The sequence below is a fragment of the Vanellus vanellus genome (assembly GCF_965231255.1).
Source record: "Vanellus vanellus genome assembly, chromosome: 12".
Lineage (NCBI taxonomy): Eukaryota > Metazoa > Chordata > Aves > Charadriiformes > Charadriidae > Vanellus > Vanellus vanellus.
In genome coordinates, this window is record NC_138917.1 from 6,903,013 (window position 1) to 8,056,445 (window position 1,153,433).

Genomic DNA, 1,153,433 nt, shown 5'->3' on the forward strand with positions numbered 1-1,153,433 from the left:
GCGTGGCTTGGCCAGATCGGACTGGTTCTGTGTCGTTTTTTTCCCCCGTGATTCAGGTTAAAAGCCTGTGAGTGCCATCAGCATTGGGGAGCACCGCTCCAAGGAGAATCAGGCGAAATCATGGGATGAAGCAAAAGTGTTTATCCCCCGCCCCAACACACACACTTTCCCCTCCGTTCAGCAGCACAAATGAGAAACTCCTCCTGTTTGGTTATTCCCTCGTAACCCACTGCCTTCAGACGAGAGCAGTCATTAGTCACCAGGATGAACCCATGGGCTAATGTGCAGTGATTGAAGTGAAGAAAAATATTTGGCAAGAGGTTTTGGTCTGAACAAAGCCCGGATTTGAGTGCCGTGCTCAGCTGAAGCCGTGCCGTAGCCTGGCCAAGCGCGAGCATCCTGACCGGTGCTCCCCCGGCTCCCCCCGCAGCTCTGCCAGCCCAAGAAGACCCCCATGTCTCTCCGGCATCATGGGCGGCTGTTCGGCGGCTGCTGGCCGAGGGGTTCTGCCCTGCCGAGAATTCACCTCCAGTGAGATAGTATAATGCAAAGCCCACCTAAGTTGATGGAAAAGGTTCTTTTCTAATGTATTTTTTAAAGCAGGTCTGAGCGGTCATTAAGCAGTCTGGGGGTTTTTGTTTGTTTTTGTTTTTTAAGTGGGTATTGAGTACAGACTTAGAAGTTTCAGTGATTTATCGTGGCAAACGATGCCACTGCATCCCTCCAAATGCGGCAATGGCCAGTGCTGTGCAACCCCAGCGGAGACCCTCCGGTTGCTTGTCTGCACACTGAGGTACTGCTCCGGCTTTTCTTTTAGAAATTGGGTTTTGGATCTTGGTCTAGCTGTTGTTATGTCAGAAAAAGAAAAAAAAAAAAAAAAGAAAAAAAAGAACCAATCCGTCTAAAAGAGAAACATCTGCTGGCACGCGAGAGACTGCTGGCTTTCAGGCTCCGGGGTCTGCGATTAATCAGGCTCCGAGTCGTGCCGCTGCTGAGAGCGTGGCCCAGCTGAGCCGGTTGCTGGAAAGGAAAGGAAAGGAAAAGCTCGGCAGCGGCACGGCACGGCAGAGCTGCCAAATCCCGGACGGCACGCGGGAGCCGGCCTGCCGGCGGGGGGGGTGACCCCCACCAAGGGCTCACTGCAACAAGCATCGCTTCGCCCCCGTTTTATTTTGGGGGGAAAAAGACATAATTTACTAGGAGGCAGAACTATGATTCAAGGAGAGCCCGAGCCGCTGATTGAACTCTAAAAGATGCTTTAAAAAATCTAACAGTTCTGCAGTAAAATTATTCCGTTTCATTATGCAGCTGTGGCAGAAGCAAAGGCGATTTACTAATAGCAAATCTCTGGAGAAAATGAAGTGGTTTTTTTAGGCCTGAATTTTCGAGACTAATTATCGAATTATTGATATCCTTTCAAAATAATTATGAATTTTACACGGTGCCAGATCTCCACTACCTGATTTCTGGTCACAAGAGAGGAGTGTAGTCAAGGGGAAGTGACTCACAGCCGCCTGTGGTTGAAATTAATGAGATATTTATCTGGAAATGTTAGTGGCTTTTCTTTGTCGTCCGAGTTGGGACAATAGCGTGGCAATCATCGTTGCGGACAGCGGTTCCCTCGCTGGGACGGTTGCGGGGACTGGAGGATCAGCTCTGGCAAATGTAGGTTCAGCTGAGTGATGGGGTTTAAGGCCAAAAAACCCCATTCTGAATGTTCAGGCGGGCTTGCTGCAGATCACAGCCTGTTTTGCTCCCCGATTCCTGCGATAACCCCACAAGCGGTATTTACCGGGGAGAGGATGGAGAAAGGAGATAATGAGGGATAATCAGCTGTGGGACTTTGGGATGTGACTTTTTTTTTTTTTTAATAATATTTTTTTGCACATACCAGAGGAAGCCCTTTCACATCCCGCACTATCTTCCTTGTAAGCAAGAGCTCTTACAGGAGAGCCTGGCTTTAAATACACGTGGAAGAGCAATCCCTCCCCTGCGCCTGGAGTTACCCAGCCTGTCACCTTCCCGGAGAGAAACAGCAGCGCCTGTGCAAGCAGAAAGCTGTGTTTTCTGGACCGCTTCAAAGCCCTGCCCTGCCAGCCAGATTATCGATCAAGAGGAAACGCCGGCGTTTCAGAAGCTTCCCCGAAAAGGCACGGAGGCTGCTCGGCTCCCGTGCGTCACCGGGGCTGTTTTTATCTGCGGATTTTCCGGCGCATTTAGCAGAGCCGGGTCGCCCAGGAGGGACCCTGGCAGAATCTCCCCGCTGAGTGACTCACGCTCGCACATCATGGGAATACGGGCTGGCTTCAACATACTGCACTTTTCAACTCTGATTCATGCCGCCCCGCCGGAGTAAATAAGGCAACTCCACACACATCGCGGCTGTGACGAGCTGCCTTCCCACTGAAAAGGTGTCGGGAGAAATGACACTGCCAGCGAAGAGTGTCACCTGTAACTTAGCAGCAATTTCCTAACTAGGGCAAAATATCTTTTTGCATATGTGCCGGGAGTCTCGTTGCGGCGCAGGATACCTGAGGTCTTGCACGTTGCAGGAGGCCTTTACTAAACCAAAGATGCTGGGCCCATTTCAGCGAGCTTCGTAGCAGGGCTGCTAAAGCCTGGGGACATTCGTTAGCAATCTGGGGTTGTCACTTTTCAGGCACATCGCTTCTCCACAGATCGCTTCAGAAGAGTGATTCAAAAAAGCAGAGCGCCTCATTTGTCTGGATGATTCCCAAAAGCAGGGTAAGCCAGGTCGCTGCTGCAGAAGGCGTTACTTGGTATTGATGTGTTTAGCACCATAGAGACAAAAATCAGGAGCAGATTTTTTTTCAACGGGATCTAAACGAATTTCGTAGCTGAAATCAGTTGTTTGGGGGAAAAACTCCAGCTGTCATTACTGGTAGCTGAATGGTGGTGAGTCACCAAATCACATCCTTGGGTTGGGGAAATGGGTAGCCGGGTAACTAGATGTCCAGTTGCCTGTGAAGCCAGTGAAGCAATTCAGCTAAAAAGCCTCGTGTACAGGTCAGATGATTTCTTCGGTACAATTTCACTCCGATCCTGGCTTGCAGCTTTGGCCAAGAAAAGCCCGAGGAAAGCGGCCGGGTGCTCCGCACATCTCCCGCTCAGCCTCCGCGGCCGGCGCTGGCGGCAGCAGCAGCGGGCAACCCCTGCCCCGGGTGAGCTCTCGCAGCTCCCGCTAGCACACCACGCTGCAAACCCAGTGACTCAGCAGGAATATCTCTGCAGAAATCATCAAAATGAAGGAAGCCTCAGATGTTTCCTGATAGCAGATCGTGAATTTGTGCTTTTCATTTAGCCTGATCTGTCATTAAGAAGACCGTGTAGATATCGGTCTGTTCCTGGAGGAAGCTGGATTACAGGTGATGTTTCTGGTTGCAGGATGCTGATGGGAGAGAGCTGAGCGTGTTCTCGCGCAGGTTAGCCAAACGGGGGGCCAAAAGCTATTGAATAAACATTAAATGAATTGGGTGCCTAATTCCCAACAAATGCCAGCTCCCCCAGTTCTCTGCTCCCTTGGGCTTCAATAAAAATCTCAGTCTAATCCTCAAACCAGCAAGAGAGAAATATCCACGGCAGCGTAATTAGCGCGTGCTATGCCACCTCTTATATTGCCGTAATGTTGTCTTTCTTTCAAAATAAAGAAAGAAAGAACCCCCCCCCCCATCTGATTACATGTTCTGTTCTTTCCTTCAGGCTTGTCAACATGAGGCACAGAGATTGCCTAATCTGTTCTTGTTATTTAATTACGTGACTATGGTACGCCGCTCTGGCTTCTGTCCATAACCCATCACAACTGGCACCGCATTCCTGCCCAGCCTCCACGTACTTCAAACACCGGTGGGTAAGGGCAGTGAGTCCTCGCATCTCTGCTTAGCGGGTGCTGCGAGTGGTTGGCGAACACCGGAGTAAGGACAAGACTCGAATCCAGTGGAGGGCTTGGTGAGCGAAGACCTGAGTCCCCAGCATCCAGGCCTGTGGCCCCAGGGGAACTTCAGCCTGCCGCCTCCTCGAGGGCTTGGTGGAGGCGTTGGGTGTCCACACCCTCCTCGGCATGCCCGCTCCCCGGGCGCGCAAGCTGGGATTTGCGTGTTGGCATCCTCATTGTGCTCCCGGTAATCCTCCCGGCCCCGGGGTGCGGGAAGACCAGGCTGCACGGTGCGCTGGGGCTGGGTCCCTCTGCAGGGTGCTGGCAGCTCCTGGTGGGAGCCGCGCTCCAGACCTCGCACAAGTCCTTCCCTGACCAGCCAACGCCTGCTGCCAGCAGGGGAGAGCCGCAGCCTGTGTGGGTTTGGGGGCGGCATCTTAATCTGGATGCTTAAAAAAAAAAATTAAAAAGTCCTTCTTCTGCGAAGATGCTGTTCAAGGAAGGACAGAGAAGCCCAGCTGTATGGCTCAACGACACAGATGAGAGTTGAGCTTCAGTGATGTTATATCAGTAGAATTTATCCTCTCAGCCTTAGTCAAACTGTCTGCATACCCGGTCCCTAAATCGTTGTCTACGTTGCTCACAGAGCTATTAAAGCCCTGGACTTAAGAACACAAAAGGTGTCTCTAAGACAGAGTCCGTGCCCTCTGCTGTTGGCAGTTTCCCCACGTGTGGCCCTCAGCAGCGTCGCTGTGTATGCCAGAGAAGGAAATAACAAGAACTTGCAACAAAATGGATTGCCAGCAAAAGGCAAACAGCCTAAAAGCAAAGTCTTCTGCATGAGGCTGGTGTAGCTCTCAGAAATGGTCCCTAGCAGCGGGACGGAGGTGTGACAGGGGGCTTAGAAAGACCCACTTGGATCAATAGCTTTGCACATGCACTTCGGTCCTTTACAATTTTCATTAGGTGAACACCCGCAGAGGCACAGAGCGTTGTATTTCCCACCGAGTCAGTCCCATTTGCCTGTATCCGAGCAGCTTTGCATTGGGGGTAGCGTGGACCTTGTGAGGCTTCTGCATTGAGGCTGAATTCATCCAGCACCAGGACCATAACAGATGTGGGAGACCTTTGAAAAAGAAGGGAACTGGAATTTGGTGCTTGTGTTTCTTAGGATTTGGGCATCCCCACCTAAATTCTCGGGGTGGTGAAGGATGAAGAGCCTGTTTTTCTCTGCTTTCATTTCATTTCGCTTGCTTCATTTGGGTCCCATCATAGCGGTTCTTGGGCCCGGGCCCAGCACTTAGCAGCAGTAGCACAGGAATTGATATCAGCAGAAGCAGACAATTCCCTGAATTATTAATGTTAATAGTGGACAAACCACAGGACACAAGCAAAAATATACGGAAGAAAGAGCTATAGAAAAGCAAGAGGATGGTTGCTGGAAGCATCAGGGTGATGAGAGACAGAACTGGGATAGAGAGAGATGTCCTGGCTGACTGGGACCGAGACAGGGAACAAGCAAAGGAGGTTTTGGGCAGATCCAAAAGCAAAGAAGTTCACCCCTTGGAGATGTTCCCAAATGCTACGGGTGGGTACGTGTGATGTTACCTTCAGGTTTTTATAACCGGCAGCAAGCAGCTCACATGCAGAAAATCCTACCTGCCGAAAGACATGTGCCCCATGCCTGTATTAAAAACCTGCTGGGGGGGCAGGGGACATTACCGTGTTACCCCCATCCCCTGCGTGGAGGTGGCCCTCGAGGTTGCCCGGTCCATACGGCCCTGGGTGGCTTGTTGGCAGCCTGCCTGGCGCGCCCTAGTTGTGTTTCTCAGAACCCCTCCGTGTTTTCAGCTGATTTGCTTTGACATCAGCAGCCGGCAAGAAGTTCTCTGTGTCGGGGTGCGTGGGAGTGCTATGTGACACCTTAATCATGCTAAACAGGAACACACATTCAGATTTCCTCGGCGTTTCAAAGAAATGTGATTTCCTTTGTGCTGCAAAGAAAGAGTTGACTTGATTGTGACTCTCTGCGGAGATCAGCTCCAGTGCCTGTGAATTAAGGCACCAGGATCTCATTCTGGGAGAAAAAGGGAGAAAAATCATACCAGGTTTTTGAGCTGCAACCATCAGGGTCAAGTTTCTTGCTGGTACCTGGGGGTCATTTTGATGAGAGCTGTTTAATTTATTTGGCCAATGTATCAAGAAATAAGATTTTGTTCAAAAATTAAAATCTGTATAGAGTTAAAGCATCCGCAAATATACTAAATCCCAACTTCTGAAACAGTTGTTACTCATTTAGCGCAGGCATTAGAAACTAATTCAAAGTCCAAAAGAGTGATGAATTGTTAATTTATTTCTCCTCCCCATATGGGTGATGATGTTTAAAATCTCAGTAAAAACTCAACGAGTGATGGTTCAGTATGGATTTAGCTGAGCATTCCCTAGCTCAGACGAGATGAATTGATGGTGGGGAAGAGTCATGAGAGACCTGCTAGCACAGGGCCAGGCAAAGAGTGATACGTGACGTAGGGTGGGATTTTACAGCTGGTGTGATACGTGATATGTGGCAAGGATGTTGGAAAAGCTGGATTTGCCGGTGTGCTCAGCATGCTGACAGCCTCACTGGCTCAGCCTTGCTCATCCAGAGGCACAGGACTGCTTGGATGCTCAGCACGAAACTGCCTTCCTTTTTTTTTTTTTTTTTTTGTGATTTATGAGATAAGTTTAAAAACTCTACATTTGGTAAACTGCCGTGCATAGTAATAAGGAAAACTCCTGTTGGATCTGATAAACAAATTTGAATGATTATGCTCAATTTAGCAAATGGCTGCGTTCCTGCTAGATGTGTACCAAAAACATAGGTCTGAAATGGGAAATTGTCCAGTAACCGCTGTCATGGGGCAGTAAGGTTTTCCATGGGGTCCATCAGACGTGAGGTAATTGTTGCTGCCCAGCAGTTTTAGTTTTCAGCACTGATTTATCTATTGCCAAACCCTGTTCAGATAGCGTGCAAAAAAGTAGGTCACGCAAGACAGCAGGTATTGCTCGGGTTGGAAATCCACTTCTGGGTGTTCACAGTTCAGCAGCTCCTCTAGAGGAGGGATCACATCCAGTGCCACCAGGTTCCTACTCAAGCCACCTCTTCAAAAGAGCAGCGACCCGTGTTCTTCTCCCCGGTGCAATGTGAGAGTGCTTTTCCTTTTCCGAGTGGACTGCTCTGAGTCAGGGGATGTCCCCTTCCAGCTTCAGTGGCAACAATTTTCCTGTTTTAACTGAGAGCTAATAATAAGCTCTCCTCGCTCTCTGAATTGGGGTCTGGACTTCCAGTCTCAGAGTGGGAAACGACCTCTCTGCTGGAAAGGCAAGCTGAACAGAGGATGAATTTCTCCTCCCATGCCTTGGTCCTCTGCAATGTCTCAAAAGCCAGAAAGGCCCTGCTCCCTGCAGTTGCTGAGGGCCACCGGGGTGCATGGTATTGTCCAGGGCTCAGGGGCAACAGGATAATCCCCATGGAGATGGCCCAGGAGCTGGCTGCTGGTAGAGCAGCCCTGGCCTGGAAAGCCAGACAGTATGGCCCGGCACAAGCCGGGTGGGCTTGTCCTCTGAGCCGTGGAAGAGAAGTTCAGCATTAGATTGACAACGTTGGATGTTTGTCCACGACAAGCTGCTCTTTCCCACGGTGCTCAGGCGTTCTCCTTTGCCTTGCTCAGGGGGATTAAGGCAGTTCACACGATCAGTTCTTGGCACCCAACCTACCGGCTCTGATATTTTGTGCTCTGCATCTTGTCTGCGGGGCTGGGGTTAACTACCCTGGTCATCTGCAGGAAAGCAGACCCGGTTAGGAGCTTTCCACAGCTCCTCGCAGCTGCCTTGCTACCCAGTCCCACACCCAAACGGGCTTTCTGTCCCCTTCTGCTCTTGCCTTATTTAAGCTCTCCAAGTGCGTGCCCGGCTGCTGGCCTGTATGGCAGGAGGCAGACCCAGGATGGCACGTTCCTGTGCAGTTGCAAATGGCAAAGTGGTTTTGTTTTTTTTCTTTTTACTCCGTCAGCTAAAATACATCTACTTGCATCTTTATATGGATTGAAGAGCAGTGCTGGCATCGGGCCAGCGTCCATCACTGCTCTTTCTCCCTGGGCAGGGCAAGGTGCTCTCCCGCTATACATTTGTCAGAGCTTGGGGATCGATGTCGTTTTCGAGCTGTGGTTAAGCAGTCACACAGAAATTACCTGTGTAAAAATGCAGTGCAGGGAATGTTAGCTAAGCTTCGCTTAGATCACTGCAGATGTGTTATTTTGGGAGAGCATTCATAATGTGCAGTCCTTATTCAGACAAAACTACAATTGACGTAATTTTTTCCATAATGTTGCTTTTATTTGAAATCATATCTATACATCTTGTACAAATCAAACTAATAATAAGCATTTCCATGACAGACTCTACTTATGGATTAATTTTGGAATTTAGTTTATAGGCATGATTTGACTTTGGTGGGATTTATGTCCCTAAAAGGACTGCAGCAACAGGGGACAAATGCTAGAAAGTGGTTTTTTGTCTATAATTCAACATATTTGTTTGTGGAACCCCGAACAATGTTCTAATCTTCCATCTGAAAACTGCCTTGTCACCTTTTGATTTACAGCATTTTCCTTTGCCTTTCCTCTCTGCGACTCAGTTGGTATTTCTCACAAGGCAGGTATTGTCAAATCTCTTTCTTCAAACATATAATAACCACCTTTTGTATTGAACAGGCATATAAATTACTCAGCTTATATGACAGAACAGAAAATAAAGAGCTGAGTATCTGGCAGAGATGCCAAAGAGTGATGTTATTATAACCTTACTGTGAAAGACTTGCCAACAGAGAGTTACATATCAGTGAGGTAACCGACGACAATATTTCCTTTATTACACTAAATATTAGAGAACATTATTGTATGATGTATTTCCAGACAAATCATGCTTCTCTTATCGGGATGTTCAGTAGCCATCCTTGTGCATAACAGATGGGATTTACAGCTTAAATAGACCCCAGGCATTGAAAGACATACAATGACAGGGTTTACGCCTGTCAGTATTACAGCCTTATTATTCAAACCTTCTCGGGAATTTTTCCAAGAGGTTTGTTTTTAAGTGGAAAATAGCGTTCCTGCACAATTAAAATCTTGCAGGTTTTCAATTTTCCTTCAAGAAAATTATACCAGGAACAGAGTAGCTCTTTCAAGGTGGAGGGGTCCAAACGAAACCAAATCACAGTGCTTGGCTTGGAGCAGTTTGAAATTTTCCCCCTTCCTTGCCTGTGCTGCCGTCAGACATATGGGATTTATGTTCAGATGCTTTGTCCCACCGGTTTCTGAGAACAGGCTTGGCTTCCCAAGGCACCTGCAGTCATCTTCTGGGTGGAGCAATGCAATCCACCCTGGCAGCCAGCTAAAACAGTGTCCCTTGGGCAGAGAGGTAAAAGGGAGCACACTCCAGTCTTGTAGGAAAAGCTGAAGATTTCTGTTTATAGAGGAAAAGAAGATTACAGGGTCGAGAGGCAGCTTAGAGAAAAGCACCTGTAGTTGCCTCTCCATGTTGGTGTTTATCCACTCAAACTTGTACGGCCCTCTTTAAGCCCCAGAATAAAGTGGCCTTTCCAACGGTAATCAGGACAGCACAACACAGCAACTGAACCAGAAACCCAAAACATCAGCTCCATTCTCAGTGGCTGACTGCATCCCGAGGCAACCCCGTTTCCTAGAGACTGGTGGGAATGGCTAACCTGCCCCTGAATATCACCTATAGCACCCGATCAATAACGAGCAGCATTATCATCAGCACTTTCTGCTTGATTTATTGGTGCTTGTCAGCAATCAGCTGACCTTGGATGGAGGCTTAGGCTCAACCTGGCTGAAGCGGGGAAGCTAAAAGCTCTTGGTAGTGTTCACTGGCGGTTGGGTTTCGGTGGATGGCTCCACCTCATGGCAACTGCACAAATACGCAAGGAAAGAATCGGAGCTGCGGTTTGGCTTCATGGGGTGATGAACGACACCGTTTCCTTCTTGGTAAAATAATCGCCGAGAGTCACCAAGTCAAACAGAGCCTCTGGAACTCAGGGTCAGGTACAGCCAAAATCTCGGTGTTGAGCTTTTTCTACTCAAGCCATGAAAGTTGCGCTCAGGCTTTGGCTGCTCTCCATTGTTTCCCCTCTCTGCGTTACCAGTGGGGTGAGTACTGCTGCCCACCATAAAGACCACCCAATCCTTCCCATTGTCATATTCTGTTTTCATGTGTTTATAGATGTTTGTTTACAAAATTTTGGGGAGGTTGAAAATTTGCAGGCCCAGTGTCTGCTTTGGAGCAACTTGCTGCTAAAGTGAACTAGTTCTTTGTGGACACAGGATGAAAGGGATGTGAACGTGCATCTGTCCTAAAACAGACTTTCAAACATTATTCTTATCCTTTTCAACCACTTTTGTGCTGATGTTTCAGCTCGGGAACGTGACATTTGCCAGCTTGAGGCAGAGCTCACTTTGTGCATGCTTCCTGCTGTTCCCATCAGAACTAAATCAAAAACATTAAAAGTTCAAAATGGTGTGGCCTCAGTTGAGGCTTAACGTCTGATTCTCCAGACACCGGCTCCGGTTCCTCATGGCCTCCACATACCGTGAGATGTCCAGCACCGATGGCAGGAGTCCCTGCAGCTTGTCCCCTGCAGCCCGGAAGGCAGGAGCCGGGGTGGCCGCGGACACCCTCCCCGTCAGGGCCACCCCTGTCCCCGCAGCGCCCCGTTTCTCAATCTCTGCTGCCCTCGCATGGCATGTCTAGGAAAGAAAATGAGCCTGTTTTAGGCAAATTCAAAGGCATGGTTTGAACATGACAGCTTTCATTTATGAATGCTAACACAGGCTGGCAGGCAGGTTTGCAAGCGCGGACGTAACCCTTTCCGCAGTAATAATACTGAAAATTGATCACCGCTGGACTTCAGCACATGCAAAGCCGTGTTCAGTAATAAACCTGAGCTTCTGTAAGAAAGCTCTTGTACTATATACCTAACAAATCAACCTATCAATCTGAGCTTGTCCAGGCAGCGAGTCCTTGTCTGCTCTTTGGTAAAGGGATTTTTTTCTTTATAATGTCATTTTGCTCTTCACTAATGCTTTCCATCCAAGGTTATCAGGCAGCTAATCAGCTAGACCTCCCAAGAGCAAATCATTACCTAGGAAAATATTACTCATCCTGAAGACCAAACACCGCCTCCAGCCCTTCTTTGAATAGACAGAAAATAAGGGTGTTCCAACCTGATGGTAACAGTAAAAATTTTGTTTGCATTAGGGTCGTCTTCTTGCTGTTGCTAGTAAACATTGTATTTTATAAAAGCATCAAATTATAGATCTATCTACCTATCAAGAAAGTCAGTCTGAATTCAGTGTGCTTCTCAGCTACAAGAAACTCTGGTATTCTGAATGTGGTCAGCAGAGTATCCTGCATCTATTTCTAGTTACAACTTAGTAGACCTTTGCTTTCATTTTATTTAAGCTTAATTTTAGTACAAGGTTGTTCTTGCTGTTCACCTCCCTGTTGTTAAATCCCAAGATAACATTTGCAATATGATGCACAACTGCGTGCACACTCTTGTAGCAGTTACCAAAACCAAAGAAAGCTCGTTGTGCAACGGCTAGTAACGTACAGTGTGAAAGGACTAAAATCACTGTATCATGGGATATGTGCCATATTCAAACATAGGTCACACGTGCAAGAGCAGATTTGAGAAGATAAGCTGCTAAACTGGCCTATCTCTGGGAGAAAGTCAAGCTGGCAGACTAAAACAGCTGAGCTAATAGCTAAGTTGATCTTTAATCCATCTTTGTTGTAAACTACCTAGAAAGAGCTCATGAGGCACTAAGTAACCTGTGTGGACGAGTTAAATGATAAAACCTGAGAGAAATCACTGAGAAACTGAGAAAGTCAAGATTTTGAAGCTGAAAAAGTACTGTAATGGCATAATTGTATAAAGTGCAAGGCAGAAGAAAGGCACCACTCTTTCTTGGTGCCAGGCAAACACCAGATGGCTGGTGTTACTCTGGATTAGTTCCTTGATCTGGTTTACCAGGTGTCTGTGCAAACGCAGCACCCTTGGGAAGAGCAGAGGTAACTGGTGAAGCTGGGATGAAAGCGTGTGGTGGTGGTGTGCAATTCAATGTCTATGGATGAAAGAAGGGCAGGGGCACAGGCAGAAAGAGACAGTCTTTTCTGATTGTTGTAAGATTTTATAGCTGCCAGAGGGCTGGAGTAGACCTTGTGCTGGTGGCTGTTGGGGTGTGTGGAGGTGACTTTGCTGATGCAGTTAGATTTAGCTGCTCAATTATGTTTCCCCCTTGAAGAAGACCAGTCAAAAAGATCCAGTGGGTGCACAGCATGAAGAAAGGCACTTAGGAGCCAAGCCAGAAACCTGTACGCTTCTGCTGAGGTAGCAACATTTCTGCTAATGAATTCCGAGCAGAAAGTCTGCTAATACTGGATGTAGGCAGTGAGTGGCATCGTGGTATCACAGAAGAAGCAGCAGAGTGAAAAACCGAGATGATTAGACACAGCAGAGAGACAGATGAGAGGTTGAGGAGGGGCTATTCTTGGGATGGAGATCCTACCTGTATTTCAGTGTCCTGTTCACATGCCCAAGCATGACAAGCTGCATACACCGCAGCCTATGGAAATAAAGTCATTTGCCAGTGGAACCTGTCTTGCTCCTTCCTCTCTGCCCTGCAGTCCCCAGCAATAAGAGAAGCAGTCCTGTCTCTCCTCTCCCCCTGTGAACTGATGTGCCTTCATCGTGGCTCGTAGAAATGCACAGCATAAGTAGCAGATCTTGACGATGGAAACACCTAGCACGTTTGGACTCACTGAACCATTATTAGTTTATCATTAAAAGGGAGGATGGCATAGCTCGTACTAGAAGAAAGGGCACGAATCCTGGTGCGTGTAACAAAACAAGTGTCAGAGTGCTCACAGATAGCATAGATGAGATTTTAACCTCCTGGGAGAGGAGAACTTTAGGGATGTGAATAATGCAAAGAGGCTCACTGCTGTTTCTGGGTCACTGGTTTGAAAGCCCGTCAGCCAGGAGCTCCTGGAAGGCTTGCTGATTTATCATAACTGAGCTCTAGGCAGCAGGAGTGGAACTGGAGCTGGAGCCAGTCTGCTGGCTGAGACTTGCAGTCCACACACCATAGCCTTCCAGCTTGAGGAAAGGCAACAGAAGGGACATATAAATGTAATGTGACATATATGAATAGGAATATTACTTCGGCAGTCTCCTCCTGTGTTATAGTGTCCGTGGCAACACCTATAAATCATCTGCTCTGTTATGTTTGATTATCTGTAAGTGCACGATAGGGCCAGTATTGTTGTTAAATTCAATTTATCACGCTAATTTCAAACCTCAGTGCTGTAATATTGGCTTTCTTTTTATTACATGATCCTTTGCCTTTTGGAAACCAGTATAGAAGATGTTAAAGTCGCCATAAACAACTGATGTTTTTAAATATATTTATTTTTTTTGCCAACATGATTCTATCATATGGTGGCTAGAAAACAGAAACATCTATAGATAAGTATAGTTGGCATATTGGCCTCAGAATTACAAATTATTTTTTCAGTGCTACACTCATGCAGATTTGGTTTCTAAATACAGCAACCTAATTTTTGCTAGCATAGATTCCATTCCAGTAGTAAAATGACAGCATTGTTAATTGCAATGACTACACTAGCATTACCAGTGTTGTCTTGCTGATAAATACTGTCTTCATGAATACTGCCTCCTGTACTCCTGAAGCAAGAAGGTCTCAGCAAAGAGAAGTATCCTCTCCTCCATTTTACAGTTGGGGAAACTGAGGCAGAGAATGGCTTGCCCAAGGTCACGCAGGAGCTGTGGTAGGGCTGGGGGGAGAAGAGCGCAGGCTGTGGCTACCATCCCCAGAGGAAGCCTGCCCTGACGTGCAAACCCATGCTGTGCAGCCCGTCTGCACCCATGCAGGGGCTCTAGCGAAGGGACTGGGAAGGCCATGTTGCAATAAGACATTTTGAGTCCCTTGGAAAAGGCTCACAGTCTTAGAGTGCTGCTGTTGTCTTAGGACGCTTATGCAGCGCTTTCTGCAGAAAGCTGTCCCTGTCCTCTCCGCTGTATCGACCTCCATCATATTTGCTGTCCCACCAATTTGAGGTCAAATAGAGAAAGAAAATGAACGGCCATCTGCTTTGCGTAGAGTTGACTGGTTTCTCCTGGATGCTTTGCAAGAGTTTTGTTTAGCCCTACTCTGACTTCCGCCCATAGCGGTATGAACAAGCAAATGAGCCACCACCATTCTTGTGTGAATTTAAATTGCCCGACCGTAGTCACACAACGGCAGCACATCAGATGGTGGCGTTTGAAATGTGACCTGATGCTGCAAAACCACAGCACGGCCTCAGTTATGTCCTTTGCTTTATTGCTCTGCTCTTTGTTCTCGAGGCCTGTGGCCAGCCCGGCAGAAATAGCGAGCGCCTGTGTTTGGGATTTTAGGGTACTTTTTGAACAAGTTGTTGCAAATCAGCTGCTAAAAATATGCCTGTAATTTTTTAAAAAAGACATTTCCTGTAAAATCAACTCGGATTGTCACCCTACTGGGGCTTTCTTCTCCTTCGGTGGAGCTTTCTTCTCCTTCGGCAGTAACCCAGCACTTCTGTACAAGAAGCACAGCCATTTTTCCTTGTCGTTTCTCAACTAAAACATACCCAGAAAGACTGCTGGTCTTCTCCGTTTTGAGAGAAGACTAATTAGAAAACATCTTCATTATGCGGGTAGAACCAGCCTATCCCCAAAACATTAATCTTTCCTTTGAACAGTGAAAATGAAAAGAAGGCAGAGTTAAACTAGCGTGATGCAGGAGCTCCACGCACACTGAGGAGCGATTGCAGCTTGTTTTATCTTCAGCTGATCCAAATTTTTCTGCAGAGCCTGATTTTTGATTGAATGATTAAACACCCTTTTTGTACAGGCCTGGGAAGGCAGCAAATTTGTTCTCAGCACACACATAAACAAACCCATGATGTTTGAAGGGCTAAAAAAATTTGTAAAAGGTATATCAGCAAGAAATAGCATTTCCAACGCAGCTCTACTCTCAACATTTCTGCTTCAGTATTTCAAAGGAAATTATTAGTGTGGATTATTTTTTTTTTTTTTCATAAAACTTGGGATTCTTTTTCTGTTTGCAAAATGCTCCTTTTTATTTAGTGTATCATTGACAAATTGCTTATTCTTTTTTTTTTTTGTAAATCAACTGTGATTTGTCTTAATGCATTTTAAGGTATGCACAGATGTCTTAGTGCAATGGATTTTTTCCTTTTCTTTTTGTCTTCACAAGAATCAGTTGTTTCCTGGCTGGGTGGATTTTTCATTAACAGATTTCAAAATACACAATGACACGATGCTTTGCTTAATGACAGAGTCACTTTTTTCATCTTCCTCATCAGAAAATAGATGTAAGTGTGTAACATGCCGATCGAATGCCAGGTATTTCAGCCAACTATGCTGTTCAAGGACTATTGTTGTGAGCTTCTGAGTGGTTTTGTTGCATTAATTTTTCATGAACATGTACAGCAGTAAAGATTATCAACTAGTTTACTGCTAATAAGTAATGATCATGAAAAGCCAAATTAAAAGCTGTTTTGTAATTTAAAGAGACATAGCTCTAACTTTTCTATTACTTGCAATATTCATGATGTCAGTGTTGGATTCGTGTTTTCACATGCCTTAGCCACCTTCTTATCTACATGGGCCCACCCTGAATTGCTTCCTTTTTTGTGTCTTGCTTTTGTTTTTGGTGGATCAATACGGGTTTGTTCTCTGATGGGGCTCACCGGGCAGCTGCACGAACACTTGTGCCAGTTGGGGCAGAAACAGCCAGAGGCAGGCAAGGACAGCAGAAGCAGGGACTCCCTTTTTTCCTTATAAGTGTTGGGTGAAGATGTACATGAAACTTCAGCTTTAAACAAATTATGCCTCAGCTCTTCACCTGTGGGATTAGAGTTAATAATCTCCCATCGTTTTCCTGTCCCGTCCTCTGTTATTATCTGTGCTACGATGCAAAGGAGCACTGGTTTTAGCTATAATAATTGCATTTCTATAATAATTGCAGCCGCAGATGCAAAGTATTCCACTTGAAGTGGCATTAATCACTGCAAAATACAAAGTCCACTCAGCTAAGTATAGGTGAACTCAAACTTTGCATTTTTTAGCTAAAAAAAGTTTTCTTGTATGCTTTTGTTCTCTGAGAGAAACATGAAATAAAAATATCTGTCTTTTAAATACCCAGCCCCACATTTCCTGACTGACCCAGTATGAACCACTGCTGCTCTGCAGACATTATTTCCTCTCTTTGAAAAAAAAAAAATTAGCCACAGTCTGGCAATACCTTGCTTTCCCATTGACCTTATCTCTCATCTTCTGGGGGCAGCGAGCTGCTCTTCTCAAAAAGGTAAGCTAAAGACAGAGCAGAGCACATGCATGATGTATGATGAGAAGGGTTTGAGACATCCGCTTCTCCAGCCCTGGTCTTTTCTGATTCTGTTGACTGGCCTCCTCCCTGACATCAAAGTACCTTGCTGATGTCCACTGTAGGAGGAGGCTGAAAACCTTTTGATTTTCTCTTTCTGTATTAGCAAAGATTTTCTTTTGCTGCTTTTTCAGTTCAGACATTTTCTTAGCAAAATATATCCTGTCTGCAACAACACTGCTATTGCAATGCCAACAGCTAAAGTCTGGCTATTGTTACACTACAGAAATCATCAAAAACCAGGGTTAGCTCTTGTCTTTGCTTTGTAATGGAGGCTTTCCTTCCATGGGAGTAGCCAAGGTCTCCTGGTCCCACTGACGACTTCTGTCATCAAGTCTGCAGCCCTGTGTGTGAGCTCCATCTGTGCCGCCAGACCAGTGGAAGCTGGTGCCTGTCACATACAGGGAGCAAGTTTTTCTTACTTTTCTTTAGAGGTCCTATAAGGAACCACGTCTCCAGTTATATTTCTGCATGATATTTTTTTTATTTTAGTTTTGTATGTTTTCTTTTTAGTCAAATAGTGGCATGTTTTATTTTATTTTCATAAAATACCTTGAAAAATGAACTCTGGCCATATTTGAACACTGTTTTGATAAAAATATTTGGATTTTGTTTTAATATGTTAAAAATTATATTTATTTACAAATAGATATATCTATAGATATATTTATAAATTATGATTATTATTTGAGTATAAATCAAGAGAAAACTGTCAGTATGCAGCTTCAGCATTTTAATTATTTTTAAAATCAAAAATAAATTGGAGCAAGTTATCAGTTGTTGACAAAGGGAACCTTCTTTTAATCTATTTCCCTCTGCGGTAATAAACCAGGAGTTGTCTTCTGGTGTAAATTTTAAATCATTGGTTCCACATGCAAGCCATTTTTGTCCTGATAGCCCATGGCTGAACACAGGCTGCATATATATATATATTATAAATGCATATCTCAAAACAGAAAGGAGTGCTTTCAATTCTCATGTTTTTCTTTTTCTTTTTTTTTTTTTTTCCTAAGAATTAAAGATATTGGATGTTTTCCTTAAAACCCAGCTGCTGGAATTGGCAGAGTCCATGAGACTCTTAGTGTTTGTGGAAAAATGTAAATGATGAACTCCCTTGGTTACAAAGAAAACTTAAAAACAGGAAGACAGGGTATCCCAAAGGTTTAGAAATCAGAAAGCAAAGAATTCAAAATTTGCCAAAGACAAACCAGAAACTGTAACAATTGTTGCGTTGATCTCAGGTGGGGGCATTATTAGTGTGTTACTGCATTATTAATGCGTGATGCAAGTGACACAGCATGAAAACAGTTTAGCCCATGAAGACGGCAGAAGAGGAGAGAGTCTCGCTGGCTGGAAGTGACATACTTCAGAATTAGTGTTCCACTTTCTTTCTTATTACTTCCTTTTTTAATTTTTTTTTTCCCTGTTAGCAAAAGCCGTAACAAAATCCATCCTTGTGAAGAAGAGCATGTCATCAAAGGTGACAGCTTTTTTTTTTTATTTTTAATTTTAAATTAACTAAAAGGCCCAGGCTGCTGAAAACTTGATTAGAGATTTTGTATGCTTAAGGGGTCTTACCAGTGTGCTTTTACTCAGGTGGAAACAGAGTACAAAGAGGAAGAAACCTCCGTTTGACACTGACTCGCTAATCTCAGCAGTATATCATGCATTATTCTGAACAGGATTAAAGGTAAGCTCTGTATTACTGCCTTTGAGACTCAGCAGGGCAGCTATCCTTTGCAGAAATGGGGTTAAATAATTCCTGATGTGTGGGAGAAGGGTTCTGGAGGGAAGACAGTTGGGTTTAAATTACCTGGCAGAGCCTTCTGTGCTCTAGCTTTTGTCTTCTTTCCTGTAAAATAAAGTATTCTGTAGTTTAGGTCCTGAATAAAAGGACCTCATAATCATAAAGCAAATGTAACAATAATTTTCTTTGAATGGTATCTTAAAATTACTAGTCCAGTCTAAAAAAAAAAAAAAGTGGAGGAAGCAATTTTTGTGTGTGTGAAGTTTTTAATGTCGTTAGGAAAACATAAATAAGGCCTGGATGCTCAGCTGAAGATAACTGAGATATTTTTGATTTGTTCCAATTTGGACATCAGGCTAAATAAACATTTGCAAATTCACATTACTAGTTCTTTCTTCATTCTAGACCTTGTCTCCAGTTAAATGAGAGAAATGTTAGAATTTTTAGTTTGAAAGCAAGTTGGTTGTTTTTTATGTTTTTATCTCTGTTGGTAAAGTTCAGCTTTAACATTTGATTTTAAAACAGCTCATGCAGGGTATAAGTCCAGATTTTCAATCAGTTATTACTGATGGAGAAGTTGTTGGTAGCTGGTACTTACAAACATATTACAAAGTTTCTGAATGTTGTGGCACAAATAAAATATGTTGGGAGCTGCAAAAGGCTTCTAATGTATCTTTTTTAATATGTAAGTGAAATAATATGACTCTGCCTGCATATGACAACGTTATTTGAGAAATAAAGCATGTCATGTGGTGGTTGGTACCTCCTTGAATTTCTGAAAAATGGTCCTTTGCCAACAGAGGTTCTGCTGAAGCTGCAAAGTTAAATTTGCTCCCCACGATACTCAGAAGGCTTATTACAGACCACGGGCCCCAGCAAATTTGCACAGGTTGCAATATCAAGTCTTCTCCACCCGCCAACACCAGAGCACGGTACCCAGCAGGCTCTAATACAGCTACTCTGATTTGTTCTGCAACCCAGAAGGCAGTTTTAGAGGCTAGAAAACTTAAGCAGCCTATCCCAAATATCTAATTTATTCAGGATTTTAGCCATTAGTAGATATATTATCTAAATCCCTCCCCCCCCTTCATTTCTTCCCTCTTTCTAATTGTTAACAAATATGTTAATAGTTTGGGTCCCTATGCCACGGTCTGTCATGCTTCACCCAATACCAACTCCTACCTTGATCTGTTGACGCACAGGGTCTCTAACACTGTATGTTAAAAAGATGCTTATCATAAAAAGTAGAACATAAGGTTTTGACCCTTTTATGTGACTCATTCAGTTATGACTACAGTGCATAAAGATAACAGCAGTTGCAGTAATGATTTGCATTCTATACAAATACGCTGATCCTGGAGATACACCAGATGGACGCTCTTCCAAGGCAAATGCGTAGTGCAGAAGAGTGTCTCTCATTCTATCCCTATTCAGAGAATATCACTCAAGTACGTCATTAATTTCTCAATCATATTTTGATGTTAGTGAGATTTTTGACATGTGTTTTTACATGATTACATGCTTATCTGTATTAGGACTAGTGTGCTCTCTCCATCCCCAGCTAATTCTAGTGCTTTGATTAGCTAGAGGGCTTTTCTAAATATTTCTGATGTAGCATGTGACAGATTAAAGCTGATATTTGCATGAATGAGAACAGATGCAAGGAACTTCTCCTCCCTTCCTGTGCACCCTGAGGGAAGGCCTTAGACAATAATAAATCCCTGTGTTCAGCCATGTATAAAGGAGAGAAAGACCAGGGCTATGTCTGTTTAGTGGTCCCAGAAGATCTTCCACCAGCGGTAGCAAAGTCAATGTTAAGATGACTTCAGCAGAATGGGAGGAAACTGGGAAAGGACCAGCAAGAGAGCAGGTTGCAGCAGCGCTCAGTGTGTTCTTCCTGTCAGTGCCACACAGCATAAGATCCCAGTACTGCTCCCCGTGTGACGAGTTCAGAGCAGTGGCTAAACGCTCCAGTCCAGCCTTGCTTGTCACCATGCCCAGCCTGCCTTCAGTTATCCTTCTTTATGCCTCTCAGAGCTTACAGGGATAATGAGTGAGAGCGGGAGGCTAAAGCAGATGATATCAGAGTGCTTTTCTCTCCTAAACTCACCCCTGGTGCTACTCTCCAGTGGGAAAGAGATGGAAGGCTGAAAGGTAACTAGAATGAAAAAACGGACTTCTTGCTGAGTTGCAACTCACTTCATTCAAAACTATTATCAAATGCTGCATTTTTTCAGTGCTTCCCACTTGCAATCACATTGTTTTTCTAAGAGATTTTCATTTTATTTGTTTAAAAAGCACAGGAGACAAGTTTTCCTGGTTCCCTGCAGAGCCTCCCGCAGTTTTCCTGTTCTGCTGAGGCCTTGGTAACGTTGAATTTCTCACTGTTGATAGTACTGGTAACGAGCTGCTGGCATTTCACCACTGTGGATGCAGTGTTTGTAGCGTTTTACATTTCATCTGAAGGTGTGATTGCAGGCCCTTTAAATATACTAGTGTTTTGTGCAGCCAGCAAAACCAGCCCAAGATGCTGTGTAAATAGCTAGTGTGTGTATAAAAAACACACTTTGACACTTAGTTCAAATGTCCTTGCATGTATTTTTAGGTTTTCATTCATCATCACAAGTCACACAGCAGAGTTTCTGCTCAAGTGAAACTTCAAAAAAACATTCTGACAAATGAAAGTTTTCTTCTGGCATAGCTAGCTTTGCTATGAGAAAATACCATTCCTAAGTCAGGACAGTAGTATAAAACCTGGAAGACATGTCCTGCCCAAGGCATGCTACTGCTGTGAGATCTCTGGCAAACCTCACTCTCTGGGCCCGATGCCTTTGAAAATGTGAAATAATGATTTCCATTCTTTTTTAAATTGTTTTGACATCTACAAATGAAAATTGTTACAGATATTGTAAGGGATAGTACTGTATTTTGTGTATGAGGACAGAACACAGTAACTCCTTGGAAGTTTTTTTAAAGATAGTGCTTGCAAATAACAGGGGACAGGTGATTGAACTGAGGAGAAGCTGAACGTTTTAGGACTCAGACAAACATTGCAGCAGGCAACAGGCCAGCCAGTTAAAAGTACAACTGCCCTTCCTTCATGTCAGCTTTTCTGCTAGTGACTTAAGTAGTTTACTTTGAATCAATATTTACTTTAAATATTATGATTAAGTGACAATAATTTACCAAGATTAAAATGAAACTCTGATAAGAATGGAGCCAAGTATACACTAGAACATTTTTTACAAGAAATACACTTTGCGAGGAGTCTGAACTCTGTTATGCTGAGATGTACTGATGGCATTGAACCTGTGACATGGTATGGTTGTGTTTGAAGGCGGGTCCCCTGTAAAGTTCTTGACTTGAGTTGTGCTGCTACAGCTCGACAATACTCTCAAAGGTCAGCTTCGTGCTACAAAGGCCGTTTGAAACACTAAAGATGATCATTAAAACCCGACCAAGGCTTCCCAACACAGCTGAAGCTACTGCCATGAGGAGCTGGGATGGTGTAGGACTGCTCTGCCAGTGACAACAGTCGCTGGAAGCAACATTCTTCCCCCTTCTCTCTCCAGACCGCAGCCATTACTGCCACCGCAACTCTGGAATAGGGCAGCCTCAAGTCTTGGGCCAGCCTTGATTACTATGTCCTGTACATAAACAATTTCATTTTCTTTGGCAAGGGAAAAACTTTGACAAACTAAATGAGTTTTTGAATAAAAGCTATAAAAAAGCAAGATGTCCATTGCTTTCACTGGCCTCTAGAATCCCAGCAGCCAAACAGTTCATGTGGAAGTCTGTGTGAGTGCTGTCTCATAAATCCATCCGAGAAGCAGTAAACAGTTCTGCAGAGGTAATACTCAACTTTACAGGAACTGTCTTCAGCTAGTCCTGAATGATCACAGACTTCTCCCTGACAAATTGGCACTTGCTTTCTCATAAGAAACTGGATTGACACCTAATCCTGAGATGGTGATATGCAAGTTCTCTTGACATGTGTAAAAGCTGCTTGAGAGTCCTGCAGATGAAAAGATCATAAAAGCAAAGCTTAAAAATTAAGTTTTCTCTGTGAAACTTCTGCTTATAGGTTTTGCAGCTCTAACCAGAAAATTTAGCTGACCTAATGTACATCCTGCTAAGGAGTGCAAATGCTGTAATGGTGCAGTAAATACTTAGGCTAGATAGTCTTTCAGAGACAGTCTCAAAAATATTTGTTCCTCCTGCATAATGACTCTTTAACATTTCTTACAATTGATGGGATAAAGCTATTCTACTTCCATCTTCTACACAAAAGCTGTATTTTCTTTGTAGCTCCTGTGAGGAAGTGGCACACCAGTTTTGTGACCTTTATTTGTTGTATCCATGGGGGCGACTAGCCAGTCCTGTGATTCTCTTTCATGCCTTGCTTTATTCTTCAAACACTTCATTACCAAATACAACAATAAGACAGGGTTGAAGTTTCCAATGCTGTAATTAAGAAAGTGTCAGTGTCAACACTATAAATTCCCTTTTGAGGGATTTATGACTGAAATGTAAAAATGTACTCCCAGGTGAAAAACTCTCTTTTCAGATCTTATAGTATGAATTGTGATTATGTTTTTTAACAATTCAAAGAGCCTTTTAAAATCATATGAAGAAAGTTAAACTGAAAAAAAAAAAGAAAAAAGAAAAAAGGAAGGAAGATTTTTATTCTAGTGGCTAACCTTTTTCGCCTCTTTAAATGCACAGGCTTTGCTGGGGGCAGATTCTTCAACTCAGAGAACTGATTTTCCCACACCTCTCCTCAGCACACATATACGGGCTTTTTTGCTCCTTTGAAGGTTGGATCGATGAATTGCTGATTCTGACAGTAACTTGAATCTTCTGTTGTGATTGTGAGGCTGTCTGAGTACTCTTACTTCTGGTGTAGCGGATGTGCTGAGTAACAGCTGGTTACTCTAAGAGTTACTATTTTATTGGTTTGCTTTTAAGGATTGCTTATTCCATCTATATGGCTGAGATTTTATTACATCCAGCTATTTATGGAATTCAATGGCACGATCTGTACTGCAGCTATGATTTTCTCCACATACATATTTTCTTTCACTATATAATGACTTTTGATCTTTAAGAGAGAGAGTTTTATCAGGTAAGCCTAAGGTTGTACAAGAAATATTGGGAGCTGGCAGGTTTTAGTCTTCCTTCCAGGACACAACTGAGGCACAACCACACTGAAGTATGTCTAGACCATAGTTTGGTATACTTTGCAGCAGTGCTTAACTTCTACAGCAAAGTCTCTGAGTATCGTGAAGATGGTCAGCTCTGTGCCTGTGCAGCTTGCGGGCTGTTCAAGGGTGGTTCCTGTGCTGAAGCTCTGCCTTATGACTGGTGAGGAGACTGTTGGTACGTGGCCAAGTGAAGCAGAACAAGGAGGGGCTGCTGAGGCTGATATTTGCTGGAACTTAGATTCACTGTCAACTTACCCAAATGAATCCTGGATCTGACAGCTGGGATTCAGAGAATACTGTTATCTCCTGCTTGTAAAATGTCCGGGATCACCTGCACCCTTCAGCTCTCTGAGGTGCATGGTGTGTACCTTGTGGCTTCGACTGTATGAATTTTTAGTATTAGCTTCTGCAGCTGGGGAAGTTGGCCTCTTGGTGCTAGCATTCTGTCCCCGTTCATGTAATTTCAAAGGCAGCTTCGAAGGCTTTAAAGATGCAGAGCTAAAAGTCAAGTGTGGGAGAGCCACCTTAGTGTGATCGATACATATTCTGCTATTCTGTTCTTTTAGTACCACGTCTCCTGTAAGATGTTGTTCTGTGAATTTCTACTTGTGTCACTCATCAAAGAGGGAAACTTTTCCCAGGTTTGGCATCTGGAAAAATGTGAGGAGTCTTTAGCAAGACAGTTCATGAAATAGTGAACAATGATGAGATTGTAATGGTCATCTGTTTATTTTGCATTTAAAATGATCCACACCTTTCACAGGTATTGGGTTTTAGGTGGTTTTCCTTTTGTGGTGATGTACTTTGAATGCACTCTTCAGTTCTGTTCTTGATAAATCATACTTATTTGAAATTCCTTGGAGTTCTGCTCTTGATAAGTCATACTCATTTGAAATCCTTTGGTGCTTTTAACGATGTAAAGTTAGTTTGCTTTTGGGAAGCGTTTCCCAAATTGCTCCTACAGCTTTTGCTGGATACAATGGACATTTTCTTCTCTTTCTGACCTAAGCATGTAGGTAGTATTGCTGGTGGTATTTCTTGCAGTACTTGTTGCTACCCCACTCCAGGTATCATTTTGACTCCAGGTATCATTTTGTTTCAGTAGTTTCGGCATGTATAGGGTGAAAATATTAATTAAAAAAATGTTTGACTATGGTTCAACCATTTATAAAGCTGGCTGAAATGATGGAAAACTTTTTTCCTCTCAGTAGAGCAGATAAGATTCTAGTCTGTTAAAAGGCACGTCCTTTTCACTCCTTTGTGCCAGCTACCAGCGTTGGAAGGAGGGGAGATGAAGAGCTATCTCCGCCGGACATAACCTCAGCATGTTTGGGAAGCAGCACGTGGAACACGGGTTCTGCCGTTGTAACGTGGCGCAGTCCTTGCAGAAATGGCCAAGACCTTCCTCTGCACAGGGAATTCTGTTCCTTGCAGACACTGTACCATCCCTGGCTTTGGTTTCCAGGCATGTGTTTTGTAGTCTTCTGAACTGGTGTGACTTCTGAACTGTGATGACTTTGATATTCTGCCCACAGTTGTAAGAATTTTCCGCAGCTTTATCAAGTAGGTCTGGGACAATACTGATACCTCAAATTTCATGGCAGTATCTGGGCTTGACCTGAAAACAGCATGTCACGCCCTGTCACTACTCTCTTGAATACCAAACTGGGAAATATTTTTAGTATTGCTGATAGTAAGCTGAAGTGGTTGTGATATAGTGCACTTCCTAGCAAATCCCGAGTCAATTTTAACTTGACAACGTAACTCCGGCGGCAGTGAAGTTTTAAGGGCTTTTCCAAAACTCGCTCTCCTCAGGTACCTTTCCATCATTTCGCGATTCTCAGCCAAATTAGTGAAATTTCCACTTCGGATGAGCAGGAGAACATACAAACGCCCAACGGCTGGACAGCAGCCGAACCGCCCGCGCTGAGGCGAGGGGGGACACGGCGCCTCTCCCCCGCGCCTCGGGGGATGCCTGAGGGGGGACGCGGGAAGGTGGAGGCTCCCGGGGCCCTGAGGGGACAGGGGCAGCTGGGAGCTCTCCTCGAACCATCCCCGGGAGAGGCGGAGGGACGGGGGAGAGGAGCCCCCGGCCCGGCTTCCCCGCTGAGGGAGGGCAGAGCCCTGCGGCGGGCGGGCGGCCTCAGGCACCAACCGCCGCCCCGGCCCGTCCGGCCCCGCGCGCCAGGAGGTGGCCGCGAAGCGGAGGGGGGGTGTCACGTGATCCCGCCCCTTCCCGGTTCGGGCAGAAGCAGAAGTGGGAGCCCCGGAGAGGCGCGGCGGGACGCGGGGGCTGAGGCACCGCCAGCGGCACCGACACCCGCCGGTACGGCGTCGCCGCGGGAGGCAGCTTCCCCGCCGCTGCGTAGGTGAGAGTGTCCCCGAGGTGTCCTGGTAGCGGGATGGTGAGGGGGAGGTGGCGGTGGCCGCGGCCAGCCGGCTCTGCTCGGGCCCCGGCGGCACCTGCTGCCGCCGGGCCGGGGCGGCGCAGCCGTGTTCCGCGCGGTTGTGACCTGGCGGGGACGGGTGGGCGTGAGGGAGGGTCTTGTGAGGGGAGGCGAGGGCTGTCGGCGTGAGGGGGCTCGGTGACAGACAGGGCTGGGAGCCGGCGAGGGGCTGTGAGGGAGGGCCGTGCCGGGGGGCGCCTGGCCTTGCAGGGGAGGAGGGAGCCTGGGGTCTCCCTGAGCAGGGGCCCTGCCACCCCGCACCTTCCCCGCCGCAGGCCGGCCGGCCGAAGAAGAAGGAAGGAACCCTTCGCGGTGTCGGAGTGTGCCTGACAGCCGCCCCGCGCCCTGCACGGCCCTGCCCAGGGGTGAGGGCCCCAGCCTGGGGCCGGGGCTTCGGTCCCCGCCAGGCCGTGGCAGGTGGGCAACCGTCCCGCTGCGGTTCCTCTCGCCAGACCGCAGGACTCCGAGGGCAGCAGCTGTGTTGCAGAGCTCTGCGCAAGGAGCCTTGTGTTGGTTGTTATTATTAGCGTTGTGGTAATGAACTGGCGTTGCTGGTAGTGCTGTGCTGAGGCAGCGCTGGCTGGGGTGAGGTGATGTCCTAAGTGCATCCGAAGGCAGAGCTAGGGGAAGAGGATTCAACAACCCTTTTGCATAAATGGAGGCTTCAGTGCCTACAGCACATGGGAAAACACAGAAATTGACTGGAGTCAAACTTTGCATTGCACTTCTTGGTTGGACCTTGTGTGCCTGGAAAGCACCTGCTGTGTCATAAAGAAGTTATAACACAGTATGGATTCAGCAGTGCTTATCTGAGATGTTCTTTGCTAGCCTGTACCTTTATAGTTTGCCTTTACTACAGTTTTTCCTCTCTTTGTTTTATCATAAAGAGAGTTAAGAGCTGTAGACCGAACTTCAGATAACAAGGGTTTGTTTTTGAAACTGTGAAGTACTGAAATGAAGTAAAACAATATACACAGGTTATTGGATAGACCAAGTAATTTTTTTTCCATGTCCACGTTCACTTGGTTACTTGCAGTGAGTCTTTCTGACTCTTTAGTCCAAGTTAGTCATACTCAATAAAAAACAATATAGAATCTACTCTTACACAAAGAGTAACAGATGGTCCCAATTCTGCATGTGGTACAGGAAACCATCAAAATTTTGTTCCTGTAGTGCCTACAGTCAAGGGGAAATAGTCATGTATTGGTGTCTGTGTCTAAACTAGAGCTTATGATATGTTTTTGTGACTTGCAGCTCTCTTGTTGAATCATATAAGTGATGCTGGAGGTTTTTACTTTAGGCTGCAATAACTGTGGTTGAAGAGCAATAATGCTTCTATTGCATGTAAGGGTGTCTTGTAGCTCATGCTCTGCTGCTTTAGAGGTATCCGGAAAATGGGGTAATGAGGGTTGTTACGGAGTTCTGCTGCATGAATGGGTAGAAATATTGTTGATTGGAATACTTGTGCAGTGATGGGTGTTAGAAGGCTGAGAGACACCTGCGGGTGCGTGTAAGGAGACTCTTAGTATTGAAAAGATTAGGTCTAATATCAAGGGCTTCCATTAGTTCTTTTGGGAGATGTAACGTGTTTTACTGTTAGGAAGCACTCTGTGATGTTTTTCTTAAACTAGAGCAGGTAGCCAAAACAGGAACAGTCAGTTAGATTGCTCAAATATTATGATAGTCTTTCCACCTTTTACTGATGAAGTAGATATCCTCAGCTACAGTATTGTTTCATAGTAAGTTAAAACCCTGCCTTATGACTTAGGATTTAAGTTAGACTAAAAATATTGTTTGCTCTGTTTTTGGAAGAAGGAGCTACTTTAAAAGGGGAAGTCCAGTATGTTATATTCAGCGGAAACTGTTTAAGAAGCCACCTCTGAGAGGCAGTTCCTTTGTACTAAGGGACTAATCTCTCAAAAAAAATGCTACATTGCCTTTTATTAATTAGCTATATCTAGAAACTCCTTGTCATGTTGTTCTAAGTCATATTTCATTTTACAGCTACATCTTGTACTGTAAAAGGCAGAGCAGATACATATTTTGTTATAGTCTTCTGAAAAACTCTACTCATTTAAAAGTTGAGGTTTTTATTATTACTGTGAAGTGTTACTAGAATAGTTAAACCTTGTTCCAAATCATGGCATGTTCATTTTATTACAATTCTTAATGAAAAGAGCAAAGTGAGAAGACAAGGTTTCTTTTTTTTTTTGTCGGAAAACCAGACACTGTACAAAGATTTTAATTTAATTTTTTATTTTCTCCTCCTTTCATTTCTGTTATTACAAGTCATAGTAGCAAGACAAGACGACTATGGCTGTCTTGTCAGATGCAAGCCTGTGATTATTTAAATGGTTATCTGATTAGTTCCAGGGAGTCAAAAAGGATCAGTTACATTCGTGCTAAAATCCACTGTTGCTTACTACCCTTAAAAAGTTGTCTGTTCCCTCTCAGTTGTAGGATTGGGGTACATATGTTCTTCAGTATTGTAATACATATGTTCTTCAGTATTATGAAGAAAGGGTATTCCATTTTTTATTACAATAACAAGCTTATAGATATTAAACACAACATAACCTGTATAATGTTTTGCAAAACATGGAGTGAGACATGGTTCCTGCTGTAGAGCACTTTAGGTTCATGGTGGGCAATGTTTCTTACCCTGCAGGTAAGAAGGGACTGTTGTTTGTTTCTCTCTTAGCTTACAAAAAAAAAGTGTTTATTGAAGTGGTAGAATTTAAAAAGGGGTTGGAAAGATTCACCGGACAGCTTCAAAGTCAGACAGATTGCACCAAAAGCAGTTAATGACATGATGGTGAAAGACAGTTTTGTGGTGTTAATGAGAGCGCGCAGAAAAGAGCTCTCTTTAGTGAAGAGCAGGTCAGGAGATAGTGACACGGGGTGAGGGGGAGGAGGGTTGGAAGAAGTTACGAAGGGGAAGCGAGAAGTGGCACGGTCGAATTAGCTATCAACACGGAAACTGAAACTGCTTGTGATGGAGAGCAGTGGACTGAGGAGAGAGGAAGGCAACCAGAGGAGATGCTGTGGCTGGTGGCTGCATATGCCCAGAGATTCTTCAAACCTGTCCTGCTCAGGGATGTGGTTAAGGGGGATGGTTGGGAACTGTGTAGAAGCAGCTCTTGCTACTTGTGTGAAAATGATACACTTCCTTCTTTGTGCGTGGATGAAAGAGCAGGTTCCAGGGCATCCTATTTGTAAATAATCTTGCTAAGGAGTAATCATGCTTGTAATTAGCTGTTTGATGCAGTGGTGCGTGGGAGACCAAAGCACAGAAACTTGCTAATGTTTGAGAGCTGCTGTTTAGGCATCTCTATTTAGGCTGTTTTGTGCCAACATGTGTCCTGAGTGTATGCACACAAATACCTGCCAGCTGACCTGTACATAAGGAAAAATAGACTGTGTAGGAGAAACACAGACATGAAGTTTTAAAAGTGCAATAACTGAGACTTTTGAGACAGAGCCAGCATTTGTTTCAGTATTTGTATTTACTCCTATTTTCCTCTCATTTTCTTTACAGTTCACAGAAAGACAGCTGGTTTAAATTCTCATATAGAGTTTAGGCAAGCTGATGTCATTATTTCTTGTGTTATCTTGTGATTGGATTGCTAGGCTTCAATCATCAACACTTCTTAGCTCCCCTAATGTTATCTCCTTGATGTAATATCAAGAAGACAGCAACACTGGCTGCAGAGCTTTTGATGCTTCTCAGATTTCAGAGGTCTCCTCAGGCAGAAAATTGATGCTTCTTTAGTAATACAGGGCAAGAAGAACAACCCTGCTGTAGTTCACCATAGGGACAGCATTTTGATTATCTGGAGATAGTATTGGGAATATCAAAAAATCCTGGGACAGTAGAATGATTTTGAATAATATTCAAATCTGTTGCAAATATCTCTTTTCTTGTATTGATATCTAGACTGTCAATACTTAGGACAAAATGGATTTCCAGATATTTCTTACAGTAGTGGAAATTAAATCATCCTGAGTTTCAAGAATGAAAGGTTTAACTTGCAGCTTGCATAGAACCTATGAGGTTTTTATAGAACATAATTCTATAAATACCCTAAAACAATTACGAAGAATGGTGATTTCTGATAAGAGCTACTTCTGTCTCTCTGTCAGTTAGAGAAAATCTCCGTAAGCAAAGGTATCTTACTTTGTATAAAAGAAATAAAAGCAGATCTGATGCTTGAAAGGAATTTGGTAGGGTCGAAGTGCACATTATTTGATGTCTGAGGAAACTCCTGAAGTCATCAAATCGAGATAAATATAGTCAGTGTTTGAACTTTAAATAAAGAAGTCTATCTTACTTTGGACCTACCAGTAATGGTTGCCGTTTTCTCAGAAAAGAAAACAGTATTGCTACTTGAAGGCTTCAGAGGTGCGTTCTTACTTCTTAGTGCTATGAGGTGCTGTTCTGGTAAAAGTACGTTTGGACAGAATATGTGGTGTATTATGCTTACATTTTACATTTGATATGCATGTATAATTTGTGATATATTTACTGCAGAAAACCTGCTAGATATTACAAAAGAGGATTCTATTAATAATTGTACTAGATACCATTTTTGCCTATCTAATCAAGAGTTGCTTGTGTAATCATCCCAGGGAGCAATCTTTCCTTGGCCCCTACTTATACTGGCAAAAAAGTTGGAGGCTTGGTTAAGTGAAATAAACTGCCATGGTCAAAGTAATTTGTGCAGTATAATTGCATTTACACTATTTTTTGGCTAGGAGAGAGTGTAGAAAATAGATCAGAAAATGCTACGGAGATACCAAATATTGCTCCTTTAGAAGAGGTTTATAATATAGGTTTTTTTTTTATTTTGAACACATTTTTTTTTCCATGTTTCTGATGTGTTCTTTAGTTTTATTTAGACTTAAATGCTTTTTTTGTTATCACCTAGGTATTATTTTCTCTGGCATTTCAGTGCCTTGCACTATTTGTATTTTGCTCTTTTGCCGTTATTACTTATGTATACTTATATTCCATTTTTCTTCCAGGTCTTCTTTCTTGCTTTTTTTCCTGTTATAATGCTGAGACTTTAGAGCTGTAAATCTGTATTTGTAGTGATGGGGGTGTACGTGCAGTTAAAAATGCGCATGCATAAAAAGCACACAGGCAGTTATGCCTCTTAATGTGATTTTTATGTATTTGGGCTAAACAGACCTTGGCTTACTTTATTTTGGTCTGGAACACTGCGTACTACTGTGTCAGAAGACTGAGGAAGCAGTTACTGGTATGGTGCAGCCAGAAGAGAGGCATTGGTCTTCCTGAGAAATTTAGATTACAATTCATTGCATGCAGTGGCTGCTCCACCCAGCTCTTTGTTTTTAATAGATTTTGCAGCAGCATGGCACCAAAGTGTCACTGGTACCGCCCTCTGTGAAGTCCGTTCGTACGTTCTTTCACGATAAAACAGCAAGGATGCTGTTAACGTTAGCCATGTATCTGCCTTGTGTTTGAATGGGCAGGAGTCTCTATTAGGCAGCTTTAACTTGCACAAATGTGATTTTTAAAGAAATAAAAATGCTGTTTTAAATACTGACTTTTCTTCCTTGTCTTTAATTTTTCTTTTCAGGACACTGAAAACCATAAAAGTTTTATTTTTTTTTATTTATTTTTTTTTAGAAAAAAGAAAAAATGCCCAGAAAGAGTATAGACTATGGAGTGCTGCCGGAGTATGAGAAAAGCCAGATCAAAAGGACCTTGGAGTTGGGAACTGTTATGACAGTATTCAGTCTTAAGAGGAGTAGTCCAGAAAGGAGAACTATTCAAGTCATAATGGAAACCAGGCAGGTAGCATGGAGCAAGACAGCTGACAAGATTGAAGGTTTCTGTGAGTATTTGCAAAGTCTACCTGAGTTACTAATAATTTGATGAAGTTGTCAAATATTGATTTGATGAGCCTTTGTTAACATAATGAAATTTTTGGCTGAAAGAGTTTGGTAATTTGCTGAGAATGTTCTGGATTGTTGCAATGTAGGTGAAGAATCTTCTGCAGCTCGTTATTTAGGTATCTAACACTACTTAAATATGATTAACATGCTTTTATCCTATGCCCTGTTCTCAAAGTTTTCATCTCTTAATATGATGGTGCTTCTGTTCTTTGAATTGAGTTACTGAGTGATAACTGTTTTCCATCATTAAGCATCAGGATGTCTTAAAAATTCAAGTAGGACTTCTTTACCCCTTCTCTCTCCAAAAAGAAAAAAACTGCAACTACAAGGAAACTTGATTCAAATTCTGTTTGCTTAAGGAATTTGCTCTTTCAGGATAGACATCATTATTTAAGACCGTTATTGGAAACGTGCCAGTAACTTAGGAGGATGAAGCTGTGAGATGTAAGAGATGGTTCCCAGGTCCTGAGTTGATACTGTCTCTTTAGCTGGTGTCTGAACTGACTAAACCTGCTACTTATAACAAGGTCAGGAAATAGAAGGAGAGTGTAAAGCTACATAGTACTGCAAAAGCTATAGTAGAAGAATAAAGTGAGACTTATCTTCAGTTCTTACTGAACATGGCTGATGTCAACCAAGCTCAGTTTGTGCTTTTTGGGATTTGTAGAGCTCCTGTTAGTATAATGTAATTACAGTGCTTGCATATGATTACATGTAACTTTAAAAAAATTATTATGGGCATGATTTTACTGTGCAACTACTAAATGGTGTTTGTCTTCAATAAATGAATTGAATTGTTTGCCTGAATTGCCAGAATGATTTATTGGTCAGCCTCAGCTAATATGAGAAGCTTGGAGTTGAGGAACCAGGGCTATTTGGGAAAAGAAATAGTGATATGAAGTTGGAGTTTGGAGTTGGAGAGGTGGGAAGGCTGAGCAGGTATATATTGTACTGTTTCAGTGCAACCCCATACATGGAGCAGCTGTGACTGGCACCAGGTATTGCAGTAGTGCGACAGACGGGAGCCATGCTCCTGGTGTTCTCCCTGGGTGTAAGTACACACTAATGTGAGAGAAACCAGGAAGAAGGAGAGTGGAATTTGTCTGTTGAGTTGTGGGCTTTTAGAATTTTTTTTTTTTATAAATACATAGTAAGTTTAAAATGCATCGATCTGTAAGGTTGCAAAGACAGGCCCTGAGAAGTTGCGTGGTTTTTGGATTGTCTGTGCAGCTTCCTTCATGCTCCTTACTTACAAGTATTAAATATCTGTTTGCTACTGTTTCCATTGGTTCCTGTCTTATTCCTTGCGCAGGCTGGACCTGCAATTGGAAATGTAATGCAGTGGAATGAAAGACCGGTTGTCTGGAGGATGTTTGTATCATTGATGGTGAAAATGTGGTCATATGCAGTGATCTGGGAAAAAGCAAACAGGTCTGGACACCTTAATTAACAGGTACTCTGGATCATAATCTTACAGTGCCCCAGTTTCTTGTGTGAAAAATGAGGGTCCCTTCCTATAATGGTGTGTGTGAATGCAAGTACATCGCTGGTTCTGGTATGCTCAGATCCCAAAGTGAGGTGTGCCAAAAAAAAAGGTCTTGAGCGGAGATGAATAATTATGAGTGCGTGGCTTGAATATGCTTAGCAAATAAAGCCTGGGGTTACACACAGAGCAATAAGATTAAAACAAAATAGAAAATGATCACTTAGTGCATGAATGAGGCATTAGAGTACTCTGGCAAAATCAATATGTGATCATGTAGTTGAAGACTTACTGTAGCCATTTGCACAGAGGGGCCAAATTTAAAGCTGTATAGACGATGCGTTTCAGATTTTGGGGTCAGCTTTTTCAGTGTTTGACTTGTAACTTTCTTTTATCAGACCTTCTAGGGGTGGTGTGTGTTTGTGGTAATACATCCTGATAATTAAATAGTTTGCTCTATGCATAGATTTTAACACTTCTTTTAAAAGAAGGTGAACATTGTAATTTGACTCTTACACCTGGATAATCGGGCAGGGTAATGAGTTGCTTCCAGTTACACAGGCAGTCACTACCAAAACAGGGAATATAGCTACAGACCTGTGACTTATCCGAAGGCCATCTGCCTCTCTCCCTGAATATTGCAGTACTGTAGCAGTTTTTTTTAATTGAGCAACATTTAAGTGACCTTTGTAACGATGGAAACTTTAGGTCTGAGAATATGTCATGCCATAAAGTGCAAATATGCAAAATATTGTTTGGTTGTTTTTAAAAAGCAACAGGTCTGCCCAAAACGAAGACTTACTTTGTAAGCATTGTTTCAGAATATGATATGAATAGTTGTTACAATTTACCATGAACTATATCTGCTGTACTTGGAATGAAAGTCCCTGCAGCTTTAACTTGCTGACAGTGTTTTTGCTGAAGAGGAAGAAAATATTTTATTTAGTTAGTTATTTAAATGTTGCTATTGCTTCTTTTGACTGAGACTTCCTTTTTGCTTGAAAAGTGAAAAATTATAGATTTGAAGCTTTCATATTTGAATTGGATGGGCTTCTTGAATACCGATGACAGCAGAATTAAAATTTTTATTTCCCTGAAGCTATATGAGGTATAGTTTGTGGTAGGAGAAAAGTTGTTTTGGCTTCTATATATAAATGTATTTATGAATGACTGCAAGTATTCACTGGTGGATTGTGTTGACTTTGTGAAAAATAAAAATTACTTTTTTCATTTTTCTTTTTTTTTTTTAGTGGATGAGGGTATAGAATTATTATCTCAAGTATCATATTGTTTAATATGCTTGTGCTGTGCAAGAAATAATATTTGTGATGTGATCTTAGTGGTTGTTATTTGTGTGTGCTAAAGTCCAAATAAGAATTAATATTGAATATGGGTGGGAAAGTTAAGATGGCTTCCTGTTCTGTGTGTGCCTTTCAACTCAAGTTTGGCAACTGCTTTTTACAGAAGGCTGAAAATGGAATGTTTGCATCTGCTATGGGGTTTGTGTTTCTAAATCAGATAGTGAGGAGAGTTCTTAAGCTTTGGGACACACAAATAGCCTGCTAATAGATAGAGTGGAGGGAGACTAACTTTTATACTTTATTTTAATACTCTTCCTTTGCAAATTAAAAAAAAGGTTTGTTGTGTTTTTTTTTTTTGTCTCTCTAACTGTCCTGTATAGTCTTGGGAATTTTGGATGTCACAGTGCTGATTTTCTTGCTGGTGAACTGTAAATGTCTGAAGGACGCTCAAATTCCTCGAAGCGAGAATTGCTCATAATTATTACAAGGGTCTTTTTCAAGTTTGGTTAATACTATTTTGGAAGTGATTTAAGTTAAGCCTCACAATAACAAAAAGGCAGCTACTCTTATTCTAGAATAAATTGACCCGTGTAAGGGAGATGCAGGGTTAGCTGTACTGGTATAAATGTTTAGATGACCCAATGGCCCTGAAAGTGGCAGTACTGTGTATTTTAAATTGCATTACTCTTGAAAGGGTCCCTTTTGTTAAAAACCTGTCAGCGTTTCTGTTTAGAATAGAGTGAAAGAGTTGGTAAAATTATGGCTATTTCCAGCTCAGTGCAGATGTATTTCTCTGGAATAGTAAGTAAAATGGAGATACTTTTATTTAAAAAATTCTTTCTAGACCCAGGACTTTGCTGTGGTGACAAGTGAGGATATACTAAGGCTAGGGAATCTGCTTTAAACAGTCTCTGTCTTCATTGTGCGGCTCAAACAACACAATATCTAAATACTGGAGATTTTATGTTGACCTTCTGAAAGACTTGAGTCACCATATACGAAAAGAATTTTCTAACAAAAATGAACTGGGAAGAAACCTCTATATTTTCCTGTAAATGAAAGAATACAGGTTGTTTGTGTCCTTTAGGGAAGGATATGCTATTTCAACAGTAGAGCAAAAGGGCAAATTTTAAGCTGATACGTATCAGGTAAGTCCCCTCACTTTAATAGAGCAACTGAGGTTTTTGATCACTCTTTTTAGCTTGAGAGTTACTGTGGTGCTGAGAATGGTGCTGCACAATTATTTAATTCTTTAATACAGGGTTTTATTTTAGCTTCTGGTAAGGTCTAGCTGTATAAATCAGAGAGGGAGCATTATGTACCAGCTCTTCTACTAGTGCAGTCTTTCCTGCCCACCTGCAGGAGAGGGGAAGGAGCAACCCATCAGTGTCTGCTCACACCCTTCCTAGGTTGTCCTAATGGTGTTGGTAACCTGTGCACGAACAGTCTTTCTTTCCTGTAGAGCTGTGCAGCCAAGAGTTGTTCAAGTCAAGTGAGTTCTTGGATGGTATTTCAATTTTCATGAGGTCAAGCTAGCTGTTGAGCTTGTCCAAGATAATCAGACTTCCTGAAGACAGTAGATTTTGCTGTATGTAAGGAAACTCTGATCCTTTTGTACAATCTGCATTTCTTAGGTTTATGGTGATTCTGCTCTTGAAAAATGTAATGCTTTGTAGGCCCAAACAATGACTAGGTGACTGTGGGGTGTCTTGAGCCTGTAAAATTAGGAGAGACTGGTAAACGAGTACCTTTCAAAAAAAGTTAAATAAAATTTGTCCATGTTTTCCATTTTGTGGGAGCTTCAAGTTTCCTTCTAGATGAAAGGGGGAAGATTAGCAATGGAAAGAGAGGGGCTGCCTGTCCTGGAGTGCTTTTCAGGTTTAGTGGAGGCCAGGAAGGTTTTTAGTGCTGCTGCACTTTTAGTCACCTGCTAAGACTGCAGAGTACCTTACATATGCATTTTCTACATTGGCTGGGTCCAACACAACCCATTGTCAAAACTGAAATGGATAGAAGGGAGCAATGCGTCTTTGAGAAGTGTTTTTATTGTGGACATTTGGCACGTAGGGTTTCACTAGTATATTAAAATGAATGCCAGCAACGTGTGCTTCCGTATTTGGGCCTGCAGAGATCTATGCAAATAGCTGAAGGAAGCAGGTCTGAGCTAGATGCGACTGTGTTCACCCATGCTTGGGCTTCTTTTAGTCAGCTTGCTATTGTTTTATACATAGAGACGTTTTAGATGCCCTAATAGCTCTAAGATCATCTGAGGGAAATACTTGTAGATGCTGGTTACAAAATGTCAGAGCTTTTTGTTCTGTCTCTTACTTAGTAATGGCATTTCTTTGTATTCTGCATTGTCATCATTTTAAACTGTTACAGATAACCTAAAGTTTACTAGGTGGGCTATGGGACTGCTTGTGAGGCTCAGAATCTCAGCGCTGTTCATCCTAAGTTACCGAAGTCATCACTGCCAAAAGAGTGGTTTAACTTAGGATGACAAATGTTTTTTCCCTTGAGGTGTTGTGTGGGTTTGTTTGTTTGGTTGTGCTTTGTATGTTGCAGTGTAGTATTAATACTTCGTCGGATCACCCATGCTGTGAAGCCATTGGGTGTTTCTTTCCCTGATTCGTATTTCCTAGTATGCACACTAAGTCTGATTTCAGTGGAGCCTCTGTCATTGATTTCAGTAGGAGAAATTTGCTCCGTTTCTTGGATGAGAAGTAAATTTTAGTGAGTGTTGCCCCATGGATAGACTGACCCGGCGAAAGGTTAGCGACTCTGATGCAGATTGCATGGGGTCTTGGGCGGTGAGGGCTATAAATAGGAATGGTATTTCTGACTGTGTGTGAAATAACTTTGAGGTGATATTTTCACAGCCTAATGTTAAGCAGGTAACTTACAAGTCTAGTCTCACCTGTCTGCCCAGATAGTCAGTTGAGAGAATGAAAGGCTGCTCCAGAGCAAAGTTTAGTTCCTGCTCTGAATTACTGTCTGCTGGAGTCTCTTGCTCTGGCCATCGAATATATAAACACCATAATAACACCAGCTTCCTAACTCTGAGGCAGTGTGGGTTTTTTTGTGCTTGTTTCTTTCATCTATACAGTTGGTTTAAGTATTGGAGTTCTGTTGCAAAGCATTGTAAATGTAAAAATGTAATTTGAACTTTGAGAGGAATTTTGAGCATAAAAACCAGCACAGAAATAAAGGAGCGCTTTTTGCAAGGTCATGGGTCTGAAACCCATGGCACTAGGTCTGCAGCTGGTGTCAGGTACTATTGCCAGGCAAATTAAGCAAATCTCTTAGAAGTCTAGGGTGGACCACGGTCTTCCCCCACTGCTTTTCCTTGTTGTAGCACAGCCTGATTTAGAAGCTGCCTGGTGCTAGGGAAGGCATTTGGCAACTTGGATTATGTAGCAGGGGAAAGTGTGTGGTGTGGGAATGCATTTTTCATTAAGTGATACCATAGTACAAGTTGGACCCAGTATGACTTTGCTGTGGATCGTTTACCCATAGGTTTTATTGACTGCTGTACATTCATGGGTTTGCCATTTAAGAAGTACAGATCTTGGTAACTTACAGTAGACGTAAACTAACTTTTGCTTTATCAACACATGAGAGAAGGAAGCTTCAGTTTCCTTGTATGGAGGGAATTGATTCGCTTGCTTAATTTGTAATGGGCCCTTTTCTTGCAGAAACTAAGTTATGCATACTAGGTGCATGACTGTGAAGCTCTGATTTACCAGCATGATTTATAGCAGTGTGTTGCTCAGCGTGTCACTTCCTCGTGGTTCTGCTGTGTATTTCTATTGTATGTTTACCCTTTACAGCTGTGCGTGGGTCCGTGTGGTGGTCCTTGGGTCACACACACCCTGTGTTGTTTCTTCCCACTTCAAACTTTCACAGGCTGGCCACGCAATGGATGTGTGTTGTACATCCCTGTGGTATGTGGGAATTACTTCTGCCTCCACATAAGCTACTCTGCTGTGCTGTTTTTTTGCTAGGATACCAAATGGCCTGCAAACAAGTGTACTGTCATAGCTGAGAGTGGTGGAGGGAACTACTGGACAGCAGTGAAAGGCAGAGGGGAAGGAAGGGGTGGCCAAGAGTGAGAAGTGCTTGTCAGTACTCTGTGTGACTGGCACCTGGGGTTTGCTGACTGAGAGTACATTTCAGTACTACCAAGTAAGGCCTCCCAAATTTCCTCGTATTGAGGTATAGATACCTATATGCACATGAATAAGTGAAGGCGCAAACAGGTTATGGTATTAAAGCTTGGAGAGCAAGTAGGTGGCAAGGTGTAAATCTCCGTGAGGCTGATCTGTAATGGATATTTCATTCTTTATCAGATGCAAAGTGCTTTAAGGACAATTATTAAGGGAAAGTTTGTGGCGACTAGAGTTTGGTTAGTCACTGGAAAATACGTGAATTTCTGCATACTCTTCCATGAATCCTTGTGTTAAGTGATGATTCACAGCCAGGAGAATTTATGCTCTGAGAAATCTGTGGTGCCTTCTATGAATGTGCAAGTGTGCGTTTCTCTGTAATACAAGCGTGTATGTTTCAAGGAAGATTCTGTTGAGGACATAAGATGACTTCTCTTTTTTTGATTACCTAGGACTTTTTTTTATTCATGTGAAGAGGTGACCTGCTTTTGTAAAAGGATTTAAACCATATTTTAATCCCTTAATCTTTCAAAAAGAAAGATCACCTATCTTTTTTGATGTTGATGTTTTTGATTTATTGCAAAATACTGAAGAAAAAAATATGTAGTGACCATTTAGTTGTCCGAGCAGACAACAAGAAGTGGGTTTAAAGCATTGGAGGGCCATGTTTAGGAAAACGTCATATAATACATCAGTTGTTAAAATGCTCTTTCTGTAGGTAGACCAAGAGGTTAGGGTATAGGTAAGGTTGAAAGAGAAAAGGGAATAGATGTGTTAGTATTAGTTTATTCTGAAAACTTTCTGTTTCTCAGAGGATGAAATACCTGTGTTTGGGAATGGCAGAGATGCATACAGCATACCTCTTGTCAGTATAATTGCAAAATTATGAAGCAGAGAAATAAAGGCTACTTAAATTGAGGCTTTTGATGCAATAATATGTCTCAGTATAACGCATAGTAACCATTTTTTTTTCTTCAGTGAAGACCTTTATTAATGCATAGGAGTATCTTTTTTTCATTTTTAATAGAAAGGTATGACCAACAATGCATAACACTTTATTGTAGGATCAACGTGGACTGATAATTTCACATTGTGTCTCTCTCCTGTTTTTCTGTAATACTTTTCCGGAGTTTGTAGAACAAAATGACTGTGGCCCACTTTTTAAATATGTTTGCTATGTCAAATTTTTTTTTTTGTTACTAATCTTTCATCTAACCTATGAAAAAGAATTATCAAAGACTGTTAAATTCACTTGAGATTATCCTCATGCTGAAAAGAGATTTCACAGAATTTGTCATCTAGAAGATGATTTAAAAAAACCCCATAATACTACGTTGAATTTTCATGTTTCACAGGTATGTCAGGAAAGGGAGTGAAAAGAAACAAAGAACTAACTTAAGTTCACAATATGTGTAGAATTTGAATCTGTAGGAGCGGCTCTGTTTCTTCTCGATCTGCGAGGTTGCACTGTGTTTGTGTTTTCAGACTGTGTTATTAATTTCTGCAAAAAGTTGCACCTGGTTATTTAATGATCAAAGCTCATTGGAGAAGCAGTGCATCTATAATACAGTCATGTAGATAACAGGACCAGATCACGCCATGTACAATTTACAGGGTGAGGTGACATGCAGGGATGTATAATTTAATGTAATGGCAATCTTATGTTGCTACAGGTAGTGCTGTTCTAGATAACAAGGGTTGTTTTTTTAGTCTTTATTGTTGTATTTTGTGAATTTTATCCTGCAGCATATTTTCCCTGATATTAAATTTTGCTTTTAAAATCTTTACTAAAATGACCTGCCAAAAAGAGCAAATTTTGGTTCTGTGCATCATTTTGGCTGTCAGATACACTGAGAATCTTAAACTGACACATAAGATATTATTTATGTAAGTGGCTTACATTCTTAAACATGGATGGGGGGATTTTTTTTTTTTTTGCATAGACTAAACAGCTAAGTCATTTTATTAGTAGAATTGTTAATGCCAATGTGAACTTGTGCTGTGGTGGAAAACTTATTTTTTGCCCTTTGGAGAAGATGGTATAAACTTTTACAACATCTCTACCTTTCTGGGTGAAGTGATAAGTATCTACATATTCTTCTGAGGAGTGTGAAATGAGTGCTTCCTTTGGCTTGAATGTTAGACTTGCCCTTGCTAGTTTCTAGTAATTACTTTTTTACTGCTAGCAGAATTTCTTTCTATCTGTATTTCCTTACTGCTTCAGACATAAAATAATAAATAAACTTAACTCATACTGAAAACCCTAAGTCTGTCATCTTCTGTCATTTTCTTTCTGTATTTTGAATACTGTTAAAAAACAGTATGTCATTGCAAAAGTGAATGTACTTCTTGTTCTTTGTGGAGAATCTTTTCAAAGAAACATTAAAATTCACCTTCTTTCTGTTTTGAAATTGCTGTGTTTCAGTTGTCACTTAGGGGATCTTTGTGTAAGTCTTCAGCTGAGTATTTAGACCTTGGTTTCTGTGGTCAAATGAAAAAATGAAGGTGTGTAGCCTTTAGCTGGTTTAAAATCATTTCTTCCCTTTAGCAGCTCAGTTCTGCAATGTTTAACACTAACTTACAACGACCGGACTTCCTGTCATGGCCAGGCAGCGAAACGGGGATGGAATGAACCTCATAGGCCTGAGCACCCCTAATGTGATTGATCAAAGTGAGTGAGAGTTGTAGGTACTCCAGTACCCTTTCCCCAAAATGAAAGCTTTACATGGCAACATTTTTGGTTTGTTTTGTTGCATGGAGTAGAATGTAAACTTTTATGGGGCCATATGTAAATTTCACCCTATTCTTATCTCATTTTGTGAAAGTGCCTTTCAGTTTTTAATATGAAACCAATAGCCATTTGCATGTATGGCCCCTTGAATTCAGAGCTCAAACTGGGAAGAGCTGTAATATAACATTGCTCTACTGAACAGTCCAGTGAGAAGTTATTAATTTAATGGTAATTTGTTGTTACTGTACATGGCAGCTTTACGTGACCTGATTACTTAAAAACCTCTGGGTTTAAAAGGTGCACTTCTCTAAAGTTTACGTCAGTCACACAGCTAAATCCCCAGAGGACCCCTCGGAGAAGTAGTCATGTGTGCTTTCTCAAGATGCACCGCACCGTTTCTCATGTTCCATCCTTGTATCTGTGATTTCATATAATTTTGTGGCTTACCTGTAACAACACTGAATGTCTCACTAAATTTCATTGTTTGTATGAGGTGAATTACTTTCCATGTCACATCTGTACTGTCATGCTGCAGATTTCTGCTGTCATGTGACTTTGTCCTTGTCTGAGAGAAGCCTCACCTTCTTCCTTTTGGAGTTGCACAGATCCATGTTTCATTGCTGCTCTGAATAGAACAGGCTGCTAAGACACACCTTAAGTACAGTTAATCTGTAATTCTGCAGAAGTGAGAACAAAGCCATTGTCCTCACTAACCACCGTGAAGTATATTTGCAAAAGGATACTAAAGGCTTTCTTCATTCCCTGGTCGCTCATTTGCACATAGCCAGTGTTGCAGGGGGCAGTTTCTGCCTTTCCAAAATGAAACCTTCTTTGGAATATTTTGTAATGCAAATTGTTGGGGGAAAAAAAAAAAGTGGATTCTGAAAACTGGTTATCTGATCTTAAGTGCAGAATATTGCTATATGTATATATACATACATGAAAATATGAATGTATTCATATGGAGAATGCCCACCCCTTGTCTTGGTCCACAGCACTTAGGTGATCAGAGTCCCATAGTCTCTGAAACATTGCCAGTAGTTTCCCTTTAGGCTTCTTGAGGCCTATTGAAAATACCTGCTGAAGTAAATAATGCTCATGGCCTGATTTCTGACTCTGTAAGCCTCCTTTGAATCTCTCTCTAGGCTTTTTCTTCTACTGCATTAAGTACGTAACTTGAGCTCTGATCAAACATTGTTTGTGGCCAGACACTGAAAGACTCCCAGGGACTTTGGACTTTGAATCAGGAGCCCTATATTACAAGACTCTGTAGCCCATAATGCCAGTCTCAGCTGCACTTTTACACTGTTTATAAACCTTTCTGTCAAGGATACCTTGTTACGTTGACAGCCTCTAAGGTTTTCTGACTTATCCCATTTATATATAATCTGCCTGACTTTCCAGCCTAAAATTACCTGACTTGACTGAAGCTGATCTATGCAAACATGCCTTCTTACAGTGAGCTTACATGGGCATTTCCAGCCAACGTAAGATGTTCTGCTGTTGGCTATAGCTGGTTTTAAGCAGGGTCCGTTCCCTTACTCGCTTGTCTGTTCTGGGTGCTGAAGGGTTGCGCTCCTAGCCAGAGGTGGGTGTTGTGTGAGCAGGGGGGAGGACGGAGGCAGAACTTCTCCCTTTGAATGGCAATGCTGGTTTGCTCTCTTCTGGAATGAGGAGCACAGTGGTGTTCTGTACAACAATATGATTTCATTTGCAGTTCTCCTGTTCACGGCGTTCTCTACCTGTGCTTACCTTATGTCTTGTCTTCTGCTCAGCTTGCACAGCGCCTGCTGTAGTGGAATGCAAGTTCTGTTTTACCATCTGCCTCTAAGTGTAACTGAAGGAAAGGTAACAGCAATTCGTACTTGTAAGTGTGTGACTAAATATGATCGCTGCTGCCAGGTTATTTGAATGGAGATCAGTGGAGTTGTCGAGGATCAAAAGTTTATTGTTAAGTTTATGGCAGTAAAGAGCTCTAGCAGACACTTTGGAAGGCACTGAGCAATTAATCTGTGCAGTCTTTGGAAAGTAGCTATGTGGTAGTGTAATGATCCATTCAATTAACTGATTTGCTGAACAACACACAACAGCAGGAGCTGAAGTTCAGCAGCTTCAGGCTCTGAACTGCCACCAATACTGCACATCCAGATCAGAGCCTGAAACAGGATGGTAATTGAAGGTGCCTTGGAGTCCGGTCTCGTTAAAGAGCCACTTGCGGGAGTTGTCAGAATCAATAGGTGACTGATGAGGCTGCCGAGGAGATCCTTTTAACCCATGGAAATAACCACATGGAAGAACAGATGAAATGTAAACTAGTATTGTAGGGTTTTTAGAGTGGCAGTAGACTTCTAAACTGTTTGGCTGGGGACTGAATGTATTCGGAATGTCCTCCTTGTCTTGCTGGGTGTGAGTCAACTTCTCTTCAGGGCATACTTTGATTTTATGATGCCTTGGGAAATGCATTAATCTTCTTGCACTATTTTATGGAAATTCCTCCTGCAAGCGCATTGGATTTGATCTGACACTACAAGCTGCATATGTCCAGGTCTGTGGGTTTTTTTGGGTATATCAGGCCCCAGGAATATCTGTGAAGCCAGGCCACGATACGGCTCTGCAATTTGCACATGGGATTGTGAAGGAGGAAGGCTCCAGTACTTAGGCAGTAAGAAGACAGAGTGTCTGAGGTGCTGTGTAGTTCTGGCACAGGCATGAAGTTACATTTTAATTGTTCAGTGACAGACTGTGCTATAAAAAGTTCACAGTAACTGTGTAACAGCTAAGTTGGTACAGTTGATTTACTAATCTGAGTCTGAAACATGTTGCAGCTTTTCCTGGCCTGTTCCTTTCTCCCTTCAATTGGGATCAGCCATTCTGGACTTGGTGGGCATCACGTGGAGGGTGCTGGGCAACGCCAGCCTACCTGGGGAGACAGCAGAGCTTAGTGCGAGACCAATATTTATACTTGCTGTGCATGTCTCTTCTCCCCCTCTGATTTTCTGCCTGGCTTTTCTTTCAGTGATATAGAATAATACATCCCAAACGACACTATAAAATGTCATTAAAATATATGCAGGTAGTTTCGATTCATTTTCTGAAACTATAACATGTATTATATCTTTCTTTCTGTAAACATCTAAGGAATGTGTAATAAAACTTGTTTTGTACATCTGTTTCATATATTATTTACGTAAATGTAATGATACTGTCCTGGTTTGCCAGAATTTTGTAGGACATACATAGTGTGTTGCCTGAAAAGTACAGGAATGTAAAATTCTGAATTTGAGGGGTTTTTATATAAATATCCCCCCTCTCCCCAATTTTGTTCTCTTGCTGAGCCATTCCTCTGTTTACTGAATGTTTAGCAATTAAGGTATAGCGATGTCTTCTTCAAAGACCAGTCAGAGAAACAATAATGTGGTTACCAGTGTGAGACCTTTGCATGCAAAAGTCTGTGTGCCTGTATGTACATACATGTACGTTCATGCAGGAGAATGGGAAGGTAGGTTGAAAGGTTGTAATACAAGGAAAAGAAGTGTAGTGAGAACATGTAACTAAGGGGAGACATTGAGTAAGTTGGTGTGTTTGTTTCAGAGGTCAGTATGAGGTAAGAGCCACTTGAAATGGCAACAGCAGTGCAGGTTGTGAAATCTGTTTTATCGCTGCTTATAGTTTATACTTTGAGGGGGTCTTTGTGGTGTGGTGTTTATATATGTGGATTTGTAGGAGTCTGAAACGGAAGGTGTGCTTCACTGAAGTTAAAACTGTGTTTTTCAGCAGGGATTTGTTGGGTGAGGGGAAAGCAGAAGAGGTGACTGGTGTTGCTCTTGCCCATGTTTAGAATGAGTCAACATGGTGCACAGTCCCATGCTATTTATTGCAGCCATGCCACCTCGTTCCCTCTCCATTTGGGTACTTTCTGTCTCTGCATCCTGATTCTTCTCTGCTGATTTAATGTGAATTGGTGGGTTTAGATAATTTTTTTCAGATGGTGGCATTTTGGGATAGATATTTGGATACACTGCTAGGAATCTAAGTAAGACTCTGGATGGTAAGGGGATCAGAGTCATCAGTAGGAGCCTTTGTTTGCTGGTCATTTATGGTCATGTCATGAATTTATTTTGGAAGTTTGCATCTAAATTTAGAGGCCTTGGCCCATCAGATATGCAGATCTTAGGAAGTGTTTTCATGGTTTGAGAGGGTGGCTGAGATGCAGAGGTGGAGACATTAAAAACCCTATCTTGAAGATAATTACACTTGGAGAAATAGTTTAAGAAGGATGCTTGTATCCTACGATTAGTTCAGGTTAATCTTTGAGGTCCCATTTTCCCAAGTTAAGTTGTTTAATGACTGGTAGAAAGGAGTGTCTGATGGAAAGTTTGTACTGAGATACTTTGCAGAGAATAAGGAATTCCAAGATGAATTAATGTTTCATTATCAGGATTTTATTGATAAACTTCCTTGCTTGCCTCTCCCTCCTTTCCATGTTGGCATCATAGAAACCCAGCGTTACGCAGGCCGAAGCTTTAAGCAGTGTTCAGCATCCCCTCCGCTGGCAGCAGAGTTACTTTTTCATTAGGTTATTAACAGTGTTCTGTTACTGATGAGGTGCTCGTTTAAAACAGAGTTTTTATATTGTGATGTTCTTAAATGCGTGGACAGAAGCCATCAGCTGTTTTCCTTGGATCTTGCTAGGTCTGATAAACATATTTCAAGAGCAGCCATGAAATGTTTTTCTTCACTCCTCATCATGTAGCTCATAAGTCAAGACTGTCCAGAAGAGGGAAGAACTGTTTATTTGTCTGGTCCACAGGCAGAACAAACCCACTTCCTCAGTTTTCTAATAAGTATCTTATCTTGAGAGTGCACATATTTCTATTTCAGTGCTGTCTCACTACTGTTATGCAGGCCATGTAGCAAGGGTTTGATAAAGAGGGAGCTGACTTGAGAAAATGTGTGCTTGTGCAGTGTTCCCGTTCTGCTATGCTCTATAATACATACGTGTGTTCTGTAAAAAATGGCCAGTTAAAAGTGATACAAGAGGTTATGTTAAACGACCGAGCTCTCTGTGGAGTTGACCAGGAAAAAGCTCAGAAACATTTTAATTATTAGGCTGGATTTTCTCTTTATATTCCTACTTTAAATAATTTTCTTCCAAGTGCCAGTAACGACACTAGCTGACTAGCTGACAAGGTTAGCTGACTCTCTAAGATCTGATGCATATTTTTTTAGGTGGGTAAGTTAGAAGTTGTGTTATTTTTCTTCTTCTTTTGGTCCTTCTCTACTGTTGTCTGTTAGTCTAATATATTTAGTTGTGGATTTGTGGATTGCAATTTTCAATTCTTGCCCAATAAAGATCTGTAAGTTTATATATATATATTTTATATATGTATGCATGCTTGGAATTGTTCATCTTATTGTTTCAGGCTCTGCTGGAACATAAGTGTAGCTGTACTGACTGAATGTTGTTTTCTTTCAGTGGATCTGATGGAAATAAAAGAAATTCGCCCAGGAAAGAATTCAAAGGACTTTGAGCGTTGCAAAGCAAAGCAAAGAGAAGAACACTGCTTTACTATTTTTTACGGTACCCAGTTTGTCCTCAACACCTTAAGCGTAGCAGGTACTTTTTTCTTCTTTAAACCAATGGATTGAACAAATTGAATACATCGATAGAACAGTAATGCATAGAATACTGACGTTTTGACTTCTGCAGTTCAGGAGTGCACCAGATGTTTAAAATCTGGAGATAGACCTTTTACTCGGCCCCTCATGTCTGTGAACTGCTGCATTTGTAATGTTTTGCTTTCCAATAGTGTATTGTGTGAGTGTGGTTTCCAATTTGCTCAATCATTTCTAGCAAGGTTTTTGCTTGTTAAATATCTGTAGTAAGCTTTTCAATACTGAAGACCAGAGGTAACATTGTCCTCTTTAAAGTCAGTGAAGGATTTACTGTTGTCTTCAGTGTGGCCAGAATATTGCCCTGGCTTTTAGTTTGGCCAAAATGATTCTGGAAACAATAGCCATAAAGGATTAGACTACAGTTGTATCACAAAAACTTTCCTATCCCCTATGCACAATTGCAGATTAAATTGGAAAAATGAAGTTCTAGTTTAGTTTATGTGTGTGTGTCACCTGATAATACTAAACCTCTTCTAAAGAAGTGCTACAGGACCATAAATAAAATTGAAAGGTAATAAATTGGAAATTAAGAGATCCGTGTGAAACAGGGGGAAGTTTTATCCTGTATTTTTGGTAAGGTTTGGGGCACTTCTTATTTCAGGTGAGATTATCCAGGGTTGCAAACCCAAAAATTTTGAAATTAAAAAGGATATAAATTCTTATAGTGCAGCCTGAATACAGTTTCAAACTAGTGGAGTTTACAAAGAGATTTCTCTTCTAAAAAGTTTGTGATGGATCTTTGGTTTAGAATCATACAGACGACTTATTTGGAGTGTTAGTTCTCTCTGTCCTGTGCAGGAACACACTTGTCCATTTAAATCATTAAATTCATTGCAAAATCATAATGGGAGTAAAGAGGAGTGCTTTGTAAGCATTTTAACGCTAACAGTAGCTTTTTAAAAAAATTCAATTAATTGCTTATAGGTTGCAGTACTAGAAGACTATTTTCAGTCTGATGCACTGGAAATGAAAGACTGTGACTAACCCATTGTTATAGGCTTTTAACTTTAAATAAATTTTACAGTTGTTGGCTGAAGTCTGTGAAAATTTTGAGTAAGTGGCTGTGCTTAAGTGCAGCTGTGCCAGGTCCTTCAGACTTATTTCCTCTTAACAACCCCCCTGTCCCTTCTCCATGGCAGTTCCCAAAACCAGGCCTCTGCCAGCACTTTGAAAATACTCGGTACCATGAGATCTGTTGCCGTAATGCTGAACTGCAGAACAACTTGATATAACTTTCAGTTAAGGGGGAAATCCTTTTCCTTGTAAAAGTGCTTTGTTGTGGTTTCTTAAAACAATATAAAATAATTGTTACTTAAAGGGAATGATTGCTGTCATAAAGGGCAGAACGGTCTTGGGGGAAGAATTGGTTTGGCAGTGGTAGTGGGTGTTCTTTCTGAAATTGTAACTAATTGAAAAACTTTTCTGTGGGGAGCTGAGGCTGGGCTCTAGCTTCATCCTTGGGGGATAAAGCATTGTTTGAAAGTATGTTTAAATAAAATGTAATCTTCATCTTTTGAGAAACTGTTTTGCTTTGAAGGCAGTTAAGAATTTGTGCAGATTACAGCTCCTGTGTGAAAATAATTTTTCAGAACTGGTTTAATTGAAGAATGCCTTCATGAAATTTCAGAACCGGTATGCTAAAGCAAATGGACTTTGCCCAGATGAAAGCTGTAATGATAGCATCTCATCCAAGGCCCAAAAAATTTGCTTCAGCTTACTTGGTATTCCCTAGGGAAGGCTATACCCAGCATACAGTTCATCTTACTTCTGGTGGGTTGAAGCATTAACAAATGCAATCATGTTAAATGACGTGGCAGACTCTTCTGGTTTGAGAAATGGAAAGGCAAACTACATTTAAAACAAAACAAGACAGTGATAAACTGATTTGTAAGGTTGCGAGGAAGATGTACCTGGCTTTTAGTGTTAAGTTGTGTAAGGAATTTTAGACATTTTTTTTTATCTTAACTTGTATTAAAATGTGTTCTACACCAGTTTTGTACATTGCTCCCTTCCTGTTCCTCTTGCCTAAGTCTAGTCTGGAACAATCCGTGTTTAGAGGCATGGTTAGGACAGACAGGAGGTGATTATGTTGTCAGAAGCTGGTACTTTACAATTTTCTTGTGGGTTGCTTGGAATATAATGAACACACTGATTCTTTTGTCTGTGCATTTCAAGTTGCTCTAGATCTAGGTCCCTGGGCTTTTGCCACTTTGGAAATAGACGATAAGAAAATGAATTTTGATTTGTTACTACAAAAGCTCAGCAGTAGTTTCGTATTCTTTCTGCTGAGATATAAGCAGACTTCTAAAAGGAGGTATTTCTTGACAGAGCTTCCAGAGTTAACCGTCCCACTGCCAAATTTACGCTGTTTTTTATTAGTTTTATTATTAGCAACATGAAGCTAGGCAATGAGATTTATCAAAGAGAAAGGTTAATCAGCAGTTTTGTATACTAGGGTTTATCTAAACATCACAAGTTATGTCTTGGTTTTGTGTTGATTTTGTTTCAATGTTTCTCATAGTATATTATCTTCTTCAGCTGACTCTAAAGATGATGCTGATAAATGGTTGTGTGGCTTGAATATCTTGTATCAAGAGGTCATGAGTGCTCCCACACCTGCGATCACAGAGAGGTATGTGGACATATTTTAACTTTGTGGAACTGAACATTTCTTTGGAATTGAAAGTGGAAAATCTGAAAGAAATTTTTAAGGTGCAGCAAGCAGTGCCTGATAGTTACCTTAAGAACAATTACACTCCAGTTAGTGTATGGTACAGAAAGCTCATCTGGAAATTCTCCATGTCTGTTTTGCTATATATATGTTCTGGAGTTATGCTCTGCTGCATCCACTAATGTGGACTTGCAATTTACCTTGTTTTGTATACCAAAACCAAACCAAACCAAAAATCTCTTAATGAGATCACAACAACATCTGGTGTAAGTGTGTGTTGACTTCTTGGAAAACTAAAGTGTCTTATTCAATCACAGTAGGCTTGCTCTAGTAGGTGTCCATGTGTCTTGTGTCCCAATAATTCCGAGGAGAGCTTTTGCGGTTTGTCCTTTTTATTGGACTCATTGCATTGTATGACAGTGTGATCAGCTGACTCAGAGCCAGATGATGGTGAAACTGTGCCCTTAACGCTTCTGAGGATGTTACATGTGAAACTACTCATGCTCGGAATGCCAGCTTTGTTGACAAGCTTTCAACGCTGTCTCTGTACCTGATTGCTTTTCATCACTGCTGACATTTTTTTTATGGTCACTGCTGTTACTTGTTGTGAGGATATACCCCGTCCTCGCTTGCTACCTGAGCAAATTGTGGCTTTGACATTGATGTTGTCTTTACTTACTTGCCGTTCCAGTTGGGGACAAAGTATTCTTATCTATTGTATGGTATTGCAGCGAGCTGCTACACAACGTGCTACTGGGTTCCAGGCTATGTTTGTGCAGCAGAGTGATTCCTGCAGAGACTGAGGATAACCTTCATAATGACATACTGTGTTCATCATTTTAATCAAAGTCATGTGTGTGTATATTTACTATTAATGCTGCTAATAGTATTTTGCTACGCACCTAAAACTGACGTGCACCCTAATGGGGATTTTCTTTGAAATTCTCTAAACTCCTCTCCCTCCCCCCTAATTTTTAATTTTTATGCAACTAATAGATCTTTGAGCCAGCAGCCTCAGCTGGCATAAATCATTGACTCAATGGAGTTACTGTAGTTTATATTAGCTGAAGTTTTGGCTCGCTTTATCTACTTATATTTTTACAGCTTCTGGTTGCTCATTCTTTTCTGTCCTGCCCACCCTTCCCCTTCCTGTGTTGTTTATGTAGCTTTAAAATGCAGTATTAAGCAGCAGAAAAGCATATATTTACAAATATGGTTATAAAACTGGCTGAATCCTTAGATGCTGCATTGGAAATGTTTTTGCTTTATTAAAAGAGATGTATATTTGTTAACTTATGACTTTTAAATATTTGTATTGAGTTTCATCTATGGATTTTGATATTTCATTGCCTCTTTTCTTTATAATTCTTGGATTAAAACTTTTTTTCTTTTTTCTCTCTGCAAGCTGGCTGAGAAAGCAGATCTATTCTGTAGATCAAACTAGAAGAAATAGGTAAGAAGCTTTCCCTTTGTTTGGTTTGTTTTTAGTGAACTTTTATTGCAGATTCAAACATGGAATGAAAAGAAATAAATAATTCTTTGTCCAAGATGTGAAATATGAGACCCCTGAAAATAGTATTTGCTCTTGCTTTAACAACTTGAGTTTTACCTTTTGCTAAACACAATTTGTTCATAGCACATACTCATGTTCATGTATGTGGTATAATGAGGAAGCAATTGATGAAAAATAAGTAGTTTTGCTTTTAGTCTAAAATTACCCTGCCAGAATGAGGAAAGTTGTCTTCTTCCAGTCTTACTGTAGAGATTCAGCTCAGCTGTGCAGGTATGTTAGGTTGCTAGCTTTATAGAGGTCTTTGCCCTCTCATAGCCAAGTTGGAGCTCAGCAGTTTGGACTGTAAAACCTGCTGTGAGCTTTCCTGCACAGCTATGCCACCAGTTCTTCCTTTGTTGCTGAAGCATGTTTGCATTGGAGAGACTACACTGTAATGTACACAGACCAGAACCAGCTTTTGAAAGCTTATTTGGGCATTTGTAACAATGAAGCTGCATAAGCAGAGTTCAACATGGGCTGCTGAAGATCCATGTTTAAGGGATTAGCCTTCCCGTGTTTCAGTCCTGATGGGGTCTGAACACGGCTAGTATGTGTGGTATGTAGTCTGAAACTAGTCACAGCAGCAGTGTCAGATGTATCCAGAGGTAGGGTTGTCCCAGCAATAACATGAATTCTTTCCTGCAGGACTCAGAGCTATGAGGAGAACAGAACAGAATATTACGAGGAATAGGAGATGACAGAAATACTTGAGGATATTAAGGGAGAGGAGAAGGAGGACTTCTGGTATGACAGGGTAGTACTGTGTGAAAGAAGTACTTTAACAGTGGGAAACAAAAGATACTTTTGAGGACAGATACAGAAGGAGGCCAAGTTAATGGTTTGGAACAAGGGCAATTTTTTTAGCAAATAGCCTGGCTACATAGACTTGTCTCTGCCACATATTTGAATAGATGAAAGCCAAATAATGACCTTTGACCTGGTGCCTCTCATGTGAAAGAATTCTCATGGGTTGTAGCTCCCAGTGTGCTGTGTAGCTTCGTATGTTTGAGTTTCAGTAGTTCATTTCAGGTCCACTGTGATGTGGGTTTGTAGCTTTTGCACAGCAAAGGAGACTTTTTTTTTTTTTTAAATGAATTCAGCTGCATACCTCTCAGACTTGCCAGAAATCATGCGACACTGAGAAGAATGTTAACCCCTCCTCCCCTGTGTCTATTACTTTACCATGATTTTGCTCTTTGTCTGGAACACGCATTTTATTCTAAGGTGTAATTCAATGTAGAAAAGTACATGTGTTTCCTCTCATTTAGGCCTTTTCCTAAAAGCAAAATAAAGTCTGGTGTTTCATTGTGTGAATGAGACTCTATTATTGCAGGAAATAACACCATTCTGCAGACACCCTGTGGCATTGTGCAGCTGGCTTCAGGGTGAGCTGAGATGCCGCTTCAAAACAGTGTTTCCTAAGCTGGCCTGAGTGGTGAAGGGGAAAGTACCATCCTATACTGGATATTGGCTTATAGCTCTTGATGTATTTTGAAAAACTAGCCCTGCAGTTGGGATATGGTGGTGGGGATCGTGAAGCAAAAGCAAATGTTAGGGTAGAGAAGCTGTTGCTGATACTGTGTGTCTGCTGAAGAGGTTTCACTTGTTGCTTTAGGGTAGTTTCATCACTACAAGGCAGTCTGGTTAGGATCAAGGGGACTTGCACTGTGGAGGGAGCAGTTTTCCTTCTCTTGATTGATGATTCATGCTTTTAGAAAAATTCAGGAAAGGAGTTTGGGCTGAGTTTCATTGTGTTTAGTATTGCAGTTTCTAGGGAGGTTAATTGTAAAGGTTAGGTTTCCAGGCAAGTCCTGTTTCACAGGCTGAGTTTTTTCCAGTGGTAATGAAGTCCCAGCTCTTTGTTTTGGCTTGCACTTGTCTGGCCAGAGGAAATTGCTTGTGCTTGGTGTTTAGGGTACAAACGGAGTGCTCATTCTTGCTCCTAAAAGTAGTGGTTTTTTTCCAGAGGTCTGGCGACAAGGCGGAAAGCCAGGAATTTCCTGAGTTCTAATCTGGCTTTGGCATGGACTTTGGCTAAGTTCCTTCTTGCTTTGCCTCTTTCCCTCTCTACACGGTGGAGATGAGAATATCTCCCAGGATAGCTGATTGTATGGACACTGTAGAAGAGACATGTTACTTGCGTCCGGGTGCTGGTTGGTGGTGTTGCTCTCAAGTGACTCTGTTCTGATCCTGTGTTTGCAGAGAGTTTAATCTTATGAATTGCACTGTAGGTCAAGACAAGAGCACCTTAACCTTGTTTGCTCAGGTACTGTTGGTATTGCATTAATGTTTTGTGGGCATTGGCAGTAGGACCTGCGGATGTTGTGCCTGTGTTCTCTTGACTCTTCCCTGCTTCCTCTTGCTGCCATGGATTCCCCTCATCTTCCACTCTAGGACTTGTCCCTGTGCCCTTCACATGTCCCGCTGTAATGCTGTGTCTTTCTTGTTGAGACCTTGCATCACTGCCTGCCCAGAATACCCAGAGTTTGAGACTGTCCTAGAACATGCGACCTAATTTCCGTTCTTTTCTAGTGTCCTGGTTCCGGCAAGGATGGGGTTAATTTCCCCAAGGAGCCGGCAGGGGAGGCAAGTATTCCATCCCACGTGACCCATGCCCGGCTATAAGAGGCGCTAGCCGGGGAGGGGGAGGCAGTCGCCACTCGGGGGCGGGCTGCGGTGGTGCGGGTCCGGTCGGTGCGCTGCGCGGCGGTACTGTAATCGCGTTCCTGTATTCCTTTATCGGTGTTATTGTTTTTTCTTTCTTTTTCCCTTTGTCTGTTCTGTTAAATTACACCATTTCAACCCACGAGTTTTGCCCTTTTCTGCCGATTTTTCCCACGGCTGTGGGAGTCGAGCGAGCGGCTGCGTGGGTCTTTGTTGCTGGCTGAGGCCAAACCACGACAGCTATCCAAGGACAAGTTGAATAGCAGGTGACTGAAGTGGGGCTACAGGAGACGGCTGAGTTGGTGTACCAGCTTGGTGCTGCTGAATGGATGAAGTTTCACTCTTTCCTGTTCCTCTGCCTTCTCTACATGCTACTAATCGGGCACTCCAGACCCTTTTTTTATTCTGGCTGTGATGTCGATCTGGGCATGAGGTGGGCTGGGTGACATCATGAAGCCAGTGGAAAGCTTGTTCTAGCTCTCTCTTGGCCACATAGTTTTCTGCTCACTTAGCGAGTTGAATCAGGTTAATAGAAGGTTTGATGAGCATCACAGCTGTCCTGTGGAAGCAACAGAAGAATGGAGTGGGGCACAAGGAGAGGAGTTGGGTTTGCTTCTTGTAACAGCAGTGAGCTGTTAGATTGGATCACCTGTACCTATGGCACACTTAAAGCATTTGGACACCCAGCTCCTTTAGAAATCACCTCTCTCTCTGTTCATACAGAAGTTATAACAGCATTCCCCTACCTCCTCTTTCCATTTTGATGATAAGTGTAGTAAATATTGTGAGCTGCTCTGAGCTTGCAGTGAAGGGTGCTATGGGAGCAGCCCCTAGGACACTGGAATAAAGTCTGAGCCTGAGAAAACTGGAAGAGGTAAAGAAAATTGAGTTTTTCGAAATAAGCTATTCCCAGACTTGTTTCTAATACAAAGTCTTCCTTTGACAAAAAGAAGTTTTATGTATACATCATACATGATTTGATGTATGGCTAGAGAGTATGTGGCCAGAAAGTGTTGAAACGATTAATAAATTCAGCTTTGTATATAAGTATTGCTTAAATACTTGGTGTATGTGAGCACTGTGTCACTTAAAATCTGAAATAAGTATGTCTTATTTGAAAGGTCTTGCTGTTATCTAGAAAACTTTGTGTTTTGAAGTGTTGCTGTTATATCACTGGACATTCTGAAACACTGTAAAAGGGTTCAGCAGGTCTGTGTAAATGGACCTGGAAGGCAATCCTCTGGGAAGACTTGGTTGTGAGAGGAGGATGAGGTCATGTTCAGATGTTGCAGGAGGGGAGAGTCTTGCTGCTGTGAATCAATTTTACCATCCAAGAAAAGGGTTATAATGGTAATTAAAACTGGAGCTTTTTGTTTTCTGTTTCTGTTCATCCATTTTGTAAATCCTTTGTATAATGTTTTCCGTGTCCGGTTTCAGTGGGACTGGAACAATGGAAGAAAGGCTGCAGTTCATCTGACCATGTGTAAACATCTACATTTGAGCTGATCATCTAGATCTGATTAATTGTTGATGAAGAGAAATGGGTGTCTCTGCAGCATGGTTCTTTTCATCCTAATACGAATACCCAAATTAATTGAAATGCTGATTTCTCCCTATTAACTAGAAAACATGTCTAGCTTGCTCATGTGTAGGTGTTACGTTTATAGAAGTTTACAGCTATGTGAAATGAGCCCTACCGAGAATGTCTCAGTAGTCACATTTTTGTGTTGATAGAAAATGTATTAGTAGCTGACTAAATGCAACAGAACTGTGGAGTTTTTGCTATCTTAATATTTTTTTTTCTTCTCCCTCCCCCCCCCCAGTATCAGTCTTAGAGAGCTGAAAACTGTCCTTCCCCAAGTAAACTTCAAAGTGAGCAGCATGAAGTTCTTGAAGGATAAATTTGCGGTAATTAATTACCTAATAACTTACATCTGTTTGGTATTATCTGATATTTCTGTTCAGGTTACGCTCTATATTTTTGCTTCTTACCATGTACAGTTAAATAGATTGTATCAGTTAATTTCTCAGCTTGGCTTTGCCTATAGCTATGGCTCTAAGAAAATATAGACATAAAAGTTCCTTCTTTTCATTGTACAGTTGACCAAAGCCAACATTGGCTTTTGAGCTCCAGTGCTGATACTGTGCAAGTGCATAGGAAACTGTTTTATGTTTGAGATAAAATTCATATATAAGAAAAAGATTTTTTTTCCAATATGATCAATTAATAACCTCTTCACTCCAACTTGTGCTAATATTAATAACTTCAGAAGGTCATTTCCATTCCTACAGGAATTTTAAATATCTCCACCTTTTCCTGCTTTCCAGCTCTCCACCCTTAAACCATACATACTTTCTTCTGTTGCTTCAGCTAACAATGGCTAAATGAGGCACTACTTCATTCTCAGTAACATAGTGGAAATGGAGTCAGCATACAAAATGCAAGGCCAAAGATGTGGGCTAGGAGCATTGTGTCACGAACCAAGAATCTGTTTACTTGTTTGTAATCTTAAAAAAAATAAATTAAATCCTAAGTAGTTAAAACTAATGAAGTTGGAGTAGAAGAGAATGTTTGAGAGGGTGGTAGCTGGAGTAAGAGTAACTTGTTTGCTGTGCAAATGCTGTTCAGAGAATTCTAAATTCACTGCATGCTACTTTCTATTGTAGGAAATAGGCGCTTACAAGGAAGAGCTTAGTTTTGAACAATTTCATTTGTTCTACAAGAAAATCATGTTTGAACAACAGAAATCGGTAAGCTTTTTCATAAGTAGTCTTCATTCTGTTAAATTGGTTGCTCAGAATATAGAGTGAATGGTGATTTTTTTATTTGTTTGTTTCAGTTTGTTACTAATTTTCTTTTTTCCCCATTCTTGTAACAGAAAAATGGTATAGTACTGTGTTTGATGTGTAGATAACAGTCACCATCAGGAATTGGCTTAAGAAGATAAGTCATTCATGTTGCTGCTTGTGTGTTGGTAGTAGAGATATGCACAGATATAATGGGTTTTCTAGGAAGAACTTTTATTGTGTGTTTGTTCAGGACGTAGAATGCCTTTTCATTAGGCTTCGCTGGTCTGTTTAATGACAGGAGCAAGGTTTTTCCATACTCATGTTAACCTTTTATTGCTAGGAACATTCTGTAAATCATGAGGATGTATCCTGAGCATCAAATAACAGCTAATGTTCTCATTGTCTCTCATGCTTGGAGGTTACTGGGGGCGAGTCCATTACAAGACGGGCACCAGACAGTCCTTGGGAGGCACAAATGCAGTGGAAATACACTTTAACTAATTTATATGGGCAACTACCTGACTGCTGTTTCCATGTATTCGTTGCATAGATTCATGAAGTTGGTGACAACTTACAGACATTTAGTGACTCCAGAAGTTAGGAACCTTTTAAAACTAATAATTTTAAAAACATAATTTGAGATTACTTGCATAAAGGTCTTTGTTGCTGATATGCTTATTGTTGATTCAACTTACAGTTGCTAAAATAGAAGGTTTGATAGTGAAAATCAGTGCTGTGTCTTTTATAGAATCATAGAATCATAGAATTAGTGAGGTTGGAAGGGACCTTTAAGATCATCAAGTCCAACCATTAACCTACCCTGATAAAAACACCACCACTTCTAAACCATGTCCCTAAGCACCTCATCTACCCTTTTCTTAAACACCTCCGGGGATGGTGAATCCACCACCTCTCTGGGCAGCCTATTCCAATGTTTAATAACCCTTTCAGTGAAAAAATGCTTCCTAATATCCAATCTAAACCTGCCCTGACATAACTTGAACCCGTTTCCTCTTGTCCTATCACTTGTCACCAGGGAGAAGAGGTCAGCTCCCATCTCTCTAAAACCTCCTTTCAGGTAGTTGTAGAGGGTGATAAGGTCTACCCTCAGCCTCCTCTTCTCCAGGCTAAACAACCCCAGATTCCTCAGTCGTTCCTCATAAGGTTTGTCCTCCAGACCCTTCACCAGCTTTGTAGCCCTTCTCTGGACATGCTCCAACACCTCAATGTCCTTCTTGTAGTGAGGGGCCCAAAACTGAACACAGTACTCAAGGTGAGGCCTCACCAGTGCCGAGTACAGGGGGATGATTACTTCCCTAGTCCGGCTCACCACACTATTCCTGATGCAGGCCAGGATGGTGTTGGCCTTCTTGGCTGCCTGGGCACACTGCTGGCTCATGCTCAGCCGGCTGTCCACCAACACCCCCAGGTCCTTTTCTGCCAGGCAGCTTTCGAGCCACTCCGCCCCCAGTCTGTAGCGCTGCATGGGGTTGTTGTGACCCAAGTGCAGGACCCGACACTTGGCCTTGTTGAACCTCATACCATTGGCCTCAGCCCATCTGTCCAGCCTGTCCAGATCCCTCTGCAGAGCCAATCTACCCTCAAGCAGATCAACACGCCCCCCTAGTTTAGTGTCGTCTGCGAACCTACTGAGGGTGCATTCGATCCCCTCATCCAGATCATTGATAAAGATATTAAAGAGAACGGGCCCCAGCACCGAGCCCTGGGGGACACCACTTGTAACTGGACACCGATTTAACTCCATTTACCACCATGGTAGTAGAACTTCTTGTGCTGTTTAAAAGTGATGCTGAAATTATTGTGAAGTAATAAAGAATCTCTGTTTACTGACAGGGTTTTAGTTTTGGCCATGAAAGTCGAGTTAATTAGCTTGAGCAGAAAGTTGAAGAGTGAAACACAGAATAAGGAGGCTATCTGACTTCCTTAAACTCTTGTTATCGCCCCTTGTGGATCATTTCAAAGAAACTCCTCAGTTTGCTCAACAGCTGCTTTGGGTCAGTTGATAAGTTTCCTGTGATCTGTAACTGCTGCTTCAAGCTGGAAACAATTTAGGTTTTTTATTCACTTGAATAAATGTGATGGACGATATGTAATTCCAGTTTTTCTGGGATACCAAACAATAAAAGCTCTCCAGAAACTTGAGTGATTGTGTATATAAGGTGCCTTATCAATAACAAGGTTTTTGCCTGAGAATTATCTGTGTTCACACTGAAAAGCCTAAAGTACAGTTGCCAGCCTTGGCAGTATGGTTTTTTTTTTTTAATGTGTTTAATTAAAAATGTGTCTTGCCACCTTGTATGCAGGTTCTCTAAAGCAAAAATGCATATAGTTCCCCTTCCCAAACCTATGGACATTATTAGATGGAATTAGATAGAAATTTGCTTATTCTTTTGTTATTTATCTTCCCCCTTTTTTTCTGTGGTGTTTTTTTTTTGTTTGTTTGTTTTAAGATTCTTGATGAATTCAAAAAGGATTCCTCTGTGTTCATTCTTGGGTAAGACTCTTCATTTGTATTATTTTTCCGCATTTCCATATGGTTGCAGTGTGGCAGGATTGTTTTTGAATTACAACGCTGTTATTTTTGTTCTGATACTTTAGTAAGTGAAAAGAAATGATTCATCTTTTTTGCACTCAGAAAGGTGAATTTATCACGGAAACAAGTCCTGATTATAATTTGATAAATGTTTTTTACCTTCTGACTACCAAAATGGTATGGACTTGAACAAGCAAATATGCCTAATTGCAAATTTGTGATTTTACCAAGAGCTGAACAAAACTGCTGAAGGACAATGTGATGGAAAAATTTTAACTTCAGTCTGGAGAGTGGTGTGGTGCACAGGCTTTGCCTAGACTTGAGCAGAATGCCGATAGTAACAGTTTCTGCATCTTTCACTTGGACTTGAAAATCTAAGAAAGCTGTGTACAGCAGGAAAAGGAGATCAGGGGCATTGCTAACACTTTGACTGTGAATTAAACCAGTTTATCTTGGTTTCGAGTATTACACTAGCAGATTAAAGAAGTTACTTAAAAAGTTTGCTCTGAGTGTATTGCATATTTTCTTAGCCTTTAGTCATGTCATATGAATTAAACTTTGAGACTGCTTAAAAAGCACAGATTTATCAAGGATGGGTAGGTTATAAATACCTTATTGGTCCCAAATAATGTGGCGTTTGTGTCCTACAGAAGAGAAACCATTTGTGCTGCTTTTTCTTGGTGCAGCTGCGTCTTGCCTCCTTTTTTGTTCTATATCAGTAAATCATCTGAATAATACATGGTAGGAGTTATTTGTGGAAGTATGGCTCTATGATGATTTAAAAGAACAGTGTCTCCGTATGCCTCAACTCAGCTTAGCAACACCCCTGTCAAGTGAATGCTGCTCATTTGCTGTAAAGCAATGAGCAGAGATTTGGTACTTTTTCCAGTGAATCACTATCAGACATCACATCAGGAATCCAAGAGGCTTTATTTAAAGGCTCAAAATAAAGTAATTAGATAATACAGTATTAAAAACCTAATCTACGTTCCATTAAAGTTATAAAAAGTTTCTTTGTGGTGGCAGCACATTTATACTGTAAATGCAAGATACGAATCCATGTCATTTTCTGCTATAACATCTGATGACACTTGCTCTGTTAATTCTTTAGCTTCACTTTCCTTTTTTTTTTTATTTTTTTTTTTTTTAAGAAATACTGACCGTCCAGATGCTTCAGCAGTTCATCTCCATGACTTTCAGAGATTCCTCCTACATGAGCAGCAGGTGCGAAGGTTGCAGAAATTTCGAGTTCTTTTTCTTGACGCTGTCTCACAGATTTCTATGCTCATTAAAAAGAAATGTGATGTGTCGTAGAATATGACTGATGTCAGCTGTGATAGTAGGCTTTGGAAAGATTTCTCCGTATTTATTGCCATTGAATGTTCACAAGAACTATTATTTTTCATCAATATAAAGACTCTGAAGGTGCACCAGAGGACGAGAGGGTGGACGAAGTAAAGAAGGTTTTAATAGGTCTCCATTTAGTCATTTAGATAAATAGACAAGGTTAGAAATAAACACTGGATGTATGTCAAAGATGATAGCCTGGCCTAGTTACAGCTGTTACAGCTTAGGTACATCTGGGGTAGTGCCTTCACCATGGCCCCATTTTAGCAGCTCTTACATAAAGTACTGAGCTGACTGTCTGCATTTGAGTGAAAGGTAATTTTCTGTTGAATAGAGCCAGTTTAATGTCCCATACCAGCAAGCAGATAAGGATGGAGACGGGGATTGGAACTGCATCTTCATGTTTTTCTATAATGTTATTTAGTGCAGACACCATGGGGAAAAATTGTGTGATATTTCCTAGGCACTGCTAAACTCCAACTTAGCAAATATGGTTGAAATGTGAGGTCTACACTTCCTGTATAAGCTTGCTACTTTCTTTTTCTCTCTATTTCACTGTGTTAAAAGGACACTCAGATTTCACTTAGAAATGAGAGAGATTATAGCTAAGGCATATCCTTCAAGGAGGCTAGCTTTTTTCTGTGTGTGTGCACGCATATGTGTACATATGTAGTATGTATCTTGTGGGCCCCCAATCTATATAAAGGTACTTAAATGGAGATCTTATTTTTTGCCCTTAGACATCATAGAGAAAACTCTTATGTGGGTACAATAAAATATATTGGCAGTAAACTAGCCGGTTGAGAGAGAAGTAAATCACATATCTGGTCTCTCTGTTCCTTATTTGATTTTGTATAGCATAATACCACTTCTAAAAGTTTTTTTTTTTTTTCTACTGTATTATTATTATCTAAAGGAATCTTGGGCACAAGATCTCAGTAAAGTCCGAGAACGAATGACAAAATTTATTGATGACACTATGAGAGAAACTGCTGAACCCTTCCTCTTTGTTGATGAGGTAAGATAATGATACTTTCAAATAGTTCCTCGTGGACTTCTTTTCTTTCACTGCTAGTTGCTAGTTTGTTAATTGGATGGCAGATCCCCATGGCTTCTCTTGCTACATTGCTAGGTTTCTTTTAGTCATGTATGGTAAAAACATTTAAAGTCAGTCTCTCTCTTTGTATTGTAGTTCCTCACTTACCTTTTTGCAAAAGAAAACAGCATTTGGGATGAGAAATATGATTCAATAGATGTGCAGGACATGAACAATCCCTTGTCCCACTACTGGATTTCTTCCTCTCATAACACGTAAGTCACTAAAACTCCATTGTCTATCCCTGTTCAAACAGACCTAGCATGTGTTAGAAGAAAGTAATACTTTGTGCCAGAATTATACTGCATGGATGTGTGAAACCTTTCTAAAGTGTGATGTAAATGTGGAAAATGCAGTTTGTGGGACTCCTTTTTCCCCTTCTCTTAAGATCCTAGAGGGTTTGACATATAACCAAGCTCAGCTGCCAGAAAAGCCAAACCCTGAATCCTGTTGCAAAAAGAAAAAGTCTTAGGTTGAAACAGTTCCAGCCTCTCTGCTTTCAGAAATTAAAGTTATTGAGGGAACTTCATTTTTTTCAAAGCACCAACAGCCTCATTGAGTCAGCATTAATTGTACCTGAACATAAGAATGCCATAAGGACCCTACTTGTACTGTGGGAAAATTCCATACTCTTTGGGTGATCTGAAGGGCAGTGGATTTGTTGCCTTGGGAAAGGAGGTAGTGATGTGCACTATTGATAGATACTCTGACGGTTTACAGTGTCACAAAGTGGAAAAGATTTGGTCCTGAGCAGGAAAGGAATATGGAGACCTTAAATTAGCACATCTGATGATCAGGACTTCAGCTATTCGTGGTTTTTGCCTGGATGACAAGGATTAGAGTAGATAGAGGTGCTTGAGACAGAGGAGGAGTGCAGTTTGGTATTGATACTCTTTATTATTTTGAGTTTATTTTACAGCCAGACCTTTGAAGGCCCAGAGACTGTATTTTTGTTGTTACTGTTTTGGGAATTTTATGCTTAGTAAGTTAGCTGCTGATTTCTCTATTTTGTGTCTAAGGTATCCAGCCCTTTTGCTTGACAATCTGTGGTATGCAAGCTCTTTAGCCCAAGTACAAACCTATTGGTGGTGATGAGTTTGAACTGTCTTCAGATGAAAGTGATTTGCTCATCTAGTATTGTGATGAAAAAAACCAGTGTGTAAAGAGAGGGAGGAGAGATGAACAAATAAAATATTGCAGGGAATGAAATAAAGTGCACATAGATATATCTTATAGGTATATTTTGAAGTATAGGGTGTGGTATTGCTCTAAATACCCTCCATGCCCCTCCAACATGATTATGCCTCAGCATGATGAGGTTTAGGTATGTTTCAAAGCTCATGATTTGCTCTCCAGAAACATGTCAGTTACAGGTGGCTGATGTTTAGATTGAGCCTTTAATCTCCTATAATTTGATCCGTTCAAAAATCTGATAGCATTGTGTTCAGCAGAGTCCAGTTCTTCCATTGCAAGTAAAAAAATAAAATAAAATCAACATACATTCTCCATGACAGAAGAAAAAATGTCACCCAGTGAGCGAGTGGGAGATGGTTGAAATTGACTGTTTGTCTTTCACAATTTCTTTACTCCTTAGATATCTGACAGGAGACCAACTTCGAAGTGAATCCTCCACAGAAGCTTACATCAGGTGCCTTAGAATGGGATGTCGATGTATTGAGTGTGAGTAAAGAGTTTCTGGAGTGGTTTGTAACATGCTTTCCATATAAATAGAGTTTCCCCTGTTTACCAAGAAAGAAAAAAAAAAAAGAACCGAAATCAAGAACTAGTTTGTTTTGTGAGGTTGAAGTTAGTCATATAAAAAACACTGATTCCCTAAATTGTTTTTCTTATCCCTCAATATTGCCCTGTTCATTTACTCTGATTCTTGTTCCCCTGGAATTTTAAGGTGGTCTTTCTAAAACTCATCTCACTGTACACCAAAAAGTCAATCTTGGATCTACTATATGAAAGCATAGGATTTAAACTGAAATTACTTCTGTGGCGTAGATAGATAGTTTATTTGCCTTCATTGTAATACACAAAGCCTAAGGTACAGAGATTGTTGTAATTTGGTGCCATTTGTCATCCGGTCTAGCTTGCTTGTGAGTTGATGTCTTTGTGCATTTGTTCTCCGCTAACTGTGTATGTGTCTTCATCACTGTGCTTGTGTACCTTATTGAAAAGTTTGAATTTATTTTCATGTTATTTTACCAGTTACTTCATAAAACTAGTTGCTACTGCCCGTTCAATTTGGCTGATGAAAAATGTATCTCAAATTAGGGTTTCAGGGTTAAAATCAGAAAAATAGATAAGCTGTCAGCTTGCCACCTATTGGAGTGTATTTATTCCTGGAAAATGATTGTAAACTAGTAGACTGAAAATATAGCTGCCTGAATTCCTTATTTCCAGATTCCCACATGATAATGATTTGGGAAAATTTTACATTGTATTTTATTTGTATTGCTCTTAGTTAAGTGAACTTAATTTCCTCTGTGAGAGATATAACTTAATTTAATAGAATATTTTATTAAAACACTGAAGTCTATGACTCAATGTGTGTGACACTGAAGGTTTGAATGTATTCTTTATATAAAAGTTACTTAAGTAACTCTTGGTCTCTTCCTTTTTCCACTGCTTGTCTTTCCTAGTGGATTGCTGGGATGGTCCTGATGGGAAACCCATCATTTACCATGGATGGACACGGACAACGAAGATCAAGTTTGATGACGTAGTACAGGCAATCAAAGATCATGCCTTTGTTGCTTCTGAGTAAGCTTTGATTTATTTTCCTTAAGCCTGTTTTCATATGCTTAGACCTTCCTGAACTTCTTTTCTCTGTAATCTAGACATAATAATGACACTGTAGTAGTTTTATTGATGTTCTAGTAGTCTTAATTATTGCTGAATGTAGGTCTTTAATAGATTCAGTTTTGAGGAAAAGTCCCATTACGTAACTCTGTTTTCAGTATTGGGGCTGAAGCACATGATATCCAAGGGATAAACAAACTAAGTTTGTTTAGCTTCGAGAAGAGATTAATGAAGGAGTCTGGTTGCTGACTTCCACTACCTAGTGGATGATTAATAGAGAAGATGGAGCCAGACTCTTCTCAGAGTGCATGTGAAGGAAAACGGAGACAATTTTGAGGAGAGGAAAAACAAATTTTCACATAATGGTGCTTTAGCACTGAAACTGTGCCAAAGAGCTTGTAAGGAATCTTTGTCCTTGCAGATACTCAGACCTTGGCTGGACAAAGCTCTGAGCGACCTGATCAAACCTAGGAATTGGGCCTTCCCAAAGAAGGATTTTGGACTAGATGGCCTCCAGAAGTCCCTTCTGACCTTAATGTTTCTCTGATTGCACATCTGTTATTATCTGTTGTGTGTCTATCTCTATTCCTTTTGTCTTCTTGTTGGCTTTAAATATGTTCTTTGATCTTTAGGGTGACAGAAGGCCCTGTTTTCCCTGCCTTACCAGTTATAGTAAAAAGAAATTGTCTACATTCACCTTTGTTTTCTCCCTCAAAGATACCCAGTCATTCTGTCAATTGAAGAGCACTGTAGTGTGGAGCAGCAGCGACACATGGCCAAAGTGTTCAAGGAGGTATTTGGGGATCAGCTTTTAATGAAGCCTGTTGAAGCCAGTGCAGATCAGCTACCATCACCAACCCAGCTGAAAGAAAAAATCATCATCAAGGTGGGCATGCTTTGTGTGCTGGTGGATAAAATATGAAAATGAGAGGAGGAGCCAGAAATACTACTTCTGGCTTCACAGCTTAGCTGTTAGTCTCTGTTGAGAGACAAGAAACCCCATGCCTGAAGTGTGTACTAGTAACATTTTGCAGTATTGTACAGGGTTCTGTAAAACTACATGTTAAAGTGCTTGCTATTGGTTTTCTTTGCAATAAGTGTTGCTAGTTCAAGTGCCAGATCGAATGTCAGCTCTTTCCTAAAGGTCTTCCAGCTCCTGAAATGTCGCTGCTAAATTTCAGCAAGGGTTCACTGCTGCAAATGCTCGTCATAGACTTCTTACACAATGTGGCCTGCTTAAAAATGATAGAAGTATGTTCTTGTATAGGAAGTTAGATTAGTGTTGTTATTTTTTTTTTTTTTTCTCTAAAGAACGCCTCTCATTCAAGTGAAACCCAAAGCACTTGCAGGCTGCATACTTAAGTTGTCAAGATTGCTTGCAAACTGCAAAAATTGATGGGTGTTTACTAACTCATGTGATCTACATATGCAATTTAGTAAGCCACTTGTGAAACGTGATGGTGCTGCTATTAGAAGACAGTCACTGTTAGTGTGTCTTACTTTCTGGGCAATACAGATGCTTTACTCAGTACTGTTGTGCAACAACATGAGGCAGATAGCTGAAAGAAGACTTCTCGGATTGAAACTGCAGTAGAGCTTTTTGAAAGGCAAAATTAGGTGGAGAATCTAAGGGCTGCTCGTGATCTCTTTGGTAAAATAATAATTACTTTTGTCCATGCTTCAGTTTTCCAGCTCTTGTAACAGTACTGCATCCTATGTATTAAACTTATGAACAGAAGAAATAAGGGTAGATAGATATAAGCACACAGCTCTTGAATGTAAGACTGGAAATAATAGCACCCTACTATAAGGTGCAAAAGTTCTGTGCTTAAGTTTTTGGGTTTCTTTTCCCTCCAAATGTGTTACCTTGCAGAGCATAAAGGGGAGTTGCATAGGCATGTGAATAATAACATGACAGATCTGATTTAAAGGAAATTACAAACTTCTATGAGTCTGCAGGAGAGAACATCCATATCACCCTGTCCTGGCTTAAAAGAGCATGAAAGAGTCTTTAAATACATCAGCACCTGCCAGTGAGCTAGTTGTGTTATTTGGCATCTGTTTGGAAAATGTTGTCAGTAAACAGTCAGAGGCAACTCCTACTTAGGGGCCTGTGGGATTTTTCAGATAAGCCTGTCAAATTGAAATCTACCTACAGTAGACTATGCAGAACTGAATGTAGTTCAAAACTACTAGATATGAGATGATTAATCACCCGTAGCCCCTTGAGCCACTGTTTTTTGTGGGTACTCTCAAGAAAGTAGAACTTACCCCTTGTCTTGTAAAAGATTTCCCTTTTGCTCATATTTCTTGTAGAAGAGTGAATTCACCATTCCTTTTAATTCCTTATCTTTTTTTTGTTTGTTTTGTTTTTGTTTCTTATGTCCTGCTCTCTGCAGAAGGATTCTTGTTTTATCCTTATTTCTTGGTATGTGTCACTTCATGTTTTCTGTCCTCTAAAGATGGTCAGCTCTTATCAAACTAGTTATTCCTTTATTGCTTGAATGGTGCCTCTACTACATTTTTAACCTTTATTATGAGATTTGCATTTTAAAGAAAAAAATTCGGTCCTGTTGCATAAAGCCTTGTGGAACAGGTGTTGTTATGGTAAAGACAGAAGGTGGCTGTGCAATGGAGGGCAATACTTCCAGTAATACGGAGTATGCTGAAATATTATGACCAATTTTATATATGATTCTATGTGAATGTATGAATGTGTGGGTTTTTGTTGTTGTTTTTAAGCACAAAAAACTGGGGCCAAAAGGAGACATTGATGTGAATTTGGAAGACAAGAAAGAAGAAAAAAAGCAACAAGGAGAACTTTACATGTGGGACACAATAGAACAGGTATTATTTATGTGACATTTACTACAGTTTGTTACTAGGTTGTGTAATACTGGAAATTTACATGAATTTTCTCAGTATTTGTGTAAGTAATATTGCCAGTTGAACAGATGTGAAGGAGGGGAAGGTTATTTTGTTTATTATTACACCTTGTTTTGAAATTGTGGTTAGTGAGTTTCCCTCTCTCTTGTTAATGGTTTTAATATCTCTCAACTTTTAGAAATGGACTCGGCACTACTGTGCTATTGCTGATGAAAAGCTTTCATTCAGCGATGATATAGAACAGAATGCTGATGAAGATTCGTCAAAGGTGATGGCTACGTTTTGTTGTTTAAGCATGTTCTTTTTATTCTCTCCAATTATTTCAGTGTCTACAGATGTGTAATTTTTATGCCAATGTTGAAATTGTAGAGGATCCATGTCAGATAACAAATGTATCTGGAGATAAAATATTTTAAAAATGGTCTTTGCCAAGGTACTCTAGTTAACCATATTTTTAATAAAGTAACTTTTTCCCTTGGCTAAGTGAGGAGTTGCAAAGAGGAGTAAAAAGACAATGAAATAGAATTTTGGTACTTAAATGCCAATGCTGATGAGTGCACTGACAATCAAAGTCTTTATATGCCTTTGGCTAGGTATTATTGTTATTCTCAAACTAGATAGTATGATGAACTAAGGCTTATTTTGTTAGTAATACAACATATCTCTTACATAGTGCATGTTGTTCATTTCACATTTGCAGGGCGTTTCCCACAGGCGAGCATGTATTACTTGGCTGTCGTGCATGGTAAAGCAGAAACATGAGGCTCAGTAAGGGTTGCAATAGCAGTGATGTTCAGCATGATTTCTTGTTTGGACTTTTCGGGTCTCCATGCACACTCTTTTGTTGCTAACATGTATGTGCATGGTTCAGAGATCTATCTGCTTATGCAGAATATTTTGCCCATTTGCCTAGACGTTAATGTCAGTAAAACGATTAATGTGTAGGGAAGAAAACAGATGAATCCTGGAAAAAGCTGATTAGAAACTCTGTGAATTAGCAGGAGGGTGTTTTGCCTTGAAAATATAAATCGGTGTTTGCATTGCTGCATTCTTTCACTTTCTGTTGATTAAATATTTGAATAAGGCTGAAGTTGATCCCTACTCCAAAGAAATGGCTTGACTGGGAAGGAGAGTCAAGGGTGACTATAAAGGTGATTGGCTCTTTTGTGGAAGGCGAGTTCAGGACTAGGAAGAGCTGAAATCCTGAAATAGTAGATTGTTATATCAATAACAAGTATTTTGTTTCAAAATCATAAGATTAGAAATGTGCTATAAAAATTCTTATTTTCTGGTCTAGGAGGTGAAACGTACTGAACTGCACTTAAAAGAGAAATGGTTCCATGGGAAAATGAAAGAGGGGAGAACAACTGCTGAGAAACTGCTCCAGGAATATTGTGCTGAAATGGGTGGCAAGGATGGGACATTCCTGGTTAGGGAAAGTGGGGCTTTCCCTAATGATTGCACCTTGTCGTTCTGGTATGGTGACTGTCTTAAAAAAATTTATCTGGGTTTTGTTTGTTTTATGGCATTGCACAAAAAAGTGTGTGTTTTTCAAGTATGCACTTATAGCTTGGGAGGAAATAGGAATAAGGAGTTGCTATAATGACTAGAATGTTATTAATGAGATTGTGAAAGTCTACTTTCTAAATAAAACTTTGGTGTAGCATAGTATATTTTGGCAGAGCAGACTCTATTTGAAGTGTTATAGTTGTCAAGACAGGACTGACTGGTTTGATCTCCCCCCCCCTTTCCTAGTGCTGTGGCAGGATATAGAATTTGTTACCTCCTCAATGAGTGGTCAAAATCTGATCTCTTAGTTTTGGGATAAATTACTGGTTTCCACACTGGAAAGGTAATCTCATGGGTTTACCTTTATTAGCAGAGATTGGCCTTTTCAATGAAAGGATCCTCTATAGGGAAAATAATAAAGAATTTTGAGGGGTTGTTTGGTTTTGGTAGTTTAGTTTTTTTTTTTTTCTTCTGCTTAGGACATTATAAGAAATAGTGTATCAGATGGATTTCTGACCCGGAGAGCTGTCAGAGCAAATTTTTCAGGGAGTATGTGTATGCTAGATTTTAAACCATTGTGGGTTGAAAATTACTATTACTAGTCGGGATTTTTGCTGCTTCTCTTACTTTGATTGCATTATGAGATGGTACAGATTTCTTGCCTCTTTGCAAGCTAACTAAGTAGCTGACCAGGAACGGGTGAGGAAATGCTTTAAAAGGAGAAAAACTGTTATAAAACCTTTCTTATCCTTGTGCATCTCTTCATTTCTTCAGGAGGTCAGGTAGAGTGCAGCACTGCCGGATCCGTTCTTCAAGTGATGGGGACACTGTGAAATACTACCTGACGGACCACCTCACTTTTGATAGCATTTACGATCTCATTCAACACTACAAGGAGGCCCACTTGCGATGTGCTGAATTTGAGCTGCGTCTGACTGATGCTGTGCCTAATCCCAGCCCTCATGAGACTAAAGAGTATGTACAGGAGAAGGCGAGCACCAGGGTTGTTATGTCGGTGTCCTTTGCATTGTTTTAGGCGGGCTTGGATTTTTGCATAGACAATTCCCTGGATTCAGCAGCATGCCCGAGCATTGCTTGTCCATGGATGTCATGGGAATAGGCTTCCCAGGAAGATTCTGAGTAAGATCACTGACTTTGTGAGAACCTGGTACAACAGAGAGAGTCATTGGGAAAGCAATTTACTAGCAGCGACTAGGAAAATCAGTGAGAACTGTAATGCTGTGGAAGTGTGCCAATTCTTTCTTTCTCTGCTCAGTGTTTTACAACACCCAGTGGGCTGGATTAGATATTTAGTAGTAGGCTGTGGTCTGTCGACTAAGTGGTCATGGTCTGTGCCATCTGGAAGCTCTATTACTGGGGCAGTGAGCCCAAACAGTTTTTTCCTAATCCCACCATCTACCTCACCCCTGTCAGAGTTGGTTAGGCTGACTTTGCCCCGTGCCGATGGGAAGTAGTATAGCTTGGTGTTTATTTCCAGCTGGTATTTGCCTGATGTAGATCCTGGGCAGAGCTTGCTCTTGTTTGCTGGCAGAACACTGCAGTCGCTGCCCTTTGTTCTGTTTTCTTTGCAGAGGGAAAAAGTAAATCTCCTTTGCATGTGACATATTGATCTGTGACTAAAACTTCTTGTTCTGCCCTGACACCCCCCCACCCCTACCCCCACCCGCCCTGGGGTCTGGGATTCACTGACTACCTATAGATGACACTGGAAGCCAGTGAGAGGGGAGGGTAGAGTTTAAGGGTTAGGCTTTCCTGCCTTTCTGTATAAGGTGGCAACGTACTGCCATTATAAGTGGCCACAGCTTCACTGGAGGCACATTAAATCCAAGATAGGTCCATCCATACAGTGACAGATAAAATCGAGTTCTGAATAAAATAATTCAAATGCCTGGTGTTTTTCTTTTGTCTGTGTTTGGGTTTTTCCTTAAATCTGCTACATCAAAACTGAATAAACTACTGAAAACTGAATGGCAGACTAAAAGCAGGATCTGTTGCCTTTGTTTCAGGAAGAAATGCAGATTTATGTTTTATTGTGTCAAGACAGACAAGGTGTTCTGATATATTCTTGATGCTTTCATCCAAAATAAGCTGCTGTGTTACAATGTTTTGTAATAAGCTGCTGTCATAGGTGGTGAGATGGTGAAAATCTAATGCATAATTTTTCTTGTAATGTTTGAAACTATTGTTAATAACGCTGCCTGTTACTGGTACAGAATGACATTTAACAAGCTTTGCAATCCTTTGTCCATTTTGATTTTTTGACTGTTGTAGTTGGTACTATAGCAACTTGAGTCGAGGAGAGGCAGAAGACATGCTGATGAGAATTCCTCGAGATGGAGCCTTTCTGATTAGAAAGAGAGATGAGCCTGATTCATTTGCCATGACTTTCAGGTAAGAAAAGACAGATATGACTACATTACCTAGTAGCCCAACAATGTTCTGTTTTTTCTTATTTAAAAAAATACTGTGGTCTTTTTAGACTCATGAAATTGTTGCTTTCAAGCTTTGAATAATTAGCATGGTTGATTTGTGCAGCTGGTCTATGTATGAGAATGTGTACAAGAGTTAATTTGTGACTGGAATAAATCTTTATGCTTTTATAAAGAGTGCTGGTGCACCAACTGTCCCTTTCTTCCCATACATAACTATGCATGGCCCTTCTTCACTTCCTTGACGCTCTTTACTACAGGGTGTTATTTTGAAGTTTTCTTTGGTGCTGGTTGAGCAGGGATTTCTAGGTCCTTATCCCCTGCAAATCCTGCCCTCTCATATAACTGACAAAAATGAAATGTCAAAATGAGATAGTCAGCTTTTCTTGTCAGGGAAAATATTTTCAAAACTGTGGTTCTTGCAACAACATTAATAAAATACATAGTATTGTGGTGTTCTCTGTTGTGCCTTCAAATCAAATTGTTATTCTTTGAAAATGTGTATTTCTGCAACATATAAAATTGCTTTAGAAAAACAAATACTTGTTTTCCTCTTATTTACATGCCTTACTGTGTACTGATGATGTCCAGAATTCCCCAGTCCCCTTTGTGCTTTGGTTTTAAGCTTTCTGCTGTTACCAAGGTGGATATTGAAGTAACTTGAGCTGCAGCATCTCAATAAAACCATTTCACAGTGGGGAAAACAAGAAGTACCAAAATGGCAGAAACTTCAAAAGGATGCAGGGGTCTTCTGTGGGTGCGATGTGGTTGTCAGTGGATGGTTTTACTGTTATCAGTGCAAGCACAAACCTTGTGTTCAAGCACAAGAGGGTTCTTCTTTTGAAATTGATTCCCGTAGTTATCAAAATGAGTATAGGGAAGAGACAGCTACTTGTTTTGAGGGGAGTGTCTCTATCGCTTAGGGACAGCACCAGATCATCAGCAGCAGATTCCAGAGGGACTCTCAGTCTGGTTGAACACGTTTGGGTTAGTATGAAGATGACAGAATATCTATCTGTAGAGGAAAAAAATAGGGAGATTTAATCTATGCAAAACCATGGATTTATCCCAAGGCCCTGTACATTGTAGAAAAGTGAGAATGTCTTTTTGTGAATTTATCAGGCAACTGGATAAAAGAGGGTTTGGAAGAGGGAGAAATTATTTTACGTGATTAAGATGTACAAAGCAGTTTTGGTCCAGTTTGCAGCACTGATGCTCTCACTGCAAGTACCAGTACTTTTTACAGCACCTGCACTTGTTTCACAGAGCGGAGGGGAAGGTGAAGCACTTCCGAATTCAGCAAGAAGGTCGCCATTTTGTGCTTGGAACCTCAGCCTATTTTGAGAGTTTAGTGGAGCTGGTAACGTATTATGAGAAGCATCCGCTGTACAGGAAAATGAAATTGCGTTACCCGGTGACTGAGGAGCTGCTGGAGCGCTACAGCACGGTAAGTGGTGGTCTCTATATGAGTACCAGTTGCTGTCATGGATGGAGTCCCAGATCTACACCTGGTGATGCTGGGTTTGGTTCTGGCTGTGGTAGGTGACCGTTGGGGGAGGTTAAGCAGGCAGTTTTCTTACCTGTGAAGTTGAGATGGTTATACTGACTTCTCTCACAAAGGTTTTGAGATATGTGAAGGAAAGAGGGAGCTTCATCTTTGATTACACTGTTAGAGAGCAGTGTAGAGGAAAGGGACCTGGGGGTCCTGGTGGACAGCAGGATGACCATGAGCCAGCACTGTGCCCTTGTGGCCAAGAAGGCCAATGGCATCCTGGGCTGTATTAGAAGGGGGGTGGTTAGCAGATCGAGAGAGGTCCTCCTTCCCCTCTACTCTGCCCTGGTGAGACCGCATCTGGAATATTGTGTCCAGTTCTGGGCCCCTCAGTTCAAGAAGGACAGAGAGCTGCTGGAGAGAGTCCAGCGTAGGGCAACTAAGATGATTAAGGGAGTGGAGCATCTCCCTTATGAGGAAAGACTGAGGGAGCTGGGTCTCTTTAGTTTGGAGAAGAGGAGACTGAGGGGTGATCTTATTAGCGTTTATAAATATATAAAGGGGGAATGTCATGAGGATGGAGCCAGGCTCTTCTCAGTGGCGACCAGTGATAGGACAAGGGGTAATGGATTCAAGCTGGAACACAAGAGGTTCCACTTAAATTTGAGAAGAAACTTCTTCTCAGTGAGGGTGACAGAGCACTGGAACAGGCTGCCCAGGGAGGTTGTGGAGTCTCCTTCTCTGGAGACATTCAAAACTCGCCTGGACACCTTCCTGTGCAATCTCGTCTAGGTGTTCCTGCTCCGACAGGGGGATTGGACTAGATGATCTTTTGAGGTCCCTTCCAATCCCTAGCATACTGTGATACTTTGATACTGTGATACAGGTCAACTCCTGCCTTCCTCATGTTTTGATTAGAAAAGATGCTCTGTGAAGTGGGGGATCGTTGCTCTGCTAAAATGAGTTTTTGATAATAGCCTTGCCTGCAGTTGGCCCTGTCTTCTATTGCTGGAGTAGGCAGATATCTTAAAATGATGATGCAGATGCCAATTGTTAAGCATTTCAGAAAAAATGGGAACATGAGGAGAGAATAAAGTGAAAAATATGACTGTGTATATTGTTTTAGAATTTTTATGTAGTAGTGAAACCAGTACTGGATCTGAAGTACTGTAACACAGAAATCATAAGTGTAGGTATTGTCTTCCCTGGTTGCACATAAAAGCGTACTCACAATCTCAAAGCTATTTGACTGATTATACCTTTGTGCGGTATTGCTGTTTCATTGTGTTTTACTGTTCATTAAACTGAGGCATAGACAGGTTAAATTACAAACTCGTGTTCAGCTATAGAAATGAGCATAACATAGGTGTCTAGCTTCCCTTCTCTTCTGTTTGCCTATGTATTGTCAGAAAGGTGGTTTCAACAATGAATGTTCTATTAACATTACGTACTTCCAGAATTTTTGATTCCTGTAACTTCATTATTTTCTTTCATTCTTCCTGTTTTTAGGAAAAAGATATAAACTCCCTCTATGATGTCAAGATGTATGTGGAACCCAGTGAAATCACCCCTACAGTGGTATGCTTAAAGAGGGATATTCATACATACAGTAGACTTCTGAAAATTATGAGACTTGTTTGTTGATTTCCTGTTAGCAGTAATGAAAAAGATAATTGAAAGCATTAGGCAGCTTGATTTATGGGGAACTGGACAGCAGAAATTTAAAGGGTGTGACATTTTTTCTAGCATCTCTTTAAAATTTGTACCCACATGTTTTCTTGTATGCAAATCCTGTATTGATTCATCCATACTGGGAATTTGGGCATTTTTTACTTTTGAGTCTGTGGAGTCGATTTGATTTGGCATGCATGCTTATGCGGGTATGCACCCAAATTAAATAACCTATGAGAAGATTCAATTTGAGAAGGTCAAATCTTCATGGAAAGAAATTACAACACGTAAACCCCAGGAGAGTATGTGTGTGTTTGAGCACTGTTACTTGTCTGTGCAAAAAATTATCGCAGTTCCAAGAGCAAACATGGCCTGCATGCACAAATAGGTGCAGGGTTTATTTATGTGCTTTCTATATAAAAATAGTGTCTTTGGTTTATTAATGAGTTATTGAAGTTTATAGTCTTTTAAGATATTTATAATGTTTTAAAAACAAGTGGCACAGCAAACATCTACTTATCTCCAGTTCTTGTTAGGGCTTGCCTACTTGTAAATTCTCATAGAAGTTCACCTGCTTGTAAATTTTGTGGCTGTAATTCTTTTTAGTGTTTTTGGCCAATGAATTTGCATTGCTGCTGAAGAATTTGTGTAGTATTAAATTGAAGATAAAGAAATGCTTTTCCTGCTGAAACTGGGAGTCTTCCTAAAGTAAATGTGACCAGCAGGATAGCTAATGTGGTTTTGAAGTGGAAGCTTTGTAGGCATCTAAGCCTACAAACTCCAACTGCGTATGGATAAATGTAACAAAGATAGAGGACTGATATTTCACATTTTCACATTGTGGTTTTCATTCTCCCCCCCCCCCCCCCCCCCCCCCCCCCCCCGTAATTATGTTGCAGCACCCATGAAAGAAATACTATTTTAATACTATTTTTTTTTTTCTTTTTTCTAAGCTGATACTTGAATGATAGCAGTTAAGTAGCATTACTTGCTTCTACCAATAGATGTCACTCTGGAACTTTAGTATTATGTTTTCTAAGCTTCATAACATAAAAAGGGATCCAATCCCCCTCCTTTTATTTATTTATTTTTTTTAAAGATTGCATTATTGATCATTTTATGACGTGTCCCCCTAGATGACCCCTTTGCTCTGTTTCTCTTAAAGCCTCAAAGGACAGTGAAAGCCTTGTATGACTACAGAGCCAAAAGAAGTGATGAATTGAGCTTCTCTCGAGGAGCTTTAATTCATAATGTCACAAAGGAAACTGGAGGCTGGTAAGGACAAAGATTCCTCATAGGAGAACTTCTGGTGACTTACTAGATGGAGAAAAATATTGAGCTTTAGGTAGTAGTTTTTAAAAACTTTGCCTGTTGTCTGATTGCTGTTTATTAACTCTGGTGTTATAAATCTTAATGCCAGTGTATAAAAAAAAAAAAAAAAAAAAAAAACAAGAAAAACAAAACAACAAAAAACAAACCCACAAAAAACCCCACCACAACCAAAAACAACCCCAAAGCCCCTCACCCTCGAGTCTCCTTTCATGTCTTTTCCATTTTTCTATCCTACACCAATATCTCAGCCTGCAGAACTTCCATAGCGCAGCATATCCAGTATTTTTCCATAACTACGTTCATCCTTCCCGAACACTTCTGTGTTCTGGGAAGTGACACATCTATTACCATTGCTGTCATTGCTCTGTTTCTTTCCTTGCTCTACTAAGTATTTCTCAGGAATCAAGCGCACCTTTTTTAGTTATCTGTGCAGTCTCCTTTCATAAGAGGTTTTCTTTCTTAGACGGCTTGTAAATTGCCTGGAAAGCTTGGGAATCTAATGTTTCCCTGTAGCTTCTGCAGGGTAATCAACCACATAATAGTATTTTTAGTACTGGAGGGGGAAAAAGCCTCTTAAGTCATTAATTGCAGTTTACAGTAACTGTAATCCCTCTGAAGTCATCTATTACTACAGTTAATGATCACTTTATTAGAGCTTTTAGCTTCTTCATCACTTATATTTTGGTGATAGCCAGCTCAACAAGCTAGTATGGGGTATTAATGACCAATTTCTTGAGGACTATTGCTTCATTAATGGCCTCTTGAAGCTCTTTAAGTATCTTTTTCTCTATATATACTTTTCTTTTTAAATTCAGGTGGAAGGGGGATTATGGAGAAAAAGTCCAACACTATTTTCCATCTAATTATGTTGAAGACCTGTCATCTGATAACTCTGCTGAGCTTGAAAGCCAGGTGAGCGTTAAGGTTTGTCTGCTATGTTTCCCTCGAAGATGCTACCTCCTGGAAGTGAAAGTCTGGTTTATAGAATTATGACTCTGCATGCTGTGTTTGAGAGAACACAGAACTAGAGTAATTAGTGTATTCTTCACTGTTCTCTGCTGCTGAAAGTTTTTGTCAGGACATCCCTCATAGAAAACTAGTTAGGAAGACAGCTGATTTGGTGGGGTTTTAGGAGATTATAATGGTTTCCTGCTAATGAAAATCATATCAGTTCAGATTTTTCAGATAGTTTGGCTAAACAATAATGGGCCTGAAACTTTTAACTAGTTTGCCTATATAATTACGGCCTTAATACTTGCAAATAAGAAAACTGTGTGTCCAAACACATCTTTCTAGGCATTTCACACTACATTATTAAGTTTTTATGCATAACTAACCCTATACTGTTTGTCAAAAGTATCTAAAAATCTAGTCCAGAGTCTTGGACAAAGATCTCTTCAACAGAAGAAAACAAAACTCCATAGTAAGCAGTTTTGACATTTTGGAGTTTTAAAAATGAAATGTTGAATCCTTTTGTTGTTCTGAAGCACTTCCAGTGATTTGCCAGGAGTCTTTGGAGGAAAACACATGTATTAGATTTCCCACCCCAGTCATTGCAGCTTTAAGCAGACTTGAAAAATGAGCAGTTTTGTCAGGACAGAAGCTGCACTCCTCATCTTGACTACTCTCACTATAGAGATTCTCATGGGTTTCTCAAAATGAGAAATTCTTTATATGGAAGTAGGCTTTTAAATGTTATAGTGGGCATGCTTTCAGTGAAACTGAGGTTAGATTTAATGGTGTGTGCTTATTATTTGTTAATGTTCTGTGCATATTCACTCAAGAGAACATTTAGGGTCAGATTTAACTCATGTTTTTCAGATTATCGAGGACAATCCATTAGGCTCTCTGTGTCGTGGCATACTGGTACTCAATACGTACAATGTTGGTATGTATGTTTTGATGCTTACACATGGACTCCTGGGCTTTCTGTGTTGAGTAGACTTATGTTTAGCAGGAAAGGTATTTTTTTAAAACAAAACAAACCACCAACTTGTATTAATATAGCTAATACAAGTAATATGATGAAACTTTATGATACTAACATAATAAATAATCATTTATGATTAATCAAAATTATTTACATCAACAATAAATCAACAATGACAGCTTAGAAGAAGAACCGTTGGATTTTAGTATAAATTTCTTGCTGCTGTGTTGCCTAACAGTGAAAATGCCACAAGGGAAACACAAAAAGCCTTTTGTTTTCATTCTGGAACCTAAGAATGCAGAAGATCCGTGTGTTGAGTTTGCAACTGATAAAGTAGAAGAACTCTTTGAATGGTATCAAAGTATCCGTGAAATCACTTGGAAAACTACAGAAGAGGTATTGATAAAAATCTATCTGTTGTTTTTTATAATGTACTGTTATAAATTTACACTAGGATTTGTCTTTAGCTGCCTTACACTGCTAAACCTTGCTAACACCTGGTCCTCCACTCTCTTGTGTACTGCTGTTTGTCTGTTCATCTTATTGATGCTGTGAATCTTGTTCCCTAAACTCTTTTGGGAATGCTATGTAAATTAACATTTTATGTAAAGTTATGTCAACAGGAGTGTTTCAGCAGAGTACTGTCTGTGTTGCACCCTGCATCTCAGTGGAGAAGTGTGCTTAGTAGTGCAAAGTAGATACCATTACCATTTTACATCTGGTTAAACTGGTTCAATCCTAGTGTTAAGCAGAAGAAACTCAAATATCAGACTGTTCTGTTCAGAGTTGCGAATCCACTAGTGAGTATACATGAAATCTGAGCTGCCTTTGCCTAAACTCTTCTTTAATCCTATTTGCTAACTCTGCTTTCCAGTGAATGCAGTGGCACTGATATAGAATTGTTTGGCTAATACTTTATTTGTAATTAATAGGCACATTCTAGATTTACCAGACCGTCAATAGTAGTATTTCAAATCCTTGCCTAAAGATGAAAGGATTTTGCCTAAGTTTAGCTTTTACGTCCCTCTGCGAGTACTGCCGCTTAAAGACATTCTTCAGGACTTGCTTTTCCTGTTCCGATGTATTAATTTACCTCCCTGTAATCTTTTCTAGTATTTAAGAAGTTTTTTACATGACCAAAAAGCCCTTACAATGACTATGTTTAAGTATACTCTTTCCTTTGTTGCTTTTATTCACTTTTTATTGTTAAGTGGGTGATATGAGTGATGGAAAATGTGTTTCAGTATCATGTTGGCTTGTGCTGTTTGTCTGTTGTCTGGAGTGGTAATGCTCTGAGGGTCATCATAATCCTATTTATAGCAGGCAAGTTGGTGTCTCAAGCAGAGGACTGCAAATTAAGCAAGGGAAGAAGCAACAGGAGCTGTTGACCTGTTGTTGGGGGAGGAGAGATACAGTTCTTAGGCCAGGCTTTCATTTAGAAATAAAAATGAGAAAAGGAGAAACGTGACCTAGAAGAAGTGTCTCTAAATGGAATGTTTTTTATGGTACATCAATGGCTCTTCAGGAGCTTGGCAGCTTTTTCTCCCTCTGTACAGTTAGAGAAGTATTAAACAGTCTGTGTTCAAAGATGCTTTAAAACTCATTTCTGTCAGTCAGGAGGCTTTTCTCACAGTGTGGCCTCTAGGAAGTTCACATGATAAACTGCTGCGTGGGGAGGGAAAAAGATGAGGAACATCTAGGACGGTTGCTAGTAGTTAACAGGCTGAATTTTGGGGAAGTAAAAGCATAATGAGTCAACACTATACTACAATATGATACAGGTGTCTTATGAGTTTATTTTTAGGCTGTTTCCATTATACACAAAAAGTAAACCTAAGCTTCACCTATCTTGTCTTGTGTTTAATACTGACCCTTGCCATGCTCCTAGGAATGGTTGTTCATTGCTAACTCTCCTGCTTGGTTATCACTAGAAGGTTATGACTAAAGATGTGCATATGGCATCTAGAAGTGGTCATTTGCTATTTGGAGCTCTGATTACTGTTGAGTAATGTCTGGGAAAATGTGGTGGATCACTAAGGACCATGAAGTTTGTACAGCTTTTTCCCAAAGTTGTTTCCAAGTCTAAACACTGTATTCCTCTTTGCTTTTCTTAGATTTCAATGTATAATCTCTGGTTCAGTGAAACATTCTGGAACTGCATGGCTCCCTAGCTCTGACTGTCATTCCTCTTCAGTTCGTCTTGTTGAGGGAATTCTTTTGGAAGACTTCCTAATTGCTGCTGCTTCATAACCTCTTATACCAAAGCTAATCGCTGTTCAGTATGGGACTCTGCTAACATGTTTTATCCTGTAATTGCTCCTTATGCCTGAAAAGCCTCTAGCCCAAATGTCTCCACTCAGGCCAAGTCTTGCTGCTTTCAGTAATTCCCAGTCTCTCTTGCAGGGACTGTTGCTCACCTTCCACAGAGCAGGTGCTTGCAAACATGGAAGTGGATAGTTGGTTTATTACTGATGATGACAACGAGATTGCACATGATTTTCCATACATAACATTATTGGTTTGATGTGCAAATTGAAAACTACAGGAATGATACTCATAGGGTTTGAATTTAGCTGTTTGGGAGTTACTAACAAGACTTAAGTTCCTGCTCAGGATTGTAAATAAACAGGGACACATTTCACTACCCTCTGCATTTTTTCTGCATACATTTGCATTTATATGAGGTATAGAGTTGAGAATGTAACTATAATTGAGTAGAGCCACAATAAATGAGGAAAAAAAAAAAAGTTACCAGGATTCTGAGTAGGACTGATCAGGGAAGCACTGAAGCACTTGCTTAAAAAACCAAACCAACACAACAACCCCCCCTAAAATGCACTCCCAACTAAAACCCAAAAGCACTTCATTAGCCTGTTTTCTGAATTGGGTCTTAAAGTACATTACAGCTATGTAAGTGTCTAAAGTATCAGATAGGAATCTGGGCAAAAAAGAACATTCAAATTTGTAATTTCATTACAGTATACCCTGGAGGTACTGTACCATAATACTTGGTGTATCCGTTATCTAAAACTTTTTTATGTTTTACAGGAGAACAGGAGGAAATACTGGGAAAAGAATCAATTGATTGCTATTGAATTATCTGATCTGGTAATCTATTGCAAACCAACAAGTAAAACCAAGGACAATTTAGGTATTTCCTTTAATATTACATCTGAATGTCACCCTTTCAACTATCTTTGTAGATGTTAGTTGAAATTTTAGAACTGAAGATAACATCTATCCTTTATCTACTGGAAAACAAAGTTCTTCCTCACCCGTGCAGTTTTCAGTGGCACTTTGAAATTGTACACTAGGGACTTGATGCTATTCATCTGTCACAAAAAAACTGTCACAAATTCCTAACTAGTTAACTAGATACACCCTCTCATAGGTGTCTTTCATGGGGAAGCTCACTAGTTATGTGTCAATTGACTTTTTTGAGATGAAAAGCTCTGGCTGAACACTTATGCTTTTTTTGTGAAACCCTTCAAAATGGATTTACTCTATGTTATATAATTTCTCTGGAAGAACATGTTTGCCACTTATGTAAGCTTTTGGAGTGGTATATGGTTTCATAATATAAATGAGAACTGGGGTCTGTGTAAGTGCGGGTGTGGAATCTGACACTGAAATATGTACTTCTTATTCCAGTTTTTGTCATTGCTGCTGGAGAAGCCAAAAAATGTGTCCTTCTTCCTTAAGTTTCTTTGCAAACGTTTTTTAATAAGCTGTCAGTGTGGTTAGGACATTATAATTATAGTCATTGTTTGAGGCATTGTCTAACCCTGGCTCACCCTTTCTTCTCCCTATTTAAATTCAGGAAAAAATGTCTCATTTGAATATGTGTTATAGTGGTCAGAAGTGCATTATTAGCAATGATGAGATGAGAACATGACTATAGACTCTTATCTGCCCTGCTGTAAAGCATGTGGCAGGCGAGCAATTTTAACTTTCAGACTTGATGCTCAACTAGTTTGCCGTGTCTGCGTGAAAACTGTGCCAATTATTGCATTAAAGGACAAAGCAAAACAAAGTAAAACAAAGTGTTAGCTGAAACGCAGTATAAACGTTGACTTCTTTCTTCCTTTAGTAACCACTCTTTTTCCTCCCTACGCTGGGTAGAAAATCCTGATTTCAAAGAAATCCGTTCTTTTGTGGAAACCAAGGCAGAGAACATTGTTAAGCAAAAGCCAGTTGAGTTGTTGAAATACAACCTGAAGGGACTGACACGTGTCTATCCTAAAGGACAGAGGGTTGATTCATCCAACTACGACCCATTTCGCCTCTGGCTTTGCGGCTCCCAGATGGTGGCTCTTAACTTCCAAACTCCAGGTAATATTCTCTTTAAAGAAGGATCTAATCCACCTTCCATTTCACCATAAGCAAGCCCCTTTCTGGCCCCTCTGCTATTCTAGTCACCGTGGCTGTCCTATTTATTTGTACTTCTGAGCAAAAAAGGATGTGCAAGAACTAAAGTTTGGTTTTGAATGTGTGGATCGCCTGATAGAGCTGGTACCCAAAAATCAGTTTCCAAAAGCTTTGTCTCTGAGCCTAACTAGCCCCAAACTCTAAAAGGTGTTTTTCACCTTGATCTCTTTGTGAGAGGCAAGCAGAGATATTTACAGTAAGTTTCAGGTGGATGAACAGTCGTTCAGCCACAGGAAGGCTGTACTGCTTTTTCTGCTAGGGCCCAGCAAGCTTATGACATACTGATAGGAAACTAATTGTGAATGGAGATGGTTTTATCAGGATTAAAATTGGTGATAAATGGCCTGTCAGGTTCCGTTACTGAAAGGAACCAAGTCTTCCAACTTACCTTTCCAGCTCTTTCTGATAAAAGTGGTGACCAGAAAGAATTACAGAGAGGAGCTATTACTCTGGTACTTCCTTAGCTTAATTCAAACGGGGATCTTCTGTTATGACTGTTTAACTCTCTCCCTAGATAAATACATGCAATTCAACCATGCCTTGTTTTCACTTAATGGACGCACTGGCTATGTTCTGCAGCCAGAAAGCATGCGAAATGAAGACTATGACCCAATGCCAAATGACTCGAAGAGGAAATTGCAGATGATTATGACAGTGAGGGTAAATCTCTTTTGTAAATTATTTTTTTTACAAGTCATAAATATCTAGAAAACTAAAAATAAAGCTATTATGTTTCAGAGCAAGATCTGACAGATTGTCAAAATACTGTTTTTAAATGTCAGTGTGTTTGAGAATAAAACTAATTCCACTGGTTCCTGAAAAGAAATATATATCTTTATCATGCTAATGAAGCACATGCTGTAGGACTGAAAACACAATCCTGAGATAATTTTATATAATTGCTAATAAAAATTCAAAATGAGCTACCTTGTGTTTCCAATCTAATGACTTCTCAATAGAAGGATCCTTTTGTAGGTTAGTTAGCAGCAGACTAACTAGTTCAGAGATTTCTAGTGTGGAAGAAAGATATTTATAATAAAATATAGAAACTCAGCAGAAAAAATAATAAGCTGACCTCCCCCTTCATCATATTTAGTATACTGTGACTTGATCAGAATGTCATTCTCATTTTTCATGGAGAAATGGGTTTATCATATGATAATTATGCCATGTTGTCTTCTGGTGCCAAACAGGAACTGAACTCGTTTCTGTTCTCAGTTGCTATACAGTAATAGGTGTCCTTTAAAAATATGTTTTCTGAGAAAGAAGAAACACATAACTGCTTTTCACTACGTTTTAGAGAAGAGGTAAACTGGGGCTGTGAAAGCAAAGCAGGAATGTCTTAAAATAGATATGCGATAAAGACTGAGGAAAGATAACAAAACTTAGGTTACAGGCCTGGTCTGGAACTGCATACTGTGTGTAATGAATGTCAGCTACAGGGATTCCCTCCCCCCCCCCCCCAAGTTGTGTAGGCTACTTACCGTACAGAAATAACGGTGCCAAGTTTCCTTTGGAGGTGGTTATAATGTACAGTTGCTTTTGCAGGTTTTAGGTGCTCGTCATCTCCCTAAACTTGGTAGAAGCATCGCTTGTCCCTTTGTAGAGGTAGAAATTTGTGGGGCTGAATATGATAACAACAAATTCAAGACAACAGTTGTGAGTGAGTATCTGCGGTTTTCTGTGTTGTAGGGATATGGTTATACTTCCAGTGCGCTTAAATAAAGTGAGTAGAGGATGACCATGAATTTATGTTGTCTGTAATTGGCCAGCAGTCTGTATAGGGAGGAATAAGTTAACTGTTGCTCTGGACTGGCGAGTCATACAATATTATTCTTTTGCTTGCCTCAGGGTCAGTTAATTTGGGAAACTTCAATGTATATAAAATTTAGGAAAAAAAAAGCACTGTTGTAGTTTGTTATAAAAAAAAAAAAAGTCACAATTCTGTTATGGTTTTGCCCATGCATAAATTTGTGTATTTGCATATTTTAAAAAATTGCTGTCTTGAAAGTGCCTCCAACAGCGCTAGTCAGTTCCCAAAAGTCTGGCCCAAATAGGAAGTTACTACTGTGCGATCCAGACTGTGTTTATTTAAACTTGGGTTATAAGACTGGCATCCCCTCAGGGACAGCTTGGGTATGTATGGCTGTAAAGTAGTATAACTTGCAGTGCAATAGAAGTTTGGTCAAAGCTCACTCCTGGTGAGTTCTGGATAAAGGATGTGTGTTTGTGTGCATGTGTGTTTGTGTGTACAATGAGCTTAATTTAAGTGCACTGAAATGGGGCAATATCTCAGCCACTGAATATTTCGTCATTTAATATTTCTGGATGCAGCAGTGTTCCTTTAGTAGAGAAGAGGCTTTAGTTCTAATTATCCAAACCACTGATACCAGTGGAAGATAAACACAGAATCAGGAGCAGAACGTGCATTGTGGCTCTTCAGTACTTCAGAGCAGAGGATTATGATTTTAACATTTTGTGGGAAGTGACCAAGAGTTTAGAGAACAAACTTCCTGGCTGTGACACACACACCAAATTACTTGGTCTTCCATAAATGACTGTAAGAACTGGGCCATTGTACATTAGTCTTCCCAGTGCTTTTCAGGCTTTTACTCTGAAGTGGACCATGAGGCTCATGAATATGAGCAATAAATTAGCTTTTTTTTTTTTTTTTTTTTTTTTTTACAAATACATGTCCAAGTAGGTTTTATCTGTTTAAATACAAATAATAGGTTTTCTTCATGGATTTCCATCCCTGCCAAGTTTCCTCCTATTTCCCCCCACAAATAAACAAATACAAACCTTTTGAAGCAAAGTTGCAGCAGGAGACAGATGGTAAATAGGATTTTGGGGCCTTTGTATCCTCAGAAAATGTCCTGGGACACATATGTGAATGAAGTGAAATAATTGTTTCATACTGCAAATGTATCCTTTTCATTACAGATGACAATGGCCTTAATCCAGTTTGGACACCCTGTCCAGAGCAAGTGAAATTTGAAATTTATGATCCAAATCTAGCGTTTCTGCGCTTTGTTGTTTATGAGGAGGATATGTTCAGTGATCCGAATTTCTTAGCACATGCCACTTTCCCCATCAAAGGAATCAAATCAGGTAAGATCAGTGGGTGTAATAAGGGGCTAAGTCAGAAAGATGCTGTTCAGCATTGTTGTATTGTGACTTTGCTGTCAGTAGCAGCTACAACATGCCAAAGGACAAGTGCTCTTTTGATCTGAGTTCCTTGAATCCATTGTTTGTTATGATACTGGGTGTGTAGTGTATAAGTATTTAAAATAATCCTCTCACCTTCTTGAATTTTTTTTTTTTTTAACTGAGATAGGAAAGCATTACGTAGAATAATTTCTGCTGCCTTTACTACGTAATCCATTTCAGCAACAGGGTTATGAGCTCTGAGTAAAATCTGGGAAGATTCTTTTTCTGTTTTGGTGTCAGTGCATTTGTTTTGTTAATTACCTTAGATGTGGATGTACGTAGAGTAAGCTTTCTGCTTTCCTCTGCTTCTTGCTTCAGTTTTCAAGTGCACATGAAGTTGTGTGTTTATCAAATTTGCCATTCTTGCTTTTTGCTTCCCTGTAACTCTCATAGCAAAGCCTGCTCTCAGCAGTGGAGCATTTGAGCAATGAAGGATCTGTTAGCTCTCAGCACTGTATGCACCGTTTTTGTGACTGCAGATAACCCTTTGCCTTGACTCTAACTGTCCTGTGTATACGTTCCTCACCACCAGGTTTTAGATCAGTTCCTCTCAAGAATGGCTATAGCGAAGATATAGAGCTGGCCGCACTTCTGGTTCACTGTGAAATGCAACAAGTTCTGGTGAGAACCACTGGGTTTTTTTTGTGCACTTAGAATATATGTTACCAGTTCTTTGTAGAAACCAGGAAATGAGGATTTAGCTTTCTGTTCTGTGTCTGATGTGCTACTGTCAGGCATAACTTCTGTAGGTACTGGGGAAGACAAATAACACAAATTGAGTTACTCTCCCTCTGGGTGGACAGATTATGCAGTTGTTTAAAAGAAATAATGCACTCTCAAAGCCTCATTACCTCCACTAGTTTTTGCTGTAACAGCATGGTCATTGTCTTCCCTTGTTAACTGACTGATGCCATGCAAAGCTAGCTAAATTCAGCTTTAACTTTGTAGAATAATCTTTTTTTTAAAGGTCCTACATAAAAAAAAAAAAAAAAAAACACCACAAACTAACACTTTAGGAAGAGAAGAGAGTCATTTCTCCCAGTATTCATTAAAATAAACAGCCTGTCAGGTGGAAGACATATTCTGGTTCCTACAGAAGTGTTAATCTTCTCTTAAGCCTCTCTAAAACACCTAATTGAAGTACTAGTATTTTTAAACATATAGGGGTAAACATAATGATGCATCCTTGCATATGAAGCCAGGCATTGAAGTGGCTGATCTGTGAACAGCACCTGTTGGTGTTCCAGAGGTGCTGCTGTATATGTTGATTTGAAGCAGGATTATTCTCAGATTCTCTCTTTGTCTCAATAATATTTTATGTAATTTAAATACAGTGGTGTAGAGGCCATGTGATGAAAGTTTAAAGATGCTTCTGGGAAGTGGGTATTTCGGGGTGCTTTCCACTACCCTTCAGATTCAGAGAAAAAAAATAATTCCAACTTCTTATTTATAGTTTTTCACAATCATTCAGGCCTATGCTGCAGTTCACAGCAATGTACATTATTTTTCCTGATTAAAACACCAACTTCTGCTAACTGTAAGTCATTGTGTCTCTGGAGGGATTTGCGCCTGCAGTTGCATACACTGAAATGGAAATTACTGAATTCGGTCACATTCTTCCTCACAAAGGAGTGGCAGCCTTTTTCGAACATCCTTTGTCAAATTTTTACAAAGCCACCTCAGAACACATGATGTAAAATGACTGTGTATAATGACAGTGTTCGGCAGCCATGGTAGCTTCCTTCTATTGGCTAGCAAAGAGTCATGAAAGCAGGGGAGGGCTAGACGCTGAGACCAAGAGCATGTCTGCCTGTGTGTGTGTAAACAAAAGAGACCTATGTCCTTTGAAGATAATGTTTAAAATGTTTGTGTTTCATGGACCCAAGTCTGATAGAGGAGGACTGATAAAATGCTATTTTTTGGCTTGCTGCCTTTGAGGAAACTGGCAGCAACTTACTATTGCCTAATATGTTGAGCATGGACATCCTTTGTTAGATATATTGTGAATTCCTCCTGCCGTGGTTTCTCTTCAGAAATTCAGATCATTATTTGCCTGGGGCAGGAGTAGCTCTTAAAGTGTTGTTCATAGCAGCAGTATGTCTCCCAATCTGTCATCATCGAGTCCTTTGGCAGTAGCGCATTTCGCACTCTTGAAGCCCCTTCTGCTTGTTAAACCAAATGAAGATGCAGCACAGCTCTGTGTTTTTTAGTGTCTGATGTCTCTGGGTGGTAATGCAGTAGCAGGAGAACTTTCAAAAATTTTCCCTTTTGTTTGTCAGTCTGCGACAAACCAAGACTTGCCATAGTTAATCAACTTCTAGAACTTTTGCCAGATCATTCAAGAAGCATCAGAAAAGATCAAGGCTGTCTCCATCTGTTCTTCTGCCCCCTTTTTTTAAATGATGACCCTCCATAAAATGATAGAATTTAATAACAGGCCTGTTTATATACAGAGCCCATCTGCATGCTCTTGGAGATGAGATACAAAATTATAAAGGGGAATTACAGATGGCTGTGGAATTTCTCAGGAATAGCGAAGCAAAAATATCGTAGACGTAAGCATGCACATTTATGAATTATTATGTAGGGCCTCATGTAGTTTCTATTGAAATTAACAGGTTTTCTTGATATTGTAGAAACTGTACTTTACTGAGGCTGTCATTACATTTAGAAGCATCTTATTTGCTTGAAAATTGATTTACACTTTACTTCAGAAAGTATGTATATCTATTCAGCATTTTCTGATTACAATCAGCCTCAATGGTGTATATATTTTTAACATAAACATTGAAGTGGACATTCTTAAGTGGGGTTTTAAAGTCTAGTTTTGTGGATACATTTATTTACAAGAACAAATAGTAGTTCATAGGTGTCTTGATGACTGCTCCTGCAAGTTGGTAATTGTCAATCTGCTTTTCCTTTTGTGATTTGGGAATGCAAAGTTTCCTTCCCCTTTAAAAGAAAAAAAGTAAATAAATAAAAAAAAAATTACTTTTTAAATCTTAATAGCACTGAGGCTGTTTCAGTTGCTTCAGCCCATATCTGCGAGCTGTAGGAATTTGTTTCAGGAGGAAAATGAAGGTTTAGAAAAGGATCTTGTTGCTCTAACTGAAACCCCTTGGGTATGTTGCTAACCTGTCAGTTTTCCTAGATCTGCACTGAGTGCAGAACGAGGCATTCTTATTAGTATGCTGCCTCTGAAAATGTTTAGATTTATTACATTTATTGATTGCATGTCATTCCTTGTAGGATGAGTATCTTGTTTTGCTGCTGATGTGAAAATTAAGACTTCAGTCCTGCCAGTACTATACCCCACTAGTAACTCTATAAAGGAGACAGTTTTTGCATCTGAAGTTTTGAAGTATTAAAATAATTTGAACTCATCATGATAATTTTATACTTGTGGAGTATTTTGGGAATTTCTACTCTGGGCCACATACAACAACAGAAACTCAGACTGCTGCAAATTAGTCTTCAAATACTTAGTCAGTTTGTCTGCAAGTATTGAGTTGCCATAGGTCTACAGAAACACAGGATCTGTCCTTTCTCGATCATCTGAGTACCTGCTGCTATTAGGGGTCCTATTTACTAGGCAGTATTTCCACTTTTAGTCTCGATTTCAATAGGAAAGCACACAAATATGAAAATATGATGGAACAGTCAAAAATTAAACTTTTTAAAAAAGTGTTTTAAAAACTATTGTAATCTCATATCTGACTATAATAAACCATTTGCTGTCCTTTCCCCAACAGACTCACATGCTTTATTAGGGAAAAATATTCCAATAGAAGTTTTTGGATATACACATTGTGCTGGAATGTCCCTGATGCCCCTGTTGGAGGTTATGGCTTTCTTTGCTAGTTTGTTTCATTCTAAACATTCCAAAAACATAAACCTAATTTTATAAAACATTCTGTATAAAACTAATGGAATGTGTTTAAGAAAACAAAATAATCCCCCAAACTATGTTGATTCTGTGTCACATTGGGTATGTGTCTTACAAGTTACATTGATTTCTGATATTCTTTTGAAGGAGAGTGAAGAAGAGCTTTATTCCTCATGTCGGCAACTTCGGAAGCGGCAGGAGGAGCTTAATAACCAGCTGTTCCTTTATGACACCCATATGAATTTAAGGAATCCTAACAGAGATGCTATATTAAAAGAATTCAATGTGAATGAGCACAAACTACAGATATATCAAGAGACGTGCAACCGCAGGTGGGTTGATAATCATTCTCCTTTCCAAGGCAGCTCTATCTAGACATGATTTATGGTAAGAGAATCTCAGATTTATCAAAATGAGCATCTAAAGAGTGAGTGTATCTGAAGCAAGGCTGGGCTGCAAGCCACTAGAGGCCAGCAGATGCTGTGAAATGTCTGCTCAGTGACATCTCTGTTCCAGTGATCACAGTGAAACGTGTAATCCTGTGAGTTTGTATTCCCCTCTTCTCCTGCTTTCCAGGAGGAAAGCCTGGAAGTATATACAGCCAAATAAATAAACCGCCTCACTCCTTCTACGCCATCAAAGTTATGACCCTGGAAATGTTGTTAGCATATTAGATATGTGGAAACAGAATATGCTTCCAGAGACACAAACCACAAAAGATAAAAACAGTATCGAGTTGTAGCAGCATAGAATTGTCAGTAAAGTGTCAGTACATTATCCAAAGCTTAGGGAAGGATCTTTCTCCTTTGTCGCCACCTTTGGGCCAGATGTGAGGGAGACAGACAGAGGCTTCATGTACCAGGAGAAAGTGAGTAGATCTCAAGATGGGATAGGAGGAAGGCTTTTCTTTAAATGTTTTTACCTTTTTTTATGAATTACTGGCTTACTCCGATTTATTGAGGGGAAAAAAATGCAATGCCTGCTGCTGATACATTACTGTTTGTATCTAAGTACATTGAACTAGGTAGACTGTTTTCCTGTGAGGAATTCCTAGTAGACTTGACTTTTTCCTTTTCTTTTCCCTTAAGATTAAAGGAGAAGAAAGTCAGTAACAGCAAATTCTACTCTTAAAGCAGTCATTCTTTGATGTGTGCTTTATGGTGCAATTCAGGAAGAGATACTAATTAGTCCTGGTCGTCCTACTCAATGACAGTCTCATCAGATTGAATGACTGGAAGAAGAGGAAGAAGAGGAAAGATGGGTTTCCTTAATAATTTCTTGTTAAAAGAAAACTCTTTTAATTCCTAATAATTTATATTCTGTACAAAGCATACCCTCTGTGCAGGCCAGACCTTCTGTGTATTCCAAGATTTTTAAAATTTGAGGGTGTGTAGTTGGATAGACCTCACTTCTTATTATCAATAGCTGAAGTACAAGTATCAGTCATCTACTGTATTTGTGTACGCAGGATATAAGGTAAGACATTCACAACAATTTGCATGCATGGAATCACACCACTTTAACAACCTGGCTCCTTAAGATTAACTGGTAGTGAGTTTTTAATTTATTAAATGCTATAAAAGCACTTCTATACCAGCATTGTCATGTCATGTATGTCACAGTGCCCAAGGCAGCAGATTGTACTTCTGATACTGTATAAAATATTTTGGGCAGCTGATAGCTCATGCCCTATTGTCTCTTGTTAAAAGTTTTCTGTTGCATTTTTGAGAACTAGATAATATGTTAATTTTGTTGAAACCAAATATCCTCTGTGACTGTAGTTGTGTTTCTCCTCTTGCACTCTCTGTAAATGTTTGAGAGGAACGATGTGTGAACCTGTATTCATAGCCCCTGTGAACCTATGTTCACAGCCTCAAGGCACCAGAAGGAAAAGTTTTAAGATATGCAGTAGGAAATACCTGGTTGTTTGTGGAAAGGAAAGGTATTTCAAATTCTGAAAAGCATTTACTTTGGTATAGTATCATTTTGCAAATCCTTTCAGTTGCTGATGTGCTTAGAAATGAATTTTTTAATGAACTGTCCATTTTTAATCTTGCAATCCTACTTAGATGATAGTCTCAAATGTTAGTGTTGAATAAATGTAGATGTTTTCCCAAAATGTATCTAATTCAAGAGAGATACTATTCACAAATATAGAGGTACATCGTTCTTACGGCTTTAATCAAATGAAGAACATGGAGCTACAGATGAGAAAACTGGTTAGATCAGCAAGTGTGTTTTCCTGCTAGAGCAGAACCAAAGTCCTTCGACAGCATATTTGACACCGGTTGTCATGATTTGTGTGTGTGTGTTGGTTCTTTGTGCTAGCACTATGTTATTACTCTCAAATTCCTAGTTGCTTTATCTCTACATGGGTGGAGTTTTGCTATCTGTATGCTCGACTTTAACTTTCAAATGTGTGCAGAGGAGTTTTCCTGCCTAAGTGACTGCTTGAGGCATAAAATACTGCATACATAGTGCTGTATTTCTGATCACAGAAAACTTGCATGGATTTGGGATTCATGGCCTGATGAAGCTGCCTCAGCAATTTTCAGTTTCTCTCGCTCCCCACGCTATGACTTCTGTTGTTTCAAGAGGCACTTAATTGATGCCATTGTGCATTCACAGATGATGGTTTGAGGAACCCCCTTGAGGTTTTAGTTATTCTGTAAAGACAGTCTTGTCTCAAAGATGAAAGTGCTATAATAGTGTGTCCCACAATGGGGTGGCTTCTGTAAATTTTTTTATTATAAAGAAATTAATTACTAATCACCCAAGTGAAAAAGAGAAGAGAGCAAAGTTAAAGGCAATTCTCTGCTTTTCTTCCTCCTGCCTGAAATCTCTTCAGTTGTGACTGACCTGTTCAAGGATTTAGATGGGTGCAAACCTCCCTCAAACAAAGACGAAAATCACATCAGCTGTGAATTTGGGAGGTGGAGCTGTAGCCTGGACTGCTGTATAGAGCTGGGCTTCTCTGCAGTACCCAGGTGTAGTGAGATGATCCAGTTCTGTTCCTTGAGTTGGGGGGACACCTTTGGTGAACACGCATTTTGTAGCATGTTCCAGGACACGGTTAGTTTGTCATATGATCAGTCCCTCTGCTATATATTTCGTTCAACAGTCCCTGTGATTCCCGTCTACTGTTGTGTGCACACTGTGTTGGTCAGACAAGGTGGCCCAAAGCCTTGTCTGGAAGTTCCTGAGGTTATTGCTACAGGTGGGACAGGATTTATCAGCAGCTGAATACCAGCTAGCTTTGGACTGATCACAAAAACCAGCAGAATATGAGATGCTAGGGCTTAGGGTGATCAACCCCTAGAGCTTGAGGCTGTTGCTGTGGTGGATTTTTTGTTTCATTTTGTGGGTGTGTGACATAACCAAATTGTCCATTTGTCCTGGCTTCTTTCCTTGGTATGTACGTTCCTGACACAGAACAGCCATTGTGTGATGAACACGGGTGTTCCTTGTGCTGCTGCTCTGCAAATATTTAAGAATTAGGATGTTTTATAGTCCTTTGAAAAGTCCTGTGCACGTTCTGCATGCATACGTGATGTCAAAAGTCATAAGAGGCACTCCCTCTGTACTTATGAAAATGCATTCCATTTTACGGTAAGACTTTTCCCCAGAGTATAATGCTACACTGTATTCAGGAGAAAAATACTGTATTGACTGTGTTGTCGACTTGCACGCGATGGGCAAGGCTGTGTACTGACTCTTCTCTTGTCTCTTGCATTCTGTGTTTCAACTCCAAGACCTCACCTCTCAATTCTTTGTCAGGGCAGACTCTGTAGCAAGTTTTTCACAGTTGCAACTGTTTTAATATGAAAGTAGGTTTGGATGCATGTGCTGATTTTGTAATCTCAGAGGAAAAACATTTACAAATTTTTTGAAGTTAACAATATCTTTTAAATTGTTGTATTCTTATAGAAACTGTTTTAAAGCCTTAAAATAACTTATTTTTAATAAATAATTTTTGATATCTCAGCAGTGGTGTGAATGATGCCAGATGCTTCTTTGTTTAAGCATTGCTCATTGAATTTCATGAATTTTGCCGGTCCTTTGAAGCTGTATGAGTGAGTTCTTACTGAAAAGTGGTCTGCTGGCATGTTATGGTGTGTTCTGCTAGAGGTTGGAACAAGGGCATTTCTGTGTTTTTGAGATGAAGTGACTTATTGATTGTTTCCATAGACATGGTTATTGTTGCACTACATCTGGCTGCAAAGAAAACAGGGCAGAAGGAAAAGGTCAAAGATCATGTTTAACTTGCAACTTCTAACCGACCTTTCTCAGTGATAGGTAGATATAACCTTCAGGCCCCGTGAGCGTCGAACTTGGGTCAGCTCAAACAATAAAGTCTGAACAAGTCAAAGATGAGTTTGTAGTAATTTGGAAGCACAGTAATCTTGATGTTCACTGTAAAATTATTTCTGCCCATAAGGTGCCCTTAATTGCATGGGCAGGAGCGCTGCTGGGTGAACACGTGCTTGTCTTTATGTTGGGGTTTTTCATTGTTGAAAGTCTTGGGAATAAATTTTTTCTCAGTCTTTTGATAAAAATTATATACACGTTGAGCAGGAATCAAAATGAGGTATCTGCGGCCTAGGTCTTCTACAGGTCATTAGATGAGCCAAATGGCCTTTATCATCTTTTAGTTTCTGAATATTAGTACACACACGTTCTGAAGCCCCCAAAATTGCTTCATTCAGGTGTTTTGTTGCCAGTGTTCTCACTTTTTTTTCCACCCTGATACACCAACTTGAACATAGGAAGTTCCATCTGAACATGAGGAGGGACTTCTTTCCTTTGAGGGTGGCAGAGCACTGGCACAGGCTGCCCAGAGAGGTGGTGGAGTCTCCCACTCTGGAGACATTCCAAACCCGCCTGGATGCCGTCCTGTGCAACCTGCTGTAAGTGACCCTGCTTGGGCAGGTGAGTTGGACTGGATGATCTCCAGAGGTCCCTTCCAACCCTGACCATTCTGTGATTCATTTAGTGAAGCACCTGTCAATTGTTAAATGATTTTGAGGACTAGGAAAAATTGAAGCTGTGCTATATTTTCAGTTCTGCTTTTTCAGTTTTTAGATGCATTTCTGGTAATTCACTTTCAGGAAAACGGGTAATAGATTAAAATTTGAAAACAGACACAACACTTGAATTAATTACTTTAATTTACTCAGCTATTCGTGCAAGAGTAGTAATAACAAGTAAAAAACCAGGAAGGAGGAGAGAGGATTCTCATTGTAAAATACTTAAAATAGAGCAGCTATGACTGGCTTTATACATATGTAATTTCCAAGTAATTTTAAAGCATCTCCTTAAGCCACAGATTTCCTGTTTTCATTTTGGAAAGAGGATACATATCCTTCACTTCTTCTGCAGTCAGGACTTTGCTTTTTTTACTAGATGGAGCTGAAGACAGGGAATTAATGAATATACCGACACACTGTGGATGTGGTCTGGGATGGCCGTTGCCAAGCTGCTGCTTTTTCTCCTGACAAGTACCTGATTTAGCATCCTGTGCTCAAGCAGAAGTCATGGGCAGTTAGGACAAAATAATGCCTCCTATTCTGTTATCAGTGACAAGTTCTGTCCTTGACTCCAGGCAAATGAAAAGGTTCACGTGTTGAGCTGAGCTTCTGCAGGAGTTCTGGTATTCATGGGGTTTTTTGTCTCCTAAGGAGCTTCTTCTGTTGTACCTAAAAAGCTCTTCAGGGCTGTAACCTTAGCCAGCATTAACGGCCTGGGTTTGGGCTTCCTGAGTTTAGGACCCTTTCGTAGATTTTCTTCCACCAACTCCACCATTGATATAATTATGATGGCAGTGGCTGAATTTTGCTAATAAAAAGATCACAAATAGCAGCAGAAATTCCTCTGGGGCACAGGAGTCATGTTCCATATCTTAAAAAGATCTTTCTACAAGACTTAGCATGAAATACTGATGCTATGGTTCTGTGCAACAGGCTTGTGCAACTTCACGTACATTTTGGTTTTGTCTGTTGCTTCTGCTGGCGTTAAAATGTCTTAATCTATTTCTGGTAACATTGTGTCAAAACCAGAGAACTTACTGGGGTAAATAACCAAGTGGTTTTCACTTGAGAAACAGGGCCTGTTGGAAAGAGAGCAGCTGTCCACTGCTTTCATGAGGTCATGTTTTCTGTTTGCAGAAAGAATAAACTTTCTTTTTAATAAGACTATGATGTTGTATATTAATGGCTTCTGGAAAGTGGCCCTTCTGCTGTCAGCACTCTGTTGGAGGCACATAAGCTCTTTATAAAGGAATGCAACACTCCTGCTACACAAGCACGCTGCCCCAGGCCCCCTCGATTTATTTGCTATGATGGGGGGGGGGGGAAAGTTGAGTTCTCTCTTGAGCTGTCCCCTGAGCACAGGTGGCAGTGGACTTTTAGCTTGGTTTCTCTATTTGGGCATTTTTTGTTCTCTGAGAATCCTTTAACAGCACTGTCTGTCCCTTCCTCTTCAAATCTCCATTTCTATTGCAGTAGAGTTTAATGGAACTGAACTCACTGGAACTTACACAAAATTAATTTAAGATCAGCATAGTCTCAGCTGTTAAAATGGAAAGACAGTCTCAGCTGTTAAAATGGAAAGACTAAAGTTTAAAGAGAAGTGTGAACTTCTTGAAGGACTGTCCTTTTATCAAGAAGTACTGAAACTGTACTGCTGATGGGTTATGGGAAAACAACTTTGTGATTTCACATTTTGATGTGAAGTTTCTCAGTATCTCTTCCTATATTAAACTGACAGAGATGAAGGAGTTGCGAGAGACAGTAGTGACCTGTACTTAACAGAGTCTTGTTTTCTGTTCTTAAAACTCCACAAAATTATGAGCTTCATTGTGTCAAGTGTTTATCATCCTACTACAAAGGTGAAGTTCTATTCAAATGGTGTCGGCTGTTAAAGAAAAATTATAAAAGGCTAAAAATGTTTTATAAACCATGAAACGTGAATGTAATCACTTACCAAATGTCTTTGATGGATTATTTGTTTAACCATTCAACAATGCTGGGAGAATCATAGGTCTTATTCATGAATGCACTTTAGCTAGCTCATTCATTTTAAACAGGCATATTTTACTGTTGGAAAAATCTACAAATCTGTGCTGCTTCAAGCACTTTGCTATAACCTAGATTAACCATTGTGCATTTTTCAGAAATGTCATTAGATCCCAGTTAACTCAGAAAAGCACACCAGAACGTATTAAATTTTTTTTTTAAAGGCATTTATTTATTGTCTAGCAGTTTATCAGTTAATCTTGGTTAGGCGTATATACATCCAAGCTGGGAAGCAGAACTTGGGTTTGGAATGTGATCAAAGAATCAGCTGCTCTGGATCATGTATCACAAACTTTTGAGGAACAGAGGGCAGGGATGAACAGTATGTCCATCAGGGAGAAGAAGGGTCAGGCGTAAGGACACTTGTTCCATTCACTGTAGTGTGCTGTTGTACCCCAAAATAAAATGCTGTTTGCAGTAATATCATGCTTCATCTTGTTAGTGATTTGGTCAATTTTACTCTGAAGAGGAAATATGTCTGAAAATTACACCTTTTTACTCAGCATTTATGTTCCTTGGGGATAAAACTGTTGAAGATATTTACACAAATGTGTATTTTCTTGTTTGTGTTTTGGGGTTTTTTTTGTTACCTGTCTGTCAAAAGCAAGAGTGCTCAGAGAACATAACTAAACTCTGTCCTCTGTACTGAGCGCTTCATCTTTCAGAGTGAAAATGTAACTGCAGATGGAAACCATGAGACCATCACAGCAATCAGCAGCAACAGTAATGCTCCATCCCTCACAAGATGCATAATGGTATACTTTCTTGGCTTTGCCCCACATCCCTGAGATTTAAACCACTCAACCACTTCATTCAGGCTATATTGCTGAGGCTCATACCCCAGCTCCTTTCTGGCCTTCTCCATGCTAAAATAGTGCGTGACACCAGTTTTGTAAACCTCTGTGCGAGTGAGGAGAGGCTGAAAGTTATAAACATGACCTACAAGAAAATGAACTATTTCAGTAAGGAATGCAAAAAAATAGACAAGGGAGAGAGGAAGACGACAGGTTGGGAACTTGTAACCCAAACCTTCCACTAACGGTCGGAAAAATTCAAAGTTATTTACAGGCCTGCCATCTGAAATAAAATAGGCTTGGCCTGCAGCTATGTGCTTGTTGTTGGCTTTGAGGGCCTCAGAGGCAAGGATATGAGCCTGAACTAGATTGTCTACATGTACAAATTCTACTAAACTAAGAGGATCTCCATATACAAACTTAAACAGTCCCCTTTCAATGTAACTAACTATTCTTGGAAGATGTCTTTGTTCTCCAGGCCCATAGATGCCTGCTGGTCGGAGAGCACAAGTCCTTAAAACACCTTTCCCATTTCTAAGCTCAGCACCATTTGCCTCCAGCACCTTCATTTCAGCTAAAGATTTGGTCCGGGAGTAGTGATCTGGATGAAGGTGAAGAGGTAGATAAGGCAGAGATTCATCCCCATTTTCTATAATCTGGCCTCCAAATATCACGTTATATGTACTTGTATAAACCAGACTTGACACTCCTGTGCTCTTGCAGGCTTGGATGACATTTTCTGTTCCTTTCACATTGACATCTTCTATAAGTTTTCGGTTCAGCTGCTCCCTGCCAGACATTCCATAGGAAGCAATATGGAATACGCAGATTACATCTTTAAGAGCATTTTCCACTTCAGACAGGCAACAGACATCCCCTTGCCTAAACTTTATTCCTTCTGGCACGGTTTGAAGTGGCTTCGCGACATCAAAGAGAATCACATCAACTCCCTTTTGGTATATGGAACAACCTAAACTAAACCATGACAGAAACCGTATGTTAGTATACATAGCATAATGATGCATGAAACATTTCACCTAGAGGTAGGAGAAGACTATTAACTATTTTAATACTGATTTTTTTTTTCCTTCCTTTTCTGATGGGAGTCTTTTAATTATTCAGCCATCTACTACGTGGAAGATTTGATACTTTAGGTACTGAACTAATTTAGTGCTCCATCAATACTTTGGAGAAAAAAAAAAAAAAAAAAAGAGGTGTAACTGCTGTAAAGGAAAACTCAGAACAGATATAACCAAAGTGCTTTCAGCAGTCTCTTGGAAGAACCCAGCTATTACTCTGCTTCTGTCCACAACAGATCAGCAACAGCAAACCTCTCAGATGTAAACCTGTAGCCAAATATTTAAAAAAAAAAAAAAATTGGTTTTATCTTATTGCTTTTCTGCCATCCCAATTCTGTCATAACAATAGCTTGGTCTTTGCCATTGTGTTTGAAATTTATGGAGAAGAGGAATGAGCGAGATGCTTCTAAGCTGGTACGAATACATTTCACTCCAAGTCACAGGTATAAACACAGGTATTGACACAAACTATAAATCTGGTATTCCTCTCCCCCTTTCCTACAACTGTTATATTTCTATAGTGCTTAAAGGGCAAGACAGTGGAGGAAAAAGCCAAGCAGAAGTCAGAGAGGTATCTTCTGAGATTTATTTTTTCCCCTGCTTGAAATTTACTTTTTAGTCATGACTGCAATCTCTCACCTATGTAAGCAGTTATAACTCTGAAGGTACTTTAGGGGATAGTGTAGGGCTCAAAATAGGATTTTTTTTTTCTTTACATGGCCAGCAGAGCCATCTAGAGTAAGGGGAATTGAATTCACTGAAATAAGCACCCTATTAACAACTCAAATCCTAAAACACTACTGCCCATAAAAATAAATATATTTTTGAGAGTAGAGAGCAGCTGGAGTATTTAATTGATATAGCTAAGCATGTGTGTAACTATTTGCAAGCCATGGCCTACTGTCAAAAGAAAGATCTGTATACAAGCGTAGGCTTGCTCTTCAGGCTGAAAGATAATGATCTAAATCCCCCTTACAAAGGTGACCAGACAGGTAAACATCTGCAAGTCAGCTGATGCTTGACATTTAGAAACAGGATACCATATTTACTTAAAACACGTGGAAACGGAATAGTATGTTTGTTTAAAACTGAGGCCAAGATGAATCAGATGGGGCGAACTGGATCAGGCATCTGAGGCCCATGGTTTTCCCTTTTACACACAGAGTTTGTTGCCTCACCAGCAGCAATCTATTAAATTTATTCTTGTATGTAGTAAGTATTTAATGCACTAACCGGAAGCCAAAATAACCACCTCCTCCAGTAATGAGGACTGTTTCCTTAGCAGTATTTTCTCGGTCCATCCTCTTTCCTTGGGCAGTATTTAAGGAAATTGACCTATAAAACACATTGTAAAAATACACATTAAAACCAATCTGAGTTTTAATATCCCTACACATTCAGTTATTCACAGACCTATTTCATGTTTTAATTGAAGCCCTTCGTTTCACCATCTGCTAGGCGAGGCACAACCACCTTCTGCCCTGCTATTCCTCACAGGATAAGTTACTCTTGGAGAAAAGATGGCTGTTGTGAAAAAAGCAAATACACATCTGCTGTTATGAAGACTTAGTCCTCAACTTCTCTCCCCGGCCTTGTCCGGCGGCTGCTCCGTGCACACCGACTGCAGGCGGAGCAGCAGGGGCGGGACCGGCTCCCTCAGAGGCAAGGCCGCCGCGGCCCTCTCCGAACTGACCCGCAGGCCGCGCTGAGGAGCCCCCGCGGCAGGAAGGGCTCTCGGCTGAGCTGCCACCCCGCGGCTCGGCGGGCTCCCGCCCGTACCTGCTCTGCCGACCGCCGCCTTCCCGGAACGCCGCGCTGCCGCCGCCATTGCCGCTGGGCTGCACGGGAAATGGAGTTTGGCGGGGGCGGGGGGGCGGGAGCCGGGCGGCAGGATGGCGGCGGGGCGGTTTGGGCGGGAAGCGCGGGGAGGGCGGTCCGGCGAGAGGTCCCTCCGTAAATATTGGATTTTTTTGGCCCGCTGAACGTCGGTTAGTTGGAGTTTGGCGTGTTGCGTCAATTTGTGTGCTTGGAAGATGCTGCTTTCCCCCTTCCCCAGTGACGCTCGACCAGAGCTTGGCTCTCAGCCTGAGGTGCTTTAAAATGGGAAATCACCCCTTGTCTTTGAGGTCTGAGCCGTTCCCAGCTGTCTCACGTCCTGATGCTTATATTTTTCCCTCAGTGTGTGCCTGCAAGCATCGACCCAGGGCCGTGAGGCTTTGCAGAGGTCTGGGACGTTTGAGAGGGGCCCTGGTGGCTAAGGAGCCCTTCCATCCCAGCTGTTTTGGGTGGACAGGGGAATTTCTGGCCGCGCTCCTGAACATGCTGATACGAAGATAGCACGGCCACCTTCGAATAACCCACCATGTCCGGGAGAGCTGTGCCCACGCAGCGTCTCGGGGCCGTGAACATGGCTGTCCTGCACCCTGGTGCATCCGTTGCAGGCCTGTACCACATAACACGCCAAGAGCAGTCTGCTGCACTCGGGCAGAGGCTGAAATGCTCTCGGCAGTGGGAACACAAAGCACAGCGCTGACTGACTGCAGCGGAATTGCTCCCGAGTTAAGCGTCAGCAATCCACTGCAAGCTGTCTGCGAGAGAGAGCCGAGCAGGAAAACGATGAAGAATTACAATAGCAGTCTGCTTTGTGGTAGTTTGTCTTTTTCTTTAGCAGAAGTGCGAGTCACTCGGGGGATGTTGGAGCTCAGAAAGTGGATTCAGCGTCAAAACTACTTAAAACACACAAGTTTCTGTTGTGCAAAACCTTGATAGAAGTAGACTCAGTATGCTCTGATTTTATTTTGATTGATGGCTGGCAAGAATTAAAACTAAGCAGAGTCTAAAAAGAAGCCTGGGAGGATTAAATAATTTTTTTAGCAATTATTTCTTGCTGGTGAACCTCTGTGACTCTTAAATAGCAATCTTAAGCGTTGAGCTTGTGCTGTACAACATGGCTATGCAGAGCTGCTGCATCTAGGAAGACATGCGGGGTGTCTGGTTTGGGGGACATCCTTCAATCATAGCTGATTTCCCTGTCTGCTGTCTGTATGGGCAGAGAGTGGGTTTGAGGCAGCCTTGAAGCATCCCCTAAAATGCCATACAGACATATAGTCAGTGGTGTGTTCACAGGGGTATGAGAATGCTAGCTCAGAAGCAGAAAAATCACTTATGTATCCCTAAATACTGTGCATATACCTTCTGGATTTATGTATAGTACATCAATCTACTTGATGCAGATTTTAAGAAAATTTTCCCAAGTGTTTAATCACCTGGAAAGTACAAGAGTCCTGAATTGTCCCCGAGGTCTGCTAAAACAAAGTGCTTTATCTTTGAGGAGTATCACAGTAGCTTATGACAGTTGATGTCTGCCTTCTGATCAAACATTGTGTTTGAATGGAATATCACAAAATTGCAGAATAGTTGAGGTTGGAAGGAAAAGGCAGAGATTGTCCAGTTGAACCCCTCACACAAAGCAGGTTCAGCCAGAGCAGGTTACTCAGTGTTGGTATTGAATATCTTCAAGAATGGAAACTTCACGTGTTCAGCCACTTTCTCCCGATAGCTTATAGATCTTTGTACTATTGAACGGTGTCTCTGACCTTGCACTCCATGTTGTGAGGGTAAATCCTTGTATTTGACTTGGCAGCTGTTAACCTCAGGATGACATTTTGTCCTCTGGGCTTTGTGATACGTCTGTGCAGGACAGTTTGCAGGATTGAGACCTCTCTCTCTTTCTACATTCTGCCTTTTCTTGCTTTCTGCCTGGTATATTATCTACAGTAAGTGAATTGTGTCAGATCATCTTGTAATTAGAGTAAATATTATGAATATACTGAAGCGGTACTTAAGATACTGTAAAGCTTCTGCTCTTACACCACTATCAGTTTTATTTCTCACTATAGTGAGATAGTCCTTTTTGGCTTCAAAGAATAGTAAGGAACATTCATTCCTTCAAAATGGTGACATCTGTGAAAGCTGTGGGTAAATATTGTCCTCATTTCACATTGACAGACTTGACACTCTGATCTCATAGTTTTGCACAACCCATTTGTTCATGCTCTTGCGTTTCCTCTGAGATCCTGCTTTTCGTAAGACCTTATGGACTGTCTGAATGTATCATAAAACCTGTATTGCCATCAAATAAATGGACTTCCAGTTTTACTTTATATATAATGGAATGTTTGTCCTGGGATTGTTTTCTTTTTATTTCCGAGCGTGTAAACCTGGTCTCTGCTACCAATTTTCACTTTAAAGAACCAGGCATTTGAGAGCCTGTGCCATGCTGTGGCATGCCTTGCATGTATCCCAGCATGCAGTCAGTCAGACTGTTACAGTCACTTGAAGAGATAGCATTAATATGTGGAATTGTAAGATGTGTCAGCATAGAAGCATTTGCAGTGTAAATGGGGTGTTATTGGCCACAACCTGAGTTGAAATGAACCTGAAATAGACTGCAAAGAAATTGCTAAGTCAGCACCTAAACAGAGCTAAATAAGCAGCAGTAGTGAACAATGCAAGTTAAAAAGAATAAGCAGTGAAATCATTAATTATTCTTCCATAGTATGTTAGTTCATCTGGTTCCCTTTGCAATTTAAAATACTTAGCTTGTAAAATCATTTTTGTCATAAAAATACAAAGCGTGCCAACAGTGGTGTCTCAGGAAGCATGGCAATATTTCATCTGGATAAATAAACCTTAGTCTATTGGTTTTGTATTATTTGATTGATTTTTTTGGGGGGGGGTATTACTTAATTGTGGGCTTTTTTTCATTGAACAGTGGGATGAGAGAAGAGAACAAGACTTAAAACTATGTCAGAACCAACCACATTAACGGTCTCACTAAAACATATAAAAACAATTGGTTAGAGTAGTACTAAAAAGGTGAAAAGGGCATCTACATTGTGAAGGGAAATAGAGATAATGGTAATGTTCAAAATTAGAATCAAACATTCAATCTAGATGAGACTGGAATGTTTTTACAGGACAGAGTTAGGGATAAAAATGCCAGTCTGAGTTTTATTCTTGGCTCTGACAGAGGTTTCCTGAGTGACCTTCAGAAAATTGATTTCTGTTCTGTAACAAAGGTGGCATTGCACATCTTCGCTGCCCAAGGTTGTGGTGGTGCTTGTTTCACTTGTGTTTCTAAAGCTCAAATCAGAGGTGCAAATATTAATAAGGCACGAAATTTATTGTATGGGGCTTAAAGACTAGACAAGTACTCAAGTTATACCCTCCAAAAATGTTAACATTGACTTATTAGGACACTTGTTCTCTGTCCAGTATTGCTTGTGGAAAGTATCATACATTTGGTGATGTGGAGGTGACAAACCAAAGTACTTATATTTTGTTTTTCCTGTGAGTTCTAGTAATGGAAAAACTTATCCTATCTCTCCTACCTTGAGAAAAGAAAAGGATTTCAACATTAATGGTATTCACTGTTTAGTGAACTAAGGCTGATTAAAATTGTTCATCCGAACAGTTGCTTTATATCATTTTCCTAATCTAATTCTTCTGTGTTCTTTCATTTTAGAAGATATGACTTTATAAATATTTCTACTCCTGACTAGAAGGAGGTGTGGGGAGTAGTGGATTCCTTATCAAAATAGGAATTCACAAAATGGAACGCAGTTTCTACTCAAGAGAGCTCTTTGCAAAGGGTCAGACTTTATAGAGTATTTTGAGATCTTTGGGTGAAGGAAGAGGTTGGGTTTATGTTGCAATGAAGATGCATGCCTTTGTTATATGATTCTTCCTAATACTGTGAAACAGTGGCTAAATTCCATCTTTTTCTAGTTCTGGGATCCTCTTGAATGTGGATGCAGATTTTGGCATGGATATTAAGCCGTAGCTCACGAGTTTCTTTTCATACATGACCAGAAGGAAGATCCAACAAAGACCCCTTAGAGGGACTCAGACGTGATGTTGGCAGCAGCAGTGCAGGTTTCAGTCCCACCTCGTTCGGTCCAGGCAGCTCTGCTCAAAGCTGTGCGCAGCCAGGAGCCTTCCGTAGCCTCCGCTCACCAGGCGATGGCAGCAGCTCTGCCCTGCGATGTTGGGTGCAGAAGGGTGCAGTCAGCTTTTCAGAAGGTACAAACTGATCAAACTTTGGCTTTTTTCACCCCAAAAGATGGGGTTGGGTGGAAATATCGAGCAGTTGCTAGTTGAACCAGCTGCTTCAGATCAGATTGAGTGGAAATACTGAGCAGTTGCCGGTTGAACCAGCTTCTTAAAGCGTCTGGACGATTCCTTTTGCAGTTACGTATTCTTCAGTGTGACCTGAGAGAGGGTGCTGTTGTACCATAGTGCTGGTGTAGCATAGATATCTGACATCATAATATCAGCGTTATATTTGGTGTCATGGTACCAGACTTCGTATTTCATGCAGCGTATGTGCACTGTATCTTGTAAACAACAGGATTACACCAGTCAGCTTTCTTTCCAGGGAGCTGTTCGCAGGTCAGAACAACCTAGGCTTGGTAGTCATGCCTTGACTATCTTGAATTTTCTGAGTGGGTTTCCCCGTGGTTATCTTTAGTGCATTAGTTATGAAAATTCATTACTATAAAAGACACTGAGAATGCTTTGAATTATTTTTGCAAGGATTCTTAAAAAACAAGGTTGATTCTGAGGTGTCTATTCAGCCATATGAAGTGAAGCATGCATTCTGTGAAGTCATCAGAAATGAACTTCTTCTCTGTTTGGTAATGCTTCAAAAATGCAGATTATCATATTTTCAAAAGTAACCTTTAGTTATTTATCCTAAGAGGAAGGGAAGAAAGAAAGTTTACATTTTTTAGGGTAAGTGAATAGTTAGAGCACAGGATTGAGCATAACCTGTGTTCTCCCTTTTTACTTTGATAACAAATAGCTGTTCCTGGTCTGTACGTCTCTTTGGATACTCTGCAGGGCACATCGATAACCCAGTTTTCAGAATGAGTGGATGTTAATCTTCATAACCTCTGTGGAGCTAAACAGAGTCTCAAAGGACTCTTAACAGCCACTCCTAAGCATTTCAGTCTAGGTGTCTGAAGTAAGTGGTTTCTCCAACAATATTGATCTTAGGCTTCCTTAAGCCTAGGGTTTGTTTTTTTTTTTTTAAGCTGTAATTTGACCCGATGTATTACCTGATGTTCTGAGGTGCTTATATCTGTTTGCAAAATATATTGCCAATGTATTAGTACTTAACAGTATAAAAGGATGTTATCCAATATAATTGTGGCACCTTAGAGGGAAAAAGCCCATCCTGTAACTGCATGAGTAATTTCAGTCCTGCAGAGGAGGTACACAGGAGTCTAAGGGCTAAAGGATTGAGCCTCTTTGTACCTGAAAGGATTATATGCTTTAAAAGTAAGTACATTAAGAAACGTCTTATGAAAAGACTAGCGAAATATTCTTGAAAAGACTTTGGGAGGACAGGTTTTGGAATGCAATGCTGAATGTCTTTGATTCAGTTACTTAAAGCGAACCTTCTCGTATGTTTAAATAGGCAACTATTTCAGAAGGTAATTATATACTTATGTTTCAGTAATTGTCTGATTCAGTTTCAGGTGTGATTGATGTGCATCCAGCTGTCCTTATTTACCACACTGATACCAAGGAATGGATCCCTGTTGTAGAAATTTATAATTTAATTCAGCTATCTGTAGGTTTACGGAAATCTTACCCTCTTAGCTTGCAAAAACAAGATGAGGTTGGTCTGCTATGAATCATTGACACTGATAATTGTATATCCAGTTGATGGTTGGAGATGTACTATTTTGATCTTTCGGAAGGATTTAAAGGATCTTTCAGCTTTACAGGCAGCTAACCATGTGCTATACCATATGTAGAACAAACTTGAGGCAAGATGTGTTCTTTAATCTGTATTTTGTACTGTGTTAATTTTCTGCCTGTGAATAAGAAGTCTGCAGGTGCTGATGGTGAGGATGAGAAGAGATGTGTCAGCAAGAACACCAAAGCCTGAATTTGTTGTAGCATTTCTGTGGATTGCTCAGTGGAAGCTGTATTTGCTGCGGGGGAAAGGAAATATATTTGCTGAGGAAATGTTATCCATCTTCAAACTTACTTCTGGTGCTTTCATATTCATGATATTGTGTTCAAGGCCTAGGCAGTGGTCTCCCATTTTCAGGCACTTAGAACAGCAAGAAAGCAGAACAGACACTGGCTTAAAAATGGTGCTACTCATTTTAGTTCTGTAGTTACCTTGCAAACATTACAAAAATTACATAATTTTGCAGAGGAAGGATTAGGTAAGAGTTTGAACATGTAAGCAGAGGAAAAGAACTTCAAAAAAAGGATGCAATCTCTTTCTTGCCTCAGCTGTGTTTAAATTAGATAACCTCTACAAGGCTTACTTAATGGCATCTTGGTATTTACAACAGCACAGCATTCTCATGAATCTGTGATGCTGTTTGTTCTGTTCCACGAAACTAATGATTGCAGAACTCAGAATTCTTAAGCATTTTATCGTGGCCTGATGTGTGACTTAATTCTGAGTTATTTCAAATCAAGTGATTCTGGCACAAAACTGAGTTTTCCTCTGAAATGGATTTGTTCAGAACCAAAAATTTTGAAGGTTGAAGGCACGTGGTCAAAACAAAACAAATCCCTGAACTCTACAATGGGGCAAAGCTACTAAAGTTACAAAGATGAGATAGTTATAACATGCATTTATCTTCTGTTCAGAAGCTTTATGTGGGCAGGGTTTGTCCTGGAATGGTAACACGAAGAACATGTTCAAAGTGGGAGCTATTCAACTGGGAGGGTGAGCGTGCTGTAACTTAATTTACTGCAAGGCGTTCTTGCTCTTAATTGTCACTCCACTTAACAGAAGTTGTAGGCGCAGCATCTGGTTGTAACTAATGTTGAATTTTTGCTACTTTTGAGGGAGAAGCAAGATCTGAATAACCAGGGGATTCAAATATATGATTTTTTTTGTTGTTGTTTGGTTCTTGCAGTGAAAGAATTCTGACTGAGCTTTGCATTTAAAGTGCTGCTTCTTTATGTTTCAGAGAGCATCCAGCCCATTGAAACAGAATTTGTGCCAGTTGAAAATGCTGGATTAATTCCAAGTTGTACATGAGCTTAATTCTTTGTTCATCCTGGGAATGGGGAAGAATCAAGCATCAAACGCATTATGGACAAGCTGTATAAACTGAAATGTTCTTCTAGATGACTTAGAAGAACAACATGTTCTTGTAACTAGATTTCTTGTATAATGAAAGTTCCTCAAGTCTAATAGGTAATCTTCAAGTTAAAAAAAAATAGTTACTGAGGGAAGTCTTTATGCACTAGCTGGATAAAATGATATAGGGGAAAATTACATGCTTAATCAATTTGGATATTCAGCTTTAATTAAGAATTTAGAATTGTTATCATTATTATCACAGGAATGCCTGTTTTAGCAGTTGTCTTTTTAGCACTTTCCAAGAGAAGGCATTATCTAGCATAATGCTTTCCCCAGTTTGTCACTGATGTTGCCTGAGCTCCTTTGCCCTTTTGAAAAATAATCTGGGAAAGGCTGGGAAAGCAGTTTGAACGGCCAGTGGGAATCTCTTGAGTGCCATATTGTTAATAATACAGCCAAACAAACTTCACTATTTGTGTTTCTCATGTAGTTTTGGTCCTGGCTCTTTTCCCTACTGTCATAAATAAAGGTAATCTCTGCTAGGAACAGGCATCAACTAAAGCAGGCAATTAATCACACTTGAGCAACAATGCACATTATTAGCTTATCGGGCAGAATCATCCCACCTCCCATGATGTTTTATCTGTTTATGAAGAAAATGCCTTCCATAATTGTAATTAGTAAACCAAAATGACTCACAGTTTGTAAGCGTTAATGAGAATGTATTATGCAGCCACTCTGCTTGTGTCTTGTTTGCAAAGGGGTCACGCTGCGTTTGCCTTTTCAGTAAGCTTTTTGTCAGTGATGGACTTTTCATCATGTCCTGAAGTTTATTAACTTGAAGAGACTTTAAAAGTTGGAATGACCCTTGTGAGAACAAGCTACAAGCATTCCTCCCATTTAGGTAGTTTCCCCTTATTATGTCTGGTAAGAAGTGAAGCAGTCCAGCCAGGACTGAATAAGGAGGCAGGCTTCCAGTTCCTGTAGATTATGCTTTAAGAAGGGGTCTCGGTTAAAATCTGCTGCCACTGAATCCAGCTTTTATAGGTAATCTTGGTGCAATATTACATCATTAATGTGCTCCATACTTTAGACTTCTTAAAATTAGAATTATTAGATTATTTGACTTATTAAATTTCTTTAACAAGTTGACCACTGGGTGTTTCTGGCCATAATAACGGAAGTTAATGTCATGGCCTGATACTTTGGGATGAAGGTGCTGTGGATTATGAACTTTTAATTTACTTTCTCCTTTTATGGAATGAAAAGAGGAAGATTTAGTACAAAAATAAAGGGTAAACTAAACATCTGTATGTAAATACTGCAGAATATATGTCACGCATAGTGGCTATAGCTTGTTTAGTGCAACATGCTGGAGGTCTGCACAACAGAACTTGTTGAAGTAATTTTTTTCCCCTGGTGCATGTGCTTTCTGGCTGCATTTGTAGCCTTTGAGTTATGACTGTCATATTTCAGTTGCACTTTTTGAAATCTCTGGGTGACTGAGCTGTCTGATTTTGATTATTTTAGTAGTTGAACTGTACTCTTGCAGGTGATGTACCAAATGTAAACTTTTAATACTATTCAGATAAGTCTTCATGTTCCTTTAGTATAAGCATTGATTTTATAAAAGCTTTATGTGTTCTCTGGCATTTTAGAGACTTTAGAAGTTAGAAAGAGACTTCTTTATAACAATACAACACAGAAGTATATAGTGGCATTCAAAAGAATGGATGAAAATAATTGTGGCCATTTCTCACCTTTTCATTAAAAGTCTTTGTATTTTTCTCTTAATATTCTTGAACTTTCATTTTAATGGGTATGTGAGATTCTTCCTCTCTGACCTCTGTTGGTTAAATCCAAAGAGTTTTGCGTGGAGCATCCTTTCTCAAAAGGGACACAGGGGGTGGCAAGAGTCCCACTCAGCTTCTTCAAACTGGGTTCAAGGAAGATGTATGAAAGATGAATAGAAAAGATAAAAGCAGGGTGCAAACAGTTCCTGCCAGAATTGTGAAACTGAGGCAGTGCTCAGGACTGAACCTGTAGCAGTTCTGCAAAACAGCATCCTGTAAAGAACCTCACCTGGCATAGCGTCTCACTGATACTTTTTCCACAAATTCTAGCTGAACACGGCTCTGCTGCCATGTGGATACAGTTTGTGCCCGAGTGAATATCTGGGATTTGACTCTTGTTTTGCTGGCAAGTTGGTTCAAGTCTGAACACTCTGTGCCTTCAAAACCAAAAGAGTAAGTAGGAAGAGCGTCACATTTAGAATTTTTATACTCCTGCCATTTTTTAATTTTAATTTATTTATTTTGAGTAATTATGCTTGGGTTTAGCAATACTGATATTTAATTTATGATAACAGACGTGAAGGAAGTGGGGATGATTATGGAATCATGGAATCATGGAATCATGGAATCACGGAGTTTCAGAGTTGGAAGGGACCTCTAGAGATCATCCAGCCCAACTCCCCTGCTAAAGCAGGGTTGCCCAGAGCACATTACTCAGGACTGCATCCAGGCGGGTCTTGAAAATCTCCAGAGAAGGGGACTCCACAACCTCCCTGGGCAGTCTGTGCCAGTGCTCTGTCACTCTCAAAGTAAAGAAGTTTTTATGCGTATTTGAATGGAACTTCCTACGTTCCAGCTAGTGCCCATTGCCCCTCGTCCTGTCGCTGGGAACCACTGAAAAGAGCCTGGCTCCATCCTCCTTCAACCCACCCTTTAGATACTTGTAAGCATTAATAAGGTCTCTCTGATTACATCAGAAAAAGTAAATAGGAGGAGTATCTTGTGTGTAGAAAACCCTTCTGTGAATCACACCAGTGAGGCCAGGTGTGTCATAATTAGCAATTACCCATGGGCAATATCTTCATAAAATTATATTTTTTATTCTGGCTTTTGGCATAATTCCCTTGGATTACTAATATCTTTTTTTCCTTGGCCTTTTTTGTAAAAGCAATTTTTTTTTTCATTTGTGTCTGTGCCATTATGTATGTATGTCTTTATCTTCTACACGTATCTGATTCAGCAGAGCGATGCTAACACCCTCTTTTGATGAGCCCGCAATTCCAGTCCCCACTGCCCACTTCTTTTTTTTTTTCAGGTAGGCTTCTTCCTACTTTTTCTCCTGTTTTTCTCAATCTCCGGAGGAATTCTGTATAAGCATCTACAGCATGATTCTCTGCTGACCTTTCAACTCTGTTATGATGTCTATAAAACATTATTTGATGGTCTTTAGGTTACTGGTACTCAAAGAGCACTTCCTGTCAAGTCGATCACTGCCAACAGCGTATTCAAGCAGCAGGATCCAGGACTGAGCGCCATGATATGGGAGTTTTCATCTATGATTTTTTGACTAATTAGAAGATGACCTCTCTTTGCTTCAGTTCATGCATGTGTACTGTGGGAGCAGTAATTCTGCCTTGCCTCTTAGAGCATTTATGGTAGCTAAGTGCTTAAATATTCCTGAGGGAAAGAGTGCCATTTAAAGAGAGATCGTGACAGCATAGTTTTTCTTCAAAATACCTTTTTCCTCTCTATTTTCTCCTGTAGAGTCCAGTATCTAGAGGTACTAAGGATACTTAATTCTTGCCCACTTTTCCCGGTATATTTGGGTGCCTCATTTCCATTTGCCATTTTGAATGTGTCTGTGTGGGCAGAAGACTGATAGATGAACCAGATATCAGCAATTAAACATATGGAGGCAAAATTACACTTCTAAGTACACAAACAGATTCCATGTTTTAGACTCCTGTAATTTTTAAAATTTCATCTGAATTCAGCTTGTGAAGTTTGTCCAGTACCTGCTGATTTCTATCAGTACTGCCTGTGGTCCAGTTTTCGTGACTATTTTGAAAGCCTGTCTCTTTTCTAGAGTCATTGAATAGCTTTCTCTGGGAAAGTATCTCCATATTTTGCACAACTCAATTTCAAACTGCATTGTTTAATTGAAAGTAATAGTAATCAGCTCTTCTCTGTAACCAGTTATAAAGGTGAGAACTTTTAAACTTTTATATGACATTGCAATTTTAATTTTAACAGCACAAAGATGTATTTGACACGAGCTTTTACTTTATTTAAAAATAAAATAAAACCCCAGTTTATAGGAAGCAAAAATTGCTCCTAGGCTGGTACTTTTAAATCCTAGTTTCAGTCCATAAATTTGATTGTAGAGTTAAATTGAAAAACCAGAATATTTTAAAAGTAACATAAAATCCTTAAGAATTGGAGATGCTCTCTGCTTTAAAATGTTAGAACTTAGAAAAAGGGAAATGGAAAACACATATGAGCTCATTACTAATAGTAATTGAGATCTAAAAGCCACCTTGGATACTTGTGCATATCCTTTTAAAGTTAATAGAAATGATATCATATATCTGAGAACTTTCCTAAAAACACACATCTGGAATAGTTGTTATGCACGAACTATCGAATTAAATTCCAGCCTGTTAGAATATAACTCCTGTAATGTGGAATGCCTTTAGGTTGATTCAGATTGCTGTCAATGAGTTTACAAAAATTTTTCCCCTTCAGTTACTAGTAAAAATGTGGTTCAGCAGAGAGTAAAAGTAGCTGCCTTCTGGTGGCCGTTTGCATCCCGTGTCTCAGTTCTGTTCCCAGAGACATTTTTCATTGTGGAGGTGATATCCTGACTTGCATCCCTAACAGAGAGAGAAAAAATATACCGTATCATAGAGAATGGGTTCTCTTTACACTGCTGTCATTGTGATAGGTTAAGAGCATGGGCTATAGATAGCTGTTAATGTTAATAATTGTGTCCTGAATCTGCCCATATATATATATAAATATATAAATAAATATAAAAATCCCCGAAATCCCAGGGACAAGACACAGAACCTGTATGCCATCTGACATTTTTGAAAAGCTCCCCAGTATTAATCTGTCTAGGAGATACTATGCTCAGCTTAATTACGGAAAGGATGCATCTGTGTTCAAAGCTGGTGAGAGAGAAAGAAGAAAGTAAAAATGTCCACTAGGTTTGATTAAATGCTTTCAGCCTGATGAATAAAGACAGATGGTTACTAGTTATTTTTCCTTAATGGATTTTGGAGATCCATTTGGTGGATGAATTAAAGTTATAGGTCCCAAATCTGCCTTTGAAGCTACGCCTGCACAGCCCTTAGTGATTCTAGCAAAGTTTGCATTCATCGGGGAGAGGTTTGCCCTACGGCTATCGTATATGTTGTTAAGAAGCAGTCTTGAAATGAAAACTAAAAGTCAAGCGATTGATAGTTTACAGTATTAATAAAACAAGTTACAAACTATGCACGGCTCAGGAAGGAATCCCCTGCAAGGGATGATTAGTGTGAAGTGCCTGTGCAGGTTTATCCCCGTAGAATCTGTGCCTGTTTCAGGTATGACCTCCACCTGGGGCTTGACTATATTTTAATACTGACTTTAATACTTGGAGAAGTTTATTAATGTTGCTCTTGATAGTTTTGTCACCTGGAAAGCGGAAGAGATAGTTTTGTCTTTAAAACACGATCTAATTCTGCAGGTGTGCACGGGTTTAAATACATGGGCATGAATATTTCTGTCCTTTACTTGTATATGAATATCTGTTTATTTTTAAGAATGTACTTAAGTGTCTGTGGGTTTGGGCTCTCGAGGAACACTTAGAGCTAATGGGTATTGGGACCACCATTCAGCAACCTATTAAATCATCTGTCTAGTTTGATGTGAGGATAGTCATAATAATTTTAATGGGATTAGAAGTGCTTACATCTAAACAAATTTTGAGTCAGGGGATAAGGTTACAGCATGATATAAAATGTCTAAGATGGACAATATAATAAAGGGAAGCAAACCAACAAGAAATGACACTGAGTATACAGATTTTTCCATAGTTGGTGGATTGCCTAAAAAAAATAACATTTAACTAAAGTGCTACCTGCCACAGACCCATCAAAAGCCCCCAGAGATCCTGAAAGGGACCTGGAGAGGTCATCTAGTTTGACCCCTGCTCCACGGAAGGATCATCTATCACGAAGTCATTCCTGACAGAGAGCTGGCAACATTCGAACGCCATTGTGGCAGTTTACGAGCGGCACAAACATCGCTGAAAAGCGGCGGGAATGCCCTTCAGATCAGCAGCATTAAAGGAGAAATCGGTGACATTCAGTATGCAGCAAACACACATTCCATCAAAATAATAATGTAAGCCATTGACTACACACAGAGTGAGGTCACGATTCCTCAACAGGAAAAATACATGGCTTCACCATTCGGAAGCGAGGGACTTGTCCTTCAAGTGACAGAAAACAGAACGCGTTTAGGGCAGGTGACGCTTTGTCATGGTTGATCACTTAATGCTTTTTGAATCATCGCTCATTTTTCATCTCATTTTGCTTTGGCTTTCATTTCAAAGACTAGCTGATGTAACTGTGAGGAAAATCTAAAAATAAGTGAATTCTGTTTATGAGAGGCAGAGATGTTTTTAAGAGTTTGCAGATGGAAGGGGAAGCATGTCGCAGATGTGCATAGTTAATAACCAAGTGACGATGAGGAGATGCTACCACTCATTTTCTTTCTTCCCCTTTGCAAAACCCATGCTTACAGCTCTGGGGCTCCAAGTTATATGCGATTTATTTTTAATGTTGTCACTACCTACCGTGAATGACAAGTCATGTTGGTGATGTAGTAAATCCCCCCACTTTGAAGGGGCTCTTTTCTGGGGGCAAAAGAGAAGTGCAGCTAGACCTGGAGTTGAGTTTTTTTTTTTGTCAAAATTTTGCTTTGGACAATATTGGTCCATGTCTAGATCACACTTAAGTGATTAAAGGTATGTGTTTATGCTAGCTAAAAGTTAGCACTATTTGGTTAAATTTTATAAGGGTAATATAGGGCCCAGATTTCAGTGGGAACTAATAATCTCCTGCGTGTACCTGGAGATCCTGGTGAGCTGGGATTGCTGACGTTGGCATCTCCACCACTACTGTCACAGGTCTTAGCTGCTCAGTTTGTCCACCTATGCTTTAATCAGACTTTTGATTGCCACGTATGCCTAATTTTCTGTGTGCCTCCATATTCACATTGCTATTTATTAATTTAACTACAGTTAAAAATATGTGACTTTTGCATGGATAGTACCTAAATATTTGAAAACATTTTTGTGGTCTACTACTAACATGCATGGAAAAGGTTGGATGTAAAACAGATGTTACTCCCAATCTGCCATTGTTTGGAGACATGCAGGGGGAAAAGTTACAGAAGGAAGATGCAGCAGAGTATTTCTTTCTGATGCAGATACGGTCTGTATGACTTGTGTTTAGGAGAACCACCTAGCAGTAAGGCAGGGAAAGTTGCAGTTGCATTTCAGGAGGCGTCTGCAAAGAAACAGGCAGACTGTGGGTTAGGAAAATGCAGAAATCCTTCGTGTTCTGGGCACATAGCTGCTACCATTCACTTCAGAGAGGCAAAGCTGTAAGAAAGGGAACAGAGGGATATAATAAAAATCTAGTTTGAAAAATAAACTAATCTTCCAGTCCGGAGTATAGCTTACATCTTTATTTCTCATATATTGAGGCACCACTGTGCTGTGCTGTGTCCTAGGCAGGGCTGGGATTTCACTCTGAATGTACCAAAGGAAATTTTAAGGAAGAGTCTGTTGCTGTCAGAGAAGGGGACTAAGATAAACTGGTATCTTTTTGTCTCTAACACTGATGGTTCTGTGAAAGCTGTTTCATGTTGTCGGATGACAGAAGAGAGGCAGGCAAGTGTAATTTCTCATGAGGATAACCTAGAGATGATTCCTGGTTAAGTTCCTAAAGAGTACCTAATTGCCTTTAGGTTTTTTGATCTAGTCTAGTTTTGGAAAATAATGACAATTGCGTGGATAAAAATGACTTATTTTGGAAAGAGTGCAATCTACTTTTAGCTGTTCTTGAAAGCCTACATATCTATAGATGTCTGGAGAGTTTGAGAAGAAAACCTCCCCTGCAAATAGAGAGCTCATAATCTTAGTGATTCCTCTGATTTAATATGTTTTGTCTATCGCAGAAAATTTACAAAGGGTGATTAGAGTTCACGTAAATACCAAGGCAGGACTTACAGCTCATGGCTTCCCTTCATATGGCACATTATTGTGAGACCTACTGCTTCGAAGGAAAGAGAGAGCTGCTGCAGGCATTGGATTCACATGGGAAATACAGGCTGCAATTATTTCTTTTGAAGCTTGTATAATGCTAAGGTGTGTGTTGCATGGGCACCTGCCAAAAAGATTTACAAGTCTAGTTTGGCCATCAGTACAGAAGTTTCTCACTCTGAGGTTCTTACGCTTGAGAAGGTAACGGGAGATTTATCTGAGGAAGTTGTTATTATTATTATTATGCTTTTGTTAGAATTGAATATTGAGAAATGGTGAGCTACAGCTGTTTCTTCACTGCCAAGTGATCTTCAGGAATTACTGTCTATCTCTGAATTTACAACCTTTACAATTACTATATTTCTAAAAACAAAGTCTCCAGTAACTTAGAGGTAAAATATATTTCTTACTTTTCTTTAATGGATACATACTTTATTTGACAGGAATTATTTTCCCTAAGGATCTATTAAAGAAATAGTTTGAAGACAAAGGAGAGGTTACACAGCCTTATTTTCAGTTGTACATAATCTTTTTTTTGGCCTTATTCAGTACATGCCTGTGAGTTCAGAGATCTTAATTCACAAAGGTACTTGGCTACATTCCTAGCTTTAGGCAGACGAATGGTTTTGTTGTCTTTACTGGGACGATTCATGTGCTTCAAGTTGAGTGCATGAATAGATAACTGGCTGAAGGCAGAGGATTATCTCAGCCTTTATATAGGAGAGTCAAGCAGTATTTCTAAGAGCAAAGTCTGTTTGCCCAAATGAGTTTTGTGTATGCAAGTTCAATAGCTTCTGCATCCAGGACTTACAGCCTGACAAGTGCTTGTGTAGCCATTAAGTCCACCAAAATCCAAATGTAGGTGCGTATGTACTCTCAGAAGCTGTAGTAAATCAAAAAGTAAATAATTTAATATTTTTTCTGCTCATATATGTATTTACTCATGAGAGTACATTTTTCTGTCTTGGTTAATGACTCATTTGGTGAAACAGATTCCAACCTAATTTCTGCTGACATTAGTTTCCAAGAAAAGCCTCGTAGCCAAGACCCTCCCTACACAACTTCAAATGCAGATCCCCTACCCAAGCCACAAAAGCAGACGAAGCACATGGGGCAGGGGCCCTCAGGAGGACAGTCATTGCATCACACAGCTGAAGAAGCCTGAATCAGCAAACAAACAGAGCAAAATGGAAAACCGGAGAGTTCTGTGCGAAATTCTAGCCTGAACTGAAAAACAAATCTGTGACTGGCAGAGGAAGCTGAGATAGAGATTGGACATGTGGAAAAATGGTTTGTGCTTCTAGACAACGTAATTTATGTCGCAGCTGGGACAGAAGAGTATCAGAAGAGAGCAACTATTGGATATGGTACAACGTACCTCTGGACAAAGGGAAAGTGCTGAAAGGAAAAATGTTGTCTAGTAACTTACTGGGAAGTGCAAAGAAAGCACATGAGAAACATGGCCAAAGAAGTGAAAAACAATGCAGAGAAGGGTAACAGGGACATGCTGAAGGCCTCATGGTTGAGCTGGAAGCTTCTACTATGCTAGAAAGTCACAGAGGCTTTAAAAAAATAAATAGCAGAAAAACTTCTGGACCAGAAATGGAGCCATGAAAAGCGAAGACAAAAGAGTGCTCATTACCAAGGTAGAACAGAAAAAGTGCTTGGTGGTGTATTTCAAAGAAGTCGTGGACAGGCTCAGCTTCAACACATTTCAAAGGAACAGGGGAACCTGAACATTTTGCTCTTTTTTGTGTTAAGAACAGAAATTGAAAGCACAGGCTGCAGCCGTCATGCTGAAAAATATAGAGCCAGCAAAGCATGACAAGAGAAAAGCTTAAAGAAATGGGAAGGAGGTAAATTAAAATCTGGGAAGAAGTTACTGCGTCTAAAGAATGAGAAAGTGAAGTCAATGAATGGGTGCCAATGGTAAAGAACCTGCACGCTGGAGAGGTGTCCTTGCTTTGTCCTGGGGAAAGTCTTCTGCAGTGATACGACACAGGATGAAAGATGCTGCGACTGTAGAGTTTGGAGAAAAACAAGCTGGATTTGGACTCAAAAGATCCTGTAGAGAATGGCCATTCATGTAGCAGACAACCGTGGAAGGATTGTTCTCCATGAAAGGCTTTTGCCATTGCTTTGATTGACCTTCGAAAGTTATCGCAGCATGAAGAGACTTAGAGGGTGGGACACGCTTGAGATCTGCAAAGTCCCAGTTAGAAACAGCAGAAACACGCACAGAGATCAAAGTGGTCAGTGAGGGAAAGTAATCGCCAGGACCAGGAAGCTGGTCTGAATCGTTTCTCTGCTGCCATTTGGCATTGGCATGGGCTGACTATGGAAGCAGTGTTCAGGCTTCGGTATGGAACATGTAGGTTGCCAGGGCATGGAGGGACAGGGCATTGACTTATTGTGTGCTGGCTCTGAAAAGCTGGGAAGAAAGACAGAAGTCCTTGCAAAGGTAGAAGGTCAAGCTTAGCTCAAAATCAAGTACTCCAAATCCGTCCTCCTTGTAACTCAGATGTCATTCTGATAATTTGAAGGAGCCACAACTTTGCCATCAAAACTGTCAAGAAAGAGGTGAGATAAGGGTGTCTATTCAGAGTGTGAGTAGGCGTGGTGTAGAGAAATAGGAAATAATGCAAACTCAATTGTAAACTTGTGTTACTGTACAGCTGTGAGAACTGGAGACGCACCAAAGTGGTAGAGAGGAAAGTAGATGCTTTCTTAAGATGGATAGTGGGCGTGAGACGATAAAACCCATCTCATTGCAAAATTGTGCTGAAAAATCCTCAAGCAGCAATCTGTCTCTGCTGGCATTGGAGAACGTGCCGAGCGTTCATGACGTGGGTACTCCAAGTTAACATTTCTTAGCCAGTTTTAGATCATACCCTCCTTTCTGATAGCAACCTATCTCCCGGTACGTATGACCTATGCACTTACATACCACTTTATTCATGCACCACGGTGAACACATGGTCAGCTTACCATTAAAAGCCTTTATTGGTTATATTTTGTATTCAAAATAGAAATTCAGCATTAATTCAGACAGAGATCAGTCCAGACCAGCCATTCCTCCAGTTGTTCTGCAGTGTTGTGAACGCAGGTGGGTGTTGTGCCAGCGGGCACGTGTACAACACATGCATGTGGTGGCCCCAGCGTCCCCATCCTCCAGTTCGGTGTGTGAGGGAGAGGATGTCCACATGCACATATGCGTGTCACTGGGGGACCTGGCAGGGCTGCGTGGAGCAGAGGGGAAGGCTCAAATGGAGATTGTTCTGCAGGGACCAGGCATGGTGGCCACCACAGCTTGTCCCCTTGCCTACCTCGGTCCCCTCCCCGCAGGCTGAGGGGAGCTAGGACAGACATTGGGCTGGAGGTGGTGACTGCTGCCCCTCTTCCCACTATGCAAAAACTCCAGCTTCTGCTTCTTGCGGATGCAAGCTCCACTTGTATCATCAAGCGTGAGAGACGATGTTTTAAATGCCACCACATTTGTGATCATCTAAATCACACGATAAAGACCAATCAGGGAGAGAAAGCAAAATTCTCCAAGGAAATCTTTAAGAAGATGCCTTAACGAAGGACAGGGTATAATTGACCTCAAGACCACCAAGCTAATAAAAGCAGAAGCAGCAAATGGCAAAGAGAAGTGAAAATAGTTTACACTTTGTGCACTAGTGGAGGATGGATGAATGAGTGTTTGCAACAGTAGTGAATGACAAGCAGACCTCGAGGGTAATGTTCCTTTAAGAAAGTGACCGCATCTCAAATGTAAACTACATAGAGAGGTATGTAAACTTTTTCACTGGCTGTGAAAATTTCTATTCAACAGATTTGTCATCCCATAAAACCCCAAAGGAATAATGGAATGGAAGCGTGCCTGCGTCTCATGTTAGGTTTGCACCCTGCACTTCAGTCTTCCGGTGCCTGTCTGAAATAAAATAGTTCAGCTCTGCATTTTCTTTCAGAAAATCACCAGCGTCGTGTTAGCTGGTTGTCTGACAACTTAGGCTCCTCTCTCAAAAGCAGGGATTTTTTAAATGGGGTTTAGTATGCCTAAACTGTATTTCAATCCTTCTAGCGGGATGGATTTAAAAATTTTCTTATTGTTTAAATAGCTTTCAGAGTACGCCACAGTAGGTGTTAAAACTCTCAACCATATTTAATTAATTACACCCCACCCCCCCACCCCCCCCAACTTGCTGTGAGTATTGAACCAGTGATTCCTGTCAAAACTAAGGTGAATGTTGTCACTGGAGGTCAACTGAAGACTCAATCTCAGGTGTGTTACATGTGTTCACTAAATGAAGTGCCCTTAATGGCAAACCAGCAATCACCTCTTCCCATCCTCCCTTGCGTGTCAATTAATGGTAGCTATTTGCTAAATCAGGAGGAGGTAAATAACCAAAGCCGTGCACTAAAGCAGGGAGGGTTGCTTTGGGCTTTCTGTTGAAAGAGGAGGCTGGTCCGTGTGTGATAAAGCCCGACGCTAACCTGACAGTTTGCACTACCGAGAGTAAATAACCCTGTCCTGACTCATTTTTGCCACTGCCTATCAAAGATCAGTTGCACTGAAACTACACCCTAAGTTTTTTGGCAGGAAATTCCAACTAATTCCCATAAAGGCAACTGTTTGCTTTTCACTATCTAGGAAAACGTACTTTAAACATATAAAACATATAGCAGTTAATTTTTTCCTGAAGCCACCGCCTGCTACATCATGTCCATTCCCAGTGCTGTCAATCATTATCCAGCCAGCATATTGTTCAGAAGGTGGAGCTGTCAGGCAGAAGGAATAAAAGGTAAGAAAAGGAAGGCTTCTGCTTCTTGCTGATGCCAAAGGTAAGTGAGATTGTGTCAAACCTTTAAACGGAGTCCCCTTTCTCTGCCCCACCCCCTGCTCCTATATAACACGTGCTGCGGTTAGCAACACCTGCTTTTGCCCAGCCGGCGGTGGGCTGCCTGCGCCTGCCTCTCACCGCTGCCGATGGATGCTCTTGCTGGCAGCCCCCTTGGCTGGCTCTGCCTGGCTGTCACCGTGCTTTTTGGGGTGACTGTGCTCTGCATGGCCAAGAGGAGCCCGGTGGAGAAAGCAAAGGTGCTGGTCTGGAGCCTCCTGCCCGCCTTACTGGGGCTGCTGTGCGTGGCCACGCTGGGCGCCGGCGGGGGGCTGGTGGTGTTCTGCGCCGTGAGCCTCGTCTCCTCCGCGTACCTGGGCGGCAGGGCGCTGCTGCCCGTGGGCGACAAAGCCGTGCTCATCACAGGTAAGGTGCCGCAGACGTGGTCCGGGAGGCAAAAATACTGGCTTTTCTCACAAGTGGGCTGGAAAACTTTGTGTCCTTGGGTTAGGTATCTATGAAGTACGTGCTCCTAAGGTTTCCTTTTCTTTTTTTTTTTTTTTTTCTTTTTCTTTTTGCTCATTTTATATGCTTTGCCAGAGATGGTTTTTTCCAGGTAAAGAAGTGTTCTGAAATTAGGTAGAAAAGCATCTTAATAGATGCTATTATTTTTTAGTGTTTCATTTAATCTTTACAAGTAGCTTTTTAGACATACTTGTGAAATTAACTGGTGCAAAAGGCATAAGAATACTTACAATGGTCTAATGTTTTAGGAGAGACATTAATTTCTGGAAGCCCTCTCAGAACACTGCATTCTTACATTACTTGTGTTTACTTGAATTCATTGCACTGGATATACGGTTATCTTTCGCTGTGCGCATTTACACAGTGCACACTGTGTATGTCATGCAAATATTTCGAGACACTGGCTGGTGCCATCTCTTTGAAACGATGTACGAAGTCATTCGGGAGTAATTTCCTTCACTAGCAGTGAAAGTTCAGAGCTAATGAATTCAGTCTCTATTAACACTCCGATCTACTCCAACCCCGCTTTTAGAGTGCAGGGATGGCGTTTGTGTAGTTTTATGGCTTTTTCTCCTGTTTCTTCTAAAACTTTAAATGCTGCTTATTTGTGTTAATCAAACCTTCAAACAGGAGTGCCTGCCAACTGCTTCTTGCACTGTTAACTTGCTCTTTTTTGTTTTATTTCCTATTTTTCCCCTCTGGAAAGTGGAATTAAGTTGCTTTGGTTTATATAGCTATTTCTTGCAGAATTTCATTTTGTTTTATAGGGACACCTGGAAATAATTTAGATTTGCCTAGCAAGCGTTAATACAGGGATTAAATACAAAAGTTGAGAGGATAAGACGAGCAGCATGTTCTCCCCTGATGGTTTATCTGCTAGTTGGGTTTCTCCCTGCAGGTGTATCAGCCGAAGAGGGGTATCGGGCAGGGGGGAATAGGGAGTACTCCTTTTCCCACCCCTGCAGGCGCAGGGATTGCGCTTGCACTTGGGCATCGTGTTGCTTTTTCTAAGAGTGCAGATTTTCAGGAAAGAGCACTCTCTCAGAGCTTATCATCTGCTCTAGAGCATTTGAATCGGAGTAATATAGGGGAGTGAAGAACACTTGAGTATATTCCAGCAGGGGAATGTGCTTTCATTGTACCTGTGCTGCAGCTGTCCTGAAGAATGCAAGTTTGGACACCTCTGATAGCGAACGCGTCTGAGAAGGCTCTTGGTCTTTACTTGAATCCAGACCGGTAGGCAATCCATCAACCCCTCCATCAACTGAAACCAAAGTTTTACTCGACACACTTCTTGGTTAAATTGCTCTGATTGTAGTACTCTTCCCCATACCAACTGTAGGATGTGTGTCTGTAGGCACGTGCAGGTGCAAGGTGCCTTTAAATCAGTGTTGGTGTCGTTTTCTCCAATTTAGACAAGACCTGAGGCAGGCACTTAATGGAAAATGGTGATTTTTTTTTTTTTTTTTTTTTTTTTTTTTCCCTCTTTCTTTCCTCCCCCTTTCAGCCCCGCGGGGTTGAGGAATGCTGCTGTGCTGTGGGCAGCTGCCACATATCACTCGTGAGATGGCAGCCTTTGGCCAGAGGATGGAGTCATCTCTGTGCTTCTCTCCCTGGCTTTCGTCAAATATTGTTCTGGTCCTCTTTGGATGCCCCTTGTATGGGTGCTGCTGTGCATTATTTATTTAAGCTGGCAGTTCACTGGAGTACCATGATAAGGGGAAAAACTGTGTCCAGTTGTCAAAATGCTTTTTCACATGAGTAACTGTGGGCATGTGAGCAGCCTTAAAGTCGTTGGTGAAACGCTCGTATTGATCGGCTTGCTGGGAGTGAGTGCTTTGGTGTCCTTAAACTGAAGCTCCTGGGCATGCGAACACTTTAGTGGAGTTTGGTAGACTCAGTAGCCAGCTTCCCTAAAAATTAAACTGCCATGAAGATCCGAAGCAGCAGGAATTGTAAAATTCTTGCCTCGGTTATTCTGAATTTCTCCAGTTAATTTGGTCTTTTCGTTCTTGATGTGTGACTTAGTGTTTCTGATGCTCGGTGCGAGTTGATGGTAAATTCTCCGTAATGATTCAGTTACAGTCACTAATGACTGCCTTTCTTATAATAAATCTTCTAATCATTCACAAATTGTTATTTTTGACATAGAAGCAAAGGGGGGGGGGGGGGGGGGAATTCTCTTTTTATTCCCTATAGAGACCTAACTACTATTTGAATTTTGAGTTGAAGCGTAAAGTTTCTCTGGACTTCAGTAACAGATCTGAAACTCGGATCAGGCTTGTTTTGATTAAAAACTAGGAACAAACCCAGCGCAAGCACAGATAAATGCTGCTTTTTATTTCCTTCTCAAGGTTGCTACATCCATCCCTAGTTGTTGAGCCCTCTGCACCTTCCCAAGTTAAAGCTGTGTTGTAAAACTTGAGTAATATGTAGCTCTGTGGCTGTGTACTTGCTGGGAAGGACGGAAGGGGAAGGATTTGATCCAGAAATAGGGTTTTGCACTAAAAGAAAAAGAAGGAAAGACACCCCGCCCCCAAACCCAGAAATCTGTCATGCCTCTGGCATATTTGCAAGCTTCTTCATGTGTCCTTAGGGAATTCTAAGAATGCAGGTTTGTTCTTCTCTTCTCATTTGGGTCAGGACTATGAGAAGTTAAGTGTGATATATGCGGTGTTCTGGTGCATCTTCAACAAACTGCAGACTTCAAAAATGCCCCAAAGTGTTTATTTTTTCAAAAGAATTAAGTAGAGTGTGAGTAATTCTTTCCAACATCTTGCACTGATTGATCCAGGCGTTTAGTATGTGTTTCTTTTGAGTCACCTGAAATGAATTTTTTTCACCTTTCAGGACTAAAGCCCCAGTTAAGACAGGACCCAGAAATGAAGTTCTGGCATGATTAAGATTAATCTCTTTGGCTCTCAAATCCTATTGTCTATGGATTTTGAGTGCAGGAGCAGGCCTGTGAATAACTATGCTAATATCCATCTTGCTGTGCTGAAATCACAGATTAACCTTTCTAAGTTTCTGATAGGCTTAAGCAGGGAGTATTGCAGCTCTTTCACAAATGAGGAAGTAGTAAAAAAAACTGGCGGGAGTGCCAGCCCGATGTCCCACGTTCAGGTTTCCAGCCTTGCAGGTGGGTTTGGAAGCTGAGCGTTTCTGTAATTAGCGGCTGCTGCAGGAGACAGCCAAGCCCTGGGATAGCTCCACGGATCGCGGTGCCCACCAGCATCCAGGAGCTTTCTGTGGCGCGCTTACAGTGGAGAGTGCACTGCCTGGATCAATCAGGCTCCTGTATCTCTGCTTTACAGTGTAAAAACGGTGAAGTTTCTTAAACTCCTTGTTTTCCTCCTGATATTGTCTTTTGCAAACCTCCTGCCACACCATCCCTATGAACTCCTTCCCCGTCCCTAGCAGAGCCCTAGTCGCTTCGTTGGGAGTCTTGGTGGGCAGGTGAGTGAGAGGTTTCCTTCCTCACTAAGAAGTGTCTCTGTAGATGGGAGGCATGGAAACAGGAATTAAAAAAGACACCAGGAAAGAAAGCACTTCAAAGTATCTTAAGATAGTGACAGCAAAATGCTGTGTCAAAGGGGGGGACTTGTGAATCAATCAAACTATTTGTTAACTATTCATCGTTGTTGCCTGGTGGGAGGAATTGCACAATCAAGATCACAAAGATCATTGTTGTGTATTTGCTCTAATAGTGCTTCCTGCATTTGGTAGTTCACTGCTTTATACGGACAAAGTTTGGGAATGAGTTTGGAAGAGGATAGAGAGGACAACAGAAATTCTAATGCAAGTTTCCATGAATTAAACAGCTGGTGCTATTTGGCTTAGCCAAAAAATGCTATTCTGAGGCTTTTTTAGGGTTTGAAAGCACCGAACTCCTTTACATGTAATCAAACAGTTGCTTAGCTTTGGCTTGGTTGTAGTTTGTGACAAAAAAGTATTTATCAGAAGTATCTGGATGGTAGACATTTGAATGAAATAATGCTACTTTGAATTAAGAAATAGAACCCAACAATTTATTTGAACTCCGATGCCTTATAATCGCTTTGTCTACATGAAATTTCAAATCAAAATATTTCTGTTTTTTTTTTTCTTGGTGGTTTTTTTTTTTTTTCCTATATAGTCTTGTTATCAGGTTTCAGTCTGAATATTTGTATAAACCAAATCTGGTGTTTAATTTCCTCTGCGTGTATAAAGTAAATATTAGAATCTGTTAATGGCATCAGCTCATGCTCTACCACTAGCTCTGAGCATAGAGGCTGTGGTCTGTCAGTCTTTGTGGAGCATCCAAAGGTCCAGCTCCTCAGACCTTCAGATCTGAGCCTTTCTTCCTACTGTCATATGTATTTCAGTGACTTTATTTCATCATCTTTTTGGTTATATTTGCATGTGTTTCCTATTTTATTATATTTTTTCAGATGATGGTCTAGGACAGACCTAATCTTCAAATGTCTTTTTGATGCTTTCAGGAAGCGACACCGGGATTGGACATGCACTGGCTAAATACCTGGATAACTTAGGTTTTGTTGTGTTTGCTGGGGTTTTGAATAAGGATGGACCTGGAGCTGAGGAACTGAGACGGACCTGCTCTCAGAGACTCTCTCTCCTGCAGCTGGATATAACCAATGCCACTCAAGTCAAGGAAGCCTATCTAAAAGTCTCACAGAAGGTGCAAAATACAGGTATGGGTTTTTTTGCCATTGTGATGGGTGTACTAGCATAGCTGCTTACAAGGCGCATCTCTTACCTGTTGGCTGCATCATGGCTCCTGCGTGTAGGTCACTTCCATGCTGCAGTCTGTGGGCAGTCAGGGTACTTGTATTCACGGTTCCTGCTTTCTGGGACATATTTAAAAATGGTGATGACTGCTCAAGGAGGGTGTACTGTTTATCTGTATCTGCCTTGGTCTGGAGGCACCATCCAGGTCATCGATTTAATCTTTATGGAGTTGATTTCCTGCTGTATAACATCCCGGTGCTTTTTCCTCTTCCCAGGGCTCTGGGGAGTCGTGAACAACGCGGGCATCCTGGGCTTCCCCGCTGATGGTGAGCTGCTCCCCATGAGCACGTACAGGCAATGCATGGAGGTGAATTTCTTCGGAGCTGTAGAGGTGTCCAAGACCTTCTTACCGTTACTTCGGAAATCGCAGGGGAGGCTGGTTAACATGTCCAGCATGGCAGGTGAGCTGAACTAAAGCATCAAATAAGTTTCTGGTGCAGCAGAAAAAAAACAATTAACTTCCTTGGCAAAAACGCTGAAGAAGGTGTCAATACACCTAGGGAACTGGTATCTAGGTAATAAGTGCAGGTTTTTCTTTTGTTTGGGAGACTATTCTCAGAAACCAGCCCTTAAAGCAGAGGAGTTTAATAATGCTAAAAATATGCTATTATATAAACGAAAGTAAAATTCAGATCTTGTGTTATAGATGCTATGAGCTTTGTGCGCTACCAGAAAGATGGATGGTAAATCACAGACGTTTCTATAACATGTTCCAGCAGAAGTCTCAGTTTGTGTGTCATTGAACCACATTGTGGAGATGCCCAAAAGCTGTTTGTCTTTTCAGAGAGAGGCTCTTTTCCATTTGGGCTGGTTACAGCTAAAGTTTTGGCCTTTTTTAAAATACCTTGGGTTAAAATTGAAGCGTAAATATATTTTGGGTATGTTTGTGATATTTGCCATCTGTAACAGCCTATAATAAATGTTAGATATTTCAGTTGAGCAGCTCCACCTCTGCACCCTTGTAGGGCTCAAGTACTCTAAAGTGAGAAAGCACGATTATAAAATACCTGCTGAAGAGAAACATTTGGTTTTCAAAAGGAGAAGGCAGTTTTATTTTTTGCTGCATCCTATGGCTCTTTCCAGAGTGCGCAGTTGTAGAACATGGTCTGGGGCCTGAAGAGACTGTGTGTTTATATTTCTGTAAAAATCTTTTGGATACCTTCTTAAAGATACTTTAGCTAAACTAATTAGCAAAGTGGTATTTTTCTCAAGAATAAAAACTTTAAAAAAAATTACTAACAGCATATAATATGCTTTCCGGTTTTGTCCCTTAAATTGGATCCTGTGCTTACTATATATATACGCCTTTATAACGTGACCTTCTATTCTAGGAGGACAGCTGAGATGCTAAGATGTAGGAACTGAAGTAATACAGTATCTGGTAGCCAACAGCTGAGGAGCAAGAATGCTCCTTTGAAAGTGAGACCTGCTAGAAGCAGGATGTCATTATGCTGGAAAGTATTTTGGTGTAAGCCCTCTTAAGGATTTACCATATCCTCTGCTTCCCAAACTTTCCTTTGTCTTGTCTTCCCGGACCCTTATTTCTGCGTGGTTTGTGTCCACTCGAATCCTGGTGTATTGTCGCGGTGGCTTGTGCAAGCAATAGCTCGTGTTCATGGCTTGCGTTGAGGCTGTGGCCTCGGCCTAGCTTTGACACTGCTGCCTTCTGTGTTCTTTTTATTATCCCGAGTATGTTTTGGGTCTGCATGCCCCTGTTTACGGTTTGTTGCTGACAAAGAAGTCGGGACTGAATTATCAGGACCTTTCTGGCGCTTCTCTGCCCACCAGCCCTTGCGAGGACAGACCTCTGTTTTCTCTGAGCACCCAAGTGAAGCTCATGCTCTTGGAGTTTTGGGGCAGACGTCTTAATTTTTGGCGTGAATCCCCAGCTGCCTTGCAGCTTCCCTGTGCTGAATAATTTGCCCTTACAGCAGCTGATAACGAGCCTGCTTAAACTGTAGCTGTTCGCACAGATGTTCGCGCACAGGGCCCGGGTTGGGTAAATAGCCTCCTCTAACGTGGGGTCTGAGGGTCCTCTGGTAAAACATTAGCAGAAAGGTTAGCGAGGTCTCCTTGTGCCGAATCTATTCCTGCCTGCGTAGAGCTAATTTAACTGGTCTCGAGGTTAGCCTGACCTCACGGGGAAAGAGTATGCGATTCAATTGGCTTAAACCAATTGAAACTCAAACTTATTCAGATGCATACAGAAGAATAATTAACATATAATTGGCCTGAGTTCTTCAAAGGGATGACTCTCTGTAAGAAGCTCCTGTGATACCTTGTCATGGTGGTACAAAACCCAATCAATGGCACCAGTGGCTTACCTGAAAATTGCCCTGTATCAAAGTACTTTCTTTTAAAAGATTCAAATACATGGAGATGAATGGGTAATATTTGGAAGGGATGTGCCCAACTGCCTATGCGGGCAGAGGAAGCGATATGCCTCAAGGAGAAGGGTTGCCCCTTCTGTTCCCTCCTCCCCGCTGTGCCAGCGCAGCCCGTGGTGGCTGTGATGACCCCTAAATCTGTCAGTGGTACTCTGTGCAGCGACAACACCAACCTTGTGGAGAAAGGGAAGATGCTCAGATTGAAGTGCCTTTGGATTTTTCTACGGAAGTGACAGTCTGCTGGTTTGGGGAACAGAGGAAATCTCTGTATTTGGAAGATAGTATTTTCTGGAAGCTTTTGTTTTGTAAACATATGGATTTATTTTAAATTTGCCTAAAATGCTGGCTGTTTTCTATCTTTCCCATCTGAACAAATGCTGCTGGGATTGGAGAAGAGGGACTATAACTGTAGGCAGGGGATCTACTTCCATGATGGGTCTCGGCGTGTCCTGTCACTGGAAGGGCACGATTCCAACTTTGGTCCACAGAGGTTTTCCCCACTCTTGCACTGTTGTCTCTGGTCATTCTGAAACTATCTGGAAAAGACTGGAAGATAAGGTGGCTTTATAATGCTAGAATTGAGATTACTTACCCTATTGTAACTGTGGTTTATAGTAAGAGCTTGAAATTTGTGTTACAGTGACAGAACAGCAGCATTAAGCTGTTGCTTCACTATTTATATGAACTAAAACATTATCTGTGTTTCTGAAACCGACAGTCATAATTTTCAGCAGTTTTTACCCTTAAATGCAATACAGTTTATTTTTTTTCTGCCATACAAGGTGTCTTATCAGGTGTTACTGACTGTAACTGCTATAAGCAACTGCTAATTTACAACTTTCACTTTTTTTTAACCTCTAGAAAGAAATGATTCCCTCACTGACTTGTCTTTAACCTCAGTGAGAGCTGCATAATTTTGGTTGCACTATAATCTTCCTTCTAAATCACGAAAATAAAGGCTGGAAAGAGCCGCTGTTGAGCTTTATCATGTTTATATTGCTCCTGCAGGAGGCATTCCACTGCCGAGGTATGCTGCATATGGTGCATCAAAAGCAGCTCTGTCCATGTTTTCTGGAGTAATGAGGCAAGAGCTTTCCAAATGGGGAATTAAAGTTGCTGCAATTCATCCGTCAGGCTTCCGAACAGGTTGGTATTTGACATTTTGGGTAGTCCTTTCTGCCTCGCCTCTCTCCCTGTAGAGCAGCATCCTCAAACAGAGCCCTGAGTGATTCTCAGTAGTCGCACTTTTTTCCCGTTCTTCACGTTGGTTATGGAAATTAAGATCTGCACTTCTTGTGAGAGATGTTCCCTCCAGTTCTGCGCGACGCCTGCCACTGCCTCGCGAGTGTAGCCTTCCTCCTGGGCAGAGCTCTCTTCGCTTTGGAACAGGACAGGATTTGGGCAATTGGTGCTTTCCCTTTGCTCTAGCTTTGAAGTTAACAAACTGAGCATCGCGGTGTGTTGATTTGAGTGTTACGGCTTGCTTGGCCTGCATGAGAGCTTCAGGAGTCCCTGTCAGTCCTACCTTCTTCAATATCTCTTTACTTCGATGCAAGACTGAGCAGCTCAATATCTGCAGCAAAACCTGTCATCCTGCTTACTTGCTGTCAATATTACTCTGTATCGTCTCTGATCTTTCCTCTGCTGCACTGCTGCTGCTTTCCGTTCCAAATCCTCCTCCTCCTCCTCTTCCCACCGCTCTGAGCGCTTTCTGCAGACCCCGTCTGGGTTGCAGACTCATCTCCTGCTGCAGGCACCCTGGCTGCACCATGCCTGGCAGCTACCTGGGGACAACATCAGCAAGTCCTGATGACTTCACGGAGACAATTTTTGTGTTGATGAAAAGCAAAATGGTCTTTTTTAATCAAACCTGGCTCCTTTGAATGCTTCTCCTCCACGGGAGGAGCTCTGCAGGGTGGTGGGCTCTGACAGTATCTGCATGGTCAGTGGTACCTGCCCGAGGTTTTACCTTCAGGGCCCTGCTTGGCTCTTGTCAGACTTCTGGGTGAAAACTTCATGCATCAAAACAAGTCCTGGTATTTTAGACTTAAAGAAAAATCTTTAAGTAAATATTATTTGAAATGCTTAATTTGAGATAGTTAGGCAATAAAGGCACTGGAAAAGCCACTGCTTTTGTTCTTACATGATGCAGATGGGGAGGAAAAACAGATATTGATGTTTGTGGTGTTTTTTTTTTTATTTTTAAACTGGCCTAATACAAGCCTTATCCTTCATGAAACTAGTTACTGGACTACCGATGTCACTTGTGAAAGAAGAGCTTAGTACTTGGCCAACCCGAGTGAATCCTGTTCATCTTAGTTTTCCTGTCTTTCCTCAGTCCTTCGCACAATAAATCATTAATAAATACTGATTAGAAACACCCACAAAAGGAATAAGGACAGAATGGCAAGGGGGGGGGGGGAGGGTTTAAAAGAAAAAATGCTAACTTGGCTGTGAGAGCACCTTTTTAGGTAGAGCTGGTGGTAACCAGGTGGTGTGTAAGCCTCATGCTTTTTGTGTAGTCTGTGCTTCATCCTTTCCCTTCTCTGCCAGGTAGAAGCACTCGCACCAAACCAGCTCTTTCATCGGTTCTTCACTCACCCAGTTTAGAACAACTGCGAATCGTGGTGGTGGTGGAGAACAACTTACTATTACTTTTTTTTTTTTTTTTAATTCAGCCCCAAACCCACTTGCTATCCTATGATGTTGCTACTGCAGGTATACAAGGCACATCCTACCTGTGGGATAAGCAAGAAAAGGAGCTGATGGAGAACCTTCCAGCAGACACAAGGCAAGACTATGGTGATGACTACCTCCTGGGGCTGAAGACCTACCTCCTACAAATGCCCACATACTGCGATGCCGACCTCTCCCCCGTGCTGAGGGCTGTCTTGCACGCTTTGCTGGCCAAAAGACCACAGGGGTTGTACACCCCTGGCAAAGGGGCTTATGTGCCCCTCTGCATCTTCTGCTACTTTCCTCTCTGGTTCTATGACTTTTTCATTAGTAAGATGCTGAGTACTGAGCCTGTCCCAAAGGCACTGAGAAGGTCAGAACCTGAAAGCAAGAATCTCTAAGGTATCAGTGTTTGTCATACTTGATGAGATAACTGGGGCAAAACTCTGTTTTAAAGACACTGCTATTTATTGTACTGTCTTTGTTACATTGCCTTTACGCTGCCTTGCAAACGGAGGTAAATCTTTGTGTTAAGAGTAATGTTCAGGAAGAACAGTGGATGAACAGGAATAGAAAACTATCCCCAGATGGGGTGTTTTTGGAGGAATTTCAGAGATTTCCTGATGTCTTTGTATCCTGCCTTCTGTGTAAGGTATCTCATGAGGTTATATAGTTTCTGTCTGCACCATCAACACACAGACAGATGTATAACCTGTTTTTTAAAACACAAAAATCCTTAAGAGTCAATAGCTGCCTTAAACATTACAAGGAGTTGCGTATATTGCTATCGTTGGAGAGAGTTAGAAATGTGTAATGCAAATCTTTCTCACTGCAGCTTCAGCCCAATACGTTTGGGGCTTTTTTTTTTGGTTCTGTTACTGTTGGACCTGAGAAACGATGGACCTTTTTCCCCCCAAATTTTGTGTAGTTGTGATGTTTATCATGTCCTCTTTGCTAGACTAAGCAACATAAATTAGTTGGGGTGGAAAAAATGGACAGAGACAGATCAAGACCTTCATGAAGAAGCAAACAATCTCCTTCCCTGCAGTATTAGAACAAGTAATAGTAAGTGTATTCGCTGCTAATTTGATATGACTGTGCATTGCCTGCATATCCCTGTGCTTCTTTAATTATTAGTAAACTCGGATCTCAGTTCTGCTTTTTGTACAATTCCTTACTTGGTTCTGGGCTTATGAAGAACTTGCATTTTTGCCCATATCTCCTGATACTTGTGTCTCCCGCTGCTTTGGGGAGAGTTTGTTCTCACTCCTCTAAGATCAGTCAGTCTTCAGGTTGGCTTTACTGGAGTCCAGTATCCATCTCCTGATAGATTTTGGTCACTCCCTTTCCGTAAATTCATTCTAAGAACATCAGGTGCCCTCCCTGCTGCTGGTTGTCCCTGTGCCCTATACCATAAAACCTTCAGCAATGCCAAGAGGTTGGGCAGCTCGCTTATATTTTTTCCTGCCCCGCTCCCTTTTTGCATTGCCCATCACGTCCTCAGGCTTGGAAAGGCTGTGATATTTTGAGAGCGCCTCATCCCTCCGAGTTCCCTGGTTTGGCCGTCTGTTCCGTGCCTTTCTTTGACAAGAGGCATTTCTTATCCGATGATTAGAAAATAAAAGTCATTACATTCTGGGCTTTAAATGTAGATGCGTTTTTTTTCCTTTCCTTTCTGAGCAACTTCTTGTTTTCTGTCATAACTGTACTCATGTGATGTACTCTTGCAGTCAACTGAACAAAATCACAATTTAATTTGCTACTGAGGCTTATTTCCCTGTGAGTTTACGTCAGTTCCCTGATTACAGACTTTTGCTTTCCTTCCAGCAAGTGTGACCAAAAATGGTTTTTACTCAGAAAATCTGGGACTATTTCTATCTCTCTGCCCATTTCTTCCTTTATCTACTTCCCAATATTTTATTTGTCAGCCAAAGCGCATAATAAAAAGAAATACTATTTAGTAACTGGATTGTTGTGACACTTCTTCTGTCTCATCTGACCCTCTGTGCTTTTTGGGGACTGGTGCTATGTCCCTCCCTGCCCAGGCTGCCCTTGTTCCCACAGTGGGAGAGCACCGAGGAGGAGGGTGGTGGTGGGGGACCCCCTTCAGGGAAAGGGGACAAGATGGCAGTTGGTGCCTTGTTTCGGGCAGGACGTGAACCCATATGCAGCTTGTGAGCTGAAAGGAAAGGTGGGTGCAACAGGGAGCAGAGCCAGGGGTGTGCTGGGAGGCAGCCTCTGAATTTTGGCTACCTTCAGGGTGAGGGAACTTGCTGCCAGTCAGCCTATCTCCGTCTCCATCTTGGACGGAGGTGGTTGTTTTTCGCTTAACACCCAATTTAGGTGTAACTTAGGTGGGCTGGAATTTTGCCCTTAGGCGCATTATACATTATACAACCAAAATTCCTCGTAGCAGCCAGTTAGCTGTTTTGTGTAGCAATGTTAATAACAATCTTTAATTGTTGCTTTGTTATTTGGCTGTGGTTATGAAATGTAAATTTTTTTTTTTTCTCCCCTTCACTTTATTAATAGGAATATTGTCTTGCACATTGCAGACATATTAAACTGACATAATAAACTAGGGGTTTGCACAGATTTGATTTTAATTTTAACTTTTTTACTTTCATTTCCCAGGAAATTTGTGTTCTAAATAGTCATTTTACATCTCTTTACCTAGCTACAGAGATACTTTAGCAAGTCTCAATTAATTGCAGTATCAAAGACTGTTATTGTTTTGTTCCTACAGGGATCTCACTTTGTGTTTTAAAGATAATTCTGTTGTAACATATGATTGAATTATGTGGCATTTATTGGACTATAGTATTGAAGGTAAATTTCTTTGCCTAATGGCGTGCACCGCAAATAATCCAAACGGTGAGGCTGGGAGACTTGCAGAATAAATCGTGGGTGTTTTTGGCCAACATGCCCATGTGGATGTTACCGCTGATGCTAGCTCCTGCTCTCAAGGACCAATGTCCTCTGGTTACTAAAAAGGCTGATCTAATACAAAGCTATTTTAGGGGTGGGAAGAGAGGATGTTTAGTTCTAGCAGTGGAAACTGCTGTATTAAAAAAAAAAAAAAAAAAAAACACAGCATGATTTGGGCCTATTTTCAAAGACAACATTTGTAACAAAAAGCATATGGCACGAAGAAGAGCATCTGAGAAATTGAAGAAATCAGCTGTAGCCCTAGAAAAGGGCTAATAAATATACTCTAAAATGTCACTTAATGCCCCACACTAGTCAAGTGTGTATACATTAAAAACACGTGTGTATAGTTTAAAAGGGGTTGTATGCTGCAGAAATCATGATTAAAGAGTAGGTTTTATACACATCCCTCTGATCCAGCCTCTGGAATGCAGGTTGTGACCAAGAAGTGAATGCTGTCGGATGCTTTTTTACCAAGCATTTACCCCCTGGCTGCTGTCCTGGGGCTCCCGCTCTCCTCCTTTGCGTTTATTATTCTGGCTGACATCTGTTCTTACTTCATGTGAACAAACGATTTTAAGATATTTAGCTTTGGTGAGACAAAAGGTGAGTTATGAAGTCATTTGTTTTTATAACTTTTCTTATTTTTGCCCTCTTTATGGGGCTTCTGATGGCAACCACATCCAAGGCATGCTTCTAGCACTGCGAGCTGGGGGGGAAAGGTAAAAATATCAGGTGTTTTTGTGGCTACGTCACTGGCTGGCCATGGCAGAAAGTGGGTGAGTTTTGGTGGCCACCTGCCAAAGGACCATCTCTGCACTTCAAGAAGAGTTCACTTGTGGGACTGTCCATGTAGCTGGACATAAGGAAAAGGGCTGTGAAAGTTTAAATTGCGTTCAAAGGAGAGCTCTGACAGTGAGTTTTGGGTTGGATAAAACTGGAGGTGTAGGAGAGCGGGGACCCCGGGTCACTGAGGGTTACGGACTCATGTGGGGACAGGGATTAATCCTAAAATGGCTTTCAAGCTCTGTAGGAGGTTCGGCAGCTCCTCCTGCCTCAGGCTGTTTTATGCTGGCTGCCTTGGTAAGGTTTCGGCACAGCTTTGCTGTTCAAGCTAAAGCCATCGATATAACATCAAATACAGTAATCTTACAGCCCGTTTTTCACTAGTAGAGGCCCAAACCAGGGATGGGGAGAAAGGGAATAGTCCCTTTTTCTAATTTAAGGAGCACGTACAGAAGCTTAATTATTTCTAAACTAAAGTATTTAAAAATTTGACTATGTGACCGTTAATACGACTTCTTACTCTTAAGATACATATGAATGTTAGAGACTCTCCCGATTTTGCCAGTTTGAGTTTGTGCTATGCTGAGAAGAGAGGGAATAACGTTCCTACGAGTGCATGCCCTAGTGTGTAGGAAGGGGTTTTTTTTATAGTTATGTAAGAAAAGTCGTTACGATTTTTGTATGGATTCTTTGTCTCGATGCTTCCAGGGAACTTTCAGATCTTGGTGATGTCAAAACACACTGGTTTTGCTGTAAATTAACCTGTCTGGGCACAGCATTGCACAGATACACAGCTAAAATGGGTCACATTTAATTTGCTTGAATCAGAGCCACATCTGGCCATCGGCACCCACCTGTGCACCAATAATATTCAGAGCAAGTGTGGGACAAATATGTGAGTTCAGTGATTTTTTTTTTTTTTTTTTTTTTTTTTTTCCCCTAAAGAAAATGGTTCTGGGATCCTTTCTGGGACAAAACATTGCCTGGTTTAGCCTTTTTATGGCTATGTTTTGGAAGCCAGCTGGATTCCCGAAGTGATGCAACACCCAAATGTATTGTGCATTGTGGAGTCATCATATTTCTAGGAACGCTCAAAGAAAATTCCTTTGAAATAAAATTCATGCAGGCTTCAAAGGAAAAGCGTTCAAACGAAAGATCTTGGCTCTTGCAAGGAAATTAACAGGAGGGTGTTGGTTTGCTGTTTTGTGTGTTGTTTATTTTTTTTTTTTTCCTCTCCTTCCTGTGTCTTAAAATCGTTAGGATACACAAACGGAAAGTATTGCCACTGCCAGGAAATGCCCAGCACACTGGATCCTGAGGTGCAGTCGTTCCTGCTGAAACTTGTCAGCCGCTGTAGCGCTCCCTGGAATGCAGCCGCCGTCGTAGGCAGTATTTCAATAGCCGGTGCTTTTGTCATCCAAGCTGAAGATTAGAGCTGTTGCTGTTCAATTATAAATGCATTGTGGCAACCTTGAGGCAGTGGGCTTTTACTATAGTAAGAGAGGTAATTGCTTTTATTTTTAAAGCATGACCAAATCATAAATCAACAATCACTGACATCTCATGAAAGGAGGTGAGTTTTAAATCTCTCTAATAGGATAAATGGGTTTTAAGGATGTTGTATAGGTCATTGTAACCTAAGCTAATGAATCTGGCTTTAACAACCTATATGAAAGTAATCACAGCGATAGAAACAGTCTCCACAGGTTTAACTCCTGGAATATGTAGGTTAAACCATCCGACTTTTATATCCCTGTTCATCTTGTTGCCTTTAGCTTTGGAAAAAGCACAGAACCAGCTGGAAACTAATCCTGTGAGCTAAGAATTTGGATCTTGCCAACTGCCCTGAGCGAGAAAAGTAAGGATGGCTCAGTGGTCAAAGGACGCCTCTCAAATCCTAGTGGGGCCAGCTCAGCCTTTGCTACTAGTCTGGTAATTCAGGAGAGCTCTGGGAGGTGTGGAGTGCGTAGCTCTTTCTACAGAACCTTTCAGAAGTGACCTCTTAATTCGACTATTTTTCTTCCGAGAATTTCACGTTCCGGCTATGTTTCCACCCAGCCCACCTGGATTTGGGACTTTCCCCTTGTGGTGTAAAAGGACATGTTTCAAACTTCAAAATAAGAGCTGAAAAATGAAGCGAAGCTCATCAGAAGGGTGTGAGAATGAAGGAACTAAAGAAAGTAAAATGGCAGCAGCTGGTATAATTGGCAGACAGCGAAGGCGGCAGAGGAAGGAAGGAAGGAAGGAAGCATGGAGATGCTCAGGAGAAGGGTTTGCACAGGTTCAGCCCCGTTGGCATGTCACACTTGTGTCATGTTAACCTATCCCTTATCTTCCACACCTCCTCCACCACCCCCTTTGACACCTGACTTTTTAAAGTGCTGTTTAAAAGACTGTGAACTGTGATAAAGTTAATTACTTTGAAGCCTTACTATGTTACTTGGTTTCCTAGCATCCCATCCCACCCCACAAACCCCTGGGATGGGGGTGATCTACTCCTACGTGAGGGGCTGCAGCCAGAACAGGATGGATGCTCCAAGCATGACCTGTGCTCAGTGGCTTTGGGTGGTAGTGGGAGAAGCTGGTCTTTTATTTTTGCATCCCTGGGAGCGAGGAGGAGATGCTGGCAGTGGGACGACGCGCATTAATGCTCCCACGCGAAGCCTGCACAAGGCTGGCAGTGCTTACTTCTTTGCTCTCTTTCTTTGGGGGAAAGAATATCACACCGTACTTTGTTTCATAATGGAAAAAAGTAAAAAATATTAGCCTTCAGCCATAGTAATTTCCACAGCAGCAATCTGTGCAAGTAGGTGTCGTGTCTGTCCCGGGTTTCCTGTGGGCATGCACTGTCAGCAACAAGCGCTGACACCAATCCACCGGCGTATGTGGAAATCTCTGATGCGTGTATGACACCCAGAACAAAGCAAACAAGAAGAAGACGCGCATCTGAGAGCGGCCCGAGGGTGATTTATTCCCCTGCTGTGTAGGCGAATCCTACCTTTTCAGAAAAAGGGTTAGAAATCACTGTTATGGCTTCTGCATATCTCAGAAAGCATCTTAATGCCTTTTATTTCTCAAACAAACTCAATTTGCTGCCTGAAGGACAAAATCCTAAAGGTCTAATTTAATTAAAAAGATGAATGGGGGAAGACAGAGCAAACACGATACAACTATTGTGTTTTAATACACGTACAGCAATGTAATCATGTTGCATGCTTGGCATAGATGAATTGAGGGAATAAGAGGCTTAAAAACTTAGCATTTTTGAATATGTTTTATCATGAAGAATTGTGTTAAAAGTTCACGTTGGGAGTTGGCTGTTCCATAGTCTCATTTGAACTGCATGTTCATGCAATAATAGAGTTATTTGTATCCCTTCGCCTCAAATGTTGCCACTATGACTGCAGATGCGTTGCCTTAGATGTTAGAGCGGGAAGCACCATTCTTAAAAGAATAAACAAAACAAAAATATCCCCTGAAAGGCACCTGCTCACCAGCAGCGACCGAAAACCATGACTTTGGGCCGTGCCATTGCTCCCTTCGCATTTTTCAAGCATTCCCAAGGATAGGAAAAGTCTAATAGTAATAATAAGAAAGGATGGAAGTTAAAAACAGGAAAATAAGTGACTCTGCTCAGCCTACTGGTTTAACATATGGTGTGGAGAAGCAAGAGGGACGTGGTGACAGACCCACGTGTACCGTAATGGATGGCCGTGTCCATGGGGTAGCGGCACAGCAGCCCTCCTCCGGTGGTGTCAACTGGATTTGAGCATCGGGCAGCAAAGGGGGCCTAAGCGTGAAGGAGGGCAAGGTGATGGATGGGCCGTGTAGCAGGTAGAGCTTAAAGCTAAAATATAGCAAACTGGCTTTGTGAAATGGAGATAAAGGGAGCTCCTGGCTGGGGAGAGGTTGTGTCCTCACCACTGCTGGGGTGCAGCAGTGGGGAGTGCCGTGTTGAGGGGCAGGGGGCTGCCTGAAGTGGATTTTTGGGGTGGGTTGGTCGGTTGGTTTGATTGTTTTGAAGTCTCTCAAAAGCATTGATAAGCAACAGAGATCTCCTCTGTGAGGCGGGGAGGAAATGTGGACTTTCACCCTAATGTTATCTGAGACTTTTAGTTGCGATATGCAGTGTCTGCACCCCGCTGTCTGTCTTTTAGGGGATTAATGACTCGAGGTGATTTTTTTCTGTCTATGAGGAAAGGCTTATAGGGATGTTTCCTGACTGTGTGAGCCGAGAGGCAGCTCTTGTGACCTTCTGTGTATCTTACTGCAATAAAAAATACCCAGTGCCTGCAGAAAATATTCAGTCCGACCATTTTGAGAGAAGTGGCTTGGAAATGCCAGATGCCTCTGGAAGAGGTCGTCTTCCATGTAAACTTCTGCACGACCTCCTGGTATCTACTGAAAGTAGGCACTGCTTTTGGTGCTTTTTGCTCTTACTCCTTAGTCCTTGATCAGCTCAAGAGGATGCTCTGTTTTGGCCGCGTGTGTGTCCAGGTAAGGAGGGAAATGGGGCTGATGACATAGCCTGTGGTTGCCCCTCTGTTGAGGTTTGATGGTCTCGTGTTCCTGGGGCCATACATGCCACCATGGAATCTGCTTCCCCAGAGCCTCTGCTTGGTCTTGATCTGAGCTGGTCTTGAAAGGTCCTCTCTCCTTTGCTATTTGGAGCGCAGCAATTCATCTGGTGGAAGCAGTATTGATATGGCTGTCGTGGAGGGACAACCCCTGTACGGCTGATCCTGGCTCTGCTGCGGTTTACGGCAGCTGTGAGGGACCTTGCAAAGTCCTCCCGGACTGTGTGATGTACCTACACAGGCCTTTTTCTTTCCAGAGGGACATTACTACTGGTTGCTCAGGCGGGACACCACTTACACATCACGGCTGCATTGCAGCTCCTGAGTGTTCTTCTCTCTGGGAGTGGGGTCACCGGGACTGAGAGTAAACGTTGGCTCTGCTGCGGGGAATGGGCAGTTAGGTTCCGTCCATCAGTATGCCACTGGCACGCGCGCAGCTTGGCAGGGACACTGCCAGAGCACCAGCGAGGCCTGCTGGGTCCCCGGGCATCTGCCCCAGGCCGGCCGGGGGCAGCGTCCAACACATGGCGGTGGCGCAGGAGCCCCTGGGGGTAAAGCAAATAAAGCCGGAAAGCTTTTCGGGCTTGTTTTCTTTAACTTTTTGAAGTCCTGTTGTAACCTGAGTTGTTCCTGGATCTTAGTGAATGTTTCTACATGTAACAAATTCCTGGTGCAGTAATTAAGTTTTCAATACTCAAGCAGTTGTCAAGTGTCTTAATTTTTACACTAATGAACGGGGATTCCCTGTGGGTTGTCACACAAGCTGTTTCAGCATCATGGAAATCTCTCTGTGCCAAATATCGCTGGTATCTTGTGGGAAGTGGTAGTGACAGCAGTTTGTTTCTCCTGTGACCCCTCCATGCCATCGAGCTCTTTGCTCTCCGCTTGTGTCAAGGTTGACCTGGACAACCCAATGCCCTTTAGGCGGCGGCGCCGGTTGTTAATTTTTCCCATGAGCAGCTTTCTACCCGCTTCCAACCTAAATCAGCCGAAGCTCTTCTTGCTCCCTGATCTGGTTTATTCGGAGACTGCAGTACGACTTGGGACCAGCGGTAAAAAGTGAAAAGTAGGTGTTGCTGGGACACAACAAGATGTTGCTGGCATCTTGGTGCTGGTGTTCACGGGGACCTGGGGGTAGGACCTTTCTGGCCAACAATCATCAGTAAAAATCCCCTTTCGGAGGGCAAAACATGCTGCTGCTGCCCGCTCGGCTGCGACTGCTTAGATAACTGTGTTTGGAGAGCAATCAGAGCCAGCAGCTCTTTGCCGGCATATTAACTAGGCAATTTACTACACTTTGCTAAATATTTACACCTGAATTTTAGCAACAAATCCTCTCGCGTACAGAGATGCTTCGGGCTGTGAGGAAAGATGCAACGCACTGAAAAAAAATAATCCCAAGGATGCCTAAAAGTCACGCTAGTTTTACCCAACATAAGCACCTCCTCTGCAGTGCTGCTATGGTCTCTTTAACTCTGATAATCTAATTGTTGTGGGATTTAACGGGGAGAAAAGCAGATGATTTAGCTGTTTTTCTGTTGTAGTGGTAGATGAAGAGGCAAATCAGGCTGGAGTGGAGTGGAGAGGAGTGGAGGTAACCGCCCGGAGATTAAGAAGAAAAGCAGGGATTTCCGTGGCTGAGCTGCATCTGGGCAGACCGGTGTTTTGGGGACACGTCACCCCGACGTGCACTGCCAAGAGGGAGAGGCGAAACGGATCTTGTCTCCAAATTGTAGAGGTGAAAATGATGAGAAGCAAAGGAACGCGTCCCGGCATGTTGCGAGGAGCCGGCAGGAGGGAGCTAATGAGGCATCCTCGAACGCCAGGCGCAGTAAATTCAGAGTTAGCTGCAGGACATCTCCCATCAAACCTAACGCCGCCTTTCCAAGGTGCCAGGAGATGGCCTTGGCCTGGTGAGCACGACCCGCATGGGCAGGGGGGTACCAAAGGCTTAACTTGGTAATCCTGAACTGTACCCAGCCCCAGACCAGACTGGTTCTTACTGGTGCAATAATCTTACAGCTCTAGAAAGCAGAGGAAGGTCTTTGATTTGGCAGCTTTGAGGTCACGTGCTTTGTAGAAAGATTGTGCTGTTTTTATAAAAACAGCATGGTTTTGTAAAAACATTGTTGCCCTCATGCATTTTTGGGACTGGACATGTGTCCAGCTGCCTCTATTACAGGGTCAGACCTGCAGCAGGTAATTCTCACTGTCTGCATGGGATTATAGGTTTGCGATGAGCAAGTCCGGGCTTCTTTTTCTTTTCCAAAAAATTTATGTTTGTGCACTCCATGAACGTAAACCTAGCGATAAAACTCGCAAGAGCCAACCTAAATGAACCATGGAGGTGGTTTGCAATCAGGAGTGCAGAACGCACTGTCCCAACTTAAAGCCTTAATTGGTTTAGAACAGAAATTAACTCTGCAAATTTTTTTTTTTCTGGGCTAAGGAAAGTGAGAAGTGCCAACCGTTCAACCTCCTCGCAGTCACACAGCCTCCCCTCCTTTAGCTAAACTCGCTGAGCTGAGGCAACCGGTACTCTCATCCTGAGTAAAAGTTTACTGCCAGAAATACTTAGAATGGGATTCACAGGCTGTTCTGATAAAAATCTGGATCCTTGCAAACAACAAAGGCCAAGGGGGGCGGGGGAAAAAAAGCAGCAAAACAAAACTCAGGGCTTGAATTTGCAAATGAAATCACATTTCATGCACAATTGAGAAGAAATTGTGAAATCTTCCCAGGCATGAGAACCGCTGCAGTTTCATGTGCATGCAGCTGGCTGGCCAGAGTCTTGCCAGGGCTCCTCGTTTGTTTATTCTGATCAAAGAGCGCATTTTAAGGGGAAGAAGCCAAGTCCCAACACCAGCAGCCTCTTATCTTCTGGTCGTCTAATGGTCACCTGGGAAGCACAAAACGTCTGAAGCCCATCAGCCACTTGGCAGGACGTAATTCTTTGTTCAAATGTCTGAATAGATAACATAGGTATGAATTAAACAAAACCAAAGCAAACACGAAGAAATGACAAAAACTGCCTCGGCTTATTGACACTAAGGTTAAACTGGAGACAGCTCTCTCCTCCTTCTCACATAACCCTTTCCTGACTGCGGGCTCTCGGTTTCTCTCTTTGTGCCCATAACACCCCACAGGCTATATCTGGTGTAGAGACCCCCATCGGAGAGCATTAATTAAAGCGCATCTCTCTCTTCGGACCTCTTACACCCCTCTTTTAAGTCCATCTAGACAGATTCAGTTTTTCACCTTGAAACTTCTTTTGCTACTTCTTTATCTAGGTGACTGTCTGGCCGTGCTTCTTAATTAGATGACTGACTTTTAGTCTTTTAAATCTTATTCAGAAATACATTTTTTACCAATTCTGCAGAGATTCAGAGAAATAACCTTAATATTCCATGATTTCGCAGCAGCTGCCACTGAGGGCTTGTACGATGATGGAGTTTATGCAGCCAGAAGGGCAAGTTGTTCGGCAGTTAAGCAGGAGATGCTATTGTTGTGTCGCAATCTGCCATCTGTCATGAAAATACAGCTGAAAAGGCAGAAAGGGTGGAATTTACAGTATGATCACATCCTTGCAGCGCCTGGCGTCCTCTTCGTCCTGCAGAAATACCACGCGGCTTCAATGAGGCAACATTGCGGTTGGCCAAAAGTGATGGATGTCTGTGAAGATGGCCATATGGTAGTCAGCGATGGATGGTTGGCCATCTGCGTGCTAATGAATGATACGGTCTCTTCCTGAAGTTATTCCTGAGATGGCAACGGGAGATGCTCAGCCTTTCTCTGTCTGGATGTAGACGATCCTGTTGTGGATTGACAGGACAGGGCGCGAAGGGAAGGGAGAACTGAAGAAAGCACCAAGATGATCTCATCAGCCGTAGTAATTCCTGCAAAGCCAGCCAGGCCACTAGTTTGAGGAAGCATCTTGGACTTCAGAGCAAAGCAATCTTTGCTTTATCTCATACAAAGACCCTCAGCTGCATCAGGAGAGAGAATTAGGTGTAAATTTTGGCTGCCAATAGACACCGCTGAAACACCCACTTCGAAAAACCAGGAATAGGAAAGCTCCTCGAAGTCCTGGCAGAGATAAGCTATTTTCCCTACGCTGGCTGTGAGATTCAGAAAAGTGAACGGCAGCTCCAGCGTTTCCCTGCAAGGGGCCGAGAGTGCGATTTATTTTCTTCAAATCCCAGCGAGCTGAAGGAATGATCTGACCTTGCCACAGACATTAAGGCTTCATGGTGTGCACCAGGGCCCACACGGCTCTTTCTACCAGATTTCTAAAGTAGTCTTCTAATTAAATTTAAGATCAAATTAACTTAAAGGTCTGCGCGTGCCAAAATTTTGAAATACATTAATGAGACTTGGGAACCTGCAATTCAGTGCCTCTGAGAGGTAAATGCCCAGTCCCTGCCCCCGAGTCCCACGGGGTGCTGATGGGCATCGTCAGGCGCGTGACCGCTTCTGAAGGTTGGGCTGTACGAGATGTACCTGAGCTGGTGTGGTAGGTCTGCCGTGCGGGCTGCGACCCGGTGCGCTTCTTCAAAGCGCCGTGCTGATGTCTCTACCACCAGACTGTTCTCACCTCCAGCACAGCAGTAACGCTGTTCTTTTTGCCGGCATTTTCAAGCACGAAGCCAGAAGAAAGCTGGATAATGCAGTCGATTTAAACGGACTGGTTCACTTAAAAAAACCCTCTGCTAATTCCTGCTGTTTTCCAAGCTGCTAAAAAAAATTAAAAAGGCAATAACTTATGCCATTGTAGACAAGTAAAACAGCACGATTAATTGCTTTTTACATATTTTTAACCTCTTTCATCTTGCAAAATTACAAGAAGGTTTAAAACTAGATGAAAGGATGTGAATGAGAATAAGTAATAAGAGGTAGGATTTGCCTCAGAACACAGTTATTGTTTTAGTGGGACGTATCAGACATCTCCGTGTAGGAACATATGTACCATTTTCTTTTCGCTTTTTCTGGATCTGTAGAAAGGGAATGCCACTCAGTACAGGGGGGGTAAGAAAATGAAGTTATTCTCAGCTGTTCAGTTTATTCTGCTCAGGGCTGTTACAGCTTTTGCCAGCTGGGAATGGAATCTGCTATCCCGGGAGGGCATAAGGAGTTCTTCCTGCTCCTGCAAACCATGACATGAGCTCCAGGAAACGAGACGGCACCTTCTCAAAGGGGAGCGCTTGCCATCCCCATCCCTTCAATATGGTGTTCTTCAAAGGAATAGCGTTGCCTGCTTTTGGCCCTGTGGGCTGCAGCTCCAGCGGAGCACAGCTGGAGAAGAGGGCTGTAACCTGTTTCCTGTGTTTGCACTCTTTCTTACCGCCAGCTGCACCCTCGTTTGCATAAAATGCAAATGATCCTTACTCAGAAGGACAGGGGCGCTTACAGGGAGCGAGCCGGCCCCACACAAATGCATTTTGCTGCTGGGCTTGGGATGCCTGTGGGGCAGGGGAGACGCTGATGGTCTTTGGGACTGGGTTTGTACAAGAGCGCATTCAGCCAAATGTCTCTCCGGTACACTCCAGCGCTGCATTTATACCAGACGTGAACGAGTCGCTTAAATTCTGTCACTCTCTGTAATTTTCTATAAATCCATAGATACTTAAGTTTGCTACACATCACTAGTGCAATGTGTCCTGCTGGCAGTGGCGTTCATCAGTTCTTTTTTTGTTGAGCCAAACGAACTTGCGTGTGACTAAAACGTATTCACCGCTCCTGATGCGAAGGCACCCAGAGACGGAGCACACGCTGCTGCGAGCCACAGCCCGAGCTGTCCCCCAGCCTGTGTCCCCCCCCTCGAGCCTTCGCCTCCGGGCACAGCGCCGGGGCAGTACCTGTGTTTTGTAGAAGCCGGCTCCAGCCGTGAGGGGCAGGGAAAAGGAAAATATTGTTTCACCTGGCCGTGGCTGCCCCAGCAAATCTGTCTACGGGATGTAACAGGAAATCTGATGATGCCCTATAGTTATTCAGCTAATTGGGAGATGAGTTAATTTTCGTGTCAGGCTGTGCAAACTAGTCAATGGGTTTGCAATCATCCCAGCCCAATTCCCTTCTGTTTGACATGCTTCTGATAGCTTTTTTTTCTTTTCGTTTTTCCTCTACACTAACAGAGAGGTTAACATTATTTATTCTTTCCAGAAAGAAAAAACAATATCAAGTGTTCTAAAAGCTGTGACCTGGAGGCTTTCATTGTGTTGTCAAGGGCAAGGCTTGTATTCAGAATTGCGGCAAGGTAGACAACAACGTGGATCAACACAACAAAAATGATTCAGCTGAAAGAAAAAAGGAAAAAAAAAAAAAAACCTGCACCAAAAACCTGGAGACCAAATATTTGCTGGTAAATGCAGTGAAACAGGTATAAAGAGATGGTTGTGTTCAGAGTTGTAAAGACCAAATTACCTTCCCAGCAAAAGGGCCGCTAAGTGAGGTTTCCATCCCGCCAGCAGCTGCTTCCTGCTGACGTCGCTGGCTTTTCTGTGAAATAATGGGGCAATTACGCCTTGTTGACCTCAGGAGTGCTTGCAGGGAACAAGAGGAGAAGCACAAGTCGGTCAGGGCGCACCACCACGGTGGCAGAGCATCACCCGCCGCCAGCGTGTCTCTAGGACAAGAAACCTGAGTTTTATTTTTATTTTTTCCTTGCAAATCATGTCCCTGGCTGCACTGACTCTGGCTGTCAAAGCATGCTCGGTCCCACGGAACAGCTTCAACCCCTGCAAAAATGCGTGAGTAGGTCCTCGGGCTGACCTGGGCTGGATGGCGGCTGCGGGGCCGGGGGCTGCCGGCTCTCCCTTTCCCGGCCGCGAAGGGCAGCGGAGTGCCGGAGCGCTGCAGCGGCGCAGATGGGCTGAGCTGCAGAAGGTAACAGAGCGCTTCCCCAAATTTTCTCTCCAGTGCCTTAGCTTCTGAGGCTAATGAAGCTTTGAGGGATAATGCGAATTGCTGCATAAATTGATATCCTTTGCTAATTGCATCAGCATTTTGCCTTGATGAAAGCCTGGTATGAGGTGCCAAGAAACTAATAACATACAACATCAATAGCGACTTTACAAAAAACAGAAGTCGATGATTGATTGAACGTCTGATGATTCATGGAGCCATGAGTCAGCTCACCAGGAGATGTTTTTTAAGGGTTCAGTGGAAGACTATTTCAACATGGTAGAGGATCAAAATCCTCTGAAACGTTGGAGAGGATCAAAACCCTCTGAAACCCTCTGAACGTTGTCAGAACATCATTCAAGCTACTAAGATGAAGGTCACCTTCTTCTGCTCGCTGAGACTCGTCACCACCCACAAGTTCGGTCCTCTCTAGCTTTTTCCCCTCTTTGACCACCAGCCGGTCATCTTACCCTGGTTGCAGAAAATCAGGTGGCCAGAAACACTATTGAAGGTCTTCAGAGCCAAATCGCTCGCAGGCCAGGGCTGCTGTCAGTGCCTCACAAGCATTTTTGTGGCCAAATCGGATTGAGGCAGATCATCTCTTTTTAGCTTGTCTGACAGAAGGAGAAGCCCTGGTATTCTTGTACGGCGCTGCCAAGCACCTCTGTGTCAGATGGCTGGTAGTAAACAAATTGTTATTACCTGGCAGTTGGTTGGAAATGGAAACTCATTCACTCAACTTTTCTAAGGGCATAAAAAAAGCCCTGTGAAGCGGTGCCATTCACAGAGAGCCGGGGGACGCGTCCCGCATGGCTGCGACTGTTCCTGCCGGCTGCAGCGGGCTCCCTTGCTGCTGGCTGCCAGCTTGGCACGCCTAGTTTGGACATTTTTGTCTTGACCTTGTGGCAACCTCCTGTTACTGCTGCGGTGTTGACAAATGCGTTTCATATCTACAACTTCTGCGCTCCGGTGAGACCCCTCTCCGTCACCGCTACGCGAACCAGAGGTGTTTGCCACGGGCAGCAGGGTCACGCAGTGTCGCAACGGAGACGGGAAAGCCAAGGGCTGATTTTGCTTCCCCGCTGAGGGGAAGCCCAATAAGGATTCAACATCCTTATTTTCTTAGGCGTAATTTGCTATAAAAGCTCTTTGTGGGGGCTGTGAGGACAGGGCTGGTTCTCCACCGGCGCGGGAGGCAGCGTGGGCGCTCGCTCAGCCAGCGGCGCAGGAACAAAAACAAACACCCTGACAGATGCTGCAAAGGCGTAACTCCCTGTTAACCGCAGCCAAAATCACTGCTGCCTCGTGTAAATATTTAGCGATGCCAATGAAGCGTGAGAAAGTTTGAACGAGCAGAGAGTAGAAATGAGCCCAAAGGTGGAGCGTCGCAGGACGGTGTTATGGGGATGTGCGCGCACCCACCTGCCTGTTGGAGCCAAAGGTTAAAACACGTCAGTGCTCTAGAAAACGAGACCCAAGGAACATAAAAGCGTTGCTCGTGTCTGAATGAAGCAAGAACTGAAGAACGCCATTGAAAGCACATAGGGAACCACGGCGGGTTGTCCACCATGGTTTTTCTCACCCTTCAGCTCCTGGCTCCACTGGCTCGCCTGCATGGCTTTTATTCCCATATATTCCTTCTTTCTCTCTCATCGGTACCAAGCATGTTACTGGAAAGCCTTACTGAACAATATATAAACACCTACAGGAAAATGTATTGCTAAATAGATTTCTGAGAAGAAATAATTTCAAGCCAATCTAATTTATTTCTAAGGTGGAGGTGCAGTATGCGTTGGTCTGTCTTTATCTTCACAGGACTTTTGATGCTGTCATTGTCATTGTCATTGTCATTCCTTTAAACCAGTAGAGGAAATACAGGCTAAAAAAATTTGCAATAAGGTGGGTGTATTAAAACTGAAAGACTGTTTTCAAAGAGCAGTGAGTAGCAGCCCAAGCACTGCAGTGATTTAGAGGTGCAGGCGAGTCCAGTTCTGTTGCACATCACGAAGGAGGGGGTACACTGAAGGGGAGAAAGAACACCAGAGGAAAAACAACAAAAATAATTTAAGCTTTCTTAAAAAAAAAAATCTCTTATCAGCAACTGTGGCTAGAACAGGGTTTGTTTAGTCCATGAGGGAGACCGCCGAGGAGGGATAACAAACTTTTATGTCTGAGGCGAGTGGTGAGCTGACGGGGAGCAGGCGGCAGCTGGGGCTGACAGGGTGGGAGGTATGGGGGTGAGGCAGCTCACCGGCTCCTCGTGCCAAAGCTGGGATTTGGCGTTGCAATGCGATGGGTTTCTTTAGTTCTTCCCCTGCACGGTGCAGGCGTGTTCTGCTTGAATCTGCCCTGGTGCAGGGGGTGGTACCCCAGCAGCTCTTGCTGTCCCTTCGCATCCTGCAGCCCTGGGACTCTCAGCATCTCGGGTCTGAAGCTCTGAAAACCATCCGAGGCAAACTTCTGGGTGTTTTGTCCAGCTGCTCAGGCCGTGATTGCACTGGAAGAAGTCAGTTCTCACTTGCATAAAGTATAAACTGATTAAACTAAGTGTATTTGCAGTTTCTGTGATCCTGGGCAGTAGTGGCTAAAACACACTGAGAATCACCTCTAAGTCCTGTCAACATGAAGAATCTGCACTTGCTTAACCTTTTCACATTCTTTTAGTTAAATGAATGCAAGTTGCGGTGTATAGAAAGTGTGGCTTATTCAAATTAATCTTAAACCAGTTCCAGATCAAATGCAATAACTAGGAGCGAATCACCAAAACTGATGTAAGTGTGTCTGCATCGGGATTTCCCTGTTTAACTAAATGGGTTTCAGGACACACTTTTATTTAAAATGTTGCAACTTTTATGTGAAAGGGCTTGGATCGTTTAAGCAATCTTAAAAAATTGACCCTAAAACCTTACAAATGAAAAAAAATAATCATAGAAGCCGGCAGGAAAAAAGCGTATTGAGACAGGTCCGTGACGGTCTTTTCTTTATTCAGTTGGTTTAGTCACTGGGCTTCCCTGTCCCTGTCAGCCCTGCAAGCTGGGGCACTGCGCGCTTGCGCAAGGGAGGTGCAGAGGAGCTGAAATCTGGTCTTCAGCCTCTCTTTTCCTCCACGTGTCTGAAACAGGTTCCTTCTTGCTTTTTAAAACAGCGTGATGAATGCAGTGGCACTGCACGCACTTGTACAGTCTGAATTTGGTCCAGCTGGGGGGATGATACTGATGTCAGTACGTGACATGGAGATGCCACTTGCTGATACACTGTGGGGGCTTTGTGCCACAAGGGTGCAATTCCCAAATGCGTGCATCCCAGCCCTTCTCCCCCTCCCCCCCCCCCCCCCCCCAGCTAATTATACAGCTCTTATCAATTTTATGTGTGGGTTTTTTTTTAAATCTGACCCAAAGGAAGTGTGTAAGTATGGTTGATAATGGATAACAGCGTATTTCATAACTCTTCTACAGCCTCCTTCATCTTCCAGTTTATGCCCAACACTTGGTGTTACCCATTATGCAGAGATCAATGTGTCAATACAAGGTAGATTTATAGTGAAGACAATTCTGCTTCTGAGTTTGGGAGAAAAAAAAAAAAAAAGTGAGATATTTTCCCTGAGTTAATCAAAGGAATTCAAAGGGAGTTTCAATCTTTCAATTTTCTTTGGCTCATGGAGAAGATGAAAAGTGTTTGACCTCCAGTAAACCAACTAAATTCATACGGTAGCTCTGTAGATAAATACAATGTCCACCCAGACAGAATATTGATTACTTAGGTACTATTTGCTGAATCACAAATAGGACCATCAAAAGCACCAGCAAGAAAGTATCATAAAATACATCAGGGCATCCAAAGTGTTTGGCTTAATGCAAATAGACAGGTTAAATAAGTGGTATTAAAGCAACAAGGCTGAGAAATACCAAGGTGCCATTGCTCCATTGCATTATTCATGGCAGCGGTAGGTGCTCTACACCTCCTACCTCCTCAGCATCCATCACTCCTCCTAAGCATCCATCCAGCACTTGCTTAAGGGGGAGGGGGGGGCAAACTGTTAAAGGGACTGCGGCTGCCATGAAAAGTTTGGCTTTTGCCATGTAGCTGGTACTGAGACAGTAGGCTTTTGACCGGGGGATGTACTAGAGAAGGAATTATCCTTCTGTGCCCGTTGCAGTTGTATTTTTTTGAAGTGTTGGTTGTGACTTGGAGCTCGTAGCAGATGGCTGAGATGACCATCTCCCGGGGCTTCTGATGATGCTGGCAGTGCTTGAGGCCACTCTCAGCTGGTGGTGTGATCAACGTATAGGGAGGATCCACCACCTCTTGTTAGAGATAAGGAATAAAATGATAGTTTTTTTCACCTCTTAAGAAACCATAGCCCTGGAAGAATATATGTGCCTGGATTAAAAAAAAAAAAAAAAAAAAAAAAAAAAGAAGCAAATCTCAGTGCCCTAATCTGGGGATTTTGAGCAACATCTGATTTCTGAGCAGACCTGTGACCCTGTTTCTGTGAGGGGTTGCCGCAGGTGGGAGCTGTGGCTCTGGGTGGGCAGGCACAGGGTACAGGGTCGCCGTCCCTGCCTGCCCGGTGATTCTTTCCTGTGTTGAGCAGGGTGGCGTGGGAAGCAAGAAAAGAGAAGAGGACTACGGGAAACTAAGCATGAAAGATAGATGTGCGCTCCTTTTTGTCTTTCTTATGGGAAGCAAGATCTGCCCGGTCCTGCTGGGTGTTATACACATCTTACTACCAGACCAAACTGAAGACATTTTGACAAAAAAGGTAATTTGAAATTTAAATTAATTAATCCTAAAAGAGGAAATGTGTGAAATGAAAGATAACCTGTGTCAACTTTGTAGCAGGCTACAAAGTGACAAAGTTGCAGATATACTTGCATGAAAGAAATTAAAAGAAGCCACCTTCGCTCTTTTTGTATTTGTGCAAGAAGTAGCGATAAAACGCATACTCTGTTTCCCCTTCCGTACAGAAAGTACACAAGCTGCAATTAATTCCAAGTGTAGCAGCACTGCTGGAAGAAGCGATCATAAACCAAACCTAAGACTAATAACCCGGGTAGTAATATTTCTAAGTTGAGATAATTTTGGAGGTGTCACCTTTAGCTGAAGCTCTGAGCCAGGCGTATTTTCTTTTGTATTAAATATATTATGTGTTTTGAAGCAAAAATGAAGATAAGCCCGGACTTCACTTAAAAAGCTGTCTTCAGACAGAGCTGTAAAGTCTGCTTTGTTTGACTTCTCTTGGAAGGCAGCGGACTGCAGATTGAAAGGGTATGTGCTGTAGGAGACTCGGAACGGTCCTTTAAGCGGACAGGAGCATCTCCAGTAGTTATTGCTGTGGGGTATATACCTTTAGAGCTGAGCAGAGAAATGGGATGCAACTGGTGCCAACGGGGGGACCGACACTTTCATCCTAAGGGTTGACTATGGAAGTCTAGGAGGAAATGTATTCAGAATGGGACCCCTATTTAGAGTGATTTATGTCACTCAGGGCTTATCCACAGCCAAACAGTCTCACAGGGATCTGCTGAATTACTGCGTGATTTAGGAAATGAGGTATCGACCTCCGTTCCTCTTGAAGGACTTCTGTGTTGCTGTGCTTTTGTGTAAGTGATGAACTTGCACAAAGGTCTTCATGGACCCAAAGACGCAGAACAACAGGACAAGGGTGGTCTGATGACCAAGAGATGAGCCGGATGGAGCGTTTAACGGCCAGAGAGGAGCAGGCAGGTGTCAGGGCTTGTGCTAGTATTAGGCCAGAGGGGCAGGACTATGAAAATATCTGTGTTAACCCCCCCCCAAGAGTTGGAGATGAGGGATTTTAAGAAAAAGCAAAGAATTCTGCTCAATTCAGTGTCTAAATACCTTAAAAGCCAGACCTTAAGTTCAATGTTTAATGGACAGACACGTGACCTAGCATCAGTTCTGTAGTGTTAGAGAGAGAGGGAATCACCAAAAGCAAAGATCGATTTTTAGGCTTCGGCATGGGCTGTGCCACCACCACGGGAGGCGTCAGCGCGTACCCGGTAGGATTGGCACATACAACTTGCTCTGTGCATCCTGTGTTTGAGCACACATCTGGGGAGGTTTCTTGCATTTTACACTGGCACAGGTGCAGAATTTGGGATGCTGCGATTGGGCTCCAGCGCTCTCCGAGCCTGCGGGGTGGGGGGTGGGGGTGGGGGGCTGCCAAAATCCCACCTCTGCCTGGGGCTGCGTTTATGTGATTTTGTGCCTGTGAGGTGAGAGGTAAAGTGGAGCCTCTTGATTTTATGAACTCAATTTCTAATCTTTATCCTCCAGATGACGAATAGAATGGTTACAGGCTAATAATTAACCAGTGAAGGTTAATGAAAATGAACGTGTCAGCTGCACTGGTCACTGGAGCCCTTTGTTTTCCTATGGCTTCACACATTTTGGAGACAGAGGTGTTCCCAGAAATGGCTTTGCGGGTTTGTTTGCACGTGGAGCCATTTGGTTCATCTCATCCCCAAATCTTTCCTTGTCCACTTTCCTGCCCGGGTGACGCTGCTCTCCATTAGCTGCTTCTCTCCAGGCGGGATTACCAGCTGGGAGGGGAGACCTTTAAAGCTAGCAAGGTTGGAGAATTAAATATGGCTCTGGTAAAGGCATTAACAAAAGCCTTAACCTGATGCTAGCTGGAGAAACTTGATCATTAAGATATCATACTATCCTCCTGCCATCAAAGGCAAATTAAATGTTGTATCCACACGTAGAGGTGCTCTGTCTAAATGCTCTCAGAGATGGCAGGCACAAAAGCAGGAGCCTGGGCCACTTTTCCCCCTTCTCCGAGCTCTGTGTTCGTTGTAATTGGTGAATAATTTTTTATTATTAATGATTAATTATTTTCCTGTGTTCTTATGGTCCCTGGTTGAGTACAGCCTAGAAAGCAAATGAAATCGTGGTGACATCTAGTGGCTGCTGGGAATTCGCAGGGATAGGAGAGGTGAGAATACCTTCGCTCTGGACGTTTAATCACGCTGTGCACAAAACAGGGATGGAAATATTGAGCCTTTCAAGACCAACAGACTTACACAATCTGAATTTAGAGACCTCCCCATCTTGCTCGAGGACTATATTGCTGGAATTTCTTTGCAAAGTGCAGCTGTCCACGCAGTCCAGCTACGCTCTCCTTTTGTCCCCATGTTCCTGGTCATCCCCAGCGCCTGGGATGCTTTGGAGAGACCAAAAATAGGTAATGTCGCCAAAGCGGCCTTTTGACTCACAGATGCCGCTCTCCTTTAGGACAGCCTGCCGTGTCCCACCGCCCCGCGCGCGGCGGGCGATGCGCTCACCAGCACCCATGGACTGGCTGTTTGCTCAAATGTAATGCAGCAAGATTTGTTTGCAGATGTCTAGTGAGAGAAATTTAGGCCAATTACAGAAATATTTTGAAAAGCCAGTTGCAAGAAAAGTAGCATGGCATTATGTGTTAATTAGAAAATACAAAAGGAAATATTCTGTGAAGCTGGAAGCTTTGGGGGGGGTGTGTGTGTGCTAGAATATAGACCCATTTCGTGCCAAGTAGAACTGGTGCTTAGACGAGAAACGTTGAATCATAGAATGATAGAATGTGCTTGATGTGATTTGAATTCAAACACAGAGGTTGCGCAGCCCGCAAGAACAGGCTACTGCCAATAGAGATCAGAGGTACGTAGATAAGTATGGCTGAGGAAATGTTTGAAAACAAAAAAAAAAAGAAAAAACAAATGCAGAAAGGCAGCAACATCTGTGTGTTGGAGGGCTCTTGGCGGCTGTTTCCCCCAGGGCAGGCTGAGGGAAGGGTTACCCACACGGCAGGACTGAGCGCAGGCGCCAGGCTGGTCTCTTCCCACTGCTCTCCTCCGCTCTGTGCCTCGGATGGGGAAACGTCCTTTGGTTTTTGTAGTGGTGAACGAGCGAAACGGTACTTGGGTTCTGTTCAAACAAATCAGCGATAATTTCAGAGTGACTCATCTGGGGACAGGGCTGGCGCGCGTGGCAGCACTGTATTTCTGACGGTGTGCTCTCCGTCCTTCAGCAGGCAACCACAGCCTTCCGTTAACTGGGCGCTGCCTCAGCCAGCCGGCATTTCTCAGAGTAAAACGTAGAATAAGCACACGCACACAGACAAAAAGAGCTAGCAGCAATTAAATGTGGTGAGATAAACAGATATCAGAGGGGTATCTACAGGCAGGTCGTTCCTCCCCAAGCACCATCTGCCTCCGCAGCCACGCATCCCCACGCGCTCCTGCCGCCCTCCGGCCGGCGTGGCTGCGGTTCGCCGGCAGCTGGGCAGGGGCTCGCACGCATCCTGCGCTCACGATCTGCTGGGGCAGTTTGAAAGCGAGAACATTTGGGAAATTGTAAGGGGAACTGAGGCTTGTGTGGTTGGCAGGTTTCAGCGTGGCCAGTCAACGCAATATGCGATCCAGCCAGCGACGTGGGTGGCCCGTTACGCGTAACTCATAAGGAAACGAGAGCTGCATTTGTTATGTGCTTGCATGGCAGTATGGCTGTAATTACTGGTTATATTTACACCCATTACAGCTCAGAACAGAGAGAAGTGAACCCCTTCCACTTTTCCGTCTGGGGCACAGAGCTCACAGCCGCTGTGCGCATCTTCCAGCAAGTCGGGAGTCAGACCACCGGCACCTTTCTAGAAGGAAAAAGCAAGCTTTGATCTTTTTAACAAGAACCCGGGTTAAAAGCGATGATTAGGTTCCACGCAGGTAGCAGCTAGGCTGTGTGGGAATGCAAGAAGCCCACAAATCGAGAGGAGGAAAGAAACCCCCTGAAGGGGGGCGGGCTGCAGAGGTGGGAATGCGGCACATCCAAGGCAGCAGCAGCAGATGCAGCTGGAGAAGGCTCTCACCTGCCTTTCCCCGGCTCCGCACCGCATGGCAAGGATGGAACCTCCCGGTGGGAAGTCGTCTCCTTCATCTGCTGCAAAGCGTGTGGAAATGGCAACTGCTGGAGGTGAGCGGTATGCCCTCCTGCACCCAGCATTAGCCTGCTCCGTGCAAAACGCTCTGCTGAGACGCTGTTTATGGAAAGCATCGTTTCATTCAGGGGCGCTTGCATGAAGTGCTAGTCAGAGTGAATTAAGGAGGCAAGATCTGACCATGAATAAAGTTTTTAAGACTGGGGATTCGCTTTCATTTATAAGCACCTAATGTTATTTTTGCATTTAAGCCCAATTTTCGAAAGAGAGTTAAGAGCAAGGAAACCAGCAGCTCCCCGAAAGCCCTAACCTCAGGGCTTGTCTGCACGGGGAACTTTACCAGCATTTCTCCTGTAGTCAAAGTATAAGTGAATTAAAATAAATCCAATTATGGCCACATTTTCTCTGACAGAGAGCATCCACACAGGCTCTCCATCTGCTTTAACTAATCTGTGCTCTGAATTCATAGCCCCGTATTGTTCAAGTGAGTCTTCTGGGGTATTTCTGGATAAACAAAGATTAAATCTGTTTAAAAATATGATTTACGGCAATGTTTATGTAAGGGTGTTCCACATAACCTGAGTCTCATTTTGAACTGTTTTCCATGTAATACTAATTTGTTTTTCAGACGATGAAATGAAATGTGTGCTAGCTTTTAATATGCAAACCCTCACTTTGGATTGACAATGGTTTATGTTGGGTTTTGTTGAAAGGGTTCCTGATTGAGTCGAATTACATTGAAATATGTCAATGACTTGGAGAGACATTTTATGTACAGGGAGTTGCCCATGTTTAAATGGGGCTTAAGGTTGTCACACCTGTAACTGAACTATTTCGACACTTTTTAGATATGCACAATCAGGCTCCTAGGTAATTTGTAGCCCTTCAAAACAAATAAGAAAATTCATGGAAACCCTTAAGAAGAGTCTTCTGTATATACACCAGCACAGATAGGGGATGTCATTTTCAGTAGTTAGTCGCTTCAGTCCTTTGGTTTCTCTGTCCCTCCTTACCTTTTTTACCAGTTATCTTGATGAAAGACCTTTCAGCGCTGTTCCTGGCAGAGGAACCCCATGAAAGAGCTGGTGTGATTGCAATTGTCCATCACGGAAATCAGCCCTCGGGGCCCTGATTTTGACAAGTGGGTGCATGCAAAGCTGGGGTGCTGCACCCCACACCCCAAACCCACTCCTCTGGCCCCGGGCAAAGCACCGGTGACTCCGTATCGGCTTTAACCCAGCACTCCTGGGTCTCCAATTAACAAGGTGATCCTTCTGTCTACTGGCCACTAATCTAACATAGACGCGGTTGTGCTAACAAGCTTCCCAGTCATTTCTTAGGATTAGCAGTTTAGCCCTAACATTTGTCTAAATTCAGTGGCAAACCATTTAACAGTCTCTTTATCTTCTGATTTGTGTGTTGCAGTTGCTCATTAGGCAAAACGCAGCATGTCCTGGTGGGAGAGACGTGGAGGAGAGTTTCTACAGAGGGGACTGTGTCGCTTCAACTAATCAACAGAATTCAAAGGAAATGCAGGACTTTTTAGGCCGTGGCTGGCACAGAAGATGAAAGGTGTTTGACCTCATGGGAACCAACAAAGCTCCTCTAGTGGCTCCACAGAAAAAGAAAATGCTTGTCCAGAAGCAGTATTGCTCATTTAGGCTCTTTTTAATGAATCCTGAATAGAAAGGCTCATCGAAAGTGAGGTGGTGTCGGCACCAGAATGTAATGTATTAGAGCAGCAGAGATATTGAGATTAATAGAGGTGGGCAGCCGTATAATTTGGGTGAAAGTAGCAAGCCAGAAGGTGCCTTTCGTTTGTGGCGTTAGCCCCTGCCCAGTCAGCCCACCTCCTGCTACCGCTCGCAGGAGCGGCAGGCACCCATGAGCCCATAAAAACCTGCTGCCACCAGACCAGACCTCTACAAAGTCAATATGTGGACTAGTTCAAAGGGAAATACGTCGCTGCAGACATTGCAATTAGCTTCTACCCAGCGCACATCACCACAGCATCCCTCGTCCTGTCATGGCTCCCCGTAACTGCTTCACGGCAGATCTTATCTTCCCCGGCTGCGGAGGTCTCTTGGACGCGGCCAGGCTCTGCCATCCATCCCTTGCCACTGCAGGGACGTGGAGACGGCAGTGGCCCTCGGTCCTTTTTCCCCGCTCACCAAAAGATGCCAGCAAAGAGCTTTGGTTCCGCTGGCTCAGCTGTCAGCGCTGCGTTCGGAGCCTCTGCGCTGCACACCACATAACTGATTTTTTCTTGAAAGACCTGCTTTTGGCATATTCCCCAGTGGGACCCGGCGTACAGAGTGAAGACATATTCTGCTGATCTGGATAATATCGTCAGATGGAGACAAATTATTTTTAAGCAGGTGTTTCCACTAATTTCAGTGGTGAATTTTTTCTAATTAACAAAACAAAACAAAAAATCCCATGTGTGCCTATGCAGGAGTGTGGTCCGTAATATTTAAATTGTCGTGTCCCAAAGGCTGAGTCCAACGGAGAAATCAACAACTGAGGAAACAGGGAGTGTGGATTTGAGTTGGTCTTGAAGAAATATATTCTGTAAAATCTTTTAAGGTGAGTGAAACAGGCAAGATGCTTCTACAGAGATTTCTGAGTCCCAAAACCTGTGTGCTTAACTGAAGTTACGGTAGAAATAGGATGATTGGGCTAAAAGAAAGGCGACGGGAGTGCTCAGATGATGGTGAAGGGATTTGGGCTGCGTGTTTGGCAGAGAAGCGGGAGCATTATTAAAGAACAACAACAAAATCTTAAGGGCATTTGGCCATTAAAGCTGCAGGAGGATCTGCAGAGGAACAGTGGCCCTGGAGCTGTGCCAGCCCTGGGCAGTGCATGTTGGCACATATATTTTGCCGCACGCGTGCACTGGAGGGATTTAATAACTCAGCATAAAATTAACATTTTCATGAGCTGAGCAGAAACCAGTGTGTGCAGCCACGCATGGTATGTACACACACACACCCCCCCCCACACGTGTGCGTGCTTGGCTCCAAAGTTGCGTGTTTTTGCGTTACTCACACCGCTGCAGGCTGACAACTGCCCATAAAAACTCAGCCAAAGCCCCGAGCGAGGCTGCTTCTCCCTTCCCAGCCCAGGAAACCCTCCATCAGGGTAGCAGCTGGGTATTTTTCTGATCACTAATAAATTCTTCAAAAGGATTTTAAAGCGAGCTCGCTAGAGCCCGGGAACCACACTGGTTCAGTAGGGCTGGAGACAGAGTAAAATTACAGTGACATCTAGTGATCATAAATATTTCACAAAGGTGCTACCAGCGAGAAAATAAAACACTTACTGCCAGACCGCTTTTTAAACACAGAACGCACAAAATCAGATCATTAACCGAGGCCAGGGAATGAGGTGGGTTACAAATGAGGGTAGATTATGCGAATTAAAGTGCTGCGGAGCTGATACGGAGCACAGTGCCGGCGCTGGGGAAGGGCTGCGGGTGGGTTTCCGCAGGGATCTTTGCAAGGTCTGTATTTCTCACCGTTTCAGCAGAGTTTGCTGATGGTACTAAATTGCAGCACATTCATATAAAAGCAGCTCGGCGTTTTGGAGGCTGGGAATAGAACTAATAAAATGATGTGCGGCTTCGAAAAGTACATGCTAGTCCCCAGGGAGAGAAAAGCAAAATGAACCCTATCCTGTGGTAGGAATAAGCGGTGCTGCAGCAGCTCTGCCTCAGCGCCGGACCGACACCGAAGGAAAAAACAAATAAAGGAAGAATGTCAATCGGGCATCAAAGCTACAATTCAGGTTTGCATCTCGAATGAAAGCAGGATTTGGGTTTGCATTTGGCAGCAGTAGGAACTGACAGGTTTTGTTATGTTTAGATGGAGTGTTTTCTACTCCAGGTTAATGATTTCTACTCCAGGTTACTGATTGACCATTGACATAGTTTTTTTTTTTTTTTAAAAAAAAAGGCTTTTTCTTCTGGTTTTGAATATCAGATGGGCACTCTGACCACAGTCATGCCCCCTTGGTCAGGCTGGGCTTAAATTCTGCTGTCCTGCGAAAGCACCCCGCTGGGGCTCAAGCCTTCGGTAGGTAAAGTGTTACTGAGCAAATGATTAAGAGAAACACTGAACCGTTTGACGAGGATGGGGCAAAGCATTGGCTATTCACGTCTTCGCTATGCAAAGCGATGAAAACCAAGTCAGTCGGGTTAGCTGGAGTAACAACAGAGAGCGATAACTGATGCAGTTGCTGCATTGATTTTGAGGTTTTAAGCCGGGTATCTCTCTGGCCGTATGAACATGCAGTCAAATTTTCTTATGACGAAACGTTCAGGAGCTTTTGACGAAAGTTGAGAAGGAAGCTGCCAGCCAATTTCCGAGCCCTTCCCTTGAGTCCCTCGCAGCCAGGCAGGTTTAGTCTCTCAATTATTAGCTGGAAAGCAGAATATACATTCACACCGTCTGATTTCAGATGCCGCCGGAGAATATGCCTGAGATATACATGCATAACGATTCGGGCACATCGGATGCTATGGCTGCCTCTGCCTGTTGCGAGAAATAACAACACAAGGGGAGCTTATTAAAAATGGTAGCCCAAATTAACTACCGGGTTTCTATGATTAGGTAAGTGATTTTCTAGAAGGAAGAAATATGTGGTGGGACTTCAGGTTCTGTATTTCAGTAAAGCTTTCGGTACAACACTATTTTGAAAATTATTAGCTACACCGGCATAGGCAGGAATTGGAAGAATGATTGCAAAGTGGGTAAGGACCTGCCAAAAGACAGCTGAGAGAGGACCAGCATTGCTTCTGGTGAGGTTACTTAGTGCTGTCAGGGACGGTGAAGGGGACAGTGTTCGCTCGGTGAAGGGCTAACAGACCTGCTCACCCCGTCTTCCCTGCGGGGCTGAGGAGCACCTGGTGCGTCTCATGAAAGCTGGAAATTGGAGGAAAAAGGGCATTGCAGCCACTTTGCTCACCCAGCGGGCGGCTCAGTCCTGCTACGTCTTGGAAATTTCCCAAAGGGTTTGCACAGCGCTGATAGTTTAGCAGAACACTATCCTGAGTTGAAAGCACTTTCCTCCACCGCCCGCCAGGGTTCGGGGTCCCCGTCTCCAGCCCCAGTGACAACGCTATATTTGTCAATGTTGTATTTGTCTCCTTTTGCTCTGGCCCCGGGGGGGTGGCGAGCTGCGCGGTGCGGGAGCTGCGATGACACGCCACACGCTGCGCCCGGCGCTAGGTGGGCTCTGAGCACGACCGCCGAGAAAGCAATTAAAAATAACATTAGCGCAAATCGACAAAGTTAGCGTTGGGTTTGGTCTCAGTGGGACTTCACGGTGTGCGGCTGCACCGTAGGCTTTTCTCCGTGATGGGTCTATTTGTTTTAAATAGGGGAGCAGCAAAGATGTGCCTCCAGCCGCTTAAAAAGCAGGCGGTTACTTGTCAAGGACTATTTCACCAGAATTTCATACCACAGCTCCTATTACATAAAGGTTTGGAAAGGCGGAAGACAATCTTTCAGCATGACGGCATGTTCGGCATCCGCCTGAGAGGAAACGCTGACCTGGATGTAGCATCAATTTGCAACGGTGTGACGAGGCAAAGCAAGTGCCATTGCTGTTGCGCAGAAATTCGTTGCCTTCTACCTTATGGGATGAAAATGCACAGGGTCGATGTCACTGTCGTCAGGTTCATCATCCCACAGCAAAGGCCGTTCACCAGTTCAGATGATCAAACTGGTCCTTGCTGGAGAAAAATTATAATACCGTGGATATGGGCACTGGGGCAGCACAGCAGGCATGGAGCTGTTATTTGGGAAAGGGCTGCTGCTTGGCATAGCTTGATTCCTGCAAGATTATTAGCTGCAGTAACTTGATTTTATTTTTTTTTATAAGATTCACTCAGTTCCCAGCTGAGCAATACAGAAGCGGATGTGATTTTAGATCCCACCAGCTACGACAATTTACCTCGTCAATAGTGCATTTCTTTCCCCACTCTGCTCTCCAGAGCGTGACTCCCTGCACTGACCGTATTGAAAATCAGCTTCCCAGCTCTTATTCCCCCCCCAGCCCCTGGAGGGCTGTCTTCCCCCTCCATCCCTCCTCGGGCACGGCAGCGCCCAGGGTGCCAGCCTGCAAAACCGCGGGCCATTTCTCCCGGCGCCATTTGCTCCCCTCCTGCTCCAGGTGTGAATTCTTGGTCTCATTTTCCATACACCTCAAGGTGGTGCGTGTTACCCTGTGCTGTATATGGCAGCTGTGGGTGCATGGGGAGGTGGAGAAAACACGTGCAAAGGGTCTTTCTGCGTCCATGAGTCCCTGCAGTGCCACTTAGAAGTCACACCGGTGTCCCCCGCGAGTGCGTAGCAGGGAGGAAAGCCAAGAGCTCCGGAGTCCGGGTTGCCACAGTAACCCTTGCTCTACCGCCTTTGGCTTTTACACTGGGAAAAACCTTTCCCTCTGTAAACACCCAGCTCCATGGACATGCCTGACACTGGCAACATTTGTGGTGGGGCTATTTATTGTCAAGAATCAATGAAGAGCCCCGCAGGACCACCTTCCGGCTTCTGAATCTTCCCAAAACTTCCAGCCGCTCCTCCAACGCCGCCAAAAACCCCAACAAAGGTAAGTCTGGGGAAGCATTTTGAATCCGGAGCATCTCTCCTTTCTTTTTCCCCAATTGCATTCCTGATTCAGCAATGGGGTGGAGGGAATACGTTGTCATCGCAAACATATATTTTTTCTGTGATGTGTGTTAGTGCATTGTAATGACTATGTGTTTTCCGAAGGCGCAGTTGTTTTTTTTTTTTTTTCCTTTGCTGTCACTGTAACTCTCTGTTTCCTACTCTTCACTGAGATAAAAGGTTTCCCTCCCACCTGCCTCCAAAAAAAAGAAAAATAAAATAAATCTGAGTATTGGGAATGACAGAACTAGTGTAATTGTTCCTGCTTTGCGTGTTTCGAGGCTGATTGCCTGAATTAGGGCTGATCCAAATTCCCACTGAAGTCAGTGAGAGCCTTTTCACGGAAATAACAGCTTTGTTTTGGAGGAGCTTTTTGGAGGAGCAGGCTCAAAGCCGGGTGAGTGCAAGTAGCATTGCTCCTTGGCTTTGGTGGAATAAGGACAATTTAACCCTGCTGAGGATGGGGAACCGCGGTAAGTTCGTTGCAAGAATAATTGCGCACATATGGTAACTGCTGCTGCTGCATTTAGGCACATGTACAGAGATTGTTTTTTCAGAGCTAATATATATGTGTATATATAGAGATATATAAATTGTCCAGTAATATAAATCAGGTCACTATATGGAGAACGTATGAATTATAAAGCCAAGATATTTTCCATTCAGGAAAATTAAGGAATATGTCCCTTTGAGCTGCTCTCTCCGTTGCTTCATATCCCAGTGGCAGAAATATTGCAAGAGTTTTGTCAGTACCTCTCTGCTCTCCCAAACGTGAGCTCCCCAAAGGACTTTCAGAGGGCTGAGTGAACTTTCATTTTTCCCCACTGCATTCGTACACATATATAACTCTCCTTTCATCAGTGCACCTGTTGATTAGCTGGAAATATTTTCCTCTTGAAATATCTCGCAGCAATAGTCTTTGCATATGGTACACAGTGAATACCCAGGCATTTGTGTGCCTGATAATGATAGAGACTGTTGACTTGTGAATCCTCTTCGTACGGGCAGGTCATACCTGAGTGGGTGGAATTACGTGTGCCCGGGTCACAGGCTATTTTATGGATTGGTTCAGCAACTGTACAGAATTTTTGCAGGTGAACAGCTAATTAATTTTAACAGGGTGCCTTATGTTCACTTTTGGACTAGACCAACACAACAACTTTATTTTTAAATGAGGCCTTTCTGTCCCCGCACAGGAAAATGCATTGCCTTGCAATTACCGAGCAGCTACTGGTAATGGCAAAAAAGTGGTGAAATTAAAGACAATTATAAAGTGGTCTTTAGCAACTGAGTATTTCCCCATAGAACGTCTGCTTTGTTTGCGGGCTCTGCTGTGGATGCCCATTTTGCCTGGCTGCACCTCTGTAATATTCAGCCCCCAATTTTTCCAAACTTTGGGCATTTGGAAAATGCCCAAGGTAGGCTTTTGACAGCATGACCCCGTCTCAGGCTCCAGTCAGCAATGCCGATGCCCCATTACATATTACAGTGTCGTACTTCCCTTCGGCAATGAGAGCGTAAAACGATGGCAATTATTAACTGGTTAATCATGGGAGCATTTGTCTGCGCAAAAAGACAGTAAAACAGAATATATCCAATTTCTAGATAGGACATTGAAATCAAGAGAGAAAGAGTAATGTCCTGGGTCTCCAAAGGTGCTCTGGGTGCATACTGGTCTGGGAAGCACTGGCGTACTTCTGAGGCAGTGTGTGCACTGGTCAGATGCTGAGAGAGGGAAGGAATTCGTGTACTTCTTGCAAAGTTAAGTTGCAAAAGTAAAATCTCAGGCACCTCCAGTGCTGGGTGTCCAAGCTCCCTGGGAGGCTGCCGAGAGGCAATCCCTACCACCTCCCCGATGATTTCGGGAGGGAGCCGAAGCCCCGTTCCCCATGGCGGGATGGACCCGCTCTGCCCAGCCTGGCAGGAAGCAGCGGTGCTGTGTGATAACGCGGTGGTTGGAACTTTCAGGAAGGGGGGAAAAAACAACCAACCCCACCATTTGCTGTCATTCACGGTGGGAATGAATGACGAACCACCTCCTGCTCACCAGGAGGGTGCCCTGACTGGGGGCAGCCCCACGGCTGCTGGAGGGCGGCTGTGGCTGGAGGTACCCCAGGCTGAGGAGGGGGCGGCTGGCTCTGCGCCCGGGTCCTGGGGAGGAGAGCTGGTTTCTGATCCTGTTCCGGCTGAGCCACGTTTCTTGTTTGAAACCACTGACCTGTGACTCCGCTGGTCCTGTCTTACCTCCGGTTTGGTAAGGAGCATTTGGGGCGGCACTTGTGGGAGCTGTGGAGGGGGAAAATCTGACACAGAAGAAAGGAGTGCAGACTGCAGCTGCCTCTTGCAGACGTGCACGGCTCCAAACACTCAGCATGGAAAGGGACGGGGTCTCCTGACCTTTTGCAGGAGCTCCCTTCCCTGCCCGGGGCCGGGGCTGCCCTCCTTGTCTGCCCGTACAAGTTGACCACCCGGTGCTGCTTTATCGGCATGTCCGAGTGCTGCATGAGGAAAACGTGTCTGAGTGTGGCAGAGTGAGTTTTGGTTTATTTTGCTTCCAGGATCAGTTACCTTCATACCCCAGACCCCGGAGGAGACCACAGCTAACTGTTGATCAGCTTGTCTCGAACCGGAGCCTTCAGAAGGAAAAACCAGAGGAGTCTGTGGCCATGGGGATGGTGGACATACCAGGCGGGCAAGCTGAAAAGCATGTGAGCCCAGGTAGGACAGCATTTCTCTCATGAAGGACCTAGTGGGGACGGGGCAAAGCTGGCCAAAGAGCTGCTGTGACAGCCTCAGTTACCCAAAATATTTGGTAAAGTGTTCACTGGCCGCTGCAGCCCTGGGCAAGGTGGGAAATTGGATATGGAAAGGTCCCAGGCTGCCAGCTTCTCCTCCAGCCCCTTCTCCAGCTCCCAGGACAAGCAGCGGATGCATATGCACCATCTCGCTCTCCTCGTCTTCTTCACCCTCCTCCTCAGTGTTCTCCGCCACTCCTGGTCTCCAGATGCAGCAAAGCTGCTGATACCGTGGCTCGGAGCCTCCTCAGCTGCCCTCGCAGATCCAGCTACCAGCACATTTAGAGAAACCAGCATGACTCTTTGCTTTCCAATCTTCAGGACTTTCTCCTCAACATTTTCATAGTTTGACAACACTGCTGGCACCTCCAGGAGAGGTGGCCCACGAGATGGAGACAGTAACAGCATGTTAAGGGTGTTAAGGGTGTGATTATTGCCTGTGAAATGGAACACAACTTCTCCTTCCCAATACACACCCCGGAGCCTCACAGCGGGGTGGCAGAAGCAGCTATAAGGGTGTCCCCATGGCGTTGTGACCACGCTTCAATGAGGATCCCACCCCGACATATCCCACTGCAGCTGTCACGATAATAACAGCCAGACGCATGGGCAGGTTTTTCATCAAAGCAGTTACTTAAAATGTTTTTTTTTGCTTCAAACCCTCTATGAGATAAAGCCATTCATGTAGAAAAGCCGATTGTGCCCCTTGTAATGGAATTTAACTGAATTACGACCACTTACATGTGGGAGATTTATGCTGAAAACCTCAGGACAGGAAGGCCCTACAGACCAGCGTGGTCTCCTTGGTCTGCATTAACACCCTTGGAGTTGGCTTGTGTGAAAAACCTCATATTGGCAGGGTAAAGACAAGCAAGGGAGATCATTTTTGACACTCACCAGCCCTCAGAAAGAGGCCTCAGATAGTGGAAACACTAGAATTGCGATTTGGTCTCTTCCTCACAGAGAAAAAGCCAAGCAAAGGCCAGCACAGCTACTCCCTTCTGTAATCCCACGGGCAAAAGGTGCTGCCGTAGTTGTGGGCTCATCCTTCGGCTGGTGGGGTGGACACCACCAAAACTGCACGTGATGGATGCTGTGGATACAAATCCAGAAAGATATGCAGCCAAAGCTATTTGATATCTATAATTGCATAAGGAAGGTAATGAATATAAAGCGCGAGGGCGTTCTGACATTATGCATATGTTTATAGGCCGTTAATATTATTTACCAGTCTTGTATTAGGGCAGCCTACTTCTATTAAATTCCCTTGGAAATGAAAGGCTAGAGCCAGCCACGTGGCTCAGGGTGTGCAGCGGTCCCTTTTCTGGTGACTCAGAGCTCCGAAGGATGGCAGAATCTGACCTTGTATAAGAATTTAAGCTTTTATCCTAACTCCATTTAAAACACTTCTATTGTTTTATTACTTTAGAAGTCTCTCTTCTCTCGTCCCCACCAAAACCAGATAGTTAAGTAGAATACCATATAATTTATATTATATTATCTGGATGCTTAATATACAATATAACATAACATAATATAACATAATATAATATAACATAACATAATATAATATAACATAACATAGCATACCATGCCATACCATACCTTGCTTGGTTATACAGCCCGTCATAGAGGTCATTATACTGGGGAGCTGTTTAACAGCGAGCAGACACTTGACTATTACCCCCAAAACAGGGCACCTTATGCTTTTATTTCCCCAGGAAAATATTGCAGCATATAATACTCTTATAAAGTGGGCAGGGAGGGATATTTGATGCAGCCTCTCAGGAGAGGTAGGATGAGAGAAGGATTTCAGTAATAAATGAAATGCTGTCAGCAGTTTAAATTTATAAATAAATAAATAAAAGCGAGTGCAATGACATTGAGGGTCTGCTGGAAAAGGCTCAACCAGCTTCAGCTCCTGCCAATGTTGGGAAACTGCATTAGAGTGCCCAGGTGGATAGCAATGTCCTTTCCAAGGCCATTCCCGTTTGCACCTTCACCCCGAAGTCACGCTCCCCGCAACCCAGCCGGCCCGAGCTGGGCTTTGCTCTTTGCTGCTTTTGGGGATGGGTGCAGGCACATCGCGGCCACCTCACCCAGCAGCCGGGATCGCAGTTTATTGCCCCGCCAAGCCTGAAATGAGCCCCAATGATCTGGCATGGAGCTGAAACGCAAACAGGCTCCAGCAAGGCTCCTGGGTCAAGATCAGCCTTTTCTTACCTTTAGCACCCATTGACTGAGCTTTGCCCTCTGACGGCCCCGGGCACGCCTGGGGAGAATGACAGCGAGTGGTTTTCATGGCTTGAGGAGCAAATGTGCAGGATGGGGGAATGATGCAGGAATGATGGCACGGGATAGTGAGTTGGGATGAGAATTTGAAAGACATGGGAAGAAAATGCCCAATATCAAAGCTACATTATAGGGAGAGGAGTTGAGAAAATCTGAGTATCAAAGTAGCTGGAGAAATGGGTTTTGCTTCTACTTGGTTAGAATACACTTGTGTCTTAACGGGACTCCAGAGTTAGCTGGAACAGATCATAGAATCATAGAATGGTTTAGGTTGGAACGGACCTTGAAGATCATCGAGTTCCAGCCCCCCTGTCATAGGCAGGGACACCTCCCACTAGACCAGGTTGCTCAAACCCCCATCCACCCTGGCCTTGAACACCTACGGGGATGGAGTTTCCACAACTTCCCCAACCGCTTCACACATTTGCCTGAGGGAGCATGGCAAGTGTCCACTTCTGGTATCATCTGTGGTCACAAATGACCCTGGGCAAGGAGCACAGCTGGGTCTGCTTGCACACCACACGGCGATGGGTCCATGGGCTTCTTTTCGGTACTGTTCCTACCAGGATTACGGGTCTGCCTGCTCAGCTTTTGGCTTCTCTTTGTCAAATGAGGGGCGCTCAGCCTGTGGGAAGAGAAGGTATTTTCCATGTACAGCAAGATCCACCCAGGAATATGAACTTTCTCTTTGTACCAAATGGGATGTGCCCAGAGGAGCCCGGCGAGGACAGGCAATCCATTCCCCTCGGCGCCTCTCCGCTTGGGCATCAGTTCTCGCTTGCAGGGTTGATCACCAGCCACTGATTGGAAGATAAAGAGCCGAATTTTGATACGGGAGTAGAGCTGTGCAATAGGTTACCACAGACGTCTCTGGTCTGATTTATTAGCTCTGCTAATTATTCCAATAAATCAGTGTTTGAATGAAACGTGTCATTGATACTAAATGTGAAGGGTTGGAAGTGCTGTTGGGGAACTAAGAATCCAGCTCTATGAGAGAATTTATAAGACTTAGCTTGGCAAAATGCAAGCAAAATTTGGAAGTAAAAAATCAGTATGAAATGCACCGAAAGGATGGAGCTCCCTAAGTGTCAGCACTCCATAGCCCTCACGTTGCCAATACCTTTGTCACTGCCGCGACATCCTCAGGTGCTACTGGTGGGCAAAGACCAAAGAAGACCTGTCCTGGTGCTTTCTTACATTGTCTGAAACTTATTGTAGTAAAAAAATGCACGTAAATGACGGAGAGCAAATTAAGCAAAGGCAGCGCCGGCGTTCTTGTGCGTGCTGCTTGGAGCCAGGGGGCCGCAGGGGTGAATTACAGGGCCAAAATCTTGCTGCCTTTCAGAGACCTTCTCGGATTGAATGCATGCAAGATTCCTGCCCAAACAAATAGTAACCTAATACCTGGGGAAAAAAAAAAAAAAAATATATATATATATATAACCTGAGTGCATTCAGCTGGCTGCGGAAACCGAAAACCCAAACCCTTTTCGTCACAGCCCAATCTAGCCCCTGCAGAAAGCATGAAACGGGCGAAGCAGCCTCTGCTCTAATGACAACCGGGTTTTGTGCGCCTGTTGAGTCAGTGCTGCTGGTTTTGCTTGCTCGCTCCAGCTCTTGTGCTCCACCCTTCTGCTTTTTTTTTTTTTTTTTTTTTTCAGCTTTTGCAATCTGACAGAGGCGGGTGAAAGCAAGTTGCGGGAAAAGACATTCCCCTGAAGAGGAGCAGGAGAACAGCCCTCGAGCCCTGTCTGCGCTAGGCAGAGGACAGCAGCCACACCACTTTAGCTTAAAACCATCTCCCCCCCAAGCCCCGGAGATATACTGGAGGTTGAACTGATTTTGCAGGTAAGCCTTATTTTTTTAAACCCCGAATCTTGTTATCTGAGCGCTCCCTAACCAGGAAGTTAAATCTGTTTGAAGACAAAACACAGCAGAAAACGGTGTCATGGCAGAGCGGGGAGTGCTCAGCCACTTGGTGTAAGAGATACGCTGGTTTATTTACACAGTTATCGCCTCAAGAGGATCGGGCACTCATGCCATCTGACTTACTTCAGATACCACAGTTGGAAGGGCCTTACAAACACCCGCAAGAGATGGACAGACAGACGAGAAAGCCCCATACCACCCTTTTCCCTTAAAGCAGAAGTTACTATATGTGTTTTGCCTGCTGTGGCAAAGCGAAAGAAAGGGAGAAAGAACGGGAAGAACAGCTCATTGCCGGTAATGCTGGTTTAAAGTTCACATGGCAAGAACTGAGTTTCTGCCAAGTATTCAAAAACGAACAGAGTTGTAGTTCTGGGGGTTTGGGGAAAAGCTTGGGAAGGAGCCAAAAGCTGAACAACGAGAACCCCCTGAATGATCATCCGATGCCCTTAACCCGATGGTGGATCATCCAGGCCCGCTTGTTGGATGTCAGAGACGTGGCATTGGCCGTGATGCAATAGTTACGCGTTTCTGTAACACTTCTATCCTAAAGGTATCCTAAAAACATGGGAAGCCAAACCGGGGCACCCTCTGCTTCTGCCAGGATACTCCGCCAAATGGAAATTTTTCAAATTCATTGCTTTGCTTATACACTCAAAGTATCTTTCAAAAATTCCCATACAATTTGGGGTGTGCCATTTTGCATCAGATTGAGAACTTAATCCCATTGGAACAGTTGGACTTTTTCTCACAATCTTTCCTTAAGAACTGTACACAGCAACTTGAGAACATTTTGGCACCTCTCGGGTCAATAATTTGAACAATGCTGCTCAGTACTTGGAAATTTAGCAGTGCCTGGGGAGGAGTAACGAAAGTACTTGGCTACATCAAAATCGCTTTCCTGTTTCCTCACCACGGAGGGTTGGGAGGGCTCGGGCTGCTTTCCACCCCCGCGCTCGTGAAACCGCCTCCCGCGGAGCCCTTCCGCCACGGCTGGGACGGGGATGGTGATGCCCGGTCCCTTACCCAGGGGCTGCCACCCGCCGCTGGGGAGACTCTGCGTTGGAGGAGCAAATGCATCCCAAAATAATGATGTCAGAAAATGTGAGCCCCCCCTGAAAACTTATAGTTTTGGCCCAAACCTTGGTTTCCTCCCGCTGCTGGCGTGGGGCTGTGATGAGCAGAGCTGGGGAGTTAAGCTGGGCGGCAGAGAGGCGGCTCACAGCAGATGCAGCAAAAAACCTCCCGTGGCCTTTTCTACCCTAAAAAAAAACCAAACCCTTTCTGCACTCCAGGTCACGTCTGCTGCCGCCAGCACGGAGAGCAGGAGCAGGTGAGACCGGCTCGTGCCAGGCTGCCCGAATAATGAAGGAAATACCGCAGCAGGGCAGATTTATTTCAGATTTGGTTGCGGAGGCGGCTCTGGATTGTTCTGCAAGAGTGGGAGGGTGGTTTTTTTTTTTTTTTCTGTTTCTCCTTTGCTGAGTCAAACCATGAGTAAAGCAGTTCGGATCTGGCGAGTCTCGGTTCCTATAATTTCTAGCGGGGAAACAGTGCTGCTACTGGTTTTGTTCCTTCCTACGGAGATTTGTAGCTTTGCTGGGCAGGAACTCTCTGCTGAAATGTGCTTAGCACAGCTGGAGCCTCTCATCACAGCTGTAAAAGAAACAATTAAAAATAACATTTGTGCTCATCAGCAGTGTCCCATTGGCTTCCCTCAGCGCTAATACTCCCACTCAGCTGCCTTTGATAGGGCCATTAGTCAAATCCCGCTCCTCTTCCGAGCAGGCTGCCCATACTGATGAGCCCCCCGTTATAAGGAACGGGGAAGATCCTTCTGTCACTTCTGACACAACCTATTGTGTTTTTTTCACTCTTCTCTCAGAGGCAGCATGGACATCAAGGAGTATTTTGCCAGAATTTCTTACCGGGGCTCCTATGACAAGCCGGACCTGGCTACCTTGACAGACATATTCCAGCACCACATCCAAGCGGTCCCTTTTGAAAACCTCAGCATCCACTGCGGGGAAAGCATTGAGCTGGACCTGGAAGCCACTTACAACAAGATAGTGAGGAAGAAACGCGGGGGCTGGTGCATGGAAAACAACTACCTTTTATCTTGGGTCCTGAAAACCCTCGGCTACGATGTCACCCTCCTGGGATCAAATGTTTATGTCCCGGAGTATGACGCCTATGCAGATGAAATCGATCATCTGCTGCTAAAAGTGGTGCTTGACGGCAAATCCTACATCGTGGATGGTGGGTTTGGGATGACCTACCAGATATGGCAGCCGATGGAGCTGGTTTCGGGGACAGACCAGCCGCAGACCCCTGGGGTCTTCCGCTTCCTGGAGGAGAGCGGGGTCTGGTACCTCGAGAAGGTGAAACGGAAGCAGTGGGTTCCCAACCAAAGCGTCTCCACTTCCCATAACGTGGAAAAAGAAGTTTGCCGTCGGGTTTATCTCTTTACCCTTCAGCCGCGAGACATCGAAGAGTTCAGAGCCAGCAACACCCACCTGCAGACAGCGCCGGACTCGCTGTTCGTGACAAAGTCTATGTGCAGCCTGCAGACCCCCGAAGGCGTCCGGGCTCTGGTGGGCTGGAAACTCACTGAGATAAAGTACAATTATAAGGATAATATGGATCTGGTGGAAATCAGAATCCTTACAGATGAAGAAATGGAGAAAACGCTGAAAGAGAAATTCAATGTAACACTAGACAAGAAATTTGTACCCGTCAATACAAGCAGGTTGTCTCTGTTTTAACTCACTGCCTGAATTATAATTCAATCCAGTGGCATTACATGCAATCCTTCCCCCTATTTCTGACAAGCATCTAAAGGTTAAGCTTTCTCTTTCCATCTACACCAGTGTAAAGCAGAACATATTAGCATGAATCTGGAAAAGAAATTGATTTTCACAACTGCTCCTGCATCTCTTTTTGGTTTAGGTACAAATAATTTCTTCCTATCTCAATCAAATCACCGCCCTCTGTTTGTGCTTAGCTGGAAGCAGACTCTGCCCGTTCCTTACTCCTTTCATCTCTTAAAAGCTTTTCCAAATGAACCCAGAGTAGCAGGGCAGAGCGATGGAGCTGTATGTCTCTTTCTTTATTACTTTGTGCTGCCACCTGGGGAAAATCATACCCACCTCTTAAATGAACACCATATTCTTTTTGGAATTTAATAGCCAGAAAAACAAAGACATCCAGTGCCGAGTTTGCTACAGTTACGCCATGAGACTGTCCCTTTTGCTCTTGCAGTCACAACACCCTCTCAGGCGGCAGTCGGACAGCCCCATGCCTGTGCCGCACTGAGCCAATACTTACAGACGGGCTATTTATGGCCTCAAACTGATGATGAGAAATATTAGCGGACAATTCTCTCTTGTTTCAGACTTTACATGACTCCTCTTCTCTCAGCAACGTAACCAAACATCAGTGTTTCTCTGAACTGAGAGCATCTCCCATCCATTTTGTTTGCTCCCACCCAGCAGCGGACCGCTGGGAATACACGTTCCTCTTGCAAGACTCGACCCCAAGTGTTATCGCACATTAATTATCACGGCAGAACTCAAACACGTGCACAGCATTATTCTTCTGAAACATATCTGTTCTACTGAGGGTGTGTTTGCAGTGATACTAATTACATTGATATAAGGAGAAACGATGAATCTTAATCAGATACCTAAAGGCTAAGATTTTTAGTATAAGAAATTACTCAAATGTAATCACTTTACCCTTTGAGATGATGCTTGATGCTCCTTTATGTACAAATCATGGAAGCATTACAACTATGCACTTATAATTAAGTAAATTATATGTGACTTACAGTTAAATAAAAAAAATCAAGAACTGTGGAGTAATATTCAGCTGTTTTTTTTTCCCCAAATTACAGCATGTATCCCCAAAGTAACAGAATTTCATTAATCACTGCAGTTGTTCTGATTATTTGCATGTGCTAATATTTTGCAGCTAAGGCTTTTAGAAATGCAGTACCTCACTGACCCTTTTTTATTTGTTATGCGCTATGTGCAGCTTTCTATAAGTAACAATCTATAGTTAATAAAAATCTATTCTGCAGGTTCACAACGTATTTCATAGAGACCCAGTGAGTTTCCCAAAGCCCTGTTTTCCCAGAGTCAAACACATCTGTATGTGTTTGGCCGCAGGTGTGCAATAATCCCTTATAGCGCATGAGGCTCCCCCATCCTATAGGGAAATACAGTGTTACCTGCTGCCCCTCTAGTGGCTTGCAGAAGGAAAAGGGGCTTCTCACAGTGTGGACCAGCAGTTTGGAACACAGATGGTCAGAAGCAACTGCCCCAGCATCTGGCTCGCTTGCAAGCTGTATCCTTCCTTGGTCCCCACGTCAGTGGAAGAGCAGAAGGAGCTCAACTGGGTGGGTTTAGCCTTGCAGCAGCCTGCTGACTGGGGCAGAGCATCGGGAGGGAGGTAAAAGCCCAGTCAGGCCCCCCAGAGGTCTGGGGTGGGAGAAGGGCCGTGGCAGAGCCAACAAGCTCCATCATTTTTGGGAACAAACACGGGAGACACCTAGAAAGGGCTGTGCCTCTTCCCCTCTCCGTGCCTGGGTGCTTCTTGGGCTTTGGGCTGTTCCGTAGGCTCCGGGAAAGGAGTAGGGTGTAATGTCCGTTGCCCCAGAGATTCAGCATGTGAAGGGCAAACAGTAATAAGAAAAAAACACTTTTCTTGCAGCTGACTCACCTCCTCGAGCGTGTGCCCCGGCCGCTGCTCTGGCTGCCGCCCGCTTCGTGGCACAGCTCAGCGCTCCCGGCCCTCCTGCTCAGCACACCCACGGAAGCAGATTTTATTGCTGAGCAATGGAATGCAGGTCTCTGCTGGAAGGGGATAAAAAAGAGGCTCTTCATCTCAGATTGCACTACTCTGCTTTTTCCTTATCACTAACTTTGGAGGCACGTCCTTGAAGGCGTAGCAGGCTCTGGGAGCGCAGCGCTCTCCGGGAGCAGCACCCTCGCTGCCCAGGACGGGGCTTCCCTCTGAACTGGAGGCGATTCGGACAGCTAAATGACTTTGCGAAGCTGACCTTGCTGCTTTGGGGGTCTGGTATCAGCCATGAAGAATAGCTCGGTCCGCTGTGATTAATTCAACAGTTGTCACCCCCCACCAATAAATCAGTGACTTCTAGGCTTGGATTACTCTCTTTCCACCATAAGTCGCTTCCTACAGGGATCCAGGCCACATGAGTGTCAAAATTTGCACTATTGCTTTGCTGCTTCAGCATGGGCTCAACCATCAGGGTGCCCCAGAGACTGATGCACCCGGGTGTCCTCCGGGGTTGGGAATGGGGTTATAACCACTTGCACAGGTTGCTGGCGCTCCCCGTACTGTATTTCTCCTCTGCGTTCCTGGAGGACCTCAGTTCTCAATCAGTAAAATGGGAGGTTTAAATCTACTCCATAATGTAAGCAATCTGGGGACTGGATCATTTCCAGGCTCCCTGTACAGCACCTAATACAACGCATTGCGCGACAGCGCTTTCTACACATTTGTCAATACAAATGAACAAATAAAACCATCAGAATATAAAAAATACTCTAAAAGAAGAAATCCATTCCCATCTTTTCCTGCTCTGCTGGAGGATAACACCGTCCCCGCCAGGCAGTGAAGGCAGCCTGGACCTTTAAGAGCAGCAGTTCCCAGTCCAACCCTTCCTGGGAACTTTAGAGCAAACCCGAGCGGAAAGCCCGAGCCCGCTGGCTGGGAGGTAAGTGCCTGAGGGTCCCATCTTTAACTTCGTCCTGCGGCTGTGGGTCAGCCCGTTTGGAAAAGCCCCCCCCCAGCGTGTCTGCGTACCACGTGCTTTGCGCTATAGGCAGATTAGCGAAGTATAAATTCCAGCAAGCCCGGGGCATTGCAGGGGCGTTGCGTTGCCCAAGTACAAAGATCAAGTGCTCGAGATTTAAACTAACCCCTTGTTGAGCCGGTGTGTATGCAAACCCCACCTCCCGACTTGCAACACGGCTTAAAAATCAAACAAATGGTGTAGGCGTGTGCAAGAGGATCCAACCTCGGAAGCCCCTCACGCATTTTAGCAAAGAACTATTCAGCCTAATTACGAAAGGGCACAGTGATCCCCAGGGACGCTTGCAGACAGGCAGGACTGACGTCTGAATCTCGCTACCCACCGCGCTGCTCCTGCGGACGCGCGTGAATGCTGAACGAAGCGCGGCCGCTGCGGGGGAAAAGCAAACAAGGCTGAGGTCTGGACCGCGGCTGAAGATATTTGGCACCCCGGTTTCGGAACGCAAAGCGTCCCCTGGGCGAGGGTTTGCTCACTGCCGCGGCCCCATCGCTAGCGCGGTGGGAACGGCTGTGCCAGGAAGGAAAGCTGCCCCCGGGACGGCGAGGGAGTGACCTCTGGGGTACGTGAAGGCTCCCGAACGCCGCTGATTCTGTACTGCAGCTTTAGTATACTTAAACCTCTCTCGGTATCCTTTGAGATCGGAGCCCGTTTTCTCAGCCCCCACGAGGCTGTCTCTGCTATACAGGCTTTAAACTGATGAGGCCAGAGAAGGGGCAGCTGGGGAAACTGAGGCACGGCTGCAAATTTCCCCAAATAATGTTTTCCCAAAGCCTCACTGCCAGCACCCCGTGGAGGCTGCTCGTGGCTGGACGAGCGGAGCTGGCTACACGCTGCACTCTTGCTGGGGTGACGGGGACACCCAGACCCAGGAGACAGGTTATAGGGAGGGCATCAGGTCTTCTGCTGCTGGCCCAGAGCAGGCACTGATTGGTTTTTGCTTGAAACCAAATTTCAAGCGTGTCAGACTCACCAGGCTAAGGGACTCGCTGGGGCCCCTCCCGGTCACAGAGGTTCAGCTCGACACCGTCACAGGGAAAAGGCTTCTGTCTGGCCACGCAAAATGGCTCAGAGTGGGAATAGAAGGAAAAACGAGGCAGAGGACCACAGGATGAGCTGGCCAGTGTACACGTGCACTGTCTGTTGGGGAGGGAATGGCTTTCTACGACCAGCGTTTCCAAGGAGATCCTGCCAGAGATGAGTGCCCTTGTCCTAAAAAAGGGACGGAAAAAACCTATAAAATGCAGTATCAAAGACACATTACTGTTTTTTCATGTAGCCTCTTTGGGACCTTTTGAAGTGAAAATGTTTTTGTCTTATTCCCTTATTGGGATAGTCCTCTATTTTATTACATTTTCCTGTGTTTTCGCATCGACCAGTCTGAATCCTGGTACCCGCGCAAATCAGGAGCAATACAGCTAAGTCAAGTGAGTTGTGCTGCTGGCATCAAAATTGGGGTTAAAGTCGAGAGATTAGGTCATCTGATGCGCTCCCCCGCTGGGGCTGGGGTATTGCCACCTATGTGCTTGAGGTGGGATTTTCAAAAGCCTTCAATGTATTCTTAGTAACTATCAATTCCTCTGACACTTGGGTTAGAAAAATTAACAGTTCCTTCCTTTCAACAGCCAGGGTCAAAGCTGCGTCTGAACTCCTCTGGGAAGCTAAAGAGATTAAGAAAACAACAATCTGCTTCACACGGAAGCCTGTCTAAAATGGTGACACGCTGAGATGTTAATCCCAGTTAGCTGAAGCCGTGAATGTAAAACCCTCCAGTTAAATTACCTGTGGGATAAATAAAGAATTGCTTACCTGTTGTGGTAAGAGAAACAGTAAGAAATTGCTGTGACTTTTCCACCGGTATGGCCCAGCAACTTTTCCGTAAACCTGTTGTTTGTCAGTTTTATAATTTTTTTGTCACATGGGACCCTCATCCCGAGCCAGAAATTCTGTTGTGCCACGTGCTGTGTCTTCCCACAGGAAAGACATCCACCTGGCTGGAAGGCAACATCTGAGACAGAGAAAGCATTAGTGTCACCTGCTGCTATCCTCATCTCCGTTGTAAGAAACACAGATGACACGGGCAGGTCTAGCCTGCAGTCATCTGCTGTCAAGGGCACGGGTTTCTTTCAAATCCTCAATAAAACGGTCTAGGCTACATTTGCAGGCTGGTTAACCTGTGCTGCAGAAGTAGGAGCGAACCCCTTGACAGCCGCACAACAGTAACCGGCTATTTTTCTGCTCACACAGGCAAAATGAACATTCAGGAGTATTTCACAAGAATTTCTTACAATGAGTCCCGTAAGGATGCAGACTTGCAAACCTTAACAGTCATCTTCCAGCACCACATCCAGGCAATTCCTTTTGAAAACCTCAGCATGCATTGCGGGGAGACCATCGAACTGGATTTACAGTCTACTTACAATAAGATTGTGAGAAAGAAACGTGGCGGATGGTGCCTGGAAAGCAACCACCTTTTATTTTGGGCCTTGCAGGAATTAGGGTATGATGTCTGTATTCTTGGAGGAAATAGTTATAAACCGGCAGAGAGGGCATACACTGCTGAGATAAATCACATCCTACTGAAGGTGGTGATCAAGGGAAATTCCTACATAGTAGATGCCGGTTTTGGTGGTGCCTACCAGGCGTGGCAGCCTTTGATGCTGATTTCTGGGAAGGATCAACCCCAGATCCCTGGCATCTTCCGCTTCACGGAAGACAATGGCACTTGGTACTTCGAGAAAGTCAAAAGGAAGCATTATATTCCCGAGCAAAGCGTCCCTTTCACTGATACTCCAGAACTGGGGAATATCAGAAAAATATATACATTCACTCTCAAACCACGACATATAAACGACTTTCAGGAGCTAAACACGTACCTACAAGTGTCTCCAGACAACATACTTCAGAAGAAGTCAATCTGCAGTCTCCAGACCACTGAAGGGCTTTATGCCTTAGTTGGATGGACCTTCACTAAGGTGAAGTACAACTACATGGAGGACACGGACCTGGTGCAGATCACAACTCTCACAGATGAAGAGGTTGAGAATACACTGAAAGACAAATTCAATATAGTGCTGGAGAACAAACTCGTGCCAGTAAATGTTCGTGGCTTGCCGCCTAATTTAGTGGACACAATCTAATTCTAACGCTGCGCTAGATGGGTCTTTAAATACCCAATATAAAAACTTCTAAAATTAACATTAACAGTGATTCTTAAGTCGAGCTAGTGAGATGAACACAAAGCTTGGTAAATTCAAGTACATTGCTAATTAATTGCATATACTGATTGCATGTTTTTCCGTGAGCTTCTCCTTCTTTAGAAACTGAGACATCTTACTACCTCTAATTTGCTCATATGGAAATTGCTTTTTGACTCCATGACATTTTGTTCCACCTCTCTGGATCTCATTTTATTTCAGATATATTTTGTGGCAAAGGAGACCAAGACGATACAGAAGGAGAAGCTGTGTTACCATTTTACACAAAAGACCTCTAACCTTTTTAGGTACTACTTCCAATCTTCTTCTCAACAGAGTTCTACAAATTATTCACTTCCTTTAACAGTCTGAAATAGAAAGTTGAGCTGAATTTGGCTTCCAAAGACCTCATAAAAAAAAAGAAAGGTTAAGACTTCCTCAAAACAAGCCGCTATTAGGTGCCGATTAGCTTATGGTGGAATAAGTTGAAAGACGTGAGTCCTGTTCCCTTACCAGAAATTGTCTTAAAGAGAGCTATTTATGTAAGGGCACTTAAAAAAAATCCCCAAAGCTCTCTAATTTTGAGTGTCCAGTTTTTCTGAGTCTGATTCTTCTGTGTCTCTGACATTGAAACAAAATCAATAGAAGCTGAGATGATTCAAGGGTTTTTAAAAATGAGGCTTTTGGTGCCAAAAATGGAAACAATTAAAGTTAGATCAACCTTTGCAAACTATAATCTAAATTTTGGGACCTAACCTTCCAGTGATGTCAAGCGGGCACGGCAGTATAATGGAGAAAACTCTTCATGTTTATTACAAACAGTAGTCTGCACAAAAGTAGAAAAAATAAGTAATACTGCAGATGCACAAGAAACCACTGGGAAGTTAGGACATGCCACCGGTGTGGTTTCACAGCATGTTCTACGTAACACAAAAGCCTTTTACCTTTATGATACCTGTGGTAGCTGCTGTACAGGATGCGTCATGAGAGAGGGCGACAGAAGAGCATCAGTCCTCAGCCAAGGAAAAGACTTTGATGCTGATATTAGTCAACCACGCAGAGTTGTGGGGCACCTGATGTGCCTAAAACTCAGGTGCTTTCCCAGATGCAGTCTAACGGCTCTTTGACTTCCCAAAAGGGACCTCTGACTTTCCAACTCCATCAAATCACGAGGATACATCCTTGACAAGGAGAGAAGACACTTCGAAGACGCAGAAGGCCAAGTTTTAGAGAGGAAACGCATTACTTTGTGCACATAAATATTTGTCATGGTATTTGCTACTTGTGGCAGCTCCAAAACAACCGCCTGCTGCAGTGGAAGGTTTGAACAGATTGAAAAAGTTCCTTTGTGGGCAAAGAAGGGTCATTTTGTGCATTCATGGAGCCTGGGAAAACGCAGCCTGCAATGCCTTGACAATTCAGTCCACCCACAAAGAACAGATGAATATCGTCCACCACAAAATAATAATTTTATACTATTTAATTTTAATACTGCAAAATAATATTTTAATTTAAAAAAATTACAGAGCCCTTTGCGACTGTCTACTCTAATTATTTTACATGGAAAACAAGTTCAGTCTGGTCTTAACCAGGGGAAAAGAGAAACATCTACTAATAGAGAAGAAACAAAGTTTAATTTGCTCATGGATCAGTGAAGTCCAAAAATGTGCATTCATCTTGGGTGGACTCTGCCCCTTCCCCGCATTTAAGATCCAAGAGTGAGGGCCAGCAGACCTTAAAGAGGAAGCCAACCCTTGCAATTCGTATCCACTCCTGGCTTTACTGACTGCTGCCCCAGGAATAAACAACCCAGAAGCTGAATACATCAATAAATAAATAAAGCTATTTTAAGAGGTAAGTTGATTTTCTTAAAAAACCTCCAAAACCCCCAAACAACAAACTCGGTTTATTTATGATGGTAAAGGTCATGGGCAATAACAAAAGCAGTATTGTCTTTAGGAAAAATATTATAAAAATGTGTGGATATAGAGCTAAAATATCGCCTACTAAACACGGGCTTTTAAAGAGGGCAAAACAATGATACTGCAATTTCAATTCTTCTGTCTTTCTCCTCCTCAGGAGGAGATTCCCTTGACTACGAGAGAGATGATTTTGTTTAGATACAATGGCAGATACAAATTTAGAACGACAACCTCTTGTTGGAAGTTATTCTTTTAGATTTTTAACTTTATTTAAAAATATTGCAAAGGCAAAAAAGCAATCTAATAGTCGATAGATTCTGCTTTATGGGAATAACAATATAGTCCTTTAAAACCAACTTAAAACAACGAAATTGAAAACTGTCCCAAAAGTCCATACGCTGACAAATTAGAACAAAAGTGGACAGATAATATATTTTAACAGTGGATTTGCTGATAGGGTGTATAGTCCTGGTAAGGAATATTTTTGCATGAACACCTTCATTTGCACGTTTGGAAATAGTTGTTCTGCTGACGTTTTTTCTCTGCATAAGTCATAGCCACATTTGTGGGACTACCTTTCCACATCTATCTTTTCATCTGACCTGCTCACAATTCAGAAGAACTGTAGCTTTAATCTCCTACAGTCAAGATCTAACGCTGATCAATCATATTATGCAGCTGCAGAGAGAAATTACAAATAATATAAACCTGAGAACCAGCTTTCTGCTGGTGTGAGCTATTTCGCATTCACAATTTGAGCCGGTATGATTGGATAGACTCGGATTCAACAAATCAAAAGAAAAAAGTGCCAGTAGTCTTATGTTCTACTTAACAAATATTACATTGAGAATGTCCCCCAACAATACACTTGAATATCACTGGAAGCTAAATTCCTTTCTGTAGAAGATAACATGCTGGTTTTGATGGGGCTCTTTGGACAGCTGCTTCTATACCATGCCTATGCGCGTCACGAATCCGTCACTGAAAACTGTCTTGAGAAATTCTAGTTTGCAGTAAACATTCAACGGTTCACTGCTGAGTTTATCTGAATACAATAGTCTCCCTGAGTCACTAATATTAACTGTCTAAACTGCAGCTTACTGTATGCACAAAAGATTTCCAAGTAGCTTTGTGGGTTGTCAAGAAGCTAAATATTTGCAGTAACTCTGGACTGCTGAAAGGCTTAGTGCTTTCTTTGCAAGGGTTCAAGCCTTCAAAGCATTTTGTGCCCACCTCCACGCCCAAGCAGATCACAGAATCACAGAACCACAGAATTTTCAGAGTTGGAAGGGACCTCTAGAGATCATCTAGTCCAACTCCCCTGCTAAAGCAGGATTGCCCAGAGCACATTACTCAGGACTGCATCCAGGCGGGTCTTGAAAATCTCCAGAGAAGGGGACTCCACAACCTCCCTGGGCAGCCTGTGCCAGTGCTCTGTCACCCTCACCGTAAAGAAGTGTTTCCGTGTATTTGAACGGAACTTCCTGTGTTCTAACTTGTGCCCATTACCCCTCATCCTGTCACTTGGAACTATCGAAAAGAGCCTGGCTCCATCCTCCTTCAACCCACCCTTTTAGATACTTGTATGCCATAATAAGGTCTCCCCTCGGCCTTCTCTTCTCCAGGCTAAAGAGTCCCAGCTCTCTCGGCCTTTCCTCATAAGGGAGATGCTCCAAGCCCTTAATCATCTTAGTTGCCCTTCGCTGGACTCGCTCCAGCAGTTCCCTGTCCCTCTTGAACTGGGGAGCCCAAAACTGGACACAGTATTCCAGTTGTGGCCTCACCAATGCAGAGTAGAGGGGGAGAATGACCTCCCTCCACCTACCGGCCACACTCTTCCCTATGCAGCCCAGGATTCCATTGGCCTTTTTGGCGACAAGGGCACATTGCTGGGCCATGGATAATGATGATCTACAGTGTCTTGTTACAAACAGTATCTATCAGATACCTACAGAGCATCCAGCTCGTAACGGTGGCCAGCAGACCGTGATGGGCCGTTGCCAAGGTCAGATGACTGTGCGTGACTTTCCACAGTATTAGGAGGTAGAAAATAAGCTGAGTAGTTCCTCATCCAGTAGTCTTGCTCATGAGGAGTCCCTCTAAGGCAGGCCAGGAGGTGGGCACTGCTGGAGGCGGGACAGACCAGGGATGCGCTCCACGAGGCTTCGGCAATTCTCAGTTACGTCTCCTCTGGAAGGAATAAAGTGAGTTTTGAGAAAGGCCGGGACTAGAGAGCCGTCACGCAGCCCCTGTCCATTTTCAGGGCACCCTGCGAAGCATGGGGAATAGAGATGAGCTCGGTGTATTATAGGTCACTCGTCTCCATTCAGATTCATTATTCCAACACCAAAATGATTTTGTGCAACACTCAGAGCAGATAAGAGACTCAGCGGTCTGCGACTCTTGCAAAGGTCAGAGGTTTTTTTCAGTTATAATTATCTGAATAAAACTTGACACTTTACAAAATGTGCAGGGAGTATCATTTTCACTTTTTATAAGTGGTGAAAGAGCAATCTATACCGAATGAGCAATTCATTTACCGTCACGTAGATCAGTGGCAGCCTCATGAAAAGAGCATGTGAATCCTGGCTCAGATTACCCTCCCTCCAACTGGCAGACAATACTGCTTCCCCCTCTGACACTCCTTTCGCTCAACAGTGGATTTAGACCAGTTTTCATGAACCCTCCCAAACACTCCCTAGCGTGATCTCACATTTCTTCTTAACCCCGCTGTTACAATGCAAATACAGCAAATCCCCATTTCGCAGCCACAGCATATCAAGCTGAAATTGCATCGGCTGTTTGCCATCGGGATGACTTTAAGACGAAAAGCAAACCCTCACATGCACTGCTCTTCTTTGCTCCGGGAACCGTTTGATACGAATACTTGTTACCTTTAAAAACTGCTCTGATGAGGTTCCGTAGATTAAAGCATCTTTGCTGGCAGCAGCCTGGGCAGTTTTTCACAGCATCGTAAATCACTGATATAAAGAAACAAAACCAAATCGCAAATTCCTTCCTTTACAGGTGACATGAACCTTGAAGAATACTTTGCGAGAACTGGCTATAAAGGTTCCCTTGAAAAACAAGATTTGGAAACACTAACTGATATATTCCAGCACCACATCCGTGCCATTCCTTTCGAAAACCTCAGCATCCATTGCGGGGAGAAAATTACTTTGGAGTTGGAGCACGTTTATAACAAGATCGTGCGGAGGAAGCGGGGTGGCTGGTGCATGGAAAACAACCAGCTGTTGGGCTGGGTGCTGAAACGCCTGGGGTACGACGCCAGCTTTCTGGGAGCGTACGTGTTCAATCCACATCAAAACGCATACGCCACCATCATGACCCATCTCCTCGTAAAGGTAGTTATCGATGGCAAAGCCTATATTGTTGATGGAGGCTTTGGTGTATCCTATCAGATGTGGCAACCGATGGAGCTTGTGTCGGGGAAAGACCAGCCCCAGGCTCCCGGCGTCTTTCGCTTCACAGAAAAAAATGCCATCTGGTACCTCGAGAAAATGAGACGGAAACAATATATCCCCAATCAGAATTTCTCTAATTCTGATCTGCTGGAGAAAAAAGAGTGTCGGAAAGTTTACATGTTCAGCCTTGAGCCACGGACAGTGGAAGATTTCCGTTCCCAGTGCACGTACCTTCAGACATCTCCCGATTCCCTCTTTACAAAGAAGTCCATCTGCACCCTCCAGACCACCGATGGCTTTCGAGCGCTGATTGGGTGGACGCTCACTGAGACCACATACAACTACAAGGAAAATATGGATCTGGTGGAATTCGTAACTCTTGAAGATGAAGAGGTGGAAAAAACCCTCAAAGAGAAATTCAACATAACCCTAGAGAGAAAACTTGTCCCAATTAACGTCAAAGGATTTTACACAATCTAGATGACCAGAAAAACCTACAATAACGCTACGTATGTACAGTACCTTCCACGGTCTGCGCAATCACCGCTGTAAGATTGTGGTACTCTTTCGCAGGCGATCGAAGGAAAAATACATTAATACCAGATTAAAGTGAATTTCACTCTGGGAAGAATCAGGAATTTAAGACTCTTCTGTCAGGTAGATAGAATTATTTGCTGTGAAATGACTGCAGTTCAATTTTTGGCACAAATGTAGGATCTGATTTGAATCTGGTTATAAACTTGGGTAATAAATACGTCTGGGGAATTTTGGAGTGCCTATAGCACATAAATAGGAGTATGGATTATTAATTGCGATATGCTGCCAACACATTTTCTACAGTTATTATAGGGAGAAAAGTCACCTGTGAGCATTTAGACAATGAAGTACACACTTACAACTCCATTTTTCACAAGATCTAACCACTCGCAGCTCATCTTTAATATAAGTAAAACAATGTCATCTTTGAAAGAGGCATTAGGAGGCATAACTCTTTCACCATCACCCTTAGACAAAACAGTACAAAACAAAAATTGTCATCATGTGCATCCCTTTTGCCATTACTGCAGTAAACTGCCAAAGTAATTTTTGGTATGTATGTATTTTTCCGGTGATGAAAATTGTATGTATTGCAGCATGATTGTGGCTGATGGGCTCTAAGGAGAGACCTACAAGCTTTGCTTCTGACAAGTAATCATCCTATAAAGGGTGAAGGGTGCTTAAATATCACAACTGGCTTAGATTTACTTCTGTCCCAAAAGGGCTGGAAATTTTGTAGTTTTAGCATTGCAAGTTATTTGTATAACAAAGGTAGAACAATGAAGCTAACCCCACTATACCCTTAAGTTTGCCCCCTTTGTGTATAGCAAATATGGGAGTCCATACAGCTATCCCGAATGAGTACCACTTAGCACAGGGGCTTTAGCGTCACAAGTGAGTTCATCTGTATCAAAGTGCAAAAAAATCAAGGAGCCAACCAAATCTAAAGGAATCCCTTTCTTTAGAATTATTTCACAATCACATTTCCCCATTTCCAATTTTTTTTTCCAAAAGCCCAAACAAAGAAACCACCGAGAAAGGGGAAACATTCTCAAATGCAGCAAAAAAATAGCAGTAACACCGAAAAACACCCTTTCTCCCCAATCTATGATAATGCTGAGTATTGGCCAAATGTTGATTCCTCCCACTGATAGTTCATCTTTTTGCTCAAAGACATCATCTGATCATAAATCTCACAAACGCTGTAAGTGTATACCTGAAAATAAATAAAGGAAAATAAAAAACCATAGAGAGTTCCTGTAAATACAGCCTCCCCCACCAACTGCACGACTCCCGCACACACCATTTGGAAGTAAACGAGGTCTGTTCCAGCACGCTATCGATCGGCCGGCCAACCCTCCCTACCACAAACTTTTTGAACCGAACAGACCAATATTGAACAAATTTGACAGCAGTGTTGGAGATGGTAAGTTCCTACAGGTTCCTGGAAAAAGAGCTTGTAGGCTGAGGAAGAAGACGATCACTGAAGAGGATGCCCAGCAGTCCCTTCCTCTGCTGAGCTCAGCAGCCAACAGCTCCAGGCTGGCCACGGTGTGTGCCGGCTCTTCCCTGCCGACTGGCCGTGGTGGCATCTGATGGCCTGGGTGCACATACTTGCACGGGGACGAGGAACCAAGGGCCAAGCAGGAGGCGATAGGGGACACTGAAAGACCTTAATGAGGTGGGAACTCATTTTTTCTATAAATAATGGAACTAAGGACTTTGTTCTTTAATTGGTGTTCATATTATTCTCTCATACTAAGGTCCCATTAAGGGTTTTTGCCGCTTTCTAAATGATTGATCAAACCGAGGTGTTCCCCGAGACCTCAGGGAACATTATGAGCTTCAAAACACTCACCACCTCCATTCTAGCTGACAGAAATTCCCATCTGCATTCACCCAGGTCACCAAACCATATTTCTCCATGCAGTGAACTACAGTTGTTTTCTGGTGCTGCTGGCTCTTGTCTTGAGGACAGCCACGGTTATTTTGCCTCCATACTTCTCTAAGAGACGTTCCTACTGTTGCTCTCAGGTAATTGCTCAGGTGATGGTGTGCAAGGGTTTCTTGGGTAGAGGTCTATGGACTCATATCAGCATTTTTAAGTGGGCCTGTAATGTTGGGACTCAACCCAGATACCCCCTTCTACTATTTAGTTACTAAAAATCTACGAGGCTGCCCACGACTGAAGCTTCAACCATCTCCCTGACTCCATCTGTTGATAACGGCTCTCTGAGAGGGATTTTTCCTCTTGATGTGACAGCTATAACCAGGTCCTCACTATGCAACATCACATCACATGAAGAAGTGTCAACACGTACAGCTGAACAACAATTTCACAGTTTAACTAAAGCTCCCCAAAAGCTGACGAAAGCAGGTTGTTGAGGTGTAAATGCCAGACCCAGAAAGCCTCAAGGGTCTGAGATGAGAACAGTGTAAAAACAAACAAAACCAAACAAACCCAGAGGCCTCAAGCTGGGGTTCCACTAGCAAGGCATTAGTGTAGAAGGGAGATCCTCTCCCAGACTGAAAAGAAAAGAAACAACCAAGTCCTTAAAGCATGAGCGCTCAGAGAAACTTGTGTTCGCATGCAGAAGGGAAACACAGGATGTTTGACATCCTTCACCGCCACTATGCTTTATGAACACTCTGAGAAAGGTTTAACGAGAACCTAAGCTATTGTGGCTTTAGTTGTTGGCTGTTGTTGAAATGAAGCAGAACAAACGCTTATAACCCCCCAACCAGGACCTGTCTAATTCCAAATACAATTTAAAAGTACGGTATTCCAATTAACAGAAAGCTGAGACAATTTCTTTCTAAGTCTGAATGCTGGATGAAGTCCCAGAATCCCAGCCCAGCTGCCCATTACACACACGCGCAATGCCCAATGGCAAGGACAGCCATCCCTGATTGTAGAATTGTATAATGGAGTGTCTTATTACAGAGCAAGACACTTAACACAAGAAACAGTTCAAACTCCATGGCACCACTGAACATCCTCCCCTCTCCCCAAAGAATCAAAGTTTAATCAGCTCATGCATTACTAAAGGGAGGACACCGGATGGCTTGCTTCAGTTGGACTCTGGTCCTGGACTTTTTACGATCCAACACTAAGCAGAATAAAAGCAACAAAACAAGAAACATAAGCAAGAAAGAGGAAGTTGTTCGATACTTCCATGTTTCCAACATCAGCAGTTATTACAGAAATAAACACTGTCAGCCTGTCAAAGGGAGGGACAACACTTCACCTGACAAGAGACACGCTTAAACTTAACGCTGCGAGCTGTCAGCGAGCACGAACTGCAACGCACACTTTGCTTTGTTCGCTTTAATGAGTACCTTAGTGTAACAGGCACAAACGCTCCCGGTGCCTGATAACGCTTTACCCATTAAATTTTGCAGGTAGCCATTTTCTTTAACAAAAATGCTTACTACTTGCCCAACTTGCTTTTGTTCTCAAAGAAGAAATGCTTTTCATAACCACGTGGGAAAGTTCTCCAGCTTAGGCAGCTGCACATGAAAATGCATCTGCATTTGAGATTGTGTCAGAGCCAAGAAAGCTTGAATTAATGCAGGTTATGAATATTTTACTGCTACACTTACATCTCTGTCAAGAGTAGTTCAAGCACAGATTTTATACAGCAGAATGTTTCTACCCTGGCTAGGAAGCTAGAGCTAGACTTAAAATACATACATATATATAAGTATTTATAAGGCTGGAAATACAGACGGGTATTTCAGAAGATCCCATCATAAAATGCCTTCTTGTAACTCTGGGCACTTAAAGTACATTTAAAAAGTCATGTAGGGGTGATTTTCAGTTTTGTCTTGCTGACAACAACACCCTATGAACGGTGCTTTTAAAAGTGCATTTTACAAACTCCCCATGAATAAGACATCGTGCTAAAAATTAGGAGTAGGTCTTACTGCAGCTTTTCAATAGCTCACCTAGCCACCAGCTAAAAGAGAAGAGCAGAGCACCCACACTCGAAAACAATAAATCAAAAACTATCTTTTCTTCACAGCTGGTGTTGGGCATGTTTAGGAAAGAGAGGAACAACCCTTCCCTCTCTCAAATTCCAAAATCATGCATCTTCTAGTAAGGTGTTTAGCGTTCACTCACGCCCTTACACCATGCCACTCACATGTCCAGCCATTCCTCGGGAAATGACAAGAAATTAAGGACCACGGTATGGCAGAACGCCCTTTAACTGCACAAAATTACCCCCCGTTGGACTGAACAGAACTCTGCAATGCAAAAGAGCTCTCCGCATAGAGCCTTGGCAAAGAAAGACTTCACACAGAATTCATCTGCGCCACTAATCGTCACCAAAATTACCTATAAGCTCCTTTACATGACACCACTGGAACCTTCTCCAATCTGCTGTCTCTCAGGGTGTGCAATTGCAGTGACATCTCCTGGTTGCTGGTGGTTGACTAGACTACACTTTCCCCCCAGCTATCCAGCACAGCTATGCAGAAATTCTCTCTCCATTGAACAAATGTGTTCAGATAGAGGGGAATCATCTTCCTACTAATAAGCAAAAAAGAATAATGGGATATATTCTGAGTTTTTCTTGTGATGACCAACAATAAATCATTTTTTAGCTCAGGTCACGTCTTCCATGGGAAGAAAAATGTCTTGCCATCATTAACTTCTTTTCAGCTAGCAATAATATATGATCAGGTTTTAAGTAATTGAACCAGTAGCATTTAATTAGCTCTGAAAAACTCTCTCAGATCATGAATCACAGACTTTCCACCTGTATGAGGTCCCCTTACTAGGTTAAAAGTATATTTCTCTTTCCATGTGTGATCCATCTTGAATATCTAATGAGGTGCTCTTGATATATGGATTATAGTTCATGTATCACATGCAAAATACAGCAGACACACAGTCTCTTTCTTTATATAATGGAGTTTCCTGTCTTGCTTCACTGAGGTATTAAAAAAAGGAAAAAAAAAAAAAGAGCCTCTTATGTCCTTGACAGAATGGCTGCTACTTGCTTCAATTAACAAATTCCTCTTTCTTCAGAGAGTCAGCATTAAGGATGAGTAACTTGAACATCCAGCTGGGGGAATGAAGTAATAAAAAGAAATATTTCTTGTTGAAAGGCAGGATACAGCGAACTGCTATGATTTTAGACAAGACCACATTGACACTTTTCAATAGGTCCAGAACACTGACTGACCAAAGGGCATCATGTTTCCGTCCTAACATTTCTTCAGATGGCTTCATAGCACGCTAAACAGAAAAAGTCAGTGCAGTCAACTAATATTTGGGGACATCTGTGGCCAGCACAAAACAGGATCACTTCTTGTATCAGGTTGTATTAAGCATCACGTTTTACATTAAACTAGCTAAACCACAATCATTAACCACAAATAAAACAGTTTTTATTCAGCTTTCAAATATGTTTCTGGAGCCGTTATTACGCCTTTATGACAAGACCTAGATAATTATAAGATTGGACTTCTTTTTACTGAAAAAGACAAGATTAGCAAACTTCTTTTGGAAGCCAGAAATTAAGACTCACAATCTGCTCAAGTGTCAAACTGTAAACATTGCCCAATATTTGGCTTGCTCTATTAAAAAAAAGTTTTACTACAAACCCCTCTGTTTTTAAATAAGCTTTATAAAAAATAAAATGCAACAAAACTGATTTTATCTCTCTCTTCCCATCTACTTTTAGAACAGTAAAGAGATACATGTTTCTGCTGACTTTTTTCAATTTAAAGATAGCAAAGGTTTTCCATTTTCATAATTAAAAAAACAGTGAAAGCTGAATTGCCTTACTGTATTGGACAAAGCTCATCTTTACTCCAAATACTTCCTTCGGTTGTTATCATAAATTGTAAATAAAGTTGCTCTCAATTGCATGTGACACTTGATCTAGTTATGCATAACATTTAAAAAGCCTGATGGGATTAGTGCCCCACACATTAAAAGCTGCTGAGCGAGGAAAGGATGTATGACATCCATTATATACACATCCACTTTGAAAAATGTTTGTCCTGTGGATGGTAGAAATTTCAATGAGAACAGACTCAGATTTACAAATCTATCCTATATATTAAACAACAAAAACTCCAGTTCGTGGTACTCTATTTGGTAGATAACATTTCTATTAGCTCCAGTTGTCCAGCTGACATTAATCCTGAGGTTTTAAGAACTTTTTCTTAGCTTTTTTGCTAGGTCTTGTGTTACTACTCCCATCTTCATCTTCATCCTGGAGTACACGCTGGTCTCTTTTTCTCAAGAATTTCTTTCCTATTGTTCCCACTAATGTTTCATATCTGTAAAGACAATAAAAAAATTCCACCTTTTACTAAAATCAGAGAAAACTTCAATGGAGCAAATCATAAATCTAATCAACAATTTAAGTGGTATAAAAAAAGCTGGTCATCAGAAGCTTAAAAAGCACAAGTACTACATGATTGCTTATTACATTACTATTCATTCTGATAGTTTGGGTTTGTTAGCAATCTGGAACAAGGAGGGAATTAGCATGCAATACCTGGATATCAAATGGCAGAAATCCTTGTAAGATATTTTACCCCCAAAAGTGATGGAGATTCCACTGAATACACACCAAAATTCCTGGAAAATCGGTTCTGTAAAGTACCATATCTGTTGGCTTTTTTTGTTTGTTTGTTTTATTTTGTTTGCTTGCTTTTTGGGTTTATTTTCCCACACGCAATGCGGTAACATATCATATTCCTAGCCAATATTGATTATGTCATAAAATATAACTTACCTTCTGGCCATTTCTTCATCTGACACATCAGCCTCCATTTTATCATCCACTTCAACTTCTTCTTCCTTGCACCTAGAGTTCATTTGGATCATTAACTTCTGAAAAATGAAGTAAGAAATAGCTTAATCATGTAACCCTGACACAATGGCAACGATGCTGAAATTCACTGGTAGGAGAAACGCATAAAAGGTAAGAATCACATTTAAAAATTACTTGCTGTTCCTGGTCGGGCAAGAGCATAGTGTTACGAAAACTCATGAGGAAAAGGCAACATGCTGGCCTGTTGCTGAGCTGAGTTTGCCTTTGGGTAAAGAGGCAACACAGAGACAGGGTTTTCAGTGAATTGTGCTACTCAAACACCCTCAAGGGCACGCCAGATATCTTCAGGAGATCAGAGAATTAGATCATAATTAATTTTTCATTGTGATGTTAGCACATAGTCCTTGAAATGGTTTTGTTAAGAAGGAAAAATATCTGCAAGGATTTACAATAAACTACTAGTAAAAACCCTGAAGCAATAATATGCCCAGTCACAGGGACAGCAAGTTCAAAATAACTGAAAGAATCCCCCAGTAAATGACCTTGCAGAGCCTTTTGCATACCTCTTAGTCTTTACACCTTCACCCTCTTACTTCAGTTCTGTTATAACATTTTTATTACTATCTCAGTGTAGTTCTATCAGCATGAATCATGCCAAAAAGAAATTAAAGACTCTCTTGCCCAGAATTTTTATTTCGGAACTTTAAGCCCTTACTTACACAATAAGTGGTGAATATCAATAGGGTTCAATGTTTGTGGGACTGGACTTTAAATTAAATGGCAAGAGGAAAAGTGAGCTATTGTTTTGGTGAGCCGCATGTGGGACAATTTTCCTCACTCGGGGGAGGGAAAATCTGCAGGAGTCATGCAATTACTGACCATCAACACAAGGAGATAAAAAGCTTCTATTTACTAGATGCTGCATTGATCAACATTTTGGTTTGAATCAGGAATTTCCCATATGTTGGAGGATTTATGGAAGGTGATGCAAAGGCCAAACAGCATGCAGTGTGAACACTCAAATCCCCATGCCCCGGGGCTTCAATCCTAATGTGAGACCATCTCAAAACAGAACATTTAAATGGTACCTCAATTTCTGGATTGAATCCTTTGAAGGACATCCTGCCATAAAGTAGATCCTCACATGGCATAAAGCTCCTCTCTTCTATTATAAAGCTCCTGCAGGAAACCCCAAACCCAGCATTTGTCAAATGGTATGCTTTAAAATAATCAAATTAAACAAATACAAAAAGCATTTGTTGTCTTCCCCCCACACAAATAAACAAAAACACAGCGGATTTTAAAACAACTACTTTCTGAAGTGTAATTGCTCTGATAAATCTTTCAATACAAGGAGCTTGGAGTGCAAAGGAATATTTTTTGCCAGTAAAGCTGCGCCAGTTCCACAAGCAAAATTAACTCTCCTGACAAAAAGCACTCTTTGCTGGTATGATTCCACCTACGTTAATGCTTTTGCCAGAATAAAAATACCACATAAATATCACTCTCCAGGTGGCATTACTATACCAGCAAAAGCTTCTAATTAATTTTTCATTGTGATGTTAGACCTGGCATTAGTCGAGTCTGTCAGAATATAAAACACTGTGTCATTCTCTGTTCAGCAGAGAAAGATTTCCCCTTTCTCCCTCCTTTTTTCCTCTTTTAATGAGCATGGAGCGAGAAAAGAAACATGACCCGGAGGCGTTCATAATACACGCATTAGATAAAAGTACTTCTGTGAATTGTTCCATCCTTCTTTTCCTTGCACACATATGCAGCTCTTCCCTCATCCTGTTCATCTCCCACGTAAAACAAACTCCTACGATCATAGGAAGTTAGGCTGAAGAGATCAACCTCATCCTCTCTCCTACCTCAAGGTAGGATCAGTCAAACGTGTACCATGAACAGCAGAGGTCCATCTAACCTGTCCTCAAAAGACTTCCAATGATGAAGAATCCAGTGTCTCTTTAGGCAATCTATTCCAATGCTTCAGTAGACCCATTGTTAGAAAAATTATCCCAATGTCCAGCTGGAACTTTCCTTGCCGCAACTGAAGCTCAAATACCTTTTTGTCATACCCACCAACAGTCATGGAAAATAGTTTATCAGTGACCTTATTCAACTACAGTTAATTCCCTGGACCCCAGCTTTTAAAAAATTATGTATGCTCTCCCTCAATGGAATTTTTGTCCTCTTTGGAAAGGACAAAAATCAAGCAATGTTAAAAGGAGTTCTCTTGCTATTTAAAGCACCTTTCTAAATAGCAGGAATGGACATTTTCTTCCTTATTAGCTAAGCCTTCCTTTATTTTTGCCATTATCTCTCCTATTTCAAAAACAGGATTTGAAGTGAGCTGGACTCAAGAAGACAGCACTGTCCTGAAAGGACCTGACTGTGTGACTGGAGCTGAATTTACTAACAAGAAGTTTCAAACTTCTTTTTTCAAATGAAGGGGAAAAGCAGTAATGAATGAATTGGTCCCTGCCTGAAAGAAACTAATTACATGCATCTAGAAGAATGTGTGAGTGAAAGAAAACAACACACACAAGAAATGAAAGTAGGTCAAACTGAACTAGGAAACCTTGAGAACGTCCCTGAAAATAAATAAATAAAAAAGCTGAAATGCCAGCCTGTCACTATTTTTGCTTCTGTTAATTAGTTATTAATATTACTTCTTTTATAGAAAAAAAAATGTATATTCTATTCCCACCCCACAACAATCCAATGATGATAAGAAGTATAAAAGGGTACAAGCTTACTCTTTCTCCTTTAGATCTGGTAAATCAAGATACCAGTGTTCTTCACTGATTATCTTCTTTTCTTCCTCTTCTAGTAGTTTCTTAGTTTGTGAATCCAAACCCCTTTGCATGAACTAAAAAGGAAGACACATGACACACAGCTTCAGGTTTTTGCATCATTAATATGTGCTGAACATGCAATAATTACATGACAACAATTATCCATTACATAATATTTAACAGTTGATACAAAAAGTAAATGCTTTTTGTGATTTTTCTATGGCTTTAAGTTTGGGCAAACAGGCAATGGAAAAGTAGGTGGTTGTGATCAGCAGTTGTTTACTAGAAGTCAACAGTCAGTCACATCTGTACTTCACACAAAGAATTGGACCTTTCCTGGTTAGTTTTGATGGATCCCAGTTGTTACAACGCTGTAACTTTACTAAGATTTTTCTAATGTTTCAGCAAAGGCCGGAGAACGTAATGGTGTTGAAGTTATTGCTGCATATCAGAAACCAACGTCACCCATACAAACCGCACTGGAGCTCAGAGCTACAGCTAAGTCATACCAGGCTGGCCACTGTTTGAAACATCTATACTTTCAACCACCCTCTTCTTTCCTCAGATTTCATTTAATGAACTGGCTTGCGTTTGTAGCTCTGAAGGCTAGAACCTGCCTTTGGAAGTGGAAAAAAGTAACTGAGGCTACAAAAAGAAGTCTTCTGTATCCAGCTGTGCTAAAGGAAGATGTTACCAGCTCTTAACTCCTCATCGATGAGCCACCAAAGTACCAGTCAAGCAGTATGTGTACGCACCTGTTAACTCACTGCAGGAACAGTCTGCCAAGTTAGTTGAGACCAATAATTTAGTTTAGGTAAGGCTGCTAATTTTGCCTAATACAAGAACATTCTTGTAAATTGCTTCCTCAGAGATAACCTCTGGCAGAGGATGGGAACAGGCAGATAGGAACAGTAATGTCTCTCACAGCTCTGAGTAAAAGAGGACACCTGTCATGGCCTATGAAAAACAGCTGACAGTGCAAAACTACAGACCTGATATACGTGAAACATCCCTTTTCTTTCCATTTGTCTCAAGTCAGGTGCCCGAATTGAGTGGGGCAATTTAAGTATCAACAACGTTAACCAAAGATGCCGGAAAAAACAGACCTCTTCATGACTTTACAGCAGTAATCCTTATATTCTTGCATCCCTAGGAGCTGAGACCTCCCTCATGGCCTACAGAAAGTGTTTGAATAACTGTATCTGTCAGATGTGTACATTTATACCAATGCAATTCCCAGCTAGAGGCCAGTCTACCAGTACAGTTCAGACATGCTCCTGTACAAAAATTGCTTTGCGGCTATCGAAGCATACCTGTACGTGCAACACTGCTGGAGAACTTAGTATGAACTAATTTTACCCCTCTCATTAAATGCAACATCAATTCTGTCTTTAGATAAGCCTGCAGGCTGATAGATAACGTGCCAGTGGGGCTCATCTGTCCCTTGAACACTGGCAGAGACATTTTTAGGTACTAGTTAAATGGGCTTGGTTGCGGATAAAGCCCAAGAAGGCATCACAAAACACTTCCCTCCCACAAAAATCCTGCACTACTGAGCTTATTTAAAATACACAGGTAATGTATGTGTAATATATATTATATACACCCCCCCACACACCTTTTCAGTATTTACAAAATACCCAAGCAAAACAAACCAAACCCTAAAGTAAAAGCCAATATAGTGCTAGCATCCTATTTTCCATTTGTATTTCTATTTGCATCCATTTGTACAAGATCTTTAATGAAAGAAAAATTGACTTTTGTTTTCTGAGTCAATCCAAAATATGTCAAAGCTTTCCAATTAAAATTACAGTATCTTCTTGAGGAAAATAAGGGAATCTATCATGTGGAAAACCATACTGCTCAAGGAAATTGGTTAGCGAGTCAGAAATCTCAACAGGAAAAATCCTGCTACAAGCACCCAATTAAATAATCATTTCACATTACATTTTAAAGATTATGTTTCTAAAGATTACTATGGAAATAACTAGGTAAAAAATATGTGATCACATTTGTGTAAAACGTAAGCACACATGGATGAATTAAAAACATACCCATTGTGGTAGACACAGAGTATGTCAGTCAGTAAACTGAGTGGTTATTTGGATTAGTTTCCCCAAGCAATGTGATCTGGATCAAATGGTGCAAGATCTAAAAGCAGGAGCCATCCTTCGACATCCAGGTGAGTACACGTGGTCCAGTGCTTAGCACAAATGGTCTTCACAACACTGACCACATGTCACCTTTGGGTGCCACTTTACCTGCCCGTTGAATTGTGATAATACATCTTATCAGTACCTACAGAAGCAGCTGCTAAAGGATTAATTAAAACATTTGTAAACAAGAAGATCTGCAGAAGGGAAGTGCTAAATACAAGATGTGTGTATGACCTTTTCAAAACCTACTCATCTCTTCAAAGCTGGTTACTACTGCCCGGACTGTAAACCTGCAAATGCCATGGCAGCACTTTCACAGGCTGGTTCTCCACAGCCTTCAAAGGAAAACAAAACAAAAAAATCTAAAAACTGGCTTTTGAAATCTCCAGGGGGTTAATAACGTGGCAAAAAGCAGGAGCAGAAATTTCACTTTAAAAGAGAGTATTATATAAAAATAAGAAAAAATAGCAATGCTGCAATCAGGTTATGGGAGTCATATGCTGCTGGCTAACTAAACTCAACATCTACTCCTTTATGAGAGTGAGGCAAGATGCATTCCATTCCCTCTGTGCATGAGTTTTGGTCTTTCATTAGCAGCATCTGTTAATTGGGGTAAACATTCCACCATCTTACTGTATCAGAGGACAGTTTATGTCAAAGATTGAACTGAAGTTACCTAACTCTTTTCAACCAGTGTCTGAAATATAGTCCCGTATAAATATATGGGAAAAATAAAAAAGGATAAATAAAACACCACAAGCAAGAAGCCACAAAGGCTCCTTCATATTCAGTTATAAAAATTTAATGGATACTAACATTTTTAAAAAAATTAATGGCAACTCAACTTGTACTGGTTGTTTTTCAGCAATAAAGATCCATCAATCACAGGAGAATGTACTCTACTGAATTAGGTGTTGTAGTACACAACGTGAAGCAGAATCCATTAGCCAGTAAGCAGAGACTAATTTCACATCGGTCTTGACATGAGATTCACAATTCCAAGGGCAACGGGCATGTCATGATGTTGCTAACAGCCCTTGCATTTATGAGTTGGGAAAGGTGGTTAACACTGCCATTCAGGTTGGATATTCTATTAGCCATCAATGTAAACAGACAAAAAAATGGACACGATAAAAAAAACCAAACTTTTTTTTCCCTCCAAGACTAAAGGCCCCCAAAGTTAAGGCACGCAACATTAATATTTTAATTTTGACGTATGTGGTGGGGGAAGAAGTCTTACCATTTTTATTCACGATAAGCAACCTAACTGCACAGAAACCAGGTGGAAAGAAAAAGGTTCTCAAATGGTGCCCAGAAGTCGGCTCTTGCTGCGGTGAGACTTCTGCTCCAACCATGAAGTTGCTTTCCTGGACCAAACCCTCCAGCACCCCAGTTTACACCATCCCCTCCCCGAGACCTCTCGGTATTCGGCAACACCGCTCTGCAATCGGCCTCTTGCCGGCCAAGCTGCCAGGGAGCAGCCCACAGAGCTGCAGCCCTGACTGGAAGGGCGAGCAAAGATGAAGATAAACACATTTATATTTTAAAACCTGCGTTATGGGAGGCAGGAGATAGCCATGCCCGCCTGCCAGACCGGGACAGACGCTGCGTGGCCAGGCGTGCACACGGAAAAGGCCGCAAACCGGGGAAGGCCCACCCGAGAAGGCCTCGTTTACCCGGAGACCCCCCCCCGCTTCACAGCGCGGCTCGGCTCCTCACGGCCCCGCCACACGCCCCCGGCGGCGGCTTCATCCTCCCACCCCCGGGGCCGCCTCACGCCTCCGGGCCGCGGCGGGGGCGGCTGCCGGCGCCCCCCGCGCCGCCGTCGCCGGGCCCGGCCGCCCTCTTCTCACCCCACCGCGGACCAGGCCTCAGGCTCCCCCCTCCTCTACATCCCTCCCCGCTCCCTGGTTCCCCCCCCGCCGCCTCCCGCCTCACCTTCATGCGCAGCAGGTTCTTGGACAGCTTCGTCTTCACCTCCCCGGCCATGGCGGCCGGCGCTGCCCGCAGGCCGCACTGGATCCCCGCGCTCGCGTAGCGCTCAAGCCGCGCGCGACGGGGGAGGAGCGGGGGGAGGCGGCGGCGCGGCTCCACCCTCCGGGGCCGGGGCGCGGCTGCGGGGACGGGCCGCTGCCCACAGCCCCAGCCGGGGCTGGGGCGGATGCCGTCGGTGCAAACCAACGTTAAAAAAAGCAACTTTCCTGTACAGGGCCGGTTATGTGGGGGGAGAGGGGGGGTGGGGTGTGCGAGCAGGAGATAAATCGGACTCGGTTTGAAACGGTAAATTAGAAGGGGAACCTGAGATCTCTTATCAACGCTTGTGCGTTCTGTAGTGCTGCCGGCTTACAGTTTCATCTGTAGCTTTCTGATATTTCAAAGAGAGAAGGAAAGGGTATAAAATCTATCACATACTGGCATTTGCAGACTGCTTGACTTGTCGAGCTTTCATTTTTTAAAATCAGCACTGACTTTTACTTGCAAAAGAAAAAAAAACCAAACCCAACCAAGCACAAAATGGTCTAATGTGATTAAAACTGGAAAGTGCATAAATTCAAAATATATTACAAAAAGCTTCAAAGCTTTGTTAGCCCTGAGTCACAATCTTTGAATTCCACCTTGGCAGGGCTGTCTTTGGGCTGCCAGCCTGGGCCCTGGTAGCTGAGGAGGAAATCTTGATAGGAGATTGCCAGCTGACTCCCAGTCACAAGCAGGTACCACAATTTCTCTATATATCCTCATAAATCAGGTTTCTGATGCCTGTTTTGACACTCGGCACATAAGCCAGGCGATAAAGCAATAAGAGTGAGGGTTCAGCGTTCAACACTTTAATGAACTGGTGTGCTCCAAAAGACAATCTCGGGAGAAAAGTTCCCCTATATGCAAGATGTAGGTCAAAGCTTGAAGAACTCTGTAAAGATTTATGCTCTAATAGAGTGCACAAAAATGCATAATGAAGGGCAAAACCTGATTGCAGTGGGAAAGGAGGAGGAAGAATTATCCACATCCAGGCACCCTTATTACACAGTTAAGCTCAGTGGGTTGAAATGACCACAAACGTGAATGAAACATGGAGCCACAACCGCTTCAAGGCAAAGTCATAACACTGCATGGAAGTATTTAATTTTCATACAGGCAAGGCTCCTTCATTTCCAGGCTCTGTAAATGAGTTGAAGCTGCTCTGAAATTCAAGGCCCTGGCGAGAAAGTCTCTTTGTGAAAGTGGGAGCTATCCTGCTTCCTTTGGCCCTATCCTCTTTAGCTCCTTCTCTGTTCACTTTCTCATTAACAGCTATCAACCCTTCCCAACAAAAGAAGGCTGGGAAGAAATTCACAGTTTTGTGAATACAAATGTTCATCAAAGAATGAATGTGTTTGAATCTTAGTGAACAAACCAATAGGGGAAAGCTGTTAATTAGTATAATGGAACAGTACAGCCATAATCTGACCATTTTTTGTGTTATTTTCTATTTGCCGTGCATTCTAATAAGGTATTTGCTTTTTGTTGATCATTGCAAATCAGAGCCCTGCATTTAATTGCATGGCCTTCAGTGTCACTCAGGGCTTTTCCTGAGCAGTTTCAGTTAATTTACAGTCCGGAAACGTACTTGAAATGATTCCTTCTAAATACATTACCAGGCACCCGTCAGCACTTCTCCAGCCACTGAGCTATGGCAGTGCCCAGCTTTGCTCGGTGCCCTTGGCGAGAGCTGTTCCCGTCCCCCCTGCCCTGCCCGTGGAGCAACCCGGCTCATCAATTCCTGCAGCCCCTGGCTTCAGCAGGCTCTGCTTATGGCCTTTTTTGCATGCAGACACCGCACACATCAGCTGCCTAGCACCTTTGATGTAAAGGCACATGATACCACCAACCCTTTAATCTTTGTGAGCTGAGTCTAATAATTTACAACACCATGCAGTGTCTAACTAGGAGGAGGTCAGTGCAAAGGGTTTTCAACTCGTCTAACCACAGGCATTATTCCCAGTGCTCCCTGGTGAGTGAGAGCACGGGATCCACAGCCTGAGCCCCGTTGCACCCCACGTCTTGGTGCCGCACCACGAGCTTGCGTGGAGATGCTGCCACTGTTTGTATCGCATGTCGGCACATCAGCTAACAACCTGCCTCAATACAGGCAGGGAGAAGTGTTTTGCAGTAAAGGCAGTACAGGCTGTGTGAAGTTTATTTAGAAAAGTGGGGATTGTAAAAAGGCTGCCACAGAATTTGATCTATTTTGGCAGTAAAAAAGTCCGAAGGAAATTTTTGGATTACATCTCCCATCGCTTGAATTGGATGGGGAGGTTGTAGATAACAATCAGCTGTCTCGTGGACCAGATTATACTGTCTGGTAAATGTGAAGACACTCCATTGATTATAGGAGAAATTTTTATGATTTACTGGTGGTGGTGGAGGTAGCTCAGAGAAGAATCCAGCCCTGTAAATACTCCTGCTTGTGAGGCGGAGCGAGGGTGAGGAGACAAGGTAGGAGAGATCTATTTAGAGAAGAATCGAGGGTCATTGTAAATGACAATTAGACACCTCTCCCACAGCTCTGACAGCTGCATGGCAGCTCTGCTTTCAACCTGGAAATCCATTTCTTTTTCAAAACAAAAATGCTCAGGGAAATAACTCAGGGGAAAGGAGCTCCATCTCATCAAAGATTGTACATTAAACAAGCAGATAAAAGATTTTTCTTCCTAGGCAATGTGGTCCCTTCTGCCTCTAGTAATTACAGAAGTCGAATCAAAGTTGTCATTAACATTATTTAAGAAGTAATCTCTCTTGGAGCAACACAAGTGACAGCTGTGAACTAATTTCACACCAGTGGGATCTAATTTGAGGGAACTCGTGGGTTACTTTTTCCGTAACCTTTTATTTATTCATATTCGCACAGCATTGTGATTTTAGCGCAAAATGGGTATCTCAAAACTTACACCAACCTATCCATTGACTTGCCTTTTTTTAAGCTGTCTTTGAATTCTGAAGCAGCTTTTTACGTCTCTAAGAATACTTGAAGCCTCCCTCCCGCCCCCCCCCCCCCCCCCCCGCAAATATAAAAATCCTTATGGTATGACAGGTGAGTCATTAATTTGTGTCAAACTCCTCCACAATGTTTTAAGTAAGGATATTATGTGTTTTTCTCTATGAATGAGGAAAAGAAAATGAGAAGCAGAGCTGCTGGAGGCCTGTTTGCAAACCTGGAAGGGAGGTGTGAAGTGAGTGCCGTGTATGACTGGGTGGAATCAGAAAAGCACTTTTGTACCCTGTGCTCCGTACAGAAATGGTGTGAAAAATTCTCCAAGTGGTCGAGAGGTGCGGTTTTGAAATGGAGGACTCCTTTTATATCTCTCTTGCTCCCATCAAGCTCTGAGCCGCTAACGCATGCGGCGTATCTACAACTGCTCGGGTCCTAGGTGACGGGGGATTCGTTACAATGTTCATTACCCTTTGATGCACGCGTATTTAACCCGCTGGCCCGCACGCATGGCTCAGCCCGCTTTGTACCTCATCCATGGTTAGCTACAGCTCTCGGCTTCAGCATGCGGCGTGTCGGCTCAGACGGCACTGACTCATCCTCTGAGCTTTTGAAGTCCCCTTTTCTGGCGTTGGCGCCAGTTTAGGTGGCAGCTCACACGCGCAGAGTGTTTTAAATCCCTGCCCCGTGTTCCTCGGCTGACCTCAAGCGTTCCTGCAGATGAGGAACGATACGGAAAGAGTGAAGCAGAAGCCAAACTCCTGTAATTTGGGTAACACAAATCCGTACGCACCGTTCATGTTGTTGATGCTTTCCTTTTAATAGCCTTATGTGGTTCACAATTTATGCAGCGTGAAAAGGTGCGCCTTAAAAATGTGCTTGTAGCAAAACAGAGTTACAAAGTCTCAAGAAGAACCAAGACGTGTCTTTGTCTGGAGAAAGTGCCCGTTGTCAGTTTGGGAGAAGACAATTCATTCGGAGTGCTTCTGGCTGTCCCGGTGGCAGGGTGACCTTTATGTGAATAAGTACAGTAATTCCTTCTTGATTACAGAAAGAAGCAGCTTCATAATGGTAGCTCCCTATCTTCTGCCATCACCTCAAGTGGTGGGGGGAACACACACCGGTCTGTCATTCTGCTGGCACACGGATAAGCCTAAAATTTTGATCCTGTGTTGCAATGGTTTGCTGTATCCCGGCGCTGGGAGTCAGAGCAGAGAGAATGACTGAAGAACGGTGTGGAGCGTCCTTCTCTTTGCTTTCCTTTAAAAACCAAGAGGCTTTTAACTTTTTGGATTTGATGGAATCACAATTAAAAAGAGAAAAGGATAATACCGCCTTGTGTTTGTTAACTATAAAAATGCAATCCAGCAGGGCTGCTGGTGCTTTGCTATTTCCCAGGTCAATAAATGCTTCCCCTGACTTTAATAAACATTGATGCTGCAGGCTTGTTCTACAGTGATTGAACCTTTTTATAGTTTCAGCCATTCACATTGCATGAAAGCTTGACGTTTTTTTTTTTTTTTCCTTTTTTTTTTTTTTTAGGAGGGTTGGTTCTGATTGATTAAATTGTCATTTTCTGAGTTAGTTGCTGAATTATAACGTGGCATTTTTAACTGTGTGATTTGTTTAAAGAGACAGCTTTTTGATATAGCAAACCAGCTGAGAATTTTTAAGCAGTAAAAGGAAATTTTACTCACTTTGTTCTCAGCCTTTCATCACTGCCTGACAAAAAATGCTCCTGAAAACAATGTAGAGGCTATGATATGGGGAGAAGGTTTTTAGATTCACGCTCACTTCTTCTTTATTCCATCGTGGAGCTGATCTGTGCAGTATTATAGTGCTTTCGATTAGTTGTTGGACACCTCGTTGTTGTTAAAATGTTTATCTTTCCAAGGAGAAGGAAAGGGAAGGGAAGTTAGAGAGATAAATGTGAGTGCTACCCAAGGTGATATTAAGAGTAAGTGGCAGAACTGTACTTTGGACCAACTGATTTACCCCTTAATACCCACAATGGGTTTCTTTGCACCAAAATGATGGGCTCCGGACCCACCTAAGTCAAATAACTCCAAGGTTTTCACCTAAATCCAGACTGGGCCAGTTTCAAAGGGGCAAAGACTTTGTAATGCTTTAGCAACTGAGAAAATCACATACATGTGATGATGCATTAATTTTTTTATTTAACCAGTTGCAACATTCCTTCTCTGTGGCTAGCTGCTTGGTTTCAAGGTCCGATTTTTTTTTTCTTTCCTTCTCTCCCCCCAGTATTTGAGACAGTAAAGCTGAAGTGAATGAGACTCATATAAAAAACATGTGTGTTCAGAATGTGTTTGGAAAGAAAGGCCAACAAAACTGTCTTGTAGCACATAACAAGGTGTCTTTTGCTTTTGATTTACAGTGCCTGCAGGGGAAACTGAATAATCTAATGGTCTGAATATGGGAGATCTTACGTTTGTTCACTGCAGTGTTACCCTGTTTGGACTCTGAAACAGTGCTTAGCAGTGGAAATCTCAGGGTATCAATATGAAATACTGAAGTCCAATTATACTTCAGCTTGTACACTTTCCCCTCTCTGGCCATTTCAGCTTCTGCTCTGAAATAATAACTTACGACAGCGCAAAGCTGAATTTCAGCAGTGAATTATAACCTTGGCCTCTAAATCTAATTGCATGAGTCTGCAACTAACCCACTATCCATCTTGGTCCCTCAAATTCTTTTTGCCTCTTTTGCTCTATTTCTACACCGTTCATTCAAAACCTGAAAAAAAAGGTGAAAAAAAAAAAAAAAAGTGCCTGGGAAGAAGAAGGCGAATTGTGAAATGAGCATTTAAACTTCTTACCTGCCACTGATTCCTGAAGGTCTTTCACTAAACAGACGGGGGTAGAGTTCACCAACACTGGGGGTGAGGATGAAGTGCTACAGGCTCTGGCTGTTTTCTTGCAGTGCTGTTAGTGCTGGGTACCCGAAAGAGGGGTGGGGAGGACCCTTGGCAAGTGCCAGTTTGGATACAATCCAGCCGGCCAGGTACTTCACGGGATGTCCATTTCTGCCCCCCGTAGTGCCAAATGAAAGGCGACTGCTGGAAACGAAGCCGGGGTAGATGACAGATTAGTGCTGTGATTCCGCATGGCAAATCTGGCGTTCCTGACACCTTTGTTTTAATCGGCTGAAGGTTTCACAGCAAGATGTTGATGCATGAGCAAACTTCTAATGACAAAAGCAAAAAAGTAAGGTATTTTTCTGCAATTATTAGTAGACACAATATGAGAAGATTTTTAGGAGAGTCGGTCATGTTCATTTCAAAATCATCTTGAGGCCATTTTATAGAGTGGGAAATAAGCTGTAACATGAAAAAGAGTAAAATATTCATTAAAGCTGTAATGATTTATATCATAACATTATGAGGTAGCACACTTTACCTCAGTACAGTTCCTCAATGAATGTTTTTCTAATTTCCATAAGTAATTGACCTCTCATTAGCAACTCATTAGAAAAATTGAGGTGATGTGACAAACGCAAACCCACTGCGACAGAAACTCTGCATGTGAATAAATTATTGAAAACTCTAATGGATTCAAAATGAAGGACCATAGGAACCTTGCTTTCTCTGACTGAAAAAGACAAATGTTTCATTTACGCCCGTAAAGTGAAACACTTTTCTCTAAATATATATAGCTGCACACTCAACAGTCCTTCAATCCATACGTTGACTCATGGTCCATTTTCAAACACAGTGAACACTCACATCTTCGTCTTGCAAGTACCTGCACAGGAAAAGGAATTAGCAGAATAGTGAGACCCTGGTATGACCATAGACACCATAGTTGGGAAAACCGAGCACAAATTTTGGAACATGGGCTAAGCGTGGCCTAATTTTTGAAGGAACTAACCATCGACTGACACCTCTCAGTGACTCCAGCCTAGATGTGCATACTTACCAAAAAAGACATAATGCTGAATTCTTGTCCGTGAGCAATTGTTTCAGGAGGGAGGTGTCTGCCTTGTCCTTTTTATAGCCACTGCTACCCAACGCGCGAATGTTAACAAGCTCAAATAATAGATTTTGCACATATTGAAGTGTTAACTTTAATAACCTTATCTATCTGTCTTTTTAGGGATGAATAAATCAATTTCAAGCTAGTTCTTCATCACCGCAATATTGTGAAAAGTGAGGCTGATATTTAACGTAAAGTTTTATGAGTTCTGGATGCTCCTGGACAAACCCAGAAAAAAAATAATTCTTTTTTAATATGTCCCTTCAAGTCCTGATGCCTATCTGAAACTTATTTCAAAGTAACTGGATTTATGGGTTCCAAGTTAGCGTTTCATTGCAAAGCTACATGAAGATGAGACGGGGAAAAAAAATCCCTGTCTGAAAGTCTTGTACAACAGAGAAAAGATGAACTGATGAACCTCCCTGACCTTTTGCAATACCAGCTAAGAAAGTGCAGGGACTAAAAGGAGGATAAAAGCAATGGAGTAATAATGTAAAACAATGGGAAAAGCTGCTGGCTTAGGGCTGCCCTGGGAAAAAGGCCGGGAGAATCTCACTTATCCTCAATTGGGAAGTGTATCTGGTTACTCTTCGTACAAGTTGAGGATTTTCTTTCTTTTCTTCCTGAATTCTCCTGCAATGGGCCATTGCATAGCACTGATTCAATATAGGTAGGTATCTTTTTGCTTTGCCAACTCAACTGTAGAAGAAAGGTGGCACAGAAGTGATCACGAGGAATTTTTTGTTATGGAAGGAAAATGTATTTTTAAAAGCTCACTCAGAAAAATCAGGCTGCTTAGCTTTCCATGACATTTTAAGAGAAAAGAGATGATAGGTAAACAATGATGTTTCATGGTATATGGATTGCATCATGCCATGGGACTATACCAAGTGACTACTTTTGTGACTTTGTTCCTGTCTTTTTTTTCTGCATGGTTGTAGAAACCATGGTTGCATGGTTAAGCCCTGATGGTTAAAGTTGAAATTTAGAGCAAAACCTGCTCGCTAATGGCTTCTAGCACCAGAGAGCACCTCTTCCTAGAGCCATGACTGAACTGCGTCGCAGGGCTGGTTAGGAAACCAAACATGGTACAAAACCAGAAAACTGAGGCAATGTTGCCCAAACATCTGTCTTATATTCAACATCTCCTCTAGGATTTTCAGGATGACTATGGAAACTAAGCTTTTTAAAGCCCTGGACAACCATTAGATTGGTGTAAACCATCATAATCAAGTTTATTACCGAGTCTGTCTGTATACTGCTATGTGCTCTCTGTTAGAGCCCACCTTCCCCACACAGTTACACGCTCCTACACTGCACTACCGGCATGACTCACAGGCAGAATTTCTTTAGGATTTGGGAATACATTTGGATTTCAGCCAGTTGTGGAAAATATACATACTTGTTATACCCACACACATACTCAATATATTCCTTTACATATGGGATCTGAATCAGTAATACTAAAAGCCTCAAGTTGAAGGAAGAACAAAATGCATCTATAACCATGTGCCTCAATAAGGGTTGTTTTTTTTTTTTTTTTTTTTTTTTTTTTAAATAATTTATTCAATCATTTTGTGGGAGTGAAATACCTGATACATTGCAATGTGGAAATAACACATCCAAAAAGAGATAATTATTCTTGTTTAGGTTGACTTTAAAGAAGTCATAGTGCTAAGCATAAAATTAATAATTTAACTGAAATAATTAAAAACACTTCCCCTCCTTCCCTCAAAATGGAAGGAAAAAGCTCACATGTGGCAAATGTGCATTTTTGGAAGACTTTGGAGGTACACCTGTACTGCTCTTTGGTGACCCTAAGACTGGCTATGTCTCGCTTCTTTATGCCGAAAACTGCTAAAGGGAGAACCACACCATTATGATTATGGGTCCAAACACAATTTCCATGCCTGCAACATCATATCAGTATCCCCCGGGACGAGCAAAAGGGTACTTATTCAGGAACCCACCAAAATAGCTAGAAAGGGCATCGTTAATGACACCTACAAAATAAAACAGCTGGTTTTTTTTGTTGCAGCATGCTTTTAGTTGTTGTATGCAAAATGGTTTAATATCACCTTAATCCCAGCTTGCCATGTGAAAAATGACCCCGTCAATTCGATACATAAGTAGAATATTGAGAAGTGGAACATTTTGTCTAATAGGGAAGCGCTGACAAAGACAGACTGAATAGTGCTTAATTGGATAAAACTGACCTGATCGTGAATTCCAAACGAAATTAAAAATATTGCACTAAGATTTATAGGCTTTGCTTTCTGTCTTTTTTTTTTTTTTTTTTGTGGTCTGTGTGTGCTGGGCTTTGCTTGTGTCATCAATATTTCAGTTTAGCAGCAGCATTATTTTCTTTATTGATAAAAGCCAAAGGCTAAATATTGTGAGACATTTGGCAATGCCAATATAAATGGGAACTCTCCATCATATGCAGTCCAGTTATTGATGTTTTTATTAGCAGTCCTTATAAGGGCATATTTTGTCTTCCTTCTCACTGCCTTAATGTAGAAATGAGGAAAATGGTAAAACGCCTGTTGCACTTAACTAACTGTAAGACAGTTTTGACTGAGCGCACCCCTGTCCTGCGACTAGCCCCAAGCATAATGTAAATATGTTTGAGCGCGGTGGCAGGGTGTCTCAGCAACGGGACTTTCTGCATCTTTGCCCATCGACGCCTCGTCTCCTGTCCTGGCTAGGGACAGGAGCAGACTAATCTTCATTGAAGCAGCCTCAATGAACACAATTCGATGTAGGAACCCCCATCCCATATTTCTCCAGCTGCTTAAAATAGCTCTCCAGTTCTCCGTGAGCCACGAACCCGCCGAGTTCCTGCAATATGTGTTATCATATCTATTCAGGGCAAGGCTTGTGCGTGAGGACACTATAGGGAAATTCTAAGAAAAGAATTTTCTCAAAGAATTTTCAGTAGCCCCTATAAAGTGTCTCAACTTTTATCTGTGTTATTTTTTTGTCCCGCTCTGCTTTATAAACAAACATGACACTTTATTCTACAAAGTGATTTCTTTCTGAGTTATAGACCCACAGAAAAAGCATATAAAACCCACAAACCTTATTATTTTTGGATTCTCGAAACTCAAAATTGATTTAAACCAAGTTCAGCCAGCAATATTTCCTCCCTGTCTGAGAAACTATATCCTGGGTTTCAGACTAAAGTAAATTTTTATAGGCATGTTGTAATTATAAACCCTCGAGAAACGGATTTTGTAACGGGGACACTGGCACAAACACAGCTTTGCTGTAGTTACTCTGCCGAGCGCTGATGCGAAGAGGCTGAAAATCCATTCTCCCAAGAAGGAGCTTATTAAAAGGCTGCAGTAGTTTTAATGACATTTCTTGTGACATGAAAATTATTTCATTTGGAATCGCAGAGCATCTCTGCTTATGCATTTTTGAAGGTCCGAGGAGAAAATACTGCTGCAGCCTCACAGCTATGAGCAGTGACTGAGGGATGCAATCCAGAGAGATAAATCTGCGCTGGTACTCACTTCCTCTCATGATGAGAGATGTAAATTAATCTGTGTAATTAGAGCAGCATATAATAATCATCACCAGGAAGGCAGGGGAAGGGTTTGGAAATACCATACAGGTTTTGCAAACGATCTGGGTTCAGCTTTTCCTCCTAAATTGATGAATAATAGCCGAAATGTGAGTGATAACTGAACTCAAGATAAGGAGGCTTGGCTCACATCACATGTGTTTGGTGACTTATGTCCTTATTCAGTTCTGTAGAGATCCTGGGTTGATTTTCTTGCAATATTTCAGGCCAAATGGGTATTTTCAAGCAATATCCATTTCTGATTGGGCTGATCTTTGTACTATTTATCTCACGTCATTTGCACACGTGAATTCAAATTAAATGATGGCAAGGTGCTTGGCACAGATATATCACACCATAAGAGATTAAGCCCTGCTCGCTTGATCAATCTTAAATTACACTTCTCAGCTATATAGGTATGCAGATACTTTACAAAGATGGATAAATAGCTTTATCCTCATTTTAGAGGTGTTCAGTGACCACAGTTAGCCCCAAAGCACTTACTAGCTCAGAGGCAGAGGTCCGAACTGCAGCCTTCCTCCACCGCAGTGCGTAGCCTCATCCTACATCCCCTAAAGCCAACAGCAAAATTTTCATCTACATCAAAGCAGCGTATCCAGCCTCTGGCAGCAAGTTTGCTTGGCTTTATTCTGATCTCCCTGGGTTTACTCGCAGGAGGAAGGGGCTAAAGTCTTACACGGTCTCAAACGAGATGTGTAAGACAACAAGCGGTGGCAACAGCATACAGGGAAGGGAGGAGAGTTTGGTAAAGCAGACAGACTGCTGCAGGCTGTTGAATGCGAAACAGCACAGTTTGTATTACAGCCTTTGATTTTTTTTTTAGGGAGTTTTGGCATTGGTTATTTAATCAGTCAGACAATGGAGTGGGAAATGGAAAACCACAGAAAACTCAACCTCTCCCGCAGGGCACACAGGCAGCCAAAAATAGCTGCGCGAGTTGAATAGAGGGGCTGGGGAAGTTTTCCAAAGTTTTTCAGAATCTCCGAGGAATTTTTGGCCCATATTCTGAGAGAAAAATCATGTCGGTCTCCCTTTCTCTGAGCCAGCTCACTCGTACGTGCACAGCAAATGCAGGCACCGGGGACTGAACCCAGCTCCTGCTAAAGTCAACGGCAGAGCTCCTGCTGGCTTCAGCGGAGGCAGGATTCGTCCCTTTGTGAGGCGATCATATTTATATTCAATACCCTGCAACTTAAATTGAGGATTAGCAGAATTAAACTCTCCTAATTTGTATATCTCAGCCCGCCAAACTGCAATTAACTTCTGTGCATTTGAATTAACAGGGAAAATTATTAACCACCCTGTCCTCGTGCAATTATCATTTTACACTTCTGGAGGATTTCTCCTAAATGTGAGAAGTAGCCCACGCCCCTGTGAACCTATCCCTCTTAATATCCTTTAGTTATTAGAGCAGGAAACAATTTTTCACCCCATCGCCTCCATACGCAAGCGATGCTTGCCCAACACCGCTGCCCTGCTGCGCGCCCCGCCGGCCGCTTCCCACGGGGGGACGGGACTTGAAGCTTTAAATTCACCCAAGGGGAACAGCCGGGCGCAGAGCGCTTGGCAAATATTACAACCAGCTGCTGTTTCGTGACGTTTTTAAGCCATGCAACCCACGAGCTCGAAATTCCCCCCTTTCCCTCTCTGGCACTGGGGTTTTCCCGGGGCACGCAGCTACAGGTTGGCACAGCAGAATAAAGGCAGCAGAAAGCAACCAGAGTTTTCCGCCTTATTTTCTGCTCTTCTTTTCTCGAATGTGCCCAGCCAGACTCTGCCCTCGCGTAGGGCTAGCGAGGGTCCAGTGCATGACAAAAACTTGCAGAGCATCCGTTTTCCCATGGCAGTTTTCCCTGTGCTGTAGCGTACCCTCTCCACTACGTGAGGAGTGATGGTCATTTTTTCTTAAAACTTTACTTTCCTGGGAAAAGTAGAATCTTAAGCCTTTTTTTTTTTTTAATTGGAGGCAGGGGGAGATATGTTAAGAACGGATAGCTTTTGATTTATGTATCACCCTTTTGTAATAAATACATTTGTAACAACATAATGAAATTGTTGAACAAAAGTTCTTTTCCAGAAGAATAATCTTTAACTGGTGCGAAATGCCTCACTGGGATTTTGTCAGGTTTTAATTTCAGTTTGAATAAATAGTGTGAGACACCAGGCTGGGGAAGATAAAGGTGAATTTCATCTGCTTCCAGCTTGTCATAATGGAAATAATAACTACTTTAGCCAAAAACAAGTTTCCAATTAGCTTCTCTAAAATAATATTATCCCCTTTTTTAATAGATACTGCAGCTCATTCTGGAACTTAATTTCGATAATATACAAACATTTCTAAAACAGCTATTCCCACCGAAAGAATGACAAGTACAGACTTTGGCAGCACATGTTGGGAGCCTGTCTGTACTGAAAAGCAGTCTGTGCTTTTCTTGAACTGAATCTTAAACAATGAAAAATAGAAATAGCAATTTAAAAAATCTTCTTTAGGATGAAAACATCTTTCCTGAAAGACTTTGTTTTAAATGGCTGGATGATGATCATTAAAGAAGACATTCTGAAATTATAAAATACATTTCTTCTGGAAAACATAGGCTATTTTTTTATTTTAAGTAAAATTAGTGTGCTTTATGGGGGGCTTCAAGACACAGGAACAGTGAAATAGTGCTGGCTTTTAAATGCAGCTGAAATTGGCTGATTTATATATATCACATTAAATTCAGAAACCAACACTAATGTGGCTCAGAAAAAAATAATCTCTAGACTAGGTTAATGTGTTTGAAAGGATCCCTTGAAGGGATGTAACAGGACTATATTCCGTTCAGTCCCACCCACTGATTTCTTCTGCGACGACTGTCATCTCACATTCCTCTACGGTGTTAAAAAAAAAAAAATGGACTTTTACTATTTAGGAAGATGCTTTTTTACACAAAAAGAAAAAGCCAAGCTCTAGTATCCTATGCAATATACTATACTCACTGAAGTAATGCTCATGCAGCGGCACCCTTTGTTTCAGGTCGGATGCAGTACCTTCTCCAGAGCCTCTCCAGAGCCTCCAGCTGGTGAGGTAATGGCCAGACACGGCCCTGCAAAGACCAAGTCGGTGCCGAGCGAAGCTCCAGGGTTTGTCCTGGATCTTACCTGGCTGCACATTTCCCCCAGACATCCCGCACCTCCCACTGCCGCCCTCTGCACTGCAACTGCATTGGAGCCAAGCTGCCCCAAGACAAGATTTTAAAGGCCCCGGAGAAAAGAGTAATTTGGCCAAAAGCACAGCAGCTGTGGGGCTCCCCAGGGGCTTTCAGCTGCTTAAAGCCATGGGGCCTGAGGCATGTACCATGGCATTAGCTATTGAAATGAGCAGCGCAGCACAGCACGGCACGGCACGGCACGGCACGGCATTGCTTCCTTAGCGGTCCTGAGTAATGCAAAGTCAGTGCGGTTGTTTCTGCCCCCGCAGTGGTTAATAGCAGCAGCACTTAGGGCACCACGAGCGGGGCTTGAGCTCGGACCCTGTGCCCAGGAAGCCGAGATGTGTGGCCCTGTTGCTTTATCCATCCCTGCCTGAGCAAAGAAAAAAGGGATATTACACAGAATTTCAAAGACTCAGCGCAACGAGACAGTATGAAGGAAAACAGATGTGTTAAAACCCCCACATTTAATTTAAAAATTATGTTTCATAATGTATAAACCTCTCATCATCACACACACACGTGTGAGTGCAAAACTACGGGGGAACGGATCTTCTGGGAGACGCTGATAGTTCCAGTGATGTTTTTCTAAATTTTGTCATTTTACAGTGCGCTCTAGCTGTAATTATGGAGCTACATGTAGAGAATAACGGAAAATTATCTCATGACAAAAGACTGAACAAATAGCTAATATCTGTTTTTTTTCTGAATGTGGACCATGTTGTCTATCATACTGGCTTGGATGTGAGGTCCTTCTATCCCAGTACGTTGTCTCTGCCAGCAGCCAACACGAAGCACTGCGCACGACGTAAAGATCGTGCAGGAAGCAATAATAAAATAATTCACCCTGCACGGGAGGTCTCAGCCTTCCTTTGCTTTGTAAATCCTTGCTACCCAATTTTTCTAGGAGTAAACGATTACAGCAAGTAAACCTCAGGCTCCTGGTGTGACACAGTGTTAACAACAGGCTCTTTCAACTTTGGTGGTGATACAAAAAAAGTCTGTCATAAACTGCCACAAAAGAGCTGCTTGTCACCAACCAGGCTGGCGTTTGCCTGTGAAGCCGTTCAAACAGTTCTGAAATAAAACATTTGCAAACAACACGGGCTGTTTGGAGATGTAGATCTCTGGCAAGAACCGCACCACCACACAGATTACAATAGATAATTAGACCAGCGCAGGTAGTTCTTCATGAAAAGAGAATAAGAGACCAACAGCAAAGCAGGGCAGAAGTTGGAAGTAGCAGCTGCTCTTTGTATAATATGCAAAGTGTACCGGTGAACCTAGAGCAACCCCCACATTTGCATTTGCTTCATCCTCTGTTGTAAAAGGAAAAGATGTTGTATGTGTGATTTACTGAAGAATGGTTTTGCACAAATGAAAATATGGCACTAATTTGGCAAACCCCAGCACGGTAATTTTTGCAATAAAGGAGAAAAGGTGGAGCAGACAATACTTACAGTGTGTAAGATTTTGTGAAACCTCCTCTGCGATGCCCAGTCGTTCATAATTAAGCCAGACGGTGACCTCATTGTAGCTGCTTTCATTTTTACTACCCGAGTAAATGGACATAACCGGGGAACTCTGTAATGCAGTTAGAAGCTGATGTAAAGCGGTGTTGCAAGGGACATGCAGGTGGACTGTATGGAGGCTTTTGGTACCTACCTGTGGCCAGCAGGTCAAAGGAGGTGATTCTGCCCCTCTGCTCCACTCTCGTGAGACCCCACCTGGAGTACTGCATCCAGCTCTGGAGTCCCCAACATAAGAAGGACATGGACCTGCTGGAGCGTGTCCAGAGGAGAGCCACGAGGATGATCTGAGGGCTGGAGCACCTCTCCTATGAGGAGAGGCTGAAAGAGTTGGGGCTGTTCAGCCTGGAGAAGAGAAGGCTCCGGGGAGATCTTATTGCGGCCTTCCAGTACCTAAAGGGGCTAAAGGAGAGCGGGGGAAAGACTTTGCCCTAGGGTATGTAGCGATAGGATGAGGGGGAATGGCTTTAAACTGGAAGAGAGCAGGTTCAGATTGAACATTAGGAAGTTTTTCACTGTGAGGGTGGTGAGGCACTGGAACAGGTTGCCCAGAGAGGTTGTTGAGGCCCCATCCCTGGAGGTGTTCAAGGCCAGGCTCAACGTGGCCTTGGGCAACCTGGGCTGGTGGGAGGTGTCCCTGCCTATGGCAGGGGGATTGGAGCTCGATGATCTTCCAGGTCCCTTCCAACCTTAACCATTCTATGATTCTATGATTCTACTCAGCTCTTTAATCACAGACCTGAACTTCTTCCCTGGAAATGCAATGGGACCAAAATCAGCACGAGCAGCAGCATCATTCCTCAGATGGGATTAGCTCATAGGTGTGGTATGTTGAAATGTCACCTTGCCCAGCAGTAAAAGAAGGTATTCTTTACAGACCTGTGTATTACTCAGTGGAAGGTAAAAGGAATCCTTTACTCGAGAGCTGGAATGTGAAGTTTATATTCCATGAAAACTGTCTCATGAAACTGTGCATTAAATGGGTTCTTAGAAATGTGCAACCCAATAAATAAAAGTGGTAATTCTACCCGTACAATAAGGAAATGAGCAAGTCATGGTGTGAAAAAATAAAGGAATGACTGGGAAAGCTTCATCACGCGCGTGCTGAGGGTCTTCCCCTCTTTGGGCAGGGAAGGGGGCCTGTCATTCTGTCAAGCTGGCAAGCAGAAATCATTGGCTGAAGAAGCAGTAAAACTTATGCTTGGTGAAATGGAAACCTAAAACCAGCATAAACAGAGCCACTCAAAAATAATGAAATGAAGTTTTAAAAGGCTTTATCGCGTTCCAGGTTCAGCACCAGCAGCTGAATTTACATACTGCAGAAAAGCAGCTGCAGAGGTGGAAACTCAGAAAATGCTGTTAGACGGGAGTGCAGATCCAAAGGGGTCCCAGGAGAGTGATAGCAAATTCAGAGTTGCTGAATGTTTCAGGGTAATCCTTGAGGACTCCGAGTTTCTCTCAATCCCTTCCATTCAGAAAGAAAAGAGTTAATAATTATTGTTAGTGCCTGGGGAATTGTTCACAGGGGATCTTTTTGGAAGAGTAATCTTCTTATTTAGAAGTATTTTCTCATTATGGGTAATAGGATGATGAACTGAGAAATGATCTCAGCCACTTATGATTCTAAAAGCCCCTAGCCTGAATAATCTATGCTGATTTAGAGATAATGGCATCAAAGACATAACTCATTTAACACAATGTCCATTTACTTACTCTGAAGACTTTTACTATCTTGCACCTATTTTATAGACGCTTATAAAAAGTTGATAATGATATAAAAAGAATAACGTAATAAAAAAAAATGACAAGTGTGCAGTGAGAACTACTCTGTCCAGGACTGAACTACAGACGTACCAAACCTGCTCCTAATGAAGTGCAATACAAATGCTAAGAGAGAGAAAAAACAGATAGCACTCCTGTTCTGCGCTCGTTAAAGTAAAACAAACTGACAGAGAGGATGGTTTTCTGTGCAAGGTGTTGCAGCAGCACTTAGAAGCTGAGTGGCACACTCCCTGTGCCAATGAGAGCACTTGCTGCTTCCATGCTGGGTTTCTCTTTGGTAAAGAAGCGATGCTAAGCCTTGATTTCACCGCTGCACCTGCTTAGACTCTACGCTTTTGGAGGCAGAAGTCATCTTTTATCACATCTCTGTGCATGGTCCAGAAGAACTGCGTCTCTGCTGTGGGCTCTGCATTCTCCTACGACACACGTGCTAGCTCACTAGCAGAGGCAGCTGTCCCTAATTGCTCAGGATCACAGCCAACACTTTCCCCCTTTTGCTTCCAAGTCCTCATGACTGTAACATCTTATTTTCAGCAAAAGTGTTTGCCGATGCATGGGACAACAAACATCAGGCTGACCTGAAGAGCACTCTTTTCCTACATTTCCCTTGGGTTCTCTCCTCTCAAAAGGTTACAATGAGCTCTTTCAAATGCCCATTAGATCATCATAAATCATCTTTCACTTTTTTTTTCATATCATAGAAATTGTGCTTCTATGGGTCCCATTGGTTTTAGGCAGTTTTGGTACCTCCTGAGATGATCACTGCAGGGGTTACTTATAAACTGTGTCATCCGGGGTGCCTTGGGTTCAGGCATATGGACAATGGAGTCGACACTTGTGGCATTGCAGTAACCAGGGACAAGTGTTTGACTTATGAAAGGAGAGACATAAAGAAAGGAGACTGTGGTTTAACCTTGTCTCTCTGCATTTTTAGGACAGAGCTGGTGATACAGCGAAGCCAATACAATGCTGGTTGCCTCTCAAAAGAGGCAATCTTTATCCCTTCCTCCTCCGCTCCCAAATGCACATTCCTAGAGGAAATACTACATTTCCACATTGCGCTTGAAGAATGCCGGTCTCCCTTCTAACTGATTCTTTCAATGTGGGTTTTTGACATATTCTTTTCTCTTACCCTCGCAGATCAGAGGTGAGGAGCAGGCGGGTGATGCCACGTGTGCCCGAGCGGCTGTCGATCGCCCCCTCGCTTAATACCTTGTGGTTTTACATTCTTCCACTTCATTTTTTCCTGTGCTGTTTCCTCCCGCGCTGAGGCCTTCTGCAGTTAGATTCCTGTTTGATTATGTAATAAACCCATGAATTATTAACAGTATATAAAATATTGACAAACTGTTCGCTGAGACAGAACAGCTTTAAAGTATTGATTATGAATCCAGAGAATTATAATTAGTTTCTGCGTAAGAGATAATTAAGTTATTATTGTTTTTCTTTCTTGTAGTATGGTGATGGATAGGAGGTACTTATAGCAAACTCTAGGAAATCTTATTAAAATTAAGGCAATAGGTTTATGAGCACTCAAGATAATGGGAAAATAAAGCATGATGGGGAAGTGTTTGTATTTTCAAAGAGCTTAGCTGGCAACGTCCCCTCGTTGTAGAAAGAAATAATTTCAGGTTTGCTCTGAGGAAACTCCTGGGCAGAGAGAGGTGATTGACTTCAGCAGAGGCAGAGTCTCGTTTCAGTTTTTCTAGTTTGGTTTTACCAGAAATGAAAACAACACCACTGTGCTTTGTGTACATGTGCACATTTTGAACCTAGGGGCTGACTTCAGTCAAATTTGGCTGGGGCTGATGGTCTTAGAGATATTTAGTTTCTACAGGTTTTATACAAGCTTGCTGGCAAAACCATTGCACTGTTAGTTTAGCTCTCATTAGGCGCCAGGAAATTCAGGCCAGAGCTCAATTTCGAGACAGCATGACACTGATAACTAGTTTTTATGGGTTCTGCTGCTCCACGGTGATTTGTGCATCCTTAAAGTTAGATGTTTTCGCCACGAGGCTGTGCCTTATGAAAACTTAATTGTATTTAGTGGAACTTACCATCCAGGCAGAGCATTCCCAGGCAGAACTGGGCAGCAGGGACTCATTCTGCCTGACTTAGTGTGTCTTCCAGTGCTGTACCATGGAGCCCTTGGCTATACTCCCTCCACAGTAAACAAGGAGAAGGGTTTTCTGCTAAGGTATAATTCGTCTGAGCAACTTTGGGGAGCGACAAACCGCTGTAGGCATTTAAAGTTAGGCAAGGTGAATCCCACCCTCGGAGTGCCGTGTTGCAGTGGAGCTGATATAAATGTTGGGTATGAGGAGCAGCGGGCTCTGCCGGCGGAGCGTCTGCCTCCCAGTTGATCCAGTTCTGCTCACCCGCCTGCTGCTGCTCTCCCTGCCTTTTCCTCTGCTGTCCGTAAGGAAAGAACAAGCTCCAATGCCGTGCAGTAGGTCAAATCCAAGAACTGGATGAGAACAATTATAACAGTTCCTGGGACACGTTCTCTTTACTGAGGATCTCCTGGTGCTTTTCAAATGCATATTACCTGTTCCTGGGAAGGCCCCTCTCAGGCTGGTGCACGGTTGGCCACTGAGAGAAAACAGGGCAAAAAGAGAACTCAAGAAGATGACTCCTCCACCCCTGTGCACCGGGGCAGGATCAGTGATGCCAAAACCCTTCCTCATTAGACCATTTGTTCCCGAGACCCTCAGAGATGGAGGTTCCCCAACCTCCCCTAAATCACGAATTTCGTGAGGTACCCTTATGATTACATTTCCTAATGTATACCCTTTAACAGCCAGGAACCTGAAGCAAAGAGAAATTAAGGGCAAGTGAAATTCATAGGGTGAGTTAGTGCTACAGTTTATCTTGTGAGGAAGCACGGAGGATCGTATAACCTACTGGGATACCTGCCGCTTCACTTGGGACAACACTTGCAAATTTGGGAACTCTTGTACCTTTTCAGTTGGTTTTCATCATTTGAGGTTATGAGCTACTTTCTATATTTTGCATAGCACAGTTGGACCGTTCCCATCACCCAAGAAGGCCTAAATGCGGAGCTGAAGTGACTTCCTTCAAGGCACAGCTTTTTCTCCAGAAAAAAGAAAGAAATCTCAGACAGCAAGAGGCTGAGAGCAGTGCCCTGACCCGGCCCGGCGCTGGGTGCAGAGACTGGAACTGGGGCTTGGTTTGGCTGAACGGCCACTTTCCAGGTGCCTCTCACCAGCCCTTCCAGCTCCTTCCAGCAGCTGCCTGACCTTCCCCCCTGCTGGGTTGGAGCTGCTTTTAACAGTTCCTTGTCTTCAAGCCTTTCCTCGTGGCATCTGGTGGGGGTAAATTGCCTTATTAGACTTCTGTGACCCAGAAGGGCGTGCACCGCCAAAGTGATGTGATTGACAAAGTCCATAGTATATCCCAGGAAACTGTTCGAACCCAGTGTCCATGCACATCCTGTGGTAAAAAATTAATCCAGAGAAATACTTCATTAAAGAAACTGTGGATAGAAGCGCATAAGTAATACATTTGCAGGTGTCAAGAGCTGTCTTCAACGGATACATGAAGTCTATGGGGGAACATGCTATTAGGATTTCCCCCAAGTTTGTAAGAACAGACTCTTAAATCCCACCCTCTACGCCAAATCCACTCTAAGTCTCTGAAAACTGCCTGCTAATGGCAAACAAGCCTCGGATCCAGGTCGTGCTAATGTAAGAGGAGTCCGGGGGAACGGCTGAGCCACGCACACGATGAACATCTCCCATATTGTGAAACAAAGTTGAAAGTGTGGGTATCTGTCAGTAAAGTGGATGCGACGGTGCTCTGTCAGCCATTAATAGACATGCGTGGCTGCTTTCATTATTTAACATTTGTTTGAAAGTACCTCGCTCTTACGCTTCCGTGCAGAGATATGAGCATCCTCACAGAGGGCACTGGTCCTGCGCAATCACCGTCTGCCTACAAAACAGGTTAGATTGAAATGTCTCCCCACGCCTGCGAACAAAATAGGGCATCTAATTGAAAGCCACGCTACAAATCCTGCTCTGTCCCCTCCCTCCCCAGCACTACATCTTCATCGCATCTTTTGTCGGCTCTACATCAGATGCGCCTTTCTTTCTTGCTCTGAAGAAAAACAATCGCTGCTTCCCCGCAGCGAGCGTGAAAACCTCTCCACAGAGCATGAGCACTAAATGAGAGCTGTGCTCGCTCTCTGTACTTTGGAAGGCAGGAATATTTCGAGGGACTAAGCTAGTCCCTCACGTTTTCAGAGTGCATGGCACAGATTCGAACTTCAGCTCCCGCAGCGGTTAAAGCAAAGGAGAGGAGATGGGGTCCCCCAGGCTGAATTCCCACCGCTCCCTGGCGCGGTGCGCGGCACAGCTCAGCTCTGCCGTGTTCAGTGCCGCGGGCAGGGGCTGGCAGACGGCCATCCCGCGGGATCCATCCTCCTGCTGTCGCCTTGGGGAAAGCTTTTTTCCAATCCCCCAACTAGAAACATCCGAGCTGTTGGGAAAAAGAGTTACAGGGTAAAAAAAAATAATAAATAATTGTGCGATGTGATGTTTTGGGAGTACGCACTGCCTCTCGCTGCTCCAAAATGTGTCGTGTGGGCAAAGGGTGCAGCTGTGCTGGGTGGAAAATTGCCTCTCGGTGCTCTTGCCTTGGAGCCAGCGGCGTTTATGGGCTCGAAGGAGCCAAGAGGCAGGGTCTGCCGTGGCTCTGGGAGAGCGGCGGCCAAGAGATAGAGGCACGACTGCAAAAAGCAGCTGCGTCCCGGCTTTGCCAGGCGGTAGGTGCCCTTGCGGAGGATGGGAGGGAGCTGGAAAGCCACCGCTTCAGCGCGGCAGGGCTTGCCAGCCTGCCTCTTACCCGGGCGCCCTTTGCAGGTGTGCCAGCCTGGCTCCCACCCTCCGGGCCGCGAGCAGAGCCAGCAGCCCTCGCCCACGGTTCGGTGCCACCCGAGTCTGCCTGGCCACCGATTGCGGTGCCCAGCTTGAAGGCGCAGCCCCGAGGAGAACCCGTGTTTAGGGTGTCTCCTCGGTTTTGCTTTCTCCGGCAACTTTTACTTAAATGATATTCCCTGCCCCTTACTTTCGCAGCAGAGAAATGTCAAACCTCTGGCCACGTAATTAGACTGAGAAATTCCAGCTCCCCACTCCCAAACAGGTTGAGGGTAATGAATCCATTGAAAATCAATGCCCCCTATCAGCAGCAAAATTGTTGTTGCAGGAAGAAAGTCACTCACAGCTGCTGGGTTTGATGAGTCCCTCTTTCCTGGCCGTTCACCTGCGGGGCTCAGCCTCTCACTAAGGGGGAACGGTTTTATCCGAAACGGAGGTGAGAGCACAAAGTGACTGTTCAGTAGAAGGTTACCTTGAAAAAGAGAGGGAGAACCTTCTTCTCCAAAGACAAAGAGGGAGTTTTTGATCCGGCGCAGACTTCTCCCTGGGCTGTCACAACAAGCTGCTTCTAATCGAGGTTGCCCTCGCCGAGTGCAGTGTGTCTCGATAGCAAAAAGGCAGAGAGATGTGCTGCTTCAGAACAGCTGTTGTTTGAACAAGTGACTACACGTCTTGCTGCATTTTTCCCAGTTTGGATGCAACTACAGTGTCTTTGGCATCTATAGGCAGAGGACACACTTGAACAGAACACCTTGTGTCCCACAGTGCTGCATGGTACACTTTACACCATCATTAAGCCCCCCAGCTCTCATACTAATTCCAGTTGTCTGTCTGGGTGATGAAGATGGGATCAGCAAACATACACATCAGTAGTATTTTGGAAGGCTACGATGTACAAGTAGGGGGGTATGTGTTCTCACTTCCGTTTCAGAATTGAAATCCTGGTGTGGCGCTCGCACTTTGGTCCAGAAAAAAATTGTGGAGAGGGTGAGATTTGCTGCATTGGTATAAACAAGGTTTTGGCCACGCTTCTTTCAGACACATTATGGATATTAATTTTATTCCGATCTTCCCCTTCCTTCTCGAAGATACACAGAGGCATTTGTCTTGATGCCGCAAAGCCAAAGCTCAGATAACCATTGTGCCTAACGTATCATGCATTTTTGATGGGCTGATTTTCAGTAGATTACTCACCTTGTAGAGCCTCATCATGTTTAAATTCTTAAAAAATCCCTCCTGTACTGTTCCTTAAAGCAGGATTCAACAGCAACAGTTGCCACCTGCTTTTTACCACCCGGTCCCTTTCCTCTCTTCTTTTCAAACACTTGACACAACTGGGCAGAGTCGACTTCCCATTTTCTCCATGTGTGACATTGCTCAGTGGCAGCTGCTAAAAGAAAAGCCCCATCATAATCAGTGTGTTTTGCCTGTAGCATAAGGCATTTCAGAAACATTGAAAAGCTGAAAGGAAATAGAAGATAAGTTGGAAATCATGAGCTGAAATGTGCACTTCCATTTTAGAGATTAAATTAGAAAAATATATTATCGTGAATTTAAAACAGTATCATCAGCCAGCTTGACAGCTCATCTGGGCTCACGCTGGGCTGTTACCGAGGGAACTTGGGCTAGCGTCCAGCCTTAGGATCCTCATATCTCTGAGATTCAAAGGCCGGATCGAGCTTTGGGGCGGTGCTGCTCGGTGGGGAGCAGAAGTTTCTGCTGGAGCAATGCTGACTGCAGCACTTTGTAAACTCTGCGACAGACCAGCGTTACCACGTTAAAGTGCGGCCGACCCATCAAGAGCGAGGAGGAAAAGGAAGATAGTGGTGAAAAATTTGCACAGCTGGGAAAACTGAGATCCAATGAAACAGTCCCATGGAGAATATAATGGGCGGGTAGGTGTAAAGGGGCAACCGTTTCCCGGTGAGCAGGAGGGCTTTGGTCCCATTGCATTGGTGACACAGCTGCAGTTTCGTGGGTTTAGATGACGTTCAGACAATCCCCAAGTGACAGCATTCAGGAAGCAAACTGGCGGGTATCTTAGATATCTCAGCTGATGTATCCTCAGAATTGAACCAGGGATCAAACCCAAGACTTCCTGGGGAACACAGTCCCCTGCAGTGGGTTTGGACCTCTCTGATCTGTGTCTTCTAGCTTTGTTCCTTCAGTGACCCCATGGAAGGCAGGGACTCTCAAAACTGCTTTGCAGAAAAGATAATAAAATTCAGGACACTTTCTGTATTCCCTCTTGCTAGTGGTAAAGATGAGGAGTGAATCTGTTTCTTGTTGTCCCTGTAGGCTGGTCCACTGCCCGTGCTAGAGCAGGAGTCCCTCCATGGGTTATCTTTTCTATATTTTCCCCCTTTTGACCATTTTCTCCATGTAGCCGATGGAATAAGTAAATAGACTGCTGTATGATACCAAGCTCAACCCCTCTTTTTGGTGAAAGGAGGAGAAAATGGAAGCAGAACATCTCTTTTATGAGCCAGATTAGGGAGATGTCTTCATTTCATCGTCTCTAAAATGTGGAAAAGGGCCTGGCCTTCACTGATAGGGTGTCTCGTCTATGCATAGCTGTTTCACTGGACCTTTCCAGATGCCCAGTGTTCATGTGGAAAGCTGCAAGTTCTCAGGAAAAGTTCGCTTACACATTGATGAAACAAACAAGCTGCAAGGCTATGCAAGGAAGGAAGACTGCACCGTCAACGGTGGCTGAAACACCAGGCTGAGAGGTTAGAAACACAATTAATTTACCGTGGATCAACAGGTTGCTACTGTGCACCAGCAGAAAGTGCTGGGCCAACCATACTCTTTGGTTGCTATATGTGTAAGGTAAAATAAGTAAGCTTAAACCTCTTCATTTCTCTGAATCTTTTCCTCTGAGTAGAGAATTAGCGCATGCAGGATATGAAAATAACTTCTAGAAGTTCAGACAGACCAGAGAAGTGTTACCCAGCGAAGAGGCTGCTTTACAGCTTTCTTAGAATGAGACAGATGCTGTTCAAGATGGTTTAATGAAGAGAAAAAAAAGAGAGATGTCAGCAGGCTGTGCATATGGAATAGGGTTAGCTGTTGTGAGAAAAATTAAAAATAGGTACCTTATTGTGCCAAATTTTCCAGGCTTCTGTCATAAATGGTCTCAATATCCAGCTAGGAAATCACTGGGAAGATAATCAAACTGAAGGAGTAAAGCAGCACAAAATGTACAAACAGGATCACTGAGTAAAAGCTATATCAAAGATCTGAACCTCCAGCTACTGGTGGGGACCAGAGCCTGGTCAGAGAACAGCCAGGGCTCAGACTTTATTTCTTTCTTCAAATGTAGCTGAAGGAAATCCTCTTCCTCCTTGAGCAGTTGCAGTAGTATGGCTTTCAGCACTGGCTCCGTGCTACGATGCTGCGAGAGAGGTGTTGTCCCCATCCCAGCAGGACGGCGGGGGTGGTGGTACCCAGGGCCAAGCATTCTTGGGGACGGTGGCGTATCATGGGGAGCTCGACATCTGCACAGTGCACAATGCTGAAACAGGTGCCAATGCTGAAGTGGGGTGTCTGCATGCAGAATGTGGGCCGAGATACCAGCTCCCGGGCTGAGCTTCAGCTCTCACAGGAGCAGCAAGCGAGAAAGGGAGATTCATGTGTCGTGTGAAGAAAGAGATGCTTCTGCCTGAATGGCAATCTGCAGTGCTATAGGGTCATTGCCATAGCCAGAGAGGGAAATACATTCCTACAGACTTACCCTTCAACAGTTCACTCTATTTTTATTTTTACTGAGCCCACCAAAACCAGTGTCAAGGCTTTCTATGATGACAGTTGCAAAAGAAGTTGTGATGCTATATTAGCACAAACAATTGAATTTTGGCTTTTCACAACCAGTAGGAAAAGTTGCTGAAGGCCTTTCCTCATCAAGAAAAAACATGGAAAGTCCAGAGAACATTCAATCAGTAGCCAGACTCTCAGAAAGAAACCCCTAGGAGAAGTCTGAGCTTGCGAGCCCTTCAGTCAAGAGCCTGTATTGACCGGCTCCATCACTAAAGGTGATGACAGAGTGCTGAGTATCGTAAGTTTACATCTGTTTACAAATATCACCAGTTCTTGCCCGTTTGTAGTCTGTCCGGGACATGTGCTTTTGGGCACAGTTAGAATCAAGATGACGGGGGAGGTGGAGCTTAGATGAACTTTACTCCTATGTCAGAATAAAGACGCAGTTTGCACTAATATGGGCTGATCTCTGCATGTCTCCATTATATGGTTGTATACATCTGTAATGATTTCCTATAAAAATGAATGACGGGACATTGATTTCAGAATTGCATATGGCTTGCCATCAAGACGAGCTCAGCTGGAGCCACCCACAGAGCCCAGAAACGAAGCGCTTTCTCCCATTGGCTGTCTCCTAAGTAAAACCAAAACAAAGTCTTTGGATGTACTGATCCAAATTGGGGGTCTGTCGTTCAAAAGAGAGAAGATTAAAGTGAGGGATTGGCTATAGGCTTGATTTCACCAATTCTGTTCTTCTAGGACGAGGAAGCCTGTCCCTGTGGTCCTCTCTGATGGGCTGCCAAGCGAGGCGGCACGGGGAGGGCGAGCAGAGCTGGCACCGGCTCAGTACTATATACACCAAGAGTACAGCACGGTCCTTCTTGCAAGGAGCTCCCACGGACTAATGACAGCTTTCATCTGATTGATTTTTTCTTTGTCCATATCATATTTTTCCAGTAGTGCTTTTAATATTATAAAGCCCCCTGGCTCTTCGACATTGCCATTTCAGATGAATCCTGGGCTCCATTCAAAATTGCGATACAATCCCCAAACCTTGAACGTAAGCCAGGCTCTCCCTTTCCCAAACTGGCAGGCTGCATGGGAAGCAATGAACATATTTTTCACAGTTATGCATCTTGCATCTGACTCAGGTTGTTGTTATTATGCAGTAAGTGTTTCAGTCTGAACATTAAAGAAAAGAAAAAATGTTCAGGTCCTAAGGGGGGAATAAAATCCACTAATCCAACATAGGCTTTATTTGCTTGTTGACTACCAACCAGTGTTGAGAACGGTGGGACTCCCAGAGCTTCAAACAAGATTAGAGAGTAGGAAATAGGACATTTATTTCAACTCAGATTCTTATTTAAGTCTTCATTCTAGCTACACAGCTAGGTGTTTGGACACCTGGCGAAAACTCTTGGCTGTACGCAAGCTCTGAAAATGTTGTTACTCTTTAAAATCAGTATTGCATTTAGGAAATTGCTCACCTACCTGTATGTTTGTGACTGCTAATTCATCCATACGCCGTTTCATGAGTCATTAGTTACGTAGGAGAAGGCATTACTTTATCACTCTTGGACAGCTTATACCACCCCTATATTCATTAGTGTGTAAAATACATTGTTACTATTTACTCATATCAACAGGAAGGTTTAAAAAAAAGTTTTGCAAGTAAGTGATTTCCATAGCTGGGACCCAAGTACTGCTTAAAAAGTACTTGAACACACCTACCCTTGCATGAGCGTGTGCTGGCTTTGACAAGTTGCAGTGTAGTCCCCCTGACCTCAGAAGCCCGGTTGTCCTGCGCGTCATCGATGCTCTGAATCTCATCCTGGTAAAATACTAAGCTGAATCTTGCTTTGCTTAAGAATCAGAAGGCTTGAAATAGAGATTGTGGAAGCCGAACAATGGGGCGGTTGCTGTAATTTCCTAAAGCTGCTGTATTTGATTTGCCTTTAACTCAGTTAAGTGTCTTGGCAAACCTTTAATTTGAAATCTGTAGAGGCTGAGCATCGCACCCTGCTAGGCCTATCAACAGATGGAGGAATTACTGGAGGCAAAATGTATATCTTTATGCTATTTTCCCCCTCCCCCATCACTATACTAATTATGCATTGAAATTATTAGTAACCTCGGAGACCGACAGATATATCTGCAGCGGAGGGTGCCCCTGGAACAGCGTGGGACGAACAGACACAGGTGGTAGGGGCTTTCCCGGCGTGGGCTGACTTTCATTGCGAGAGACTTAAAAGCTAATGGTAAGCAAGGAAATCAGGTTTGCGTCCCAGAGAGCAGAGAGTTTGGAAAAATATGAAGGTGTCTGGATTGCAAACAAGCAGTTGTGCACGCAGCATGGGATGCGACCTGAGTTCATCCCTGTCTCTAGAGTTCAGGCGAGAGCAGTCGGTCCCACGTGCTGGGTGTGGAGGACCTGGCATGGAAGCTGCAGGGCTGTCGTGCACAGTCCTGGACGTGCACGTGCCCTGGCTGGAGGAGATGAAGCTGTCCTTATCCTCGTGATGCTGTGACACTGAGCCCTGCAGGCCCGGACCACTGTGGCAGCCCTTCTCCTTCACACTATTGCATTTAGTTCCTAAAGGACATCCTGAATACACCAGGTTCAATTCAAGGTCTGGCAAAAACAAAGGAAAAAAAACCCACTTAAGTTCAATCTGCTTCCCTCCAGTGTGCATGTACTGCCCAAATGAACTGGAAGGAACTTAAATAATGAAGTGCATTCATTTTCTCTTTACTTAGCTTGCTAACCTTTTCTTCATTAATCATTAATCTTGGAGCTAACCAAGTTACTATGGGAGTGAGCTAGTATTATTTATTACCCCCAAATAATGCTGTTTTATGCAGATGCCCATCCGTTGCTGGAGTATGCAGTGATGGCACCAGCTGAGGTTCACTCCTGCACCCTCAGGTGAGCTGTCAGGATTGCAGACCACTTACATCCCACAGCAAACTTCTCTGGCTTCCCTCCCACACGGTGCATTTCATCCATCCTCCCGAAAAGGAAGATTTTCTTTACAAGCAAATCGTTCTAACAGGAGGAACGTCCCAGAGAACTATTTGCTCCATTTGCCCTCTGTACTGGTACTGTTTTATTTAAAAATAAAAAACTTTCCAAAATAGCCTGTGGACTAAAAAAACGTACAAGCGCATTTAAGGTGAACCTTAATGTACAACATAGATGTGAAATGAAATTCAATCATGCAGAAAGTCCCAATGACTTATTATAAAGTAACAGGATGGGAAGTACATTTTGTCTAATCCCAAGGCATTTTAAAATAACTATTCAGCATCTTCTCACCTGAAATGTATCATCTTATTGATTTTGAGCTGACTTTTGCAGATTGACTCCGTCTGCCTATTTGGCTGTCATGCTTTGGAGTTCTCAACTGCCCAGAAAACAGTGCCACTGCCATTCTCAAAGATGCTTTTCGTGTAACTGGTTTAAGGTGAACTAGAACAATGGGAACAGCTGAATAATAACACCAGCCAGCTGGGAATAATGAGCGCATAGCTACAGCTGAGCTCTTCTGCTATGGGATGGAAAATCTGAGTCTTTTTAAGGATTAGCCAGCTACACAACCAGGAGAAAATATTTTCAATTGGAACAGGATTTTGTCAATTTTCACGGTGCAACATGGTCAAACACGAAAGAAATGTCAGGTCACTTATTACAACGATTTATCTGCTAGCTAAATTGTTCCTCCTCAGGCCTTCTGGCGACATTCAAGACTTCCTAAGGTATCTTTCAGACTGCCCCCAGATTTTCTTTTATCAAGTATATAATTCTCTGCAATGAAGAAAAAGCCCCATCAGGGCAAAACACCAGGGCAGATAAAAACCAAACAAACAAACACCAAAAACCCCAAACAAGTAAAACTCTGCGGATATGGGAATAAAATGAGAGCATCTCTCACTTTCAGGTCCAGAATTGCATTCCAGGGTTGGTTCACTGAATCATGAACTTGGGCTGGAACGGTCCCTTGTATGTGCACTTCGCAAGTCTGTCCCAGTGCGCATGGGGGAGGGAGGGCTGGCTGCGTGATTCCCCTGCGCCAGTTTATGTTTAATATAATCTGCAGTCCTGACAAATTTATGCAGAGTGAGAACATTTCAAACATAGCAAACTCGAATGCTATCCAGATACCTCGCTGTTCGACAAACGTCACGGACGGAGTTCAAATATATCTTGGAGAAACATAGAAGTTCGAGCATCGCAGACACCTGGGGTGCCTGGTGCCCGCCTGCACCAGCGTGGGAAGCTTTGGGGCAAGGCTTATTCTGTGACTGCTTGGAGTGTCCAAGTGCCGTGAAAATGTGGTTGAAGAGCAGGATGCAAAAGCTCACGCTCCTCCCAGCAGCCCCGCTTTGGTGAGGCACGTACTGGGGTGCCTGCGGGAACGCGCTCTCAGCGAAAGGCCAGATTGCACTTTCAGTCTGAAAGGTGCAAATTCAGCCCAAATGCCTGCTGACCTGGAAATACGCGGAGCAGGATTTAACACTCCTAAAGCCAGGTTAGGGCACGGTCTCTACCAAATTTGGTGTAGCTGGGATTAGAATTGATATTCCAGCCTTGTTGGCCAAACGTGGAAGGGGTTCAGATTTATGACTCCGATGGGCTGCAAATGCTTGGGCATAAAGGCACAAGAAATGGCAGCTGAGATTTGTAAACAAGTGCTGACAGTGTGTGTGTGTTTCCCACCCCCCCAATTGTTTTTTTTTTTAGATTTTTATTTTTCTAATTAGGAAGAAAAACACCCAGAAATCTTTACATTTTTTCCTCCGCTCGGTAAACAATTTCTGAATTTCCCGCGGGGGCATTGCAACCCGCAGGCACGTGGGCTGCAAGGATGACATTTCTCAGCACAGCCGATTGGAGGGGTTTCAAAGCTGAGTGAAGGTCTCGACATCCCGCTACTATGGTTTGGGGCGGTTTTAGTTATTTCTTCTACTCTTTTTCTGGAAGTCATTACAGCAGTGGAAATTCACATCTGCCCATCCAGCACAAGGATGCCTTCCTCCTGCCTCTGTGCTATTGCACTCGTCTATTTCTGCGGCGCGTGCTCGTGATCTGCACGCGGGATCGAAATCTCAAGCACAGATTCCCCAATTCGAGCTCGCCTGGTACCTCCTTTCATCTCCGTTGGAGACGATCCAGTGCTGCCCAGCAGCTCCTGCAGCTCAGCAAAACGAGCAGAGCGGCACGCCAGTAATTCTGACATAACAAGAATGACACATTAATCTCACAGCTGGGCATAACTAGCGATGGCCAAAACGCTGCGCAGGCAGAAATCAAAGGAGCGTTGCGCCGTTTATAGGTCGTGCCGTTCAAGGGAACCCAGGGTACCAGTCCCCCCAAAGGGGACCGGCGGTTTTGAACACAACGTGGTTCATGTGATGCAGAGATGAAAAACGCAGCATTACTTTACTCTAAATTGTAGCTTTGGTTTTTTTTTTGAAAATTAATCACAGCAGGTTAGAGGGCTCAACACATTTTTAGAAAGATACAAAAGCGTGGTAATCTTTCTAAAAAAAAGAAAATAGCGTGTGGTAACAGTAACACTGCCAGCACTACGTCTAATGTGGAACAACAGGGGCTCTGCTAAGCAGGCATCACTTCACCTTAAGTATTAAGCTAATTCCCCCGTACCATCAGGAGACAGCTTTCCTGTCAATCACGTCTGGGTGCATGACAGCTTATGGCTTAACTGCTCCTATCTTGTATCATTTAACCAGATAGTATCTGTTTTGACATTCATGACTGAGATACTTGCCTTGTAATTGGGAATGAGTACAACAGAGCAGAACAGAGTGATTTCCTTTCCCGAGGATGGTTGTTAGGGTGATGTGGCACTCCGGTGCTTAACTCGCTGCACGATAGAAACCCTCCAAGTAACGCTGCAGAATAGGGCCAGCAAAGACTCATGCGTGACTGTAAACTCCTGGAAGAAAGGGACATGCCCTGGGGGTACACGAGCCAGGCAACGCTGACCGGGTGCCAGCGGCCTCATCCACACTCGTGCGTTGGGCTCTGCATCAGCAGGGTCCAGAAATCTGCACAAAACCGGGGAACACACGGCTGCTGTATGGGCAGGCACGGTGCCGCGCTGCGGAGATAAGGTCCTAAGCACCAGCACGCCACGGGCCTGAGCTGCATCCTCTGCTCACACAGTATGTTGTTTGTTTGTTTGTTTTTTTAATAATATTTTAGGAGAATTTCTGCACTACGGAAGTATGTTATCTCCTGCCTTGGTTGTTATGTGACCTCGTCCATTTACTTAATGGAGGGTAACACGCAGACACCGTGACCTGCTGCAGTAGTTTCTGCTTTCAGCTGGACGGGAAATGTGGCTGGTGTCCGAACAAAGTGAGCCAACAGCGCCCTATTTCCCACCCACCAGACCTCTGGCTTTTTCCGTAATTCAAATAAACCAACACAAAACCTGAAGCTGAATATTTGATTATCACTTAGATCAGAACCAAGATGGAGAAAGGCTCACGTGTCAGAGCAACGCTATTATTCTTCCTGAATATGTATGACATAAGAAAATTGACAAAGCTATTGACAGCACAAACCAGGCAGAATTATGAGATCAGAGGAGGAGATTGAGTTCCTTGTGCTGCATGATGTAACTATTACTGTCAGGTGAGCATCCTAATTAACGCAGGTATCTCATTCTAATTGCATGGATCAGGCCGCTTTGTCTTTTCAATAATCTATAGAGCTGTGCCTGGCATTAATCTTATTAATGGAACTATTACACTGCCTACAAATTAACTTCCAGCATGAGATTATCTACTGGATGTGCTCACGTGCAGAAGAATTTCTTTCCTCCGAACTGTAAGAATCCCCCCCAAGTTCTCCAGATTTGAAGATTTACACTTTCAGACTTGACTCCTGATGTTGAGGCTTCGGATGTAGGTTTTGAATGTCCAGGTACAGGAATCGTAGTCTTTCACTTCTGCTCTTTAGAACAGTGGTGCTGCTTGTGTCACACGGCGTGTCGCACTGGGAGTAATCCTGTTGATTACAGTGTGATTATATCAGATTAAATGAAATAGTGCTGCTTGGTGGAAAGGTTTTGTAGCCTGGTGTCTCTGAGAAGGGGAAAACAGCCTGTGGGACCATTCACTGAAGCCAGAAAGGGGGTTTGGTGTTTAGTCCAAGAAAAGGGAGTCCAAATGGGAGCGAAAATTTAGGCTTCCAACCCCGATTTAGTCACCTCTGTAAATGGGCTGCTCTACAGGTCTCCCTGAAGTCCCCAGCTGTCAAAACTGGTGCCCCTTGATGAAGTTTCCCCCCTGTCTCAAAAGGAGATTCTTGCAGTGTAAGTTATAAGTGACTCTGCCAGGGTGCCAGGAAGCAGGAGGAGGAACAGCTCTGGAGCTGAATGTCACAGTCAGGAAGAAGTGGATATGTGAGAATGAAATGAAGAATGGGAAGGAAAACTCAGTTAAATGACCGATGATACCTCCTTACCCTGTTTGGATGTATGTACCCAGTTAATCCTCTTTTAAAAAACAAACAAAAGGAGTAAACTGAGTTCTACTATGCATTTATTATTGAAAAAGAGAAAAACCTAGCAGCCGTCATGTCCATTCCCATATTTTTGCCAACGTGTTTAGATAGGCCATATCTTTTTTCAGGATTTATTAAAAATTTTCCATATGAATGTCACGTGGAAGAAAATGACTGTTGCGGAGGTGATTACACTTCAGAAGCTGTTTTTCTCTGTAGATACATGTGTGTCGTGCACACTTGGTGGCCCCCTGTTCCTGCAGGAGCGAAGCGACCCAGGCAAACGCAGGGTTCTCCGCCTCTGTCTCCTCACTGCCTGGAAATAAAGACTGCGATGGGCTCTCCTCCGTGTAACTTGGGGGGATAAGTTTAAGCCCCTTTTCTTATAAATTCTCTACTCACAAGCCTGTGAGATGAATAACAAAGCAGGCATCAGGGTGTAGACTTGCTCAGAGGCTTAGCTTAGCTTTGCCGAGAGCAATGGTCTCGGCTGGGCTGCGCAAGGGCACACAGCTACAGTGCTGCCACAAGCCAAGTATCGACCCCTAAACAGAACGATAAACCATCCTTCCCTCTCTGGAGGAAATCTGCCCAGTGAATGGGAGGCCCCTCTCACCCAGGAGAGACAAATGAAGTTGTATAACCCAACAGTCGAAAGAAAATCCCCTCTCGAAAAACGCCATTTCCAGACTGCTAGACCTTAATATAGGCAGTTGTGGTTTTTTCTGCCGTGCATTGATGGAGCAGGAGAGTTAAACACCTAATCATTTACATTTCTATTAGAAACACAAGCAAAAATTGAAGTGACAATAATATAATAGTACTATGTTTCAGCCACCGTTGCCACCGATGTCTGAAGCTTGGAGCTGTCAGGAAGTCTAATAGAATGAAATTGAAGTGACAAAAAGAAACAATTCCTTGTTAAAGCTTTAATTTCTGTACACCTCCGCGGCTGTAGCTGCTGTATGTCAAAATGAGCTGGGAGATGGGAAAGGCACCATCCCGGCTGTGCTGAGCCCGCGGCGCTGGGGGCAGCTCACGCCTCCACTTGAGCAAGAGCCGTCGAGCCTGGCTGCAGCACAACCCTCAGAGCAAACCCATATGTCCCCGTGCCGCGAAGCGGAGGTGGACACAACCTGAGTCAGTGACGGCACTTAATTTCAGCCTGAAAGTCGCTGTGCGTTTAAGACGCGTATTGATTTCCGTACCGGGCTGGTACTTTATGAGTGATTTCTTATGTAAGTGTCAGGTAAGAGACATGAATGGAGACCTAATTAAAGTGTATACAAAGTACGCGCAGTAAATCTCTTTGGCAATGTCAGCCCGCGTTAGAGCAGCCCAGGAGAGCAAACAAGATGGCATAAATGAAAGATAAAGAAACGCTAATAGCCTGCGACGTTCCCAGCACAACAGCTTAGCTTGTGAGACACTGACGTGAAGCGGCGAGGGATACCCAAGGAGAAAAAGTGCGATTCCTGGGACGCATTCCACAGCCTTAAAACACAAAACAATGGGAATATTGCTCTTAACTTAAATAACAGCCCCATGTTTCTCCCCTGTGTCGTAGCCATTATTCCATCATTGTTTTAAATTAATGCTGTCTCTCTGCCTGCGATCCATCCCAGCAGATTTTTATACCCACAAGAACATCGCAGAGACAAAGAGAGTGCAGAAAATACTAGGGAAAGGAAAAAATAATTATTATTTTAGTATTAGCGATCCGTCAGTATTAGGACAATGAGCTATTGTTTGTTTTATGACAGTCCCCAGCAAAGCCAGTGCTACCGTCCTTTGAGGAGGACCGGACCCTGCTCACAAAGAGCTGGGTAAGATACCGGGATCCTCACATTCAGCTTTCGGATGGGCTACAATGAATTAACAGCTTTATGGCAACATTTTCAAAAGCAAAATGATTTTGGACGTGTCTATCAGGATGGGTGAAAACAGATGCAAGTTTTCACTGCCTTCAGCCCCAGCTAGTTGGAAATTCTGGTCTGGAAGTTATACACAGCTGCTTTCTGCTTTTGGGAAATACCACGGCCAAGGTAATAAATACTGCTGGAAATAAATACCAGGGTATATTGGCTTGGGCATAGCACTGCACTAACTTATCTCTACAGCTTTTTGGACTGGAGCCGGCTTGTGTTTCTGCGCAAAGGAGCTAAGGTCCAGGTCAAGGTATTAAACGCCCGACTCCCCCAAGTGACTATCCCGAGCTGAATTCCAGCAGGTTTGAGGTTGCTGTTTTCCTTAGCTTCTCCTGAAGGTGGGACTCGGGAGTTTTTCAAAATGTTACCGCTTCTCTTTTATAAAAGACCGGTCCAGAATCCATACTGTAATCTCTCTAAACTCCTGCAGTGGTCCTTGCACAAGTAGAAAGCTATTCCCAACCTTTTATCTTGGCTGTGTGGCCGGGGACCTATTTAAATTTTATTCATCCATTCTCTTCATTAAGTCTGCATTGGGTTGAACGTCTTCCCTTTTAACCTCTGGGTTTCCTTACATTGTGCCTGTGCCCCTCCTGGATAACGTGATGGAGCAGTGCACACTAAGAAAATCTGCTCATTTGTAAAGCCAGTCATTAATAAGAAGCAAGATGGCTTTACCACAGGGATGCCAGCATTACTTGGCTGACAATGTCCCTTACGTTCCTGGAGAGATTTTAATGGATTGAACAGGTTGATGTTGTCATTTTCAATTTGCTGAACCATCTGACAGTGTTCCCAACAATTAGCACGTACAAAATATGGAAATATGTTACCTTTTACATTAAAAACAGAATATGGGAAGCTGCCTGGTCTCTGGAGTTGTATAACAACTTGTTATTCTGAAGTGCTTGCTTCGACTTTAAATAGATTTCAGTACAACAGAGTCACCCTAACCTTGGGATAAATTTAGCTGTCGCCTGAGTCAGTAGAGGGGTTTGGGATCATTAAAAGCCGATCAGGAATTAGCACGTGCCTCCTGCGGTCGGGGCTGCGGGATGCGACGGTTGTGCTCACGCAGCCCGGTGGCAGGCGGCGCTGGCAGACACGAGGGGATGGGGGACATGGGGGGATCGCTGCTGAGACCCCTGTGCACTGTGCCCATCACTTCACCCCCTCCACCTCAGCGATTCCCACCCCACTGTTACACAGCACAGCACGAGAGGGAGCAAAGTGACTCACCCAAGGTCACGCAGAGGGATGGACCCAAGCTCTGGTCGCCTTCTCCTCCGGCTCCTGCAGTGTAGGAGAGAGAGAAGAGGGAAGCCAGGACAAAATAACGCTCATGAATCAGGAGGTGCTGCAAGAGAGGTCATTCACTCCAGCTTGCTGGGATTAAAAGGTTGCTTTTGTTTCTGGAGTGGACATGAGACCATGAAATCCAGCTGTCAGCTAAGGAGAGACTGAAAGGAACATCTAATGTCAAAAACCCGGAGGCAGCAGACATACATTTTTTAATGCAATGGCAGCCGCAGTCATTTTAGACCCTCCGCATCTTATACTAAAAAGAAATACATCTTCTGGTCCCTGAGAGTGGGGCTGTTGCTTGAACCGCCTGTGACATGGGGTGACCTTCTCTGAGAGCGGGGCGGGTTGAGGAGCCATCTGAGCTCTCCGACAAGCCGAGGGTTTCGCATTGAATTTCTTGTGCAAAGGGACAGGAGGACGGGCTTAGGAGAAGCAGGGTTCAGCCCCAGGTTTTTTCCTTCCTGACCTTCAGCAGTGTGTTGGGATGCAGCTGTGATTTCCTTCCACCTTCCTTTTTTCTTTGCCCAACCAGCAGAGGAGGAGAAGGCATTTGGGGAGCAACAGGAGACTCGTTCAGAGTGCGTGTGGCTTTTGTGGGAACTACAGACAGAAATCTTCCTTTAAATAAAGCAGCCAGGCTGGGCTGGGTGACGTGTCCCCACCTAGGAGGAGGGCAGGAGCAAGGCCTGCTCTGGCAAACCCCTGTCAGCGGGGAAGTGACCCCTATTTTTCACTGTATAGCAACAGATGATGAATAACGGCTCAGGTTTGCTACCTGTGGTAAGGCAGGTCCTGTAACCCGGGAGGTGGGAGCTGTGCTTGGCAGGCTGCGTCCATCTCGGCGCTGAGAGCAGCTCTCAGAAACCACCGGCCAAATACCTCTGCCCGTGGCTATGCGTAGCCAGCCTGGCTCGCAACCAGGAGACAGGGACAGAAGGGGCAGAGGGGAGCCCCAAAACTGGTACCTGACCTCCGTGGGCAGATCAAGCGATGCTCTGGTGGCTGCAGCTTTCCGTGCTTTGGATTTCTGTATTTTTAACCTCTGGGGACTCCTCCAGGGCTTTGGTGTGACCAGCCATTGCTCGCGGGGAAAGACAAGCAGAGCCAGAAGGGCTGCGTGGCGGCAGCCAAACATTTGAGCCTTCGAGCATCAGCCTCCTGTGCATTTAGGAAATAAAAGTCGTCTCCCCGAGCATCCAAACCCCGAGCCAGAAGTGTAGGAAGCTTTTTGTTTCTTTGCAGGTTTTCATGCTGCTTTTCCTAGAGACAGTTTTGAGAAAGACTGTCAGAATGTCTTCAACAAAATACTGAAGAAACACACTGGGAACTGTGAAAGCTCAGATTTGAATATAAATATGAACTGACAAGCTGCTTCGTGTGGTATCATTAAACTTCACAGTTAGACTTTTTTTGAAAACCAAATTATCATATAAAAATACGCCTGTAATGTTAAACTTCAGATGAAAACTGCTTATTTTTGTGTTTAGGGTAATAACTAGTAGAAGGAAAAGTTTCTGTGATTTAATGTTTAATAGGGTTTTGATTTATTTTTACATTTATAGCAGCTTAATTATGAATAATGTTCATGATGCTGCAAACAACGGGGGGGGTTATAAAACTGAGGGAAACCAGGATGATTTTAAGATTATTTTATACTCTGGGGTTTAAAACAAAAGCTGAAGGCACACTCGAGTGTCGCAGTCAGTCGGGAGGCAGCTGAGATTGCATTAGGGCATCCCGAGCTGGAGGGAGCATCTCCCACCCAGCTCAGCTCCTGCCGAGGCACATCGCCGATAAGAAAAAGCACTTTGCGAGTTTTCCCGGGCAGGCCGATGTCAGAGGGACCTCGGTGACCGCTGGATGTCACTGTTAAGTCACACAAAGGCAGCCCCGAGCGGTGCCCTGTGGCCGGGCTCCCCGCGCCCCTCGCCCCCGGCTGCCGGGGCTCCGCAGCAGCAAGGGATGCTGCTGGCTCGGGGGCAAGAAAACCGCTCTTTTTCTGTTGTTTTCGCGTTATTTTGAAGAGTTACGCGAAGTTCAGAGTGCTGAGGCAAAGCTATTCAAAAGGCAGGGTGGAATTCAGGACAGCAGGAAAACAAAGCGAGATTTGTCTTGGTCCTTTCTTTCAAACGAATCTCCGTACCCCAATCACCGTAGCAGAGCAATGCCTGGGACACCAGTTTGTTTGGCTATACAAGGTGTGGGGATTTGTAGGCGACTTGGTTTTGCTGCTATTAATGCCGCAGGAGTGAAAAAGAAAAGCGCCTTAATTCATTGGCACAAACAAACGGGCTTAATACTAAATCAGAGCAGTGAATCCTGCTGTGACCTGGGTGTAGTCCTCAGGATTTTTCTTCCCTGGTGCATGGATATGTGGATAAGTTCCTTCTGTATCTTAAACACAGCCTCAATATTAAGCAGATGTTGAGGTAGTGTTCTCCTAAAGGAGGATAGAAAGGCCTTTTCCCAGGTCTCTCCTGTTTCTCTTCATTCACAGCCTTGACAACAGGTCTATTTTCTGTGCAAACTTGGGACCGAGTGCACTTCTCCATGTTTTTAATGCCAAAGCCATGGAAAATGGGCTCATATTATCAAAGCCTCACTCTCGAGCAGGCCTGCTGCCTGGCCATTTTTACAAGAAAGTGGCCTGTTTTTTCTTAATATGCCATCACAAAAATTTCCTTTGAAAGAAGGCCTGTTCTTGAATTCGCAATGGGCTGTGACAAACTGTGAATTTCAAACAGGTCCACATTTTGTTGCAAAAATCTCTTGCCTTTTTTTCACATGAGCAAGTCGGTGTAGATGTTTGCCCCAGCCCCATTATACCTCCCTGTCGGTGCTGTGGGACCGGTTCCTGTGCCGGTGCCACCGACACTGTCCCAGGGGACGTCCCCGATGGCAGGGGCTTCGCTCCCATATAACTCAGTTCAACCTCCAACCCATCACATCTTGCTTTAAAATTCTACTGCCTGGTGACACCTCGATGGCTGAGGACTGGTGTGTTACGACCCCCTTCTGGCTGTCCATCGAGGTCAATCACTGATGCCTTGTAATGTTTTCCTCTTGCTTAATGCCCCACGAGGATATTTAGAGGGAATTCAGAGCGGTGAGGGCTGGGACTGGAGCCACTGAAAGGACAGGGGGTTCTCTCACCTTTGGATAACATCTTTGTGACAGCTCTCTGTCACTGTTTACTAGTTAGTACAGGGGGGTAATGACTTGTTGTGGACCACAGATGCCACCTCAGAACAAACATACAATAATCTAATCCTTTTGGGACCAGACTCATAAACGTTCAATCTTCTATGATGGACAAGGTCACAGTTTCTTTTTCTTTTTTTCCCCCTAACACCAGTTTCCCATGGCCGTGGCTGTGTCACAGAGTCCCAGGAACAGAGATGGTACCAAGCACTCATGCTGCCACAAGGGATTTTGCAGAGGCTGCAGAATCCCTTGTAAAACAACCCATTCCTCCCAAAGCACAAGGTGTTGATAAGACAAACCTTTTTCTGGGGCTTACTTACCCCTTCCTTTGAACTGTGAGTCCAAATTCGCTTCGTTTCATAGATTCCAAATCAAAATTCTCACTTTTGTCTATTTGCTTTGATTGGTGTCAGCTGTAATAAAACATCACTGTGCTTCAACCTAAGGAGAACTTAGCAAGGTGTTTGAGGCTAACCAAAGTGTTTCATTCTCCCCAACGGCTGTCAGCTGAAGTAATGACAGAATAGATCTCCTGAAAGGAGGAAACACTCTCAAGCCCTGAAATATGTTGTGAGTGTATGTATAGAAACACAAGGTATAAGGCGGGCTTAGATCGCAGCTCATCTTGCTGTCATCTCACCAATTTCTTTTATCACCAAGCCTCCTTCCCACTGCCCTGGCTCTGCTCCCCTGGTCGTTTCAGCCTTCTCCTTCTCCCTCTGATCTCTGACATTGCCATGAACAGTTCAGTCCATTACACCAAGGAAAAAAAGATAAAATCATCTCGTGCTATTCAGGCATTGAAAGCAGCAGAGTTACTAACGTACTGAGAAACGGCTCATTTTAAGTGTAGGATACGAGTGTCTGATCTGGTATGTTTTCCGGATTTGTGTGAGAAACTGGGGAGACGTCAGCTGCAGTAATTGTCTCTGACTTCATCCGAATTTTGTTCCATTAAACCAAACTGAACGTGTGATGAACTGGGGAGTGAGCTGAGTTAATTGCACTGACTGGCCTGCCCTGAAAACCGGGATGAGGTGGGAAAGCAGGGCAGTTCGCTTGGGAGACAGCAGGCAGGGAGCAGGCAGAGCCCTGCGCTCCACGGGGACAGAGGAGCGGGCAGTCCCACCAGGAGAGCCAAGTGGAAGGAGCAGTTTGGTGTTAAAAGAGCAGGCGGACATGGTAAGCAAGGGTGTCAAAGCTTCCCAACAGATGAAGAGGAGATGGAGAACAGAAGTAGCGCTGTGTTTGTAAATAACTGGAAGCTGCATCGTGATGAGAAGGGAGAAGACATAGGTGGTCATGGTCACTAGCAGGGGAAGGCCAGGTCTCCCCATACAGAGAAAATAATGGAAGAACAGAAAAGCACCATCAATAGGAACCAGGCGCAGAGCAAAAGATGTTCAGAGTAGCCCAGTGATGGTGAAACATAGGTGAATCAAACTGAGAAAGGGCAAAACACAAGAGTAGGAGAGGTCAGAGCGTTCATCCAGTCCAGCTTGCCACCGCTGCAGATGATTGTGGGCTCAACATTTGCTTCAGGGGAGTCCGTGCAACGTATACCCTGTACCTCCAGCTGTGAGTCCCCCCTTACCATCTAACAAATGCAGACTTGCAGTGAAAGATGAAAAGACTCAACTGTGAGGTACCGCAGACGGGGCAGGAAAGATCACTTGTCTGGATGCCAAGACCGCGCACCATCAGAAAGAGATTGCACTGCTTTCTTAAGGAGTAGGCAAGAAAATAAACCAAAACAAAATCCTGCCACGCTGGTCTGGGGGGCAACTTTCCTAACGCGCAACTTGCTCCTGAGTGCCCAAAGACACGTCAACCGGGGACTAGCTCGCCCGTCACCTCTACTGAGTGCAAACATTAAGAAAGATAAAGGTATTCTTCAAGGGAGGATTTTGTAGACTTGTATATTTCAAAGTAAAGGGGCTGACTCTGGGGTGCCAAGATGAAAGTTGCTGAGAGTGCTCGAAGCATTCAGCATGGGAATAACATAGTGAAGGACAACCATTAGGTCGTAATTTTTATGAAGATCACAGATTAACAGTGGAGTGGAAATCAGATGTGGGAGTCTGCGTAGATGAAGACTATTCAGAGGTCACGTTGCTGCTGTAAAGGTTTGGGGGGGACCTGCTGCCAGGTAGGTTTGTGTGTGTTACCCCTGGGGAGCGGGGAGAAAAGCTGTGGATCCTTTAAGCACTCGAACGCTTTCAGCCATATAATGTTTGGATTAGGATCCACTTGAAGGTGCAGAGTGCACACTTGCTGAGTTCAAAACCGGCAGAGATTTGCTGGTGCTTATTATAAGGTAAGAAGGAAAGAGGGAACGTGCTTATCGCTCAATCAGTTGCGCGCAGGTAGAAGAAAAGAGGAGATTCTGAATGGGGACATGAAAATTATTATTATCTGGACAAAGCTGTTCCTCCCCAAATGATAGTAATGGGGGTAAGACACGGAGGGCTGACAGCAGGAGGAAAACAGGCCTCAATTTTGCATTAGGATGTGGCAGGGGTCAAGTGGGGGCAGCAACTGGAAAACATGACACCCCGGGGTCGGGTGTTAAGGATCCCTCCTGGCACGATGCTGCGCCCGGTGCTCGGTTCTGCTCGTTAGCGGCGCACGGACTGCGGGGAGCTCCCAGCAGAGCTGCTGCGCTGCGCTGATTAGGGGGCAGGAGAGATTGATTTATGATGAATGAATAAATAGGTAAGATAAAAGCATGGCTAAATGGCAAGGAAGGGGGAAGAGGCTAGAAGTATTTGAAGGGTGTTAACAGAGAGAAGGGATAAATTAAGGTGGAAACAAGGGGTTTCAGCTATAAGCAACAAGATGAAATTAAAAGGCAATACTCGGATTTTATACACGTGGGCTTACCTAAATAAGGGGGCGGCCCAGAATAGCTGCTCCTCACTCGCTTCCCGGAGGATACCTTGCTCGGCGCAGAGATGGCTTTGAGCGCTCTGGATGTGATGCTCGCCATGTGAAATAAGAGGCGTTTCTGCAGAATTGACAGTGCCCTTCACGCTCACTTCAGCTTATTCCTCACTAGCCTCCCTGCGTAGACAACAAGTATTTGTCAATGTAACTTTCTTTCTGGAGTAGTGAGATTTAAGCCTGTGAAATAATCCCCTCATTGGATATGCAGAGGGAGCCGCAACACTTGGCAGATGTGAAAACAAATCGGATGACAGAGAAAGGGATTTAAGCAAGAGATCCTAAGGAAGGTTGGCTCCTGGGGTGGCAGCCCCAGATTTACCACCCCGGAGGAGACCATCCCCCAAAGCAGCCTCATGCCCGCACATGTATGGGCACTGCCTACACAACTGCCCACCAGGCCGGCCAGCTGCCCCAGGAGAAGTTTGGGGCATTTCCCTCGACATTCTTCCACCCCGGTGAGGTCTTCCCGTGAGAGGACAAAACACTTTTACAGGAGTCGCAGAGAACAATCTTGTTATGAATACATGGACTTAACTCCAACTCATCCATCTTAATAGGACTTATATCATTTTCCTTGATGGTTCTGATTTTCTATCCCATTAATAATAAAAAATCTTCTCTGCTTATATATAATGCAATTCAACAGTAAGTCTCAAAGGAGGATCAAGATCACTTTGGCTTTCCATCAATTTGATACTGATGCCTCTCCAGTTAAATAACTCGAGTGTGAGAACAGTGAAAGGGACCGGAGGTTCATCCCGGTGCACACAGCTTTGAGCCTGAATTTCTCTGAAGACGGCAGGAATTTTCCAGCCAATATTGGTACACTTCGCATCACCTCTCCAAGGGCGTATTGGGGCAATTAAAGCCTCTGTTTTCACCTGGTGTGAATCAGTTTGCCGCACTGACTTCGGTGGAGTGAGGCTGATCTCGACTACCTGAGAATTGGGCCCAGAAGATACCACGTGAAGGGTCTGCGATCACTTTTCTGACGCACGCATTTCAAATTGGTGTCTGGAAAAGGGCTTGTTAGTCAGTGTTTGCTGAACGGAATACTTCATGACGGGGCTAATTAAAATAAATGAAACTTGACTTTTCAAGATGACATTTTTTTATAGCAAAGTACAGTAGTTTGGAAACATCTTTAATTTAATTGCAAAATACTTTCTCTGGTTATTTACTTAAAATTGTCTCCCATTGCAGAGCTGCACCAGTATTTCTAGATGCATGCTCTTGATTTCAACATTTTACATTACATTATCAAGTTAATCTACCCAAATCGTTAACCCCCAGCAGGAAAGATTTTTAATTATGTAGATTCACCAAGTGTTTTTCAAGAACTGTTTTATTTCTATGAGTTCAACCGTAATGTACTGTGGGGAGAGGGAGGGCACTGTCCTACACTTGAATTCATTGAACCAGCGTCTTGTAAGTGGCCTCCGAACACGCAAGATTCAGCAAATATATCTTATCCGCAACAGAAAACAGCTAATGCCCTGGAGAATCCCTGCCCTCCTGGGAAAGAGTACTGATGGGTGCTTCAGCAAGTAGGAGGGTAATTTAGACCAAACTGAGCCCGTTTTTCCCCTCGAACATAAGCCAGTTTTATTTCAGTGTATCTCAGTTCTGATTTACATCTCAGGATGTGGTACGTGAAACAGGCTGAAGCCAACAAAAAAGTGGTCATGAGCTTATAGCCGTGGTTAGTTCCGCTTTTACGTAGGTTAGGAACCACATCAAAATTGAAAACAACATCAAATCCCATTTCTTAACATCATGGGGAAACCAAATCTTTGGGAAGAGGATGGAGGGAGGGCACTGCATTAGCTTTTAATAATTAGCACTATTAGTAAGTGTTGGATTGAGCCCTTACCCCGCTCCTTACCTTTCTCGTATGGTCCCCCCCAGTGGACGGGGCTGGGTGGGGAGCCTTGCTTGGGGTGCCAGCAGGGGCTCAGCTGCTCTCTCCAGGCTTGGAGTGGTGCTGGGAAAGGCTTCTTGCTGGGGTCCAAAAACACTGGTATCATAAGTGCTGGAAAAATCAGTGAGTCACAGCTGGCAGAACTCCATAAAATTGTGCTGATTTACTCATCCGAATCACTATCAAAAGCTGAGCAGCAGTTGAGAGGAAACAATTGCACAAAAGTGTGGTGTTCTCTCTATTAATGTCATTGGTGGGGTCAGGAGCAAGGATTCATGCCATCAAATGTGCTGCATATACAGGATGATAAATGATGACAATAAACCTACAGGAAGGGAAACATTTGAAGTGCCAGGGTTTGTCCTCCAAAAAAGATGATACCAAATTCTTCTGACTTGTGCGGCCAAGCCCCAAACGCAAAACAGAAATGAAGTGCTTCAGAAAGCTGAGTGCATTTTCATTGAATCTGGGAGAAGTGTCCCGTTCCCGGAGGCTCAGAACGACGAAGACATCAAAGCACAATCGGGAGAAGCGAAGCATTTTGTGGGCAACTGACTTCACAACTTTGAGAGTGCCAGAGTACTGAAGTGATTCCCTCTACGGGAGGTCATTATGTGGAAGTCCCAAAAATGTATTGGCAGGTGTCATAGTATTTTATACGGTGTAATAAGTCACGAAAGCTTATGCAAACTCTCCTCCAGTTTTCTGGTACCTGCCTCACCCTGTCTCTCCCCCTTCTGTCCTTGCAGGGAGGCACTCCTTGGGAAGGGAGATGGGGAAGGACTAAACAACTGATAGGTCAGAACTGAATGAACAAGTCTGACTCTTTTTGCAGCCATGTATGGCCAGTACGGTACAGTATAGACTGCAAGTTATGTCTCTGAATACAGTGACTCAGTGCAAAACCAGCAATTAGGCACTTTCCCTTTGAAAAAGCTTGCATGCTCTATATTCTGTAGTGTTCCGCATCCATAAACCCCAAGTTTATAAAAAATTTATCGAAGAACTACAGCTCAGTTGCTACAGTTCATATTTCTACATTGAAGTACTGGGTGCAGTCACCAGTGGGAACCACATAGTAGTTTTGCAGGTGTTTGGAAGCCTCCTCCATGGCTACTTTTATCAAAGAAAGTTCATTTCAAGTTTTATTTTCTTTATTCTTGTACCTGAAGCCTATGAAATCTCTAATCTGTCAGCCCGTGTGATGTTTCACCCAGTGTTTCACATTGCTGTATCGAAGTCAGTAACAGCATCTCTATCTACTGCTACAGACATCATTATTTATTTGCCCTGTGCTGCACTCAGAAGTCCCAGGTGCAATCAGAGTTATCGTCGAGTCTGCACCTAATTTAAACGTCAGTCTAATATCAGACAAGCCACTGTACTGCCAGTATAAATATGTGCTCTCTGATCATGGGGATGGACCTGCAACCAGCAGCCCTTCAACACATTTCTTTCTTGGTTCACGTATTTCTTGCATTTCAGATTGGCCAGGATCTTACCAAAGACAAATTTGACACCGCCGAGAAGAAACACGCTGTCTCTGTCCTCTTCACTTTGGTTACCTGCCTGTCGCTATCCCCAGAGCCGTGGATGCTGGCTACTGCCAGCAGGCATCTGACTACTGAACACGGGATTGAAAGAAGGGAGAGAGAAGAACGAAACACAACTACTTCATTGCAGGACCCACTAAGCGCAATGGCCGAGGACACATTGTCCTTTTGGTTGTGGCAGAGACGTGCTGAAGCATCCATGGGCTTTCTCCTGGGAGATCTCCAGAGACAGCATAGCCGAGCCACGGCAATATGTCATCGTATGTCTGCATATGGGAAGACAACACCGAATTTAGAGAAGACACAAAAATGCAATGTGTGTAGTGGTACGAGGCAACTATCCCTGCCAGTTTGGCTTGACCCTCCTGAGGGCCTTTAGGGAGATCGGTGGATGCTTTCAGGAGCTGCTGGGTGTATCAGCTTTACACAGGGTCAGCAAGAGTGGAGCGGGATCAAGACCTCAAGAAACGAGCGGTTGCTTGGATGTACTTTGTGTATTGCTTGACATAAATGAGGTAGAGAGTGTGGATGTAATGGCAAAACAAGAAAAAAGGGAAAAAAAGCTTGAACCCATTATCCTTTTGAACTGGCATAAATCAGGAATAGCTTGGAAATCAACAGCCCAAATCTTCAGCTATTAACAATCTTCCTGGGGTTTAAATGAAGTTGAAAGAGCTCTGCCAGTTTACAGGAGCTGAGGATACGGCCTGATGGAATTACACAAGCATGAATATACTGTAAGCCAAAAGAGAATTAGACCCATTATTTTTAAAAAAGCAAAGCTTGATTAAGGATGTTCAGTATAGGTTTAGAAAAAAGAGCACTGTCACGCCTCACTAACTTGGCTGTTCTGTTGAAACATAACTACCAGGGAGATATTACACCGCACTGGGATTTTCTAAAAAAACCAATCAAGGAAGTGCGATTTCAGGGAGTGGGGGGAACAGCACTTTCGTCAGTGCTAATTGCAGGCGTTAATGGGCGCCCTAGCACAGCTAACTGTCTGGTACTCTGCGGAAGTTGGAAGCACGAGTGTACTTCACTTTACGGGTGCAGCCACACAGAGATAATTTCACTTGCCGAATGGAGAGGCAGCGTCTGAGCTCGAGAGGAGACGTGCTGATCACTCCTGACATGATCAGTCAGAGGTTCAAGAGCTGCAATGAATGGAGGGGGGAGGTCCGAAAGCGTTTCTTAAGATTTAAACATAATTAACGTGGATGCCTTCAAGGCTTGGTTCTAATATTTGAGAAATAGAGAGCAAGAGCTTTATTATTTTCAAACGTATTGGATAACCCACGAAGACTAAGTTCTCAGCAGAGGTGCATCAGTAGGTGTTTAACAGTAAACCCTAATGTTGGCATTGCAAATTGGGCATGTGTTGGGAAAAAAGTTGGGTTTGGCCCCATACAAAAACACATTAAGAACTATGGAAAATGGCAGCCTGCTAAGACTTGGGTCTGGACCCGCCAGCAGCCACCACCACCACGTGCATGCAGGGACTCTTAAAGGAGAGTCACTGGGATGGGCCAGATCAGATAAATTCAGTGAAGACTCACTGTTAGTGCTCATGTCACTACCAGAGAGGAGGTACCAAACACGTCCTACGTCAGCCCTTTACTTCAAAAGTCTTTGAGTTATTTTCTTAGTCATATCCCGCATCGGAGATCCCCTTCACACCATCCCAAACACCGTTGTTTTATCAGAGATATTTAACCAGTTCAAGTGGATTAATATTTTGGGGTTTTTTGAATGTTTTTGTCTTTTGCTTCAGTGACAGTTCCCATGTGAAATATCAGGCAAATGAGGCCAACGTAGTATTTGACCACTGACATTAGCAGGACCTCTATTTCAATTCCCTTCTTTTAGCAGCATAACGTGAACAGATCAAACAGTCTTTTAGAGATGGTATTTTACGTTACTTACCGCATCTCCTCTTATTCTTGTTTCTACCAAATCGTCTTTAATATTGAAAGATTCTCCTACGATGGAAAAGTTCATTAGAGGCCAATGCCTCATTGCACCTTTGCGTCCACCATCCCCTCCGCTGACGCAGCTCCTCCGGGTACTACGTGCTCTGTCTCCCTTCATCATTTCTGGATACAGAAAACACAGTCAGAATATCACAGGTCCCCGTCTCGGGGAAGTCAAGCGCTGCAGCTGCCAGGGATTTCAGCTAACACCGCAGAGCTCCTGAAAAGTCAAGTGTCTTCAGGAGGGGCAGACATCTTCTGCCGTCCCTGCTGCAACGCACCCGTATTTTTTTTCCCCTCTGTTCAGATTTAACTGTCTCTGTCCCTCTGCACAACTTGTTTGCTAGAAAGAAAGCCAGAACTTAAAGGTGTTTGTACTTTGCTACGCTTTCAAAGGGGGGAAAAAAAAGAGGCTTAATATAGCCTGAGAAACAAAGCCAACAGCATGGGTAAGTAAGAAAGCACAGGTGTAATTTCTGGGCACAGTAAGAAGTCTTTTAAAAGCTCTTAAATGAGTAGTGTGTACATGTTTACCACTACTGCAGCTGACATATAACCACAGGAACCCTGCACTACAGGGATAAAATGAGAACTTGTGGAGGGCTATTGAACACCGGGAATTTTCACAGTGAGGCAGAACAAAATTATTTAGCACTAGGGGGTTCTCTAATTTTGGTACACTGGGAAAATAAAGCGGTGCCTTTGTCCAGGACTAATATTTGCTCACCAATGGCCAAACCCATCTGCTGCCTTTCTCAGATGTGACCTGGGATGTGAAGGCTAGCGTTTCTCATGTGGGCTGTTCAAGAAAATATGCAGAGATATCCACCCAAGGTTTACTAAAGGCCTTTTTGGATTCTATTTGGGTTGCTTTGCCTACCTAACTTCTCATAATTGTCCCAGGGCTTATGCTTTGGCATATATTTAAAAATGTAAACATATTTTCAAGGCTAGCTTTGAGCCTCTGGGAGCCTCCAGTATTATAAACAACTGAGCTGGTGGAACACTCAAAACGTTTACTGTGAGAGGAGATGAAACCCCCCCTGAGATGCAAGCAGCTTCAGCCATGACAGCAAGGTCATCATGCCTTGCAGCCGGGTTTCACTGCACTGTCTTATAAAAGGTGGTCATGCAATGGCTTCGCAGCCAAGCACAGGTTTTGGGAAGGACAAAGCGCCCGTCACTCATCCAAGTTGTCCATCTGGTGGAAAGTTACAGACCCACCACGTGCGTTTTGCAGCGGGTGAGGACTTTTGCCCAACACCTTGTAGGGCTTCACCCTGCCACCGCTGAGGCTGCTGCCAGCGGTACCATTGATTTGAACGGCCGCAGCAAGATGCCTCACAAGACGATCCCATTTTTATGGCTGAAATTACACTATCTACAGCCATTAAGTACCTTTTTCTCCTCATTAAATTTTGATCATTTTCTCCGATAAAATATGGCTTTGGAAAATTGCTGTTCCAGGTTCCAGCTTTTGCCTTGCTCCCGAGGCTACGGCTTTAAAGGTGCGATCCTGCAAATTACTCCCCGAGTAAGGATTTTTATGCAAATAGTCCTGTTAACTTTACACAAGAAAGAGTTTGCTGGATCATGCCATTATCCCTAGGCTTACAATGGAAACACAACTGACCTTTAGCTGTAATGAGCACCAGTAAAAAAATAAGTGTGACAAAATTGCCTGGATCTTTGCAAGCTGATACAAGCTGTGCGGTGTGCTGGTAGGGGACAGATCTCCGAACAGGCTGAAGGAGTTAAGTCATTTCACGGTGTTAGATAACAGCTAATTGACAGCAGATATAATGCATGTTGATAACCAAATGTAATTCGGGAGCTAAGAATGAAAGAGCCCAAATATCTGCTAAACCAAGCTGTATAGGAGTTATTATAGGAATGTTCCCAAAGCTTTTGCAGCTGCAGCAAAAAAAAAAAAAAGAAAAAAAAAAAAAAGGAAAGGCGACGCTGCGATGTAATACAAAAGAAAGAGGAATCAAAACAGATGGTGCAGTTGGTATGTACGGCGCCAGTGCGATTGCACCTCAAGTGTGGCATGTTGAGTGCTGCGATGGCTGCGCAATGTAAATCTGCAGCAGGCTATGAGAAATGCAGCTGGGCACAAGCGCTATGACACTGATGAGATTATAGGCAGGATGAACTACCTGGGTGAACCTGTGTATGAAAACAGGGTGGAAAGATCCCTGATACCGCGTCAAATTAAACGCAGCTACTGGGAGTGAAGGGCAGTGTGCCAAATGGCCTCCGGCGGGTGGGCAGGGTACCGCACCAAAGGAAAAAGTGCAGTCTATAGGTGGGTTGTCAGACCAATGGGTCTTAGCCCAAACCTTGGCGTTGTTTACCTCTCGGTGCCTTCCCTCCCCTTTTAGTCCAAGGTGGCTGCGAAAAAGGCTCAGCATCGCTCAACCCATAGCGCTGGCCAAACGGCGTCCCTGACGCCAGCTAGCCACGGCTCCCTCTCCCCTCGGGTAACCAAACATTAGCCTTATTAATGCAAACACTTGCCATCCCTCTGCAGCTAAAAGAAAACCAGGTCAGCAGCATCACCGCCACTCCACGCTTCCCTTTGCTTCATTTCCACTCCATTTCTCCTCCCCGCTCGTGCCTGCCCGTGACCCCGCTCCGTCATTCACCCGGTGCCTCTTCTTCATTTTCCTTGCACTGCTCTCGCTGTACCTTCCCTTCATCTCCTCTTTGTCCTTTGCCACCCCATTATACAAGTGGCTTTTTTTCTTCATTTCCTTGCTTTTAGCTTTTCTCCCTATCTTCTTGCTTCCCTTTCCCCTCTCTGACAGTATTTCTGATGCCTTCCCCTTGCCTCTCTTTTTATTGCCCAGCTGCATTGTCTATTATATTACTTGCCATTATCTCCAAATATATTTTGATATATTTCCCCCCTTTTTTCACTCCAGCGTTTTGTTCCCTTTAAGGCACCAGAAAGCACTAAAGGTTAGAAGGGGAAACTGAAAAGCATTCCAGTAGTTTTCCATCAGCCTGTGTATAAAGCACTTCTTTTTCCACTTGATGAGAAAGCAGTAATCAGTTTCCCCCTGCATCAAGCTCTTTTACACAAAGAGGTTGCTGCAAAAAGAAACCAAATAGATTTCTAACTGGCCTCCCCCTTATCTCTGCCTCGGAACCCGGTGAACCCGCAGCCTTTTCGTTGGCCGCGGCTGCTGCTGCCATGTGAAGCAGACACAAGGTCAAGGGGGCTGAGCAGCATCACGGCTCGTCGGCGCGGGTGCCCAGCTGATCTCAGCAGGTCTGGCGGGTCGGGCACGGCGACTTATTTGCCGCGTGGAAAACTTATAGCCTCGGTATGGCACGGAAAGGAGAGCTCTAACTTCGCAACACCTGAAATGGTGGTAAAATGGAAGGTAAAGGAGGACATGCTTCAGTATTAAAATTGAGCTTTGATCTTCAGACTAAACATCACCCCATTACTTAGGTACCCACCGTCCTACCTGTAACCATGGGGGTCCAAAAATGGCAATTTGAGTGCAGAGAAGGGGTCCACTTTGAGGCGGTATGGACTGAAATGGAGCTTCCAATCTGTTAAATACAACGTGCTCCCCTCCTCAGCGTTGCCTTTACCAGAAGAAACCAGAGCACCATCTGGACACCACTTGCTGCTCCTACCAGGCGTGCTATCAGCTCCCTTCCCCTTCTGCATCAGCAGCCATGGGCCCAGCTGGGCCAAACTGCCCGCAGCAGAGCCTGTCCCTGCACCACGGGGCCCCCGATTTGGTTGGGCTGGGCCTGTCACAGCCCACCGGATTTGTCCCAGACCAGCGTGTCCCACAGGTGAGGGGCCAGCGCCAGAGACTGCCCTGATACGGGTCTCCCCAGCCCCTATAATCGATGGGTCAGAGCCCCAGGGCTGGCCAGTCGCATCTTTCCCCTTCACCACGAGCCATCCCACACGGGGAGGTGGTGCGTGGGCTGCAGTGGCCCCCAGCGAGCCGGGCACTGCATCAGTGCCGTAAGCATTTCTGCCAGTTTAGGAGGAGATGAAACAAAACGCAATCCTGAAATTATGCCTAATAAGGCAAAGGGAAAATGAGAACCTACAGCCAGAAGGTGAAAGTCCCATTATGAAAAATTTGGTCTCCTGTTTTTCTTTAAAATATAATTTCAGTCAAATGGATCTTATTTGCACAGTTGCATTTGTCATTCTGTCTCTTTTCTGCAACCACACAATACTTTTATCTCTGATGAGGAGATACTGTAACTGCTTTTGTCTCATTCTCTACCTTTGCTACGGTTTTCTGCTTTCTTCCCCATCACCAAAAAAAAAAAGAAAAAAAATATGAGTCCCTCATCTAAGGCACAGTACCAGAGGTTTAATGTTGACAGTGTGCTTTGTCACTTTGGCTCTGGAAAAGGCTTACAAAAGCTTTATTAACAGGCTCATTAGCACGGCCTGATTTACTTCTGCAGACTTTACTCTTTTACTAGTTTCCAGGAGCATCAGCATCAGTTGCAGGGCTAATGAATTCACTCAGATTTGCATGCTAATGAAGCTCCCATGACTCTCTGTGCTCTCTACTTCAAATCGATCTTTGCTGTTGCTTGAGGAATATTAATAGAAATAAAAGTAAAAGGGAGCACCAGACATTTCAGTTGGACTTGCTGTAATCCAAGGTTTCTGTGCAATTCATATTTCATACATTACACTGTTTCAGATCTTACTTCTTTCATGCCTTATTGACTCTAACTGTACAGGAGACATCACCTTTAGGAAATTCCTAGTGTAGCGGTTGGCCAGAGACTCGAGGGACTACTTACCTAAAATCGTACTTGAGCTCTCAATAAATAGGTCAGTCACCTAAAAGTGCTTCCATGCAGCAAAGCAGTCCCAGGTATTTCCCCCCAAATATATGAATTTCATTTCCCTTTGACGGAAACAGAAAACTTTTCAACTTCAGTTGAAAGTGGTGCATCGCACAAAAATGGGGTGAGGAAGCTCTGCTTACCTAGACCTTAAACTCAGCCGGGGTGGGGGACGTGATGCAGGGGGGCTCTCTGGCTCCAGACGGGGGCTGCAGCCATGCAGGGAGCAGACAGCTCCGGGGACGTGACAGCAGGCTGCCCCGCTTGAGGCCCCCGGGGTGCCAGCACAAAGCTTATTCCTCAGCTCCTGGAAACCACTGGAAACCGTCTTCCCTGAGCTATCAATTCATTGCACTGCAGCTGCCAATATAGAAATTAATATATTTATTTTATCCTGGAGCATAACGTTTGCCATTTCATAGGCTGAAAAGTCAGTTTGTCCCTGAATGCCTTTTTAACAGGTACTGCTTTGTTTTGGGCTGTTGTAAGAAACGCAAAAGGAATTTGGAAGTGCAAGGAAGGATTCAGAGCCCCAAATTCTCTGCTCTGGTAGCTCTGTAAGCTACCTACCCCATAGGATCAAACTAACAGACCCAACCAAAACAAACAGATAAGCGATGCGTCTCTGTTAATTGGAGATGTTACTCTTTCAGCCCCTCTTTAATTTTAGCAATGATGAACGCTGGTTGATGACTGAAGCCCTAGAAAGAAATCCCATTGCACAATCTTGTTTTTACAAGAATATTTTTGGCTTCTGAAAGTGCACTTAACACATCCAAATTAATGGAAAAGAGGATTCTTCACTGAGCAGCCTCCCGTGCCTGCTCTTCTTAATTTGATACAATAGCAGAGCATACATTGAGATTAAAATGCTCTTTTGGATGCTCAACTGCAAGAAATCATTCAGCAAAAACCGGGGCACCATTTTCACGATATCTCTTGTGAATGAGGATAAATCAAACAGCCCCATTTTGCTTGCTGCAAAAATAACACAATCCCTACGTACTTTTTGTTTTTTCTTTTTTTTTTTTTTTCAAACAGAAGTAAAGAAAATCAAATAAAATGAAAAGCAAGCTGTGGACTAATTATCCTTTTCTAAATGACTTCATATTGTAAAATAGCCTATTGAATGCATAATGAACATCATTACCACCAACTGCTTGCAAGTGGAGGAAAGCGAAGCGGTCATCCCATCATTATCAGCACTTGTTTCGTGAGTGATGCAGAGTGCCAAGGTGAAGCGAGCGCTTCAAGCCATGGCCGCTGAAAAAGCGAGCCAAGCTGACAGCCTCAAACTTTCATTTATATTCAGTAGCACCTCACCCTGCCTCCAACTCCCTCGCAGTTCTCTAACGAGCTTTGAGGGCTTCCAGATGCTGGCTGCAGCAAAGACATGTGTTTTGGGGGTTGGCGGCTCTTCCACCAACTTCCCAGCAGCGGGAAAGAAACGAAGGGCTGGGCTGTGTCTTCTGCTGTGGGAGGTTTGAAGGGGAAATGTGTGTTAGGGCACTCGCTGGGGTGGAGGTGAGGATTCCCGCCCATGACCCGGTGAGCATTTTTTAATATTTATAGCAGCATTCCCTGCAAAGTGGAATGTTTTCCCTGGAGATGCTGGAGGAGCCCAGCCTAAAGCCCCTTCTCCTCCCAAGCCCCGACCAGGCGGCTTCCACTGGCTCTGAGTGACTGTCCTCACTTTCAGCGAGACCCCCCTCTGCCCGACACACACACACGCTGCTGCCCCTGACCTCCCTGCAGACAAAATTCCCGTTGCCTCTCCCTTCCCATCTTTCCAGCCAAGCGGAAGCAAACGCCAAGTACGAAGCGCATGGATTACGCTTTCACAGAGATGAAAATACTCAAAGAGATTAAAATACTCCTCCTAAATTAGGAATGTTCCTAAATGGTACGCACTGGATAGCTTCCCTGCTTTCAAGTGTTTGCAAGTCCCGGTTGCTCTGCCCTTGTGGGTGCTGCGCAGCAGAGGTGCGTGGCCATGAGAGACGGCCGCTCCCGTTGTCTTCCTTCCAGTCTCACCCTCCATTTAGCAAATCTGTTTTGTGCTCTAAGGCGAAGAGGTCATTTGTAACAGTTTGGCCTGGAGCACCCTGAATGAAAACATCCAATCAAGCCCTAATTGTGACAAATTATATTAGTCTGTATTTGTGCAACTTGCATTGCAGCAACTTAATTCCGGCTGTGCTTAGGTCGTGGAAATCAGGCGAGGCTAAAGAGTTCCCTTCCATGCGCGGGGAGGTGTGTGTAGGAGACCTGAGCTTCCCTGCTGGCTCCATCCTGCTCCACCTCCCTGGCTCGACCATGAGCATCCTCTCATCCCAAAGCGCTTATGTGCTGTCATCCAGCACTGCCTAAGGCTTTGATAAATTAAGCAGGTTAGTCCCACTCTGTGTTCAATGCTGGCTAAAAGTCCTGAGGAGAAAGAACATCTGGCCTGTGATACAGAAAAACATTAAAATGGGGTGCAAGAATGAGGAACGTGATGGGATTGCGTATCATTGCCCCATTATTGCCCGTCCCTACTGGACCTTCAAATGCTTCTCTCCAGCCCAAGATGTGACAGTGAAGCTTAAAAAAAAAAAGGAAAGAAATCCTAAAATTAATTTTCCTACATGACATATTTTAAAGGGCACTGTCAATTGGCTTTATAATTACATTTCTAAATCACTGGAAGATTACACTGAAGGGTGAACTTTACAAAACCTGAATATTTTTAATTTTTTTAAAATTGAAAACCTTTTTGGGGATTTAAATACAATCTTTTGGTGCTGTAACCCCATGTAACAGCAACAGCAAGGAAATGGCGAGAATACGCTACCCTCGTTCCTGCTCATTTGTACCTCTCATTTCCCACTGAGGTGACGAAACCTTGTGGGATTCAGCGGCTCCTTCTCTAGGGATGAGCAGTACGGTTAATCACAAGCGCTCAGGTCTCCCCAAAATTATGGCACCGCCCTCATTCCTCAGGATCGTGGGAAAAGGCTTGAAGTGTTAATATTTGAGGGAAGAGATTTATTCTGCTATCTGGCTTCTGAGCCTCCCAGATATCCCCACTTCATGCCTTCAGGCTTTTCTCTGCAATGAGGAAAGCTCGAAGTATCTTAACTGAGAGCTGAGCTTCTCACCTTATCAAATTGCTCCAGGTCTGAGAGAGAAACTGGGCGTCAAGAGACTGAGCAGAGATATCTCCAGGTCTGCCTTTGGGGAAAAATTTGTTCTGGAAACATTGAAATGAGCCAAAGGGATGAGATCCTGCACAGGTGGGACCCCTCCCAGTGCCCCCAGCCTAAATTCCACCTCGTTTTCCATGCCCTGTGAAAATACAGCAAATCTTGCTGAAGTTTGTGCCCCAGCTATCCAGGGGACACTCAGGAAAGGCATGTGGGTTAAACAGAGATGTGATTTAAAAGCGCCCTGCCTAAACCACATTCAGTTTTAACATCACTGCTCTACATTGAAATCAGGCTGCTTTCACTTGAACTCCCATCGCTGCGAGGTGAAATCCGGTTTGACTAGTTAACTTTCCCATGTGAGCAAACTCACTGCCACGTCTTAACGAGGCAGAAGAATAAAAGCAGAAAGCAGCTTGACTTTGCGGTGGTCGGCCTTGCCAAATGCACGTAGGAAATGATGGAGCTCCCCGTGCTCATCCACTGCAGGAATCTATATTAGGTTTTACAAAGTCTTACAAGCACAATAAGCTAATGCAGTCTCTCAGCGCAGGTAAGATTTATTTCTCTCTTTCTCTAATGTATACGGACCCCGACTCTCTGCTTGTATAATCCATTGGCTTACACGGATTTGCACCAGATATTGGTGTTTGATCTATGACTGGTCTTGGTCTTTTGGCTCTAGTTTGAGTGAAGGAATAAAGTTCAGGGGACAATTAATAGAGAAAAACCAGTCTTACGTGTATTGAAGACAACAAAATTGAAGTCTGCTGTCAAACACTTGTCTAAATAAATAACCTTGAGAAAACCAATTACTGACATAGGCGGAAGCTATTGGTAGAGGTGTGAGTATGCTCCTGCCGTGTCAGACCAAAAAGCCAATATTTATGTATAAAACGGATACCTCGTTACTGAAACAGTATTGCAATTCGCCGACTGTAATTAGAAAAATAACAATCAAAACTCCGGATAATCCTTGAGGTAATCAAAAGCCGCATCAGTAGCAAGTGCTAGTAACGAACTGTGGCTTTGCTGGATGGCTACCGAAGGTAACACAAAGCTCTGACCGCTGAAGACAGGGGGTGACGGTGTGATGGCTAACAGGGTAGTTTGGCCTCAAGGAGCATGAGGAGGACTTGGGGGCAGAGAGGGGGACGCAACCCTCCACCTACAACAGAGCACCTCACATAAACTGTATGTGTACACAATACTTTTAAATGAATTTATAGGTTACGTTGAAAATGTAGGTTTCATGGCTCTGATCAGAAAAAAAGCATCAAATGATTTTGCTTCTAACGTGAGCACGTTGGTGATTTTAACAGCATTTGGTCTACTGAAACAAGATACAGCCTGGAATAATAAGCAGCAGTTCAAAGATTTATCTAATATGTTTGGCAGTTCCCCCACCCTTTGCCTCGCAATGGCTATATACCACAATTGAGACTATCCCCTGTAAATTGCCACCCTCCGTGGGGTCCTCATGTTAAATTATTTCAAATAAGCAAGGCCAAATGCTCTCAACTTAGCCAGAGATAATCAACTAATGTAAAGTAATTTCCAACAGTTATATTTCTCTGCTTCAGGCTCTTAAAAAAAAAAAAAAAACAAAACAAAACACACACACACACAGAAAATTGGGGTGGAAAGAAATAAGAAATGTCATCTATTGCTTGCTGGTACTGGACCAGCTATGATGTGCGTTCCTAAATAATGAAGTTAACAGTGCTGGATACCGAGCCCAAGTCATCCTCTGTGATTCAACAGCAGCAAGATGGGGCTGAAAGCCCCCCTGTGCTTGACATCGCTATGGAGACTATGTGGATGAGATCTTCCTCATTAATCAGGCGATCCATCTCCTGGTATAAAGCTGCAGGAATTAGTTTCACTTCCAGGGCTTTTTAATTACGCTCAAATACAAGTGCACCAGTCAGACAAAGAAGTTGCATTACCTCTGAAATTTCAGATCATGACACTCTCTCCTTAAGGCATTGTATTTGCTCTTTGCATTTACAGTAGCCATTTCTTCTTGTAGCATAACCCAACAAATTTCACTGTATATTCAGAAACTCAGTGCAACAGAGATGAAATTTCATCGTTTACATAATCAGGTTCTGAGCTGAAAGTTCTGATTTTAGACATACCCCTGAAATGGAATGGGGTTTTTTTTTTCTTTGTGGTTTGTAAGATACAACCCATCATTTTTTAAATAATTGTGTAATTCTGCCTTGCTATTGCCAGTATGCCCCATTATCAGTCAAACTAATAGGTCTGGAGAATGAAACCCCCCAAAGAAATCCTCCAAATTAGTGAAATAAATACAGTTAATGATGATAATTAAGTCACTGGGGATAATTGAGAGATTATCCAATTACTATCTATAATTCTTTGGTTTGCAAATAAGATAAGAGTGTTGAGCTAATCCATTCTAATAATAATAAAAAAGTAGGGGGAAAAAGCACAAAAAGCCCCCAACCCAGGAATTATTAGACTTCTTCAGGACTGGAGGTATTTTGCCAGTTTAATTGCCTAATTGGAGGTTTTTCTAGTCTGGAATAATTTTTTTAGGCGGCTGTTGCAACACTGGGCTCTTGAGGAGGTGGAGATATCCTGGGTCAGGACTGAATTCCCTGCCACAGGTCCCGAGGAAACCCTGCTGGCCCCTGGGCCCAGGCTAAGACGGGTGCATGTACCCCTAGAAAAGGTCTTAGAGTAACTGCAGGTGGACTACTTTAAAATAAGAAGAGATGGGTTGAAGCTAGACTTCCCGAATTCTGATAATAAATTTAGGGCAAGATTTTAACAGCGTACCAGACGGAAGCATTACGCCGGCAGGCTCCACTGTAAAAAAAGGCCTCAAATCCCTCTGAATCCCCCAGTGACACTTTTTTTGTGGTTGATTTTTCAGAGGTTCACTGCCATGCGCTTACATTGTCACGGTGCTAAGGAGAGGTGGTTCACCTCCCGTGACCAGGTCAGATGCTGAGGGGTGGTTTTGGTCCCAAATATTTCTCAATCTGAGGCAGCCTGTGTCCCGGTGGCTAGAGATTTCTAATTTAGCAAGTGGATTAGGGACATGAGCCAAACCCCAGGAAGACACAATGATGCATTGAGTAAGTTTATATGTTCGGGGATAGGCACCTTTTTTTGGGAGGTCACTACATTTTTGTTCTCTCTTTTGTTATAAGCATTTGTAGGGCCCTGTTTGGCGCAGGTGATTTAAGGAGATCTAAATATGGCTCCCAGCAAGTCAATTAAGGATGTGTTTAATTTTAACATGTGCATAGTTCCTTTGGATCTCATCCATGGAAATCAATGGCAAGGCTGCTGATGGTTTGATTGGCTTCGGATCAGAGCCAGCAATTTTGATTGTAGAGATCAAATGCTTAAAATTAAGCATATGACTAATGCTTCACTGGATTAGGGAATCAATTAATGGAAGTGGGGTGCTTGTTATAAGATTTCCATTAACTTTCATGCAGTTGTTGTTTTTTTTTTCCTAAACACGAACTGCATATTCATTGCCCTTGAATGCATCCAGGTAACTTGGAATAAAAAGACGGTTGATATAACCAGAATCTGCTAATGAAACTATTGCAAGGGGTATGTGATTCTGTACAGGAAATTAAATCCTTGCGTTGAAAGCCCTCATGCCAAGACCTCATACCAACAAGGCAAGTACCAGAAAGCTGTTCCAATGCTTTTTATGCCAAAAGCTCTTCAGAACGATCTGGGGTTGACGGAGCTGGAAGGCGATCACCTTCACAAGCAAATCTAAAGGATCAGAAACGATGTAGCAGAGCGCAACCCCCTCTCCGCACATCTTTTTTCATCTTTGAGCAGCTGCTGGAAGTAAAGCATCCTTCAGCAGTTCAGCTCCTCCTTAATACAGGCCTCTACAAGAGCATCGCTGTTCCCACCCCTCTTCAGTCCCACCAACCCAGTAAAACTCCATTTCAGGCTCCAGGCTCCCTATGCACTCAGAAAAAAAATCCCCGAAATCAGGTGCTGGCAGGGTTAAACACGCTCTGCCGAGGCCCAGAAGCTGCCGGAGGAAGGGGTGGCTCCTAGGGAAGGCCTCAGCGTCGGCACGCAGCACAGGCTTTGATGGGTTGCACTTTATAGTGGTCTGTTTTTATTCCTTGGCCACAAAGGGAGCCCCGGGCAGCCAGCTCAGCTCTGGAGAAACTCCACTCCTAATATTCCCCAGACACCAGGCTGGAGCCGTGGACGGAGAGCCGCCTTTGGCCAACAGAGCCGGCGTGCATGTCGGTGCCCGTGCCGACGCTGTAACGTCAGAGCAGCATATTAAGCCACAAAATGTTTCTGTAAATATTGTTTCACGCTTGGGGGAGCAAAGCGCGCTTTTATCTGAGAGACAGCGCAGGGTGTAAATTACATTTTAATTGAGAAATTGCAAATGCCAGCTTTTGCTTTTTATTGTTTTTATTTTGTTACTAAAAAGGCCTGATTGTTAGTGGGAATAGCTCAGGGCGAAGCTCCCTGCAACGAGCCCACTTTTATTTTCGCAAACTTTCCCTCCTTCCTTCTGGCTTTGCTTGCCTGGATTCTCCTCCTCCTTCCTAATAAAGATGTCTCCAGGCCCGCGAGCATTCCAGAGCCTTGCTCGCTCGCAGCTTGGCAATCTTCCCCTGCAACATTTGCCGGCTGAGAGCGGGTGGTCTGGCTCTCCCTTTGCCCTGCCGCCCCTTCCCTCCTCACCTAACGGCGAGTGCCAGTGGGGCTGACAGTCTGTGGAGACCCAGCCTTGTCGCCCGGGGGTGGAAATCAGAAAAAAAAAGGCTCCGTTGAGAGCCTTGGCATGAAGTGGTTTTCACTGTGCAATCTGTGAGCATGATTTCCCCCTCCCCAGAGCAGCTTGCAGTGTTGCAACCGTCGAGGGGCTTGCAGGAACATCTCTCAGGTTCGACACCCAACCGCGGCCATCCATCTGGGCCATGGCATGGTGCAGATGTTCTTTCTCCCCCACCCTAAAATACCATTCCTGGAAAGTTACAGTTGCAGCTGGGTGCAGAAGGAACATCTTAAGACTTTGTGCATCTTCGAAGGTCTTCGCGTTATCCTCATTTCTTATGTGCCCCAAAGGACCACCATTTATCTAAGACTGGGCAGAAGTGTGAGATCCTGTAGGATCTCTCTTTTTCCTGCTGATGGAAAAAGCCAATAATTTGTAGCCGGAGCAGAAAGCATCCTGTTTTCTGGAGTCTCAGATGTCCTGGCTTGCTGGGAAGCTTCCCTTTAGAAAGGGGAGTGGAGCACAACCTCATTCCTCAGGGCAGTGGATGGGCCGTCAAGCACAGGAGTTGGACGTGGCCAGACAGGAGGTGAGGGCAGGAAAGGGAGCGGAGGATGGAGCCAGCTGTACTAAACCACTGCTCCTCCTGGGCAGCTTTTGCTGGCAGGGCTCCGAGAGAGCCAGGGCTGGAGGAGCAGCGCTGTGCCCCCCCGCTGGGAGATGCAATGGGAGCATGAAGCACTTCCAGCTGGGAACTCAAACCTGCAATTGCAAATTGCACCCTCGGTGCTCAGGGGGGTGAGTCAAGCCCATTAGCCAGCTAATCCTCACAACAGGCTTTTGTGAGGCTACTATTTTGTTCTGGGGAAATGTATGATCTACTGATTACACAGTATCCCAACATGCCAAATGTATGCTTGAAACCAGTAAACAATAAATATTTAATTAGCCGGTCATTTTGACAATAACAACAGGCAACAATTAAACTGGCTTTTCATTTCCCGTTCATTTAGTTGTCAGTCTTGTATAGTTACAGTTAAAAGCCAGCTCCTGCCTTGACCGCAACCTTTATTAAGATTGTGAAGAGAATATTTAGGTTTGATCTGAGCTTTTGATCTATGTCTCTGATTTCTCCTGCCATTGCGCAGGCTGTGGGCATGACTCAAATAACCATTAATATGATGCGGGTTGAATTTGAAACTTAGAAGCTTATTCCTTTTAGTCTAACAATGCCAACCAAGATTTCAGGGAGCAGTCACGCTTGGCAATGCAGTTATGATTGAACCTGAAACTGCTGATCTACTCCATTCCCATCAGGACTTTGCTCACCTCATCTGTCCGTGTATGGTCCACTTTTCCACATCGAGCCCTTCTTCCATCCTTATCCCTCTGTGTATTCCTCTTTACTCCGCCACTCCTGTTTGTCCACAGCCCTTCTGCTGAATCCCAAAGTTGCGCACCAACGGGATGTCAAATTTCTAAATGGAAAAGGGAAGAAGAATGCCATTTTCAAGCACCAAATTGAATTTCTGTGCCACCCATGTTTGCATCTACAGCCTCTATATCCCAACTCATCTCTCAGTTCTTTGTGTGAATCACCAAACTTTGCAGGCAGACTGCTTTCTCGGCAGGTTTACCGGAGAAGCCTAGGGCTGGAAATCAAACTCATCTTACACATCAAACCTCCCCCCCCCCCATGTTACGCACCCGGCTCCAGAGCAGACGCTTAGTGGCGTGGGAGCAGGATTAGGCGGGACCTTCTCTCCCTGCAGATGAAGCCCCTCCTGCCGCCAACAACGATGCATCTACTCTTACAAATTAAGCAGTGCTTCTCTTACACAGCTGTCAGTCAGGGTGCGCAGGTATGATAAGGAAAAGAATGGGGATTTCAGCTGGTTGAATTCAGAGCACCAGACTGTAAATGAGGAGACCTGGTTGTAATCACAGTTCTCCTGCTGAATGGCTGTCTGACTGCAGACAAGTCGTTTCGCATCTGTTTCCCTTTCCGTCCTTTTCTGTGTTGTCTATATGAATGTGAGATCTTTACAGCATATTAATGTCTCCCTGATGTACCCAAATGGCATTTAGCACTGTGCAGCCATGACACTGTTTGAGAAGTGTAAGCTCTATTGTAATGGATGGCATATATACCAGACATGCATTCGCTTATAAATAATGTCCCGTTTACATATTTTTACACTTTCACTACCACAATGCCACGTCCTGCCCAAAGCCTTCATACAATGGCAAACTTTTAATTCAACAGTTTTACCAAGTCTTGTGAGATTTCAGTGAATGTCAAAGCTGTTTCAAATTTAATTTTGCCTTTGATGAGAAATGAGAACGGAGCCCTGAGTCCCCCCTTACAATAGAGGTAACGTCCTGCAAAATGAATGGAATTGATTGTAAAAGTCAGCTTTGAATGAAGTCTGCTGTGTTTAGACCTACTAATCAGAAAGCATTTACAGAGTCACGAGGAGCTGATAAAATGTGTACACAGTTTTAAATATCCCATTGTAATGCATTGTAAACCTTAATTTAAAACAAGACAGCTTAAAAGCTTTATGGATTTGATTGATGATATACCCTCTATATTGATGGCTGAACCCAGCATACTGTTATTTCGGCTTTGTCTTGCTAACAACAAAGTTCAGAATGATAATATATTTTATAAAAAGCTTTACTATTACGCTGCTGCAAAAGTGACATTAAATAATGATAATAGGCCTGAGCCACAACTTCACGTACACTGATAGTTCTGGAGATGACAAATTTACATACCGCAGGCACAGAGGCTGCTGGCAGCACAGGGATAATGCTCCAGCACTCCAAAATGTTAGCATGAGAACATCCCACAAAGCAAAGGATGAAAGAAGGGCAAATTTTGGAAGCTGAGCAGTTCAAACCCTCCTGCTCCAGCAGTGCTGGCTGGGAGCTCAGCGGTCCGCAGCTCTCCAGCTGGGCTGGCAGAGGTCACATCTCAAGAGACCTCCAAAAACCCTGCTGGAAATGCTGAGTCTTCTCCCCGTGAAGAATTCCAGTTCTACAGGGGGAAGAGCAAACCCAGCAGTTTGCTTTAATATCGCAGCATTAGTAGTTCATTTTCCTGCGCTGATCCCGGCTTTGTACCGCGGATATAAGAGAGCCAACACCTGGCAGAGCAGAGCAGCAGCTTATCCACAGGAGCTGCACGAGGTGCTGCACTGCCCGTCCATGTGGAGGGAGCACGGGCCTGATAAAGCACCTCCGGAGCCTTTGGTACCTCTTCTCAGACTCGTACTTGTGGCATCAGGCAAGTGTGATTTGGCTGAACTTAAAGCTGATGACAGCAGTGCCTGCGTGGAGAGGAGGAGCCGCACTTTGCCACCACGGTGCATTAATTCCTGCGTAGCTGAGGGCATCGAAACTGCTTTGAGATCATCTGAAGAAAGGCTATCTAAAATAGGAAAAACTTCGGTTTCTAGCAACAAACTCTGGTTGACTCCCACAAATATATGAAATATGCACAAAGAAGAGCAGGGAACTCACAGCTTTGAAAGGCAACAGCTTTCCCAGCTCCCAGGGATGGGCTCACAGGTCTCACTCCCACAGTGGTGAAGACCAGGTAGGACAGTCATCTTCACACCTCTGAGCGGGATCGCATTTGTGTTGCTGCATGATTCAGGGCTGCGCAAATCCTCACACCTCTGTTGCACTGATATGTCAAATGCGGTCTCACCATGCAGATCACCAATGGAAAATTTAAAAGTTGTACTGATGGGCAGCCACTCCTGTGCAAAACACAGTGGCAGCTAATCACATTCAATTAGAAATAATTATGGCAGGAGAAAAAATCCACCCTGAGAAATAACCAGGTTAAGCAAGAAGTTGCAATGGAGTGTTGGCAGCAAAAAGCGTTGTTACGTTTAAAAATCTGTATGATTTATTCAAGCACAGCTGAATGGTGAATTGCAAATTTGGAAATGACACAGGTTTACAGTTTGTATAAATTCAAATTATGATTCCACAAGGCAATATAGTTCAAAAGTCGACGATGATTCTTGAAATACTGGTCAAAGACTTAAATTAAACAAAAGAAGCATCTACAGTCAAAAAGACTTGTTCTAAGCTTTATGTGAAATACTGTCCAACAATAAAACAATGTGTGCAGCCGCCTGAACAGCCAACAATTTTAAATTCTATCTTCAGTCTTACATTTACAGTGGATCAAATTTATGCCTATTGTGTTACCACCAGAAAACACAATATGCAGCAAAAAACACATGACGTCAACAGTAGCTCAAATTGTTAGGCAGCCTCAAAAGTGGCACTTCCAAATCTACCTCTTGAGTTTGTAACTTAAGAAATTAATTGGTTATCTTTAAAGATTATGTAATTAACATTTACATGTCCTTACATTTAAAATGTAAGCAAGCATTCATGTTCAAATTTACCCTACAAAGCCCATAATTATTATACTTGCATGTGTGAAGGGAGTAGTTGGTAGTTTCACTGTCTGGCACAATTTTAGAAGTCAGATTTTATGATCTCATGAACTTCCACATCGTAGCCTGGTTTCCCTGCTTGAAATGAAGTCAAAACAATTCAGCACTCTAAAATTATGCAGTTTTATATCTGCTATTAGGGGTGTGTTTTGTGGAACTAATAACGAGATTGAAGTTGAAAGGAATCTACATTTCCTATTTCATATACACACAAAGAAATGCAGATTTTTTTTTTCAATAGATATACACACATACATGCATGTATAAACAGCTGGAAGACTACCAATTCCAAAAACGTATTTGTGTGCAATGATGTAGAAGGCTTCCATTGCATGGACAAAGGGCTGATGGAGACCTCACTCTTCCCTCGAAAATAGAAGATTTGGGGTTCAGACAGAGGGGAGCTAAAATCTTACCTCTTTCATCCAGGAGGGGTCCTGTATTCTAGAAAAGCATGCAGAAATGTGGTGAAGGGAAGCAATAACAGAGGCTGGCGTGTGTTTGGACCCAAAAGGGGAGGTTCTGAGGACATTTTCTAGGTTGCGTCTCAGCACAAAAATGCCAAGTTTCTGGGTCCTGATGTGGGTTTGGCGTGGGTTAAGTTTTGAGTGTTCGAGCACCTCTAAGGTTGAAAACTACCCCCGGGCTTCTTGTAGGGGCTTCAAGATCTAAAGTGTGGATTGAAGCAGCTAAGACCTACTTTAGGCACCAAAGTAATTTTATGCCTGGAGAACTTATTTCAGAAGTGTGATTATTATCATTACTGTGCTAAAAATGTGCTAGGCAGTTCATGGAAGAGCAGACATGCCTCCTGTCCCAACGAGCTTGCAATCAAAGGTGCCAATCTCGCGGTTTTGTGTACAGAGGCAGACCGCAGGGAGAGCACAGCGGTGCCGCCGGACGGCGCGGTGGGCTGCGAGACCCCAGAAAAATGTAAAATCCAAGTGTGGGGAGAAAACCGTAGGGATGGGAAAGGCACAGCAGGACCCTTGTATGGAAATAAGCTCCCTTCAGATACTGCTCCAAGTCAGAAAAAATGATCGTAATAGTCTCTTCTGGTATTAAAACCTATGAATTTGGGAGAGAGGAAAGATGAGGGAGATAAGAATTTACGATTCAGGCTTTTGATTTTACACATGCATGCAGACTCCAGGAAAGCTGTACTGCTGCTTTTTAACTCTTCCTCAAATGGACATTAAATATTTCAATCCCAGTAGTTCGTCATTATTTTCCATCGTAAGAGAAATGCTATTACCACCTTTTGCATAAATGTTCTTTACTGAGCCATGCAGCTAAGGGAAGATTTTCCTTTTTTTCTTTCTCTCCTCTGGTTCTTTCATTTATGAATCCTGACAGTTTTGGGTTTTGATCCATTCCCCGAGTGTCCCTTCAGTTCGAGTGCATCTGTTGTCCCAGGTGAGACACCGCATTTAGAGAACTGACCGTTAGCAAGTGGGTTTTTTCCTCCTTTCCTTGTGGAGAATAGAAAGTCATTTTTCGGGTAGCAGCTGACAGATCTGTAGGCATCTCCAGATAGCTCCATTTTGCTAGATTCAATGAACCACTTGACAAAAGTTAATTAGAGTACTGCTGTCTGGGATGGGAAGGCCCACTGAGAGATGGTGGAAGCATCCCGTCTCTCACAGCAGTTCAGCCCGAAAGCTGCCCGCCATGGCTTTTATTATTAATAAACACACCATACAATAATAATACCTTTTACAAGCAGCGCGGATCCCGATCCCATGTTGTTAAGCCTCCTGCATTGTTCTGAAAACAAGTTGCACCGTGCCCCAAATGCTCAGTCAGGAGGTGTCATATACATAAAACTACCACCGGTGTCAATAATAAGGCCAGCAAGAGAGATGCGAGTCCACTGCAAAACCCCCCTCGTGCTGGGACAACCTAGCGTGCTGCTGCACAGCTTCATAACACATCACTTGCTTAATCTGGTAAGCAGAGAGGACTGTGAGGAGAAGCAGGACTGGTTCCCCATCTCACACATTTCGTGGGTTTGCTGATATTTACTCTTTTCCTACCCACTGTTCAAATTGCTCTAGAAGCCGACTGATCAGAAGAAAAGCAAAATAAAATTCAGCTTAAAAATCTTAACAAAACCGGTATATAAATGACTCAGAACTGCCTAAATAAATAAAACCCTAATTCTGGTACATGTTGGGTGGTCACTTTCCCTGGGCAGTTGCTTTCAGGCAATGGGAGACAGATCCATCTCCCAGGCTGGCCCAGAGGGTCATGAAAAAAAGCAAAAGCAATCCGGACACCAGGTTCCTGGTAAACAGCTGATATAGATGCATCATATTAAGGATGCTTAGTAATTCACTCAGAGAAGGAACCACAGGTTGGATTACGGTGTCTCCCGACGACGGGTTAGATTTTATGAATATCACTGCTCTGACTTTATTAAAGCTGCAAGTTTTTGCCCTGACTTTTAACAGACGGTCACTAGACCACCCAATTTTTCCCACGCTGCAGAAACCTGTTTGCAGCTCCCACGTGCTACCAAAGGCTCGATGAGGATTTGCAGTCTCGGGGCTTTGCCATACACGCGGGAAGGACGGGGTACAGCTGCACAGTTGGAATGTCATGGGTGCAAATGATCTTCACCCTTATTCTGCCCTGCCTCCAGCTCTCTGCTTCTTGACCATGCAAGAGGGCTCCATGCTGCCTCCTGGACTTTTATATGATACCGAGGAAGGCTGCCTCATTGTCATCTTGCACAGATAAAATCTGGGCCCTTCACTAAGCCCTTTCTTTTGGAGGAACAGTATTTAGCTCCCCAAGCAAGCAGTTTGATTAGCTGTAGAGCTCAGAACAGCAGGAACAGAAATAGGGCCTCAGTCCAGAGGAGAATATTTTGCAGAGGCAGCGAACGATAGGATCTGGCCCTGAGAGTGCGTTTGCAGACATCTGGATATGACGCACAGCAGCAATGCTTCTGTGGATCAGCAGCAGAATCGCAATAAATAATTCAAGAAAGAGCAAATGATGCTAAAAGTGAACCCTCCAACTTTGCGAAACAGCCGATCGCGCTCTCGCCTGCAGCGGGCATGCCTGCCAGGGTGGGCAGCGGGCACTGGGGAGCACAGCGCGTCCCCACAGGACTGACCGCGATCAAATGGGGCTGCAGATGGACAGCCAGTCCCTCTGACAGCCTGGCTTGAGCCCATAGATATGCAATTGTCGTGTTTAGGTCCCAGATGGGCTCTCCAATTCCCTGAAAACCTACAATTTCCCCCAAACTGAGGAACATCTAGAAATCTAGAGTTGCTCCTGCACCACCCCTGCCTTCAGCCCCTTCCTGGTAAGTCCCACGATAGGTGGTCCCTAAAATACCACCGATCATAACTCCCAGCACCATTCCAGGCTGGTGAAGATGAGCTGTGAGATCAGATGTTAAACGTAACTTAGCAGGATGGGAGGGTGTTGGTCCCCTTTCATTTGCTTTTCTGGTTCCTCCCAACCATTTCTGGGTCTGCTCCAGCAACATTTCACGGCAAACAACACCTTGCAGGTGCCTATAACCAGCTCTGGTCTACCTTCTCACATTTTACACAATTGGGCATTTGATATTACACAATATTAAGTGAAAATACAGAACTATTATGTAAACCAGCAGCGAGGTTGCTACACTGGCCATCAGCAGGTTTCAAGTTTTGCCACTACTGAGTTGTGCAACCTTGGTGAATCACATCCCCTTTCCCATTATACTAGATCTGTCTCATTTATAGAAGTCTTCAGGGCATGAGCTGCCCATGACGGGTGTCTGCGGCATGGAGCCCCCGATCTCAGAGGGGCTGTTAGGTCCGGCTGTGACACAAGTGACAGCAGTGGTAACCACTGGGGAGAGGGTTGGAAAGAGTAAGGTGCCTTTATGGCTTTGCAGAATTGCGCCATATGGGATTAAGAGGTGAATTTATGTAGTGAATTAAGCCCTATGCTCAGTTCTCTCATGCACAGCCTGGGTGGATGTTTTGAAACAGCCACCTTCCACATTCCAGGGTGAAGCCAGACGGGAATTTTCCCTTATGCCCATTAGTCTTTTCTTGGGCAATCAAGACCTTGGCCAGGAAAATATGCAATAACTCACAGATACAAGGTATAAATACAGAGGGAGTGGAGAGGAGAATTTCTCTCTGTACAGGTGACACTCTGCTATACATCACAAACCTCAACACTTCGGCACTGGCAGCTTCTGATCTAGCAGAGGAATTCGGCTTTGCTTCTGGTTATAAAATAAGTCTGAACACAGGGCTGTGAGGAAGAGACTCCTTCCTCTGGGAATGCAAGACCTTTAGTCATGTAAGTGGAGCGGCAACGTCTCTTGCTTTCTTAGAATGCAAACAAGCAGAAAGTTCTTTATTTAAATTGTTTAATCAACTAAGAAAAAAAAAAGAATATATAAGCAGGTCAGATGGCACTACCTCCAATCATAGCAGGTAGAGATGCCCAAACCACAACACACTACCTCCTCTGTGAGTGCAGAGGAGGGCAATGAAGCTGGTGAAGGACCTAGCAAACAAATCATATGACGAGCGGTTGAAGGAGCTGAGACTGTTTAGTTTGAGGAGGAGGAGGCTGAGAGGAGACCTCATCACTCTCTACAACTATTTGAAAGAACACTGTAGAGAGGTTGGTGCTGGTCTCTTCTCACAGGTAATTAATGACAGAACAAGAAGGAATGACTTCAAGCTCCAACAGGGTAGATTTAGACTGAACATTAAGAAAGAATTTTTCACAGAAAGAGTGGTCGGGCATTGGAATAGACTGCCCAGGGAGGTGGTTGAGTCACCATCCCTGGATGTGTTTAAGAGAGGTTTAGATGTGGTGTTGGGGGATATGGCGTAGGGGAGAACTTTGTAGAGTAGGGTAGATGGTTGGACTCGATGATCCCAAGGGTCTCTTCCAACCTAGACAATTCTATGATTCTATGATTCTAAACATCCACCAAACCTCATCTGACCTCCCTCCCCTGCAACACAGTCACCTCCCATCTGGGTGGGCTTAGAAAAAACTGGGTCTCAGTGACTCCCCTTTTCCGTTTCCTTACCTGTGTCAGAGCAGAGCAGAGCACATCTTTGTAGCAAGGCGTGAGCTGAATCCATCACCCCAAACTCTGCCTTTTTTAAATGAAAACAGATTAACATGAAGTCCTCTGTCCCACTGATGCATTACAATCTTAGTTTCATAAAAGTCAGTAATTGTGGTTCATTCCTTGGAGCACTCAAAATTCTGACTCACTTTTGAATTACAGTTTTGCAAAGACTCCTGATATATATAATGGGCAAAACCAAATCTGTCTCACTCCTCCGCCGCCTCACAACCTAGATGATTAAAAATCTATATACAAAATGTGGCAGGTGAAGCACATTTGCAGTGAAGTGTAATTACATCCAGAATAATGAACATATGCAAAAGATTCCTTCTTGATCCAGCGCCTACCTTTTGTGAGTCTCTGAGTCATGCTGGCCCCACATTCTTCACAGCATTTTTTTTTTTTTAATTACTACTATTGCTGTTAGGCAACATAAGTGTGGAAAGAAGGTTAGGTTTTACTTTGCATCCCCTGTTATCACCAGCCACATCATCAGCTAATCTGCTCTTGGCAATGACCTACTTCAAGAAGCGGAAGGAACGCTAGGTGTTCTCAGATCTCGAGTTGCATTTGTTATGATTCGCTCTTGGAAATATTGTATTTGCCTTGTAAAAGGATATAATTTCATCCACAAACTATTGAGAGACACTAGAAATGGGGGCTTTGAGTTGGTAGAATTCTTTCCTCATGCCTTGAAGAAAAAGGCAGCAGAGACAGCTCAAAAGACCAGAAATTGGGTTTAAATGTAATTTTTTTTTTCCTATCTAGAAAAAATATTGTAGTACACATATGTAAAACATCCAATAAATTTACTGTTACTGGCCCTAACCTTTCTCCTCAAAGTCTATGCTCATTCTAACAACTGTGATCTTCTCTTGAAGCGCTACCCACGTTATGACACTTCCTCCATGAAAACACAGAGGCGATATAGTGGCAATTTCAGCAAAAGAATCACAGAGAAGCAGCAGACAAGAATATTACTGATCAATGGCAAAAAAAGATTAAAGGTAGCAACATCCTTATGGCACTCTGCCGAGCAATGAATGAAGAAGATCAAAGGGATTATCAAGCGCAAAGAGAGAGCTTGTGGCTATTAAGCTGACCAAAAAAAAAAAAAAATCCTATGGGAAATAGGAACAAAACTCTTAGCAAAAAGTAAGAATCAGATTTCCTTGTTTCACAAAAATGAAGATGTTCGAGGGACAGGTATCAGGAACCACAGTCTTCTAACAGTACTTTAAGGGCAGGGAGTTAGTCCTTAAAGAGCAAGGAGAACAAGATGTAAATCATGGAGGAGACATCACAGGGAATGGACAGAAGAGCTTCTGCAAACACTGGAATGCAAAGGCCTCCACCAGTTCGGGTCCAGCAAAGGAGGAGGAGAACAACCAAGATGCGGACAGGTTTTAATGTTGAAATTGTATTTTATGCATTTAGATCTGACCTGGCTAAGAATGGGCATAACAGCAGCTACCTAAGTTTAAGGTCTTTTTGCTGAAGAGGATTTAGCAGGTTTAAAGTTCAACATATTTTAAGTGTTTTTGTGGATAACTTGAAGCAGGAAGAAAGGGTGAGCTGGATTATGAATCTTCTTATACCCTTTTACAGCATTTATAATTAACTCTAAGTCTATTTTTTTTTTTTTTTGCTACTGAGAAGCAGTCTTGCTGTAATCTTCTAATTAATAAATGGCTCGATAAATCACGAGATCTTTTGTCCATGGAGAAACTTACACATACTGTCAGAAATATTACACTCTAAAATTGGTAGTAGACAACCAACCATTTTTTTCCTCCTTCTTCACCCTTTTTTTTTTTTTAAATATACTTAATTTGAGAATGTTAGATGACTAAATTAGTCAAAGAAATCGTCCGGTGAGGATGGATATAGCACCAGTTAAAATCTATGTGAAAACTCTCATTGGCACCAAAGGGCTTTGGTGATCCAAAGTGCTACGAAATGTTCAGCAGCCGGGATGATGCAGTAACACATCTGTGTCAATGGCAGACACCCTCCCCTGGTGGCTGGTGGACCAGGAGGCTGTGGGAGGGTATTCCCACAGCACACACCTGTGCAGGTGCTTCTCAGGCTGCATTCCCAACAGAAATCCAAGAAAAAATCCTTTGATTAAAAATCCAAGCCTTGCAGTAGGGTTTTGCTACACGCTGTTGCATGTAGTTGCCCATTTTATGCATCACCCTCAATGCACTGACAAGGGCCACCCCACCCCACGTGTCTCTGGCCATCGCCTCATTCACATAACGTGTTTTGGGGGAAGATCCTGGTCCAACGCACAGAGCAGTGAGGAAAAGTGCAGGAGATGTGGGCTTTGCCCCTCACCTTGGGCTGCGGGCATCCAGCTCCACCTGGGCCAGGCTCTGCCTTCTTTTTCTCCTTGGCTTTTTCATCTCTGGCTCAGTTAAACTGAAAGCTCTCTCAGACACGGGCCATCTCTTAATCAGTCCTTGCAACGCTCAGATTACTGGAACGTGAAATAAAAGAGCAATAAAATTTCCCGTGGAGCAGCAGTGACTGACAGGGACCTGGACTTTGTCATTCATTAGCCAGGCTTTCCTCTTGTCACCGCCTTAAGACCATTCCCTTCCTCCAGCGCAACATTAAAATAAACATTTGAAATTCTGTGTTTCCTGGTGCTGGACACATATAAATAACCACCTTTCACTGTTCTCTCAGGAGGGAATTGAGGATCCTTATCTTCATTTTCTGAGTGGGGATGTGAAAGCCAAGACAGACCGGGCAAGACTTTTCTGCTAAAGACATGCGTCCCGTATTTATCTAGGCAATGGCTGTGATTTGACAGCCCAGGGGTGCATCAGTGCATGTAAAGTAGTGCAGTGTTTAGTAGCTGACGTGGAGGCTAAGCTGCTCGCAGCCCTTTCTCCTGCATTTCTACTCTCGTGGCACAAGACACGGGGAACCACGGCACGATGCACAGCTTGGTGGTTTGAACCAGCTCAAAAGGATCATAACTGTGGTAAGACCCCGAGGACGACAGGAAAGAGCAGCGTCTTGGAGGAGATGTGCTACAGGAGCTCATATCCGGAGGGCTCCAAGCTTCATCTGGTGATGGCCACTGCCAGAGCAGTTTCGATGGACCCCCGAGCTGTCACCATGTGTTGTTTCCTTGTTTTACCATCCACAAAAAAGAGAATTCTTTATTATGAACTCTGTAGATTGAGTACTCTGCCAGAGCTGTGTCTGAGAGCTGCAGCCGGCTGTCACTCCTGGGGGAAGGTGGTCACAGTGCCTGTGGAGATGGCAAGGTGCGCAAGGCAAAGCAAAAAACCCTCCATTTTTGTTGTGTAAAATAACAAGGCTCTCTGAAATGTTGCTATATTGAGAAAACTAGAGCACTGCATTTAAGACGACCCCTAAATGCCAAGGGAGCATCCATTATGTTCTTTGGTTACATTAGCAAAATCCGTAGCCTCCTAGATACCTGTTGATAAAAATAAAGGGGGATGTGCAACTGTTTTTGTTTGAAATCTTAATTATTCCAGAAATCTTTCAAATGCATCTCATCAGCTGGATAGAAACACTATCCTAGCTACAAGTACAGGTGTGAAAAGGGAAGAATTGCTATTATCAAAGTAATCTGCAGCTCTGAAGGCTGCCGTTTCCTACACCAGCAAATTTCTAACTGTTCCTCATGATCGGTGCTAGCAGTAGTTTAGGGAAGTGAATGAGTTCCTAACGCAGGATGTAAGGTATTCATTAAAGACCAGGTAGAGGAATATTAATTTACCTTTTAAAATGTATCAGGAGACAAATAAGGCAATGAATTCATTAGTATGCATGCATTGCCTCTGCTGGATCAAGTCAGGCAAGCTCAGCTGTGCCTCCTAATGCTTGCACTGCAAAACACTGCTTGATAGTCTTAACATTTTTAATAATAATAATAACAACGATAATAACAATATTTACTGATAGGCAAAGGCAGGATGTGATTTACTGTAAGCAGAATTCCTGGGTTTTCTATCTGGCTTGCACACAGGTTCACATCGCCTCTACGAATAAAGCACTTAACTCCTTTTGCCTACTATGGCCGGCAGCAAAACAGGTAAACCAACAACCACCTGCCTAAAACCAGCCTAAAAATATCCCAGGGAGTCTTAACAAGTCAATATTGCAAATATCCTGTGCTAACCAGGAAAGCAGCAGAACAGAGATGAATGAAAAAAAGGGGACAAACTCTTTTGTTTGGTATATGCAAGAAGTAAATAAACTCTCTTCTGCCCCAAATGAAAATGAGTACATTTGCTATCATTTATATTTTAATGCAATTCTCCTCCTAAGCTTCAGCCCCTTCAGCTGAGATTCCTGTAGGGAGACCCTTCCCTCGGCCACGCAGTCACCCATGGGCAGTGATAAATCACTGCTTCACATACCGAATTATGCTCTGTTTTGGGGTCTCCAAACACGGGGTGAGTTCTTCCTTCACACGTTGGCCCGATGCAGTATTAGTGCAAAAGATAAAACAATACTTGAGCGCTCTTTGATCTGGGTATTGTCATGTGGGAAGCCGTGTCCGATGTCAGAAAAGCTGCTGTGGGAAGGGCTGGGTAGTAATTACCTGAAGATACTTTAAAGTGAAGTTGCCTGCTGAGATTAAGCAAGGAAATGCAACAATATCTGCATATATTTATTCTGAAAAGAATAATCGGGAGATGTGAGACGTTTAAGAAGTGTGATCCTAGTCCACTGAGTCTAAGCACACAGAATATGAGTTTTCAAAGAAGCTACTTCAAAGGTAAAATTCTGGGGAACGGAAGGTAGAGACATCGGTGTGAACCAGACTATATAGAGGAACCAGACTTTAACAGCTAATTAATTAGGTGCATTTCTTCACAATATTTCCAATATAGCAGCTGACAACGACCCAGGGCAGCCCGCTGCAAGCCAGAAGATGGAGTCATCTCCGTGGCTGGCTGCTGTCAAGCCTCTCCGCAATCCAGCAGCCACTCTTACACATCATTAAGAGCCAAGCTCCCCACGGGGAACACCACCGGTCTCATCAACATGGATAGCAGCCCTCTTGCTTTGCATCACTGAAGTCTTGAATATTCCCACATAGCCTCTATCTGAAACACCACAGCTTTTTAAGGCAGCTCTGGGATTTTCACGACCAAAATAATACATCCAGAAAGGGTCAAATCAAGGAGTTTCCTGATGTTCAGGGCAGCCTGGAATCCAGGTGAAAGCCCAGTCGGGTCCATTCAGTGCTGGTTCATCAAGGATTTATCACAAATGGTTGTGGGGTGCTCAGAGGGAGTTTTAATTGAAAAGGGATTGCAGGGGATATAAACCAGCATAAATGTCAGGGCACTGTTGCTTCCCCTAAAGGTCAGAACAAGCATACTGAGACTGTGCCTGAAAATGATACCTCTGACAGTGCTGTTCCAGCCATCACTGGTTACGTAGCGATGTTCATCTATTCCATCCTGGAAACTGGCAGGGAAGGATGGGAAAACAGCCTCACAGAGGGCTGGGGACTGGGGAGGCCTTTTTGGATACAGCTGCAATAAAAGAGTATTCTGATGCCTTCCAAAGGCACAGCCCAAGTTATTACAGCAGCATTAATTTGCCGTTAGGGCTTGCCAGAATCAGAGGGGAAGATCTGGATTTTTAAAAACAGAGTCAAAGGAAGGCATAAGTGAAAAAAATATATTCAGTCCTTTTAAAGTCTGACCTAAAAAACCTTGCAGTGTAAAATATGCACTCAAATATTTATGTCAGGTTTCTATGGTTATATGTGTGTACGGATGTGATACAGAGCAAACTCAACCCTGCTCCTACTGGCCTTACACGCCGTGGAACTCAAAGAGCTCTTCCCAGTGGAAGGGCAAAGCCCGACCGCGGCCAGCAGAGGCGGCTGCATTAGCTGTGCAGATGAGCCGAACGGGACAGTACAGCTACCGATCGTTGCCCCCTGCCTCGGCAAGATTTTGCTAGCGTGGAGAAGAGAGCTCAGGGCATCTCTTTTGCTCTCCAGCACGCTCTGGGGATGTTGGGAAGCTCCACCGCGGGCTGCCCGAGCACCTGAGCTGCAGAGGCACTGCACACCAGCACCTCGCAGGATGAACCTGGTGATAGGGGCTTAACTTCACAACAGACGTACAGGCTACTGGTTCAGTGTTAACGGATCTCCCCCAAATCCCGATGGAAGCAGTGCCACAGACCTCCGTGAGCAGCCCCTTATTCCTGCACTGCGTGTGAAGGGCCCTGTGCACAGCGCGTCAAACCAGAACAGTGTCAGCATGAAAAGGGCGGATCTGTTGGGCGAAACTTTAACAGAGGCAAGAAAGTTTCTTTGCTTTCTACCAGGAGAAAGTACCAGCCCCCCCGACACAGAGAAAAGAGTCAAGTCTCCAGAGAAAACCTAAATGCTTAGTTCTACGTGGAAACAAAGGGCCAGATTCAGACCTTATCCGTGGAAAAAAAAAGCCAGAGTGAAGCTTCAATGTTAATGAGTCGATTCACATTTCAAGCAGCGTAACGGAGCTGAGCCTCTATATGAGTGTGCCTCTTGGTTTCTAAGGAGCCGGCTGTTATTTATGCAGTCTATTTACGCGTTCTCTTGGCTCTTTACGCAGAGGAAATTTTATAGTGTAAGCTCCCTCTCTTTTCCCCCCCCTTCCATATACACACACGCACGCACTACAAACAGAGAAGGTAGGACAAAGACGTTTAAAAGAACCACAAGTAGGGATGTTTTAAAGAAAGAAGATATTTCAGGTTGTCAGTATGAAATTGTCATAGAACGTAAATTATTATTGTCTGTGCATTTCTCCCTCCTAAGAGGATTGCACTAATTAAACAAGAGGAGATTATCAAACTTTGTCTACAGCTGATAAAATCCAACTACAAATTAAAATGCATGTTAAAGCTAATCCATCACAAACTGAAAAACTAAGCTAGTGCATTTGTAATGTTTTTAACATACTTTGTCCTTCAGACAGTGCCCAAATACTAGAATTTGGTTGAGTTTAATATTTTGCACTTTCGTAGAGATTTAGAATTGTACATTCCATACAGTTTCTAAAAGCTCATCTTCTTTCCATGTTTAAGATTATGTCAGTAATTTGCATTCCCTTTTACAAATAGAATTGTAAAAGAGAGAGGAAAATGTAAGCAAGCTGGATTAAAATAAACATTTGCTTCCTTCCAGTGCCAATAAGTTTTGAAAAGTTTCCTCTCGTTGTTACATACCTCTTGATGATTCACAGCAGAAGAAATGCCAAAGTGCCACCAAAGAAAGGCTTTTCCTTTTTTGTTATTGGAACAAGCAAGAACAAGAAGTTCTAGAAATTCAGAGGGAGACACATTCTCCTTGGGTCCCAGCCCTGCTTGCACGTATGTGCCTGACTCATTTTAGCCGTGATTAATCAAATCAAAATGATGAGGGAGTTGGTCCAACGTGGCACACCCAGACCCAGGCTCTGCCGAAATAAGAGTTTAAAGCTTGGGGGCGCTAAACCAAAGCACCCAGTCTTCAGATATCCATCTGATGCTTGATAACTAAAGGGCACTTTCCTACTGGCGCAGGTCCACTGCAGTCCAAAATGGTGCTGGGTTTGAGTGTGACAATAGCTAAAGGGTGAAGAAACAGATCTGAGTAGAGAAGATAACCGAGAGGCCATGTAATCTGGAAGAAAAATCACAGCTATCAGCCACAGGACCCGAGGTCTGTTCCTCGGTCTGCTGCCTGCTCGCTGTGTAACCCTGGATAAGTCACGTCACCTTTTTCCTTTAATTCTTTTCTCATTCTCATCACTTGGCATTTGAGACCCCTTTTGAGCAGGGTCTTTTGTTTCACTAGAGTTTGGTGGTACTGAATACTAATCTTGCTAGTGACCTTTAGGACCGACGATGATTCAAATAATAATAGTACAGTGAAGAAAAAATAAAATATATGTGGTGGTTTTCAACATAGCAATCTCGTACCTTTTAAAGTAACTGTTTAAACGGCTTACTCATTGCTAAATTATTCATTATGTTAGGTTTTGTTCTGGCTTTGAAGGATATCATGACTCTGATGCCGTCAAAATTATGAAAAGCACAGGCTCCCCCGCCTAAGCAGAGGACACACAAAGCAAACTCCTTGCAAAATCCAACTGTGAGAGAAAAAAAGAGGACACGAGTGAAATATTTTTGCCCACGTCACCCTCTTCATTTGCCAGGTGACATTTGAGCACTGCTTTTATATTTGCCCACTTTTCATCTCCTTGACTGAACACATATGCTCTGACCGCATCCTCCCCAGCAGGTGAGAAACCAGCCCGAGAGGTGCCTTCATTCTCCAGCTTGGCTCCTGGAGTTGGCTCCTCACCTCTGCCTCCGAGACCTCGGACACTCCTGCGGCTTCCCAAAAGCACCAGCAAATCCGTGGATGTGACAAACCTGCCTGTGGCCTGAGAGCTTGGGCTGGGTTTAAGCTGCTCTTACACAGAACCCTTTCTAAACCACCGCTGTGCGTCCAACATGGTGGGGAATTCTCCAATTAGCGAGCCAACCCCTCCACGCTAGTTGTGTGCTCACCCGGAGCCTGTGGTGACCCAGCACCAAGGCCAAGTTACGGGTTAGTGCTAGCTGGCAGATATCTTCTCTCAAAAACTCACGTCTTCAGTTATTTTAATTTTTTATTATTCAGTTGATTTGTTAAGACCTGCTCCAGCTTCTCGCATCGTGTCCCTCCAGGCAGAGGTTAAGATCCTGCTCTATGTGGAAAAGAATGGTTGCAGGTCTCTGGCTTTTCTCCAGTTTAAAGCGGAGTTAATTCCCATAGTTCTAGGAATCAGAGTAACAAATTCCACGTGTCCCTGCAATTGCTTTGACCTTGCACTATGATTTGTGCTGGAGTAAGGTCCATTTAGACTACAAAACACAAGGGTAGTATTTATTTAACTGATTATGCTGCATTCTTGTCTTATGAATCACTCTCCACAGATGGTACTTATGCCATGTCCTACTTTCTCGTTTGACAAACGACTGCTCTAAGATTCTCTTATATTGGCTCTCGCATGAATGTAACTGCATCGAATGCAACAGATTTATTTTTTATTTATATTGGTGTCAACGAAGTTGGACATGGGGCCTGTAAAAGTAAAAAAGTGCCCCAAATACCTGTAGAATTCAACACGGCACATTCATTATTTACAAAATGATTGTTTCTGTTGAAGAACATTATTGATATTGTTATTTTGTGAGCTTTCCACATGTACAACTAGTACATACAACTGTACATAGTCAATACTGCTTGAGATTAATAAGACTGGTAGAAGGTTTTTCAATCAATATATTCTCTCCAAAGAATATGCAACAGTGTGTATGAGGGAATTGACTCTGTTTTCACAGAGGTGTAAATAAAAAACAATTCTTAGAAGTGAAAGGAATTGTAAAAGCAGGAAACAAGAAGTCTATATGTGACGTAAAGATTAACATACATTTTAAATACAACTTTGCGGCACTTTGGAGACCGTTTCGGGATTACATTAATTTTATATTCAGTAAAAAGCAGCTTTCAGATATAGAGCCACAAATTACTGCTAGTGAAAAAGAAATAAAAGAATTTCTTTTTTTCCCCATGAAAGTGTTTCTCAATTTACTCTTGCAAACCCTTACTCTCTTTAAGAGAGTCTTACACAAATAATACCACCAGAAGCAGAAATCAGTGAGAAGGAGTTGTCTAAAGACTATATACATGAAAACCAGCCTACAAAGTTCAAGGAATAATTTCCACTTGCAGAAGCCCTTCCACGGGACAAAAATAAGCGCAACTGCCCTGTGATCCAGGGAGAGATGAGGAGGGCTTTGGACCTACTGTAGGTTACCCCTGAGGCTTTTGTATGATGAACAGAACGTGCAATGGCTGTAAAAACCTGAAATTTACTAACTGCCTTTTTTTCCCCCCTCCCCTTTCATGATTTCCTTCACTTACCCTGCTCTGATTACAGTTCATGGCTTCAGGACTGGTTCTTTGACTAAAGATGAGTTCCCAAACAGATGAGTTCCTCTGTCCCAGCATGGCTGGGGGGAGACAAAAGCCTAAGCGCAGCCCTCGAGGCTCTTCTTAAAATTAGTGAGTGCACATCACTACCACTCACCTCTTCTGCCTAATCCATCCAAGGAGCGTGTTTCCGTCTCATGGAACAAGCGAGAATTTAAAACCCCTATGTGTCACACGAGTTTAAGAACGTCATGGATCCCTGCAGCCACACTGTTTTGGGCAGCTTTTCCAAGCTAATAGGTTTGGGTTTAGGCAGCTTTGGAAAAGGAGGCTGTTAAGCAAGACAGAAAAAATTGCATGAAACGGGCCGAGCAATTGAGTTGATTATACTTGTCCTTCGATGGAGAATTAGCCGTGGTGGGAGATGCCACCTCTCAAGGAGCTGTTAGATACATGTCCTGGACACTGAAAGGAGTCGGCAACGTGGTAGCATTTTGTACTCGATATTTTTGGTGTCCTGGCCAAACTACAATTTGAATAATTACATGCTGCTCACCTCTGCTGCTGTTATACTTTCGATCAGATTTAATATTCTTCATAACCTGTCCAAAACAACCGTGTGCTGTAAAAATAGCTATTTCATTATTTCACAGAAGTGACTGGTTTTCAGCTGTGGCTTAGGGCTTCCTGCAGATGTAAAAAATAAATAAATAGGACTTCTGGATAGAAATAGTCAGTGCAGGCCGTATTCTCTTTTCACATCACCTGTAATACCTGATCTTCATGCATTAACCCCTGACCTTATTAGTTATTTTCTACCAAGCTCTCAGAAATGCAGAATCACTCAGGACCTTTCCTGCTTGGCACCGTGCGAATCCACAGTGACAGTCCCAGCTGGGAAGAGTTTGCAGCCTGAATACCTAAGACAGTCCAGGTGAAACATCAACCCAGCGAAAGCAAAGAGTTTTGGCCAAGGTCACCCATGTCTCTCCGTCTCGGTGGCAGCCTGGGGACCTCGCCTGCCGTTCGGCTTCCCGCAACTTTTGAACAAAGTCTCTGTTCAAGGTCTCTGCTCAGTTACCTTTCCCCCTCGATTGGCTTATATCTTTATAAGCTGAATTTGGTTTTGCCTTTTAATGATTTTTAATTGCTTTTCGCCGTCCTCAGACAGAAGCATGAAGTCACTGCGGTTTATTTTTTACCTATTTGATGCATTTTTAAAGTGCACGTTTCCTGAGTTGAGGCACAGAGCGGCTGCTTTAACAGCGTTGCCATTTAAAGTTGGATTGCTCTGCGTCTTCTCCCAGCGCCTGTCTGGAACGAGCCCCTTTGCTAGGGGTTAGGGCTGCAGCTTGTTTAGCAGCAAAGCAGAAAGCCTTGGAAGCCCCTCTGGAGGCAGGGTGTCATCTGGAATTCGTACTGCTCCTTGCAGCAAGTATGCCCGGTGGGATGGACCGGGGAGGGAGACGGAGTCCCTGCCCAAAGCGCCTTCAGCACAAGGAGGCAAACAACACAAACCAGAGGCAAAATGCCCCAGGGCTCCCAAAGATGACACGATATATAGCTCTGCCTTGCCTTTTTTCCTTTTTCCCTCTCTTTTTTCCCCTCAATCTGAAGGGGTGGGTTAAAGCTGGTGAGCTTCCCAACAGCAGTGTGAGCCGAGAAGGGATTGTGAAGATGGGGTGGATGGTGAGAACACTGGGACGGCGCGTTATGGTGGGCAGAGGAGCGGGAGAGAAAAGGGAAATCCGTATGAGCACGATCCTGAAGTTTTGACAAAGCTCCAGCAGAGCTCAGGGAGAGCTTTGCCTGACTCAAGACTAGTCAAGAAACCTAAGATCTGACTCATTAAGAGTCCTAAACTGTTAAGATTAAGTTTATGGCTCCATTAAAGCCTTTTGCTGTATGCCTCAGGCACCAGCATTCCGGTTGGGATCAGCTATGGCAATAACGCATAACTTCACTTTTAAGTCTGAAAGTAGTTTTTAAAAAATCTATTATTATTATTTTTGTTATATTTCAGTGGAAATAATCACATGGTTGAATGGAAATACATGCTATTATCTTGCTGAATCAAAACCTGTAAAAACAAAGGAGAGAAACCTGATGGACAGTCAGGGTTAACAATTCAACACTGAACAGGTTCCAGTTAGCAAACAGGAGAGCACAGCATGTGTAACCCACAGCTCCAGATGGGAACGCTGCTGGGTTGGAGGGAAGGTATTAGAGGCTGGAGGACCTGTCTCAGAAACTGTCCTGAGACCATTTTTTGATATAGATGCATTTCACAAAGCTACAGACAACCCCTAGGCAGGCAGAGGGGCAAAACTGCCACTCTAAACCCCACTGAGTGCAGCACAGCCACAGACCAGTCCCAACTCTGCTCCAACCGTGCTGCAACGACTGGTGTTCAAAATAAATTGTCATCTCCTTTCTCCAGCCGCTATTACCATTTCTGGGCATGAAAAGCAAATGGGTGTTTCATTTCATCTGCTGCTCGTGGAAGTGAAGTGCTCTTGTACGTGCCATGCTCCCAGTCTGAGGAGTATATGGTAAAATACAACCTGCACTCTTAAGCTTGGGCTATATTTGAATTTTTGCTAGCCCAGCTCTGACACACAGGAGCGTGAAGGAAAAAAAAAATTTTAAAAAAATCACACCCTCTAACAGATAAAAGAGAAATGTACAAAAAATCCTCATATATCTTTTGCCAAAATCACTTGGAAATCTAGTTTAATTTATCAGTGAAGAATTTTTTTTTTTGTACCATCTATTTCTTGCTAGGGAAGATTTCTAGGTCGGCTCTGGCTCCGTCAATATTGCTGTGAAGACAAACTTAAATTCTGAAGTAGTCAGCAGCTCTTAGAGTTTTGGGACCCAACATCTGCTCAATGACGGACTGGTTTTCACCTGCGTTCAGCCGGCACAGGCCAATGTCACACAACAGCAGCTGCCACCCAAGCGAGATGAGGACACAGCATTTCAGCACAGCTAACACCCGTCTTTCCTTGCTACAGAAAAGGTGGAAGCTGAGTCATCGGCTTCTATTAGACCGGATGCTACAGTGGGAAGGAACCGATCCTGTACGGACACACACACTCTTTGATGTTTCTTTTTATTCTCCAGAGCTGCTTCTGAGTTTGGTGACTGTCATGCTGCCAGGCATTACGGAAACCCACGAACCACGCTCCTAGCTTTGCTACCTCCTTCTTCCTATTGCTTTCCCCAAAATCCCAACTCGCCTCCCCTAGCTTCATCCCAGCTGCAGAACCCAAAATGATGGTTTGTACCATTTCTATATGGACCTCTGAATACAAGCTGAGCTAAGCGCACGGGGAGGTGCTGTGGCACGGGTTCCCCCTGCACTGCTGCTGTGGCTTGTTGGGCTGTCCATGCCTTTGGAAAAATTCAGCTTGCTCCATCTGGGCTGTGCTGAGAGAGGCATCACGTCACCCTCCGTGTCCCTGTCCCTGTCCCTGGGGCAGCGCTGTGCCTGTGCCTGGCACTGCTGCTCAGGGAATGCTGGTGAGCATTGAGTCAAAAAACAATGCAAACGGAAAAACTGGTGCGATCGCCAGACAGGATAACATCCCCATATGTTTTCTTCAGAAAGCCCACAGGTTCTTTAAACACCATACACGATTTGTAAGCAGAACGGAGCTGCTCGTTGCTGCCTGACTCCAGCTGCGGAGGCTTTGGCTGAGCACAGAGGTTCAGCAAAGACACATTCATCTGCGCTTACCACCGAAAGGGCTTTCCAAAGTACACAGTCAGTCCGCTAGCGCACCGCTGTGCTGCTAAAGTTTGCACTTTCTGGGTAAAACTTCTAAAAATAGACTCCTCTTTAATATTAAACTCAGAGCGTGGATAGAGCTTTTGGCAATTTTTTTTTTGCTGTGTTACAGCTGGAAGAATACTACCAAGAAGAAGTTTCCCACGGTCTGTTCTTCCGATTTGCTTTACACATAACACAACAGTAACAACATAGCACTCTAAAACAAGTGACAGGAAAACATTTCAGTTCTGCAGCTCTTTTCTTAGCTGATGCTATTGTACTTAGATATTACACTTCATGTGGTACCTCATGTGAGACAGACTCTTCTTAGAGAGGATCACAACAACCACAATAGCTACCAGGAAGGAGAGAGGGAAGGCTGCAATGAAAGATCTGGCTGTATGTTATAGATGGAAGCTAAGCATTGAAGCTAGAAGCAGGGTTTGCCTTGAGTTCTTGTTTCAGGCCGGACTATAGCACGTAGACGTCAATGCCAGAGAGTCTCAGATGCAGACGTAGTGATTCTAAGTAGGAAAACGGAAAAACTGGAAGAATCTGCCCTTATTTTAAAAAGCTGCAGCTCTCCAAGGCCGCACAATTTGAACCTTGGATACAATCGGTAATACCCAGCAGAAGACACCAATGATTAATGAATCTCTGCAGGTGGAGGTGGATGGGCCACAGTTATCATTCCTTATGAGAAATGAAGCAAACACTTTTAGTCATTCATTTATGGCTGCTACGATGAAATGACACAGCATGGACCATGGATCTGGTCTACCCTTGTAGTTTAACCACCCTCAGTGTCCATCCACTTCCACCCATTGCAGACACTCACTTCTTCCCAGAGGTGTACCCTGCAGCGCGTCAGTTGGGTTGCACGAGGAAGGGTGACACACGCAGAGGCAAGGCTGGAGGGGGCGAGAATTGATGCCCACCCCCAGCTCTCGCAGAAGAAGAAACAGAAAAAAAGCCTGTTCCTTTCCATGATTTTATTTAAGTTTAACTAAAGTTCAGCTGTCTAGAGGGGAAATCTCCTGCTCTTCCTTTCTCTGGACCAATTATCTTAATAAATAAATTCTCTGGCACAGGTTGCTAAAAATAGGTAAAACAATTTGTTCGGTGAGTAGATAAAATCACAGTCATAGTAAGGAAACAACAACAAGAGAGCCACACAAGAGCAACACAAACATTATCAGGGAGAAAATGATCAAACAAGCCTCCCAAGGGATTTTAAATGCCATGGTCTGCTTTGAATGCACACGTTTCACCAATAAAATGCTAACACACTCCTTTTTCACAGCATGAAGAAGGCAAAGGTCTAGTTAAATCTCTACTCAAATAGGAATTTTAAAGATAAAGACCTACCCCTATTAAATACCCACATAAATACACACACTTGCATGCACACACTAAATACTCTCCAGCCTTCCTAGTTTTCCATTATTTTTAGGATAACAAAACACTAATTGAAGACTTGACTTATAACTAGACTCTGATGAATTTTGGTTCCCTCACCACCAAAAATGTGACTTGAAACCAGACAAATCTGTCTCAGCAAATAGTTTCTAGCTTCTTATATGTAAAAAAAGAGATGAGCTTATTTGAACTGTCGTATTTCACAATGCATTTTATTTAAAGATGCTTTTAAGATCTTGAGACACTTTCCATGTGGATGGGGGAAGGACACTTTTGTGGGTTTTTCTGAGCTGAAATGATTGTTTTTTTCTGTTCACAAAACAAAACAAATATTATCATTTTTGATTGGCCTATTTGAGAATACTCAACTGCCAGAAAATTGATAAGAAATAGGTTTTTATTTTATTAATGACATGTGTCATCTTTAAGATCACTTCTGAGCAAGATACTAGGTATTCTTCCCTGCCAAGTTTCCTTTTGACCCTTTCCCTCCAGCATATAAATAAAGAAACTAGCTTATCCCACTGCTCTGATGAATTATTTCTCTGTCCTACCCAATGTGTGATCACATACAGGACGGTACCAGTGAGGATATTAATTACAGGTGTCAGATTTGTCAGATTAGCGGTGGTGTTTGCTGGTGGACTGCGATGCACAACATAAAATTACCTTCAAGAGGAAGAACACAAAGGCAAAACTCGAACTCTATAACATCCAGGTTTCAGTGTAGTCAACAATAAAATTGAATTTTCCACTTTGGCAAACCGTCCTCGCCCTGCCTCATTTACTGGAAACGTTCTGGGTGGTGATGTCACAAGCCTCAGAAGTGTCACAGACATTGGTGCCATCACCTCACTGAGGGAGGTATTTTGCGATATCGCCCACGAAGCAAGAAGGGTGAGGGTTGGGAGAAGAGAGTAGAAAGACAGTATAAACTCCAGGTAGCTAGGATTTATTTTCTGTACGAAATGCTTTCACACCTGAGGCACAACGTGAGGAATTTGCCCAGGACTGATTTTCCATACCTTACTCAATACAGGACAGGGCAAAGCCACAACTTAATCTGGAGCATCTTCTGCTACCTTGGCTTTGGCCAGCTGCTAAAACTAGCACCATTGTTCCTCGTTACTTCCTTCTGCTCATTTTTATGCCAGGCCATTCATTTGAGCCTGAAAAAAAAAAAAAAAAAATCAAGGCAATTGTAACTTGCCTTGGCTCCAGATCTGCCAGGCTGTGGGAGTGAGCCAAGAAGGCTCATGAAGACTTTCCTGGTGAGAAAGATCCCCTCCCCTGCAGCCTGGCATTTCCTTGCAGAGAGAACTGCAGAGCTGAAGGCAGAGGGAGCCTTTGCTACAACGATTAAGGTTGAGAGATTCCCTTTTTTTCGGGCTGCCAAAGATGAAATGACCACTGGTCTGTCCCAGTCCCGCAGAATGGTGTGCATTGCACCAGGCAGTGGAGTGACCTCTGGCATCTGCTCACTTGGCCATCATAGAACATTGTAAAGACAAGGGATACGTTGCAGTAAAGAGCTTTTGTAGCAGCTGGACAGAAAGAGAAATACTACAATCACTGAGAAACTGTCCGTCCTGATGAAGTTACAATATATGTGCAAGTCAGAGAGGGTCTATTTAAATTTGTGCCTGTGGGAAGGGACTGGACCTGCAGTCCCGACATTGCCTGTTTATCCAGAACAGGTCCAGCGCGGGCAGTGGGGGTGGCCTGCTTTGATTATTCAAACTTTCAACAAGAATGGCTTTTTTGGTCAAAAAACCCCCAAACTTCAATAGAAGAGTTTTGTATGAGCATTGCTGGAGGTTCAAAGGTGGGAGCCCAAAGCTGAGCGCATGGAGAACATAGGAAATGTGCTGCCTCCACAGCTGCCAGCTGGCAGGTCCATCCATGCCTGCAGGATGACAAGGAGTGCCTCCAGTGGGGACCGGGCCAGGTTAGCCCTGCCTAGAGGCTGCTATGAGAGCCACCACTCATCCTCACCTCCGTCCACAGGGAGCATCTAAAGGGGTGTGGGAAGAAGTGCAGAAAACCCCACTAAAAGCTAGTTCACGATGCCACTGACGGCGGGGTAACGCTCCATGCCTCGCCAGCTGCTCAGCTTCAGGTCACAGCACACCTTCGTGTCTTTGCTTTGCTGCTGACATTAAGGGTATAACCAATCCAGCACACAGCCATTCCAGATTCCTCCCGATTTCTAATGCATTAAGCACTTGGGTTTTCTTTAAGTATACTTTAAAAGACACACACTGCGTGGAGATTGATGCCAAGCCACTCTATGTGTTTAAAAGCCAGACCAAGTGCTTGGAACAATTTTTTCCCTTGGTCAGTTGATAATCCATGAGTGCGCATCAAACGTCACAACCGTTTAAAAATAATAAAAACTAAACCCAAGCCTGTGTAAAAAAAAAAAAAAAACAACAACAAAAAACTTGAAAAAAAATATTTTCAACAGTACTTATTAAAAATGAAACGGTGTTTCTAATTATATCTAACTTTATATTTTTTGAAGCCCCAAAATAACAAAACCAGCCAAAGCCTAAACAAATAGAAGAATTTTTGTTTTCATATGAGTGAGAAAGTGTATGTTCTCCAAAATGATTTTTGATCACTCTTTTTGGCAAAAAATAGCATAATCTTTGCCTGTGTAGCATGACCCCCCCTCCACAGTTTTAGTCTTTACGTGAAGCTGCAAATCAAAATAAGAAAAAAAAAAATCAATTGTCCAATTTTTTGCACTTCTCTAACAAGGACCAGTCTTACCTGATGAAATACCTACAAAACGTAACTGTAAATTTTATCGTGTACCACACACACTTGGTCGATTGAGTCACAGCTACGAGCTCTTAAAAATCAATCTATATTTATCACATAACCTAACCATTCTGAACAAAAAACGGGACATATTTTCTAAATGTGTTACGATCTGGGATGTGTCTGAGAGTGTGTGTGTGTGTGTGTGTGTGTGTGTGTATGCCGGAGAACATTTTGACCACAAACGGAGCTGATTATCGATATAATTATGCTGCAATCACACTAGAGGAGAGTATCCAGTAAATCAAATCCAACTGTCCGCCCACTTGCAGTGAAGAGACTAAAACCTGTCAAATGAGGGAAGGAGGAACAGGTGGCCTCATTTGCAAAAAAAAAAGGCTGCTCCTCGCACCACCGAGTGCCGTACATCAATACTCACACGCACACACATTTATTAAATACAGAATTTCTCCGCTTTGTGTGCAGCACATTAAATATGCTTCTGGTGCACGCACCGATATAAAATCTGACACACAGGTCTCTTAATACACCGAGCAAATAACCTGGGACTTACTAAGCGCTGCCATAAGTTTTCACCTTTTTAATTTTTTTTTAATCGCTGCTGACAGCAGTGGGCAGCCTTCTGCGGCAGCTCTGCCCAGTCTGCGTCTCTTCGACTGCAGCAGGTCCATCAGCGGCATGGAGGAGGCTCCTGCCACGCTGACACGGGACATCCTCAGTTTCCACCACAGGGAATAGCTCCCATTTTTGGACACTGCTGTCTATCCAGGGCTCGCACATGCTGGATCTCAAGAAGTCCCTGGTGTCCCACTCGAGTGGTAATTGCTGCTTCTCTGGATTTTGGAAATTTTGAATACTGACAGCAGAAGTTTCGGTCATCCTCTCTGATCTTTTGACATGGTGGGCATCAGCAGCCGGGGGGTGTGCGGGAAGAAATACCATACTTCTTTGAGCAGGGTGTTAAGCAGAAAAGTTAGAGAGTGTATTTTTGTACAGCGCTGTGGCTCGCTCTGCGGAGGGAGCTGGAGGGGCACTGTGTGGTCTAACCATGGCTCGGAATTTGCCCCCGGCCACAGCACAGCCAACACCCAAGGAAAGACCGAAAGACCAGCCAGTGTCACAAAACAGACCTCACTAAGAAACCCCAAATCTCATGAAAGTTACCCTCGATTCATTCCTTACATTGTAAGGAAAAGGCAAATGGGGCACACGTCAATCAGCCTATTTTGGCAGTCAGTGGCAACAGGTAGAGGAAAACACTGTCATGTATTGGGATGCAAACAGCTGCGTTCACCCGCTCACAGGAGACTGATCTCTAAGCTGTGGATATTGTAATGACCGGACTATGAATCTTCAAACTCAGGGTTAATTCCCATTTTCAGTAATGGATGGGAAAAGCTGAAAATCCATCAAAACTACAAATAGGAGGAAAACGCCTCTGAAAGCAAATGTCTCGAGAAAGTACTGGATATTAAATGAAATGCAGGTATGAAAAATGCTGTGGGCTCTCAGGATTCAAGTACGCTTTCTTTCCAGAGTTACCCAGAGGAAAAGATGAAAATAGCTGAGATGTGTGAGTGCGGTTATGGCAGCTGCTCTCTAACAGGAGCTTCTAAAAGGCTCCAGGCTCAGGGATGCCTCTGTCGCATTATATCTAAAGGGAGAAAACTTACAGGATTTAACAGTACGGAGCACACAAGACTGTCTGGGATAGACAGGAATTGCAGTTATGAGCCCAAGTACTAAATAATAAGACAGAATGGTGATCTGTGGAGTCATTAAGTCCTTATTTTCCTAGTTGCAGATGATCTTGTCTTACGATTCCTTTCACAAGCACAAAACAGCTGTGTTCTAGGTACTAAGGTTGTAACCCCAGAGATCTATAGAAACATGACAAATCCGGTATGTATGTATATCCATCGTGCCCAGGGCTAAGAGAATACTTTTCCTCTGAAGGTAGAAAACTCCAGGAGAAAAAGCTCTATAAAGAGTTTTAAAGACCCATCTGAAGGGGAAAGAAGGCATTTGCCTTGATAATGATTCAGTTTTAATTGTCTTGTGTGATTTTAGTGGACGCAAACTGATTTAGGAGAGACAATTTGCAAAGTACTCATGGTTAGTAGCAGCGTACGCTTTACAATTTCATCTGTAAACTGCTTCTCATAATATCCTGTAATGGTTTTCCGCTCTCAGCAGCATAGCGGGCAGTTGCCCACTTAAATCCCACACGAGATAGGTGACCCCTTTACGACCCAGCACATACAGTAGATGAGAGAGATCCTGCTTCGCTCATAAAACCAATCATTGTTCCCTAATAGTCTACAATTTGTAGCTATCATAAAAACACCCTAACCATATTTAGCAGGCAGGGGCGCGATTCTGAGCTTGAAGGTTAAAGACCCGCACACGTCCATCCCCATGGCTGGACTGCTAACAGGAGTCAGTAATTCACAGCAAACTACCACCAAATGGCACTGAAAAATAAGAAGCCTTAATACAAGAGCAAAGGACCCTCCTGGAAGTTGCAAAGTTGCAGAGCTATGTGCCACTGGCCTGTACGGCATCGGGGGATGTTGATATACTTTGCAGCCAATACACCCAGGAGTACCAGTGTGACCATTTTCTTTCCACAATAGCCACTGAAGTCTTTAACGCAGAATAGAATGTTTTCAGCCAACTCAATGTCTCGCCGCCTTCCTCTGCAAGGCAAGCCATACTGATGACATCTTCCTTATCATCAATAAAGATGATGTACAGCAGACTGCGGAGTTATTCAACAAACAATTTCCGAAGATCACCTTTACTACAGCGTATAAAACAGATCTAGGACTCCCTTTCCAGGATGTCAGAATTTTATGAAGCGTCAACTCTACACTTGCAGCTACCTGGTATGAAAAGAATGGCGCTTCGGGTAGATATACAGTGTTTTGCTTGCCTCAGCACATTCCCATGACCGCGCGCAAAGGTTGCCTGTGATGAGGCTTGTTATTAAAAGCACCACGGACGTGATGCAAGAGATGGAAGACCATTTGCAAAATACACCTAAAAAGAGCTGAGCAGGTAGAAAGCAACACCCGCTCATCTGGCCTGAGCCTAAAGACCGCCTCGTATGCAAAGGGCCCCACCAAGCTTCATGAACACAGATAAGCTCTACTATTGATGTGCTTCTTCCTAATTAATGTTGTTCAAACTGAAAAGACGGCCCTAGGAACTGATTATGTAAATCCCCCAGTCAGGTAGAAGTGTTTTTCCAACAAAGCTGAGCATCTCCGAATGTTTATTTATTTCTGCCATCAGTCAAAAACACTTAAGAAGGTGGCTTGCCATGATCTCAGCAGCAGTGAGGGCAAGCTTGGAGCTAAGCACGCGCTTAGAGTTAAGCACAGACTGTTAAAGGCATTTCTGAATCAAGGGCTGAATCTCTTCTTGAGGATGCAGTGTTTATTTCTAATTGTAGAGATTAGTCATGACGAGTCAAAAGACAGACCAGAAACACATCTGTTACTCTGCTAGTCTAAAGAAGAAATATTTTTCCCACCTCAATATTTCACACCCATCTCCTCTTTTTCCTATCAGCACCTCCTCTCCCATAGCTATGTTTTCAAATCCAGGAACATCACCATTATTCAGGAATAGGCAAAGATGAAATGAAAGTAGAATAACCAGCACAGCACTGACCAAGCTGCGTTAAATCCTACTCTACCTGGAATAAACAACGGCCTTTGGGTGATTTCCGTATCCTGCGATTTACATCTTATTTTGAAACAGTAAATATAAAAAAGTCAGTGACAAAGAGTCAATGTTGGATTAAAAAATAGAGCAACATGACAGTTATCTTCTGCATTTCAGAAGGGAGGTAGTAGAACGCACTGCATGGGAGAAAAGGTAAATGGATTTGCATTAAAGTTTCATCACTTTTAAGGTTCCCGATATCCAAGCCTCCCTTTAAAAGAGCCCTAGTGGACAATAAACTCTTTCAGAAATTATACGGCAAAGCAGCAGTGCCTGATAAACAGACATAAAATTAGACTGCTGTAATGTTTCAGCTGTTCACTTCCTTTGATACAGGCAGCTGGCAGCGAGACATCTGAAAAGACAGAACAAGTAACTTCTAATGGATAAATACATATTTTTTTTCCATACCATATATATTTTAAACATACATAAATGCACACTCACACACGTATCCTAATAGGATAAATTTACAGGGCAAACAGCAGTGAATAGTCACCAATATAGATACTGAGATACCATTAAGCATTTAAAGTAATTACAGCTTTTAAACCATGGAAACAAGAATTTTAAAAGAATATTTTTGCTATCTTTTCCTCTAGAGTGAAAATTTCTCAGCCATTTCTGCCTGAGTGAAATTAGAATTTCACCCATGCCATTATTTTATAAAAGCAAAAGCTTTCTGCCAAAGATTTGTGTCAAAAGATTAACCGCCCCAGATATGGCCCAAGAAAGTGATTTCTGCTACTATCTCAGTAGACAACTAGACTTTTTATTTTTTATTAATAAATGGATGCTTTGCCCTGTACTATTTTCATGTGAAGCCTTGGCAAGGCATTTCTTCTGCAGACAGACAACGTTGACTCGCAGAAGGGGGAGATGGCAGCTGCCCCCTCTCTCCGCACACCCTATTTCTTATGCAGAAATGTGCTTCTGGGCCTACGTCCCCATAAAAATTCACTCACTTTAAAGTGAAATAATTGGATGTACAGCTCTTCACAGGGAATTTCTCAGGAAGATACTCGCGCAGGAATCAAAGGACAGTCATTCTCCAGGAAAGCCAATTTCCCATTGTAAGCATTCCATCCAGCAGAGTAACCTGACCTGTCTTTATGCAGCAGTGCTCAACCAGTGAATTGCTAAAGAATAAAAAAGACCTACAAAAAGCTAAATTGAAAAAGAAATCATGAACTTATTTGCTTAACAACCCCCCCCCCCCCCCCCCCCAGTATTCACCATGAGAAGCCAAGAACTGTTACGCTTTATTCAATAGGTCTTTGGCTTCACTTTCCTCCTCCTCCTCACCTCAGCCCTAGTGCATCGCTCAAGAGGGACCTGGGAGGTCCATGCAGCCTGGGCCACCCCAGCTTGCATCACCAACATGACCAGGTGCTGCAGGGTGGAAGAGTTTTTGGATAGTCCCCAGGAGCCCATCTCCTCCGGGCCTTCCTGCAGAAGCAGGGGAAGGTTTTCTGTTTCCAGTTACTCAGCTCTGATGTGATCTTCTCTCTTTCTGGATTTTAGGTAGTTATTTTCCTAAGCGTTTGCAGAACCTCTCTGCTTTGCGGCAACCTGCCTTGCGTGCCGGGCAGAAATATCAATATGTTATTAGGTACTACGTGTGCCAGTCCTTAACCTGTATTCGGGTGCAAGCCAGTTCTAGATCAACTGCAACAAATAATCTTTTCTAGAAGGAAAAACCCCATCATCTATATTTGGCTTGAAGGCACAATCAAAGGGTTTTGTGGTTCTTTTGGCACCTGGACATATACAATAGGAAAAAATCCTACTTTCTCATGGATATGCATTCTTCCCCCCTCTGAAACAATATATTTTCAGCAGATGTATGCCATAAAGGTACAAGTCCTTGAGGTCTTTCCTCATTGACAGCATGTATTCAGCTCTCATTTTAGTACTTGTGCAATGAAAATAAAGAGAAAAAAAATTTTGCACCTTTAATATGAACAGGTACATATTCAGAAGGATGGGAAGGCACTAAGCACCATGTGCTGCTGTCCCGCTGCAGCTCTGCAGGGCAGGAGGAGTTCGTCCCGGTGCTTCGATGAGCGAGCCCTGCCCTGACACCTCCTGTTCCATGGAGCTGCTGTGAGGCTGGAGAGCACCTCAGAGGCTTTGAGCAGTGATCATTATTGGATTAATTGATCCTGGTTAAGAGAGGTACAATACAATACTGAAATTCCATATTGAATGTCCTCATTCTAAGGTACTATGTGCCTCAGTAGCCTTCAACAGTAGGGCAAGCCTGAGGCATGAACTGACTACACACAAGCACACAAAATATCTGCAACTGATGTTATCAGCAAGAATCACAAAGTATGGAAAAGCATCTGATACAAAAATTATAAAAACAACCAAAGTAAAAGAACAAGCTCTCCACGTAGCTTCTTAACCTTTTCCCATTGATTTCTGTTTGAAAAAATGTTCCCTTTATAGTGTTTAATAACTTATGGTTTTGTATTAACATGAACTATGGTTCAGAAGAATGAAACACTGAGGGGACCACGTTGCCCTGGCGCAGACCAACGCCTTTGATGGTTTTGATGATGATGTGAGAGACCAGGCAGCTCCACGGGGGGTGGGGGAGGACTTCCCACACGTGACCCACAGTAGCATGAAGAGGAGACTTCAGGACATTTCAGGTAGACCTGGGAGTCAGCCAAGACACCAGATGCTCTTTCACATGGTTTGAAAAGGCGCAGGGCAGCACTGCTGCTTCCTACAAGGAATCCGCAATACTTTGTACATTCCTCGGGTGCGGCTGTAATTATTACTGCTCTCTTAATCATGTTATGCAAATAGGCTGAGAGGGAAGGAGGGAGAAGAGGCAGACAGAAAAACTGAGGAGTGAAAGGTAATACATTCAAGTGGTTACAACTTTGCTCCCCGATTGAAATTCCTGGGATTCTCAATTGTTTCTTATCAAAAGGCTTAAAAAGAAAGATTTTTCTTTTAACAAAAATAAATGAAGAAAAATGGATCTCCCATTTCCAAGGGATACAACAGAGATCACCTTGTAGTCTGGCAGCAGAATTGATATGATTTGCATTACCAAGGATGACTAAATGGAGTGTTAAATTATCTCAAAAAAAAAAAAAAAAGATGTAAATTGATATTCATGACATCAACAAGGTTAGAAAGAAAAAAAAAAGGATAGCGAATCTTTACATGTATTCTTGTTCTATACAAGCATTAATCTTAACATTCCATGGGCACTACACTACTCCAAAAGGCATCTTCTGCTTTCTGCTTTTGCATGACACCTCTAGGAAATGATTTGCAATTATATACAGTGCTGAAATGTGATGCCGCAGCAATCAACGTCAGCTATAAAAACATTAATTATTTCTGATAAATTCATTCTCCGAGTGCATTCTGAACACACAAAAAAAGTTTAGCAAGCTGTAAATTTGATTTTGGAATAGATGCGTTGCATTTTAAAGGTTGCTGGTGGGAAAGGGGTAGGGGAGGAGATGGGGGTATTGCCTCATACACCAGCACTGGAATTGTGCAAAAATTATTTTTGAGCAATATCTAAACTGTTTTATAATTTTAAAATGTTTTAATGACTGCATATATACATTCCACCATCATTCATGTGTTTATCTATACATATATGTACATACATGGAATACTGCAGGAATACATAGTGTTCTGCTTTGACCATGCAGCACATACAGGACATGTCCTATACAAGATATATGCAATTCCACGAGTATAAATCCGTATTTGACCCCCACACAAGTATTACTAGCTTGGGTTGGTGCTAGCCTAGTGCTATCTCCTAACGTCAGCCTGGAGCATGGCGAATGGAGCCTGCGTGCACCGAGGGACCGGGCCACTGCTCGCAAATTTACGGGGGATCACACTTTAAAAATTTAGGGCGAGTTTAATTGAAAAGAAAAGATTATTACCTGTAATTAGTGTTGCCCAACCTCCTCTTTCAGCTTTTGAGACTTTATTTCGAGTCTTGAGACTGTTGAAGCTTTTTTATGAAGTCTTTGCTCTTGGGATTATAGCTTAAATTTGCCAGATTATGATTTTATGACTACATAGAAATGCATGATTTCAAATAGTTCAGAGAAAACTGTTTAGAATTATATTAATTTTAAAAGTTAAAATTTTAAAATCTACTCTATATTAGGTTTAACTAGTTTCCAAACGCTTAGGACTTATAATAAAGTAAAACTTTTGCACATAAAAGTCAGTGCTAAACATCCCTCAATGACTGCAAAGAAGGTATGGAAACCTCTTGTGGTATTTAGACACCAGTTCTTACCTATAAGAACCCCTCATTCTTACCTATGGCTATCGGGCTGTGCTGAAAGCCTTGCAAAATCATTGTCTATTTGCCATTCACCTTCTAGACCAACGCACGGTGATGACAGTGTCGGCACTGTAGCTCTAGTCCTCTGTGGCCGAGATGCAGTAGGGATTTCACCCGGAGCCCATAAATCCCTCCCTTCCCAAACAGCCCAAACCAGTCCCTGGGGCAAGTATCTCCCCGGCCTGTGGTCTGCCCCTGCTCTATCTTTCATGGTTCGTGAATGATTATTCCCTAGTTGCAATTTTCACATTTTCCTATTAAGTCTTCCATTTTGTCAGCTTTCTGGCAATAGCATATATCCGACAATATCTAAGCTTTTTTCCTCTCGAGTGTCCAATATTGAAAACAATTAGGAAAACCATTAGCATTAGGAAATGATATCTGCATTTATTTAATAACATCGAAAGATGATAAGTAGTGCTGAATGCAACCCCGAAGTGTCAGACCCCATTAGGTAAATAACATTGTCTAACTCTTTTTATTCTTTTTTTTTTTTTAAGAGAGAGAAGTCATTTTTATTTATTTATTTGTTTTTGGAGTGGAACCAAAATCCTCAAGTGTTTGAGCATGGCAATACTGAATCTTTTGGTCAGATTACCTCTTCCTCATCCCCAAACTTGCTGCATCTCCATTAAAATACATCAAGCCCATTAAATTTGTTGCTTACCTCACTGCCAAGAAATTCATTTATTAGAGCCGATTGAGAAATGTTTTTTTTTTTTAATTCAGAATATCAGTGAAAAGATTTATTTCACCTCTTTATCCTCCAATATTTTTTTATAGCTGTTTATTATTATATTTTATGTAGATGCTACCTTTAGATTTGCAGATACATATTTATGAATAAAATATTTTGCAGACGAGACCATAGATTAAGGCTAACAAATGCAGTAGCGATTTTTTCATTTGTAGTAACACAGTGACCTTTTTTGCATTGCAAATTTCACTATATCTGGCTTGGGGTGAGGATATGAAATATGTAACATCAAATAAGGATATGTAATAAACCAAAAGTAGATATCTGAGGAGCAAGACATCTGAATACTTGGATTTAAATTTTCAATGTCTTAGTGGCAAAGACCCTGGTTTGGTTCCTAAAGAAGTCCAGGAATTTACCCTCTGATGTCCTCAGATAACCTCTATGTGATGGGCTTGATGGAAGCAATATCTGATACAGTTTTACATCATTCATCTCATGTCAGGAAGAGCATAATTTTCTGCAGAGCCCTTTCATACTGGTGGGCATTAATGACAATCAGCCCTGAAAAGTTTTCAGCAGTGTGGTGCGGTTCGCAGCGAAATGTAAAATGCCATATTTAACAACGTGTCCATTAGTGGACCCCAAATGAAAGCTAAATTAAACACCTGCATTCAGATTCTCCTAAACAGCATTTCAGCTGTACTGACAAACCATACCTAGTTATTTTCCATGAGGGATATTATCTCTTTAGAGGAAATCTGTCAGAGATCAGTCCAATATTCTCCACCCGTGAACGGTAACACGGAGCTGCCAACCGAGTGCTCTTCACAGATTTGGGGGTGTCTTTGCCTATTCTTGTCCCCAAGTGTCGCCACTTCATGAAAGAATCTGAGCCTCTAATGTCTTCTTGCACCCCTATTATTGCAGAATAACAGCAGGGTAAACCCTCAGAACGACGCAAGAACAAGTGAAATTATTCCTTTGCATCTGGGATGAGAAATATTTGTTGTCAGTCAACCAAAATACATTCTAACTCCTGTTCACAAATATAGATCCAATTAATTTCTATGGAATAATTGAGACCAGAAAAGAAAAAGTCCACTTAGACACCGCTATATTATAATCCCGTGTGCTGTGTTCACCGTATTTTAAAACCTAGCACTTCTATTGGAACAGTGGCCCTCAGCTGACCTTCATTCCGGGAAAGGACTTTGAATTTCAACCATTATTTCGCTTAGTTTTTTTTTTCACTTCAGATGTTCCCCCCCTTTAGACCTTCCCAATCCATGTTTAACACCGCAGTTTTTGGTGCTACCCGCAGATAACTGATGCTTAAGCAATTATCTAGCCAAACATCCGTGCAGCCAACATGTAGTCAATTATTTTAATATTGCCTTTTAAATGAATCACTCTAATCATCCTGGCTGCCTACCTTTGAGGCCAAATTAACTTGTCAGCGTCTTTTGTGTTTTATGGGTCAATTTTAGAAAGGTCTCAGCAACGGCCCAAACCTACTCCCATTGAAATCAATGGCAAAACTCCCAGGATCCTCGCTGGAAGCAGGTTTTGGCAAGTACAAAGCATTTCTGAAAATTCCAGCTTTCAGGACAAAATGTCCTCAATATTTTAATGGTGCCCTCCTCTGTGGCATTAAAGAGGCATCTGCCTGGGACACTTACACATAGAGCACTAAGCCGGGTTGCCTTTTCTGCGCTCTTGCTCTGCACGGCAACATTATACTCATTTTGCTTTCCACAATTGCCTGAAGGCATTATTGCTTCCTAAATCCCTTTTCCTCCCCCAGCTGATTACCTACCTCCTGGATTATTTCTTTTGCAGTTGTTTTAACTGCATATTGTGACAACCTGAATTTTACCATGTTGGCCAGGCTTCTCTCTCCTTCCCCCCCCCCTCCCCCCAATATTTTTTTTCTCCATTTATTCTTTTTTTACAAAGCGATACAACCCTTCACAACTTAGAAAAACGTTGCATTAATCTTCTGTTTACCCCATATTTCAGTTCATTAAATAAACTGAGGCTTAATACCAATCCCCAAAGTACTCCTAATGACTGTTTCTTTCCAAATTCATACACCACTGTTTGTCCTTCAGCCAGTACGGGCTCGGTGTGATCATGCTCACAGCCAGCTTCCCTTGCACTTCTTTTCCAAGTAGGATTTTGTGAGGCTCTGGAGTTGGCCTGTTATAAAATGTAGATGGATTATAAGTACCGCCTTTCCTCCAATGACCAGTTTTGTAATTTTAATAAAGAGGCAATCAAGCTAACAATGGTTTGGCAAACCTCCTCTCTGAGGGATCCAAATTTCAACCTTGGGTGCACAAGGCTGGAAGAACAGATCTATATGCAGAAAGCTAAGTGTTCATTTCAGCCACCTATTACCTATTATGTATTTTGTCGCAGCAGTTAGGATCCCCAGACTGGAATATTGTGCTATGTGCTAGGACCAAGAAGGGAGATCTTGTCCAATGGTAATTTTAATAAATTACTTAAAAGTCTAAGTTAAATACAAGGATACACAAACTAAAGGCAAGATCAAGGTTTATCTATAAAGGAAAAAAACCCTGGAATACTTATCCCACAATATTACTTAATACAGGAACTCTTTTAAGAAGCAGTGCTTGTTTACATGGGACACTAAATTCAGATTATGGACGGATGTGAAGTCAAAGCAGAAAAGCTGTTCCTGAGCAAATACTCAGCTGTGGGCATTCCAAGTTTTGATTTTTAATTTTTTTTCCCCCTGAATTAGCTTCTGACTTTCTTAGTTCACTCAGGAAACAGATACATTTAAATGAAAAGGTGCTCAGCGCAGAAGAACTGTCCACACAAAGTTACTGCAAAACGTTAGAAAGTCAAATGGTACCTGTGGCGTTGGTAAGATGAGTTATTTTGCAGTTGCCCTACCAGGCAGTCAAGCCAAAAGGCAGCAAAAATTAGAAATTCAGGCTCTGAATCTGAGACTTGTAAAAACTATCCCAAATATGAGAGTTTAGGTCTTCTACCCTTTGAATGAGTTTCAAGGTACTTACAGATTTTATCATCTCAATATTTCCTATGTTACTTTGGCAGGGACTGAAGTTTCAGGATTACTGGTAACTGTTATCTACTTGTTCAAAACATTATTACCTCATTTGTTCTCATATTTCCCCATTCTTCATGAACTAAAATCACAGCCAGGGGTGGGCAAGTTGGCCTTCAGGGAGCTGTTGGAGCAGCTGCCACCTCAAGCTGCACGTGCCACTCTGTGTCTATGGGATCAGTGGTGTCCAGCAGCATCCTCGCTACCTCCCACCACTTCTGATGGGGCCGTCTGAGCTGGCAAACCTTGCCCAAGGCAGCCCTGTGCCCTATGCCATGGTCATCTCTGTTACAGAGAGCAAAGGCAGCAGCTGACTCTTCCCCAGCTTTGGCTGGGGACCTGCACCCCATGGTTCTCCACCTGCTCTTTGCTGTGGTTACAGCTCTGGAAGACCTGGATATGGATCCTCACCCAATTAGCACCTTCAGGATGGCTTCTTGGTTTTCCCCAGTAAGAAGCTACCATTCATAACATGTGGGCAATCGCACTCATCTCCTGGCAGATATCTGAGCTGGGAAATCCCCCTCCTGCCCTCAAGAGCACGGTGTCCCCTGGTTTCCAGTTTCTCCATAGTGGCTCCACGAATATCTCACTCTCGCGCTGCCGTAATTACTGGGAAACCTATGGGGCTGTGCTGCAAAATGCAGCTGACGACATCTAAATCAATGTGTCGAGCAAGCCAGAAGCATTTCGCCTTCACCAAGAGCTGGAACAGCCAGGTAGCAAACAGTAGAAATATCACATTGATTAAAAATAGATAGATAAATTTTCCCATCATTTTTCATTTTCGTTATATTTATTCCAGGTACGGTAATCATCCGTTTAATTTCTTTTTCTTTACAAAAAAAGACCACCGCACCACCACCACACACAGAGAGAAAAGGCAGGCAATTTATTCTTTAACATATTTTTCCTGAACTGACCATGACCTCACTAGGTGTATATTTCTCTCCACTTGACATTATCACAGAGTGAAAGAGTAGTTTTACCTTGCACATAAGACTTAAAAAGAGTAAGTCATTGATCTTGGTTTTCATTTCTGCCACAAAGGAATGCACAGGCATTTTTTTCTTCCACAAATGTGGATTTGGGTAAAAGCCAGCTTTACTTCCCTGGTAATATACGCCACTGGTTTGTGTGTGACTGGCAACTGATGCTCTTGCCTCTGAAACAGGAGAGCAGTGGCATTTGTCATGGCATGCCTTTGACATTTTCCACAGCAAGGGGCAGATAATATCAAACTCTTGCTCATCCATTCAACTTCCCGGGGAGAAAGACTTCAAAAAACAAACCCAAGGAAAAATAGACTGTTAGACACTTGTCCTAAATGCTGCAAGAAGAGAGAGAGGAAAAAAAAAAAGTGTTTATATATGTATCAAACTACAGGAAGAGAGTCTATCTTTGATTTGCCCTTGTCAGGTCTTGTCTGTGCAATTACACACCACCCTCTGCTAGGGCAAGGCTTGGCCCCGGGGTCCTGGTGGAACAACGGGAGATTTGGGTTTAGTCCTCCAACAGACACCCCCAACAAAATCTCCCCACTGAGAACTAGATACAATTTTTGAAAGCTTTAATATGTCACCTATTGGCAATGAAAAGAAGCCTCAGCAAAAGCAAGGCTGCGCATCCCACGTGGTCCATCCATTACTAACTCTCCACGCACCAAGTCCCCTGGGCAACCGGAAGAGCCAAAGGCTTCACCGTCACTTTTTTAAGCGTCCCCAAATCCATGGGACAGCCCAACGACTGCAAGCTGTGCTACAGACAGCCCCTGCTGGGCAACATATCGTGAAACAGTACTGAAGTTTAATTCCTAAAAACACATCAGTTCCTCACAAGACTGACCTTTCAGCCTAATACCCCGTACTTAGGACATCCACGTGGACAAGTAGCATTTTGCGTTAAACATTTGCAATGTCAGTCTGTTTAACTAAGCAGGGGCTGGATTGCAAATTCATCCTAGAGCTGCAGCTCCCGCCGCAGAGGGAAGCGAGCCAAAGGCCGGGGATGCCAGCAGCAGCGCCTGGCGTGCCTTGGGTCGGGTCCACCGACACAGCAGGATCTGTCCGGTTCTCTCTTGATCATTCAAATCATCAGCATTTCTTTCCTTTTCCAAAAACATGACATGTTAAAGCAATTATATAGTACCAACGAGCAAGAGAGAAGTCTTTTATAGCTAAGGCACCATTATTTTTATTAAATCTCCTACAGTTCATTTTCTAATAAACTGCATTTTACTCTGGGTTGTTTCAGTGAATTTGTATGCTTACTTGACAATTCACAACAGTTGCAACCTGAAGCCATAATTCAGCGATATAAACTCATACTAAAATGATAAATCCCAAGTCTCTTAATCTTTCCCCTAACCCTCTGTGAGTTCAGGATGTATTTTTTTATTCTCTCATTACGATCACCTCCTTCTTTCATTTAGTGCATTTAGACTCTCGGATGCAGACCCATAAAGGTTTCTACCCACGCTGACCTTCACACGCCGGAAAAGGTTTCGCTGAAGTCTACAGTGTGCAAAGTTAAACGTGTGTAGCCTTAGTTTGTAAACTCTTTGCAGTGGAAATTAATTTTCTGTGTATTTGGATACTGTACTGTATATGCAGTTGTTGAAGTGAGCATGTAAAATCATTAAACTCTAAAAATATGATTATCAAATACTAATAATCCCACATATCTGCATGTGTAGAGCATGTTCAAATATAGAACATGCATGTATAATTTAGTTGCCGTTTCTAAAGTAGAGAATCCAAGACTTAGACAGGAATCTAACACAAAATTTAGCTGTCAAGAAAAGGGAGAAGCAGAAAATGACCCCGAGCTGAACCTCAACGACCTCCCATCTATCAATATATATCTTAGAAGACCCGATGCCAGAATTTCTGCATAACAAGCACACCAAAATGTCACAATAACAGGAAAATAATAAAGTGCTAACCTATGGTAAATCCAATTAAGACTTCACCACTTGAATGTGTTTGAAGGAATGTGTGTTTTGCAGGTAGTTACTTTACCTAGCATTACAAATTTAAGTTAGAGTATGTTGCATATAAGCACATCCATATTTCATGAACCTCCATGTAGCTTCAAAGGATTATCATATAAGTGGTATAGATTCCTTTCTTGGCTGTAATGGCAGAATGTTTTCATTTTAATGATCCTCAATACCATGCAGACTACAGGAATTCACAAGATCATCAGGCCTCATACCTTAGAAATTTCCTCACTGTAATTTTTTGCCTTGATTTGTCACACGGGGCCGTATTCCCCAGCTAAACTTTAACTCTGACACGGGCCCACTCCGTAGCACCTTTGTAGCACTGAAGGATCGTGCACTGTAGGTGGGTGGGATGTCACAGGGCAGAGCGCTGGGTTTTGCCTAGGCTATAGCTGGTGGCCTTCAGATAGTCAGTGCTGCGTGATTTACCCCTCTCTGGTTTTCAGATGTCTGAGTTTTCTGAGAGAGACTAAAAGGAACCTTGATTGAATGTAAATGATGTTTTTATATGGTAATATATTACTTGGCTTGGACCGAGTGTACAGTGTCACGAGGTGCATTTGAGACATAAAAGAAAACAAAAATCCTTGCACTGAAGAATTTATAGCCTAAAAGAATGAGCCCTGGACTCTCTCCAAGAAAAAAAAACCCTCTTGGGAATATATCCCAAGATATATTTGCGAGAGAGATGTCTTACAACACTAATGTCTAGGAAACTCTCGAGCTCCCACCGCATCGTCTGGGTGCAGAGTGATGCTGCTCCTGGTCCTCACCTTGCGACAGCCCCGCAGCAGAGGCTGCGTGGGTCAGATCACGCGTGGGGGAAGCGTACAGCTTACTTTAAAACACTGTTGAAGCTTAGGAAAATGTTGTATGGGAAAGCCAGTGCCCAAGTTTTTGGGCTTTCTTCTCTATATCATCCCAGTGGGAGATGGGTCAAGGAGGGGGACCCTGAAACATGCCACACACTGAGTCACACCTATTACTCAGTAGGGATGCTTATATTGCTCCTAAAAGGGAAAAAATACCCCAAACAACAACAAAAAAAACCCCTCACTCTGCTTTTGTTTCCAGGTCCTCTAAATCAATGCAGCATTTGGCCTTTGTACTGCAGTCTCTTGGGTGCAAACCTGTCTGCATCCATGTTCCTGAAGTTATTTGCTTCATGCTGGGCATTTGTTTTGCTCAAACGTAAAAAGTGGTTTTGCTTGGAGCCGTTACCACGCTGCTATTTTGTGCGGCATTGATGGGTCAAACTGCCTACAGCAGGGTGGCCGCTGCGGGGTTCACACATCATCTGGGCATTGACGTGCCTTCACGTCCCAATTCCACATACGGGATCTGGCAGAGTCCATCTCTGTGTTAAAATGGTAGGACCAAGGAACGATTTGGCCACAATATCTGTAGCTGTATATAATGTGCGTGGAAAATGAATCCAGCTCAGTGGAGCGTGCATTATTAGCTAATGGGATATTACATCCCACCTATTTGCTTTTACCATATTTTAAAACGACGCGCTTATGCCAAATGCATAGTTAGGGTGGGATTTACAGGAACGTTCAGCCTAATGTCTCCCTGCGAGCAAAATCCCTGCCTGCAAGATCTCAGTGGAAACAGCAATACACAAAAATAAGGATTGCTGAAGCAGACAAGCTGTTGAAAGGATGCCCTCTTTATTACCACCATGTTGAGCATGTGCTGTCAGTGTTTTATATGTGACTGGATTGGCTTAAACAAACCAGAGTCTGGTGTAGAGCAAAAAAGCTGACGGAAAGAATGATTTAAGACGAACCATCCTTCAGCAACCACTTAAGGGCTGTTTGGAGACAAGGCCGGGGTAATTGGATCGCAGACTCCACCTCGAGCCCCCGCCGAGCAGCAGAAGTAGCTCTGGCCAAGCTCGCAGCCGGGGAACTCCAAGACAAAAAAATATCAGCAAGGCTTAGCAGGAGACAGGTGGTATTAGATGAGTTGCATCTGAACACAAGTGACTTATCAGAGACAGAGAGGAGGTTTTAGGTGAGACGGATGCGTGTGGACTGTGGCTTGTTTTAAAAGCACTTTTCTAAGCTTTGTTCCTGCTGCAAAACATAGAGGGTGCTTGTGTGTTACTGTTTTATTGCAGATCGGCGGTGCAGTGTTGGACGACACCTCTCGATCATCCCACTGCTTTGGCTCACATCACAGAGCGGTCCCTGAGGATGTAAACGTTAGGATGAAACGACCCTGGAAGATATGCTCCAGGGGCATGCAGTGTACTCCCAGCACCAAGAGACGTGCACTCAACAGGGCCAGATTAAAGCTCTCCAGGAGCAAAATCCCTTGAGATTACTGCTGTGTGGATGGTGGGTCCTCAGCAGCAACTGCTTTGCTCTAAGGCTACTCTGTTCGAGCTGCACTGTTTCCTGAGGCAACCACGCCATACTGATGTTACAAGAGTCCATTTGGTAGTCACAAGTGTCCCCAAAATGAACTTTTGAAGGGAAGCAGCTCGCTTGCCCGGTCCCAGTTAGACTCTACGTAAAGCTGGTGCATTCAGAGTAATATAGCCCCCTCCCTAGTCTGAAGCAGGAGTGAATAATCAGAGAGAGGATACAAGTGGCACTTCTTCAACCCTCTTAGGTGCAGTTTACCCAACATCAGGATTACCCCCGCTTACCTTCTGTGGAAGAAACTCAGTCCCACAAAACCCCGCTGCATTCAGCACACGAGCAGCAGCGGTGGAAACCATGGGGTGGGCTCAACTGTAGCTTTCTAGAAGGGCTACTGAGAGGCTACAAAGCCCTTTGAAGCCCAGGATCTTTTCAGCAATCTGAAGTTCTATGTCTCCACCATGACAGTTACTTGGATTTCACAGTAAGAATGCCCTTGTGATATAATCCAGCATATTGTTTGGTCAACAGTGAAATTGTTTGGTGGAAAGCTACCAACTCCGGTAAATGAATGCTGCCAACTCTGCCTGCTCTGTAGCACAGAAGCCAAAAAAGGTTATCTAGTGCAAAGAAGGAACTCTAAAGGTAAAATATATGTCTCTTGTGAGCGTAAGAATTATAAAAAGGAGGTACTCATAAATAACTAAAAATTGTTCTCATGAACTTCCTGGTAGGTCTGCACCAATCTCTCACTCATTAGATTTAATTAATAATAATGCTACGTTAACTGATTTTACTATCCAGGAGTGTACCTCTAAAGCAGAAGTAAAAGTTCTGTTAAATAAATTGCAGGACATTTGTTCTTGATTAAAGCTACCTTAATTAAACAGCTGTCCTTTAATAATAAACCAGAGCCAAACATGTAGCATTACAGATGTAAAAATCATTTAGATCCAAAAATGCACTCTGGATTCAAGGAGACTCTGAGCAACACCAATAATGTCCTGATTTAAACAAATGGGGGGAAAAAAAAAAAGAAAAAAAAAAAAAAAAAAAGAGAACTTTCCAATGGCCAAGCCAGTAATTTGTCATCTCTCTTCATTTTCATCTTCCCTTTATTCTCCTAAGAGCTGAGTCATATGGCACACGGCACTAGAACAGGAATCACTGAGTTGCTGAAGCACCACGAGTGGACTCCATCCCTCCTTGGCCCACGGGCAGGAACCCAGTGCCCACCTCCGGGGACACCTTTCCCAGCCTGGTACAGCCACCTGAGCCCAAAGCAACAATGAACATGTGGCCAAATGCGCTGTAAAACTTCCTCAAAGCCACCAGACACCATAAAGAGGAACAAATGTCAAATGACAAAACCTCTGATGACACCCAGACATACCACCGTGTTTAACCATGGCACCAGAAAGGTAATATTTGAAGTTTATGGAAAGCAAATTCAAGTAAACTCCAAGTCAATCAGAAGTGACTGAAAACTGCTTTGGCCCAAATACGTGTTCAAAAAGGTCACAGCTGGTGTAATTATCCTTGCTAGACTTAGCATGCATTCAGCTGTATGCTTAAGGCTGCCAAGAGCTGAAGTACACTCGGCATGCCTAAGTAACTGCCACCCTATTAAAAAAATAATAAAAAAGAGAGTCATTAAAAAAATAATATTATAATTTAATGATACTTCAAGCTAGCGTGCAGGAAATAATTTCTTTGGGAAAGTAGTTGCAAGATTTTCAAAATTAAACTCTTTCCCCCACAGAATTTCCTGTCTGCAGAGACAATCCCAGTAAGAAATACAAATGAGAATTCACATTGAAAGTGATCACGTGTGAACGACAATATGATGGAAAGGGAATAAGAAAACAAAGCGTCCAAAATGTTAATTATATCTCAAAGGGAGAGCAAAATCAATAAATATTATTTCTAAAAAATGTAGTATCCAGCAGCAAAGATATCTGATATAAAATAAATGAGCAAAAATACCGTGTTATAAGAATGGTAATTTCAGAGTAGTTTTGCTACTGTTACGGGAATGGGTTCCTTTTATTTATTGTCGTCACCACGGCAGTCTTGATATATCTCATTGCAAATAATACACGTTATGATAGTCTCCCCCAGCTAGATCCTGTGCTAAGGACAGGCAGCCCCAGCAAACTGCAGCGCCGTGACAGCGCACGGCTCTAAAGGCAAAATCATAAAGATTTTAATGGCGACCTCCAGTACTCCTAAAACAGGCGGTAATGAACTCAGAATCTATAGGGGTAGAGATTACTTTGGACAGAGTAAAAGGCAAGGGGAGAGGTTAGTCTGAAATGTCAGAAATATTAGCTGCAGAGAAATATAGTAAGGGAATCAATGAGAACAGAGCTACTGGGTAAAAGGATTAAATGGCTAATAAAAGGGATACACTACTGACCTCCAACATAGGAAGGAGTTGATAATGAGATAAGTAAAGCTTATGAAGATAATAAGGGTGTAATTATGGTCGAGTTCAAACTACTAAGTGTATATTAGGAAACCCCCAAGATATATATAGATATAAAATTTTGGATAGCCAGTAGTAAATGATTACCTTTTGGTCCAAAGTGCAAGAGGCTCAAACGCTATGAAAAATATTACTGGATTTGAGTTTGACCTATAACCCAACAGTGGGACTACATAAAACATTCCACTCTGCTTTTTTAAGAAGCGCACAAGGCAGCACAGAGATTATGCAGCAATTTACCACTACAATATCTGTCGCCACCTGGACGCATTGAGATGGGGACCATAAATGTATGGAGATGTCACAGGTGACAGCCTTTGCCTGGGGAACATGTATTCCAGATACCCAAGCATGATGAGGAAAGGAAAGGGAATGGGACAGGGTGAGTTTCTTGCCCACTTCGTGTCTTAGAACCTGTGAGCTAACTTTCATAGCTGATATTTGTTGTAGGGCAACAGGATATACAGGGCTGAACGCTATAAAATCACCCCTTAGCTTCCTGCTAGCAACTTCTCTGTACCCTCACAGCCTTATGTTTTGTTTCCCCATTTTTTTTATTTTTTTTTTTTTTAAATATGAAGCAACGGATAGATACCATCCACTGCTGAAGAAGGCAAATCAGACAGATTAGCCAACGGTGCGTGACAAATCCTGTGTTTATTGGAAAAGCACAAAGAATCCTCAAGGGTCACATTTTTAGAGGGACTTCATCTCAGCTCCCACATCAATCCTGCAATCAACTGACACTGCGAATAGTAGGATTTGATTTCATATCGTCTAATTTGTGGGTGCAAACAACAGCCTTGCACCGAGAAGCTCTGAACACTTACAGTTCACATCGACTTCATTTATACTTGCTATTTGTGCTTACAAATCAGGGAGATGCTTGATCTTTAAGTTCTATAATTTCCTCCTGCAATTGGTTGTACTCACAAAATTGCACCTGCAGTTGATTGCTGGAGCAGATTTAAGGGCTGGTTCTGAAGATGCAGTCTACGTTTTCAGAAAAGCTAACTTTCAGGGGATGTTGGAAGAGAAAAAAAAAAGAGAGCCCACATAAAAATGGGAGTAAGGTTTTAGCGAAAGAGACAGGTACATAATTGAATAAAATGAAAGTGACAGACAACACAAGGTCTTAAAACGTACAGTGTACACTTCCACCCCAAAAATACAAACATAGCCCAGAGAAACACTTTTCTGAAGAGCTGTCAGTCAGAAAGCGGCAATAAAAAAAAAGTAAAAGAAATAAGTGCAGATCTCAAATATTAACATCTAAACTCTATTTTTCATAGCCAGAGCATAAACAACTGTGTATTGTTTCACACATGTGCCGCTGTGCACGCAAGTGAGGACCTTGTACGGACAAATGGCTATTTAATTGCATAAGCTGTAATTGTGTCATTTGTGTGCAGTCTCCAACATTCCATGACCAAATCAGGTGTATCACTGAGCAGATAATTCTGCACTTATACTGCTAAAAGAATATCCATCCTTCCATTGTTTGATGTGGCTATAAAACACTGGCACATGCATAACTAAAAGATCAAGCAAGATTTTTTTTCCGAAGGACTTCTTAGGTCACAAAATATACAGAAAGAGTAGGAGACGGTTGGTGGTAAAATGACTTAACAAATGTAACGTCATTTATTAATACAAGTGCGTGCTGTGAAAGGGACAGGTGGAAGCTTACTGGGAACACAGGGCTGTGAATTATTGAAGAGAAGTATATTTTAGGACCATGAAAACCACAGCTGAAAAAAGCTATTAGGCCACTTTGTCCATACTCTGCCTCGAACCCAACAAAACCCTGTAGTACTGAGCCAGATCATTCATTTTTAATACTCTCTTCGCTGTTCTTAAGTGTTCAAAATGATGGAGCTTTTCCCACTTTAGGAGGAAATTCTGTTCTCCAGAAAAAATAAAAAAAATGCCTAAAGAAGGAACTTAAACGAACCAAATCTCTTCTCCTGCCAGCATCCCGCGGCAGCTCTTCTATTCCTTTTGAAATGTCACGCTGCAGAGATGCCTTCAAAGGGGCACAGTGAGGAGCTACAACAAACTGTAAGAAAACCTTATACCCAAGAACAATCCTTCAGCTTATCTTCCACATCACTTATTTTTCCAGGCAAGAAATGAAAGCTTGAAGGGAAAGAAACTTTAGGGAAGGTGAACTCTAAGTTAGTATGAAACACAAAGAGAGAAGTGATGCACAGGAGGCCAGTATTAATGCTCTCAAGCCTCAGTATCAGCTTCCAACTCAAAAGCATCTTTGTGTGCCACATCTGCAGACTCTGCTTTGGATCTGAAGCTCACATTGCTTTCGTCTCCCACTTGTTCTGTCCTCACACTTACTCAGAAACAGTAAAGGAATTTTAAGTTGAATTGGGCTCCTAATTCACCATTTTTTAGCAGACTCTTGCAAATGTAACTCGTTTGAGCTTGTGTGTGCAAGAAAGAGAGAGCGCGCATGCCCCTAAAGCTAAGGGCCAACACTTACCCTGTACTCATGCCTGGTTTCCATCACTGATTGAGCAATAAGAAGGGAAAATACATTTTGTTGCTGACATGGATGGACAGAGGCCAGAGCACAAAGAGAGGCTGACCTTTTGTCAAGAAGAGTTTGACTTTTCAGAGGAAGACTGTGCCTTAGATAAGAATCAATGAGAAAAAATTTTCACCATGCAATGCCCTTTTGGGTCAGTAATCAAGAATGGGCTCAACTTCCACAGTCTATGCCATGCGGGAAGTCAGAGAAGCTGACACAGTGGTCCATTTGGTTTTAGAAATCTAATGAATTGCTTTGGCCCGGATTTTGTACTTGAGTGCAAGGCACTGTCTTGTTTCCCCCATGAGAGAGGGCCTCAGTGGAAACTCGTTTCCTCCCCACTCAGGTCTGTGTGGGACAAACTTTGCAAGCTGGGTCCCAACTAGATTTGGTTAGGAAACAGAGTATTCTTTTGGAAAAAAAAAAAAAACAAACCAACAAAACAACCAAACAAAACCCCACAACCATGAAAAGAGACTAAACAAACATTAAAATTATCCCAGAACATTTTTATGTTTGTGATTTCAAGAAATGAATAATTAAAAGTAGCTGGAAGAACTCAGATGAGAACTGTGGTTTTATTTTATATGTGAAATCAGCTGCAATGCTGAGGTAGCTCATCAAATAACACCAGGGAGAGGAGCACAGCCAAGGCTTTTCTGGGCCTTCATGCCATTTACACAGCTTAGCCTGTTTATTTCAAGAGGGAAGCAAGCCAGCAAGCAAAGCTCTTGACCCTGTAAGTGCCTGGCCCCGAGGTGGAGAGCAAGTTGGGCTCTTCATCACCTGGTTACAAGCAGCTGGGTTCAAAGTCTTAACTTAAACAGTCAGGCTGAGCAGCTCTTTATTTTACCTTATCAATTAAAAAAACCCCAAACAAGAAAACAGGGATGTGGATTAAACGACTTAAAGATGCTGTTCTTTGCATCTGTTTACAGGCACGGAAGGAGAAACAAGCTTCTTTGTCTTTCCTCGTCTCCATATTTTGCCTTGCACTTTTGAACACTGCACACTAAACCCCCAGGGTTGAATTTCCTTTCCTCTGCATGATGGATCATCAGACATACAATTCCCATTATTGTTAATGGCAGTTGTGTGTCAAATTACTACACATGGCATTTAGATGCTAGTCCTCTGAGCTACCTACTTTCCTCTCGCGGTACAAGCACATAGAAAAACACACTGGGATATCGCTCCTTTTGAAGGTTGTTAGCTGAGAAAGTTTGTGAAATAAAAAATTTGCTGAAAGTTGTCATTACCTTAATACCAAAAAACTACACGCAATTTTCACTTTTTACTGTAGAGCCACCAGTACTTTATACCGTGAAGAAGTCCAGAAAATGCCAGGAAACAAAATTTAAAGTTGATCCATAGGCCACCATCAATGATAATTTGGGGAACTCCGCTAGAGGTTAACACCGGTACAGGAGACATAAAACACTATTGAGAAATATTTCAGATTATTTTTTTTATTTTATTCTAGTAATATCTTCCAAAGAAAAAGCCTGGCCTTGAAGCTGCTGATTAAACGAAACGGCGAGAGTCACAGAAAGGGCAGTCGCTGTTAGAGGCACGTGTGTTACCTTTGCCTTTGACGTGGTGGAATCAAAGCCACTTGTTTGCGTACCGTGAACGGCACAGGAGGGCAGCTCCTCTCCTCCCGCATCACACAGCGGTGCTGCATCCTGCAGCGGGACGTCACAGGACCAGTCCCAGTGCTGCAGTGAGCGCGCCCCGGGTGCAAGGCATGGGCAGCAGATGAGGCTTGTTAGTTTTTTTGATTATGCACTTTTCTCTCTTTTGTGAGGAGTACAAGAAAATTGCTGTTAAACCCTCAAGGTCTGTTTTCCTCCCTTTTTCCTCTGCGCTGTACAGTGTTTTCACACTCTGCCCGTGCAATTTCAGTCAACTTACTGATGTACAAAGGAAAATTTAAACAAATGTACATCTGCTTATAGCTACACTCTGTGGTTTGTTTAAAGCATAAGTAGGCATCTGTAAGGGGAATAGACAGGTTACTACTCCAAGCTATGAAATATTCATAAAAACACCAGTGTGATGCCTCACCTTTGCTCCTTCAAATAGACGATGCTTTGACTGCCTCCCCAGAGCCAAGTTCCAGTGTCAAAGAGGATAGTAAGTAGCTTATTGTGTCGTTAATATATGATTATGTCATCACTCTCAGCTCTCTCCCATTAAAGAGACTGAAACCTACATGTATGAAAATCCCTAACTTGAAACGAAGCTGGGGGATTTCTTTCCCCCTTTGTAAAGAAGCTCAACTGTAAGATGAGCTGAAAGAAGATTCACAGGGAAAATGTTCTGCGGCTCTTTTGCAGGAATCCTACTTAAAAGGCTTCAGAACAGGAATTCTTCAGCATGTAATTTATCTTCATGCATGCAGAAGAAGGGAAGAGACCCCACTGCCACCAGTGCTCTCCTCATGGTCTGCAGAAAGGCAGTGGTTTAGGCAATATTTGTTTCTAAGCTCATCGCTTTCTTCATTGGAGCCTCACTGACAATCGTACCTGAATAAGCCTGGAAACCTACCCTGCAACACCCCAAACCCACAAACTTTTTGGCCTCTTCCCTTTTGAAATGGGAGAAACGGATCTTTTTCTTCCACAACACACTAATAAAACCTTTGCAGAGACCGTCTCTGCTGGTTACTAATTCCTGTTACTACCAAGCCAAATTCCTGTCTGCAAGGATTACATCAGATGCAAATCCCCTCCCACCTGGTTGCACAGCTAGAAATTACAGGTCGTAAGAATCCAGGCCAAACTCCAGTCAGTGTTTGAGATCCATACCTGGTCAAACACACAGGTCTTGAAAGATCTCCTGGCAGCAATAAATAGTGAGATACAGAGCCTCCAGAGGCTGTAGATCACGCTGGCTTCTGAAGAGCATGGCTAAACCCATTGTTCACAGTGCAAAAGTCCTTGAGAGTTTATGTTCCTATGTTAAAATCTAAATCTTTTCATTTGAAGAGATACTTCATGATGGATAGTGTAAATTAGTCTAAAGTAACTTTTTGTCAGCCAGAATTCATGATATAGATAAATTTAAGCAATGCCTTTTTAAGTGCCTCTATGAATTAGCATTTTCATAGTTCCCTCCCGGAACCTGGGGGAAATAAAGGTCTACTAGTGATTATTTTCCTACTTTTCATTGTCCCAAGTGGACTTTATTATTATTATTATTAAGATTCAGGGTAGAAGACATCTGATTTATCTAGCTGACACGTTAATGGCCACTAACCTGAGACCATTTTTCTTTCTTATTTTACAAAATAGATGTTCTGAAACCTGTCAACTCTAGCTTTAGGAACAGACAAAAAAGCCTTCAAGAAGCTTTTTTCAGATTTAAGGAACTGTGGATTTGAGGAAGAAAAGAGCAAAGTCACTTCTGTTTCAAAATTTTGACCTAAAAATGGCTTTTGCATGAAACCATCAAGTCTCTGGCTCTCGGGTGCTTCACACAGATTTTCTTGGATGATACTTCTCATAAGAAAAATATCCAACATCAAACATCAGCAAATTACTACTCAAATTATTGGCCACTGTTAATCTCTATTTCAGATGAGTCACTTCTGACTTTTATTAGGAGGTGGGAAAATATCTTTCATTTAATTCCCAGCAACTTCATTCATGCATGACAACTTGTCTCCATTCCCCGCCTCTGCAGTATGTGTGAAACAAGATGTCTCAAAGTCTAATTCTAGAATTTAAGTACTGAGCTGAAAAAATTGCTGAAGTTTCTCGTATATTTTTGTAGCACCGGCTAGAATTATTAATAGTCATAAAACACAGGGCCTTTTGCCCACAGCTGCTCTGCAGGTGGAGATACAGTGAACTTTACAAGAAATTGGCTCCCAACTATTCTATTTGAAGTGCTAGAGAAGAATAAGGGGTCTAATCCTTCAAGGACATACATAACTTAGCCTTGTGCCTGCCAGCAGACTTCAATAGGACAAGTTAGGATGATAGATTTAATTGTATGCCTGGGATGTTACAGACTCAAGGCCTAGACTCCAGTGGTTGATAGATGATCTAAATTGCACGAGTTCATGGAACTGGCTAAACAGCTCTTCCCAAATGCAGCCTGACTTCTGCCTCGTACGATGATAATGGCAGTGTCAGTTAGCATTCATGTGTCCGCAAAAGAGAATTGGAAAGGAAAAGGAACACAGGGCTGAGCAGAAAAGAAAATTCACCGAATTGCAAAGCGGCGGAGGATCCGTTTCCCTACCAGGACTGGCTGCCTTGACATTGCTCACTGCCCGGGTCAACCTGAGACATCTCTCTGGGCCAGTCCTTGCAGTTTTGGGGAAGAAAGGGCAGTGCGTAAGGACAGACCAGAGGTGCTCGGGAAGTTTAAGGGTGTAGATCTGTTCCATTAGGTGCTCACTAAAGCTGGCTGAGGATTTTTGGTGGAGCATCTTTGTGTTTAGAAACATTAGCATGGCAGAAAAGAAAACACCTTTTACAGCACATTAATCAAAATATTGTTTGGGAAGGCTTCTAACCTCCAAGATGAAGCACCTTGAAAGAAAGAGGCAGACAGCTAACTGGACTGCTCACCCGAGAAGTGGGAAATACACACCCCTATGATCTTAGAAACAGAAAGTTGTTCTCAGAGGCATTTCCCTGCCCCAGAGCGGAGCTTCTCCAGGCTCTCTGCTGGGACTGCTCCATGTGGCGAGGCAGCTGGGTGAGCACACAGTAGCTCAGCCCAAGCCTGGCTTCAACTCTGATCTCCCACATCCTGGATGAGTGCCTACCATCACAGAAATGCTCATTCTACAGTCACATTCTTTCAGCTCTTATTTTGGGGAAAAACTCAGGAATAGGCTACAGCAGTTCTCAGGAATAGGCTACTGTAGTTCCACTAATGAATTAATCCTTAAACTCCTGACAGACTACAGAAATTATTTCTCACCCCATCCACTGTACATACAGCTGTTACCTGAACATCTGCCCTTGCACTTATGTTCAACATCTCCTGCAGAGGCCATTTTTCCTCTGCAGAGGTCTGCCCTCTGTATTCAAATTACCATCTTCTCAAGGGAGTTTCCTCTTACTGCCTGTATGGGTGTCAGCCCACCCCGAATGCACTACAACCTCACCAGTTACTGCTGGATCTACCCTACACACGTGCTCTGGTCACTTATTTGGCAAGCGGTTATTTCAAAAAACTTCTCTTATTGCAAAGAAGGTAAATCAGAATGTAGTAAAAAAAAAAAAAAAAAAATCCTCTCCTCATTTTTGCTTTCAAATAGTTTTGTCTGGAGGAACTGGAGGAAGAGGGACGTGCTAAAAGGCTGGCTTAGTTGTGCAGCTGAAAAATAAGCAAGCCAAAATTCCTTTTTGGCGTGTTTAATTGATTTCAGTCAAGCCACATATTAGAAATGAATCTGGCTTCACTTTCTCTCTCTCTCACACGTGGTTTTAGTTAGAAAATTTACTTAAGTTCTGGAAAACCTCTGAAGTTTTGGTAAATCCCCAATTGTTCTCCAGAGGGAAGTTTCTGTTAAACGATGTATCTTTTTTCACCTCAGTTAGAGTTTCTAAGAATAGGATTAATTAGTTTTAGACATCCCACTACCAAAAAGGTTAAGTTCTTCTTCATTAGAAACGACCTCATCTTGTCTCCAATCTCACACTGCTATCATCTCTAACGACACACCAGAGAGGCATCAGTCGTACTATGACTGAGAAGGCTGCTGGATGACTTGTTTATAACCAAAGCTTTAATTCATTAAATAATGGAGAAAACAACTTTTTAATGCGAGTTGTGTTACTGCTTTGCAGACTGAGTGCTTGTCTCATTGCTGCTGTCACATTTGGGGCTAATTTAATGAATAATTAAATAATTTAGCTTTTAACTAAATTAATCATTTAGTTAATTCATTAATAATAATCCATTGCACTTCTATGGTGCCTTCCAGGCTAAGATATCAAAGCGTTTCGTGAGCATTACGGGGAAGTTCACCCTTCTTCCTCCCGCATATAGCCTGAGTAAATGGGTTTTATATGATAAACTACATTAGTCAGCTTCAAAGAGAGAAGGAATCCAGCTCTGATTACATGGGTGGGGGCAAGGAATGGCTCAACCAACCATAGAATCATAGAATCGTAGGGTTGGAAAGGACCTCTGGAGTTCATCTAGTCCACCCCCCCTGCCAGAGCAGAGTCACTTACAGCAAGTTGCACAGGAACACGTCCAGGCAGGTTTTGAATGTCTCCAGAGATGAAGACTCCACCACCTCCCTGGGCAGCCTGTTCCAGTGCTCTACCACCCTCAAGGTAAAGAAGTTCCTCTTCATGTTTAGGTGGAACTTCCTATACTCAAGTTTGTGCCTGTTACCTCTTGTCCTGTTACTGGGCACCACCGAAAAGAGCCTGGCCCCATCCTCCTGGTACCCACCCTTTAAGTATTTATAAGCATGGATCAGGTCCTCCCTCAACCGTCTTTTTTCCAGACTAAAGAGACCCAATTCCCTCAGTCTTTCTTCATAAGAGAGGTGTTCCAGTCCCCTAATCATCTTGGTAGCCCTTTGCTGGACCCTCTCCAGCAGTTCCCTGTCCTTGAGCTGGGGAGCCCAGAACTGGACACAGTACTCCAGGTGCGGCCTCACCAAGGCAGAGTAGAGGGGGAGGATGACCTCCCTCGACCTGCTGGCCACACTCTTTTTGATGCACCCCAGGATGCCATTGGCCTTCTTGGCCACAAGGGCACATTGCTGGCTCATGGTCATCCTGTTGTCCACCAGGACTCCCAGGTCTCTTTCTACAGAGCTGCTCTCCAGCAGGTCAGCCCCCAACCTGTACTGCTGCATGGGGTTATTCCTCCCCAGGTGCAGCACCCTACACTTGCCCTTGTTGAATTTCATAGTCTGTCGTTTTCAGCAGATGCAGACTTTCCTCTCCAAACCCCTTTTCCCTTGCTAAAAGGGCACACGTGATGGGAGGCAGGATGGTATAGTACTGGGACGTGTTGTGATACAGGTTTGGTTCCTTGCTCTGCTGAAAATTTGTTGGGTGATCCAGTCCCCAAGTGCCTTCGCTGTCCGCCAACACAGCAAGGTGGGTGCAAACAGCTCCTCATTTCAAGAGAAACTCACTTAAGGCTGTGAGGATTTTGCACACCACGGTAAAGCAACCGAGCTGCAAATGTGCCAATGGCAGCTCAAAGTGATGGAGCCTCATCCCCATGAACCCCGGGCTCTGCGTCTCTTCTCCTTGCACCAGGGAAAAATAAGGCAAAGGGGCTGCTAAACGCAGACAGCAGGTTGGTGGCAGAAGTTGGCACAAAACCAGCACTTCCAGTCCTTTGTGTGCCCAGTCGATCCATGCTCAACTCACATCTGAGCCAGGTATCGACACTTCCCTATTTCAAGCCAAGCTCTACCTGGGGACCGTTAAATTTTCAAGCCATTAGTAATAATTTCTTCATCAATACTCCATTGTTCCTCTTATTTTTCTCTCCTTGGTACCTGAATAGCCTGTGAAGGTGGTTTCCATACATTTAATATCATCTTTCCATTTATGGTAATTTTACTGTCTCAATTTGGTTCAATGAGGTGCTATTTTTAAGACAGAATGGAAATTAATTTTTTCGTACATATTGAAAGAGGCTGATTACGTAGAACGTTGTGGCCTGTTGTGCGGGAGCACAATCATGAATCACTTTGCGCTCATTTTTATTTATTTTTTTAGGCTTAAGCAATGCCAAAATTCTTAATGATGCTCCATAGCGACTATCTATCTAAAGGGGGAAAAAAAAATAATAAAATCAGTATTCAGGGAGAGTAAACTGACAAGAAGCCAAATGGATTTAACTGTGCAATTCTGAAGGAGAGAGAAACAGAACAGCTTAAAAGAGCTATTATGTTCTTAAGTGAAGATGTGGTGATGCAGTGTTTAACGAGGGAAGAGTGGAGGCAGAGCTGATATGAACAGGGGGAGGTAACGTGATGCCCCAGAAAGCCTCGTGAGAGACGCACCGAGTAAGAAGCCTGTTCCCACCTTCCCCAGCAATGTGATGGTCAATGACACAATTCAAGATCTCTAAGGGGACAGTGCTGCAGAGCAAACGCAACAAAGCACTTCTGACACCTCCTTGAGAAGAGGGCAAAGAGTGAGAGCACCTCTGAGAAGAGGGCAGTGGCAGTGTTTTTCAACAGCTGTAGCGCTTATGAAGATAAGAGTAGCACAAACACTTCTGATGCTACAAAATCTAACTTTGAGAGTGTTTGCAACACCCTGAGGATTTTGGTGATTGAAATTTTCTTATGCATACTAGAAATATTAATCTGGGGATGCTCAAGGGTGGATGGAAGTGTCATACAAAGAACTGGAGAAACAAGAAAAATACCCCCAAGTGCCCTGAGCAGCCTGATTAAGGAGGAAACAGCTCAGAGGTAGATAATGCCGATCCAGTGGGAACCATTACCTACTGCTTCAGGAATGGTAAAAGCTGCAAGTGCTAAACACGCTGGAAACAGAAGCCTTTTGCCTCACCTCGCACAATCCTCACGTTCGACTCCAGACCCACATGGGGAACCACCTCTAGCCCATTTTTTTCCAAGGAAGTCTCATGGGAAGGGCAGGAAGGGTATAAATCTTTGAGGATCTTGGAAAAGGTTGAAACAGTACTGATCCTGATTGCGAGGGAAGGGCAGGAGGAGTTGGGTGATCTGCAACTACTAGCTAAGGCAATATTGACAAAGAAGAATATTGGCTTGTCCCTTTAAAGGCAAGCATCTCCTTAAGGCAAGGCTACTGTTACCCTGAAATTTAAGCATTTGCTTAGGTGCTCAGGAATGTCATTATCCTCAGGCTTAAAGCTGAGCATACGTTGAAGTGCTTTTGCTGAAAAGAAGCAGGGCTTACAGAAAGCTTCAACCGTAGCAAGCATCCAGTCTACTTATACAGGAGCCCCAACGTATCAGCCCAGGTGTTTCCCTGAGCTAAAACTGTCAGTCATAAGAGCTCTATATAAATAGCCAGATTTTGGAAAAAGGTGATTACGCACAGTCAGTCCTTGCAATCAGTGGACAAATCCATTGCTGGTGTAAGTTTCCATAGGCCAAGGTGGCCAGCGGTCCCGTGACAACTTGCATCAGAAGATCTATTTTCCAGACATTCGTTTAGGATTCTCACCATACTGTTGTATTTTTTCTGACTGTTGCAAATACAGATATTTACTAATTTTGACAGCTAATGCTATTCACCCAGCCACAGTCAGTGAATTGCTCCTGCCCTGATAATAAGAGAATTGGAAACACAGTGAAAGAAAAGGAATTTAAGAAAACCTTTTTGAAGCCATGCCACTGTCCTGTCTTGCCCAAAAGCTGAGTTTGTCCTTAATTAGGCCAGGAGAAAGGAAAAGGTTTCTGTGGCATATTAGCATGCTTTTATTACTGCACTCAGAGGAACAAATAATTGACAAAGCTAACCTCATGGAAGTCTGGCTGGTCCTCTGAAACATCCCTTGTTAGTTGTCTCCAACAACTGCCACATGGGCCTGTCAAATTTTTGCTAATGTGCATATTAATGGATTTTTAGGAGCACCATTTGTGACTTCAAAGATCATATATGTTGTCTGTTTAACCTTGAAAAGCCCACTGGCTAAATGTATTTAGGAATATGAGGTGTTTTTCTGCCTAATTTGTTCTGTAAGCATTAAATGGAAGATGTGTCATTTGGAAATGCAATTTAGCATGGCAGCTAGCGTGCCAGTCCAGCACCGCCCTTTTCTAACAATTGTTTACTTATCAGCTATCATATTTATCAACCATCCAATCCAGAAATTAAAAAGAAAGTAAATGCAATTCTTTATTTTGAAATACTTTAAGGTCTTGTATTACTGCCGTAACTTACGAAACTCCAAGTTTAAAAGGTAAGTGAATGCACAAGCCCGTTTAGCTGCTCAATTAATTTTACACCAACATTATTCGGAAAAAAATCTTTAGTTGTGGAAGCCAAATCAAAATATAAAGTGAGGCTTGTATTTGCACTGTTTACACGTTAATGTACATCACTTATTAAATTATTAAACGACTAATGTTTGTTAAGCTCTTTGAAGATTAAAACCACTCAGAGTGTTAAATACTATTCTTCTCACCATCGTGTATTCTAATTTCCAATGTTTTACCGCACAAAATATGATTTGCTCCGATCTAGAGGATGCTTAAAATTAGCTTGTTTATACATTTTGAGGATGCAGTTAATTTACGTAGGTTAATTATTCCTGTGGCATATTGAGGATGCTGCACAGCGAATAAATAAGAGTTTGCAAGCTGACTCACATCAAATAAATTGAGACTTCAGGATTCTGTCAGTTCTCAGGGACAGCAAAAAATCTCAGATGAAATCCTACTCCTGGGGGGGGATAGCAAACCTGCCTTGGTTGCACAAGTACCAGAATTCCAGCCCTTTTCAGGTTGGACATACGTCCATTTCTCAGAGGAACCAGCGTTGCCAAAGCGATGCTCTTCTCAGACACGGAAGCCCTCTCCCAGCGAGGGGAGCACCATGATCTCCCGACCTCCGCAGCCACTGCTCCACTCCACCAGGGTTGATTCTACCTGATATTTGTGTCCCAAAGGTGGCCCAGAGAACGCTTCCACCCACCCCAGCCTCGGAGATTTCTTGGATGAGATGATACACAGAGGGGATACGCACAGGACCCTGTCTGCTAATTTATGTGGAGGACGGGGAAAAACAAATCACGATTGAAGAAAGAGGTTGCTCTCCTCCCCAGAGGTTAAGAACTAGTAGGAAACTCCTTGGAAAGAGTGGTAAAAAGATATTTGTAAGGACAACTAATTGCTTCAATTCCCTTTGATGGAGAAGAATCAATGTTTAAGTAGGTTTGCTGGGATCGACACAGACATTTCCATTTGTTCACGCACTAAGGTGAAATAAGTCTGGAACACGCAAATAAACATCCTTAAATTAGAGCTCGGTAAAAGCGTGACCTTTTTGGGTCAGGAAGGACAAGCAGCCACTCGGCTGCTGAAAGCAGGGTAGCAGCTGCCCTTTGCCCAGGGTAGCTCATGGCCTGCTGCAGTGGGAGCTTTCTGACGCGGACTGGAGCTTCTCCAAGGCTGAGGAAGATACAAAATTTTAATTTCCTTCCTAGTACTCAAATATTTAGGATGCTACCAGCTGGGGTAAATCCATCACATTGGTTACATTTGTTAGTTTGTTGGTAAATTTGCAACTATGCCTGTGCTAAGTAAATAACACATTTTCTGCATCAAGAAAGCTTGGGGTTTGCTACAGCAGCCCTGCCCCCCCAGCTCGGATGCCAACGGATATTAGTGAGGAAAGGCTGGTGGGGAGATCTCTCCTTAATTAGACCATTATTTTGGTAACTCAGATTTGCTGCAGAGCGGTTGATCTTTCACACGTACCGTGTTTCTCCTTGAGAACATTCTAGATAAAATACTACCTTTTCTAGCCCTACATTTCCACACTTCCATAATATTTCCTTAAGCTTCAGCCATGCATAACATGCTGACAAACTTAATTAAAAGTACAATTCATATCCAGTATGCACTCTATGCAGCTTAAAATTAAATTTTGTTTCTCCTTCACTTTTTTTTTTGTAGCAATGGAAACCTCCATTTTCCTCACTTTTTTGCTACCTTGGCTAACTGAAAGATAAACTTTTGTTAACATAAGTGCATGTGCATCTGTGCTTCCGTATCTTTCAAAAGCACGTTCCTGGCAGCAGGGAAAACATTACCAGGTTGTATGAAGGATGTATATAGCACTTAGAAAAGTTTTAACCAGTTGAAAAAAAAAAAAAAAAAAAAAAAAAAAAAAAAAGAATGGAAAAATAATCCTTTTAAAGCCATGTCTGGAAAAGACTGTGAATACAATTAACCTCTGAAATTCTATGCTTGTTGGCTTGCCTAGTACAGCACTTCCAAGGGACCGTTTATCTCAACAAGAGAGCATAAATACTGTGTAGCGCTGACTTTATCGGTGCAACTTTAACTGAACAGTGTCCCTAGAGTCACTTAAGGGTTAATCCTTTGCATCTCACGATAGGTAATGGGTTTTGATTAAAGAGAGCATATTAGCAGCTTGCAAGCCTAAAGCAGATGCACACATCCCAGCTCTATATTTAATTTAAAACCAGAACCCTCAAAGAGGAACATAAGCCATTTATACCACCAGCAACTAATCCTAAAAATGTAACGCAACTGACCTCAGTGAAATGGAAATTACAACCACGGCTTAGCTGTAATAATTATTTGCATAAGGTTTTAGTGGCAAGTACACTTAGAGAATAGTGCATGGATTCTTAAAAACGAGCCCAACTTCTGGGAGAACACCACAGTGTGCCTTTTCCAGGTGTGTTTTGAGATACCAGCCCCTCCCCAACAGCCAGAAGCGTGCCTGCATACCTGGAGGGAGCAGGCAGGCTGCCAACCCAGCTTTCCATGGGCAAAGCAGGTTGTGGAGCTACAACCGTTTTGCTGTCAACTTTGTCTACAGCCTTGGATCTAAGGCCAGTTCAAACTGTAACAAATTTAGTCTTTACTCACTAGCTGGTTGGTGGGAATAGGATTCCTCAGCTCCTCTGCCCAGTGAGTGTCCAGATCACAGGAAAGAAATTCAGGTTATTCCCATGCGATAGCCAACTCCCAGCACAACACACAGAGACCTCCTGCACAACCGGTGGTCACTCATAGCTACAGGAGATCAACCACAGAGGGATGAGAGAAGTGTGTCGGGACAACCTTGCTGGAACATGTCCAGTTTTAGACAGAGCGACAAGCGAGTTCGCAGAGCTTTTCACACCAGGGTACTCCTGGGGGAATTCCTGCGTCAAAAATCTCAATTACATGTGATAGCAACTTGTATTGCACTGGCCTGAAAAACAAGAGTGGATTGCCTCCGCGCAGACAGAGAGGATTTTCATCCACAGCTCATTTGGCCCTTTCGTTGAAGTTCTTCCAAAGTTCAGAGAAATTATTGAAGGTCATCCATTAACAATAGCTTGAGGAGGAGAAAAAAAACCCAACCCAAACCCCAACCCTAGACCACATCTGAAACAAAACACAACCACAAGAGAAGAAAATAAAGCAATTGTGAAATATGTGGTTGGCAAGCAAAAGACCACCCTTGTTTTAGATTTTTAATTACGAAAATCTTTCTCTTCTGACAAGTGAAATGAATTTAGTCACTCGTGCATGGTGTGAAAGTTGAATTGTCTGAAAATTAAATCAAAATAAAAAATGAAAACTACAAATGGGCCTTTCACTGCTACCAACAAGGGAGCCATCCTTTAGAGGTGACATTTCACAGCAGTCCCTGAGAAATGCGATTGTTCAGAGCATTAAGTAAATTATGGTCCCTGAACAGTGTAGAAATAATTGAAAATGTTTGCTGTTTTTAAGTAAATGCTATAAATCCCTGAAGGCTCTTTGAGTCTCGAAGCAGAAGAGAATAAAAGGTTTCAAGCAGAAACGCATATGGGTAACACACCTTACGGTTTGGCTGACAATCGTGAAACTTCACCCTAAATATCAGCTGGTAGTAGTTTTCCCTTTTCTGCTAACAGGTTCACTTTTAGTAAGTTTTCCTTTTCTCCCTCCTCTCCAGCCAGCACTCACACGTGAAATGGCAATACTTAACTAGATGTGCCTTTCGCCAAAACAAAAATGTCAGTGCATAAGCCCAAATATAACGCAAATAAAGGCCACACACCATGTAATGCCACTTGTGTCAAAGCAGCAGAACGTATGATTCCCCGGTTGCTGCCCGGTGGCCTCCACCGCCTCTCTGTCACTCCAGGAGCCAGGGCTGCGCTAGGTCTCCTGATGCTTTGTTTGTAAAGAGCTTACACCTTCGGCTACGGGATTCTGCTGCAATCCTGAGGCAGCTTTTTCTGTTTGTACATAACCTGCCACCTTTCATTGCTAATCAGTATCTTCTGATACGCCTCTCCAAATGCTTTTTCACCCTCATTAGACTATATCTGCCACTTCTTCTTCCAAGTCCCTGATTATTGTGAAGAAAAAAAAAAAAAGCTTTTACATTTTTGTTGAAAATATGCAAGATCGTTGCTTAGAGTACACTTGTCATTTTGTCTTATCACAACAGTGTGAGACTCCAGCCCCAACACAGATATATTTAATACACCCAGACTGTGACACATTCTTTCTGTAACACATCCACCCAGCACTTCTGACGCAGCCCCGCGCTAACCAAGCTGGCTAGGAACATCCACCACGCTCCGCAAGCGTGTCTTTAATGAACCGTTCTTAGAAACCCGGGCTACTATTCCCTGGTGCCGAACGCAGGTGTGCTCCAGCGCACGTTCTCCTTCCCTCTGTAGGCACAACGCACTTTTGGACTTTTTCCAAGCAGCAGCAACAGGAGAAGGCGAATTAGCTCACTTGGCTCAACACCAGCCGTGACCCCACCTGCACGGAGGAGCAGCTGCAAGACACAGCGTTAGCTCCTGACAAGTGGATTACTCACAGCAAGAAGACAATTCTATTACTCAGAGGAAGGAACAAAATATGTCACCGAAAGGTTTAGGGACCACGGAGCAAACATATAAACATTGTTTAGGCACCTATTTATGCATATATGAGCCTAGTGGGATTCACAAAAGCACCTGCATAAGTTAGTCACCTAATTTGTACCAGTCGTAAAAGTATTCGGAGCTTAATTGCTTAAGTGTTTTTGAAACTCCCAGTAGACATCAAAAGACCTTTGTAAATCTGCTCCCCTGTGCAACCAGATTTTTATGGACACGGCCTATAAACACCAAAGTACAAACGCCTGTTCATGCAGCCACACAGTTTTGAGCAATTTTTGGACTATTTGCATTGTTAGAGGTTTACACGGTCCTTGCCACGTGTGGGTTCAAACGAGTCCAGTCCAGTTACATATTAGTTACTAATCTGCATGTAAAACTTAGCTGGGTGTTGTCCCATTGCATGCACAGTTATGGTTTAAGCAGAACTTTGCCAGAATAGAAACATTACTCCATCTTTCAACTAGAAACACAGAGAGTTTCACTAAGACAGTGTGACTGCTCCCAGTGTACTTATGTTTCAGTTTTGATTTAAAAAGCAGGCTTTCCTCTTCACTGGTTACAGCTTTTTATCCCTTACGCAAACTAAATTCCTTTACAAACAACATACATCTTGTACGCAACTCACTGAAGAAAAAAGTGTTTCTCCTTTTTCGTTGCAAAGATTTGTGTGGATAGCCTGACTCCATTAATTTCAACTGGATTGACTCTGCACCATCTGTTTTCTGTGCAGCTGCTTTATTGTGGGGAGAGAGGAAGACAAAAAAGCACCCTTCTAAGCTCTACCGATGACATCCAGAAATAAGACTATAATTGGTGGAAAACCTTCTGAAGTCTGCTGTAATCATAACAGTCTAAGGGATTAGAGTGGGATCTAAAAGAAGAGATGCAGATTAGGTTTTTTTTCCAAAGTGTTTGAAACCTGCCTATCAGACCCTCATCCCTTAGAAATAAAATAAAATAAACCCACCGGCATGAGAAACAATTAAACCCAAATTTATACAAACTTGTGTTTCTCACTCTTTTGCAGTGTATAGTAGACAGGTAATAATCCATCAAACAGTGATCACAGTGCATGTAACAGGGAGGCGATATGCTGACATACGCCCACTGCATACAGTCATTAGAAGGAGAGTACATTAATTTTAGAACAATCCTGGTTTTGAGTAATCTTAATCTCCGCTCTTATACCAATGATCTTATACCAATGATATGCATGCACAGAAGCAAACCAGACTTAGTTCAGTGCAGCCATCTACAGAAGGGAACACAAACTCCCAGTTTCAAGAGGGTGAGTCATTTCCAAACAGGAGCTGGGAAAACAGCCCCCCGAAGCAGGAAAGCAGTTGCACAACTGCAGTGCAAAAGATGCCTTCAACTCATTGCATATAATGTGTCACTACCAAGATGCATTCGCTTCATTTTGTGTTTTATTCATGCCGTTGTGTTAAACCTGCGCCACGCTACCTCCGTTAAGCATACTTAGCACTAATAATAATAGTGTCTATTTCAGGACTATCCTCACTATCACTCACTTCATGACCTAAACCCCACTGCGTCTTCATCTTAATACTGCCGGTTGCTGCAGTCACATTTGTAAATGTGTTCTTGGTCCCAGAAACAATTTATTTGTGGTTGAACTTTTTGTGATAAGCGCACTGCCTTTGCAGGATAAACCAATGTTACCCATGTATTTATGACTTGGGTAACTTGCTTTTCCCAGCTTTAATAAATAATGAAGCCTGGATGGTTTTGCAATTCGGTTCTCGCCCTCCTGGAGCCACGACGTGAGCCGGAACAGAGCACTGCTGCCAGTCGGAGGCAGAAGCTCATTCCTCCACCAAAGTAATTCTCAGCAGAATGCAACAACCACATAATTCAGACGGCTGCTATAAATACAGCAGCAGCCCGGTAAGGAGCGGTATGGGAAACGCGGGCTGTGGTTCAGCATCTCCCACCACACTGAGTGCCCCTTTGGAGGATGCCGTTGAGCACCCTCTGTTCCTGCCTACGTCAAACTCTGCCTAAAAGGCAAACCGGGCCTCTTAAGTGAAGCGAAGCTTGATGTATAGACAAGGCTTTAATAATCCAAAGAGCAACAATTAACTAAGGATGCGCCCCTCCCATACAGGACTCTCAGGTGTGCTGCATGTGGTGAAGTTGAGGATGGATTTTGCTGTTGTAAGGGAGTGATGATTACAATCTTTATCAAATACACGTTCTGAGGGAAGCAATCTTTTTCTTCTAAACAGGACGGTCATTGTGACTTACATCAACAGATCGATAGAGAGGTGGGAAACATCCTCTGAGAACCTACATGTTCACAAAGACACTTTCCAAAGGTTTTTCAGTTTCATACTTAAATTTTCTGTGCTTATTGTCTACACAACTTTGTGGTCAATAAGCTTACACTGGTGATGGTCTAACAACCACCCTGCTCCCCCAGGACTGCCTTCTGTATGGCACTGTTGGAGCTCTTTAAACAATTTTATTTGAATTTCAGCTGTAGAGACTGTTGATAAAAAAGCAAAACTCTTTTCTGAAACTTTGTCCCTGAGGTGTGTGAAGTCCTGCGTGACCCTGTCACACTCATTCAGCATAAAGCCTCCCTCCCCTCCGCAGCCTTCAGCAGCAAACGATTAGCAGAACAGAATACACCTCTGCCGACACAGTCCTGCTACCTCCTATTTCAGACTTTCACAGTTTTCAGTGCATTTATCTCAGCTTTCATCAGGAATGGTGAAGCCCTTTCGGCTGAACGGAGGCACACAGAGAATTAAAGCGGATTGTAGCAGAGCAAAGAATTCGAGCCGAGTCTCCTGAGCCTCTTCGCTCACACCATGCCCAGTAAATGCGCACCACAGCTAAGCGGCACAGCACCTGAACACAGCCCACCCGGGCATTCACGCAGTCTGGACGGACTTGAGCTGCTGCCTTGGGAGAAGAGAATTTTTACTTCCCCGTGTTCATTTACGCAGCCATTTTATATTTAATCCTGATCTGCCCGTATGGAAAGCAGCACATGTTTGGGGGAATGGGACTTCAACTTTAAAATGCTTATACTGTAGATATTTACATGTTGTACGTGGCAGAGTAATACTATATTTACCTCAAACATGAAAAACCCAAAGTGTTTCAGGTACTTAAATATGTGCCTTAAAGCAAACACTGTAAACACCTTGTAAAAGCAAAATTCCCAAGTGTTGGCAAATAAACAAGCTGCAGGGAGGAAACAAAGAAAACACAAAAAAGAATCATTGCAAGATAACAGCAAATGAATAAAACACAGCTGAAATTGCACAGAAGAAATTCATGGGCCTCCTATAATGGGTCATGTCTTCCTAACCTGCTTACCGCAGCGGACCATGTACCATTCTTAATTACACCAGTATAAATCCAGAGAAACTTCATCAAAAGCCTGAGCTCACAAAACCACATCTGAGAGCCAGCATAACTGCTCTTCCCATCTATCTCCTCCTTTTTCTGGTTACATATAGCACGGATATTGATAGTTCAGGCTCAAGCTTTCAAAACCTCGGGGACTGCATGACTCCAGAAGGAGTATAAAATTAAAGCAGCAGCACGAGGAATGAAAGGGCTATGTATTCACCGCAGAAAACGGACCAAAGCACAGTCACCGCCATCAAGAAAGGAGAAAAGCCAGACCCTTGTGCCACTCCCCATCCCAATACCACCGCATAGCCGTCATTACCTGTGACTGGGAATTGCAAATTTTGCTCCGATATGAAGATGTGACTATTTGGAGAGTTGAAGGCCGCACGTCCTGCCCCAGGTAGAGGAAGGAGAACTGCTTCCTACTGAGAGCAACAATATGTGCTGGGGCAGGGGAAGCAGTGGGCATGGGAGGTGATCAGAGCCAACGAGGGGCTGAGGCACAGCTGGGGACAAAGCTGAAGACACCGCTGAGAGCAGCCGCACAGGCTTCAGCAATCACACACCCGCAGAGGCTTTTCCTAAGTGTAAGATCTGATCCAGCCCCAATGGCACCAAAACTGGCTGCAGTGAGAGAAACCTGGAGGAGAAGTCCCACCTTTGGAGGATGCAGTGGGCAGAGAGGAGATGGGTTTACAAACCTCTCTCATTTCCATGCTGGATCCTTCTGAAATTTTTGCTCCAACAGCTGAGAATCTTTTAGCGTCTGCAGCACGCTCATGAGCAGACAGATACCTTCACGCTTGTGACCACCTTAGAGAGCCCCTCACAGCTTATAAATGTGAATTATTGGCATTGAAAACTAACTGAAATATGTGTGTGTGTATATATATGTATTTATATATGTAAACATATACATACATGCATTATGTGCCTATGTAGGCTAATAATTTCTTATATTTGCCCTAAAGCCTTGATCCAACAGAGCAGCCAAGCAGAGGGAAAAAATCACGTAGCCCTGTGCTGTGTATATACAGAGCCTGACAGTTTGCAAACCACCATTTTAAGTTAGAGAAAAATACTTGTTGCAGCATGGAGAGGAAGGACACCACGGAAGCGTTTTCCCAGGGTTACAAGGCTCCTCTGCGTTACGCCATATGGCAGCATGTACGTCTAATTTCCTAACTCCTGGGAGCTCCTGCAGGAGAGATGTTTCCATTTGGAATCGTCAATGTTTGTTCTACACCAAGCTGACTTGATCCAAAACGTTTGCTTAATACGTAGAGCTTTGGCGGTCCTACTGTGTGCATTAAAACGCTAGCTTTATTATTACAGTCGCAATAAAAGCAAGGAAGAGACTTTACAAGCAAGAAGAAATACATAAAGACTGGGAGCATCTGGACATTGAATAATGTATGAAATCCAAATTTTAAGGCTGGCTTGTAAGATAAATGCAGTCCCCAAAAGCAACTGGAATTGTCTGATCACTCTGGCTCATTGATCTTCAAGGGGTTTAGTGCAAATACTCTAGTCTAAGATACTGCCTTTCTCTGTCAAACCTCCTCTGAAAGAGTCAATATTTAGATGAATTTCAAGCTACAGTGAGACTATCACAGGCTACTCAGGCAGCTCTAAATCCTTCTACACAGCTTTCAGGGAGTGAAACATAAGAAAAAGTGAGAAGCCACTTTTTGGTCATGCAGCTAAGGAGCAAACCTACAATTCTCTCCCCCTCCTCCAGGCTGCCAGACTCCTGCTCCTGCCTCAGAGGCAGCTCCTTATTCCTGCTGAGTTCATTTGAAATGTAGAAATATTCTCAGATTGGGACATCTCACCCTCTTACCCATCTTCAACCCTGAATGCCAGTGAGGGAGGAAGATGGATCCCCGGTTTCCAGCAGGGTGCTCCAGCTCAAGGCTATTGCACAGAAAGGGGCGATGCTGCCTTTCATCCCCTGGTTACTCTTCTGGGGACAGCAGGGGTCCCTGCTTTTACCATTTGGCTGTGGGCAGCTCTGGCAATCCTGGAGCAGAACAAGGCAGAGCTGTGGCTTGAAGTTGGGGCTCCACAAATAAGTGGAGCTATGCTGTTGGCACTGCTTTGTTGGGGTGCCAAACCAAATCCTCTCCCACAGTTGATAAATGGATGCACCTCTATAGCAGTGGTGAAAGGCTAGAAGAAAAGGTGGGTATAGCAAGAGGTAAAAAGCTAAAATACAGTGCTTGGGGTCTTCCCTGCAGCTGCCATTACATCATACATGAAGGGTACGATCTGTGCTGCGAGCTTACCCCTTTCACTGGGCATTGGCAAACCTTTCAAATCATAAGCCTTTCTGTACTGCTGAAGCCTCTATGTCAGCTTTTCAGATCCGTGACTCTACAATTTGCTCACCACCATGCCTGGAGGGTACAACAGCAGCATTTTTCTGGCACAGGTACTAAGAAGCTGCCTAACTTGCATTTGCAGATACAACTCTTACGCTGTGAATTGCATGTTTACTAGGATTAGTCATCCATTCATATTCATTCCTTGAGCTTTCATAAGCGATATTCTAAATGTTTAGATCCACATCTAAAAATGAAAAATAGTAATTAATGGAAAAAATCTGTAGAACTCTTATTTGTGGTGGCAAAAGAATGAAGATTATAAATTCACTTTAGAATCAAGTATTTAATGTGGAGAAACTTCACAACCGGTAAATGCCAAAAGCAATCTCTTCATCCTCCAACCTATGCTGCTCACTGAATACAAATAACAAAGTGATTGCCTCAGTAATGGGCAGTCAAGCCATGGTCAGGCACTAAAAACAAAACAGCAATGGACTTTAAACAGTTGGTCATAAATATAAAAATCAGAGCCCCATGGATTACCAGGGATGTAAATGGAGTTGATGTACTGGAGGGTTTTAACTCCTAGAAGATTTTGCTTCTAATAAGGAAGTAAAGGGAGCGTAGTAAAGCAGGGCACGGGACCGACAGTACTGCTTCACTCACTTTTTCCAGATCACCGGGATGAAAACAGTCATCAGTTACCTTGCCCTCCGTTACCAGCCTGTTACCAGCTGGAACTTGCACATCTTGGGCAGCACCTTTCTGGCAGACACACGGCTTCATCTGTGTGCTCCATTCAGCTGATATCAAGCTTCTCCCAGACATCAGGAGAAGCATCTGTGAAAAGGTTTGTTTTCAATTCCGGCTCCTGAGCAAAGGGCTGTCATCGTGCTCATCAGGCTGGTGATGGGAGGTGACTGTTGAGAGAGGGAGGGTAGTGGGAGGGCAGCCCATGGCCAGCCTGATGCTATAGGGCTGGCGGGATAAAGAAAGCAGAGACGTTAGTAGGATGCAAAGAGGACTCACTTAGCAGGGGGGCTCTGGGGGCTTCCTGGATGCTCTGTGTGCTTATATGGTACCCTCACAGTATTTCTAAGCAACCACATGGTGCTCCGAGTGGTCATGGGACAGCCTGAGAGGCACTGAGGACTACACCAAGGTGCTGCACACTGTGACACCGGTGTCTGGGCTTTTGGGGAGAAAGGGGTGGAGATGTACAGAAGTGGTGAGATTGCTTTATAAATTATTGCCTGTGTTCAGCTGACACATTTCAAGCTTCAAAAGAGGCATAAGCACTACTCATGGGTTTAAACTGTAAATCCTTAAAAAAAAAATCCTTGAAAAACAAAGACAACGCCAAAAACAAAACTTCCCTCACTTCATTTATATTTTACAATGGTTCAGCTTGTCAGTAGGATGTAATTTGTGATCCCTGCTCAGAAGATGCTCAGAACTGCCACAAAACTGCCAAAAGACACCAACTTTTGTTTTATTTTGTCCTTGCTGCTCTATACCTTTAGAATGGGCCAACAATAAACTATATTTAATGTAAAGTATTAAAAGTAAAGTTCTCCCCAGGCTGAAACCCAGTGCATGGACTTTCAGGTCTCCGTGATCATGTTATAAATCAACTGTGAATTAAAATTCTCTCAAAACATAGTATAAAATGGCTCTTCTGGTTGCTGCTATTGTTATAGATTGTCTAATCTACTGTGACTGGTTTCAGAATTGAATTTCCTGCATTGCTAACAAGTGTGTTTCCCATTTGAGAATGATGCCCATTAACAGAGATGCTTTTATATAACAGCTCACGCAAACAGCTGCCCAGTGCTGAGTTTTTTATTGTTTGCAGTTTAATAGATTTACAGATTTTAGGTTCATTAGATCATCATAGCTGATTTCCTCTGTACCACACATCTTAGAGTCACTGTACAGAATAGCTGCTTTGTAGCTGTGCAGTTGTGAATGCTCTCTAAATTTTATGTCTATTACATTTATAAAAAAAAAAAAGAAATAAAAAATATAATTGGCTAGGGGTTCAAAGAAAGTGTTGGAGGAAGATCACAGTTTATCTGCTGCTAAGTGTTAAGGCCCCAGGACTGTGGGAACACTAGATGTGTGATAAGTTGCTATGTGTCTGCACGTACACACTTAAGAGATGTGCTTCCTTCTAGCCACTGGTTGCTTACGCTTTGGCTGAAAATATCTGGGGCCAAATTTCCACTATAAAATTTCAAAAATCCAAGAGAAAACTTTGAGGAAAACTACATTTTTATATGGAAATAATGTTTATTTTAATAACTACTGCTATCTCCTCTATACATCAAAGGTTACATTTTGCAAGATGGATGTTTAACTTCTACCTGAAAAATATGCATATGCAGATAAGTACAAATAGATTTAATTACCCAGCTGCAAATATTCTCTATTCACAAGCCAAAATGCTGAGCAAAATGCAGGTGGCCAGATTTGGCTCAGGAACTGCATATGAAAACGGCAGTCCAGCGTATTGCTCTCTACCTAGGTTCTGTACTTCTCCCTTTGCTGTTTCTTGACATGCTGTGATGTGCTTCAGAAGGCAGGACATCCAGGACATCAAAATTAAACCCCAGGGAAGGAAAAAGAGCTTTTTGATATGTTTGCTGGCAATGGGGCTGAGCGCATAACCTCAACTCATATTGGTGAGTACTCAGCCAGTGAGTACTTCCACCGATATCAATAGAGAAATCATCAAAGCTGCCCATAGCACGGATGTGATAAACTGAATTACAGCTGTAATTTGTTAGTTTTTTGGAGAATTTTACTCAAATGTCTTGCATGTGAATAGTGACTACTTGCACATGGATATCAAAGACCATGCACAGGCATTTGCTTATGCAGATGGAGAGGCAAATTAAGCTCCCATCTTTGACAACTGCCTCTTTAGAATAATAAAATTCTTCCACATCACAGGTGCACACAGCTTACTAAGGTTAGGTAGGGAGGACTGAGGTGTCTGAGTCTTGGATTTGCAATAAACTAATTCTCTACCACTGGATGTGTTGAGCTTAAAAGTTCACGAAATTTAGGCCATTATCTTTTCATGGCATAAATGCAGTTCAACAATTGTCATGGTCTGGAGACAGTGAGGAGCAGCATCCCATATCACCCCCTTTCTCATATTCCTGTTTTCTGCTGCACTGGTCAGAAGAAAATAAAATAGGACAAGTGAAGATTTTGGTCGGAAATTAATCAGAATTTTTTTTTCCCCATCAGAAAATGTCCATTTGCCAAAATTAACTAGGTTTCATACATATGCATGGAGGTTTGGTTCCTTTCTGCCAGAGTTTGGCTGACCGCTGAGGTGCCAAAGTGCCCAGTTTGGCAACGTGGAAGAAGCTCCCCAGCTGCAAAAAGTCCTGTCCAGCCATACTGGCTCACCCGGCAACCTGGAGGCCTCGTCTCCAGAGGACAGCTGAAACACAGGTCTTGCAGAGCCTGAAATTTCAAGTGTCCAAATGCTGGGTGCCTTGACTCAGTCCAGGGTTATCAGACTTCAGGGTCCATCCCTCCCCTGCCAGTCCACATTGCTTCCTACGGCCCGGCAGCTCACTGCTCCCTATTGCGCTGGATCATCAAGCTAATATTTGGACTAGATGATCTTTTGAGGTCCCTTCCAATCCCTAGCATACTGTAATACAGTTCGATTTATCCAAATTATTTTTTCTAGGATTTTCAAGGAATCCTCATACGGTCATTGGTTTTGTTCTGATTTTGAATACAACTTTTTCGAATTACCAGAGTGGCGGGAGGAAGGGCCTTTCCAAGCTTACAGCACCTCTGCCCTTTGGTTTTTAAAAGAACTTGTCTCTTCACGTTTCGCCTGGTCAGTCTTTTGTTATATTCTCATTGCCTGCTTTTCCCCATTGCATCCTGCTTCCAATTATCATTTAAATTAAGCTCAAAACTCTATCCCAAACACAAAGGCTTTTCTTGCCCTCTACACTGCTCTCATTTCCCTCCACCCCCTTTCTTTCCCCCCGCCCCCAGATTTTCTTTTGTTTCTTTAGCTGCAAAATAGGAGAAATCAGTCCGCTGCTGAAATTCAGTTCTTTTGGATGTGTCTCCTCTTCTGATCTGGGGACTCTTGGATCCCCTGCCTCCCTCTTGCTCCTAGTGTCAAATCTCCAAACTTTCTCGTAAGCATTTCTTTCTTATGGTGGGAAAGAAAAGAAAGTCAGGCACAGGAACATGTTCTTGAATAGGTCATTCTGTTAGCAGAAACTGATGGCAAGAATAAAAATAAATCACATAGCTCTGACACTTACTCATTTTAAAAGGACTGTTGGGAGACAAGCATAAAAAAAAAAAAGCCCCAAAGCAGATTTGAACAAGAGGGCGAGCAGCATAGATCTAAAAACCTAATAAAGCCTCAGCCAAAACAATTTTAGAGAGGAGAGAGTTCCAGCAGAAGGGAGCATATGCTTGACTCAGCCTGATTAGGAGAAATAAATAGAGGCACAGCCATCCTGTGAAAGGAAAACTTCCTGAGTCAGCGTACGCACACCAACCCAGGGGCGAGACTATGAAAAAGAAACACAAGACTCTCAGTAACCTTGTCTATTCTGTTGCTTAATTTGAGCATTCTTGTTTTGAAAAAAGAAACTGCAAAAATAGACAGAATCCAGGGAAATTCCAAAGGAAAAAAAAAAAAAAAAGGAAAAAGATGAAAATAGGTGGCGCTTCAGTAAAAGGAGTCATTCAAGATTTATACATTTTTGTAACAGGGAAAGAAAAACAAGAGGAGGTTATCTTATCAAATAAAATCAAATAAAAGATGTTACAATGTAGGCCAGTCAGATGATCCTATTCACCATTTCCCATAACAAGATGATACTGAAAATAATGAAAAAGAATATGATCCTTTGTATAATGTGTAATTAATCTCTGTAACATATTCTAACTGGGTTTAAGGGGAAATGCACATTGGTATGAACCAGCACCATTACCAGCAGTTACAAGCACACGTTGATTTCAGTCTTACAAAATGAGCATTCTTGTAAGTTTTCAATCCCTTTTTTTTTTTTTCTTGTTTGCAAACAAGACCTGGATGACCCTTAAAATGTTAAGGAATTGCAAAGTGAAGCAATGAATTAGTCCAGAGGAAAGGTTACTAAAACACAATCTCTTCCAGTGCATGCTCCAGACACTAGCAAAACCAGAGTTTGAAACAGGCACATCTCCAAGAACTGAACCGGTGGTCATTGAGGCTGGAAGAAAGATTTTCGTTGTCTTGATGGATATTGGATCAGGCCTTCAGGAGGAAGTATAATGATCCCTATTCATGCCAAGCACCAACCACCAAGCAAGTCCCAAGTTCGGGAGCACTCCGCTGGGGTATGCCGGCAAAGTCCAGTGGCCCTCCCTGCGCCGCCTTCCCTGGGATCCCCAAGTGCTTACCAGAGCTGTACTTTTCACTGCATTTAAGCCCATCAGAAGCTGTCAAGCCCTAGGACAAGCTGATATTATTTCACTGTAAAAAGAAATAAAAGATAAATCAGTTGTTTTGCAGGTGGCTTTTTTTGTGTACACGAACAATGGCTTGAGGACATCCAGTAATGGCTCTATAAACTCTATGGCTCCCTAAAACTACTTTTTTGCCCCTGTGAATATTTTGGGCTTCCCAGCTGTATACTCAGAGCAACCCTAATTTCTGACTTAAATCCATGAAAAATAGAATCGATTGATGCGAGCATCAATTTACACTGATGTAAAATTGATATAAGCGGAAGGGCAGATTGTTCCTAACAAATTGCATGGGAGCAGCAGAGAATGATGAGTTCAACACCGGTTCTGTCTCAAGTCTTATAGAATTGACCTCCATGGTTTAGATGTGTCTCCATAAATTATAAATCATATAGATGAACAATTATAAATCATACACATCTCTGTCTTTCCAGAGTATCGTGTTGGGATTCTTTCTCAATTTTTGCTGTGGTTTAGTTAAAAATCAATTTTAGGTAGCATATAAATTTTTACATGTATATATGTATATATGATATTTAAACAAAGAATGAAGATTCAGTCAAAATAAAAATCGCCCAAAAAGAAATCTCTAAAGAGTATATCCCAGGTATACAATTGGATAAACAAAGTATCTAAAAACTGTAGGAGACTCATCTGCAGCTAAAGCACCACCTAAAGATGTAATTCTCTATTCTTTTTAAAGTCGGCTTCAGCTGGCCCTTAAAGTTGCTATAAAGCACGATTCACAATTCAGGGTTTTGCTGAGATGTTAAATTATACTTTCAAAATATTTAAGATTCATTTCCTACTAAGTGCCAAACTACATTTCAGGAAAAAAAGATGTAAATTCATAGTGAGAATTTAAGTAATGTATTCTGTGAGAGAACAGCAGAGTGCCACATTTCTTTTATAGTGACACATTAACCTCCTCATATCAGTACGTTGAAAGGAAAAAAATCCCTTCACTCAAGAAGACCAAAAAGCTTTATTTTTACCCATTACTGTTTGTTTGCATTTTTAAGATTCCTTTAAAGAAAAAAGCTTAATGCATCCATGGGAGGGGGACTAGATAATTTCCATCCCAGACTTCTGAGGGAACTGGCAAAACAAACCGCAGGTCCGGCAGTAAACTGCTCAAACCGATACGAGACCCGTGTGACTGAAGAATAGCAAATAAAATATCGCGGAGGCAACAGTAGGCATTTTTATTTAACCCAGGATGGCAAACCATTGGTCGTTCAGTCAAGTTTGGCATGCGGAATGATTTGGGATGCCACCAGGGAGAAAGAATAACTATGCTTAAAAAAATATATGTATTCATCACAGCAGACCAAAAAGGTTCCCCATTATTGGTACAGCCGCTGCGTGAGGTTCAGAGCTAATCGTGGTGGAAAAACATTTTAGTGAGTGAAAAACAGAAAATGCAACTAAGATTTACTAAAAATAGCTCATGCCAAACTATCCTGATGTTTTGTTTGAAAACAAAATGCCAAAAGCAATAGATCAAGTAAGGAGAGGAAATGCAGCTGATGTTATTTATCTCAGTGTCTTTGAAGCAGCAGGTATAAGGTGTTCTGGATGCTGGAGAAAGAGGGGAGCTTTGAAGTGGCACTGATTTGCCTGACTAAAGGCAGTCATGAGAGGCGGTGAGAGACTAAAAATCGTGCCTGCCATGGGTCCTGCTGAATTTTCCCATTAATGATACAGACACAAGGAGAAATGCGTGGATTATATTCCCTAAAGATACATGCTGGGAAGCGCTGCCAACACAGAATATAGGGAGAGGGCTGGAGGACACTGGGGCTGAAGGACACTGGGGCTGAAGGAGACAGATAGAAAGAAATTCAACCTTCTGCAAGGGCACATACATGGAAATTAATAAAATCTTCAGCTAATAGCTAGAGGCTGCTGTTTTAAGTGTTTTATCCAAAGGCTTTCCTGGTGCAAAATGAGAGCTGGGTAATGAGAGCACATTCACGGTGCCTGCAGCTGCCATGTCTGGCTCCTCTCCACCACCTTCTCCCTCTCGCCCCATAGCCTCTCTCCTCTCACGTGGCCTAAAATAAATCTTGTTCATGATCAAAGCACAGTTTCCTCTTACCATTGGACCTGCTGTATCCCTCCTTACATGACAGAGGTAAGTGAAGCATATAGCTACATGTCCTTAGAAGCAGCTAAGGCTCCTCACTTTTCAGGTCACTGAAGAAGGGATCGCTGTGCTCATTTGTATTTGCTACCCCTTGCCTTGTTTCCCTTATCCATCTCTGGCCCCTCGAATCTTTGCTGTACTGTTACTCCAAAAGGAGAAAGGGAAAGTGGCCCTTGAGGTTCATGTGTATGCTCCCGGAAAGGGAAAGATGTGGGTTTGCCTCTTCAAACCCAAGGAGGAACTGAGAGACAGGTTTCCAGCTTCGCAGGCACGCTGTAGCTACTAAGCTACTATAAAATGTGGCTGCGGTTACTGCCTCCATGTCCCGCTCCATCTGGCTTCTGACTCTGGCACCAACAGCGAGCAGAAGTCTTTTACACAAAGTGACAAATTAATTCTGGAAAGGGGTTACGGGCTCTGAATCCCATTTTCACAGCATCTCCTGTCTCATGGATGTGGGTCAATGCTAAACCCAGGATATATGGAGGATTTCAAATACACCCCTCTCTTTAGTATTTCCTAAGGCAGGCTTAAGTGTTCCCTGCTTTACTCGCTGCCTGCTTTGAATCTCATTCTGAGGCACTTAATCCTCTCCATTCACCCCAGAGGGAATTCAGGCATCTCGCTCAGCTCTGCGAACTCCACTCCTGGAAGAAGGCCTGCAACTGCCAGGCATTGCTCCGCTCGGAAATGACGGTTTCTATTTGTGAGGCCGAGTTTTGGGTTCTAATGGCAGTAATCATTCGACGGGGCATGTATCAACCACTTGCATGACAAAGCTCAACTGTTGCCTCGGAACCTCATATTCAGCTCTTGATGCAAAACTGTGGGATAGGTACTTTTCTCTGTCAGAAGCTGCTCATCAAACCATTTAACCCAAGGGAAGTTCCTAAAAGAAGCAACATCCTTACAGGTGGAAGAGGAACAGGAGAGTTTATCTGTGCTAGAAATAGGTTTTGGAGCCCTGAAATGATGTGAATTTTTTTCCCCTGAGGAGAATTTCAAGTCTAAATACTGCATAAACATGCGCTCCCTTATAAATAAAGTTAAGGAGTGGGTAGTGATTCTGCAGATGTCTGAGAGAGAATTGTCCCTAAACAGGAAAAGGAGGTTATTCCCCTTCAGATCATTTGGTTTGTGAATTCAGGCAGTCACATCACAGCGACATGAAATGCAAGCAGACAAGACAGCAGTCTTAGCAATACTTAAACCAGTTCCTCCCCACAGGAAGGCAAGCATGTACTTTTCAAAAAGTATAAAATTTCAAGTGGAGTCCCATCATCAGCCTTGGAGAGGAGTCTCAGATGAGCTCACAGCATCACCCTATTCTGTTGAAATGCCGTTTAACATATATGGGCCACTATAGCCTGAAGTCCGTGTTTTCCATGTCTGAGACCTGGTAGCAAGGCTACCAAGTGCTCTTGCCTGCTCCCCCATCTTCCCCACAGTAGGTCTTAGGACAAAGTAGGGAACTCTGAATGGCAGTCAAGTTCAAGCAGATAGGAAATATTGCAAAAATATAAATAGTCATATGATATAAATTATCACCAGTAACACCACTGTTCTTTTAAAGTCAGCATAAAGTGCCCAGCCACAGTGACTAGCTACTGCCTTTGCCCTTTGCTTCGGTTATTCTGACGCTTTCCCTTGTTGCGTCTCCGGGCATCTGCCTCCCCTACCCAGGGGATGATGCCTAGGCAGTTTCAGACTCAGGAGTGTTTCACACTTCCAGAAGAAAGACACAAATACTCATCAAGCTCTGAAAGGTTTTAGTTGTTCATGGTAATAAATACTACAAACAGACTAAATTAGACCTGCTTAGCATTACGGGTGGGACTGTACAAAGTGGCTGGGGTTTCTTGGGTTCTCAACATTTTCACTGCTGGTAAGGAAGCCTTCCTCTTCACATCCCTTTTACTGCGTTTTTTAAAAGATTTTTTTATTATTACTGTTTTCTCTTCTGGTATCTTCCACCTGTCATGAAAGTTTTACTGCTTAAACATTTCCAGAGCTGCTACTTAACAAGTACCTGGATTCACGTGGCACTGGTGCTCTGCCAAGAGAGGAGTGGGAGCATCGCCCTTCCCTGGTGCTCCCTTCCCATTGCACTGGCTTTGGGTCACAGCTGCACACCAGTTCTCTGGCAGTGCACTTGACTGTATCTGTCATCTCATAAGCCCTAAGAATCATCCCATTTTCAAGGCTTCTAAATGTTTTATAATTAGTTCTCCACCTTCCATAACGTCTCCTTGTCCCTTAGTTAAATGGGCTAAGTGTAAGTGCCAAGAACCCAGCTGGGTGAATAGAGCAGGACTGAGATTGAACGGAGAAAATGCTGGGAGTTATTGATCCAGTTGATTTCCCAACATATTTCACAGTGCAGACCAGCCTTTTAACATGACCCAGAAACATGAGGCCTGACTCTGATGGCCACTGAAATTCAACACTGAAATTTTGAAAGGGTTTATTTAAATGATTTTTCCTTGGCATTTTCTTTACAAGTTATAAAAAGCCTCTCTCTTGCTTCAGTAGTTATAATGCATATATTCTTTTGGACCTACAAACTCATTCTGTCTTGTTTGGATGCCAAACAAATTTATCTCCAGCTTTCATCTACTTCAAAAAGGGTTTTTTGTTTGCTGCTGTTATGTCTGCTGTACATACCAATATTGTAAAGGCTTATCAAGTGTTAACAGTGTTTATCTCTAAATTTTGCAATTGTTTTCAGATATATTGTAATGTGTTTTTCTCATGTTCAGCTGTATTTCATTAAGAGAATGTTATGGCTTTTATAATCTTTGAGTGCTAGTTTTAAGATAGATGTATGCGAATATCTGTCACATTTAATTATCTCCTCCATCAAATTCAGTAAGTGGCCTATTAAGAGTGAAATGACTGGTTCATATACTCATTAGAAAAGGGAGATTTCATGGTACAACAAAGAGGAAACTAATTTTTTATTTCTGATTCTACAAGAAAGAAAGAAGGAATCACAATGCTTAAAGAGGAATGTTTAATCTCTGTATGAGCTAAAACAATCCAGAATATTTGTTAGTATGAGTTATAGATTCTTTGATCACTGGTTCAAATCCAGATCTGTACGTGGAGAGTAAAAGTTATTATAATTAAATAGATAATTGGTGGCCTACATAAACGAGTTTTTTTCAGTTTAGTTTTCAACGGATAGGCCCCAAAAATCCACTTGGGCTCACTCCTCACTACCAAACCAGGCATGATTTTACACTGTGATTACTTATTGGAATGGCTGAACTCTCTGACAAGGCACCAAAGTAATTTTTCCTTTGCAGTATAGTCAAGGGCAGCATTATACTCCTTATCTGGACTTGACCTTGAGCAGCTGAGGAAGCTAGCTGGCTCTCTCTCCACTAAGAAGCGATTCTATGATGGATATCTTTGCATCAGAAACATAGCTCACTCTCGCCACAGAGGCACAGCATCACTGGTCATGTTGCCGTTGATCCTGACATGTCTTCAGTTCATAGATGCTGAACTTTCCTGTCTGTGCTTGCTCTGCCTCACCTCGGAATCTGTCCATGCAATATGAAAAGAGAGGAGAAAATCTCCTGGTTCATTTTACAGAAGCCACGACTGAAATCATTAGTATTTGCCACTCCAGGTAACCTTATCTTCAGCACACAGCTTCTCACGACTGACCCCAAAGAAGAACACTTCATTATTTCTATAATCTGTCATTTTTCCAGGATGCTAAACTATACTTTCTCTTCTGCTTTCCTTCCCTCTGGAATACTTCTGGGAATACCCTAGGTTCCTCTGAACTCCTCTCTTGCCTCTGCTGAATGGGATTGAATTGAAAGACAGAGCAGGGACCCAGTGGGCCATGGAAATGATTTGAGAATAGAAGTATGGTGTGATATGCAGTTCTGAGGGGGGGGTGGGGGTGGGGAACTAGCCATCTTTAGCTGTATTTCTTGCAACAATGCTCCTCACTTCTACCCTTTTCTTTACTTTTAAGACCTCTGGAAATTTAGATGTAAAACTTCCATTATGGACTGTCTGGCACCCAACCTCACCAAATAGTCTTTTCTTATTTGTAATGGTTTTGTATACTACATGGTGAGACCTTCCCATCACTTATCCCCATGCCATAAACTGTCACAAAAATACAGCTAAAGATGTCCATTTCCACCCATATCCTGCTTTTATACTCTAGTTTTCTTCTCTTCCTCCTGATCTCCATGGCCCAGTAATCCCCATCTGTCCTCTGTTTAGTCCTTCAGCATCATACTGCAGGTTTTTCTGCAGGCAAGTAAACTCACTTTACAATTTAAGCATCTAGGGAAAGTGGATCAAGCAGCAGCTCTGCTGCTGAAACCCGTGAATACTATTTTTCATCATCATCAACAGTAAAGTGTGTTTTCAAGTACTAGGTTTGCTGCTGTGCTTTGGAGCACTGGATTTATAACCTTAGAAAATCAGGATCTGAGGATGTACATATATTATCTACAAAGAGCATAGCTATCTGTAGGAATAGGGAGATTTTCCTACAGATAGCTTGTAGTGGGAGACTAATAAAGGTTTCATATAACAAAGCTACGCAAGGCTTTAGAGCCAGATTTCAACACAAGTCCTAATTTGTATTCCACGTTTAAATAAACGGCCAGATTTTCAGAAGCGTTAATGAAAAAGTTTGCCTCTTTTGGGCTCACGAGCCAGGTTCACAAGTAAGAATACGAAAGAGATGCACGTTGCCTGGGATGAAGAGCTTGCTTGCGAGTGGAGCCCCACAGGGTCTGCAACAGGCAAGAGCACCCCAGCAACTTCCCATTTCCCGTTGCAACTCCTGTGTATAGAAAAACCCCAGAGCTTGGTTGGTGCACAGAAAAAAGTAGGTGAAAAGGTTTTAAGAAATCTGTTCCACTGTCTCCCTTATCATTTTTAGGAAAAAAAAAAAATAAATTGCAAGCTGCCTGACGTCTTTATTTTTTTTTTCTAAATACAATTCTAACTGTTTAAAAGAAATTAGACATAATTCTTTACATAGAAAAACTACCTGCTGCTTATCCTGATACAACAATACCTATGTGCTTGCAGGTGTTCCACAATCTGCTTGGAAAATCTGTAAAACAAGCATCACGTGCTATATTTAGCTAATAAGAGAGGAAGAAACTGCTACATTCTTTCATTTCTTTATTGTTTGATCATTTGATTGTTTTGCAAGCCTTACACCATATGTTGCTAATTGACATACAAAGGAAGTGTGCTCTGTTGTCCTCATTAATTTGTAGAAACTAAATATTTTGTCTTCCACTTAAACTCGCTAAGATCCAGTCTGAAAAAATCTATAATTAGGCTCATACTGTTTGTGAAGTGCAGCAAGGGTGTCCTGGCTCTGTCAGCTGGGGAGGAGGAGGAGAAGGAAGAGAAAAATGGAACCGTGTGAATGAAATCTGCAGGCAAAAAAGATATTGGCACGAGCAATTATATTTTGCAGTGTCCCTCAGCTAACAGTGTGTTGGAAAAGGGAAAATCAAATAAACTGTTAATGTACCTTCCTGTAATGAAGATGCTGAAAACCAATCATCCCAGCTCCAGGAATGCAAAGGACTGGAGCTATCAGGAGGGCTGGGTGGGAGCTGCAGCCTACAATGACTCCGTGCCTTTTGGCATTGCTTTTGTACCAGAAGGACCTCACACAGCCTCACGCCAACCAGCCCAGCACTTGTTTCTGGAATGCATTAATTCTGGTAACTGTCGCGGATGGTGCTGACCACTCTTGAGGTACCACGGAGCACAGACCCTAAAACAGGTACAGCCCCAGCTTCTGAGCCCCTTCAGAAGATTCATTTGAGTAAGGTTAAACAGATGTGGTCCCTTCCTCACTTTGGCTGATTTTGCATAATCCTCACTGCCGAGGGGGGGCTGGCACGCACAGCAATGCCACAGAGCCTCAGGAGGCGGCTCTTTTTCCTCCTTTAAATCAAGATGATTTAATGGCTAGTTTAAAAGACCACAACTCTGGACTGCCAAACTGTTACCCAAGCTGTGCTTTTGCCCTCAGCACTACGATTTTATGCCACACATCTCTGGAAAGCCTGAATTCATCCTCCATAAGAAATTCAATATCACTATTATGTTACAAGGCCTCATTAACATGAGTAAAATTCTCTCGTGAAAGGCACCATAGAGCGACAGAATTTTATCTTTTCCCTTTCTTGCAGTGATTACCTTTCCATTCCTGTCATTCAGTGGAATGAACTTCATATTTATTTAGAACCTGAAAATTCAGATTTACTATGCAGAAAACTCTGCAGAGTTGGCAGCCCACTTTGCTTCTAGGTGAGCTCAAACAGATGCATAGAGGCTCTCCACCACCTTCTCCTGTACAAATTCTGGGCAGAGTCCAATGTCTTTATACATTATCATCAACTTTTTATGCCTTAAGAGCAGGAAGTAATCAGTGCTGTAAGAAAAAGGGAAAAATTGACCGCCTATTTCACTGACTATGTATATCCAGAAAAAGAATTGAATGCAGCAAAGCAATTCTGTGGCACTCACAGATGTATCCTCCCAAAGATGAATTTTCTGTCACAAGTCCAAACCACTAAAGCATGAGGAATAGCAGTAGCAGACACCACTGATTATAAGAAGCAGAAGTCTCTAATAGTTATCTAAGTATCTCCTCAAAAATTATTATTTTCTGTCTCTAGGCTTGCATTCCAGGTAGAAATGGAATATTGCCTCTAAACTTTATTAAGGAACAGGTGGGTCTCTACTCTGGATTAGCTTTCCTTCCAATAGCAGCAATGTGCTTCGTCATTGAAACACTGAACATTTGCCTGAAACTCATGAATTACTAACCAGTGCTCTGCTCAGGAAAGGGCTTTGTCAGTAGATGTCCAAGAAATAAACCAACACCTCCCCCCCCCCCCCCCCCCAATAATGGCTCTGAAAGCCACCCAGCCAATTTTTTTGATAGTAGCATGAAAATACAGTTAGAGAGCATACTTATTTCTCTAAAGGAGAGCCAAAGCAGCTCAAGTTTGTGACAGCTGAAGGACACTGACCTAGCAGCAATACCATACAAACAAGAGCAACAACTGTTGTAGTTGGCACTTTTGTAGAAGTTTCAGCTGTGGCTCCACAGCACGACTGGCACGTCTCTCAGATGTGCTCGCCCTGGCAGAGAAGGCAAAGGCTGGTTTTGCTTTGCATTGCCTACAGCTGGTTACATGTGGCACACTGAAGGAGGAAAGCGTGTAGCCAGGTATCCCAGACCACCATTGTTGTGCTGATGCAGCAGAACTTAAAGCAGTGCTGAAGCTACAATAGGCTGTGTTGCATCATTATTAACCAACACTGAAATCAGATAAAAGGCACAGGTTTTCCACGTTCTCCTAGATGTTGGTTATCAAAAAAAAATTAATCTTTTGGCTTAAAAAAATGACTAAAGTCTTTGCAATGTAATATGGCAAATTATATCCTTGGAGATAGATGGCTTTATACCTGCTTCAGAGAGGACTATGCAGAAGCACGCTTAGCTCCTGATCCAAAGCTTGTGGAGATTAATGGAGAAAGTCCAACTGGAATAAGTAAGTGTCACTTAACAAGGAGCACCTTTTCCTCATTTTATGATTTTTCCATTAGCCCACTCTAAATTTGTAAATTGCTGAATCAGGTTTTTATCAATTCATGTAATGACTGTAGCTGCTCTGTCATTAAACATATCAGGTCAGTTATCAGACACTTCTGTCAGATGATGAAGAAAAGAGTTTGGTCTGTTGCAACAAAGTGCTGCATCTTTGGATGATGTCCCCACCTGTATTTTAACATTGGTGTTTTGTTTCATGACAGCTTCTCTGACATTCTTTCCCATTCTCTGTATAAGCACCAGTTTATTTTCTTTGGAGTAGTGTACAGTAGAACCCAAAAAATTTCCTGGTTTTTGAAGAAGAAAGAAACTTATTTCTCAGTACTAGCTGTGCACCCTAGTTTTGTTCAGAAGGAAACCCTACTAGACGTGTCTTTGGGCAGGCAGTTTATGGTTTTTCAAGATGTCCATTAATTAAAAAGTTGTGCATTTAAAAAAAATATTAATATAATTCCCTTTATAAATATTCCTGAAATCAAAAGTTACATTATCCCCCATGTTTTGAAATTCTATTTTGAAATGAATGGGACAATTGATTTAAAGTTCAAATTGAAAGCAAAGTCTTGAAACTACTCAAAAGCCTGGCAATATTTCAGCCTGAGCCATGATGGTTTAAGGGCCACATTCATCCCATGGACATTTCGTGCTGGGCAATCCATTAAGATTTTTGCTGTTCTGTTCTTCTCATAAAAACATCAGGGCTTCCTCCTTCTGTCTATCTTTTTTAAAAAAAAAGAAGAAAAAATCCAATTCCTCCAGTTAAGTCATTCTTTGGCACTGGGAACACAGGAAGTAATTTCTCACTGCCAGCTGGGAAACCGTAAAGTTTGACTAGGTCAAGCCCTTAATCCCTCTTCAGCATCACTGATCACATTACCACCATTATAGCAGTACTATATATAGGAAGAGGACAGGAAAGATGGTTCTAACATAGTCTTTCTCTCCTGACAAGTGGCCTTCGAGCTTGTCTAAGGCCTCTTAGAGCTGAAGGCAAGAATACGCCTTTTTGTCCCTTCACAGTTAAGAAATACCTGGTAAGAAGAGCCTGGGAGAAAAAATACAATTTTGAAGTCTGAAGACCAAATGTTGCTCACTCAAGTACAGTGACAGGTAAATAAATGACCTGCACACTATGCAGCATAGACAAATAATGTCGAAGAGTTGCAAGAAATAAACATTTTGACTTGTGGGGTCCATTTCAGATCCAGTAATTTCTGTAGTTCCTTCTCCAGTAACTCAGATCCCACCAGCTGAGACTGACAGTCAGTGTTTTACACACCACAGATTTTAAATATCAAAATGACAGTTTCTCACATGTTGTTGTCCATCAGTAGGAGCCATGATTGCTGTTTGGAGAAGATGTGATTGCCAACCTGTGGCTGGCGTGATTGCTCTTTGCAATCTGCTGTTCCTGAATGCTTTTTTTGGGGAGTGTGGGGGAGGTAAGTGGCTGGGCTGGAGTGCGCTTCCCATATTAATGCTCCTGTCCTGGTTTCTCACTGTAATGCTTATACAATTACCTTCTGTGTACATTTTGATCTATTGGTCCCTTTCAAATATTTTTATATCCATTTTATACCCATTGGCTAATCTGACAGTGTTACGGTCTTGTAAGCTTTCTATAGGTAAACAGGGAGAATAGAGAGACTCCAGTAACATTCCCATTGAGATAAGGGTTACCGTGTGTGACCAGTGCCCAAGAATATTTTTCCTGGGATGTTTAGCTTTTTGGAGAAGCAGAAGGAACAAATCCTTTTGCACTTGATGAGAAAAGTGGTATTAAAAGAGAATTCACACAGCAGCTCTGATTTAAGAGAGTTGCACGAAGCTTCATTGGTTCCACTGGGCACAGAGCTATTTGTTTCCAGACATTGTCTTGTATATTGAGTATATATGCAAACCTTGTTCCACCCTCCAACATAACTATATATCTACAGTGAAAAGCACGGCTGTAATTGTTGGAAGAACACAGGAGTTATTGGCTCTTTAGTCTGCCTAGTCCAGAGGAAAATGATCCTAGGGAAAATTCTTCTAAACCTTATTAGTGGCACTTGACTTATGACCTATATCACAGTAATTTTTACTTGATATGAATAAAATCAATTGTGTTTCTCTGTGGTGTAACTATCCACTCTCACATTATTTGCATATCTAATCTGGTTTTGGATTGAATTTAGTTTTTGTCCTCAATGATATTTCATTTTGGTTAGTGCTGCTATGGATCATGCTGTGTTTTCTTTTATTTTTTATCAGCTTTTAATTTGTTGCCTTTCAGATCAATTGATTGTGACTTCATTAAGTGAGAGGGTAAATATTAGTAACAGATGTGTTTTTTCCTATCCCACTGAATTTACTTGTCTCCCTCCGTCCCTTCCATGGAGTTTCCCTTGCCTCCAGATTAAACCATCCGTTCTTTTTCTGTCTCCCTTTAAATGAAAGCCTCTCCAGACTGCTAATCACTTTTATTGCCTATATCTGCACGTTGCGCCTTCACTGAGATAGGGTGGTCGAGTTCATAAAATTTTGCAGAGGAGAGCAGGAAAGGATGTTGTTGAACTGACGTTAATGAAGAATCTCATACGCCAGTGGTTCCAGTTCAAGCTACAATGTTACGGCTGAAACAATGTCAGGACCCATTTCACAACCTATTACAAAGAAAAACCACACAACAACAGAAGCTCATAACCCTTTGGATGTTGCCCTGAGACCCATTCACACAGACAGGTTCCGCAGGATATTGGATGTTCTCATCTCACTGAACAGAAATCATTTGGTGTTTTGCAGGGAGGTTGGGCTTGTCGGAAGTTTGAGCCCCTTTCTGCTGCTGTAAAAACAATTTGAAGAGAAGGTCCAGAGTCTCGGGTAAATGCCAGGTAAATAGAATGGAAAAAGAAGAAGGAAATATAAATCCAAGAAGTGGATTTGAGCCCATGCCAGGGAAAGAATGTCAATATGCATGTATGGAAAGGAATGTATGCTATCTTTTATAGCAATTTAATCATTTATCAGATGTTTTGTTTTACCACTGAAAAGCAATAGATATGTGAATAGCAAAGACCTTCCTCTTTCAAGACAGTGAAGAAGATTCTTAATTGTATTGAGCTGCCACATTTGGTGGCAGATCACTTGTCCAAGAAGCTAACAGGCAGGGCTGTAATGCCACCAGTTCCTTTTCCATGCACATTCATATATTGATTAATGTCCATCTTGATTTATTTTCAGAAGGCATAGGCAATGTCCTATAACACACACTTGCACTAAGTAACTGTTGATTCATTTTGGACATATGATCAAAACTGTTTGGAAGCTTCAAAGCACTTTCTCTTACATTTCTATGCTTTTTTTCCCCTCATTTCGTCCTTGGGGGAAAAAAAAAAGGCAGCAAAGGCATGCAAATGCAATCACGCTAGCCTCGGATGATGAATATTAAAACTTTGATAGGTTGCAGCTTTTTTCTGCTTTATGTTGATGTATATTTGTTGCCATGGGTATATGTGGGCAATGTGTAGGTGGCTTTATTAATGCTTTGCCGCTCATCAAAAAGTTTATCTGTTTGAAGCCAACAATGATTATTGTGCTTGTCCATGTGATATTTACTCTCATGTCTTATGTTGTACACTAATTAAACTGATGTAAGAGTGAATAGGTCAACACTGTAAAAGTTAATGGCCCACTACTTTAGAACTCCAGACATTTTTAGGGTCATGTTTATAGTATTAATTTTGAATGTCAGGCTGTTTGAACTCTGCTGAGTGCACTATTCAGGAATTTGTCAAAGCCAACATCTTAACTGTGAATTTAGTACTAGAATACTTCTCCTCTTGTCTTCAGAGAAAATCCACCACATAAAGCAGGGTAAGTTAGGACAGAGTTAATTCTTGAGATGCTCCCTATGACTCTGACATTCTAAATTGAAATCAGTATCTGTACAATGTTAATGCTGTAATTAAATTTCATTAGATTTAAAGCTCAACCTTTTCATGGTGAGTTAAAGAACACTCCTATATTGTTTTACTGATCATCGCAGTAAATTGCTTGAGAAACTAAGGTTTGAAGGCCCAGATCCTCTAAAGGATACTGAGACCTAAAAGGTACTCTGTGGAACTAAGGTCTTTGGGTTGAAGACTGCAGCTCCCCATCCTCCTACCTCTCTCCTTAGGTGCACTAGTGCAGATGCACAGGAGGAGACAGTGAAGAGGGCTGTATCTGCCCCTCAGCATTGCCTCATGAGTGTGACCTGGAGTCACTCTGACTCCACAGTCCCCCTCCTCAAAAAGAGTCTTTTGTGGTTGGGCTGATGGCATGGTCTCTCAAGGGCTCGGAGTGCAGTTCAGGACCCTCCCATCAAATCTAGGATGATAGGAAATATTGCTGCATTAGTACAGAGCTGCACGTAGGCTAACCTGCTCTTATTACTGGCAGCCTCTGACCTGACAGAAGGCTGTGTGGATTCCTGAGGGTCCCCAAAAGCCAGGTTTTGTGTTAGCGTTGCAATGCCTACATCCTTTTGTCTCTCTTGTGCTTAGTTAACTGCTATTTAGACCCTAACTGAAGAAGCTTTCTGTTGACGCTTATTGCCTCACCGGCTATTAGCCTGTCTCTAACCTTTGTGTTTATTGGAAAAGTTATTGAGACAAAGGTAGCAAGGCAATTTGGGCATCCTCTGACACGTTCTGACTTCCATCAGCTCTTCTGGGCAAAGCTGGCGTAACCCAGGTGGTGAGCAGAGGTGAGGAGCCCATGCTCATTCAATTATCATGAACTGTACTGCTCTCAAAGGTTTGAGGTAACTTGCAGATCAGAAAGAAAGATGAACTCGTAACCAGCCCAGTCCAAAGGCTTCTGAAGTCGAGACAAATCTTTTCATTGAATTCATTGAGTTGTGGATCAGGGCCATTAAGAGAGCTTTGACAAGTGGGCATACAGAGACATTAGAGATATTTTTTCTCACCATGTATTAAATAGAGATGGAGGTGGGGAACTAAACGCAGATTAATCTCACCAGTATAGCACGTGCTGTATTTCTACCTAAAGAAAACTAGTATATATTCTGTATATAGTCTGTTGGCCTCATAAACTAAATCCTGCAGCTTTCCCTTGCACTCTCTAATACCCTACTGTACTTTGTAGGTGAATTCTCAGAAAGAAAATATTGTAATTGCAATTAATCAATCGCACTGTGTTGTAATTAAATGACTATATCAAAGAGGAAGAAATTAAACCTGGGTCCCTTAAAACAACTATTCAGTGATATAATTACAGCATACCCTATGAGCAAATTAGCTTCTGCCTATGTGAGATCTGACAAACTAATAAACACCTTGCTGTGTAAATTGAGACCAGGTATATTTTCAGACTCTTAATCACTGAAGCTTACAAAAAAGTGAAATGGCAAATCATTTTTTTTCCCTCTTTATGAGTGAAACACTTATTCAGTGTTAGTCTTACTTCTTCATATATCTTTGGCTAGCCTTTTCCATATGTCTTCCTAATATTATCCATTTTTTCTTTTTGTCATCAGGTTATTTGCCCCCAGAAGGAAATGTCTAGTTCACTTATTTCACTGCTTCTTCGCAGCAGAATTCATCAATATAGGAGACAGCATTTGGCAATAGCAAGGCTTATGAACCTCTTGGCCTGTATAATCAATCCCCTTATCAGTGCTGTTTAGAAAAGAAACACATTCAAGTTTCTGTGAATGCAACAGAAATCTTGTTACTGATTAACAATATGCACAAAGCAAAGAATGTTCAACAGGTAACCTTACATTTCTCTCTTAATATAATTTCAAAGATCTTACTATATGTGAATCATCCTAGTACATAAAAAAGGTCAATAAAATGTTGGAAAGTAATTATGTTAGGAATTGAAAGCAAAAAGAGAAAATCAGGGTTCAACAGATCATTTTAATTTACTGTCACAAGAGACATAAAGCTAACAAATGAGAACATACCATATTTGTGTTGAAATGTGCAGTAAATATGACAATACATCATAAGAAGTGTTCTGATATAATTCACTTAAAGCTTGTTCAAATTAATACACTACTTGTTGAAAATGTGTAAGACCTGTTAAGTTTATTTTAAGAAAATATATTGGCTTTAAGGTAGGAACAATCACCGTGACAGATATTAAAACACTTGAGTGAATTAAGGAACATTATACTGAATGTATAGCAAATGAAGGCATGATATCTCTGGAAGGGTTTTACAGTTTGAGAATTATTTAATGAGGCATTTGAACTGCATGGGAGAACAGCTCTCATAGCCTTTGGAACATGACTACAGAGAAGATATTGATCTGTAGATGTTATCCGATCGTATTCCAGATTAAAAGATGACAAAATCTTCAGGAGGTAACTGAGAAGATTAACCTGTCAAGGAGATACCCCATAATGAGATTATCCCAAAGTGAGGCTTTTCACAAAGGAGCGAGATTATTAAGAGGGAGAACAAGTGTTTAAAGGGCTTTTGGTGTGAGCTGTTTTTTGTGTATGTGTGTGTGCACATCGGTGCCTGTGTTCATGCTTCAGTTTGACAGCTAGGGTTGAAATGCACAGAGGGAAAACACTGATCTGTGTGTCAGGATGTAAAAAGATGAAGCTCTGAGAACACTTCTCTTTTTAAGGTGCATTACAAAGCCCACTATTCACTCTCCCCATGACCCCAAGCTCCACCATTGCTGTATTAAGCAAAATATATTTTACAACCAAAGAGAGCATTTCTGAGAAATAATCAGCTCTGTGCTTTTGTGAGTAGCTGCAGGGGCTACAGGTCAGTAGACTACAATTACCCCTCATACTTGACTACTCTTCCAGATTTATAGGAACTAAATCAAACATTTAATGCATTCTTTATATATATCTATATAGCTGTATAGCTATTTAGTTATATTTATACACATATCATTTTTTATATAGAGGTGATTGGTGAGCCTGTCCACTTGGTGACTAATCTATGAGAATGTTTGTGTCATTTGTGATTTACATTTTCTACACATGCAAATTTTGCTATGATCTTGCAAACTTTTGTGCAGGTATTTACCTTGTATTAGCTTTTAGAGATTTTCACACTGCTGTCAGATACAACAGAATAGCTCCCATCCTGCCTCCCCTATTGTTCCAGGCAGGAACAACTACCCCTAGCCAGTTGCACTTTAATGGTTTCCATTAAAAAGTTATCAGTCCCTAAATTCAGACCAAATATTGCCTTCTGTGTTATGGTCTAGCACCATATCAGTTTATTAATAAAGGGCGATGAACTGATTAGGTAAGTGCATTTTCCTAGTGTGTCAGAACATTTTGTCATCTTGACTCATCGCTTTCTAAGGATGAGCTTATAATATAGATCGCTCGGCTTTCCTGATGTCCGTGTGCTGCCGTGGCTGTTCAAATGCTTATTGTTGAAACAGCATGAAGGTGCTAGAGAAAGACAGTATGTTTTAACAATGAGGGCATGTCAAGGAAGTTACATCAAGGATTAATCAGATCTCCTTGCTGATTTGCTGCACTGTAATGAAGCAATATAGTACTGAGTTAACTTTGAAGTTGGAATGATTACCCCTCTGCATCTGCCCTCTTGTTCCTGACCATCATTTATACGCTCAAGGCTGAAGTCTATAATTCACACACTGAACGATCTTGTGCTGTCTGGGGACTTCTGACTGCTCGTAGATGGCAGTGCTTCCAAAGACACTGCTGCAAAGCTGGACCTGGAGCAAGTCCAGGAGAGTTTATTAATTGATTCTTTCTTTTTGAAAGATTACCACCTATCTTTGTTCCAGTTTCCCCCTGTGAAAACTCCGTATTTCTACTGGAAGAAGCTCAGAAGGCCAGACCTGATAGCACCAAAGAATAAAGATGCTCCGGCTTAATTATATGGATGCAAAAAAGGCCTGTTGATCTCAAGAGCTACCCGAGATGATGCGCTCGTGAGATATCAAGCCTTTTTGGTTCAGATCTAAGACAGCATGGGAAGGTCAGCCTGCTGTGGCATCTTGACAAATGTGCAGCTAGTGCAACAATGAAATGCCTCTCAAATTATCTTTAAAATACTCCATTTGAAAGCCTGCTCAGCTTTGGAGCATGGTTTGTGCCATGTCTTGCTTTCCTTCATTTAATCCATCACAGCACGGTTAATCCCCCCTTTGCCTTTCCCTCTGAGAACAAAGGAAAGCAAACCCTTCCCTAAATATTTGGTATCCCTATTCTGGATTTTTTTTTGCTTTCTCTATTAACGAGGTGCAGTGATGTTCTTACCATTTGCTATCTCCAGGTAGAATTAAGGGCTGCCCCACAGGACAATGATGGGGATGCACAGCTGAATTCGGTGTGCACAGCAATTCTCCCCACGTGCTCCTGTGAGGGATGTGTGTGACATTGCTGAGTACGTTAGTGAATTAGCAGACAAAGGTGAAGTAGATGATATAAATTATGCAAATTTAAAAGCCCTACCACACAAAAGGTTAATCTACAAAGTCAGTGTACCTGGTAAGTGGGGAAAACTCTATTCGCTTGGCTCCAAAAAAGGCTGCCGAGTGACAAGAAATAAGTCATAGGCAATGTTTCAAAAGGGTAAGTGAGGCAATAGGATTGGTCTCATCAAGGATGATTTAGGGACTACTTTTTATATTACATATGTAAACTTGGCAGCAGGCGTATTTTGAAAAGAGAATAAATTTATTGCTTTCAGGGAAGAAGGGCAACAAATGTGATGGAACAAAGCCAACAAATTAAAATAATTTGATTTAATTAATTGGGCTTATGTGCAAGCAAATGTGGGATACACTTTCCAGTAGGGAATTATAAGGTAAGGCAGCAGGGGACAGAAAATAATTATAAGGCTATAGTCTTAGCAGACATTGATCATGGTGGGAGCTTAAAGATGATTGTAGATGATATAGTAAAATACTGCGTTATTTATAAGTAGAGAAAGTCCAGCAATAATTTCAAGAGCATATTGACTGAAACATGTGAAATTAAAAGGTGAAAAGGAAACTAGGTTGATGCTCATTTATTAATATTGATTTGCATTATAGTAGCAACTCTATATACCAGCCAAGTTCAGGATCCCATTCTGCTAGGCACTGTATCAACACACATGCCAGTATGAGGCATTTTGTAATCCAAATGGACGGGAGAAACAAAAAGATAGAAAAGAATTATAATCCCAAATGACAGACAGAGAACTGAGGCAGAGCAATGGTAAAGCTTGAGCTGTTCGGAAAATGTGACCTTTTAATTAAAATACAGCTGAAAATGAAAAATATTTTAATTTTGTCACAATTCTCATGGGAAATTTTAAGTAGTAGCTAAAACCCTCAGTGTTTTGGGTAACAACAAAAAACAATGAAAATATTCCTGCATGTCTTTTCCTTTACTGCCCTCCCAAGAAAAGCCTTTTCAAAGGAAGCAGAAGCATGAATTCATTAATATGCACATTAGTTCTCTGCAAACCAAGCTTCTAAAGAAACACTAATTTGAAAGAAAATTTTCAGTTTATATTAAATTATTTGGTGTCTACCCAACAGGAGGTGCACGGAGTACTTGAACACAACTTTCTTCCACACTACTATAACCACAAGAAAATCCTTCTTAGAGACAGAGAAGAAACCTCTTAAGAATATAGGACTGCTCTACTACAGGAGGTAGAGAGCCGTTATGGATTTTCTCTGCCCTAGTTACTCCTTTCTAAAGCCCCATGCACATTTAAGTTCACGGTGGCTTACTCCACATTTAACAGTGGAAGAAGTCATCCGCTACTCAGTGTACCCTCAAAACGTCTATGTGAGAAGTGAAGAGCTATAAATTCAAACCTTGCTTTACTGTGCACTAGTTTCTTGGGGCAGACAAGCCCACAGAACATTACAGTTATTTTAGCATTAAGAGGAAATATGATAGACACCATTAACATTTTATGAGCAATTTTGGTCCTTGAAATAGAAGACACTCAGCAGAGATTGAACTGGTAGAGTTGCAGCAACAACAAAAAAACAAGTATTCAAAGGTTCATGGAACGTGAGTCAAAAGGAAAGATTAGCTAGTCATGGGAGATTACCGTGGAAAAGAGGTAGGTAAACTCTTGACAAAGGTGACAGAGTCATGCCAATAAGTTATCTGCACTACTAAATAATTCAAGAGAAAGAGGGCAGGGATTGAAGCTAGGGGAAATACTCATGCAAAAGTAGTTTTAGAACAGTTTCATACAAAACTTTAGCTGCTCAAAGCCATCAGCAGAACTGAGAGTTAGAAAATGATGCTACACAAAGGAAAAAGAGAGACCAAATTTTTTAATTAATAGCTTTTCATGAGTAAGAGACAGTTTAAACTCAGCTAGGGATTTCCTCAAGAACCAACTGGCAAATTTTCCTGTTTATATGAGGAAAGTAACGCATGTCATGGCACTGGGTATTTCAGGCAGAGCCCATCCATTATTTTTGCCCTATTGTGTCTTAGGTATTAATTATCTCATTGCCTCCCAGTGCAGTGACTTTTTCCTTCTTGCAAGCTCTTCATCAATGAGAAAATACTGCAGGAAATATTTTGCTTCTCTTTTTCAGATAGAGCACTCTATTCTGGAAAAAATCCATCAAAGGGATATTAATTTTATGAGGGGATATATCAGAAAGCAAAATCAGTGGAACTATTGGCTGAATTATTCCTTTGCCTTTCAAAGATGTTTTAGTAACATCTATCAGTGTCTGTCAAATGCTAATAACACTTTAGAGGAAACAACTTTAAATTGCAGCTACCCTTCAATAAACTTTTGCCTTTCAGTGAATGGCTTATAAGCCTGAGAAACTCAGTGCGTGATATGTTTCTACCTCTGGACACAGTGAAACCCTCATTTTTAAGGGTTTAGGACATGACAAGAAAACTACAGGAAGAATAAATTGATCTCTGCTCCTTCACTTTTTTCCCCAACATTTAAAATTCTGTTCTTTAAAAAACACATAGTAAAAACAATTTACAATTTGAAGATTGCAAAACTAAAATGAGCTGGAACATATATTAATTGAGGGCCCTATTTTTAACTGTAACAGGCTGAATTCCTAAGCAGTCCTCTCCCCATACAAACAGTAATTTCCCTAACTCCCAACCAAGTCACTAGGTGCAGAAGGTGGGATATAAACAAAGAACATCTGAAAAGCAGGTCTGAATTGATTAGAAGAGTTATACTGAAACATTAAGAACTGCTCCGGAGTTAAGTGATTATAGAAATCTAAGGGGTTACATTAGCACTCACTGCAAGATGCAGTAGATGTTAACACCTTTCATGAATCATTGGAACAAGGCATTGACATGCCTGTGCACATTTGAGGGCACTGCACTGTCCATGCAGCAGAACAGATACATGTGGATGAAGGAACTTTAATTAAAGTTCTCCAAATGAGCACCTTACAGGGCACAGCTTTCTGTCCTGATGTTCAAAGCAGTAATACCTGTGAGGTTACTCCTCCTTCCAATCACAAGCGTGGTTAGGATTTCCGAGGACATCAATATGCTACTTTAAAATGACAGAAAATACAATGAAGTTCATAAATGGAGGGAACAAAACCCTCTTGGGAACTGTATCCTGTGTCTGTTTAAATATTTAAGTATCTAAAGATGCAAGCTGATTCAGGAGGAGATTTTCAAGAGAGTTCTAACAGAAAAAAGATAAAAATGGCAGCGGAAATAGCTACTGCAGCACTGCCAGGCCCGTCTTGTGCTCTGTATGTGAGGAGCAGTAATTTGCTGTCTGTGCATCTCTATTCCAACATCCGAACGCTCTGGGTTCTAACGTGAAATTGTGAATGTGTCTTGGGGGAGGCAGGCAATATGAGGGGCTGGTGCTTTGTATTCACAAGTACTTGCTGTATTTTCTCCTAAAATCTTACCATTTATTAAAGAGAACTAAATAATGCTTATTCTGGCATTGCATGCATTCCCTACAGTAAGATGTGGGAAATGCTGCAAAACATCTATGTGTCAGACCTCACTCTCAGCTTAACAAATAAATAATACATATTTACACCTACATACTTATTCCCCTGTGTATTCAGCAAAGGAACATGAGGGATAGGAGCACACATGGGACCAGGAAAAAGTGGTAACCATAATACATTCCTCTGTTTGTGCTGATTGTTTTGATGCAATAAATCATCCTGAAATGGCTCTCTGTATTCAAAATGATGTTTCATGGGTCCCAGACAAGAAGTCAAGAGCTCAACAGAGGATGACATTACAAAACAAAAACAAAGTTCTGTCTCCTTGAAGAAATCTTCTCCATCTGCACAAACATTTTCCGTCTGTTTTTCTCTGCAAAAGAGGGAACTTGCACAGCCCAAAAGATTTGGATGGCTCAAACCCTCAGAGGATGTAATGATGTGCAAAGCTTCTTTCACACATACACACACATCCATCAGTTGTACAGAGCACACTAAGCCACAGTCAGTCTCTGGAATTCATATTTCAGATGACAAACAACATGGAAGAAGCTCTGTTGCCCAAGAAATGGAAAAAGCAGCAGGAGTGGCCAATCACAAGTATAGCATTATAAGTTCCATAGTGTGCTACAGCCAATTTGTGAAACAGCTTGTTTATTTTTATCATCATATCATTAACTTGGCTACAGCTGACAAGCACAACAAGGATTATTAGTTCTTATTTATTTTGATTTGGAAAGATGTTTGGCATTCAGTCAATAGTTTCCTATCCCATGCTCTGGACATTTCCAGGTTATATCCTCATTAAAAAAATATACATATACATATAGTAGGAGAACGGATTGTTCACTCTTCATAAATATATAAAAGTGGTGCATGTTATGTTATAGAAAAATTCTCAGCTCCTGCAGGCTGCAGGTCATTGAAATACTAGGTACATATATAATAAATCAAAAGGACAATAATTTATTCTTAAGCACAGAAGACAGCTCAAAATGGTTTCTTTACAGTTTTGAGACATCCCTAAATGGAAAATCTTCTGCAGCAAGATTGTCCCTTCGTATGTGTCCTTCAAGATGACTGAATACAGAAAAGAGGACCTGAAGAGACCGTTTCTAGGCAAGGTAAAATCATCCAATGTTGTCACTGAAGAATTCAAGGCACAGCACCAAACTCACATCCAAGCTGACCCGAGTGGAAAAATGGAAATTTTTTGGGATCCATGTGCAGCAGAAAAATGCATTAAGGGTATCATTCGGACCCATGAGACATACAATGACCCTGTAATTACTGGCTTCACTCTCCAGTGACTTCTCATCAGCTCCAGGGCAGCTACTTAAATTCCCAAGCCTTCTCCTTTGGCTTTGGCTTTGCAGAAATTTTTATTGTGCTCAACTATTCCAGATTTTTGTTAGAAAAAGATAAACACAGCTGTGGTCACAGCAAGTTGAACCTTTTTTCTTCAATATTTCTCCCACAGCTCTTTTTTAAATGATAACCAACCACATAACTATGCAAAGAAGCTCCTTGACTTTTTCATGCTTCTCCTGTGCTCTACAGAAAACTTTTCAGCTCTTCCTGTTTCAGAAGACAGGTTGTTAACCAAGCATCAACTTATTGCCTAGATATTGTCTCTAATCACATCCAGCCTCCATTCATAGCAGAAAACTGGGAATTGGGCGCAGTGTTTACAGTGTTTAAAAGCTCATAGATTGGGCTAGACCAGCAAGGAAATAAATGAAAGTAAAGAATTTGGAAGATCTATTAAGCCCATTAAGGATATATTTCCTGGTCATGCTCAGAAGGAAATAGTTCTGCAATTATTTCACCAGTATTTATGATTGTGTCATTGCCTCCCAGAGACCCCACAAAACAATATTCCCAGATCTGCCCCTTCCACCCAGAGGTTACAGATTCATCTACAGGAAACAACCTTCAGCTCAAATAAGTTATAATGAAAACATAAACACGATCCAATTCATTTGAATTGCTTAGGTGCAGAGTACTTCATTATTAAATACTAGCCAAGCATGTTTTTCTTGGGGCTTGGGTCGATTTTTGAATATTTTGTTAAATGTTGGAATCTGCTAGAACAGGGTTGGAAAATCACACAGTATTTAAATAAAAAAACAGACTCCCCAAATTCTTTGTGAACCATCTCCTTTGCTGTCACCACTTCATGCAATATGAAAATTTCACACATATGGAAGTGACTGGCTCTTTAACTTAAATAATTTTTGCTCCTTTTTACAAATATTCTTATTTTTCTTTCTTTTTGTAATGGATCCTGTCTTTGGGATTTGGGGCAACACTGAGATTATTGGGAGTCACCAGATGGTGCTATTGTACGTTTTCTGTCTGGTTCTGTTTATCTGGCTATCAAGGGAATCTCCTCTCATGAAATGCAAAGCATCAACTGTGGTGCAGTTCCTACCAAAATCACTAGTAAAGCTTGTCTCTTGCCTGAACTTCCCTGATGAAGAGTTATGTTCATAGGTATGAAATCCACGAGCCCTTTTTGTTTCTGTGTATAAGGAAACAAAATATCCTGTGAAACCAGGTCGTCTCCATTACTCACATGAGTAATGGTCAATGCTATGAATTAACCATTTATGCCAGTTATGAATTGCCTAAAGCAAAGAAAGTAAGAAAGAATGTCTGTAGAGGATGTAACTGTAGACAAATAGCACCTGCTCGAGTTCTCTGGTGGGGAATAAAAATATTTTTGCCTGCTAGTCCAGGATGGAGATAAAGATGCGATGTTTAGATGCTTTATAATACTTGGATAGTTCTGTCAACTGAAGCAGCTGCGTACATATTGTAAAAGGCCTGAAAAATGTATCAGCCTAAATGTGTTTTCATGCTGCTTGTTTCATAGCAAAGAGTAAGGAACGAGGCAACCTGTCGTCTCTGACAGCATCTTACTTGCTGACTAAGGTTAATGTATTTCTTGGCGTGGAAGAAATGGTTTGGGATAAATTCCCTACAAACTGGAAGAGCAAGGAGCTAAGCTTGACTGAACTCACCGCTGCTAAAACCCTTGAAACCACGTGAAGTCAGGCAAAATTCGTGTTCAGCAGTGGGTGTTTGAAGCAGCAATGTCTCACCAGGCTTTTGTGCAACCACAGAACCGTAAAATAAGAGGTATGCCAAGAAACAAAATCTGGCATAAATACGTGACAGCATTGATTTCTTTAATCAATGCCCTCAGGATGTATTAGCGCTCTGCCTCCTTACTTCTCTGTGGTTAATCAATAGGAAGGCAGTTTCCAGTTAGGGCAAGTGTCACCAGCAGGCATAGTTAGACCTCCAGGGCTTTTTCCTCAGTGTACACGTCAGGTTTGTCTATTCTTGTTATGAGGTTTATGGTCTGCAAGTGATTTGCATAAAAGCAGCAGCAGATCATCCGAAGCCAGTTTGGTTTCTGCTGCAGGTTTGGATTATGCTGGGAAAGGATGATTGAAGGAGGTAGTAGTTCTGGACACTGTCACATCAGCTCGCACAGAATTGGTAGTTTACTCCAATACTCCATTATAAAATTGACTCCCCAAACCCCAGTATTTTAAATCCAATACGCCAGCAATATTAGGTCAGAACGGAAGGCTTTGGTTGAAAGAGAACAATATCACACATTTTCCTGTTTCTGTTCTTGCATCATCATCAGAGTAATGACACTGTGCAAAAGAGTTCATAGTGAGGCAGAGTTTGTAGGGAGAAATACTACTTTTTTTTTTTTTTTTAACTAGTTGGAAAAACAAGCTCTAAGGAGCGTGGGTTCAGTTTTACTTTCACTACAGCCTTGGTCAGTGCATATCTTATTCTCTTCCACTTCCGCTCAAAGCTACAAAACCCCAGATCAAATCCCATTTTAGCTTGCTGCATACCTGCACAAAGACAAAGTTGTTGAAAATTACTGATCAACAAATGCCTCTCTATTCACTCCTGTTTATTAAGCAGAAAATATTGCTGGTATTTTCTTTTTCTGTATTAGTGATCCAATATCCTGTCATGGTAGAATAGGGTTCCTAATTTATGTCCTGACATCTTTTGAATAAAGTATAAAGCTGAAACCTTGTCTGCAGCTATTCTTTGCAACATTTTTTAAATGTTGAAACAGCATTCCGTCTACATCGGAATTTTTCAGGAAGTTTTTCAACAACTATTGTTTTCTACTTTAAGGCTGACGGTACCCTGGCAACATTATAACGACATGCCTTGAAATAGGGTTATATAGATATATAATGACGTTTCCCAAAGAGCATACGATCTGATTGCTTACTTCAGAGACTAGCTTTTATCACTTTTCAGACAACTTACGTATTTAGTAAACTCCATTAGAATTTGACATAAGTAGATATCCTGAAGATTTTTTCTGCTGAGTTTACTAGCTCCTTTTGCATCTGTTTTGACTGTTTTGACTCGGATCTAATCATAAGTAAATTTTATTTCTTATTATTGGAGCTTGATTGTATATGATTATCTGTTAAGACACTTGGCATGTTTAATAACATTTGATTGCTATTAGTTTATATCTCTGGCTTTCAGGGTTCAATAGACCGAAAGAGTTAATTACCTTAATTGCTTCCATTGAACTGCCTTTCTTATCCCAGGTGCACCTCTTACCCACTGGCTAGCAAACTCATCTGTGCCCCTTCATTGCAGTGTGTCTCACTTAACTACTTAAATTCTGGTCTCAAAGCAAGGGAAACCACAGAAGCGCTGATTCTAGTAGCCGAGTCAGCATTCCCACAATCTCTCTTCCAAAAATAAAGCAGTATTTTAGTTTGTACGTTCTGGTCTGGAGTTATATTTTAGTCCCTCTTTACTTAAAGGAAAGAAATACAAATAAGATATAAAAAGACACAAAAAGCTTGAAAAAACAATTTCTCCTTTGCCACAGCACAAAATCTTAGCATCCCTCTTGAGCAGGCTGGGTCTCAGGCATTGAGTCAATATTTTAAGCTATATGGTTTATTATGGAATGTCCCTGCAGCACCCTGCACATTCTAGGATTTCAGGAAAAGTGGGATAGACTTGACAAAGAGCTCACTCCCTTTGGTCCCAAAGCAGTTGAGACCTCAGGAAGAGACCCAGGGACTGTCCCCATGCTCTGCTACCCAGGCCATCCCTGGACATGTACTTGAGACACTTTCACCTGAGCTTTCTAATATGAGCTCTTGTTGCCCTGATACTGTTGAATCTTTTTGAGACGTGCTGGAAAGTGGAAAACTGGCACCTCTCAGCACCTGAATACCTTTGCTACATCCCCAAACTGTGGCGCATAGAAGCTGCTTTCCCTCGGGCTGAAGCAGCACAGTCTTGCACACAGGATGTGGTACATGGTTTTCAGGAGCTTATTTTGGCCATTTTTGGGGACCAGACATTGATCACTGTGAGGAATCTCTCAGAAAACGGTTTTGCCTTCACCAGATTCAAACTGCCGTAAGAAAAAAAAAAAAAGTTTCTTTTATTCTCTAAATGAGAAAAAAAAATTGCTTCTTAGAAAATACCTCTATTTCTATAGAATACTTGTAGTACTGCAGAACAATTATTTCTTGTGGTTCCCCCTCCTCCCCCGCCCCCCCAATATCTGTTCAGTACCTAGCACGGAACAGCTGTACTGGTCCATCCATCTCACCTTCTCAGCCGCATTACTTGGGCTAACAGCATGCTGACAGGAGCATGACTTTCCGTTGGCAAGGCACAGTCCCTGCCCTGCAGCTATGTAGACCCTTTTATTTCCCCCCTGTGCAGCAAGCTGCTTGTGCTAGCTGCACTGAGGGGGAGGACAAAAGGACCCTTTCCCTCGATTAAAAAAAAAAAGAAAAAGCAAATTGATGACCACCAGCAGAGTGAGAAGGGTCAGCCTACCCACCTCCTGCTCTTCTGTGGGCTCTGCTGTCTGCAAGAGCCAATCCTGCCTTCTTATTCGAGATGACATCTGCCACCACCATCACTGCTATACAGGTACCACTACACCTATATCTCCACCACCTTACTTCCTTTTACTCTGTCCTCTCACCTTCTTAGGCATTCTTTTAAAGTTTTTCAGGAATGCATTTACGCTTGCATCTCAGAGGAGACCAACAGCAACAGTGGCCATAAACAGATGGCTAAGAGCAGGAACAAGCCATTCTCATATGATCTTTCCCCTGAGTGCATTTCCAGCTTCCAACTATTTGCAGCTCAGGGGATTTCCTGATCTGATGTTGTTAACTGCAGTGTAAGGAAAAAGGTATTGTGGAGCTGACTGTGGCTTCTTTGATCTACTGGCGTGTCTGTGCTGGATTCAGCTTAAAGTAGAACATGCCCAAAGCTGCTCTAATATATGCCACTTGATTGCAGCTCCCAGGAGACTGACAACCTGCTGATAGTGGCTGGATGGCATGCACAAGAATATGCAGTACTAGTTTTTATCAAGCATGGCCAGTAGGATTTCCTAGATTTACTGAAGTCCTATTTTGATTTACAACATAGGAGAAAATAGGGAATTAAATACCCGGATGTGGGTCATTCTTGCAGGATTCCATTCCCCCATGTTAAGTGTTTTCTTCCTGCATCAATGAAAGTAAATTTCCCACCCATGCTCTGTCACACGAGCAGCTGACAAGGGACCTCGGTACAAGAGCAATGTGATGCCTCAGAGCCCCATGACCCACTGCAATCTGTTTTTACCTCCTCTGAGAGTCCTACTCAGCAAAAAGCAGGTAATTTTATGGTCACAACCTGACCAAGGCAAGATAATATGAGAATATTTTGTTGTAGTGCTAGAGGATCCAATCCCATCACTTCAAAAGAAATTATTTGTTTCCCTTTGAGGCTGAGCCTAGTAAAATACCCTAGACTGCCTCTTTCTTGGAGTACTGCATGTGTTAAAAACTAAGCCCAAGAGAGATATTAAAGCCGAGTATGAGGCAAGGTAACCTTCTAGAATCCCAAGGGAGAAAACAAAAGGAACAGGTTTTTTCCACATATTTACAAAGGCTTAATGAATTTTACATAAGAAAAATACAAAATTGAAGACAAACAATGAAATACAAAGAGATCTCAAGATACATGATGAACCAAGGATTCATGCACAGTTTTTCAAAAGCAGAGTAAAAATCAAATGGTTTTGGTGTATACAGAGTAGCTTGTTTGAAAACTATTCCTCCTTAAGGAGACTAAATTTTAAGATCAGGCACAATGCACCTTCTGGATGCAGAAGGGCAGATCCTGTGGTTTAGACTGATTTCTGTATGGACATACATTTTTGAGGATCATTTCAATAGGCTCACGAATAATTGTCTCTAGAAATACTTGCATACATAATTACAACATAATACTCAGCTAATTTAAAGGTAATTAATGACCTATTAAAACTGAACCTAGCTGGTTTTAGCTGTTCTTTGAGATGCCACTAGCTTAGGTCTGAAGTAATTGCATAGTAGTATAGTGCTACTTTTTATCCAACCTTATTATCAGGCCTTTTTGGGTTGATTAAAATACCAGGCTCTTTTCAGACTTAAAAAACCAAACAAAACAGCTTTCTGGTTATTTAAAGAACATTAAATTTTCAAACATTATTTTTTTCCCCTGCATCACAAGGACTTCTTTTCTTAAGTCATGTCTAGATCTGCAGAGACAAATTTCCTCTAAGGCTACATAATATCAGACAGCTTTGTCACAAATGGTTTGATAGGTATAGAAAATTCCATGAGAAAGGGAAATCCAGAAAAATTCTCAATGTAATTCCTATTTTTCAAGACTGAGAAAACTTATCATTGAAGAGGATATTATTATTTTGAGTTGGCAAATCTGCCAATGATAAGGAGATGTATCCCCAAATCAATTTTTGAAGTCAAACATGTAAGACTAATCACTTTATTTCCATGCTTAACAGGTGCTGATACCAGAGGGAAAATACTAAATAGCGTATGACACCCTTGAGAAGCATGTAAGATATTTATCTGCCTAAAAGCCATGACAGTTGCATAGAGAAAAGGTTGTGAATATAAATGGAGAAGAAAGAGTTTAAGGATGGAGGGTGAAATCTTCACGCAGCTGAAATCTATGGGATTTTGAGTTCAGCAGGACAAGGATACCCCTTAGCTCACCCTAAGCTTGCCCCGTTACAGAGCTCAGCCTGTTCTTCCAGGTCAGGTTGTAAATGTCCCTTTTCATTTTATAAGGGAGGTTTTGCTCAGGTCTCTTCTCCTGCAACAGTGTCTTCCTGCTGGAGCAGGGGTTAGGACACAAACCCCTAGTATCTGACCCCATTTTTAACCCAAGACAGTTTGGTTGCTGCAGGTACAATTGTGATTCTGACGGAGCGACTTTGCAACCATGTCTTTATGATAATGGTATGTGAAATACAGAGCTGCACTGGTCAGTGTAAACACAGTAGCTGAAAACAACACGAAGCAGAGCAGTGCACCACCCTCTTACCACATACAGCACAAGCAGCTATGCCCAAAGTCAGGAGGTTTAACAGCTCTGGGCCTGTGTGTCAGCTGAAGTCCTGTGCACAGAGATATTCGAAGACTGACACATTCTCCCTCTCTCTCTCTCAACTATTCTATTCCCCCTAAAATATACTTATGCATCTGCTATTCCTCTGTGAAAAGATGAAAGATTAATCTGGCTTCTGGCTGGATAAGAATGGTGAAATGTGCTACCCATAAGTAAGCTGTATATTCATGGTAGAATATTTTAAATGACCCTTATATCATAAGAAAGGATTTTAAAAAAAATCCATAACTGTGGGAATTAAGAGCGTATCCCTCACATTTGAATTTCCTAGCTGATATTTGGTTGGGCTTTAGAAACTGTCACACAATAAAGTCATTAAAATTCTGTGGTTAATTTATTCCTGCAGTATTAACTTTCCCATAACTCATGATGAATATCTTGAGTTTGGATATGTCTTAGAAGACCCTCTGACAGTGATAACTTGCTTTTTCTCCCATTTCCTGTGGAAATGTTATTTTTTTAATGTATAAAAGAGTAACTTTTCTAATAAACTTGCACTGTGAATTTTTAAATAATGACTTTGACTGTGTATAGTTGCTACCAAAATAGGGAACGATAAGTTCTTTTGTGCGTTTATTTGATTAATTATTCTGATTTGTATTTCTGGGCAGAATTCAGTACAACAGAGCCTTGGAAAATACAGATCCCGTTGCCAAAACAAATTTTCTCACTCCTAGATCCATTCATTTCCTAGACAATAGGTGAGGTCAAAAGGGAAACAAGGAGTCATTCCCTTAATACGGGCAAACCACTAATGAGCTACCATGCGTCATATTCTGCTCCAACAGAGCTGTAATTGCTTCCAGAACACCTGTATTTAGGCCAGATACAATCATACATATGGGGGGAGGCCAAAGGAGCAGTGGTGTTAAAATGAGGCAGGAGAGGCACATGTAGGGAGTGGAAACAGATAGCCCAGCCAATGAAGACTTTTTAAATTAAACTGCATTTCAGCTTTGGTTTTGCACAAAAACAGAGGAAGCTCTCAGGTCCCCCAGGAAGGGCCAGTGCCCAAGGCATTTAGCAAGCAGCCCAATTTTTAGCTCTGTTTTTGATCACCTTTATGATCTTAATCATGTCCCTTTGCATCCTGTGCCTCAGTTTTCCTTCTTTTATACCATTCCAGGAATATTTTGTTATATTCCTATGCTTTGGGGAGGACAAATATGCTAATACATGCAAGGTAACTTCGTATTACTGAAAAATGGATAAATAGAAGGCCAGAATTCAACTACCTTTGTTATGGGTGTAGGGTTGCAAATGATTGAATTACTGTGGACAACAACTAAAGCAAAGCGCCTGGGAGCCTCGCAATCAGGAGAAACTCACAGTGCAAGCTCAATTGCTATGATTCAGCCAAAAGGCACAAGTCCATAACAGATATGGGAAATACCTGCCACTACTCCAGAAAACAGTTAGATGCTGGAGGTCAGTTGAGAAGCAGGGGCTACTGGGAGAAGGGGATATAAACAAACTCGTTTCAGTGAAGCAGATGCTGTGGAGCACCCCACCCACCACATACCTAAGGCTCTTCTCACTCCTTCCTCAGCCTAGCTCAGATGAAGGGTGAATTAAGGAATAGTTTGCTTCTGGTTCAAGTGAGATTAGAAGATTAGATGTACAGCACTGCAAATTGTCACTCTAGAATGCTTTACAATAGCTCAATTTTAGAAGCTGACCACATATTTTGTTTATGCTTCAAGGGCCCAGGGATGCAAAATGAAAAAGTAAGAGTCTTTTTTTTTTGCTTTAAGAATTGAAGAAATGGCTCCTGTGGTCATGATAAACAGGGATTATTATTATTTGGAGAGAAAAAGGTGTGATGGTCTCTTAAGAGTTTTTCTAAAAAGTAAGATTCCTGTTTGACTCACCAACTGTTTTTTGTCCTCTTCTTACAGTGAAACACATCCTATTTTTTTTTCACCGAAGTATCATTTTGTTCTCGTTGCCTGTGATTTGCCTGTTAGCAAGTAAGAAAACAAAACCCATTTACTATCCTAGAGCTTGGTCTGAGATGTAGGGAAACAGTAGACAAAGCATTCAGCATTCCCACATGTTTTAGAGAAAGCTGCACTAATGCCAAACTTTCTGTTGCCAATAAACCCCTAGTGTAAGAAATACTGGTAGAAATTTGAGGTATTATGGAGGTACTGGGTTGGGTATATAATGAAAAGTTGTGGGCTTACTTTCAAACTGCAAAACTCTCAGTGTTTTTGTGAATTTTCTTAAAGAAACTTCAGCTGCACTAAGACTGAAAATCCGTACCCAAACCTATTTTGGCAGAAATGCCAAGCAGAAAACCAGAGTGCGTGGAAACATATTCCTTAACTCTTTACTAAATCAACTCTATTGCAATCCTCCGAATCTCCATTCTCCAGAACAGAACATTATTGCAGCCAGTTGCTTCATTTCTTCCTGCTGGAGAACCTCAGGCAGGAAGATGGGATTTCACTCCTGCTACAGATTCTAGCTCTAGCCAGGTACATTTACTACAACTTCTTATCCTCAGGAAGTGGTGGTGGCTTTGCAGGCATAGCAGGAGGGTGACATGCCAAATCTGACAGACACAGCAGGTCAGGTTCGCTTTCTTCTGTTCTCCGGCCGTTCTTGGAGTGAACCCAGAAGGATTTCAGAAAGCCTTAACCAGCTAATTTTTTTCCTAATAACAAGGGCAATGTCAAATATGCTGCAGCTAAACTTACTCTTTGAATTAGTTTGCTTCACTGAATTTCTGTTCTACTACATACTTGGCCCATCTGCCCTAAAAAAAATTCAACTATACCTGTCCTTTAGGGGTAGATGCTGGTCTGATGGTTTAAGTTGTCTTAGACCATATTATGCTCCCATATTGAGGGTGCATCCTTTCTGTTCCTTCTGCCCTAGAGACATGCCACTCAAGCTCACTCATCCCACTGCTGCCCAGTGCTAAAACATTTTTCCAAGCTTTAAAGAGTCAGAAACTGCAGTGTGGTGTAGCAGCCAGAACTATATAGCTTGCCAGTACTATGGCAGGGGAAATTAGTCCCTCTCTCTTGCATCCAGGTTTCTTATGTGACTCACCTTAATGTGAAATTGAACTTCCCTTATTCTGACAGATTCATAGCAGTTAATCCTCAGCTTTTACAAACTAGTCAGGGCAAATCTTCCGAAGGTCAAAAGGCATTTCTGGCAGCATACAGTCACTCCCTCCTCTGCTAATGGGTCTATCTCTCACAACACCTTACGCGTTGCAGGCAATTAATGCTCTTCATATTAGCCTCAGCTCAGCATTGGCCTCTATTGCCAGAGTATGTTATGGAGAGAGAGCCAGCTGAGGTGCCAAGTTGCCCAAGATTTTATAAGTGAAAATGATGGCATCTTCCATCTAAAGACTGCAGAGCATGTTACATTCATCAGTTAACGTAGGCTTGGATCTAGAAAAGGTCTCAGCAGGAGCTTTCGTTGCTCACAAACCAAAGCCCCTCTCAGTCACTGCCTGCGCTTACTGCACGTGTTACATCAGGAGGCAGTGGGTAAGAGGAGCGCAGCTTTGCCCTACAAGGGAAGGCCTGAACCCTGGAGCCTCTCCTCTCACTATGCTCCACACCTGGGTTTGTTATTTCTGCTGCTGTCGCTCCATGGCCCCACAACTTCATGTTTCATTTGTGCAGCAAAATTGCTTCAAGGGGAGGATTAGAGAGCAACCATCCTCCATCACCTGGAGCCTTGCCTCCTGAGCTGCTCCTCAGAGATGTCTTATAGAGTTTAAACCTCCTCCTGTCACCTAAGGCTGAGAAGGACTGAGGAACCAACTCTTAATTTCTAATTAATAACCTACCAGCTTTTCATTAATAACCTAATTATCAGATAAGACTCTGCTCCCGACCCCTGAAGACACAGCCCCGCCGGGAGCCCACCTGCAAAGGGCCAAACCCTCCTCCTGGGCCTCAGAGGCTGATTTGCAGCAGCTGCCCACCTCCCTCTGCTGGAGGCCCCAGTTAAACCCAGTTAACCCCCTCCCCCCCCCCGCCCAGCATCCAGGGCTGCTGTGTGCTGGATTTTACCTCAGGGGAGCACTGCCAAAAAGGCTATTTCCCAAAGGTGGCCAGGCCCTGCGTGGGTGAGCACTGGGGAAGGACGTGGCTGTCTCACTCTGGTGTGCCATGCGGGACCTGCGCTTGGCAGCAGCCTGTGAAGGGTTAACCCCTGGGTGCTGTTAATTACCCCTCCAGGAGTGGTTAATTACTCCTCCAGGAGACAAATAGGAGCACCTGAGAGCAGGGAGCCAATGCAAGAGATAGGGCTGCAGAGGGAGGGACAAGCGGTGTGGGACTGGAAATAAAAGGTTAGTGATTTAGGTTTCTCTAAACAATGGGTGATTTTTTTATTATTATTATTATTAGAGGGTAGTTGCTGTTTCTGGAGACTAAAGGGCTGTGGTGTGTGGCTCCCTGTGGCTGTGAAGGGCTGGAGCCCTGAGTGGGGCCATCAGGGAGGCAGGCCCTGCCCTGGGCCCTGCTGTGGTGCCTGGCCCCTCTGTGGGGAGGAGGAAGGCCATGGCAGCAGGTCCAGCCCTGCTCCTTGTGGCTGTGGGGGCACAGGGAAGGGCTCAAACTCCTTGTTCCCTTCTCTACCTCCTTGGCTGTGCTGTATCTTGTGCAGAAATTAACTGCTCATATTGGCTCAAATCTAATGTTGCTGCAAGCATTATCTTGGAGTGAATCATCTACCTCATGACTTGATTTTTTTTTTTTTTTTTTTTTAATTTAAACGGGTCCCTTTCCTGTGAAACAGGATGCAGATATGCCTTTGTTTCTCTCAGTCACCACCTACTTCTGGTTGGTCTGGTAACTCGCTCAGCTGTTTGGCCCCTGTTTGTGGGGTTTAAGAGCCTGTCCAAATCCCAGTGCTCCCATACAAAGGCTGTGTGTACTGTGCCTGCGGGCTATGCCCTATGAAAACCCCACTGCCTTGGCTGTGAACCTCTGAGGTGCTTCTCTTGAGGCTGGGGCTTGCACATGGTGAAAAGCTGGGACCCTGAAGGAGCAATGGGAGATGGTCACTCACTTATTTTTAATCATGAAGAGTTCTAAGATTGTTTTTACGCTGCTAAGCTGGCCTCTTGCCTGGAAAAAGGGATGAAAAACAAAGCAACCTCCCTGCTTTTTTTTATGTTTAAGTGGTGAACTTTTTGCTGTTATATAGAGCATTATAATTGCTACTGGTAGTTCCTGCTGGGTTTGCTTTGAATTCTGATCCATCTTCAGTGTTAATTTATACATGTGTGATTAAGGTACTGTTGCTGCATGTGAGGGCTTAGACTTGAAGGACAGTGTTTTCCTTCAGTTGCGGTCCGGTCTGTGAGTAAAGGAAGATACGAGCAGTAGACTAACTGCTTGGGGAAGCTATCAAACAACATTATTCACAGCAGGAAGCTCCTGCTGATGCTGAGGAACTCCAAAGTCGTTGGCAGCTTCTTTGGATGTGTATCCCTTTCCATCTGCTTACCTGCCTTCTGCTCCCCATGTCTCTGCTCCTCAGCACTGGTGCAGCACCCATGTGGGGTAGAGCAGAAAGTGGTGGCAGCTGGCTCTGCTGGATGAGCAAGCAAGGGAGAAGCATCAGTCATGAGAGCTGTGGAGACTTTTGACCCTACTTAAAATGGAGGAATGGTATTGTTAGATAACCCTGGCAACTGCAAGTAGACAAGTCAAAAAAGGACTGGACTGCTGTAATAATGGGGAGTGGCAAGAGAGGTGGAGCTGGAAAGGCAGACAGGGGAATTTGTTTGTAATCTTTGGTCCATCTGCCTGGTATTGCTTGCTGGGTTGCAGCATAACCAATCCAGAGAAAGCAGGTTCTTGAAACATCAGGGGTCTCCTCTTCCAAACAGGAAAAGTTTTTGTAATTGAAGGGCATGCAGGTTTGAAACTTTGTCCTAGATTCAAGTTCATAGAATCAAAAGCTGGCTCTGCCATTACCTGAGCAGTTAATAAAATCTATTGCCTTATGATGGATTTTTTCTGCAGGCTAGAATTGATCTGTCTTCGTTGTGATTTGTGAGATTGAGGGGGAAACACAAAATATAATCTGTATTTCTGCTGCACTGAGAAATTTCACTGTGTTCTCAGGCTTGGAAGTAACTAAAGCTGCAGTGGTCATTTTTTTGATTTATTGAAAATAAAGCATACCTTATTAACATTTTAATAAAGAGAATCTCTTTGCAGCGGTGCTCAGAGTTGCTCTTATTTCTCTCTGTGCAATTCCATTCTCTAAAAGGGAAAATACTATTGAGATCTGTAAGGCATGATTTGTTAGACTGAAACTAAACACACAAATACACCAAAGCAAAATGCTTTCTAAAGGTGCTGTGCTTGTGAGAGGTGCTTGCCCAATATGTGTGATGCAAAATGGGGATGCTTTGTGAAGAAATCATCCTTGTAAAGCCATTGGTTCTGGTCATCAGACTCTATCCAATGCTTTAGTGATGATGCTGCTGATCTATTTGGGAAGTTGGCTGGCTCTCAAGGCAGAGTCTCTTCTCAAAGGCTGTTTCACAGTGAAAATATGCTCAGTGCAGCCGAGTGCATGAATGAAAAAGCCTCTGGTACCTTCTAGTCTGGCAAAATGCAGCACAAAACTCAACTTGCTCTGTCCTTTCTGCTGTCCCAGGTAAGAAATGTGTGTTTTTTCCTTGCTTGCTTTCTTCTTCCTTCTCTAGGGCATTTGGATTTGAAAGTATTTGTAATTCTGGTCTGATTTCTGAGTAATTATACATTGATTGAATTACTGCTGAAAGATGTAAGATCTCTGCTATAAGCCAGTTGCTAGGAACATAGAATCTCATAGTTCCTTGATTTACAGTTACAACAAATTTGCCGTGTGATATATAGCATTTTTTGTTCCCCTTCAGGAAGGGTGGTGGGGAGAATCTTTCAAGTGTCTCGGTAGCAGCTGCAGCAGCTATATTTTCTGTCATATCAAATGCTGCAACTTTGATTTGCCTCTTTCCTCTGTGGCTTTTGCCGGGTAGTAGGCTTATATGCTGTTATAGGCAGCTCACATTATTTATTGCTTTTTTTCTTTAAAAAAAAAAAAAAAAGAGGAGGGGGGGAATATGGAGGAAAAATAAAATCAGACCTTGCAAAAGGTTCCCTTCCTCGTACTCTCTTGATAGATGTGTAATACTCTGTTAGTGACTTGCTATGTAGCCTTTCTCTTATTAAACGTAATAGATCCCCCTCTGCCAGAAAGCGGAGGAAAAAACACCCAGCCTTAAAAACACGGAGCTGCTAAAGCGCTGCTGCTGCTGTCTGTCAAAACCAAGGGACTGGCTGGGCTTTGACTTCTTGGTACCTTCTGGTTGCTCTTTTTGCCTCTCGCTGCTGTTACAGGGCTCACTTTTTGGAAGCTCTGGGGAGGTTTGAAAATCCTTTGTTGTCCAGCTTAAATGCATCCTTCCTTCTTTTGTCTTTGGAGCTCTGTAAACTCTTGCATTTAGTGACAGTGGCATCCTGTGCACTGAGTAGACAGAAAAGTTAATTCCTTTTAGACTGGCAATCGAGCGGTTTTGTTAACCCTTAGGGGGTTGGTGGGTTTTAGAGCGTCAAACTAGTGCTCGGGACGCCGAGTCTGTGCGCTTGTGTTTGTGTAACTGCAATCTCCAGCAGGCATTTAGTCTGCTTTTTCAAAACAGAATGATAAGGAGAGAAATGGTGAGGGATCACTGTTGGGAGAGCTTTATTGCTGAGAGAAGATACATCAAGAGTGTGTAAGTAGGAAACAGTAGGGTGAACTGAATGCACATATGCTGTGGATCAAGGCTAGGGTATTTTGGTCCTGGCTTACCCTGATAAGGAGTAAAAGCGTTGGTGTGGGTGGCTGGAGTTATGGGACAGTAGGAGACTCGGTGACTGTGAGCAAGCACATAGGCATTTGGGTGGGTTCAGGATAATAATCCTGCTCCAGGGAGTGTAACAACTGAAAGCAGCTGCTTTGGGCCATAGGTATGGTGCCTGAATGATCTGGTGAAGGATGAGTTTGAGGAGCTGGAGCAGCATGTGCTGGGGATACGTGCAGAGTTTCTTGCAGGGCCTCCCTAAGTGCTGGGGCTGAGGCTGTGTGTACCCTGTAGGAGGGCTGGCCAGCGGGCAGCTCGCCAGCCTTGCTGGGACTGGCTGCAGTGAGTGGGCAAGCTGCTGTGCCTGCAGAAGGCTGAATGGCTCTCGGGTGGGCTGGGGATGCCCAAAGGTCTCCTGGGGAGAAGTTGGCAAGGTGGGCTGAGATGCAGCCTGGACAGGCAGCTGAGCTGGTGAAGCTGCCAGTGGGAGGCAATGCTCAGGGAGCAGAGGCGCGGAGGGTAGAGGGCACAGACAGTGTAAAGGTAACATCTGGATATAGTGAGCTGGTGCTCCCTCACCTTGGACTTTAGATTTGCCATCTGGACTGCAGTTTGCTTGGCTTTCTCTGTGTTTTCAGTCCTCTTTTGTCCATCTTTAGCACACTAATGAATAATCAGCTTTGAGTTTGGATTTTCTTTAGACGTCCCTTGTAGGAAAAGCAATATGTATGCGATAGGGGAGGACAGCATTCTAAGGCCTATTAAACCACATAGCTGGCATGTGTTTAACATCAGTAACTACTTAAAATCTGACAAGGTGCAGAACACCTGATTCTGAAAACAACTGTGCACTTTACTGATAACTTTCAGCAATACTTCAGAGTTTCTTCTCTTGCTGGGCTGAGCTTGTGGTGCTTTAGCATTGCTTTGCATTTAAGTGCTTAAACTGCACCCCACCTTCTTTATTAGCATATGTAGCTTTATCTGGCAATGCCTTTACCTTGTGATCTAACACATCTCCAAGTTTACTTTATAGATCACGTCTAAGAGTTAATGAATTAGACTATAATAAGGAAGTGTACCTAAATCTGTCTTCAGGTATAAGGTTGTTGAGTATTGGCAGGTTAAAGTATGAACTGAAGGTGATGGCATACTAGGAAAGAAAAAGGAATTAATGAAATGCTGTTTGGCTTTTCTCTTTGACACACCACATGTACAACTTTCATGTGACAGGAAAAGTAAATAGAAGTATGTGAGAAACAACATATTAAACAAATGCAGCCATCTGGCTATGTAGTGGTTGTAACACATTTTGGAATTTTTTTCATAAGTGTTTTTTTTTTTTTTCCTCCATTAGTAGTAGCAATAATGCCTCGTATAATGCAATGCTAGTGGAACCTGCAAAGCTCAATTTTGATAAAATGATTTCTAAGCGTTGGCGATCTAGTAATGCAGTACTTTCTGTGGAAGTAGAAGATGGGAATAACTTCATTTCAAAGTAATGATAGCAAAGTACTGATAGCAAAGTTTACAGTGTAGAAAAAGGTTTGAAATTCTCATATTCGTAAGAACATGAACTGAAAAAAGGTTTATTTTTAATTAAAACATCATTTCCAAAAGTATTAACTTTGGTTTTGTGTTTTCTTGGTCTGCATCTAATTCAACTACATTTGTTAAGTATAGATATAAAACTGCTTTTTGAGGCATTTAAAGGTTGAGGATGGGGAATTGCTGCCTTTCTTTTCAGCCCATTAAGTATGTTTGTAAAAGTTGTGGTAAACAGGCAGACAATAAATGAATTTTTTCTTTTGCAAAGATTTAGTCTACACTACTACCGTTTGTCCTGTTTTCACCAAGAAGAAAACTGAACATTGACTGGAATAGCTGAGAAAGATACGTTTCAAGTAATTCTTTAATTCAGGATCACCTTTAAAACTACAAAACATATCTATACTATACAGCTTTATTGATCTGAAGCTGACAATAAAAACTAAGTGTACTCTAGTAGCTTGTGCAGCTCACTATAGAGTACAGTAAGCAGTAATTACAGATTTTTAAATCTCTCGTATCGGAGTGGGTTTTACCTTTATCCCAAAGGATGTTTTCTAAGGCCTACGTAAAAAAATATTTGTTTTAAACCAAGAGTTGTTCGCAGGCTTGCTGTCGTATGTTACGCATTTCACACAGATAGGTGAATCAACATAAAATTAGTAAAACTTGCAAGAAGAGGGGAAAAAAAAAAATTCATGGCTTTAACAATAACTATCATGTTCCACTGGCTTGCAACTAAGTCAATTGGAAAGAAGTATAGATTTCACAAGCTTGTCATTACAGCGAATAGAGAAAATTAGTGCTAGAACTCTTTCTCCAAATGCATAGTCCACACTACTGTGTTCTTAAGCTTTTATTTTTTCAAATATCTCCAGAAGAGGGCTCCATGCACAGCTTGAAAGTCGGCACCCATGTATTAAAAGAAAAAGAAATTTATCAGCTTCAGGAAAAAAGAAAAACCTTGCTCACACAGCTGCTGCTATAACATTAAAGATTATGTTCAAATTCTGACCAAGTGTTTCCCTGTTGTATCTTCTTGTTGTAGGTTTTATTTTGTTTAAGACTGCTTATTGTTTGAGAATTCTAGAGGAAAAAGTCCTATATCTCTTCTGCTATTATCCAAGTTGTAAGAATGCTTTAAAACTGTTAGCAAAACTCAATTGCCAACTATTATGTATAATTATTTGTACTGATGAGCATTTTGTGAGCAGGCTGTCACTTACTCCTGACAGTTTCAGGCCATCATTTTTGGTTATGTAGTCAAAAAGACCTTCCACTTGCATATCCCATTCAAAAGTCGGTGTCTCCCAAAACACAGAGCCATTCCAACAGTCATGCTGTGCTATTTATCAAATGTTGCCTTGGAGGGAAGGTTGGCCCCTGGTGAATTAATATGACTTTAGGCAACAGCTCTAACCTTCTAAAGGTATTCTTACACAGGACCTGACCAGACTCCTTACTGCCAAGCAGGGAGGGGTTGTTACAATAGATGAGTGGAAACAGGTCATGACAATGCTGCTAGAATTACGGCATTACAATTAAACCCACTTTGTTGTGTACCATTTGAGGTACACATCTTTCAATTTAAGGTGTAGCTCAGGCAATATGTTGGGATCTGGTTTCTGTTTCGGATGATCAAAACCTGAAAAAGGTTATTCTACCACATGTAATGTCTTTGTGCCATGATCCTTTGGGGGTTATTGACTTATCAGCTAGGAAACAAGTATTGCGAAAAGGTGACTCAACAGACCAGTGGAACAGGAACTATTAGAACTAAGTAGATAGCAACAGTGGTGCCTGTTCAAGACAATGTGAAGTTCTGCCTTTCATTTTCTTCCTGTTTGTTGTTAGATAAGTAGGCTCTTCCCTTTCTATTAATAAGTAAGGGCAGGCTAGATAACAGAGCTGCTACTGTTGTACTCTTCCTGTAGGACTGCTGGAGTCAAATCTCTTATATTCAGCTGCTGGGTTGTACCCATGCGCTGTGTGCCAGGATTTTGGCCTCGGGTTTCAGAGTTCCTATGCCAACATAAGCTTTTTGGGAGGAGGGGGACTTCATCTGGGACTTGAGGCAGAAATGTGAGGTTAATGAGTTTTTAATTGTTTCATGGAAATAATTTTGTCATTCTGCCATTGACAGGTACAAACACCAAATTCACTTTTTTTGTGTATTGCTAGTATTCTAACCAGCAAAGCTTTATCTGTGCAGGCAAAAAGACAAATCTACCATGTCCACTGGGGAGGAGAGACAGAATGAGAGGGATTTATCATCCTTAGGAGCCTAAGTGGGCTATAGCTCTTCCCAGTTAAGTCTGGATGATATTAGTGGGTTCTTGATTATGGCCATATGGTTGCACTGTGCCCTGCCCCAGTCACCAGATGGATGGGACCAGCCCAGATGGGAGGCTGTGTTTTTCTGTCACTTCATGTGTCCTGCAGCTAGTACAATGTTAGTGTACACAAATCAGTAGGATATTAAATTTCAGAGGAGTGAAAAATAAGACTTGCTTTATTAACCACTGTTTCATTATTCAAAGATCTTGGAAATTTGCCCACTGCTTTTTTTGTGTGTGTGTTGCAATGTGGACTGTGTTCTTTGTCAAACAGAAGAATCTAATTCTTTGAAAGCCTCACTGTTTTGTCTGAAGGGAACTTACTCCGCTACTAACTTATCCAATATTCTACTGTTTTGGACCATTAGTTTTCTTGGCTGAAGAAAAAAAGGAGGAATTTAAGATTTGGTTTGATGGAGCTGGTTAAAGCTGTTCTGAGAACAGACTAAAACAAATACAAGCTATTAAGAGAGGGGTGGGGTGAACCTTTTCAGCTCACAGCAGTTTATCAGTATCTCTAACCACTTGGAAAAAGCTGATTAAGGTGTTTAAATAACTTCTGATATCTATGAATGTCCATGTATGGATGTCTAATTTGCTATCTGTATGGACCTTGTTTTTAGGGAGCTGAACATCTGCCTTCAAGCTTTGGAAGTGCCTCAAAATTGGGCACTGATATGTAGCTGTCTGGAATGAATAAGATTTTATTGTTTAAGGTTCCTCAGACTCCATTTGATAACGGTTCTACTCCACAAACTATTGGGTTTTTTAAAATTAGTAATAGCTATCTCTTTCAGTCTAAACTTTTTGTTCTCTTGCTGTGAACAACGAATGTTTAATTCCTTATTGGTAATAGCCATGTATATATTTCTAATATTAAATTCCCAAGGACTTTGCAGTCTGGTATGTAATGAAGAGCAAATAATTCTTCTGTGTATGAAAGCTGCATTAATAGGAATACACGCAGAAAGTGGGTTTCTAAAAGTTTGAAGAAGTTTTTGTCAAATGACTTATCGTGGCATATGGACCTTGTGGCACTTGTGTGTAACAAGGACTCAAAATGCTGAGTGATAGGCCATTAAGCTGTCACAGCACTGTTAATATGGCTGCATGCAAAGAAATACGTATACCTACAACTTGAATTTAGGATATTAGAGATACTCCCTTGCAAATAACCTGTAAGCTTTTCTCAGCTATTATTAATTGTGTGCTGAAGACTACTGTTGAAGGTTACTCCCTTTTCCTCCCCTGAGCAATGTTAAGTGTGTGCGCTCCTTACCTGCTCCAGGGCAAAGTTGGCAAGCTTGGCTGGAAACACAGCGGGGGGAGTACTGATTCTATATATTAATGGCTGTCTGCCACATGGACAGTAACACGTCTGTGGCAGAGGTAGAAAGAGGATGAATAATTTCTCATATGGCTTCAAATCAATCCATAAAACTGTTAGCACACTGAGTTTTGTTTGAATTGCTATGGAGCAAAAAAGCATGTTACAACATACTTACCACGCTGATAATTGGCTCATCTACTTTATAGACACTTAATCTATTTCTTTTCAGTATCTTGGCATAACTTGGAATTGTAAGAAGGGTTTCTGTGCAAACTGTCTTTAAAGAAGAATCTCAGAGTCAAACATAGTGGATTTTGAACCTGTAAGAGTAAAATAAAACCTGGCAGCTGTCCATGGAGTCACTGTACAAAGGCAGAAATTCTAAGCTGCTGTAAACTCATCTGGATCCACTAGGAAGCTATCCCAGCATGCACGAATTAGGAATATGATCCATAGCTCTATAGACAGCATACAAGGACGGGGGGTGTGTGGTGAGATCGTGTAAAGTTGCCCCTTCCCTAGCCTATTATAGTTTTCTTGATGCAAGATGAACTTTGAAGTCTGTCTGTTACATTTTAACTTTGAGCCAACTGTTGGTAACAGTTTGGGAACAGTGTTCCCAAGATCGTGTGTTTTCCATAGACAAACTTGCTGGCTTTGAGTTCCCATACTGCCAAATAAGGTGCATTTATACATTTCTCTAGAGACAACCCTTTGGTTTCCCTGAGGAACCACGTTTTCTCAGACAACAAACAGCTATATCAAATGTGAGAGCTGAACATAGCACTGCTCTATAGTTGACAAAGCAGGAAATCCAGAGCATCTGGTACTCTGCTCTCTAAGTGAAAGGAGATGGAATTAGCCATTAGAATCAGATGGGCATTTCCCTCCCTATTAAATCCATTGTTTCAGAGCTCTGTCAGAGGAAGCTGAGTAATTCCAACTGCTATGAAGCAGGAATAGATATCTCAGCTGCAGGTTTGAGCTGTTTGGTACAGTTAGATAACTGGTCAAATTAAAAGGTGTTCAGTTTGACCTTCTGCCAAGACAAGATAACCAGTCTTGCAAGTGCCATGAAGTCATGGATACTATCTAGCATCCTTACTCAGGTGAAATGCAAAACGAAAAACCTGTGGGTAAAGATAAATGAGAATTAAATTAAAATAGAACAATACATAAAAATCAATTTTGATTTCTAGGCATTTGTATTAGCTTGCTGCCTGAAGGTTATCTTGTGTGTCAGCTAAGTGGTTTTATTCTTTTCCAAAATGTCTTTTGTTTTCCTAATTCATTATCTAATTGAACTAATTGGACTCTGAACTCTATAAATATTGATTTATGGATATCAATAATCCTATCAATTTACTGATATACAGCTTTGACCTGAAGGCTAAAATAGTTGGGCCCAGATTTGATCACCTTTCCTTAATATGTAGCCATATCATTGCAGGAGACGTTATTCAGTGGGCTGAAGATGTAAGGATGGCCATTAAATCCTAGCAGTAATGGGAAGTATGCCTTGCACCCATTTATACTTCTGTTCAGAGATAGATAAGGATCTTACATTTGCTTCTTTTTTTTTTTAATCATTATTTTCTTCTAATGCTTTTAATTAAAAGATCTAACTTTAAAAACCAAACATTGTATTCCTCTTTATCATTTTTATGTCATCAATAGTTTTTCCTAATTGTTGGATCTATGCAGTTTACTTATCAATACAGAAGAGTGGCATTCTGTGCAGTGACGATATTGATTATTGCAATCTGACAAAACAGCAGCTCTTTAGATGACAATTTTGGATACAGTGTGTTACCAGGAAATAAGGTAAGGATTCAGGGAATAAATCGTGAAGCTTCTGTATCTTGTCGAAATGATTTCTGGTGTTGCACATCTCTCAACTTTAGTTTTTTGAGTTTGCAATAGCAAAACACTGTTGCTCACACTAATGTGGGAACAGGCCTCCAGTGGACATGGATTGATTGCATTGCCCTGCTTTGCGTTATCTAGGTGAAGGATGGTTAGTATCAATGCCATGTGCGTTTCCACTGTGTACATATTGGGAGGCTTACATGGCTTCTATTACTGTTATATCTGAGCACCCTGCAAATGGTAATGAATTTATCCTTGCTTCCCTAAAATAAATGCTGAGTTACGACAGGAACATTATTCTGAAATGGGAGACAGCCTCCAACATCTGCCTGTTTCAATGACTTCAGTTCTATTATCTTAGTTGAGTAATGATGTAGGCTGCTGTCACTTCTGCTGCTGGTGTTGATTCAGTAGTGACAGTTCATTGTACTATAGAAAGATTAATTTTGATTGGAGGGAGCCCAGAATAAATTCAGTCTTTAGGCCAATCAGAAAATGGTGTATGTAGTACTAGCTTAATAATGCTGCTCAACTTTCAAGAATATAATTAGTGATGATTTTCCAAAGAGCTGCCTATATCTATACAGCTAGTATTTTTGTATGTAGAGGAAACTAAGAAGAGAAAATGTTTACCTAATCATAACTGCTCAGAGTTCTTTTAGGCATAAGGAAAATGGAGAGTACTTGCTTACAACTGGTGTGTATGTGACTGCTGCTGGCAAAATGATCAGTTGGAGCAGAGGAGGAGGATGAGGCTGGCAGTACTATACATACAGCATTTGAGATCAAAACAATTTGTGTTAGAAGACAGGGGCAGATAATAACCAACTATCTTTCCAGTGCTTGAGTAGGGGAGAGGTGCTGGATATTTCCCCTGCAGTGTGAGACATAATCTCAGTGGCAGAATATTTCCCTCACCATCTGTTCACTAATAAAGGTTCCCATCTTCCTTCCTTTATTCAGGTTGGAGGAAGCAGAACTACCAAAAACTTAGGCTCCTCTGGCAGGAGGTGAGCTGCCTGGTCATGGCTGTTCCACTCCTATGTCTAGCTTCTGGAAGCCTGATGTTGCTGTCCTAAAGTGTCGTTGTTACTGAGATGCACCTAAATGTTTGAATTTCTAGGGGGACAATGACACATGAATGGACCATTTGTTACAAGCCCAAAACATGAGAATCTGTAGGCTTGTATGGACTATGGAAAGCTAATCTCTGACTTTGTGGAACAGCTTCCTCTTCCTGCATGGTTACATCTCTCTGAAATGAGGATTCAATTTTTTTGCACTAGCTTCCCAAGAATACAATTTTCAAAGCTTTTGTTTCTTCATGAGTCAAAGGCACACAAGCACAGAACCTGTTTCCTACTGTGCATTGGAACTAAAAATTGATTATGGGTGGCTGAAGGAGTCTGGCTAAAATAGAAACAGACTTGGTTGTCTGCCATAACTCATGTTGAACGTGAACAAAATCGTTTTCCCAACTTGTTCCTGACTTCGGATTTCTGCATGCTCTGTGTTTATGGGGTCTATCTGGGACTTGAAGGAAGAAAAAGCAATCATGCACAGCATGAGTGGTTCTCCCTTCTTTACCTCCAGGCTGACTGGAAGCATCAGCATTCCTGTAATTTTCTTGTTCAAATTACTTTTTTTTCTGTTCCACTTCATGTGCTCAAAAAAAAATAATTCAGATGGTCTGAGTGCCTTTAGTTTTTCTACTCCAAACTTTCTTCCAGAACTTCCTAGATATAAGGAAGACCTCTTTTACAATGAGGGTGATGAAACACTGACACAGGTTGCCCAGAGAGGTGGTTGATGCCCCATCCCTGTAAACATTTAAACTCAGGCTGGATGGGGATCTGAGCAACCTAATCTATTTGAAGATGGCCCTGCTCATTGCAGGGGGGTTGGACTGGATGGCCTTAAAAGGTCCCTTCAACCCAAAATATTCTATGATTCTAACTTCTTGGGGAATGGATGAATACTTTTTACTAACTTCTCTTGGAGGAGCTTCAACACGCCCTTTTGGAAAGTCTATCCCTGTTCTTGGTGTTTATAGTTGGTTTTCTTTTGGTGATAGATGAGAAGATGGGGATTTTTCCTGCAGCATGAGGAAAAGCAGACACCTAGAGTCACATTCCTTTAGCATTTGACATAGGTCCTAGTTATTTTCACTGAGTAATCTCCAGATTGCCTAGAGTTAGTGCGATGTTAAACTGTAACCTGTAGCTAGTGGTAGGCAACTACAAGCATTGCACTGTTAGTACTTGTGTATCTAGCACAAATATTGTGTGTTTCTCGGTATGTTCATGTTACTCTATTCCTTTCTCCCTTAGTCCTCTAAGGCAGTCTAGTTCTATCTGCACATGTGGAAAGGAGAATTTAATCTGGCTGCCCCATTAATGGTTTTAAGTTGGTGATCTCTTCAAGACAGAAGTGCTGGGATAGTAATTTAACAATAAACATGCCAACATAGCTGCTGAATTTCTTGTCCCTTTCCTTGGCTGACTGAGGAATACAAGAAAAAAGGTCAAACATTAATACAAAAATGGAAGGGAAAACAAAACAAAGGGGGAAAAGAAAAACAAAATTATATTCAATGCCCTGTAAATTTTTGCAGCTGTTGAGATTTGGAAAGCAGGCTTTTATATTTGTGATACGGCTAACAGGTGTATACAGGAATGGAGTGCAACATCCAGTCTGAATCTGCTTGATTTTTGCATCTTCATTTCCATGCAATCTTACCTGAGAGTTTAGGCTGACACCCACACACAGAGCTCTTGCTCACATCTGGATCTGAAGTTGTTGGCATCAGGAAACAGCAGTACTTTACTCTGTTTCATGCACATTTGTGTGTGTATCAGCATGCTGGTTTATGAGAGGCACGAAATTTAATCCTTTGTAAACTCTGTATCTGTTTCCAGCATTCATTAGCTACCCAGCCACAGAACTCTCCTTTCTTCTACATTTTATGTTTTGGAGGGACTTTATTATCATTTGCTGTATGTCTTAATGGACAATATTTATCTATGCTGCTTTGACGTTGTTGTGTTTCGTGATTGTTAAATCCATTTTACTGATGCTTTGGGAAACTTGTTACCGCACAGACGAAATAGAACTTAGGAGATACCTTCCCCTAACTGAGTAGTTGGCTCAGGAGGGAATGGAAAGGAGACAAGAGAGGACAAACTGGGTGTAAGGTGTGAGGCCAAACCGGCCTTCATTGGAGGAAAGCACATTGCAGTTTCTTTTGAAACTGTTCACATGTCACTTCATTAACTGAAATGATTTTATATATGTTAGAAAAGTTGTTTCCCACAGATCCTCTGTGTAACACAAGCATACTTTTTAACTGCACACTGGTGGAAATAAGTATGTCCCAGAGAAAATGGAAAGGTAGGAGAGGGCCAGAGAACCTGGGAGGGGAGGGATAACTGTTACGGCTTTCCAGCAATAAATATGAAGCGAGCCAGATACCAGGAAAAGCTAGGCAATGTCTTGTTCAAATGAGCCTTATGGGCCATCTGTTGGAGAGAAATGCTCCAAAGTCTTGTCATATATTATGTGATTTCCCTTCCCCTACCATTTTTGCTAATATATAATCTCAGAGTCATTCCCTTTCTCTTATTTTCCGGCATCTCTTAGAGGCTGGCTGAAGTGCAAAGATTAAAGGGAAGAGAACCTGACTTCAGGTGCGCTTGCAAACTAGCTGTTAGTTTTCTGCAGGTTCTTCTGTGCTTAAAACTGAAAGAACCTTCCCCTGATGACTGAGCATACAACTCATGTACAGTGGATCTACTTCTGACACTGTCTTTCTGGGGTGTTTACGTGACTCATGACTTATCTGGCAGTGTTTGAGTCTAAGCACTGATAAAGAGAACAGCAGAGTGCAAATGTGTTTGACCTTTCAAAACGTTGAAAAGAAAACAAAAATAGAAAAATAGTTACTTTGCATTTTTTTCCTTGTACATGTGTAATTTCCTTGTACGTTTGCTGCAAGCAAACCAACATTCTTATTTCTGCTGTGGGAGCCTGGGTAGCACAGAGGCTTCTAGGCCTGAGATCTACTGTTTTATACCTGCTGTTCCCAGGACTGTGTGTGTGAGTTAGCCTGACACTGGAGTAGAGGTTCAAGTCAACTTTGATTTCTCCAGTTCAGGCTTTGGCCTGTAGTTCAGGTCTGCTGCAAACCCAAAATCTTTAGTGTTTGATAAGCTACGCTTGTATAATTGGCATGCTGGTCTTGGTTCACTTGCCTGATGGGCAGGAGTCTGTATTTCAAGTATAAAGTATCGCTGCAACTGTCACTTTAAAACAGTAGTACCAACACAGAAGTAAGGCTCAGGTTCCCATGGAAAGTTTCTGCTGATGTCCTCAGCTAGCTTCAGCCTTGGTTAGCTTGGATGCAGCCACCTCTTAATACTGCGCCGAGCAGCTTTAAAAAAGTAATTCCATGGGTCCTCTATGGTGTAAATACCCCTGTTGAGTGAGCGCTGCAGTGGGCTCGCTGCAGGGTTCAGCCCTGCCCTGGGTCACCTCCTCCTAGAAGGGCTGGGGCTTTGAAATAGCAGCGTGGCTGACTCAGGGGCATGCCAGGCCTGTTACGCCGCTGCTCCCCATGTCATGACTGCTCCTGGGGAATATGTGTAGTTCTGAATGTGGCTCCAAATATGATGGGAACTGAAGATCCTCCCTCCTTTTCCTCGTAAAACTGTTGTTGATTTGTGAGCACATTCCTTTGCTTTAAAAGCAGAGGAAGTACACACAGTACATCTCTCCCAGCCTGCAAGCTAGAGATGTACACAGTGTGCAGAATTTCGTGCCAAGCTCTGGGGGTAGGTTTTGACTGAAGTGATCAGGGTAAATTTTTCACTTAAGCCCCTTTGGGGAAGGGAGGGAAGGCTATGCAGCACCTGGGGTAGGGCTCTGATCTGGTATTGCTACAATTGTTTTTGGTATTTCTAAAACTACCTTGCAGTTGGTGCACTGGAATTTGGGTGGGTTTTGGGATTTTGGGTCTGAAGGTGCTAAACCATAAATGATAGCCCCTCCTTGATTTATTCATACTACCTCACTGCCTGTCATATGCTGGTCAAGTCCAGTGCAGCAGGGAGAAACATCTTTCCCTTCTCATCCCCCTTTCTTATTTCCTGGTTCACTGTGTAGTCGCCTTCTGTGGCTGTGGTTACATGAATTTCATTAATAGTAAATCTTGAGCAATCCGCTTAAACAATAATCAGCATGTCTTTTAATTTGCCCTTCTTCCATGCATAGCTGTGAATTGGTGAACTATGTGATCAGGTAGCTACCCTAGCACCTGTAAAAAAAAAAAAAATATCTGGTTTTGTTCAGTGCTATTGGCAAGGTTTCCTGCTGAAGCAGGCTGCTGGACTGGAAGGTGTGTAGTCCTTCTGGAGCCTAAGAAGGGAGGGAGACTAGAAAGCGTGACTGCGGTTTAATAGGTAGATGGCATCCTTCAAGGAAGGGATTCCTTGCTATTCTGTCTTATTTAGTAAGTCTCTGCTGTCAAATATGTAATTAATCCCTGGATAAGCAGCACTAGTACATCAAACTTCCCGTCTTTCCTAGAGAAGCTTTTAACTGTTCCTTTTAAAGTTACGCTCCTTTTTGCTTATTCTGCCTCTGGCCTAAGGCATCTTATTTGTGTAACAGCCTAGCTTTGGCTGGGGAAAAGGAGGGGGGGGAGCTTTCTCAAGCAAGAGCTGTGGCTTTGAGTGTCCTTAGGTTGAGGGGGGTTTTGAGCTTTGGCCTTCCCCTTGCCCAGCAAACTCTTTGTGGACTTTGATTTTGTTTTATTTTTTAGCCTTTATCTTCAGACTGTGCTGATTCATTAAGAATCGGAACCATAAAGCAGTGCCTTTTCCCACCAGCCACATGCATAATGCTGACCCTTGGCTTGAATACAAAGTTTGGTGTCAACCTTGTCCCATTAGCAAATACAGTGTAAATCTTCCTGACAAGGTTTCCAGGCAGCTGTGGCTGGGGGGATGTCGGCAGTGAATGCGCCTGAATGACAGAAGTAATTCTGATCTCTGCACTTGACACTGAAGCACGTGCACCATGCAGGCCCAAGAGAAGAGGGTTGTTTCTTGCTCTGTCCCTTGCCCGGTTTCCATGTGGGCACCCTCCCTTGAGCTGTGGCTTGCCTTGCAGTGCTCGGCTAACACCCCGGCACCAGGGAATGGCTGCTGGCCCTGGTTGGGAAGAATGCACACACAGCACTTGGAGCTTTGCTTCTTTCTCAACAGCCTCATCCTTCTTGAGCATCTTGATTTCAAGTGTCTGTTGAAGCACTGTAAACAGATTTCCTTCAGTTCTGCGGCACTACATGCTGTGTTGCAATACATTTTGTCTACTTTAAAGCTGTTAGTGATTCATTAGTTTACAGTTCCAAAAACCAATTCCAAAGGGATCACTCATCTCCCTAGAGCAGTGAAGATATTTTCAGGCTGGCTACACAGTGCTGTAGCAGTGTTTTTGAGACTTGCCTGGTTCAAATCATGTGGCAGTGATACTGCCAAAGGCTGCCAATTCAATGGAGGATTGCACACAGATTCCATGGGTGGGAACTTGCAATATTATTAGACGCAGCTAATAATAGTTCCTCTTGACTTCTGAAATGTCAGAATGGTCTTGTGAGTAACTGCACTTTGGAAAGCATTAACTTTTTGTTTGCCATAAAGAGCAGTCCCTGACATGTTCAATGCTGTATTATGCTTGTAATAAATAAAGTGTATTGGAAACCAGGATTCTTAATATCTACGTCTGCGGATTGACTAGTGTCAAGATCTGAGTTGCAGCATCAGTTCAGGGACCCATGACTGCGTTCTGTGTGTGTACAATGACCAGAAAGATCAGCTTCTGCTATCCAGAGTTTCTGAAGATCTAATGAGCATACCTCTGCCTCAGTTTCCCCATCTGCAAGGGGCTTTGAAACCTAATAATGAGAAAACTCTATGTTAGCATGCCTTTTTTTTTTTTTTTTTTTTTTTTTTAAATAGTGCACTAAAGAAGCAACTCTGTTTTCTTTGAAAGGGGTCAGTTACTGTCTGACAGACTGTCCCAGAGTCGCGTCTCCAGAGTTTCTGGAGTTTCTCTAAGTATATCTCCCAGATGAATTGCTCTAGAGCTGAATCTTATGGCAGGGAACAATAACTCTGCTTTGCAGAGAACTTCAAAAGTTTTCAATTGCTTTATGAACCAAGTGAAGCCAAGAGTAAAAAAATCTCTAAATGCTCTGTGGAACTAAGTTAATACTCTTTCTTACACTAGCCGTTTATTTCTTTTTGCTGTTTAGTGCATCCAGCAAGGTACCAGCAGTATGTCTCCAACTGCAGGATTTACTGTAAGATTTTCATGGACTGCTGGAGGCCAATCAGGAAGGGATTTTGATATGTTGGCTCCAGAGTGACAGAAACTGATAAATGAAAATTCTACAAAACAAGTTATTATTCAAAAGATGCTGGCATTTAGAAGAGGGAGAAATTAAGCCATGAGCTTTTGTGTCCTTTTGAGGATATAACTAAAAGCATAGCTCTGAGGCAGATGAGCTGAGTTGCAAGAGATGCTGGACACTTTTCTTGTGATTTGAGTAAAATTGGGGCACTTGCCTCTTGCAAATGCAGAGCTGCATGGAATTGCATGAAGCCAAGCCCTTAGTTGGAGGGCAATGCAAATACAGGGGAAAGACAGATGACCTATATTCAGAGTGCCTCTCCTCAACTGCCTTTTACAGCTCTTTATTATAGCTAAGAACACCTGGTGGATGCGTCTTTCAAGGCAGAATTGCATCCCTGGGGGCTACGAATAACCTCATATAATGAAGGGGCCTCGCTTTCTGTATGCCACTATACCTCTAATTTTTTATTTTCCTGACTTCTGTGAGAAGTTAGATGATAATAAGAGCAAGGAAAACTAAAGTATAAACCAAGAAAGTAGCTTCTGCAAAGTCCTATAGGAAGTCTTTAACAAGTAGGATGAAGCCACAGCTCAGGAGCCCCAAATCAACCATCAGTATGCATTGTCCCCAGTACTGGCAACCTAGAGCAACATGCCTTTTTGGGGGGGGGAAATCTTGGAGACAATCTTGCACTCTTTCTATTTATTAGAACTAAAATCTTAATTACAGTAACTAGTTTGTATCTTAATGAAAAATCCATCCTGTTTCTGCAGTGCATGTAACTGCCAGCATTTAATCCTTGTCTTAAAGATATGTTACAGTCTTGTGACAATAAAAATGTATTTTTAGTGTACTTGGAGAATTGTGGTTAACAGAATTACTCCACCTGAAGGGTGACTGTTGTCATTTTGTTCTTGTTCAATAATCCTAAATACATTGTTTACATCAATGCTTTACTAAAAGTAAAATAAGATTGGATCAATGGGTTTTTAAGAATATTTTCCTTTTTCCTGAGTTTTTTTTTTTCTTCAGGAGCACTCTGTCATTTTCTTTGCTTGGCAATTCAAATTAAATCTTGCTTGTGAGCCTTTAAAGCAAGTTGTGTGCTTACAAATCTAAGAATAAAAGCAGAAAAGATTTCTTTTGTAATAAGTTCTCTTATTCCTCATATATTTACTATACCTCATCCCCTTTGCCCTCTAAATCATAACAAATAGATGCTGAAAAACATATTTTATATGAGGATCCATGTGAGTCTTGGCAGATGGAGAAAGGAGTGCTCTCTCACCTGCTCTTCACCATTGCTGGATAAGTCCTGTCTTGCACAGACTCACAGAAATCGTCCGGCTGTCCTTTATTTCAACTTCATCCTCCTTTGTCACCCTGAGAGACATTAATGTGCAAAGGCATTTGTGGAAATAAAATCATAGATATTCTTAAAGATGCGATGTCAAACAACTCAGTAGCACGTGACAGTTGCTGGATCCATGTTTCTGTCATGCTTTAAACTTGTTGAAAGAATTAGGTTCCTATTCTCTCTGTGTGCCTGTCTGCAGTTAGCTGTGATCAAAGAAAAGAGTGGAGGTGGTCTACTAGAAATACTTTTCTACTTCTGCATGAAAGAACAAATTACTACAGTTTTCTCCTTCATTGGAACAATGTGTTCATCTACCTCCTTTTGAGCTCAGTCAACAACTCTTTAGCAAAGTATTGGTGCATACACTAAATTCTTCTCAGGTGGCTCAAACTGACGCATAACTCACTCTGTTTGCACTTACTCTGAGATGGTCTTAGGGAGGAAACAGTGAGATTTTATCTGTCCAAACTCTACCACATGACCAAGTTGGTGGTCTCCTTCTTCTGTGTAGTATCCTGTGCAGCCCAGAAATACCATATAACAATCTTTAGTTTTCTCAGTGAAATATTAGCTAGAAGTCTTACTTCAAATAACTTGCAGCTGACTACTGCAAATGGATTTTTTTGGTTTATAGCGTGATTCAGACTGGAGATTAAACCTAATAGCTAAGAATTAGTTATTTGAATAATATTTAATCAGATTCCTGTATGTGAAACACTTTGTAAGAAACAAAGTAATATTGGCCAGTGTGAGTGATACAATTTGAATATGAATTTGCAGTTATGGCAGTCATATGTGTGTATTAGTTCAATGGTGGCACTTTTTTCTTAGATTTTTAGGAGGCGTTCAGCATTTGAATTACAAGACCTCCAAAAGAAATGCTTGATTTTTAAACTTTGTAATCATTGTAGCGTAATACTTGAGAGTAATGATTGTGGTGTTATTTCTAAAAATCCAGGATGTATATCTGTCAAGTATCAGTAACAGTTAAGCATTTTGGGTTTTATTCTGCTTTTAATATTTATGGTGTTAGCAGAAGATAAAAATCAGTTGGTTTTTTTTTTTTTTCTCTGAGGAGTCCTTACAGTACAATTAAGATAGGATTTTGTAAACAAAACGGATTTGAAAGACGGTAAACTGTCCTGAGGTTTTAGGAAACATGCATATGTCTGAATGGCCTTGCTATTCTTGTAACTGTTATCATTGTAAGCTGTAAAACCATTCAAAATATTATCTAAGCACTGACAACATCCTCAGTGTTAGTACAATGCATTCAAAAAAAAAAAAAAATAATCGTTTGTGCAATCTCTGCTTTCGAGGACAAACCACCTAATTAGCTGACCTGCCTGAAACACAGTGTCGTGTTTCTGCTTATTAAGGCACAACAAATTGCAGAATTCAAACTTGGTTTTTGGAATCCGAGAGAGCTCGGGAGAGAAACATTTCATGGTAGAGAGGGGAGATGAAATGTCAAGGCATTAGGGACCCCAATCAAGAGAATATGATGTGTATGCATATACGTGTGTGGGTGTGTATATATGCATATGTGAAAGTATGTATGAATATATGTAGGATTATACACCCAACATAAGTCAGGCAATAGCAAAGGTAAGCTTTGTGGATTTTGTTGTGCTACTAAGAGCTTTTTGGTAACGCTTGGTTTGTAACTCATTATTCTCTTAACTTATAATCACATTTTAAGATTGAAGCTCCTGAACTTTTTTTTAAAAAAAAAACTGGGCTCAATTGGGGCTTCACTTCAAGTTCCTCTAAACTGAGTCTGAGATATTCATATAAAATCCAGCCAGGAGACAGTCATGACTTTTGCTCTTACATTTTTGAACCTGTGTATATTTTTGAACACACTCAAACTCTCTTAACTGGTACAAAAGCAAGTGCTCAAATAAGCTGTTTTGAAGAGCAAGGATTGAGTGTCTGTATCTTCAAAGTAACCTCATCCAGCTGCATAGTAGACCTATGGGTTTATGCTTGCTAAATTCTTACAATGAAAGCAGTGATAAAGAAACAGCAACTGTGAACCGGAAACGTGCATGGAATAGTTTGAAGGAATGTCTTATTAGAAGTACAAATAAAGACTTGCCAGGCTTGATAGCCTTTAAAATGTCTGGTCGTTATCCTAAAGAGGATTGGTCCAGGACCATGTGGATCCTTTCCTTCCTGTAGGGTTTTAGCAGGCTGGATCTGATCATTTTTAATCACAAGTGGTCCCTGCCTAAATATGCAGCCTCACTTTTTTTTTTTTTTTTTTTTTATTTAGACAAGCATAACTCATGTGAATTATAGCCGAAGGGATTTGGGCCTGTATAAGCCATAGGAGTTATTACTTCAAGAATCTGGAAATACTTCTTCCCAAGAGAATACTGCTGTAATGTTTAAAAAGAGCCTGAAAGCAAAGTGTTAAAATATGTGCAGACCTTAGACATGCATGAGGTATAACCATATACAAACCAACATAGAGCAGACTGCAAAACGGTGTTTTTATTTTCCCCTGTGGTGTAATGTTGTAGCAGAGAATTGTGTATAAAGGGGGAAATGGAATGCGTTTCCTTTTTTCTCCTTCTTTTGAATACAGTGACATGTCCTAATTTAGACCTAATTTTCATTCCTGTAACATTACTTGTAATAACGTCCTAAGTCCTCAGAATTAATTTGACTGGAAAAATTCCAGAAGGACTTTCAATTTTTCTCATTAAAAACATTATAGATGTCTTAATTAGGCACTGTTATTAATGGTAATATTACTCAATTTAGAACTACACACTTAAGATGTGGTTACCTCTAGCGTGATTAGTCAGAGAAGCTCTGCTACGCAAGGATGCACACCAGAATTTTGAACAGTTAAATATTTAGAGCCAGATGCTCAGCTGTGTAAATTGTGTGGCTACTGCAACCTCAGTGGAGCTAGGGTAGTATATGTTAACTGAGGGTTTGATATCTAAAGTTATAAATAATTTCTGGCTGATCTCCCTCACTATTTCTCCTTTTCTCTTCCTTTCTGGCATTTGCTCTATTTTCTCTAAATTATGTACTTATGGTAGACTAAGTTTTTATGAAGTAATACATGTATATTCTTGTCTTCAGTATAAGCTGTTTAACTACGGAAATTAGGCTGGAGCCACTTTGCACTTGTATTTCTTTTCCCTGTGTTATCCCAGGGGAATTTCACTGACTTAAGCGAACTTGCTCCTGATTTAGAACACAGTTCACGGACATTTTCACAATGCCTTCAACTCTAATGGGCTCTGTTATAAGCTTTGAGTTGTGGTGACTTGCTTTATTTGGTGAGGACCTGCTGCTGCTGCTACATGTGAGGGTGGAGGATTAGGTGGAATATCATATTTGCTTGCCTAGTCACAGATTTATACAAGCTTTAAAAAAGTACCCCGTGGACCAGTTAATGTGTGTATTTTCCTGTTAGAAGATTGAAAGGAGCTATTTAGATTTACTATATTTGTGCCTGGCTTCATTAGCACGTAAGAATCCATGACAGTTTTCAGTTCTATAATTACTGACTCTCACTCCTGTTTGATGTTACTTATGTTTATTGTGATCGTGGCTAGGAAAGGCTGTTAGCTACATCAGCTATTGTGTGCTGCTCTGTGACTTTAATTGAGGAGCTTGTACAAAATAAAGCCTGTACTTTGCTTATCATGAGGGTATAAGACTTCATTTAACACCCCCCCCACCCTCCCAAATCCCACAACAAATGTTCCAGCCTTTTAAATTATTTGGAAAGTGAGGTGGCTAAATGAAACTGAATGTGGTATAGCAAACTTTTGTATGTTGTGTTACTCAATAATCCCAGTTTAGTTTTGAAGTGTTTTCAATGTGTAAAATGTTGCCTTAGCTGTGTACGAGCTCATTTGTGTGGCAGAAAAAGATGATTCTTGGGTGAACTGTGTGAAACCCAGACTTTCATCATCTTGCAGGTAGCTTAACCATGAAATGAACAGTCATCATGTGTTCAGGTTGAGGTGGACAGATGTGCATGAGGCTGTGAAAGCAAAAGGCATCTGTATATATAATTGGTATATGGGATGGTACTGAAATCTCAAAATGGTACAGACATTTGCATCTGTTCACTGATGTATGTAATGACGAGTTATTTGGGGTAGTAGGGTGTGAAGCTTAAAAGGAACTTAATGGCTTTTCCTTTAATAAATCATTTGACTACAGCAGTGTCATCTTTTATTAGCTTGTAATTTTGTAAAAGTTAAAATTGAGCATAATGTTGCATATAATTCTAGAACATCTGGTAGCAATATCTGGTAGCAGCTGTTTAGTACCTGAAATATAAACAAAACATGATTTTATCCATAGTTGTCACAGTTAATTTTCCTGGAAGTACTGGTTTTGGAGTAGGTGCACTAGGAAATAGGTCTGGCCAGAAGAAAGAACAGGTGGAAATCAAGATATTCCTCAAAATTTGAGCAAATAGAACAGAGGATTGCATAAAGTCTGGACTAGGAATTGTGGTGTGTTTAAAATATTTTTTTGGTACTAAAGTGCATCATATTAACACAATTTTAACAGATCACAAACTCTTCATATAGTGTTTTTTTTTTTTTTTTCATTTCCTAGTCCTATAGGGGAAACTATACAGTCCTTTGACTGTGATGTACATATAATTGCATTACTGTCCTTTGAGTACTAGAAGAAAACGCACATCCCCCACCCCCGACAAAACTGAAAACATGGTAAAAATGGGGTGACAGCTGTGTTTTTTCCCTTCTGCAGTTCACTTGCTGCTTTTACTGTCTTGTTCTAACTTGAGATTCAAAGGAAATTGTCACATGGACCGGAGAGCAGACAGAGAAAATGTGCCTTTGGGCTGCTGCAATTTGTGTTGCGACCTGTAATACCACCCAGACGCCTGTTGTGAAGTTTCATGTTTCAGATTTTCTCTTTCTGTCCCGGGGGCATCAGATACAATTGTCCATTGAGGGTGGGAAGATGAGGTAGCACCAGTTGCACCTGCTGAGGCTCCCCTTGGCATGGGGAATGCAACTTTTTACACTGGACAGGCAATACCCCTGTGAATTTCCGACACCCCTAGCAATAGGAATGTGGTGGTGGGTTGGAACTGAATGTGCACAATCGAGTAGCGGTTCAGGTGGCATGTCTCTATAAACTGTTCCTTTTAAATTTTGCCACTGTAAGAAGCAGAGACATTAGCCAAATAATCTGACTTTAGTGTTACTTGTAGCAGATTCGGGTCATTCTGGAGTCAATAGTGGGATTTGCACAGAAGCAAATTGAGATCTCAGAATATTGCGGAGAACCAAAAAAAGTACACGTGGCACTAGGATCTCTTCCTTATCTTTTGGTGGCCCTTTCCCGATTCCTCTAGGGTGTGAATTCTGTTTAGGGCACCAATATTCTAGCAATCCTTTTATCTAGTCACGTTTAAACTGCCTATGCAGAGTAATATCACTTCAAGGATAGAATAATGTTGATATTTGACACATGAATAGATTTTCTCACTCTGTATTTATGATAAGGATCCCTGATGAGGGCAAACGGTTAACTGTGTTACTGGCTGTCTGTTTTTGCTTTCCACTTCCTAGTAAGGACACAAGAGGACTCTTTAAGAACATGAACACAATGAAGTTTATTTCTGTCTGGGGCATTGGTTTTCTTTTGATGTTTGTTTATTTCCAGCAGTGATTAAAAGTCACCCTTCCGGCATCTTGATCTGTGCCTACCGTAAGTCTGAATATACGTGTTGCAGAACAAGTAGATCTGTGGCTGTGTAGGCACAATTTGATTCATTCTAAGCACATTTAACTAGAAAAATTCCTTATTATTTTCTGCTACAGTGAAGTGACGCTTTTAATGGATGATTCAGGTGGTTTTAAAGTTGGTTTTAAAAACATTATGCAGTATGGATATTCAAGTGCAAATAATTTATAATCATAGCCTTATGCTGGAGGATGCTAAATATCAGTAATTTTGTATTATAACTCATTATGGATGGCATTCTGGCTCCTGGTGGGCTGATTGTAAAGCTCCCTTGGCCTTGGTAATGTCAGGATTTCACCATAAGTGTGTTACCTTAAAAAAAAAAAAAAAAAAAAAAAGACACTTCAATTCTTACTTAATCTAATTAATATTAATCTAATTAATTGCACAATAATTTTGTAGTCATCTTATTTTAAAGGCTTGGAAGTGCACCACAAGCTGTGACCTAAATCCTTCAGTTTTTAACTCGTCTGTGAAATATAAGTTCTTGTATGTGCATATGTAGGGTACTTTTATTCATCTCTTAGTGCTTACAGGATCTTGCCTTGATTGTGTGTCCAGTGTATTCCCTCTCAACCAAACCTTAGGTGTTGCTGTCTAGAACATGCTGCTCTTTCAAACAGCAAACGCAACAAATCATCACTAGGTTACAGCTACTGCAGCTTTAACAGGAGAGTTTCCAGTCTGTATTAACAAATTAGATTCTTCTCCTGGGAAAGAGGAGGATCTTTGGATGGAGGATGAAACAGAGTGTGAGTGAATGCTCTTGGCGTTAGACAAGAAAATAGACGATACAAAACCATTATCTTGTCTTCTGTCACTTGAAAAGACTGATTCCCTGAATGAGGAGTAGGTTACAATGAAAGGACAAAATTAAGTCTTCAGTATCTCAATTAGAAGGACCTTCATCCTGCAGCCCTTGAGGTGATGTTAGCTGTTATCATGCGTGCTTAGGACTGATCTAGCACTATCCAACTATCTTGCTGTTGTCTGCGTCTGTACTATTAAATTGTCTGCTTTGCATGTGGAATGCCTATTAGAAATAGTTTCTGCCCTGTGTTAATTCCCAAATGTGCCAGGGTGCTGCTAGTGGGAGCTTGCTGGGATAGCCTGAGAGCTTTTTCATAGCACAAGCTGCTTGTAAACATTTGCACACTATGCAGACATTTTATTTCCCGTTCTTTGTGCTGGGTCTTCTGGACCATGGTTGTGCCTGACCCTCCCCATGTAGGGAATAGAGACCATGGACATCTCTGGGGCTCCTGGGTTCTGGGTTGTGAATCTGAAAGTTAATAGGACTGAGTTTTTCAGTTCCACGTAGCTAGTAAGTCCATAAAAGGCAACAGTTGCTTCACCCTAGGTTATTTAATCTCAAACCAGCAAGAGAAGCTGGTTAAGATGGCAAAGATTTATTTTGTGTAGAGCATGCACGCCAAGTATCATCATGTTGAGAACTTTTTTTATGGCTGTTCTGAGTCTATTCTAGCCAAAGCAAGCAAAAGTCTCCTTCTAAGATTTTAATTCGCTTCATTCAGAAGAGCTTTGGCGAAGGTATTGCAGTACTTCTCCATCAGAGAGAGAGGGAGATTTTTTGAGCCTTCAAAACTCAACCGGAGGAGGCCCTGAGCAATGTGGTCTGACTTTGAAGCTTTGAGCAGGAGGTTGGACTAGCTGACTTACAGAGGCCTCTTCCAACCTCGAGTATTCTGTGACTCTATAGTGATCTCGTTATTTGTAATACTCTTCTTGCAAAATGCTCTTTGTTATACTTATGGACATATTTATCTTACAAACTGAAATTGGCTTGTGGTCTTATTGTACCTTTTAAAAATGGGAAGAATAAAACCTATATATTGCAAGGGAAATGACTCCCTAGTACAACTGCAAACTGAAAGTAGGTTTTTGATATCTGATAAACAGGAGGGAAAAACTTCTAATACTATCAGCGTTTCTGCTTATGTCTTTCATTCCCTATAATTCATTCTGGCCTTTTGATGACAAATTTTATCAACTGCAACTTCAACAGTTTCCCAAGTGCTGTTGGTAGCTTGTGTATTTCGTTGTAATAGCAACTCGCAGTTGACAGGGTTTGAGTTTGACTTTCTCTTCCTAGCAAGCTAATGCAGGCTTTCTGTTTTGCTGTGTCTGTGCTCTAGTAAATGGGTTGGTATTGTGGAGGACGTTCTACTGTGCGGATACTTGTCATGATATTTATTTTCTGAAAGAAGAGAGTCAGTTCTTTCAGTGTTTAAGTGTAACAGGGCAGGGACCTGTTTGCTTTCATCATTAAACAAATTCCAGACTTCTTGAAGTTGGCTGTAGCAAGTGAGTTGGGCTTGGATTGTGCCTGCCTGCTCTAAAGAGGTTTAATGACTTAGTGGTATTAAAACTTTGATTTAACAAAGTCAGGTGTAGAGATATTTATAATTCCAGCAGTTGGTTATCTGTTTTTCTTGCATTGCAGCAGAATCTAGAGATTCTCTATCAGAGACCAAATATATTGCTTATCTTTTTAAAACAGTTCTTGTATTTCTTATTGAGAGAAAAATGCAAGATATCGATGGGGAGAGCACAATGCAAGTACTGTTATGAGTGTAACGCTGTCTTTTCAGCTTCTTAGCAGCCCTTGATAAGGTAGTGACTTTGTACACATTTATTTTCAGATTATATTTTAGGAGGGGTAGTATCAGTCCTCATTGAATATGGGCATGTTTATGGCCCTTAACAGTCTCTGCTGTTATTATTAAAGGAAGAAGCCATCTACAAGTATTTGTAAGATCACTTTATAGTCCTCATTCAACTGTTCTTTAAGATTCTTCTCTGTTGTAATTACTTGGTAAGTGCTCTGTGGGGTCATTGGCAAGTAACACTAATCAGTATTATCTTTTACTCCTCTCTGTATTATTTGTTGTGTCCTAGGCTGGATGCCTGGGGCACGTGATTTGCTTCTGAATTTGTGAGGACAGGCCCTGACCCAGGGAACCCTACCACTACATGCATAAATAACAAACGTTAATGAAAATCCCAAAGAGCTTGTTGAGGCATTAGATCAATCTGAGTAAGCTTAGTATGAAACATTCATGATATTGACTCTGCACCCGAATCTCTTGAACATGCTCATGACACTTCTTGTATTAATTCACAAGCAGATTTGCTAATGGTGTTTCTTCTGTTTTGCTCCCTTCTGGCACTTGCCAATTAGTGAATAAAAGGCAGCTTTGAGAGCAAGATAGGAGAAAGAGATGTATTCATACCATCCAGGTTTAAGAGCCTAAGCTAGGTACCTAGGCTCTCTGATGGTAATGGAGCCTTTAGTAGGCAAATAGAAGCAGGCTCCTAATTTAGATGCTTTCTTCTTCTGACAATGTCATGAAGCTGTGTGCCTAATTTTGACAAGTTCTGTAGTAGGAATAGTTTAAGCTACAGTCTCACTTATTTTTCAAGGCTCTATGAGCATGAAAAGGGAAGATGGAGCTGTGGAAACAGACCTCTGAACTCATTCACTTTGGGGGCTTTAGAGTGCCCCTGTCTGCATGCAAGTTGTGAAAGAGAGGGGATTACTCTCTAACGCAAGACCCAAGAGACTGGTTATGCTGGATGAGAATGTTGCTAGAAGCTCTCTATGCTCTCTGTTTCCCTTTGTGTGAGAACTAGGAAGATACCGAACTGGAATGATAAAGTTAATGAATAGAAGAGAAGTAAGAGTCTAGCTAATTGTTTTACAATGTTTTGTAGGCATCTGAACTCTCTGAGAAGAGACCAAGCAAGTATCATTAAACTGTCTTCTCCTTGTTGTAATCATCACAAAAATATCCTATGCATTTTCATGATTTCACTACGTATACTTCCCTAATGTTTTTCTTGTCAGACCTTGTGTCATCTCTTATGGCTCAGATAAACAGGCTTTTGCTATAACGTTTTAAATCTGGTGTAAACATGTGGTGTATGAGGGGTTTCTGCCACTTGTGTGTTACACTGTGGCACATAAAGGCATGACCCTTTATTCTGTTTTATGACATGGAATGCACCTCTGGCTGATATACTCGAGGTCAGACTGCTTTAGTGCTGTCAGCCTCCATTAGCTTGTAACTTAAATGAATATAGGCCAAGTAGAGACGTCATATAAATGACTCTTTCAAGTGGCAAAATGACATAGAATTCCACAGCTTGTCTGCTACAAGCTGCAGTTATTTATTAACAATTAGATCCAAATTTCTTATTCAGAAGCAACAATATGCTTTGTGAACAAGCAAAGTGGAGACAACGGCTGTTTTATTCTTTGCTGGAGAGCTTTTCTTACAAAACAAAAGTTTGTATCTTTGTAAGGATAACTTCTATGGGAACTCCTGTGAAATATTTCAGCGTTCAGATGGTTTGCTCTTGGAAAGAACTGCTGAAATAAGCAAATGAAATGCAATCTATGGGTGGGCTTACAGAGGTCTGAAATTGTGGCAGCAGCCTTACTGCCATGGTTGGCATGGGTCACCATCTTAGAACTTTGTAACCAGCACCAAGACCTGGCAGCTTCTAGTGCTTAGGTGAGTTGCTATATTCATGCAGAAACCTGTTAAGCAAAATGTGATTACCCCCATCCTTAGTGCAGTTGCATCCAACATACTTTCCTCAGTGAAAGAATGCGCCAACAGTATGCTTTAGAACCTACCTTATGAAAGGGTCGTGTTTTCTCAGAACAGTCCTTATTTAGACTTAATTAAATTTGATGTCTGTTTCTCACCATACAAAGCACAAGATTTTACTATAAGTCCAAAAAGCCTCTTCTATCTTAAGTCTTTATTGGTCCGTGTTCCTCTAGTGAGATGTCTGTTATATCGGCAGGAAGAAAACTAATGCTACCACCTGAAAAATAATGGCTTGGGTCAAAGGTACAGGACCCTTGGGATGGTGGGTGGCGGCAGATGCTGTAGGGAGCTTTGATATTAGATGCAAAGCTATATCAGAGGGTGCGTGCGAAAGGATGGAAAACAAAGCATTTAGGGAATAGTGCAATGTATCATAATATTCATATGGTTGGGACAGGTTCTATATTGCTCTTGCCACAGTGCTAAGAGGGTTCTAAGTTGATTCAATATGTGTGAATGAATGTGACCACTTAGTATGATTTGGCATGTGATCTACTCCTTGGTTTTCCATCTGTTAACTGAGATTTTCCAAAAGACAAAGGCTTGCTATGACCACTTTGGTACAGCAGAAATGCCACAGCTTTTGCCCATTTAAGGCAGTAGTTAGGCAAGCGTTGTAGGCTGCAATGCAGTTTGTTCTTATAGAGCATGATAACAACAGTGTATTCGGGCATGCACACAATAATGGTGAGACATCGCGAGAAACAGCACCTGGAGCTAAGAAAACACTGAAATTGCCAAGTAAAAAGGTGGTTCTAGTCATCCCATGTTTGTGAAAACAACTAAATATGCTGTGTATATGATCTGCAGAAACAAATTGGACTAGGCTTCAGCCTTTAGCAGTGGTGATGGTGGAGTCTCCTTTACTGCACAGCCAGGTGCTAGATGAAAAAAAAAAATCAGTGATCATACAGTGTGTAGACTGACTTATTTTATTGAGCCTTTAGAGTGTTCTGCAATACTCAGAGACCTATCTGTCATGGCCCTGTTACCTCAAGTACTCTGGGTCTTGCATTCTTTGGAACATCTTCTCTTCATTACTTGTTTAGAAGAGGTTCTTCAGGAAAGGTGCTTCTCAAAACTTGTCCCACTATAAAGTGCATCCTTTTTCCCTTGTTATTCCTAGTGTCAAGCTTGAAGTACAATTGAACAAAAGTCTGAATGCTCAGGAACTGATGTGAAAGAAATAAACATAGGAAAGAGGAATAGGGAGAGGAGGGCATCTATGCAATAAAAATCATTGATATTTGTGAAAAAGAAAAATGATACAGTAAAAAGGGGCTAATGCTAGAATGAATACAAATTCAGAGGCCTCTCTCAGTCAAGGATTTCTTTCAGTGCTTCCTTACGATAGAGAGACTAATACCGTGTAGCTGACCTCGTCCGTATCTACTTGGTTGGCTAGCTGACACAGTGCAGATAGAGGAAAGAGCCGTCTCTGCTTTTACGCCACCCGCTTACTGTAGCAGAAGCAGTGGCTGCAGCTCCCCAGGACAAGCTCCTGGGCATCTGAGGTACAGGTGAATTCTGGTACTGAGTGCAGGGTGTAAACTGATCACAGCATAGCCGTGAGTGTGTGCCTCTGCGTGTGGTTTGCCTAGCTCTAGTGGTAACAGTATGGCATCTATTAACAAATGTTGACAAACCACATGCTTTGCAAATCCTTTTACAGGCTTGCTTCTGATGCTCACGCTAGGAATACTCAGCTCTGCTGTGCTCTCACCAGCAAGATCTTTAATAGGCTTTTTTCCCCTGTCTAACTGCTCGTTTGACAATTTATCTCGATGGTTTCTTGGCATTTTTGCTCAGTATTTGTTCACATGCCAAATCAACTAATACCTGCTCAAATTTGGCTTTTGACCTTGCTGCCACAAATTCAGCATCTGTGAATGAGTAATTGAATGTTGGGTACCAGGTGTGAATGTCAGTGCATGCTACAGTGAGTCTATGGCAGTCAAGCTGGTGTAATTTTGCTTGTCATGGATGGAAAGTAAGGGGGCATGGCAGCTAGGGAGGATAGGTTGCTGTTTTCTGTTTTGCTTGCTTGACTGAGATGGAGCAAGATGTTGCTGATATAAGTATCAGCTAGTTTAAAATCTGAAGTCTGAATCAAAAAAAAAAAAGGCATTGTTCCCTGCTGTTAGAGTTTTGAGATGTTTTCTTCAAAAGCTTTAAAAGGAAATAGCATTATTGTACTTGCTTTTAATTAGTAGTTTCATTAAACTGCATTTAGAAGTTGATATAACCTGGTATAGGGTTTGCCCTAGGAGTTAGGGGTGACTGACTGGTGTTTGCTTGCAGGCTCTGTTACCTCATATTCCACATCTCAAGATGTGGGAAATGATTCTGAGATCTCTTATAAATCACTCTAAGCTCTAGCAATGCACTATTAAAGCTCTATATAAGAGCTAGCTATTACTGTTTTATAACCTTAACTGTAAAAACAAAACATCTGGGATGTTGCTGTTACTAGATTGGGTGACAGGGTAATAGTTGCTCTCAAATTGACTATTTAAAGTGGTTTATAGTAAAAGGCTTCTACATATGGAGCTACCTGGAAATATCCAGCTATGAAAATTCTAAATAAAAAAACTAAAAATCCATTAGCTTTGGGGCTATGTCCACAGGAGATTTATTTCTGAAGGAACTTGAATATCTGTTCTTTTTCCTGGGTTTTACATGCAGTGTTACACATAAATGATTAATTTTGATATAGGTTCTAACAGATGTGACCAGCTGGAATCAGCATAGTAAAACATTAGTCCTTATTTTTGTCATTTAATTTTGTGAAATTTTTCACTGTAACAAGTTTCTTTCTGTTTCTTCATTGTCTCTGTCCGTGACACTGATCACTTGCTGCACGTTCTCTGCAGTTTTGCCTTCTGAAAAATGTTTCTTTCTCTCATTAAAAGAATTCTTAAAGGGAGTCTGAAGGATAGAAGAAGATCAGTAGTCGTTCTCAGAGTAACATGACTGTTGAAAGCATTGACAGAAGCATTCTTTGATCTAGTTATCTGAGAAGTTTTCTTTAGTGCTGAGCATGTTAGTCTGACTTGTCTGTTCCACGCTCAAGCAGTTTGTAGTCCATCCCATTATCTAATAGTACTCTTAATAACTTCATGCTTTATAGAAACCATAATTTATTTCTTCTTAAAACTTTGTATACTTATTGCCAAACTTTTCTACAGCTTGGAAAGATGTCTGTCAGACTTCTTAACTTTTTTAGTCTTAAATCTGTACAATTCATTTGAAGACGCTGTTAGATTTCTTCTTGCCGTAATCATCTGTAGTTTTAAGTTGTGAACCTTTCTCCAGGAATCCATGAAGTGTGCCACGTCAAATCTGGAAATGTAAAATTTGAAGCTTGTAGGGAGAAGGGAACAGCAAGAGATGTTGAGCTCCTAACTTTGCAGTGAGCTCTAGGAGTCAACTCCCAGTAGTAACATAGAGAATAGAGTATGGGAGGACCTGAGACATCCTCTTTTCATCTAGCTGCTTACTCTGGGAAGGTCAGGACTTTCCTATTTGCCAACTTCCTTTAACATCATAATGAAATGTTGGGCAAGTTGACCCTTCCCTGTCATGGGCATACTTGTGTTGGTAAGGGAAAGCTGGAAGTAAGAACGGGAGACTCTTGTCATTCTTACTCCCTGTAGTAGTTGTGATGCTAGTCCCAGGAGTTTATGGTAGTTTGTATGAACTGACCAGGAAAGGTTTGACTATCAGTTTGCATAATATGGAGTACAAACTTAGATGAGAAAATGAAGAAATTGATCTGGATCTGATGTTTCATGTAGGAAGAGTGTATAAACCCAGAGATGAATGTACATGACTTTCCCTAAATCCTGGTCCTCTTGTGTGGGCAGCTTCAGGTGATAATGTTCAAGAATCGGTGAAAACAGGGAAATGCATATGTGCAGTATCATTCCTCTGTTCTTCATGATGTAGCAGCTACTGTGAAGAAAAAACAAAACAAAAAATAACCAGGCAACCAAAAAAAACAAACAAAAAAGCACAACAACAAAACCACCCAAAAACTAACCCGCAGCCCCCCCCGCCCAAACTACCCAATCAAAACAACAAAAAAACACCCTGATGCAGAGTTACCTAGGGGGTGTTTAAATTTTGCGTGACTGATGGATCCCCTGTTTCAATCCTTTTTTTTTTTTTTTTTTTTTAAGCAGCTGTTAGGAAGCTCTCTGTATATTCACAAGAGGTTTATCCTATCCCAGAATCCAGTATGATGTCTCACAAATGTCTTACTAGCTGTAGGTTAATATTTTCCCGGCATATTGAAAGGAGATGGTCAGAATGTTCTTGGATAAACTAAGCAAGTAATGAAAATATATGGAATGTGCTAAAGGATTATTCAAAAAATAATTAAGAAGCTAAATATGAATCAAGTAAAGAAACTCTCTAGCAAATAATTCCTTACCAAACAGTCCATAAGAGATCTTACAAACAGAAAAATCAAATTCCCTTGCTCTGTGCAAGCAGATGGGAGAGGCAGCTGGGGAGTTCTGAAATAGCAATTCAAGGAGGAGAATTCTAGGATTTTAGATCTGTCTTAATTAGATAAGTGAAGTGTTTAGGGAATATTGGACCATGTTGTTTCTTTGCATAAGTTACTAGTTCCATTGATGCTGGTGGGACTTGCTGATTTTTATGTGAGAAGAGGTAAAATGGATAGTTTATGGTATTTGGAAACATTTTGATTAAGACTGCCCAATTTTAGCTGCTTTAAGAATTTAGTAGGACCTGTGAAGAGTAAGTATAAAGCAATTGAATCTGATATTTAAAAAAAAAATCACAGTGAAGAAATTGAGGAAACCTGTAATATTTTTGTTGAAAGACAATCAAAAGTTGAAAGCTGTCTCTTTGCTTTCTCTTTTTCTGTTCTAATTTTCTGTTTTCAGAGAGGATAAGTCTGGTTTTGCCTTTTTTCTTTCCTTGCTTACTCTCATCACCCTTATTTCAATCCTACTATGCTATATGCAGGTCACCTGGTTGTATATTGAAAAAAGGCTTCACAGTCTTTGGCATGAAAATGAAATTTCAACTGCTGCTACTATAAAATGCAAGTATTGTTCCTACATCTGAATTCAATACCAATGTAACTGAAGTGAAGAAGCACCATTCGTATGAAATGATAGGAAGTTCTTCAGTTGCAATTTACTCAGACCATTGAATGGAATTAATTAAAGTACTGGTTTCATCCTTACTCCCAAAAATAAGGTTGTGTCGGCCGTGCAGTGCTTTTGTATTTCTTACAGAATTTGAGGCAGGATGAGATAGTCACGTAGCTGCTTAAAAATAAGACACATTAACAGCTTTAAAGAGTTCAGCAATACTATGAAATGAAGTTTTTCAGAAGCAGCAGGGAAATGTTCAGCTTCTTTTGCAGCAGGGGCTGACGGACCATGTCAAACCTTGCTCTGTGACAGTTTCTGATTTGAAGCAGAGGAGTCACTCAGGATACACACACTATGAGTCAATTTGGTATAGACTTTATAAAAAGACTGAATCGCTTATAGTCCTTCTGTTGTCTTCAGAGTTATGTGCATAGTATTCTGTGCATAGTGGTTATATTTGCACTAGGTAGTTATGAAAGAGTTTGGTCAGGTGTAACCTCAGCTGAACAGTTTTTATTTCAGCTGCAATCCCATAAATCATCCACCATGGTAAACTAACATCAATTTTTTGTTATTTAAAAAAAAAAAGTTTCAAAAGGAAAACTTGTCATATAAAAACTTTGAAATAATTTAAAGTACGAGAGATGATTTGGAAGGGCTTTTCTGTTCATTTAATTAAAGCCCACCTTCCTCATGGAAGAAGACTTTATTAAAGCAAGCTTGATTTAGCCAAGTATAACTTCAGGGTAATACCACTTAAAACTTTTGAAGTGGTGTGATTTATATCTTTTAATAGGTTGGGTAATACGTTTGTATGTATATACACAAAACTGGCCGGGATTAGCCTTTTTAATACTTGCTTATAACTGAAGTAGCTGACTGATTCCTCTACTGCTGCATGGGATGATTGCAATTGAAATGTTTTGTCTAACTGCTTGTAAAACATGACAGGCTTCGCAACTCCCAAGTTAAGAACAGCAGTGTTTCAGCTATGGGTAAGTCTTATGGATGCCATTCTGAAGCTCCAGGAAAATTGAGTAGAGTTGAAATAAATGAATGCCGAGTGGGTTACAAGATGAGTAAAAAGACAGGATTGTTGGGCACTAGAGTACAAATCATACAGCCATATGTCATGCTTTATTGTAGTCTATGCAAAGAAAAGTTTGAGATTTATTATGCAAATAAAATGTCATAAGTGTAGGCACTTCAAAGGCCTGTGCGTGCATTTGCCATATAATTGCCTGAAGATATAGGCTGTTTTGGATGTCGAGCCTTTATTTGCATTTGGAGGATTAGCAGACTGTTTATTTTACTACCCTTAGCCTTTAAGTGCACTTAAGCTGTTTTTCCAACAGAGCTGAATTTATTCAGTGTTAACTTCTTGATTGACATAGCGAGAAGAGCATTTCAACAAAATGTGCAGGACCTTGCAGCAAACAGCCTGTCTTATTTGCGACCTTGTAGTGTGTAATGGGAACCAGTGGATTTGAATAAAAAAATATACAGATTGTAACTAGCATTAGAGATTTCCCAAGGAAAAACGTACACAGATGAGGATAAAGATTAGAGCTGACAGAATAACATTTTTCCCTGTTAATTTTATCATATCTTAAAAATATTCAGTGCACGTAACTTATTTTCATTATCCTTTCAGCTTCGGTGGCAGGCCCAGCTTCCAGAGAAGTTGATGGAAATCTCTGTATTGACTTTAGATCAGGCTCTAAATGGCAAAGAGTGAGCCCCAAATATTTATGCATATTTATGAACTGAATGAAAATTTGTTAATGAAATGTTCATACACGATTCATTCCTGGCTGGCCGTGCATTCATCTAAAAAAGCCCATAAGTACCTTTCTTCTAGTATTCTGTTAAATGCTGACCAAAAAGTCAATGGGATTTTGCTGGAATGAAGCATTTAGGATTTGGTCAGTATTCATGTACATTAATCTTTAATATTTATTGCTAAGGATTGTTGCTTACATGGTGAGCAGGCACTTTATGTGTGGAAGAAGGATGTAACTTAAAGCTTGATCAAAGCAGTGCGCTCCGTTTCCAGTGTCATAAACCCTGACCAGCCCTGACTTCTGCCCTCGACAGGAACTCAAGGATGCCCTTATTGCTTCCAACCTGCCAATATTTCCTGTGAAACTTAAGTAAAAAGGAGGCACTTGACTCTGTCAGTATAACAACAGATTCGCTTATTTACACTAATTCAAGACCTAGTATATAAGAATCAAGCATTTGGCAGCTAGTAAGAATGCTAAATCCTTGCACTCTAGGAGACCAGATCTTCCAGGTGAGCTGCTGTGGTCAGGATATATCAATCATTGTGCCAAAATACCTTGACAGTGCCCTCTTGACTGTCTTCAGCAGCAAAAATTAGATTAGATATGATAAGTAGATCTTTTATTTGAAAAGACTAGTGTGCTTTAGCCCATGCAAGTACAGTTTCTTTATCTGTATGATACTTAGTCTGATGAGTACAGATTGTTGTGGTTGGTTCCCCCCCCCCCCCCCCCCCCCCTTCATCTAATGTGGAAACAAATAAACTTTTCCCCTTTCTTGTCCTTCTAGAGTTACTCGCTGAACATTTAAGCGAAGTACTTTTACTTGCATCTTTCTACTTTCTGACTCTGAGGCTCTGTTTTGAATTGTCCCTTGGCATCAGGACTTTATTCCACCCTCCCCTCTGGTTTTACAGCGAACACTGCAAAAATGAAAGTATCCTTATTTCAGCAGATGAGAAGGTATCTTCACAGAATACCTGACTGGGGTTGACTGGGATGAGGGAGGTCAATTCTCAGCCTTCCTATATCCTGAGGTAGATTATGTCCAAATTATCAATACCTAGCTGTGGCATTCACTACAGCATTACCAAATTACTCTTTAAAAATAGAGTTAAGCAGTTGCTCTCAAACACTGTAGTTTAGTTTTCTCTGTGCGCATATTTCATTATACCTGGACAACAGTGCTGCTGGGCTAATTTGGGCCCTGTTTAAAAGCCACGAAACATCTGTGCAATTTTGCTGAGGATTAGACTGCTGTGGTAAAGTTTCCAGTACCATTTTGGCTTCGTAGCAGGGCACCCACCTGAGAGATGGTGACTTTTAACTTTTCTCTTTCTAATATGAATTTTTATTATATTAACCTGGTTAATTAGTTGTACGTGATTCTTTGTCCTAGAGACTTCTCTCTGCCAATCTTCAGTTAAAGGCATTCTTGCTAAAACTTACAATATTCCTTGCTATTGACCTGAGGGAAAAGCCCCTTGGATTCAGCTGGTGAGACAGAACCCTTCTGTTGGACTGCCATTACTGAAATATGGCCAAAATTGTTCTATTCGTAACCTCTTGATATTTCTTGTGTGTGAACATTGGTGGTACTGTTAGTTTATACCTGTAGTTTTGTGCTTTCCGCGTAAGGATTGACAGGCAGATGACTTCTCTGATAGCTACTGAGCTAATTTAATGGGTTCCAAATAGATGAAGCAGCTGCTTGTTTATGCATCAAATCTGTATTTTTACCAGTCATTAAGTGTCCAGTTAAGAACATGTTTTTGGAAAGGCTGCTGATGTATATTTGCCTGTGCCTTTGGTAGGCCCTGAGCACCTCACAGCAGATGCCTATTACCTAACAGGAGTAGATGTTTTGTTTAAATAAACTGAAGGTGTTGCAAGTGGAACAGACTTGAGAAATGAAAACAGTATCCTGAAGTCTCAATCAAGCTTTTTATTGTCCTGTGGTCAAGGAGGAAAGAGCTCGTGAGAAGGGCGAGAGGTGTATAACCTGTTGCACTGGGCAGATTCCCCCAACTCAGAAAGCAAGTCGTTTCTTTGGGCCCAGGCAGCTATGTGCTTTTACTGGACAGCTATTGAGTTTTATGCATGCAGAATACTGGTCCTTTTCCCATTAGCAAGTACAGACTTCTGGAAAGCCTTCTGACATCCTGCATAAAGATGTGGCACAAAGCCAGAGGAAATACGCCGAAAGGGGTAAACCTAAAGCCATTTCTGTTATGGTTATAGAGTCTAGCTAGTGCATGTGAAGTTCTTTCTGACCTTGGGAAGTGACCCTTGAGTAGGTTTCTCTTCAAAGCTTGAGTATCTCACTTGAACTGAAATACCAGAGTCCAGTAGCAACTGCAACAGCTGTATCATCAAGTTCTAACTGGGATCCACCTCTCTCTGGAAGGTGATAGAGCATCCTGACTACCATTCCTGAAGGCTGAATGCAAAAATTATTTTCAGATTTCCAACAAGCTAGGAATTGCTTTTGATCTGGCCACTGTTACCATCTATCATCTGCTTTGGGCACTTTAATAAAGCATATATTCAGCAGTTATCGTACCACAACCAACAGTACATAGAGCAAAATGCTTGTTGCTTTGGCAGTCTACCGAATCTCTAACAAACAGAGCTGTAGTCATCTTCAGAAGGTTATTCCTGCCATTACAACAGGCAAAGTGGGACACTAGGGCATGTTCTCTGAAATGATTAATAGATATATGAATAGTGCCATATGATTTATTATGGCATCTACATTATCTTGCTTGAAAATTGTCTTTTGCTGATGTAGAAGGGCAGTGTTTTCCCCATGTAGTTTATAGCTATTATAAACAACTTCTACCAGCATCTTTGCTATCGTGTCCTGTCTGTCACCTTCTGTTTGTCCCTGTTTGTAATAAGTAATGTGAAACTGTTTCTGTAAGGCCTCAATATGGACTAACTTGCAAAATCCCAGGGCTCTGCTGTGAAAGTATAGATCATCTGCTGAGTCATCAATAATGACAGATACTGGGGTTTTACAGACAGAGTCACTTTTGCTGACTTACTCTAATTTGAACTGAGCTGAGTTTTATTTGTTCTGGTCACTGTTATTCAAGGTGCTAATATATCTTGGGCGTGAAGGGAAATAAGAGCAAGAGCAGCTCTCCAGGCTTGGCCTTATTAAAAATTACAAAGGTGAACTTCAGAGAAATTTATAGCTTTGACCTGCCCGTGCCTGTACTCAGTTTAGAGCAATTGGGAATTTCACATGTTTATGACTGTGGTGCTTTTGAAAAACAAAACATACATCCACAGTCCTTTCTGTTTGGAGTATGTGAATAGATTGGAAATGATCAGATGCCTCTCAAAAAAGATAACATAGCAACGTTTTCTCTCATTGGCTACCTTTTCATTGATTCTCATGTTTGTAGTTGTCCAGCCTATTTCAAAGTTTGTTAAACAGTTGAGTTGGAAAAAGGTAGTTGATATTATGTGTTGACATGAAATTTCTGTTTGTACCCCTTTTTGTTCTCATTATCTGCTTTTGTTCAGCAGATGCATTTGGAGTTGAGACAGGCTTTGAGTTTTCTCACGGTCACCTCTGCCTCAAGTTTTCTTTCTGCTCTCCACTTCACAGGGTCCACTTGCCTGCCAGTGTCAGGGGATGACTTGTACTAATGCTAAATGGAGTTGGAATGTGTAAATTCAATTAGTGCTAATGGGAGTTAGTCCTACGAGTTTCCTATGCATCAGTACACTTTTTAGACCCCTATGCATTGTGGCTCCCCTTTAGCTAGATTGCCTAATTTCCCTTTTCATGGTGTGTTGCTAGTTCCTATGTACTCCTTCAGCAGTTAAGCAAAACTCTGAAGGTACTATGACTGGAAGAGCACATTCTGACAATAGAAAACTTGTTTTGTTTAATTTATTTGGTCACTTGAAGCTAGCAACGTGTGCCTCGATCCCACATGAACTATGGGGTATATGACACAAAATGCCCTAAGCCTTTGGGCGAAGGACAGGAATGCAATAGGTTAGTTTTATAATATAGTAAACTTATCTGGGATTGCAACTGACTAAAACCTATAACTACCTGGAATGTGTTCCTTTCCTGTCATTCCAGAATTTTTTTTCAGTTTCATTCTTTGTAGTCAGAACTGGTCAAACTGAATTTTATTTTGAAAGAATTTTTGTGTAATATTCTTTGTGTCATGTATTCTTACCAGAGATGCTGTTTTGTCTAGTCTCATTTTGGCAACACTTTCTACAGTATGTCTGAATGCCAATTCAAAGCTAATTTTTTGAGTTGCCTTTTACAATACAGGTAACCATGTTGATTCCAAAGAGCTTTTTTACACTATTGTAAAAATCAATCTGTGGGGCACAGAAAAATCTCGTTTTATAGAGCTGCAAAAATTGATGACCATTGCTGCTCTAAGTTAAAAGATGCATCGCTGACTACTAAATAGTTCTGAAGAGTGAGAAATGTCTTTAATGAAAAGGATAAACAACAATATCTTTTCCAAACACTTTGTCTCTGGTTTGGATAGTTTCTTTTCAGTCCTTCCTGCATAAGTTGTGACCCTTGTAAAACTCAAGTTCAAAATACCTTTAACATGGCTTTTAATGGGAAATAAGTTTCTCATGAAAATGTTTGACTTTAATGGTTTTCTTTTGGCATACTGTTACAGCCCCAAGTTCTTCTAAAGCTTTTTGGATTTGTTTCGTAAACAATCAATATAGGCACTCTCGAATAGCCAGTAGGAAAAGAAAACTAGAAGAGCTTTAACTGATTTGCGCTAACTATTGATTTGTTGGCTGCCTGGGAGAGTGCCTATCTGTACCTGGCTAAGTTGTACAGCTAAGAAATGTTTTTCTGACAAAACCTTAGTCAAATCAGCATATTCCCACAGAAAGCTTGAGTCTTAACAACTGTAAATGCTTCAAAAGGAAATGAAAACCTTCTAGCAATTCTAATTGCATGTTATGTGATAAACGCGAATGGTTGCTCAGATGGGTATAGCATAGATGGAGAATGCCTGTGGGTTCACTCAAAATGTATACTCCAATACACTTCTCTGAATTTAGATGCCATAGAAAAATGCTAATATTGCTTGGTTCACTGAGGAATCAGAGCCAACTTGATCCAAACTTGGTCCATCGTTTTTCATGTTGTGAGCCAATCATTAAGCACCAGTAGAAACACTAATATACTTTTATTCCAGAAACCTAGTGAATTATCTCCCGAAGAAAGATTTAAATGAAGAAAATACGAACATTAAATTTCTATCCCAATTATTTATTTTAACCCATATACTGTCAGGTTCTCTATAGATTTCAGTGTTTTACTGAATGTGAATACATGCAAATGTTATGCTGTCAAATGACAGAACAATGCATTTAAATATCTCATGGGAATGGGTTAAAACCTAAAATAAAATTCCTATACTTGGTGTCCAGTTAATATCAGTGTGATGGCATTAGCACGTAATACCTGCTATTAATTCAATTTCAATTTTATCCTACTGCTCTTCTTTGAAGAGAGGAACAGAGTGACTGCCTGTAGTGAAAAATCAAGTGGAGAATCTGTTTTGAATAGTTCAACTTCTGTCTTTTGTTAACATCAGCTTCAAATGGAGACAATACCTCCAGGATTCATTTAACCATTACAAAATCTAGGTCCTGATTCAAAGGACATTGAAATTAGTATTGTGTTAAAACTGGTTTTGCTGAAGCTTTCATATTGGTCAATAGGAAACTCTTCAAGTGGAATTTGAGTCCAGGTGATGTATGACACCTCATTGTTGCAAAGCCTCAGGTCAAGGCTGAGACTGCATGACAGGAATTCTGATATTTCTAGACAAGGGCACTTTTTTTTTTTGTTCATATGGCTGCTTAGTCCAGTTCTCTGCCACGGCTGTTGTGTGGGAGAAATTTGTGGCTTGTTCCCTTTTTTCTGTGAACCCGGCTGCAGTAGAGTGTCCAGAAGAGTGAGGGGAAGTTAATTAAAATTTCAAGACTCCCTTTTCACTGATATTGTTTTGAAGTTACAGGTTGTATTTTTGGTATAGACTGCATCTAACATGAACAAAAATAAATAAATAATGTAGCATTAGTGGTGAACAACCTTAAATAGAAAACTAAAGTATCTTTCTGTGTTTCCCGATTTTATACTTTATGAAACTTTGATTAATATGTCTTTGTAACATCTAAGCAAATTCTCTGTATTTTGCAGAAGGGCGAGCGTGGCTGTGGAAACCTCAGGCAATTAGGTGTTTTTCTTCTACAGGAGTTACTTCAGTTGCCCTTCAAACCTGGTATATCAAAAAGCCCAACGCCCCTCACGAATCTTCGAAGAATCTCCTTGCATTGCAGTGAGGAAATCCTAACGGTGAATTACGTATGCAATTTGAATCAATTAGGGTGATAGTGTCCTGTAGGTGTCTCATGAAAGAGTGACCTTCATCTGCTCTTCTCTATGGATCCATGGAGGGATCATAATCTTAATGCTTCCTTTGATCTCCTGAATGTATGCTTGTGGGAATAGAACAGCTGATCGCTGCCCTGTGATATAATCTGTTCTATGTGCCAGCACTTTCAAAGGCTTTTTTGTCATATCTCTTGTAATAAGACGGTTATGAACATTTTGGAACATGAGTGAGACCTAGTGAAAGGGGAGAAAAAGGAATATTAGACTATACAGTTTATAATTAAAATCCTAGAGAGCGGTAGCTGTGAAGTGAGTAAAGAAACATATAATAAAAGCAAGCAAACAAAAAACCTCTACTTGATCCTAGAAAGCACAAAGGCAGCTGCTTCATTTGCAAGACTTTCTATTTCAAGTCACCTTATCATTGAGACAGCTTTCAGTTTAAGATGACCAACAGAAAGCCCAAAGGAATTCTTTTCCCATTCTGGGGAAGAGACAAGCCTTCCGTGCAGATGCTTGGCACGTTTGAGCTCTGTCCCATACTGAGCAGTTCTGCAGTTTTATACCTCACTGCTATTTTATGATACTTCCAAGGGATTAACTTGACAGAGTGAAAAACAGCAAGATGTATATTTGAATAGAGATTAAAAATACAACACAGATCATTCTATTCTCCTGTCAACAATTTCAAGGTGAAAAGCCCAACAACATATCAAGTAATAAAAAACACTTTGCAGAGGTTAGCATAATGTAACCAAAAAAAAAAAAGAAGAGAATGAGGAAAAGAGCAAAACATCTTTGGTATGCTTCAAGCATTAGCACTTAGCCGTGGTCTGAAGATCAATAAGGCAGAACATTCTATTCATTATATATTAATACCGTGTGAGCAGAAAACATAGTAACTCCTAGGATCATGTGACTGTCACATATACATATTTTTCCCCTTTGTCAAGATAAGTGCAGTTAATTTCACTTCATCAGTTTGCATATTGCTAAAACTTTCAGGTCAATGATGAGATTTAGAAACCTTTTTTGCACAACAGCCTAGAAGACCGCAAAGAGGGGCTTGTTGCATCTTTCTATTGTCCAAGCAGCCATTTGAAACACTTTCTAATGTACACCCCTCACCATCAGTCTCCCACAAGTGTATCTAAGGAATTACTTACTCTTACAAGTGTATCTGAGGAATTACTCAGAACAATTGCATGGAGACAAACTTCTGAAGTTAAATGATCCCGAGAGTTCCATATTTTCACCTTGATGCGTCAAGGTGCTGTCTCGTCTAGAACTTTTTATAAAGACATTGAGCCCTCATTTAAAGACCTCAAGGGATGAGGTAGAATCTATCACATCTGCCCACACGCACCAGCGGACTGAGGATGCTTGAAAACTCACTGGGATCTGTTTTCCTTTAGAATTATGTTGTGCTGCAAGCTTTGAAGTAGATTAGAGCAGGCTATTAAATTTGTATGCTTCTCTCCTTTTCAGATGCGCCTTTTCTGCTTATTATATAAAGTGGAGGTTTACGCCTCCTATTATTCGTTATCAACAACAAAAGCAATTAAGATACACATTTTCGGTAGAAATGAAAACTTCACCTTTTTAAAAAGGTATAAATTCATGCTTTAGTGCAGATATTCAAAAGTAGTTTAGTAGTAAGAATACACCAATAAGAATATTATCTGTGGGGTTATTGAAAGCTAAGATTGTGTAGATTTTTATTTATTCTCTTACTAGCAGTTAAAATTGCTATGCTGGCTGAGTGGATCCCATCTGTAACTTAAACTGTGTAGTTTCATCGCACTAATCATGCTTGTTTGAATTGCACTTCAAGACCTTGTCTACAACTGTGTGCAGCACTGCTTCTGTTACAAAAACTCTTAAAAGCTAAAACATTACCAATTAAATGTCTGACATACACTTTTGCAAATGCGTACTAAGATGATTCTGTGTATGGAAAAGGTTTATGGGCTTGATGGCGGCACCAAAGCTAAAACTTGTTTGCTAAGCGTACACATCAAAAAATATTCTTGCTGCTCACACTAGAGCCATGAAACTAAAAATTCATCACATAGTTAAGTAGATCACTCACTCTACTGAAATTAGTTTAAAGTTATACTGTTGTATGGGTATTTTGAAATGATAATAAAACTAGCGACCAGAGAATGAGAATTTTCATACAGCATTTTATGACGAACTTGAGGAAAAGGCTGAGGGTGACACTGCAGAAAGTGTGCACTACTGATCTTCCCGTGCAACTGCATAAGCCTGTAACGAAGCTCCTAAATGGTTCTGTTGTAGCAGAATTAGGCTGATAATAAATACAAGATACAGGCTAATGCAGAATGACCTCTTAAATGGCATCCTTTAATGTGGCATTCCTTAATTTCTTGTAGTCTATCACAAAGCTCTTCCTTCAAACATGGGACAATATAGCGTTACATTAGCTGCTTATGACTGCATGTACTGTAGAAGTCATAACTCTTTTATCTTGTTTCCCCTGTCTGTAAAACAGTCGAGGCCATCTTTTTGTGCTCTGAGTGATTTAAGAACTGATTAATTCATGTTTGCCATGCACTTGAAGATTATCAAAGGGAAAGTGCCACAGAAGAAATAATTTTATTTCTCTTCTAGACTGTTGGCATAGCTTCTAAGGTATCACTGTGATGGAGCTTTGGTGCTGTTTGTTTTAAGCATAACACTTCAGGTGTCATCCTGCGTGCATGCTACTAGTACCCGCCCACTGGTTTCATGCAGATCTTCCCCTTGCAAATGAGAGATCCATCTGTGCTCCCTTAGAAGAACAGTGACAACACCAAACACCCAAGGACAATGCTGGTTTAATTTCTTTTTTTATTTTCCTTTTTTTTTCTGTGCTACAAACAGTCAATTTAATCAACACTTTTAGTTGTGGCCCCAAGTTCTGGCTGAAATAAAGCTTGTCTTTAAATCAATATTCAGTGTCTCTCTAAAGACTGCACTGATGGTCTAGCCGCTATATATCTTGCAAAGCTGGGGAGCAACTAACTTAAACTGTGATCCCATTTCCAGTCAGGCATTTCTAGTTTGAAATTCTAGCTTGTAGATCTTGTGGAGATTACAGATTAAGGTCTTGCACCCAAGCATAGTGGAGTTCAGGGGAGTATTTCTATTGAGTTTGACAGGCATAAAATCAGACCTGTTCAGAACATGACAAATCATACTTGTAAATCTTTGTAGTTCAGTATCAGTCATTCCTTATCTCTTGTGAATGTCTCCTCATTATTTCCATTGTCAAAACTTGAAGTTTTTCAATTTCAACCACCTTCTCTTGGGTTGTATTTTGATAAAACGTATGTAAATTTATTAAATCCATGTCTGTCCTATTTCAGATAGTGGAAATAGAGACGGGGGGGCGGGGGGGGGAAGAGATGTTGTGCTACACAGTATGTAGTGTCAGAGTGAAGATCCTTGTAAACTCTTGTTTTTTTGAATGTTGCACTTTTGTTTGCAAGTGTAGCAAATTCTCAGTATGATAGATCTCAAATCTCTGTATTTGTGGGTTAAAAGATGCATGTATTCTGAAGCATCACTTCTCTTAAAGATGAAAAGCTGTAAATGATCTGTAAGTGCCACTAATGCATTTGAAAAGCCACTACTGTACTGATTATAACCAAAGAAAACTTCTGTTACTCTCCAGTGACATCTGTTACCTGTTTGCAGCTGTCATGGGAAAGTATACCAGGCAGACTTACGGCAGGTTCCGCTTTTTAGGTGCGAGTGAATGCAAAATAAACTCCCTGAGTCAGCAAAGAAGTGAACTGCTGGCATGATGGGCTGAGAGCACACACATCTTAAACTTCTTGGAATGCACAGTTGCATCCTAGGTGTTGTTCCCATGTGTTTGCAATTATTCCTTCTTAGTGTCTTCAGCCAAAACTCTCATCTAGAATTAACGGGCACTCCTCAATTTTATGGACTAATATCTTCTTTTATCACCTCTCTTTACTTCTTTCAAATTCAGATCTGCTGTTTCACTACTGAATCACTTTCTGCTCCCACCCTCTCTGTCAAAAGATCAACAGATTTAGCCTAGTGGTAAAACAAGAGCAGAAGCCTGGCCTCTGGGAGGGCCCCTCCTTCTACTGTCCCTCCTCGCTTTCTCTGGATTTCTGGATGCTTCCTATGCAGTTTGGGCTAATTTTGTAATCTCCAAAGTTTCCTGTTTTAACAGATGATGAAGTAGAAGCAGTGGATAAAATTGATTAAATACATCTTAATGCCGCTGGTGGTTATGTGGCATATTACGTTGTTGTTTTAGTCCTTGGTAATGGCATTGCACTCACAGTACTGCCCAGTCAACCTGTTTGTGCGAGGGCATTGTTAAAGTCCTCTATTTGAATAAAAAAAATCACAAATGCATGTCTGTCATCTGGCAGCCTGATAGAGCTCACCTGATGGTATAGGTTTAACTTTTTAATACTGTTGCTGACCTTAACATTTGGACTTGGTTCCTTAGAAATAGCAAGTGTGTTATTCGCTGTAAGTGCCCAAAAGTCCTGCAGAGACAACTCATGCTGAAGTAAAATGATTGCTAGAGCAGCACTCAAACATCTTAGTAGGACAGTACTGGCAACCTTCACGCTGGCTAGGAGTATTCAAACGAGAATAGAGTTAAAAATTCATACCACAATGTTGTTCAGTTACCGAAACCTTTCTGAGAAGAGAAGAAAAGCAATCGGTTGCCTCACTTCTGAAATAAGGATGGAGCTGGTTAAGATCTTGTTTTCTGTGTTGTGTGAAGTATTTTAGATGACTTTCAGCCTGGCTTGGAATGGAAATAAATCCATCTATTAATACATAAACTACTTGTATGAAATGCTGGAGTTTCATGAATGCTTCTATTGGTATGCAGCTAACTTTTTCAGCTTTATTTCTTTTTTTCATTTATTGTTGGAAATTAATGCGTTGAGACACTGAAATGATGGAGATGCTTGTGAATTAATGCAGAAATTGCTACAAAAAGTAAGAAGTATTCCCTCCTAAATCCTGTTTGACAAAGCTGTTTAACTTTTTTCTTTTTGGTGTGTGCGTGTAAATTTTCTTAGTGATGCTTTCTTAAAATACAGGTGAAGTGTGTGGGTTTTCTGAAAATAAAGAAACCCTCAACAGTATCGATTGAACTGTTACCAGTTTCATCACTGTTTGGCACACAACAGAGAAGATACATTAGCTCTTGAACTTAAATACTTTAACCTTTCATAACTTCTGCATTTCTAAGTCTCTGGCTAAGTGAAGGGAAAAAGCTAGTTTATTTGGACTAAATGTCTTTCAAAGATGAAACACTGACAGGCTCTAGCTGTAGCTAAGTGGCTGCTCGTAATTTGTGATGTATTAGAGGGATAAGCAGCTGTTGTATGGAATGTGTGCAGCCTGGCGGACTCGTGTGACTTCCAGTCCTCGGGCATATTTGTCCTGAGGAACACTGCCAGGGATGTGACTGTGGCTCTCCTGACCCGCCGCAGTGCCAAAGAGACGGATCTGTCAAAAAGCACTGCTTAGTCTCTGTAAGAGTGTCACTACAGGGGGGGTTGCTATGTTGTACTGCTGTTGTTGGGTGATATTATCACTGGATTAAGCTCTGGTTTTAGTTTCTGATGTTACCATGGACTGAGCACTTTACTTGACATCAAGCGTGACAAATTAGGATGTGCAGAAACTCCCGAGACCTGTACTGTTGTGGCTTGTTTCATCGTTTCCTACACTAATTTGTACTGATATATTGTAGTGAGCTGAGCTAAATAGATTATTTTAAATTTAAACTGTCTTTAAGTCATATTTTTATCAAGGCGAGTATAGAATTAATTGTGCTTTCCTTAGCTGCTTGCTAATAACCCCAGATACCTCTGTGTCTTAAGCTTAATTTTCTCATTTCAGATATGCAACCCTACTTAACCTCAAGCTCTTTTCACAGTATATATGTCAGGTTCACAGCTGGTGTAAATTGATATAGCTGTCCTACTGATGCTGTAGACATATTTGTTTGCAACAGCTTTTCATTTTGTCTCACAATTTCAAACATTGCAGAATAGAGTTAAAACGGGGGGGGGGGGCGGATCAACTTTAATAGGCATCCTCCTAGGTAACTACATACTTTAAAATAAATTTTTAAGAACCTGAAACGTCTGAGGGAATGGTGTGGAAGGCTCTTGGTTTTAAGAATATATACAAGAGGATGGAGTGGGGTTTTGGAGGTTTATTTTGCGGGGGAGGGAAGGTAACTACTTGAACTTTCATTGTTCAACACATGAAAATATGTCTAGCACATAGCCTCTACCTCTTCAGAAATTCAAAACTAATTACATCTTAATTTGCATATCAAAGCAAATTACAACCTAATGAAACATTTGCCTGCCAAACATTTCTTTATCTTAATGAACAGAATAAGAATACCTATTACATCCTGATTAAAATGTCTTTGTACTTGTCCAACAGGTTACACTCTGTATATATAAAAATGTTTTTTCACTGTCTTACTGGCAATGGGAACAAAGCAGATTGTAATTTACAGCATAACTTTTTATTGTTTATGTCCGTAGATACAATAACTGATGGGGGGAAATGCTTTGGATTTACACTGGAAGCATGAGAGAAACAGTTTAATTCTGAGCAGTTACTAATTATGCTATTTGGAGTCCTATGTTATACTATGACAGTGCCTAAAATCTGAGGAACTTGGCACTCTTAATTCTTATATTACTACATGCATATACCATGACGGTGTTTTTCCCCAACAAAATTCAGCTTGTGAAACTCTCCTCAGTGAAACATGAGCGAATTCAGACATAAAGCAAACTAATACTAAAAGCTAAGCCTTTAGGGAAAATTTTCTTTAACCTATGTTACAATTAATTTATGTAATACACGAAGGTTACTGTAACTTTGCCTATAAATATGCTGCCATAAATCTGTTTTACTATGAGTACATGTATTGGGGGAAATATGTTTTATTTACTTAATTAAAAAGTCTACATACTGTAGCTGTTTGAGCTTATTCTCACTGTTCTTTAGTAATTAACCAAAAGCTAAAATAAATTTGCTGAATAGGACTGTTCTTAATATAAACGTTAAATCATTTTCCTGCAATGTAATTGTACCTGAATGGATGCAACTGTAACGTGAGCCATAAAAGGAGATAAAGCAGCAACGTAATGTACAATTTCCTACTGCATAATGGTAACTCTGAATAACACATGCTTCGGGAAGAAAAGTAATTTAAGCTATATTACAACAAATGTCATATTTCAAAATGGAAACTATCCATCATATGTTGAAAGAAAGTGTTGGTGAACTACAATGAGTCTAAGGAATGTACTTAAAAATTCTTTCAGGAGTCCATTAAAAATAAATTGATCCACTTAATTTCAGGACATTGTAATAAACTGTAAGTGACGGTTACATGCATGTCCCCTCCCCACCACGTGTAAAGCTAATAATTGCAAACTTAGTGGACAGCAATTGTACAGAATAATCAAAAGTGGCTTCCATTCTACACAGGATAAGGCCTTTATTTTAGGAAATGATTAGTGCATTTATAAATCATGCTAGTAAAATGTCTATATTTAAATTAAATTTTTATTCCTGTGGATGTCAGATTTATAGCAGCATAATAAGTTTTAACAGGGAAAGCCAAAGTGTGGAAAGTGGTAGCAGGAAACTTATATGTACTTGGGCTTTGGAGTGGCTTTCTAAAAACAGAAATCAGAAAGTACACTTATGAAATGCTTTTTCACTCATAGATAATTCCAAAATATATATGTACATTTTATGGCTTTAAATGAAGACCTCCTGAAGGTTAGAAAAACTTTTTTTGTAGTGCTTTTTTATATAAAATTGTGAAATCAGAGAGGAAGGGTGGTTGGCATCCTGCTGACATTAACTTGGACTGATGCACATCACTGGAGGAGGTGAGCATTTTGGAGATCCGCAGTGTGCCCTGCGGAGATGATATCTCACAGCAGAAGTGCTAAAACTCAAAGAAATAAAGGGTCTGTCCCCATCTAAATGTTATTTCTCCACTGAGGGGCCTTCTGGTTTCACGCTACAATTCTTTGAAATAGTTGAAAAATTGCAGAGGTTTCTGCGCCTTATGGAAGGGAGTACTGGGGAGATGAATAGTGGCATCCTGGAGTTTACAGGAGCTTTAGTTCTGTGGCACATAACTGAGATGTTTTGGGGTTTGGTTAGATTATTATTTTTCTTACCTGTTTGCCATGACTGATGAAGAATTCGATTTGGTACTGTTGGATTCTTCTCCTTATTCATAAATGGTAGTTTGTTGTCCTTCCTTATCTATGGATGTGCTTGAATATAAAAATATGGGGAAACTTTGTGTATTGGGTGCCTCACCCTCGCAGCAGAAGGCTGTAATATGGCAAGTCGTGCTTTCAACAAGCTCGCTCTGAGTGTTTTATCAGGAATCCTTGCTCCCTTACTCCACGTGTGCCTGGATATCTAGAATGTAGCCTATAACTTTGAACTAAGATTTGTATGTTTAAAAAAACAAACAAACAAACAAAAAAACACTTGGAAGAAAGGGGGCAAAACATTATGAAAACTGTTCTAGTAAGGAAGCAGAAGGACTTCTTTTTTTCTTTCAGAGCTTGCTAAGAGAGTAAATAGTTAAATGTTTTGTGTTTTGGGCCTGTGATTATGTCTACTTCTGCATGATATATAAACAAGGGATGTTTGGAATAACTGACGCTCCTGAAACTAAGAACTGGGATTACGTGGAAGGTGGGGGAGTGGAGGAAAAGGTAAAAATACTCTGGCGATTTCTGCTCTTGTACCCTTCTTAACAAAAAGCATTTTATAAAAACTGAAGTACTGCAGAACTGTGTGCTTCAGTCCAGAGAAGAATTTAAGGAGAAATTATTTCACCTTAAGCTGTCAGCAGTATTTTGGCTGAAAGAATGCAGGCTGTAATATTGCAGTGGGGTGTGAAATATTTTTTTAATCTTCAATCCCTGAAAAGAGGGAAACTGAAACCTACTGTCCCCCAAAGTTTGTGGCTTAAAAACAAAGCTCCAAGGGCACGCCTTATACAAATGCAGACTTTTTGTTCTTGAAAGTTGGAAGACAACTTTACTTTACATGTCCCACAAGGAGTTTACTAAGATTCCTGGAACTGCAGCTGACTTAAGTATTTTTATTCAAAAAGCTGGAGAGTGTAGCTATAACCTTCAGAGATACCCAGCCCTACCATGGGCTGAAACTTGCTGTATCCCTGCTGTGCCTTAGCTTTACCAAACAGTAAAGAAAGTTATTTGCTCAAATGGTTATTAGTAACACTAATGAAATGTATCAATTTACCATGACTCAATAGGAAAAAACTTGTGTTTAAGACAAAGCTAAACAAAACCTGAGTAATGCAAGATACAAGGAGAAACCACAGTTTGGATGAGATGATTTCAAGTCTATGGCATCTTGGTTGAAATTTTTTTTTCCTGTGGGAAGTCTTGAGTAAGAAACCCGTTTTGTTTAGAATTGAATACCATGTCTTTGACTGAGTAGCCCATATTTTTTGGCAGATGAGTGTCAGAGCCGGAAACTTGGTTCTTCAACTACCTCTGTGTAATACATAAGGAATAAAGATAGAATTATGTCTCACATGAGATTATACTATATGGCTCTATAAAATTATTTTAAAATTCATACACTGTGTAACATCTTTATACTTGCTTAAATCTGTCAGTGTCTATTAATTGCTTATTGAGTGTAGAAAAGAAGTGGAAAGTGTAGTTTATGCCCAACAGTATTGAGGAAATCTAAGTTTCATCCTTCTTTCCTCAATGTGTTGACAATTTGCATTACTAAGAGTGAATTAGCAATTACAGCCTTCATATATCTGACCTCACTAAGCTTATCAATTAGCATCTATTATCTGCCTCTCATGTTCTCCTGGAAAGCGTATGCGGAAGGGAGTGCAGCTTTGCTATTATAATTTTGGTGGTAAGCAGCATTAATGTAACGTGAATGATTTAGGAGAGATGTAACCAAGCGAGAGGAAGACTAGTTTTGTGAAGACAGCCTTTGTATCACTTGCTGCCGACTGAAGGGCTTTTTTAGGCAATAGTCTACTTTAAGGTTATTGGGTTGACAACCTGAGTTTATTTGGACTGTTACTTGTTACAGAAATGAAATGTATTGCATCTGATATGAACTTCTCTGCCTGAACAGGCTGTGAAGATCTGTTACTGTTTTCCTTTCTTACTTCTCTCTTACACAAAGTGTCAAATTTACTTCCCAGCTCCATTGAAGTATTATGAGAATAAATTCATAAATTGAGAAGACTTCCACATTCCACAGTGATTTAGCATATGTGGAAAAGAAAGATCTGAATAAACAACTAGATGATGTTCATAATTTCAGACATTATTAACAGCATGTTACAGAAGCAGGTGCTCTGGTTGAAATTAACTTCAGAATGTGGCTCGTTTCCAGCATTGTTTCTTGCCCTACCTGTACTGATACTTGAAATGTATTTTTCTAGATAAATTCAATCCTTTTATTGGAAAGTCATTTATTATTGAAGATGAGTAAGAAATAAAGGAAACTGATCCAAATGTAGGGATGGATACTAAAAATCTGTAGAAAAAAATTCAGAGCTTGAATTTTGGGAGAGGAAGATAAATTTTCATCTTGGCAAGGCAAAGTAATTGGGTATGAGAATATCTACATGGAGCATGACATAGTCCAGAAAGTCCAGGAAATTCAGTACTTGCACTTCCAGTATGGTGGAAGTCAGCATTTAATGCTCCATCAGGCAGTATTATTTTTCTTTTTTTTTTTTTTTTTTAGTGATGTGACAAAACACAGAGCTCTTCTTACACAGGGCTCTGAATCTGATAAAGCAGAAGCACAGAGCGTGGAGATGGACAAAAGTATCCACTCCCTACATCTGATATGAAAGCTACATTTGCCAAAAATGGCTCTGCTGCTGTAATCCTTCTGCTTTAAAAAGTGGGGAACTATCTTCTTCACACCATGCTCCCAAGGCTGAGCATCTTCCTATGCTGATAGATTTTCTTTTTTTTTTTTTTTCCCATATTTGTCTTTCAATAAATTGAAATGGGAAGGCTTACTGTTTTTCTAAGCAGGGAAGATGACTGTTTCATGAAAAAGAAAGTGTGACTTTTAATAAAGACAGGATGGTGTAATCTCCAGGGTGCTTCTATCCAGTCATATTTTTGTATTTGAGGAAATAAAGCGCATCATATAGTATAGATGAATGCAAGATGAACTGTTTCAATGAGAATTTGGGGCAGGTTTAAAAAACTGTTGAGGTGCTTGACAGGTTATGTTTTTAAACTAACACCATCAAATAAACCAATGTGTGTCTCATAAATCTTTCTAATACTCAGAGAGTGAGTGTTTGTACAATTCCTATTGGATATATTAATGGAATACAGGAACATTTTGTGACACGTAAGGGAAGAAGACCGAAGCTTACTATGACTCATGGTTACTACCTTAAATCTGTGTTTAGGTAACTATAGTTTTTTTTTCCCCTAACAAACTTGACAAATTCTCACGTGCAACATGCCCAAAGCCATATTTGTATATTCTGTTCTCAGGTGTATATACATGACTTAATTGTGGATGACTAATAAAGAGAAGTTTTGTTACTTATTACTACCTGCAGGGGAAGAATCTCCAAACACGACTCTTAATTTTGCATGACTGTAAGGTGGTCCCTGAGTATTGCTTTAAGGTTGCTTTCCAGATACTGACATCAGAAATAATCACTGGAGTATATTTGTTAATCTAGTTTGGAATACTGATCAATAGTGCTTTCACTTACTCTGAAGATTCTTCATATCTTTCTCGAGTTGCAAACTTTGCTGAAGTGGGAGATCAAGCTCTACTTGTTTAGTCTCCAGCGTAATTGACATCCTCCAAACCAGATAACTTTAGCAAACTAGGGTAACTTCACTTCTGTGGTATTCCTGAGTGCTTCTTTGTTGCTTTGGCCTCTTGTATTTGTTTTACCTGGAGACCAGTGGATGAAATTTCATAGAACTGCAAAGGAATAAATATACTTGCTTTCATTATCAATGAATGTTCAGCATCCAGGGTGGCTGCAAGTGATATGGTAGAGATCTACCTCTACCTACTGTGACAAGTGACTTGCTTTGAAGTTCTGTCTACGTTGCATTACTCTGTTTTCCAATGCTTGACCATGCTTACATGAAGTTGGGAGAAGCTTCTTCGGTACGAAATTCAGGGTACCTCTGCTGTTTCATGCGTCAGCAGAAATGACATCAAGTACTCTGACTGATTAGGAAGGACTGAAAACCAGTGCAAAGTGCTTTGTTTACCAAATGAGTCTTTTTCTGCTCATATTTGCATGCACATAACTATAAAATGTCATAATTCAAGTGGCAATTAAGGCAACATGTGCAAATTGGGTGATTCTGCATGCAGCTGGCCAGTTGTGCATGCACAATTACCCAAATTACAAATGCAATCACAGTTATTCCGTGCACAAATAAGGCATATAAATGTGCCCCAGCAGTGTAAAAATTGTCTCCGTTTTGCATCACAGGATGGCTTCTGGATAAAGCTGTAATAAACCTGAGGTTGTGGATCTTTTGTCATGGTCAGGAAGTTACTCGGTAGAGGGGATGTCATTTAAAATTGTAAGCTACTGATTTGTCTTGTGGGTTTTTGAACAGGCTGAGAGATGGTTATAGATCAAAGCTATTGTTTTACAGGGCAGTGTATTTTATCTGTTCACATACGGTAATCCCTTTTATTTAAATATTGATGGTGAAGGTGGGATATGTATTAAACAATTGAGTTATGTACCGAATTGATCTTTAACCTGTTCTGTACTGATTCTGAATAGGTACGTGTGTCACTTTCTCTGCCTTCTGTTATTAATCTGGGAAAGGCTCTAACTGTCAGCATCTTGTGTGTCTTGTTGAATTGCTGCCTCAAAGTAGCTGAGCAGTTGTATTAAGTTTGAGATGACTGAAGTTGAACAAGGCTCTGGAACAGGACTTTTGCAACAGCCACCGTATTAAAAAAAAGTCTATCACTTATGTTTTGTTTTATATTTCAGAGACAGGACAAATGTAATCATTTTGACTACCACTTCATAAGTCAATATAGCATTTCTATTTTTCTGTATCAGTCTTAGAAGTATAAAAATATATGCATCCCAAAATGCTCCAAGTCAGTAATAAAATATAAGAAGGCTGGAAAAAGCGCCTTTGGGAATCACAGAATCGATTAGGTTGGAAAAGACCTTTAGATTGTCAAGTCCAACGGTTAACCTAACGCTGCCAAGTCCACTACTAAACCATGTCCCTGAGCACCACATCTACACATCTTTTCAATACTTCCAGTGGTGGTGATGATTCAGCCACTTCCCTGAGCAGCCTATTTTTCCCAATATTCATCCTAAACCTCCCCTGGTGCAACTTGAGGCCATTTCCTCTTGTCCTATCGCTTGTTATTAGGGAGAAGAGATAGACCCCCACCTCACTACCACCTCCTTTCAAGTAGTTGTAGAGAGCGATAAGGTCTTCCCTCAGCCCCCTTTTCTCCAGGCTAAACAACCCCAGTTCCCTCAGCCGCCTCCTCATAAAACTTGTGCTCTAGACCTCTTTGTGGGAGGTGTTACTTTCTATATTCTAGTAAAGCTGGAGATTCTCCAAGCCAAAAGGTGGCTAGAAGGGAGCCTTATAGAACTAGTGTTTGTAGTAAGTGTAACTTACAGCCTGACAACACTGTCAGAAAAGTACTTCCTTTGGAAGCAGTTGCTTAGCTTGCTCTTCCAACAAATAATTGGGTTGAGCTTTGTAGTATTGGAAGATATGTTTCCTTTTGGTAGTGACTGGCCACAATTCAACAATTTTCAGTTACGTAGACCTGAAATTTATACCCAACTTTAATGTTACAAATTACTTATGTCTATCCCTAGTTCCCTTAAAGGAACAATGGTAAAATACATAGAACAGTAATGTATACAACTCTGCATGAATAAGAACCATCTCTCTTCCATCAAAACTCAATTTGCCGATTGAAGAGTTTCACGTGGATAAGTAAAACACAAAATAATGAATGAGGTTTTAAATTATCCCATCTAAGCAGGCTGATCTTCAGCTGAAAAAACGTCCTTGTTGATGCAGAATGGCTGCAGGCATGCTGTTGATAGGTTTGGTAAGGAGGTGGGAGTTGCTGCATTGCAAGGGATTACCCATGAGAACTTAACTATGGGTCTAGCAATGGGTGACACGATACCTTAACACCCTAAGACTCTTATCGGTACTAGTGGAGGAGGGCAACAAACTAATGGAACAAACTAACTCTTTGGGGCAAGCCTTCCCAGAATAAGTGAAGCTCTGCTGGGGAAGCCCATCCCAATTCGCAGATGCACAACTTCAGAAATTGTCAGCTTGAGCATCTCAGCTAAAATTAATTAGCTGAAATGATCATTGCTATGTGCACTAACATAGTCCCCTCTGACTATCTGGAGAGGATCACATTGCTAATGAAGAGAGAATGCCTTGCAGTCTGTAGTCAGTAGTGCATGCCTTCATGAGCTATTCTGGAATGCTAAATGTAATCTCAAAGATCTGAGACAGAGGCAAAATGTCCCCCAAGGATACAGTACCCGCTTTGCTGGACACATTCATATATAGGTCATCCTAACATTCAGGAAAAGGAAATAAAGATGACAAAATACTTATTTCTTCTCACAATTCTTATAACTGGTTCATGTTTAGAGAAATTCTCCTTCAGCTCTATCTCAGATGTCAGTCTTAATTCTTCTTCTGTACCTGGACACAGTCTAACAGTATTGCTACTTCAAAGCATTTAGAATCCAAATAGTCCTGACTTGTATAGTAGATTTTATGTTTGAAATAAATGAATAAAAAAAAAAAAAAAAAAAAAAAACCAACCAAAAAAAACCAACTTTGGGAGACTGGTGGATGGGACAATGTGATATCTTGGCCTTAGGCTATGTAAGCAACTATAGGGACACTGGCCATCAACTCTGCCTCCTTTCAAATTTTTCTTTCTCTAGTACTTCAGCTGCACACATTATCCTTTTCTAATCATTCAACTCTGTTACCTAAAGCCCTTTTATATATTATTCTGACATTAAGTACTTTTGACAAAGCCCTGGTGTCATTAGTGTAAACAAAATCAGGACAACTAAAGGGCTTTTGGGGAAAAAGTCCTTATGAGAAAGTCAGGAAGATGAATTCTGATTAGCTTCAAGCCCAAACAGTGGGGGAAAAAAAGTGGAATGAACACCAATAAAAAAAAATCTGATAGCCAAAGAGATTAGTTTATTCATCAGAAGGCTGATTTGAACCCATCAGCCTGATGTGCAGAAGGACACTTCCTATCCCAACCATGGTTACTCGAACAAGATTTTGAGGGCTCAGTAGAGTTAAATTGATTGCCTCTAAATGTTATCTACTGTTTGTAAAAGGGAAATTGCTCTTTTTCCATCTCTTTTGGCACCAGATTTAACTTTGTTTCACCTAAAATATGATTGCTTAATGCATGCCCTTTTTAAATAGTTGGGCTAACTATGAAGGCTGAAATTGTATATCAGTGGTAAATGTGATTATGAGAGGTTCTTTAATAGACTTCATATGAGAATTTGTAATGGCCCAAAACCTATTCCAGCTCAGGAGTTTGGGGCTGGAACCATTCAGCTCTTATTCCTGACTCTCCTGCAGTGATGCCATGCCCTGAGTTGTAAGCCCCCCCGGTAACTCTGCTGTCCCTGAAAGTCACAGAACCTGCCCATGCTTATTTCATCCACCCAGTTAATCTCTTCCAGGCTTATTGAAATGATGGTAGTGCAGGCAGCGGCCTGGATCCTAGTAAAAGAGTTCACCTGGCTCTACGCTTTCCACTATTGGAAATAGCGGCTATGAGAGGGAGGTAGTGTGACCGATAAAGCAATCGGTCTGACTCATGCAGTATTGGTATGTCTGCTATAGCCCTTCTCAATTAACTTGTCAGGTTAAACAGCAAGCAGAGATGTTCTGCCTTCTTCATGGTTTATTGCTGTGACACAGGTAGTGTTTCACTTGACAGCAGGTTCCTCTAAGACCAGAATACTGTTCTTTCTTCCTTAGTAGGTTATTCACTTTACAGCAATTTAAACGTGATCTAAAAAGTAATATGACTTTATTTCTTAGACTAGAACTTTTTGGCAATTTCACTGAGCTGAGCAATTCTCTCAGTAGAATGGTCATTTTTAAAAAGCCACTTGTAGTGAAACGGCTTGTGAAATTTTCACATCTATGGCAATGCATTTGCCATTGGCTAATACTAACACCACTTCAGGCACACCATTTTGTCACCCTTTCACATGAAATGTTAACGGTTCCTGTGTAGCTGTGAACTTGTCCATTCTGTGCCATGTCTCCAGTTCTATGTGGTGGCTGATACTTGTGCAGGTTGTCTGGGTGCGTGTCCCTGAGCAAGTTGTTTATGATGGCAAAATTTTAGCTGTTTTCCTCTTACTTATTGCTGGTTAATATTTTTATGTTAAAAATGATGATGGGTGATCACCAAAATCCTGAAACTCTCCCCAAAGTGAGTATAGTTGTAGGAAATAGGAAAGGAATATTTAGTCTGTGAAAGTAATTAGGAAAAAAGTTCAGTTCTACAAATAACTAATAGTGGAGGGAGGCTTGAGGTTGTTTTAAAGTCTCATCATTGAATCACTGACTGCAACATCAGCTGGGAGTCTCAGTTTTGATCTGGTGAGATGTTTTCCCTGTTCTTGAGAGTAAGCAGCTGCAGAGCAGAAGCTCTTTCCTAGGTTGGTGCTTGCTACCTGTCATGGGCTGTTTGTGTTATTGAATGGGCTAAAACCATAGTGCTCAAATGGGATGAGATGGTCTTTCTGAAAGCAGCTTTCAGTGTAACTGTAAGCTAAGGAGTGCAGAGATAGAAAGTAGAAAGGAATTAAATTCACTAATTATTCATAGGCAATAAGTCAGTACACTGGTGACGTGGTGATGACTAGTTTTGTGGTTTTTGTTGGGTTTTTTTAGCATCATGGTGGTGGGACTATAAAAAGAAAAGTGAAATTGAATGGGAAGGCTTGATTTTTTAGTCTTGTTGGACTAAATACAATGACAGTTGAAAGCCAATCTGTGAGTGGCCTATTGAGTACTAGAAGGAGGTGACTGCGTGTTAACTGCAGACGACAGTCTGTAAGTACCAAAGAAATGTCTGAAACATGCAACAAACTGAACGAATTATGGTTGAGCCTCTATCCTATGGCATGTACAGTCACCTGGTGCTGCCCTGCAGCTCTTCTCCCAGAGGGTGCCTGGCTTCATCCTGCTCCATGCGTCCCTCTGCATTTGGGATTCTTCCCTCAGGATGTTTGGGCACATGAGTTGGGTAGGAGTTGTGCACTCCAAGAGACCTGATAAGGACTGAGGATACCAGGACAGCAGGATATATCACAGTGCATTCCTACTATGTATTGTAGGTATATATGGCCCAGGCAATAAAACGGCCCCATATTTGTTGCTATCATGGGGAAAGGGATAGCATATGTTTGCGTGGAGTTGCTTTCCAGTGTCTGTAGCAGCATGTTTCACAAGCATGGGTGAGAACCCGATGCTCTGAATTAATCAGAGGCTAGCATCAATCTCCTTGTGTGAGTGCAGAAAATAAAGGTTCCCTCTAGATGTCAAAAAAAATAAATTATGTTAGCAAAACTGTTAAGTTTCTGTAGTTTTAAGTAATTGTTATAAACACAATTTCAAAGATAACTTCAGATGACTTATTGGTTTTGTTTCTGAAGCAAAGTGTGTCATTGCAAAAACAAAAATCCCAACGTTATCACTACTTTAATTGCCTTTTAATGTGGGATGCTATCAAAAGTAGAAACATCAGTTAAAAACCTGTTTCATTCTCAAGAGTGTCTTTTTTCATTAGTGTTATAATGGTCACTTGAATGATTTTTTTTCTTGTATTCAGAAAAAAAACCCATAACTAGCAGTTGGTATAATCTTGTTAGGATTCAAATGCCCTGTCATTTCACAACAAACACAAGGTTTTTTTTTCCCTGATTGAATTGGCTTCTGAAGTGACCTCAGATTCTCTTCTATTTGAAATTATCTTGCAGTCTACATATTGGAGTGTTGCTAGCTAGAAGACTTGAAAATACTTTGGTATAAATTCCTATGTAATATTAATTGTATTAATGGCATGCAAATGAGGTTATGCAAAAAAGACACAGACAGATAGTTTCTTTTTACCTGTGCCATTGAGTTAGGAAATGTGATATGAAGGAATGATTTAAAATGCTCTTTAGACTGTACCAGCTTTGAAAATAACTGGAGGAATGTCTAAGCTGTCACAGGTGTTTGAACACTGACAGAGTTAATGACCAATATGGATCTATGATGAAGTTGCAGGTGCAATATATCTGTATCCTGGTTTTATTATGAGCTTATTTAAATTGCAATTCTTTGTTTACTTTTTTTGTAATATAAAATTACTTAAGTCTTCTGAACTTTTGCAGACTTGCAAAGGAGATGTGTAGAGGGGGAACAGCTCTTAGTTGTGATTGTCATTCTTCCGTCTCTTGTCTCTCCGGACTTTAAACTCCTGAGGGCAGGGAGCATGTCTCCTTGGATGTTTGTTCTGCTTAAAACAAAGAAGCACTGATTGCTATTGGTGGCATAGAGGTGTTGCTGCCAAGCTGGTAATTGGGCTAATGACTACACTGCAGGAACAAATTCTGCATCTAATTTCACCTTTGCCCCCTCACTTTAGTTGCTTGGGAGAGTTTTGGGGCAAAATATAACCCTTCATGATGATCTATATGAAGACAATTATTCTTGTTTGGTGTTTGTGTGCTCTTGAAGGAAGGCTCTTTCTTGCCTAACTAAAGTATTCATTTTTGGGGGGTGTTTAATTAACCAGAGTGATACCAAAGGGCTTATGCTATTTCTTATTCCTGATACAGCTTCAAAAGTGTTCCAGTAACCTTTCTTAATATCTCATAATTTGTTTAAGAATGTAATTAGACTTTTATATAGCTGAATCTTATTTTTTTTTTTACTACTGATAATTATTGAAACGCAGCATGTGTATATTCCATACTAAATATCAGAATCCTCTTGTACTTTATGTATCATAGAATAGTTTGGGTTGGAAGGGACCTTTAAAGGTCATCTAGTCCAAGCCTTGTGCAACAAGCAGGGATATCTTCAACTCGATGAGGTTGCTCAGACTGTGTCCAACCTGACCTTGAACGTTTCCAGGGATGGGGCTCTCTGGGAAACCTGTGCCAGTGTTTCACCACCCTCATCATGAAAAATCTCTTCTTTATATCCGGTCTAAATCTACCCTCTTTCAGTTTAAAACCATTACCCCTTGTCCTATTGCAGCAGACACTGCTAAAAAGTTTGTCCCCATCTGTTTTATAAGCCGTCTTTAAGTACTGAAAGGTCACTATGAGGTCTCCCCAGAGCTGCCTCATCTCCAGGCTGAAGAGCCCCAACTCTCTCAGCCTGTATGGTCTTCCATTTGCAGACCCACCTCTTCCTTTTGCCTTTCCTCAACCATGTAGCATTCCTTCTTGTAACTAGGCAATCAATTGAATGGGAAGATAGCATCAGGGAAAAAGTAATGGATTTTTAGCTTTTTGTTAAAGAACCTAGCACCAGGAATTTGGGACAGCAATGCAGAGACATTAGACCAGCCAGTAAATATAAATAAACTTGTATCAAGTCACAGCTACATGCATGTGTCTTATAAGCAGCTCTTCAGCCTGCCATGCTGCCCACCTGGTGGGAAGTTACTCAGTGAAGGTGTTTTTCTGCTTATCAAATCTACCTTTAGATCTACGAGAAAATTTGATTTTTGTCTTTTTCTCATTAGCTCTGTGGTATCTTTGACAGTCATTTGCTTCCCTTTCTGTATTGAGATTTGTTTTGGTAGAAGGTGGTCTTTTTCTGAAGTAAGAGGAATGAAGGCTCTTGAGCTTTTAAAAGAATTATTTAATTACAATGGGGTTGTGTCTTAATCTTTCCCTAAGACCCCATCATGCTAAATGTGATGCTGAGCAATGAGAACACCTCCTTAGGGGGTTTTCCAAGTTAATTGCTCATAGCCAGCTGTATCGGGAGTTTTCTCATGGGGTCTTTGCAGAGACTGAGGATAAGGATCTCTGCTGATTTTGTTGCTGTGTGTTATGGCTTGAGAAACCCACAACAATTTATTGTTATTTAGACAATTATTCTATCACTCGATGACCCTGGAAGGGAAATTGTGAAAAAACAAAACAAAACAACCCAAGGAAACCCAAGGGCTGAAATATAAACAGGTTTAATAGAATAAGACTAGATAATTAACATTAATAACCCTAAAGAACCAATATTGATCCTGATGCCAATATAAAATATATGAGGATTATACTCAGCCAATTCTATCAGTAGAAACTGTGCACTCCCAGCAGGAGACAGCAAATGTTGGACACACTGAGCACTATGACTTTGGGAGGAAGGGAAGGTCTCAGGGGTCCGGCACCAGGGCAAGAAATTCTCAGGATCACAGCCATCATAGAAGACAGAACTTCACAGCAAACTTCCTCATTTATATTGAACGTGATGTTTGTGGTATGAAGTAATCCTGTTGGCCAGCTTGGGTCAAGCACCTGGGTCTCACTCCTCCTCATCCCTGTACCTGGCGAGCTCAAAACCACTGTGACCTTGAAACCCACATATCATAGCTGGCTAGAAAATAAATATTTTCACAAATTCAGACACTAGCGTCTTCTGAAAGTGTAGTTTTCCCAGGCATTAGAAGAGAAGTTAGTCCTGTGTTGCTCAAACCAGGACACTGTGGTATGGACATAGGTATTTTGGAGCTGAGGTCCACTGTTAGTATGTTAAAAGGCCCTCTTGGAGTTTCTCTGAAAGGAACCACCACATGATCCTCAATGTGTTGTGGTTTAGTTTTTTTCCTAATAAAAATGAACACACACCCCTCCCCCTTCCCCGCAGCTAAAACATTCAGACAGAGCTGTGCTACAGCTTCCCTGTGGCAGAGACCCTCTCACGTCTTTATTTTGGATTTGAGTTATAGTGAATGTAAAAGTATAAATAACTGGATATTTTATGCAAAAGCATAAGTTACTCTGGATCCCTATGGAAGATGGAGCACTTAAACGAAGTAATGAGAATGTTTTGATGAAAATATTCTCTTCTCCTTTGAAACCAGCCTGCGGTAATGAGGAATGGATTCCACTATTAATGTTGAATATTGGCTTCGTTGTCTCCTATTGCAACATCAGCATTATTTAAATTCAGCGGGGAAAGGTTTTCATTTACTGTTTGAGTGCCAAAACACAAATCAAGCGGTTAGACGAGTCTGGAGAAAAGCACCTTTAATTCTAGAGACAAATAGGGATGCTGTGGATGCTGAGCAGTTCTGTGTAGGCACTTTGTTACGATGTCTTCTGACATCACTTCTGTGTTGCCACTTACATGCCAGGCTGTACATTAAGGCAGATAAAACAATTTGTTCACATGAAAGTAGTTTGGCTCAGACCTTCAATGAACAGTGAAGTGTTCAGTTTTCAATTAGGTGGAATTATGCCCAGTTACAGAATTACTTGAAACTCTTTTTTTTAATGAACTGTTTAGCAATCAGCAGTGCAAGAGAAGGGTCCCCTGTTCCTTATGCTCTGGAGAAGCAAAAAGATCCGATGGGCACAGCTGCTTCTTTCCAAACACGAATTAATTCTGTTTCTTTCCAACATCTTTTCTTCACCTGTTATCTAGTTACATATCTTCTTTTCGGCAGGATGCTTGTGACAGGAAAAGACTGTAGCGAATGGGCAGCTGTATATAAACATTGTTATAGAAACAATTTTGTATACAAACATTTGTTTGTTCAAACAGGGTTTGAACTTCTTGCAGTCCTTTGGGCTTCTGTTCTGCCTTGTACCTCTTCACCACCCTCATCTCAACCCGGTGGGAACAAACTGCGAGGAGATCAGCCCCTGCGGCTGGCGGCTCTGCTGCCTGCTGGTGTGACAGTCATGAGAGAGACGCACAAAGATGCTCACAGGGACCAAGGGCATGTCACTTGCCGTTGGGTTAATGCTGGTGCCCTGCTGCATGCACTCAGCTGTTGCTTATGCCTGCCCCAACTCTACCCAAATCTGGAGTAGCACCCTTACAGCAAAAAAAAAACCCACTTTAGTTCTCCTTATCTGCTCTGCTGCTTTCTTCCCCTTCTCCTGCCAGTTCAGATGGTCAATCTGTATTTGTTAGGGCTATTTTTTTCCCATATCAAATGGGACATCCCCAAGTGGGAACCTCCCAGTGATGTCTGAACGTGAACAGCAGCAGTTTATTTGTATACATTGTGAAGGAATAAACAAAAATCTGTCTTGAATCAAATTTTACCAAGTCTGATTAATTCTTATTTTAATGATACTCACCAAGTGCAGTTCTAACTCTGTTTTACATGCATAACAGCTATTTTCATAGTTCCTGCTATTGTGTGGCATGAAGGTGTTCCTTTTTTTGATCTCAAACTTCAACATATGGAAATTTGATCTAATAATCAGAGCAACAAAACTGTATACTTGCAGCGCATGATTCGGGAGCAATGATGTTTAAAGTCACAGTGTAACTGGGTACACATGCTTATCATGAGTATTTCCAGAGGAATGGTGGCTTTTAGCCTTTGAATGCACTGAAAGTATGCACTATTTATTTTAGGCAGGACTCCATCCTTTTGAGATGAGTCACTGGCATTTCTGCCCAGCCCTTGCATACTGGCAGAATTAGTTGCATTGTCTTCAATGGTAGGGGAAACATTTTCAGATTTTAAAGGATAAATGGTTATGTGCAGCAGTAATCAGTTGTTGCAAACATTATTCTAAATCAGACTGATTAATGATTACATTATGATAGGTTCTATTTGGACACAAATCTGGATGTTGTGGTTTTGGCAGCTGAGCAAAGACCATGTGTTTTGACTGCTTGGTTTGGTTCAGAAATCAATGTTCTGTTTTGATCAGCTTCTGTAAAGATCTGAATTTGCTTTCTAATTGCCTGAACTAGTGTAAAAGATCCAAAGCAACCTTATTACTTTATATGGTCCAGATGTGAAAACTGACCAAATCTGAGTGTTTATATATATTTTTATATAGAGGAGAGTAGGTCTGTTTAGACATACTGACAGTCTTGCAGGGGTTTGTTATTCTTAGAGATGTCTATGGTGTTAGTTTTGAATATTCTTCTCTTGAATGGACTTATTCAGACACCAGTCAAAAATGGTTGGAAGAATATGGAGCGTGGACACTGCAGGGTGGTTAACTCATTTTCCATGCTCACGCAATTCAGGTGCGTCCCCTGAGGGCTGGGAAATTGATGAAGCAAAATTAAAATGCAAAACAACCTTCTGAACAACTTTACTACTAAGCAAGAAAAAAAGTTTTATGTTCTTTTGGGTCATAAGCCAGAATAATGCATGTTTGTAAATCCAGCAGAATGAAGTGTAGGTGTTCTGGGTGTAATGCATTGATTTTTCTTTATTTTGGTTGTACCCTGTGACATCAGCTCTGGAGCAGAGAAACATCATAGAAAAAAAGCTAGTTTTCACTTATTATTTTTATTAATCTTTATTTAATTTAATCTTTAATTTAATCTTTATTTAATTTAATATTTTCAATTTGTATCTTCTGCATTGCAGCTTTGTACCTTTAACTGACAGATATTTGTCAACATTTTCATGTTACCCTTTCTTATCTTTCCTCTTTTATTGAGCAGATGAGTATCCAAACACATGAAACTACAGCTTATTGTTGGCATAGAAGAAAGATACAAAGTCCAATTACGTGATGGTTTGAAGCCATAAAATCAGTGACTTCTGCAGAGCCTTTCCAGCTGGGAACCTACACTTCTGTGTGTCAGAAATGGTAGTGCTTGTGTTACTCAAGCCCAGTACCCACCAGTATTGTCCTGAGGCATAGTGGTCCTTGCTGGGAACTGTTGTAGTACTTCCATTGTAGCACCTTCTAGTTAAGCAAGCCTAAGCTTGGATAGCTGAGTAGTACACACAAGAGACACAATCTGTGAGCGTTCAAGTTTGATGGGGTGTCCCATCCCCCCCCCCCCCCCCCCCCCCCGCCCATCTAGTTATGTGATTTCACGTAATCTCAGGAAATTCTGGACAAGTAGATATGTAATGCACCAAGATTCACTTGTGCAAATAAATAACCACTGCATATCCCACACCTGTGTGGAATGAGCGCTGCATGGAGGATAAAGAAAACTCCTTCCCCCTTTCTCTTTTCTTTGGCACTTGAGATTCCATATTTGTTGAAAGCTTCTGGGGGCACAGGCAAGAGCCACTGGCACATGGCTAAGAGGACAGCAGAATGCAGGCAGCTCTGTGGATTCTGCCAGCTTCGCATGTGCGTCAGCAGCGAGTGTACTCAGTGAAACGGAATTGCTTTCCGGGTTTCTGATGCAAGGAGGAACTTTCAGCTACAGATGTTCTGCATATGAACCTTTATCACGTTGTTCATTGCTGCTTAATCATCGGCAATCTAGTAAATTCTAAGATTTCCACAAATGATGGACACATTTTCAGTTTGATTAAAAACAGTGCAGGAAAAAAAAATGCAGCAGGCTCTTGCAGTAAATGGCTTTCTGCTTTAATTACAAAATGAACTACTTTTGAAGTCTTATAAGGAAACAACATAGCAACAGGGCAGTCGAGATTCTGGAAATTTCATTGTTTTATTTGGAATAGATAGGGAGCCAGTCCCTCCATTGGTCCCACTTGGACTGGAGCTGTAAGCCAAAGTATTCAAGTGTATTCTTACACTAAACCTTAATCAGCAAAATGCCCTGAGGAAGTGCTTGTGTGTTTTGCCAAACCTGTATGTGTGACTGTTGCAGGTTTGAAAACAAACCTTATAAAATAACATGGAAAAAAAAGTGCAGAACTCTGTAGGTAGATGACTGCGTTTACCCTTTGGCTGCATACTTTGCTGTGGTGTATAGTAACAGTCTTGAGTTTGGGTGTATCTGTCGATATTAGCTGCTTTGGCTGGAAACCTTAGGAACTATGAAATTCTGTAAAATTTTAGTTAATCTTGAAAACAGGGTTTAATGCACAGTTCTAGAATCAGATTAATATGTAAAGCAGAGTGTGATGCACCTGATATCCACAGCAGGCATTTGCAACACCAGTGGATACAGGGGTAGGATAAATCACTCGGAGTAAGTGCCTAATTAATTGTACTTCAAATTCCAATAACAGACACTATCTTTGCGTGGCAAATGACTTATCCTTAATTTCACATTCAGTTCTAGACTTTGGGTAATAAGAAAACCTCCCATTGCCTGTGGATTGACTTAAAAAAAAAAAAAAAAAGACACAACACCTTTTAATCTTATTAAAGAACACTTGATTATGGACTGATTTGCTATGCACCTCTTACAGGATTTGGATCGATTCTGAGAAATGTGGGCAACTGTAAATTACCTCTTTCTCAACCAAAATATAGACTTGCATCTCCTGTGCACTTATGCACTAGTGATTAATGAACACTTTCATTCCATCAGCTTTCCAGCAGAGACTTTATCTCGATGATGATGTTGTTGTTAGAAATAAAATGTTTAAGAAACCAGTTGAGTTTCATTATGACTGTTTTCAGTAAATAAGGAAGGATAAAAATACATATACTGTTTAAAAGCAGTTTAAGATAGTTTTGTGGCCGTAATAGGAACTGAGGTATCGGATTTCCCTGCACTAAAAGAAGGTAGCTTTTCATCAACTAAAGGAGCAGTTGGATCAGACTAAGCATATTCATGCATGTAGAAAGAAAGGTAGATAACCAGATTCTTATAAATGACACTTCTTTGTGTGCTCCACTACATACATCTCATCTCATTTTAGACTGTGTATGCCTGTATCTGACCTAGTTCTCTTGGCTATTTTAATAGTGAAGAAGACTAGGTATTTTTTGGACTGTAGTTAACCTTTACCTGATGTGCAATCCTAAAATAGGTCAGAATAGTCATACTAAAGAAACATCTCTCTCTGTGGATCAGAAGACTAACAATGGGTAAATCACATTCTTGGATGTGAATTTGAGGACAACTGATGGATATTGGAATATCAAACTCATGCTTGGCACTAGTTCAATGCTGAGATTTAGCACGTACAAAGATTAAGTACTGGAAACCAGTGGTACTTTACAGGAAGTATCCCCACCACTTCACACTGGATCTTTTCAGAGTTTTACTGCCATGGTTTATCTGTACAGTTGCATCACTTTACCACTGTGCGAGACTGATCTCTATTTCAGGAACAGAGCTTCTACCAAACACTGAACACAGCTTGATTATCAAAATTAAACCAAACCGAAGACCTTCTGAGGAACTTCAGTCTGTATTTCCATGAAAATCTTTGGTTGTGACAGTAGCAGATCATTATTCTGTAGAGAATTAGCTCTTGGACGCTACCACTTAAGTCTTTACTCATGAGGAATAAAATGCTTATAAATCAAAGAGATGAGGAATTTTCACTAGCAGCTTTTTCTATATTGAATCAAGAAACAAACTTTCCCTTCAAGTCTGCTTCATTTGTTTTAACAGGTGGCTGCTGACTATGCTTATCTCATTACAGTTCTTTATATATTTTATTCTTCTTTAGACACATTGCAGTTAGGTTAAATTCTCTAATGAACTATTCAGCTGTGCAGGAGAGCACAGCTGTTAATTACTGAAAATTTCTGGATTAATCAGGACTATTTCTGTTACGTAAACGTGACTGTACGGTGTATCCAGCACAATGAATCAAAGTGACCTGTACATGCTCTTCAGCATTGGAATTATAGGCAAATATTTATATATAACTTCCACTCACCTTGTACACATGGGTACTTTCACCTTCAGAAGCAATCTCTAAATGGGCTTTTTAATCATTTCTCTGAGAAAATTAGATGGTATGTGTTTGAAACAATCTAGCCCTCAAAGTAAGTTATGCCTACCTGCATTAGCAAATGTATTTCTGTTTTTTTTTTTCTTCTCTCTATTTTTTTTAAAAAAAAACATATACCATTATCTACTCCACCAGGGAGTAAAAATAAGTTAAGTGAAAGGAAATCATGGTTAAAATCAGAACTTAACAATTAACTTTCACTTTGGGGGGGAAATTATTGAGCACAATGCAAAATACACTTTAGCGAAGAAAATGAGAGACTTATGAAAAATACAGTCATTTTAGAAAACCTTATATATAGCGAGTAATAATCAGTTCTCCATAATATTAACCAGAAGGAGCACTTAAATTTTTTGACATCCCTAATCATGGAGCCTGGGGAGCACTACAGAACACTTGCATTAAATTACTCCTCATTTTCCCAGCCCTGTCTGCCCCTTCCATAGGTTTTGCTGCCAGTATTTGTGAATTTGGCAGAAGCCTACAGGTTTCATAGCTAATATTGTTGTTTCCTGCCAGGAATATCAGAGCAAGGTGCGTTATATGCTGCATGGCAATTAAGGGTTGAGGGAAATCAAGCTGACTTTTGGATGTGGCACCCAGGTGTCATCGTTTGTATCAAATTAGTGAAATGGTGTCAAAGATGATACTCGGATGCATCACTTCTGATGTCCTGTGTATTTTTACTAAGAGTTCAGGTGAACTCTTGTAGGAAGGAGGTGAGCCTACAATTTCCACAACTGTGCAGTGGTGGGAGGGACGGAGTAGTTCTCCTGCCGTTGTAAGAGGTGTGTGATTGCATGTGCATTGTGCTGCTTTTCATTTGATTATACGCTTTTCTCTGTACCGCAATGAAGGCTGGGTGACGTGTGCTGCCACTTTCTATTGTTGCCTTGTATTAACTTTCCGAGTGCTATTGTTTGGGCTCCCACCTTAAGAGCGGTAAGTGGACTTTTTCAGAAGTGTTCGTTCTTGGTCTAATTCTGCTTTCGTTTAAATGCTTTGCCCATACAACAAAAGTTATGCCAGTTTAGCTATATCAGCAGAACATCTCTCTCCTGGGGCAGATACAGCCCTATAGGATTAAAACTATACCTGTGCACGCTAGAGTTGCCTATTAAAAGCAGGCTCATCTGTATCTACCTCTTTTTACCCATGTAACCATATCAAGTAGAAACCAACGTAGCCAGTGTTTGAAAACCCCAGTTTTGGGGAATAAGTTACAGTCATAGAACAGTGTTTAAACGATGGAAGGATTTATCAGCATGCCTCACTTACAAACAGGTTTAAGAAACCCCACACAACCACATACAACAAGCACCTTAATAAAATATATTCGCAACACCCTCATCGGAGGTGTAAAGTATATTTACTAAGCTGATTATAAATGTCCTGATATCTTTAGAGGAATGGGGTGGATGCTTTTGAAAATCGGAAGTAAATATGCTTGAGAACTCTGTAGCAAACACGGAAAGCAATTCAGATATGTTCGAACTGTACACACCTGTATCCATGAGGCTTAGAACCAAGGTTGGTTTTGCTGACCACAATGACACAAGCTGAGGAGCCTTCCCCTGCTTAATGAATTAACAGAAGTAATGCACGTTTCTTCTCAGGGTTACAAATAGAGATGACACCCCTAGGAGACAGTGAAATTTAGAGCACCTGTGTTGGGATTTCTGAGTTCAAGTGAAAAAAGTTTCAGTTAAATGGATTAGATTAGCACTGGCTGGGAAGTGGAACTGATATTCTAAGGGAAAGGAAAACACCTCAAGAAAACTGTGGTCTGAATTTTTCCCAGTAAAAATTACTATGGAACATTACTGCCAAAACAAACAAATCTCTGGAAGTGTCTAAATTCTTTATTTTCTCATTATTGAAGTACTGTATTTTGATTTTAAATATGAAATACTTTGACATTATGTAACTCCCTTATGCAGGTCAAAACACCATTCATTTCTCTTGGCATCACTGAAATCGGGTTTAAACAGAAATACATGGTCTTGAGACACTTTATTCTTGGTAAAACTACCTTTTCTGAGGAAAAGCTACTATGTTGAAAACTAACCGGTCGTCTCTGTATTTCAGCAAGTATTATCCCGTTTGTGTTCTAATGGCTCTCTTCCAAGCAGATTTTTCTACCAGACCCTCAGTTTCTATTTTCTGATCTTCAGAGTGGGTAAAAGTTAGGTTTTGGCATGCTGTGTAAGAAGAAATAATAATAAATGTCATTCATCTATGGGTTCTGTTTGTTACTTCCTCCATTGGTACAGTTATATTAGCACCTTAATGCGGTATTGGTTTGTCGTTAAAAGATGCTACATGATGAAATTATCATGTGGACTACTTTTGAGTTACTGTGGGCCGTTACCTGAAGCCCCACACCATGGAAAGCCCCTCTGGGCTGAGGTAGGTGAGTCTCATCTTGCAGTGAGTGGGAAGAAGGAAGGTGTTAATATTTTAGCAGTTGCTGGAAGTCGCTACTCTGATACTGGCTCTGCTCCACATTTAGGGTTTCCATCACACGAGGATTCTGATCTAATAGTTTTACGATCCTTGCTGAAATTAAGTCCCTAAGTAGGCTATTTCAATGAGGAAAAAATATCTTCTCATTCTTGGCACGCAGCTAAAGTCATTGAACCTAGAAGGAGGAATTACTGAGGAAAAATATTTGGCGTTTGTTATGTAGTAGCTTGGACCTGGATGATCATTGTGTTTCTTTGTGACTTTAAAATCTATGTCATCTTAAGAACTGTAGAATTCTAAGATGATTTATAATTGCTGCTTTGGAAATATTCCCAGTGATAGTATCACAATAATATTAAAAGGGATCCACAGTACTCTTGGAAGCCACGAGCCTTACATGTCATGTAGGACTTCAGTCTATTGAAGAGCCCCCTACATAGCAATTTTGGGGGAGGGAAATTAAAAATGCAATCTGCAACTTGGGTCTGCAGCTGTAATACTCTAGCGATTTGCCACAGGAGTTTGCAAAAGCAACAGGACTTCTAGGTATACCTTCTTTTGCTAGATCTTTCCCATTTATCACAGCCCTTCAAGGAGTTCCTCTTTAGTGCTACCCAATTCCCACCTTGCTATTATGTCTCCTTATTGTCATCATGAATCCAAAGTACAGAAGAAGCACTGTTGGATTGGATTCTCTTTTAAAAGGCTGGGGAAGCTGCCTAGGGAGTGAAGTTACCAGTCAGATTTATTTTTTTTAATCCAAATTTCCTGCCTGCTTTCACTAAAGACACAGGTAGCACAACGGGATCACTGCAGTGCCCAATATGTGGGACTGAAATCTCTGCTAGCAAAGTCGGCTCTTGCCTTTGACAGATGGCTTTTGTTTGCCACGTAGGCAGACTTTATATTGAAATGGGCTTAGGAAAAGTGAGCTAGGCAAAGGAAGCTCCCTTGCTGTATAGCAAGTGGGCAACGGGAGAAGTCGTGGATTAGTGAACAAGCTAAAGTATCTTGGTAACAAGTCTAGTAGCATAAAAAGGGACGGATCTATTTGATGGTTGCTATTTAATGTATGTGCTCGCTCCGATTCAGCTCAGCAGATTGTCTTCTCTAGTAGTGGATATGTGGGTAGGTATGCTCTAAGTGAAAAAGAAAGCTTTGGGCAACTGGATAGCTTCCTAATGTGACTGCTGTGTCTATCTAGGGAACGTTTTTAAGGCAGTGAGGAAATGAAGGAAGTTATCATCAAATTGCATTGATATAGAACATTCTCATAAAAGGGAGTGTTGAAAGGAGTTAGCAGAAAGGTGAGGTGGGTAAGAAGAAAATGTTTAGAGCCTAAGCAAAGGCGGCACCTATTGCTTTTTTTGAGCTCTCTAAATGAAAAAGTCCTATAACTTTGTTCTTTATAAAAGTGAAAAATATTGCCTGGGGAGCTGCTGGTGTTTCATTATTCAATTGACTGCAGTACCTTGTTTCAAAGATTGTTCTTGCAAATGATTCTTCTCTGCTTCTGCCAACCTGTCCTCACACTTGGGGGACCCTTACTGAGCCATGTTATCTGAAAGTCAAAAACCCAGTAAGTGAGGTGTTTTGTTGTTTTTTTTTTTTTTTTTTTTAATGGTGGATATAGTAGCAAACATATCTCTGGCATCATTGCTTATTCCTTAAATGCTATGGTTTCTTTTTGTGTAGATTACTATCATGATGCTAGTGCATGGAAATAAGCCGAGACTTTCTCTCAAATCCTGTTTTTAAGTCTATGAAAAGAAACGGAGAGGACTGGGTCAGAAGAGAGCTTAAGGGACTCTTAAGAAGGAAATTGTTGACTGTGAACATGCTGGCAATGGGAAGAATAGCCAGGGTTGTTATCTGTGCCCTGGAAACTAATGATCTGATCCAAGGAGAGACTGCCATTAATGTTACTAGAATTTGGATCAAGGCAGATATGGTTAATGTTGCTTTGATATAAGTGCTCTGAAAAAAAGACAATTTCGAAGACTAATATGGCCTGGATCATCAGCGTGCCTAAGCATCATCAATGTGAACATGTATTCTCGATATAAAAAATCAGTTAGGTCATCTAGTTCTCATAGTTTGCACTCTTACTGCCTACTGTAAAATTGCACCAACAATATTAAAAACTGTTCCATGATGAAGTAGACATTTTGAAGCATTTACTGTTGATTTTGGGAGTATGCAAGTAAAACAGAACAGCAAAGAGGAAAGGGAAAGTTATAGACCAATGCCACTTATTCAGCTTTCAAAGTCTCTGTGAGAATGGGATAATACACTCTTTTTTTTTTTTTTTTTTTTTTTTCTGTAAGCCCTGACTTGGTGGGATGAAACATAAGATAGCAAGAAATATTTTCTATGGGAAATTAATGTTCCCGTGATTATAAAAAATTAATGACTATATTAAATAGTCTTTTCAGCCTATCACCTATGACTCATTTTAAGATACTCTGCCTCTGTTTCTGTGTATTTTTTCTGTTGTCAGATCCTAAAATATTGTACCCTTTTTTATGCATTTATTCTTTTTTCTCTCAGTGGAAGGTATCATGAAAACCCTTACCTTGTGCATCGGTGTAAAATTGAACAGCCTATGTTATGTATCTACTGTTATCCCCTGGCAAACACTATGACAGATGTTTGGATATTTATTACTCTCACTTCATGATCTTATAAATGCTATCCTCTTATATTATGAGGAAATATTTCATTGTCTGATCCAAAACCTGTTATGGTTTCTGGACAGATTCCCATTGATTTCCATAAGTTTTGGAACCGTTCTTAGGATCTTTCAGTTCAAAAGCAGCTTGTGTCAGCGTAGAAAAAGGAAGTTCATAGGGACCTTGGCGGCTTTCTCCCCATATTCCCTCAGAGTGTCTCTCCCTTTCCAGAGTCAAGTCACAGCCGCCTTTGCTGCTTCTGTCATGTAGAAGTGCTTTCCTATAGCTCTCTGCCTCATTGATTCTCCATCTGTTTTAATCTGAACATCTTTCTGGTGACCTATGTTCACATCTGGTGTAAAGATGCTACTATTCACAGTGGTTTTACTCTGTCAGTTACCATTTCAGGAAATGATTTATTATAACAGGAGCTGTGTGCTCTGTGCTGTAGAAAAGGGAGGAAATCTAGACGTGGCCTCAAGGGTTTCTTATGCCTTGCTTGACTGAGATTGGGAAGCATGAGGCTATGTGTTGCCAAGAGACGTAACTGATAATCTGTCCCCCCAAATTACTGGGTAACTAAAGGAGATGGGGATCAGGCAGGGAGACAAGGCAGCTGTTAACCACATTTCCTCAAAGTTGAGAAGGACCCGAGCCAAACCTCACGGATGTCAGTCACAAGCCTGCCAGCCACTCTGAAAGACGTTTGAGAACAAATGCTGGAGACTTGACCCACTTCTCTAAGTTAAAGCACAAACCAGTCCTCCTATCCTTCTGCAGGTAGAAAAACAGTATACTTTTCATATAGCTGGAGCACCACACTACCATCTAACAATAATTTATATTCTAAGGTTGCACAGATTTTTCTCTTATTGCAATGCTAGATTAACAGGGGAAGGAGTTGTGAGAGAATGGATGTTTGAAAAGGAAGCTGAATATAAACCAGGTGGTTAATTTTCCTCACATTAGTTAGTATGTTTAACAAGGGAGGGTGCAGTCTGCAGTCAAGTCTCTGGAAGAATATCTCTATTGCTATTTAGCATCACTGCACAGCTTTACGTTTTTGCCCGCTTTCCTTTCTGCTCTAGCCTTTTTTTTCCAAAACACTAGGCAAAGAAAATAGCATATGGATGAGAAGTGGCATATCTGAACAGGCTAGGGATGTCTGTTACATCAATTGGTACAGAAGAAAAGGATGCATCATCATGCTTTGAAAACAAGCAAATCAGAAGCAATTACTTTTTTCTTCCAGAGAAAAGGGGATCACTTACAGTACTTCAAAATAAGAAGGTGTTTTTTTTTTTTTTTTTCCAATGGCCTAGAGAATAATAATCATTCTCTATGTAAGTTGAGACACTACCATTTCTTTCCATCTCGCTGAGTGTGAGCCATTCATGGTGTATGAATGCAGCTCTGCACTTAGGAAATAGATTACTGCTGTTGAATTGGATAAGCTGTGGTGATGCTGCTTCTTAAATATCATTGACTCCTGATCCAGTTGGATCAGACTTTGATCTTTGTAACGCATCCTCTATTCTGAAGGAGAAAACGAGAAGGACAGATTGTTTTCCACAAGGTTTTGGCAACTGGAAAACATATTTGTGAGGGTGTTACATAGTGATTGCTCATGACTGAGTAATTGAAAGTAGAGTGGACTTTGGGGTTGTTACACTTAGTAACTGCATACCCAATATAGCAGGCGTTTTTGCTCACAGATGCTCTGGGCAAAGCACGATGTGCTTGGTGTGGGTGGTAGACTTGTTCTGGGGCAGTGTGTATTCCCCAACCTACACGTGAACCTATGTGAGTCTTTGCCGTGGGAAAGAACTGAGCACCTACAACCACTGTTGACTTTAGAGAGAACTGCAGATGCTCGGCAGTCCTGTGGAGCAGATTATTAGTTACATTACATATTATAAGGAAAGCTCTTTATTTCCTAGCAGAAGCTCATGTTTAAAAAAACCTCCACACAAATATCTAGATAAATATTGCTTATACATTACAAATCACAGGTAGGGGGAAGAAAACATGTTACTGCTGGACAATAAACAGCATGTCAAATAAATGTAAACTAATATTAAGAAGCAAAGACAAATGTAAATCTCAATCTGTTAAAAGCATTTCTAAATGTAGACTTAAACATTCTTGTTCTTTCACTATTTTTCCTGCATGGCTTTATTAGCATTTAATTGGTATTTTCCAATGGAATTAAAAAACAAAACAAAACAACAAAAAAAAAAACAACACAAACTTCAACAGATTCATGATAAGGCTTGTTTTTTTTAGTATTTGTAGAGGCCAGATGAAAAAAGCACATTATGCTGATTATAAACACTAATACGTTATTAATGAAATAAAACCAGCTTATTAGTTAGCCAGTGTTAATATGTGCAGCAGGAAGAGCTAATGCCTGGTTTGTTAGTAGGGTTTTTTGTGTGTATTTTCTTTCACTTAGCCTTACTGCGACAAGACGGGCGACAGACATGCCTGTGTGCCTTAGGCTGTTGCCTCTTTCCTAGTCTTTTCCTCAGTTGGCTATAATATTCCTGCCGGCTTGGCTGCTCCAGCTCCTTGTCTCTCTCCGTGCCCTGGTGTTCCTGCGGGTTTGCTGTATCTCCAATCAGTGTAAGTATAGCTAATCTGTGACACTGCAATTTGAGGTCTGTGTCCTGGAAGTACAAGCAGCCTACAATTTTCTTCAAGCCTTGATTCATTGAATCAATCTTTTTTTCATCTTTTAAACAGTCTTTCAATAGCTCAAAACTTAAGTTTACCACCTCGTTCAGTACATTTGCCCTCTTTCAGTTGCTATTATGACAGGCCTATCAAGGGATAGCATTACACTGGCTTCTGCTACCCGTGTCGGAATTACAGGAATCAACAAGGAAGCTGTAAACCCCGTGCTAAGAGGAAGCTAACGATGGCAAAAATACTCATAATGCCTGTCTTTTGGTGTCAGTCCTATAGCAGTGGTTGTCTGCAAGGCACAATGGAACATCTGGAAGCGAGAGCCCTTCTATTCAGGTAGCTGAAATTGCATTAGCTGCTCTCGCATAAAGAACAGGATTAGAATGACAGACCTCCCAGCTGAAATATTTGCTTTTGAATAAACTTGTCAAACGCAACAAGGAGTGTCATGGCAAAACTTTCCGGCTTTTGCTGTGAGGAGAGCTTCTGTTCATATTATGACAAGAGGCCTGCGTTTAATTGAGTTGCATTTTGGTGCCGTCTGCTGTAGGTAGATACAATGAAAGGGGACAAAGGGCAAGTTCAATTCATTGCTATCGAGCTTCCTTCCTTCTAGTAGCAGGTAACAGCAAAATAATTACTGCATGTTTAAAACAGGTCTGTTGTAGAAGGAATTCATAGGGGAAGCAAGAAACTGCAGCAATAGCTTCACGTTAATTTATGCTCAAGATAGGTTCACTGTTCTTTATGGCACAATGGGGGACCCTAAATATAATGGGGAATACAAACTAAGGAGGATAATGGAGAAGGAAGGCATCCTGCAATACTTTTAGAGTTCCTGTCTTATGCTCGATCGCCAGAATCCACTTTGGTGAGCATTCACTTAAGCATAATGAAAGCGTAGCTTACAATATAGCTTTGTAGAAACTAGGGCAGGTAAATTGGAGATGCTATTGTAGTTTTACTCTTCATCCGTAGATCTAAAGGTCAAATAAAACTTTTTTTTGAAGGGTAGTTTTCATTAGTAGCCATTGCAAAACTATCATATGAATCGGTACATTGAAACTAGGCAAAGGTGACAAGTTTGGTTTTCAATACTTATGTGTGGGCAGCTTGGCTTCAAAACGTGGTTTTGATTTGAAAATGTCTGTCTTTACTCCTTTATGTTGCCACTTCTTCTCCCAACACTTATTTCTTTTGGTTTGTTTAAGATTATGCTGCAGGAAAAAAAAATTGCCAGTTCACAGCCTTGGCTGGGGCTTGGAAAAGTGCCCCCACAGGCAGAGCCTGACTCCCTCGATGTTACTCAGGATGGGGTAGTTTAGTCACTAGAAACAAATGTGTTAGTCATGCAATTTTCCTTCTGGGCTAAAGTTTCATCCTTCTTCCTAACGGAGTTATTCAGCCTGTGGTGGAGTTCCTCACTAACCTCTTGTATTGTTGCTTGTGTCAACTTCGTACGCCTGTAGAATTCTATGCCGAACTAAGGAAGGTGTTAATTGCCATTATAAGGGCATACTGAAATGACTTTAAACAATAATAAAAATTAAGTAAGAACTAGTGAGCCAGTGAAGTCGAGCCATACAGGCAACTCAAAATATTTTCATCTGAAACATTTCTAATATCTTCTAAAGAGTTTTATCTTTTTCCTCCTCCGTGTGGATATCAGAAATGGAATTATATTTTAGATTGTGTCTTCTCTGGTGGATACAGGTCAGTTTTGAAAGATTAATAAACAGCAACTTTTTCTTTTGTGCCAATTTAATCATGATTTGTGTTTCCCTGGTGAAGGTATGTGGCCTCTGAAGACTGCAGGTCGGGTGCCTCACTTGTGGACCCGATTCTCCTGTGTGGCTGAATGGCAGAAACGTGTCCAGAGTTGTCATTCAGATGGAGACTCTATCATACAAGACAAGAGATAAGATTACTGGCTTCCACAACATACAGCAGGAGCTGAAGTATAATGTTGAGCTAAAGTGAATGAAATCATACAATTTGGCTCATAAGCCAAAAATGAAAAGCTCTGATTTGGGAGTCTTAACTGCTCATTTTGTTCAAAAATGGTAAAACAAAATGATTCAATACTTCCAGGATGTTTTGTTTTTTATTTCCATGCAATTCAAAATTAAAAAAAAATGTTTTGCTGGTTTTTTTTACTGTTTCAGCATACCCCCCTAAAAGAGTAATATTGCCCAGGGGAGGGAAAAAATCCCACTTCAATTATTTTTATAGAATATGTTATCTAAGTTATGCATAACAGATGACAACAATGTCATTAATATTTACAGAATTGCATAGTTTTATTTAATTTCTGCTTTGTGGAGTCTTACACATCTCCATGCTTGGCTCTGGCAGGGGGAAAAACAGTTTAATATAATTTTTGGTCCTAATTTAATCTTTGCTAGTCTCAGATGGTCTTCTGCTCTCTCATCGCAGTGCTTTAAAATTGACCTACCTTAAGGATATTGACTTTATTGTTTGTTCCCTAGGCTTTTCACAGGCAGAAAGATGGATATCAATTATTCAGTAGAAATTTTCTCCCTGAAAAAAATTTCCCTTGATATCTTAACTGAAGGCAGACCTCTTAACATGCTGATTTCTTTGCTGCATTTATACTTCAATTTAGTTAGAGATGGATGTCTGCTAATGAGTTAACTAAGCTAATAATTTCTAGGTCTTCAAGTCTTAATGTGTTACTGCACTAAGCTTTAGAATGATTTGATATTGTTGTGGAGGTAAAGGTTACAAAGTCCCACTCTTGTCATAGTCTGTGAGCTGTAGTGCGGTTTCCAGTGGAAACTTGAATTAAATATGGTTATGTATGTATTTGTATGAAATCCTCTCTGAAGCTGCTTACTAGAAGCACACAGACCACCTGCATTTTTATAGCTGGCAACTGAACACTACTTAGAGTGAAATGGATGCTCTTGTCTGTGTCATAGCTGTGAAGGGAGTTCATGCACATGTGCCCCTTTCAACTGTCCAATAATCCTGGCAGCCTCTGGGATGGAGGGTAAGGGAGCAGAAATAAAAGCCAAAAAAAAAAAAAAAAAAACAAAAGAGAAACCAAATTTAGGACATAGAAGCTTAGCTAATGGAGAGAAGTAGATTGCCAAGTGAAAAGGCGTGGAGTTTAAATAATAAGCAGGATGGGATTTTGTCTCCATCACAGATGAGACTTTCATAAGGGGTTAGGATTTCGCCCTTGTCGGTTGGCAGGAGAGAGTTCCCCATCCTCTAAGCTGACTAGAGCAAGCTATGAAAAAAGAGCAATTATTCCTTCTTCCTTACCCTCTTTTAACAGTTTTTGGTGAGTGTAGAAACAATATGAACTATGTTAGTGAAACAAATGACATGCCAAGAAACACTGATGTGTTTATATTGGATACGAAAGCAGGTAGTCTGAGATGTTGTCTAGGAGCGATCTGGGGGTGCTGAATATAGAGCCATCATGCATGCAGGGCTCCTGTGTAACATCATCTGGGAGCCTGCAGAGCAAGCGTGAGGTTTTTGGCCTCCCCCCCGCCCCCAGTGTCTCATTTCTCCTGCAAGCCCTCTTCATTGTGGTCTGCTTCCCCCTTGGACTAATTGATTTTCACTGATTTCTTCCTCTATTTCTTTAGCAATTGATTAAAAAAAAAAAAAAAGCCCTGCAAGTGCCTTCTTGTTTCACTACATGAGAATAAATTATAGCAGCGACCTCTTTTTTAGGAACTCTTCTACTAGTACATACCTGTTGCCAAATCTATTGTGCCTATTTTCCTGGATTTCAGGTTTGTTTGGTTTTTTTTTTAAATAAAAGTAATAAAATGAGTGGTTTTCCTGACATCTGATCAAACACTTTCTCATTCTCCATCTGCTCCATATAATAGTTGTTCTTGTTGCTACTTGGCTTTTATTTCTGTGGCCAATGGATACAATAAGGGATTGTAATTTTATTGTTGGCAGAAGTGAACATAACTGTCTCATTTGCATTATGGCTTTGTTTTTCAAAATTTCTTTTGTCTCTTACAATGCAGATCACTACTTTATATTAGAATTTTTAAATTATGTCCTGTGTGGATTTGAAACCAAGTATCACATTGAGCATAACACGTCTTGCTCGAGTTTTCTTCTTCAATTTTGTATATTAATATTGATTTTTATGTTAGTTACTAATGAAGCCTTTGCTGTTGTCAGGGCATTAATGAGTGCAAAATGGAAAAGGCAACATTGTAGTACACATGAACTGACTGGAATGACTCTTCTAATTGACGAGTTGCATTTCATCATGTATAAAGGCAATTCTTCTGGAAACTGTGGATGGCATTCTTGGTTTGCTTGTTGCTTCTTCAGTAATAAATAAATAACCTTCTATCAGTACTGGAAATTACAGAAGTAAAAGTTGGGCTTGGCTATAACTTTCAACAGTGTTGAGAAGATCATAATGCCTGGATGTTTGCCTTGACTATCTCTGAATAAATACACCTGTTTCGTGTAATTAAAAACAAAATACAATTTGGAGTTTCAAACGTCTAAATCTTGTGTTTTGTAGATATTTCAATATCTACAATAAATAAGGAAGTCACTGGTGTATTATAGGTATAGCAAATAGATTTTTAAAACTAAGAATTCATCTAAGCTATTTTTATTTCATAACAGCTCTGGTAACAATCTGGGATTTAACATGTCATTTGAAAAATAATTCTTTTGGACAGCAGTGGAAAACTCAGCTACTGACACAGTTATTGCTTCATGAGAATCTATGTGAAATAACTCAGAAGTGGAAAGAACAGATATTTGATTGATACTTGTTTTCTTATAAGTCATTGCATTAGAGATTCCTCCACCAACTAAACTTGTGGTCTTGCACTCTATTGTTGTGTAACTATATTTAATAGGGTAATTTAGAAATAATTTTCTTACGTTAAATCCTTGACACTTCTTCCTGTTAAATTCTAGTCTGTTGAGTCTCGGTATTTTCCCACTGCAGAGAAATAGACTTGAAGGAGGAAAGCTCTAAAATTCATCTTGAAAAGGAGACTTGTTATGGTACTGCTATCATTAGTTTTTAACTGATATACGGGGAAAGGGTGTAACAAGAAAATAAGAAGCTAAAGCAGGCCCAGCATTTTTAGAAACGTTGATGCTTTTGCCATGATCCTATTCCTTGTGTGTGCAAAATGGTTATTGATGGCGCCTCAAACAGGCGATGTTTGTCAGCATTTATACAGTATTTCTTACTCAAGATTTCAAATCTCTTAAGAACACAAGAAAATCACAGAGCCTCCCTGCTATGTAAGTTAATTGTATTGCTTTCATTTGCAGATGGGGGAACATAGGGAGGGTAAGTGGTTTGCCTGGGGTGCACGCTCCGGCTTTGTCGCTTGGCCTGCGTTAGAACTGAGGAAGGGAAATCCTTATCATGGTGACTGGGAACATTGGGACTAACCAGCAGATCTAGGATCACAGCCTGGAGCTTGTTTACACCTTCTTCACTAAAATAAGAATACAAAATACGTAAAATACAGGTGAGAGCATTCGTAAACTAAAATGAGGCACCAAATAACCCAATTTGCTGTGCCTTCTGGTTTGCCTTTGACTCAGTTCCTAATCTTGCTTCTTGCGATAGAAACTCCTACTGAGAATAGCTGTTGCTTAATAATAGAATATTACATTACTGATTAATATTTGTTGGACACTTAGTCTAATTATGGTTTCTCACAGCTTCTTTAATGACAATAATATGAGGTTTAACTTAAGCAAAACGTTTCCAATGAGCTTAGCGATGCTTTGCAACTTAATTCCGTACATGGAGCACAGCAGCTGACTACTGGGAGAGAGGAAACCCCAGGCCTTCCTGAACCCAGGACACATGTTTTTGAATGATAAGATATGTTAGTATGTTTGTTTCTGAATCAAAAGATGTCATACCGAGGATTTACAGAAGCTAGGAACTCTGAAACCTCAGCCTAGGGAATAGCTGCAGCGAACGTGATTAACCGGATAAAGGGGAGCGGGAGCTCTATGTAGTGCAATTGAGGATGTCAGTGTTTACTCGCTAATTGAAATTGGAGAGACAGAATTAAAAGCCTATGATTAGTAAGGCAAGCCAATATCTTTAAGGACTAGCTGCTGTCTTTACAAGTGAATGTGCCGAGGAACACTGGGTTGTTTTTCTTGGTGAGAAATTATCCTATTTCTTCTACATTGTGTTAAAAAGCATAAGGTGAAATATGAAGGCAACCCTTTTGAAGAAATTGGTCACTAATTTTTTCTTTCTAAGATGTCACATTTTAAAACAAATATTAGATTGCATTCGTATTTGTTGAGTATCTTGGTGGAAAGTGAAAAAAAAACAAAAACCCAAAACAAACCACCAACTTGCATTGGATTTGTGTTTGGTAGTAAATGTAAGCATATTGGCAGACTATTAATGAAAGATATCGGGTAAGAATAAAGTGGAGGATTCACTAATAACATGGTCTGTCAGCTGTATTTCTCGGTCCCCCGTTTGTACATTTTCAGTGCTATTTTCAAATGTCACACCTTAATTTTCTCTCCTTTCATAGGACAATGCTTAAGAGCAGAGTATGTTCTTGACTATTAAGAACAATAACTCCCATGAATCAAATTTACACAGAAACCTGTTGGTTTTTTTTTTATCAGTCCTGTTAAATCAGGAATGTTGTCCCTGAAGTCCAACCTGAATTTCCTACTTGATGTACTTAATGTATACAATAAATTTGAACCAGCAGCTGTTAAGCACCCTGTATCCATGCTACAGAGGACTTGAATGCTTGCTTGACACAAAGTTTGGTAAGTCAAATGCTGTGGGAATAAATCCTTCTCCTTTCTCCTGGACTCAGAAAACTTCTTTTAGACTTTGTTCTCCTTCTTTGAAATTATATATTTCAATTTACTGAAGCAGGAGTATGTAGCTTCTGAAATGCTCACGCTTCCTACTATGTTAGAAAGACATGGGAATTTGAATGGAAAAAGGGTCTCTTAAAATATTTAAAAAAGAAAAATTGGGTTTCTGGTTTTTGCATAATGCTGCTTTATTTTTGAAGAGCAATGCTTAATGCTTTCACCCGTGCAAACTGATTCTTATTTAGGAGATGAAAGATTGTATAAAATATAAAATTCTTGTATAATTAAACTGCCTGATAATGTACTATAGCCTCCCAGAATTCAGTCCCAAACATGAAGCACTGAGTAAAAAAAGACATGTATATAATTTAAAATTGTTCAATGCTGAGCATGATCAGAACCCCAATGATTTTCAAATAAAAGTACCTATAAAAAATTGAAGCAGTTGAATAATTTTAAATTGCTTTATACTGTGCAAGCACAGAACCCCAATCACTTCCAGGCTGAAGCACTTATATAAAAAAAAATTAAATTAAAAAAAAGAAGTGCTCCAGTAAATTTAAATTGCTATGTACAAGGAAAAGGGCCTTTAAATTGTTGGATATTTGAGGGTTTTTTCTTTAAGATTTCTTATTTTTATGTACAACTCAAACAGCTTTACTTTGTCAAAATGAACCCAAAGTCTGATTGTATAAACCTGAAAAAAAAAAAAAAAATTAACCGCTGTTACAAACAGTAATGGTAGGACACTCTGCAATCAAATGCATATGTTGTAGGTGTAGGAATTCTCAGTACTTTCATTATTATGTGTAGCTCAGACAAAATAAAAGTAAAATATAACCCTATAAAGAAAATAACTTAAATACCATAATTCCTCTTTAACCTGTCTCTCTGATTAAAAAAAATAAATAAAAAATAGACCTTTCCAGATCCCCTAAATCTGAGTTATGTTAGACCTTTTTACCTGGTCAGTCCAGACAGATGCAAAACAAGGACAAGAGGAAATGGGTTCAAGTTATGTCAGGGCAGGTTTAGATTAGATGTTAGGAAGCATTTTTTCACTGAAAGGGTTATTAAACATTGGAATAAGCTGCCCAGAGAGGTGGTGGATTCACCATCCCTGGAGGTGTTTAAGAAAAGGGTAGATGAGATGCTTAGGGACATGGTTTAGGAGTGGTGGTGTTTTTATCAGGGTAGGTTAATGGTTGGACTTGATGATCTTAAAGGTCCCTTCCAACCTCACTGATTCTATGATTCTATGATTCTATGAAAAGCCTTACGTGCTTTCTGTCCAGGAATTTCAAAGATGTGACTCTGACCTCTCTCAACTACTTTAGTGCCAATGTTCACATTGAGATGTAGATATAGGTTGCAAGAGCAAAATCTAAGTCACAGATTCACATTTGTTACCACCTTTCATGTGTTTTATGTTTATTGCTTGTGTCTGTTGCCTGTTGAATCTCATGTGGAACAGATGATAGACTTGGTAAATACAGATAATTATAGAACTAATAAATATATTGAAAGTGCTGTCTACAATGTGAAGTGGGGAGGCTACAATAACATTGGGTTTCCTAATCACCACAGAAACCTAACTTGACTTAAACTACAGATTTCAAAAGTAAATGTTAGTTTATTATAGAAGTTTCATGATGGAGTTTGGGGGGGTACAACCATATGTGTGTCCTTATGCCTCAGGTCTGACAGCTGTCCCTTCGCCTAAGGAAAAAAAAAACAAACCGTGTTCTCATGGGTACAGAAATTTTTTCCAGTATTTTCTGTGATGATTATTTCTTCAACCAACCAAAAGAAGACCTGGAATATTTAACAATTAACTTGCTATATTTCTCAGCAGCATCATTCCTTGATGGCGGAAAGAAAGGTCTACTGTAAAGAAATCGGTATTTAATAGGGTGTTACTAAGGCACTCTCTGGTATTCATGAGAACTCATTCTCAATGTGTCAGGATTTTCTTTGACTTCTTAATACATGTGGGGTCAATAGCTGTATCTTTTACATAAAAGATTTCTTTCAGCTTTTAAATGGCAAGCAATTATAAGAGAGAGGGTTATAGACCAAGGTCTTGGTTTCACACTATTTATGTTCTAATTAATTTACCAGACTGATTTTTTTTTTTTTTTTTTCCCCCTGCTTTGACTACTAAGTGTTGATCTTTAATAGTTATCATGTTCCCAGCATTAATGGGCTTTATTTCTGTGGAAAGGTCACTCTTGATGTAATGTCACTGTTAACACAAGGGAGCCTGTAAGCTTTAGAGACTTTGTTTTATTGTGATGTGCTCAAAAATGTTCAACTACTTGCTGACTTTCCCATGGGGCACGCTTTCTCTAAACTCAGAAGAGTTAGTACAAGTTCTTTTAAGTTTTTGACTGTGTTCTTGCAATTAATTAAAAATACTCCTCAAGTAGTAGCTGGCACTGCCAAAAAGACCTGGGTCTTTTTTTTTTTTTTTTTTTTTTTTCCCTTTTCTATTTATTTCTGGATGACTCTAGGAGCTTGAAAATTACTGCCTATTGTAAAGAAACGCACAAGCCCTTGACTGGTAAAATGAGCAGTGGTACAACAGACTGGGTCATATCAGTTAAATGAATTAAAGATATGTATGGTAACTAGCTTACTACTAATAAGGCAAAGTTAATTCTCTTTAGTAAAAGAAAATAAAATCACTTGAAAACCAGCATTGAACAAGAAAATATGCAAAAAGCGTGTAAATAATAATCAGTTTGAGAATTGAATTGTTGGCTGAAATAATGTGAAATTATACTATAAATCCTCTAGATCTATCAAACAGTCCCTGTTAAAACAATGTAAAGATCTGCATATATTTAAATATATATGTACAATATAGGAATACATTGCATATATTTTTCTCCATTTCATTCAAGTATCTTTTTTCCCCTGTTGTAGTTATTTCAAAGTTGATCAGTTATTGTATTTCTATTGAGACTCTAACTTCTTGCAGTAGTTGATCAGCCATCCAGGTTAACTGGGGGTAGTGGGGCTTTATTTTGACAAGGATATGGCGGCGGAGTGGGGAAGGAGCACGAAAGGACTTCAATGAAATGTTACTGCAGTGTAATTATATAGCTCAGCTTAATAGGTTGATCTTCTATGATCTATAGAAGCATGTCCCTTAAGAAGGTTGACCAGGCAGGTAACGGCTAATCTACTTCCATTTTCCTTCCTGGGATTTCTGTTCTGTGGTTTATGGGGTAAATGTGAAATAGGTATTGAGTTGAAGTGTGATGTACTGCCTAGGATAACCTACTGCAATTCCGATGACCTCAGTTGGTGCATCGAATAAAGGTTTAAATTACCCCCTCCCCCCCACCTTATTTTTTTTTTTTTTTGAATGGTGAACGATCTATTCATTACACCATGTTTTAAGGCTTTCCTCTATCCTGTGAGCAAAAGTTAACATATGGGCGAGCAGTTTCCAGTTTGTATTTTGTTTCATACTTTGATTTCTAAGCTCAGTTCCCTCTCCTGTAGGCGTATATTATGTGCATAATGTAACAATATTTTGTACTCTTAGCTAAAAAGAGATTTCTTAGACTTACTCTACATCCTGAAATTATTTATGACCCTAAACTTTACCAACTGGAATAAAAACTGGCGCATGCATCTTTATTTCCTGAAGCTGGTAAATAGGACAAGCAGAAGTCGTACTGTATGCCAGCATGTATTAATTACACATATTTTGGTCTGGTTTTCTGAGGATTGTACAAGCCTTATTGTCTTATTGCTCAGCCATGATTTTCATGATTCCCTCTTATAACTCTTGAAACCACTGGGCGGTTTCTGTTCTAGTTGGTAGGCTGAGCTGGTAAGTGTCAAGTTCATAGGAGCTTATTGGAAGCTGATGAGAAGAGAGAGAACGTATCGGCATCCCCACTGAAAGAAAGATTGAAGTGAATAACGTGCCCTGTCCTTACTAAAAGAGAATCCCTCTATGAGCTTGGTTTTTTAAACAGAAATCAATAGGAAGCCAGTGCTCAGAACTATTTATTTTAATACTATCATACTACTATTGCTCAGGATGATTTGTGGTAAAGCAAAAATAACTATGTGATGTGCAGATAACTTTGTGGGGGGAAAAAATAATTGTCTATAGCTTGTTCTACAGAATATACTGTGCTCTTCCTGTTGAAGTCAAATAAAAGCATGTCAAAATCAGCAGACAGGTTTGCATTGGGCTTCTTGCCTTGTAGCAGTTTCTCAATTTTTATTACAAGGCTTGGGTTTTCTCCAATATCCTTGCTTGAATCAATGGATTTGCTTGAAAGTATTCATTTTTAAAAAATCTTGCATTCGTGACTGTGTAGGATAAGGTCAGAGAATGTTCAACAAACGTTTTCTTGAAGTTGAAAAACAGTCCTTTTCACTTTTCTTTGTACTATTATGAGTTCTGGGGGTTGGTTTCTGATTTTGTAATGTTCCAAGATGATAGTACTGTGTATGTGTTTAATGCTCAAAAACATGCTATTCTTTAAAAGATTGGCTTTAGCAAGCTCATTTTTGGTTTTAGCTTACCAGCGCAAAAGACAGATGTTCAATGTTACACCAAGTTCAGTTTTGTGGTGCAGTAATAATTGCTTTCTACTATTACTTTGTGGAGTATAAAGAAAACGATGGAAGGAAGGTTGCACCTTTTTTGATAATGATCGCACTGTTGGGAAATTAAACATATATCATATTCCTTATAGTTTCCAGCAATCCCATCCAAACCCCACTATCTGCTGTAAGAAATATGATTTTAATTTTTTCTCTAATGGCTTTTGCCACATCAGTGTTTTCCTGTGGAATAATGACTTTGCCCCATGCAACTGCATGTGAAGGGTTATAAATACTTTTAAGCAATTCTTAATTTATTTCCTTTGTTTACAAAGAGACACCCCTATTTTCCTTCATCTAAGTGTTTCATGAAGTCATTACTGCTGGAGAACAGGATCAACCTGTTTAGTTCATTAGGTGATAAATAACTAAAATGTTTGGTATAAGCAGATCTTTGAACGGGTTATTGTTGTAATGCAGTTTAGGTTTTGGTAATTCCATACCTCGCAGTATAACTAGATCAGAACTCTGACTTTCAATGTTTCTTCTTTATGCCTCTTTCACTGGTACAGGAGTGCTACTGAATGGCTCATTTGCATTATTCTGTGCCCTGTAAAATGAATTTATCGCGCAGCTTCTCTAAATAGGCTACCCAGTTGTAATCTCATTCCAGTGGTGTACGGGTTTCAGCAAAATATGATTCCTTTTTTCATAATGCCTAAAAATAAACCAAAAATAACCTTGGAGCCCGACCCGTCCTTTTGTCTGAAGTCTTATTTGTTAAATGGTGTTATTAATCATGATGGGTGGGTATTTATTTGTTAAATAGTTGAGTAATTTAAAATATTACTTATTTTGAGCACAAGTAACACATTTTGGCCTCTGCTATTAATCATTACAAGCCTTAATGAACCAGGATGAGAGTTACTGTCTGGATTATGAAAATCTGAACAATGTTCAGATACATCTACGTAGATGAAACAGTAAGTTGATCCTGTGCTCCGAGCCATGCGGGTACAAGCCATCTTGAGTCTGGAAACCATCGTCTATGGGCAAATCCCGAGTCTCAGCTAATAAGCTCTATTGAGAGGGAAGGTTAAGCCTGGGCTCTGCACTGTGAGATGTCTCCCACTTGTGAGCAGAGTTGGTCCCCATCTGGTCAGAAAGGGCATAGATTTAGCAATGCGCAAGGGTTTGAATCTATTTCATAAAGATTAATCCTGTCTCTGTTTGCAAAAGCCGCTTAACCCTGCTGTAGCTAAATGGAGGCTGTATCTCTGTTGATATCAAACGTTTCAGCTCTTTGTGCGTTAGTTAATTTTAGAATGATTGCGAACCACCAGTATCACAAGACTTTAAAAAGGAAAAGTGGAATTTTAGAAGCGTTAGGCGACATATTTCAGGCTTAAGGAAATAGTAATATCACTTAACAGACCCCAGAGAATGCTTGTCTGGAATTCTTTGTGTATTTTGCCCACGTGCAAACTTCAGCAGGCACAATGAAAGGTTATTGCGATGATCAAAGGAATGTATTCTTTTAGGAGGAGATTGAAAGAGCTTGGTTTGTCTAGCCTAACAAATTGAGGAGTTAGAGAGGAGAAAGGTTAATTAAGTTATGAGACAAGACTTGTATGAGAATAAATGGCTGTAAATTGACCATGAACAAATTTATTCTGGAAGCTACGGAATGACCATCAGAATAAGGGTCCAGAATTGTGGAATACAGAAAGAACTGTTTGTGATTTGTGTATGTTGTGCCTGCTTGTGACAGCAGAGGTTGTTCCTTCCAGGACCGTATAAGGCTTTTTTGGGTGCCCCAGTCAAGGGAACTCAAAGCTAGCTTGAGTTCTGATGCATGGAAGATGTGTTAGCAAGAGTGTATTTTAAAAAAAAAAAAAAAAAAAAAAAAAATTCAGGGTGCAGTTTCATGGCAGCTTAACCAGATTAAAGGCAGATTGTGATGGTCTTGCACCTGACCATGTTTTTCCAGCTGCACTACTCTGTGGGCACTGGCTTTCCCAGAGCTACCCGGTGACTTGATTGAGGGAGCAGATGTGACTGGAAGAGCAGAAAAAGCGATCGGCTTCCAGGCAGGTCAGCACCTGGGGAGAGATGGATCGTCACAACTCTGGTTTCAAACGGGGGTGCCATGGAAGTTCTCCCACACTTTCTAGTACACTTCTCACATTATCCTTCTGAACCCTAAGCCGTGCGGAGTTACTTTGGGCTCTGAACAGACCATGGGGTCATCTCTTAACAAACTGAGAGTGCCTCTTCCAGAGGTCTTAAGTTTCAGAAGGAAAGCAGCTGTCTGTTCAGACACTAGAGCTGGCAAATTGCTTCTTGAATAACTTAACAAGATTTCCAGTGTCATGGAAGATGCACAATTTTTACTGAATATGTGATAAAATTCTTATAATAAACATACATTCACAAGGAAAGTGCTCATAAAAAGAAAGTTCCTGTGCTAGGTAGTCTCACAAAAGAGTTTGTCATCTTTTTTTCCCAGTTAATGGATGCCTACCGCAGTCACACCGCTTAGTGACAGGAGAACTGAATTCATTTGAGCCAATAAAGTCATTCTAATTTGCATTTTCATAGCCCACCCTTCACTACTCCAAGTGTGACTTTCACTTTTAGGACAGAGCTATGCAGTAAATGGATATGTAGGCCCTTTAAAAGAATATTTATCATCCTTGAAGAATCTTGGTGCCAAATCTTAATAGCATTTCTTACAAAAATGACTTGAATTCACTATCAGATTTAGAGGTAGAGCTGTAGAGATTGTGAATACTCTTCTTCTGAAGCTCTTTCCTGATAAAAAGAAGAGAGGTTAAAGCCTAAAACAGTGAAAACTTTCCCTCCAAAATGAAAATATTCAATAAAAATTTCCCTAAATTGTAGTGCTTTGGAAATCAAATTAATGCAAAAGAACTGTGTGTTTTGTTTAATTTAGTCACCTTCAGAGATAAATAATTCAACATACCTTTATGCAATGTTAAAATACCTTTGCTAATTATGCCAATCAGAGGATAAGTTATTCAGGCTTTTGAGGTGTTTTTTTCTGTTCCAATTGATGTTAAAAAATACAGAAGACAAGGAGAACTTCATGTCCAGTCTGTATATGATTTGATGAAACAATTGCCTTAGGACCTGCTGACACTCTAATTGGAGTCTGCATAATGCAGAATCAGAATCTTACTTAAAGCAGTGCTCTCCTTATTCTGTGTAAGTATCCCTCTGTTAATTTCATTTAAATAACTCCCTCATGTAAATCTTGAGTAAAAAAAGCTAAAATGAATGAATAGTTCTTACTGACTTCAGTGAAGGCAGGATTTCATCATCTCTGCAAATCACTGTGACTGTGTGCTGCTTATTACTTGTTTTTCTTCTCTGGTGGCTTCCTCCCTATCCGTTTTTTGGGTCTAGTGTTGCAGCACCTGAAGATAGAAAGCATTTTAAGATTCAAAGATCTCGATCTGCATGATAAAAATATTTTGTCATGTGCAATTTAATTCAGTGTTGGCAGTTCTCGTTATTCTGATTACTTTTTTCCTGTCAGTTCTCAGCTTTTAGGATCACTGTATTTTATATGAAAATCTGGTTTTCATATGCAAAACCCAAATTTCTAGTTCTCATGCTTCCAGAAAAAAGCTCAGAAGCATAAATTTTCAACTCGCTTCCAAGTAAATGAGTTGAATAAAAAAGAAACCCCCAAACCATATTTCCAAAGAAACCCCCACCAAAAACTCCAAACAAAAAATAACCAGCTGACCAACCCCCTCATTTCTTAGGCAGTGACTCATAATTTTTGAACTTTTGGGATTATTACTCTTACTAGAAATGAGTGTGATCTCTATTTATCTCTTCTTTTGTAGGGTTTTATGTTGGTTTGTTTGCATTTCAAATTACTCTCCTGAAGTTAAAGGTAGAAGAATATGGTCCTACAGGATACCACCCTATGAAATGAGATTTGTTTGCCTTTATTGTGTGTAAAATTAATGTCTGGTCAGATGGTCTTCACAGGTGTCTGCATTTACATCTCTCTTTAAATAAAGCCTTGCACAAGGATGAATTTCACACCATAAGAGTGTGTGTGAAATGTAATTAATAGTCTGAGGCTTGCATTTTTGTAATAGAAAGTTGATCTCTTACAGGTAGGGCTAATTGAAGATATGAGAGTGTTTACAGTAAAAGGCAAGAAAATTAATTTCCAGAGTGAGGATGTATCCAGTCAAACCTGAACGGAGTTTCTTCAGGCGCTGAAACTGGGCAAGTCAGAAAGGACACAAAGATTTTGAAATTCTGTGGAAGGTCATTTCAGAGACTAATTTTCAGTCTCCAGCAGAGGAGGGAGAAGAACCCTGGGTTTTGAGATGTGGTAATACCCAAAGGTACTTGAACATCAGGGACTTTATTTATTTCCTCTGCAGTATGGTATAAAATTGGCATCCTCTTTTTCTTTCCGATCCATGTTCTGTGTGAGCAGCTTTCAGTGCAAATGTTGAGGTCAATCAAGGTCACCAGTGTGTGTGCTGTTTTATTAACTTAAAAAAAAGCTTCATAGGCTTGATACCTCATCAGAAGTATAGTTCTAGCCCAGTGACCAAACTTGCACAGGAGTTATCTGAACTAGTGGCATTTCCTTATAGTGACTGGTAATAAATTCAGAAAGACAAATTGTCAGGATATTAAAAATGAGTCTTCACTCTGTACATTTCTGAAAAGCAGTAGGTTATGAAAAACTTTGATTCTGCTTGTCAGTGAATATAGGATCTGTAGGTCTGAGTAGTCACGACTCCCTGGTTTACTTTTCAGACTTCTAACCCTTCAGATTTTCGTGCAGCACATGAAGTTTGCTGCACAATTGTCATATTCTTTCAAGAATGTGGCGTTTTTAGTGGTGGGTGAAGTATCCTTTGTACTAATTGCCCAGTACTTACTTGGCTAGATGTGTGAACATTATTTGTATAATCTGAATTCTACATATATGACATTTAAATGTTATTTTCAGTGTATTTAGATGAGCTCTTTTAGATAGCTATCAGACCATAACCCCTTTTATTATATAAAAAAATACGAAATCTACATGGTGCTTACACTCAGAACGTATTCTGCTTTGAACAATATTCTCTTTGCCTTCAACGCGAATCTGCTTGGCTTATTTTTTTTCAAGGGATTCTTAAAGACCTTTTTTTCCCCAAAGTGAAGAACCTCAACAGAAATTATTTTAATAAGACAGACATTTACTTCAACAGAAGAAGTTTCATTGTGAGGAAAAATAAATTAAAAGAATAATTGTGCTTTTAGAAGATAATTAATTAAGAACTGTTGGTGTGGTGACAAATTTAACGTCTTGTCTGACGTGTTGAGAAGAAGAAAGTGCCTGGAATTGCGCAAGTAGAATAAAATGTTCCCTTTCACAGCAAGGCCAAGCCTGAATCTTGTAATTATTTCAAAGGGAATAAAGGTCACTTTCTATTTGCTACATCTGTATTATGTGAGGCTGCTGTACCAGGCTTACAGAAGTTAACTCATGACCTATTTAGATTGCCTGGATTTCAAAGTCGACTTATACTGTCACAAATCTGATAAAGTAGACATATTCCCTTCTCTAAGTACTGACATAGATGATGTCCAAAGCAAGCCTTTTATTTATAGCTCCGTAAGACAAGAGTTTCAACTTTAAGGTGCCAGTAGCTGGGAGATCAGAACACGATTTGCCTCTTACGTGTTAATCCTTTAGGGGAAGAGTTGTTTGTAGTTAAATTTCAGCATCCATGGCTTGGGCTGTTTTTCTGATGGGGACTTATATAACTTGGCTTCAGTTGTTGCTTGCGTCTTGAGATCGGGAGAATTTACTTCTGCTGTGATTGCATTTCTGTGTATATTCATTCAGTAACACCATGAGTCAGAAAGGTACTTTAAAAATGCACCTGTGCACAGAGAAAATGTGTGCAGAAAATGCACGTCTGACTTTCTGTGCATGTGACTATTTAAATGCATATCAGGCTTTTCTTTTAACAGTCAGTAATCTAGTCTTAGGCACAATTTTGAGGGCAGGCGCCTCATATGTCAGTTGATGTTTGCAGTTGTCTCATACCAGAAGACCGAAGGGGACACATCCAATTCTCAATCCCTATAGAGTCCAGAATGTCCAATAAAACCAAGATATCGGTGTCAATAATTGAATGAGAGGATTAGGCACCGTGTTTTTAAGCCTTGGTAAGAAAGGCAGCAGTTATGGGGATATATAGAAGTGAATAATAGTCAAGTGTATTGCACCTTACTTGGTGTACTACTTTAAGTCTTTTCTCTTCTTTCTTGGTTAATCCTTCAAAGGGACAAACAGAGCGGGTCAGGATGGAAGGCAGAGGGGCCCATCTGCTGCATTTGACTACAACCAGCTTAATTGTCATGAAATATTCTGGCTGTTTCTCACAGGCTGCTAGCACTTCTAGCCAAGCTTTTATAGCAAATGTCAGTGACATGAAACAAATGATCCAGCAGTTGGTTTCAATACGAAGATCTAATGCAGACCAGGTGGGGTACTGCTGCCCTTGGTTTTTATAAATGGGACCACATAAAACCTATAGTGCGTGTGAATTGCATGAAGGGAGAGAGCAGGTAAGGTATTGCTCTGATTTGGTGAATGGACTATGAGTGGTGGTTAAGAGGGAAACATGCAGGTGTTAAGATTTTTTTTTTTAATTTTTTTTTTAGGACATCTCTCTAGGATAGGCATCAGCACACTTGGATGATAACGAGGTGGAGGCAGAGCTGGGAAATGTGTGAGGTGCTACTGTTGGGTTGGGAGAAGTGAGAGTGCAGTTTGTCACCTGAGCTGGTGAAGGAGAAAGGAGTCTTCAGCATTCACCCGTGTGGTATAGGGGAGAAATTGTCCTCACTTTACAGCTGAAGAGCTTTATTGGCAAAATTGTAATTTTGTGCTGTGGATGTCTTGAGTAAATAGACCCATTTGTGCAGGGCCATTTGAATTTTAGAGTGAATGTCATTCAGAACCACTGTGTTTGCTTGACCGTTTTCTTCTTGGTCACTATAGGTGCCCTCTCTTCCTTGATTTTTCTTCAGCTGTCCAACAAGCAGCAGATTGACTGTAATAACTTTGAGATCGAGTCATCTGTACACCAGCTGAAAGTCAGGTTTTGAAAAACACCACCTGCTCTGAAGCAGAAAATACTTCTGAAAATGAGGTTATGCATATATAGGTTGAAAAATACGGATTTGGCTTTTCCTAATCTTGAACTTATCTCCTTTTGCCCCTCTCTTTAACCTTTTAAACTCTTTAGGTTTACCCCCATGCTCTCATTTAAAAGCTGCCAAGAAAAATGGCCTTTCAGGTGGTTGTCTCTATTCAGGGATAGAACACAAACCTTCAGAGACTAAGATTGGCATTGTACCTATTTCCAACCAATTTTATTTTGCTTTTAATCTTCCTCCTTTGCTAAGGTGTTCCTGTGGTGACAAGGACCTTTGGTGACCACATACTAGCAGTGACACAAACTGTATTCAACTTTAACCTTCAGATCCACCTCCACTATGGTGCAGACATTTCATTTTCAGTCTTTCCGTGGTGTAAACAAACTTTTGATTACAGGGAAAATGGATAAACTGTTGCTTCAGGGGAGGGGGGACAACAGGGCAACAGTTTCATTTGTTAGCAAAGAAGCTTTTTATAAAAGGGAACTTCTGTCGTGTGAAACTGCACCCTTGAATAAAGAATTCCTTCTGTAACTTGGTGATTAACTTTCTGAAACTAGGTTTAGAGACCCTAATTTATCAATTATTTAAATCGACTTCATTTAAGCATATATTTAAGCCTAGCCGTATTCACCTGCGATTTTAGTAGCAATATTACATACTATGTTTTAAGTAAGAGCAATAATATCCTTTATTGATAATCTCGACTGAACTTAACCTTGAAAGCTACTATTTTGTAACTTCCATACCAGCCCACGTATATGAAAGCAAAAACCTTATATAAAAAATTGCTTAGCAAGATTTGAAGGGGAAGTGTGATGTGATGGATATTTTGTTTTACGAGCATGGAGCCCAATGTTTTGTTTTATGAGCACTGAGCCTAAACCCAGTATCATTCCCAGAAGCCAATGTGATGGATGAATAAGTGGATGTTAAAAGTCTATTTCCTTTTTTTTTTTTTTTCCTCAGGTTCTGCTGCTTGCGTGTGCAGAAGATTTAGAATGTGTCCCTGGATTCCAGCAAAAGATTTTTTATATTGAACAGCCATTTGAATTCACGGAGGACCAGCCAGTTCTGAACCGTATGTTATTTTCATATATTACTATTGTGCAAAAATCAGACTTGCTTATGTATTCATATCACTCCTGCCATTTATCAGAAAGCTTTTCTTGTACATAGGATTTTGAGTATTGCCATGATTCTGTCTAGGTTCCCCTGCATTAATCCTATATCTCTACAGACTTTACTGTTCCGTATAAAAATACGATATATAATCATTTAGGACAATATGAATATTGTAAAAACTTAGGATCATCCACTGCTTTTACTCTCAATTTTTGTATAGCCTTTAATATAATCTTGGAAATCAGGGCTTGCCTATCAACACTTCACTCCGTCCAAGCCTTTACATGAAGGCTGGATGAAGCTTGTGATCATCAGTGATAGAAAATTGTTAGTACATATGCCACACAACTGGGATATTCAATAATATTTCCAATGACCAGGAGAACATTATAAAAGCCAATCTAGCACTGTATACTCAAAGCTTTAAACTAAAGGAGAACGAATTCTCTTTCAGTCCTGACATTAGTTCACTCAAATACTTCAGTGAGCAAGTGTTACAACTTGTTAATTTGGTTCTGTGGCTTTGGGACTTCGAAACTGCCAAACTGAGGCAGTACCTTATCCAATGGTCAATGGTTTTGAAGACTTAAAGGTACTAAGTGGTGCTGTTTTCATAACTTCCAAACACACCAGCATTTTTACGTGTGATACATATTATTAGTTTCTGCCATGCTCGGTTGCTTGCCGTTGAACCGGGAATTCTTGGAGGCATGCAGCATGAGACAGTAGTGCTTGGTGCCTACATACAGTATCTACGTCTTACAATGTGATATATAGCGGTAGTTTGGTGAAACCAAGAAATGCAAAGCAATATTCGTCATTAAACGCACACATATCCCGTCTCGGTTCCCTCCAGATATTGCTACTACGTATTGAAGTATTTTCATCGTTCGGCATTTTTGGCTAAAGGTGTAATATCTGTGCATACTCGTTTTAAAATGGCACCAACTTTTCAAAATGAAATGTCGGAATTAGTTACCGGAGTCTATTGAAATTACTCTTAAGCTTAAGTCATTCAGCTTTTACCAGGTGCTAAAATAAACTTTTAAGATAACATTTTTAATTGAAGCATTTTGATAAGTTGCTTAGTCTGAGTTGCATTTTCAGGGGAAACTTAGATCATAAGTAGTAACACTATTCAGACATGTGAGGTTATTCAGTTTAGAAAAGAGATTTCAAACTTCTAATTTCCTTAGGCAATTTTGTTTTCTTTTAAGTTGTTATTTTAAAGACTTGATGAACACATCATTCCTACATGGTTAAACGTAGAAACTCGTAGAATATAGGAGGTGTAGCAGACTTTATACGCATGCAAAGCTGGAGATCTATGTAAAGAAAAGCACTAGGAACAAATTAGTTGTTAAGCTGAATAATAATAACTGTTGTTGTATTCTTTGGCTGCTTCTGAACTTTGAGGCTGTAGGGCGTCTGGCCAGATCTCCCGCTGATCTGTGCTTGTCCTCCCAAATACCTAAAGGCTGAGTTGGTTAAGCCAAAGTTGACTGGGCTGCTCTGTGGTGACCCAGCAAATTGCACTGGTGTGAAACTAGCACAATAATTAAGACACCGTCATTAATGCAAAGAGGAGATTTAGAAATGCCTGGAAACAATCTTCAGAATTAAATTATGTTAATAAGCAGACACTAAATGGGCCTAATATGTAATGTTCGACAAAGGCAGACTGTCAATGGATGATTCTGGTTAATTCAATCACTCGTACGCAGTATGTCCTTCATGCAGCAGCATTAAACCTCTGCACAGTTTCTTCATTTCAGCTGTCAACAGAATTGATATTTTTAATTGTCTGTTTGAATACACTTTGCGTGCTCTTGCATCTTTTATACCCATTACCCAAGAGCAGTGTAATTTAGCAGTTGCATTGCAATGTGAGGCTTACCAGGGCTATGTAAATTAATAGAGTGAATATGCAAAGTAGGCCTTATAGCAGTGATTGCTTTTGTAGTCCTCGATAAGCCAAGGAGCTCCTTAATTCTTTTCTGAAGTGCAATAAAACAGTCTTTTTCTTTTTTTATTTTTCAATTTAAACAAGAGCCCACTGTACATTTTATTGCTAGTATCTCCCTTGTAATTAAATATAGGTTGTGACTGGTTCATATGTATTTATTACTTCTGCATACGGCAATGTTAATTATACTTTACATTTACGGATGGGAAGAAGGAAGAGAAGCCCAGACTGAGGGTGCAGAACTTTCTCTTATTTCTTATTCTGATTTGTACCAATTCGTATCAAAGCCTACTTATAAGTAGACCATAACCATTACATTAGTCCGGCTGTGTATGCAGACCCTCCTTCCTCTTCGTTTCAACGGAATTCTGTTCTATTTCTTAGCTTTTATCCCATTGTGCTCAGGCTGAACTGCCTTTTTTTTTTTTCCTGATTTACTATTGCATCTCACTTACAGCAACCTCCAGACTTGGACCATTTTATTTTCCTAGTTTTGTCATTTTTTCCTATTTTTGACTTTTTATTTTCCTCATCAGATCCCTTCATCTCCTTATAACTTGTGTTTTCTATGCCCACAAACAAAATTAGGCATAGCTCTGCTTTTGGTCTGCCCAGTTCTTTTCCCTGAGTGCAGTTTTCTTAAAACAGCTGTTCCCTTGATGTAGTGGGGGAGGACTCAGAGTCACTTTCTGGAAAAACTAGAGGGTCTGTCCGCATAATTACTATTTTAACAAGCAATTGAGTTACTGGATTTTTTCGTATAGCTTTTTTTAGTTTAGACCTAGGACCATCTTCTGCAATCAAATGGAGAAGATCATGAAGATTGCTACATGCTCGATAAGGTGATAATTGACAGCATTTAATTACAGGTTTTACACCTTTCTGAAACATTTGTGGCCATGAAATGCTTCCCCACCAGCAAGGCTGTCTTTGGCGAGGCTGTGACAGGTCACTGGTAGAGACAATGCTTCGCTATGCCGGGCTGATAGAAAGTTCCTAATCAGACTCATCAAACATGGAAATGTAATTGTGTTACGTTAATCATGTTTATACTTAACATACATGAGTCTTGACTTTTGGGGGTATTTTTAATTGGCAACGAATCAAATAGTGCACTTGAAAAATTGAGGCAATTAACATAAAGGCGTGAGGTGATGTGTTGTGCATACTAAACTGGGGAATACAGTGCCAGTGATTTAAATGTCAAAACAAAGGAAGTTTTGACCCTTACTTGAAAAGCTTTAATTTGGATGTTAATTAATGGCTGACCTCTTCTGTCTCTTACGTGATAGATTGCATGTTTCAGAGCTCGGGCTGCGTCAAGATCAGGGCTTTCTCTGCATTCGGATACTTTTTTATTCTGTGGATTTTAACAAAGGCTTTTCTACTCAACCATATTGAAAATCTTTGTTTACTCATATGATGGGAAATGTATTAGTCTGCTTATCATTAATGCTTAAAGGCAGTTCTTCTGTTGTCTAGCAAAGCTGTAGCCTCCAACAAGATATCCTTTGTTCAAACCGAATAATGCTTGCGGAAAGATCGGAGAAGGCCATTTCTACTATTGCAATATCATGCGTGTACATGGATCACAGCACCAGTCATGCTCACATCGAAACATTTCCTATTGTTTCTTAGATGATGCCATGTAAGACTTGATTTATCACATCCACTCTTCCCACTTCCCGTGCTATTTGACTGTACAGATGGCCTCTTTCCGTGACTGTTTCATGCTATCAATATTATTGCTGTTACTCTGGTTTACTCTGATCCATACAGCATGTTTTATCACACACACTTGATTCATCTTCAGTGTTTCTGCAGATTGTATAAAGCTAATGTGGCAGCCTAATTCAACATACTGCAATATGCCAAACCCTCTACGGAGTTTTAACATGAGGTTTATACACTAGTGTTAACTCTTCGTGCTAAATATTGCTGGTTTGGGGTAACTGGAACTACAGGTGGTAGTTGTAGCTGGCGAAAGAACACATTCAAGCGAGGTAAGATTTTTGGCGTAGTAATTTCTTGCACGGAAAACTGTCTAGACTTTTGTGTAATAGCCAGATAACTATGGATTTTTCACCTATTCAGGTGTACATATCTGTAGTGAATCCTTGTTGAAACATAGTTGTGGCTATTCAAAATAAAGAAGTCTCTACCACATTTTGAATTCTACAGACATCTTAAAATTATTTTCATTTCACATAAATCATTTGCTACGTTAAGAAATGTACTTCTTTAAGAAAAGTTGAAAAATGCCTTATTTTCTGTGTTGTGTGTGTGGTAGCAGGTTCTACAGAAATGTGTCTGTCAACTTTTCTACCCATATAGCTGAATGCTTTTTAGGCTCAAACTATATCTTAATGTGCACGTACCCGTGTACAGAATGTGAACACCAGAGCTTCAGTTTTGACACTTGGAAATATGATTAAGACCGGGTGGCTGGTACTCTTATGCCATGTGGACAGAAATATTAAGATTTGAAGCCAGACAGTAGGGATATCTTAATCACACTGTTCCATGTAAATGGCTGTGGGAAGCCAAGCTCACGTTACCAAAATTCCAGGAAATATTAGGGGATATGCAAAATGGTTGCAAAATTATGGAAGTAATTTTTAAAGTGGGAGATTGGGAACCGTACAGCATAGTCTTGGAGGCAAAGCGAGGAGTATCTTCAAGGGGAAGATCCTTTTGCACTTAAATACCTAAGGCATTGCTCTCCAATTGAAGTTTGACGCTTAACTTTTACGCAGAGGGAGAAAGCTGTCTGCTTATGTGTTGCAAATATGTAGTGTGACTAAGTAATATAGAACATCTCAAATGTGTCTCTGAATAGATGTATGCAGATTGATGTTGCATCATAACAGAATATCATATCATCTGTTAAACTGCTTTCGCACAGGATTAAAGCAAAACAAAACAGGAAAAAATGGTGTTGAATGCCAGGTGGTCAGAGAGTTGCCTTCCAAACAGTGCATGTCAGCTTAATGATGGGACCTGAGGGGAAAAAAAGAGTTTAAAATAGAGTGATTTTTATGCATATACGTTTAATTAAACTAGTCTTTGGAAAAGGTAGGACATTAGACTGAATAATGTGAAAGAATTATTTAATCTCTGAAAAACATCTTCAGGGCTAAGTCAAAATCTCTCAGGGATGTGGTCGGCTCTTGTAGAGTAATGGAGGGAAAGCTGCATGTATGGGTGAAACCTCCTCTTGACATTATAATTCCAAGGTGGAGGAAATGAGGGTCTAAACTCAGTGTCTTACTGAGAAAAACCATATAAGGCTGGTTTAAAAAAAAAAAAAAAAAAAAGTGGGCGAGGATCTTTGAGTGACAGTGAATGCTCTGTTAATGGATTGGTCTGAATTTAGGAAGGCAAAAGTAGCAGATTACTTGGTTTGAGATTTGATTTGTTTCTGGAGCCTTTTTATTTTATTTTTTTGTAAATATGTATAGGCTTCGGTTGGCTGAAGCATGCCAGCTGTTCTTCTAACAGTCTAAATCAATGACCAACTGCTTATTATTAGCAGGATGGGTCTCTTGCTCAGTGCGGTACAAACCTTGTATTAATAATGTCCCCAGGTGCTTCAATGGAAGACTTATCTGTTTCCAGTTGGCAATTCCAAACCAAAAATCAGATTAACTAAGGTGTTACTCCCTAACTGATTAACAAGGGAGGCCAAGAGGCAGCCTCATTCTCTGCAGGTGTTTAAACACGTTGGAAGGCCAAAATCTGTCTTTTAGGAAAATGTAGGTAGCTTAGCTTTGGATAACCTCAGCAAGCAAAACATCTGACGCTAATTGCTTATGGTTGACAAAATGTAGCAGGGTCATCTTCCTGAGGAAATGAAGGGTAGGGGCGTCTGAGTTCTGGTTATAGTTTAGAGCTGGGGTCATGCTGAAGAGGCTACAGCATCAGCCCAGCTTTGGCAGGAGAAAGCTGATGTTCGTATCTTGCAAACAGATACAGCGCAAATTACTACATGCTGAGACGTTAATGCATGTCTGTAGTACGCAGCTTTGTATTTTCACGGACCACATTTCTGACAGAACTTTTAATTTGAGGATCTTAGGAAGGCACCATTGAAAAGAATCGTGGCTAGCTAACCTTTTCCGTTACATTTCAAAGTGCAGGGTGGACATTTAGCAAGAATTAATGGGAGCATGTGAGGTTAAATCTTCCTTTAAACATAGAATCTCATTTAAGTTAATGATATCTTAAGCATGCAAGTATTCTTGAAAATAATTTTAGATGTAGTTCACAATTAATTCTTAGCTTTTAGGATTTCTCTCTGTTAATCCAAATCAAATTATAACTTTTCTAATGTAATTATGCTCATGCTTCAAACTGCAGTTTTTCTTTCCCTTTGCTTATTTAAAGCAATCTTTCCTGGAGAGAACAATCTGTCTGCATGTATCAGCTATTGTCTGCTTTAATGGACACGTCTCCTTCTTAACATAGCTTTCCTGTGGCATGTGATCTCTCGGTCTCACTTTGAGAATAAGTAACACTGGCAGTAAACTCATGAAGTCTTTCAGAAATTTATTAGATTGAGTGCTTTTTTTTCTAGCTGGAGGCTAGGGTTCTTGATTTTGTCTTATGTCTCTGTTCAGCTTATCCACCTGAACTCTTTCCTCTGGAGAAGGGAAAGAAAAAGTAACTTTTTATGGATTGATTCTGAAAACCCTGGTCATCTGGAAATGACTTGGTGCATATTTGTATGCCTTGTACCTACTGCTGCTGCTTGTGCAGACAAGAGAAGCTGTAGATAGCGGAGTAAGTGTATGTCATGTTCTGTGATGTGAATATTAACTGTTTGTCTGCTGTTCTTTTAATCCCTGAAAAAATATCATCCCTGGTGAGTTGTAGGATTTGATGAAATAAGAAGTTGGCTCAAGAAAGCCTGCCTGAAAGGGATTATCTTTAACAAAAATCTGAAATTCCTTTACCAAAGAATTCTTTTTAAACCAGGTGAAAATAAAATTGGGAGCCCTGGGAAGGCCTAACAGATGATTCCTCTACCGATCTGGGATGTTGCTTTTCAGACAGGAGCTCCGCTTTCAATGCTAGCTTTGATTTCTTTCCTTTAAAAAAACAAAACAAAACAAAACAACCCAAAAGCAAATAAACATAAAAATATTGGTGCAACCTTCTCTCTGTCTTGGGTGTGGAGAGAACTGAAGCAGAACTAAGGGGCCTTTAAAGAATGCAGCAAAAGGGGAGGCAATACTGGAGCAGCTTACAATTAGCTGATAGCAAAAGCGAAATTCAACACTGAAGTTGTAGCCAGCGTTGGTATGTCTGACACTCTTCAAACCCTTGCTAGCAAGAGCTTAAATGCGGGTTAGACTGAAGCAAATGATAATGTAGTTGATGCACGGACCATTCTGCAGCCAGGGATTCAGGTTTATTTTACTGAAGGACAAATTACAGATCTCTTACATCCCGTATCAACAGCGGTGTGAACACTTTGGCTAGACCTAGGTTTCTGTATGAACTGAGTCGTCCCGCCTTGCAATTTTTGCCAAAATACTGAAAAGCAGGTTGAAGAAAATGGGTGCATTTTTATTTTAATTTGATTTATATTATATTCTATAGCTGTAATATATTTATATTCTCTACTAAGCGTACATTGTTTGTGTAAATGCATTCAGGCGCATGGGTTTTGTTTACCTTCTTTTGTGTGGCAGTGAACTAGCGGCAACAGAAAATGTGCTCTGGTTTGCTAGAAAACCAAATTGCCTGGTTACAAGTAGGACTCCTGCAGACTTTTTTTAGCTGGAATTTTAATTACAGTGCCAGCTCCCAACTCATACAATAAAACAGTAGGGAGACCACTATAATTTGACCTTTATAAAACATTAACATCAACCTATGGAAAAAATATAACTTCAACTTTAAGGAATAAATACAGTGGGAGGCAGAATTCAAGGAATTATGAAAATAAAGTGTGCGTGTAATATTTTTACTTTTGGGAAAAACATAAAAATACGCTAGTGTGAACACTAGTGACACTGGAGTGTTTGGTTCCCTGTATTCATCTTCTGGTCCTCATACAAAAACGCTGCACAGTTGGCAGAACAACCTTTTGATGGTTTTATCATGCCTCGGGGAAAGCAGTCCTGCTGCGAGGCTTAGAAAAAAGGATACTATACAAACAATATGATTAATGTTGATGTGTGAAAAACAGAGCCTGTTTCTTCCCCCAGAATGGTCAATTCAGGAAACTCCAGGTGCCCACTTGTTGCCTCTGAATCTCTTCTTGTCACTCTTCTGCCTCCTCTCCCTCGCTGTGTTCCCTGGAGGGGGAGTTATTCCCGACAGCCGGCTGTTGTGAATTGCACCCTGGGCCAAGTGCTGTTGTCTCCAGCCGAGAGTCACAAAAGAACAAGGTGGGGCTGAAAAGGAGGAATGGGGTAGGACAGCTTATGCCCAAGTTGGCATGGGAATGTCAACACAACAGCACTGTTGGAACATGAAATGGGTAACACTCCTGGCTCCCAGCTGTATACAGCACCTTAAATGGTCACAAATACAAACACATTGTGGGTTAATCTTGGCTGAAATAGTCCCCGAGACGTGGTGTGGCGGGTCACAGTATCTTGTAGTTCTGTCATCGTGGAAAGGTGGTTAAGAGTGTGTGCTGGGTCTTCCATTGTCTTTAATATCATTCAAAGCACCGTTTAATCAACTTTACCCTTTTTTTGTGAAACTGAATTGAAGCTGTAAACATAAGGATACTTTAAATGAACTGGTTTATAGGTTCCATAATAAAAATAAAATTTGAAGAAGTTTGAATGCCAAGGTTATAAGTTGTTTTTATGTGACCTAAAACATTTTTCTTTTCATTGCTTATCTCACGTTTATTTTGCTGTTTGTTTGACAGGTGAAGCATTAACTGCTCAAATCTATCATTCTTTTTGTACTCCTGACATTATTTTTCACAACACGTTATATTACCGATAACTGCTGTTAGTAAGATGCAGCTATTTCTGTGACGCATAATGCTATATGCCAGATATACTGGGGAAGAGTATATCAGTTTCTGGGAATGGAACTCAAACTTTCACCCACCTAATGGTTCATGGGCCCATTTAAGGTTAAAAGTTGCCTTGAAGAGCTGTCACGCTTGGGGTGGCATGTCTGTATTGCTGTGGTGAATAGTATGATTCCAGTAATTGCTCTGTTTGCATTCAAGGAGAGGCTTCTTCTGCTGTCTCGGTGCTTGAGGAAGGAGAGGATGGAATATTTGCAGGAGACTGGCTTCTCTCTTCCCGTGTGCAACGCTCAGCCGCATCCCTGTTGACCGCAGAGTTTCCTTAGACCCAACGGTCGGGCAGGCCTGACAGGAGCACAAGGGATTTTCTTTAATTCCTCTGTATAACATGGTTCAAACATGATGCTGGATGCAGACAAATGGCGTGGAGGGCAGGGAGGCAGCTAGGAAGTGTTGTGGTCAGGGAGTTTCCCAGGGGTTCATTGGGGCTGAAGGAAAGACCGTGAACTCTGTTGCCCAAGAAGCTGTTTGGCTCTCTAGTTACTGTTGCTTTGGGGTTGGTTTTTTGGTGTTTGTTTTTAACCTTGGCTTTTCTAGGCAAAAGTGGTATTTGGCCTGGCTTGTATTTGTGGAGGAGCAACTCAAGTGTGACATAGAGGAAAATGGGAAATAGTGATTTTTACAATATTTTTCTAGGGAAATTAAAGTGGTATTGTGGAAGTTATAATTTGCAACCAAAGAGCTCGCTTCGTTTAAATTTTTAAAAGTTAAGCTTGTGACACAGGAAATAGTCTAAAATTAACTTAACGGAGCTGATCAGTTCACTCTTCTGATTAATAAGAAAATGCAATGCTCCAAATGTTCTGTAAGATTTGGTGTTTCTTCTGAGAAATGTCAGATCTTATGCAGGTAGCCAGATGCTTTTTGGCAAAACAGAAGAACAGCTTCTGTCGACTGTAAATCAAAATAAGAAACTTTATTAAAAATTATATTATTACTTCTGGCACTTTACTTTTATTCTTTGAGAGGATGTCCTTAATAGCTTCTCCAATAAAGTTAGAAGAAACTGAAATATAGAAGCTTTAACACTTACATAATAAATCTATTAATCTTAATGCTTCTGGAAATATCAGGCATTGACTACTTACTACTGTTTTTATAAGCCAGCATCATTTCCCAGAATTGTATGATACTAACTACAGTTAGCACTGATAATTAATTGAAATGAAATTACTCGCACGATGAATGAGTGCTGGGCGCATTTGACTTAACTCTTTCTGGCACCGTAGCTATGCTTTAGATCCTGATTTAGCAAGGTATTTAAGCACCACCTTAATTAAAGTTCCTTCCGCGCTCTGTAGAGAAATTTGACTTTACTTCAACGTGCCATATGCCTGAATTCTTCTAGCTTTCAGCACAAGTTGTTTTTGCTTAGGCAAAATGTTTGCCCTTTGGGGAAGGCTTGGCAACGGCAGCCCTGTAAGGTGAGTGTTAACCTATGCAGCCATGCAAAAGAAAAGGCACAAAAGTTTCCTGCACGTGTGGGGTGGGTGGCTTTTTTTTTTTTTTTTTTGGTGCCGAAACAGGTGATTTGGAGTGATTATGCTCCAGAACTGTAACTGCAGTTTGGTTTTCCTGCATAACTCTGTGCCAAAACTCGCATTCTTCCCAGCTGCAAGTGGGGCTGGATTTCGGGTAACTGAGCAAACAAATCTAGACTGGTCTTTTTTTATGTTCTCTTAATGACCTCTTAAATGTAATGGAGCTCTGGATAGGGATGAGCACTGAAATTAGGTGACGGCTGGTGCCGCAGCCCCGCTGCCTGCGGTACGTAGGCGAGAGCCCGGGGAAGTCGGGCTGCTGGCAGAGCTTGTGCCGAGGAACGAGCAGCAGCTGCCTTGGGCTGGGGGGGAACAGGCCTTGCTAGAACAGCTGGGGCTGCCCCCAGGAGAACTGACAGATTTAAAAGTTTAATAAAGATAGAAATATTTGTGAAGTAAGATCAAAGACCAGGCTAGATGGGACCAGATTGGAAATGGTGGGTCACAGGTAAAAAATGGTTCTCTGTCTAGTTTTACTATTTATACTGGTCTCTAATGCCAGATCTATAATACAGTCTTCCCGCTAGAGTTGGGGGTTGAGAAAAGCCAGGAGCAGCCCCTGCTTTCCGTTTGTCCTCTGTGAAAGTATCTGCGCGAGTTTAATACAGTGTTGCCGGTTTAGTAATGGTGAGAGAGCGCCAGTTTCACACCGCCTGAAATCTTGAGTGCTTGTTTCCATTAAGACAACAGAAATAGATAGTGCCCACAAAGACCAATTAAAAAGCCTATTTAGACTACAAGAGCCTTAGAAGGTACGCAGGCATTGGGGGCTTTGCATGGCCTGCACGCAGCAGCCTGCTGGAGCGGGCAGATGTGGGATGCAGTGAGCGTGACGGCGCAGGCGGAGCTGGCTGCGGGTGGGACTCCACTGGGCAGTTGGGTACCACTGTGCAGAAGCGAGAATGGCAGCTCCCGCCTTTCTGGGTTGTTTAAAAAACAAGCAACCAACTCTCTTCCCCTCCAATCCCAAATCAACCAAACCCCCACCAAAACAAATAAACCCCAACAAAAAATGAACACACCCCTTAAAGCAAGAATCAGGCAAATGCAGCATACTGGACAGCAAACCTCTACTTCTCTTCTTCCTGTCCTCTCATTTTTCTGGGTCAATCTTCGAAATCTTATGTGCCACATAATGTTTTGTCATCTAGGCTTTCCTGAGGAGCAGAGTTTTTACTTGGATCTACGTGTGCCATATACCCAGGAGAGTGAAATCTTTTAGCTATGCACATATGCCCCCGCTTTACCCTTCTGTTGGCTCTTCCTTCTGTTGAAACTGTTATACTTTAAAGGGATTAATTACACACGGATTAAACGAGTGACTCCATAGCCTGGTAATTTGCCCATTATCACATGAGCAAAGGCTGTTGTTTTGGTCCCTGCTCACCTGAGTCTTATACTTTCTCTCTTTTTTTTTTTTTAAAAAAAAAAAAAGAAAAAAGAATTAAAAGCATGAAGAAGCATTAGTTATTTTAAAATAAGTATTTTTTGTATGTATTTTAATAAGTATCCAGGGAGCTGGAACTGGAACCTGCTTGTGATGTGTGAAGGATAATATTTGGATATAATGATTTCAAAGTATGTAGAAACATTTAAACATCAGTTTCAGCAGGAAGTAGAGGAAAAAGAGCCTTGTTCTTTGGATTTTTCAAGCCGTGTGCCAGAGTATCATTCCTGTGATTTGCATTTCTCTTTTTTCCTGCAATGATAAATTGGATACAACTGAAAAGGCCCCAACAAAATGGGCTGACACAGCTTGCCGGTTAGGGGAGTTTTGTAAAAATTAGAGGGGATAGTACAGGCTCCAGTAGCTTTCAGCAAGCAGAGCAGCTGAACTGGAGCCTCCCAGAAACTGGTGAAATACTGGAGCTACTGGGTACATGAAGAACATCAGAGCTCTTCCTCCACCTTATAGTTTTGTAATTCTGGAACTTTCTTTTCCTACTCACTTACTTCTCTTACTTACTTTTCCTGCGCTTGTTAGAAAGCAAACCTTTGTCGAGAGGAGTGCTTTAGTTGCACTAAACAATTTTTATTCTTTTTTATTTATTTTGGCAAAAAAAAAAAAATCTTTTGAATTTGATCCTGGTGGAACCCTTTCCCTCAACACCACCTGCTTGGCAGCTGAACCAAAAATAATTTATTTGCGCAGCTCTAATGGTGTCAGTAAATTGATTTCCGTAGAACAAGACTGCATTTCCTCTCTGGAATGCCCTAAAGTGATCATTATCAATGATAAATGACAATAGAAATTTTGCAGAGAAATTAATATCTTAGCTGTTGCTATGAAATGAGAAAAGCAACATGGATGCCCTTGAAGGATCCTGAACACTTCCTTCTTTGCGCATCATCTCCTCCTTGCTCATTAACAGATTATGGCAAATAAATCAGAGTATGGCTTTCCTATCTGGCTTACTCTATTAAGAGCGGTGTTATCAAAAGAAAAGGAGATTGTGTAGCTGTGTTACCTGGGCCTGCTCTCCTGCATGCCAGCAAGAGACATGAATGGTTGGTACTTCACTTGCTTTTTCCGAACAGAGCTTAAGACCTCAGCTTGAAGTGATAATGGCTAATTTCCATGCGATCGGTGGGCTTAGCAAGCTTGTACGTTCTCAGCTGTATTTATTTCAGACACTTCAGACAAAAAAACAATGGAGAAATCTTCCCTTGAAAGAAGGGAGTGAAACAAGAATGAACAAATTATCTTTAAAGAAGAATTTTTGAATAGCAGTATCTCGTTTGCTTCTAATAAATTATCCTGATCTTAAAGCTCCTTTTATGCCATGCTGAAACAAGCAGTGGCGTTTGCCAGTTCTTCTACTGTCAAAACTGAACTCTACAAAGTCTGCTGCTCAGTAATGAATGCAAATACAGTTCTGCGTGCTTCCCTCCCAATTTTGTGCTAAAAAAATCTAACTAGAAGGATTACAGGAACTGAAACAAAATAGGGGGAAAATATATATTATTTTTTTTTTCCCCAAAGAAAGATAGAAATGTAATTGACTATTTTGATCTGAAGCTTCCAAGGGTTTGGTAGAAAACTCCTGTGGTATACTCATGAAAACTTACCGGAATTATAAAAAGTGCTGAACGCTGATCTGCGAATGCCATTTGTAGCTGACTTCATGCAGTTGTGTTTTACCTTTGGAAAGTAAAATCAATTTCAGATTAACTTTGACATGGAGGTGTTGAGGTGTGTGAGTCAGCACTTACTCAGATATTCCTGCCAGCCTCTTGGGAAGACAAAGAATTGTGATGGATATTATCAATAACAGCGCTAGCCTGAAAGGAAAATTGGCAAACTACGTTAAGAAACACTTTCTTGCCTTGTCCTGTGTTGTGGTTTATGCTGAATCAGCTATTGGGGATGTGGGTGCCGCAGATGGGACTGACAGATGCTCCCCTCTACTACCCCTCTTCTGAGAGAGAGGCAGGGGAGGGAAAGAGACTTACAAGTTTAGAAGGAATTAAACTACTTTAATGAAATATTAATAATAAAAAGAAAATAATGAAATACATACAAAACCGTATCTAGCTCCCCGCATGACAATCACATCATCAGCTGGCACTGGGGAAGTCCCAGACTGGACTCAGTGACGGACGGGAACCGGATTCAGGATCGGGATCAAAGGGCAGACGAACAGAGTGTTCCTCAGACTGTGGCGATTGAAGGAAGAGAGCTGAGCCTTTGATCCCTCGGCTGTTATACTGAGCATGAGGCAGAGGGGATGGAATACTCCGTTGGTCAGGTTTGGGTCACCTCTCCTGTCCGCTCTTCCCTCCAGGTGGGACCCCTCTGCGCTTTTCCGCTTCCGACCCTCCAGTGGGGCAAATAACAAAGTTCGCTGCCCTTGGGGGTTATGGCCATGAGTATAAGCAAGAGCCTCTCCGCATACCATGCCCGGGCATCAGCTATAAACATCGGTCTTATCACTCTGGGAGCGAACAGTGTCTGCACAATGCGCTGTTAATTGCAGTAGTTAGAGGAGGCCCAGCTAAGAAGCAGAGTGGCTGAACAAAACTGGTCCCGTTTTACCTCAAACCAGGCCATCCTGGCACACTTAATGAAAAACTAAATTTGAAGTTAATCAGTGTACAAACTCAAAAAGTATCCTGAGATTTACGAGCTTCCCCCCCTCGCCCTTTTGCAAAATAATGCTGTTATTGCTTATACTGTGTTAGAGATTCCATTTTGAAATCTGGAACAGGTTTTTTGTAGTCTGAAACAGTGTGTTTGGTGTAAGTCGGTATAGCATGATTGAAGCAATGAGGGATTTCATTCTTCTTATCCCCAGTCTTTGAGCTATATTTAATAACTCTTTATAATAATCTTTCTACTATACTGAATTATATATTGATTCTTTTTTACAGTAGCTTCATTGCAGAATTCCAGAAGGAAAATAGGCTTTTAGATGTCAACCTGAAACTCTCTTCAATTTTGAATATACTATTACATATAATTCTGTGAGGGACCTAATCACACATCGTTTGATTTCAATGAAACAACTCTCATTGACTTTACTGAGAGCTGGCTGAGACTCGGGCTGAACTATTGCCATGTTATTGAAGGTATAATAAGCATTTTGATTCAACTTTCAATCTCTTTCATGGTCTTATATTTTAGCTCCGCTATGTATGTGGTCCTGCTACATCTAACAATGTGTAAGTACTGCAATCCCTGACTGTAGCTTTCAGGGAGACGCTTGTAGAATTGACTTTAAAAGTAAAAATTAGGTGCATTTTTTGAAGTGTAAATTTTGTTAATGGGAGCTACTGCAGATGCCGTGTGTTATAGAGGAGGAATCTGGGAGATGGGTTTGTGGCTCTGGTTGCACGGGCTCCTTTGGCTGAAGTTCCAGAGGTTAACAGCTCTGCTGCACGCAGAGGTCCCTGATCATTGATTTTTAGTGGCTGCTGTTACAGAAAGTATGAGTGGCATTTAAGAGAGACAAAGCACCTTATTAAAGTTAATGTCTTTGATTTGCTTCAAATCAGCTGTAATCCACGTGGACCTGTCATAATTTTATACCTTGCTTGGTCGCAGCAATAAGTCTAAAACTGTCATGCAATCTGCATCAACGCTTGTGCACAAGAGAAATGACACGTACTGCTTACTACAGTTGGTGTCGTGGTATTTATCTCTCATTGCTTAGAAGGTTACCCTCAGCTTAATTGGTGTGTCTTATTATTTATATTGCTAGGGAAAAAAAAAAAAAGATTAAATACCAGGAGAGAAAGATAACAGAGGTTTTGCTTCATAAGATAAATAAAAATCAATTTCTGTTTGTTTCTAAACATGATAAATGTGGCTAGGTTTCTCCAGTCTTCCCTGCTACCCCCAAAGTCTTGAGCCTCCTGAGGATAATCTTAATAGGATAAAGTGGCCTTTGAAAGGCAGTTAGCAAGATTCCTATGAACTGGTCCATGCATGTGCCGTGCTTAAAACCCTCCTGATTAATGCTCATCTTAATTCCATTTCTTAGAATTTATTTAGTCATTTCACGTATAATGTATTTAGTTCCTCTAACCCTGCTCTGTGATTTGAAAACCTATTGCTGTGTTTCAGCTTCATGTATAGCTGCGCTTGTACCTGGTGCTCTCGCCAGTGGACAGCAGCCTGGATGCATGGTGGCCACTCCTGCTCCAGGCCAGCAGAACCCCACGGGTTTTGAGTCCCAATTGCCTAGGAATGTTTTTTGCTAATGTGCACTAACTAATGAGCTTGCTTCAGTTTTGGCGTAGTTTGTGGTGGATTTCTTAAGCAGACTCATGCATAGATTTTTTGGTATAGGAGAGCGAGTTATATAGCCCTCTGAATACTGCATGTATCTGAAGAAACTTTTAACTGGGGTCCCTAGTAATCAAAATACCAAGTTCACTAGTTGATATTAGATTTTCATAAGAATATGATGCAGTAGCCATAGATGGGCCATATAGCAATGAAAAGTGAGCTTAGATCACAATCAATAAAACGTCTGACCAATACCAATAATTAACATTGTAATGATGCTTATGAAAAATGGGATCAGTGAAGAAGATGATGGGCTGTTTAGGATGAAATTCTGCACCTTATGTCAGCTCTCTTGATTTTATTCTAGAGGAATCATGTTTTCTGGGAGGCGTAGAACTCCCCCTGTAACAAACCTCAGTGGAAAGCTCTTCTTTCTTAACACAGGCTTTGTGTGCTATATCTGTTTATATCTGCGACAATGACTGATTATTTTTATTATTTTTTTTTTAATTTTACCTATGAAAGAAATTCTGGCATTTGTCACTCCTTACCCAGTCTCCATCCATGGCCACACTTTGAGAATTCCAGGAAAAGCCAGGTTCCTGTTAAGTGTCTTCCAGCAGATACTATTAAGATATATTTAATTAATACTGCTCCTTTAGTACTGTGGCTTCTCTGTTCGGAGAAGAGTCTACCTCCGGGAGGCTTTTGAACTCGTTTCATGTGCTTGAATACCTTTTGTGAGCTGCACTTCATTCTTTTATGTTTATTTCCGTCTTTGGAAATTAGTGCAGTGGGGAGAGCGAGGTCCCTGCCACCCACGTCCTTCCTCGAGCTCGGGCGCTCCAGGCACCAGCCCACCTACAGACCAGAAATCAACAAACAAGCAGATCTGACCAGAAGGTTTCAGCAAACAGCACGTCCCTCTCGTTCTAAAATTAAATGAGATGCAGAACCTATCTCAAAACAGCCTGTTTCGGGCGAATAGAGAGGGGAGGTCCATTATTGAAATTGCATCCTATTTACACCGTATATAGAAACATCCTGTAGCTGGTAAATAATTCTAACTGCTAGAAGTAATATGACCTCTGAGGCAGGGAATATCTTCCTACATCTGTTTTCAGTTAGTGCGAATTTTAGTAGATCACTGCTGGAAATAAATAGATAGTAGTACATTTTTCTGACTTTACGGTACTTTGTAAAATGTTGAAAATATTAAAATAATTCAGTGTGTTCTTGAACGATAAATATGAGTAGGGCACTTGAGGCTTGGGAGTTCTGAGTTGGGATGTTTCTCAAGGTTGTTTGAGGGCACTTTGTCCTGTGCACAGGCTGTTGCTGCAAAGCTGGGAACCCAGTGCTGGAGGGACCTTTACACCCAGATGGTCACTCTGAGCCCATCCTACCAAAATTGGCCTGAATAGCTACGGGTCAAGTCTGAACTGGATGAAGTCATTGTCACCACCTGTTGCCTTATTCCTTTATGGGCTCCCTCAAGATCTTTGCAGTGTTTTCTACCTGAACTTGCTGGTTTCTCTGTGTATTGATCTTCAGATGTCAGCTAATTAACAGGCAGCATTCATGCAGCACAGTGAGTACATTGTGAGGACAGGAGACAGGAATTCACAAAGTCTTGTCCATGTTGCTCATTAATGCACTTACAACTACATCTATAGTAGTAAAGTGAACATGCCTGGGACTGCTCAGTGGCACTAGGGCCAGTTGGCACTGAATTGCCTGTATCTATACCATTAAATTCTCTTACTCTCAGAACCCGGTTGGCTGCATGCAAACTGTCTGCTGTGTGTGATCCTTCACCCATGCATGCTCTCAAACTAGGGCTGGCAACGTATGCAATTAGGCTGCAACAGGGGAGCACAAATAGAAAATGGAAGGAGCTGTACCAAAATGGCATTATGAGTTTGGGTGTAGCCCAACAGCGTTTGCCAGGTGTCGTGGTTTTCTGTTGAGGATTCAATATGGAGGGAAAATGTAAGAGCAGTAAGAGCTGGAAAAAATGCATAGGACTATTGGAAATGCATATGATTATGAAGTTAAGACCCTAGAAAAATCACTGCTTTTCCCTGGCCCTGCTTATTGCACAATGTACATAAATACTTCCAGTTAAGTCACTGAGACTGCCGGCAAACTTATGCAAGCGCTTACGAGGAAAACATATGCTTATGTGGAATGCTGACTGGAAGTTTAGCTAACGATCTATTCAGCTCTGGGTGCCATACGCAGATCATGAAACATTTACTTCCAATAATTAACTGTTTTGTAGTTTGGGGGGTTTTATTATTTTGTTTCTTTTTGTTCTTTTTTAATCCTACTCAGGCATATTGACAAACATGGCTTTCTGCTCTACTCTTAGAGAAAGTTGCAGCTGCAAAGATTCCTTGAGTTATGCCAATCATTTGCAGATATTCTTCTGAAAGCAAAAATTAAATAGACTTTCTTGATGCCAATAAATTATAGAAAAATGTTAGATACACTCTTATCTCTAAAAAATGTGTGCTGTGGTCACAATGCATCAAATACTGCTAATATAATGATGACCTTTTAAAAGAAAACACATTATGCTGTAGCTGTCTTCATATTATAACTGTGGAATGCTGGCATACAAAAGTCAAGCTATTAAACAGTGGGAGAAATGGAGTGAAAATAATGTGTTTTGCTTTTGTCTGATATTGCTGTTCTGATAGGTACATTCTTCTCTTTTTTTTTCCCCATATTGAGTCATGCTCTTCTTGAAATCATAAAAATATCGAGATAGATCAAATACAAGGTAACATTTTGGAAAGTCAAATCCTACTGAGTTTTGATGAGTTGGATCAAAATCCCAATGATCAAAAGCTATTGTTCAATAGCAAAAACGAGCAGAACTGCAGAGGAAGATAAGCAGAGTCCTTGTCCAAACACCTCATGGTCAGAGCTTTAGGAAATAAGGAACGAATATCAGTCTAGAGACCCGACACTTGCTCAGAACTAAGAAGACTTCCGTTTATTCCTCACCAGTCACAGATTTCATGTGGGTAGATCATTTGAGCCAAGGTCCTCATAAGGTGTTAAGGTACTTTTGATGATCTGTGCTTAGGTATTAATTTCTCTGTCCATCATGTAAATCCATGTCCATCATGTGGAATTGGAACTCTTTCTTTCTTTGCGAGTGTGTTATGTGATTGATTATACTCACATTTGCAAGTTATTTGGGTGCTATGATGGGAAGGCTAAAGAAGAATATTAAATACCTGTAGGTGCTGAGTAGATGCCAGTCATGTTCCAGATATTTACTGGAGAAGTAGGACTTAATTCCTAGTGCCGTTGATCTGAGGCCTTTCCTACCAGTTTGTTCACTTGGAAAATATTTTTTTAAATTTATTTTTCTTGTCTTACCAGAATAAAAGAAGAAACTTCCTCCTTTTTGGTATCTGTCTCGTATTAGGGTGGGCGCAGAGAAACAGACCTAGTCTAAAATATTTGTGAGCTTTAAGAAGCTGCACTTGAGAAGGCGGCTATGCTACTTGGCATGGTGATGACATAACTGTGAACTATTTTAATGTATTTTGGGGGGCGGGGAGGAAGTCTTTAGCTGTTTGATATGACTGCTTCTCCAAAGACTAATTTTGAGGTTTGATCTCGGTGAATCTCAGTGTCAGGTTAGACTCTGGGTGGTGATTACGATGAGGAGCAGACGCGTGTGATTTTGCACTTGTGGAGGCTGACAGTAGTTTCCCACGCAAGAAGGCATCCTTGCTAGCTGTGAGCAGCACGTCTTTCATTGCCACACCATTTGCAAGGTGGCTCTGAGGCAGTGTAAGTAATGCGAGATTGTGTTGTGTTTGCATAGGGAGTTAAATAAACTTCTCATGCTGTTTATAATTTTCCTGGTTTTCCCACTGTATAAACAGCTCGCTGGTAGCCTGTCACTCAGCTTCTACTTTAGTGCTACTAATTACATAGACATTCATTAAAAACTGACTAAAAATGTTTCAAGGCTGATATCAGGTAAGTCAAAAGGTCCTAAAATGTTGTGTTTATCTCCTCGCAAGATAAAGGTTTTTCGGAAGGACTTTCAACCTGGAGGATCAAAGAGAGCGTTTTGTTTGTAACGTGTACCCATCACTGCATACTTTGTTTCACTTTAATTGCTATTCTTGTTGGCTGTCTATTAACAAAACTCACCAGACTCTGCAGAGGATAACATTGATTTATGACTAATGGACAACGTTGTGTGAAATATATTGCTGAATATATCTCATTCAGTGTTTGAAGACTTATATTCTAAGCATGACTTTAGTCTTATTTGTTCTTCCGTCCCAACACGCTAATTAACAGCAGTGCTTTGCCACTGTAGTCAGTGGGAGATGTTGAATCGGCTCCTTTGAGAATGGGGCCCCTTTCTTGGGCTGCTCCCTTACAGAGGCTCCCGGTCCCTTCTACTGCAGTCTGCAGGAGGAGACCTCATTTGAAATGACTTTTCAAATTAACAGCCCTCAAACCTCCCAGGACTCCTGAACGTACTTCTAATTTTAAATTACAAATTAAGCATCTCGCATCATTTAGATCCCATTGTCCTGGTAGTTCGATGGACTTTATGGTAGCTGGTACTGAGACCAAATTTACCAGTTTTATTGGCAACCTTTCTTGCCAAAGCTATTGTTTGCATGCCTGGCACTTGATGTGAGCATGTTTGGCAGTGCCAGCACATCCCAGGCACGTCTGGCAGATTTCTAATGTCGTGATCAACAATATTGATGCTCTTAACAGTCAGAGCTACTGCAGTTGTGCAAGGCAGTTGATCTCTGCCTGGCAAGACTGTTTTGCATGTGAGTAGTCTTATTGAAGAACTGGTTAGCTTAGCTTGCCTGGGCTACAGTGCCTGCACAGCAGGTCCTTCCCCATGTAATGAATAAGTTTAAGTGCTTGTAGCAATTTTTTTAAACTGATCTGTATGTAAGGTTAAGGCCACTCAATTGGAATTAGCTACAGTATAGAACCAATGTAATGAACGCAGTTAAACACTGTAATTCTTCGTCTGTCAATAAGCTGAATACGCTGACAAAATCTGCTTGTTTAATAATTACAAATGGGCAAAGGTTAAATGTCCTTTCCCCTTTCACAGGTCTGTTTTGCACTTCTCAAAAGTCAATCTTTTCCTGGTGAATTCTCCATCATTATATTATATAAATTCAGCAGTATCAGCCTCCAAGCCAGTGTTTACATTGCAATCCTTGTAAATCAAAGTCATCTTTGGTGGATGACTGCAGTGTTTGTATCTGTGCATTCTTTGTTAATTCAGGGTGTAAAGGTGTCTTCTGATAGCTTACTTCTGGAAATCTTAACACTAGATAAGCTGCTATAGCTGTTTTAACTGTGTTTTTATCAAAAAGCCTATTCAGTACATGTTTGCAAATTGACTAGTGAAATGTTCAGCATTTTTATCTCCATTTGAAACTTAGAAAAACTAAATCGGGTTTCAAAATGTCCATTTGTTTTATGACTTCTGCTAGGTGTTTGCCACCTGTTGGGCATCTGTGAGTGTGAAGAGACAGACACAAGGTCAGCAAAACTGAAGACAAAGATTTCGTAAGACTTTTCTGTTTAAATTGGCACTTTATTTCAAAATACATAGGGAAGAACTGCTGACGTTGTTGGAAGTCATAGAATCATGTTCTAAAACTTCAAAGTCTCCAAGAATGTTTCTATCTATTTTTCTCTTATTTTGAAGAAGGAGCTGTCGTTATCTGTTAGGCTAAAGCTGAGTTCTGTTCTAAAGCCTAATGTTGAGAGTGCCGGCCATTTTGAGGGAGAAAAATTAGACTAAGCAAAAGCTCATAGTTGTGTTTTTAGTCCAGAGGGTTTTTTCTATCAACACTGACTCTCTTGTGCACCTACTTAATTATTTAACCATTTATCCTCATTCAAAATAATCAGTTGGTTACAGAAGTTATTACAGTGTATTTGCTAATTTTATTTTTATGTATACTGTAAACCTTTCAAGAATTACTTTTCCCTGTAGAAGAGCAAATTACTTTCCTCCATCTTCTTGTGTACTGGGGTGTTGATCACGCTTACAAAAATACTGAATTGTACACTTTTCAGATTTCAGATCACAATACCTGCTCCCTCACCACCCTGGAGTTTGTGAATAGTATTGGTTTAAAACACAAAAAAAAATGAACAAAACCCAACAAACTAACCACCCTCACAAAAAAACCCCAACAAAACAAAAAAACCCAAACAAACAAAAAAACACCAAAAACCCAAACCCCACAAACATTAACACTTAAAGTTTTGCTGGTAAACAATTCTGTGAAGTATTCCTTAACTATTTATGATTATAGCCTGTAACTATTAAGGTTAATTGTACCTTAACAAACTTAATATAGGTAGAAAAATAAGCATAGGTACAGTTAAGGCTGCCTAAGCATATGTGTTCAACTCTTTAGTTTTCTTAAATGTCTCAGATGTGAGAAGTTTTTTTTCCTCAGTTGTTGACTGTATTTCTATCGAGTTTGCATTTTATTTTATCTTAAAAAACAAACCCCAAACCAAAAAGAGCAAAACACTTCAACTTCAAAAGGAAAACAGGTATTTTTATACGCAGCAGAAATAAAAATGCCCACTTTCTTTCGGTAAAAACAAATCTTCTGCAGCGTACAGTTCAACTAGTGTAGGAGGACAGCTGAAATTCAATAACGCAGTATTACTCATTGTTAAGAAACGTTTTTATTTGGGTGAAAGCTGGTTTTGATTTGGCAGGGCTAGAGGACTTTGTTTAAATAAATATGGAGAATGTATTTAAATAAATGGAAGATGGATTGAGAGCAGCCCTGAGGAGAAGGACTGGGGGGTGTTGGTTGATGAGAAGCTCAACATGAGTTGACAATGTGCGCTTGCAGCCTAGAAAGCCAACCGCATCCTGGGCTGCATCGAAAGCAGCGTGGACAGAAGGTTGAGGGAGGGGATCTTGCCCCTCTACTGCTCTCTCATGAGACCCCACCTGGAGTACTGTATCCAGCTCTGGAGCCACCAACGTAAGGACATGGACCTGTTGGAGTGGGTCCAGAGGAGGACCACAAAGATGATCAGAGGGCTGGAGCACCTCTGCTATGAGGACAGGCTGAGAGAGTTGGGGGTTTTCAGCCTGGAGAAGAGAAGGCTCCACGGAGACCTCATAGCAGCCTTCCAGTATCTGAAGGGGGCCTACAAGAAGGCTGGAGAAAGACTTTTTACAAGGGCCTGTAGTGATAGCGTGAGTGGTAATGGCTTCAGACTGGAAAAGGGTAGATTTAGAATAGGTATCAGGACAAAAATTTTCACTGCGAGAGGGTGGTGAGGCACTGGAAGAAATTGCCAAGGGAAGCTGTGGCTGCCCCATCCCTGGAGGTGTCCAAGGCCAGGTTGGATGGGGCTCTGAGCAACCTGGTTTTGTGGAAGGTGTCCCTGTCCATGGCAGGGGGGTTGGAACTAGATGATCTTTAAGGTCCCTTCCGACCTAAACCATTCTGTGATGATTCTATGAAAATAGTATATAGTGTTTGTTTCTGTCTTGTTTTGTTGAGCAGCATGGATATAGCCTTCTAGAGGTTTTTTACTTTATAAGATCCAGGCTCAAGTAAAAACAGCTTGTTTTCCTTGTACGTGGCATCATGTTAAGTTTGCCCCAAAAGTGTGGGCTGTTAAATTCTTCTCTATCAATAAAGTATGATTCCAAATGCTAGAAAGTTCTGTATATTAAATGAAGAGTAAATTCTTCCAATAAAAGCACGAAATGCCAAAGGTAAGTTGACATGAAAACTCAGCTTCCCCCCCCAAGAACGTTCTGTAATTGCATAGTTGCATCCTATTTGTCAGTGGAACTTCCTTAGTTATGTTTTATTTTGAGACCTCAGCGAAATTAGTGTCCATGAAATTAATTTATATCTTAGACGCCTTTTAGAAGGTTGTAGAAAAAATGTTGCCTTCATGTTGCTGTGAAATCATTCTAAATAATTGTGCTAAATTGTATTTAAAAGCTCCAGGATAGAGAAGACTGAGCATAAGGATAAAGGTCATATATAATTTCTCCTCTGCAATTCAAGTGAGGCAATTTGACATTGCAAGTCAACTGAAAGGCGTCTTTTGCAATGGCATAGTTGGAGGGTGAATAGCGTCGTTTCGACTGCTTATTCCAAGTCATACTTCAAATGGTAGCTTGTCCAGAGAGGCGAGCTGTTCTTCCTTCCACCGATTTGCCTGGGGAGTAGAAGATAATAAAAGGAAACACTGCAATATGTACTAATTGAGATGTGTATCTATGAAATAGCTTTTGAAACAGATGCTGAACGATTTGCTCCTCGCTGGACGAGTAAGACTTCTCCTGCTGTCATACTGTTAGCTTTCTTGGCGCATCATTTGTATATTTTTAGTTTTTCCAGCACATGAAATTCGAAGTTTGTTGTGATGAGTGCTTTAGACTTTCACCTGGATTACTGAGAAAGAAGGTGCATACATACCGTTGGAGCAACCTGCACTATGGGAGAACAGACAATGTAAGAATATGGCTGAGGGAACTGGGGTTGTTTAGCCTGGAGGAAAGGGGGCTGAGGGGAGACCTATTGCTCTCTACAACTACTTGAAAGGAGGTTGTAGCGAGGTGGGGGTAGATATCTTCTCCTAAGTAACAAGTGATAAGACAAGAGGAAACGGCCTCAAGTTGCGCCAGGGGATATTTAGATCGGATATTAGGAAAAATTTCTTCACAGAAGGGGTCATTAAGCATTGGGACAGGCTGCCCAGGGAAGTGGTTGAGTCGTCATTCCTGGAGGTTTTTAGAAGACGGGTAGACATGGTGCTTAGGGATGGGGTTTAGTGGTGGGCAGTGTTAGGTTGATGGTTGGACTCAATCTTAAGGGTCCCTTCTAACCTAGACAATTCTATGATTCTGTGAAAGCACTGAGAAATCGGGCTGAAATGCGATGCCTCTGACTAATTTTCTTGATAAATCATTCAGTGTTAGAAACATGGAGCCTTCTGCCTGTGCAGCATGTCAAGCGTAGTGGCAGAAATGAGTCCAGCACACTCCACTGCCAAGAAAGGATGGGTTGAACGTGCAGATAAAACAACATCTAGAAGCAAAACAAGCTGTGTGCTGACTTACGGATCTTTGAGGTTATTGGATTGCAGGATAACTGACAAACTGCAAAAGCAGTGGAACTCCTGCTAGATCATGCACTCATCTAGACCTGGAAAGGAGAGAGGGTGATGAAAATAACATGCTCTTTCCCCTTGTCTCTGAAGCGAAAGGAGGAGTCAAACAAACAACATTGCCTGGAATATCTCAAATCATTAGAATAGCTAACAGATTCTGGGGTATTTTCTCAGCAATTTGGGGAACGGATAAAAACAGTGATGGCTAATTATTATAGAGGAACTCTATGGGACCAAGCTAAAGAGAGACAAACGTGACGGACAATGGAATCGAGCACCACAGCGCAGGAGGAATTGAAACGCCCAGTTCTGGATGACCTTGTCAGGGGTCAGACTCCTGTTTTGCCATAGAAGGAAGAAAAGCAGCTGTGACACGCAGTAATTGAAAGAGGTTTCTGGTGGAAAAGGAGGAGGAGGGTAAATGTTTTGTCATATCCCAAACATTCAAATGACCATGTATCACAAAAGGATGCCAAAGTTCCAGCTGTCCTATCTGCAGCCGGGCCGCCAGTTCAAATACCGATGTGGTGCCAGCTGGCCCCGGGGCTGCGATTGCAGAGGGAGCCCTGCCACACTCGTAGGCAGAAATATTAGGCTTGAGAAACATGATCTCTTAGGAATGCTCCGCAAAAATCATTCCAAGGCCAGTGCATAGATAAAGCATAGTTATTAAAAAAGCCCGAGTGAGTCTCTGGGGTAAGCGAAGGTGGAAAACTTCTGAAACTCAAAAGGGAAATGTCCTATATTTCAGGGTAACGGAGGGGAGTAGTCAGCTTTCTGGAGCAAAGAGCTCAGCCTGCAATGATACTGTTTAATGAAGCTTCAAATTCATTATGTATGGGATGCATGCAGACCTCTGCAAGATAGTTAGTTATAAAATATTGGGGGGGGGCAACAGAACTGATCTGGAGAAATTCTAAAACTAAGAACCAAGCTCATAACTTTCAGATTGGTGTATCTTCGTTTTAACAGCAATTCCTACCTTGTTTTTATCCATAATCATTGTTTCCAGTGCATACTTAAGGCAATTATTTTCACAGGTTTACGTTTTTATTTGCAAAAAGGGTTTGCATATACACTGTGCATATTAAACAGTCACCACAGTGCATTTTTGTCAAAACAGATGATTATGAACATAGTACAACATGTTTTTTTCATCTCACTTGTGTTGGATTAGGAGCTTAATATCTTTTCTCTTTATGTTTATTTTAAGATTCAGTCTTTAATCCTATTTTCGTGGCATTAAAGACTTTTTCTTTTTTGCAGCTTTTTCTGGTTTCTCTGCCTGTCACCTTTACCGGATATCTGAACCGCTCGTTTAATATTTCTGCTTAGACTGACTCTTATTAGTTCAAAGCAGAGGTACATATTTTAAATTGATCAAGGTTTCTGAAGCAATTATAACAACTGCTTTTGGAAGACACAGTTGCAGTTTTCATTTTGATACTATATGAAAGCGTAAGTTTCTTCAAAGCTGCAAATGTGAGCCAGTGAAGGGCAGCTGCTAATTATTCTCTAATAAACATAGTAGGAAGTACGTGAAAAAACCTTAAGGGACATATATATTGCCTGCAGAGCAATTAATAAAAATCTCAGAACACTTAAAAGAAAATTCACTCTGAAAATAAATGTGTATTTATCTATATATTTGAGTCCATTCCAGATTAACAGGTCTGTTGTGATCAAATTTGATATTTGTTTACTAACTCTCCTTTGCTTGTTATATTTCAACAGACTATTGCACTTTAGGGGAAAATTGTTATTCTTTATCAACTCTTATAAAATACTTTGACATTCTAATCTGCTTTTTCTCAGTCCCAAATAATTAAAGGTTTAATATCTACGTCTCTTTTTATTTTAACTTGTTTGCTTGTAAACATTTAGGCATAGGTAAAACTTAATGAATCTCCATGCAATAATCAAACTGCTCACAAACAACTGGCCAAAATTCTATCCTCACGAGTGTTTTTTACAGCATTACGCCTCTTAGTTTTTCTGGTATATTATTATCTTTTCTGAATGCGTTTTGCTATATCAGAAGTGTTTATTAAAAGATGAAGCAGGAGAGACAAAAGGATGACAGCTGGAATCCTTGAGAAGAGAAGAGAGAGACTCTTTATTGTAGAAGAGCCATATTCATGGTCGCGCTCAGGCTGCCAGTGGTTTGCTTTTGGCAAATCTCAGGCCTGGTTCAAAAGAGAACGTTAAACCCAAACTGGGCTCCGAGGGGAGAAAGGCAGAGGGAGTTTGCGTGAGCTGAGTAGACTTGTTTGGGGATGGTAAAAAAAAAAAAAAAAAAAAAAAAAAAAAACCCAAACCAAAACCGTGACAAGCATGCAAGGTTACAGTGTCAAAGCAGCACGCAGGCGGTGGTTAGCAGTCTTGTATGCCAGAGATGGAGGTGATTGGATTAGGAGAAGTGTGTTCCAAATGCAGGAGAAGACTGAGGGAAAGAGGGAAAAATGTAAACTCAAACTGCTGTAAATTTTAGCTTTCTCTTTGGATGGAGGAGTAACAGGTTTGCTTTGAGGAATTTATTTCTGTGACATCCGTGAACATATGCTGCCATGACTTTCTGAATGGAGAATTGTTATGAATGCTCAGATCAGTTGGTCTTATCGTTACTGCCCAAGTACCAAACTCTGGAGTATTTGCTTAAAAGGAGTGAAAGACATTAAAAACGCAGTTTGCATTCAGCCTCTGATGAAACTGAAAGTTGTGGTTTTGTCATTTAAAAAAAATGCGTCGTTGTGGTTTTGTCACTTAAATCCAATTTCTTCATGTTGCAGCTTGCCATAGTTTCACATTAAAGCTCTTTTAGGATCAGCCCCATTGTTTGCGGTAGGCTGCCTCGCCAGAGACTGTCTGTGTTGTATCCTTTTGTAAAGCATCACATCACAGTCACTAAAACTGTGATAAATCATGAGGGGTTGTATATTTTGGAAGGCTGCTAAATGTCTTCTAGTTGAGACATAAGCTTCCCAGGTGCTGCTAGTCCTATCTCTGCCTAATTTCTGGGCCTGAAAGCATGGATAGACGTTATCCATCGGTTCTGGGAAACGATGAGCAAATAAAATAAGTGTACAGATGCATAGATTTATCCCATCTGTCTCTCGCAGTTATTGGAGGCACCAAAGTGACATGTATCAGAGCTCTGGTAAGTGATTCTGGTCCCAGTGGAGAGAAGACAGGTATCATCAGGGAGCGATTTTTTAACCTTCACGAGACCCACGTAGTTATCATCTTTGGAGGTGACCCATCCACCCGCTGACTGTGGAGGCACCTTAAGCGAACTCAGACCCTGTTGGAGGTGCTTTATAAGTCTGAATTAAGTGGAAGTCCTCTACATTTCTGTGCATTTACTTTGGTTGTTTATTGGCGTCTCATTAGGAGACCGGATTCCCCGGTGTTTCGAGCTGGATTGCATCAGTTTCTTATAGGTATAACACAGTAATCCCCTGCTGACTGCACCACTGGCTTATGGGTGCTTTCTTCTTGGCAAAAGGGACAGTTAAGGTTATTAAACACAGCTGGTAGAGCTAGATATATACCGGTGTCTGCTGCTGTGCCATAAATCATGCTGCTTCCAAGACAGTAGAAATTGCATGCCATGGCCTGCACCCAGCATGCCTCTGTTGTTTTCCCTTTTTAATGCAAACCATCCCATTATGAAATGCGTTGTACTTTATCATGTACTGATGCTCTTGCACCATGCCAAGCATGCTGGCGTGAAAAATCAATGCAACAGGCACACCACAACCTTTAATTCTCTGGTTTCTGTAGTTGCTCTGTGAGCTAGATAACCAGTTGAAAATTGCTGCACACTCTATTTAGGTTTTGTGGGTTTATTTTATTTTAACAAATAACTAGCGTTTTAAAATTAACTGATAAAAAGCCTGCTCCCTGCTGATACAGTAGTCACATTTGTTATTGCATTGTGTGTGAGTGGGGGGAGAGCGTTCTGTTACTAATGGTTTAAGTCATGACTAATGCTATGTGCCAACAACAGAGATACGGATTCAAATTTAAATAAACTACCCAGGCAGTGTTTTACAGGATGTGTTTCTTGTTGGCAATTTGTTGTTCCTGACAGCCTAGGATCCTCAGGCCGCTCTTACGCCAGCCACTGGGATTAGAACACACACAGGCTGAGCTTATAAATGTTTCAAAACCGCTACGATGGAACAGCAGCAGTTTAAAATGTGGGATTTTTTTAATGTAATCAGATATTCTTTTGGAAGTGGTCAATGTGAAAGAAGCCAGATTTGGTGGGGTTTGATTTTATTGTTGATGCAGCATGAGTGTTGATACTTCAGTATCCAGAAATCTAATGAAAGATGCTGGGACAAAGTAAGCTTTGGCGTAATGAAGCCCAACGGAATGCTACCAAGCCAGGCTTGTGTGTTAAATTTGAAACGTTTTATGAATCGATGTAAACTGACCTGGTTCATGGAACTATCTCCATTAGTGGGGAGTATTCTCAAAGCAGCAAGCATTTTTGATCGCTTTCTTGTCACAAAAGCTGGGAATCTGTTGTCAGTTCTGAAAGGTATCTTAACAGAAACAGTTGCTTTTACATACAAATGTTCTAATTCAATCTAGTCCTGCTTCAGTTAAATCATATTGTCTACACATCCTTCAGAATTATTATGACAAATGTTATTTTATAGCCACGGTGCTCTTGGAATATTAGTAGGATGAAATTTTCAGGTGGAAGCGCACTATAACAACTGATGTAATTAGAAGGAGCATATAAGCTTCTGGCTTTACAAGCTAGTCTTCAGCTCCGAAGCAGAGGGAGCAAGATTCCTGCTCAAGTAGATCTAGGAACACATCAGTTCAGTTTAGCTTTGTTACCTTTGTAAAGAGCTGACTAATCACAAAAGTTTGTCCATCTCTTGTACCATCTGTGTTTATTACACCCTGGTGACCTACGTTATGATTTGGTGTGGTACGTGGTAATGGGCAGGAATAGGCCAAAGCTTCTGTGTGCTGAGTGCAGTGTGAAGAAAAACATAAAGGCAGCTCCTGATCCCGCTCTTTACAGCTGCCACATAATGTGGTGTTTTTCTTATGCTGCTCCCTACAATCTTTCAACTTCTCTTGTCCACTAGAAACAAGAAAGCTAAGGCAAACCCAGAAAGCTACAGGAAGAAAAGCTTTTGATGCCAAGAGGCTCTTCTGTTTCAGAACTGTAAAGCATTAAGGTTTGTGGGATTGATCTCCGAGACAGACATGCTTCCAACGCTTCTTCACAGCATTGTTTCATTATTGAGGCTTTCTTCTTCAATACACTGCAGAAGCATTTGGTATTTCTCATTGGATTTTATCTAATGACAAGGAAGCATGTTTTGAACTTTAGAATGGTGGGTTTTGTCAGTCTGCCTTTTTTATTTATTTTTTTTTTAATTAGAGAAATCCTTTATAGCACGATTAGCATACAGAACGTGGCTGTTTGAGATGTACTCCACTGGAGCCTTCACCTTTATCACATCAGTGCTTCAGAAGTTCCCCCGACAGCTTCTCACAAACTCTTTTGTAAAGCATACGCTATTTCCTTATCTTTCACTGGTAACGCTTCGCAAGTGTCTGTCCACAGACATTCAATTCCAGATCTCCAAATTAAAAACCGTTCTAAAGAAATACATGATAGACTGGTGCTTTTTTGTCTCCTGTATCAGCTCATGAAGTGAGATTAGGTAAAAGGTGTTTTTATACAAAATGGAGTCTCCACGTTTTATCTCTGCATTTATCTGAAACGTCAAAGTTAAATTTATCAGACAGGAATGCTTTGTGGTAGCGTAACAGTTTATCAATCTGGTTATGCTTTCATTAAATCCTTTGATACTCCTGATGCTGCTGCTTGCTTTAACGCCTCATATCATTCATACGAAGTTTTTTCATTTCAAATGTATGTTAGATGTGGTGTTTTGGAATAATAACATGGCATATATTTGTTTCATGATTATAGCTTTTGTTTACCCATGGGTTTTAAAACATGTAATTATAGAACTAAGTTAATAGTCCAATGTGTCATGGAACTAATATGTTGTTAATGTGACTATTGCAAAATACCACAAACTTGTGACATTTCCCACCCTACTCCAGTCCTTTTGTATAGAGAAGCTGCACGCTCCAGTTGATAGAAGAAAAAAAAAAAACCCAACAAAATAAAAACCCACACCCTCATCTTGTTCAGGTGGTATAAATGAAACATATTGCTCTGGGATGCAAACTCTAGCACTATGAAGTTACACTTTTATGTCAATTTTCCCCAGCAAATTATTCAGAATCATGATTTTTTTTTTTTAAATTATTGAAAATGGGTTTTGTCATTGCTGCAGAAATACTGTTTTGAGCCTGTCTCAAAAGAATCGGGATTAGAATGTTTTCTTAAAATATTTCTTGCTTTTTATTCAGTGTTTTTATTTTTGCCCCATACAAAGGTTCAGGACAGAATTAGTCACTGCTTTAGTTATTGTTTCCCTTTTTATAGTGATGAAGTCATTTCCCACTCTACCCACCCCCCCAACCCCCTACCAAAACATGTACTTTGTAGGGCGTATCGCCAGCTCCTAGAAAGTGGTGGCATTGCACTGACTTATAGCAACTGGGGTGCTTGTCCTCTCATTTTAGAGGTCTTGGATAATTCTTACACAGGCTTTCATTAGTAATGGTGTTTCTAAGACTCTAATCCATTTCCCCTGGAAAAACTGGCAAAAGGCCAGTTAAATTCTGTAAAGTCGGGAATGAGGTGACGGCTTGGAATTGGGTAACAAGAATCTGCTGGTTCTTTGTGTTACGATTCCCTTCATGTGACGCCTTTCACGCAGTCTTCTCTGATAAGAAGCACTAAAAAAATGTAATTTATTGTTTTCATAGTTATTACTTCAAAGTTGATCTGTCCCGAAACATGTTTGGAAGATGACTAAAAGAAAAAGGATTTTCTGTGTCTGTCAGTGTGAGGCTTTGGTAAAAGTTTGTTACTGTAATTTGGCAGCAAGTCCGACCCCGCTGCCCGTGGGCCACATCCTGCGGGGGTTAGCGTTTGCGCGGCCCCCATGAAGCCAGAGGGAACAGCTGCCCTTTTGGCGAGAGCATTTCCATACGCCCTGCGGTCAGAATTAACTTCCAATAAACCCAGCTTGAGAGAGGGATCTGTTCTTGGCTTTGGTGGAGTGTGAAAGGTTTAGCTCTTCCTAAGCCAGAATTAACCGCTAAAATCTCTATTATGGCGTGGAGTAGGTGTTTTTAAACGAAGGCATGAACAAAAAGCAAATTCCACACCATGAAACAAGTAGCCCAGCTATGTGCAATCCTGCAGCCTTCGGTCTTCTGAGCCCTGGAAACTTGGACGTAAATATCTACAGTGCTGGAATCGTTGGGATCAAGTGCAATTTGTCCCTCAGACCTGGAAGGAAGCAATTCATTAGCTAACCGTGATTTAATTCATTACTATCATTAGAGCAAAGGACAATATGCTTAATAGGTCTCACAGAAGCAATGCCAGTCCTCACCTTTTTTTCCAACACAGTACCAGAGTGGTGAGCCTGTTCGAGTATTGCTCTTTATCTGGGTGTACAGCACCTAACTGCTGCTGCTTTCGGTGCAGCTTTCGGCGATGAACGGGGGATTGCTGTACGACACGTAGACCAGAGCCCTTTCACACACGGTTTTGAAAACCTCACGCTCTCATGAGTTTTGTTTTCTCTGGAAACATCATGTTGGTCACTCGATTGTGTGGCCTAACAATAACAACGTAAGATACAGGCAAAATTAGCTTAGCTTCCATATGGAACTACCCGAAATACTTATTTTCTTTGCATCTCAATGCGTAGTTATGTGTTTGTGCATGCTGAGCTCTAGCTGGAAGAGTCACATTAATTAATTGCTCATAACAGAGAAGTATATTAGTCAATAAACATCTTTTGTGGGTAATTAAACTGAAAAATGAAGTTGAGGGACTTAACAGCCCCTAAATACAGGAATATTTGTGAATATATTGGAAATCCTTGTGTTTCTTTCCTACTGGATGATAAAAGAAAGGGGACAGTCTGTGTAGAACAAGGCAAAAATAATGGGGGGGGGTGGAGAAATAATTGTCTTTTGCTCTGGAGCACTTCCTTCTTGCTCAGTTGTTCCACTGGCTGGTGGCCAAAGGCCTTTATACAGTCCTCCCCCAAACCCCCGGTCAAAAATCCTCTCTCACATCTAGAAAGGGAAATAGGAAACTTTCTCTGAATTTCTTGAACGTGTTTTCTTAATGCTCTGGGGTTATTCCTGGCAGGTACATCTTAACCCTCAAAGCTGTACAAGAGAAGTAATATTATCTATTCGTACACTTCAGAGTTAACCAGATGTGAATTTATTTAAAATATTTAAACAAATCCAAGAGACAGGAGGCTGAGACAAATCTCTTTCACCAAAGCTGTTTTCCATACATTTCAAACTGCTTGTGTTAAAAGCTCTGCTATAATACCTACATTTAATGCAATATTCAGGAAGAAGGCATAATCTGTAACAGATTACAAAAAAAAAAACAACCAACCCTCAAATCAACATAACAGCTTTATGTTAATTTATTTTCCTGCAGGTAGTACCTTACTGTTTAGATGTGATTCTGAGGAAATTTATGAATTCACGTAAGGAAAAAAAATGTTGTATTTTCCCCCATCATTAGGCTCTCCTCTAAGAATGCCTTATTATAACTTTGGCAGCACAGCAGGATTTATAATATTGAATACATTGTGTCAGCTCTCTTGTTTGCGGGAGGATAAAGTTCCATTATTCAGAGCTTTGCTTCAAATCCTTTCATTGTTGTGCAATTAAACACCGTCCTTTTTTAGTACTAAACCTCATACTTCAAGAAAATAAGCTTTCAAGATGAAGTACATAGGGTTTAGGCATTACAGGTAATATAATGAGCTTATAATATGAAACACACCAAGCCTACGAGAATAGCACATGGCTGAGGACTCCAGGTTGGGCACGATTTCTGGTCATTTGGGCCCCTTATTCTTTGCCTTGGCTGAAGACCACGTCCAGGTTGCAGAAAGCATGTTGACTGTCTGGATTGGAAGGATTTTATTTTTTTTTTTCCTCTTACTACTTACAGAAGTATTTAATCATCACACTAAAAACCTAACATGAGCTGGATTTTATGACGTAAATAAGCTTTAGTGAGGTGAATTATGCTAATGTACTCAAGCTATTTACTTGGGCCTTGTGGAAATCTAGGGCTAATTTTGAGGCAGAAGACTGACGAGACAGAAGTCTTGCTGTTTTCTATTTTTTTCTCTTATTCTTATTTAGTGCACAAATAAACATGGTATATGCCTGTAGGGCTTTTACGTTCAGTCATGTGTCCCAGAATGCCTGCAAGGATTTGGGTAGTGTATAAAGGAGATACGGGATTATTATTTGTATTGTTTTAAATCGGGATTAGTCACCTCAAAGGCAAAATCTGCATAATCACTGAAGCTTTTACTTTGGTCTGAGTGGTTTTTTTTGGTTTTTGTTTTTTTTTTTTTGTTTTTTTTTTCATCATCAGATTAAGCAAGAGGCTGAATCTCAAACAGGAATGGTCTCACCTGGAGGTGGAACGTTTGGTTTTCCTTGTTCTTAGTCACTCAAACTCAACTCAAACTGAAAATTCAGAGTTCCATTTTTGATCTGTTTGAAAATTATTCTGCTTGGACAATGGGCAGTCTACATAGATGATGTTTTGTTGTCTATGTGGATCTTAATAGTTGGGTTTTTTTTAAGTGAACCTATGAGTTGGTCCTGTGACATCCAGAGCACCAAATTTCTGTAAAATTCAATGAATTTTACTTTTTGTAATAAAGTTTTCAGTACTTTTTTTTTACCTCCCTTCCCCATCTCTCCCCCCCCCCCCCCCCCCAAAGCTCCAGGAGCTCTTTGTTCATACTTTATTTCTTATGATTTGAAAATTATAAGAAAAAAATTACTTGAAAATCCTTTGAAAATTTGAGTCCTGGGGGAATTGGCTGCTGTAGTTGCCGAGCCACTCTCCATGATATTTGAAAAGTCATGGCAGTCAGGTGAAGTCCCTGGTGACTGGAAAAAAGGAACCGTTGCGCCCATTTTTAAAGGGTAGAAAGGAGGACCTTAGGAATTACTGACCTGTCAGTCTCACCTCGGTGCCTGGGAAGATTGCCTAGTTGATCTCTAGCTCAGGTCACTGCAGGAGGCTTGGACTAGATCACCTTTAAAGGTCCCTTTTAAACCAAACTATTCTAAGATTGTACCAAAATAAACAAGTTCTGAAATATTTCAGAAAATTGAAAAACAATGTAAATGTTCCATCTGACAAGTTCTTTGCCTAATTTAAGTCCCAGAACTCAGGCCTAAAGCCCATCTGTCACCATATATACCTACAAATAATCTTGGAAAGAAGCGGATATTCACAGTACCATAATGAAATTTTTGGAATGCAATGGGAAAACAGTAGTTTTCTACGTTGTGATTCTTGTGTTATTTATTGTATCAGTGTTGCTCGTATTCAGCTCATATAACCTTTTTCTTTTGTAGTACCTTAAAATATATACCTTAGATATTGTATCAAGTGATAGGAATGAACACCAACAACATACTTTGTACTATTTAATATTGTCATGATTTCATAACTAAAATTCCACTCAGTTTAGAAAGGCGAAGAAACATGTTGGTTTTCTTGAAGAAGGCTATTTGGTGAACTCTTTTTGCTGTTGCTTTTCTTCCGTTCATGTTCTTGCTGCAAGGGAATTAGCACAATTGGAGGGTTTACAGATTGCTAGTGCAGTAATAAAACAGATGTTCATATAGATTTCAAAAAGTCTCCAAATTAGACTTTCTCCACACTAAATCCCTAATGTTACAGCTCTGCTGGGTTGGAGTTTGCACTTATATACAGCTGAAACTCCACTGTGTTTACACGCTTCCAGCCTAAAGCTTTCTAGCGAGTTAAGCCTGTTCCTAGCTAGCTTAGTGCATTATTTATAACCCGATAAAGACTCCATTACGCTCTGCCCTGCCTAGTAGGGTGTTACAAAGTCAAGTGGATTTTGCAAACAAGGATAAAGCCATAGGGCAGCTCTGTGCGTGGCCCGGTGGGTTCCGAGTCAGTTATTTGTTAGCTACCACCCAGTTGTCCCCTGCATGCTCTGTGCACAAAGTTCTGCTAATCAGAGAGGAGTAGATTTGGTTTTGAAACAAATGAGATGAGGGTGCTGCCCCCCCTTTTTCCCATTACTGCTGCTGATTCTTCTGTGAAGACCCTAAATAATTCCTTTCTCTTTCTGAAAGCTGCCCTTTTCATGTGTTCGTACGGAGTGACCAGGTCCCACCTTCTCTTTTCTCTTAGCCAAGCTTGATGTGTTTGGCTCACTCAGTCGTTACCTTAGATCAATATTTCTAGTCCCTTGATGATTTGTATTTCTCTTCAGTGACTTGTCAATATTTTTGTGCAGGGGAGTGCAATATTCCAGACGCCATTGCCTCAGAGCTATGAAAAGCACGACTGCTCTCTTTCTGCGTCAGGAGTGCGATACTGCTGTAACTATTGCCTAAACACGTGTAATCACTCCCTTTGCCATGGCAGGATGTGTGCTTTGCCCCTGTGCTGGCTGAATTTGGGACACTGTTCCCTGTGCTCCCAAAAATACACTGAGCAGCTGCATTATGAAAGTATTTTATTTGTATTTATTGTTCATCGTTGCAAGTGGTGCCTAAACAGGATTCTTCAGAAAACATAGCAAAGACTGAATTCTGTTTGGAATAATGGAAGATGTTCCCTTTGACTTCAGAGGTTTTTCAGTCGGGCCCTTACTGTAACATTTCAGATATTATTGTCAAGTAATTGTCTTGTAAATTGTTGTCTTTCTCTTGGTAGCGATTGCTCTTTCATCTTGGATTAAGATGCATATTTTGGGTCTTACATGTTAAACTTTCAAAAATGACATGTACAGAAGTTACATCTATTTTTGACTTTTATTTGTGTTATTGAATATAATATAGTCAGAAAAACAAACTTACATTTTACCCTTGGGGAAGAAGTATTTCTAGACAAAACAAATCATTATTTCAGGGCTCTTCAAAGATCAAAGGCATGCAAAACATGGAGGAAGAGTGAAGGCAATATTTTTTTTTTAATAAAAAACAGATTTTGTTTTGAAAGACAAGAGAGAAAATTAATTTCTAAAAGATGATCTTAGGATATGTCATTAAGAGAAAGTTCATTAGTGACCTCCGCACGTAGGGTTGGTATTGTTTTGATTTGTGTCAAATGTTCATTTGATATAGTATCCATCCTTTTCTGCCAAAGCTGCTCTTGAAATAATTTGGTAGCCAACTGTAGTGATCCTAAAGAATGCAGGATTTTAATTAAAGCGGTGCATAATGATGACCTAGTTAATATTGTTTCTTATGGTGAATAGATGATGAAATCCAATAGAAAATTGCAAAGTAGGGTTTGTAATTGGAAAAAGTAAAACTGAGTAATATCTCCAACATGGAATCATCACCTGCCAGAAGTACTACTTTTTAAATAAGAGAAAACAATATGGTTTGGAAAGTCAACTAACGTTAATAGTATGCACAGCAAGCCAACCTTAGCATAAATTTACCTCTGTTGTTATAAAATAGTGTCTGTAAAAGATTAGGACAATAAAATTGGAAGGTTGGATACTTGGCTTGGAATGAGTGCTTAATCCATTGTTTAATTTACTCAAATAACCGAGCTAATGTGTAGTCCTTCTTACATTCTATGAAGACCCAGGCATTTAATGTTAAATATGTGCTCGAGTGCCTCACTTGACGTTAAATATTCAATGCATGGATAGATCCTTTGACTTCAGAAGGATTATTAGTGTACTTATATAATACATGGATTTGAGCATTCTATTAAATTGAGCAAACAATGCTTGATAGCCTCTTTCAGGATCAGGTCCAAGTCTAGCACTTCACTTGCTAAATGTCATTTTTTGCAAGTAGCACATGGTACTTCGGTGAGCCTCAGACGTATCTCTCGCTGCTTTCTGGACAGGTTTATGTTCTGACAGGTTTTCAGTTGCACCAATGCAGCAAGTTCACTTTATGCTGGAGAACAATTTGGTTAAAATGCTTTGTTATAATTTTCCCTGACTCCATTTATGAGGAATGATCTAATGAAAAAAGAGGGCTTTTTGTTTTCTAATTTATTTAAATTAATATTTTACAATTACACTTGTTGTCTATACAGCAATAAAATGCAATAATTTAGTTTTTACTTGCAGGATTCTCACAGTAAGAAATTACTGAACAAATTGGCTATTATGAGGTGACCGTGCTCTGACAGATGAAATCACCTTTTTATTTCAGGGGGAGATGTTCCTTTTCCTGCTTTTTTTCTTTTTGTTTGTTTGTTGTTTGGTTTTTTAAATGATGCGAACTTGATGGCAGGTTTAAGATTTCATAGCCTTTTCCTAAGAGAAGGGTACTATCATTGGTGGCTTTTTCCCATGTCTCCTTGTCAACAACACCTCCAAACCCAGGTGGTTTTTGGTCCTTTTGTTCAGCTCTGGAAATTGGGTTTTGTTATACGTAGCACAGAAGGAATGAGAGAGGGGTCTTCTAGCTACCAGCATCAATTGTACATCACCCTAGTGGAAAGAACACTTCTTGGATATAATTTGCTTTGGTGCTATAATTGTTGGCTTCAATAAATGAAGTAATTTGAGAGTGACTAAGGAGGCATGTTGTGCCTCAAATACACCACAAATGGGCAGAGGATAATTATCTTAAATTGTGCTATCCTTTATGTACCTAGATGAATGGCAAGGGATCATGGTTTTAGTGGATGGGTTTGAGAACAACAGGATCGTTTTCACTTAACTGTGTGTGTATTTGTGTTTCTGGGGCCTCTGTTCAGACAATAATACTTAGTATTTACATGACAATAATGTAGAGATGCCGAAGCAAAGACCACACTTTGTTTATGTTCAAAATAAAAGTAGAAGAAGATTTGATCCCTTCCCAGATTAGTTTAAAGTCCCCATTCACTAATTGCTGTGACTTTTTGTCAATAAATTTTAAATTATGCATGTGGGTAAATATCATGTTAGTCTGGATGCTGGGTACAGCAAAATCATAGTAAAAGACTGACAAAATGAAATAAAATAGGAAAAAAACATGAATCTCATTAATTGCTTTTTTCCTTCTGATTTTTGTCTCAGATTCAGAAGCTCAGAAAATCTGTTATCTCAATAGAGATCTGAATTGCCTCCTTGAATCAGAATGTAAAAGAAGCTGGGATATGCTGCTGTTGAATAATTTTAATATAACATTATATTGACTAGTTATTTTTAATTACAATCTATTTTTGTATCTGAGATATGAGATTATGTAGTGCGGATAACCTTGTTCCAGGGTGAAATTTAACATTAAAGTAAGAAACAGAGACGTGAAATCTCCCAATGGTGAATCAATAATCAATCAGTTATACTCCCTAATTAAGTGCCAATCATGTGTAATCGTTGTATAATGTACTGTAACACCATTTAGCCTAGAAAAGTCTTCGCTATCTCTTTCAAACTGTGACTTGTAGTATCACAGATTCCATTTTTAAAATGTCTTTAAAAGCTGCTGGGACAGTTGGGAGGTTTTCCCGGAGAAGCAGAAAATTGATCCTACTGTTTTCTAATATAATTAGTTTTCTTTTTCTATTTTGTCTGTATCTTAGCTTTAATATACAGAATCTTCTGATTGAAAGTGAATTACGCCACTGGTGAGGCCACATGTCGAATACTGTGTGCAGTTTTGGGCCCCTCACTACAAGAAAGACATTACCCATCTCTGGACACGCTCCAGAATCTCAATGACGCCAGTGAGGGGTCTGGAGCACAAGTCCGATGAGAAGTGGCTGGGGGAACTGGGGTGGTTTAGCCTGGAGAAAAGGAGGCTGAGGGGAGACCTTGTCGCTCTCTACATCTACCTGAAAGTAGCAACTATGATATGAGCCTTCACTGAGAGTGTTGGTATGACTTTGAAAATACCATGATGGTTTTTTGCCCTAGTTGAAATTAGTCGTTTCTGCTGCTGCCTTAACTCTGAGGCAAACGTGAGCCCCTTGGCAAGAAGCTTACCCTGTACCCTCTCTTACAACCCACTCAAAAATTCCATTAAACTATGAAATCGGAGCACTCATTAGGTAGTTTAGTAGCAGCTATTTAATTCCAGTGAGATTCACGTCTTCACTGTAGCAGTAAACTTACAACTTGTCTTGTGCTTCACCTTCTGTCTTTTAAGATGCCCTGAACTTCTGTGAGTTGCGGAAGATGAGTGTCTATTGTACTCGTCCTGCAACGTAAAAACACTGCTATCACTGAAGGTCATAAAACCAGGCAAGCTTGACTACTAGAATTGTGCAAGGAATTAGATTCTTGATTAGAGATTAAAGGTTTTATCTTGATCAATCTATCAAAGTCTTTTTCACTTCAAAGCAGAAACCACTCATTTTCCAAGACCATGGTACGCATCTGTTCCCTTTACCAACCCAGTTAAGAAATAATGTTCATTCTTTTTGCGGTGAAGTGATAGGGATTTATGGAGACTTTAAATGTTGAGCACAGAATAAGTATCTGGCTATTTGAGATTTTGATGAAGTGAAATACACTCAGTGAAATATTGTTGGGGGGTGGGGGGGGAGGATTGCAGTCAACTGTGGAACATGATGCTAGGAAATTTTCGTGAAAGTTCTTAACGTGCCTTTTCACATGGGATATTTTTTACCAAACTTTTATCAAGTGGACCAACATTACTGTTCCAGTTCTTGATGAACCGTTTAATTCCTATTTTACATTTTGCCTGGGGAGGGCACATTCCCTTGTTACATCAACATACTCTTTGGAAAACAGGATAAAGTTGTGTTAAAGTGGAAAGGTCAGGTTTGGGCTAATCTTAAACTTCATGTTTTCTTTTCAATTGAGTTTTAAAATAAGATGCATATTGATAATATCACTTTTGCCTTTGTTTTAAATAGGTGTTCAGTTGGAGGAAAGATTTGTTTATTGAATTCTTCTTAACTCTCACGTTTTAATGAGATTTGTGTTTCTAATGTATAATTAGAAATTGTTGTCTTTCATTACATTGTGAGGTCAACAAATATTTCTGGTTTTACTAATTAACATCTTACTCTGGAGAAAACTCAAAAATCATATATCCGTAGAGGATGCCTATGATCACTTAATTTTACCTCCAACATTCATGGATCAGGCGATTTCCCTGAGCTGGTTCTTATTTGATCCTGAGCATTTCTGTTAGAAGAAAAAAAGAAAAAAATAAATCAAATATTACCAGTATTGGGGAACTGAGAAGCAATTCAATTTGCACATAGTATCTTACTCTATTTTGTCTTCTGAAGCAAAGCGGGTCGTCCATCGTACTCCCTGTATTCCTTGCTTACAGCTTGTGATCAGGTTAGCCTGTAAACATTGCTTTGGCAAACTCTCTGAGCTAAACTGATTGCTCTTCTTGAGTCTGTCACTATAAGGCATGTCCTGCAATCCTTTAGTCATTCTTCTGCTCCTCACTGACTACCTCATTTTATCAATACTTTGTGGAAGTTAAAATGGTCATACAAGCATAAAAAAAATAAAGTGGAGTCTGTGTGGGACAGAACCTCTTCAGAATGTGCTGAACGTAGTGGGAAAATATCCATTGCAGGATTTAACTACAACGTGTGACACACACAATATAGTCACATCCTTGATTGTTTGTCATTTCCATTATTTTCCTTCAATGCACACATTGTTTTGCATTGAGACCAAAAAAAGCACTTAAGTAACATGCATATATTCTGATAAAAAACATTTTTCTTACTGAAGGAGATGTAAATTAAGCCTAGTTTATTCTGTCCCAGTTAAAGTCTGTTAAAGATACTTGAGTAACTTTTTTTTCATCACTGTATTAGCAGAAGATAAAGTTCAAAAATGGGAAACTGAACATACGTTCCTGTGCTGTTCTGATCACAGACAGACTTGTAAAATCACGTCAGATAAAATCAACACGTAAGCAAGCAACCACAGTGACAGCTTTATGGAAAGGTTTTTGAAAAGGCAACTCTCATTTGTTGCTAATTTAGCTTAGAAGCAAATTCCCTTCTACAGTAGTGGCTTACCTGCTGACATTTGAATAATGCAATCTCAGAATTTGTTTCTGTTCTACATCTTACTTCTGTAGCACATACAAATGATTTCCATCAGCTTTTAAAAGCCAAATTTTCAGCTGAAGTAAATCACGCTATGTCTATTATAATCAGTGGTGTTCTGATTTACATCAGCTGGCCCTAAATATAGCAGGCATGCTGTAGCCTTTTATTTTCAAGCAGAACTCCCAGTTGAATTAAATGGAGACTTCTGCTAAAAAAAATCAATGGCGCAGCAGACCTCACTGACATTATTTTAAAACACAAATGATTTTTAGTTCTAAATCTATATACCAAAATAGATTTTCTTTGCATTCTTTCCCCACTTACTCATAGCATTAGTGGTGCTGTATTTACACAAATGTGTTGGAATGCATCTCCAGCTCCATTTGCAAGAGTTAAACTTGAAGTTTTGTAGTATGTTTTTGTTGCTTCTGGGTTGCTTAATAGAAGGACGTGGTAAAAGCACCATTATGATAGAATCATTAAAGGTTTTTCAGATGTGCTGCAATATATCATGTATGTCAAATACAAGTTTAGGCTATGCTCTTTTCAATTACACTTAGCAAACAGTAGAATATCGTAGAATGTACCTACGTACACTGCACTTGGAAAATGCAAAATTCATGTAGGTGTGACGTAGTCTGTATAGGACAGAAGATGATATATCCTTTGCAAAATTGTTTTATTTCAAATAAAATATATACTGAAAGACAAATTATTTTCTGTTAATTGGCTCTAAATATGGCATTGAAGGGACCAGTGATAAAATCCTAGCCTTTTAGAGGTGATCACTGTGTCCCTCTTAGGAAAAACATTTCAGAAAATGTCCATTGACGTAGATCTTTGCATGTGGAACTGCTTTGAGTCTGTAGAATTTACGGCTGAGAATCTTCTCTGGGTATTGAATTTATGACCAAGATGAAATAAGGCAGCTAGTGATGGTTTTCTTTGACGTGGATTGGTTTGATAAGGTTAATCTGAAATAAACAGGATCAATTGATATTACATGCCATTTATTAGGGAAAAGAAAGGTAGGATTTCCTCCTTTGAGAACAGTTCTGAAATCCTGTGTGAGCTTCCTCACATGCCAATAAGCTGAATTAAGTTAAATTTACACTGATTTATTCGAGCTGTATATTCTAAAGGATCTTCCAGACTACTTCTTGGGAGTTTCTTGTACTTAATACCAGGCAGAAAGACATAGATTTCAAGAATTTAATAGAAAGATGACCTTGATCCTCAGTGCCGGATCTTTAGCTGAGGTCCAGTGAGACCGAGTTTCTTCCTGGTCAAATACAGTTTCCACTTGACTGTACTTGAGGTTTGCATCAAAATCCTGATGACTGCTGAAGAAACACTTAGGTATACGGTAACAGTAGAAACACGAACAATTTAATTTCTCCTTGGAAATGTGTATTTCTCTACAAAGATAAATCATCTGTTTGCTTCATCTACTGCAAATCTTCGGAGATTTTGACTTTGAGCTGCTCCTGTCGTGCACGTTTTGACAAAAAAAAGCTTCCGTGGCGAGAGACTGCCGAGCAGAGGTGCACACGAAACCCGCCCATTTCATTTGCAGTCAGGTTACACTTACATGAAAGTTAATGTATTACATGTTGATGTCATCAATCCTCTTGCATTCTGATAATTCATTTCTTGTGAATTGAGAAGAAATTCTATTTAAGAGCAGAAAAAGAGCCAGGGCTTTTTGTAAACTGTAGGCCAATTAGGAAACTTTTGAACAGATATTTCACTCTATGAACCTGTCTTTTCTCCATTTAAAAATGAGCCCTACAATAGTCTAAAGCACAAACCAGGCTTTTTTTTTTTTTAATTATTTTTGCTAGCATTATACAATCAAAGCCATTGAGAGAAAAACAATTAAAATAGGCACAACTAGTGCATGACATTAAGGCTAATTTAATTTCCAGTCCCTGTGAAATGGCGTATTTCCAGTATCATAACAAAATCGGGAAAAGATGTCATGTTTTGCAAACTTATTCTAGTTTCTAAGATACCTAAAATGACTTTTATAGAGTGATAATATTTCTTTTGCTTATGTATGTTAAAAAATTCATGTTCATGTACTTACCTTTTTGCTAGTATTGTATTAGTTGAAGAAGACAATACTGCGATATCCATTAACTATATCTCACATATGCATACTTCAAGGCAAATACAAAATTCCAAAGTATATATTTGCCATTTGCTGCTCCCAGTTCCACTTACCTAATGCATTGTCTGTATCCCAGAACACATTCTGGAATTAAGTGGTACAAGGGAAATGCAGCACAGCAGAAATTACAGGTTATTGTACTTTAAAGATATTCAGTGGTGAATGAATTTTAAAAGTCTCTCATTTGGCTAGTAGCAGCAGGAGAGAAAACTTTAAAAGGAGCTGAGAAAAATATTTTTTTTAAAAAAGATTTGGGGTGGGGGGAAAGAGTGCCTAATGCAAGAGAGAGGAAAAGTGGTACAGGATGAGAGTAGCTCCAACTGTGGGGAAATGAGGCTTTGGAAGAAACATATTTGGAAGGGGTCAGAGATGTCACAGGGGACTGTCAGGAGAAAGCTAGAAAAGAACAAAGGCTATGTCTGAGGGATGAGATTTATATCCATTACAATATGTAAAGGCACAAGAAAAATCTGCATGAATCCTGAAGTTGACGAGGCAAGAATATCATCACGTTGTATCCAAAGGTAGTTATGGAGCTTAAAGACTACTGTGGTTTTTCACCTCCTTCTGGCTGTTCTGTCATCTGGATGGTCTTTGCTAGAGCACGAGAACCAATTAGAAAAATGGGATCAAGCAGGAGAAATGATAGACCCAGGGTGTGATTTCTTTTTTTTTTTTTTTTCCTCCCTACTGCAAAATAAACCAGAACAATACATTGTGCTAAATAATACCAAGGTAATAATCTCCCTGTTTGCATAATGTTTGACTATTATGCTTAAGTTAATAGTTATGGGAGATACAGCAAAAAACTAGTAACACAAAATTGCAGCTACACAAGCCAACAGTTTTGTGGGGTTTTCAGTATTTGAGATGTATTTTAATACCTGCCAAATAGGAGACAGTGATTGAAATCACCTTGTGAGCTGATGTTTGCTTTGCCACTTATTAATTCTCAGAATCGCAAATTAACAGCTTCTAGATGAGGGAGCTCTTTTGGGAAATCCAGGTCGGACAATTGGATGAAAAAGGAACAGGTGCTGGTTGAAGGTCCATTTACTAGAGGTGAACACCAGAAGATATTACTTTACTTTCAGAAGATTGTATTTATGGTCTCAGAAGGCGGCTGCTCTTAGGCGTATTGGCAGGAAATCAGTTTGAATATGGCCGCCCTGATAACACACATAAGCTTCTATACAGTTTCCTTTAAGCCTTATATGAAATACTTTAGGGGCTTCAAAGCCTTCTGTTTGTATCACGCAACTGCCCAGTGTTTAAAAGCAGCTCAATAACTGGCTGTTATGGCTGCTACAAAATATAGTCTTACCAGTGCTGACGCCTACATTGTATTGAGTATCCTCTTGTGTGCCTTTGACTGTGTATGTATTTTGATTCTGCTTTAATCATAGAGCCTTAGAGAGGAATTGTTAGTCTAATCAGCTCTTTAGACTTGTATAGTCTGATTAATGCCTACCAGGGCCGGTTGTTTGTGCTGTAGTAAAGATCTTCATGCTCTGGTCTCCGTTGTGGTGATTTTAGTGTTCCCTGGGTAGTGATAAAAGGGCCAACTGCTGAACAGCTGCATTAACCGTTGTTGCTCATTAATGCTGCTTCAGCTTGCTGTCATGGACTTGCAGCGAGCTGCTGTCCTGTCTGAGTCTTCCTTCAGGGTTGCAGGAAGGTCTGGAAGTTGTGATAGGTTCTCTGCTATGGGAAGGCGATGTTAGACATAGGTTATGGATGCTGAAAAGACAGCATTACCATAGGCAACAATTTTTCATAATATGTTCTTGATTTGATTGCGGTAATATGCTCCTCTTGTTTATCTTCTGATGCAACTACTTCCACGTGTAATTTGTAAAACCAGGTGTTTGTTTTCTTCTTCATTTTTTCCAACCGGGGAAAGTCCTGTTTGGTTGCCCACAGCATTAAGAAAATGGAAGTTCTTGATGAAATCTGTAACTGAACAAACCGGTCAGTAGTGGTGAGATCTAGCACTCTGTTGGCTGTCAGGAATTTGCCTGGTAAAAGCAGTAGTCATTCCATTTGTCCCGCCAGTGGGTGTCCTCTTGCCCCAGCGCCTGTTACCCCTATGGAGCTCCAAAGAACGTGGCCCCGCAGTACTCTGCTGCCAGCTCGTGGGTCATCCTCTACCCTGCTACCTTTGCCAAGGAACTTACTGACTTTGGGTAACAGAAGTCCCCAGAGAACAATCAGTGAGAGTAAAGTAAGAGCTGCTCCTTGGTGAATGCTCCTTGATGAAAGGTTATAGCGAGGATATTTCACAGTTACCTTGGAAGCTATAGCTGATGTATAGTTCTTTTTGCAAGAAGGTACAGGTAAAGACCATGGTAACATCAAAGGGTTTTGAAAGCATGACCGGAAAACAAGCAAAGCCTTTGAAGCTTTTGTATTGCTTTCGCTTTCTTTCTTTCAAACCTGTATGGTTAAATGGTACAGCTGCTATGTAAAATTTATTGGAAAAGTATAATGCCAGGCATGATTGAATCCATGCTAATAGACTGCTTTTTAAGGAAATCGCTGTCAACTTGCATCACTGTAGATCAGGTGTTAGTCAGGCTCGAAGCAGGGGGTAAGAGTGTTTCCTGACATATCACATAGGTTAGGTATGACAAAAGATAACTGAGGATACAAAATCATTTCTTCCCTGAAACAACTATTAATCTGGGCTGGTTTATACTATGTCCGCTATTTAGGACCTTATAGGGTGAGCAGGGCAGAGAACGTGCTTAACGGACACTTGTGAATCATTCTGTCATCATCTTGGAGGGTGGGTCTGTACAGAATTTCTTGTACCTATATTTTTCCTCAGTTTTAAAAGGTTCTCGAGTATCTGGCAAACATATAAGGAATTATTAGGTTTTCAAAGGTTGCTAACTGCCTCAATACACTGTCTTATAGAAGAAATACTTTGCCTCAGCAAGTGTTGTAGTTCAGGCATATCTTGGTTTAAATTTATATATCTCTAAAACATTGAGCTAACCGTATTTTGTCTAATACAAATGTAGGAGGCTTTAAAGACTGGAGCAATCTCATTGTAATAGAATACCTTCAATTCTCTTTTTGCTTAGCACTGCCTGGTTTAGGATTGTAGCCCTGGGAACTGTACTTAAAATGTTAATTGTTCTGCTCCTTAACACCAAGATTTCCTGTAAATGAGGCTTTTTCTCTTCTGGATGCTCATGTGTTTCTAAATTTGCTTTTTAATTTATTTCTATTAAAGTTGTTCTTGAAAAAAATAAACCCAACAACAACCAAACCAAACTATTTTGAAAGGAAATCCATGTTGGAATTAAACTGAATTGTTTGCAGTAAGTTAAAGGTTTCTTAAATAAGAAGTAATGACAGAGGAGATATGCCTTCACGAACAAATATACCCTTGAATCAGTTCTTTACACTGAACTAGAGAAATAAGTTAAGAATTTATGTCACTGTAAGGTTGATCATACAAACGGACCACCCTTTTTATTGTTACAGACCTTCCTGCACTGAGAAAATGACCTGGTTTGGTTTGTGGGGTTTTTTTGTGTTTTTTGTTTGTTTGTTTGGGTTTTTTTAATACATATTGAGGTATAAACCAATTTCAGATGTTGCACCTCTGTCTCCAGGCTGAATCAACAACACCGACCATACCCTTACTTTCAGTCCTTTTGTTAAGATGGTTCAACTATGTTGTCCCATAGACTTAAATCAAACAAACCAACAAACCCCCACTCTCTTTTATTTCAAGCCATTCTATGTATTGACTATGAACGATGAGGACTTTGGTAGAAGGCAGTAGAATTTTGAGCTAATATGAGTGATGAGGGTGGGAGGGAGAAATCTTTTAAATGTGTGTCTTTCTGCCTGTTTCACAAAAGAAGCGTCTTAAATGGTATTTGACAGTGACTAACTTGGTCAAAGCTGACAACTATATTTTCAGAGAGAAAACCGTGCTTTTAGCCTCATGATACAGTACCTTCAAGATGGACAGTTAGAGGCTTTCTCACCTCTTCTGGTTGAGGTCTAGGGAAATACTGACTCTTGCCAAACTTTTGGGGGACTCGCCCGAGTATGAGATACCAGTTGATAGATTAGTGTAAGGCTATTTAAAAAACTACTGAGCAAAAATTCATTTGGTCATGTGCATCTGGTGGATGAAAGCACGGGATGGTGAAACATCTTTGATCTGCATGTGCAGGTACAAATGGGTAGTTGTGTGCAGAAGTAAATATACAAGGAACTGGCAGATCAGTTAAATTGTGTAATGCTAAAGTTGATTAAAATTTTGATCTCTTCCTGCATGCGTATGCTGATTACTGTACTAAAGGGATATGCCTTTGTTAGTGAATCCAGTGTGGAGCCTGATAACAAAGCCAATGGGAAGAGTCCAACTGATGAAGTGGCACAGAAACAGGCCATTATATGTTTATAGTTCTCTTTCAAAGGTGAGTTAGTCACCAAGGTGACTGTTTTCTAAACTAATAGACAGATTTGCCCTACTAAAAAATGCACAAAACAGTACATTTATGATCTTCCTTACTACCCCCTCCCTTCATCTGGCAGCATCTTCTAGTCAGTACACTTTAAACTTAAACATCTACATCAAAAAGAAATAATGCTAATAAAGGGACCTGTTAGTACGTGCTTATTTATAGACGTTTTGTACTACTTTTTGCAGAAGAGCATTGACATTTTATGCTCTTCTGTAGCAATATATATTTATGGAATAATTGCTTGGGGCGGAATGAAATTAACTGTTCAAATATTTGACTTTGTTTTGTTGCTCTACGTTGTAACGCACGGCCTTACATTCTTTCCCATCATGAATTCCTAAAAGATAGAGTTGTTCTTCCTACAAGATTATAAAAATCAGATGGAGGGATTTATTTTCTTAGTTGTATCATTTTGTAAGCTAGAAGAAGAGGGGAGCTGAGAATCCTAACCTTTGTGTCCTTGATGTTAAGAGAAGGATTTGCCTTACAAATGACAGGAGGATTTGACCCTAAGGTTATTTCTCAAGGAATAAAAGTTTATTTTATTTCCTGTTCTCTCTCCTAAGAGGTACTATTACTTCAAAACTATCCTGCTATTTTGTAGTCTATAAAAAAAAAAAAAAAAGGCCAAAAAGTCCCCTTTTCTGCAAATTGTGTAAATTCAAGCTATCAAGGAAATAGTTCTCAAATCCCTCCGTTCCCACAGCATGGTAGTGATTCACCCAAATACATGCAAATAAGAGCCAGAGGGAACCCCTTGATGTGTGGCGAGAACCTTGAAACCATTGCCACACTTTGTAAAGCAAGGTTCTTAATTTCCCCCCCCCCTCCCCCCCCGCTACGTTTGGAAAGTGTCTGAGTTAGTAAAACAATGGGATGATACAGGGTATTGTCACAGCTAGAGGTCCTCTCCTGCTTTCATATCTGGCCAACTCCTCTCTTTGTGGATGTGGTGCAGCACTATCCATGTACTTTCAGAGATTTTTGCCCCTTGCTGGGGCTGTCTGAGCCGGAGAGACAGGCTAACGCTCCACGAGGTGAGCTGTTCGCAGTTAGAGTTGGAAGTGGAGAAACAGAAGCGTGAAGTCTGAACATGCGTTGACACTTAAGGGACTGAAACCTTGAGAGACCGTGCCAAAAACTCTTTAGGGCCCATAGCTGGCTCTTGGTACTGAGGAGGGTTTGTGAGTGCTCAAGCCTGATATTATGATTCATTATGAGCTTCTGGGCTTATTCATTTGACTTAGTTTCTGTTTTCATAATCCTTAAGTTTCCTTCTTCCTCTGCTTTGCCTGAAGAGACTCCCAAAGTTCTGTTCTGTTCTCCTGTGTCTTTAAACCGTTATTCACCGTGTACAAGGAGCAGAAGGAGAGTTACAATAACTTTTTAGATACTTTTGAAAACTCTGCATTGAATAATTTATTGTTCAGTTGTGATAATACTTCAAGAAAAAAGTGGCCTTGGTGTTACTCAAGAATTTCACATACGTGTGGCCTTGATAGTAGCAGAATCAGTGAAACGATGCCATATCACATATAGTGTGGTGTTAACGCATATAATGTCATTTCTGACATACTTTTTTTTTAGTTTGTGATGAACTCGGGATATAATGCGCAGTGCTGTATAAAACTTTGTGCGCCCTGTGTCTCACTGGGAAAGAATTATACCTCAAAAGTCTCCGTTCTTTTCCATTCACTGGTATTTCCCAAGACACCCCTTCCCTTTCCACAAAATTTTCCATCAGAATAAAAACAAACGTGGCAGGTAGCAGTTACCGAGGCAGCCTTCAGTCACCCTCCTTTCATGTCTCAGAGGGCTGGGGGAGTGGAAGAGCCGGTGAATTCACTTTCAGCCATTCCCTGAGGGATGGTCAGTGGAAAAGCTTGCTGAGCGGGCTCAGCCAGTTTTGAACGTGTTGAAGTGCAGCTACCTCACTCCCACTGGAGGTATTTTGACGAGAGCTTTCCTTTTCTCTCTTTCCAGAAAGATGCAATTCTTGCAAAGAAGAATGATGCTGTGGATGGGTGACTTGCCGTCTATATAGAGCATTAGGAGTGTTTTGTTGAATGTTCCATGACAAATAAACCTCTTACACTTACAGTTACTGACATACTTCGCCTTATTCCATGTGTGGCAAGCTGGTTTTGAATTCTGCCGCTGAGAACCAAAATCATGTCGCTTTTGGGGAGTATGTTCTACAGCCACCCAACATGATTCTTCAGTCAGCTTACTGGGTATCAGGAACACTCAACAAAGCAAATATTGGCTGCTAAAGCCTTAACTACCAGTGAAGAGCAGTTAGCAAGGAAAGAAAGGTGTTAAACAAAGATAGACTATAATGTGCTGCTCACAACTATAGAAAGAAGACTTTACTAATTGCAAATTCAAGTTAACAACACTGTGTTGAAAGCAGCTGTCAAGTTTATAGAAAAAAAGTAGTCATGAAGTGATCATTCACACTTTCTTAACGCGTAACTTACAGAAAAGCTCACAATGGAAGAGCACAGTAACTAATTGACAGCTCAGAGGTTGGTATGCTTTGTTTTGCTTCAGTGTTGCAGAATCTGTGATAAGCCTGTAAGTGTTTGCTTTTTCTTTCGTGATGAAATAGAAATTGACACAAGTTATTTCTTTCTTTAGTTATCATTATTAGGTGGATTTGTATGAATCTTTTTACCTGGTCCTTAACACCTGAATTGGGTCTGTTTCCTGGCTTTTAATTACACCTGACCAAGTGTGGAAAGTGTTACATAAATGTAGCTAACTGGTGTGTTTTTAACTCCCCAAATTAACACAGCAGCATTCTTGGAACATAGATATCTTTCAGCCTTACCTGAAGTCCTAGTTGCTCACATGCAACGCTACCATTAAACCAGGGAAGAGAAAAGAAGGTCTCTCTTTTGTTAATAGCAACAAGGGCCAGGTTTGCAGAACTTCACACACTCCTAAGCGCATGCAATTCTCAAAAGCACACTAGTAATTATAGTAAGTAAATACATAGATGATGTGTTCGGTACACAAATATATATCTGTACCTGTGACTGAGGGGAGTGCACGCACAAGTGCTTCAGTATTACTTAAATATATTAGGACTTTACACAAGATCGTATCAGTCAGCTCAAGTCTTTCAAGTGAGTGCCAGAGGAACCTTGGAGGACATATGTATTTGGAAAAGTGTTCAGACTGGGGAAGGGATGGCTGTCGCTCTTTGCGATTGGTAGTTGGACCGCATGACGTGACTCATATCAATTCATTCAGACAGTCATCACTGGGTTGGAGTCATGGAGAAACTAGAGAAGCAAGATGTGACTGCCAGTCTTTCCAACAAGAGAGTCATGCGAACACCACAAACTCTTCATTCAAAATTCATTAAATATTTAATAAGCGTGGGGAAAACTTTCAAGTGGAGCCTAGGTTGTTAGTATTTGTTATAAAGGAGATATTTGCAGAAATGCTCCACATTTGCCATCATCTCTGTTGAGTACTTTTTTATGCGAAATTATATGAGATCACATAACTATTTAGTGGCAGAACATAGAATAACTAGTGTAAGCTAGTTTTAAAAATTGTACAGCTGAATGTTTACGCCAAAGAGATTTTAAAGTGTTCCAAACACAGGAAGTTGGAAAAGGGTTTCAGAAACTTTTTGTGATTATTGATATTCGTAATTGTTTAAATGGTTTACATATTATTTTGGTGGACCATTAAGCACACTTCTAATGGGACTTCTACCTACAATTGCCAACATACTTTTATAAAAGCGTAGTTCAAAAATCGTACTCTTTTAATATTGACATGGTCTTTTCAAAAAGACTACTCAGCTAAATAAAGTGAGCAGAATCTGACCTGAAAAGCACATATTAATAACATATTCCTTAAGTGTTCTCCATAGATGCAGATCCTGATGTTATGCAAAGCCTTGCTGCAGTCAAAGGCACAATGTAGATGGAATGTATTGTCAAGTTGGGGTGGCTGCTGAGAGCTGTGTTTATCAACTTTTTATCTTTAAATCACAAGGCGTTTTTAAGCAAACACCAAATGAAATGGACTTGCTTCATGTGAGTGAAGTGTTTGTGTAATTGTAAGCACCTGTTTTTGGGAAAAATACGCCCCCTGGATGTGGGACTGCAACTGCTGTGATAGCAGCCACTTGTTTTGAATGAGCAAGCTGGGAGTAATCCTAGTTTCGCCAATTCAATGTGTTAACCTGAGAGAATTTCACCTCTGATGCCATAATCTGGGTCCCCAGAACCTAGTGAATGGTATTGAAAATCTGGAATGAGAGAGCTTCCCTGTAGTCTCTGCACGAAAGGTTAGATGTTAAACGTGGATCTAATGTCTTTGCAGATGGTCTTGTGAACCTGGATATACAGTTCCTGGGATCTTAATTTTACCAATTCCAATAATACTCCCTGTAACATACCAGAAAGTGTAATAGGTAATTTAAAAACACTTGATCAGGTCCCGTTAAACCAAATAGGTGAAACTGCAAAACCAAATGTGATAAATTCTGATTTTGCATTTCCCCGGTTTTATTGCTAATGCTTTTAATATCACATCAGATACTTAAATGGGCACAGCTGCAGTGCCTCTCAATTTTTTAGGGAATCCAGTAGTTGTACTATTTAGTGAATAAATTTGTTAACGGCCAGAAGACTGTATGTCTCTACATCAGCATTAGCAAAATAACCATCTGTTTTCTTTACCGAAGATGTCAACCTAAGTTGTGTTACAAAGTTAGCTTTTATAATGTTGTCAGTGCTATTATGGATGTCAGATTTAAAGGCTAAGAAATTGCTTTGTTGTGTAACATTCATTTTTGTCACTTTTTCTGCACACATCAGTGCTTATTCTTCATATTTCACCCTGTTACAGCCCTGCAGTGATTTAAGAAGCCATAACACAAATGGAGTCTGGTCTGGAAAAAAATCTGTGCCCAATAGAAATCTGAACAATATTTTAAAAAAAGAAAAAAAAAAACCCAAACCAAAACAACAAAAAATTATTTGCTTTTAGATCTGGACAAAACCTTAAAGGTGTGAAATAATAATGGAAAAATGTTGAAGTAGAAACAGTGCTGTATCATTGCCAAACATTTAATAGTTCTAATGACAAAAAAAAAATTTGTTTGTGTCTTTACCAGATTAGGAATAACATCAGTATTGGATAAGTTTATGAAAGCTATATCTAGGACCCCAAAGAGCTTGTTGAAATGGAGCGAAGAGGAGATTGAAATGAAGCTGTGCAATCAAAAAAGAGGGAAACAAAACACTCTTTTATTCTGAATTTTCAAAGTAAACATAGCATGATTCTGTGAAATGTTTGTAGTCTGATATTGAAAGAAAAGAAAATCCTTGGATTTTATTTTTTTTTTAAATTATATGACAGAGCTTTAGGTAAGGCAGGTAAGGAAGGCGTTGCCTTATTAGTTTTACAGAAACATGAATATTTCCTTTACCCTGTTGAGCCCAAACGTAAGATCTAAACATGTTGATGCAGGAATATAAATTCATTTAGTGAACAAAGTATTATTTTCTATTACCTTGCTAGATTCTTTATTTCTGATGGAAATAATTTGTTTTCCCTAATAAGTGTCAGAAGTCATCAGTGTATTTGGAATGGAGTCTATTCTAGGACTAAAATGAACAGCGCTCTCAAATAAGAGACAGTTGAGAGATGTGAGAAAAACAAATCATTTTAATGCCATTCAGAACAGGGCCTGACTAATCAGTGTGTTGTTCATGGCTCCTTGCTGTTTGGAGGACAGAATAGTATAATTTAGTGAAATATTTGCACTACAATGCTTGCAAATTTGGAGAAATGGAATTTGGATTAAGCCAGGATTATTTTTGATCTTATCCCTCTCTGTGGTTGTTATTTGGTTTGTTTTTTTTTCTTCCTGGTGAATGTGAGCAGTGCTGATGTACGTGCATAAAGAAAATGGCTTGTTTTCTTTGAAGTGTCAATAACATTGTCAGGCATTTATCTAAGTAAACACATAGCAGAATGATTAAGTCGGGGTGAAGCTGAATGCATGAAATACAAATTAATTTTAGCATTGTTTATAATCTGTACACTACACAAAATACGGAATGCTTAGCACAGGAGAAAAGTACTGAGCTGTGTCAAAAATGTCAGAATGAGATATGAGAAATTAGCCGTTATGTAATGAGTTTGGGAAAGAAGCTCTGGTTTGAATCAGTAAAATCATTAGTAAAGACATTTCCTTCCACCAGGATGATGTAGTCTGAGTTTGATGAAGGGCGTTTCCAGTGCTTCACAAAGTGCTGAAGAATCCATATGACGTTGTGGCCAAGGGGGAAATGCCATCTACTATGTGTGTGTCTTGCACCTGGCACTGAAAAGCTCTCCATTTTCTCCAGCACCTCTGGGCACTACCAATACGTAGTTGTGAAAATTAAGAAAGGTGAGAAAGAAAAACATTGCTGTGCGGACTGGTATGTCGGTACAGTTACATATCAATTCAACAGAATATTTTCTGATTACAACCTAATCAAAAACTTCGGAGACCAATGCAAAAACCCCTTTGACATTAGGGATCTGAACTCAAGTCTATTAATCAGTTGATCACTGGGTACAAAAGAACTTACAGCAGGCAAGAATTGGTATCTCCTTCATGTAAGGAAGTAAAAGCAGAAACATTCAGGTTAAGAGCTAAAGCCAGACAAAGAACCATATGTCCTGAATCCCCCCTCTGAAGTAAACAAAGCTAGGCTGTGTTTATGGCAACAAAGTAGTTTCCTAGAAAAGGATATGGAGAAGCTGAACGTCGGACTCTACTTAAGAAAACCTCTTACAGTGTCATTTGATTAAATGACACAATAATTTTCTGTTTTATTGAATAACTAATTAATGTTCTATGAAACTTCAGCACATGTTGTATGGCTAATATCCAAGTCATGTTTGTACGCAGGATGGTTACAGCTATTTTGATACTGTTCATTATTAAAAAGAAAATCTATACCTAAAATGTACTGTAGGGATCAATCTATTTTTAGTCTTATGTTTACACCATTTATTTAAAAACACACAGCAAAAACAATTTACAAAAACAGAGGAGAAAAGTTAAATTACTTCTTCAAGCAAGCATCATCCTATATTTATAGTTCGGTAAACATAACATTAATCAGCTGGAAAATGTTCAGCAAAATATAAAACCGTTATGGGCTCTAGTTCAGAGAAATATACGTAGCAAAATATATCCAGCTTCTGTACTTCAAAAGGCAGTGCAAAGCTTCAGAACCTGTGGGAAAATCAATTTTCTGCAGCATCAGTGGCTTGCACAAAATTTTGCAGTGCACCATCCAGATTTTGTTTATTTTTTTCTTTAATTTAACTGATTTACTGCTGCTCCTCTAGTACCTGGGCTGCAAAAGCGTTCAGGTTGATCCTTCAAGTGTTGTTGAAATACTTGTTTGAAAATAAGAAATAAAAACTTGCAGCTGCTGAAAGAAGTTGCACAAAACGCACATTTCTTCCTCCGTTTTGCCTTCAGACATTACGGCTCAAGTCTGCTTTCCACTAAAAATCAGGTCTCGGTGATTTGAGAATCTCCACCCGGGAAGATGGCTCACTGGGTAATTCTCTGAGCGACATACTATGTTCCTGTGTGTGGTTTTGAAGAGAGATGACTAATTCCCCAGCTCGGTAGCATGTACGCTCTTCTTTGTACCAAAAGATAATTATCAGACAGCTGCGATTTCATCAAATCTACACTGAAGGTAATAGACAGAACCTGCCTACGCGCATTTGTTCTGCTGAGAGGAGTGACAAAATGTGTCCCCAATACAGCTTTTATGGGTCCCTGTTCTGAGGCAGGATGATTTTTTAAGAATCATCCCTAGAGAATAAGCATGCTGTATTCCCCTCTTTGATGTGCTGCCCAGGGACTTCAAAGAAAAACTTATACAAAATATATCCTCTTATAAATTGCTTTGTTTGTAAATCCCAGTTACAATTATTCATGTAATTTTAGGCTGACTTTTTAGATTACATTAGATTTAATTTTAGATTACATTACTATTTCTTTGACTGTTTTTTGTCTGGACCACTGTAAAGGTGCATTTCTTATGTAAACTTCGCTCCTGAAATAAGCAGTCTGAATATAGTACATAACCTATCCTTATTTCACGTGATGATACTTTCTTATTTGGATCTTCTCAATTGAGTGCCTTCTCCATCACTGCTGGAGCTTACTGTTTTGAGGAAAGAGGAATGTATTACAGTAAGCGGTGTGGCTTTACTGGCTTGCAAACCTTGTTCAGCCTTGTGAAGCAAGATCAGGCTCTCTAATGTAAAATGCATTACTGGTAACACTCGGAGATTCAATTATAATCTTTCTCTTCCAAGACGCATCTTCTGAGAGAAGTGATGGGAAAAAGTAAACTCTTCAAAGCTTGAAAGAATGGTGAATTTCCATTTTGCAACTTGCAATGTTTTCTGTAGCCCTGTGTTTTTTCTGCCTGTCCCTCCTTTTGATCTGTGTTTAACTGCATGGTAGTCAGGTCATTTGACTGTCAACACGTGCGTGACACACACTGGGTATAAAACAATGTTTCAATAATAAAGGTGCAAATATAGATTCACAGGTAGCCTTAAAGTTTTTGAGATGAAAACGTGATGATCTTCAGTAATGGTAATACTGAGGTGAAAGACTTTTTACATTCGTCCTTCCAGTTGAGTTTGAAGCAGGTGAAGTGAAACACTAGGGAGACAACCCAGAAACAAAGCACAGTAAGTGAACTGCAGAACAAGAACCCCCGGGACATACCTTACGATAGGAAAACTCTGATTTGGTAGTGAACTCTCTGTGTCCTGAAGTTTCACCACCTCTTTGTTTGGCAGAGATTTGCAGGGGCAGTAGTGAGAGCTTCCCGCTGTGCACATGCAGGAGCTCCGGGTGCTGGAGAAGAACAGGGACTTCTGGCTGGGGGTGGCCTGACGGAGTGCCAGGATGCTTCATTTAAAGTGATTAACAGCTCTGTATGGCAGAGTACTCCCTCCTGGGAGGAGGGAATCAACAGATGAGCCAAGGGCTGAACCTACTCTTTAGGACTGTTACTTGCCATCCCCTTACCTCTCTTTTGGACTCTTGGGATGTGATCTGTTGTGTTACCCCCGTAAGTGCTGGGTATACAGTTTAAGGACAGTTTGAGCAGCAACCAGCTGGGATCGTGAGCAAGAGCCCTACTGACTCAGGCACAGGCAGCACCTTTATAAATAGTAGAAAGCAGAGGCAGTTAATGTCAAAGAACTCTTCTGTCTGTCTGTCTTATGTATTTTGGTAATGGCTTTGGCACCGAAAATAACTGAAATAATGCCACTGAAACGTCCATTGAAGCAAAATATAGCTGTGTCTACAACTAGAGCTTTTGTCAGTATGGAAATGTCAGAAAACATTATATTCAGAGCACAAATTGCAAGTATAGACCTGACAAAGTAAATTTTGAACTGTGTACTCAAGTGTAATGCTTGAAACATATTCCAAATTGGCAAGTTGCAACCAATCATGGAACAGAACCAGTGCTCCAAAAACCTGACAGAGCCAATGTTGAAATCTGAATAATTGCAACTACATTTTCATAGTAATTTAAATGGAGGAAGCATTGGCAGAAATTCATGAATAATTTACATATGAGAATTTAGCACTCTGTGGTGAATAGAAAAATAAATGGCAAACCCAATAAATAAATGATTATTCTGAATTATTTGCTCTGCTCTGATGTTTGCTAAGAAGTGTCTTTTTTGGGGGCTCTCTTAAAATGCTGCAGTTGAACTTCTGCTTCTCAGGTAAATGCTGTCTTAAAGGAAAAGCAGAAATGTACATATCTGCCAGGGGAAAAAAAAAAAAAAAACAACCCAACAAACCACAAACAAAACAATACGAATCTGTGAGACAGGTTGGTTTATGAGGGGTGCACATAAAAAGACCTTATTTGCCACACAGCAGCTGCAACTGCAAAATCTGTAGCCTTAATGAGAAATGTTAGCTGATATATATAATGATGAGTTATATACTGCATCAGGTTTTAATTAATTATGTACAAAGTTTTAAGATTTATCGAGGAGGTAATGTCTGAAAAGAGGGATCCCTAATTCCCTTCTGTGCCTTTGGGAATGTGATATTATTTTAATAAGCAAGAAATTAATTTACACAGCACCAGTATTGTTTCGACATAGAATGGATATTGGGTTCGTGTAAAAAAGTAATAGAATTTTTTTTTTGCCTTGCCTCACATAGTTCTTCAAACAAGCTAAAGAACACTAAATAGTTTTACTGGTTGAAAGGTGGTGGCTTTTAAATGGATCACTGACGGTTTTGTATTTTTTAGATCTATTTAATCTCATTGTTTATTTAAAAATACTGAAATTCTGGTTTTGATGTAACTCTTTAGTATTACACATTCATTTATTGGGGTAATGCCTCATAATGCACCTTATGGACCTCTGAGAACAATTGCTTTTTGGCCCAGGAATTCTTTAGAGTTTGAAAATCTGAGGTTTTTTTTTTTTTGTGGGCTTTTGTTTTTCCTCCCCTTTGCTTAAATTAAAAATAAAAATCTACTTAATACTAAGAGATAATTTTGTTTGAGCTGGAGTGAAAAATCATGTTTGAGATAGCTGGTGGAGGCAGAATTTAAAAAAAAAAAAAAAAAAAAAAGAAGGGTTGCTTTTACCAAAAGTATAGTACTGGTGTTAATTTTCTCCAGGAGCTCAGCAGTAGGAGCGCTCATTTTGGATGCAGTTTTTCTGTCGCCCAGAATCAAACACTCTCACCATTAGTGAAATCTCCATGTGTGCTATGGCCTAGGAATTAAAGAATTCGCTCAAACAGTAACACTTTCTTTTTGAGTATGTGAATTCCTTTTCCATTTGTCTCTTAAGCATAATGTTGTATAACATTACGGAATCTAATCACCGGGTTTGATTTTTTCCTCCTGATGTTATTTCATGTGGTATCATTTGTCCTAACTGGAGAAGAACTGGTGTCTGCCTGTTAAGAGGCTGGTCCGTGTTGTATAAATAATGCCTAGCTGGGAATGGGGATAGAGCTACGGTATTTGAAGCTTTTTTGGTGTGTTTTATTCCATTCCTAATAACAATTAAATGCACTAGGTTGAATTTTCAAATATTAGTGTCTAGTTACTGTCTATATTCAACACTTGGATGCTCATGTTGGTACTACTGAAATTTAAATATCCTTATTTAATCCTAAATACCAGTTTGAGCATCCCTGTCTAACACTTTCAACACTTTACATACGTGCTTGCCCTTGAGATGAACTTTCTCAGTTATTTTGTGGCTGTGCCCGAATTCTGTAGGTCATAGTCTGCATTTTGAACAAATGAATTTTCAATACTAGTAGCCAAAACCCATTTCACTGCAAATAAAAAACTGATGGCTTCTGTACAAGGAGACAATGAAATAAATTTAACATGCCTCTGCCCACGAAAAGCTTTGCTGTTTCTAAGAGCCTTTGTAGCACCGTCTGTTGTCAAATGGTGCTTTCAGGTAGTAGTTAACTTTCTGAGCCTAGTTTGTAAGTGCCGATCAACTTGTCTTGCAGTTCCGGATTTTTTTTTTTTTCCCAAGGAAGCATTGGTGCTTGTGTCGAAATGCCCGCTGTTCTGGGGTGTGTGCACCTTCACGCAGCGTGCTGATTCAGACCCATTATGTATGAGGAGTGCCCTACGGACCTGCGGCCAATTGGCAGGTCTCTGCAGTCAAGAGTGCCAGCCTGAGGTCGTGCACTGGCTCTAGAACTGACTCGTTGCGTGACCCCAAATGAGCAATTTATAGTTATAGAACCTGGAACTCCCAATATGTTAAGTTGGGATAAAAGTTGGTCTGTTTTTCACGACTGTAAAGGAAGATATTCTAGATACTTTAAAAGAAAAAGAGAGAGAAATGCAGAGTCTCCTTCTGGAACAGCAAGGAAACACAACAGTAAAAAAATGTTTACTATTCCGGTGTTTGGGAAAGCTGGAGAAGCAATGTAGAATTGAGAAACAACTCTGGAAAGGTAACTAAGTTGTGCAGTATAATTTATTGTCTGTTGCTGTGTAGGGGCCTTCTATGGAAAGATAGTGTCAGTAGAAGAGTCGGTCAGACAGAGGGCGGACATGTAAACTGTAAATCACAGTAAGAGAAACACTTCCTTCAAGAACTGAGCGCGTTTCATCCTTGGTTGCTTGTTCAGTCATGTGCTGTCAAGATGTGAGCCATGCGGAGTAGCCCAGAGACTGAGTCTACAAAAAATATAAAAGGTTGGTCTGCAAAGACAGGCAAAGATGTGGGCAAATGTAAAGAGTCTATATTTTATTTCTTGGTTGGTTGTTGTGATTGGCCAGTTAACCGCATTTCACTAAGCCAGGGTGGCTGGGCTCCGATTCTTTCTGCAAGGAAATGTTCTTGTGTGATGGTATTGGGATACATCTAAGATTATGGTTCTATGTGCAGGAAATGGATAGTAGGGCTGTGTTGTTTATGCCAGTTCAGGATCCAGCTCTCTGTCTGTAATTTAGTCTTCTGTGAAAGCTTCCATGGCGAAGAACATATTAATTCTAGACTTGTCTCTGGCAGAACTACAAAACATTAATAGGCATCTCTCAGGGTTGTAATGAAATCCGGTTTTGTTTAGCCTTCAGCTTTGCAAGGAGATTTTAATAAAGAGGTTTTCAAAACAAAGGTCTTGGAGGTGATGATTAAGAATTTGCATTCCTAAAATAATACAAGGTGAACAACTGTAAAGTATGATGGCAACACTGCACCTATATCACTCTACATTGAAATACAATAGCAGGCATTGCCTATACAATAATGTGTCTCATCAGTTTCAAGACAGCAGGAGTTTATAATAATAGAGTATTTATGCAAAACAGTGAGGGGAGAGAGAAGAGGAGGGAGGGAACGAAAGTTGTCTAGCAGGCTGAATACACAAAGCCTTTGCTACTTTAAAACTAATTTTATTTTTAGTTAATATTCATTGATGCAAGTTCTAGTCTATTGTTAGGTGATTCTAGTGAATAATTACATCCATCGCTTTGAAATGTTTAAGACAAATGTGGAGTTGTAAAACCAATCTTTTCTACTGGAATCATCACCAAAGTTGCATTGCAGAAACCACGTTGACACTACAGTTTGATGGTGTTCTCAGAGTCTGCGAGGCTCTCGGCGTGTTCTCAGCATCGCTTCTGTGTGTCGTATTTACATGCATTATGTAACCATTCTCATTTTCTTGGGAACCGTAAAGTGTATGGCATTCCTGTATTCTCATTTCCTCGGAATCTGTCAGTTTTGAATGTGACCCATCTGTTGATGAGTGAATGGCAACTGTTTATTCCAGAATAAAGCATGTGCTGAAATGCAAACATACAGCCTACAGAAACACTGAGATAAGTTTAATTAGCTACGGAGTTCATTTAAACTTCAAACTAACAAGTTAACTCACTAGTCAGTGGAGTTTATAATATATTTCTTGCTAGATGCTTGCTAGACGGGAGAGCTGATGATATTATATTTGTCGCTAGGTGATGAATTCTGATAACCTTTCTGTTCCTGAATCTATAAATGTCTCACGCGCATTCTCCGGTATAGCACAATTCTTTATTTACACCTCAGTTCCTGGATAGAACTACTACAAAGTTGCTAAGCAGCCATGTGTATAAATATATAACAGTGTGTCACTTGAAAACTTTTGGCAAATCACATTTACCAAATGAATTCTTAGTTTGTCATGATTGTAGCCATTAGCAAAGCACCACACAAAGGAGGTTTATCGGTGTACAGAAGGATGGTGCTTTATTTGTCGCAAGAGACGTGCTTTGGAAGGGGACGTGAGCTGGAAAAATGCACAGATTTAGTGGGTTGGGGTTTTTTTTAATGGGTTTATAACCAGAAGCAAAGTAAAGACTGACTGATTATTATCTTATCTCTTTAAACTTCATAAGCATTGTAATCATTACGGTTACTCTAATGTGAAAGAGACAGTTATTCAAACAAATATGCTAAGGTTTCTGCATTCTAATACTGCAAAGTCAGGTGATAGCGTAGGAAATCTATATTGCCAATTCTCAGTGCAGTCATCAGAGTATTTGCAATTAATGGTACCTATACCAAGTCTAAGGAAAGAGAAGGGAAGTTAAGAAATCATGCTTTTTTCGTCTGTTTGACTGGGGAAAATGAAAGTATGTGTTAGATTTTAAAAAAATAAATGAGTGAATGTAGATATGCCACTGACTGGCAAATTTTGTTGTGCTGGCAACGGTGATGGTACATGGAATTCATGTCGATTTAGGAATAACTGTAATTTATTAAATCTAAGACAGTACTTAGTAATAATATTTTAGTTATATATTGATTACCTAGTCAGTATCGCGATTACTGTGGGGTAGGCTGGCATCTTGTCTGATCTGTCTCCACTGTGATCACTATATGAAAAGAAATGACACTACTAAGAAAAATAAGAAATAATACAAAACTTAAAAAAAAAAATTGTATCTTATTTTTATAGACATGCTTATATTTTAAAGAAATATTATTCACTAGGGTTATTCTGATGTCCTTAATCTCCACACTAGAGATGTTCTTTTCTCATTTTTTGTGTAATGCTTTTTCCCACAAACAGCCCCTGTTGTGGGTGTTCATATCTGGGATGCTGGCTCAGGTGGCTTTTCCTTGCACCCTTTTGTTGACTACAGAGTTTAATATAAGGAAAAATTCTATTTATTGGTCACAGCTTTCTGCAGAAACTGTTAGGTTTTGGGCTGATCCATATTCCTGAAGCTGACAAAAAGGCTTGGAATCATTGTGTTGACCCACCTTTGAGAACTACCGACCACGGTGTGTATTTGAAATGTAGATTGTGTTAAGTAATTGACACAACTTTATTGTTATTTGCTTCATATGTAATGCTATTTGTTTAAATATGAGCATCTGTAGCAACATCGCCCCTTACAGAAGCAAACGTCAATAGCAGCGTCACCTGGCTCGTCAAATAATAACTATTGGGCTGTACATGTTACTTGTTATGGTGGGGCGGGCTTTTTTGTTTTAGTTTTTTCCCTTTTCATTGTTTCTTAGTTATTAAAAAGAAGCAGAATCTTCAGTAGCCCAATGTTCGTACTTTGGTTTATCTATCTAAACAAATTTCAGGTTGCTTATAAATGATCCTGACTGACAATATACTTTCCCTCAGGTCAGTTCTTTTGTGGAAGATGCCAAAGCCTGTCTGTCTTTAAAGTATAAAAGCCTGTGTTTGATGTGAATAGAAACTGTTCTGGGAATGACTGTGCAGACCAAGATTACATGGTGCAATTTTAATTACATTGTTCTCAGCAGTGCTACTTGTCTGATCTTAGTGTGAGAGTCAAAATTCAAACCAAGGTTATTTGGTTCTATAACTGTTAGTCAAGTGCTGATATTGTTTGAAAGAAATGACAATAAGTTGAGCAAGTTTAAAATCCAGCAGAGCTTTGAGAGGTGGTTTTCCTTGTTAATCTTAGAAGGTTTGTACTTTAGCAGGCTGCAATTACATGGTTCATTTTCCATGGTTTATAGAACGATCTGTGTCTTGGAATTGGCTTGATATTTGAGTAAAACAACAGCTTAACTACCAACTAATTTTTCAAATTTAAATACAATTTAGTGGTTTTAAGGCATTCTGAGCAGCTATTCATAAACCGTGTCCAAGGACTATATTTTAATAACGCAATTTTTAGGCTGAGGACTGAAAAGGAGGAGTGTAGGTCTGTCATTTGTGCATTTCTTGGAGATGTCTGGAAAAATCAACTTTCTACTGGTGACTCTTAAAAAAAGGTTGAGGGAACTCACTTGAGGGAACTTGGTAAAAAGCACTAAGAGAAATTGTTATTTCTCTGTCAGGTTCATTGATGGAGAAGATGAGAAGGCAAAAGATTTCCCCTGGAAACAGAAGGAACTTTGTTTCAGTTTTGCACTGGGAAAGTTGAACAATCCATGGCATAAATGGTTTGAGCAGATTTTCAGGCATGGCATTACTCATTCAGCAGCTGAGAAAATAGGCCAGCAACCTACAGTATCCATTTTGAAAGAAAAATATTACACAGTGGATTTATTACTCACTCTCATTTCCTTTTATGTATTGTAAATGATGCGTCATTCTCTATTTCTGAAACAAAACTCCTACCACTGAGTGCTATTTGGAAATTAGTTGCACATGGCACAAGCTGAAAGTTTTATTCCTGGGGGTGCCTTTTAAGAAAACATTATTGTACATCAAGAAAGACTTTTAGAATGATTATGATACCAGAAGAAGGGCAGCTGTATGCAGATGTCCATGTATTTGGGGTTTTTTTATCGTTTCCTAGCATGTACTGACCAAGAGTTTTGCTTCTTAGCAGAGTGTTGAGATTGGGAAGCAGCCTATGCAACTCACTGTTGAATTACAGATTAGCTGTAATTTCACAGAGAAGGTGAAACCAAGACCCAAGATTGAGAAGATGGAGGCAATATTGTCTCTGCAAGCTATCTGTGGGTAATGTGTAAAAAGCACTTTGTATTGATAGCTTATTTAATGAAAAGCTTCTGCACTTTGGCTTCTTGTCTCAATGTACTGCTAGAGCAAGAGAGACACATCAAGCAATATTTTTTCTCCCTTCTCTGAGCAAAGCAAGTGTATAAGGCTGCGAGTGGCTGCCATGCATTTGGTATAGGACAAAAGATATTTTTTTGGAATAGTAATTTCTTCTTCCATCCTCAAATCGCTGAGTTATTTGTACTTCCCACGGAAGGAGTGGACAAAGCATCCATTCCTCCAGTGAGGCCCGATATTTAATTTCTGTCATTTAGCAAGCTTTCTTACTTATGGCCCAAACTTCAGGCAAATGTAAATGCGTGCATAATTTAGTGGATCTTCTGTTCATCTAATAGCATATCATCATTTCAGTTAAATTAACTTAAGACTTGTAGAAAACTGGTCTTAGTTGAGCATTGACAGAAGCTTGTGCCACTAAAAAAAAGGAAAAAAAAAAAAAGTTATGACAGATCACATTAAGAAATGACAGATCACTGTAATTATAACAAACCAACCTTGAAGACAAACACTTTTAATTGTGAACTTGAGGGAAAAAATCCCCATGACCTGCGGCTAATTGTCTAGTTAACTGAAAACCCTTACTAAAGAAATTTGTGGCTTTGGAGACGTTTTAAAAACACACTGGCATAAATAAGGTACTTTCTGTGCCGGTTGCACTGTAGTTATTTCCTGTGAGTGATTGCTTGTTGTTACTTTTTGACATCTGCTGGCAGCAATTTATTTACATAGTTAAATCTCCTGGGACACTGTTTCTTCTGTTGAATACAACCTCAGCTGATTAGTTTCCAATAAATTCCATATATCAAGAAATTTGGTTTGGGTAGCACTTAGGGTGACTGCTCAAAGATCAGATGTGTGCCCGTGCAGAAGCCAAGAAAATTCATGGTCAGTAGTATACTGCCTCAGCCAGCAGTCAAAGGAAATTATCCGGTATGTCCCACTGGGAATTCTTGTACAAACTCAGACTTCTGTCCCATGTTCCTCCACTATAAGGTACAATTCATTTCATATAGACAAACATCTTGCAGCAATTTGCAGAGCCACATAACATATTGAATACATTTGAATGTCTTTGATTCTGTCTGCTTGCCTTGGACTAGGGAAGATTTTGTAAGAATTGAAAGGTGATTTCATCTTATGTTTTCCTGGGGCTTTTAGCAAAATGTTATGTAAATCTGCTAAAATGGAATAATATCGATCATTTGCATCGCAATGGGAAATGCTTTCATTGAAACTAACAAAGTTGGAGTCTTTTCTACATATTGCTTCTGGGTTTGGGGTCATTTGAACTGTTCAGAATCAACGCCGTGTTACTAGTGAAATGTCATAGTCCTCCACAGATGTGACAGTTCTTTTGAGAGTGCAGCTTGTAATGTAACACAACGTAGTATCAATTTGCGTCCTCTGCATTTACAAAGAGACAACAGCTCCATTTAAACTGAACTATATGTTGTGCTCAGAAGATCAATGACTGTGATATAACATCTAAAGTTTTGATTTTTATTTTTTCTGCAGACACGCTTACTGACATCATATTTTATTTGAAACAATATTTTTTCTCTAGGGCTTAGAGCAGAAGCTATAGTATTACCATGCCTTATAATGCAGCCACTGACCCAGGAAATCAGTCAATAAAGTGTCTACATTGTAATGAATAAGTCAAGATAACTTCCAGCTGAGAACAACTCATTACAACTCCTTCTACTTGATTAGATTTTTGCCCTAAATGAGACAACAGGCAGCCAAAAGATGTATGAAGGTATCATGTAATGTGAGCTGGGGAAGTCTGTTGCAGGGAGGAGGGGATGCCTTCAGTTTTGACTGTAGTGTTTATATTTTCCCATGATTTCAAGCAGCCGGAGACTGCTGATGGAGCCGTCTCGGTAGAATAAATTTGCTGAAGAACACAAGATGTTATTGAAGGATCTTTCTTTCTAGCAGAAAGGAAAGAGGGAACAAGGTGGGCAAAGGCAAAAAGAAGCAGTGACGTATCTGTGCTGAAAAAGGCAGGAATCCTTGAATTTGGTGCTGACAGGAGCCATTTTGCTGGTATAGTACTCTGTGCTCTGTGAAAACACACGCTGGAATCCCAAACAGGAACCTTGGTGCTGCAGGGCTAATGCATTCTGCTTCAGCGCTGGGCTGATACAAGTTGTGATGCTTCTGGTTTTAGGGCAGGGGTTTTCCGCTGTAGCTCAGGGTGCCCGATGCCATACTCTTACCTAGCAGAGTGGTGTTGCGATGTGCTGGGAGAAGAGAGGCAGAGAGCTTGGTGAGGTGTGAAAAGATGCCAGAGTACAGTCTTGGCTATAGTAGAAGATGAGGAGAGGGACTGAGCAGAGCATCACTAATTTGGGTCTTCAGTGGGGAGGGAGTCGCTCAGTCTGGAATCACACATCACAGCCATTACACAAAAGCAGAGGGAGCTTTCAGTCTAGGGTTACTTATGGCTCAAGTGAACTGCACTACAGAATTTCAAATTGTTACCAGTTTTTCCAGCTCTGCTAGGATTGTTGGTGGTAGCCAGGTAATGCAGGAGAGGGACCAATGTGAAAATGTCACACCTTTTATTGACTGCAGCCGTTTTCTAGGTGAAATCCATCTTTCTTGATCTATGGGAAGCTTACCTCTTACACTTGATGTATTCTTGCTAGGCATTTTGACTGCACAGAAAAAACCTGCAACTATTAATAGGTATCATTTACACTGTGGAAGGGCAGATACGTACACCCTATTGCCTGCTGGATGAACTGTTGGTCTAATTTTTGCATGTTAACAGAACTATGCACAAATCTGGTCATCACACACAAATTGCATGGGGATGTTTACCTAAACTGGCAATCAGTTTGGTTTTGTAGACATAAGTGTGGGCAAGGATAAAGTCTGTTTAGTACTTGTTCTTCCAAAGAAGTTGAATATAGATGTGTATTTCGTTTATATTAAGCAGTTCTTGTTATATTTTGGTGAATGTTGTACTGTTGCTCACTTTTTCGTGGTTTTTGACTATCTGGATGCTAAATAAGTCATCATTATAATTTACTTCAGGGGCACAGAAAGAAATTATATAGATACAAGAGAATCATAAACATGCAGTGGGAGATAATAACCTACTATTGCTTGTTGTATTTTTTTTTAAATAATTCTGTAGCAATTCTGCTGCAGAGCTAGAATTTAGCATTAAACTGTTTAAAAGACCTTCAAAAAAGATTTTCATAAAACTCATTTTGTTCATTTTCTTAAATGTTCAATAAGATTTTTTTTTTTGTGTGTAAAGAAATATTTCAGTCATGCTTGTAGCTTTTCTAAGCCCTAAATCCATTATTTCTAGAGCACTTTTAGATGTAAAAAGGAACAACCCGTATGACTTAACTGTTGACAGTTTCTTGTCTGGACTTCATTCTGCCTCCAAAAGTGTCATGGGGCAGCATAGTTCTCTTTCTATTCTTCTTCCTTCTGCTGTCCAGGTATTCTTGCAGAAAACCACCAGAAATAAACACGCTGTGGGCTCCCTGCCAGAAACCACGTTCCAGAGGTGATTTTGAAGGCATCTCAAAGGAAGGGAGAGAAGCTCTTTCTCCTAATTGACAATATTGTTGGCTTGAAAAGCGTGATGGCTTTTGTTTCTCAGCTGCCTTTGTCATTAGCTGTTGTAACAGTTTCCTCTTTTGTTCTTGGATGGATTTAGGTTGCCCAGATGTGTTGCTTCCAGGTAGATTTCACCCTCTCCACACTGATGGGATAATTCATCTCTTGAAGAATCATCTCACTTTGCATTTCTATTAATTTGTGTTGGGCTGCTCTGTGACACCCGCCCTGTACCAGTCAGGCATTCCACAGTGGGACCAATGCTGTCCTGCAGTGGCCAGTTACCATCTCCTTACTGGCCTGCTGTTTTCAGTCAGCATCAGTGTTTGTTGCTAACAAGAGCTTTGCTAGATCATGGTACTTTATGAATTTTTATATAAAAGAACAGCACTTGGAAGCATTTCTGTTTGCTTGAACCATCACTTTTCTCTCCTTGTAGTTGATGAAGCTCAGCTTCGCCAGTTTCTGTCTAACTTCTCTATTTTGCTAATATCGTTGAGCAGGGAGGACTTTTTAGCAGAGCTGAGGGATTGCTGCTAGGCTGGAAAGTTAAGTTGCCTTTGTGTAGTTGTAATGTACTTTTCTTGCATCTCTAAACCTCTCCCAGGTACAGCTTCCAGCTTGTGGTTTCAATATGATCTAATGTTACTTGTTAAAAAGGACAAGAAATAATACGTAGGATGACATTTGCTTGATGCTGTAATTCCCACTAATTTGAACAAGGCTAGGTTGTATTTACAAAAAGGAAACGAACCTTTGTTGATAGAGTAATTAAGCGTGTGTTTGGTGTGTATTTTCAAGGTGAAATTTCCTCACTGAGGAGCTGTTTTGTTACCAGCTGTCATTAGCTAACATGACAATATCTGTAAATAGAGACATACAGAGTAAGTTTTTGTCTGCTTATAGATAAATATGTATATTTAATTATTCAGAATACCTCTGTAGAGATTTTGTCAGAGAGAAAATTATGGATTCTGTATTTCTGTTCAGAACAAATTAAACTTCTGAGAATTAAACTCAGAAAAAAAATACTTTGGAAGAGGAATATATCAGCCTGTTATATGCTTTTGAATATAGGAAATCTATTTCAGCTTGTTTTCTTTTAATGTAGTTTACAAGAAATCCAACTGCTAATCTTTTGATGTTTTAAATTGGTATTCTTTAAAACATCTGTGGTTTGTTATCATAAATATCACAGTTATGTAGAAACCTCACATATGTGGCAAATCATAACAGTGAAAATGGGATGCACTGAAATGATGAATCCCAGGAACTTGACATTTCTTGAGATCTATCTCTTCTTGAGATTTCTGAGATCTATAAAGGGTAATATTTTCAATCGCAACTTCGGTTTCCTGTCTTTACAGTAATGGACTTGGGATCTTGCACAAGAATCCCTTTTCCAACAGGTCCTTTGATGACAATAAGCTCAAAGTCAGCGATTAAAGCCTTGGGATGCATGCAGGTATTACTAATAACGAATATTGCTTGGTGGACAATAACTTTCTGTACAGTTCCCATGTGAATGAGCTTTCTTACAAAAAGGAGTAAAAGTCTTATATAGGAGGCTGAGAAATGAACAGAGGGTGATGAGTGACGTGTATGTTGTTTTTCATTGGGAGATGCTTGGCAGTATTTTAATTTTGCTTGCATGGAGTTTTGGAGCCTGTCTCATACCATATGGCATATTAAGCACAATAAAGATGTTCATTTGGCAGCTGGAGCATGACTAGGAACATCAAGAGAGTCATATATGTATCAATAAATGGAGAACTCCACCTTCAAGTAAATAAATATTAGATCATTGTTTTAATTGCCTGTTGAGTTCTTACAATGAGATGCAATCACTAGCCATGTCTGGTGTAGCATTACCAAAATTTTAGTTTAGGGCTATAGCTGAATGTTTAGTTTTATTAATTTTTGTACTTCTGTAGCACCTTGAGCACCAAACATTTTGTTGCAAGTGCTGTACAGCCACAAAGCAAACAAGTGGTCTTTGCTCTGAAGAGCTTACAATCTAGTTAAACTCCTTAAGCTCTAACACAAAATGAGTGTGCAGGAGGACATGGGATGTTTTAGTGTGTGTGGCCACTCTCATCAGGCTGCTATTTGTCCGATCTGTTTTAACACCACTGGGGAGTATAAATAATGTCAGTTACCCATCTCATGGCTTTCCTCACACCTCATCTCTGCGACAACTGCGTGAACATCATAAACATCATCATACATCATAAGGATCATGCGTCATCATGGTTGCTAAGCAGCAAAGTGCTATATATTGGGAGACCACCTTTTCCTTTTAGGCAGACTGCCAGATGGTTTGGCCTCTTCTGTCCATGAACCTCAACAGACTCCGTAGAGCATGCATCCAACTGACATAGATTTTGGTAACTACTTTTATTTTTTTGGTATCTGGAGATTGTTTAAATACTAATCTGAAAAGATCTTCTTGGAAGAACTCTTTGTAATGGGATGTTTTATTTCTGAAGAGACATCCATACCTTCTTCTTCAAACCTGGCACTTTTTGATCATTTAGATAGCTTCTCAGTGGAACAGTTTGAGCTGTTTTCTGTTTTCTTGCATGTGCTTGTTTATCCTATATTTGGAGGTTCTCAGTCCCATGCCCAAATTTCCTTCAGGCTTGGGAGAGAGTTCAGTGTCCAAGACTCAGATGAATAAGCTGTGTCATAAGAAAAAGTGGTTAGTTCACTGCATTTTTGTAGTTTTTCTTTTCTTGTTTGAACCTCACATATGTAGCCCTAATGAAGGACAGGAAAATTAATTGAATCTAGGACTTTTATGTGTGGAAAAGACTTAAAGGTGTCACTTAGTCCATCCTCTTCGTTTGATGCAGGATCGGGTACTGAGACTGGTCTTGAGTGATTTTTGGATTTAGCTGGTATTTGATTAACCTTGTGTTAAAACCCTGCAACGGCAGGTATTCAGCATGCCCTCAGCACCCTCTTTTAATGGTTAGCTGGAAAGCTTTCTTTAATATCTGTCTGAACCTTCCCACAAGTGATATCCACAAATCCCCATCTAGCTTCTTGTTATACTGGTTAGTACTTGGAGGACATGAAGAGTAATTAATTAATCAATCTTTATAGCTTTTACATAGACTTTGTGTACAAAGCAAGTTTTCTTCACCAGAGAATAAGAACTAAAAGTCCTGTTTGCCCCGCATTCAATAGGCATTTAGAGCTTCAGCAATGTTACGTTTGTTTAAGACACAGATGTAGTGCCACAGGTGGGAACTCTGAGTAAGCTGCTGAATCTGAAACTCCTCAGACCTCTCCTGAATGCGTCGCGGGGCAGGAAAGTGCGGTCAGTGCCAGGGTCAACTCCTTAGGCTGTGTAGCTGCTAATGGAGCCTGGTATAGGCAGCTCAAGGACTGTATATTTTGAGTATCTGCACTGACTTTTCCCCAGAAGCCGCATCAGTTTAAGGATGCGTGCCTTCCCAGTGAAGGGGCATCGTGTGAATGACTGGGAATGCAATGCAATCTTGTGCCATGTTCCCTGGTCATCCCAGTCCAGGAGGCATCATCATTGTGATAAAGTTCACATTTGCCCCTAACTTCAGACTGGGGATTTTATCTAAGACCACAGTTCTCTTCAACTCTCTTAACAATTGGCTTCAGCTTCATCTCTGTTGGCCCTTGGTCTGAATAATCTTCAATGTTCTCTGTCCTTATGATCACTTCATCTACTTCCACCCACTTCTAACTTCTCTCCTACATATCAGTACTTCTCGGAGCCTTTTCATTTTCTTTACCTCTCCTTGCTATTAACCTTGTCAAATACTCTTGTTTCTCTGGTAGAATTGGGAATTGAAAGCATCAGTGCTTTTGGATGAGATAGGGTAAGAAAACAGTTTCCCACTTTCAAACAACTCTGCTTCTGCCCTTGTTGGAAAAAGTTGTAGGGTTTCATAAAGCAAGGTCAATAGACGAGCAAAATAAAAAGGTCTAAAAGTGTCAAATTCATAACTCCAAAAGAATATAGATCTAAATACTTCTGATTCCATGTGTTGAATCTGCATGGGGTCTTTGAATTTCTGCAATGCACACAGATGGTGGCAATGCAGGAGTCTCAAGGTTTGTGAATGCTGAGCAGCAAGGTGGGACAAGTGTACTCCCAGCCAGCTTCACCTCTCTTTTTGAATCCCAACACAGCGTGGCCTCTTTTTGAATGTGACCTGTAGTGTTTGGCTGGGTGATGCTATAGCTCTCAACTATGACACTTGTTTTTAAGTGATTACTTTATCATAGTTTTGTTAGGGTTTTAATTTTTTTTTTACTACTGACATAATTAATTCCTCAGTAAGTGATGCCAAATTTTTCCACTTGTAAGCTATTAATAGATAGTAGATCACCATCAGCTTTCGACTATAAGAAGCACATGTTTATTCAACAAAATAACATACTGTCCTAAGACTCTAGTTACTTTATTTATTTCTTTATTTTAAAGGAAGGAAAAGAATAATTTAAAAGAGAATCTACTCATAATTCATCAAGGCTGCAATCTAGACAGTGATTAGTATAGAGAGTTTCAACTTCCCACATTTGTAGTGACAGGGAAGTTTTGTCTTTTTTGTGGGTTGATAGCTCTAGGAGGTTGCAGTTAATCTGTTAAAATGCCTGTCATATCACCAACGTAAATTGCGATGGGTGGTTTTATGCCAGGGAGGCCTCGCTAACAGAGAGCTTTCCATCAAAATCCTACTGCGAGCGCAAGACCCTTTCCGTGAGCAGTTCATGGCCCTGGAGAGCAGCCGGGGCTCGGGGCAGTGCCGACACTGGCGCGGTTTCAGCACAGGGAAATTGTTCTAAAATGCTGCTGCTCCCAAATTCTGTGTTCCCCCACCCCCTCTGCTTCTCCTGCGGTTCAGACTGTGCAGGCAGGGGTCTGCGACGTGACAGGCTGAGATAGGTTTATCTGGAGGGACTGGAGTACCTGAAGGGAAAGAGCTTTTTGTTTCTCTTCTATTTATAATCCCTCTTGCTTTCAGCAAAATTCAATGAAATGGCATAAAGGGGGGATGCAATTCTGGTTTCTTATCCCACTGTGAATCCAAGGATAGTTCGCTTGCCCTGAAGTAAAGCAGAGGAAACGGGAGCAGCTTTTAGTTAAAACTGTGTAAGCAAGCCTAAAACCTGGGCAGAAGCAGAACCTTCGGGTGCTGGGATAATCTTTACGCGAGAGACTGCAGTGATGATAGTTTGGACTCTCCTCAGTAAGAGGACAGTCAGGCACAAATTCACAGGATCACAGCTTCGTTCTTTTAAAATCCCACCTCAGGCTCCTCCTAAGGCCTTTGTGGGTGGGCGGGGTGTGCAGGGGCTGCAGGGCCCTGTGAGGAGAGGCAGGACTGCTCCGTGCTGGACAGAGCCAGTTCCAGGTGGTTCCAGCCGGTTCCAGGTGGTTCCAGCCGGTTCCAGGTGGTTCCAGGCGGTTCCAGGTGGTTCTGCCGTGGCCCCGCCCCAGGGCACAGCTGAGCCCCTCAGCGAGGCTGGTGGTGCCCCTCTGGAAGCACCCTTCAGAAAGGGGCAAAATGCCCCAGAAAAAAGGGTGAAGGGGTGAGGAGAAAAGGTGAGAGAGAGCAGTGAGAAGCCCAGGGGAGGAGGAGGAGGAAGTGGAAGTGGAAGTGGAAGTGGAAGTGGAAGGGCTCCCAGCGCTGGACCAGGGATTTCCCACAGCCCCCGGAGGCCCCCAGCCAGGAGCACAGGTGGGTCTGTCCTGAAGGATGGGGCAGCGGAGGGGACTCCCGGTGGAGCAGGGGAAAGTGTGAGGAGGAAGGAGCCGCAGAGGAGCCATTGGGTGCCGGGAGTAACCCCCTGTTCCCCATCCCTCTGCGCCATGTGGGGAGAGGAGGCCGAGGAGTTGGGAGTGAAGGAGTGAAGCTGAGCCTGGGGACGAGCGGGGAGGAGAGAAGGTGTGGTTTTAATTTTGTCTTTTTCTTACCATCCAAATCTATTTTAATTGGCAATAAATTAATTTTCCCCAAGTCAAATCTGCTTTGCCGTGACGGTAATTGGTAAGTGATCTCCCTGTCTTTATCTTGACCCATGAGCTTTTTCATCTGATTTCCTCCGCCTGTCCTGTTGAGGCGGGGGAGTGAGAAGAGGGGCTGGGTGGGCGTCTGGGTGCAGCCCAAGGTCAACCCACCACTGTTGATTTGGCAGATAGCATCACACATCTCATATCCTGTGTCTTACTCTGAATTTTGGACGTTTGAGTTTTTTTGCTCTTGGTTTATCTTTAATTTAACCTTTCTCATCAATATTAATGATAAAATGAAGTTGCAGTCAAATTCTTTAACCAGCAACAGTTGTTCTTCCCTGTGGTGGTTCTACTCTGGGATTCAATCCCAGTGAATGCCCAGAAAAGAAGGATCTCCAAAAGGTCTGTCTTCAAGTTGTCGTGTCTGGAAGCAGATGCAAAATTTGCTGAAGATGATTTTTGTGTAACTACCCAGGAGTGTTGTTAGGCCATCCAGTATGAGATTCTGTGTTTTAAGACCACTTATAGACATTACATAGTCAGGAAAAGCTTAGGTATTGACTAGGCTGTGAGAGAATTTGGGATTATTTTTTTCCTTTAAAAACAATGACCAAGAACAAGTCTATACAGTGAATTTAAACAATTATGCAAAGTGCTTTATTTTCAGTATAACACTATTGTATTTGATCTTCTGTAGTCTGTATTCCTGTCTGCATCCATTTCTGAAAATGTAATATAGTTTTAAAAGATCCAATAGAAATGAAATGTAAAATCAAAATAGCAAAAGCATGCAGATAAGTGAAAAGTCTACAGCAGCAGTAACTCAAGGAGCAGGTAGGGAATACAGAAAGGTTCCCTGCAAAAAAATACCGTCACATGAAAATATGTTGTTCAGAGATGTCAAAACCTGAAAGTTTACTTAGTGGCAATTACAAGTTTGTGGTGAAGACCTTGTAATCATGTAGCTGGTTGTTACATCACTCATATTTTTTCCAGTATTTTGTGCAAAGTGAATCTACCAGATGGAGAAGGAACTTGAGGCAAAGTCTCAAACCTTTGTGCCTTAGAAACATTTTTGTATTTATGCCAGCCTTCCTAAAGATTTTAAATCTTCCATGTAAAGAGAAACAGGATTATTGACAGCTACTGTTTATTAAAAGTTTTCATATTCCTTAGTTATACTGATAGTGCAGCACATGCACTGTATCACAATCCTGGTAGTTCATAAGAAATGTTATAATTTGGTTTTTTCTGTTATGCAACACTTTTGTAGTAGGCTGTGAGGTTGAATATTCTGTAAACAACCAATTCTAAGCATAAAGATATACTGGGTATCTGAAAGCACTTTGCCAGCAGAAAAGCCTTTAGAAATCCTGGGTTACAATGAGGAGGATAACACGGTCTCTACTGCTACTGCATACTTTGTAGAACTAGGTGTGCATTTTGATTTGAGTGATCACAAAATGTTGATTTCCAAAGTGTTTTGTTTATCTGCTACCTTCCCAATTAGCATGGTCAAAATCTCTTCATCCTCCTAAAAGTACATATTCATAAGATTTGTCTATGAATTGGTCACACAAATGTAAAGCATATTTGAAAGTTTTTTCCCTTAGATTGGGACATTTCTTCCCAAGATCTGTGGACAAGCCTGTAACATAAAGATGTTTGAAGTCTGTGTTCCAAAGTGCATACTTATAATTGTGTTCTTTCTTTCTTTCTTTCTTCCCTCCCCTCTCCCCAGTGGATTTTGATGACTGCAAGGGGAATAACAAATTGAACTTCGAAGTTTCTAACCCAGACTTCAAGGTGGAAAGCGACGGGTCTTTAGTTGCACTAAAGAATATATCAGAAGCTGGCAGAGCCTTGTTTGTCCATGCACGGTCTGAGCACGCGGAGGATATGGCAGAAATTTTGATTGTTGGAACAAATGAAAAACATGGTGCATTAAAGGTAAGATAAATGCAAAGAACTAGAAGAAAGTGCCAAGGAGATGCTGCTAGATATTTAAGTGTGCCATCTAGGACTGTAAGCAGTTTTAATCTGTTAGCAGAGAGATCAAAATCAGTCTTCAATCCAGATATTGCTGTAATGTATTAGCACTTAGTTTAACTTAAAATACAAATTTTCCAGGTTTTGAAAAATTTATTATATCTTCAGGTGTAAATGCTAAACATTCGTAAAGAATTGATTCAAATGAAAAAGCCCAAGTATCAAAATTGGTGGGTTCTTCTGGTGTACATTACGCTGGATAACCACAGTTCGGCCATAACGGAAAATGGAAAATCATAGTCCAAATGTGTAATTTAGAATTTACAGAACCTTCACCTTCACTCCAAGTCTAAGACTGTAGGAATGAATTCTATGCTGTGGAATTTAAACTTTCAGATAGATCTGCTTATCTGATATTGTTATGCGTTAAACTATATAAACATCTGCACACAAATAGCAACACATATTTACTCTCTGTCTCTGCGCTGGTGATTTCTGTTCCACTCCGTGGAACTGAACACTGTGTCCTTTCTTTTCCACTTTTGAATTTCAGTGTAATACTGACCTCATACTATGGGGGGGAAAAGTGCTTCACAAATTGATTCAATTGTTTACTTCACACCCTTGAAAGTAACAAAAGGAAATGAGATAGCCTTCACTTCTGCGTCATGGCATTTAGGAGAGAGGCAGGCAAGACAGTGGCTCAGTAGACGATTAAGCCTGGTAGCTTTATAGACATAATTTCAAGGAAGTGTAACAACACCATGATAAAAATGACCGATCTATTGTCTTATTTTGGTATTTAGATTTTCACCTACCAGTATTCTCATATTTCCAACAATAGCTTAGTATAACTTAAGTCTTCCATTAAAGAAAAAAAAAAAATAGCTTTAGGGGAAAGGTTGAACAAACTTCTGAAAGTCCATGGCTGAGAAAAGGTTTTGATCCGCACTTTAAGCAGCACGTGATGGGAATACAGGTTGCCAGTGGGGGAGAAAGTACCAGAATGTGTAACTGTAGAGAGCTGATCGGAACACTTAAATGGAATTTAATTTTATTTAAATGTGCTGTTTCTTCACAAAGTTAAATTTTAACAAGGTCATACTTGAAAGAGTCTTTTACGTGCTGGAGCCCTGGCTTTAGGACCAGGCACTACCAAGTTCAGAGAAGGAAAACTGCACTTGCAGGAGCTGGGCATGTGGCTGTCCTGTGTCTCAAACTACGAAGGCATGTTACTTCTGGTGCATTCAGAAGAATGTTCAAGTGATTTTATTTTCACTCCATGTTTTGAAATCTTAGGAGTTGTTTCAAAATGGGCATTCTCATTCCCCAGTTAGAATTTACTGAAAGGAGTTTGAGACATCTCTGACAGGAGGTCTAGAGTTAAACTTCAGGGGATTGTTTTACATGTGAAGATCTTACTGTCTGAGAATCATATTCTGCAGTTTTATTCTGGTTTTCTTAGAGAAGCAGCCCTTCGATATCAATGTGGAAGTTACAATCTAGGGCAAAGCTTGTCTCCTGAGTAGGAATTAACAGATGTGTATTTGCACAGACTGACATAGCTTTGGCCATCACCTTTTCTCTTTATGTCCTATTTGGGTTCTGGGTAGTCTCCCCTCAAAATGTTCCAGCAATATTAATTAAGGTCTAGTGTTGAAATCTATTACCAGACTACATTCAAAAGCCAAGTCTAATTTGGCCTCACTCCTGGATTCTGTTTCAACCAGTGTTGCTTCAGAGAAAGAAAACCAGTCTAAATCTGGCATATTCTGCCACTTGCCAGTCTTCCCTCAGAGCTGACTCCTCAAAGCAATATCACAGTATCATCTCTACCTGCTTTCATCACTTCTTTATGGATTTTGATATTCAGCTCATAAATAGAAGATTACCTTTTTAGTATGGTGATCCTTGGTGTCTGCAGTGCCACTGGGAGTTACATGATGTATTAATGTGTTCCGACGAATCCATCTAGTAAGGATCATCCCCTTCTTCAAGGGAGTATAAAGATCTTTGGGGTTGGCTGTCCTACTCTGGCCTCAGCCAGCACTCTGTAGCTGTTAAGTCACTATTTTTTACCAATCGTTTCAGCTATTGTTTGCCTATTTCGAACACAAAACTGTCTTGTCTTTCCGTTTGTCATACTTGAGAAGGATATAAAGATTACAGCATACTATCTAAAGTTATTTTTTGATAAATTTGAACTTAATCCTGTACTTTTGCAGTCTGAATGTGTCAGCGTGGAAGCAGCAGAACTGCTCCATCTGTTTATGGAAGGAGTCTTGGCTAAGAAATGCTCAGATGGAGCCTTAGTAATTCAGCATAATTCTGTAGGGTTAAGACGAGCACATGCTAGAGCACTGATTAACATTCAGCACTTAGAGTACAGTACCTTGTTTAATTAGGGGATAAGTAGTTCTTAAGTATTTCCCCACTGCCAGCAACTGCCATTTCTTTTCTGAAAGCATGTAACCTACATCTGTGAAATCCCATTGTTAATGTTTCTAATTGCAGATTCCCAACATGTTTGGAAATGACTGACAACAATGATCTCTAATGTGCTGACTGGCAGTCTGAGCCTAGGAAGAGATAGCATAATTCCTAAAACTTTGTGACTGCGACCAACCATACTTTAGATGAATATTGAAAATATTTGGAGGTGCAATCTGGAGTGTGCAGAAAGCTTTTGGTATTCTAGTAGTGGAGGGGTGTGGTTCTTCCCTGTTGAAGATGTGGGAAGATTCCAGCTGGCCTCACTGATCAGTCCTAACCGATTAACTTAAACTAACTTCATGGCCATAGTATAGTTAGTGGCTGTTAGAATACCACCTACTATTTAACTCAGCTTTTTGAGTCTTATTCTTCTGCCAGAAGCATTAGATCTGCAGAGCCTGCAGCTTTCTATCAAAGGGTGGCCGTGGCTACAATGTGAAAAGATAGAGGGTTCCTCAACATCGACAGCCAGCTGGTTGGTGCTCTCTGATGGCAGTCTTTTGCAGGGTCTAGCGACAGCAAAGCAGATACAGCACTGCTGCTTTTGCAGATGTCGGGATGCTTCTGCAAAATACCCTAAAACCCATGAATGCCTGTACCTACAGATATGCATACATGCTATTGAGAGTAAAAATCTGTACATCAGATTACAGTGAGATTGCTTTCTACAACCTGCTGTTAATGCCTGTTTTTTCCTCCTATGGTTTTGGCTAAATATGTTGGTTTCTGTCTGTCTTGACAGAGGGGAGTATTCACAAAAAAGCTCCTGTCGTTTTTGAAAGATGTGGAATACGAGTGTGCAGAAGAGTTTCCATGGGCTTATGGAAGATGTAAAATTACAGTGTGTCATCTTTGTAATAGTTATGTTTATGTACACACTTGTGGCCTCAGAGCAAAGAGAAAGAAATGAAGTTCACTTGCATTCACTGTGGGGTAGTGCTGGTGAGGCATGCACATCTGTGCTCGTGCTCCGCTTTACCCGATGTTTGCATAATACCCTTTCACACGGTCAGGACTTGGTGCTTGGTAGTATTAAAAAAAGACATGGAAATGTTTCGATTCACCCAGGATTCCCAAAATGAACTTTGGGTTCATTCTGAATAATTGATAGAATTGCTAAGGTTCATATGCCTAATGGAAAAATAAATCACTTGCAAACCCTAGTTGGGAACAAGCTGATGAGTGGCAATAATTATTTTTTTTAATTTATGTCTTATCCGATGCCTGGTCCCTGCTTTGTTTTATGGAAATAGTAGGACAATTGAAAGTTGGAAATTTCATCACATCTGAGCATTTTACGAGACATTAGTGGATTTATTTAAAGTGCCTGGTTTTGCGGAAGAAAGTGTAGCCAATCTTTTGTGAAGTCTCATAACAGATTGTGAGTTGCAAAATGCAGCAAGCTGGGAATTGAACTGTGTCCTCCAAGGCTAAATAAAATGGTTGTCTGCTAGTCCTTCTCTTCCTCTGTAATCTAATGCTGGTTTTAATGAATATACCCTTAGTACACTGAGAGCTAAAAGCAAACCTTGGGGAAACAATCTTTCTCTGCCTTTTTTTGTGTGTTGGCGAAATGCAGCTTTTTTTTTTTTTTTTTTTTTTTTTCCTTGCAGCAAAGGGAGTTATTTAGGACATTCATTTGTTGCAGCATCACAGACACAGGGTGAAGGGTGGAGGGGAGTGAGATATCGAGTCTGGCACCAAAGCAGATAAGAGGGCAGGCAGATATTCCGAAATTCCAGGCTGGTACTAACTTCACTGTATGGTGCTCAGCAGTCTTCCATACAGAAGGATGAAATGATTAAACAGAAACTGTCAAACCCTCAGGACACTTTTCAGGTACTGGATGGAAAGGAAAAGGAGAAAGAAAAGAAGAGATAAGAGGGAGGAGCGCACCCTGAGACAGCATGTTGTAGACAAAGAGAGTTTAAAATCATTTCCAGCAGTAGTTCATGTTGAAGGAAATGAAGTTGCTCTAGTCCTACTACTCTGTCCAGTCCACTTTGTAACAGCTAGGGGATAGTCACATCCGCTGCTTCTGGTTCTCCCTTTGTCAAACCATCGCTTTTCCCAACATTGGTGCCCTGCTATGTTCGTTATAGAGGGGACAGGAGAGGCAGCCTGGCCGAAAACTTCCCCAGCCGCCTTAGACCTGAATTCTGTTTTCTCTAAGTCACTTTCTGGATGTATATGATTGTGCAAGTTGCTTTATGCCTCTGCATCTATTTCCTAACGTATCAAACAGAAATAATGAAACTAAGCTCCTTGGATTTCAATGTTAGCATTTCTTGTTTGTGTCTTACTCTCTGCTTTATCTCTGCAGTATAGAGATTGCAAATTGTATTTATATGAGATAAAAAATGCCTAGAGCCTTAAATCCTACATGTATGGCTTTCTGCCTTAGAACAGATGATAAAGGATCAATAATCTTATTATGAATCAGGATTCTCTCACAGAAAAAATATTCATGCAAGGAAGTGAATAGTTGAGTTTAGTCATCTGACAGTTCAGTAATTTATTTGGAAAATAAGATCAAGAATCAGCCTCTCTGATATAGCAAGCAATCGTTCCCATTAATGTATATTAGCATTTTTTCAGTTTAGAATTGAGTTCCAAATAGGCTGAAAATGACTGTGCAAAAGTATGAAGATGGTCTCTCATATGAGATATTGACAAACAGCCTAGAAGAGTTTCATATTATTAGATTTTTGCATATAGCAGTTGCTGCAAAAAGTAATGCACTGCATAAATAAAATACCATGTTTTGCATTTAATTTTAATGCACAACACAGAGTAAGTCACAGGGGTACGTCAGTATCTACGATACACTTATGAATTACTATACTGATCAAAACAGTATATAGAATGCCATTTCTTTCAGAAAAGCAGTGGAGATATTTTGCCTTTGAAGGTGTCATTCAGGCATATAAAGATGGGATTTCTTTAAAGAGCCAACAACAGAAAATACATTTTCTCACTTTTGTGTTCAGTTTGTCAGAAAGCTTAACCTAGTGATGTTCTCCAGTAATGTTCTCCTGCTAGCTGTTAAATGATTAACTTGTTATTACTTCTTTTACTTTTGTTTGTTATCACACTGCAAACACCTGTTGACTTGGAATTCATGCATAAAAAGCTGAGGTATAAGTGATTTTAGAATTTAATACCTGCCTGTTGATGGTATTTTGGTAAATGACTTTCCCTTGCTTTAGTCACCAGTGAAAGGATGCTTTTTTTTTTTTTTTTTTTTTTTTTAAAGTCTTCAGTGCTACATTGCAGGTTTCACAGAATACATCTTAATTAATGTCAATGAAAGCAAGAGCTTGTTCTCATCAATGGGTCATTCTGTAGTATCATTTAGCTGTCTTTTTGGCTATATTTTTATAAAAATCCTCTGTGCAGACCACTTGCTGCTGGGGAAACAACAAAGAGCTCCTTTTATATGAGAAATCTTCTTAACCGCTGAAGTAAGCCATTTTTCATAGAAATTCCAGTCACCTACTTTCCGTTTTTATCCTTCAGCCTGATCCAGAACCTCCTGAAATAATCAGATTCCAGCAGACTTTAGATGAAACCCTCGAAGCAGGAGTTTTGTCTGACAGGGCCACAGGGACGTGACTCCCGTACCTCTTTGCCGGACTGTTTCTGGGTGACCCTGCAAGTCCCATGGCAGTGCACAGCGGTTATGATTTTTCATATGTAGCCACGCTCCCCCTTTTACTCAGCTCTGCAGCGGAGCCTCACTTCTACTGATAGGTTTGTGCTTTCCCTCAGGCCTGGACTGAATTTATCTTTCCAACTTAACTCTGCAGATTCCCACCACCAAAGAAATGCAGGTCTCATATACACTGGCTTTAGAGTTTGCTCTGACAAAGATCCATTTATCTGAGAATTATTATGGTGCCAAGAGATGTGGCAGTTGCCATAGCAACAATTACATATTGTGTTGAATACCAGAGTAAATACTATAAAGAACACGAGCCACTGGTGGTTTTCATTAATTTAACGTTCCTTTTTTGGGCAAAGTGTGTCTTGTAAGTTTATTCACTGTATGTATAAAAGCTTAGATCAAACGTGTGGGCTATTCCTTCTATTTCCCTCAGTGCGCAACTTCAGCATGTAAATGAGAAGTACTTGGTTATTTAAGGAGAGAAAAATGGTCTTATAGACTGGAAACATGAATAATTGACTGTGAAACAAGAAGGTGTTAGCTCCTGTGAATGTTCAGTGCTTTTCTCTACGAGTAATCTACATTCAAATTTTATGTGAACTAGGGATGTATTTATCCAGGAAAAGGGACTTTGCTCCTCAGTAGTAAGCAGAGCTAAGGCAAGTATAGAATGTTTAAGTGGTTCAAAGGTGAAACGATGACTTTTGAAACAAATGCAAAACTTGGTAATTATTCAAAATTATTAACAGACTAATGAAAAATGACAGGTAAAATTTAATGCATTTTATTAAAAACATCTAAAATCATAATTCCTTTCAGCCCTGAACTGCATTTGTACTTCAGTTAGTTCTTCCCCGCAGTAAGATGTATCATACACAGGACATTTTCACTATTGCTTGGTGTGCTCCTGGTGTAAACTTAAGGTTTTTGTGGAAGCTCAGAACCAAATGCAGTTCTGGAATGCAACCAATTTTATTCTATTTTCTTTTAAAACACTCTTAGGTCTAATCCTTCATCCATAATTCTTAGTGGCAAAGCTTCCATAAATGTCAGTGAGAGAGATTATTCAAAGATTGCTGAAGTCTTTCATCTGAACTAAAATTCACCCTGGCACAGAGTGCCAAGAAAATACCTATTTACCTCTTGGCCCTAAAACATTTTTATGAGAGTTTGAATGGTAGATGAGTTGTGTGAAGACATTTTGAATCAAATTAGCTTCTTTTTATGATCTAGGATGCTAACTGTCCTTTATCCATTAAAAAAAATCCACTAAATTTTGTAGATGAGTGATAAGTCATCATGCATTGACATATAATATTTTCAAGCTGTTATTGTTCTGAGTCCAGCCTGAAAGTATTCTGATAATATAGAGAAAACTATGCCAAACCTATGCGTTAATCTCCAGACACTGATGGAATTGGGTGGAAATCTGTGCCAGAGGTGTGGGAACATTTAAAGGAACCATTTAGAAAAGGTTTAAATTTAAAATTCATTGTAGTAAATGAGGGTATAAGTGGGAAAGCAACAGGCTAACCGTGATTTAGTAGAACATTAAGCAAGATCATAAAGGATAAGTAGATGTCTCATAGGATATGTAATATCTTTAATTTAGAAAGTGGCTTTCATCCTCTAAGATTCTTAAGGTGTAACTATTAAGTACACAGAGAAAGAATATGTGTGTGAATGTGTATATACATACATCTGTGAAAAGAGGTATTTGCATATATATCTTTATTGTTGATACTTTATAGAATCATAGAATGGTTAGAGTTGGAAGGGACCTTAAAGATCATCTAGTTCCAGCCCCACTGCCATGGACAAGGAAACCATATACTAGACCAGGTTACTCAAAGCCCCATCCAGCCTGGCCTTGAACACAGATATGACATCTACAGCCTCTCTGGGCAACCTGTTCTGCTGTCTCACCACCTGCACAGTAAAGAATTTCTTCCTGATATCTAATCTAAATCTACACTCTTTCAGTTTAAAACCATTAACACTTGTTCTATTGTTACAATCCCTGATCTAGAGTCCCTCCCCAGCTTTCCTGTAGGCCCCCTTTAGGTACTGGAAGGGGCTATAAGGTCTCCCTGGAGCCTTCTCTTCTCCAGGCTGAACAACCCCAACTCTCTCAGCCTGTCCTCACAGCAGAGGTGCTCCAGCCTTCTGATTATCTTCATGGCCCTCCTCGGGACCTGCCCCAACAGCTCCATGTCCTTATGTTAGGAGCTCCTTAGCTGGACGCAGTACTGCAGGTGGGGTCTCAGGAAAGCGGAGTAGAGGGGCAGAATCCCTCAACCTGCTGGCCATGCTTCTTTTGATGCAGCCCAGGATACAGTTGGCTTTCTGGGTGCGAGCACACATTGCCAACTCATGTTGAGCTTCTCGTATTATATAATACTTTTTCACATCAGGATAGGAACATTTATTTTTAAATAAGAGGTTTGTGAAAAGTATGTAGTGATTTCTATATGATATTAAAAATGCCGTGACATCCCTAACATCCTCAAATCCATAATGAACAAGAAATGTTACAGAAACCAGAAGAACCTGTGAGACTTCTGGTACAGAAGAATAATTGTCCATCTCTTCCACAGTTGTTGTTTTATCCAGCATTCAAGACCACTATCCCAGTTTCATCAGTGATACCTCAGATTTATTAAGGAATAGAGACAATTCCAAGAGGACATCAAACTAAGTTGTGTTCAAAACTAAACTCAAGGTTCTTTTTTGTGTCAGAGACACAAAATATTGCTGGTGTTTTCCCACTATAAGCTTTTCCATCAGCTTCCAGAAACACGGTGGATTTGAGAGCGTCATAATAGGAGAAATTATTCACATGAAAAGATGATTTCCCGAGGAAGAGTTTAGTCATTTCTCTCCATCAGAGACATCAATAATCATCCCTAATGATTGCCCCAGTAGTTCCATGCTGGTTTTCACAAACCTGAAGGAACATTTATTATAGTTATTATAGTAACACCTATCTCAGCACACATCTTAAGCATTTAATGGAGCATCACAGGATAAAAATCTACATTTGTCCTCCCCCGAGAATTGATTCTGCCACTGCAAGGACAGATGGCTTCTTCTGGACCTAAAATTCCATATTTGTTGATCATCACAATTCTGTTGCTTTTAAGATTATTCCTTTGCATCTTATTTTTACAGCTATGTGTTTGGGGTTTTTTTAAGTACCTAGAAGATCTTGACATGTTGAAGAAATATTCAGCATAGGAATGGCAGTTAGAGCTTAAGAGAATTTGGTATCTCCATAATAAACAGCTCTGCTAATGTTTACAGTCATCTTGGAGTGATTAATCATCTAGCTCCTCAATTCTTATTTCACGACCAAATCAAACTGAATACCCATTGCATTAAGCACTTCATCTATCTTAGAATAAAAATAGTTTTACTAGTTGTTTATATATCTCCCACCTCTTACTTAGAGGACACCTAGGTATAGTGATTACACAGAAAGAGAGTGGAGGGGCAGCAGATGGATTTGAACTGGCCAGTAGTCCTGCTATGTACAGTAATTGGCTGCTGCTAATACTTTTGATACCACTAAAATTTGTCATTGTCCTTCATTACTATGGAAAAGAAAGATTCTTGTTTAAGGTAACTGGCAAACATGTACTAGTAGGAAAGGACAGACTGAATTTTGACTTGTTTCTTAACAACCGCACTATGACTGTTGTTTTGTGCAGAGCAGTAAACAAGAAGTTTCCTGGTGACTAGGAATAGATTTGCTAAAATATTTTTAGTACTTGTTCTGGTAATTGGTTTGATTCAAGTTCTAGCAACACAAAAGTTGTTTAGTCAGCAACTGTTTAAACTACTGTGAACAGATACACTTTAATTTACCTGCAAGTCAGCAAACACCCTTGTGGCTGATGATGTTCAATAGTCGATGAACCATTTGGCATATGTTTGAACTCAGTAGGAAATTATCTTGAAATAATTTTGTCTTTTGTTTCTTTTCTGTCTCTAGAATTACCTTGTGGTTTTTAGATAAATGAATCCTGGATCTAGCATATGCAGCTTTTTAAGATAAGGAATAGCCTATAATCCTTTTAAAATGAGGGCTGGATCTAGCTCTTGCTGTACCAGCCTTCTTGTGAACTAAATTGTATAATCTTAGTACAGTACTGTGGCTTCTACTGCTTAAGAGGGTCCTTTTTTGCATCATCAATCAGAAATGGGTTAAATGCTTACCTTTACTTAAAGTGCGTTTATCTCTATAATGGTACTAATCTCACTGGAGAACTACTGAATATTTTAAGCGGCCAACTACCCTGTTCTACAGTTAATGTCAAGGCAGTATGGACGAACTGTTGGGTTGGTTTGTTTTTTTTTTAAATGGTGTCTGTCAAAAAATGTTGTAACGTGACCTGTGTATTCACAAATGGAAATTTGGGGTGGTTTTTTTTGGGGTGTGTAAGAACTTTGTCTTCAGATTACTCATATCTCGTATAAGTGTAATTGATAAGATTTTCTGGAGCTTTAAGGACTTTGCTAATAACAAACAACACAGTTAAGCATTTTCGTATCCTCCTGATGCCCAATGTCTTTTCAGAGTTACTAGAATAAGCATGAAAAATATATCCATCAGATGAAGTTTTATACGCTTTGCAGACATGATGATCTATGAGCTAGTAAAAAATAAAAAAAAAATCCCATTCCTTTTTAAATTTTTTCTAGATCCTATTTGATGCTGTATGTTAACATGTCGAATATTTGTGGGATTATTTATTTTTTTTTTGCTCTTTGGTGGCTTTTTTTACAGTATTGAACAGTGTTGTGCTGTATAAAGATTTATCCTCTAACCACCTCGAAGAAAGATGGCAGAACAAGTTGTTCAAAATATGGAAGACTGTACAAAACTTTCATTCTCAGATATCGACGTAGAAATTTTTTGTATAGGGACTTCAAGAGTATGATCCTGTGAAGTATTGGACTATCCTAGGAGATACTGATGACTTTATACATGCACTGATGTTAGTACACATTAGTATCGCCTGACTTTTTTGACCTCTCCAAAAAAGAAATGCTAATAAGAAATCTGTTCGTGTTTGCATTACTAATAGTTTAAAAGGGTATATCAAAATGCAGAGGGTTTCCTTCAAGCACAGCAGTGTGGAGATAGAATAGCATGTCAGGCCCTGTGAAATGGGGCACTTGAGTGCTTACTTGAAGCGTATAATTTTGATTTGGATATTGTTGAACTCAGTAACAAAAATGCCATTAAATTAAAAATTCCTGATTGGCTGACAAATACTACATTTTGCAGTTTCTTCTCTGCACAGGAAGAATTCTCATGCCCCTGTGACTTTTTTCTTTTCCCTGAAGATGAAATAAAAAGTCAGCCACTTCTGCTTGATAGGAAATTCATGACTGCTGAAAGACTCTGTAGGTGGACACAACCCCTGGTGGGACCAGGTGTACTCAGTCATTGTGCTCCAGCACAGCAGCACGTGGCAACAAGAATATTCAGACTAGATCATCTGTTCTTATTGCTGTTCTTACTACAAACTATAAACTCATGCCTTAGGTTAAGATGACTATTACACTAGTATTCTGTATTTGATTTGGCGTGCATTAATCCTACCAGCCCTTTGCAGCAGAATTGCCTGCTAGAAATGAAAACACTTACACTGAATTCCTGATTTAGGAAATGGGGATTTCGTTATTTGTTTTGTTACTGACTCAGTCAATAGACATCTTATCAGTTACAGACTCATTCATTTACTGGCATTAATTATATCAAAAACTGAACCTCCATACCGAGAGGCTTATTGGAATTGTTTGTGTGTATTTAATTTCCAGCTATGTCCGTAGAAACATTGCTGATATATCAGAATGAGATATCTTCAAGAGAGACTTTAAAACATGTTCTTTTCAATGCATACATTGTAGTTTTGTGTTGAGAAACATAACATAAGAATATGCATGGGTTGGGTTTTTTTAATAAAAAAGAGGAACAGTATGTGACAAATTTTCAATAGTCATGTTTGTGTTAATTAAAATAATAATCTTAAAATTGATACATTTGATTGTTCTATGCACTCTGTTTCAATAATGCCTGCAATTTGGTACTGAGCAATTTTTATTTGCTTGCCCCTCTTTTGGTTTTCAACAGAGGTGGATTGTTTCAGTAGCAGGTAAGGGAAAAACTGTCAACTCATCTGTATGATCAACTTAATACGATGCAAAGTTCTACCCGTTTCCTGTCCTTTTTGATTACTTTACTTCCATGCAAATTAGTGAAGGGAGAAGATTTCTCTCATCTATGTAAAAAGAAATATGGATAGTTCAAACTGTGTATTCTGAAACACTTATGTAGCTGTGCAGGGCAGGGTAAGTAACTTTCTGACTTTATCTGCAGACACCCTTATTTTCTCAGTGCTGCTGTATTGTGTTGTCCCTATGTGGTTTGCTCTCTTCCCCCCTACTCCCAACAACCACCTTTTGGAAGATGATATGGTCATTAAAGTCAGAAAAGTCTGTCATGCCTTCACATTGACCCTCAAATCAGGAATTATGGTGAGAGGATGTTGAAAGTTCAGTTTAAAGATTTAAAGTCAAAGCTGGGGAAGATTTGAGACTGAATTTGGCTCACATCCATAACACTCAAACTCATTGCTGACAAAGTTACAAATATATGTGAGGTAAGGCTTGAAGCTCTGAGTTGCAGGGTTGATTTTAGGCATGATCATTCACAAAACCATGTAATTAATCTGTCATAGGAAAACATAGAAAGCAGTACACCAAATGCAATCTCCATTAAGTCAACAGGAGTCGTTCCACTGACTTTAATGAGCTTTGAATCTACTCATAAATCTGCTATGAGGAGTGTCCAAAATTTATTTGAGGGTGACCTTGATGTTAATTGTTAGTGGTTCCATGTTGTTTAATTGCCAGGAAAACTGAATGTATTAGTAGGACGATCATATGGTATAGTCCTTTCTATTGAATACTATTAGCATCAAGTTGATACATATAATACTAATTGTGCATAATGCTAGTGGGCAGTATGTAAGTTATATTTTGTGTCTATGAAACAGGGAAAAAAAAAGGATTTCTTCAGTTATTTTAAATGTTACTTGTGCCTTCAGCTGAATCCCTGCAAAATTTATGCTTTTTGATCAAGTAGCTCTTTAGAGGATCTCAGAAGTTTCACACTTATTCAGTGGCTTTTAATCCCAGATTTTGTGTATTGACTATAATTACTTTAAAATTATATCTCAAATTTGCAAATACCATAAGGCAAATTCTGTTCAGTCCTATGATGTTTAATAAATTTAACATGTTCCAGAAAAGTTCAATCATCTGTATGCCAAATAGAAATGTTTACTTCTTTAACATGTCTTATTTAATTCAGTTAAAGGAAAAATATAGGAAACATATTAGAAGTAGAAAAGGAAAAGAGTTCCTTTACTATTTGTCTGCTAAACAGCAAAGTAGCTGGTTTATTTGAGGGACATAATTATTGTATCTTCTAGCAGTGCAAAAATATGGGATAGTTAGAGAGTTGGGGGAAGGGGGAATTATTTTGGTTTTGCTTAATGGCTTTCCCAGTTCCTTGTTACTGCTGGTAATTATTGTGTCTTTTCTTTTAGCTGGCGCTCAATGCATTAGGCTGTATTTAGGATCGTTTTATTAATTGAAAATGTGTTTCAGAACAATTGTGAATTAGATAAGTGACTTGATTAAGACTCAGTCTTTAAAACTATGAAATGAGAAAATAAGGTGAGGGAAATTAATCTTGACTCTAGACAATAGGAAGATAAGACTCTGGTTTCCAGTGTAAGGGTATGTGTTTAGGGAGAATCAAGGGAGAGAGCAAAAACATTCTGCATTTGCATTATTTCTCCTCCATTTTACTGTAGTAGTATTGAAGCACTGACAAAGACTGTGGCTTTTGAGACCTTGTTCATACATGTAACAAAAGATAACATCTGCCCAAAGAGCTTCCAGACAAAACAGAGGTGGGACAAAAGGAAAGAGTGTTATAACACTGACAATCTTCACTTTTATACCTCTCTGCCTCAGATTTCTGTGTATAAAATGAAGACATTCAATACTTATAAGAAAGGTAAATTATTCAGATACAGTGTAATAGAGATCTTTTACCTTTTGCTGGTAGAAACATAGCAAGTTTGAATTAAGGCTGTTACACTTGGTTCTTTGATTTAACTCTTACTCCAAGCCACCTACTTAGTGGGTTACATCTGAGCTCAACTTCAGCAGCGCATGCAGTGGCATCTTGGTGCTCTTGACGCAGCCTGCAGTTTACCAGGCAGACCTTGCTGACTTTGGTTCGCTCTAGAAAAGTAATAAGCAATTCAGCATATATCAGGATATACAAACAGATCTTTGCCTTTACCTTATGCTCATCTCCAACCAATTTCCTCTGGCCTTTGACACCCCATTATTATCATTTCACATGTCCACGAAGACTAATTTGTAGTGCCTTCTGATAATAGTGTGATTTACATGCGTGAAATGTGTTTTCCAAAAATGTCTGTAGACTTGTGGTGTAATGCTGAGTTACGTGGAAGTCCTTTTAGTGGATGTTTCTCTCTATGGATGTGCTTACACAGATTTTGTGCCAACTAATGAGCATGAATTACATATTCTTAAATGCTTCTCCCATTTATTAAGCTTAATGTCATTTTTAAAAATACCTGAAAACAAAAATAAAGTTTAGAAGATATTCTTTAACTGTTAACATGCTGTAACTTTTATTGTGCAACGACAACTAGCTTAATTCACTGTAATTCTCTTCTTTAAAACATGGCATACTAAGCATGTTTTTCCACTAGAAAGTTTCTTTTTAATTCTCAGTATTTCATATCTGACACCGTGCTAAATGAGAACATGACTTAACTGTTGATATTGATTTGCATGTCATTTTTTCATTTCACTTTCCTATTCAAAAGGAATCAGTGCTGACAAGTTAATGAACTCCAGCTACAAATACACGGATAAGCCAAGGGATAAGTTTAGTACCTGCCTTGTTCTAATTATGAAAGGTTTTCCTTAGGTGACTGTTTCCTGTTGACTACAGGGAAACTGTAATGCTCTGTTCTTATAGTAACAGTCAACAAAGCAGACTATCTGGAGAAGTGACATAATAGGGGGCTATTTATAGAAACCTTTTAGCAAGTCTAAGTTCATTTATCCCAGTATATTTAAGTCTTTAATATTTACACGTAGAATACAGTTACTTAAAATGAAAGTACACTGAGCCCTAGGGCTCTACATTTAGTAAGGGTTCATAAAAGTATGCTGCATTACATCTTCTATTTTTAAATTAACTTCTTGTATAAATTAATAGCTTTGGACAGTAGTAGTAGACATCAAGACTGTAGAACTACCTCTCAGATTTTGCACTAAACTTGTTTGTAAATCTTTTGCCCCAATACAGTGAATATACCCGGTATCTAAGAAGTATTTCTTTGTGGTTTGGATTTTTTTTAATATATTATTCCAGTTTCTGTTTTGCTGTTGTTTAACACAGATAAATTGGTGAATCTGATGCAGTTGATCTTTTGGCTGGTATCTTCTGCTATCGTGAGTTATGATCTGGTCAAATCTGGTTCAGCATTAGAAAAAGCTGAAAATCCTAGGGTCTATTTCTTAGTCTTATCGGTGGGTTTTTTTGTCCATACAATTCGAAGCTGCTTCCAGAAAAGAAGAACTGTAGAACAGGTAAAATTGAGCTCTAAAGTAACTAATGCTAATCCATGGTGTGTGCAACCCTGAAGTACTTGCTGTGCTTGTGGAGGATGAACAGACCACGGTACTCCTGTGTAGCGTAGATTTACTAGAAGGTAATTCTCCACCACCTGGGAATTTTCTGCTAGGGACTTTCTGCATTACCGGTAGTGATACAGATAGTTAATCTGGTCAGGGAATTTGGCCACCAAAGTCATTTGTGAACTTTTGGAATTAAAGATTGCTTTCCAAATGTTTGCGCACATTATGAGACCATGCAGAAATGGAGTGATGGAAGAAAGAGAAGCTGTATGTATTAGCTAGCTTGTGAAGTCATTTCTGTGGTAACCTTAAAAGGCAGGGAACAGTATGTTTCATACTTCCCATCATAATTTCTCTTTTCAGAAGAACAGGGTGGAGATGGTTGTGGCATGCTGCCCTGAATTCCATATGCACGCCTTGCCAGGCGTTGCTCTGGCAATGGGAATAAACTCTTGCCTCTGAGGAATACACTGATGGTATTTGGCCAACCAGACAAGTGGTGTAAACAAAAGTTTAAAACTGTATTTTGGAAGCTATGCCTGCGCAGTATTAGAAGTCTGTTCTGCTTCCATGTCGTGTTGAAGATGCTGACAGGCAAAGTCAAGGTGCTCTGCTTTATGGACTTTAGAGGGAGCTCTGATGTTTCAGGAGGAGGGAGCAAGAAGTGCAGCACAAAAAACGACCTTTTTCCCCCTCTCACCCCAAAACAAATGTGACTCAAAACACAACTAAGGAACACCAGCAGCAATAATATTATTTACCAAGGATATCAGGATAAGAGGTTGAAAAGGGTGTTTTTAAATTTTTTTGCCAAATTATTAACCCAATCTTGCAAATGGATAAGCATGGGGATAAGTCTGATGCAGGATTCAGTTCTCTGTCATTTTGTACTGTTCGTATTTTCCTAACATGAGAAAAAGGTGAAATAACAAAAAGATTGATTCAAGATTAAAGTTTCAAAAGCTTAAGATTTGAACTTTACTTAAATCTTTTGGAGAGGTTTGAAAAGCTATTATGTATTCATATCTTTCATTTCAGCTACAGTTGGAAACAACACTATCAACATAGCATAAAAATATTGGGTTTATCATGTTTCTATTTGTATTGCAAGAGTAAATATCTCTCAGGACTTCTAAATTTTCAGGCTCAAGAAGTTTGTGATTATTCAAGATAAGCTTTAGAAAAGCCTATAAAAACCCTGCTATTTGTTTTGTGCGAATGCAGATCTCCTCATGTTTTTGAAGTGTAGCCATATCTGACATGAGCGGTTGGGTCACTTAAAGACTTTGTTGTTTTTAAAGGTAATGCTAGTTTCAGTGTATTTCTAGTATTTTCTCGGAAAGTTTAAATGTATTTGTGGCTTAACTACACAGATTTAGTAACACAGAACTAATCTATACCCCTTTGTTATTTGTTTGTGATTCAAAGAAAAAGGGGGGGGAGGCGAGGGCGGGGGAAGACCTAGTCTGAGAGTGATCTGGCTGTAATCCCTGTATCTGTGTAGTAAACAAAAGAGTCTGAAACTGCAGACTTCAACTGAAGTCTCATGTGGACCTAGTGCCTGAAGAGGGATGTGGCTCCACGAGACGTCACTGAGGTGCTGCCGGCTGGTTCGGCTTCATTACACAGTTGTTCAGTTCAGCAGCTTTAGTCTGAGCTCTTCCCTGTACTTAACTGCTCTGAAGATTCTTAATAGCGTTGATAAACCGTGTTTTCGTGCTGTCCTCTGGACACCTTGCTTTAGAAGTATGTGCCAAAGCTTTGAGGTCTACCTTAGTGGCTCTTCATACGATTTTGCAGATTCAGCTAGAGCGGGGTGGCTTTGAGTAATTTCCCTTACAGGGAATGCCTGTCACCTCAAGGAGGTGGAAATAAATAGAAACAATGTTGCCAGAATTAAAAAAGAATAATGGGAAGGAATCCTGTTTCTACAAATTTTCTAGGAGGGAAACTGGGAAGGCAGGTAAAGGACAGAGAAGAGGAGAGGTGGAGAATAATAATGAGGTAAAAGTTGTGGCAGACAGAAGGGGTCACGAAGAGCACTGAAACTAAAAAAAAAAAAGGGGGGGGGGAGTAGATAGATGGGAAATCAGAGCTTAGAAAAAATAAAGGAAAAGAATGTACAAAAAACCTGTAAGCTGTATCTATTCTTACAGGTTTCCTCAAATTGTTCATGCCCCCTCCCTCTGTTTCAGTTTCTCTTCGCAGCCTGTAGCATGAGTCTCATAAAACTTTGCTGAGATTATAATGCAATACCTTGGCACCAATCTCTCTTGTTTATGTGTCCATTAGTTCAAAGCCACAGACAGGCAATTTATTGGGTATGAAAAATGTCACCTATGGCATCCTCATTTGCATCTGAAAATTGATTTTTGTCACACTGGGATTTTAGGACAACCTTTTTTGGCAGCCAACATTGCCACAAAGCATAATAAAAATAATTATGTGACCACAAAAGCAGGTAAGGTTCACTGTAAATTTTAAGTCTCTACAGAACTGTAGTTGGCAAGTCATTATTGATGAGATTGTGAAAGAGTTACCTGTGGTAATCCTTCTTGATGATTTAATATTGACACCTAAACTTAAAACATAACTTGTGATCGCTAGCTAAGTGTATAACCACATAATGGTACTTGATTATGTTTAGTCAAACATTCCAGCATGATAGCAGAAAATTAGAAATGCCAGTTGAACAATTGATGAACTATTAATTAAGATTTTTACAGTGACAATTACTGAGCTATGGAACGCTTCTTAAGAAAGTACTATAAAACACCTTTTGATGGTCTGTTAAAACATCACCTACTTAGCATTTTTGCAAGTGCTAAGTTAATTCATTTTCTACTGTCTAATGTATTTGGCTCTCAGAGTCCGCAAGTTTTTGTCTCTTCACTGGTGAGAGATGGTTAATGTACATGGGAAGATGTCATAGTCCATTGTGATACTGAAAAATCCTATTAATTATCAGTGTTAAGTTGTTCAAACACTTTCATTAGTTATTTTGGCAAAACAATTCTCCAGGGCGAGATATATTTATATAACAAATTCCTCTAAAGCTGAATCAACCATAAATGGATTATGCAAACTTGTTTCCTTTCTTGTAGATAAATTGTTTTACAGCAGTGTTCATTATGAGAAAGTTCTTTGCCCACTGTAGTATTATATCAGCACAGAATAATCTACAGCTTCAGTTTCAATGGTAAAAAGACACCATTCTTTAATATGAATGCTGCTTTTAATCTTAGCTCAGGATGTTGGTTCTTTTTTTTTTTTTTCTGCCTTATTTAAAAGTCAGGCAGAGGATGGCAATTTATAAGCTCATATTCCTTAAACCAAGTTTCTGCATGCAGCTCTGAAGGGAGCAACGTGCTATTGAAAATGGTTGATCGTGATCTGAGATGCATGTTGTTAGAGAAAGGAGGGAGGAAAAAAAAAGCGATTCTTTGGTATTTAAGAAACGTGTTTTTTACACAAACATTGAAAGTACACAGTGGAGAAATTTGGGTTTATTGGAGACTTTGTTTTTGCTAAAATCAAAATGTATGCCTTTTGTTTTCTAACCAAATTCATATTCAGTGTTTTAATACTTCATTAATAACGCTTTGGCATTTGACTGAATATTGAGAGAAGTGTTCAGAGTGTGACACTACTTCTGGCTGGTTTTGTGGAATGCCTTTACTAGGATTTATGAGATGGGCTGTTAAACAGTAAGCAAGGACTGTGCATACATATTTCGTATTCATTCAATGCTGTTTCTGCTGGCAGAAGGATTTGATCCTAATCATGGATTAGTCATAGTCCACCCAAAACTAAGCCTGTTTTAAATCATGAGTAGCACAAATATTCTGCACTGACATGAGGCTTCAGCTGCCAAGGCACCCTCGCTGTCATTTGGGACCCATTGTCATTAGTTTCTAGCGGAGCTGCCGGCTTGAAAGGGAGTACCAGGAAAGTTACAGACTTTACCTAATTTGTAGTGGGATGAGATGTATCTCTGTTGGCTATCACAAGTGTCACTCAAAATCAGGCCCAATACCTCTATATTCCAGTGTGGCATTACAATTCAGCAAAAACTCAGATATATTTTCTTCTTTGCAAATGGTTTTACTGTCCATCAGTCCTTGCAGCCTGGGTTTAAATATTTACGAGGGAAAAATAATTACTGTTGTTTTCTAAGTTTCTCTCCATTGTTTTAGCAGTATTTCCTCCTTTGGGATTTGTTTGGTTTGGTCTTCATAACTTTGGCTATATTTTGAATGTAGGCTTTCTAGTTTGTAGAAGTAGCCTGGATCACAGTCTGGGAGTGTGCTCAGTAACATAGTTTTACCATATTTGGTTCTCTTGAACTGCAAGAAGCAGCCTCTGCAAGTAAAAATCAGTATTTAGTTTTGAACCAATGATTTTGCTGTTATAAATCATTGCATCCAACAGAGGAGAAAAATCTTTACTATCAGTGGAGAAAAAGGCAAATAGAAGTGGTCCTTTTACAAAGTTAAAGGAAGCAAAAGGGTGTGAGTTTCAATGTTTCTTATACTGATAGCGTCAACAGGAAAAAGATTCTACTGTATTTCTATGTAGGCTAAAATGAAACACTCGTGAGTAATTTTCCAACCTCGTTGAATAAGACCTGGCTGTTACTATCAATATGAACAAGACTACTTGCTTCTCTTTCTTTGCTTGCTCAAAGCTCTGAAAAAGGCAAGTAATAATTTACATGGATCTCCATGGTTTTTTTTCTGACCTTACTACCTATGCTTTAATCTAGGAAAGTACTAATCCCTGGGAAGTACTAATCAATAGAAGAGAAACCCATACTTTCTATGTAGCTAACGAGTAAAGTGGATTATTGCACAGGTTTGATTTCATTCCAATGTGAGACTATTCCAAACTTCCATCCTATTCTTTATCATCTTTGTGCTTCTGTGAATGATCTTTTCAGCCAAATAAGCTCCCTAGGCCAATGTCTCCACTGATTCCCTGCAATTCCTTTGGCTTTTAATGTTTTGGGGTTTTTTTGGTTTTGCAATTTATGCCACTAGTGCTCCAAGTGGCACAGGCATATTACTTCCCCTGTCAAGTCGTTCAGATCACAGAGATAACCTTTTTGTTTTCATCTTGTGCTGTAAATGTAATAAATCAAATCCTTGCCAAAAGCAAGTTTTGAATTTTATATCATGAAATTTGCATTTCATGCTCTGTTGCTTATTCACAGAAGCCATCCAATCTGAAAAGAAAAATAATACCACATGACTTGTGTAACTAATACAGACAAATGTTTCTCAGCAACTGCCCGAGCAATCTGAAGATCAAAAATTACTCATCTGAGAAACTTGCGTATAATGGTAAATAATGTATTTGTTCACAGATTTCAAGGTCTGCTAATGGACAGTTTGTAAACTGAAACAGGGCCAAAAATGTATCAAATTATGAATGCTGCACTTTGTTAACCTTGTCTCTGTGAGATCAGCAAAATAAAGTTATTTTAAGTTAAGAAACTGATACTGTGCTTCACTCCACTTTGAAATGGTCAGACAATAGCAACCAGAACCTTAAGCATTTAAGATGATAGTTTGATTTTGTTGCAGTGCCACATTCAGATACCAAAGAGAACGGTGCAAAGAAAGTTGAATAACACAGAGTAGAATTCAATTTCTTACATTCGTTGGAACTTCTGCACTTCATAGAACCAACATGCTGTGCATAATCTGATATACACCATGGGTCTTTGGTCACATTTTGAAGCAGAACATTTGTACTTGGCATGTGCAACGAGAACTGAAGAATTCATCTTACAAATTCATAATGCTATTTAAATACAACCCAGTCGAGATTCTTCTGGGGCTAGCTGCATGATGGATAATTATGAGGAGTATAAGAGAGATTTTGCTGGTTTAGTTCAAGCTGTGAGAACTCAGGTTTTTAATTCTAGAATTCTCCTGCTAATTTCCAATGTGTCAGTAAAGGCAGCAGACATCACAGGTCTGACTTTAATGACTTCAGTGACTTTGGGAGCAAGACAATACATATAGATAAAAATAAAACTTATCTGACAGAACTGAACAAATATGAACAAAAATGTGAAGTGGAATCTAAGGGGTGGATAATATCCTGTTTTGGTTCGAGCTCAGGTTTTTGAATGCATTTGAACGTATCACTTCTTTCTCAGAAAGACACTGGACTAGAAACCCAGCGACTTGAGTAGAGTTTTTAGATGTGTGGGGTGTAAGTGCTAAAATAATGTGATTCACTGGAAAGTCTCTGGGAGCAGTTATTAATATAATAATACTGAATATGTATCTTCTGTATCCCTTGTGAATGCTTTGACTGCCGGACTGTCTGTCCCTATTCAGTCACTCCATGGCAGTTAATAAGGAGCTATGGAGTGATCCAACCCTGCTCTGACAGTTTTGAGAATACTCTTTCTTTTTAATAATCTTGGTTGCTGCTTCCCACTGACCAGAAACCCAGAGTAGGTAGCCCATGGCCAATGCTACAAAAACACAAGGCAGTAGGAGTAGCCCTGGAGTGGTCGAACAGATGGCATGCACGCTGGGAGTAAGGTTGGATCTGTCTTGGCGTGGTTAGGAAACGTGAATAAAACCTGTTTACTTTGTGTTTGTGTAGGTGATGACTCTTCTCACCCCCTGGAGACACTCAGTTAAAAGTCAAGAAGTGCAAAGTAGGGAATACAAATATTTCTGTGCTACTATGACTTGCGCATTGTTAGGGCAGAATGCTCCAATCCAAACATATGAATTTTAACGATATACAGGATTGAACTATCAATGTCACGTTTCATGTATTGTAAAGCTGTACTCAACTTTAGATTCAGCAGTTATAATCCAGAAAAAAAACCCTTCAAACTATTGTAAACTATGACTCCTGCCATTTTAGGCTCTTTTTCTTGAAGTATGTGGCAATTAATATTGTTAGCAGCTTGATGTTACAGCTCATGAATCATTGATCTGTTCTAGTATAGCAATTAATTTCCTCCGGATTCCTGACAGGTACACTCTTTGAATTTCCTGAATTAAACTTAATTGCCAGCATGTGATTAAGAAGAAATGTGAGAATCCACTGAGCTCTCCAAGCCTATGCCTGGGTCTCCATCTTGCATGTTTCATTTTTCTTTTGGAAAAATTCTGGAAAAAAAAGTTGAGCCTCGATTTCCCACCCCAAAATAGATATGGCGAAACCAAAACAATGTTGCTATTTCGAACTAGCATATTTTACAAGTTTTATAGAAGCTGGATCTAGAAGAAAAAATTGAGTGAATGACTGGTGGGTTGTGGTTTTGTGTTTTTTGGGTTTTTTTTTGTAAAGTGTCTCCATAGTCATACTTTTTTAAAAGCTGGTTTATTGCATGTGTATTTTTAGATACCTCTCATCTAAGTCAGAACTTCACCTGCATACTATCTTCTTTAGTAATGCTCTGTGGGTCTTTGAGACTGTCCAGACTAATGAAAGGTTTAGAACTAAGGGGTATTGTCCTGTGAATTTAATTGGATCACTATGGTGGGAACAAATAACACAGGCCATGTTCAGGTCTTGTATTTTCATCTTTGACAAATGCAGTTAAAGTCCAGTACCACTCAGGTAGTAACAAGAAGCTGTCCACAAGACACTACAACGCTGTCTCTTTATTTGTATCACAGAATAGAATTAAGCTTCTGGTATCAGACAGTTACTGTCTGTTAATTTGTTTGTATTGAAGGGTAAAAATACAGCCCAAGTTGTGAAGTGGATTAATACACTGTGATTTCAGCTCTTTGGACTCAGTTAATGCCTGTTAATTAATTTGTTCTGAGTAGCTGGATCACGCGGTGAAGTGGATTAATGCACTAACGTTTCAGCTCTTTCGACCAAATTTCAAATCTAGCTTGGTGAATGAGCAGTTTTGCTGTAGCCTAGATCTAAGTGGGCATTTTGTCTTCATCACAGACTACCACTTCATTTGTCAGTCTGGCAACTCCTGTATAGGAAAGCACAAGAATGCCAGCTCTGTGGAGCACCATGCGCGCATAGTCCAGTCTGGTAGATTGTTGTCGTTGTTGTGTGGATCTATGAGCTAAACATAATGCTTAACTGCTTTGCAGCCTTCTGTAACACGTTATTTTTGCTAGGAGTCGATGCATCTCTGAAAGGAGTCTTCCTAATGGAAAGGAGGAAGGAAGTGGTGCAGGCACATGGCTGCAATTGTTACATTACATGCAAGGGTGTACCAGTACTAATGGAAAGAAAAGTATTGAAACTTTCTGCCAGTTAAGCTGTCCTTGATTACTGCAACAAGAAACAGACTTCTCAGACTCGTAATAAAAGGGGTCTTGTTTTTCAGTATGACATAACTGGCAATTTTTTTGTAATACCCACGACCATGTCTCCTACATGTGACCTGTGCTGTGCAAAGAGTATGATTCATCTGGGTGTGCCCAACGGGGTACACATGCATGGTTCTGGCTGCCAAAATGTACAGGGTAGGGTTGTAGGACAACCAGTCAGTGGCTGCACTGTGAATTTTTTTCTGGGTTTTTTGAAATCTCAAGCCAAAGGCTAAATTTCTCATTCACCCCCTGAGAATTTTTATGGAGTGGGAAAATAAGACATTTTTCTGAAGTCAGGATTAATGATATATTGTGAGAGAAGGAAGAGATAATGTTTAATGTGTGTATCTGTCCAGCATGGCATGAATTAATTCTAACTTTAAATAAAGACCTGCTTTTATTTAAAGTGATAAACAATGACCTGGAAGCTTTGGAACCCATGGGTCTGTTGGTGGCTCAACAAGATGCTTCTCTATCTGCTGTCCTGCTGCTTGAGTTGCTGTTTACACCATGCACGCTGAGTTTAAAATGTCACAGTTGTGATTTGACAGAATTTATAGATTCCTTGAATTGGCTTGCGTGGCTGTGAATTGGGAAGATGGCAGGGGAGGGGGGAAAAGGGTCCTGGATGTGTTGTGGTGGTATCTCTCCACCTGTAGACTGATTATGACAAATCAAATCTATTTGCTGCAGTACTTCATGCATGTCATGTCAGCTTCCAATGAGAAAGTCAGGGGTTTGAGAAATTGCTGTTACTTTTCTTGTCTTGAATAGTTTGAAAGACCTGTACCAGAAGTGTTCCCAAATCTACCAGGATTTCACAAATTTTAGCACTGGTTGTGCTTTTGGTGGGGGTATGGAACTGGTTATCTGATAGAGATGGGTGAAATAGGGAAGCTTTGGACTTGTAATGCCAAGACAGATGTTGATCTAAACCTAAAGCCTAAGAATAGGAAAAAAAAAAAGGTATTTCTGGAAACAAAAAATGTAAATTTAGATTACTTCAGTTTGGGTAGCATTGAGGAACAAATTCAACATAAATGCTAAGAAATTAATACTTTCTAAAGAAAAACAAAACTTGCGGAATTACGCTGAGACCACCTAGAGTAAGAGACAGTGAGGTGTTATTTGGGAATGCAGGAGGTGCACAGGAAGAACAGAAGGATCATGCAGAGTTTAGTAAAGAATAACAAGGTAAACAATCAATGTTTGGAATTAGATGAGGGATTGTTTTGTTGAGGGAATGAAGATGATGAAGAAATTGAGGGATGTGGCAATGGAGCTTTAAGAATTGTTGGGGAGCAGGGCTGAGAATGTTTTACTTGTAATCACAGCTTGGAGCCTTGTAGGGGGTAGGAATAGTGTGTTTTATGCATCCATTCAGACATGGGACTGAGATTCCATCCATTAGATCTATTAAACAGTATACACGACTTTAACGTACAGTATTATTGCTTTAAGGTATCATGAAATTGCTTTTGTGCAGCTCTGTTATAATGGAATGAATTCCATAGCACTTGAGCAGTCCAGAACATGGGTATAAAAGGTGTTAGTTTTCTTCTGGATACTTGCAGCTGGCTGCCCTGCGGCAGAAAGCTGTTTTTCCAAGGTAGGACAACTTCTGCTATGAATAGGATTTATTTTACATAAGAAATAAATTTTCTTTATTAGAAACTGTCCTTATATCCCAGAAGTGAAACATGGAACAGCTTGTTCATGTTTGCTTGTGTTATTCCACATTTGGGGTTGTCAGTAGTCTGCCACTGATCAGATTTTGTGGCTTTATGTATGTTATTGCCCCACCAAAAGGGTTCATCATTCATTTATCATGCCCCAGAATTAAGATATGTGTTCTTTTTCCTTCTCGCTCTGGAAATCAGAGTGTTTTCAACATGTGTGAACCTTGCTGGGGGTTAAAGGGAAGCTGTCACATTTTGAGTTCCTCCAGTATAAGTGAAGAAAGGAGTCCCCTCAGTAGGAATATTAGGAGTAAGAAGTTAAGGTTTTGTGCCCATGCTGTGCAATGAATTTTCCATGTGACTTTGGTTAAGCCTCAAAAGGATCAGACCTGTGAAAGTTTTTAATTGCTTCAGAACGCCACTATGTGTCCAGTGCTATTTTCAATAGCAGTTTGGTATCTAACCCGATGGGAGATGTTTTCATTAAAAGAAAAAAGAAAAACAAAGCCAAACCCCTCTGTTTTCAAGGTAAATTTTTATTACAGGACACTTTTCTTAAGGCTTGTATGCCTTGGCAATCGCATCAGTTAAGTGCTTTCCTTATTTACACTACATCTACTTAATGTGCTGAAGGTTTTGGGACATCTTTAACAATTGTGAATTTTTTCTGGCATACTGTGAAAGCAGTCTGGTTTTGTTTGCTTTGCAACCAGTGTAAGTACAGTAGAGATGGGGAGAAGGGTATTTTTAACGGTGGTAAGTGATGTGTTGTTAGTGTATCCTGGTGAAGACGGAGGCATAAGGTCAGCCGTCGTCTTTTTCCTTAAGCCTGTATTTGCAAGGCTGCTTGACAGATGCAGTCAGTCAGAGCATATTTGGTTGTTTGTGTATAAGGGATACCTCATTATATTTAATGAGCAGTGTGGAACCAATATGAGATTTCCTGAAAGAGGGGGTGATTCACATATGGCTCAAAATGAGAAAATAACACTCACTAAATGATTGCAAGAAAAGTCTGAAATGTTAATTTAGAAAAAGAGAAAAGGCACTTGGTTGTCATTTTATTATTCTCAGAACAGGTAATTCCCATGGTTAATGTGTGCAAAAGGAAAGTTAATGGCATTTAGTCCATTATCATCTTAGAAAAACTTTTCCCTGACACAGAGTAAGTCAGGTGTGAAGATAAATGAAACTTATACTTGGATAGAAACAGGACTTTTCCATCGCAAAAGATACTGCAGAGGTTCAGGGCAATAGTGGAATGTATCATTTCACAAAGCAAAAGTTCAGATTTGTCTCCCCGATAGTTGACGTTTTGTCACCTATGCATTACAAAAATACTTCCGAATAAATTAGCATTAAAATAGTTATGATTTATACATGATTGAGTGATTTGAACAAGAATAAAACTTTTCCTGATGTGTTCTTGTCTCCTCTAAAGATAAAAGGAACCTCCATCCTATAAAAATACAGGTAGCTCAGCTAGCTGAACAGCACAGGAGCAAAGCCGTAGTCTGAGATTACCAAGTGTCTGTGAAGTTAATGGGTATATTGGGTAGGCAATGGAAGGATTTGCCTCTCTATTGATGTAACAGTGATAATAGTACAAACACCCAGAGTAATTAAATCAAGTTCCACCACCAATTTCCATTACCTAGATGATATGTCTGACCGTGCTTCACAAGTCTGGAAGTTTATGTGCTCTGACATAGCTGATTTCCTTTAGCATGCTAGATTTTAGCTGGATTTGTTTTTATAAAGTTTACAATGTGATTTTTAGGATGACATTTACAGGCATTGAGGACAGACTATTTCTGAGCAGATGTTTTTGTGTATGCCATTGACCTTTAAAATTCTTAACTTTCTTCATTGAGTTAATTAATTATTTAAACAGTTGTTCTTTAACTTACAAGTAAAGTTCCTGCACATTTCTTGTATTTTCATATTATTAACAACATGAGAAAATATTTTTCTATTTTGGCACATGTTTTAGAAATCATTAACTATTAATACTGCTGTTAATAAGCATTATTCTAATAATAGAAATAGCATAGATAAAGCAACTAAGTATTACAGCACATTTGCAAAATTTCAGCTGAGAGTTACATAAAAATTATTTCTTCTTAAGTTATCTACATGCAGTTTTAGTTTTTCAGCCTTAGGTACTGAGGTTCTTTTGTAGGAAGACTGATATACCACAGAACACAACATTCCATTTGCTAATGCAGAGGAATTTTGCTTGTAACAAGCATCCAATTAATTTTATTTATTTTTTGTATTTGGGACTGACCCCATTTTATACCATCAAGATTAGTATATAAAAACAACTAAATGGCAAGAAACCCCACCACTTTTCTGGTCACCATGGTGGATTACAGATTGCCACTCGAGTGATGTTTCCAACCTTTATTGTGACAAATCGATATCAGTATTCAGCCACCTTATTCCCATGACAAGTTCTAATGAAATTTTCTTTTCCAAGAGTAATGGTGCCTGCTACAGGATAGTGACTAGGCCATTCATTCAAATATTCAAGTACTGCAATGCTCCCAAGAACTCCTGGTAAAAAGAAAGAAAAAAAAAAAAAACAAAAAACAAAAAACCAAACCAAAACAGAGTGGAGAGTTCTCAAGAGATCTAGGGAAAGTGCAAATTGCGTAGCATCATAGTTTGGGCAGACCAGCATCTTTCAATGAAGGCATAACCTAAATGCTGGGAAAATGAGAGTCTGTGTTTGTTGCTTACTTAATGTGAATAGAGAATCAAGCTTTGTTGCCAGTGAACCAGCATATTGGGTGCTGAATTATTGCTGTACCAATTCCACATCTAGAGAGGGAATATAATGAAGTCAAAAATAGGGTGTAAAAGCTGGTTATGAAATGGTGGACAGTGAAACGATAGTTGGGTTCAGATCAGATAATCCACTGTTCGTGAGAAGAGCAGCTGAAATATAGTGATCGTGGATGTGATATTGCAGTTAAATAGTAAAAACACAGAACCTGGTAGGATTTATCTCCTGCTGTTTTGGTTTAAAAAAAGAAAAAAATCAATCGGAACCTCAGAATTTCTATTTTTGGTGTGCTTTTCTTAGGGAGGCATAGATTTATTATAATTTTTTAAAAAATTGCGTGTGGATGGATGGTTCTGGACACACACCTTAAGTTTCTGTTTGTTGTGCAAAGCAGCAGGCATGGGAGAAGCAGATGGTAATCATAGCCATTGCCTCTCTGGGTGCTGGTTGAATACCACCCATCTGGAACACGCTATTCTAGGCTCTCCAGACTGCCAGCTCCAGACTCCTGGCACATAAATACTTGTCTGGAGTCACAGCTGCTGGTAGGTACTGGTAGGTACTATAGTCTTAGATCAACTGGTTCCAGAAAAGATGATGTAAAATTCCTTTGTGGGTTTCACTTGTGTCAAGAAACAAGACTCATGTTATAATACTAGTCTGATATTGTAAGAAAATTTGAAGCAAAATTACCAACTTTATCCAGAGTAATTTCATATCCCTTGTGAGTTGCTTCTTCAAGAAATTAAATAGTTGAATTCAGTCAAAATTATTATATATGCAATATATCCACCTGTGAATGAGAGTCTTTTCAGTGTTTTGACTGTCGAATCAGGTGCTGAGCGCACATGTAATTTCAGATTCTTTGGCTTCTACCTTATATACTGGTTGAAGACTGAACCACCACTTGCAGCTGGTTGGCATTAAGCAAAATGTTCTTTCTTTTTCTGTGTTCTTTACAAATGGGGAAGTCATTGGGATAACTATAAACAGCACTGAATTATTAAACGTGTTGGTGAAGTACTCTTGACATTTTCTTCCTTTCTGTTCACCTGCATTCCATCGTGATGCTTTTGGCTACTCATTTAATCAGTCATGTTACTGTTAGACACCAGGGGATGATGAGAGAGAGCAAAATCATAATGAAGAAATCAGTATTTAAAAAACAGCAGTGAGATTTGAAGAATAAACAGTGTGAAACATACTCGGAGAGGTGCCTACATTTCTGCGCCCAATTTGCTGAAGCTTTCTTGTTCATGCAACAGACTAATTGTGTTTAAAAACAAACAAACAAATACTATTTTTTTCCTTTTTTGTTCCAAAGTCCTGCTCAGAAATCTGGACTTGAAGGCCTTAAGTCTTGCCACTCTTCTGCTTTCCTTTATAACTTTATTTGTATTGATGCCTCCAGTGATGACTTATTAAATACAATTTGGCTTTGTCTATTTGTGGACCTTCTGGGAAAGTGTAAGGATAACCTGTCATGAGAAAATGATGCATTAATTACTTGTGGGTCTATGACTACCAAAGCTGTGAGACCTAGACATTGAGCAGTCTGAAAATTAGGATAGAACAAAACATGAAACATTCAAGGTCAGGTTGGACGGGGTTCTGAGCAACCTGATCTAGTTGAAGTTGTCCCTGCTTATTGGCAGGAAGGTTGGACTAGATGATATTTAAAGGTCCCTTCCTACTCAAACCATTCTATGACACAGAGAGATGTAAATCTGAATGAATGTCTTGCTTGTTCCCAAAGAACATTCATCTGGGATTTCTTCCTTACATTTTCATGAGCTGAAGGGCAACCATGAAGGTAGGAGTTAGCATGAGTGAAAATTGTGATCAGTTGAGCGCTGCTGCTGTTGAGCTAAAGAACTGATACTTCCTTTTAGACATAGTGGTACTCACTTTTACTCTCCTTAGAAATGTCAGAGACACATGCCAGCCACACTGTCTGCTGTGTTTACAGTATAAGTGATTTTGAAAGCTTACTGCTCTGTGCATTTGCCTTTGGACAGAATTCAGCTCTTTCTTTTTTATTTGACACTTCAAATGTTTTTATCTTGAATTTTCTCATGAATTTTTATTAGGCTAAATTCTTTTGGGAGAGGAATTGAAAGACAAAAATAGGGACCCAAGTGGCCTGCAGACTGAAAGATTAGAGGGAAGTGGCAAAGCCTTTGGGAGAGATGGGAACTCTCTATCAGGGTGAGCCTGAAAAAGTTATGAAAATTGGCAAAATTGTGAGGAGGGATTCTCTGCGTGGTTCCCACTGCTCTTTGACTTTATCATGTCTAAAGCTGACTTTTGAAGACTTGAGTTTCCCTTGCTGCTGTTTGTTGTCAAATTTGAAAAGTGATGCTAAAGCTAGTAGAGGTAGAGCAGTGTTTTGATGATGATAGATACATTAGATGGGAGGCACCTATACAGATGGCAGCAGGAGCAACCTGTGGAGGTGTTGACTGATGGACATCCAGATCGTGTCACCAGGAAAACTCATTCAGCTTTGCAGTGTTATAAAAATAAAACCTAGGGATGGAGCTCTCCTTATGTGATAAAGTAGCAGCTATTAAAACAACAGCATGGACTCCAGAACTGACTGAGAAACTGAGGCTTCTAAAGTTTCTGCATTAAGAGAGCAGAGCAGTGTTATCTGTAGGATGTAACTGCCTTACTGGAATTGTACATTTAATTCAACCTATGATTTCTTTTATAAAACTATCATGACAACCTGAATGAGTACTAATGGTCTAAATCTTTTTCAGTTTCACAATTCCCAACATAGTATAAATTTGTGATGGTTTGTTTGTTTGTTTTTTAAAGGAGGAGAGCTTTGGTAGATGGGGAAAGGCTGTTTTTCACCTTGGTAATAATTGAGTGTGCTTGGAGAAGAGAGTTGCAGAGACTGTAGGAGGAAGGAGAAGGAGCGGGTGGTCTCTGGGAAACTGCAGCTCATGCAGAGAGAGCACTGAAAGGATCAGAGAGCAGAAGGGGAGGGAAGGCAAAGGTGTGACGGTCAGAGTTTTCCAGGGGGCAGAGTCCGCTGTGAAGAGTTTGCTGTAGCTCATAAAGTGCTGAATTGCCTGAAGCTTAGCTAGAACTAAATACTCCAGAAAATGCGGTGGGAAAAGGAAGACTTGTGTATAAACCACTTACACTTTTGTTATTTCTGATGTAGTAGCATGACATTTTCTCTAAGGAAAAAAAAAAAAAAAAACCAAACAAAAAAACCAAACCCCAAAATATCCAGCACACTCCCCCCGCACCCCAACTAGCTGATATTCTAAGTTACACCTGCGTTTTGGTGTCTATTGTTTATTTTTACTTGAAAGCTTCTGGTATTTATTGAGCGTTCATTAGCTGGGGACAGGTTCAGCAAACTCACCTGTAAGTTCTGTTTGATTAAAAGCCTGGACTGAGAAGTGACCGAGTGTAGGTGTGACTTCAGATGGCAAAATTATGCAAGACATTTATTTTACAGGTCTCATGCAAGTATTTGAGGTAAGCCAGACCTTGTTTAACATTTATGATTTAAGCAGTCATCAGGTTAGGATGGTAGGCACACTGTGCTTAGGTTTAAAACTAATCTACAGGAATACAAAATGAATATGGCCTGTCCATTGTCACGGTAATAAGTGGAGTCACCAGACAGATTTAAATAATTAGTTTGATATATTATCTCTAATTGCTGGAAAACATGTAATACAAAATCTAGAATCTGGTAGCACGCATTAATTTTGCCTAAAGGTGCAGGGAATGGAAATAACAACTGAGTATTATTTTGAAAGTCTTTGTAATTGGTCTTTTTTCTTTTTTAGGAAATCTTTAAGATAGAAGGCAACCTTGGAATTCCAAGACAAAAAAGGGCTATTTTGGCAACTCCAATATTAATTCCTGAAAATCAAAGACCACCATTCCCCCGATCTGTTGGCAAGGTAAGTCAACAAAGAACAAGATCAAATTTTGATATTAACTGATCTATTGATCTTAAAATTTTGTAATGCCTGTCATGTTGGTAGTAATATCCCAGTCAAAATTAAGAAGCATAAAACCGAACAGAGGAGTTTGTTCTTTCTGCCTATAATGTGTAGACAGATAAAAATGTCTTTGGATTCATGGCAGACTTTTACAGCATACATTCTGGTAAAAAGCATGAATCAGACACATGTTTTCATGCAGCTGCTATCTTCAGTAGAGGTAGCTGCCTACCTCTATATCTATGAGTTAGACTGGGGCTGAAATCTAGGCCAGGAATGTTACAAAGAATATCCTATTGCATAATGTGGATTGTCTTGTTTCTGTTCTCAAGACCTAGAAGGAATTTGTAAATCATTACATGTAAAAACATCTTTTGTTCATTTTTTAATTTTTAATGTCCAAAGACTAACTAAATCTTTGCAGGTGTTTTCAGTTTTATTTTATGTTGTTTGCAAAGGTTTGACAAAGAAGTGGAAAGTTTTTCTTGTGTTTGCAGGCAACCGAATAAAAGAGAGTTCTAACAGCCACTTTTCAGAACTTCAGACATACAGCTTGTGCATACAAAAAGATTAAAACTAAAATACCAATAATTGTTCAAATGGCCGTTTAGGCATCAGAATTTGTAATTATATGAATATATTTTGCACGTTGTCAGTTTTGAAACAGGGACCCTTATGCATTACTCTGATTTCAGTAGGTGTGTTAATGACATGACAACCTATACACCTGTGGACCCTATTCCTAATTCCCACTAATATGACCACTAGAGCTAAATGCACAGCTCAAGGGCAGAATTTTACTCCACGATCGATGTGTAATTTAGCCTGCTGGCACCTAATAAGTTACTTTAATAATTAGGAAAAGTTGTTTTCCTATCAGTAAAAAGAAAGAATAATCTGTGAAGATTTCATTTTCTCCCCTATCCCTATCAATAATTTATACTGATTTTATGAATTTTTGCAAGTTTTTCTAGCTTTCTGAAGTATTTTTTAATGTGTCCTAAACTTTCTAAAGCCAGTTCTGAACTTTTCCCGTCGCATTTCAGTATTTGAGATCAATAACTGAGGTAAATATTGTTGGTTAATATGTTAGTGATAACTAGTTAATTTTTAAGACTTTTGTAGTACAATGTTAAGGCAGCGAGAGAATTAGAAAGGTTACTTATCCACAGATCTATAGTCTTCCTTTTTTTTCTTTTTTAAATTGTTTTATCTGTACCTGCCCCCTTCCACCCCTACTGCTCATGAAAACTGAATTTTTAGATCTGGGGTAGCCCGAGTTGCTCTCTAGAAGTGCCTTCATTAAGTATTTTTATTGGGAGTTTAGAACGCTAGTCCTGGTAACTGAGGTTCCTTAAGCAGAACAAGATGAATCGGGTCCTATTTGTACTTAAATGTTTTCCTAGCATCTTGTCACCTTGATTTTTTATCATTTCTGAAATGCTAGTCAGGGATCACAAGTTAAGTGTATTGGATAATGTACAAACACAGAAGCGTAAAAGCATCTGGCACTCTGTTTTTCAAAGGCCCTAAGATATACCTATCCTCAACTAGTGTTTCAATTATAGCAACTGCAAATGATCAGCACCTTGAAATACTTTAAGCTGTCATCAAGTCTTTAAATATGATTTTTTTCATTATATTTCTAATTTTAGAATCTAGACATGAGTATTTTGGCTATAGTCTCTTGCAAGTAGACTTGCAATACACATAGAGTGTATATGTGTCAAGTGAGATAAAAAAATTTGGAGATATCTAAAATAATGGAATAAATATTCTAAGTCAACTGCAGTAATTTGCAACTGAATGCTTAGCAAAGCATAAAAAAAGGGTTTGGAGCCTCAGACGTACTGATGGTAGGGAAGAGTTTATTGTTCCCTAACTAAAAAATTCAGTAGGAGTCAATGCTGAAAATAAAAGCAATGATTTTAGGTCTTTTTGACATGTCATGGATCTTACATAAGACATGTCATGAACTCTTCAGAAATAGAATAGTCTGCACTACTCTAGAGAGCCTTAGACACCCGATTCATGTACTTGTTTCAGACCCTGCACAAACTGCAGAAAAAGTTCATCTGTCTCATTTAACTTTAGAAGTTTATTGTGAACTGTACGTAGCCTCATGAATTTGCAAAAATCTATTTAGGCGCCCATTTCTGTGAGGCATGAGAAATGCATTTCCTCTTCCTCATTATTTTGGGGCTTATCTTCAGAAGCCTCGACAGGGCACTACATGTGCTGAGGAACTGCAGCTTCTGATATGTATGAATTTCTCTTGAACTTAAACTTGGCCATGTCTGGTCTGTTGTAATTGCTGTGAAGGGACATTGCAGATGTATTTTGTAGCGGCGGTTTCTATAGTGTTTTGGGCAAAAGAGAGAACATACAGAGAATGGGTAATTCGCATGTTATAATAGAATTTAAAAAAATAGGAAGGAAGAAGAAAAGAAAGCAGCTTCTGGCTCCAACTTCTGTCATGTAACTGCCAGCAGCCAGGGCTGAGAACTCCTGTAGGTTTGCTGTGATGGGAACATACTGTGGGGGCTCACAAGGACTCACCCTGTCGACCCAACACCGTGAATAGTGTCCTTCTGAGCTCCTCTAATGGGCATTTCCAGTCAAATCGCTGTGAGATTGCACAGTGGGACACTTTATGTTTTATTCAGGCATAGTAATAAACATAGTAATAGCAACATTTAGGAACAAGGAATATGGGGGGGTGGGTAGGGAATAAGCACACATTTTCCTGTGTAAAAAATAATTCCAGGTTTTGTTTTACTTTCATCTTTGTTACTGTACTTTGCTACATTTTCTGTTATTCAGGAACGTGAAGCTTTCCTGACTGAATGAAATATAGGATAGTGATAATTTCAGATATGACTAGTTCTGTTTGATACCATCATGTTTGGAAGTCTACATAAAAGTTAGGTTTCTGGTTGCACCCTGAGTGTGTTATGTTCATCTGTTTTTTTTCATCTGCTTTATCAAATTACCAGTGTAGTTTATTCATCTGTCCTGATTGCCTCTTGATTTCCAACCCACACTATGTTGCCTGGAAATGCACATGGTTGGTTGGAAGCGATCACAGCAGCCACCAACAGTTGAGCTGGGCACTTAGCTGGGAGCTGGGCAGATGCGCAAAAATAGGAGAGCAGGGAGACAACAAATAATCACGTTTTATTTCACAATTGGGAAACAAAAGCATAAACGAAAAAAAAAAAACCTGTGGGGATTTTAGGAGACTTTATTCATTAAGGTTTGGTAATATAAATCAGGGAGGAGATATTGCACTGGACAAGTGAAAAAATTGGTTTGTTTTAGTTAATTACAAAAATTCAAAATAGTATTTAACTTAAGAAGGGAATACATGTGTGGAGGCTGTTCTCTGTGCTGTTAGTGGCGTTCCAGCCATAACCACTTAGGAATGAGTCTATTGCCTTACTGTTTGCACACCCTTCATTAGGCTATCTCTTAATTAAATAACTATCATAGACGTGCTGTGCTTGTAGGTAGAGGAATCTCACCTTTTAGCAGAATTTAAGCTTTTGCATATTATCCTTCATTCCTGAGGGAAAATAGTGAGATTAAAATATTTTAATACAGTCTTGGTAATATGGGTCTTTGTGACCAGATGGCCCAGGCTACAACTGTTGACTGTTATTGATGTGTTTTGTTTAGCTCTTGCTGATATAGCACAGGGATATGATATTGAATTTTTAGTCTCTCTCCATATGTTACTTTTCCGGTTTATTTGTCCACATCACGTCAAATGAAGTACAAAACAGTGGGATGCAGGATTATCTTGTCATTATGAGGATAGGTTATTCGTCACTACGCTATGGAAATGTTTTCTAAGACTAACTTAAGAGAGGTGGTTCTATGCATCTGTTTGATGACAGTCTGCAGGCCCACTTTAGCTGTGGGGATGAACTGCATGATGGTACTTTTTGAAGTTTAATCCTTACGCTAACAGAGAGCTCAAAGTGCAGCTCTTCTTCCAGACATTAGAAGAGATGGACATCTGCAGAGTGAGAGTGTATTAATATAGGCTGAAAGGATTTGCTATGGATTTTATTGATCGACATACAATGAACCTGTGATTCATAAGAATGAGTTTTTTAATTGTTAACGCATAAGATCTTGAAGCTGTGAGCGGCCTGGTAAAAATTGGTTCAGTGAAGGCCAGAAGACAGAGAGAGGTACACAGTAAACTTTGGAGGAAACTAGTGCTGAATGAAAAAAAAGGTAAACCTTATTTTTTGCCAGTAAGAGATTTTGTTTCTCTATTACTTGACTGTTTTGTCCTTTTGGAAGAAGAGGGGTTGTTTGTTCAGATATTTTGCATCAGGTAACGTATATATATTCCCTGCCTCTGATCTGGGCTGAAGGACAATTAGCTGCCAAATGACAATTAGATGGCAGGACTGACCTAAACAAAAGCTCGAGAGAAAAAGTAGTGCAGGCTAGCAATCAAGATAGAAATCTTTAAGATCTATGAAGAGGTTGGTTTTTTCCCCCTCCTCCGAGCTGTGAATTTAAGGCAAAGAGAAAACACAGCTTGTCTGTTAATGCAGCAACAGGAAAAAAAACTGAAGAGGGGAGGAAAATGAAGATAACTGAATGTAAAAGCTGCTGGAAGCTTATTATTTTTGAGTGGCTATCTGATTGAGGCTATTTATATATGATAAATTATATGCTTCACAGAAGAGCAGTGTTAAGTACTAAAGACGCAGCTGGAAAAAAATGCCAAACTTCAGGCAAAAGTTTGAAGAGAAGGTGACAGAAGTATCAGGAGATATGATTATGATCCACCAACCTTTGAAGGCAGCCTAGAGAAAAGGATTGTAGATACAGGAGGACGTGACAACAGAAGAACAAGAGCAACAGTAAAATAAAAGCTGAATTGAGAAGTGTATTTGTTCTACTGGAAAATCAGGCAAAAATAAGGGAGAGGGGAGACAGAGTCTAAAGAGAAGAGGAGGGAAAGGACCTAGCTAGACTGGGTGTCCCAGTCTGGAAGATAATGGTGTGTGCTGACAGAGAATAGAATGATGTGCAGAACAGAGGCGCTGTACCTAAAAGACTTTCCAACCGCAAGAGAGAGATCTGTGTGACTCCTTACCAACTTCTCAGTTGGTAAAGGTTTGAATCTCAGTTCTTGGTCTGAATTTTCACGTCACTTGCTAAAAATGATGCAGAGAGACTTTATTTCTTACTATGGAATTAGAAGTGGGTGTGAGGTCTACAGAAAAAATCCAGTGGATTTTTTAAAATTAATTTTTAGTATCTGTTTGGTTGTTTTCAAGCCATTACCACATCAGATGTAGTGACCAGGCTGTTCCAAAGAGTATGCTCAGAAAAGAAGAGGTGGTTGTCAGCAAGAATTCTGACTTGTCCAGAAGGCAAGAAATTTCAGTGACAGCTGAATAAATGGTGCCATCAGGGAGATGTTGGAATGATTGGCTCATGGGAAACATTGCAGGGTGGGGACCTTTTTCAGAGAGTAGATGGAATTACTTGCTTACAAGGAACATTGGTTTCTTGCATAAAAGTCTGATGGCGTATAAGGAGACCACTCAGCTAAAGTATGCAGAAGTGTGTCTATCATTCTATGTAGGCAATAGCTCTTTCTAATCCAGCAAGAAAAAAGGTTGGGATTAGAGAAAAATCAAGTTATGGGACTAGTACAGTAAGATTGGGCAGAAATATATGTGAGCTCAATTTGTTCAGCCTAGCACAGTAACTGTTTTCTGTAAATCCTGAGTGAGTCTAATGATATAAGCAAAAGGAATACACTGGCATAATAACTAATGGATATAAATTCTGGTGGAAGATTAGAAGAAAAGTTTCTGATCCCCAGAGAAGAGGAATTAATTTCCAACAGAAGTACTGAGGAGGGAGTACAAAGTTTGATAAATATACAATCACAGTTGCATAATACATCTGCTTCTGATCCTGAAAGAACAGACACCTAGAGGTTTCCTGCTATTCTAGTGTTCTTGAAAATGTGTAATACCCTGCTGAGTTGGACCTGAACGGACTGTTGGAGATGTCAGAGTTTAACATCTGATCAAATTCACGGCTTGCATGAAAGAATGGCACACTTCTGACCTTCATGGAAAAATACCAACCTACCTCAGCAATGAATGTAATGAAATGAACAGCACTCCATTAAATTAAAGGGCTTTCGATGCAAGTACATGAATTATTAAACTACAGCATATTAATTTTCATTAAAGGATATGTATTTGATGTCCTAACAAACCATTAAATGAAAACAGCACTTCAAATTTATCTCTTTTTTGGAAAGGTCTCTCTTCAAATTTCCCTTTTTTAAAAAATATTGATAGTCACATAAACAATTCCAACACAATACATTTGTTCTCTTTAAGCTAACAGAATTCTAATGGAAAGCCTTGTTAAAATACTTCTGTTTACTTAAGATCTCTCAGAAGAATCCCACTTGAGCAGCAGTCGCCTTGGAAAACTGGAAAATAATAAGAATTGACCATTATTTTTCAGTGTTTGTTGTCATTAATAAGAATAAAAGAATTTTAAAACATTTGAGGAATGCTTTCTAATCTAGTTACTATGGTTACCAGTTTGTTGGAGATAAAACAGTTCTATGGCAACGATGGAATTAAATTTTCTGCCTAATATTGAAATATCCAGTACCTAATTTCCTGCTTCATAATAAATCATGCTGATGACCTTAAGGAGAGCACCAAACAGAAGAGATTTTATGCTCTGAAGCTGTTCAGTAAAGTATACTACAGTTTAACTGTCACATTGTTTGTGTTAACTTTGATCTCAGAAGTTGGTATCTTAAACTGTGTTGTAGATGAAGGTACAGGGGAAAAAAGCCTGTCCTTGCCAGTAAATTACCTATGTAAAGTAACTAAGATGAAATAAACCCCTGGCAACTATTTTTTCATTGACGCACTAATTGAATTTTAGACTCAAGTTTAAGGAAAATATTTGGATTATTTTTAGATGCAACAGCTATTTCATCTAATGATGCCCAATGTTAAGACACCTTTCCATAATTCTTTTTTTTTTTTCCTTAAATGGTTAATTACAGTTTTGCAAAAGCAAACCCAAAGAATCTCCCCAAAACTCCAGGCCTGTTCCAGCTTTCTTGACCCAATTAAGTCCCCAGGCTCATGTTTTGAGAATCACACATACGGTGTGATTCTGTACCAGGGCTTACTGAGATACTATGGATGGGAATGCCATCGACAGCAGCAGCCAGAAAGCCCTTTCAAGGGATGCAGAATAATAGTTATTAATTTGCCATTCCCTGACTCAATCCTCCATAGTTTTCATGAAACTATGCTGATTTTTTGTTAAATTTTATCTTTACAATCTTCCAGGATGATTCTATAACCTGAGTTGACTAACGGAAAGTTTTTTCTTATCCACTTTGACTTTTCTCTGTCTTACTTTAATTCAGTTGTTTGAAATATGTCTGAATGTATACTTTTGAGCAAACCCTTAATCTCTGAATTCTTAGTAGGGGCAAATTTTAACCTTAAAATGGCCTAATACTGTAATCTCAGATTGGTGAAACTGAGTATTTGGATCTAGGACTTCTGTTTGCTTGGTACCTTTCATTTGTAAAACTCCTTCTTGCAAATCTACTTACTGTAACACTTCCTTTTAAGTAGGATGACAAATGCAACAGACTTATCCAGCGTTACTCAGCCATGTGCTGTGTTAATATGTTGCTAGCAAGCAGATGAGATCTGCAGAGTATAGAGGTCAGTGGAGAGAACATGACCATAGAGCTTCCTTTAAATCAATTAAGATATTTATTTGATCGCTGTTGATTCATACTGCTTTGGATGTGATCTGTTTGTTATCTGAATACCGTACCTTCTCCATCCAATCATTTTCCTGTTTCATTCCAAATTATTCCTTAGGTTTCCTATTATGCAAAGTCAGTTGTTAGCAAGTGTATAGTGTAATATAAAGCGGTATCCAAATGAATGACATTTTGGGAAGAAAAATAACTTATCTCTGCCAATTTACAAGCTAAATACTGTCATACTGTCAACCTTGGTACTTCCATTAATGAAAGACTTTAATAAAGGCATTTTGTGGGCTGGACTGGTGACAAATTTGATATTACTAGCTGTGGCTTGTTAAAGTGGTATTAAGAAAAAATGGTTGGCAGAGCATTTCCAGAAGGAAAAATGGTATGTATTATGTATGGCTCATCTGTAAGGTAGAGTAAATAGCTGTTGCTCAGGAAACAATAGTTATTTTCTTCCTTCCGGCTACCTGCTGGATCTCTTCAATGATTACTAACTAATTTTAACCTTTTGTGGTTTTCTCTTGGTTTTATCATACATGGATGATGATTCTTTTGAATTTTCTCTCTTGCATTTTAGAGTGATGTATAGTAACAGATCAATAGGGTAGGTGAAGGAGTATGATGCCAAAGTCTATAAAGGCAGCTGTGATTTAATTCAGTAAACATTTTTCCTTTCCCTTTCCAATACAAAAGTTGCGCTTTCTTGTCATTAATGTGCCTGGAAGTGGTTTCTAAGATTAGGTCCTCCATAATATTTCCAGGGATTGAGGTGAGGCTGACTGGCCTGTAGTTCCCTGGATTCTCCTCCTTGCCCTTCCTGAAGTTAGGAGCGACATTTGTTTTCCTCCAGTCTTTGCACACTTCTCCAATATGCTATTATCTATCAAAGATTATCGAATATGCCCTTGCAATGGCGTCTGCCAACTCCCTCAGCACTTGTGGGTGCATCCCATCAGGGCCCATGGACTTTTGTACGTCCCGTTTACTTAAGTGTTCCCCAAACTGATCCTCTTCCACCAGGGGTGGAAGATCTTCCTTGATCTAGATTTTTCCCTCTGGTCTCTGGGATTCCTGAAAGCCAGTCTTGCTAGTAAAGACTGAGGCAAAGAAAGCATTCAGTACCTCCTCCTTTTCCATGTCCTGTGTAACCTAGTCCCCCAGCTCATTCAGCAATGGGTCCACGTTTTCCCTATTTGTCTTTTTGTCATCTATGTATTAAGGGAAGCCCTTCTTCTTGTCTTTGAGATCCCTAGTCAGGTTCAATTCCATTTGGGCTTTAGCTTTCCTTTCTTTTTCCCCAGATGCTCGGATAATGTGTCTTTAGTCCTTCCAGGTTACCCATCCTTACTTACACCCTCTGTATACTTCCTTTTTGTGTTTGAGTTTGGCCAGGAGCTCCTTGTTCATCCACACAGGCCTGCTGGCATTTTTGTCTGACTTCCTATTCATTGGTATGGAGTGCTCTTGAGCTTGGAGGAGACGATCCTTGAACATTAACCAGCTTTCTTGGGCTCCTCTTCCCACAGGACTCAAGGATATCTTTAAAGTGGCAAAAGCCTGTTCTCCTTAAGTCTAGGGTGTAGCGAGCTTCCTTTTTATTTGCCTCCCTACCCTCAGGATCCTGAACTCTACCATTTCATGGTCACTGCAGCCAAGAATGCCTTTGACCTTCACATTCCCAACAAGTCCCTCGTTGGCAAGTTTGAGGTCCAGCAGAGCACCTCTTCCTCGCTGCCTCCTCTATCACTTGGAGGAGGAAGATATCATCAATGCAGGACCCTCCTGGATTGCTGTTTGTCCTTTCAGCAGGTATTGGGGTGGTTGAAGTCTCCTATGAGGATCAGGGCCTGGGAATCTGAGACTGCTCCTATCTGTCAGTAGAGGACCTTATCGACTTGACGAAATGACTTTTGGTATCTTTGCACTTTTAAGTGTATAATGTTTGCCTTACCTTATTTAAAGACGAGCTGATGTCTTTTATCATAGTTAATAATATGTCATTTTGAAGTAAATGTTGCTCTACTCCACCTATCTTTTGTTCAAGGTCAAATATGTAAAAATATGAATTATTTTACTGTAATCAATGATCCATTGTTGAACTAAAATTTTCACTTACAGAAATCTCCATTTCCCTTTTCTTTATCTTTTGAAAAGAACATTGTAGTTTGACCACTCTCCTTAAAATCCCTCAGAAAGAGAATGATTACTTTCTGCCATTGAAACATTGCTTAAGCAAGGGCAAATGAAAATTCAGACAACTGTATTTTTGGATTAACCTGCTTTCCAATGTTCTGTAATTAAATTAATAAGAGTGTTGATTTTTGGTTTGGTCATCATATTCTTTAAATTTTCTGAAGCTGTTTATGAAGTCATGCCAATTATTGGAATTTATATATTTTAAATTTAAATACAGGGATCATGCACTCCATGTTTTATTTATATACACATAAATACTCAGAGATGTATAACAATGAGTATGGGATTGTACACACATATCCAGACTTTCATGTACTCTCCTCTTGGTCAATGCTATTGACTTTTTATGTGCTTTTTCTCCCATTTTAATCTATGAGATGCTGCTGTGGAACATATTGCTTCTATTGGAAAGTCTCCCAGTTTCATCTGCTCTTATATCAACAAGTATCGGTAGCATTGTTTTTCTTCCAAATCTTATTTTCCTGCCATGCTACTATCTGTCTCCTATTTCTGAAGAACAGGTGAATAACATGGAATAAATATTTATACAAATTCTATCTAAGAATTGAAATGACTCAAAATGTTTGCACAATTTTGCCAGCATGTTATTTTAGCAATTTTATTTAGCTTGAGTTGTGGTTTAAGCTGAGGTGCAACAGTCTTTATAAGCTTGTTCTCATCACTCAGCACTGCCATGGAGTGGCAGTCTGTTTGTTGAGCATATACTACAGCATTTTTCTGTATCATTGCACAACGATGTCGGACCTTAAGCAAATTGAAGCTAACAGAAATTCTTGCATCAAAGGTGGGAAAGGATTTTTGATCAGGCCAACCGTCTGGGGAGATTGCAGGGGCAAAAAAGGATGCTTGAAGGAAGCATGAACTAAGCTGATCATGTTCATATCAGGTTATAGTTTATTTCACTGTGTTTGTAGGGAAAATTATTCAAGTAGATTTGGAATATAGAATTTTTATCAAGGTTCAAATTTTTCTCTTTTTTTTGATTATAGTAAGTATTTTTGCACTGCTTCAGAAGTTTTTCTGTTCGTTTCTACAATGCATGGGCAAAACTATTAAGCTTACATGTTCAATTGTACTTGTTGGAAATGAGAATGAATTTTGATAATAGAAATCTGTACAACAATGAAGTCCAGAAATTGAAAGTAGTAATGATCACTATAATCCAATAACATGTGTCTTAATATATTTTTTTACCTATTAGAATTGCAAAAACAATGAGGAAGTGTGAATGTAGCTGAGTGTGGCTACAACTTGAATTCAGCGGCTATTTTAATTTAACAAATTCATGTTCAAACCTGATTTACAATATATTACAAGTATTTTCATTGAGCTATTAAATTGATGAAGGCTGGTTGCCAGGTCCTCCTACCTGTGATAACACCTCAAGCACAATGACCCTAAATCATCCCAAAGTGCCCTCAGCACCACTGGTGTTTTCTACTTTCTGGCATTTCAAACTGGGATAAGAGAGAGCACGTCCTGGAGCTATGGCTAACCTGACTGGGCAATGGATATTCATTTGCAAAACAGAAATTCTTCCTACCTTTCTGTCTCTGCAGGTTTTAGTAGGTCTTTTCGCTTTACATGGCTATAATTTGCATGGAACTTTTAGGAACACTGTATCTTGGATTTTTTTTTCTGGTTGAATTTGATTGAAACTAGCCAATAGGCTTAAAATGGATCAGACAGCATAATCACTTAATGCTGGGTTTTTTAGGGGACCAGACTAAAGAAGCAAGTGTTTGGCTTAACAGCCTTTCCTCAACACATTCTTTTCTACTTGACAAGCCCTTCAATGTTACTGAAGAAGCTATTGTTCTTTGTAGGGTTGGAATAATGGTTAAATCGAGTATAATCACAGAGCAATGTGTTTGATGGGGGACTCACTAATTATTTAAGGGAAAAACTACAAGTATCTATATAAATTTTATCACCAATCAAAATTAATGAACAATACAGAGCATGCTGGAATTGTGTAAATAGGAAAACATAATAAATCAACTTAATCCATTATTACCGTGCCATTGGGCTTTCTAATCTGAATTTGCTAAGGGTCATTGGAACATGAAAATTAATTTGAAGTAATAGAATCTGTTATATGTGGATTAATTTATTATTTTTTTTTTTAGAAAAGGCATATAGTACCATTACTGAATTTTATTAATTTCTTTTCTTGTGAGAATTTTAGCATAACTATTATTTAATAAATTATCTCCTTTAAAAAAATAAAAACCAAGCACAATCATGATACAGTCAATAATGCTTTGGAAAAAAAATTGTAATTATCTGTTAATGAGAAATCTTAAAAACCAGGCATATTGTTTCCTTTAGGGGCTGACTGATGAAGGACAGTCTTTGTAAGTAGTAGAAAATTGATTGGTGTTTTGGGTTTGTTTTTTTTTTTTTCCCAAGATTTCACAAAGATTGGTAATTTCAAACTCTTCAGAGAAAAAGATACAGAAGTAGTTCACAAGCCCTTGCTATGAGCTCAGAACATGTTAGCTGCTGAATGTATCCTCCAGTTCTTTTTCTTGTTTACAAGAAAATAAGCTTTGACCACATTTTGTTATGTTGAAAACTTTCCCATTCTGAACAGCCTTCTAATTCAGGGAACAAATTTATCACAAGTTATGATTCGCTGATCATAACTTATGTGTATGCATATATGTGTGTAAATTATAGCACATGAAGACAGGTACAATGCATTCTAGTACAATATCTACTTAGAGCAAAAAATAATTTTTATCCTCACATGCTTTTCAAAAGAACAATTTTCTAAAATTCTTATTAGACTGTCAGAGTTAATTATATTTTTAGAATTAGACTCAAATTTTCCCATCAGCTTTTTAAATCAAGGACTAGAGGCAAAATACAGCTAGGCTGCCATTTTTTTGTCCTTCATTCTCTCAAGGAGGGACTCCCTGCTGCTTGTGTAATGAACCATGTGGACCCTTATGCAGTAGCTTTCAAAGTAAGAAATTATTGCATTGAGGAGCTAGGGAAATTATCTCATTGCAAATAATTTAGTTGCAGGATCTGCCATTGGTTTCAGTCATGAATTTACTCTTAGGAGATTTTGGGTTTTGTAAATTTGTGTGACAAGCAAATAACTGACAAACTGTTAAACAGTTTTACTTCCATTGGAGGTTCAGGAAGACTGTAAGAGGGTTCTCGAAAATCCCCAACCTCCCTTAAAAAGTGAAAGTACGATTGAAATGGAAGAGTAAACTATAAACGACCAGTAAACGTTTTTCAAGTATTTCAGAAACTAGGGTGTTCCCTGCAAGGGAGGCTGTGTCACACTGCAGATGTTCTCAATGAAGGAAGGGGACAGGAGTCTGGAGGAGCATCTCAAAATAAATGAGTGCAGAGCTAACCAGAAAAATGAATATTATAAAATAACAAAGACCAAACTTGCAGAGGGATTTAACAGTACTGAATGACTAAGTTTGCTGATAACTCCAGATTAGTCATATATAAAACTCAGGATTAGTTCTGGAACCATTGTGGATTGGTCTCTGAAAAAGTCAACTCAATCCTTAACAGTTACCAGATGTCAAACAAAGTTGAATTTTGTGTTCTTGTCATGCCATCTTAAAAAGAATGCAGTAGACTTAGAGAAGCTTCAGAGAAGGGCAGCGTATACAATAGAGGTAAGAAACCAAGAGTTTAAACAGAACAGGGCTTGTAATATTGGAAAAGAAACAACTAAGGATGGATATGGTAGTGCTCTAGAAAATGGTTGATTGTGTGGAGGAAACACAGGGAACAATTATCCACCCTTTTTCCTACTGAAGAACTAAGAAACTTCCATTGACTACCAGGTGGTGGACTGAAAGAAAAAAAAATAATTTTATCTGGCATTGTGATACTCAACATATCGTCATGAGATGTAGAGGCCAAAAGTAAAGGTTATACTTGCTGTTATGCCGGATGGTTTGGGCTCTGATGCTGGTGCAGGAGGGTATTGGTCAGCATGACAGATAGAATATGGGGGCAGATGCATCCTGGGGCTGACCCACGACCATCCTTGTGTAATTTGCTGTGCAGGGTTTATCTTTGAATTGCATGTTATTTTTACTGCTCTTCGCGAAGATAACAAACTGCAAAAAGATCTCGGAGTGGCTGCACAAATGATTCCTTTGCAGTTCTGTATTTCCAGAAACCATCTCATGTTTAAGCTTTTGTTCTTTTAAATACAATTTATATCATGCAAATGTATCTGGAAAGTAGAGAGAAAGGGTGAGGAATGTCTGACTCATTACTTGTATTCAAATATTGCTTTATTATTTATAGAGTCATTCCGCATTTCAAAAGCATGTAGGCAACGTTAGAAGTAAAAAGCTATTTCTGAAAGCAGTGAGATGTAAGTTACTAAGGCCCACATTTCGGGGGGAATTTAGGTGCCTCATTTCCTTCAGCATGACAGTGTGTAATCCACAGTTGGAAAGTAGAGTTAAACAGTTATTTCTTCTGACGTTTATGAGCATTTGGGCACCTCCAGTTCTCCTGTAATGTAAAAGGAAATATTATAATGTCTGATTATTGAAATAGGTAAAAAAATACAGTGGTCAATAGGAGCCACTCTGTCTTGCACTGAGTACAGTTCCCTGAGTAGGCCACCAAAAGCCTCCGTAGAAGTTCTGGATGCTCCTGAAATTGTCTGCTTTCCAGAGTTGCTCGGAAAGATGTCCCTTGTGTTTAGTGTGACTTCTTTTAGAGAAAAGCGCTGCCTTGTTTTTCAAGGGGCTGCTGTAATTTAATTTGGTTCCTTACTGCTATTCACACCTGTGATGCTGGGCTGACATATACGCTGTTTTCAGGTAAAATTGTCCTAATGTGTTCACCGTGCAGAAGTTGTCCCTGGAAGTTAAGGTCGTTTGAAGCTGGGCTTTTTAATTTGATGATTTAAGGCTTCAGTTCTACTTCTTCCTCTACGAGGCACTGGAGAAGGGTGAAACTTAGCAATTCAATTTTCTAATATTTATTTTCTAGATATAGGTATTTCCTATTACTCAAGGAAGTAAGAGTCAAGGAGATGCTGTGTGTTATGATTGAGAAAACTAATATCTATATTTCAGTAAAAGATAGCGCTGTGATAGGTAACAGAATATATCTGACATCCATGAAATAGCATTGTACACCAGCAATGTTTTTGTTAGTGTGTGGTGGACAGACATGTAGTGCTATAAAATGCTTATCGTTCCTTTGTTTTGGGGTGAAATATCAAAACTGTAAAAAGACAATAGTGCGATCAAACGACAGATCACTCCTCGGACCTGTGGTTGTAATGGGAATATATCCCTCGTCTTAAGTGTATAAATGGAGGGGTTTGCAGGTTTAAAATTTTGGATGTAGCATCGTGTTTAAATTGTTGTACTGCTCTTTAAATTTTGTTTAAGGCTGATATACTGTGTTGTCAACTGAAAATTTCTAAGATATGCCAAAGTGATAGATCTAGAGAAGTAGACCTCATTGATGAGAGATCTATTTTCTTGCCTATCGATTTCTTTGGCTGAAGTTGAAATGAATGGTTTGTATTTGAAATGACTTGACTGTTCTTTCCAAATATCAATTTCAAAACTGTCTCTGCTATTCATATTAGCTGGTAATTCTGGGACCGCTTTAAGATCTTTCTGTATTCTAGACACAATAAGCGTGGCCATAGAAACATACATATCAAGGTGATTTTCATTATTAATAGAATTAGACCTTGTTGAATTATTTTTCTAACTCCATGATGAGTTGTTGACTAATTTCCAAAAAAAGAAGTTACTAATACCATTAAATCATTTTTTATTTTTATTTGAGAATTGAGATCATATGCCTGCAGTGTTAATTTTCAGTAAAAATTAAACAGCAGTCTGATCCTGGGGAAACTAACTCGCTTCATTAATCTAAAGGTTTGTTTTACCTCATTACTTATTCCTACAGTTTCAGATCTGCATTTCCCTTATATGCGTTTTTCTCTTCTAATTTATTTCAAGTATATTGCTGAATTCTTTGTGAAGATGGGTGCGTTCTTGTGCCTTCATCATTATATGTATCGGCGTATTATTCAAAGGATCTCCAAATATTTTGATTCTATTTTCACATGAAATTCAGTAATATGCTAGATAAATCCAGTACTTTTTGCCTGAAAGTGCAATATGTTACTGTATAAATTTACAGTAAGATTAAAACAGGTGCACTATTATAAGTAACATGCTTTATATTTGTCATCATTAGATGATGAAGCATGGATTTTGCTATTTGTTAACAGTGAGTTGAATAAAACTAGGTATATTTTGGATTTAGACCTATGTAATTGAAGTCGAATGTGGCCATACGTGTTCATAGATTATGGCTTAATAGTATCAGTAAGTATCAGTTAGTAACAGTTAATATCGGTAGAACGGTTGGTATGAAATGGAAACACCTGTGAAATTAAATTATGTTTTCCTTTTAGGTGTGGATTCTCTTTTCTCTCTGTTCGCGGTGGGCCAGTGCCTTGTTATGGCTGTAAATCCAAGGCTTCAGTATCGGCTGTGTTTTGAACAAGGCATAAAACCACTGCCCAGAACAGTTGTGGGTACTTACAGTAATGGCACTATATAGCTGAATCCTCTCTCTGCACAGTACAGGTGAAGCAGGTCCTGAGTAGATATTTATATTTTGCTGGCTTAAAATGGTACTGGAGACACATGTTTCTATTTTATTTTTATTTCAATTCCATCATCATGGGATGGATTATATGTTTGTTAAGCATAATAGGATAAAACGCTGATATCGGTGTAGTTAAGGGAACCACCAATAACCCAGTTTACTCAGAGCAGACCATCTTCCAGACTCTAACGTCAGGTTCCCATTTCTGACCAAGGGGAAGCAGAAAGCCACACGTGCAGGTGGGAGCCACTCAAAGGCTGCTCTGGCATCCATGAAACTCCTGGTGTGAATCTGTCCCTGAGGTCCCGTTGTGCCAGATGTTGCCAGGGCACAGCTCCATGTAGCTTTTTCTGCTGGGTCCTGGTGTGTCTCTGCGAGCAGCAGGGCCAGGCTCTATCAGATTCATCCCCACTGAACAGGTTTGAATGGCTTTTTTTTTAAGACAGGTTTAAAATTGCTCTAGCTTCTTCTGGTGGTTGCAACAGAACCTCCTTGACTCCTAAGGTCGTCTAGAAGCAAGACCTTGTTGCTACAACAGAGTAAATTTCTTCCTAATATTTAGAATACTTTATACAAATATCCTACCTTTTTTTTTTTTTTTCCTGCTCTGGTTTATTCAGTGTGAAGCCTTTTGCTTCTTGAATGTCTTTCTCTATTCTTTTTTTCTTCCATCTCAACTAAAGTGTTAAACCGATTTTTTTTCCACACTAATAGCTACATTTACATTCTGTAAGATATAGAATGCATAGCCATTATCCATCAAACTTACACATGTAGCGGTTTAATAATTTAACAGCTTAAACTTTTGCAAAATCTTACCATTAGCTTTGAATTGTATTTTTTGACATTGAACAATGTTATGGTAAGCAATTGTATGTGACTGGAAATCATCTAACTTTTCAGAGTTAGAAAAGATAATGCTGCTACAGGTAGGGAAAAAAAATCTTGTATTTAGTCACAAGAGGATTAGAAAGCCTCAAAATGTTTTGTTTGTTTTAGAAAAAAGTTATGTTGTAATGGTGTAATAACTGTAATTAAAATTTGTGTATTGATAATTCATAAATTCAGAGGCTGATACTAACTAAAAAGTTCATAAAATGTACTGTTGCCTTAAAAAAAGGAAAATATTAAATCTATTTCAATTGCCTACTATTTTTTCTTGGCTTCAGACAATCATTGGGCAAATCAAACCTTTTATTATAGGATCTTGTGTGTATTTACCCTACAGTTCTCTCTGAAAAGTAAATTTTGTTCAACTTCAGGAACAGGATTTCTGTTCTTTGTATTATATGGATTCTAGAATGCTAAAATTTTAATAGTTAATAGGTGGTGATGGGACCCTGAAAATACAATTGTTACATTAATGGATTATTATATGGAATACATTTTTTTCCTGCAGGCTTAGATGTCATGAAATATGGGGGTTTTTTTTGATGGTATATTTGTTATGAAAAGACATGAACTATGTATTGATGGAGTAGGTTTCACAGAAAATTGAAACGCTGAGTTGTATATGGGATAAAAACAGAGATAAGTGGCCAAGAAAAATGTTTTTGAAGCTGAATTATATATATATATTTTTTTAATGGTGATGTACACTATAACAGTAACACCTGGTAGGTAGCCTAGAAAGGTATCGTCTAAAAAGAATACAGTATAGATAGTATATTACTGGGTTCAATCTCAAGCTTTCTATAAGGGTCATCTTAAATTTTGGGAACATTTCATATTTAGACAGAGCATTTACAATTTAAGCCAATCTCTAATAATTATTGGTTAAAACATCCAAAGGTTACCATGCATAATCTTTAAGGAAAGGAAGCTATTACTCAAGCTTTTACTGAATTGTAGATTTAATTTTTTTGTTGTGGGAGTCTTTTGCAAAAGTAGGCAGAGCTGATTGTGAGAATTATAGATTCATGTGATTGTGTAGTAGTTTTACTTTTTACATAGTGGAAGTTAAGGGAAAGATCTTTATCAATGCACTTTGAAAACTGGGAAAATGTTTTGAAGAATCCGTGTCATCTGACTTAAAGACATTTTTGCTTGTCAAGCAGATACTGATTTGGCTGAATTCTTGCATAAGGTTTCCTAAAGAGATTACATAGAAGTTTAAACACAATGTAATTTATCACTCCACAAAGTTAACATTCTCTGTTTGCTTCTGTGGATTATTTGTTATTTATTCTCAGAAGAGATATCAATGAATCTCCTTTATAATTTTACAATCGTTTGTTAGAGCTAAAAGCAAGCAGTTGTGTGATTCTTCCCAATGTCATTGAAATCACTTCTATGTTATGGATTACTTCTGTAGGAGATTTTTGGAAATAGATGAAGTTCTTTTTCAAAATGAGTCATTAAATTAAATCAGGTTAAAGTTTGTTTGCTGGTAGGGAAAATCAGTGGCAATTGGGATACTGAAGATAATACTTGGTAAATACTGACGTTGTAATAGATCTGTGTTAAAGGTAGAGTTAATTGCGCCTGTATTTGCTGTTACAAATTTGGCCTTTTTCCACATTGCAAAAGCTCTGGTAACCTGAGGTATATATTACTACTGCTTTGCTCTACTTAGCAAAGCGTTTGTTCCAGCGGTACTGCAAGTTTAGATATGCCTTTTGGTTGAGCGCAATGAACTGAAGCAGTGATTCATGTCAGTAACTGTGAATGATAAGCATGTATTTGACTTGTTGCCTGCAAGCCTTTAGGTGTCTGTTATTTCTGTTGCTGACTAGTGAAGTGAAACATGAAACTGTGTATTAGTATACAGATGCCGATTTTTGTACACACGTGCATATGTTTGTGTACATATTTATATAAATATCTGTGTCAATATGAGAAAGGACTAAAAGACACTGTCATTTGGAACAAAGACAACTTTGGGCTTGCTGAGTCAGAAACTGTAGATGTTATGCATAGTTAAATTGTATGTCTCAGCTTCTAGTTTTTCAAGGAAGGAAATTATAAAATTTGAATGAATTATCACACTAATCTAGAGTGACTATTTTCTGTGTAAATTAAGTTTGGCTAATTGGTGTTGTTGCAAAATTGAATTAAAGTGTTTTGCAAGTTCAGAATTAGATAGACTGTGAGGCATCTTGATGCAAATAAACATGAATAATTTTTTATTGTCTGTGATTTTGTTGGAGCGAGCTAAAAAAAAAAGCTGCAAACAGGGGAAGACCTTTTTACTATGTATACATGGAGATAAAGTTTTTGGTGGGCAGCAGTGAAAAGAACCATATTGGTTTCATGATAGCTACCAGCAATTTGTGGTTTTAGGAATTTAACAGTCGGTTTTAAAAGTACACTCCAAAGGCCTTCTGTATTTTTGTCCAGTGCCTTGGAAAGAACAGACATTCCATTTTCTGGGGCTCTACAGACACCTTAAATTACTGTATGTTTAGCATGTTGTATCTTGAGACACAGCATACTTGTATTTAAAACTGTTAGGTAGTAGTAAAGCTGCCATGGAATAAATGGCAAAACCTCCAGTGAAAATGTTAGGAACAGAGATTCACCCTTCAATTTTTCTACCTACCTGACTAATGATTCTACTTTATGAGTTGATTACTGGTTTTACACAAATCAAGCAAAAGTCAGTCTAGTAGATACTTCATTTGTGGCTTTTAAATATGTATTCTTCTTCTCAATGTTACTATGAATGGGTTTTGTACCAGGATAGTAGCTTTGTGTAATACTTTTAAAACTACTTATTTTTAAGCTTTTAAAAAGTCATTAATTCTATCATGTAGGCATGAGGGACCGCTTTTGTTTCAAACTAGAAGCAGTCAAATTTATCAAGGTGTAGTTATAGCTTTCTTTTGAATATAACATTATCACTAGCTACTGCCACATTGTCTTTGTGTTAGATCTCCAAACACAGCCTAAGCAATGAGAGCCTGAATAAACAGAAGTTACAGGAGATTCTCTATTGACTCGAATAGACTTGGAGTTGAGGATGGTCACAGTGTGTCCTGTAATGTCAAATTGAAAGTGTTTGCCGAAACTAACTCTAAAATGTACTGCAGTAATACAAAGTAGATTAAAGAAAACAGAGAGGTGGGGAAATAACCTTAAAGAGTGTTCATGGGGGTTTGTTGTTTTGGGGTTTTTTGAATTTTGATATTCCTTACGCAGGTTTAGGACTTACGGTTTTCTTGTCTGTTAATGCAGCAATAATTGCTCCTGTTATGTCTGATTGTTAAAACATACATTTTCTAATCATTGACAAAATTACTTAAGAGATGTTTGATAAAACTGAGTGGTGTGTACTAAAGGCTTGGTGTGCTATGATGGCTCAAAATTCTCAGTCAGGCAGTAGAAAGTTCAGCACTGAAGAATTTGAATGGACTATTGGACTCAGTATACAACAGTGCAGGCTTATAAATAATGCTTATTTTTCACCATTATTTCAGAGCTGTAATATTTTCAATCTCAATCTTATTAACATTTTTGTTTCAATCTTAAAAGATTTGGGAAAGTCATTTGTGTAGACGTGTGATGGTAGGACAGGTTCCTTAGATACAGTAGGTTTTTCTGGGTATCTGATTCCCAGGCTAGGGTTGCCTTTCTAGCTTCCTTTTTTTTTTTTTTTTTTTTTTTTTTTTTGTAATTTAAAGTTATTACAGAGCCTTATACCTCCTTTTTTATTAAGTTTAAGAGTTCCTTTCAGTCCAAGTGTCAAATACAGATCTTGTCGTGGAACGCTGTTTCAGGTGTTGCTATTAACTGAAAATGTAAATGTACAGCTCTGTAGCACAGTGAATGAATATTAAATTTAGATAACTTTTAATTCTGCCTTCTTGAAAGCAGTAATAATATACCTAGAAGACAGTAACTGACATGCTGGACAACCGTGTATCATATGTATTATTGAAGCTTAATTGTTCCATTACTAAAAGCTGGAAGATCACTGGAGATGTTTAAATCCAAGTTTTAAGTTCTGCATTTCAAGAGTGACTAGTTTGGAAGTTGTGTCTTCTTTCCAGCTAATTTCATCTTGATCGATTCCATAATTCCCCAGCATGATTCTATGAAGTGATATACATGTAGGACCATATTGCAGTTATGTAGTCATCTGAAAGCTTCTTAAGAGACCAATGTCACTCTGTCACTAATTGCAACTCTCATCAAGATGTTTGCATATTGGAACCTGTACTGTGATACATTACATTTCTAATTCTAGCCAGAGTAGAGCATTCAGTAAGTTTAAAAACTGACCTCTTTAAAGTGGGACAGTGAATCCAAGTCAGTGGTAGCTTTTTAATTGTAAGGTGATAATATTTGTGAAATGTACTGTGCATTTTGAACATTTCTCTTTGGGGAAATTGGGTGAAAAGAAGGAAGAAGAGAAAAAGAGCAAATTATTTATTGAAAAGATCACAATAGAAGAGTGAAGGCATGTTTCACCGTGCTTCATTGACACTATCACTGACAAAAGCAAATTATTTCAGAAATGCAAGTCTGGATAAACTTGGAATCTGAAGCTTTGTTAAGGGAGGGAAAGTCACTTATGGAATTGCTAAAAACCTCCACTTTCAATTAATACTTCTCCTACTAAAAATAGGCTAATCAAGAAATGGTGGTTTTAAACTGCTTATCAGCCCCATTTGGAAATGGACAACTATAGAAAGCTAGCGTGTCCTTTGGAAATGGAAGAGAGCATGTGGGGGTGAAGTTCCCAGAAAAGAAGAGCATATGTTGCCTGGGGCTGCCTGAGCCGTGGTCAGTGAGGTAATCGCTGCGCTGGTGTGAAAACTTGCGCTTTCTCTTTTTTGAGTGAACACGATGTGTGTGGAGATCCCAGATTCCTGTAAGTGTTCCCTGGCTAGGTAGTCATGTCTCTGGCACTCTGTGCAATTAACTGGGATAACCCCTCACGCAGCAAAATATACCAAGTTGAGACTGGGAGGTATTGAGAGATTTGAAAGGCTCGCTAGTGGTAGCAATTTCGCCAACCGTGTGGATTTTTTTTCACCTCTAGCTAATGAGAATTCCATTCAGAAACAAAGGCAATGTAGCAAAATTTGTAGTTTCTGCAAAAGTTGGAAGAAAGATGGGGGGGAAGTTGTTGTTTTGTTTTGTTTTGTTTTGTTTTTAAAACGCACATGGGAAAAGAATGTAAATTTAATGGAACACAGTATGGAGCCAAAAACACTTCTGAGAATCAAATATTTTTGTATCCATTTATTTACCGATACAGTGATCTAGGGAGGAAAGCAGTCTAGGTTTGTGGTATTGGTTGTGGGCTTGGGTTTGGATGGTTGCCTCTCCATGGAGACAAGTGGACCAAGACTTGGGTTAGGGCTTAGGGGTCAGTCATCATGAGTCGCTGCATGTTACTTGAGATGTGCTGACAATGTAGGCTTCCTTCTGGCTTCCCACACATTAAAGGCACTCTGACTTAGCTTAAATCCTTTATTTGATCTTAAGTCAGACTGAATATTAGTGTGAGTAGGATTGCTGCCTAATTGCATACCTTTTAAGCTGTCATTGTAGATGGGTCAGGAGAGAGCTGAATAGTGGTTTTGTGTTATAAAAGAGGAGGACAAATCTGACAAAGCTTCCCTCTGCCACCCTTGAATTAATTCTGATTCACCCCTCTTCAAGTTATGTATTTATGTGTATCTGAGTTTCCAATTAATTATATTTTGTCTATTTTTCCAGCAATTAATTAGAATGAAATAATAAATAGAGTAACCATAATGATACTACACCACCCCCCCAGGCTATTGCAGTTATGTGCATGTAGGTAAAATTGTTGATCTGGTTTGTGATGACTGTGTTAACTTTAAGGGCCAATATCAGAAAACACAAATTATATTTCTGCCTATGATTTCTAACAAGTTGTAGCTATTTACAGCGAGTTTGAATTGACCTCTGATTTTTAATCATTTAAGATAAGAAGTGAGGTGGACCCATTGTTAAAAACTGAAATGAGTTTAGAGAATGAAAATGAAAATCCTTTGTTTACAGCATAAAGCATAATAGAGCATTGTCACTAATAGAAGTATTAAGTGCTTCATCAGATTAAAAAGTTTAAATTTTTAAATATCTGAGATAGCTGTCAAATATAGCTGCCAACTGTCCTTGACAGAAGCACCAACATCTGCTGAGATGCAGACCTGTGACCTCTAGATAAGTTTTTATGCGCAGGAAAATATTTATCTTCCTACTATGACCTTCCATGCACAAGACATGAGCCATGGATTTGTTTCCTAGGGAACCTAGTGATTGAGGAAAATCTATAATTAGATCTGTGGGTGTTTGCTACAAATGGGAACTGGGTGCTAAGCAGGTTCTTAAAGTATCCAGAAGTATTACATTGACTTCCCGTAATGGAACCAAATTTTAAAAATGTCCTTCATGATAGTATTTTGATAGTATTTATTTTAAAATATCTTCAGTTAAAATTTTAAAATACTTACATTACTCTAGGTTCATTTTAACAGCAAATTATGTTTGAAAGTCAAGATTTGGCAGGTTGCTAGTTAAAGCGACCTTAAAATAAAATTAGACACAATCTTCCAATAAATTTCTTCAAATTAAACTGAAGCTTAATTTTCAAGAGTGGTGTTAGGTGAATCATTCTCACCAGCTCCATTTTTCTCACTTTACTACTCCTATTCAGTTCCTCAGGTTGGCTGTGCAACTTCAATGTCTCATTCTGCAATTCCAATTACTCTACCAGCTGGAAGTTCCCACTTAATCCAGATCTTGATTTCGTTCTTTGCTGCATGCATGGATCTAAAGATAACATTTGTAGCTAAGTCCCATGGCCAGTAATTGTAGCCGCAGGGAGGGGAAGCAACTGGGATTTTTATATTCCCCAGACAACGCAGGGCAGACTTCTCTAGACCTCATCAGCAGATTGTTTTAGCCTGGGCACAGTGCAGCTGAGATGCTGCTGTGTTGCTTCCGCTCTCGTGCTAGATCAGAGTGCTTTATGCTTTCTTGGATGGTGCATAAGTGGCCTTGAGTAATAAATTAAGACTTTGATCTTATTCGGAATAGATAGTTCTGTGAAATACCTGGAAAAGGTCCTGTAAATTGGCTCCGTTCTCTTTTCTCCCACTTCCTGTAGACTTAGCTACATGTGTGGTGATTACGCGTTATGTATTCTGTCCTGTGTCCTGAATTTCTGCAATTAGAAACCATTAAATGTTGTAATGTTGTCTCTGCATTTCTGCCTTTTTAGGTCAGTGATGTTTGTGATAAAGCACCTCTATAAATCCAAATAATCTTTTTTTTTTTTTTTTTTAGGGCATCTTTTGACTTTCTCTTTATCTCTTTATTTGATATTGTCAATCACAGTGAGATTCTTCCTAACGACTAACTATAGCTTTTGAGCTACTCCATCTGGCTGTCACTCACAAGACATAAATTCCTTCAACTAACAGAGTTTGTTGCAAGTTAGTAACTTAATCAGCAATTAAAATATGGTGATTAAATAGCTACTGAAAGGCCAAATCAGCCAGTGAAATATCTAGGCCTTCTGTGATGAGTAATACTTCTAGGTCATTTTCCTTTGAGATTACAAAAAACTATGTTTATAAATTCTGTGCTCTCAATAAATTAAAAGTAAAAAGAAGCTGAAGGATCACCTGCTACAAAAGATAATGCACATCTTTGTGTGTTCATTGAATTACTTTACTTCGCTCTATGAGCAAATGCTCACTGTTAGCCATTTATATTGATTAAATCCTCAAATTTGGTGCAATCGTGGATGACGCCTGCAGGCCCCAGTGAGGCAACTGATTCTTCATGGGGGATTGTTGCATCTGTGTACAGCTCTGACAATGAACCTCAAACCGTAGGGATCCATACCGGTGCACAGGGCTTCCACATGCATAAAGTCATGTTGTTTCATTTGGACACCTGTGTATCTAAAAGTTTATGCATAATTACGATAAAAAGCCATTATGCTGAGATTATTTTTTGGTTGAATATCAAATATCCTACTTGTGTTGATTATTCTGAAAAGACCTCAAAAATAAGCACTGATGGTGAAACAACCTCACTGGTTTTAAATATATTGTGTAATTTTCATACATTAGGATATTGTCTTGAAATATTTGTCTATGAAATTTATTAACCTTGGCAAATTTCAGATTTAGAGCTGTTTCTTTTTTTTTTTATTACTAAAACATTGTATTTGCACTGGTGCAATGAAGTAATCGCTGGTATAGTAACTTTTATAGGAAGCAGTCCAACAGTATACTTAAAGATACCATGTGCATTTTGAGCAATATGAGTCTATTTCATTCATGTATGTAAAGTTCTGAATATGGTACCTGATAAGAGTATTTGTGCCGTTTTGTTTGGATTGCTTCAGGCAAGGAACACTTGTACCATTTGCAGTCCCCAATCAGTCTTGCAAACTTGCATCAAAAATACGCTAAAACTATATGCTTTCATTCTCACAATGTTGTTCCTAAATTTGACACTTCCTGAAATGACAAAGCTCATAGTTAAGATGCTAAAAAAAACCAAAACCTCTTGAGAATATTGGTGTATGATTCTTCATTTTCATAATTAATCTCGTTTCGACTCCTGATTTTTTTTTTTCATTCTCATGTTACGTTTCTGACAGTTGGTATAAAAGTTTCCATATTCAAGGTATTAGTACACCCAGTACTCGATACTTCAAAAATTTTATACAGCTATGAAAAAGTCTTCATCTTACAGATGCATTATTGTAATAATACATGTGTTCCTGTTTGAGGAACTTCTTTCTGTAATTCATAAGTCTTAAGAGAACCAATGCAATAGACTGCAAATAAGAAGTAATGGTTAATCTTGTTACAGTAGTTTTGCCCAGTGGCCACTGAGTTTTTAACATGTATGTTAAAGTGCAAAGTTCTGAGTCTTTGGAATCTGACAAGAAAATAGATTTTTAAAGTTTAAAATAACCGAATTACAGCTTGCTTTGCTGAGCTAAATCAAGTCTGTTGTCCATTACTTGTGTGAATAAATCACCTGGATGTTCTTGGCAATCGCCCGTATATTGAATGAATTCTGAAGAAAGACCTAGTCAGAGAGAAAGCAAAGGTCAGATTTGGCCAACACGTCTCCCTTTGTCAAAGAGCAGAATTTGGTTCCTGTGCTGAACTAGTTTATCTAGTATTTAATTAATGAAGATAGAGGTATTGAGAACCAATAGATTGAATAAATTATTAAACTCAACGAATTATAAAAATTGCTTTTTAACCACAGTTTTTGTGGTTATAGTAATGAAGCAGTTTCTGTTGGTTAGTGCTTTTGAATAATGATGGGAATATTTTGCATTTGTTTTGGCTGAAAGATTGTTTGAGTCAGTACAGAGCAGATGGAGCCTCTGACTGTAAAGAGTGATTTTCGGTATGGCTGGACAGGAAGTGTCTGTTTAAATATTTATACCTTATCTAAACAATAGGCCTAAACCATTGTTTTGCTCTTGTGGAGCATAGTGATTAAAGGAAAACATAGTTCACCTTAAATATTCCATGGACAAATTTGTTTCTTAGGAGGCTAGGGGAGGGGCGAACAACCAGAAGCAAACAAACCCCCCCCAAAAATAAAAACCACACAAGCCAGTGTAACACTCTGAAATGAAAAGTACTGGGATATGAACCAAATATTCCTGTCTGAGGGTGGGATTTGCTTTCTAATTAAAAAGTGAAACTAATATGATGCGTCTCTAATTCAAATGGTGTCAAGAACTAAGAAATCATGCAAGTGGCTGGGCAAACACTTCTTAAAGCACGAAACTGGTAAACTAGGATGGTGCTGTTAAGGACAGATTTGCTGGGGTTGCAGAACTGTGAAGTCTCTCTCTGGGGGTTGTGTGGCTTTTTGTACTTCTATTTCTCTTCTCTTGAGAACACTCTGATTTACTTTTGTGATAAACCCGTAACAACAGGGGGATCGCATTGCTGAAATGAGTTTAGCTGAAAGGGATACGTAATGTCAGCTGAAAAATAGCACTTGGTAAATATGTTCTGGCCATGGTTCAGGAAGAAGCAGATCCTGTCAGCTAAGTAACATTCTATTTTCTTGAGAGTGACTTTTAGTTGAGCAGAATCGTACAGTCTCTTCCTTTTTTGGAGGAAAAAAAAGATAAAATACTGGTATATCTTGGGTGCTAGATATGTGGTCCTGACAAGGCTAGCATGGATCACTTCAGCTTTCAATACATTTATTCTCCAATCTGTCCTTGACATGGGAGAGTTATCAGGCGTGGGAAAGTGAGTGATGTCTAAGTCTACATCTAATACTGTTCTTGGGGTCCTGGGTGAAGAAATAGCCTTCAAGATTCTATATTATTGTGGGATGCTCTGCTGGCATCTATTCTGTCTATGCCATCTGCCCATGCAATGTCAAGGCCATACTGAACTGTGAGAACAGAACAAGGCAAAATGAAATAGGTAGAAAGTGGGAGGCCGGATGGAGTACGCCTGCCTTAGCCGTATTCTTAGTAGGTGGGTGCTTGGCTCTGTGCTACCTTAACTGGACCATTTCCTAAGAATGAAGAGTCTTCATATGCAACACGTAGTCACTGTCATATGGTGCAGACGTTTTCAATACTAGAACCTGCACTGAAGTTCCTAAAGCTATGAACAAATTATGGAAATAAATGTTTCTCTCTGGGCTTCAGGTAGTAGTAACTGGGAAAGTCATTTACATATTTTAGAAACGTAAAAATGACATCCCAGAGTAAACATTCCAGCAGAAATAATCTGGCCATGTTTTTTCTCAGCCAGTAAATTGGAAAAGCATCATTGTGCAAATACATTGTAAGCTAGGAAATTTTTATATGAACAGTGCTGCGTTTATGACAGAATTCAGAATAGCGGTCTTGCCAGAGGAGATGTCAGACAATCATCTTCTTCTTTCTTCCTTGTTCTTGTTGAAGCACCAAACCATATGGCAAATTAAGCCTGATTTTTATTAAACTTTTCATTGTACTAAGCTTACTGTGAACTGGGAAATGCACTTTCTTTGAACTATGCAGGCATTATGTAAGCATCTTAATTAGGAGATGTGAATGTTCTTCCTTACATTCCTGGGAGTATGTAGCTCCCTCTTGTGGCTAATTAAATATTTTAAAGTATCAAACTTCTGACAATTTCTTTTGTGTGACCACCATTGCTCTTGAACAAATGATGCAGTGGTACATGGAGCATCTCTAACCTGGGCTTCTTATTCCTATATCAAGCAGAAGTTGCTGTACAATAACTAGATGCATAGATGGTTACAGCATTGGTGGATAAGGGAAGAGCAACTGACATCATCCACCGGGACTTGTGCAAAGCATTTGACACTGTCCCACACAGCATCCTTGTCTCTAAATTGGAGAGACATCGATTGGATGGCTGGATGGTGGATAAGGATGGTCACACTCAAAGAGTTGCAGTCAACGACTCAATGTCCAAATGCAGACCAGTGAGGAATGGCATTCCTCATGGGTCGGTATGGGGAACAGTGCTGTTCACAGTTGTTGTTGGCAACATGGACAGTGGGATTGAGTGCATCCTCAGCAAGTTTGACAATGACACCAAGCTGTGTGGTGTGGTTGACACGCTGCAGGGAAGGGAATGTTATCCAGAGGGACCTGGACAGGATTGGGAGGTGGGCTCCTGCAAACCTTATGAAGTTTAACAAGGGTGGTGAGATGCTGGCACAGGTTACCCAGAGAAGTTGTGGATGCTCCATCCCTGGAGGTGTTCAAGGCCAGGCTGGATGGGGCTTTGAGCAACCTGGTCTGGTGGGAGGTGTCCCTGCCCACGGCAGGGGGGTTGGAACTTGGTGATCTTTAAGGTCCCTTCCAACCCAAACCATTCTGTGATACTGTGTGTAAATAGATGAGAGAAGGATCTGCACATACCTGCACCGTGAATGTGGCTGCTTCCTGAAGCTTTAGAAAAGCTGAATGGATACATCCAGTCATTTAGAAAAACACTCTGCTGTCTTAACTCTGTTGGTCCTATACATTATATGCTAAAGAATGGTTTACAGCTAAGGTGGGGATGAGGTAGGGAATGTGTTGTAGCTCCAACGAGTACAAATCTTTCAGGTACCACATTGGGATATCTTGCCATCAAACTTAAGGTTAAGATCTTTGCCAGATTTGGAGTTGAGAGGAAATTTTCCCTCCTGTCAGGTTTGCAGGGACCTTTGTTACTATTATTATTATTACACTCCTGCCTTTCTATCTCCTGTGGAAAAAGATGTGTATATGACTATCTGGATTTTTTCTGACAAATTCCCTTGCACAGCCCATGATTATTTTTTTTTTCTTTTTTTTCTGTGGCTTGTTACAACTGGGGCATTGCGCCTATACTACATCTTAAATTTGTCATAAACAGTTAGGTAATGTTTGATGGCTACAGTGGAAATGGCTGTTGTGTAGACACCTCTGAATTAGATTTTGGTGCTGGCCTGTGGCTGACTTCAGGCCTTTCAAACCGCTGTTCTTATATTGGATGGGAAGGTGCACTTGTCTTGTAATAAGTCTCGGAAATCAGGGCAGAAGATGATCAATTCCTCTTTTCGCTTCAAAAGTGAGCAATGGTCATGACATTGCAAAGTCGTAAGCATAGCTTTATGTTAAGAAAACCACGTATTTTAGGCTTGATGTAAAAAATAGCTGAGATTGGTCAAAAAATAAATTGAACAGCAGGTAACTTTTAAGTAGGAACCATTAACTTTCAGTTTATCACAAAACCTGAAGTTACAAAGTTACTTTGCCCTCCTGTCACCTGCGGTGTTGTCTGCCTCTGTGTTTTGGCATGACATACTCAAAAAATATACGGGAAGAAAACTTCATCCATTAGTGTTTCTGACTCGGAAGGAGGAATAAAAAAAGGTGAAACAGGTTTTTACTTTGAAATTTCTCCCTTCCCCAAAGGGTTTCAGAATTGAAACTTTATCTCTGAAAATGCCGATTTCCTATTTCATAACTTGTGGCGATATTTTCTCAATTAAAAGAAAGGAATAATGATTATGGAGTTTAGTCAAAATCTCACTGCCCAGTAATCTGCAAACCAGCGTTGCTCTGAACCCACAGCAACAGGGCAACAAACATGTATTTCCCCAGGGCCTTTATTAAACACCCTGCATATTTATTTTCTCAAAATGGGAGGAGGTCCAGATTTCTAAGGCTGCTTTTTCCCTTCCTCTTCCTGAGCTGTAATTCAGACCAGCATATAAATACTTGACTTAATGTTTCTGCGGAAATATTAACGTTATAAAATTGCTAGAAACAAAAGAACATGAAACAGCAGAGGGAAGGAATGGTTTGACAAGATTGTCAGCCTTAAAGGGCAAGATTAATTTATAATCCTTCTAGATTCTGGTGTACAAATACAAATTTGCAAACCATGTGGCTTATAACAAACATTGTGTAGCTCTGCAAGTTTACATATGCTACTGTCACTAATGTGAGACAGCCTTGAAATTGGATTTTTAGGGATTTTTTTTCTTATGGGGGAATAAAGTAATGAGAGTAACAAGGACTTTCCATACACACATGTGTGTGTATATATAAATATGAATTTGGAAAGTGGAGGAATTCCAGCTGTGTGACTAAGCAGAGTTCTGGGCAGCATACCCAGATATTTTCATGAGGAGTTTTTTCCCTTGGTTTAAAATCCTGGGAAAGGAGGATTGTAGAAGGCAAGGGGGAGGGGGGAACAACCTGAAAGTAGTCTATTTTGTAATGGCTTTACAATGGCTAATAAAAAGGACTGACTAATCGGAAAATAATGTGTGATGGTTATCTGGTATTGTAAGGGTTGTTGTGAAAGAAGTTATGCTTTATGCTGCTCACTGGAATGCGTCTTCTTTCTTTTTTTCATAAGTTTGCAGCTGTTTTATCAATTTAACTGAAAAAAGAAATAGAATTAAATAAAATGTCAAATTCTACACATATAGTGAATACAGTAGCTATGGAATAATAGAAACTTTAAGTAGTGAAATAGAAGACAGTGAAGATAAGATAGGCACTGGCTAAGGACATGAGTAGCTTTTCCAGGGTTTAACACAAGAATTGCACAGTGTTTTCTGAATGATTGAAACCATAGCTATATAATACCATGAACCATATTTTATAGTTATATATTATTGGTAGGGAATATACCTCGACATTAGGTAAAAGATCAAAATGGCTTATGTGATTTTAGAATGATTTTAAAAGTTTTTCTAATACAGCCTGTAACTTGTTTTCTGCCGTGCAGGTCATCAGCAGTGAAGGGACAGAGGGAGCAAAGTTTCGACTCTCTGGTAAGGGAGTAGATCAAGACCCAAAAGGAATTTTTAGAATCAATGAGATCAGTGGGGATGTCTCCGTGACCCGAGCCCTTGATAGAGAAGCAATTGCCAATTATGAGGTGAGTACTCGGAGCAATAGGATCTCTGCCTCCGTGTTGATAATACGTATTTTTTTGAATGTGTATTTGCGTTTGAAAAGGCTGCAGTTATTGAACACTAAATTGCGGTTACTGTCCTATAAAATTTCCAGAAACGTTTGTCCTTTGGAAATGGTAAATGTGTTTATTTTTGCATGCAATCGAAACTCTGTTCTGCTTTCTGCATGTAATTTCTGTCATTTATCTTTAGTAGAAATACTGTCTGAACATCATGTATGCATTTGATTTGTGAATACAAAATTATGTTTGGACAAAAGGAGATCTTTTAGTTGCCACTAAGGTACTACATGGCTATATTTTTTCTTTTTTATTGTCAAGCTGTCAATGGAATATACTCTTCAACTCCATTTTTAGAAATGGATACCTTTTAATAGAGATAAAGAAGATTCTTTTATTATGAAAATGTTAGCAGATACATGTCTGTCAGATGTGTGTCTCCTACAAAGGTTTTACTAAAAATTCCTTTCCTTGTCCATAAATACTGTTTCTCCCCATTGGAATTCTAACAAATGATCTCTGAAATCTGCAAAATAACTGCACCACAATGTCCTGAAATGCATAGTTTAAATAGAGGATCTGTCAATTCATGTTTTCTGTCTAGCTCTAGAAATGTGCAGTCAGATAAATTGTGTCTGGCCACTTTGATACAGACGAGCAGCAGAATTCAAAACGCTAAATGGTTAGTACGTTTGCATGTTCCCACTTCAGCATGGGGGGCTGACCTCCGTGTCCTCATTGAGCAGGGAGTGCCCGGTACTCCAGCCCACGTGGGGCACAGGCTCTGGTGACAGTTCTGACGGCCGTCCCTGACCTCTTTGTTTTGTTTTGTGTGACAATCATTGGTTGTACTTTCAATGCTGTTTCTCTCCTCCTCTGGAAGAGTTTGCCAGTTAGATGACTAGTCATCCTTGCTCAAACAGCACTGCTAAAATTTACCATATGTTGGTTTTCAACACTTAAACATCTATTTCTCATCCGGGTCTACAGTGAAATGTACGTTAACCACTTGCATAGGATTTATGGTAGTTACTGATGTCCTTCTTAAAAGAAAAACATTGCAGTTTCTCTTTTTAACGCTGCTCCTTGTCTTCATTTACCAGCTGTTTCCTTTTTTATCAGTGGCTTTCCACCTTAATGTGTTCAGTATAAACCTTGAATGCTTTTTTACTGGAAAATCATAGTAGTGTTTTCAACCTAATGCATCAAACTACAAATGGCCCTCCTATCTGATCTGGCAAAGTATACACTTAAATTAAGACAAAAAACATTTCCTTAGCGGAGCTTTTTTGAAGCAATGCAAGTTATATACAAATAGTGCAGCGTAGTAGATTATCCAGAGCAATGTGAATGTATATCCTAATAGGCTGTAGTGCTTTCTAACCTGTTATATAGCACTCTGCTCAGCATGCTCACTGGCATCCTGTTGTGCAAATTGTAGTTGAAAAGTTCTGTGGGAGAACCCTCAACTTGATTAGTCGGTCTTTGAATCCAGCCCATGGTTTTCCAATAGAGATGTATCATGGTGTCAGGAAGGCAGCAGGATTTTCTCCCTAATTTCTGTGGTACACGGAAAGATGAATTACCAGAAAGGCACTTAAATTTGTCTCAAAATTTTTTTTATTTTCTGTTTTTGTTTGAGCTCCCCCCTGCCCAGCACTGATGTCCTGAAAGAAAAGTTCAAAGCAAAGGGCAAACAAGGAAGGAATAGATTTCCATGAAAAAATACAAGTTCTTTGCAAGCAATCATACTATCAAATATCCAATCAGTGGTGGGGCAAGGATAAAAAGATGAAACCTCTTTGAATCCTTCCAGCTACAGAGAGGGCTGCTGTGCATGAGCACTGATTTATTTCCTACATTGAGTGCATATATACTCAAGGGATGAGAATTAAAAGAACGTTAATGGGGCAAAAAATGGAGCTTTGGTAACACAGTATTTCATAGCACTTTGGAGATTTTACCGTCTGTATACCTCAAAATGTTTTAAATTAGCTAAGAATAGTTAATCTGTTATAAAAATTCTTTGTAGTTTCTTTCATTGAATGTTTGAAATTCTGCTTTTTGCTGCCCTCTTTTCTCCTGTAGGGGTTTTTCTGTGTATTTATTACAAGAGAAACATGATTAAATTAGAGGAATACTGAATTCTACTCAGACAACTGTTGATTGTCTGAGTTAATCCTCTCTTTCTACTGTTTATTTTAAAGTATTTTATTTTTAGTAAATGATACAAAATATTTTAAAATAGAGTGACAAAACCTGTCTGAGGGCCAGGGTCTGCCAGTCTATTTGGTGCATGGCACTTGTGTTTTCAGTGAGTTTAGATTTTGTTTGTTGGCAAAAGAAACTCAAGCTGGCAAGAGGAATATAAGGTAGCTAAATTAATGACACCCATCCCCCGAAACAGACTTATTTATCTGATTGATTTATGAATTTATTTTTTATGAAATCAGTTAAATTGTTCAAAAATGGACAAGTATATGAAATTACACCAAAATATTAATGTTTGGGTGAACAATTGTCACAGTAATTCTGACCTAATCACCTGCATGTTTGAAAATGTGATGGTTTCTATTGAGAAAATGAAACCGTGCCAGAGGAGGCTGGGTGAGACAGAAAAAGTCCAAAAGGCACTACATTGAAATAAGCCATTAGTAATTTTTTTTTCTCATGTGTATTGAACTATGCTAATGAAATCGTTTGCCAATGGAAGGAGGTAGATGTTTCCGGTGTGTTTGTCCTTGTAACTTTGTGGGCTGCCTCCATAAAGGTCAGAGAATGTCAGTCAGCTTCAGTTTTAAGTGAAAGCTGTTTATGAAGAAGAGCAAGTGTATGTGAGGATGTATGCTCAGCTGAGACAGACTGTTTTAGGAAAGTGTGTTGTAATTCCTCTTTTCTTCTAAAGAGGTTTGATAATAAGCATCCTGATAGGAATTATCTGGGTCAGAGTAAACTAGTGGATTTACACCGAACGGTTTTATTTTGGGGCTTGCTACAGCCTGCTGATGAAACTACTAAATGATGCTCTGAAGCAGGGGCTTAAGCAGAATATGGGCAGATTATTGAATTGTTTCTGGGTTGGTGAGATAAGCAGGTAGCCTAGAGCCCCTGTTTAGTGGGAGCAAAAGGTGTTCAGTTGTACAAATACACTCTTAAAAATAACATCTTTGGTTTTCCCTCAAGATTTGAATAAATAAGACTAGTTGGAAATTTCACACAGTGGCAAATCATTTATTTAGTATTGAAAAGTGCAGACGTGTAAAAACAGATGAAGGAATTTGGTGGGGAGAATTAAGATGGATTTTTCTAGTCCAAATCAGTAAGGTACACACCATCCAAAAATTGTTGATAATCTGTGCAGTTCTGTGTTCGCTTCACATCCATAGTCTTTTCTGATTCCAGCAGAGCAGAAATATTAGTGACTTTTCAGTTGCATCTTTTAGCAGAAAAATCAAGTGCTTCTAAAGAGAGCTGCAATAACAGGACTAGGGGATTCCAATGAAGTTGGAAGTCTCGTTGTGCTAAGTGTTGATAAAAGACTAGTGAATTGGGAAACAAAGGTGCAAATAGAGGGCCAGTGGAGACTGGCTGAAAAATAGTGGTTATGGGGTAATTTGTTAATTAAAAACACTGAACTAGTTTTAAAAACCTCACATTTACGTAGATGATGCATTTGTAGGCAGAATGCTTTCATGCAAGTAAAAGAAGAGTTGCATATATTGATTACTATGACCAAAATGACAAAAATTGCTAAGTTAAAGAACTGTTTTGTTCTTTACTCAGTTAGGTACACTCAGAAGAAATGGCAACAATATTCCATTAACTTTTTACAATTAAAGCATAAGCATGAGAAAGTTAGGCATTCCTTGGGTAAAGGGCAAAGCCTGAACGTTGTATAAACTTGTTTCCCATCACTTCTCGCTGCACGTAATCCCTGCAGCAGTAAAATCCAGTTCTGTAACCTCTTAAGCATCAGTCAATTGGAGGGGCTTTCAACTGGGTCTCAAGATTTTAAAGAATGTTGCCATCGTTGATGGACCTTTTCGTAACTGCTTCCCAGATGTAAATATGTGTGGATGAGAAATAATCAGAAAGTGATCCTTTGCAAGCATGAAATGAAGAAGCTCGATAAAACTATTCAGCGACTGTGCAAATTAGAGCTGTGACCGAATTTACCTAGGCAATTTGAACTGTTAATGAAGAGTTAGCTTTAATTATTTTTTAAGTGAAGAGCTGTATTTGCTTTAGAAAATACTTAACAAGCAGAGGTGTGAAATCAGCTTTCAGCTCTTTTTATAATGACAGATCACACTTCTGTGAAAAGATGCCTTGCAACTGGTAGTGACAGACTGAGATATTTAGAAAACTTGTGCTAACAGGACTGAAAAGCGTATTAGGAGTATCCGCTCTTTGTAGTATTGTTTCTATATGTTGGATAACAGGTAGACTGACAACAGGCTAAAGCATTCGGACCAATCAACAGTACCCAAATCTCTAGCATTCAATGCTTCAGTTTAGGTTACATGATACTGTTGTTTCTGTGACTGAGCTAAATATTTTGGGTGATGGCCTCTATTTCTGTGCTTATTACAGAAAAAATAATGGAAATGCTTCACAATCATAAGGAAAACTAGCCTGGTCAGGTGCCAAGGAGTATTTTGTATGAAAGATTTTTAAGTACTTGATTGCATTTTTGCAGCTACTGAAAGCATTACTGTACCAAAAAGCTGGAAGTGAACAGCTGTTATTTATTCTGTACAGAAGAATGAATTTGTCTTCTGGTAAGTCCATTTTAGTGCAGCCACATCCTTTTTGGAATGATTTATCATACCCTCATACTGAATTTCTGCAATATGTGGAGTGTGTGTGCAATATCAGCGTGGAGATATATAGAGAGCACACAGAAGCATGCTTCTCTCTGAGAAAGAAAGCCACGAACTTGCTTCTGACTTCAAGCCTGGTCTAAACTGTGCTCTAATCTCGGTTATCTGCACTTGCAGAATTGTCTGAAGTGTAAGTGATCTGATCTGTCTTGAGCTAAAACCAGTTGATGGGGAATGTCAGACCTCAGTCACCTCCCACTAATATCCTGAAAAAAAGAAGGCACTCAGCCTTCCATGGGAGAAGGAGTTTAGCCTTGTAGAGATGTAAATGTCAGTAAAATGGGCTTGATTTAATTAAAGCATCAGTAAAGCATCACAGAGAAAACCTGTTAAAATACTGGTGCTCCCAAACTGAATCTGTTACATCAAAAAAGCTTGGAATAATGGCAGAGTGCAAACTTTCAGGGAGGAATCCTGGTTATTTAGCAAGGAGAAAAAGAAAATTTCACTGTGTGTGTGTGTGTGTGTAGAGTTCTTGTGTAGCTTTTGGATATGATTATTAATAAGCTAGAAACTTATTTATATAAATGAGCTGTAGTTAGATCAACTAACATATAGCTGAAAATTCTGGCAGTGAAACAGATCTCTGTAGCTTGCGTTACATGTATATGTAGAGTGCATGAGATTTTATGTGTTTGGGGTTTTTTATATGCTATGTTTATGTATATATTCATTAATGTGTTCACATGTTGGGGCACCAGGTAAATTCAGAGAGGACTGTTGTGAATTAATTTCGTATTTTGACTACAGAGAGAAACAAGCACTGACTGAGAAAGTGCCATTAGGTTGTTGCCTGGCAGCATTTCTTGAAATTTAGCTATCCCTACATGAACTTTTCAGTAAGCAAGCTTATGATAATACCTATGCAAAAGAGGAAAACTCATCCCTGAATGCTAAAAATAGTAAATTGCTATAGGTAGGATCTCAAAAACACATGGGCAGCCTCTTGAAAAAACACTGAATTCCCTCTGTCACGGCTGCACATGAAGGAACCGCAGACTGCTCTGTGTCCTGGGGTAGGCATAATGACTTTAACCTAGCAGAGACACGTACGTCTCAGCAGTTGCTCTCCTGTTCATATAATAGTCACAGACTATAATTTCTATAAACCGATGTTAGCACAGCATCAGGCTTAGCATCAGAAATTGGTCAATTCACAGTTGAAACTCGGTTAATACCGGTATTATTCCAAAATAGGCATTTTCATATAGGACGGGGAAATCAACTCTACTTTTGTATCAGAATCCCTTCTACTTCAACAAGTCGTGAAGATGCAAAATGCAGGAAGTTCAGATCTGGGGGTAACATTACTCTGTTATACTCGTTACACTCCTTTCTGAAACTTTTACTGCGGCCACAAGTTTTGGAGCAGTGAAGTTTCACTACCGTTGATGGTGTGTTAGGCTGACGTAGTGTGCCCGTGACCATGCGCGTTCTGTTACTGATAGAGAGCTCCATCAGTTATACAAATCTCATCCCTCAGCGATGCCTTTATTCCAGCGCAACTTGTCAGTGTAGCCTGGCTGAGATGCCTTGGATGAATTTAAGGTGCTTCATACAAGGCTCTGTATGCCTCTTTGTCTCTCATTAACAGGCGACTGTTGGTGTCTGTAATCTCCAATAAAGCATTCTGTCCTTAAATAGCATTATGCTACAGAGCAGTCTGTGAATCTTACCGAAACTTGTTCTTTGTTCTGACAATGCCGGCTTGGTACTGAACTTTATTTTTGACATGATTGTTCACGACTTAGCATTGCTTTTACTTGTATGGGGAAAGGGTGAAGTAAATGAATCTGTCAGCCTAAAAAAAGCACTTTTCATCTAAAAGCTAAGGATGATAGATTAATCAAAAATTTGTTGCTTCCTGTTCTTCTGTAACAAATGGATTTAGGCATAGAAGGCTTTTTTTTAAGATGCCATAAATTTGAGAAAAACGAGTATTGTTTCTTAAGAGATAATGAGTATTTGTTTAATCTTTTTTTTTTTTCCATTGAGACTATGAAATGCCAAGATTAAGTATTAACAGATCAAGCCTGGACACAGAAATGCAACAGGAACAAATTCAGCAGAAGCAAAGGTCTAGATTCTTTGAGATATGTATGGGCAGACTCGTGAATTCATGGGCAACTTTTTGGCATTGACTGTTTGCCAAGGTCAAAAACAAGGTGGTCACCATAACTGTGTGCATAAGTGAAATATTTGAGTATGTAAATTTTAGGCAGTCATATTTCTTAAAAGTACAATTTAAATAATTGCTTGCACAGCTGGGATATAAATGGGATTTCCAGCTACTGGAAATATCTGTCTTTCTCCCGAGGTTGGTTTATGGGATAAAAAGAAAACCTGACAGGAAATGAAGTTAAAATTCATGTTATATTTATGTATATTCTCCCATTTGTCTTGGGGGGGAACAAGATATCTAGTTTCTATAAACTCTCTAATTTACCATATCTTGTTCATTTTTACTGTAAATAGTCTACCCAACACATACTGTAGATCTTAATGTTATGAGATATCAGCAGGGTACTGTGATTCATTTCAGAAGCCACTAGCATCCTCATATCATTTATGTGGAAAGCATACAAAAGTCAACAGTTAGTTTTGTTGGAGGGTATATGCTTTATTCTTAGATCTAACTGCTTGCATGGCTTTGACATTCCTGCTGTTCAACAGCACTGTCATGTCATTTGTAGGAGGAACAGAGTGAAGTTTCGTTAAAGGGGAAAATCAGCAAAGGCTTGTTTATAACCTACAACTGTCAAGGCAAGGTAGTGGGCTTGGATTTCCATGCTAAAAATAAGCCGAACTCCAAACACCAGACAAAATTAGTATTTTCTCATTGAAGAGTAGGAGGTGGAAATGCACCACAGTAAGAAACAAAGAAAAATTGGAGTTTACTGAGACAGTAACAAATGACACAAAATTTGGTTTCATGCTTGTTTTGTTTGTTTGGTTTTTTATTTTTTTTCTAGTAGAACACCAGTTCTGGAAAGAATAATGATGTGTTCAGTAAAACAAGAGGAGACTAATAGCATTTTTGTCATATTATGTTAATAGTCCATGAAAGTACTTTTGCTATTACGTATTAATTGCATTTTAAGACATTTAAATGTCATCATGATACTTCTTCACTCTTTAGCACGATCAGTTTGTTTGTTTTGTTTCTTTGTCTATTTGTATTATAGCAACCTTCAAAATATCTTGTTGAAAGCTCATTGTTCTAGGTGCAGCATAAACACCTAGGAAGGCACCCTGCCCTCTCCCCAGACCTTATGTTTTCCTGCAGTGGAAGGGAGGAGTCCTGCCTTGCAAACGTTCATAACTGTTCCCAGCCTTACGCGGCAATGGACATGACAGCAGTTTCACAGAGACTGCTGCTGTGTTTTGCCTCTCTAGCAAGGGCATGTCAGGTCTGGATGGAGGGGAGGGAAAGACTAGGTGAGCTTCTACAACTTAGCTATGGACTACACGTTACTTTGCGTATACCAGTTCTCTACAGTTTGTCACATTTTTTTGTCTGCTGTGCACTCAGATGTGCCTGATCACACTCTTGTATGCAAAAGTGCAGCTTAGAAGTTCAGAGGAAAGATGGGAACATCTTTTTTTTTGGGTTGGTGTGAATCAAACAACTTGGTTAGGAAATCATCTTCTGCTCAAAAACTTTTCTTGAACCCATTTTGATACGTTAGCATTCTGCAACTAACCACAGATTAACTAGAAACTTAATCTTGTCTTTAGGAATGCCAAGGAGGGTCCTGTTTCATCTCTTGGTTCGGTTTATATTTTTGGGGTTTTTTTTGTTCCCCCCTCCCCCCCCCCCTCCAACCCCCGGAAAAAAGTGCACAAGTTCTGAGCTTCTTGATCTTTTGCTAAGGATGCAAAAACGTTGCAGTGTGTATTTTGAAATAGAATACCTTTTCTGTGGCTCAAATCAAAGTCTGGAAGGTCTGGTCTTACTTGTTATTTTGCAACACTACTTTAAGCTTTTCCTAGTCCGCTAGGAACATTCAGAATATCATGCAGCAATTTTAGAAGTTTGGTTGCTCAAATCTCTGTATCTCTTGTTCCTCCCGGTAAAGAAAGAAGTCTGTCTTATTTAGATATTTGGTCAAAATTCAGAATCTTAATATTCTAATTGCTGGACAGATCTTAATTTCTATGGCTATTTCTTTATCTTGGACACATGGGTCCATAACAATCCATAGCTTCTTTTTTTAATGAAAACTGAAGTATGGTCTGTAATAACTTTTTTTTTTTTTTTTAGAACTAAGGCAATGAATTCATTGTATTTTTTTTGTCAATAATTTCCTGTCTGCAGCTATAGAGGACCTGCTGTCTCCTTTCTGACCTCTTGTTCTTTATGTACCTGAAGAAAATCGCATTACCTACCTTATCCTCTCCTGCAATCTTCTGTTCATTTTCCACCTTCTCGCATCTTTTCTTCCCTTGCACTTTTGCCTTCATTCCATAACCTTTCTACTCCCCCATCTTTCTTGATGTTTTAGATCATTCACTTGCACTTTTCCTACGCTCTCTGCATTTCCTTATTCAGACATACCGACCTGTTTTATGCTAGGGTATGCATAACCATCATCTAAGCATAAACTTGTTTTGTTATTGTATATAACCTTTCCACTTTCTTCACAAAAGCTGTACTGCTTTATCCATTCTAATCTGCCGTGTTCATAAGTAGATATCTTTAGAAACCTCTGTTCTGGAAGCCCTTGACTCTGGATTACCTACTACATGAGCCGACCTTTTCTTCAATGTTGGTGAAACAGCCTAGATAGTTAATATGTCATGCCAAGAAATTTTGGTGCAAAAACGAGTTTTGTTTCCATTTTAATGCTTTTTAGGCTGTATATCTCTTCCGTCAAATTATGCATATTAATTTAAGAACTATATTGTTGGCTGGAAATTCCTAGCATTTAGTTTATTAAAAGTAATTCTAATACTTAGTTCTGTCAACACTGGAATTGTGGTCTGCTCAAAAGTGGTCAGCCTCAAAAAGGGACCAGTATAATAGAACACCGGATATAATAATTAGTTCTGTGACTTCAAAACTGTGGTTTTAATATTTGATCTCTGTAAAATTATTTTAGAATAACGGGTCATAATTTTAAAGCTGTATATGCTGGTGTTTGTGGCAAAAACACTAAACGGGTTTGTAATTTTTATGCAGAGGTAAGTTTTAATTAATGTGGAGTGGCATGATATTTTTGCAAAATGTGTGAAAAGAATTTGTGTAAAGTTAAGAAATATGCATGCTTCAGTGATTCAGTTTGTGGAATCTGTGTTCCATTGTCCCTGTTCCTCTATCATCATTAGAGGGAATTAAGCTACGACAAATCTCATCATTGAAATACCATGGTCCAGTTGAATGTGCAGTTATTTTCAAAATCCAGTCTTTCTGCATCTCCTCTTTCTTGCACTGAGGATTAGGAGTCCTAACAAGATGAAATTGTTTCATAGGGCTCCTACTGTGGCATGTTCATGTTCATTGTTACATACTTTTTCCATGTCTGTAAGAGACTTTGAGGAAAATTTGCAGAATGGGTCATGATGTCTCTGTTATTGAAATGATATAAAAATTACTGTGTGCTGGAAAAAGAAATTTAAAAAAAAAAAAAAAAATTGGAGTCCAGCATCCACTTGCCTGAGTCATTGTCAAAGCTTTTAGACTGCTATATTTTAAGTCCACTGTAGGTTTCATCCATTTCTCAGGCCCACAGATGAGGCAGATGACCGGTTGTGGGTGGGTGATAGTAAAATTTTACATTTTGATCTGTGGAAGTGAAATTAGAACCATCTGTGGGTCATCTCCCTCCACCCTGAAATATATCAGCTGTCTTTCTATTACCACATTGATGGCAATAAACTATTCTTGAGTAGTGTGCCATGGGTGTAACTAGCAGCATAATTTGGTCCTGCAGCTAGACCTAAGTTAACAAATTGACTGATGTTGCATAAGCATAAATGGAATCCATTTTTCTCTTGCATCACAGGTGAACTCTGTAGTTTTTACAAGAAATAAAATGTAAGAAAATGCATGTTTTGTGAATATAATTCTGACTGATAATGTTTACCAATCAAGCAAGAAGAGGCTACTTCATATACCCATCCACTTAAAAAAAAAAAAAAAAACCAAAAAACCAAAAACAACAAAAAAACAGCTGCGCTTCAGCCTGTTGCATGTATGTGTGTGGGGGGGTTGCTTTTCTGCTCTACTTTGATTAAGTGCTTACAAATATGTCCAAAAGTATGTGTCAGTGCATGAAGACAAATGTATGCTATCACAAGCCTTAGCATATCCTGAGATTTATGTACAACTACTTTGTCTATTCCACTCAAATCTCACTTCTATTGCAGCCAAGTGGAAGTCCTGTTTCCATGCTTGGTAGCATGAAATTGCTAGTGCACTATCATTATTTCTTAATTACAGTATTTCTCAGTTATTTGTGGAGACTTCAGTCATGCTGAACCTTAGGCATCCTACTCTCACCGTCTGAAATTTTCCTGTCCGAAGAATTTAAAATATGTCAGAGCCCCAGAACTTGCATGAGAGTTTGATTTGAGTTCCTTTTAATCTGGTTTCTGGGGTTTTTTGATCCACATCACCTGAACTCACAAGTTCTTTTTGGCAGTTATATATTTATCTCTTTAAAATGAATATATGACAGGACTCATAGGTGGAATTTCAAGAAAACAGCTATCTCTAATGAAACTCATAAAAATGTAAGAGTTGGCAACGCTCCACATTGCAAGCAGAGCTGTGAGAATCTCCATTTTCCCCTTTATTAGTTTTTTGTGGTGAAAACATCCATGGAAATGTGATTCCTCTGTGTTTACATTTTTCCTTCTCTAGATCTTTTTCAATGCGTAATAGCAAATGAGTGAGAGGTGCAGGGGACTAAAGTCAGAAATATTTAGAGACCATTTTGTGAAAAGACTTCTAATGTTATGGACATTTTACTTGGCGTCATTTTGTTAACATGTAACTGATAAAAATCCTGTTTGTCCTGGTTTACTCAAGTCATTACTATTTATTTCTTAGTTAGACATCTTCCTTAAAACAAAGCTATATTTATGTGAGTGTCTTGATTTATTTTTTATTTTCTAGTAGCTCATTAACAAGAGATGTGACTTTAGATTTTTCAACAGATATTTTGTTTATATCAGTTCATGTAAAACACCATATGTTTAGACTCACATGATGGATCTTTGTTTTGAGGGACTTTGTAATTTTTCTTTAGAGGATGAACAGGTCTTAGTAGCTACTGGCAAAACTCATTGTGCAGGTGTGTGACTAAAAGTTTGCAAGGACAGATACATTAACTGCAATCCTGATCCTTTTGAAGTTACCCCATAAAGACATTTTTTCTCCGAGAGCATTTCTATCATATTCAAAACATTTTGCCAAAACTTGTTAGGCTGCAGGCAGCGGGAGCAGGGGCTGGTAAATGTTCTGCTTTGATCTCTCCTGAAGTCCAACCCTAAAATATAGAAGATCATAAAACAGTCCAGTTGGGACTGAAGGCTTCTCAGTGGGAAAGCAAAATATTGGAGAAGGTGGTATGGAGCCAGAAAGCCTCTATCTGAAACAGTTACATGCAGGGGAGGCTTGGAGAAATATTATTTATAATTTCTTCTAGTTTTTGTCATTAGCACGTGTGTTATATAGTGTACCCTGCTATGCAGTTTTATTGGCAGTTTAAATTTGCAAAATAGATGTAGTTCATCTTTGCAGAATTCTTCCCAACCTCAGCTCTGACATTATTCTTAGTATTTATTTTACATAAAGGTAATTCAGATATCTGAATGCAAAATATTGAAAATACCTGTTATCTACTTAAGGCTCTATTATATATATTTCTTAAATGTATTGTGTATACATATGCACAGGTGATATGAATATAGATTACAGTTTTTATTTGTGGATGGGAACAAATAAAGCAATGTACCACTGCTATATTTCTGTTAGTTTTAGATGATTTAATAGAGTTCAATAACAGGATTATGATTTACTACTTGGAAATTACTAAGAGGGAGGAATACCGTGACAGTTTAAACTACCAATTTTTCTTGTTATCTAAAACAATTTGTAAAAAAACTTTCATTTTTTCCTTGCTGCCAGGGAAACCTAGAGGAGAGAATAAAAAAGGAGTAAAGAAATTGTTCTAAAAATAACATGTATTCCCTAAACGCTATGTAACTTTACTGGATTTTACATTTTCTCCTCTAAAGGGGAAAGAAAACATTTGATATGGAAGAATACCCTACTGGCTAGCCATTTTATATGCGCTTCTAGTTTCCCCATCATCAGTGTGACAAGTATCCCCCACTCTAAGCAGAGACTGAGTTTCATTCAAGTGTCTTGTGATTCACAAGTCTGAAGGCCTTATTCTCAGCAACTGGAGTTTTTCTGACAGAGGGCTGCAATCTTTGTCTCAGTCAGAAATCTAGAGCTTCCAATAGAAACTTGGAGGAAAAACCAGCAATTTTGGTACTCGTCAGGCCTAGAGTGTTTCGAAGTTCAAATCTCGGGATGTGACAATTTGTGCTGTGTATTTGCTGTGCTCTGCAGGGTATATCTAATGATGCTGACCTGATTGAATGGTGGATCTGCTGTACATGAAACCAGTAAATTAAAGCACAATCTGCTATGTTTATGGGCTTTAAGAGCCAGCAAACTGATTCTCCAAACATGTAATTTGCTTGTCATTCAGCTTTGCAGAACACAGATGTGGCAGTACAGAAGCGGGAGACTGTAACAGCATTTGTAACCTTTAATATATTAACAATACATCAATTTGAAAAACACACTGCATTTTGTCAGGTTCTACATTGCAAAATTAACATTCACGCTTAATTTTAAGGTACCAATTCATGTAATGATACTGATATTCAGTTCCTGTTAAACCCATTTGCAACTGATATTTGCAATGTATTTATTGAAGAAATTGCTTTAAAGGAATTGAGGTTTTTGAGGATGTGCACTTAATTTCATTCCATTTCTTTATTGGTAGCTTTGATCAATGCTGTCCTTACTACCTCTACCACATGCTTTGAACTTGTGGATGCAAGTGTATAAATAATTTCCCATGTCAATTCTTGGCTGAGCTACCCAGGCTGAAATATAAAAAGCAAGTTGTCCCCTAAATTCTAGTGAGTGGGATTAGTGAATTGATTAGTTGAATTCTGAATTAAAATTGCAATTAAAGGCAAAATTGTATCTCTTAGAAAGGCTTCAAGTCATTTCCCCAAAGTATAGCAGTCAGATTACAGGCTTTTGACAAAGGTTTGTATTGTGAATAAAAACTGTTTTCAATAACCTTTTTTTTTTCTGTTTGTAAATCAAACTCTTAGAATAGTAGCAATTAGTAAGCAAAAAAAGCTGTGATACATTTTTTGCAATTTTTGGCTTAGAGAGAAAATGAATTTATTTTTTTTTTTAATACTGAAGATGCGATTCAGTGAAAATAATTGCAAATAAATGCCATCAGTAAAGTATAATGATTTTTTTTTCAATAGATTCTGCTCAAATTATTTAGAATGACAGTGTGGGCAGTGTATATTCAATTGCAATTAGTATTTACAGTGTATTGATATATGCTTTGCTGTGGCAGTCTCAAGGCATACTTCAGGCATGCGCATTTGCATTTGAGACTTAACCAGAACCTTCCCCAATGACAGATAAAATGCCAAGAATTTCACGAGTGCATTTATTCCAATACTGGCAGTATTTTGCTACCTTGTAATGAAGCTTCCCCCTTTTTCGTTCTTTATATTTTGTTCTGGGCTTTGTTAGAATATTCATTAATGTCTTTCTGAACACATTTCCATCACTTACTCTGTCTCCATCATCCTTATTTATCCTTTTCAGTCTGTATATGTGATTGTCTGATGTTATCAGAAATGACAACAGAACCTCACCTTTTGATCTCAGCAGTTCTTGCAAACTATGTGCATTTTAATCATCTTACCCTGCAGGTGTTGAGAGCACATTCAAGCCCCAAAGAAGTAGTTTTGGTGATTTAGTAGATGCTACCCCACATATAGCATCAGTAGTGGCTCAAAGCTGCACCTGTGTTGAACGATCCTTTGCTCCTGCTGATACCCTCATTCGGATGATGTGAGAAGCTAATGTACTGATATTAGTTACTCAATTTTAATTTTTGCTATTCAGCACCATAACTTATGGTATTTTATGACAAATGTAAAAGGTATGATTTTAACCAATGACGCATTCTGCTCTGAATTCCAAAACTTTTGAGAAGCATATAATTACCGTAAGTCATATCCACCAGGTCAAATTTCTTTTATTTTTCCACAAAGAACACTAGGACATACGTATGAACCTTATACGCATCATTTTAAGATAAATTAAAAAAAGCTTTAAAAAAAGATTTAAAGCTGCTTATTAATGAGAATGTTTTCCTTTTCACAACACAAGACTTGTCCTATGTGAGTAGCACGGAGAATTTACTAGCTTCTGCACAGGCTATTTGCTTTATCCTAGACAGAAATGAAATGGAGGAATGGGAATGGCAGGAAGGGGAAGCCAGACATTCTTTACAAGTTGGACCTGAAATGTATTATTTTCAAAATACAAAAATCCCAAAGCATTTAGTATTTAAGTAATTCTACAGCCCATTGATTTCACTTAGTGTTAGATTTTTAGATACTAAGAATCTCTTAAAATGAGATTTAGCTCTTTAAAAGATGTAATAGATTATCTTCCAATTTTCTGTATTTTATATGACTGTGTAAATTTTTTTTCTACAGCTTTTTTAGGGTTAAATATGCAGGGAAATAAATGCTCACTTTTTCCCTTGTGAAGCCAGTATTTCAGTTTCACTTGTCTGTTGTGTTAGATTTGGTTGTATCTTCTTTCTAACAGTTGTTAGAGAATTCAGAGGATTTAAATAACCGTTTTCTTAAAGGTGTTAGGATCAGTTTTCTTTCTTTACTTATGCTAACTGTCACCTTAATTTCACAGATTTCCTGCTAAAAGTCGGATAGTAGTGCACTTACCAGTAGTAAATGCTGGCTTATTCTATGACTAATGCCAAGTGGTTTAAGTCATGCACGCATTGCTCAACAGCAGTGAAGTTGGCACTGAAGCAATAGGTGTTGTCATCTTAATGTCTATCTTTGGGGTAGCATAATTGCTTCAACGGTCTGATAACGCACTGAGACTAATCATTGTCTAACTGATTCCCATTGAGACTGTAAATATATTAAGCCAAAACCCAATAATTTCAGTAGGACTGATCACGAGATAGGATTGAACTTCTAGTATGGAAAAGGACAGAAGAAATAAATCATTCAAAATAAACTCTGCTAACAAGCAACGATTTACTGCATTAAATGTGGTGCTTACCAAATAGACATGATTTCTTTTTCTATATCTGTTATGGTATTTTTTGCCGTATAGTAATTTTCATTGTTGATGAATAAGTGAGTAGAAAAGTGAATGTAAAATTTGGGATGTAAAAATGGGTTGTTCAATTTTTAAGAGCTTTTCTATATGGGAATGATTACAGAATGTACAGTGCAGTAAAGAATTTGGCTAGTTGCATTTGAAATCTGCATAGCTCTGACAAGCACAGTTGTTCAGGAAACTAAGTTCTGGTATTATGTCTCAGATACATACAACACATGAGGTGCCAGGACCAATTAACAGTCTGATGGTGGTAAATCCATTATCCTTGGAAAGAGAGTCCACCATCAGGAGACATTAATTCAATGTGACACCAACTGGGGTGTTTATATACAGCTAATTGCAATGTCAGACATTCTGCTCTAATTGAGTTTAATTGTGGCAAAATTGGAGTTAATTAAAAGTTAATGCTATAGAGCACATCATGTTGTTATAAACTACGGGTACATGTTTCATATCCATATTATTGTTATTTAAATGGTGCTTCCAATTACTGCGCCTCATATTGGCACTTTGGAAATGCACTGTAATTGTTTTCACACCACTGAAAGTTTTTGTTCTGAGCAGGAATGGAGAAATGAGTTTATTTTTAAAAAGCTTGACAAAGTTTAGGTTGGTTCATTATATCACAATGTGAATGTCACATGTGATGTTTCCAACCACCTTGCTAAGGAAAGGGTTGACTTTACAAGAGCACTAGTAAAATAGAAGAAAATTCTAGTTCACCTTAAGAGAAGGATACTGGTTTTGACATTGTCCATCATACTTTGATAAGGAAATCTCAGTTTCCTCTTCTTTCATGAATCCATCTTTTTCTAATTGTGTCTTATCACTGGCTTTTCCGTCAGCATCTCTTATGTGAATCTCCTTTTTGTCGGATTTTCCCTGGGCTATCTTCATTGCCGTCTGTCTCTGGACCCCTTGTCTGCTTCTGTAACTTCCAATTCTATATACAGACAGCTCCATCTCTATCCTGACCTCTCTCTTGATGAAGTTTTATATCAAAACCTTTGTTTGACACGTCCCCCTGGATGTCTTGCTGCCAACTCAGAAATAATCATTGCATCTTCCCCCTTTTCTGTCAATATAGGCAACTCAACCATCCTCCAATCAACCCAATGCTGTCATCTTTTCTGCTTGCTCCACATACACTTGCCGTATCCAAGCCTTTCAGATCTTTGTCCATTATAACTAGAAACTGATTTCCTTCTTGCATACTGTGGCCCTCATCCAAGTCCTCGTCTTCGCAGTCTTAACAGCTCTTCTAGCTTTTCTGTGGCACAAATACCACATACCTCCTGTTCATTGCACATGAAGCTGCTATTATCTCTACTACCAGGTACTTGTACCATGCCACCAGAGTGTTCTACTCACACTATTTCTTCCCATTGGATTAAATTTAAGCTATTCCTGTATTGAAACTTTAGACAATTGGTCTTTCCCAGCTATTGCTCTCCCCTTGGTCAACACTTACTTCTCTTCAGCTTTTATGAGTTGTTTAGCCGTCACTCACCTTTGCTTCTCTCTTGAGCGCTTCTTTTGGAAGCACACCAGGCCTGCGCCTTATGTCATGGCTTACCGCTAGCATTGTGCCCTGTGTCAGAGGTGTAAGACACACAACACCGTTGCTGCTTCTACAATACATGCATGAGATAAGAAAATACATTGACATCCACTGGTCTAAGTCCTATCTTCTAATACATTTTTTCAACATTTATTAAGATGAACTCTTAAATGAAATGTGTAGTTTCAGAGGAAAATTTATATAGAATAACCTAATGCAGATTTGTGTCATATTGCTTTTTAATACAGGTTTGTGTCATATTGCTTTTAAAATGTTTTTGCAAGATGTTAGAAACGTCCAATGTGTTTCTTGAGGAAGGTCAGCAAAATGTTTGTTTTCAGGGAAGCCAAATGTAAATTTTGTTATTTGGAAGAAAGATAATATAAAGTTTGAGCTTTCCCAGGTTATGTATTGGATTAATACCAGCACTGTATCCTATTGAATAACATAGATTATTTTCAGGATTGTTTTAAGGACAAGCACTGTGACTTTATAATTCTAGCACTGTCAATGGGATGTTACAGGAAGCTTCAACTAACTAAGTCAGAGGATAGCCACTTGCTCATGAGTTATCCTTACTGTAGAAAGGATGGGGTCAGTCAGCTACCGGATGGTCACGAAAAAATCAGTTGTTTGGGCTCTCCACTGCTCCCAGTGCTGAACTTCTGTTTTCAAATTCTAGTTTTCTTTATTGCTGAGTGAATTTTTATGAGATATGAAACACTCGGGAACATCTAATGTCATACAGTCAGCTTCTAATTCAATTGATCTTCCTGTGTTTTTCTGTCTCTTGCACTCAGTTTTTCATCGATACTGTGTTCTGTCACAAGACCTTTAAAACTGATGGACTACAGGAGATACTGTGGTGCGATACATGAACTTGGGTCCCTCTTAAATCTAGTTTTGTGGCTACTTACTAGCAGCCATCGCATGTTCTTTTCTGCAACGTAGTGAAGCGATTGCATATATATGGGAGTATAAATGGGCTGGTTAGGATTTTCTTTCTTCCCTCGTGTATTTTTTCCTTCACATGGTTTGTTTAGAACTGTCCAAATGCAATGAATGCAATGATACAAAATGCTTATTTCCAAGAACTATGGTTCCATGTACAAATCGGGCATTTTGATACGACCAGGTTAATGCAAAACAGGTAACTGTTATTCTGAATATACAGATGAACAAATAAAGCTGTATTTGAAAAGGCTCCTTATGCTGAGAAAGTGATGCAGTAAAATTACTGCTTTTCATCAATTTTAAGTAGGCTAACGCTTTCTTCCATTATCTTTATCTATTGTGGACCAGCAGTTTCCTCAATCCTTTATTCTGTAAAGCTAAATAGCCTGAAAAAGGCAGAGTGTTTCAGACTGTGCTAACAGATAGCATAGTCACTTAAAACAATTCCAATGAGAGGAAATTTGGCATTGCAGCTGCCTAACAGAATTTCATCTTCTGCAGTACTTTTCATTAATCTTTTTGCTAGTCAACTGTTTTCTCTGTGGAAAGTAATTAGCATGGTATCAGGAATTTTAATTTTCTGAAAACACCAGTGAGATATACTACTGTTTCTTTAGACACTATCACACAGCAGAGCAATAGTCTAAAATAAGCAACAGAAAAAATCCCTGATAGTAAATATACTTGCAGATTTCCTTTAAGCTGAGAAGTCCTTTCATTGTGTGATTTTGCTTAATGCTAAAAACTGACCCAAAGAAGTGATTAAAGACCAAGGTGAAAAAGTTGTCATAGTTCAAAAAGTACAATGGGGTTGTTCTCTGAGTACTAAAACTCGATGTGGTGGGCAGGGATTAGATTTGTATTCAAATCTTTTGTTTTAATTTACCACAACCAGCAGATCTGGGTTTTGGTTTGTTTGTTGTTTTGGTTTTTATTCTTTATTTAAAGAGAAACATTTTACTGGGTCATAGGTGCTTCTAATAAAAGATAGCTTTTGTCCTTGTCAGCCTCCAAGTATTTTCTGTATGCTCAATTCAAAGAAAAAGTACAGCAGTTTTACTTGAGATCTCTGGATAATGCTGAATCCAACATGTGGGGTAATGAAACAACTGACCTTCTCTGTAGAGTGGGTTGATATCTATCTGGTTATAGATACATTTTTTTTTAAAGCCTTATTCGAAGGTGAGAGACACAGTTTCATTCCATGTGCTTTAGGCTTTGATTAAAGCCCATTCTAATTTATACTCTGTGACTCTCCATATATTTAAAATTGTGCTTTGGCTGTGTGCAGAATGACTACCTTCCACAGGCCTCACCATTTAAACCACCTCTCGGGGATAATACAGGTTTTCTTCTGGATTGTAATCTCATCTGAGAGGACAGCCAGTGAAAACCGTGTCTTTATAATTATGCTTCTTGTAAATAAATAAAGCATACGTGGGCTGATTAGGACCAGTATATACAAGCAGCCAAGCTGCAGCAGAAACACATCAGCTACTATGGAAGAGGAAAGATGGAGCTTTCCACTAAGTATTTGTAATCATCTCTAATATCCGCAAAAAATCTCAATTGTAAGAAGTCCGCTTCTGATGTCTTAGAATATATGGATATGATGTGTGAGAGAACTTTTAGTAAAAGCCCAATAAACAACTGAAGCGGAAATATTTTATGATCGTGGGCAGTTTGAGGGTTTGTATGTTGGGAATTTAATTAAAGAGATCAGTAGTTAGAATCTATAGAAGAAAAAAACCTTAAGAAAACAGAAATTCCTGTCAGTGGCAGTAAAACTAATGCTGCAGATATCTTGTGTTAGGAGCAGCAGCAGTGGAACCCAGTAGAGACCGCTGAAATGAAAATTTTGTGATCACATTATGAAGCTTGTGGGACACCTAATGAAAATGATACTGGTAATAAAAGAATTCTGGTGATGCTTTAAAGTCCATAGATTTAAAATTATATGGAGATTGATTATACTCTGCACCTTAAAATGCACTCTTGTGCGGCAGAATTGCTTCTTAATGCTTTTGTTTATATACATGTGAGGGGAAAAAAATACCTAAGATATTAAAGGCACAAAAGCTGATCCAATTTCATGCCAAAGTAGAACAGTTGCAGTATAGTGTGTGTTCTAGAATTTCTTTATCTGCTCTAAAATTTAGTCCAGCTTTGACTTAAATAATGAACCATTATAGAAAATGCACATCTTTAACAAGCCCTTTCCAGGAAAACGTCAAGGAATTTGACTAGGGAGAAAGGCATGTCCAGAGGTTCTGAGCGCTCTTGAAAATAGGAGATCTCTTATTAGATAAAGGAAAGTGTTTACTACTTTTTCATTTACTACAACATTGTAGAATAGTAACATGACTTTGTACACCACAATCAATGGACGTAGCTGTCAAAAAGATGGCATAATGGACCACCAAAAAAATATAACATGTCATGAAATATACCATTCTGCTTTTATTAATGAAACAGTGGAGATACTTTGGTAATGCTTGAAGTCAAATTCATCTATTCTAAACTAGCTCTATTAACGGGTATTTGCTTTTCCTTCTTTCCTCACTCTCAGAACACTTGATGGAGTATTTTTCATTTTTTAATAGTTATAATTCAATTCTATAATATTTTTCTAGAAAAAATTTTACAAGTGTTGTAATTATTTTGGGCTTTTGCAGTAAAATACATACGACCGTGCGTCTCATTTCTGTCTTTTTCAGAATATTCATTTATTGCATTTCCTGGCTTCAACTTCTGCCCGAGTGTTATTGTTACCAGAATAGTTTCTTGTGAGAAGGAAACAAGAATGAAAGCAGATGGGATGTGAAATATATTTAGCTGCTATGGGCTCAGAAAAACTTTAAAAAGTTTCATAAATTGAATCCCCAGCTCTTTGATGTTAAGATTAAACCAGGTGGTTTACAACAAGCTTGAAGTAATATCCAAGCTGCCAATAAATCCCGTATGGGAAGATCTTCAGTGAACTTCAAGAGAATGAGCCAATTTCTTGGCTCACAACTGATGAGGCAGCGTGGTATAAGAAGCAGTTGCTAAGAAGTTCCCATGTTTTGCCATCTGCTTCCGCTAAGCAGTAAAAGTTTGCCTTTTGCCACACTTAGGGACTCCATGAAGTCCTGATGCTTTTCAGCTCCCCTAGAACCTTCCTTTCTCAGAAACTTTAACAGAAAAAGTTTGATATGTTTAATTTGGACTTAGATTTGGTTCTGTTTCTCTGCTGTAGTAACTTGTTTTTTTTTTTTTAATTGGGTAGAAAGGCAATGAATTCTCTTATGGATCATTTATGTCTCAGATTGTGATAGAGACTAATAGTCTCAGTAATGCGGAGTGGCTCCTGCTGTGACAGCCAGCCATCAGGATCCCGTGGCTTGGGAAATAGTGTTTTTGCTCTTATTCGTCTGCTTTTGACATTCTCATTTAGTTGTAGTCTCAGCCACAGCAAACCTCTCCTTGCAATCTTGTGTATTATTATTCACTCAGAAGAAATATACAGCAGCATGAAAAGAAAATTGTATTTTTGAAATTGATTTGGATTATTCTTTTTTTTTGTCCAACCCATTCCAAGTCCTTTGTAAGATATTTAGTAATATAAATATTAATAATTGATCTGAACTTAGCTGCTTTATTTGTCCATGGTTTCAAAGGAGAAGCAATAAAGGAGAGATGAAAGAATTTTTTAGAGTATACGCTCTCTACAACTACCTGAAAGGAGGTTGTATTGAGGTGAGGGTTGGTCTCTTCTCTCAAGTAACAGGAGTTAGGACAAGAGGAAGTGGCCTCAGATTGTGCCAGGGAAGGTTTGTATTGGATATTAGGAAAAATTTCTTCAATGAAAGGGTTGTCAAACATTGGAACAGACTGCCCAGGGAAGTGGTTGAGTCACCATCCCTGGAGGTATTGAAAAGATATGTAGATGTAGTGCAGAGGGACGTGGTTTAGTAGTAACTTGGCAGTGCTACATTAACAGTTGCACTCAATGATCTTAAGGTCTTTTCCAACCATAAGGATTCTAACACTCTATGTTGGGTTTGCATAATCATGTCAAACCTGGCAATAGTTACCATTGGTTTTCTTCTGAATAGGTGTAATTTATGGATTTGGTGAGGTGCACTTAAAAATAAAGCTTCCCCTTAGAAGTTCTTTTTAGTATAGAAAGACTTGTATAAAGAGTGTGTTTGCATTGTTTTGCATTTAGCTGGAGAACAGTCTTTATCTATGTTTCTATAATTGCCAGAAGAAAACTATAATCCTCAATTCTTAGACAGTTCTACCACTTAGATTCTTCTGCCACTAGCAAAAAGTCTTTGCAGCGGCAGTCTCTTACTATGCAAATTGGTGGAGTAAACCCAGGTGATGGCAACATTATTTTCCAAGGCTGACAGTTTAAAATATTGCTGCTTTCTGCTTCTGTTCTATGTGTCAGAATTTTTCAAAAAAAATGAAGTACTTTCTGGGATCAAAGAGCCTTAGTTTTGGTGCAAACAGGCTAAGATAAAATGGTCCTCAGTGAGTCTTGAAGCAGGAATAGGCAGTAACTGACCTGAACAGTCTTTCCTCTTGTTGGTTAAATGTTTACAAAAACAAAGCCCAGACCTCTACCCCCTACAGCTTTTCTTAGGACCCAGTTTTTCACCCTTGGGGAGGTAAATTTTAATGTCATTGGTAGATTTAAGTGCATTTACCTCCTGAAAGTAGGAGGTAGTTTCTGTAGCCGTTTTCTGAATGTCCCGACCAACAGCTTTACCACTGAATTAATACCATAGCAATAATTGAAGAACTGGGACCTTTGTCCCACACACACTGAAAAACTAATCTATTGCTGACAATTCATGTCACTTTAGCAGTATTGTCAGCAGAACCTCAGATATTCTTTGAAGAGAAGATATTCTTTGGTCAGAGAAGATGTATTGGTGCCTTTTTAGGGCAAGTTTAAATGAAAACCCAAACTTTTAAAATTCTCTGTGGGTCACTGTCTGAAAAGTAATATTGTTCAGAAAATTCACATCGGTTGTTGATTTCAGAATTAAGTTCATCCTGATTAATGTATTGGAGCTAAGAGTCAAAAGGCTCCAAAGATCTAGTTCATCTCCTTCCAAACTTCAAAAAAGTCCTTTTTTGTGTGTGTGTCTTAAAGCAAATTAAGTAATTTCCTTAAAAATTTCTTTTAATTATCTTTCAAGGAATTGAAATTCAGTTTTGGTTTTCATTTCCAGTCAAAAAACAAATTTCAAAATTCCCAAATCCTCTACAGAAGAGAGCTACTATCTCTGCCCTGTTTTGTTTTTGTCACCTACATCTATTGCAACTGCATATTTATGTTTTATCTTTATAGCAGAATATTACGATGGCAAGTCTCCTAGTAAGGCATCACACGTTTGTTTTGCCTGCAGCCTCTGAGGCGGTTGGGGACTGAAGTCCCAATGTTTCAACTGCTATTGAAATACCAGGTTGTAACTTTGTAGCTTGTAAGAACATAGACTTTGACAGTAATCAGCTTATTCTTTCGGCTTGGGGATTTTTTTTTTTTTGGCTTTCTTGTTTTGGAAGTCCTGGTGAGCACTCTCTCTGTCTTAAATTTTTTTTTTCCATCTTGAAGATAAACATTACTGTGATATGAAATCACTTACTTAGTGCATGTGCTGAAATACAGCTCAGCTAGTCTTATTCTTTGTACCAAAGCTAACAATTTTAAGCTCATTAAGTGACCTTATTAACATGCTGAGCCTTCGTTGAAGCTGCACACTGGATATCCTTTATTGGAAGGGAATTTGGTTCAAATGTAAATAAAGAGTTATTAAAAAGCTTTGACATATTGTAGGAAGGGTAGTTGTACCTTAGGAAAAGGGAATCAGTGTCATTTAAGTCATTGGCATAAGAAAATTGCGTATCCTTCAAAAATGGATAGAGATAAGAAGTTGAGACAAGTAGTTTATAGTATTCCTCTGAGACTGTAAGCTTCTTAATGACCATGGTTTCAAATGTGTATTTCAGAATTCATATATTTTTATGTACGATGGGCTGTAGAGGGATGAAAATTTATTTTGTGGTTATGATAAACTATAGGGCTATATGTTTTATGCTTTTAGTTCTGTTTCTGCTTTCATATTAGATTTTTGGCAAGCAACCTCATCTTTTTGTCTCTGGCATCACACCTCTATGTTGGGAATGGTCTTGAGGGTAGAGCAGTTTGAATGAGCTGTTAACACTGCAGGAATTCAATTCCAGTAGTGTTAGAAAACCATGTGGGTAGGTAGATGGACAGCAGAGTCATGAAAAAATACGAAGAACAGAATGACTCCTGTTAAGTGCAAAATTGCCCCAAGAAATACTATATATATCCTTACTTTTTTTTTCTTTATCCCTTAAGTCATTGTGTCCAGACTTCTTTAGGGAAGGCCATAGGATAAGTTTGGTATCACGTTCTTTTTTCTATATTCATGCTCTACTTAAAATCCTTCCCATTACATTGCTGTTGCCTCAGTACCATAGCACCGCTTTCCTTGAGATTTGCACCTGAGGGGGGTCTTTGTCATCGAAAGGGAGAATCAGGTCCCCTGGGATCATCTTGGAGTAAGCAATGATGTGAAGTAAAACCTTAATTCTAATGTGCACAAATGTTGATGAATTTTCAACTTTGTGATCTGTCCTATCTAATGAAAAAAACATATGCCACTCAATTAAGACCATTTCACTTTACTGATTTAAAGTCATTTTACACTCACTGAAAAGAATCTCCATGTTTAAAACTGCAAAATTTTCATCCTTTGTCACTAAATATAATCTGTACTATCAAATAAAACCCAAAACTCTAATGGGGCAAATAAAATTAGCTGGCCTTGGTTGTTATAGCAATAAGTATAAGCAAGATCCTCTCTGCATACTGTGCCTGGGCATCAGCTATAAACATTGATCTTATCACTCCGAGAGCGAACAGTGTCCGCACAATACATTATTAATTGCAGTAGTTAGAAGAGGCCCAGCTAAAAAATAAAATTACTGAACAAAATTGGTCCTGTTTTACCTCAAACCAGGACACTAGTGGTTGACAGAGAGCTCAGACAAGATCGGGGATTAATATTTTAAGAGACTAGTATCCAAAATATACATTTTCTATGGAAAATGGTATTTCCACTTTTTTTCAGGAGGGTGATTTTGAAATTCAAATACTTTGTTTCAAATTAGACATTTCAAGTGAAGTATTTCTTTGAAGTTTATTTTTAAAGCTTAAAATTATACTTTTTTTAAAAAAGGAATAGTTTAATTTCAAATTTTGTGTAACTGAAAAATACAAAAACTGTATTTACAGGATCTAGACTTAGTTCTGCTATTGGGACTCTATTAATGTCCTAACTTTTTTTTTAAGTTTTGAGCAGGAAACAACCTGAGAATTTTCTGTGGGTTCTGATTTTTCACTTTATGTAATCTTATTTGTACAACAACAATCAAATTTTGAAACAACAAATCATTTAGATTTTAGTCAATGGCCTCAACTAATTTGAAAACATTTGAATTCTTTGCCTTTTTGTTTGGGTGGTTTTTACTTCATTTTCTTTTGAACAGCTACTTTGTTGATGATTACCTTTACATCCTTTCATGGAAAAAAAAAACCAAACCAACATTAAATATACATACATACGTATCTATTTGTATGAACACATAAATATTTTAGAATGGAAGTATGTGAGGTTTTTATTAAATAATAATTTGCAGAATATTTTTTGTGGCCTTGTATCATACCAGCAAGGAATTGGATATACACCATAACTTAAAATGAAACCCCTTCACACGACAGTGTAATGTTAAGTATTCCTAGATTTAAGTCTAAATTATTTTCATGACCACCATTATTTTACGTCTTATCTCAGATTGTAAAACTGCTCCAAATGGTCATTGATGCAAGATAGAATCAGAGCAGAGTCTCATGAGAAAAGAGTACGGAAGTTAGAATGACTCTTTGCATCAATGGAAAATTTGTTTATTTCTGTTAAAATGTGCTTACGTCAGCAAATCCTCACTTAATTTTCTGCTAGCATTATTGTTCTTCAGAACATTAATTTTTCCAAACTCCCATTGTTTGAAGTAAGAGGATCACAGAAGGTGTTATATTATACAGTGCCAATGAATGTTCCTGATTTAAACAAATAAATACATGCAACTCTTTGACACACCTTATTGCAGTGTCACTATGTAATATGAAGCAGCCTTCCTGTGAAGCGAAAATTGAAGTGCGTATGTTGGGTGTACAACCACTGCAGCAACACTAAGCATAATAGGATCTTGCAGTTATCATATCTTCTGAATTACCAAAGTCGTCATTAGCTCATAAGGGTGGCAAGTCAGCCCTAATTAATTAGAGGTAACATGCTGAATAACTTTCCATTGAAAAAGGCTTCTTATAAATGCTAATACCTTAGGAGCAACCACGACATAGTAAATTATGATTGTTGAACTCATAACTTTTGTTATAACTAAGGGACAAGAGATGTGATAATCTGTAAAAGGTGAATACTCTTGCAAAAAAAATTTGGAGCAATTCAATGGAACTGGAGAGGTGGTAGTCTTATTTTTCAATTGTATGTCAATGAGTGTCTTTTTAAGATTAATTATAACCCTTCCTAATGTGAGTGTTTTATGACTGCTATTAAAGCAGGAAATGCAAAACAGTCTTAAAATCTTAGGGTCAAGAGAAGCACTTTAAGATATTATAGATTTATGTATTCATTTATTTGCTTATTTATACCTAAGACAAAATATTGCTTTTCAAAAAACCATTCTTTTACTTTTACTCCAGTAGTCATCTGGAGTTATGCATACTTTATTTACTGATAAAGGTTAAAAGGGTCCGCTTGGGTGGAGAGGAGGGTATGAGCATACCATTTAAATTCTTCATCTTTAGGAGCAACAGCATGGTCTTGTTGAAATAATCTTCTTCAGTGAGAACAGCATTATGGGTGTAAATCTGCTCCAGAACAGCAGTAGTACATCTTATTGCTATCACATATATGTTTGTGTGTACATACACACATAGACACAGCAATGAGATTTACATACATGTCTAATATCATATGCATGTATCACTTCCATGTTTTCTCAGATAATGAGGATTCCAAGTTTCTGTTAATGTGAATAAATATCTTTTATAATAAAGGCTGAATCTAATTGGCACAATACACTTTTTAGCTGTCTTGGCATACCGACAACAACTAACCAGGCATTTCACGTTTTTAAATGCATTAATCAGGCAGCATGGTTGTCTGTATTCTGAAATACTGAAAGAAACAATACATACCGCTCAGCCTGTTTCCAAGGCTGTCAATCTCTGAACATATTCATTTCACAAAGAAGAGCAGCACCTTTTCATAATATATATTTCAAATATAACCAAGTACTGTTTCTTAGCAACAGGAACTCGGTAGCTGGTGATCCTGAGATGAGCCATTCAGTAGGGGTGAAGCATGCGCATGTGCTTCTGAACCACAGTGCCTCAATTAGCAGGTAGCTCCCAGAGGAAACAAAGGTATTGTGATACCAAATTTCTCTCAGTAATTTTTTCTTACTTTTTACTAGCAGAGTAAAGGAGCACTCAGCTGACCCCAGCAAAATGCTGGGGAAAAAATACTCCTTTCCCTCTTAGTGAATAGAATAAATCAACTTGAATTACACACAAAAACATATGTGAAAAAAATGTGACCTGACTATAAAACAGATGTTTTTTATGAATAGAACCTCAAAAAGTAATTACTTGCAGATTGTCTTAAAGAGACCTACTTTCTTTCACTCTGAAAAGAAAATGCGTGCACGTGTCATACTGTAACAATAGCTTTGAGTGCTACTGATACTAAAGAACTTCAAAGATAGTTGAGCACTTTCTGACAAGTGGCATTTTCATAGACTCCTGGTTTTGCTCTGTGGCTAGTAAAGGAAAGGCGGGGGGGTTGGGGGGGGCAGAAACCACTGATAAAGATAAACTAGCCCAGTCTTAGAAATTTGGACATGGCGAGAGTTATATCTTGGATCCAGATTTTATTACTTTTGCTCTTTCTGAAGTGTTCCTTACTGCTTGAATATACACTTTTGAAATCAGTGGCATTCATCACAGATCAGAATATACTGAGACTATGTAAAGAGATTTAGGAAATTAAACGTAAGTCATATACAGTGTCCTTCCGTATGGATTTTCTATAGAACAGAAGGATATATTAAATGATGTGAAATGGCTGTTTAGGTTAATTGACTTTTGTAGGTCCAAATGGCAATGGCAGAGATGATAAAAATCTCCAATTCTTACCTTGAGAGCCCTGTCTGGTTCCTGTGGCTACTTCTTCCTGTGGCAAGACTATAAAACAAATTCAGCATATTACTAGGAGTGTTTTCAATTGAATTTAGATTAGCAAATAGTGCAGCAAAATAATACAAAAAGAATAAGGGAGACTTCCCTTGGTGCTTTTATGGTCTTTGGATTGTATTCTAAACATGTAATTCCTAGCTGAGAGAGATGAACCCATAGATAATAAATGTTAAGAGACGTGAATGTGGTTCTTCATCTTGAGTTTCATTTCCTAAATTCATGTCAAAATCTTAAAAACCAGAAAAACAGCTTTTGATTGGAAAATTGTTTCATTTCTTTTAAGTCAGACTAAAATGAGAAGTTATTAGAATCAGTAAGTGATTTACTATTTTACTGTCCAATTACTTGGGACTATTTGGATAGACCTTTAGCTTTGCTTAAGCTTAGTTTGTTGAACATACATATATGCCTCAAATATTTATCTTGTTCATTATAAGTATGATCTAATTTTTTTTGTAAATAATCACTCTTCACTAATCAGATAATAATACTTGATATGGTGGTTAACACTAGATAACGGAATCCATTTGTAATTAAATAACCCTTGTCAAATGACAGCACTAAACAATCAAAGGGGTCAACTTCCAAGTGTTAACAAGTAGTGCATTAGACATTATAGTTATTATAGGAGTAATTATCATTCAGTGATACATTTATAATGTAAAAAGCATATTCACCAATGGCATTCTTTATTGAAAAGTCACAGAACTTATGCAGGCAGTAAATGTCTGTTGTATATTCTTTTTTTGAAAAAATAAATCCTTATTTTCTGTTCTTCTATTCTGCCTATTATAGTTGTATTAAATGTTACCACTGATTTATTTTCTCACAAGATGTAAAGTGCTGTGTAATCTGTTTTGTATATATGTGCAAAACCTGTAATTATGAGGGGCAGTGCCATGAAATATTACGAGACTTGCCATCTGTTTGTGCAAAGATGTTAGGTGTGGCTGTAGTCAAGGCTGATTGCTCTGGAGTGGGAGTGAAGTTTTTATATTTGCATTCCATATGGTACAAGCAAAATATGGCAAATTGACTATTTTCAGACTGCACACACAAGGAGAAATCCTGGCTTTACTGCAGTCCAAGCCAGGTTCGTTACTGCTTTCAGTGAGGACAACTGTCAGTTTGTTGTCTCAGCTATTCATTTTCCTTAATTTTGAAAAGGCTTATGATATTTGCATTTTAGCCACCATTATCACTTTTAACAAGTTCTTTGTATTTGCAAAATTCAGCAGTTCACATCAACAGAGCAGAAATTAACAAAGATTGACAGTGGAAAAAAGAGCAGAGATGCCTAGAGGAAAGACTGCAGAAAGTCATAGTCATTGTCTACAGAGGCCAGAATGTGTTGAAAAACAGGGTGATTGGGTTTTTTTTTTCTTCAAACAGAACATGAATGAAAACGTTACAGTTTTATTAATGAAAAGGAAGATGATCTCATTTTGCATTTCCCTGTGTTTTAACACCTCTCTGCCAAAGGGAAGGAAATGTACAGAGAGAGTGAGAACACCACCAGAATGATCATAAATCTTAGAAAAGGAACTGAGAGGGGTCTCTTACACGGTGATTTATGTCATTACAATTCATTGCTTAAACTAACCCAGCTCCATCTTGTCTGATTTATTTTTTTTTTTGTACACTCAAATTCCCATTGAAAAACTCATCCAGACTCATTGCTTGATGGGAAATTTCCCTGTGTGTCCATCCTAAATATACTTGTGTTTAATTATTTCTTCTCTATTTATTATGCCTCTAATGATTGTTTTGCTTTCCTGGTGTCTGGCCACTGGTGGATTTACAGCTAATCTCACAGAAATTCTTCTAGGTGAAGTAATCATTAGATTTGGAGCGTTGTGCTAGCTTTGGCTTTCTGAAGCCATGGTAGAGTGGTGCTACTTCCAAGTACTCTTCAATTGTTTCAATAACTGATTACCTATAAGATTGTCTCTCTTAGTATGTGGATGGTTCGCTTTTGGCTAACTTGCCTTTAGTGCTTCTTGCATGGATGATGAAATACCTAAGTAAGGATCTATCAAGATCTAGGAAAACCTATCCATGAGTTTTACGAAAGACTTATTTGATAGTTTTAAGACTTTAACATTCATTCTTCCCGGCTTAGGTTATGGCACAGTGTCTAGGCAGTACAGCAGAGGTTGTTTCTGAGAGATTACTGCAAAATTAGGCACAGAGATTGTATTTTAATTTGAAATAATAGCACTGTGATGTCTTCCTTGCAGTCACAAGGGTATCTTTAAATTTAAATTTCAAGCTTATTGGAGCAGGGCCTGTCTCTAACCATATAGTTTAGTTTATATGTTGCTCGTCCCAGTCGGGATCCCAATTTATCCTGCTGTTACCATAATAGAAATAATAAGCAGCAATAAGGTGAAATAATGTGAAAATAGAGAGCATAGACTTTAGTCAGCAATCTTTAGAAATGTTGTCTTTCACGTTTTTAAATTCTGTGCTGACAGTTTACTGATGGAATGAGGACAATTTACATTTTAAAGCTTAGTTTACAAAATTGACTTGGCTCATTAGAAAGTCATGGTTGGGTTTTTGCAAATCTGTCCCTTCTCCCCGCTTCATCCCATCCTTTCCCCTATTCGTGTTTAATCTCTGCATATACACATAGCATTCCCATTTTCCGATAACAGACAAAACTGCTCTTAAATTCTTCATTACATAGCTATCTTGAAACAGCCTTATCCTGAAGCCTGTAGAAGAGTTTTCACTGATGTTCAGACTTATTTATCAATGGCCATTACCAAGCAACCTACAGGATTGCAACTGCAGATATATCAAATTTACACCCACTTCATTTTCAACAGCATAATTGAGAATTCCATTTAATCTAGGTATATTCCATGCTGACTTTTACATCTTCCTGAAGCTTCCATTCTCATAAAAGATTTACATGGTTACGTTACCTGCTTTTCCTCTCTTTCTTTTTTTTTTCTTGTCAGCTAATGGCTATTCAGAATGCACATTTTATATGAAAAATCGTTCTATTATCATTTTTTTTCTTCTGGACAATTTGAAAAACAGGAAAGCAAAATGAACATTAAAACCTTGAATTCTGATATGCACGCAGATAAAGCTCAATATTCAGATTCTTCTGTGGGCTGCTTTCATTCCGGCTCATATAGGGAGACATAAATTAAGCCTTCTCTACATAACAGCCTATTTCAACTGGAGTTTCATCTCCATGAAGGACAAACAACTTTATGTATGAGGTTTCCTGCATACCTGCTGTTCAGACAGGATGCAAACATTTCATACCACAAGCTTGTCTTTTAATATGAGTAAGCGAGGTCAGTAATAGGCATCATCCAGAACTGAATCTGAGTGTGAAGGTACCTCTGGTGACAAGTTATGTGAGACTGTGAAGTGCCCAGGCTGCAGAGTGGCCAAGTAGGTGAGACTGAAGTTGATCTGAGGGTGCCTCTTCATTATCTTTTAGTTGAGATTGGGAAGCAGATTTTGAAATTAATCTTTCAGTTGTTCCCTCTTACTGTTTTTTGCTTCAGACTGTGCAGCAGGCTTGGAGGTCATGATCTGGACTCCTGTTGAATGAAAGCAAACTGAAAGATATGCTTGGGAGCATACTTTTCATACTCGAGCTCATCATCAGAGGGCAGCTAGTGCAAGAGGTGCGGAGTGCAGGTCCTCATCACTGACTTTTGTCTCTGTGAATCTCCTGTTGGCCCATCCTGGTCTCTGTGCGCCTGTTGCTTGGATACTAACACCATGTATCACACTGCTGTGAATGTGTATTTGTTCTTGTATTAAAGATACATACTAGTTTGCAAACATGCATTCCCTTCATATTGTTGAAGGGTTCCATAAAATGCAATGCAATCCCCTTAGGTCTGCAACCCTGTGGGTAAAGTTTTTCTACAATTATATGAGAACTGCTAAGATGATGACCACCCATCCAGTAATTCAGCTCTTTTTAAGGTATTAAATAGGACATTAATCTCTCCTGAGTTTCAGAAGCAGCTTGTTTTCAAGAGAGAGATTTTGCTTCTGGTATTAAAATGTTCATACTTTATCCAAGCCAGAAATTAAATACTTAATGTATTGCTGTTTATTTTCTTTTTGTGTGTGTGAATAATTTTGTTGTACTCGCTAATAAGAAGTAAAGAAAGTTGTTTGGGCATATGGGTTTCCTGTCAAATATACAAGACAAGTGATCATCAGAAAATAGGCCACAACAGTATAAAAACAAACAGCAAAATATGGTTTTTTGTTGCTCATAGAAACCTTGCAATGTATGAAAGTGATTTCACTAAAAGTCCAAGTGTCCTCCTTTCCTTCCACTTGTCAATTTTTCTTTTCTTTATTACAGACATTGATCTAGAATAACTTAAGTGAAGATACTGGATGGAAGTTAGGGACTGAGATGTCGTAAAGATTTAAGAATGTATTTGGTTTGACAGTTCGGTTAGTTTCTCCATTTGCCATTGAAAACAGTGAATAAGTCAGGATTTTCCAGCTATCAATACCTCTTTCAGCAACAGAAGTGTTGCTGATTACAATGCAATTTGCTAATCTCGTAGTAATGGTAGCAAAGTGCAATACATGGTCCAGGTCTTCTCTGATCTTTGCTGCTGTATTAGAGACTGGTAGGAGCATACGCTGCAACAGAGTGGAAAGCTGCTTCTCTCCATACAGAGTTCTGACCCTAGCAAGTTTTCAGCATCATTTTAGATTTAGGACCTCAAATGAAATGCAAATGTTCAGCTGGCAAAAAATCAGTGCATGATGTCATTGAATTCTAGGAATCACAAGCAGTAAGATAAGATAATTTTATTAATAATTTTATCATCTGGTGTGATTTCCCTGACTTCTAACATCTGCATACAGGGTCCATATCCTTTCTTGAGGGATCATTCCTTGTGTACACTAACATCTGTGATCTTCATCAAAAATCATAGCTTTTCAATAGTTAGAAGGTTAAAAATTAAGAAACTGAGTTACTTTTATTAATTGTGAGTGAAGAAGTAGGCATTGTTTTTTTATAATAAGCTCTTATTCTATTGTTAAATATAAAGATGGTATTGTAGTAGCTGAGTTGCTAATATTCGGTATGCTCATGGGCTGTATTAAGATTGAAGTGGTTCTATATGATGATCAGTTGTTTAAGTAGCATGCATTTCAACAGCACTTTAAACTTGTACTCACATGATTGACACTAATGATTCTGAAGGAGACACTGTAGTCTGTCAAGTGGGTAATTTGTTTTTTTTTAAAATTGCTTGAATACCTGTTTACGCATTAGACTATAACAGCGGGGGAGACATTGTGACGATATAGCCAATAAATAAGATGGTTACCATTTTTTTTAAGTATCTGAAATACATGCCAACAAAATGTGGCGTGATGACTGTGAGGAAATGAATATTCATCTACCTGTTAAATTCTGTAAAGACAAAGCCGTGTTTTTGGTATAGCTGTATCTAGTTTTTAATCATGAAAATTATTAGTTGCTTGGATATTCCACTGGGATAAGCTTCAGGAAACAGGGCATCATAGTATTATTGCTTGTATCTTCTATAATGCGTTTATATAAGATATTTGTTTTGCTTCATGAACAATTACTTCTTAACAAATTGTTGGCCTGATCTGAATGCACGTGGAACTTGTGGGACTTTAAGCAAGGTATCATTTGTCAATATGGTTGGTAACAGTTTGCTCCTTATATCTGTTACTCCACTTTGGAGCTGGATTAATCTAAAGAACAGATAGTCATCATTAGTGGAGAATAAGTCACATGTGGAGTGATATGAGGAATTAGTATGGTGTCTTCTATGTATACTTCCAATTCCAAATCCACAGTAGCTTCCCATGGTAGAAAACACAAGCAGAGAGAGATGGTTTACCATAGCATTTGGTCCCCTGCCCCCATCTGAACGCAGTCACCCAGGGCAGTTACCCACCCTCAGCACTCTCCAGACCGTCCTTTTTCCTGAAGGCCCTCTGTGAGTGTGTTGTGAACCCACTGATGGTAACCCCCATGTGGCAGTCTGTTCTGCATGGTTAATTTTGCAAGATGTCTACACAGTAAAATCTCTGATGTTAGTAAGGGCCTTATACCCTGTAGAGCTGGTGGGATTTTGCATTGCTGCTATTTGCTTCAGTAGAAGTCTGCTGCCAGCGTGAAGTAAAAGATAGTTGAGTCTGTAAGAGGTCGTAGGGTAACACAGAAATATCGGCCTGACCTGCTTTCTCAGTATAGCCTCCCTGGGTTTACAGCATAAGGGTCTGCTCTTTGTAACATTATCTTTCAAAAGGTCTCTTCATTCTTTGGACACAAAAGGAAAAGTAGAAGAAGGGGGGTGGAGGAGGACCTCAGCTTTTACCTTGTGCTTTCTTAACTTCTCTGCTTTTAAGTGCAGACCATAGGAATTCTGTTCCACCTCAAACTTGTGCCAACCTTTGTGAGAACTGTGCACATTCATCAGGAAACGCTTATGCCCTTTTGGAGCATTTACACGGGGAGCTGTGTTTCACTCATGTGTTAGGAAGTGCAGATCACACACTAAGGGCATGACTGGTTCTTTACACAATTCTCTCTTCTCCTCGCTGTTACCTCAACCCGTTATTTAGTTAATGATATAAAGGAGGGGAACTTAACACATGGCCCTTACTATTATTTTGGATTAAGAATTTTATATACCCATTTCTTAGACATGAACTGCAGGCTCTGCTCAATCTATAATGCATTAGAAAACCAGATTTGAAAAGACTACAGCTTCAAGCATCTGATACTGGTTGAAGTTTTTCAATGTCTAAATAGTAATCTTTTGTTTACTGTTCTTAGTGAATTAAATCTCCTTGAATTCCAGAAACCTTTAATCTGTATATGTAATAACAAGAAACACCGCTGTTGAAGTGCTGAACGCTTTGTTCACACGTTTTTAAGTTTCAGGAATCTAAAGCAGAATAAAGAAAACCACTGAAAAGAAGTCTCCTTTCACTTCAGTTTCATTTGTTGAAAGAAAATACATATTAATTAAAAATTTAGACACTTCATTTCTGTTGCAAGGCTCTTTGCAAAAGACAAATTATTTTATACATCTAGTATGTGTTAGAACTGACAGATGAGATTAATATGCTTCTTAAATTACCATTACCAAGGGTCAATTAATAAGTGAACTAACCTTGTGAAAGTCATTCTGAAAGACTAGTTACGGATCTGTAATGGTCCCTGTCAAATTACGTAGAATTGAGAAAATGAGAAAGCTGTCAAATAAATACGATACCTACTAATTACATTCTGCATAAGGTAAATGAGCTTTTGTGGTTGTTGGTGGAAGGAACAAGAAATAAGTCTAAGAAATGTTACCGGTAATTATACACAGATCTGGAATGAAATTTACTTGAGGGAATATGTATATACCCATCTTGGTGCGAGAAAAGTGAAATTTCTGGGAAATCACAGAATAGGTGATGTGAAGGTTGAATAGAGAAATATTTCTTAGGTTATTGTATCAGTTATCACCTTGGTAAATGGAGAATTCTTCCCCTATTTTTTTTCATTCTTTGATTACGATACACTTTTTTAGTTGGCCTCTTCATCTTTAGATGTTAACTTACTTATATAAATAAAAGTTTCATTATGACAAGAAAGAAAACAGTGATGTCTGCTGTGTGACTTGACAAAAATGAACACTGATATTAGGTTTCTCTTTGTGGGAAGGACCTTAAAAAATACTTAGCTCCAGACCTGCAGGCTGACCAAGTGTCGTCTTATTCACTAATCTTATTTCTTGTGATCAGGTTACAAAAATACAGCAGATATAAAAGCAAGATCACAGAAAAATAATTTGCCTTCTTCCAGAAAATACTGAAGATTTAAGACACTTCCAGCAAAAAAAAACACCAATAAACCCATTTTTTGGTAAAAACTGGACCTTCACAGCTGTTGGCCAGTGCAAATACATTTTTGCACTATAGGTTTCAATGTGAGCCCATTTCTAGGTTACTGGGTTGTGTCCATTAAATTATCTAACTACATGTACTACTAAATATTATTATACAAATATTAAATACTATAATAAAGCTTAAACTACCTGTGTGACGTGAATCTTGAAAAATAGCAAGTCAAACTTTTATTTGTACAGCAAACACTAGGCTTTCTGTGATGGCAGTAGTGGCTGTGTGTATCTGTTTTCTCATTAGTTTAAGAAATTTGGCATTAATATGATTATTTATAGATTAAAATAGTAGTCAAGCTATTGGATAGGATAATCATACTACCATATGCGTTCATGAAGCTTGGAGCTGGAAATTACTTATTTCAACCCTATAAATGTTTATAAAGGAGGTCGAGTCAGACTCTACCAGCAGTGCCGTGTGACTGAAGTGATCAGTCAGCACAGCTATTCAATGCAGCATTCAAAACCTAAAGGCTGAAATGTGTTCAATTACAGTGTTTGATGGATAATTTTAAATGATAAATGTGGTTCTGAAAATGAACCTGTTCAGAAAAAAAAGGCAAAAAGGTTAAAAAAAAAGTTTCTATACATTTATTCAGTTTTGCTCTTTATGGTCTTCTGCTAGGTAAAGCAGAACATAATGCAGAAAAATCAACTTACTGTCACTATTCTTGTCTGTTGTTTCATTAGTTGAAATTCTAAGTTGAATTGAAAATTCTATCTAGATCTGAGATATTTTTGGTGAGCAACTTCATTTTAGTTAAAGTCTTACACAGTATAATTTACCTGCTGTCAAACCCAGTAGAAGTGACATAGTTTGGTACTAGCATATTCCAGGCTATGTCGGGATTTGATGAGCTATGAATATTGCGTTTAGTAGTATGCATTTTTATAAGATTTTTCCCAACATTCTACTAAACAGACAGTGCATCCTCTGAATTTCTTTTTTTTTTTCTGCAGGAATATGTCGCTGTTGTACAATTTTGGTTCCTCGCTGAAGAGGCAATCCACAAACATGCTTATTTTTTTTTGACCTTTTAGTGAGAAAAATGAAGGTCTGATTACTTAAAGTATGTTTGTCAGGCACGTTTTCTGTGGTTAAAACTTCCGCTTTCTTTGAGTGACTTAGTATGAAGCTCATTCATATTCTGATAAAGAGTAATTCTTTTTAAGTGGTGTCTGTAGTAAAATTAGGGCAGGTGACTAAACTCAGTAGTCCACTCATCTCTCACTCTCAGCTGTCTCCATGTAATGGTATGTATAAGCTATTTGTAGAAGAACATACAGTGCCATCTATTGAGCAGTTATGGGATCCTGCAGCCCTGGTTTTGAAAGAAGGCAAGAAACAACCATATTTGTAAAACATTTAATGTATAGAATAATTCACAGCCTACTGGAGACTTTAGTATGTTTCCTTTTGTTTTGATTTCCTCCTTTGACATAAAATGAAACAAACACAGAGCCAATTATTCTTGGCCTACTTTACTTTTGAGAAAATATTTGGAAATCTTTCTGCTTTCTTAAGTAGACCTAATAATTTTAAGTTGCTTTTTTGCAGCTGATTCTACGTTCCTTCTGAAGGGGTTTCTCCTGAACAATAAACTTAGCTCTATGACAGCAGTTCATGCAACTTTTATTTTTCATTTACATCTTCAATACCTGTGTTCACTGAAGATTTTTTATATGGCAAGTGGTCATATTACAGTGATCTATTGTTTGTTGCTTCCATATATCTTAAAATACCGTATTACTTATAAATACGGTTGCTATACAGTTCTAGGTAGTTTTTGTTATTCGGATGCCGTAGAATTTACTTGGTGTCATAGTAACAAACACTTAGTTCTGCAAGACACCTCAGTTGCAAACAAAATAGTTTTACTCTCTCTGATAGGCCCTGTATGGTTGATGGATTGCTACTGATCTGAGCTTAAAAATCAAACTCTTGGTATTGATTGGACTGAGTTTCTGTATGTGTTTTGCATTGAGCTAGCAAGTTACTTAATAGTGATGGATTTATAAATAGGTTACTCCAAATAAAAGAAATTATCTTATATTTGAACCAGCAATATATTGATGAAAAGTGACCTTGCCAAGGAGAAGGAGGACGCTTTTTGGTGATGTAGCAGGAGTGAAGAAGAACTTTTATGCAATGTGCAGCTAATTGCTATTTTATTGAACTGTAAAGTCTGATCATATGTGTGCTGCATATATCAACTTAAAAAACTAGAAGGAGACAGGAACAATAGAATGGCGACAGGACTAGACCTGGTCATGGATGACACCAGAATTTGGTGAAGAACAAATACTAGGTGCAATCTTGTTTTTTATTTATTTATTTTTTTTAGACAGGAACTTGAGCAGTAAGATTCTATTTGCACTTTACTGGGGCTATGAGCAATTATGTTGGTAACAATGGTGACACTTCAAGCTATAACTAAATATATTTCATGAAAATCATACTGTATTGTTAAAATACCTCCCTTTTTTTTTTTTTTTTTTCAAAAAAGCCCAGATTTTAATACACATAGGCCTAGTATTTTTAGAAAAGATCTGTAATATGATGTTAAGTCCCTTCATTGACATAGTTAGGCTCAAGGGGAGTATAATGGAGTAAAATACCATAGGATGAATTTCCATTACTTTTTGAGTGCAAAGGGACTTAGTTTTTTGGACTAAAGACATGAAGGCTGAACAGTCTAGTCTATGCAAGAAGTCGCTGTGATACTTCCGAGCGTAAACTTCAGAGGGTCTGTTCAGGGACTTCCATTTCTGGAATTTGAGACTTGAAAAAAAAAAAAAAGCTATGCCCTAGTAGATTTTAACAGATGAAAATGATGCAAGATTTCTCCTGCTTTGTGTATTTGTTTCTACTGTATGTTTAATTTTCCAGTCTTATCACAGTAAACCTGTTTGAAATTACAGTTGCCTTTATTTAATTGCTATTAGTTTGTAATAGGGCACACTTTTATTTCTCTGATGACTTTAATTCACTCCTGATGTTCTCTTAGTGATTATCTTTGTGGTTACAAAGATACTTTTCTTGTTTCAGTTTACAGCTTTGCAATAGGAGAAGAAAATTTTACTGTAACACCTTGCTGGGATGAGTTCTGGACATTTATTCCTTTTATGATCATTTGTTTTGCAGGTACATGAAGAACAGTCTTGCTGACTGTTGTAGTTCAAAAAGGCCTTTTTTATTTCCAATTTTTGGTGCAAATGAATTTTGTGACTGACTATATCCAGAGTTTATTTTTTCTGCAATAACTTTGACTTTCAGATTCTCCCTTTCTTGCCAAATATGTAAGGTTTTCTTTTTCCATGTGTTTTTTTTTTTTTTCCAGTTGCATTAAGCAGTGAAAAAGTAGAGATCTGCAACATAATATTTTTCCTAAACATAATATATTTCCTAAAACAATGTTTTAGTTGTGGTTTTGGACTCAAAATCATTTCTGTTAAGATTTATAAGTTACCAAAGGGTTTGAAAAGGGTATAAAAGGGTACAAAAGATGACAGTTACATTGTGAGTCTTGGAATTCAGGAAATTGCTCAAATTGTTGTCATAATTTGCAGTTTAACAGAAGTATGAGGGAGAGAAAAAGAGAGGTCTAATTTATCTCAAAAAAAAAAAAAAAAAAAAAAGAAAAAATCCAGTGAGACACACTAGAACTGCTCATTATACCTTAAGATTAATAGTTTTAACACGTAATGCTGTCATCAGAGCTGAAGACCAGTGAAGCATTTCAGGAAGTTCCTGAGCTAAACGTAAGCAATAAAAATAAAAGAACATGAAATAAATTCTGTCTTTCGGTTTGTCACTAGTAGCAGACCCTTGTTAATCCTTTTGAGAGCTACATTAGAACTGTTAGACTACTCAGAAGAAACTATTACTGTGTTAATTTAGCTAATATAAGGCTCATTGGCTAAATCTTTCTTTATTGATAATGAATGCAGAGAGATGGTCCAACATGTTAAGAGTTACAAAGATTAGTTTTAGAGACAGAAAACAGGTAACTAGAAAGAACGTTTTATTTCAGATCAGGCTACCCTTGGCATATCTTTCCATTATATACATGTCTGCAAACTATTTTTCCGCTAAAATAACATACGGAAGCTGTTCAGATATTTCCTTTTTTCTATATATGAAATATATACCTTGCCATTATTGGCAAAGTAGAAAAAACAACTACATTGTTACACTGCAACAGAGAATCTGCTAAATGTTTGTAATCTGGGATGTGCTAATCTGCTTAGATGTTGTTACCAGGATGATCACCTGTCTGAATTATAAAAGTATCTGCCATAGACATCCTCTCGCAAAAACAACTGGGCATAATGTGAAATTCAATAAAGCTGACTGTAGACAAAATCAGCAAAAACTCATTTAGTTCAGAATAACAGGGAAAGATAAACAGTGCTTTGTTACCTTCAGTGCTTGTATATCATTGTAGCTGCTAAGGCCGGGCAAAGAATACTGGAGGAAAATGAAAGCAAAGTGCTAACTGTGAATAATTCTGTGATATATTTAGCCAATCAGATGTTAAAATTCAACCTTCAAAACATAACAGTTTACAACCTCTTATGATGGTTTTGAGGAAGACTGATAAATGCACTTTACTGACATATATAACCAAACATACTGTAGGTAGCGAATCATGTAGATGGCATTTCCAGCACCCAAACCATTTATCATCAACGTTGAAATATGTTTTCTTTCGCTTTGCAAATACAGTTAACAAAGTGTGAAATGTTTACTAGAGAAGAATACATTGAGGAAGGAGAGTTGCACTCCATGGAAAGCATGGAGTTCAGCTCTGCGGTCAAACAGGCAGGTTGGTAATGCAGGTGCATTGAGTGCACAGGAGGCTGCCAGAGATTGAGGGAGAAGTTGGAATTACATTTAGCAGCACAATAAAAATAAATAAATAAATCTGAAAGTGAAAGTATAGGTACAGAAACAGGTTACTAAACAGCTTATGATCATGGCATGCTATGTGCTGGAAAAAGGGAATGACGGGCTTTTTGTGCTATAACACAATGCTTCACAGCAAAGACGCTTGGCAATGGGGGTTTTGCACCTCCACAGTTTGAATGTGTTTCATAACGCGTGGCCTTTATGATTTGCAGTACAGTCATCTAAATCCTATAAAGCAGATATGAATAAATCTCATCTAGTTCTCTTTATCTGACTTCTACAGACTAACCTTTAAAAAGGTGAAATTTAAAAAGACAGTTAAATTGCATCTTATGCACATACAGTATATAAAATATTCTGATATTGTCTCAAATTTTGAAAAGGAGAGCAATTTATTTACAGAATATGCACATTTCTCGGAAAGTCCACTAGGAAAACCTTGCTTCCAAATTATCAAATTTTTCTCTTCATCGACACTTAGATCTCAAGCACTCTTACTCACTTCTTGGATAGGGCTTTGAAGGACTCCCGGCTGCAGCTCATCACTTGAAAACTGACAGTGTAAAGAGGAGGAGATGTCATCCCAGGAATGCTGACAGAGTCAGAAGCTTGGGCAGCAAGGCAGCAGTATGCTGCATGCCCTCCAGTCCAGCTTGTAAAGTCCTCTGTACGTGTACTCTTGTAATTCCTTGTTTTGTTGCTTTAAAATAGAGAAACCTGGTTAGTTACATCTGTACTAGATTGGTACAAGCTTGAGTATTCCTTGACTTCTAAGACCTTTTCCTACTCATTTGTAGGAACAGATATGTTAAGCAATAATAACAAAGAAAAATATATGTGTGCGATATATACCTGACATTTACATTGACCTTTTTTTCTTAGGCCTAAATAAGTCAGGTTTTTTTTGGCACTGATGCATTTTAGATCTTGAAATTTTGTTGTGGGTCTGATTAGTTATGGGGTCTCTCTGACCCTGTGGCTTCTAGAATCCTTCTGAGAGATGAGATTTGTTAAACTCTTGCCACTTCCTACATGCCATTTTGAGTTATTTTCAAGCAGCAAGAACGGTGAGCAGTGCTTGAATACTGCTAGGAGCTATTTGAAAGTGCAAAGCCATTTTTCATCTTTTCCTATGTGTCTTTGTTGTTTTTGTGGTGCAGCATAGAGCCTAAAAATTCTGGCACAGCTTATGTCTTAATCCTTTATTTTAGTCCTACTTCCTCTCTTTTTGATTTTCTTTAATTTAATATTTTTGTGGTGATTAGACTTGATTGCTTTGGTGAATCCTGGTATCTTCTCTCTCTCCCCCACCCCCCTCTCTTTTTGAGGGGATCAACATGTGTTCTCTTGTGATATGGGAAGATTTTAATTAGCATTTATATGATCATCCGTAGTACTTTTGGTCTGTGTGAAGTACACATGGCTTCATTTGAAGAGCTGTATTGCTCCACACATTTGAGGGATGTTCCTTACTTCTCATTTGTTCACTGAGGTTATTTTTGGAGTGGGTATTCTAATTTCAAAACTCATAGATACTATTTAACAGGAAGTATGCTTCAGAAGTAATTTTAATTCTATTTTTGTAGCTATATGACAGACACTTAGAAATATGCAGCTTTCTGTTGTGAGGATGTGGAAAATTATTTTCAGTTGTGGTTTTGTGTCTATACAGCTGTAGAATAGTGCTTAATGGGGGGAAAATGAGACACTGAGAGGACAATTAGGTTTTCAAAGCTCTTTCAAAGGTGTTTTGATTTTAATAGGATATATTACCCAGTCTTGTAAGGCACTTTGAAAAATCACACTGTGCGCATGTTGGTAGCTTAATAACCTTTGTAAATCTAATTTTACATCACTTGCTCAGCAAGAGAGAGAATTTAGCTATCAGTCTTGTATTCGGAGATCAAAAAACCTAGATTCAAGCTTGATTTAAGTTTTGTCTGGTGTATGGCTTTGGTGAAGTCATTTCATCTCTGTTTCTTCTCCCATCTTTTGCCTATCTTATTTATGCAGTTGATTTTCTTTTGAAGTGGTCTGCCATATTGCGTCAGTTGTTTCTATCAGTTCTACCGTAATTAATCAGGGTGGTTATGATCAGCTTGCGTACCTTGTACCTCCTTTATGTCCACCTCTAAAATGGGGATGGTGATTTTGAGCCTTTTTGAAAGTTCTTACTTTGCTTGCATTTCAGTAGTCCATGGGTGCAGCAGGGTTTGCGTGTGCACCCAGAGCCCCTGGGGAAGCTCCACCAGGCTGGCAGGACCTTGGAGCACCTGCTGGCTATCGACCCCGACAGGCCCTGCTGCGCAGTGTGGTTGAGGTTTCCTGCACAGCAGAAAAGAGAGTTTTGTGATAACGCCAGTGTCTTCCATTCTCTGCTCCCAATTCCTTTGTTCACTGTGACTTTTGCATAACTAACCAGTTAAACCCAGCTTTCTCCTGTGCAACCTGACTCTGGGAGTAGCCTCCCTAGACAGCAACGTTTATCAGAGAGACTGGATTTTATGAGGGGTGGATCTAGGGCATAAGATTGACTGGAGCTTTGAAAAATTGCTAGTTACTAGTGTTTGATCTCATACGTAAAATTAAACATTCTGTGAGTATCAGAAGGAATCTGGTATGTGCAAAGTATTGCTTCTTACAAATATTTGTTAAGAATATGCAATCTTAAAATAAGTCACGAGAACTCACAAGAGTAAATGTTGTCTGCTCCAAACTGACACAAATAACTGAAAATACCATTTACGGCTTAATGACCGACTTTGCTTTTAATGTTTAAAAATTATCCTCAGGAGTAAGTGGTAAAGATAACATTGTTATCCATTTTGTGGGTTTATTTTTTCTGTTGACACACAATAAAGCTGCTAAAAAATCCAAAATTATTATATTTTTTAATGAGCTGAGAATCTCAAATTAATTTTTGAAATTGGACTTAAGTGTTGTCCTGCAGAAAAGGCAGAGTTCATTTTGTTATAAGCTTTCTATGAGTATGTATTCAATGTATTCTTTTCTCTGAGATTTATACCATCATTCTCTATAATTTTTTTCTGTTTCCCTGCCCTGTGATCTTGTTCACAAGAAAGGCACCATTCTATACTCACAGCAGAGAAAAATTTTCAGGACTTAAGTTCTACAAGAAAACAGAGCTTTTTTAGCAATATTGTGATTCAGAGACATACAGCTGTAGAAGAAAATATGTTTACTGTGACACTAATAGCATTACAGTATATACATTCAATTAGATAGTGAATTCATAATTGCTTAGTTTAGTGCTATGGAGGAATTAATATATTAAAAATAAAAAATATTAAATGTGTAGCACTTTAGCTTCATTTTGCAGCAATGACCGTATTTTACTGATGGCATCTTTTAGGCATATTCTGTAAAGTGAACTGCAAATCAAGAGGCATGCTGGTTCTAGAAGACAGACTGTAGTGTACTGCCAGCACAGGATAAAGAACTTGGAAAACTCCAAGTACTGTTACCACTAGTTTAACCATTCAAGGTTTGCTTTCTTACTCACACTGAGGAACATCCTTCCCTCAAGATGTAGTGGCTTTTCTGGATTGCCAGTGCCAGGTTTTTCAGAGAGATGGACGATTACTGATGTTATCTTAGGCCAACAGGAGGTGCAGGTGCAATGTGCTTTTGGAGGTTGGCCTTTACTGAATGTAAACTGGTGAATACAATGTTCTTGCACTTCCCACTTCAAGGGAAAGATAAACAGTAAGATATTCCAAAAAGAAAGATTTACTGCACAAAAATTAACGTGGAAAATACACAGAAAGCTATTCTCTAATTTAGGCAACTTTCTTGACTTGTGCTGGTTTTGTTTAAAGAAAAATCATTTGAAATAACATGCGGCTTTTGTTATGGCTAATAGCTACATATAGATAAACCCCTCTGTTGATGGGCTCAAAGGCAAATTTAGCTTTGAAAAGATAAAGGTTCTTACTGATAAGAAAGTGTATGAACTATGAAAATGCAGTTTGTACTTCTATTTCTCCTACTCTGTCCCTTCTTTCTATCAAAAATAAAGAAAAGAGTTGCTACACTTGATGGATCTGTTTAGGAATGATCTTGTGGCAGCTACTGCTGGGAAGGACACAGTTGCACGGACCAGTCAGAATTGCATTAGGTGGGCGTGAGACAGCACCTGTCACCAGCGTGCTACCAGAAAGCCTCTTGTTAGACCATGGGACAACAATCAGGTTGGTTCTGTAGAGTATTCCTGAATTTGACGTAGCTTAGACAAGGCCTTCTAGGAGAGGTTAATGGTATTCTTCATCATTTCCTCTTTCCTCGCGTTATCTTTTTCTATTACTTCACTCTTATGGCTTATCTCTCCATTACCCAAAGAACACCAGTTTTGCTATCCAATGACATTTAGCTTCAAACATAAATTACGGTACAGTTAATTTCATTAAACCCATTTTGTATTGCTCTTGTATTGATGTAACACCTTATTATCAAGCATCAGACCAGTCATTCCAGCTTGTTTTGTTCTTACTCCCCCAATGAAGAGTTCTGTACAAGTGTGAGTGCATAAATTAAATTCTACTTTCTTCCTAGTCTAGTAGGGTAAGTAAATATGCATTCATACTGTCACTGGGTTGTTTTGGTTTTTTTGCTTAATTAGGTTCCTCAAATTCCAGGAAATTTTAAAAAGTTAAATCATATAAAGACTACCAGTTAAATATTCCTCGGTACTTGCTTGGAAGAACTTGCTATGTTACACTTCACAAAGCAGAATATTATGATGTTGACATTGACCTTTAAGTCTGCTTATGTGACTAATGATTAAAAATATTAAGACCACTACCTTCAAAACTATTGAGAAAAAAACATCTGTGTCTGTTTATAGTATTAAGTTCCTCTTCCTTTTCACAAAACTTCTATTAATGTGTCTACAAAGCCTTGCATCTGATGTGATCAAAGAAGATGAAGTGACTCTTACCTAATGAAGAATTCATCCTTTGTTATTCTTTTGGGAGATAGAAGTCTTGGTTTTTCTGAAATTTTTGTTTAATTAATGTACACAGTTAAGAGGTAGTTGTGCTAAGAAAATAGGAACTATGAAATAACTGCAGGGTAATTCAAGGATTGTAAGATAGGTTCAGTGCAAACCTTAATTTTAGTGAGGTCATTGCTAAAGCTCTTCAGTCTTTCACCTGATTTGGAGGTGCAGAATAGTTATAGTTTGATGGGTCATTTCAAAGTATATGGTGCTATCTAGGAAAATACTGCTTAATGGTAGCTTGGGGAATGTCCTGTTCACATGAGCCTTATTTTTATTTTAGCTTTCCCTTCTTAATTTGGATTTCAGGGGTTCAGACTTGCTGAGTAGAAATGGATAACAATGCTACTATAGAAATCACCTGATACTGTACAACCTAATGCTTAATTTGGAGAATGCACTAAAGCGAGCAGTGTTTAAGTCATATATTGTGTATGTAGAAAGACCCCTGCACTTGTTCTGAAAGAAAATGCTTTTTTGTATGTTGGTTTTGACCTTTAATCTTCTTTTGTTAACTGAGGTTAAAAAATGGTTAAAAGAATGAAATTATTTTAATGATTGGTTTGAGATCTTGTTTGGAATCTTTTCCCACTGTTAATTCCTACCGTATTGCTTTCTTCAATTTGTAGACTATATACAGTTTAGCCTATATATTCCTCAACTTGCTGTGGTTTACATAGAAAAATTTAAGCATTCACAAAAGGTTCAGTTGCCCTTTTAACTAGTTTTCTTAGTGAAAGCTATAGAGTCCTGAACTTTTTAAAGGCTTTATAGAGATTAATGTTTTGAAATGAAATCTGTATTTTCTGCAATAGGAACTTCGGTGGTTTTGTGTAGTAGGGAAGGCATATATATATCTATACATTTGTACTATAGTAGTCATATGAAGCTTTCTGGTTATTTTAACCAACTACATTTTGATTATTGTAACTAGAAGTGTTGTCTAAAAAATTGCCTTGTTTTACATAAACCCATAGCAAGACTGGATCATTATGTTGTGCTTTTCTACGAATTACATCACTTTTCAAATGATGTGTTTCTGAAGAAAAGCATGAAACAATTAGAATTTGAAGGCTGACTTAAAAAGAAGATTATATTTTGCAAATGTCCAGGAAAAGAAATGGGATAGAGTTTAGGAACACTTGAAGTGAGGGCTTCCTTGTGATAAGCTGATAATTGCAAAGATCTAGTAGGAATTCAAAACAATCTTTGCATTTGTAAATCAAAAGGCTTTTCAGCCATTGCATAGATCCTTGTTAGAAGAAGAATGAATCAGAAGACCTATAGCAGTTGTGTAGTATGTAAAATCTTTCACAGCTTAGGGTAAAAGAAAGCCTACATTCAGGACACTCTCTAATGCTTTACATTTTCTTCCAGTAGTGTTTTTCCAACAGAACACGTTGCGGATAAAATATGTCTAATGAAGACAGACACCTATCTATAATCACCAAGGTAGTGCTTTAGGCTTTCAAAAGTCTGTATGCTGAACATAACTGAAAGATGTTCAATGTCTTCGTACTGCAACAATCATTTCAGACTGGAACTGCTTATATTTCACTTGTGAAGGTATTACAAAATGGCACATAAATAAAAGGGTATGTGACTGTGGCTAGCTAAGAAACCAATAAAATTAAAGTAACAAATTGTGTATTTTTAAGGAATCAGAATCTACTTTTTTAAGTGGATGCATTAGCAAGATAAAGTCTGTAAGATGCTCATAGGAGTACTTAGAATGGCTAATTAATCCCTTCCCACCTAGGCTCTTAACTCTGAATGTGAAGCTAAATTCTCCCATTGCAGGTAACGGTGCCATTTTTGGCCATCTGTACAACCTTGCTGAGGTAACTGACACCCTGCCATCAAGTAGTCTGAGATAAAATTATCCATACCTATTAGAAGCAGCGTATTTTGGTTGTACATCCTCTCCCTCCATCTCTTCTTGTGCCAAATAAAAATTCATATTCTTAATATCAGGAAAACTTAATTGCAATTAATTTCTGTGTATCTGATTTATCGTCTTCTCTGAGTTGTTTTAGGTAATCGCATCAAATTTTTACTAAAACCTTTCACTATAAAGAGAATTTCTCTACTGCTTTTTATGACCCAGAGATGGCCAAATGTATTTTTTTTCTTACCAGGAAATTTCCTACAAGAAAGATCCTTAAGTCCATCACCTGTCTTTACTGTCCATCTACACTTACGAATTGATGATCAACAAACTTAATGAGTATTTGCAGTAATACTTCTAATGAAGCTAGGAATAAATCCAGCCAGCTCTGGTCTGTACCTGGAGATAGCCTAAAGTAACTGAGATGGGGCAGGTAGGGGTATCACAGCCTTTTGTAACGGTACAGTGCTCCTTTCCGACGTTTGAGCGTACCCCAGTTCCAGGATGAGGAACCTTTCCCTCAGTCTTCGTCAGATTGTGCTCCTCTGATTTTCTCGCCGTGGGGGGTGGAGCAACGGGATGAAAATCCCGTGGGTCGGGATGAGGACAAAACCCGGGCAGCGTTTGCCCTTTCTTACTCGGGGCTTCGCTGCGGCACCGCCGGCGTCGCTGAGGGGCTCAGCTGTGCTCTGCGGTGGGGCCGCGGCGGAACCGCCTGGAACCGTCTAGAACCGGCTGGAACCGGCAGGGGGCAGCCTTGAGCTGCCTCACAGCGGCCCCGCTGCCGCCCCCCCGCCCAGTACAGCCGTGTGCTCCTGCCCGCGGGCACCTCCTGCCGCTGGAACCTGCGGGTTTCACACACAGAAATTACTGGCGTTCGGGTTTGTTGGGGTTTTTTTTGGCTGGGTGAAGCTGGGAACGAGGAACAAATAGAAAAAACATCTGTTGAAAAAAAACTGGAAGAATTCTGTGAGAAACGTTCTTATCAGCTGCCAATTGGAAATTAAAATCGGAAGGCAGTTAATGACTAAAGAACCTGTATTAGACTTTGAAGATAATTAAGTACTCAAAGATATTCCAGGTTTAGTTATTAAAAACTTTAAATTTATGATGTAATTCTGTGTGGGCCATTGGCTGGCTGGCTGCAAAGTGAAAATAGACATTTATATGCAGCGAAGGAAGGTGGCTATCCAGAATCATTTCACCAAAAGCAATGAATAAATGGAAACAACAGTTCTGTGAAGAGAAACCTTTGAAATTACTTTAAGTAATGGTAAGAATGGGACTGGTTATCTTTTCCTGTAAATGTTGTTGCTGACTGCAGAGTGGAAGGGAATCAGAACTATATAAATAAAGCAGAGTGCTTAAAACAGGTTTGTGCAGCTTTGAATACGCTTAATAAACTTGTGGTAAAATCCTTGTATTTAGGGTGACGAGATAGATCCTCACTTCAGATATGGTGAGGGAAATTGGATGGGAAGTCAAGAAGTCCCTTTTGAGAGGAGAGAGTTTGTCTAGACAAACAGGCTAAACTCCATTACTGCCTGCGGTTTTCAATTTTTATATTGCTTTTCCCTGTTTTATTGGTGTGCTTAATTTTATCAGTGTTTTTCAGCTATATTAGAAGCAATATCCACAGTCTGCTTTATATCCTGTCATGGAGACTTGGGTTGTGAGGTGTAACAGTTCTCATAAACACTTGATTATCCTTTGTAGTTTGCATGTATACTTTTGTCAAAAATGAAATTGGGATTTAGCTTCAAGTGTTCCTGACAATATGATTGGTTAGATTAAGATGAACATAACTTCATCGTTATGAACATAATTCCATAACTTTTCAGTTGGAACATTGAAAGCATAGTCAATCTTATCAGGTTTTCACATAATAAATAGCTACAGAGCTCTGCAGACTTACTTTTTTTTTGTCAATTTGCCCAAATTTGTCTCTATGCTTACCACTTTTCCTTAGAGTTATGTTGTTGTAATCAGGTAGGAACTTAGATGCTTTCTGAATATTCAATTAGAATCTCTTGCTATCAAAAGAATGAATGCAGTGTCTTTCATCCATCAGTCATGTTTTACATTAAAACTAGATAGGCTTTTCTGCCTTTCTTCTTTATTGAAAGACTGAAATCTCACTCTTCTGATAGTTAGGCACAATCCAATTTTCCACCTGGTTTTATTAACAGCCTGTTCAAAGTAATTTGGGTTCTGTGCCGATATTGTCTGTTACTTGAATGCTTCTTTCTCTTGCATGTGTTGGGTTTTTCTAAGTAACGCTATACTTTTGTTGCTGTTTTGTTCTTTCTTTACTTTGTTGGTATTTTGGTTTGTGGGTGGTGGGGCTGTTATGGATTTTTTGATGGGGTTTTTTTGGTTGGGCAAGATAAGATGTAAGGTAGCTTCTTTCACAAATTAGTCGTGTAAAGATAGATGGTCATAATTTTGGTGCTGCAGGCTTTTATTTTGAAAACACCGTAGAAGAGTGGGTTTAAAAGGAGCTGGTGAGTGAATCCGTAATGCTTAGGACAAGCCTGGAAATTATTGTACAAATACTAATAGAATTAAGTCCTCTGTTATCTTAATAAAATGAAGCAGAGATCACATAACTGTTCCTGTGGAGCTGTCATGCCAACTTTTTTGGCCAGTTGGTCTCAGACATGGTGGATTTGGCAATAATAAAGTAAATCTATTTCAGTCATTAATAAGAATCTCCTATTCTCTTCCTTAATCTGTGCAAGTCTAGGGAAAAAAAGAAAAAAAAAAAAAGTAGTTTTAGATCAGCCTTTGCTTTAGATGACTTATAATTTTGATAAAGCAGATGAAGTAGTTTTTTAAATTTAGCAAAGACTTTGTTCTTTCCAGTGAGCAGTATAGTCACTTAATATTGAGAGATAGATTAAGAGCAAATTATCTTGAATTTGAAAATGAATTTGCTGGAATTTCACAGAGAAATATTGCTATTCTTCCATTTCCCAAAGCAATTAACATAGTTTCGATGAGTCAACATTTACACAGATAAATCTTTTTGTCAGCAGTTTCCAACTGTATCTAAAGCTATCTAGCTTTAATGTAGTTCAGTAATAAGACTGCATTTTCTTTTCTAGTCCCCATTACATCTTATACAATCCTAAGATTACTACATTGACTTCAGAGTACAGAGTTAAACAAGCCCTGGAAATTGAAGGAGCGTGTGCCTCCGTATACCTTCAGCTGTACCAATGCCACATGAATCAGTTGTCTTCACGTCAGAGTGTTTGTTTGCTTTTAAGCTGTTAGCTATATACCTAATAAAAAATAAGGCATGGGAAAGGCTCACAAGAACAAATGCTAGAGAAGTGAGGATAAGCAGTGAGCAGATGTTAAAATGGACTGTGGCACTATTTACAAATAGTGTATGTGAGTAGATGGTTTACTCATAACAAATACTCTTACTCATCCCCAGCACAGTGAACTATAAAAGTGGAATGTACTTATAACAAAATACAGAGAGATGTGATAATAAGCCATCCATTTTAATAAGGAATTAGAATTCTGACCTAATTCTTTCCCAGTAGGATTTATCACTAGCTTATAAATAACTTACAGGTATAAGACATGGCAATGAAGAATAAATTAGCGGAATAAACAAAATGCTCAGACACTTCCAGCCCCTGCTGCTACCACTTTCTCAGGGCAAGGCTGGAAGAGGGTGATATTAATGTCTGCTCAGGTTCATTTTCTGGCTGGCTTAACTCCATTAAAGAATTGAGTCCAGGGATGGGTAGGATACATGAAAACGGTAGCTGTGTCTCTGATAAGTTTATTGCTGTGTTTTACTGACTTCTTCATGAGGAGAGAGAACTGCAGTTAGAGCACGCAGTTGCAATCTAAATTGACTTTTTCTGTTATCTAAGAAGCTTTGGCATGGTTTGCCCTAATGACTGATTAAGTTTTGGTAACTCATTGTGACTTTACATTGCAAGTGGATTGGAGGGTTGAAATACACTCTATGGCCTTTCTTTCCAGTTTTTGGAAGTAAAGGAAATCCAAATAAATCTTCAGATGCATATGTCAACAGGGGCTTTCATATATTGGGATGTGAGTGCGCATGTGTACATATACCTGCTTATATAAGACTGAATATGTTGTTCTGTCCTTCCATACCTTATTAAAAAAGCTGGAGAACTGTCAAAATTACCTAACATAATACTCATGCCATCATCACTGGGAAAATGTGTTTAATATGTCTAATGCATTCTTGCCTTTTTTTTTTTAAAGGCCTTTAACTGAGCATTAGGAGATACGTCAATTATACTGTGATAATTCTATTTGTGTCCACTCTAAATGTGCTTGAAAACTGTAAAGAAACAAATTCTGACCAAATCTGCACATGATTAGTATCAAATTTCCAGAGGGTCTTTTTTTTTTTCTTATATTCTAGTCATTTCATTCTTCAGGGAATAGAGCATTTTCAAACTGCCAAGGGGTACCTTGATTTGAATTTATATCTGTCTTTCTCTTTTGCTTAGATTTAAAATCTGCTCTGAGCCTAGTCCGAAAGAATGGGCTGCAAGTGGTATATTTGGCAGGGTCTGGTTACAGCAGCACTGATCTGAGCTATTTTTTTTCTTACCCTTTGCTCATTGTGGCAGTGAACTAATGAATTTACTCCTTTCTTTTTGTTCATACAGCTTGAAGTTGAAGTCACAGATATTAGTGGGAAAACCATTGATGGTCCAGTCCGCCTAGATATTTCTGTTATTGATCAAAATGATAATAGGCCAATGTTCAAAGAAGGACCGTATGTTGGTCATGTCATGGAGGGATCCCCTACAGGTGAGTCCATGCCAATCGGATATCTATAAATAACACCTAAAGTTGTGTGTTTTAAAACGCATTATTATCATATTGCGTAACTTTTCTTGCTGATTTTGTGGCTCACTGAGTCCTTCCCCGCATAAGAAGGTGGGAGCAGCCCTTTACGACAGCAGGTAATGATTTTTGAAAAACAGTCACGTCTCTGCAGTCAAAAAGAAGAAAAAAAAGGAAAATAATGTAGTTTGTAATGAAAGCTTTGATTTCGGTTTGCACTTTTTAATTCATATCTGGAATCAGTGAAGACAATCCCTAGGATATGATTAGGATTCAGACCAAACAACCAACATGGACAACTTCTGTTCAGAGTGGGAATTCCGCCTTTTTCTCTGTTAGGTTAGCTGCTAGAAGCATCGTTTTATTTGTTTATATAGCATGAGGCTAGGTAACAGGAATAAATGGAAAGCGCATTATGAATATGCTAATATTGTGGGGCAGATTGAAGTACTGAACAACGTTAGTTGTGTAAATGCAGATTCAACAGTTGCAACAAAATAAAAACACTTTGAGAATTAAAGTTAGTAATGAAAATGTTCTGATTAAATTCACTGTTGATGTTATCTGATGATGAAATCCTATAACAATAAGATACTGTTCCAAATTTCAATTTGGGTACAAACAACTCTTCCTGCAGACGAAGGCTGAATTAGTTTTTTTCAACTGTTGTCCTCAGCTGTTGTGCAATTTTGTTGTGAGTTATTAAACAGCTGTTGCATTCCACTTGAGAGTTCTTTCCACTGCATTTGTAAGCAGTAATTGGATGATCAGATTATGTTATGGAGTTAACCTGGATCTTGGTGAAAGAAATCTGAAACAGTAGAAGCTGCTATTAAAATCAGTGGAGTGACAGTGATATAATTGAGATCAGAGTTGGGGGTTATATATTTGTATGTCTTTCTATACATCGTTGAACACAAGGCCTTATTCTCCTTATACAGTTGAAGCTGTGAGTACAGACATAAGGTTTTGGCTGTATAGGCATACTGAAATATTTTGAAATGAAAGCTGGAATCGAGTATATTATATTTTTATGAATATTTAATATTCATTGAAGCTTAATGTAGTGACACGTGCTTTGTTTACTCTGAACAAGGATAGACATTACCCTTCATTTCCTTGTGTTACATATTGATAGAACTAGAAGTTATTCTTTGTCCTTATTTTATTATTTATGTAGTTCCTAGAAATCATGTAACCATTCTAGTGAGTTTTGCATTTTCACATATAGTTACCGTTGTTAGAAAAGCTGCAGGTGTGAAATGCATTATGAGCTGTTCCTTCATCAGATTAAAAAGAGTGTTCGGGTTAATGTTCTTTTACCTTATTTGTGAAAAGCCTGTAATGAACCAATTGGCGATCTTTTCATTCAAACAAGAAACGTGTTTCATATTTGTGAGTATGGCTGCAAGGGAAACACTAACTCTTTTCTGTTGTAGGTCTGTAGTACATTCTTAATTTATTTCCAATATTGATCGCTTATTCAGAATTCACAGAAACTTCCTTGGACTGTCCTACTTCCCATTCCCCCTTTGTTGTAACAAGAGTTTCATAATTAACTGAGAATATATTGCTAACAAATGTCAGAGATTCCTTTGCACAATTGGTCAATAGTTTGTGACTATCTAATCAGATCAAGGGACCAACTTTCTTACATTTTCATTTAAACTACAGCATCTTCTTGTCGTGCTCATTCCTAGACCACTGAGTAGGATGGTGTAGTTTTAATAGATTCACAGCCCCTAAATCCAGTATTTCAGTAAAAGAAAGTGATGCCAAACAGCTCAAACTGTGCAGTGTTTAAGTTCTAATCCTGCTGATAGTGTTCGAGCTCTGGATATGAGCTGTGAGTTCCTGCAAGTCTTTCAGTGGCCTCATCTCTCTCAATCAAAGCAGAAGTTTACACCTCTGCTGTACCCCGTGCCCTTCCCAAACAATATTTAGTCTAATGCTTAACTTTGACTGTTAATTCCAGGCTATGGGACAATTTTTAACTGTTATCTGCTATATGTTCTTTCTTTACTGAAACTCTGTATCAAGTTGCTGTTCTCTGCCAAGGAAATTTTTTTTTTTTTAACTGGCAGTTCCATATTTTTTCCTCATCTATAAACTATCCTCGCTTTTCCTTTTTTTCACTTCTTATATGGAACTTTATGCTTCTGATTCAGTAGACATGTTTCTCAGTCCAACTTCCAGTGAATTCTTCTGTAACTGTTTTCCTACATTTTCTCTTGCTGCACTTTGATATTTATCCATGTATCATTTGGCATTTTGATTGCCTTACCTGTTAACCAAATTTTGGATAATTTTTCTCAGCTTCATCTTTTTCTTATCCTCTCCCTCTTTCCGCCAGATATTCATCCAATGAAACTTCATAACCTCATTTTCCTGGTGTCAAGAACACCAATACTTGCGAAATTATTTTGTGCAAAAGTGAACCTGTAGAATCAGTGTTAGCTAGAATCTGTCATAGCTCTCTATGCAGTCTTCATGTTGTTTACATCTGTTTTCCATAGTTCTTCAAATTTTATGGCATATATCTTAAAATTATTCATCAGATTCTGCTGTCTTGCTGCTCCCAATCAATAGTTGCACTGCAGAGCTTGATAGAAATCTTTATGTGCATGTGCTTGCATGTATGATTCCTGATACTTCTTATTGTACTAAACTTGTTGTATTTCTTTTTTTGATGTTCCAAAAGAAAGGCTTTGTGTTATATGCATAACCTTATTTCCTACCACAGCCACCTTCATCCTCATTCAAGCTCTGAATCCAACCCATTCACTGAAACAGTCTTCTGCTGAAAAATAAATATGGCTCATATAGGTATCTTGGATCTCTCTTCATGATCACTGGGTCAAAGTGTAAATGTCCACGGATTCCGATAATTCTGTGATGAGAGATGGATAATTCTGTAGAAAAAGATATAGATATATTAGACTGTGAAGCTTGCCTGAAGGATTTTGAGGCCTTGTTAAGGGATTCAGGTGATATTATTATCTTGCTTGAAGTTATTAATTGCTGCGTTCCTCTGTGTTTTCCTGTGGGGCCATAATTCTAGCAGTCACAAACCTGATGGAATTTTCTAGTGACGTCCCACATATTTATGGACTCTAAAATTGCACTTGTACATTGTCTATTATTCATCAGAAATATCAGATATTTACTCATAAATAAGTCTTGGAGAGAGTTAGCATCCCAAATTTAAATATATAGATCTTAATATTCAAGTGAATGTTTATATTGGACTTCCTTGGCAGTGTTGTCAGCTTTTTATTGTTTTCCAAAATTACTTTTTTCCTTAAGGATTTGAAAATTTAGTTCCTTAATTAGGGAAGACACAGAATTTACAAGATTCCAGTGAAATGTTGTGCCAAGCCTCTTTTAAGGACACTCCTTTCTCTGCCATTGGATATAGTTAGAGGTAGAAAACAAAAGAAAACATGGAGATAGTGTGTAATTTTCATATTTATTTGGGCTGCCTGTGAATAATTAAAGAATCTTTTGTGCGTAGTCCCAGTGAGGTTGTGTTTTAGTGGTGTTTTTAATACATTTTCTGTGTTACTAAGGCTATCCACCTTTTTTTTGTGTGCATGATTTTTGAACTCCCAGTAAACACCACTGGTTATTTGCACATTTACAATTTCTGTGTCATCACTTTAATAGAGAGGCAAATACCTGGGTATAATTACCGAGAATATAAACTTCTACATGTGTTACGTGAATAAATATTCATCTGACTTTCAAGCTAGGGCTTTCCACAGTTTATAATTAATGATAAAAATATGTAAATGGTAGGTGATATAGTAGCATTTCTTTCCTGGAGAGATTTCATGACACAGTTAGGTACAGTCAATTAGCTGTTTTCATGGAAAATTGTCGTGTTTCTGGGAATAGCCTAGAGTCAATTTCTAACAAAAGTACACTCAATTTATGCTTAAAGTCACCATAGATGTTTTCAGATTTCGGAATTTTTTTTTTTTAGGAAGTCTTTTCCTGAACAAACTGCAAACTTGGAGGCTATTTGTTTGTTTGGAAAAAAAAAAAAAAATGGGGCGGTAAGGGGGAAGAACAGTAGAGAAATAGTTTTGGGTTTTTTTATTTATAAATGCCCTAATTTCTATATGAGACTGAAGTCAGCGTATATATACCAGGAGAATAATAGTTGAACCTGATTTAGTGACACCTATGGTAATTTTTCTACTGACTGTAATGGGTTTTGCGTTAAGTGTACTGCTGATTTCTCACATTTTTGTTTTCTAAGTTATAACCTTGCTTATTTCCTATAGTTCTGGGGCCCACCCAGCTGCCGGCTCTGGGCTTTAGGATCTGTGTACTGCTGCAGATTTACCTCAGTACATTAATGAGAATGACTGTAATCTTATGGATTACATAGGCAGGCAGAAACATTTGGACATCTCACTCTTTAAAGGTTGGGAAGTGAAGGCTGGTTAAATGAACTTGGCAGCCATCTCATTTCACTTGCTGGAGGCATTTAACAGAAATTATTTTAAACACATTTGACATTGTGTGTCTTGTAACAATATGCTGCAAGCCCAGTGGGGTAAAATCTTAACTGCAGTGGTTGGGAGAATTGCTTGAGAATTGCGTGTAAAAAAAGTAACTTGTTTTCCATGATGTACAATAGCCTGAATACATTGCATTCCAGCCAGGGAGCCCCAAACCGGGACTGATACATGTCTATAAATAATTGCTAGAAATAAAGGGACTTTTGGAGACATTTAGAGAGGAAACAGAAGGAATTAAGAAGAGTAGCCTAGAGGGCTGTTCAGTATCATAAAATAATAATTTGTAAAAATGGATAAAGCATGAGGAAGGGTCTGAAGCACTGTTATTGATAGCTATGCGTTGTATAATAGTGCATGGCTATGATTCAGATGAATGAAAACTGTTTCTAAAGATGGTGGCTTCTTATCAAGAACAACCTGCCAGGACAGGGTTGTGGGGTTTTTTTGTACTTAACCTAACAACAACAATAAGGTTAGTACATGAATGAATACAAATGAAATTGGATTCGATAGATGAGAATCAAATGATACTGGGAAAGTTAAGCTATGGGCAGGCTGGCCTGGCAAAGTGGCAAGGATATACAAGGCATCTTTTTCTGATATGCACCTGTTGTCATCTTTGACACATTTCAAATATTATGGTAGTATTTTCTGGACTGTGGAGTTTTTGTACCTTGTACTGCCTGCTGGTTTATGGAATAAGAAAGTTATCAAAGCTGTAAAATGAGTAAAATTGCATTGCATTTGGTGAACTCTCCAGGCCTACTTCTTCCTGTACACCTATGAATCCAATAACATGGAGGAAACTTCAAGGGTGCTTTTAATTTTTCTATAAGCCAAAAGATTAACATTAAAAATAAAATAATAAACAGAAGAATTTTCACAAAAAGTCATGAGAACAGGATAGTAAAGGATATAGTTTCTTTTTATCTAGGTCAAAGTAGCATCTGAAATTTCCAGTGACTTCTGATTCTGCCTGCATCAGTGTTAAGATGATATTTCTCCTTTAGTCTGTTTTGTCACAAAAGATACTACGTTCTTCATACACATACAGTTGTGTGTTTTGGTTTGTTGTTTTGTTTGGTTTGGTTTTGGGGTGGTTTTTTTTGTGTGTGTGTGTGCATTGAACATTTTAAAAATAAGAATACACTTCCTGGAAGATTAAATTGGAGGGATAGTTCAGGATATCAGATCCTAAATAGCATGAAAACCAAAATGGTGTCAACATCAACATCCCTTTAGAGCAAGCACTAAGCATCAGTTAACGGTCTAAGTCTGAAGTAGAATGTGGGTTTGCAGGTATCTATTGTACTGATGGTTCTTACTGTGATGAATTTTACTCAAAGTATGATAGGGAGATTTACAAAGTTTTTGAGAGTTCCAAACAGAAAATCTGCAATCAGTTTAGTGGAGTGCAGCCGTTGTATAAAACTATTTCACCAGAATGCTTCCTAAGCAAGTAGGTCTGGGGAAAATACTTGAAAAACAGTGTGCATGTAGATAGAGTTCATAACCATAATGAGAATAAAATATGGAATGTTGAATAAGAATTGCAGAAAAATGCAATTGACGCAAAGAGGTACGTTTTGATAGGTCTCTGTTTTTAAGTAAAGGCACAGGCTTGAAATACTGCTGACACTAATAATGGTCTTGAAACGATGAAAAAAATGCGTTCAAGACAGTAGCAGAAATGGCTTTCTGCTTACAATATACAAGGAGAACCAAATACTTATGAATGCTTTTTGACATTTCTTGTAATAAGAGAATTATGATGAACTCTTTGGGGTATTCAGCTTTAAAAAAATTAATATTACCACTGGGTTTACCAAGGAAAATAAGAAATAAAGATTTAATTTTCGTATGATGGAAGCATGCATATATGCGTTGTAGAAATGCTTTCTATGATATGGGAGTATTGATGCATTTTAATACTAGAAAGTAAAATATTGCATTTTGTTGTGAATTTTAATTATAGGAGTCTCAACACATCATAAATCAAGTCCTGAATAGCCTGCCTGCTAGTCCCTCTCTTGGTCCCAGTTGGGTGGGCATGATCTGCTAACCTGGAGGAATGTATTTCTCCTATCTTGTATTTATTATGCTAGTATGATCCAAATTACATTTTTTCTCCCAAGCTAAGCAAAAGAAGTTTTCATCCTGATTTTTTTTTTATTTGTTTGTTTTGTTTAAAAACAAACAAACAACTTGTAAAGATATGGTTTAGCTTTATATCCTGGGTGTATACCAGAGCTGTGAGTAAAATAATTGTCAAAAATTTGTGTCCATCACAACCTCTCATATGGACGGTTCTTTAGCAGTTTTTGGAGACCTATAAATTCATTTTCAGTTTCTGCCTCTTGACTGCTAAAGGTATTTAATGAGTGAGCTCATTATTTTGTATTAAAATATTCATAATTTTTTAAAAATCAGCAGTATAAAACTTAAAAGTATATCTAGGTCTGAGCTGCAAAGCTGAAATGTCTCAGTAAATCCACCTCAAAACTACTTCAAAATTAAATGTTTGAACCTGAGCTTTTTTGATTCAGAGCAATGTCTCTTGCAGCAATACTTTGATTTTAGAGGAGGTTTGAAATGTCAAATGTCACACATTTAATTATGAAACTTACTGCTATGAGCTGTTGTGGAAAACAGAAGTATAAATTGGTTCAAGGAATTTGATAAATCCAGGGAGAAAAATTCATATTCAATTTTTATGTTCTATGTATGAGTATGTGTAGTTTTAGGCATACTTTAAAAATTGTTGATGGCAAATGTTCAGCAGTCTTTTTCTAGGATTAATCTGTGTTTCAGCAAGAATATACTCACTGCCTTGAAGTTTTTTGTAATCTAGCCGGCAAATGTAACTAATGTCAACTGGGTAGAAACATCTGTAATGGTAATATTTTAATTTTCAAGCAGAAGCCAAGCAGAAGCCATTTGGCTGCTTATGCATGGCTGCTTTGTATATCCCAGTAGGAATTTGTTCTCAAATCTATGTGGGATAAAATATAGCTGTATATGAATATGGGTATTGTGTGTATGTATATATGTATACTTTTATACATATATATGGTATATATTACAGAGAGAGGAACTTATACAGACACACAAATACTTCTCTGATCCTTCAGTAGGGCCTAGGCATGCTGATATGTTCAAGTTACTGTGTAAGTACATGATGAAAAGAAATGTATTTATTAATAATGTATTGTATTATGGCAGACAAAGGTGTACATCCAGTCTAATCTGCTTGTGTTTTTTGGAAGTTGAGATGAATAACCTATTAAAGCATTATCCATTACTTAAGGGGTGCCAAGCCATGCAAGTGTGGCTAAACCAGTACATTTTGAGCAAATTAAAGTAATCTCATGTGTAGCAATTAGCATTTCACTGAAACTGAGTATGTGATATAGAGCATCTGGAAGCAGGAGTCTGCAGATCATTCCAGGGTTCACTTATTCTTGATTTTCAGTAGAAACAGATTAGACTCAAAAAAGGCTCCAGAACTGCTTAAGTGCACAGGTCAGAATTACTGACCTGTTTGTGAGGACTAGAAATGATGATCCACCCTCTTCTTCAGCCCCAGACAGAAAATTCCCTTTGACTTTCTTCTTATTACTGCACAACTGATTTGTTTGCTCACCATCCCTCCTGCTAAAATGAGTTTTCATTTCTTTTCCTGTAGTTTTTTACACACAATGATATGCCAAAAATTAGTCTTATTGCCAGATCACTGTTAATGCCTAATGTTAAAGGTTATAAAAGCATTATGGTCTCTCTACCTTGGACATTTCATGTAGTAAAGTACCCATACTACTACTACAGACGGAACACTGAAAGCCATGATGGGTAGCTGTTTTGGTTCTTTTTGCATTATAGCTCAGGTTCATTACATAAAACTAAGCATTTTTCTTAATTAAAGAACAAATTAGTTTTTTTTTTTAAATGCTGGAGTCATTGCTGGATACTGAAAAACAAAGTCTCAAGTGAGTTTGTGTAATTCAGTATGTAATTCTTTGCAAAGGGAAATTTATGCATTAATAAATTTACCGGTGGCTTTTGCACCTGTTTTATGTATCTGTCCTCTCAGAACACAGAAGAATAAACTTTAAAGGTTCAAGCGGTTTAGACACGTGAGACAGCTTCATCCACATAATCAATTAAATAAAAGATACCGTAATGCCAGGAAAATGTTATCTGAAAAAATGCATTGCTGTGTGGCATGCTGCAGAGGAGGAGGATGTCACAGCTCTCTTGATGGGCTTTATTAGAGATATAAAACCTCAGTTTGTGTTGATATACTTCTAAATCACCATTTCCGGATATCGCCTTCCCATCACCTATTTGCAGGCCAGCAGCCCTGCAGGCTATATGGCGAGTCATGCTTTAAAAGTCAGTGGACTGTCAGCATCCACACCACCATATTTCATTCAAGTCCTTTAAAGTGCATGAAAAGGGTGATAAATCCTCACAACTTGCAATCATGTGCCATGAATTTATTATATGATTTGGAGACTGATGGCAGTAGATACAGTAGTTGAAGCCCTTCACCCCCTTCCCTGTCCTCTCACTCAACTGGACGTAAATCCTGGAGTTGTGTTACCAGGTATTAGAACACTGGGATATCATTTCCTTTGACAGTAACGCTATAGTGTGACCACTACTCCAAGTGCTAAACAGAAAAAAGCCTATAAATTGTTGGTGCCAGTAGGATTTGTTTGCCTTAGCGTGCAATGCCAGGATCAGTCAATAGACAGATCCATACTGCCTTTATTGTGAAAGAGATACACAGCTGAATAAAAAACCTCATTGTTGCAGAATGGCAGGATTATTTATTCCCTTGCAGGTTAATCTGTTTATTTTTCCCAATATTATTTGAAAGATATTATCAGATATAGTGTCTTTTAAAAAAGGAGAGAAAAGAGATATTATTTTTAAACTGTGAGTTCATGTTTTTCTTTGCTTTTTTCTCCCATTTCTCCCTTTATTTTATGCCCTCACAGTCTTTCTTTTCCCACTATTAAATATAGTGCTTGGGGTTTAAATTGCAGTCCGTAGTCCCATGAAGTCAAAAGATAGTTGTACATTACATTTGGAAGACTGGAAACAATTGTGATAGAAAAGGAAGCCTTAGTGAGAATAACCAAACAGTAAAAGGTAAACAGAGGAAATAATGATAGGTAATCTATTTTTTTTATAGTACGATGGTTTTCTTTTCTTTACAGAAATAGTCAAAATAGTTCACTTGGCTTACATATGTTGAGCAAAAGTTTTAGAAAATGTAATTCCTTGATTTCTTCATTCAGGTGAGAGTTTTTAAGTACAGAAGATGTCTACCCTTGCATACAGCTATTCATTTGCACATGTAGTTGCACCAAGTGCAAGTATATTTCTGTGTAACAGCTTTCCATGGCTGTCCACCAAAAAATAAATCGGAAATTAAATTTATTTTTAGAGATCAAGTCCTGTTAGTAAGCACCACTAACATGCTTGAAAGTAAGAATGACTGTTGTTTGTTTGTTTGTTTTTTTAAATGACATGTTTTTACCCCAAGAATATTGTGGTAAAGTTGAATAGCTTATTTTTTGGGTCTCTTGGGGGAGGGTGGGAGTTGCTGTCAGCTGGTATATAAGATAGGCAAAGAAGGCATCATTGAATCAAAATCACACATAAGAAATGCGATAGGTTGAAGGTCAGATCTCACAGTGGTGCAGACTTCTTACTTTCCATCCATCTTCTGCTGATATATGTTGGAAACTCCCAGTAGAAATGTCTTTTAAATGTGGATCTGAGAAAATATTAACAGATACATATTCAAGACAGGGATTTTTGGAATACAATGTAGCTCATCAGTATTATGATTTAGTTATACAGCAGTAAAACATGGTTATTGTTATTGCAATTGTTATCAAAAGGATATCCTACAATTTTTATGTGGTTCTAAGTTAGACTATTTTATAAAATTCTAAACCTAGAAGAGGAACACAAACAAAACCAATGACAACAAAAAAAAACCTTTAAGGATCACTGACCAGTCGAGAACTTGAGTTTTAATTCCCTGTTCTGTTTTAAGAAGTGCTGTAATTTCTCCGAGGTTTAATACATGATGACCACTCTGTTTTTGTCAAAACAGAGGATTACTCTGAAGGTGTCTCATGGCTAAAAGAAAGGATTATATTTACTTGAAGTAGCTGAGAACTAGTTGGATAGGAGAGCCGCATTCTAATTCAGAATACATTCACCAGTGGTTTACAGGAATATATATTCTTAAAAAAAAATATGGAAAAATGTGCAAAAGATGGTAGAATTAGAAAATGTAATGGTTAGAAACCATTCACTTGTAGCAACAGCTTTTGCAAAAGGGATTCTATTGAACATCAAATCTATCTATTAAACAGATGCCAGAAATAAAATATATGAAACAGATACCAGTAATAAAACATTTGAAGCCACTGCATCTTTGAGTTTGTTTTCTAATTATGAATGCCTGGGATAACAGACAATGAAGGTCTATTTGAAAAATATTTTAAGAGTTTGAAATTTGTCTCTGTTTTTCAATTACAGTCAAATCAAAATTGTCCTTGAAGAAAATTGCATTGATGAATCTAAATTAGTTCAAATTTAAAGTCATTTCAAAGCAATTTTCAAAGAAAAAGTCAACTTAACTTTTAACACAATTAATTGTTTTTCTGAATTTCTCTATATAAAAATTCTTCAGAAATTCACCTAATCTTTCAAAATGCTTCATTAGTAACAGAAGTGCAATCGAACTACATATTTTGGTACCATAATAGCTCTAATGAGTTTTCTTCACATTTTTCTGCTAAGAGTCTCTAAAACACTGTAAGTCAAGTCACAGTGTAAGACTAGTAAGAGATAGGGAATGGTTAATGTTGTCTTCAAATGTATTAACTTACCTGACAACACTGTAATATAACTGTTCCTTCCTTAAGTATTCCAGCTCTTGTTTTTGGTGACCTGCTAGCATGATTGTGTCTGAATCTGATTCCAGAGTTGTTGATGCCTTCCCTAATATTGACCAAAAGTGTAAGTGCCTTTGTTCCTGGAATTGTGTATCCAATTGTAGTAAGTCAGTCAAAAGACAATGTATGGTATACACTGATGTATAACTGTAGCTACAATATTCTCTCACTTCTCAATTATTCAACTAATTGGCCATGTCAGTACATCAAGGTTTAGCACCTACTTTCCAAATAGATTGCAGAAATAGGTGTCAGCTCCCTTTTAGTTCATAACACTGTCAACTTCCAAATTCTTTTCAGCAGTGCCTGTTTGTAGCTACTAAGAGTAAAAAAATTAATGACTGATAATCTCACTTTTCTCATGTAACTAATGAAATATTTGAAATATAGGTGTTTCCCTATCACTAACTTCCATGGCTTTTTATCAAATAAAGACTTTATTTTTATTGTTATTAGTCTTCATTATTATTATTGTTGTTTTTTTTTTTATTATTGTCATCTTAGTTTAGTATCAGTACAAATGAATGGCCCACTTTCTTTTATAGGTGAATAGTTGAGAACAAAAAATGAGGAGCCGGGATCTTATGTTTTCTGACAGGAATGAGAATATTCTTTTCATTTACTTGCAGCGCATAGCTTCCTGTTGTAGAAAACAGAAGTGCTCCCATTCACAGACAGCATGATTTCTCGCTGTTTGTGGCTTGGGAGATTCTAAGCATCATAGTTCTCATAGCATTAGTATATGCACCTCTGACTTTTATCAAACTGCAACATCGGGGTCCTGGGACTATATTTTATGTAGTTCAAGTTTGCAGAAAAATCCTTTGACTGCATTGTGTTAGAAGTAGCTGTACTGCCAGCAATGTAGACAAAAATGAATGGAAATTATTTTCTTGATTGTTTTCCAGTAGAAAGGAAAACCAAAAATTAAGGGATATTGCAGTTTTCAGGTGGAAACTATATGACTTCAGTTTCAGGTTTTCAGTTTTGTACAACAAATCAACACTATGAAGGCAAAATAAATTTTGATTCAAAACTAAAAGTAGAAAATAATTTGGTTAAAACATTTTAAATTATTTTTCCAAATCCTTGCTTATTACATTTACATTTGCAAAGTACTTTAAAATCGGGTAGTACTATATTTGGGCTAAGAAGTATGTTGCTGAAGATAACGTATGTTTTCTTGGACAGTTCTGTCCCAGCTCCAAATCTGCTATTTAACAGTGCTGATATAGAATGTTCTATTCTGAAATTTAATGTTGGTAAAATATGATCCTTATGAGTAATAGGAGTATTTAATAATTATTTTAAGAAATAGCAATTTTATAAAAAATAATGCAGGTTTGAATAAAATAAGCTTCTGTAGCAATATCTGCCATACAAACATTATGACAGTGCGTGTAGTACCACAAAGAAATGAGATGGACATTACTGGGTGAATTTTATCAGTTAGTTTCTTCTGTGGAAGCTCTAAGAGGAAAGCAGAATATGATGTTTGCTTTAAAAGCAAACAGCACATTCTACTTTTAATATCTTTTCATTTTAAGCATCAAAAGCATTGTTGGGAACGTTGGCAGGGAAATTTTCTTTTAACATGGATTCGAAATTGAGACACGGTCCTTAAGACGAGCTACTTTAATTAATGAAATATTTTGTGGTCCACTGAGGGGTTTGTCCATGGGGTCATATGATTACTCCTTCAATGAATATACATTATATATTATACATTATATATGTTCTTCCAGCCTACTCGAGGTGTAATTTTATTAAATACACAGGGAAACAGTATTTTTTGGCCTCACTGCTTTAGGTTTTAAAAGGGCAGATTATACTTGATCTCACAGAGGGAGGCAAGGTGTATGTTTTTTGCAGATTGGGCAGGGGCAAAAAACCCAAACAAAAACACCAACTCTGCAAATGCAGTTAGTGAAACCTTTTTTACTTTTCTCAAATGAACATACATTAATTTGTTGCTCCAAGCTGTAGTCTCTCAACTGTAGTGCCGTACAGCTCCGTTGGTCTTTGAAAACATTGCCAACTCTCTTTTACCATTGGCAATTATAAATATGGTATCTTTCTTTAAACCAGTTTCTAATTTTTAAAGAGGTAGCTACTTAAAAGTTTTGCATCTGTCATTTCTTGCTATCAACCCTGTGCTCCTGTGGTGTATCAGAGACGTTTGGGAAGCATCTGAAAGACTTACTTACCTTAAAGACAGTATTAATGAAAGATCTCTTTGTGTTTTCCTGTTAAATGATAATTCTTTGTGTCAGCTGAGATTGGCATATTATGAAATCAATGGGTGTAAGAATGTCAGTGAAATTCACGCAGGCTTGTTATTGCTAAAAACCCATGTACTAAAAATCTGAGTCTTTGGAGACGAAATTTGCAACCATTACTATTTATATAAAAAATCATTCTTGCTACATTGCCACACATTTGACTCAGAATATGGAGATAATGTAGGTCTGCATCTGTTGATAGAATATATACAAATTCCAGAAGGGCATCAGCATCTCAGCTGGGTTCTGTCCAGGACTTTTCTTTCAAAATTTAATTCACTACCTTAATTTTCTTTTATATTATGTTGCATGAACCATTAATTAATGTCATTGATCTTGTAGTTTGAATTCTTCAGCACCTGCAGCACCTTTGCTGGGAAGCTTTGTAGCTAAGTACTGCTACCCAAAGCATTCTTGGTAAATTCTCTGATTCAGCACCTAGGTAGCATTTTTTACTCTTCAAAAAGTTCTCCTCTGGGGTAGAGCACCAATTATAAAAATGCAATCACAGCAGTTGCATGATATTAAAATAAAACTTATGCAGTAGCATATAATAGCAAATCAAACTATTAAACAATATAGAGTTTCTTTCCATATGCACGAATAAGTTCTTACTCCTGCAGGCTATATAAGTGCTACAGTCAGAAGAATTATAAATGTTTGCAGGATTGGGCTAGTTTAGAGCAAGCCCTGGAACGAAACCAGGGTGGACATAAGATGAGGAAGCATCCCGCTGATCTGTTTCAATTGAATGTGCTTTGGATTCTTCCACTAAGAGACATCAGTTCATTGTTTTAAGCCAGAAAAATGGTATCTAGGTACTTGGTGCCCATGATCTACATTATACTCGGATATAATAATGCTAGTACCAACAGTAACTAAATAAAAGTGATTTAAGGCCTTCATCTAACAAATTCTGTAATAGTGATATGAATAAGTTTGAAGACTACTCAGACAAATCCTATTGGAGAGAAAGCTCATACCCTAAAACCACTATGAGAATTTCTGGTAATTAAAGAGTGTCCAGACATTAAATGAGTAGTCATATAAACCAAAAATGTAAATAACACTAAAAGAATGTAATTAAGTTAAAGGACATATGCTGAGATACTCAAATGTCTGTGGTGTAGATATGAATAAATGGATTGCCGTCAATGCTGTGTAGGAGCAGCCTATACAATGTTCGTTTAGCAAGTAAAGTGCGTGATAGATTTAACAAAAATACAATGGGCAGTAGTGTTCTTGTTATGTCAACTTTTTGGGCAGTGGTCCCCAAATGTGATCAGCCAGAACTTGACATAGGAGCTCAGTTCCCGACTGTAGCAGAAAAGGGCTGTAGCTATGGTAAACAAAAGCAATAGAGGCACATCAGCATTTTTTAACAGTGTAATGGATCATGAAATTGCATACATTACTGTTTGGACACTTTTGCAAACTTCTTGGTTTTTAATTTAAACAGTTTTGCCTTCTTGATTTTAAGCTAAACTCAATCATAGTTTCTGTTAACAGAAACCTACAGTACTCAAGATAATTATAAGACATGCCTCCTGGCCTTGTTGTAATCTTGCTTATTTGGCAGTTTAATTTTGGGAGGTTACGCTTTCAGCAGGCTTGGTGTATGCTGCGGGCTTACTGAATCGTAGAATGGTTTAGGTTGGGAAGGACCTTGAAGATCATCGAATTCCAACCCCCCTGCCATAGGCAGGGACACCTCCCACTAGACCAGGTTGCCCAAGGCCACATCCAGCCTGGCCTTGAACACCTCCAGGGATGGGGCCTCAACAACCTCTCTGGGCAACCTGTTCCAGTGCCTTACCACCCTTAAAGTGAAAAACTTCCTAATGTTCAATCTGAACCTGCCGTCTTCTAGTTTAAAGCCATTGCCCTCGTCCTATCGCTACATGCCCTAGTAAAAAGTCCTTCCCCAGCTCTCCTGTAGGCCCCTTTTAGGTACTGGAAGACTGCAATAAGATCTCCCTGGAGCCTCCTCCTCTTCAGGCTGAACAGCCCCAACTCTTCCAGCCTCTCCTCATAGAAGTGCTCCAGCCCTCAGATCATCCTTGTGGCTCTCCTCTGGACACGCTCCAGCAGGTCCATGTCCTTCTTATGTTGGGGACTCCAGAGCTGGATGCAGTACTCCAGGTGGGGTCTCACGAGAGTGGAGTAGAGGGTCAGAATCACCTCCTTTGACCTGCTGGCCACACTTCTTTTGGTGCAGCCCAGGATATGGTTGGCCTTCTGGGCTTCGATCGCACACTGCTGGCTCATGTTGATCTTCTCGTCAATCAGCACCCCCAGGTCCTTCTCCTCAGGGCTGCTCTCCAGCCATTCCCCACCGAGCCTGTATTTGTGCTTGGTATTGCCCCAACCCAGATGTAAGACCTTGCGCTTGGCCTTGTTCAACTGCATGAGTTTGGCTTGGGCCCACCTCTCCAGCCTGTCCAGGTCCCTCTGGATGGCACCCCTCCCCTCCAGCGTGTGTCTACCTCACCAAAGAGCTTGGTATCATCGGCAAACTTGCTGAGGGTGCAGTCGACCCCCACTGTCCATGTCACCGACAAAGATGTTGAACTCTACAGGCTCCATAAGAACTAAAGAATTGAAAATTTGATCGTATTTTCTTAGCCAGAGAAAAAAGCTAACAGTACAGCTTTTCCAATTTCATATTTTGAAGGTTTGCCTTTGCTAGTTAAGATAATATAGTTTATCCATCCTTTGGGCTCTTATTTTCTCATTGCTACAGCTGTATCCAAGAAGGTTGAAATTATCAGCTTCAGGCTTCATTGCTATTGAATAAAGTTCTAACTCATTTCTCTTTTTTATCTTTTTTTTTTTTTTCTTTTTGTCTTCGAACTGAAGAATCCTTTTGGAAGCAAGCAAGCGAATATTTTAGTTTTCTCTTCCTGGTTTCTAGATAGAATTTGCCTGTCAGTTCCTTTACAAGTAGTTAATCATATCTGAGAAGTGTAGGGGAAGGACATCAAAAGTCAGAATGTTTTCCCCAATCACTATATAGATTAAAACACTAGTTCAAACACAGAGCAGTGTGAACAGTCTGTTCCTTAACTTATGTATTTTAGCATTGTTGTAAGCACGTCTGTGAGGAGGGGTAGTGATGAGGCTGTTTAAATACTACTAAATTTGCTTGGACTGCAGCAGCCAAAGAACTGCAAAAAATAAACAAGCATTAATTAAGAGAAACTGAATGAGGTAAAGGTTTCTTTGTTATTGTAGCTGATTTAAATGCTTAAATTATGTTTTTTCTCTTGCAAATCTGGCATACTTTAGCTGTAGGCTAGTCCCTGATATGGTCCAGGAATTACAACCTGTTGAAGGCTAAGTAGATGGTGTGGACCAATATTAATGAGGGTCTGTAGAGCAGTCTCCTTATTACTGCTAGCCAAAGGGAAAAAAGACGGGTATTTCATGGTTTGCTACTCTGCCTAGGGATACCAAATTTACATATGGCCTAAAACTGCTGATCAGAGCTAATCTCCATGATCATTATAGCTTGAAGAAAGGTTTAATATTCAGGATTTTCTGAAGTTTTTTCTAAACAAAAATAGTCTGCATGAAAGTGGGCCATTGGCAAGCCAGGAGTGTGTACTGCTGCCAAGAATTTTAATGGCTTGATGCTAAGAAGCGAGGACTTGTGCTCCAGTAAAACTTTTTGCAGTTTTGTTCACAGATACTTGTTCAGTTTTTGTTTTCTTAAGTCTGCACTAAAGCACACTTTTCCCCCGGACCCATCTTGACAGGTCTTCAGAGTACAAGAGTCAGCAGAACATGGCTGCTTGATAGAGTGTTGGCAGCAGACAGTGGTTGTGATTGCCATTGGATGTCAATAAAGCCTCCTCTCTGCTTGATGGTTTTCCTGGTGGGATGTTTCAGCTTGCAGTGGAGACTGTTGTCTTCATTTTTATTGGTGCATGGAAGGGAAGGGGTACAAAGCTTTTCAGGGATGGGGAATCCTCGTTTGCCCTCGCTTTTGTTTAAAGGTGTGCAAATTAATTACTAGCTTCTCTGTTTCATTCTTTATGATCCTGGGCCAAAGACAACTGTAAGCTGAAGGTAATATGCCAGCTGAGAATTGTGCTTGCTTTCCAACTCTGCATGCTGTATCCCCAAAATTCTAATTTATATCAAATTTCTGAGAAAACCAGAACCAGTCCATTCACTTTTAAATGACTTCAGGGCAAATGGCAGGATTTAGTCTGTGGATCCATTTAGGATTCATCTATAGATGCATTTGCAGATTCCCCTGCAGACTTGGTACAACTTCTGCCATTTAGTTGGCATTTGCTCTTATCCAGTAACTAAAAAATTAACATCTTTCTCAAGGATATGATTGCTTTATAGTACAAAGGTGGAGATATTTTTAAGAAATGAGAGTCTTGGTCAAAAATGGCAACTGAAAAATTTTGCCAGTTGAAAATAGCTGCTTAAAGAAAGAAGACTGGAAAAAAGTAATGTTATTTTTGCTGATACTTTTTTTTCTGGGCTAATAAGAAGCAAAAACTGAAAAAATAAATGCTCCCCTCTACTATCCACTCATAGGAGCTGTGGAGAGACTATTACTTAAATGCTTGTTATGACTGATAGCTGTGAGGAGGAGTTGATGGGGCCTCTTACAGTTGCTATGTTTGTAACATTCCAAGCAGACTTTGTTTGGTGACTTCTTTCTGATCTCAGTGTAGTATCTTTTCTTCCCTTGGCTGTAGAAAATCTGGGATGCCTTATACCTACCAGAGCAGCATGTTTCCTCATCTCTCTGACCCTGCGTTGCTTCTGTTATGGTCCTTGTTGAGGAATACTCACAAAGTGCTTCTGAGCTATAAGGGCACAGGCTTAAATGTGTCAGGAAATGAAACAATTTTGTCTTACAGAGCTGTTGATCTCTTTTGCGTTGTCTCACGTGTTGAACTGCAAAACCCAGAAGATGCATTGTTTAACTTTAGTCTTGTTTGATCAATTTCTTAAAGGCTACAAATTTGGGTGTTTTTTTAAATGTGGGTAAGGAATTTTGTCAAGTGTCCACCCTGAATATATATTTAGTGGCTTTGAAAGTCTCAGCTTTGATGTGAATTGTAACCTTGCCAGTAGTATCTGTGACACTGCAAGAATTTTACTGCGCATAAGCTGCCAAGCAATGCGTATTTCTACGTGTTAGTAGCCAGCACTTTTTTGAAATGCATTTTTACTCATGTATACACCAATGTGGTTTCTTTTGTTGCAGATCACCATTGGGAATGGGTCCCATGAAAGCTGCTCTGAGATACTGGTTCCTAATTTCTTTGAAGTATGCTGAGCACCTTTAGCTTTATATTTTTACTTTTAAGCTTTTACTATGAGCTTTTCAGACCAGTCTGGGAGATCACTGGCATAGGATACGGAAGTTGTTACTTCTACTTTTGACTCTTTAATTTTCAAGACCATAAATTCTTGCTTGCTAATTAATTATTTTGCATGGTTGGAAATGACAGACAGTTGGCAACTGTAAGTTGCTATGGAGATATTTTCTGTAGGCTTTAAAAAGTGAATGATGATGGTTAGAAGGTACTCATCACTTACCTGGAGTGTGCATATATATTTACATCTTAATTCATAAATTCCCAGTATGTGGTTGAGATTTAATAACAGAGAAGTTATAGGAAATGGAAGAAATATCTGATCTTGTGGACAGGAGACATGAGATTGCCCTGTCAAAGCCTTGTTCTATCTCTATGCAGAACTGCTACAGCAGAGCCCTCTGGTGACACTTGGTCAGGGAAGTTCATTTTCAGGAAGATAAGATAAAAGAGCTCTCTAGAAGGGCAGTCTTGTTTGGATTGACCAGATAGAAGGACTATCAGTTCCAAGAAAGAGGTTTTCTTTCTTATAACTTTCCAGCTCTACTAGTTTTGGAGGTAGTCTCAATGGTCTTTAATGCTAATCCAGCACTGAATAATGGAAAATGTAATGAAAGGAAACTTAAAGGACATTTCTTCTTTGAAGAGCCCTCACTATGAGTTTTTCTGTGTGAGGTTACAGTTTGTGTCCCAAAATGCAATTTTAAATATGGTTTTGCAATGCTTGTAGGATTTGATACTCTAATTCTGATTGTTATTCTAAGTGTATTTATTATTGTGCTAGCAAAAGTTGGTAGGTGAAAACTGCATAGTCTTACTAGTATAATTTTTTTTTCCCCATCACTATTCAAGAGAAAGTACACTTGTAGGAGTTATCCTTGTTGTGTTCTGTGTCGTCCCCGGTGTTGTCACAACTGTTGTTCTGTCCTACCCAGGAAGGAGCTGGGTAGTCTTCCAAACTTTGTTGCTCACTGGGCTGTGACAGTTTGTACCGATTGGGAAGGTGGAACTTTACACAGTCATCTTTGATGACATTGTTCAATTTTGAGTTAGTGACTTTAACAGCAGACAATAATAAATCTTCCTACAAGTCCATTATATGATTATTTTTTTTTGTTGATACTGCTGTAATTTTTTTATTAAAAAAGTGAAAGCAAATCTAAATACAGAAATGTATTTCATTAATGTGTACATCAGACTCAAAAGCAATGATGATTGCTAAATATCGACCAGCTATCAAACTCATGGTCCTTCTCATGAGACAAAAAAACATTATGGTGTTGGTTTGTTTTGTTTTGTTTTGTTTTTCGAAAGAATGTAAGGACACAATCGTTTACCAGTCCTGCTAATCTCAGTTTCATTCGTGACAAATTTTACCATAGACTAATTTGAGATTCGAGTAAAAGGAAAAATGCAATTTTATATCTCCATGCAGTAGCATACCGTATTAATCATCTTACAAGTACTTAATTTTCTCAGAAATAATTGCAAATATGTTTACATTTTGCATAGAAAGAAATGGCCAATCTAATCTTAAAATCCACAAGTCCTGAAATGAATCTGTTTCGCAGCCTCTCTCCCTTGTTAATCTTCCCTGCAGACAGCTTGGCAAAACAAGTCACCGAATGTATCTATGTAGTTGATTCAGCCCAAAGTTAGAATGCATAATAGAATGAATATTCGAGTTTAATTATACTTTATACCATGGAAATAACATTGCAGGTATCTATTAAAAAAGAAACCTGGTCCTTCATTTAGCCCAAAAACTGTCTATTGTGAATACTGAAACATAAGCATAATCTAATATATTTCCTCAGCTGCCTCCCGAAACATTAAAGTGACATAAAATGCCCAATGATCTGGAACTCCTTTTCCTCGAGATCTCTGTTAACAAGACTTCTAGCTATGGCATTGGATAAGAGGAGTTATTGGGAGCTCTGTGTTATGGAGTGGAATTATCAAATGGTTGATTATAATTGACTGTTTCTCATTTCTTGGTTTTAATATGTTAACTCCTCCTGGAATTCTTTTTAAGAGCAAAATACCAGGGGTCCAAGTTCTTTCACTGTGGCATGAACAAAGCTCCTGTTAAAGACTGAGTTGAAATCTGAGGCCAATAAATATCGGCGGGGATTGATTTGGCCCGTTAATGTAAATAAGGCAGGTACTGAGAAAACCAAATTCAGGCTTTCTCTTAGGACTTCCTAAATGAGAAATTTTTTTTTTTTTCTTTTTGGTAGCTTAACCATTGACTTGAAAAGAAGCTGGATTAAGCTAACAAGCCAGTTTGATGTTGGTTTTGAATAAGTATGTACTTTGAAAAACTATATTGCAGCAGCCAATCTGTAAAACATTGAGAGTTTTGAAGAAATCTTTAATTTAATTGAATTTTTAGGAGCTAGGAAAAAAATTACTTTATCACATTCTCTCTGTCCTCTTTTTTACAACGCTTTTACAGAAATAGTACCTTTTATAATCACACAGGCTCAATACATGAACTTGAGGATTTCTACAAAGGGAATTTTTTCTCATTGGTTTCTCATTGCTTTGATGTGCTAATTTCTGTTAAGAATAGTTTAGGAATAATTAAAGCATCTTGTGAAATAGACCTCTAGAGAGGCTGGGAGACACCTACAAATGATATTCAAGAACTACTGAAGGTGACATCATTCCAGGACATTAAATGTACTGAAAAGCCCTAGTATTAAAACTTCATATATTTTTTAATGCCTCACTTAAACTATAAGTGAGAAATGAAAGCAAAAATAGGGACATCTGTACATTTATGGTTATGGGATTCCCTTACACAAGCATACCCTTTCCTTAATTCCTATATCTCATTAACCCTTTTTTCTTGATGGTAGCTAGTGAATTGCAGACAGCTAAAGCTTTCTATAAGCTCTTTAGCTGTTCTTTTTTTTTTTTTTTTTACATATATATTTAAATCTAGTACATTCTCTACATTTTTGTTTTCTTCAGAGAATCTTGGATGCCAAATGCATTTATTAATCTAATATAGACTGAGTTGTTAAGATGTCTCATAAAGCAGAGGAAATGCTTTACCTTCTGGAATGCTGACATAGCACTATACGTTGCCAGTGGAGTTTGATAGATAGCTCCTATGACAGTACATGATTTCCACATTCATAGGAATTAATCCACCCTTGCTAGTTTGGTGTCGTCCCTCCCCCATTGGAATGTATCTGTTCAAAAGAAAATGCTAGTCTTTTTCCAGTATTCTTGCAATATTTTCATCTTAGTCAAGAAGCTTAATAGGTTTATTTTTCTTGGTTTTCCTTAATTTCTTAACGTTTTACAGTTACATTCCTACTGTATAAATGACAAAGGAAATCTGTCGCTAAATGTATACAACAGATCCCCTACTTCACTTGCAAATGACCATGCTTTTTTTTAAAAAAAAAAAAAGTTGCATAGCTTGTATCTAGTAGAAACCTAAAAAGATAATGAGTACTCTGTTGCAGAACAGATGTATACTGCTTCTTTTCTCATAAGGAATAATTTACAAGAGAAAAAATTTGCAGTAACCCTTGGAAATTCACAACTTTTCTGTTATTCCTTGCTGTCTGTTATTACATGGAATAGGGCACCATGGTAACAGAGTCAAAAGTAATTAAAGTTAAAAAGATGCATACCAAGTTAAACATATAACAAAGACAACTATATGTTGGAGAGTATGAGGAAAATAAAAAGGAAAAGGACTAAGAGGAGAAACGGTTAAATGACAGAAAATATTGGCTGGTAGTTCCTTGCAAACACTTTCATTGGGAAGTCATTCAAATAATTAGGCAATTGCCAAGTGCTACAGTGGAGAACTTACAGAAAATTCATTATCACAAGGTGGGGTTTTTTTTCCAAAGCAATATCACTCACTCCATGGCTACAACGTCACAAGTGCCTGGGAACCACAGGATCACATTATGTTCATTAGAGCTAGTAGAGTGCTCCAAGTCCATGCTTTGAGTCCATGTTGTCTCCAACAGCAGGCCGAATCCGTTATTTTGTCATTTTTTGATGGAAAGAAGAGATAGAGCTATGGTCCATTCCCTGTTTGGACAAATCTCTCAGTTCCGCTCAGAACAGAGGGTATTACAAGCCCTCTTTCCCCCCCCACCACCAGCAGACCAACCATGGTGTGCCTTCCATTTGTATTCCTCCAGCACAGGAACAGTCTGTATTTTTTGTGCAAACTACAGCTGTAATATCCTGATTGCCAAGTTACAATATGAGTTACCATTTATGACAGGGAGAGTGCATAGATGTTATTTGAAGGAAACATAGCTCCTAAAATATTTTGCCCTTATTTCCGATCCTATAGAAATGTTCTTTGTTCAGTGTTAGTAGCAGGTAAAAACAATGAATCATCGTGCAGCTCTTTGTCACAGAGTCATACTGTACTTTCCTTCCAAGACTTTGTAAATCAAGATACAACCACAGCCATTAGGTCTAGCGCTCTAATGTGCCATTTTGGTGCTACATTAGCAGTTATCTGAAGGACAGAGAAATTAAGAAGCAGTGGGGTGTAATCATTTCTTAATTACTTAATATTTTGGCATGAAATTGTAGGTTGAACTTGGAACTACAGTAGGAAAATAAAGATAAATCACAAAATCATCTAGACTCATGAGAAACACCTTTAATAACAAGTAATGTCAGAGCTTTCTACAGATTTTCAGATTTAAGGATCTTGTTTCAGGATGTATGTTTATTTTGAAAGCTGCATTACATCCATAGTGCTCAAATAATTTTGGAGCATGTTTTATTTTTAATAATACAATTATAATTTTCCACGGTCCGCTTAGGATGCATGATTTGAGATGCTGAAATTACTGCTAAACTATTTCAGTTTTACTGTAACAGCATTCTTCCCAAGTCATGCATTTAATGTATTTTAAATTAGTGTGGTCAAAAAATAAAAATTACTTTAATAGATCTTTCTCTGTTTGGATTCTGTGTTAGTTTAGCAAGAGAAAAAAACATATCTGCTATAACACTGATGTTTCGTCTCTCATTTGAAGTCAGCAGGTTAAATCCCGTACCTGTGGATTGTGGTGGTCCCTTGTGTGGTCTAAGCTATGTTTTTCCCCAGAGGTATATGTGATTGACTTAGTAAACTTTTTGGACAATATTACCGTCTCTTGAAGCAGCAACCTTGTCTAAACAACTTATGTTTTAAGGAACTGGCTGCACAGTGTAATCATTAGAAAGGCATCTCAAAGAGATGGCAAACTTTCACTTCACATATTTTAACCAAGCTCACAAGAGCTTGCTGTGTGCAAACTAGTTAAAACTGCTGAAATGTTTGTAGTATCTATGGTGTTGAAGCTTGCTAGGCTTCATTACGCATCCTTACAGACTCTGGCTTTCTGATTATGAATTGCTTTCAGATTTCTGCTTCAGGGAGAGCTGTCACTCTCTGAACGATTTTTAATTATAATATCCAGAACTTGATACTAATAATGTCCTAACAAACAAGTAAAGCGATATGAATTGAATATAGTAATAAAATATGGTCAATACACAAATGTCTGTACTGTTTTCTGGGATGCATCTCATACTGATTTTAGGGTATCTTATGCCTTTATCCTGTTTGGGTAAGATTACTAGGCAGGGATACATACAATAGGAGCTATTTTACTATGTGACCTTAGTGCAAAAACCCTTCATGCAGTGTGCTTCCAGTAGAGGTAGAACTCACCTTCTGAAGTAGAACTTTCAAGAAGAAACAAATCCACATTTAACTTGTATTACAAGAAGTGGTTGGTAGCCATCAGTTAGTGACAGTGCCCTTCTCCAGTTATTAAGAATGGGAGTGAAAAACTTTAAACAAACACAGCAGAAAATTGTGGAACGATCAAGTCTTTTTGGAGTTGAAGATGCATATGTAGCTTTGTGTAACATACAATGTATGGAAAGATAAATTTTAAGCACAGAATGACTGTTAATATAAGTCTTGTTGCGTCCCTTGTATTAGGATTGTTAGCTTCTGTTGCTTTTTTCCACCCAGAACACCATTTGCCAAACAGTTTGAATCTCACCTTCGTTATTTGAATAGAGATCATATGTCGTTTCATTTCTTTGCTTCAATATTCCTGCAGAACCCAGTGCTAACTGGTTTTTGTAAAGGTTTTCCAACCTGTCTCATGCTGTGCTTGCTTTCTATCTGTATTGGAGGTTTGTGCGGCTTTCAGCGTATCGCTTTCATGACTTACTGTACCAATGTTATTTTGGTTTTGGGACAGCTTCTGCTACCTTTCTAAGTAATTGTGATATATTAAAACAATAAGGCACAGCTGAAGGACACTGCAGGAGCAGGAAGAGATCTTTTTATTCCATTTAGAAGATCTAGTTATGGGCCTTACCTTCATTAAGACACAGGTTCCTTAACGAATCACTCATTTGGTACTGTATATGCAGATCTCATTAAGGAGCAGTCTGATTTCTGGGCTTATAATTTGCTCACAATTTCATGGGTTTTGTCCTTAGGTTTTGGGTGGGTGGGTGTGTTGTGGTTTTGGGGTGGGGTTTGTTTGGGTTTTTTTTCCTGTTTGTTTTTTGGTTTTGGTTTTTTTTTTTTTTTTCAATTGAAACTAAACCTCAAGCTGCCAGATTGCTAATGGAATTTAGTGTCTGTTTCTTTCAGGATTTATAAACAGACAAAGTTCACCAACATCTAAATTATGAGCAAAGTCTTAAGCCTTGTCCTGTTGTTGAGTGACATCTTTTCATTGCTTTTGCCACTGAAGAGGCTTTATAGTCTCAAATCCCAACAATTTATTTTCCTGCAATTTTCTTATTTTCCCCAGAAGGCTCAAATCCTTCAAGATGCTGAAGTGCATCCGTTTTACTCTGTGGAAGGAAAGGAGCTCAGCTTTTTGCTGAGGTTTCCTTGCACCTCGCAAGATTGACTTCATTGTTAAGTGAGAGAGAAATGGAGAGTGATTAGAGGGAATCGGTATGGTTGGTCTAGGCATGGGGATCAAATTAAGTGAGGGCAGGTGAAGGTCAGGCTTGCCTGGCATTGTGGATGGTGGAAACCTGACTTGGAACAGAATTACTGCAACACTAATGTGCCTGAATTCCAGCTGAATAAAAAATTAGTTACTCTCTGCTCTTGAGGACTACTCATTTCATCCTCAGAGAGGTTTTAGGGCAGCAGATGAACTACATTACAAAATGGACTCTTGATCTCCTTGACTTCAACAGGAGTATGGGTTATATGTTCGATTGTATGTTTAACTTTTCCATGGCTACAATTTGATTAGATTAGTTTGGTTTTTACTAAGCTGGGATGTAGCCACTGTGCAAAACTAGAGACATGGATCTCAAACCAAAGGGGTTTCTTCCTCTGGCATTTCAAGATGTTAGCATTATGTTGAGTTGCTTTACCAAGAGACATTCCTTCTTGTTGTTTTCCTGTGATCTTTAATCATTTTTATATTATTTATCAAATGAGTTGAGCTCTGCTTCTATAGCACTCCAGCAGCAAAACTTAGTGGATGTGTGTTTGACGACTGATGCTGTAGGTTCTTCTCTGATTCAGCAGCTGTTATCCAGTGCAATACAGAGTCAGCACTGATATATAGAGTCCATTGGATAAAATCATTTTCTTGACACTGATGTTTCACTTCATGCTTTCCTAGGGCTTTCTTAGTGTCACTTCAATAACAATTTTAAGATTGGATAAACTGTTTAGGCTAAATGTGGTTGCTGCCTCTAGTCCTTAGGAAAAAAAATAATTCTCTCTTATTGGTTATATTATTTTTTTTAATAATACAATTTGAGCTTGATATTTTGACAGCTGAGTTGCAGAAAGAATGAATAAATTACAGCCATTCACACCTGCCATTTAGTAAATTTCTTTTTTAATGACATATAGCCAGTTGATATGTTAATAACATAAATGATTACATGTATGCAGTGCATTCAAGAATGAATTCTCCATTGCATTTAGCCAGCTGACAATCACATGGATTATATAGACAGTAATAGGGAACTGTCGTTTTGAGACTAATGTGCTGATCACTGATGGCAAGAGGCCATGGTGGATGGTGGTGGCAAATTGGAAATTTTGACTACGTGTTGACCAATTGATGACTGTTTTAAAGAGGACACAGGAGAGCCTGTTATAGTCGAGTGAAAGGCTGCAAAAAAGCCATGAGAATTCGCGTCCTAATTAGCAGCCTTGAACTCTAGGATAGGTTTCTCAGCAAATACGTGCAGCCTTTGAGAGGAAAATACAGATAGTACATACTATGAAAAAAAAAAGGCTTTTTCTCCATTTCGTAGTATACTAGGATAAATGAAACGTCGCTTCCTGATATTGTGATCTTCTGCAACAACCACAGTAAATCAAAAGAATTAAGAAAGTTTCATTCCCAAATGTATTCTGTCTAGCAATATAAGTTCTGCAGTCAATGCAAAGTTCAGCAATGCCCCAAATAAACTTGCAGTTGTATGAAATACTGAAAAAGCTGTCACAAAATGTTTACTCCCATAAAAATAAAAAAAAATTAAACTATATGTTGAAATGTTAGTCAGTATGTGAGAGTGTGTGAACTGTTAAGAACAAAGCATGAGGTCAACACTTTCCCATTACTAGCTTTTCTGTCCAAATTTCTAACTGGAATCTCCTAGCAGCAACAAGATTTTCTACACTTCTTACAAGGTTAGCTTTCAGTGAATTTGCGTGAAGTTTTGGCAGTTAGGAGATTTTAATAGGTGAATTTTTGTTATGCAGTTATAACTTGTTTTTCAAAGATTTTATTATGAGAAAATTATTTTTCTCATTACTTTGTATTTTAAAAAGCTCTTTCAGCATCTCTGTAGTTCTTTGGTAAATGTGTAAGGCGGGAAGATACCTCAATTCTAAATAATTGGGATTTTATATTGTAATTCCATTTGTTTCTGCAAATATTTTAAAAGTATGATTCACTGGGGAAGAATTTCTACTAACCTGTTTTTTATTATCTCATTTTATACTACACCTTTTTTAATATAACACCTGCTGTGCAATTAGTCATTCCAATAACTCTTTCTCATTTTTCCCCATTGGCTTCTCAAACTGCTTTAATACAAAATGATTTTTCTTTGTGGGTTCCTTTTCTGATAGTTGGGGATAATTTGGGGGGATTTGTGCCCAGGAGGAGAGCACCAGAAGCAAAGCATTCACCATGGAGGTTTAAAGATAACAGATCAACATGAGTGACAGTTTTCCAGTAGTGGACCCTAATTAAAGCTGAGAAAGGACATTCTATCGGTGTTGTGTCACTTAGCTGTTCTTTGATCAGGTGAGAGACACAAAAGACAAGAGTGTTTTGAAGAGAGATCTTGAGATTTCTGTTATGTGTTTTATTACACTTGAATGAAGTGGTAATTGTTCGTGACTTTTCTGATTAGACATAGATATTCTATAGAAAACTGGCTAAAATCACTTATGAAAGAGTGGCTGATAACCCTGAAACATTTGAATTTTACCATTGATTTTGGAAACTTTGGTGAGCATGGCCTCTGAATTCCACCATGTTATCTGACTGCTCTTTCAGTCAAACTAAACTTGCCAAAAAAAGGTGTTTTCCTACATTTGGAGACTTCTAATTTTGAAAAGGTGTTGTGTCATCAACACTTTAACAGTGACTGTATATTTAAACACTCCTTTTAATGTACTTATTGTTAGCGCTATTTCAAACCCCCAGTTACTGACATCTAAGGTATAGTCCTGAGCACCTCAATATTTCATTAAGAATGCAGCGTCTAGCAGGATTATATAACTGACCATACCTTTTGTTTTCTTTGTTAAGAAAAAGTATTCTTAAGAAAACTGAAGTGCAAATGAGAAAATGAAGTTCAAATCCAACTATGTCTCCAGCTGATCAGTAAATCTTTTTTAAACCTTTGGGCTTTTTTTCAGCTTGATGATAAGTCATGATACCCTTAACTTGTACTTGTTCATTGCTGTTATTTCTCCTGCTTTAGCTGAAGAAGCGGAGATAAGAGATACTCTCAGACTGTAGTCTTTAAAATACGCATGCATTAATTTTATTTTGGTCTTGGGTTCTTTTGGTAGAGTGTTAGAGTTATCTCACACTTATGTATAAACTACTTATACTTTCAGTGTGTTTATTAAAAAGAACATTTACATCTGCTGTACTTGTATTTCTGAATCAGGTCTTGATTTCTGACAGTTAATACAGGGTCTCCCTCATGTTAGGTCATCTTCATCTACCTCTGTATCTTCATAGTACAGAGAGGTTTCATTTTTTGTATACCGTAAATGTAAATATATTGATAGAATTTCTAAGTAATATTTTAAAAGTTTTAAGGAAATACTTGAATTCATGTGGTTATTGAAGTATACCACCACAGAAAAATCAGAAGAACCTCAAAATAAAATGTGACATTAGAGGAAAACATATTCCTGGCTGTTTTCATCTTTAATAGGCTTTGTAACCAAAGTCTCATATTAACACACCGTCCTGGGAACTTCATTTGATGTCAGTGAAAATTCTTCCTGTATAGTCTTACTGTAAAGAACTAGTCCCACTGACCACCTTTAGAACTGGGCATGTTTTCAAAAGCAGCAAAGTTGGAAGACTTGGTACAAGGTGCTTTAGAGAGTTTACCTTTCTAAGGGAAGATTTCAGTATGGTGTGAAAATTCAGCTCTTTGAAATTATTTCAGATTGGCCAATTTGCATGTCCAGATATTATTACTTCCTCCTTCAGATTTCTTACTATTTTATTAGAACAAATATTTGAAATAAATCATTCGAGCAATTATACTGGATACTATGCAACTATACTTTTTTTTTTCTGCCATATTATTTAAAATGTAGATCTGTAGTTATTTTTAGTTTATGTACCTTTTGAGTTGACTATTGACAAGTACTTAATTGGGTCTACACATTGGTTTACAGCCCACCATCTGTATGGTCCTCATACGTGTTGCCTATATTTTACAAATGGGGAACCATAACAATAATGAAAAAGATTATACGGTGGTTTTTTGAGGTCATACTGGATGTTGAGCAGAGTTGCAAAGATCCCCTTGTTTCCATTTCAGTGCTATATTTAGCTCAAGACTGTTCCTTTTACTTCTGTTTTGTCTTTGTCAAATAAGAGCTGCTCTGATCATACTCACTATGAAGAGAAGTTATAGAAGTGTACCTCTGTGGACAAAAAATATTTGGCCAAATATATTCAAATATTGTGTAATCTGTTTTTAAGATTGAGATCCTTATTTTCTTTAGCTTCTTCCCTTAGGCAGTCAACATGTTGGTGTGATAAATACGGTATAGCTTTTAATGCTAATCGTTGTTGATTCATGGTAGATATGAGCAAGTTGTAAAAGGATATCCCTGATGATAATAAAAAGTATTAAAAAGCATCATAAACAAACAAATACTTAAGCAGCTGTTTTTCAATGCTCCACTAAAGCTATTATAAATTAAGAATGTGTTATATGTTTTGCCAAGTTTACACTGTATTCAAAGAAGCTAGCTTTTGTGAATGTTCCTGAGAAATATAAAGAGAATCTTACATAGATGAACCCAGTAAGTCTTTCCCTCATTCTGTATCTGTCTGATTTCTGTAACAGATTTACAGAAGGAGAATTTTGGATAGTTCAGTAAATTGATAACTTATTTGGCATTTCACTTTGGTCATGAATTTTTGCTTTTATTTTGTGTTTTAGCTAACACATTTAGAGTTACATGTCTTTCATTAGGGTTCTGTTCCCAGTGTAGTAAATGCACAAGTGCCCTGCTCTGACTTTAATATTGATGCTGTTGTAAGCTGTTGATTATATCACCTGAATACTTGGCTCTTATTTTGTACTGATCAAAAATTATGCAGAAAACATAGACTTCTCTAAGAGAGTATAAGCTCACCACAAGAAAAATTCACTCTACTTTTTTAGTGTCTGTTGTTCGCCTTTCTAATGGGATACTTTAAAGAAAAAGAATAGGAGCCATCCAGGTGCTCTAGATGTCAAATGGCTAACAAAGAAGAATGTTTCCCATGCAGAATTATAGATGGAAGACTTCCAATTATCACTTCTTAAATCTTTACACATAGTGCTCTGGAGCTTGATTCTTCTACTTTTTCTTCACTCTTATTGTAGTTCCTTTGAAAACTACCTGGAGCTGGGCTAGTCCAAGGCTTTGAGAATATGTGGCTACGTTTTGCCTGCTGATGTGTGTATTCAGTGTTCTCGAGGGTCCCTCTTTTCTGAATTTAGAGGAATTTAAAAGATACCATTGTAACATTTTTAAGCACAGACAGTCCTCTTGATGGAACGCCTTTTTTTGCTATGCTTATTACAGTCTGTTTTCAAAGACATGCTGTTGATTGACAATCTGTATTCTTTTTGACAGAATGATTTCATTTTCTTTTAAGCACAGTTTATTATATGGCATTGAAATTATAGTACTTATTTTTTAGAAATTAAGTTCTTGCTGTATGTTTTCAAGTTTGTAGAGTTTCTCTATCCCATAAGATACTGAGGGCAAACTATTAGCTTTTTACATTAGAGGTAAGCTGAAATGCCCTCTGGCTGTGCTATCAAGTCTTAGAGAGAACTCAGGACAAAGCACATGACATTTGAATTGAGACAAAAATTTTATTTACAGTCTACCCTCCCACTGAGTCACCTTTGAATGATTGCTGGGCTACCTGCATCAGGGACATGTGTCATAGGTGAATAAACCTCCCTGACTAGGAATTTGTGAATATTAACTACAAATGCATGACACAGGGGGTGCAATACTCTGGTATCACTGCTTCCTATGGACCCAGCTAGATCTCATTGATCTCGGTGGAAATATTTCTATGGGTTTTGCTTAGGGTTGGATGAAAGCATGAAGGAAATGTCCTCCCTGCTGGGAGAGGTGAAGTCTTTGCAGTAGAGTGACTAGCTGTCCTTGCTCAAATGGTGGTGTTTATATCAGTGTTGTATCATGTAAAGGATTATTCTTGTAAGAGATCGGCACATTTTCTAATCTGTTTTAGTGTATTTCCCCATAATAAGCTCCTGAGAGCAGCTGAATGTGTATTAATGGAAATGTGTTTGGCCCTAAGAGAGAAACCAGTGTCTGGCACTTCGATGTGAAGATAACAAGCTACATGAGTATTAAAAATGCACTTTTTACTGGTTTACTTGGAAGCCAAGGCTGAGATTGTCTACTCATGAGAATAGCTCTTGTTTGCAAGGCAACGTATGCAGTGCCTCTTAAAAGCAATAGCTTCCTTTTTCTATTTCCTCTCTCTGCTTTTTCTTCCTTACTTTATTGATCTGATGTGCTTTTGCCCAAATTGATCCCTGAGGTTATAGATCAGCCCTTTAAAAAAGTCTCCTTGATGAATGTGGAACTGGGAATACCCTTTACAGCAAGTATTTGGTGAATTTGTCTCCTTACAATGCGTGCAAAAGTTTTAGGGGTAGAACTTCATTGTGATCTTCAAAATATCTTATTTCACCATGGAAGTCAACTGGTTTAAAGAAGCCAGTGCAAGACCCTGCTGACCTGATGCTCGGCAACTCACATAGCAAAGCAGAACAGTTGCCTTTCTACCTGGAATTTAACGTTTTAAAGCTTCATGTACTAAATACTAATTATAGAACAGTGTATTAATTAGAGAAACCTCTGATGTTTTCTCAGTACTAAAAGATTCTTAAAATCCTCCTCTTTTTTTTTCAAAGAAAGAATTAAATTAGACATTTCCAAAAAATGATTTAGCAAGAAAGATAATTAAAAAAATTAAAAATCTTTATTGCTGCTCAAGTGCTATTAGCACATTAATATGAAATTTCTCTGCTGTTTTCCCTCAAATTATGGCTATTTTATGCATGTTTTAGATGAAGCCATTGAACCTGCCAGACATCCATTCTTATTACCAAGCTGACTGGATGGTTAGGTTTATACTGACTGAAATATCTTTTTGTCTTCAACCAGCCTTTTCATCAATTTATTGATTCATTCACGAGTAAAGATTTGTGTAATTCATCAGCTTATCTTCCTAATGAATTTTTATTGCATTTAAACTCTTGGTGCCATAAGGGGTGCTTAGGTCGTGAGTGGTTTGTGCCCCAGACTTTCATATTGTTGCTCCATCCTTGCCAGAGAAGAGTATTTTGCCAGTGAGCTGTGCTTAGGTTTTTTGCCACAGGCAATTTCTTCCTTCAAAATAGTACATAAATAAAATATTTGTTCACGCTTCTCTCTGAGCGAAGCATACAGAGGAAAATGTTTATTCACTTATGCAGAAAGTGATATCTGTTGCAAAGAGTAAATCCTCATTTTCATATTTAATGAAGCCATAATCAATGGTAATGGATGAAGATTGCATTAAAGAAATCTTAATGTTCCTCTCAAGGGAAAGTAATTTTACTGGAAACAAGCTGGTTAATCAGCCTCAGAAAAAACTATATATGTTTTATTATACAGGCAGGTTTTCCAAGGCCAAAATAGGAAATGTAACAAAAACATTAGTCAATTTTCATCTTCAGAAATTTATCACATACGACATTATGTAGATTTCCTCTGTGAAACACGCTGTACTAGTCTTCTTGTTTAAGTTTACAAACAAAAAAGGCTGACATTAGTAAAATATTTATTTCTACCCTATAATCTGTGTGATTTTCATGCAGAGCCAGTTAAATTTCCCCACTAAATGAGTCTTGATAAAAGAGCTAAACAAAAAGAATACAAAAGAGCAGTAGCCAGTCCAATATTTCCCTCGGCTTAAGTTATATATTTACATCAAAATTTAACTTCAATGGTTTTATCCACAGAAACTCCTTAGAGGTCTAGTCAGTATGATGCTCATGTGCATACCGAAATCTTCACTGTATAGGGAAAATAAGATCAACAATTTGGCACGATCTATGGGTTAGCAGAGCATTAGCCGCTCCCTTCATGCCCCTGCATGACTGGAGGACTCACGCTGCGAGAGAACTGCCTGAGTCACAGGCTATGTAGGGTGTCTTCCACTCAAACGCTCTTTCTTCCCTCTGAATTTGGGCTGCCAGTCCCATCTTCCCTGCGGCACAAGCATGCGATTATTTAATGTGAACCAAAAACATTCAGAAATTATTTCACTACTGAGATTCCACCATAGGACTGAATGACCACAGATGGTATATTGTGCCTGACTTACAGTTGAAAGACAGGACATGTTTGGCTAAAGCCTTCAGCATAAACCTCTTTTGTTTAGTAGTAGCCTGTGGTTGGGATGGTCTAAGAGTATGAGTAGCATATTTTTGTAAGGGAAAATAAGATTTTTTATTTTTGCAACAGAATCGGAAACAGAAGACTACCTTTGGGGCGCCAAGTCCTTTTGAAAGGTACACTTGAAGTAAGAGATACATGCCCAAAAGCTTTTCTGCTTTCATTGAATTATATTATTTATCTAGTTAAAAACAATACCTTTTTTCTGCAAAGAAAGTTTGCTTGTTTGTTTTGGAATTCAATGGGAATTTCACTTCCTACGCATGCTATAGAGCACCTCTTAAGGTAGACGAGTTACCTGGTCTTGGGTTCAGAGTTGTTCAGTGAATTTAGCAGCCATAGACTCCTCTCTGGAATAGCTACCACTGTTACTATCGGTACAAGGAGCGTTTTAATGGTATAAGCAGGCAACACAGAGGTGGTGGAATGCCACAAGAGCTTTTGATGGGGCACCTAGCTGCATGGAGGTTGCTTTTGATAAGCTTTGCTTCTTCCTTTGACTGGGGAAATGCAAAGACACATTGCATCTCCATCTCCTCCCTCATTCCTGGAAGACCTCTAATATTAGTTTGATACAGCTGAGAATCAAGTCCATTTCTTCTGCGTTTGGAAGAGAAGCTGAATCAGCCTTTTCAGTTGATACGTTCAGAATGAGCCTTCTTTCTTATGCATGTTTCTTGGAGCGGTTTGTATTACGTATATATAAGGGGAATAGATTGTTTTACAGTTTTGTAATTAAAATGGAGCTGAAAATCATTGATCTGAAAAAGAACAGTACAGAGAAAAAGAAACATTGCTTATGGTTTCAAGCAGAAGCTGAGAATAAAGCACAATCTATAGTGTGCTGTGGGACTGCCGCATTTCTAGTGAGTCTCAGACTATTTATAAATGCACTACCTATTGGTCACTGCTGTGTGCTGTAGAGGGGTGGAAGGAAGGAAAGGAAAATTTGGGGTTATTGTCAGCAAAAAAAAAGCATATTGGAAATGCCTTTAAAAGGAAACATTAATGTTCCTACATACATAACCTGGAGAGAACAAGAAAGTAACAGCGTAATGACATAGATTTGAACTTGATGATCTAATTGGATTTCTGATGCTCTCATTTCTGTGATTCATTTTAAGAAGTCTTTTCAAGCTTTTGTAGTTGTGAAATAAATAGAGCAAATTGGAAATGTGGAAACTAAATAAATAATGATCTGTTCATCATGTTAATATTACTGCTGTCAGGAACAGTAACATTTATTTAACAATTCTTCTGCATTAATATGAATGTATGTATAATAAAATATAGTCCATCTTTCAAAGAACTTGATCCTATGTCAGCACCTCTCCTAAGTCATCCTCCATTCAGAGAAAGACATATGTAGCAGGAGAAGTGTCACTATCCTGGAAATACTTATGTGGACAGTACTTAGAAACCAGCTTGCATGCTAATGTGGATTCAAATATATGACCTTAAAATTCTATGGTTACTTAATATTTGAAGAAGGTTGAAACCTCCCAAAGCAATACCCATTCAGTATGTCCAAGGGCAGGAAAGATGATGACAGTTTTATTTTATGTTGGTCTTGTGCTGAAATATTTCAAGAGGTCTGTTTTTCCTACTAAAACCTCTGGCCTACCCTCTCTGCATAGGTTGTACATAGCAAAATAAATGTTTTTCATTTTATGTAACTCTCCAGTACAATAAGAGACCACTAACCAGTTGCACAGTGCGTTAAATTGCAGTGATTCATAAAGCGGTATGACTCTGCACGCCCCTTGGATTGATCACCATCAACAGCTTTTCACTCCTTTTTCTATGTGATGAAGCAGCCTCTGAAAATTATGCAAGGATAAATAATTTTGGCTTTCAGAATCAACAGTAACAGATTTCCTAGATTGTCTTTTTAAGTTTCCCTGCTCATATTTTCATTTAGTTTCATCTGTCTTGAGCATATTTCTGTCGTACCCTCTGACTCTAACGCAGGAGGGCTTGGGCATAAGTATGAGAGCTTTTCATGCTGCTAGCTTAGCACTGACTGTGCTTGCTTTACCCACAGTCTTTCTTTAAGGGCAATGCTGCAGCTGTTAGAGCACTGAATCTGAATGACATCTCCGTGTCAGCATCTTTTCCTGTGATATTGCCATCGCAAGGATTCTTGATGGACTGTGAGGTCACTCACTTCTACCATAGCTCTAGGGCCCTTCAAATAGCCCTTTTCTGCATGATTCCTTCCATTGTCAGCAAGTAAATAATATCTAATCTGGATGAGAAGGATAATAGGCAAATCCTAAATTGTCTTCTAGCAGCAAATGTCATGCCATGTGCCCTTATGAATTGCCTGATCTTGAACATCACAAGAGTCTGCCACTAAAGCCAGATGGGTAAGAGTTTTTGTTAGCAGCACAAGTAGATGCTAGGGTCGTGTTTCCCATACATTGCTGCTCAGGATGAAACTAATTGGTCACCTTCGTCTTTTCTTTGATTTCTGTTGAAAGTCCTTTTGCCTGCTCCATTAAAGACAGGAAGCATAGAGATTGCAAACAAGTCACTTTCACAGTTTTGGGCAGTAAAAACAACATTTTAAGGTGGCTAGTCGTAAGCACAAGTATCCCCCTCTCATGAAAACTCTCACTTGCTTTATTACAAAAGCATAAATCTGTTACTGATTATATGGACTCTATTTGAGGGAAGGAATTAAATAGTTTTATCTTACAGTGGGATGCCAGGGATATTTGTACTGCAAGTCCTCATTTTGTGGTTTAAAAAAGTGTTTCATTACTGAGTGTAGAACTTTTTATATTGCTGTAGGGGATTCACTGATCAGGAAAACATTCCAAAATATCATAAAGGGAAATTAGACTTGTAGGAGATTATGCAAATGAAGCTGCTTTCTTACAGAGGGAGAGGGATCTTTAAATCTTCTTTTGTTTAGGTTTTGTATGTTTGCCTACATGAAACAAATTGTGGAAATCAGAGATTTCTTTAATTTCTAGTGCTGGTTAGTATTCTGTAATTACTTCTCTGTTAGTATGTTTAGGAATTGAAACATTAAATGGAAATGTGATTCATACTTTCTAAGGTGCCTCTGAATATAAAAGTCAGTATCTTACATTTTGTAGTTATTTATGGCTGTTTGCCTTATGCATTTTTATATTTTTCAAATACTCTAATTGAATAAACCTTGTCAAGAATCAATACTACCAGTTTTGTACAGTAGGGTTTCAAAAATATAGCTTTTTTGAATAACATATGTTTATTATAATATCACATTTCCAGAGATTTTAATGAAGGTATCTTCAAAGCAGGAACAGAAATAATGTTTAGTTCCTCCTGTGTAATAATTGTAGTATTTTTCTCAACATATATAATTTTTCATTAATTCTAATTGGTTGTGATGCATGCAGCCAAACAATATGAAAAATATGTATGTTATATCTCCACTGATTATTTTTAAAAATCATATGTATTTTTAATTACCATAGTTGGCTGATCAGGTAAGTCTGCATCAGAAGGAATTTTAAAAAATTGTAATTTGGCATTGACAATCAGCAGTGCAGTTGAGCATTGTGTTATGCCATGGGTGATATTGTTACTTCAACCTGTCCTGAGCACTATTGGCGTGCACCGAAAGAGCATGAAAGGAGAGCTTGCAATGTTACCTTCAAATTCTGTAACTGCTTTTTCCATCACTGGACAGTTATATTTGCTGTTACTGATGATAGACTACTAAATAAATAAGTGCCTGAAATATGAAAAACATAAAAGGAAGCACATTGCACTTTGTAGGAATAATGAGCACCGGGATAGATACATTTCTTCAGTAGGGCTGTAGGAGTTTATGGGATCAGTTAGCTGTTGAGCAATCTTAGAGATGCACAGGAAGCAGGGTATATGGGAAGGACGTTGGCTACAGCAACTAAGAGATCATGCTAAGCTTCTTATTTCATGAGGGGTTCTTTGGTATTATTTGAGTCAAGACAAATCAATGTGGATAATTCTGCAGATGAAATGAATGTCAATGAAAAGAACCCAAGTTTGAAACTCATTTGCACTGATATGAAGTAAAAGTAATGTCATTTATTTGTTACTTTTTCCTATAGCTATTGTGTATGTTATACCAAGTATATGTGTGTGTATAAAATATATAAAATTAGCTACATTACATATTTAAATAGTACTATTCAAAATGAAATCATGTCAAAGAAAAACACACAAGCAGTTATAATTGTACATATATTAAAATATATCTCTTTGCTTCAGAACAGTGCATTTAAATAGATTCCAGTTTTACAAATGTATGTACTGTCAGTTCTTAAAGCATTCATTTGCTTTTATGAGCCTGTAATGCTCCTGTACTATTATTCATAGTGTCATTCCAATATCAAGAAGTCAAAACTTGCAAGAAATGACCACATATCCAGTATCGCAGTGTCTCCACATGCAGTATGTCCTAGTGGACAGAAGATACAATGAAAGCACATTATAAAGTTTGCCTGGAAAATTGAAAGTCATCATTTATACTCTGTTTCTGTATAAATGCCTTATAAATGGTTAACCAGTTTTGAATAAATCTTTCATAAATGTTTAATTGAGGGTCACTGGGTTGATTTTAATTATGGTTTATAAACATCTGTAGCATGCTTAATTTATAATCTAGTTTGTAGATGTGTACATAGATCTCACTGCTTTAGAAACGGCACACAACTAGAGAATGAAAAGTTTTCTTAACTACATTTTGCTAATTGCTGTCCAACTACTGTACACCAGTGTTACTTTGTAGCATTTCCATTCAAATCCTGATGAAGCGATGCCTTCATGATGTCCTACATGGAACAGCTCAGAGGCATTTTTAGCCAGTGCCCAGACCTTGGTGTATTGGTGAACAAAGCGCTAGTTTAAAAAGATTTTTGAAACTGACTGTAAGAGTACATTCAATTACATTGAATTATTAATCATGTAACTTTTTTCCTGTACACCGGAATGTTATTGTTTTGAAGCAGCAGGAACTGTTTATATGTGGAGGTCAAGTAGCATACACAGTAGATTCCATAACTGATATGCCAACAGAACAGTTATCAATTTATTTTCTACATGTAAATGTGATAAACCGCTCTGAAATTAGTGTAACAAGGTGGTTTTGCAAGTGGGTTGCAGCTGAATGATATTATGAACTACTGCTAAGAGTGCTAAATTGGAATAAAAACTTCAATGGTGCTTTTCTGCAGCCTCTACTACCAGCTACTCGTGCAAAAGGAAGAACTGATATAAGGACAAAGTCTAAGCAGAGAATGGCAAAATTTTTCACTTTATTTAGTACAGAACCCAGGTGGGAATGTTGCTTCTAGCAAAACTGTCTTATTTTCTCCCCCAGCACCACCAGCAGGTTCCTAGCCAAGGGTTTGAAGGGGAAGAGAGTTTTGGCTCTGACTGTGTTTCAGGCACCAGGGTGTATCTATTCCAGTCACATATAGGCAGCTTAGTTATTCAGCTAATGACTGCTTTATGTTATCTTTGTATGCAAAATGTCAGTGTAAATGATAGAAATGCTGTAGCATTATCGCTTACCATCAGAATAACCATTTTGTAATTGCCATTTTTCATGAACAAAAGCAGCTTTCTTCCTGAAATGAAAGTCTGAAGGGCACTTAACACATAGCTGTTCTTGAGAAACATAGAACTAAGGGGAAGGGAATCAGCCAACAGTGCAGTTTGCGTAGGACTTGTTTCTAGGAGCCTCCACTTTCACTGAAGGAAGTTTATAAGCTCCGTTGTCATTGGGGTTTTTTGCTGTTGTGTTTGATTCCAGCAGATAAAATACTGGTTAGTAGATTACAACATTTCATGGTACATGAAAGTAAGAAAATGGCATGATATGAAGGCAGTAATGAAATGCACAAGTTGTTTATTTGTTAAATGCAAAAACTATATGGAACAGTAGAGGAGATTTTTCATTCGGGGATTTTTTAACAAGAGATCTGAATGCATCTAGAAGTTTCAAGTAAAACTTAGTCTCAAACAATGATAACTTCAAGGAGCACATCCTTAGTATTCAATATAGAGAAATAAATGTTTCCCTACAAAGTCTCAATGTGTATTAAATATGATCTATTTGGGGTAAGTATTTATGTATATGTTAATATGGGAGTTAACCAGGGAAAGTCTGAAGAATTCAGAAAATATATACAGAAGAAATCACATGCCTAATATCTTTAGAGCTTAATGTTTTTGAGAACATTACACTCTTAGCGCCGTGCAAAACACTGGTGTATTAACACCTGCATTTCTGTGCTTTTGACAACATAACCATATTGTCACCAGTTGTGTAGTTTTAAAAGTCAATGCTTGCATGTGTATACGTGACTGTTTTCTTTGTTTTTTAAACTTTATTGGTATTCTGTGTCATTACAGTGTAACTGGGAAACTTGTAAAATATGCCACTTTTTATTTGCTTTAGCAAATTATCCATTTGGTTTAATTCTTATTGCACTGTGTCAACAGGTATTCAGTGCAAAGAAGGTCGTTATCAGATCCGGTTGTTACGGGCATAGAAAGAACAGTATGCTTAACAGAATGCTGCTGGGATTAGTATCAATGGGTTATTTCATAAGTGGCATGCAACTGAATGAAATTACAAACTGTTCTCTCTTTAAAGTAGTACATTTGAATAAAAAGCTAAGGGAATTCCCTGAACAAAAGAGTTTGCAGCTATCTAATGTGTGTTTCTGGTAATGTAATAACAGAATAACTTCATTTGACATTGGTACATTACATTGGAATACCTATTTCCTGTTAGACTTTCAAGATCTGTCATGAATGTATGATTTAAGCTACAATTTTTCAAATTTGACACGTAATCCATAGATACAAATCATTGTGGCTCACTTATAACTGTCATAGGTATTTTGCTGTAGATAAACAGACATAAAATAATTATAATTTAAAGATATCAAAGTGGCTACATTTTGGTTTTTTTTTTTCTTTAGCGGGTGTTAAGTTTGGGGGTTACCAGTGCTGCCAAAAGTCAAGGCAATATAGCTGTGATAGGGATTCTGTGGTCCTCTTCCCTTGAATTTATATAAATATCATTTGTAATAATACACTGATGATCTCATCGAGTTGTGAAGTGTATGGTAGTGTCATGGAAAGATATTAGCAGACATCTCGGAGACAAAAACTATGACTCAGTACTGACCTTGACTTTGTTGACTAGCAGGGAGATTTACAGCTCACATCCATAGAAAGTAGGTTTTCATATGAGTTAGTGGAAAAACAAATGAATAAATCATAGAAGCACAAGGGTTATAAAGTAAAATATTTCTTACTTGATTTTTCTAACTGAAGTTTTGCATGGAAGAAATCTACTCAATTCATCTCAGTGGCCAGTCCGGGCCAAGCCATGACACTCTTAGAGATTGATTGTATCCTGAAGGTTGATATCTTTTGAAATTGTCATTCTTCCATATACCTTGCACTCAAAATTATAAAAGAGCTGGGGGTGGGGGTGGGGAGCATTTTTTGTGTATATTTGCCAAATTATGTTTACAAATTGTCTTTAAAGTTGGTGGTATATTGCTATTGACATTTTCAGCACTGGAATTTGTAAGGCAAAAGTCAACAGGGAACCCAAGACAGGGCCACTTGTGTCTGCTCCCAAGTTCCATCTGAACTAGTTGGCCATATAACACTATGCCCGTTTCTGGTGGCCTTCAGCCCAAAATGCAGTCTTTAAGTCTGCCTTCCAACACTTTAGTACTCAGCCAGGTATGTATAGCACCACAATATGGGAAAATAGGAAAAAGGCAGTCAACATGGGTACCCAAAGACGGATACAGCTTCATCCATTTGCATTCCAAGCTGCCCCTCACTTGAGCCAACTCCACACCAAAGACCGCGTTGCCAGGTTCATATGGAGTTCTCTGTAAGCTGAGAAGCTCAGCTGCAAAACCAGGAAGCAAAGAAAGCCATGGCAGAAGGAGAGCTTATCAGAACTATTCAGATGTTGTTTATAGTTTCTGGACTTTCTGCTAGCCAGCTTGGAGAGTGAAGGGACAAACCCACTTTTGTCCTCAGCTAGCCAAGACATGATGCAGAGACATGATTAAGAAAAAAGGGCTCGGTGAATTTGGAGGTTTTAGTAGTTCAATTCAGTTCACTGCAAGCCATGTGAACCACTTGAATTTTAAGCGTGTTCATCTTGAGGGCTGTGTACTTGGTGGACAGGTAGAAGTGTGTCACCGTTTAAAATCTGTTTCTGGGTCTTTCTTCCTGACACAATATAGCACTGACTGATGCTTGTTTCCTTTGGGCCTAAGAATATGTCCGTATGTATAAATATATTTGAACAAGCCTGTGACTTAATGATACTATATTTGCACACAGCTCTGCAAATCTTTGTGTTCTCTAAGTATCCAATTGCTGACAGTGATATATCATAAGCTGTTCAGTGCTTAATTATTAATTTTACATTAAGGAGTTCCATAGTCAATATTTAGATGTTTTATGACATACAGAGCCTTTTCCATACCCATATTTTCTCTACAGGGACATAATGTAGCCCTTTCAATACTAAATCAATTACACACATGGTTAAAATCACTTGATTTGTTGCTTAAGGTCCTTTCCTAACATGGTGCATCAATTCTAAGGGAGTAAGAACAGTGATATCATGCCCTGCTGTTAATCCGTGCGGACCTCCACTGTTCAAGTGTCAAGTGTCAGTGCAGACTGTAAAGCTGTCCCGCACAGAGCTGGGGGAGGCCTCTAACACTCTTCATGCAGGCGTATTTTCCCTTCAGCTGTAAATACTCATGAAGTGGGAAAGAGAAAGTCTTTTGGAGTGTGTGGTACTAGAACTAAAATATGGGAGAATTATTTTATTGTAAACCTTTTTTCCACATCTGCATTGATGGGCAGAATTAATAGGAGTGGTATCACCTATTTTAAGTTTCTAGGAGTTTGTTATCTTTTCTGAGTTAGATTTCCTCCAGAATTAATCACTTCTAAAGATGCTTCATTGCACCTTTCTTAAATATTTAGCTTAGAATGGGGTGAACTGCATCCAAAATTGCCAGTCCCTCTCCAGTGACTATTAAGAAACTTAAAAGACTAGATAGCTGAGCCTAAAATGGTTGTAACTTAGTGAAATTATATCACACTGCCTAACCCCAAACTTGCTGGACTTACTGACTTAATTAATTACTTAATTCAGGAAAGAATATCAAGGCTGTTGAAAACATATACCATACAGCCCTAAGTGTATTCTTGTTACATATATGGATAGAGATTTTGAAACCTGTGATTTATAAGATATTTTCAAAGACCCACTTTAAAATCATAGAGCATAGTCTTTCAGCATCTGAATCATTGATTAAATTCAGCTATCAGTGGCTTTAAAATTTAATTTAACCAAAAAAGAGGATTTTGAGTGGGGCTGCAAAGATTTATATATGCAGATATATGGGAAAATGGCTGAAAAACTTGCCATCTTCTATTATTCTAGAATGCTATTAGGGAATGAGTTGTTGCTATGGTCTTGGTTTAACAGCTGACCAATTCAAAGTGTAGGTTTCCAGAGTAACTGATGGTGTTTATCCTTCCTCATTGTGGACTCCTTTACTGTGGGAAGCTATTGAACTTGGTTCAGAGGAATGTATGGGCAATGAATGAATCCTTTTTAAGGGAAAGGACATCTTTCCAAGACATGCCTTATGATCCTCTGTAAGGATTTGTTCAATACTACGTTTGAGACCTTGCAATCAACTATTCCACTTCTGTTTGTAGTTTGAACAGGAATTACTGCATCTTTGATATGATTTATATTGAAAAGTGCAATGGACTTAATGCAATTCTCTGGGTGAAGAACAGGGAGTAGTTGCCTGATTCATTTATTGGGTCTAGCAGTAAAGAAGTTCATTATGAAATATTGTTTGGGCAGGATGAATTTTAATAACTTAACAGAGGAGACACTGGGAGACCAACCAAATAATTTATCCAGTAGTTCATGTGTGGGAGGGGGGAAAGAAAAACAAAACTCACCTAAAAAGATCCTGTATTAAGATGGAACACTTATTCCTCAGATAGAAACTTTCAGATGTTTAATAGATCAAATGGCTAGGACTTGACTATGAAATCAATACAAAGATGAAATGATACATTAGAATGAGAGTGTGCTCTCATTCCTACTAATGAAGCTAGAAAGAGTGTAAGAAGATTTACCTCCTCAATAAGAGGTCTGATTCTTCTTTCATTCACACTACTTTTATAATATTGAAGCACCCTTGGCTTATATGGATTAAATTTGAATTGGTGTAGATGATGAGAATCATAGTGACAGAATCATGGATAACAAGGATGGGTGTTTCAATTATATCCTCACTTTTTAACATGAGATTAATGCACATCCAGTTCATGTTAGTTAAAGAGGCAAAGAATAAAGATGATGACTTCTAAGGTACAGTTATTGATGAAGTGTATATTGGTGTATTGTCATTATTCAATATCTATATGAAAAAAAGGATACCCATGTAAGTTGCTGGTAGCGAGAAGGAAAAGGGTCTAATATAGAAGAGGCACAAAAAAGGCACAAATCATCCTTTTGCTTTTCTCTTTCATTTCACATATACTGAAATGAGAAATTAGGAAGGTAAAAAGGGAATAAAAACAATGTAATGCTGTGTATACCTAATATAGACCTTCAAGGTCATTCCTTGCATTCCATAGCCTCACCTAATATAAATCTTTGCTTTAGTATTGCTGGGCTCATTTAAATCAACAGAAATTCTGGCCCACTGTCTCAAAAACCATTTCCAATCAGGCAAGATTGTCCTTGCGCTAAGAGATCTTATTAAAATGTAATACTGTTACTTTTTAATCAGGAAGCATGCCAGTGTACCTTATTTGGACCTAGAAGAATAGTCTAAAGTGATGTCTGGAAAGTAATGACGTGTTTTTGATTAAAGCCCACTGAGACAGGGGAGTATAATTGCTGCCTTTCTTATTTTTTTATTCTTTATTTTTTAAGAAGCCAGTCAATTCCTTTACAAAAGTAGGTAATTTAAAGAATGAGATCTTCCATCTATGAAGTGTGGCCCTGATCAAAAGACTATTGAAATCTGTGAAAATATTACCTTAGAAAAATCTCTCCATTTTTTTGTTGGTCTTAAACAAGTCCTAATGCAGAGTATGCACACAGAATATACGTAGCTTTAGTTTCTTATTACCCCTTTCACACAAACTGTATTTTTATGGTGTTTTATAAAAAATAGACACTGTCAATACATTACATTAGGTTGGTTGTTTTTTTTTCATTTCGAAATGATTTGTTGTTGGAACGAAAGGAAAAATATTCTTCCAATTTCCTTTTTGTTTTCAAAGTGTAATTAGATTTTAACATACTACTGTTTTAAAAACTACATTTGGCACTGATCTCTTTCATTTCTGTGAATTTTATTCGACTAGTTTCACTCCCACCTTACAGACAGTCCTAGCTTAAAAAGAAAATATAACTGACAAACATCTCTGTTAGAGCCATTATTGGCATGGGATTTCTACTAAAAGGATCTATTAAAACACACAGTTCCTTCCTCTCTACCAGTGCACCCAAGTTTTTGTTTTGAAAGGACACTGGTGCTGTGAAAGGGTTGTGGGCTAGGATATTTACCTGCCTCGAAAAGCTGGTGAGTGCTGCCGGGTCTCCAAATTCAGAGGCTTTCATGGCTTGATGGATAGCTGAATGTGAACTAAGTTCCCAGTGATTAGTTATGTTTTGTTTAATAAGGGCTAAGACAAGAGGCTATACTTGTTCTGTAAATATTCAGAATACTAACTCTTCTTGGCAGGGCTGGATTGGAGACAAGGTGAAAGTGGCTTTGAAGGGAAAGATGGCCAGTTCTCTCCCTGAAGTTCCGAATGCAAATAATTGGCAATCCTTTTTTACTAACCTAAGTGAAGTCTCTGAAACATCTATTTTCTTTTCTTCATTTATCTTGATTAAGAATGCCTCCCTGCTTAGAGGCTAGGAGAAACTGGATATTAACTACTTTTTTTTCGGAGAAAGTTAAATGATTAATCTAATTTTGTGTGGTTTATTTTCTGTCTTGAGGTTTAGGGGAAGCTTTCTACCACATTCAAAAGGTAATTTCTCATGGGTATTTCTGGATATGAAATTTACATCAGGCTTTATACATTTGTATTACTTTAAAAATTGCTGTCTATTAGCAATTTGCATTGCTCTGGCCAGAACTATACCACCCAGATAAACAGGGAAGAGTAGAGGAATGGGAAACTATTAAAGAAAAGGTAGAGAAAATCTAAAAGAAAGCATTTGGATTATAAAACAGGGATAAGTGCAGAATATATATTTTTAGTAAGCTCTCTGCTTAGCTGTTCTTGACTATAAAGTTTGCATCTGCATTTAAACAGCTTGTATACGTCTGAAATCAAATTTGAATGATTGCAGGCAATTCCAATTTTACATGGGAACTGGGAAAACAGCATGGTGAATCAAGTGAGTTGTAAGCATCTCTGACAAAATGTTTCAGCTGTCGAACAGTTCAGATCAAAGGGTTGAGTGAATGAGCAAGTCACTCTAGGCAAGAGGTGTTGAGACTTCTTACCTCTGGTAGTTTTATAAAAGGGGAAGAAAGAATTTAGCAGCATTCTCCATCTCTACTGGTGCAGTGATGGTCTAGAGTTTTAGGCACTGACCTATGTCCTTTTAGGATTTGAGCTACCTTTCTGGCACGCGTTTGCCATTTACATTTGTCATGGTGACAAGTAACAGTGTCACAGTGACTGCAAAATATGCTGTTAATTTCAGTAGTTAGAAGAGGCCTAGCTAAGAAGCGAAGTTACTGAACAAAATTGGTCCTGTTTTACCCCAAACCAGGACACATAGGTGTTGTGGAAGTCTCTCCATTTGAGGCTTTCAGAAAAGAAGCCAGTATTCTTCTGTATCTTTTCAAGTATGGTCCTAGATTGTTTTTAGGGGAGTGAATTTAATGATATCTTAATGTCTCATCAAGTCTTTATTTCCTGTGATTTTTATGATTGACTTCTAGTGCTAGCCAAACTCCAGAGAGAATGTGGGTCCTCTGTGTTTTCTGAGTGTGCCTAGGGCTGAATTTTACTCTTTGTATGTTGAATAGCTATTTTTTCACACATAAATCACTGTTCTGTCATATACGCCTGCTGTGAGATGTTCAATGCATATCATCATTTACATTAAGCCATTTACTTCAAGAGAATGTGTTATATTGCTTTATGAATTATGTTATCTGACATATAAGATTATGTTATGAATTGGCAGTTAGAATATTAGAACAGTGGGACTTTTTATAGCTTATGGTCATGATCCAAGAAGTAATTCATGCCGTCTCTTAATAGACTTCACTGTTCAAAAGAGAAGCAGACATGAGAGTGCGACATTTTTACTACTCATCCAGAACTGGGGCAGAATCCCAGTTAAGAAAAAATCTTGGGTGATTTGCTTAAATCTGCAGCCTCTTCATATCTGGAGAAAGGACATTGTTTTTTCATCTACAGCTCTATTGTTATAAGTCCTCTTTCACTAAATTTTTAATTCCCACTCCATCTGAAGAGGCCGTAGGTGAACAAGCGTGAAGCCTTCCCCATGTGTAAGCAAGGAAGTGTTTCCTTGGGGGGTAACAATGATGTCAAGTAGAACTGGAAGAACTGGTTAGGGGAAGATGGAGTTGTAGTAGGTATAATTTGGTGAGGAGCTTCTAACAGCAGTACAACAGTCACTATTCCTCTCCCGTTTGCTTTATTCCTGTTATCTGGAATTTTAGATGCACATTTAAGAAAGGATAAACTTGGTTCAGGAACACATCATAGCGTTTTCCTTTCTTTCTCAGGAACCCTCTGTGTTAAAATATTAAACCCTTTTATTTTTTAAATGTGAAAAGTTAATTATTTTTTTTTAAGTTGAGGAGTTTGACATGTACTCTGAAATAGAGAACTTTTCCACCAACCAGCCCTCTTCCTCTTACATAAAAGCCTTTAATAGCTACGTCACCACATATCAAGGTTTCTGTTGTTACTTCTATACCTGTATATGCTCAGATGAGGGGGGAAGCTTCATAAGTAGTACGTTTGGCACAGAGGAAAAACAGCCTATTGCTTTGCCTTGATGGACTGACTGCTTGGGAATCGTTTTTATTTTTGAGTTTGAATACAGATGCACAATGAAAATAAACTAGTGCATAAAAATAAGAAGCCATCTGAATAAGTTAACTTTTAGCATGTGTTTATACCTGTCTGGCTGGCAGTCTGTCCCTCAAAACTTTGGAACTCATCAATTAGTTTCTACTAATTTTCTCATAGCGATAAAGTTGTCTGAAGGAGTACCTTAAATTCATATAAGTCTCATGAAAATAAAGGAGAAAAAGATCCTATTAATGATTCTTGCTAAGGGAATGACTGACGTTAGCTCCTCTAAGACGACATCTTATCCATCCAGGAGATGAGCCTTTGGACAATACCGGATAGGAAATGAACCTTCATTGATTTTGCTCCTCATGGAACTGCCTATTTCATGCTATCTGTAGTCTATCAGACACATGGAAAGACCACATGCATTTTTTTTTTTTGTGAGGGAAGACTGCACAGTGTCTAAAATGTTATCCCAATCAGGGACCACAAGTTTCATATTTTGTACAACACAAGATCCGTGATGGGGATCTTAGTATTATGAAGGGATAAATAATGCTCTTTTTACTTGCTTCATAATTTCTTGTATCTGCACACAGTAGAGCAAAATTTTCAGTATACATATGCTACCACAAAATCTCATAACCTTGTATGGACTGATAATATATGCATGATTTGGGAATCCTTAGTGGGGCTAACAATTTTCAGAGTTTTCACCCAACAATTTTACCCTGAAGAAAGAAACAATCATAGCACTAGAAACAAAGCACAATATACCAAAGTAGCATCCATGTCACATAACTTCAACTAATGCAAATTCATTTACTGACATTTCATATATCAGTGTCTCGCCTGGAGCAGCAGATACCTGAAAGCTCTTAACATCGTTTTCAGTCATGTGACACCCTACCCTACAGTGTGGCTAGGGACAGTACTGTGTGTAACTCATTCTCAAAAAATCCCAGCACTGAATAATTTATATTACCAAAGCAGGTGCGTTATTCACGAGAAAAAAGGTTAAATACTAGTATTGCTAAAGGTTGACCTGCCCATAAAACTTCACTGTTTTGTCATAATGTTCAACTAGGAATGTCCCATTATTTCTTACTGAATTTATATGCTTTCTGAATGCATTAACTCTCTACAGATAGTAGCAATTCTTAACAATTCTTCATTTCTATTTAACATTACAGAAGTTTTTGTGTATCAACGGAAGTTTGTTTATTATTCATTCCACAATTGACAGTTCACCAATGCATCGCTCCACTCCTGCTGACTGCAATACGTTGTCATGCCCGGTCTATTGATCAGTGATACCATCTAAACTAGTTTAAAAAGTATCTGCATATCTTAAATTTGCCAGACATCTAAACAGACAACATGAAAAAGTTCTGCCCTATACAGATATAAGATATGCTAAAAGACCGAACTTATTAATTCTTACTAAATGTCTTCTCTATTGAGCAAGGCCTTCAAGTTTTTAATAACGCGTATAAGTTAATAACTGTAGTTGCAATTCAAATGCACTTGATTGGAGTCATAATAGACCTTTCTTATATTTGTTTTGCTTCCCTGGGGCTTGTTGTCTTTAAAGTACAAAATGACAGTCAAACATGTAATTATTTACGATACGTATAGTAGTCAGAATGGTATCTTCCTTTGCTCCATTTTCTGAAAGTTGGTGTCTTTTGATACGTATAGTAGTCAGAATGGTATCTTCCTTTGCTCCATTTTCTGAAAGTTGGTGTCTTTTTTTTTTTTTTCCTCTCACAATAAATGTAATGTGCTGTAGAGATATAGGTAACCCTCTTGATTTCTTCCTTTTTCATCTCATTTTTCATTCTTTGTTCTCCTTCTTGGGTTAAAATAGCTCTACTTTTTGAAAGTATACCATTGTGCAACTGATTATTATCAGTGTATGGAGGTACATCTGAACTTGTGGAAAAGGTGGAAATAAAACTCAGCAATCCAGTCACGTTAATTAGGAAAGTAGACCCTTCCCTTTCTCTAGCACATGTAGAAAACATTTAACATCCTGAACATACAGTGGAGACTCACAAAAAGAGTGAAAATAACATGAGTAAACTCCAGTGTGAAATTTTTGAGTACTGCAGCTCTCAAAATTGTTGAGTCCTTTTAATGTATTTTAATGTTAGTATTCAAATTCAGAGTCAAGGCTGTAGGCTTAAGACACTTAATCACATTTATTCAAGCTAGAAATAGGCCACACTTCCACTACATTCCAGTCCTTTTTGTAAACCTGGCAGCTAAATAAATAAATAAATAAATAAAAGGCATAGGGAAGTAGTAGTAATCTCAACCATCAGCTGAACTGTTGCTGATGTTCTCTTGGCATCTTGACAGAAGAAAAAAAAAAAAAAGGAAAGAAAGAAGGAAAAGAAGGAAATAGAAAGGTTATTAAGAGGTAAATAAAAAAATGCCAAAGAGCTTTTCCCAAGAACTATCAAAAAAAAAAAAAAAAAAGGAAAGAAAGAAGGAAAAGAAGGAAATAGGTTATTAAGAGGTAAATAAAAAAATGCCAAAGAGCTTTTCCCAAGAACTATCTGCTCCAATCACCACAAAATTGTGCAAGCATTGTGTTTTACTTCTTAATGCCTAAGGGGAGTTATTTGCCAATATTTCTAAGCCAAGTTACAGGCCAAATAAGCAATCAACAGATTGATAGCTGCAGCCTCTGGAGCAATGACTTGGCTAGTGGGATATATATCTGATCAATGAGGAACTCTGGGAGGTGCAAGTTGAGGTTTTGAGAGATTATGGTAATAGTGAAACTGCCCAGAAGGTGTGACAAATAAACCATGAATATTGAACTATACCAAGGCGTAACTATACCTTTACTGAGAGAGACTGCCTCAGTGAGTATCTGCACATCATTGGCAGAACTATAAAGCTGCTGATTTTGCAGACATTTCTTTCTCAGCTTGATAAGTTAATATATATTGTTTAACATGATAATGTAGCAAGCTGTTGTTTTGTGGCTTGAAAGCCAGCTGCATTTGATTGATGCCAGGAATGGAAGTATTTATAAAATGACACTGAATTAGAAGTAGTCAGTTTATGGGTCTGGGGAAATGAATCTTTTATGAAGAATAAAACTTTATGATGAAGGAGTAATACTGAGGAAGCGTGCATCTTGAATTAAACTCTTTTGGACCGAATGTATGCTGTAGAGCCTTTTAAAATAAAAATTTGTGTCACTGTATTTTTAGGAAAGAGATTTCTATAAACATCATCTTTTGTGGTGGTCCAATCCCAAATGTATGGTCATGCATGTTCTCTCTTTGATCACCTCAACTAGGATAGAAAAGCTCTTCCCTGGAAAGGTAGCTATCGGACTTCTCCAAAAGGTCCCTGGAATATATTTTAGCTGCTGGTTTAAAGCTGCTGTGATTTTTGAGGCATCAACCACAAATACTAGCCCATTCTAGCTTTTTGTTAATGTGGGTTTTTTTTGTTTGTTTTGTTTTAATGGAATAAAATATAGAGTAGGTACCACTGTGCTTTAAAATGAATGGACAGCATTGACCTCTGGTTTGTTTGCACACCTGCTTGTGAGCACGAGAGCATAAAGGACATGTTTCTGAGGACAAGCCATTCTCAGCATGGCTGCAGAAGCCTACCACCAGCTCTCAACTCAGTGCAAGGGCTTCCTTTGTGTTTTCAGCCACAGTATTTAGCAGCTCCTCTGGTTGTTGTACTGATGCCAGCATATAGCTGATGTTTAAAGAGGTGTAGTTTTTTTGTGTTGATGTTCATGAAAAAAAAACAGGTAAAACTTTGTATAGACTACGCTAATGCACAGTGACATCTAAAGATAACCCCAAATTTTATGTGCATTTTTATATCTGTTATATGAACTTGTAAGAATAGAATAACTTCTACTTAAATCTAAATGCCACTTTGATGGTAGCTAGAAACCAATGTCTCAAAACTTTTGACAGAAGCAACAGAAAAACAAATTAATTCTCTACAGCTTTCCTCCTGGAGCTAGCATTCCTATGCAAAAAGGGGGTAAAATTCTGCTCTTCTGAGTTGCTGGAATTTCTTATCTGTATGCACCAGAGGTATGATTGCACAGAACAAGATAATGTCCAGTGAGTTGAAAGGTTAAAGAACTGCAGCTGCCAAACCAGAATCGGATTCAGCCATTGTATTAGGCCAGTTTTATGCTAGAATAACTAGAGATTTGGGGATTTCTATCAGATCTTAAAATCTACAAGTGCCTTCCACATTCTTATAATCAGAAATATTTCAGTAGAACTGTCTAGGACAACTGTCAAAATATGATTTCTACCTAAGTATATATTTTAATCAGTTTCTAAATCCCTGCTGAGCATCAGCTCCTCTAATAGATTAATAATGGTGGCAACTGTATATTCATTTATAATATAGGCTAATGTACTTGAGTTACGGCATCTTATTAAATTGAATTTTTCTGGAAAGAGTTGCGTACCAAAACCCATTGAATTTCACTTTTACTTGGGGACTCTTTAAGATCCCTTGAAGATTTGCCTTAATTCATATTTATTTCACGGAAGTCTTATGACTTAGAAGATTTTCACGAAACACACTAATATGGATATAAATGATCTTCTCAAAATGCGATAAATATCTAAAAAAAAAGCACAGTGTGTTGTACTTGTGAAAAGAGGGTGAATCTTCATTCTTTAAAACAGAAACCTGCTCTTTTTTTCTTTTTTCTTCTGAAAAAGTCTGAAACAAAGTAGGTGAAAACATCAGGGCTAGGATCATCTTGTAATATTGGAAGACATGGCATGGTATCCAGTGGTAAGCTTCTTTTTGAGCTGTCTGACCTTTAATCACCGGTGAATAAAACCAACGTGCTGTCAGATGTCTGTTATTTTTCTCAAGAGGGTAACTCTGCCTGAAGTAGCAATGAAGCAAAACCTTTGAGAGCTTATATTCAAGGTCACTACAATAAGAGGCAATACTTTGTACTCTGGGAAGTACAGCAAAACAAAAAAAAAAGAAGAAACATATCTAAACAAGCCAGTTGTGTTTGCTTAGCAGTGAACCAGGCAGTTGTTATTTCAGGCTATAAGTGAACCCGGTTTGTTTTTACTTTTACCACATTATTTCATTTTTAGAGTTTTAAGTGATCTATGCTTCAAGACCTTCACAAAGAATATAAATTCACTGTTTATCATTGTACATGAACGATGCGTATTTCTGTTCTACAGGAACTTCCAATGTAATGTCTTAGGCCTTGTCTGTACCAGAAGGTTTTAAGCACTTGTGATTATTTTGCCACAAAAAGCTATGCAGATACTGAGAATAGATGATATAGTCTTACAGACCTGTTAAGAAATGAAAATGTTGTATTTGAAACTTTTTTCCTCATCATATTTTAAAATACTATTTGCCTACTGAAAGTCTGTGGAGGAAAAGAAAGGGTTAGCCACCACATAAGAATTAATCTCTAACAAAGAATTATAAGTTCAACATTGTGGTTCACACATTAGATAATATTGTTTCAGTGCTAAGCTACTTAAATGCAAATCATATAGTTGATGGAATCTGATAAATTGTTTTAGTTGGGATTTTTAGGCAAAAGAATGGATACCTTCCTAGATTCCTTATTGGTATAAAGTTTGCTAATACCTTTTGCATTAATCTGTTGCTTAGCTTTGATCCACTGCTGAAACAAGGTTGTTGATTTGATCATGACTTTTTTGTTATTTGGTAGGATTTTATTCTTTCTTCAGGTCAGTATTACCAAAACCACTTTAGTTTTGGTGGGATGATATATTGCTTTTAGTTAGTTGTTGTTTTTTTTTTTAAAATAATACTTACATTTATACCTATAAATGAACCGATTAAGAAATCATAATGTTGTAGGGGTGAATATCTCACCGTTCAGCCCAGGTGTCTAATTGCTTCCTTTCTTTGGTTCTCAATGTACTGTACAAAGCAAATAAAAGAATGCTATGAGAGAATTTCGTAGTCTGTGTCAGCTTCTGGTGTTCTTGTCTAAGGGAGAGGAAAAGACTTGATCCGGTGATGCAGGAGTATGTGTTCCACTAGCTAAGTAGAGAGTTGGCAGCATCTCAGTCCTCCCTGTATTAACTGTGCTTTAGAAGAGTGAGATTTCTCCTCTGTACATCATTTAGGAATCTGTGGAGTCGAGGGCGTTTACGTTATTGAACTCTATAGCAGAACAGTATGCTATAGGATTTTCATGTTAAAAACCCCTTCATCACTTGAAGGATGGCCTGACAATAGAGATGTGGGGTCTTTTTATTGATGCTGGAACAATAAGCCCATAAATTTGCACAAATTGAAATTAGAATAATGTAGGCTTTAATCATTACAAAATTTCTTATTGACAGAAATGATAATCTTCAACCAATTCTGAAACTGTGCAAGACTTTAAAGTGAAAACAGAGATCTTGCTCTTATTTCAGCATTGTCATCTTCATCATAAATATCCTGTAGACTACCTGTAGAATTTAATGTGAAAATAAAATATCTGTAGTTCATTTAGTGAAATGCAATTAATATGGATGGCAACAAAGCATTCAAATATAGGGAACTTAAGTTAGTCATATGTCTGCTGCAAACCAGAAACACTAGTCTTTTGTTGTTGGCTCAGTAGCAGGTGAAAATAATACAAATGCAAGTACAGACTAAATTTCAGGTGAAACCCCTTAGTGGTTGTGATGAGGTAATTATGTATTGTACCCACCTGGTTCTCACATGTGAAGGCAGCATAATTTTACATGTTCTTGCTGACTGCATTCTGTTGTCTGTCCGCTTTTCCCTTAGGAACGACAGTGATGCGTATGACTGCATTTGATGCTGATGACTCTAGCACAGACAATGCTCTTCTGCGGTATAACATCCTCAAACAGACACCTACCAAACCATCTCCAAATATGTTCTATATTGACCCAGAAAAGGGAGATATTGTTACAGTTGTGTCACCTGTACTGTTGGATCGTGAGGTAAGTGAACATTTTCCTCTTGCCAGTCTGACATTTTAATGTTTGTGCCTATAATCATCATCTTCTGTGATGTGAAAAGAAGTTCAGAGTATTGCGGTTGTGGGGATTCAGAAGTTCAACTTTAAGGAGCCTTTTAAGAGTTTTGTTTATTTCTTATTTGGGCATAAGAAGTTATATGCTCTGATCAATATTTATAAATCTAAGAGTTCATAATATCTGGGCAAGGCATTTAATGTTAGATGATGAGAGCAAAGATCTCAGTGGAATTCAACTTAGAGTTATGAACTGACAGTTTGGAATTAAAAAAAAAAAAAACTAATTGCGTATATAGCTTGCTATGAGATTGTTGCAGCTTGGTGCTTTAAATCCTTTTCTAGACTTTTCTTTTTCTTGAGTGGACTTAATGGACTAATTAACTTAGTACCCCATAGGCAGAAAATTAAAATACAAAAAGGAATAGTAAGAGGACAAGTAGTCTGCACATGGTTTTAAGGAGCATTACCATAGTGCCAAAATCTATGTCTATTATAGGTCATTAACATTATGAGAACATAAATTGGTAGCAAAGCAAGCTTAGGTATGATCATTTCATGTTCAGAAGATAATAAAGTAGAGCCAATCTGTTAGGGTTTAGTTTTCAGAATATGTTGAGATCTGGGCACCAATACAACGATGACCTAAACACTTACGCTATAAATCACCATTTCCTTCAATTATGTAGCCCTGTGTGCTCTTAGGTTCCTGGAGACCACCAAGTTCTTTTCTTGCAGGCTGTTTCAGGTATGTGCTGATTTACTGAACTTGTCCTCTAAGTTGGTTAGATTCCAGATCTTCTCAATATTCAGCACGTTATTTCTCATTTTAACCAGATGAAAGTGATGCCCATTTTAGGTGAGTAGTTTTCCTGCAGGCTTTTCCAACAGCAGATATTTAACGGTGTCCTGGTTTGAGGTAAACCAGACACATAGTGCAGTAGAACTAAGGTCTGGGCCTGTAGATCTGTCTTTTAAGTTTAGAGAGATTCCAATTCTTTCACACTTGTGTGGCAGGCCAAAGAATCATGCCCAAGTTAAGATTTATATAATCACTACATTTTTGCCTCGTTTCCTTTCTAAATTCATTGTTTCAGTTCAAAAGCTTTATACTGTTTTCTAAAGTCAGTTTAGGTATTTTTATTCCTAATAGATAACCATTCCCCAGATTAAACCAATTTACTCAAAATTAGAAAATCAATGGAAGGGAATGAACATGCCTGCTTTTCCTAGTATCTTCCAAAGGTCACTGGTGATTCATGAAATAATGATGCTGTCTGCATACAAGAAGTCTGGCCTCAATTGAACAGGTATTACAGCTGGGTAGTGTATCCTGAAAGCAAGATCTGAATTCCTCGTGATTTTTAATAATAGTCAACGCAATACCTTTACTTTGAAGGTGACATGGCAAGCTGTGGTCTTGTTGAAACTGCAAAGTAATTTTGTTGTTGCTGCAAATGCTGTACGTTTTATAAGCCAAAATGTAGAGCTGCGTAAAATTTTAACACTAAACCCAAGCATTATCTGCAGTTGAAGTCCAGTCTAATATTGTCTTGTCAGGTAAAAGGCTTGGGAAAAAGTATTTTTTTCCATTTCGTCACATGATGCTCTGTATTGTGCTCTCTGTTATCTTTGTGGGTTCAGCCTCGTCTCCCCCTTCCTGTTTATGTTTGTCTTGTGTAGAAATTGGTACTCACGCCTCCTATTTTCGATCTGTGCAGTTAGCCATTCATGGTCCAAGATGTATAACTCCTATTTTTAACTGTAATAGCAGCTTTTAGGCACAAGCGGCCTAGTGATCCTATCTGGAACAATTCTGGGTACCAACATAACCTTGATACTATACAAATATCTCTTATGTATTTCTGTGTAGCTCATGTAATTGAATTATTGTAAAAGAATTGTTTGCCTCAGGTGGAGAGAGACAGGAGTAACATATGGAGGAGGAAATGTCTGTCTAGCTACTGCTTAGGGAATAAGGTATCTGCATATCACCAGGCTTGGAGAAGTGACTTTCAGGGTGCTGGAAAGTTGGTGGGCAGGAGGGACTACTATTTGCCAGTCCTCTGTAGGGTATCAGCTGATGTTAGTGCCTGGTTGTTATTATATTTTCTCTGGTGAACCTTTGTAGATCTTAAAGGTTTTGGCTATTTGTCACAATCATCTATGAAGTGCATTGTAGAAACATGGGACAAAGAAACAATCTTTCCTCTGAAAGCCTTGCTAGTCAGCGTGTAACATCAGAGGACAAAAAAATGTAGACAGAGGCATTGAATGATGGTTGGACAAAGACCATATGAAACAGCATTTGTGAACAGGAGAGGGGAATGATTTTACCTTCTCAGTTCTTGGCCTTCTTTTGGTGGCATCTTGGTGGAGAATGTATTACAGTAGACACATGCAGGGAACAGCAAAGTTTTTCATTGATGTTTTCCATTTCTTGGAAAAGAGAATGGATGTTGAACAACTAAGCTGATCCTTTTTGATGAATGGGACTTGAGTCAACAGTATTTGCAGGTAACTGGGTGTAGCTCATGAAGGTACACACAGTATTTATAAGGTGGTGGTGAAGTGCATTTCTGCTGGGAAATTCCACAGTTTCAGAGACTGCAAAAATTGGTCCTGGTGAATCTGATTATTCATGACTGCCAATTAAAACTAGCAGCTTCTCCTAGATTTTACTTAAACTTTAAATTGGGTCATTTGCCTGTGATTTTTCTGTCTTTTGCTAGCTCTATTTATTTTCCATTTGAATCTTAAAAATGAGTACCAGTCAAAAGTGGATTGTTCTAAGTTGTTTCTTGTACTTATATTATTTAAAACTGTATTAGCCCTGGACACCGATTAGGAAGCTGAATTGAAGTAAAAATTTCTCTAGGATGGACATGGAGAAGGGAGAAAACTATTTCTCATTCATGTCATATGTGTATGCAACAGAGGTTGATATGAACTTTTTTACAGGATGTTAAAACACTGATTAAAATTACTCATATTTTCCATCGTTTTTAGTAAGTTTTACCACTGCTTGGACCTTGATGATTTTGGGAAATTTTCCATTTCATTTAAGACAAATTAAGAAAATATAAATTGTTTGGGGCTTTGTTTTGGTTTTGGTCTCTTTTATTTTTAAAATATAATTTATTTTATGTTTGTGCATCAAGGGGAACAGAAGACTGGGGGTATTGCCTAGTGGGAGACACTGAGATGTGGAGATGCAAAGTATCTGGCAGGTTTTGCACATACTGTGTAGTCCATATTATTTTTCCATGCTTCAACATTTTCAGAAAAGTTGCTATGGCATAGCCTCAGAACTTCTTGTTTCAATGCAAAGAATCAAAATCCAGGTATTTATCCTAAAGTAAAATAAAGTTTGGCCATTTAGAGAGCTCATTTTTATATGCAATTGAATATATGTGGGAGAATCTAAGCATGCATAGGTAAGCATCAAGGTTAATAATTTTAAGGAGATGAAAATCAAATCAAACATTCTTTTCTGGTAATACATTAGAATGAAAAGTATATTCTGAGTAGACAATGTTAAGATAAAATAAAATTTAAAAGAAAGGAAAAGGGAAATAACTAACTTGTTTCTGGTGAACCTGAGCTGTGCATGTGCTTGTTCTTTTAGCTACAAGGCTCAACATGAAGACAATTTTGTTAAATTCCTACAAGCCTTCAACATTTCTTTTTCTGTGATTGGCATTTATTAGGTCTCTTGCTAAACTGAGAGCATGAAGATGTGAATGCTCCCATGTGTGCGAAGTGACCTCCCCTTCAAAGGCTATTCTAAAGCTCTTCTGCGCATAAGGCAGCAGAAAGAATATGTAATACGAAAGGCATCCCGCTCTCTTTAGGGTTGTTTTCTTTCTTGCACTATCTAGAAACAGAAAGGTCGTCTTAGGTCTTTTCTTTGAGTTGCCAGTCTGCTTTCAGATCATCAACCTAGTTATTTTATTTTTTTAACTTTGGTAATAATTTAATGGGTGTTTGATTTACCACATATGGGTGACAGTGTGTGCTTTGAAGATATTTCCATAGTGTAGTATCACCTACAAAAGCATTAAGTAAATAAGTAATTTTCACCTGTATGCAGAAAAAGTGCATGTAGGATCCCACAGATTACATCCAGCAAGCTGCTGAGTGCTTTTGATTTCTGTTGACATCTGCTGAGGGAAGCTGAGAGCTCCATGCCTCCAAGGAAGTACTTAGCACCATGCAGGATTTGTATGGCCTGAATCTCCCAGCGTATTTTTATTTATAAATTTTTCAGATTCAAAATTGTTTCCAAAAGTGCACGATCCTCAGGGTTTGCAGCGAAACTCAGATAATTTGTCAAAGAACATCTATTTTCATTTTCAGAAGGCAGGTAAGGATGTATTTTTGAAGATTAATGTGGGTTTTTTTCTTATGGGAGTTAGGCATCCTTGAATGTGTCAGCAATAAAGATTGAAGACTGTTAGGAGGCAAATTATACCTCCAGGTATCCATTGGAGAATACATTTTGATTCATAAATTCAGAGAAGAAGGATGCCCTCCATCAAAGTGTATGGTCTAAATGACCTGAAATAGAGCACAACAGTTTAAAAAAAAAAAAGGGCGGGGGGGAAGAGGAAAGAAACCTTGAGGAAATGTCCCAAATTTTGCATTTCAGGGATGGAGAGTCCATTTCAAAGGGACACTTCCCTGCAGTGGAAGAAAAAATAATGCTCCTCATATGCATAGGAGGAGAAAACACTTGTAATCTTGTAGAATCAACTCTTAAATTTCCTATATGGAAATCAGTTTTTCTACTTACTCACAGTGCTGTTTTGCCAGTTTTACAGACCTCTCTGCTCTGCAGGAAAGTAGTTGCATGATTTGTATAAATTTTATATGACCAAAATACTATAAGAAAGCTGCCACCACAGTTACTTGGGTGAAATATTTACTTTACTTCTCACAGTTTGACGAGTAATATGCTTTTGCTTTAGACAGGAACTGCTGTGCTTAATTTGAATTAAAGTTAGCAAATAGTTTGAGATATCTGCTACGTGCTGGATTATATGCTGTCACATACGTTTTTAAACATGTCTTCTCAAGAAAACCAATTCAAATATTCTGTGATTCTGAGAAACCCTGGGCTAGAGTCAGGTAAATGAAATGTATGTTCTCCAGTGAGATTGACACTCGGTGTGCCTGCACAAGCCATGCCACCATTTCAGTAAGCAAGTGCTATATTCTGTAACTGTTTGAACCCATCTTGGTGTATCAATCTACCATATTTGAATGATATATACCTTTCCCTCTCTTTACTACTGGGAAGCATGGATCTGAAAGCCTTATGCTGTATACGATGAGAAATCTGGAGTTACATTAGCCCATCCGTCTCATGTTTATGTGGACCGCTTGTAATAACGTAATAGCTGGCTGAGCCTCCCCGCTTAGCTGGATGGCTCTAAGCTTTAAACAACTGCAACAAAAAGCAGTGTATAACAACTACCAAATACTGATTCCTGTCCATACGCTGACGAATGCCTGTACAGTGTCTAGCAATTTTTCAAGTCAACAGCAGCCCACTGATACATATTCACCAATACACTGCTTGCGTGAAGGAATGAACGTTCGCATAAATGCTTTTCACAGTATCCAACCAGTTCTGCTGTGATAAGTAAATTGCAGCATTTTTGTTGATAGGGTCTAAGTTCTCTGATGGGGTAGCAGTAGGAAGTAGAAAAAGCTTGTCCACTTCTGCAGATGGACACTAACCTCTTTATCCATATTTTCCATTTTGGAGATACGTGTCTTAAGCAGTCAATATACTTATTACTTACTCGATCTAAATGCAAATGCTGAACCAACAGTACACTCATTTTTGATGAAAAGATATTAATCTTTTCAGCAAATGCATCCCACATTTGATCTTCATATTAACCTCTAAAATATTCATATTTACAGTGATTGTGGGAAAATGTATACCTTGGAGCATATCAGCTCTGAGTTGGAATAATTGTATCGTTTTGTCTTGTCTTCTCTGACAGAATTCCCACTTGGACAACTTTAACTTGTTTTGTGATATAGTAAATTCCATGACTAGCTGCGAAACCCTAGTGACTGCTGGAGGTCCCTTCAAATTCCTGCTTTGGCTCCTCTGTGTTGATGGTTGAGGCCACAGCAGGTTTTCCTTTGCAGTTCTAAACTCTGGTTTACTGACAACAATGTTATAAGTAGAAACCCCTTGCTATTACAGACTCCAGATTATCATCCTGCCAGATCTACTGGCTGACGTCCACACGTAGGTGCTCCTTTACAGTTTCATCCAATACAAACTGCAGTAATCATTATATATACTTCTTAAGCTTTTTAAATTGCAGGTGGGATAAATAATAACCACTTAACAGACAGTTAAGTCCTTCTGCAAGGACATGGTTCCCTTCTGTGTGCAGATGAGCCACATGAAATCCCAAGCCATCTCTCAAAGGAATCTTTTTCTACCTGTTTTCTCTGTGTTTCCCTCTGATACTGAGGGTAGAAAGAGCACTCCTAGTTCTTCATAAGGATCTTGGATTTATTTCTTAGGTAGGCTATTGGCTCTTCATTCCTCTAGTATGTTATCCACCATAGTATGAAAACCAGGTGAGTCTCAACTATTGATGACTCCCAGCATCAATTGAAAATATATACTCCTATAATAGCTTTCTGGAAAAGCTCCATATTTTCCACAAAAAGATGTGAATATGATTTTTCAAACTTGCAGCGCTTTGTAGCTACACTGAGAAACATTTATATGCTCCCTGTCGTGTTCTGGGTTAGAAATTTTGGTATCACTAGCTCCTGTGGCAGATAGTTTGCTGAACCTCTAGACATGTCACTCGTCTAAACATCGTGAGTTTCTCTGACGCTGATTTATTGCAGAGAGATTTAAACCATATCATCTTCAAGACACTAAGAGTGACACAAAGCATGATATCAGCTGCCCATATACTTTGAATAGCGTCTGATAACTGAAATGTTATCTTTTTTGGCTAGAGTTTCTTTATTTAAAAAATTGAAAGGAATATTAGCTCTATGGATGTTTAGATGTTAAAATCCCACTCTGACAAGTGACTGTCTAAGAGAGGAAAAGAAGTGGTGTACTTACAACGAGAAAAACTTCAAGTGGCACATTTTCCAGAGAGAGATGGTTAGTTACTAAATGCTGGTACATATTCTGCTAGTATGAAGGGCCTGATGGTCATAAAGTTCAGCTACAGCGGAAGATAGTAAAACTTAGAAATTCCACATTGGAGACATACCATGTGTTTTGTAGATGTCTGGGCTTTCAGTTCAGGAGAGAGATGATTGGAAGGGCCAAAAGGTGAGAAAAATCTGAAAGATTCTCACTGCCCACGTTTTTCAATCCTTTCTTAGGGCCAAGGAATATGACTACGAAAGGCAGAAGTAAGTCTCTATTGACTAATCCCAATACACTCTCTTTTTTTTTTTTTTTTTTTCAAATATGCCTGGTTTTCAAACAGGTTTTGTGGTCTGGATAAGATGAATGCCTTCTTGTTATAGAAGTAATAGGGATGTATTGCAGTTAATGCTTGAAAAAAACTAGTTTTCTATCTTAAAAGTTTGGGTTTTTGCATCAAGTATCAATACTTTCAGAATTCTCGGTGCTTAAGAGATCCAAAAAGAAAAACATCTGGAAATAGTCAGTTTACAACCAGCATGACTCAAGTACAGTTAGTACCAAAAAGTAAATGGAATTACTTCAAAGTCACTATAGGAATAATTGCTTAGCTACATCAGAGTAACAGCTCAGAGTGCTTGGGACTATACAAGAGTCACCCCAGAGATACTTCAGGAGAGAAAGTTTTGTGTGCTTTAATATGAAACTCAATCACTATTCTTTCTTTTCCCCAAATACGATAAAGCTTTGGAAATCGAGTGATTAACAACTCTACCTTTAGTCGAGAGCCATATGAAATATATACTTACATACCTGTGACTGTAATCAACACCTAACCCTAATATTGTTGGAAATTGACCAAATGCATATGCATCAGTATGCTCTGTTAACACCTTGCCAAGGGACAGAATCACCCAGTGACAGAAATTAGGGTTACACACTGGTCATCTTCCCAAGAGAAAACAAAGAAAAGAAAACCCTTATGTTAATGTTTAATACCAAAAAAGAATCTAGCTATAAAACTGTGGTTTGGGTCCCGATTCCTTAACCCTTTTTTTTTTTAAAACAAAAAAGGTATTGCCAAATACATATACAGTTATTTTTAGTGTTCTGCTGGCATAATTCAGATTTCCCAGTGCCGTTATTGTGGGATAATTCCTCTAGCATCAATGGGATGTTACTTTTGATTCCCCAAATGCCAATGAGATAACAGATTCATCTTGCTCATTTTATTTTCACTTTATCTTTCTTCTTTTCTTATGACTTTCTATTTTTAGAGTGTATGTAGCAAAAATTATTTTAAATATGCTATTTTGTAGGAGATTTTATCTTAATACCATCAACGAGAAAGTTCTTTCTCTCCAAATTCTGCCTATTTGAACCCATACTTTGTGTTGGAGTATTTAATTACGAGAACATGAATAAAAATGTGTGATGAGGGGGTTCAGCTTTTACTCTCAGTGTAATTGTATTCCTTTGGATTCTGTGAAGTATTACGTAGCATTTCTCTATTTAGTTGTGTCAACATCCCATAGTCCTCAGCCTGTACTATTGAGTTATATAAAACGCTATTCAAGGTTTAAAAAAAAACCTTCTTAGGCTACATGAATAACATTAGGTTTTAGTTTTCTGTTTACGTGCTCAGTAAATCAATTAAAAGGTAATCTGAGAAGGCAGAATGTGAATAATGTTGGTATCTTTGATTGAATTATAACTTTTCTTGTTTTGAACAGATAAACACAGGTAAATACACAGAAATATCCTGAAAAAACATCCCTTTGAAGAGACCTGGGCATAGATAAATTGTTGAATCGAGCACGTATAACTATAAAGAGTCATGTTAATCAAATTCTCCTCTGCTTTTCTTTTGGACTGGTGAATCCACTAGTGTTCCACTTGTAATACATTCATGTAACTTTTTGTCTATTTGTTTTTAATTTTTATATATTAAGCAAAGTGCAGAAATTGGAATCTTAATTAAAATATAGCTGTAACATCCCAGAGAGACTAGTGACAGTCTTTTAATCTGTTTTCAGTTATAAATGTTGGACAGTACATCTATGTTACGTATATATAAACATTTCAGAAGCTCAGAATCTAAAGCATAAATGAAGTCATTCAATCATGTGGTTAATTACTGTAGGATTGAAGAAGTTTAATTTACCACAGAAGGGTTAGCCTTTTCTTTATAGCCGTTATATACTTTTTTGATATGGCTATGAAGGTTCTCTAAATGACTGATTCTTTTTCCTTGCTGGAAGATCACTGAATTCTCTGTCAGTGATCAAGCTGCTGCTGTTTATGCATATAATTCAGTTTTGCTGATTACTTTTTACAGTTTGCTTTTGACTTTAATTTGATCGGTCTTGTGTCGTGGATGTTTTTATTTTTTTTACGGCAAACTTGATTTCCTTGAGAGGAAATCTGTAATGCATCGTTCTCACTGCAAAACAAGCAGAAGTTGACTCCTTCAAGACCATATACAAATCATTCTTAAGGGAGATACTGCTCACTCAGAAAAGTGATTTGTGAACACTTTAAGTTTGTGCCATATTGTGCTACCACCTTCAAATAGATACCTACATCTAAAATATTAATTCTGCCTTGTACGTTGATAGTACCATGGAGCAGTATTTATGAACGTTGACTTTTCTTTTTAGACATACAACATGTGATGACTTCAGTCTATGTTGCCTGACACTGCTTATTTAATGATTTTTAAAATACTGGACCACAACCTGCCCTAGATGAGATGTTATTTTCAACATCAGAATTTAATATACTTGCCACCTTAATTTTTCTTTATAGTATTTATATTAGAATGTTGCCTTGCATAAAGTTTGAAAGTACACTTAGACGAGCCAGGTAACATATACACTACAGATTAAATGCACAGGAGTGCTCATAGGGGAAAAGAGTTAGACTTTGAAATGGGGATAATTCCACTGAAAATCATGAAAATATTTCAGCTTTAAGGGACTGCAACAGAAAAGAGGCCCTAGAATCTGCCCTTTGCTTCTGCAGTGAAGAGAAGGGGAAGTAAATTTTATTTCAAATGTATTTCAATTTAATAAACAGCTGTCATGTATATTTAAAACTGCCGTTTCAGGATTGTAATTATATAATCTGAAAATAAGTCCTCCTCAAAAGAGAATTGAAGTGACAGGCTGAAGAAAATGAAACATGACGTTATTCGTTCTCCTTTCGTCCTAGAGCCAAAATTTAAATTAATTTTCTTCTTGTCAGAAAGTATTTTAATTGGAAATTATTTTTGATTGCAGTTTTCAGAGAGAAATGGGATTCTTCCTATTGTGTGTGTACAAAAGTTGTTCAGTGTCTCCATAATATTTTACTAAATTAATCATTTGCAGATATTTTAAATAGTTGACAGCTGTACTGGTAATTCGAAAGAAGGTTAACAAATTTAAAAACCTGAGATAAACAGATTTTTTTTTTACTTTTTTTTTGTTCCTCAGCATGTTTGCATACAGCCATGTTGTGTTTGTTGCTATAGTTACCTGCTTGTTGGGAGAAATGAATATTTGATATTAGCAGTAACTGGACTGTAAAAATTAGATATGCTGATTCAGTTCAATTTAGGTTTATCACAATTTTTTTACAGCTGAATTTCCTTAAAAATATTGAAGGAAAGTTATGGAGCCATATCCTTATGGGAGGTAGCCCTGTAAGTTCATTCACACTCATTTCACAGTCCTCTGATGAACTAAAAGAACCTAATTAAATTTTCTTCCAATATACTTCAGTTTCAGCTTTCAGACCTCCTATAATAGGTGTTTCTTCTATTAATATCTTTATCTAAATATCACAGAAGACAGTCGTAGTCATGCCATGGCCGTCACAGATGGTGGCTTTCTGTGCTGAAACAGAGTGACCCAGCCTACAAGGGATCAAATATAGGTGTTTGGCCTAATACCTTCACTTCTGAATTATTTCTGGTTTGGCATAATGCTTTTTTTGACACCTGATTCAGCCATCACCAGAAGGTACAGGAAAGCAGCTGTGAATAGCTATCCAGGTAACAATTCAGTGGAAGTTGCACGTTAGAGAGGAAAAAGGTCTGCATAGCAATAAAAAAAAACTGTGGGTTTATTAGCAAAATTACAAGATGAAGCTGTTACTCCTTTGACACTTACCTTAGCATTGGCACTTTGCTGCCTGCATGAAACTCTGGCAGGAAGAGTGACTTAACGAAAAGTGTTGCTCTGAAACATGTTTTCATGCAATGCTATCTCACCCATGAGAAGTGACAGAAATCCTGTTGACTGCATTATCTTTTATTACCCTAATTTCTGTTGTCTTAGAAATCTCTGAATAGTCTCTGTGTACTTTTGTTAATTTATCTTTGATAAAATATAAAACTTACAGAAGAGACAAACTGAAGGGAGATCACAGTTTCCCTAGAGAATTTTCTGCCTTTTAAGTGAACCATGAGTGATGGATGGTAAGTGCTGAAATAAGAGAGAGAGTTTTTCAGGGGAATTTGTCAAAAGTGTACCTCTAATATCTGGAAGTCCAGAGATTTCCATTAATGGGATTAAATGTTTGAGAATACAAGAGGAAGACAGTAAAATCTGTGCTGATGGTAATAAAGGTCTGATTTAGGCTTTCTTGAGGTAACTGGAAAGTTGTCTCCATTGATTCTTGTGGGAGACTTTGCAACAGGTCCGAGGGAGCTGTGCAGCTGAACAGGGGAATTGGAGATAGCAGGGCTTTTTGCTGGACTCTTGACTTCTCACCATAGCCTAATTATAACATTAAGGCATCATGTTCCTGCCTTAAAGGAAAAATAATCACCAGCCTCTGTACACTGTCGTCGCTCCACTTTTAAAGGTAGCACTTTCATATAACCATAGGTAAAAGCATTGCTTTTAGCAATGTGACTAAAGAGATGGTTGTAAGAGGGTTCAGAGAAGCACGCGGTGTGTCCAGTTAGAAAATTCCAGCACTTCCAAATAGATTGTTTTTTCAAGCCTGTTTTTTCTATGAGAACTGAAAAGGTCTAGGTCCAATCAGAAAGTTTTAGAAACTGTTATGAGATTGTTTGGTTTTGGCTGTGCTTGCAGCAAGAGCTAGTGGTGAGGCAGGGTGTGCTGATCTGTCAGGTCTGTTACAAAAGGGTAATGTGACTTCCCCCCAGCCACTTGTCTGATGCATTCTTATGCTTCAAGAGGAATGCTTTTTTACCCCCATCTTTCATGCTAGATCTCTCCTTATATCTGTTTAGTTTACTGACCTAGCGAGAAGCTAACCCAGCATGAGAAGCTTGCTGGGTTGCTGAGCTGACTTGACTCATAGAAATGCCTGGTGTCTCCCAAAACTGTCACTGGGATGGAGCAACGTGGCTGAGCAGAGAGACAGGCCTTTCTTCTTCAGCAGTGGTGAGCCATTCCCTAGCTCGGCTGCTTTGGGCAATCCCCTCCCCTAGGTCCGTGACTTACTCGCTTATGTACCCAGCTTTATTGATATAACTTGTTTCTTCTTTCAAGCATGCACAATGCCTGGAAGCTTATTTAGAAACTCAATATAGAGATTGCATTTAACAATAATGCACCAAAGTTTTCAACGGTCCCCAAAAACAAATAAACAAACAAACTGAACAAAACTTCAAGAGTTACACTCCATTTCATCTGGCAGCAGAACAGCAGATAAGGCTAGCAAAACACTTTTACCTCGCTGGGTAGCAGTTGTAATGTATCTCAGATTGTACTGCCACTCTGAATTCACTCTACACGGCTCTGGCTCTGTAAAATGCATTGATTTCCTCCTGAGTAGAGAATGATACAGTTGAAGGTACTTTCCACCTTGTAAAAAATGCCCTCAGCATTACGTCATCACCGACAATATGGCCCTTCTTCCCCAGAGAATAAGAAAAAGAATTTGTTTCTTACATAGTAGAAAATTCCACTAGGGATAGCCTCAAGCCTGCAGTGGATTTTCCATCTTGCCTAATTTGTTAAGGGGTGGGTGAGTTTTTTCCTAAGAACTGTCTTCAGGTCGCAGGAATTCTTTAAAATTCAGTTCTTTGGGTACACCGGAAGCAGGGAGCACTCAAAATTTATTGGCTAACATGTATTCTTGAACTAGTAATTGTGAACTGCTTAAGTATGTATAGAATTATATATAAGTAAATCTATATATGTATAAGTACATTTTTCTTTTTTTTGCATTGCGAGTTCTTTGAAAGGCATTTTATAACCGACTTGTCTTTAACTGGAAATGGGACACAGAATTTCATATGATCCTGTTGTGGTGGAATTTCATATGATTGTGTTGTGGCTGTCATATCTTAGCATTAAAGGCCAATCAAATCACATGGAAAAACGTAGATGCAGTTAAATAAAGCTTTTACTAAAGCAGCTACAAAAATGGAGGCTTGCAACTTGACTTGAGGGAGGAAGTAATCTTTCAAAAACAAAATCAAGATTTAAGGCTGTGTGAATAAGCAGAATTTCTTTTCAGCTGTAAACCAGGTCTTGTCTCCTTCCAGGTGGAAGGAGCAGAATAATGAATACCTGGGTTTAAAAGTTTTAATAGAAACTTCTGTCTTGTTAGGCACTTTCCTCTGGCATCAGTGTATCAGCTTGTTATTCTTTCCCTGTAGTTCATATATCATATTTAGTTTATCAGCCTCTGTATGAGGCAAAGAAGATTTGATTACATGATCTGACATGTCAATGTTATTTTGGGGAGGAAAAGCAGTTTGATGATTTGATCTTAGTGACTTGGTAAGTTACTCCTACTTGAAGAGATGGGATTCAAATTGAGCTGAGGACATTAATTTCCGATAGATAAAGCAAAATATGTTTTTCTTTTTTCATCCCTGAAATGATAGAAAGTAGTATGTAATTTTTGTTTCATGAAGATGGAAGACAGAAAACTGACACAGATTTTGGAATATAAATTAAGAATTTAGATGACATTTTGAGGAAATGGATAAGCAGAAGATGCCTTGCACTTTAGTTGGAGCAAAGCCTGTCTTTTCCAATCCTATCCAGGGAAGATAAATTATATGGAATAATTCAGACTATTACTGATAAGTGTAATGGATCAAATAGAATATTCTAAGTTTCAATAAGAAGTAGTGAGAAAGGTAACTTTCTGAACACTTTCCTATTTTCTGTACAGCCCATCTCAGAAAATAATAGACGGTATCTTTAAAACAAATCATACAACACACTGTGGAAAATATACTAGAATATTTTTTATCATTTTAAACATATTTTTCAGTTAGTTATAAATATTGGAGAAAACTGGAAAAGTGTGTTACATCATTTTGCATATAAATATATTTCCTATTCATATATGGGCATAACAGTAACCACTGAAAGATATGATAGCTCATTTAAGACTTGTAGGCAAAAAGGAATCTGTTGCAAATAGAAGGTAAAGGCTAAGAAATGAGGAGTTGCTCTTAGAAGACTTCTAGGAGAAAGTAATGAGTGGAGGAGAAAATTAGTAGCAAATACAAGTTGTTCAAGAATTTGGGAAGGGATTCACAGTACCTAATTTAGGCTTTTGAGCAAGACTTACTCCTGTATACTTAATGAGGAAAGGGCAGTTTGATCTTTGGTGTGTTGCAGTACGTTACAAATGCCTGTTTGTCTTCACTGACATATGGTGAGTGAGACTGCTTAAAAACATTAAATGGTATGAGCCCTCTCCTCGCAGACATGAGGGGTAAGTGACCACTCTCATCAATTACTGCAAAAAAGCAGGATGGGAAGTGTTGGGGGAAAAAAAGACCCCAGGATAAATTCTGGGTTGCATGATCATTTCTTCTCTCTGCAACACTGCTGTGTGGCTTTTTTACTATTGTGCAAACATCCAGAGAGGTACAATTACGGGTATTCAAAATCTCAGTCACATGAGTTCAGTTGAAAATAAATCTAGGATTTTCTTTGTCCTTTTGGCTTTTAGGTCAATTTGCGCTCTTCAGATTTTCAGATGTACTGATTTTATTTCTGTGATACATGGATTATATTATCTAATAGCAATCTCTGTCGTAGCAGAAAAGAATAGCAACATCCTTACCAGATAAAGGACAATGCCTCCTCTCAGCCTCAACCAGTTGCATAACTGATGGCTTTGTTTTTGTCTACTTGTAAAAGATTCATGAACACTTCTACTGCTACAGTCCGCATCCGTCTGGTTCTTAAGTAACATGAATTAAGAAGAGCACGTCTAGTTGCTGTTCCTATTCAATTTTTGTTGTTGTTGAATACTCTTCTCAGGTTGCAATTCAGGGACCTAGCTTATGCAGAACCATCCATTTTTGCATTTTTTTTCCAAAATTCTACAGTAAATTGTATGCTGATTTTGGCAGAGACTGACCAAGAAAAGCACAACTAAGATTTATCTCTTTGTTCAGTCCTTTCCCACAGTAGGGAAAACCTCAACGCATCTACCTTTTCCTGGATAATTCATCTCTGGAAACAATCTTTCATACGTATCATTGTCTCCTCGGGAGGACCAGAGACTCCTGTGCTGGTGGCGTGATGATTTATTCCTCTGCTGATCCTTGTGTGTTTGACAACAGAATGTTGTGGTAGCTGGTAGATTAGAAATTTATGTCTTGAAATAATAACTGGATGCATGATGACAGAATAAAAAAGATTGGCTTTGAACTATTTTTCTTAAAGCTATTTTCTCATCTGCTTCTATTTATTTTCCTTATTCTTCTAAAGTTCTAGTCTGATAAATAATATCTTTTTGGTGGCTCTCACCTTCTGATGAATTTCTCTTTCAATGAACAACATATATTTAAGAAAATAATATATTTTTAAAAGTTTTCAACGTCAGTGAGGTAAAGAAAAAACATAAAGGAACCAAGAGTTAGAAATGTATTACTGCAGTAATAAAACATAAGTCAGCTTAAGACTCTAGAATCCATCAGAGCAAAACTGTGGGAAAAACAGTCAGAGAAGAGAAACAAGGGTAGGGAAATTTGTAGAATACAATGAAGCACAAAAGATAATCTGCTGAGTTAGAATTTTAGCTAGGTCACTCGTGTGTATTGATTAAACTATGAAAATACCTTCTAAATGAATGTTCACAGGTATGCTTTGAAGTAGAACAGAAAAAGAACCAACTTCCTTGACTGTGCTTTAACAAAAAAAAAAAAAAGCCATTCATGAACAACGTACCAGTCAAAAAATAATTTTCAGGGTTCAAAATCATTAATCTCCTACATTTAGAAGTGTTTCTTAAAGGTATTTTGAAGTAAATGGACAATTTTTACAGCGTGGTATTAAAAATACTTAGTTTGACTCTTCATGCATAACTTTGTGTTTAAAAACATAAAACAAGTAATCGAAAAGGAATATATATTTTAAAAGACCTATTAAAATAAGTCGTTTAAGTAATGTACAGTATAAGTCAGTAGACAGCAGTGTTTGTCATATGTGTGGGGAATATCAGTGAATATAATGGAAAAGTAAACAGGTGAAAAGCATCTGTGCTATATCTGAAGGACCCTGATGACTTTTGTGAATAACAGTTAATTTCTGAATATCCAGATGTTCATATAATAAGGTGCTATTTAAAGTTAGCACGAACTTCCCTCTATCTCTCTAGATAGCATCAGACTTTTGAAGCCTTTTAAAAGATATAAATTGAGTGCTTCAGAAAAAAATGCAAATCAACACATATAAGCATAGCAGAAGAATAGAAACAAGAAAGGGTTTAAAATGTTATTTTATCCACATTGTTTTAGATTTTGTGAGTCATCCAAGCTTCTTCTCTACTGCAGAAAATTGCTTCAGAAATTGCTCCAGGCAGTTAGCTCAAAAATCATGTTTCCAGATTTGTTCATAGACTTACTACACTTGTTCACATCTGCTCACTCTAAATGGACACTAACAAATACTTTGGTTTTAGTCTCAGACTTAGAACTTAATCAAGGTGAAAAGTTTTCTGAAACCTAAGCATATTTTTTTAATTATAAATATTTGTGAGCCTCGTATTAAGGAATTCTTTCCATACCTCCTTGTTTTACCAGCAAGCCACCTCCCAGTATGTTCAAAAAACTGATGGTGATTTTACTGGATAGTAAAAATCTGGTAAGGCTAGTGTGTGGAATCGGTATTTGCCTGAATCGCATAAACTAAACCAGCAGATAAATAATATTTCAAGCTTCTAAGAATACATGGGACATAATGAACAATTCGGTGGAAACAGAAACATTTTGGCAAGTGCTTTGCTGAATGCTGACCTTGTTCATTGATGGAGAGATTATTGCTGAATGTGGAGGGTAATTTCTTTATCCTCAAAGAGGTTCTAGTTCCAAGGCACCCTGCAAAGGTTTGCATTCACATACACAGTTTAAGCTTCAAGTGAAGATAGCCCTGGTGGGAAGTCTCTGATGTTTTTATTGGAAAAAAAAAAAAAAATTCTTCATTTTTTTGTGTGTGTTAAAATGTAGTTAAGTTATTCAATAGCATTGAATATTCCTTTGGTTATTGTTATTTTAAGAGTGGGCTGGTAGTTTGATCTCAACAGCGGGCATGTCCAAGCCTGACAGTAAGCCAAAGTCACGTTCCTCCAGAAGCTACACAAAATCTCGGGCTGATGTAAAGCCCTTGCTTAATGGTCATTTTTCACACCATGGCAAAGGTGAAGTTAACCCAATCAAAGTGAAATTTGATGAATATAGTGAATATATACTTCACCTGGGTGAGACCATGTGGTGATAAGATGATGAACGTTAGAGACTGGAGGCAAAATTTCCAATCTAGATGGGTAAAATTACATGTTTTCATTCCTATTTAATCATTTCAATAAATGGAGTCAGAGTTTCAAAAGTACTGACTTTGCCAAGAGGTAGGGACTGCTCAACACCTTTGAAATTAGACTGTTTTCCACATAGCTGGTGAAGGAAAGATGTAATAACCTCATTTTAGACAACCAGAATGTCAGATTCAATTGCATTGGCTTAATCTTAGCTCTTTCATAAAAAGGAAATGGCAATAGAGTGATCATATCAATATTCTAGGTATCAGCAGAGGGGAAGTAGTATTTTTAAAATATAATTTACATGAAAATGTTCCTCAAAGACATGCATTACAAATACAAAGGATATGAAGGATATCAAATGAGCTAATAGAAAGAGGAAGACAGCAATACGTTTTATTACATCCCCTTTAATCACAGGAAAATCCATTTTCAGCTAATCGGCTCTTGATATGCAGAATGATAGGTTCTTGCAAGTTCAAATAAGTGTTTCATCTGAAGATGCCCCACTCCTTAGCCTGTAGTTCACTTGACCTGTTCCTTTTACACACGTGTTAGGAGATAAGGAAATAATAGAAAACATTTGAAAAATGTTTACCTAGAAAAAACATACTGAACACTTAGAGCACAGGCTTAAAGACAACTTTCACGAGTAAAGTGTGTTTAATTTACTACCAGCTGAAGTCTTTAGAATCTTTGCTTCATCAACAAAATGGAAATTTGTTAAACATCACATGGTTTTGAATGAAATAGATCCAGGCTTCTTTTTTATTACTATTTCTTTGGTTACAGTTTTTTTGTAAACAACATATATGGAGGCCATGACTATATTATGTTACAGCCTTACACACACAGGTAAGAGTACTCTCGACCTGTGTACCCTTACAGAGATCCCACCTCCGTAGGAGCGGTCTGCAAATCCCTTATTGTACATTAATGAGCAATTCTGTATTCTCCGTTATTGTGAAGAGCTATTTGAATGGACAAAGCGTTGTTCCTATATGGAAGATGGTAGTAATGTCATTTCTATGGAACATATATAAATGCACAGGGAAACTCTTAATTTGGACTGACGTCTTGAACTGTGAAACTGTGATTGAGATGTAATCTGGCTGTCAAAATGGGTTTACTTTCTTCCCAGACTTGGGGGTTATATTTTTCCTAGACTTGAGCCGTTGTGATTGTGTGATCTTAAATTAAAACACTATGCACAATGACAGTGATCCCTATTATTTGACAATATGCACAGATTTTTGATCATATTTTATATAATTATACATCTGTATAGTGTTTATTTATGCTGTATATATTCTGCTCGTCATATGTGCTGCTTAAGTTCAAAAAGCCCCATTATTTACAAAAGGAATAGCTTTGATTGTTGCAAATGAAGTTTTGAATGTATCAAATACTGGAAATCAGGTGTGCTCATGCAGTAGTTACATAGGAATATTCCTTCAAATTTACCAAATCAGTAGGATTAAGTTAATATGTAAAACGCATCACAGTGGTTTAAGGTAAAACAAGAAAATATATTCAACACAACTAGCCCTAAAGTCAATTATAGTGAAATCCCAAATCCAAGATGCATTTATCTGGCTGCACAGGACTATATATAAGCCCTGACTCAAGGTGATGGTAGTTATGAAACAAATGCACAGTGTAAGGTTGGTGTTATTACAGTATAAAATACATATATGTGCACCTCAAATTTTATATCATATTCCAGATTTGTGAAATAAAGGAGTGAAATGTGTAAGTATCGGACAGTGTAGGCCAAATAATTCTTACACTGAACAAAGAACTCATTATAGAAAGAATACACGTAGTTTTCTAGAACATTATGAGAGGAAAAGCTGGTGTGTCGTCATCCCCATGTATATAATACAAGAGAAGAATTCAGTAAGAAAAAAATAAGCTTTAAGTTTTGCAGAAGTTCAAGTTTTGAGCATACCTATTTAAAGATCGTGGCAGAGCCCGACCTAGGTGAAAAACACAAAATGTTTGTCATGAGTAAAATTTTGCCTAAATAATTAAAACACATCCAAAAAAACCCATTTTTCACTCTCTAGTCAAGACGAGGCTTAGGTTACAGCTTTTCAGGGGAATAAGGATCTTGGCATCCAGCAGAGATTATTTGCATTACATTTATAGTAGACTTGTAATGAGTTGGTCCGTTTGCTGCCTTGGAGCCTCACGTGTGGGCAGCATGATGCTGCGTGAGTGCAGGTGATAGGGTGTCCATGCACGTGGTCACTGAAGTTAATGGGTCTTGGGCAGAGGAAAGCAGAAGCAGATTTTAGGTGTTAGCCTGTGGCTCTTAGCATTCACCACCGGGGCATGTGTATGCCGGTTCTTATATATAATGGGTTTCTTATATCCAATATTCTACTGATTCATATTTGCTACTGTCCTTCTTTACAAGTTAGTATATATCTTTCATTTCTGAAATAAATATTCCGCCCCGTGGAAACTGCTGCTTTTCTTATTTTATTCTGTTAATTAGGGTGTCAGAAATGCTCATTCCCTGAACTGAAATGTTGGAAAACGGTACCCGTTTCATGAAAATAGTTGGCTACTATTTTTAATTCCTTCCTTTTACCATCTGAGACTGTATGCTGTATTTATAGTATTTTTGGGAAAAAAAGAGGCAAGTTGAGAAGGAATGCTTTACAAGGTTGTAAATTCTCGTGAGGCTTTTCATATAAACCTTCTCCTTCTTAGAGAACGTCAGATGGGTATGCTTATGAAGGGATTTTATTTAACTGCATTAAAAGAGAGAATTGTTGGTCTGTCCCAGATACTTCCTTCCGAAAAACTTTCCTCATGGCCTGATTTTAAGTGGGCCATTTGATTTCTTGTTAACTTTGGTCTGTACAACAAACAAAACACAGAAGACGATTTTTAGAAGTCATTTTAAGCACAGGAAGTTTAGTTAAAGGGTGAAGCATCATTAATTTTATCAGGCTATTAAACAGGAGGAAAAATAAGTCTAAATAATAGGAAGGTCAAAATCATGGGTAGTTACTAGCAGAGCTTTATGGGGCATTAAGAATTGATATTCCCTGGTGACTCCTAAACCTATTTTCATAATTGACAAATAAATCTAATCACTTGCCGTACAGCCTTGATTTTGTTTGTTTCCCTAGAGCTAAGCACTATAGATGCTGAAAATGATACTCTGTTCTCAGAACTTTTAAATGTTATAACTGAAAGTGATACCTGAGCCTCTGTTTGAACCTTCATTCATCTTGGACTTTTGATGTAGTAAAAGAGCATTTGGGAAAGCTAACATCACACTCTCTTGTAGCTGTATTAGGCTCCACAGTGCTAAGAAGAGGGGGGGGGGGGGGAACCCCCACCATATTGGCATGGAGCTTATTTTAAGCAAAGATTGTAGAGCTGTCGAGTAAGAAGAATCTGTATCCCATTTTCCACACTGAAATGTACCGAGGGTTTTTCTAGATGACCAACGCTGATCAGTCAGGTGCTTAATGACTGCAAAATTATTATCTTTCGTTAAAAGTTGGTTATGAAGTAATCGTTCGTGAAGCTGAGTGTGGCAGCACAGTTGAATGCCCGCGCCTGCACATGCATGGCCCTTGCTAACTTGCTCCATCTAGGGGATACTTTACATAATTCATGTTTTCACATACACTTTAAGCCTTTTAAGTCTTTTAACACCATTTAAATTGGATTTACACTAGTGTAATGAAATCAAAATCTAGCCTGTGAACAGGAAAAATCTACTTTATTTATACAACAATATAATCATAGCATTTGTTTTACTTATTGGTACTTGTTTTACCTAGTGAGATTTAGTAAATGTATAAAACCAGTTTATTGTTCAAGGATCTGACTTCCAATGTTACTTCAACATAATGTCAATTTAAGCTGCTCAATAAATATTTGCAAAATGTATGTTTGACCCATGTAGAGGCTTTTATGGATAACATCTTTAGTGTGTTGTTAAATTAATCTAGTTTTGTAAATTTTTTAATACAAGAATTAAACTTGAAATGTTTCACAGTGTACGAAAATAAGTTAGAGATAGATTTTATGCTGAACACAGAATTTTTCAAAGGGTATTTTGAATCTCGTACGGTAGTCTAGAAATAGTTTTAATGCCTTTGAAACAATTTGCATGACCTAGAACCACAAATGCTAGTAATAAGATGTGGCTCACAATTCTTGCATGAGCATTCTCTGTACTGACCCTACATTATAGAATTATTTCAAGAGAAAGACAGAGTCAGTCATTAGCTGTAAGAAGCACAAGTTTCATCGCATTAGACACTGCTAATTTGCTTTAAACTGGTGCCTGGGCCTGAATCAGAATGCTTGAGTTTCTTCTAGATACGTTACTTCTTATTCAGTGATCCTGATTTTTAATGTATTAACAATTAATACTTTAATTGAGCTAAAGTTGCGTATGTTCTTTTCATCACTAACACTTGCGTCATTAGCAGTATATTTTAAAGGTATTTAGTCGCAACAGGCAAAATTAAAATAACTGTCATATCATTAGTTACAACCACACCTAAACCTTTGGTTCGTGAAGTATCATATTCCTAAATGTGAGCCCAACAAAAAGCATAGCTTCATTCTGCTGCTTTTTTTAAAAAGCATAGGGGTTAGTGATCAGGAGAATAGAGTGAGTAGCACCAGAAATAAGTTTGGGCTGCTGTTCTTAAGATGAAATATGAGAAATAACACACTTGCAGGTATTTGGCCACTAATGGGAGCGGGAAGGGGGTGGAAGAGGAAAAAAATCCTTTAAGCAGGGACCCCACAGCAGTATAAACTCTGGATGGTTGAGGATGATAAAGCTAAAAAATACTGCATTCAGATTTTCTGGTATGAAGTCTTAGTTACGTTCCTGATCCACTTGATTCTTTCCCCTGAAAGCCGTACGGTGCTTCCATTGGTGTCACTTCTAACCACGTTGGCATTCGAAGGAGTGTGTATCCCTTGCTGTCCTCATGGGTTTTGTGCTTTCTGAGTGTGACTGGGTCACCCAGGGATACCAGCCAGTTTGTCTTTCAGTGGTAACTGAACTTGCGAGCACGTGACAGCTGAAGTGCAACCTAAATTTACACAGGTTAAAAATGCATGTTGAAACCAGATTCGGATTCGATTGAGAAAGGAAATCTGACTTTGTGATTGCTGTGAGGGAGGCAGGACAGTGACACTTTCATCAACTTCCAGTGCTCTGCAATAGCACTTATTTCAAAATAGTCCCTGTTGTTTAGGCCCTCCCTGGGGACTCACCCAACCTTGTTGGCCTTGTATGTACAGTCATTCTCCCCTCTGCTCCAGCCACGACCTCCCTAGTGCCCTCGCCCGGCAATTGCAGAGCCTGGAGTCACGCTTTGCCCTGCCCTCACCTTCACGAGGTGTTGAACTTTGCTGCCTGTCTCTTCTTGAATGAGTGAGCTACTTGCAGGCTTGGCATTTTCCTTTAACCTTCCCTTGGATTCGCTTACGGCCAGATCTCTGTGTGTGCTCTCCCTGCAATGCTCGCTGTTAGACACTGAAAATACAACTTGTATTGTCTTGCAATGAAAACAGCAAATTACTCTTATTACTCATTTCCAGTCCTTTGCTGCAGCAGTCCATTATGGAAGAAATAACCACTAAAACTAACAGAAAAGGACAAAAAGAGCAGCTAAGCTGAAATCGCAACTACCTTTCAACATTGACGACTGCTTCCAAATTATTCTGCTGTTTGTGGCCCCTCTCATTCAAGATTTCCCAGGTGCTTGCCCCACAGTGAGAATACCTTTCAGTGCCTCTGAGAGCAAAACTAATTATTATTACACCGGTTTCATAGATGGGGAAGATGAAGGATGAAGCATGGAAATATTGAACGTCTGGGCCAAAACGAGCTAGGAAATTTGAATTAATAAAATTTACTTGAATCACTATTAAAATAAAAGAAAAATATGCAAGTAAAACTGAACATAACTATACTTACACAGTTTTATAAATTAGACCCAGTGAGTGTTCATTTTCTCTTTTTAAACGCCTTACAGATGTTTAGTGTTGTGATTAATATGGAAAGAAATTAGTGACTTCTTGCATTATTTTGTACTTTTGCAGTTCAGCGTTGTACTTGGGCAGTGCAATAAGTCAACAGCAATGATGAGCTGAGTACTTTGGAGTATATTTTCCATTTGTCTGACAGTAAAAATTGCACCTGCATAAGTTAGGCCACCATTTTGAAAATGAGTTTCCATAACTAGAAAATTGGGCTTGAAACCTCACAAAAGAAAGCTTTTTGTGCAATTTTAGACAGCTCCTGCTTTAACTGGGGTAGAAATCCCACACAGATAGTTCCTTGTGCAGTAAGCATCAACAGTTGTGGTTGCTTTAGATGTGGGTTAGGAGGGGTAATAAACATTAAACCTAATCTTCTGTATCACTGATACAGACATAGATTAAGCTGTCTGCTTAAACAGATGATGGTATTGCTGTAAAAGGCAGGTAATAAGTTTCAGTGTGTGTGGTGCAAGGTGTTTGATTCTAGGCATAGCTACATATTTTATAGACTTTATTTAGAAATCAAAAGTGAAAATCTGAGTACATGTCTATATGTCTCAAATATTTATTTGTCATCCCAACTACTGCTTAGTTGAAACATTTGGAGCTCCTCTATCTGATCCCACGAGATGTCCCATAAAAGAGTTTTGCCTGTGGGTATCAATATCTATATGCAACACAGCTGTTAGACTCAGCAGCATGATAGATTCAGCTTTTATGAACATAATGAAATGGAATTTTTAAATGCAGTAAAAACAGACATAAGACAGCACATCAAACAGAATAGAGTCTGTCTGTGTTCTCCCTTTCAGGAGCACTGTATACTTCTGTCGCTTTCAAAAATAAGAGCTGCTCAGGAGATTCTGCATCCTACTTTCCGCATGCTGAAACAAGGGCTGCTCTGCTAAATTGCATATTAATCAGAGCCCCTTTAGCAATGCTTGCCACTCAGCAGCGAGATTGTAACACTTTCATCCTTGTGCAGAATGTGCTGTCATAATTGGTTTGTGTTAGGTGTTAGAAACATCTTGTGACTGAATGACCTGTAACTAATAAGAAGCAATGCTCAAATGAAATGAAGGTCCTTGTCTTCCAAGCAGTATACAAATGGGTTCCATCTGGCCATATAGTGACTTAATGTGTGATTTATGTTGGACTCTTATGTGTTATAGGGTGTGAGACTTAAAGGACCTCATCAGAATGCAGAGGGTCCTACTACAGCTTTCAAGCTTTTGAACCTTACTGGAAGCTTTAAAGACAGAGCTTTCATTAGGAAAATAAGAAGAAATTTTAGATTAGAAATTTTAAGAAAAGTTTAATTAGACTAGGACAGAGCACACCTTTTCTGTCCTTTTTAGTTTTCAACTATTATCTGAATCAGCATAAGGATGAATTAGAGACTTAAAAATTAAAAGCCATCAGTTATATGGTTAAAATACTCATCTGGAAAGCTCTCTCTGTGCCTTCCGTACAAGGACTTGAACCTAAGCCTGTTTTTAATGAGACCATATTGGTGTTAAAAATTTTTCTTGATACATATTTCATTGAAACTAGTGCTTTCCAATTAAAAATGATGATCTTGAAAGATCAGTGTTTTCTGTTTAAAAGTCTGTTTAGTAATAAACCTACAACCTGGTTATAATGAGAACAAAGATTGTGTCTTATGCTTTGGAGGTCCTGGTAGTTTCCTACAGTAAAAATGGAAAAATGTTTCTTGAAATGAATGGAATACTTATTTCTTGCTATCACATGTTCAAAGTAAACATGATCAGCACATTAAGTTGTACTTGAAGTCAGAAAGATCACTGGTGGCTTCACGACTGCTCATCAGCTTTAACACACTTTGCTTTTCACCCTGACATTGACTTTTTCCTTTTCTCTTGTCCTTAGTTCCTTGTTCCAGCATTCTTAAAGTTCTTCATAGTAACCGCTTGGGACAGGAGGTATTTCTGCCGTATTTGCTTACTCTTGGGTGGGAACAGTATGATTTAATGCGGTAGGTTGGCAGGTGAAAGGGATGCTGTCTGATTGCCTTGTCTGGTTTCCAGCACATTGTGATCCAGGGAATGTGGGGTGAAGAAATGCAGCCATGGGAGGACAGCAGTGACAGGAGGTTTTTTTCTTTCTCTGGGGAGAGCAGCAAAGTGTGTTCATTTGGGAACAGAGGTATTGGGAGTGTGGGCGTAAGAGAAAGACAGCAAGCTGAGAGCCTCTCATGCAGGAAACAATAGGAGACACCCAAAAGAGTAGGGAGCAGATATCCAGCCAAGCCTCAGTGATTACGGAGAAAAGGAGAATTCCTAGGAGGTCTGTGTGAGTTTGTTACAGATTGAGAAGGCAGTGAATGCTGCTGGAGGGAGAGCAAAATTGATCCCCACCAAGACTGCACAGTGCTCAGGGGGAGAATTTTTTCTTTTTTCAAGCTTTTTTTTAAAATCCGTTTCACCCACCAAAGCTGAATTTTCCTCTTTTAAAAATGAAAAGCCTCTAACTACCTACCTACCACACATCTCAAATCTTACTCTAGCTACTACAGTTAGTATTCTAATGATACAGTTCAGAGATTGATGATTTTGTCTCTGCCTCGATGCCTGGCAGACATGGGAGCCTGTCACCTCCTTGGGTAAAGACAGTGTGCAGAGAGCACCTGCTTCTCTGAACCATGCCCATCCGAATTCATTTTGATGGATTCAATTTGCTTTACAGATTAGATTCCTGGATTTTGTTTGGTCATTTTCCCCTTCAGGGTCCAGAAGAAACTCTCTCTGAAATGGCATACTTTTCCTCTTTTGACTTTTTTTTGCTTCCCACCCAGAAGCTCTTGGTATTTTAATTCTGTCCTTAAAAGAGAGTGGAGGAACTAGAACTAGGATTTTCAAAGAAATATTGAAATAGCCTTATTTTCTTATCCTGTCTCCATCCCTGACCTATAAAAAGTAAAATGCCATATTTGTTCATTTTTTTGCTGCTCGCCATCTGCCTCTCTTTTCTCTTTAGTATAAAATCTGTAGATTAAAAGACTGGTTTTGTAACTGTCAGTTGAAGATATAGCATACTATTGACCTGTAATATTGCTGTTATCATGTCTACAACTGAGACAGTTCTTTATTATGTCCTCCTATGTCTTTACTGAGAAATGGGTTACTTGCCCTTTGTGGTGCATGTGAGGGAATAGCTTTGATTACCTAAAAGATCCGTGCAGTTTTTCTTGCATTGCACTACTGTAGCATTTCAGGCAAAAAATCTTCCAGCACTTTTGTGATGAGGCTTTATGTAAAAGTTTGTACATTAAATAAGAGCAAGGTAAGATTTAATTCATCTCAGTTCTGTGCACTGTTCAGCATTATTAAACTCAGAAACCTTTCCAGCATGTTACTGCAGGGAGCTTAGCTGCTCCATCCTAGCCAGCTGCGCTGTATTCAAATACACGTTTCTAAAGGGCTCAAAAACAGCAGCAGAGCTTCATTAGTCAAGATAATGCATCCAGCTGAGCAATAGGAGACACCTTCAGAAGGCACTCTCTTTTAACTGATGACTAGCAAAGGCAAATCATGTTGTCCAGTCTCAATTTCCGTTATGGCTGAGAGGTGTATCTAAATGGTCCTTTTATTGTAGTTCTTATTGCCATGTCTTACCTGGACCTTGTCATAGATCATTCTTCCACGTTTGGGACTGGTTTACTGTTTTTACTACTAGTGTATAGGAATCTCAGTCTTAGACCAAGACCCCAACACATCACATAACTGTATGAATACAATATAATAACTCCTTAATCCATCCTTTAAGAAATTATGATAAGCATATAGGAAGAGCGAAGCCAATGGGAAATACAGCTACAGGGGAAACCCTGGACTTTACTCAGCATGGTGGGCAATAGTTGCAGCATCCTGGAAGACCAGATTTTAGGGGAGGCTGAAGAGGACGGAGAAAGACGATACTGAAACACCTTCCTAGATACACTGAGTATTGCCTCATGTGGCCAGGGGCTGCATAGGAGACAGCTAAAAGCCTACTCTTGATACTAAATGAGAGTTAATAAAGTGGATTAAAATAGGCAGTAATATACCCCAATACAGAAGCAGCCTTTGCTTGTTTCTTAACTAGAGTTATCTTGTATTTCCTAGTTTCCTAGCTTAGCTTTATCAAATATGTTCTGTCTTGTCCCAAACAGTGTATTCTGGTCTGTCCTTCAGATACTGCGATCCTCAGCTGTGAGCTGTTATACTCTCAACATTTTTTGGGGATTACTTTATTAGATGTACAACTGCGTTGTCCTGGAGGCATTTTGTCATGTATGTCATCCTGTAGTAGTAATTGGTGCTCTTCTACTTTTTTACTTCTTTGAAACACATACTTTCTTCTTTCTGTGCTATAACAACCGCCTCTTGCTGATAGCTGGTTAGTCATGTCATAGGGATGCCCCTGAAGCTTTTAAGTTATTTTAGAAGAGGGGCTGTAACTAACAGCACTACTTTTTGAAAACCAAGAAAAATAGCATAGTGTAATTCTTATTCCCTGGAGGCCTGTTTTTATAATAGATTTCCAGTCACCCACCTGCCTTCTGTGCATAGCAGGGGATATACTTTGTATGATTTGAAGTGATAATTAAAAATTATGATTGGTGGCCACAGGAGGGACTGCAGATCCAACGCAATAAATGTGTCTCAACAGAATGACACATCGCCTTCTCATAAGATGGTTTAATATGACGATTCCTTGGAATTAAATCTGTGAGTTCCTAATCAAAGACCTTAGACGTAAAATAGTAGAGTATTTATAATTTACTGCTAGCAAACGGTAGCATCATAAGTGCATACAGAAATATTCCAGAACAGCGTTAATACTACTGTGAGAACAGAAATTATTTTTAGAGGATGCTTTTTTAAAATGTTTTTTTAGTTTATGCCATAAAATGTATTGTAGGAAGAGGTCATTATTATCATGGTATATATTTGAAGGGATCCAATTTAAGTAGAGGATCTAGTTTGGGGAATGTGTGGATTTTTATTTGGTGACACAGCTATTTTCTTGATATCCCATGGGGAAAACTCCTTTTACCGTGTCATGGGCAAAGCCTACTGAGATGTAAGGCAGGCAGTCTAAAGCATGCATCCAGGCTTTTGCAGCAAAAGTCTTGTGCAGAGCTTACTTAAATCTATTTGCACACACCTGTGATACCTTTCTGCCTCTAATATTGGAGAATGTTATTCCAAGGTGTAACAAATATAATTCGGATGGCACCTGTTTGAATACTGCCTTGACTGGAATTTAATTTTGCTTTCCAAATTAGCATGTTTCATTACTGTCCTTTTCCCAGTGATAAACAAGGTAATTCATTTTGGGTATATCTGCACCACAGAAACATAAAAATTTGTCAACTGTAAATTGCTGTAGGTGTCATTAAAATTCTCCCTAAACAACCTAATACATTCCACTTTTTTTTTTTTTTTGGAGACACTTGCAGCTATTTTTAAACCACCTGCTGTGTCTATACATATTCAGACCATAATGGGGAGGCACTGCTGAGCAATTCAATAGAAAATCATTTAAATAGAGAGGGACTTAAGAGTAAGTGATAGAAAGTTCAGTAAGTTAATGCAGTAGTTTTAAGTCTTTGTCCCCTCTGTGATCTACCACACGCACTCTTTTCTGCATGTGAAGCTTCGGATTTGGCTTGTGTTCTGCTAAAATAATTTATGTGTAATTGCCTTCCGGTCTTACAGAATTTTCTATGTTAAGAAGCCAGTAGCTTGTAGCACCAAGGGAAAGCTTATTGTTTGTCTTCAGAGAGATGCCAGTGATGATGTGCAGAAATGGCTGCTTGTAAGCACAGAATTATAGCAGCTAAACTGCATGGAAGATTGCAGTGTTTGTCTTGTGCTTTTGATAAGAACTCTTTTGTATACTTGCACAAGGCCTCTAACCCCTCTGTAATGTCTGCTTTATGGTTTTTTTTTCTTTTTACCCATTTTTAATAGAGCCCTGTGGCTCTTTGCACTTAGTTCTAAGTCTTGTTCTTAAAAGAGAACTCTTTGAAAACAAAGGATTAGCTTTTTTCTTACCAACTTCTTCCAATTAATCGGAGGAGAAACCAGAAAGGGAGAAAAGGTACTTCTTGCTTTGACCACTCTTCTCTTCCTGGAGGTGTTCTAGTTTCTCATAAGGTCTGGATGCCCTGTGTATATATATGGGCCTTCGCATCAGTCAGTTTTCTAATCCTCGTAGCAGCCAGTGTTTCCATCCATACTTTATAGCAAAGTGATAATAAATAACAGTCGAGCATAGAGGCTAATCTGACCATGGTAGACTGGTATCTGCTGGTAGGGTAGAAAAATATCAATTTACTCCCTATTTTTCCACCTCTTTTTCCTGTTTCTTTCTTCAAGCATATTTTTGTTTGTTTGAAGTATATTGCAGTGGATGACTTTTACCAACGAGAAATTCTGAATCTGTGAAGCCAGAAAGTAGTGACTGACGCTCCCTGAGGTTAGGTATTGCCCAGCACAGCTGCACCTAATTTGAAGAGCCAGTAAGACACCAGTAAGTGGTAAACTGCACTTCCTAATTGAGTCACAGATAAGCAGCAGGAGCAGTGGCAGAGTGGGAATTGTGTTGGATAAATGATCTAAACTAGTAACCTAAAGTTGACTTCTGCTGGCAAGTCTAGTAAGTCAGGTCACCCTGAGGTAAGATTGCGTTATACAGTAGCTTCAGGAGATCAACTCCTAGCCTGTGCTTGCATGTGGGTTTTGAGAAGCTGTTAGCGATGCTGCTTTTATTTTTCTTGAGTACATTCTTGTCTACTTAAAATCAACTTGTTCAGTCACCTTTTGTAAAGCCTCACTAGGCAAAAATACTTAGAAGGGCAAGAGAGAGAAAAGAAAAAAAAAGAGTTGAATTTCTGGGAGTTCACAATTATATTCGAGTCGAACAGCTGAGTTAGGAACGGAGAGTAGTGGAGATTGAGCCGAGGCATCACGCAGCTTTGAGCTAGCAACGAGCAAGTTAATGCTGAGACTGGGAACAGCGTAGCTACACCAACAGGTTGGTGAACTGCCACTAATTAGCTCTACTGACAGGCAGGGCTGATTAGGTCCAATGGAGACCTATATTAATAGCGCTAGTCCTTGCAGGATGCTAACCAACTTTTCTTCCTCTGCTGCCCTTTGCCACATAATAGCACGCTCTGGGATCACTTCTTTGTGCCGGGCTCCGTCGTTGTTAGATGTGCCTCAGGGTGTTTTGGTGAATCACACTCATTGGTAGGTCTTTGAGCAGAAAAGCAGTTCTTTCCCAAAATAGCAACAGTGCCAGCAGAGATGGGAACAATATTCAGGCCAGGATCAATAATCAGTGTCAGGTTCTGCCTTGAAGGCTGCATAAGCCAATGCAGTTTACTGGCAGTTTACTGTCCAGTTCTTTTGCAAAATACTTATAACTGAGGTGGTATATAAAAAAAAATTAGCATTTTGTAGTGGTGTAAAAGGTGCTTCTGTGGAAGCCACTGGCTGTACTGTACTGTCAACCAAGATGTTTTCCCTGTATGTGGATGTTACTGAAACTGAACCTGTCCCCCCTCCCCTGAAAGTTAATGGTAAATACGGACTAATCTGATGAGTGCAGACTCAAGACATGTGTTTGCAGAGTGAGGAGTGCATGGTTCTATATAAAGTTAAGGGATTCCTGACAGCATAGATCATGAAATGTTTAATTTATTTCTCACATAACTTAAACTAAATGATAGACTAAATGAGGCAGGCTTTATAATTATTTAATCTTAACTTTAACTCCTAACAAGAGGTTTATCATATATAAACAGTCTTTCATCATTAGGTTAGTGACTGACTGCGGTTTGCGCTGCTGGTGACTGAATTTTCATTATCCTTAGATTTGGACTTTAGATGGCCATTATTGTTTATTGTGCCCTTTTTAAAAGTGAAAAAATTAAGAGAAAGTAAATGAGAGGAATTTGTTATCGGAGGATACAGTGACAGGTATTACTGAGTTCGGGTAGAAGGTGAGAAAAAAGGGGAAGGAGATTGATGGGATGAGGTGGCAGCATTTTGAAATTAAGATGCACAAATATGAAAGGGAATACAGTTTTAAAGCATAAGGGACTTAAGTTAGATATTTTCAGTTATAGTTCAGTCTATTCTGTGAATCTCTTCAACTCTTAATGCTTGAATTTTATACAAATGTGGGAGTTTTCTTCCTCCCAAGAAAAAAAACAGAGTGCTTGTTACTCATTATGTAGTGAAAGCTGACAGAACCAAAAAGCCTAAGAACTTTAAAACTAAATACAACCCAAAGCACTCTGCTTTGCATGAACTGCAGAACATCATTTGGCCTGGTCTAGAAGACAGGGTACACAGACTTTTCAGTCAGTTCCAGTCTCAAAAATCGTTAATGTATCTGGAACTGCCTGTTTACTTATTGCCAGTGCCAAAGTGTGAGATCACTGGTCAAAAAGACTGTTGTAAGTCTAAGCCAAATAGTCATTATTTGCACCCTCATTACGCAAGTGCTTCTGAAGGAGGAATAAAAAGGAAATCCCCCCAAAATTGTCTACTATACTTCCATGGCAGCAGACAAATCTGTGCAGATATGTGCAGGTCAGCTGCACAAGCAGTCCATGAGAGAGGCAATCCTGTTTGATTTATTTACTTTCCTGCGTTAACGTTGCAAAGTTACAGACGTGTATCAAGAAATTTTCAACCTTGACATCTGTGCGCGATGCCAGTCTTCCCTTCTGTCTCCTACCTCTGTTACCTATATTGTAATTCTGTCTTTCCAAGCACAATGTCCAACAGCAGTTGTAAAGGTGCCTGTTGCTGGAAGAGAAATGTCCTTCTTTTTGTTTGTAGTCTCAAGCTAATATCTGAGCTGTCTGTTGACTGAAGTAAATATACGATGATACCTTAGAAAGATCTTTTACTCCTCATCCTCCTATTCCCAAATATAAACTTGGGCTGCCAATATCCATGCCTCACTTTAATCTCCATATAGGGTAGGGTAAAGGACTTAATGTCTTTGCTAAATAAAAAGCTATTTTGTATTATGAATCGCACACTATTCCAAGATGTAGAGAATTTGCAATTATAGCTTTGTCCTGGGATTGAGGATATTAGAATCATCTGCTGACATAAATTTGCTCTGTGACCTGGGGAAACATTAAAATACTTTGTGCTTCATTTTACTCCTGCTGCTACATAAATTTTTCAGTGTTGCATCTTACATCAATTGATTTGTGTTTGCTGCTTAATCTGGCAATATAAAATTCTAGCCTTTAAGCTACATAATGCAACTGAATGACTTTGCAATTGATACATCAGATACTGGCCTGATATTTTTGGAATTTTTTAATTAATTTCTATCTTGTCATGACATGCCTGTTGCTTTAGAATAAATTGAAACAGTTGGAAAATATTGTTCCACTACCAATTTATATTCTGAACATTACTTAATGTCGGAATTAGTGGCATACAGTTGTCTTGATGCAGGTGAATCAAAGTTTGCAGTGTCAAGTCCAATTCTGCTTCTGTTTAAGATGATAATAAATCGCCCACTAAGCTCTGCTGCGTACATTGTGGCCTATACTCTGTGTTGTTACAGCTTGTTTAAATTTCTAATGAAGACACAGAATAATGTATGCTCCTATTATGGTTTCATTATAAAATGTAAAATGTCTGTAGGAAAATACATCCCTAGTCAATCATCAGTTTGAGAATTTTTTCTGTTTTACTGACTAATACTCCATCACTTTGATACCTTACAGTCAAGTTTTATATTCACCTCATGTGCTCAGTGTCTACAAAACAGCACAGAAAAATAAGCTGGTGCCCAGTGCCATTATAGTGTACACTGTTAGAGCCCATATGCTGTTAGTTTCTCAAAAATAAATCACACTGGGAACAGTTGGATACATACAGGGGCCTTTTCCAGTCCCTCTTGGAGGAAATGTTACACAAAAATATTTTAGAAGAGCAGTAATTCATTGCTTTTTAAGAATTATATAAAACAAATGAACCTGGAATGGATTAATATTCACAGCATTAATAAAAATTAAATTTTAATTACTGTTTAGTAAACCGCATATTATAATTTAATAGTTAATTTAAAATCAGAATTACAGTACTTAGAGCAAGTTTCTAGACCAAGAAATTGTATGTTCTGCACAGTCAGCACATTCACGCTAGTGCTTTAATGTCTGTATTAGATAAACCCAACCATCACCTCTGCTGCGCTTTTGTATGCACTATATAGACCAGTTTCTTATAAACAAATTTTTCATCTTTTGGGAATCAGAATCCTTACCTACAGCTCTAGAAAAACAAGTGGAAGTTCAATACCTCAGCAGGGTTGTGTTATCTTTCATCAATTCCTAAATCTTCCCCTGGGCACACAAGGGGTCATCCAGGCAGTTGGAAGGCAAAAATGCTTTTAAAACTGCATGCTCTTCCACAAAATGAAAACAAGATATCCTTTTCAGTGGCAAGGAAAATAATGTTCGCTTCAAAATATTGAAGCTATTATTTAGGCAGTATTTTTAAGCTTCTCTGGGCTGATGCACACAAGGGCACTTGTTATCTTTGAGGTGATATCCACCTACAACTCATGGATACTCTGTCTTGACTTACGTGATGCGTTCATCTGCTGGAATCTGTATTTACAGATTGTACCAGAATCAGCTGATTTTATTTCTCTTAAATCTCAGTGTTTGGTGTTTCTTTTTGGCATAGCAAAACTTTCAGAAACAACTACCAAATAAGCAAGAGTGAGAGGATTTGGGTGAAACAAGCAGCTTGTTTTCATGTCACCTTTGAACGTAAGTGCTAAGAATTTTCACTATCATAAATTTACCAGAATTTTACAAAAGGATCCTGAGTTGTTAAACCTCTTGCTAGAATAGATAAAAAAGGAGCTGCTGGAAAGGAAGAAGATAAGAATAAAAAGCTCCTTCCTCAAGATGAAAAGGCGATGTTCCTGTCCAGCTGGGATAGCTTTGTTTTCTGATCTTACAGGGTCATTTGAAAAGTCGGTGTTTTGCCGTATTGAACTAGAACAAAAGACGACTAAACTAAAACATGAAATATTCCATATGATACAAAATCTATCTGCATTTAAGGACCTGACAAAGTGAAAAATGAAACCACAAGTTTGGCCTTTAAAAATATTAATTTATTTTAAAGATGAAAAGTAAAAGTGCTGGGAAAGAAGTAACCTTATCTTCAGGAAGAAGCAAGCAAGACTAAATCCCTATCGCTCTTACTAGATCTCCAATGGCACTTTCTTGCCACCCTTAAATCTAAAAAGGATGTAATCATCAGTTCTTGGCACCGTAAATCCCTGAAGCATTTTTGCTGTATTATTAGTGAGGCAGTCATCAAATGTGCTAACCAGGGTTTAAGGTATTATATTTTCAATTGACTTATTTATCAGTTTTACTGAGTGATGTGGATTCAGTTCGGTGTTGACCTACAGCAGCATTTCTGAATTCAGAAATACTACAGCAGTATTTCTGAATTTCTGAATTCTTCTGTCTTATTGACAGAAGAACACACTAGCCATTAGCATGTAAAAAAAGTAATTGGTGAATATTTGGCTAATAAACTGTTACTATGCAGCTATAGATAATGTACAGTTTTCACATGCATTCATTAAAAGCCTATATTTAACTATTCAGTTAAGCACAATTTGAGGTTTTTAGGGATCAGTCTGCCTGTTTTGAGACTTGATTCCACATAGCAAACTAATCAACTGACGAATCTATGATCTTTATTTACAATAAAGTGATACCATAAATGAGTATTTCGGTCCTGTTTTAAATGATATCTTGATATTGTTTTTGTCAAAATATATTGCAGATATTTCTCAAAAATTATGTAGCTTAATTTCCCATATTTGTGGTTTAGGCTTGGCTTTGTTACAAGTTTGCTGCCACAGTGGACTAGTGTTTAAAGACTTCTTTTACCATGGTTGTCATAAATAAACCACGGTGCTTGGAGTGGATATAAACGTCTTGCTGCCAAGCACCTGCTCTTGTCCTCACAGAGCGTAGTCTGATTATTGGGTCTGTTCGTGTTACTGGAGCTGCTCTTCCTGCTCTGAAGCAGCAGCAGCTCCTGGAGATGGGGCCAGGAGAGCCTGGCGCTCCTCAGATCTAGTGCAATTTCACTGCTTCCCATTAGGCTGTGCAAGATTGTACCAGCTGAGATTCTGAAAATAAATTCTTGCTGGTTAATGCCTATTGTATAATCTGTCCTTGCAGAGCAAGAGTGTTCAAAAAGCAGCAATGAGCCAACTATGTCAGGATGTGGACTTCTCACATGGTTTTTGCTTGTTGTCAGTCCAGCATCAGGGCTGATTACTGCCCAGAATCTGCTCTAGTTTCATATCGCTTAGGGACACTGGGTTGATTCTTCCTATCTGTGTGAAAGCCTGCCCCATTTTCAAGTCTACAAATGGCTGATTAGTTCTGAATAAAAGTCTTGCAGGCCATGAGAAAGGCATGTGCGTTGCTCTTGCGAGATCCCTCTTTTCTCTTTTTGAGAGCTTCAAACATAGCTGGCTTTGTTTAACACACTTCTTTTTGACTGTAGAGGCGTTTATTCTTGCACCTTCATTTTGAATGGGAAACCATGGTATCTACAACTGTGACTTTGCAATGCTTTTATAGGTGGAAGAGATGCAGCTTTACACTGATTTTTATTGCAACGAGGTAAAGGTAGTGCCTCAACAAATTGCAGATATGACTAAAAAATACTGTGTGTATCACCTTGAGGCATGAATAGGTAGTAGAAGCATTTTTGGCAACATAACAGTGCAGGTGACAGGTTTCTAAAGTGTACCACAGTTTTGTCTTTAAAATTTTCTTTCTATTTCAAAGGATTAGAGCCCCAATATTTTTTTTTTTTTTTATCTCAGGGGATAAGACAAAACCAGCAGTGTCCTGGCTTTTGCCTGTGTTTTTAAGAAAGCAAAACTCATCACACCTGTAAGATGTCTCTAACTGTTTAATGAAATTGCCTCATTTCAGATATGTGACTGTATTAAACGGAAGAATATATATAGATAAAGAAGTCTTTTGCACTGATTTCATAATGATACCATTTAGAAACTTGCTGTGAAATGGTGTTGGGACCCACTGCACCACTTTCACTTGGAGTTGCAAATGTGAGCATAACAGTGAGGAGTCTTCTGTGCTTCCTCCCACCCCAGATCTTTGCCACACATCTAACAGACACCAGATAACATTTCACCCCCTCATTGGGGCAGATGTATGTGGCAGAGAGGTGACTGTCTTGCTTAGCACCTTGTTGGTTGACAGCCAGAGTGCAGAACTTGGCACAATTTCCTACTGGGATAAACCAGTAGCAAAAAGTGGGAAATTGTTATACTTCCACCAGCCTTAGCCACAAGGAAAGAGGAATGATGTTGCTCTGGCTGTGGTTGGCATATGTAGCTGTACGAAATGTAAAAGGCTAGGTGCTTCCCCTACCCCCAAACAATCTGGTCTGTCTGCTTTCTGAAGATCCTGTGAATATCATAGGAAGAAATCCATAAGAGATATTGTTTCAAGTGTCTCCAAATCAAGGGCTGCCATTTAATTTTGCTCCTGTGATGTCATTTACAATCTGTGCTTACTGCCAAAGAGATTAAAGCTAATTTTTCAACATAATAGGCCCAAGATACAGCTTCTGTTCTATTAATATTTTGAATGTTCTAATTATTAATGCCTTCAAACTTGCTGGACAGAAGATAACCTAATCATAAACCAGTAATATTAGCAGTAAAACATATATTGTAATTCTGCAATTACTCAAGAAAAAATATAATATGCAACTCCGTATCATTTTTTCTTGAAATAGTGACTACAATGAGTCTCTTTTATTTTCTCCAGTCATTTGGTGGGTTTCTTTCTTTTTTTTTTAATCTCATGTCCCACATGCCCCCAGTTTCTGTTATTAGGCTGCCACCCAAAAAGCTGTTGTGTACATAGAGGAGGAAGCCGATAGTGAAGATCACTTACAGTATAACCACTGGAAACCAAGAGAATTAGAGCCTTTAGTTTGTCTTTTGCATTCATAAATACACCTGCCATTTCTTTCTGAGGTTTAATTTTCCTTGCAGCTTGTTTTAATACTTCAACGAAGTGGAAGTTCAATATAGGACAGCATTATAATGAATATTTCCCATTGTTTTATTTCCTAGCACCATAACCAATGAGGCAAATAATCCATGGCCATTAAGCTTTCTGTATAAAGAATTGAAAGGTACGCAGAGCTTACAATAGCATGAATAACAGAGATCTTTCCTTAGGCCTTCAAAGGTTGAACCACACACAGTATTTTTCAAGTATGTGTGATGATCTATTTGAGATTAGAATATTTTTATTACTTCCTTAGAAAATAGTTATGTGTCGCTTGGCCACTGAGAAATTTAGGGCAAGTGGCTTAAGAATTTAAATTTTCTTTTTTTTTTTTTTTTTTCTTAGTACAATGAAGCTCAGGCATTGTCCTCCAGGTTAAAACAACAGATAAAAAAAAAAAAAAATTTCCAGCCATCTGAACACTTACATGTCAAACTTTATGTGATCATCAGAGAGGCCTGTCACATCAAATAAAATATAGCAATTAAATGGTAGAAATAAACTACTTCCTAGAGGCTTAAAGGATTTAAAGTTAGGAAAATAAGCACGAGTGTTAATTCATTAGAAGATCTAATAAGCAAGGATATAACAAGAGGAGTTAGAGATCTGCGTGCAGTCACAGGACCACAATCTCATTGTAATTACTGAGACATGGTGGGATAGCTCATATGACTGGAACACTGTCATGGAGGGCTATGTTCTCTTTAGGAAAGATAGGCCAGCAAAGCGAGGTGGTAGAGTCGCTCTTTATGTGAGGGAGCAACTGGAATCTATCGAGCTCTCCCTGGGAGCAGATGAAGAGCAAGTTGAGAGCTTGTGGGTAAGGATTATGGGCAGGGTAATATGAGAGACACTGTTGTGGGTGTCTATTACAAGCCACGTGATCAGGATGGGGAAGTTGATGAGGCCTTCTACAGACAGATGAGAATTGCCTCACAATCACAGACCTTGATTTTCATGGGAGACTTCAACTACCCTGATATCTGCTGAGAAGGCCACACAGCTGGGCATGTACAGTCCAGGAGGTTCCTCCAATGCATTGATGATAACTTTTTGACTCATGTGGTGGAGGAGCCGACCAGGAGAGGTGTACCACTGGACCTAGTACTGACAAACAAAGAAGGACTGGTGGAGGATATTAAGGTTGGGGGCAGTCTGGGCTGCAGTGATCATGAGAAGATTGAGTTCGAGATTAAGTGCAGTATACACAAAATGACAAGTAGGGTTGAAACCTTAAACTTCAGGAGGGCTACCTTTGATCACTTCAAGGAATTGCTTGGACAAATCCCATGGGAGAGGGCTCTAGAGGGTAAAGGGGCTCAAGAGAGCTGGCTGCTATTTAAGCATCACTTCCTCCAAGCTCAGGATCAGTGCATCCTGCAGAGCATGAAATCAGGCAAGGGAAGGAGACCTACATGGCTGAGTAGGGACCTTCTGAAAAAGCTCAGGTGGAAGAAGGGAATTTACAATAGGTGGAAGAAGGGGCTGACTGCTTGGGAAGAGTATAAGAATGCTGTCAGGGTATACAGGGAGGAAACAACGCAGCCTTGGAATTGAACCTGGCGAGGGATGTCAAGGCCAATAGGAAGGGTTCCTTTAACTATATAGGAGACAAAAGGAAAAGTAGGGAAGATGTGGGCCCGCTGTTGAATGAGACAGGTGCTGTGGTGACATGATGCAGAGAAGGAGGAGTTGCTGAATGCCTTCTTTGCTTCTGTTTTCACTGTTCAGGCCAGTCCTTGGGAGACCTAGAGTTTGCGGGTAACAGAGAAAGTCTGGAGGAAGCAAGACTTTCCCTTGGTTGATGAGGAACAAGTTAGAGATCAGTTAGATAAACTGGATATCCACAAGTCCATGGGGTCCAATGGGATGCACCCTCGAGTGCTGAGGGTGCTGGGGGAAGTCATTGCTGGGCCACTCTCCATCATCTTTGAAAGGTCTTGGAGAACAGGTGAGGTGCCTGAGGACTGGAGGAAAGCCAATGTCACTCCAGTCTTCAAAAAGGGCAAGAAGGATGACCCGGGAAACTACAGGCCGGTCAGCCTCACCTCCATCCCTGCAAAGATGATGGAACAGCTTGTTCTGGGTGTCATCTCAAAAGCACCTGGAAGAAAAGAAGGTTATCAGAAGTAGTCAACGCGGATTCACCAAGGGGAAGTCATGTCTGACAAATCTGATAGCCTTCTATGATGGGGTGACTGGATGGGCGGATGAGGGGAGGGCAGAGGATGTTTTCTACCTTGACTTCGGCAAGGCTTTTGACACTGTCTCCCACATCATCCTCATACGCAAGCTGAGGAAGAGTGGGTTAGATGAATGGACAGTAGGGTGGATTGAGAACTGGCTGACAGATAGAGCTCAGGGGGTTGTGGTTAGTGGTGCAGAGTCTGGTTGGAGGTCAGTAACGAGTGGTGTCCCTCGGGGGTCAGTACTGGGTCCAGTCCTGTTCAATATATTCATCAATGACCTGGATGAAGGGATAGAGTGTACCATCAGCAAGTTTGCTGATGACACAAAACTGGGAGCAGTGGCTGACACAGCGGAAGGTGCTACTTATCTCTGTGGTATGGTACAGTGGTCTACTCAGGATGAGTGATCTGAATGCCTACTGAAATGGGCGCTGTTTGGTGCTGTTCTTTACCACCTGGAACCAGAATACACCAAAAAAGGAAATGTATCTGATAAACACTGTGGATATTTCCCTACCCTGCCCTACAAACAGAGCAAAACCCTAGGTCCAGGGAAATCAGTGGAGTCCAAGCTCATTATCCTCTGACACCCTCCTGTAGGTCATCCTTCACAAAAAAAGAAAAAAAAAAAGGTTTTTAAGCAAATAACATAACTTGTCCCAGGCAAAGCTCCACTGGCACTGTATGTTTTAGTATACCCCCAGACTAGACACAGCCAAAGTAACCTTCGGGGAGCAGTGTGAGTGAGTTCCTATGGCACTGTTGCCCCCATCCTGAGGCACTGGGACTGTGCAAACTGCTGACTTAACTGCTTATTAAGGAAAGATTTTCTTTTTCTTGATCTTAATAGCTGAGTTCATTGCATTTCTAACTCCCAAGAAAGTTTAATACATCCATCCTGGGACAAACTATGCTCCAGGGCACATTCAGACCTTACAGACAGTTTTTAACACGTTGCATGTATCATTATTAGTTGAGAATCATGCATTTCATTCGGCATTTCCTCATCAAGCCTGGAGAACTGCAGAGTTTCATTCCCATGGAGAGATAACCTTGCTCAATTTTTGTCTCCCATTGTGATATCCCTCCTGACAGGAAGCACGGCTGAATGTGCGAGTTTCTCATCCAATGCCTTTGCAATATTTTTGAACAGGGATAGATGCAGAGAAGGCAAAGCTTGAGGAGAGGGAGAATAGTGGAAAATAACTGAATTCTGCCTTCATAATCTGTTGCCAGCCTTTGAATTCCCAGAGAGAGAAACATAGATGCGGGGTTTTTCTATTCGCTTTTACTTTCATTTGTGTACTATAGTTCTGCTTTAATAAGTTAACACATATCTCATATAAATTTTATTTTACATTTTCACCAGTAATTGCATTCCTGCTTTGATAAACAGGCTCTTACCAGGCTTAAGATGTTGAACATTTGACAAAGGCAGTAATTTTAAAAGCGTCTTCTCCATATGTTTATGAAGCTAATTGTTTCACTTGTAGCCTCCCTTGCAATCAGTTCTGTTTATTGTAATGTTAACTCAGCATTTTCTACCTTTAGAAATCTGTTTAACTTAAAGTGACCTAGATAAGCTTTTAAGGCAGCAGAAAATTCAATTCTATTTTGCAGTTTTCTTGTGAATTTCAAATTTCGCTGTTCCTTTTCTTCCTCTCTCAATAAAGTTTATGCAAATAACATTAAAATTTATAATGAGACTAATATTTGTTAATCTCAGTTCAAATAGTGGGTTTGTATTAAATCATCGTTTCAAACAGTAGCTTTGAAAGAGAGAGAGAAAGTATTGCTTTTAATACTTTCATTACTGTGCTACTCTTGTTAAGCTTGAATTGTCATTACGATTATACACCCTAAATTTTAGTATTCAGTATTAATTATATATAAATCCCATTAGATTTACAGTTGCTGTGCCCACTTTAATTTCCTTTTACAAAAATGTTTTGAAGTAGTTCCAGGACATGAACCTGATCCTGCAACTCTAACTCATTCGTTGGTTTTGGTAGGGGATTGGTGCATATAAATTAATTATGCAAATAAGAGTTTTGTAGATTCAGTAAAGGTTGCAGGGCATTCCAAAATGACACATAATCTCTGACCTGCAGAAATGTCAGGAATTAGATCTTGATCTGATTGAGGTCAGTATCAAATGTACTGTTGGTCCAACAACTGTTGAAAGACATCCTTAAATATGAATCGCGGATTTCATACATTCCCCTGGTATGCATTCTAGACACAGAAAACACTCATCTGTAGAGAACTGAAAAGGTGCCTCCACCATTTATGTGGCGCAAATAAAGTGCAAATCTTTAGGAGATGTCAAACAGTAATACAAAATTACATTTGTCTACATAAATCTAAGATGCATTGCACAGAAGGGATTTTGACCCAGTTTGTTTCACACTATTACAAGCTCTTGCCTTGCTTGTGGGCAAACTTGCTTATCAAAACATTTAGACTACGGCCAGAGTTTATCTGTGCTATAGTTCTGTATCTGTCTTCTGCCATATGAGTTACACTAAAATGCCGTGCTGGGGAATACAAGGATGTATGGATCCCTTCAGACATCCGTGCTACTTGGATCAGGCCTCCAAGCATACAAGGAGTAAGCAGGCACTGCACACACACCTCTCCAGAACAGATGGATGGGGGTTTGGCAGAGCTGAGACAACCAAAATGAACAGTTTAAGAGTATGCCATAGACACATGGAGCACAATATGTTGCTGGCCGAGTAGCAAACTACTAAACCTTCACCTTCATAGCAAGAAACGAGGGGAGCAGGACAGGATTGTGATTTTTTGAAAACTGTTTGGTGGCACAGTGCTTGCCATGGGTAATCTGAGCACGGTAGTGCTTCTCAGATCCACAGATACAGCTACAACTTAGCACTTTCTAGCTTTGACAAGTTCTTTTAGTAATGTTATGGATGTCTCTTCCCAGTTCTTCAAGGGAGTCAAGTACTCTTTACTCCCACTTCTTTTCCTGCTAGCAGTGCCTCCCATGACACTCCCTCCTTTGTTGATTTTATTGCTTTTAGTCTACAAGAACTGCCTGGAAATGGGACTTAAAGTTTGCAAAACTCCTTACGGACTTGCTTCATCAGAGTTCTCTGACCTCTGCTCACCCCTCTATCCACTTATATCCTACTTTGTATATTCACCTCCTCTCTCTCTCGCCATGATGGTAGATGTTACTCACTTAATTGCAGTTTGTCCTTCCTTGATACAAAACAGTGAATTTCTCTCAGTCTTTAACTCTTACCTTTATTTCTTTCTTAATTTTGCAGATTAGCAATGATTTTTTTCTTTACAGTGTGTTTTGAGAATTCTTCTGAAGAAGAGTTCTATATAAAACCACTTTGTAGAGCTACAGGCCTCCAGAAATTTCTGACCTTGAGTAGCATGAATGAAGGATATTTTGGTACAATACTGGTACAAAATATGCTGTTACAACAGGGCAATATTATTAAAGGTTAACTATTGACTCATTATTAAGGCAGATCACATAAGATTTTGTAGGACCTTTGCTAGCGCAATGTCCTGATTAAAATGATCAAATGATTAAAATGAAGACTGCATCACTGAGTGTTTCTGCCTAAGAGGACAGGTGTACAGTTTGCTTCCCATAAGAATGTGTCACCCGAACCTGTTGAAGCTGAAGGGAACTTTCCCATTAACTTTGCTGATCTCATGGTGAGGATGATCATAAGCCTCCCTGATCTGTCACTTCTCAGACCTCCTGGCAGAATATTTCCTTGATCAGGAAGACCAGGATAACAGGTCCTCAGGACCGTGACATAAATATTTTATGGTGATACTCCGTGGGGGAAAGCAGATGAAATTAGCCAAATATTTACCTTTTGAGAATGCTATTACTTCAGGCAAGTTTTTTAACAAATAGCATGGCATCGCAATGAATAAAAATGTAATGTATTTCTTATAAAGCAAAATTAATTTCACTGAGACAGTCTTGAGCAAGATTTTGGGCCAGAAAGCTACACTGCTAAACATTTAAAAAAAACATACAGCTGCTGGATTGTACAGAAGGGAAGTCAAATTTATACCTGAGTAGTATTTGTTATTATTTGAACAATGTGTGCTATATTTTATGTCAAGTATCTGCCAGGGTTCTGGTGACTATACCTTTTTGTGAGATTTTCTGTTTATGCAGAGAGCTGTGCACTTATTGAATCTTCCAAAATCCTTGAAAGGATAATTCTTCTGCATGCATGATATTCCCACACTTACTTTTTTCTGTTTATTTTCTATTGGTTTTCCTCTAGGTCACCACACTAAATTCATGCTATAAGTAGTTTGTATCTTGGTATTGCTAATAAAAAAAAAAAATAATTAGAAACCTATTCTTTCTTTTCTATTAAATGTGAAAAGTTTTTCAAGATTGATTTACAGAAAGACACTGTGTACAATTCTAGTGCACAGACATAAACTTATAAATGGAGCAACCTGTAGCAGGTTAACATCCTTTATTGTTCCCCAAAAGTAAAAGTAATATAGTGCAAAATCTGCACAAGGGCAGTGACAGACTAAGTCTGAAAGTGAGAATAACCTAGAAATCTTGGTTTGGTTGCAAGAAAACAAACACGATTTTTGGGGGCAAGGGGGAGTTGTTTCATTGGTGGATGCTCTTAGAAGATATAAGTAGCATTATGAAAATTTAGCAAAATTAGAACTCACTAACTAAAGCAGAAAGTATAGGAATTCCAAATAAGGCATTTAATTACTTTTTATCATGAAAGGAAGCTAATAAAATGATACATAGGATTAAGTAAGAAAAGAATGAAATTGACTGGAGAAATTTTTTAATGGAAATTCCATCATTACGTCTTTCATCAGAAAGTAAATCCTATGGAGGGGTTGATTTTTCACCCCATAGTGTGATAAGCTTTTCTGTAAAACAGCAATAGTGTAATTGAAATCCATTTTACATCATTTTCCCTTGGATGATTTAGAATTAGATCAATTTATATTCTGCGGGTATAACCCAACGAGAGTATAAATGCAACCACTAGAATTGTTTTTGTCCATGGGCAAAGCTGTGGTATCATTTACTGATTCATTACACTCTCAGCAGGGTCTTGTATTTCAAAAGCTACCTGGAATTATTACTGGCAATAGAACACTAAACTCTAAAATAAGATTTGCATACAAGATTAAAGTTAAAAAAAAATTATAATTGTGATTAAAAGTAACATTTGATGGCTATTTTGATTGGAATACCACCCTTAAATGGTAAATGGTTCAAATGGACATGGAGGGTTTTTTCCCCCTCCAACTTAGAATGCACCTATTTCACTGGAATGTTATGTTCCTGATAATATGTCTGAAATAATAGACAGTGCTTCCATTAATATTTAACAATATAAACATCAGGCAAAGGTTGTACGGCTGGAATTGTAGAATGTGCTCTTTGCATTAGGGTACTAATTTTAGAAATAACCTCTGTCTGCCTAGGCCTGCTGATGTATGGTTGTCATAGCAAGTCAGTAATTGAGTTTTCTGGGCATTTTGACCACTGGTACAAATTTGCAAAGCAGATTATACAGCCGAAACACAATTTCCATCCTGACCTTTATAACATTGCTTTCTGTTGTGGGAATTGGAATGTTTATGGAGGGAAATATAATCTAAGTGCTCCTAATTTGTGAGAATGTGATTTCTGACGTTAACCCAGTAAGCTTCATTTTGATCCATTTGATAACAGATTATGTAAAGACTTGGCATTAGGGAGGTATCATAAAACTTATTATCTTTTATTACCTAGGCAGAGAATATTGGTTTAGATGATTATATATTGAAGCTCAAGGAAAACTTTCATTTTCAGCTGCTGTGGAAAGATCCTCAAGAAACCTGTTCCCCAGTGATCGGTGACAGACCTTAGCAAACAAATGTCCTTGTTCACATTCTTCAGTATAAACTGGGCACAGGAATAATGTTAAGCTTTTGTAGATCTAGAGATGCTGTTTGGGGGTAAGGAGGAAGCACCTACTTGAAAAGCTTCTGCATCAGGTACTGTCAGATGGTTTATCGGATGGTTCATCCTTGTCTTGCAACTACCACGCTTGTGTCACAGCCTTTGGAACTTCAGGGGATCTATCAGTTCTTGTCACTGCTGTGTCTCCTTGCCTGGTCTGGGTTAAGAGGTTGCCGTCACTCATAAGATACTATAACTTCCATAGCTGTCTAGTTTATTGTGGATTGTAAGGCTATTTCTGCATTAGGAGATAGAGTAGACCAGCAGAAGCAGATCTGTAGAGCAAAATAGTTCATGCTGAGGACCTGACACCCATTCTGTACACTGCAATGTTTCACTTCAGACATCCCTAGTCTGGTCCCCCAGACTGAATCACATTGACGGTTGGAAAGAATTAGGTAATGCCCAGGGCACATTCTCCAGTTGAATTTCAGCTGAAAGAAATCCAGTTGCCACACCCTCAGTGATGAAAATTGGAGTGTAGTAAGTGTAAACAATGGGAAAGTTCACTTCAAAAGGTCTTTCCTCATCAGCGAGGAAGCAACAGTATACACAAATCTTGCGTGCACATGTGGTCAAGCAGCTTTCTCTGGGATTGCTGTTGTCAACTAGATGCATTTAAGTGAACTTGATTTGCCTGAACATCCATCTAGGATTCGATGTTTGCTGAAAATATGAAGAAAGGCACTGTATGGATCTGTGATGTCTTGGAATGAAGAGGTAGAATAGTACAAGTGTTGCACTGGCATCCAGGCAGATCTATCTCAGTGGTACAGACTTGATTAATCTAAATTCAGTTGTGGTGAGATGATAGTTGGTGACATATAATAAAATAACCAGCATTCGGTTTCACTTAGTTTCCTGCAATGCATTCCTTCAAAATGCATGCTAATAAGTGCGGTCGGGGAGTACAGAGGCCTGTAGTGTCCAGGATTTAAGCTATGTTACCGTTTTGTTGCTTGATTTTGTGAGGAAAGAGAGGTGTTGGGAATAAGCTTAGGTTGAACTGCTTCAGGTTTTACTTCTGCTTTGTTCAGACTTCTTGGCACCTTAAGAAGATAAAACTCCAGCTAATTCTTTTTTCCCCTGCTTTGGAGATGCCTTTTCTGGGGCACGCTTTTGTGAGAGGCAATATTTACCTTTTGGAAATGTTCAGTATCCTCCTCCAAAGCCTGCAGGAGATACTTAGGGCTTCCTGAACTTGATTCAGACTCAAGGAGGAGCAAATCCAAGCGCTGATAAGCATGCTTAACAGAGCCTTCTGTTTCTTTGCTCAGTGAAGGATTCCCGTGTTTCAGGGCTGCAGGTATAACGTGTGCTTATCAATGAGATCATCAATAACTGACATTGGCTGCTGTCCACGCAACTCAGGGAAGCAATTTGTTTCCAGTAAACATAGGGGAGTGTTGACCAGCTGCATGTTATTGCTGTCCTATGAAATATTTATACTATGTGTTGATCCCCCTCCCCGATGGGTTAAACGCCTAGGACTTCTCATTAGTTTTCAGAGTCTGTGTTGCACAAACACAGGCAGAGACACCCTCTTGCTACTACTAATGAACAAAATTCCCTAATTCTAATGTGATTATCACAGCAACAAGGCAGGAAATATTACTTTCATCCTCCTGTTTTGAAGAATTTGGGGACTTTTTTTTTCAAAGTGTGTGTATTCGGACCTTTGGCTCTTATGCTCTGGATGCCACGATGATTTGGAAGGCAGCCTCCTGCACTTCAGTTCTGCTTTGTTTTAAATGCAAATCTATGGGAACCTGCCAGTTTTACAAGAGACACAAGCATCTTGTATTGTGGCATGAAAGCATATATACACGTTCATTCATAAACATGGTAAGTTATTGCTTAATAAATGTGTAAATAAACTTGGGTAGTCCTTTTAAAGGCAGCGGAGCTGTGCTGATTTATTCTAGGCTGAGGATCTTTTCAGACTGAATAATTTGGCGGTTGCTCATGATTTTTCTTTCTTAAAGCAGAACACCTTCGCTCATGTCTGTGTGCAGATCCTTATTATGTGACCTTTACACCCTTTGTATACTTAGGGAATTCTCTTGGCAGAGGTGTTTTAATATAGAAATATTTGAAAAGCCGTCTACTGATAAGCATGGTAGGTTACTGTGTTGGAGAAACTTGTCTCTCCTTCTATGTTTTGGGATTTAAATAGACTCATTTCTACCTACAACAGGGACTAAGAATGTTTCAATAATTTGCAACTAATAATTTATTAGAACATCTTTGCCCTTCTTTCTCTTCACAAATTGTCTGCAAACAGATTGTACGACTCTAATATGTTAATGGCTGAAAATTATTTGAACATTTTTCTAGCAAATATCTTTTGGTCTGCAAATTATTTGAATTGCAAATTGTGACTGTTAAAATGAAATATATAATTAACAATGCAAATAAAGCTGATTGGGTATTACAGGAGAACAATTTTTATGGAAATATATTGATTTATTGAAATGAACATTTGTTACAGAAACAGTGATTGGAGAAAAAAAAAAAAAAGCTTTGTTGAAATAAATATCTGTAATCCAGAAGGGAGCTCTTATCTTGAGTGCTCCTGACAGCTACCTTGAGGTTTAATACTTTCTGAAGCAGTGGAGACGACCAGGTTGAATGTCCTGTTCAGACAGGAGAACTAAATTTTACCTGCCCTCATCCAGTGGGATGTGCTCATGCAGATGTTTATTTATTCTGAGACAAAGGTCTTCTGATATGCTCTGTTCAAATGCTTACCTTCATGAAAATAATTAGATATAAATTGGTGGAATGTATAGGAGTTTCGATATTCTCTTACAAGTGTATTAATCAGGACCGGGGAGAATAGTGGCTCCTACACCCATCAGACAGACTGTTAACATTTCTGATTATGTATTCTGTTTTTAATGAAAAAGTCCTTGGAAGTTTTTGCTTATTAGCATTGTTTCTGTGTTCAATAAGAGAATATGTTAAGGCTTAGAAAGTGTTGAGCATCAAGGAAACTATTTGCCACCCGCTCCACCAATAGTTTTTATCTGGGTGCAATTAGTTAATGGAAATAATATACAGTGTTTTCTATCCAACATCAAAAATCGGAATATAAACATGGGTAGATATATAGTCAATAAGGAAAAGCTGTAACACTATGATTTCAGCAATGTTCTGGTTCTATGTTAAAGGACCAGGCTAGCAGAATTCTAGGTGCTTCATGTACAGGAAGGGTTGGGGGGTTCTTTTTGGTGCAAGCACTGTGAAAGGGGGAATGCTGTCAGTAGGAATATGCAGCACATGAGGTGTGTTAGGGCAGCATGTCCCTTTGGGAAAAGTCAGAGCTGTGGAGAATTATGGATAATGGAAATGATGCTCCAGCCTGGGCGGGCTTCATGGCCAACTTATGTTTGTATGTAGCAACTCCAAAAGAAACTTTCAGCTGCCTTAGCCTCCAGACTCACCTCCCTCTGAATTACATGCTCCATCTCCTAAAGGGTATGTCTGTGACTGCACGGAGGGTATGCAAACTCCAGCGAGCATTGAGGTAGCAAGCTGGGCTACCATGTAACACAGAGCTTGGAGGAACTCTGATCTAGCAAGCATGATTATATGCGTTCTTAAAACTCGGGACAATCTTTGGAAGGGTATGGTAGTCTTACTGACATGTAAACACAAAGGGAATGATTGCATATATCAGGGCCTGTAGTTGCATATAGACTACAATGTATTTCTCTTTTTTGCTTTCAGACTTAGTACTGGGGAGTAGACACTCACTATTGCTATTGTCTGCTCTTCACAGAAGGTTTAGGTGAGATGAGTGTGGTGGTTGTATTCCTGACACCTCCAAGTTTGTAATAATAATAGAGCTATTAAATGGTCTAAAATCAGCAAGAGAAGTTACATAATAATTGATGCTTTCACACTGAAGTGAAAGGTTTCTGCAGTACTGTTTAATTATGAGGAACAATTGAATTTTTTTCCTGAAAAAAAATGAAATTACATACATTTGTCCAGAAGAAAAGCTGAAGCATACCTGGCGATTAAAAAAAAAAAAAAAAAAAAAAACAAAAAACAAAAAACCCCCCAAAACCAGTATGATTTAATGACATTTGACAGCAAGTATTTTCCTTGGAACATTGGGATTCTTATTCTCCATTGCTATTCAAAATTATTATATCACTTTATACTTCTGGCACAGCAGACATAGAACATGTTTCTTTTCCCAAGCATCTAGTGAGTAGCTGTTGCAAATCAACATGCCTCTGTTCCAAACAAATTATACTCAGGGAAATGTGTTTGGCTGCTAAAAATCAGTGTAGGGGTACGAACTTCAGCGGTGTTATATCTTTTATGATAATTAAGGATGTTGTTTAGAATACTGAATATTTGCTTTCTTCCCAGGTATTATTTTTAGTAGTAGCCTAACTAACAATAATAATTTAAGTGGAAATATCTCAAACTAAATGGAGCTTCAGTCACTGTTCTATCCTAGAAATTGGTGATCTCTACCCAAGAAGAAATTCCTTATTAATAACATTCTCAATGTAAAGATGCTCCCTTAAGTGAAGCTAATATCTGCACAAATACTGTGGGACTTGTATACAAGAGCTGAGATGTGCATGTTTGTATAGTGAGCAGCAAACAAATAGTTTTCTCTACAGATTTCTAATATTTCTCAAAGGAAAGCTTGTCACCCCATCATGGTTGGCAACCTTCTCCAAAATGATACAAATTCAATGGCAACTCTAAATCCTAATTTGCATATCAGCCAAAACTAATCAATTTTACTCAAAGTATTGGAAACATACACATACATTTCCTCTATTTCCATGTAAAATATAACAAACATAACCATGTATATCAGCCCCGTAGTTATGTCAGCATTGCGATGAATTAAAGTTGTGATCCATAACATCCTATGTATTAAATAGTTACAGATTTCCTCTTGATGGAAAACAAATACCGCTGGCCAGGAAACCGATTTGTATCGAGCACTTTGGAGCAATTTCTTTCCTTTTTTAACAGCAACTGCTGAAGGAGAAAATTCAGTCTTCCTTTTACTTCCAGATATACCTATGAACTATATGTCTCCTGTGGGTAGTAAGTAGATATTGATTTTCCTCATAACAGAAGTACATTATTACAGTGATTAAAAGGTAGACCTTCCTTTATGATAAAAAAAAATTGGAAATTGATGAGCTAAAGAGGATTTACATTACAAAATTGTTTGGGTTTTTGTATTCATCAAACTAATTCGAGCTCTGAATGCAAAGACTCTGTGTATATTGCCCTTTTTATGCAACAGCAAATGGCATTTAAAATAGATGCTGATATTATAATTATAAAATAATTATGTCTGTTAGATCCTTTATTAGTCACATTGCTTCATTTTTTTATTCCACATTTGTCAAAATCTGACAGCATACTCTGAAACAATGTTAGATTCAATGTTGATATTGTTACTCAACAAGAGCATTGATTATGTCTTAATAGGACATATTCAGTACATACTATATGCAATTATCATCTTAAATGAAGACAAGCATTTATTTAGCATGAACTGAAATTACTGAAATCCTAATAATTTTTCTTTTTGGTTTGGTTAGCATTATATTTTAAAGGCATTATTAACAACTGTGATATGGTAGCACACTACTGATACAGTATTATGCATGAATACATAGTTTATAAACAGAATTATAAGTAGAAGCGTTGAGGCATGGTTATAGAAAATGCTAATATCCACGAAATAGTAAAAAAAACTCTCTATTGGTAATAAGTATTAAGATAGCCTGAAAGGATATTTAAAAAACCCTTACAAGAGTTTTGAGCATTCTGTACGGTGTTTGCTTCCCAGAGAGTGTTTGTTTAGATCTTAGCAACTGAGTACTGTATGTGAATTTGGGAATTTTTGTTCTCCCCAGCTTTTTTAGATGAAGCACCAAATGAAGGCTTGGGTGTTGTGATACTAAGTGTGCCCTTTTCTGGACATGCAATTCGTAGGTGTCTTACAATGACTGGATAGCACTGGCTGAAGACCTAGCTAGAGACACTTCATAGGGGACACCCAGCCAGGAGGAGGCACTGAAGAGATGGTTTCTGGAGTCCTGTTGTTTTCCAGGCTTTGGTGCCTATCTGCAGCTTTTAGCTGGGTGCTGATGTGAGACAGGGATTCACAGCCTGAAATCCTTAGCAGGATCCTAAAATTCACTAAAAGAGAAACTACAAAATATACTGAGTTGGGTATCAGATGATGTGAATAAATACAAAAGGGAAAAATTATGTTTGCCGAAATGATTCTTTTTCAACCCACCTACATATAGTTTAAATACTGGTAGTAAAAACAATGTTGTGAAGATCTACAAGAAAATATGTTTAACTCCTGTTTAAACGTCTTTGAATTACAAATTAAATAAAAGACTAAAGTAACCTAAAATTCTGAACCCAGTCCATCTTCACGTTACAAAGATTAAGCCTTGATCTGAATTCTTCTTAGTTTAGCTTCAGCGTCGCAAATGGATTTACAAACACCCCATAGTGTGTCCTTGCAGCAAATATATTATGTCCTGAAAATAACTAGATAGCTATATTGGAAAACTAGAAAGCATTATTTTAGTAAATAGGCTTCCCAATGTACATTGTATCTGACTGACTCTAACGGTGACCAGGATTTCGATTTTCAGCCAGAATAAAATGCTCTTCATACATGTGTGACCTATTCCCAACTTTATAGATTAGATTTAGTCATAACTGTTTCAGGTGTCAATGGCAAAAAGAGGTCTTTGTTAGAAGAGCGTTCTCATGCTCTTCTTTCTGGTGAATCTGCATTACTTATTTTGCTTTTCTTTATATTCAAATACAAATTAAGACTGAAATTTTTGAATTTGAATTAGATTTTTTCCTACCTCCTCCCACAACCAAAGATAAAGTTACCAGGGTCATTGAATCTAGATATAATTATCATTCACCGCTAGGATATGCTACTTTAATACAATGCCAGAATGTGATTTCTGTTCCTCACTTTAGTGCTACTTTTTGTGGTCTCTATCAAGTCATTAAGATCTTCAACCAGCTTTAGTCATACACCAAGGTATATGCATTAGGGAGCACTGGGCTCCTGAGATCATCAGCGCAGAAAAATACAGAAATGGCCTCTGTCCTTTGATTCTATGGCAGCGATGCTACAATAAAGTAGACACTTAATTTGAATGTCTTAAGATAGGTGGAAGAAAGACGGGCTTCAGTGAGAACATCAGCTTCTTGAGTGATTGCATTTCCTTACCAGATAAATAAACAAGGGGGGGTACATTGGTCACATTTCTAAAAGATTTGGGCATCTGAAGCTGCAGAGAGGGGATCTGTTATCGTTCTAGCAATACCAAGGCTCTGAGAGTCCATGTACATAACGGCAAATTCAGCACTCGGACATGTTTGAAAATACCCGTGGTCACCTAAGGGTTCTGAACATTTCTTGTAATCATGCAAGTAGTTCCACTTGTTTCCATCTTACATTTTGAGTCCTACTGTACTGAAGATGCTGTCAATTCCAGCTGAATTTAAATCGCACATGAATGCCTTACAGCCTGCAAGTGATAGCCCACACCAAGACTTGGACTGTTACTGCTGGTGGTGTGAAATACTGGCCAGTGATAGTTTTTTTATTGTATCTGTAGGAAATACTAAAAGATTATGACTCAACAGAAAACCATCATTATCTGGTTTCATTCAGCGTTACCTAAAAGTAATCACTTGGTTTGTTCCACCTGTGTGTGTCTGCACTGAAGTGTTTATTGCTCTCGCTTGTGATTAGATCCTGCTGGCTTTGTCAGGAATCTGAAATCTGAAAAAGTGCCTTTCTGGCTTCTCGTTGCTTACCAGTGCTGAACCAGTTATGTCAAGGCGGCAGGGGAGTGAAATCTGATAGGAATGTTAACACTGGTGAGAATGGTGGTGGGTGGACCTTCAAGGAAAAACACTCAAGACACAGCTCACCTCCTTGGCAAATCAAACAATTTGCCAGTGTCACCCCTGCCGTGGTTAAATGACTAGAGTGAAAATTTATGAGGAAAGGAATGGTTCTCCTGCTGTAATTATACAAACCCTCTCAACAGTGTTACACTCCACAAAGTCACAGTTGATAAATAATAAGCCACACAAACAACGACTTAATGTTCATTTATTAAAATAATCTATTATCCTTTTTAGCTGTAGATCCACTTTGTTGAGAGTTGTTACATATTTATATTGCTAACATCTCACTATCCAAATGGTATTAATTGGATTGGTTTTGCAAGAGTGTGCTTCAGGGGCTAGGTCGCCGCTTCGAGAAGCGGGGGGCCTGGATTTTAGGGATGGGCAATGTCATGGTGGGACAGCAGTCTGAGCAACTGCGGAGTCCCAAAATGCTCCCAGGGGTGGGTTCTGCATTTACCCCGGTGTAGTGGGAGTGGAGAAGGTGGAGGAAGGCTGCTTTTCTCCTCCACTGCCCCCCTCCAGGAGTGCTCATTTCTCACAAGGTGGGAGCAAGTGCAGGCAGAGACCGTGCTGGGGTAAAAGGCCTGAGCCCTGGGAAGAGGGAAAAAATGAGGAGTTGCCATGACCGCTTACAGTGCAGCCCATACCCCAGGGATGCCCCCAGCATGGGCCTGGCCCTCTGCAGCGTCATCAGTTGAGGAACGGGGTTAGTAAGAGCACAGGGACCCATGCTGTGTCCACAGAACCCCACTCCCGTGTCCCAGAATTTACCAGGAGTGATAAATTGCACAGATCCAAACAATTGCTACTAGTTGCCTGAATTAACTTGGCTAGAAATATGAGAGATGCTAAAATGTCCTTTACATGCAATCTCCTAGTGTAAAGAGAGCATCTGATGGGAACATGCCTCTGCTCTCGGGTTTGGATCTGTTAGGAGTTGCTTTCTCTAACAAAGCAAATATTTGGTGACAGAACTAGATGTAGAAAGTGCTGCATAGCCAGAAAGTGTGAAGTGTTCATAATGATATGAAATACTACTCAAATCTCAATGTTTTTCACATTCCGTTGTGAGCTTAAACATTGGACTCCTGTCACAGAAATTTCTGCTGCAGTAGACACAATTTCTAGCATAAATGGGCTTGCTTTCAATAGAAAATGGGATAGTTTTCAAAGGAAAAAGGCCAATTTGTGAGTAAAAATGGTCCTCTTTCTGAGCAAAGAGGCTTATAAACATGAAGTGATAAATGGCTTTGCAAATTTTCCATACAATAATAACAACTTCCTAATCAAAATAATGAAAAAGTTGTATCCAGGAGAGGAGAGAGAAGCTCCATTCAGGTTTTAATACATTGAAAACATTTTAGAAAATAAATGAAAACTGTAAATTTTGTTCCACTCTCTAATCTGAATTTGTGTTGGAGACATGTCAGTAGTATTTCTTTGTGTATATTTATGATGTTATAAATCAAAATCCCAATCTGGGTTTGGTGCCTTGTGAGATTAATTTAATGCAATAATGTTTTAAGACTTAAGGAAATACATTTCTCAGGATCCCCTAAGTGGCAGTAGCATCTGATTTTCTAGTAGTCCATAAGTTTTTAGAACTAAATATATCTTCCAGCTTGACTCATTGATTTTACATGCAAATATATCACTTCCTAATAGCTGATCTGATGAGCAACTGATAAGGTTGCTTCTCTCATGGCCTGAAAGTGCTTCAAGATCTAAGTACTAAGGAATTGGGATTTCTTCTTTGCGCATGCACCAAGAAAGGTGTTGTGATCTACCCAGGAAAATGTGTAATGCAAAATGCATTATTGAGTGAATGCTTTCAAATCACTTACCTATAGCCAAGATTGTGATGAGAAGTAAATATTTTAAAATTTTAAATGGTGAGATACAGGCTGGGGTATGAATGGATTGGGAGCAGCCCTGCAGAGAAGGACTTGGGAGTACTGGTGGATGAAAAGCTGACAATGAGCCAACAATGTGCGCTTGCAGCCCAGAAAGCCAACCACATCCTGGGCTGCATCAAAAGAAGCGTGGCCAGCAGGGCGAGGGGGGTGATTCTGCCCCTCTACTCTGCTCTGGGGAGACCCCACTTGCAGAAATGCGGCCAGCTCTGGGGCCCCCAACATAAGAAGGACATGGATCCATTGGAGCAGGTCTAGAGGAGGGCCACAAAGATGATCAGAAGGCTGGAGCACCTCTGCTATGAAGACAGGCTGAGAGAATTGGGGTTGTTCGGCCTGGAGAAGAGAAGGCTCCGGGGAGACCTTATAGCGGCCTTCCATTACTTAAAGGGGACCTACAGGAAAGATGGGGACAAACTTTTTAGCAGTGCCTGTTGTAATAGGACAAGGGGTAATGGTTTTAAGCTAAAAGAGGGTAGATCTAGACTAGACATAAGGAAAGAATTTTTTACAATGAGAGTGGTGAAACACTGGAACATGTTGCCCAGAGAGGTGGTAGATGCACCGTCCCTGGAAACATTCCAGGTCAGGTTGGACGAGGTCTGAGCCACCTGGTCTAGTTGAAGATGGCCATGCTCATTGCAAGGGGGTTGGACTAGATGACCTTTAAAGGTCCATTCCAACCCAGACTATTCTATGTTCTCTGCTATGGGATAAACCCTACCTCACCTTCCTTGATTCTGCTTTATAAGGCAGTGTATGGGTGGCGGACAGAGATCACTGTGTTGCTCTACAGAGTTTCACACCAGTTGTCTCCCTGTGTGTTAATTCTCTGGAAAATTGTTAGATGAAGGACATAGAATGTCAAAGATGTGTAGCCTTGGTTCTTGTAGACACAGTTGGCTGATAGAGCTGGTCTGAGGTTAAAATAGCCCTTTAGCAGTGGTGCCCAGGCCACCCTTTCAGGCATCATTATGTCACTTTGTCCCTGAGACCCAGACTTATTTTTCAAGGAAGATGTGAAAAAACATTGCTGAGCACACGGGATATTCTTACCATATAGTTTTAAAGGTGACTGCAGCACTTCCCCATCTGTGTCCTCCATTGATGATGCAGCACATATGGTCTTTGGGCAGATGGTTCCATATAAGACAGCCATACAAATGGGGAAAATATTATTTTTAATTATGTGCCCATTTTTTTCTCCAGTGAAATCCATGTCAAAATTCTCTGAGTTCCACAGGAGCAGGTTCTGATGCTGATAATAGCTCCCTTTGATGGGATGTATTACTACCCCGTTGTCCAGCTTGCAAACAGATGTGCTTTTATGCCTGATGCAAGAGGGTTGAATCAGAAATGCTGTTGCATTCCCATTGCAGAACGGTGGCCGCAAATCTTTTTTCCAAGTTATGGCTGTCTTTTGGGGGAGGGTTTGCATGAAATTAAGGATTGCTTTTGCTATGAACCTATGCTGTCTGGTTCTACAATAGGTAGGCAGCCAGATAAGTAACCATGACATAGGAATCAGATATTATAGATGTAAATCATTAATGTTACTGTATGCTTTGCTTTGTACAATAACTGGCAGTTGTTGCCCATTTTAGAAACTGCTTTCTTGTTTCTTACAGTGAAGCAGACTTAGATTACCATTCTAAATGCTAATATGCAGAATGAATGTGATTTAATAAAATAAAGTGAATTTATATGTAGATTGTGACATTAGTATCTAATTATGTACCCATCATAACTCTGATGAAGCAAGCTGCTCAGTATTGATGCACTGAAGTAAGTGCTTAGTCTTAAAGAGCAGGTATATTTTAATTTCTTTCCTCTTTCCTAATCTCCTTAAATAACAGGATAGATTATGTACTGTTTACCAATATTCACCTGTATTCCTTCATACTGTATTTCAAATAAGGTTTCCATTGCAGCAGCTGAAGTAAAACACTGTGATAACAGATCTGTTTCTGTAGTATGTTTTATCAGGCCAAATTAAGTTTTAGATTTTTTAATTTATTATTTTAATGTGAGTTAAAAGTAGCATGTAATCTGTTGGTTTGTGGTTTTCTTTTAAGCTTTCCTTTTCTGTTATTTTTTCAGACCATGGAAACCCCGAAATACGAGCTAGTTATAGAAGCTAAGGATATGGGTGGTCTTGATGTGGGACTAACTGGCACAGCAACTGCCACTATTCTTATTGATGACAAAAACGACCATCCACCAGAATTTACCAAGAAGGAGGTAAGAGTTTGCCATCTGTGTTCTACAAAATGGTGCATGTAATTGTAATTAGCTTGTTTCTACATATAAAAATGTTCATTAAGGGAAGAAAATACTTGACATCTTTTAGCTCAATGTGACAGACATTCCTGTAGCTGCTCTTTTCTTCTTTTACATTAATAAATTTGTATGGATCATTTCCAAAACAAAATGCAACCACAAGGTAACAATTTATGTCAAGAGATATAATTCAGAGGTTGGCTGGCAGGATGAAAACCTGTAAAATAAGTTTGCTAGTGGTAACTTTCTCCTTTTGCTCCTATGGATTTTATGAATGCCAAGACAGAACTTCAATGATTTTTTCATAGCTTTCTCCAAATTTGAAAATTTCTATATTTCTATATATTTCTATTTCCAAGAAGTCTTATATGTGTTGACAGATATTTCTTTGAGTCCTCAGCGCAAGGCAATCTCAACCATGTGGGAGCATGTCTCTGTCCATTGAAGAAGAGTTTTATCTTTTGACACTTGACCAATCCCTTCCTCTTCTTTTCTCCAGAAACAAGTTTATGTATCTACCCCTAAGCAATTATACACTTCTCTGTACTTCTATTTACTGTATTTATTCCTCAGAGATTCCTTACACACCTGTTCATAATGCTCATTAACGGGCTTTATTTGATGTTTTCAGAAAGGTCTAAATGATCCTTTGTTGCTGTACAGAGTTTTGCAGTAGCCTCTGCTGGGTTTATGTAACTCTTGCTGGAAGAGGGGGTTTTTGTCTAGTGATCCTGTTGTTCCAGCTGCTATTTTTTTCCCCTGTATACCACACCTGTGCCATTCTGATGCAGTTGTGGCCTTTGTGCTTAGGGAAATATTCATTGATGGTGTGTCAGAGCATAATCACAGAAGAAGCTGAGCAAGCCTGGCTGTGCTCCAACATAGCACTTCCATTAACTTCAGAGGAATAGTTTGAGCCCTTGAGGTTATAAGTACGTGTCGGGTACTTTGATGGTTTAATGTACGAGAACACTGCTTTGTGGGATTCAGACCAGTTAATTATTTTGTTACTACCCCATCGCTCTACACACCTCCAAAATATCTGCCTTGTTCTATTTCACATATATGCTTACCCTTGCTGTTCATAATAGGCTCTGAGCAGTGCAAAAATCCATTCAGATGTGCAAATAGTACCTTGTTCCCTCCAGGGGTTTAAATAATTTCATCTTTAATGCCTAGAAGAGCAATGTTTTAAGAGTTCCTCCAAAAATCCCAGGTGAGGTAACAAGGTCTACCTTTTAAAAGGTCACAATGGCCGGGATATTGTGCCAGATTTAAATTACAGAGAATGAAAATAGAGATACTTGTAAAGATAGTGGCCTCTTTTTCAGGAAGCTTGTAAAATTTACAACCCTATTCTATAATACAAAAGAGTTTTTTAAATTAATTTTGTGAATTATTACTGAATACAACGTGTATTTTGTATCACAAAGAGCAATTTGGCATTTCCTTTCCAGCAAGTGAAAGGCTTAGGCTCAACTTTTATTCAGCGGCAAGGGATTACTTACGTGAAAGAAAGAAATGAAGCAAAGCAAGGAGCAGGAATTGATCATTCTGGAAAATCTGATACCAGGTTTGTGTGCTGTAGGATATTCAAACTGTGTGGGAATGAGTTAGACTGAGTGAATGCTAATGGTGCTGAGTATTGTTTTTATACCTATCACATTAAGAAAAAAGAGCATAACTTTCGTGTATCACTCTAGCAATTGGTGACAGACCACTGCAGTGTTTTATGCCTACAAAAAAGTGGGTTTGGCCTACAGTTAATGTCACTGTGGTTGAAGTGTGATGAAAGACTAGCAATGTAGCATCTGCCAGAAGCAACAAGCTGGCAAATACTCTTCTTCTATCTGTTCCTGTAGGCATGGTTCTGCCCAGCTCTTCCCTAAGACCCAGAGGAGGAAAAGACATTGTTTCAACATGACAACAATATGGATTTCACCCCTACCTGTCTATTCTTCCTCTGCCAAAAATATAGTACAACAAATCCTACTTCTGGTTTCATGCCATTACTGAATGCAGAGTATATGCTCAAAAATGGGATTCTACTGAGTATATTTGCCTCCCTCTTCTGCCTTCTGATTTTTTTAAGTATCTGTTCCTAAGGAAGAAGCCTCTATTGCTGCTCTCTAGTAATACTTTATTTTTCCTTAATATGGGCTATATTGTCTTTCCTTAGTAAATGCTATCAGGCGCTTGAGAGAAGGCGGCAGTGATGTGGCTTAAGGGGATGATTTTTCTACAGTCCACCTAACTCTCACATCTGTCCTTCACCTCAGATTCGGGACAGCAGTGCATGCCTAGTCATACATTGAAAAGTAGTGGGACTTGTCGAAGTGCTGTCACTTGCTCATAAGAAAGAGTCTTCGTTTGGCCAGGGAACAGTCTCATTCTTGAGACAATTCCTCTTTCTGCCACTTCCATCCTCACCTTCAACTTCATCCATTTCTGGGACAAAGTAATGTAAAATAGAAAGAATTCTATCACATCAGAAGAGTAAGATTTGAGAAAATATTTTTCCTAGTTTAGATTTTAGGAATATATGATCTTAGAAATTAATTTTCCAGTTAAATAAAGAAGCTTGCCTCCTGTGAACAGAATAAAATTTGTGTAATTTGACAAAACGTCACCACAGTGAAATTTGAGATATACTAGTGCTGTGAGTCTTAAGTGAAAAATATGATTTGCTCACATTTTTAATATCTACTGATAAATGGTTTATAAAAGAGTAATAAATGACTAATGTGTGCTTTAATAAATGATTCATCAATTCCTATAGAGACCTGTAAGTGAATAGGTTGCTTGTCACCATGATTTATGATGACTTCCAGCACTCTCTTCTGATTCAGTTGTGCTACCCACTGGGGTAAAACAGCCCCTGGAGTACAATATGTATCACCGTCTGCTCATGGTTCAAAGAGGATATGAGACTTTCAGAGCACCATCTGGAGAGATTTATTTTTCAGCTCAGGCTGTTGAGAAACACACTTGTAGCTTTGAGAGTCCCTGTCTTGATTCTTGGTATTGACTACATCGTGGACCAAATACTGAGCTAAAAGCACTTTTAAGGTTCCTTCTGGCTCTCTTCTCCATACTTCTTTTACAAAAAATTGTCTCTTAGATGTGATATGTTATTTTCAATGCTAGACATATCTTACCAACGCAGACCAGATCTGTCCATTCAGTTTGCACATTTAAAAACAACTAACAACTCCTCTTCTTTTGTGATGTGGAAGTCAACCCTGGTCCTTCTTATCTTGTCTTACAGGGGAAATGTTGCCCTTTTGGACTCCTAATTAATCTTATTTCTTTCTCTGTGGGTCTTGCCAGTGAGCTGGACCCTAACTTTGGACACTAATGATCTGTTAATGGTAGATGATTCCCCTGTAACTCCCTTGTCTAGACCCTTACATCTGATTTGGAGCAATCACTACTGAGGACCATAGTTGTGTGCAAAACTGAGAAAAAGAGTGCTGTGCTTTGACTAACATGCAGTTCAGGAGCATGGCCAGGGTACCAGCCCTCTTTCACTTTCCCACTGGGAGGGAAGTCAGTGTGTAAACCAGGCTGAACAGAGGCAAAAGACCAGCAGGAGCTGCCAGCGTGGCTCAGCAAGGTGGTGAGAACAAGCTGAGTTGGGTTTTTTTGATTTCACCTACCGTTCTGTCATGCTGGATATTGGAAGGCCAGACAGCTGACCTGAGGTACTTGAGCAGCAATAAGCAGATCTGAACAGATGAGAAGACATCGTTGCCAGGTTAATAGTTAAGAAATAGAGCTGTACTACAGCCTAAATATTATGGGAACCAGTCTTTAAATTCTATCAGTCTGTTTGAATTGGAGCAAACTGTCTCCAGTACTGCTTTGTCACGAGAAATAGTTTTGTGGAATGGATAAAAACATTTTAGCAAAACCATATGAGCAAAATGCATATTGGAATTTCCATTTGGCTCCCATTTTTGGACTGTGAGACAATTTACATGCAGAGAAAGCAGAATTCATGCATAAACTCAACTGAGCAGTACAAAGCCTCTACAGCTGTTAGTAAACTTTGGCATAAAGAACAGCTTCATGATGGCTAGAGATCATCAGAGATGAGCTCTTTGGCCATCCTTGTTTTTTCTAGAGCTGTAAATACAGCTAGTAAGACTCCCAAATCATATCCTACACTTCAGAAACCCCCCTACACTAGGTAAATGTTTGCAGTGACCTTTTCACTCAGCTTTACATCCACTTTATACTCTTGTAGCAGTTCACTGATCCACTTGATATATCTGAAGCTCCAGGTGCCCAAAAGGTTCCTTGAAAACAAATTAAAGATATTACCTGGTATATTTTTCACATGTGAAAGGCAGAATTCCAAGATAATATCTCTGGTCATAGAAAATAGAGGAAACAGGATCAAGGCAGGATGGCTATTCCTGTGTCATCCTTGTAAGGTATCTGTCTCACCTGTTCTTCAAACATCCAGAGATCAAAAATCAAAAGGCTCCTCAGTCTGCTCCTGAACAAATCTTAACAATGAAAAATTCTGTGTAGCCTAATCTGAATTTCCTTTGCTGGAACTTAAAATCATTACATCTTCTGTAATCCTCATAGATACGGAGGACAGATTATGCCCTTAATATCTTTTTTACTCTTATATAATCAGGACCATGCACAAAGAAGACAACTTTGCAACTTAGGTTATGATGTCTATTTCGTAAAATAAATAAATAATTCTTGTTTTAAACCTGTGATACTCAATGCTTTTTCCCACAAATATTAACCTAGCAGATTTAGTGAAAACAAAAGAGATCAAGTTGTCCCGTAACTGACTTGTGTTCTTTCATGTTTAAAGCGAGGCAAAGATGTAGATGTACATGCGTTTTTACTAGGGTCCATTTGCAAAGTACCTATTAATTTAGTTTAGACAGTATCTGTTAGTCAAATGAAAAGGAAAGTATTTAAATCCATGTGAAAGGAAACAAGTATCTAAATAGTGATAAATATTTCATTTTCTAAATGAAGGCTGTGAGCATTCTGTTCTCACTGCAAAAATAACACAATATTTAAAATTTGCAGTAAAGTTCTATTAACTGTACCATTTCTTCATGGTTAATAAATGGTCACTACAAGGCATTCAGAGTTTTCTCAGTTGTCATGAGCTGCAGAACAGATTTTCAAAATCATATCAGTAGTTTAGGAATCTAAGTATCTAAATAACAGGCGTTTAGACCTCTTCCCCTCCTCTCCGTGCCCTCGCCCCCCAAGATAATTTTAGATGTCAAAGATAAAAAAGAGTTTATTGGACTTAAAAAATAAGTGTAAAGGCATCTAATTCCCACTGGAGTTTAAAAAGCTGGGTTTAGGAGCATAGTTTGCTTTGACTCTCAGTGCAATTAGGATTCCAAATGTCTGTGTTCTAAACCTAATCACTTTCAAATAACTTGGAAAAATGCCTGTGATCAAGAAGAATGTTTGTTAATATTTCTGAGTTGTGTTGTGGTGGTACCAAACTAAGGACATCTGGAAGACTTATTTAAACAATCTGGCTATCTGAATAATGAAATTACCTTTTTGTTATTTTCTTTTCTTCTTCAATATTATATGTCGGTTCTTATCAGAAGTAGCTGGTTTGAGGTTTCTCATGTGATAAGAAATGCTCAGCACCACTCAGGATTGAATTACCGATGACCTTAAAAACAAATACTCTGCTGTAATGTTACAAGCAAGAATGAAATAATTTTAGAGAGAGGAAGAAAAACAAATACCCTCATTCTCTGCATTGACTGAAATAGAGGACTCTTCAGCAAAAAACAGGGTTTGGGCAACCAGTGTTTCCTGTACTCATCCAGATTCATACTGTGTGCATAATAATTTGTATTCATGTGGCTTTCAGCAAGCTATCTGCATAACCAGTGTAAGCACTTTGTTCAAGAACTTTTGCAAAATATGTTTAACACCGAGTCCATCCACTTATCACATAATTAGAGCTGGATACACTGCATAGCAGTAGGCAGCAGACTTCTACATTTATCTTTGCTTGTGAGGGGTGAGTTCATTGCTTTGTTTCTCTCCACCAAGGTCATGAAATACATGAAGTTGTCTGTTTAATCTCCAGATAAACACATTTCAGTGGTACATAAAACAACAGAGTGCCCGCTTTATAATCTGAAAGCAGCTGAGAAACACTTGTATAAGTACAGGAAAGGTTCTATGAATAGAAATGATCATTCAAACAGTGTGAAATTGGGGAGGAACACAAAGGCACTTCACTGCTTCTCCAGATCTGATTTTCTCCCGGCATTCTTGCTCTCAAAGTCAGCTCAAATGGTAAACTTTTATTTTTGCCAGTCCTTTTCTTTTTTCTTTCTCATTTTCTGTGTTCCTTTCCTGCCCTTTGTTTAGTTTCCTGGATTTGTTATCATCAGCTGATCTGAGCACTCCTGATGCAAACTTCTGTGCGAGTCCTTGCCTTCTGTAACCCTTTGGTTATGCTTGGAAGGTCAGCAGCAACTCAGTGGTAATAACAGCAATTCTCACTACAGCTGGTAAATTCTCACCACAAAACCATTCCAATGCTGACTATCCTCTGAAGACTTCTTCCATCTGCTTCCGCTAACAGCAAATATCCAAACACTGCAAGCAACAAAAAAGACATAAACCCACAATTTAATGCTCTCTTCTACAAGAAGTGAAGGTTAATGTGCTTCCTCAATGTGGTCTATGAAGTGTGAACTTTACCATAGATATTAAGTTCTGAATTACAAAGCAAACAGTAGAGTAAGAGTTTTGACTACATCTAGCACAAATATATTTGGGTAAGTAACCAGATAGTAGAAATTCAAGAGGAAGGAAGGCTCAGACAAAGGCTCTTGAGAGAAGCACAAGCTAAGCAAAGATAATGTAATGTCTCCAGACCTAGTCTTGGGCCACTTATTCAGGGAAGCTGTATAAACACAATTATTAGCAGTCATTGCTAGGAATGGCTGTGTGACTTTTCCAATTAAACTTTTTCTCTCCGGCTGGATTTTTTCAGTTGCCCTCAAATCAAATTAGGACTGCTTTCTAGAGATTTCAGTTTTAATGTAAATTTTAAAATTGGAGTCTTTTGCCTGAGAAATTAATTTTTTGTCCTCTGAATGTTCTGCTGAGGCACTCCGTGGAAATGTCCTTTAATTTCACTCTTCACCAAGAGTGGTTTATAGCATGCTGTCCCTCATTAACTGTCCCAGGAGTTCCACTTTCAACATTGAGTGCAGGTAGATGACACCCAGACTCAAAAGAAACGTCACACAATTATTTTCAGATCAGATATGAAAGAATGCATCAGTCTCTTCTCAAATTAACTTTTGGGTTCTGTATTGGGAGACCTCATTTGCCTGTGTAGCATCCAATTGACTGAAATCCTAAGTTCTGTGTGGAAACACTGTGGTTTCCGTACACGGTATTCATTGCGGAGTGGCTCCTAAATCATCATTGTCTCATTCAGCCTAGACAGTATGTAAATTGGTGGGCAGGTTGCGGGGAATAGGTGACAGGTCTTACCTTTGTGGTGCAGCCAGCAAAAAATTTCTGTGGCTTGAAGGGACTTTTATTTTATGTACATAAAGGGTTATAGTTCCTCTCATGTAGAATGTGGAATCTTAACAGAAATACCAAAACCTCTAAATCTCCTTGTCTGACGCGGCACAGCTGATTTGAGGAATAATAAATAGAGGAATTGTTAGATGTGTAGCAAAATATCACTCTAATCCCATGAGTTAAGAAACCCATACTGTTAATATGCCTCTAGCATCTGTGGGAGTTCTATTTTAAAAGTAGGATTAAACAAGATAACAAACTATAGATCTTAACATATTCAATTTGCACCAGACAAAACCCTATTTAATAGCAATTACACAATATGTGTGAGCTGGTATCATAGTTGCAGTTTATATGAGCAGAAGGGATTTATAAAGCTGAAGTATATTCATACAAAAATAATAGTTATATGACTGCTTAGGTCATTCTACTAGAGTGGAATGCGTTTTGTGATCAGTTCGTCAATTTCTTCACTGACAAGTGGGATTTTAAGATTTTTGTCAGCAACACTAAAACTGATTTGGCTACTACAAAATTTGCTAACCATCTGTGCATACGAATCAAAATGTCAGGATTATTTAGACAAAATATCTTTTTTCCTTCTGCTCTGAAACACTAAAATAGTGAACCGATAAAAATCAACATGCTAAAAGAAGCTGTACATTTATTCAAGTAAAATTGTTAGTAAGTGCCTATGAAAGAGACTCATTTGGAAAGCAATAAAATTCTATAAGGCTGATCGTCTCTTGAACTTACTGGAATGAAAACAATGTTGATACATTTAAGAAAAAAAAAAACAGATTAGGGGATTCATACAGAACTCTTTGCAGTTATAGTCTCTGTTGAGGAAAATGGTTCAGGAGTGTAATTTATTCATATCCTTGTACTTTCTGCTTTGGCTTATTTCCAGGACTTGTTTGCCTTAGAGTCCCAGATGCTTATTTGCTTAAAGGGTAGCCCTTTCTCTAGCCGGCTGTCTAACAGTCACTTAATATTTATTTGTTTTTACAAATGTTTTCCCCTGTGTTCCCAGTCCATATGTCACAAGAAAACGTATAATCCCAACAGTACACAGAGTATTGACGTTATCCTCACTTTCCCATTCTAGACTTTGACCCCATTATGAAAAATCCCTGAATCCCAGTTGGTGACCTGACCCTATGTTTCCCTCCAACACTATTGCTCTATGGCCAATCCTTTTGAGTTTTTGTTCTAACTCCTACTCTTCTCTTCCACTTAGCTTCATGCAGCTTTTTTGAGATGTTTTTATTCACATCTCTGCATATTGTGGAAGATTTCTTTCAGCTACTTACTTGTCTAGTCTTCTTGATGTTTAATTTGCCCAGTGTTGAAATTTATCGTTGTCTTTTTGCATCATCCTTCAAAATCCCTTCTGTCTACTTCATCATTCTCTTTTTTAAAAACAAAACAAAACCACCACCACCACCACCCCCCAAATTAACCAGCCAAACAAACAGAAAACTCCTATCTTTTGGTCTTTCCCCTTTGAAGCCTACTATTTAGTCAGCAGCCTGTAAGGAGCCTTCTCTGAATTTTAATAATGAATTTTAATTTTTTCTTCCTCTCCTAACTCCTTGGATCTGTCATTTGGCGCTCAGAGCCTGAACATCTAGCACCCCTTAAATGCCTCTCTGCTTCTGTTTCCAGTTCCTGCCTCAGATCTACCAGGACTAATTTCAGTGATGTATCCATTGACTCCTTTTTTCCAAGTGTGACATCCCCCTGTTCTTGTTTTTGTCACTCTCCCAGCTGTCTTTTTATATGGCAAACTCTTCTTCTATTTCATAAAAAGATATCTTTCTGACCTATGTCATCTCATGATCTTTTTTCTGTCCCCATGATTCTGTTCCTTTAGTATTATTTCTGGAATATTTTCCTTTTTCCATTCCTTGATGTCCCCCCTTCTTCATCACCTCGCTGCCTGCTTCCATTGAGAACCATCTTTCTGTTTGCATGACTTAAACTGACTGTTTGCTTTTGATGTGCAAAAGTCCATGTACACTCTTTGCCTGCCTTCTATAAATTGAGTACCATCACTGTCTGCTTCTACACATCATCTCATTTTTTTCTTTTATGCTTTATTTCCTCCTCCTCAGCTCATTTGTTTTGACCGCCTTCAGTCACTGAGGCCAGCAGTGCCCATACGTTATGTAGTACTGTCAGATGTTCTTAGATCAATGATTTTTCTTCATTTAGAAGACTGATGGTAAGGAGAGCGCTGCTGTCCTCAACAAGTTTAAAGGGTTGAAAGCAACCTTTTAGGTCAAAAAAAGTTTGAAAAATCTAAGGAGTTATGTGAGAAACTTTCAAAAGATACGTAAGAAAAATCAATCCTGCTAAATAAGCTTAAATCTAAACCAACAGTTGTCTTTCGCTGAAATAATATCAAGGAAAAAGATTTATCTATAGTATTGATATTCTTAGCTGCCTGTATCCAAGGTATGGCTTCCATCCAGGCAGTGCTCCATGGAGATGTGAATGCAGTATTAGACTGTAATATAAATCTGGATTTTATACATATGCATATCTGTATATGTAGAAACACAAGCCCACAGATGTTTGCCTACCTAAGCTGAGGACCAGATGTTTTATTTTCCTAAAATTGCATTTTCTAGTATGGATTTTAAAAAAAAAAAAAAAAAGAAGTTTGGTTTGGTTTTACTTGTCTACTTGAAAATAACACAACTAGCATTTGAAAACAGAGAACACTCTACCTGATTAATTGGTTCAGTGTTGAACTAAGCTCAGAAAAAAAGTGTATGTTTGAAGACAAATGAAGGGCATGCTTTCTAAGTTAGCAGCTCTGACCTTTTCAAGTTTTCCATCTTAAATAATAATTGAAGCCATGAGTAAATAAATCCAACTTTGCCTGCAGATGTTGAACTCTATAATGTCCTTTTACTCTGACATAGCCACTGCCTGATATTAATGGCAGAAACAGTTTTATCATGCCCCATGCTGGGGCTGACTGGCAGTCTCTAGAAACTGTTTTCTTTCCTCCAGCCATATGATTAAAATGCAGTTCCAATCAATAAAACTGTACTGTTTCTGTCAATGGTAAGTGTTCGCCTAGGGGTCTTCTGTGTCCCAGAGGTATTTCTTTTCTTCAGTTCTTCTGTATTCACGAGAGAACCAAATTACAATAAGTCTTGTTTACCTAGACCGCCTGTTGAGATTGTTTTTGGACTGCCTGCTGGAACTGGAGTGAGAGTTGCAGAGCACACGAACACACTCACGGACTGGTAGATACAGATATAGATGTTAGCAGTAAGGTACCTCTTTTAGCAGTATTGCATTCCAGCGTACCCTCTGTGAAGTCTTTGCTTTAGGAAGATTAAATATTTAAGCATGCACTCTTGACTGATTTGGCATGTTAGTGGAAACGGTGTAGGGTGGATTACAAAACGAGGTCTCAAATACTAACGTCTGATTTCAGCTGAACTTCAGCACTTTTCAAGGATGTCAGGGTTGCCTGTTTTCCCTTTTCTTGGATAAGGATTATCTCAGTTGATCAATGAGGCAATATGTGAGCAACTAATCAGTTTTAGGTTCTCTTTGCTCTAGTAGCAATTGCTTTAATGCAATCGATTAAAAGGGAATTCTAATGATATTACTAATTGTGCTTTTAAAGGAAACATGAAAGCTATCACTGAAGTTTCAATTTATTATTTCCCATGGTGATCAGTTTGGAAAATCAAAACATAAGCTTTTAAAATTTGACATCCCCTGCAGTCTCATGTGTTTATTTCTTAAATACGTATGTCATCTTTGTATATAATGGTAAAATAGAAGCAATGAAGCAATTGTATTCAGCTCGTAACTTTTTCCATTTCTCATTTTTGTATTATGGGAGATGCAGGAGAAAGGTAATATTCCTACCTGAATTCAGCAAAAGGTAGTACATGTTTCCATGCATATGTACAGCCCAGGAAAGCATCTAGTTTGTTTCTGTAGAAGACTCCTTTCAAAGGGAAGTACTAAACTGTAGCTGCCTACAAATGCAAACACTAGGTACTAGTCAGTAGAAATAAATTCATTCCGCTACGTGTTGAACACCTGAATTATTTATTTACAAATAATAAGCACGTTTGTCAACACTTACACGGAGGGTTATCTGTGTTACATATTAAAGCTATTGTAATGTCTTTCCTGGCTCATTTTATTCAGGAAGCACCTTTATCCACTTTTAAATGCCCAGAGTCCAGACTATAGGTTGAATCTCTCTTATTCCATAAATTTATTTTTCTTAAATTCATAAAGTATGGGCAGCATTACAAATGTTAATGCTACTATTATAGGATCATAATTTAAAAATACCAGCATTCTCAAAGGTCTCCAGCAGTGTGTCATTTCCCTGCTTTATTAAAATGAATGAACAGATGTACAATTTATTTCTGCTGAACTATCATCTAAATTCATAAGCTATTTCTCATGTGTCTGAAATCCGTGTTGGTTTCCCATTTTCTTTGCCTTAGAAAAAAAAAAATTACACTCTCACATTTATCACTCTGGGGATATAAACGAGAAGTATACTCTCCACTTCATTCACTTTAGACTAATATCCTCAATACAATTTAAATCCCATCTCTTCAAGGCTATTCAGCAAAACCTAGGCACTGGAACACCCAGGATCCGATTGGAAAACTCCCTTGCCAACTACGTTGAAGATTGGCAGGTGGACTCTGAGGACACTATCTGTTCTGTCTGACAGAATGAGGTGGCACACAGCTGCATTTAATCTTTTTGGTTGGCATTTACGATGCTAGTGGAGGCTGTGCAATTTCTTAGCAAACAAGTTGGGAAAAACCAAGAGAGGGACAAATAATGACTGGTAAGTGGGAGAGGTGAGAAGGTTGGGTGTAATTGTAGTGAAATTTGCAGCTAAGGAGTACACGTCAGCTGGCCCCAACCACTCAAGATGTGTTTTATTTGTCTTGAGACAGCCTAGGAGCATGGCAGGTGCTCCCTAGAAGTGATAAACAAACAAAACAAGACAATGCAGAGATTAGATGGAATAAAATTATGGAGGATTAGAAGCTCCTGAAACAGACATGTTGCCATGGAAAAAAATTAGTACAAAAAATCCCAGGCAGTGTGCTCTCAGCCTAATGCCATTCTTCTTTGTTGGCAAGGTCTGCGGGCAAGGTAAGGGTGATATTTTGCACTAATTCTATGTGAGGAATGAGTGGATAATATGCCCTAGGGGGTCTGGCAGCATTTCTTCTGTAAACTGTATTTCTAAGGGTTTATATTGTAAGCAAGGCGTAAAAATTTCCGATGGTTTGAAGTTGACAACAGAATTCTCAGGCTCAGATTGTGTTTTTTTATTATTTTTTTTTTCTCTTATAAAAATCACTTTGGCAAAGAGAGTAGTGGAACAGAATGTGAATCAATCTGCTTTCTTCATTTCATAGCTGCTCTGGAATTTAAATGCAGGCCTTTAAATACCTCCTTGCCAGACAATTCAGGAAAATGATGAAGTAATGGTTGAGATTTGTAAAAAAGCCTGATTTTCTTCAGAAGCCTTCTCTGCAGTGGCAGGAGCAGTTTGTCCCTGTGGGACTGCTAGGAAAGAGTTTTTAATTCACTGGTATCAATGGAGGACTTGTAAGTGGAGCAGTTTGTTTTTTGTTTACAGCGGCCACATTGAAGACGGTCTCAAAACAATTAAATTTGGGTATTTAGTTCTGCCATTCTTGTTCCCTTTTAATCCTTCCCCAAGTTGAGATCATAATTATTTTCCTCTTCCCTTTCCTTACATTTTGTTGCCAAAAGGGAATATGACAAGCTAGGAAAGCAAATGCCAGAGGCATAATTTTCATCTTTTGTCTGCAGTAGGGAGGGCAAATGTGATTTTGTGTTACACCCTGTATCTCTAGCTGTAAGCACCAAATCCACCCTAATGAAGAGTCTTGTGTGATGGGGAGTTTGAGACTGGAATCTCAGGGAACTCCTTCCTATCACTTATTTTTGGGCACAGAAAAAAAAAATTTTTTGGCAATCCAGTGAGCTTCATGGAAGTTAATGAGTACCATGGACTTCAAATATGTTAGAAAACCATGCAAAAGTCTTTAGTTCCCCTTTCTGTTTTGTATAGATTCTTGGATTTGGGCTTATCATGAAATCTGCAGGGGAAGGGTTCTCAAGATATTTTCAAGTCCCTCTCTCCTATTTGTATCATTTCCAGTATTTACTTTTTTTTCCTCCAAGAGCTTTGAAGAGACAGTCTCTGTTATCTCCCAGCAGTCTACTACAGTACTTCAGGTACCCTGCCAGTAGCAAGATTTGCCTCATCTCTGATGAGAATTTCCCTTGCCTCCACTGAAGCTCATCGCATCTTGGCCTTATGTGCTATGAAGGTGACACATAAGCAGTCCTTTTATCTACACCAGCCCCGTGTGCATTTGCGATGCAGATTTGTTCAAGACCATGAGCTTTAGACATCTGCCTCTCCAATTGCTCTTTGCCTTCCACGCTGTGGGCAGGAATCGGGTGCTATAATACAGCTGGGGCTCCCCAGTGCTGAGCAGATGGAAGAATTCCTGCTTCTGTCTTGTACACAGTACTACTACTTACACATCTCAACACAGTTTTGCTGGTTTTGCAACATTAAATTGCCTTTACTGTCCACGATTCTTTTCCAGTAGCAGAGTAAGTGACAAAACTAACATCTGCTATATGTGGTTTCTTCTTCTTTCATCCTCACCACAGGAGGAGAAGAGTGTATATATTTTGAGCATTTTGATGTGATGGGGTTTTGCTGCTGTTTGTTTTCTTCTATATATGTGGGTTTGTGTTTAATATGGAGAATTTGATTATATCGTGTGGGTGTTTTCTTTTTATTTGTTTTGGGGTCTGTTATAGAACAGGCTGAGGATATTTCATACACAAATGAGAGTCTATAAGCGCTGGATAGGGAGCTTTATGTCCCATTTAGGCACATTGTGATCTTCTTCACATCTCTCTGCTAATACACCTAACTTCTGACCTGCAATTGTCCTGCAGTTCCTATTTTGAGTTTCTTTAAGATAAGGAAGTCTGACAGCTGTGTCAGACTTTGCTGTGGGCAAACGTACACAGGGGCTTAGGAGGAGACTCATCAATTCCAGAGTTAGTTCAGAGCGAGTTTCATTAAGAGAATGTTTTATAACCATATAGCATTTTTGATTCCAAAGAACCCAAAAGGAACACACAGAAAATGGATCCTCTCCATGGGCAAGCAGAAGATTAAATTGCAACTTTCTGCTGCTTGCAGGGAAAATGGAGGTGTAAGAATTTGTTTACTTTATTAAAGAATCCTACTCAGGAAAGTTGCTTTAATTTCTAAAGACGCGTTGCAAATAATGGCTAACCCTGGTATTGTATAGTTACACTCAAAATCTTGTTGGTGGGCAAAGGGGAAACCCACCTTCTGTATAAAGCCAAATATTTATTGTTATTAAAACTGAAAAACTAATCCAAGTCCATCCTTATCCAAGAATTATTATTAATCCTGATTGAATTACTGCAGAATAAAAATATTTCTTCTATTCAGAAAAATTTTCAATAATGATAATATGACAGTTATAAAATTGTTATACACATCCTTCTTAGCTTCTTCCCCTTTTCCTGCTGTTACTCTCGCTGTTTCCTGGTTCCTCTGGGTCGTAAAGTTGGTGGTTTCATTCCAGTGTTTGTGTGGGGGTGTTGTGGCAAGTTGTCAGCACCCGGAGCCCTTTGCCAGGACAAGTGGGATGCTCGTGTTGGTCATTTCTTCTTTCTCCCTTTGGGATCATTTGGGCTCATTTTTATGTATTTGCTAATGTGCTTTTTACATGTTGCTCTTTCTTTTTTTTAATTTACTACATATTATGTCTCTTACAATTGTTAGATACTTTTTCTTTGTTGCTCTTAAAATCAGTTTTGTCCATCTCCAGGTCTGCATTTCTTTAAATAAACATTGGTGAGCTGTTTATAGCCGTGGGGTCTCCAGTGTCAAGTCTGTGCTTCATGTCTTGTTATCCTGTGACTGTACTTCTCTATACTGTGTCCTGTGACACCATTTCTCAAGGGCTCTTTTATCATACAAGGCCTGTACTTCTCTGTACTGCATCATTGTGTGAAAACTATGAAACTTTGGTGGTATCATACAAAGATAAGCAAGTAAAAATAAATTAGCCAAATGCTGTTATAGCGAAACCAGGTGAAACAAAGCTGCAGGCAGGTCAAGGAAAGTTCAGGCAGACCAAGCCTGGACAAAGCTCCATCCTGAGGTTTGAGGCCATGCAAACTCAAAACGTGACCAAGTTGCAGAGCTACACAATTCCTGTCTCATTCTGTGTTTTCTGGGCTGTAGTTAGCACTTCACGACTGGGACAGCACTCGGGTCCCCTATGAAGCAGGAACAAGTTTAAGCATTGCGGCTGGTGCAAACTTTGTGCAACTGTGGCCCCATGTCTTCACTGATGTGGGAATGAGTGAGTGAGTAATGTGCACTGACTCATTTTGAAGTGTAATGAAAGCTCTCCGTCATCATTAGTCCACTGGAGCAGTGATAACCGGCCCATCTCTGGGTCAGAAGGCAGAGTCGGTGGCTGTGGCAGTAGCCTCAAGACTCAAAATAAATAATATCTGTGTATCAGCAGACTCAGGATTGTTATATAGGATGCAAAACTAACTAGTGAGAGTCAAACTGAGCTGTTGGGCATTTGTATTCATGTGAGAAGTGCCTTGAGGCTTTCAGGAAGTAGTAAGAGGTCCTTTTTTAGATTTCAGCCCAGATGTAGTACTTGCTGGTTCAGGTGACTGAAGTACAGTGTCGGTATCTTTAATGGGCTTCCACAAACTCCATCTGAGCACACACAAGGGTGCTGGGCTATCTGAATATAGCACTGTGGCGCACCACAAGTGATCAATGTCCCTTTGCTTATAAGACAAATGAAGTGATACTCAGCTAGACAATACTAAAAATCTACCAAAAGTAAAAGAAGAGCTAAAATCTGGCAGTGGAAGAGGGACAAATGGAGAGAACCAAGAGGACTTTCCTGAGCCATGACTAGAGTGTGTAACCAGGAAAACTACAACTGAGCTATGAAAGTGTGTCTGTGAGAAAGGTTATTCTACAGGTTAATACAGGCAGCTTTTCTTCCTCTGGTTTTCCTTTCCCCCTCCAAGCTCAATGCCCCTGACTTGGAGTGAAAATATCACAAGTAATTGAAGTTCCAAACCCCAGCAGAATATTAAATTAGAAATTAAGCAAAAATGCTCATCAGTTGGAGCACAGAAAACCTGGGCAAATTTTCTAATGCAGTGTTACAGCAATTGCAATAATTTCTTTTTTCCCCAACTGCTTCACTAACTGAATTGATTGAATTAAATGTGTTCTGTGGTGCTAGCTAACCTCTGACCCCAGTTACTCGGGATAATCAGGGGGGTAATCAGCCTGCTGTGATCTGAGCTCCAAAGGAACAAGAATATTGTAAGGTTCAGGGAGCCTATGCTGGCATTAATCAGATGTCATCAGGGTTTGAGTATAAATCCTAAAGACCACCAAATTGATACAACGTGGTTTAATTCACTAAAAATTGGGTACCTACATATCAATCACCAAGCTGAATATCTGAAAGTGATTGCTTTTCTAGTAAGTGAAGTCAGGTGTCAACACTTTGGAATGTCCCACAGTTTATTAATAAGTATAATGATCAGCATCAGCACAAAAGTAGCATTAGCCAGATTAAAAAAGATTTTGTTCTAACCTCAAATAGATTTTTCCTCCTGTTGGAGTTTACAGATCCATTGAAATTGTTCCTCATGTTTCCACTTTAATTATGAGCTTATTCAGAAGCAAGAAATAGTATATATTTCAAGCTACCTGCAAGCGCAGCATTTTTCTCCCTTCCGAGGGGAGAAAGGGTGGCTGCTTACACTGTGTCATACTGCTGTGTATAGAAATAAAGTGATATTTATTGTCCCTTAAAATGATTTCCACTAGAACTGGCAAGCTCAATTGAAAAATCTGTATCTAGAAATGTATGTTAGGATCCAATTAATTGCTAGTGTACTTGCTTGCTCTCCTTAGGATGAGTTCAGTGTGGCAATTTTGATGCAGATGTATTAGCGTATTACATAGAGATTTGCTACAGAAGAAGGGGAAGCAGTCTTAAGAGAGAGGAATAGCACAGTTGCTTAATAAACTAATTTTCTTCATACATGTCCAGATTTAATGAGCATTCAACCCTGTGGAAAAGCTTTTTTGATATAAACCAAAGATAATACTGAATGCTTGTTTATCTTATTGGTGTCAACTGTATTTCATGGGAATTGCCTTTTTTTGCATTAGAAATTCAATCTGCTTAGAATTGGGGGAGTTGAGCTACTGCTCAAGGATTTCCAAGCATACCACAGCGTTAGCTGTGACCAGGATGAAGGAATTGTATCAATTCTGGACATTCCAGCAAGAGTTAGCTCTAGTGATTACTTGCTGCATAGGTGCATTGCACTTTCTGCTCCTACCCAGACTGACCATGGAGTACATTTGTGCTAAGCTTCTCACCTTCCATCAACATCACAGTGATAGTCTTCACAGGCACAATAACCACGTTGTGCCACTGGGGTGGACCACGTTTGCTGTTCATGTTCAGGTAATCTCTGCAGCCCATACATGGTAGGTGTGACAGGCTTGACTGACTGTATACAGACTTCATGGTGTGCATGCACATCTTTCTGTCCAAAGCACAAGTGTGGTGCCTTGGCCTGTCTTGACCTCCCTCCAAATTCTTGGTGCTCAGACACATAAACTGAGGAGCACTGCCATCACACTTGTAGTCATTCATGTTCTCCAAATAGCTTAGAGAGAATTCAGTATCAGGATATATACAAATCCTTGGTTCATTCTTTATCCATCTTATTAATAAAAAGGACCAAATGGATAGTTGTCTGTTTACAACAAATCATATCCAGCTGAGACTGCAACAGTGTTTGTGTTCAAGAAGGCTGTGTGTACAGTGAATGTATGGTTAGGAAAACATAAATTACAGGTGAGAAAATGAAAGGGTCCTGAATGTTCCCTCTGTGACATTCTAGACAGCAAATAAGTACACAATGGGCACTTACAAAAGGACTGTTCATTTTCCTTTATTGCAAATATTTTTTCTTTCAAGAAAAGATGAAATGAGCATTGGCAAAAGGAGCTGGGCAGTGGGAGATGGAGACCATGGGTTATCCTTAAAACAGAAAGCAATAAATCCATTTTGCATACCTTTTTTTTCTTCCTGACCTTTTCCACATCTGTGCAATGCCAAACCATGTATCTGTTGGTCCATGCTTCAATCACTGTTCAGCACTCTATGTTTCAATACACGCTCAAATCTCATGTGTTTTCAAAGCAGACCACCCCAGCTGCGAGTGAACTCCTCTCAAGATACCTTTTGAAACCTCCCATCTCAGTGCTGTATGGGGAGGCTCAGATCACTCCATGGTCATTAGTGAAATAGGTTGCATTTATTTCTATTATTCTTTCTTCTTGACCTTGGGGAAAAGAATTTTTCTGTGCTAATAGGGTTGGAGACCCCAGGACCTTGTTGTTCCCTATCAGGGATGGTGCTTACCTGGATGTTCAAGATATGATAAAGATTTTTCTCCTGTGGGAGGAAAACAGAAAAGGAAAGAGACCATTAATCATGAAAGTTGACCTATGTCTGTGATCTCTAAATGATTCTTCTTGTATCATAGGTTTTTGATAGAGCAGTAATATTCAGTGAATGTTGTGCAAACAGGATGTAGGCTAGATAATTTGAGAAAAAAATAATGTATGTCCAGTAGAAGAAGCTACGTGCAGTAGACTTCATTCATTGCTTCGTCAGCAGACTCGGAAGACGTACTGTGTTTGGATAGATTGAAATAGGGAGTGTTCAGCCCAAATTCTCCTTTCCCCACCAAATTTTCCACAGAAAACAAAATGCTGGCTAGAGATTTCATTTTTTAAAATTCAGACAAATTCTGCACCACTGCAGATAATACTGCCTGTAAACTTCCATCTGTACCTCCTGCCTCCACTGGAACAGTGTGAAACCTTGCAGAGTTCTTATCTGCTTCCAAAAAAAGAGTTTTCAAACTGGGCTAACTTCAGACAGCTCTCAGCTGGAGGGGCTTGTAAATCTAGGGCATCTCATCCCCATCAGTTGGCACAACCTAAAATGCCAGAAGTGTGGGGAATTGATGAAATTCATTGCTAAAATATTCTAGAGATACAAGTTGCTTTGAACAGTGCTGCTAGGCACTGCTCACCAAAGACCGTGTGAAGAAGCTTAACCACTGTCAAAACATCTGTTGTTGGCAGCATGGGTCGTGATCAGCTGTAAACTGGCACAGTGAATAACTGGCTTCTTTGGAAGCAATGTCCTCTCAGGGCAGCAAAAGCAAGATTTCTTATTGGATGCATATGCTTCTTTTTATGAAAGAGCCCAAAGATTCTGCCATTGAGAAAGTCTCGTTTACATTGTAATTTCCACCTCTCTGCAAATACATGTTTGCTTCTTAACCTCTAAGAATATGGTTCAGTCTTGCAATATTAAGTTGCCAAAACAGAGCATTTTCATGGTGTTCTGAAAAGTGCATAAAGGATTTGAAAAGCCCCACGTTAGTCTGTGATTTCCTCAGACAGTGCAATCTTATTTGGAAATACTGCTAAATTGTGACCTCGTTACATCTACTATTCAGTAATCAAATTGTATTTAACCTACATTTTAAACCTGACCTTGAGCTAACTGGGTTCCAAAATATTGTGACAGTCACTATAAAGTTGGTGTCTATATATGAGCTTCATAGACTAAGTTATTATTTCCTTATTTATACACAGTTGAGAGGTAATCATCATCATAATTTTAAACAGTGAACAAATAACCATTGGAGCTGATTGCCAAAGAATTCAATCATATGCTTATCACTTAGGTTCTTCAAATCTAGAATTGGTGCTTTTTGAGAAAATTGTGCTCAACTTCTAGTTGTCCATATTGATGCAGAGTCACTGGAGATGACTGTTCAAAATGTGTGTGGCCAACTATTTAAAAAAAGCAACAGCATTACAGAATTCACTTAAATTAGACTATGTGCGTTCAAAAAAATGGTGAATGCATTATCTGTTTGGTGTTCATGTAAGGCAAGTGAAACACACAGAAAAATCGCTCCCAGAACAGGTTGCCCCATTTTAGGGAATGACTTCCTGAGTAATAAGAGCACCATCTTAAAGGGCTTTTTATTTTTTCTTTTTCCCCGTCAAGATGTGTATAAACCCTTGCTTCCCAGAATGGATTTCTGTCATTTCTTGGCATTTTTTTTTAGCAAATCCGTACACAGACACAGCTCATGGCAGTTCTAAAAGCATGTTTGGTAAAGTATTCAACAAGATCATATTAATTGCTAAGTCCTCAAATAATAGAATAGGGGAGTAACAGATTTGTGTTAAAAAAAAAAAGTAATAAATCATGAAATTAGGGTTTCACAAAACATTCATTTATAACTGTAATAGTAGTTACAGAGACGAACAAGATCCCTCTAGAATTTTATGTAGGAAATTTTTGTTCTTTGACCTATTTAGAATGAATAATTCTTTTTTTTTTTAACTTCTTGCATTAGTTTGCTTTTGTATAGCACTAAAACACAGTTTTCATACACATATGGAAAGAAGTCCTGGAAGTTACCTTCCTAAAGAGAAATTGCAAAATGCCCTTCTCTACTTCTGAAATGTAAACATGACAGTAATTTAAAAATCATCAGTAGCTTTCATCTACTGAAGCTCTTGTCACTGCCCAGCTCCCTTCCCATCAGTGCAGAGGCCACATTGCGTTTATTTATACCTGGGAGGAGACTAAAGGCACTAGAGTAGTTTCTCCTTCGTTCTTCTAAATCTCCCAGACTTTCTAACAAATTGACTGGTCTCCGCATATGCATGTCAAAGTTAATCCTATCAAAACAATGTTTCTGTTGTGATAGAATTCCCCTTTTACTACCACTTTGATGTTCAGAGAGGAGTGAATTCATCTGTCCTGCTGTTAAGTCTCTGCTAAAAATGAAAGGATGAGCATTTAACAAGGCCCCTTTCGCCTCCCTCTTCTCTTCCCCTCCCCCTTTCCCCTTCCCTTCCCCCTCCCCCTCCTCCTCCCCCTCCTCCTGTCATTAGCCTAAGTGAGAACTGTGTGGATTGATGGGGGGAAAAGCCTGTAAAACCTTTCTGCTCCTAAAATGCAGTGGGTGAAAAAGAAAGAAAAATCCAGCTAAGTCTATTCTATTTGAAGTTCATTCTATTTAAAGAAGACATCCAACATCTTAGAAAGAAGATAGGCTTAACACTACTCTTGATGGAAAGTGCACTGAGGAAGAAATAATATGTAGCTGGGTTGGCTGAATACAGCTCAAGTGGTCTCATAAATGTGAAAAGCGGGTATCTCCCTGGTCCCTAGGCAACGCTGATGCTGTAAGAGGTGAATAGGTGTAGTTTGCTCTTTCAGGTTTGGTCAGATCACCACTTTCTATGTGCTGTTGTTTTAAACATAAGGTTTATTCTACCCGGGGGGAAAGAATTTTTTATAGATAAGAACATAACATCATTATTTCTTTGAGTTTTTCTCAATACTACCTTAAGTGTAGTAAATATTATAGTGACCTTTTGTTGTCCTCTGTCCACCTGGAGAAAGAGGTTGTTTTTTTTCTATGATGTGACTATCATTCTAGAAGTATCCATTTTATTTGTGGGTACTTGATTTATTCTAGAAATAATTGAATGCACCTTGCATTTATAGGTGGAAAAGTGAAAAAAAGAATGAATCCTTTCTAAATTATTTATATATTCTGAAAAAAGAGAGAGATGTTTGTCTTCCTTCTGAATCTTCAGACAACTGTAGTACAGTTGATGTATACATTTGATGTATACCCTGGAGGTAATGGTCTTTGAAGCAGGCATTCAACATATGATTAATACATGTTAGAATTATCTTTTTGCCTTCACTCAGTGAGGTCATGAGCTGGGCTGAGAAAGAGTCAGTCTAGTGTAAACAAAAGTCTTCAAAACGATTCCAAAAAAAGTGACTATTTTCAAGTATCCTTCAACGTCACCTATTTACAGTCCCTGAATGGCTTTTTAGTCCTCTGCAAGCACATAAATGAGAGGATAGGAATACAGTATCATGTTGGGGTTTCAGCAGTGCTGTGGGAAAGAAGCGAAAAGGAAAGCTCTTTAAATTAATTTGTGAATCTTATAAGGGTCTGGCTCTGTGGAACTTCCAAAGTTTTCTAAGGTGTCTACAAGAGGGATAGGAGGACTCTGCATTGCCACTCTGGCAACTTCACAGGCAGCTCTTGAGGCACCCAGCAGGTTATCCATCCATCCATCCATCCATCCATCCATCCATCCATCCATCCATCCATTTTACCCCGTTATTTTTGCATTCTGTCCCTGCCCTATTCAATTGTGAATCCTAATACCTAAAGACTTCTTGAAGTGGTCCCACTGAGTCCCAGAGATAGCTTGGCTTCATCACAATGGAAAACTGCTCACAGAGGGACTTGTACCTGGAGCATGGGGAAACAGCCTGATTACTACTTTCTTGTTTCTTTGTTTATTGCATTACTAGATACTCCTTAGCAGCACTTTTCCAAGCAGACTACTAAGCAGCAAATGAGATAAAGACATGTTGAAACTCCCCTTGCCTTTTTTTTTATCATTCGTGATACTCAGTGATATTAAGCATTTTTGTGTTTTTCAATAAAAAGGCACAAATTGATAGAGCCTGCAGAACTTCTAGCCAACTTACAGAGGGCAGAATTTAATCTTTGGCTGCCCATTTAGTTAATTAATCTTTTGGATTTGTTGCTGTTGTTGCAGGCTGCAGGATAGTGGACAAAAATATTCATTCGGTTTTTCCTTATTGAGCAGTACTTTTATTTTGTAAAGTAACTGGTGTGTGCCTTGAAAGATCACAAGGCATTTACAATACATAGCCTGTGAAATTCATTCAAAAGTAAAAAGTGAAAATGCATCCAAAATTATTATGGTCAATTTCATATATTCAGAAAGATTTTTTCAAAGCTACAATTGAATTCTTTCTGTAATTTCACTAGGGAGATGGAAGAATATTATGTACTTAGAAAAAATATAGAATAAACTGAAAGAAACACTTTAAGTTTAAGAAATAATATAATGCCTATGAGCCAGCATTATGGCAGTAAGACAATGACAATTACTAAAGACTGTTTAAGTGACTCATAGCTTTAATTTGTGTTTTGCAACTAGTTTACTCTGTCAAATCCTTGTCATACTGCGATTATGCTTTATATTTACATAGTGTCTTTCCTCTAAATGGCTTCCAAAGAGCTTCATATGATGCTTCGTGTGCAGCTCATATCAACTTACTCCATTATGTTAATGCGGCTATCTCTGTCGTGAAATACAGCAGCTATTTGTGTCCATATAGTAAAGTCTATGCACAGCGTTAAGCGGGAAAATACCTTCAAAATCTGTAGAAGAGATCAGGGAAAATGTAATACCAAGTTACAATTTGCTCTGACCACAAAATTGGCAATTAAATTGCTGGTGTGGAGTTTGGTATAAACTGCAGTCGGTCAGGTTCTCTGTTTTTCAGCCCCAGATAGCAGGCAGCACATTTGGTCATTGTGCTGAGATGAAAGGTGACTGAAGAATTGTCAGTGTCACTTCGTTCCATGCACAAATGTTATGCTAAATATTTCCACCTAGTATTTCACCTGCCTAGTTTGTGAAGACTGGTGAGCTCCGAGCACCGTATTCCGTGGTTCATTGTTAGCTGGCAAGCTGGGCTTTGTCTCCCAGTGAATTCCACAAGAAATGTTTGTTACTGATGTTTATGAGATCCTCATTCCTGATTGCTTGAGAAGGCAAACCTTTGCGATCACCCTGAAAATCCATTTGTCCTCAGAGATATTCCAGAAACAGAGCTATGGCAAATACATTGTTTCCTTAACAAATAAATATTGGCCGTTCGGGTACACACGTACTGACTGTCAGTGTGCAAAGCGAAAGACAGACGAAGAGCAAGCAGATTGCAAGGGACTATAAGCTTGTCCTCATATTTTCAAGAACATAGGTAGACTAAATGCGGTTGCCAAAGCAGTGGACTTCAGTGGAGGAGGACAAGTACAATAATACAATTTCCCTGGGGAATTTCTGATAGAGACATGTGAATTAATATATCCCATTATTTCTCATCTTTTATGATGTATAGATAGGGAAACAAACACGTGATAGTAGCACAGAATACCTTCAACTGGAATGTTGCCCTGATAAATGCAAACTGACATGCAGTTTTAATTTGTTTGTTCTTGGCTGGGAATCACAGCATGCAGAATCTTAATGAGCCATAGGGTAGTGATCACCAATCCCAGACACGTTTATCTTGCATTGTGTTTGCTGCTTGTGGCAGCTCTTTAATTTGGGTATATTGGTATCCCACTTTGAGACAGTTATTTGGTGGCTTCATAAAGGTATTAAGGTTATTACTGCATGCTCACGCTGTTGCTGGACAGTAGATATTCAGGTGATTCCGATGCAGTTAAGTTCATTTGTTCCTCTGTGCTCTGAGAAGCCAGTAAATAAAACCTCACTTCCTACAGAAGCTTTAAATAAGGCTGTCAGATAAGAATCCAGTTTTCATAGAGGTTAGATACCATTTCCAGTTTAGTTTGAGGCTGAGGTGGGGTTAATGTCTGGATTCCCAGGTGATAATATTTTACAAAGTGTTTTTTTCATGTATCTGCCCCATGGCAGACATCTGACAAGATTGTTTTTTCCTGAGATCCTACTGAGCCGTTTTGCTGTTCAGCAGGGGCTGTCACTACAGCGTCCCACCAGTTTGCTGTAGAGCTCAGTGTGGAGGAGGATTTGGCTCAGTATTATATTCTGTCCTGGCTCCGCCAGGAAGCATCTACTAAAATTAAGCTGTGGTTCAATCTGTTTGTTTCCCCACTTGACTTCTCCCTTTAGCTGGCTTTTGGTGCAGCCCTAATTATTCTCAGTAGATACCTGCCATCTTGAATTTCCTATGCTCAGTAAGATAAAATTCCTGCCAGCTTGGAACCATACTTTTTCATTTTATCTTCTCAAGCTTCGCACATAGTTTGGAGCAGGTTTCCAAGCTCCAGGTAAGGAGGGGTAGAGTTTGACTGCTGAACTGAGATCTCTCTGCTGCTCAGACCTATCCTGGGTGCTGTCAATAGGCTGTATTCTAACACAGTTGTTTTAAATGCTACTCGTCTCCTTGCCATCCCTTTGCTGACTCCTGTGTAAGAAATATAAACTGCTTGTTTTCACTCTGAGGGACCTCCATGCCTAGTGGAACTACCTTTGTGATCCCTCAAAAGAACGTCTAGTGGTCGATATCTACTTCCCATTAGTCCATCATGGCAGCAAACATTGCTCATTCATTACATTTTCAAGTCTACTTGTGCTTCCTCCCAAGCTACCCTCATGCTCTTGGAGGAACTCTTCATCTACATCCATCACTGTATTTTCTTGATGTCTTTCAGTTCCCTGTTAAAAGTCTCATTTGTCTACAAAAACCTGATGATTGAAGGTGACTGCTGGCCACTGTTGACTCATTGTTTTCTTCTAAGTTGTTATCAGTCTGTTGTCCGTCTTTCTGTATTTTTTCATAAGTTTTTGGTTGCAGAAAGAGGGGAATCGTGTCTCTTTTTTTATTTTCCTATGTTTATAAAATTCTAAATATGACAAGATTACTAGAATTTGTAGGCTGTATGTATGACAAGCACAATAAATGGCAATATGGCGTATCACTCCACGGAACAAGTTAACCTTATATATTCAAATGCTCGGCTACAGTCAATGAACATAGCTCCTTCCACCCAAATGCAACCCTGGCCCCGGGAATTTGCCTTCTACGTTATTATTCTTAATATGGGTCCAGATGATAGCAGTTTAAATAAAGTACTGAACTCATCTATTTTATTCTTAATTTATAGTGGTGCTTTTGGGATGTGCAGATATTTAAAAAGAGTAAAATCAATTAACTTGTGATCTAATTATTTGTGTTAGCCACTATGGGGTTTTATTTTAGAGCACTGGATCAGACTCTCCCAGTTAAGTCCGCGCTTTGAGAATGTAAACCTTTCATTTTGAAATATGATGAACCTGTGTTTATATTTTCTCTGTTTGCAAATCTAGTTCCTATTTTTATCCTTTCATAGGTTTTAAATTCCTTTTTTGTGTTTTTGAAAGGGACCCAGTATAAATATAACAAATTTTTCTAAATACTAGGAAGTCTATTCTTTATATAAAGGTGTCTGAACAGGCAAAAGAGTTTGCCTTCTAGATAATATGCACTACATTTTTCTGGGCCTCTCTATTTCACAGTAGATATTTGTCTTTTGCAATTACAAATCTGTGATTTATTACACTTTTTACGTTATAAAGTTAGAGTAGACCCATGTGACAACTTCTGTGATTTGATCATTCTGCTTTTTCATCCATCTTAAACAGATTCTAGTCTCATGTTCCAGACAGCTTCAAATAAATAAACACAGAATTTATATGGTCATATCTAAAATGCAAAAAATGCTAGGGGTGAGTGTACCACTATGCTTGGAATTATTTGGCTTGGCACAGCCTTTGCCTCTAGACGTTGTCATTTCCTTGATCTGCAGGTGTCAGAAGCTCTGCGGTTTTATGCCTCCAGCAAGCCTATGTGCCCTTTCTGCACTACTAACTCACTTCAATTGAAGCTACTGAGAGTCCTTCCTAAATAAGGAGAAAATAGGAATGCAGAAGAAAGCCAGCCCCAGCTGAGAAATCCTTGAATTAGATATCCTTAAATTGACATTCAGTATTTTTTGAACTAGGTAGCACATCATGGCAACCTTTTCCATCATAGTCTGGCACCGGTGGGGTAAGCATAATAAATTTGTCTCCCTGGCTTCACAATTATGTATCTGAGTAAAATAGCCAGATCTTTAAATATTTTATACTAACAAGCCTTACTGTTCCCAAGGTGATCCAGGGAGTATTGAACACTTAATTGAATCAGACTAGTGGATTAAGCAATGGATTTTTCAGAAGGATCAATATGAATTAGAAGCAGATGCCCAGTCAAATCTAAGGGTTAGATTCTTTAGGATTAGGTTTCTTGAAGTCTACTCACCCTTTTACATGGCTAAATAGGAACTTTTTGGTACTGAACAGTTTTTGAGAAAAATTCTTGCCCTTATGGTTCTGATGTCTCATTTTATACATGCTCAAGCTGAGACAATATGAAATAATACAAAAATATCAATCAGGCTAATTGCTTATTTTCAATTAGAGGACGAGGTGTCCAAGTGTGCTTTCCAGTGACAGCATTTTGCTGAGCAGGGTGGAATACAATCTTGGTAATCGTTCCTGTTATTTCCAAGATTCTTGATAGAGTTTTTCTTTTGATTTGTTTCAAAGCAAGCGAAAATATTGTTATATTATAATTGAGAGTTAATTAAACTGCAAATGAGCTTAATGATCTGTCTGAAACAAAGCTCAATCACAACCTGTTACATATTAACTATCAAAATCAAAAGAATCTTTAAATTCTATGTTAAATATACCAAAGAAGATAGAAATAGCCAATCATTAATGTCAGCCTTTTATAAAATCAGGTTTGAGGCTGGAAAGCTTGAACTGAATGTGTACGCTCAAATTACACAGCTATATTGAAAAAGGGTTTGGAAACAGAAATCAAATCTGTTGGAAGAAATGAATAAAGAAAGATAACTGAACACAGGAAAAGACATAGTTGTCTCCTCAGTATTTTACTATGAGGAAATCCATTTTACCTACTATTTGTCCAGATTGTGAAATCTGTATATGAATAAAATGCCATTTTTTTGATTCACTATTCTCACAAAATCTTCTGTAGAGTTATGACTTCATGTGGTCTATAAGACAGAGCAAAAGATATTTAGTCTATTCAGGTCTTGAAGCCAGTTGGGTGATTTTTGCCCTTGAGTGATATATTGTCACCAAAGATATAGCTTTTAAGCAGTGCTCGTATGGCAAAGGCTATTTGTGTCATTAAAGTTTGTAATTTTGGGCTTTTGAAGACTTAATCCCTAGAAATGCTAAGATTTCCTAATGATCGGTAATGGTACTGCTGATGTTCAGCACTTCTCAGGATTAGGTATGTTATCATTCTGGTTTATTCACCTATAAAGGAGGTATTATCTTATCAATCTTATATACAGTGCTTTTAGCATGTCAGCCTCAAGTGCTTGAAAGGTGAGGAGTATTATTAAGTCTGACCCTTACAAGCTTTTCCGATGGTTTGCTTAATGTTTTTCCTACATAAATAAGAATGGTGTTATACACTGTTTGTCTGGAATAGTAAATTAGAATTTTCTCCTAGGGCTTGGTTAGCTGAATAGTGCAGCAGTGCAATAAACTTCACAAGGTCATACAAAATTCTACCACTGAAAAAAGAAAGTAACACTGACTTTTAGTTATACAGACCGAGTGGTAGCATGAGGTCCAATTATTTTTGAGTTTCTTAGAGAAACTTCTCCAAAAAAGGATATGGGAACACTTTTTCTGAAAAATATTTTATGTATTAATAACGGTGTAGTGAAAAATTAATATGGGTGGGGCAATTTATGAAAATAATAGTCTGAAAGCAAAACTGGATTGTTTGTAAATAATAGTACATTCAAGGGCAAGAATGGGCTATATTAAACAGCTTCCACTTCTGCTTAGCTATGAGTATAGTTCCCTTTCTGATAGCACGTGCACCTATGCAACACTGTATATATTTTCAGAATTCGCTTTTCCAGTAATATGAGGTGAACTGTCTTCTTGTGATTACAATCTTCCAAAGCTTGACTCCTATCACATTGCTGCTTATCTGCCATCTATGCAATAGAGAGCAGCTGTAATGTGCTACCATATATTTCATGAGGGAGAATGTATTATTTAGAGCTTGTAACACTCAGTTTCAGTCAAGGATTACATCTTTCTCCTGTTGTGGTAAATAATTAATGCTGGCTTGGATATTTCATGTGTGTGTGTGGTCGATAATTGGAAATAGTAACAATTTCCACTATGTTTTTTTTCTAGTTTCAAGCCACAGTGAAGGAGGGAGTCACAGGTGTAATAGTAAACTTAACGGTTGGCGACCGAGATGACCCAGCAACTGGAGCATGGAGAGCTGTCTACACCATTATTAATGGAAATCCAGGGCAGAGTTTTGAAATCCATACCAATCCCCAGACTAATGAGGGAATGCTCTCTGTTGTCAAAGTAAGAACAATTTGCTGTTGTACTGTGTTATTACTGTAAGGCCACCCACAGGATTTACTGCATAAGAGAGGCACGGCAAGGATAAGTTACTTAATAATACGTAGTTGGCTACCAGCCCTTGTCCAAACAATATGTATAACCCCTTCTTCTGTCACAGTAGCTTTACTTCTTTAGTCACAAGGACCTGCCTGTTGCTAACTATATTGCTGTTGTGCTTAAATAACAGCTAGTTTTGCAGTAAGCACCACATTTCGTAGTGAGACTTTACAACAAAGTTTTGTTTGGGACTGAGGGTACAATTAGAACTCAAGGGCCACATTTTTTTCTCAGTTAGAGAACACAGATGCAAGTACCAGGGAAGCAGGGGACACAGCTTCAGACTAAACTGGAGAGCCATCTTTGGTCCCACATTTCTAAAGTCTCATGAAAAAATGTATTGCCTGTCTTTGTATGAAGATAATCCTATACCTCATACTTTAAAAAAAGAAAAAAAAAAAAAAGACAATAGCCCTGGCTGCTGCCTGTATCAGAATTTTCTCTGTTAAACTTCAGAAGAGGCATTTTCAATTCTTAAGACAAATGTCATCTATTTCCATGGTGCTGCTTTTGATTTCAACGTAGGAGTTGAGAAAATAGCCTTATGTTGCTTATCATAAGTAGCTACTAAGTATGACTGGTTTGTTTGCTAAATGCACATTACATCATAAATAAGCATTTATATATGAGAATTAAATGATATGTATGGGTTATGGCAAAAAAGTAAATGTTCTTGTATAGAGGGACATCTCCATCTTTCATTAAGTCCATTATCTTCAATGTACTTTATAACTACCATTGTGTCTAATGCTAAACTCTGACCAAGTATCAGATGCAATGAATGCTGTTGTCCCTTTCTGGCTAATTCTATCTCCTGCAAGTTTACAACGGGTTACAAGGAAAAAGTGTTAAGTACTGTCTTTGCACCTTGCACTCTGATTTTATGATATGTTTTACAGCCTTTAGACTATGAGATTTCAGCGTTCCACACATTGCTGATCAAAGTAGAAAATGAAGACCCGCTGATTCCAGACATAGCCTATGGCCCCAGTTCCACAGCAACAGTTCAGATCACTGTTGAGGATGTGAATGAAGGCCCAGTTTTCCACCCAAACCCAATGACAGTGACAAAACAAGAAAACATCCCTGTTGGCAGTGTTGTGTTAACGGTAAATGCCACTGATCCAGATACTTTGCAACATCAGACTATCAGGTGAGTGCAGTACCCTCTAATTTTCATCCATCAGAAAGTGAGTATGTCTTTTGCACCCAAGAATTTGCCTGCCAGCTACAGAATTAAATTAAAGTTGTTGGGGCTCTACATAATACATGGCTTTTTTCTTTTTCCTGAAATTGAAGGATTCAGTATGATGAAATCGAGGAACTGAATTAGACAGGGGGCAGTAGTTTTCCAGGCTCATTACTGCAGTAGAACAGTCGAGTGTCACGAGCAGTAGACATAGCTTTGCATAGTGTTTCAGAATTACTTTTAACCTGCGTGTTTATTTCTCTTCCTTCAGGAGAGCCAGAGAAAATAAGTAAAAATTGAAAACGTGTGTAGAAATAATTCATCTGTTTTACATATGGTTCAAGTCAGTTTATGATCATTTATAATGTCCCTCAGTGAAATAATGACCGTTCATCCACGTTCAAGGGCTGAGAAAATATTTCCCAGTGAAATACTGAAGCTACAGTAAGCTAAGACTTGGCCTTGCCCAGATAAATGAAAGGAAATTATTATTTCTGTGCTGCGATAATATAATCCCACACATATGCCATGTCGCAAGGAGCAAACCTAGGATACTAAGTGGTGCCATCATCTTATATTTTGAGCCACCTGGTCTGGTCTTTGGGTTTTAGATTTGTTGAGAAATGAAAGATCAACCACTTTCTTTAATACTAAATTGACTTTCCAGGCAGCTTTTCTCAGCATTGGAGAATTGCAGGTTAGGCACTAAAACTAAAATCTATATCTGTGTTTAATTTTTCGTTCTTTCTTGTGAGTCTCATTTCCCCTAGATATCAACGTATATAAACGGGCATAAACATCTTTGTGAGAATGACTTAAAAGCTTTACCTGAACAATATGCACCATTATACCATAGCTGTAGATTTCTCTACTATCACAGGGTGATATTTAGCAGTGATTGTGCACTCCTTAAAGAAGGTTTGTCATATGTACTGTTCTACAAAAAAAGAAAGCTTCTGATCTTGAAGATGTTCTCTGTCAGTAACAAATGTTGGTAAGCATTCCCTTGCAAAGGACCGCGCTGACAGCCTTGGATTCAAATGATGAGAAGGTGAATTTAAGCAGGTGAGTGTGCTCATCGCCAAGGAAGGAGGAAAAAGGCAAAGCAGATAATTAAAAGTGTCTGCATCACCTCAAAACCACCTAGTTATTGGAGTACAAATATTTCGGGTTTTCTCTATCAAAAATGCCTTTGAGTTCTGCTATTGAAATATTAGTTTATTCTTAGCCTAGATCATTCCCCTGTATTTATTTACAGAATGCATTTTTATTATTAATTTTAGTTTTTGCTCCAGAGATTCCTTATTTCATTCACTGTGGTCACACAGATTTGTGTCTATCGATGGAAAACCTATGGAATTCCTATTGCTTGTCAAATACAGCAATTTGACCCTCAGCAGCATTACTCAGAACCTGGCCTGTGTAAGGAAAAGCTGTTTGTTCCCTTTCGGATTGGGACTGAATTTAAGAAACATAGTTATTGAAGTTCTCCATAACTTCATGTATTTTCATGGGAGAGAAGAAAAGTCATATTAATTAATGTAACGGGTGATTTTGTGATGCTAAAAGAGAAAAGCCAAGAAAAAACCAAAAACAGCAATACAGAAACTATTATCTGATTATTTTTTTTCCCCTTGACCTACTGATTTTGCTGAATTTCTCCTAACTGCGTTGACAATGAAATTACAGGGCATACCAATAAGTCGCTGAAAACACCAAGTTAGTTTTAAGTATTGTGTGTCACCAGTTCAGTAACATACTTTTTTGCAGTCCACCACTTCTCACAACTGGCTGCAAAGGAACTCTCAAATCTTGACTATAACTACCTTATAATCTAAACAGAATTTTCCCAGAAGTTTTACCATATCTGCATGGCCAAAACCTGGAAGGTCTTTAGCCGAAAGTAAGATTTTTCTTTTCTTACCCTGCATGCGCAGAAAAGAAGAGCAGAAATAAGCTAGATTAGGTTGGGAATGAAGCATGATCATATACGGAAGCTATGTAAAAGGAAGTGGCTATTTAAGTTAGAAAAAAAAATGTAAATGTAATGGAAATCTGGGAAATGGTGGAATGATTCAGGAAAGGCTAATTTGACTGCCCATGTGTCCTTCTGCTAAATAACAGGAAAGCATAAAATAGCATTTTTAAAAGATGCTTTTAACATTGACAGGTATTACTGAAACACATAGCTACTAGCAGTGAAAAATGAGGACTGTAGTATATAAGAACAGCATCTACAATTAAGAATAGTGCAAAATTGCACGTATAAAGGCCAAAGCTACTCACTAGTTTGGGTCTGTTTTGTTTTCTCATAAGTTCCTAGACAGGTGTGCGTTTAGAGTCCTGGACCTACCTATAAAGGCATACCAAACTACACAGTTCTCAGACTATGCTGTGGTAAATTACAGCATCAGAGTCCTTACTATGATTATACAGGTAAAGTAAAGGCCAAGCAGGCACAATACAGACTTTTAAACGAGATATTACACTAAATATCAATGACCATGAGCAAGCAATGTTTTGTGTCTGCAAGAAGCAATGAATACCAGATTTGAATTGCGTGTGCTGTGTGAACGATGTACATCACCTTCAACAAAGTATGTGTCTGTTCAGAAGTGGAGATGGATACAAACAAAAGAACAAACAGAGAATTAGTAATGTTACGTTTTTTATTTTCAACCTAGAACAGATGAGGTGTGTCTAACTGCAGGGATATTTTTACTTATTTTTCTATATAAAACCTGTAGAATATTTGATGAAGGCTGATGAATATTTGTAATCAGGAAATTTAGTTACATCATATATATAACATTTCAAGAACCATGAAGAGTGTATGGAAACCGTTTGTGCCATTGTCCATATCTAGATAGAATTTATTCTTTGAACGTTGCATATCTGAATCAGATTGAAATTACTTATCTCTTTGAAAAATGTGGCTCACTGTAAAAATTCCTAAAGACAGCTGTACTTTTGAAGCAATTTTCTTTCTTATTCTTCAGCTTGAAGTGTTTTTGCAGACTGAGAAAGAATTTCATTTAAAAGCTCAAACAAGCAGGCAAAAATGTATTACACTGAAAAAAATATGACTCCAAGTATTTGTAAGACTCAAAAGCAGGTACCTTGGGCTCTAGCTGTTTGTCTGCACGTGATTAGCACTGAACTTTCATGATGTCAGCTCTTCTCTGATCTACTGAGGTTAACATTTCAAAGAAAATCAAGATAGAGGTAGAAATATCATCCTGGAAACAAGAACCGCACGCTCATTTTAACCAGCTAAATAATCCAGGCATCAAGTTTCATCTCTAAATTATCCCTGTTTAATAGTAGGTTAACACTGACTTTCACATCTGTACCCAGATCTATGATTTCCTTTGGGTGGAAAACAATGTTTGTTCTGCTGTGATCACTCCCAGAAAGAAAAGGAACCTGTTCAAGTTGGATCACATTTCTTATATCCATTAACCTATTTTTTTGAAGTATTTAATTCCCTCTACAGTTTCCAACTTTTTTAGATTTAAAAAATGAAAGAAGTCCAGCAGGCCCCATTTTAATTATAACCCAACAATTTATTAATAGAACAGTAATGAAGTTTCTGAAATTTGATTTCTTAATCAGGGATCATTGTTATTTTTGTGCCAGATTTAAGAGTTTAATTTTGGGTGCTTCTTCCCAACCTCTGAAATTTTAATCAGAAGTTTCAAGTGTACATGTCAATGAGAAGTTAAAGGCCAAATTTAATAACATTTTCTACCTTGGGAAATTAAAAGAAGCAGCTCACTCTCTGAAATTCATTATTAACAGTAGATCTTAATTAAACACAGTTACGGTCCTCAATATTTGTCTGTGTGAAGAGATTGGTTTCAGTATTTTTTGCTTTTTTGGATTCAAGAAATCCAGGATATTCAAGAATTAGAGTTTTATCTACGTGTAAATAAGTTGTTTACAGCAGTGTATTTGTAATTTTTAATTAAAGCAACATTGTTCTCTGGTTTCATGGTTTATCATGGCAGTATATTTTTATTACTACCGTCCTCTTGGATTTTAAATTATTTATATAAATATATTATTGAGGTATTTATTCTCAATAAGCAATGTGACTCAGTGCTTCAGAAATATCTTCACAAGAAAAGTTTATTATAGCTCTAAAGCATATCTAATTCATTAAGTAGAATTAAGATGCAGTATTTGAAGCTGGAGAATTTAGGAATGGAACCCAAACTGCAGTGAGTTTGGGAATATGAAAGACTGCCAAAAATATCTAAAGCAATATATGTAAATAAGATATATATTTGTATGTGTGTGTCTGTGTGTAATTTTTTTATCTGCACCTGAAGCCAGCTGAGCCCACATAGCATAAGTGGCTGCTGGAAGCATTGGTACGCTGTCTTAGTGGTGGAGTCTCGATTGTAGAAATTTGAAAGCCAATTTTTTCCTTGGTAATTGACATCCTTTTATTTGATTCTGGTCTCCTTATACCACAGTATCATTAATTTTGTGGAATTACACAAATATGAGACCAGTAAATCTCCATTTGTTTGAGATGAATCATTTCAGATTGGAATAGCCTGTGATGGATCCAGCTGCCTGCTAACCTGGAGGTTCGGCTGTTATAGCACTGCCGTTGTACCGGCTGTGTGTTTGATAGCTCTGCCAGTCTGGAAATGGGAGCAGAGTCATGTTTGTTATGTCATTGTTTCCAAATAACAGCTACTGGTCTGTCTGAAAGGTGGATAAACTCTGTTTCTCTTTAACATAAAGAGCATTTTTCTGCACCGCAAACTAAGCGTATGTGTTAATGAGGCTTCATCCTTGAACATCAGACCATGGGGATGATAAGGCTGAACCTAACAGACACTCTATTAAAAGTAATCATCTGTCTGTATTTGTCATTGCACCGAAAGCCACGGGAGAAGGGACTGGTCATTTTCTTTGGGAATGGAAAGGTTTATTACTGGGCCACACTTCGCTTTGGATTATGTCGTCATAATTTTGGGGTCAGTGCTTATGGAGTTGGTAGAAGTCAGTGGAAATGTTTCAAACTCTTATTGGTGGCAACCATGATCTGCATAGTCTTTGTCAAAAAAAAAAAAAAAGATTGCCTAAAATCCTGTAAAATAGTGCTGAAACTACACTGAAGTGGGATTTACAGTTCAGTGAGTTTCTTCCAAATCTCAAATACTTGAGAAAACTAAGAATTCTCTGGAAAAAGCAAGTTTACTTCTGTTACTTCTCCCTTTGCTGCCAATCGCCACCCTTACATGCAGTGAATGTATAAGCCATGAATTGCAAAGACAATTCAAAAGACCTTTTTTATGTCTCTTGCCAGGATTTTTTCAGACATCCTGAGCCCCCTCTGAACAAGGATGAGGCTCCAAATCACCTTCCTCACAAACACTTAAGGGATCAATTTTGCATACTTTGTTGCACATCAACCCTTTTTAAAGCCCTTTTGTTGCAGGTGGAGGTCAATAAACTGGCTTTTTGGGATACACTAGTCACTTACAGAAGTACTATATAATGAGAGGGATAGAAAGTCTTAAAGAATGAATGCTTATGAAGTAACACACTTAGTCATTGTTAAATATGTCTCCTAGAATCTGAAGGACTTGTCTTTGATTCCTAACAACAGGAGATTTGTTTTCCTTGTGCAGACAGAAGAATAGCGCTATTGTTATAAATGAATGGCTGAGCCGTGCTCTCAGCATGCAGCGCCAGAGTTTTTCACTGTAAGTTACACCCAAGAGCATCTCAAGTTGGCTCTGCAGTTTTATTTATGGCCTGCCTGAACCCGGCCATTGGGAATTTGTAGCACATCTCTAGATCTGAAGCTGCTGTATATTGGACAGTGCACATTGTTTTTCTTTTCCTTTCTCTTTTTTAAGTTAGAAGGAAAGCCAGGTAGAGAGGGAATCTGCTCGAAGCAAAAAGTTTTTCCTCTTCTGTCTTTCCTGCAAAATTTTGAAACACAGAAACACTAACTCGAGAGAAGTGCGTGTATTGGGGCATCCAGCAAGCAATACCAGAAAGGGAGAGCTTTAATCACTTCGGAAAGAAAAAACTTGGCCAATTCCCTCATGCTACACAGCTACCACCTATAATTGGAGGTACTCACTAGTGAGCCGTTAGCCCAACAGTATTCTACAGAACAGTTGTTCTACTGAAAGTGTTTCTTAAATGTATTAATACTATCTGTGTATGTAATCACTGTGATATAAATATGTTATTATCATAATTTTAATATCTGAAGGGAAAAATGAATGAAAAAATGCATCGTCTTTTTTTGATGTTTGACGAAAGTGACTTCCACCTTTTGTTTACTGAACAACATAAACAACCCCCTCTTTCCCCATGTAGCAAACTCATTAGGCCTACAGCAAGATGGGAAAGAAGCGAAATTGTTTCTGGAGTGGTACTGCACCTTCTTTATTCTCCTCTCATACCCATGACCGCACTGATGTAACTCTGGAAGGGTGATAATGGCTTCAGAGTAAAATCAGGCCCCATTTTTCCTGTTGAGAAAATGATTTGTAGCTGGCCAGCACTGAGTCTGAATTAATGTGGAGGAAGCAGCTGTTAAAAAAAAAAGTTTCTGGTGGGAACGACTGAGATGGGACTGAAAAGAATAAATGACTGGAGTAAAATCCCAGCGCTGGGATAATTAAAACATCTGCCAAACCTGGAAAACACGTCCTAGAAAAGCTGTGGGCAGTATCTGATGCTGACCATTCAGGAATGCTGCTTTCAACTCTGCCAGCTTCAATATCGGAGCTAAACTATTACAGGACCTTCTTTTCCTCAGAGTAGTGAACAGCTGTTGATAGTCTGAGTCCCGAAGTCTGTTATTCGGTCCCTTTATTAGTCATGGGCGTTCCCAGGCTGGCTTAATTTACAGCCAACTTGTCAACACCTCCCTTTTACCACCTTGGAGAGTCCCCAGGAGTCCTTGATCTCTCAGTTGCTTCTAGTGTTTCTCCTAATGGTGAAACCTCTAAATCTCCCCCGTTGTTTCTTTGTGCCCTCTTCTTACTGATATTCTCTGTCTCTGTGTTGGGGCAGATGGTAGGCCAACATTGTCTGCTTTTGTATAACTTAATTTTTTGTGCTTAAGGACAATCCCATCTAACCAGTTGGTGTTAAGCTTTGGTACGCCAGCTTTTGCCTTGTGGGGAGGTGGGGGAAATCCCACACTTGCTTTGTCTTATCTAAGACGTGCTAAACGTCTTGTCTTACTGCTTGGTTTTTCCTAGCAGTTGCCAAGGTTTGGGGGAAAGATTAACGTACATAAACAGGTTGCTACAGCACCTATTTTTTCCAGAGCAAATTTTCACCCAGACTGAATGAGGCAGTTCTCCTGAAGAATAGTGTCCCTTTCCTGAGAAAATAAAAAGATTAATCCCTCTCTTGTTGATTAGTACCTGAAGTAACCTGAAGGTAGCAGAAGTGTCTGAATTAAATTATTAAAGACTATCTAAAACAGGGGTCCCAGGAATTCTCAAATCCAGTGATTCATAGTTTTGCAGGGAACCCAGCTACCTGAAGCCAGACTTTATCACTTCTGATAATACTTGTCAGAAGATCGTATTCTTCAAATTTTCCATCTGCTCTACTCTGTTGGCATAAATCATAGTTAATATATTGATATTAAAGCTATAGATGATAGAATTGAGAATCTGTGTTTCTATGTAATCAAATGAGCCATAGAAACCAATTTTTACTTCCCTTGATATTACCTTAAGAATCCCAAATTCTTGATTAATTAGGATGAATGTAACATTTAAGGGGAGTTTAATTAGACCCTCTGTCTTTATCCGGCATAACAATATTATGCCACGTTATGATTTCAACCATGTCAGCACTCAGAATGAATAGCTGTGAACTGTGAAATTATAGGGCACATTTTTCATGTCACTGACTAAACAATATTGCAGATCTTCTTGAGAAATATAACAATAGGATATATCAGTCACAAGTTATGCTTGCAGTGGAAGTCACATCTTGACAATAACTCACTTTGTCATTACCGTTCTCTCCTAGTTTCAGAAAAGGCAGGATTTTGCCTCTGGAAGAAGTAAAGAATATCTTGATGATAATAAGTTGGCTATCAAGTTTGGGGACGCTGTGTAAAGAGCCAAGTTGACAGGGAAGGGGATAGTATGAATTTCTGTTAATTTTTTTAAGCCATTGAATTCTTGAGTCCCTTTCAGTCAAGTTAGATCGCACATGTTACAACTTTCAGTGGTGCTTTGACAGAAATTTATTTGGATTGACATTCTGTAAGATTGTAGCTCCAGTGACCAGTGTTATTTTTTACAAGGGCAAAAGCTGGAAAACCAAGCACTCAAAAGTTTTCCAGGAAGACTGGTAACACATCTAGGCCGGAATCCTGCGATCAAGTGGAAGTATATAATGAAACCATTTTTGTTCTTGTGGTGTTCAGCACTTCTGTCTTTAAAGCAGGTGGTGTCTGCAATTTATGTCCTGACTGGACAAAGGAAACCCTGTAATTCCTTCACAGCTTTTTGCCCTGCTGTGAAGATATGGGGTGCCGATGTTATGGCTGTATTTCATTAATTTGCCATCTCCTGAATAAGGACAGAGTACACCATGGGCACAAGAATCAGTAGCAAAATTCCCACTGAATCTGGGTGTAGGGTTTCATCTCGGAGCAGAAGCTTTACCAAATATACAGAACTTCTGCTGTATGTTTACAGCCACTGCTTAACCACAAGACATCCCTAGTCTGCGCATTTCAAGGCATAAAGAACCTCATCTTCTTTCAGACTCACAGACGGTTATTCTTGGAGTAGAATAGTTCAGTGAGGAGATTGTCAGAAGGTTTGAGCACTCATTTTTACTAAATGGAGCTCTGCAATGTTACTGTAATAGGAAAAAAGTCTTGGAGAGTTCAATTGGATTTTTTCTATTAACTTAGTAATAAGGATGCCAATTTCTGTAAAGTAGTTTCTGAGTAAGAGTGGAATTATGCACTTTGTTAAGCAGCAGTAAGCCCGCTGATTCATTCTTGGTTCAAATGTGAATTGCTAAGGACTGACTTCTTCCTAATTTTCTGACCATTATGCTCTAGGTAAATATGCCTACAGAGACATGTGTGCCTACTCTACATATAGCTAGGTAATTATTATCCACGTGCTCCCTTGGGGCAGCTCCATTGGGTAGTACTTAGCATGGCATTGCCTTGGAAATACTAACCTGTCTCACCCGGATTTCATTGAATATTCCAAACCCAGAAGAATTTTTGCACATTTACCTTTTGTAATGGGTCTGTCAGAATAATATTTCCTCTTTTCCTTTTCAAATGGGTAATTTCCAATAGGATTCTGCCTGCCTAAGGCCCAGCCTCTCTGGAGATTGAGCCCCGGGTCATTGGTAGCATTTTATACATAAAAAAAGAAATGCAGCCACAGAGTTTATCTGATTGTGCTTCAGGGCTAAAACAAGACGTTTTTGTATTAGCTGGGCACGAGGTTTGCAGCTTCAAAATGGAGCACTCAAAAGTTGCTTCTGGCCCTGGTAGCTTCTAAGTTTACTAGTGTTTAAAACACATTTTAATTGAGAAAGAAAACAACACTGTCTCAGTTTTCCATATCTCCGTGTCAATTCTGTTGTTAGTTTGACTCATGGAAACTATTGCAGAGGTTAGGTTTTTAAGTACAAGGAAAAAAGAAAAAGCCCATGATAGCTTTAATCATTGCATAACTGTAACCCTTTGAACGAGTTCTTCTTTGTGCAGTTAGGTGAGTTTTTTCATTTCAGCTTCTGTCATTTCAGGAAAAAAAAAGCAGACACTTTTAGTTTCAAAGGTCTTGAGGCCTCCATTTTTTGTCTGTCAAACTGAAACGTTAAAATTCATCCCACAGTGATAGTATGGACATGCATTGAAGGCAGCTGGCGAAACATTGGGATCCCTAATGACAAGGGAAAAGTGCATGAGAAGTTTAACTCTTGGGCATACAATCCAGGGTTAAATAGCATAGAGTAAGACATAATAGTTAATAAGAAGCTTAGGAGAGGATTAAATACCTTCGACTTGCAGAGCCCTATATACTGTGTGCGCTGAATGCAATAGATATCAAGCAGAAAATAAAGCTACGTAAGACCAAATAGTGCAAGACTGTTGGTAAAGTATTTGGCTCATTGGTACCACACTGCAGCCAAGCAAGGCCTAGATAGAAAGTTTATCAGCAGCTGTCAGTGTGGCAAATTAAGGTTAAACAAACAACTGTAATTCTTCCATTTCCTGTCTTTTCAGTACTTAATCCCCTAACCTCTAACAAAAGCTCTTTCTGTACCATAAATGAATACATATGTGGAGCTTTTTTCCTCTGACTTCTTTAGGATTTCCATCATTGGCCAGCAGATTTCCTAAATGACACGCATTTGTCATGTTGCTTAATGCATATCTGAAAGGGGCTTGGCTATTATGATGATGAACATGACATAAAAATTGTGCTGTATAGAGTAGATTTCTTGTAGGCAGTATATCTGAGCAAGCATTCAGGTGTACCCAAGATACTTACCCTAACAAAAAAGATGTTTTCTAACCTCCAAAGGATTATTACTGAGAAGCATGCCGCACAAACGCTTTATTTTAGCAAATAAAGGATAATTTTCTTTGTAAAGAATGTCCTTTACTTTTCTGTTTCTTTGCAAGACAAAGGGTTTTCTCATAGGTCGTGTGTTATATGTTGAAATATACATAAAAGGGCCATTTTCTCAATCCCGCTATACCTTGTGACATGCTTTTCAGAATATCTAGCAGAATTTAATTTGTCAGTATTCTCTATTAATATTTACATGTAAAGGACCAAATTTATTTTGCAGTAATGTCAGTTAGACAAGGGACGTTACAGTGAATACCCACTGAGTGAACATAACCGAATGTGGAATCTGACTTTTAACGTTCTTGTTCAACAAGTGAAAAGTAGTATTTCATTTTCCTAACATCCCTTGAAGGCAGAGACAGAAAGAGGGAGAGTGGGGGGAATTCAGCACAGCAACTTATAACAAATTTAACAACCTAGACTTGATGGCGTTATAAATAAAACAACTAAGACATGGTTATACACAATCTTGAAAAGTGATAAGGGCCAGACAGCTAGGAGGGTAGTCCATGGATTTTAAAGTGTGTTTGGACAGCTTGAATGCCTGAGAATCTGATTCATAGAGATTAGAAAAGCTAAATCACGCTTCCCTTGTCATTTGCCATGGTCATTGAAGATAGCGAGTTAGGCAAACAAAAGAAACTGGGCTAAAATAAAGGAAAAGATGTGACATGATTTCACACGTTGCTCCAACATTTAGGACAGAAAGTGGTTGCGTGTTTTTTCTATAGTTCAGTGTACTCAGTCAAATAAACCTCAGATAGGAGATTACCTGACAAAAAGAAAGAAAGAGAACTAATTAAGTTTCTTCTCTAAGAACTGCACCCATGAAGTGCATAGTGTATTCAAAGTCAGCTGGAAAAAAAAGAAAAATTTGTATTATTATTACTCAGGAATAAATGTACCTTTCTCTTCATATTATTGGATTGGACAGTAGTGTGAATTTTCCTTGAATTTTATGTACTTACATTATCACACATGCTACTGAATTTCTCACCTACCCTTTCCTTCTTTGTTATTGAACGCTGCAAGGTTGGAAAGTATTTTTACTCGGTGGGTATTAATTCCTCTGGGCTACATAACTGTACAAAAGAATCAAGACGGTTATTTTTAAACAAAGCTAAACTAAAGAACTAAAAGGAAAAACATCTTAATTGCTACAATAATAATAGCAGAGTGACATATTTTATGGAATTAGTTGAGTTCTATTTCTATGGAAACAAAGTTATTAATTTGTCAGCTATTCACTGATTTATAAAACCCTATGAGAATTTCCAATTCTTTGGGATAAAGTCAGACCATTAATCAAACATTAGACAGCCTTGTGTATGTTTTTCACAAAGACATTGGCATGAAATTAATGTTATCATGTTCATGTATTGTAATATGCAACTGAAAACATGATCTGATGCTGACCAATGGTAAGAATATGTTTTTTACTAGGACATCAATTTAGCACAAGTTTTTACATAAAGTGCTTCTATAATTTTCCAAAAGTAATGCCAACACAGAGTAATTCTCACATCTGTGTGAATAATTCATAGAATTTCCTTGAGAAATCCTTCATGGACAGATTTATTTGCATGCGCTTGTGTGTGTATAAAATATTTTTCATGAAGAAACACTAGGAATTTAGAGGAAATATAGGAAAACGTAGGCTACTAAAAATCTTAATCTTTTCCTTAAAAAAACCCACATCCTTATTTCTTGCTTTTGCACTGACCTTTAGAGAAGTCAACCTTCATAGTAGATGCTTAGTAGGTTATATAGGAAACAAGGAGTTAACCAACTCCTAACTCACTCGTTGGTTGGCACCCTACTGTGACCAAAATCATTCTGATTTGATTCTGTTTCATTCTAAAATATTTTGACTGGGTTTGGAAATCCCCATATCTCCTCCGTAGAGGTAGCATTTAGGAAGTCCACATGAAGGGCTCGAGCCAGGATAAGCCTTTTATTCCCCATCTTCTCCTCCCAGTGCCATGTACCAGCAAGAACTTGGATTTCCAGCACAATGCTGTTGCTTCTGTCGAGCTCCCTGCTTGGGGGATCTGGTGGTGGGCAGGGGAGAGACGCAGTGGCATTTTGTTGGTTTAGAGCTGGAGTCCTGGGTACAGGAGAGGGGTTAGTGAAACCATCCGGCCTTGCTGATAAAGCTCTACCCAGAGGCACCCATCCCAGAGGTGCAGAAACACAACCATATCGGGAAGCGTGTCAATGTGTACACTGGAATCTGTGTAGCGGGGTGGCCTTGGGGATGAGCGGGTCGACGGGAGCCTGCAGGCTGTGGCAGCAGTAGCAGCGCCTGGCTCTGTAGGAGGAGAGGAGGGGCTGAGGGTGATGCTGCAGACCGTTCTCCCTGTTGAACAAATCCTCTCTAAGAGATGTCAGTTATTAATTCAGTTGTTATTGTGAACCGGTAACATGAAATATACTTCTGGGGATCAGCTCCACATTCAGCAAAGACTGCTGCTCAGGCAGTGCTCTAATGCAAGAAAAAAAAACAGGATTCGAGACAGATTTTTTGCCTGGATCAGGTTCAGCTCAACTCCCAGGATCAGTGTTTTCCTTTTACTTTGGTGAAATCTGGATTCCGACGTGGATCTTTGCCACTCAAGATTATGCCTGTCAAATACGTGAAAACACACTCTTGTAATCATAGGACTAGCAACCAATATTGCGCCAAAATGCGTTTCTGGAGAGGGAAACCTGCACCAGCTGCATATTCAATACTAGCTGTCACATACATGCAGTTTAAACAGAGCTGGGGGGACAGTGTTGGGTGCTTGGTAGGCAAAGGAGAGGGAACAAGCACAAATGGGGCTGTTTTTCCTGCCAGTCCCCCAACTGCAACCTGCCAAGAAACTCTGAGGCTTTTCTAAGTCAGCAGAACATTATTGCTCTCCTATCATGTCTGCTGTTACGGCACTCGCCTTAAAAATAGCTGAATCTTAGAAATAAGTCCTGTGCAAGTTTAGCCAACTCAGGAATGCCCCAGCTCTGTCAGCACAGGAAACTACTTCGATTACTTTTCTGGCAGTATCAGCTTCTTCACAGATTTTCTTTCTGAATTGCTACTTATTGCACGGTCAATTTATTGTGTGTTAAATTTTTTCCTTTCTTATGCTGGCCCTTTTTTTCTTTTTCCTTTGTTGCTAAGCTAAGAAAAAGCTAGTGAATATATTTATGCTGGTTCATCACAGCAAATATACTTTTATGTAAATTTTTTGGCTGAAATACCTGATAATAGCCGGGGGAGTCCTAATTTATTTATTTTTTTCTTGAAGAAAAATCTCATGGAACTAGGACCCAGGTCTCAAGTAACTTTGTTTGAAGTATTTTGCCTTTATAATGAAATTTTTGTTTCACAGAGTTTCTTAGGAATAAGAAAATTGCCACATGATTGATGTGGTATCTTTTCTGTGAATCACTGGGTCTGTCTTTTACTGTTGTTACGTGTTCTTCATAGTAGATACTTCCTGTTTAAGGGATGAGTATTTCCCACTTTAGCCAAGACAGAGACTCAGCCTCTTGTTGTTCATCGCTTGGAATCTTTTGCTTTATCTTTTCTGACCCTGACTTGACAGACTGAGCAGACATTTCCTTCGAGGCATCTCTTTTACAACTTTAACTAACGTTGTCTGGTGATTTCAAGGTTGAGGTTTGCGAGTCTGGAACTTATTTTCTAACAAAACATCTATCTTGTTAATATTTTTGCTTTTTGTGGCTATGATCCAGATTTCTATGCTAGAATAGATTTCACTGAGCTACTACATTTTCAAGGTCTCATTAACTTTTAAGTAACTGCCCACTCAGCAATGTTTACAGTCTCTTTCAACTCTGCTAAGAGTTCATAAGATTCCTTTATTTGGAATTGCACTGTTTTGGCCAACACCTACTTCCTGACTTCTGTTGTTCCCTGTCCCCCTTCCCTTATTTTTTCCAGGTACTAATTAAAAAATAATTAAAAAAAGGAAAAAAAAAACTAAAAAAAAAAAAAACACATACAAAACGAAGCTATAGTTCATAAATACTGGGCACATTTTTCTCTAGTAAAAGTTGCGGTGCATAAAAAAGAAAAACACTGAAAAAAGTGTCATCTTTCACCTTGAGGATTATAATTTAATCTTCTGCTAGAGAAGATTAAATTATTGTCAGGTAATTGTTTTCTTTACTAATGAGCATGACAAAAATACCTCACATTTTTTCCTCTTTCAAATTCCCGTGTAGGTTCCCCCACATAAATCAAGGGAGCGTTTCGGTTTAAATTCACATGAAATTCATAGTTTCAGCACTCTTTCCTAGCATTTTCTCTAGCGCTGAAAAGGTAAAAATTACTACACGTAGTAAGGGGTAAGGCAGAGGAAAGTCACACTATTAATAGTTCTGAATGCCTTGAGAATAGCCAGAAGCTGTGGTCCCAGAGATCCCACATGCGTATGTTCAGAGTTAGACACCATTCTTTCCAGTTGTGTAATCTGTGAACGTTCGTCACTTCCCAATGAACATCTGTAATCAATGGGAAAAATTGCACATGTTTAGTATCGAAGGAAGTCACTCTGCTAAATCTGCAGGAACCAGTTCCAAAATTGTCCTCCTTGGTATTGCTTGCTCCACTGGCAGTAGGGAGAATGGCCTATGATAGTTCTAGACTTTATTTTTAATTATTTTTAGGGTGACAAGGAGTTATTCCCCATCTTTGGCATAACCTAATCCCAATGTCTTCTAGATTTATACTGGACGGTAATTCTTTGAAAAGTCCTGATGAGAAAAAGGCAACGTGAGGGAAACCAAAGAGGCAAGTGAGTGCGAAAGGAGGCGCTGCAGCGGCGCCCAGGGGATGGCTGCTCACCAACCTCTGCTGCGAGAGGCGTCAGTATCGCGAAGGGCTTAGATTGGCACGGGACATAAACTGTGCTAAAATGATTATTCACCATATTCACCAATTCGTTACACTTTCCTTTTGGAAATTAATTTGCAGAAACATTAATTCCCTTCCTTCTTTATGAGACGAGTCCCAAAGTTAATTGATGTTAATAGGGGCCAGGACTGGATCTCATGACTGTGTTTATATCACACCGGCTCAGGTTGCAATCCTGCGCTGGAGCCGACTCCTGGCTACCCTGTCCTGTCGTTGGGGGAGGCGAGGGTGTTTTCTTTGTGATCTTAGGATTAGCCAGGGCAAAACTGAGGTTTTATGGCAGCTGGCAGAAGTAATCCCTTGCTGGGACCAGCCAGTTGCTGGCAGTAGGATCCACAGTCCGACAGGAGTCGTATTGATCCAGACAGACTAATGCTTCGCAGTAGTGAGCCACTTCTCACCTCTTTTCTGCCCATCCCTTAGAAAAAAATAACTCGTGCTGAATCTGTAGAAATGTGCCATTTCGTGGCTGTGTTCAATAGTGACATTTTAGTAGTGAATCTGCTGGGCTTTTATAAAAAACTTCCTATCTTTTCAAGAGCTACCGGGACCCCTGCTTGAAAGGAAAGCAGCAAATGGATTTGCAGTGGGAGAAGCCACTTTTGCTGGAAGCGCAGTTGCAAAGAACTGGCATGTGCAGAAACTTGATAGAGCTTGACTGCCAAAACCTTCTCTAGGTAGTTTATAAAAGAACCTCCAGCTCATCTCACGTTGATTAGCTTTTGAGGCACAATTGCTACAATGAAAAAAACTTTTACTGATTTGCATGTGTCGACAATTATTCTAACAGTAACAACCTGATTATACTAGTGTGTTAGTCCCAGATATGGTGTATTATTCCCTAGCTTTAGGAATAATTCAGATAGTTATAGCCTCTGGGTTCATTTAACCATAGCCCTAATCACTTCTGATTAAAAAATACATAAATGAGTTTGTGGATTTTTTTGTTGTTGCACTTCGGCTTCTAGGATTTTTTGCCCTGAAGGAAAAAAAAAACCTGAAAATTAGGTCTTGGTATAGAGAAATGTTTGAAAGACTGTACAATAATAACAGAAAATATTTTCCTTTTCATAACATTTTATTTAACTGCCTCATTATTACAATTTTAGTATTTTCATTTGATTAATTGCTGTAGGTTTTACGTTTGGGGTTTTTTATTATTCTAGTTGCGATGACTCTGCCGCTACTTTCTTCATGTTTACCAAGGGTTTTACTCCTATTGTTTCTCCACACAAATAACTAATTAGTCAACCATTTTCTCATCTGATATTTCTCAGTGGCAGGGGACTAGAAACTGAATTTCATCTAATTTTTCATTCTGTTTTGATCATATCATTGTAGACAGAGAATTGCGATGAAAGCCAACCTGCTAAATCATTGATGTGACAAGCAAAATGAAGCCGAAACAATAAATCTTTTTGCTCCGATGGTGAGGCGGGGTGTATAATTTTAAAAGCGCCCTGCAGAGGGAAAGGGAAGCAAATACAGTCTGTAGTGTGGCCGCAGCCCTGCAAACTGTCCCCTCAGGGCACAGGAGCCACTTCCAGTGCTCAAATCTATGAGATCAGAGCCCCAGCCTGACAAACGCCTGGTGACTGGTGTCTGAGCAAAGGGGCTCTTTGCCTTCTATGTCTGATGCAGAGCAGCACCAGCCTTTCTTTTTATAACCCTGACTCGATATCCACTGTGCTCCCTCTGATTCAGTGAGTAGCAGGAGACGATATTGGGTAGGTATTGATCTGTCATTAGCTGTAGGATGAGCAGCTGAAGCTCTCTCGTTTGACCTTTTGTGCTGTCCCACATGCTCCAATTTGCCCGCATTGGCAATACTTCATTTTTACTTGAATGAGACAAAAAACCTTTCTGTGAGAGGTACGCTACGTAATTCTGTCTGCTGGGCCTGCACTTGGCTCTGAGTGAAGCCAGGAGAAAATTCCACAAATAGAGATACCTCAGCATTATAATCTCCTCCCACCCATAGAAAACAATATCTGTATTGCAGCCCAGTTAACTGCAAAAAAGATTGAAGTAGGCAAGTTTTTTGCTCTTTTGTTTGTTTGTTCTGCTTTTAAGCAAAATCATTCCTGCCCAGATTTGTTGCTTGTAGAAAATATTCTTAAGGGAGAGGGGGGGTTAATTTTTATTATTTCCAGCTGATTTTTTTTTAAATTATAATTTTAAATTGAAATTTTACTTTTGTAAACTGGAAATAGAATGTTACAGTGTTTCTAAGTGCAATGGCATATCGGTGTAGACCAAGTAGTGTCTAGAGTTTCCATTTGATGATTTTGTCTGCCTTTTTAAATATAACCTATCGAAGAAATCACACTTTCAATTGTAAAAAAAAAAACACCCTAAAACTAATAGCTAAAATATTTCTGAAAATTCCATATTCCAGTTTCAGCAGACTTTCCTGTGACTTACTGACATAGGATAGATATCAGCAGAAAGGCTGTAACAGAGACAAGTTGGCCGCCAAAGCATTGGGCAGACTCCTTTTCTTGTCATAAATGTCTATGTATTTCTCGTAAACTGAAAGGGTGACTGAAAGAAGAAGGCTCAAATGGAAGTTTTTCTGGAGAATATTCTGTGTTTATACAGCACAGAGGAGTTTTAGTAAAAATTGCTGAGCTGCTTCAGTGCTACACTCAGCCCTGTTGTACCGCAGCGTTCCTGCTCTGGTTATCTGTAAAATACACATTTCTTTAGAACAAGCTGAAGTGAGTTTTTCCTGAGACTGAATCAATGGAAAACTGATATTAACAACAAACGTCTGACCAAAACATGAATGTGTATAAACCTTAAGCCTGAAAAAGCAACATATATCAGTCTTGTGCAGCACCACTGAATTTAGTAGTGTATGTGTCCTGTCCGCTCTACATCCTAACAGATACGCATCCACTTGGGAGGGGATTATTACGTTATTTCACGTGCCAGATTGGCATTGAAGCTGGCAAAGTATGATGCCTATTCAGATAGATAGGGTTAGAATAAAGTATGTGCGTACTTATGTTTGTGCATAAACTCCTAGAAACTTGAGAGAGATTTCAGGAACACTCGGGAAATAACTGCTGCAGTGAGTTACTACAAAGATTGTCACACCCGACCTGCAGAGCTAAGCTATGCACTGGTGCGGAGCTAATGAATTCACCCTGCAGTATGTCCAGTTTATCAAAGAGAAACATGAATTTTCAGTGACCAAAAATGTACAGAGTGGCAGAACATTGATGGGTATTTTAATTTATTTTTTTAAATTGTACTCTAAGTTGACATTTCCAGCCTGTGAAAATACAGACAGTCTGCAAGCCCATAAATCTGTTCCATGAAGCTGAAAAATGGCTATTGCATAAATCCTCTATCTTCAGTAAGTTTAAAAACGCATCTGACCCTAATACCTTCCTCAACAATGTCGCCAGAAAATGTGATTTATTTCAGGTTTTAGATTCTGTTAATGATATGTTTATTCTGATTAATAATAGTATATTCCAGTTAAATTTGCTTTTCATATTTTATTTTTTTTTATTTTAAAGAATCTAGCCAAAGTAATTTGAGCATGTCCAAATCTCTGCAGGAGAGCACTGCAGGAGATATTTTACAGCCTACTGCACGTTTAGCATATAGCCACACTTTTAGTAACAGCATTTCAATCCAAATTCAAAACCATGCATTTTGTATGATCGTATATTTAATGGGAAAAGATGGCTAACTATGCTTAGTTTGCCAACTGTAGTGTGCAAGTCAGATATGGGGAATGGAAAGTACAAACAGATGACAGTTTAGATTTCCTTTCTGACTTTTTAATAGCATCTTTCGAAGATCGTTGGGGGATTCTTAACTGTGTTAATAGAGCATGTTTACAAGGGATATGTGTACGTCAAGGTTTTGGCCGCATGCAGTTAGGTTTAATATTGAAAACAGGTCTTTAAAACTGTCAGTGAACATTTTGTGGAATCACAAAGTTAGACATATAGAAGACAGTTTCTGAAAGCCTTTAGGATCAGTAATCAACATGTACGTTTCTACAAGTGACCGGAAAAGATCTGAAAAGGCCGTTTAATGGGCTATCGGTACCGTTGCCTTTATCATTTCTCTTATAACCTGTATATCCTGGCCTGTAGCTTTTTTGATGAATAAATGCTTACATTTTGTCTCACTAATGTTCTGTGATGAAGCGCTTATGCTTCTGTTTTCCCTGCAATATGAAATCCTCCAGTTGCTTTTCAGTCCTCACCTGCAATGGAAATACTTTTTTAGGTTGTGTCCGCAGCACTGTGGATAGATATCTGGGCTAGCTTTGCGTTAGCTGGTACTGCTGACAGGTTGTTATTGATAGCACTGAGCTTAATGCAGGATTTTTTATTCCCGTTGATTCATATTACAGGGTGAAAAGAAAAATGCCACAACTAAAGAACCAATTCAGCTGGCTGACTTGGTAGGGCTGCATGTGGTGGTGTATCATCTTACGTGTCCTATACGTTGGATGACAAACCTATTGCCATTATTCAACAGGGATCTTCATTAGCTCTGTTATGCATACTTAATGTTCTCAGTTCCCCCAAACTGCCAAACTGTTATTCTGGATCCTCAAATGTCACCCGTATACCTGACTTGCGTCGTAGCCAAGTCTCCTGTGCACAAACCATAGCCCTATTGCAAACAGCACATTGAGCAGTCAGTATGTCCAGAAATAGAGTGAAATTGCCTGATGCGTTCCCTCAGGAAGCGCAAGGCCCACACGCTCAGGTACAGAGCAGCGTGTTGAAAGCAACGTGGAATTGGGGATTTAGCAAGTGCCAGGCTAGCGTTGCCTATCCCCTTGCCAACAGCAATGTAGTTTGCATATGTATGAAAAACAATACCAATCAGTTTTTGCCCCTCTCTCCTAACATGCAGCCATTTACCTGTTGACATGTTTTTGTTATTTCAGGCAGTTATTTGAATTGCTAATAAATTATGAAAAAAGGCTTAGCTTTGAATTATTACTCAGCTGTGCCTGCGTAACAGAACACCCTAAGCAACAGCAGAGTTATGTTGAAATTGTCACGATCTTGTGCCCATAATAGTAATTTTATAGTCCTGACAACACTGCCACGCTAACTGCATGCATTCATTTAAGAGGAGTTGCGAAAGAAGGCATAAAACTCTTAGGGCAGACCAACACCAACTGCACCGGCAAAGAGTGGTTGGCATTGGCGCTTTGTTGGACTGCAGACCATCGCTGACTGTTGGAAGAGATGTGAAACAGCGTAATGCTCACACGCGGTCCCAGATCCAGGCGCTTCCAAATTGAACGGCAAGCTACCAGCCTCGGAGTTTACCTCATACAGAAGGATGTGGAGACATCCTGTCATACGGATCAGTAGAAATTGTAGAGCTCTTCAAGGGCCATAAAGAAAGAAAAATGTATTTGGATATCCAAATGGGAAAGCACATGAGGAAGCAGTATTGAAAGGTGGTATGAAAAGCCCTTTTGAACAACGGATTTTCCACAGAACGGTTTGCTGGGAGTATACTTTCAGCTAATGTGATAAGGTAAATACAAGTCTTACTGGCAAGCTCTCGATATCATTGCCAGCATTTTTTGTTAATACAGTGAATTCAGTTATCATTAATAATGCCTCCTTTCTATTGTTAGGACACGCTTTGTCACGCTAAACACAAGGACCATGGATCGTGTGTTACTGACCTCTTCAACATGGTGTTTAGGAGCTATTTTAGGCAGTAGCTTTATATCTGGGTATAAAATGGAAAGCAAACCTGTATATTCACTTGCACTTTTAAATTAATACATTTTATTTATCAACATTGTTTTTCAATAACTGAAAAAAATGAAACCCCACAACTTCTCCAAAGATATTCTTGCAATGGCTTTACTGACCCAAACATTTTAAAATAGAAAAACAAGCCTGGAAGTTGCCTAAAAAATATCTTTACAAAATCAAATATTAATATAGTTAGAAAGCATTAGATGTAATATATGTTAGAGAATTACTGTTATTGTTTTCATCCAGCATGGGTTAGCAATTAGGGACCCTGCTGTGCAAGGCTGTGAATATATATATATATATATGAAATGTAAGTTGCTCTCCCAAAGCTTATAACCTAAACCAGTATGGGAGCAGGAATACCTTTGTTATCATATAGTCAAATAACAGAGAAATTGCAGTGTGTCACTATTAATGGGTCTGGAGTATATTTCAGCTGGAGAATTGCTGCATCGCAATAAGGTTTCCTTTCTACTCTTTCTACTGCCATATGCTGCTGTAATTAGTGCAGGCAAAAGGTAATGATAGCACAGTGGAAAAGATGGAGCATGATGGGAAGCAGGTTGATCTCTAAAGCTCTACATTCTATCATCCGTACATAAAGCAATGCAGTTTTAATCCAGGTTTTTAATGTTACACTTATATTTTGTGAAGTGGTTTTGTCTTCCTCTTAGAACCACCATTGTTTACATGGGTGCGTATATTTATGCTGTAATTGCTACACCGGTCTCTCCCAAATACCCACGGATCCTTTTCTAGAGGAAGTCACTCTTGATTTTTCAGGTGGACTTGCTATAATGAGATGAACACTTTGAAAATGCCAGTAAATATCTTTGTGCATCTTTAGAAAGCTATTCAAATTATTCTGTTCTATTCCGTCTATCTCAGTACTTTTGATATCCCTCATTGCTATATATTCTCAGTCCTTTTGCAATGATTTACAGATTTTATCCTTTTAACAGCTTTTCAAGGCAGAAATACATCCTCACTCATTTTAAAGCTGAGTTGGGGGCATAGCATGGATGAAAGGGCTTCCCTAATTCCGTTATGACAGTTCTCCAAGTCCTGATCCAGCCAGACCAGCCTTGCTCACTAGTCCACCACAGGGTCAACTTGCTGCCTACGGTTTATGCCTACGCATTATCACAGCAAAGCCTAACTGCAGAATCAGACAGATGTTTGATGGGGCCAGTGCCACTGTACCACTTCTTTTCTGTCTTTCTGGTCATATGGTCTCTGTACAACATGACTTGAGCAGTCTCCAGATGGGCAAGGCTGAAAACCGCCACCCTGACAAGCCTATCTGAGTTGCTCACCTTAACTCCTGTCAACACCGCACATCAAACTGGCGCAGATGTGTCATTCAGTACAGATTTGGCACTGCTTCATTTTGCCTGCCTTCCCTTTCTGTTAAAGCATAAGATGCAAGACCCCTTGACTCCACGTGGGAAAAGTCTGGCAACTACCAAGCTCTGGAAGTCCTTGCCAAGAGCAGCGTCTGACTCTGTGCCCAGATGCCTGGCTGCTCTCCTACGGCACCCTGGGCTATTGCACTGTCGGCTGTGAAATTCTTTTTGTGGCTAGTGCAAGGTTGTGGCTCTGATTAGATTTCTATGTCCATATTATCACCACAGTTCCACAGTTCTTTGTAATGATCTTCCGTGCTAACCAAGCTGCCAGCCACCGGCACCGTGCACATCTGCTAGCGACCCCAGGAGGCGTTCTCTGAATTATTGCCGTGTTACAGGAAGGGGAAGATGCCATTTATAAATTTTAAATTATTTCCATATATTTGCTAGTTTATTTTAGTTCTGCACCAAATAGGCCAATTGCATATTTTGATTTGTGTTCTCTTGTTCTGCATCTATAGCATCTCTGCATCTGTTTGTAGGTCTGCATTTGAAGTGTATACATAAACTTTGCAGCAGACGATTTCCAGTCTAAGGGAATTGTTTTTTCTGCTTCCTGTGCAACACCTGGCTTATAGATACAAGGAGGTCACAATCAAAATTGTGGGGTACAGCCACTTGTCCATGCCTTGTTGTTGTATAAGCCCTTGGGAACCGTAAGCTGTCTGAATAGTTTAAAATTTAAAAAATAAAAATGAAATAAAGAAACTCCACAAAGCAGCACTAAATTTCACTACTGCAATGCAGACTAAGTCCAAAATAAGCAGTAATTGGGACACCAGAGAACACAGTTCTGTATACATCCATACAGATCTATCAATGCACTTATGATTTTCAAAACTGAGTAGGTACACAGAGGCACAGAAGTTTATGTTTAACCACCTAAAAAATGGTCTGATTATCAGAACTGCTATGCAATCAGCAGTCCCCACAGAAGTCAAAAGTAGGAAGTGAAACTTTGCATTCTGTACTTTTATTTTTTTTATAGTGCTTTTCTTAATGAGTCTATTCTAAACCTTTTGCTAGCAGAGCCCTCAAAAAAATGAACAAAGAACAATCATCTTAACTGTACTGCAATACACTCTTACAATAAGTAAAAAATGTGGTGGGAAAGACAAAGTACTACTTTCACAATATCCTGTGCCAAATCACAGGTTATACAATTCAGTTTTTTATTTGCACAGCCAACAGTGCTTTGTAGAGCAATCAGGGAAGATAATACAATCCATTTTAAATTCTCATTACTTTAGAAGTGTTGAATCTTCCTAAATTGTTTCGGGGTTAATTGAGAATTTGCAGTTTTACAATAGACTAGGAATTGTTTAGGCTGCCCTTGTTTCATATTTTTGTGCATACCTTTGTTGCAAAGTTATAAAAACAACAATAAAAAAAAGAAACAAAGAAGTGAAATGAAATAATGATTCTGCATTGTTGCTATTCTAGTAACTCATTTTTACAGGAGATAAAGCTGAGGTATTGATTAATGTTTAAATGGTTATTAAGTGGAAGGACATGTTGGGTTGATGGAATGTCTCACTGTGCGCTAGCATTTGCCTTTGTTTCTTTCCCACATATTCCCTAAGGGATAATTCCTGCTCCTGGGGAAGCCAGTGGTGAAACTCTGAGTGACTTCTGAGGGAGCATGAATAAGCCAAGTGTTTTCTATATTTGCCTCTTTTTCTCATAAATTCCAAAAGGTTCTGGTTTCCAAATTTGTCCTTTAATTTATTTGAACATAATAATTGCTCATAAAAATGTAGAATTTTTCATGGCTGTAGACATTGAAGTTTTGATCCTGAAATTGGCTGCCTGAACACCAGTGTATTTGTATGTACCATGGAAAAGTCAATCTGGTTCAGCAGCCCGGAGGAGGTTGCGTTTTTCAAGCCTGAAGCAAAGTCCTGGTAAAGAACAGCAGTCATGTGGACAGTGCTGTCTGTTAGCACCTCTGAAATTAGCCATCTTCGTCTTCCGTAGGATAGCATCACTTCCCCTGGGGGCACACCAAAGAAATTTTGAGGCAACTGATGATTTTTTTGTGAGAGGTATTTCTCTGATGAATTAAAAGAGGGCTTTCTGCTAAAAGCAATTTTGTTTTTAAAAGACAAAACTCAGTATTTTTTCCTTGGACTATCATTCTTTTGAAATAAGAGTACTTTGTCAATCTTTGGAGTATAATGTCAATCTATAGAATAGTTTATTTAAATGGACCTGTGCGCCACATGGCAAATTCATAGGGATTCTGGAGCCTTGTGCTTTCTAAGGTATAAATTCAAGTCTTGCTCTGGCTCCAGCTAATACAGTTATAATGGATACCTGATCTGTGGGGTGGGAAAAGATGTCTGTGTTTCTGTCTTGTATTTCTCAGGCCTGAGTACCTGTACCTGCACTGCTTCATTTATGCATGAGAAAACCAATTTGTCTGGAACTTTTCCCTTTTCCCTTTTTAACAATTAAGTTTTCTTCCTGCTGAATAGTATGGTGTCCGTGCCCAACATTTATTATTCAAAGTCTATTATAAGTCAAATCTGTTCTAATCTCTCCTAACTTACATGGGGTAAAAAAAACCCCAATCTTTGCTTAATGACACCTTCCCATGGCATTATTTCAAATGTTGGAGGGGAAGTTCCTGTGATGAGGGATGGAAGAGATCCATTCTTCAATTCGTTCAATAGTGTTTTACAGTGCTGTCTTAATGAAAGAGTTTAAGCTTGAGCCATGCACTAAGTCATTTGCTTTTGTTTTTCTTTTACCTTTGGCCAATGATCAGACCTTCTGCTGAAACACAGTAAAATTTGCTGCATGAATAATGAATGATGCTAATGGCCATCTTGGACATCTGACAGCTCTGAGCTGTGGCTCTGCCCAGCCTTTCTGAGATCCCAGCAAAAATCCAAAGTTCTCAAACTCTGCCTGATCAAAATAGCTGGACAGTGGAAAAGCAGAAGTTAACAGAGGACCGAGAGGTCTGAAATGAGGACGGGGGGGTCAGAGGCAGCTGGATGGAACAGCTACACGTTGCCCCCTCGTTAGCTACGATGACGGGCATCTCTTAAGAGTCTGCTAGAGGGAACTAGCAACTAATCTCAACTTATTTTTCCAGTTTCCAGAGGGCACAAGGGACCAAAGCCAGCCTCTGAAATAAGCATTCAATGAGACAATGTCTTTCTTTGTTGGCCTGCGATTTATTCTTTGCCCTTCTAGAAACTGCCATTTTATTTCATTTTACTTACCATCTTACCTCCCTAACAATCTGTTAATTTTGATTATTCCCTCAGGAAATAGTTCCACTGATAAATTATTTTTGGCAACATTATGACTTAGGACACCTTTCAGATGAATGCCACTAAGACGGCATAATGCCTAGCACTGGCTAGGCACATACTCATTAAACAGTAACAGATTTCATATCAATTACTTATAATTTAAAATGTCTATAGAAGATTGTATGGCTGTTTATGACCTATAACAATTCACTACAAAAAAGATAAACAGGTTATTATACTAAGCATTGATTATATGATTGGAGTTTTGGTTTAAAATATTAACACATTTCATTGGAGAGGGAATTGGTGCCAGTTAATTCAGCTCTGTGTTGTTGTATTACTTAATATATTTAACTGAGTATAGAATTAGGCCCTAATCAGGAACATTCTTATGTTTATTACTTCAGTCAAGTAGGGCAGTTCTTAGTTCATAAATGCCACAATATCTCTAAATATTTCCAGTATCAGGGTCTAAATATTTGTGCCTATTAATGCAAAGAAAGCACAACAGTGAATTTTGCATTGAGATCTGTACAGACAGCATTTTCAGATCCTTATTTAGACAAAATATATGTGGTTGAGTTGTTCCAAGGTTCTGAGCATCTGTGTGAAATCCACAGCAGCAGGAGACTGCAGAATGAATGTACGCGAACCGGGTCTGCATGTAACCAGCTCCCGTTAGACCTAGTGAATTCTTAGTCTGACTCTCTATTTGCTACCATACCCCGCATTTCCAGCCTCAGCCAAAATAACTAATTGTAAAAAAAGAAAGACAGACACTCAAAAAAATAAATTAAAACTATAACTCCTACTCCAGCCAGAATTTTGAGTCTGGAAAAAAGGGGACTGTGGGAGGAGGATTCATGACATCTGTAAATACCAGTGTTGACGCAGAGGGCCAGTGAAAGTGGTCAGGTACTCTGGCTGTGTAACACAGCAGTAGGAAACTGGTCCTACATAATGTTTTAAATATTGATTTCTGTACCAAGCTGTGGGACATACGTGTCCAAAGAAATTGGCTCACTGTATCTCCATCTGTCAGACAAGCCTTACAATAATGAACTATCTCAAAGGGAAGGCACAAGGTTTAAATTGTATTTTTTAAGTATTAAGAGATCGACCCCATGAAAGCCAGTAAGTGCAAAGACATATTCTTTTGTAGTAATGTAACTTTTTCATGGCTATATATATAATTTGTTAACAACTTCTATATTTTTATTTAGGTATTCAGTTTACAAGGATCCGGCAGGCTGGCTAGAAATTAACCCCACCAATGGTACCATTGGCACCACTGCTGTCCTGGATCGGGAATCTCCTTATGTTCAGAACAACATATACACTGCTCTCTTTCTGGCAATAGACAGTGGTGAGTAACGTTATGGATCATATCCATTAAAGTATATTACCTTTTTCTCTGCTTGAAATTTACTGTTCAGAAAGATACACGTGTAAAGTTAAGCCCACGCTTCAGCACTTTGCTAGGTGGGCACCTAAAGGTGTTAGAGATCATTGCGACAAAAAGGAAATAGAGGAATTAACTTAAAACTTCAAACTTAGAACAGCTTTGATTTAAGGTTGCATCTCACACATTTATTCCTACACTGAGATCTTAATGCTACATGCAAATGGTTTATGAACATTCTTGGAAAGTAATAAATCATCTTCATCAGAGTTAATTTCCTCATAATATTTGAGGATTTAGTAAGCCTAAGGCACCTAAATACCAATAACAACTCATCCCTGATATGCTGAATTCTATTCTATTCAATACAGTGACAGTGACAATAAAAACATAAGTAAAACCCCTTGTTAAAATGTAGATTTTTTTATGTATTGTGTGGATTAAAGTTCCTTCTGTCAAATATAATCAAAATTAAACTATCTAGTGAAAATTCAGTGAGTGACTTCGGAGCAGAGAAAGAAAGAGAAAATCCTGAACATTCCAAATCTCCAGAGCTAACGGCTCAAAATAAATAAAAGATTTGTCTGTAATATAACAGCTAATATGCTAACGCTTTTCACAGCTGCAGCTGGTTTAGCCCTGGTGATGAATTGTAAAATATTCTTTTTAGGAGAGTAATTCTACATTTTTGAAACCATATGACTCAGGGAACATTTGCAGGGCCTGACAGGAAAAAGAAAATATCGCCTTAAGTATAAAAGAAAAAAAATTCTGCTGAGATGGTGTTTTACTTATATATTCATACATATATTTTTCTTCGGAAATTTCCATGGGAAAATGTAGCACTAAACTTATTTCTGTCTTTTACTTGCTATTGGATAAAGATTTTTTAAATGCTTCTGAAAATCTGGTACACTGGGAAATGTCATCTTACAATGAAAGCAAAATTCAGGATAATATTATTGGGGGATTATCAAAAGGACAAAGTTGCATATGTTTTAAAGGTGGAGTCAAATATCCTCAAAGAGAATAGATGGAACAAGAAGTTGAAAGTTTCCAACTGTGGAAACCAGTCTGAATCAAAGTGGATTTTTGGGTATACCTTTATGTTGCGCTTAGGACAGTAACACGCAATGCTCATCTATTTTAAGCCAAGAACCTCACTGCTAGGTGGCCCCTCTTAATTCCCAGATTTTTTTCCATTCTGAAAACATGAGAGAAGGGAAAGGTGTCTGTGCACTGAACAGCAGAGCAAGGGAAGATATTTAATGTGGATTAGAGAAAAGAAATCCTGTTTAGTTGAGGTACTGAGTCAGCACGTAACTCAAGCCACTGTTCCTGTGTTTATTGGTAATTCTGCAGTACCGTGAGCGCAGGAGCTAATCTACTCCAACATTATTGACTTCTTTGAATGAAGTAATTAGAAACCACATGTGTGCATTTAGTACTGTCATGTGAAGGTGTTAATAATGATCATTCAGGAGTATTGTACTACTTCACTGTATGTAGCTCAGCCACATATGGAAGTGGCAATAAATAGCGGAACTTAAATAGCTGGTATTAACCTTGTGGTCTGTATCACTCTTGGATTAATTAGCAAACAGCTTGTGAAACACGTTAAACTTAGAGGCAGGTTGATAACTGGAAAAATTATCCACTGGTCTGTATAAAAATACGAGAGTGGAATTTGTGGGCATGGAGAGGAGCAGGAGCTCCAACCTCAACCTCAGTGATACACGGATACCTGCCTCTGGCCACACCTGGCTGGGCGGGGGGTGCCGGGGGGGCGCACCGCCCTTGGGGCAGGCCTGTGGTGAGACAGGAGAGCTGCCCTTCGCACGTGGTCCACTTGCAGTTTGGTTGCTGTCTTTGCACAGCAAGCGCAAAACTGCCAGTCTGAACTCTCAATCTAGACTCTGTGGCTAAAGCATCCAAGGAAGTTTTATAATTGATTTCCCCCAGTAGGTTTGGGGTCTGCCTTGTCCCCCGTAGTTGTGACTGGGACTGATAACATCCCTGAAAAGTGTTCCGCAACTTATTTCCAGGCCACTGATAATGCTAGCTAGCAGCACTGTGAAAGCCACTTCATTTTTTCTAGTCATCATAGCTAATGTCCATCTTGAAAAGGGATATTACATTAGATGACAAGCCAAATGGTGGTAGAATAATATGAAATGAATACAGAATCCTTTCAGGACTTTAAAAGAAGGTTATGGCAACTTAATCTGATTTTTTCTTTCCTTTTTGAACATAACTGTATGCATTCTCTTTAAAACAGCACTTTCCACAAATTGCAAATCGCTTTCTTCAGGTTAGTAGTGTAGCCTATCTAATACCAGGGAATATGGTTAGGACTTCTGTGTGAGAGGGCACCCAAAGGCAGGATTAAGAATTGCCAAATGAGATAGGGTGGTAAATTTAAAATTTGAAAATTGGCATTTCCAATAGAGCAAGTAATTCGCTTGAGCTAACAGGATTTGGGCAAAAAGGGAGAATAGGAAAAAAAAAACAAAACCAAACATACCTGATCCACCTCCCCCGAGGTTCAGTTTCTGGTAGCACTAGTCAGAGTTTCAGCAGTGTTAATGTTGTTAATTGTCAGTATAAGGGATTGCAAACATGATGTTTGCTGGGGAAGGGTGTCTGTGAGCTCTGCGCTAATTTTTAACAGTATTTGTAATAAGGTGAGTTTGTAAAGTCAAATAAAACCTTCTTAGACCTTGCTAAAGGACGTACAAAAAGTCTTCAGAAAGGGCAAGAAGGATGACCCAGGAAACTACAGGCCGGTCAGCCTCACCTCCATCCCTGGAAAGATGATGGAACAGCTTTTTATGGGTGTCAACTCAAAGCACCTGGAAGAAAAGAAGGTTATCAGAAGTAGTCAATGCGGATTCACCAAGGGGAAGTCATGTCTGACAAATCTGATAGCCTTCTATGATGGGGTGACTGGATGGGCAGATGAGGGGAGGGCAGAGGATGTTGTCTACCTTGACTTCAGCAAGGCTTTTGACACTGTCTCCCACATCATCCTCACACGCAAGCTGAGGAAATGTGGGTTAGATGAATGGACAGTAGGGTGGATTGAGAACTGGCTGACAGATAGAGCTCAGGGGGTTGTGGTTAGTGGTGCAGAGTCTGGTTGGAGGTCAGTAACGAGTGGTGTCCCTCAGGTGTCAGTACTGGGTCCAGTCCTGTTCAATATATTCATCAATGACCTGGATGAAGGGATAGAGTGTACCATCAGCAAGTTTGCTGATGACACAAAACTGGGAGCAGTGGCTGACACAGCGGAAGGCTGTGCTGCCATTCAGCGTGACCTGGACAGGCTGGTGAGTTGGGCAGAGAGAAGCCTTATGAAATTCAACAAGGGCAAGTGTAGGGTACCACACCTGGGGAGGAATAACCCCATGCATCAGTACAGGTACAGGGCTGACCTCCTGGAGAGCAGCTCTGTGGAAAGGGACCTGGGAGTCCTGGTGGCCAACAGGATGACCGTGAGCCAGCAATGTGCCCTGGTGGCCAAGAAGGCCAATGGCATCCTGGGGTGCATCAAGAAGAGTGTGGCCAGCAGGTCGAGGGAGGTCATCCTCCCCTTCTACTCTGCCCTGGTGAGGCCGCATCTGGGGTACTGTGTCCAGTTCTGGGCTCCCCAGTTCAAGAAAGGGAACTGCTGGAGAGGGCCCAGCAAAGGGCTACAAAGAGGGGATTAGAACATCTCTCTTATGAGGAGGGGCTGAGGGACTTTGGTCTTTTTAGTCTAGAGGAAAGAAGATTGAGGGGGGATCTTATTAATGCTTACAAATACTTAAAGGGAGGGTGCCAGGGGGATGGGAACAGTCTTTTCTCAGTGGTGCCCAGTGATAGGACAAGAGGTAATGGGCACAAACTTGAACATAGGAAGTTCCATCTTAATGTGAGGAGGAACTTCTTTACTCTGAGGGTGGCAGAGCACTGGCACAGGTTGCCCAGGGAGGTTGTGGAGTCTCCCGCTCTGGAGACATTCCAAACCCGCCTGGACGCCGTCCTGTGCAACCTGCTGTAGGTGACCCTGCTCTGGCGGGGTTTGGACTGGATGATCTCCAGAGGTCCCTTCCAACCCTGACCATTCTGTGATTCTGTGACCTTAGACATTAAATAAACATATTATTTTCTATAAGTATTCATAGCATATAGGTTTTCTATAATTATATAAAAGATACTGTTGTCCCAACATATTCCATGGTCACTATTTTTTAAAAACACCTTACATTCCTGTGCTATCTTGGGTGAAGAATGGAGACAGCTGAAAACAAAACTCGCAGTGGTACTTTTTTCATACCCTTTCACTGATGTCAACAGAGACTCTGTCATTGGATTCAGCAGGCACTGCCGCCTTGTTATTATGCTTCAGTGCAGGGGACAAGTGCCAAGGCTTTTTTCTTATTTGTAAAATGTTGAAGATTTTTGTCAGAAGTAAAACCAGGAGCTTCATGCTTGTTAGTTCTTTATATAAATCTATCACATCTTTATCTTTTTTCAGTAAATCACAAAACTATTCTTTACCAGTAGGACAGTAACCATGAATGGACCACAGAAAATGGAGGGAGTCATTCTGCTGCAGGAAATAATTTAGTTGTATATGATATTCTTTTTGAACTTTATTATAGTATTTTTCAGCATTATCAAATTAACTGCAGAGAAAGGTAGTTAAGTATGAATTATGTTATTTCTGATCTAAACAGTTCCTGTACCTTCCCAAACATAATTGAAACAATGTGTAAGAGCAAATTTGATGGACACAGTATTAATTTTATAGATAATAAAGTTTGACCTTTTATTGGGGGAAATTTCACTTTAAAAAGGACTTTTTGGAATGAATATCCTAATTTTCTCTGTAGTTTTGATTTCAGTAAAGGTCAAGGTAGTGTCTTTAGAATTTGAAAACTCTTTATTAAAGACTTGTGTGGACATAGAGCCTCTGGTCTATTAAAGAAGAAATTAAACACTGGTAGGAAATATCATGAAGCAGAGTTAACACATTAAAGTGTCATGAACTGTGTTTAATCTGAGAATGAGCTCATAATGGGACAAAGTCAGGTTTATGCAAACTTGGAAAACATCAGAGGTTTCATTCCATTAACAAAAGCGCCAATAATGGTGATCATTTTATTTCCTGAATTTAGCATTTAATCACTAAAAACAATGCAGTATCACAAGCATACAGTGCAATTATTGGGAGTATATCTCTAAAACACACATGTTAAATACAGACGAGAAATCATTTGAGTTTGAGAAATCTGCTTGGAACAGACCTTCCTGGAGATCTGCTGCATGACCATGTTGTAGTGTCATCCTACAGATTCGATTATACACTGGAGTATTTGGGATGACTATCATTAAACAGAATACCTGTACATTTTTCTCATAAGGTCAGTCATGCTAAAAACTCTCCAGGAATGTATTTATTTTTCCCCTGTATTCTGAGAGTTTGGGTCGCAATTTAGAAAAATTAAGGGAGGAAAAAAACATGAAAACTTTGGAGGTGAAGCTAAAAAAAAACTGGAAAATGTGTGAAATCTATAAAAGCTAAAATTGGTTTCTCCCTTTCCTTTAAGAAGGAGGAATAATAAAATATATCCAGATTTACCTGAGTTATGCAATAATCACTCATGTTATTGCAGAGGGGCGTGATACCCTAGATAATGTCCCCATTGTGTAACTTTTTCTGTCTCTTTAGAAGAAAAACTTTGGTTACCTTTGTTTGCCTGATACATGGAAAAACCACCTATGCGGTTCAATTCTGTCAGCTGCTGGTGACAAGTGCTGAAACAGTAATACCCAGGCGTGCTGATTTGGCTAAACGCAGTTATCAACTTCACTTTTCTCATGCCACCCTGGTGCAGGACCACCCACACAGAGCCAGGCAGCAATGTTCTCCCATCAGACAGATACTCTCTCCTAGTCTAAGTGTGACACCTTCGTCCCCTGCTATTCTCATCACCAGGGAACTACTGAGACAAAAATTGGGAATATAAGTACTTCTACACTACATTAAACATAGAGGAAGACAATTGTCATTAAAATTGTGGCATCTCTTCTGGATGTTGATTAGAGACGGAGTTAAGGGTTAAAAATTTTAACTGATATAGCTTTACATGCACTAAATCACAGTAAGCACTGTTTCTTACAGCAATACTGCATGAGTGAAAACATGTTTTCTTTTCTGAAAGTGGTTTGCCCCCTACATGACATCACCATCCCTAGCGTTTGCATGGCAGCCACCCCCAGTCACAGGGACAATGTCCAACAGGAGGGCTGAGCTGCAGGGAATGAGCTTCAGGAGCAGTAACCTCTATTTAATGGAGCATACATATTTGAGCAAGGTAAAGCTTAAGAGATATGGAGGACTATAAAAAGATGTGATTGTAGATTGGTGTGACTTCAGTGTCTGCCTTGAGTTAAGGCCAGTTTAAAACAAACAAACAAACAAACAAACAAACAAACAAAACAACTTGGATATTGCTTCTCTGTCTGTGGCCAGTTGCACGAGTATAAATTAGCGAGCTGAGTGGCGCTATTTCAATTTCCCTGTTGCACACGCAAAGCAAGAGGAGGAAGAAGAGAGTCAGGGTCTAGTTTCCACTTTTTTCCTTGTTTCCAAGGACCAGCTGAACTACACCAGGCATTTCCAAATCTCATTTATTGTGCAAGTCTCGATACTCCTAATCATTAAAAAGAAAAATTATCATTCCATACTATGTGTAATGAACAGTAACAGACAACATCTAGAAAAAAACTGGAGTAACAAAGAGATGTGTAACAATTTGCAATTAGAACTTTTCCTTACATGTATCTAACCTGTCTTCTTGCTTCATGATGTACATAATTAAATTACTGCAGATTGATTCCACCTAAAACATGCTATTTTTGAAGAAATCAGGCAATTAGTTGCCATGGCAACCCAATTAAGCCAGTTTTATACCCCTTATCTTAATTGCTGTATTAATTGAGAAGAGAAAATAAATTGAATGCTCATCCTTTTCTTGCCATTTTAAATTTCAGTAAAATATGAATCGCACACAAAATATTGTTTTAATTTGTCATCATGGACTCATGATTAGAAAAAGAAATTAGAATGCTGAAAACAGTATTTAAGACGGATGGCATATGTCAGTAGCAATTTGATATGCTGAAAGAGCTGTGCTCTTTCGAAATGTAATTACTCAAAAATAGGATCTGTGTATATTATTTGAGTGAATGAATGAAGGATTGTAACTTTTAAAGACTATTTATTTTATAAATTTTGAAAAATATCTCTATGCCAATACATACAGAAAATGCATAAGAAACTTCAGCTCGTGGGAAATTTGGGACCTCTTTTCTACAAAATGTCAGCATAGGGCATTTATGAGACCAGTTTTCAATTATGTCAGATTCTGAGCAGCACACCAAAATCCTGGTATCTTCCCACTCTACTGGTTCCATTGACTTTGCTTGAACCACTAACAGAGTTCAGCTTGAACACAAAATGTAATGGAATACGCCTGTCTGAATGGGATTCATGCCTGCAGTGAGCGTACCTGCTGCCAAATCGCCGAGTACACACGTACTTTCTGATTAGAAAAACAGCATATGGAGGGGGGGGGACACATGAGGAAGGAGACAGAAATTTGCGTTTAGATTTTCATAGCAGTATCATTTGAAAGCATGAAGCATTATTTATCACAGTCCATATTTGAGGTATAGTAATTTAAAGAGCGAGCATGTTACTTAGCCTAACCACCTACGGCTCAGTCTGGCTGCGGAGCTCCCTCCAAACAATTTGGGAACTTCTACAACGCTTTTTTCACTCTTTATTCTCCTCCTTTCTTGCTGTATTCTCCTTCAGGCAAATATGAAGCTGAAAACAGAGAAATTGGTGAAAAATCTGTATCTAAGGAGCAACCCCAGGTAGTCCAACATTTTACAGTTAGTTACATGGGAGTAAAATGAAGGAAATACTGTAGGCGTCATTGGAGTTCCAAATTGACCTCAATATGACTATGATCCAAATGTAGTTTATAGAAGTTTTAAAAGATAAAGCTTTATTCACAATGGTTCAGAGGAAAGGTAATTGTGCCAGAAATTAGCAAACCCACATTCTCAAAGGCTTTTTTTCCTGCTCAAATATGAAGAAAAATTGTTCTTACTGTAACCGCTCACTTATTTTATACCTGTGTAACTTTGTTAGCCAGCAAAAAAGTAGAAGAGGGGAAAAAAAGTTGGAACTGAGCTTTCTGGGTTACTTAAATGATAGTGCAAGTGGATTAAAAACTGCTGCTAAATGGTAAACCGTAAATATGCTAGTAACATTTAGAATAAATGAATTTCCACTCTGTCAACTTGAGAGGAAATCTATATGGCAATGGATACCCTATTGCTTGCTCTAGGAATTAAATGGCCTTGTAATTTCTGCATCATGGCATAGAAGGGCATAGATAATATGTATTAATTTGATGGTGCTGGAAGCTTAATTTAATAAGAAGAAATGAGTACAGAAGTCTTTTTACCATTCTTAATGAGCATGTGAAAAGGGACAGTTCATTCTCCATTCTTCCTAAAATTTATTCTGGCTTCCAGCAATACTGTGGCTTAGATCTGTGTGGCAACTGGATTCTCTAGAATGGTTGATTTTTCTTCTTTGGAAATTTGATAAATATTGCCAGAATCCAAGGTCTCTGAGGTATAATAGTTCAAATTAAATTCCTTTTTTTCATACTTGTTTCTAATTAGATATTTTGACATAAAGGCATTCACATAAATATTCCTTTGCTGTAATAACCAAGATACAAACCTTTAGAGTTCTAAATAGAGAAGATTTCCTATGTTTAGCTTTTGATACCGTTAGGTGAACTTTCTAAATATAAGTGAAAACATGCAATCTCATTGTCTCCCAGTCTTAACACTTTTTGGTTTGTCTCTGGCATTTTTCTTGTTAGTTGATTATCAATGCTTTGTTCCTTAGCCACTCTACTAAACAAGTTACATTATTTAGAAGTAAACTGACTTTCATCTGATTTATTCAAAGCCCATTTTCACATCGCATGTGGAAATGTACTTTTCTGTGTTTGATAATCCTTGTTCTCCCTCGTGCAACTTCTTCAGTTTTAGATCAAGTCAAGTTTGGTGTCAAACTAGAAAAAAGAATCAAACTAGAAGGAAAGATATTTCCTGAGGATTTTCCTGTTGGTTTTCAAAAATTAAATGAAATTTTATTTACCTGAACAAATGTTCTTATTATATCCAATTTGTTTAGTTACTCACCAGGATCTCAAATGTCCAAATCTGTTCCATTTCTAAGTAAGTGTTGAATATATTTTTTGAATGCTTGGAAAATGTAACCAGGGTCATTCAGTCTAATCTTGAGAGTTGCTGCAAATTGAAAAGGGAAAGCTGGAAGAAAAGGATTAAATCTACATGACTTTTTTTTCTCTTTGAGATGCATTTAAGCAACTCTTCCATCTTGAAAATGTTCTATCAGTTTAGAACAATGTTTCTTACCAGGTTCTGCAAGTACACACTGGCAATTTAGTTGTAGCTGGATGGCTACTTTTAACTACCCCCATGCTCAGCTGTACTCCTAGAAGACAATATAGTGTCTAAACATGATAACTGTTGTGATTCCACAGTGAAGTGCCTTAATTGTTTCTTTCACTCTTGCTGTTGTTGCTAGAGCTGTTAGCGGAGAAAAATCCTACTGAATGTGAAAATAGCAGGGTGACATGGCCTGGATACCCGTGTAGCCAGTGTTGTGTTCCCCAAGGCTTCCTTAGCATGAAGTGAAAATATATGAACTCAAAATGCTCCGTGAAAGTAATGTTTTGAGTCAAAACATATAAAAACAATTTTCATATTAACGATTTGAGAGTACATAGTTATTATCATCTGCATTGACTATCTAAAGCTCCTGTAGATATGGTTGAACAAGATGTGGTGAGACATTGAGATGTGACTTTGGACTTACTCATGCAATATGGGTCCTTCTATCAGCCTTTTATGATGCTAACAGTAGGAAGACAACATAGAAGTGCAGGTGTGTTTACATGATGCAAAGAAATAGGAGGCTGTGTAGGCAACCCTCAGTCACACTACGAATTATTCTTTGGCTACCCCCAAAAATTAAGCCCTCAACTTTCCCTGACTTTTTAGGGGTGTTTGGCTTCTTATTGTGCAAGACATACCAGAAAATCTCACCTGCTGTGTGGCAATTCCTAATCTGTATTTTTGCTTTCATTTCAAATAAATGAAAGCTGTTGATATTTGAATGTATACTGATTAGAAATGTCTTAATTCAGTTTCAAAGCAGTCCAGATACTGTGTTTAATTTCATGGAACTCAGCCATATTAGAAATCTGTACACAACAGCATCACATTTCTGTAGAAAAACTAGAAAGTGGAACACGAAATGGCTCTTCATGTCCACAAAAATGTTATGCTCGGATTAAATGCATCATCAGCCATTCAACCATATGATTGCTTGTTAGACATGCCATTTTACGCAAGTCTTGATACTTAAGAGAAATGTCATCTTAGTCCCTGGCCATCATTGTGCGTAATTGGTATCTTTTGAGAAACTAACTACCTGCAGTCTCATTTGAGTAGTTAGATGTCTAAATGACATCATTGTTCCTACGGGAATTTTTTGGACCAGAACTGAACGCCAGTTTTAAAATTTCTTGGCCGTGTGTTGCTACAGAAGGCTTATAATTTGACTTTACACTAATAATTCTAATACAATTCTGCGTGGCTTTTCATTAAAATTCCCATGTACAGAAGTATATGAAGTATCTGTTTCAATAATATTTCTTTTGAAACTCTTTTTCTTAAATAAAGGTAGCAAAGGGTCATTTATGCTGATAGCATTAAAATCCAATTTAATATCTACATCTTCTGGTAACAGTCCCTTGCGTTATAGATTCTAGTTCCAAGACAATAGACCACATCATACTCTATGGCATTCTCTAACTCATGAAATAGAACTACTTTTCTTAGTCTGTTTTGCACTTGTTGCATCTTACAACAGCAGTAGCCATTGCCTAACCGAAGACTGCTATTAGAAGCTTTGTATGCAGTCCAGTGCCAGGGTACAAAGATGTTACCAGTCCTGGTCCGATTCAGATAAGTGTATCACACGTTTCCAATTGCAGCACACTCTAAGATGAATCTGCACTTTTTTAGTGTTGTTGATCAAAGTGCCAGTCCCACAGACCTGAACTAACTCGAAAGATCTTAGTTACGTTTCGGTCTCATTGAAGATCACTCGTTAAGGTTCTCAGTCTTGCCCTAGATTATTAAAATCAGGATTCAATACCAACCTTGTACTTTTTTTCAGTATGAAATTAGCCATCCTTCAGTCTCTGTTTGAGTAGCTTTTACACACGTGAGTAATGCTGTTTCATTCATACATTTGTCGTAGTGTATTCACAGCTATGCCACTTGTGGGAGCCTTAGCAGCAATTTGAAATTATCTCTATCCCAAATGGCTCTAAAGGCACCTAAAGATTTAAACTGTTCAGTCTCAGAAGCAATAGCCAATTCAGTTCCATGACAAAAATGGGAGCTGAGCTCTTTTGGAAAGTTGCTCCCAAGGGTTGTTGGACAGAGCCCTTTGTGCCTTGGTTTATGCATCGATTCTGCTTTCAGCTGCAAGGGTTTACGATACAAATTAAGAGAAGTTTTATTTCAGAATTAAAATATGCTATGGAAATCTTTCATTTCAAAACCAAAGCTGTCTGGAGATCACGGGATTTTTGAATTATTTCAAAGGCATAATACTGTCAAATTTATAAAAGTCATATATTCCCAATGGACACGTTGTGACCATTTTTCCCTGATTCATTTTTTGTTGTATTTTTTATGATATGCATGTTAACAAGCTTCAGTTTATGACCTTGACATTTGCTTATTTTTCTTTTGGAGGTCTTCATAAATCACCAGAAGATTTTGTTTAAATCATTATAAATAAACCAAACAGAGAATAAGTGAATAAGTCATTGGAATGGACAGAAGCAATTTCCTTTCTCTCTATTTGTGTGTAATAGTTGACTGGCCCATAAGCCATACAAAGCTAGTGAAACATTAGCATGGCAGAGAAAACGCAGCCGTATCTGCGTTTCACAAAATAACAGTACATTCATAATGCTGTTGGCTTCTCAATTTCAAAAGGCAGATTTTAATATTACTGACTTCAGAGAAAGATAAGAAGGGCAGTGCATAAGACATTATCAGTCCAGTGTGGAAATAATGCATTCAAAATTAAAGACAGCAGTTTAATTAAGTGCATGAAAGGCTGGCTTTTATGATCATATTTCAAATACTCGAATGTCTTTTCATCCATTCTGCCGTATGACTTTACTTAATAATATATCAAGAACAAAAAATGTATTGGAGTCTTTCTGCAAATTCAATTAGTCCAATAAAAAGTGAAAAATAATTTCTTTTTCATTAAGAAGAACTCAACCCTAACCCTTCTGATGACAAAGTGCAAGATGAGGAGGGGGAGAAAGCTAAAGAACTATGAAATTTCTGCCTTTGTTATGCATTTATGTGTGCATGAAACAGATGAAGTGTCACCGTTAGTAACATTTGTTACTGAAAGGACTAATTGCATTCCGCTACAGTTAGTAGTTTATCAGATCCAGACCACCGGGTATTTACTTCTCCCTTAGGATGCACTCACAGTGCAGCAATAATTCCAAAGCTATTGGGCTGCTATAGGCAGGGTAATTATGCTAAAGTGTACCTCTTTCAGTGCTAAACTTAAAACTACCATGACACATTGCACTAGTGCTTTACAGGTTAAGTGCAACCTCTTGAATCCTTTCTACCTGCTCAGGGTTTATAGCTGAGGGAACTGCAGAGATCATAGATCTTGTGTACTAAACCAGAGAAAGGAGTAACACAAACAACCCAGAGGTGCAGCATTTCAAATGAGAAATTATTAACTATGCTATACAATGGAGGAATGTGCATTTAGAAAACTTTGAGGTAGGTTAAAATGGGCTGGCAAAGGGATCCGTAATAAGATATTGAGCTTTAGGCTGAAAGCCGTAGGTTACTGGCTCAACCGTGGCACACATCTGTAGTGACTGAAAGTTATTACCACTTGTCAGCTCCTCTCTGACCTCTGTGAAATGAGGTGCTAGTCTCAGCCCGGCTCCCAGTGGGCAGACGTCTCTGTTACAAACATTTCCAGCTCCACGGCTGGTTTGTCAGTCACAGCCTTGGCGCAAAGGCTTGTAGCAGCACCGTGGCGAATAAACAACTTCCTCACCTCTGAAGCTGGCTCTTTCAGGTCAGGGCTGAGGCAGGCTGGCAAATAATTTGAGAAAACTTGAAACTCCACTGCTAACACAGGGTGGCTCTGTGTAAGTAAAAGATCTCGTTTTCCAGAGTTGCATGTTGACAGGTTTCACTTCTGCTGACGTAACTAAATGTGGCCCCACGGGTTGCTGGGGAATGATGTGGTCCTCTTCTGTCTATGGGCACCCACCATACAATTTGATTCCTCTCCGCTGTAATTTTTTTCTTACTTGTCTTGTTCTTGATTCTTTGAATACCACACTGTCTATCTAGGGGATGTTTCCTACTACGTTTCTCTCATTATGTGTTTATGAACAGATTCTTTTCCAGATATCTACTCGTGTCCTAATCTCATTTTAACTTCAAAATATTCCTCTCCCAGAGGTTTCCTTAGAATAATTATCCATACTGTAGAGAATCAGACAGGCTGCATTCTGAAAATACAGCAATGAATTTACAATAGTGACCCATCAGTTTTTAAAGCAATGATTTTCATATAACAGAAGTAAGAACTATGAAAAATATTTCCTTTTGCAAGCATGCAGGTACAAGTAAGAGCAAGTATTTATGGAAGTATGATTTAATAAACATACGTTTGTTTTTTCATATAGGTAACCCTCCTGCCACAGGTACGGGAACTTTACACATCACTTTGGAGGATGTCAATGACAATGTCCCATCCCTTTATCCAACACTGGCAAAAGTTTGTGATGATGCAAAAGATCTCAGGGTAGTGGTACTAGGAGCATCAGACAAAGACCTTCATCCCAACACAGATCCATTCAAATTTGAACTGAGTAAGCAATCTGGCCCAGAAAAATTGTGGAGAATCACCAAGCTTAACAGTAAGTCTATTACATTTTTTCTTATACATTTAGTCCTCCCACCTATCCATCCCAGTCTACTCTCCCTGAGGCTATGTGCGTTCAGGAGCAGTTATGCATGGAAGTCTTTCAGGATGGACCCGTTGCTGCTGCTTTACACTGTGCTGTTTGTGCTAGGACCAGCTGCCGGGTGGGACATACTAATAGTCTGTCTGCATTTTCGCTGAAATCTGAACTTTTTTCCTATTATTATGTTGACCAAACTTTTCTCTTTTAGCTTTGCGTTAAAGAAAGGCTACTAATGACTTACAGTTTTGTAAATTCCATATTTCATGGCATGGAATTTGTTTGCATGAGATGTACAAGGCTTTACTATAGGACAGCGTGAAACTTTTGCAAGGGCTTTAGCAAGGTACTTGAAAAACTTCCTAATTTTAAGTATTTGAACTCTTCACGAATAAAACACCCAAATCCACTGGGACCATACACTATTGGTAAGAGCGTAAATGCACATGCTATGCAATTGCAGAAGGTTCATATGGCAAATTGTGGGCACAAAGGTACTACATGTGGTTTTAAGGTAGATTATTTCTGTTTAGTTTCTAGCACGTATTATTTATCTCTGTCACAATCAAATCTTTTAGTAGTTCATTTCACATTCTTAGAAAAAATGAAAGATGGATCTGATGTCTGTACCTGCCTGCAGGCTGTCATGGACAAAGCAGAGGAGTCATTTTCTTTGCTGTACTCCAGAGATCAGGCCACCCCCCTGTTAAACCCCCTGAAAGGGTTAGCGCGCCCACCTGGGTACCCACGCTGCTCAGGTGGAGCAGACCTGTGGATCTGAAGGGCAAGGTTACATCCCTTTGCTGCTTTCTCAGTCAAACTGGGGAAAGCAGTTAAGCAGCTTTGTCTGTACTTCCTTGCAAGAAGGGTTATCTTCTGTGGCAAATAGATATATTCTTCCCTCTTGTGTTGCTTTGGGGATGACATGCTGTAGCATTTCATTAATACATTAGTTTTCACAGGCAAATTGTGCCAATAATTTGCAGACCAAATAATGTATTTCAACAAAAGGGGCTCTTAAAAGTCTTTCTTTTGGTGGGGTTTCAGCCCATGAAAGAATTTCTGTACTGCCTCTTCTTACCTGCAGTCCAATTCTTTAATCTCTTCTGTATTCTCATTTTCTTCTTAATTTCCATGAGTAACTGTAGCATATCTCATATTGTTTGCAGATTCCTCTTCTCTTCCAAACAACCGGTATTTGGCTAATTCTTACCTTATCCTTTGCAGATACTCATGCCCAGGTCATCCTGCTTCAAAACCTGAAAAAAGCCAATTACAACATCCCAATCTCAGTGACTGATTCTGGAAAACCACCTCTGACTAACACCACAGAACTGAAATTACAAGTGTGTTCCTGCAAGAAATCCAAAATGGACTGCAGTGCAACCGATGCCCTTCATATCAGCATGACCCTCATCCTTCTTTCACTCTTCAGCATATTTTGTAAGTCTTTTCCTGAACTGTAAGTAATGAAGTATTATTTAGTTGCTCATTTGTATGCTGCATAAGAAAACCTACCAAGGGAGGAGTTAAATTCATACGTTGATATCATAATGCAGTAAGTTTGGATTTATTTTTTTTCCTCAGGATGTGTAGCTGTAAGAAAGAGGGAGGGGAGGGCTTTTTCGTAGTCAAAAAATAGCAACAAATGCCTGGTTGTCAAATTAAGAAACAGAAGCAATAATTTTAAGAAGAATCAAAGAGAATTAGAGCTAGCATATGATAAACTAAGAAGTACCAGCTGTAGTGGCAGATTTGTGAGACACTTTCTTTCATCTCTCCCCACTTGAATTCAATTCAAAAACAGAAACAGGAGATTAAAGGTGTTCTTGCAACAATAGCTCTTCTGGGTCACCATGAAAATAAGTACTGTCTGCTTCAATCTATTCCTCTGTATAAAGTGCGCAAGCAACTGGAACATGAGGAACTTATTCAAGATTCTGGGCTTAGAGCCACCCAGAATTGATAATCAAATTGCAAGTCTGGGTGGGAGGGCAGAGAGAACTGATACATAGAGGAAGCTTCTGCTGCTTCTGAGAAAGCTTTCTAACAGAGACTTAAAAAATTCCCTATTTGAATTGGAAGGAGCAAAATAAAATCGCAGAATGACTGAAGAGTAGGAATTCAAAGCCATGGAATCCCAGCATCTAACCTGGCTTGTCCTGTGACAGATTCCAGCAAAGTTTGTGATGCACTATGATTTTGTGTTCCTTTTCTGTTAAAAGGAATAGCTGTATCCTGTAACTGTGATTCAAGGATCGTTACCACCATCTTATGTTAGTAAATTACACTGTATGGTGAATTAATACCTGAGACACGGCGAAAGGCCTTATATTCTTGATGAGGTAAAAGGTACCATGAGGCAGAGCTAGAGGTCAAGGCAGAGATAGTTTACACGTCTGAGGCTTGGTCTATGCCTGATTACACATCTTGTCAGTTTTTTCCTTGTAGTATATTACTTATCCTGAAAGGTTAGCATGAAGGTCATTGTGAGGGAATTAGAACTAGCTAATGTTTGTGATGCTCTGTGAAAATGAAAAGGACTATATAAATGCTAAGTGTAAATTCACGTTCTTTGTTCCAGTCAGTGGCATCTGAAGTATCTCCATTGGCCTCGGTTCAGTTATTCTGGGTTTAGTCTGCTGGAACCAAACACAGACTTCAGCTGTTAGAAGTAATATGTTAAAAATATTTGACAGTATGTGACGCTATCACATCAGTGATACAAATATGCAGCCCATTGATTCAAATGTATTCTTGTTACCACTTCATAAATGTTGCTGGTGCTATACTAGGCATGACTTTCAGCACAGAAATTACCTTCATACCTGACATGATTTGCACTTAAACTTTATTTACATTAATGCATCTGCTCAGAATATAATGAGGTAGAGAAAAGCTTTTTGCTTTTTAAAGTAATCGTGTTGCTTTTTCCTAGCCCCCGAAGAAGTCTGATCATTTTCCTTACGCTGAATTAGAAAAAGCAGTTCTAGGTTTTGGAAAGCTCTTCTTGATTTGCTCTTCTTGGCTACAGATCTCAACTGTGGGCAGAATATGGGCCCCTGGCATCTGAACGGTGTGTGGTGCTCTGAATGAGAGGGATTCCCTCTCCTGCAGTAAAAGGATAAATAGCGCTGAATAGTCTTTACACTGTGAAACAATACAGACGTGCCTAGAGCCTTTCTGCAGCCTTACATTCGTTCAGAGTACTGTAATAAGTATGGAGAGAGTTGCAATGTTAAACAAAGAGCAGAGTAAGATTACACACATAATGTGCCAGCAGTATGATGTTCCGGTCTGTTGTCTGAGCAATAAAACCAAAACAAAGGGAGACAGTGGGCGAGTTGAAAGGAATGGGAGGGGAAGATCTCCCTCTTGGGACAGAGGCTGTGTTATACACAGTTGTGAGTGAGAGCGTGAGTTCCACAAATGGACTTCAGCATGGAGAGACCTAATCTTTAACACAGGACAACATTTTTTTTCTTAAATTTGCTGCTATTCAGATGTGTGGTTTGGGTTCAGCCAGTGACACAGAACGAGGCTGGTGTTCCATGTCTGGTACGGTTACCTAATCATGCTTATGCAAAGCCAGCAAGCGTAAAAACTTTCGTAACCATTTTCCTCAGGTGTAAATGACTACATGGAGACATAAGAGAATGAGTCCAGGAGCCGGTTAAAATAATGTGGTTCTGTACTTGCACTTGTCTAAAATGTGCTGGTGTCACTGCTCTCAATTCATTTTCACACATAAGTTTTTTTATAACTGTGATTAGTTCCATTGCAATGTTTTGTATAGCCCAAATATTTATCAGAGTAATCAAAGATTACGGTGCCATAAAAACGAAGAGAACTTTAGTGCTTATTGAACAGATGAAATATCCCATTTCTAGTGGCAAGTTATGGGTTTAATTTTTGCAAAAGCCCTTACGTGGCTCACTTTCCTCCCAATGTTTATGTTTTATGAGGCTCTTGTTCCTAGGAGGTAAATCCTTCAGTCAAATGAACTTTGTTATTCATGCCAAAGTATTTCCTTTGTATTTGACATCTGGTGTGAGGATAGATAGCCCTGTGAAAGAGCCATTCATGGTAAAAATGCCCTGCATGAGTCTCCTCTCCATACAAAACATCTCGGTATTATCATTTAAACGGTGCAATTATTATCTATACTTAGAAGATGTGCCTCCTTTGTAAATCATGGAAGAAGTCATATGTGGTAGATTTCTGAAGTATCTGAGCATAGAACTGAAGAGCCTGATTAAAACTGTAATGCATGCAAAAAGCAGCAGTTCTGCCTATTCTGTAGCTGCCCTACTGTGTTCAGTATATTGAGGGATAATGGGATACAGACTGCAGAGTCGCCCAGAAGCCCTTGGAAAGGTAGATATACTTGGAACAAGAGAAATTTAGGAGTTCTTGTCAGCCAGAAATAGAAAATATAAGATGCCAGAGTATACGGGCAGATTGCTGGTTCTCCACAACAAAACAAGGTGTTTGGTGGAATTAAAAGGCATTGAATACAGTGTTGATTGAAAAAAGGAGCATCTTTGCACATTTTGTACTTAACCTAACTTACTACCACTGGGAATCGCTGAAGTCAAGCTGGAAAGGTGCATAGTGGGCAGGTAGAGGACTTTCCAAAGTTATAATAGTTAATGCTAATAAATATTTGAAAGAATATTAAGTCTTAACTGCTATTAATGCAGACACCATATTTAAGATGACATTTACTGTGGTGGCATCTTGTCCTCTGTCAGCTTTTCCTAGCCACTACTGGAGACAAGACAGGACCAAAATGCTCAGATATAATTTAGAATTTAGTTATTCAGATGGAGGAGAAAGAACAGATAAAAAATAAATCTGGATTCCTAGTCAGGAAGGGCTACTTGAGGAAGAAAAACAGTGGGAGAAAGAGAAATTGTGTTACGCAGCATGTCTGGTGCTGTGTCTGAGATTGTCCCTGTTGTCCCTTACTGCTGTATTGTCTCAGTCATCTTATGTTTTCAACTGACACTGCTAAAATAGCTCTGTTCAGAATGAATGCGACCAAATGGTGCGCTCCACAACACTAAAATTATAAACAAGTTCCCTGTGGAAGGCTCCTGAACATTTTTAGTAAGAGAGTATCTACAATATTCCATAAGGATGAGGGATTGGGAGAGAGGGAAAATATGTGCTGCTTATTGCAGCCTACAAATTGGTAGCTGATATTTCATTTAGGTGTTGGTTGAACAATAGCTAGAAGGGAGAACCAATATCCAAAAGGGATAATAGCAGTCCTTGAAAATTTTGCTGAAGTATCATCAGTTTCACAACAAATCATTGTATATATATGTTTAACAAACATTTAAAAGCAATCTCTTCTCAAGATATATTGAGGTCGGTAAAGCTGTTTTTTGTCCACTGGCAGTGACATGGCAGACTAAGTTTCCATAAGGAACTTGGTCAGAACAAGCCAAATCAAAAGCATACATAAAACAACTTTTGGGACTTAAGTTACATGCAGGTGACTGAGAAAACAAACCAAGCTAAAAAAGTAAAAGATCAAGATAAAACCAAATTCGTGTATATTGTCATAATGAACTCAACAACAAAAACTGCCCTAGGCCCTATGGGAAATTGAGAAAGAACTATTCTAGCTGGCAGGACTAGGCTTTATATCAATTACAAATTATTTATATTATTATTATTTAAAGGATTGTTTGAATTCTGGACTTCTGATTTGACAATAATTATTTCACTTAATTGCATAATCATAGAATGATAATTGCATTTCGTATTTCCTTTTATATTCTGCCAACATAAAAGACCAAGTTAGAATCAAATTAAGGGACTAGAATAAAAGCCAAAGGCACAGCAGTCATGTCCTGAACAAGTAGAATTCTGAGCAATTCCATTAGTAGCTCAGTCACACTAGCAATAATATTTTACTTTCATTTCCTTGTTAGAAAAAAAAAAATGGACTTTACACACTTCATCTTGAAATGAGAATTTGATATCTTAGCTGACGGTCAACCACTGATAAGAAACTTTTTTTTGTTAACCTAGCCAGTGGATGACAAAGTTGTAAGTTGACTTGAGCTGAAGTAAGTAAAGTGTTCCATTATTATGAACAGAAAGTAAGGTGAGAGGCTGGAGGGAAATACGGCTATGAAGAAATCACACAAGCTGGAAGTCTCTACATTCAAATTAATTTGTTAAACTGAGGGTGAAAGGCCTCAGGTGTGTTGAAAAACAGAGACTCAAACAGATGTCTGTACTGTGATTGCAAAGAAGCCTTAGAGATACCCTTAAATTAACTTCCTGTTAATTTCCATTAACTTTTCCTGTTTTAATGTTTCTCCCATCATGATGTTTTTCTGATTTGAGGAATGCATCTACAGGGTCAATAGACAAAATGTCTTTTTTTTTCCCCTTAAAAATTATGTGTTTGCATGTATATATATAGTATATATAATATATATATTAAACTGGTGGATTTTAACTTACCTAAACATAGACAGCCAGAGTTAAAACTGCAATGTTATTTTTCACCTAGTTCATTTTTCAAAGCAACAGAAGCATCTGTATCTCTTGCATATCCTGTTATTTGTGCAGGAAGCAGGAACATCAACTGTCTGAAGACTGAAGCAATGTGTTCCTGCATGGCATGAGACTAAGACCACTCATAGCAGGTTGCAAATGGAAGAGACCTTTACGGTCATTGCTCTTTCCATTACAAGTGCAGATTTGTTACCTGCAGATTCACAGTTTTCAGCCTTTATTGTGAGATACTTGGCTTAGTTTTAGACAATCATGTACTATATATTTTTTCAGGGCTCAACTACTATTTAGTTTTTACAGTAGGATTTTTGTTTTTCCCAAGAAAAAAAGAAACAGTTCATCCCTGGTCTGTGTAGTTCCAAAGAGGAAGCTTCAGAGGAACCATTCCCAATAGGTGAATTTGCTGAAAATAATACTTTTGTTTGTTTGTTTGTTTGTTTGCCTTTTAGGCTGTTTTAGCGTATTTTAATCTTCTATAGTAATTTTCTACTTTTCAGACCAGTGACATTTAAAAAAAAAAAAGTTTAATTAGCCAAACTAGAAAATTTTGCAAGATGAATTTTCCCATTTCTGAGAAGTAGAATATCTCTATATTGGCTAGAATTTCAAAAACTACCAAGATGGGGAGAGTGTTTTTGTGAAACATGGTTTGTTGGGGTGGGTTTTTGCACTATTTTAATTTAAAGTTACGTTCCTGCATTAGCAAACGCACCATGAGGGTACTTAAAGCAGCGGCTAAAGGATGCTACCCAAGTAATTGGAAATTGCTGACATTTAGTGAATTCCAGTGATATAAATCTCCCTTCCTAAAACCAATAATAACAGAAGCAATATCCACTATTACTTTAATACTTATCTTTGTTACAGATGCTTTTGTCCATATTAACATCATTAGTGTTACTGAGAAATTACGAGTGAATATAGGTGCTTTCTCAAATGTGTGTATGAGAAAAATACCATTATTAATTTTCTTAAAGACTTTGGTTGATCAGACTGTAGTAAGGAAAGGACGGTTTGGGGGTTAAGGGACTACATGCAAATTGGGAGAGTCTGTATTTGAATCTCACTTTAAACACAGACCTCTGTGTCTGGTCTACTGAATTCTCTGCAGGTGTACTCAGTCCTGCAATTTGTTGTGCAGTTGGCTTTGGGAGTCCACCTAAAGTTAATGGGGCTTGAAATGGCACAGAAGTCCATATGTATGTACATAATTGGAGACAGGATGTTTATATACCTAGTCATATAGACATGACAAATAGAAATACCCTCAAATTGTACATCAGTATATTTAAAACGTACTTAATGACATTTTATTGAGTCAATTAGGTGGGAAATGGCATTTTACGCACATTTTAAACCATCCAAACATGTTCCAGAAGTATAGACATGAAAAAATACGACAGTTTAGAAGATGCGTGTTTGGAATGCAGAGAGAAAAACGTTACTAGCAAATACAGCTCCTTCCATAAGAGCTGTAATATTGTTCCTGATGGTCATTCTGTAGACATGAAATGAACATTTCAAGAGATTGGTTTGATAGACCATTCAGTGTTGCGAATTCAAATGAACATTTTATGTTTGCATTTTCTCAACAGTTCTCAACAGTTACTGTTGATATATTTTGTATTTCTTTTCTGAACAACCTCTTAAGGTCACATAAATATATAACTTCAGATACTTATTGTCTGAGTTGTTCTGGAGCGGACTATGACTAAAAACTACAACTGAATAAACAATCAGTTCAAATATTTTTGCTGTCATTAATGGCCACTATACACCAGAGGATTTTTGTTTCTTTTAGCTGTCTCTGTCCTTGGATATTTCCTCACTCTATAACACCCAAACACCTCAAAATGTGCTCTCTGTGTGGACAGCCTGCTATTCAGCTTTGGGTGCGCTATGGGAGATTAAAGATGAACAGGGGAGATTTGCTGTGCCTAAAGGTTAGATGATGTTGCTTTTGCTTCTCTACTAGACAGCTGGTACTTACAAAAAGTCCTTTAAAATGCTATTAATGTTAGAGTATTTCAGTCTACATCTTAAAACCTTACTTTACCCCTACACTTAATTTGTATATGTCACTGGTTAGTACGTATGTAAGCTGTCATGCTTATGAGTTCTTCTTGAAAAATTCTGAAGTAGTCGGGTTGATACCAACATAGCCAAACCTGGCAATTTTCTAATTTGATTTCTCCTTTTCAATGGCTTCTAAGCATGCTTTCCTCTCATTTTTATTCTTACTTAATAAGAGGTTTTTTCAGATGATTCTTTTAGTATTTCAAGCTGGGGTTAGTCTATACCTACAGATCCGAATGTGTCTGGACTACTTATATTCATGTTCTACTTATTAAAAACTGATAGTAAACTAAGCTGTACAGCTGTGGAAGATGAGATCAGACCGCTTAAGCAGCGATCCATTGCTTTAGAGGGCTAGCTGGCTGTTACATTTGTTGCATTTCATTTTCAGCATAAATATGAAAAATTAGGAGACTTGTTCTGTGCTACTATTTCAAAACTGTACTTACTCGTTTCACTTGCTGAATATTTTCAACTGTTCAGCTAAATTTATCAGATTAGAGCATGAGAAAATAGGCTTCCAGACGGCAGGCAGTCACCACTGCAATTGTTTTGTTTTGAAAGAACTGGAAAAGAAAGGAAGCAGTTGTTTCCTATTGGCCAAATAAAGGTGACATTGCTTTGGCAAAGTATCCAGCTAAAATTCATATCAATTAAAAAATAATAATAATAATAATCTACGACATCTTAGATGCTTCACCCTAGAAGCTACCACCACCAGCAGCCCCAGTAAGGTACTTCATATCCCCAGCGAACAGGAATTTTATTGGAAGATGTTTTATTTGGTAAACGTAGCACTGCACTGGACCGGGTAGTCCGCGTTTCTGAATTTCTAAGCAAACATAGTGAGTCTTTGAGTCGATCTGAGGGTCTTTTCTCTCAGATGGTGCTGCTTATATGCACATACGTTTTGCACTTCGTAAGAACAGCCCATTACACAGTGAGTACGTGTAGGTACACGGCAAGGAAGAGGTGAAGCAGAAACAAGGACTCAACAGGGAGCAAGGCCCTTGCCAGAAGAGTAAGAGCACTTTGGCGTAAATCAGTGCTGTTTCAGGCCTGCCAGTGTAGTCTTGTAATAAATAAGTTAGCAGTGTGAGACACACGCTCGGAAATATCATCTGCTGGTGCCAGACAGCTACCCTTTGAAAATGACTCCAGCCTGAGCAACTTATCCCCCTGTGCAGGCTGATTAGTTTGGATTGGCGTGTTTCGCCACGGTCTTGCCAATTTTGGCCTGTTGTATAGCACATGCCGGCGTTTTAGCTCCTGAAGTTAAATATTGACATTGATATATATGAGCGCCTACTGGAGCTTTGAGTAGAATTATGAGGCACTCATTTCACAAACACAGTACTAACGCATACTGTGTTTTTCCTGTCATTAAGAACTTGGAAATCATTTCCTCATACAAATGGGAAACAAATTATATATGATGTTATAAAGTGCAAATTTTCAGGATAATCTCATTTACTTCTCTCTTCCTTATAAACTTTTCCACAATGTATTACTGCTCAGTGAGATCACTAATTTGCTCTAGTCACAAGCATACCTACTGCTATTCCTGATACTATAACCAAATTTCTTAACTGTGGGAACAAGGAGACATGATATCTGTCTGAGGATAGTTGTTTCGGTCTTTCAAATTCAGAGAGATTTGGGATGAAAAGCTTCCCTTCTTTTTTTGAGAACACGGTACCAGGGCAGTCAAAACCCAATGACCACTGAATTTTGGCATTTGCAGCAAAGCAAGTGACAGGGTCACAGAAGAGCATAGCTATTATATGATTATTTTACACAAAAGTGCAAAATACTGTAATTTATAGGCATATGGTACAAACACTGTGACACTTTTGTTGTTGAAAGCTACCTATGACAAATCAACCAGTGATGTACATGAAAACCATTTATGTTTTTCTAAGTTCTCTGTGAAGTCTAAACTAATCACTGTGTATCTAATTAATGTCCTTTTATAGATGGTAAATCCAGGAAAGAAGTACCTGGATGTTGATTAGCTGCCTAATCAGAAACATGGTTCCGATCTCTTCTACAATTTTCGCATTACCTCTTTAACATTACTGAGGTTTCAACGAAGTCCATGATGCAATGTAGACTTTTAATTATGTAAAGATTAATGTAATATTTCTGATGAGAGGGTAATTGAAGGAAATCTGAAAGAAATGGAGCATGCATGAATTGAAGTCCAAACTCCAGCTGTGTTAACTCTCTTCTCTATGTTAAATGGGAATTAGAGGATGAATGCATCTTGGGTAAAGTTCATTCCTGTACAGAGGGTCAGCATGAAACTTAAATGCCTTTAATTTTTATGAGGTTTTAACTGCTATGTAGGAAGCGTAGTCTGTGTAATGGGGGCGAGCTTGGTCTCAGAAGGAACGCATCTTTCAAAGGCTTTGAATTACTTAGTTTAGACCTGTTTCTTTTAAATAAGCAGGGAATTGAATCACTAATATCTCAATACATTCAGAGAAAGCTAAGGCTGCAAAAGGGAAAGCCAGAGTGCCCAGGAAATGCCAAAGTGTTTTCTGAAATAGGAAGAAGTTGTTTTGCAAACAAGATTATTTATTGGCTGATTAGCAGAGTTCTGCTGGAATATGAGCTCTTGGCAACCTGAAATATAGTGAATGAGGTTGCATGGTACCAGTTGCCTTTTGCCTAGGGTCGAGAATTATGAAATCTGTCTTAAAGAGTTATGTGCATTTTTTCTCCATTTTCTTCTATCATGTGGATCAGCATAAGGAACAAACCTTAAATTAGCCCAGTGTGAAATAGACAGTTAGCTATAGTCATTGAAGAAGTCACTATTCTAAACACTTAGTCTGTATTAGGTGGCTCGCTCCTTTTCTGAACAAATTCAGCATCCAAAACCCCATGAACAGATGACAATTCAGATCTGTCCTGTGGAGTTTGCCGTCATCATCAACTCTTTGATCGTCCAAATACAGTCAACATCAATAGACTTCAGTGGGAGTAGAAAGGGGGGTTTACTCCATTTAAGTTTCTACGTTGTGAATCTCCCTACCCTAAACTGCACACTTAGACCTGTATTCCTGTAGCATTATTACATTCCATACTATTAGTACATGAGATCCAGATAAACATGTACAATGTTTGTCAGTTTTCTCGACCAGTAAAAGCAAACATCATTTTCCAACGCCAAAGTACTGATGCCAACAGACACTGTCCGTTTAGGATAATGAGCTGTGCTTTCTTACCTGAGACCCATTAACCATAATAGTAATAATTCAGACAGCAAGCACATAAAAATAATCCTTCCTGTTTCACGGTTATCTCAGTATTTGACTGTTATCTTAGAAGGAACACGGCTGATTGTGTCTCTCGAGTGTCTAAGAGGTAGAGCAGAGAATTGTGAGATAAAAATTGTGAAGATCACATTAGAGACTTCAGTGAGAGAGTGACAGTGATTTCTGGGGAAAGAAGTTATCCATAGCTATGCTGGCTTTATGCTGCTTGTGCATTCCCCGGGTACCTTAAGGGAAAGGTGGGGGGTGACCACATAAGAACAACGATGCACGCACTGCCTTTGTGGCTTTCATGCCTGCAGCCGTATGCCACAAATTACTTCTTGTAAGTCAACGGAAATCACAACAGAAAGCAACACATGGCATATAATAATTCTTGAGTGCTGAGACCAGCTATGGAGACAGTGTTGTTCTTAATAGCCAATACAAAGAAAACAAAATAATTACTAGGCATAATCATTAGTGTACAGATCTAAACCTGCCAGGCACAGGCTTACCAGGGCACTAAGTTCCTAAAAGAGATAGTTAGCAGGGATTAACAATGTGCTCCCTGTACACGTTATTTGCATATTTTATGCTCGCAGTATTCCTTAAGTACTAATATCTTTTATGTGCTATTGCACACTGCAAACTTTAAATCATACATGATATAAAATACATAAGAATGTGTCCAAAAAAGCCCCCAAAAGACACCACATCAACACAACCCCATTGAAGTCAGTGGATAAACACTGCAAGGCAGTAGTGTTTAGCTTAGCTGTTTAGAGATGGGACTCGAATAAGAAGTAGACCCTAATAATTTGGCAGTGTGTGTGCATTTCTGGAACTTTCATTTTGTCCTTTCTTTGAGAATAAAGAAAAAAAAAAAAAAAAAGAAAAAAGAAACCAAAACAACCAAACAAGAAAACTACCATTCTTATACAGAAAACAATAATGAACATTGGAAATCCAGTTGGGACAACAGAGAGATTTTAAATATGGGCCAGATGCTTATCGGATCCCCAGAGAATTTATAATAGAGCAGTTCTGTTGATTTCAGTAGATCTGCTTACATTCATCACTGAGTTTTCTGCACAATGCTTTGATTGTTCTTGATTTCTGTAGATTTTGTATCAAGGGAGTTACTGGCCAGACCGCTTGTCCAATAACACCTTATATGACTATATCAGAATATTTTTAGAAAGTAAATTTGTAACTGATAAACTTTGTTATTAAACACATAAACTAAAAGTTAGACTAACTTCTCTATTGGATATAAACAATTTTGTATCAACTTTGTGCGCAATAGAAAGAAGGAAGACAGCTTTAATCTCAAGTCTTCTTACTGGAACTACCAAAGATTATTATCTACTGAAACTTTACAGCCACAAGTTTGAATGTTGAATCTGATTTTAAAAGGCAAAACCTATTCCTTTACAAAAAGGTCAAGTCATCATTAATGAGCAGAGGGGTATATTATATCCTTCCAAACAATGTTTGGAATAAGATAATTCTCAACACAACATCAGTTCAGGCTGGTGAAAGGGCAGAGCTGAATTCGTAGTAATCTTGGCACCCTGTGCCAATGCCAGGGCTGTTGTAGAGGTGTCAGCAAAAGCAGACGTTAAGGAGACAGCACTTTACGGATGCTTGCAGGGAGCCACTCCTATTCCATGGGAAAGCCTGGGAAAAAGCCCAAACGGGTTTCTTTGAAAACATGTCAGTGAAAGCTGCCATCGTGGACTGTGAATGAGAGGAAAAACAGGTCATGTAGGGATAATCCAGGAAAATATGTGCAGTAGGGAAGAGGCCATGAAGGAGTCAGAGTAACGGAGGTTCTGTCAAAGTGGCAGACTAGGAAAAGGCTCTGTACGGCAAAAGACTGGCAGGACATGAGCACAGTAGCTTGAATTTGTCAAGGGCTGTGAAAAGATGTTGCAAAACTGCTAATGGAGGAGAGCCTGGGTAGGAGATTTAGCTGTTTGAATGGCTAGAAAAAGCCCTTTGGGATCTTTGTGAAAAAGAATCTTCTAGATTAAGACATAACCTAAATTATACAGACCTAGAAAGGAGATTCCATGACAAAAACCTTCTTCAGTTTGTTTCTCTTTTTAAGCTTGAACAGGAGGCAGGATGATAGTGTTGTCCTGAGCAATCAAACTAGAAGGGAGTGCTTTAGGGGAAAGATTTAAGAGCTCAGTTTTAGCTGTGCAGAGCTGTCAGCTAAACATCGAAAAGGTATCAGAGCTAGAGGTCGACATTTTAGTCTAAATGAAAAAGCAGGTAAAGAGAGTAAGATCTCTGAACTGTCAGCACTGCAGTGATTGCTGAATGTGTATGAACAGTGTCACAGACAAGGGGAAGAAATTAAAGTGGGGGGAAAAAAGGTTTCCTCAGAAACCTGGGTTGGAGGGAATGAGACAGAAGGACATGCTGGAAAAGTGACTAGAGAAATCATAGTGAAGTGACAGGAGGAGATAGCCACAGGAGCCAAGGGAACATCATATTTCCAGGCATGTGATTAAATGGGTGGAAGGTCAGAAAGGATAAAGTTGAGAAGCAATTCCCATAGAAAGTAAGTCAGGCAGGGACTGTAGAGGTTGGAAATGAAAGGGAGAAGAGCTGGGGTGGAGCTTGAAGAGGCACGTTGGGGTAACAGGGAGAATCAAAAGCACACTTATATTGTGAGAGAGAAGGTAGCGTTCAATAGATAAACTAACACAGGAAAAAGCATATTCCTAATTAAAGCTGAGCTAACTATTTTTAATACATAGTTTACTCAGAAAAGCCAAGGTGTATGATAAGGTAGTTACATTCATTATATCTGTCAATATGATGTAAAATATACAAGCTTTTCTTCAGGTCTGCACATCAATCAACATATATTGCCCTTTATTTACAAGCTGTTGGGTGAAGCAGTCACTAGCTGCTTGAATTTGTGTGATATTTATAAATTTTGTGCTGACAGATTCCTCTGGTGAAGTTTCAGATCGTACAGAAATTCAGTGCTACAGCTGTTCTTCATTCATCATACACAAGTGCCTGTCCTTAACAGGAAGACCTACAGGGCTCTCCTAAAGATTCAGAGTAGCTTTGCCAGTAGTGTTATTTCCTTTGAGTCAGGATCGAACAAATGCCCTTTAATGATACTAAGCATCACTGGGGTCTGGAAATGCTATTTTTCATATGGTCTGTGAGATCATAGTCCTGAACTCTTGCTTTTCATTATCCCAAGAGATCAAGTTGTTTATGAGAATTTAGTCCTAGCTGGAATCCCCAGTCCAAAAATATCCTAACTTTGGCAGTCATGATCACAAATTTCCTATGTGTAAGTCTGGATCATCATTTTGTGGCCAGACCTTTTCTTTAAACAACGTGCTAAAATTCCAGATGCCAAGCAATTCCAGATTTTATCTTATTTGGAAATCTCAGTGATAATTCTCACTTCAGTGAGTCCCATCCATCAGTCCCTCTACGGATTCCTACACTTGCTTAATGTGCTTTACTTACCTTTGTTTAGCAGAACTGAGGTGGTGCTGCAGGGGAAAGGAGAGGCGGCTGCGTGCTATGCGGGTGCCTGCCTTGCTGCACAGCCCATCTGGACAGGCCTCTAGCTGGAAGCATATAGTATGGAAGTCAATTCAAATAATACCAAGATAATACCAAGAAACAAACAGATAAAACTAAATACCCTTCTCAATAATTATATTTAACTTGATTTGCCCCAAAAGAAAAGCAGATAATTAAAAGCCAGCATCTAATAATGACCATTACGTTACCGTTTATGGTTCGTGTGTCTGTGGTTGGGACAAAACTATTGATATTGCATCGTTTAAATGTACAAGTGCAATATATATTAGACAAACATTTCCTGAGTGCTTGTGAGTTTTGATGTGTGTGTTTGTCTTGCATTTTTGTGTTTCGATACAGCAGTTGTCTCCTCCCAGGGCAGAGCATGACCCCTTCAATGCACTGTGGTGGTTTAACCCCAGTAGGCAGCTGCTCACTCCCCAGCAGGGTAGGGAAGAGAAGCAGAAGGGGGAAAGCGAAAAAACTCGTGGGTTGAGATAAAGACAGTTTAACAGGCAAAGCAAAAGCTGCACGCACAAGCAGAATAACGAATTCATTCACAGCTTCCCATCAGCAGGCGGATGTTCGGCCGTCTCCAGGAAAGCAGGGCTCCATCACACACAGTGGTTACTTGGGCAGACAAATGCCATAACTCCAAATGTCCTCCTGCTTCCTCCTTTCCCCCAGCTTTTATTACTGAGCGTGATGTCATTTGGTGTGGACCATCGCTTTGGTCAGGTGGGGTCAGCTGACCCAGCTGTGTCCCCTCCCAGTTTCTTGTGCCCCCCCAGCCTACACCCTGGTGGGGCAGCAGGAGAAACAGGAAACCTTGACACGGTGCTGTGCAAGCACTATTCAGCAATAAATAAAACATTGGTGTGTTATCAATGCTGTTTTGGTCACAAATCTAAAACAAAGCACCATATGAGCTGCTATGAAGAAAATTTACTCCATCCCAGCCAAAACCAGTACAACCCGTAAACTAACACTGTGAAGTCAGAAGTTGTATTTGCTTGACAGCAGCCAGCTGAAATTTATCTACGTGTTTTGCTAATATTATTCTTATGTGTTTTATTGTGAAGCGAATATTTGCAATTTACTAGTGTCCGAGTGAAATTGGAGGAAAGTGACTATTAGCTACAGCTAATGTTACATTTGCTCCTGGTCTCTGTTTTTCTGAATCTCTTTACTACCTTTGCATTATCAGAGTGCCCCTCTAAAATAGGTAAAAGCATTCAAGTTTGTCACCCTCCCTTTATTTAAAAAAAAAAGTGTGACAGTCCACATAAGATTTATATTTCTGTAGCAACATTAATATGATATGCCAGCTCTCTTAGTCCCTGGTTTATGCACGAACTATAAGGCACTATAAATGTGTTATTTTTTAGGAGATATTGTTTGTTTGCTCTTTGCTTGTCAGTGTGCGTGCACACAAGGGAGTGACTCACTGGCATTTCCCTTGCACGCTTGCACTTACATGATCCAGGTGTCAAATCGGGAGAATTGGGTCCTGGGTCGAGATTTACGCTCAGACCTCCGCATTGCATCTTCCCAAATTGCCCTGCAAGGGTCTCTGAATGCCCCAGGTGACATTTTGGGGTTTCCTTTTGGAGATTTCTGTTTTCACGAATAATTGCTTCTGAACCTGGATAATTTATATTTCATTGCTGATAACTGTGTATGTACCCAATCAGTAATTTTATTGCGGGGAAAAAAACAAAAAGTGAAAAGACACTGTGATCTGCGTAGTAATAATCACACACATTTTCCATCATTTAGGTCTGTAAGAACTCCTGACATTTGAAGCTGTCCTACCGAGTTGCCATGGCAACGAGAAAAAAGAAAACGTCAGATCTGAAGATTGCAGTTTACAGTTACTGTTCTTCACTACCAGGCCTCAGTTGCTCCAGATTCAGTTTAATTTGCAACCTCACTTAATCTGTCCGACTATACATTGGTGTTTGACAGCCTCTACCCTAACTTCCATTTGGTATGGATTCCTCTTGCAAGACGCAAGGTTTATGCGAATTTTCTCTGAATGTTAAAAGACCATGACATCTAAACTGGACCTTGGGGGAGCAGAAAACAGATTGACTCCATTTTTTTCTATCTGTTGACTTGTTGCTATTCAACTGTTCAGAAAATATTTTGTCTGTGGGTTAGTATTTGTATATGTATGAGTGTATGTATATATATATATTTATATAGAGAGAAGAGTTCTACCACAGGTTTAGCTTTTATAAGATATTCATCTGGAGTGTGCAAGGGACAAAGCAGAGTAATGCAGCCACAGATGAATTGGAACTATTCTGCCACGGCTAAACCTACTGTATTTGCTGTTTATAGTGTGGCCAGAAGGAGAGAGCCTATTGCGATCACACCGCCACTACAGCCACTTTGTTGACCCCGAGTAAAGCAGGCCCAGGGCTCTGCGGTGTCACTTCTTGTACCTCACGTTCAGCAAACAAGAAATGCAAGTCCCCCTGGCTTGTTTCTGATCGGAACTGTTTTCCTTATGCCCCAGATGGAATTTACGATCCCGCAGGAGCACAGTGCTTCGCTCCCCATTTCAGTGGGAGCAGCGCTGGGAGGTTCTGCGCAGCTCTGATTTGTGAGGAAGCGGGAAGCAGCTGCGACCGGCACTCTGTGAGTCACGATTTACAGCAATGGGAGTGCTGGACCTGCTTTTAAAGGGGCTAAAGTCAGCTTCCTTTATGTTCCTGCAGGTAATTATTTGCCGGGGCAGTTGACAAAATTTAAATCTCTTGTCAGCTCTGCAGACGCGGTTAAGTAGGTAGATGTCTGCAAATGAGAAGCTGATTAGAACAGCAAAAGCAAAGTATTTCTCAGAAGCGCTGGTCTCTCTCTCAGCCTCCGTGCAGCTGTCAGTACATACCTAAGCGCAAGGAGGAAGACAGATGCCCCATTCTATAAATATATTCACACACACATATAAATAGTCTTGAATATATATATACATACATACACATGTACACACAGTTTCCAGTTAAGAGTAACAAGAGCATTTCTTTGTGTGTGTAAACTTACCACACTTGTTTGCAGACATGGGAAAAAAGGGTGTTCGTTATATATGAATATAAATCCTTTTTTATTCTGTGAGCATGTAAGGTTAAAAAAAAACTCCTTCTAACTGTATCAAGATGATCATCTTGTTAATAAATTGTAAATGATCCATCAAAGCTCACACCAAATTTTTATAAAATTAACACAAAAAGTATACTAGTGACAGACTGTGGCTTTTATTAGAGCTTGCCAGTAACTAGGGTAAGGTAAGTGTCTTAGAATATTTTAATAAACTTGCTTATTTAAAGTTTAAACAAGAAAGCTTCCTTATGCAATAGAACTTTGCAGCTGCATTCTTTAGTTAGCATTTTTACAGTACTTATGAGTCATACTGTATGTTGTCTTTACTACAGTGAGATTATGAGCATATCTTCCACACCACGTATATGTTTCAATAGTAAAGCTTTTTGGAAGCATTAAAAAGTCCAAACTTATATTTAGTTTTCCATAATGCTACACTAGATATTAAATGTGTGTTGGTGGTTAAAAATTGCTGTACAATAGCTTTTCTCTGACTTCCTGTATTGTACCAAATATGAAACAGGTCTGTTTTTTTTTTTTTTTTAATCAAAAGGAGTAATAACAACAGCGACAGAGGAAAAATTAGTTTGTGTTGTGAACTTTCCTACCATTGTAGATTTCTTGGTAAGATACAAGCTGCCTTCAGACAGGAACCTATTTTTCTCTTCCAGCTTAACTCCTGCAGTCCTGACCAAGTAGAATCTCCCACTGACCTGGTTTCTCTCGCAGCACACTCGAGGTGTTTCAGTTACCAAAGTGGGACTTGGAGGTTCGTGGGAGTTTCTGTTGAGCCAGGGCTTCAGGAGTGGGCTGTTAGGCAGCTGGAGGCATTTCAGCGGGAAAGTGCCTGATCTCAAACATTAACATGGGCATGCTTCTAGTTCTTTTTCTCTGCCCATGCCTGTAATAAGCATATGCTGCTGTTTTATCATCAATAATTGTGTCTTAAAAAAATATATAGTTTTCAGACAAATTTTTCAAAAGGAAAAAAAACTCAACAAATGCATAACACCACTGGATTTTCAACATGTATACTTAATGAATGCATCCAAATGCACCCAAAAATAAAACGCACCCTATGCTTTGATCTACAATACCTCTATCTTGAATAAAAGACATTGTAATATCCTCCCCCCAAATACTCTTTCTCTACTTGTTCTCATCCTCTCTCTGTCCAGCAAAAGCCACCTCTGGAAAGAACCCACTGACATTAGTCAATTTCTATCAAGTACCAAATAAAACTACCCTTCTCTCATTCAAACCAAGGCTCACATAGCATCTGGTGGATCATTCCAAGGGCACCCAAAATGAGGAACAAAAAAAGCCTCTTCTGTCTGGACCTACACTAACAATGGGAAGACTCTTTCTACCACTTTGTGCCCGAAGACAAGAGATCTTTCCTCTTGGATAATGCTGCAATCTTTTGACATGTAGAGAGGTCAGTATCATGGCTGAAACTCTGAATCAAGATGTGTCAAAGCCTTCATTTACCATTATCGCTTTACTTCTGCACCTCGATTAAAGCCCCCCAGCCTTTACTGTATGTCTCTAGGCTTCAGATGGAGCTAATCACTGGACTACCGAAGCATACAAAGAGAAGGTGAAGCTGCCATGTTAATGATTCTCCCTCTCTGTACCTGAGAACAAACCCCATTTAACAAGAGATTGTGGCACTTTCTGTAGCATTATACAAGTAAGGAACAGTATTAGAATCTGAGTTTTCCTACCTGAATAACATTGTCAGCTCTGGCTCAAAAAATGATGCCCATTTCCTGACATAAAGGAGCAACAATAATTTATTAGTAAAGAAGTTAAAAAATTGGTTGTCATTTTTTTATAGTTAATTATGTTTAACATTTGTTCAGCCAAGCTTGCTGTTTTTATAACATAGCACTTATTTCTACATAGCTATTTTGGTCACTACGACAGTTATTTCAGTCTGTTTGTAGACATATAGTGCTGTCTAGAGTCAAAAAGGCAGTGAACTTGTCGATTTTCATTTTGTAACATGCACAGAACTTGTGCAAAAAAATCATTTCAATTGAATAGAGTATCTGCTGTTAAAACACAAATTGGGTATAACAATCAGTGAGCGGAGTTTATTAGCAAGACAAAGGTCTCATTTGTGGTGTACTTCCTAATTGAACCCTTGTCTGTACACCTCGTGTGTGCTTTTGCAATATGCCTATGTGCATTTATTAATGTACATTTTGTTCAGTAACTGTAGGTCTGAAGATTAAAACAAAGGGAAATGAGCTGAACTTCCTACTGGGTATCAATGAAAATTAGGTAGGAGTGCAACACTGGCTAATACACTTTCTGAGCCCTGTTCTCATCACGTTTACACTGGTATAAATCAAAGAGCAATGCCATTAGTAGAATTGTTTGAGATACAGTTAATCATATTTAGATGAAATTTTTCATCTAAAGCTCCCCACATATTGCTTTTACTGGTCTGCTGTGAACAGTAAAGCAGCAATATTTGTCACAGGATCGTTGAGTGCTTATATATCATCAAAAGTCTGTCTTTTGCGACATACAGAGAAACCTACAGCTTCGATGCTTCCCACAGATGAGTGGCTCTAAGGCACCCAGCATCATTTGGTTTAGCCTTTATTTGAAATGGCTCTGGCCTGTAGTCAAAGAATTTGTCCCGGTCTCTTGCGTAGTCACTTAAGTTAGAGATCACTATAATACAAGCCTCATTTATTAAATTATGGAGTTACAATCAGTTTGTATGGCCCTAGCTTAAATGTTTTATCACTACAAAAAGAAAGATATGCTATATTAACAACTTTTACATCACTGGTCTTTTCCTTTGCAAAGACCTCCTGTCTGAAATACTGAGAGCGCTGCCAATCTTCTCAATTGCTACTAATACACTCAGCCACTTGAAACATAGCGGAATTTTGTACACAAATAATTTTACATCACTGTTTGTCTAAAGGCTAAATTTCTTTCTGAATGGATTTAATAATGTCTTATTTAATTAAAAAAAAAGAAACAAATCACAAGATAAATTAAAGTCACATCAACTTGAGAACACCAAGTTAAGGCAAAATTCTGATCCTATCTTCCCTTTATTGCCTCTCTAGAAACTCTTTTCTTTCAGAGATACTGTCCAATGCGAATAAACGAATATAATAAAGGAATGCGAATATGTGAATAACTAAAATAGCAATTATTTTCTTTCAGTTAACTCTGTGATCTATAATCTTTAGAATTAACATGCAAATTACATCAGTAATTATCATTATAACTATTCTATTTAAAGAAGCTATAGCTGACTATTTAGCTACATAAAACACATAACCCATTGACCACACTGTTCTCTTGCCTCACATCAAGATATGCTACTTGATTTATATTTGTCCAAATGAAATGGATACACTCACGCTCTCAGTGGAAAGTTACTAGTTGCACAATTACTATGTGTGTGTATATATGTAGATATATAGAGATATACACATACACATATAAATATATATATATATAAAATATATGCAGATGGAGGGAGACTACTACAATATGGGGACTTGGGATAAGCAGTGTAATTCCATGAATTATAGATGAATACATGAGTTAAGAGATAGCATGGGTTACATACACCATACCAGTCTGTTAAATCAGAAAAGAAAAAAGGTGAAAGAAACCACACACCAAAACCCAGGCTTATCCCAACTCTCATGTTGTATTTATGCTACCTATAGCTGTCCCCTCGTAACACAATTATATCATTTGAAGATATGCATAATTGTTTACTGACTCATTTTTAGTTGTCTATGTATCAGCAGGTCACCAGTAGTGGAAAGAGAAGGGTTTATAGCCAGAGTTCTGCATTACCGTGCTTTCAGTGGGACAGCTATCTGGGAGTTTCATCCACCCTCTGAACTTCACACTCCTCCTCTGAGCAAATGACTGTATTCAATGACCTGGGGTTAAAATGAATGTAGTCTAAAGACAGACTGTGTGTGTAGTACCTGCATACACACCCTGCCTGGGACTGTAGAATAAGAGCACGTCTGGTGGACTGTGGTGGTGAATTCAGTACAAACACGCTGTGTTATTACTGCCATTTCAGACAGAACCCTCCTGTAAAATCATATTTGCCCCATAACAAACTCTGTCTTCTTAAGTTACCACCAAGATATTTTGTTACGATTTTCTTTCTTTTTTTTTTTTCTTTGAAGTTCAAGCAAGGAGGAAAATAAATATTTTGTTTGATTTTTAAAGATACTTAATTCAGCTACTTTTTCAGATAATCGTTCCTTTGGGCCCTAGTTGCTGAATTGCTTGCTGTTTCTGAGGTGTAAATAAACGTTTTGATTTATGACGTGGTTGCAAAGAAACTTGTAATTTATTTGTGAAATGCTCAAATAAAGGATGTATGGGCTTTTACCTTTTGTCTGGGCGTAGACCTTCCTGACGCAATACAGCGGGAATGGAGGACTACAAAATGACCTTGATGCTGCTAAAGGGCTGGAATAGCCTGCGCCAAATACAAGAAGCTCCCACGTTGCTCTAAGTAAAAGAGAAATTACAGCCTTTGTCGTCACCGTGCCATGGTTATAGAATGAGACTCGGGAGGGTAGAGCAGTAAATAAGGTTGACCATGTGAGAAAACAGCAGCAGATTATTCAGCATCCATTCAGGTAAGAGCAATGATTTGCCTTCTAAAGCCCCACTTTCATCGTAGAGAGTTGCATTGAGCCCAATCTGGGTCAGCTGTCCCTCAGCTGGACTGTCTGCAGGAGCTTTAATGCATTTTTGTCACATTTCCTTTCTGCTCCACACCTGGCCACCTTCCCCACCCACCACCATCAGTTCAGCTTATATAGACTAGAGAGCCACAAAAAGTGAACGTTGCAAACAACACAGGAACAGGCTGAACAAACATCACTCGGCGAGGCCCACCGTGGGATGCTACAGGACTGCATTCTGTCACTGCCATCACGGCTGATTACAAGATGGCTTTTAACAGCCAGTACTGCCATGGTCTGTCGTCGTGTCTGATGTGCTCCCTCCCTGTGCGTAACTCCTCCTTAAGACATGCGTGCAGGTGGGGTCTGCTTGTTGCCCTGATTCAGAAAATCTTACTCCAAAATTTAGAGTCCTTTTTGCCTTCAAGCCCAAAGTGCTCTGAGCCAGGTTGCCCCAAGAAAGCTTGCGCTGCTTTAATGCCCTTCTGCACCAGGAACTGCAGACGTCATTCATTGTTGAGGCTTGGCGTGTTAGCGTGCTGCCCTCCCATGTAGCAGGACTTCAAGTTTGTAAGAAACTATTTTCTTTTTTCACTGAGCTCTCATAATGTGAAGGGAAAGGAAGTGGGTGTGCTTTCCTGTGCTGTCACCTGCTCCCAGCCATTGCAGAAGGGCCCAGTAGGTGAAATAAATAAATAATAATTCTGTCCCGGAATCCAGGGCAGAAAAAAAATAACAGCAGGCTAGGTAGAACGGAAACCCTGCAGATTTGCACCACAGCACTATGGCATTATTGCCTCTTTGCCAGGGAATTCTTTTTCCAGCACAAAGCTAGAGCCTGTTGGCTTTCTGAAATTCCTGCTAGTTGTTATTTTAGATCTAGGAAGTTAGCTAGTGACAGAGACATAAAAGATGATAGAATATCCCTGAAAATAGCCTTTTACTACATCTGAGAACAGAGGGAGTGGGGGGAGGGAGGGCAGCATTTGAAGGAAACGTTTGAGTACAAACTACAGCAGCTCGCTTTCACCACGGCCCACCTCCAGCTCCTGCCTATGGCCTTTACCACACTTTGAATCTAAAAGGGGCTTTTTTTATGTGGTCCGTAATAACTCGAGGATGATAAGGTGTACATGAAACTTGCGGTGTAATTGAGCAAAAGGTCACTACCTGAAAGCCACAGCAAAAAAGCGTCACCTCCTTTGGTCTCAGTTGAGATCACTGTCCTAAACTAACGCTGTGCCTTTTATCTTAAAAGAGGTGTTTGAAACAGTACACAGTTAAATCACGAGCAAGGAAATGTTAACACAGAGATAGAAAATGCTGAATGGTCTATAGCTGGGTAGAAGTTTTTCTATTGCCCTTTCAACCTTCTTCTGCCTCATCTAACGCCACACCTTCTGGATTGCAGTGTACTGTTACTCAGTAACTTTGCACAGTTCAATACAGTTACATTTTTTTTCTCCAGCAATAGTAAAGCAGAACAGTCCCTTCTGGCTTCAGTACAACCTTCTTACCTGCAGAAACAAAGCAAGGGTCATTGCTCCTGCTGTAAAACTATTGGGATGCTCTTCCCCATCTGCCACACCTCCGGCCGGACTCCGCTCATCCTCCTCCCAGTGCCTGATGACCTTCGCTGCTCCTGTGGTCACAGCAGCAAGTAAGTTACTCCAGTCCAGTACACTTCAACATCGTAGGGCAGTGTGTTCTATTACTCGTGACTCATTTCGCAACTTACTGTTTCCACACGCAATTGTGGGCTACTCACCAACACGGCTGCAGCTGCATGTACTTTTTATGACCAACTGTCCAAAACAAGAAAAGCAAAAGTGTTTACTTGTTTACATTCTGTTTTACAGAATGTAAAATATAGCTGGACACATAATTAATGAATTGTTTGCAAACAGTGTTCTGCAATATGGTTACAATAGTGGACTAATTGATTTGGGAAGGGGGATATTCATAAACAGCTTTTTGTGGTACATTTAAAGAAAAAACAAAAACAAACTAAAACTCTCACAGTGTTGTCTTTTCAAGCTAACCACATATACTTTTAACAGAAGGATAATGAAACGTAAGTAGACAATGCTTATGGACTGGATTAAATCTTCATGTCACTAACCGGTTTTTAAAATTTTAGCTTTTATAAATGTGTCCATTACTGTTTACACCTGTTATCTTGCTTCGTGCCAGCAGCCACTTGGGAACAACTTTTATACTGGCTAATTTTGCCATTCTAGTTATCTTGCCCACTTCACCCTTGCTGTAATGGATCTGCTGGGGACAGTAGTAAAATAACAAGTCTAGCCTGCACTTGGAAATGACAGCAAATCAAATAGTGCCTCTTTGTACACAAATAAAGAATCACATCAGCTGTGTCTCATGCTTTGTGCTACTTGATCAGCTGCAGTAGAACAACAGCGCTGTAAGACACCTTCCAAGTAGCCATAAAACAGGGATTATAACCTGCCTTGGGGTTACAGCATGTATTATTGGCTTGGCTAGTACCAAGGGAGTTAGCTTTTGGTGAGATTTAAACACCTCGTTCCCACTGGCATCACAAAAATGCTGAAGCTCTACCCCCCCACCCCCCCTGCCCCAGCTGATAAAATAATTATATAACTATAAACTTTTTTCTTTTTTAAAGTCATCATGAGCTAATATACACTGAAATGTTTCTGGTGTATCCAAGGTAACTTAATTGTTATTATCTTTCACATTGAGCAAAACCAGCAAAACCTCTAGAGAACAGGTGCCCCAATTAACAGATACTGAGCCTTTCATATATGGGATTGCCGAAAAGAGAAAGAACAAGATCAGGGATACTTAGTTCATATGGGGATCCTAGAGAATGTGACAGAGTCCACAGATAAAGCAAAGCAGAATGCTATACTGTAGTAATTAAGATAACCCTCATTATGAGACAATAAGTGTAAAGGAAAGATTTAGACTTTTTGGTGCAATAAAATTCACATGTGCAAACTGTGACTCTTTGCTGCATTGTGTAAGAACTAGACCAGTGCTGGAAAGACCAGTCATGGTGCCTGGCAAGTTTTGCCATTGTTACTAATGGCAAAAACTCCGTTAATCCATATGAAAATGGCTTGCTCTTGGATCCTGCACAGAGAATTCAAAACAATAATGGCTCTAGAGAGAAATCCTTTGAGAGGGGCAAAAAAAACCCATATCCTCAGCCCTGCCAAGGGCTTAGTGCAGATGCTCGCCATCACGCTGGCAGAGCCGACTGCAGGATTTTGACCTATGTGTATTCATCAAGCTGTGTTCTCTTCTGTCTTTACTCCCATCAGACCACAAAGCGCCCTCTCCTTACTCTCAGAGACAGGGACAGAACTGCAATATAAAGATAGAAATACAGAAACCATCAGAGGGCACAGTTCAAAACCATGCCGGCAGTAGAGCCAGTTGGAGACTTACCCTCCTGGCAAGCACAGCCACCTCGGCATGATGACCAGCGTGCCAGGATGCAGAGGCACCTCATGCCAGCATCTCAGGCAGGCACCGACCTGAGAGCTGAACCCTTCCCAGAGGAGGGACTACCACCTCGGCCACAGGGCCGGGGAGGTTAGGTAGCCCTGTGGCAGCTGAGCAATTGTCAGACTGCCCAGACTTCAGCGAGACACAATGCCTTTTATCAGTCCTGGTGTGCATGTCAGGCCCCACTGCTGCTGGGCTGCCCAGTAGCATTTGTACAAGAGGAGTAGACACCCCCCCCCGACCCCAGCAAACAAAACAACAGTGTTACGTGGCAGGGTTATTTCTTTTTTTGTGTGGTTGGTACCCCCACCCTCCCCAACACACACACCTTTCTCACTCAATTAAGACAACTCTCATCATCTGGTTTCTGTGCCTTTGACATCCAGTCATCATTCTTGCACTGATGCACTAGCTTGGCATCTTATTAAAGAGCCATCAGGGCTTAGTCTTTTATCAGTTCTGTGACAAACCTACTTTTAATTGTAGTGGTCTGTCATCATTTACACAACTTGTGAGCTGCAGTATCTCTCGCAGTCTTAATTTCTGTTCCTTGGCACTGTGTACTTTGTTCTTTAGCAAATGAGCACTGAGTACCTTGAAGCTAATGAAAACGTGTGCTGTACACAACTCTGTCTTCTAGGCTTGAGTGGATGCAATCCAAGACTTGCTTTCTTCAGTTCATTCTTTCTTCATTTCTTCGTCTGCTGTCCTGTTCAGGCTAAATAAGAGAAGGAGGCAGTATGTGCATTTAAATGCCATTATTTAGTGAAGGTGTAACTCACTTATAACAAAGATAGATACATGGATGCAATAGATTTATTGTTCAAATCAAAAAGTATTTAAATATGTGTGTGTATATATACACACAAAGGTGATGAGGGTCGTTATCACACATAAAATAATAGGCTATTTTTAATTGGTTATTAAACAATGAATACTCATTAAAAGCTCAGTTCACTGGGAAAAAAAATAGTACGATGAAATTAGACTGTACTACAGACTAATTAATATGGGAATTGAGGCAATTCAAATACCTTTAAAGGGATGCAAGTGAGGGACAGTAGGCAGCACGGACTTGTACCAGTCATTGTCATTAGCCTAGCAGATGGATTTCCTGCTACTTCAGGGTTTTGCTGAGGGTTCTGTTTTTTGGTTTTAGTTTCAAGTGAAATCTGGAGAGAGAAAAATATTTTTTAGTGTGGGTCTTCACACAGACTGGAAAACCACTCCTGAAAAAAAAAAAAAAAAAAAAAATTCTCAGCTTGCTTAGCTCCTCAGTCATGTAGCATCTTTTCCCTATGGGAGATCCCTGTTAGTTTGTTCTTACCAAAGGCCGCTGTGTCAAGAACCATTCTTACAAGCTGTCCAATTTCTTGTGTGTCAGAAGACATTTAGCAGTTATAAACCTGACTTTTATGAAAAGTATTTTGCTGCCTTTTTCATAATTGAGATGAAAGAAGGATGCCAAATCTCTAAGGAAATGTCATTGAAGGAGCCTGCTAGCCTTTTTTTTTTTTTCATTTTCTTTTTTTTTTTTTCTTCTTTAAGCACTCAGTTCAAAAGTTAACCTGTTTAGAACTAGGATGGCACATGAGTCAAGACTGTGGAAACTTGCCATACACTTTTGATAGTACCAACATCACACAAACCATTAAGTAGCAGAGGGCCCTGTTGCAGAGATTTGCTAAAAATAGTTGTTTACACTCAAATCCAGGATGAGCTTCAGACTAAAAGCCAAACTAAAGTTTGATGATGCTGTTGGTGTTCATGAACTGTTCCCCTAGAAGTCTGGGTGTTGTTATATATCTTGGTGGGAACTCCACAAGCCAGCCTACTCTGATTGCTTTCCGCCCTTTGAGGTCAGTCTTTCATCACATAATGCAACTTTACCGTTTACTGTTCCAACCAGAAGGAAAGCATAGGTCTAAGAGATTTATTAGCATCTGATGCTTAATTGACCTAAGATTTTGGAAGTCCAATTGGCTGGGTTGCTACTGCTTTACACCTCGTATGTATTTATACAACTGGTGAATTTACACCAAAGCATAAGACTATAAATCAGATCAGCTTTTATTCACTAGTATTTTCCTCCCAGTTTGTAGAATTGTAAATTACTCTGCAGGATGACAAACACTGATCTGACTATTAGATCATTGTGTTATATAGCTGTGTTATGAAGCAAAACCCATTCACGGATACTCAGTCATTTGAGAGAGATGTCACTGGCCTAACACAACGGGCTTCTTTCGAGCCCTCCCTTGTATTTCATTCTGTTATTTCTCTGTTAATAAATAAATAAAATCCCCACTGGGGAGATGAAAGAACTCTTTTTTTCATGTCAACATTGTGTAGTGCTGACGGAGTCTGGCAACAGTCGAATCCTGGCTCAGACTTCTGTTCTGTTTTCCTTATTAGCATTTTGCTTGTCTGTCCCTGCCAAAGTCTCCTGGACATTTCTGAACTCTGCGAATTGTTGCAAATATTGCAACGTCCAAGTGCGAAATGAACTGCATAGAAACTCCTGGGAACCTGTTAACAGCGTATTACCAATAACCTCAAGTTCACAGGAAACAACAGACACCTGTTCAATGGCGAACATGTTCTTAAATTGACACTCAATTATCACTGCATATTCTAGTATCATTTTTGCACCTTACCTAAGGCCTACCATGAGCCTTGAAAGCCTCTTTCCTAATTTAAAACCAGTCTTCACAAACCAAGACAAAAATGAGAATATGAAGAACTGGAGTATACAAATAACTTAGCATTTTAAAAGGATTCTAGGAAAACCTGTTATTTGTTGCAATTCTGGTTTACTGGAACGTGAATTGAGATGACAATTTATATAAGCCAGGTGCTTAATCTTAATAATTACCTCTAAAGTATTCTAATCATGTAGGAAAGACTTGCTTTTTTAAAAATAAAATAAAATAAAATTAAGCTGAACAAATAAATGGTAAATAGTACTCCAGAAAATCTTTCCTGTAAGAGTGGAATACCTTAAACATTTAATAATAATAGTCAACATTTTTAGAGTGGGAAGCTAAAACTTAACGTCTAAAAGCATTTAAGAAGTGTTACAAGTTTAAACCATTACCTGCACTATAAATAACTTCGTATTATCAACAGCCTACTATAAAATGAAAAGACATCTCCATTCATTTAGTGGCCCAGGAATGGTATACAGCCCTGAAAACCCCCCAGCTCTTACTCATATATATAATACCGTAGCTCTGAAGGAAAACATTTTGTGGGTTGCATTCAAGCAGAACAACACTCTTTCCCACTCTGCAGATGTTTCATACACTTATCAGGAGATGCGACAAGGTCTGCGATTTGACCACTTTTATGCATACCTTCACACCATCTGGGCAGCCCCTGCAGTCATCCTGTAGGGCAGCGTATTCTCCCTGTAAGAAGCCATTCAAGAAAACGTTCTTCATCAGAAGTAGGAATTAGCTGAAATACAGTGGCCTCTCCAGCCTGCTGCCATACGGACAGCCCAAAGTCCATCAATGAATGACTCCCAGGAGACCGGTGGTGTACTGCGACTGCGGACAAGTCCGGATAGCACACTGTTTATTAACATCTGAGTAAATAAATCAGCCAGAGAGTTGTTCATTCATTATAGTCCATGGGTCTGTCACTTGTGTGAGTCTTAGCTAGCTACAGATTAGTTTTTTCTTTCCGTCTTTCTCACTCAATAGCTTTGTCACCCAAACTCAGATGGCTTTTTCAGAGCTCATTTATACTTTTTATAATTCCTCCAGCCTGATCCAAACTGTCTCTTAATAATGGTTAATGATTAATGTCCTATTAACCATGATCTTATTCCTCAATATTTAACTACTTTGACAGTAGGATGGTGTATTTCCATTTTATGATAATGCTAGACAAATTTAACTTCTGAATTGAATCTAGAAGCTTCAAGATTGACATGTCTTTCTAGTCACAAACAGCTGTACTTAATCTTAAATCCTATCCTTCACATCCTTCAGGACTGGGATACAAAATTATTTCAAGTAATGAGCATTCCTAAGGATGGGGAGGTGAGAGAGATAATTTGCCACCACATGACTGAGTGAGTAATATTGAACACTTGAGAGCTGAATTATTGTCTCTTGTATGCTACAAAGAACAATCTGTGTCAGAAAATATTTTTCACTTATAGAGAATGCTTAAATAACAATTAAGAGGTATGCACACACACACCATATATAAATTTATATACACCATATACGTTTCTTGCAAATAAAGCTTCTAAGAAACAAGCAGAAAAGCCAGATAATGGACCCGGGTAATTTGCTTTATAAACAGGCAGGTTAAATTATAAATATATTTTATTCTTTATCGAGACCCAAAATATTATTGAAAACAATATCTGAGCCATTACTCAGGACGTTTTCTCCTATTCCAGCAAAAATCTATATACCACTGTTAACAATGCAAGAAATGCTGAAGCTGCCCATAAGTAAAGTCTTTATTCCATCACGGTTTTTATCAGGGAACTGTTACGGCTGTCAAACATTAGAATAATCTAGAAGAGTTCTCCTCTGCTGATATTAGGCCTTAGGTATGGCAGTTGCATGTATGGGGACATATGTTCATATGTGAGAGAAGATATCTTTTTTCCTTTGCTTCTGAGAGGGAGATTTTGTAATAAAATCCTGCTTCATCTCTGTCAACTCACACTTACCCAAACATAACAGTGAATGTTTGCAGACACCACATTCTGTATAACATGATAAGAAATCCTAGCTGACACATGTAATAAACCAGGAATAGTTTTAAGACATGATTTACATCTTGTAAGAGATGTAAGGGACTGTATTTGGGAGTGCAATTAGTCCCACAACAAAGACATCTTTCATTCAGTAATGACTATCAATGTGTAATTTGGAACCTGCACGCTAAAAATATATAGCTCCATCTCTGGAGTTATATTAATAAGGGATTTTTATTGTGCCGGGCACAGGAAAGATCTATAAGCACATATACCAGTAGACTGCACGTTTTTCCTGATAACATTCCTCTCTGATTTTTCTTCCTCGACTCTTCTTTGACTCCCGTCCCCCTCTCCCCCACAAGTCATGCTCTGATAATTCTTTCCTGCTTTCCTGGTAGCATTTTGGAGCCATGTTCTCTCCTGAATCTGCAATTCAGGCAAGTCACACTGACACCAACACCAAATTTATGAGGGGAAATTGTGTTCGCTTTACTGCTAATTACCATTAGTTGCCATTGTTCCCCGTGTTAAATAACTTGTATTATCATCCCTGCCTTGCTGCATGCTTGATCTCTTACCTTTATTACTCATCCTCTGTTAACTTCTATCTCCACCTCATTTCTGGGTTATGTCTTTGATGGACCAAGTGATTATTTTTCAGCCAATGATCCAATTTACGCATAAAATAAAATATTCCCAAAATCATTCATGATTGCCTTCATTTCAAATAGCTTAATCTGTCACTTCCGGATGGTGTTTTCTAATGGAGCATCTCATTTTCTCCTTTCTTTGCAGTCACACCAGTTATAATCTAACAACGAAGGAGATGATAGATTGATTAAATGGTTGAGTTACGCATGAAACAGTCCCAACTGGCAAAACATTTTATGGTGGTTAAATATTATACCTTTGTATATGCTACCTGAAAAATGAGCATGGCTAACACAGCAGTCCAAGCCCTTTGAAAATGCCTTTCTGGGCACAATTGTGCAGGTTTACTGACATATATTTTTGTCATGCCAGCTTTAATTAAGCCTGTCTATTTACTCCTCTTACAAGGGTTTCAGGTTGAGCATATAAATTGTGAGGACATTATCTGCTGTAGGCGTATAAATGTCCTGTAGAATAGTAGGGAGGAAAGGTCTGTAGGGAAAGTTAATACTTTTTATTAGACCATATGACATGATTGGGAAAACGGACAAGCTTTTGGACACATAGGAACTTTGCTAAATATCAGTGAAGAATCATTTTACTGTACATCTGGAAGAATGTCCATTTTTTTCTTACTCACCTGTCTCAGCTGGTCAGATAAAAGTATTATAAACCTTTCCTGTCTCATATCCTTCTATCTTTGAAACCATTGCTACATTGAAAACATATCCAATGAAGAAAAGTAGCTATCTGATGAACAGGCTTCTCTTTGGTTGGGTCTGTTTGCAGAAAACTAAAAAGGAACTGAAGGAAATTAAACAGCTTCTACTCCCATATCATCTGGCCCTAGGAAAACTTTAATTCTTTTCTGCAGAATGAAAGACCTTCGGCAACCAACGTCTCCCCCAAAATTGCCGTAAATTAGCGATGAGGGCACGCTGCTGTGAAATGCTAGACATTAGGGGCTAGATGCTTATATACTCCCCGGGAAAGAAAGAAATGCAGTGTTTATTTTCTCACTTTGAAGGACCCTGTCCTGCATCCACTGGTTATCTTTTACTCTGTTTGATCTATAGGTAGGGTCTGAGGACACCTGCAATTCAGTTGCTGCTCAGCCTTGCAAGAATGAAGGCCTTCCAGGCATGTCTTAAAAAAAAAAAAAAACACCACACAAAAAACAAACAAACAAACAAACAAAAAAACCACAACACAAAACCAAAACCAAACTCAAACAAACAACAAAAACCTGTCAGTGCTTGAGAATTTTAACCTAGAAAGAAATGGCAGCTATAGACTGCAGCAGTTGAGAAGTATCTATCTGTACTGCAGGTTTGAACTCAGGTATATAATTGCCATGAAAATATGACATCACTTTCCACGGATCTGCACAAGTTTATGAAGAATTACCCTCTCTGGAACTCTATTTTTAGGTGCAAGTTGTATTGAGTTTGAGGTACGAATTATCAAAAATAAGCTTATTATCTTTTACCTGCTATTGTTCGCAGCAATGCTGCCACCGTGCTTCTTGGTGCATCTCACCAAGTCTCAAATTCTGATTTGCATTTATTTGATCAGTTGAAATGGTCAAAACAGGGGTAAAAAGTATAGTACTTAATGTAAGAAATACGGGGAGGAGGAACCAGGGTCCAAAATAAATTCCACTTTGCAAATTCACGTTTTAATTTAAATTGGGGAAAAAGGCCATAACTCTATTCTCAGGGGTTCAATTGGGAACAAGATTAGGCTGCAGGTAGAATTTAATTACCACATGGCTATAAACACTTATTGCTTGAAAGACGAATCACAGTTAGGTTCCTATTTTATACTGAAGAAAAAAAGAAAAAAAACCCAACCTACAAAAAGAAACTCAAAACCAAAAACAAACAAAAAAATCCCCCAGAACACAAACACCACCACCAAAACCCACACACAGAGGCCTACAGTAATGTCTGTAAAGTGCATACATTTAGTAGCAAAAGGCTTTTGTTGTCCGTAGTTACTATAATTTAGTCTGTGTCATTACTTGAATGTAACTATTGTAGCTGTTTTGCCGCTGCTTCGGCTTTTCTAATTTAAATACCTTTCTTGGAACTTTAATTTGTTAGGGAAAAATAGAATATTTGCAAAATACACGGTATTCTGATCAAACTGATAACAAAGCCAAAGCTTCCCAAGTTCTAATCATATTCAGCATTTGTGTTCTTTTGTTTTAAGTGTAGAAACATAAAGAAATCATTCCATAACATGAAGCTTGATGAAAGTGGCAATTAAAAAGGAATCGATCTGATACATCCTGTTCTTCACATTACCATGCTCTGTAAAATGTAAATCTCTATCTCCATCACTAAAGCTTTCGTTTCCCATCTTGATTAGGCAAATATTGAAAACAATAATCATTTTTCACTGAAGTGAGCCTTTAATATGGAGTAGAAAGTGTGCGCTATGGATATTACATTTTCCACAGAAGACTGGCTTTCACATTAGTGTTTGCTATTAGCGTATTTCATGTCACTCCATCATACTGTCTTTCACTCAAATCCTACATTTGTTGGAGCAGATGGAAAGTTAGTTTAAATTAATTGAAAGCATGCTGTGCACAGCTTGTGGTACCAAGAACATGCAAAGAAGAAAGGAAGATACATCAATTTCCTTTCTAACATACCTATAACTGTGAGAAGAGATCTCTTAAGAAACCATCAAGATATTACGCTTCTTTTTTCTTTTTTGAGAAAGCTATATTGCTTTGATTCTAACAAGAGGAGGGGGAAGTAGTGAAATTGGCTGGATACACACCATTTGAAAAATAAATTCTGCCTGAAATGGATCATAAATAAAATGGCACAGAGAAAAGCTAGTACTTATTGTTTGGTTTCTGTAGTCTTATCTACAGTTCTTAGAAATACTGACAAGTTTGAAGGCTAATTACCTGTTTACCTATTTTAGTTAATACTACTTCCTCTATCTGGATCCTCAGCTTTTCTTCTGTCACCACTGAAAATCCAGTTTTCTTCTCTGTTCTCTGAACCATCAGCCAAATGCCTTCATCATTTGTTTACCTGAAACTCAGATGGGCAAACTCATCTGCTTTAGAGTGGTCAGTACATGGCCATTTTTCAGTACCTTTACAGTTAAAACCAGCTTCAAAACAATCAGGGTATAAACCTTTTAATGAACAGTGGCTTTTTGACCAAGCAATAATGGAAAAATGGTCCTTTTTCTTTTTTAGCAAAACATTCCAAGTGTTTGTTTTATAGCGGTGTTAAAAGTGAAGGTAGGAGGAAGCATGTTTCCATGGAAATGTTTCCAAGATGGATGGCATCTGTGTGGTTTGTGTGCTGTATCCTGCTAAAAAAGGCTGCAGTGGGGCAGATGGGAAGAAGGCGCGGTATTTACATCTACCTGGCCAGGTCAAGGTGAGGCCCTCTGGCACAAACAGGAGTTGTTACTTCTTGTAAAGCAACTGAAAGTGCAGAAATCAATGAGGAAAAGCAGATTCTAGAGTACAAGTTGGAAAAACCCGGCAGAAAACAAGAAACCTGCAACACAAGTCTGTTGGTCTTGGTAGGGAGCAGATGCAAAGTCAAGCTTTAGAAGTGATGGAAAGAAGAAAGCCCCGTGTCCCAGAGGGACTTAAAGTCCTTAATGCAAACAAGAAATACACTGAAATTTGTTAGACTGAGAAAGACAAGAGTCCTGCCAAAAAACAGCAGAAAGGCGAGAGATCTGTCATTTTAATCTGTCTTGCTGAGTTCTCTCTGTTTCAAACGTTGCTCTGTTCTGGTTTGCATTCAGATAAAAGCTGACTTTTGAGTTTTAGAACCTTTCTGCTAACCTTGGTGTCTCCTTCTTACACACCTCATCTCTTTGGTATCTCAACACTGGGCAGTTTCCTTTTCTTCTCCAAAAAGGTCAAAAGGGAAGAAGAGGGGGAAAAACATTTTTTAGGTTTGCTCTTTCAGTCTTGAAGAACTCTAAGCCTGAAGTGGAACAAAATTAAAACAATACATGTTGGGTTTAGAAAAGTCAAAATTTTCTCTGGAGAAGTTCAAAGAAAACAAATATATCCTACATTTTTTTCCCAAATTAGATTTGGGAAAGATTATTTTATATTGAGGCAATTCTCCCCTCCCCATTCGGACTGTAAATATTGAACCCAAGTTGTTGGGGTCCTTATTTCTGCTAGACTCTGAGCACGTTTGACCACCTCTACTCCTTGCAGACCTAGCAACTGCAAAGGAAAAAGATAAAATAATGCAAACCTTTCCCAATCCTCCCTGTCTGGCTTCATCTTCCTTCTTTCCAAAGAGCCTTCAGACATTGCAGCTGAGCCCACCTTCCTTTTTTTTTGTGATCTGATGACATCAATTATTCTCTCCACAAATGTTTACTTCCTGTATTAGATACCCTTGAAATTCAATCGTACTCTTTCAAGACTTTACAAATTTTTTGCCTCATTTACTTTATTTCTTCCACAACTATCTCTATACCTCCTTGCTCTTCCTGAGACTTTTATTTAAATTCTTTCCTTATTATTTTTGTTTAGTTTCAGTTTCATCCTTTAACCCATGGTGCCTGCAGGATTTTCTTTTTGCTTTTTTTCTACATTGTACAGATTCTTTATGCCCACCCAAGCCAGCGTTTCTTCCTCTGTTCTTAAAAGGCCTTATCCCAACCTGTATCACAAGTCTTCCTTTTGTCTCAACAAAATTGTGCTTCTGCATGCCAAAGTCCTTGATTCATAAGCAAGTTGCATAAGCACAATGCAAGGGAAAATTTGGCTCTGAGATCATAACTTCTCCTGAGCATATGACAGGTGTCTTAGTTCGTATTAACAAAGCTCAGAGGATTGCACAGGTAATCATTGTTTGATTAATAATTTACAATACCAACAGGACAGAAATGAAAATTGGAGAATGACAATCTCAAAGCAGCTGTATGCCTGTCAAATATGTAAATTTTTTAGCCTTCTTCCTCTGTTGGGGCACTGCTTAACCCCATGCTGAGTTGCCTTTTTAGAACATAACCCCTACAACATTCATGAATAATTAGGTAGTCATAAAGAAACAAGGAATGAGTGAAAATTAACTTCCCACCTCCTAGTGTCACTTGAAGATTAATTTGCCTAAAAACTAATTAGCTGACATACCACAAGCACAGAACCCCAAATGAAATGAAGAAAAAAAAAAAAAAAAGAGGAAAAAAAAAGAAAAAAAAAAGAAAAAAACCCCAAACCTTAAACCAGAATTTTCCATCTCTGAATCTATATACAAGCAAGCTTAGTGCTTCTGGAAAAAGCTACTAGATTAATTTTTTTCTAAAGAGTAAATGAAACCATGATGCAGCCCTTTCACTGACATCTGCAAGAAAAGTAAATGTCATTATATGAAACTTCTTTCTGAAGATAAAATTATAATCTAGTTTTAAGATTACAGGGGTTTAGATAGCTGCAGGCATGTGGAGCCATTTCACTGAGTTTGCCACTTAATATCAGCCAGAGCTTACTATCAGCCAAGTCATTAGTTAGTGCTAGTTATTAAGAATAGTAAGTGAAGTCAGCAGCTGTACCCCAGCGCCGATGACGTAATTAGCACCTTAGTTTGGAGGCGATTCTTTCCCAATAAGGAGAAAATTAGGCGATAGGGAAGTTTCCTACATAGAAGGATTTATTCCTACGGCTATGAACCTGTGCTGGGCACAAATGCCAAATCTGCTGAAAGTTGAAAGGAAAGGAGGCTGAGTAGAATCCAAAGCACTAATTAGGAGAATAAGAATTTTATGGCTGGCTGATTTTTTAATAGTTATTGGATGGTAAGCCAAGACTAACAATCTGAGATAGACTCTAGTTAAGTGGTGGCGGAAGATTGTGACATTTCTCAAACCTCACCCAGGATACCCAGAAGTTACTTGAAGTTTAAGAAACTGCTTCCCAATACAGGAGCCACTTCAAGGAAGCAAAGAGAATACAGGCCCTTTTCAAGGCCAGGGATATGCAAAAAACTTCAACATTTCAATTTTTCTCAGGGAACTCTTCCATTTCAGCCTCATAAATTTATACAAAGCACTCTAAAGTAGGCCAATCAGCTCTATAAAGATATTGTGGTGATGATAAGTATTAACTGGGAATATTTTTTTTTTTTTAACAGAGGAAAAGTGAAGTACATTTTCATACTAAGGTTTTGAATATAAATTCATCTTGTCAGAACTTTTTATGAGAAAACCCCCATAATATCACTCCTGTATTGACTTAAATAACTAATGTCAACCAAAAAAGGAAATTCAGTCTTTCCTTGAACAGTTCTAAAAGGCAGGGAATCTAGAGCTTCCCTACGCACAGCGTTTGTCTTACGGTTAAAAATTTTTATTTTACTCCTAATTTCTCTGTGTTTAACTAGCAGTTAGTTCCTGTCATCTCTTTTGTTAGCAAAACCGCCTTTTTGTACCTGCTGTGCTTTTACCCCACTTAATTATCTCTACATGGTAACTGAATTTGTTGTCAGTCATCTTTACATGCTACTTATCACCTTTATTCCTATCCAGTCTTTAAAAATCATTTTAGGGCCTCTTTTTCCTGCTGTCTCTAAACTTGTCATAAACCCAAAGAAAAAATAAAGACACCAGAACTAAACTGGGTTCTTTGGTATTAATCTCAGCAGCGCTGAATTGCAGAGAGAATCCAGCTCCATCCAACGCAGAATCCCCCACTTTCAATTTTACAACAAAAAGATGCAGCTATGCAAAGGTGACTTTATTGAGGTCGAGTGCAGCTGAGCCTCCAAATTCGACAAAACTGAGAGTATGTGACCACAACGAAATAGAGGATGGGGAAGAAAGAACCTACGAGAGAACAAGTTTGGTATTAGCAGTTAGAAGTTTGCCATTGATTTTATTTTCCTCTGGAGCTATTAGGAGAACATATAATGTTTTTAGCTGCCTTTCGGTGAAATATTAACAGCTGGAAACACAGGGAGTGAACCACCATCTTGCAGCCAGTTGGCACTTGACAGTTCACCAGTGGTCCACAGAGTGAAATTTTGGAACTTCTGTGCAATTGCTGTTATATATTAGCTCTATAATCTTACGAGGTCTTCTCAGGAGAGAAGAGGCTATCTGATGCAATTCAACATCACAACTATAGTAAGGTGAAGGAGGAAAATTTAGAAATGCTGCTGCCTTATCCAAAGAGATCAGAGATTTCAAGTCCTGTCAAATTTTGCAGTTGCCAGGGTAACAGGTTTGCATTTCTAATTGCCCCTGAGAGCCTGGGAGATTGTGCAATATGCAATCATCTTCCACTATCTCCCTAAACCATCTAGTTCTGGATACACGCAACTGGTTTCATCTGTGAAATCAGTGGGACTTCCTGCCAAATATGGTAAGAATGTTCATGTCAAACGTCCCTGAGTAAAGTTAAGAACAAATGTTCAATTAAATTGTGCATTAAGTCCTTCTCTTTTGGTATCAGTCCTGCACAAATGATTTGCCTTTCTGTTTATTAAAAAAAATGCCAGAATTTTTAGCATGCACCCCCTGTCTATGTGGGGCTCAACCATTATGAGCTTTGTCTGCATATTATGTTAATTGAATCTATCTCATCTTTATGAAATACACCACACACATCCAAGGATAGGTGCAATTAGCAATTTTAAATTTGCTTTTTTAAGAAAGAGAAAAAGAAAAAGAGAACAACATAAAGGAAGAAAGACTGCTGTGAAACTGCTGCTAATGAAACAGAGGTAAGACTACTAGAATGGGAAGATATCATGAAAATATATTTACCTACATCTTTGAAGGCAGTTACCTTCCTGTTTTTCCTCGAGAAAATTACAGCAACTTGGTATCAATGAGGTTGTTACATCTGAACAAGCTTGACAAAATCATCAGCAGAGATAAGCTTCACCCTTTTCACAGATAAAGTTCCTTTCTCTCTCACTCTTTTTTATTTTTTCTTACTATTTCTTCCTCAAAAAGAAATTCAGAGAATCTAAAACATTTCTAGAGAACTGAACTCTGGAAAGGGAACGTGTTGCCTTGCAGGTTCAGTGCCACCCAGATCAGCCTGTACCTAAGCATGAAAGAGATCTGGCTGAGCAGTCGGTCCACAGCTGTCACTCACCAGGACACCAAAGCCTCAGGTGACCACATCATGGTTGATGGTAAAATAGCATAATGAAAAAGTAAAGACAAGACTTACCATGAAAACCGGAATGTTACAGACTACTCCTACATATCATTGAATTTCTGCAAATGAAGCACATTCTTGAGGACTTTAATAAATACTCCTCATAGACAATTTCTCTCTTTGAGCCTCTTATATTTATCTTCCTGTAAAAAGGTAGCTGTTACAAAGATCATCATAAACAAAGGGATGTATTCTGAAAAAATACAGATTAAAAAAAAATACAAATTCTGAAAAAATTCTCTTCACCATTTTCTTTTTGTTTCTATCAGCTTTAAAAAGTACAAATAATAAAAAGGGAATGGCTATCAGTGAAATGGGCACTTCAGGTTGTTGGTATAAACTAAATTTCATTTTCAAGCTGAAAAGTAGTGGGTACAAAACACGAGATCCTACAAACCACCTTTTGCTATTTTGGGAGGGAAAACGACAACAGGTGACTGAGCATCCAGTCAAAATAGCTTGAAACTGGAGCTCCAGATGCCTGTAACAGCTCACTCATAAATCTCCTGCAAATCAAAACTTACCAGCAAAGAATAGTAGCTCACAGCTTCAGTATTTAAAGCATCTAACCAGACTGAAGTCCATCTCTGGATCTGCCACCTGTCACTAACTTATGTATTCAACATTATTCTGGTTTCATTATTAAATAGTTCCTTTTTTCTTAAAAGAAAAACACTTTCAGACAATTCATGCACACGTAAAGGGGGAGGGGATGTAGAATTGTTTAATACATTATTCACCAGAAATTATTCTAATAGTTTTATATTCAGCCTAGTAGTATCTTTGCTTCAGGCAGAGATAACCTTCACCAAGTCTTTCCAAATTAGGTGTGATATAATACTTTCTCTGATATTGTCAATACAGTCCTGTACAGTACATGCAAATGAAAATGGTGCAGTGCTACACAAGATACTATATAAAAATCCAACATAAGGAAACAAGGCTAGAGCACTTATCTTCCAGGAACAGAGACTAATCTTTGGGGGAATTAGCTCAGGCCATTGCTGTCTGGGTGCTCTGCTGCTGAGTTACATCAGGAACAATAATTCATTTTTTAATGGCTCGAGACCTACACTGTAATTCCACACTAAAGTCTATCCTAAAATTTATTAAGGAAGTTTCGGTGTGTTGGAGCTATATATCTAGATGAGATCTTCATTAACTCTCAGGAGGTATAGCTGCAGGAGAGCATTGATGCTAAACCCTCAAAGCACCGGGTAGACTCACTACACATGTTCACTTACCTTCCCCAGGGTCCTGATCCTGCCACATATGTTGGTGTCTAACTTCAGACAACCGAGGAGAGACCTCAGATGCTCAGCGGACATATTCAGGCCTTTCAGGGACAAGCTCTATCCCACTCCTCTGAGAAAACAGCTCATGGTTACAAACGAACATTTAAAAAACATCAAAATAAAACCTCTCTTTACTGAGCTGCTCGGAAAAGCTTCATAAACCTTAACTACTTCTAGGTCAGATTGTACAAGCTTTTTAAAAAGAGGTGAAACGTGCTTGCAGTAGCAGGAGATCAGTATTGAAGGTGCTGCTTTGGGGTTAGCTTATGGTAGTTTTGATTTTGATGTCTGTCAATTTTTTTCTCTCCTGACGATCAGCAATTTCATGTTATACTACATTGTTTTGCTCAGTGGAGGTTATTTGCTAGGCTTTTGCTATGTATGTATCATTCAACCTTACCAGCTATGCTGTAGTTAGGCATTAGATCACACAATTCAATGAAACAAATCCAAATAACTGCAAGGGTAAAGGTTAGTGAACAAGACCCATCATTAAGCAATAATCACATAACCTTTTATTTTCGTTACCAGACTTTAACTACCCAACTGCTCTGCAGCTAAGGCAAGCAAGAGGAGTCAAGAAAATTCCCTGGGCTAAAAAGAAGCAATGTGGCACACAGTCTGTCACTACCAATGATAACACAGTATATAATAGGCTACAAGGATACACAGCATGGTGCTAACAGCCTCTTTGTTTCATTTTGTCCGTCCAGATCTCAGGCTACAAGGCCTAGCATCACCTTCCCAGGCAGTCCTGTACATGGGTTTGGCCTCAGCAACAGGTCTGCGAAAGACTGAAAGTCAGGGGTGTGTGCCACTACAGTCTCTGACTAACGAAACCAACCTGCAGTTTGCAAACAGACTAACCCGCCTAATTTTACACACAGTCTCTTATTCTAAGCATGCTAATGACAAAACAGTCTTTCCAATTTTCATAATGCCATTTTGACATTCTTACCTGACTCAGATAGAGGAAGCCTGAGGATAACTTTATCACAAAGTAGCAGATGGCAGTTAATGATGGGGATCAGACTCTGGGTTCAGGGTGAATAAAACGTGGTCTTTCCTAGCAGTGATTAATGAGGTAAAATGCATCTAATTTGGAGATGCTGCAAACAGAGTGGCTAAAATTCTAGCCTGCCAGAGGGTGAGCAGCACTGCAAGCAGCCTGGTCTCTACCTCCAAAATGCTGTAAGGCCTCGAAAAAGGACCGACCATTGTATCTGGAGGGACCGAGAGGAACATTCACTTATTTCTACATTTGGCCGTGTAACTTGCTATGCATGCTACTATCCCCTGCAGTTACACAGTTTACACGTGTCGATGCACGCATTACTCTGTTTTGATTTACTGAAGGATATATAATTGCAGGCAGAAATGGTATTTTCAGCATTTACCTGCCAGCATTTAAACACTAGAGCCACAGAATCCCACAACTTGCTCAACATGTTAGTACTGTTTTCCAGTGAATGTGGATAATCAACAGAGAGCTGCTGTCAGAAGCTTTTCTATGCCTCTGTTCCCTTTCAGAAAAGTATTCAGCCCAGCTTAACTTCAGATGACTAAAAACCAAGAATTGAATCTAAGCTAATTATCTAGCCTTCCTTTGCAGTCAGTGTGAGTCACTGCATCTAATTTATTTTAGGATAGCACAAACGGCCCTTTGAGGGGCCAGTTTCTTACTGTTGACTACATTAGACTAGCCGCCCAGCTTATTGATGGCTACGGCAAAATCATTTCCAGAAGACATACATCCTACCACTGCAAAACGTTAGATCATTTCTCTCTGCATCTGTCACCACCTGCTGCAACAGGGGAAATCTCATTAGTGTTGTCTATACACTTTGTGGAGAGACTCCAATGTACCAGCTAACTTCTTGTGTTCATCTTGGCAACCAAACGCTATACCCTTAATGATACTAATCAGAATATTATCTGCCTAACTGGAAATCACAAGTGAACCAGACAACAATTCTGCTGCTGTAAATAACGGCCGCCCTGCCACTCAGCCAGTGGGAAGATAGAAGGGCAGGAAAACCTAAGCGTTATCACAGCCGAACACTATTACATACCAAGTACCAAAATAATCATAGCCAAGCTACAAGGGATGAAACAAACCAACATCAATGCTGTAAATCTAGATTGAAAAACATCCGAAATATTTGTAAGCTCTTGAATTCCTTGAGTATCTTGAGAGCCCTCATGCCAGTTACCTCACTTAAAAACAAACAAACCAACAAACCACCACTAACAAAAAGCCACTAAGTTTTACTGCGCTTTTGTCAAAGAGTAGCCCAATGTCTTGTGTTTGGGCAAGACTACCAGACAGACAACGCTTTTCAAAAGACTTTGATTTTTCAGAATAATGCTCTGGGGTAAAGCAAAGCTCCTCCGGTGGCTCCCAAAAGGAGCAAAGGGTTACCTCATGCTTCTGCGGGGCTGACCTGCCCACTGAATAACCTTGTTGGGCCCTGCACTGACAGCAGCTTAGATAATACAATAGCTCACACATGGAAAATTCTGCCCCCCTCCGTGTTTCTTTTTATTACATCACTGTGTGCAATTTTGACGGGAAAATATCCTCTTTCCATTATTAAGCATTTACACATATTTACAGATCTATGCTTTTTAAAAGATAACAGCTATGGTCTGTGTTTCCTTTCTCAAAAACTTCAAGGCAAAATTCTCTGTTCCTATTTCTCTGCTTTGAAACCGGAGAAGCCCGGCAAAAAAAAAAATCTTCTTCAAAGCCTTGTTTGGCGTCTCAGTACCAACACCTGCAGCTGGTGATGGTATGTAGCTAACATGCTCCAGTTTCGACAGAACTTGCGATTATTTTGCTATCAGAGGGTTTCAAAGCCGGAGAACCAATGTCTTCATTTTATTCATCTATTTTTGTCAGATGGATACTGCTTTTACTCCTCTTAATGTAATACGATGCAACTGTTAAGTACATTTTAAAACCTAGCACCATTTCCTTGAATCCTCTCGCAGAAGCAGTATTTTCTGTGTGTTTATTCCAGTTTCTTTACAGGATACTTGTTATGCATGACTGATTAACAGGCCCCAAGCTATACTCAACCTGCTACCCACAGTAAATTGTTCTTTCTGTTGTCTGTGTCATTTTCTTTAAAATATCAAGCTGTTTTATAATTAAAGAGTCCCTTGAAGGTCTTGTTTCAATAAACAATCATTTCTTCCACTATGTGAAGTTCTTGTGCTAATAAACAATTTAACAGCATATATTATTTTTCTTGTCTCCAGAACTAACCTTTTATGGAAGACCCACTAAGACAAGAGGAGAAATGTGACTCTGACTATACGTACAGATTCAAAACTTCAGCACGTGTTGCGTAGCTTAGTATTAGATCTGTTCTTAATCTGCATATTGTGCGAGTTATAGAAGATTAATTGCTCACAGTAGTGTTTAGACGCTTTCATATGTCACCCAGAAGATGGCTGAAGAGTTACTTATCTCCAGCAGCTTTATCCTTAATTACCTTTCTCTCTGGTAATTCCAAATTTGGGATTCCATGCACAGTGAAAATCTCCTGTATTAATTAGAGATTGTAACTTTGTTATACAATGTGTTTTCTATGATAAACGGCTTTTCCTTGAATACTGAATGTTTTGTGAAAACGGCAACAACTTTGATAGTTTTGCAATGCTGCCAGAAACTTTTCCCAGATTTTTAACATTGCAGAATATAGTACAGTGACACTGGTGCTTATGCATGAGTACATGTGTATTTTTTCATTCACTGATAACATTGATTATAATTTCATTTTTCTGGGAAAAATGGGTAATTAAGGTGGGTTTTGTAAGTTTTAATTCAATTTAATAATAGTGTTCGCTTAAAGTGATAAAAGATAACAAAAATTTTGCAAAATTAGGAAATCTGAAATCCAATCAATTTCAGATGCTACAACAGTGTCTACAAAACAGTTTTTTCATCACTGTTTTAATGAGCTATACTTTGGCAGCAAGCTTAAATTTTAAAATATTTGATCATAACAGTTCTTTGATTTGAGTGCGTTTGAATTTCAGGATGTCTTATTTTTCTTTTCAGATGCTACTTTCAGAACAATTTTAGACAGATTCTTTGGCTGATATAGGATGTCATAGTTATTCTGAAACATTGGAGGTATAGTAATTTATTTTAGATATGAATTTGCCCCAATAACATCAGTTTTTTCCCATTTAAGAGCTTTCTCTAAAAAATACATTAAATATTACAATCTTCACATCAGTATTTTTTCAAATTACTTTGGATACTTACCTGTCTTCACCTATAAATGCCACACACTTCCTATTTTCTACTAGTAACTACACTCTTTGTTGATGTAATTCTCCGTTATAAAATTCTGCACTAGCTACATTTTCACTTTCTTCTGTTACATTAAGTAACCTACAGATCTGTGGCCTACTTCAACATAAAAATAGACGCGACAAATTGTTGAGTTCCACGTGTATGCTTTCCAGATGTATCAAAGAGATAACAAAGAAATGTGTTTACATTACTCAGTGTTAAAAAAACATCCTTCAAAGACCACATCTGTATGCTCCATCCTCCTCTGCCTTCAGAACTCAGATTTTTGCAGTGACATGTTGGCTTTTCAGTTGTCCAGCATCCTTCCATTTGGTACAGTTAGATAGATGGGTGGTTTTTTTAAACTGTTGATTCCACCTCAGAGTTGCCTTTTAGCAATCCCTTTGGAGTATTCTCATTCCTCATATTGAGATTTGCTACTTCAGAGAATCCTCCCACCCCTGGATCAAGTTCCTAATAAAGTAAAAATGTTCTCACAAATAGCCTGAAGGCTTTCTGCAATGTCTTTGAGATGTGAATTAAGAGGGTGATGAGAATTAACTTGCCCGAAGCCCCATGAGAACGTTGCCTAGTGACACAGGTACTGTGCAGAGCGTAACCATGTAAAAGGGCAGACCATGCCTTGATCCTGGCAAATCCTCCCCCTGATCCAAATTTCGGTTACTTTATTTTATTCTCCCCTCATTCCAAACTCATTACACACATATGCTGATAAATTTGCACCTATTTTCCTTAAAAGCTTGTCCACTCAGTTCTCTGGCCTTTTTTATTATAGCTTTTTTTTGTTGATAATAGAACAGCCTTTTCATAAAGTCTCTAGTCTATAACCAGCATCTGAAGGCATATGCAATACTATAATATACTCATCTCTGATCATCTGGTATATATTTTAGCAGCTGTTGAACACATTCAATACCATAATGGGGTTTTGTTTTTCCCCTCCCAGGAGTTACATAACGATATTCCTCCTCTCCGTGCCTTCAATGACACCCAGTTTTCACTATATTTCTGTGTAATGTGCAAGTTTAATCTTTTTTTTTTTTTTTGGTGAACAAAATCACATTAGAATTTTTACCCATGTTCTGTCTCCACCCAGGAGACACTATAGCACTTACCCCAAGGGTACAAGTTGCTCCAGCTACATGAAAATCTTTGGCACTACCCCATTATTTAATAACCATACCTCATTCCTTCAGGCATTTTTGTCATTACGGCCATAATCTCATAATACATATCCGTACCCATAGTGTGACATTCTGTCATCAATCTGTTATCTTCTCCTTTTTGATTTGCAGGTTGGTTCCCTACCTTGTTTTGTACTGACACTGGTTAAATAAGGTAGGGCTCTCCAGTTTAGTAATAAAGGATGCGTGACAGGAGTACACAGATGTGCAGATGGTTCGGGAAAGTTGAATGGAAAACAATTGCTGTTTCTGGGACCCCAAGAAGCAGAGGGAACCCAAGAAAACACACTGCTTAAGCCACTAAACTTCACCCTTCCTGGACAGCAGGTCCCCACCGCTGGGGAAGCGCCACTCACTGAACGGCTGTGCAGACAGAGCACAGCTTGGACAAGACATCATTCTCCTCTGATTCAGCCCAGCAGCACCTTCAGCCTCTCCCTTTTGTCTGGCCAGGTGACACACGTCCACCCTGGCATTTTTCACTTTACAGCCCTGCTGTACCTAGAAAGGAGCAGCCCTTCTTACAAACTCCCGCACAAATCCCCCGTGGGAGGCTGCTGTTTGAGGCTTCATTTCTGTGACTTGTGACCTGCATTCAACTCTGCCTGGTGCCCTACTCCACCCACCAGATAACTGATTCCTAAACACATAGGCTTTTGGCATGACATCTTTCCTTCCTGTGCTCATCTCAGATTAGCCATCTTTCCTAAAAACTCACCAAAACAACTCCTGATCTTTCAGAGGGGTTCATCCCTGCCAACCACAAAAGGGCATGTTATTAGCATGATAAAAATGTCTCTGAAAATAAGCCAGAAGCATCATGCAAATGGAAGAGCAGAGTTCAGGCAATGCGAGTCTCCAAAGCTGTTCGAGCATCTCCTGTTAGAAGATGTATGATGCATATTTCAAAAGTGAACCTGGGAGGATGCTCTTGGATGGTCCTCTACTCTGCTTACAGTAAAACTCTATGTGATGTCATTAAGTAGAACATAAACACTTGGCGTAACTAAATTAACCCCTTCTGCATTCAAACAAAAATCAATAGGAGATCACAGCTGAGATAATGAGTGGATAATTTGTATACATTACTCTCCTCTTCCAGAATCCTTTTAAAGATTAACCTCTTTTATTTTTATTTGGGATTTTTGAAGATATACAGCATATTCCCTCTAAACCATAGTGAATAAGTGGTGTTCAACTGATAAATGCAGTGTACTGTAAGTGAAAAAAGGAGAATAGCAAAGATCCTAGAATTCTGAACAACTATTAAGAAAAAAACCCCAACAGCTATGTTTTAGAAGAATGAGTCTGTCTACTGCACCTGCATGAAACAGGTTGGAAAACAGAAAGCAGCTATTTACTTCACCTTGTCTAGAAAATGGGTCATTAAACAAAAAAGAAAAATAAAACAAAACCCATCCAAATCAGCAGTTTAGTGTTCTTCGTGTAAGAACAAAGCAGAATTTCAGTGGTGAATTCACTAGAATGTATTTGGGTTACCAATATACCAGCTACAGAATAATTTTCTTCTCCTCACAGAGAGCTAAATCGCTTATCGCAGTGTTATATTACGTAAGAGATGAGGATTTAAAAACCCTAGCTTTTACTGGTCTCTGGTCAGATGCCAAGTACATTGGCAGCCATCTTCCAACCAGAATATTAGAGGAGATTTGTAACAACATACTGCCAAAGAAGGGTTGTACCAGCTGTCCAGTGCTAAGCTGTAATGAATTTTTCTGTCAGCAACTAAACTGCAATTCAGGAACACTGCAATCTCATGTGCAGTCACTACCATGAGCTACAGTCAGTATCCCAAGTAAAATCTATTTCTACATAGGTTGGAGGCTTAGCACTATCACAAGCAACTATCAATTTTCGTGAGCGTGCATATGTTCTTATTTATCTATTTATAAAATACACATATATACAGGCATACGCAACATACCTTGACGTCTTGGCAGAAGGAAATCCCAATCTCAGTATTTTTTAGCAACTTCATGCAGTGAAACTTCCTTTTTCTGTTTAAGACAAAAAAGGGGGAGAGACAGTAAGACTTTAAGCTAAAAATGACCTAAAAACATATCAGTGATTTAAATCAAGAGATCCACTTCTTATTACTCTTTGACACTTTAGGTCTTTTTTTCTTTCTCACCCCTCCCTTTTATTTTTCACCTTTGTTCTCAGTTTCTTTGTTCTCTTTTAATTATAATCCTGCTAAGCCTGGACATCTCTGTCTATTCTGCTCCAGTCATTCCTTGAATACTAACTAGGAAAAGAGAGCAAGCAGTTTCTTCCCTATGCTCTCAAATGCTAATATCAGAGAAGTGCTGAATCAAATGACAGTCATGCCACAGCAGTAACTCTAAGCCAAAATGGGATGATTAACTGAGTTCCCATACGCAGCCTTGCTTTCAAAGGAGCGGGGAGGCCCCAGAAGAATAAGAAGGGCAAATATCATACCCAACTTCACAAAGCGGTGAAAAGGAAGATACAGACAACTGAAGGCGAACTAGTTTAACTTCAGTGCCCAGAAAAATACTAGAACAAATTATTAGAGAATTAATTTGTCAGTGCCTGGGGAATAAATAAGTGCCAAGAAATGGCTGACATTTTTCAAGAATTTATCACATCAAACTTGCCTGGTTTCCATCTCTGGGTGGGTAACTTGCCTAATGGATAGAGCAGTAGATGTCATACATCTTAAATTTAGTAAGGCTTCTGATCAATAATTCCTACACAGCAGCATAGATTATTGAAGCTGTTCTTGAAGGGTTTATGCTGCAGATACTGCTTGATGTGGACCTGGACATGCCACTGTCTGGCATCCGGGTGCTCCCTTCACCAGGCTAATCTTCACCAGGTGCCCTCAAGTAGAGCTCCTCAGGGAAGGGTGCTTTAGGGCAACACATAGAGTAAGAAATTCCTCTGGTGGGCCACGGACAGCCTATGTGCATTTTCCCACCCAGCATTCAGTTACTGTAAGGAGGGAGGACATTAGCTGAATAAACCTGCTCCAAGAGCAGTCATATGTTCAGTGGGCCACAGAGGGCTTGTCTGGGCATAAACTGTAAAAATGACACAACGTTAGACAGGTAACTAATAAGCACTTTGGAAAAAAAGGGTTATCAGTGAGCTAATAAAATAGAGAAATACTCCAAAGTTTATCAAATCTTTAAAAAAGACAAATGCAAACAGCTTAATATTGCAAGGAAAATTCAAACACAAATACTACATGAGGAGAAGTTGAGTAGGAAGGAGAAAGTCAGGAAAGGATGACAGAGGGGGCCACAAACAGAACAAATTCATACTGTGATGTAATTTTCACTTCTCAGGTCAATGCTCTGACAGGATCTGGAACCTTGATATTTTCCTACATATCCCAAGTCCTCCGGCCCAGGATCACAACTTTTACTTATGGAACATTTACTGATGAAAATGTAATTGCTGGCTGCCAGGATGCAATCACAGATGAAAAGTCATTTTGAGAATCTGGAGTTTTGGACTTTCTTTCCTGCAGAAGCTCTAATGGGGAATTTGGCACCTTAGCCCTCAGTTGCTCCTATTTAATGAAACACTTCTCCGGTAATCCCAGGAAAAAAGGTTTTTCCTTCTGCGATAATTGGAATATCTGTTACAGAGGCTTTGGGGAAATTGATTCAAAATTAATAAATAGATTAATTAGTTTGCTCAGTTAGGTATACCATGTTGAACGTTATGCTGTAAGTACCACCTCAATACTCTATCATAAGGTTTCCTGCTGTTGTTTTACAGTGGATTATAAACTACTTGAGGCAGGGCCCAACTCATGATCTTATGTTGCTGTCTCTACCACTGTGCAACACTGTCCAGGACTAACACATTAAGTTGCTATTCCGATACAAACAATAAAATAACTGTAATAATTTGTCTACCAAAAACGCTCTCAGCTGTTAGAGAGAAGAGCTGATACAACACAACTCTGATGAAACTAAATGAGGCGTTTTTGTAATCACCTTGCCTCTATAACTCTTACAGATTAAGTTCAGTACTCCTGCATTTAATTCCCAACACTGAAAGGCAAAACTAAAATCCCTAAATATTGCTCTCGTTCTAACAAAACAAATCACTCACTCAATCTTGTTAAAGTTCTTCAAACTATTCCCAAAGTTAAACTGAGTAGGGCTGCTGTGCTGAGAGAGGAATTTGACCCACAGCACAGTATGATGCCAGCATATTTATACATTCATTTCCAGCATGTAGCAGGTTTTGCGATTTGTAAGCTTTATATGCCCCATAAAGATGCAACTTAATGTGTCTCTGTAATGCTTTTCACTTAACTTATACTGTGATAGCTCGGAGTGTATCTAAAATGTTACATAATCATTTCCAAGTTCTTATTCTATTCCCTTTTCTTGGCATTTAGCAAATGGTATTTTTGTTCATGTAAGTCACATTCTTCCCAACTATGGAGTCTTTTCACAAAAATCAAATTAATCTAACACAAAAATCAGATTCTTAGTATGAATACGTCCAATTTCATTGAATTTTTTTATCGCTTTAAGCTCACAGGGCAAGCCGGTGAAATATAACTGAAATGTCAAATGAAATGTATGGCAAAGCGATTAGGAAGAAAGTTTTAGCATTTGTTACAGATTAATATGTTAATTACAGCACATATTGTGGAAAAAGATTAAGTATCACCAAAGTAAATTTATTTTTAACCAGCTTTATTCCTCACACTTCATAAATTAACCAGCGGAATACGTAATGGAGAAGAATTCAGACACTGAGATTGCTAGAAATTATGCAAAACTCCAAAGCATACAAGGTTGCAATACAGATAACGTCTTTGCTTTAAAATAAGCACTTCATCAAAGAGAATTATGCTTCCTCTGAAATACTTATTTTCATAGACTACTTGCAGGTATCTCTAAAATACTTTGCCACACTGACAAGGCCAAAACTGATGGATATTTTAAACTCTATTTTTGTCATGTAACATATTAAAAAAGACTAAATGTTGATTCTAAACATAACAATGCAAAACCCCATTGGACATTAAAAAAATTGCTGAGAGAAATAGCTGCACTTGTAAAAATAACAAAAGACTACAATGTAATGCAACACTGAATCTTTAAGCAGAACAGCAAATGCCGTGAGATGTTGTTGATGGTTGCATGAATTTCTCATTCATTCTTGAATATATATCTGTATGCAATGTGAAAAAACTTCCAAAACAGAGTCTAAAACAACAGCCCTAATGAAGACTTTGGGAGTTTTGCCATGGATTTCAGAAAAAGTAGGGGTTTGAACTGTTTTCAGAAAGTCATATAAATTCAATGGCCAAAGTTTTTCCTTTGATTTCAGTGGGTTTGGAAACAGGCTTATGCAGAACATGGGATGGGAACCATTTGCAGCCCAAAGTCTGATCCTCCTCAAAAGCACCACTTCTGCGTATCTCTGTATAGCTTGTCTACTGCATCATCAAAACACAGTCTTCATGTTGACATACTCCTTGGGAAAAAACAGTAGAGATATGGGAAATCCAACCACTGTGTAATTTATAGAGCAACTAAGGTAATTTACATTAAAACTAATGTTGTATGGTGTAGGGTTAACTCATGTTCAGGACAACTTTCCAAATATTTTGACACATTGAGGATGACAACTTTCTCCTGGTATAAAGCATTATTTTTAAAACTAGAAAAAGAAAGATATACGCCAAATTACAAGTCCACCTGTCAAGAATAATCCTACATCTATTGACATGTACAAGCATTCAGGTTAACAAAATAACAGCAAATTCCAAGCTCATTAATGCCGTGATTGGTAATTAGTAAAGACTGATGCCCTTATCATTTTGAGGGTTTAGAAGACTATTTGTAACTTTTTTTTGTGGAAAGCCCCTTGTTAGATTCCCTGTAAAAGATTAATTCTACTTTATTTGGGGGCCAAACCTGTAATTGAAATGTACAGGTTTGCTATCTGGAGGCATACGAACATAATGAGACCTGACAGGAATATCATTTTACTACTGTTTGGGGATCTGTTCCCTAGCAAAACACCAGAGGAATCAAAATCAGTAATCTGAGTTCTAAGATACTACTAGCCCATCCCTCTCTCTCAGGGAGGCCTTCCATATGTGAAGGGAGTATATCGTTGCTAATTTTGTTAATTCTGTTTACTGGTTTTTTAGATCTCTAGGCTGAATCAGGATCCCTTTGCTCTCCGTGCTTTTTAGCACATATAACAATACCTCAAAACTTTTAACCAAACAAGAATTTTTCCCCATTTTACAAAATAAGGAGAATAGAAAGCCCAAGAGAAATTCTGCTTCACCTTGGCTGTTTCTGTGAAAGACGCAGAGACAGACATTGGTGATAAGTTAATGTTATTGTAATCGCAATTCAAGAAGTGCAGTTACAATTCATTAAAGCATTGTTAGACCATGATGAAAAAGACATGACATCTGGTTTAATGTTCATTAAATGAACAGCAGATAGCCTCAAAAACTTCAAAAAAACTTTGGTTCAGGCTCACAGAAGTCCTGCTGATGGCACTCCCTTTGGTACCTCTTCTCCCTATTACTTTGCTTCTCTTCAAATAGCCCATTTGTAACACGCTGCTCTCACAAATGACCTATATCCTCATTGGGCCTCTGCAAGGCTGACAATCAAATCTGTTCTTGGCCACTTCAGCTGCACCATTCTGGAGTTTCAAATTGCTGAATAACTCTCGACATATCTGGAAAACCATTAAAGATCAATCCCCTTAGCTTATTGCAAGCATATCAGGCGTTATTCATTCTTCAAGTCTATAAACCTAATGGTTTTCTCAGACACACAGCTAGTCTCTACTGTGCCTGTAGGAATTGAGACGTATGTTGGTCATTCTCTACAGTTGGCCCTTTCATAAAGCATTATGAGAAAATCCAAGTTGCTCTATGTAGAATGTGAGGCCAGGCAGGTTGTTAAGAAGTAGGACTGCCAAATGCAGTTGGAAGACAAACTGTTGTATCTTCATTAAAACATATTTTCAGCTTTCATTTCCAACTCAGTCATGTGTTTAAGGAGCCTTTGACTGATTCTCCTTTCCATTGAAAGCAGGCAAAACTAACAACTTTCATAAGTTGCTTATATCCTCATAGATTTTTTAATTGAAATGCAACTCCCACAGCACCTCATTAGTTCATTGAATGTTGTATTAGTTTAATTTACTGAAGGTTTTTCTTTGCACCTGCCTCACACATTTACCCCATTAAGCATGTGCAGATTATCAGATAACTGCTCAATTAAACTAAACTATTGTTCAAATCGAATATTTCATTATATTAACATGGTAAAAAGCTACTTGGCATGTATTAGCAAACATGGCTTGCTTCACTGAAACATATTTTCAGATTACACTGTGACACTGAGATACTTCAGCCCGCTAAAGTCAATGGAAAAACCTCCAATCAACTCCAACAGCCTTTGGATAAATTTTTAAATTAGGTGACATTTCTTTAAGATTACTTCTCTAAGGGAAGCTTATTAAAAACGGATTCATATTCATCTGGTAACCTTTGTCTTTGCCTGGTTTCCTATATCCAAAGCTCTAAAGATACACCCAAAATTCAAAGTAGAACTAATCAAAACTGAAGAGTTTTGCCCCATTTCATTACTTGGGTTTTGTTTGAAACTCAGCACTACTTTGTAGACTTTAATGAACCTTTTGGTTCAGAGGCAAACTCAGGCTGACTCATACGTTACGTGCTTCAGCTGGAATATCTCGGAGAGAGCTATTCTTGGCAACAAGGGAAGCTCATTTTCCTGCAGAAAAACGGGAAAGCGGTAGGGAGCACAATTTAAATTGTGGTAGATTTTTTTATTCTCTGATGGTTAAATTCTGTCATCCTCATTCACATTGAACGGTGGCTTAATTTGAATTTAGCCAAGCGATTCAATGGGGAAGCATTTGCAAGTAAAATATTATTCTATACAATTACTGTATTGCAGCAAGGTCAGGAAGCCTCATCATAAACAGCTCCCCAGTACACTAATTCCAAGCCTAGAGAGTTTTAAAAAAGGCAACAGATGAATAAAGAGAAGGGTACCTATAGTCACTGCACAACACGCAACCTCACTCTGCTCCTCTTCCATACCAAACTAAGCTCGCCCACCCTGACGGCGATTCAATCAGACATCATGTAGTTATCTTACCGCTGAGTCAGAGCAAAAGCAGACAGTGCTGTTCGGCATGACGGGTAGCCGTCTTGGCACACTGGATGCTGACTTTCTGTAGGGACTGGGAGGAAATTATTTCCTCTGTACTGCCTCACTCCTGGTCGGGCTACAAGGCTGGATTATATTTAATCGCCATCTAATAATACATCCTAAACCTTGCACCCTCATTATGCACTCTCACTTGAGCTGACATGGTTTAATCAGCTGTCTTGTTTTAAAAGGTACTTCACTAAATCAGCGCAAAAATCCTGTGCAGCCTATTACAGTTTCATGAAGATCCATACAGCAATTATGAAACAGGAACATCTTCTTCACTGATTTTCCCATATAACTTAGCGCTTGCAGGGCATGTAAGATACAAGGAAATAGAGTAGCCCACCTCACTGTAGCTTCATTTAATTTCTCAACGAAGCAAACTCACACCCCAGCCTCTTACTTTTCAGATGGTCTTATTTGACCCAGCACAAACCACAGTAGAGTAGAAGCAGAGTTACACTGGCTAATAAGCCCACCCCCACAAAAAATAAAAATCTTTGTTTTGATAAAGCAAAGAAAAAAAAAAAATCAGTATCTAAATATCTCAATTAAGTTTTTTGCCAAATCTGAGAAGACATAAAATATACATAAACCCTTCATCCAACATCATGCACCAAATCTGACTGCTTCTTAGGAAAAACAAAAAGAGAATTCACTTGTCTATAGAAAGGACCCTTCTTTAGCTTCCACTACTACTGGTGCAGTGCTTTCTCTCACACTATTTGCTCTTGATGCCAGGTGACTAGCACTACCGGCTAGCTTGCAGTGATAGATTTAAGACCCTCTTGATTCAACAAGTTTTGCTGGATTGCTGGAAATTAATTACTAGAATTACCATGTAAATTAAATATATGAAAACAGAAGTTTGTCAGTAAAATGAAAGAGAAACTGTAATGTGCTGTACTACTACACTAACTAAATGGAATAAGGTCTAAATAGCTGCTGCAATCTTTCTCTTGGTGAAAAAAAAAAAAAAACCAAACCCTTCCAGGTTATTATCAACAGAAATTGTCCCATTAAAGATAAGGAGGCTATCAGTATGGACAAAATTAGCAGGATTTGTCTCCCAAATGACAGACTGATTAAATAGCTTTCCCTTGAGGGACGGCAGCAAAGAATTTTACCTACCTATCAGCAGACCTATGAATGTATATAACTAGTTAGTGAGTTGATATAATTGAACACGGTGATGTGCTAGTTACAAAAAAGCCCTTCTTCTGCACTAACAGAACAAAACCTACAAAGCACTTCTTCATTCAAGCATCATGACCAGAGCCTCCCCCGACTAAATTCTTGTGCGGACACATATCTGTTCTTGTCCATAGATCTGCAACAATTCAAGTACCTTTGAGGTTACAGACATGTGCGGCAGCTTGGGGAGCTGTCCCCAAGGTAACTGGTTCAGTAAACCTCAATACATTTGTTTAACGTACTGCCAGTCCAAAGTTATTACACAATCATTGCAGATTTGCCTTAGCCTCTGATGATCCATGAGCATACCTGAAGGCAGGTAATTAAGAATCTAAATTAGAATTTTTATTTCTGGCAGTTAATTTCAGTCTGAGTTGATAGAGGATGCGTTGCAGAGCTAAAAATAAAAAATAAAATAAACAGTCCCTGTGAGTGAGCTAGCAGAAAATCCCTAACCGAATTTTTGAGGACAGCATTGTTGTAACTTCTACAGAAATCCCTGTTACAACAGCTAAAAAACAAAGAAAAAGAAAAAAAGTCAGATATAGCACTAGCAGTGCTAAAAACAGAATTATTACTCACAAGTATGTGTTATCATTCTTCAGCTTAGCCGCCTTCTTGATTAATCTACCTCTTCTTATTACTTCTACACTGCAAAGTCTCCAAGTCACTTATGTGTTTGTCCAGAATATAACAGAGTGAAGACCAGATCTGTTTCTCATCTTGCAGTAATGCAATGCAGACAATAGAAGCAATAAGGAATAAAATTCCATCAGGAGTGACTGCAGTACAGAATTAGAGATATAGCAACATATCCCTTTGCACAAGAGTTACTTAAAGTAATACAAATAACATGGAAACCACTGGTGAATGTTATTACTGGAGATATTTTTTATGTATAAAGAGAATATAACCCTGAGTTTTTCCCTTGCCATTCAAATAAAGATGATGCTTTAACCCTGATAAAATTCAGAATTAATTCAGCCACAGCTCTGAAGCAAGCATATAACTTCTTAAAAAACATGGAATCCTCCTACTTAAGTCATTCTTTTTTACCTAGAAATGGCATTTTGTCTTTGAACCCTGACTGTTCCTATTGACTTAATCACCGAGTCTTGCGGGAGACAAAGGATGAAGCTGTGGCCAAGGAGTGTTCAGATTTAGAAAGAATAAAAACAGAAGAAATAGAATGTATCCTTTGAAAACTAAAGATGCTTGACAGTCTTAGAGTCTTTTATTTGCAACAAGAAACTGAAAATTTTAAATCGATGACAATCACGGAGAGCTTGCAAACTTCCACCCCTTGCTGCAGTTCAGCTGGCATCAGAAGAACAACAGGATATGGGGAACCGGACCCCAATTCATACAGCTCAAAAAGACCCTTGACTTTGCTGCAGTCAAACCTAGATGTGAATGTGCAAGCATTTTTGTCTGGAGCAGGGATCGATACAATGGAAATATGAAAGTAGCTATAATACATGACTTCTGATGAAAACTAGGAGTTCATCCATTGAGGACTTCCTTCAGAATTCACTCACATAGTTCCTGTACTGCTTTTATTGTCTGACATCCATTATGTTTTAGGGACTTGGGTCTCAAAATGCGTTTTTCAGCCTACAGTGCTAGGCTGCCTCTAGAATCAGGTCCCTAACAAGCAAGGCTAGAGAAACACCCAAACGCAAAACCATCTCTGTTTCATACTTGCATATAATTAACTTTTCTCAGATCTAGGCTTGTTTGGAGTTTTACCACATGTAATATAATCTGTTAACTGCTGATTAAATTATTTAAATTTTTTTTAAAGCGAAATGGTTTTACTTTAGCATAAAGTTTTCAACATTAATGGATCCTGGCAAATTTTTTTCAAACCATTTAAGAAAACAAGCTGTTCTGAAGGTTTTTTGGGGTGTCAACATCTCAAACTCCCCTTTTACACGCATCTGTTTTAAAAGAACACTCACACCATCTGTGGATCTGTAACTCAGATCTTGTGGACCTTTCAGAAATGAGGAACAAAGACCTGTTACTATTCAGAGTAGGCCAAATCTGGGTAAATCATTCAGTTTCACACTGTAACGCCAGAATTGCCAGAGGAGTTTGATTATCAACTTCAGCGAGACCAGCATGAGGCATTTGGATAGGTCTAACACCCAAGTTGTACAGCAGAAGGCCAGGACTTAACCGTGGTAGCCTTACATTACATAAAATACATTACCACACACGTGATGTGCTACATACAAGATAAAGATAATCCACGTCATCAGAACTTCATAAAGCACAGAGATGCAGTGTGAAAGACAGTAGGGACAACTCACTGTTTTCCTTTTTTCTTAAGTATCTGACTTCGCTAAGCTGGGAAGCCTAATAAGAAATTTAAGTAACGAAAGAACTATTTTGTAATTCAGTAAACAGAAAAGCCTTGAAAGATAAACGCTACTTTCAAATGTTTACAATTTCTTTGGAGAATGCTTTCTCCCTCCCACTGTCTCAAGAATATGCGTATGTCCAACTCCCAGTCAAATACTGCACAAAGTTCAGAATCTTCATGATGAGATAAGGATATTTTTGTGTACTTTCTTAAAAAAAAAACTATTCCTTTCTAACACTTATACTTTTACTACCCTGTCAATTCCTCTATATAGTAGCAGGGAAAAGAATGGTAGCAAATAGCAAAAAGGCAGAATCAACACGCAAAAAAAAAGTCAGCTGCATGGGACTGGGAATCTCATGAAGATGACAAGAGTCAAGGGAAGAAGCAGAGAGCAATTAAATTAACACCACATGTTTATATTGCAGCATTTTGTAAGAATGCTAGCCAAGATCCATGTTTTGTTCCACCTAAAATTACAGAGGTGGCAGGAGGAGATCACACACACTGCTCTGCTCTGAAGAGATATGCAACTAGCCCAAAAAGATGAAAAGTCTTGCAACCATAAGGAAGAGTGGACATTTTATTGCTGTTGCTGAGATCTAGAAGGCAACAGCTGTTCCTCCTTTCTGCATACTTTTCTATCATCTCTTCCCACCTGGAATCAGAAAACAACGGGCCACATTCCTTGGAGACCAAATGCTTCTGTCCATTTTAGTTCTTTCCAGTGTGCCACTCGTCTTTACTACTGAGGTCTTTCCAGAGGCACATCTGGCTCAAAGCAGGTAGTAGCAAAATTCTCATAAGAAAGCTGGGAGCTTCTTACAAGTTTTCCACGCAGTCTGGCAAATGCAAGAGTTTCTGATAATCATCAAAACAGTTGGATGCTTTCTGAAGCTTATCTGAGCCAAACAGAACCTCAGGCCCTTCTGAGGTTTGTCCTGCACCAGTTGGAATAGGCTTCAGACAGTCATTGTATTGTATTTTGAAAGTGATTTTCTTTGTTGTGCTCAGAGCAATAGCCAACGGAGTAAGGAGACTACACTTCTTTGCCATATCACCCATGCTCATATGTTTGCTTTTTCAGCCTCTGCTGTTTGATCCTCCACAATGGATTCTATACAGATACAAAAATTAGATGTGACACTGGGGAATATATTGAAATGAAACAGAGGCTACTAGAAAAATTATTAAAAGAGTACCAGGGATGGGATTTCTCTGCTAAAGGCTAAATAATGTTAATTTCCTAGAAACTGATCCAACCTTTATACTCAGTGGCTCAGCACTGCAGGCAGCACTTCTGTTTGCTGCGTGAAGGTCCTGGGTTTGGGAAGGACTTGGCATTCTTCCTTGTGTGGTCAGCAGGGTGTCTAGAAACTGATGGTTCACTTGATGTGGCAAACTACAGGGTTCCAAGAATAACGATGTCTGAAACATTATCCAGAGAACAAACAAATAAATTTATCCCTTCTTCCCCCTTGTGACAAAGTCTAACTTGCAAAATTTAGGGTGGCTCTTTCATGATTTATAGATTTTCGCCTGGAATCTTATCAGGGAATAAGATACATGAGTGTACAACACTGTCTTTCTTCCACCAAACAGCTTATAAGCCTGTCCATCAAGTTTCAATCAAATTTGATGAGGGAAAGGTCTCAAACATACAAAATTCCGGCAAGCTTTATGAAAAGAGGAAGCACATAGAGAACAGAGAGTTTATATAGGTTATCCACTGAGAAAAAGGCTGCACTGTGAGCCAGACCTTTATTGGACACTAGGTCATCCACTCTTAAGGCTTCTCTGACCTCCAATGAGAAGAAAACCTTGACAGTACTATTTAAAGTACCCCAATTTGCTCCAAGTGGGCTGTAACGTCTGATCAGGGGTGTGGCCACAATCCAGTCTTTAAAGATTTTTTTAAAGAGAGAAAAAAAAAAAAAAAAAAAAAAAAAGAGTCTTCCCAGATCAATGAACCATAGACCCAAACACATAGTAAAGCAAGCTTCATTAACTCCTCAATCCATAGCGCTACCTACTAAAGGTACTTGGACCAAACTTTTGCAAACAGCAATTTGAACAATAAAGTGTGGAATGCTGGCTCTCAGCTTCTGCCATCACGTCCTGGAGTTTCTCTTTCTTTCTTCCTGTCTATTTACTGAAAAAAGCATTGAAGTGACTGTTCCAATGGATTGAGAAATAGATGAATTCCCATTTCTCAAATGGATGGTATCTTGGACAAAGTTTTGATTTTATGCAACTTCACTTGACACATGAAAAACACCGATCACTCATAAGCTCTCTTAGACACTTAGATGCTTCCCAGCGAAGTTCTGACTGATTTTTCATTATGTCAGTTCTATCTTACAGCTATACTCTTGCTCCATCTCAAGGTTTAAATATTGAAAATGTTCAACAAAAAAAAAGGTGAGTTGCACTGTGAAAGCTAGTAGTATGCAGCTGGCAGCAGCCAACAGTAACCAGCAGCACGTAGCATAACTAGTTGCTGCTCATAGCCCTGGACCTTGGGCATTCTAGCTATATGTTGTAGCTTATACTATAGAGATAGGCAAGGCTGATAAGATTCAGCCTAACTTGTAACCTTGCCCTCTTCCCTCTCACTTGTATTCCTGCTGGAACCAAGTCCTCTTTATTCCCTGCCTCGTACAAAACAGACCATTAGCCACACTACGGAAATATTTGATGTTTCTTGGAGTAGGCTACTCTGTGCCACATAGCCAGAAAGCAGCAGAGAAGCATCAGACCTGCTGATTTCAGCTAGCAAGCTAAAAAAGGCCTTTTTGGCATGCCTATCCTCATTCTTAAATCAGCCCTTCTGAAGGAATAATTGGAATATACCCGTGGAGTCTGAGAAGCAGAGCACGGACCCATGCAAAGGCTGGCAGCCTATTCTGAAATCCCTCTGAGCAGGGCAGAGCAGCTGCCCTCAGCACAGAAACCTCAATCAACTAGGTTTCTCTTGAAACTGAGCCAAATAATAACAGTGATACAGCAGCCTCTCCTCAGTTTTTATCAATGCCAAAATAAATAAAATGGAGAGAGAAGTTACATAATGGTGAATAAAAATTGATTTTTTTTTTTATCCATGTTGTCCATTAATGTTGGAGGCTAGAGGCAAAGTTCAGAGGGCAAAGCTACAATTTCTTGTGCCTATTTAGCAAATGCAGTTGGAAGAATAAATATAGCAGGCAAAATGTATTCCCAGTCTGGAGCGTGGGTAGATCCTGCTCTCTTTGCTCATCAGGATGGCTGCTAACACTTGGATAGAAGCCCTGATCAGCTAAAGGAAGCAGACTGTCACAATCATTGACCCTCACTCAAGAAGATGGCACAAAATCCAGCCCTCACTCCATTCAAGGTCTCTCCTCCTCCAGTTGGAAGAGGAGTTGCCAGTGTAAAAGGGAGGGTGTGTGCATCTTGAAAGAAAGCAAATTTCTGTTCTTGCAATAGCCCAGAAGACTAAGAAGCAGAAAGCTAGACGAAGCTCAGACAGCACCCAACCAGCATCCCTATTGCTATCCACCACTCCATTCCAGAGTTACATTGGGTCACATGGAAGAATTGAGATTGACAGCTTGAGATGGGATGTGATGGGAGAGGGTCTGAGTAGCAGTCTCCTTGAGAAGTCTGACTGTATAAGTATATACAGCATACTATATATACTGGCATCCCTGGGATCTTCTATTGATAAGTGGTAATAAGGACAGCAATGATCATATCTGTAAAAGACACAGGACTTGTCAACTGTCAGTGTAGTAAGTGCTATTATTCCTCCTCGTACCAGGTATCAAGCAGCTAGCAGGCAACTATTTGATTGTGGTCACTATTTACATGAGAATTGTATGAAATGGAGGCCAGGATGTAACAGGGTTTTCAGTTCACTATCCATTCCCAAAGACCAGCTGATAAAAATCAATTTTATTTTTACACTACCATGACATCCAATCCCCTAGCATGGCACATGCATTACTCCAGTAAAGAAGCCGATAGGAAATTTGTACACCAGTGCATGAAATGAAAATTAAACAAGGCTGAAATTCATCCAGAAAACAGAAGCCAACTCAAGGGCTCGTTGGATACATGTGAAGAGGGATTTGGTGTCTTGACTCACAGAGGAACACAGATAACTTGTAATTAAAATCTGCACATATGAGTTTACGCCTGTCAACCCCGAAGTATCCCCATCACTAGATTCTCCACCTCTTTGAAAAGAACAGAAGGTTAACTTTGACTATGATCTACCTGGAGCAGTAGCTGTTGTGTAGAAAGCTTGCATAACACTAGCTGCTATGAAGCACATCACTAGTTTTAAAGGTTTTAAGTTTGGGTGGTTTTATATGACAGTTAAAGCACAACCATACTCAGTGTCTCTTTGGTGATAATTGCTATTGTCACTGAGAAAACTAGGAGATCACGAGTAGATGAAATAAAACTGTAAAGTCTTGGTGGAAGCTTTTGAAACCCTGCAAGGACTTGCTAGATAACTGCTGCTGGCTGTACAGGGGACAAAAATTGCTCTTCAGAACTGAAATGGGCCCTTCAGCAAAGAGGCACTGGAGGAGAGCCCAAGTAGTACTCCTAGCAGCAATTAACATCAGGTGCTATATACAAATGGAGCTTGCAGAAGAGTTTGTTGGCCTGAAAAAGTTAATTTCAGACTGATAATCAATTGTTTATTTGTTGTGCTTTTTAAATTCCATCACTTTGATTTTCATAGTGTGTTAATTGTGCTTTGACTTTTCACTTCTACTTAATTTGTTCTGTTTGTGGGCATCTGAACAGTCAGGGTTATCAAAAGTGGCTTTAGAAAAAGTGTCACATTCAGAAATAAAATTTAAAAAGTTTTGGAGAACGATAGGCTTTACCACCTCTGTGCCATCAGCCCACAGCAATTTATCCATCTTCCTGTCTTATCCTAGCTCCTGAAATACATGAAGCACAGCCTAGAATTGCATTTTAGCAGCAGGTTGGAGTAATAGATGCTACAAGGAATAGTGACATTCCTGATGCGTGATGTGCTGTGCACCACAGGGAGTTGAAATCTCACTTTGTATGCCTTATGGCGAGCCATAAATTCCTGATTTTATGTGCTGATGTAAAAACCTGTTTAACAAATCCATTGGAGCAGACTGCCTGGATCAATGTTATGACAGGCACATGGAATCCCAGTGGCATTCCTATGAGAAAATATCTGAACATCTTGACTCAGAGGTATATATTAATTTAATATGCTCATGAGAACACGTTAGAATGAAGGAATTTCTGTTCCCATCTGCAGTGACTCAGTATGGCTGTAGCTATACAAATGGTGAACTTCAGCTCTAAAAGGGCATATACTGTTTCCATCACAGCCGCCCTGAACATAGTTTGTGGACAGCTAGTGACATGTAATAACACTGTCCTCAAACTCGTAATGTTCTAAGTAGTTGATGCTATTTTTTTGTGTTTGTGTTGCCAGATGACAGCATATTTTTTTAAGAGTGGAATTCATCACTGTGCTTGGATGCTCAGAAAGGCAAGGAGGAAATGTAGATGAAATATATTGATAGTTTTGAGAGACAACTAAGCAGGAATCATCCTGAATCATAACTAAGTAGTGTACTAGAATTTCACCATCAAACATACAGAGAAATACTAGGAAAATCATTTCACTATGGTGAATTTAAATGTATGCATCACTGCATACACCAAACAGAGGGTCTTTGACGTAAAGGCCTTTAGAAAGATAAGGAGAACATGAGGAATGGACATGCAATGACAGCTATGCATACTGAATATGTATATTATTGTATCCCTTGGTGAAGGATATTATTAAAATGTAGTTAGCTACAGCCCAAGTGTTCAGGTCTCATTCCATAAATTTTACAATTGCTTTGTGTGCACAAACTTTAACTGACAGTTGATAATCTAAAGCACTCAAGGATATTGCAAAAATCATCAGCTTTGAGATATTCAGAGGAAACGTATACAGTATTAATTATTAATCACTCAACAACCAGCCACAGAAACACGTAGCTTACGTAAGAAGAAAAACTAGTCAAATTAGCTCAGTATTGCAATGGTTGTAGAAAAGTGATGGGAGTTGCAGGACAGTCCCAAATGTATGCAGAGTGCCTGTGAATTAAATACATGCGCCCTTTAGCTGTTGCTGCAATGAAAAAAAGTATGGTCTTTATCCAAGCGCTCAACATTTCTCAGCTTAAAAAAAATTTGAAAGCCCTGGTTTTATGGTGGATTTAGCTCTCAGGAAAGAGGCTTGGAAAGAACTTTCATCTTTGTCGCAAATCCTACAAAGATGTGACCTTGCCATTTATAAAGCCGCAGAGCACATTAGAAGGAGAACTACCATTCCTGTAGAAGAGGCTATGAACGTGTAATAAAACAAACTTCACAAAGGTTAGAGTGCATGAGGTAAGAGTATTTCCTCAGAATAAATCATCTTGACCAAAAGCAATGCAAATTTAAAAGGCATGACTGTTCTCAACCATATGAAAGTCAGGTAGGTTTTTCTGCCTAAGAAAGCACGCACATTATTCAAACAACTTTCAGATGTATTGCATTTGCTACCAGGAGATTATCCATCTAAGCAAGCAGTTCCTTGTTTCAGATGTCATTTGGTTCAGCACATAAAACATTAAGTGAGGCCAAGACTCAACACAGAAATTAATGTACAATCCAGGTGTAATTGTGTGCTGATAGCTTGCAATGGAATCTGTCACTAAATATTCTCTAAATATTGGTATTGTCAACAAAACAAAATGTTTTCCCCAACATCATTTAACCATTCTTCCTAATGCCAGTTGAGATTGTCCTTTGCCTGACAAGAATTAAACTCTTAAATTAATTGTCACAACATTAATCCAACTCTTTGCCCAATTACACTGTTTGAATCATTAGGGTTCTGATGAACTGGAAAACTACATTGTGGAAGCCCAAAATGTCCCAACTGCAGGATCTCAAACACTCCAACAGGAGAGGGAAAAAAGACATAAAAACAATTATATATTGCAATACTACGCTGCATTGCAGTTGGGAAGCTTTTAGCCAGCAGATCCTTTTCAGAAAGAAGGGTAGATAGCTGCAATACACCAGTTTCTCTCCTGCTTTGCTGTCTTCAGGTACAGGAGATGAATCCACATGTGCAACTTGCTCAACCATACCTGCCAATCTACCAAACAGAACAGCCAACTTCCATGGCTTTTATTTTATGCTAATGTATTCCCACTTCCTTTGCAAAGCAATTTATTCAGCATGAACAATTTGTAATAATATACAGTGCGTGTTCTGTGCTACATAAGCCTTTTCATATGTAATTAATATTTTATTAAATTTTTAACATTAAATTACTTTTCTTATGAAATAAAATATTATATTTTCCAGTTCATAGATGCAGATCTACATTTAAATAATGTAAGCAATGTTAAAATATCAACAGATATCAGTTTACTACAAAATAAATTACTTACTTCCCTAGAGAATGTTTAATCTCAATTATTGCTCATGGAAAGCACACACCACTAACAAGCAAGCCAAGAACAATCTCCTTTCCAAACAGCCAAACTACTGAAAACATATTTTGATAACTAAACTGCACTATATATTCAATAAGTTCACCCCAATCCTGCTCCTGGGAATAGGGAATTCTCAAAGCTGTTCAGCTCCTTCATTTAAGCTATTTCTATGTTGCCCACGAGGAAGACATGTACCTTAGTAAGCACTGGAGTGAATACTGCAAATCTTGTATTTATAGGCATTGTCAGAGCTTACGAACATCACAATTTGTTTCACATCTGACTTTTCAACTGCAAGATTTCATGGGCTCCTGTAACATGATTGTGGGTGCTTCAAAATGGCTCAAATACGGGCAGGTAAGCTATTGCGCTCACTTCTCCACATAGTGTGGTAGAAGCAGCAGATAATTTTTGGACAACTACCTTATAGGTAAATCACTCGTCAACTCTCAAAAAAAGGGAAACGGGGTTCTAGGCCTTCCTTAAACAAAATGGGATTGACTCCACCGGACCTACAGCCCAGAGGAGTTTTGTAGCCATTTCACTAACAGGCTGTTTCCAATTTATTTTTGTTTTTATATGCTAGAAATGAAGGAAGTGGTGCAAAAGATGATTGGTATATCGGTGGAACATCTCACACACTCAAAGCTAAGAAAATGCTCTGGCACCGTAGCATTATGTCCAGCTAGCAAAGTCTGACGGCAACACCAACCAAAGCACAGCCTAGGTCTCCTGGTAGAATAGGTGCTGTCATCAGCTTTGCCAGTTCTCCACACTTTATCACAGAAGTGATAAGACGACTTAACACTTCAGGTTTGAGGTGGAATGAACTTAGGCTGACAGTATCTGACAGCGTTGGTTGCTTTATTCTACATGTTCAATGGGATAGAAAAAGAGAGCATTGCCTGTCACCAAAAGAGAAAATTAGTATCGACTGAGAACAAGCGCCAGGTCTATAATGACTGTACACAGATGTTACTAGAGTAAACTTGAGAAAATATGATAAAGGCTGAACAATCATCCATCCCCCATTGGGTGAAAATATTCAGAGTAGCTGGTTGAGTGGGAACATGTGCAAAATGAATGAATCGTGCATGGACCCCAGATGCATGAGAACATCTGCGATGATGATGCTGGCATCGAGAACTACTTGCATATTCATGCCATCATTATCACTCCTGCTTCTGTGCAGCTCCTTATTGCACAGAAGAACTACAACTCTCATATCTACAGTCAACAGCTCTGAGATCATTGGGACATCCAGTTAACAGCAGCATCCTCAGTTCTGATCAGAGTAAAAGAAATTACAACACAAGTAGGCAACATACTTAGCAATTCCAGCATTGCATCTACACAAATCTCTTGGTGGCCATCTTTGCCACCATTTGTAAACATCTTTCACTCACACTACCATAGAAAACGTTGGCCTTTAGAAGCTTCACAAGCTGTCACGAGCTACATTTCTCCAAGGGTAAGAGAGTTTGCATATTGGTGTAGTGTGCTGTACAAGGCCATTTATACTCATGTTCAACACTCCTCTTGAGGAGCTTCTAGACTACTGTTAAAGGTGCTTATGCATAAACAAATAAAACTTTTCATCTTTGCAGTTGTAGCAAGTGCACTGAATTGGGCTGAGTGTCAGTATCCATACAAGACTAAACGTGTTCAGTGCCCCATAAGGTTGGGCCCCCTGACTATGAGCTCCAGGGGATGGGCATCATGTCCTAATGGCTATTTAAGCCTGCACCACAAATAAGCGCAATTAATTAGAAAAAGAATAATAAAGCACTGTGTAATATGGAGAGATATCAGATCTTGCTTGTAGAGCTTGCCTGGAAATAAACTTATCATCTCACATACTCTTTATTATAGTTGTAACTATTGCTTCCCCAATCTCTCTTGCCTTCCACCACTTCGGAATACATGTGCAAACTGTTTAGACCCGTGTTATTTGTATGAGATAAATAATAGAATTAATTCCATTCTCACTGTTTGTGTCCCTGCTATAATTTGTACTTTTTAATGTACGCTGACATTTGGTAATGAAGGTGGGGAGGGTATCCATCAAAAAAATACCTTATCACCAGCTTTTGTATGATACATATGTCCCGCAGGTATCCTCCAGCCACAGCTATCCTGTGCTGTCTCTGACCAGCATCATAGTTAACTCCTTTGTCTTTCATGCACTCCTATGCTCTGAAAATTATATTAGGAACTTTTGACTTGGAAGCTCAGTGCTGCAACAGTTACTGTACCTCCTAAATTAACCTTTATTTGCTCTGGCCATAACATTTTGACGTATGTAACACAGAGGCAGCCAGAAGGACATGCTAATAAACGGGAAAGAAAATCAAGAACTAAATTTAACCTTTTAGTAAGTAAATAATCTATAGAAAAGCAGAGGTATGATTCTCCCTGTCTGATAGAGAAGACTGAGGTGCTTAACAAAGTCTGTGATGGAGGACAGAACACAGATTGGCTTATTTTTATGAAAGAACCTTCTTTCCCTCAAAACGTGTATTAAGCAATTGTTTCGTTTTCCTTAAAATTAATTTGTGAGAATATATACTCACTGCATATATGAAAATATGAATGTAAATTTGGATTTATTAAACTGGGGTATAAACTAGAGTATAAGCAGAAGCGTATCAGGTAGTTAATACAGGTATTAACGCAAATTTAAGGTGATTGAAGTCTGAACCACGTTCAGACTTTTCTGTATTTGACACCACTTCTGAAAGCCAGATCAACCCTGATCGAAACAGAAGCGTAGCATTACCACCCTTTCTCTGGAGTTTCCTTTCTGTAATGCCTCAGACGGTTCAAGAGTAGCTGAGCAGCCAAAGTTTCCTTTTCCCCACCATTTGCCTATATTGATGTGTTGTTTCTTCTCCTCTATGCAGGCTACAAGCTTTTGAGGCCAGAGATCCTTGCGCTCATCCCCACCCATCCCAGCCACTGCCGGAGTGAGGTTCCTCGCACACAAAACAAGTAAATATATTGTGATGCTAGTAGCTTGAAGAATGTTAATTTTAAAAGCTTAATTTAAACACGGACTCCTTTACAGTAATTCCTGCACTATAACCTAGACCTTGTTAAATTACACCTTTAATTATTACTCTGAATGTTTTAGATCCATTACTAATGTTGTGAATTGCTGAATACTGATGCTTTTGCTGCCTACAGAAACAGTACTGTAATATTTGTTTACTTTGGGGTTTCTGCAGGAAGTTTTTCCTCTTACATGAAGGTTGTTCTTTTATTATTTGCCACTAGGAACTTAGCTAATGGAAATGTTATATACCTAACCGCAGAAAGCATCCAGCCTCAAAACGGTAACACTGGAGTGCACAAGGAACAGCACAGAGGGACCCCATCCTGCGCTGTCAGCTTTATCAGTACCCATGTTGTATAGCTGAATTTTGCCAGGCGCTATATCATAATTCACGGGATCTATTGCTACCCAAGAAAAAATTCACATTATGTCAGCTGCAGGCAGACTTGAAAAATTGGAGGCTCCAAAGCTTTCCCCCCCCACCTTTTTCATCCCCTTGCTTCTGCAGCCTGATGCAGAGAGCAGTCCAAGCTGCCCTCGTTGGCACGAGCAAACAATATTGTCCAGGGGCCATGCCACTAGCTGGCACAGTCTGCGCTGGTCCTCGGGCCAGTCACCGTTCTCTTAAGGTACATTTTCATGTCAGTGGGAACAGCATAGCTTAGTAAACATTAAACATGTTGTGATTCCAGATAAACAGACCCTATACATAACACCGCCACCTCTCTCCAAGTGGCTTTGGGCAAGTCACTTGGCTTCTTAGCATTCCCTCTTGAGAGGTGGGGGCAGACCTACTTCACTGAGATCTACTGATGGAAAAATGCTACGAATTAGTTGGTTTAGCACCATATTCTAATGTCTGTATTCTGTTGGACTAATCTCACCTGTGCATGGACTGTACAGAAGGCAGAAAGTAAAAAGCAGCAAGGTGACAACATTCAATGCCTGATCAAACTAAGCTGCTCCTAATTTGTTTCAATACATCTCTCAAGCTACAGCTTGTCAGAGTCACCTGAATAATCCTGGTATAATTCCGATCCATATTTCTACCTAAAAAATTGAAAATCTTTAGCATGCAATTAATATAGCTGGCAACGACACAGCACATTCATCTGCCCTCTTGCACCAGATGAGGTTTAATAAGCAATATGCCCAATGGGCTCAAATAATTTAGAGCCCATATTTATTCTCAGGAGTGGCTCTTGCTGGGTAAAGGTTTCACCACTTCCTCATAAATTTAAGGACTGAATGTGTAAGGGGGGAGATGGTGGGCAGAAGAAGAGATTTGTGGGAGAAATTCTGTGTACATGGGTGACAGTTTATAAAGACGGTTTCTCATAAGGAGAAGTTGCTTTTGTGCAGTCATTTTGAAGTATTAATTTTTGATAACTCTTTAATCACTGCAGTTTAATGAGATAGAGGCAGCAGGTGAAGGGGGAATCCATCACGTCAGTTCAAGTACCTGGCTCTCTTCCTGCTGCGAACATTTAACATGACACAGTAGTCTGAAGCTCTCCTTTTGCAGCTGCAGTTCAGAGAAAGGATTTTGTAGTCTTCCAAGAATGTTTGATTTCCCTGAAGAAACCTCTTTATGTGATCAGAAGTTATCCTTCACTTCCCAAGAAAAAAAAAAATGCTGTTCAAAAAGCTGCAAAGTGCCTGGATTTAAACGTAAGCTTTTTTAATTTTAAAATTGGCCAAGACAGATTATTTTATCCTGTAGAAGTGTTTGTTGCAAGTGTCACTGCAGACTTTTGTTTGATGCAGTACTTAGTTTTAATTCACACTTAATAAATGTTAGCTAATAAAATCAAAGATCCCAGTGATACTTGTGGCCTCTCAGGTATTATTATTTTATAATAAAGTTCTCATATTTTATCCCACCGAATCTCCAAACATATAAACATATAAATAACCAAACGGCTTCCTGCAGATGAAGAGAGCTGGATGAGCAGCCAGCATTCGTAGATCCCATGATACAATCTTAAACCATAGGCATGCTGTTACTCATATAGTAAATCACATTGCTCAAAAGTTTGAGGCAGAGGCCCACAGTGAGGAAAGGAATAACGAGACACCTTATTTTACAATAGCTAGTAGAAATTACTTGGGCGCTTTCAGCAGATACACTTGCATAAGCACTAGCACGTTCCTGATGTAACCACAGTGAAAGCTGCTGCTTTCCTTTACAGAAGGATATTGCTTGGCTGTTTCCGTTCACACTGAAGCTTATTCCATGTGGAAAGCTTCCTGTCAAGACAATTTGGAACAGCTATAGCTTGTACCTTTCTCCAATACCAATTTGCTTCTTGGGGAGCATGGATCTGGACAGAGTCTTTGGCACTGGGAAAGTGTGTTGAGATCACATCCACGCAGACGAAAATCTTCAGCCTGTTGTCACCACCCATCCCTTCTGTCAGTGCCTCGATTCTTCATTTATTAATCTGATATTACATTGTCCCAGGAATCATTTGCTATGATCCAAGATGCAGAAAATGTACCATAAATTTTTAAAAATTGAATAATTGCCTTCCCTTCTGTCCTGTCAGATAGGATGTTAGCAGTCTGTCAAACATAAATCACAACATGACCAGATCTTCCCACCACTTAAGGAAATATAATTAAATTCAAGGTTTCACAGTTTTCACCATCTAATAATTCGTAACCTGTTCTGTTACTAATAACCTTTGAAAAAATTGGTATATATTTACAAGAACAGTGAGACAAATATTATGACAGCTGAACTATAATTTTAGGACCACTGCTATTGAAGTGGGCCTATTATGAAGCCGGATTACTTTCTAAATGACTGTTCTGATGTGCCAATCAAAAAATGACCCTGAAGCAACTAAATGATGACTGCCTTGTAACACCTCCTCTCAAACTCCTTACATCCTCTACCACAGCAGGGATGGTCACTACCAGTTCAAACTTGCATGCTCCAGAGTGAATTCAACCAATTATTCTTTCTCCTTTATCCATTCCCTGCAGGAATTGGTGCAAAGTGCTTTACATCTCTCAGTGTTTGACACTGAGGAAGGAAAGCAGACACAAAGAGACCCAGGCAGCAGACCAATGGGCTCAAGTACAGAAGAGCTGCGATGGGAGACTTTCCCCTTAAAATCCACAGCTCTATGGGTGGTAGATAGACCCTACATTTTAATAAACATGGTTTTCAAGACCAAAGTCTAAGCCAATTGTTATCATAAGTGACAATGTTAGTGTAAACATTCCTCCTTCTCTGACATAGGAGATGCATTTGTTGCCATCTACTACATCTTCTGTGCTAGGCCACTGTTGCTTTCTTCTTCCTTAACCCTTATTAAAAAAAACATAAGAGTTTCCAAAAAAATAAATCTCTTTCAGAATGAGGTTCTGCAAAACAAAAATTGGAGAAACGTTACACCAATTTCTTTTTATGGCTTGAAAGACAAGAATGTGACTGCATGTTTTCTTACTTTCTTTTTCCCCAGCTCTTTCTCTTTCCAATTGCATATAAGCCCCCAGTATCATGCATGACTCCCACTAGTCAATGGATACAATTCAGCTTAAGAAGTCATTAGAAGTGTAATTTTAACCATCTGACCATCAGCCTTCCCTCACTTTGAACATTTTGATTTCTCAGAGGCAAAACCTTTTTATTGTATTATCTCAACCATTCAAAAGAAAACATTACTTCATTTAAAGTCAAATTTCCAAAGTCACTCTAAGTGCAGAAATGATCACCCTTTTCTTGTCTTTTATCTGTATCTTTTCTCCATTTCTCTCTTTTGACACAAGCAGAAAAATTCAGCTTCCTTCCCTTTATATGCAAAACTTTGCAAACAATATCTCTAAAACCAATTAGAAGTCAGGCTTGTCATTTTCAATCCACTAACAGAAAGAGAAAGAAAGAAAGCAACACCACAGAGTAATGACACCTATTTTAACACTGATGACTTTTTTGGAGAGAGGTTGAAGTGCCATTTAGAATACATATGCTCGCTTGCCTTTATTTTGCACAGAATTGGTTTTAAAATGGATAAAGCCTCTTGGGTTCTCAGAAAAGAATGACTCTCTTTCTTCCCCCCTTCTCACAAATAACAGTCAGTTCAGTATTGTTTTTCTGTCAAGTAAGTTCTGCTTAACAACAACAATCCTTTCTAACTTGCCTGCTCTTAAGGCCACCCTTCTCCTCCTTTTATGTATTTCTCAAAATTATTGGTCCCTCACACAATCTTTCACCTTTATACCCCCTTCACAAATGGACTCCAGGATTTCTAAAAACCTCTCCAGCTCCCACTTCACAGATTCAGATCAACAGAAAGGTACTGAGACAGGATACACCTTTATTCAACTTCCCACCATTGTGAATTATGGCAGAAATAGAAGCACCTCTAATTCCCTTCTCCTCTACATAAACTATAGTCTTCATCAGTTCCTGAATTCGTATTTTGGTCATTCTTCTCCATCTTACCCCAAAGACTTTCAAAAAAAACCTGTAAGACAGCACTATTTTCAAAACAAACTGTAACCATTCTTATGAGCTGGCTGTCTCCCAGGGATGATTACAGCCAAAAACAATCCCCAGCAAGAAATAAGATTGTCACCTTAGGTCATATCCTTCATTCTCCAATGGCTTTATGGAAGATGACTCTATCCTAGATAACGTTAAGTACTAAACTTCTCCAGACCATGGTCTCTTGATGTCAGTGCTGCATGGACAGCATTTACCAGGAGCAATATGAGTAGGCCGTGAAGACCTGCATTGTTTAACACACCTGTATAGACAAGGTGGTGACATTTCCTTCCAACTTCTATTTTCCCTTATTTTGTTTGCTTGGAGATATCAGGATTTAAAGTTCTTGGCTTCTGGTTCTTATCAGAAGTATACATTTGCCGCTAATAGCTTTTACTAAAAGTTATTATTAGGCAACTTCTCACTTTTATCTCTTATCACTTTCCACTCCAGAAAACCTTATCACTCCTTTCACTAAGTGTATGATAATTGGAGCTTTGCAATTACAGGTACAACACACACAGATTTAATGGACCAGTTTGACAAGCTAAAAGAATTCTAGTTCCCTTATCTATTTAGTGCTTTAATAGTGCTTCTTCCTAATTAGTCTGTAGTTATAGTTACCAAAGTAATTGTCAATGACTATAACGATAAATAAAGCAGATCTGTCAGAGCTAGCCTGATCTTACAGCGGATCAGGACCTTTTCTGAGGAATGAGTAAATACACTACAAGGTTTCAGAGTCAAACGTGTCCCAAGGTACGAGAATAAGAGTTGGATTAGTAAACAACTCTCAAAACCAGTGAGAAAAATCAGACACCTATTTCCAGTGCCTTACAAGTAGCAGTTAGAACAGAAAGGCATTGCAAAGACTGAGTAATAGTGATGCACTAAAACCAAGACCACTTCTGTGAGCATCCCCCTGCTTGTCTGCGCTTCCCAGGTTAGCTACCATATACGCAGGCTGTACTACGGTGTGTGTAGGATGCATGTCACTCTCCTTTGGGCATGAGGGAATGCGCTAACCTGAACACCGCAGGGCTTCGCAGCTTATCTCCTCCCATTTCCTCTGTCAGCTGCTGCTCTTTTGCTGCCCAACCTGGAGACATAGGATCTTTTGATAATCTGTAACGGACCCTGACTTATTCCAAACCAAAATGCATAAAGTATTAAAATACAGGTTAGGTATCTGTGACTTTCTATGCGCTGCATCAAGCAGCTCTGTCCTAAGCAACACTGAAGGTATTCGAAAGAAGTTCATTGTCTCTACATACCGTTAGGCATGCACATTTGTGCCTGAAGCCCCATGCCGTGCTTTAAATCTCTACATACAAGCTCTCATGAGAGCCTAGGAAATGTCACATTGTTTTGTGATAGAGGTAGCTGTTGGCCCCACAAAACATTTGCCAAAGATTAAAAAGGTAATGTAAGAAATTTGACATAATGGTTAAAAAAAAAAATTCCTTCTTGGTATATAAGAAATAATCAGTCTGTTGTCCTTAAAGACCTAAACCTACAATCAATTAAAAACAAAGGAAATTTTTTCGCCCTTCACAGAATACTTTTGTTCTCAGAGGCGATGAATCAGTAGAATTAGGCTGTAAAATATTAGTAAAAACTGCAAATTCAGGACAGGTGAACAAGCAAGCAGTTCTCTCTATATATAGTTGGTGTAATTAATTTTTTTAATTCCTACCTTTTTTATGCCTGTGAAAACATCTATTTCAAGAAAGGAAAAACAATGCAACAAGCAGAAGTTAACAACCAAGAGGAAAAAAAAAAAAGAATATAGGAGATACCAAACTTAACAGTATAGGTACTTGTGTATGTCTCCTAATCAAACAGTCTCTGGAAGCTTGATTTAATAAGCCAAGGACTGACGGGCAGCGTTATTGCTTCTGTGGGGCAGAATAGCAATTAGCTCTAATTGGTTCAAGTCCCAGTTCGCAGCCCCAGGAAAAAAACCACCAGTTGCTGATTCAATCCTGAGTGAACTAACATGTTTCCTCAGAGGGGACAATATCTCTGGTAAGGCAAGTGATGGGGAACCTCACAAACCTGCGGGAATTAGTGTTCCTCATAAGTGCTGGCACAAAAGCAGAAACATATCTTGTTAGCAACGCAGAATCCAGATGCCAGAGCCATTGAGCTATTTGACCAACACTTGTTACTCAAGGGCAGTCAGACACGTGTACTTTACTTGACCAGATACTTTCTTCTCTTGCCCCATCCATAGGTTAATTTCTCTGAAGTGAATGCTGTAAGAGAATGCATCTCACAGATAAACTTTATCCTTCTTCCTGTTCTTCATCCTTTGCAAATTACCCAATTCTAATCACGACCTTACGGAATAGATTCAATTATACACAATTATTTGGGTATTACTTATGTGAATAATTTCTAAATGATTTCAATTGCAAATGCCACAGGATGTGTAACTCATTCCATAGCACAGGCAGTGAACTTTAACTATACCACCACAAACTTCGATATCATTTGTTACTGCTTCTGCTGTACTGTCAAATGTAATATCCAAATCAGACACCAGAAACAGAATCATCTCCTTCAAACCCAGCACTTCATCTCAAGTCCTGAATGCACACCCTACCATCCAACAGCCAACCCACTGAGTGAGGATTTGAAAATTCAGTCTAAAAAATGTAATCTCCTGCATACAAGTAAAACTTTCCTATTTCTATACAGTTTATCAAAAATACCCACCTCCATCACTATGGAAAGGGAAGACAGTGAATTTTTATAATTTTCTCCTCAGCATTTTCAGAAAATAAGGTCACCTCTGTACAGGGGGGGAACGAAACTAAAATACAGAAAATATATTTTCCAAATACTTTTCTCCCCACCTTATATAAAAATGCAAAGGAAAGCTTGTCAACTAGCATCATGCAGATATTCATGGCAGGGAACTTGTGCACTTGGCTTGCAGTTGCTATGAGGCTGCACATTTAGCAAGACTTGCCACTACTTTACGCTTCCTGTATAAGGACCAGTAAAAACTTTTCAACAAGATCCAACATACTGCTCCAGCTCTGCAATCTGATTTAGCTTCCTATTGAGATTTTGTTGCCTTTATACCTACACAGAATCTCACACACTATTTTTCTCCATCTGCTTTACTGGATCCTTCTATCAGAGGAATTTTCTGTCAAAACTACAAAGGCACATACTTTCAAGCAAAGTCCAGTGATCAGCAGCAATAGCCAGGTATTATTCTTTCTACCTCACTGCTCTGAAAAACACAATTTTGTCCTTACTTACCTCATAAAAGTTGGGTGGACGTGGATGTTTGAAACACAGAGCTTAGAAAAGTTAAGTATTGGATGTACACCTAAACAACACAAAACTAAACAGGCAAATCAATGCATGCCAAAAGGCTAAACTTGTAATTCTCAAACAATAAAAATCTCTCTTCAACTTTAATGAAAATTTGCTTACATAAGGCTAGTGGGATCATGCATGGAAGAGTATAATTAAGGCCTATTGAGAACCTATACAGTGATTGAATTCCTAACTAAATATTCAATGACCGATTTGTGCCTCCACTACAGAAACTCTTCTTCTCAATGAAAACCTTTTCCACCTAGAATTGCAGGACTTGGAAAAGTCTTCAATTTTGCACATGGAACTCAAACTTTTTTTTTTTTTTTAAACTCATTGAAGCTTTAGACTTCAGCTTTAGACACAGAAATTCCCTGTGAAGCTGCATATTATTTTAAGCATGTGTATGTCTTCAGAGTAGAAAAGAGGGAGTGAAGTCTTATACAAGCTCAGAAGATGAGAAAAAAACAGAACAATGTATACTAACTTCCAATGAGGCTCAGAGGTCTCAAAAATAGATCTCATCCTTCCTCAGAGGACAAACATGGCTGTGAAGCCTGAAGAATTAAAAACAGAAGGGGAAACTGATAGGGATCTTCAAATACATAAAAACTGGGGAGGGAAGTGTTCTATCCATGTCTATGACAACGTGATAGATTTAAACTGAAAAAAGGAAAAGTCACAGTAGGTAATAAGAAATACTTTCTCAGACTAAGCAACGTACTGAAACAGGCTGCCTCTGGAAGCTGCAGAGTCTGATAGATCTTGAAAGTACACTTGACCCTGATGGGGAAAGAGGATGGACAGGATGACCTTTCGAGATCTAGTCTAGGTCTACTGTTACCCAGGGGCATCCTCATTTCTCTTGTCTTTACAGTCATCTCAGGTCTGAGGGGCACTAGTTTTGTATCCAATTTGTACAAATCTACAGAAGTGTTCCCCTACAATCAGAGGGAAGGTGCTTCTTACATCTCCTAATGGAGACCGAACAACCTCTCTTATATTTCCACTAGTCTCCAAACTCACAGCATTCAGTTTGAAATATGAAGTGATTTTGTTTTCCAGTTGTTAAACTTGCATTAAAAATATATATATTGCAAAAGTTATCATTCAAAAGAATAAAAAAAATAAAATGTGTCAAAATAAACGTTTTTTTAGTTACTCAGAAGAGTTCTCAACCTTTTCCTTATCAAGACTGAGACACTTTTAGAGACTCAACATTAACTTATGATTTGTTTTGGATGACCTACATATGCAACCTAATACAGAAATAAAACCACAACATAATTTCTCCCGTAAAAAAGGCTGTAAGAATCTCTGTTCAAACATTCTTTCTTTTCACCTTCCCAAGCTCCCACAAATGTTGTTGCTAGTCTGTTAAAATAGTTTCCCATTTGAGATTAACTCAGTTCTGCTCATATAAGTATTTTGGTATCAAAACTCATACTGTACTGAACATGTTCTTAGGCCACAACCACACACCCGTATGAACTCTGGAAACATGGCTCTTTCTCAAGTAACCTTGCTCTGTCAAAGAGCCAGAGTGACAATCAAATGCTAAGATGGGCAATTCCAGCTAGTTTTCATTGTGGGAAAACTGCAGTGATGGATATACCACCCAGTTCGTAACCCTGTTACTTCTGTTCACTGTACCTCCACTGTTTCCATTTTCTCTGATTTTTAGCATTCTGGTTTGCAGCTGCAACCCATGATAGCTGTAATCCAAGGGCTGGTGCTGAGAGATAGCTAGCCCCTGCCTTCTGGCTGGTGCTCTGCTTCCACCCCACTGCTGTGCCTGCACCAGAGTCACACAACCTCCTGGCAAGTCACAGCAGAGAGCATATGTGGCTATTGCTCATTTTAATTGCTATTTTTTGTTGTTGGGTCAGTGTTCAGCCAGATCATTTCCATTATTCGTGTGCAACAACGTGGCCAGTGATGGCACAAGGAAGGAGCTAGCATTTCTCACCCCTGTACTTGTCTTACAGTTTCTGTCCGCCTCTGTGCGCCCTGAAAATAAACAAAGCAAAACCAAGAAAAGCTCCTCCGATTTAACTTCCCAACACAGTGGGGATGAATTGTTTTATAATGGTGTTTTCAAACGGAGCTCAAAGCAATGAAGTACTGGAAACAGTTAAATTCAGCATCTGTTTATAAGAAACATGAGAAATTTCATGCTGCAAAGAACATCCCTACCTTCTAATGTTTCAGGTATTTAAGGAACCTGAGTTTCAGGATTGCATGAAGAGGATAAACCCTTCTGTTTGTATTACATGCATACATTATTTCCATTTCTGTACAGCTTAGGGCCAGTTAGAGTCTATACAGACACAAAAGAAAAAGATGGCCTGTGCCAAGAATCTAACACATGAGAAAACAGATGAATTTAGACAGATAAAGGAACAGAAATAAACAGCAAGCGAGTACTAAATCCACATCATATGCCAATGGTTTGTCTCAGCAGCAGCAGCTAACTACTCAGGAGTTTTAAAGGCATTATAACAAAATAGTTTTAGAAGAAAAAAATTGTTTTAAAAGAGGCATTTGAAAAAGAACCAAGATGCGGCTTTGCTGTGAGCATGGGAATCTTTTCCCAGGGATGAGGGAGAAACACTCATAATATTGCTCATAATATTTAACAGCTGGGACATAGGGGCTGGCATCTGAGGCTGATCAGATAAGGAAGCTGACTTTTGATCCTAACCTCGAGATAAGGGTTAAGGCAAAGAAGGCTGCAAATAGCTTTAAAAGTGAACCTGAGAGATTTGATTTGATAACAAAAGAGGCAAAGAAGGAATGTAAAGAAAGCAGTGACGTGGTCCAAGGGGCAGATAAGGAAAAAGATCTTTGCAAAAGAATGGATTCAAGGGTGAGCAACAAGGGAAAAGAAAGGGATGGTGCTGCAGTTTATGAACGAACCTTGTTGAGAAGGTTAGCTGCAAGGATGGTTAGGAAAGGCTGTATACTCCAGAGACATTATAGAGAAAGAATTTGAGCATTCAAGCTAAGTATGAATATAAGAATTTAGGAAAAATATGAAAAAAGTTATAAAACATTTATTTTTGCAACCAGCCCAACATTATAACTTTCTCTTGCAACCGACAGCCTCTTTCTCTCCTTTTTCCATTAAGTCATAGTTAAATCTGAATCCGTAACTGTTGCCTTGGGATGGAGTATTGTGTTCACAGGAAGAAAAATTCTTGAATAAAGTTGGTTTTTCATTTCAGTTTGAAGAATAATTATGCATGCAGCACAAGTGAGGCACAGCAAACTCTAGGGAAAAAGAACACGAGCAAATAAAAATAGCTTTCGCTGTCTGATGAATATTTCTTTACTGTATCATCAAGGAAGAAAGAAGCTGGTAGCTATGTTTTCATTCATCTCCAAAGAAAATTCCTATTTGAAAAGGAGAAATTCCTTATTAGATGTTAAAGAGGCAGTAAGCAATGTTCCCACACACAAAATAGTAGCGCACGTGCACCAGAGAGAAGGGAGATTTCATTAGCACAATTCAGACAACCCAGCCAAGTCACCTGCTAGGCACCTGGCCACTAACAGCACAGCAAGGACAAAACTGTGCGCTCCCTGGGCTTTAAGCTTTCCAACCACCCCTCTTTCCCTCCCACAGCTGCAAAAGAAACAGCAGCAGCAGCAAGGAATGTCAAGGATTTTTCTGACATTAAGTGCTGCATCACCCTTTTGCAGAATAAAGCACAGACAAGAAAGCAGCAACTTAGAGATACTGCTGCATGTAGTACTTTGGGTACTACCACGTCCCCCTGCAGTCCCTAATTATTTCCCTGGTGAGAACGCAAAGAGGGATCTGCAGGGGACGTGTTAAAGTCGGTAATGTGGTTTATTCACATGAAGCCAGGTATAGCAAATACATATGCTTAGAATAAAGAAAGACTTCCTCCAATGACCACCTCTCCAAGGACAGAATTTCCATAGCCTTAACCCAAACCATCTTTGTCATGCAAGAGGCAGTTTTTGTAAAACAAGCACCAACAAAACACAGACAAAGCACTCCAGGGCCTTTGCTGCAGTTGGCATCTCAATGAAGCCAAAACCAAAGCATAAACCAATGCATAAAGAATAAATACCTGAAAAGTTAGAATTCTGCTCAGTAAAGGGGTAGAAACCTTTTCATATTTCAAGTCCCCAGAAAAAACATATTCTCCATATCATCTGCCAAAATGCTGGTTATACAAATTCATGCTTAAAGGAACACTAAGTAATTTTTCATAATTGTTTTCAGACATGGTAGAGCTCAAACGGAGTTTTAAAAGCCTGTTAAGGACTCAAAAATTATTTTTTCCTCCATGCTAGAATTTCCTTTCTAAAACGGATTTGCACTTTCTCTCCCCATGATCAAGAATTTTAAATTCTACCTAAAAAATTCTTTACATTTCAAAGATAGCTTCTTGAAAAGTAAAACTGAAATAGCAACCAATTACACTGGAAATGAAAAATTATTTTAAAAGCAAAAACATTGCATTATGAAAATCCTGCAAAAGAACACATAGTTTATTGAAATTACTAATTTATACTTCTAAATGAGATGTGTAAAATGAGTGTATACTTAAAAGAATTTCTAATGTAACAACGAGCTGACTTCATTAGATTAAAGTTAATAGAGCTTAATTTTTATGGCGTTCAAACATGGACTTTAAGATTGGCAGCACTATTGCCAAAACAAGATTTTCTAAAAGCTAAGCTACAATTTATGCATCAAAAAAACGAACAAGATTTTAGATACTCCATGTTTTCACAGAGACTCGGTGTCTAAAGTGTCCTTGCTTTGTTGATATATTCTGAAAATTGGGCAACTTTGGTTCTCAAATAGGAGATGAGAACTTTTGACAACACAGCCTGAAGGAGATTTCTGCTGTAACATCTGAGGTGGAAAGACACATGAAGGAGGAATCTGACCCTGCTATGTATAAGAAATATTGCCATCAGCTTTATTGCAAACAAACAAAACCATCACAGAAGTGATGCTTTTCATTGCATTTCCTTAAGGAAACAATTCGTGTCTTCAGTTTGAAAGCCATAACCAATCAAAATACAAAAGTTAACAGGAGTTCTTCAGGAAGACAAGCATTAACTTTATGTACCAACAATCTGTCAGAATGACATCTAGCATAATAATAAACTGTGTTTAAAAATAAAGTGTAAAAGGTGTCAAATAGTAGGTCTTCAGGCCAAAGCCTCAGATTTGCTTGCTCTGTTTCAGTAGGAAAAGTAGAACTAAACCCATCTGAAAGGCTAATCATCACAGTAGCAAGACACAGATATTGTGGTCTATACTTGGTAATGCCAGTACTGAATCGTATTAATCTCCAGAAGAAATAGTATGACCAGAAGCAGACCTGAGAGAGAAGAGCAACTATTTATGAAGACCAGCAAATGCGCTGCTATAGACAAGATATGGCAGATGTCTCTGAAGTAGAGACATTCTGTGGCAGCTCACCCAAAGAAAACAGGCAAAAGCAAGGTCAGAACAAAGGCTTATTTCTGCTTTCTTCCTCTTCAGTTCTACACAAAGGGAACAAAAGGATGCAACTGGCAGAATTTTAATATCAGACGAGAGTAAAGGCTAGCATGGTCCTTGCTGTAATCTATCAAGCAGGTCCACGTGTGAGCACCATTGACATCTGTCAAGCTAACTGATTGTCTACTGAGGAGTAGACATTCAATACTGAATGTCAAAACTACAGCTTGCTTTATTTTTTCCCCACTGACTTTTTCAAATCATTAGGACATTAAAAAAACCTGGTTGGACGTGCAAAAAAGACATCACTGCAAAAAGCATCTGTCTGTAACTAAAATAATTTAATCGCATATTTCTTAAATGGGCAACAGGAGGAAAAACAATTTGGGGAGATGTCTCTTGCCTTTTAGTGTACTATTTTTATTCCAGGGTTGCACAAACCCCGAATAGCTTCATCAGAATGATTTGGCAAAAACATGACATTATGACTAAGTGCAACAAAGCATAGTCTAGGTATTAGGCCAGAACACTATCTTCAGACAGTACTAAAAGCAGCGTACGCTCAGCATCTGGTGATCAGGCTGCAATATTTTCTTGATGCACGGTACAAGTTATTTTCTCCACTCTTCTGGTCTGTTCCTGGTAACATCGCCCATCCTTCTAGTGGCCCTTTTATGTTCCTTTGTGCTGACAAGGATGAAGGTAGTGTTAACCTTTTACAAGAAGTAAAGAAATTGTCTCGCTAAGAAATGGCTTAGCTGTTTTTGTCTCCTTTTGCCCTTTCTTCATGATTTATGATATAAGACATGGTTCATGCTGTGAGGGTTGAAGAGCCCGTGCACATACTATTCTTTTCAACTGCACCATCCTGCTTGCTCAAATCTTTCTTAACATGAAGTGAAATTTGAAGATTATGTTTAAGTAAACTTGTAGCATGCCTGACAAGGCCTGACAGAACTTTGAAAAGGCTTGCTAAACTCTGTAGTTATTTCTGGAAGGGACTCATTTTTTCTTTGTATTCATCCATTATTATTATTTGCAGAAAGCCAAGGGCTCACAGGAAGCCTATACACAATTTCAGCACTACCAAAATTCAAAGAAGAGGGGGAAAAAAAAAAAACAACAACCAAACACTTGTTACCTTGAAATAAAGCAGGAAATGTAATTAAAGACTTCAATTACAATTGGCATTTCTGATTCTGTTGCTGTAGGAGGCCATCTTGCCAAAATTGGCAAAGCAAGACTCCCTAGAGAGAGGTGCTGAACTACTTTTCAGACCACTTTATTAATCATTTCATCATCATCAAAAGAGCTCTATTTAAACTCTGTATTTAGTGATTAAATGTTACACATTAAGGGCTGAATATTCAAAGAAATCTGGTTCAGACTCTATTTGTGCATGTGCAACTTTCTACATGCACATTTCACTTCCAGTTTTGTTGCACTGAATGCATGAAGTCGCCTGTATGCATTCACATTTGAATATTAAGGCTGAGATGAATCACTGCAGAAGACGAGATTTCAGCCCTCTTTCTGCACATTGGAAAGCTCATCGGTGCTTTATTTGCAAAATTACAAATCAGTTCATGTAATGTGGAACCTGACATTTATGTGCACAAAAATCATCACCCACGTCTATGGAGAAATAATTTTCAACTTCAACTCAGGCTCTTACTAGCCAACTTTTATGTTATTACTGAAAAGGCTGAAACATGATTTACATTTTCTTCCTTTGGGGGTATGACACTGACAGAGAAGAAGTGACTTCTTTTTCAGACAGTACTAGAGTCAGAATGGATAAAAGACTGAGGAAACTACTGTGCTATACAACCAGGCTTTGTAAAGAATGAAGCTTAGATGTTACTGATACCAAGAATAAGTATGTATGTCATGAGGTCTTGTGCCTATGTGTATCTATCTATCACTCTCAGGTACTTACACGGCTTCTATTGTGATAGCGTATAAGTACTTCGCAACCTTTACTGTAGTTAACTTCACATCTCTGTCAACTCTCTATTATCCAGGCCAGCGAGGGAGGGAAGGGTTAGGACAAAGGGTTAGACAAAGGGAAAACACCGACAATGCAAAAATTTGAGTAGACAGACATGCAGGGAGGACACAGGGAGGAAAAGGGAGAAAAAGATTGGCATCACTGCCGAACCTGCAAAGTGTGATTCCCACGTCACCACTGACTTGAGCGTCTAAGTTTATATGGCAAATAACACACTGCACATAGGAGGCTGTGTTACTTACCAAAGAAAACTGGCTCCTAAAGAGTCAGCATTGATGTTTCTGTATCCAACCTCTGCAGTTAATCCACAGCCCGACATCCAAGAGACGATGCTATGCTCAGTTTACAAAGAAAAGTCTGAAGTGCAGTGCAATGTAGAATCTGCCTAACATCACCCAGAAGGTCTGTAGCAAAATAGGAACTGAATCCAGAAGCCCAGAGCCTTGTGCCTCTCCACTGCAGGGCCACAGTTACTGCTCCTTAAACCACTGATTTACTCCAAGCTTTCTTCACTGATCTTAAGACTGTACAGAGAAACTCTTTCAGCCTTCTACCTAGACATGGCTCAAGAACCTTCAGACAACTTCTGCATCACACACTTCACTTCTGCTGGAGCTTTAACACACCCTTTAGAAAGTCATCCATTCTGAAATGCCTGATTTTATCTACTTCCAGCCCCAGTCACTGGATCTCATAATACTTTTTCCAGCAAAGATTCCATCAGATGGCTCTTCCCAAATCAAGGACTGAACATTAGGACTAGAGTCCAAGTCATTCACAGAGCTCTTTTCTGAACCTTTAATTTTTCCATGCAGTTTATTCTTGAAAAGCAGTGCCTCTTGCTATAAGCTACCTCTGCTGTTTGACTATTTAACAATGTCCTAGATATTGATGGGAGCAAGTCGTGTTATTCTGCAAAGTTTTGCATTGCAGCAAAATTGGGTGCAGACTTCTCACATGGCCAAACATGTTTATATGCTGGTGCCAATTAGTATTTAACCAATGCCATCTGCACAATGCAATATGATGTTTTCAGTATTGACTTCTATAAGGTGACAGGTTGCGATTACTAGATCAGTACAGTTTTTACTAAAGATATCTTGCTAATGGGTGCAAGAAACATCCCCACTGGAACCTAATAAAATGCATGTGTATGGTACCAGTTCACAAAGCAGACGTTATGTCATTACTCAAAGTCACAAAAGAAACATCTTTGCATAGGAAGTTCTTACTTGTGCTGCTTTTTGGCTTTCGCAGTTCAACATTTATTATGAAAAACTACCCATAATTTTTTTTTCTTGGTGGAAACATAACAATGTGAGTTACTTTCATTTTGGCTTAGTATCAAGTTTTGAAAGTTTAAAACAAAACAACAACAAAAAATCCAACCAAAAAAAAAGAACATTAAAAAAAAAAAAAAAAACACACACAAAACCCACCAGCTTACTTCATTTTCTTTTCTGCCTATCATTCTCCTGAATACGCATCTACTACTGCTAGCAAATGAGAAGCGCAAAGCACTTCGGGTTCTCTCCCCCTAGAGAACTTGTAACAAGTAAACAACATATCACAAAAGGCTGTTGACAGCAAATGAAACAGTACCATGATTTGACACAGTAGAATTAATCACAGGGAATGGTGTACAAAATTTTACAATGAGGGAGATGGATCCTTTAAGGCTCAAAACCCCAATTCTTAAGTCAATAATAGTAGTTAGCAGCCATTTTTATGCAGGTACTCCATGGGATAACAAAAGAAAGTTTCTAATGTTAAAAGAGGCAGTGAGCAATCAGTAAGAAGCCATCAGTCCTCAGTTCATCTCAGTTCCTTTCCAACTGTTTCCTTCCCTTTCTGTGTCTTATGTCAACTGCTCCTCAGCATGAACACTGCCATCCTAAAGAAATATACTTTGTTGCACTTTAGTTCACCATATTGGTTTCACCTGTAAGCACTACTTCCTTCACCCTGGAATATGGAATTTGAACACAAAGAGCCCAAACAGTATTATCTGAACGCAAATTTCCAGGAACTTTGAGCAGATAGTGAGTTCATGTCTATTAAACTCCTAGACTGTGTATGAAATTCATCATGGCCAGACCCTAACTAACTTCCCCAGGTAAAACTCCAGTGGGTTCCAAGGTGCACATTAAGAGCAACAACTCTGAATTCATCTTTTCCACAAACTAGCACACAAAATACTCAACAAAAGATCACCAAATCCTCAAAGCTTGTGTGAGACAACCTTACACAGACACAGTGGCAAAATCAGCTAACTGAATGGTCAGTGATCATGTGAAAAAATGTGTTACCCTAAACTTCATCTAAAAGATACTCCAATGTTCAGGTAAAAAATAATTTGTTTGGAACTGATGTAGACTAGATTATCCCAAGAGTACCTTTGTGTTTAGAAGTCTAGGAAAACAGTAGCTCCTTAGGTCTTAACTGACATGTGGTGGCAAACTTGACTTTTTCCAATAAATAAGGCTTTGCAAATTTCAGAAGGTTGAAAAATAAAATGAAGGATTTATTATGAGCTTTTCATGTGTGTTTTTTTTTTTTTATTAGAAGAGGAAGTATACACATTTCATCTATTTCCTGGTAATTCCACATCTAGACTTGTTCATCAGGCACAATTCCAGTTATGAAGACTTCTTGACAGTGCTAAGTGCGCATGAGTTATCTTACATCAAAATAAATAGAGGAACAATTTAGTTTATAATAGTAAAATTTTTAATGCAACTAACCAATTTTTTGAGCTTTCCCAATCCATTTATTCCCCAAAATCCAATTGTGTGTTTTATGTGACAGAAGATGATAACTACACATCCATAGCTGATAGATTGGCCAGTTGGGTTTTTTGGTTCCTTTTTTTTTTTTTTTTTTTTTTTTTTAAAGACTGTAACAGTATTAGAGGCATGCAAATAATTTGAAGTGACTTTTTCAAGGCTAGCCCAGTGTTTAAATATGCTTCAGTGTGTCAACCACCTGCCAAAACTTTAGCTGAATCAAGCAGTTCCAGATCATTGGAACTCTAATTATTATAAGCGCAAGTGGCTCTTGGCACAGCAGTGAGCTCTACATGACAGTGTTGGCAAGCACTCTACAGGCAAATGAATTAAACTCCACTTGCTGATTCTGATTACTAGATCATTCACTATTTTCTGATCATTTGGTTTTACAGGAAATTAGTGTCTGTGCAGAATATTTCTAACACGATAGAAGGTGTGTTTTAAAAAAAAAAAAAAAAAAAACAGCCATCATGTTCAGAGCACGAAAAGGCAAAAGGCTTTTTTTCATTTATGTCCACGTGATAACCGGTAACTAAGTTGTTGCACTTAAAGAAGCTACATTTGATGCAATAAGCAATTTTTATTGCATATTCCTTGCCTATTACAAATGCAAAGTAGGACACATTAGCTGAAAACACCGTTGGTAGTTATGGTCCCCTCTCTATTAACACCATTCACACTGTGCGACAGGAAAGCAACTGTAACACAAACAGGTCATTTTTCGCCTCCCCACTGTGATTAAATCTTTATTGTAATATCAGGTGTTTTCAGGCTGTGATGGTCATGACTTATCTTGCCTGCTAAGTAAGAGATAATTCCCAATACATCAGCAAGTTAGAAGACAATTTTCAAAGGATCCCAGGATGAAGATGATTTAGAATTATTATTCGAGACATTTTCAACATTTCCAATTTCATTTCAAGTGCCATTAGAAATTTTATATATATTACCCACTATATCCAAAGATTTTTCAACTTGAGATGTTATTACATTAAGAGATTTGTGTTTGTATTTTCAGTTTTCAGAGGCCATAACTGCATTCAACAAGGAACACTGCAAAAAGATACCAGCCTGCGTATCATGAAGAATAAATACCAGATCAAGTTCAAGATAAGAGTCCACAAAATTAGACTTCTTCCATTGCAATTAGTTAGACCGCACTGTAGAATCATAGAATATCTCGAGTTGGAAGGTACCCATAAGGATCATCGTGTCCAACTCCCTGCTCCTCACAGGACCAATTAATGATGAAATTTAATTCCTGTTTTTCTTTTATCAGGTAAAGAACATTCTTCTTACACAGTATTAGTAGTACTCTGTATTGACAGTGGTCACGCAGCTACAGTGGAAATTGTAAATCTTACTGGAGTTCTGTTTCACTGCTAAATTAAAATGCTGCACACTAAGTATTGTGTTGCTCTGGGTTTATTCTTCACAAAACTAGTGAAGAATTTTTCTTCTTCCCTGGAATTCTGCTGCTATCACAAACCTCTCAGTAACTTTCAGTTCTCAGACTGTTATATATAGTGAAGGTCATTAAGTAGATGAAATCAAGTCTATTCTTAAAATAGTTCTGTACTGCAAATTAAGTGTCAAAAATAGCACCTTTTGTTGCTCAAGCAGTGTTCCAGCACAATATGAGAACTGCAAAGCAAGGTTTTAAGTAGTTTCTCATTTGGGGCACCCCATTTTAAAGCATGAAGATGTAGACAGCAGGCAGTAAAATTACACAACATTTTCCTTCATATCCCAGTACGATTAGATAATCAGACTAAGGGCTCAGCTTCCCTGGGAGACTTAAACCCTGTGTGCCGTGTAGTAACAAGTGATGCAATTCTACATTCAGGCTTACAGAAAAAGCAATGCAGTGTTTTATAATCCATGTGTAGAACAGACTCAAATAAAAAGCAAATGAACAGCACAATTAGGAAGCTATCAACTTGTTCTTCCTGCTGATGCAAGGAACTGGCATTCAGACCGACTAGCAGAGCATGTTTTTAGATTACAGAGTATATGCCAATTCCTGAATTTCTCTTTGCTAAATTTACATCTTCTTTTCCTTTCTCTTTTGTATGTTTTATTTGCTCCTTAGTATATTATCTAATAAAATTCATAGTCCATGCTAAGGATCCAAATATAGGCAAACTACAATTACTGAAAATGCACAAATACCCCCTAATTTACAGCATCAGATGTCAAGGGACTTTCCTTCTTATGGGAACGTTCCAGTTTCTTGGTATGCATTTGAAAATAATTGTTTTTATTTGTAAACCACAAGGATCAATACCAATGAAAGGGTACCACTGAAAAGTAGGACAGCCAGTGGAAAAATGCCAAGCTATGTCTATTTAGCAGAAGTAAGAGAGACACCCAGGATACTATTTTGGGTACAGATGATAACATTTTTTCCCCAAGTGGCTCAGGTACACTAGTCTGTAGCTCACTGTATCAACAAATTCCCAGGGAAGTCAGCAGGAACCGCCCAGAGAAGCTGCAAATATTTCCCAAGCTCTCTTTAACTTTACTTGCTCAGTGGAAAGCAACATGAGCACAGTGACCCAGAGCCTTCTGATCGAGGTTGGTTTTTTGGGCTACCCATCCAAAAGCCACTCTGCTATGAAACACCGCTTTTGTTGCTCAGCAGGCTAGATGACAGTAGCGCCTCCTATACAAGCACCCCTCTGACTGCAGTAGGACACCACTTTTGTCATTCCCAAGTGTTCCTCAAACAGTTTTGAAGTAGGATAGCAGTGAGAAAAATCTCTATCCAGTTTTGAAGCAGAGAGGATGGCACAAACGACATTTCATCTGCACAAACATGCTTTATTCATGCATCTTTCGTTCTGTGCTTTGTGTCTTCTGGGACAAAATAGTCTGACATCCACCTAGCAAGAGATAGCTGGGTACAGTTTCACTGCACTATAATAAAGTTCCACCGCGCTAATCCCCCAGGAATGCGGCAATTATCTCCTACCAGACAGGTGTTAAGTGCTGCCTTCCAAGAGATTATCCCATCCTCTCTCATTTCCTTCTGCCCTAGCTGTACAAGGGACAACAGTAAATAGAATATGCCACTATCTCAATAGGTAAAGAAGAGTCATTAGCTCCTGATCCTATGACAGAGATTCTGAGTAAAGCAAGGATGAGCCAACTTCATACCAGCTCAGTCCCTTCCTTACAGCAAGATGAAAAAGGCATATTTTTCCATGGAGAGCTTTTAAAGTATTTCAATTTTCAAGATTTGTGTTATTTTTCTTGTCCTTTATTTCTCCTCCCATGTACCAAAATGGAAAAGGGGAAAAGAGGATGGAATGAACACCCCCCCACACCTCCAAAAGGAAGAAAAAAATTGCAGAAGAATAATTTGTTTTCAGTTTGATAAGATGGGTCTTCTCCTGTATAGCTGCTTAGAATATACATATAACCCATCTTTCCATTACCAGCAAATGGTAGATGCTTTGGAAAAGTGGATAAGATAATAAGTTGAATCATCCTTCCTCCTACAGCATCCAAACTTTTACCAATCAGTGTTTTCAGTGTCAGTTAACCAGAGCCTGTATGTCTTGCCAAAGCCAGGACCACTTCAAATTAATATTTCACATATAATTTAACTGAAGTGCTATTTTTTTTTCTCAATAAGAATATCCAAATAACAGAAATTCTTCCTCTTTGTCCTTATCTTTTGTGCATTACCAGTATGTTCAGACTCATATAAGTACTCCTCAGTCATCCAGCAAGCTATGAGACTGAACAGCCTTTCTATATGTAATCTCCCATTCAGAAATGTATCAGTTATCAGATTTACACTCAGTATTCTTATCAATAGTCCCTGTAATGGGAGAGACATTTTAAATATTGTTCCTTGCCCTCCCCTTCCCCCAGGTTGACTTTACAAACTCTGCTGCAGAGATGTTTGCTTAGAGTCCTGAAAACAAGCGACCAACCAAAACCTCACCTTTAGCAACACTTGCTCTGTATCCTATTGCAGGCCTGTGCCCTAGGGCCTCGCCAGTTAGTATTGCAATTCTGAATTTTAAGAGAATTCCCTTACCTGCTATTTGACCTCATTATTTTTCAGGACAGAGTATACCTGCATTAGCCTGCATTACTGATTGCACAGGAACCCACACAAAATATTCACCTACTGTTTAATGCAAGAGCAACATCACGCCAGTTGTAAACTTCATATAAACGAAAGATCAATAATAAAATCAAATGAGAAAACAGCCTTGATAAAATAGTCTTAACTTCCGGTAATAAGACAAAATGCCTTGTTAGCCATCAGATTATTTTAGCAGAAAAGCACTCCACACATATGGAGGTCTGTGTGGAAATACTGTTCTTTTTCCACAAAGTTATTTTGGGGATTTTTAAGACTGTCACCTATGGTAATAGAAAAATAAGGCAGAGATTTTCAGTGTAGGCATCTTAGACATACTTTTCTGTTTATATTCTCAGGCCTTTTTCTTTTCATTCTTTTCTTTTGTTTGTTTGCATTATTTTTGTTTGGGGGTGGGGTTTTTTGTTTTGATTTTTTAAGAAAAAAAGTCTGGCATTCTATTTCTTTCCAATTACTTCTAAAAGCATCCTTTTTTTCCTTTTTCTTTTTTAGAATCCAATTTGTATTGTAAGGCACCAGAAGTTCTGTTTTTCTAGAGTGGAAAGTTGTACTGTGATATTACAATACTAATAACGCAGAAACATTCATAAGACCATGTTCTGTTAATTCACTGTTCAACAAAATACCTGTCTCTTCCTTTACCACCTAGGTTCTTAAGGCAGATATGAAATAATTGCTTATTCAGCTGTCATAAATTTTCAAACTATAAGTCCTTTCCTTAATTAAAGGCTCTTAAGTCCCTTCTTTTCACATCAGCAGTGATTTCTGTCCGATTCAGATGCTTTTGCTCATCTCCCTGGCTCTTTTTCCCAGAGCCCAAGCTTCCCATCAAGCAAGAACTTAAAGGAACTTCAAGAATTTATCTTGAAATGCCTTTGCTCCATTATATTTAGCAATGTTAAAAAAAAAAAAAAGGTGAAAATTCAAAATTAATCGAAATAAATAGACAGCCCCTGCTTTAGCTTGTGTTTGGCACTCAGTGCCAAAAATGCTACGAGACATATTGAGCCTCCAGAGCACAGCAGAATTTTCTACCAGTATGACTATTAATCCCAGTCCCTTGTGGCCAGATCTCTTAACAGAGTGACTGTTAGTCAATCCCTAGCACTCAAGAATGATAAAGAAAAGGATTAAGGTAGCAATCTGGCATCCGAGCATGTGTCAGTAAAAGAACCCTTGATGTTAAAAAGGCTTCATGAAAAAGAAGATACCAAAATACATATTTGAGGACTGCTGTACAGCCACCTGTCATTAGAGCGAGAAAAAAGTTAGTATCAGGGCAACTATATGGTTGCACAATATCATATCGCTACTAAACTGCTGCTTTAATGCTCAGGAAGCCTGCAGCAACCTAGCAGAAAAATAAACATAGAGAGAGGAGAGACAATACAAGTAGACATGATCGGTTACAAACAACATGAAGGGCTCCTCTGGTGGATTGCTAGTAAACCCACCTTTCAATTAATCAGAATCCCTCCTGGAAGTCCCCCTCTAGGGAAAGTCCTCCCCCAGTAAAACCTGCAAAAGCCAACATTACTTTCTGCTGTACAGCCCTGAGACTGTTTATCTATCGCACATGCACAGCTACAAGCACCTCAAGATGCTCTTTTATCTTTGTCCTGCCCTCTCATCCCACAGAGCAAGGTAGTTCTCCACCCTCCCCGCTCTTCATACTTCACTTTTACTGTCCAGAAAGGCTCTGACAATTAAGAACCAATTCAGAAAGTCCCTTACCAATCCTAGCTACTCCATCCCTTTGACTGAAAACAGGGGACAAAAGAGAAGAGTTACCTACCCATGTCCTTCACGGCCACCACATGTAGCCTCCAAGCCACCAGGAGATACTGCCAAAGGGTCAAACCAGCTGCGATCTTGACAGAGCAGGAAACTCAACAAGGGGCAGACAATGCAGAGGTAGCTCCAGAGCACCTTTTCTGCCAGCCCCAGAGGACTATTACAGTGGACTTTAAAGCTTCTCTGGCACTGTCAAGATGAAGTTGTCTTACCCACCATCTGGACCTGTCGAAACCAGCCCAGGTTATGCAGTAGCAGCTGTTCCAAACATTAAAAATTACCTGAGGGAAGTTAAAGAACAGAAGGCACACAGGAATACTGGTGGATCTACTCTTTCTTTCACTTTTGCATACTAAACAGAAGCTATTGAGATTTATAGGGAAGCAAGAGCAAGTTTTGATTCAGGCCTTACCAAAGCTTAAAGAAAGAGAGCAAAGGAAAGATAGTTTTGAGTTTATGACTCAGGAAATAAAGGCTTCTTTGTGTTCAAAACATGTGTCTATTCTTTCCCTCTAAGGAAGCAGCTGTTTGTGGGCCAGGTACATAAGCACAAGCTATGTCTACTGCAATTCTTACTCCCTTTGCACAGCCCTTACCTGTAGACTACAACAGGGTCTTTGTGTAAGCAAGATGCAACAACATAAGATTCAAATACCCAGCAGTTATCCCACCAAGTGTCATTTCCCCATGCCATGTCTATGAAATATGTAAAACAAGAGCATCAGCATTATATTTGTACCCAGTTATGTTTAATAATATCTTCTTTCTACTAGGTCAGCATTGCAATTGCCTTACCTACCTTACAACCTCTTCAAGTATTTATCTGCAATTCATATGCTTTCCCAACCACATCTTCCCTGGAGATGTGCATTCAATCATAAGTATATGTTTACTCCTTTTTGACCAGAACCTACTTTTCAATTTGTTGTGGTTATTTTTCCTGGCACTACTTACTACTGCCGGAAGGATTCCCTGTGGAAATGCCCTACTCATCTCTGCTTTGCCTCCTGGCGATAGGTAATTTTATGTCCCTTACCTACTTAAACTTTCTCCTCCTTTTTGCGAAGCCAGTTCTTGTAAAATTAAAATGTCTTTCCTACAATGAAAAGAGAGGATTGAATTATCACCAATTTCACTCCCTCACCCCTGCTGCCTGGACCTTCTGTCACCATGAGCACAACATTAAGAAGGATGCTGAAGTATTCCTTTTTCACCTGTAGCTTTCATCTTTTAGTGATCTGGAATAAATAACTAACAGTTGTAACGAGGAAAAGATGAGCACATAATCAGAGCTTGGACTGGGGGAAAGCACTGAAGCAAGGGACTGTAGCTGACTTTTAAGGTGAGACCTGTGGCGGTGCAACACATCAACACAAAAGCACAATCACAGTAAATTCTTAGATGTTCAACAAAAGGTAGTGCATGGTACATAAGACCCCATGAACACCTGAACTTTTTTGTCAGGGGAGTGAGACTGGACAATGTCACGAGACTTGGAATCTCTCTTTCTTTGGAGAAACGGTAGACTAAAGAAAGGAAAGACACATACCCAAATGGAGTTGTAGTCACAGTAAAAACGGTGAAGTTCTGCAGTTCCCTCATGTTTTCTTAAAATTCCGAAATATCAGGTAACTACAAAGATGACTCAGCATACTGTTTTCTGTAAAGACTAAAAAAGTTAAAACCAGGGGAAAGTTGACTATTACCCGATATTTTCACCAAAAAAAAAAAAATGAAGCCATTCATACTTACTAGGCTTTCAGAAACACCTCAGCTTTGGTCATGTCATTTTCCAAAATTTTTCTTACAACCATAGCAGCAAGGGATTTATTGCTAGTTTTAACAACAAACCAAAACTCTAAGAATAACTCTCAAGAGACATCAACGTGTTTTTCCAAGCGAAATTGAATCAGTGGCCAAACACTGGTTTAGGCCAAATTCCTTTCAAACAAAGATTTTTTTCTGTGTCCCTCACTCACAACTCTCATGCCTCATTTTAGGATATAGCATAAAGCCACAGCTTTGGGCTTCCACCTTTACCAGCCTGGTGTGACCCTTGCCAAATCTGTTGCTGCCACCACTATGACTAAGCCTTTGACAGGAACCTTTGAACTTTTGATATTTATCTTCAGCTGCTCTAGGACACAAAATTAAACACGTAAATTGCGTTTTTTTACTTCATTACTAAATGCTGGAGAGCACTGATCCTGTAAGGAAGTAGGTCATTTCTGCAGGTAGCTGGAGGAGAATCAATACAGACTGCTAGAGGGCGGTCAGAGAAAGACTGCTATGCAGAATTACAAAGCCAATGGACATCCTGCCATGTCCAGCTATAACTCTTTTCTTCAGATCCTATGCTGTTTGTGAATTTGAGGCATGCTGCTTCTCCCCTTCTTCCCTCCTGCATAGCTTCAACAGCATCAACTCTTCTGTCACCTCCACCAATTACCTGTTGCCTCTCAATTGCCCAGGAACAAGTGTATTCTATGTCAATACAATGACAAACCAAAATAGTTCAGAGGCTTCATTTTTATGCAAGTAACACAATAACAACTTTTCAGAATACTTATTACTGTATAGATTTTTGTCTCCAAGCCAGCAACTACCCCTACAGCAAGGCAATACACTTTTTCTTGCCAGAGGCTTCGGTGACCTGAGCTAGCACTTCGCACATATTTTATTAATGCTTATGCTGAGTTTCACTATCCAACCCACTCACATCCAGATTTTGCTATCCCCATTGAACTAAGCAAACCAAGTGGTTAGGTACAAACAATTTTACTTGGACTACTTGTGGAGAAACATGGACTGCCATAGTGTCAGAAATGGACAACAACGTGGACAGTGAAGCGACCACAAATGATCCAGAAAAAGTCTCTGGCTATTTCGTGATAGGAAATAGCATTTGAATAATGGGACAGCATATACTCTTCTGTCTCACCTTATGGATTAGTCACATTTGTTAGAGTGTTTAATCTCTCCCCTGCTCTAAAGGGCTGCCTCGCTAATGAAAGATAGCACAGTGGAAGATGCCATCAGGCACACAGTACCTATGATCCGGTCAGAGACTCCTCACTTTTCCTTCACCACAGAAAGCGGGAGCAGAGGAACATTTACGCAGCAACAATATATGCATACAGTTACACTGCACCAGGCACATTAGTTGGCATCAGCACGCATTCATTTTTATTACATTTGGATTTAGCGGATCGTTTTTCTTGAGCTTGCCACCTACAGTTTAAAGCATACTACTCAAGGTTAACCACTGATCACTTGCCAAGAGGTACATCTTTGGTAGACATTTTGGAGCATAGGAAATGCTATTCACAGCTAGTGTTTCAGCAACAGAACTTAATTTTTAAGTGGCACCATTAAAACATCACACAAAACGATAGCAACTTCTCCTTTTGACAGGAGCACATGTGATTTTATCATCATGAGTAGCCTACAGTCTGCTTAGAAGGAAGAAAGCTCACAGGCTTTTGATCATAGCTTTGCTCATTTTTTCCATAATTTCAGCATGATTATATTAGGAATGGCTGATATTAAACTATTTTGAGGAAAACAAGTTGAGGGGTGGGAAGAGAAGAGGGTGAAGGATGGGAAGAACAACCAAACCTCAAGAATGCTGGAACACTGCCAGTGATAAACGGTCTCGTGGCATATCCCTGACTCTGTGTGATGTCAACCTCTGCTGCTTCGCTCTTAGGAGGACTGAATACTATATGAAACTCAACTTCTTCAGCTCAACACAACCAGAAAAGCCACTCATCAGAGACTAAAAGTATAAAGGCCTGCTTATAACTTATTTTCAAATATCATATTAGAAATTTAATAACAATGTCCTTAGATTAGTAATTTCAGTCCACAAACATTAGATAACATACTGTGTTATTAACTACTTGGCTAGCATTGATTTTTAGAAACTATTGCTCCCTCTGTCCTGCCCATGACAAAGGTATATCACACATACTCTGAACGTTTTTCAAATCATTACTGGAAACCAAAGGAGAACTCGATACAGGTTGTGTTCTGACTTATATAGTATTTAATAACTTGCTAATGAAACATTAAACATAATAAGGTAACCAGTTCAGAATAGAGCTTGATAAAGTGCATGCTGCAGCATCAAAGCACTTGGGAGATGTAGGAAGGACAAAGCAGCCACTTCAGACTAAGCAGGAATATTCAACTATATTAATTTTTATAATGGACTCTTGCTTTTAACTTCCTCATTTGTAGGGTTTGAAATAAGGTTGATCATGGAAGCTCAGTTGCATTTCCGTCTCAGACTATGGAAGGGAGTTGCAGTAATCTTAGGCAAGAAACTGTGCTTGCTAGTCCAGGTTTGCTGGTCAAGCAGGTGAAGTTTGGAGAAGCATCTTCCAGATAATTCAGTAGTCCCAGACCACATTTTTCAGTGTCAGACACTAGTCCTAAAACTAAGGTGAGGAGCTTTACAGATTTGTAAACAAATAAATGCAGTTTCCTACACTTAAGGATTTGCCTTCTAAAACCTCGGTCTAAAGTAGAAGTAGCTAACCTACATCCTGTCAGAAACTCTGGGGTGTATTCTGCAAGTACAGACTCCTATGCAGGATCAAGAAGAAACTGTAGAAATAATGTATTAAAAGTTTAAGCAATGACTTATTCAAGGATGGTTAGAAGGAACACGATGCTCTGTGTGCCATATGTACAGCATATTAAGAGGGATTTTCAACATTGGTATTCCTGTTAAAGACTTCAAACATCTATGACGAGAACTTTTCAAAAATCCCATACTGTGGATGAAATCCTGGCCTCAGCAAAAGGAAAGCTTTGCATTTGTCCTCAGCTGATCAAGGATTGCATGCTGTCTGCTTATAACGCAGAAATCCTTCTTTATAAGTCACTTTAAAAGCTCTAAAGGTCTGACAAAGAAATTCAAAAACCTGTATTAGAATACCTTTGAAGTGCAGTTGAAGAATTAATTTTACTGCAACTGACTTTACATGATGAGTTGAATAAAGATCGCCCCTAGAGTTTTGCACTCTTTGGAGCAGCAATGAGTATCAACCATTTAATTCAATGAAATCTGGAAACAAACAGCTATTCAGAATGACCATAGGCCAACTATGGTCACTTGGTATTTGACAGATGCAAGTGAAAGTACGCAGCAAGGCCCATTATTTGAACTAGAGACAAATTACTGTGTCATTCAATAGATGGTAATATATGTTAAATATAGGTACTAAGATCTGCCAAGAACAAACACGTATGTGTATGTGTGTGTCGGTGCACGTGTGTATATATACATACACATGTAGGTGCTGTCTTCTCTCTAATAATTCTTTAATACGGACACCTTTACCAGGAAATGCAGGTAGTAAAGAAGTCTGAAACAGGATAAGAAAAATCCTTCATATATTCCCAGATGTCATTTTAACAACAGCTGATATATTACAATTGTATGCACTTTTTAACTGCAAGTAAAATAGCCATTACACTTGTAACATTTTATGTGCAATGTTATTGGAGAGAAAATGGCTTTGACAATATATATTTGAAAAATTGTTGCTCTTATTCACAATTCATGAATGCAGCCTTCCTGCAATATATCAAATCTACAGCCAGGCTTCCATCACATTACCTTTTAGGCAACAGCTAAACCGATAGTCTGTGGTTTATAGAACAGAAAATCAAAAAACACCCTACAGGGTGGGGTGGAGGATTATTTTGTCTGATGGTAAAAAGAGGGATTTAATTAAAGTTTTCTATCTGTTTTTCTTGAAACCCTGAGATCTAGGGATATTGTGAGTAGCCTGAACACAGCCATTGTCACAAGTAAAGCACGAAATCCAGATAATGCTAATGATTAACTGCAAAGGATGAAAAATGTAACTGAGTTGTTATTACTTTGATATTACTCTTTGTCTGATTTAAAAAAAAAAAAAAATCACAGGTATTTAATAGAGAACAATAACCAGGGAATACACACACCCCCCCCAGATGCACTATGGTAATGCAAATAACTTAAAATGCAAGAAACCCTTCTGCAAAAGGGTTAATTAGATAATTGTTAATGGCATAATGTTTTTAAAGGGAAAATTAAGGTTTAGAAGTGAAAAATGGAGGTACTGTCAAATAATTTTAGGTTCTCTAAATCATTATCATGTGAGAGTAAAGGGGACTAAAAATGAACAGGTTCATTTCTGTCTTACTGTTTGAAATCTAGCCCACATTGATTCTTTTCTGTGTCTGTTCAGCACTAAACATGAAACAAGTTTGGTAGCTGGGACTCCTGCTCCTATCATTTGGCTTCTATATTAAAATGGCCTGGTTTTCCCATTGCCTATACGTTGTCAACCAGGGATGTTTGAGGTAAACCTTTTATTTAAAAAAAAAAAAACAAAAACAAAAACAAACAACCAAACACAACAACAAAAAACACCACCACCAAACCAAAACCAGCTTTATTTCATCCCCTTGCCCATTAGGGTAACTACATTATTGTTTTACCTTGATGTTGCATCTGTAACTCAAAAAGAACACCGTGAGCCTGGATACCTCCAGTGTCAACCCACAGCATCTCTGTTTGCACATATACAAACGCACACACAAAGTGCACGTGGAGGATTTGGAAGTAGTGCTTCCCGTTTTAGTGATCATTTAACGTATGCTTCCTTAGCAAATATACCATCAAGCATAACCTGTAAGTGTCAGCACATCAGCGAAAGAGCTGGAGCATTTGAACAGAGATGCTGACCTCAGCTCCAGAGGAAAGGGACATTCAGATCTGTGACCTTGGTTTAAATGCACCTCTATACCATTGATTGCAGTTACCCATAGAAAGCTCACTGGAATTTTCCAGATATATCCAAAGCATAATTCTCGCACATACCAAAGACTTTATTCCATTCTGCTGGACATGATAATGTGCTCGTGACAATAGCACTGCCAGGGCAGATTGAAGGAGAAGTTAAATGAAATGCAAATTGACAGATTTACACATACTCTTACCTCTAACTACACACAAGGAAAGATGAACATATACCCAAACGCACATCCCATTATCACTAGCAGTTCTTGTCCCACTTTCAAAAGAAAGCAAGATAAATTCTGGCTAGCCTAAATCAAAGTAGGTAGTGGCAGTAACTCTTTAAAAACAACAGGGGAAAAAAAGTTTCAAAATACGTGCTCCATAAATAAAATATACAAGTGGAAGCTGCAAGTGCAGTATTGATCCCAGTTGTAAGTTGAGATGTAAGAGAACTGCAGAGTTGGCACTCAGAGTCTTCTGAATTGACAATAAATCCCTGGTTTGCCAGTATCCAAATTACTATTCTGCACCTCTCCAGTTGGAGGGAAGTCATTAATTAGGCTGGCTTCCTTACTCAGGAGGTAAAGGTAGAATTATCCTACAAGGTCCTATGGCCTGATCGTTATTTACAACTTGTGTGGGACCTTTTGCAAACTGATGGGTAAAAATCATCTAACAGTAAGTGCAATGCAGTAATGTAAAACGGAGCCAAAAAAAGAAAAAGTTAAAATGGTCCAAAAAAGTTGTGGTGCAATTGATTACTGAAAAAAATGAATGCTGCAAAGCTACGTGATGAGGGCTTTGGAAATGTACAATAAATCTGAGATTGTTTTCTGCTGTAGTCAAGAAGAGTTATTCAAATGTCGCACCAAGGGAACAGAGTTACGGGTATTTTCCTGTGTATTTTCTAGTATGCTTTCATATAAGGGGATTGTGAGAAAGTCTGTCTACCTTAAGATTTCAGCTGGGAGAGAGACAAACCTAACATTAGATCCTTTGAATCTAATGAAAACAGTGGCTTGGCTGATGTATGTGTGGTGTAGTGACAGACTGGCAACCTTTTCCTTTTTTTTCCTCCCAGGAAAGCATTTCTCTTAATTTCTGTGTTGAATACATATTTATTTCTACTCTTACTGCATCATGGTCAAAGAACCACCTTAGGTAGCTCTGTTGTGCATTTTTAGTTTTCCACTTCTCTTTGGATACAGGAGGTGCTGATTTGTAGGGCGTATTTTGCAGTTCTATCATTTTGAAAGTAGAAAACTCAACATTCCGAAGAAGACTTTATAATCCGACTCAGTATAAAATAAAGTTTTGCAACTTCTAATGGCAAAATTTGGGGGGTTTTTTGATGCAACTTCATTTTTGACATGTTCCTGATGCCCCAGCAAAACACCTACAGATAATAAGCAGATGAAGAAACCAACAGTGCAGAAAAAGTAGACATGCAGAACAGTTCACTAGTTAGACGGCTAGATTTGCCTTGTAAATTCTGGCATAGCCAACACCTCCCACAGCAACGTTTATTTCCATTCCGTCAAAATTACCACCAAGTCCCACTTAAATAGTACCTATCTCTCATGGTGGAGAGGTAGCTTTTAAAGGTAGCCACCACAAAACAAAATTAGCTATCCTTCTAATCCAATATTAGACACAACTATAGTTTAAGTCAAGGTCACATGAAAATGTAGGCCCTCATATTTTCTGATATGATATAATGCTGCAGGGAACAAAACATTCACTTTCTTGGGGTTAACTTAGCTACAGATTGGATCCAGAAATATGACAGACACCAGAAAATCAATCATCTTGCCTTGATCCAACTCTAATATTTTTGTACAGAAAGCAAATTCAGACCTTCTTTAGCCCAAGCCCTAGTGAAAGAATGACTTATCCATCAGACTAATTTTTGATGTTCTATGGGATTACAGAGGTAGTTCTGTAACACAGAAGTTTTGTAAGCACCACAGTCAATATTAACAGCTCACTGATGGGTAACTTTTGCACACAAAGTCTACATTCAAGATCAAAAGGTAGTTTGATTTTTTTGGGGCGGGGGAAGTTAGAGCCTTTTTGACTGCTGCATTATTCTTGCTCATTAAGACTGGAGTGACATTGGCTCATGTGGTCAAGTGCCAAGATGGGGAGCAGAAGGACTAGCAGTATATACAGAGCTATAGAACTTGCTTTACAGAAGCTCGAAAGCAAGCCAACAAAATATGATACTACATTCAGAAATTTAAGAGGTGTTAGATGTGTTGGACTGCAAATATTCCATGAAATGTTTTACAAACCTGATGGGGCAGAAGGCTTTAAAAAAAAAAAAAAAAAAATTCTTTTTAACCAATTCTGTTCAACACATTGTCAAAGAATATCATGGGGCTAATGCAAAGCCAACTGAAACCACCATAAATCTTTTGTCAAACCCCATGGCTTCATGTCAAGCTTCATTTGATAAATGTACAGAATAAATAAGGTGTTTGCCTTTCCAAGGCATCACAGGAACCTCATGGCTAACACACAAATCAGCTGGGCCAAAGTAAATATTATCTAGTAAGCTCGTAGGAAGTGCAGCGTGTAACACAGGGAAGGGAAAGATCAACCTGAGAAATATTTTAAAGGAATTTAAAAAAAAAAAAAAAAGTGAAAGATTAAAAAAAAAAAGTTACTGTGTTCTACTGATTTCCTTTAACAGTACCACTGAACCCATTTTAGTAAAAGCCTAGAAATAAGTCATATTACTGAAGAAGCCCTCACCTGGAAGTCTGTGTTCTTGCTCAAAGTCAATAATTTAATTCACCTGAAGGACATATAGCTCGTCTTGACCACATATATTAATTTTCTTTTAAAGACAAAGACCTAGCCTAGTGGAAACAGGGACATCACCTGGCTCCAGCTTTTGCAAATCAAGACAAAAGCCTACTTAACAGCCAAAGCTTTCCTCCCTTTCCGGCAAAACCAGTAGTGAAGCAATGAAAGTCTCTCTACCTATTGCAATACAACTCAAGAAGAGAGAAATTTCTAGTAGTGCAGTCCCAACCCATACAGGACTTTAAATCATAATTGCTGCTTGTGAAATATAATTGAACACACAATTTGTAATCAGTAGAGATGAAGAAGGTACTACTGAAACACACCACTTTGAACTAGCCAACACATTCAACACTTGATTCAGTTCCTGACACAAGCAGAGGATTTTCTCGTGAACCAAAAAGTAGTACCCTCCTCCAAACATAGAAACAGCCAAGAGGAAAAAAAACCCAAAAAACAATTTTTCTCTGGACTAAGTCTCCGCTTGCTTAAGAGAAGTTTAAATCATTGCACATGTTTTAATTTGTATTACACAAAAAGAATCATTGTCATGGAGAGGAAAAACAACTAAGACAGCAAATAACAGTGTTAAAAGCATGAAAGAAACAGGAATATCATATTTCATTATTATTTTAAAGTCTTGGAAAAGTCACCAGCCCCTTATTTTCTAAAGTGACAAGTTACTGTGCTTTAGTGACAACAGGACAGATCAGGTCATCGCCTGGCTCAGATTTCCTTGCATGACAATCTTTAAGCACCAATTAGTATTGCCAAGTTGAAATAGTCACACTTGATATATTCAACACCTCCAACTCCTTGTGCTAGATGCGTTAATACAATTGTTTCTGAATAGAAATCCTTTCACAATATTTTCAAGTGGATAACACTGACTTCAATCCACGCACCTATTCCAGAACTTTTTGATCTTGTCAGATCTTGCATGGAGTCAGAAAAGCACTCGTTCAGGAGATCACAAGGACAAACACTACACTGTTGCTAAGCTGGGATTCCAGAGCCTTCTTCAGCCATAAATGCAAAAGAAATCTAGAAAATGCTCCACTTTTCACTGCCTCTCTAATCAAACTTAATGATGTTATTCCACCTTTTCCTAATAGAAATATCCTACAAACATAACTAATAAAGATAACCTACTTCAGCAGATTTTAAGGACTTGCAGGATATTTACAGCTTCACTGAAGCTGTGGAGCCAGATTCTTAACCAGTATCAGCAAGAAGAGCTCTAGTGATCAGTGGAGGTGTATCTATTCAGGTCACTTTAAGAACTCTGTCCGGGAGATTGCTGTTAGATACCAAGGCAGCTCTTATTCCCAACTTATCAATCACTCGGTGATTGGAAAATTAAAAGAATTAAGCTTACAGGAATAGAAAGCAAATAAAAATTAGAACTCAAGACGTAAATATACATACTGAAGAAATTTCTGTAAGAAGCTTCAGCTCTCCCATGTTTCCAAGGGAAGATGAAGCTTAGCTTTCTAATACTTGTTCAGGCATACCAAGATGCATAAGCACTAATGGAAAATAAATACATATAATCCTGCTGTAGAACATTAATGGAATAATTAGATGTCATTAACACATAAAAAAAAATTAAGATGCTAACATAGTTTGAAAATGATTGACATGTGGAAGAAAAATACCTATATATTATTTGCTCATTTCATTAAATTGTTTAGAAAATTCTTAAACCTTTAATCCAAATATTCAGTCTCTAGCTCATGAATTATCCATAAGTAACTTTATCTTCTCTACTCCCAAGGAAAAAAAATAACCTTCAGAAAAAGCTGAGGGAAATGAGAAAAAAAATGCAGGTGGTTAAAGGGCTAATTGGTATTTTGCTGCTCATTCCTAACTTCAGCTTTCCGATTTTGGTGATCAACTACAGACCTGGCAACGTGTAAAGGTTACGCGTTAGCATCTCACTCACCTCTAATGGAGAGCTAGGGAAGAAAACCATACCCCAAACACCTGATTTTTCATCCAAGGTCTCCAGTAGCAGGAAACAGAAGTGAAGTCCAACAATAACATAGACAATTCTTAGAGAAAGTATGTCTTAATGAGAAGAATTGCATTTCACTCAAGGTCTGTAGCACTTCCATCCTGCTACAACACCCACAGCTTCATATTATATATGCAGCCTACTAACTACACCAGAAGCATTACCCTCCAGAAAATATTAATAGGTTTCAGGTGGCTGATCCATGTGTTTTCTCTTTTCCATTAGGGTAAAACACCTCTTAAGAGGCCTTGATTAGGGTCTGGAAAGCACTTATACATACAGGCTGTGCTGAAAACCCTTATGAAAGTACTGAAGCCATGAGTCAGCCGAGCTGTTGTATGTGGGTAGTAATCCATGTGGAAAAATAATATTTTAGACAAAATAATGCTTTTATTTTCCTCAGAGGAGGCCTACATTTGTTTTCTACGTACATACGAAATAGCTAAATGCAAAACATTTATGAATAAAACCATCCTGATGCACTTACAATGAGAATGAGCTTAAGAAGGCAGTTAAGAGTGTAACCAATATCAATAGAAAAAAAAAAAAAGGAGGAAACAAGTTATATGAGACACATGCACTCATTAAATTAGCATTCCCTTTTTCATAAATGCAGAACTTAGCAGTTTTGCATCATTAAGTTACACTTCCTTGAACATTCCCATGAGTTCTGATGTGTTGACTCAACACACCAGAGACCTTGCCTGAAGATCTTGCTGTGCTTTAGGGACTGCAGCTGAGAAGCAGTATAGAATAGCTCTCTGCACTTACGGCGAGAAATGATCCTAGCACGAGTTTCTAGGCTGTCTCCAGGGAAGGGATTTTTTTCTATCCCAGACACTGCTTAAATTAAAGAAACCATTTCTACGCACCTCGCTAGATTCTCAGCTGGTGCAAGTCAGCACAGCTGCTTTCATTTCAGTGTAATGACTACAACTTACCTCCACCTGAGCTCTCACTTAGGGTCTGCAGTTGATGGACCCATTTAATCTGGTTGGGGGATCATGTTATTTCAGGGAATAAAAGGCCTGAAAAGAATTTTAAAAGTCTATGTATCTGCAAAAATTCTTTTAGGAGACCTGTTCTATTGTTAAACCTATTGGGACCTGAAATGAATGAACTGGAGATTTGCATGAAAGTTAGCTACAGTAAGTACTTATTCCTAGAAACTTCCTCTGCCTTTACTACAGATCTTGATCATTAATATAAAAATGCCAATGAAAGATGCTTATTGTTAGTTCAAAGCTCTTTGGATTCTCTGCAGTGTAACTGAATGGAATAACTCAGAATTCACAGTCTAAGCAATGGGGAGAAAATACCTTATCTAAGGCAATTCTACCAGTGCAGTTAGTGGGTGCACCTGCACAAAGTAAATTAAGCTCCTTCTGCTCAACCCCCAACAGAAATGGTCCTTTCTCTGCTATTGGCCGAGTTCTTGTTTTCCCCCTTTTGCTGGCACTGGCACTCATAAAACCACGACAACAGATCAGGGTTGGTTTTCAACTAGATGACATCACCACATAAATACATGAGACCTAATGGGCAGCAGTGGTGCACCAGAAACTTTTAATGGGACTGTGTCCTTTAGTGGCTGCTGAGTTTTAAACTGGGTGCAGCCTATAGCATTGACACTACTCTCTGCTTGCCTATCCCAAAGTCTGTGCTACTGCAGCCCAACAGGCAGAACACCCTCTCCTCTGTGGTTTCTCCATCAGTGCAGCCAGATGGTTCTTCTCCCTCAGGAATCACCCTTGCGCTCCAGTGAAGCGGATTCTCAAGAGGAGCTCACTGTGTTTTCAAGACAGATTTCCTTTCCATTTTCATTATTCTTCCATCTCTCTGGGAGGATGGTGTAGGAAGCATTTAAGTAAATAACTAAACCATGATAGGGGGTGGAACGAGTGACATTTCTGGCTTCTCTTTGCAGTCATCTGTCAAGACTTAGGTTGCAGAGAATTAGAAAACTTGAAGTAATAGTGGTTCAGTGTCCCTGTAAGACAGAACTTCTCACTGTGACTGGCTCACTGTCAATTTATAACCTAGAGCATGAAGTCTTTTAAATCCTCTGTAATTTTTCAACTGCAAGGGATTTGGGGAATCTTATCAGTGAAGAAATAATATAGTTAAGGTTTCTTTCTTGCAAGTGTTTCAGGCTTCATATTAAATCTGTGAGCTCCTTGTGTTAGTCGGATTTATCTAATATTTTAACATTTCAAAAGTTACAGACTAGAAGTTGTAAAGTTTGTTTGCTGCCAGCACTAGGGATCTCTGAGGCACCTGGGTTACAGCTGAATGTACAGAGAGTTATGCATAAACATTCCTACTATGTGACATTAATCAGCATGCTTTATTAAAGGATAACAACACTGCTTAGGCCAGAATATCTAACAAAGGAAACTGACTGTTGTGCAATAGTGTATTCCAAGCAATGGCCTTGCTGCCCTGTCATTCTGAGAAGAGCCTGTCACGTCCAATATTCCAGCTTCGTGACTCAGGTGGAAAGTCTCTCCACCTTGGCCCTGCATTGAGACACTTGCTCACCTCTGTAATCCACCGTACTTGCAGGTTCCCTGCTTAAATTACGAGGCACGAAATGTTATCATTTTTCCTATACAGCAGTTCTCATATAACAACCTAATTTTCTGTTTAAATCCATCCAATCACAGGTGATTTCCTGTGCCAATAAGTTCCCTCAATCAGCTACATTCTGTCTGCAAAGTATACACAGACCACAAGCTTTCCTGCCTTGGTTTAAAGTCATAATACTACTAAGCATTTCAGTTAGAAAGAAAACTAAGATGCGCTGCAGTGCTGATACAAGTCATGCAAGTTAGATTAGTTGCTGTGAAATGCTTTCGCAGGGAGTCTTTAACGTCTCCAAGCTAACTGCATTGAGAAAAAAGGATTACTGCACAGTAACTTATGGTCGTGTTTACGACATCACTACCTGACCGTGTGAATAATAACCTGCGTTGCTGCTATAACCTTTCTAGTACAGCTGCAAATATATTTTCCTATAGCTTATCAACTAAAATAACGCCCATATCTGTGTGGTTTGAGAAATGCAGCGTTCAAAACCTAACCTCAGGAATCAAACCAGTAGGCCCTAAACAGATGAGAATAAAATGCTAAGCACATCACCTCAGCCAGGAAAAATATTATTATTAAATGTTTTCATATATATATATATTTAATCTAGGAATGGGTTCAAAGTATTAATCAAAGCTATATTTTGGCTAGTCTCCCAGCATTGCTCGCTCCAGTAATTTTATTCTGTATACATGTGCAGAGAAGACAGAAAAGGTCTTGGCATTTGAAAGACTGATAAAATTTAATTTGTAAGTTTGTCTGATAAACACTTCAAACATATCAAAACGTAGGAAAAAATATTAAGCTTGACAAACAATATGGTTAAGGCACAGTAAATGAAACTCTCGCATGCAAATCTAGGCTGCCTGCTCACCAGAGATGTCATATTCCAGAAAATTCAGGTCTGACCCAGAGCACACAATGGCAATGGGAAGACTCTGATTCCTTTTAATAGGCTGGGGAGCTAATTTTCAGGCAGCAGACTAAGAAGCCGTTCAAATTATCCTCCTGTGCTAGAATCCTTGTTTCTTTTATGGTTACTACTTTATTCAAAGGAGGAAGGGGCGGGGGGAAAAAGACGTAACTGTCTTTTAAAAAGCAGTTTCAAACAAGTGAGTAGTGGGTGTTACTGCTGTGTTGGTGTTAAATGCTGTAATAAATTGGGGGTGATTTGATTTGATTTGACTTTCATGATATCTAAGGGAAATGAAAATAAAGTCTGCAGGAAATGTGTCAATTCCTCATACAAATCAAAATGGAGTGATTGTTTCTGTAACAATAATATAGTTTGCCATAAACATTTCTATTGGGAAAGCATTATTGTACTATGATCACTGCAGCAAATAGCCTTAGAAAATATACATATAGCAGTAGAAATTAATTTTATGAACTATGCAGTTAAGGATATAGAAATGGTACCTGGGAGGAGGGGTGGGATTTGTCTGTGTGTGAACATAGTACATGAAGCTGTGTACAGAAATATATTCTACGTTTAAAAACACCACCAACAAAAACAAACCAAAACCAAAATCAATGAATTGATTTCTCTGTGGAATCAGAAGGGAGAGAGAGGAACGCTGAGAAAAATAAGACATTAACAAAATGCAATCTATAAGGTGTTCCTTCTTTGTATGCTTTTTTACAGAATCAAGAGAACTAACATTTCTCTTCATTGGTGATTGAGGCTTCCAGCCATTCTCCCTCGTTTGTTCTGCATGTCTGTATAACGTAAAACCTAATGAAATATATTAAAAGGAGAGAAAATAAGCAAAACTGTTCAGGCCCTATAGTTATGGTGTAATTCTGTCAGCCTTCAGATTTTCCAGGAGTAAAAGCTGGCAAATGCTTTTATATTGCACATTACACGCTGATTAGCAAAGTCTTCTGGTCTACAAAGTATTTTTTGCTTGTTTTAGAAATATGTAGGTATTTTATGCAGAAAACCAATTATCTCCCACTGAATTATGGAAAAAAAATAAAAATAAAAAGGGAGCCTGCACCAGTTTTCTGAATGGAAAAATGGATCAGCTGTATGTCACCTGGTGCTCCCAACGCCCAGAAATCTGAAGAGTCATTTCTATAGTCTGGAATACCCACGAAGCAGAGGATGGGATGGACAGTATACTGTATGAGCAACTAAAGCGTGCCCTCAAAAAAGATCATTATGGCTTTCTGCATGACTCATATGTAATATAAAAATGGTCTTTGAAAGGAAGTATTTTCAAGAGAACAAGGAAATTCAGACACACTCAGTCACAGGGGCAGTAGTTAGAAGGATGTGGTCTTCTGGAGATTTCCTGGCATTTGGGAAAAAGCCATAACTAATGCAGGTGAGAAAGCAAAAATGCACCTTAAATTGAAGCCAGACAGACTGCTATTTACTTTTAGATTCTGGCATCAATGCACCAGCCAACAAACTAGCTGTCCTAAAACATACTATTTCTAAGGAAATATAGAAAACCATAAGTATTGCAACCTACAACAAAACATCATTTTTAAGTCCCTGGGCCTTCTAAACAAAACACTGGATGTAATATTCAATGACTACAAATTATTCCCATTTGTAGGACATATCCAGCATGTCACAACTTGGAACAACCTATATACCAATAGGTCTTAAGAGAGCAGGAGTTGCTCGGTAGCACAGTGGCACAAAGCTCTGTGTATTGGGTAGCTCAGTTCTCTCTAAATTACTCCTCCATTTGCTGAAGTAGGAAGTTGATTCTGTATTTGGATGTGTTGGTAGTGGTAACACAGATTCACATCATAGTAATAATGATCAAAGTTTATACATGGCAAACAGTTTTCATGTGAATTTCAAAAAAGGCAGATAACTGGCTCCCAGGAAAAATCTTCCAAGAGTGAAAAAAATTCAGGTAACATTTTTTGCAATTCCCTTTGGGAAATTTCTTAAGAACCAGGCCTCCAGTATATCTTACTTCATATTTTACCCCCCTTTTTGGTTTTCTAAGTTAATTTTTTCATGTGTCATGTTCTCTTCTCTTTCCCATGACACATCTCTCTCCTTCATTTCAGCCTGCAGATTTTGTAATTAGCACCATAGTACACACATTGCTTAATGTGGAATATAACCAGCTGCTCTGGAGAACTGAGATATTTGGGTCTGACATGCTTGGGAGATGTTCACTGGTGTTTAAATTGAAGGCAAGGGTTTTGCTGCATCTCTAGACAAGATATTCAGTTCAGGATACCTTAGATAAAATTCCCATCCCCTTTCAGTGAGCACAACTCCTAAAGGCTTCCCCTAAACAAGGATTTCATAATAGGAGAGTGAGGAAAAACAGGATGATTTTATTATATACTCTAATTACTGAAACCAATTAAAAAAATACATACCACTTTATCAGACAACCCCCCCCCCCAAAAAAAAAACAAAACCAAACAAATAAACAGTGGGTTACGCATCAAGAAAATACAAAAATAATAAACAGCAGTCTGTTGGATGTCCTTTTGTTCCTCTGATGTGACACAAAGTACAAGAAATGTCTTAATGAAATTCAGGAATGACTTTCCCAATCAAGTACAAATCTCTCTGTCAATATGTGACCCAGGCACACAGTCAAAAGTGCTAATACTGTTCTAACTGAATGGACATAAATTATGCCTTTAATGTACTAGAAGTATTTCAGAATGACGGCTGTTTATTATTCAGCCTGGACTGCAAGCACTACAAACCACAATTTTAGCATTCTGTCTTTTTTCTTAACAAATATTTAGGGACATTCAGCCTTTCAAGTGCCAATCAGGTAAATTTCACGTTGTGGACACATGCGGTTTATTGTCTAATTGCCATAGTTTTCCTATGACTGAAATAGAGGATACTTCTCAGATAAGATCCTTTACTTTCACAGTGTGTCCATGACAGGTTCTTTAGCTAAAGGAAACATCAAGTGATTTTTAAGTGCAACTTATTCTTCATCTAATTATCATCATGTTGTTGGCCAGTCTAGTCATGGCGCAAAGCATGATTACAAATTGAAAGTTCCTTTTACTATTTTTGCTACTTCAAGAATTTTGTTCATGCTCAAGTGAGCAAAAAATCATCAATCCTGTTTTACTGGGCATCTCAGCAGGATTCGACCATGCCGAGAACCACATTTATCCTTCCTTTCATAAACCTCTCAGTATATGTTGTCGAGAACTGACCAGCTCATAACATGTTTGCTCTGCCTCTGCAATTCCTCTGCTTGCTCACAAATACGTAGCTGAGAAATGGCCATGGCTTCACAGAAGCCACTGAATCCATGGCAACTTCAGCCAGCTAAGAAGTTTCATTTCTGTGTTTTAGTGGTGCCTAGCTGGTAACTTTTACAGCTGTAGGATTCACAAAAGCATTACAAAAGTTGCATTTAAAGAAGAGAAGACAAAAAGATATGTCTGTAATACCACAGAGCACCAGATGTGGCTGTAACTGCTAACAGTAACCCACCTCTCGCACGCTAATCCTACTCATCAGAACCAGGGTTTAGAGATTTGTGTAACTTCCCTTGTGTAATGAAAGTACAAAACCAACCCAGCATTGTACACCTGAGGCTGCTCTACCAAAGTCTAAATGGGTAAACTTTACATTTCCTCTCTAAAGGGAGAACATGGGAATCAGAGGGAAAGATGCTGAAACAGCCAGCTAAAACACATTCCTAGAGCTTCCTGGGTTTCAGAGCCTTGCCCTGCCAAATTGCTGACTGTGTAACTATGTTTAAATACAGATATACCTCCTGTCTTCAGATTTACTTTTTAATAATATCACATAAGAATTCCATTCATCTCTCCTCGAAAAAAGTTACTTCCACGGACTTCCATTTCATTTCTCCAACAATTTGCTTTACAGCATTTCAGGCTGAAAAAGTCACTTTTTGTTTTCTGAGGGAAAAAAAAGCCATTATTAGGCTGAGACACAAAATTCATCCAAGAGAAGAAACAAACAAAAATGTGCCTGTTGCCTCATTTTAACTGCAAAACAATCAATTCCATTGTATCAATATTTCTTTAAAAATAAAAAGCTTTCCCAGATTATGACCTTCTGCTGCCTCACTGCCACTCTTAGCTATTTCATGGCTTCTTGAAGAAGAACGTTACAGAAAAGTTGGTGTAGCCTAATTCCAGCAGCACAATCCAGCCGTTATTGTTACCAATAATCATGTTCTTATGAATGAATAGGGGCAAAAGATGGGTGGTGAGAAATGCAAAGAAAACTGTGTACATAAATATCCATTACTATCAGCGGATGACAAAAATAAAATTTAAAAAGGTATCTAATGGGAGACAGATTTCTATTTTAAAGGCCACTATTAATTTGTTTTTAGTTCAGATGAACAAATATTGATTTTTATGGCTAACACAGTTACATAGGCAACTTCAACAGAAGTTGCTCTCATGAAACCCAGGGGAGAGGAAACCATTACTGCCATCTTGGGGTGGTCATTTGAGAATTTCATCTCCTTCTTTTCCTTTGAAAAGTAACAGAAAATAGCGTACAGTTGGGAAGGATTCTCGGTGACAAATGTTACATTTAGAGCTGTCATAAGCATATACTTTCCAATATCACTCTCTAGTGTGTGCGAAATCTGCTGAAGGCCTCCTTTGTATGCATTAGGTACTGGAGAGAGTTGACCTAGGATGAAAATATTCTGCGTTGAATCTTTTCACAGTTCCAGACATCAAGATCTACAGCCAGGTTGGGTCAAAGAGTTGAAGCTATAAAGAAAAATCCTGATCTTTTTATCTTCCTATAGTGCCTGGAAAATGAATTTGTCCACAAATAGTGGAATGCTTAAAAGCTGCCTAGTAACTTGCTAAAAAATTTAAAATTCTCTCTATTGGTTGCTACACATACATGTTCACTACTTTCAAAAAATTCCTATGTTCATAATGCACATATACACAAAGAGGTCACATATGTTACCACATTGTGTTTCCATTTCTATGGCATCAACAGACAAGCAGTAAACTCTGCCAAGTCTCCTTCCAGAAAACAAATCATATATCAACAAAAGGAGATTAGGTAGTCCTTCGCCTTATAGTGGCTTTTGCAGGATGCTGACTTTCAGAGTTACCTAATCATTGGTAGCTTCAGCTGTGTTCTGAAAACTCAACTCTTCTGAAAATGGGACAAACTAAAGGAGCATCCCCTTGATTTCAAAAGGCTTGTTATAACCACAAAAGATGTATGGGTTCTGCTCAAGGTCTTTTAAGGATATCAAGATATGGTCTTGCTGTTTGGTGTAAAGGCACTCTGCCTACTTGATAAAGACCTTAAAAGAAGTGAGATGGTTAAGCTCAGTATTTCAGAAAATTCTTGGTGCAAGTGAAGTCAGATTGCCTGAATCGTTACAGAGTAGCACTACATTTTGGAGTCTCTGGGTTTCCGCCTATTTCAAGTTTAGAAAACAGATCACAGTTTATATCTTTTTCCTATTAAGATAAATTCTGCAGTTGAGTACAAATTGGCAAAAAGACATCCAACCACCGTCACTTTTTGCTATTTTTTCTTGAATAAACCTCAAGCATTCCACTCTGAACACTAAAAAATATACATTTAGTGGCTACATTTCCCAGAAAATATGCTTTTTCAATTCAAAATTATTTTTCAGTTAGAAATGTTGATTACTTAAGATTTTTTTATAATTATATACGGCAACCGTATTCATAGGAGATAAACTACAATGACTTCAAATGACACTTTTTCGGTTTACCAAGGAAATGTCAAATTTTCTTTAACAGGGCCCTTTTAGAAAACAGCCAAATTAGAAGAAATCTTTTTCTACTTTTACAATATCAAACTGTACATTTAGAAATTCATTATTTGCATACTTGAATTTGATTTTTTGTTTTCTTCCCCCCAAAAAAGCAGGAAGACTGAGAAGAAATATAGCTGTCTTCAGATGTAACGGAGTTCAGACCTGATCCAAAACCTGTTTAAGTTATTTGCTAATTTTAATGGATAAAGGGGGCTACGAAACTTATTCTTTATTGCAACTCTGCTCTCCAATTGCCTTATGTCTCACACTGGTAAAAATAGAATTTCAATGGCTTCATATTTCCTTGCAGATGCTGACTATTCCCACCACGGTGGTTCAGGATTATCAGTTCATGAGATGCAGAAGCTCTGATTCTTCATAATTTGGTAAAAACAAAATCTAAGTTGTATGGATACATTTATATCCTGCTCCTGTTCCCTTGCCCTTGCTCTCCCCTCCATGGGATATTGCTGTGATTTCATTCCATTTTTGAAAACTAAAAAACACAGACTAAATAAAGGGGAAAACATGAACCCTGAAGAGAAAACACCTGTGGTCTTTATTTGCAAGCCGTAACCATCACCAGAGAGGTGGGGAAGCATTTCTCTGCAATACAGTCCTAAACAACGCAGCTTTCCTCAATTTTTAGGTAACGTATGTTATCACAGGATAATCTCACCTGATGCTCTTCATTTCTTCCATGCTTTCTCTTTTATCTTATAGGTGTCTGCTTCACTAGCATTTAATAGCATCATGTTCAGAAACATTACTTATAAGGAGAGAAATCCTGGCTTTTGCTTAGCTTTATCTGAGTGAAAAAAAAAGAGTAGTGACCCTCTGTTTCCAACTGCTGATAAGAGTGTTGGAAGTAAAACAGCTAGAGCTCCAGAGGACTGCTGGCCTTTAGCACACTGCATGCTCCAGTCAAGCCACAGCCAGGTCTGTACGTGTCTATGTTCTCACCATGGAGATTTTTCAGCAAACAATGCAGTTCAGTTAAAAGCAGACTATATCCTGCCTCTTTTTTTCTACTGAAATACTACTCACGTCACTGCTCTTCCAAAATAATTGTCAGTCACTACATAGAGTCAGGATGAAAAGCATACTGCACAATCAATAATAACAGGATCCATGTCGAGTCACAAATTAAAAGCCTCTTACCTCGGAAAAAAATCAAGGACCTACTTTCTCTCACTCCTTCTTTCAACTCAGCCAAAGGGAATAATTCAAGGCCCAGGTGTGCAATGCTAGGGAAGGGAAAGGAAATGTGCTTGTTATATGAGCAGGTGTTGAATATTGTCATAACTGAGGCCAAGTTAATAACATTCTAATGAGCAGTAATAAAAAGTCAAAAGCAATAGAAAAGGAGAAAATAACCTCGAGAGTAATCATGCAGTACTTAATATACCTGGAGAGTAAAGGGCTTTATTGAATGGGGGAGGAGGAGGGATGTGGCAGAGGGAAAGGTGTGAGCAAAGAGTATTGGATCTCAGGAAATACGGAAAATAGGGAAAACTGACACTCTTGAGAAGACTGTAAATTCAAAATTTTGATAAAGTAGCAAATTTCCTAATAGCAGCATACAACATATTTGTGATCTCAAAAGCCTCTGGTGTTAGCTGGCATAAACAAAAATAATTCAATATCCATTGTTTGTCTCCTCTGATGTTTTGTTCACAACCAAATAACTTAGAGAACCTGAGCCCAAACAAGTGTAAATGCACATGTCCACAACTGTGTGGCTGAAATATCTCCTGATAACAAACACTGAAGATAAACAAGGTATGTATGCAGAGGCTTCATCTTGTTACTATCTGTGTACACAATCTGAAGTAGGGATTATTTGGGTAAAATGTCTTCTATATTAGTTTTTAGTCACAGTAAAAAAAAAAAAAGTCACTTCTGTCAGTATGCAGGTTTTAAGAGGGAAAATAAATAAAATAGGAAAGCAATGCATTATTTGCCTAAGTTGTCCAAGTGCTATTCTGAAGTATACACACAAAATCACATGCATTCTCACAAAGGATTATGGTGTGTCAGAATTTAAAAATATACAGAATGTCAATGTATCTCAGAATTAAGCTTTTTTTGTAAATCTAAAGACTTTCAAAGGCCCCTCCACTTGAGCAAATGCAAATGTAACCTGTCCATACAGGTCCCCTGTGGGGTCAGAGAGTTATCTGCTCTTGTGGAGTGAGCAGTCATTTTCAAAGAAAGCCTCATCCAAAGGCTATGGAAATCACTGGTGGTATTTCATGGATTTGAGCTGGTTTTGGATCATGACCTGTAAGAAAATATGTCTGTTCTAAGTGGAAGGGAGGGAGGAGCAGAGAGGCTGTTGTCTGCCTTTGTTCATTTTGTAACTCTCATATTTATACTGCCATGAACAAATATTCTGACGTCTCAAGCTGGCAGTGAAAAAGAACCATTTTCCCCTGTAAATAAAAACTGGTCCTTCTTTCTTACTGCAGGAAATTAATTTGATTTGTATGTTGTCTGCACAATTTGAACAGTGTTAAAAAAAACACAGCAGACTGCTTCACTGAACCTGGCATCCATATACCACCTGTTATAAAAGTTACATACTTTTGCAGTAATTAATGTACTTAATATTTAGTGTCTATATGTTTCAAACCTTCCTTTCAGCTCTGATTTCTCCAGAAATTTTTATCCTCAGTGTATTGCTGGTAATAACAACAAAGAAACTACTGCACTGATTTAATGCTCTGACTCCTGTCTACCATATAATATAATAAGACAGCTTGCTTTCTATGCTATTTTAGAGTTTTCCATATCAACTGCCTGCAAAAATTTCTAAGCTTTCTCTGATTGGAGTTTTGAGGTCTTGAATACATCTTTCTCAGAAACTTCGGGGAGAAGTCAAGGCACCCAGAACTTCTGGAAATCAAGATATTGTAGTTATCTTTGACTTTTCAGTCGACTTCATTAGGTAAGCAACTGAAACCAGACTGCGCCTAAACTCGTCTCTATCCCTGCACAAAGCCAGCAATGCAGTAAAAGCCTGATCTGCGATTCCTTAACCTATCAGTGCGCCAACTCTAAAGCCCTGGTTACACGGGTAATGTTTATTTCCCTATGAAGATGCCCAATTCCCATATGCCATATGACTTGGAGGGGCAGTTTCAAGTCCTTGTTTCAACTCGTATTGCCTTACTACTTGATTTTAGCTGGAAGGATCTGAAAAGAAACTTAGATTAGGATTCTGGGTTCAGTCAACAACTGCTTGGACAGAGGAAGCATGAAATTGCATGCGCAATTTCTTTACGCTTAGGTCTTTGCCTCTACTCTGCTCAGCAAACTTTACTCTTACAATTCAAAGTGTCGATTATATTGCCGTTATCACTAAAGCAGAATACTTTTTCAGAACTGAAGAATGATTTAGGAACTAAATAGCTTGACATGGTGTCATATTTTATCCTAACGCTTTCTAAAGATGCAAATGTACTCCATATACTCATTTTCCAAGAAACTAGACAAAAAGTGACAGCAAAAATATTTAAAGAGAAATGAACTCACTGAAAAAAGCATTAAAATACAGTGAAGGTAAATGTAATTGTTTTTAAGCCCAATGTTTTTGTAAGATAAATTCAACATTGGACAAGCTCTTTAAAAATCAATTTGCACTTGCTTCCTCTATAAAGATTTATCCCAGAGAAAAAAAAAATCCATTAGTATTAAAGTGCTTAAAAACTTGGCAGACTATCTCCAAAGGCATCAATTTCTAGTGCTAATTACCACTAATTATTCACTCAGCAGTTGTAAGTTGCGTTCAGTCCCTGAGGGTGGAAGAGAGATTTGTCTCTCTCCAGCGTAGCATGCTTCGTATATTTGTTCCAAGAGATTTTTACATTCAGGCATCAAAATGGCGTGGACTTAGAGATTTGCAGAACTTGTCTGTTACCAGGAGTGGATCGAGATTTTCTTGTGTAGTATAAAGAGGTTATATAGTCCCTCAACATCCTGTGCCTGGCAGTGAGGGGTTTTACCTTTCCTGTTTCTCTGCTATGTGCTAGAGATTGGACTCCACACAGGTTTTCAGTGTCTAAGTGGATTTAATTTAGCAGTTTTCTGATTGCTCAGGCTTGAAGGTCTAGTGTCCAACCTGGCTGTTAAACAACTATGCATAACTGACTCAGAGCTTATTGTTCACGACCACAGCTACCGGAGAGGCCATCGCATCCTAGATCTTCAATGCTTAGATTTGGACTCATACCAGACCCTACATCCCTTGAAACACGCTCTTTCAAGCACTATGAGCAGCTAATAGACTTGGACACTGGTACTGCTCTGCAACACCTAGAGATGATTCAACCCTTTTCCCCAAAGGGAGTCAAGATGAAAACTGGAAAAGAAAAACTTTTCAGGGAATTAAATGTTTCCAGGAATGTTTACTTAGAAACAGCGAATTATTTCATTCCTGTAATTTCAACTCAGACCAATTAAATTAGTGTTCCCTAATTTAAACGTTTGTCTTTCTGATGCAAAATTAAACTGAAATGGACATTTTATTCCCCCCTCCCCCCAAAAAAAGAAATAGTGATAGTAAATGAAGCGCCGTGTTCTGGGAAAACATGGTTTTTTTCAATGTCAGAATTTCCCAGCTTGCCTTTTTAAATACCTTTCATATCGCTGTATTTTGTTATATAGCCAAGCAAGCACTACCAAAAAAAAAAAGTTCAAGTTTCCTGATGCAAGAAGGAAAGAAAATGGGGCTGACTAGAAAAGTTGCTGAGAAGAATATTAATGCAGCATGACACCCCCTTTGACCAAGAAAAAAAGATAGATGTATGTGAGAGAGAGAAGCAATAAAGGGTCAGTAATAAAAGAAATATATCACTTGTAGAATTGACTAAGCTTTACTTGAGATTTATAATCCATTCTAACTGTAGTAATTTGTGACTCCTGGAGACAGACTGCCTATTAGACATGATATTTTTGTAGGGCACCACCCAGGAATAAAATACATGAAATATGTCAGCTAACTTGCTCTTCCTTGTGTTATTTTAAATAATACTTTTTGTACCAGAATTTTTTATTTAATGCCGTTAACTACCGGTCAATGGATGACAAAAGCAGACAGAAAGGGTTAAGTGACTTGCCCCAAAATTACACAGCAAGTAAGCAAGAGAATTTGCCTGATTCCTTAAGTCTCCTAATTTCTACATTCAGCCTAACACATCACAGCTTCTAGTTGTCTCTATAACTTTCTTGGATCCACAGCTCTGTGCAGTCCTACCCTGTACATCACAGAACACTCTCCCCTTAATCTCTGAGGCACTCAGGAGAGTTAGGTGCTTTTCAAAATCTTGGTATTAAGTTTCAATAACTTATCCAGCACATCCCATCACAGCAGGTATGGCAAGATCACAGGACAGGGTGATGCTGCACTATAAACTCTGAAGAGGTTCACGGTAGCATGGCATGAGTTTCATTATCCCTGGGAGGGACAGAACCACGCTTGGAGATCTGCAGGCGTCAAGCAGCAAAGGGTAATGTGCAAGAACTCTTACACAGCTCTCTCTTGTCAAAGTTGTGATTTCCCGATATAATGAATCAATGCCTCAGCTGATCTAAATTGCCAGAGTACCAGTGACCACCCTGAATCTGTGCTGATTTACAACTGCAGAAATTAGATCCACTGACCACAGTGAAACTATTTGTGGAGTATGGAAACCTTTGACATGATTAAAGGCACATTTAATACGTAAGCACAGGGTGTGTTTATTAGCTTGCACTCAGTGCTATGTTAACACAATAACAACTTCTGGTAAGCTCAGACTGAAGTAGAGCAATCTTATGTCTTCTTAGGACTTTTAGAGGTCAAACTGATGGCTCTATGATGTGGTAGGTAAATGTTCTCTAAGTTTGTCAGAATGTCACTTTAAAGCTCTGATTCACTGCTTATTCATAGGTCTAAGTAGTCTGAGTTTAATAAGAAAATGAACAAATAAAATGAGGGTGAAAGAGTAGGGAAATTTCACAATTTCCAGCAAATGCTAAGATTTTATTCCTCAATATAATTCATACTGTCCTGCAGAAATAAAAGTGGTTGCATGAAACCATTGCCTTCATGTGGGATTTGTGAAGGAAGAGTTTAAAGGATCTAGTACAATTGGGGGGTTTTGGTTTGGTGTTTTTTGTTTTCTTATCTTCCTCTCTTTACCTCTCAGTTGTTTGACCAATTTTTTTAGAATAATCCTTGTTTTGCTCTTCCCCTTGGCTCACAGGAAAGTCTGTCTTGCCTTGTTAAACAGTAATTAGGATCTTCTATTAATCATTTCGTTAATAGGAAAGGACTAAAAGTGATTCTTGAGGGTTTTGAAAGAAGGAAAGGTAGAATAAGAATCCCCTATGGATATAACTTTTTTTTCCTGCATTCTGTGGGACTCTTATTTAATTAAAGAATCCTGTGCTTTTGTTCCTGGTCAATGTGAATAAATTAAGGTGATTACATTCATTAAATTCAAAGTATTGCACTAGTTGAACTGACAGTTCCATTCTTGCAAACTGAAAGTAGAAATCTGCTAAAAATAGAAACCAGTCATAAGAAGTTGTTCTTCTATTGTGTTAGCAGCTTCCCTTAGCAACACTTTAGTTTTCTATAGGACCTTACTTTTCTTTGAAAAGCGAGACTTCTGCATGTTTTGCTTGCCCAACAAATACAGCTTGCAGGGAGTTAATTATTCTAAAAGAACAATATTTTTTTTAAATAGCTGTTTCTTACACAATCTTGTCTTCCACTCTACTGAGCAACCTAAAGGATTTCATAACGGAACAAACTTATAAAAGTAGTGAAATTGCATACAACCCCTAAGGACCTGGATGACAAAGATACAATTTAACTTGGTGTTTAGGGCTATGAGGAATTTCTCCCAAAAGAGGAGAACTGTAAAACATAATTTGAAAGCACCATAACAAATGCAATTTAGCTGATACTGACATGATGTGCAATTATATAAAGCTTCTTGAGGACCCAATTAAAATATACCTTAATTTCTTACAGGAGTTGTGGGAGATCATATAGTAGGGATCTACAAATTCCTGGCTATTTCTATACTAGAAGATTAAGAATGGGCTCGTGAAAAGACTTAAGCACAGGAAACTCTGGCCTGTAGCAATTCGGCTTTGCAACAGCCTATTAGTCTGGCTGCAGCTTGGTCATAAAGTCATGCACTGTGCTAGTCCATGTGTTGCATGCAAACAATATGGATGGCAGAGGAGTCTGAACTTGAAAACAGGTTGAGAATTGGCCCATTTGAAACAAACAATGTTGATACACACACAGATGGATGTTGTGATGATCATTATGTTAATTTTTCCCAGAAAAACTATCATTGTAAATGCCTAAATTCCCCCAAGATAAGCATTTTGGTGATTCTCGTGAAACTTTCTCTAGACAGTCAAATATTTAATGAATCATGAAAGGTTACTTAAAAAAAAGACAAGAAATTCAAGGCACTGAAATCATGCTTTTGCATGAAATCCAGAATAAGTTTACAGAAAGAATTTGATTAATCTGGGTCTGTGTAAAAAAGATCATTTCATCCAAAGGGAAACTGGTCCCATTCCCAGAGTCTTACTGAAATAGATTGAAAGACATCAATTTACTTTACCAGGCTTTGACATTTGTCCCTAAATCCACAAAAAATCCACAGTTACAAAACAGGTGGCAAAATCAAGAATGGAACCAAAACCTGTTTCATCCTCCATTGTGCTAATCAATAGATAGCCTTGATTTCTATCAACAACAGCTGATTGTTGGGAGCATTTCTGTTGAAATTAGCATAAAGAGATCCATTCACACTTTCAGTGAACACAATTTAGACTCTACACTCAGAAATAATTATCAGAGTCAGCAGATATTATCTTCTCATGGTATAACTAGAAGGAGCAATGCGCACCTTAAAATACAAGATCTGCTTATGCTCCACACAGTCCCTTTCTCTTGGAAACTCATAACGACCAGTGATGGTTGCTTCAAGATTTTTAACTTCCACTACACTTATGGATGAAAATGAAACTGTGCAATTCCTTCAGAACACCTGTGCTTATAGTGAATCTTTAAAGAGCTGTCAAAACTACTATCATGTCGTTATATGGAATTAAACTCCTCTGTGAGACTCAAAATTTTAGCAGTGGCCTGAGTTTGGGGAAAAAAAAAAAAAAAAGGCATGCCTTTCAAGAGACAGCCCAAATGCCAATATAAGCAGCATTTAATCTGGGATCAATGATGAACTCTAATGTGTGAGAAAAGGTGTTAGTAAGCACCAGCAAAAGGTATAAACTGATCTTTTAAATATCTTTTAGTAAAGCTGACTCCAAACCATTTGCCTCCCCTTTTCTGCTTCATTTTTATTACATTTTTATGAAAAAATAGCAACAAATGGCTGATTTCAGCTCTGTGGCAAGTGAAAAAAAATTAACTTTTTCTTTGGCTGTAAAATATTTCAGGGGCGTATATGTGAACAGGACAACAGTATATCCCCAGGGAGAAACGTACTTTCATAAAGATTACAGTAAAGAAGACATCAAACATGAATCCAAGGTAAACATGTCTTTATTGGTTATAGGGTCTTGCTCATGCCATCAGGCTGAAAGAGGACGCCATTTGCCATTGCCAATCTCCTGCTCATTAGAGATCAAGCAGCTGCTGGTGCTGGCTGCAAACATATGAGAATGAGAATTGGCTATTTGGCTTATCTGAGCTTATCCATATTAATTCCTTGTTTCCACAGAGCAAAATTTAGGTGCTTCGTGAAAATGCCCTCGGTGTCATTACCTCCTAAACCTTGCCAGATAGTTTGCTCCAAACATTTATTACTTTCAGACAGAAAAGATGCTCCCCCATGTCTTTATTTCAATTTAAATTCCATTTGTGCTCTTTTGTCAAATTTTCTGCAGTGATTTATGAATAATGCTGACATTGGCTCTACCATTATAGAGTTTGAGCTCTTTAATTAGATTTCCTTATCCAACTTTTTTTCTGAGGTTAAGGTTTTAAACTAGTCCTCAAAACTCATTCTTTTAAAACTGAAGGCAACAATGTCAATGTTTTAGTCTCATGTTCCTCTTTTTTCAATATTCTTTCCAATGCAATGACTGGAATTGACTGCTTTGATTGAGGGCTGCCCACCCATTGTGCAATGACAGTCATGCACACCACAGAATTTTCCTCACGATTCAGCCAAGTATTTGATTTGCTCTTTTATTTGTCTCACTTTGGATATGCACACGACAATATATCCTCATTTATGCATGCCTAAAAGCCAGCTCTGATCTCAGGACATCCTTTTCTATTGCTCTTACAATCCACAATGATTTTACGTCATGCATAATTTGAACTCTTGGATTTGTTTTGTTCCTTTTGCTTTCCCCGTCACTTCTGTTTCTCCTATACATAAACAGCCGCCTTAAAAATCCTCACCTATGTTGCAAGGAAAGAGAAGTGCCAGGAACTATCAGTGTTTCTGGGTCTTTTAAATTAGTTAGAACCAGCTGCAGTTTGAGAAGTACCAATAAAGATTCTCCTTATGAACATATCATCAAGTACTCTTAGGGAGTCTTGTGAAGGACCCAATTACAAGTTCACCTTTCAAATATGCAAGTACTATTGCTACCATCTGGCAGAGAAACTGAGGCTAGGTATTGAAGTACTAAGGGCTAAGAAAGAGAGAGTAATACCTGAAAGGGCAACTCTCCATTTCTGAGTTCTCAGCTTTACCCGCTTGAAAATAGTGCATCTGTGAAAATACAAGTCTAGTTTGCTGTGTGTGCTCTCGTACCAAGTATGTATTTGTTGTTGCCGCCATTGCTTCTGTATTCTTCCCTGGATGTGAATTTTTGAAGCTCATAGAACAAATCATTCTTGTCATAGGAAACTTTCTCAAGGACACCTTAAGATGTAGACAGTAAGACACATTCATGTCTCAGTGTGCTGGGAGTAATGCATGAAAATCTTTTTATGGAGAATATAACCGAGTCATTTAACTAGTCTGTCCATAAGCTCTGGTAAGCAAGACATTCCTCTACACTATTAACCCCCTAGTGGTTTATATCTTGGTAAGTGATGCTAAGACAAGATAATGTCCAGCCTGTAAAAGATTTGATGATAATGATTCTAAATGATGGGTATGGAGAACAAACTCCTTAGGCTATTTTCTAAGTTTTGAAAAGATTTAGGAGGGGGAGATGGGGGATGGATAAACTATACTATCCATTGTTTTTTATAATATCAAAGTCACTGAAGAGATATGGATTCAGTATGTAGGAACGATGCTATACCAAAAATCAGTTGCAGTATATTGTCTATTTCAAAGCAACTTCTGAAGCAGAAATTAATTTTCCATTTCTACTAAGAGGATCCCTGACAGTTTGAGAGAAGGGAAAAAAACACAGTGTAAAATGATATGCTAAATCCCCCCAAACAGGCATTAACAATAATGATAAGGGACAAGCCACAGTTCTGGCAGAACCAAGGCAGCTGAAAGTGTGGCATCACCCCTTCAGTGACTGCTGCCTTCGAATGGATGTTCAAAGTGGTGACACAAACCAGAACCAGCAAGTCCAGTCCCTTTGGCAGCTTGAAAAGCCAGGTGGAAAAGCAGAGTCTATCCATGTCCAGCAGCCTCAATATGTAAATCTATTTGTATTCATTATAACCTAATTCTGCTGGAAAGGAAATAAATCCATCAAGGAGCAACAAAAGCCAGGATGCGATTTCTCTCTAAAGGAAAGGGATGATGGGCTAAACTCCCTTTTTGTGGCACTGAATGGAACTGTAGCAACATCTCCAGAATTGTACCCACTTGCCGAACAGCTGAATGTGGCCCTTCACATATAAATAGAGCCAAATAATCAGGTGTTAACTGTCTTCAATGCAAGCCACAGGAGACATTTATTTGGGGAACATTCTGAGGAACAATTAGGAAGACTAAATGGAGACAACCTGAGCTCTAACAGTGGTGTTAAATAGGTAAATTACTGTGGAGGAGCTGGGTATTTAGCGCCCCTCAGCATCCAAGAAACTCTGTTCCTATGTGTTGACAGAAGCTTGTGTGTCTGCTCCTTGCAATGCACCCTAGAATACATGCAAGAGAAGAGAAAGATACTTTTAATGTGAGCGTGAGTATTCCAGTTTCACATTCTCACCAAGCTGGAGGGGGATGTATCCTGTCATATTTAGCCAGGATTTCTACACCTTCTTAAGAACAAAATATGAAGTAGGCCTGGCAGTGTAATTGCACCCATGTGGTTGTATGATGGAGAAAAGGAAAGCAAGTGCAGCTCCCCATCGTGAAGGGATGGAGAGAGAAGACCTCAAAATAGGTGGAAAAGTGGATGGAAACTGTACTTTACTGTGTCATCTTTTCTAGAGCTTTACTAGAAAAACTACTGTGCCGTTTGCCATGCTGTGTGCCGTGCCTCTTTTCTTTTCTTTCCTTCCCTTTCCCTCTTCCCCTTCCTTCTCAAAATATTGGTGACAGCTCAGCTGGATTTCAGTTGCTATGCTGAAGTCCTTTAAACCCCATTATTTTATTTTGATTGTGTAACATGCTCACTGTTGATTTGATATTGAACATTGCTTGCAGTAGACTGTGTAATGATTTAATGCATCTGCTCACAGGAACTGCTTATACTATGTGTAATTTTCTTTTAAAAGGTTTGCAGCTGGACCACAGAATAGAAAGCTTTCTGGTTTTCTTGGTGATGGCTACTGCACACAACATGGGGAGACCACTGCATCTTCTTTAAGAGGAAACCAATGCAGCTAGCAGGGAGCCTGCAGTGCGTGCAGGAGATGCCTGAGAAAAGGCAAGGAGACTCTAAACAAGCTTTAGATGCAGTGGAAAGGGAAAAAAAATCTCAAGGTGTGAAAGAAAAGTGTATTGAGGTTGTGGCAGCTCCAGAAGCTACTTGGGATTGCTGGTCTGAGAGCAAACCTGAAAAGAAGGATAGCCGCTGCAAAGCCCAAAGGTACGTATGTAGGGGGGTGAGTTGTGTACATTGCTACTGTCTCAATTTAAAAAATTCTCTATTTTTAAAAGCTCGTGATTCAAAGCTCTCCTAATCAGACCCAGGTCTAGCTTTTGTAAAGCCCTTTTGGCGTTCTTGGTACACTTGCTTGAAGGACAAGAGGCAAAGTCATGAAATAAAATGAAAAAAGTTGTCTCAAGATGTACAACCGGTTTACTACCAGAAAGAATTTCCTTCCTGTCATGAGCTCCTTGGTATAAGCTAATAAAAATACATGCAAATTTGTCAGAGCTGACTTGCCCCAGAAGGCACATAGCTCTACCCTCAGCCCAGTGCGTGTGGCATGCAAACCCCAGCCTGGGGCCATTCTAGAGCCTTCTGTGTGTCTCAAATTAGCATGGCACAGGTAGCTCATTCACAGCTTCTCTAATCAATCAGTTATGCACATAGTCCTTGTGTATCCAGGCACATCATATTTGAAAGTATAATTGCCGCAGCAAGACAACACAAACTAGAAACATTATCAAATCTCATTTTTTCACACCCCCCCTTGCAATTGAGAATCTGAATAATTTAGTATGGGTTGGCAGCTCTTGATTACATTTTTGCACCTTTTAAAATTGTCTAAATGAAATTTTAAGTAATTTAAGCAGCAAGTGAAAATGACACATCTTTGTGTTCTGCTTGTGTAGGAAAGAATACAGAAAGCGTCAGGTTTTAGTAGCCACAAGTCAGATTCTCCAGCATTTTTCTACTAGGACAGTGAAATACCTGACACAGCTTCTGGGTACAAGGAGGAAACTACTGATGTGAGTGAGGATTGTAGGGCTCAGTCCACAAAAAAAGAGAGTAATAATAATTTAAAAATCATGACAAGTTGGCTGTGTCAGTTTACTCAGTCGCTGGGTATAACAACAGCATGCAGCCTAATGAAGAACAAATTTCACGGAAAGACAGGATTCAGTTTGCAGGAGCATCTATATATTATGGATTATTCATATATTAATCTATCCAGGTGATTGTAATTCCTGTAACTGGCATAGCTTTAAAAAGGTGCATGCAAAATGTCATGCAATGGGAGAAACTGCTGCTACCTCTCATCAACAAGCTGCATCCAACCTTGTTAGCTGCTCGTTTGGGCAGTAAGTTTATTAGCAAGGGGGCCTTGTCTTCTATCTCCGCAAAGTGATGCGGGAGTATATGGTATTATATAAATGAAATCTTTATAATTACTGTTTATCAAAGTTTAGACTGGGTATAAACTAGGCAGATGTCTTGGGGATACTCAGCTTGGTTGGAAAGCTTATAAAAAGACTTTTAAATTGTAGCTTTCTATCTTAACACCAAGAAGCAGATTTCCTTGTGGTATTTCTAAAACACATTACTGAAAAGTTAATCTGACACTTTTTTTTAACTTTTTTTTGCCTGTATAGGAGACCCATCAAATAGCATGAACAAAGTGCTTGCTTTCAGTGTACAGGTGAATTTCACCTTTCAGCTTCAAAAGCCAAGGAATAGAGAAAAGTGCTAAGCAGCTCCCAAAAATAGGTCCATTGCCCTTCACAGAAGGAGGAAATAGAGGATTGTAAGGGAGTGAATACTTGCAAGATCTCTGAGAAGTTTTAAACCTTTTCTTCCAGATTCATCTCACATTCCAGGAGGAGTCTGGTTTGTATTTTATCTTCGTCACCAGGTCACACATCCATAATACATAGTCTTGGGGATTTCTGTAATCTAAGTTGTCCTTCTACTTAAAAGGGAAATGCATAATGCGATCAATATTTTTTTTACCCTGTTAGAAATGGAACTGTCCAACTACAAATAAATCCTTTGTATGTGACAGGCCCAGAGCAAATGAGAAAAATATTCTCTTATACCTATTATGTCTAAAATTTACACTTTCTAAGTGAATTAATGAAAAAGAATGGAATAATCACTAAAGGAAGCTGAGGAATACCTAGCATGCTTTGTCCTTGCTATACCTGTTGACTAACAATGGGAGAATTTTGAGTATAGGCTGAAAAAACCCCACCCTCTTATGTAAATCGCATAGAATCAATGCCTCCTACAACTGCAACATGAAACTAAATTGCGGATAGAAGAAAACCTGGATAATTTCTGATGGCAAAAGAATCATAGAATCATAGAATTAGCAAGGTTGGAGGGGACCTTTAAGATCATCAAGTCCAACCATTAACCTACCCTGATAAAAACACCACCACTTCTAAACCATGTCCCTAAGCACCTCATCTACCCTTTTCTTAAACACCTCCAGGGATGGTGAATCCACCACCTCTCTGGGCAGCCTATTCCAATGTTTAATAATCCTTTCAGTGAAAAAATGCTTCCTAATATCCAATCTAAACCTGCCCTGACATAACTTGAACCTGTTTCCTCTTGTCCTATCACTTGTCACCAGGGAGAAGAGGTCAGCTCCCATCTCTCTAAAACCTCCTTTCAGGTAGTTGTAGAGGGTGATAAGGTCTCCCCTCAGCCTCCTCTTCTCCAGGCTAAACAACCCCAGATCCCTCAGTCGTTCCTCATAAGGTTTGTCCACCAGACCCTTCACCAGCTTTGTAGCCCTTCTCTGGACACGCTCCAACACCTCAATGTCCTTCTTGTAGTGAGGGGCCCAAAACTGAATGATACTGGCAATACACTCCAAGGCATGCATAAGATGCTATTGAAAAATAAAGGCTAGAATCTGGACATAAGTAAAAAGAAACTTATGATGACTGGCTTTCATCTCGTTTTACTGAGGTCCCAGCTCTTGACACAGTGAGTTAATACTTGGTGTCAATACAGCCTTGCAAATTGCAGCTTCTTTATAATATGCCCTCTTAGAGCACCTCTCATTGAATGGTTTCAAGGACTGTTATTGAAATGAAATAGCTATGCCTATGCAGTTAATTTCTTTTTAAAAAATGACTTTTCTTATTATTCTAACTAGTTTTGAGGCTCATTTTAAAATGGGAGAATGTGTTTTATTAACAAGAAAGCAAAAGTATTCGGCAAAAATTAGTATATTTTACTAACATGCTTTTTTTAAAAAAAAAAAAAAAAGGTAATTGCAAAAGAAATCCTAACAGCCACCAAAGAAAACAATCACAAAAAGTTATTGGAGAGAACCTTTTCAAACAGCCCAAAGAGTTATTCCCATTTAGCACTATATAAGGTCCTTCAAAATATAAATTACACACAAGATGTTAACCCTGGAAATCTAATTTAGTTATTACCTTTATATAGAACAAATGAAAAGAAACAGAGAAGCATAGAAGAAATTAATCCATCAGAAACTGAAGCATGTCAGCATGAAGCACTGACATTTCAACTCAATTTTGCAAATAAAAAGAATGTTTAGAGAAGGAAAGAATTTAGGAGTGACTGATGAAGGAAAAGAGGCATTCATTACAAACGCCATCATGCAATGCCAGATCTGGTTAAGTACAGTATGTCACTCTTCCTATAGTTAGGTGTTATTCAGTTTAAATTGAGCTGAGTTATGACAGCCATGAGTGGAATTTTTTTATACAGTGCCACAGGAGTATAGTCAGCCTCCAGACAACTCTACCTACAAAGCAGCACAGCAGAGTAATACGTGTGGAGGCTGGGCAAGGCCATGATGATCTAAAGACCCATACTTCATAGTTCCTGGAGCACACCTAACACATCGTCGTTAACCATAACAGAATTTGGGGGACAAATTTGGTCACTGACTCTGAATTTCAAAATGAACATGTTGGGTTTTTTTTTCTGAAACACAATCATTCCAGCCCAATGAACTACCTTCAGAGTTCCTGGACCGATGCGTTTTTTTAATTCCTCAACTCTAAACACACTAAAGTGGAAGATTTGATGCAAGTACCTTGGTACCATGAGGGACCCACCCACTGAGATCCTGTTTTGCTCCCAGTCCTGCTGCACACATGGTGGTTGTGTCTACCACCAAACCTTGCAGTTTGATTCATAAAGCACTGGCACGTCAGGAAAATGGGACAAAGATCACATCAGGCTGATGATTGCAGTAGCTGTGTCCCTCCCCTCCCAAATACGTAAATTGTAGAGAGTTGCTGCATGCAGAGTATGATTACAAACTGGAGAGGAAAACTGAGTCCACGTGGATGATGCTCACTTGCTACAAGAAAAAAAAGCACCAGCTGGTAGAAGTGATGGTCCTGTGTGTTTTGTTCTCTTGGCTTTGGCAGAGTGTTCCTGTACGCATTGCCTTTTGCCTGCAATCCATTTTCTGAGATGTATTGCAGAACGACATCGTTATGAATATAGGTATTATTGCTGCTGAATTTCTGATGATTCATTCCCACAATATAGTGAGCATTGTTAAACTAACTTTCAGAGTATTCCACAACTCCTCAAAGAGACCAGCACATCACATAGACCTTCTTCAAAGGGCTCTCCTAGGCGCTACTCAGGAGCCTCCCCTGTGACAGATATTGCTGCAAACAGCAGATGCTTTGCCTCTTCCTGTATTATCTAAGAGTGAGAAAAAGTGAAAGCTATGAATCAGTCTGCTATCATGAATCCAGGGATAACGAAACAAGGAATAATTAAGGTGCCAGAAGTACCATTTGGCACATATAAATTATAAGTAATTTTTGAACACTGCTTTTCCCAGCTCCATAAAACTCCTATTCTTCCCCAGTGAAATCAGGCCAGTATCGCAGCACAGAAACTGTGGAACAAGTTCTCAAAACAATTATATTCTACCCATGTTTCTGTTTTGCCTTGGGAACAGCAAGGTTTCTGATGGAAGAATGAAGTTGCTTATATGTGTTTACAGACGGCTGTCTCTTTGAGTGACAGACATATGTGCTGGAGCAGTGTTAAGTGCTGTCACTTTGGTTTATGGAGCAGTTGCTTTGGAAAGATTTCATTTTAATGCTAAATAAATGAGACTAAACTGAAAATAAGTAGGGCAATTAGAAAGTAAACATTGTTTTCCTTTCAATTCTAGGCTAATATTAAAGCTTGAAAAATCTGTCATGTAGACTAAGGTGTAGAGTTTAATAACAAGATCACGTTCAAGTTTAGGGAGAAATGCAGCCTGTTATCAAGGGAACTGTGAGTGTTTGCTTATCAGTTTGCTCAAATGAGATGACTACTGCACCTGGCAAGTCTGCCTTCTGCCACATCTTGTCACTTGAAGGGCGACCATCCAATATGGGGCATTTTTTGACCCAGTGGTGCAAATACTACAAGTGATGGAGGTAACACGATGTATGAAATGAGTGTAAGGCCAGAAATAAGAAAAAATACCATGGCAGGAAATATATAAAATATCTTAATATATTTTTGTTTGCATAGGGCTGTGATCTTTTGTCTTTTTGCCAGTGAAAAGCGATTCACAGCTGTCCTCAAACCCAGAAAAAGATTTGCAACTTTTAATGTTTTGCAGAGGGAATATACAGGAACAAAAGCAATTACGTGTTGCTGCAAGAGTCTTTTTCCTCTTATTAAATGTATCCAGGGAAAACCAAGAAAATAACTCAATGCTTTTCAATGGATATCTTTTTTCTCCTTGCCAAACTCTTTTGTTCCTGTGGCTTCTCTCTTAAATTCCCAGTGCCCAGTTGACTTCAGCTCCAACGGAACAAATATACTGAAATTACTAATATTAGCATACCCAAAAAGTCTTTCTAAACCAAGTATCTTACATTGGTGTTTTAGTTGGTCACGAAAAAGAAAACAAAAGCCACAAGTGAAAGGAGGGTTCAACAGCAAGTGACTGGCTTTCTACCTAAATTCTATTTTAATAAGTTTGTTATGCTGTAGTGAAAGAAAGATAGATGGAAGTGCTTTCTAGTCATAAGGATTATTAAATACTTTCCAAGAGCATGTTCGATAGAGTGTATCAGAAAATCAAAGATCAGAAAGAATGGATATCTTTCAAGAGTTCAATGAGAATAGACTTAGGAGATACCTAGACTACTCAAGTAAACCACTGAAAAAATTTGGCAATGTGTAAAAGTGCAAATGTCGAGCAAGTATTCAGGAAGCCCAAATGAAGTGGCTTAGCAAAGTCTTGTTAGCTTATCGTGAAAAATCTGAAAAGAAACTCATCTGAAAAAGAATTAAATGGGACTGTGAGTCACCATCATTCTGTAGAAGAAAGTTTTTTGCCAGACTAACCTAATTTCATACCCTGGTAAAACTACAAGTGGAGTTTATGCAGGTAAAACACTTAAATTCATATAAATGTAATGTTAGAGTATTGTAATGCACAATATTCTGTTTAAATTTAGTATTGTACCTTCTTAAGAGAAACGTTAAGTGGATTAATAACCAGCCATATGGCAGATTTTACAAACCTATTTTCAAGGAAAGTTGTCATGGAAAAATGGAATTTTAGTGCATCATTGCCCCCTAGAATTCAATCTTTTCATCAGCGATCCAGAATTAAATATAAAATCACTATTGAGAAAATTGGTGGCTGCTGTAGCTATTGCTTGAGAGAAAAATTGGTAAGAAACCTGAACAGAACTGCTTGGTAAATTGGGGGAATTCAAGCAAAGGACACTTATACACTGCCAAATGCAACTGGACATATCTAAACATAAGGAATGCTGGCCATGCCTATCACACGAAGGATTTATAGCCTGGAAAGAAATTACTCTTAGAAGATTTGCTGCTCAGAGCGGATATGGAGCTGAATGGATGAGTTTCCAGGATGATGCTGTACCAAAAAGAATTAATGAAATCTTTATATAAACGGAGGCAATGTGAGTAGAAACAGAAATGTGATTTTTATCTCCTCACCGAACACTCAAGAGTCTGATAGAGAAATTTGTGCATTCAAATAGATGCTTTACAATAAGATGCCTAAAAGCTCAGTCCATTTAGCTTATCATAAAAAAGAAAAAAGGTGTCTTGAGGATGAAGAAGATAAAAATGCCATGTCCTGTATTTTTTTTAGTCTGGTGGAGTAAAAGACAGGAAGGTAAGAAAATGGAATAGAGGCCCAAAAAATTAACATAATTTTTTTCAGATTCGGTCTGGATATGTCTTTATAGAAGATGTGTTAGTAAAACACTCTTCAGCAAAAGCAGCATGTGAGAAATCCATCATCTTTTATATTAGAGATGGAAAATTTATATCAATATTGGCCAGGTGCAGACATAGGTCAGGTCTGACCTACAAGGTACTTCCGTCCAGCCTACCATCTTTTTTCCAAAGGTTGTAAACATAGGTTCTTTTAGGTGGTGGACACTGCTCTAGCAGCCAAAAATTCTTTGGTTATACCTGAGTATTTTGGATGCTGCTTCTGCTTCCATAGACCAGTTAAGAAGAGGAAGTAAGGCAGTCACCTGACACTGGGTTTGGCACCTGTGTCCTTGATATTACACTGCATCCTCTGCAAATGCTCTCCAAATGAGTAAAAAACAGGCAACTTTTATTTTCCTCATGACTTCTTCTGGTATGCCAGCGCCCAAGGCTATGTTAGCTTCCATGTACTTTTAAAATCACTGCACTATCTGTCCTTGAAAGTGAAGTATGTAACAAGCGTGATGGTTTAGTGCCATCATGCCATATTGTTCCAAGAATAAACTTTTCAACCAAAGAAAACACCTATTTTGACATAAATGTCAAATGCTGTATGTTTTTCTCCACCTTTAGACCCTATACAAGTCTACTGCAACCTTCTCCTCTCAGAAAAGTCTTGTTTTCCTATTAAAGATTTTCTTGTCTGCTATAATAAGCTAGCTTCCACTCCTGCTGTGTTAAATGTTAACTGCTCTCAGATGCTCTCTTTCTGGCTGAGTGGCAGGGCTAAAGTTTGGGGAGACAAGAATCCTTCTCTCTGCAAAGGCTATTCAAATCTTGCTCTTAGACACTTGAGTCCAAGAGGAACTATCATAGGTCCCATTCATTTCTTTCTTTCAGCTTGCTTCCTTCAAAAGGGAAACAACACAATAGCTTTTCTCCACTCACGGTTGGTCTGCTTTTCTATTTCTGCTAACGAATAGGGGAAGTAGAACATCCAAAAATGAAATCGGGGCTGAATGACATCCATGTTTACCCTTTGGGGGAAAAGCAGAGTATTTAAAAATTGATTAATGTATGCTTTTTATAGAAATTTAAGAAAATTTGCTTGTACCTTAGTGTAACTAATCCACTCATCTATGACTGACCTCACCCTGCAGCTTGGACTAAAGCCACTAGATTCCATCTTGCATTTGACACCAGTTTATTTTATGGTCCTTATTGACACAGTTATTCTTTTAAAAGACTTGAGTATTTAAGGGAAATACTATCTTCTGACAAGGAGATGGGCCTTTTGAAATTAGGGCCATTGGATGAACAGATGTGAATAGACTTATCGTAGCTACTGCTGCACACAGAAAAAAAAAAGAAAAGGTGTTCAACAATTCTACTGAAAAGGAAGAATGTAAGAAGCTCACTGTAAGAAGTACAGTCTATTTCTATAAGGCTGAACATTTTATTCTAGAGTGCTGCCAGCCAGATATTGAGGTCAGGGAAAAGGATGTAGGTGCATGAGGACTGCAGCGTATAGGACTGCATTGTACTGCATCCAGTACAATGGAATATGTTGGAAGACTGTTTTCTTATTGAATGGCATTACAGGAAGGAAATGCATTTTATATCTACAGCATTTTAACTCGTCTTAGAAATGCATTTTTTCCTGTTTACATAACTATTGTGTGAGCTTATTCCAAAAAGAATTGTGGCAGTGCATTTGGATTGGATCCACAGTGCCATGCCACAGAGCAGATGAATAGGAGATGAGTGCTGTTAGGTCTTGTGTGGGTGCTGCCAACCAAGAATGAATGCATGAGGAAGGCCTTTATTTCAAGGACTGCTTTGGGAACTGAGGACAATCAATTTAGATCAAAATGTCTCTTATTAAAAGTAACTTATTAAGAAACGCGATCCTCAGCTGTTGCTGAGAAAAATACTCTGTAGCACAGGAGGTGGTGAGTAAAACTGGCTTTAAGTTGCATTTGAAATTCCCCGAGCCTTGGCAGGGTTTAAGTCTGCCAGCACCACGCTTGGCCACATGCGACCTAGAGCCTACCTGGGCCAGTGGCCTGAAGAAGAGGTTTGACCACACCCCATTCCTCTAAACCACAGCCCTGTTTCTCTGAGCCACAGTTGGTGCTGAAAGTGAAGTGGCAAATATTCACTAAAGAATGTCCCTGGAGGAAGCGCTTTCTGAGTTGGATTTCCCTTCCCATCATAATCTAACTCATCTCTAGAGGGAGAGGGTGAAAATGAGCTATTTTACACTAGACACACAACCCAAACTGGTTGCAACACTAAGGAATCAGATCTAAGGAGTCAGCTTGGTTCCTTATCAGTAATGTCTCCGCATATTAGCACACATATTCAGTGCCCTGGCATTGAGAAAATCTCTCCGGAATGGATTCATGCTTTTGCTGCTAATGGGGACAGAAAGAAAGCGAGAGACTGAGAGAGAGAAAACAAGAGGGAAAGAGAAGAAGAATGTCATGGTATAGAAGATTCAAGCTACAGTTGTAAGTTATATCACCTCTTTCTTTCTGCTGAATTGTACATGAACAGCTCATAAGTTTCTGGCATTATTTCAGTGCCAATAAATTTACTTGAATAGTTATTGGCTGGGTGCTCATTTACAAATATTCAGTATTAAGAATATAAATTGTTTCAGCTGCACGCATAGAATTTGTTGTATATTTGTGTTTCCCGAAATTTAACATTTAGATCAAGGTTTCTGGAATGAACACTGACAGTTACAAATGTGCCTTCTGTTGAAATTACTCTTAGGTTGGCTATTTTGATTAAAATTGCTTGGTGGAAGATTCACAAGAAATGAAGTCTGAAAAAGCACTGAACTCAATTTTGATGAAAGTTCTTTTCAGAACTGAAATAAGTATTCAAGAGGGATAGTGGGAGTGGAAAACGAAAAGTATTCTATCAGCCTTCAGTCCAGTGTGCAGAATAGTCAGGTATCAAAATCATGCCATTTTCCTCAGTTTTCTTGATCCAAACCCCAGAATGCACACTGAGAGGATATATATTTTGCAGTGTAGCTGCACTTTACTAATGAATTCTAATTAACGTCCTGAAATGCTTTTATTGGGAAGAGACAGTCATTTTGTGCTTGTCACATTTCATAGATGGCTACAATTACTGCTATGAGAGTATCGCTCTGGGGGGAAATGCTGACCTGGAATCTATGGATATCTATCACTTTTTTTTTTTCTTTACCTAAGCACTAGAAAAACAAGATTCTCACTTGTGTCTACAGAGAGAACTACTACAGGCTGCTCATCACAACTCCAAGTTCTTCCTGCTCTTCATCTTTTTGCAGCAAGTCCTTGTAATGTTTCAAAGTCCTCTAGAAGGTTATGTTCAGAAAAGTGGTACTTAATTACCCAGTCAGTCAACAGATGATTCACCTGGGATTCACTTTAGTGTCTTTAAGTCCTGATTGTCCTTACTCCAGTGGCTGCTATTAAAAAGTCAATGATACCATGGTTACTACAAAGGCTTACCTACCACTAAGAGTGGTGCCTGACTTACAACCTATGAGGACTTTTATTAGAATAACACAGGCTACTTATATGCTGAAAATTGTGTGAATATTTAATTTCCTCACTGAATCAAAGCTTATGAATGCCACAGTTCTTCCCCCTGCATTAAATAGTAAATCACTGTATTTTATAATCCATCATAAATGTAAGCCACCAACCCAAATCATTGCTCATTCCAATCACTGTCTCTCTCCTACACGCTAACACTAAATCTATGTATCCATTGATGCAGTAATCAGTTCATTCTGTTTGATTTCTCTTCCCAAGTAGAAAAACTATGAAAATATCTTTTCCAATTTTAATCTTCATTCTAGTTCAATAAATAGAAATAAGTAACGTATCAGAAAAGTGAGAATATCCTAAGCAGTGCTGCAAGCCATTTAATACATATTTTTGGTATCTCACTTCATACATGATAGGTGATGAAGAAAAAGGAGAATTAATAGAACTTGCATAATTTATTTGTATGGGGGTAATGGATGCATGATGACACATCTCATCTAAGAAGCCATAATGTAAAGACCATATAAAATATATATAAAAGACTGAACATATGTCTTTAGTGAAAGTACAGTGAAATATTTTATGGATTATAAATGGACTAGAACTAGAAAATAAGCTCCTGCTGAGGCTGATTGCTCAAGTCATTCTGATTATTATTCTCTCCAAAGAATCAAGGTAGAATATTTCTGGCTTCTAATAATCTGCTCATTACGGTCTCACAGGTGAACCTTCTTTCGCAAAAAGTGAATGAAGCACCATTGAGAATCATAACAAAAGTAACCTCGAGGCTACTCCTGAAAAGTGGGTAATACATTTTTGGTTTACCAAAATTTTTGGTTTGGGGCACAACTGTCAGCCCTACTGGTAGCCAAATCTCCAGAAACTGCCAGTTAAAATGAAGGTGGATCTACCATTGACAGGGTTGCAAATTTAGATGAGCTGGAAGTTAGATGGGATTGGACTGCATTCATGACAAGGACTGACTAGCCAGAGAGGGAGATCCAAGATTCAGGCTGATAACAAAAAAAGTTTTAAATTTCATATTTTCATGATTTTTTTTTTGTCCTTCGGTGAATAAAAATAATAGGAGAAGCCCCAGAGACACAGCTGGGTTTCAAGTAACCGTGTTCCTTAGCAATTCACAAAGCGGTGAATCACTGGCTTCTCTGAGTGGCAGACAAGTGATTATTTTATGGTTCCTGTTGATACAGCTATTTGTTAAAGGCTACACAACACAAAAAGCTCACAGATAATTTGTTTAAAGAGACATAACCATATTTCTGGAATATTCTTGAGATGCCTGTAAAAGTCAAAGGAAAAAAAGGAAACAAAAGAGGTTACTTAATAAAGCCAAACTCTTACAAAGCTAGTCTAAAAGCCCTTGAAGGGGACATCTAAGAGACCCGAATATCTCAGGCCTAGAGAAAAGAAAGGACACAATCATATGCATGATATAAAGAGGCATTATAAAAAGACCTTGAATACTGTGCGTAGGGCTGGTTCTCTCATCTCAAAAGGAATACATTAGAAGTGGAAGAATTTCAGAAAGTGGAAACTAGGCTGTGCAATAACTCTCCATAAAAGCAATAATAGAGTAAATTGGGACTATTCAACCTAGGGAAAGAGTCATTTGGTGGGATATGATAGAAGTGTACAAAATTCTGAAAGGATGGAGAGGGAGTAACTTTTTACTAACTGTTCACGATCCCATTCACGAAAGAGCAGGAGCATCAAGTGAAGTAAGGGAGGGTGGGGGGGTGGGGTGTGTTCAAAACTACTGAATGGAAGTAATTCCTATCACTACAGGTAGCAGATCTGTAAAACTTTGCAAAAGGATGCTACAGATGCCAGAATTTTACATGGACTGAAGGAGAAACTGGACATACACTTCGAAAAGAAATTAATTGCATATGAAGGATTGACAACCAAATTCAGCTCTCACTATGTATGGCCATACTGTCAACACTGAGACTAAGTAGATAATGGATTTATTTCTTTACTCTGCACAATGCAGCATAACATACAGCTCCAGGCAGTGGAGACTGAGTAAATTCTGACACTAGGAAACTGCTAGCAAGGTATTTCACTCAAGCGGGGTGAATAGGCAGGATTAGGTATTAACACAGGGATTGCATCACAAGGATATGTCAACAGTGCTTTTTCAAGATCTAATCTACCATATTCACTTGGTGCTATGCTCTACTGAGCAAAAGTATCACTCGGTACCACTCTGTGCTGTACTAGCAGTATAAAAATAAGTCAATTACTGATTCTAATTTTATTGTTGAGCTAGTAACAGAGTGTCCGTGATTGTGACTTGTGGGCAGATGTTCGATTTCACCTACGTAAGCTTGCAAAATCATGTACATGGCGTTAGTTCTGTTAGTTAATTTACAGCCAGATTGAGACCCCAGTGATGATCTTGATGTCTCATAACCATCCCAAGGATCTTGGCAGCCTAACCTGATCACGCTTCTTCAGGCTAAACTTGTAACAGCAGTGCAATATTAGTTATTTAATCCATTAGGCAAAAGCACACGAACTTAGTCAGCACTTTAAAACACTCTTTGCATCATGCAAATGGGGATTTCACTTCAGGGCCACAAGCAATTCTGGGAGTTCCAAAGAGCCTATTGCTTGGAATGTTAACCTAATATAACCACTTTGTATATGAACTGAATTAGAAGTCTACTAATTGGACAGCTTCTTTGTAAAGTAAACATGCGTGGATTATCATATAAGGTTTAGAGAAAAATTAAAATCAAGTCTACTTTTTAAATGGAATGCAAGAAAACAGCAATGGAGATGGCAACTTGACATGTACATGATGTGTCAATATTTGCTGTGCACAATTGTTTCTCTGAAGACTAGAAGGGCTGAATCTATGGATGTAGTAGATAATTTGAGTTGAATCCCACTCTGGAACATAATTTTTTGTTAGGAGGAGCTGCAGTAATAGATTTTGATTAGCCATTCAATTAGTAGCCAGTACATGAACTCCAATTACTCGTCTAGTATTCAGGGAGTATATTTTCAATGAAAACTTTTAGACCAAGAGTGAATAAAGCCTTCCAATAGTTTAAGCTTCTGTGAATCATTGCAATTTTTGGGGGTCTGTAAAATTGGTGTGAGTCTGCAAAGCAGATTTCCACCCACACACCTCAATTTAATTCCTTTTCTTTCCCCAGAGGCAGCTCTATTTTCCCCCTCCTTCTACACCCTTATCCACTTCTCACAGAAAGATCTTCTCGTGAAGGGAAGATTCTACTATTGAATTTCCCTTTAGCCTGGAAAAATATTAAGCTGTTACCAGAGGTTCTTCATGTACAAATGCAATAATATTTGCACATGTTCATAAATACTTGTTTTCATACTAAACGTTTTCTCTATATATAGTATTTCCCTGCTATCCCCAAGTCTCTCTTTAGTTGCTTATTTCATCCTAACTATTTTCATTCCACCTGGTGCAAACAATATTAAAACTCCTTTTTAAGGGATGAGTTTAAAGCACCATTGGACTCTAATGAGGCAGAAGCACATGCTTAACTGCTTTGCTGAATTGGGACCAAGAAAATTAAGTAACTTGCTTGCATGTCTCCATAAGCCAAGTGAGTTTGGGTCTTTTATCATCATAGGTTAACACTGGGTTGAGAATAGCTCAAGGCATCCTCAGTGGGAAGTCTCTGCTCAGGGAACTGCTGTCTCGAAGGCAGTGAACAGTCACTCTGAAAATCCTTTTCTGAGTCATCTTCTCGATGACTATTCAACTCCTTCTGCTCCCAAGGTCTGATATTTAGAAGATCTGCAGCTAAGCCTTAAGAACCACATTTTCCTGTTATTAATTGTTGGGTATTACTTTAACTGGACACTTTGTAAATTGGCTGAACAAGGAAAAGGTATTTCCAGCAACAGGCACCTGCAGCTACAATGCTTTACCTGCTTGATTTTGTATCAATATGCCGAGAAGTTGTAGTAGCAAAATAATATTGGGTCTGCCTGTGTTACAGCCTGCAGAACAGTGTACAGACAGAGAAGCTAGCCGTAAACAAACTGCGAGAAACTGGAAGGAAAACAGCAATGGTAACAGAGTGCTCACAGCACAAGTTCCGACACACACAGGTATGTCATTAAAAGAGAATCCAAGATAAAAATAAAAGTGGTGATATTTGTGTAGTAAATTAAACTGGTAGTACTTAAAACCACAATAAAATACTATTAATTACTAAGTCTGCTCAACTGGTATGCAAATCAGTGCTGCAACCCATGGAAATTTTACGTAATATAAACCTAATCCATTTGATTTAATGTAATTTTGAGTGGCAGGAATAAGAAGGGAGGAGAGAAACAAGCAAAATATGTACTTGGTGGACAATGTTGCAGTAACATACTGAGATCAATTCAAGGTAAATTCCAGGGAGTCATAGACACTGAAAAAATATCCTTATATTTCTTATTAAGTAATTACTATGCTTTACAACTTAGAAAACTCCAGTGAAATACAGGCAAGAGTCTTTTTATGACCAAACTGCATCCAAATTGCTTCATGCAAATAAGCCCAGTAAAAGTAGATTCATTCAGTGCATGCAAATCCAAACTGCTAGATCCAGAATTAGGCTCATCTTGTGTAAAATTAGGTCATTCTCTCCAAGAGATGAAGGAATCTACAATGGCCGACACCTTTCAGAACAAATGACATCCTTTTCAAATCAGCTTCATTAGCCTTTCCCACATACAAGTAAAATGCAATTTAATTTCTTAAAGGGACTTTTCTCAACTGTAAAATTCATAGGACTTGGCTTATGGAACAGTATTTTCTTCTGAGTTCTGATTAAAAAGTTTAAACTTAATAATCCATAAGGTTATGAACAACCTTTGTATTCAGTACAGAAAGCTTTTCAGTTAGCTGGAGTGAGCATTTGGGTTTAGACACTTCCAGTCCATTAAACTAATTGAATAAGCGAGAATTCATTCTTCCAGAATAACCAGTTGCTCCAGGAAGTGATGCTGACAATTAAGAAAGTGACACTCTTTCTTCTGAAGCATAACCAGCAAGTGTCCCAGCAAGGAGCTCTGTTGAACTACACATATCTTCTTAGAACAAATCATTAAATGGAGTCTCAGGCAACTTCACAGAAGTACCTTGTTTGCCCCAGTTCTTTAATCACTTGCCAAATGCATGTACCCTATGAACTTCTCTCTGACCAAAGAAGGATGTAAGTCTGCATATTTCAACATTAGCGGGTGAGGATGACAGATGAGCTGCCATCCATCTCCCCACATAGCAATGGCTGATGCTGTTTATCTGCAAGTGTTTCTCATTTCAAGAAAGGCAGCTGAGGATATTTATACTAGGGATATGAGAAAGCTAAAGTGATTTAGCTGGATGAGCTTGAATTTAACAGGATTACTTCTTATTTTCATTAGAAAGCTATAATGTGATTCTGCTCTCTTTTTTCCCCAGAAAGGTCATCATGGTAACAGTGGAATTATCTGCATTCTATAGAATTCCTGCAGCAATATTATTGCACAGACTCACAGCGGTGTGGCATATTTAACTGGTTTCACCATCCATCATATATAACTGTCTACTACACACTCAAGCCTTTGGAAGATTTCAAAAAACCGAACTACATTTTTCAGTTCATTGCAAATTAAGAGCACACAGAGTTCAAGCAAATCCTAAAACCAGCTACCACACACAAAAGAAGTTTAGATGAAGAAGAAATATCTGAGACAAGAGTCATTAGAAATATAATAGAAATGAAACTGCTGCAATTTCCAGTTTTCCCCCTACAGAGAAGGAGGCTGAGTTTCAAAGCACAGTATTAGAATTACCATTAGTAGAGCTGAATTGCTGTAGCATTGCTTCCTAATGGGAGATTATCAGCCAAGGATGTCTACCTATGTAAAAAATTTGACTTGGTAACACAAATCCTAGATGACAGACAAGTGGGCAGTCAGAAATCATGATATGCTCAAGGACTCTCAGTTGACACTGGAGAAGAAAGACCATGCAGTACATGGGTAACTGGCAGAACCTAAGAAAGGGAGTCAGTGACTTACCAAAAATAGCCACTACCTTTCTGAGTAATCCAAGGAAAAATGGTTTTGTTCTATGCAGGTGACAGAAAGATAATAAGATGCTTTGTATTGAACAGAAGCATACATTTCTGAATCTCAGAGTACCTTTCTACACAGCATGTGAGATGGAGTGATTTGTTCGCTCTTACTCTATAGGTAACAGCCACAAGTTTCATTTTGCAGGCTCTTCATGGATCACTAATGGTGAAGGCTGTGCACCAACAGGAGTTAGTAACACCATCTGGTTAATGCCATTCAAGCTCTTTAAATGCCTTGTTCGCATTCTGCCCTTTGAACCAGGCTTTCTGAGTACGGCTCCATTTTTAAGTAAACCTTTTTCTAACTGTTGTTCTCAGTAAGATTAATGTGGTTGTAGAACCAGACAGAAAAAAAAGACAAAAATCTTGGACATCCGCTTACTCGGTGACTTAGCTTTTAGGGGAGTTATGCTAAGCTCAAACTTTGGAATACTTTAGGAACCTGTTGAATGAAGCATGCTGAATAGATATCACTGTTTGTTAGACTAGAATCCTTCAAATACCACAATAAATCCAATTCAAAGCTAGTAGCACAGCTTTACTTTCTGGTTGTGGGCAACGAAACAAGATGTTTGGGCATGAGTTTTGAGGGGCATGAGTCTTCCAAAAGAAAGCGCAGACCCTTGGCAGGTCCTCCGAGCCGTGTGAAAAGCCGCTACGCTAGCTCTTTTCCAGCCTGATTGGTGCAGTAGTAACTTAATTTGCCTGATTCTATAATTAAGAAGATACTTAGACTTGTCAGCAACAACACAGCCAGTTTGTTCTAAGTTTAAGCTCCATGACAAGGAAGATCGCAATCTTCAGGCTTCTGAGCATAATACATTAATATAATTGTTAATGGCCTGGTGTAATTTTTTTTCCTCAATTTTCTTTTCCCCTCCTCCTTTCTTCTCTTCCATTTCTTTTCACTATCAAGACAAAACTGCATTAGAAATAGCTCTTATCATTTTAATAGTCTTTAAATTAGGATGGCACAGCCTTAAATAAAGAGATATTTTGTGGGAGAAAAAAAAGAAAATAGAGAAATTGTTTGTAAAACATAACTCTTGTGCCCAAAGGGACATATCATTTTCATATTTTAAATCTGAATGCATTTTAGTTATTTTGTGTTTTTGCAGCAATCAGTTCACATTATGAGAATAGGGTAGTATAATTATGGAAATTAAGTACAGATTTCAGTTGAATGAACTCATCAGATAGAATTACAGCCTTTCTAGATTGGTCGTCTGGCTTTATGTCAGATGATTTGCATAAAACATTTAGCTTAATGAGAAGTAAACAACAAGACTGCGGAATGTATTAACCCAAGGGGGTCTGAGCTGACATGTAAGAAATATTAAGGTTGTAGCTTTTTTTTTTTATTTTAAAGACAAAAAGGAAGCCTTGAGAGCAGATTAGGGACATAAAGGTAATTCTGGCTTGGATCATAATTCTTCATGAGTGGTATTTTTCACCACCTACAGTCATACACTGTAAAGTAATTTTTCAGGTTTATTTACTTTCAGTTGCCTGTAAGCAAAATCTGACATAATCTAGTTACCCTGTCAGATAGCGTTCATGGCTGCAAACATGTCTTTGTGTTCAGTAGTTGAATTTTCTTCTGGTCAGTGGTCTGGAACTTGCTCAAATTACGTTCTGGGATATCTAGTCATTTATCCATAATCTCTGGAGGGTCTAATTTTCATTGGGAAGTACAAAACCGAACCATACTTTAGCATCTTTAATCATTAAACTCAGAAATGCTGCCATCCTAAAAGCATATTGATAGCAAGTCTACTTAATGCACAGAATATTAAAGGGCTCTTTCCTTCTGTTCCCATGGCAGCATCTACTTCTGGGAAGGGATTCTCCAGGAGGCCTAAGCAAAGCACATGAGAGGTGCATTGAAATCACTATTCTTCCTGTTAAGATTTTCAGGCTCTGCCTGTGGGCTGCCTCCTAGCCTGGGTACAGCTTGGCATTTCCACAATACTATTAATTCAATACTTCATCCCATTGTAGATCATGTCTTGGCATGTCTCCCTCTTATGCTAGCATTTTCATGTGTCCATTTACCATAACCCGGTCTTGTACTTGCACTAAGGGTGCCTTGTTCTCTGTCCACAGCACTGTGGGCTGTGAAGTAGGAAGACTGTAGAAGGAAGCAGAATTCCTTCCCTAATATTTAAGAGACTTAGGACTTAATTAAGCCTTCAACACTGTACCTCCAACAAGAGTAAGAATGTGGACAGATGATCACAAGAGACCAAGTTAGCGCATCTTAAGACATAACCACTCATTAGCTGAAAATCACCACCCACACCAGATGGGCAGCATTGCTTGTGAATGTGATTGCTTCTGATCATCTGGCCATACCTGTAGACCCTCTTCAAACTCCAGTCCCTCTGATTGCAAATAAGGTGCTTGATTACTTGAAAGAAATGTCCCCAATTAAGAATGTACCATTCACCATCCTCACACAGGTAAAAATAAAACTCTGCAAAGGCAAATTAAGCCCTGTTGCTCTATCTTTCATTTAACCCACATATGTGAACATTTCAGGGAGCAACCCAGATTAGACAGTAAAGTGGTAGTTAGAAATTCTATGGCAAGTATTTTGATTAAGGCAGTTCTGACTTAGAGGCATGAAATAAACTGCAGTGTTTACACAGGATCCTGATGGTGCAAATTTTAGCTTTTTTTGTATTCTCCAAAGAAAATCACCATATGAGACTGGCTGAGTAGAAGGGTATGAATAAACTTTCATCTAGAAGGCAAGGCTTCTATCACCCTTGCCTAGGAAGGAACAGTACCGGGAGAGATTGCCTTTCTCCAGTTCATGATTGCTAGTGACAACATACAGAGAAGCAACTTACCAATTCATTGAGTTGAAGAACAGCATGCCACATGTTGTGCTTAGATTTCAAAATAAAAAATTGTATGGCAGTAGGAAATGGAAAAAGCCACTCTGCTTTTGCTGCCACATGTGTTCTTTCTACTGCTGAGCTCTTCTTAATGAAAAACTGGTGCAGGCTCGAAGAAGCATAGTAAGAAATGTGAAAGAAACGGTGGTATGGAAAACTACTGACCTTTATGTCTAGTTGAATACAGAAGCAGCATAGGTAGGGGGTTCCTTAAAAGAGTACGTCTGAATCAATGAGCTTATGACTGGCTGCATTTAGGAAAACAAAGTGAAATGAGAAAACTTCAGTGTGCTGGATGAACGTGTAGATCTGATGAGAAAAGATGAGCTATAGCAAATTAAAGGCTGACAGTTCAGTGGCCATACAGCCAGTGTCAGGAGAACAGGATTGCTGCTTATTTCAGAAACACGTTATATAAAAAGCTTTTGGGACCTGTCCTGCAGCAATTCAAATCAGTAGGAATTTTGCTTGCCGTAATAGCTGATTTGGTGCTCCATTTTGAAGTCAGACCATGTGCCATCACCACAAACACCCTGGAGACTCTCTCATCCTTCTAGCTGGTCTGGTGAATATCACCCAGGAAGAAATCAGTATCAAGCCTGCAATGGTCTCTTAAGAGAAGACCGAAGAACTCCCTAACTGTTCATTTTTTAAAATGGGCCCAGTTTCACCTTTGGGTGACTCTGAGATTCAGGCCCATCCCCCCTGCCTCAGACACTCCAGAACGGTCCTGCTCACCATGAGCAATTGCCACCTTCTGTCCTGTGGGGAATTTCCTCTCAGGAAAATTATTCCCCTACACAGTCTCAATACAGAAAGTGCTTTGGGATGGTTGGGGTGAGGAAGGCTACAGGAGACTCTGGGGCTGATAATTTTAAAGATGTGAAGAAAGCAAGTGTCTTTTCTCTGTTACCAGAGATAATGAAAATTATGTGCATTTCATACAGCTAGAGTAAATCAGCAGCAAAGCCATGCCTCTTTTTATTTTTAATTCAAATGAATGACTATTTCTTTCTCTTTGCCTTGGTTTTTGCTCTGCTATAAGCCTGTATGAGGCCCTCATCAACTAAACAAAATGGTACTTTGTGCTTAATAAATACATTCTACTCATTGATCACAAAATGCTTTCCAAACGCACATGAGCATTCAAGACATGGAGAAAAACTATATCCAATTATTTAAGATTATAAAATGAAGCTGAATCAGAAAACAGGTACCTAAGTACAAAGTATATTCATGCTCCCTCTTCCTGTACTTTAGGACCATCCTTCCAGAGGTAATACCACTTTTACGCAAAATTTCCTCGAGTACCTAAAAATCATATTTCATAGCATATGGTGCAGAATCATCTTTTTTAAAGAGGAATGGACTTCTTGCTCCTCGTTCAGTCTAAACACCTTACACACATGATTACAAACACAGCACTCAGCAATATTTTTAACTCAGTGAAACCTGGCAACAAGACAGCCTCTGCCTTGCAGAGAGGGTGATGATAGTGTTCATCACTTGATCAGAAGTAGTTTATCCCTTTGAGATACATTATGTCCCAGCTCCTTCTAATACATCCTTACCTATAATTTGGGAAAAATAAAAAAATACAGTCTTGCATGTTACCGTGAAAGATTTCCAGCCCCTGCCCTAGGAACAGCTCCCACTCACAACTGAGCATTATCAGATTCAGAAATTAGATGTCCACCAATGATCCCTTTCATTGTATTGGTGTGATCTCCCCTAGCCACTTCTCTCAGAGATTGAATCCAATGAGATTTCCCAAAACACCTATCTCCTGGAGACTGGGAAAGGATCTGAAAGAGGAAGGACTGTCAGAAAAGGAATACTCTGCAACTGTCCTCTTAAAGCTGGCTCCTGTACAGAGAGGAATACAAGATTCATTAAGGCAGAAATGGGAGCACTAGAAAACATAGCCTGATGATTACGGTATTCAGCTGGAATAGTTTGGGGATGCAATTTAAAGATTGTGAACAACGCCCAAGTTGTTTACTGCATGTGGCCCCAAGTCACTTGTCCCATAAATCAGAGTTAGAGCTCCTGATGCCTCCACTAGTGCCTTATCCATCTATGTTCCATAGACCCCTCTTTTATTAGCTACACCTTTTATCAATTCTGCAGCAAACAAAGTTGTAGAGGGAACGAAAATTCCCTGCTCTTTTTGAACCAAAAAAAGCAATGAAGAAGTTACAAACTTCCAGAACTATGGGAAGGAAAACCGTAACAAAACCTGAATCCCTCCAATTCATTCCCTTCCAGTCTGCTCAGGGTCACCAGGACTTCTTACATCTTTCACCTCCTCCTCATAATGAGGGATCTGAGACTTCTCACACTCCATGAGAGATCTGCTCAGAGTGCTGATTGACAATGCTATGACATCCTATTCTTAAGGCAGAAAAACAGAATGGCATTACAGGTTATATGATTGCTTTATATTTGGAACAATAAGTGATAACTACGTCGATATTGTGAGGGGCATTTTTATACCATGTCCTCTGTTTGAAGTATAGACAGTCAACTAATGTAACGCTTTGAGCTTATTCACAGAAATATTTGCTGTTCATTCCAGAACTTCTCCCTGTTTTAGATTATGCCTTTTGTAACATGAACTGCTACACCACTCAGAAAAATTAACAACATGTCATGTAATGAAAATTTCTCATTTGATGCTGTCCGAGGGTGCAGAAGGAAATCTGCGGGTGCAACTGCAAGTGTTAGTTGTGCTTCAACAGCTGTTAAAACGTATGAAAATAATATTTAGGTTTGAATAAGCATTGCCACTCCCACACATCAAGCAAATGTGGCATTTCTGAATGACATATTTACACCCAAGAGAAAGAAGAAGGAAACCTCGTTTTGCATGTATCTTCTTCCTCAACACTTTCGTTCACTGCGTGTTTTGACTACAGAGCAGCTGAGCCGCAGGGACTGCTTCTGACTTGCCACTTTTGCATCGTAGAGTAACTACATCCTCCCTAAAGGCAACCTCTCTGCTGCAGTTTACACATCACAATGAGAAGTGAAGGAGACTGAGAATCTTGGCCCAGTCTGCTGTAAAACTTGACATTTGGGGCACTTTTCTATAATTGAAATCATGCTGAATTTTTAATTCTCTCCTTACATAAATCCTTCCTGCCCACACATTTCTGTTTCTCTATTTATTTATTTGGGGGTGGGCTGTGAGGTATGCTAAAAGCACACACATTTGAGCAGAGAGTGTGTGGTGTGGGCGTACTTTTGAATTAACTCCTGTTTGAGGTTTCTTAGCAGTTCGATGAGGTTTGTAAAAATGTTGAAAAAGACCTGTTGATTGCATCTGTTTGTAATTACTAGTTGTGGAGTGTGAATATGCAGTATGTATTTATTGAATTATGCTCTGAATGAATGGTATACTGCTGCTTCTTAATTGCCTGCTCCGATAGGTGTCTGACAATGGGCCTTTTCATCTCATCTCACTTCTTCAGGAAAAAATAAATACATTTTCTCTTTTCTTTTTTTTTTTTTCCCCTGTTTAACAGTATGCTGACATTTTGTCAGCCAGAGCACATATTTTAGGAAATACTACTTCAATACCAGCGTTGCTTAGTAAAGTTTAAGGGAGGTGGGCAAAGAATGAGCAATAACAAAGATGAAACTACTCAAAAGCAGATACTATGAATAATTTTAGTGCTTCATGAAGTGCCCATGGAGGTCATTGAGACTTTCTGAGAAATTAAAGGAAATTTGCATTACGTTCTTACATGTTTTGCTTTGTTTTGTTTTCTCCAAAACAAGGTCAAATTTTTTGCCAATGTTAAGTGATAGAGCTTCACTGAAATCTCTGGAAATGCACCAGCCTATGCCAGAGGAAAAGGTCGTCTATAATATTTCTACAGAAAGACCAAACTCAAGCAAAATGTGGCTATATGAAGGTTCCTTACCCATGTCACAAAAGAAATTTTATAGTGATCCATTTATCCATCATGGATCATTTATCCATCTATGCACACAAACACTGCTCACAAGTTTTAAAGCGGCAAAATTCTTCTTTGTCTTATGGCATACTTTTGGTTTCATTCCTTAATAAATATGTTAAATACAAATAAAGACGTATTTATTACACCTGCAGTCATTCACACTATTTTAAAAGGAGCTTCAGCAAAGGGGACCGTAGAACACGGTTTAGATACATTGACAAATCTTCTGATTTAATGCATTACCACATCCCACATGTGACTGTAGCAGTTTTATATCTTTGACAATAAAGGAGACATGCAGCCTAATTGAATTCAATTTAAAAGGGCTGTAGAACAAGCCAGTTACAGTGGAAATTTTGTATTTTATAGTTGTATTGTAGCGATTTTTTAACAGTAGCTGAAACTCATTTCCACATTTCTGATTTAACAACAACAACAAAAAAAAACAAACCCACAGCCAGGGCTCCCAAGTATAATTAAATTGGTATTCATCATTCAGCAATGAAGAACACCATAGCACTGTGAAACAAAATCTCTTGCAGGGGGTCTTAGCCCTTCTGTTTCAATTTTCTGAAGGCCAAGACAGTTGAAAGAAGATAAGTAAACATCCCTCCAGAAATGGGAAATAAGAATGTATTTCTGCGAAAGACTGGACAAGCAGTAGCATAGCAATGAAAATATTGAAGTGTTTACAAATACTTCAGAGGGATGCTGTGAATTTTGGGAGATGGGGACTCTGCATACAGATGAATAAACTCCTTTTCTTTTGAGGAGCTAATCCAAATCCTGTTGAAATACATGCAAAGAACTGTAATTCTGGGTACCTGCATTTAATGTCCCATGTGATCTATTCCCACCTGGGTCACCCAAACTTTAGGACCATGAGGCCACAATAGTCATTATAATGTTTCCATATCTTATGTGGGAAAGTTTAAATTACAGACATCTCTGCGGGCCAGCAGCACAACAGTCATTTCCCTTACACCTCTAAATCACTGAAATAACCAGAGAATTGTTCTTCCAAATGAATTGTTGCAAGTAAATAAACCCTAGCAGTCTTAGAGCCCAGAAACAGATACAGCTGACAAGGGGGTTGACTTGTTTTTACAATCACTGTCATCCCTAAAAGGAAATAAAAAACCCACTGCATTTGAGTAGAACTCTCTCACTGCAGGCAGCACTCCATATTGCTGCAGTTTCTTGAGCTATCTCTGAACTTTAGTAATGCCGAAGACAGTGCTAATAAATGCTGTGTGTGCAGCATTGTTATCTGCACTGCACCAAGTTTGCATCCATTAGCAAAGCAGAAGTTTTAATCATTTATGTAAATGTATGATGTAGCACTTCATGGTGTATTAGTGAAGTATTGATTGCTGTTTGAGACTTGTGTTTATGCATTCTGTGCTAATGAAATTTCTACCAAAGACCAAATTGGACAGTGATGTCAATATACATACATATAAACCAGGGTTATTTTGCAATGGTTCAGTCTCCACAATTATTTTAAGTAGTTTTATGGGAATAAAAGCAGTAAGCAGTAGGCTAGTTAAACTATCCTCTAATGACCAATGAAAACAACCGTGATTTTCTGTTTTAAATGCTCACTCCACAACATAAGCATCAGCCAAGCAGCCTTTCCCGAATCTTTTGCATTGTCAAAGTGTTTTGGCTCAAAATGAATGCACAAAGAGTGGCTCCTGAGACAGAGGCAAAGGCATCTGTTATGCAGCATGTTGCATCCAAAAGCCACCTGTGTGTTCATAGATAATGCAAGGCATTCACATGTCAGAATGGATCCTTTGTGGGATTTTCTGAAGTTATATCTAAATAAATTTCTTCTGCCAAGTACATTTGATGGGGTCTCCAACCAAATGATAACATGATTTTTCTGAGTCCCCATTAACTTGACTGCCTCAATGTGTGTTTTTCACCTGCCTATCTGCTTTGATTTTCATCGTTGTTATTTTTCCCTCTTGCTTCAGCCAGGCTTTCTTATTTTGCTGACTCCTTTGCTATTGCACAGCCTTTACTTTCTACTTCTCTCATGCTCAACTCTGAATCGGACCAGAATTCAGGTAGAGGGGATTCTCAGCTGATGTTGCTTTCACAGTCTATATTGGCTCTTCAGTGTTGCTCAGAAGCCAATAAGACTAAGACTAAAATAGCCAAAACTTTGACATGGCAGCTGGAATTCTGGTCACCTTTCACCAGATTTCATAACAGTGTTACAAGAGTTACGAGAATAAGACTTCTGAAAATCTGGCTTTCAGAGCTGAATTCCATAACTACCCTTAGGTTTCCAAAAAAATAACAGTAGTAAAAAAGTCCAAGACTTTTGGGGTGGAGCGGGGGCAGGAAGTATAAAGTAGTGCTGAGAGGAGCAGAGTTTCATTGCCCTTTGAAAATGTTTCAAATTTTGAAAATGTTTAGGTTCTTGCATACAACAAAAGGGAGGCAAGGCAGGTTGCTTTGGTATGTGAATATGCTTATGAATTAAGCACTTATGAATATAATGTGTTCTGTCAACATGGTAACCTCCTGCCCTCACAATCAATCAGAGGAATCCTGACTGATGGATGAAGCAGGCAAAGGAATGCCCTGATCACTGCCTTGTTTCCTTTTGTGACTTGGCTAATACAATAATGAAATTCTACCTTAGATTTGAGACATCCTTCCTGTCAAAATTAGCAAATATATTCCCATGAAAAGCTTTTGTTTCAACAGCACTATATTTTTGCCACAGCAATATTCCAATAGGTCTGCTGACTAGATACAAGGAAGAAATTTTTTATGATGAAACACTGACCCAGCTTGCCCAGAGAGGTGGTAGAGGCACCATCCCTGGAAACATTCAAGATCAGGTTGGACAGGGCTCTGAGCTACCTGATCTAGTTGAAGATGGCCCTGCTCATTGTAGCTGGATTGGATTAGATGGTCTTTAAAGGTCCCTTCCAACACAAATTATTCTATGATCCTAAGAAAATGGGGGTAACAATGATATCAGAGACAAGAAGATGGGTGAGGATAGACGTCTAGTCTACCTTGCAATTTAAGCTCTGTATCCTTTCTAAAAGGGACTTCAAGACTTTGTTTAAAGGTCTTTGCATTCAATAAACAGACCACAGTGATTTAACTTTGAATCATATTCTGGGTGATGATGTTGGACTACAAACAATAAAGACTGAAATACTGTTTCCTTGCTAACGAGGTACAGCCTTGTGACAAAGCTCACCCATACTGCCAGCCAGCATGCCCCAGTTCAGTGTAAAGGACAATTTCCAAACAGAGCCATTTGGTTTCTGTGCTGACACTATTAACAATGATGCCAATGGCAATAACACTTTTCATACAGTGGACACCTGTATGCTTGGAATAGGATAGAGAACATCAGCTCATTTCATTTTGGCTTTCAAATGGCTGCAGGTGGCAAAGCTATTTGCTTGCTTACAGCACAGAATGGACTTCAAGTATGAAGGAAAAGTTTCTGTTATTTCACAGCCTCCTTCTGTTCTTTCCATATATGCTCATTTAGGATTTAGTAAGACACAGATGCAAAATGAAATATGTTCCTCGGGAAAAAAAAATCCAAAGTGACTTTATACAATTCTGTAAATATTCTCAGGCCACAGAAATCAGAGCACTGCATTGTGTGTCTTGACTACAATTTGTCACAGCACAGTTATCAAAGGCACAGCATTAAATTTAATAGAGCCACCTTTACAGAAGCAGGAATGCTCCATAGTGAAATCGAATGCTAAAAGCATTCACAGGATCTGAGTTCTGGTTCAGACTTGTATGTGAGTCCACAAAGATCAGTTAAAACTCTGTGATGGATTTGTTTGGTTATCAGGTTGTCTTATACTTCTTTTAAAACAACTCAGATGAAGTATGGGGGGTGGGAGGGAATGGGCATAGCTGGATTCTGATAGGCAGCTAAGAATGCTTTGGGGGGTTCAGGGATGGTAGGCAGGAGACTTGCAGCACAGCTGAGAACCCATGGCTCATGAGAAGAATGTGAAGACCAGATAATCAGGCCCCAGAGAAAAAGGAGAAAAATTTCTGGAGCCACAAGGATCTGGGTTTGCTGCAACACAGCAACTCATTGAATGAACCAAAACCAAGCTTGGAGGCAAGAATCCATCTGCTAGGACACAGTGGAAAAAGGAGGCATTCTATCTTCCCTCTATTTTTAAAAAGGAGACAAACTACATTTAACTACATATGAGTTTGAGAAAACAGTAATTTGTGAAGTACTTTCAGATCTTTAGAAAAGAAAAGCTATGTCCTAGGGAGGAAGAAAAAACAGCACATGAAATTGAGTGGTAGGAATAAAAAAATTACACAACACCACTACACAGTTATTTTCTATGAATGGCCTCAGACAATATTCAAAACGTGGTTAGTGAAAATCAAAATGCTTTTCTCAGCCCAGGTCATTTCCCCATGCTCTATCTCAACCAACATTTTTGCAGCCACAACCAAATAGGCCTTTTAGTTTATGACGCACAGAGCAGAACAAGACCAGCAGAATAAATGTAACTGAAACTCATTTTTGTCAATAAAGTAAGCAACTACAAATGGCAAGACTTTCACTAGGACAGAAACAGCTGTCCTATCAACAGATACCGAACCTTGCCTTCGAATCCCCCATGGTCAAAGAATGTTTGCTCCTCACTGTACTGTGCAGGCAGCCGCAAATGGAAGAAAAAGGTTTTGGATGCCTGGATGCCATCCTGTGCAACCTGCTCTAGGTGTACCTGCTCTGGCAGGGGGGTTGCCAGAGGTCCCTTCCAACCCCTACCATTCTGTGATTCTGTAAGAGGTCTCTGCAGTAAGACTCAGGAAAGTAAAAAGAAGAGACAGAGAAAACTCAGTATGTTCCATCTTAGCCCTGGTGGGCATGGTGGCAGCTATAAAGAAAGACTCAAGGATGCACACTGACAGTGGCAGACACAGAAATCAAGCATGTGCTGAGGGAACCATCACAATACTGTCACTCAGCAAAGACATAGATACCTGGCTCTACAAGAGCACTGAAGCACCATGCAAAGCCCCTGCCAGCCCTAAACCAACAACTTTACACAGTGCCCTTGCAAAGCCCAGGACAAAATCTTTCCTCTGAAGTGGGATTCTGAAGTGCAGATGCCACTCTGCAGACAGGTAATGCACCTGCACTGAACTGTGGCCAATTTCTCAGAATAAGAGTTCTTCCTCCCTGATTTGCATATGCCAAATAATATACTCTTTTTTTTGCTGTAAAGCTGCATGTCTTTAAAAAAACCCTGATTTTTAAATAAGAGGCATGATTTTTCTTTTAATTTCTGTCATATAAGGGAGCCAAATTTTCCTAAAATATGCCCTGAATCAATAGAAAAATAAATCATTTTCTACAGAAGCTGCTATGAAAGATGAAAAAAATCATTACTTTTATCCCTATTATTATGTAATCTTAATTAATAATATTTTTAAAATTACTTTTCTCCTGCCTTATGAAATGCAGAACTCTACTGTTATCTTGTTATATCTAAATTAGCAGCATCCCCAAGCAGGTGTTACATTTGGAAGACAACATATTGTAAGCAATTAGAGAATTGTATGTAAATACATAATTTGTCTGAGGAACAGAAAGCTCTTTGGTGTGATTAAGTATCATTTAAAAATTTTGTGTTAAAAAAAAGGTAAACAACTTCCAAACTGGATGATGCAGGATTGGAAAATGTGCTTCCCTCAAGGCTCTGCCCAAGGAGCACTCTATGTGTCTCTCTGTGATCAGCTGGTGAAAGTTCAGGTCTGAGGATGCTGTCTCACTTGGCAATCGTTCCCAAGAGACTTTTCTCTTTGAGGAACTGATGAACTAGAACTTGATTACTTCTCCAGTAGCTGCTCCTTAATAAGAGTACATATTTGTGGCACACGCACACACATGTTCTTGGGATACTCTCACTGGATTGGCACAACGAAGGCTGTGATAGGAAGCATGAGTAGACAGGGAATGCACAAGCAACGGTGGACAGACATGTCCTGATTTTTGTCTGAAAGTCTACAGATGTTAAAACGGAGCCCATGTAGAGATATTTTTTCTAGTAGATTTTACCTAGACTATTTTCCTCTCATAGGATTAAAAACACCCTCCACTTCATAATACCCAGAAGGGGAAGAGAAGCATGCCTTTTAGACAGTTGGAAATACATAATACCCACCCATTCATTTATATCTTGGCTTATAGACCCAGTGTAAATCTCTGCAGGAAATTTGTGAAGGACCTTGGAAAACTCCTGCACTCCACAGCACTCCTGCGAGAGTGTAAGTGGAATTAACCTTATTTTACTACCAGATAAACCATGTGAAAGAGAAAAAAGGAGCAAGCATTCTCTCTGCCTAATTTTGGGTGTCCACTGCTTTCCAAATGAAGGAAAACACCCACCCTGATGGATCTCGCCTGTCAAATGAACATATTTTAACATGAAGCACAATGAAAAAGGAGTGATTTTTATTCCTCTTTCTGCCACTAAGAATTGTAACTTCACAGGCTCTGTGGAGACTTGCCAAGTAAATTAGACCCTTGAGGCCCCAAGTGGTTAAAATCACTTATCAAGAAAAAAGCAGAATATTTTATTTTTTCCACCCCAGTGTTTATTGGCATTGTCTATTAGGCACACTGGTGTACTTGTAGCAATCTCCTCAATAGCAGAACTAGAGACTTCCATCAGGGCTGATGTTTCCCTCTCTCTCAAGTCAGAAATCTGTTATCCTAGGGATTGCTACAGCTAGCAATAGTGACTACAGCATGATCATATCCATAGCAGCAGAACGTAGCTTAATATTAAAAGACTGCCTACCCAACCAATACAGCCTGCTCAACCTAGAAGAAAATTCTCCAAATCAATTTTACTTCTTTTCAGGGCATATGAAATACATCGATTTTCCCCTCTGACTACCTGTCTTAGATATAGATTGCCTCTTTCGTAGGACAAGGAAAGCTGAAGTCCAAGAAGTGAAGTTTTCCTAGTGGAAAAACATGAGATATAATGTTAGATCAATTTTAAATATGACATTTCAGGATTCAAAGCTAAATACTTGGGGTTTTTCCTTACAGTTTATGATACAGTGTAAATTAGTTGGGGTTGTTGTATACTACTGCAGCTGAAGTGCCTTTAGTGTCTGACCTCGTTCATTTGAACTTAGCTTGTGTGTCTTTACTATACCGCACTTTGCAATGCAAATATACCCTGATTTGATTACATAGAAGTTGTTCTGCAAAGATATTCACTGACCCCACTAACAGCAGGAACTGCACTTCTTGGCTAAGGGCACAAATAAACCCATGAGTATTTCTTTGACCACCTCACAAGGAAATAAAAGTAATGCTCCAGTAATTACAAACTCATTGATAAACTTGTAAAAGTCTCAGACATTCACACCTTCTCCCTACCAACTGTCAAGCTGGTTTCTGCACCTAAGCTACAGAAGTGCTTTGAAGAGTATGTAGTGATGTCATGTCAGTATTTGTACTTGCCATGAAAGGAGGCACTGGAAACTATGTCATATGCATGTCTGTGAAGAAGTGGGGGACATGCAGGTCTGAAGAACTGGCAACTCTGAACCTTGGCTGAAAACGCGACTCTCTCCTTTTACTTTGGAGCCTTGATTTTGTCTTGCCTTCACAGATTACAGTGTTGCACATGATGAATAGCATATAGCAAATTAATATTTAAGAATTCAGCACCGAGAGGTAATTACTCAGCTAGCACAGGCTCACATTATTGATGCTTGGCTCCTTAAGAGGTTTTTTTTTGGAGTGCCTATAAACTAAATTAAGACATTTAAAACATTATAGTATTACACATCATTAGTTTTTCTGATCTGCATATTTTAGCAATTGTTTATGTTATGTAGGATGAAGAGCTGTTTCTTGCAAGTTATTTCTGAGTAAAGCTTGGACTCAATTATCCGTTTGTAACACCTGATAAGAAAGAACGTATCCTCTGTGTCGCTGCAATGGGTTGCAGGTAAATGTAAAAAGTACTTCCTTCGTGTCCTCTAAAGATGTATACTGAAGCATAAATCTCCAAAGCTCTGGTTTTCCTATGACTGCGGTACCTGACTCCACCTCTCTCCAACTCTTTAGAAAACAACGCTGTGGGATCTGTTAAACACACCAAAGTACAGGACACGTTCCTGAATCAGAAGGCTGTTAGCCTTAGCTTTAGTCAAAGACTGATTTGTCAAATTGCACCATCTGAGGGGTCCAGAGTTAATCTTGCATGGAAGGAACCCATTACCTGCCAGGAAACTTCAGTTGATACAGAAAACTGTGCCCCTCAGCTCAGTAGTATGGTCTAGTATAAGACATCAGGCTCGTTTTCTACTCAATTTTTAGACACATAAATTATGGATAAGGGTTTGAGTATTCCAGGAAGTAAAAATGGAGTCTTGTTGAACTGGAAGTACCTACAACACATTCAATAACCTGCGTCCAATATGAGGACATGAGAATGAGTACCACAGTTAAACATCATTGCTTCTCTGGTGTAACAAAAATCTTTATAATAACACACATCTTTAAAGAAAAATGAACTGTCTTAAAAGCCAAGCCTAGATTTTGTTTCCCTTCCTCCTCCCTCCTGAAGATCTAATTAGCATCACAAATTCCAAGTCCTTCTAATCCAAGGAGTTTTGTCCTACACCCAAAACTTCCAGAAAAATACATTAGGTACCCCTTCCTTATGAGGTGAAGTAAAAAAACCAACCCAGGAGAGATGTTGGTCATAGAATTGTGGAGAAATTCTGTGGGTCTGGAGTTGTATAAGGATGCCAAGGGCTTTGTCCAGGCAAATTCTGAAAATGTCCAAGATGGAAATATTGTTCCCTCTCTTTATACTCTCTTGACCCCTGTCCCAGTGCTTAAAAAACCTCACTGTGAAGAGTTTTTTCCTCATATCCAGTTGGAATGTTTCATGTTAAAATTTGTAACTCTTGTGTCTTGCCATTCTGTAGTGCCCTTCTGAGAAGAATCAGCTCTGAATTGTTTACAACCCTCCTTTAGGTACTGGAAGGTTGGCATTCCCTCAGCCTTCTCCTCTCCAGGCTAAACAAACCCAGTTCTCTCACAGTCTGCTTATATGTCATATGCTCCATCTCCCTTCTGAATTATGTCTACCTGGACTACCATCTACCTGGATTTGTGCAAAGCATTTCACACTGTCCTGCATGAAATTCTTGTCTCTAAATTGGAGAGACATGGATGTGACAGATGAACAACTCAGTGGATAAGGAATTGGCTCGATGGTTGCACTCAGAGAGTTGCGGTCAATGGCTTGATGTCCAAGTGGCGACCAGTGACGTGTGATGTTCCTCAGGGGGTGATACCGGAACCAGTGCTGTTTAATATCTTTGTCAGTGAAATGGACAGTGCGATTGAGTGCACCCTCAGGAAGTTTGCAGATGACAACCACATCCTGGGCTGCATCAAAAGGACTGCCAGTCGGTTGAAGGAGGTGATTCTACCCCTCTACTCTGCTCTCGTGAGACCCCACCTGGAGTACTGCATCCAGGTCTGGGGCCTTCAACATAAGAAGGACATGGACCTGTTGGAGCAAGTCCAGCGGAAGGCCACAAAGATGATCAGAGGGCTGGAGCACCTCTCCTGTGAAGACAGGCTGAGAGAGTTGGGGTTGTTCATCCCAGAGAAGGCTCCAGGGAGACCTTATAGCAGCCTTCTAGTACCTAAAGGGGACCTACAGAAAAGATGGGGAGGAACTCTTTATCAGGGAGTGTAGCAATAGGATGAGGGAAAACAGTTTTAAACTGAAAGAGGGGAGATTTACAATAGATATTAGGATGAAATTCTTCACTGTGATGGTATTGTGAGACACTGGCACAGGCTGCCCAGAGAAGTTGTGGCTGCCCCATCCCTGGAGGTGTTCAAGGCCAGGTTGGATGGGGCTTTGAGCAACCTGGTCTAGTGGGGGTTGGAACTAGATGATCTTTAAGGTCCCTTCCATCCCAAACTATTCTATGATTCTATGTACTACTCAAAATGGATTTGGTGCTCCAGTTAATAAAGGTGCTTTGGGAACCTACTTTATTTGCATGCATGGCTGCTTGTGTGTAATGCAACAGATGTATCAGGAGTTTAAAATCAGAATGATATAATGTCTCCAAAAATATCAGAAGCCAAAGTGAAGAAATAGTGTCACATAAAGACATTCAGGGATATAGAACTTAAAAGTGTATCAAATACATAGGAGAAATCTATGAAAAACTTGTATAGTACAAGAGAGACCAATGGAATCCTGGGCTGCATAGGGAAGAGTGTGGCCAGTAGGTCGAGGGAGGTCATTCTCCCCCTCTACTCTGCACTGGTGAGGCCACAACTGGAATACTGTGTCCAGTTTTGGGCTCCCCAGTTCAAGAGGGACACGGAACTGCTGGAGCGAGTCCAGCGAAGGGCAACTAAGATGATTAAGGGCTTGGAGCACCTCCCTTATGAGGAAAGGCTGAGAGAGCTGGGACTCTTTAGCCTGGAGAAGAGAAGGCTGAGGGGAGACCTTATTATGGCGTACAAGTATCTAAAGGGTGGGTTGAAGGAGGATGGAGCCAGGCTCTTTTCAGTGGTTCCCAGTGACAGGATGAGGGGCAATGGGCACAAGTTACAACACAGGAAGTTCCATTCAAATACACGGAAAAACTTCTTTACGGTGAGGGTGACAGAGCACTGGAACAGGCTGCCCAGGGAGGGTGTGGAGTCCCCTTCTCTGGAGATTTTCAAGACCCGCCTGGATGCAGTCCTGAGTAATGTGCTCTGGGCAATCCTGCTTTAGCAGGGGAGTTGGACTAGATGATCTCTAGAGGTCCCTTCCAACTCTGAAAATTCTGTGATTCTGTGAAGAGATCAATACCAATCTTTGCAGAAGTACACTGACAACTAGAACAATGTTTGAATTTTGCTGCATGGACCATTGTATGTTGAACCAAAGACACACAGACATTGGTCATAGCTGAATGAGAGAATTAGGATCCTGAGGCCTTATGTGGAGTGGTCTTGGGTTAGAGCCAGGTAGAATTGGAATCACATTTGGATCAATGCCACAGGGCAAGAGGACTGCACAAAAATAATTAAACCAACAATATTTTGCACTGTTAAGCAACAAAGACATGATTTTGAGTGTATAATGTCTATTCACTTGTAATTGATCCAAATGGGATCTCATTCTTCATGAAAAGGGCTTGGAGAAGGGCCTGACAAATTGTCAGCTTTGTGCTGTACCTACATATGTTCCACAGCATACAGGGGTATAAGCTTAAATTAATGCATTTTATAACGCGAGCAAAACTCATCTAGTTCTGTGGTGTAGAACTGAATGGCTGCACTTGGCAGGCATTTGTAAGCATTTAAGACCTCTCTTTATAGGCAAAATAACAAGACTCATCAATCCCATATTGTGCTCTTTGCAAAAAACAAAACAACAAAAATTCTGAAATTGGAAATACCGTTTGTGAAGTAACCTTGCATTAAACAAAAAGCTTTAATTGGCCTTGTTAAATTTTATCTGAATAGACGTACAAGCAACAATTCCATAGAACTCTCTACATCAGCTATTAGTCCTCACTCAGCCTATTAGCGTACCAAGTGCTGGTTTATTCTGTGTCCTGGGGTTTAACTGTGAAAGTTTCTGTTGTCATGGTAGTTTCATAATTACATGTTATGACTGGGGGGAAAACTAATAATAATAAAAAAGGCACCTACGCTTGACACTGGTACGCAAATGAAAAGGCAAAGATCTGTGCATTTGTTTTGTGTTAAAAGGTTTGCTTGAGACAATGCAGGTTGACTGGAGAGAGGTGCAGGAGCTGCAGGACAGTCTGGTGTATAATAGAGCCATCTACCGGAAAGCCGCTGCTGTGTGCTCCTCTTCACCTCACTCACCTGCTTTCTTTCAGCCTCCTCAAAATTAACCCCTCAACATTTACATCCATGTCTTATTTGCTGTACTTCCTTGTGCAAGGTACGGGTGAATACTGAATCTCTGTTGTTAGTTGCCACCGATCTAGTAGTATGGGAAAAAGTAAATCTCCGCGTTCAAGCTGTGTTTAGAGAAATAAGGTCCCCTGCCTTTTATGAGCTGGTAGTTTACTTAGGTATATACCCTGCCGCTGGCCACGCTCCAGTTAAGTTTAAGAAAAGGAAGTCAAAGTAAGAGAAATTTGTTGTGTTGCTAGACTGTCGCTTGTTTCTACAGGGAAATGGAAAAGTTTATCTTGCTTTTACAATGCACTAAAACACCTTTTATAACGGTTTGATTCAACAGTGCTGGGAATCATTCTTGCTGCTTTGTTATAAGAAATATTGAGTAATCTCAGCTCCTACTGAGGTGGTGGATTTTTTTCTTATTCTTCCTTTTTTCTGCTTTTTTTTCCTGCTTTTTTTTCTGCGTTTTTTTCTGGGTTTCTCCTCTTTTTCTTTTTGAAAGCTGTTTGTCTACCCAGACAAGTGCTTTGTCTGGGTAGCACATGCTACTTTTTCCCCAGCAACTATTACATTTCTTGTAGTAATTTTAAATGAGGTCTCAGATTAAAAGAGTTATGATCAGCCACCATTTTAAAGACAGCCAGAGTTGCATTTGCATCTATCTTAATCAAGGTGCTTGGTATGGGAAACAGCACTCTTAAAATGAAGCTGATGGCTTTTCATGTCCTGCAAAATGACTTAGATAGACGACAACTGATCAAATAGTCTCTAATCTGCTTTGATAATATTTTTAAATTTATATTTGAGCTTACCATTGTGTTGCTCTTTCCATGCAATAAGCCTTCATCCTATGGAGAGGAACACGTCAAATGATGCTGCAGTGAATCAGTGTAAACACGCAATTATTAATGTTGCAGAAGGACTCTCTTCTTCAGATAACTGAGGAAAGAGTAAAACTGTCATTTAAACACAGTCAGTTCCACATATATCATCAAATTTTAAATTTAATTCTATTAAATATGATATATAATATTCATATGTGTGCATAATAAATATATTAACTATTATATTGAGTATTACATGTTATTCTTTTTAAAGAATTTTATGGAACCCAGTGGGACAAAGTCCTTCTCTGTGTTCAACCTAAACTCTGGCAGACTGTAAGGGCAGCTGTGCCAGAATAAGGGCAAAGAACTGCAGGGTTTGAATCAATACAAACAGAAAAAAAACCTGGAAGTTTCTATAGATGCACCATAAATAATTATGTTCACTAGGAAGCTGCTTTTTGGACCCCACACCAATCATAAGGACCTGTGCAGGAGTGCACATATGCAAAAGCCAAACTGGCACACCCGGCGATTGAACTGCTAATCCTGCTTTACAGCTCAAATGGCAGGTACATCAAAATAAAGGAACACACACCCTGACAGTGAAAATATCAGTTAATTAGTTGTTCTTTTTTTGGAGGTGCATTTTCAGAAATGTGTCAATAGTGCATTAGAATTGTACATACGAATCACCTGGCAGCTACTGATTGCCTACTGCAGGCAGACGTCAAATTAGCTCTGTTTAATTTGCTTATTTACTCTTGAGTTTGACCCTTTAGAATTGGCAGAGAAGCAGTATCTGTCTTACCAAACCTATATATGTGATGTTCTGCCTGATGAGTGTAGGCAGTACAGACCCCAGTTGCGGTCCGAAGTGTGCCTCTGAGCATCCATGAGAATGTAGCAGTCAAATGGGTTGAATCCAAGGACAACTAGGATAAAATCTAAATTGCAGGAGTGAAGCAAGGTTTTCTATGATGGGAGCTTGTGACGTGAGAAGCGGTAGGTGTGCTCTCACAGCATTTGGAAAGAGGAGTTTACACTGCTGAGGAGAGTCGACTATATCAAATTTAAAGAAATAGTAACTACAGGTTACTGTTGTTCCTCCCGGCCACTGAAGGAATGTGTCCCCCCTGTCTTTTTTCCTTTCCTAAGCTTGTTCCTCCCACAGATGATGTAGAAAGAGGAAAGCTGTCAAACTATCTTTCTAAATGAAAAATTGTTTCTTTCCACCGAATCATTTCAACTTCAACAACACATCCTTACTTTCACTTCATGGAAGTATTTTCTTAAAACTGTTTTACCATTTTACAACCACTAAAAGAAAAAAAAGTACTTTATCTTTTTTTTCATCCCTTAAGTCCTGAAATCATGATGAGCTTGTAATTAACCACAGTTTGTAGAGGATATGTGAAACCATTATGCTGTACATAAGGACATACACTTTATCAAGTCTTGAGCATGGTCTAATTAATAGAGATCGCATGCAGCCCATTAATTAACTCAACATAGTAATCAAACATCCAGAAATACTGCTTAACTAACCCCTGGTGTACCCAAGGGCAATGCATTCACTGAAAATGTGGTATGTCATATTGCTGCATGGAATACAACACTGTTACCTTTGGGGGCGGGGTACTCAGGAGTTAATTTGACAGAAACCATACAATAGCAAAGAATGTATTCTTTATGTGAATTTAAGTGCCCGTGAAAACACTGAATTAGCCTTAACGGAAAGTTAAGGATCACCACTTTCATTAAATCACAGCTACAGATCTTAGTCCCTGTCCTGTATTGCCCGTACTGATCTAGGCAGGTTACATTAAATGCTAAGAACTTTCCCAAGTGCAAATCCTCTTATTATTTGACTTGTTTATGGAGGCTTGTGATGAGTGTGAGCACCTAGCTATGGTTATCTCTCTGCTTTAGCTGATCAAGGATACAACCGCAAAAAGATTTCCTGGGCAACAACCCCCACTTACTCATCTTCTTGCTCTAATTATTCCTCACCATCTAACTATTCTCCCATCATGCACTTGTAGCAGGGAGTGGGACAGTTCCCAACGATTCACATCAGAGCTGCACAAACAGCTGGCGCTACTAAATGGGCAGAATGGAATAAGAAACCATAGGTAGAGAGACAAGGCTGTTCAAGCCAGCACTGAACACTTTTTCTGTTGGAGTCTAAAAGTTAGGGACCTGTTTAGAATACCTCTAATGACATGTAGTAATACAGACATTTCTAGAAGTTATGTTAGCCCACCTATCTCAGGAATTTACAATAGGATGATCATCTTTGGAGAGGCTTAATTCTTTCCATTGGAGTGTAGAGATAACTTATATTCCTAAATTAGACCAGATTTAGCTTATACATGGGAAAATTAAATAGTATAAATTCCCACTTGAGTACATAAACATGACTCAACAGTGGCCACCTAGTAACAAACAGTAGCTATTATCATCTTCATGGAAATTACAAAAAGAATCCATTCTATGTTAATATTTAGGTCATCAGTGTGTTTCCAAGTCCCTTGAATCTCCTTTGTCCCCTTGGCAGATTGCTGTTTCACTAGTGCTATATTTGGGTGAATCATAATTTAAAGGAAACCATCACTTTCCTGTTTTATAGAATCCCTTATACTTAGATGAAGGTCACTAGAAAGACTGAACAAAACAAAAATAACAGAGGTAACAAAAAAATTAATTCTAAAGCAGTTTCCCCTGCTCTGATTCAAAGTATTTATATTATTAAGTAAATCAAACAGCAACAAAACATTGTCCTCTGACATGAAATCACCATGCTATAATTCTGCTTCTAATAATTTGTGGTGCTAGGAGACAGTGAACGCTATCATTGCAGGCTGTGATCTCATTCAGCCTCATGGAATTTTTACACCAGAAGGGAATACTACGTTTTTCTATTTGACTTCCAGTATAATCCAGGTCAAAGTATGTCACTTGGTAACTTCTGCATCCTGATCATATTTTGTGGTAGGAGCCAGAACAGATTTTTAGAAAGATAATAAAATGAAGTAATGAAAACTCTTCTATAGTTTTCTGCAATTTATCCCAATGTTTGGCTACTTTCTGTGTTGAAGTTTAGCACCTGAAGTCTGACCTGAATTTGTGCTGGCTCCAGTTGTCTGCCACTGGGTCTCATCCTGCTTTCAGTTGCTAAGTATTTTGGCTCAAAGTCAACACAGGTCAGTTATTTTTCCACTTACCTATAGGTCCAGATGTTCAATTTGAATAAGTCACTATAGTTTAAGTAAAGTTAACTGGATATTATCCTGATATTGTTTGTTAAATTAAGGAAATACCTGCTGTGCCTCATACAGGCTGTTCCCTGACATAAGCTTTAATCAAAGTCTATCAAAACCTTAATTTCAACCAGATTAATATGTTGATTACCTTCAGGTTTCCACATCAGATTCTTGCATGTATATCCTGAACCTTTTCAGAAAGGAAGTAATGGTGGGTTGACCTTGGGCTGCACCCAGACGCCCACCCAGCCCCTCTTCTCACTCCCCCGCCTCAACAGGACAGGCGGAGGAAATCAGATGAAAAAGCTCATGGGTCAAGATAAAGACAGGGAGATCACTTACCAATTACCGTCACGGCAAAGCAGATTTGACTTGGGAAAAATTAATTTATTGCCAATTAAAATAGATTTGGATGGTAAGAAAAAGACAAAATTAAAACCACACCTTCTCTCCTCCCCGCTCGTCCCCAGGCTCAGCTTCACTCCTTCACTCCCAACTCCTCGGCCTCCTCTCCCCACATGGCGCAGAGGGATGGGGAACAGGGGGTTACTCCCGGCACCCAATGGCTCCTCTGCGGCTCCTTCCTCCTCACACTTTCCCCTGCTCCACCGGGAGTCCCCTCCGCTGCCCCATCCTTCAGGACAGACCCACCTGTGCTCCCGGCTGGGGGCCTCCGGGGGCTGCGGGGAATCCCTGGTCCAGCGCTGGGAGCCCTTCCACTTCTTCTTCCTTCTCCTTCTCCTCCTCCTCCTCCTCCTCCTCCCCCCCTGGGCTTCTCACTGCTCTCTCTCACCTTTTCCCCTCACCCTTCACCCTTTTTTCTGGGGCATTTTGCCCCTTTCTGAAGGGTGCTTCCAGAGGGGCACCACCAGCCTCGCTGAGGGGCTCAGCTGTGCCCTGGGGCGGGGCCGCGGCAGAACCACCTGGAACCGCCTGGAACCGCCTGGAACCGGCTGGAACCACCTGGAACCAGCTGGAACCACCTGGAACCATCCAGAACCGGCTCTGTCCAGCACGGGGCAGCCTCACCTCTCCTCACAGGGGCCCTGCAGCCCCCGCTCCAGCACCCACACACTGACACCCTGTACAGAAGCTTTAAAAAAAAGAGGTGCAGTTTCCAAAAGCGGATACAATGTTCCTCTGCTAGAACGTTAGCTCTGCCATTAGTAAAGCAGTCCAACCTGCCTCATCCTACCTGTCTATATAGTCCCACACCAGCCTCCTCGGTTACCACGGTACTCTGAGCGGTCTCAAGCAGTTGGGTACATGCAATGTCCTCCACTCTATTTCAAATTAACTCATTTTTATTATGCAGCACTTACTGGAGAAGTGTGGCCTAAATTATCAGCCTGGGTCTTGTTATATATAAAGCCGACGTTGGATGACTTCCATCCACCACACAACCCCGACCTGCTACTGAAATCAGCCCTTTGCCTCGTTTGCGCCAGCCGACCTTCGCTGGAGCTTCTGTGCTGAACCCGGTGAGAACCCAGAGGAACTGGAAACTTCCCCCGCGTGCTGATTCCTAATTTAGAGCTCCCATCCGCAAGCCATCGTCGAGGCAGTTTGGGAGCCGTTTAATATGTACAACACCGATTTTGTATAGCGATAATTGTTTTTAATCAGAATGTTGTGCAGTACTAAGTCAAACACATTACAGAAGTCTAAATATATTATGTCAACACAGCTACTTTAAATTAAGCAGAGCTAGGCCCAGCTCAAGAGCTCCACGGAAAACCGCCATTCATTAGGAAGTAGTGTTGATTTTGTAGTAACTATCTGGCCTCAGAAGAACCCTTATCCTAATAATGTTTCTTAGGATGGATCTACTGGGAGGGAAAGAGAAGAAGTTAAGGGACTGTGGCCCTTCTGTTCACTATGTGATGTGGGGTACAGCCTTTCTGATAAGGTAAAGGATATGGCAGCATTTTACCTGCATCGTACCTACACTCAGTCCTGATGATGTTATCTTTTCAAAAGCATAGATAACAGACATGATCCCCGTTGTCTGCAGTAATTAAACATCAAGGCACCTTTTCTAAGTGCAAACATGTTATTGGGGGAGAGGGACCGTCTTAAAAGCTGTCCAGGGGCTAATTTTGTAGATATATTGCTTTTTAAAAAATGATTCCTAGAAACATTTCATATAGACAATAATGGACTCATTTGTCAAAGGTGCTGATCAATGGAGGTAGTGCCAGAGCAGCAGAGGCTATACAAGCTTAAAAGACAGGCTCAGCGAGCGACCGTCCCTGCTGTTCCCCTGCCATGAAACACAGCTCACTGCTTATGCATTCCTGTGCCACTTATTTGAAATCAATTTAAATTGGGTATTAAAAGTTGTAGATACTGTTCAACATGCAGAAGACAGACAGGGATAATGAAAAAGGGACATGGCATGAGTAAACAGGCTCCTGTCTCCAGACATTCCTTCTTCTCAATGCCTTTTGTGGTCTCATCAGGTAAAAAGGGAGGAAAAGAAAAGAAAACCATTTGCTTCAGCTGGCAATGGGGAATCAGGAACAAATTGTCCTTAAGCACCGCTTTAAGTGAATTAAAGTAACTAACTAACCTTAATGATCGCTTTGGAAGTGACAGAATCCTTCAGTATTTTACTGCTCCTTTAATCCTAAATGGAGGAACAAGCAACACCTGCTTTTCCTCAGTTTCATCCCGGTCACTCTTCAGACCAACAGTGCTGTATTTTAGCCCCACCTCCATGCCTGCATGCGTCTAAAGCATGTATAGTCTGTCACCATCTGTTCATATTAGAGATACCGTTTTGATTCCTAAGCAATTTAAGAACTTTATATTTTCCCCTTTAGGAAACCAATCCAAACCCTACCCCAGCAAAATCTGTAGTGTCTTTTTCAACAAAATAGACCAAATATGGAAATTTTCAGACCATATGAATAATGGAAATGAACAAACAAAGGAAACATGACAAAATGGCAGCTTAAAAGCTATTTCCAGATATTATTATGTTATTTGTTCATAAAAGAAAATAGGTTGTGAAGCCTGAGCCCAATGATATAGGTGTCTGAAAGACCTACTGGAATGGAAAATTGTGTAGCTTGACTCTAGAATGGAATTTTCACCTGTCACTATCACTGATCTACCAGCGCCATTTCAAGGGGAGAGAGCTCTCCCCAGCCTTCCTCATCCTTCCTATAGAGAACCTCATCATCCGAAAAGCTTAATGCAGCAATAAATTTCATGGTGTCCCTCATGCAATGCTTTCTTTTTCCACATGCCCGCATTGTCGTCATCCCTAGCATGGCAGCACCAGCCAGCGAAGGACAAGAGCACACTTTAGCAAAACTTGCACATGCTGAGAAACAGTCAGTGACTGCTACATAAAGCTAACCGCATTACAGAAATGAACTTCCTTTAAGCCCAAGAGCATGTCTCCTTGCATAGTAATTTGCAACAAAACCATTCAACAGCATTACAGTTATGGTACATTTTCATTGAACTAACTATATTTTTTCAGGAAAAAAACAGAGACTTCAAACCATACGGAAGGAACTGACGCTCAGTCACCTTTACCGTGTGCAGAGATAATCTGCATGAATGGGAGACGGGAGAGCGTATCCAGCAGAGCTGTTCTCCCAAACCACTCCTGGGTAGTGATAAGTTCACTTTCAACAAGGTAGCAGGTCCCTCCCTGCTGTACCACAGCGCTCCTTTCACAGAGGGGACTGTGGTTCCTTGGGCAGGCAGTGCTGAGAGCCCAGAGTCCTTCTGTGGTCTCCTGCAGAGAGCTGTGAAATCCTACACACGAACCATGTTTTTCTCCGTGTCAGGCCCTTCTAGATCAGTAAGCAAAAGAGGAGACTAGAATTGCCTGTTGCGTGACAACTGTTCAATATGCAAAGTGCAGGCTTTAGCTGGAACCATTAAAGGCAACTCACCATCACGTTCTCCCCATCCTCTGTGATCTTTTACAGCCTCTTTCTCTCATAGGCTCATGGTTTTGGACACAACCCAAGGTGCACCATGTGTGTTGAGGCTTGTGCTATTTTGAACAGTGAAGTGGAACCACCCACCACCCTGGCTAAAATTCAGATTAATTAGGACCCCTCCAGTCTCTGCTTTCTGATGATTAAAGTCTAGAGATAGCCTGCAGAGATGACACCTGTCAGCATGAGTTATCGCAATACATTAACCACACATTTAGTGAGGGGTGGTTTGTTTTTTAACTAAAGGAATCATTTTGTTTAATTCAAGCATCTTTAAGTACCACCAGCATACTTCTTCAGCATAAGAAGTTATTACAAAGCTATGACCCATTTTGAAAAGGGAAGACAGCAAGGCCAAATTAAACTGGCAGGTTTGGAAATTTAAATTCAGTGGCAGTTCAGGTTCTACACTACACTTAGGTAAAAAAACCCTAATTCTATTTTAAAGGCTCATTTTCCACAAATGGCTGAGCTGTTTAAGTTAAAGTGAATAAATACCTAATGAGCCATTAAAGTCTATAAGACTGTATGGCCTCCAGGCACTGGTACCTGGATTCAGCCAATTATAGTTCCATAAGATAAGATGAAGACATCAGGTTGTTATTGGAATATATAAAGGTTGAAGACACTGTTAATAAGTCACTACAGGATGTGATAAAATGGTTTAAACTGTTTAAAAACTCTCAATGTGTTTTGGTAGACACATTTTTACTGCTAGGTTTTTTCCCCCATAAAGTCTAATCCTTTCTTTGCACAGCCTTGAGAACTACACTCTGCAATATTGCATTAATACCAAAATGTGATTTGTTTCTACATTTCCATGTTTTTAGCACGTACTCTGGAGGTTATGAAATATTAATGGTGGCAATTCTTCAACCATGGCATAGAGAGAATAGAAAGGAAAAGAAAGAAATTAAGGAAACACCAATTTTTTTTAAAACCAGAGCAACCATCCAAGAGAAGAGTCATAAATAGTGAAAGCTATATTTGCCTTTAAGCAATATTAATCTTATGGAAATTTTTCACACATAGCTCCTGTATATCTATTCTTACACTTTTCCAAGCTGAAGAACTCAGCCTATTCATAATTAGAATTTTCTTGTGCTGAATCTGTTTATTAATCTTTAATTATTTTCCCCCACAGAGCTAAGCATATAAGGTTTGACTATACAATGCAAATACATAACAAGAAACATGTGAAAAATCACCCTGAACACATAAGCACCAGTCCTGCAAAGATTCGTGGATATGCATAATTTTCATCCCACTGGTTTAAGTTTTCCAGGGGGAACTTTCGTTTGTCCTCTCCCTGACTGACCCCTAAGGCACGTACTCTTCAAGTACCTCTGAAATAACTTATTTGTCTTCTTTTAAACCCTTTAGTAACACCAAGCCTGCCAAAAGTCAGGCCTGGCTAGACTTTTGGCTTTCAGACTGACCATAACATTTTGGCACTTGCCATACTCTCTCTGAGCTTGCTTCTCTGTATCCATCTGTTTTCTCTTGGCTTTACCTGGAAGACTTTTGGGGCAGAGACTGTCTTTTTTATTGTGTGTCTGTACAGCACTTAGTGCAATAGCATCCTGATCTCTCTCCAGGGTTCGTTGCTGATACTCAGCTTAACTAACTGATTTTAGGGCAGGGCGTCAGGGGGGCCGTTAATGGGACAATTCACAGAGCCCAAGGTTAAGCATATGAAGAAATATGTACAGAATAAGAGGCTGCCTGATGGAGGCCGAAACATTTCATTTGTTAAAGTCACAAAGCCTTTTAACATGAGAAAAATATCTCAGTACAATTTTCTATATGACTTGCTCTCCTATGACTTAAGTATCAGTTATTTAAAAAATTGTGCTTCTGTCCTAAGAACTACCATATAAAAGCCATAGACCACAGTATATTTTTACAAGCATATTATAAACCTCACAGACTGATGAAGGTTTCTGACAGGCACATTTACACATTTTCATTCCCCCTGCTTTCTCATATAAACGTACTGAAGGTTAAAAGCACACAACATCGCTAGCAAAGCTTTATTTCCCAGCAGCATAATTTGGATAAGGACTTATGTTCATGCCCTGAATTAGGCAGCATCTTGCCTTATCCCCTCCTGTGCCCTGAGCAGAGCTTTGGGCCAGTGCTCCTGAAGTATCACCTATGATTAATTCAGTTTCCCACTGTCACAGTTTGGTTCTGTTTTGGCCCAAAGTCACCAAAGGGGAATAATCTTTCCACTAACTTACAGGATCAGATCCTCAGCTTGAGTAAGCCGTTGTAATTCAAGTGACATCAACAGAAATAAGGAGTATTACGTCACTCTAGGGGCCAGCCTGTGGATCCTCAGGACAAACTAGCACCGTTGTTCCACCAAATCATATAACTCTGCCTCAGTGTTGCAGCATGAAATCTTAGTCTTTATTTCCCATGCATGCATTCCTTATCAGTTCTGCAACAGGTGCCTAACTCCAAATTTACTCAAGCTTGTAAAATCTGAAATATCATAGTACAATAGAAATTCCAGGTCCCTATGAGAATGTTTTACTGTTTAGAGCTGCATCTTGCCAATGAATATATATATATATATATTGATGTCACAGGCAGGAATTTAATGAAGCACTTCAGTAAGCATGCAGCTCTTCATGGCTGTGCAAATGAAGGGCTTGATAACACATCCTTGGAAAATACAGTACCAATATTCATCCTATAAGATGGCTTCATTGATTTGAATCTCCTGATTGTATACCTACCCCTCTCATTAATATCTTGTGACAGAGTTCCTGACTTCACAGTGCTTTTCTTTATGACACTGCAGTCTTTCCCTTAATGGCAACTCACCAGCCCTGAATTTGTTACAGACTCAAAAAAAAAAAAGGAGGGGGAAAGAAGATGTAGTTAAAGTTACACAATGAAGCAAATAAGGAATCTGACAGTGTGAAAAATACATTCTAAACTACAGAAATCACATCTCAGACAATAAAGAGAGGCTGGAAGTTGGGGTATTTGACTAGTTCCAAATTACTTTTGCATGAGCCCTGCCTTTTTGTGTGTTAAAGATTGCTCATGGCTGCAAATTAAATATTTCAGGTATTATAGATAATGGAGACCCAACATCCTAATGGCACTGGGAGTCATGACTATGTAACACAATCTCCTTTTTATTAAGGGAGATTATTTTCTTCTTTCTTGATTATATTTCCTGGTTATTTCTTTGTCTTTTATTTACTGTTACTATTGTATATTATAAGCATACTGTTAGCTACAGGCCAAGAACATAATTTAAAATCTGCTTTGAACAGCTGTGTGCTTGTTGGCCTAATATATATTGTTTTATAAGTCCCAAAGTATATTAAATATGTATAGGTGACAGGAAAAAATTGGGTTTGGAAGTGAATACTGGTGGGATGTGTAAATTTCTTAAAGATTATTACAAATATTTTTTGTAATTTAAAGGATAGATTACCCATAGGTTGGATGCAAGGGTAAGTAAGTTTTTATTATTATTATTTTTTAAAAGGTCCATTCTTTGCTTAGAACAAGTGGAATAAGATAAGTGGCATTTAATAACGATTCAGTAAAATGCATGTTTAATTTTCCCCAAGAAAAGAAAGACAGTCTTTTTTGTTTTGTTTTGCAGCCATGAGAAGACATTTAGAAATTAAAAGACTGCAAATATAATAGTAATCTCATATAGTGTAAACTACAATTGTGCTACAATTTACCGCCACCGAAAGAATGTAATGTGAGAACTACCTGGAAAGCCAAACTGAGCTGGCCAGGCAAAACTCCCATCTGTAATGGAAGCCAAAGAAAAAGAAACAAATTACTCTCTATACTAAAGATTATGCTGCAGATGAAGACCTCAAATTCTCCTGCTTAAATTGTTTCCCTGCTTTGTTGGTGATCTGCTTGGATGAGGCACTGCAATATTGTCAGTTTTGGAACAATCTACTAGGGCCCTAACAAGCTATCTAGATCTAGAAAACCAGAGTAAAAGTCCTTTGTACTTTTCAATCTCCAGCTTGCGTAGCTGAATCCATACTTCATGATGCTGCTTCACTTCTAGCTTCATGACAACATTTTGAAGTTATGTAGCAGCTTTCATTCCAGGATCTCAGTGTACCATCAGGCAGCATTTATGTGAGTAAGAACAGAATGTTACCCATTGTGCAGAGGAGCCAAATGAGATTAAATTATTTCTGAAAAATCACTCGGCAAATATTAGCCTGAAAAAATTGAGGAAACAAACACCCCCATGCCAACCTGCACCTGTAAGCCAAAGAACTCAGCAGTCATCATTCCCATGCTTATGCTCCTAAAACTACATTTCACTGCTTAATATGTCCATGCAATGGGAGCTCCTGTTTGCTGGATGAAATGCCCAAGCAGTGATTCTGTATTTATAGTGATTCTGTAAAACCAAAAATTTAAGGATACCATGGGAAGAAGGTCTTCCATTATTTGCAGCATAATCAAGAACTCCTATCCTCAAATTCATTACCTCTGTTGAACAAGCAGAGTTTGGGTTTTCAAAAACCCAAAGAGGCAAAAAAGAAAATGACAACAGATATATTCTCTCCAGATCTAAAGAGATACTGAAAAGGCTTTTTAAACCAACATTTTAATGTTATTTACTTTTTTTTCTTGAGAGCTCTCAGAGAGCTCTCAAAGGATAATTTATGCTCCTGCAAACCCTGTTTTCTTTAACATACATTCAAAAATCTCCTCTGTGTTTTGATGTTTACCAGACTGGCAGCAGGTAAGCCTAGATCTCAGCAGCGTGGTGGAATGGTTTGAGTGCCTAGCAGGAGCCAAAGGGCAGTGAGGTGTTTGCTGTGCTATTGACACAGAGCACAAAGATCAGTCGCGCACCTAAGTGCCGCTTCAGCCTCGAATGAGGGTGAATTGTGTTCTCCGACTGCCTTACTCAGCTGGAACCACTACCAGAGCACTTAGAAGGATGAGGTAGTCCATGTTTTCACTCTGTTCCTGCACCCTTCTGTCCAAGTGGACACGGACTATCTGCACAGACCAGGTCTCAGCAACTCTGACCCAGATGGTGCAGACTTAAGATCCTCTCATCTCCAATTTCCCACTCTTAATTAGAAAGACTCCTTACTTGTCAAAATATTTGGACCTACGGACCAAAAACTGAACACTGGGTTATTAATCATACCATATACACTACAAATTTTTCTTCTAACTATGAACTAATGAAGAAAACAGGGTCACAAGGATGTAACTGAGGAATTTCTTTTTGTCCTTGGATTTGCTAAATTTGCTCAGATATGACAAAAGAATCTGCCCATCCAGCCATTTTTTCCAAATCTGTTTTAAGCAGAACTATCTCACAATGACAGAAAAGAATATCGCCATTTAACTTAGCATCCATCAAATGCAATCCACTTAGAGCTGGGCAGTGTTTCACAAGCTTTAAATAGACTGAATATTCCTTCTTTGTGAATTTGGTATTGCAACTATTTTACATAAAAGGTAAATTGAGACGCACAGGGCTTAAGACTTACAAGACACTGATTTCTGTGGCTCAGCTGCCCTGCTTTTTGGGGACACCAAGAAAACACCTCTCTTCTTACACCAGTTTAAGTTGTAGCCTCTGATTTTGCTTTACAATCTGTTTATTAATCTGGACATCTACAACTGGTTATTGGTGATTGCTCAAAAAAAATAAAAAAGGGAACTGCTGAAGTTAATCCAGGAAGGACGTGGGAGAGTCAAGACTTGAATCTTAGTTTCCACATCTAACTACAAAACTGACCTGGCTCCTAAAATAATATTACAAAAAGGTTTGGAAGGCCCTCTGAACTTAAAATAAAATAGATAAGCCAAGGAGAAAAATTAATACACTTAAATTAAATATGGCAACAACAAATAAAACAACAGACAATTTGTTACACACTATGGATTCTGAAGGAAAACATTACACCCATTATTTCTTGTTATTGCTTCAGGAAAGAAATTCACAGTGAAGGCAAAAAATGAAGTTAGCAATGATTTTTCACTCAGGAACCTTTCTCCAGGGATAAGTTATAAAGAAAAAAAATGTTGCCTGGCAGAAGAAAGAAAGCAAGGATTATCCACGTTTATGTATTTAGCACGACACTTGCACCCTCACTTACACTGCTATAGGAAATCCATTCAACAGCACTTTCACACTTTTCTAAATTTTGTCCTAATAAATGAAAGAACTGTTTAGTCAAGAAGTAGTAAATTAACATAACTATTATGGCTGAAACTGCAGCAGGGAACAAGAGAGTATTCAGTATGAGCTAAACTCTTAGCAGAGTTAGGCTAAACTTTTGTCATGTGGGAGCCGGGTATTCATATCTGGGTTAATTACTGGAGTGATTGTGCATGCTCTGTGTGTGCCTATCTCTTCCCAGGAGTTTATTGTTCCTATGCACATTTTAAGTAAAATATCCATATAACCTTATTCTGTGTTGCTTATATCTTATCTGAGGAAAGCTGAACACCAAGGCTCTCTACATATCTGCTTGTTCACAGAGGACCAATAACACTAACAGAGATTATCTGTATGAAAATGTGCATGGAATAGGCTGAGGTCTCCAAGAAAAGTGAGCAGATGGGAAGACAGAGAGCAATGAAGAAGTGTGCCATAGTAAGAGTATGAGAAGTTTTCAAACACAGAGTGGAAGGGGAGGGAGTGCAATTAGACAAGGTTACAAAGTGTTGATTTTAACAGTAGTTCAGAAATATCACAGACTGAGAAGTCAAGAATGATGAGAGCATTTGGGGTGATTGCAGCCATTAGATCAAAGGTAATATTACACGAAGCAAAGCATCAAACATCATATACAACAGCAGGTACTGAAATGCAAATAATAAGTAAACAGAGGAAAGGCTAGTGGAAATACAGAAAAGAAAGAAAAAGATGTGGAGTGAGCACACTATGCAGAGAGCAGACTAGCTAAAAACCCACCAGAAGCCAGTGCAAAGCGAGGCTGCCATTTAATAAGTTTGCACCAGCTGTTCAGTGGAGGACAGAGGGATTATGTTTGTTATTTTATAAACTCGATTGCCAAATCAAACTTTAGAATCTTTGGGTATGTTTGTCTACTGCAAACAAGGATAATAGTAAATCTTTTTCAGAAGCATTGAAATAAAGCAAAAATGTATTTTCTGCCTCTGAAGGTGGTTTAGAAGATGGATCAGAAGCCTTAGTACCTACCAGTCTAGAACCCTCCCAGTTTGCCAGCAGACTAATGCTATACTAGGGTGACCAGTGTCAGCGTATGGCTGGGTTTTGCAAAGGACACGACACACAGACTCGAGTTCTTGGCCCAGTGGTGCTGGCCGAGAAGGAGACCTAGCAGAGCCCTGGGTGAGGCACTCATCCGTACACATTGACTCTGGCTTCATTGCTTGTCCCATCTGATCATCTTCTCTTTGCAGAGGTAAGAGAATGGCAAACATGGGTTGCCCATGTTATAGCTGGTAGGATGTGAGCTTGCTCTGATCTGAAACCATTCAAACACATGGGTCCAGCCTTGTTCCCAAGTTAGCTCATCAACAAAGCTTATGAGCCTCACCCAATCATTTCATTAATATGCCTGCACAGTTTCCAAAATGGAGCTAGCTCACATCTGCCCAGCTTGGAGCATAGACAACAGAGGCTGGGTTAGTCTGATGTAATCTGATACAACATTGACACAACCTGTAGTCCTAATTCATCGGGGTACCTCAGTAATTGGCTCAAAGAAACGCGACCACTCATAGGCTTAAGACTCGGCACACATTTGGGTAGCTCGTTGCACTGGAGCTGATAAAATGAAGACTCTGAAAGATCCCTTGCCAGTGCGTTTAGTCTCACCTAGACCTCTTTCAGGGGGTTGTTTGGGAAATATCTCCTGTTGAATTATTGATCATTTAAATAAACAGAGATGGAGACAACTGACAGAGTTCCAAAGTGAAAACAAAGAATGGAAAGGAAGAAAATGGTAAAGTATAGAAAAGCTGAGGTATGAAGCATAGACATTACTTATATTAAAGGATATTCATGTTATTCTATGACAGAATAACAACATTATGCCTTCTGGCTCATGTTAATACTTCGGTTAAATCCCTTAAGTAGATTAGAAAGAATTACAGAGGTTACTGGACAAAAAAAACCCCACAACTATAAACAGGTAGTATGCATGTTTTAGTATATATATAGCTACCAAGAAAGTACTGTCATGGTACAGAAATAAGTGGAGAAGCAGACTTACTTGGGTTCATGAAGGGCAAGTTACTAAGAAAAATGAAGGTTTGGAATTTGAAGCTTTACAGGTTCCCTTCTGACGATTTCCATGCTCAGCTGCTCCCCGCCCCTTTGGACAAATTTAACGATAAATTCCTTCTGTTATTAAATAGTAACCCCAAGCCACTTAAGGAAGGATTGCAAAAACAATCTTCCTGCTGCTTTTTCGTATCTTCATGTGTCTTAATGTGTTCTTTACAATTATTGAGTTATATTCTAGTCAGGGTAAGCTGGAAAGGTCCCACTGAATCAAAAAGGTAGTGCTGATTTCTCTAAAGGTTCCTCTGTTTTTCACTCTATATTTTTCACTCTCTAGCCTTTTTACAAACTAAATGCATTATATTCTTCCACTTCTCTATTCATAAGAAAGGCTTCAAAATATAACCCAGATGACTTCTATAATAATCTGCAATAAACATACAAAACCTGAGCATGTACCCATGTCCTCTCCAGAATCTTAGAGATGTGGATGGGTTTCCCATAAAGCATTAAATGTTTTCTTTGTTAGCATTCAAACGATATGTTTTGTTGGTGCCTCCAGACATTTTTCATTTTCCACTTCCAGCAGTATTTATTGGAGCTCCTCATGCCTCTCTCATTAGATTGTTTGCCCTTTCGAAATGCACAGCAACGTTCTACTCGGAGAACAATACATCCAGACAAAACACCACCTTGTTTAGAAATACATAAGTATATTTCTTGTTTGAGCACAGGAAAAAACAACATTTCAAATTCCTCAAGAAAAACTTCAAGGACATCAGAAGGTCCAGCGCAGACTGACACTGACCCAGCAGAAGTAAGACCTGGGATAAGTCTCACTTTAATCCAGTTGTCTCCTACAATCACCTTTTGCTTACTCTCCTTGGTCGATAACTTTGTTCTTGTTTTGAAATGTTCCTAAGACCTTTTTGCTATATCCTGAAGCTTCTGTACTCTCCAAGAAGCAGAAAAACACCTGAAGCCCAAGGCACCAAACACAACTGAAAACACACAAACCACAGTCTCGTTATTTGGGGGGGTACATACAACCCATAAAACTGATTAAATATAGTCAATAATTTTCCAGAAGATGACACTGCATTACTGTTATGACAGAAAAGATTTACTGTCTGAAGTATTGTATAAAACAATTACTAAAGCTAGGTGTAAGAGTAGCAATGCAGTATTTCAACAGTGCACAGCAAAAAAATGCACATATGAGAGAATTTTAAAGGCTACCACAGAGACTGCAAACTCTGTAACAATCTATAGACATCTTTTGGGGATTTCAGCTAAGCCTATTTGAGATTGGGGGCGGAACCACAGAGAACTGCAATGGAAAGTTGAATACTGTTGTGAGTGAAGAACAAATGGGAATATCTGGATGTGGAGACACCCCAAGGAGAACACAGCAGGTCTCAGGTTAGCCTGTGTCTGTGGCATTCAGGTTAGCAGCTCATCAGGGCTCCAAAAAGGTTAAAAAAACGTATGTTCAAAACCTGCACATGGTCACCAGTCTAAAAAGACCCTAGGAGACACGGGGGTGTCTTGACAGCTAATACCTCCACATACATTTAAAACAATAATAATCTTAAAAAATTGAAAATAACTTAATAAAATGTTGTTGTTATTATTGTATTTTTAATTATTCATTTTACTGCGGTATTCTGGCATGGGTATTTGCTATACTGGTGATAAAAAGTTGCCACAGTGTTTCCTACAGAAATTATGAAAGAAGAGCTGGATCAGGCCTTTAATCCTATTACTGATTATGACCATTTTTCTGATTTACTTGGACTAGTTATTCTGCACATTTTCCCTTCAAAATGTCTTGATGCCTCTTATTGCCAGAACATGTGTGACCACTCTAGGATGGTCTGTCACTCACAGAACAGGCTTATGAAATTTGCTCGCTGTGTACAGACATACCCTAGTGAGAGTGAGAAAAGGTAAATATCATTTTTCCTTTCTTTTTTTTCTCCTTAAAAAGGGCAATTCCCTGGAAGTTTGCAGTAATATGCCATAGTTTCATGTGAAGTGCTCAGCTGAGACTGTAATATAAGTGTCAGTCACTTGATTGACAGCATGTGAGGAAGCATGATTTTTTTCTTCCTCATCCCAATGAAATTCTGATGGCAAATTTGTGCTTATGATGCTAGACACTTGTAGTTAGTCCTCAAAACCAAAACATTTTGAGGACACGTTGTGCTTCCATAAAGAAAACTAACAGAATCAAAACTGGATGTATAGCCCTGCAAACCCCAATGACTTTACAGGCCCTATTTTTAGCGTGGTGATTAGCATGGAGCTGCCATTAAGTGCATTACTCACCGGTTAACAAAAGTACAAAACTCTTATTCATGGTTTATCTGAGAAAGAAGATATCTCTTAAAAAATAAACTGTTTTGTTTTTTAAGAGTATCTGTTACAATTCTGGATTTTTGAGAACTGGGATTCACCAAAGACATTTTAGAAGCAAATGTCTGCCTGAAAAGCATGGCTCTGGTACTGAAGCATAGCTGTGAAAAATGGCCCTTTGGTACTGGTTCCTCAGGACCTTTGGACCATACATACTGGATGTACCAGCTGCCCAGCTGGTGAGATGATGCTGGGATCTAGAAATCAAGCCTGACTGGTTTTGCATCTGTTCAGATGCTCCTAAGAATGAAGAGACCTGTACGCGTGTCAGTACTTGACCCCGGTATTGGTAATGCCTCACTGTGTGAGGAGCTGGATGAATACAGAGTTTAGAAATGCAGGTGGTAAATCAGCTGGAGGGGAACAGCAAGGACTCAGGACCAAACAGCAATATAACTACACAAGGAGGAATCCGTCAGGCAAGGCAAACTTGAATTTGAGTCCCCATAGGTGATGCTCAGCTTAATTTCAAAGGGATCTTTGTAGACACAGACCATCTCTTCTGCGCTACGTGAGGTCAGGGTTTGATCCATGGGGACAGGATTTTCAAAGTAGAATAATAAGGGCTTGTTCACACACAATCTTTTCCTGTTCCAGCTGTGCTGGCTAAAGAGTTTATTATCTGAACTCCCTAGCTGCATGCTGGTATCCGCTTGCTGGAGGTTGGTTCCCCTTCTGGCATGCCATCTGGGGAATGTTTTTCTCACAATGAACTGGTTTGGCTCAAATCGTTTAAATGCCACGGAGGGCTTCACAGCCCTGAAGTGTGTTTGTGAATAATCCTGGCAGCCATTGAGCTGGAAGGTCTTAGGGGGACTGCAGTTACTTCGGAAACTGCGTGAAATTATGAGGAGTAATGTGGGTGGATCGCCCCTCGAGGGAAGACAGTGGGCAGGCAAGTTGTTAGGGAATGTGGCATGCAGCTCCCATGAAACTTCATTAAAGTTTAAGGTAACATTTTTAGGCCCAGTTGAAAATATCATTCTAACATGACATTCTAGCTTTTCTGTTTTCAGTTTTACCGCTCATCTATATGACCCTGAGTGTGTGTGAGAAGCAACATACAAATAAGAATAATGGGAATTAACCACTGTTAAAATAAGCACATAAAATGCAAAGCCTATTGAAATTAATATCAAAGCACTTTCACCAAGGGCAGGACTTCACTTACTGGATGTACTCTGGCATAAAGCCAGCGGCCGTAGATCAGTGTCAGGGTAGCTACAAATGACTGCTCTGGCAGTGATGGAGCACAGGCACTTTCTATTTTTTAGTTTCCTTCTTCCCATTAACTCATGCAAATTATACGCCTTTCAGTGTCTTTTTTGCTTTAGTAACCTCACTTAATTCCCTGTTAACAGATTTTTTCACTCATCCTCAGTAGACATTTATTTAATCTTTTTTTTTTTCTTTTGAAGTAGAGAGAAGAGAGAGCAACAAGCAGTGATGGAAAGAGATTAAGAATGGCAGAGTAACAAAGCACAGGAATGAATACTGGAGCTACTTTACTCTTATATTAGAACCTGATCAGAACTAATGGACTAAAATGTACAGTACAGAAACATTCAAACACCAGAGGTGTTTGCAAACTCTTGAACACACTTGTCAGGTAATTCTCTACTCTGTTGCATTTGTAGATGTATCCCTATAACCGTTTCAGAACAATGGCCTTTGCATATGCTGCGACTGTGTTTTGAACATATTTTTCAGACATATGCCATTCAGTGGTGGCTGTTAAACGTTCCATCCATAAACCATTATGCTCTTCTATATTGAGGTTTCACTGCAACAGGCAGCTGTTTGACAGAGAATAAACTCCTGGGGACAGCAGCAAATCAAATTAAATATATCTCCACAGAGCTATCATAGAGGGTTGCGTGGCTTGATAGGCTGCATCAAGAGCAATAAGCACACAAAGGAAGAGCAAACCAGAGATAAATCAAGACAGACCAAATGAGCAAGCAGACAGACAAATCACTATTGGCTTCATGAGAGTCATTAGGAGTTTTGATGTTGATTTCAATAGAACCAGTATTTCAGCTGTCTGTGGGCAGGAAATTTTTAATCCTATAAAAGTCACAGAGATTATCTAATTATTGTTCTTTTCTCACCCACTTTTATAAGCTTGGTTATGGGAAATGATACTGATATGCCAATAAATAAGCTCACTGAAAAAAAAACACATGGAACATGGTAATAGTTAAGACTTGGTTCACTCTTTTCTAATATTTATCTTCCTTGCATAAACGTGTAACCACCCTACAGTTTAGTAGGGGCTAAAGAAAGAAAATAGCTTGATTACTTCAAGGAACAGACCCAAAGATGTATTTGTCTCAAACATTGAGTTATTCTCATGAAGAACTTTTGTACAAACAAGACAATATGAGTCTTTTCTTTCCCCCTGTTTTTTTCTATTATATATGCATCAAAGCCTATCAAATACCTACTGGTACTATATACACACTCTACATTAGGGAGCGAGGAGAAACAGCAAGAGAAATGCCAACATAGTAAAAAAAATCCTCTTAATAAATCCTGTTACATTAACAATGGCCTAAGCATAGAAGTGTGCACTTGCAGGAAGTGCCAAGCACTCACATTGTATCTTACTTCAATATATTTTATATCAAAAACCTGCTCTTTCAGTAGTCCCTTTCTCAGCCACTTGTTTCAGCCTGAATATACTCAAATCCTCAGAATCATTTCCTTCTGGAAAAGAAATTATAAATCTATGTAGAAGTGAGAACAGGCTTGTTCTGTTTTAAAAGAATTCACTCCTACATCATTCATCCTGTTAATGCTCTTTCTCACCCAACATTTCACAGGCTCCTGATCAAACTGTGTAATTGGGGTCTACAGCAATAGCCTTTTTTGTTTTTACCATTTTTCTGAGTGATCTTATCTAATCAGATGCATAACGAAAAACAGAGAAATACACTTATGCTGCTCTGACTCACAGAATAATTTCTTACAATCAAATATAACCTTTGTTTTCCACCATAGATCTGTCAAGCATCCCTCTACAGGCTGACTGGGCAAAGGTGGGATGGAAACAATGGGCAGATGTCCCTAGTTAGGCTAGCCCAGTATTATTTTTAAAATACTGTACATTCATTGGCCCGTGTCCATTCAGCTTGCAAGTTCCTGTGCAACCCTTACACCATTATGACCATTTGTTGGTAAAAATTTTCAGCAAGGAGAAAAGCCCTGAACAAAGTTATGGGGAACAAGTATCATTATGCTCAAGTGTATATTACTGCTATTCCCCACACCCCTGGTGCTCTAGTGATGAAACTGGGAGATCACCTTGTTCCTGTGAAAGACAGACAAATCTGTTCCGATTTTAAGCCTCTGGAAATCTTTGCTTGTGCAGGGTCAGGGGAAAGATAATCAGACAGCTAAATTCTCTTGAAGCATTTACCTGCACCCAGCATGCTCCATGGCTCGGGATTGCAGGGTCTGAGCAAGAATTCCCCTACAGCTGTGTCCCTGGCACCCGGAGTGGGATGCAGTACTGGGCACTTCAACTGGATGTGAGCAAGCTGTCTCCTGCAGCATCAGGTCTGCTGCTGGCCACCGAAAGAAAAAAAGGGGAGAGCCTAACCAAAGCAAAGCAGGAAGGAGAGCGATACCGTAAGGGGCTCAGTGGACAGCTGAGAAGCAGAGATCTGATGTCCACCCACAGAGCTGAATTTTGCTGGGGCCTCTTCCCATATCATCTCCAAGATTCTGAAGAATACAGGCTTTCACAGGGACATTTGCCCCATTGTTTCTGAGTCTCAAGCAAGAGACAGCTAAGTCCCAATTCATAAAGTTGTCAAGCAGTGTGAACTAGAGTCAACAAACAGAAACTCCACTTTGCACAAATATTGTGCTACAAAAGTACTAGCTAGAATCAAGTTGCAGTCATCTTGTGTTGGGCTTTCAGAATTAGTGGGATATTTCTGTCAGGCACAGCTCTGCGGCAGTTACCCCACTTCTACTACAGCAGAGCTAACAGCACCGCAGTGACATGCATCTCATGACAAATCTGCAACTGCCATGTTAAAGAAAGGCTAGAGTGGTGTGCCATAAATAGAGCACAGAGCTTCACATTTTGAGTATGAGATCAAAGATCTATGGTGTAATAAGTATTTAAAACACAGAACTATCTGCAATTTGGTTAGAACTCAAAAGATAATTATTCAAAAATCCCATTAAAACTTTATCCTTTCCCTAAAGCCCTCCTCTTTAACATAACACGTTATGAGAACTTTACTTGCAACAAGTATATGAACTTTCAAGGCCATCTTGTCAGGAGAATATTCTTTGAAAAAAAACACTAACATTTATTTAAAAAATTTAAGCAAACATATCGTAAATATTTAAATTGCATTTTAAATACCGTTCTGGAACATAAAGTCTATCTAAGTATATTCTTAGACACAGACTGTAGGAACTTAATGTTTTTTTTCACCATTTAAAGTTCTTGCATCATTTCCTTTTTTTGTAATTAAGCAGAAACAACCTAGGTCATTTTAATTCTCCTTCTTTCCTTTTCTCCACCACTCCCCCTAACATTCCCAAATTCCGAGACTGGTTAAGATTCAGTAAATGGTTCCAGCCTAAGCCCTAGTAACCGGGCTCATGGGTCGTCTGGTTTAAAAATCACATTTGGGGGAGAACTTTGTGTATATGTTTCAGCAAATTAGTTACCATAATTTTCCTTTGTACTTCCCATTCTTTCAAAAAAAAAACCATCAGTTTGAACAACTGTAGTAAAAATTGCTTTTTTTATTGCCATTTCTTAAAAATGGAAGCAGAATATCTTTTATTTCTCACAATCCTACCAACCCAATCCTACCTATTTTATCTCTTTCAGCTACTAGTTGCAGGTGCTGCCTTTCAGAGATCATAACTGTTAATTCTACCCACAATTAAGAGATGATAAAGAGATAGATACTGATAAATATTATACAAAAATGCAATACAACCTTCTTCTGTTTTTCTATAGGTCAGCTATTATGATGAGATAATGCATCCTGCAGGGAGTTACTGCATCTCCAGAAACAGCCACATGAAAATGAATGCAATTCCGTTAATAAAAAAAAATAAAATTTGCGTTTGCACATGTACTTTATAGCTTTGGCAGCATATAGATCTTCAGTTTGCATTTGTCACTGTGACAAAACAATCAATGCAACCCAAATCCCACACTTTTTTAGAAAACAAATGTCCCATTTACTTCAACAACGGTAGTGCTTAAATAAGATCAACAGATTCCAGCATTTAGCAAACCAAATTAAACGGGAAATTCTGAGCCTCACCTTAAGCAATCTGCATAGACAGGAAGCATCTGGACTTGATACCAGATTTTAACACTTGTTGATAAGAAGAGAAAAGTTGGCTAAAATGCCAGAAGCTGTTCTTCCACCCCTGCACCACTGAGGGAATTAAGAGAACCTCAGGAAACTAGCCCAAGTCCTTTCCAGGAGTAGTAGCTAATGAGTAGGCTGCTATTGAATCCAAAGAAGCCAATGAACAGTGATAACTTTAGTAGGGTTTGATATGTGCTGCACGAACTACCCTCCACTGCAAGGCTTAGCAGGTGGGTACAGGCTTCCAGGCATTGCCATAACAAACCACTGTTGGAAACAGCAACTGGAAGACGAATCCCACGTTAAGCTGTCCCCGGGCTTTCAGCTACAGTCTGAGTATAAAGCTTAATAACTTCTCCAGCATGTCAGATTACATATTGCTGTATCTCAGCATTCTCCGAGTACTTATCAGTCCTGGTACAGATTTAAGAGAAATGAGTATGTATTCATTTATTAGATATAATGTGGCAACAAGTGATTTTTTTCCTTAACAGTTTCGGGTATCCTCAATAAAAAACAAAACTTAAAATCTGGCTACAAAGTGCCTTGAATCTAACCCACTTATACTACGCTTAGTTCCCTAACTATAAGCATCTAGCTTGGACGTGACACATCAAGGCACTTCAGCGTGCCTTAGCGTGCTGTGTACTGTCTAGTCACTGCTTTGATGGAAGATTTATGGCAGCTGCATATGGAAAAATATCAATCGAGAGACAGTCACTAGAGTAAGTGCAGGAACAGGTTTCTGACGCAGGACTTCCCTTTAGGTCCATTTATGAGTCGTCTTTTGAAGACAGGTACTAAACAGTGATGAACATTTAAACAACACCCTAGTGGTCAGCACACTTGCTTGAGAAATGTTTGGGGCTTTCACCTCTCGGTGATATTAATGTGGTCTTTTTCTTCCACCTGATCTTTGTTCTGTTTGGAAATGAGTTATCTTCAAGATTTCTGCTCTTCTATCAAATTTGTTGAAAAATTCAGATGCTTTTGGAAGCAGTAAAAAAGACAATAAATGTAATTGCTTATTCCTTATTTTCTAAAGAAAACAATCCTAAATACGTGTAAACTGCTCCGGGCATGCTAACCATAACCCTAATATTTCCCTTCCTAGGGGAGTTTCCCTATGAAGAGGCTGAAGAACAGACTACCATTACCTTACTCTATCTGGTTTAATAAACTCGTTTGTACTCGTTTCCACAAGGAGACTGCAGGAGGCATGTCTTGTAGGTTATGACAGTCAACAATCAAATAAACTGCAGTGATATACCTGGAAAGTTTGTCTGGTTCAAGAAGCACTTACTCCTTTCTTTTAACAGGATTTTGTGATGGCTCAGCATCTGCAAAGAGGCTGAATATCCTCCATTCAAGCAAGATTTTGGCCTCTCATTACCCATCCAGGGTACATGTTAGACATAGGTCCTACTCAACTCCATACAACTTGTACAAAGACAGGACATACGCCTGTGACAAGAAAAATGGTGTAAGTTGATCATAAAACAAGCAGAAGTGACAAAGTAACATCATTTCTATTGATTTGCTTTCAAAAGCGGGATGCAACTGTGAAACTGTGATGCTTTTATATGCTGCGCCTAACAGCAGAGCAGCTACCATCACTTACTGAGGGAGTGAGCCTCTGCAACCAGCCACCTCTTTTTCCTTCTAGATACATGGTAAGAGAAGGTGTTCTGAAAAAGGCAGGGATGCAGGCTGAAGGGCCAGTGCTGTTGGCAAATCTTGTGCTTTTAACTAGGCAATGGCATTACTTTGTGGTGGAGAGGTTTCTAGCAGGAACTGCTATCAGGTGTGTTTCTATGAGGAAAGAATGGCACTATACCTTATGAATATTGTGTTTGCTACCAACTGCACTGAGAAGGGCAGCCGAGAAAATAAACGACGGTAGAAAACAAAGCAGCCCCTGACCTGAACATGTTATGCCTCCTCCCAGTGCTTTATGGGCTGAAATAAACTCTGACTTAAAAGTCAAGTCCTGCAGGCTATAGTCCTATATAATGATAACATGTAACCACTGTCCCCTACCCAGAAACTCGCATGTCACCCTGTTCGAATGCTACAATAAAATTAGAACTGTGAAGGCTGCTGAAAAGTAGATGTAAGCCAGTAGTAGAGAGCTGTAACTTTACAAAATAATTCTCAGTCTTCACTATGCTTTATTTTAGAACCTAACAATGGAAAACGTGATAGATTTTAAGCTATTACCCTTTTATTACTGCTGGTTTTCCACCCATAAGACATACCTTTGGGTATTACTCTACAGCTATCAATACCATTGCTTCTAACAGCCTAAGCCTAGATAACTAGAGGGATACTTTCGCTCATGTAACAGTTGTGAAACAGCTGGCTCCCAAGATGGACGTTTAAGAAGCCTCTAATATTCAGGATGATAAGGGCAAGGGCTGCAACACGGACCTGATGTGCACAACCTGTGCCAGCTTCTGTTGTGATGTGCCACAGCAGGTTGCATGCAGGCCAGGCCAGGTCAGAGCTCGCAATGCAAAGCAGCGTGGCCAGCTTCGTAACACGACCCACACGCGGCTGCAAGAGTTCCCAACCACTAGCAATAAAACAGTATACGCTATGAAATGGCATCACCTGAGAAGCCATTCAGAAGAATGGGAAGGTTATTTATTGGCTTTTTATCCAAAGAACAACCCACAGAAGGGAAAATGTACTCGTGATTTCAGCCTTGGCACTTCAAAGTGAAACACAGTGCAGTATTACATACCCTAAATTAATCTTAAAAATACATTGTTTGAAACAAATTACTATAGTAACAGGAAACAATGACTTCAAGATCTTTTAGTATTTCAGATTCCTTAAAGGACAGGCAGTTACCTGTTCTTTAACATTACACGCGTGCTCTTCAGAAATGGCACAATAATTTTTACACATGGAGAAGGAAAAAAAGAAACTGGACTTCTGTCTTCTTTCTGTGTTGTGAAAACTCACTTTGAAAGAGTAAGATCCCTCTCTAGTGACCTAGTTATTGTCCTAGTAAGTAGTACAGATGGTGAACGCTTGTTTTTTTTCCCTTCAGCATCATTCATGCTAAAATCACTCTTTAGTAGCAAGTTGGAAAATCCAAGCACTGCTAGACAATTAAGAGCCAATGACCAATGAAACAAAAGTAATAGCACTTAAAAGCTGAGGGCTTTTATGTGCAGACAGTCCCACCTTCATCTTCAAATTATCCTTTTGCACTTAAATCTGTACTGTGATTCTGATACAGACCTCACTGTATGAATTTTCGGCCTCATATCGCTAACTTATCAATGTAACAGATGAAGTGACCTCAGAAAGCAAAACACAACCAATAAGCAAAACCATAACAACCGTTGAAAAGGAAATAACTCCGCAGGTGCTAGGGTTCTGATGGAGAACAGATGTCACATAACAAATGTACTCATCCATAATAGCTCCAGTAAGATGCTGCTACATCTTTGCCTGTAATCTGCTTAGCCCCACATCTCAAACACCTTAGAACAGCTCCTGTGAAAATGAGTAAATTAAATTGACTGCTAATTCATCATCTAAAGAAACGCGGCACATGCGTGAGGTGAGGTAGAAGTGGCAGATATGTTGACAACACGCCAACTAAACTACAGTGGTTAGCAGCTGAGCGATCAGTCCTGCGTACACCACAGTATACATACAGGTTTGAATTTGAGAGAAACTCCTATGGCTGTTTTAACACACCTGGATGTCGATATCTATCTGCCTGATTTTAAGATTGGTAGGAAGGGAAAAAAAAAAAAAAAAAAAAAGATATGCCTGCTTCCCTTAAGCTGAGGGCAGATCTATGTGCCTGTAGTGTCTGTATTCGAAATAAGACGCCAGAGGTGTAGGGAAATAACTGAAGTGTTAACAAAGTGTTAGCAACTTTACTTTTTCTTCCTTATAAGCTACTATCACTTCATGTCACTGAACCAATTCTCACACATTTGTCTGGGGCTCCAAGTGGAAAAAACACCTTATCCTTCAAGTCCACCTGTTGAGACTATAGGATTACGTTGTATTTCTATCTGCAATAAAGCAGGAGTGTTAGCTCTTTTTGAACTATGGCCAAGTGGATGCATATTTAATTGCCCTCATAGCTCCTCCTGTTTCAAAACAAAAACATCTTTCAAAATAATTGCATTTTCAGAACTCTTTCATTTGAAGTAAGTGACTTGGTTTCCTCAAACTTGAAGAGCTTAACCTAACAGAGCGGGTTCTCTTTCTCTATTCCTCACAGCCAAGAATGGTTTGTACATATTTATATAAGTAGCTAAATTTCACCTTGAAACCTGAATTCTAAAGTTCAGAAAGCTTAGAAAACTCAACAGGAGAACGAAGCCATCTTCTGACCACTGTTAAAAACAGAAGTAATGTGTCCTATAGTAATGCGTATGGTGAAAATCTCTGTACCAATACAGTTATGTGCGTATGTTCACCCCAAGGCTCCGCACACAAACCTGACTAGCAGAATGCCCATGCTACACAGAAAAGAAACGTGCGAGTAGTTTGTTCAGTCTGGTATTCTGATACAGCTCTGATATTCTAAACTGCAGATAGCTATTTTTTAGTAAGCTTTTCACACAGGGTGCTAATTATATATATACATGCACTGTGTACTCCCTGATGTTCACATTTCAGGTCTAAAACTTGCACAATAAACTTCAGATGGAACTTCAACAAAATTATCATAATGCCTTAAAAATGTGGGGTTTGAAATAGAAGTGGCAACCAGGTTCTTCATGTAATAATGCCATGCCAGAAGAAGACACGTCTTAATTAATCCAAAAGATTATATACATTTGACTCCAATTGTCCAGCTGCCTTCAACCCGTCAACTGCCTTCAACTTCCAGCCTGAAGTCTCCTGTGGCCATGCAACTGTTCAATACCTGTGGTCAATTTTCAGCACGTCTCAAGGGTGAACCAGACTTTAATTTTAAAACCTTCCATATCAAGTACTATATAGACTATTCATACATGTGGTTGTGCAGAATACTTACTGTAACTACTGATCCAAAAGCAAAAATTGAGAATCACTCTGAAGTTACTTCCTCAGGTTGGCTAGGATGGAGTTGCCTGTTCAAAGTCTCTCACTAAAAGTTTCCAATGCTTTGAGTGCCTAATTCTTAGTCCTTAGCTCCTCAACTGAGAATAAATAAAGAAATCTGAAGATTATTCGATTATACTTTCTACTTCTACAGTGTTCCCTAGTGAAAATTCAGCAAGCTCTTCAAAGAAGGTGAAATAAAAAAATAAACCCATCTTATATTTTGGCTTATACCATATTGCCCCTGATATGCACATCAGAATGCCACCACCACAGTTCAAGGGGAACTCAATTTTTCTTTAGTGATTTTGGGAACTGAAAAATTGCTGGACACATCTTGCTTGCAAGGGGAAAACAGGATTTTTTAAAAAATCATATCTGATCAAAATCAAGAAACTAACTTTAACCTGTTGATGTATAAGAAAGCTGTTGACTTTTCTGGAACTATTCTTAAAAACATAACGAAGGCAACATGGAACAGGAGAGCTGCCCCTGCTAATGTGGAATCACTGCCACTGATAATCAGCTACTGTATAAAAATGTCTTCGCTCTCAGGGGAATAACAGTTAGTGAACGTACTCTCTCCTTTGACTATCACTGTTGCAAAATGTACCATGAGGAGAAGTTAAGACAAGGATTTCTCTGCTTTGAAGATATGTATAATAGATTCCCATAACAGGTTAGCAGCTTGGAGGATGGGATTTTTTTCTAATAATCAATACTAAAAAAGTGTATCTGATTATACAATTTCCTTCTAGGAGAAAGGCTCATTTGACACTTACAGCTTTCTTCACTTCTGTTTTCATACACGAGCAGGAACTCTATCACTTTCAATTCCTCCATATAATTCTTTTCTTGAAAACAGGACTGAATAAATCAGACACAGAATAAATCAGAAATTACAAAGCAGCATGAAGTTCTGTTAAGATGGTCCTTCTGCTGTGGTGATACTGTTATGAAGGAGGGTTGTTACGTGAAGGAAGGTACGTGCTGAAATACACAAGACATGATTTATTGAGAAAGTTCATTTTATTGGTTTACAGGTCACACTTACATTTTTATTAAAAAAGCTCTTTATCAACTTAAAAAATTACCAATGCAAAAGTATAATATACATATTTGGAAACTTCTCAACTGAAGTATCAGACACTCTTATTCCCCTCTCCTATTTGAACACCTCCTTGTTGCTGATTGTATTTTAGCAGACAAAAGTGCAAATATAATACTACATACCTGCTGCACTGAGAGATTCTGACTTTTCAACAGTATTAATGCAGGGCTTTTCCATGCTCCAGCAAAGCAAGGATTCAGTGAGATTTTTAGTGGGTTTGAAAAATAAAAATACTAAGAGGTTTTACATTAGAGTTTTTGAGGGAGAAAAAGACAAATATTATTCAAGTAAAATTGTAGATTACTGTTTTGCTAATATATTTGATGGAAAGTTTACTTTCACTCAGTACTTCTTTCCAAGTACTTTGGTACTGAACTATCTATAGTAGTATTATGACAAATAAGTGCAGCTCCTTTCAAAGACACGTTTATTATCAACAGAATAATGGTACGGCTCAAGTATTTTCTGTTCAAGTTACCACTGAGTTATAAGGGAATGAGAGAATTTTACTGACCCTTTAATATATACCTCCAACCTACTTGCACCTAACAGTTGTCTAGAACTTACAGTGACTCAATCACAGCAAATCAGGTTTTGAATACATGGCAATGTAAGCACAACAACTGATAATCTAGCTAATGGCAGCCTGCTGAGTAAATCTGTTTTATAATGGACATCCTCATTTAAATACAGACGCTGCAAAATATTACAGCTCTTTATAGGTGAGGAATACTTGTTCTTTGTTTTCCTAATATTTAATTAAAGCTTGCTATTTTGCTGGAACTGAGACACCAATGAAAGAACCTGCTCTGAGGCTTTAATTTGTTTAGTCCCCAGGTATGCTGCACTATTACTGGCTGTATCCTCTAAGAAATACCGGTAGTTTACCATCATGCCACACGAAGCAGCAATGCCCCGAGGGCTTGTGTCTGCCATCCAGTTTATCCGCCACATCACAGAGCCATTCTGAAGATGAAAATTTGCTACTGGATTAAGAGCATAGCCACGATGTTTCTCTCCATACAAATACCAGGCACAGAGTCTCATAAATGGTGAATGGAGCACTTTAACTAATTTTTCTGATCTCATCCACTCATTGTTATTTAAGAGTTTCTTTAGTGTTTCAGTAGTAGAGTCTCCCGTGATCTCAGCTATTTCTTGCCATTCTGATTCTGTAAAAAGTTCATTTCTTTCCAGTTCTTTAGTTTGTGAGGAGAGGAGACCAACAAGCCATTTTGTGAATCCCGGGATAGGTGAAAGAGTAGAAAAAGCTTTTATCTGAGGAAGTTCTTTCTGCAGACAAAAGGAGAGAAAAAAAAAATTCATGAGTTTTGCCATAATTGACAATGAGAAGTTAGAGTGAAAGAACAGTTGATACCCTTCACTCGATGTCAAGCAAAGACATTCGCTTCTGAGAATTAAGCTTCTGAGAATTAACTGATAAACATAGACAAAAAAAGAAAAACAACAACAACAAAAAAATCACCCTGCCAGTAATAGGTTAGTGACTAGAAAGCATCTGGAGAACAAAGAAAATTTTAACACTGACTGAATTATAGTCCACACACAATCTATATAAAAGTACTTATGTAGTACTTACCAACACTACATTCTGGTATATCATTTTAATAGGCAGAAATAAACAAATACAAGTGCATGCCATAAAGAAGTTAATCAGAGGAATATGATTTTTTTAAAAATAAACATACAAGTTTTCAAAACCTTTTAAATACCTTATTTTTCATATGTAACTACTTTTAAATCAAGGCCAGTTTATTATTTCAGTCTGTTGTAAAATCAAGAGAGGTACGATTTCTAGATTTTCATAGAATCATAGAATGGTTTAGGTTAGAAAGGACCTTGAAGATCATCGAGTTCCAACCCCCCTGCCATAGGCAGGGACACCTCCCACTAGACCAGGTTGCCCAAGGCCACATCCAGCCTGGCCTTCAACACCTCCAGGGATGGGGCCTCAACAACCTCTCTGGGCAACCTGTTCCAGTGCCTTACCACCCTTAAAGTGAAAAACTTCTTCCTAATGTTCAATCTGAACCTCCCCTCTTCCAGTTTAGAGCCATTCCCTCTCATCCTATCACTACGTGCCCTAGGGAAAAGTCCTTCCCCAGCTCTCCTGTAGGCCCCCTTTAGGTACTGGAAGGCCGAAATAAGATCTCCGCAATAAGATCTCCCCAGAGATTTTAATCAAAAGAAGTGTTTCCTAAAATTTCTGAAGGAGGTTCTCTATATAGGCCAGCTACTTTTCATGCTATTGCCAAACTATAAAGTGCATTGATAAAATAGCAAGATAAGAAATATATACGTCCAGTAAAAAAAATAAATCACAGTTTAATACTTAAAAAAATAAAACTTCTACTTTTCTGAGTGCAAACTGTTAGCTATGTAATCACCTAAAGCAAAACATACATAAGGAAAACTGTGTGTTACTTCTGGTGCACACCAACATGAAGAATAGAGAAGGCTGTCACCTGGAATTCACAAAAATTACATCAGTGAACGCTGCTGAAGGAGTAGGGGGGACAGGGAACAGAGGGAAGACAGAGCTGAACTGAAACAACCACAGTGCTGTTTTAATTACTGTTCATATAGGAAGAAGTGGTAAGAACCAAGACATTTGTCAACATTACAGAAGCATCTTAATGTCAACAGAAAATTGTCTTTAAATGACTAAAAAATGCATTGTTCGTATTCGAGTATGTTCGAGTATTACCGAGATAACCATTAAAAAGTGATCATCGCTCACATGCTACCTTACACTAGCAAATGTTAATGGAATGCATGCTGCTAGGTTGGTTTTACTGCATCTGCGCTGTGGCATCCTCAGGTACCGCTGTGCTCCACACAACACTGCCATCTGCATTCTGTTTCATGTGGATACAGAAGCGAGGGAACGCAGGCCTGGCATACACCTCCGCTACAGACTGGAGCCAAGCACCATTTCTAATAATTTTGATAACCAGAATAATATTCAGCTGGTTATTTACATCATCTTCCTTCCCACACAAAGCTTCCTAAATAGCTTACTATTTAGGAGATGCTGTTCTGCTGGCTTCTGGCACTATGATGCACCAGCCAGCTCAGATCTACCACCTCTTCCCTTTTGTGACTTGCAATTGCGTAAATTGGATAACTTCACTTGCTCCCCTTATCTATGTAATAGTCAAAGAACTTCAGATATGTAAGTCAAAGAATTCTTTTTTTGGGACCGCACAGGAACAAGAAAGGCAGACCAAGTTAAAAGGAACACCCCATTTCATCTCCTTAGAGAACTGAATAAAGCAAAAAGCAAATTATTTCATAAAACACTGATTTATATATCTTACTGAACAAAACAACCACTTACGTAATCAGAGAGAGCAGGAGATCCTGGCTGTGTCGTATTCTCAACTGCTATAGCTACCATGGTCAGATAATGCAATACTAGTAAAGTGTTGATCTCCTGTGACTTTTTCAAGTCTCCATTAAAGGATATTATATTTTATTCTGAAGAGTAATTCTGAAGCATAAGACTGTAACAAGATCTGTGAAATACAACTATTAGGTTTCATCACGTATGCATTTCATAAAAGAAAAAGTATTATTTGGAAATTGATGTAAAGACATGTCTGTCGAAGGCAATTTCTGCTGATATCTTAGCACCTCTTTGTACAATTTTAGAGAATACAGCATTTATAAAATAAAATAGTTTAATAGAGTTGTGCTCTAACTGCAGGCCATGGCTACAAGAGGCATGGATATAGAAAATGTTTTAATTAAAAGAATGCTTCTTGTAGTAGACAGTTCAGCCATTTTAGAAAAGTTTCCCCTCTGCTTTTGAAAAAGAGAGCAACGACCACAGTAAATTAAAAATATATATATTTGGGAGCAGAAAAAGGGCAAGAATGAAAACAGAACAAAGCAACTCCATACGCTTCAAAAATCTTTCGCTTGTCAACCCCAAACTGAATACTTCCCCACGGATATAAAGATTATTTATCCACAAATCAATTCAAAATAACTTACAAAATCTGAACACAGAATCAAACGCACCCACTAGATCTTCCTTCGATCACCTTTCATCCACCTCCCTGTAGGGTTTCTGAATCAAGGAGTATACCTAACCATCACATTTAGAAAACACTTTTCCTTAAAGCAGCAGGACCTTAATGAGTATGGTAGAGGAGAGCTATGCTCAGATGCTCCCTTGTCAGCTACACTTTTCCTGACTGAACACTAGCTCTCACCAAAGACAACACTACTAGCACAAAACCACAGATCTCCCGAAGGAGAAGGGAGAAAGATAACACAGAAGTGAATTTTTAAAGGCTACTGGAAAAGTAACATCAAGATGTTTTTTCCTGGAGAAGCAGCTGATAGCTTTCAGTTTTGTCATAATGGTAATCAGAAGCATCACTTGCTACCTTCATTTCTCCACCAGCACACTGAAAGCTGACCAGTGGTGACTCCACTGTAACCAGCCATAGCTTAGCTGCTGAGACAACCTGCTGTCAAGTAATTTGACTTTTTGCATGTCAGTTCTTGCTGCAGCTAGATGAGTTTCTGCCCAGAAGGGAGGGCCACAACTCTCTTCTGAAGATTCAGTGATCCAGTACCCTTCCGCCTGTCCACACAATAATGATGGATAACAACTCAGCAACTGCCTAGGATGTGATAGACCTGCAAATGAACCTTACAGTACAGAAACACAAACCTGTAATCTACAATGAGAAGCACCCTTTTCATGTCAGCATCCTTAAGCAGTTGCAAGCTGCCACCAAAACACACTGGATTTCAAAATGGGGTTTCCTTCTTCTATGTCTTCATTCCCCGTTGTGCTTTCAGGATCATCTTTAGTCCATAACACAGAGAACACAAGAGAGGGATAAATTGTTAAAAGTTTTCAAATTAATGATGTATCAATGGGAAATCCTAGATGTGCTGCTAGAGGGAGTACAGATGGCACTATTGTGCAGTGAGGGTGAAAAGGAAAGGGGAAAAAAAAAAAAAAATAGAAAAAGGTTGTTGGAAGATATTTTCCTCTAGATAGGGATTCAAGGAATACAGGATGTGTTTCTTTTTGACTCTAAAATGGGATTATATTCCTTAAAGGTTTTCCTTTTTTTCCTAACTGTACTACTCATCCTATAAAAGACAGTGCCTTTGAGAATATATTGCTTAGGTCTTTTTCATTAATTCTTCACAGATGTTTGGGGTTAAAACCTGAGAGAGGAAGAAAGAAGGTAACGTTGAAATTTGAGAAGCAGAAACTTTTCTTTCAGGTAAAAGGAAAAACTGATTGGACCACAAAGTCCAGTCTGGAAGTCTTCTGCACCATCTCTGCTAAGAAAGCACAATGTTTGAAAATACTGTTTTGCTACAGAACTGAACTAACAGCTTTTCACACAGGAGCTGAACCACACCCATTGCTTCCATTGGGTAACAATTCCCATCTCAACTCACAGCTCACGGAGCCAAGAGTAACGATGCACTGTCCGCAATGACAGAAGTGAGAATGAACGATTTCTTCCCATATTTGTGTATTAATAACAAAGACTGCAAAGTTCCTAATTAAGAAACTGACATTTTGTTTCCTCATGATGTTGACTGCTCTTTGTTTATGTCACTTTCAGGAGTAACCCAACCCAAAATATTTATCAGGAAGTTAGTAGCTCCTACTTTACTAATAAATACAAAATGGAAAATTGTGCATATTTTTTACTTCTTAGGACAGATAAGACATGGGAAAGTCACCCCATTTTGAAGCTACAGTACAGACTACTCCGTATCTGATAAATGTTTGAGTTCAGGAGCTTATCTGAGGCGGCCTTTTCTTGTGGAAAAATAAATAGATGCAGCAAAGTGTGCACATTTATGTTGTTGCTAAATTGATGTGTTAGTTTCTAAGGCTATTGGTGGAGATCCATTAATGTTTATTTTCTTGTCAGAAACCCACATGCCATTAAGAAACAGCTGCTCATTTTGTTCTGGGGTAGATTTCCGGTTTTGGTTGTCTTTTAAGTTTGGCTTTTTTTCATTGCAGAAAAGCACAGATTTCTCTATTATCCATATCTCATCTGAAACTGTCTTGCACTCTGAAAGCTGCAGTCCAAGGTCACATTTTTCATCAATGAAAGCAAAGCCTGTTTTGGAAATTACGATCTCCCCAGGTCACCTAGATCAAATTAAGGTAGCAATTATCAACAGTCCAAGCAGAAAGTTAAAATCTGCCACCAATTGTTAAGTATTCTATTGAGTCACACAGTAGCTATCAGTTTGCTCCCCCAAATGCCACAGGCTATAAAATTCTAAGCAGTTTTCTCAAAGGCTTCACAACAGTTATCCGTGTCTGTCATCTGCAGACTGAATTGCTATGATGTACCTTCTGCAGAGCTCCAGACCATTTACGGTGGCTATAAACACATTCTGAATTAAATGTCTGTCTAATGTGAAATCTGTCTATGCATTCACCAGCACCTATCAGCTTGCCAGAAATGCATCTGCCTGCTTGTTTTCCAGCACCCAATTTGGGGTTTGTTTGTATTCTTACTAGTTGTCTGACATTGTTTCAAAATCCAATTCGTTTCTGGGAACAACACAAGCTTAAATTTAAGAAATACAAGAGATTATTTCTGCTGTCTGCTCCCTGCTTTATATACAATAACATAACCAAGAGACTACACAGAATGCATAGGTAGCCTATTCTCAGATTTGTACAGGGAGAACTAGGACCAAAGTGGTATCAGTGGACTAATGAATTCATCACACTGCTTATCCAAAATAATCCAAACAGGAGATGCTCAGGTAACAATAGAAGCCTGTTTACAAAACCCTTCTATATTATTCATCTAGCAAACTTTCGTCAAGCAATCACCAAAAAAAGAAAAATCTCCTATTTAGAGCAGCATACTTTCTCCCAGGATGCCCTTTGTATGCAACACAAGCTATGTCCCTAAGGTCCTATTCTGATCTCCATTACATCCCTCCCCTTTACCCAACCCTATTACAATACCTGTGGTAAATGCCAAATCATAATGTCTAGGTAGACATTAAGGATTCAAACTGCTAACTGTGCACATATAAAGAGATGAAACGGAGGACCCATTTCTTTGACTCAACTTCATACATCCTCCATCTGCTTAAATTGGTGAAAGACTCAAAAGCAGGAGCCATTAACTTCTATGCAGTGCCTCAAACTAACAGTGCTTAACATGGAGGGTTGTAATCTTCACCAGAGCTTCCACTGCTGCAGTTTTCCTAACGGTCCTAATAAAAACCCATTTGCAAGAAATACTCTCACAAGGAAATCTGTACTTGACATTCTTTGAAGGTGAGAAGTGCTACCCTACCCGTGTTCATGTTTAGCAGTGTATGTGACCAGTTCAGACAAATTATCAAGAAGATTTTTAAAAAATTAAGCTCTATCTTAATTATCCATTAATAAGATTTTAAGGAATCTGCTACTAACTGAATTTATATACATTATAGTGTAGGTACCTGCTAGATCAATGTTTCAGTACAGTTTTTAAAAATCTTGCCAAATAAAGGCATCAATAGTGGGGAGAAAAAAAAAAAAAGAGTGGTTATTAGCATATTTCTAACTTAGTGCATGTCTTTTTCTTATCTAACGATATACATTCATGACAGGTCCAATTTGGAGTTTTCCTTATGAAGAATGACAGCTGAGAAGTCAGTTTTGAGGTTACAATGGCACTTTACAAGTAGAAGTGTCAGAGCAGGTTAAGTTAAGGCAAAGTCAGATAAAGGATTTTTACTAGAGGATAAAAAAAGGTTTAAGAGTTTGCAGTGCCTTGGGAAAATATGAATCAAGTAACATTCTGCAAATCAAACAGATGTCCACAAAAGTTAACTCAAATGAATGGCAAGTTATGAAAATGTATTAATCATCAATGATTCAAATACAATGAAAAAGAAAATCCTCAGCACCTTCAAATGGCCTCCTCTTCCGAAAACATTTTATTATCAGTTAAGTTAAAGAGAATCTCGACTTACGTAACCTGAAACACTTGGTGATTTAGCAGCACTTTAAATAAAGATTTGTTTATTGCAAAACCATGCAAAGGTTATATAAAAAAACCTCTTCCTATCAGAGACCTCAACTATCTATTTTTACAAAGGCTGACGGAAGCTTGCTTAATGAGATGTAATTTTTGACCCAAGATTTTTTTGCTGAGGCTATATTGTTTCAGCTGTTGTCACCAAGTCAACTCAGCACAACTGCTATACCACTTGTCCCTTTTAAAGTGCCTCTAATGCTGCTCCAAAGAATTATGTCCAACCTGAACACAGACAACCTTGGAAAGTCCTACGCTTACAGCTGACCAGAGAGAAAGAGAACATATGCGTGCAATTAATGCACTTATATAGGACTTCCAGAATTTTAGGAGACAGGTAAAATAGGCTGCCAAGAGTATTACTTATCGTATACCCTGCCTGTGACCTGAACAATATGAACTTTGTAGAAATTTCACAGTGTAAGTATTTTGAAGCTGAAATACACAGGGCTTCTCTCCACTGAAAGGTGAAGTCCACTGAAACGGGAGTCACAACATTTACAACAAAAGCTGAACGAGTAGGCATTATAGAAGTGCATCAAATAATTCTGATAACGACAGTGTGATGATTTAAGGTCACTTCACAGATGTAAAACATGTAATGGCAGATGGTTCTTGCAGAATTTAAGACAACAAATTCAAGAATAATACTTTGGAATGAAGAAGAAGCAAGCATGAAGGAGTGGGAAGAAAGTGGGAAGAAAAGAAAAAAATACTAAAAACATCAAAGAGTGGAAGAAAAACTATTAGAGAACAACATCCATCAGGGAGAAACACCCCTTCTTATCTTTTTTAGCCCTACAGTGGTACCCCAACAAGGTTTATCATCAAGAAAAGGAATGGTGTAGAGGCATGGAGGTTGTTGTACCTTTAATATATAAGATATAGAAGAAATATAAATAGGCAGTTCAAGTTTTGCTACAATTTCATAGTCAACTAAGTGCATGTCCAATTTGCCATATAAAACCTTACTAATAACACCACATTTTTCGTAACATCTTAAAGACCAGTGTATGAAATTTAAGTAGGGAGGAAAACCTGCATCTCTGGCATTGTATGGAAAGCACTTACTTAGCTTCAATATTAAGTAAGTTATTTAAGCTTGAGGCGATAATTTTATGATTAGAATGTATTTAAAGGTATCTCAGCCAAAGTGTTTCCTATTCATCGTGCGTTTGATGAACACTGAAGAAGGGCTGAATTTTACAGCACTGAAACGTAGAAACTTTGTCATAAGAATAAATAAGGAACACATTCTTCTGTTAGACACATGAAATTTTAGAACTTGCACATAGATTATCTGAGTATGGTATGTCTACTTTCCTTTATAACTCACTCATAACTTTTCTCGTGTTGTAAGCAATTAGTGATGGACAAATACATTGCAAATCAATTATTCAGAAATTATTTTTCAGATGTGAAAGCAGGCAACTGCATGAATTTATTCCGATTTCCCCTCAGTCAAGATCAGACAGATGGCATGGCCTAATTATACCTGCACTACTGCACTTTAGACAATTAATCTAAAAGCCATTCTAAAAGCAAGAAGCAACAAAATTCAGCCAAAATATCCATTAAAAATAAAATAAAATAAAAAACTTCACAGCAGCCAGCTATGATTCAGCAGTTGACTAATCAATCATTTTGTAGTAGTAGAAATTCAGTGCACCCAATTTTAAGTTATTTTTGTAAGTAGAAGTGAAGTTCTTAATCACAGACAATTTTCCAGATATCATTACTAATCCAGATGTTGGAACAGTGAACATAAACAAAAGTAGAGATCATTAGTTTTAATTGGTAGCTTTGTTAATAATTGAAGTAGTCAAGACTATTAAATAATGTACTTAACACAGAAATGTGACTGTCTCTTTCACACCACCCTGTATATAAATTAATGCATTTTCATTCCTTTCTCCAGTTGCTTTGAAGAAGGTTCTACAAGAAGTCCTAAAACTAATAACAATAATCTCACAGCATCCAATGATACTACACAAATTCATAGAACTGACTGCATAAAGTAACTGATTCCTGTGACTTTCAAATGTCAAAGACATCTTCTTTACTATATTGCAAGAAATGCCTGGGCAAAGCAATCTCTCTCCTTTTTTTTTTTTTTTTTTTAAATATGTATATGCAAGGCAAGTATGCAACCTGCATACATAACTGGTGGCAACTCAATATAACAAACAAGAAAACGAATTAATTAATGTACAGGAAATACTTTTGTTACTGGAGCAGCTGTAAGATTTTGAAAAATGAGGTTGATTGGGGTCCTGTAAGGAAGCCTGTAAGGCTCCACCCACTCAACTGAGAGACAGTAGTGAATCATATAATACTAGACTACATTACAAAATACAGCTATATTAAAGCTACCTTCAATAGAAATATACAAATCTGACTTTTAGGCAACCTATGCACATGATGAGGCAAACACAAGTAATTCACACAGTACACATCAACTACGTAAAAGTATCTACATCTGGCAGACATTAAACAGTAGCAGAAAATGTCCTTCCAGTGCTTTATCCATCTTCAAAGGCTGATCTGGTCAGGGAAGGAAAAGGGGTGTAGGGGAAAACCTAGCAGCTCCTTGCCTTGAGCAATGACACCAAATAGAAACTAAAACACCAATGTAAGGGGTGCACAATGGCCAAACAGCATCTTAAGTACACTCTGCCACACTTACCTGCAGCTCTTTTACAACCCGCTTGATAAGGTAAGTCCCAAGTTCCACACCTTGCAGTCCCTGCTGAGTCAAACTGATTGAGTAGAAAATTGCTGTTGTAATTTTATCTGTATCTTCTGTTTCTAAAGGTGGTGCTTCTTTCACTATGGCCTGGGAAAAAAAGAATTAAAAAAAAAAAAAGCTAGCAGTAGTTATTATAAACATTATGGGGGAGGGGGGCTTTCTTTCTAATTTTCAAATGTATTAACACTTTCCCCCCCTGTTTTATTCATTACCCTCTGTGAGAAACAACAAATATCTAATCAAAATGTAGAAAGAAGAGCTGCTTATCCATTAGCAAGTGTAGGAAATAATTGCAACGTGGTTTAAAATTTTCAGAAGTAATCATAACGGCTTTGAAGGTTTAATCTCATTTGCTATCTTTTCTTATCTATTTCTTATAATTTCTTATTCTTCTTGCACTTAAGCAAAACCCTGTAATTTCAGCTTACATAATACAGATGATATATAGAATACCCCTTAATTTTTAAGTGCCAATTCTCTCATCTCTTAAACAAAGGAAACAAAAACAAATATTCCCAAATTGTACTGAATTACAGATATTAAAAGAAATACATTACAATCTGACCACTTGCTGTGTACTAAATGCATCAGTGACTGTACCTGGATGCTGCTGGAGATATCACTGGTTAGTGCAACATGCAAGACTATCAATGGTTCTCCTGGGATTGCACAGTGAGAAAAAAAGTAGCATCTTCTATATGACCCAACTCGACGCTTCATATCAACCCAGTTTCTAACAGGATGCACAGCTTCAGAACTCAATGAGAAAATAAAATAAAAGTAAAATTATATATTTTTTTCATTTAAAAATAGAGGCCAGCTGCCAACCCTACAAGCTCAGTACTTTTCCCATTGATGTCAGTGACAAAAGTCTCCAACCAAAAAGGGAGAATCTGGCTGTGAGAAAAGTAAAATTAATCATCAAACCATGACAAAGTAGATTGTTAAGGTGTATTGCATACCCACTCTCTCTAATATTCTTTGGGATATGCTTATTATGTATCTGAGATTTCCTCACACCTTCTGTTCAGTATAGGATATCCGATTGATATGACTAAGTCATTGAACGACCCTGGACAGACCTCTAAGGAATTAGTTTTCCGAAGCTACAAAGTAGTCTGTTAGCAATCCCACAGCCCTGTCTTCAACCAGTCATTCAAAATATTCTTTTCTCTATTACATATTGAAAGTCTAATGTATATGCCAAAATACCTTAAAGATTAAGTAAAATATTACTAATTATTTTTATTTTGAAAATTTAGCTTGTGTAAGATCTCTTTTCTTCAGGCTTTTTATATGACAAAATGCCATACAAAACTTTGATTCAGTCACCTTCAACTTCATTACTACAATTATAACTATTTGACAGAAATTCAGAAATAAATGTTGGAGATTTTAAGGAATGTTTATAAAAAACAAGGTGCTCTCTTTACATACAGATTATAAGTGATACAAGCTCAACATGACCCAGCAATGTGCGCTCGCAGCCTAGAAAGCCAACAGCATCTCGGGCTGCATGAAGTGTGGCCAGCAGGTCGAGGGAGGCGATTCTCCCCCTCTACTCTGCTTTTGAGAGACCCCACCTGGAGTACTGCATCCAGCTCTGTGGCCCCGAACATAAGAAGGACAAGGACCTGCTGGAGCAGGGCCAGAGAAGGGCCATGAAGATGACCAGGGGGCTGGAGCACCTCTCCTGTGATGACAGGCTGAGAGTTGGGGTTGTTCAGCCTGGAGAAGAGAAGGCTCCGGGGAGACCTTATAGCCCCTTCCAGTACATAAAGGAGGCCTACAGGAAAGCTGGGGAGGGACTCTTGATCAGGGAGAGTAGCAATAGGATGAGGGGGAAAGGTTTTAAACTGAAAGAGGGTAGATTTAGATTAGCTATTAGGAAGTAATTCTTTACTCTGAAGGTGGTGAGACATTGGCACAGGCTGCCCAGAGAAGCTGTAGATGCCCCATCCCTGGAGGTGTTTAAGGCCAGGTTGGATGGGGCTTTGAGCAACCTGGTCTAGTGGGAAGTGTCCCTGCCCATGGCAGGGGGGTTGGAACTAGATGGTCTTTAAGCTCCCTTCCAACCTAAACCATTCTGTGATTCTGTGCATCTCACCAGTTCCAGCCAGGAAGGGGAGCCTCACTACATTAAAAGTAAAATTCTCTTGAGTGTTGGGCACTGCATGCTGCATCACACTTAAATATTAATTCTCCACCAACACTGCTGGTGTAGACTGAGGGGAGAAGAATGTGGCAGTGGTGATGGAAGCAGCAGCAGCACCTCTAGGTGGAAAGGGAGTGCGAAAAGGCAGTGCTGCAAGAATCTGGGTTTGTAGGAAAAGTAACAGCAGCACCTCTGGGAACATGGGAAGAGTAACTGAGAAGTCTGGGAGAAAACGCAGCAGTCTACAAGTGCAGTATATGAGCTAAATGATCAAATCATGGGACAAATGGTCCCCTCTACCGTTTACTTAATTCAGTTTTTAAAGTGTGCTTTTTAGTGTGTTAATTCCTTAATTTACTTTGCCTATGGTTCAGTACTGAAACGTAGTATCTTGAAAATAGTGGACCTGTACAGTCACAAGCATTTCATCACATCCTTATCAACGAGCATTAGCAAATTTTAGCACTTACTCACTAATTTTCTGGAGTACTTCACAAGGTGATTGCCAAGTGACCCGTTCCAAGTTTAGGAATCCTGTCGAGAACCACTCTGAAAGCATGTTCTTTAGAACTCCATTCATTTCCTGCAAACAGAAGAATGATGGACTTATCTGCTAAATAAGCTAGGTAGAATATACAAATGTGAGTAAAAATAACCTTGATTATTTCAAACTACAACACTAGGAAGTTCAAGGAAACTAATGCATCTGTTTGAGAAGATTAACCACGTAATAGTTCAGCTTTCCTCACACAGGACTAAAACAATGAAAACGTTTAAAGACACTGTCTATAATAAACTGCAGACAGGGAAATGGAAGATAATGCAAAACAATGAAAATGAAAAGCAGACAATAAGTAGAAGTATTTGAGCAGTCTGTAGTTGCACAAGTGCTCAGATTTAAACACCATAAAAAAAAAAAAAGATGGGAAATTTGATGAAAATAAGGACTTGATTTTCACTTTCAATTTTTTACATCTGAATCTCTTCTGAGTATTCAGCAGTTCATGCCTTAGGAAGATTATTAGCACTAGCTTATTAATCCAAGAAAGCAACTCACCAAATTAAAACTTTCCAGTTCCTTACCATATTTTATTAGTCATTTCTACTTTACTAAACATCTTTTCCATTGCTCTTTATGAGAAAGATACAGAAAAGCTATTTACTCCTGCACATTCTGCACCACGATTAACACATGGAACTTTCTACTTTTGACTGATCTCCAAGGCACATAACAAATCTACTGGAGGTGACTGGCACACATACAGACACATTTAGGCACCAGTAAACTACAAAAATGCTTCAGTTTGAACTTCAGCATGGATTGTACAACTCAGCACAGGAGCTGCACGTGCCCACTCAGGATGATAAATTAGAAAATTAGTATCTTTCAAAAGGATGCAGATAAAACCATAGGCTTTACAGAATTTTTCTTCTCTGTAAGTATGAAATTTTTGAGCAAGAAAAACAAAAGCAGCAGCCTAAGACTACAGAACTCAAAAATCACAACAGATTTGGAACAGTATGATACAGAATTAAAGTCAACTGTAATATCAAATACTTCCAGAAGCATTAATCATAATAATGAATTTTGTATTCCCTACTAATTTTCCGATACTGATCCTGATCAGATACTTCAATCAGATACACCAATACACCTGAACTTAGAATTAAATTAACTCCTTCCATAAAAACTCTTAGAGTAAAATTGATAGTAATGGCCACAGTCATGCAGTTTGCAAGGTATATTCCTAACAAATCCTGGCTCTTTTCCATACCTGAAGTGCAGTCAAATTTTCATTCAGTTTCCCTCTTTCCTACCTACTCCTTCTATACTTACTAAGTTGTGTTAGTGAAATACATAGGCTTTTGTTTGGCATCTATCTTTGTTTATGCAGAAATGTACACTATACAAATGATCTAGAAGAAAACAGCCATTCACCTGCATAGAAAATTATGTCACGCATGAAAATTTTATGCTATATTTCTATATTTTTTCAGTAGCACCCTCCAATATATAAGAAAAGAAGAGCTTCCTTATTTAAGCACAAATTGACATATATTTCAAATAATGAAAATATCCATCGCATTGTTCCAAATACAGGTAATATCCATGAACTCTTCCATGAGGTCAACTTTCCCAAGATTTGTAAATTATTTTTTTGTTGGTCTTTCTCAATAGAGTTCTCTTTCAGTTATAAAATAAACTGTGCTGAAAGTCTTCTACCAAATTGTATTTCCACCTGCACTTGTACTACAAGACTGAACAAAGCCTGCATATGCTAGTAAGAAAAAAAATATCATTAAATGAATATGAAACTATGAAAACAATTAAAAAAAAAATCACCTTAAGTACATTTATAGGGTAAGCGATGTCCACTGGGAAACAATGGAAGCCACACAATGCATGGCACCAGCGTAAGAAGAAAACTCTGAAAAAAATACACGAATGTGACTATCTGCAACAGGTACCACTGAAGAACCGAGAGGAAGGAAGGATCACACTCAACCAAATCCACCCTAGGAACGGACATTCTTTCCAATTTTTCACTGATGCTTTGATTAAAACGTTCCTACCTTCGCTGTCTCAAGATAACACTATCCCACACAACAGTCACCAGGGGCTGGGGGGAAGTAACATAATAGATGTCATTAAAAAGGACCAGATAAGCTATGTCAAAACTTCGCAACTAGGGTAGTTAAGAGGAGCATATGCAGTATACCTTCCCCTGCCTAATATATGGATCTATTGCACATTTATAGTAAGCCTGACAATTTGGGGGGTTTACCAGACACATCTGTTAAACCTGTGCTGCCTTACTACCTCAAAAGAGCAGACTATTTCTATAATATGACATTACTGTGAAAAATGCATAATTACTGTTGGCTAAGGGCCCTTCAACACTTGACACACTGACAACAAATACATCACTCAACTGCCTTTAGAGTAGCTGTAATCGATACTGGCAAAACTTTTCGCTGATGCTTCTGGGCTAGTGGATTGTAGAGAAAGCAGCAGGTAAAACAAGCTGTACCAAAAAGAGCCCAGAATTGTGGGCATAACAGCATCTACAAAAAAGGGCTCTTTCTGGCACAGCCAAATCATACAGGAATTGCAACTCCTGGGCAGTACAACTGAGCAAGTACTGGCCTGCAACTTCCATCAGCATCAGCCTCATTGGGAAAGCTGAATTTTAGTTCAAGTACTCTGTCATACACAGATTTTTCTTCTTTTTTTAATACATTTTTCCTCTCAAACTGTAGGGATATAAGTGTCCTAAACAAGTATATTCTGATTGTTTAGTTTACTCTGGCTTTAAGGTACTTCCCTTGTGAATCCTTGTTTCTGCACAGATCTGAAGTTCTTACAAAATAACCATAAATCATTTTGGTCAAATATCCCTTGGTGTAGTGAAAGTCTCCAGGTATTTCAGGATTGTTTGTTTTGTTTTCTTTTTGTATGGGCACACTGTAAATCAGAAAAATAAGCTAGAGTTGTCAGATCTGGGGTCAAACTAACAGATTCCCATGGCTCTCTTGTCATTCACCTGCTTTTTGGAACACCATTTCCAGCTGCAGTCTAGCAGCTAGGAGAGAAAACTGCTGATGGCTGCACTCTGCTAGTCATTATTTTGAACACACTGCTCTGCATCTACTGGCAGTAACATGGCTTACATGGCAATGAGTGACTTGGGAGAAAGCCAGTTTTACTACATGTATCCTGGTAAAAGTGGAAAACATAGGAATCAGATGCATTTTACTTCTCTGAAGCAACTACAGGTTTAGCAAGCACACTCCATCCGATGGGACATAACGATGCCCAACTGAACTGAAGTCTACTTTTCAAGATGCAGAATGCATTATATAGAGCTACTTTAGATCCAAGATACAGCTGTATAAAAGCTATGCAATTCTAACTAAAGAAAATTGAATCATATGTCCTTTTGGTAGTAGTTTTGGAGGACAGGAATATTGTTTATGGGGAATTACAACTCAAGTCAACTAATCTGTCAGTTGTAAATAATAATGCTTTATACAGTAACAGGGCAGCACGCCTTGTTGGACCGAACCTACAATGATCATCTAGTCCAACTGCAACTGCGTACGTTGACAAAAATTCTTAGTACAGAAAGACATAAAACTCTTTACACCATCCAAAACTGTATTCAATTCAAGTAATTTGAGCAAAATTCTGAGTTGTGTTTAATATCATAGTTTACACTAAGTTTCTGAAAGGCTTAACTCCAACAATAACAATCTAGTTAGGTTCTCTTATTTTGTAAATTTACTGGTAAGTAAATTCTTATTTTCGTTTCAGAGGCCTTTCTAGTCCAAAATTACATCTCCAACATTTGACTAAAAAGAAAAAACACACATTTATTATTCATCATCCCAATTTTAAATCTAAGCAACAAGACATACTCAGATTAATATTTATAATTACCAGCTATACTTCCATTTCTATTAGCCAAGTATATAAATTGTGATTTTTTTTTTCCATTCTTGTTACAAGACAGCAAATTACAGGCTTTTTGATCCTCACATCAGGTCCCTATTTATTGGGCAACAAATGGGAAACCTCTTCTGAAAAACTTAATTTTTTTTTTTTTTACTAAAAACCCTGCCTCTCTGATGAAAGAACTATTTCTATTTGACTCTCAAACGACTAAAAAAAAACCAAAATACCCCTTACAATGAAAATTCATACGCAGATTATTACAGATAAACATAATATGAAACAACAGTAACTAACACTCCATGTGTATCAAACTGACAGCTCAGTTATTGTTAGTTGCTGGTTCGGCATCTGACAGGGCTACAACAGAAGTATTCTGCCAGCCTCACAAGAGTCCATGGCTTTGGAATGTTTGAAGTTTGCCACATGTTTAAAAGTGTCATTGGGTTTTTTGCAAATTTGTTTCAAAATATAGATACAGAATACCCTTGGTGAGATACTGAAAAATATACCCAATCAACAAAATGAGATTCAATAGTGTGACATAAATAAAGAAGGACTGGTTTTCTGCTTTTTTATTGCTAACAGTAATTACTGCAGTGGTAATGGTAGTGTTGAAAACTTCCCTGGCTCTTGTGTTTTATGTTGTTCGATGTCTTATTCTTAAAAAAAGAATAATTTTTATTTCCCTTCCCCCCCCATTTTTGCTCATTTAGACGAGTAAAGCATGCACATGCATTTTCAAGTGACTTAATCACCTGTATATGTTATTTTACTGTCATAATTGAACAACCACAAAATAGAAATGCTTTATCAACCAATATCTAACAGTCTAAGCTGCTTCTTTGTTGGTATGTTTTGAAGACATAGAAAAATATAAAATATTTACAACACAGCAGTGGGTAAACCTTCTTTTAATAGGTCTTTCAAAACACAAAATAAAAACTAAGGACTGTCTAAGAAATATTTTAGACAGTTTGGGCAAAAATAAAATCCCAGTAGGCTATATAATGCATTCTGTAATTCTCCTCCAGCATCAAGAAGATCCATTTAATTTTATCTCCACATTTCCTTGTTGGTGCAGATAAAAATCCACAGAAGTTATAAAATTCTTGTTGCACATTTGCCTTTAGAATTTAATCAAATCTACAATAATGAAATGGCTATACAGGACTTTCGATAGATAAATACCAAATGCTTTTTTCACAGAAAAACTTTTAACTTTCAGTTGTTTCTCTAGTTAAGGGCTTCTTAGATCTTTAAAGCAAACTGTTTCAATATTTAGACTCTCCATATAGCCACTGTTTCACGCAAGTGAGCAAATACACTAATTCATTGATGAATCCTCACCAATGAGAACATAGTTCTTTCAAGGCAGTACAACTGGGTGAAATAAATACAACCTTCTGTGAATGTATGTAGGTAAGACATCTATCACCACAAATATATCCCCTCCCCAAAAAGCCACGTAAAGCCTACACACAAAATATTCTCCCTTAAAGCCTGTTCTACCAATTCCTCTGCTAAAATCTAAACCCATTTTCCCTGATTATACGAAGGTCAGTGTCCAAACCTGTGAGGAAGCTTTAAGAAAAAAAAATAACTCACAGAAAAGTCCAACTTTAGGTCTCTGCTATGTTTAGAAGTGGCTGCTATGAGGGGAAAAGTACCCAAAACAATCATGGTATTTCTTTTTTTTCTAGTTGACTAATACAAGAACAACAAGATCACAGATACACTCCAACTACTGCTTAATTATGGAGGCAGGTTTATTTATAAATCAATTTGACAAAACTGCTATCTTTTTCATTATCTTTTGCCAGCAACTTGAACCTTCCACTGACTTGTTCTAAATCATACGGAAAGATGAAGAATATTTTAAAAGCAATAGTTGAATGATTTGCTACCTGAAATGATAGTGTTGTGAATTTTTCAACAGAGTCCATATTTCAAATGCTGAACTGAGTAAGCAAGCAAAATCTAAAATATCTCAAGAGGAAAATGCTGGCACAGAAAAAGAAGTACTGCAGATGAGAGGGTTCTGAGCAGTAAGAGGAAGAACTACAGTCAGGAAACACATTTTCAGCAAATTTCACTTTGTGCATTGCAAGGGCTCAACAGAAAATCAACTCCTTTATAAAGACACTGGAAAAGGTGTGTGTCCTTCAGTGGAAGTAACAGAACACATGACTAGAACATGAGAGAGAAAAAAAAATTCAGACAGCATCATGAAAAAGAATTAGGCCCAGCTTTACTGTAATTTAACTTTTCAAACAACGTATTATGTGCCAGTACTGTTTTTCTGGAACGGTCATCTTAACATTATCCATGAGGCTTACAGCAGTAATATTTGAGTCATATATTTTATAAAAAACAAAAACCAACCTCTGGACAGATTATGAAGAAAAGTTTCTCTTCCCCATGTGTCCTGTACGTGTTTTGGTGGACTTGTTGGAAAAAAGGGTGTATAGCTTCAAAAATATTGTTTACCATTAAATTTTTGCGATCTGGTTATCAAGAAACTTGTGTCAAGAGTATTTATCACTTTTTCCACATCCACAGAAAGATATTTACTATGTCATAACAACTTGTCACTGAAGATACCTGTAATTTTTCTGTCTTGCTCTAGGTGACAATTCTGCTTTCTAATAACTAACTAAAATATAAACTAAACCGTATTTGCAGCATGTTCCTTCTCTTTGCACTATCCGTCATTTTAAGTATTTCCAATGCATTGTTCAGGGTTTATGTTCAAGATCTATGGAATTCTTCCAGTAAGGTAGTCAACATTCCTCTCAATTTCTTGTAAGTCAGCTTTTTCAACCCAATTTGCCTTACATTGGATCCTGACAGCTAGGGCACTATGACTTCTGATTTAATGGACACTGCTAAGACAGTTCAGTGACTTCAGTACTCAGAATCTTTCATATGTCTAATAACGAGATGCATTTTGGAGTGCAGCGCAGCTAAGCACATGCAACACATAAAATCAGAATAAGTTAGACATACACATTTCTTCATTTACTTTAAACATCAATTCAACTTAAGAGGTGAGTTATGAAAGATGACTGAGGGCATTATGAAGATTTGTATACTTGGGAGTAACTAAAGACAATACTGCACCAGTTTGCAGCATATCATCTATTTTGTTAACGATTCAGGAACAGTGAAACCAATGGAGAAACAATCAGCAGGTAATTTACATCTTCTTGTTTTAAAGTAACACCTTAAGAAATTCCAGCAGACAAGAATTCATCACATGTAGTAGTGAATCCTGACACGTTAACATTCATTCCAAGTTCCAGAGCTTTTCTATACCTTTTTTGTCTCTTTCCTACAGTTAGGGAAACCAGCAAAGAACCATTCTGAAATTGTCCACTACAAGATCCCCAAATATATGCTGTATCTCGAGAACAGTTCTCTATTCAAGACTCAAATTCTTTAATAAAAGGAAAAAAAACTTTAACATCACCACCACCGCTCCCCTAATCTATAGTCTGAATATCCTGCCGTATAGTTTTCTGTTCTTGACATTTAGCCTCAGAACAGGTAATACAGTATCCCACACCTACAGCTTAAGGTATCAAATTAAGTACACGTGCCCTCACACCACTTCAGCACAAACCACTTGCACCAGCTGGTAATCAGCTCCATTGCAGTGACTGTCAAGATTTTCTGTAGGTTGGGTGCTCCTTTGGGTGCTCACAGTTATTCTGGAGCTCTACATGCAATAGAAACAAATAGATTTTACAGGCCGAGCAAGGTGCTTATTTCAGAAGCAAGACATAACACCCTTCCCAGACACACTAGCAAGAATACTGGAATAGCACGCAGTTCTAGGTCTTGGTTGCTGTGGAAAACAGATGAGAATTACCTAAATGAAACTCCGAACTGAAAAGAAACAGTATCCAGTGTAAATTCTTACAATCAATATAGTCACAAACAAAAAACAATGCAAACCAGTTACAGCTTAATATTTCCTGCCTTATGTGGTATTTATCACCAACTCTCATTTTTAGAATATATCACATTTGAAAAATAAAACTGATCAACAAATGCAAAAAAGACTACAAGAACAGATATGCAGAACTAAGCCCAGTCATGTGATGCACCCAAACATTTAAAAAAGTATTTTGAGACAACATACCAGAATGCTTATAACAGCCCTTTTACTGAAGCTTTAGTTTTACGCACAGTATTTTCCTGCTCTCAAATGGGTTTAGTATGTTTCTGAACATATTGTATTATTTGACATATGTACATTCAGCTGTTTGACACACTTCTATCCTGCTAATTTTGCAAATTCAGTCTGTTTTTACTTAAGATGATCCAACTGGATGTGGAATCTTACCAATGCTGTTGCTACTTCAGTTATGCAATGACGGTGGATAACAGCACTGACATCAACAACATCCTCTTCTTGTCAAACTTAATTTGGATCTGAATATCGACAAACAAGTTATGGTCAGTGCATCTGACCAACTTCCTGTGTTTCTTCACTGCCTTCTGGGAAGTCCTGTCACCTCCTGCCACTGTCATTTGCTGTATCATTCCTTCCTCCATACCCACATCACCTCGCTGCGCCATGTAACCACTGGGGATGTTCCATCTCACCTATTTTCTACACACAACTGAGTTAAGTCATAACAACTCCTTTCTTCACCATTAGCACGACATGGCTGCCATGTCACTTGTGGCCCTGTATCGGACTCAAGAGTCATGCCACTACACATTACTCCTGCAGTGAGCTCCTGATGCAGCCTGGCAGCCCCAACATCAGCTGCATTATGTCATGCTACGTCAGTGTGGCACTCCATCCACTGCCCTAACGCCAGCCCTTCGCAGCCCGCAGCCCAGCCTCCTGCTGCCACTTCGCTTTGGAGAGTCCATTGCTTCACACGACGGGCGGCTCCCTTCCTGCGCTCTGTCAGCAAAGCCATCTCCCCCTGCTGCCATCGCCTGTGGGAAGGGGCTTCGCGCATGCCACACCATGACGAGACCCCAACGGTGAATCAGGTTCACGGGACGCTCTTCAGCCCAAGGCAAAGGCACACGAATAGCACCATGAGCATGAAGCCCCAAACCCCATCCCCTCCGGCATCCCCCCGACTCCCTTTCAGTGCCACCCATCCCCAGCCCAGCCCTCACCTTCACATGAGGCCCGTCCACAGCCTTGGTCGCCAGCCCCTCCACCAGGTCGCCCCTCAGCTCCACCAGGAAGCGCAGCCCGCCCTCGAGACGGCCCAGGTGCTGGAACAGACCCCGGTACTGGGGGCTGAGGTAGTAGCGGAGCCGGTCCTCGGCCTGCAGGAGGGCTCCCAGCTCCCGCTGCTGCTCCCGGGCCTGCAGCACCTTGGCGCTGAACTCCGCCACCCGGCCGTGGTCCACGCCGAAGTCGCGGGCCAAACGGGTGAGGAGCTCGGCCCTGGGCGGCCCGGCCTCCAGGGCGCGGTAGTACCGCACGAACTCCGCGCTGCGCACCTCCGCCGGCGGCGGCGCCTTCTCCTTGGTCTCGTAGGGCGGCAGCGGCGGTACGGAGCGGCTCAGCACCTCCTCCATGCCGGCAACCGAAGCGGTACTGGAGCCCGCCGGGCCCCGGCACAGGCCGGCCGCCACCGAGACGCGACGCAACCCCCGCGGCGCCGCCCAGGGCCCGCGCAGGAGGGGCCGCGGGCTCAGACACGGGCCCAAGCGGCTCATTCCGCTTCTCGCCCCTTGCGACAGCTGGAGAACGCCCTCCACCCGGGCCAGGCCGCAGCACCGCCTTCGGAGCCGTAGCGGGCGGGCTGATTGGCTGGCACCACAGACCGCCAGCCCTCCTGGCCAATCGAAAGCGACAAGAGTGTGGCGGGGTTGGGAGGGTGTCGGCCGCCATCTTGAGCGTGGCGCACGGGGCGAACGGGTCACTGCGGTGTCTTACGGCGGCCGCGCCTCTTGCCGGGGTGGCCGCAACCCCCAGTGGCATTGCCGGCGCTTTTTCATCGCTCAGAGCTTTTGTCTCCTTGAGTGCACTTCCTCCTAGCCCTCACTGTACAACCCATTGACCCCTGTGCCTTTCTCACCTGTCGCTCCCATTTTTTTTCTTCTCATCGCTGTTTCCCTCACAGCCCGCCTGCACCTGAGGGGGTGGGGGAGAGGCCTGAGGTGAACATGTGCTAGGCCAGGTGTCCCGATGAACCCATGGCCCTGACAGAGTTGAGATGGCATCAAGGATAGCGCTGTTTTAACGCCAGTGGCATCCAAAAAGGTTTGTCCCCGTGGTGTTGATGAGGTCAGCCGGTCTGGGCTCCTGTAAGCCTGCCAGCTGTCAGCGGCTGGGCACTGAGGGCACGGGTTACTTCACAGTCCCAGGAAGCCCAGGCCAGGCCTCCTGGTATCTGTTTGCTCTGAAATAACTGCAGGAAACCGCACAAATTTGATTGTGTAATTTGAGGACGCAGTCCTGAAATTAGTGTGCCCTTTGGACCTGTAGCAAAAATCTGCAGTTGTGAGCCTAAAGTCCTCTAAAGGACATCAGGAGTAGTCATGAACAAAGCTAAACATAAACATAATCCTCCTGGTTCAGTCTTACAAAGGTGTATTTGCCTCTTTTTGACATCCTGCATGCTCTGTCATTACTATTGTTATTTGCCTATTAAACCAAGCAAAACACATAGGTTTGATTGATGTCAGTGAGGTTAGAATTGGGCCCAAATTGCTTCAGAAGCACAGGTACTCCTGATTCTTAACATTCAAAGTAAGAATTGAGGAGGGAATCAAGCCCTCTCCACCAGTGAAGAGACAAACATAAAAACAGAGCACTATTTAATTACTCTATGTTAGTGCCTCCCAAGGAAAGGAAAATAAAATAAAAAAATAAATAAATAGAAAGCTATGTGAGCAGTATAGCCCTGGGGAACTGAGGGACATAAGATAACCTACGATACCCTTAAGAGAGAGAAAGTATGACTCAGAAGCATTACAGCAGGTGAAACACAATTTTTTTAAAAAACATTTGAATCCCATAGGCAATTAATTAAGTTTCAGAAGTTCCCTTAACAACTTTATAACTTCATTTTCAGCAAAAGTGAAAGCCTTCAAAAGTTGGCTGGTTAGTCCTGCTTCACCTCTACAGGAAACAGACTGTCAAAGAAAGCTTCTGCCTATGTCATATTCCCAAGGTAATATTTTCAGAGACAGAAGAATGGGTAAGTAAGAATTTACGCCAAATAACATGATGATATTTTATGTGCATTGCTTATAGACAACAATGCTGCAGTTTTAAATGGGTATCCACGAGCCAAGCACAACTTTTTCCATTTGAGAAACAAAATAAAACTTTTTTTTTAGGAATAGTTCATAACAAGAGGTGGACATTCTTGTTGTTTTTCAATAAAGCATAGCTAGAAACTGAATGCCTCCTTCCATATTTTCAATAATGATCTTTAACCTGCAGTATTTGTTTGTCATATATATGATTATATAATAAACTTCTTTACAACTCATGATGCAGGTTTGGTTAACATAAGCCTAAAAGTTGTGCTAAAAGTCTCCATGAGCCTAGTTAGTCTTTGTGTCAGTTTTTGTTAGTGCACATCACCTTCTGAAACCTTCAAGACAAAACAGCTGCTTTTGACTCATGGGCCAGAAAACCTAGATACCCTTATGCACATACATATCCACAGGAAGACACACCAATGTGTGCTGAGTGTCACAAGACACTTCTGTAACTCTGTGTAAATTAATTAAATCAAAGCATTAAGGCATTTATGAAAATATTAGTAGAAAGCTTTACGCGCCAGTTCAGTTTCTGTATGGTTCAGAGATTCCTGGAAACTTCAAGAAGCCCAAGACTGAGATATTAGTACAGGGAGAGCGGTAATGGAAGTTGAAGGCTTATGACCTCCTAGGAAATGGTCAGCATTTCTCAGGATCAAGTCCAGTGTTTCTAGCTTTTAAAAACCCTGCATAGAAATCGCTTCTATTCTTTTCATTTTGACAACCCTCTCAGACTGGCGTTTGTTACGATTCTTACAATAACGTAGGTCTCTTGTGTAACCCACAGGCTATAAAAACTACCTACCTATATTGTTCATTGACAAAATAACATTGTGATGTAAGTCATAAGGCTTTGTAAAGTCAGACATTTCTTTTGAAATCTTCTACTGCTTCTTCCCCACCTAGGGAAAACTACTATGTGATTCAGCTGCTGCTTGAAAAATCAAAACACATCTCTTTCTGTCAGGACCTGAGGGCACTAATAGGCTGTAATGGTCCTGACCAGCCTCACCTGGGGCCTTCTCTCACACCCTCCTGTGGACCCAGGAGCCCCATTTCAGCTCAGCCTGGGGGGTTTCAGCCCTTTCCTGAGCTGTGTTGTAAGTGTGGGTCTCCAGCCATACCTGCACCTGGCTGTGGGTTTCTCTGATCCTAAACTCCAGGCTCGCTTCCTGGCTTGACTTTGGGTCTGCTTTGCCACTATGGACATGCCTAGCAATTATTGGGCTGTGTCTGACTCTGGTTTCTATCCTTGGGCCTGATCATGCCTCATGTTTCTGGCTTGACTTTGCACCATAGAGTTGCTTGTTGATCTGGACTCTTGGTCGAACCTGGCTGCTACCTGGGTCTGCCCTGCTCCCTGTGCTCAGATATGGTGGGGCTATGTTATCATCCTCAGCTGCCTGACCTGTAGGAAACAGCCAGCCCTGCTGCTCCCTGGCACTTCCTATGCAAATGAGACTGCCAATCCAAAGGTAGATAAGCGAGATGTTCAGGTCCAAAAAATTATTTTCCTTGAAATAACACAGACCTTGCTAAACTTCAGAAATGAATTTATTATATTCTTATAAAGTGACTTTTTTTTTACTTTTTGAAAAGTGAACATTGTTATCAGAGAACTGGAGATTGAAAGACACTAATTACACTTCAGTAATTGTAACTTTTGTCTCCAAGCAAAAAGAGAAGCGTATAAAAGAAGATGGAAAGTCAATCTGATCCTTTTTTTTCTTCTTCTTCTTCTTCTTCTTTAGTCTGTTCAAATGTTAAGTAAAAATAAAATACATGTCCTGGATTCTCTGCTCAGTAATTCCACTATAATGAAGACAGACTGATTTATGCTAGATGTGAATATAGTCCTGTGGGTTGGGGTTTTGTTGTTTTTTTGTTTTTTTTTTTTAGTATTTGCATGTATGTGTAGAGTGTCATATAAGTGTATGTAGGACAAGAGTCTTATATGAGGAACAGACTGTGCTACTATTAAAGAACCTCAATTAACTTCAAAGGAAACAAGATGGAGCCATGCATTCCCAATAAACTGTGTGTTTGTGTCTGCGTAGTGTTCATCCTAGGGCGATTTCCAAAGAAACATTACTCCCCACCTATCATAAATATATCATGACTAAGATTTTATTCTTGTGTGTAACAATGGGGTGTATACACAAATTTTGTAAGCATAGTTCTCAAACGAAATAATTATATTTTTTAATATCTACTAGAAAATATTTAAAAGAGCCATTTGGTTGAAAAACAGCCATTTTCAGGTTGATATTAGGAAAAAGGCTGAGAGATGATAAAAGGTCTCTTCCCCTGTTTTACTTTCCAGGTTGGTGAATTAGCAGTGCTTAACAGTGTCATAGCACAGTGGTAAGCTGTGTTGCAAGCTCTAAATGCATTTTGTAATAGCTTGGAAAAAGTTTGTAAAATTACTTCAAATGAGAGAGTATCCTATTTTGAAGATTTCATAAATCTCATAAGGTATTGGAAAAAGAAAATCTGCTATAGCTACTTAGTAAAAAGCAGGATCTTTTCAGCTTTCGCACTAGCTTGTCAATTATTTAGACCCTGCAGATAGGCAATTTTATATTGCAATTCTGAGGCTTGTTTTGTTACAACTCCCAAAGCTGTCTGTTTAAAATTAGATAGCAACATTTGATTGACAGACCTGTAGCCAGTGTTTAGCTTTAATCTTAATTTTAGATAAATAAGATATTGCTTTATAGAATTGCCTGGCTTTAAGCACGTAGACTTGTACACAGAGGCTATAGAATAAACCTATGGTCTCACTGAACTATTTTGTTAGATTTCTCTTGTAAGGCTAGCTGGGTTCAGTGTTTCATTCTGATTCTTCAGATCTTCAAGTGCTTGCTTAATTTGCCTGCAGTGAGTTGTTTGCTAGGTAATGAAACAAAGTATTGAACAGGATAGGTGCCTGTATTTGAGATCAGATCATTGTAATATTTGTTTCAAATGATTAATCTTTCTATATTGAGTAGTTCTCTGAAATAATGGTTATGAAGCTAAGGGTTTTTATTTAGGTGCCTGTGGAATCAAAACTTTTATGGTAAAACTCAGGTTTATACGTCTTTTTCTATCTACTTTAAGAATATTTATAACTGACAGTGGACTGAGTGTATTTCTCAGACTCAAATGTTTTATCTTTTTTAAATCTCTGGGAGATTTTAAGAAATGTCTTTAGATTTCAGTTAATAGTTAAAATGAATGTGATATAGTTTTTTATTTTCAGTCACGGGTCCTAAGTACAATATTGGAAGGTGCTAATGTTCTTATAAACAGTGACTTGATTTGCTTTATAGTCTAATGGTTGATTTTGCTCTTACAGGGTTTGATAGTAAATAAAAGTGGAACATAGTACATGGGTTTATATGTAAATGTACTTCACCTTTGTTACCACAGGATCCTTATAATTAGCATGGAGATTGGCAGCATACAGGCTTCAAGATGCTCTTTTTCACCCTGTTTATGTTAAGCTCATGAGAAATAGCAACAAAACTCTAGCTTCTGTTTTAGTAAGAAAAATAAAAGGTGAATGTTAGCCAAAGTTATTCCTCCATCCACCTGTTTACAAATAGCCCTTTCCTTTTTTTCCTTGTCTTTTCCTCACTTTGAGAAGCATTAGTTGATGATTAAGTCCCTAGATAATATTCCCATTAGTATTTATTCAGTTCCTTGATATTAATTCGTGCTAAGGCTCAGATGCCACATTAGAGGAAAATGAGGCCAAAGATTTAGGCAGATGCTTTTAATTATGGCTGGCTTTGATATAAGGTGGACGGAATCCTACAGGACAGCATATGAAGCTAATCTTTTCTGCACAAAACTTCTATGCTTCTAGCACAAGTCATACAGTACAGTAGCAAATTCTTCCATATAATAGTTATTTCTAAGATGATGTTTGTAATTTTTCTCCTTGAGTCCTGAACCAGATTTTTACACTTGTGTGAATTTGGATATCAAAGCAGTAAGTTCTTAATTAAATTACCTCCTAGCCTGAAGAAATAAGGCTGGATGCAAGAGTAAGAAGATATATCCCTGTTTTCCTGCTCCCAGTAAAAATTACTAGATTTTTAAACATAATGGAACAGAGTAAGGAGGAAGAGGAACAGAGGTTGTCAGGAAGGGGAAGTAACCCAATTCAAATATGGAGGGAATATGAAAGTAATTTGTATTATATTTGTGTGTCTAGTACAGAAGTTGAATGGGAAATTTAATGAATTATCTGTTAGTCTTCGGGGGAGGACATATAACTTTTTGTCTGTCATGACAGGGTAATAGATGTTGGGCTGAACTCGCCTGTGCTCTAATTTAGATTGTGAACAGTATAGAATACTAGGTGAACTTTCTAGTTTTCATTGCTTTCTCTTTTTTTTCTTCTCCATCATAAAAGATTAGATGAATAGCTCAAAACAGCCCGATGAGTCTGAGCTCTGCAGTGCTTAGGGGAATAAATGACCTGAAGCACCGACAAACTAAGTTTTTTATTGAAGTAGAGGCCTGATTTCTTGTAACTGGATTATGTGTAAAGTGTTATGTTGTCCATGAGTGACCTTGGCATTGCCCTGGATGGCCAGTCTCTCTCTCTGTCATTAAAGTGTTTTCTCCAGCACCCTCCAATTCAGCCTCGGGTGTTTGCTGTGTTAAAGGATTTACCGGATCACATGAGAAGCAATTCAGGATGCAATATAGTTATTTACTGTGTAAATTTTACTTCTTTTACAGTTAGTATTTAAGTGTACAGGGATGAGTGTAGCTGGCTGTTATAATCCTATGCAAATTTATTTAGTCTCTTGTAAGCTAAAAGTATTCGTTAGGTTTCATAAAATTACACAAGGACTGGGAAATTGAGAGAGGTGGTAATTGCTTTACACAGCGTGGAACTTAATTTTGGGGAAACAAAGTATTTTAAAATCTTTTGCTTTTATACTAGTGGCAATGAAAATAATGATTTTATATTGTTGTCTTCAACAGACCTGATTTTTAATGTTGCTGGAGTTTTCCTGAGGAAATTATTTTTGAAAATTATCTGTTGGAATAGTTGTGGTGCTTGGACTCGCTTCTCTTGTTGCACACTGACTTGCTCTGTGACATGGAAATACACACATGGTCTTAGTTCATAAAGTTACCAGCAGTCTAATCCAGGTGTAATGCTACAGCTGATGCACTGAAGTGTTTACAGTGTTTAGTTTGTTTGTGTATAAAACCAAGATTACCAAAATTGCAAGGATGTCAAAATTTATGATACCAACCTATCAATCTGTCACCGACTCTAAAGGCCTCTGAAAGCTTAATTATCATTGAGATATGTCCACGTTATTCCCACAGTTATGCATGTATGAATTGCCAATGAGGAAAAGGTGATGCTTATTTTGGTCATTTCTATTGTTTCTGTGCATTTACTACATACTATTTGTTTAGTTTCTTAAAGTTGCTACAACTGTGGAATTAAAAAAGAATAAATCGGTGCTTTGTCAGTCAGTTAATCTAGCTTTTTTAAATGATGTTTGCAAAGGAGCTATTACTGATGACTGGTAAATACATATAAATTAACTTATGTTCTTCTGCTGATCTCACAGGGTTTACTCATATAGTTGATGGGAGGAGAAAAGTTCTTTCAGAAGGTAACCAAATGTGTTCATCTCTCTCCATTGACTGTAGCGAGATCCTGGAGTCTGTAGTCAATGTTACCCAAGCAAACTAGCTAGCATTTGTTAGCCGTATGTCTTCAGATCAGAGGGCAGAGACTTCATATAACAATCATTATTATTATTGTGAATAGAGCACAGTCAGGCCTCACAGACAGTAGGAAGGGATTTCCCTAAGCTCCGAGGAGACTGTGTGGGGAAGCCAGTGAAAGCTGCTGAACTTGAGCAGCGCTGGAGCTATGGACACATCAGTCAGGACCCAGTGGGCTCTGAAATAATTGTTACTAAACCTTTAAATCTTTCTAGTTTAGTAGATTTGTTTCCCCTGCCAAAAATGGATCTTGCTGTGGTTTATACACTAACAAAATGCATCTTGGAGATTAAAAGTGCTTTGGTGTGCATACTTCCAAGAGTTGCAAATAATTTTGTTATCAGACTCGAGCCAATTTTTCCCCTTCACAGAAGCTCACTACAGTAGTACAGAATGGCAGATGTCGTGGCTTATCCCTAGTACCCTTTTTGCTGCATAGTTGCCAGAACAATTTTTACCTTAAGGTCTGCACTCTCTTCTTTACATTGAAGAATATTTAGGAGCAGTCTTGCATTCAGTGACAGTGTGACGTAAGGCAAGGAGGTGGTTTTGAAACACATGAGGAAGCCTTCATATAAATGATGAACACATTCAATAATGAGGTAATAGCATATCCATAAGCCTGAGCAAGTATCTTACGCCAGCAAACACTTGAATTTCAAATAAAACTACTCACTGTATTGCCATTAAAATAATGGTGAAAAACAGATGCTTCTGCATCAATCACTCCAAGGGCTAAGGCTCAAATGTAATGCATAGTCAACTTCAGAAATAAGGTTTGGCTATAACATAGTCCTTATTCCTAGATCTGAATTTTTAAGCCTCACTGCATGCAGCTGATGTGGTTAATGTATACCCATGAGGCTTGTGAGCAGAAATTGAAATGTAAATGTCTGTGTCTGGTTTTAGGGGAGGGGGGGGGATATTTTCTGAATTTTATACTAACACGTATGGAAGTGCTGTTATCTGTCCTGGTTTGAGGTAAAACAGAACCAATTTTGTTCAGTAACTTCACTTCTTAGCTGGGCCTCTTCTAACAACTGAAATTAACTGCATATTGTGCAGAAAATGTTCACTCTCTCAGAGTGATAAGACCAATGTTTAGAGCTGATGCCCAGGCATGGTATGCAAAGAGGCTCTTGCTTATACTTATTGCTATAACCCCCAAGGCCAACCAACTTTGTTATTTGCCACGTTGGAGGGTCGGAAGTGGAAAAGCATAGTGGTGTCCCACCTGCAGGGAGGAGCAGACAGGACAGGTGACCCAAAACTGACCAACAGGGTATTCCATCCCATCTGCCTCATGCTCAGTATAAAAGCTGAGGGATCAAAGGGTCACGGGTTCTTCCTTCAATGGCCGACGTCTGAGGAGGACTCTGTTCGTCTGCCTGTGATCCCGATCCTGACTCCAGATCCGGAATCCAGTTCCCGTCCATCACTGAGTCCAGCCTGGGACTGCCCCAGTGCCAGCCATTGATGTGATTGTCATCTCGGGAGCTTGATACGGTTTTGTATATATTTTTCATTATTTCTTTTTATTTTATTATTAATATTTCATTAAAGTAGTTTAGTTTCTTCTAAACTCATAAGTCTCTTTTTCCTCCTCTGCCTCTCTCTTTGTAGAGGGGTAGAGGGGAGCATCTGTCGGTCCCGTCTGGGGTCCCTCGGGTCCCCAGTGGTGGATTTGGCCTAAACCACGACACTATCCCATTACTTAGAGATCTAAATGCAGCTGGAATATAGTTCATAGTTTTCATTTAAACTTTTATTGATTACTGACCCCAAAGATATTACCCACAAACTAGAACATGAAAACCTCTGCTGTGCAGAGGTGTATTTCACTTCACGTGATAGTAAATATAGTTATACAAGAGGGAGAAGATTCTTGGGGAGACTTGTCTGATGCTGCAGATGGTTTTTTGCAAATACTGTACTGGTGGCTGGTGAAATCTCCAAAGGATAGGAAAAAAATAAGTCAAGGCCACAACCTCAATTTACAGCATAACAAATTTAGAAATTGAAAGGTCTTTTGGGGAATGCACCTATTTTAGGAAGAAACTGTGATTTTGTGTCTCTTGGTGTGCCACTGTATCTCTGCCCTTGTAAATGAGTGCAGTACTGAGGATGTACAGTGTTTCTGGCCTTCCTTTTTACAATGGTTAGAGACGGGCTAATGACTTCTGAGTTTTACACTGCAGTTATGGTGCAGGATTTTAAATGTAGATGTGCACCATCGTGTGCTTATAACTGATCATAACATAATGCTTAATGTATACTTAATGAATTTGCGGTAATACGGTGTGTTCAAAGGACTTGGGTGTGTACTAAGTATTTGCATTGATAACCGAGTGATCTTCATTCCAGCATTCAGCCTGGAGAAGAGAAGGCTCTGGGGAGATCTTATTGTGGCCTTTCAGTACCTAAAGGGGGCCTACAGGAGAGCTGGGGAAGGACTTTTCCCTAGGGCATGTAGCGATAGGACGAGGGGGAATGGCTTTAAACTGGAAGAGGGCAGGTTCAGATTGAACATTAGGAAGAAGTTTTTCACTTTAAGGGCGGTAAGGCACTGGAACAGGTTGCCCAGAGAGGTTGTTGAGGCCCCATCCCTGGAGGTGTTGAAGGCCAGGCTGGATGTGGCCTTGGGCAACCTGGTCTAGTGGGAGGTGTCCCTACCTTTGGCAGGGGGGTTGGAACTCGATGATCTTCAAGGTTCTTTCCAACCTAAACCATTCAATGATTCTATGATTCTATGATATGTAGTATTTACATCTACCTGGGATCACCTAGCTTTGATGTGCATGGATCAATGTGCTCATATGCTCTGATTATCTGTGCTGAATAATATAGGAACTAGGGGCTCAACCAATGAAATAATCTTATTTTACATACTAATTGCTGTACTATTTGATGTTTTCTTCAAAGCAAATTTTTATCACCAGTTTAAGTTGAATTTGTATGGATTAACAAAGATTAGTATAGGAGTTTTAAAAAAAAAAGAACTGTAATACTTTGTATAATATTCATTCAGGACAAGAAAGATTAAGTTGCAGAATAACAATTAATTGTACAATATTTTTATAATTAATAGAATAATACTTTTAATCTTCAAAATACTTAATAAGCAAATGGCTACAGTATGGATGGGTTGCAGGAAGAACAGCTGAATCTGTTACCTGCATGATATTCTGGCTGGGATCAGCACATGGAAACTTAAGATCCTTGTTAGGAAGCAGTGTATATCTGGAATTGCTAAAGATCTTTGGAAGCAGCATTCAAGGAGTGTAATTATTTGTGTGAAACAAAAGCAGAAAGAAGGTTCAGTGTTGTGATTCTTTCATGGATGTTTTGTTACTGCTTATTGGAAGTGTTTGTTCTATTCTTCTGTTTTCCTTTCTTTGACTGTGAATTCATCACCTGCAATGTGAAGTGCAATTTATTCCATGGTTACTGTATTTTCTCACAGATGCTAAGGAACAGATGTGTAGGAGCAGACAAATTCACTTAATGTTGGCTGGTTGGGTCATCTGTGTCACTGAACAAAGACAATGTAGGTACTAATATCTCTTTTTCTAACTCTAGGACTTGTTCTCTATACAAACTTCCTACCTTGTCTACTGTTGTGCTTACCTTAATGAAGTATTTATTTGAAACCCCTTTCCCATTTGATTTTTTTACTCACATCCTAACAAGATGTGACAGGGGTAGCAGACTGGTAAAGCATGAAGACCTGTAAATAAAGGAGCTGTTCCATTTTATTAAATTTGTGCAAAAAAAAAATATAAAAATTGAGAGAACTGTTCCATATGCTATTAGATTATTTCCTTGCAGTTGTAGTTATTTTGATGATGGTGCTTCAGACTTACTGTGTTTTTAATGTATCGAACATAATTCTCTTCCTACAGCTTTTTCAGTCACTCCTTTTAAATGAACTAGCGGTTTCTCCTTTGCTTTTGAATTATTCCATGGGATAATATATTGTAAATGGGCTCATTTCTGTGCCTCAAATTAAGCTAGTTCTGTTTCAGCTTTTTCTCAATTACTCCTGTAATTAAGACCCATAAACCCATAGCAGAGAATAAAATAAGAAGGCAAAAAATATATTATTTTTATTTATTTTATTTTAAGGCGGGGGGAGTATCTTTTTGGCTTCCTTAATAATAAATTGCTTAAAATGCTTTCTGAAACAGCCACTACAAAGGAAATGATTAAGAAACTTGACAACCTATATGTAGTTTTGAAAAGAACATAAAGTTTTCAGACAGTAGTCTCATCAGGGATCCCAGTTGTAAACAGTCTGGAGTGTACCCACTTAATTATATGAAAACCTGGCATGGTGCTCTGGGGAAGAATTAACAAATGCTAAACCTGCATCCCACACTGAAGTGGAATATTTAATCAAGTCAAAAGCTTCATTGCACCCTATAGCAAGCCAAGTTAAATCTAGACTGTTAAATATTTTATTAGTGTTGATGTTCATTCTAGCCATATATCAGATCATGATAACAACAACAAAAGTATTTCTCTTCACTTACAGAGTGTAGGACTATGATATGTAATTTTCCTTGACACTTATGATGGTTACTATGGTAAGTGGCCTCAAGGAGAGCTGTGCTTGAGATATGAAGTGGCCCAGGCTGAAATGCGTTAAGATAGTCTGGATGCCATACAGGAAAGAACAATTCATAAATGTGTACCATTCTTTATTCTTTTTATACTGCTAGGCACCATTAAATACGTTAATATAAAAAAATGAGGATATTGTAGTAACTCACTGACACACAGCCTATTTTACTCAAGCCCAAGGACACATCTAAAGAACAAAAAAAGAACATGTTTTTCTTTTAGTTTGTCTTTCCAGCGAGCTCATATAACTGAAAAATGCAGGTTTCCTGGTATGATACTTGTGAAGCCAGTTATATTAATTTTTTTTTAGCTACCTTTAGCACTTTTTTGGTGTTTTTCCAAGCCAACTTGGAGGAGAAAAAAAAAAAAGTTTGTTCTGTAGTTTGGGTCAACATATAGCTTTATTAGCTATAAATTATTTGTTAGATATTCAGCGGTTTATGATGCTTGCACTGGCCATCATAAAAGTAGTTAGACACATAGTATGTCAGAAATACATTTTTCATAATTTTGAGATCATCTAGGACATTGCTTAGGGTTTAATGTATGACTGTATGCCGTAAAGTTAAATGATATCTGTCTTCTTCCTAAATATTTATTTCAAAATGCACTAAATTCAGGTCTGTATATTTCTAGACACTAATGATTGTTACAGACCCATCATTGTCTTCAGCAGCTTACTACAGATAAGCTTTAAGTGGGAAATTAATAGCTCTTTTTTAAAAAAAAAAAGCTTAGTTTAAGCAGCTTGCAAGAGGCCACAAGTACTGATAGTACACATAGATTTCTAGTGACTTTCATAGTTTTCATACCATTGACCCCAAGTAAACAGAAATGCTTTAGAAATGTCAGTTAACTGAAAGTACAATTAAGTTATAGACAATTTGCCATATAGCATGCTAACTTAAATCTGCATTTGGCATTTTACTGTATTGTCTGATTCCTGTTCCCACATGAGCCCAACATCAGGTTGGGGCCAAGAATTAACACAGGACTTATTCTTGTGTCCACAGTCATTTAATTTACTAAAATAGAGTTCAGCTTGCCTTCTGAAGAAGCAAATCAATAATGTTTTATTATCATCCTGTCATTTGATGCCTTTTGAAACCACCTTCTTGTTCCAAAGTTCTGCAGTAACGAAGCCTCCAATGTTGCTCCTTTATACATCTGTAACCTTTTTGAACTCAAAATGACCTTTTGTTTATTATGCTCTACAGAATAACAGCAAATACAGAGGGGTGTGGAAAAGACTAATTACCTCATCTTGATAATTATGAATACCACATAAAATATCCCTCTGACTTTTCTCCTTTCAGGGGTGAATTGTTACTCCAGTTACTGTGGTCCCTGAGGCGTGTCTGCATGAAAAGTGTAGCTGAGTTTTCTGACTCCAAAATTGTTGGAATTTGCAGTCCAGATACCTAAATATAGAGCTGGAATATCTCCCAGCCCTGAAACTTTGAATTTTAGCCCCTTAATTGTGTAACTAGTGGCCCTTCTGTAATTTTATATTTGTTAATACCATAATTTTAAAATTCTGTTGCACTTCTAAGCTTCTTTATGTTGCCTTTGAAGTTTAATTGATTTATTTTTGTTTGTTTTTTTTTTCTCCCCTCTTGTGTCCAGTTTAAATGACTGCATAAATCAATGCTATTGTGGAGAATACATGCAGTGACAGCTCCAACATTTGAATTAGAAAAGGCTGACTCAACTCATGTGGTATCTGATGAAGTAACTGTCATTGTATTTAAATTATATACTTTTCATATTTACTCCATAGTCTGAAAAAATATTTTTCTTTGTAGACAGATTATATTGTTAAAAAGTGTATACAGTGTTTAAGCCAACTAAGTACTTGTGTACTTAGTACTTTTGAATGATGTTGTGTAAAACATGTTTACAAATGAAAGTAATGTATTTCTGGAAGCTTTAAGTTAGATGAACAACTAAAACTTGCCTTTTGCATGCTACGCATTTTGTCTCCTATTCTGTATCTTCACTGAAAAGCAAACACCTTTTCACCCAAATCCTTTATTTAAATACACTGTTTATTGTGTGTGTGTGACCTGCTGAAGAATATGTCTAAGTTTACAAGAAACAACCTTTTTCTCATTATGCAATCAAGTATATAAGGCCTTGTAATAAGCGGGTCATGGTAAGCATAGTTAAGTTGATTTTTAACAATAGTATGTTGTAATAAGACAGAAATAAACTTAGCAGTTCTGAAAGTAGGTCTGTTTCTGACTACAAGTATGTACTTCACCTCATGTAGGTATCCTGTGAGTGTATGATCTGATGTCCTTACATTTGTTTATTTTGACATCTTTTGTTTGTGACTGAATTTGCATTTTTCCCATGTTTTTTAGTTCATGTAGGCATTAGATAACTTGTCAAGTTGATAGAATGTACTCTGACATCTTTCAGTGCTGTTCCTCTTAGTCACTGACTGAAGTGCAGTGTTTGGCTTTACTAGGGAATAAATGCATATTTATTGCTGTAATCCTCAGCTTTTTCTACTACTCATCGGAAAACAGCACTGGGCTGCAGGCAAGCTAGTCTGCTGATGGATAGCTGTGCTACGAAGGTTTTAATTCAAGGCATACATTCTTCTTGAATGGATGTACCGATGGGGAAGGCCACTGAACTGGTGAGCAGAAAGTGACGGAAACAGGTTATTTTCCTGTTTCTACAGTTTGAAGGCAGCAAAAGCTTGTTCAACGTGTGCAGGATAAATAGCTTGAAGAATGTTATTCTACTGCTTTATATGTGTATGTGGAGACAGTCACTGTCTTGAATTTCTTGCAATTGAAATACTAAGACCAATAGCATTTAACTAGAGAGGTGAGAAAGGCTGCATTAAACACATCACCCAAAGAATTACCCCTTAGATTTAGACAGAATAGAAATGCCAGAAATAAATGAAGCAGTCTGTAAAAGGCTTGCATGTGATGGTCCATAATGTGGAGTTATTGTTGTCCAACTCCCACAAACTCATGGAGTTCTTATGCAAAAGCTTTGCTTTTCTTGTGCCTATTTTGCATTCAGTCTGCCATGCTTCACTTTGTCTGTTGGTTTCATTCCCACTGGATGTCCACCTCCTAAAAATTACTCGTTTAGCAGAAGACCTAGTGAATCTTTTGATCCTTTTTATTATTGTTCTAGTTCCTTTTTTTCTTAGGCACATGAATATTTAATAAGGAGCCACAGAATGCTTTAGGATTTTGTGGCTTTCAAAAAATCTTTCTATTTCAACTGTTGTCCACTTTTGATAGCAAGTCCTTTAAAACAAAACAAAACAACAAAAAAAAGAAAAAGCAGGACCACTTGACATGACCAGGACAGAAAGCGGTTGCACAAGCACTTCTATCAGCAGATGAGAGGATGGTAACACTTGGCAGGAAGGGAGTGAGTGAGTGCTACTAAGGTCAGTAAACTTGTAACTCAGCTCAGTTGCAGCCAGAAGAGCAACCCTGTTGGCTTCACTGTGTTCCCTTGAGACACTGTTCCTTGAGATTTTAGAATACTTTTAAGAAGTAGATGATTTTGATGTTGTGTTCAATTAGTCCCTAGGACTTGTACAGAAATGACAACATTATAGAACTTTTAAATAAACGATATATTAATTTAGGGACTGAGGAGATCTGCTAACTTACCTGGGAACATCACTGTGTTAGTCTTAAGACCTTTTGATGCGATTGTTACAATGCCTGATAATTGATGTTCTTCACCTTACAAATATTTTCTTTCATCTCCTTCAGTAAACTATCACGGGGGTACCCCCTGACTGTCTTAAGAGTATCCTACCATGGATGTACTATCAATGTGTTGAGAGAATAGATATTAAAATGCAGTCATACAATGAGAATGAAATCTTGCTAGGAGAAGATTTTTAATGAAATGACAGTTCCTCCATTATTGGAATTGGAATCTCTAGCATGTGAGCAGGTCAGCGTGCTGAGATGTGAGAAGATAAACTCTTTGTTTCAAACTATATAATCTACGTGTGTAGGAAAGTTGGGTTTGGTTTTCTGATACATATAGGAACTGCTTTCTTAATTAGAAACAAACAAATAGCTAAGCCAGAAGATGTTTGCCTTAAAGTTGTGAAAAGCTGTATTCCTGCAAACATCTATGTGGGCATGGACATTATTTCCCTGGATAAGTACTTGAAGGATAAGGCCCCGTAATCCTTTGGAACAGTTTTTCTCTGCCAGTGCAAACGATTGACACTTAATAATTTCACTGCTGTAGGTCATTGTGATTCTTGTGTGTTCATTTATGCAGGGGGAAATAAGTTCCTGATAAGCAGGTTTGTATCTTTTATGAGCAAACACGGTGTTGGCTGAATTGGGAGTTTCCTGCAAAAGTGTCATTTTGATCTATGAATCTTCACTGTAATGAGAGCCGAGAATAAAGCCACCACAAGAAAGAAACTAATGAAAACAAAATCCAGCTGTAATAAGAGACCAGTAAGAAGAACAGTCTTTAGATAACTCTGGCTTCAAAAAGCTGACAGTTTAATTAAAATACTTATTGGGAACACTAGGTAATATAGCTTTGCATTTAATAGGAATATTTTGCAAAACAAGTGTGTGACTATATTTCAAAATATAAATTAATTGGTTGCTGGCTAGAAAAACAACTGAGATTAGTAGGCATCTGTGCCATCATACTGCGGTATTTGGTGTCTTGCTATGTTACAGGTGCAATAAACTGGTGGTCTGATATTGCATGACCAATCTTGCAAAATTTAGCTATTTCAATGTTTTGTTAAGATTTTTGGATGCTACTGAAATAAGGCTGAAGCAATTCATACTTCTAGTTAAGTCTAGAGCCTTATGTCATGAAAGGAAGAAAAAAAAGGAAAAAGGTAATTAGGTAATTTTTACTTCTATTAACACAAACCAAAGATGTGCATATGGTCTTGAATGCTTTTATTTAAAACGGGCTGAGTTTCAGGTAGGATTCATTTGGAATGTAAAGTTAAAACCTTTTTGAATAAGAATATTGATAGTTTCCCTTCAAACCTGATAGGCAGTTGTTTCCAGGCTTATCTTTGCAAGGTTCATGCAAAGCCAAGTGTATGTCTTGCTTATCTCTAGCATGTTGTAGTGCTTCAGAATACTGCATGACAATCATTTATTTTACACCACTATAAGTGGGTAAGAATTAATCCAGCTTAAACAGCTAGGCTGAAAGAACAGAGGCAAAGCGATTTGCTCAAGGTCATCCAGAAGATTATTGGCAGAGCCAGGATTAAAACTTAGGTTTTAAATCCTAGAAGATGAGAAATTGTAACAGGGCCTGAAAGGCTGGTGGGGGAGGGAGTCTCTTACGAATTTTAGCAAATCGAAACACTTTCTTGTAAGCTTGCTTCTGTCCACAGTGAACCACATAGGCATACAGGAACAGAATAATAATTTTTCTTCTCCTTTGACTTTCCTGCTTAATTTATGGTACTTAAGATTAACTGTTAGGGCCAAATTCTTCAAAGCTTCCTTTCTTATACCCCTGGGAGGTAGGTCCCCTTGGAATTCATGTTTGCATAAATGGGGAACGCAAAAACTTGAGTCTGACTCAGAAGACATTTATGTATGCTTTATTTTTAACCTTCATATAAATTGCTACTGTTAGAAGATTAGAGTCAATGTGGAAATTTCAGGTTTTTAAGAAATATCTGTCTACACCTCTGTTTTGATAATTTTAGTTGGCTCCTACGTCAAATATAATTTGATTCTGCTAGTGAGCTGCTTCTAAACAAAATCTGATGAGCTCTAAAAAAATCCAAAAACCCTGAAAGTGATACATATCACTATTAAGATGATTGTTGTTGTGCTGCAGGGGTTAAATGCCAGTGGTTCTTTGGGTTGTTACGACAGTGTTGGTTTCTATTCCTTCTGTAAAGCATGTTCAAAGATCAGGAAGCTAAATGAGGGGGGACTCTTAATGAGCATTTGTTACCCCTGTTTTACCCCTGTTTTTTTCTGTGGAGGCACAAAACCATCTATTGGCTGGTTCAGAGTTCAAGCAGAACTCCTGATAAAAAAAGAAAAGCTAAAAGCGTGTTGAGATGATTGTTAAAAAAAGAAACATAAAAGCTAAAAGCGTGTTGAGATGATTGTTACACAGTTGAGCATGCCAAATATGCAGTCTGTAGAATGTTTATATCTATGGAACCATTGATAAAACAACAGTACTTGGGCTACTTTGTTTAAAATTTTATTGCACTTGTTTCATGCTAAAACCGCATTTAAGGTTCCAGCTTTAACACATTTTGTAATAAATACTTCTTGAGCAAACCTTTAAAACAGATTTCTTGGTATGTCCGTTCAAAAGCTTTTAAAAACAGCTTCCCTTTCAACCTCCGGTGTTTATTCTACTTAACTGCTTCATAATGCATTTTTTTCCTTTCTTGCAAAAAGAGCCCTGGAGCACAGATCCTTCATCATGATTCTGAAAGTAGAGTTCCAGTTGTGTATGTTGTGTTACTAAGGGAATTCCTTGGTTGTTTTCCTGCTGTGCCATGCCATGGAATTCCCCCTCTAAGGTAAACCAGAGGCAACATAAATAGTATCACCCAGAAATCAAGTGACCAGTTGATAACTTGTTGTTCAGAAACACCAGCATTGTGAACTTTTTGACAATATGCGTCTGTTTCTAGTAGTAGCCCTCTTACGAAGCAGCTTGAGATTATTATTGCATGTTGGAGCCAGAGTTCAACCCAGACATCAAAACATCTATTTATTCATGGAACTTGTAGGTCGCAGTTGCCTTAAGGTTATGCAATAAGTCAGGAACCAATCCTGAAAGAATAAATATTTCTGTGCAAGTAAAGAAAGAGCTGCATGGATTGTGTGTCAATTGCTTGACTTTACTGTGATTGAATACTTAAGACTTTTGATAAAGAGAACCCCAGGAGAAACTATTCATCTTCAGACTGATCTTTTGGTTATAATTTTGTGTGTATAGAAACTCTATTAGTTCACAAATATAACAGGATCAGCAAAGCCTTATGATGCCAATAACTTCCCGAGGATTCCACAACAACAATCTAATTAAAGGGAGGTGATTTGAGGATTTGGCATGAAAATACTGGAATGCAGAGTGAACTGAATCTAAGTTTTTGAACAAAGTGTTATTGCAAGTTGCTGGACTTGAGCGAACTGCTCATTACAGCACATCTGGCATTGCATGCCCCTTCAGATGAGAGGTTATCTTATTCCTGATAACTTATTAACATGGCAGTTTGAGGCATTGCCATGTTGTCTAATTGGGTGGGAATGATGACAGAGAAGTGTTTCTGTAATCTTGGGTGGGACATTCTGGCTGTGATCTTAAAGTACTTCATGAACCCCAATAAATTGGGAAGTGTTATACAAATCACCAAGTCTCTCAAAAATATTTATTGCACTTGTGTCATTTAACCGTGGGTGATAACGAGTACGTATTTGTTGAACTTTGGAAGTTCAAGCCCTAGTAAAAATCAATCCGGACCACACCTCGTTGTGCTGAAGGTAATGCATCCTCTTGAGACTTGCTTGCACTTAACATGGCAGAACTTTGCAACTATAGAGCTTGAACGAACCGTGCTGTAACTTTTCAGCTGCCCATGATCTGTTGAAATGCTTTCATCATAGAAGGATTTTTTCCTGAGGTCAAAATCAAATTGAGGAGCCAACAATAAAGCTTAAATCTCATCAATTCTTTAAATGTATCAGTTGTCTGATTCCTGCTTGGAACAGAAACACTTGTTAGGTTAAGAAAAATTTTGGACAAAAAGTATGAAAATAAGTCTACTAAAACATGTAACTTCATTGACAGCTGCATTTATTGGCCAGCATGGTTAAGTAATGTTTACTTAATTTATGTACTCATTTACAAGCTTTCTTTTCCCCACCTTTTTAAGAGGCCTCTCTGTCCTTGTAAATCTGTCATGTATTTGCAGCTTTTACTGGGTTCTTCCAAAATGTGGTGGAGATCTTGACAAAAAATGAAAGAAGAAGGGGTGAAAAAAATAACTAAAAAGAAAAAAGGTTCTTAAATCAAGGACCTGTCAATAGCATCATGGAAACTAAATTTAACAGCTAATTTACTGGTGACAGAAATATAATCCATATAATTTATGCATCTAATATAATCTGTCATTTGTGTTTAAGGAGGAGAGCAAGGCAGCATCTAATAAAATGTAGAAGAAAAATGAGTTTGTAAGGTGAGTGACAGAAACGTTCATTACCTCAATTCTTTCCTGTGTTGTTCCTCCCTTTTTCAGGCAGGAATCTTAAGAGTTTGATCCTTATGAAGTACAGAATTATTACTTTAAAGGACTTTTTTTTCTTTCTTTCTTGTCAAAACTTAAAATTGTTCTAGTTCAAAACCAATCAAAGAAGAAACAGAAGATTCTGACTTCATCCCTGTCTACAGAGACCAAAGAGAGAAGAGGCCAAGGGCTGTTTCAGAGATGAAAGACATGTAAGTTAATTTGAAATCACCATCAATCTTTCCAGAGCATGTCCAGACTATGTATTAGATACACATAGGTGAGTAAAAGAGGTACTAAGTTTTGCACTCTGTGCCAGCTGAGAGGAAATCCAAATGCTATGAAAGACAACTGTAAATATGTGGTATTATCGTAAAATTAATTTGTTTTAGAGTTGCGGCTGGAAATACAAAGCAGGAGTGAAGAAACTGTGGGACATTGAAAAATACTTGAAGCAAAATCTAAGAGAGATTCTGGACCTAAGTTCCTAGCATATTTTTCTGTTGCTTTTGTAAATGGCATATGATGATTAGTGATGCCAAAGTCCTAAAGAAGCCCCGGTACAGAGCAACATCCCATCTGTTGTAGTAGCACAAGCTGTCATAGATTTATCACGCTAATCCCAGAGTAGGTCAGAGGTCTCAATAATCAGGGTATTGACTTCAGGGCATTGACTGTAGCTAAGAAGTAAGATGGCTGTAAAAGTAGCTGCTGTAACTCTTATTTTGACTAATGCACTATGATTTGGGGTTTTTGCTCTCTGTACAGTTTTGGAAGTGGGGGAGAAGGCAGCATGCAACAGCCTTACAAAGCTGGTTTCTGTAGTTAGAGAAGAATTTTGGCACTGTTAATATCACAGCTGAGGGAAGACATGACTCCTCCAGTTAAGTGCACCTTAATAGCAATATGAAATAAGAAGCTTCACTACGCAATTGCATGAAAGGAATTTTCTGAAAAATATAAATCTAGTGTAAAATCCTTCTTGCTGTGACAAACATTAATTCCTGTAAAAATGTTTTCTATTTATTACTTGTTGGCATTTGGGAGTTCAGAGATACTATAGTACATTGCAGACAATGTGATATTTATGTGATGTGATAAATGCATTTATCCACAGGCATTTTTCTATTCAATTAAGATTTACTGTTGATTTAAAAATGGAAAAATTTTATGTTTGCAGAATAGACAATGAAGCAAACAACCTATTACCTCTGGCTTTTTGTTTATATATATTGTAATCCTATGATATTTTTTGCTGATTGTAACTATGGTATTTACCAACATCTTATAATGAAGACAGCATATCGTCTATAAGTTCTTCTTACAGAGACATGGAAACTGAGAACTTGCTTAGCAGTTTTTTAAAACTAATACTTCTATTTAAGTACTTTTTAAATTTTAAATGCTTCAAACACTCAAATATTTAAGCTTGAATAAGAAGTTCCAACTTTAATTGCTTTCATTTTAAATATAAGGATGAAACTGGAGATACTGTGTTTCAGCAAAATGATGGGTGTATGTATTTCTTCATGCAGTTTTATTTCAGATGGTACTTTGGTGAAAAAATTTATTGCTCTAGATTTGCACAATGCCTGTTTTTCTAACACCATAGTCTGGTTTTGTGTAGGCTCTTTTAATACACATTCCTGTAAAAGTGATGACTCTTGAATTGGTTTCATACCCATCTCATTGGCCATTAATCTTACATTATTATTAAATCGTCATTTATTTATAAGCACGGTATTTAGGATCCTTAGTGAGGTTTGGGGCTATTCAGTTACAAAAGCAAGCAACAGCTGCTTCAGAGCTGGGAATCCAAATAGGCAGCTTGAGGAGCAAAGGAAAAAGGTGGCATGTACAGTGCAATTATCACTACCTGAAACCTTTCCAACAGAATATTTTCTCACAAGAAAACAGTTTTGCCAAAATGGAAACTTTCCACAAGTCCATAAAAACTTCAGTAAAATGTAGTTGTGAAAGAGAAGTCAAAAAAGTCATTTCAATCAATGTCAAAACATTTCTGAAAGAGAATTTCTATGTTTTTTCCAAGTGTGTTAATGTCTAAACTATGTATTTTAAAATATAATACTAAAATCAAATGTTTCTCTTTACTCAAAATGCCTAACATGTTAGCTTTATAGGAAACTCTAAGTGGCAAATTTAGAGGAGAACTGGGATGAACACGGGTTTCACAATGGAAGTTTTTGGTGACTTTGGACGTGGCTAAAACCCAGAGTATTTTACACTTTCATAAAGGCTCCTCAGGTGTTTGTACTATTTTGGGGTGAAATTCGCATCTTGGATGTATGCAAGGGCAAAGGTATTAAAAAAAAAAAAAGTCAAGCAGGAAAAGTGATATATTGCTAAAACAGAATAAGGTTGAAAGGATAAAGCAAGGCATGCAGGACAGCTAGAATAAGGCTCAAGTGAAAAGATGCAAATGGTGGCTTGAACAACCAGTGATTGGAGATAAAGAACACGTAGCAAATCCATCCAGTGTCAGAAAGCCATTGCTTTTTCTGTCTCTAGTCTTTTATCTCCATTTTGGAGGCTTTTGGACTTCTAAACCTCAAGTCTGAACATTTTATCATGGTGTTTAATACCATGTCCTTAAGTACTTAATATTTTAAAATCACTGAACTCAAAACTAATACTAAACCATATATTTTGTTTTTTAAAGTCTCTGCAAAATGTCTTGTTCTTGACCTAATAAAAAGGATGAGCTCATATCTTGCTGTGTCATCAGGTTAAACCTTAAAACATAGATTGCCAGGTTTGTCACAGTCATTGCCAGTGAACATTTAGTATGTCTGGAGTGAATTAAGTGCACGCAACAATAAGATATTAAGCATTGTGAAGGAAAGCCAAGCTAGGTGAAGTCAGCACTCCCCTGTGCCCTTTTCACGTATGACTGCCAAAGCTCGTCTGTCTGTACTTGCCGTTAATGCAGTGTTAACCATATCAACAAGGGAATAGCTCTTACGTGGCCAAGTGTGTTAGGCACCAAAACGTCTCTAATGTTTCCAGGTTTACTTTAAATCTGAGTTTGGTTATAGATCATAGAGAGGAATGTGCATTGATACTGTTTCGTCAAGATGACTTCTTCAGATTAGGCTTTCTTAGATTTGATGAAGCTAAATATAGCATAGAAAATGCTAGTAAAAAATCCTTTTTATTTCACAGGTTGTATCATCTTTTCTGTGAAGCTTTTTGTTTCGCAAATTATTTTGCATGTAATAAAACAAAATAGGGAAGATCAGCTGAAAAAAACACTGTGAAATTAGTAGGTACTGTATGCATCAGTTGAATTTCCAATTCTTTAAAGTTTCTAATGTGTACTTTGGATTAAAAAATAATATATATGCATTTCCCTAACGTTCAGTTGAAATGAGATCACACCAAAGTGGAATTGCTTCTGACTGGAAAAGCACACTCTGCTAATGGAAGTGAAGGGGAAATATGAACTGGTGTATACAATTTTATCATTGATTGTCGTTGATTCAGCTTAAATATGGCTGCACAAAAAGAACAATCTCCAGTTCAAGCCTTTCAGGAGAAAAGCACAGCTGAGATAACCTCTTTAAACAAAATCATCAGCAAGGAAAAAACCAAGGATTTTTTCCATTCTTTTTGTTTTCAAATAGCCAATATCAAAGTTAACTGATGATTTGGTTTTGAGTCAAAGGATGTTCGTATATCCAGAACTGTCATTGGAGTCTGTTTAAACTATCGTGAGCTGTTTATTCTTCAGTTCTTAGGTTTAGTTCCTTATACTTCTCTAAAAAAATTACATCATCAGGGAATGATGAAGTGACAGTAAATGATGATTGGTCTGCTACGGTTCAGGCCAGGAACTGCTTCTGACTGGGGCAAGGGCGAAGAAGGATGTGGAAAGTCGGTGTGAGTATATGACATTTTTCAGGTGAAGCTTAGCTGACCTCTCCTAGGAAAAGTGAAATTTTCCTAAAACAGATCTGATTGAGTCATAAAATCACGTTTCCATTGCCAGCTTAACTCCCGTTAGGCTTTAAAATTCAAAAGGAACAGGTATTGGAAATGCAGATACAGTTAAGTTTTCTTATGGAGGTTTGGAATTGGAGGGAATAAACTATCCCTTGATTTAGCACAAGGTGCAATGTTCATGAGACCTTTCTCCTAAAGAGCTAGTTACTAAGAGTTTTGGAGAGCAGTTACCTCAATGATCATAATGTTCAGGAGATTAAAAAACAAATAGAAATAACAGTATCCCTGAGAGAGCTAGGAAAGTGAAGCCAAATGAGTTATAAAAGGCTTGCCTCATGATTGCTTTAATTTTGTAGAAAGTGCTATACCTAATACAAAAGCTGTCTTGTATTCAATTTACATAAAGTGTTTTAGTACCAGACCAAAAGAGTTATAATTTCTCCCCCCAGAGGATAGTAATCTCACAACAAAAGAAGGTATAATGGGTAGAAATAGCGGTACTAAGCTAGCAAAAAAAAAAAAAAAACAAAAACCCACAACCCCTAAATAACCCACTTTTGTCACTTAAGCATAAAAAGAGGAGAAACAACTGTTACAGGAATTGTGTTCATATGAAAAATGTAGCTACCAGTGTTAGATTTCCTTGCTTTCTAACCAATGGGAAGTCCAAGAGCCATATTGCATTGGCTACAGTTTGTTTCCTCTGAACAAATATTCAGAACTCTTCAAAAAGAAAGTTATTCCTTTTACTCAAAAGTTGAAAAAGATGCTCTTTGTAATCAATACATAACAGCCTGCTCTTATTCTTTGCAGTCAGCCTGTGTGAATCTTATTAAAGAGATTATATCCTTGCTTTCTTATGATCATCTGTAAAAAGCAGCAGTAAGTTGGGATTGTGTGCTTCTGGTTCTTGAAAACATGTCTGAGCAGTCTGATTTACTAGGACGGGTCTTCCAAGCTAAGAATATGTTTGTTGTCTGTGTAATCTAAACTGTACATCAGCGCCAACCTGGGAAATGCCTCTACCTGCCCCAGGTGAGACTTGGAGACTACACAAGTTCTTAATTTCTGACATGCCTCATTAGGACCATATGCTGTCACAAAAGCTGCCCAGAAATCTTAAAAGTGAGCATAAGTATCCCCTGTACTGGTGTGGTGTCCATGATCAATTGGCAGAAGTTTATGAAGAAATAAGCATTATTTTTTATGCTGATGATTATGCTTCTTGGAACCAATGGCATCTGCATGTAATCATCAGAAAGGCATTCATTCATTAGCTTGTAAAACCCTGCCAGTTTATTGCTATTGTTTTCTACAGTTTCCCAAGAGAAACTTAATTACTACTAAGCAAAACCACACAATGATAGGTGAATTCTCAAGAAATAGTATGGTTTAGTGTATTAAAACTGACTTTTCTGAATTCTAAAACAAGAGAGAGAAACATTGAGGGCAAATTATAATGCAAGTTTCCGTTCCTAGTCTAACTTAATTGGGTAAATGTGTGTAGGTTATTCTTTATTGTGTAGGCTATTCTTTATTTTGTGCTTTTCATTGTAGCATTTGACTGATGATTTATGACTATGGTGTTACGCTACCCATCACCAGATTAAGACATTCTCTGCTCATTATTTACTATACTTTCAGTTAACTGTGCTTTCATTTGATTTTAGTTCCTAGTATAGATTTGTGAAAGGTATTTAACGGATGTCAAGGTAACTTGCGTTTTCTGAGTAAGAGACAATTCCTAAGAATTCTCAGAGCAGGTAGGAATACTTTTACTTAGTAGGCAAACACGTATGCATTGAAGTCAGTGACTTATTTGGAATGGAAGCTTCCTGTCATAACTGAGGTGGAGGCAGGCAAACCTTTCTTCCTAACAGAATAGCCAGAAAGAGGAAGAAACAGTTTTGAACTTCCACTCAGCCTGATGAGGAATTTTTACTTTTTCTTTAATCTGTCCAAAAGTCAACCTAATCCTGCCCTGCCTTCTTAAGGAGATAGAGGAGCAGATCCTAAGGGCAGACATCCTACAGTTGCACTGGCTGAATAGGTTGCTGCCTCTGAATGTCCTTCCCCCTGAAGCAGCCACTCCTCTTAAATTAGTGGTAAAAGATGCTCCAATAGGCCACTTTATGGCTCTTGGGTAGCTATAAGAGCCCAGGGGGTTGTAGCTGGGTGCCAGGACCTCAGTGCAGTTGCAAATTCTGCATCTGCAACCTGAAATCCCAGTGTCTGAGTTGAGGAACTCAGATTTTCAGTGCAGCACCGTGTGTGAGCATTTTAACTCCTGCGATAGCAGAGGCCCAGGCTCTCTTGTTTTGGAAAGATTTTTGCGTCTTGGTGCAGAGAGAAGGTAGTAACTCGTGGTTTTGATTTGTTCTTCTAATTTTCAGAAAGTTAAGACCCTTTCCCTGTTTTGCACACCAAACATTTCACATATGAGAATTCAGTAATAAAGCAGTATTTTTAAATTTGTCTTAATGTATCAAGGCTGCAAAGAGAACGAGGTAGCAAAAGATTCTGCTTTTTTATAGCTTCTGGTTTTTCTTCGCTCTTGCTTTGTAAAGCAAAGCTGCATTTATTACCTTTTAGAGCAATACATTTTATGGTTGTTATGTGATAGATGACTTCAGGCAGCACAATACATTTTCCTTTCCTGAGGTTTTCTTATGTGTGTATGTACGTCTGTACTTAAAGGGAGAGTGGAATTATCTAAAAGAGTAAAAAAGGAAGCTAAGAGATGAGTAGAGAATGGTTCTGTCTTGAAATTAAAGTGAGAGAAAGAGCTATGAAAGAGATGGTAAGTACATATTAGAATTTACATTCTGGTTTAACAGTAAAGCACCCAAATGAGGAAAATCTAGTGACAGACTCTTCAGCACTCTAGGTAAACATATGCAAACTGCCATTTAAAAGACTTGGTTGTCTTTTGTTGACAATATAATGTCTTCTTTAATTGACAATCACAGTTACACTTAAAAACCCCATTTGAGTACACTTACCTCTCTTCAAATTTTGTCACTGTGATAAAACCTATCAAAACAATAGCAGAAATAATTATATTTAGTACTTCATGTCTAATTATTCCTACAGCTTTAAATTGCTATGTCTAACTGGAAGTAGCAGTGTTTTCTGGCTTGGTTTTTGTTTGTTTAGTTGGCTTGGGTTTTTTTCCACAAATGGTCCCCAATGTCCTCATAACAGTAGATTTCTACCACTTTGCTTTGTAAGCAAAATCAAAACATGGTAACACAGAATCCTGAAAGTTTTGTAGCAAAGTGAGATGTCTTTTTCTTTTGATGCTCTCTCTTTTCACATATTTATAATTTCTTGTAAGAAGAATATTCCAATGTACTTTTACTACACTGTGTGGATTAATGTTTTCTATCTAGGAAAACATAAACAGAAGTATCAAAGCCTTAGACCAGACAGATCTTAGGCCTGAAGAATACCAGAATTATTACAGATATAATTTATGATGCCGTATGGGTTTTTAGATGTCACTTTTTGGCTCTGCTTGTAACTAGACAACTAGAGCTAAAGGCTTAGATATATAGTAGAGAATGCTGAATTTTTATTTGTTCAGGGCGGAAGGTTTAAAAGTAATCTTGACTCAAAATTAAATTTGATGTTCTTTATATGTTAAAGGATAAACGAATGGAACTGTTGCACTCAAATCAGTGTGAGTATTGATCCAAATGCATAATGAAATCTACATGATCACTTAATAAAAAAAAAGTATGTATATGTGGCTATATTTTTTATAAGTCACACATTGTTATTTCATTGGTTTTACATTCTTGAAAAATCTGTCTTGGCAGTGAAAGATAATCATAGAATTGCTGAGGTTGGAAGGGACCTTTAAGATCATCAAATCCAACCATTGACCTACCCTGACAAAACCACTTCTCAACCATGTCCCCAAGTACCACATCTGCCCTTTTTTTAAACACCTCCAGGGATGGTGAATCCACCACCTCCCTGGGCAGCCTATTCCAATGTTTAATAACCCTTTCAGTGAAAAAGTGTTTCCTAATATTCAAACTAAACCTCCCCTGACATAACTTAAACCCATTTCCTCTTGTTCTATCATTTGTCACCAGGGAGAAGAGGTCAGCCCCCACCTCTCTACAACCTCCTTTCAGGTAGTTGTAGAGGGTGATAAGGTCTCCCCTCAGCCTCCTCTTCTCCAGGCTAAACAACCCCAGTTCCTTCAGTTGTTCCTCATAAGATTTGTCCTCCAGACCCCTCACCAGCTTTGTAGCCCTTCTCTGGACACGATCCAGCACCTCAATGTCCTTCTTGTAGTGAGGGGCCCAAAACTGAACGCAGTACTGGAGGTGGGGCCTCACCAGTGCCGAGTATAGGGGGATGATCACTTCCCTAGTCCTGCTGGCCACACTATTCCTGATGCAGGCCAGGATGGTGTTGGCCTTCTTGGCCACCTGGGCACACTGCTGGCTCATATTCAGCCGGCTGTCCACCAACACCCCCAGGGTCTTTTCTGCCGGGCAGCTTTCCAGCCACTCTGCCCCAATCCTGTAGTGCTGAATGAAGTTGTTGTTTGACAATACTGAAGAACCTATTAACTGTTCACCTTAAAAAATATTTTGCTACCTTTCTACTAATTTTGCAGTTCAGATTAGTGATTGCTTGTTTCCACTGTCCTGATTGTTAGTTTACAGATAGAAGGTTCACTTCCTATATCTGCTCTCAATTGGTAAGTCAAGGCTGAAAAGGTAATAACAATAACAAAAGTGCAGAGTAGCTTTAAGGGCTAATGTATAGGAACAAATTTTTGTGTGGCTCTCATAAAAATCAAAAGATTGAGCCAAATGAATGAGCCAAACTTCTGAATTTGCAGTTGCACATTCACTGCTTAGTGCATAGAGGGAGGTGATAGTCTTTTACATGTAATGGTGTTCCATTAGCTTGCCTATTTATTCAAATTATGCTTTTACTGCTATAGAACTGTTATGTTTATATTTACATTTTATAGTCTTATGTTTACTTAAGAGAATAACTTGAAAACATTCCGCAGATGTGGCAGCACTGAAAACCTGCCACAATCCAGTGAGAAAGTGCTTAGTTAGTAAATGTCATTCAATCAAAACCGTTCAGATTGTTAGAGGGGGGGAAACACTTTTATGGTAATTGCATTGGAATAAAGGATATGCTGCTGCTTCTTGACTAGTATGAAATTGGAGAGTCATTGTTCACGCTTTCAGTAGCCTTAATGGGTGGGTCTGCAAATGGCTGAAAGAATATTTTCTATGGTACTTTTTACTGAATTCTCAGTTTCTTATTCTTGTCTAGCATTCCAAGACTTACACGTGCTTACTCATTTTTAAAAGAAACTCGTGAGATGCCACACAGATTCATCTGTCTTTAGTGTGCAGAGTTTGAACTGACTCTTCTGGCTAATTAAAGTGTTAGAGGATGCTAAGATTGCCAAGTCAAGATTACTCAAGTTAAAATATGCTAGTTTTAAACCAGACAGCATAGCCTTAATGGATAGGCACAAGGTCAATTATGATATTTTTTTTTACCAACATGAGAAAGTCTGTGCACTGCTGAAATCCTGCTGGATTTCAGGCCAGCGATTTGGATATAAAGCAGAAGCTTGAACACAGTACACTTAGACTCCCTGTACTTGTGTCAAAATTTGCAAACTTTTTCTATCCAGGACACTCAAATCTCCAGTTTTCTTATTCGAAGAGCTTCTGAGGTCTGGTGGTCTGAATCTACCTGTGTGAGGGGGTTGACAGAGATTTTAATGCTGGTTTATGCAGGAGGGAAATGAGCTTTGGGAACCTTACTACCTGGCATTAGAATTATGTTTCCAATTCCTGGGAGCAATGCATCCATGGTCGTTTCAGGTCAAGTGCTGTAATTCCATAAATTGTCTCCTCGGCTCTGTTCCTGCTGCTCAGAGGTGTCTCTTTTCAATCAGTGAGGGGATTAAAGCAATGTATCGTCTGTAAGGAATTGAGGATTTTACCTGTGTTAGAGCAAGACGAGTAACAATCATGTTGCATAATAAAATAGTTATGAATTTAGTCGTTTATCTTTCAAGTCTTCCATGTTCTTATTCATAAGGACGGGGAAATCTGGAAGTGTTAATTGATATTTCTGATTAATTGACAACACGTGCAGATAAATTCCAAACTATGAATTTTGGCCAAACTACCCATTTGGGTTGACAGACTTTTCTGTGTTATTTGTTACTGAGTTCAAAAGGTCTTTGTTTTACATTTTGGCTTGCTGAATATTTTTAAAGACAAGTGAAAGTTGAAAAGCGCACTTCTAAAACGTATTTTCAAATTAAATATCATTCTTGCAGCTTCAGGGTTCATAAACATTTTCACACAAACCAATATCTATTAGGAAATATTTAAACAGACATTACAAATGTAAGTATAGAAAGAATTAATTTGCAATACTTTATTATAAAGGCATTTGCAAATTGCTTCCTGCATTACTCCACTACTTGTAGTTATTTGTTCTTTTTCCACTGGAGCAGACTAAAATTCTTCTTTCCAGCTACTTGCTGCTGTTATCTCTTGAAATGAATTGTGTTCCCCATACAGCACCCACGATCGATGCAAATATGCTTTGATTTTTTCACAAAGCAATTACCCATAAATACCAGAGTTCATTGCCAGGTTAGTACATATTGTACTACTGATTTTAAATTGGAGTACTCACTTGTAAACACTTTCTTTTTGCATTATCATTTAGTAGTTGAATGATGTGATGCTCTACTATCAGTTTATTTCCACACACAGTTAAATGCTTGGCTCCGTCACCTGAACATTTCAATCCCCTTTCCCAATTTTTCACGTATACAGCACTTCTTTTGATGTGTTTTGGGTTGTGAGGTCTCTTAAAAAGAGCGGAAATGTTTCCCACTTTTTGATTAACTTGACTTAAATTCAGAAGTCCTAGTAAGAATATTACATGAATAAAATAGTACCGTGGTGTATTTTTGCCTGAACTTTAAAGTCACCATAAAAGGTGAATTTGAGAAGAGCTAACTGTGATTCAACTGTAACATTCCTAATCTGTATTTGAGAAATACGCTTTGTTTTTTTTGGAGGTACATTTTTAAACAGACAAAAAACAAAACAAGGAAGAGTGCGTAGTGAAAACAAGGTCTTGCTGATCAACCTACTGGTCTTCCACCAAGGATAAAAATATGTATTTCAAAGTACAAGTGGCTGCTCTTTTCTGTTTTTCCAAAGAAACTTTTAAGGCAGTTTTTTAAAAGAAATTTGCATGGTGTCAGTGTTTGAGGAGATAAACTGCAGCTCACTGAACTCCAAGCACTACACTTCAGAGACATTGTTCAATGCATAGTAAAGGGAATAAGAAAACCATTTTTCTTATCTCATTGCAGGATCTTGGGGTTTTTTTAAAGTGAAAAGTTGTCCATTTCCCAAATGAGGACTTGTTTCTATCAGCCTCCAGCTTCACTGAGACACAATAAGCTACTTTGAAGGCTGCTCTTTATCACTCGTTTGCCACTCACATATTTGCATCTGTTTCATAATGCTTCTCTACTGATCTGTGCTATTTGCAATTAATATCTGGGCTGGTCCCCAGATTTATGAATTACTTCAAATTCTTACGCTGTAGATAACATTCCACCTGTATTGATTTGTTTTGGATTTCTTCCCTAGAGCAAGTTCAGTAGGTATTCAATCCCAAGTTATTTTCACAGACAAGCAGCAAAGTGGAGGTTCTCCTCTTTGATATCCTTTACTTATTGTTTCAGAGTTGTAAAGGGACTGGTTCTGCCACTTTTTTGAATGAAATACAGGTTATTCTACTAAATATGAAATCTGATAGACATGAGGTAAATGAGTTCCTGGAAACTCAATATGGACAAAGTTTTGATTTAGCAATTTTTGGACTTTTCACCCCAGAATTATAATGAGGAAGACAAAGGGATGGTTTTCTTCTTGGATCAGCTTCATATTAATAACTTTTTAAAGATGTTTACTTATGGCAAATTTTCTGACTCTTACGGCAACGGCTAAAAAGTACAGTTATTAATGCTTTATTCTGGATTCCAGCACAGTCAGCACATGGTGCTTACCCATTATATATTTATTTGGAAAGACTTTGAAATGTGACATACTAGATCATTCCTATAGACACAGTGAGGCTAGGAAGTGGCCATTTACTCACTTTTATTTACCCCTAAACTTGTCTGTTTGGTGTTGCAGGCCTGGCAGGGAACATAGCTAAAAGCTCTATTGCCCAGATAACAAGCAAGCTTGGTTTAATATTTACACTTGACTCCTCTGCTGCAAGTAACTCCTCCAATTTTAAGGAAAAGAGCTTCTCTCCTTGATCTAATTCCAGTTACACTTTGGAGACCTTTTCTGAGGGATATATCTCCCAGGATGTAGATGTCACTTAGTTTCGGAGGAAAGCTTTTCCTGTGATTCAGATTTATATAAAAACTTAAAATTCAGGTTTGGTCCCAAATGCTTTAGTGTTCCTAATTCTTGACACTGAAAGTAGTTTGGCTTTCTCCTCCCTTTTAGAAATGCCATTGCCTTCATGTGTAGACTTTCTTTCACTCCTCCCTTCCAAATCTTGGGGCCTGTTGAAAGGGGGTTTGATTATAAAGCACCAGAGAGCCAAGTACTGTGTGACTTCCTTGAATGATGGAAGAAACAACAGGAGACAGAAATGACAAATCTAAGCCTCCTAGTGCTGTGGCAGTGTCCCCGCACATCGATAGAAGAAAGGCAGCTCTTTAGAAGATGGTGGGCCTCGAAGAGCTCTGAATGAGCAAATAAAAACTAGTTTTCATATTTAAGCTGTGGGGTTTTGTTCTGTCTAGCTGTTAAACTTTTCCAGCTTTAAGATGGAAGCAGTTTTCTTTTGTTTTATCCCACCTCCCCTCAAACATGATGCGATTTTCCATCTGCCCTCAGCTCAATGCACCAATGCCTTATTTATGCTAACAATAATTTTTGAACTGTAGTGAAGCACCACTTTACACTTATTGCCTCAAGGAACGGAAAAAACTTTCAAATTACTTAGTCCCTGTGGATTATCAAGCCTTATTGTATCCATATTACTACTGTCTGATACTAAGGAGCATCATATTGCACTGTACAGATGTTTAGAGCTTCACATTGTAGCAATGATGAGATTTTTTTGTTTGGCTGCATAGTACTACTCTGCCAGTTTAGAACTGCTTCTTTGTGCACATTTTACCTCTGTGTATTGCACACTCTACTGCATACAGGGGAAAAGGAGGAAATTAAATCTCACTCTGTATCTGTAAACTTCCTCCATGATTCTGCCTTCTCTTCTTATTCAAAGGTCTAAAATCATGTTTTAGTTTCACTGTTGCGTGCAAGGGGGTGCGTGTAAATAAATCTATGGTTACTTTGCTGGCTTTTATCAAGTGGAAAAAAAAAAGCAAGCTGAGCTTTCTGAAGTTAGCTTATGGATGACAGTCATATAAATGAATTGTAACTTCCAAACTCAATTCCATATGTGTTGAAATTAGGTTATTATTACTTGAAATGCTAGATTATTGTTAGAATTAGATTTGGTTGGTACATATGGCTCAATCACATAACTGTTTATAAATCAGTATCAGCACTCCGCATCCGTGATAGCTCAGGCAGAATGGCCAGTTGAGCCTAAGGGCTTTTCCTCTCCTTACCACAGTAGATCATCCCTGTAGGATGATTGGGGTATTTTATCCTGAATGAGTTGAGGATAAAAACACTGCGTCCTCAGTACTACCACTGCTTCTCACTACTTTGGGGAATCAGAGCAACGGATTATTTAAAGGCAGTTCAGTTTCCCAACGTGGCCCTGAGTCAGTGGTACAGTCAGACTGAAGGAACTATAGCTGTAATACACTGCTAGAACCAGATTAATCGTTTTCGAAGAAAATATTCAATGCTAATAGGATGACCTGTGTCTACAGTATTTTTCTTCCCTATTTGTGTGATTATGAAAAGTTCAAAGGTAATTTCACAAATTTGTATCCAAATGACTCAACGCTGTTAAATGTTCAACCACCCACTGTGATTTAGCATAATAATCAGTTTAAGAATATTCTGTATTGAAAAATGATTAAACATTTCCTGTATTCAGCTCCTCAGGGTTTTCCAGGGCTTTTACACTTATGCAAGAATAAAACTTTAATAAAAAAAGTAGTGTTTCTTTTTTTTAAATGAAACAACCTACAAATTCATGCTATTGTCCTAATAATTGCTTTATATTTTAAGTAGGCATTTTTCTTTAGCTAACCTTCTGCTATGCATGTCAAAATAAATTTCAGAGGAAAACTTTAGTGATGGTAGCATCATAGTGCTCTGAGCATTAATTTGCTGCTGCATTACCTGAAGGAGCAGTAGCTATTTACAGGGCATGTTTCTCATGGAACACTTTTCTAAGGAATATTGCATCATTTGCCTGGTTTGAGCAACAGCTGCAAAAGTCAGATCAGTGCCAAATCACAGACAAGTTGTTATTAATGACATGCAATTGAATGAGATAACATTAATTCCAGATTTTTTCACTTTTCATGAAAAGATATCGTTTGGTGGTCTGAGCATGATCCTGGAGGTCATGATTTTCTACAATACTCAAAACATTACTGTAAACAGCATTTTGGAGAGTTGGTTCTCTCTGTTATCATAGTGACTAATAAATGTTCTCCCTTCTGTAAAACTTTCTCTGTTTTACTGATAACTAGTATTTGGGCTTTTAGAGGTGAAAAGCTTATCAAGTTTTTCACCTGGTGTTGCACACAAAACTTTGACAGCTGAATTTGAAAGAGTGATGGAAAAGTGTGGTGTGTGCCAGAAGTGATTGCTTTTATTTTGAGGTAGAGATTAGACAGTTCTGAAATCAAGCAGCAAAGGCAGAACCTGCAATGAACCTTGTGATTCATTTCAATAATAATAAAGTCCAGGAGAAAGAATTATTTCCTATGTTACAATTTCCTTTGATATTAAAGTTAGCCAGACTAATAGGTTAATGTGACAAATGTCTCTCTAGCTTTTTCCTCATCTGTGGTGTAAATAAAAGAATACTCAGAAACAGCTGGGATAGCATTTGGCTTTTCTGATTCCGAGGATTTGTCTCTCTGGGAGTTAGGATCACATCACATCCTTGCTAGAGATAGTAGGGTGAAAAAAAATCTCTTTTATTTAGCCCCTAGAGGTATACTTGTCTTGTTAATGGCTCTCAGGTGTCTGTAGAAAGTTTACACTCTCTATTATGAATTGTAGGTGGGAGGAGAAGTATGAAGATGGTATCAAATAGAAGTTTCTGGAAAACCAGGTCTGCTGTTCTCCCCAGCCTCTGGCTGGCTGCCTGGAGATATGAAGCTTTTTTATGATGGTAATCACCTACTTGATGAGATTATTGATCAATGGGCCTTAATGTCTTGGGTAATGAGCTTGCGAGCACTAATTGTTTCAGTACAGGGTTTTATTTGGTATCAGGGTAGTCACTGAAACAAGTTTAGTAGTTTATATAATTGATCTTTTTCAAGAGAACCTACTGCTGAAGCAACTAATGATAGTGTATTTAAAAAAATAATTTAATACCATAACTCTGCCAAGCAGGTTTTCTGCTATAGAGTAATCGTTAATAAAACAATTAAGTGAGATCACTAATAGGAAAATACCTTATTTTAAAGCTTCTTGAAACCATCTTTTGACCGCCTTTACTTCATACCTCATGCCTTCCTCTACAAATAGCGTGGTGCTCATTCATAAATCCTGTAATAAAAGTGTTTTCTAGCACGACTGTGCATACACAATTCTGATCTAAAGCCTACAAAATAATTGAAATATATCTACTATCTTAGTTGGCTTTAATTGGACCTGTGTAATAGTGGTGGTTGTTTGCGAGGAAGGAAGCGAGTAGGGGTGGCAAGGTGGAACCCCTGAGCCTTTCATTAGAGTAACCCCCATCTATAATGATGTGGCAGATACATCCTCATATAGATAGAAAAAGAAATGAATGCATGCGGTTTGATCTAAAATGTCCGAGCTCTGTCTGAACATGTAGTAGAGCATTTTTAGTTGGCTTTTGATATGTAAAATATAAATGTATTGGTTTTGGGGGTGTTGTTATACAGAATGGTTTCCGATTTGCTGATTTTTCCCACATACAATAAGCTTTGAGCATTTTTCAGATCAAGGAATGTAATTGCATATCCATTGAGTTTTGCATGAACTTAGCAATTGATTCAAAGTTAAACAAAAGGTGGTGCATGTGGAGAGAAGAAATTAAAATTTTATTAGGTTCAGCAGCATCAATCCTGATATATTTTCCACTTCATCTTTCTTTCAACCAAAATTAAAAAATGCTGCTGTTTTTGACTAATTTTACTATTTTATAACTCATTTCAAAGAATCGTATAAACCTCAGATGCTCAGCATTTTTTCCCAAAGTTGACCCATGACTGGTCAATTTGAATTGCAACAAGGTCAGATCTACCACCCATAATTCATATAATGAAATGCCTCATAAAATCTGAAAAATAATACACTAGGAAGTGCAGAGGGAACAGGACCTTTTTCAGCTGTTGAAAAAGCAATAAAATGCTACAGTATTTCTCTGCGTAGGAGCAATAACAAAAACCTTTCTAGCCAATAATCTGACTTGATTTTAAAGAACATTCAACGTGCTTTATAGTGAAGACATTTTCTGAATGTATAATATACATAATGCAGAACAGGGTACCAACCTGGATAAATAATATGGTGCCTCTTCTGATTTTTCTGTAAAATAATCTCTGCTAGGCTCGTATTTCCAGATCTGAGTCCCAATGACAGTAAATAGTGATTGGGACTAAAAGCAAAAATATGTTGTGGGAAAACAAAGCATCCCAAAACTACTTTGTAGTTTTTCCAGAATAACAGTAGCATTTGTTTTATTAATACCATTACACTTGAGTGGCTTTTCAGAACATGTTGGAATCATCCTAAACTGCTGATTTTCTATCTCCAACTAAAACTGTGTTTTAGGAACAAATATGTTTTAAAACAGATTTTTTTTTTTTTTCAAAAACTTCTGGAATTTTAATAAATTATGAGCTTAAGAGAGAAAGTTGAGAGTTTTATTAATGCATACCTGTATGAAAATGACTAAATGCCATCTCCACTTACAGCCTGGATTCATTGGGGTTCTTCTGAATTGATGCTAGTTTAATTGAGACCAGTTGGGGCTTCTGTTGCTCCCCAAGGATGACTGCAGCTAGCTGTAAGCACATTTGTTGCTATGTGACAAAATAAATGACTTTGCCCTGCAGTTGCTACAGCATAACACAAAAACACACCAATCCACGAAATACTGGCTCATGTGAATGATTTATATACACATATATATGTGTTCTAGAGTTGTCTGTGTGCTAGTTATCTATATGTTTGTGTGTGGGTTGGAATTACAGATTTTTTCTTAATGTGAAGCATAGCGAGGTACCAATAACTCTTTTTGTGTTTGCATAGATCTTGATTTGACAAAGCACATAAGTCCCATATTGATCAGCAGGATTTAAATGTGTGTTATCCATTCTCCTGAGCTGTAGCCAGAATTTTTAGAGTTCAGTGGCAGTGGGACAAAACTCTCTTTTGTAAGCTAGCAAATAGGAAGTTTGTGTGAGGAAATTTCTTTCACATTTCTCCAACACTTAGAATTATTTACATTTCAAAGTAAAATGGGCTGCTCCTGTTAAGTGAAATGGGATTATTTTGCTTTGCTCTAAGATTGAACAGACTATCATGTAGCTTTGGAGTCTTGGACAAAGGCTGAAACTCAAGTGAGAAGAGTATAAATGACACATTAAAGTGGTGTGTCATAAAACCTATGATAGGTTTAAAAATGGGTCCATGTTAAGAAAAAAAAAGATGAAAGGACAATTGATAAAATGGCATTACTGTAATAGCAGTCACTGTATAGCTGAATAAGGAAAGCTAGTGGAATGATTTCATAGTTTCAGCAGAAAATACTTCCTAACTTAACATACTGATTAAAATATATATACTTTTTACAGCTTCAAAGTTTTAGGATTAAGAAAAATCCAATGACGCTAATATCATCTAGAACCCAACTTCCAAACAGAAGATCTGATATCACCATGAAAGGTAAGTCCTTTTATAAATACCAAAGTTGCAGTAGTTCCCTTTCTATACATGAAGTGTGACATACTATTATATGACTAGCCTCACATGTTGCATTGCACATGCTTTTGCACCTCAGAAGCTTTTTTATATGACATGTACCAGTGACATATGTATTTTGCATATGTAAACCCTGTCCAGGGATGGAAGAATTGCAAATACAATTGGAATACGTAATCCTTGGAATCACTAATTTATAGTTGCAGATGCATGTGTTGGAACTGAGTGAAGTTGCCATTAACCTCTGATTAGACCATCTTAAATGAGCTTGTTGGTCTTGATTCAGTTGCCTGAGGCTCGTGTCCACCCACCACCACGTTTGGTACTAGTTGATGTGGTCTGCACCCAGCATAGTTATGAACAGGCAAGCTAGCTCTAAATATTTGTATGAACACCAGCCTCTGGCAGCTGCTTGTCTTCCTGGGCAGAAAGTGGCTTTCTTCTCTTGCCAAAAAAAAATAATTTTTTTTTTCTAAGTAACTGTTCTGTCTAGTCTTTTTTTTTTTTTTTTTTTTTGAGAAAGACAGGAATCTGAATACTCTGTAGCTCCATAGTCTGGACCCTCCATTGATACATGGAAGACAGAGGTTTGGGGCTCAATCTGTTCCAACAGATAATTGAATTTGTCTCCTTAACTGAGGCATTAGATGTTTTGGCCAGATACTCCACTGCGATGTTGAAGTACTCAAGAAACTGGTATAAATTTTTGAAAAGAAATGTTGATGATCTTCATGAATTTAAGTTCTAATGGAAGATAAGGAAAGAATGGAAAGGTCTGACAGCTTTGGTGTTAAACCTCTGTTTAATGTGGAGAGAGAAGGGACAGGCAACCCATGAGAAATATGAGTTGCTTTCAGTACTGTATTTGTTAACATGAACAGAGAAATAGTTTCTGCAGTTGCCAGAGCAGCACCTTTCCATGCCCTGAGTTCACATGAGTTTAAAAATGGTCATTTTGTTTATAGTGATGCATACACAATATCACATTAAACCCCGGAGCTTGAAAACACAAATTACAAAAAATAAATCTGTTATACTCTGTGCGTTTAATGGTTATGGTTGTATATGAATTGGCTTTGAGTAGTTGAAACCATTTTGAATTCACCTTTGTTTTCCAATAAATAATCTCTCTGGACTGAGAATGTAGCTGTTTATTGTTGGAAACTTTATTTAAACATCACATTCGTTCCTGCAGTTAGAGGAGCAAAACAGAGCAAACTTGAATCCTGTCCAGATATTTCTCACTAGTAGCTTCTGCATCTGTATTCATCAAACCCTTTACTGGATAATTTGAAGACACAATGTAAACCACTCACCTATCACTTCAGCTATCCTTTTATAGGTATCAACTTCCTAAGGTTTTGTTCTGAATTTGTCTTTTAAAGCAGTATGGGTGTTAGTGCTATTTGTCAAGTTAGTAAACTCTGCCTATGTGAGAAATAATTGCAGATAATGCATGCTTCAGGTATAACTGGACCCGTGTGTGAAGAAAAGGGCATGGCAAGATGTTAGTATCTCAAAAGTCTGAGGAGGAAGTCAGTAATTTAAAGCCTTTGACATAAATAGCTTGTTCTAATTCTGTCTCTCTGACTTCTAGACCAATTGGAAAGATATAGTCCTTTGTAAATATGGTAGATATGTAATGTTTGATTATTATAGAAGTATATAAGTAATAAGAGAAATAGCAAAGAAAATGTTGGCCTGCTACAGAACAACAACAAAAATGTAGTCTTATAAACTGATACAAATAAATTTTCTTGTTTATGCATCTTTATATCGCATCATCCTTCACAAAGAAAGTGACTTACAATAAGATTGTTAATGCAGTTACTGCTGGAATTCCTCTACCTAAAGCAGCCAAAGAACAGGCTATGGAATATTCGTATAATTTAGAGATCCTGAAGACAGGTATGACAGAACTCTGATCTTAGATGACTTTAGTCAGTGCTAATGATTGTTGGCGAACTGATTGTTTGGAAGGGATGAGGTGCTAGAAACACTAGAAGAGGGCTCTGGGGCACAGAGGGCTCAGGGAAATAAAGCGGAAATCAGCCTAGCTTCAGTTGCCAGAAAAGTACTGAAAAAGTTACTAAACGATTGCAAAAGTAGAAAAGAAAAGAGAGATGAGTAAGAACCACCATTGTTTTGAAATTTGTTCCTGACAAATCTATCTAGTTTAGTTCTTTGATAGAGAAAACATTTGTGGCTACAAGAAAACTAGTAGACATCCTATCTTCAGCAAGATTTTTGAAGCTCTCCTAAGTGACATTTTCAAACAGAAAGTGGAAGAAGTATGCCTTCTTCTGATCCAAGTATTTTGAGCCTCTCCTGCAGCTTTTTTCCCCTTTCCAGTAGTCTCGCTGGTGGGAATCAGCGTTTTAATCCACATCAGCATTGAAACGCTTTTTTTCTTAGTGATGCATAAGGTACACTATTTTTCCACAGGTGTCATCGTTTCAGCAGAATCATGGGAATATTCAGACAGAAAACTGGCTACGACAGGGATATCCATCTTGCAAAAATACAAACTTGAGCAAGAAAACAGTGGAAGAGGTAGAAACATGCCTGACAAGCTGTAACTGAGCTGAAAATCCAGGTTATCACTACAAAGCATTTTAAAGGTACCTTTCACCATTCTAGTAGTTTTAAAAGGGTTTGAGTTGTTAAGTTTTATAACTTGCTGCAAGAATGAGAGGTAAATTTTTTCTTAGTTAAATCTGTGAACTTGCTCACTGACTTTTTTTTTTTTAAACTGTGTAACCAGCAACACCTGGGTCCAGTTGAAGACGACAATGTGTTTTGCAATAGATTTCTGAAAGCTAGATGTTGAACTGTGACTTTAAAGCTGGGTGGTACGAGTGCAGTTAATAGCTCTATATATAGGATTACTGTGTATTTGAGGAATCTTACCTATCTAAAGACTTGTCATCTTGTAGTGTTAGTGGTATCCTGCGGGAATGTGGGACTGCGGGACAAAACAGTTGTAAAGGAACTGGTTCACATACTGGTAATAGGGCCTGAAGAGTATTGGTTTTCTGCAGCACAGAAGGGCAGCGAAGTTGGCTATCTCAGTGCTTAACTGAAATGGCCGGCAGGTTTTGCAACCTGTGTTGACTCCAAATTTTGTCATGGCTATGCTGTTGTTAATCCGTGCAATCTGTTTGCAGTTTAATACATTTAAGGGTTGTGAGCTAAATAATACAGTGATCAATCAACTCATTCCCTGTCAAATTTCTTTTGTTTCAGATGTCGCCATCCCCTGCTGTCTGTCATCCAGGCCTCTCTTCTCAGGCACATGCAGCGGCTGTGGGTACTGATAGCAGGACTAGACTAAAGCCGAGGGCTTCTTCAAAGACGTATTTAGCTTGGTAGCTTTATTATTCTAGCCAATCTGTCTATTCCACTCAGACTGAAATGCCACCCCACTTCTCAGCTTTTCTTCCAGCCATCATCTGGTATGCCAACAACCAAACATTTGGTGCAATTCATAGGAGAGGGAGAGGGCATCACTGGTGAGAGAAGCTAAGATTTTGTTGCTGCTAGAGCCTTAAAACTTTCAAGCAGATGTCAAGAACCTTAAGATAATTTCAATTCCCCTTATTGTCTGTATTTAAAAATAGATCTAACCACCTGATTGTGAGAAGCAGGTTTGGCTTCCTGGGCTTTTTATGTAGACTTGAGTGCAAAGTAATTGTTTTTTGACAAAAGCTAAGCATCAGTATAGGTTAGGGGTGGACCTGCTGGGAAGTAGCTCTGAGGAGAAGGATCTGGGGGTCCTGGTAGATAGTAAATTACCCATGACCCAGCAATGTGCCCTTGTCGCCAAAAACGCCAATGGAATCCTGGGCTGCATAGGGAAGAGTGTGGCCAGTAGGTCAAGGGAGGTCATTCTCCCCCTCTACTCTGCACTGGTGAGGCCACAACTGGAATACTGTGTCCAGTTTTGGGCTCCCCAGTTCGAGAGGGACACGGAACTGCTGGACAGAGTCCAATGTAGGGCAACTAAGATGATTGAGGGATTGGAGCATCTTCCTTATGAGGAAAGGCTGAGAGAGCTGGGACTCTTTAGCCTGGAGAAGAGAAGGCTGAGGGGAGACCTTATTAATGCTTACAAGTATCTAAAGGGTGGGTTGAAGGAGGATGGAGCCAGGCTCTTTTCAGTGGTTCCCAGTGACAGGATGAGGGGCAATGGGCACAAGCTGGAACGTAGGAAGTTCCATTCAAATGCATATAAAAACTTCTTTGAGAGTGACAGAGCACTGGCACAGACTCCCCAGGGAGGTTGTGGAGTCCCCTTCTCTGGAGATTTTCAAGACCCGCCTGGATGCAGTCCTGAGTAATGTGCTCTGGGCAATCCTGCTTTAGCAGGGGAGTTGGACTAGATGATCTCTAGAGGTCCCTTCCAACTCTGAAAATTCCATGATTCTGTGATTCCATGATCTTCCTGTTACTGTCCAAAGGATATTATTCATAATGGGATCTCAATTCATGATGATATTTTGGGGCTTTTAAGTTAGGTTTATCAGCTGCTGATATCATCTGTCCTGAGGCCGCTATGGAGAACATAGGATGCTTCATGGAAAAGGCCTTCTAAAATAGTATTGCATCTGGCATGCTCTTGGATTTAATCTTTCAAGGCACCCAAGGGGACTGGGTGAGCAGCAGCATGAACAGGGAAGCTGGAGGACTATCACATTACCACATAATGGCCTGCTGTGAGCTGCACAACTGCCAGACTTGCAGCCACTGCGTGTTACTCATCCTCACTCCTTCCACGCTCTCTGCGTCTGCTTCCACTGTTCACAAGGAATTTCATGGCAGTGTCCTCTTCGTCCTCTATCAGCATGCTAGGAATCAGCTCAGCTGCTTGGTTGCCTTTCACACTAGATTGTTATGGCCCTTTGCTGCAGGGACAGCCTCAGATTTGATGCAGCAAATTCTACTGTGTTGTAGCTGAGGTGATGCTGCTCTCCACACATAGTGTGGGTCGTGTCAGCCTGCAAAACCTACAATTAGCTGTCCTCCTCTGACTTGCCTTATCTGCTGTTTACAGGCTAGTCCTTATGCTAGTCTATTTTTGAGTAACTGTAAGAACTGTCGTTCCTTCTAGGAAGCTGCTACTACAAGACTTTGAGATCGCCATCGATGAGCTGCTTTCTCATCAGTCAGTTCATTCTGCAGATGGCAATAGCTCAAAGTCTGCCAGGCATTTGCAGCTTTCAGGCTAATCCTTATGACAGCACAGTTCTCTTCGACCAAGAATGCTTTTGCAGATCTTGAGGTTGCTGCCTTCCAGCCCTGTGAAGTGCTTTTACAGAAATGTGATGGTTTACTGCAGCGCACACGCAACCACTTGAACATACGCAGCCCAGCCTCAGCTCTATTCTACCCCCAGTCATAGGTGACAATGTAATGTTACATTTTTGTGACATTTTATAAAAAGATAAAGATATAGCATTACCTATTGATAGCAGTGGTCTCTGTGCTGCTCATGTCAGTGTCCTCTGTGAGAGTGCGGAAAGCTGTGTGTGACAGGGATTCGGTTACCTAGAAACAGAATTGCAAGGGAAAACTGGCCTTTCGAGAGCTTGAGCTGAAATGTAACATTTGACATATCTTGTTTCAGATTCGTTTGGTGTGTGCTGATGTTACTAGCCTGAGTGAGATGCACAGATTCCTTCTGCCCCTTCTCAAACAGTCCTGTTTGCTCAGCTACTTACATTTTTTTATTATCCTTAAAGGTGCAGCAATTTCCAACACAGATTTTTCCATTAAATACCACTGAAGTAATACAAAGAAGGTAAGCAAAAAGCCTGTGTTTTTTGTAATTCAGAGAGGAGTGTCTAGTTCTGTTGGTTTGCTAGGACCTCATTTCAAGGATTTTTGCTCTTTTTCTTAAATGGTAATTCTATTTAAGAAAGGTTTCAGCTTCTTCATTTACTATGATAAGATGCCCCATAGAAAAATGTGTTTTCTTTTAAGTGCTAGTTATATCAGTACAAGTTAAAGAACTGGAATTATATTACACATTTTTTTAAACTGAAGTCTGTATTCCTTCTAGGCGAGTGCATGCATTTTCCTTCTAGTTTGCTCCCACCTGAGAGTTATGTTTTCTTTTCAGGCCATTAAAGGGTACAAAAGAGAGCAAGAGTACTTATTCTGCCAAAGGTGTCAGACAGACTGACACCTACTTCTTGGTCGAATAGCACTTTCTTTTTGAAAAGAAAAAAAAAAAAGGCATCAGCTGCTGTGTGAAATCAATCTTCCAATCCGTTGTAGAACAGAGTTTGCTTGGTAAAGAGGAAGGAAAAAAAAACTTTCATAAAAGATTCATGCTTCATTTGTGTGTTTGCTCATTGGCTTCAGTGTCCTTCTTTGCACTTTTCTTTCAACACTGCATCAGATACTTAATAGACTACAAAATATTAGATGTAATTAGGACCTGCAGCTACCAGGGTACTAATGATGGAGTTATTGCTAAGTTAGTCATTCCCATTTTGAGAAGTGATTCCAGCTTGATACTTCTCTAATTATTTGCAGGGACTGTTTCCTGAAAATTGCAGGCTCATACTCATTTTGAGAGAATGGTACTTGAGAGGTGGAAGGTGTGTTTCTAGCTTGCTGGAACACAAGAAATCCTCTGTGGGATGTCCATTTCCATTTATTACCCTTATTAAGCTCTGTTGAAGAATATAGTTTCTTCTTCGTCAATAACATAAGGAATCTCAAGTAACAAAGCTAATCTATGTTCAGCACTTCTGAGCTAGGTTCTTAATGTGAGTAAATTGAAGTCCACCCAGGTTAGCCTGAGCTTCAAAAGTCTGCCTGTATCCTGGAGTGTAGTCCCATTAATACAGCTGCTTAAAATAATTAGGCATCTCTTTTTCTGTCAGTTATGCTAGGGAACTTTTCACTAGGATGAGACCCTCTTTCTTGTCTGTAATCCATGAGGCTTAAGTAATATGAGACCTTAGCAGGGAAAAGTTGGGAGAATGGGGAAAGGCAGAGAGATTAATACTGCCTAATTTTAGTAATATACATTAGAAGCTTAGAGAAACTAATCTCCTAATATGATAAACAGAGAGCAGGACAGAGTTAAGCTCATGCTCTGAAATGCCTAATATAGGAACCTACCTCTCTTCCAGGGAACTGGAACCCAGACTTGGTACTTGGGGTAGATGGTTTGGATCTCTCTCTCATTTGCCCCCTTTAAAAGACCGAGTTACTGATTTGCTCAAGATTTTGAAGAAAGGAGCAATAACGTTGAACTGTCTGTTGAATAGGGGTAAACTTTGTAGGTTTGACTGTCATGGGATCTATTTCACCCCTGTAGCACTACTTGAATGCTGCATCCACCTACTGCTGTGGCTGATCACAACCTCCCAAAGAGCACTCCTGCAGGGCTTAGTATTGCATGGCCTATTTCAGGAAGAAGTGGGTTTAGCTGTTCACAGGCAATCAAAAAATCAGTCCAAACTGCACAGTGCCACACAGTTTTGATGGTCAGAAGACACCTGAGTAAATTCTTATCTGGTATAAGTTTCCCCTGGTCCTTTTGGTGTCTCTGGATCAAATTATCTCTAGTTTGGATCTCTGCTTTGTTAGAATGCTGGTCACGCAGGCAGATGGGAAAACTGATGTTAGCATTATGATTGTCCTTGTAGCCGTTATATACATAGTAAAATATAGCATGTCAAACACTGTAGCATCTAGGAGAATTGCATTTTCAATCTCGATATTTATAAAAATGAAGTAGCCAGATCACTTGAGAACCCACGGGTGGTATTTGTTTACAATTTTATGTAGCTTTCTTCCTGCCATTTTTCTGTTTACCTATTCTTTTGCTTAAATAGATAGGCTTGATTTTGGCTACTCAATTCTGAAAAGAAGAAATTCTATAGGGCTTGAAATTGTATGTCTATACCGGACAGTTCTTTTAAAAGAGATCAGAACAAAAGTGCAAACACTTCATCCCTCTCCCACTTCTGCCCAGCTAGCTTTAAGTTTTTCCTTTAAATGTAGCATCCATCTTGCAACCGTCAGTTCACATTTTTCAAGCTGTTGTAAAATTTCCAGCCTTTCAATAATCTTTGTATTAATTTCCTAATACTGAAAATAAGTAATTACTCACATTTTTCAAAATGTGCTCCAAATTAAGAGGCTAGACTGCATCTTCTTTTACTAATTATTTCAGGAGAGCTAATCTACAATGTGTGTGACCTTTTCTGAATTTGGACCCATCTGGCATTTTCAAATGGAATTGAGTATTGATCTCCACACTGTTAATTTATTGTTTAATTAAAAAATCATAGTGCTGTGATGTGGTTTGATTGCACATCCTTTTTTACATCAACCAATTAATGTAGAGAGCCATCACAAAACTATCACTTTTTATTATTATTTTTTATAATGGGGCTTCCCAGAAATGTAGGTCTCCTCTCATATACTATACTAATGGTTTAGAACGCAGTTTAGCATAAATGACCTGCAGGAACTGCTGTAGAAAGTAAATTTTCCATTTATATTGTTTTGGTACGGCCAAGGTGCTGTGCTTCCTGGACTTGATTGAATGTTTCTGGAACTTGACTGTGCATCTTAGGTCACCAATACCTAGTATAAAATGTAGAGAAGGGGTTATTACAGACCAGTCATCTTAGTTAATGGTGGTTTTGCTGTACTGCCCTTGCTTATTAGGGAGAAAAAAACTATATTTCTCGAATGAGGCAATACCATCAAACTTTGTAATGTCAAGTTCCCTTCCTATGGGTGAAAAAAGTTTAAAGCAAGCTTGTGTTGTTGCCAAACTACCTGTACTTTGTGTATCTAAAATGTGCCTAGGCAAGACTGAGTGTGATGTGTATTCTACAGAAAACTTGTTTCCCAGCTGTCTTAAAAGACACCTCTTAGAAGTTGAAGTCCTTATCGTTCTTGCCTTGTATTTTTATGACTGAATAGTTGTTTAAACTGAGGCCGTATTGAAGTTTAATGTCTTCTGCCTCCTCAACCCTTACTTAGTGCTTCATCTAGAATCTCCTGTGAATGTACTTTTAAATCTAGAAATCCTGGTAGGGATACCATAGCCAAGGAATTCGCTTACACTCAGATCTTTGGAATATATTAAAGTTGTTCTAAAATATTCTAGTTTGACCTTCAGCACTCCTGTGTACAAAATATCCAAATCAGGTACCTGTTGGGTGTGTTCAGGTAGCAAATCTGATAATGGAAGCTTAAATTACACACCAACAACTTTAAAGCAAACATTTACTTCTGAGAGGCTGTAGAAACAATGCAGGACTGGAGTAGTGTGTCATGCAGCAAAGCCTCACTTCGGCTGGGTCGCTTTTAAATTGTCTGATGTGGGGATTCCAGAAAAGATCAAAGGGAATTGTGAGGCTTGCAAGGCTAAAAATCTTGCTTTGCACACTGGTTAGCCAGGCAGCATTTCTGTGGAGATCTTAAGATGATTACATCATGGTTCACAAAGTATTGTCAAGAGTCACAATACATGGGCCAAAAAATCTCAACCTCTTGAGCAGTTTAACAAGAAGGTAGATAAAACGTGTATATCCAGCCGGGCCTGGGGAAGGGGTGAGAGGGATTTTTTTTCTTCTCTTCATCTTTTTTAAAGTTTTGCATAACAGAATCAGTATTTTTCCTATATAACTTTTTAGTTTTCACAATTATGAAAGCAGTAACCCTACTGTAATCTCCATTTCTTTTTCAATAGTCAGTTTTGAAGCAAAAATTAAGTGTATTTCAATTATATATATATCAAGTCATTTCTGACCAGAATGAAAAGTTGCCAATGATAGTCTGATTTATAAAAACAGATATATTTTTCATCACCAAATAATTTTTTATAGAAATAATGTGATCGCATCTAGCACAGAGGCATCCAGAAATAAATCACTGTGATGTTAAAATTAATTTGGCCTAAACCTCCAAACAAAAGTCATTATCAGATAATAACTTTGACTTAGTTATTCAAATCATCTTTGCTTTTCCAAGTCCACTCCAAAATAAATAGCATGTCAAAACAACGCATTGCTAACAGATCATCCTTCAAGAAATTACAGGACCAGGTGCTCCCAAATTATGGCAGTTTTGAAATGAAGAACAAGCTACATCTTTTCAAGGAACATTATTAGAAAACCATGTAACACTCTGGTGTGGAAATGAAACCTCAGTGTTCTTTGCAGATAAAGGTATGTGTAAACATTAGCACAGTTTTTGTATTCAACCAATCAGAATTCAATGAAAGCAATTTATCTTTGATCTTCTGAGAAGAGCCTGCATTTCATGTTATTTAATATCTTAACTGTAATTGGAAATAAAAAAGGAAGGGAATCTGAAATAATCCCTTTCAATTGTATTACTCTTGAACAGTCGACTCTTAAAAAAGAAAAAGTCAACAAATTTTTACTTCTGATTTTGATAATGTTCTTTCTTCACAACACAATCCCTTAGTTATGCAGAACTGTGACAAAAATACACATGGAAAGTATTAAAAACCTACTGGTAAACTGAAGCTGTGATTTAAACCCACTGAAATGGAGAAATGGAAGTCTCTCTATTGACACCTGTGGCCCTTAGATGAGGCCCTGGGTTCATTATCAGCGAAAAGTTCCTAAAACTCATTTTCAGATGCAGTGTCAAAGCAGGTTTTCTTTTAATACACCATACAGGACAGAGGGTTAGAAAGCTGCAGAATGACCAGCCAGGTAAAGTAGAAAAACAAACGCTTTCTTAGCAGGTCAAAAGAAGGTCACTTGTTTTACAGTTAGAAATAAGCCCTCAATTGAGAGTGACAGTAAGACTTTTACTACTCCAGTTCAAGGAAAGTAATGGGCATCAGTGTAAACTGTATTCTGAAGTGCTTTCTCTACTCTTATGGCTATGACATAAATTAAAGGGAGGGGAGAAATCAGACAGGTAAGAAACAGTGAGAAGAGCTGATTTTAAGAAAGATAGAAGGCCAAAAGCAGCAGTTGTGGAGGTGCCTGGAAACGGCCAGGCTGCGTGCATGGTTGGTTAGTCAGGACTTTTAGCAGATGCTGGAAGGAGATTGCAAATTCCCCGCTTCCTCATGCACATGGAGAAAATAATAGAAAAGAAACCTGTGGGGAAAAGTTCCTGGTTTCCTTTAGCAAATATTCTCCATACAAGTTGCCTGCTCCCCTAGACACAATTAGATCTGTTTTGAGCAGGGCCAATTGAAATAACTGTTGTTAGGAGTTGCCAAATGCAGTAGCCTAATAGGGGTTCTGTGTCCCCAGGTCCAGCCAGGAGTGATGCTGAGCCTATTTTCCCACTAGGGATGCATGCAAACAATGCACACGCGTGCAGCTGGCTGCCCCTGATCAACACAAGCAGCACCACTGATGAGGACGAAAGCCTGTTACTGGAAAATATACGCCTATGTATGATGTAGGTCCCTTCAGTAGTTGGTCTTCGACAGTCTGGCCCATAGCTAGGCCCTGGATCCCCTGATCTCCCAGTTGCCCCACGCAGAGACAGAAACACACACAGATATGCAAATGAGTGTCACTGGTTACTCTTAAATCACCTGTTTTCTCCGGTATCCAGCCCAGACTTGTGGCCACTCCAATATTTGGCTCTCAAGACTGTTATCCCACTTACTGGCTTATCTAGCTTGATGCTTGCTAGCAAATACACATACAATGCACGCACCCACACAATGTGTATGTACTCCAGTTTCTCCAGTTGCTGGTATCTGAAGCACGTAGACCTGTATGACCCATGGCCCCATCTTCAGCGGCTGACACTTAAACTTCCACATGCGCACAGATGTGAGAGTCCCTCACCCAGAAAAATAAATGGAAATGGAACAAAAACCAAGAGGGTTCGCTGTGATGAGGTGCATGGCATGGCCACACAAGTGTACTGACCGGAGAGGGTCAAGATGTTCCCTTCGCTCTGATGAGATACTGGGGTCGTTCACCTGTTATTCCTCTGTGCATTTGTGTATGTGGGCAAACTCAGCAACCCAATACAAACATCACTCAATTATTCTACCCCTTGATCCTTCAGACTTTGTGTTCTGTTTTCTAGGATCCTGCTCTGGCATGAGATGAGCATGGGGCCCCAGTCCTGCCTGTTTCACACACCACTTCCTCTTGCAGTAACTACCATCATTACGGTGGACATCCAGATAAAGCTGCTCCAAAAAGCAGGCCAGCATATAGTTCAACATAAAGAGTTTCACAGCAGCTTCGTGGTTCTTATACCAGGTATTTAGATATTATTGTAAATATTGCTTGGTTTACTGCATGTGGACTCGAATGATATAGATATATCACAGTATGCATTTAGAAAGCATTCGGATCATAAAAACTCACTTTTCGTAACCATCTGACTATGATTAATTGTAACAATACAACTTATTAATTAAACTTGGAAAGCAGCATAATTGGAACTAGCATTCTCAATTCACTTGAATGAATTTCAGCATTTATTCTGCAGCTATTTTAATGAAATGCTGAAATCATCTGCGTATCAATCTATTCATTACCAAATGAGATGAATGCAACAATCCTAAGTATTCATGGAAATATCTTCATTAGAAAAATCATGTAATTAACCTGGAGTGTTCTCTAAATGAAGCACCTAAAATGTTATATCCTTTCTTTCATAATTGCAATTTGAGAATATTAGTTTCTCATTCTCCCTGATTATATTTAAAGTAAAAATAGCATTCAGCATGATTTAAGCATTTTGCACAAAATAAGAAACTTGAGGAAAATGCTAGCAAAGGGGGCATTAACCTTTCTTGTTGTGTTTGTTTTATTTGCTGTTAATAGCCATTATAAAAGACTGCACTTTAGCAAGAATTGTTCCGGTTGTGAGTCTTCTCTTTGGGCTGAAGTCTGACTGCAGCTCTGCTCATGCTACTGTTACTTAAAAGATTTATCAGCGTTAAGGACACTTCATTGCCTCCCCCTATCCCCAAATACTTCAGCTAAAAGGTAAAAATGATCTCTATTCTGAAATTTGCCAAGAAATGTCACATACTGAACCAAAGTGTATGTCAGTTATCTGTTTATAACAGCCTTATTTTTAAGGAAATATCTTTTTTTTTAATTTGAAAAATATTAATCCTTCACACTAAAATAGAATTGCTACTTTAAGATAAAGTAATGGGTTTTGCATAGCACATACTTGCCTCTCTTTTCCTTTTCAGTCAGTAGTGACATGACAGAAAGTCCCTGTGGAGGTAATGGTGTGAAGCATTTCTGGTGCTTTAAGACTGAAGCAATTCTTACAAGATGGAATATAGATGCAAACTGTTTGTGGATTGTCTAGTGAAAAAGAATTTCCCAGAAAAAAATGTAGGGACCCTAAAGCTCTTGCATTGTGTTGTTTTCTCCTCCTTCAGGCATGTTATATCTTTCTGTAGTGTGTCCACTTCACCCCTCGTCTTCATCTTTTTTCCTCTGATATGGCAGGCTCCTTGAGGCTAAGGATTCTCTCATGAGATTTTTGTTAACATCATGGGATTGGATTCTGGCTGAGTCTCCCATACATTAGAACATGTAGAACAACCAACTATGGACTGGCTTCAGTTGCGTTAAAGATCACCCTTTCTTTTCTTTAAGGAAATGAAGGAAGCAAACGAAAAAGCTGTGCAGGATTTTTTCCCGGATCATTATCAAGAAGAGGTTGGTAACTTCAACATAGAATGTTCCTGGCTTATTCTGGGGACAAGGAGATAACCTTAAATAAATCATGCTAAAAAAACCCACAACAACAAAACAAAACAACAACAAAAAAAGAAAAGAAGGTATTTTCATTTGCTACTGCGAGCGGGTGCTAACATTCCAAGGACAGCTGGTCTAACAGAGAAGAGAGGGTTATGTGAGTGGTATATGAATTCTGTTTATTTTTACCTTGAGATGTGAGATAAAAGGGAATGGTATACGTTAAGATACAGAAACATGACAAGCACACTGTACAAAATCTGGCAACTTTTAGGTATTCTGACAGTTAAGCAACACTATCAATGTTAGTGTGAGTTTCATTCATCAAAGCGTGGATGTGGATTTGGCTAGCAAAATTTGTAGTAATGCAGTACCACTTTAGATATCATTTTAAGATCTTGGAATACTTTGCAAATAATAACTCTGGCTTCCCTCCCCACCTCCCACCTTATTATAGCATTATTTAATTGACTCTTCAATTAAGTATTAGGGTATGACTTAATGGTATGCTTGTCTCTAGAAGTCTTCAGAATTTTTATTATGAGAATACAGTTTACCTCAGTCTCTGCTTATTTATGAGTGCAACATACAAGGAGTTAATAGAAGGAAAATTTTCATATCCTAGAGGGAGCTATGCAACATCACTTCAAACAAATATGTGCCCAGCTGTAATGAGTACCTGAATATTTCTATTGTACCTGCTAGATGATTGTGATCTCTGTTTAAAGAAAAGTTTTCTTCTTTTTTGATCCATCTATTTATCCTAATTTCAATGAAAGATTCTTAGCTTGTTAAATTAGAAGCTGCTCTCTAAGAGTTTACTGGGACACCACAGCTTAACATTATAACTTTAAGCAATGAGAATCCACCCCCTCAAGGAAACTGACTGAAAGGCACGTCTTAAAATACATGTTATCATCAACAGGTGAAATATTAAATTTCTAGTACGTGGGGTTTTTTTTAATTAATACAGCATGTTATCTCTTTTATTTTGGTTTCTTAAAGAAACAAGACTTATAAACTCACTGTCTCCTCTTTGTTCTTCTAATAACTTGATCCTATTAGCTATTTTCAATGAAACTTGATAGAGATATGGTGGCATCAATGACATTTTCTGTTAACTCTTCTGCAAAAATAGGCAGTTGGGCAGGGAGAAGAAAGCCAAGTGGGTGTCCTTACAGTGGAAAAGGTTGCAACGTAAGTTCAGCCACGTTATCAGACATCAGTGAATCTACACAAGCCAGTGTGGGTAACCTAGATTTATGAAATCTTTTTAAGAAACAATTACTGTTGATAACAAGATAAAGAGTACTTTTATGCAGATACAACAGGCATATCTACTACTTCTGTTACTTCTATAGACTTTCTACACTATCTCACCAAAATAGGTACCTGCTATTGCACTAAATCTTGAACTTCTCTCCGAAGTATTTCGGCTTCCTTGGGTTGGTTGTCTTTGCTGTTTTCTGAACAGTATAACTCCTACATGAAGTCAGGGGAATTTTGCTTCTGATTTTGGTGGGAAAAGAGACATGATGGCAGTGAGAATTTATAGAAGTTCAGCTTTGTCATGTGTCAGGCCAGTGTGGAGCCATGGCCCACCAAGGGGAATGTAAAAAGACAAAGCAATAGACAGCTGAAGAGCAGGTCTTGTTCAGGTGTTGGAGCTCCATAGGAAATGGGGATGATTTAAGGAGGATTTATGTTTGAATTTTCTACCAAGCAATTAAATCCAAGCCTTGTGAAATAAAAACGTACTTACAGAATGTTACCGATCATCTTGATACAAAGATTTTGTGGAAACTGCAAAAGGTGAAGATTTCTTGGGAAAATTCCTGTTTAAAGATCTGAAATCCTTGGGGATCCTTGCCTCTCAAACATGAGAATTCTTGAGCTTTACAGTGTGTAAACTTTTCAAGCTGAGAAATCCAGCAGCAGTTCAGAAGCTTATTTTAACCTGAGGAGGTGAGGAAAAATTAAGGTTTTAAAGCTGCAATTGACTTTTTTGGGGTAGATCAGTTGTTTCCCAGGAACAGTCTCAGTCAGAGCAACCTGGTTGTCTTTTTCCTCCTCATGTCCAGAGGCTGAAAGTCTGTTACTGTGTCCATACACAGGCAGAGACCACACTGCCCACCTCCTCTTGATAGAGAAGACAGTATTTTGTCAGCGTGCTGACTCTAAAAGGATTTCTCTGCTGGCTGCAGAGAAATGACTTTCCAAAGGGTGGTTTTATCTCCACCCCACTGCCTCTCATTTTCTTTGGCTCCAGGATTTCTCCCGCATTGATTCTGCAAGGTTTTTCTGTCCCTCTCATACCATGCTCTGTTGGTTTGGACAGTTTCCCCACTACAAATACTGAGCCTGCGAAAAAGCTGCAAGCTACTGATTTGACATTGTGAAATTTGTTGTGTTTAATGGGTTTTCTGCAAGGGGGATTGTTGAAGGCTTTTTGTCTCTTGTTTTTCCTCCAACGTTGTTGAGTTAAAATGCTGCCTGAGCAACATTTTCAAGCAGCAAGATGCCTTTTATTTTCAGGGCTATAGATAGAGCATTCCGAGTAGCCTTAATCACATACATAAAGGTTTTAGTATTTCTTTTGTATGGCATTTTATGTTGTCAACTGCTGTAGTCAGACCCATTTCTGAGATTTGAGATCTATCACATCATTGGGTTGAGATGAGTAACTTAGAAAAGCAAGTCTTTATGGAAGATGTAAAGAGACCTGGAAGATAAGAAAATGGGGCATTTTATTAAACGATGCATTAATGAGGCTTTACATTTTCAGCATAGCACCTGTTTATACTGACAGTTAGCATTAGAGTTCATGGATGTAACTTTCCATATTGAATATATGGCTTGTTCTTTCTCTTGTTACAGCCTGATTATTCTGGTGTAAACGCATCACTGCAGGTAGATTCTTTTTTATTGTAGAACAGCCATCTGTGTTTTTAAAAGCTTGATGAGGCTTTGAAAAGCCAAGCAGCATCAACTACTTACAATAGCCAATTTTGATAACTTTAGAATCAGAGCATTCAAAAATAATCTTCAGCAATAAGTGAAACTGGATTGTATGGTGCAATGGGAGGCTCATGTGCTGGTTGTCTACGTGTGTTCTCCTTAAGCACCTTTTCCCCCTGCTTGCCAAATTTAGATATTAGAGAAAAGATTTCAAAATGGTGCCCTAGGCTCCAGTTTGGTGGTCTTAATTATTTACTGCCTCCTTGCACACAGTCTTGCCTACTTAAGTAATTGCACTAACAAATTACAGCATTAAAGTGTCTGTCTAAACAATTTGTAGGCACAGTCTGATATTTAGATGCTTAAGGTGCTTCTCTGAAATCCACAGTTTATTGTGCATGCAAAATTACACCTGGAAAAGAGTGTTTCTGAAAAATCAGGGTCATTTGTGTGAATATATCCAGTGGTTGTAACCAGAACAATTTGCATAATTATAGAAAAGTACTGTGCTGGAATCCACGGTAACTTCATCTGAGTCTGTGATACCTGTCAAATGGAATAAGATGCATTATAGCCTTTGCCTCTTTAAAAATACCCATGTAAGCGATGCCTTGTCTTGATCTTACCTTTTTCATGGGAGGATTTCATGTTCTCTGTCGACATTAATTTTACATCGGGCACTGCTATTGTAAGGCACTCTTATTACTTTCACTTATATGAAACACTTAAGAGAAATAAAGGGACTTGCCCAGGGTGACATATGCAATCAGTGGTACAAACCAGGCAAAAGAACACTGATTTTTATTTTACCTTAATTAATCCCTTGGAAAACCAGAAGTTTATACTGTGTTAGTATACGGTATCTTTTGGATTCAGTACTGCAGAAAGGTGTGAACTATATATAGGATGCTCTGTGGAAGTGAAGGGTGGAGTCACTCAGCTAACTTTTGTTGTCCTCGTATAGGTGACCTCTTTAAGCTTGCTCTCTATAAGCAAAAGGGAAGATGGGCATGTGATTATTCCATGCTAAGAGAGCATATGGCTTGCTCCCTGGAGAGCCCTCTGTATCTTTTGCTGTGAAGGAGTGCAGATGACTAGCTTAAGCTTGACATCCAACTCAGATGAGTGGAGTAGATGAGTTTAATCTCACCCTAAGGAGACATTGAAGGTCTTCATACTCTTTGCGAAGTCAGTGGTGAAAAAGGGCTCCCAGTAAGTTAATCAAGCCAACATTTAAGGTAGAATTCAGTTCCACTGAGCTTTCAAATATTTCTGTCTTATGCCCAATTCTGCCATCGCCCTCCTAAGAATGCTTAGAAGCCTTCTTAGTGGTGTATGCTGTAGGAAAAGCAGATATCTTGATACCTCCCTTTTTTTTGTAAGCAAGAATGTATGAATGCAGGCTCACAAGCATGTAATGACTAAAAGATAGTGCTGGAAGTTGATGCCTTAGATGAGAGTGGGAGGATGTATATGAGCTTTTCTTGTGAGCATAAACAGAGGAGACTGTTTTGACAAGTCTGGGCCCCATGTGACTGGAAATAGCAGTTCATAGCTCCACCTGTCTGCAAAGTGTCTGTCAGGAGCATCCATCACTGCCTGCAGGGGCAGAGGGCAGAAGGTTTGCTTACTGAAGGCCATGGGTTCGGGTTCAAACATGCGATATGGTACCCTTGAAGGTAATTATCTGTAGCTAGAGTAACTCAGCAAGGTTGATAATACTCAGCAGAAAAAAAAATGTCCTGTATTCCTGTAGAAAAGATATGGTCCTTCTGTGAAAGAAGCCTTTGAGTTTACCTGTATAATGACTGCAGATGCGATATAAGGCTGAAACATAGACAGCTTTTTGTCCATACTAAAACCAGGCCCATTTGAAAGATGTCAATGGCAGATATTTCCAGCACACTGAAAATGAACAGCAGTACAGCTTGAAGTAACGAGAACTTGTATTTTTTGGGAAGGGGGGGATAATTATAGCAGAAATTGTGGGGGGTTACCTTTAAATAGAACTATCTTGCTACAGATCTGTGAGCAAGAGGGGGGGATAGTATGGAAAAGGGGTGGTAATAGTCTAGCAAGATCCATTTTTTCATCTGATTTAGTATTCTTAACAGTGATAGCTGATGTTTGAAAGCATTTGTATTGAGTCTATATCACCAATGTTCATGATGTTACATGAGATAATAGAAGCAGAAGCATCTCAGCAAAGTGCACCCATGTTACTCCCATTCAGAATGCGGCAAAGTATTACAGAAAAAAGTAGAGAAAATTCAGGCAGATGTATACAAGAAAATTCACAGTAGGTATGTGATGGCTCATAAGAGATGGTGTAGAAGTGAGATGAAAGAGGTGAAAATAAGAAGTATGGTTTTCAGCTTTCTAGTCAAGTTGCATGTCAGACACTTTCTATCTTTCCCCTTAGTTAAGTACAAAAGGGGTAGTATTTGTCCATCTCTTGCATTTGAGCAATGCCCATAAACAAATTGGCAGGGGGAAAGAAAGTGAGGAGATGTTCCTACATTTAGAGTAGAATATCACCAATAAGGGCTGTGTACGTTTACAGTCCTTTATAGAAGGAAAGATGATGGACAGGTGATAGTGATCTGTGATTCCTTTTTCCAGCAATCTGCTTTTGTACTTCTCTACAACCTCTCCAAGGATTTCTATCTATAGAAATGCAGAAAAGATGAGTTCAGTTTCAAATTCATATACTAAGATTCTAAATTATTTTGATAATTTTAATATATCTGATATTATTAATATATGTATGTTGGGGTTTTTTAATACTGGATATTTCCTGTATGGTCTATCTCTTTCGGCAGAAATACCAAGTTACCTAATAAAGCTATAGCAATTTGGGGGGTTGGCATCGTGAGTTTGACAACGACAGATTTAATCTGTTTCACAACAGCACTGTGAAGAAAAGAGAAAATTCAAAGAATAATGGGTTAATCTCTGTGATTTAAAATTCCTGAAATCATTTGGGAAGAAAGCAACTAAAACTTATTACTGAGGCAAGTGTTCTTGTTAAAAAGCAAAAACTTGCTTTGTCCATGAAAGTGACTCATGCTTGTCATTGCTGCAGGAGCCGCAGGGCTGAATGAAAGAAGATGACACCACCCAAGGCACTTAAATGTTGTCTTTCCGGGCTATTGAAGCTATCGTCTGAGAAAGATAAGAGTGATCCCAAGAATAAAGTACTGAATGACGAGCCAAGGGGCATCACTTCATTTCCCAGCCCTGATACAGTTTTCCTCAAGTGTCTCAGGCAAATCACTTAATGTCTGTGTCTATTTCCCTCTCTCTAGATTTGCAATAGTACTTTTCCGCCTTATTTTGGTGGTGGTTTGATTTCTGAAGAGCTTAACTGTAGCACGATAAAGCATACAATAGAGGAAAAATATTTTAATAAAAAACTTCACCACTAAGGGTCATGATGAAACATTATGGCCTTAAGGGATTGTCTGGGGGAAGAACTACTCTTTATTCTTCAAAACTTTAAGAATATGTTGACAAGTTGAAAACTGAAAGGTATAACTCAACTGAAATCAAGGGAGCTACACAAAGAATTGATTTATTCAAATTGTTTGAAAAATTAGATACTTCTGGAGTAGTGACTGAAAGATTAGGAAATATTGCAAAATTCAGATCCAAGGCACATAGCACAGGAATCGAGAAATAATATCTGAGCTTACTGAAAGTGGGTGGTAAGATCCTCACCTAATTACCTGATAGGTGAAAGACTAAATTAGTTGGTTGGTAATGAATGTGAATTTGTGTTGAAAGGATATATGCCTTGTGGGCTGTGTAGGATTGTCTTGTGGTGAAAAATAGCCTGTTTCAGCCTTCATGTGTCTTTAGATGTCTGGAAATCTGTGGTGTTAATGTGAACTACTGAAGCAGAAAACATTATGTATTTGCTTTATTTTTCTACCTTTTGCTTCTGTTTGAAGATTCCCAAATTCATGGCCGTTAAGAATGCCTCTTTGGGGGGCAGGGGAAACAACTTATGTTTCCAAATATGCCACTTCTGTTTCTACCTTATCTCTTGAAATTTTGTCAGCATGCTTTCTTTCTCTTCTGTGGCCTCTCTGCTATTGCCATGTGGGGAGCTTCTGGGCAGAGACAGAATAGCATGCCTGTGTTAAGCTGCAGGCAGAATACCTTTTGACAAAACTGCGTCCAGCAAACTTCACAGGCAGTTTTAACAAGGCTTCGGGAACTGATAGGACTGTGAAGTTAGCCACTGTGACAGCAATTTATAAGCTGTGAATAGAACACTGTGCTGATTATATTGATTTTGAAACCTACCACCAAGGCTGCTATTCATTGACGTTCTTGTTGGCAGTGTGTCATGGAAGCTCCATCTATGTTAAAAGTGAGATGTATTAATACTAGACTTGTCAGATTTGTCTGGACTCAAATCCAGACAGTGCAGGCTTCAAAGGTATCATCAAGACAATGCCCTATGTCCTGGGCAGTTTGGACTTTTCTGAGTTCGTTTTTACTGTAATCTGCATGCCACATCTAAAAATATTTTCTGTCCCAGTCTTATCTGGAGTCTGCTAAATGCAGCTAGTAGAGCAGTCGTAGAGTCTAATTAGTCATTTCTTGGCTGTGAATATCCATTTTCTCAAGTTGACAATTGTGTAGACTGTAGGGTTGTTCTTTGCCCATGGAGGGCATTCTTAAAATGTAATGGGGACAAAACATTTGAGTTGAAGTCAGCTGTAAGCATCTGGCCTGTGTTAGCACAAGCGATGGCAGCTACACTTGGGGTTGCAAAGTAGGGCACTCCGCAAGGCACTGGGCCCCATGGTTTAAGTACTTCCCACAGCCCCCAGAAACTGTCAGCAAAGACACAAAAATGAAATTAATTGAAAAGTCTTGACAAAAACCTTGGGGGGCTGGCACACTCCCTCGTCTCCCTGCAATAAGGAAAGTCTTTAACTTTTTTAATTGCTTCCATTTTTTTTCTCCTTGATGGAGACATTTTTTCCCCAAGTGACTACAATGGTAGTTCATTTATCATTTTTCCTTCCCCAAACCCATGTGACTTTGTTTTCCTTAATTTTATTTAATTGATTATAACTATTTGACTCTCAGTTTAGGGAATACAGGTTTCTGAGCCTGCTGGTCTGGTCTTAGTGTATTTTTGGTGAAGTGTTTTTGTTCCAGCCCAGGACTGAGGTACAAGGTTATTCTTTTAAAAAAAAAAAGCAAACCCAGAAATAACCAAAATCCAACACCACAAAACAGAACAACAAAGAAAGAAAAAGACCAGTGTTGTTAACTTCATTTTAGATTAATAGAAAGAGAAGCTCTGCTTTCAGCATATTACAGGGTGGCCCAATTTTAGCAAAAAGGCAGCCTGGGCTTCGTTGTATACCCATGATAAGGTTGGCTGAAGTGGTTGCCTGTTTGGAAACAAAGGGCTTAAAGAAGGTGGCAGTGAGGGTTCAGCTGAATGCGAGAGATGCCCTACCCCTTGGCACTGCCACAGATTCAGTCACCGGCCTTGGAAGTCACCTGATGCTTACCTTAATATCCATTAAGTTTTCTGTCTGCTTTCAATTTCACTATGCCTCAAATGCAAGCACAATTAGATCTCCTGCAAATCAAGCTTTTAGACCGCTATTTCCATAAATTTTCTTTTCTTTCTGGAGGGTGCATATATTGTATTGAAATCTAGGAACAAGGCACAGTGGCGTACTCCAGTGCACCATCTCCACAGTACATTGGTTATTTTGCTCTTTTAAAAGGGAAGGAAAACAGATTTCCTTGGCAGTGGAAATAATTCCACTTCAATTTCTGTTATGTAGATAATTATATTTATTTTCTTATGTAAAACACTTGGAGATCCTTGAGAGAAAATGTTGCTTGTTTGATAGATGCGTTTAAAAATGAAACACTGGTTAAATAATAGTGATTCATGAGGCTTCATAATGCAGCTGCCTCCTTTCCTGATTCCTTGGGAGTAACCTCTCCTCTTCTGTGGGGAATAGTCAGAGGTGGTGCTCTCTGCGCACCAGAGTCCCTGATGAGTATCCTAGGAAAGGTTATGTGATGACTGAGGGAATTGCTAGACATGGTCTTCATATTTTATTTGTTTCCCTTCCCTGCACAATTTCTGCCCTATTTTCTGCTCTGGATTTTAGAGGAGGACTCCAAGTGGTCCTTTGATCCTGAATAGAACTTGATCAAACTGCTGGCAAAATTGTTTATTTTTGCTGTTTTATGGTTTGCGTTTATACACTCGCAAGGGGTGAGGGGCATTTCTCAATGGCACGGTGCTATTTCCATTAATCTGTCTGCCTCCTTATGCCTTCCTTTCTGCTGCTTGGTGATTATTACACGGGCTTCCTCCGTGAATAAAGAACAAAATGTGCAGGAATCCTTGCTATACCATGAAAGCCAAGGCAATCTTAAAGAAACTTTTTTTTGTCCAGAAGTTGTGCTTTACCCAAGAGCACCATCTTCTGGATGTCATGTCTCTCCATTTCTGGGAGTACTGCGGTTGAGTTAAATTTTGCTTGAAGGGGAAGATCGCTATGGAGAAGTGAAAGCTTGTAAACCTGTGCCTGGTGGGGGACTCGCTGTCATTTTCTATTTAGCTAATGCAAAAGCTCCCTCTGGAATATTTTCACTTGCTTTTGCAGGCATGGCCTTCTGACCTGTTCCATTAGCGGCAGGGCTGGGGACAGTCTTCAGATTCCTTGCATTTCTTGACTGGCTTTGGGTACTTCTCTGCATCGTCCTGCTACTCAGTGTATTCTTGCAGCGAGTTCCCTCTTCTGGGCTCCTATTTAGTTGTTCTGCCATTAATTTCATTCTTCTGGGCTGCTTTCTAGCCATTAAAATCTGTGTATCTTGACCAAATGGCAAGTACCTCTGAAACACTCTGAACATCTGAAGAAGAAATTGTCTTAAGGACCACATTTTGGTCCAATATGAGATTATATCATTGATTTGAGATTTGGGAGAGATTTGTGGGAGGAATTGATGTGCATTCAGGTAAGGGAAACCTTATGTAAAAGTGTGTCTTTAAAAACTGAGGGCACATAAGCATGATTGCCAGAAGAATCTCTTTTGAATCAAGGTTCTCTTCTGCCTGTGTCACAGCAAAACCAAGGGGAAACATAGTGAAGTCTTTAAACGTGAAAAGGGCACAATTAACAATCAGATTAAGATAGAATTTAAATTTCTTTCAATTCATAGATGCACTCTTTTTACAGGCACTGCTTTAAACTTCTTTTCTATTGTTCCATTACAGTCTGAAAGATAAAGTCACAACTGGAAAGAAGTTAATCACGACAGTCCTATCACTTGCTTGGCTTCTTGGACAGACAAGATACAGGGATCTATTGCATATGTTTTGTCCATGTGCTCTGGCCAAAAAAAAATGAAATATGCAAGACGGAGACAAGAAGGTCTCTCTGACCTCATTTTGCACTGTTTTGCTATTTCATGAGTCACTTAAACCAGGGGAGATTTTACGTACTGTGAGAAACTTTGGAATTGCGAGGGTGGTTAAGCATGGAAGAGATTTCCTTGGGGGTGGTGAAGTCTTTATCCTTAGAGGCTTTCAAGAACAGATTAGAGAAATGTCTGTCAAGAATAGTTTGTGTAGCTGAGCCTGCCTTAGGCAGGAAGATAGACTGAATGACCTTTGAGGTTCTCTTCCAGCCCTATTTTGATGATTTATCCTCAGAGGGAGTGCATATACTTTGTGCTACATTTGGTCTGAGCCAGGATGTAAACATGTTGGTTGTTAGTGCAAAGCAAACACTCTGGCTGAACATCACTCATAAATTTTGCTTCAAGTGTCTGTATTGCAGATTGGGAAGCTTGGTTTATTTGTCTGAAAGGAAGAGCCTTAAGAGTGAGGTGGCCGAGCTCCGTGGGATGCTCTCTGTCATAGTTGGATGGTGTTAACCTCTACTGGAGGCAGGAGAATGCCCCTTCTTCATAACCTGATGGTATGAATCATGGTAGATTCTGCTAAACTCTCTCAGCTACTTGCTGTTTTATTCAAAAAGATGTTCATCTCATATTCATGCCAGTAAAATCTTTATTCACCCTGTATTACTCTTCCTGACACAGATACTGCATGTTGCACTAGCAAGGCTAAATAAGACTGTGCTCTTCAGGGTGTGTGTCTTTCTAGGTAAATCTAGATACTTTAGCATGGTAGGCCCTCTGGGCAGCTTTTTTGAAGTCTTTGGACACTATTACAAGCACATAATATCACATGGGAAGCGGTAAAATAGAGAATGGCTTTTGGAAACACTTGGAGACCTCCATTGCTGCAGTTATCACTCCCTATCACTGCTGACTGACACAGCTGCAGAGACAGAGTTACAAGTGATCTCACCACTGAAGTATTTTCAAAGTGCCTTTTCAAAGCATACTGCTTTCCACCCTGCTTCCATCTCGCTCTTACTAAAAATGCCTCCGCCAAAGTATCTGAATAAAGTCAATGAGAATGTAATGCATCCGTCCCTTTTTGTTGTTTGCCTTGATAAACCAAGATTTCACTAGAATGAGTCTGGAAGAATAGTGCTCAAGTTTAATATGGAAGACATTGTTCAGCAGGACTCACTTTGTGTCTTACACACTGTAATGAGTTCATACATTCAAAAGGGAAGAAAATGCTAAAGTTTACCAAATAGCATTTGTATTATGCTCTTGACAGGCGCTATTTATGCCTCAGTAAAAAAGTTTCTTGTGGATTAAAGTGGTACAACCAGTCTCCGGGTCTATTTTTAAGCTGCATAAAGTACTGCTCAATATCCTTTGATTATAGCAGAGATTCAGATTTTGTTTGAAGAACATGTCTGTGTGTGAATGTGCCGCAAGAGCTGCAGATCTATTATTTACACCAGATACAGGGTTTTTCTTCCATTGCTTTTTAAGCCAATTTGGTCTGGTCCCTGAGTTACAGCTCAGGAAGTGCATATGACACCATCTGGTAGCTCTGTGCCGATCCTAGACCTGTGTGAAAGCTATGAGCAGAGGTTTAAAATTGCAATGTTTTGGTTTATTTTAGCAAATGCCCTTTTGAGACATTGAAGCTGCAAAGTAAAGTTTTCTGAGAAACCTCCTAATATGCTTCTGTTCAGAGCTTAGCAGCAGCTCTGTAGATCCATCCCCTACTCAACACTATATGTAAGTGTGAAAAAACTGAAGATAACTCAAATTTGCAGTATTTGGGTCTGAAGGTTGAGCACCCACCAGTAGGAGTGTCTGGGCTTAGATTGTTGGAATAGTGGCATCTCCATTTCATAATAATTGAAATGTATTCCAGTTTGAAGAGACAGGAGTGACTGTTACTTAAATTCGTGTTTGGATCCTGAACCCCTCAGAAGCCCTGGAGATATCTGGAGACAGATTTAGGCTACACCAGACCTCTGAAGAGTTCAAAAATGGAGATTATTTTAACCCTTTTTTCCCCCTCATCTTGAAATCTCTTTTCCCTATCTGTATTCATTTTTCTTCAGGGAGAAAAGGAAAAATATGGAGTTATCAGAAGTCAGAGAGGCATAGCAAGGATTTCATCTGAACGTTAAGCCTGGAGGTCTAAGGAAATTAAGTTATGACAGCAAGAAGTTTTCTGTCTTTCATTGACAAGCTATCTCTTGAAGCAAAATGGCTAAGGACCATCAGTGAACTTGTATCCTTACAGATCTGCTGCCTGTGATGGTGTAAAGAAAGGCTGGAAACCTTCTTTGGGGCAAGAGGAGCGAACTACAGGAACACCAAGTGTAAACGAGGGGCTATTTGCACTGATTTTGTTCCATTGTGAGCAGAACTGAAGAGACGCTGACCTGCCTTACTGCCATGCCAGCCAGTTAGCAGAGCAGCTTCATTGTGTAGGCTGTCCAGACAGGACCTTTCATGAGTGCTGAATTTGCATTTCTTTACGAACTGTTCTCTCCATATTATTTTTGAATATGCAATTACATGGCAAGCATACTTGTATTTCTTTTGATGAGAGTGTTTACAAGACCAGCATTTGTGATGCTTTTAAACCCAAGATTATTTAGCCTTCTAATTTTAGAGCTGTTTCTTTCTTCTCTGCAAACCTGGTGCTACTAATTGTGAATTGGCCTCAGCTTCAACTTACAGAATTTAAAATGAATTATGAGATCAATTTTAAAAAATAAGGAAATACCCTTTTCCCCTACATTATCTTTCTTGCACACGTATTCTTCATTGTGGACTCCCACTAGTAGTACGCACATTATAGATTAAAGCTCCTCACAAGGTCCCAGCTTCCACCTGAAGGATATTATATGGGGAGATACAAAGGGGGTTCGCTTCAGTAAGGATTCCAATGAGCAGATTAATAAAATGGACAATTTTTTGTGTGGCATACCCTGTGACAGTCTTGTGGCTGTAATGAATAACGAGGTTCAGTGGTCTGCAGACCTCAGACTTTGCTGCTGGCCCTCAACAGAAGTGGTTGGCAGCACTGAAGAATGGGGAGCAAGAATGGGGAACAAGCCTTTGCTGTGGGCTGTGGTTCTGGGCTGTGGCTGTGCCCAGTGTGGTGCGGTGAGGTGAACTTGTGTGTGGAAGCTGCTGTCAGGATTCACCTGATCTAATTCTGTACCGCCTGACATGCAGAAGCTGGGGACACAGGGAGAGAGGTTAAAGACTCAATGCAGAATGTTAGACCTTTTCTTTGTGTTTGTCCTTTTGCCACAACAAATTTAGTACTGGAGAATGCTGACAGCTTCTAGTGCTGGAGAAATATGTCTTCTCTAGCTACAGCTGTTATGGGAGGATCCTCTTGCTCTTGTTTTCTTACCAGATAGGTCTCTCTCTCAGATCTTGTTTTTGATGTGATTACTTGCTTCCAGAGAGATACCACAAAAGGCTATTGAGCTGAACCTCTTCACACCAGATTACACATGAATAATTCAAGCCCAATAGCGTTCATCCACATCCCCACCAAGGTTGTTGCCCAACTGAACTTATTCCTAGCTACCTTTTTTCTCCTCTTCTGTTCTCTCTTCTCCTCTACCTCACTCCCTTCTTGAAAAGACACCTGTCTGTACAAACTGCCTCTTCCATTATGTTCCATGGGGAGCACTGATTGCTGCTGGGGATGTCTCGTGTGACTGAAACACTGACGAGAAATAGGTTACTGCTGAACACACTAGCTTTGAATTCTGCTCTAGGGTCAGAAGTGATTTCAGCAAGGGGGGTTTCTTAGCAGCATTGTTAATGCTTCTTGATCATAAACTTCACAGCAACAGGTCAGCAGAAAGCACTGGCTTCTATCAACTAAAATAAAAATATTTCTGGTAAAGGCCTACTGCCTGTGTTAGCTCTCCTCTGTTCTGGAACAAGAATATCTGATATTGTGATCTTGAGCAGGGAAGCTCTGAACTTAAGAGAATCTGGTAATGGGAGACACGTCTTTGTTTACAGCCAATTTCTGAAGAGGTAATTGGCAGATTATTGCTTTGCTCTGCCATCATTCATTTCTTAGCAGTCTGCAGTGGTAAAAATATGCTAAAGCCAGTCTGGAGTGTTCTGTGAGGACGTTTCCATTTGGGACCTGTGACACCTCAATGGAGGAGTATCTTTGGCTCTGTTTCTTGTCTTTGCTATCCACAATGCACCTCACTCCACAGAAAACCCGTCTGCCCACACCTTGCTTTTTCTCATTTTTAAATTACTGTCTCAGTATGGTGCATCCTCTTGAAACAAACCTTATGTGATTGTAAAGTATGTATAAGAACATTAAAAATTGTTTGGGTGCGTCAGTTTATGACAAGAAAATAGAGGCTTCCTATCCTGTCAGCATAGGACTAGCAGTAAAGCTACCTCTCTTGACTTTGTCAGTGACCTGCTGAATGACTTTATCCAGCAAGGACACCAATTAGCGGTAGTTTAGTCCAATGGGATTAGCCAGAGACTGCTAAATTCATGTCATGTATGCCTCTGAAAGGCCAGCACCAGCCTGTCCTTGCTGGATTGGGCATGAACGGGTATATGAAAGGTGAACTATTCTATATTCTATTACTTATCCCCTTGGGCCACGCAGTCTTCCCCTGTAAAGCTGAACTTTAAATATGATAGTTATTAAGGCTTGTCCAGGCTTGAGATTTAGCTCATATAAATTCTGACAGGAACAAATGACTCTAAATTGTGACCAGACCTTTCTTCCTCCCCATTCCTGTGCCCTTCCAGGTCTGCTCTTTGAAGAGGAAATGGAATCGGAATAGCTCAGGAAGATAAACAGCTGCTTTAAAAAAAAAGTTTTTCAGTTCCCTTCTTAATATAAAATATTACTGCAACATGCTGTGCTACAGTTGAAAGCAACATGTTTGTGACAGATTCTTTTCTATTTTAAACTTGGCTTTTAGGACAGGTAACAAGTGAAGGGGAGTGGAGCATGTCAAGCTGTACGCAGAGCTCAGTGGAGAAGAAGACATGGTGGAATTCAGTTTCCTGGGTAAAAGCTCTACCAGATAATACAAGAAATTGTTGATGGAAAAGTGAGTAGACCAAGACAAATCACTAATACGTATTAGGAACCAGCTAGATCTGGGAGTTGGGACACTAGGCATGAGGGACTGGGAATTATTTCTGACTGTGCTAATGAAGGGCATATCATTTCCCCACTTCGTCCCTGTTCTGCTCCGCCTTTTGTTTTCCTATTCATGTGGCAAGCATCAAAGAGCAGTGACTGTGTGTACTGCAAAATTGGATTAATGTAAGGTCTGACTTCAAATCAGCTGATTGACTCCAACTCACGTCAGAGAGTTCTTTTGGTATATTCAGAATGGCAAAAGCAAGGGCAGGGGTGAGAGCCTGCTGCCACTGATTTTTGGAGTAGAAGAGGTCACTAACAACCCAGCCCATCCCAACTCTTCTTTTGTCGGGAAGCAGCAATAGCCAGTCAGACTTTTCATGGATCCGGCACTAGCAAAGTTGGCAGGAAGCCCATGGCCATTTTGTTCCTCACAGGAGTCTGCTGCTCAAGGCAACTGCCTGCTTTGCCTCTACCTAGAGCTGGCCGTGAAAATACACCGCTGTTAAAGACAGTCCGCATAGCACATTTGTCACTTCAATTAAATTAGCTTAAAAAGATCTCTTACATTAAATAGATGCAGCTTTCTTACATATTCAAGGGCTGTTTTTCAAGGACTGTGCGTACAGCATCCAGCCTGCCAGGGCTCTGATCTCATTGGGGATCTTGAAGCAGTATCAGGAGCTGACTAAATACAATTTTACTTAGGTTGAAACAACATGTCCTTTGACTTAAGATAATGGTACTCTGCAAAGCTGTGTGAGTCTGCTATTAGTCAATGGTCCCTGTAAAAATACTCAGTGATGTTGGAGAGGGAAAGAGGATAAAACCAAACTGTCTTGTGCCAAGTGATAAAACCTTTTGCATATGGTTATACTACTATCCTTTGCCCTTATAATGCCTTTCACAGAAGGATCTTGAGACATTTTCCAGACGTTAGTTAATTAATCTCCATAACATCCCTGTGAATTAGGTGACTTATCTACTATTTTACAGACGGGTGAACTGAGGCGCGTAGAGGTTAAGTGTCTTTCCCGAAGTGAAACAGTGAATTAGAGGGAAATGGTGGGAGTAAAAGGAGGGGCCACAATTCCATTTAACAGCCCTGTTCTCTCACCAACACTGTGGTTACCCAAGAAAGCTACCTCCCTCTCTACACTGTGTCCTGTTTAAAAGGAAAGTGGTTAAGTTCAAATATTTCTGTGGGTGTTTGCAAAACATTAGCTCATTAGTAAGTATTTTACTTGTATTTTAAATACATCATATGCGTTCTTGGGTATTAAGTGAAAGATTGTACTATGTAAAATAGTGATTTCTTATTTGAAGCCAATTAGATCCTTCTCACGGGAGAATGAAATTGAGTTTAAAGACACCAACTGCATGTGTATGTTTTGCCAAAAAAGCACTAACACCTCAAACTGAAATGTATATTTTTGAATGGCTTCCAAGTTTGGCAATATAGGCTCTCTTGTACCTTAAAGAAATTAATTTTCTGCAAATGTTCAGCAGATTTTTTTTGATCATTCTTTTTTTTTTTTTTCAGCAGCAAAAGGAACTACTGAACTGCTTCATATTTAAGCAGACATTCTGGAAGTCTGAGAATACATCTTTTATATTTGCGACTTTTGACAACCTGGGAAAAGGAGGTAAGTATTCAATACCTGTCCCACATGGTATAGCCTGTCCAAATCAATATATGCAACAGGAAGGGCAGCAGTCTTGTAGAGCACTGCAGTTATAGTTGCCACCTGTTTTTTGGCAAGCACCATATTTACTGGCATAAAGCCCATTCATCGTTGAAATGCTCCAGCTGCTGATGATCTATTCTATTTTAATAAGGTGTTTAAAAATCTCCAGCTGTTTATGAAGAACCAGCGCAAAGGAGATGATCTATTTGACAAGCAGAACGTGGGTATGGGCCTCACAAATACTCCATTGTGACTTTGGTGATTAATATTGACATGTTGAGTTTGGCAGCTCTTACTGAAGCAATCTACTGCCAGATGGTGAAAGAATGGAGGGAGGCTGGAAGGAGAGGCAGAGGGACTTTCCACCTGCTGCTACCCAGTCAGTAGTCACAGTGGCTGGCACAGCTAAGGATGAAGAGGAGGCTGGAAGATAGGACTGCTACATGATGGGCTGGGTGGGATTCATGTTCTGGTCCTGCATCCTGTCTTTTGTCGATGACAAACCTAGGATAGGTCATCGGTTCTTCTCCCACAAGGGCAACAAGCATCCATGGCCTCATTCCAACCCTCAACAAATTACCTTTGTTCTTCCAATTAATTTAGCCTTCTGCTTAGTGTGCAGCAAATGTATAATTAGCTCTAGAAAGACAGAAATGTTATTTCAAGAAACTATTTGAAATATCCCAAAGAGGCATTCTAGTAGGCTTTACTCAGTGTTCCTTTATCTCCATTCCCGCTTTAATTAGCAATGAGCCTCCTTGTTTAATGCTATTTTATGGAGCTCTTCTTTCCTTCTCTGCTGCTATTAGAAAGTTGCTGATGTGGAAAAAACATGGAAGGTGTCATGAGAAGAATCATGGCAGAATGAGTTCATTCTGAAAAATCACTATTCAAAACTAAAGCGGAAGCTTGGGATTTTTTGGTCTGAAACACTAAAACACTGAGGAACAGGGATGAATTCAAAGCAGAAGAATGCTGAGTCTGCCATTCTTCCTCTTATTGCTTGGGGAAATGTGAGTAGCATGACGGGTGGAACATCATCCCTCTTGACCATGTATTCTCTTAAAAGAGTGGAACAGTGCAGGCATAAAAGTACAACACATATTTGACTCTCACTGTACTCAGAAATCGTGCTTATCCTGTGTTTGTCAAGATGGGGTTTGAAATTCATGTGAATATAAGGAGAGATAAGGCTGTTGTTTTCATCCAAAAGCGAGAAAACTGTGTGGTCTGTGGCTTTCATCTGTGGATTCCCTGCCTCACCATCCCTAAAGTCACGGATCTTTAATATTCCAAACTGTCACCTGAGCTGGGGGGAGGAGGAGGACATCAGTAATGCACTCATCCATCCCAGCTCGCTCGTGGTGCCAGCCTGCAGGAACAAAAAGATTTGTTTCCTCACACCATTCTGATTCTGCCTCATTGAAGTGAGTTGTTTCTGATTTGTGCTGGGATAATAAAAGAGAATAAGATTTTTGCAGAGGAAAGCAGAGATGCTACAGATTCTTGTTTTGCTTGGAAAGAAGTTTGAAATCTTCTATATCTATTTTTGTGGGAGCAAGTAGGCCAGAAATGCTGCTTCCTATTTGGTCACTAACACAATCTCATTGCTAAGTTTCTCACTCATTTCACTCTTTAGTCACCAAATTTAGGGGAAGTAAAATACCTTCTGATTGTTGTACTGCTTGTGTTCAATTTTGCAGTACCTTTCTACCCCCATTATATCCCTAAAATGCTGTACATATGTGCCCGCATGGCTTTATCCATAGTTGATAGGCAGCCTATGTACTAGGTTGGAATACTGGTATCAGCAGTGATTTAAGACATGAAGTAAAAGATACCGCTCTGTCCAGTTTTAACACCATGGGGAATTTGGTTGCAGTCAGACCCTGTACTACAATAAGAGGTCATGTTCACGAAGGTGCTACTATTGAGATGTATCTATCTCTTTTAGACTGAGGTCAGAGAATTACTTCCCTTAGAAAAAAAGAGCTGTGAAAAAGGAAGCACACCATGAAGGAGAATGACTGAAAAACAGAAGGACTATATCTTCATTTGCTTAATTATGTAACTTGTAAAGTGCCTCCCCTAAGCCTAAGCAAAATGTCTTTGGCATCTTTCAAGATGTCTCTTCATCCCCACTTGATTATCGAGTGTTATACTTACACATTCAGAAATCATCCAGCACAGCCTGGAATATAATTCACTGCTGGGCTGGGAAGTCACACTGAAATGACCAAGAAGTTCAGGACAGGAAATGAACGATGCCATTATGCCCAATTTCAACTTCACAGGAATTTTGGGAGGCAGATTGTCAATACCCAATCTACAACCGGGTCATGGGGCTATCAAGACTGGAGTTGAAAAGCACCCTGGATCCTGCCATTTGTTAAGGCCTATCGGTGGCACTACTGCCACGGTATCTGAGCATCTAATGACTACAAGGAGTAAGGATCTCAGCTGTACTTCTCATCCAGAACCTGATTCTTTCCTTAACACTGCGCTGAAGCGTAGCTTCATTACAGAGAGTAGAGTGCCATCTACTGAGTCAGGCTGCCAATGTGTTTTTGTACCTTCCTCAAAAATGTGAAATGATCTTCTACATTTATCGATTTATCCTAGTGCTCTCTGCTGACTATTCATTTAAGATAGCACTCTCTGCTCTTTCATTTCAGTCTGAGTCCTCCTGTATGTTCTGTCTAGAGCTGAATACACTAACAATAAATAATGGACAATAACTTAGCGTCAGTAGTACAGAATACTCACAGAAGCAATTTTGAAATCACATTATTCCAACCACTTTCCTGTATGTTTTTGTGTCATTTTGAAGACTATTTGACAGGGTTCATAGAAGCTGTCTAATCTTTATCCAAATCACATATATTTCCATCAGCTTTTAGGCTCTTTTGTAGTTGTATAGCTCTTGAACTCTTAGCTGTTTTGGAATTATTATTGTATATACCACTTACAAAAGCTTCCCAGTTATACTGACAAACATACACATACACAGAACATGGCTGTTCAGAGAGAGGAAGGGAATATGGCATCTGTTTGATGGGCCAGAATCCTACAGTAAGTTCAGATTGATTCTTAACTCAAACAAACATTGAGGTTTTCGATAGCTAATGAATTAAAAGGGACTGTCCTGGGTATTTTTAAAGGCTATACACATCTGTCATCTAAAGGGGAAAATGGATGAGATTTGCTCTTCTCATGTAACCTGGGAGGTTTGCTATCCCATGAGCTCTAGGGCTGACAGCTGTAAATGCTGTAGCGCTGCTTCACTCCTTCCCTTCAGACAATAAATCTGTTCCTGCTCTTTGGAATAGGAAAAATCAAGGGATTGTTCTTGCTGTCATCACGAGGCTCTGACTCCAGTGTAACAACTGCAGATTTGTGGGTTGTTGAACTATCTTGCTAAAGGCTGTGGAGACAAGGAAGTCTGGCTCTGAACCTTACCCAAACTTGGGCTAGGCTCGGTCTGGCCTATGTGTCTGCTTGCTGATGTGAACTCTTTAGAAGCTAATCACTTCCAACATCTGTACCTCAAAAGTGTAAAACCAAAGCAATGGCTAAACTTGAAGATTTATGTATTTTCTGTGCAAGCCAGCTTATGTGGACTCTCAAAAACCTGGACTAATTTCACACTGAAGCAACACTTCAGCTGTAATAAGCTCCTGTAATAGAAATGTAGCACCAGTCCAAAGACGTCTGCTCAGAAAAACCCCTATATTTCTGCTACTGAACCTATGGAAGTATTTCCTCTCTTAGCAAGATTTTTGCCACTCAGTTGACAATTCCGTTCTATGCACTAGAGAACAGTGGGAATCTAATCAGTTAACATTACCATGACTAGGATTTAACAAACAGCCATTGTAACAAGTAAGATGGGCTGATGTTTAAATAGCAATAGATATTTGGGCAAAGATTAGATGTTTTTTATTCATGGATCCAAATTCCTTAGTTAAATAAAAATTCTAGTGACATTTCTGCAATAATTCTGAGGAATTATACTGTGTGTATTTAGTTTGTGATAAAGCTTAACCTGGAGGATCTCCTGCTACAGAAGTACAAGAGCCTTGTTTATCATAAAAACGTTGACCTGCTTGACCTGTTCTCACTGTTTCTGGTCTTCCACCTTGGCCTGCATCATCCAAAGCTCAAAGAATTACAAGTTGAGCATCATCCTTGAGTCTGCTCCGAGAGGATGTTCAAGTGGGAGTGCTGCAGAATCACAAGACCTCACTGAAATTTCTATCACTGAGCATCTGTAAGAACAGTTAAACTATATCTCTCGGACTTCATAGCATAGTTATGCTTTGGAGCAGACAGAAAGCTAGCTGACTTCTCAAGGTACTTTCCAGCATTTTCTATGCTTCTAAAGACAGAGTCATAGAAAACAGAGGTAGAAAAACCTTGATAGGGTGTAATTGTGGTTAGCAGTTCCAATTTCCCATTTAACAGAAACAGTTTTCAAGTAGACTTGCGTTGCATGGCACATAGCCTTTCCCAGCTTTAAAGAAAATTTCCAATAATTGTATATTTATGCAATGCTGTGAGTATGTGTTCACCCATCACCTTGGAGTTGGAGATACTGTTCGCAGTACCCTGAGGTGAAGCATATATCATCTGTGTCCTTGCAGTGAGGGCATGCGCCCTCGACCCTTTCTCCATCTGAGAGCTGAAACTCCCTGTTTATCTCCAAATAACAATTTTTCTACTCTGACTCAGTTAATACATGCTAACCTTAGTGTAAACATTTTTTCATAGATAAATTCCCTCAGGAAAACTTTCTGCATGTTTTTTGTGGAGTTACTTAGCTGTAATCACGCAAAATTCTCTGGGTTTCAAGCCGTGTGCCTCCTGCAGAGGTGTTCTGCCTGCTAATGATAGGCACTCAAGCTGTTCATTTTGTTTAGGCAAGGACGCTTGAAGGACAACTCTCTACTTTTACCATCCCTTCCTACCTTGTACAAGAGAAACTGGAGAACTTCTGCAAAGTGTCACAGTCCTTTTGCTTAGTAAACCTTCCTCAGAAAATATATGGGGTTTGCTATCAAGAATGAACCACTTGTTTCTGTGGTTTCTAAGAGGTTGCTATAGGGAGATATTTCCATCCTTTTCTGAGGCAAGCTGTGAAACAGTAAGAAAAAGACTAACTGATACCAAAAATTAAAGCTTTCTGTCCTCAGAATGAAAATTCGTTACACAAACACCGGGCAGATCTTTAAGAGTGAATTCGGATTATGCAGTGAAAATAACTGTTTGCTTAGTTCTAGGCAAAGCTGTCTCCTTCAAATTATTGGCTCCTTTTTATAGGAATCAGGCTGATTTAGCAGGGTTTTGGAACACCCTGTTGCAGTCATAGAAAAGGTTGCCCAGGTCTTTGCTGTGGCACTGTGTAGCATTGCATTACACTTCTGCCTTCTCCAAGGCAGGCACAAGCCTCGTGAATCCCTCTGCTACCTGAAACAACTGCCCTGTGAGTAACTGGCACTGAATCATATCTACACATTCATTTGCCCCTATACCAACTGTTTTTTGGGATGTGGATACATTGCTGTACGCTGCCCCCATCTTCCTGTGCCTTCTGCGAAGGGCGCAAGTACGTGTTACACCCTTCTGCTAAACAAGTGCTTAGTCTGAGATGCTTGGGAATGCATATTCCAATAGTGAACTATTTTTATACACAATATGTCTTGAACAAGAAAAGGTAATGAATCACTTTACCGGCTGTATGCATGCAATTAATAAAGCATTAATAATACAGGGGATGGTAGCCCCTGTGTTAACGTTGCCTGCCGGCTAAATTCCTATAAATAAATTCCTCCTCAAATTTCACTCATGTCTTTGCCAACGCTCGGAATACAAAATCATTTATCCTGCAACAGTAACTCTGTCTCCTTGTTTAGCTGCTGTGTCGTTTCCTTTAGTAGTGAATGAATGGAACCTGGGGCCGTGTTAGAGGCTTCAAAACATGCAGCGTGCTTCAGTGATCCAACCCCCCTAATATTGTACACAGTGAAACAAAGCCAGTGTAAAGAATAAAGTTCGCAGAAACTGGAGGTGCAGGAAAAGCAAAGAGGAAAATGAACAAATAGCTTCTGGTGCCTTCAGACTCAGCTGTCTGGATCCTAAGATTTCTGCAGCATGGTACGTGGCGACTGCTCTCCCTGCCCAGAGAGACAGGCTGTTTGTCTGTGTAACAATTTAGTTTGAAGAGATTTAGTTGATGCCTGATAATTTTAGCATTCATAGCAGGAATGACTGCACCTCTATACTACCTGTAGGCCTCTACATTCACCTGTTATTGATGTTAAATAATCATTCATTCCAGGTACAAAACATGGGGTTCCAGTGGAGAAAACCTGCAGGAAAAGCCAGCGAGGTGAGTACGTTTGGGTATTAAACATGGCTGAGAGAGATTTCAAATTCTAATCATGACTTTTCCTGAAGTATTTGTTCTGCCCTATCAGCTAATACAGCAATGGTGCATGTATCAACATCCTGAAATTGAAACAGAGATCAAGGGTATAAGGTATAAATTGGTTTTACAGCATAACGTTAAATAATCAAACCATGCTGGAGCAACCTCTGTGACAAAATGACTTACATTTTTGGTGCTGCTTTTTAAATGTGATTATGCATTTTAATTGTTTAACTTCAGTCTCTGGAGTAGTTTCTGAGATGTTTTAAAATAACCTATGGCATGAAGAGCCTCCTGATTTTTAAATACGCCTCAGGTTCAATAAATTTGTTTGTAATTTCATGTGATGTGTGAAACAGTGATTTTGTTCAGTGCTTTCAGGGGAGGCGGAACAGGATTTCCTAAAACACACTGGATCAACAAGGCTACAAATTTGTAAAGACGGTAGACATTTCCATTCTGTTTGTTGTCTTGTATCACTGGAAGAACACAGAGTTCCTAGAAATTTCACGGTGTTTGGAAGAGCAGGATACTTCTGCTAGTCCGAGCCTTAGAAGCAACAACACTGGGACATAAAGGGCCTCCAAATAGAGATGCAGAGGTGCCTGGTTTTTCTTGCTCCTCTCCTTCAGCCATTCATCTCATCATTATCTCCAGGAAGCAGAACCCTATCCCCAGTTCCAGGTGGCGCAACCGAATGCAAAACCAATTTCAAACCTCAGTGAATGTACTTCAGCAGTGTCCATATCCCCTCCCATGAACATGAGGCAGGAGCAGGTTAATCTGGAAACATATCTCACAAGCTCAATAGTGTGTGAAAACTGAGATTTAAATCTGCACTTTATTTGTTTTTGCTCCCGACTATGCAGAGAGAAGAAAATCATAATTGATAGTGCCTATTGTCAGTACTTGTAACTAAATCCTTGCTTCAAACACTGGAAAGATATAATAAAATAAAAAAAAAAGGCAGATGGTGTCATTCTGCTAAATATTGTTTACTGTTGCCTGTTTTAGAAGTGCTCAAAATGGAATTTGAATGAAAGCTTTGTTGTGCAAGCAACAGACCTTCCCTTCAAGGGCTTCAATTTAGTCCATTTCTTCCTAATGAGTGACACTAATAATCTAGCTCATCAATCACCTTGGATCCCAAACAGTGTCTTTAGGGGAGCTGTGGGGGGGAAGGCCTTGAGCATGTCTGGGATCTCTGTGAAGCAATTAAAGCTTCATGGTCATATTCACTTCCACGGTTGCTCAGTAGCAAAGTCTTAAACTGCTCTCTTGATTTTTATTTAAAAGTGGTTCTGAACTGAAAGAAATGTGAGGACCTTGTGTAAAAATAAATTTAAGAACATTTAAAACCAGATTATCACTGGTACCCCAATCAGCTCTGCAACTGCCACCTGCAGCACTCAAAGAATTGAAGAGCTCTTGCTTATGGATTCTGTAGGTAACACTAATAATTTGGAAAAAGGACTTGCCAGGAATTTCCAGAGCAGTGAATCCTGTTCAAGGATCTATGATTAATTGTCTTTTAAGAGGCACCCAGTTCTCAGTTGCATGGTACACTTGTCAAATTTATTAAAATGACACATCTATTTGTAACCCTCTGATAAGAACCTGATTAAATTTTTTGCCTGACTTGCTGGAGATCCCAATGATGTCCCTTCTAATAAATGTCGATAGCATTTGTCATTAATTTTAACATTTGCAGTCCCATTAATTTTTTAAGAACATTTGGTCTGATTTATCATGTTTTGTGTGTCAATAGCAGAAGGGCTGGCTTCACTGGAAAAAATGTAAGGTTTTGGTTTGGTTTTTCCCCCCTTATATCACATTAACATTCACTAACAATCACTCTTTCAGTTGTTGGAACTAGGTATTTTTTTAAAAGATAATAACATTATTGAGGTCCTGTACTTGTGTTTCTCAGCATGAGTTTAGGCAAGGAATCACTCAGGTTGTTTTATCTTTGGTGGCCAGTCATTACAAATTTACTGCTCTGTAGAGCCAGGGTAAATGCACATGCTTTTTCCTGAAAGATCTGGTGATGAGTCTTGAAGGGTCTTCTTTCTGGTACTTCATGAGTGAACAAAAACCTTGCAAAATCAATCAATCTTTTTGTGAAGATCAATGATATTTGCACTTTTGGGCCTTAGATATTTAATTATTGCTGTTTTCTTTGATTCTTGTTTTTGTTGCCTTCTAGATCTAAAGAATATCTTTTAGAGCTAACATGTTTTGAAGAGAGGATTTGGCTGAAGTTCTACCTCTTACAGTCTAACTGAATTGGGCACCTGCTGTGTGATACAAAACTTCTGTTTTATAGCAGTGGGCAAACTAAATGAATCGCTGTTCTGCTGTTGATCAGCCTCTCGAGAAGCTAACGAATGTTCCTTCACTATTGCCACTGGAATGTGTTCTATGTCAGAGCCGAGACCATGGTGGTCACTTCATCACACACAGTCTTCACACGTGGGGTTTTAAATGCCTAGAAATTAGCAGATAGCCTCATGTCTTAAAGTTGGTCTCTTTTTCCTCTGTACTATCAGTTGCTTTAATGTTCCCAAACTACACAATGTCTGTCCTGGATATACTCAGCCTGCTAACTTCTCAAAGTGCATGTAAAAATAAACGAACAAAAACTTCCTGTGATGCTCCTGAGGAGCTGATGTTTCTATGCCAGTGGAGAGAGAACTGCTGAATTCAGTGATTTCCTCCAGCATGGTGGTGCAGGTTAAAATGCAAAAAGCTTCCCACGTATGCTTTAAAGAGACAGGGATGTGGTCTTCAAAACCAGACAGGTCTGCAACAGAGATAAGTGAAATATTTATTAGAGCTCTGTGGGAACCAGAAACCTTTATCCTTTGGGAAATTCGTATTCTTAGAGACGGAGGAATTGGACTGAGGTGGAATGTTACAAGTGAAAACTGAGGTGCCCTGCAGGTGAATTACTTTGAGCCGGAGTGACTGAAAATGTCAGCTGGCAGAATACCAGGCAGGTCTTTGTCAGGAATCCACCCTGCCACAGCTGATGAGATTCCTGCGTGCCCACGAGATGGCATTTGGACAAATATTTCTCCACTTGACACCTACGTATAACAGAACGCTCTGCTGCATCAAAATTTGAGATGCCTTTCGCTGAAGACAAGCAGACGATGAAGCACGTGTTTTCTTTTTCTGGTCAAAACTCTGAAGGGAATTCAGACGTGAAGGAGCAGATCCTCATCTTGCCAGTACACCTGCCTGCCTGCCTGTTTTAGGGGACAGGCAAGAAGTGCTACACAGTCTGTCTCAAGTGTTTTTGCAGGTCACTTCAGAAAGATTTACATCTAAAGCCTGGCTCAGCCACTCATCCGCTGTGAAGCCTGAAGTAATTTTTCTCATCTTTTTTGGCTCCATTTTTCAGGTAGCCCTTGGCTTGTTTTCTCCATTTTGGCCATAGGAGGATGGATTATTTTGCTATATTTTCCATATCTGTACAGGGACTTGCACAAAAGGCTCATGGGTCTTCCATCTGGACTTGTCATATGAACACTTATAAATCTGAGACCTGAGAAACACCTAACTCCATCGCTTCTCCAGTTGCTATTATTTCAAACAGGATTTAATCGCTTGAGCAATTCTACAGCTTTGTAAACTGAAGATTTTTTTACGTACATATCTAACTACAAGAGCTTTGTAAATAAATTTGTCAGGTCTGTAGCAAAACGACATAAAAGAGCACTTTCTATTAACACAGGTGCATTTTTCAGAGAGACGATTCCTGTTTAACCTTTCTTCTCTCAGAGTGCTTCTAAGATGTTAAGTTTCTATTCCCATGCTTGATTTTCCTAATGACCTAATTTCATTAACTTTGCATCAGAGTCAGAAAAAAAAAAATCAGTAAGTATCAGGTCTTTTCGAAGTGCAGTAAAGCTTAAAGCTCAGGAAGGGATTTGTGTATCCTATTAACTTTCTTAATTGTAAACAAAGCCTCAGTATCTTGTGTAATAACCACATTTCAAAACAGCATGTGGCTCATTAAAGTCCTCACATCTGAACTTGCACATTAAAGGCAACCAAATAATTAATCTTTGTAGTGTTCCTCCTATTAGTGAGTGTGCCCACTAGGAGGCAGTATCTGATAGAGAGTTATAATCTCGAGGAAAATTAAAAACCTTTATTAAATAATCGCATGTGAATACCTCCAGGAAAACTGCGGACCCAGGTGTAATTTTAGAGCAACAGTGGACAGTGTCTCCGACCTTTGTTACAGGGGTTTCACAGCAAAACCATATGGAATCAAAATGATTTCCTTTTGAAGGCACAGCGTCTGAATTTCTTGAGCTTTCAAGTTTGGAGGAAGAACCAGCGAGTGACTTCAGCACTGCCCCAGGGTTTGGGACAGGCGGGTTAGGTCTCTTACCGATTTCCACAGTCATCTCAGGCAAACCAATTCCCTGTGCCTCATTCCATCTGAGGAAAGGGACTAACAGTACTTTAATGGGAGTGTCCTAAGTGTAGAGGAGGCCAGATAACATGAATTTGCACAAATGTTCCCTGTCTGCACTGCCAACAATAGATCACAAGAGTTGCAAGATGAAGTCCAAGTGATTTCTCCCGAGCTCCGTCCCAAAGCAGGCAGTAATGCCGGCAGTGGTCCGCCCCAGGCCCTGGGAGACCCGGGCTCAGCTGAGGGAAAGGGCTTCGAAAGTAGCGCTTGCAGACAGCAGCGTCAGAGTTTAGCATGTCTCTGGCCTACAACCAGCTGCATTTAGTGTATGGACCAGATGATGTTAGTTGAAGAGCTATCTGTCTGCAGTCTTATTTACCGTATGTTGTCTTTAGGGCAGAGATTAAATGAAAAATCCTCTTAAGAATACCATAATTCTGGATCACTTATCAGTAGGCCCAAGTGTTTCAATACATGGATTTATTATAACAATGTTCCTCTGTACTGAGAGATTATCACTCCTGCTAAAGATGCAAATTAAGACACCAGATGAGAGGAGAGTTTCAAATTTATTTCTGTTGCACAGTGTAAAATGCATAGGCCACGCAGCTCCTGTGATACTCAGCTTGTTTCTGGGTTCTCAGGTCTCGAGCATTTGGAAAACAATACTGCTGTTAATGATTGGCTATGAAAACTGCCATTGAAAACTTGCATGGTGTCACTCATAATTCCTGCCATAGAAAAAAAAAGATTCTATTTGCTGTTCCTACTGTAGATCCTTTGTGAAAGAGCATCTATAGTTAGCAGTTGCTTGGAAAGTTTGGAAACAATGGCTTTCTCCTCAGTAACAGCTGCATTTGAGCTCTGAAGAGTCAGAACGGAAGAGAAGCAGGGGTTGAAAAGGACGGTGGTAATGGAAATAGGGAGTAGAAGTGGTGAGAGGTGACAGCAGAAACAATGGCGAGCTTGAGGAACCTAGGAGCTGGGGGGTGTGTGTGTGTGTGTGTCTTCTCCATCCTTACCTGTCCTTCCTTTTCCCCATAAATGCAGGACCCGTAGACTCTACTTGTTCTGTGTAATTCCATACCTCATGCTCACTTATGCACAGTAGCTTTGCTGTCCCCTTATGAGCTGCTTGGGCTGGGACAGGAAAGAACGCAGGAAGCAGCAAGTTCAAGAGAGTGTGTTTGCCATCTATCTCACCTCCTCCTAGATGGCACCTATTAAACCAGAGACCCTCTCCCGGCTTGCAGACATGCAGGAGGCAGAGGAGAGCAGACACCCCACACTCACTCACTTGCACCACCACAGCACAGGTCTGCTGTGGCTGTGAATTACAGCAGGGCTGCTCAAAGTTACACCAGCTTTGAACTGCAAACTGGAAAACGTGGCATCCACACCTGCTTGTACAAGGAAATCAGAGCAGGATGCATTTAATCTGTAACTGTTTGTGAAAATAAACTGCAGGAGGTAAATACGCCAAAGATAAAATCCAAGTGTAAGTTACCACAATGACAGGTAGCACAAAATTTCTTAAAGCAGAAAGGGCTTATATAGGATTTGGCACAACTAACTAAAAAATGCAAGCTGCAGTCCTAAACAAAACACAGCACTGCACATTTGATTTACATGGATGCATGGAGTGGCTTGCTTTATATTCTAAGAAGAAAAACAGTCCCTATTCACAAGCTTGATCCTCAGACTTTTTTTCATTGCAAGTAAGGCAGCCCAGTAGAAAGGACACATATTTGTCAGATAAGATATTGAACCAGCAGACTCAGAGAAAAAAACCCATACCACTATTATTCTGTAAAGTGCTATCAATTCCATATAAAGTAACACTTAAGAATTGTCAACTTCTGCTGTGCTTTGTGTATTAAACTAACTGCATGTAGGAAATTGTGACCAAAATGGATTTTACTTTGTCTTGCATGTGCTGTTTATATGTAGAAGTTCTATCACTCATTTGGAGTAGGAATAAAAAATGTTTCTCAAAAATATACAGTATTGAAAGAGCTACAAGTAACACCTCTCTGTCTGAACGGTTTGGTCTGAACTGAATTGTTACTTTTCAAAATCAGTTCAGTGTTAAATTAATGAGGGAAACTATCCCTACTAAAAAGTGTTTAGAATCTAACAGCTGAAATAATTTTCCAGTAAGTTTTCTGACAAAATAAACTCCAGGAAAGCAGGCTTAATACTGCTGTATAGAGGGTAGTGCAAGCAAATTCAACAATGACCATTTCTCCTACAGAAGGAAAATGGTCAGATAAGAAGTTCAGAGTGGTATAAACATCATACAAAATGATCCTCCACTTTAATTCGCTTTCATATGAATTTCATCTATATTGTAATTACCTTGTAAAATGCAGATTTGACAGAGCATGAATCGTGCTTACCCTTTTGTTATACAAAACACACCTATAATCTGGACTATATTCTATAAGTAGCAGCTGTGCTGAAGTCTTTCTGTAACTTACAACTAAATACAATCTCACATATAATGATATACTTATGCTACACTTTGCTTTAATACATATGACCTGACTATTTGTTACCACATAATAGTTTATTAGATTTTTAAAATGACATTACAAAGAGCCTAAGGCTGGTATTACAAGGTATATTGATACATTTCCCGTGTTCACAAAATTCCCCTATTATTATGAGCTTTTATTACAATTTCCCCTGTTTTGAAAAATGACCTGTCATATTGCGTTCATAATACTCAGGCGCTAATTTGGTGGCATTCAAAGAGTAGTCTTAAGTGTGGTCCACATAAAACTGCCAACTGCCACTACTGCTTTCTTAAATTTATACTTCAAGCTGGAGGAGCATTGCAGTGATTGTCAGTAATATCTGACATTGGTCATTTTTCTTCATAAGTGACATAGTACAGACTGTTCTAAATATACTTTTCATTGCCAAAATACTCTAATGTAACCCATTAAACTCCAGGCCAATAAATGTGGATATGACTATAAAAGCAAACACCTTTCTAAACCAAATACTTCGAAGAGTTCCGGCCAGCTGCTATTCAAAGAGAAGTGAGGCTTTACAATTCTAACTGGGTTCTCTCCTTTTTTGCTGCTCAGTGTATCATTGCTTGGTCAGCAAACTGTTCAGCACAAGCAGCCAGGCATTTAAACAGAAAGACCACATAGGCACTGCCTCCATCCCATTCCTATTCTGCCCAGTATCACTACTGTAACCATGATTACTGTTCAAAGGTGACGCTAAATGATGCATTATCATTTTCAAAGTAAAGTTTTACAGTATTAAAAAACTTAAATCCCATAGTGAGATTTTTCATAGTTAATAGTTCCTTTTCTGTCTAAATAGAACAGATTTGAATGGCAGTGGTTGCTCAACTGTGTACAGATGTCTCTAATGTTAAATCTCTATTTCTGGTTTACGTTCCAGGAACACACAGGTAAGGTAACACCAAGGGAATGAGATATGATTTTGATGTTCAACATCTTATGTTTCCAAAATCACCTTATCACATTCATGAGAAAACAACACAGTCCTCAACTAGTTCAGTGACTGATGCTTAGAGCTAAGATTAATGCTAAGTTTCAATCTTGTGCTTCACTCCACAACACAGGACAAGATTTCCATTTACCAGGAGTCACTAATATGTTTAGCTATTGAAAAAGAAACGTCTAGAAAAAGTGTAAGAAAGAGAAAAATGTGACTTCACAAAAAAATGCACCCAGTAGTTGAGATCCATAAGATCTGTGTTTTAATAACACAACTAATTGATCCTCGTAACAAGAATTCAAAAAGTGAAATTACAGTACACAAATCAAAATATAAACTAACCTATCCCTAACTATACAATATACATTAGGAATGCAAGCTCTGTAACAATATAAAAATGCTTTTACACACAGTAGTTGCAAAAAGCCGTTCTGTAATTCCAAGGATTTGTAGGAAAAAAAAATGAGAAGTCTTCCAGGATTCATCTTAAGTTACTGGCAAACTGTTGGAGAAAAATAATTAAAAAAATATTAATGCATTACTGAGAAGAATTAAGAGAATAATGCTTATCAGAAATTTTCATTTCTGGGGTTCAGGCTAAGGGAACTGGCACTGGGGCCATTGAAGCCCATAATATTTTGTATTTCTGTCACAGTATTACAAAAATAGGTACCTTAAGCAGCAAGACATATACCACTTCCATACACACACGCCTACTATAGAGGCTGCATAGTACTCTAGATGTGACCTTGGAATTTCAAGCCTAGGAGAAGCTGGGACATATCTTACTTAGCCACCTTAAAAAAAAAGTTAATCTAACATGGTACATCTAGTAGTTAATTTACCAATTGCCTTCCACGGATTACAAAAATCAAATTCTATAGAAACTGAAGTGAAATCTTATTTAATTAAGCACTACAGACACACCTTGTTTACACTGTGAGTTTTAGCACTCTTGCATTGCCACCATCTTCTGAAATGCCTTTAGCAATTGTTGTCAATGCTGTGTGTAGTGCTACCTGATCACTTCAGTTTATTTACATGCTTTTGTACTAGATTTTGAACTGCTGCTTGCCAAGTAGAGGAAACATCTACTTCTCCACTGTTTTGTGTAATATAGGGGCAGGTTATCAACTGAGAAATTACATAAGAAGAATATATGTAACAATATCACATTTACCTTTCGATAAGAAATTTCTTTTTCCAGGGAGCATTGCCCTAGAGTATACCTTGCCTCATGTCTGAGTGCTGCCTTACACTGTCCGAGTCAGGACCTGCTGCTTTGCTATGGTGTGTGTAGTGTAATGTGTCATGTAGTCCCAGCAAACTTACACAGGAGGAATTTACAGCTGATTGACAGTAGCTCACTTGTTAGCCCCTGTGCACAGCAGAGTCTACAGGCTTTAGCAGCTCAGTGGGAACTGAAGTCTACAGGATGGAGCGGAAGATGGAAGAGTAGCACAATGCTCACAGTAGCTTTGCAGCTATGGAAACCAGAGCGGAAGTTGGTAACATGTATGAGATTATGGTTCTTTTCAGAAGGCTCAAATATGATGAGAGAAGGGAAGAGAACCGCTCACTTTGCTACTGATGTTTTTCCCTATCTCTTCTCCTTCCTATGCTACAAAGACAGTCATTATTTCAGATCTTACTAAGAGTACCAGAGCCAGTAACAGAGGATGAATATAGCTACCGCACTTCCTCCAAACTAAATAGACATGAAGAAAATAACTTTCCTCCCAGTACTGGTGAAGAAAACATCCTTGCTGATGAGGAGCCTGCTGAGGGAAGCTTTGTAAAGCTTCTCAGATTATAACGTACAGACCTGCTCTGAATTAATTTGACTACTTCACAAAACAAAGGAAAAAGTCCATCTACTTTAAAGTCAGTAATTTCATGTGACCTAAGGATTGTTTCAAGGCTAGCAAGCAATTGTCTCACTTTAACTCTTGTTAGCAGCAGGGGTCTTGTTCTCGCCTTCCAATTCTTCCACTCCTGCCTGCGTCATGAGGTCTGCTATGTTCTTCTCCAGGTCGTCTATGCGACAGCTCATGTCATCAAGTTCGCTGGAGTTAAGGAATATCACTGCAATCCAGTAATGCTTGGGGTTTTTTTGTTTGTGCTTAATTACGTCTTTGCTGAAACTCTTACAGTCACTTTAAATTTATCTTTCAAATCCCACTGGTAAATACACTTTAAAATACTTATGATTCTGTAGTGTATCGCACCTATCTGACTTTAAAAAAGGATATTTCTTCCAATTATTTGGTCAGACATGGTTTGAAATTTGTCCTGCATCTGCTGAAGCAATGTCTGTACCTAATAGAAAGGAAAAAAAGAAGTAATCTATTTTGTTCTCATTAAAGAGGTTGTTACAGTATTTAATCTCATGTAATGAAGTACAATGTTTTCTTTTATTGCTGAGCTCAGCTGTGCACAAACTCTGCAGTACGATTCCATATTTAAGTAAAATTTTACATATGCATACACATACACACACAGGAAAACTGAGATTCACAGTAAATAATTTTAAAATCTAGAAAATGCCTATGTTCCACAGCCAGGACTAAACCCACAACTGCTGCTTCCAGCGTCTTATGCTCATCATGTAATAACACTTTTTTCGGTATAAGAACAACAGCCCTCCTCCCCACGCTCCCAAACCCTTTGCCTCTTAACCACATCCCCCTTAAAGACAAGTCCTCCCTGCGCAGGGGTGCCCAGCTGCCCCGGCTGCCAGCCTGGGAGTGCTGCCCCTAGTGCCAGCGGCACTAGCACAGCAGGTGAGCGAGGGGCCTTAGCGCTGCCACGGAAAACAGGACTGTAACCGCCTTCCGACCCGAGCCGCCCCTGAGGGACCCGGCAGGAACCGCTCTATAGCGGGAGCGGTTGACCGTACCACCCGGGAAAAAAGACCGAGGCAACACCACAAGCCCAGCAGCCTCTCCAACAGCGGGCAGACGCGGGTCACCCGAGCTCGGCTGCGCCGAGCCGCAGGAAGTAACGCCGGGGCCCGCAAACGGGGCGAGGCCGGAGGCGTCTACCCCCTTCTGCCGGGCCCCTCCTCAGGGAGGCCGCGGACCGCCCGCCCCACGCTCTGATGCCGCCCACGCTGGGCACTCCCCGCTCCCCCCTGGGCGGCGGGCCCGGGCCCGGACCCGGCGGCCTCACCACGGCGGTGAGGTCCTGCACGGTCTTTGGGTCGGTCTCGGCCATGGTCGGCTCGGCGGACTCTCGACTCCCGGCTCCAATACGGCGACACTTCCGGGCCGCGCCTCGTGACTTCCGCCGCCCCACATCTCGCGAGAAGAGGGGACCGCGGGGCATTGTGGGAGGTATAGGCCGCCTCGCCTGAGGAGCGAGGGCGGGAAAAGGCAGGAGGCGAGGGGCAGTGTCCGCCGCCACCCCCGTGGGCAGAGTGCCCGCTCTTTTCCGCACCTTGCCAGGTTACCCACGGCGGATGGGGGGGGGTCCGCGGCTCCCTGGGCTGCAGACAACCTCTCCCGCGCTGCCCACCCAGCCTCTTCCCCCACCGCCTCCATGGCTGATGTTGGCCTCTGCTGGCAGCGGGATGTGAGAAGTAAGCACCTTGTGGGCCTCCCCTATATATGCTAACCCAGTGTAGGAGGCAAAGTCTTCTATAGACAGAGCACTGGCACAGCTGTATGGGAGAGGAAGGTGTTAAAACGTCTTCCCCACCCCAAACATTACATTCACGTGTAATCCTGCACTTAGAACAAAAGCTTTCCTCACACAGAGATTTAATAGTTTTGCTCATGCTCTTAAAAAATAACTTTCCAAGTTGGGGAGATTACAAATGTATTTTAGCCTGAGAAATGGTGCTGCCTGAAGAGGCCTTCCCCCTTCTTATCATTTAATTTAGATGGGAATGAGCAGTTAAGCCCGGCCAGCAAACATCTGCAGGTAATCTGGGTTCAGAGAGGGGCTGGCTGCAGGGAGGGCGGCGTTACGGATTAGCACTGGAAGTCAGGAATGTTATGTAAGTGGATTGGTGGTTAAAGGCAATATATTATTGTGGTATATTGTATTCATGAAAGAAAGTACCAATAACAAAGTTGTATGCATTAGATTAAATTCACATCTGCCACACATTAGCAACAAGGTCTTTAAGATACTGTAAAGCTTCGCAGACTGGATTTGTGCGGTGGGGATGGATGCAGGATAAGCATTACCTAAGTGTAAGTTTATAGGCATTTTAGACCAAAACTACTCATTTGTAGTTTTCGTTTGTGAAGTGAGTTGATTTTTACACGGCTTTGTTATTGTATACTGTGGTAAGGTCTGAAGTGAAATTAACAAAAACACTGAATATGCATTTGTAAAGGAAGAATGTTTCCCATTAGCAGCAGATGATTCTCAAACATCTCATTTTGCCTGAAAGCTGTCAGTGCTCTGACACCCCCTGCTTTATCCCATAACTAGTAACAAATGTGAGATGCGGGGCGGTTGCATTATTAATGTGTCTTTTGGAGCACAGCAGTAGTAATAAAAAAACTACTTAGTGCTAGTTTGGGGAAATTTTGTTGTCTGTTTGAAAGTAAATATGGCTTCTAGTTCTGAAAAATGCTAAGAAATTAACTTCCATTTATTTGTTTGATGTGTTTACAAAAGGTGGTTGTTTTTATGACTGCTATTTGAATCACATAAACTCTTGTTTTGAAAATGTTGTCGTATCTGGTGTCTTGGCGCACATCAAAGTGCAGATGTGTCAGCTCCCCCAAATGCTGCTGTGAGTCTCATGGCAGGTAGTGGTGCTCACAGAGTTGGGCTGTGGCTGCTGCCCGCCTGCTCCAGACTCCAAAAGATGGGGCATAGCAGTGTCTGCCCAGGGACTGTGTCTTCCCTGGCACACTTTTGGACGTATGACTGTACAGGGAGACAACACAGTGCTCACTGAGATGGACTCATGCCTGTGTGCACCGTGAGTTGCTCAGTCAGGTGATTGTGGCTTTCTGCAGTAAGTCCAGTAGATGCAAATGCAACAGGAAGAGACGTGCACAGAGCAGGAGAGGTCTGACATGTACCCTTGCGCCTTCTCGCTCCGAGCTTAGGGTGATCTTTATTCTATATGTGTTCTACTGGTAAAACTAAATTGCTGTGTCCCATTATCTTATTAGTATTTGCTCTTCTTAGGTAGTACAGAAAAGGGGGGAGCTCTCAGGAAGCTGCTTGACGTGTCAAGCCATTGGAGGCCATTTCTGTCTCTTCTAGTCTTCTGACAAGGGTGTCAAGGTTACAGTCACTAGGCTACATGCCTGCCAGGAGAAGACATACAGTCCAAAGCCCTCTCCCTGCAGAAGCCCTCCAGGTTTCAGCAGGTGACAATGCACATGTTTTTATTGGTTCTCCATCATTTAGCAAGAAAAAAATCACATATTGGCCTGATTCTCCAGCTTTTTACTCGCAGATGGTTTTGTTGCACCTTGAGAATGAGACATTACTGATTTGCCTTCACCACTTTGTGACCATAGTTTAGATAAGACACTTTATAGATTCAGCTGGTGCCTCCTCTGGCTCAGACATCCCAATACCATGTTCCATCTTAGGCTATGGACAAGCCCTAG

General features: G+C 39.7%; 10 protein-coding genes across 12 annotated transcripts; 6 read left to right on the top strand and 4 right to left on the bottom strand.

The window, feature by feature from the left end:
• The first annotated feature begins 25,669 nt into the window (after nt 1-25,669).
• PLCG2 (phospholipase C gamma 2) lies at nt 25,670-93,401 on the top strand. The gene is made up of 33 exons (XM_082489273.1): nt 25,670-25,784; nt 31,516-31,723; nt 46,942-47,082; nt 49,680-49,773; nt 51,218-51,265; nt 55,852-55,936; nt 56,696-56,779; nt 59,290-59,333; nt 60,524-60,596; nt 61,636-61,737; nt 61,912-62,030; nt 63,410-63,495; nt 64,464-64,584; nt 65,341-65,509; nt 67,366-67,470; nt 67,688-67,777; nt 68,807-68,985; nt 69,793-69,993; nt 71,311-71,430; nt 72,735-72,915; nt 74,470-74,538; nt 75,797-75,906; nt 76,779-76,875; nt 77,785-77,851; nt 78,132-78,289; nt 80,942-81,044; nt 82,016-82,225; nt 82,836-82,981; nt 83,870-83,984; nt 85,265-85,432; nt 86,064-86,152; nt 89,565-89,749; nt 90,506-93,401. Exons 2-33 carry the CDS (start codon nt 31,528-31,530, stop codon nt 90,546-90,548), a joined length of 3,798 nt encoding a protein of 1,265 aa, XP_082345399.1. The 5' UTR covers nt 25,670-25,784; nt 31,516-31,527; the 3' UTR covers nt 90,549-93,401.
• A 3,750-nt stretch (nt 93,402-97,151) lies between these two features.
• SDR42E1 (short chain dehydrogenase/reductase family 42E, member 1) lies at nt 97,152-99,664 on the bottom strand (the record flags this gene model as incomplete). Its single annotated transcript, XM_082489469.1, has 2 exons — nt 97,152-98,259; nt 99,597-99,664. The coding sequence occupies 2 exons, from the start codon at nt 99,662-99,664 to the stop codon at nt 97,152-97,154; spliced, it is 1,176 nt and encodes a 391-aa protein (XP_082345595.1).
• Nucleotides 99,665-120,586: 20,922 nt separating this feature from the next.
• HSD17B2 (hydroxysteroid 17-beta dehydrogenase 2) lies at nt 120,587-131,298 on the top strand (the record flags this gene model as incomplete). The annotated part of the gene is made up of 5 exons (XM_082489145.1): nt 120,587-120,863; nt 125,444-125,656; nt 125,969-126,154; nt 129,149-129,286; nt 130,859-131,298. The coding sequence occupies 5 exons, from the start codon at nt 120,587-120,589 to the stop codon at nt 131,215-131,217; spliced, it is 1,173 nt and encodes a 390-aa protein (XP_082345271.1). The 3' UTR covers nt 131,218-131,298.
• A 36,941-nt stretch (nt 131,299-168,239) lies between these two features.
• LOC309676824 (arylamine N-acetyltransferase, pineal gland isozyme NAT-3) lies at nt 168,240-171,498 on the top strand. The gene is made up of 2 exons (XM_082489471.1): nt 168,240-168,554; nt 170,518-171,498. The coding sequence occupies exon 2, from the start codon at nt 170,525-170,527 to the stop codon at nt 171,395-171,397; it is 873 nt and encodes a 290-aa protein (XP_082345597.1). The 5' UTR covers nt 168,240-168,554; nt 170,518-170,524; the 3' UTR covers nt 171,398-171,498.
• Nucleotides 171,499-176,723: 5,225 nt separating this feature from the next.
• On the top strand, nt 176,724-177,611 carry LOC309676823 (arylamine N-acetyltransferase, liver isozyme-like; the record flags this gene model as incomplete). Its single annotated transcript, XM_082489470.1, has 1 exon — nt 176,724-177,611. One exon carries the CDS (start codon nt 176,724-176,726, stop codon nt 177,609-177,611), a length of 888 nt encoding a protein of 295 aa, XP_082345596.1.
• Nucleotides 177,612-182,622: 5,011 nt separating this feature from the next.
• On the top strand, nt 182,623-183,495 carry LOC309676825 (arylamine N-acetyltransferase, pineal gland isozyme NAT-10; the record flags this gene model as incomplete). Its single annotated transcript, XM_082489472.1, has 1 exon — nt 182,623-183,495. One exon carries the CDS (start codon nt 182,623-182,625, stop codon nt 183,493-183,495), a length of 873 nt encoding a protein of 290 aa, XP_082345598.1.
• Nucleotides 183,496-189,600: 6,105 nt separating this feature from the next.
• Nucleotides 189,601-197,354, bottom strand: MPHOSPH6 (M-phase phosphoprotein 6). Its single transcript, XM_082489421.1, has 5 exons — nt 197,242-197,354; nt 193,109-193,221; nt 191,438-191,528; nt 190,311-190,408; nt 189,601-189,849 (listed from the first exon to the last, which is right to left on the bottom strand). Exons 1-5 carry the CDS (start codon nt 197,290-197,292, stop codon nt 189,705-189,707), a joined length of 498 nt encoding a protein of 165 aa, XP_082345547.1. The 5' UTR covers nt 197,293-197,354; the 3' UTR covers nt 189,601-189,704.
• Nucleotides 197,355-370,544: 173,190 nt separating this feature from the next.
• CDH13 (cadherin 13) lies at nt 370,545-868,832 on the top strand (the record flags this gene model as incomplete). Of its 2 annotated transcripts, XM_082489177.1 has the most annotated exons (14): nt 370,545-370,652; nt 465,867-465,978; nt 543,294-543,502; nt 576,076-576,192; nt 608,131-608,283; nt 661,963-662,107; nt 717,494-717,672; nt 775,951-776,091; nt 805,811-805,993; nt 806,989-807,242; nt 834,485-834,627; nt 848,595-848,828; nt 850,101-850,316; nt 866,099-868,832. In XM_082489177.1, the coding sequence occupies exons 1-14, from the start codon at nt 370,608-370,610 to the stop codon at nt 866,104-866,106; spliced, it is 2,139 nt and encodes a 712-aa protein (XP_082345303.1). In that variant the 5' UTR covers nt 370,545-370,607. The 2 variants fall into 2 exon arrangements, with proteins under 2 accessions (XP_082345303.1, XP_082345302.1); XM_082489176.1 differs by lacking the exon at nt 866,099-868,832 and having other exon boundaries at nt 850,101-850,339.
• A 172,194-nt stretch (nt 868,833-1,041,026) lies between these two features.
• Nucleotides 1,041,027-1,064,282, bottom strand: MLYCD (malonyl-CoA decarboxylase). Its single transcript, XM_082489347.1, has 5 exons — nt 1,063,716-1,064,282; nt 1,054,585-1,054,697; nt 1,052,560-1,052,716; nt 1,051,897-1,052,046; nt 1,041,027-1,042,434 (listed from the first exon to the last, which is right to left on the bottom strand). The coding sequence occupies exons 1-5, from the start codon at nt 1,064,265-1,064,267 to the stop codon at nt 1,041,901-1,041,903; spliced, it is 1,506 nt and encodes a 501-aa protein (XP_082345473.1). The 5' UTR covers nt 1,064,268-1,064,282; the 3' UTR covers nt 1,041,027-1,041,900.
• Nucleotides 1,064,283-1,144,965: 80,683 nt separating this feature from the next.
• Nucleotides 1,144,966-1,151,106, bottom strand: HSBP1 (heat shock factor binding protein 1). Of its 2 annotated transcripts, none has more exons than XM_082489537.1 (4): nt 1,151,020-1,151,106; nt 1,150,101-1,150,167; nt 1,149,790-1,149,909; nt 1,144,966-1,145,096 (listed from the first exon to the last, which is right to left on the bottom strand). In XM_082489537.1, the coding sequence occupies exons 1-3, from the start codon at nt 1,151,062-1,151,064 to the stop codon at nt 1,149,791-1,149,793; spliced, it is 231 nt and encodes a 76-aa protein (XP_082345663.1). In that variant the 5' UTR covers nt 1,151,065-1,151,106; the 3' UTR covers nt 1,144,966-1,145,096; nt 1,149,790. The 2 variants fall into 2 exon arrangements, with proteins under 2 accessions (XP_082345663.1, XP_082345662.1); XM_082489536.1 differs by lacking the exon at nt 1,144,966-1,145,096 and adding an exon at nt 1,148,088-1,148,350.
• Between the last annotated feature and the right edge of the window lie 2,327 nt (nt 1,151,107-1,153,433).

Coding starts and splice junctions, on each gene's coding strand:
- PLCG2 (XM_082489273.1), top strand. CDS start 31,528: ATGCCCAGAAAGAGTATAGACTATGGAGTGCTGCCGGAGTATGAGAAA. Junction 56,780..59,289: donor TGTTTGAACAACAGAAATCG/GTAAGCTTTTTC, acceptor GTTTGTTTTAAG/ATTCTTGATGAATTCAAAAA. Junction 82,982..83,869: donor AGATGATTATGACAGTGAGG/GTAAATCTCTTT, acceptor TTGCTTTTGCAG/GTTTTAGGTGCTCGTCATCT.
- MLYCD (XM_082489347.1), bottom strand. CDS start 1,064,267: ATGAGCCGCTTGGGCCCGTGTCTGAGCCCGCGGCCCCTCCTGCGCGGG. Junction 1,052,717..1,054,584: donor GTACTCCAGAAAATTAGTGA/GTAAGTGCTAAA, acceptor TTTCTCATTGAG/TTCTGAAGCTGTGCATCCTG. Junction 1,042,435..1,051,896: donor GGGTTGTAAAAGAGCTGCAG/GTAAGTGTGGCA, acceptor TTTTGTCTGCAG/AAAGAACTTCCTCAGATAAA.
- LOC309676824 (XM_082489471.1), top strand. CDS start 170,525: ATGGACATCAAGGAGTATTTTGCCAGAATTTCTTACCGGGGCTCCTAT.
- MPHOSPH6 (XM_082489421.1), bottom strand. CDS start 197,292: ATGGCCGGGGAGGTGAAGACGAAGCTGTCCAAGAACCTGCTGCGCATG. Junction 191,529..193,108: donor CCAGATCTAAAGGAGAAAGA/GTAAGCTTGTAC, acceptor GGTTTCCTGCAG/GAGCTTTATAATAGAAGAGA. Junction 190,409..191,437: donor GATTCAATCCAGAAATTGAG/GTACCATTTAAA, acceptor TTCATTTTTCAG/AAGTTAATGATCCAAATGAA.
- HSBP1 (XM_082489537.1), bottom strand. CDS start 1,151,064: ATGGCCGAGACCGACCCAAAGACCGTGCAGGACCTCACCGCCGTG. Junction 1,150,168..1,151,019: donor TGCAGGACCTCACCGCCGTG/GTGAGGCCGCCG, acceptor CCTTTCTATTAG/GTACAGACATTGCTTCAGCA. Junction 1,149,910..1,150,100: donor TGACCAAATAATTGGAAGAA/ATATCCTTTTTT, acceptor ACTCCAGCGAAC/TTGATGACATGAGCTGTCGC.